Source organism: Anabrus simplex, chromosome 9 (assembly GCF_040414725.1).
Source record: "Anabrus simplex isolate iqAnaSimp1 chromosome 9, ASM4041472v1, whole genome shotgun sequence".
Taxonomy (NCBI): Eukaryota; Metazoa; Arthropoda; class Insecta; order Orthoptera; family Tettigoniidae; genus Anabrus; species Anabrus simplex.
In genome coordinates, this window is record NC_090273.1 from 51,365,315 (window position 1) to 52,487,675 (window position 1,122,361).

The following is a 1,122,361-nucleotide window of genomic DNA, read 5'->3' on the forward strand; positions in this document are numbered from 1 at the left end:
TCTACGAATCGCCTTCCTGCTTGGTGCTTCCTTACCGTATTTAGTCCTGCAATTCCGTTGGACATCTGTAGCATTCTTATTTTTGGAGAATGTCAACACAGAAAGCGCGCTCTTCGCCAGAAGTAGTCATTTTTATACAAAATGTCAACTGCAAGGAATGCGGGAACTATAAACATTACCTGTAACATTCAAACAAACTGCGGTAAATGTAGGAACTACGACCATTGGCTGTAACATTCAAACAAAATCGTTAAGAGTTCCTGTTTAATGTGAGATATACGCGAAAGCTATATCATTTGTAGGTTTTGTGTAATAATATTGTCAGGCGAATGCTGGGGCTGTACCTTAATAATTGCAACCACGGCCCCTTCCTTTCCAGTCGTAGGCCTTTCCTATACCATCGTCGCCGTAAGACCTATCTGTGTCGGTGCGACGTAAAACAAATTGTGCAAAATAAGTTAATAACTTAACAAATGTAACGAACTCCATATATATATGTTCCAGCCCTTTTGGCCCTTCTTCAGTCTTGAAAAGAATGGATACAGGGTCAAAAAGGGTTGGAACATAAAATGTGTGTGTGTGTGTGTGTAGTAAATCTGAAATATGTATAAATATCCTGTAGTGAACCATATTTCATTTTTTTTAATTATATGGATATTGAAAATCTTGGAGTCTACAGCTGTTATATCTGATGAACTGAACTCGATAAAATTAAGGTAGCAGACTAAGCTCTGCATTATGTGATGTTAAATCGGTTCGGTTTTACTGTGCCTCGTTTGATACCGTGCATTATTTTAGTGGATAGAAAAGTTTCACTAATTTTCATGACTCGATGGAAGTTTCGAAAATATGTGCTTCTTTGTGGGTATTTAGAGCTGGTAATCCACTTCAAACATGAACCACCACCACTTGTGTTATTTCATGATCATCAAATTAAAGTATTTCAATATGTACAGACCTACGCTTTTAAACATTGTCATTGTTATATGAATGTTAACACTCTAACGCACTGGGTACATTTACAGTGTGAATTTCCATTTAACTTCCTCATCTAGAGGGCAAAGTTGCTTATGCAGTTATAAAAGACACTGTTGATGGACTGCAGCTGGCAGCGAAATAGACTGTACGTGAAATATTAAATGATCGGTTTCTATAAATTTTTCATTGCATTTTGGTCTTGCAGCGCTCGATGTGGTGGTGTTGGCGACAGTCCAATGTTCAACAGTTGTAGTCATCACGTTCTTCCATCGCGAGCCAAAAGTCTTCAAGCTGCCGAAGTAGACTCTGGAGGACCATGCCGTTATTCGTACCTTCCAGCTTTGGCGGGTGAAGCTCAAAATTCAGTCACTTCATATCCGAACCATGGCTCGCCAACCTGGATCTTGGGCCTGCGACACATTGTTATTACTGATGCTTGTGAATTCGCGTTCTCTCTCTTTCTTAACAACTGTTGTATTATATTGCTGATGCTGAATGAACCTTCCTGATCTCCAAACCAAGTTTAGAATCCTTGGACGAGCCAGGAATTGAACCAAAAGTTTGTGACAGCGCTGCCAACCTACCTTAGCCAAAAATGCTATAATCATCACATACGTCTGCTTTTACCAGAACTGTTCTGCTACTTCCTATTAGTCAATTGAAAATGTGGCAAATAAAAATTTAAATGAAGTATAATTAATTCACTGACCTGTTATTCATATCTGCTTGCCTTTAAATTCGTATAGGACTAAAATAATCACAAGTATTACTAAAAAGTGCAATGTACATATAAGGTTTGCAGTCGTTTTTCAGTTTCCCACGCTCTTTCTTCCGTTCGTACAGTATATGGCGATAAAAATCACAATACTTATACCCACAGAACAGGACAACTTTGAAATATGAAAGGAAAAATATGAATAACAGACATTATGCAGGGAGCCATTTCTTTGCCACACATCCCCCATCACATAAAGAAGTAAAACCCTGAATAGTATATGAAGTTGAGTCATTCCCCTCGAATCATACAATTCGCTCTCTACACGACATTAAAAGGACAGATTTTCTTGCTTTGCTCCATAACTGATGATTCATATCTCATTACACAGAGTTGTAAGGACGTCGAGGAACAGCAAAGGTTTCCACGAGTTCATTCCCAGTGGCCTTCATTACTAATAAAGAAGTGCTAAATAATGCTAATGTTATGCAACTCGAGCATGTTGAAGTAGAGAGGTCTTCAGACTAATGGTGCTTACGGCACACAGTCCGCCCGTCCGAGTGAGTGATGGTCGCTGCGGTAACCAGACCGCGCACAGAACTTGCTGTGTTTGATGCAAGTGTAATGTTGACGACTTTTACTTATCAGCCAAACAGAGTTTCAGATACTCGTTTAAAAAAAGTGTGGATGGCGTCTGTTGTTAACGTGTTAGGTGTCATATATCCTTCTGTGTATACACTGAACGTCCAAAAAATGTGATGCATTTGCATGGAATCTTGTTGCGATGTTGTATGGATTCGTTCCGGTAAAGATTTCATGAAACCTTGACTCCTGAGAAATACTATGCCACACCGATAGGAAAACACTTCAGATTGTTTGGTGCAGAAAATAGTTCGAGTTAAGCTCGGGGAAACATATCAGCTTGCTGTCATATTCCTGGAACCATTTTATGATGATACATATGCTGATAGAAATAGCTATTCCCTCAGCACCAATTGCATGAACTTAGTCACCAACAAGTTGCAAATATCTATGAGGTTTCATACGTTTATCTCTAAGGATTATAGGACTTAATCTTTGCCAGCAAATCACTCTGCGCACTGGTACACTGCCGCCATCCTCCTGCATTTTTAACGCGACGCTGATGGTTCGTAGGCTACTGTTTCATCCATACTCGGAGCTAGCCGTTAGCATACATTAGTACAGTATTAGGTAAACCTCGTTTCTTCGGATCATACGACCTCCCTTTGATTACACTGATCAAGAAAAAATGACTTTCGATGGATATCTTTGTATCCAACACGCGTTATGAGACAACTGAAACATGTTGATTCACAATATGCAAACCATTTGTCACTATCATCCACTGTTTTTGAGATATGACATCAACCATTTACATATGTTTAACATTGTATCAAATAAACCAACTCGCAGATAGAAGATTCACTAGAGCTACATGGAGTATAATGAACATGGGTTTGGCTAAGATTCGTGCGAATGCACTATATAGCACATATTGTATTTGTTTGTTACATAGCCGCACACGTAGCAAAACAGATCTGGTGAATTTATGCAACCTCTGGACCACATAATGTCCACTGTTACTGAGAGTAAAGAAGCAAATGAAAATATTCCGCTTTGCATGAAAAATAACGAAAAACTATGAAAACAATTCTCGATAAACGCTGTTCCATAAAAAATAAAACTTTGTGTCAGCATCTTCAAAATCTTACGTAATAGAGCCAAACGGTTTTGAGATTTGAAATTAGCATGAAAAACTGCACTGGATACTGTAAACATCATGTCAGATATCTACCCGTGGTAAAGCAGTGTTATCAGTGCTCTTGTTATGGTCTTTGAAAACTGCAAGCGACTTTTTTCTGGCATAGTCCGTCCGTGCTAATGTTCGATGAATGGTGTGTCCTGACATGCGTTCAGGCTGCCGACATCATGTTCACTTGTCAGTAGTGAAGCTGTACCCTTTCTTTGATACCTGCACAGCCTTACGAATCTTGTTTGGCTCCTTTATTCTACCTTCAGTTTATGACCGGCGAGTGCCTTGCTGCTGATGTGGTGTTGTAGGATGTGCACCTCCCGTTCAAATCCTGTCATCGTATCGCTTTCCATTGAAATACTCCTTCCGGTACTGGTAGAACACAGACAGAGGAAACATGCTCGCCATTGTGAAGTGTCTACTTGCATCATCCGTCTGTCCCTATGAAGTGAACTTTTCATTCGATACATGTGTTCAAGACATTCTTTGTATTTATGGGAGTAGAAATGGGAGAGAGATCTCCAGAACTGTAGACGAGGCACTAGCCTGCTGAATGCCAGGAAAGAAAAAAAAAACCAAGACAGGTGTTGGTAGTGTTATTGACTTATTAGACACAACACTGAGATAATCATCCCTTCTTAACAAAGAGAGGAATAGGTTCTGTATTTCGAACAGTGAGAGTATTAGGTAAAGAAATATAATGGTCATGAATGGCGGATCTCTTTAGACCATAGGTGGGCAATGAGAGAACCTCCGCTCCTTGAGCTGATGGCATGAGTGTGGGAAGAGCCTGGAGTTGCTGTCTTCTAATGCTATAAAGACTAGATGGCGATATGAGGTGTCAAGGCGCAAGCAAAGCCACAGCAGTGCACCCGGATGGGTATGCTGTATTCACAGCAGTGCACCCGGATGGGTATGCTGTATTCCTAAAGATGACGATGATGATGATGATGATGGTTGTTGTTTTAAGGGGCCTAACATCGAAGGGCATCGGCCCTATTCCTAAAGAAGCTCTTATGTTGACCTGCAGTATTTCTATGAGTACAGGTAGTAGTCAGAGGAGTATTTAGTAATCAAATGCCAAAGTAATTAATTTTGTTTCGTACGAATAACCTAATGAAATGAATATTAATCGTATTTACTTAGCACAAAGCGTTTGTAACCTATATATACACCAGCACACGTACTGTGTGTGACCACAAGAATCCTGAGTTTTACAAAGAACGCTAGCAGACGTAATGTTACCACTTGGAAAAATCTCTTCGTATGCACAAATAAAAACACTGCTTGGACTTACGGAATGCAACACATTCATAGGGGATTATCACACAAATTGCCCTGGATTAACAATTGTGAAACATAAAGGTCGTGGTTCAGAATGCTTAACGAGTCTTTGATGATGCCTATTATGATGCTGTTGAGTATATTTCTGGGGATACCTAACCCTTTCAAGATATTCCAGGTGTATTTTGTAGTACCTCCTCTGATACCAAAAAGTAGTCCTTTAACTGACTGCTCCTGTACCTGGCTGAGCTGGAGCGCTGCTCATTGAGTCGAATTGTGCCTGCCTGTGCTTTAAACTCACAAACGTAATATATCGTGGTAAAAAGACAACAAGAATTAACTATGAGAAGTCCGACAGGAAAAATGGAGAAGAGCCTGGTTGAATTAAATGGGAGCAATGCATAGTATTGACCAGCAAGATGTTGAATCGAGGTTTTTTGTGAGAATCTGGACCTTCTCAGTTTAGCGTACACTAGACGAGAATAGAAATGCTGGTACATAAAGCTACCTCGAATGACCTCATTTAAGGCTTTGGATAGAGAATATCGCGAACATTATTCCATGAGTTTGCTACATCAAGGCGGCCTCGATACCTCAGTCATGTCAGGGGCACAGTTATGTACTCCCTCAGGTTAAAATTTCAACAGCTCAGCGTCTGTTAAAACCACTGACAGTTTGAACGGACGTTAAATAAATAGTAGTCTAAATGATGCTGCTGTTGAGGATTGTATATTTAAGCAGCCTAGAATCGCTGTAATAGGTCCGTTAACATTTAAAACATTTTCCAAACATCATTCCACCATTCCCAGTTTCATGTTTCGTGCTGGATGTAAAATCAAAACTACTGACTGAGTTCGCTACGCAGTTTTGCTCACGTAACTGTGAATTTGCATTCGGGAGGTGGTGGGTTCGAGCCCCACCATCAGCAGCCCTGAAGATGATTTTCTGTTCCAGTCCTAGCCTTCTTGCGTTGCCATGTGTTAGAGACGTCAGCACTAGCAAGAAATAATTAAAAAGAAACTTCAACTGCAGTACAGGAATCTGACTACCAGTTTTAGAATTATTGTGCTGTATTCTTAACGAGGAACTCCCCCGCCATTTTTCTTTCCAGGAATAAGACGCGCTCTGTTTATTTGGCGATATCAGGGGATAATTTTTTACTGCCACACGTTGTTATACAAAATATAATTCTACTACAAGAAACATTAAAAATAAAGTGATCACTTTCATTCTCTTTTTGAACATCATCACGTTACTATCCTTTGGAAAAGAACAAAATAGACTGGAATTATTTAGAAACCCTACATCAATATCTGGAGCCATGCTAGAGTGTCCGCACTAGTTTCAAATTCTCCACGCGCGCTGCGGTGGCGCCAAATAACGACATTTACGTCTCTTCTAGATGGGACTGGTCGCCCTTCCGTCGGGAGAAAGAGCTGCTCACTTATCTGGAGACTCGACCGAAATAACACACTATTACCTTCTGATAGCTGGACGAGTTTAAGACCGACTGCTGGGTCCATGAACAGTCGAGTGCTGTGGCAGAAAATAGCTGGAATAGAGAACAAGAGGGTTAATGATTAGACTATAGCTTGTCTGGTATTAGAAACAAGTGAAAGAGGATCGGTGAATACTTAAGTAAATGAACGGCCAGAAAAGACTCGCATCTCCTTAGTAATCCATTACGCACATTTTAATATAATTCCATATAATATAATCAATATAAAATTACGTAGAATGCGATGTTAAATTATATTTACACTAGTGTCACGGTACATTTCGCTGTACGTATAAATCGCCACGAATTTTAAGACACAAATGTTCAACGATAATTATACGGGGTCTCTGGGATAGCGGTATACAAAAATACATTCTTATAATTATTTTAGTACCCGTGTTATCCAATATTGTACGAAGTAAATCAAAACGTTGTGTGAAAGTTGGTGCACCATATCAATCGATACTCGAGCTCTTGCCACGTTTTTAATAGAATTTGAGGTATTATAAGTTCAACTGCTTCGATGATACGTTGATGATGACCAGTGATGATCAACAGATGTGGAATTTCTCGCCTTCGACAACGTCCTTAATAATCTCCGCATGCAAAAAAGTGTAAAGGGGTCAAATTCGGAGATCGAAGAGAAATCGAACCACGCACTGATTTGCATTCAAGGTTGTCGGCCAAGTGGCAGTTATTTACCTAGTATTTTATTGAATGATTTTAAAGAAGGTAAAATTTTATCGAAGATTTCCCTTGGTAAATTATTCTAGTCCCTATCCGAATATTCGCCCGAGTTTTTCCTCTTGAATTCGAACTTTATATTCATATTACGGTCCTTCCTACTTTGTTTTCACACTTATTCGTCTACTAAACGTTATTCCACGCAATCTCTCCACTGACATCTAGGAACATAACACTTTGTCGAGCAACTAGTCTCCTTAACTCTCAAGTCTTCCCAGCCCAAAGTTTGCAACGTTTTGGAAACCTTACTCTCTTGTCTGATATCACCCTGAACAAACCTTGCTGCTTTCCTTTAGATCTTTTCCAGTCCCCAAGTCAAGTAAACCCTGTGAGAGGACCCATACTCTGGATCCATACTCTGATTGGGGTCTTAACCAGTGACCATCAACGTTTTCTCGTGGAGTTTTGTCCCACTCGTATATGACTTTGTAAATGGGAAGGTCCAGATTCCATTCCTTTCTTGCACGTCGCTTAACAGGTATGACTTACTTGAGTTATGTTAGTCATTAGTCATGGCAACGTGGAGTTCACATCTTGACTTGAATAACAGGATTAAAATATAAATATTTATGCGCAAGCTGTTCTCGTGCCATTTCGGCCCATGCATGATCTACAATTCGACAGTGACATGAAATGTTGTCGATCAAATCTCGGGAAACGTTTCTATCGATTGGGGATTTTACAAATATAGAATAGTTCTTACATAAGATGTTATCAGTGCTCGATGGGGATCGTATCGGGGCTATTTGGGTGGGGTGGGGAAGGCGGCTTTAAATCAAATTCACTATCGTATTCCTCGAACCATCCTTCACAATTCTGGCTGTGTGGCTCATTTTCCTGTCGGAAGTGACCGTCGCCATCAGGGGGCACTGTTCACTTGAACGATCGGACTTGGTTCCCAGTAATGTCCAGATACTAGATAGCTGTTACGGATTGGTGTACCGAAATAATGGGCACCAGTGTGTCCCATGAAAACATCGTTCAGATCATCACACCACCTCCACCAGCCTCATTCCGCCCGACCGTGCAACCACGTGCCATAGCCTGCGATGGAAAGCGGCGTACACGCCCTCATCCGTCATCGTGACGAACCAGGAATGAATATTCATCGGACCAGGTGACCTTTTTCAGTTATCTACACTCTAGTGGCGATGATTTTGAGCCCACTTTATTTCGGTAGAGTACTGTCAGCATTGCGGTACGACTGGGTCGTCGACTTTGCAGTCCCATAAGCAGCAGTGTTCGATGAACCGTGTACTGGGAATCATTGGCCTCGACATCACCGTTCTATCTGTTGGTGATTTCTCGATCTGGGGCCCCGCGATTGATCCGAACAATGCGCGACAGCTTCCGTTGGCCTCTGGCGTCAATGAGCCGCTGTCGACTCACGGCTGGACCACGCGTCGTTCTTTGCCCATCGTTGCACCACGTGCTCACAACAATGGCATGACAGCAGCCTACAAGCCGCGTCGTTTCATAGTATATTGGTACCAAGGCGCCGTGCCTTCACGATTTGCCTTCCATCAAACGCGAAGAGATCGACCGCTTTTCACATTCTGGCCCGGACAAATTACTAACAGCAAGCCTGTACACCTTTCCTTATATTTATCTTGTTACCAGCATGTCGAGTATTACTCTGTCCGCACCAGGCGTGCTAAATTTTCTCGGATTGGGTTGGTCATAATGCAGTGGCTCATCGTTCTAGACCCTTCGCTTTTGATCATGTCTGTCAAAGCTTGATTTCACCTTAGTGGGTACATTAATTCTCAGAGCATTCGACACTGGGACACTGAAAAATCCCCATACGATACACGACGTACCTTTTCACGACTCGAAAGTGGGTGTTTAGTGTGCAATTAGTGGACGAAGAATAATTGGGTCCTCCGAACGATACCTGAACACTATTTTATATCATTTCATTAACATGTTGACTGAGGAAGAGAGATACTACACGTACTTCCAACAAGACGATGCTACGGCCCACACTAGAAGTATTCTTTGGCTGCAATTATAATAATGTGTTCAGTGACCGGATGCTTAGCAGGGACTTATGGCCAGTTCATGATGTGTGACTTTTATTTATGGGGAAATTTGAAACAGAAAGATGAGGTTAATGGGACGTGAATTCAATATTATTTTTATGAAAGAGAAAGTATATCGGAACAATCAGCGTACAGCTGAGGCCCTGGAAAACGAAAGCAGAGGTGTCTTATTTATAAAAAGTGGAGGATGAGTATTACGACGCGTGTCACAGAATTTCCTTTGAAGATGCCAGATTTGCATAAACGAAAATGAAAATTATTTTCAACATTTGTTTTGAAAGGTATGAAAAGGAAGATTATTGCTTGCTTTTCATTTATTTCCTGTTTTTAATGATAATGAGGCTGTTTCCTATTTCGCTCTTGTTGAAGTGAACAGCGGTTGTATTCAGCGGGAAGGACTGATAGGATTCTGGAAAACAGCCTGTTCTTTCCATCAACTCGCTATGTGCGACTCGCTTGAGTTTGTCGTTCACTGTTTGGTAGTCATTGTATGTGTAAACCAATTGTGTCAATATGGCTGGTATATGAAACTCGCGTTGTGATGAGAACACTTGTATGTATTTCAAGATATCCGTGCGTTAATCGAGAAAGAGCTTCCTAAGAATGTTAATAGGCCTACAGCTTATTTCGCAAAAATGTTCTCACTTCTTGATTAGAAATTGTCATTTCTCCTGGTTCAGGACTGTAGCAGATCATGAACTAGACAGAAAGCAAACAGACTTCCAGTCTATTATGTCATACTAGTGATGAAAATTTCCTCATTTCTCTTAATTTACACAAATCCTTAATTTGAACTTCTTGTTCGAAATTACGGCCGAATACCGTTCAAACAAGGCTTTCTTGTATCCAGTTCAAACTACTAATTAGTTAATTGGAAATTATTTTTTCCTTCATATTGAATTTCTTTTGTAATAATAATAATAATAATAATAATAATAATAATAATAATAATAATAATAATAATAATAATAATAATAAAATGAAGAACAGAAGAAGGAAGTAGGAGAAAGTGTAGGCCAAACGTGGTCCATAGACTGCCGAAACGAAAATTACAAATAATTAAGGGTTCGAGCAAATTAAATCCAACCGAATGTAGGTGTATTTTCATCAGTCTCATATATATGAACTATATAGTCTAGACCTACGAACTAAATAAAATACATTTTCTGTCAATTAGGCCACGGTCACTTCCTTCCCAATCCTCGCCGTATCCTATCCCATCGCCGCCGTAAGACTAGATGTTTCGGTGCTACGTAAAACAAAAGTTAAGAAAGTAAGTTCTGTTAATCAAGAATCTGCTCCAAATCTGGTATGTGTTGCAACTGTTATAAACAAACCAACCTCATGGTGCAACAGCCCCCAAGGGCCTTGGCCTACCAAGCGACCGCTGCTCAGCCCTGTGGCCTGTACGAGGTGCCCTGTGGTCAGCACGACGAATCCTCTCGACCATTATTTTTGGCTTTCTAGACTGGGGTCACCATCTCACCGTCAGATAGATTGAAATCACGTAGGCTGATTGGACCTTGAACCAGCCAGGTAAAAATCCCTGATCTGGCCAGGAATCGAACCCGGGGCCTCCGGGTAGGAATGCAGACACGCTACCCCTACACCACGGGGCCGGCAAACTATGCTATAATTAGAGGTAAATAAGTTTTCTTCTTCAGATAAGTGCTTCTAGAGTATCTATTTGTACGACACCGAGACTGTAATTGGCCAGTCCGCCAAATTAGCGGAAACACTTTAATATGATTAGAGTATAACCTACCAGAATAACGTCTTTAAATTGCCACTCGTGAGAAATCTTGAAGAATCTCACGAAGTACAGTTCGTAAAAGAACAGCGAGAAATCGAGGAACCCAACCAGATTCATTCATTTAAAACAGAGGTGCAGTTGTCCCAAGCGACTTTTGTATAAAGGTCAAGAGATCAATTTAGGTGCAAATGCTGCAAGCCGTTCTGATCAGATTGAGCCAATGACTTAAGATCAGTATTCGCAGACAGAATCGAAAACTTGCAAGCTAAAATCTTGGAACGTGGGCAAGGAAAATCTAGCGCGTGTGGTGTGGTAATCAGCATTTAAAATATTTGCGTGGTGTCGGCGAAGTAGAAACCCAAGGAGATAAATTTTATTTATTTATTTATTTATTTATTTATTTATTTATTTATTTATTTATTTATTTATTTATTTATTTATTTCTCGTATGGCTTTTAGAGCTGGAAGTGTTCGAGAATATGTTCGGCTTGCCTCGTACAGGCCTTTACATTTGACTCCCATGGGTGACCTGCGGATCTGGATGTGGGGAAACCCTGTGTCGGTATATAGCCTACTTCTGTCGAATAACACAAGGTGTCTGCTCGATGCTTAACGTCGCCATCCGACGGACGAATCACTATCAACAGCGTCATATGCTCTCACTTCATATGAACACCGCGGAGAGGTTCTTAATTGAATTCTGGCTTTAGGCACGCGATCTAGTGATTATAACTTGTATACCACCACCTCTCCTACTCTGTCGGCCAACATTCTGTTGGTGATGATTTTTTTCTACCAGTGGGACTCGACCCAGCTGACCACGGTGTTAGACCACATAGACTTGACGCCTTAACTGATGCCGGATATTGGAATATGGACCCGAAAATCAAACGTTTGGTCACCGATAGTTGAAGCCAATCAATCAATCAATCAATCAATCAATCAATCAATCAATCAATCAATCAATCAATCAATCAATCAATCAATCAATCAATCACTACTGATCTGCATTTAGGGCAGTCGCCTAGATGGCAGATTCCCTATCTGTTGTTTTCCTAGCCTTTTCTTACATGATTGCAAAGAAATTAGAAATTTATTGAACATCTCCCTTGGTAAGTTATTCCAATCCCGAACTCCCCTTCCTATAAACGAATATTTGCCCCAATTTGTCCTCTTGAATTCCAACTTTATATTCATATTGTGATCTTTCCTACTTTTAAAGACACCACTCAAACTTATTCGTTTACTGATGTCCTCCCACGCCATCTCTCCACTGACAGCTCCGAACATACCACTTAGTCGAGCAGCTCGTCTCCTTTCTCCCAATTCTTCCCAGCCCAAACTTTGCAACATTTTTGTAACGCTACTCTTTTGTCGGAAATCGCCCAGAACAAATCGAGCTGCTTTTCTTTGGATTTTTTTTTTCCAGTTCCTGAATCAAGTAATCCTGGTGAGGGTCCCATACACTGGAACCATACTCTAGTTGGGGTCTCACCAGAGACAAATATGCTCTCTCCTTTACATCCTTACTACAACCCCTAAATACCCTCATAACCATGTGCAGAGATCTGTACCCTTTATTTACAATCATATTTATGTGATTACCCCAATGAAAATATTTCCTTATATTAATATCTAGGTGTTTACATTAATCCCCAAAGGGAACTTTCACCCCAACAATGCAGTAATTAAAACTGAGAGGACTTTTCCTATTTGTGAAACTCACAACCTGACTGTTATCTCCATTTATCATTATAACATTGCCTACTGTCCATCTCACAACATTATCGAGGTCATTTTGCAGTTGCTCACAATCTTGTAACTTATTTATTGCTCTGTACAGAATAGCATCATCTGCAAAAAGCCTTATCTCTGATTCCACTTCTTTACACACATCATTGATAATACTGCCTTGAGGAATCCCCCTCTTAATTATTACAGGGACAGATACAGCTTCACCTACTCTAATTCTGAGTTCTATTTTCTAGAAACAGAGCCACCCATTCACTCTTTTGTCAAGTCCAATTGCACTCATAGGACTATTATTATTATTATTATTATTATTATTATTATTATTATTATTATTATTATTATTATTATTGTCGTTTGAACAACAGTTAATTGATAATATCGTTACATAAAAATCTGAAGGAATCTTGAAACTTCTGACTTAATTTATGTCTGTATAAAATGATAAAATCTCAGATGTCACATTTGGGTAAAGAATTAAATCTTCAAAAATTACTTACCCAAGTACCGTACTGTTACTGTCTGATTAATATTCTGATAGGAGCACGTTGCTACAGTATGTGCCGTCGTATGTGGCCTGGTTTATCGTACTGATGCTTAACTCGCAAAGTTCATGGCTGTATCTGTTGAGCTGGAATATCACAGCTACAAATTTCCTAAGATGCTATGTTAGCTACCGGAGTTGGACAGATTTATGCAGCTGGCGGAAATCAATGTAGGCCGCGGCGTAGGCGGTCCGAAGAAACAAGACAGATTGCTTATTGGCTCGTCCATCAGTGGCACCTGGCTGTCTATTCACGGCAGCTTTTCCTTCAGATAGAAATCAGCTCCGCAAGTCTTTCTCGCAAGATTATTTGATTATTAAATAAATAAATAACATCTGTTTTTAAATGAAGGTAGGCTTATGCCTGTCGTGAAAATATTGCATCCTGTCATTATTTCCGCTTCCACGTAAACCTGTTGTTTATTCGTGTTATGCGGAAGAGAGAGAGAGAGAGAGAGAGAGAGAGAGAGAGAGAGAGAGAGAGAGAGAGAGAGAGTGTGTGTGCGCGGGGCGTTGTTCGTTCATGGTTCAGTCCGGTGGTATTTGAAGATGCTCAGATACGTAAGCCTTGTGTCGGTAGACATACTGGCAGGTAAAAAACTCCTCTGGGACAAAATTCCGGCACCTTGGCGTCTCCGAAAACCATACAATGTAGTTAGTAGAACGTAAGATAAATAGCATTATTTTCGTATTATTATGTACGGATTTACAGATCAAAAACCTTCTTTTCCTAATTTATTTTCGGACACGGTTGCCTGTCGGGTTTTTGTCGTTGATTTTCTTTGACACGGGAAATATCCAGAAGATTATAATTTCTGTTAAGATGTGCCGTGAACGCATCGGTCTAAAAATTGTCTTTTTTCTTTATAGAATATATTGATTTCATGAATCTGGTGGAAAAATAATCTCATCTACTTCAAGAGATATGTTCGTAAATGTCTCTGTCTCTCTGATATATTTGTTACTCATTTTTCTTAACTTCCATTTTTATACCTGGTTTTCAGCTTAATTCAGAAATTTTTGAAATTATTTCTGCAAAGGATACTAATTTTATTTATATCAACACGTTACTAGTCTTGTTCTCTAACACAAGTTATGGGTAGTGCAAAAATTACAATAAAAGATACGAAGTATAATGATTAAGGAGGAACATTTTCTGAAAGAATATCTTGGTTATTCTTGAGGACGTTGTTAATACAGTGCGAGCTTCAGTCGAGTTGCCCGTTATTCACTGTGTCGTGTCTGGGCGAGTGGATGATGCAATTGCAGCCTGACCGATATAGCTCTCTCAGAGATGCCATGGTCTCGGCTAGTCTGCGATAAGCTTCCGTACAACGTGATTGCTTCTTGATCGGTTTAGTGCGTTTCGTGGTTTCGGAGTGAAGCGTTGGGAAGTAAGTAGCATATGAAGCGGTCAGAATGGGACAGAAAATGGGATGTACATTTAGAGCTCTATCCCTCACTACATGCGTATACAATTATGGTATTAATATAGCCCCCGGAGTGGAACAGTATAGTCGCCTATCATTTAGGGGGTTACTACATGCAGTCGGTAGGATGCGTTATACTTTCAGTGTGTAGCGTGATAAGAGTATTTTGTTTACAGTTACGAGTCCGTTCGTGAAATACTGTCTGAAGTAACTGGGAACACTTTTATTTTCATGTTTTAAAATGTGACTGGTCACGCAAAAAGGGGCCTGAAAGGACTGGCAACTTTTTTATGTCGGACTTCCAACCTAAAGGGTTTGGAAACTCTGTATTTTTTTGGTGACTTATAATCTTTGGACTTTCAATTCTATTTTGGTGTAAACGGAATATATTAATGATCTTTCTAACGATGTCTGTTTCGGCCGACTCTTACATAACGCACATGATGATTTAATTGTTTTTGTTTGCCCCTCCCCTTTGCTCGTTACTGACAGAGCTTGCATACGCTATCCGGAGCCGTCTTCAAACCATAAACGCGTTTTTCTCGGAATCAGTTATTTTCCCCTCACGTCCCTTTTTGCGAGACCGGTCACAAATATAAAATTATATTTTAATTTGTAAAATATTTCCTGAAATAGCATGGATTTTTATTTATTTAATCTCTTTTTAACTACTAAACTCAATGTGTTCGTAAAATATTAGTTGAAGTAGAATAGAACCATCCTACTTCATTTCGTTTAAACATCAAATTAAATATAAAAACTAATTTTTATATCAATTAAATGTGTTTTAGTAGATTTGTATGCCCAATAAACGTAAAAATGAAAATATAAAGATTTGTTCTAAATGAGCTTCTTACCGGTAATGTTTTCGTATTTGTATTACGTAGCACCGACTCAGGCAGGTCATATGGCGACAATGACCGTGGCCTTAAAGATACAGCCCCAGCATTTACCTAGTGTGAAAGTAGGGAACGACGGAAAACCATCGTAACGGTAGCCGGCAGTAGAGGTTTCAGCTCACCATTTCCTGAATGCAAACCATCAGTTACACGGCACAAACCGCGCAGTCTACTCGGTCTGTAACTTCTTAACTCTCCCATTCTAATTCGTTAGTGTCTTTCAGAAGTAAAAGGAGAGCACACCAATTAATTTTTAGCATTATTTTGGCTGTTACTCACTTTTTGTTACCAACTTGTGAGTTACAGCACGTTCCTTTATATTTTTGTATGTGAAAACTTTAACCGTCAGTATCACTGTTTCTTGTTTTTAGGGTTTGGGGATTATTGCAGAGCTCGTCAGTTATACCCTCTCATAACAAGGGCTCATATTTCTATGATCTGAAATCTCTGAAAATATACCTGCACTTATGCCCTAAAAATATCAAATTATGACGTGAAAATTTGGAAATATAACGTAAAAGATGTTAAACATTTTTATATACAATTTGCGTGGAAGACCAGTACCGAACCGGCCACATTCTTAACATTCCTTTGTCCTTTGTATTTTGACAACATACTGCTCGCGAAAATATTTGTAATGAAAGGATATCCGAAATAACCAAAAACAAAAAAATAACAAAAAGATCCCTTGGAATTACCGGCACAAAATATAGCCTACATTATATTGCAAGTTGCTTTACGTCGCGCCGACACAGATAGGTCTGATGGTGACGGTGAGATCGGAAAGGGCTAGGAATGGGAAGCAAGCGGCCGTGGCCTTAATTAAGCTACAGCCTCAACATTTACCTGGTGTGAAAATGAGAAACCACGGAAAAACACCGTGAGGACCGACTGTGGGATTCGAATCTACCAAATCCGGAATGCAAACTCACAGCTACGCGGCTTTAACCGATCGGCCAATCGCTAAAGGACTATGTTTGTTTATAATTTGATGGCTAAGTGTAAATTGCTAAATGTAGTCAGATAAGTGTTTTTGTGACCAATAAAAATCGTGTCATCGTATTCCACACAAGTTAGAAATGCGTTTAATTTAACATAAATGAGTAAAGAAGACACTAGGATAAAATTAGATAAGTTATCAAAGCCCTACTCACAATTTAGAAGAACACAGTATATTTTTGAGTTTTCTACAGTGTCACTTTTTTTTTTTACCACTCAAGGTAGGAAGTCCTACTTGACATTCTTGTTTAGTGCTACTTCATTGTTAGAGGTTGTAAAGTCAGTTCTCGTTACAAATCACAAGCAGAGTCTGGCCGTAAGCCATGTTCCAGGTAAATTGAGTCAGTGTTGTGACGGTGAGGGTGGTGCTCTTGGCGGAGGTCACGTCAGTTGGCAGCAAGGCACATGCCAGGAGTCAGTCCGTGACTAAACCAATAAAAGCAACCTCGACCACAGCTTTGCCGACAGTATTGGAGAAAAGGCCGACCACTGCGTTGCTTTAATCCGAGGGAGCCTGTGAAGAACAGTCAGCTTTCAGGCAAACTGGTATTGTACTCCTTTCAAGGGAGATGGACGAGATATCGGCGATTCAGTTCAGTAGTGTAATAAGACAAAGACGAGAATGGTCCTGTAGTAGATTTCAGCAAATGCAATGAAATGATTATTGGGCATAGAGTAGGCCCTATTTACACGGTTGTAACGCGCACTTCTTTCGAAAAGAAAATCATCTTGAAAATAAGTGTAGGCCTATGTATTATATTCGCTCGCTGAATAATACATTCCAATAACGCGCTGTATATACTGCGAGATACAACGGGAACCTGTCAAGGGAACGGCGGTTGCGAGTTTGTGTTTTCTCGTCTTTTACGCTCTTTTCATTCGTAATTCCATTTCAGTTTTTCAAACAATTGATATTTATTCAGGGGCGTAGCCAAGGGGCGGGGGCTTACTGGAGCTTAGAAACCCCTCTCCCCATAGAACTTAATAAGCAGAGACTGACGATAAACAAGTGAAAATCAACTCGATGTGTTGGCTCTTTTGAAAATTCACAGAGACATAATTGTAACCAACAGATGTCTTTCTATTTTCTAAGAAGCCTGGAAAGTTCGATTTTAGATTGTAATCTGAACATACCATTCGCCGTAAAACTGTTCATTTCCATTGATCATATTTTTCTTGTTTTGTATTTTAGTGTGAGGTTTCTTGTATCGTACACGGTACCGCAAACTGAATTTCAACATAATTTACTTGTATAGTGTCCTTGTAATGATACTCGTGCATGTGCCAACCACGCGCACAAACACCTTCATTATATTCTATCATTTTGTAAGCATACAATCCCCCTTCCCCCTTCGGCTGATCTTGGCTATGATACTGTATTAATACGAACGTTGCCTTTCATTAATGCTTGCACTTCAGGCCTATAAGACAGTCGTTTCTCTTTTTCTTCTATTCCTAGCTTTGACATATGCCTATACAACAAACGAGGCGCCTTTAAATAGGGGTCTACACCAAAAGAGCTTGCCAACAATCGATGAAAAGAGTGGATTAGAATTAGTCGTTAATGATCAGTGACAAATGGTGTTCATTATCGGGGCTGCTTGGTCAAGGCGATAAAGCATGCTCTATTCACCCGGAAGGACGTGAGTTCGATTCCCCGTCATGAAGTCGAAATATTTAAGAAGCGGGATTTCTACTTCTGGAACGCCACATGGCCCTGGGATTCACTTAGCCCACACAAAAAAATGAGTACAAGGTTAATTCCTGGGGTCTAAGGTTCGGGCACAGAGTTCACCACTCTATCCCCCTTAACCGTAGTGCCCATCCCATCGTCTGTGTCGGTGCGACGTAAAGCAACTAGCAAAAAACAGAAAAAAGTGGGAGGGAAGCGGCCGTGGCCTTAATTAAGGCACAGCCCCAGCATTTGCCTGGTGTGAAAGTGGGAAACCATTGGAAATTACGGAAAACCGTGTTCAGGACTGGCGACAGTGGGGTTCGAATCCACTATCTCCCGGACGCAAGCTCACAGCTGGGTGCGTAATATATTCAATAAAATTTGTATATTTTGATTCTTTTACATTTTGAATTTTTTTACTACGTACTGTATATTCATTATATTCATGAGTACCAGATTAATTCCGGGGGGGGGGGGGGTGGCGGGCAAAGGCGGCGGGGCGTGGAGCTAACCACTCTACCCCAAAAAGTGCCGAGGTTACGGATAGTGAAAGCCTTTACCTTCCACCCCTCCAAGGGCATTCATGGCCTATGGAGATGACTTTGCTTTTGTCACTTGCGTCTTGGAGTGTTCAGTTTTGCTGATTATGGGTTCTTGTATTGGCTGAAGAGTTTAATTCGCGAACTGCAAGCTCTGCTGTTTTGACGACACATCAAAATTACCAAACCTTGCGGTCATTTCAGCAATCGCTATTGTATTATTACTAAAACATTTGACTTTGTTCATCAATAACTTAAGTACATTTAGAGCCTCCCTTGTCAGCTCAACACTAGATAGCATTATTAGTCTACAATTAAAAGTGGTGTACATAGATCTAGTATTCTGGGGGTATTCACATCTCGAGCAATGACACACCTACTGTAATTTTGAGTTCTAGGGCTAAAGTAGGCATTGAAGTGATGGAGAAACATAAAGATGGCATCTCTGATTTGCTTAGAATGTGTCATTCATCCCTGAAAATAACTACTTGAGTTCTCCGTTATTTCTGTTGCCTCTCGAACTACTTTTGGGGTAAAGTGTTTCTCTATACAGTTAACAGATGTTAACATTACGAACAAGATCTATGAAAGAGAAGTAATTATCGCTATTCTTTCAGGAGAAGGTTGAAAATACTGCTTCATGAAAGGAGTGAACGAGAGAATTCCCACCTTCCCTTCCTTTATAGCGATACCGGTACGCTAGTGCTTGTTACTGCCACTTCATGTGTATGGCCTATGTGCTAGGTTTCATTCCGGCGTTACTCTAAGCTTGAAGTTACAAGCTATACATACCGTTTCTAGAATGAACAACGGAATTTTTAATCACTTCTCCGACGTGTACTCTAAACTGGAATTTTCAAAACAGTATTAATTTTAGGCAGAAACATAAATGGAAACTGGAACAGCCGTGTGCCAGTTATGCTAATCACATATTCCTGGTGTATTACCAATCATTGCTACAGAAATACGAGAGAGAAGGAAAGAGAGAGAGAGAACGAATTTGGCCTATTAGATCGCCTATTTGTTTTAGGAAAACTGAAAACAAATGTTATTTAAATATTGTCAGATTATCCACGAATTATTCTTACAACCGTCTGTCGATCTCTTTACACCTACTCATCCTTTGCGAATTTTTTAAGATTTGCACCACTGTTAAGACGAAGTCTTTGCAGCCTTCCTTGAAAAATATCCTTAAACTCAACGCCTGTACCTAACTTACTGTTCGCAAACAAATGTTCGTCATCACGAAAATAATAAATCTTTGTGTCGATGTTGGGGAGGGAGGAAGAGGGGTGGGTGATTGTAAATACTCAACGTTCTCCGCTCATAAAATAATAATAATAATAATAATAATAATAATAATAATAATAATAATAATAAACCGCAAAGCGCCATTGAGACCAAGGAACCCTTACTCAGGTACCCAGATTCCAGACCACCCGACAGAGATGAAATCAAGCGCCACATTGCCCGTCTGAAAAATAACAAAGCGCCGGGGGAAGACTTGGAAATATGCCCCAGAGGAATCACTTGATATCTTGCAAAAGCAAATAGAAGAAATGTGGAAGAAGGAGACCCTACCCGAAGATTGGAAAATAGCTTTGATCCATCCATTACACAAAAAAGGCAGCATGAAGAACATCAACAACTACAGAGGAATATCTTTGCTACCCGTGACTTACAAAATTCTATCACTTGCCATCCTGGAGCGTTTGGAAGCACAAGTCGAACATCAAATAGGTGAATACCAAGGAGGGTTCAGAAAAGGTCGCTCAACAGCTGAACAGATCCAAAATCTCAAAACGATCATCAGATATTGTACACTAAGGTCCAAGCAGTATGCGCCTGTCTTTGTGGACTTTAAGAAAGCGTACGACTCCATTGACCGGGAAGTCCTGCTAAACATCTTAAATGAATTTGGAGTTGATTTGAAACTGCTGGCATTAATTAGAGCCACTCTGACCGATACAACATCCAAGGTGAAGTTCCACGGATGTCTCTCGCATTCCTTTGACATCAAAACGGGAGTCCGACAAGGTGATGGGCTATCCCCGATACTCTTCAACTGTGTTCTTGAAAAGATCATCAGAACCTGACGGGTGAGATTACAGGAAAGCAACTACAGTCCATTGAGAATAGGAACCAAATCCAAGGGGATCGCAACAGACTGCTTAGCATTTGCCGATGATATTGCTGTTCTCTCAAACGGCATAGAAACCGCTAGAGCTCAAGTTGAAATTCTAAAGGAGATTGCAGAACAAACTGGTTTGCAGATATCGTTTGAGAAAACAGAAGTAATGACTAACATCAGAGAGGCTCCACCAAAACTCCATACAAAATACGGGGACATCACCCGAGTAGACAAATTCAAATACCTGGGTGAGATCATCATGAAAAATGGACTGGACAAAGAAGCACTTCAGGAGCGAGTACGCAAACTGGAAATAGCCTACCAAACATCCCGCACAATCTACAACAAAAAATGCCTTTCCCAAAACACCAAGATACGTCACTATGAAACAGTTCTGAAGCCAGTAGTTCTATATGCAGCCGAAACCCTGTCTCTAAATGCTAACAAAGGACTCCTTGAAGAACTGGAGAAAAGAGAACGCAAAATTGTGAGAGGAATCTTGGGGTCAAAGTACAGAAATGGAATCCATCAAAAGAGATCCAACAAGGAAGTCTACAGCAAAATAGAGAAAATTACCGACCCAATCAGAAAAAGACGGGCACGATATTACGGTCATCTGAAAAGAATGGACGGAAGAAAGTTTACTAAAGAAATCTTTCACTTTTTTATTCAAACCCCAAAACCACAATTCCCTGGTTTAGAAATACCAACGAAGACCTGCAAATGCTACATATCTCAGCTGAAGACGCCCTTAACAGAGATCTCTTCCGCTAGAAAATATTGACGAACGGACTAAACCGAGACGAGCAACCGAAGAGGAGACACGGTGCCCCTTAGACAGAGGAGCGTAAGCAGGCCCACTCACAAAGAATGAGGGAAATTTGGGCTGTAAAGAAGGCAAAGTTCAGTGTCAAATGCAACAAGACTTAACGTGGTCCTTGATGGCCCCAGCGAATTATATATATAATAGATTTTGGTTATAGTACTGTAATGTTTTTCTGATGTAATGAATAATATTGTCGCGTAGGAGTTCTTTTACGTGCTCGTAAATCTACTGACGTATTTGAGCACCTTCAGATAGCACCAAACTGTGTCGGGATCAGACTCGGCAACTTGAGTTCAGAAGGCCAGCGCTCTACCGTCTGACTACTCAGCCTGGCTCGTGTGTTCAGTACGATGGATCCCACTACTGAAACGTCATTTTTTTAGACTAGGATTAATGACTTTCAGAACAAACAGATCATTATATATGTTTCTGCGAAGCTGAAAAATCTCTTCGAGACTCAAACATAGTCTCATTCATGATAGAGCTGACGTAAGGTTGGGAAAGAGCTTGTATTTGGAAGGAAGCGGCCGTGGCCTTAATAAAGGTACAGCCCCAGCATTTACCTGTTGTGAAAATGAGGAACAATGGAAATCAATCTTCATGGCTTCCGCCGGTGGGGTTCAAATCCACATCTTCTGAATGAAAGTTCATGGCTTCGTGACCCGAACTGTGCCGCTAAGTCGCTCGGTGTACGTCTACATATATATAGCGGGGCATATTTAACTCTTTACGGCTAACTTCTTCATTATGGTTTCACTTAGAAGCTCAGATTAGATATTAAAACATTTTACATCTGGTTCATCGTATACGGCTGTATTTTCAATAAGATGTACGATATCTGATGGCGCCTTATAGGAGAGCCTACCTTCAGCATCAATCTCTAAGCGAGCAAGTCATTCCGTTCAAGGATGCCTCATTAATATCATCCGCTAATTAATGCCTTGATCCTTGTAAATACGACTCCGCGTTTCTCAGTACCTCGTGAGCTGCTGTAGGCCGACTTTTCAACGAGACTTAAAGGAGAGAGTTTGTCGTTGTTGACGTTCTTTTGTGTAAGGGATTGGGAACATGTAGGTCAACAACCCTGTTTATTGGGTGGGCATGAAATCCCGTCTTTTAACCTGATTTATTGTAGTGGCTGTACGTGTGTTTATATTAGTAATTAATTTATTGGGGCCAGGGTTAGGAATGAAGCAGTCTTGACCTATATTGTAGGTACTCCTGTAGTATTCTCTTGGAGTCCCGCTCCCTGGCGGAATGATCGGCATTCGGTTCAGAGGGCCCCGGGTTCGATTCCCGCTTTTGGTTAATTCCTCTAGCTCAGCGCTGGGTGTTCGTGTTCATCTCAACATAACAACGTTACACTGCTAATCACCGCAGAAACATGCAATTGAGAATATGTCCCTCTACGTAGGGTTGACGTAAGGAAGGACATCTTGCCGTAAAACTGGGCTTAATCCACATTAGTGCTGACCCCAAATAAGAGGGAAAAAGGCCTTTCCACATAAAACATTTTTTTGAAATGTTAGTATTTTTAAATGTAACTTTTGATCATGGTATCTGATATTGGCAGTTATATTGCGAAAACGAGTTATATTTTTTAATTTGTGCTGAAACTGACTGTATTTGTTTGCTGTTGTATTGAAATAATCTTGTTAAACGGACGTTAGAATGAAAACGGTGGTTTTTTCTACATTTTTCTTACATATGAATGTGGCGAATACGCGAGGAATATTTACGTATAAGATTGCATACATCGAGACATGTACCGGTATTCTACTTTGTAACAGTAACTTCTGGTGAGAAACTAATATATTCCGTACACTCTGTGGATGAGGGACTCAGATGAAGAATACACCCACGGTATCGCCTGCCTGTCGAAAGAGGCGTCTGAAAAGGGGCGACCAAGGGATGATGGAATTTGAACCATGAGATTACCTGTGACTAGTACCATCACTCGAGGAACACCATGGTTCTACTTTACCAACGATTAGGATTTTGCGTTGGAAGCAGTCCCTTGTTCCGTTTATACCATTGTTTTAAATTATTTTATGAGAAGGTGGGGCATTGGGAGTCAGGCCCACCGATTGAAGTTCATAATCATTGTTCATTGTATTTTTTAAAATTCTAGTCATTGGATGAGTTTTGGTACTTTAATTGTCATTACAGTTCGTCTCATCTCGTACCATTAGGTGCCGATTATCTAAAATTTGGTCCCTTTAAACAACAAGCATGATAATGGTCATCATTTGATATATTCCTGAAAATAATAATAATAATAATAATAATAATAATAATAATAATAATAATAATAATAATAATAATAATAATAGTTTAAGTTCCGCCTGTTGGCAGCTCTACCCCTGAGATATTCTTAGGAATGTACTGTGAGGTATGTTGAATTTCTTGGTCTAGCGACGACAACGTTTGCTCTTTTTATTGTGGAAGTGTTTGCTTACGTAATTTATTGCAAGAATGTTTGTGTCCTTGTTGTCTAATCTCTTTACAAATTTCAAGACACAATTTATAGCATGCATGCCAGAGCAGTACCTAAAATACAGTAGATAAATCTTTAGTTTCTTGTTTTTGATGAGTGAAATAATCGGCAGGAAATGTATTCAGCACGTGGTTAAAAAATTACAAGAAACACACCTTACCGCCCACTGGTTTATGCATTCCTACAGCAGCGAGTATTGATATTTAATATTAGTACTCCTCTTGAGATTTCCTTCTTGTTCCACGACATGCCAGTAGGCCTACTCTGGGAGATGATGGAATGTGTTATCAAGCCTTTCTCCTCGCAGTAACGTCTTAAATATGATGATGATGATGATGATGATGATATTTGTTTAAAGTGGCTTAACATCTAGGTCATCGGCCCCACTTAAATATGAGTCAGTTTTGAAGGATCCTTTGTAAATACATTATGCGTAGGATCTTCAGCTTTATTTGTCGAGTTGTTGCTGAAATTGAATAACATGAATAAAGGGAAACATCGAGCTGAGGAATAAAGACAAAACTCTGTGCCACATACTCTTCTGTTTTTTTTTTTTTTTTCGGTTGAAAGAAGTTTTAAGTTTAAATTCAGACAGCCGTATCGGTTTATAATACGCAATTGTTTCTTCGTAAAACATCCAGAGCCCCATTTGTGATTATTAGAATAATACATCCTGTAACACGAAGAGGCGGTAGTTGATGTACATTGTAAATTAGAAACATTGTCGCAAACAGTTTAATTCCTCTGTTGATATATAAGGCGGACAGAAGGAATCGCGAACTTGTGCTTTATTGATGGTAATAACAAAACTCGGGATGATGGGGTTAGGGACTATTCGTATGCAAACTTGGATCGTCCTAGGGCTTGTAATATTTGATAATTTTTAGTCTGGATAGAGAACCTTGTATATTTAAAATATAACCCTAGAGTTATTATTTTACTTTCAAACTGTACAGCGTATGAAAGCAAACGTTACCTCTGTACAGGCCATGAAATTTCCTGGAGGAATGCAAGGTAAAGGCTTCCACTATTCATAACATTGCCACGAAGTGAGATAGAGTGGATAACCCGCCAGGAATTAATTTCCAGTGTGACCTGAGAGAATGCCAGGATCATGTTAATATATTTTGTAAAGTTTCTTCTAATAATAATAATAAAAAAAAAAGCTTTATGTCAAGAGCTGTGAAAATTATCATCCAGCAAATGCCAGTGGGAACGACTATAAAGGAATCCATTGATTATCTAATATATATTACCGTACGCTTGTTCCGGTGTAATAGCGTGTCGGTTTGTGCTTATATTCGAGTTATAGGAAAGAAAGTTACTAGCTCAAGCTTCGGTGTTGCGGTGTCGTCTCGACGACTGTCATTTAGTAGCGTCCTCTCAGCATCCCTCCTTTGCATATGATCCTCCTTTGTCGTTGGTTGTCAAAGCGGTACTAATTGCCCCAGGCCTACGCCGTACCGTATTTTAGTTACCACAAAAGAAGACTGTTCCATTTCTTATCTCACTCCGTGCGGGTACGTCACGCTCGCTTTGTGTGCCGTGGCTGACTCCTTCCGCGCCATCTTGTCCTCCCTGTGTCCGTTTGTGTCCTATAATTCCTACAATGTTACGACAGTCACAGGCGGCGGAACAAATATGAGTGTGCTCCCAGGATAATCCTTGAGATAGAACAGTGTTTCTCAAAGTAAACTCCTTTGCTGATTCACACATATGACACAAGAAGCAAACTTCTAATATTTCAACAACCTGTGTTGTGCCGCAGGAGCTGTAATCTGGGGAAGTTAACAATGTACTTCTTTCACAGCAGCTGGAAGTCTGAATTAATATTGCTATTTGCGTTCGCAATTTAATGCATTTCTTATTTTGTTGTTCGCATTATTTCTGTAAACTGTCTCGGTAGATCAGTGGTAATCCGCGGGTTCGAACGTGACCGAAGGTGTAAAGAAATCTTAGCACAACATATCATTGTCGGCATGTTACAAATGTCTGTCACCTGACAAAATTAAATTAGCACAGCCATAGGAACCGTCCGGTAGAAATTCACTTCGCCGTGAGACAGCCGCATAATCGGAATGTGGAAAATAGGCAGGCCCGCTGCGTAGAAGGCACCACTACAGGTCTGCGGCACTACTTCAGAAGGGCTGCGGCTCTGTAGCGGAGACTAAATATGATAATAATAATAATGATAATACTTTTAACAGTTTTCGGAGTCGCCGAGGTGTGTGAATGTTGTCCCACAGGAGTTATTTTTTCCATGGCGGTAAATCTACTAACGTGAGGCTGATATGTTTGAGGACCTTCATATACCAGCGGTCTGAACCAGGGTCGAGTCTTCCGACTGTGGGACCGATTTGCGGCACTTTCAGTTGGCATTTAGGAGTGCCTCAGTGCGATAGACCTATGTTGAGAGATTTCCTTGACAAGTTAAGGAACTTTTTTTTCTGGACACTATTTCAACATTCTGCCATCGCTTGAAGTCAGTGGCTATGGAAGGGTCGTTAACACACATGTGTTTATTATTATTATTATTATTATTATTATTATTATTATTACAAATTCCTTATAGACTGGTATGCCTTTCAGCGTTCAAGTTTGCAAGCCTCTATGAATTAAATAAACACCTCCACAATCCTCTCTTTCCAACTAGCGCTGTCATCTTATTTAGTGCTTCTTCGCCTTCTTCTTGGCCGATTTATTGGAGTGTGCATTTGATGTTTACTTGACCCAGTTTTACGGCCGAATGCCCTTCCACACGTCACCCTATATGAAGGGATCTACTCACCATTACGTGTTTTATGGTTTCTGGTGGTATAGTATGTGTAAATGAGAACGTGTATTAAGATGAACACAATCACCTAGCCTCTAAAATTTCTGATCTGGCCGGGAATCGAATCCGGAGCCTTCTAAGCCGGACAAATTGTTCAGACTTTTCCAGTTATTTCTGGGATCGCTGGAGGCGCCCAGACTCATTTTGGTCTTGGCCGGGGGTTTGGGTCGGTTGTCCTTGATTTTTGAGAAGAAAATCTCAATCCAGGATCGACCGGGATTTGAAACTCATCCTTTCGACTGGGAAGCTAGCAGTTAAGCCACTGAGCTAATCACCGCCCCCTCCCCGCTCGGCCCCTTGCCTTGGTCTCCCTCTACTTATCTCACCAACCATGGCCGAGTCTGTTGTTCTCCTAAGTAAACTATCCTTCTCCATTCTCCATTCTCACCACCGAAGCCTGATTGTGCGTAGGCAGCTTCAGCCATCGACTTCATTCCTAACTTAGTCTTTGTCCCCTCATTCTGAGTACCCTCCTGTCGTTGTTTCCACCTGTTTGTCAGAAGTCATCCTCTCGACTTCCATGTCTGTTGCTTCTAACTTGTGAATAAGATATGCTAAGTCCACCCAATTGTCACTACCATATAAACCAGATCCACCGAGTAAGTGGCTGTACGGTTTGGGTCACGTAGCTATCTGCTTGCATTTGGGAGTTAGTGGGTTTGAATCCCACTGTCGGCAGCCTTCAAGGTGGTTTTCTGTTGTTTCCCATTTTTCACACAAGGCAACTGGGGCTGTACCTTAAGGCCACGGCCGCTTCCTTCCCACTCGTGACCCCATCGTCGCCATAAGACCTGTCTGTGTTGGGGTTACGTAAAAGCAGATTGAAAAAAAGAATGAAACCAGAGCGATGTAAAGGTACTCGTAGCTTCGTCCCAGAGATTACTTCTTTTTACATAATACCCTTGTTCGCGACTGCGAGATCACTGCATTAGCTTTGCTGTACCTTGATTCAGTTTAAACCGCCGTGTGGGTGGGATGGTAGAATAACACCCACGGTATCCCCTGCCTGTCGTAACAGGCGATGAAAGGGGCCACACGGGCTCGTAACCAGGGATAGTGAGTTGGCGACCACGGGGCCGTCACCTGAGTCCTAGAATTACTTGTCAGGCTCCTCACTTCATCTATCCTATCCCACCTCCCTCGGTTAACTCTTGTTCTTTTCCGACCCGTACGGTATTACGCATGGAACCTTCATTCTCACGCCCTTCGTGGCCTTGTCTTTCTTTGGCTGATACCTTCATTTTTCGAAGTGCCAGACTCCTTCAATATTTTTCTCTCTGATTAGTGTTAATAGAGGATGGTGTCCCAGTTGTACTTCCTTTTAAAACAATCACCACCACCACCATTCAGTTTAAACTACTATACTACTATCCTTATCAGTGTGTGTATTACCTGTTACTGCAGAATTGTTATTTCATATTTTCGTTCATAAAGATGCTGTCCAAGTCGTTTTATAGATGTGTAAATCAACATGAAAGCAATAAATCCGTTGTTTCGAATGTTCACTGTGAGAAGAATTGAACCAGAATAAAGTGGGCTGGTATGTGAATTAGGCTAAGTAATATTTCAACTTTATTGCCCTTTTGTTCAGTAGAAGAAATGAAGTTTGAAGATTAAAATGAAGTCGTAAGCTTGTAATAAGATAACTTCCTCATGATTTAAGTGCTCATTGCAGCAGATGGATTGGTTGCAGTACTATTAATCACAGAAATTGGCCCACTCCGCAGTGTTTTATGACCTCCTCCTAGAAACAGTACTGTCAATTCCTGGGTCTAACTAATGGTGCATGATGTTTACCAAGGGTCTTGCATACATCTAAAAATACTTCCACACATTTGTTCCGGATTCCTCTCTTTAAAGACTCTTCACCGATCTCTCTTAGTTAATTCTGATTCCTCTCCGAACCCGATAGTATTAGGTTTGCAAAGCATTGGACGTTTTCTCCCGTAGGGCTCTTGTGCCGTGCAAGAACTGCGCCGCAGTCATGGCCAGCGGTAGTGTCGCGGATGCGAAACTGAGTTAGCCGAACTTTAGTAGGGCGGAAAAAATTCCGTTCGGCACTTTATGCCGTACGATCTCTGCATATGAATGTCTCTGCTGACAAATTTGACGTTCACGCAAACATTAAAACTGTGAAATGAATCGACCAATCCAAATCTCCGGCATCTGGCAAAGTAAAGCGGAACGTTGCAGGGTTGCAAAGGAACTGATAAAAGGACCAAACAAGAAGCATACCAAAAAACTGTTGAAACTCGGCAGAGAAAATATAAGATGGGTAGTATGACTGTTGACAGGACACTGCCATCTGAAAAAACACCTACATAGAATTAGTAATAAGAGACAACATATGTAGGAAATGCAATGAAGCAGAGGAATCAGCTGAACACATACTTTTCGAATGTGAGGCACTGGGTAGAATCAGACTCTCCACTCTAGGACTATCAGGTGAAGAGAGAGGAAAAAACCAAGAAGACCAGATAAGAACAACCTGCAGCTTTGTGAAGGGAACAGGTATATCTAGGTGGGAATGAAGGAAAAACATGGTAGCAAATGATCTTAGAGGTTCACGCTAATTAGGAACTATTATTTAGAGGCCCCATGAAGAAAAGAAGACGAAGAAGAAGAAGAAGAAGAAGAAGAAGAAGAAGACGGAACGTGAAATTGACATGCAAGAAGTTTAAAGTAGCGTCAAGTAAAGTACATGTACATGGTAGCCTAGGCCATACCATTGTTGTTGTTGTTGTTGTTATTATTATTATTATTATTATTATTATTATTATCATCATCATCATCATCATCATCATCATCTCTATCTTCGTAGAATAGAGTACTCCCATCCCCTAGTTCCAGATCGCCTGAAACTGGAGAGAGGGCACTGTTTTATTGCAATGCATTAAGTTTGATGCATGCATTACATTTTTCTCTTATAATGATTTGACTATTACTACACTAAATATAATTAATTTTGTCCTAGACCTTAACAATGCTGTATTGTCTAAGACAACATGTATCTTCCCTTTCCTCAGCTTATAGAATACTTACTTTTGTATCAGAAGTCTTTTGGAGTAACCTACTGTGAATACATGCCTTACTTAACGGCTGAATTACGAATAGAAGACAATGACACGACAATGCAACAATTTATATATTAGATCTGATATTATATTTAACCTACTAGTAATTATTATATTCATTACGAGATTCCAAATCCCAGTTTTAACGTTTGTAATATCTTCAGATTTTTTGGTATATATACATACATTATCATACAACAATTCATCTAATTTTTTAATTCTTTCACCCCCTCCCCCCGTTAAGGGTTTTTTTTCCCGAAAACCAAAGCACACGTGTCTCCTCATTTTTAATGGAGATTCCAAATACAAATGTTCACGTCTGCAACATATTAAGTTTTTGAGATATACTGTAGATATGCTCATTTTAAAAATCCACCCCGTTTTTCAGTTCCCCTTGATTGGATTTTCCGTAAAAATACATTTATGTTTCTTTACATTTACAGGAAATTCCAAATACCAGTTTTCAAATCTGTAATATGCTACGTGTTTGAGAAGGCCTGCAGATTACGAAGTGACGCTTGGTTATCCCGACGTATCCTCTCGGATATTATTTTTGTTTATTCTAGGCGGGCCGCTATCTCGCCGTGAAATAACTCTTTAGTTGTTTTCGCATAGGCTGAATGAACCTCGAACCAGCCCTAAGATCCCGGTAAAAGTCCCTGATCTGGCTGAGAATCGAACCTGCGGTGTAGACCACATCTTAACAATAGATCTTCTTTTTAACCTCCAGGGTTGGTTTTTCCCTCCGACTCAGCGAGGGATTCCACCTCTACCCCTCCAAGGGCAGTGTCCTGGAGCGTGAGACTTTGGGTTGCGGGTTACAACTGGCGAGGAGGACCAGTACCTCGCCCAGGCTGCCTCACCTGCTATGCTGAACAGGGGCCTTGAGGGGGGATGGAAAGATTGGAAGGGATAAACAAGGAAGAGGGAAGGAAGCGGCTGTGGCCTTGAATTAGATACCATACCGGCATTTGCCCGGAGAAGTGGAAAACCACGGAAAACCACTTCCAGGATGGCTGAGGTGGGAATCGAACCCACCTCTACTCACTTGACCTCACGAGGTTGAGTGGACTCCGTTCCAGCTCTCGTACCACTTTTCAAATTTCGTGGCAGAGCCGGGAATCGAACCCGGGCCTCCGGGGGTGGCAGCCAATCACGCTAACAACTGCACCACAGAGGTGGGCATTAACAATAGATAATATAATTGTTGTTTCAATGTTCCCTACTCAAATGAAAATGACTAACATTGGAGTCATCAGGAAGGACAGCACTGTTCGATTTGATATGGAGTGACCCTTCTCTCTTTCCGAAGACCAGTTGCATCAAGCGGTTTCCTATTTCGCTGTGAACGGTGTCTGGCGAGAACTATTTTTGAGCACAGACTGCAGGCACGTCGAGTGTTTGTGCTGCAGACCACACCAACGCCAATTGATCCTACTCCCAAAATACTCGCCACAAAGAGCAATCTTGTGCAAGTCGGAACTTCCTGTCCACGTGAAGTGAGTTTCGTCTTACGTTTGCGTTACGTGTCGCGGGGTGTGAACTGCGCCAGACATCCTGTGCGTAGTACGTAAAACAGAACCTGGAACATCTTAACTGTACAGAACCTCGAAGTCTGAAATAGATTCTTTAAGAGTTTAATCAAGAAAGTGAATATACATTCCTCTTGTTTTTAATTATTTATCGCGCGCGATTTTGTAACTTGTGTGGCTGTGATGTCTGTTCTGGTATACTATAATAATACAGCCATCTTCGTTAGAGACTGTTACGCCTTTCAGCATTCAGTCTGCAAGCTTCTGTGAACTTACTAAACGCCACTACTATCCTCTATTTGTAACTAGTTCTGTGTTCTCGTCGTTTAGTTCTATATCTCTTATCTTCAAATCGTTAGTAACTAAGTCTAACTATCTTCGTCTTGGTCTCCCTCTACTTCTCTTACCCTCCATAAGAGTCCATTATTCTCCTAGGTAACCTATCCTCATCCTTTCACCTCACCCGGCCCCACTACCGAAGCCGTTTTATGCGTACAACTTCAACCATCGAGTTCATTCCTAACCTTATCCCGTATCTCCTCATTTTTTTCTATTTGCTTTACGTCGCACCGACACAGATATATCTTACGGCGACGATGGGATAGGAAAGGCCTAGGATTTGGAAGGAAGCGGCCGTGGCCTTAATTAAGGTGCCTGGTGTGAAAATGGGAAACCACGGAAAACCATCTTCAGGGCTGCCGACAGTGGGGCTCGATTACTGGATACTGGCCGCACATAAGTGACTGCAGCTATCGAGCTCGGTATCTGCTCATTCCTAGTACCCTTCTTCCATTGTTCCCACCTGCTTGTACCAGCAATCATTCTTGCTACTTTTATGTTTGTTACTTCCAACTTTATCATAAGATATCCCGAGTCCATCCAGCTATCACTCCCGTAAAGTACAGTTGGTCTGATAACAGACCGATGATGCAATAATAATAATAATAATAATAATAATAATAATAATAATAATAATAATAATTTTAAGTCTCGCTGACTGCTGTACTTTTACGGGTTTTCGGAGACACCGAGGTGTCAGAATTTTGCCCCACAGAAGTTCTTTGACGTGCCTCTAAATCTACCGACAGGAGATTGTACGTATTTGAGCTGAGCATCCTCAGATACCACTGGACTGAACCGGGATCGAACTCGCCAACTTGAGCTCAGAAGGCCAGCACTGGTATATATAGGCCTATTTGTATGAGAAAAGATGGGAAAGAAGCGACCATAGTCGGTTAGGAAATATTCCGGCATTTGCGTGGAGTTGAAGACTGCAATTAAGCAAAAAAAATGTCCCATTGGTGAGATTTTAATCCTCTCATCTTTTTAGTTCGTTTGACTTAAGATTGAGTGCAGCCCATCAAACTAGGCTTATACTCATTGTAGAGTTGCAAATCGAATTCAGGCTAGATGGACAGAAGGTTTCTATGATTATTCTTCAACCTTTCTCCTTACGCTTGAGAGTGGTTTGTAAATGCTTTAATGGGGTTCGAACCCACAGTATTTTGAATGCAATCTCGCAGCCAGATGACTCAGACTGTGTAGTCAGTGCACTCGGTTTGTAGTAATTACTTGCTTGAGTATATTTTCTTTCGCTGGTCGCGCGGTCTAGGGGTAACGAGCCTCCCTTGTACCCGGAGGCTCCGGGTTCGATTCCCGGCCAGATGATGGGTTTTTACCTGGATCTGAAAGCTATTTCGAGTTCCGTTCAGTTTACGTGAGAACATCTAAGGAGCTGTCTGACAAGATAGCGATCTCGGTCTAGGAAGCGAAGAATAACGGCAGAGAGAATTCGTCACGCTGACCACAGGTCATGTTGTAATCGGCAGGACTTCGGGTGGAGCAGCGGTCGCTTGGTAGGCCAAGTTCCACCAAGGCTGTAGAACCACTTGGTCAAAATATCTAAAAGGCTTATTCCTGTTAATTCTTTGACTGGGAGAGGCGTTTACCGGTGATCTATTGTAGCGTTCCCAAGAGGTGGTAAGCGTATCCCCGCTAGGCCGTTCGGGGTTACACGGAAAATAATCCGTATTGGCGGAAAAAAGATAGGCCTAATATGAATAATTTTATTGGCTTTTTCCCACTAAGTATTTTTCCAGTTTTTGGTCCCGTAGGAGTTCTTTTACGTGCCAGTAAATCTACCGACACGAGGCTGACGTACTTGAGCACCTACATATACCACCGGACTGAGCCAGGATCGAACCTGCCAAGTTGGGGTGAGAAGGCCTGCAACTCAACCGTCTGAGCCAGTCAGCCCGGCTACTATTTTATGAACTAAACCAAACCCCAAGATCTGGCCGGGAATCGAACCCGGAGCCTTTGAAGGGTTCTTGGCCTACCAAGCGACCGCTGCTCAGCCCTAAGGCCTGCAGATTACGAGGTGTCGTGTGGTCAGCACGACGAATCCTCTCGGCCGTTATTCTTGGCTTTCTAGACCGGGGCCGCTATCTCACCGTCAGATAGTTCCCCAATCATGTAGGCTGAGTAGACCTGGAACCAGCCCTCAGGTCCAGGTAAAGTCCCTGACCTGGCCGGGTATCGAACCCGGGACCTCCGGGTAAGAGGCAGGCACGCTACCCCTACATCACGGGGCTGGCACATTTTATTAACTATTTATAGAAATCTGTTTCAAGAGGGATGCAGAAGCACTGTCCTATTGCAGCGAAGATCTTAGATGAACTTTTACTTGAAAACGCTCCGGCCTAACATGTCTATAAATATGAAAATGGAAAGTCACTCATCAGCTCGTTTAAGTGATAAGTTCCGTGCTGTCAGTGGAGACGAGGAGTGGAATGACAATAGTTGACGAAAAAACTTGGATGACATTTTTAGAAATAGAAAAGATCATAATATGAAGAAGTTGGAATTCAAGAGGTGAAATTGGGGCCGATAACCCTTTTAAATGTAAAGGAATTGGCGATTGAAATAGTTTACCAAGGAAGATGTTCGATAAATTTCAAAGTTCCTTGAAATCATTTAAAAAATACTAGGCAAGCAATTGATAGGGCATCTGCCACCCGGGCGACAGCCCTAAATGTAGATGAGTGGCAAACGGTAAAATAATGAATATGATCTCATGGTTTTGTCTACTACGTCTTTTTTACTTCTTTGACGTAAACGATATACCGTTTTTAGTGTTATGGCAAATGTCATTGTTAGCAGAACAGACTTAATTTCTTCTTGTTGATTAGGCCTACTTCACTATTTCTTTCTACTCGAGTTTTTTGTCAGACTCGGTGTACTTACTACACGACATGAACGTAGCTGCCTCTTATTATGAGGAGGGAATTACCAAAAGTTTCTTCCCTCCTCCATACCGGTTGAACAGTTGGACAGTTGTATTATTAAACTGCGTTTCTTCTGATCTGTGAGCACTTGGAAAAGTTTTTAGTAATTCTTTCATGCACTTTATCTTCCGTATGGTTATTTAAACACTGACCTACATTTTGCTGCGTCATGAGGAGTTGTTAATGTTAATATGAAATTCCTTGTAGATCCAAACTTGTTCTCTTTAAATATATAACTCAACCTTTACTTCAAGAGATATTTCACAACACTCAAATTGATTAGAATGAAATACAAATACAAAGACATATCAAATAGTTTTATCGGATTAGGTATTCTGTATTTCTTTGGTGTAAATTATCTTCATACAGCAAATACATACGAAAATAACACTATAAACTGGGCCTAAATATTTTCCTGAAATGTCTTTCCTTCTGTTTTAAAATCTTACAGATACCATTGGAAAGGGCGTAAGACAAGGATGTGGATTATCACCATAAAGTAAGTTTCAGCTACCAACAAGCATGGCATACTACATGTTAATAGCAAACTGTACAGTACCATACGATTTGCAGATGATATAGCACTGAAAACTAAAAATGACAAAGGCATGGGAAAGGCACTAAATCATACGAACGAATTGCTAAAAGAGAGGTGCGGCATGAGAAGAATACCAAAATGAAGACCATGATAATGGACCTGTACAAGGGGTAATTACCAAATTGCCAGTGTGCTGATGGATAGAGAAAAAGTAGATTAAGTAAAGGAATTCAAATATCTAGGCAGTCGGATAACATCTGACGGAAAATGTACGAGAGAAGTAAACGCGTAGGGAGCGATTTCAAAAAAGAACGTCTCTACTAACATCTATGACCATCGGCACGGAGGTATGAAAACACTTCGTGAAAAGTTTTGTGTGGGATGTTGTTAAGCTATGGGTCAGAAACATGGACCCTGCGGAAAGCGGAAGTGCTGAAACTAAAGGCCTTCGGGATGTGGTTCTGGCGTCGAATAACATTATCCGCAAAAAAGCCTTATCTCTGATTCCATTTCTTTACACGTATCATTTATACAGTATATCTGCGATGCCGGAGCCCCAGCCGAGCACTTCTGCTGTTGCAGTGGTGGAAAATTGTTTGGAACTCATTGGCTTAAAGATTCGTACGTTTGTTTATAATTAAGAATAGTGTCGACAATAATATTTCAAACTCATACTGACTAGATACTTATTTCTACAGTATCTATCACGTGGTACTTTTTTTTGCGTCAGACATGTTCGAATGCTTTATATTAATGTTATAATGTGTCAGTGTGTTTCCTATTTTACTATTTCAACCCAGAGATCTTTATTTTTAACTAGGTCATCTATTTTACGTGTTAATCGTAAAGTATTTACATATTTCTCAAAATTCTAACTCTTTTTTTATCTTGCTTGTATTATCATTAGTAGTAATCTCATTTTTCTGTATTTAATTTAAGGCCACGGCCGGTTCCTTCCCAGTCCTAGCCCTGTCCCATCCTTGCGTCCTGAAAACCTTCAGTGTGTTAGCGCGAAGTTAAACAACTAGGAAAAAAACTTACCTAATCTAGTTTACATGTAAGTTTATATAGTCAGTTGCTCCGTTCTGTAGCCGTGCTGGAGGAGCCATACCATTTGCCGCGAGGAGAGAGGTGCACACACTACCTGGTTGCGTCAGTGTGACTGCGCTTAGATCGGAAGGAGTGTGGTCAGCCGTACGCAGTGAGTACAGCCCGGCGTGCTTGTCACCAGCTGTTCACCTTTCTGCGCGACTGAAAATTCCATTAACTTGCAGTAGTTGCTGTATAGTTTTTCTTTTCTACTTGCTGTAAAATTACGTACACATTTTAAACATTCTATTTTTTACGTTACGTGGTTAAGTGTGGAAGAGGGCCAGGAGCCTTAACGTCGCCACGAGCAATGGAGTTACTAATTTTTCAGCAAAAAATATAAATAAATAGGCCTAATCACGTTCAATATGCTGGTTTCCGTTAATTTTTGTAGAGAAATGTAATTTTTCATTACTCTAGAAAAGGATGCTCTAGGAAAGACGAGATTTTCGCGCATACGACTGTGGAGGCAGTTCCCAGAATTCAGTCTTCTCACGTCGAGTAAACTCCTGAAAACTCAGCCGAGGCCTATTCTCACAGAATATACATAACCCTGTATAATCTACAGTCAACTGGGTGTTTACTGGTCTTGCTACTGAATACTTCCTACCTATTATTATTTGTTTTCCGCCCCAGTTCTCTTTAAGTCGCGCGCGTGCTCTGCGATGCCTTCGTTGTACCTTGAACTGTACAAAGGCTGTTCAAACGCTTCTCACTGATAAGAACAAAGCAGGTATAAGTTCCTTGTCTTAAATTGACCGGCATATGTTTCTCAGAAGTCTATCACGCTCACCTACTTACGTAGTGGAACGGCGTTACGTCATTCTCCACAATTAGATTCAGAAGCTCCACCGAGGCTCGAATCTCAGCACTACCAGTTGCTGCGTGGTGTTCCTTTTGAAACAATTTGTAGAGCAGTGACTCGTGAACTACTTGCCCATAGGACCCCATTTTCGGGAAATAAATTATTTGTAACTCATGCCCCACACATCTCATTCTAGCATTGTAAAAGAGAGACTGAGCTCGATAGCTGCAGTCGCTTAAGTGCGGCCAGTATCCAGTATTGGGGAGATAGTAGGTTCGAACCCCACTATCGGCAGCCCTGAAAATGGTTTTCCGTGGTTTCCCACTTTCACACCAGGCAAATGCTGGGGCTGTACCTTAAGGCCACGGCCGCTTCCTGTTCACTCCTAGCCCTTCCCTGTCCCATCGTCGCCACAAGATCTATCTGTGTCGGTGCGACGTAAAGCAACTAGCATTGTAAAAGAGATGAAACTTTTTTCGCACGAAAATCGCCAAGTTGTTGGGGAATATAAACGCGTGTATATTGGTATCATAGGGTACTACTAGGTTAATTTATTATGGTTTTAATAATCAGTAATCTGGAAGTTCGTGTGGGCATTTGAATAATGTGATAACTCATACAGATCATGTTATCACGCTAATCATAGCTGCTCTGTTGTAAAAATGATCAGCATAATCGTAATTCAGCAGTTAGTTTCCTATTCTTAATAGGAACGGATAAATTTTTATGGAAATGTAATTTATTATTATTATTATTATTATTATTATTATTATTATTATTATTATTATTATTATTATTATTATTATTCCAACTCTCTAAGGGTTGTGACCCACAGTATGAAAAACAGTTTTATTTTGTCATCAAATCCTTAGGGGTTTATCTCAATTCTGGGTTCAATTAATTAGTTATTGTATACACCTGCCCATAATGGGCATCAAAAATATATAAATAACTTAGCTGCATACAGGGTAGGAGAATACGGGTGTCATATAACTGTAATCGAATGAGAACAATATTTTAAATTGTAAAATCAAAAGTGTTTATTATTGTACTGGGCGGTACACCTCTACACCGTTTATTTAAAAGTTGCGCCAGTTGAAACTCCTCTTCTGGAGGAAGGTTGAACTTTATCTATTCTATTAATTCTCTACTTTCTCAGAAGATGTCACCACGTGGGAAATTTTGAGTTTTTGAACTGTGTCACTTTTGATGTGTTTTTGTTTCACTTGAAGTAAGAAGTGTGAACTTTCTCTTCTAGAGGACACTACTGAAGATCAACAATAGCGCACCCTAGTGCGGAGTCAAAGAACTATTTGTTGGAGAAAATTTTATTTCAAAAGTTTGTTTCTTGTTAAATTTCTTTCTGTTATTGTTTAAGTTGGCTGTATACCCCCCTTTTTCCCCTTGTTTTAGATTTATCCAATCCCGAATTTCTTTTAGTAATTTCTGACCAATCTGGTGTATCTTCCCCCAACTTGTATCTGTTGCGGGGTCCTATCCAATAAAAACATTGTGGGCGGGTGTTTTCATTCCCCTAACGCCTAGAAACTTCCGCGAGAGTATATAAATTGCTGATTTTAGGGTCTCCGGGCCACTTCTGTTCCATCTTTCAGTGTATTAAGTACATAGCAGGAGGCGGGAAGCGCCTCTTTCCTCGGCGGCGGTCAACAATAAGGTAATGGCCGATTAATAAATTTTTTCTTTTCTTGCTCAGCAGTTTAACTTTCGGGGTGGGTTCTAAGCGTTCAACCATGTAACCTTTTCCTAAAATGTAAAAACAACTGGTATCTATTCTATTTTAAAACGACATATCGGGATAGAGAGTGCTTAACCCTCTCGAGCTCCCACTCACATCGTCTTGAGGTGAACTTATTCTCTCAACCAATTCTTCCGTAATGTAATGTAAATTGCTATTAAGTCACCTCTGTAGTATGGGATTAGCCCTTGTAATAACGGCCTAGTGCCAAAGTAGGTTTTAAAATCAAAGTGTATTAGGAGTGCAAGTTCGCCTCCTCTCAAATTGTTTTAGAGGTCATTCAATTAACCTGCTTTTCATTTAATAGACCTCAGTAGATTGGGTATTTTACCCCTGTGTTTATGTCCGTTGAGGACAACTTGAAGGTGGAGTTTGGTGTGGCCTAGGAGAGGCTTAAATTAAAGAGTGTGTGGCTCTTTTGGAAACGGAGTGTTGTATGCCTCGAGGAGGCTTTACTGTGTAATTTGGAGCAAGTGCTCCAGGGTTTGATTGGGGTCTTCTGCCCCTTTGTTAAAATTTGTATATCGGAAAGTTGGGCTAGTTGCTCAAAAATTGTGAACTCAGGGCTCGAAGCCCAAACTCTGTAATCCCTGTAATTGTACATTTCAAATTGTGTTTCGGCTACTAAGTACCTGTTCTTTGTTATTACTTAATATTGAAAAGGAAATATAACCTTGTTAACTTTTACATTAACTTTGATTCCGTAGTTTGAGACCCATTCACGCCCGCACCTTCTTACACCTCTACCTACCACCAAAACTCAGTAACAATTATAATCCTGTTGATGATGGAAAATGATGCAAATATACAAGGTGAATACATAATCGAATTTCACATAATTAGACTTTGGATTACATTGAGCATTGTTTAAACTTTGGAAATAAGACCGAATATAACCATTCAAAAAGAGTCTATTTCATGACTTCACGTGTACGGAATATTAAGTATTAATCACTGAAGCTACTCCCAATTTTACAGGGCAAACAAAATCATAAGACTCAAATATAAACAAATCTGAGTGACACCTAATCTAACATTAACCGATTTCCCACTGGAATATCCTTAAATAATATACATAAACAAACACATCTTCAGACGCCTTGGGTTCACATCGAACCTCCACCCGTATATACACAAACCCTCGCACCATTGGTTGACACCAGTGTCGACGTTGAATGACATCACAACACAATTAAACACAAAACGCTCGATACATACAGAAATATATATATACACAACACAGCGAAACACTAATCACAAGTCCCAACATATTTATAATTTATTTCTTATTTATCAATTCAAACAGCCTTCACAGGTGTCCACCCACAATCTGACTCCGAAAATTCACACCGTGAGTCCTGACTTCAAATCCATTCTAACATCGTCGCCTGACGCATTTTACAGCAGCTTATTTCCTTCACACACACACTCTTTCACACAGCTCGTTCGATAGTAACCCAGCAGACACAGAAATCTAAAGAACAAAACGCCGGATTCTATTATTATATTATAAAATTATTAATATGAATCTTTTAAAATGGGTCTAACCTCCATCTGATGGGCGTACGTGACTTACATGGTCACTAATTCCTTACTTTACACTTACTTCATGACGATAAAAACTTTCACATTAATTACAAACAAGTACAATAATTGTAACTCCACACAACTCGAAGTGTAATTAGGACCCTATTGTTATCGAAACCACACGTTATAGTCGTTCGCAATAAAGAAATGGGACCTAGCTATATATTTCATGGAGGTCGTCTCTTTGGCTGTCTGGGTTATTCACAGCAACATGTGTTCTTTCACACAGGATAATCTACACTATTACTTGGCATTCATGATAGGTCAGCCGGTTGAGTACCAGCCCCCTTACCCAACCAATCCCAAGAACTAATGATACTCGCCATTATATTCAAATCAACTATACAGAAAGGTAACCCCAAGGATACTAGCAGTATTCTCCAAATAAAATGGAAAAGGAAAAACTTCCCACAAACAAATTTCCCCATATCTACAAATTAAGTCACTCAGACTTGTTACTAAAATAAACTCTGTGCCACGCCTTTGCACATTTACAGTTTAACTAACTAGGAATTTAACTAACAGCATTATGAAATTAATTTTCCGTACCCCTGACGTCATGCATAATAGAATGGTATTACTCAGCCTTCTTGTCCCTCGATGACACCTTGGTTTGCTACGGGGCGTCCTCGGTTTTAGTGTTGACTCATGTCCACGACGATAGCTGTAGATTCCATCTCCAGGCTGTGACTGCTGCGGCAAAACTCCATAGTTCTCGGCACTGGAAATCTTCAGTATCTATGGCACAGATACACACACAGTTAATATCCGTTCCGTTCGTCTGCGTCACCGCGCACTAATCGATCCGTTCTTTGATTCAGTGTCCCGGAAGCAAATAGATTAATACAGGGTATTTTTAGTTGTATCAAATAGCGGATTGATAGCACGACTCCGAATTAACGCCTGTATCACTACTCATTATAGTGATGCTTCTCTCCCTTCTTTGTCTCTGGCGACGGAAGTAATAATAATAATAATAATAATAATAATAATAATAATAATAATAATAATAATAATAACTCTATGAGTTCAACTTATTGTACAAAAATCGTCAAAATAATTACAACGCACACTTAATTATATCCCCTATCCTAGTTCTACTCATACACCACACCTATCAAGTCGTTTTGACTATTCTCTGCATTAACAGTTCCCACAAAACGGGACCAATAGCCAGATACCGGCACACATCTGTCCCTCGAGAGATAAAGCACAGACTGCCCTGGTGTGACGCTTCCAAAGCCTTATAATTAGCTGATAAGTTCCCCCTCTCAAATTTCCTGTACACCCTATTCGCGGTGTATTTGAGGCGCAATAGTGCGATCATCAGGTGACCAGCGATCCTATAATATGGTTAAAACTCACCTGGACGAAATCTGATCGCAGAATCCCCTGTAATGGACACATAACTGTCTTCAAATTTCGGCTCGCTCACAGGATTCCCCGTCAAGTTGCCATCGAGACATTTAACACATGGCCTCTTTAACTTTCAAATGTTATGTAATCATCTATTCCTTCTTTTAATAGAATATTATCACCATAAAGGACGTCACACACTCTAAATAAATCCACAAATCACGAACAGCTCTTCTAAATCGTTATACAGTGCAGTACTATTAAAATAGTTAATTCCTTTAATGTAGAAAACGAGGTTGGTCATACTATTTTAAAGATGGTTCCCATATTACGATGCTAAAACGTGTACCTCTCTCACTCACCAAATACATGTGGTGGGGATAACTTTTCCCTACTTTCCATCCGGGGATTCCTTAACTCTTTCTTGGGGGGAAGAATACATTCTAGCCACGCCGGTGGCGTTCCAAGCTTCGAGTTCCCGCGAACTCGCTACCAGACAAAGAAATGAACGACCACTTGATCACTAGTCCTTGGTTCATGTTCCTATCGGGTACAATACATTAGTACAAATCCACAATAACACCTGTTATCCCTCAGTCCACACACAAAATAATTCAGATGTATTTATTCATTTATTTATTTACCAGTTTTGTTATCAGATACTACGTCAGTCATGTTTGTCTTATTTTAGAAAATTAATTTAACTACAGTGGCCAAAAATACAAATATAAATCAAAGATAATTCAGGATGGCTTATGAATGCCCCTCTTTTCTGCTTTTCCAGTGAAATAAAGTTGAAGAAGTGTCTTATCATTATTAAGTACAGTGTGGTTGGACGTCAAAGTCTGCTGCACATCTAACAATATTGTAATTTTACGATCTATCTTTCCCTTAATTGTGGTTGGATGTCAGAATGAACTAGACTCCTAACAAGTAACATTTTTGAGAGTCGTCCTTAGCTGAATTGTGGGTGCCTGTTAGTCAGCTAGAGGCATCATGAAATGCGATTGTATATGTGATAAGGACTCCAACATCTGCTTTTATGTTTGTTGCTGATAACTGAATGTCATTCAACGAGATTCTTAACATTTGTAATATTGTGCGAGATGTTGATCTCGAGTATTATCCTCCCTACCGGTACAATATCAAAACCATCCGTATATACTGTATGGTGGAGCTCGCTGGAATCCCAGCACAGGTTGATAAACAGTAATCTTCTTTCTCTGGAATAGCCGGCTCACAGAACGATGACCACCGCCGTGGAATGATTTTTCCTACTTTGCACCTCTTACTCGTATATAAGGTTCACCGTATCCGGATCCAGTAGTTTTCTCCTCTGTGTTAATGAAAAAAAAATTATAGCATTCACGTTTATATATAGGTGATAGTGATTTCATGCTACATAGCCTAATATTTTAGCTTTCATTGTAAACAATATAGAAATATTAAAACCCTAATATTGTGATATATGCATATACTGTACGTTTTAATAAAATAGATCTGTAGAGCGTGAAATATTGTTCCTGTTTCCAAAAGTTACTTTTCTGTACATAGTGTTATGTAATTTTGAAATGGAATAATCTGTATATTTGTACCGTGCATACGCAAGATCATTCTACGTCATCAGCTACTAATTGCTCCGAGCCACTCAGCTATTTTCTAGCAATTATTTGTAACACAGTTGTTGATTTTACGGTAAAATTATTATTACCATTGAATTTACTGTGCATTAGTTGATTATTCATCGAAATTTCATTGACGTCTGTCTAGTGCACCCAAAGCAGTTGGTAATTTTACTACAACCACCTTGCTCGCCGTTTGTAATATGATTATTATAAAAATCGAATACTCACCACAATTGGGTGAGAACTGTAATTTCACTGACACTTGCTGTATTTGATATAAATAAATAAATAAATAAATAAATAAATAAAATAACTGAGCTGTCCGTAATTTAGGCGTCAGAGTTCACCAAAATGGACCTGAATATTTTATCTTCTCTCCCAGGCCGTATACATGAAGCTGAGTACTGAAAAGGAATAAATGGCTGGGAACTGCACCAAAGTTAGCCGGCTTCTCTACTAATTTAAAAATTTACCTCTTTTTTGATAATTGTGATCACTGCATGAACACTTCATAGATGCACAATAAATATAAAATCTATACACACTCAATAAACATGAGCAAATCTTGTTCTTGTGAGACTCCCCTTGCATAGAAAAAAAATGGATTTGTAATAAAAGCCTTTGGGAAATGCAGCGAAAAATGAACTACAATTTGTACTGAGCCCGATGGCATGAAATTCTATGATGCCCTGCACTGTATTTTGTATAAACACAAGTTTCAGAATTTCACCATCGACACTTGATATCCTGAGTTGAATTAATTCGCTTTAATACTGAACTTTTTATGCTCACTGATTTTATAATTTATTTCAGCAAACACTCGCTGCTTACCTGTGCCTTGAAACCGGGCCATAGATAATTAAGCACTTTTACTCTTGACCACATAGTTCTTGTTATTTGTCGTAATGTATTTGGTTGTAATAGGCTACTAATTTTGAATCTGTCTCGCGAGCATGCCGTTGCTCGTCATTTAGAACATTGTTTATTTGCATTAGGAAGTGGCTTTAAGTTCGAATACTGCTGAAGAAGCTTCAGAATTGACTTGTCTATGTGTCATTTCTTGTGAAGCGGAGGTATCCAATTTCATTGTGTATGATTCTTTGAGAAATGTATGCGGTAGTTTGTTTGAAGGTTGGAAAAGAGCGTGCTCTTAGCGAGGATTGAATGTCCCTTAACACGAATTCTCTACACAAGTAGGAAAATAAACTGGATCCCATATTTATAAAAGGTTTGAGTACCGAGTGACTTGTGCAGCACAAAGTGATACAAACATTCAAACGATATGCTTTTGCGTGTTAAAACGAGAGAATAAACAGTTTCTCGCGACCTACTGGTTTCTTAACAGTACGTTCACAAGGCGACTGAAAGAAGGAAGCAAATACTTTTTCTTAAATCGTATGGTCAACGCTACCGTTTGCAGAATATTGAGTAGACGCCATTTAGAATGCCTGCGTGTCAGTTTAGACGTTTCGGTTCTCTACCAAATTGCAGAGAAACGGATCCATATCGGGCAATCTATGGCGGAGTTTTAATTAGTTTTGTCGGGTAAACACCAAATACGAAACCAGAGATATTTTACGATCGAGTGCCGAATGGAGTTTTTTCCGCCCTTCACAAATCTGTCTACCACTGCCGGGTTTCAACTTGCGGTCTTGCGATTCGGAGGCCGACGCTCTACCACTGATCCACAGGGTGAGCTTACAAAATACTATCATGATGATGAAAATTCACTCTGTCCTGAAGGAAGAAGATTTATTTTACAAGTTGATTTACGTCTCACAGATAGGTCTTACAGCGGCGATGGAACAGGAAAGGGCTAGGAGTGGGAAGGAGGTGACCGTGGCCTTAATTAAGGTGTGAAAATGGGAAACTACGGGAAACTATCTTTAGGGCTGCCGACAGCGTGGTTCGAACCCACTATCTCCCGAATACTGGATACTGGCCGCAATTAAGCGACTGCAGTTATTTGTTGCCTTAGGGCAACAGTATGCAGTAGAGGGTTAAATCGTTACAATATACGCGGATAACCATTCGCGGATGCGGATAATATTTTGTATATCCGTGAAGGGCTCTCTACCCATCGCCTCCTAGAACTCCATCTGTTCTTAATCATGTTAGCAAAAGAAGCAAGAAAATAATGTTCTTCTCTAAACCAAGTGTATGTAGGAAATACATTATTTTACAATGCAATGTACCCCATAACATCCATTTCCTTAAATGTTATGTTTTCCTGTTCACTGTATCCGAAGTGGAAGTTCACTATAGGTGAAATGTGTAGTAGACCTGTGTATTATAACGTATTTGAATCGAGGTTCACTATAGCCGAATGTTCATTATAACATAGTTGACTGTATTATTTAAATAAGAATAAGGTTATTCAACATTAGTACGAAATAAAATATTATAGGTTACACGAATGAAAGTATTCACGTACACTCTTCGTTTGGAAATTCCGTTCTCAACTCATTCGAGAAAGATCACTTTCGATCCTTGTAGCGTAAATAACTTACAATAACTTAACGATAATAACTTGAGTAACTTCGATGCTGGGTTAATTAGCATTACGATATTCAAAGAAGGAAGGGGAGCTAAGAGGGGGGGGGGGGTTGAAATGGTTTCTTGGTGATACTTAGAAATCAGTCGACTTTATTTATAAATGTTTCAAACAAAATTTAATTTAAATTTAATTTTGAGCAGTTTATAGCATGTTGTGTTGTGACTGAGTTCAGTAAAATCACAGAAGCTTGCAGACTGAACGCCGAAAGGCGTAACAGCCTATAGTGAAAATCTGTGCCTCTTTACCACATTGTATATTTCTCTTTATTTCTCATGGCATGTATATTACTGTTTTATCCTTTGATACTGTAAATATGATTGACGTGTCCCATATCACTGTATGATCAGTTGGATGAAAATACAATACAATACAATGATATATGTATTAATTTTATTAAAACAGAAGTAAATAACAATTAATTGTTAAACAAATACTGCGCAGGTGAGGCCGTGGTGGTTTGCTATTTAATAAATATGCTTGCCTGGTAGCCATAATCGGGAACTAAGGCTGTATGGGGCTGACACCGTAGTTAGTGGGTTCGGGTCCCGTAGGTGCAAAAAAAAAGGCTGCCATCATCTGAATGTTGTCGGCAGGGTGGTGGTATTCATTTTCTAAGCACTAGATTGCGTGCCAAAAAGCTGGATTCAATTCCAAATCTCTCCGCAGTATTCGTATGAAGTGAGGGATAAATGACGCTGTTGCTGATTCGTCCGTCGGAAGGTGATGTTAAGCCTTGGTGTTACTCAGTAGGAGCAGGCTATGTGTCCACACTTGGTTTCACTCTCTCAGTACATCATCATCATCATCATCATCATCATCATCATCCCACATCCAGAAGCGCAGATCGTCCATGGGCTTCGCATAGAAAAGGCCTGCACCAGGAAAGCAGAACATGTCCTCAGACACTTTCGGCACCAAAAGCTACACGATAAATAAACAGCTAATCAATCTTATTTAAAAAAATAAGGTGAGGTCTTGTAACTCTGGACTGTTCATTCCAAACATAATATTACGAAGTTCAGTGGCTTGGTGAGCTAAGAAATAAACCGTAGCAGGGCCATATCTCAGTATAGTCGATACATTCACAATTCTGGCCCCCTCTTTAAGACAATAACAACATAGGTCTTCGAACGCTTTTCAGATATTGAACAAATACAGTTTAGCAATTTAGTTTTGTACAAACTTGCAATTTTTCGTGACTGTTGATATCGATCCATAGCCACACGGCCCTGAGATTTCTGTGGTATCTGAACCATAGGGACATGTCAGTCTGCTACAACACCGTCCCATACAAAATGGTGCTGTTTTGATCTTGAATCTGAATTTAGTGGTTTTTTAACACATTCTACTATAGCATTCTGTTCAAAACTCGTCCTGAGTAATGTTTCTTCCTCCATAATAAAGTGATCAAGGCCAAAGTCGGAATGAGTTCGTAGAATGAAGCAGTGCGTACCAATCAGCTTCAGTAGTGGGGTCATGTGGGGCGAATGGAGGAGGTGACATCGGAATTCAATGGACTCGCCTATAGAGTGTTGAAAAAAGGAAAGCAGTACCTAGGTGACGGTAGATATTTGAATGATTCTCGAAATAGAAAGCATGGAAGCATAAGACCACAGAACAAACATAGAAAATTACGGAAGCGGGTGGTTCATCTACACAAGTTCGCAGAATGAATGGTGGAAAAAATAGCAACCTGGAATGAAAAAAATGTAAGTCCCTATGGTATGTACAATGTTATGTTAGCGTGTCCCAGATCTTCAGCTTTATAGTATTCAGAAAAGTTGAAACTTGTTGAAATATTTGCTCTAATTCATAATAGTGTGGACATCAGTTCCTCTCATCAAATGTTGTCCTCGAAGATAAACATTTCAAGACAAATAATCAATTCCTGTCGTAAATATTTTCCCCGAAATATATGCGCTAATGTCGTGCTAAATAGAATCATTCCATTCCCCCTACAAAGGCATTTGACTTCCATGAAGCATGCTTGGCACTCGAGTTCTAGTTTCGATGCCGCCCACATCTCTTGATCCCATTCTCTGACTCCAAGACAAGGTCTTCATAGACTTGTTCCATTTGCGGGATCAGTACATGTGCCGGTTGTGAGACAAGGGGCATTTAGATACCTGAGGTCCAGGGCATGCCATGAAAACTGCACCCAGAGGACAGAAATGTCGTCAGACGCAGTTCTTTCAATTGCTAAGACACCTTTGGAATGTAAGTACATTAATGCCATAGTCATTACACAGAAAGGTCACTCATCTAGCTAGAACGAGCCGTATCTGTTAATAATAATAATCGCATCGGAGGCATAAACTTACAGGCTATTGTAAATTAAATTAATAAATATTTGTTCTATTCCTAGGCATGTACTGTATAACTTTACACTTTATTTTACCTCATTTTACATCGTATAACTTCCATCTGTTTCGGCTTCTGAAAATATTTTTCAACGGAAAACATCTGGCTATCTCCAGCGCTGTCAAATGGTACATGAATGATTTCTGAACTTATAAAGTAGTCCATTTTCTGGTGATCTTTATTTAATACTAGCTGATGTTCCCGTGCTTCGCTACGGGATTCTAAGAAAGACTGTATTTGTGGTTTTTCTAACTACAGTCAGTTAACTTAGGCCATTACAAAAACGTCAGTAGGAATATAGGGATTAAGAGCAATGTTATCATATAAAGTACTTGCTCAAATGAAAAGCATAGCTGCAGTCGCTTAAGTGCGGCCAGTATCCAGTATTCGGGAGATGGTAGGTTCGAACCCCACTGTCGGCAGCCCTGAAAATGGTTTTCCGTGGTTTCCCATTTTCACACCAGGCAAATGCTGGGGCTGTACCTTAATTAAGGCCACGGTCGCTTCCTTCCAACTCCTAGCCCTTTCCCGTCCCATCCCATAAGACCTATCTGTGTCGGTGCGACGTAAAGCAACTAGCAAATTAAAAGCCGCATATTTTCTCACTTTTAGCGAATAGTACTACAATGCCGATCCAACAGTCCAAAGTTCCAGTGCTGGTATGACCAGGCCGCAGACAGCCGTGGACACTTCTGCCATTATTCCGTAATAATGTAATGCCGTATGGCGGGTTCGACTCGCCAGGTGCAGGTCTTTCTATTTGACTCCCGTAGGCGACCTGCGCGTCGTGATGAGGATGAAATGAGGATGAAGGCAACACAAACACCCATCCCCCGTGTCGTAGGAATTAACCATTTAAGGTTAAAATCTCCGACCCGGCCGGGAATCGAACCGGGGACCTTCTGAACCGAAGGCCAATACTCTGACCGTTCAGCCAACGAGTCCGTTAAATATGCACACTGCTCATTCCAATCAGTGTCTCAGAGTAGGGATTGAATAGCTGCAATGTTATGATGAACCAGTGTGTTACGTACCAGTAGTATCAGAAAATGTATGAACCAGATGAATGACATGCTTAAGAAGAAAATTATCTTAACTCCCCAGCTACTCCCGCCAATATTCAGACAGGCTGTTATACTCGGTACGACCGGGCGAGTTGGGCGTGTGGTTTGGGACGTGCAGCTGTGAGCTTGCATCCGTGAGATATTGGGTTCGAAAGCAACTGTCGACAACCCTGGAGGATGGTGTTCCGTGGACTCCCGTTTTCACACCAGGAAAATGCTGGGGATGTACCGTAATTAACGCCAGGGCCGCTTCCTTGCCACTCCTACCCCTTTCCCATCCCATCGTCGTCATAAGACTTATCTGTGTCGGTGCGACGTAAAGCCACTAGTAAAAAAAGTCTATGTTAATCTTTTGCCTTAGTTGAAATAATGTTTCACTTCCATAAATTATTTCAGGTTGGACTACAGTCTTATAATGTTTCAATTTTGTATTTATTGACAAACATTTCTTGTTGAATATATTTCTGGTTATTATTATTATTATTATTATTATTATTATTATTATTATTATTATTATTATTATTATTATTATTCCTGGATGGATGATTCTGGGAAAGTTAACACTAATTCCTTGTTATCTACGATTCATTGTCTTATTGTATGCTCATTGTATTTCTTAATGTTTGCATTTTATTTTTTCACGTAATCATTTGTATTCAGCTCTACATTATTTCTTGACAACCTCTTACCACCTTCACCTCATCCTCCACAAATACCTAACCCCTTTTATAAGAGTGGAGTCTCATCCACATTTTCTTATCTGATTGCAGAGAGGAAGCTGTTCGTGGGCATGTTGTCCAAGAAATGCACGGAGAATGATGTCCGCTCCATGTTCGGTCCTTTCGGCACCATCGAGGAGTGTACGGTGTTGAGGGACACCAGTGGTCAAAGTAAAGGTGAGTCACTGTACCAGCAGAGCGCACCATAACGAGACCTGTTGCTCCGTCAAGAACAAAATATAGCTCGACGCTCCACGCCAGTGAGCGAATGTCTTAAAACTCCTTCCATCGCCAAGGATAATCGACATCAGTGCGACGTTGGCGAACAAATTGAATATCCTGCCCTCCAGGCAACCTATTTGAGAATGCGTGCTGCCAAACAGATGAAATAAAATCCATTTTTATCACAGCTTCCTTTTACTATATATTTCTCGCAGTGTTTACCGACAGTTGATTCACTGGACGACTTCTTCTGTACATATTTTATTTTACTTTGCTGATATTTGTCAGGTACAAAATATTATTCGATAAAATAAAAATAACTGCGTCATGTTTCATGGAGAATACTTTAGCTCCATCGTCAGAATAATTGGTCCTTATTTACCATCCTGAATGGCTTAAGTGGGCAAAATGTCACTTCATGTATCCTGAATAATGTAGGAAATGATTTATAATGTAGTTCAATGTTTTATCATGGGGAATTTTCTTAAGGAAATGGTTCACGCCTTAAGGATCGTTATATTTCGTCATGACTACGTATCGTCTTGCAATGAACCTTTTAACATCGCTTTTCTATTGTTAACTCCAAGTCATGAGCTTGGACGGTAGGAGCACTCGGAATTGAAACTGCCTCTTGTTTAATTGATCTCGGCTTCGAATGACGATGAAGTCATCAGCTACCCTTAGTACAGAAATAAAAAATAAAATAAAAAGTTTTGCATCACGTATGCATTGAACAGTTCATGACATTTAACACTTTGTCGACTTTGGAAATGTTGGCAGTTTCTACCGCTCATCAACGAACATATGAACCAGGGTCTTTTCAAATCTCATTCAGTTCCCAGTAACACGTCCCCTTGCAGTGATGCATGCTTGTACTATTCTTCTTGGCATACCAGTGGTCTGGAAGATGCTGTCCCAGTATTTTGGAGCTTTGAGCTAGTCCTGAGTAACTAAGCAAGGTATACAGTCACCCCATGTAATGCCACCCTAAGAAATATTGATCCTCACCTTGATTCACGCGTTGTTCTCTCCGTCCTAGAAGCACTGCATATCATTTCCGTATTATATGAAAACATGTTACTGGAACGGGGCATATGCGGCACTCCATCGTGTCTCTCTGTAACATGCTATAGTTTCGGGATGTAAGACCTGGGCTTTGCTGTGATCACGAAGAGGAAGTTTGACACCACACAACTTGTTGTTTATAGTTTGGGTAGACGCACGATATTCCACTCCGTCAAAATAACATTCATCAAAGTATCACGATTCCTGCGAGCCGATAGTTGCAAGTAGTGGTCATCTACTGAAGTTGTAGCCATTGAACGATCTATGTGAGGAGAGACTCCTCTGGTCATGTAATGGTTCTATTTCTGAACAGCATCACTTTTCCAGGTATATACATATTATTATGGGACCACAGTAAAATTGTTTTGAATTGTTGGCTTCATCTTGTCCAAAATAATGTTCCTATTCTGAATGCCCATGGTATTCTCAGGAGACGTCGCAGACACGGAAGCTCAAATGCATCGATCCATCTCCTGTTAGATTTATTCAGGTTCCATGTTTCAAAGCCATGAGTAGCTGTAGGGAAAACAATGGCACTGACCAGTCTATTCGGACACAGTCCAACCCCAAATCGAAGGGATAGCCCTAGCTTAACTTCCATGTATTTTCACAAAACGACAGCGTTTCCTTTCTGACAGTATGCTTACAAATGATATGGCTGCTGGATTTGAATAGTGTAGCTGTGCTCGTTTACATTATTTACAGCCCCTGGCCTGCTCATCCCCCTCAGACAGTTGATACCAAATTTTAAGTTTGTGGTGTATGGAAGTGCCTTATTAACATGCAGTAGGCCTATATATTTTCACTGCTTTTAAATCTACCTTTATGCATCGCTATACTAAGACTTCCTTTTATTAGTATGGACAAATAGCTTAATATTAAGCTATTTGGTATGTATCATAACAATACAATGTGTTTTAACGTCCACAGTCTGACTTCAAGAAATGCCCGAGTGCTGCAATTTTGTCCTCAAAATATTTGTTTTAAATCGTATAGACCTCTCACACTTCAGCACTGTTAGATGTCCCATGCCCTGCGAAGTTTCATCTCGCTAGCTTACCCAGCCATTAAAAATCGCAATGAAGAAGCCATCTGAGTTAAGCTTCAATAAGAGTGGTGTCAAGAAAGCAAAGCGCTGTTCGCCAGGTAAAGAAAGCAGGCTTAGATTAGAACACGTACTTTTCCGGGTTTAATGTGGAGCGCGCTATGTAGGTTGTGCCAAGTAAAATAAACCATCAACATTGCTTTTGACGAGGTCCGTTCTGGCACTGTCGCCATGTGTCTTGGGGTTCTGCTAATAAGCTGAGTTGCTTGTTTTGTCACTGAACTCTCCTTTGTCATAACCAGACGATATTTTTAAATATATTTCCACGTTTTATTCCTTAAGAGATAATCGAATGCACTTAACAAGGGAAGAACCAATAGAAACACAGTGAAACTTGTACGTTATCATATTTCTTCTTTGTTGCGCGTTGAGAACTGGAGAACACAATTTACTATTTCAGACTTCGTCCAGATTGAACAGTCGCCGTCGTCGTTCCATTGTGTACAGGTTGTCATCGCACAGTGATGACCTCAAAAGTTAAACAAAATTACGAAGTTCGTTTTGTCGAAATTATATACTCACATCATGTAAAGTAACAACTATATTTAACGTGATAGTGATTACATCTGTACGGATAAGAAAGTGCTTACTGTTAAGTTCTAAAATGGATCTAAATCTTCCTCTGGCATGTCCTCCTCGGATGCCATTATTAGCTGCTCTGAGAGTGGTTACAATGTTTACTTGGAAAATGTTTTCCTTTTCTTTTGTCGCCTAGATCATATGCTAGAAATTGACGAGTCGGAGCCAAGTAAAAGCTTGTTTAAGGCATCTGTTAAAAGTTTCTTTTGTAATAATTGTTCTTGTTCATATGAACGAAAATGTTTTCTTCTTCTAGCAAACATACGTTCAGAAATCACCGGGCATTGATGTAAAAACAAATAACAAATGTATATGGGAGATTTTGTTTCTGTAACCATTAGCTGAAAGATTATATTTTAGGCCGTCAGAAGTTTCGTTGCTCGGAAAGGCCAGGCACAGTTTGAAACACTAGAATGCAAAAATATTAAGTTTTTGTTCAGTTGCTTTAATGTTTACTTAAATAAGAAAACATACTGTTTATATTAGCTATGCGATGATTAAATAATATTGTATAGTTCAGCATATACTTTGTTTTTCCTCCATAATAGTTATTCATTAACAACTGTGTACAGACAGGAGAATTCGAGCGATTGTTTAAACTGCGGTAGTCGCTCAGAAAACTTACTGCTGCTGCTACTCCTACTTCCTACTGTTGCTTTATGTTTTCATCCCTCCCCTGAAGGGCGAGGGGGAGGTGAGAGGGATGGCGGCCGGGGCCTCTACTAGGAATTGTCCGGCATTCGCCTTAGTGCAGGAGAATAGAAATCCGCGGAAAATCATTCTCAGGGCAGTCGATGATGGAGACCAGTCCCTCTCCGTCTCCCGATAAGAGGCACAGAGCCACGGTAGAGCCGTGGCCACCCCTCATCTGCTCGGTTGGCCGGTCGGAGTGCAGAGCTGTAGGACCACGGACCAGCCGTTGCCACTTGTAGGCCGAGACTCACTTTGCATTCGCCGACCAAAACTAACAAATACGTAGCGAACGATTGCTGGCTTCAGACTGGCAGTATGGTTTCGAGTGGTGGATTTAATTTACGGTACGACCGTCAAATAACCCAATGGTAATTTGCTGTTCTGATAAACTGTGATCCGTCTGATTTAAACGAATATTGCAATTTTGATTATTTTTTTTTGCCTGTCTGATACAGATATTCCACTGTGCAACTTTTCGAATACTGTATATTATTCTTTATCAAGGTGACTAATTGCATCCCTACTCGATCAGAGTTATACAGTCTTCCCCCCCCCCCCCTGCTAAAATCGACTAGGAATGAGGTCTCTGTGCCTCGCCTTATATCCACATGCTGAATAAATGTGGAACACCAAGAAAAAGTCTTGAAGACATATCTCCTGCCTTTCTTGTTCATCTTGTGCTGCAGGTCGGAAATATACTCATGATCATAAAAAAAAAACACCTTGAAAAACTAGAGATAGGAAGTTCATACTCACAGGACATGTCTATTATTACGTTCTGCAGACACGTTTAGCATTTGTCACCTAGGTTCAGCATGTGTCCTGTTGCCTGGTAGCCACGGGGTCCTCCATGGGCACTGATAACTTGTTCCATGCGTGATGGCATCTACGCTTATAAGGCGCGAATGGCGTTCTGGGGCATAGCCATCCATGCTGCATTCACCTGGTTCCACATTTCATCTTTGGTGGTTGGCATTGAGTCACAACGCCGCACGCGTCGTTTCACCATATCGCACACATTTTCCATTGGCGATAAGTCCGCTGATCGGTCGGGCCAGGGCAACAGTCTGACATCCTGTGACAACAAGAAGGCACGTGTTCTTGCAGCAACATGTGGTCGCGCATTGTCCTGCTGAAATATGGCGTCTGGGGTGTCGTGCAGAAAGGGTATGGCTACGGGTCGCAGGATGTCATTCACTTAGGTCAAACTGGTCACAGTGCCCTGGACACGCACCAACTGTGATTTGTGGTTGTACCCAATAGCACCCCACACCATAAGGCCTTGAGTTGGCGTTGTATGTCTTGTGCGAATGCAGTCAGTGTGATACCTCTCCCCCTGTCTGCAGCGAACCAAAATGCAGCCATCATTTTCAAGCAAACAGAACCTGAATTCGTCCGAAGACACTATCTGCTGCCATTCCTGTCCCCATTGACGTCGTTCCATACGCCATTGCAGTCTAGCATGTTTATTCACGTTAGTCAAAGGTAGGCGGAGAAGTGGACAATGCGCCGATATCCCAGACCGCAATAAACGACGACGGACTCTTTAACTCCTGATAGTGTACGATGTGTTGCAATGTTCCACTGTAGCGAGGACGAAGTAGATTTATCCTGCAATGCCGTTCAGATGAGGTGTCGATCTTTTCGGGGGGTGGTCTGGTTTGTGCGACTAGACCCATCTCGTCGTGTTCTACGGCCTTCTGTGAACTATTCTGTGCACACCTGTTGCACTGCCGACACACTTCGTCCCACAGGAGCAGCAATTTCCCGGATGAATGCATCACGTTCTCTCATTCCAATAACGCGCCTTCTTTCAAACTCATTCATTTGACGGTACGGTTCTTGCATACGTCCGCGAGGCATCCTACAGGTCTGCTGAAGTCCCACTGATCCATTACCTTCGGTTTATAGCGACAACGAGAGCCGCAGGCACATTTTACCAGTCGGTGGTGGTGCGCCGAGATATCGATGTGGACCTTGAACCTGACGGCCGACATGGTTCCAATGCTAATCATTTCTTCAGAACATATTAATGGCATCCGGAAGATAGTGGGTTCGAACCCCACTGTCGGCAACCCTGAAGATGGTTTTCCGTAGTTTCCCATTTTCACACTAGGCAAATGCTGGGGCTGTACCTTAATTAAGGCCACGGCCGCTTCCTTCCCACTCTTAGCCCTTTCCTATCCCATCGTCGCCATAAGACCTGTCTGTGTCGGTGCGATGTAAAAGCAGCTAGCAAACAAAAATTTAAAAAAAACATAGTAATGCTCATGTCCTGTGAATATGAACTTCCTATTTCTAGTTTTTCAAGGTGTTCTGGTTTTTATGAATATGAGTGTACGACAAATATATGCGCGGCCTGTGAATGCCGCATTAGCCACATCCATTGTGGGTGACAACGTACTCTGCTGAGAACTTGTTAGGCATACTCGTATGTTTTGTATCGTAAGACTGAGTAAGTCGTGTCCGTGAATAACAACAGGATAGGGCATTGACTTGACTGGATCTCTATAGTACCTCATGGGTTTCAAACGGAGTATGACATAGTTATTACTTCGTATCATGTATCAAGGGCAATAGGGTCCTTATGGAGGTTACTCATTATAGATCAACATCATCATCATCATCATCAGTTAACCGTCTCCATTTTCCCAGGTGCGGTTACTCGCATGTCAGTATGGATGTTGTATATAAAATGCACTTACTTGACACTAGGAGGTAGCAGTAAAAACAGGGTGTCCTGAAATGTGAAATAAGATATAAAGGAAAATCCACAGCATGTTTCCAGGCATTCACCCTGGTTAGGAATGATATGAACGAAGCCCCCATCTAGCGGCGGGGATAGGAATTGTGCCGGCTGCCGGAATCCTTTGGGGCAATGATTAATGAATGGCAAATGAAATGTTATTGGTGAGTGTTGCTGGAAATGAAATATGACGGGGAAAACCGGAGTGCCCGGAGGAAAACCAGTCCCGTCTCCGCTTTGTCCAGGACAAATCTCACACGGAGTAGTAACCGGGATTTGAACCTCGGAACACAGCGGTGAGAGGCCGGCCGCTGCCGCCTGAGCCACGCAGGCTGTGCTTGAAATAATATAATCACAATATTTGTTGGTGTACCGACATTTACAAGGAAAAGAAGAGCAAACCGACAACGTAGTTGGCCACCTCAATTGCGACTTCATACTCGCGACTTTGTACTGGGTGATTAGAGACCTCGTGATCAATAGTTTCGTATACTTCTCTTCTTTTACCCTAATTCTTCACTGCTGATTGTGTTAATGTTCAGACTTTCAAGTTACCTCGCTCTCTCTCCGACATTATTCAAAGTTAGTTCTTTCTAAAGATTATATGAATTGTTTTAGGCACGTATTTGGAAATGTCTCGGGGTAGGTCCGACATCGCTTGCCAAGAGTTGATATTCTTCCCAAATTTGGTGAACATTCGGAATATTTACCTTTAAAGTATTGGAAATAGCAAGAGACTGAGGACATTTCAGAGAGGGGTCTGAACCCCTCGGACCCCCCCCCTGCATAAATAACCCCATGGCACTACAGCCTTGAAGGGCCTTGGCCTACCAAGCAACCGCTGCTCAGCCCGAAGGTCTGCAGATTACTTGGTGTCGTGTGGTCGGCACGACGAATCCTCGCGGCCGTTATTTTTAGCTTTCTAGACCGGGGCCGCTATCTCACTGTCAAATAGCGCCTCAATTGTAATCACGTAGGCTGAGTGGACCTCGAACCAGCCCTCAGATCCAGGTAAAAATCCCTGACCTGGCCGGGAATCAAACCCGGGGCCTCCGGGTAAGAGGCACGTACGCTACCCCTACACCACGGGGCCGGCACCCTGTATAAATACATCCTTGAATTGTTCCTTACATGCAAGGCAACGGTTCTCTGGCCCTGACAAGAAAATAATATTGCCAGGGCTCTTTATCCCGCCAAATTTCTTTATCGAAATAGAACTCATAATTTCAATGTTATTGCATTTTCATAAGCGGCTGCCTAGCCGAAGTGGTAATGGCGTACTCATTTCATCCAGAAGGATGTTGATGCGATTTCCTACCAGAGAGTTGAACAATTTAAACAAGATTTCCTCTCCTGGTGGAGCAGCACATGGCCCTGAGGTTCACTCTACATGCACAATAAATGGGTTCCAGGCTAATTTCTGGAAGCAAACGTGTCCGGGTATCTGGCTAACTACTCTATGCCACTAAGTGCTCAGGTTACGGTAAGTGGAAGCCTTTACCTTCCAATTCTCCAAGGGCCTTCATGACCTATATGGAGATGGCTTTGGTCTGCTTTACTTTTCATTGTGATTTTTTTCGTACTATTTGGCAGGTTTTTTATACTCAAGATTCAAGTATTACAATATAAGTTCTACAATAAGCAAATAATTTCAACACCTGCATTTGACCAATATCATCATCATCATCATCATCATCATCATCATTATCTGTTTACTCTCCAGGTTCGGCTTTTCCCTCGGACTGAGCGAGGGATCCCACCTCTACCGCCTCAAGGGCAGTGTCCTGGAGCTTCAGACTCTTGGTCGGGGGATACAACTGGGGAGTATGACCAGTACCTCGCCCAGGCGGCCTCACCTGCTATAGTGAACAGGGGCCTAGTAGAGGGATGGGAAGATTGGAAGGGATAGGCAAGGATGAGGGAAGGAAGCGGCCGTGGCCTTAAGATAGGTACCATCCCGGCATTTGCCTGGAGGTGAAGTGGGAAACCACGGAAAACCACTTCGAGGATGGCTGAGGTGGGAATCGAACCCACCTCTACTCAGTTGACCTCCCGAGGCTGAGTGGACCCCGTTCCAGCCCTCGTACCACTTTTCAAATTTCGTGGCAGAGCCGGGAATCGAACCCGGACCTCCGGGGGTGGCAGCTAATCACGCTAACTACTACACCACAGAGGCGGCTATTTGACCAATATACCGTAATTTTTTTCACATTAAGCGTTATTTAAGTAACATTGAAATCATTTTTCTCTCTAAAGGAAATTAAATGTTTAAAATCAACTTTAATTGAGACGGATGAATCTGTTTTTCAGAACAAAATTTGTCAGAACTTGCTGCTATATCCGAAATTGGAACGTTTAAGTTCCTTTGCAATATTTAGCCTGCAGCTAATTGAGTTAATTGCTGTCAGAGCAGACGAGCGTGTATCCCATAACTAAGCTGTTGCTATAGGAATCACGATCTTCAGTTCTGTTTGCCTTGAACTTGGAAATTACTTGCCATTACGCACCCAGAACTTCGAGGAAGACAATTACTTAAATTATTTCTTAACGAAAGGTCCTTTGGGAGATCAATGCTTTTTTCTTGTTCATTTATATTCGGAGGTGATAGCCCAGGAGCATTTCTAAATAGATTTCAAATCCATCTAAATTAATCAACATCATTTATATATTTTATAATATCTTGTGTATGTCTAATGCAATTTATTTCGAATATTTTAAAAGTTTATCTGTAGGAAAACATGCTGCGCCCATCACAGCACTCCATTCCTTTAAAATACCGGGACCGACAGTTTGGGAACCACTGGTAAGAAAAGAGTATTTGAAATTGCTTGTTTCATTACTTGAAGTATCAATTAGTACAATACCATGGACATGATTACAATCACTCCATATCCCTAAGTACAAGGAACGTTTCAAGTCCTTAATTTTCAGCTTTCTTTCGTACCCTGAGGTCCTTATCTTACTCTGTGACATAAAATCTAACTTTTACGCTTCATTATGTAGACTCAGACAACATGTTAACAGGGCGAAGTACAGTATTGTGAAAGTTAGATACGTCACGGCTGGGCTAATGGTCCATTATGGACATTTATAACCTCGTTAACACGGACAGCATGTCTTTCCTGATACTCATCAGGAAAATACTGAAGGACATCGTACAGAATTGGTAAATAACTACTTTTCGGTATTCTGGAAGAGAAAAAGGAAGCATACATAAATACTGAACATGAAATCTTCCACGAGCGTTGTAATATCATGCGCAGCGATTTTACTGTGAGTCCACCGTTCCTCGGTCAGTTTTTCTTTAAAACCGAAGTCCACTGTTAGTGGTTGGAAGTGTGAGCGCATTATTTTCACGTTCAGTAAATTGCTATGTAAGGATTACACAGTAAACCACGTGAATTTATGATGTAAAATACAGTTCGAAGGGTGAGTCAATTTTAAACCGAGTATCCGAAGCAACGGACGCATCTCTTTGAATTGTGGTGTGATTGGGCATTCATATTGTCACTATAACCAACGCCACGTGTCCATGGTTCATATACCACAGAGTGTGTCTTCCTCCTTTGAATAGAACATTGAGTTTTCAGTTATGTTGAGTTCATGTCATTTGTAATGCCTAACAAAATCCCCGACGAGTATGACGGATCGGTTCAGATAACTTTAGTGGGTCGTTCATAGGTCCATTATAAAATTACAGTAATTTCACTCCAAATTGAAATGTTTAGTTAATTCACAGTACGAGAAAACTTGTTGCATCATTGTTCATTGTACGTACTCCGATCAATGTGACCATGATCTAAGCACGCGTGAAGTCGGATTACGTGTATGTCTGTCCTGGGACAAGTCATTTCGTTATTAGGGTCTAATATTAATAACAGCAACAATAATAATACATTTTAATAAAATCGCCCTGGGACATCGTGGTCTGTAAGGCAGTGTACTTTTGGTCCGATGAAATACGTTGAGTGTATTTGAGAGTAGACCTACATTAATTTGGTAAATAATTTTATCCCTTTCAGACCGAGTACGCACAATTGTGCGGGTTGGTATTTTAGTTATCCCTGACCGTATTTGATGTTTTTTCGGCGCTATACCGGACTGCAGTGATTGTGCAGGACACGTGGCGTGTATTTCAATTGATTTTAGTATGCACTTGACCGCCAGGGCGAAGGAAGAAGAGTTTAAAAAGCACAGTTGATCGCCGAGATGGCAGGAAGCAGTAGTGCCGAAAGTAAGTATTTATTTACTGCGTTTATATTAATCTAGAAGCTTTACTGAATACCGGAATATATTCAATGAAGTGTGTACATTGGTTAGTGAACCTAAATTTTGAAGCTACACCATCGTACGTGATACAACGAGGTTTTGAATTTTGATACGCACAATTGTGTGGGTCCTGTTTTTCGGATGTTAGTTTTTATTTTGTAAAATAAACTATTAATATGTGTATTGAGGAGCATTTTAGTCAGTTCTTGACGTACAAACAAAAATTCACACCTCCAGTTTTCTTTCAGGTCTGAAAGGGATATTTAGGATTGGAAACGAAGCGGCCATGAGTTCCGTGTTACGTGTCATCCCGCCATTGGCCTGTACTTGAAACAGGAAACTACGTAATTCTATTCCTAGATTACAGAGCGACTTTGCTGTGCGGTTAGGGGCGCGCAGCTGTGAGCTTGCATCCGGGAGATAGTGGGTTCGAACCCTCACTGTCGGCGGCCCTGAAGATGGTTTTCCGTGGTTTCCCATTTTCACGCCAGGCAAATGCTGGGGCTGTACCTCAATTAAGGCGACGGCTGATTGCTTCCCACTCCAAGGCCTTTCCTATCCCATCGTTGCCGTAAATGTGTCGATGCGACGCAAAAAGGAAAAAAACATTCCTAGATCGACAGAGAGGGATTTATTCGTGACAGCCGGAAATCGAACCTTTACCATCTGGGCAGAAACCTCATGCTAATCCTGTACTGTTAACTTTTTGAGTGCTTGGTATTTGCAGATGAGCAGACAATATTGTGGTTTTTTGCTTTACGTTGCACCGACATATAAAAGCAATTTTAGATTCAGAATTCTACATCATTATGTGCTTAAACTACAAGCAATGTCTTCCCTATCTCGATCGTTATTTTTGAAAGGACAGTTAGGGTAACTCTGTTGAAAGTTACCATGCAAATAATCCCGGCCACATTTTAAACGTTTCGTACATACATCTGATTGTATATCTTTCATTCAAAATTATTTTCAGCTCTAAGCTCTGGTATGTTATATTAGTATATTACGTACTGTATGCTCGATACACGTTTTCATTGCATGTTTCATTGTAGATATGCTAACAGTAGAGTCGCGACACATGTGCTCATGAATACCAACCACACGCACTAAAATGTTGGTATCATCGTTAACGACGAATGATAAAATAATCTTCACCTGCTCGAAGTGCGACTGTTGTCTAGGTAAATTAACTTCCGTTGTACTGAGGGGAGCAGTGTGCGGCTCCTTGGTTGAATGATCAGCGTCGTGGTGTTCGGTTCAGATGACCTTGGGTTCGATTCCCAACCGGGTCGGGGATTTTTATCTGTGAATCGTTAATTCATGTGGCTCGGGGACAGCGTATTGTGTTCACATCATCTACTCAAATACACAATAGTGATGGCGTCAGGAAGAGCATTCGACCGAAAAAGTGGGCTAAATCCAAAAAAATGGGTAACGGAGCCAGGAAGAGGTACTGAGGGAAGCAGTATTGACCTCTATTCTTGTAAAATTGACTTATTATTATTATTATTATTATTATTATTATTATTATTATTATTATTATTATTATTATTATTATTATTAAATCAAACCGTGCATTACACAACAACAATAATGGCATACAACAAAAGAATAGCACGAAGACAACAATAATAAAAGCAGGAAAACGAAAGATTGCTTAAGATTGTGACGTAATTACTATCAAACCCATAAGAATTCTCTCACAGTTTACAAAATATATCCTAAAATATTCTATTCAAGAAACGTAACAAAATAATTGTAACGCGGCTACACAGTCATTCACACATACTTAACTATTTCATTACGAACGGTGTAGCATAACCATTACAACGCAATCACGTAAAAAAGTCACTCGTTGGTTAAATAACACCATAACACTACGATTTGCAGCTAATGGAGTAGTACAGTAGCTTACAACTATGGTTGCTTAATATTATTAATTACTGCTCTATCACGTGGAAAGGTGTCGCTTTTTCAGTTAACCAAATAAATAAATTAAATACACCTTCGTCCTGTTTCCAGATACGGGGTTGGGGATGAGGTGAGGAAAGTAATGGCATGTGTTTTACGGCCGGATGCCCCTCCTGACGCCAACCTCAGGTGAGGATCTATTGAAGATGTAATGAATGATGGTGATTGGGCAAGGTGGTGGGCGGAATCGACTGTGATCAAAGGATAGGAACTGTCCCGGCAGTGAAAATGGGAAACCATAAAAAAACATTTTCAGCACAGCTGATGGTGGGGTTCGAATCCGCCCGTCTCCCGAATGTAGTGCTTGGTTTCATAGACCTAGCGGCATTAAACATCTACCTTTTGTTTTTGTTTTGTTTTGTTTTGTTTTGTTTTGAAAAGGCTCCAACACTGTTGCAGTTAATACATTCCAACTACGCTATCAATTCACCGATTAACAAACCAATTTTTACCGTAGTCTTCCTTTTACTTTAAGTGAATTTTCTAATGACGTGTTTAACATTCATCAGATACAGTCAGTGGCGATAGTTATGCAGCAGTTCAGTTTTAATATACTTACTTTCAAGGTCACAATCCTCGTGAATGTTAAGGTTAAGAATGATTGATTGCAGAGAGAGAAAGAAAGAGCGAGAGAGAGAGGTGGAGGGGAAGGGGAGAAAGTGAGTGGGAGAGTGTTACCTTCTTGAATAATGGTCGTCTTCTGTCAGGAAAGTGAAGGGAAAAAGAAATGAATGGTGCCTTTGCTCCAGTAGTTTAGCAAAATGTAAGTAAACGGTTGACTCTGGACGATATTCACTCACTCAAAGCAGTTCAAACAGCACAATGTCTTCTCACTCATCAGTAGTTTGACGTGTCATCATTTTTGGCCTAGTGTTTCCAAAAATATAACCGACTACACATTTTGTACTCTTTATTGACCCTTTCCCCCGGTGGATGGAGATGGTATAATACATCCATGGTATCCCCTGTCTGCCGTAAGAGGCGACTGGACGGAATTCCAAGGGACTGTCTACTTGATTATGGGTTGGCGATCGCAGGAGACGCTCATTCCAATTGTGCCAGCCTCTTCGCTTTGTACTTCCCTATCTGACCTCCTTTGGTTAACTCATGTTCTCTTTCAAACCCCACGGTGTTAGGTTTGCGAGGCCTAGCGGGTATTTCATTTTCACACCCTTCGGGCCCTTTCCGTTCATTAGCTAATACCCTCATTGTTCGCAGAGTTGGACATCTTTTAACTTTTCCTCTGATTGGTATTAAGAAATGTTAGTTGCCCAGTTGTAGTTCCTCTTAAAACAATCCTCACCACCACCTGCCAATGACGGGTTACTTTTTGTACAAGCGGAGATGAAGCGCAGAAGAAAAGACAAGTTAGTGTAACTTTAATGTTGATAAGGTTTAGAGATTTGATACTTCTATTACATCACATTTTATTTTCTTCTGGCTCAGTGATATTAGGGGTTCTTCGCCACTCCCCCCTCCGCTTTTATGGTTCCTTTTCCCCCTAATTCTTCGATTGATGGTTCTTTCACGTTTTTCGTTTCATTTCGGTAGTCATCTTTATCATCTTCCTGATGAATAGGGGTTAATGACCACTCTGGTTTAATTCTTACATAAACAATCACACCAACCACCCATTAGTTCGTCACTCTAACGACAACTGTACAGTATTTCCACGACTCACCGTTGATGGACTTACGAATCTATATATATAAAATAAGAGTTTTGTCTGTACATTGCTCAGAATTTGAAAATAATGGTATTTCTGTATCGGTCATGTCCATAGTAACAAGAAAATGCACTTTTTGCTTTTCCGTAATTTCTGTCTGTCTGTCTGTCTGTCTGTCTGTCTGTCTGTCTGTCTGTCTGTCTGTCTGTCTGTCTGTCTGTCTGTCTGTATATATGTATGTATGTACACGCATCACGAGAAAACGGTTGAAGAGAATTTAATGAAAATCGGTATGTGAAGTCGGGGGATGAGCCTCTACAATCTAAACTATAAATCATTTTACTCACGCTGAGTGAAATGGTAGTTTAGGGGAAGGCCTAAAATTGAATTCTCAACTATTTATGTTATTAGTGGTCTAATGAAAATCGGTATGTGAAGTCGGGGAATGAGCCTCTAAAATCTGGGCTATAAGTAATTTTACTCACGCTGAGTGAAACGGTAGTTTAGGGGAAGGCCTAAAATTGAATTCTCAACAATTATGTTATTAGTGGTCATATTTTAAAGAAAATGGGTATTCAAAGTTGGGGAATAAGCTGCTACAATCTAGGCTATCAATACTTGTATTCACGCTGAGAAAAATGGTAGTTTAGGGGAAGGCCTAAAATTTAATTCTCAAATATTGTTATTAGTAGTCCTATCCTGATGAAAATCGGTATGTAAAGTCAGGAAATAAGTCGCTATAGTCTAGGCTGTAAATTATTTTATTCACGCTGAGTGAAATGGTAGTTTAGGGGAAGGCCTAAAATGTAATTCTCAAATATTTCTTATTAGAGGTGTAATCGATGAATGCTACATAACTAAGGTTATATAATATTAAATTTCCTATTATTCATGTCTTATACATTGTTACCGTACTGGCTATGATCACAAAGATATTCATGAATTTGGATTTTTGTTACTAAGTCCATATCAGCACCGAGTAACGAGAAAATGGGTAAAAGGTATTTAATGAAAATCGGTGTGTAAAGTCGGAGAGTAAGAAACTACAGTTTATGGTACAAAATATTTTACAAATCACAGAGTTGAAAGAAAACTAAATGTGAAGGCCTACAATATAGAAAGCTCATAACATTGATCAACAATACCATTACATTGACCATTGTTTGTCGTGATGTGCTTTGTGTCTTCTGTTGCCCCTCATCTCTGGTAGATAGGATTACTGCTGCGTACAGAGTATTTTTATTTGATTTACGTCGCACCAACATAGATAGCTTTTATGGCGACGATGGGATAGGAAAGGGCTAGGAGTGTCTTAGGCCTTAATTAAGGTACAGGCCCAGCATTTGACTGGTGTGAAAGTGCGAAACCACAGAATACCATCTTCAGCACTGCCGACAATGGGGTTCGAATGCACTATCTCTCGGATGCAAGCTCACAGCTGCGCACCGCTAACCACACGGTCAACTCGCCCAGTCGTACAGAGTGTAACAGCCTGCCTGAATATTGATGGGAAGTAGCTGGGGAGTTAGATAACTTTCTTCTTTAGCATGCCATTCCCCTGGTTTATAAATTTTCTGATACTAATGGTACGTAACACACTGGATCATCATAGCAGGCTATTCAATCCCTACTCTGAGGCACTGTTTGGAACGAACAGTGTGCATATTTAACGGAATAATGGCAGATGAGTGTTCATGGCAATCTGAGGCTTGGTCATCCCAGCTCTGGAACTTTGGACTACTAGATTGGCACCGCAATCTAACCGCAGCACTGTTCGTTAAAAGTGATAAAACGTGCGGCTTTCCATTTGATCGAGTATTTTATATGATAGCATTGCTTTTAATCGCTACATTCATACTTACGTTTTTGTAATGACCTATGTTGATTTCAGTTAGGAAAACCACAAAGTCAGTCTTTCTGAGAATCCCGTAGCGAAGCACGGGTACATCAGCTAGTAAAAATCTAAATTCGTTACCCATTATTATAGTTGGTAAGGTGAAATTGTATCAGATATAAATGACCAGAAAAATATATTTTCTGTAATAATTGTTATGCAGATGTATACGATGAAAATAAAAAAAAAGTCCAAAAGTAATGGAGTGCAGTCGAACGAAGTCGGGTGATGCTTGAAATATTAGATTAGAAAATTAAGTCATAAAGGAAGTCGATGAATATTATTTGGGTAGTGAAATAACTAAGGATGACAGAAATAAGGAGGTCACAAAATGCAGACTAGCACAAGCAAGGAGGGTCTTTGTTAAGAAAAAAATATGCCCACTTCGAACATTGGTATAGGAATTAGAAATATGTTTTTGAAAACTTTCGTCTGGAGCGTGGCATTGTATGGAAGTGAAACATGGACGGTAAGTAGTTCAGGAAAAAAAAAAAAAGAGAATACAAGCTTTTGAAATGTGGTGTTACAGAAGAATGCTGAATGTGAGATGTATAGATGAAATCACGAATGAAGAGATACTGAATAGAATTGGTGAGAGGAGAGCGTTTTGGCAAAATATGACGAGAAGAAGAAATAGAATGATAGGACACATCTTAAGACACCCAGGACTTGTTCAGTTGGTTTTTGAGGGAAGTGTAGGCGGTAAGAACGCTAGGGATAGACCAAGGCATGAATAACAAGGGCGCGGATTCATATGCACTAAAAACTCCAAAAATATGCATGCGCATATGCACTAAAAATGTTGAAAATATGCACGAAAATACGCACTAAAATAAAACAAATTACACTTACCAAACGCATTATTTAATTTCAACCCAGTGTTAAATTGATTGTTCTACGTCGACAGACGTAACTGGACAATACGTGTACACTGACACTCATCGCTCGGAACATTCTTCTGGCAAAGACTGTCTGATTCCACGTATGCAGTTGTTTATGGATCGAATCTTCTTCAGTCCTGGGTTTGAGTCCAACACCGCACTGAGTTTCCTTTTAACTTTTTCTCCAGTTTCACAACCGGACAGCATTTAAAGAACTAATGGGTGTTTTGAATTAACTGAAGTGATTCGTGTAGAAGTGCACCGCGAGTTTCTAGGCCCTTAATCGCCTTCGAAAGTGACGAATAATGCACATGGACGAAACTGATATCTTTATATACAGTTTCAGATTCAAATGCGCACTTTGCTTTACGAACACACGCAGTATGACTACCATCAATACTTTTAACTTCACCTTTCACTTGATTAAAGTTCTCCTGGTCGAACGATATTGCGGATAATCAAGTTCCCCATCTTGTGAGAACAGGTTCCGGCGGAAGAGAAACCTGAGGCAGATGACTGTTGTACAACTGTAGACGAGCCGGTGCTTTTAGGAATAGATTTTTCCCCCACTTGAAATTACTTTATTGACAGATGGAAAGAGGGTACGTATCTTTTCTGAAATACGATGCCATCCATGGATCAAACATGTGACATTGATGCGATTTGGAAAAAATACTAGAAAAGACTGACCGAGCTCGATAGCTGCAGTCGCTTAAGTGCGGCCAGTATCCAGTATTCGGGAGATAGTGGGTTCGAACCCCACTGTCGGCAGCCCTGAATATGGTTTTCCGTGGTTTCCCATTTTCACACCAGGCAAATGCTGGGGCTGTTCCTTCCTTCCCAGTCCTAGCCCTTTCCTGTCCGATCGTCGCCATAAGACCTATCTGTGTCGATGCGACGTAAAGCCAATAGCAAAAAAAAAAAAAAAAAAACCCAACCTAGAAAAGACTGACCAGCTTTCATCATATACTGTGACTAAATGGCGCACTTTGTAACAGTCACTCTCCGATTCACTAGGCCACAGAAGTCGCAGGGAATCGTTAACAAATCTTGCAACTGTAGCGTGGTTGGATTTTTCTAGCACTTTGCACGGAAGTAAATGAGGTTTGCCGGGTGCTTCTGGATATAAATTACCCACTACGAAGTTCGCAATGTATCGACCACATGAATCGGTTGTTTCATCTACCGATTTCTAGTTACAGTTCTCTCCTATGAGATTATTTATTACTAAAAGGGTGTGTGGTAATAAGCTTACTTTCGACAATATACCATATACGTTCTGGAAAAAGGAGATTGGCGTTTGGTTTCCCCATTAAATTTGAGGTTAAGAAATTTTACTGTATAAATGAAACGAAGGATTAATTTGATAGAACAAAATATATTCTTGAAATTGTATATAAAAATAGTAAGTCTTGTTGCGATAAAACAGATGAGAATATGAAATTATGACATTGCAACTGAAAGAAACTAGGCATGAATTTGAATTCTTCTTGACCGGACATTTAAAAATTTATACGAAATATATCCCTCACTGGTTCACTTGACTGTACCTTCAACACTTTGAGTGTAATTACGACGTATTCCTTAGATCTGGTGTTTACTGTAGATGTGTCACGCCTAATTTGGTGATGTATCCATGTGACTGCTTCTTCTCCATATCATATAACTTCTTTGGAAGTCTGTATGGTATGACTCCATTGCAAGTGTATCCTTCTATGACTCCATCACTGTTCACCATCCACTTCTTCTCTCTTCACCTTCCGTTTAACTAATGAATCCCGTTGACTGACTTAGGCTACTCCATCTCGTACACTTCATGGCCAACTGTGCCCCTCCTTCCAGTAGAATAATGACTCACGCTACAAGATACAGCCACCTTTTATAGACGTTGGTACGTAATCTCCAGAAATAACTATTATCGGCTCCCACCTCGCGACAAGTGTTACATACAATGGTGAAATCCCCCGGGGTTCCCTGAGTATCCCCAAGACCGTGAGCGCATCGCTAAATGCTCACGATGACGTAGCAATGACTTGGCAGTAACGCCAGCAGTATTGCACAATGTAGCAATGTCATATCTACATCTGACATACAGCAACTCTTTACTGTACATATCTTTAGTGTTAATCTACACACACGTATATATGCATACAGTTAACTACAATCGCGCAAGCGACAAGCAGAATTGAATTGAATAAGAATGATAATACAATAATAGTAATCTCATAGATAAAATAATAATAATAATAATAATACGGACATAATAATAATAATAATCATAATAATAATAATAATAATAATAATAATAATAATAATAATAATAATACAGATATCATCCTGTAACGGGATTTGAACCGTTACAACAATCATCAGCGGAAAATGTACTAACTTCCTTGTCAGTTAAAAGTAGTGCTGCGTATTCTTACTCTGTTTTTTTGATCTGAGACGTGAAGTTGTTTTCGAATGCTGTTCAGTTTATCGCATTTTACACTCCTGTCGCACACTTGCCAATACACTACTTCACCGTCACTTGTATAGTCACTATTGCCTGATATCCAGAGTTTAAAAAGACGTAGAGCTCTTATCTTAAGGCATTTTTACATTTTAATTTGGTAAAAACACTGCAATAGACGAAGAGCAAGTTAACAGATGAACGCACTTGTTTAAGCAAACCTTGGGAGGCTACTGTAAGGAGGTAGGAATGTCAGAAAGGAGGACATAGCTGTTGTGAAAAGGATTATTATCCGTATACGTGCTTGTATTACGACACTGAAAGCATTTTCCTTGATCAGGGAAGGCTTCTCGTGTTGCCAACGAATGTATATCATACAGAGTTAATTAGATTTTCATTTCGTTCAGAAATCTTAGATAATCGATCACACATAAGAGCAAAATATATTTGTATATGCATTAACGTTCAAAATATGCATTTGCATATGCATTTTTAAATAATCCGTGCCCTAAATATAACAGGTTAGAGCAGATGTAGGATGTAATAGTTACGTAGGAGTGGAAAGGTTAGCACAGGATAGGGTGGCTGCGTCAAACCAGTCTGTGGGCTGATGACTCGAACAACAACAATGCAGATTTTATATATATAACTCATGTTTTCGGAAATATTTCGACGTTTATGAAAACTATAATAATCGCGAATATCGCAGCTATTTTCCTCACACGGTAGAATCGCATGAACCAGGAAATACATATTGCACAACTTGTATAACGTACAATGTTTCGATACAACTAATATTAACGGAGGAATTTGACACTTTCTGTTTTTTCCCTCTTTAATAATATACAGGGTATAAAAACAAGGTTGGTCAAACTTTCAGGACACATTGCTCGCACGAAGAAGAAAATGTGTTTTGTGTATATTGCTCCGGAAAAGCTTCCCTGGTTTCCACTCTCTCCGGACCTAAACCCATTAGATTTTTATTTGTGGGGGCATTTAAAAGCTCTGGTGTATCGAACTCCGGTACAGTATACAGAGTATCTTCATGCCTGTATTGTGGAAGTCTGCGAAACCATACGCAATACTCCAGGGATAAACACCTTTTCCCCTAATACTAATGTGTCTTCTCTAGTTCTACGAATCATAAACATAACTAATTGTATATTCCTCTCAAAGCATACTTGACGCAGACTGAAAATCTGGTCCCGACAGATTTTTTGTGGTAAGAAACCACGCTGGTTTTAATGAAACTTACTCTTTACCATCGATCGCTTCCTCCTTTCTAAAATGCTTGTGAACACCTTGCCTGATATACTGATCGATGAAATACCTCAATATTTGTTGCAATAATTTCTGTTCCCTTGCTTAAGCCTCTAGATGGGTAGAGCGTAATGTCACAGCCGTTGTGGTTTTACTCCGCGTGAACTCCATTGCTCGGGACTTCAATAGAAAGATTTCCTTTTAAGGGGCCCATAGACGTGCAATATTATTGCGCAAAATGGATTGTACAATATATTGTTAGCTGCCTATAGACGTACAATATTATTGCACAAAAATCGAGTTTGTGCAATATATAGAATCGTGTGGAGATAATATTGATAGTTGTGCAATATATTGTGCAAAGCGGTCATAGACGTACAATATGCGTTGCACTATATAGTCAGTCCATGCTGGTATTTTATTTGGTGATTATATTGAGTGACATTGATCTTTGCTGCGTTTTGATCACCGTGGGCGTAAGTGCCAAAAAGAAGCAGAAACGGAAAAGAAGCACAAGGGCCAAACAGTGGTTTCTAGACAGAGAAATATACACTCATGAAAATTTACTCAATGAACTGAGAAAACGGGAACCAAATGATTTTCGAAAGTTTCTGCGCATGAATGGTGAATTGTATGATGAACTCCTCGCTTTGCTCTTAACGTCTCTCAGAGCCGAAAGGCCATGGTACACTTCGATAAACTCCAAAATAAACTTTTTCTCCTCCTTTTGCCTGCCATCACGATACCTTCTCCAATGCTTGTTGATACCAACTGGCGGGAGGACGGGATATTGCACAATATTGCTTACACACAGCACAGTATTTTGCGATTTGCGCAATATATTTCAAACTTTCTTGATTTCGTACAATATATTGCACAACTCTTCAATATTAAATACACACTATCAATTTTATTGCACAAACCCCAATATTACGCAGTAATATTGTACGTCTATGGGCCCCTTTACTGTGACAATATTTTCAATATACACCTGTCTGTTCCGTGGTTCTCTAGGATCTAAAATAGGTTCTGCTGGGTTATCCAATACACTATTCATTTCTCTTTTTCTTCCTAGACCCTTAATTACAGTCCAGAACAGTTTTGGTGACGCTTGACAAAGTCTTTCCATTTTATTGCCGAAATCTTTCCATTCCATTTTATTGCCGAAATCTTTCCATGATTTATTCAGGGATGATTTGTTTAGCTCGCACCAATCTTCGGATTGAACAAAACAAATAATACTTTCTAGTTATCTTGACGAAGAAAAGAGTAAATACTGTCATATTCTTATGAGATTATTTCTTGTTATAAGCCTGTATGTATACAGAATAATGAAATATAGTGTTACTTAAATATTCGTTAATAAACGCCTGAAATAGGTAATTCAGGAACCCTGTCAAAACTGTTTCTTTCTCTAACGGCTTTGGCTCTTCAAAGAGTTGAAAGCCAAAGCAAACAACTCCCGGTATGTATTAACTTCGTCTGAGAAGAGAATGAGATTGATAGGCCTATCACTTTCTCCGTCATACACTTTATTAAAATTACATTCACTAAATTTAATCCTATCCACGGTATCCCCTGCCTGTCGTAAGAGGCGACTGAAGGGGGCCCCAGGGGCTCTTAATTGGGAGCGTGGATTGTCGACCACAGGGGCCTTAGCTGAGTCCTGGCATTACTTCCACTTACTCTTGCCATGTTCCTCACTTTCATCTATCCTATCTGACTTCCCTTGGCTAACTCTTGTTCTTTTCCGACCCAACGGTATTTCAGTATTCGAGGTCTAGGGAGTCCTTCGTTTTCGTGCCCTTTGTAGCCATTGCCTTTGTTTGGCCGATACCTTTCATTCTTCGAAGTGTCAGATCCCTTGTTTTTTCCTCTGATTAGTGTTAATAGAGGATGGTTGCCCAGTTGTTCTTCCTCTTAAAACAATAATCACCCCCACCACTTTGTCTAATGTCCGCCTCCGTAGCGTAACGGTTAGTGTTATTAGCTGCCGTCCTCGGGGGCCTGGGTTCGATTCCCGGTACTGCCAGAAATTTAAGAATGGCAGGAGGGCTGGTATGTGGTTGAAATGGTACATGCAGCTCACCTCCATTGGGGGTGTGCCTGAAAAGAGCTGCACCACCTCAGGATGAGGACACGAGTTTGCATTAACTATCTCATACTCTTCTAATATATTTTACGTGGCCATTCGAATTAATAATAATCCAAACATTTGAATGTCTTGAACGTGTCTTCATGCGTAGCCATTCTACAAAATAATGATGATTGATAATATTTAACGAAACTTTGCTTGATCATGAGACTGAGGGTAAAATGAATGAGGATAAAAGAGGGATATTGTCGATAAACTACAGATTTTTGTACACAGTCATCAGGAAGACCCCATCGAGTATACTTGAATTAAAAATACACTTGAATTAAAAGAAAAAGGTTTCGAGACAGGGGATGTGTCTTAAATCTATTTTGATGGTGGTGGTTGTTGTTGTTGTTGAAGCTAAACTTCAAATATAGTAGTGGTAATGCAGTTCAATATGCTTAAGGGTGTAAAGTATTAATTTTACTTTGGTTAAATCCCCCCGTGGGTGGGGGCAGTAGAATAACACCCACGGTATCCCCTGTCTGTCGTAAGAGGCGACTAAAATGGGCCTCAGGGGCTCTAAACGTTGGAGCGTGGGTTGGCGACCACGAGGCCCTCAGCTGAGTCATGGCATTGCTTCCACTTACTTGTGCCAGGCTCCTCAATTTCATCTATTCTATCCGACCTCCCTTGGTAAACTCTTGTTCTTTTCAGACCCCGACGGTATTACGTATGGAGGCCTAGGGAGTCTTTCATTTTCATTCCCTTCGTGGCCCTTATCTTCCTTTGGCCGATACCTTCATTTTTCGAAGTGTCGGACCCCTTCCATTTTTTCTCTCTGATTAGTGTTATATAGAGGATAGTTGCCTAGTTGTACTTCCTCTTAAAACAATCACCACCACCACCTTACTTTGGCTAAAATATGTGATGGGGTTGGGATGAGGGGTGGGGGTGGGGGAGTACTAAACCACCACCTCGCTGCACTTGGGGTAAATAGTTTAACATGTGAAAATGTGCGCGCCAGAGATATTCAGTTTATTTGTCTAGTTGTTCACTGTATTAACTGATTTTGTGGATCATTGGAGCATATTTAAAGAGCCTTTGTTAAACAATGCCATCAGTCGCCGTCAATGGCTAGCATACCCATTGCGAAACAAAGGAATCTAGTTTCGCGTTTGACAATATTTCTGCCAGTGCCATTTAGACCGAGTTATGCCAATACGAGGACAAACAAACAGTTTAGAGAGAGACCAGAATACCTTCGTCCTCGTGGGCTCATTAGCGAACACAGATGTAAAAATGCTTTGTAAAGTTCGAAACATTGGTAAGGGTCCCGTGTTTCTCGTTAAGCCGTGGGACTGTTCTCAATGAACAGTGATGGCAAGTTACCAAAGTTCATTCTCGATCTGGCATTACAAAGAAAGCTCAGAACAAGTGAAGTCCATTTCGTACTTTCAACTACATTGAACTGACTCCAAATTTAAGGGGTGGGTAAGAGGTTTACAAGGGGGAGCAGCGGAGCACAGACAACTTACTTAGAAGAAAAAGGAAAAGTGTGATTTGATAAATAGAGGAATTAATGTTCATACTACATTAAAACCTGTGTGCGAGAGGTTTTCTTTGTTGAGTTGGCATGTAAGTGGAATTATTTAATCAATGCATAATTCAGTTGTTTATTTAGTCCTGCTCCTTGGGTCCATGGTCAGCGTTATGACCTTCGATTCAGAGGGCCCTGGGTTCGAACTCCGGTCGTGTCAAGGATTATATACACTTCGGGTTAATTCATTGGGCTCGGGGACGGAGTATTTGTTTCAATGCACACTTCTTCTTTCACTCACAAGATACCATACTAACATAAACGGAAACATGCAACAGTGAAATATCTTTTCATACAATGTTGGCATCAGGAAGGGCACCCGGTCGTAAAACAGGGCCAAGTCATATGTACGAAACAGTTCGCACTTACGACCTCATCAGAGTGTGGGAAAAGTGGCGGAAGAAGAATAAGAATAAGTTCTACAAGTGTATTCAAACATCTCTTCAAGCAGACACTTTAGATCTGAAACAGCAGCGTGATGTTGATACTTTGTTCACGTATGATTGGCAGGTACAGATGAACCCCAGCTATACGTTTTCGAAGAGAGACGGCCGAAAGAATGTACAAGTGAGAAAACATAGTAATGAATTTTCTTATGGAACTGAAACTGTGTTATTACTCAAACTTCTGTATAAGAAAGCAATAAATGAAACAGACACGCACACTGCATTATTTAGAGTAAAGTATTGTACTTGATTTTTAAAATGGTCAATTTTTCGTTGTTTGATTTTTCCACACCATAACACAGTAGTCGGTCATATATACGTGTGCAGCGACAATGCGTTCCATAAATATACGGAGCGTCAACATCTACAGTAATGTCGCCTCGCTTTGCGCATTGTCGGCGTCAACGCTTTTATCCGTAGGTGGTCTTAAAAAGGTTATATCGAAATTCGAAATAGTCCGCTTAATGAATTCAATGGGATTAGATGTCAGTTTTTTCTCTGTGACTCTCACATCCTCGATACTGTATAACGTATAAATGAGTAGGGTAAATTAATATCTTTCAGTTATAGGGACCAGACAAATGCGAAGTATTTCCGAGAGAACTTTTAATTGGGCAAAGAATTCTACGAGTCACAGTAATGCATTTAGTAGGGTTTATGAAGATCTTGCTTTAAATGAAGCCATGAAGAGAAACTTGCCTTCAGCTTTTCATGGTCCGATCATTGAAGAATTTATGAAAAAGGAGGGGTGGCTGGATTTCATGTATAAATAATTTTTGAAGATACAGTGGAACCTCTATATCTCGAATCACCTCGGGAGCTACATTTTATTTCGCGTTATCGAAATTTCGAGATATTGGCCTAGAGAATACCGTTTTTGAACATGTATAGCACATAATTGAATCATGTGTGTCTGCGGGCTTATACTGAATACAGTATTTTTAACAGTATCTAAAAATATACAAACTCTATTTTACGGCATCACTTTAATTATAACCCTTATTATAGTAACTTTTTAGAAGACAGGATACAGTACATACAGAAGTGAAACAAGAAACATAGCTCGGTTAACACCTTCGGAAAAAATCCGTTAGGCTCTTGTGTGTGTTACCTCCTTTCCTTCCTTCACGTTGAAACTTCTCGTCAATACCACGCAGCCGAGATAGAGCTTGTCATTCACGACGTCGGGGGTTGCTATCGTACGTGACCGGTAATTAATTCACACCCGAAAAACAGCGAGGCTTCGCCGAGTTCAATCAATCCGATCATTAGAAGTTTTAGTTTTTCTGTTCCATCATATTAGCTCCCAGCATCACTGTACACCTTTGTTTACTTTTTAACTGTTCTTCACAAAGCACAAATGCCGTAGTGCACAGTTATGTATGTTCAGTCTTTAGCCCTAAGGCTGGTTGGATCCTCAACAGCTTTGCCATCAGCTGTCATAGATGGCCTAGGCATCACTGAAGAGGTGTACTAGGGAAATGAAGAGTGAGGTAGTTTCCCGTTGCTTTCCTCACCGAGCCAGAAGATGCTATGACATATCAGTCTGCCAAGACCACTGAAAATTGCACAGTTAATGTTGCACAAAATTCGAGTTACCGAGTATTTTTTTTTTTTTTTGCTTCATGGGAGGAAATGTTTGCTTCGAGAAATCGAGAAATTCGTGTAACCGAATTTCGAGTAATAGAGAAATATCATGCACCTGTGGTGTGCTGGAATGCTTTCTGCACACCTTATGACTGGTTTAAAAGAGATTGTGTTAAATTATGTAAACACGTGAAATTTAGTTACTTCGAGATACTAAAAATTCGAGTAATTGAGGTTCGAGATATCGAGGTTCGACTGTAATGCCTTGAAGTTTAAAGAATGAACTTATTTTATTGTATTAATAATTATAATATAGTTATGTGAACGAATCGTATCCACGAAATTTCATTATAACTTTTGTCCCAAATGGTCCCAACCAGCCCTTCAGGTGAAGGTAAAAATCCCTGACCTGGCCGGGAACCGAACACGGGGCATCTGGGTAAGAGGCAGGAATGCTACCCCTATACCATGGAATTATGATATTAAATTAATTACAATATTCAATGTACTTAACATCTCTTCAACATGTACTAAATGTACGTAACACAAACTAATAGGTTGAAAGTCGGTTTCGATTACAATATTCAAATTATATTAAATAAATTAAAATTTAATTTGCCTAGATATTGGTATAATTGAATTGTGCATGCCGTCAACTTGAACTTGTGCTTCGCCACAGCCTGCAGATTGAAATTCTGACACACTGATACTCTTAAAATCTATAGTGATTAAAGTGATTTACCTTATTATTATTATTATTATTATTATTATTATTATTATTATTATTATTATTATTATTATTATTATTATTAATGTGGAATGCATAATTCAGTATGGTATACTATTCATTGATTTAGAATGTACAATGTAATTAACCAGTAATATAATATAATATAATCATTTAATGTCATCTTTTTCTTTTCATTAAGAAATAAATATTTCTTTTTACATGTGAAATAAATAGAGGTGGTATAAGATTTTTACACATCCTTCATGAAAGAGATGGCTAAAAAAATTTGCCAATTTGATTCTGTGGTTACAGAATTGTTGATTCTGTCAGCAAATTCATGACTTTGTGTAAATTATTGTTTATTCTAAAGAATTAAATTTTGTAATTGAAAGATGAAAGTGTCATCTGATGTTGAACAATTTCATATCTCCTTGTTTTAAATAATAAACATACTTGTACTTTATAGACAAAATGTGTAACTTATTTACCATCTAGGTCAAATTCAACTGTCTATCTGAAGAAATGGTACTCACTACTGTAAGAAGGAATGCTGCTTAGATTCTTCAGTTTACTAATGACTACTTTGTTTTCTGCCTTCACCCGTCATAACTACATAAAGCAGTATTCTCCCACTATCCTCCAGTCTCTTGTAGTCTGAATAATTTGTGCTTTGTACATTACCTATGCATGATTTGTGAGCAGTAATTTTCTCTGCTCTGTTATGTGTGTATTGAAAACTTGTTCTTGTATATTGCAGCTAAATGTAGGCTTTCCTCTTTATAACCTCTGTAATATAATTGTTTCCACTTAAGTTATATGTTACTATTGTTATTTCTGTAGATATACAGTACATGGTTTGTGGGGAAGGTATTTGCATGGTGATATGTGGATTTATCCTGCACTTGTGTTTTCATCTGTCAGTATCTCACTGGAATTGTTCATTGTAATTGTTTTTGTGATAAATACCACAATGTGTACTGGTACTCGTGTTAACAGAACCTAGAATGTAAAACCTGATTATAGTTTTGGTCATCTTTGTCATTTGTTTTTATTATGTGCCTCCTAATGTATGCATGCTTTTGTTAACGAAATAAACCGGAATACCAAAGATGTCCAGTGAAGTTGGTACATTTTGCTCAGTTATATACAATTGTAACTTTTTCATATTATAAATTCAAAATGATTAACTTTTCACCAATGAAGTTCTTTAATTAGGTGTGCAATGAAAGATTTTCTAACAAATAATTCACCCATGTTATGAACAATGTCCATATCGTTCTTTATACAGTTCTTTTCATAGAGTAACTAAAAGAAGTTGAGATGACATTCAAGGGAAAAAAAGGCCAACTTCTAAAGAGAAGGAGATCTACTTTGTGGAAATGGGCCACTTTACAATGCAAGATTATTTGTTGAACTGATGACAACATAAGTAAACTGAAATACGGTGTATATATATAAAAATAAAATAAAACAATGATGAATTCTGCCAGGGTGACCAATCATATTCTATCCTACTGGCAGAAGAGAAAGATTAAGACCCTGTGGTTAACAGAAGTGGCTAAAGATCTTCAGGAACTAGGAACAGTTGAAAGTGACATCAGAGACCGTTCACTACTCAGAATAATTCTGAAATGAAGGAGGTTCCATGACAATCTGACCTGTAAGAAGACAGGTCCTCTGTGGGGAAAAAAAGAGAGGAAGGAGCAACACAAACAGAGAATGTGCATGTACTGAATATCGTGGTCCTTATTTGGTCTTATCGAAATAGAGAGAGAAAATAAAACAAATTACGTACAATGAGAAAAACATATCTGAATGTTAATTTCTTTGGGCTAGGCTTGAACATATTGAACCTGATTTGAATGGTGGCTGAAAGGCTCAAGTGTACATGAAATATCGTGCACCTGTGGTGTGCTGGAATACTTTCTGCACACCTTATGACTGGTTTAAAAGAGATTGTGTTAAACTTTGTAAACAAAAATAAATGAAAGGTTTGGTCAGGTTTTTTGGTGGAGAAATTCAGATGGTCACAAATATGTAGGAGTAAAGTAGTTGCCATTAATTACCACAAGCCTTCGGTTAGTGATGCCAGTACAGGGGTAGCTTATATATGCCTTGCGAGTAAATAGTCTCTGGGTTGGGAGGGGAGCCAATCTCCCGGGTCTGCACTTCATTGTCAGGACCCAAGTGAGATGTTTCTTTAGAGGGTAGGTTTTCAGATCACTTCTGTGCATTGTTTCTTGACAGTTGCAAATCTTGCTGTACGGCTCAAGAAGAATGTCAGACTGTATGAGAATTTTCCCAGGTAGTCATGTCCAACACTCAGATGAAGCTCGACAACAGACTCTCTTTGTGACCAGTCTGAAATATTGGAGACTTCTTCTTTCGATGGCTTCAGAGGTAATCTCTTTTCCAGTGCATGGTGATGGCTTTTAAATAACTTCTTGACCATGAAATAATGTTGGACATATTGACAGCAACATTTTATGATGATAAAATTGATATTCTGTTGGGGGAAATTTTCGTGGAGCTTCATCACCTTTCAATTTAATTAGACAATATTGATCTGTAGAGTCATTCTCCATTGAAGATGCGATACTTATAAGCACTTTAGGCATTTATAATTGCTGTAAAACTTACTTCAGGTACATTTGTAAGCCACAAAGATTCCTGACATCAACCTCACCAGAGGAGTTAATAAAATAAAATAAATTACATGATGTATGATATTAGGAAGGGAGAGGGTGAAATCCAGTGCAGTCACATAGTCTACTCCTGTCGAGTAGAATCAAGGTGTCTGCTCAAGGTTTAACTTCTACATCTGATGGACAAATCACTATCAACAGCATCATATGCCCTCACTCCATGTGAACACTCTGGAGAGGTTTGAATTGAATCCAGGCTTTTGGCACGCAATCTAGAGATTAGAAATTGTATACCACCACCTCTCCTACGCTGCTGGCCAACATTTTGATGGTGATTTTTTTTTTTTGACCAACAGGACTCGAACCAACTTACAATGGTGTCGATCATGACTTGATGCCTTAACGATCATGACCACCAGGCGGGCACAGAGTGCTAGAAATATTATTAAAAAATAGACCTTATGTTATCAAATTATTGTTATGCTGAAGGGCATAAAATACCACTGGGGTAGAATCTTTCTTGACTTACTGTGCAATGCTGCCACATTATCTGGTGAGCTGGAAGTGATCAGCAGGACGTAAGCATTACATCAAGACTGTGTGAAAAGTAATGTGAAGAGAACCAGGCATCTTCGGCAGCAGGACTGAAATTCTAAAATGTAAAAGCTTATCTTTCCTAACACACATTTATAAAGTCCAAAACAGTTATTACTATGCCTTCACAACTTCTGCACTTACAATTAGTCAAGACAACAGAGGCCACCTTCCCGTAAGAATTTCATGAAAGCGTTAAGGTTTCAAATCTCTCCTCATTCTGTATCATCTGTTTGAGTGAATGTAGTAGATACCATATAATGTTGTGTAAGAAGTATTCAGGCACTCTTTGTACATGTAAACTAGAGCTTAATGTCACGATGACTGCTGTTATAAAAGTAGGTAGTACATTTGATGTCGTTTCGTGCTACAAGATACCAACAGAATGAATGGAACAAATCAGCTTACTGACTCAGACATGGAGTGGTTGTCAGTTGCCACATCAGTAAGTGATTTGCTAGGACCATTTCTTCCCTTCTCAAGTTTACCAACTCAATTTTTAGGGGCGTGATTGTGAAACTAAAACAGGAATGCACAACCATAACAAATACAAGGCTGGGTATGTCACATGTGTTGACAGACAAGAGACCGTTGAGCATTGAAACAGGTTGTACAGGGGAATTACATGACATGGTGTGATGAAGTCGTCCACTATTAATTGTGCACCTAGCACCAGCACAGTGTGCAGGGAGATACGAAAACTAGGGTTAAAGGTTCTGAACCTGCTCATAAACTGTTCATTTCCCTTATGAAATCTATTGCCGCATTCAGTGGAACAAAGAGTGCTGCCGCTGATTTGAAGATTGTTGGAGAAGCACGATTTAAAGTGATCAATTGTGCTATACTGTGTGGTGGTCAGATGGAAGAGATAGTGTGTGACAAATTCCAGGAAAACTATACTTGTCCTCCTGTATAGTGACTGCAGTGAAATTTGGCAGAGTGTGAGGATACATACAATGAGTTTCATATTGAGTTCTGTACTGACATCTACTATACATATACAAAGAATGCTATAGTTGTACCTTTTGAATAAAACATTTAATCAGTGAAGAATCACATGATAAATATTAGCAGAACATGTTTTGTCCAAATGTAGGACATCTTCAGCTAGAAGATATGTGGGGACTAAAACATAATTGCAATTAACTTATGTGATTAAAAGAGGGAAATCATGTTCTCTCTGTTTAATATCAAGCACAAGCCCATTAGGTTATTAAGTGGAGTTTTCAGTCAACAGTATTCACTAATAGATTAAAATATCTACATAGTCATTAAAGTACACAACTTTAGGTACACTGATGTGATGGAATCACAATTAAAAGTCTTATGTGTTAGATAATATTATAGTCTTCATAAAATGAGAATTGTATGAACGTTTTATTTCATCAAGAAACAGTGCTATTACTATTTCAATGAGCTTTTTATGAAGACTGTCATATTATCTGACACACAAGACTTATAATTGTGATTCCATCACATCAGTGTACCTAATGTCTTATATTTTAATGACTACATACTAATTTTAATCAATTAGTGAATATTGTTGATTGAAAACTCCACTTAGTAATCAAGTAAGTTTAATTGAATTATGTTTTAGTCCCCACAAATCTTACAAGCTGAAAATGTCCTACATTTGGACAAAACATGTTCTACTAATTTTTATCCTGTGATTTTTCACTGATTAAATGTAGTAATGAAACGGTGGAACTATAGCACTCTTTGTATATGTAGAGTGTGAGGCACAGGTGTAAGGTGTCTTTCATTGAAGGGACTTTGTCTTCTTATAATACTAAAGAGCACATCAAAGTCAGAAGAATATAAAGATATTTTGATCATCTAATTTTCTATGGTTGAAGACCAGTTTGGAGGTGACCACTGATAATGCTCCCTGCCACAAAGCAAGGTCTGTTTGTGAGTGGTTTATGAGCAATAAGGTTCTGGAAATGTACTGGCCAGTCCAGAGCCTCAACCTGAATCCTTTTGATCACCTCTGAGATGAAATAGAATGGCAACTTTTCTCCAGATCCCTACGACAAACATCACTAACTGTGCTTGCTACATCACTCCAGGGAGAATGGTCTCTCCTATAGAGTTTGAGCTGTAATAAAGGTTACATTTTAATGTCCTCTACTGGGCAGTAGATCTGAGGAACACTTAGAGGATATTTTCGAGTTGGTGTGCCTATCAGAGCGTTTTTAAGATGACCTACAATAGAGCAGCCATGAGTGTGGCTAGGTTATCTGTCGATAAATGGAATTCTAACTATGAAGAGTAGTGTTGGAAACATCCACAGAGATATTGATACAAGAAAATAGTTTCCTTTTAAAAACTCACTGTAAGACTTCTTGGGAGATTAATGCAAGATTAACCTCGTATTGTAGTGGTACTAATCTTTCTGGGTTTCCCAGTCCTGCATAACTGAACTACTACAAGCTGTCGAGGAATGCTCTTCTACTAATTTCCTGATGCTGATATGATAATACACATGATGGCTCCTGTATTATCGTTGTAAGAAAGTGAGTATTTCAGCTGTTGTTGTATTTGTTAGCATATCAATGTCCCATCCCATCCCTTTGTTGTTTTTTTATTTGTGAGCGAGTTGGCACCTCTTTGTGGAGATGGGCACTTTGTGGTCTCCCCAGTACTAATACACGTGTCTCTCTCTGTTGTGTGTTGACAGGCTGTGCTTTTGTAACCTACACCTCGAAACAGTGTGCCATAAACGCTATCAAGAATATGCACCACTCACAAACCATGGAGGTAAGCCCCACCTGTGTCTCTTCTTCTTCTTCTCTTCTTTTTGTGTGTAGACTGTGTGCTAGAACTGGGACCATGGGTGGATAATGTGGTGGGAAAATATCACCTCAATTCCTGTAAAAAAAAAAAATTTGCACAACCCTTAGTATCCCATCTGTGTAATGTGCTGGAGATTAGGCCTCCTCTATATCCCATGTTTACCTACACTTAGCCTCCATTTTATTTGGTTTCCTCCAGTGGCATATACAGAGGGGTACCGAGGCTATCGGTGAAGCCCAAACCTCAAATGAGAATGATGGAAGTCTAAAGCACACATTATACCATTTACAAAACTTGAAAGCAATGAGAAAAAACGTCGCACGTATTTCTGAGATCAAGGCATTGAAGACTGATCTTGCAGCCCAGGCTCTGTGTCCCTTTCCCTTCACCACACCTTGTGCGGTTTGCTGCTGAATAATACCAATACAGTTGGTCCATTATTGGACATTATAAATTTTCCAGGTAACTCATTCCTGGTTGCCAGCGTTTCGCCCCAGTGTGCTAAGTTGGGCTCATCAGTTGGTAAATAGCACACGCAACAGACACATGGCTAGTGCATACCGTGGAGGCCACTGCTACTTGGAGCCACCAGCAGTGCCAGGCAGGCATCACTTTTTGGTAATGAAACAAAGTCTCTCAAGTGCATTGAGATAGATAACAGAGTGCTGGTATTTCACACCTGTTTACTTCTACATCCTTGAAGACATGCACTGCAGGGATGCTGGAATGGGAGTAATATAGTTTTCTTTTTATAGGTAGACCTGCTAAAATCAAATGCATTCTTTCAGGTTTAGTGTTTTCTTTTGTTGGTTGGAATCAAACCCATGCTAATGGGTCGGACACCACCACTGATCTCCCGAGGAAGCTAATAAACTAGTTTGATCGCTGTAAAATTCAACATTTTTATTTAATGATAATAATGATAATAATAATTGTGCATGACATCTGTATAGGCTTGGTCACCTAACAAGGATAAAATGAATGGCAAAGACGTCATAAACACCCAATCTCCAAGACAGGGGAATTAACAGCACTAGGGAGATGGTTCTGAAAATTGAACCGGGGCAAAGCCACAAAGCCAGACATTAATTTGCTAAACCTTAGGCTACCATTTCCACTGATCACATGTTGAGTATTGGTAGTACCAGAGACCAGGGAAGTAGCTTGTGAAGCAGCCTTGACAACACAGCAGGCTTCTCCATTGGCTGTTGGCTGCAGCTCAAATGCTCAAGGCTTGATGTTGACTAAACCAACCATCGAAAAGGGGTAACCTAATTCTAGTGGTAGCCCATGTTCTGATCCCAGAATACACCACTGGTTTCCTTCCTCTTTTTCCTTTTTTGTAGAAATAATTCTATTATTTTTTGTGGAAAGATTTAGTTTTCTTGTTTCCTATCACATTCTTTTGTGATTGGTGCATGTGATAAAATTTGAAAGGTAAGAATCGTGCTTAGAGCTGATGTTTATCGGACATAGCTAGATGCACCTTTTTGTACATATGAAGAAGGATATGTTTCACCTCTGCAGAATCAATAGCCTACAATGAGAGGTGTTTATCTTCCCTTATAAATTGAGAATAAAACTGGTCATTCAAAATTCAACATAGTTTGCAATAATTGTGGAGTTCCTTTTGAGTTTTATATTCTCTTACTTCTAGTACTACATTTCACCAACTTCAGTCTTCTAATATATGCACATGCCATGAGAATGGTTCTGCCTTTATTCAAATCAAGGTATAAATACGATTCCTTAATGAGAATGTCAGTAGAAAAAATCGGTTCAGTATTTAGAAATCTGGCCTTGTTTAGCTAACCTGGAAACACTTTTGAGTTGGGCCGATGACCTTCGATGTTAGGCCCCTTAAAACAACAAGCAAGCAACACTTGGGAGTAAGTTAAACCCCTACCTGATACCTATCAGTACAATGGAAAATACTTATTCACATATAAAACAAATGATATTTTTGTCAACAATAATTCTTTAATTTGGAAGGAAATTTTGAGAAAAGGTACATAAAAATTCTAATATTAAAGCAAAAAAAAAATGCATAGTTTCCTTTTTAGTAACTCCTATTTTACTAAATGTGTAATAATAATAATAATAATAATAATAATAATAATGATATGGCCTCGGTTACTGTTTGTAGGCATTTTATTTGATTTTATTCAGGTTGCCTTCATGTCAATTTTACATTCCTATGCCACCAAATGGATAACCTGTTGCATAGTTTTTAATTAATTTTGTTGTGTAAACATTCAATGTACTGTAAATGATGTTCGAGAAATCTGTGTATAATATGGAATGCCATAGGGACTTTTCTCTGCTTTTAAATCTGATCACCTCTGCTCGGTTTGGACCTGTGATCTGGAAGCTTCCACACTACCACTAATCTAGAGAGTGAGCTGTATGACTGTTGTGCTATGTCCAACTTCTGCTAGTCTGTAACTTATTAAAGGGGTTGTATCTGTGACCAACTGATCTGGGAGGGCTTTGCAGCAGCCATCAACATCAGTAACATCATTGGATATTTTATTAGAGATTAAGACTGAGATCTGTTTCAAAATAAAATTACGTATAGGAAAAATTAAATTTGAGAATAATATTTATATTCTGCCTGTTTGGTTTTCAGTCATGTTCTAGCACACACTCTTTCATGGTTCTTCTTTCTTACTCTACATTTTAACATCTCCTTTCTTCTCTTTAGCATTGTAAAGAAAAGTTCCTGTAAATACATCTAAAATTACTATATATGGTATTCGTTGGTCATATGTGAAGGATACAAAGGTTACTGACAACTGTAGATGTATTGTTGTAGATGTGTGTTATATGCTTCTGCCTACAAGTTTGCTTAAGCCTACCTCATTGAGGTGATTGTCAAGTGAAATATTTTCCTATGTTTGGTGTTTAGATGTTGGATAAATCTGTGAACATTTATGTGCTAGCAGTTCATGTACATTATTACCGGTAGTTTTAAACCAGCTTGATTAAACCCTGTGTTATGTTAATGTTGGTATTCTTTTTCTACCTATGGCTATAATATCTTTTTCACTTCTTCTTCCAGTTCTTTTTCTTTCAATTGTTACCTAAAACAAACTCTTGGAGGATAAGTTTGTATGACATTATCGGTCATAGTCATCAGCTTCCCTTCCAGCTTCAACCAGGTCAGGATGTTACAGGTACCTTTCCATCTTCCTCTATCCAGTCTCTATCTTATCCTCCTTAGCTCTGTTTTAATCCAGGGTCCTTCCTATTATACTATTCTTGATAGAGTCCAACCACCATAGTTGGAATCTATTTCTTATTCCCTTTCCCTCAATCATGAACTCTCATTTGCTTTAATATCCTTACTGGTACCTCTTCTACCCTCATAACATATCCAAACCTTTTTTTTTTCCCTTTCCATTCTGTCAGAAAGATTTTCCACCTTGATTTTCTTTCTGAAATCCTCATTTCCTACTCTGCCCTTCCTTGTCTTTCTCACTATACTTCTTAAAAGTTCCATCTCATTGGCCTGAATTTTGATCTCCTGTCTTTTTGTTAGTGTCAGTATCTCTACTACATATGGCAGTATGAAGCAGTAGTACATCTTACATACCACCTCTTTGCACTTCTCTGGTATTTCCTTCTTCCAGATGAAGATCCTGAGACTCCCCTAAAAAGCATTTCTCTGTATCCTTTTTATCAATTTCCATGCCTAGCTCTGCATCCTGCATCAGCTAACTTCCACAATTTCAAGGTTTATCTCCCAATTTGTATACAGTAGTAAATTTCCTTTCTCATTCTGCTCTAGTACCACAATGTTGGGTACCAAATAGGTTTGTGATTAGTAGCAAACGAGAGCGTGATGGCTTTTACACTACCTGTGATTAGTAGCACTATATGAGCGACACCATGGGATGAGGGAACCCATGGTTCTGGCTTGCCGATAATTAGTACACCACGGGATAGTACGAGTCCCTGTGGTTTGTACCCTTATGTGATGAACACCATACATTTGTGTTGCCTGTAAATCACAGAGATGAGATATCTATTATGTTTCACCTATTCAATACTAATTACGTGTTGATGTTACTAATAACTTTTATTCAACTTGGGATTGGTTTCGACACATAAAATGTCATCATCAGCCATGAAATGAATCACAGATATATAAGCAATGACATAATAATAAAAAATATTGTGGATACATACTAAAATATGATCATTAAAAATCTTTAACCGTCCATTCACACCATGTGTTAAGATAAATCACCATAACAGAAGAGCAACGGCATCATAATTAAATCTGGCACAGTGACACATTGAAGTATGCATATAGTCTCTCGCTATTCAAAGAATAAAAGAAGGTTCTTCAATATGTAGTCTTTGTGCATCTGTTTAATAGAAGGCTCTGACAGGCTTCCAAAGTAAAGAGTCATTTAAAACACTCGCACATGCTATGCGTTAATCAGAGCGTCGAGAACTTATTTGAATCACTTGGTATGTAATTTATACCTGATAAATTTTTTTAACACTGTTGAATATGAAATCAGTCAGTGATAAAAGACGTTAGTCTTGTGAGAAGGAGATATGAAATGTTATATGTGGTAGGTCTGGAGGGGAGAAGGCAGATTGGGGGAGGGAGATCTTGTTAGGGGAGTAGTATAGGGTACTATGTATCACGCTAAATATTGACCTCCTATTCGGAAGATTAAAATACTTCAATACTTTAATTAAAAAATCAAACAGAATGTTTGTTTTTTCTGAGATTTCGTTCAGATTCGAATTGGAGTTGAAGGACTGGTCTAAGTGAATGAAGCAATTTTCTGTGATGTCAAGAATAGGGCCTTTGTCCATATTCATCAGCACCTCTATATCTTGTTGTATGTTACTGAAGCTATGTTTTGAATCTTGAATGTGCTGGCCAACTGCCAGCCTATATTTTGTAGCATTGACATGTTCTTTGTATCTGATTTTGAAGTTCCTCCCTGTTTGACCAATGTACAAGGATTTATAGTTTTGACATTGGAATCTGTAGACTCCTGATTTTTGGTAAATGTTAGTCTTGTTAATTGAGCTGGTATTATAGATGATATCCATATTTCTGTTGTTAGTTCGATATGCGATTATGGTGTTGTGTTTCTTCAGAATATTTGTAACAACGTAAATATCTTTGTTAATGTGAAGGTTGAATAATAATCAGGTTTAGTTTTCTCTCTAGTTAGAGTTGAATTTAGGCGATATTTTCGTTTGTTGATAATGCGCTCTATAAATGTATTGCCGTAACCGTTATATTTGGCTATGAAGCGGATTGTATTCAATTCTTTATTTAGATTTACTGTATTAAGTGGCATACTGAATGCCCTGTCTACCATACTGTTGTAGGTAGCATACTTGTGTGCTGTGGGATGAAACGAATTTTTCTTGATAGTTGTGGCTGTCTGTGTTGGTTTTCTGTAAATTCCATATTCTATTGATGAAGGAAGTCTGTTTAACGTGAGATCCAGAAAATTTATGCTTCTGTTTGTCTCAGATTCCAGCGTGAACTTTATCTGCGGATCAATATTGTTTAGATTGCTAAGAGTGGTGGCTGCATCAGTAATTCCTTCGTCAAGGATAACGAGTGTGTCATCCACAAATCTGGCCCAAAATTTTAAACAGATGCACAAAGACTACATATCGAAGAACCTTCTTTTATTCTTTGAATAGTGAGAGACTATATGCATACTTCAATGTGTCACTGCGCCAGATTTAATTATTTTGCCGTTGCACTTCTGTTATGGCGATTTATCTTAATATATTGTGTGAATGGACGGTTAAAGATTTTTAATGATCATATTTCAATATGTATCCACAATAGTCTTGATTATTATGTCGTTGCTTATATATTTGTGATTCATTTTATGTCTGATGATGACATTTTATGTGTCGAAACCAGTCCCAAGTTGAATAAAAGTTATTAGTAACATCAACACTTAATTAGTATTGAATAGGTGGAACCTAATAGATACCTCATCTCTGTGATCTCAGTTCAATACAGAAACATCAATGAAGCTCATATTTTTGCCTGTAAATGGCGCTGGAATGTGCGAAACAGCATAGATCTGTAATACCTGTGCGAATTTCATTACCTGTGAGTAGTACCATAATGTGTGGAATACCGCAAGTCTACGCTACTCTTGATTAGTACCGTTACATGACAAATACCATTGTTCTACTTTCCTAGTGATAAGTACCATTGTGAGATGCCGCTGACTTGGATTTTGGACCCCTTTCGACTATGAGTATCATCGATCAGTATTGTGCTATAGAAGCAGTCCCTTGGTCAGTAATACTGTTGTCCTACGCCAGCTTCTGTGCATGTGAGGCACTGTGGGTCAGTTCCACTAATCGTTTTAAATTCATATCCATCCATCCATTCATTCTTCGTCCTCACGTTTTGAATTGTGGTCATTGGAAGTTTTTGGGCTTTTAATTTGTAATTTCACTTCGTCTCATTTCATATCATTAAGGGCTGATGACCTAGATGTTAGGCCCCTTTAAACAACAACAATCATCATCATCAGGATCATCTTTCTGCTCTAGTCAACAGCATTGTCTTGCTTTTCTCCATGCTTATTTTAATTTCATTATCACTCAGCACATCTAGCACATCTCTATTTGCTGCCTACACCACAATGTCATCTGCAAACTTCAGCCACTCGTCCCCATATTTCCCCCTGCCTCTTTTATAATTTCATTCAGTACCATTATGAACAACAGCGCACTTCCCTGTCTTTGTCTGGTTACATTCCAAAACTATTTTGTTCTATCCACTGCTGCAACAATTGATGTTATAAGTATTGAGACATTTTGAATATCACAGGTGAGGTGTCCACCTCTCTGTGTGCCCATGATTGCTGGATCGAATCATGATGCTGTTGATCACCCAATAAGGTGGCTTAAATGTGAGAAACTGAGATCGGTAAATCTATTACTATAAGTAATGGAAGGGAGCTGTCCTTTTTTTATCATTTTTCTATACATCCAGTAGGAATTTAAATTTCTCTTTAATTGTCCACCATTAAATATGGTTATTGTGCATTATGAATAAAAAGTTAGGAAAATATGAATAACAAAAATTATTATAGATCATGGCATGTGATGTTTTGTCCAAGTGTCAACCACGCAGTGTGGTGGGAATTAACTTCGACCTCTTGGTTCATGGTTCACATTTCACTATTACATTGGTGCCTCACGGGCTTGTGCTGGGTGCATTTGTATGTTGATGAAAAAGATGTGATTTACAGTGTTCTTTCCTTGATGGTACTCGGGTACTGCTTTGTTTGACCTGCATTTTCTGGAATGGAAGGAAGTTGCAGGGTCCATATCAAAAGAATGGGGGATGAATCATTTTATTTATGAATAAAATTTGTTGATGAGAAATAAGCAAGCCAGTGCATTGTTATGGTGCAGTAACCCATTCTTATGTTGTGAAATATTGTGAATATGTCTTTAAATATCCTAAATTTCTGGCTGCCTCAAACTAACAAACACCTGAAAGCTATACCACACTTGCGGCATAGCTCAATCTTGAATATGATGGCAAGTCGGAGCTGAAACTGAAAAACTCGGACAAGAGGTGGACATCCTCTCCGTGGCCATGAAATAGTACAACAGTGTTTCAGGTCACAAGGGAGTTTTATCAATAACACAAAGATAGCTCCATCCACACAAAGAGTTCTTAGGAATCAATACTGGCAGCAACAGTCAAGGCTGTCAGATTGGAATCGGCCAACAGAAGGAAGTATAGCACACACTTCCCAACTGTGGACTGTCTGGAAGACCCTTAACAAGATAGGAAATGGAATCAGTCAGTCAGTCACCACTGATCTGCATTTAGGGCAATCGCCCAAGTGGCAGATTCCCTCCAATTGCTTATCTAATCTTTTCTTGAATACTGAGTGACTGGCTGCGTAGTTTGAGTCACGTAGCTGCTAGCTTGGATTCTGGAGATAGTCGGTTCGAAACCCCCTGTCGGCAGCCCTGAGGATGATTTTACCGAGGGATCTGGCTGCATGGTTAGGGGCAGCAGCTGTGAGCTTGAATTCGGGAGATAGTGGGCTCAAGCATCACTGTCGGCAGCCCTGAAGGTGGTTTTACGTGGTTTCCAATTTTCATACCAGGCAAATGCTGGGGCTGTACCTTAATTAAGCGCACTGCTGCTTCCTTCCCACTCCTATTCCTTTCTTACCCCATCATCACCGTGAGACCCATCTGTGTTGATACGACGTAAAGCAACTAGTAAAAACTATGGTTTTCCGTGGTTTCCCATTCTCACACCATGGAAATATTGGGGCTGTACGTTAATTAAGGGCACTGCTGCTTCCTTCCCACTCCTATTCCTTTCTTACCCCATTATCACCGTGAGACCTATCTGTGTTGGTACGACGTAAAGCAACTAGTAAAAAAATGGTTTTCCGTGGTTTCCTATTCTCACACCATGGAAATGCTGGGGATGTACCTTACTTAAGGGAATACCTAGAACCAAGGCTAAGCTCAAAACATGGGGTTTTACACAGAACACAGATTGCAGCTGTGGTGCAATTAAAGATATTGAACCTCTGTTTCACTGTCCAGACTGCCCTGTGAAAACTCAACTTGAAGATTTCATTATAGTCAGTGATAGAGCTATTGTATCTACTTCATATTGGAGTGCTTTCAGCATTTATGAGGATACATGGATATGATCATAAATCATTCCATCGCCACTAGAGGTCACAGAGAATGTGGTGTTAGCTGTTTGCCAGGTAACATTTCTGTACACAATCATTTCAGTGTTAAAAAAATGGAGACACTGACTTTGTTCTACAGCTATTCACTTTCTTCTCACTTCAAGTTTTTGATTTATAGCAATATTGCAGTAACTCTGTTCGGTTTTTGGTGATGGCAGGCTGGCAAAGGGTTGTGACCAGAAAGGTAGCAGCCATGGCCTGACATTTGCCTGATGTGAAAACCGGAACCCATAGAAAACAATCTTCAGGACTGTTGACTGTAGGATTTTTTATTCCACCACCTTCTGAATACAATCTTACAGCAAATAGCTCCCGTATCATGTAGTGAACTTTAGAGATACAGAATATTTTTGTTTTCATGGTCTTTATTGTATGTTTCACAATACTACCCGTCACCATGACACAACGGCTCTGAAGGACCTTGGCCTACCAAGCAAATGCTGTTCAGCCTGAAGGCCTGCAGATTATGAGGTGTCGTGTGGCCAGCACAGTGAATCCTCTTGGCCTTTATTCTTGACTTGTGTCTGTTATCTCACCATCCGATAGCTCCTCTGTAATTATTCTTCAGTAGGCTGGATAGACTTCAAACCAGCCTTCTAATCCAAGTAAAAATCCCTGATCTCATTAGGAATAGAACCTGGGGCTTCCAGGTAAGAGACATGCTCATTAGTGCTAGACCGTGGGGCCAGCATATACTTTTCCATAGAATCAACCTAAATTTGATGCACATTAGCTGCTTTTTTTTTTTTTTACAGATATAAAGACAGTATCACAACTCCAGAAAAATGAGCATGAGCTATAAATGTCCATGAAACTTGGTACTTCATGCTACTACCACCATCTGAATAGCAATTGTAAAAATTCTGAATATCACCTCATGTACACTACATGATTTTTTGCTAATTATTTTTCCTTAAATAAATCATTTGATTTTGTAACTCTAATACTATTACCTTTTCACTGCTGTTGCAATCATGTTGCCGATGGAAATCATGATTTGGCAGTAATAAGTTCTTGATAAACTTCAGTGTTCACAGTGTAATCTGATTGTTCTATCTCCATGAAAATACAGTTCTAAGTTTCTGAAGTAGATAAGTTGTGAATCTCAAGAATTTTTTGTGTGTATATCATATTACTGATTATTATTGTTTATGTTCCAGGGTTGCTCGTCACCTCTTGTGGTGAAGTTCGCAGACACACAGAAGGAGAAGGACCAGAAGAGGCTTCAACAAATGCAGGCCAATTTGTGGAACCTCGCTGGTGTCAGTATGGCACCCCAATACCTCGGCGTGAGTATAATTGTAACTAATGGAGGCTTAGATTTTTAGAAAATTTATTTTTCATTGTGGATTGTTTTTCACCAGTGAAAAAAATTCAGGAATTCTTTATATCTCTTACCGTGTTTTGGTGGATCGCAGAGGTGAAAGAAGGTGCTGGGTGGAATGGGTTTAACTACAATATCAAAAATTAATTAAAAACTTTAACAAAGGTTATATTTCTCTTTAAATCACAAACTTAACAAACTTTTCACTTGGTGAAATAATAAAGTGACAGATACAAATAGCAATCTTGAAACAATAATTCGAAAACCCAAGATTAGGGAATTTTACAGATTTGGGGCGTCAAGCCCTTAGTTTACAAATTCTGAGATACTGGATCCAGTTTACAAAATTTTGCAACATCTCAATATTTAGACAAGAATCAGAATCTTCCAATTTAAGAGCACTATGCTCCAACAACTTTACAGCCTTCCAGAGGCGCACCTCAATATGCAGTTGAATTTCGAAAACACAGGAAAGAGCTTACATGCTCTCCAACTTTAACAAATCTCTTACAGCTTGCTTAGGGCAAACTACCGCTACCCCTTACAATCTCTGGCCTCGCTAGGCACAATTTACAATTTAAAAAAATTCACAGGGGTATCAATTACCCAACCTACAGGGCCTTCGTGGAAAGAAGAACAGGTTAAATTACTGGCCTGAACACAAAATGACTGGAGCGTGCACTCGCACTCCTAGAACTTTTAAAACCCTAATTGGGCTCCCGGCCGGATGATGCAGGGGCTAATCCCAAGCTACAGAGGTGACTAGAGTGGAGATTAATCTAACACTTTACAGAATAGAGGAAAAGTTACAAATCCTGGTCATCTCAAACCAAGTAGAAGGGGAGCTCAAGATGGTAACGCACTCTTTTTTTTTTTTTTTTTTTTGCTAGGGGCTTTACGTCGCACCGACACAGATAGGTCTTATGGCGACGATGGGATAGAAAAGGCCTAGGAGTTGGAAGGAAGCGGCCATGGCCTTAATTAAGGTACAGCCCCAGCATTTGCCTGGTGTGAAAATGGGAAACCACGGAAAACCATCTTCAGGGCTGCCGATAGTGGGTAACGCACTCTCTATCCCCGATTTACAGTTTTAAGAATTTATGAAATTTTACATTAGCCAAAAGAAGGTTTACATTTTCGAAAACGTCTGACTCGTCTGAATGGTCAGCATACTGGACTTCAGTTCAGAGGGTCCCGGGTTTTATTCCTGGTTGGGTTGTGGATTTTTAACCTTCATTGGTTAATTCCAGTGGCCCCAACATCCCTGCAGCTCACACACCACACATAACACTATCCTCCACCACAATATCACGCAGTTACCTACACGTGGCAGATGCCGCCCACCCACATCGGAGGGTCTGCCTTACAAAGGCTGCATTCGGCTAGAAATAGCCACACGAAATTAAAAAATTAAAATTTTCGAAAACAGGTTACATAGTTAGAAATTAAGACCTTTCCCTCGTGTAAGTCTGCGGATGTAGCTACAGAGAGATAAAACTGATGGCCATTACCTAGGCTGATGAACTGCCTGGCGAAGAACTGTCTTAACACACACTCTTAGAAATTCGGCGATCAAATGACAAGGTATCCAGAAAAGCCGCAGCTTATATACCCGAAGGGAAGGTTCGAGAGGATTCTGGACTAATCCGGACACACCCTCTCAATTTTTATTGGACGATTCGAAAGCGACAAGAAGCCTGTGATAGGCTGAAAAATAATTACAGAAATTTGCTATTGGCCAGATTCAAAACTGGCAGAATAAGAAAGAAGTGTTGCCAACCCACAAATAAATGAACGTTGATACAGTTATGAAAACCTAGAAACATAAAACTTCTTTAAATTACAAGTTCTTCCACCTTGCACCAGAGTGCATGACAAGAGTTTTTTGTAATGACATCTATGGAGGAAAGTTTAAACTTCTTGAAGTACACCAAAACAATACAAAATAAATCCAATCAGTTTAGGAAACTTAGAAATAACAAACTTCTCAATTATTCAGTAGTGACATCTTCTGATTACTGTCGCAACTTCCTGCAGAAGCACTTCCACATTTTGTTGGGTAGATAGAGTTCATTAAGGCGCTTCTTTTGAACGCGCGGAGTTGAGGTGTACCTTCTGGTACACAATCAATTGTATTCCTATGTAATATTCCTATGTAGAATGTCTGAATGCTAGGGAAAAAGGAGGACTTGTGTGATGTATTGAGGGCCAAATACGTACTGGGAAAAGGTCATGTATTAGTAGCTGAAACTATTGATTTTTAACATTTATCACAGATCTAAGGGTGAAAAGTGAAGTTTACTTCACAAAACTTTCATTGTCGTAAGTTTGCATTACGACAAGAACTCGGGTTAGGGTTACCACAGATATTTTTTCTGGTCCTTTTTTTTTTTTGTGTATTATATTAATGAATGTTTCTCTATTAACCACATGGAGAATTATTAAGAAATACAAGGTGAGATGGGTAGATCGAATCACAAATGAAGAGATACTGAATCAAATTGGTGGAAGGAGTACGATTTGGCAAAATTTGACCAGAAGAAGAGGCAGAATGATAGGACACATCTTATAGACACCCAGGTCTTGTTCAGTTAATTTTTGAGCGAAGTGTAGGCATTAAATACAGCAGGTTAGATCAAGGTATGAATATGACAAACAGATTAGAGTAGATGTAGGATGTAGTAGTTACGTAGGAATGAAAAGGTTAGCACAGGATAGGGTGGCGTGGAAGCTGCATCAGACCGGACAACAACAACAACATCAACAAGGAAATGCAAAACATGCAGAAATGTATGTCCAGATGATTTCCCTGTGCTATCTCGAAATGTGTTGAAGCAACTGCTTTCCACATATCCTCATGTTATTCACGTGTATTTATTCATAATTGTCATCCTTACCACGAGTTCTTCAAATGGAAATGGAATTGAGAATGCCTAAGAAGAAGTCCTCAATAATTCAGATTATTCATATTATGCAGATTTTTCTCATAATTCAAATTTTTTCAAATAAATTTAGGCAATGTAAATACTGGTGATGACACTTAATTCTCAATCTTCTAAAACAGATAGTGTAATCAGATTCCACAAATCATTCAGTAGGTTTGGACTCGAAATCATTGTGACAAACTCAAAGTAATGTCCTGTGAGATTGAACCTGCTGTGCATATGCCACTAGATATCAACCCTGATGTTGTAACTTTGAAGTCTGTGAAGAAATTCAGATGCCTCGGTAGCACTGCAACGTGCAGAAATCAGTTGAACGTGGAAGTTAGCTGCCATATCAGTGCAGCAGCAGCATCTTTTGGGAATCTTACCAGTGATCTGCAGCTACACACAAAACCAATTTTATAGGGCTGTTTTACTTCTGTATATTTCTGAAAGCAATACCTGGGTCGCTGCAAACAGCATAGTGTTAACCTTGAGCGCTTGGCTTGTGATGCTCCAAATGGCATCACATGATGCATAAGTAAACAGAAGCTTAGAGAAAGGAGTAGCTGCACAGATATGGCAAGTAACACCCCCATATACCTTCTGAAATATTCTTGTTCCATATTCCTTCAGAATATGAAAATGGTTTTGAATATGTTTACAAAGAGCATGTACAAAATGATTTGAAATAATCCTAAAAAGTTGGATTTTTTTAAACCAAGAGGTGAAGAAAAGGATTGGGGCTCAATTCGTTAATGGCTATTAAATCTCTGGGGTTTGATCTGTCATCCTGAATCATCCTGGTGCTTTTAGGCAGGGACTGGGAGAAACTGGATTATCTTTGTACAGAGCTGTTCTGAAACAGAAACTATTAAAGAATCAGGATCATGTGATTTATCGTTATTATTATTATTATTATTATTATTATTATTATTATTATTATTATTATTATTATTCATTTAGGCCTACAATCGACCATGTGGTTCTTAATTCTGGTGAGCTATTTTCTTCTTCTTAGCCCAGTATTCCTTCGTTCTAGCGCTATGGATGTCCATTTCACCCCTACTCCTGCACGCAGTGATTTAGCTGTTAGTGACTGGAGAGAGTCAGATGTCTTGATTAACTTTCCAAACTTATCTCAGCTGTAAATGTCAGTGATCAATGTTTTGGTATTGCAGGTCTTTCCGAACTAAATTTGTCCATTTGGCATTTGTTGCTTTCCCTCTAGATACAGTGTTGAAGATCCTTGAAGTGAGTCTCTGGCTGTCCATCCTGACTATGTGACCATAGAACATTTAGTCTTCTCTTCCTCATAGCTGTTGTAATGCTATTTTACTGTACAGTCCCTTGTTGTGCCTGGTTCTGTACCCATTTCCTTCTTTAATGGGACCCATAATCCTTCTGAGGATCTTTCGCTCTTTCAGTTCCAGTTTTCTGAATTTTGTCCTTTCCGGGTCATGTTTAGGCATTCTGAGGCGTACAGTACAGATGGTCTTACTACGATGTTGTAGTGTCTAATTTTAAGATTCAAGGAGAGGGATTTAGACTTGTATATGTTCTTACAAAGATGATAAGCTCTTTCTAATTTAGTGCATCTACTCTTCATTGCAAGGTCCTCATTAACATTTGGGGTTATCCATTCTCCAAGATATTTGAATGAGTTGGCCTTGTGTATTATTTTGTCTCCCAAAGAAATGAAGTTGGGTGCTTCTCTGATGTTGGTCAGAAATTCTATCTTGTTGACAGCGATCTTCAGCCCTACTTTCGCTGCTATGCGTTCGAGGGAGGATAGCTGGTACGTAGCTTCTTCCATACTTGAAGCTAAGAGTGCGAGGTCATCTGCGAAGGCTAAGCAAGTGACTGTTAACTTCGTCTTTTTTTAAGCCGATTTTTAATCCAGAGTTGTCAGCTAGTGTGTTCGTCCATTCCTGAATGACGTTCTCCAGCAGACAGTTAAACAGGATAGGGGACAAACTATCTCCTTGTCTAATACCTGTTTTGATCTCAAAGCTTTTTGATAATACCCCCTTGAATTTGACTTTGGACACGGTGTTCGTTAGAGTAGCCTTCACAAGATTCAAAGTCTTCTTATAGAGTCCTATTTCAGTCAACGTCTCAAAGAGGGACTGTCTGTCTACCGAGTCGTAGGCCTTCTGGAAGTCAATGAAAATTGCTATATAGGGTGAGGTGCTGAGGTTTTTGTAGGTAAAGATAGTTTTGAGGTTCAGAATCTGCCCTGTGCATGACCTTGACTGCCTAAATTCAGCTTGGTATTCTCCTATGCAGGAGTCTAATTATTGTTATAATATACACTGATGGTAAAAATATCCAAACACCAAGAAGGGGTTGTGCTAGATTAATGAAAGTTAGTATGCATATTTATACATCTGAAAGATGACATAGATTCAGATTTCCCGCAAATCACATTAACACAGCACTAGTAACGGCCCAGTAACATTGCACATCAGGTTTGCTTTAAATACGGGCTGTACTGTGCAAGAGTGTGAGTTACCTGTGAGATTGGACGGAGTGACTGAGTGGATTAAGAATGCCTTTACGATGACAAAGAGCAACAGCTCACTGTGGTTGAACAAGGCCGTATAATAAGGCTACGTGAAGCTGGATTTTCCTTCCGCGCTATTTGCAGAATGATTTGGCAGGAATGTCTCCACTGTGCATGCATGCTGGCATCAGTGGTCACAAGAAGGTACGCTCGCAAGAAGATCGGGCTCCAGACGTCCCCGTGGCACCACCGAGAGTAAGGACCGCTGTGTTTGATGTATGGCTGTGACGTAGCGGACTGCATCTGTAGCAGTAATTAGAGTGGCAGTTGGCACCACAGTGATACAATGAACTGTTCGAAATTGGTTATTTGAAGGACAGTTCCGAGCCAGACTTGACTTCAGTGGTGTTTAAGCGAGAGCTCATTGGAGGAATGAGTGGAGGTCTGTTGTGTTTTCCAATGAAAGCCAGTTCTGCCTTTGTGCCAGTGATGGCGTGTGTTGGTTAGGAAGAGGCCAGGTGAGTGCCTACATTCCACCTGTCTGCGGCGTTGACACACTGGACCTACATTGGGAGTTCTGGTCTGGGGAGCAATTTCTTATGACAGCAGGAGCACTTTTGTTGTTATCCCAAGAACTCTGACTGCAGATGTGTATGTCCGTCTAGTGATTTGACCTGTTGTGCTGCCATGTATAAACACCATTTCCCGGGGTGTTTTCCAACAGGATAATGCACGCCTCCCATGCCGCTGTTGTAACTCAACGTGCTCTACAGAGTGTTGATATGTTGCTTTGGCCTGCTTGATCCCCCGATCCGTCCTTAATCAAGCACGTATGGGACATCAACGGACGACAACTCCAGCGTCATCCACAGCTAGCATTATCCGTCCCTATATTGACCGACCAAGTACAACAGGCATGAAACTCCATCCCACAAGCTGACATCTGGCACCTGTATGACACAATGCATGCACTTTGAATGCCTGCATTTAACAGTCAGGCGATTACACCAGTTATTATTTGACCAACATGGCACATTTGTGGTGGCTTTTCTCATGCGGACATTAACCTGTAGTCTTGTACCTTTAATCAATTTAATATGTTACCTCGACAAGTATATTGCCAAAATTTCCATATTCTACATTCCTTATTTCATGGTGTTTGGATATTTCTTTCTGCCAGTGTTTACAGTAAAACGTTGATTAAACATGTCATCTTCAGTGACCAGTCATCTCATGTAATGCATATGTATCAAGAAATATTAAAAAGAAACTCTCTTCTGTATTTTGTAATCATATCAACAGTTAATCTACAATAGATGGCAGTAAGTACTCAAGTTACACTCATACCTTAACAACAGGAAGGCTACAAGGAAATTGAGGGTTTCTTTGAATGACATTCCTCTTGAACATTGGCTTATTCCAAAATACCTGGGAGTCATATTTGATTACTCATTTACCTTCAAAACACATTGCTGTAACACCAAGCAAAAGGTCAATGCCAGAAATAACATCCTACGGAAGTTGAAAGACACCCACTAGGGCACAGAGTCATAAGCCTGAGCTCTCGGCTATACTGTTGAAGAATATGCCTGCCCTGTATGGTATAAAAGTATAAATGTAGACTTAGCTGTGAGTGAGACATGCAAGATGATCACAGGTTGTGTGGAGAAGATTCTCTATCTTGCTCCATAGCACCTCCAAATTTCTGTCAAGAAGTTACTGCTGACCATGAATGTCTTAAGGGATGCATCAACAAAGCTTGCCCTCTGTATAGTTATTCACTGTCTCACTCTAGGCTAAAATTTAGAAAAAGGTTCCACCGTACTTCTGAGCCCTTGGAAGGGGTTCGGGTAACGACGACTTCTCCCGTGGAATTTAAATAATCCAGTCTGGATGGAATCACATGGACATCTTTTGGCTGGCTACAGCAAGGACTGGGTTGTATGGAGGTCACTTAGCTGTTTAAAAACTGGTGTTGGCAGATCCACGTTTGCTCTTAAAGGGAGGGTTACATATCTGAAAATACTAAGTTGCACGTGGATGGTCAGGAGCAGTATGTAGGTATATCAATTCATTAATGCTTCACTGATGTCATAAGAAAATGGTGCCTGAATTTCTATGGGACATATAAAGCACATGCACTTAACTAGACTGACCAACAAGTGATGTACTACTAGAAACTCAGTCTGAACCATGGATAGCCCACATATATTGACAAGAGTCAGAGAAGACTTAAAACAATCTGGCAATACTCAGGACACTATATACAACAGGAACATACACACAAACAATGTCGAGAAATGGATGATTGCTAGTGTAAACCATGAAATTTATTTCATGCAATGAGAGAGAGAGCACTTAAGAAGGGGAGAAGAAGAGGAAATTCTCTGCCGAACGAGGACAGCAGGTAAGCCAGAGCAGGAATTCTTATTGGCAGAAATGAAGGGAAGGGAAATCTGGTCCTAAGTAGGCATATTAGTTTATAATACAGTAATAGAAAATACAAAGTGCATCTGTGGTGTAGAACAGTCATTGTCAGATCCCCCTGTGGGTGGGGGATGCAGATGAAGAATACACCTATGGTATGCTTGCCTGTCCAGTGAGATGACAAAAAGGGGCAACCACGCGATGATGGGATTAGAACCATGAGACTACTTGTGATTACTACCATAACATGAGGAACACCATGGGTTGATGTTACTTGCGATTGGTACCACCATGTGAAGAATGCCATGGGTCTACGTTACCTAGGAGCAATACCATTATGTGAGAAACACATACTGTGATTAATACCACCATGTGGATCCCATCAAGGCAGGGAAGCGGGTGCTCAGCTGCACAGACTAGCGTCTAGCGTCTAGGTGCCGAGGGCTGCACTCAATTGGGTTGGTTCCACTGTGTTCAGAATGGGTCTGCGTTACCTATGAGTAGTACCATTATGTGAGGAACAGCATGCGTCTGTGTTGCCTGTGGATGGTACCATCACGTGTGACACACAGTGGGTCTACATTGCCTATGATTAGCACCATTAGGTGAGCATTGCTATGAGAATACATAGCCTGTGATTATTACCACTAGGTAAGCAAAACCATGAGTATACATAGCCTGTGATTAGTACACTATGTTACCAACACGATGGGTTTGTGTTACCTGTGAGTGGTGCCATTATGCGTGACATACCATGGGTCTACATTGCCTGTGATTAGAACCACTGCAGGAGGAATGCCATGGTTCTGGTTTACCAGTGATTAGTACTATTATGATGGGTTGGTGACCTGGATTTTGGACCCCCTGTGGAATACAAGCATCATCCCAGAAAATACGGCATTGTGAATTGGATGCCGTGATGGTTTTGAATTCATGGTCATTTTTTCATCATCGTTCTTTTTAGTTTTTAGTCAGTGGATACATTTTGAAGTTTCAATTATTGTTTCATTTCGTTGCACCACATACCATTAGGGGCCGATGACCTTAGCTGTTATTATTATACCAAATGAGCTGGCCATGTAGTTAGAGTTCTTGTAGTTGTGAGCTTGCATTCTAGAGATGGTGGGTTCATATCCCACCGTTGGCAGCCCCGAGGATGGTTTCCATGTTTTTTTTTCACATCAGGATGTAGCTTAATTAAGGTCAGTCCACTACCGTCTCAATCCTAACCCTTTCCCATACTTGCATTGCCGAAAACCTTTGATGTGATAGTACGACATTAAACCACTAGCAAAAAAATAAATGTGCCAATTAGGTTAGAAGGTTCCTGGTATGATAAATTCAAAAAAAAAACCAGTTAGCATTGTGTTATATGTGTTATACTGATTTCTTTTCAGCTTCTCCAGCAGATCCAGGCATCAACAGGTGCCACGGCCAATGGTCAGCCAGCTACTGCCAATCTGTCGGCCCTCAGTACCATGCAGCAACAGCTTTTGGTACAACAGCAGCTGCAGGCAGCACAAAACTCAGGTTTGTTTACATTTATTTATCATCACATTGTTTCATATTACTTGTATAATATTTAAATGCAGGCAATTTAATTGCAATTGCTATTGAGGAATAGACCCTATGAAAACTAGTCTTATTTTAGACCACAGACAGATTCTGTTTGGAATAGCTTTTCAGCATGTCAAGTAAATGAGATATTCTTCTGTAAGAACAGTCTGTAACATCTTGTACATCTAAAGCAGCATTTGATGAGTATAAATGGAAGAAGTTTTGACTCTCCTAATGTATTACATCATAAAGGGGAGATTACTGCCAATAATCATGTTATTTATGTTGAAAATTTGACTCTGAGTTTGTGGTAGAATGAATTTTTGTTTAAAAGGAGAGGTAGAGCAAGATCTTCTGTCATTATTATTAATTTTATTTGGGTTGCGACATGTCCATTTTTTTATACATCGAGTTGAGCCTCTATGGACTGCGTGGTAACAACCAACTTCATTTTAGTGTCTAGGTCTTGTTCTTGTTGCGGGTTTGACTTCCTGCCAGTATCTTCTGAGCCCAGTGACGAGTGCCTGTTTATGCTCTTCAGACAAAGGTCCTTTCCGTCTTCTGGGTGTTTGATCATTTCGATGATGAAACCCTGTTCCTGTTACGTATCCAGCTATTGAGTTTAGGACAAATTGACAAATACTACCACGCCTGTTCAGCCTGATTCTGCTAGACGGAAGTGAAAAAAAAAAAAGCTAGGAATCGGGGCTATAATTTTCATACATTGAAAGTTATAATTTGTCACACAGTGTTATATAAATATTCACTGCACTCCTGATAATTCCCAGTAATTAAGGCACAAACTTCTGTGGATTATTGAAAATTGTGAATTATTGCAGTTTTTTCCCCCCCACAGTTGAAGGTACTCTCATAGGTTTGAGGAAGATAATAATGCTATGTAATTAGCTGGAAATATTCTTCACATTTATATCATCCTCACTCCATTAGAATTACAATGTTTAAAATGTGAAATATAAGATTTCGTAACATTATACTGTAATACACTATTCTACTGTGGTCAGCTAGGTTTAACAAAATATCTGTTCTTTTCTTTTCTTTTAAGGTTTGTTCATTCTCGTTGATCTTTCATCACATATTTTTCATGAAAACACCTTCTATAAAAGAAAGGTCATCACATCATGGTTTTTCCATGAAAGACAGAAGTGTGTATGGCAGTACTAGCTTGGCTGTGTGTAACGTTCGTATGCTTCGTATGTTGCAGTACTGGTACCTCTATCATTCTCTTCTCCACTTACTGCCCAATCCTGTTAGATATCCTGCTCACGTTGTTGAATGTAGCCTTGATCTTCTTTATTGACCTCTAACCATTCAGTCGCCCGCCTGGTGGCCATAATCTTTAATGAGTCAAGTCTATATGGTCTCAGCTGGTTCAAGTGCCGTTGGGAAAAATAATTTTCACAATCAGAATGTTGGCCGGCAAGACAGAAGAGGTGGTGTTATACAATTTCTAATCACTAGAGTACGTGCCAAAAGTTTAGATTCAATTCCAAACCTCTCCGCAGTGTTCATATGGAGTGAAAACATATGATGTTGATGGTAATTTGTCCGTCTGGTGAGACGAACATGTCCTTGAACACTTCTGACACTAAAAGCCATACGCTAAACTAAATTAATTAGCCATTCAGTCATGTCGCCATCTTTTGCAGGTTGATGATCTTCAGTAAAGACATTTTTACATCGCCACAACAACAGATCAACATGGGGACATAAAATAAAAGGGAGGCTGGGACATCGCGCCCAGCCTCTCTCATCAAAATATTTTTTTCACGCCGTCGCAGGAATGAATCAACACGAGGATATAAAGAAAAGGGAGGCCAGGACATTGCACCCAGCTTCCCTTATCAAAAGATTTTTTTCACACTGCCTCAAGAACGGACGAACAACCAAGATCTTTTAATAAGGACCTTTTTTTGGATCAGAATCAGATGAGCTTTTGAAATCTCATAGTCATCAACAATACCTGCACTGCGGTCAGAAGGGGTCTCCATAGTCAGTTAGGAGTTTCCCAGTACCATGGCAAGTAGAAGGAAGAAGTGTGATCACTCCACTAGTTCATTGGTTCCTCCGCTAGGCCGCTCTCCCAGCAGTATTTGAGCTTGAGCTTACAAGTTAGCATACGAATAAAAGACAATTATTGCATGCAAAATATTATTCTTTTGCTTACCATTCCAGAAGTCAGTTGTCAGATAGTTTAGATAGCTTCGGGTAGACTTTGTTGTCTTAGAAGATGTAAGTTCCTTTCTCATCTGTCTTGTTACAAAATAAAATCAACATTTCATGTAATGTAACACAGATTTAGGGATAATATCTGCAACATCATCATCCCAGTCTCCTAATTCTTTTGAATTAATAGTGATACTGTGCAAACTGTTCAAACACTCGTAAAATATATCGCCCCATAGACTTGTCACAGGAGAGTTTTTGTTCCACTACACTTTCAACTTGCATGAACACATTATAAACTGCTCTTGAAGGATGATTGAGGAAAGTGCTGTCAGTGCTGTATTTATTGCTATAGTCCCTAATAAATGTGAGGGCTGCAGCAAGTATTTCTGTAGGCTTTCCCTGAAGCAGGCTGACACATTTATGACATTTTGTGACCTTGGATACATTGCGTACTATATATCCTCCCAGATAATAAATCAAACACCCCTTTTGCAAGACTGCGGCTATCACTGTTAGGCATAGATATCAAGGATAATTAAATAAAAAACCACCTATTCAATACTTTCCACGTTTAATGTGGTTATTATCTACATGATTTTATGTAGACTCATTTGGTCAGGTACATGTTTCACCCATTATTTTGGGCATCTTCAGCCTGTAAACAACCTTTAGGTCAAGGTTTGGGACCTTTTTAACTAATATAAACATACTAATATATACACTATATACAACATATACATTATATACAATATATACAAACATAAGTCAATACAGTAAAGTTTTTTTGGTCCTAATCTATTTAATATGGAAAATGTCCAAAACTAAAATGGATCTTCTTTTCGGTGAAGAGGATTGCAAATCGGGGTTTATGTGACCCCTATACCATATTAAGTACTTGACGTATCGTGTCTGGTGACAGGATGTGTCGTCAACAATAAGTGGAGATTTGAACTGATTGTAGGTTGGTCAAGATTGAAAATATAAATTTAAATTGAATGTGTTTTAACTTGGCAGTTCTGGTTAACTTAAAATGTTCAAAACTAAAAATAAAATGAAACGGATCTTCTTTTTTCTTCTTGAGAAGGGGTGATATTAAAACTGGAGCTTGTTTGACCCACGATTTTCATTTTCATGTTCTTGACGTAACTAATATTTAAATGTGTTGTCGTGTACAAGTGGAGATTCAAAAGCCGATTGTTGTAGGTAGACTGGTCAAAAACGTTGTGAATGAAACTGTTAGCGTCTTGACTTTGGGTCTCATGTAACGTCAAGGAATTGACAAGAGTACAATATTTAGCTGTTTCCAGTAAGAGGTCATCCATGTTCTCAGTGAAGTCTAGTGCTTGTCTTATTTTCTTTTAAGCATTTTCTACTACAGCCTTATTTGTCTCTTCTGTCTTCTTAGCCAGTGTTCTCATTTGATTGACGAATGATGTCAATGTCAGTTCAAATTTGGGCTCACATTTACTACCTGATGACAGGGCAAGTTTGGTTGGGATATAAATAGACTGCAACATGTGTAAATTCAGAAAATCTATTGTTGAAGGGTGGTTGCCACAACTTAATGAGTGTAGTATACCAAAGTGCTGTTATCTTGATTAAATTTGGCTGTGAGCACATATCGGAATCCATTATTCCATAAATACTCGGACACCTGTATGGTGCTCTCAATTGTTACTCTTAGGGATTCAAGAGTTCTTTCTGAAGCAAAAGTATTATTCTTCCCGCTGAGGTTATCTCTCCATTTTATTAAGGTTTGATGCCCTACTGAATCTTTATAAAGAGCCCCTGCTGGTGTAGATGTATTTAATACATTTATTAGGATGTTTAATTCCATTGTGAATGTTTCTGTCGATTCGCTGTCTTCAAATCCCTCAGAGTTTATCTGTCTAAAGAACTTTATGCCATTTGCAACAGAATTACTAAATAACTGAAAAGCAAGTCTCACGTTCATGCGCTGAAATGAAGTGGGGTCTACATGTGCTGATGTTAGCTTGTGGCAAACTTTCAAACCTGAAAATTTATGGCAGTTATCCATTTCAAAAACTTGTCAGAAGAATTTAAAGTCCACAACTTTATTATTGTAATAGACTTGCCTTTTCTATCAAAGGGTAGGAAGGGTCCACCTATTCAATACTATTAGCTTGTATATTGTCGTATAAAACTGGGACTAGTTTCGACTCCATATGTATTGGGTCATCTTCAACCACACTCCAATTGGAAGACATAAGCACACATATAACCAATAATGATATCAAAATCAAAATCTCTTTATTTGCAAATGAGGTGTCTACCTCGGTGGCAAATGGTACACTAAAATACATTATTGTCAAGCACTAAATTTTAAATTAACAAGAGAAGAAAAACATTTTTCTAGAATACAATAATATACAATTTATGCTAACAATTTTTTTTCTGTTAAACAAACAGATCATCCTTAATAGATTTATATTGTTTACAAAATTCTACTTATAATATCTCCTATACTTACAAACATAGTCAACTCATATACAGTATGTGAAATTACTTCAAATAATACTATGCAACTGGTATAAGATTAAAATTTACATTGCATTTATTTACTTTTTTTTTTTTTTTAAACCCATTTTGGAACCTAAGTAGCATAATGACCTGCTGCGTCTTAACCAGAGCCCCCTTATGTCACCACTTTTCAGAGTTCCTGAAGGGCCTTCACAGCTACCGTAGTGGTCCCAGGGCCCTCGAAGTCCCCATTGTACTTCACCCCTACAGGCAGTCCCCTACTTTGGCTGTCCAAACTCCATGGACCAGGGGATGGAATTAATTTTTTTTAACACACATTTTTTATTTACAATAGCCTGCACTGGTCGAATGCCCTCTAACATTTCATTTATTTTCCCTGTTGCTGTTTATTCTCTTCTTGAATACCTGTACAGATTTTGGAAAAGGATCAAACACTACCCCTGGTAAACTGTTCCACTCCTTCACGCCCTTCCCAATGAATGAAAATTTACCCCAGTCGCTTCTGCTAAAATTCCTTCTAATTTTATACTTGTGGTCAGTTCTGCCAGTATAATTATTTTCCAACTGAAGCCTCTCCCGGATTTCTCCCCATGCTGCTTCTCCTGTATAGGCTCTATATAATCCTATAAGTCTAGTTTTCTCCCTTCTCTTACTTAAAGTTTCCCACCCAAGTTCCTCTAACATTTCTGATACACTACTGTTTCTTCTGAAATCCCCTGTTACAAATCTTGCTGCTTTCCTCCGCACACTATCTATTTCTTTTATTAGGTATTCTTGGTGAGAATCCCAAACACTGTTTGCATATTTCAATAATGGATGAACCATACTTAAGTAACTTTTTTCTTTTAATTCTTTGTTGCATCCTTTAAGTAGCCTCATTATGACATGTAACGATCTGTATGCTTTCCCAACAATGTCATCCGCATGACCCTTCCAGTGCAAATTACTTTCAAATCTCACAACTAAGTATTTGCACTTGCCATCTTTTGGGATAACTACCTCATCCAAACTATATTCAAATTCAGTTTTAAAGCTTCTGTTTGTAAATGTTGTAACAGTTGATTTGCCTCCATTAACCTTCATTTTATTTTCTTCAACCCATTCTTGGATGCTCTCAAGGTCCTTTCGTAATTCTGAACAATCCTCAATGTTATTTATTTCCCTATAAACAATTATATCATCTGCATACAATCTTATTTTTGATGTTATATTGTTCCCTAAATCATTTGTGTATATTAAGAAAAGTAACAGACCGATTATACTACCCTGTGTGATTCCCTTCCAAACTTTCTCTTCCTGTGATATGTTATTTCCTACTTTGACTTTCTGAACCCTTGAGTTTAGGAATGTTCTTATCCAATGTATAACCCTTACGTCCAATCCTATTCCCTCCAATTTCTTTAATAATATTCCACGTTCCACTCTATCAAAGGCTTTGGAAAGATCTATGGCTATGCAATCTAACTGGCCTCCTGAATCCAACTGATCTGATATGTCCTGCTGAAATCCCACCAGTTGTGCCTCACAAGAAAATTTCTTTCTAAATCCATACTGGCTCCTCATGAATCAATTTTTATCATCACATATCCCTGTGATGTACTTTGCTATTAAACTCTCCAGTATTTTACAAACTATACTGGTCAGGCTGATTGGTCTGTAGTTCTCTGGTTTCCTTTTATCACCCTTTCCTTTATAAATTGGTATTATTATTGTTTCCTTCCATTCTTTTGGTATTACACTATTATTTATGACATAGTCAAAGAGAAATTTTAAATAAGGCACTATATACCACCCCATTGTCTTTAATACCTCGCCAGTAATTTGATCACTTCCTGCTGCTTTTCCTTGCTGAATCAGTTGGATTTCTCTGAAAATATCTTCATTTGTGAATGAGAAGCTTCTTGTTTCCCTCTGTGTCTCTCCCTCTCTATCTTCTGTTTTGGTTTCCAACTCCTGACAATCATCTACTGAATCTCTGAATTCCCTACTAAATAGGTTTGCTTTCTCAGTATCTGTTAAACAGTGTTCACCCCCTTCTCCCACCATTGTAGGAATTTGGATTCCTTTTCCTTTTTGATTCCTGATATATGAATACAGTTTTTTCCAGTTCCCTTTGTGGTCATTACCCTCTTGAAGTATGCCATTCATATAATTCTCTTTTGCTTCCCTTTTCATTCTATTCAGTTCCCTCATTAGCTGCTTTCTAGTTTCTCTACTCTCCCTACCCTCTTTGATTTTCCTGTTTACTGTTCTACATTTTCTTTTTAATTTTCTTATTTCCCTTGTATAATAAACAGGGTCTGAGGTCATTTTACCCTACTTAACAGGTACAAATCTCTTCTCTCCTTCCCAAATGATTCCTTTAAATTTAGCCCAAAATGTATCCACATTACTCCCTTCACTTATCCAACAACTGAATTGTGATTTAAGGTAAGTTCCAAATTCATCAACTTTAGTTTTTCTGTATAATTTCTTGTCTTGTGTGACCCTCTTATTAAGCATTTTTGGTACAAGTCCTACATCCATTATTACAGCCTTATGGTCACCTATTCCTTCAATTACCTCAGTTTTATCAACAATTTCCCATGGTTTAACCAAGAATACATCTAGCAAGTTGTTGAGATGAGTCGTTTCTTGTACTACTTGTGTAAATCCTCCCTCCCAAATTAACTTATTTGCCAGTTTCTGTTCATGGGCTTCACTTGCAGCTCCATTCCATTCAACTTCAGACAAGTTTAGATCTCTCCCAATTATTACCATATCATTATTATTGTTTTTATGAGTATAATCTATTATTTTCTCAAATATTTCCATGCCTCTTTCCTCTCTTCCAGGCCTGTATGTTCCTATAATTCCCACCTCCTTCATATTATCACAAATTAATTTTATCCCTAATATTTCATCCCTTTCATCGGTAAACCATTCATGTGAACAATAAGTTTCCTACACCAGAATAAACAACCCCCCACCCTTTTTATCTCCTCGGTCTCTACGATAGACTGTATACCCTTCTGGAAATACTTCTCTATTACCCACCCCTTCTCTCAACCATGATTCTACTCCTATCACCACATCAGTCTCATAAGATTCCATCAATGTACTGAATTTTATTTGTTTATTTACTACACTCTGACAGTTTACCAAGAGCAATCTCAGACCCCCTTCCTCCCTAAAACTTGACTGTTGTAATTGGGTAACATTTGACTCATGAGTTGAGAACGTCCTTGGAACCCAGATTTTTGTACATAGATCTTGATTTAAAGATCTGGGTTTTCTGGCAAGTTTCCCTGTATATGCCAATTTAGTGGTATGGGTTTTCTTAAGTGCATATTAGTTTGCAAATCTCTGTTGATAATTGTAGCAATTTGTCTACAGAGAGTTGCTTTTCCATTACCATTCAGATGTAACCCATGCCTAGTGAACATTTGCCTGCCAAGACCTAAAGTATCTACTACATAGACATTTCTAAAACTCTTACCTAATCTCTTGATTTTTATATTTACATCATGTACAGCTTTGTTCACACACGAGTCTTCTATAAGGTCATACCTGGGTGGCACATTAACAACAATTACTTTTGAGTCAGGTAGTTTTGAAATCTTACCTCTGAGGGTCGTAATTAGTTCCTCACCTTCATTTGCAGCAATGTCATTTGTACCACTCAGAATCACCACGTAGTTGTCCTTCTCTAACCCAGGATCACAACTTGAAAGGACATCTTCAGTTTTGGCACCTGGTTTTATTAGTCCTAAAACCTCAGTTTCTGGATTCTGCAGCTCATCCTTGATGCCTTCTGCCATACCCCGCCCTTGACTGTCTGCGTAGAGATGAATTTTTGGCGATCTTGACTTCCACTTCTTTTTCTTCTTCTGTAGGTTACCTCCACTGGATTTAAAATTATTCGGAAAACTTGATGTGTCTTCTTCTGGAACTTGTTGCAATGACTGAAATCTATTTTGGCACTGCAAAGAGTTTTTTCCCGGTTTTAAGTTGTACGTAGTTTCTCCCATATGTTTAACATTAGGCCTAAAATGGCTACGCGTCACTTCCGTCCACGGTGATCTTTCTTCTCCACTGTCTTCTTTATCTTCCAGTTTCTTTATTATGTCCTTTAAGCTTTCATTTTCAAGTTTCAGAGCACATAAGTCTTCTTGTAGCACTCCTAAAATCTTAAGCATAGATTCGTAAGTCTCTCTCTCTCTCTCTCTCTCTCTCTCTCTCTTGTTGTTCTACCTCACTATCAGTTTGTTTACACTCGGGACACAGCCACACACTTTCTTCAATATCAGACCTATTTACAATATTTGCACAACGAAAATGGTACCATTCATCACACTTACGACACAGAATCCCATTTTTAACTACTCTTCTGCATTTGCCACATTTTTCACTGCATCTTACACCATTATCCACCACGGATATCACAGACTCACACACGGTAGTCACCATCTTGAATATCATTCCAACACTGATGGCGAAATTTATAGTCTTAATTTAAACCATTGATGAAGCCTGAATAACATATCCACACTTTAAACTAAATAACATATAAAAATTGTTGTGGTTGATGGCAAACTATTTTGTCATTTCTACAGCAGCCATTGTTTTTGAGTTGATCTGGGAGTTGGTATCCTTTTCTGTGTAGACGAGCAACTTGATTGATATTCATGCTTGTTCAATAGTAATATGGGTCAAGACTTACGTAGCTTTAAGGGGAACATTCGTACTTTGAATAGGTTTTCCTTATCATCAGTGTAGTGATCTATTGTTTAATTTATTTAGAGGTGAATGTCTGAAAAGAAAATAATTTGAAGTAAATGATTGAGAATATAAGGGAAGCAAAGATCAAGATGAATATGTATAGCTATATGAGACTCACCCCTGTGTTGTTCTTAAGTTACGTGCTCTTGGTATGGATACCAATACCAGACTGATTGTTGAGAGGGAGCAGGAGTATAGCTTATGGTGGCAGGGATTGGAGGAGGGATGTGTAAGGAGGGGCGGGTGGGGGCGAGTAGGTAGATTTGAACTGATTGGTGGACTTAACGTGTCTTTTTTCCGTTTGTACTTGGTGTATATAGAAATGATAATATTGAATAGAATATTAGATGTTTCATTAATTTCATTAATATTATGGTTAGGTGCTCTTGGCTATTAGAACTACAGGGAACATCTACTGTTCTGCAGCTGTATGGAAATTTCAATGTTGGTTTATTTCTCCTGATACTTGTTTCAAACATGTCCTGACACTGTTGACACTTCACTCAGGGAACTTGACAAGTGAAGTATACTTTGAACTGTAATAAAATATAACCTGGTATTAAGTTAGTTATTGTAGTTGCAGCTAACCAAGAGGTTCAAATTCCAAGAAATGTGCTGAAGTTTGTACTTATTCTGATTAGCAGGCCTTCAGAATCTAGCAGCTTTGCAGAACTCGACCAGTCTCAACTTGACGGGTTCTACTGGCAGTGCAGCATCCGAAATCAACCCTGCAAACCTTCAGGGCCTGGCGACCCTGGCTAACTTGTCTGTGAATAACCCCAGTAAGTACTAGAGCCTGTTGGCATCAGTTTAAATGTTCAAGAGTCAGATATATTTAAGTCTGAATTAAATATATTTTAAAGCTACTTCTTCAGATTTTAATGTTTGACTCTTTTGAATAAGGTCCTACAATTATTAACAAAAGAAACTCTTGGTATAAGCTAAGTTGATTTGGACATGTTAAAAGAATGTAAGAGGAAAGGATGCCAAAACAGATGATGGAGACCCAGATAGCAGGAAGGAGGGCAAGAGGGAGAACCACGATAAGGTGGTTGAAAATGATCAAGAATAGTATTAGAAGAAATCTGGATCTGAACAAAGTTAAGTAGGAACAATAGTCATTGGGTAGATGAAGATGGAAAGGTGCCATAAATATCCCAACCCGGCGGAAGCTGGCCGAGGGAAATGGATGATGAAACTCCTGGGTTAGGCATTGTAAATAATGCTTATGCCTACTTCCTTAGCCGAGCTTGCTGATAGTTATTCTGAGAGCTTCGGAAATTGAGTGGATCACTAAATTTTACACTATTACTTGCAATTGAGTGGATTGTATGTGTTAGTGACTATAGAACTGAACTCAGTATACTGTAGGTTTTGCTAACTCCCTGCATAAAAATACTCAGATGGCATATTATTTAATGTCCAAGGGTGACTTCCCTGATACTAAATTATGCAGATATGTACCCAGTTATGTTGTTACAGTAGTCATAAGTTATGATAGTTACAGTAGTCGTAATCGTCGTCGTCATCATTATCATCATCATAGAACCCCTCCAGCATGCTGGGTAGGGTGGTGTTGAACGAGTCTTCGCCATCGTTGTCTATCCAGAAATGCCCTTCTCTCTCACCACTGACTCCAAATTTTCTCCTCGTCTCTCCACATCCTCTCTCAGTTGGTGTAGCTATTTCTTCCTAGGTCTTCCCACTGGCTTTCTTCCTTCAACCATTCTTTCTAGGCATGCATGTGATATTCTTGTGCCAGGCATTCGCTTTACATGTCCATACCATGTTAGTCTCAAAGTCTTTATTTCTTCTTCTGTCGAGTCCACTTCCAGTTCTATTTTTATGTAATTGTTCCTTGCATGGTTCTTGCATGTTTTTTGGAGGGTAGTTCTTTGAAACTTCATTTTACATGGTTGCTATTCATTAACTTCTCTCTCTTTCAGCGTACATGTTTGTAGACTGTATATGAGATTGGACACAAAGTTTGACTGATGCAGAGTCATCTTGGTACTCATGGGCACTTTGTTATCCCAAAGTAGATGTCACAGTATATGCTATGACCATTTCTTGTTTGCTCACTATCAGAATTCCAAACAAATTTACCCCACAAGATTACCATGCTCCAAAAATATGGAATGGGACAAAGTGTATGAAACTGAGATGTATGCAGCAGTCATGAGGTGCTAGCTGAGTCTGATGGAGACTCCACTTACTTGTACCTGACTCTGTCATTTATATTGCCTTACTGACTCCTATTGATCAATTTTTCTCCATTACTGACCCAGAAGGTTTAAGGTTTGTGGAAACTGGTAGTCTTCCTCATCTTTCTGCCCTTCATGGCTTGTCTCTCTCTTTACCAGATTCATGCTGTATGTGATGAATCAAAACTGTTCCTCTATTATTGATTTCATGTTATTAGGAGTTGATCTTGCATTGCCCTAAATAGCATTCATTGTAATTACTGACATGAAAACTATTTTCGTTAAGTGAACTAAAAGAAATGGCAGTAGTTGTAACATTTTACAGAAGCAATGAATGTTAGATTTAAGGATGAACTGCTCATAAACAGATTCACAGAAGATTTATGTACTTACTTCATCATGTACTGAAATCACTACATAGTTAAATTAGTATAATTAATTTTGCAATTATGTACACAATATTCCTATGTAAAAGGTTATCACCATTAGCCTTTCTAGATTTTCTAACATTTTCTATATGTATCCATTTCTGAGTAAACAACACTTCCCCAAGTGTTAGCTGAAATGGCTACATCACTGGCTTACACAGTATCTTGAACTTTACCAGGATGTTTTAGCTGAGGGCAGGTCACCAAATATTCTGGATTTTGCACAGCACCACAATGGCACTGAACATCTGCATCAACAGGCAGAAGGCCCCGTCTTTACATGTTGGTTTTGCATCATAGCATACCCACTCTTTTGTGGTCTGAAGTTCTACTCCATTGCCAGAACCTAGTTCTTCTTTGACTTGGATGTTATTGTGGCCTAATTTGTGACAGGCCCATGTAATGCCAGGGCTGAGGTTCTTAATGTCTGAGGGTTGGTAGCCCAATTCCTGTTTGTTACCTTCCTGATGGTATTATTTTAAGCAGCTGATATTGCCACAATTTTGGCTGCATGGCTAAATGATTAGCGTGCTGGTCTTTGGTCCAGGGGTCCCAGGTTCGATTACTGGCCAGGTCAGGGATTTTAACTTTTGTTGGTTAATTCCGATGGCTTGGGGACTGGGTTTGTGTGCTGCCTTCATCATTAAAATTCACAAATCATTCTCACAAATTGTGCAGGTTGTCTCTACAGTGTTAACTAAAAAGACCTGCACCAGGCCTTTTTGGAGGCCATCCATCATCATCATCATCGTCATCATCATAGTCCAGCTTGATGCCCAGAAATTTTGGTGTTTTGGCAGTGTTGGGGATGGTTGCCTTGCCCTACGACTTCTAGATCTTTCTTTCACTTGCTTGGCTTTGAGGTGAAGTGCACTGACCTGTGTCACTGGGATTTGGCCCGAGATGGTTGGGATTATAGTGGAGGGAGAGTTCATCCAGAGCTTGCTTTAGTGTATACTCAACTTCTGAAAAACATGAACCCTCAACAGCTACTATTGTGTTGTCAGCAAATGTGAACTACTTGGACATTTTGGCAGTGGCTGGTCATTGAAGTAGATAATGTAAGGAATTCTTAAGATTATGGCTGTAATTATGAATTTTTGTTGGTAGGTACAATGAGGAAGATAATCTATTTATTTAGTACATTTGACTTCCAATCAAAAAGATTGATTAATTCAAAATTAATCTGAATTATACTCACTGTTACAATATTCACAATTATCTTAATATCAATTGTAATAACATTAGCCTCTATTCTATCTAAAAAAAAAACCTATCAACGATCGAGAAAAAAAGCTCATCTTTGATCCCAAAAGCTTTGCACGTCTTCCCTTTTCCATACAATTCCTTCTGTTTGCCTTAAATATTGAAATCCTGTCTTGTCTTTCAGTTGATAGAGTTCATTTTAGTTGTGCTTTGTAAATTATTTAAAATCTTTATTGAGAAACTTACTGTTCTCATTGTACTGTTCTGTTTCAGCGGTGAACCCTCTGAGTATGCAAAACCTAGTTACTTTGGCAGCTATGACAGGAGGGAATGGGGCCAATCTCCAAGTATCACCTACTGGTTAGTATGCAGGATGCTTTGATTTCACTTACTTTCATGCCTCAGACACTTTGTAATTTCAGTAGAGCTACATTTAAAGACACCATGGTACTTGTATGTACATAAAACATTGACTCTTCTCGCCGTGTCAAATATACAGTTACACGTATCACCTGTTACAAACTGGGGGATTGTGATAGTTGAGTGACCTTTCTGGTGGCTTCTCGCCAAGGTAGCAAAGGTTTAATCCTGCATCGTACTTATGGGATTTTGAAATCGAAAGTCTCAGTCCTGGAGTTCAGATTCTACATAAACTGGAAATCTTGTAACTGAACTCAAGATTAACAATTATTGTAAAACTGCAGATTTTCTTACTCCTGGCTTTGATCTCTGATGTCCTTGGGAGACTTTCAAACTAAAATATTTTTACCCTTCCATCACTTTAGTAAGAGCATGTGCAAATTTTAATAATTGCAGGAAAAACTTAATTCGTCTTCAGTTTTGTTCAGTTATATGCAAAATAATATTCATCTACATTTCATCTTTCAAATTTACTCTTTGATCAACAACTACTTGCAACTAACATATTAAGAGGGTGAGAAAAAAAAAACCAACCACCAACAACAATGCAATATTAAGAGGATTGACCTGGAATGTTTATATTTACCCAACATTTTATAATATTTGGAATTCTGCTTTGTCTTTTGTTCACAAAAAAAATAATTAAAAACTTCATGATTGTTTCATACTGATTAGAGAAATATACAATATTAAATAGAAGGAAGGATCTACCTTTCTATACTCCAATGTTAAGTTGAACCAAACAGAAGTTACAACCTGTTCATTTGGGACCGGTTTCAACACATTTGAAGTGTCATCATCTGCCAGTTAGCAAAGCAGTGCAAAAATTAAGTCATAAAGATCTAAAAACAACTAACACAATGATGTTATGAATATCATGAAGGCCTGAACATCAACTGGAATTGCTTCGGCATGAAATAGTGTTAATTTTTTGTCTGTGATCATTGTGTTAGTTGTTTTTAGATCTTCATGACTTAATTTTTGCACTGCTTTGCTAACTGGCTGATGATGACACTTCAAATGTGTTGAAACCGGTCCCAAATGAACAGGCTGTAACTTCAATTTGGTTCAACTTAACATCGGAGTATTGAAAGGTGGATCCTTCCTTCTATTTAATATTGTATATTTTGTTCACAATACGAATTGTTAACCTCTTTATTTGTTCATTCATTCATTGATTATCTGTGAGAGATACTGGTCAAACAGGATGAAACTCGTAAGCTCAGTTTGGTTTATCTGATGCATAAATTTCTCTTTCCTTCACTTTTAAAAAAAGCCTGAAACACGTTAAAAATTTCTAGGCCTAGGCAAATTTTATTTTATATAAGCTTAATTAGAGAGTGACAATAAGAAGACAGTGAATATTAACAAAATGCTGATTTTATGCGACAAGTGGTATTTTTAGTGACCTGCAGTGAGAGCCCCGCTGAAAAGAAATTCTGTGAACCCCCATTTTCTTGTTTTTTAAGGTCACAGTTCTTTCAGAAATCATATTTGTTAATAATTTAATCCCTGTTGTTAGCCTTATATAGCATTTGAATGTCACCAACTGTAAACGTGCTCGAGTTAAGTATAAGGCTGACTTATTCATTTTCACCGACAGTAGCCCGCCTGGTGGCCATGATCATTCAGGCATCAAGTGTTCATGGTCTTTTTACAACTTGCTTTACATCGCACCAACACAAATAGGTCTTATGGCGACGATTGGGTAGGAAAGGCCAAGGAGTGGGAAGGGAGCGGCCGTTGCCTTAATTAAGGTACAGCCCCAGCATTTGCCCGGTGTGAAAATGGGGAAACCACGGAAAACCATCTTCAGGGCTACCGACAGTGAGGCTCGAACCCACTATCTCCCGGATGCAAGCTCACAGCTGCGCGCCCCTAACCGCACGGCCAAATCGCCCAGTAAATTTTATGGTCTGACACTGTGGTTAGCCGGTTTGAGTCCCATTAGTAGAAAGAAGTTCATAATCCGAATATTGGCCGGCAGGGTTGGAGAGGTGGTGGTTTGCAATTCCTAATCACTAGACTGCGTGCTAAAAGGCCTGGGTTCATTTCCAAACCTCTGCAGTATCCATATGGACTGTGTGCAGATACTGATGCAGACATTAAGTCATGAGCAGGGATCGGAAGTTCGTGCCCTAAAACCAGTATAAATATGTATGCCCTAAAAAATACCTAAATATGCAACAAAATATGCGTAATCAATTTGAGTTTTATTTCCATAAAATAAAATTGTCTATAACTTACATTATCGGTGAATTCTTAACAACTAGTACTCGGCACTGTTTAGATGACAGGGCTAAACAAAATATCCAATAAGCTGCTGCCGAAACTGGGCCACTGCTATTGTGAAAGACTAATTTCCCAAGGCCATGGAAAAATGACTAAATCCCAATACCAGCAGTGATAAATAAGTTTTGTGGTAGCTAAATGTCTTCACAAAGTAGCTAATTCCCTACATAAGCAGTATAGAATTTTTAATTTCTTGTAGCTAAACAATAACTCAATACCACATGGTTTAGTGTAGAAGAGCAAGATGGGCAACACTGATCCCCAAGCGTGTGTGGGGAAACACCGGGATTGTATCATAGACACATGACATCTAGCTTTGCCTATCAAGTATCGTTGGTGAGTTATGCTACCCTGCTGTTCCTTGCTGAAGCATATTTCCCACTCCTTCATACTGCGCAGCTAAATTCTAATTTCTTCTCTGAATGACCCCTCTCATCTAAGAGTCATCACATTCCTTTCACTTGCGGTAGAAAATGCCAGGAAAAGTATTCATAAGTACAGGGTCTTTCACTCAAAGTAGGTCCGGTCAACGCAGTGCAGTGGGTAGATGTGCGAGCTGGTCAGACGAGCACATGGCAACTTGCTGAGCTTCGGGCCGGGAGAGCACCCCTATGAATTGCATGAATATAACAAGCACACATAATAACACATAATCAAAGTAAAATAATTTCTCACCTTGTCACAGAAAATGTTGAAAATGTCCTCCACTTGCATCTACACATTTCTGGTTTCATCTAAGGAAATTTTCATTCATGCGCATTAGTTCATCTACCGAGATACCCTCAATTTCTCTCATGGTATTTTGTTTTTCATCTACTGTGTGAGGGTTTGTTGCATAAACCTTATTTTTCAATTTTTCCCATAAATAAAAATCTCAAATCGTAAGATCTGGGGATCTTGCGGGCCACAATGCTTTACTAATCACTCTGTTGTAAAAAAAATTTCCTCAATTAAACTTAATGACTCATTAGCCGTATGCACAGTTGCCGAGTCTTGCTAGAAATATCCAGACTGGCATTCATTGTCCATCAATTGTTAAAAAATGGTATGAGAATGTCATTCCTATATCTCTGCCCAGTGATTATGGTTTCAAAAACTATAGGCCCTATTATCCTGGCTGCAGTTTCTGCCACCAACACTCCCATTTTCACACTGTAGATGAACTCAAACAAAATATCACGAGGGGAATTGAAGCTATCTCGGTAGATGAACTAATGCGTGTGAATGAAAATTTCCTTACATAAAGCCAGAGGACTTCTTAGAGGAAGTGGAGAGACAGATAGAAGATAAGGAAGTACTATTGATGGGAGATCTAAATGCACAAGTTGGAATGGAAAGACAAGGAAAGGAAGATGTTGTAAGGCCCTTTGGATATGGAAATGTAAATGTATCTTAAGAAACAAAAAGAGAGATCAAGTAAACACCAGATTTGTGAAGGATGAAGGTGGCATAATTTTAACAAAGCCAGAAGAAATAAGAAATAGATGGAGAGAGTATTTTCAGAAGCTGCTGAAATTACTGGTGGATTTTTGCATGAAGAATCAAATGATTGTTGGAAACACCTGGTTTAGGAAGAAGAACAGTCAGAAGATTACAAGGTATGGCTGGGGAGACAGACGAACAAAGACCATGATTGATTATATAATCATAGAGAAAGAACACCGGAAGAACCTTGTAGATGTAACAGCCATGCCTGAAGAAGCCTTTGGTGGAGATCATAGAGTTGTGATAGGAAAATTGAAAGTTGGGAAGATTGAAAAACCCCAATTAAGAAGAGAGAAAAGAATTAAAGTATGGAAGTTGAAGGAGAAAAGCATACAAGAAGAATTTCAAAGGGAAATAATACCCTTGGTACCCAGGACAGAGGTGGGGAATGTTGAAGAGGAATGGAAAAGATTTAAGGAAGCACTGGTTGGATGTGCAGAAAAAGTGTGTGGTAGAACATCAGGAAATGTGAAAGACAAAGAAACACACTGGTGGAATGATAGGGTAAAGATTAAAGTGAAGGAAAAGAAAATGGCATGGAAAGCATGGAAAACATCTAAGACTGAAGAAAGTAGAAGAAAATATCTGGAGGCAAAGAATTTGGCCAAAAAAGTAGTGGAGGAAGAAAAGAGGAAAAGCTGGGCCTTATTCACACAGACATTGAGAGATGATACGCAGGGCAGCAAGAAATTACTGTATGGTATCTTAAGAAACAAAAAGAGAGATCAAGTAAACACCAGATTTGTGAAGGATGAAGGGGGCATAATTTTAACAAAGCCAGAAGAAATAAGAAATAGATGGAGAGAGTATTTTCAGAAGCTGCTGAACATAAGAACGGATGACAGTCATTCAATGGACGACCAGGAAAGGCAATTAGTTGACGAAGAAATGGATAAAGAAATTACAATGAATAAAATTGTAATGGCAGTAAGAAAGATGAAGAATGGAAAAACTGCTGGAATAGATGAAATTTCACCGGGCGAGTTGGCCGTGCGCGTAGAGGCGCGCGGCTGTGAGCTTGCATCCGGGAGATAGTAGGTTCGAATCCCACTATCGGCAGCCCTGAAAATGGTTTTCCGTGGTTTCCCATTTTCACACCAGGCAACTGCTGGGGCTGTACCTTAATTAAGGCCACGGCCGCTTCCTTCCAACTCCTAGACCTTTCCTATCCCATCGTCGCCATAAGACCTATCTGTGTCGGCGCGACGTAAAGCCCCTAGCAAAAAAAAAAAAGATGAAATTTCAGTGGAGATGATAAAGGCAGCTGGAGCTGTATGCCTGCAGTGGACATATCGGGTTCTCAGGAATGTCTGGGAGAATAAGGAGGTCCCTGAGGATTGGCAAAAAGGAATAATCATCCCAATTTTCAAGAAAGGTGATAAGAAAGTTTTGAAGAACTACAGGGGAATTACTCTAATATCCCATGTTGCTAAGATAATGGAAAGGATACTGGAAAGTAGAATAAGGTTGAGGGTTGAGAAGCAGATACAGGAAAATCAGTTTGGTTTCAGAAGTGGAAGGTCAACAATAGAACCCATTTTCATTATGAGACAACTAATGGAAAAGCATTGAGAGTACGGGAATGATATGGTGATGACATTCATTGATATTGAAAAGGCATATGACAGTGTCCCTAGGACGAAAGTTTGGGACAGTCTGGTGCAAAAAGGCATTGGACAGGGATTAATAAAAATGATCATGGCATTGTATAAGGAATGTTGTAGTTGCGTGCAAACACAAGTTGGCAGGACAAGTTGGTTCAAAGTAACTAGTGGGCTGAGACAGGGAAGTGTTCTATCACCAATCCTGTTTACAATACTAATGGATGACATCATGAGAACAGCAAAAGCAGCATATGGAGGAAGAGAAATGAACATGATGTTATTTGCAGATGATATTGTGATTTGGGGAGAAGACAACAGGAAGGTTCAAGAACAGTTGAATGTGGTGAATGGGAAGATTGAAGAATGTGGATTGAAAATAAGTGTAGAAAAGAGTAAAACTCTTGTTATGACTAGAGGGGAGAAAGAAGGGAAAGGTCAGATTAGACTTGCAGACAAGCCCCTGGAAGTAGTGGAAACGTTTAAATACCTGGGGATTGAATTAATGGAGAATGCTCGACTGGATGCTGAGATTAGTAAAAGGATTCAAGCTGGAAGTTGTTTCTATCATAGTGTAAGAAATATGTTATGGGACAAAGATGTGCCAATGGAAGCAAAGGATACTATGTACAAGATGTATTACGTACCCATAACAACTTACGGAGCAGAAACTTGGACAATGACAAAGAAGGATGAGAGTCGAATACAGGCAGCCGAAATGAAATTCTTGGGGAGTATGATACAGAAGAGTAGAAGAGACAAAATAAGGAATGAGAAAATCCGGGAAGAAATTGGAGTGGAAAAAATGAATGATAGAATAGAGAAGAGCCGACTAAGATGGTTTGGGCACATAAAGCGAATGAGCGACGAAAGAATGCCAAAAAAGGTGATGGAAATGCAAATCCAAGGAAGGAGAGGCCGTGGACGACCACGATTGAGATGGAAGGATACCATCCAACGAGCATTATAGAAAGAAACCTGGACTGGGATACAGTGTTGGAGGAGGAGTGGTGGAAAGACCGAAGAAAGTGGAGAGGAACCATATTTGCCCCTACCCGGCTACAGCTGGATAAAGGGAAATGATGATGATGATGATGATGATGAAAGCCAGAAATGTGTAGATGCGGATGGAAGGCATTTTCAACATATTCTGTGACAAGGTGAGAAATTATTTTACTGTAATTTTGCTTTATTATGTGTGCCTATTATTTACATGCGATTCATACGGGCACACTCCCGGCCCCAAGCTCAGCGAGTTGCCATGTGCTCATCTTACCAGCTCGACCATCTACCTGCTGCGCTGCACCGGCCAACCGGCTGGCCCTACTTTCACTGAAAGACCCTGTATAATAAAAATGATAATATCCTTTTAATATGCCTTATTAGGGCATAAAACCCAAAATATGCATCTATTAAAAAAATAATAAAGTGGTCATATTCTGTTCAGATATTAGTGATTTGCATAAACAGTTTACCAGCATAATCGTACAGTGGTGTGAAAAAATATGCAAATGCATGAACTTCCGATCGCTAGTCATGGGTAGACCCTGTGCGTGTTATTTGTCACGAGTAGGTAGTGTGCCGACACCAGGTTTCATCCTCTCTGTACCTCACCATCAACATCAGTTATTACAGCACATAACATGCAGACAGAAGCCTCTGTGGCTCAGGCGGCAGCGCGCCGTTCTCTTGCAGCTGGGTTCCGTGGTCCAAATCCCGGTCACTCCATGTGAGATTTGTGCTGGACAAAAGGGAGGTGGGACAGGTTTTTCCGTGGGTACTCCAGTTTTCCCTGTCATCTTTCATTCCAGTAACACTCTCCAATATCATTTCATTTCATTAATAATTCATTAATCATTGCTCCAGAGGAGTGCGACAGGCCTTGGCAGCTGGCTCAGTTCCCATCCTCCATTCCTGACCCGGTCAAATGACTGGAAACAGGCTGCGGATTTTCATTCATAACATGCAGACATCATGCTCGACACATAAGCACATACACGTATCTTATAATCTCTGCCTCTGAGGCAAGCAGTAATTAACTCCTCAAGCAAAAAGGATGTACACAAATAAAATGTAGTTTACAAACCACCCATCATCACGGCCAAGTGCATGGAAATTAGAACAAATACAAAATTAGTTAATCAAAATCTACTGTAGCTGTAAAAGAGAGCACATTCAATAGATACACAGTCTGTATTTTAAGAACAATATTATTATTTCATCCTACTAATGACTTAGTCCTGTTTAACAATCTCGGAAGACCTACACTTGTTGTATCTTCAATCGGATTCAGGGGATCTATTTCTTGTCCTGTTAATTATGGATGATAGGATAACAATGCTGTTTGTATGACCACTTGCACCCTTGAATTAATTCAACTTTAGAACTAGTTACAAGTATTGAAGAGGAACAAATGAGTGTCAAGAAGTAGTTATGTGTAAAGATTTTGACTTTGAAAATATCTTGTTAGATTTCTACTTTTTAGAACTTTTGAATTTTATTGCTGAAGTGTGTTGAGTATGTCTCTATCAAATAGTAGTTTATTGAATGAAGAAACAATAGGTAGGCAGTTTTTATTCCATTTTATAGCACTTTCATTGTGGAATTCATAAAAACACTTTCTACATTGCTTGGTGTGGGAATACAATTTGTACTTAAATTGTGGGACACTATGTCTTTCTAAAATGAATTTATAGATTATTTATTGGGTTTCAGATTTGTGTTCTAATGAGATTCATGTCCAGACTGACAAGACTCCATATGTTATAAAGATCAAATGGGTTTCTGTTAAAGCTGGAAGGTAGAACTGAAGGTGGTGATTCAAATATAAATAGAAGTGTCACCTGCTCCGAGTTTGTCTCGTGTACATTAGCTCATCATCTCTTCTATTGATGGACATATTGGGATTGTATTTTGAGGAGTTTTGACAGTGGAATTCCTCCAGCATAAATATTTTCTTGTAGGATTTTGTGCTAAGTATTGGATGCAGTCATATACATGAAAAGAGAGAGCTAACATTTTCATAGAACTGCACATCTGGCTTCTTGGCTGAATGGTCAGTGTAGCAGCCTAATTGTGATCTGTATTGACAGTTATCAATTATGAAATAAAATGTTACTTGATTATGTTGACATTTTTTTTTTGTAAGATGAGGGAAAGCATCTGTGTTGGTATGATCACCTACTTCGAGCAGATGAATCTACTATGACAAAGAGGTCTTTCACACTGTAAGTTACTGGTAAAAGGATCAGTAGGAAGGCTGAGGCTTCATACCATTTGCAGTAACCTCAGAATTGCAGTCCTACTCCCATGATTGTACCAAATGGGTACATAGAAGAAGAAGAAGAAGAAGGAGAAGAAGAAGAAGAAGGAGAAGGAGAAGAAGAAGAAGAAGAAGAAGAAGAAGAAGAAGAAGAAGAAGAATATTGACCATTACTTTGTAATTCTTATTTGTATAATGTCTATTCGCTTTGTAATTAATGTTGCTTAGTGGGTGCCACGTAAGTGGTGTAAATGGTCATTTATATATAACAACCTTTGGAAACCTCTGCTCTAGTCAAACAAATGTCGCTACTGCAGTACAGTACTTACAAAATCTATAAAATGGATGATCCTGTCTACGTACATTCCTGGCTCTAGCAAACCACATTTGATAACTGTTTCATAGGTAAAATCCTTAACCCTTTGAAAGTCAAGTTTTTGAAGCACTAGCATACTCCACAATTTACACATGTAAATAAATGTTATAAATTACTGTACAGGCACCTAGTACATCGTATTTCCTTGCTTTGTAATCACTGTACTTCATTGATGATGTCCTCGTTACGGAGCTGCTGCTGCTGCTGCTGCTGCTGCTGCAGATCTTCCAGAGTTAGTGGAACGAAGTTGTGCTTTGTTGTTGGCAGCTGCTTGTGTTTCAACATCAGTGCAGCCGTAAATTTACTGTTGCTGTTGTTGATGTCACTTCATCTGTTGAGCCCAGCTGTTCTTAGGCCTTCCTCTTCTTCATATCCCAGGTAGCTGAAGGTCAAGGACTCTTTCGGCTACATAGCTTTCATCCTTCGAGTTCACCTCCTCAAACCATGTCACCTGTTGCGCCGGTGAGGACATCTCCAGGCTCAAATTTGGCAGTTGTCTCTATGCAGACGGAATGGTGATTGTCACTGGGCACCACTCGTTGGCAATCCTCAATTTGCCATGATGCCCATTCCTAGTTCAAACAAGCTCTGCAATGTTCATGTCATAATGGTTGACTTTGTAACATGCCGTGATGACAAATCCTGCTCTGCTAGCTGCCTGGATACAGTAATGGTGGACATAGGCATATCCCCACCTGCCATGACATAGCTCTACAGGGTCCCTCATACAAATGGAGACTGTCGAAGCGGTGCTTTTACTTTCGGCTATGTAAGCTGCAATGTGGGAAGCACGCGTAGTTCTTGACCTTGCAAGCAGCCTGCACCTGTTCGACCTGGCAAGCATCAATTATTTCAGTTTTAATTGTGATATTCTTCAATACGGAACAATGAAATTTTTAACTTTAAATAACTGGCAAGTATTAGTCGCTAGTCTTAATATCAGCTGTTGACATGGTGAGACAGTTATCATTGCAACACTGTATTTTTGTATGTAAAAGTTCTGGTTTCATCTTAATGGTTGTGTGAACAGTCAAAACTTTTGCTATTGGTGTGCAGAAAATCCTAATGGTGTTTATGAATTCCCTCATTATGATAGGAAGATTGGTGTTCGGTGTGCTGTTAGTGCAAGACAAATAATTGGGCTTATTTTTTCGAGACTACAGTAAATGCAGAGAGGTACCAAGATGACATTTTGATTCTGTTCTTCCATCAGTTAATGGAAAAAGAAAAATTGTGTGGGTTATTTCAACAGGATTCAGCCCCTGCTCGTACAGCAGAAGAGTCCCTTCTTACAATCTCGGAAGTGTTTGCAGACAGAATGATCAGTGATCAGTGATGATCTATTTTCCCCTCGTCCTCCAGATCTGACAGTGTAAGTTGTTTTACTTGTGGGGTAAACTGAAAGAAAAAATGTATCGAACAAATCTTCACACATTGGAGGAACTGAAAGAAAACATTACGAATGAAATCGGAAACATTACAGTGGCAGAACTCATTCACGTCAGCCAGAATGTGGTTACCAGATACAATGCCTGTTTAACCCAGGAAGGACGACACTTCCAGTATCTTTTAGAAGCTAAGATTTCATATAACATTGTATACATGCTTAAAGCAGGACAGTGGAGTGCGACATAAGTTCGGCCGAGGCAGCTGCCGTAGCGCAGAATACAAACACTGTGCGTTCGGTCTTAGATTATATGAGAGACCCTGTAGATGGTGCACAGCGACGTTTGTGTATGTTCACATTTTCACTGCATCCAGCACCGGCATACAGTGTAGTGAGAATTGTTCAAGTGGCGACCATTGCGCCTAAACATCCAATTTTTCTCTCGTAGTTTATCTCGTCAAAGACTTGTCGAATGTGCTGTTGGTGCATGCTGGTGTTTGTTCAGCTCAGTGGCTCACACTGTTAGTAAGGTCTTATTCAGTGTGTCTTGGATCCATAAATGAGGGAGGGACATGTACACCCACTAATGGTACTTCTGGGCAAGCAGTTGGCATTAAATAAAATGAGACACATTGCCCTGTGACGATACTGTGTGGCAACTTCCATTGTATTCGCCTGATTCGTTCATGGTGCACACATTTTTTTTGTGAATGAGTGTTCATCTTGGCATGTTCCAATCCTCCTTCCTAGCTTACCATTTTATTGTTGATTTATATTCTTATACTTGTTTTGTTTCTGTTTCTTATAATCACTATGTATGTCTGTTGAAATACCGTAAATAAAGTGCTTCTTTGTTCTTATCCTACCAAGACATCCTACTTGTTCCCAAAGGCACCAAGCTGAGAATATCATAGTTTCTTTACTTTTCTCTACCTAAATTTTACATTGAATTATACACAAAGTGACATTTTAAATTGCTTATTGGATTAATGTTATATTAAGGCATATTTTCAGTATTTAAGAATTCATTGATTTATTTATACAACAGAGAATGACACTGATCATCTTTTCCACAAACCAAAAGCGGTTTTGGAACTTTCCAGTCAATTCAAATTCTTTTACCCACTGGAAGAATTTTCTGAATGTATTGGTTTGGAGGGCTAGCATTTAATAAGAAATGTCCTGTACTTGAACATGTTGTGGAATGATTTAGTTAAAAGCTTTGCTGTTTGTCATTCATCACATTTATTATGCTTTAGCCATTTCAGTTCTGAATTCTGCTTACTAGAGTAGTATTCGATGTACTGGTAACATAAATAACTGAAAAGCTATTGATGAGAACTAATTCTAGAAAAACCGTCAGTCACCATGAGGATCATGGATATTCCTGAGATAACACTCTGTGACTATGACTGCTACCACATTATTATGTTGTTTTGTTGACGGACATGCTTTCACAGAATCCATACAACAGTTAATCTATAACTGGTAGGCTATTGGCAGTATGTTGAAACCAATTTATGATAAAATAATTTTTTAAAATAGAAAATGCCTGAAAAAGAAAACCTTCAAAAACAGTTCTTCTTTTTTTTCACCACATCTATGGGGTCGCAGATGCGAACTGTGTTGCACATGGGGATTTGGCCATGTTTTACGGCTGGATGCCCTTCCTGACACCAACCCTATATGGATGGATGTAATCACTATTGCATGTTTCTGTGGTGGTTGGTAGTATAGTATGTTGTCTGAATATGAAGATGAAAGTGCTGGGACAAACACAAACACCCAGTCACCAAGCCAGAAGAATTAATCGGAGGCGATTAAAATCACCGATCGGCCGGGATTAGAATCCGGGGACCGTCTGAACTGAAGGCCTTAACACTGACCATTCAGCCAATGAGTCGGACATTCAACAACAGATTACACCCGACAAGAAAAAATAAAATTAGAACACAAATGAGACATGTCAGCCTATGACTATACTGTGTGTACTCGCGTGATCAGTTTTTGATAGCACATTTTTATTGTGAATGAGTGTTTATCTTGTTATGTTCCAATCCTCTTCCTAGCTTCCCATATTATTCCCATATTTATAATTTATTTTTCTCAGGTATAATCTGTTGTTGAATGTTTTCTTTTTTCAGTAGTTTCTAAAAAAAAAAAAAAAAAAGTCTTAAATTAGTTTTGATAGACTGAAGAGCCTAACAGTTATACATGGTGACTCAAAAGTCTGTTAACATTTGACAGGGCACTACTTAATGAAATATTAGAGGTAGAGAGGTAATGATTGACACATATGATTGGCAAGACATGGGGTTTTATTGACACCAAAATAAAGTACACAAAATGACGAAAACATGGCATTTTATATGATACACAAGCAATAATTAGCATAACAATCAAGGTTTAGCAAAGACAGTGTTAACACATGCTCAGCATGTCAGCCGTCATTCATCAACAGTACCTGTTGTCGAGGGACAATGTTGTGAACAGCACTATACAGCATATCTGTAGGTATGGAGAGAAATTACTGTAGGGTGTTGTCTTTTAGCATCCCTAATGAGGTCAGACGATCGCGGTAGACGTGCGAATTCAGGTAACCCCACAACCAATAATCACACGAATTGAGTTTGGGAACCAGGCAGGCCAAGCATGACGAATGTGACTGCTCAGGAAATGATCCTCAGGACGCGCATCTGACTCCCTCTCGCACGACAACTCCTTTTATACAGTAAACGGGTCTCATGCGGCATCACTGACGTGTTGGTGTCCAGCGCCATCTGTTGGCCTGTTTGTGCACTTGTTGTTGGTGTCAATAAAACCCCATGTTATGCCAAGCATCTGTGGCTGTTCGTACCCAATGTGTTGTTGTCTAGCACCATCTGTAGGTCATTTTGTGTACTTTATTTTGGTGTCAATAAAACCCCATGTCATGCCAGTCATGTGTGTCAATTATTACCTCTCTAACTCCAATATTCTGTGAAGTATTGCCTCGTCAAATGTTAATGGATTTTTGGGTCATCCTGTAGATTAACTGAGTTGAAACTGGAAAGAAATGGCTTCCACTGTAACATACAACAGTTACTCATATCTGCTAATCTAATCTACTTCTTATTTTGATTCGAATGGAGATCCAGGGTTTATCAGTTATTTGGATACTGCACATGCTATGTGCATTCAATCATTTTGTCATCTTCATTTTAGTTACTTTTTCCTCAGTATAGCAAGCATATTATCATTGTAATTACTAAATATATATGCTTCTGTAATCAGTTCTGTTTCACCTGGGCATTTATTGAAGAAACAGATAATAGATTGGATAAAGTAAATAACTATGAGAACAGTTAAAGATAATACAGTTTATCATCTGATTAAACAGAAAATTACTGTACCATACGTTCATCTGTTAGTTCCATTATATCATTGTTCCTAGCTCATACAATATTTACTTCCTTCTTTTTTTAATTTTACATAGTTAATAGCTGGAAACTGTTAAATGAAAAAATCTGACAATGAATTACCTACCATAATAATAATTATTATTATTTTACTTCATAAATATTATGACTGAATGATTGGTTATGTGACTTACTGTAACTGTTTTCCTCTTTATAGGATCCAGTGCTTCTGGTTTAAGTAGTCCAGGTTGGTTTTAAGACACTATTCCACTTCCAGAAATTTTGCACCAAGTTTTTAGTGCATTTGGCTTTTTCTTTATTCAGGAATTTCCTCTTTCTTCTTTCATTTCTTTGTTTTGTAACAATTATTTATTTACTTATTTTATTCATTTATTTATTTATTTATTTAATTTATTTATTTGCAACTGTTAACTCAACTCAAAATACTTTTTTTTTTTTTTTTTTTTTTTTTTTTTGCCTGCTAAGATGAATTTTTCTAACACTTTGTATTTATTTACCAGTTTCCAAAATTTCCATATGCGTTTCAAACAGAGATTGAGAGTGGAATAATATTTCAGACTGCTGTCTATATCTTATAAACATTCTTTTCAAAATAGATTGTCTTTAAACTTAAGGAAAATGATTATAAAAACGATTATAAAATAACTTTTCTTTTCAGTAGTTGTAATCAGTTGTGGTCCAGTTACAAAGAGTAGCAAATGGACTTTATAATTTTTCTCATCTTAAATTTACGACCGTTTTATTAAATGGAACATTGTTGGACTTTGTTATAAAAGTTTCATACACCCTGTTGAGAACTTTCATGGCTTGGTTATTTAAAAAATCCGTATTAAAGTTTTTCCTCTAAGGTTTTGCAAGGAATAACCATTTCATATCTTTCCAGAAAAAAGGACAAAATATTGAGAAAAACACTAAAGAATTATTGCTGGTTTTATTAGAATTTTGGATCTTCAAGCCTCTTAACTGATTTAGATGTTCGTAAAGTTTGTTTTTAGGGTTTGTGTCTGTGTGCGTCGGCTCAATGACTCAAGTGTGGCAAAGAGTTTAGGTTGAAGAGATCACTGTTATTTTCACTCTATAGATCAGTGATAGTCTCTGGATTCCAAGATTATAGATTTTAACTCAGAAAAGCTACTGTATTCAGTCTTTTTTGAAAGATGGAAAAAAGTCAATTCGAGACTGTCTCTCAAGATTTTGGCGCATAAAAGATCTCTAGTGACACATTTAGTGTTTTCCTGTCAGAATTAATTAAAAATTCATCCATAGGTTGCACAACAGAGTTTTGGTTTCTCTCCCATCGGATAGTGTAAAAGGGAACATCAAAATTGACATGCAGGCAGCCTAAATAGTATCAAATCAAAATGTCTGCAACATGGTAGATGAGAATGTATTGTTATTATTCGTTACATTCTGCTTTAGTCTTTTCTGTAGGTGATATTTACAGTGAATTTGGATACATTTTTACATAGTATTAATTTTGACCATCAGTCTATGGCAAACTTTGCTATAAACTTATTGAAATAAGAGTGCTGATATACTGTGTTTATTCAAGGGTACACTTTGCACTAAAACAATTTCTTCAGCATATTGTTTTCTCTGATCTTGGTTATAAAATCTATAAGTTACAGGTTATTATGTATTGGGAGTTAATATCTGCCTCAGAAAGCCAGTATATCATAAGTACAATCACAAGAGAAATACACGTGCAGTTCAGATTTAAATTATCAGGCTCCCCAGAAATATAACTCATGACACCCAGACAAAATATAATTCACTATAAAATATCCCAACATATTTATATTTTGTTCTTAACCCAAAAAGCAATTAATTTTACAAGTGGTAATCCAGTGTAAAATTATTTTAAATGCAATTATACATGTTTATCTTGCTATTTGTTCATTAATATGCTGCCTGACTGTGGCAGTTTTTGGTAGCTACTATTTAATGAAGTAGAATGCATATCTTTACTGAAGCAAATGCATTCCCAAAATTTTCTGATCTAAATTTATATTTCTAAATGTGTTGTTGGACAGTAAACAACATTCTTTTCATTTCTACTCCCATTCCTCAAAAAAATCATCATCACAATACTTAACATTTAAAAATGGAAAGGTACATTTGTTGTTAAAATATGATACTTCAGGTGTTTGAAATATGTTTTCATTCTCATCAATTATATTTAGTTTTCATCAGAGATAGCATTAAAAAGAAACAAAAGTTCTTAATTTCTGCTGGTAAATATTTAATTTATATTTTTTATTCTTTTTACTTACTCTTGGAAAGGTTATGAATTCAGATTACTTTTCTCCTAATTACCTCTTGAGGCTTTTCTTATTCTTTTAAGTTTCATGTGTGCGTGTGTGTCTTTCTGTCTGTTATATCCTATTTTTCATTTGCAGAATGAGAATCACTGATTGCACAGAAATGTTACGATTATTGTTCACATTTTGCTTCAGTACTACAACAGTTATCAATTTGCAGTCTACTTTGACTTTTAAATAGACATGGGATGTTGTAGCAAGTTCATCTCGACACCTTCAATACCGAGTTTCTTGATGTAGTGAACTAGGAAATGTCTTTCTCATGACAATATTGCTTACCAACTTGAAGTTTCTTGTAGGAGGGCTGTGAATGGGGATATATAATGTAATTTTGTGCGGCTAAAACAGCTGGATGCAGCCCTTGTAAGGCAGGGTGGGTGGTATTTGCTGTGTGTGGGGAAACACTGTGTTATTTTGTGGTGGAGGATGGTTATATGTTATGTGATGTGCGAGTTGCACTAACACCTAATCCGTGAGCCAAAGTAATGAACCATTTACGATTAACGTCGCATCACCCAGTCGGGAATCGAACTCTGAGCCCCAAGGCTCTTAGGTGGGACCACTTAGTACTCAGCATGGACCCAGACAGTGGTAATGTTGCTTCCCAGTTGAATATGATAGGAAATGTAGATTTTAGGAGGATATTTTCATTGTTAAGAAATTCATGTGGGCCAAAATTCTATCATCCCACATTTTGTAAATTCTATTGTAATGGAAGGGACATTAAAAAAAAAAAAAAATTATTATTATTATTATTATTATTATTATTATTATTATTATTATTATTATTATTATTATTAGGGAGACCTGTTTATAAAAAGTAAATAAAATATATTTAATAAAATGCTTAATATGTGTTAAATTCTGGGTGATGGATACTCAGGGTGGCAGATCCATCTTCAGAATAATTAATATCTTAAGATACTTACATTATGATTAATAAAGTTTTCTTGACTTTAATATAATTTAGGATAGAGGAAATGATGAGTAAATTGTTTATATCAGTCTCTCCAGACATAGGCAAATCATGATGGGGCAATGAAGTTTTTTGACGTTTATCATATGAAAAGAGTCTCAAGTTTCTGGCGGATTGCCCCTTAGAAAACTTGGTCCAACTTCAGTAAAGGCTATATAAACACTGCGATTTTTAAAAATTTTATCCTCTAAGGGTACTGAAAAAGAGAAGATGTATAAAACATTTAGTATATTTTCAATTCTTATGCTTCCAGTTTGAATTTAAATTATTTAGTATGGGACATATGTTCTGTAAAGCAGAAGAGTGACCCTCTGATTTATATTTCTCCTTGTTATAAAAATTAAATATTTTCTGTGCAATGAGTGTGCTTGATGTCTGCAGTTGTTATATGATTTTGTGACTATTAGTTTTACTTTTGACATATGAATGCAGACATTCTTAGTAGACTAACATCTGATTGATTTTGTAAGTTTGTAGAGTGTATTGCTTCCCTTTCCTGCATCTCCTGGCTTGGAGTTTGATTTTATTTTGTATTATCTGTTTCTCCTTCTGTAATCCATTCTTACAGTCTACTTCCTTAATATCAGATTTTGTAGATAGTTTATTATTTTATTTCTCTATCTTAGTCATTTTTATCATAAAATAATAGGAGAATGTTTGAACTATGCTAGAACTGGATATATTTGTAAGATTAAAGAAAAACAGTAGATAGTAAGTTACATTGTATTAGAAAAGTCTGTGGTAAGGAAAGTAGATGGATGTGCTGACAGTGCTAAGTTAGAATGGGAACTGAAGCTTCAGTAGAATGTCCTATTCACTGTGAGAAAAAAAAATGCATGTGCTACAAATTGGAAGTGCTGATAGTTATTACCACCTCAGCAAAGACTTTTCTAATGCACATCAGTTTTGCTATACACATCCTGTATCGAATGAGGAAACAAAATTAAATGTTGACTAAGTTGTTAGGAATGTAAAAACCTTGCAAACTTTGTTAGGTACTATACTCAACGAAGAAGTAGCAGTGCTCTGGCATAAATGCCTTCGTTTTTGACTGTATAAGTTTTAAACAATTAGTGGATATGATTTGGGAAGAAGAGAAAAAATCCCAAAAATTTTATGCATGTTGAGTCTTCATCCTGAAGGCTGGTTGGATCGTCAGCAGCTCTGCCATCACCTGTCCCAGGTGTCACTAAAGAGGTGCTCTAGGGAAATGAGGTGTGAAGTAGTTTCCCATTGCTTCCTTATTGAGCCAGAAGGTACTGTTACATATCAGTCTACCAAACCCACTGAAATACACACACCAACCGACCCTATGAGTGACATTTTCACACCATTCACAACGGGGACTGGTTGTATAAGGAATGGCATAACTAGCATAGTTCATATCGGAGTCACTTTGACATCATCAAAGCCATGGGTGAGATTGAGGTAAACACAGTAACAGATTTTAATGAAAGTAACAGATTTTTTTTCTTGCCCATGCCAAAAGACATAGTGCGCTGTAAGCACTATATCTCACAAGAAATGGAACTTGGTGTAAAATTTTATACTTGCATCAAAAGTTCCTGATTTTTGTTGTACAGCTGCTGCTAGTTTGAAAGTGATTATTCATTGTTTGTTACACTCATAAATTACACCATTTCCTATTATTTTTAATCTCACTTTAGCCTACCTATAGGATTCATAGAATTCTACACTACTATACGTGGCCAAAAGTCCCGAGACCCCTTGCTGTTCATTCCAAAATGCCAGCCTTGTAACTAGTAGTGTGTAGGGCCTCCTTTTGCTGCTCTTATAGCGTTAAAATGTTTGCGGAAGATGTTCTGCTAAGTTCTGGTACACTGAAGATGTAGTTGTTTCCATTCTTCCTGAAGTATGGTAAATAGTTGTTCTTGGACAGTTTGATCTGGTGCACAACTGATGCTCTAGTTCGTTCCAAAGATGTTCGATGGGGTTCAGGTCAGGTTTTTGAGCAGGCCAGTCTATCACTCACCTGATTTTCTTTGTACATCAATGCGGTAGTCTTTGCTTTTTGGGCCATAACATTATTATCCTAATACAGGAAAGGTCTGATTCCAAACTTTTACCACAGTGTGGGAAGCATGTTGTTGTCTAAAATGTTTTGCATTAGTTGTACCATGGACCAGAACTAATGGTCCAAGCCCAAACCACGAGAAATAGCCCTGGAGCACCACACCACCTCCACCAAATTTCGCTGTCGCCGTACGTCACTCAGGTAAACACAGTTCACCGTGCATTCGACAGGTCCACACACATCCATCTCAGTGTCACAGCATACACTGTGACTCATCACTCCATAAAACCTTCTTCTACTGTTCCACAAACCGATGACTGCACCATTGTGATTGCACCAGATTGTTCTGTCACTGATCTCTGTTCGTGAGCTGCAACAAAAGTCCTCTGTAGTAGTTCACAAGGACCTCTGATGACTGGTTTGTACAGTACACTTTGGAGTTCAGCAGTTGCTATCAGAGTGATGATTGGGTTCAGTGCTTCACTGATTTTTCCACTTCACAATAACATCACTGACAGTGGACCTGGACACATATAACTTCTGTGAAATCTCTCTGAAGGAATGCTCGAACTTATGGGCCCCTACTATCATGTCCTGTTTGAAATTGCTCAATTCTCTACGTTGACTCATTTGATAGGAAACATATCTACGATGATGACACATTGTGCTTACACTTACCATTGGATGCATAGTCCAATGACGCACAGAAGCCGTTCAGTAGGGTGTCGAGAGACTTTTGACTGCATAGTGTATTATGATGAGTTCAATATCGTAAAAATGTTGTATTCTTTGAAAATGTTCTACATGAAGCAACCGTACTATAAGAAGAGACTTTGTCTTTTCAAGACTCATATGAATGATTCCAAAAACTGAAATGGTGCTCTTAGCATAATAATTGCACTTTCAATGGCAAAGCTTTTTTTAGGTCAGAAATTGTAATGTAGATTTGTCAAAAACATTTCAGGGCAGTTTCTCTTGTTCACAAGACAAATGAAAGTGGTATTTTTCATTATTTAGAATTTACGTCTTTAGGCTAACTCTTGTAGATCTAAAATGATAGCGTCTGCTATGAATGCTGGATAAGAGTGTGGCTTGAAGGCTATGGAACAGAGAAATATTTCAAACCAGATGTACATGTCTCAAATGTACACTTTGTTCTGGAACTGTATTAGACTTTTGTAAGTATATTGCTATCTTGCTGTCCTACCCTGAAATACTGTATTATTCCTTATTTTAAGGTATAATATAAGAATGCAGCTGATCATGAAAGAACCCCTTCTGTGTTCATTGACAGGGACGAGAATTGTAAGGGATAGCCAACCAGTTACATCATGATCATAATAAGTGTGTGAGGACATGACGCTCAAGAATGAGTCAACAACTAGGATGATAATCTTAATGTTGAGTTTTGGAATTTGACGCAATTCGCTAGGAATGAGCCATATGCCACTTTCTGGGCAAGATATTTGCCAAATCCATGAGAATGTTAACAACAAAGACGAGGGTGCTGCTGCTGCTGCTGCTGATGATGATGATGATGATGATGGTGGCAATGATCATGTAAATACAGCATCGGCAGCCAGTGAAGATTATTCAGATGAAGAATCTGAGGGATATAGTACTGCAAGCCCTAATCATTGTCAGCTGTTACTCATTTTTGAGTATACAGTTTCTGCTGCTTACAGTCCACTTGCACTTATTCCTGTTTGAGCTTCCGATGACTGAAGAAGCTAATTATAGCATGAAACATGTGCCCATACAGATTGCAATCTATTGATGGGAGATGGGGGAAGACAAAGCTGTCCAACTGATTGGCTGAATGGTCAGCATTGAGGCCTTCGGTTCAGAGGGTCCCTGGTTCGATTCCCAGCCGAGTTGGGGATTTTAATTGCCTCTGATTAATTCTTCTGGCCCGGGGACTGGGTATTTGTCCTAACACTTTCCTCTTCAAATTCATTCAACACACTACAATACTAACCACAACAGAAACACGCAATAGTGATTACATCCCTCCACATAGGGTTGGTGTCAGAAAGGGCATCCGGCCGTAAAACAGGGCCAAATCCACATGTGCGACACAGTTCGCACCTGCAACCCCACAGATGTAGAAGAAACCGGTAGAAAAAGAAGAAGAGGAGGGGAGGACGAAGTGCATCTGATGTAGTATGTAAATCTATCATTTAGCCTCTGCATGCCTGTGATGCTCTTGCTCAAACAGTTGAACAACAGTAGAGGTGATTCGGCACCAAAGCGAGCGATCCTTGGCAAGTGTCTCCCAAGTTTGAGAGTTGATGTTTTTGACCTGCATGGTTTGTTTAAGCTGGTCTTTACAATGCTTCAAAGGGGCACCACAGAGTCTTGTGTGTGAGGAAAGTTCACCATAACAGAAGTTGACGAGGAAGCCTGGTGTTGCTCGTACAGCAGACATGCCCAGTCCATCAAAGCCGATGACCAGTGATACAGGCTTCTACACTGTTTATGCATGCAAGAAGGACAAGACTGGAGACATTGTTCTGCTTTTTGATATTTAAGATGGAACAAAGTTTCTGTTGTTGAAAATGCTTAAGTTTATTGATGTTTCAGTGGTACAGGGTCCATGTTTCCACATCCATAGAGAAATGTTGAGATGATGACTGCTTTATACATCGAGTTTGGTTTGAACTCTTCGGTTTTTATTCCTAAAGACCCAATTGGATAGCTGACCAAATGTCAAGTGGGCAGCAAAGTGTTGGTTTTCTACATCCTCTTCTGAGGTACATACACTGACTGAGCAAATGTCATGGGATAGCAGAGCACTGATGCGCAGATTTGTTGTCTGCGCACCACACGCTCCGTCTGCCAGCGGCAGTTGTATAGGAGACCTTGTGAGCAGTGGCTGTGCATGTGACAGGTGTAACATGGAACGTCGTCGTGAGCTGACACCGTTAGAACGGGGTATGGTGGTCGGTGCCCGACGGATGGGAAGTGCGATTTCGGAAGTGGTGCGGGAATTCGGTTTCACACGATCAACCGTGTCCAGAGTGTATCGTGAATGATTGAATGTGGGTGTCACCGTCCACAACAGACGAATGACCGGCCGTCCAGCCACCCTCGATGACTGTGACCGGCGACATCTGAGACGGATTGTCAATAGTGACAGATGGGCAATCATGCAACAAATCATGGCTCAATTAAACACAGGCCATGTTAGACATGTCTCCCAGTGGACAATCCGTAGGAACATGAGTTCTATGGGGTATGGGAGCCGGCGCCGCACACGGGTGCCGCTGTTAACCCAACGTCATCGGGCACGACGACGCGCATTTGTCGCCGTTACCAGGGATGGACACTGGAACAATGGTGTAACGTGATATGGTCAGACGAATCACGATTTTAACTGCACCCTGCCAATGGGAGGCACCGTGTATGGCGCAGACCACATGAAGCGATGGATCCCGCCTGCCTCGAAGGTGTGGTCCAAGGTGCTGGTGTCTCTGTTATGGTCTGGGGCACATTTTTCTGGTAAGGAATGGGCCCCCTCATTGTTCTGAAAGAGACTTTGAATGGTACGCGGTATGTTGAGCTGCTCGAAGACAGTCTCCACCCATTTTTGGCCTTCCAGCACCCAGACGGTTCTGCGGTGTTTGAAGATGATAACGCTCCGCCACATCGCTCTCACGTTGCCCGGGAATGGTTCCAGGAATGTGCAGTGGAGGTCCAACAAGTACCATGGCCACCCAGGAGCCCCGATATGAACCCTATCGAGCATATCTGGGATGTCCTGGAACACAGGCTCCGTGCCATGGATCCTGCACCCATGAACAGACCAGCATTGGCGGCTGCTCTGCAAATGATTTGGTGTCAGTTGCGTCCAGAGGGCTACCAGGGACTTGTCGACTTACTTCCATGGCGTCTCACTGCAGTTCGCAGGGCCAGAGGAGGCCTCACGCTATTAGGTGACTATCCCATGACATTTGCTAAGTCAGTGTAGTTTAGACAAGATGCTCTCAAGGTATGAAAAGTGTTCCATCTGTTAAAGAGTAATGTCTGAGATATTAATAATTTATTGTAGCTATTTCTAGCCGTGTGAAGTTATTGTGAGGCAGACCCTCCAGTGAGGGTAGGCAGCATCTGCAGTGTATTACGAAACTGAGTGTTCTTGTGGTGGAGGATAGTGTGGTGTGTGAGTTGCAGGGATGTTGGGGACAGCACAACACCCAGTCCTCGAGCCAAGGGAATTAACCATTTTTTAAGGTTAAAATCTACGACCCGACCAGGAATCATCTGAACTGAAGGAGACTATGCTGACCATTTAGCCAAGGAGCCGGAAACATCTGAGATAGACGCATTGAACTCTGCAAGGCTAGTCCCTGGGGCAGGTTGGGCAAGCATTTTTTCCTTTTTCTTTTTTTCCTGATGAGGCCTAATAATCTTTAGTGAACTGATGACTGACTGCTGAAGCTCATCACATGTAACAGCAGGTGATGCAGTGTCATCAGCATACTGCAGCTTGGTTATCGTAGTTTTGCGAGTTAAGCAATGTGAACAATGTCTCGTCAAGTTGAAGATATCTATCTAGGCCGGAGGTGTTGTTACAGGATGTATCACAAAGCATGGCTAGCCATGTGCAGAGCAAAGAGCATTGGGGCAAGTACATACCCTTGCTTCAATCCACGTGTGATAGGAAAATCATCAGAGATCGTTGTCTGATAGAGAACCTGATCAGATATTCCAGCATGAAGTGCTCAAACAAAGCGTTCAGGTCAACCAATGTTTCTCAACACTGCCCACATAACAGGCCTTGGGAGAGAATCAAAGACCTTTTCCAGATCATTAAACACTAATTGCTATTTTTTTCAGCATTCTTCTTGTATTTGCCATGCGCAGATCATCATGTCAGTTGTGCCTCTCAAGGCACAGAAACCACGTAGAGACTTACGAACAAGATTCTTGCAGACAACCTGGAGAGGGCTAAGTAGAATCTTAGGAAGAAATTTGCTAGCTATAGACAACAGGGATATACCATGATAGTTGCCATGTTGAACATCAAAATAAGATCTTCATTGGGAAATATGGGACACAGTGTCAGAAGAGCCAGTATTTATGTCGACCTTGATAAATAGGTGGCAAGAGATCTCAGAGTTTTGAGCCAGGTACAGGATAATTTCAATTGAATGCTTAACTCTCTTCTGACTGTTACCACAATGTCAAATGACAGCTCTTGTTTTGATTCTACTCTTCCTTGATTCTATTGTGCTGTATTAGAAATATTACTGGGGCCAATGACCTTCGATGTAGGCCCCTTTAAACAACAAGCGTCATCATCAGAAATTGTACTTCTCCCCTAATTACTCGAGAATTGTTTGTTAATGCTTTTCATTTTATCTACAAAAGTGGGTGGGGTACCTTTCATAGTGTTCCTAGACATACATACAGTACATCTTTTCCTTTGTAATAATGCTATTAATAGTTGGTTAAATGAAAGAAGGTTTCTCTTTTTACCAGCTACCTTATCCGTGGGACTTCATAGTTTTGAAACCATAATGAAATAGCTTATTATTAATATGGCCGTGGAAACTCCTTCATTAGCACATGAGACAACACTCACTAGCAACCCCCTCTTGGTTTGAGTTGGTAATTAGGACTTAGAGATCAGCTGATTTACATTTGTGAAGTTCTCCTGAAAGTGATTTAATATATCAGCTTGTTTATGATACAGTTATGAAATTGATATGGTTGGAAGTAGGAGTATTTGTACTATGTACAATTGTAATAATTTCAGACAGCAAGGTCATTCAAAATCTTCCTTCAGATTCCCAAGAAATACAGAAATGTAAGTATGATTAGTAGATCAAGTAGGCTACCAATTCTCAGATTTAAAGAAAAATGGAATGCCTGTGACACTTTGATTTAAATTTATTTGTTATTTGTTTATAGAAGCAGTTAATAAGTTATTTATAGCCATAGCTTGTTTTTGTTTTCCCTGCTACCATTTAACATCACACTAACTTAATACAGGTTTACGACAGTGCTTGGATAGGACTTCGAAGGTACCAGTCATGGACTTAATTAATTTGCCTGGGATGAGTATGGGAAAGCACAGACAAAGATTTTGAGGGCTGCTGATCGTGGGGATATAAAGCACCATTTTCCTGATGTTAGCTTATAGCTAAACGACCGATACTGCATAGTCAACTCGCTTGGTGTTAGCCGAAGAACTGTCTTGTCCAAAATCTTTGTCGAGTTCATTCAAGTAAAAACCATGTTATATGCTAGGCTCATTTTGTTGATTTTGGCTGCCTTGATAAAGAATATTGAAATGTATTTGAAGCGTCTGCAATGTGTTCATAAAGAACATAAATTGAGGCCCCAATCCAACCTGGATGAAGAACATGATAGTAGTCTAACAGACCATGAAAACTTCAGCTCTTAAGATTCATGCTTGCACCCATCCCTCAACAATAGGTAATAGATGAGGTGTTCTGGATTTATGCCAAGTCAAAGAGCCTGTCTTTTAAACAAGAATTTGTTTCTTTGAGTTTGAGAAGTATGTTTAGTATTGAGAGGGCAATATAATTATAATAGCCTTCAATGTCAAGTCATGTCATGAGAGATTGTGTTTCTTTCCAATTTTTATTCTGCTCGAACCATACGGTTATAAAGCTAAACCTGCGGCCACTGAATTAGGTGGGTGAGGAAAACTGTGCTGTTGTCAGATATGGAAATGGCAAAGTGACAGATGGTAGTGTCGCTTACCTCGGAGCACGGATTGGCAACGCTGACATATGTCGACACGTGTGACCCGATCGATCTCCGGTAGTGACATTTGTGTGGCCACTTTCTGGGCCATTTTCCAGGAAAACTAAAAGACCCATGGAAACATATTTCAGATAAAAAAAAGTTAAGTTAGAAGATTTTCTACATTTTTCCCGCAGACATTATTTTATTGACTGAAGAAACAAAAACATGGCCGTTTAGTGAAAATTTCAATGCATGATTTTACGGATTTAGATTTACTTGTTCAGGTTTTTATTCTTAATAATTATTTTAATTGGTTTATGTGGAAAATACTTACACTACTGAAATCAGCAGTCTTTCCTGAAGCTTGTAGTATAATTTCTTTTGCAAACATTGCTGGAGGTAACATTAGGAGCCTGGAGAGAACAAACTGTCTCGCTCTCTGAAATGATGTGTTCAGTTACAACCTTGGCAACTTACATGTAATTAATCTCATAATAGAACCGTATTGAGGATGATATATTAAAATTATAAAATCTTTTTATTTACAACCACCTACTCAATACAATACAAAACACTCATTGAATTATAAAATAATCATGAGGTGTCTTAAATAATGGGACATGTTTCGTTCAGCATAGCGAAAATTATCAGCCGTTAATGTACAAAGACTAGGTCAGGGCCCTGAGCTTAAATGATTAAAGTTGTTAAAAGAATAACAATGTCGTAATAAAAAGTAATATGATAACATTAGACTTAAATTGTAACCATATGTACAGATTAACAGCGAGAATTTGTGGTGGAATACATTGAACGATGGCAGTCTGTGAAGTTACAAAAAACCCATGATTGTTACCAGTTCTCATAGATTCTGTCACTGAATCGGGCTTCAGATCTGTTGGGGACAGCAAGACTGTTGTAGTGTCCCAAATGTTAAATGATCTCATGTACATGTATCTTCTGAAGGACAATAACACCAGGTCCTGATGGTGTTGGTGGTATAGTTGTATTAAGGTCCCAACACAACAGAATTATCAACTCCTCTTAACACTATTTATAGGAAAAGGTCCAAACTATTGAGGAATAAAGTTATCTACTGGACAAAGGAAAAGGCATAGAATGGGAAAATGAAAGACTTTGTAGTCACCTGAAATCTAATCCTGTTGGAGTTAGAGGAGAAGAGATGATCAAGGGAGATCAGATATGAAAGAAGAGAGGAATTTGGCACAAGTGATGCTAGGCTCATTTATGGTTGCATATTCTAGTCAAATTAATTGTGCAGAGCTGAGTGTTACCAAGGTTGTAACTGAACACATCATTTCGGAGTGTGAGGTAGTTTGTTCTCTCCAAGCTTCTGATGTTACCTCCAACAATGTTGCAAAACAAATTATTAAAAGAAAAAACAAAAAGATATTTGTTCGTGGCGTTGACCTCTGTAGATCTTTTGCCACTACTTTCACCATATGATAGGGACCTGCGTGTAAGTGTAATTGCAGAAGTGTAGAGTGTTCAACGTGAGGAAAGGAAGGTTAAGGATGACACAAACACCCAGTCCTCAGGCCAGGGATATTAATCATTTACAATTAAAAACCCCTGACTCAGCCAGGATTCAAACCCGGGGCCACTGGGTGATAGGCGGATGCATTGTCCCCTACACGCAAGGCTATAAGCTTCAGAAAAGACTACTGATTTCAGCGGTATAACTATTTTCCACATAAATCATTTAATATAATTATTAAGAATAAAAACCTGAACAAATAAATTTAAATCCGTAAAATTATAATTATATTGAATTACACGTCAAGTAATTTATTATCTATCTCAAGTGGCATAAGAAATGCATACCAGTTTTCATTCAAACTACAGACTGCAATGGCAAGCGTAGTGTATAGTTCATATCGAGAGATGGCTCTGATGGCACTGTTTCCCAGCAAGCATGTGCTTTTGTTACAGAGTTTGTGCTATTATTTTTATAATCTATTTCCATAATATCATACAGTTATATATCTGCTTCTAGAGCATTCCAATCTATATTATGCCTTTTAATTTTTTAGTATAAGCATACTTAATTAGATAAGTAATTTCTACTACAGAACATGTTTTGGTAATATAGTAGTTGCATCTTTTGAATATTATTAAATTCTAACACCCTGAGAAGAAATACATTGGATACATAAACAATACTCATACATTTTCATATAGATAATGGCAGTTTTATTCTACAATGCATGTCATAGAATGTGTGGGAAAATGATTTTTAATACAAATCACCTCCTTATTAAGAAGAGAATGTAGAGGTTTAATCTACAGAATATAAAGGGTATCATTGCGGATTATAGTTTAGAATGTGAAGGTAGAAGTCACACAATGTCCATACATTATATTATCAGTTTATATAAATATTGTCCAGATTTTGTATGGAAGAATTCTCATATGCAGTTTATGGTCATTTTTATTCAGTAAAGGATTATGATTTAAAAGTTGAAATGTCTTCTGAGAGGATCAGTAGGTAACCTGATAATAGCAAAAGACAACATCACATTCTTGTTTTGAGTTGATTACCATGAATCTGCATCTAGATAATATATCTACTTAGCTAGTACCAAACATCTGCATGATGGTTCCTATTCATACCATGAACAGTCATCTCAGCATGACCAATAATAAACAGAAGCAAGTATTTGGAGGATGGGGCCCACTTACAATGTCAGCATTTTTCTTTCTTCAAAGAATAAATGTAAGGAAACTGCTAGATATTGCTACGTAATTTCGGGAAACAAAATTTCATTAAACGATTAGAGAACATGTATGTAGTTGATCAATATCACATCCAAAATGTATAATATAACCTTTGTCTGTGGAGGAGGAAGAAATAGTGGATCTCCAGATTGTTACATAACTACTCTTCTGGAGGATAAGGAGGAGTGCAAAGAATGGTGAAATACAAATGGCGTATCTCGTAACTTCTCCCATAAAGAAGTAAGTATAAATAACCACCTAATTGATACTTTATTACTGCCTCAGGCAAAATTGAATAAAATTAAAACTTACAGGACATGTTTCGACCACTTAGTGGTCCTCTTCAGCTGTATAAATAAAGAACTGAAAAGAAAAAACAATATGACAATAAGCACAAATAAAAGTTCTTAGGAGACTCCTTTGATAAAAATGGAGGTCATCAGAATAGGACATCTTGCCTCTCGTTCTTGTTTGGAAATGATGTTTATTCTGCGCTGCCTAGAGGGTCTGTCTTTGAGCGCGACCTGGTGAAGTAACAATGTGATACAGTTTGACAGTTCATGGTAAGCTCTGGAGAGAAGGGAAGTAGAGTTTTATCGTCATCTAAAATAACATGTGAGGGAGGAGGGAGATTGGGCTGTGCTTCTGCGATGTCGTGTTTGATTATATCTCTTGTTCGTCTAGTCTGTTTCATGTCTACCCATTGTAAGTATTTGCTAATATTCTCGTATAAGATGTTTTTATGCTCGTTTTCGTTGAGATTCTCTTCATCGTTTTCCAATTTATCAAGAACGATGTGGATGTTTTCCAGGTTGTTCATCTCTCTCTCTTAGTCCAACCCTTCGTAAGGGTGTAGTGGCATCACGCGACAATCCTTTTGGTGATCTTCCTCCAGGAGTCTCTGCTTTGGGCATGGTGACTTGCTTGCTGTAAGCTCATCCTGGTTAAGTTCTTGATCTGGTCCATCCATCGTAACGGCGCACGTCCTCCAGGTCTTCGGCCTTCGACTTTTCCCTCTATGATGAGTATTTCCATTGCCTCCTGCCTTCTGGCAATATGACCAAAATATCCGAGTTGTTTTTGGTTGATAAGGGTCGACAGTCTTGTTCTGATGCCAAGCTGTTGCAGGATCAATTCATTAGTACGGTGTGCTGTCCATTGTATTCGCAGTAATCTCCTATAGCACCACATTTCTAGAGCATCAATCCTGCGGCGATCCGCCGTCTTCATCGTCCAAGTTTCTGCTGCATAGGTCGCGATAGGGAAGATCAGAGTTCGCATGAGGGTAAGCTTTGTCTTGGAAGTGATGGAGGTGTCTTTCCAGATGCAAGTAAGTTTTGCTGTTGAATTTCTCGCAATTGCAATGCGCTTGCGGATCTCTGGTTCACAGTCTCCAGTATTTGTGACAATAGATCCTAGATACTCGAAGCGACTGACAACCTCATAATCCGCAATTCTTGTGATGGCAGGTCTGTTGTTATTAAAACGGTCTACAATCATCACTTTGGTCTTTTTATTGTTGATTTCAAGACCATATTCTCTGCTTCGCTCGTCTAGCCTCCGCATGATGGTTTCTAATTCATGATCATCTGTTGCAATAATCACGGTGTCATCTGCATATCTGAGGTTGTTAATTTTCCTGCCACCAACTGTGATGCCGTCACTCCAGTCCTCGAGGATCTCCCTCATAATATACTCACTGTATACATTAAATAAGAGGGGGGAAAGAATGCAACCTTGTCGCACACCAGCACAAGTAGAAAAGACGTCTGAGAGGTCGCCATTAACTCTCACTGTCGCAGTGTTCGAAGAGTACAATTGTTGGATCAGGTACACTAAATGTCTTGGCGTCCCCATCTCAGTGAGTATAGCCCAGAGCTTTGACCATTTTACCTTGTCGAAGGCTTTCTTGTAGTCCACGAAGCACAGGAACATCTGATATTATATTCCCTTGTCTTCTCTATGAGCTGCCGGATGTTTAGGATCTGCTCACGAGTTCCTTTGCCTGGAACAAACCCGGTTTGTTCCTCTGAGATTTGTGGAAGTAAGAAGGTCTTCAGCCTCTCGTTCAGCACCGTGAGCATGATTTTACTTGCATGGGAGATGAGGGCTATCGTTCGATAATTTGCACAGTCAAGTGGAGAACCTTTCTTGAACAGTGGTACGAAGACGGAGTGGCACCACTGGTCCGGCCAGTTTCCAGATGTCCATATCTTCTGACATAGCTTGTGCAGGATGTCGACACCTAGGTCACCCATGTTCTTGAGGATTTCAGCAGTGATTCCATCTTGGCCTGGTGCTTTCCTGTTCCGGAGCTTTTTTATTGCATGTTCCACTTCTTCTCTAAGGATCATTGGTTCAAAGTCTGTTGGGTTCTGGTGACCTGGCATTGGTTGTGGGTCATCAGTGAACAGCTTGATGCAGTTCATAAGATTACCTTTATTTATCATACAGATAATTTGAAGGTCCTGTTTTATATTGGTGAATTTGTGGTTGGACTCTTTTATATGGGATCCCATGGCAGAGAATCTTTTGTATTTTTCAGCATTGACGTGTTCTTGATATCTAATAGAAAAGTTCCTTCCAGATTGTCCCACGTAAGTTTTTTTACATTGAGCACAAGTCAGCTTATAAGTGCCCGATTCCTGGAATTCGTCATCTTTAAGTTTATTAGCTTTATTAGCTTACCATGAACTGTCAAACTGTATCACATCGTTACTTCACCAGATCGCGCTCAAAGACAGACCCTCTAGACAGCGCAGAATAAACATCTTTTCCAAACAAGAACGAGAGGCAAGATGTCCTATTCTGATGACCTCCATTTTTATCAAAGGAGTCTCCAAAGAACTTTTATTTGTGCTTGTTGTCATATTGTTTTTTCTTTTCAGTTCTTTATTTATACAGCTGAAGAGGACCACTAAGTGGTCGAAACATGTCCTGTAAGTTTTAGTTTTATTCAATTTTGCCTGAGGCAATAATAAAGTATTGATTAGGTGGTTATTTATACTTACTTCTTGATTAAACATCGATACGGTCATGAAATGGACAACTTGTAATACTTCTCCCATACACAATGATTTGTAGAGCTTTTCTGCTTCTCTCTTCCACTGACAAACGTTGTACCAGAAATGTTGTACCAAAGAGATATGCATCTACTGTGTAAGTGCTATCAACCATGTTCTTACCTGGTAAATGTGTGCTCTTTTATGAGTTTTCCTTCTATAATAACATACCCGTACATTTCACATCTGAAAGCATTATACAGGTTGTTTCTGTAATGACAATGAAAACTTTTAGGGATGCTGAGGAAGGCCACATGTATTAATCTGAGATAGGGAACCCAGTTCAGAAATGCCTCAGTTGCCAGGAATAAGCCAGATTTTTTAAGACACCTATGAATGTGAGATAAAAATATCTCACGAATCCTTGTGTAATACTTCTATTTACGTGTACTACACACACGACATGAAGATGTTTTCCAACTGTTGTTCAAAATAGGGCCTCTTGGCTGTGATGCAGGCATTACAACATTGCAGTAAGTTGGAGTGTATCCGGTCGAAAACTTTGACATTTTTATAACTAGGGCTCGGATGTTTAGGAAAAGTCATATTTTTTCTTTGTCTCTATTTTCTTGCCTGATTGGAGTTTGGTGCAAATCAGGTGATTATCGTCACAATTAAGTGATTTTTATTTGTCATATAAATGCATATTTTGGCTGTTTTTTGTCATAAGGTCATATTTTGAGCTATTTTCGTAGAAATGTCATATTTCAGTTGTATTTCGGCGGTTTGACGACAGCTATAGCCATGGGCGCCCTTGGCTGTAGCTGTGCAAATTAATCTTCAACGTACTGAATGTGAACTAGTTTTCACAAAACTGCTTATCGGTATCACATCTGTAGTTAATACATGTGGAATAATCTGCCTCTTCTATAAAGATTGCACAGGAATTGTTTTCCAACAGTTTATCAGGAAGTCTGGCATATATTAAGTCGAACTTTGGAATTACAGTATATCGAGTGCAATTACTCGTTTAGAAGCTGCTAGTTTAGAAACTCATGCAAGTATTGAAATTGTGAGAAGTGTTGAACTTTTCGTACAACAATCACATGGAATAGTTGGCGACAGTGTAAAACTGAAACTTCAAAATGTGCTTAATCGAAATGATGGTTTTTGCCGTGTGTGCAAGATAAATGATGTTCTTTGAGGGGAAGGTACCAGTACACTTCAAGACGAGTGCATACTCGACAGCAGTGATAAAACATTATTTAAATATACACCAATAATGTCTTGTGACGTAGAAAGGAGCTTCTTTACTTACAAGAATGTGTTAAGTGATAAGTGAATGTCTTTCGCCCCTGATGCTTTGAAGATGAATCGTGTCATACAATTTAATTCCACCCACACAGAAGAATGAAAAAGCTATGCGAGTTTACACAATACACCCTGCCACCGTACCATAATGTATTGAAAGACATCTACTTAATTTGTTTCGTGGTGCTCAAATTAAACCTTACCGCATTTTAGCAACATTAATGAAATCTGGGCTTAAACGTTCCAAAATATTTTTAAAAAATAATTGATTTCTAGTTTTCTTGTATTTCAAACCACCAATGCAGGGTGAAAAATTGTTTTGACTTTTAAAATGTTGTGTAATCTGATAATCTTAGCGAACTTAGTACTTTATAGGTATGTAGTCACAAATCAAATCAAAGACAATAGACTGTGAATAACTGCTAAACATGTATGTTCAGAAAATGAATATGAAAGTAAGAATAAAGAATTTAGTTAACAAATATGTATCAGAGCCATTGCCGTTTCGATTTGTAACTTATTTTCAAATGGACAGATTTAGATTACTCATTTTTGGGTCATATTTTGTAATTTTTAGGTCATATTTCATCACTTGAGGTCATGTTTGCTTGCTTATTTGGGCTATTTTTAGGTCTTAAACATCTGAGCCCTAGTTATAACTATGTTACTGGCAGTAAGGATTCTTGCCAGGAGCCCTACAGGTGTCTTATAGGAAAAACTCTACGAATGATCCCACATGAGGAAACAAAGTGGGATCAGATCAGGTGAATGAGCTAGCCACACAATAGGATGTCCTCTTTTCATTCACTTACTTGGGAGCGTCTGATTAAGATGTTCGTGAGTAGCATGTGAAGTGTGATCTGGGGTCCTGTCTTTGTTGAACCCACATGCGTTAACGAACCTGTAACCTACAAAAGATGGTTTTTGGGCTATAAGGTGTGACTGAGCTGTCAGTGGACCAAGGTTCCCAGTCTCAAATTGATACATGAATCCTTCTCCAGCATCCCTGAACATTTGTATCACTGGGCGAGTTGGCCATGCAGTTAGGGGCGCGTGGCTGTGAGCTTGCATACAGGAGATAGTGGGTTTGAATCCGACTGTCAACAGCCCTGTGGTTTCTGTGATTTCTCATTTTCACCCCAAGCAAATGCTGCCGCTTCCTTCCAACTCCTAGGCATTTCCTATTCCATCATCACCATAAGACCTATCTGTTTCGGTGCGACGTAAAGCAACTAGCAAAAACGAAAAAAAAGAAAAATTGTATAACAGAAACTACCTGTATAATGTTTTCAGATGTAATATGTATGAGTATCCTATTATAGAAGGTAAACTCATAAAGAACAGGATCATAAAAGAGCACACGTTTACCAGGTAAGAACATGATAAATAGAACTTGCAGAGAACAAGCATCTCTCTTCGATACAACATTTTTGGTACAACCTTTGTCAGTGGAAGAGAAAAGCAGTGAAGCTCTGCAGATCATTGTGTATGGGAAAGGTTACGAGATATGACATTTGCATTTCATCATGATGATTATCACCAAACACCCCCTATATGAGATAATACGAGACCTATTAAAGAAATAATCGAACTTTGAAAATACTGCACAAAATTAGTTTTAACAGTTTCTAGTAAGTAGTGCTGTACTTTGGTATCCTTTCTAAGTAAATGGGCATTTGCTGCACATTTCTGAAACATTTATTGTTCAATAGCTGTTAGTTTGTGAGTCTTTAGAATATGTGCTACAGTATGGTTGTTGATCTATACAACGTATTAACCTTCACTTGTGCTTCAAAGTGGGGAAAATATTTATAGATACACACAGTGGTGTAGAAAACATGAGCTGTGACTGAAGAAAGTACAGAACAGGAGGTCAGTTGAATACGAGTCTTGTCGACGGTCCTTTTTGACATCAACAGTGTTGTGCACCATGAACTCCTACACGGGGGACGAGTGGTGAACGGGTATTATCTTGAAGTCTTCATGTTCGAGAGAAAACTTAAGGAGAAGATGACTAGACTGGTACATCTCAAAGAGCCTCCACTGTGACAATATGCCAGTTCATGCTTTGCTGTTGATTTGTGAATTTTTGACAAATACGAAGACTATTGTATTTCCTCATCTGCTTTAGCCCCTGTGGACTTTTTCTATTCCCCAAATTGAAATTTACCCAGAAAAGATGACAATATCAGTCATTTAGGGAGATAAAACTGAAATTGCAGGTGGAACTGTGTGCTATACCCCAAATTGCCATAATTTCCATAATGGAAACTGCATTGGGAGAAATATAATTGCAAAGGAGGGGAGTACGCCAATGGATTTAAAGCTGACTAGGCTGCAGGAAGCCCCCTGAGGAGTTACTTTCAAAGTTCGGTAATTTTTTTGAACAGGTCTCGCATATGAAACCACAGCAGAAGGTAGCTCAACAGAGTCCCTGAAAAAAAGGGTAGTATATTATTGCAGGAAATACATCCAATATTTGCACTTGTTAATGAAAATTGGTGTTAATTGATCTTGCACATATGGGGAATTCAATGTGAAATCGGACAGTAAAAAATAAGAGTATTTCTTAAATTCTGAAATAATATCTTCGGAGAAAAAAAGGTGGTTGGAGATACTCATTTTTGGACATGAACAGTGTTGTGTACCATCTCTGCAGTTTTCGTGATCATTATGTGGAATATGGTATATTTTTTCAAAAATCAACTTTTTACAGATATATTATGAACACACTACTAGATAGAAGCTTTATTTGTTTGCATTTCTTATGATGTAATGCTATATTCTATATGGTTTTTTAGTAACATATTTTGAAAACATACTTATTAAATTTGATTGATTTTCTCAGATTAAAAGAATTATTTTGGAAGTCACTATGGTATTCTCTTTCAAAGCAGGAGATGCACAACATTTTCAAAACTTTAGGAGTTCTTTCTGTAATTGTATTGAAGTCGATTTATTTCTTCAGTTTTGAAACTCTCATCTGAACTTGTGCAACCCAACATGAGCTGCAATCTCTGCACACTTCGAACTTGTGTTACTACCCAGTTATTGAGTAGCTATGTGCTTCTTTTGTGGGTGCAACCTCACCATAGTAATAGTTCATTCATTTTCATGGCTCCATCAACTTGGCAGTGCAAATTTATTCAACTGCAAATACTGAAAGCATTGGTTTATTCTGATATTTTTCCATTGTGGAATAAAAATGAAATATTTTTGATGCTTTAATATCGTGAACAACACACATGATTTACTTAAAAAGCTTATACTGTATTATATATGTGAAAAATAAAACCTCATTAAATTTTCTATCACTAAGGATACCTGAAATATTGAACTCTGAAATCGCAAATAATAAATATAAAGTCTTATTCTTCTTCTTCTTCTCCTCCTCCTTCTTCTTCTTCTTCTTCTTATTCATATTTCACTTTTATGACTGCACAGGATCACTTTAGTCTTCTATTACCCAAGTCTCTTCGAAGGGACTGCTTGGGTCTTGCGGTCCTCCCAGCATTTTTCATATGTTCCGATCTATGTGCCGCTCTGTTGTTTAAAAACAAAATTGTGTTTAAGTTTATTTCTTGTCCATGTGAAGCAGATGTTTTGTGTCCTGAATTTTTTATTTTATTTTATCTATGGTGTCTTCTGGTGTAAGGCCAATTTCCTTCAGATCCTCTCTTATTTCTCTGATCAATCTGCATCCTGTTCTGGTATTTTCTGAGTCGAGATTATACTGAACCAGTTGTTTCAGAAGTCTCTAATCTGGCATTCACATTATGTGTTCAAAGAATCGCAGTCTCCTCTTATGCATGGTATCAGTAATGGATTCACACTCTTTGTATACGACTTTGTTGGGCACTATTCACCACTGTTCGTCTTTTTGGTATATTTTGTTGATGCAGGTTCTTCCAATTCATCTTTTGATCTCCTGGTGTTTGACTCTCTTTGATTTTTTTGTTCAGGTGGAAGAGTGTTTATGCTATGTATATATATAACTGGGTTGTAGTGTTGTTTTGCATTTATGGAGAGGCATATAGTTTTTTTGGTGGATGCCCCAGGTTAATTTTTGTACTTAGGCTAGCTTGTTTGTTCTTATTTGGATGAAGGGTTTTTTTTTTTTTTTTTAGACTGTTTGTTATTACTTCTCTGAGGTATTTGAATTGGGAGACAATTTTGACTTTATAATCACTCCTGCTTATTTCTTCTAATGGTGCTGATTTTTGGGGTATAATATATGTCTTTTTGAATGGTATTTTGAGGTAAATTTTAGTTGTAATGTTTTGAGGTTTGGATACCTCTGTTTTAGCTTCATCTAAGTCAGTTGCTAAGTTGTCAGTGAAACCAAGGCAGATGATGTTGATTTTTCTGCCAATTTTTATTTTTGGGGGGCATTTCTTAAACCATTTCCTCATTATCATTTCTGTTATGGTTCAGAAAATATTATTTACATAATCTTGATATTAAATCTTTTTAAAAATCTATTTTCAAATTTTTGTCAAAAAAAAAAAGGTCCCAAGTTCATTTTCTGCAGCTTTTTGTCGAACTTGACGTGGAATGTCTCGTATGTGAACAACTTCACTGAATGATCTTCCAAGATCCATGTTCACTAAATTGGGGAAGAAAATCAAAATTAAGATAAATACAATCAAAGCATCACAAGCTATTGTTTACTGTATTTCTTAAAAATATTTGAAACACTATAAGTAAAGAATAATGCTATTACTTTGAAGTATAATTTATGCATGATTTGGAGCAGAACGAAGATTAATTTTGGTTGCTTTCTTTGCATCTTGTATATTTTTTTTTTTTTTTTACGTATCTAACAAAAGCATTTCAGAGATATTTTCTTTGAACTTTAACTAATTTTAAAATATTAGATGTAGTGCTTGTAGTCTGTATTAAATAAGATTATTTAATGTAGTTTTTAATTAAAAATAGTTTGTTACTGAGGCAGTGCACCTATTAGGTTGATGTTTATTATTTTATTCATTGGATTCTCAGGGTCAACAGAAGGTGAAAGCAATGAAGATAGTTGGGATGTATCACAATTGTGGCAGATTTAATATTATTGTTGCTATTTATTTTGAAATCTAATACTTCTAATGCATAATAGTCTAATCATCCTTTAAAAAAATGTCAAACTATTAATAAAGATCAGTACAATACGGCAATATTATTTTCATGTTAACTTGTTTTTAAATATCAAATATGTTTGATATGCAGGATATTCATATAATGGAAACTGTAATGTAATGTTGTAATGCCAGTGAAAGCACAGCAAAAATTCCAGGAACACTAAGAAAAGCAAGTGTGTTGTGGAGTAATTTGTATATTAAATAATAATAATAATAATAATAATAATAATAATAATAATAATAATAATAATAATAATAATAATAATAATAATGACAGCCTTATAAGGCATCCTTCAGACAAAAGTGAGCAGCAAATGTCATGGGTAGGGAAAACTCCCTTTTACTAGGTGTATTCATAAGTTTTTACCAGTTTTTGTGGTGAAGGAAACATGTAATTTTCAAGGGAAATTTATTTTTTGTTTGTTCAAAATATTGGCCATCGGCTTCTACACACTTTGCCCATCTTTCAGGTAAGTTATGAATACCATGCCAGAAAAGCTGCTTGTCTTTTGCGGCAAACAATTTATTGAGCCAGTTTTCCAACTTCCTCGAAATTGCTGAAATGCTGCTCGGCAAGCGCATGCCCCATTGATGTGAAGTGGTGATAGTCGGATGGCGCCAGGTTGGGCAGTATGGCGGGTGCGGAAGGATGTCCCATCCAAGCGATTTCAAGGTGTCTTTCACCGATTTTGCTATGTTAGACGGCACATTGTTGTGTAACAAAATCACTTTGCCATGTCTTCTGGCCCATTCCGGTCCTCTTTTGATCAATGTGTGATTTAATTTAATAATTTGTTGGCGATAGCATTGTGCAATTACGGTTTTGCCGGGCTTCAAGAGTTTATAATACACAATACCGATCTGGTCCCACCAGACACAAAGCATGGTCTTCTTGCCGAAGCGAATTGTCAAAACCATGTCTCACATGTTCTAATCAATGGAGTGTGTTCACCATATGTTTCTACCAGCAAACGATGACTTTCTACAGCCTTTTCCTTTTGATTAAATAAGAAAAGCAATGCGAGCTTCAAATGTTTTTTTTTTTTTTTCAGGCATAAATGTCACATGATCACTGAACGATAAAACACAGATGCTAGTGTTAGAAAGTTCTTTTAGTTACATACTGCTTGATTGATTCTTAGCTAAAAACTTGATGTTTCATTCGAATAACTGAGATTTAAACGTTTCTGAGGTGGGTTAGACCAATGGGGTGTTGGAGATTGATGTTTCATACTTTCTTGACCTAAAGGAGGTGAGGATTGATCATCATCATCATCGTCATCTCTTGACTGGCCTTTCATACCCTCTCTCCTTTTTTCTCTCCACCTTTTTTCACTGATGAAATCGGTTGTAAAGAGAATATATTTTGTACTCCTTGATACAGTTTAGCTGAGCTGTTTTATTACCAACAGTCAAACATCTGTCATTTGGAATAGATACAAATTTGTACTTCGGCAACTCAACTTACAAAAAGAAAAAAACTTGTTGTAAAAGTTGTATTAAAATTAAAATGTCATACTTGTAACAATAAATAAATATATATAACATTCATTAGACTAAAAAATCAGAAACCTACAACTGTAGTGGGAGGGAGGAGTAATTGGTGCATTATAGTTTGGCTTAGTGGCAAGTTGCATCAGCTTGGTACTTGGTTTAGATTTATTCGGAAGTGGAACAGAAAGTTAACAGAGGAAAACAAGGAGTTTGGACTTGCTCTTTGTAAAAGGAAGTACTTAAACAATCTTTCACTTATTAGTTCATAATTTACAGAAATTGGTCTAAAAGTCTTAGAAAATAACAATTAGTCCTTTCCTACCTAAACCAGTAAATAAACAAATTACTATTAAATTTTTGAAATTGTTTCAGTTTTTGTGAGCTATTAATCTGTATTCCAATTCTGTAAGAATCAATCATCCAGAAGTTTCACAATAGAGGATAAAACTACTCGCATTTGAGGACAAGTAGTCAATTCAGACTAAAATTTTCATTGCTTGTAAATGTTCTGCTGATTTTATTTTGTTCACATTTAGCTTTTTAAAAATTTAGTTGTTGCATTGTTTAGTAGGTCAACGAGTATCTTTGTGTTAGGAAAGTTAAATGCCTACTTTTTACATCAAGAATGCATCAAAATGTGTTTCCTTCTTTTCATGTTTCAGCCTTATCTGGACTAACCAATCCTACATCAGGTATGTTTGAAAGTTGTACATTATAACATTACCTACTAATTTAGTTACAACATTATTTCAAATCTGTGTCATTCTGTTTATTGCCAGTCAACTGTGTCTGTGTTAATTAAAATAAGTGAAGGTTGGTGGAAAATTAACTAAAAATAAACATCAAAGTTGGTCATCTGAAATTGGTGGGGATGAATATTGTGTCGAGGGGAAGTTTAACTAGATAACCATCTGCTAAACATCAGAGACAGGAAAGTAGATAGAGAAAGATCAAAAGGATGAACTTAATGACAGACTAGTGCGAACGGACAGAGCAATAGAAAGGAGATAAGGCAATAACTGTCTCCATTGCCCTTGTAGTAGACAAACTTGCCCTTTGTCAGTTCCAGTTCTTCGTAATCTATTTCTTCTGAGCACCTGTTGAACTCGTTTCTTCTTCCCAGTTCCATATTCATTCAGTCATTCTCAGTAAATAAAACTACCTGAAAGAGAAAACATATGGTAACAGTATTACCATATAGAGATGGCTTAAAATATTACAATGTTTGATAGACATGACAGAATCAAAGACTCAAGAATTTGATGGGTGTTTATCATATCCCAACTTCCTTGTAAATCCAGGGATGCTGGAGAGTTCAAATTATTGGTCATGGCATTCCAGTGATACCTTGCATCAGTCGTTTGGCATATCTCAACATTTTCACCATAATCAGAGAACAGAGACTTATAAAATCATCCTGAAACCCCCTCCTTTGACTTCTTTTAGGTATTCTCTTGCATTACACATAAATCCATTAAATTGAATGTCTCAAGATTTTATTTTGCGAACATCACTGAAAATAACATTTCGAAAACAAGTACATTTTAAGAATAAAATGTATTTTTACTCTAACCTAATGAAAATCTGCAGCCTGTTTCCAGTCATTTGACCAGGTTAGGAATGGAATGAATGAAGCCCTCATCTAGCGGTGAGGTAGGAATTGTGCCAACTGCTGAAGCCTGTCGCACTCCTCCGGGGCAACGATTAATGTCTGACAGTTGAAATGATAATGGAGGGTGTTGCTGGAATGAAAGATGACAGGACAAACTAAAGTACTAGAAGGAAAACCTGTCCTGCTTCTGCTTTGTCCAGCAAAAATCTCACATGAAGTGACTGGGATTTGAATCATAGAACTCAGTGCTGGAAGGCCAGTGTGCTGCCACCTGAGACAAGGAGGCTCCACTTTAACCGAAAAAAATTTGTAAAAAACATGGCCATAGAATTAATTGTAATATACTTCTATATTAAAAAGTAATGTTAAAATATGTTATGTTGTGTGGTGTGCCACATAAATTGTGTTCGTGTGTCACCTAGTGGCGTACATGTCATAGGTTTACCATCCCTGTTCTATAGGAAGAAGTAAGAAAAGCGGGAATGAAAATATCAGTTAACCTATGAATTCAAAGGCCTCCAGATATTTTTGGTAAACACTGCAGGATCCCTTTACTTTCCTCAAATGGTATATTGAGTAGAGACTCAAGGCAACTTCTTGCCACATAATCAGCTTGATCAAGGAGCAAAGGAAATTACCATAGAGGTGTGGACTGTGGGAAGTAATTACAATTTTGGAATAGACACAGTTCTTCAATAAGAAGCATGCCCTGTGAGATTTGATCATTTAGACAGTTGTACAGCCTCTTTACAAAGTAATTCTGTTAGCTTTTGCTTGGCAATTTCCTCCCTAGCTTCAATGTGAGTGGTAAGGATAAAACTTGAAATTTTACTGTGTTATCACTATATGTTAGGAACCAATGTATAATTTTAAACTGAAATATTAAAACATAAAATAGAACTTACAGTGCATGCAATTAATAGCATTGGATGTCATTGGCACATCATCCATACATACATTAATTCAAATAGAGAATTTACGTCAGGCTGTTTTAATCGTGCTAGGTGAAGAAGAGTTCCTAATGTATACTGGGATCATATTATCTAGCCTCGAAGCAGTGATCAGGAAGGAATATCTGTAGGTATTTGGTCAGTGCAGTGCTATTTTCAGCAATGATCCAGAATGACTGTTAATTTCAAAAATCATGGAAGAAATTAAAATTGGATGATGGGTTGGCATCTTCTCAGAAAGCAGCTAGCTGACAAGGATCATTTGCTGTATTTCTCTCCACTCGTTTACATGTGTTTCTGTTATTTTTTATTTATTTACCACTCGTTTACATGTGTTTCTGTTATTTTTTATTTATTTACAAGTTGCTTTACGTCAAACCGACACAGATAGATCTTATGGCGATGAAGAAACAGGGGAGGGCTAGGAGTGGGAAGGAAGTGGCCATGGCCTTAAGGTACAGCCCCAGCATTTGCCTGGTGTGAAAATAGTAAACCATGGTAAACCATCTTCAGGGCTGCTGACAGTGGGGTTCGAACCCACTATCTCCTGAATACTGGATACTGGCCACACTTAAGCGACTGCAGCTGTCGAGCTCGGTGTTTAACGCATAACCATCCAAACTGTTTGTAGTACGATGTTACACGAGTATCATCTCAGAGCTGAAAGGCATATAAAATGCAAGATTCTGTGTACATTGTAGTTCTTCTGCTTGTTCAATATTGGCTGGGGTAAATTTATCATGATTTCTAACACTATATAAATTTGAGTAAAAAAAAAAAACTCTATTAGGCAACCTACTGCTGAGCTTTAAGTAATATTGTTGGGTAAGCATCGAATATTCAATATGCAATCTCTCTCTAAAAAATTTGACTGCCAGTTATGAACCCATGATCTTGAGGCCTGGAACCTGACATGCAACCAGAGACCGACTAATGATGATGAATTATGATGAAAATGGCTTCACGTGGCCCCTACTTATATACGAAGCAAGTAGTCCTTTCATTAACAAAGGCATCCACTCCCAAAAACACAACAAGGCTGAATTTTCTCAAAAACAAAGACAATATGTATGACATTTCTTGTAGAAAATTTAACTTCAGGTTCATCCCCAAGTCTTTTGAGTAGAACAGCTAATTCTTCCTAGTCTGCTATGATGAGAGTATAACATTCATTGAATCTCAAGTTTGAAATTACCCAACCACCAACTGATACCCCTCTGTTCCATCCTTCAACTGCAGCCCTCATTACATATTCCACATATATATTAAATACGGTACAAGAGGGGATAAAATACTGCTGGAGCATAAGAGAAATAATATAAAATGTACTAACATAGACAGTGCTTCATTACTGGCATTGAACTGAATGTTGTAGGGATCTTTAGGTTGCATGCATTGAATGCGGTATCAATAGTCTTTTTTATCTAATGTGGTGGTGGTGGTGGTGGTCAGAATATCTGTTACCAGCTTTGTGAAGTATGAATGTCATATATGAATAGTTTTGAACAAAACTAAGAAAAAATATATTTAGTAGCCTTTAGTTCAGTGCAGTTTTAGATGTTTACTATCACACATTTATGAGCAAGGATTAGATTGGTTAATGATGCAAAATCAAATGTGAATCTTAAACTGACTAAATATGAATCCTAAACCTATGCAGACAATATTAAAAAGAGAATAGGTATAGGTTATCCACCTTTCAATACACTGCAAGTAAAATGACAACGAGAATTTTAGGTCATTTCACGATTTAAGGGGCTGGTTTCAACCCAACCAGGGGTTATCCTCACCCTTATAATTCTAAACATCGGCCAGTTATACAATGTATGTACAATCATATTGCATATTATGAGGGATTTTAATGATTGTGCATACATTGTATATGCCAGCCCCATGGTGTAGGGGTAGCATGCCTGCCTCTTACATGCAGGCCCCGGGTTCGACTCCCGGCCAGGTCAGGGATTTTTATCTGGATCTGAGGGTTGGTTCGAGGTCCACTCAGCCTACACGATTAGAATTGAGGAGCTATCTGATGGTGAGATAGCTGCCCCGGTCTAGAAAGCCAAGAATAACAACCAAGAGGATTCGTCATGCTGAATCACCTCGTAATCTGCAGGCCTTCGGGCTGAGCAGCGGTCGCTTGGTAGGCCAAGGTCCTGCAGGACTGTAGTGCCATGGGGTTAGGATACATATGTTGTATAACTTGCCGATGTTTAGAATTATAAGGCTGAGGATGACCCCTTGTTGGGTTGAAACCGGTCCCTTAAATTCTGAAATGGTCTAAAAATCTGCTTGTCATTTTACTTGTAGTGTATTGAAAGGTGGATAACCTCATACCTATTCTCCTGAATACATGCCAATACAGATAAAACATGAAGTTCTTGACTTATGATGCAATATTAAAAAGGTAAAAATATGGAATATAAATATAGTACGATGACAGTGGTAATGAAAATGACTGAATAAATAAACTGCTGCCCACAGCAGTTCTCAAATATGGCTAAGCACACTTAATACATTCAACAATATAACTGTAGCCTCCAAAAGTTTTCCACAGAATGGCGCACTCATTCTTCAGCTGGCGTGTTAACAAATGAAATTAAACTTTATACGAACGATGATGAACTAGGCTTCATGTGACCCCTACTTGCATGCGAAATGAGTAGACCATACCTTAGTGAATGCGATCACAGCCAAAAACGCAAGGTAGCTGAATTTTCTCAAAAACAGTTAGTTATGAAGGAAATGTATGACGTTTCTTGTAGAAAATTTAATTTCAGGGCCTCATGGTGCACTTCATTGTCCAATAGGGCCAACCATTTACCAGTTATTTTTAGTTGATGTAGGGCAAAAGTTGCCCAAATTTGGGACATACCCCTGTAAAATTCCCCTCTAGTTAAGGTACAGCCCCAGCATTTGCCTGATGTGAAAATGGGAAACCACGGAAAACCATCTTCAGGGCTGCCGACAGTGGGATTCAAACCCACTATCTCCCGGATACAAGCTCACAGCCGCGCGCCTCTAACCGCACAGCCAACTCGCCCGGTTTTTAGATTATTGTTATTATTATTAATTAATTAATTAATTAATTAATTTATTTATTTATATATATATCGTGTCAGAAGCATACATAAGTTTAAAATTAAAGATAAGGAAAAACATAAAACATAATATAAATACTCCAATGGCGAAGAGCCACATTGAACTATGTGAGCCCAAAACCTTGCAACATCAGGTGCATTTGGCTTCGCTTTAACCAGGTCTTCTGTTGTGCAGCTGAATGGGCATGAACTGTATTGCAGCAAATGGGCTGTGGTCTGCTCTTCTCCAGATACACACAAGGTACTGTCCACTTCGAAACCCCATTTCTTCTGGTTTACCCTGCACCGCGTAACACCAGAGCGCAATCTGTTCAGTGCTCTCCAATTCACCCAATCTGTGACATGGCCAGGAGGGAGTTCCTCTTTTGGGGTCATCCATTGACTGATCCTCGTATGTTGACTCCTGACGCGTGTGTGTCAAGTACAGAAATTTCACTCAATGGGCCGAGAAAACCTAAATTTTCAAATATAGCTTTTTAGGTTAGGGCCTACTAAATATGCATGTGAAAGAAAAGTACACAAACTGTGATGATGTTATTGTTCTTTAGTTAGGTTGATATTTATATAAATTTAATTTCATCTTGGTGCAACTTTAGAGAAGAAATATGTATATGTTTTGCAGAGTTTCTTTGTTTTTGCACTGTTTTGTATTAATCTAGAATGTACTACTATAAAATATGGTAGACCAGAATATCAGGTTAACATTTAATATATTTAACATGTACAGTAGGAATATGAGTTACTAGTATATACTGTACTACCTAGGTAGTATATTAAAATATTATTAACCGAGCTCGATAGCTGCAGTCGCTTAAGTGCGGCCAGTATCCGGTATTCGGGAGATAGTAGGTTCGAACCCCACTGTCGGCAGCCCTGAAGATAGTTTTCCGTGGTTTCCCATTTTCACACCAGGCAAATGCTGGGGCTGTACCTTAATTAAGGCCACGGCCGCTTCCTTCCCACTCCTAGCCCTCTCCTGCCCCATCGTCGCCATAAGACCTATCTGTGCCGGTGCGACGTAAAGCAAAAAAAAAAAAAAAAATAAAGATTTGGTCGTAATGCTGTTAGAGAATTAATGGGCAAATTATTAAACATTCTGTGTCATATATCAGTATGCTTCTTCACATAAGTCTTCCCCTGCAACAACTCCCAGTATTTCACCATATTTTTATGTTCAATTTTGTTGTACTACAGCAAACACACACTCTTAGTTTGCAGGGTTTTGCTGGGACATATGTCTCGCTACAACATACATCTACTTGATATATCTTGCACTCTATTCTGTTTAATGTTCTGATCTTGATTGGTGCTGTTATTCTGTCAGTATAAAATTATACTGCATACTAAAATTGCTCTTATCCTGAAATATTGAGGTGACTCAGATGGCCATCTAGGTTGATATGAACTTACAAATAATTTTAGTTTGCTTAAGAAAGTACACACTGCCCCAGATCTCTTTGGGATACACAGGATTCCTCGTTGTTATTTAGGTTTGTCAGGAAAACGTTGCATATGACCATGGTGATTGACTGGTTAGCAATGCTGACTAATTATATGGGAATCCTGGATTTTATTCCTAATTTTTAATTTTGAACAGAGTTGATCCAATTAAGAAGCAGCTGTCCTAGCTTAAAAAAACAAAGGTTACTGACTGAAGATATTATTGTATGAGTCTTATTACTCCATAATTCAGACTATGAGGTGGGGATCAGTTGCTCTGGCTATAATGCAATCCTGGATGTGATATGATAGAAATGAATGGAGGTCCATCTGAAAGAGCATAATAAGTATGAGTAATTAACTAACTGAACAAATTAGCTTTCATAGGTCTTGTTCTATCCCTGCCCCGTAAATCCACTTCATTGACTGCTAGAAGTTTACAATTTGCCTTACGGTGCACAGACACAGATAGGTCTTACGATGACGACGGGATAGGAAAGTGCTAAGAGCGGGAAAGAAGCGGCCGTGGCCTTAACTGAGGTACAGCCCCATCGTTTTCGTGGTGTGAAAATGCGAAAACATGGAAAACCATCTTCAGGGCTTCCGATAGCAGGGTTAGAACCCACTATCTCTCGAATGCATGCTGATAGTTATGTGACCCAAACCGCACAGCTACTTCCTCGGGACTGCTAGAAGTACAGATGTGTTGTGGGCTATTCTAAAAGAGGATCTCCAGAGTGAACTCTCAGCCTCTTGGATGTTGTGAAGGAATGTTGTTTCTTCATATTTTTTGTTTGAAGTATTAAGTTACCCAGCTTATTGGCCCATACACAGAACTTGATTAAAAAAAAATAATTTTCTTCTTTGTGCCATGCCCAGCCTCCCGGACATTGGCAGTTGCTACAGCTAATGCTTTTTGGTCTTCTACAATATGGTACGATTGTTCAGTGCTCTTTATACTAGTCCAGTCTTTAATATTGCTAAGGCAAGAGGTTCATCTTCTCCCCCTTCCCCTTTGCCCTTCAATTTTGCCTTCTAAAATAAGTTGCAGAGCCTTGTATTTCTTGCCATGAAGTATATGGCCCAAGTAGGCTACCTTTCTGCTTTTGATGGTAACCAGTAGTCCTCTCTTACTGTGTGCCTGTCGTAAAAACCTTTTCATTGCTTGCTTGTTGAACCTAGGAGACTTTTAACATTCTTCTATATAGCCACATTTCGAAGGCTTCCAACTTAACTGTGTGCTGTTGCAAGGTCCACATCTCAACACCATAGAGCAGCTTGGACCACACATAGCATTTTACTATGTATTGCCGAAGTTTTAAATTGAGAACATTATTACATAACAAATATTTCATTCTGATAAATGTGGTTGGAACTATTTCTAACGGGTCTTTATTTCCAAATCAGGATCTAGGATGTCAGTAATCCAGCAGCCAAGGTACTTGAACTTGCTTACTTGTTGGATTGAATGCTGTTGAATGCAAGTTTTAAAGGAGCAATTTTGTTCTTTAATTTCAAAGAAATCATTTTGTTTTGTGTCAACATTTATATACAATCTCTTTTCTTCACTGGTGTCATTCGGCTCATCTAGAAATAGCTGTTAGCTCTCACTAAGGATTACTGTATCATCTGCACATCGTAGTGTGCTTATTCTTTCTCCATTGACATGAACTTCCACTTCTGTATCTGCTAGTGTTTTCTTGGAAATAAGCATTGGAGTATTAGTTGAACCACACACGTCCTTGCCTGAAGCCTAGACGAATGTCAGGGTGATTTGTCACTCCTTCGTCTATCTTGATTACAGAGTATTGGGTAACTTAAGTAATAAACCAAATGGCCTCGGCTATGGAGTGCAAGAATTTTTATTGACATTACACTACCAGTAGGTGAAGTAGGTGTATACATATAAAAAATATCATTCTCTAAAATGGGCTTTTGTCATGAGAACAAGACAGTTTGGTTTAGATTGAGATTAAAAAGAAAAACATGCCCTGTAGATCATCATTAATCTGGGCTAATTGGGAGGATTAGTTGACCAGAATGATCCTGAAAGAACAGTAGAAAGTGCATTAATACACTGTTTACAGCAGCAAAGCACATTTTAATACTTTTCAATGGCATAGACGTAAACACGTGATAAAATATAAATCAGTACTTAAGTGATACTCGTGTTAAGATGGTGTGCCTGACAATCCTGGTTCTGAATCACTTGAAACTCTTGACGTAGAAAAATGAATGGATTAGTACTCACAGGAACTGAAATTGAAGCTGCCATGGAAAGACTGGCAGAACAGTCGGGAATATACGTTCCAGCGAGTACAGGTTGACATTTTGGATTTCAAATGGCATAACATAATACATTTTTTTAAAATTATGGTGAGAATGTCTGTGCCAATATTGAAGCCATTGAACTATTCAGAATAATATTAGATGAACTTATCAAGCAGCTTCTTCTAGGGTTTGTTCTGGAGGCTGTCCTATTTGCATCACATTGTATTTTTTCATTTTCCACATTACATTGTAGCATAAATGTTAACCAGTTACTCCTTTTCTTGTTAAAACAAAAGATTCCATACTCTGGACAAATATATATTAGCTACTGATGCATCCTTTCCAAGTTTTTACTATTGCAGCTAATTTTTTATGTAAAGAAAGAAAGACCAATGTGTTACAATTCAGTAAAATATAGTTCTGCACAAAACAAATAGGAAGATATGTTTTGATGAAACACCTAAATAGAAACTGATTGCAGTGCGTATTCACAATACCCATCTTGGAGCTGTGTGATGAATGCTATTGTCGATTAAAGAACACTTTTAAAAACCTTACATTTTTGCAAGATTTTTTCCTATCCAGATTAAATGAAGTCTGGCTTATCAGGGTCTGAATTAACAAGGTTTTATCATATTTATATTAATAAAACTGGGTCTTACAAGAAACATTCATGAAGTGCTTGGCAGGTGTTTATCTCAGCTTTTGTAAACGGCAGTAAATCAAGTTTTAGCTGCCCTTTCATTCCAACAAAATCTATTCATAATTCTGGATAAACACACACAGGTAACAACCATTCTACCTAGTGCAACCTCCCATATTCAACCTTTGGGTATACTGTGCATTCTTTTTTGTCAATGGAAGAAGTTCACCAAACATTTTTGTGGGCGAGTTTTACTTGACAGTACTGATTTTGACCTCCAGTGCTGTAACACTGTCATCAGTCTTCATTGCTTATCCATATTCAGTTCATTGTCTCCGCATTCAGTAATATGATTAAGTATACTTGGAAGAAACCTACATTTCTGGTTGAATGTGATGCCTTTGATGCTTCTGACAATGTTACTGAGGACCCTGAAAATTGAAGTTGCTCAACTCCTAATTGCACAAATTCATCCTATGGGTTTTTTGTCATTTACATTTGTACTTTCCAGATTTCTATACCAGACCCACAAACATGTTTAAGCATATGTAAGGACAGCTAAAGTAATTAGAATAATCAGTACTTATAGTTGAGTTTCCTGTTTCATTCTGATTATCCAGAGTTATAAACATGTATAATTAACATTATGGGCAGCTAGAATTTGTACAGTAAAACACTGATTCCAGCTAAACTTTCCATGTTAGTTGATTTTACACTATTATACAGGCACTTCGTGAGTATTTCTTGTTAGAAATGAGTGTGAATGATTTGGTTTTGAGTTTAAAAGCCAGGCTGTGTTTGTATCATCTTCATTTAACTTATATTGCACTCAAGTGATGTTTTTGTGTATATACACATCGTTTATTTAACTAGTCGGATGTATCAGTGGTACCCTGTATGATAAATGTAGTATGTTCTCTTTACTAACTTGTGCTGATGATATGTTTCTTCCCTTCTTACTATCTATAAATACTCCTCCACTTTACAGCTCTGCTTGGGAAAGCTAATAGTTCAGGTGAGAGCAGGTCCCAGCCCAGCTCAAGTGTTCTAGGTAAATTTCCTCTTTCTTTCTTTTTCATTTTCTTCCATAACAGACTTGGCCAACAAGTCCATTACAGTGTGAAATATACTCAGTCGGGCCCGATATATGTCACAGTAACCTAAGAAAAGATGTTATGTGAACCTAAAAGAAAAAAATGTCAACCTTGAGACTTGAATGACCAACATTTAAAGGATACAATACAATAGATTACAGAGGTCTTTAACATACACAGTGAAACGTGCCTAAACAGCCACCTTCATTTAGTGGGCTCTTCAATACGTGACCATTTTTCTCCGAAACCGATTAATTTTCCCTTAAAACCTGTGCTAATGACTCCTTCCTTTAAGCGGTCACATGACGCCGCTCCAAATACTTTCTTGACCCCTGAGACAGTCGCTTAGTAACAAAGTTGACAATTTTTATATATGACCATCTGAAAGTACTGCAAGTAGTTTCTCTTTTCTGATGTACTGTCCTTCTGTTTCATCTTCTCATCCCTTTAGCCTCCAAGTATAGAAAGTTCTAAACTGCCCACAACAATGAATGGGGTTGGGCATGATTGAAGAAGCTGACGTTATGACAACTAGTTCAAAATTTTTTTTGGTTGAAATAATGTTACATTTACTAACAGTGCAGGGAGAATATAGCCTCACATCTGAATAAACTTTTAGAATCTTTTGAAACATGTGCCACTAAGAAGAGATGTGGAAATACTACAAAACAAACCACACACTGAAATAAAGTGAATTAAAATGTCATTCTACAGTATAGATAGCTTACTCTGTGTACATAGTACAGTACTGTACTCTCAGTGTACTCTGTTGTTCTAATGTAATTTACATTAATTAAATGCAGATGTATCTTACTTTTAATACACTTTAGGTGTACTGGAGCTAATCGTGTGATGAAATAGACCTCTTCCTCGATTCCAAAATTTAACCTAGCGGCCATATGTAGTAACGGCTATTTTTTCAGAAGAACAGTTGCTGGCTGCTTTAGGCAGGTTTCACTGTATAGTAATTTCTCCTTTTATAGCATTGATACTGTTAAATAGCATAATGAAGGAAATGACAAACATTTCTCTTCACTATTTCTTATTTTTATAACTGGCTAATTTATGGTGTTGGTTAGATACTCTCATTTTATACTCATGTTTGTGAGAACAAAATCTATTGTAGTTGATTGATGTTTGAGATTGCTTAAACATGAAAGACCTCATGAATAGATTAATGAGAATGGCAAATAACCTCGTATAAAGGAGAGAATTTAAGGCTGCAGAATCATTAAAAAAGTAATTGAAAAGGACATTGGAGACAGTGGCTCTCTAATAAATAGATCAGTTTTTTTCCCCAAATCTATTCAAGGTTAGCCATGACTGAAATTTTAAAGTTAGGAAGCTATTGATCTTATTATTATGAAACTTTTGCCACTAATTGCTATCAGTTTTATAACCATACTCTAAAATTTTCAAGTAAATTATTTCTTATACTTTCTTAGTTAATGAATAATTCATGAAATTAATTGCTAAGTTACTAAAGAAAGTTCCTTGTGCAACAATTTTTAGCATATTTAATTAATACTTTGCTTATAGGTTCATCATACAGGTCACTTTATAATTTGCATTTGGCTTGTAGGTGTAATGATTATTATTGCCATATAGGCTTGAAAATGTTTGACATTTTCCTTTCTTCTTCCCCTTTCACACAAGATAATAACTTTTTATGCATGTCGAAACATGCTCTTATATGTAAAATGATACATAAATCTTTAGTAACTTCCATTCTCTGTATATTGATGGACATCTGTACCAAATTTCAACCACATAGCACTAAAACTGTGACTCAAGAAACTTTTTGAAGAAAGAGGAGTTTTAGTTTTGTGAAAGATAATTCATGCAATGTACTTCAGTTAAACTGCACAGACCTAGAGGCAGATCCTTTTATTGCTTTTTGCAGTCTTTTAGTTACGATAAACATTCATGCTAATCTAACATTGCACATTACATTTTATAGTACTAGTATGTTTCAAAAAATTACAGAAGAGTAAAAGTACAGTGAAAATCCGGATATTTTAAATTTTGATAAGTAGATCACATTCTTACTAAAGTTGGCCAGGTCTGTTTCATTAGTTTCAAAGTTAGCTTGGATTTATTATTTAGATTGCTGTGTTTCTTCCCTTCTTACTATCTGTGAGCACTCCTCCACTTTGCAGCTCTGCTTGGGAAGGCTAATAGTTCAGGTGAGAGCCGGTCCCAGTCCAGCTCGAGTGTTCTAGGTAATTTCCTTTCTCTCTATTTCTTCCTCCCCTTATGTTTTTTTTGTTTGATTTGTTTGAGTGATGCTTATGTAATTTAATAGCCTTCTCAAACCTTTCCACGTCGTGCATATTTGGAAGCAACATGACTTTCAGGCAGCAGTTGATCCAACACTTCACTTCGATTGTCTGGAAACTTGAAAAACAATTTAGATTCCAGCCTTCTTCCAGAAGACTATTTTATAATGAAAAGACAATGTCGTAACCTCAAGGTAATTTATATGACCACAGAAGGAGCATAATGCCCGAGTAGACTGACTACCTCAAATCGAGTTGGTCGCCTTGATAAAGAATCATTATTTGTAAGTTTCATGTTCCATCTTTCTTGATAAAGAATAACGATATGTACAGTGCTCAAAAAAGTTTTGCATTTTCTGATCTAGTGTACTTTTTATTTTGCTATGTGTATTTACATATATTATACCCTGAGTGTTTAAAAGTCGCAGGATGAGGTGTCCCATTAGAAAATGTGCCGTGTATGACCCCTGAGTGTTACGGCTAGCTGTGGCGTAGCTGAGCAGTCTGTCACAGACACCAGTGTTGTGAAGATGGCAATATGTCGCGAGTTAACAGACTTTGAACGTGGAAGGATCCGTGCACGGCACATGGCTCATAGCATTGTGGAGATTACATGCAAATTTGGGTTTCTGAGATCAATAGTGTTGGGGGTGGATCTTCAATCAATATTGCAGAGATAATGTTACCACTCACATAAACCACCGCACCACAGAGCTCAACGATGTGCATGGGCCACGAACATCGGCAATGGACCTTGAAACAGTGTTGGTGTGTGGTATGGTCCAATGAATCTCGGTTCCAGTTGTATCGAGTTGATGGGCACGCGAGAGTGTGGCGTATGCCGCATGAAGTTATGTATCCTGTGTGTCAACAAGGTCAAGACCAATTGTAGGAAGCAGTGCAAGATGTTTGGGTCCAAATCCCTCCAGAATGATTCCAACATCTTGTTGAGTTGATGCCTCACCATATCGCTGCCGTTCTGAGGGCTCACGGAGGAGCAATTTGTTATTAACATCACATTCAGTGTCTTCCCATTGCTTTTGGCCACTCAGTGTACATTAAGAATTGTATATACAAAGAAAAACAATGTGCATTTAGCTATACAAAAGTAACAGAAACTCAGCAAAAGCACAAAGTTGGTAATGTGGTATTTCATTGTGTGGCAGATCAGTTCTGTGTATAGCCACCTCGAGTCCTAATGCTTGCTTGAACACAAGACATACTCAGCACCAAAGATTATACCACTCTTCGATAGCAGTTTGTCAGTTGCTGAATGCTAGCAGGAGGATTAAGACGGTGGTTAGTTGCTCTTTTCAATTCATGCCATCCATGTTCACACAGTTCATATCTGCAGAATATGCCAGTCACACCATTCACTGTATGCCATGTGTTTCAAAGAACTGATTGACCACTCTGGCAACAAACACTAGCATTATGATTCACTACTGTAATGCTCTCGTCCACAGTGGCAGCAGATCCTGTCCGTTGGTTGGAGGATGCTGTTTCTGTAAACCAGACCAGTCCTCTTATCCTGGATAGGAATTAGAAGCATAAGTCGAACACACACGATCTCACTCTCCAAAACATGACAGAACCCTATTGATGCTGATGGTGCTTCAGGATGAAGGACTCATTCTATCTCAAACCGGATTGTCTCCAGGCTCAAATGTTCTTGTAGTATAGGTAAAAGTTTATGGTGACCTCATCAGAAAAAACTTACACTGATGCCACGGGCTGAGAGTTGTTGCCCACCTTATATGAGCTGCACTATAGTGTGGTTTAAGATTAGCTTTTAGCACAGACCTCCTTGATATTAGTCCTCCATCATGCAACATATTTCATACTGTCTGATCTGGCAAATTCACTCTGGTGGCCCTTCAAAAATTCTGGCAGAAAGAGTTGGCGTTAGCAGTGGGCTTATGATGTATTAAGAGCAACAAATACTGATCCTGCCCTGCGATTTGTTTTCCATTATCAATCAGCAACTGTTTGTGTCCTTCTGAACTTTTTCCATACCTTGCAGACAACATTCTGACTCACTCCAACATGAGCGGTGACAACCACATGTCTCCATCCTTCTTGCAGCAATATCACAATTTGAATGTGATCGGTAGCAGAAATTTTACTTCAGTCTTACACGTGCTGTCTATATACCACTGACTTCACAAGCGATGTTGTTAAGCTGACCGATACAGCAAATGCCTTCTATCAAACAAATATTGAACCTGATCTGGGTTTAGCGTTGCTGTGTATCAGATATTGGCTTATTGTAAATTTGTCTGATTCACCGTGACATATATTGTGTGAAATTGTAATATGCAAAACTTTTATTTTAGCACTGTATTAGAAATATTAACGACCTATACACAAGGTATAAACTGTCAGCTTGGTTCAATCTAGAAAAAGAACTTTATAGTAATAGCAATTTTCCTCCATTTTTGACTATGTTAAATAAATTAACAGTTTTGGTTTTCTTAGGATAGAATGTCTTTCTTCATGTACACGGCTATTTGTAAGTCACCTACTTCACTCATTTTGAAGTGGATCATAATATTAATAAAATACTCCATATAATAAAGAGGTAGATCTAGGTTATTCTTAGATGGAAATACGTATGTAATAATACAGATCCTCTTTGAGACTACTGAAGTTCCAAGATAACATGAAAAAGACTCAAATTCTTTACTCATTTGTTAGTATAATTTGAACACCAATGTGTAAACTGTAAATTCCTCGTGTGATCACATTTGATTCAAATGTACCTGTCGCTGGAATGATTTTGGAAGGGGATGTCGGTAGCAAGCATAACTTTTTTTCCGTACTGCATATTTTATTAGACTTCCTAATATAAATATTTAACTAGATTAGACAGCTTATATAACTAGTTGTGTGGTTCGCACGGTTCTTCGGCATGTATTTTAGTTGTATGATAGAAAACAGCCATTTGCATGTGAATTAGAAGTCTTAGACAAGTACAAATTAGAAAGATTTAAATAGTTATGTTATTTGTCATGCTGTTACAACAGTGAAAATTGTGGGCACAGGAAGTACTTGTGCTTTTCACGGACTTAGGGACTATTAGTGCTATTTTGACTTAATATTCATATGCTCATATAGAGAAGATCTTAAATGTAATAGCAATTCTGTTTTGGTAACTAAGTTTTTTTTTTTTTTTAAATGCCGTATATATCTGTACCTTATTTATTCAAACCTCTTCTTATCTTTCTATGGAAGGATAAGATACATTTAGGTATTGTACAGCCTATTAACATCTTTCGTGCACACAAGATAGACCATTTGTGTTGATGATATGTCCACTTACAAACACGCTGTGAGAGTTACTACTTCCCTCATTCGTTTTGCCTCGTGGCTGATGTGTCATGACTGTCATAATTAAGCCAGCTAACTGCTGAACCATACTGTGCCATTCTTCCCTATTCAAAGCCTTCATTGTGGTCACTCAGAGGGAAGTCTGTAAGGGGTCGCTCACCACACCAATCCATTATTCATCCTCGTGGTTTGGTTCCTTGGACTTTATCCTCAACAATCAACTTTTGAAGGCCACCTTCTCGGGGCATTATATGTCCAAAATAGCATGTGATCTGCTGAGGGACTTTACATGACAAACTTTCATCTGAAGTTAGTTCAGAATTGACATGTTTGTGCAATGAGCTATCCAAGGAATCCTCAGCATTTTCCTCCAGTACCACATTTCGAAGCTTTCTGTTTGTGCACAACTGCATTGTAAGATGGTTCTTGGCACTGTGCCATACAAAGACTGAGAAGACTAGAGGTTCAATGAGCTTCTTTTTTGTATTGATGCCGGTCATGGTATCTTTCCAAATCTTTCACAGACGGCTCATTGCTACCTTTGTTATTTTGATTCTTTATTTTATTTCATCTGTGAAACCACCAGCGATGGACAATGAGCCCAGATATATGTACTGGCTTACAACTTCATATCGTCCAATCTGCTGGATATGTGGACTGTTATTGTTCTTAAGATCAATAATCATAACCTTGGTTTTCTATCAATTTAGACGTAATTCAATTTCTAGGGATTTTCTTCCACTCTCTTGATCAGCTCTGTCAACTCCTCTTCAGATGATGCTGTGAAGGCGATGTCATCAAGAGTTACTATGCTGTAATCTCAAAATTGAATGATATATAGCACCAGAAATCATAATTAAAGTCAACAGTATTACCAGGGCTGAATTTAACTACTGCAGCACGTATAGGCCCAATAAATTTTCCATCCCTTTTCTGTTTCCCAAAATTTTGATAGATATCCATCTGAAAATGAGGTAATCAGCAGCTGTTTTCGATCTTGCTGTTTCATTACAGATATTTCTATGACGTCTTCATAATCCAATCCTATAGTTCACGTTGGTCATTGGCAAGCACAGCAAGATGAGCCTAGCATTGTTGAGTTTGAGAGATTGGTAAATCATTTTTAATCCTTATTAGGGCCAAAAAGAACCTTTCAGCTGAGCAGTTTGAAACAGGAGTACATAAATAAATCTTCAAAGCAACAACAGTTATCTTGGATATAAGTTATCTTGGATATAAGTTATAGAGGTGTTTAGTAATCAGAAGTTTGTTCTAAATTGATAGTAATGGACTATTATTTTCTTCAGGAGACTTATAAGGTGGATGCATTCCATTCCTAAAGTTTCTACAATATCTGATAGTAAATCTGTTGCAGTTCGTCAGCTGATTTGTGAATTTCATCAGGGCCAGTTTCTCTAAGTTTTGACAGAAATGAGAATCTTTCAGAAAATACATTCTTTCTGAATATCTGAAGAAATACATGTTTCTTGCTTTGATCCTCTCCTTTATGATGAAGTCCACTTCATTGTGTGTGGTGAACCATATTGCTAGATAACTGAATTCATCCACTGATCAGAAGATATTCTCTCTGCAGTATGACACCTGATTTAAATCGTAAGATAGCCCTTTCCGAATTAATTCATAACTTGTTTTTAAAGTTTTATGGGCATGGTTAATTTTTTGCTGTCCTGGTTCCAGACCTATTTGGGCCCTGCTTAAATATGGCTCCAAGAATAAGTGAGAAATGTATGAGCTTCATATTGCTTAGAATTGTCGAGCAGGTTTTGCTTATTGTAAATGACATTAAATTTTATTTCATCTTAGTAATAATTCTTTTCACAAGTTTATTATTTGAATGATGTCAGTACACACTAAACTTTATAAGAAACCTTAGCTCCTGTTTGAAGATAATATTAGACCTCCAAAAAATAGTATGGTTTTCCTGTTGCATGTTGTTACTTCCAATTTTGGTTTGTGTGATTTGATGATATTGTGTTGGGTGTTCACTTTAGAATGAATTATTTCTTTGTTTTGCTCATGAACGAGTGATTTTGACTTAGTATTTAGAAGTGTGTTTCATTGAACACAATTATTCTATTGTACTTAATGATAATTTATATTACACAAATTAAATGGAGGGTCATTATATTGTTTTGAATTCTGATGGTAATGTGTTTTTATATTATATTTGTCATCTTCCTGTTAAAATTGATCAAATTTGAGTATAGTGAAGTCTTTTGTTATGAAGATTGATGAATGTAAGTTAACAGTTAGTTTAATTTTTATGAAGTAAATTTTTATCTGTTTTTATTCAGTGCAGCCAACATTTTAATGTATACATTTTAGCCTATCTGGAATGGAGGAAACTAGACTCTTAGTTCATTCACTTTCTTGATATTATGACTATTCAGAGATCTCTAATTTGTAACAGTCTGGCCATATTTGTTGCTCACCATGAGAATATGAACTGGGATGGTAGAAGTGATGAGATTGATTAAGCGTACAAATCAGCGATTGTAAAGACTGAATATAATTTGTTCGACAAACATGAGATGAAGTATATGCTGATGTCAAGATCCGAATAAGACCAGCCCCCATTATCCACAGACAGGACTGGCTTTTGATTAGTGGATAAATTCAGATATTTGGGAGCAAGTTTCACCATGCGTACTGAAGTTGACTTCATTGTAAAAGAGAGGGTCAAGGTACAAGGCAGGTATTTCTTTAGCTTAGGAAATGTACTGAGATCTAAAGCTCTTTCTTGTCAAAGGTCAAGATTTTCTGGACCATAATTTGCTTGACTGTATTCTGTGAAACATATACTTAGATTGGCCAACCGAGGCAGGCACGATATCTTCAAAAGGAAAGTGGTGTGATGAATCCTTGGGGCCTATCAAAGGTAGAGGAGAGTGGAGGGGGATGATAAATGGCTTGAGAAGCAGACAGATCCGATGGGCTGGTCATGTAGCTAGGATGCCTTACCTAGAGCTATGATGGAGGAATACAGTACCATAAAAAATTCAACTCCTTGGTAAAGTAAGGCTGCAATGGCAGGATTGAACTGTAAAGACACCTGAATCTGCCCTTCATCATGGGAGATTAGAAGGGAGAAGCAATAGATTTGCAGAGGAAGGGGCACCTTGTTAAGGCAGCGTATGGTCTTCAGGATGGTTATCGATGATGATGGTGATTATAATGTGGAAACTTGGTAAAGAAATGAGGAATGACCTAAGGCGAAGAACTCATGGATGAACATAATTTTTTTTTTTTTTTTTGGTGCTATTTTATGTCTTATGGTGATGAACATCAAAAAGGATGAGTCTTCTTCAGAATATATCCATGCCATCGAAATGTCATGTGACTTTTGTTCCAATAGATTCACTGTTATGTTTGAAATCAGCCTTGTCAAACTGGTACTTAAAGTTAATTAATTATTTATTATCACATAATACACCATACATGTTTGGAGGACCTCAGTGTTCTCTTTCTCAGCAGTTTACTCAAACTACCAAATGTCTCTTCGGCCCATTTACTTTCAGTTATTATTAAACATCAATCACATTCTTAACAAGTCATCGCAAAACCTGTACAACATACGTATTTAATTCTAAACATTTCTTAATTGATATGTAATGTGTGTCATAAATAAACTCATTACTACACTCTTCTATTTGTAATATTAAAATGTCAGCCTTGTCTGTTACCTACAAATAATCAGTTTATTAAAATCAGCGTCTCTTAAAAAGTACCAAAAACTTCCAACCCAGAGTTTACTACTGCTAAATGTTGTTGCTACTTTTATATTATAAACATCTGTCCTTGAACACTCCCTAGAGTGGTAGCTTCTCACTCCACAATAAACTATAAGAAAGAAAGAAAGTGTAAACTCTGGGATGGAGGATTTCAGTAATTTTTAAGACACACTGATTTTAATAAATTGATTATTTGTAGGTAATAGACAAGGCTGACATTTTAATATGATTACAAATAGAAGAGTGTAGTTTTGAGTTTATTTATGGCACACATTATATATCAATTAAGAGATCTTTAGAATTAAATATGTTGTACAGGTTATGAGAGGACTTGTTAAGAATGTGATTGTGTTCAATAATAACTAAAAGTAAATAAGCCCAAGAGATATTTGGTAGTTTGGAGTAAACCACTGAGGAAGAAGACACTAAGGTCCTCGAAACATGTACGGTGTATTATGTGATGATAAATAATTAAGTAACTTAAGTATTGACAATGCTGATTACAAATAGAATAGTGAATTTATTGAGGTAGAGATTGTAGTCAATATGGACCAATACGAAATCAAACCACAATGGTTAATAAATGTAACCTTTGTGCAGTGCAATCTTTTCCTGTGGTAGGACCTTCAATGCAGCCTGTTGCCATCATCCTGGCTGCACTGAGACAGAAACTCTCGACAACATGTTGGAGTTCTGTAGAAAGGGAGAGTTACTGCATATTAGCAGGCATAAGTGGAACCAATCTGCAGTCGCTGAACTTCTTGATCAATGAGGATGGGAGGTACATGAAGAGGCCCACTGTATTTCTGAAGAAGACTCGAATCAAAGAGCCAACATAATAGCCATCAACCTATGGCAGTGGAATGGTATTGTCCTCAACACCACAATACACTTTGAGAGAGTCCTAATGAAGCTCACCAGGTTGATGAATAGAACAAGGAAACTTGTCAGTCTGCCATACATGAGTTCATGCTACGGCATCCCGCTTCACAGCTGAACAGTGGTTGCATTGTTCTTTGGTGCTAGGGGATCTTGACCGCATTTTACACCTGCACGTTCTCAAGTTTCTCCGCATACCCTTTTTTGAAATTGACAATATGGATGTCCAAATTTTTTATTTTTTTAAATGGGGACAGAATATGCTTCCTACTTATTAAAGTTTGTGAGCAATCTTTTCACTTACAGAGGTGATTTATTTTGTTTCAGTTTATCTGTTACATAATTCATTTCATTTGTATTGATTTCCAGTTCCTTGTGATCTATCCAGACTGGGACAGATCGTCTGTATATATAAAATTGGATGTTGGTATGTTTGAAGCTAATAGACTCAAAAACTACTGGACTGGTTTTGCTGAAATTTTCACAGTTTGTTCTTATTACATCTGAGAGGGATTATGAAGTGGTTTGAACAAAATCTGATTGGTAGTTCGGCACTAAGGGGTAAAAAATAAAATAAGGAAAGATAAACAAACCGCAAGACAAGTCCGATCAGCGGGTTGCCTACCCAACAGTATGTGAAGATAATGATGTGTTCCTTAAAACTTATTTCTGCTTTTATCTGGAAAAATTAGTGTAGGGGCAAGAAACCCCTAGCACCCCTAAAGGAAAGGGGTGAAACTTAAAAATCCAAAAATGACTATATTAGTGACAAATTCATAGTCTTTGGGGTAGCTGAGATGAACTGTGACACTCTGAATGCCGTTTAAGTCCAAGTTCGTTCCCAATCGGTATGGTAAACATATTATGACTTACTGTTTGGGAAAGAAAACTGTAGGGTAAGACACACATACGGGTGGGATCGTACAACTAAAGATGTTATAGACGTTAAAATTGGTATTTGGAATCTTCTTTAAAAATAAACACATTTTTTTATTTTTGGAATATTCTAGCACTGGATCCCGCAGAGAACATGGAGGTGAGAAGGGGTACAAATTAAATTATACTAAACGACCGAGATTACGGAACAATATGTGTAAAAACTTGATACACATATGATGTACTATCTGGAAAATAACCGCATGGTCAACCACTAGTAATTTAAGAAAATAAAACTCTCTGAAGATTTATGATGAAATGAATGGGTTTTTACCGTGTGATGAGTTATGCCGTGAAGAATGAAATGAAACCATCCAATGAAATTTTAATGTTATATGCAGAAGGGAAAATTATTTGATGACAGTGACAACTGAATACAACTCTTGTTGACTTAATGCTTAACTAGGTAATTTGCACATCAATACAGACGTTTTGTTTTCATCATCAGTTTGCACCACTGTGAATGGATCGTATGGGAAAATTGCGTGACAACGTGTGTTGCCCAATAATTTTACAGTGCCACTAATTGCGACTATGCGCCGGGAAATATGAGGACTAGGGTTCAAGTCTCATGCATCCATCTACAAACTGCATATTTCACTGGTGAACACCAAACACTGCTTTTGGTGGTGTAAAGAGTGCAATTTGGCGATGTGGGATAACTTTTTTGATGTACAGTGCACTAGAAATCACGTTTGCTGCACATTTAGTTTTTGTGACACATTTATTCGACAACAATGTATAATGCCATTAAGAAGTCGGTGTGGTAACAATCGGTCAACTCATTTTCAAACTAGATCTCTCTGTACGAAGTTAATGATAGATTAGGCTTATCGGTTGTGCGGTTTGATTTTTTCAAACTTTATTTGAACAGTTTTTTATTTAATTTTGTTTGTATACTTTTTGTAATTGTAATCTAAAAATTATTATAACTGAGACTTCCGTATCGGCTGCAGAGTATAATTACTGAAAAATGAAACCAATTAAAGTGATATAAATCCAGGATCCGCCAGCTGTGTGACAATATATTGCATTACTTCTACCTGTTCTAATTAAACATAGATTAGTTATTTATAGGATTTTTATTTTATTTGAGGGGGTCCGAATTTTTATTTTGGCAAGCATGATATATGCTACGCCCTTTACAAAAGCAGTGCCATTCCTAGCTTGTGAATGTTTTTCTGTACACTTTCTTTGGGTTAATATTTCATAGAGGGTGGAAGCATGGAGATGTAATTTCAGAAAAAGACGAGTGGTTGTTTGGTAGTGTGAGGTGAGCATGTGCATGTGCATACCGAGTGGTGGTTGATTTTGTTTGGAACTTACTGAGTACCTACTATAGGAGGGGTGCAATCTGGAGAGGAATTGCATTGGCATTTGTGACTTCTGCATTATTAATCTTAAATATTCTTTTGCTTCCAGGGTCTTTAGCTGGACAGAACTCGGGTGGAAGTTCGTTAAGTCCTGTAACGAGTATGGCTCTTGGTGGTCTTACTGGTTCCCCGCTCAATACGATGGCTTCCATCAATGGGCTGGGTACAACAGGCCTTACCCCTAATGGAACCAGCCTCGACGCCCTTACCTCAGCTTATCCTGGCATTCAACAGTATGCAGGTGAGTCCTATGGAAACATCCACTAGGTACCTCTTCCACAGGATAGGGTGTCATAGCAAAGCTATTCAAAATATAATTTCCCATAATTTCAAAATCAGTCACCTTCAACAACCTTATGATCAGGTTTTCCAGGTTTTTTGGAACAAAATCGGGAATTTTTAGAATAAAATTGACATTTCAAAACCTAGATAATACTCATGTACAGTATAATGTAAGATGTTAAAGGTATCAAATCGTCATTTTATGCTGTCTAGTTACTTTTTGAAAAGTCAAATAATGTACACAACATGATCACAAAATAAACAGTTTTAAAATGGACTAAAGCACTACATCCTACCTTACTGATTTTTCTACCTAGTTATTCATTCTCCTGAGCAATTGTTTCTTCTGTGTCACAAAAACTACAAAAATCTAGGTGTGAAAATAAATAGCGGCCTTCATCAGTTCAGCTTCTAATGTTGTCATTGACCAACCATCTATTTCTGCTCATGAGGTTAAAAAACCTTTTCTGGAGCAGAATTGGAATGAGGTACAGGAAACATGAAATAGTCACCCTTAAAATGGTTCTTACGGTTTACATAGTGATGCAAAAAGTTTGTCCCACTTATTAGACTTAAAAATTGTTTTATTTCACTCTCATTCAGACCACCGTGGAATTTAAGGAAGTGCCATATTGCGAGCTCTGTTTTCAGTGCGTCTGTAATGTTCCCTTTACAGTCCAATGTATTTTAACAGCTCACATTCTTGTAATGGACAGTTACAAACTTTCTTAGCATGGTGTAGTTGGAACATCACACACACGAAATGACTGTTGTGTTCCAATCAAGGAATTTTTCTCCCAGATAGTTTTTACAATAACACAATGCCTATGAGAGTACTGAATGATCTAGTTATGACTGCAAAAACTAGACATAGCAAACTATATACTTTTTTTATTATTACTATTTTTTTTTACAAATTGCTTTACGTCGCACTGACACAGGATGGTCTTTGACAAAGTGATAGGAAGGGCTAGGAATGGGAAGGAAACAGCTGTGACCTTAATTAAGGTACAGCCCCATCATTTGCCTGGTGTGAAAATGGGGAAACTATGGAAAACCATCTTCAGAGCTGCCAACAGTGAGGTTCGAACACACTGTCTCCTGAATGCAAGTTCACAGCTGCATGCCCCTAATTGCATGACCAACTCGCCGGTAAACAAACTAATTAATAATAGCCAACAGCAGTCAATAATTTTCAACTGTGAATGGCATAGGTACCAATACAGATTCTCCCAGAACCACCAAAATCATCAAACGCAAGATTTCAGGTTTATACCAGCTTGTGAAGTTTTATATGGGTCACTTGGCTTGCATCGAACACAATCATTTTTGTAGGAGAGGTATCCGAATTAATAAACCCTTACTCTCTATAGTGTGTTTTTAACACAGACCAAGCGCGTTCAACGAAGAGTTGCGTGCTGGACATATGCTACATTTAAAGGGAGAGAAGAACATGTTTGCAGAAGTGCAATCATTGAACTCATTAACACACAGCTATACAATTCAGCATGTAATTTCTGCCGATGGAGAACTGTTACCTAAACTGTTAGTTGTGTTAAAAGAAAACAGTGAATTTGGCCCTATTGTTAAAAAAGTTTGTTTACAGCAGATAATTTATTTGTTTTGCCTTCACTGTCTGGGAAGTTAAAAGTTACTTCAAAAGTGGTTACAAGACATTTATTTTCAAAATGTACCAGACGACAGTGGTTTACTCTTGGATTCATGGACAGCACAAAGTGAAGCAAATATATTTGCATCAAAACCTGCCAACAAAACTATTGTTGTTAAAACTATTCTCCAGGGAACTACTAGAATTATTCAGCCATTGGATGTGCTTGGTATCTGAATATGGAAACAATTTATTTTTTTAAATGACCTGATTGAATTATGCAATTTTGATATTAACATTAATTTGTGCAACAATATTTAAAAACCCAATCATTGACTCACAACCATCTATCTTCTCCGCGGTGCGTTCTATATTGGCGTTCAAAATTGAAAGTGGCCTGTGTGGTTTTCACTATGTCATTTTACAAATTTGTAGGAATATTGTGTACTAAATTTTAACCAGATTAAAATTCTACACCGAAATCCATTCTCTTGTAAGTGGTATGTTCAAAGCTCTTGCTGGAGTGATGTCCTAAAATGACATTAGTAGATGAATACTGTAAACTTGGATGGAGCTTTTAAAAGTAGGAAAGATCATATAATGAAGATAAAGTTGGAATTCAAGAGGACAAATTGGGGCAAATACGGTATTCATATAGAGGATGAGGAGTAAGGGGTTTGAATTATTTATTAAGGGAAATGTTTGATAAATTTCCAAGTTCTTTGAATATATTTGAGACAAGGCTAGGTAAACAATTGACAGGGAATTTGCCACCTAGGCAACAGCAGTTGATTGATTGATTGATTGATTGATTGATTGATTGATTGATTGATTGATTGATTGATTGATTGAACTTAAGTCCCCTTTGGGTCGGTTCACAGCTATTCAGAGACAGACAATAATGTTACATGTTGTTGGGCCACGTCTGATGTGCCCTGATATCTGTCGTTATAATGGACCAGTTCTTCATCCTGCTATTAGGGTGTAGTGGTAACTAGTTGGACTGGTATTCATGATGTTCTCCATTCAAACACAACCAGTTGCTTGTTATTGTTTTGAGAGAAGGAAAATATAAATGCTTCTATCTCTTTTATGACTGTTATAATAATTAACACCAGTTCATGAATTCAATATATCATGACTTCATCACTATCCATTATGACATTTGGCTTCATATAGAAAGGAAGATTTTATTCTTAAGAAAAATATTCAATTCCAAGATCAAGTGATGTCAGTCTTGTTAGCCCAATTTGTTAAATTTTTAATATCTAAGATGGGAGAAGCATGAAATATTTCTGAAATCCAGATTCTAATCATGGGAGTTGTGAAATATATGGCTTATGACTGACAAATTATTCTTTATCTTTTAAAAGAAAATATAATCAATCTGTCACCCTTTCCATTCTCTTTACTGAAAAGAAAGTTATTAAGTGTGTGAATTATTTCAGTATCTCCTCGGTAGTGAACAATTCTATAATTATTGATGGCTATGAAATTTTATTAAATATAAATACTTCCTTAACACTTTTGTAGCAGCTAATTATTATGTCTTTAGATGTTTTCATTCACATCATCTATTAAAATGTTTTTCTGAATTCCTTCAATTCTTTTGCTCTTTTCACAGCAATAAATGCTTGTATATTCAAATTAAATCAGAATCATTTTATTTGCAAATTAGGTGTCTACCTTGGTAGCAAATGATACACAAAAATAAATTATCAAAGATTAAACTTTAAATTAAAAATACATTTTCCTAAAATACAGTATTATACAATTTACACTAACAATTTTTATTAAACTCTCAGCTCATCCTTAATAAATTTATATTATGTGCAAAATTCTACTCATAATATCTTCTGTATTTACTCATATACAGTATGTGGAATCACTTCAAATAATACTATACAACTACTATAAGATTTAAATTTACATTGCTTTTTAAAACCCATTTTGGTACCCAACATGCATTTCTCGTCTTCAATCACATTCTGCTCCCCTACTCCAGATCATATTACATTAGGAACAGCAAATAGTATGATTTGGTTAGCATAATATTTGTTCAGTCTGAACTTCCTAAAGTTTGTTGGAATTTTGAGCAGATTTAAAACAGAAATAAATTAGGACTTTACTGTTTCTGAGAACCTCTTACTTAAGGAAAGTTTCATAGTATAAAAATAAGGAATTTTTCTTAACTTATTGCTTCATGTATTCATTTTTTTCTTTTTGTGTTCCATGATGTGTCCTTGAATAGAGCTGGTGTGTGGTGCAGGTTTTCCCTCCTTTGGTGCTGGAGGTCACACGGCGGTCAGTGGGCCAGCGTCCATCACGACGTCGACGGGTGCCTCCAGTGGTCCTGCTGGCAAGCAGATAGAGGGACCTGAAGGAGCCAACCTCTTTATCTACCATCTGCCCCAGGAGTTCAGCGACAACGACCTGGCGTCGACGTTCATGCCCTTTGGCAACGTCGTGTCTGCCAAAGTGTTCATCGACAAGCAGACCAACCTGTCCAAGTGTTTCGGTCAGAATACTTATTATTTATTCTTTAGCTGTAGAATTTCGTGATTTTAAATTGTATAAATGAATTATCAGTATTGACAATATTGAAATTTTTCTTGTATAAGACTCAACTTTATGTATGTATAAGGGTTTTTTTAAACTTGTGCCTTGAATTAAGTCCATATTTGGAATTTCCATCTGGTACACTTGGAGCAATGAGCTCATTCATTCTCTCTTTTAATTATTTTTACTAGTTGCCAGCAGTTGAGTGATTAGCGTATTAACTTCTTGTGCTGAAGATTGCAGGTTCGTCCTTGCGAAGGACAGAGGATTTTTTGAACATAGAAATAGTTATTTTGGAAAATTATTGAATTGGGAGCATGAACAAGAACAGGTTACCAAAGTCATTAATGATTTACAGAAGGAACAACCTCCAATTACTTGGAAAGAGACAGATGCCTTCAAGAAAATGAAAAGTGGAAAGTCAGCGGGAGCAGATGAACTAACAGCAGACATGATTAAGGCAGCTGGAACCCCTGGAATACATTTTCTACATCAAACATTGGGAGTTATATGGAAAGAGAACAAGTTGCCAGATGACAAGAAAAAATGATTATAATACCATTGTTTAAAAAAGGAAGTAGAAGGAAGTGCACCAATTATAGAGGCATCACCCTTTTGTCACATTGCCTTAAGATAATGGAGATGATTATAGAACAGAGACTGAGAGAAATAATGGAAGATCAATTTGAAGGGGAACAACATGGATTTAGAACAAATGGAGGAACCACAGACGTAATTTTTTCACTCAGGCATTAAATGGAAAAGTTTGGGAAAAAGGGAAGGACCTAATAATAGTGTTTTTGGATTTGGAAAAAATATATGACAGGGTGGAGAGAGGAAAAATATGGGTACGTTTAGAAAAACATAACATCCCAGAAGCACTAATTTAAAAATTTCTGGGAAGGAATAGATAAGGAAGATCTTAATGCATTTGTTTTTGCTGATGATGCTGCCATTTGGGGAGAAACTGAGAGAGATGTTCAGAGGAGAGTGGATCTTTGGAACACCAAGTTTAAAGAATATAAGTTAATTGTGAGAAAGAGCTCAGTGTTACTGGTAATGAAAGTTACCATGACAAATACACCTTGTAACCTCACCCTCGAGGGAGAGAAGATTGAAAATGTGAATACCTTTAAATATCTGGGGAGTACAATATCAAATGATGGAAGTGCCAAGGACGTAGTGTTGAGAAGTAAGTCAACTGCAAGCTTGTAAAATGAAGTTCCTTAGGTCAGTTATACAAAAATGAAATGTCGTATGGCTTTTAGTGCCGGGATGTCCCAGGACGGGTTCGGCTCGCCAGTTGCAGGTCTTTCTATTTGACACCCGTAGGTGACCTGCGCGTCATGATAAGGATGAAATGATGATGAAGACAACACATACACCCAGCCCCCATGCCACTGGAATTAACCAATTAAGGTTAAAATCCCCGACCCGGCCGGGAATCGAACCCGGGACCCTCTGAACCGAAGGCCAGTACGCTGACCGTTCAGCCAACGAGTCGGACGTCAGTTGTAGAGAAAACGAGGGACAGAATCAGGAATGATCAGATACAAAGAGACCTGCAGGTCACCCTGACTATGGAAAAAGGCAGAGTATTGCAAGGTTGAAGTGGCTAGGACACGTTAAGCGGATGCTTATTTTGAAAAGATCCTTCCAGGACGAAGACCTATTGGATGCCCTTGAAAAACGTGGTTAGACCAGATAAGAGAAGACCTAGATAAGAGAGGGGAAACATGGGATGCCCTAGAGAGAAAAGAAACATACAAAGACCATTATAAATGGATGCACATCATTCAGAAACATCCTACCTGGCTCACCAGAAGGAATTCATAATGATGATGATGATGATGATGGTGAATATGCATAGTATGCCATACCATTCACATTGGTATGTAGTATTGGTACTGTTAACTTATTAGGTGTTCAAGCCTTATGTATGTGTGTGTGTGTGTGTGTGTGTGTGTGTGGAGAGAGAGAGAGAGAGAGAGAGAGAGAGAGAGGAACAAGGAGAAGAACACACAAGGGGGCTGACAGGAAATGAATGTAAAAGAACTGGGGTTGATGAGCGAGCCAATATGTTCAAAGCTGGAAAGATGTGGAGCTTGTCCTTTGGTGTTTTCATGTTTTTCCTTGTCTCCTCTTTCTGCTGCACCCTCTTCTGTCTTTATGTGTTCAGTTTCTCTTTCTCTGACCTGTTTTGACATTTGATCATTCCTTTCCAATACTCTTTAGGTATTCATTTGACCAACTACTCGTGGCACTCTAATCTGTCTTAATAGAGCTCAGAATAAAGTGGTAACAGGCCCATGTTAAACGGTCACTGAGTGGAACTCTATCGAAGGCCAGGTTAATGTGGTTTGGACATGTCAAACAGCTGGAACGGCGTTTATCGAGAGAGATTTCTTTGAACTTTTTTACAATCTTAATCTGTTTGTTATCATTTAGTTGAATGACAGGGGTATCCACCTCAAAGATTGGCAAAATTTCTGTTTTTTCAAATGAAATTTGTAATCCCACTTTTGCTGCAATGTTTTCTAGTTGTTCAATTTGGACTTTAGCCTCTTCCACATTATTTGCCAGTAGTGCAAGATCATCTGCAAATGCTAAGCAGTTTAGTTTTATATTTCTACCAATCTTGATGTTTGGTTGGCATTTCTTTCTCCATTTTCACATGACCTTCTTCAGTACACAATTAAACAAAATAGGTGAGAGACCATCCCCCTGCTGAAGCCCAGTTTTGATTGTAAATGGCTCAGACAATTCTCCTCTAAATTTAACTTTTGCTTTAGTATTCTTGAGAGTGATTCCATTAAGGTGGATCAGTTTTCTGTGAACCTCAAATTCTTGAAGGGTATTCAGTAATGACTCCCAATGAATACTGTCATAAGCTTTTTTGAAGTCAACAAAAGTGATGACTAGGTTCTTACTTCGAGCTCTTTGATACTTCATAATCCACTTAAGACTGATGATTTGATCTGGACAACTTCTGCCTGGCAGAAATCCTCCTTGGTACTCTCCAAGTTCTTGGTCCAGTTGTTCCTGTATTCTTGAGTGAATAATTTTAGAAAAGATCTTATATGTGACGTCAAGAAGGGATATCCATCTTATAATTATTGGGATCTGACCTATCACCTTTCTTCTGTAGGGGGTGGATTATTTCTGAGTTCCATTCCTCAGGCATTTTTTCGAAGTTCCATGTGTCAATAATACATTTATGCAAGTTTTGGAGAGTTTGATCATTGGCATTCTTCCATAATTCTGCAACCAACTGATTTTCTCCTGCTGCTTTATAGTTCTTGAGCGAGTTACTGGCTTTGATCACTTCCTTGTATGTTGGTGGTATAACCTTTTCTAGTGGTGTTTTGTTTCTTGGTTTGGGGTCAAACTCCAGAGAATAATAATAATAATAATAATAATAATAATAATAATAATAATAATAATAATAATAATAATAATAATAATAATAATAATAATGATCTTCTTATTGTTATTCTACAAGGAATGCAGACTTGGAATTAGAGAGGTGGGACCTGTTGATGATGACAGTACGTGCAAGTTGCCCATGCAACATGCAATTTGTCTACTCTAAAGAGCCGTCTGATATTATAATCTGTAAATTCACCTTTTTTTCTTTTCCCTGTAAATATTGTAATTTGTTATTGTGGAAAAGTACACCTTTTAACCTTACCCTCGAGGGAGAGAAGATTGAAAGTGTGAGTTTCTTTAAATATCTGGGGAGTACATTATCAAATACATTTCACATGGAAATTGTGTATATTAATGATGATAATAATGAAGTCAAGAAAGATTTGGAAAGAAACAACAGAGGAAGAAATTTTTAGAAAGAAAGTGTTAAAAATGGAAGGATTCCAAGGTTGCGAGGGAAAGAAAACAGGCTCAAAATGGTCTGAACAGATGGAGTATTGGAGGAGGAAGAAGAAACAACAAGGGATGAAGCATTGAAATTGTCTCGAGGTCCCTAGAAGACCCTAACAAAGAAACAGAAGATCTCCAGGAAGATCTTTGGACCTATTTAAAAAAAAAAAAAAAAAAAAAGGAAGTTCAGGACACAATTTAGGCATTTATAGTCACCGGAAAACTCCAAGCTCTTACACAGGAATACTGGGCAAAAGCTAAACAACACAGAAGGAGATGAAAAGAATTGAAATGATGTGGTCTTTAGTTGACTGAAATGAGAGAGTAGTAGTAATAATTCTATGAGTTTAATAATATCCTGTCTGTGACTGTCATTTTAAAGAGATACTGCAGTGCCAGAATTTCACCCCATCGAGGGATTCTTAAACATGCCACTTAATCTCCTTAACAAGCTCCCTCGGTGGATCATTGGTCGAGTCTCGCCCCAGATCGTGGGTCCATACCTCGCAGATGTAGATGAATGTTTGGGGGACGAAAAGAAGTCCATTTGACACTCTATGTCGTATGATGTTTACCCATAAAAATTAGTTAAAACTCAGCCATAGATCACCTAAGAGAGAGACATTTTACTCAGCTGTCTGGTAGAGTTAAACAGAACGGCAAAATTGACGCACAGGCAGTCTAGATGTTGTCAACTCAAAATGCCTTGCACACTGTAGCTGAGGCCATATCATCATCATCTACTATTGTATTTAACATTGTAGTCTTACATATGGGCACTCTTAAATGCCGTCTGATTTTGCCAAGATTTGATCCAGTAACCTTGAGCACAGAAAGTAAGAACCTAACCAACTGCATTACTCAGGCAAATTATTTGGGTTGTAATGAAGGACAGAAAGGAAGAGTTTTGGAGAGAGAGGAAAGCAATTGGGTGAGTTGGCCGTGTGGTTAGGGGCGTGCAGCTGTGAGCTTGTATTCGGGAGACAGTGGGTTCAAACCCCACTGTTGGCAACCCTCAAGATGATTTTCTGTGGTTTCCCATTTTCACACCAAACAAATGTTGGGGCTGTACCTTAATTAAGGCCATGGCCACTTCCTTCCCACTCCTAGTCCTTTCCTATCCCATCATCGCCATAAGACCTATTTGTATTGGTGCGACGTAAAACATATTGTAAAAAAAGAGGAGAGCAAATTTTTACAATTATTCTCTCCTGTGCTGCTTTTTCTTAGACTATTAACTATTGAGCTTTTTTTTTTTTTAATACTTGATGCTTCCACTTAATTTCATCAAGAGGTCTGGTTTCATCCTGAATATCCCTCTCTTCTCTTACCTCTCACTTAAGATACTTTGTTTTACAGTAAATGTCCTGGAGTCTGCCCAGATGTAAGGTAGCTTCTGATTGGACGAAAGCAGTAATTGTACCTATCTATAAGCAAGGGAACAGGATGGATTGCAACAACTGTGAGGTGTTTCATTGATCAGTATACCAGGGAAGGTGTTCACTGGCATTTTGGAAGAGAGGGTGCGATCACTTATTGAGAGTAATTTGGATGAAGACCAGTGTGGTTTCAGGCCACAGAGGGGCTGGTCAGGATCAGATTGTCAGTATGCGCCAGGTAATTGAAAAATGCTACGAGAGGAATAGACATAGATCTAGAGAAGGTATTATGACAGAGTACCAAGGAAAAAAATGTTCACCGTACTTGGGGACTATGCAATTTAGGGAAGATGATTCAAAGAAATCAAAGGTATTTATGTTAACAATTGGGCTGCAGCGAGAATTGATGGTAGGATGAGTTCTTGGTTCAAGGTATTAAAGGGGTTTGACATGGCTGTAATCTTTCACCCTTGTTGTTCATAGTTTACACAGATCATCTACTGAAAGGTATAAAGTGGCAGGGAGAAATTCAGTTAGGTGGAAATGTATTAAGCAGTTTGGCCTATGCAGATGACTTGGTCTTAATGGCAGATTGTGCTGAAAGCCCACATACTAATATCTTGTACCAAACCAGTTGACCGTGGGGTTAGGTGAGCTTGCATTCGAGAGATAGTGGGTTTGAACCCTATTGTTGGCAACCCTGAAGATGATTTTCCGTGGTTTCCCATTTTTACACTAGGCATTTGGGGCTGTACTAAGGCCATGGCTGCTTCCTTTCCACTCCTAGCCCTTTCTTATCCCATCATGGCTATAAGACCTATCTCTGTCGGTGCGACATAAAGCAACTTGTAAAAAAAAAAAAAAAAAAAAAAAAAAAAAAAAATTCTTGGAAGACTAAAGTGATGGCAGTGGGTAAGAAGCCTAAGAGGGTTAATTGTCAGGTTGGGAATACAAAGCTGGAACAGGTGGATAATTTCAAGTATTTGGGTTGTGTGTGTTCTCCCAAGATGGTAGTGTAGTAAGTGAGATTGGATCAAGGTGCAGCAAAGTAATGCATAGAGCTCACAGTTGCAATCTACAGTATTCTGTAAGAAAGAAATCAGCTTCTGGGTGAAACTATCTTTACATTGCTCTGTTTTCAGATCAATTTTGCTGTATAGGAGTGAAAGCTGGGTGGACTCAGGATATCTTATTCATAAGTTAGGAGGTAGCAAGAATGATTGCTGGTACAAGCAGGTGGGAACAATGGCAGGATTATACATGGAATGAGGAGATGAAGGCTAAGTTAGGAATGAACTCGATTGATGAGGTCATACGCATGAATCGGCTTCAGTAGTGGGGTCATGTGAGGTGAATGGAGGAGGATAGGTTACCTAGAAGAATAATGGGTCATCAAGAGAAGCAGAGGGAGACCAAGACGACTATGGTTAGACTCGGTTTCTAATGATTTAAAGATAATAGGTGTAGAACTATACGAGGCCACAAATTTAGTTACAAATAGAGGATTGTGGCAAAGTTTAGTAAAATCACAGAGGCTTGCAAATTGAATGCTGAAAGACATAAGTCTATAATGTATGTATGTATGTATGTATGTATGTATGTATGTATGTATGTATGTATGTATGTATGTATGTATGTATTGAAACAGGAACGCCCGTACTTCAGTTTATCGGAGAGCATGAGGAACGACAAGGCGTGTACGGCCCATGCTAAGAGAGTGAGAGAGAGAAGGGTAGTGAAAAAAAAATTTCATGATTAAGTGGATCCTTCAGTTTATTCAATAGATATGCAAAGAATTGTCACCTTTTACAGCTGAATTGTGGAGTTGTCCCTGAAGGCGTGGAGAGGACGTCGTCCTGCGGCGGCTGCGTCGTCTTGCGGTCGGCGTCGGCGTTGTCTTCCGTCGTTGGTGTTTTCTCTGTCTTAGTGTTGATGACTCGAACCTGAGGCAGGAATGGGGAAATGTGGAGCTTCCACATTGGACGTCATGGAACACTGGTGTGACACCTCTCTAAGGCGAAGCACGCCGAAATAGTTCCCACAGTCAATGATGTTGAACGCACTTTAGCAGCAAGGATAAAGTTAGAGTCACAGTTCCACGAGGATAAGATGGAAGGAATTATCGTATTTGGAATAATAAACAAACGAAAACAATCGAGGACCTTCCGAGGTGCAGTGATTAAGCACTTCATAAAGAAAATTAAATTTACCGGGTACAGTCTCTGCACTGTACTCCATGAGCATAATATTCACACACTTGTTGAAATAAACGACAGTCCAAGTTCTGTTACGTCGTAATTTTCAGAAGATTATCACTGGCACCTTAGATCATACGTGATTCTGAACAGGTTATGATGGGAATTGGCATGGTTCCTCGGAAAGAAATCACGATACTGCATTCCACTGTCTTTAAGAGGGAATGTTGGCACAGTTTATTACGAACACAGTTCAACGGATAGACACAGTCTTTAAATGAAATGAAGGTCGGCACAGTTTTATTACGAACACAGTTCCAAAAAAAATTGGATAAACACAATCTTTAAATGAAATGCAGGCTGGCACAGTCTGTGCTAGAAACACTATCGCTGCTTTCACACAGTCTTTAAATGAAATCGAGGTTGGCACAGTTTATGCTAGAAACACAGTCTTCAAATAAAGTCAAGCCCACAGAGAAAGCTTTTAACACGAACGTTCTGAACTCAAATATACAGCCGGACCGAGTGACGAATTATGTCGCGACGTGCTTACTTGCACACACACACTGACCTCACGGCTTACTGCCGACTCCCCTCACTCTCTGCCTACAGCACACTGCAGCTGCACACTGCACACATTCTGCCTTACCCCAGGCTGGCGACTCGCTTATATTGCCGAAGGTCAGTGGGCGTGGCTACACATGTGGGCCCCAAGAAAATTTTATATCTTGGCCATCTTTACACCGATTGACACGAAATTTCGGCTAGCAGCGTTCATTATTCCTGCCTACAAGGTGACATTATTGAAATATTGATATTACATTTCGTTCATGCAGCAATGCTATGGAACACGAAAGAACCTTCTGCGTGACGTCGCTTGTCCTTGGCCGGTGTTCTAGAACATCGCGAGCTTGCTTGCAGTTCCCACTATGCCTGTGCGCTCGGCGCAAGTTTTAAATGCTTACGGCCGGGTGTTAGCGAGCTCCTCTTAATAAGAGAATGAAATGTGAATGCTCATAGGGCGTTCCCGTTTCAGTATGTATGTATGTACGCTTAGTAAGTAGTAATGTTTTATTTTACCTGGCAAGATTAAGGCCTAAATGTTTCCAGTTAATTTCCAAAGTTACCTTTCATCTCTGAAGATACTTTTGTTCATCAATAGAATGCTCCCTATATGCCTAGATCTTTGTCTGAAGCTGTACTGGATTACTACTTTTTAGTTTTACTTCTCATCAGACGACCTACTTAATTTTCCATCTTCACAGGCAGTGGTCACAAGACTTCCCCCTCTGCACATGTGCTATTTACATTAAATTTGTCTGTTTTCCAAGTGATTTTTTTCAATGAACATTCCCTCCTCTCTTTCTTACAGGTTTTGTGTCTTATGACAACCCAGTTAGTGCACAAGCAGCTATTCAAGCCATGAACGGTTTCCAGATTGGCACGAAAAGGTTGAAAGTGCAGCTGAAGCGTTCTAAGGAAGCGTCCAGGCCGTACTAATGCAGGCAGGTGAGTGTCAGGTATAGCACTAATTCACAGAACGAGCAGTTAGTTTATAGGGAGCTCACACTGTTATATATCGTAATGAGAGAGTGATGTAGAAGTGGATAGCGTCTCTTAAATGATATGATAAATATTTGTATCCGGCATAATGTTTTGAGATCTCATATGGGGTTATGTTAACAGCCTAGAGTCTCCTTCAGAAACAGCCATAAATACAGCAGTTCAACATTTGTTAGACTAATGTGGGTGTTTTGTCGTTTGTACGCAGTTCTTTTTATAAGAAACTTTAACAGTATTATATTTAGAATAATCTTCCTATTTCCGAAAGAAACACACAATTGTGGGAGTTTGGTACATCTCTGGGGAAAAAGCTAATACTTCAGATCGTAATTCTAGGACCTTGGTGAAAGTAAAATTGTTCCTTTTAAAGTATTTTATGAAGAAAGAAATCATATTTTTCTGTATCAACTTAGCTCATACACCTTGTAAGTTTTTAAGAAACATTATAATGTACCTGTAAAAGAAAATCTGTAAAAGAAAACATAACACACTTGTATAATTAGTGTGGATTTTTTTTTTTTTTCCAGGTATGTTATTGTGTTCCTAAGCATTTTGGCAGACTGAAAAACTTCAAAGTTGTGTGTTCCTCTAAGTAACATGTTTCATTAAATAAATGTATAAATATAAATTTGCAATTAGCACTGAAGGGATGTATTTTCATGGCTGATGCCTTAAATGAAAATGCTGAATTTCAGTAGTCATCTTACCAAGCTTGATAGTTGCAGTCGCTTAAGTGTGGCCAGTATCCAGTATTCTGGAAATAGTGGGTTCGAACCCCACTGTCGGCAGTCCTGAAGATGATTTTCCTTGTTTTCCTGTTTTCACACCAGGCAGATTCTGGGGTTGTACCTTAATTAAGGCCATGGCCACTTCCTTCCCACTCTTAGCCCCTTCCTGTCCCATCATCGCCATAAGACTTATCTGTGTTGGTGCAACGTAAAGCAACTTGAAAGTAAAAGTTATTCTTCTTCTTCAGTTCCCTTTTCCATTTCTCTCCCAGGTTAAGTTGCCTGTCCTTCTACCACTCTTTTCCTGCTTCCGGTATTTCTTTTGTCTCTCCTCCCCTCTTTCTCTATACTGACCATATCCATTCACCTTTTTTGAGGCCTTTGATGTGTTCTCTTTCCAGTTGGTTTCTCTGTACATACTTTCTTTGGAACTCTGTCTTCTCCCATTTCCATTATACCATTTCAGGTCATTTGTTTCTACCCTGTCCTGTAGTTTTGAAATTCCAATCTTCTTTCTAATCTCCATTTCTGATTCTATCTTTTCTTGTCTTTTCTATGATACATCCAAGGAATTTCATCGTGGGTGCCTTACTTTCATCTCGTTTTGGTGCTGTCCATGTACATCTGCTGTACATGTCATTATTAGTGCATAATAAGTCAAATACAGAAAGCGTTCACATTTCCGTGGAACTTCTTGATTCCACAGTAAATCCCTCGCACACTATTGAAAGCCATTTGCTTGTTGTACTCTCTTTCAAATCTCCTCACTTATCTTCCCATTATCTGTGATTATACTTTCCATGTATCTGAAACATCTATTTGTTTTCCATTTACAGTACTTATATCTTCCCCCTTTCTTCCTATCTCTTGTAATCACTACTGTTTTACTCGTATATGCCATATATTAACTTGTTCTTCAGTATCAGTTTCAGTATAAGTTTTAAAGTACTATTTAAAAGCCAAGGGTGGGTAGCTGAGGCAGTAGAGCGCTGGCCTTCCGAGTTCAAGTGGGTGGGTTTGATGCTGGTTCAGTTTGGTGGTATTTGAAGGTGCTCAAATTTGCCAGCCTTGTGTCTAGATTTACCGGCATGTAAAAGAATTCCTGCAGGATAAAATTCCAGCACCTCATCATCTCTGAAATCTATAAAAGTAGTTAGTGATGTAAAACAAATTATTACTGTTTGAAATAAAACTCAAGCACTGAGTTAAAGCTTCTTCTAATTTTCAATTCAACACCAGAACCTCGGAAGTATCACATTTTAGTATGTAAGGTTATAACAGTGTGACATAGTCTCTAGTTTCTTACCAAGGTAAATATGGCTCAGATCCCTCATGCTGCTTTAATTTAAAAAGGTTTTCTGTGGTTTTTAGTCAATGTCATTTAAGTTATTGCTGGGAATAGAAATCTAGCTCTGTATAAACTGTAACTGCTCGCTCATTTGTAATGGTTATGCTGATTTGTTTTACAAGTTTGAGCATGACTACCAGTATTGCAGTTGAAGTATTAGAGATAAAATAATTTCATGTAGTTTCTCTTCATCCATGTTGAGAAGAACTCAGGTAAATTATAGTCTTCACTACAAATAAGATAATTTTTCTATGAGACTGAATTCCCAATTGCTGAAAGTAAAAACGTTGAAACCATCTACTTGGGAATTAAAAAAAAAAAGTGCAACGTTCTAACAGTTTAAAGTTCTAGTCATTGTTAATTTTGTATTGCATGTAAGTAGAGATAATTGTTGCTGAAATAAAGTTCAGTAAAAACCTGTGTGAAAGTTAGTTTTAATTAATGTTTCTATATTTTCTTTTAATGGTTGAAGAACGTTAAGAGTGCAACCATGAAAGCACAGATGCCAGATCTCAGAGCTAAAGATATGAAATTCTTCTACGCTCACCATGAAATCATATGATGTGGTGCAAGAGATTGCTCTGATTCTAGTAATCTTTTCACAATGGAGTTCTGCGTATGAGCCAGCCCTGAATGTTCCAGCATTGCATGTGTCTCTGCAATCAGTTCACGTCCAAAGTAGTTTTTGTTTGTTCTGCTTATTGTATGTGACTTGGAATTGTAACTCCCCCATGTCTTTATATGTTACAGTCTTTTGCATGGCTTATCACCATCATTACTCCGTAATAGAATGTTGTACATTTCACGATTTTGTTGATACCTTTTTGCATTGTACATAAAGTTTTCCTATTTATTATTCTGTTCAAAGTCTTTCTGGATATGAGTGGAAATGATTTGAGTTTATTTAAGTGTGCTAGTTATTTGGCTAATATTTTGATGCTTGTTTGAGGTCCATTTTTGATTGAGTTTGTAATGTCTTATTGACCTCTAAGTGAGTTAAAGACATCATCTGTTAATGATCAAGGGAACGATCTTAAAAACATTGCGATAATAATTTTCATAGTTTTCTTTTTGCAAAGAATATTCATTCTGTAGTTTAGAAAGAAATATTAACTGCCATGGTGTTAAACTGTACACTTTATGAAGTTAATGTTTATTTCTGATGCTGTAGTATTTATTAATGTCAAGTGTCTTATAATCAATTGTAGTCGATTAATTTAAGCAGTTGTATGTTGTTTTGAGAGAGTAAAGACATTGTCTGTACATACTGATTCTCATGGAAATATATCTTCTGAACTATTCTGGTTGTAATTATTTAATTATTTTTTGAAGTAGGTTTTGCTTATTACTGTGTACTGAAAAACTGTAGTGGCATATTTTGAGCAAAGAATTTTAATGAAGGGTGTTTGACCAGAGTTTTATTTATATTAACTGAAAATTAAGGCTTAATTAGAAATATATTTGAACCACTGTGTAATGAAGAGAAATATTACGATAAACCTGCATTAAGATATTTTTATACAGTTCTGGAAAATTTCCTATCTTAATAATGCTTTTTATTATTAATAATTACAACGATGAAGCAATTTCAGAAACATCTCATAGCTACAATTCGTTGCCTCTTGGAAACCAATAAGCCATTCCCTGCTGACCGTAGCAGGTATGGCTAATGATGGTTGGATGGGAATTTCCGTGAATTTTTGGAAGCGTTTAGAAATTTAGAAATGGCTAGTCTTCCCATTTATTTTCTAAATTGATATAATGTATGTATGGCCTTTGTTCATTGTAAGTCGATAAGTTTGAAACAAAATTAGGAAGGATTAGCAGGGTTATAGAGATTTACAGTAGATGATGGAATAAGACAGATGGCAGTTGTGCAAAAAAAGAAAAAAGAAGAAGATATTTGCAGTCTACATTTACATTTTAAAATGCTATGACAAACAGAATAAATTCAGTAAGCTGCAAGTTCCCTTCAATATGTTACAAAGGAACAGGTAATTGCTTCAGAATCTGCAAGATTAGTATTTACTGAAGAAGAAATTGAGAGCAAATAGCAGATGTCTTTCCAAAATAGCAGCAGTTTATTTCAATGCTATTGTGTAATGCATTACATTTTTTATCATGTACTGGAGGTTGAACTAGGTAAAGTGGCCCTACCCCTCTGCTGATGAGCACAATTCATGTTAAATTAGACATTTCTTTTGCTTTGTACTTTTGAAACTGTTACTGATTGTGTTCTACTAAGCTTACTTTGATTGAATGAATTAAGTATACACTTCATATTTAGTTATTAGAACTGAAATTTTGAATTTATAAATAATAAACCAGTTTTTAAAATAATATATGGACATTCACAGGGAGAGAGAAAGAAAATTCTCCAGAGATAGTTGCCTTTAGTGAGTGGTTGGAAACAGAAGACCTGTGTTTGAAGGGGACACAGACTCACGAATGAAGTCACAATCAAACGAAGTGTGAGGCAAGCTGTATTTTGTCACTGCTTCTGTTCAATCTGTACTCAGAGACTTCCTTCAGGGAGGCTCTACATGTTATGGATAGTGGCATTAAAGTGAATGGAGTGATGATTAACGTCATCAGATATCCTAGGACACTGTCCTTATGACCAATCAGTATGGAGAACCTGCAGCAGATTTTGTCAAAAGTGGTGAAGACATGCGTAAACCTGGTTTAAACTTGAACTTAAAGATCAAATACACGATTGTGAGCAAGGGCTCTATTGTAGATCCCGGTCTGTGGGTAAATGGAGTTCTGATACAGAGGGTCGAGAAAATCAGTACCTAGGCAGTGTCATCATTGAGCATTGGGTCACTTTCCAAAAAATGAAAAATGAACTACCTCATTGAAAATGTCAGGGCAGCATATATAAGCCTCCATCAAGTGTGCTTAGGGTTAGCATAGCGTGGTGCAATGTGTTCTCCATCATTGTTTACGGAGTTGAGTCCTGACCTATAAGAAAAGCCACCACGAGAAGATTAGAATCATTTAAAATGTGTGTCTACTATCACATGCTTCATATCAGCTGGGTAGACAGATTATGCAATGAGGAGGCATTGACCAGGATGTGTAAAGAACTCTGTAGGGCTGTTAAGATCAAGAAATTCTCCTACTTTGGTCATATCATGAGGCACCCAGAAACTTCCACACCCTCCTCCAAATAATTATACGAGGGTGGCACAAGAAGAAGAAGAAGAAGAAGAAGAAGAAGAAGAACCCTATGGTTACTGTGGAGTTCATCTTAGTAATTAGTTTGAAGATAGAACAATAAACCATTAAATTTTGTTTACTTATAAATGAATATTTCAAGGTAGCTCATAGAGTGCAGAGGAAGTGCTTTATTTTATTTTTCAGTAAAATCATACAGGATGATGTACAACATTCAGAGAATCGCTTAACATATCTTAGAACTTTTTCTTGAAGTGTAGATGAATTTATTCTGTATGAATTCTTCAGATTATAAGAAAAGACAAAAAACTGGCAGGTGCTATTAAAGCAGAAGTTAGATTCATTGCCAAGTGTGATATTGCAAATGTGGAGAGTTTAAAAAATCAGAGTACCATAGTGAGTTATTACTTGACAGTAAGGCATTTGCTAGACAGAGTATGGTATTTTAGAAGGAAGATGGAATTAACTAATTTTGATGTGCATATATTTTGTGTTACTTGCAAATAATGTTGGGTATTCAGTTGCTCTTTTCACTGTTGACCTCTTACAGAACATATCACCTTGTACTTGACATTCGGTGAATCCTCTGCTGTGATGGATCTAAATGTATCCTCCATAACATTACACATTCCGTTCTTGGTGGAGAAAGTCTAAATATTTACACCTTGAGATTTTTGGTTTGTGTTTGTTAGTGGTTTAATAATGTCACACCAACTCAGGTTTTAGGCAATGATGGAATAGGAAAGGGCTAGGAATGGGAAGGAAATCATCATGACCTTAATTACCTGGTGTGAAAATGGGAAACCATGGACAGCCATTTTTAAAGCTGCTGACAATGGGGTTCGATTTCACCATTTCGTGGATGTAAGCCAATGATTACACAATCTGAACTGTGCAGCCAGGTAACGGATTTTTACCTGGATCTGAAGGTGCTTTGAGATCCACTCAGTCTATATGGGAACGGTTGAGAAGCTATCTGATGGTGATGTCGTGGCCCCAGTAGAGGAAGTCAAGAATGGTCTAGAGGATTCAGTGCACTGACCACACCTTACCTCATAATCTAAAAGCCTTTGAGCTGAACAGCAGTCTCTTGGTAGGCCAAGGCCCATCACAGTTGTACCATCATGAGGTTTGTTTTTTGTCCAGTACGAGGTTGATTTAGACAAGTGTACTAAATTATTTATTGTAATTCTCTTTTGTTGAGTATTCAATCCAAAGGCTGGTTTGATCCTCAACAGCTCTGGTATCAGTTATTATAGAATGCCTTGGTATCACTGAAAAGGCATTCCATGAAAATTAGTTTCCCATTGCTTTCCTCACAGAGCCAGAAGTTGCTCGTAGATATCAGTCTGCCAAGTCCACTGAAATGCTCGCACCAACCAACCCTATGAGAGACATTTTCAGATCATTCATAACGTGGACTGGGTGCATAAGGAATGGCGTTATTATTGTCGCTCATACCTCAGCCACTTTTGTATTTTCAAATCTAAGGATGAGACTGAGATTGATCAATGGGAGTAACAAATTTGTAATCACCCTTACCAGAAACTATAGTGCACTATTAACACTAGGTCTCGCAGCAAGACATAAATAGAAGATTAGTTGAAATTTATTCTATAACAGAAATTGTTACTTTGAAGAATATGGGAAAGAAATCAAACTAGATGAAGAAAGAATGGAGATGAAAAGCTCTGTACCAAGATGAGGATGTGAAAGACACACTTAGTAAATTATGGAATGACACAGAAAGAAGTTAGATCTTCATTGTTCTTGACAACAGAAGTTAGCAAAAGAGAAAATAAATTTATTTTCATTTGTCTCCTTTCTTTTCCTCTGTCTGATGAATAAGTAATGTCAAAATGTGTCAGTCTAATTTACTGTGTGTCTCTTTGACATCCTTGTTGAGGTATAGATTTCATCCAGACTTTCTTTCTTATCCAGCTTGTAGTATTTTAATGAGGTTATGAATATTTAGTGCCGGACATTTTAATTGATCTGATTTCAAGTAACGGAAATATTTTTCCATATAAAGTATATTCTAGTATTTTGAAGATAATGAAATGTGTAAAAACTGTGCAAGTGTGAAAATGGTTTAAACTTTGCAATACTGATTGGGTGTATTACTCATTTCTTACTCCGGATAATGTTGTATCTTTCGCAGAAGGCCACAGTGTTCAGATACAACTTAGGTCAGGTTTGTGGTGTACTTTCATTTTTCAGAGTTTATAGTCATGGGCATGTACCTCCAGAGATTTTGCAAAATTTCAGAGGTATCCATCCAAAATCAATTTGTCATGATATCTGTTGAATAGAAATTCAGCCTGATACCCTTCCATTTTTCCTGGGCTTTTTTTTTTTTTTTTGGTGTCATTCTATAATTTACTAAATGTATCTTCCTTATTCTACCATCTTGGTACAGAGCTTTTTCTCTCATCGTAGATGATGGGGTCATAATGAAATCGACAGTCTTCAGTTGGAATGTCTCCTTTGCTAACTGTAAACCAATCTGGAGCATGTATATTTGGATGATACTCCAATGACAGCTTTTAAGAAATACACTTTCACAGCTTCTAAAGTGTGAAGATTGTTTGCAATGAATTTCTTCCATGTTAACTTGATCTCATAAGTTAGGATAGGCACTATTTTGGTATTGAGAAACAATGTGGTTGTTTGAAGGGAAAGTCTGGACAATGAATTAATGTCAAATAATGCCTTAATAATAGCTGCTGGTTCACTCTGTTTTTGTGTGCAGTCTGAGGGATTTTTCTGTAGTCTCTGGTGCACACCCAGGCAATTGAATTAATTTGCATGGAGAGAGTTGTTTTATTAACCAGTCATAACTAGCACACTTGAGTTATTTTTATTTTGTGAATGATGTAAATTGTTGTGGGTCTTGGATACTACTGTAGTAGATGTGGATAATTGCTGTTATTTTGTGTTGCTTTACTAATACAGTAACTTTAACTTTGCACTTTGTCACTTAAAACTAACTTTTATGTTTCAGTGATTATGAAATTGTTTATTTCATTGTAATTCAATTCCGTATGTTGTTCCATATCTCTTAAAACATCCTCTGTCCTTTGCAAATCCTTTTAGTTAATCTTTTACAAACATGACACAGCAAGGAAAGAATATGAAATTATCATTTACTGCTTTTGTGATTCTTAGCCATTACAATTATAAGTGTTAACATTTTAAGGATAATATTGGCAGTAAGACATCCGGTAACAGCGATTGGTGGGAGGCCTCACTTTGTGGAGAAAACATTACATATTTAAGGAAAACTATGAATTATAGGAATTATTCTAACAAGCAATTTGTGCAAGCCCTCTTGTCTTATCAGCTAATTAGTTTATTTATTAACAAAATTACTAGCAGAAATATGCAAAAAATGTTCGTCTCGACGTGGCTAACTGGTTTGTATACCTCCACAACAAGTAGTGGACACTTTGCATGTGCTGTGAGAAAGGGTAACAGGAGTTGCCAAGGTCATGGACACTGAGGTATGATTTACCCACGTGCTGCGTTCATTCGTCAGTCTGGCGGTCTCTTTAGTGTCTGTTAGTTTCTTAGTGTGTAGTTAAATACTAAATTATTTTTAATTGTATAACGCTGTACTTCTATTTAATTCTAATACATCTGTAATATCGTTCCTTTGGTAAAAGTTTTATTGTATAGTATTGAATTTAAAAAAACAAAACAAAAAAATACCATTATTACTGTTGGTAGACTGCGGACCTTTACCTCTCTGTCAAAATTCGCTTACCATTTTGTACGTTTTTTTCTTTTTTCTTTCTTTTACAGTTTTGATGTATATTTCCCCACCTCCACCCCGCTATATCCCACAAACCTGGGTACCTTTTGTTGTCTGTGCACTTTTCTCAATTGAAGAATGGACAATGTAACCAGAGGGGGTGACAAAAAAGAGATAAAAGGATATTCTTAAATGTACGGTAATATGAAGTAGTGCGAAATTGACATTAGAAACTGGGAGGATATAGCATCTGATCGGTCAACGAGATGAAGTATTGTCCACGAGACTTGAACAGTGACAAAAACACAATTCTGATAAAAGTGTTTGCAGAAAATCAAAGATGATTGACTGGAAAAAACAAGGAGATTCAGCAGTTTTTATGTGCCAGCATTGAGGCAGATCTTTAGAATTGACACTTTATAGGCAACCTGCACGTCTATTAGGATGGGTCCATACCAGTGTTGAATTTTAATGATGAAAATGGCACGCGCGCGCACACACACACACACACACACACACACACACACACACACACACACACACACACACACACACACACACACACACACACACACACACACACACACACACACACACACACACACACACACACACACACACACACACACACACACACACACACACACACACACACACACACACACACACACACACACACACACACACACACACACACACACACACACACACACACACACACACACACACACACACACACACACACACACACACACACACACACACACACACACACACACACACACACACACACACACACACACACACACACACACACACACACACACATCGGAATTAACCAATGGGTTAAAATCTCTGACCTATCTGGCAATCGAACCCGGGACCCGCTGGACCAAAGGCCGGCATGCCAAGGGAGTTGGACTGACAGAGAGTGAATGCCTATGATGAGTATTTGCTTAAAAAATGTTGGACCAAGCTGATTTTTGAATTTGTATCTGATGGAAAATATCAGATTAATAGAATATTACTCGTGTAACTGTAAAAAGTAAACGAAATAATTGAAAAATAATATTAACAGCAGTATTTTCATCATTCAGCTTTGCTAGAATGAGCCCTTCCAATGTCTACTCAATATGAGATTTCTTCCAACCATTACTTTCTCACTGGAAAATTCATTTTCAGTTTCCATCTTTTTATTTTACAAAATATTTTAGATATTTCTTCTCCCTTTTTGTCTTTATTAAGGATCCCTCTAACTTGAAACAGATTTTATGGTTTGTAAAAAAGGAAAAGTTGTCCATCTTGGCCAAGTGAGATTTTTCCATTGCTACAAAAATATTGCCATCATTATGAAGTCTACTTTGGCCTAGAAGACCAGATTTAGTTCATCTGTACCTGTTGAACAAGACAGCAGATATAAACCGTATTGAAAGTAAATTCATTCATTCATTCATTCATTCATTCATTCATTCATTCATTCATGTCAGAAGTACAAAATATGAAACATGAAAATGTAAAAAAGGAAGCATCAAATGGACACAAGTACACAAATATTTGTTCATCAAGTGACTTTAAACAGTTTCTGCCCAAAACTTAGCCATTTCGAGAGCACTTGAATTAGCTTGATCCAAGTCACTCATTGTACATCTGAATGGGCATAAGAGATGTTGTGTTGTTTGAAATTGGTCACAATCGCATAGAACTGTCTTGGTCGGAAAATGTCACTTATGTACCGGTACATTGTCCCTCGTTCTTGCAACTTCAGCTTGCAGTCTGTTCAAGGTCTTCCAGATTGGCCAGTTATCTGTGTGACCAGGAGGTAGAGATTCCTTTGGTTCCATCCATTCAGACAAATTACTAGTTCTCTCATTTCACATGTTAATTCATGCTTTTGCAACGGGTCCTTGTTGTTAGGAAGCTCTTTCTAGATTTTAATCTCCTTTCAGCAGATTGATATCCATAGAGTTGGAGTAGAGTAGTGGAACAGAAGCTACAATTGGCAACACCACTGTAGAAGAATTTAAAATGTTGCCTCTGGAGAAAAAAAGAAGTAATCAAACTGATATGCAACTGGTTGAAGGTTAATATAATCTGCTTGAAATCTTTCCACAAACCAAGGCTTAGAAAAGTATTCAACACTATTTAAAAAATTAAAATAAAATGACTGGTAAAACAGCAACTTAATAATATAATAAGTTTTTATAAAAATTACCTGACTGTTAATTAACCATAATGGTCAATTATCTTAGGTCCATATTTACCTCTCATTGTGTCAGGGTTGAACCTATTTCTTTTTCTGCCACATACAAGTCCTGTTCTAAACAGTCTTGCAGATAATACTCTTGCTGGTAGTACACATAAATGTTAAACAGATAGTTTTTGCAGCTTTGGAAATTTTGTATTTTTCCCCCCAGTATTTGTAACCACTTGAAAGGTGGAGGGCGGGGGATAACTGATTTTGTTTCACATATGTAGTGATTTGATCTTCAGAATTCTTAACTGACAATTTATTTTTCATTTTCTTCTTCCATAATGCTGCCGTACAAGCACCGCATATCAGGCAATTTTGCTGTCTCCGAACAATGGATAATCTGAAATAAAATTTTTAAAAATGACTATACTATATTTAGCGAGTATTTGAGTACAATCTATAATTTCACCAAAGATTTGAATATACAGCATATTAAAATGGGGTTCCAACCTTACCTCTTCAGTTGTAGATTCAGGACCCTCCTGTTGCTATCAAGTAGCGGCAGTTTGTACCAGCAGTGTGAGCAATCAAAATGAGAAAAACTCATCCTTTTAAGCACGAGTCCAACAGTGTTGTGACGGGGAACATTTTCTTCTCTTCAGTGTCTTAATTGAAAAACTACAACCCATTTTCCAGTCAGTGACTGGGCAGGAATGGAATGAATGAATCCCTCATCTTGCGGCGAGGATAGGAATTGTGCTGGCTGCCGAGGACTGTCGCACTCCTCTGGGGCAATGATGAATGACTGACAGATGAAATGAAAAGATATTGGTGAGTGTCGTTGGAATGAAAGATGACAGGGAAAACTGGAGTACCCGGAGAAAAACCTGTCCTGCCTCCACTTTGTCCAGAACAAATTTCACATGGAGTGACTGGGATTTGAACCACGGAATCCAGCAGTGAGAGGCCGACACACTGCCACCTGAGCCACGGAGGCTCAGTGTCTTAAATTTTAATTAATGTATTTCCTACAACCAGCACAGTTTCTGATCCATTGTGTGATTGCTTCTGAAGATTAGATATGACTCTGTTGACACTGGGGATTGACTTGGACACTGTCACTGTAGAAGAAGTTACGGCAAGTATTGTTTGATCAAATGTGTTTAATTTATTGATCAATAAATTAGTATGTTCTGATTGTGATACTGTAAGATTTACTGGAAGGTTGAGGTCAGCAGATACAAACACAATGACTCTCTTCTGTTCTTGAAGTCTTTTTGGTATATGAAGTGTTGAATTCCACCATGCAGGTTCATCTTGAATCAAGTGGTGGTGTGGTAGAGAAAGACATTTCTATGCAGCTTTAAGAAACCTTGTGGATTTTGAATATAAGGAAAGTTTGAAACCCTCTACCAGTATTTATTTTCTACATAATGCAGTGAGATTCTCAATATTCTCTGAACTGAACAAGTTGTAGTGTATGGGATACACATGGCATATGGGGAAAAATTTTCCTAAGTCATGGCACTTATAATGTTACGGCTATTGTCATAAATCACAGCCACTATTTTATCCATTAAACCGTGAGTTTCTAAAGTCTTCTTCAAGAAATTTGCAATATTTTTGCCTGTTTATGTGTCACGTCTTCAAATGGTATCACTTTAATGCAATATGCTGACACTTGTAGTCCTGGTCAACGAAGTGAACAGTGATACTTAGGCAGTTGTCGATTGCTGCTGATACCCACAAATTCACAACTCTCCCACTGTCATACTTACTCCAGGAAGTTGAAAGGTTGAAATTACTTTTTATTTTTTCAGTCTATGTAGAGACGAGGAATACAGCAATACTTGGGGACTATTCAGAATATTTTAATTTAGTAAGTGGGATATAAATGTAGAAGACTCCAGCTTTCAGGATGGTGTATCATAAGTTAAAATTAATTGAGTAGATACAGGGAAGCCACTTTTTTGAAAAGCACAAAAATTGTGTAGGTTCTGGGAACAAGTACAAAATATGGGCTTGGTCCTGAGAGTGTTAAACATATGACTAGTTACGATGAATTAAATTTTTAAAAGCAATTAAAAAGGAAATTATCTAAATAACCATCATTTTTATAGATGAAGGTAAATTCCAAGTGATTCAGCACTGTAAAGACATTGCCAGAAATTCATTTGTGGTTAGTTTTGGTAACTTCATTGGTACTGGTCAAATATTTTCAACCATTTGAATAAGCTTTTGAAACTGCGTACCAAATTTTGTTGTTCACAATGTTACCCAAGCATCTCTTCCTTTGCCTGATCCTTTCCTATAACATCTACATGTTTCCCCATTTGTTAAACTGATGTAGTTTGTGTGTATGTGTTTTGTGTCATAACACTTGCTGTTATATTTTCTTTCTTTCTCTGTTGGGTGTCAGGGAAGGCGAACGCTCACTCTGTGATTTGCCCTGGACCGTCCGTAACCAAATAGTTGTGTTGTGTGCGTCTGAGGATCGACCGAAACGCTCCGCCCGGGCATTTGTGGAATTGTCTTGTTCATTTTTTTAAAAAACAAACCTAGAAGTCTTTACACAGCAGCTGTTTGATATGAATAGTAATACCATATCAGCACAAGTGGAGGTGATATCTTGATTCCTTTGTGAAACTGATGTACAGCCAGCAGGAATTGAGTGTTGTTTTCTGAGTCGGCTATTCCTAAAATGTCTCTAAGAATGCTGTGTGTTTTGTGTCTGTGGTGACAGAATGAACAAAAATAATTGTCTGTTTTACAAGGGATTAATATAAGAGATTAATTTTATAAGCAAGTAGTAGAATTCTGTATACTACTAAATCATAGTCCTGAAGAGAGCAAATTAAATTTACCATGCATTTCTTTTCTTTTTCTATTTTTAAATTCCTCCCTTCTGTATGAACTGGCTTTCTATAGAGCTATTTATATGATTACTTGTAGTCTGTTCCGAGCTGTTTGCTGTGTTGCTTGTTCAGGGGGTTCCTCTGTGTTTGAATGGAGGCTTGTGGAACTCTATGGTGAAATGATCAAAAACAAAAAAAGAACATTAAAATATTCTGACAATTTTTCTTAGGATAATGAAGTGATATGATGTTTGGAACTTTAAAAAACTGACTATGAGTATAAGAATGAGGACTATTGTGTAAATATTAGGAATGTTAGTCATTTCTAATGATGATAAAAGTTATAATATATTTGCTATAAAATGTTTACAAAGTTTTGCTGAACTTTGTACTTCAAGATATATATATATGAATGAAAACTAAGACAGCTGTTATGGAAGATTATTTATCTATCTTTACAACTTGATTGCCAAAGGTGATGTTATTGTAATAATGGTTTTGATTTGCTATGAGCAGTTTTGATTTAGCAAATGTCTCTTTATGTGTTTATAGTTCAATTGACTGTCTTCAAATTTGTATGTTTATTATACAGGGTGACACTTTTATTATAAAAAAAAAATAAAGTGGCTTAAATGAACTACTGCCACTTGCTGCGATACATTTGGGGAAAGATATTTTTGTGATTGTGTCTATATGTCTCTCTCGTTATGTATCTCAATGTGGTTTCCAACTTTTTGTTGTTATAAAAGGGGAACTATCAGGCTTCAGGAGAATTGAATAACTCTTCCTTAGTTATATGTTGTTTTTAATATTCTTTTGAATGCCTCCCAAACCTGTTGCTCCTGCATTGTGATTAGTCAACCAAAGTTTCTTTATACTGCGTATTTTTCATTCTGTGCTTTTGTATTATCTGTATTCTTCTCTTTAACATCCTTTTGTAGATGTATATGTATGGTATTTTCTTTTCACTTTCATTAATCTACCTTACAATCCAAACATTTGTGAAGCTGTTATATTACTCTTTATGTTAATCCAAAGCATAGTCATCATTTTAATACAAGCCTACAAGGTTTTTTTAAATTCCTCCCAATACTTATTTTGATGACACATTTAAAGATATCTCCTGGTTTTACAATTTATTATAACTAATTAATTTATGTTTATACTGTACACATTAATGCACACAATCTCTTTCATTTTGTGGTTACTTTCATATTTCTCTTTGCTGCTTTACCTTTAACTTACCTGGAACATTTTCTATGTATTCCTTGCAAGTGTTTCGAGTCTTTAACTTTACAAGCTCAGATAAGTTATTAATTTCTGACTATGATGCATTTAATGTCCCACTTTGAAATATTTGCATGCAATATGAAATTGTGTTGACTTCTTCCAAGTAATTCCTCAAAGTAATAAGTTTGGTGGAGCATTGCTTAAAACTTCTTAATAGTTGGGAACTGAATGATCTTCATTATCTGCTGCTAAAACACCCACTGTATAACAAGCATTGGAAATATTTCTAGAATTTTGGTGGCATTTATAATTAACCTTTATCCTGAAATATTAGCTATTTTATCCAGTTTTCAGTTTATTTAAGTGACACACTTGTCAGCTCAGTTACTTGTTTTTCTTTGATTATTATCAAACAAAACCAGTTTTTAGAAATAATGTTAGTTTTATTTACGGTATATCATTCCTTGCTTTTTCTATTTTCGTTCTGCCTCACAACCTCAATTCTCTTGAAGCTGAAGGCTAACCCTTCATTTGTTTTTTGTTCTGCTCAGCAGTATGTTGGTTTTAAATGCCATGTGTGTTACCATTTCTTTGTACAGAGAACACTACTTTTCCTAGTCCCATGTGAATGCACTGAGCCAGTGTTTTTGTTAAAAGAGATTCAAAGGAGCAGTGATAGGCAAAGAAGGATTTTTTTAATATTATTTGAATGTTCACCATTCTTGTCTGCATTGCAAACTTTGATGACAGTGAGATAGACTATTTAAAACAATAAAAATAAAAGCGAAAGACAGTGTTGACTTAGCCATATATACTTTAATTACAGTCAGATATCTAGTTACCGAAAAGAAATATGGTTCATTCTTCTTATTATTATAATAACCAAAGATGTGTCTTAAATGTTTCAGTTTCATACTACTGTATTATATATCTGTCTAACAGTTCAACAGAATTCTTTTCTGTGTGAAAGAATGTTATGTACTTAACCTATCAGAGATGGTGGCTAAACTGTTAGTTTTGTGGGGGCAGGGATAAAGAATGGGAAAACGTTGATTTGCTTTTTGTGTTTGTCTAATAAACGCTCATTCAATCCAAAGCCATGCAAAACTAATCAAGGGTAACACATTTTTAAGTATGTAGTTAGTATGTAGATGTGATAGCATAGTTGGTTATTATATTTTTATTTTCTATTGTTTAGTGGATGAACCAATATTATATATATATAAAATATATTTTTAATATATGAAATCACATTAGGTTGAAGTAAAACTAAAAATAATAGGTTTGCCTTGTATTGGTGTTAAGCAGGGTAAACACCTTTATTTTCAATTTTTAAAAAATTATTTTTGTGGGGTGTTGAACACATGTTTAGTTCTATTTGTTTGCAATGTTTAAGTAAGTGTAGGTGGATTTGTTGATGTAGAAGTTTTGTAGTGTGTGTTAATACTTCTCTGTTTTGTGTTAACTGTTTTTGAACTTTCTGTGGTTATATACACAAAAGGTGCAAAGAAACTGTTGAGAGGTGCCATCCCCATTGGTTACTTTGTTGTATTTTGTTTCATAATGTTAAATGTTATTTGTGAAAGTAATCTTGGTGATCGAGAAAATATTTGGAAAAGTCAATGTTTGTTTGTGTCGTGAATGACAATAATTTTGTTTCACGTTTCTACACACATGACTGTTATTAAAAGTAATGTCCATGAAATTGTGTATAAATACAAAAGCCATTGAGGTGGACCTCGTATGATATGTTCCTTAATATGTTTCTGAAATTGTTTCTTGTTTAGGGTGTTCAAATATTGAATATTTGATTAATTAATATAATTGAAAAGTTTGAACTGGATCTCCTTAAGAAATTTTATGCACTTGTCTAACATCAAACATTTCTCTTTCTCAGTAGCAACAATTAGCATGTCACTACTCAATACAAGTAAAATTTTGAAGCTGTTCATGCCTTTTGATTTCTAAGGCAGTTTGATTTGATAAAAACACATGGTTTTTAAATATTTTAGCTAAACAAATTCTTAGTACATATCAATAGCTAAATATTGTTTTTTAAGTATAGCAGTTGAAATAAAGACAAGTGTGAAATAATTAGTACTACTGATCAAGCAAGAAAATCAGGAGCTTAAGAAAATTAATATTTGCTTGGGATGAGGCCAGTAAATGATTTGCCAAATATGTTTGATTTGTAATTTGTAACCAGATGTCTTGTGAATAGCCAGTTATTACTTTATGTTTGTGTTTGATTTGTTTTTGACACTGATGGTCTGCTGTGACATTTTGTTGACTCTGTGTGGATATTTAATTTGTTACGTGAAGGAAGATTCTATTGCCCTAATATTGAAATCAGCTGTTCAAAATATGGCAATGAAAAAGGTTTTTTAAAACAAACTACTAAAAGATAACTTTAAAAAAAGAAAGAAAAATATTGCACATTGAGAAACCAAATTGCACAAATGTTAGAGGAAACAAATAAGTCTTGATAGGTTTAAATATAAAACAATGAGGAAAAAATTAAATATTGCTAACAAATCCATAGCAAGAGAAATTCTATATAAAAACTTCTTTCTTTGTTATTTTTTTACATTTTGTTACTTGTCACACACAGCTGATGTTAAATGGTCTACAAAATCTCAGGAACCAAAATGTAGTCGCCATGTTTGTTTCTCTCCATACGTGTGAACGATGACTGTATGTCAACTTGTTTTACTGTTTGATATAAATATGAAGAATGTGCTCACAATTTGCAACATGAGTATTTATGTAAAAACAAAAAAGTAGAAAAATAATTTAGTTTTTAAAAATATCCACATCAGGAAAACAAATAAAAAAAGATGAAGGAAATTTATACCATTATATAGCTGAACACTAGCATTCAATATTATTGGAATGAAATGAACTACTCAGTGTATGTAAAGGGCAGCATGAAACAAATTAAAATGAAACCTATTTTGAAAATACCTACTGAATATCAATTTTTTAAAAAAAATTACCACTCTTTTTATTACCCTTCCTGGTATTCCTTTCATATCCATCTCTAGATTATAGTGGTAGTTAACTGTGCTTCCAGTATTTAGGATCTCACCTGCAGAGAGACAGTGATATTGAGTAGGAAGTGTGTGCAAGAGTGAGTACAGCATGGCTTCGATGAAAGGAAGTTGCAGAAGTATGGTGCGATAAGCATATGCTGGTCCAATTTAAATCGAAAGTATATTGTACTGTGTTTGATCTGGAAAACTAGGAAGGGGAAGGAGATGATACCCGTTATTAGACAGCATTAGAAAAAGAAAGGAAGATTATGCAGAAGCGAAGAAAGGGCACAAGATTGAGAGATATGGAGGTCACAGCCATGACTGGACCTGCCAGATGGCAGAACAACCTATGATGATGATGATGATGATGATGATGATGATGATGATGATGATGATGATTATGATGATGATCTGGTGGTATTGTGTGGGGCTGAGATTTGGCCAGTCATTAAAAGTTTGTGTCCTCTTCACACAATGGAGATGTGCATGTCTTGCTGGTCCTTTGGAGTCTCTCTCCTTGATCACATAACCAATGACATTTCCTGGCAGAGGATGGGAGTTTTCAGAAAAAAATGCAGGGAGGGATTTGGATTCAAAGAGTGGACACCACAACTGCAGAAAATGCTAAGAAGCTCTTGATTAATGAAAATTAGCGTCAGGGTTATTTACAGACTTAAGAAAAGCTTTTGACAAGTTGATCGCAAGATCATGATCAGAAAATTGGAAGAAGCAGGAGTAAGAGGTGTAGTGATGAACTGGTTGATGGATTAATTCAGTGATTGATCACAGTTAGTTTCATATAAAACTGCAAAACATTTCTCTCTCCCTATATCCATTTGTGTTCCTTAGGGTTCACATTTTATTTCTAATATTTGCGAACAAAATAGGCTCCCTAAAACTACAAGGACAAGTTTCTCATTTTGCAGATAATAGAAGTATTTTTTGTGTTGACACTTCTGTTGAAGAACGTGAAGTAAAAATGCATTATGCCATTAACTTATTACAAACTTGGCTTGTAAACTGTAGACTAACCATCAGTCTTAGCAAGGTAAACTACATAATTTTTCACAAGCCCTCATGTGCTATCCATCTTGATCTTACAGTAACATTTTTTTTATCATCCTGTACCAAGAGTACAATTTACTAAATTTCTTGGTTTAAAAATAGGTGAAATGCTTGACTGGAATGAGCAAGTTAAAACCATCTGAAAAAAAAAAAAAAAAAAAAAAAAACCTCCAGCAATCAGTGCGCTTCAGACTAAGATACAAATTCAACCATAAGTTTTTAAAATCTTTATCATGCTCTCATTGAAAGTCACCTGATTTACATGATTTGTGTTTCGGGATGTTGTGATAAGGAACTCGTTGAGAAAGTTGTCATTTTACAAAAAAGGGCACTACAAATACTTTATAATTTACTGCCTTTAATGCCTACAGATTGTTTGTATAAGAAATGCAGATTTCTACCATTCCATATGTTACATGATAGCTCAGCTATGATGGTATATAGAATTAAGCACGATTTGATTCATACAAACACTATCTGTATCATAAATTCTGACATGCACTCAGATAACACCCGAGGAGCAGAGAGTCCATACAGAATTTGTAAAAACTAGTAAGTATGGTTGTAACTCCTTATGGCACTACTCTGTGAAGGTGTATAATGCTATCTCTAAACATATACAACAGGCAGCCACAATTTCAAAATTTAAACAAATAATAAATAATCAATGGATAGAAGAAAATGAGCAGTAAATTAACGTACCAAGCGATGTACAGTGGTCTTTTATATTTGTACAGGTTTCCTCTTCTCTCAGGCTGTACTGTACTTGGAAATGAGGTCTTGTGAATGTTTTGTAAACTCTGCCAATACTTTGTATTGCACCATTAAAGGCCTCAGTTCAGGTGCCCTTTCTTGAGTAAATAATAATAATAATAAATAATTCAGGAGAAGAACAGTGCTTCATGAAAATATACAGTACTCATTAATGTTTTGAATTTAACACTACTCGCCTTCTCTGCACTGGTTACTAAAAAGAATAAAGATTATAAGAGCAGGAGCTGAGTTTAATGCTTTTGGTTCATTTCTCAAACTATCTGATTAAAGTGTTCTCAACTGGGTATTCTTCAAAACATTTGTGCTCTCGTCATGTGAATAAAGAAAATGTGCTCATCAGCAAGAATGCACTTAACGTCCTTATTCTTCTAAACTTGTTTGTATGAAGTGGGATAATAGTGTTACTTTCCATCAATTACTCATTACAATACCCACATATTTGCAATTATAATAATGCAAGATAATAACATTTATTTATTTATTTATTTATTTATTTATTTATTTATTTATTTATTTATTTACTCCAGAGATCATCATCATAATCATCATCATTTTACAGTTCCAGTTTCCCAGGTATTGTTGGCGAGCCTTTTTCATCGTGTCTTATTGAGATATGTTCTGTTGTTAATGACGTCTTCAAGTGTTCTTCCCCGATCTGCAATGTCCATCTTTACGATGTCCATCCAGTGGATTCTTGGTATTCCTACCATCCGTTTTTCTGTCACTTGTCTCTCCAAGTTAACATATTCTGTCCTTGTTGGCTCCATCCTCATTACATGCCCAATCACCTCAATCTGGACATGCTGACCCGATCTAACAATGATGTAACAATCCCAGCTTCCGTCCTAACCACATCAATCCTTAACTTGTCCAGTTTTGTTTCTTGAATTGTGGCCCTAAGGATCTTCATCTCAGATGCCTGCAACCTTGATGAGTCTTCTTAGTGAGAGTGCAGGTTTCAATACCATAGGTTAAGTTTGGTATGAAGTACTGATTGAACATCACCAGCTTTGATTTTGTTGGTACTGTGGGATCCCAGAAGAGTGTTTGTACTTGCTTAGTAAAAGTGAGAGCTCTTCTGCATTCCATTTGCCACCTCTTTTGTGGTTAGTGTATCTTGAGATATTACACTGCCGAGGTATGTAAAGCTTTCCACACTTTCTAGTGGATGGTTTCCTAGCATGATGTTCGCTGGTTGTCCTTCTCTGTTTATTGCCATCACTACTGTTTTGTGTTCACTTATCTTGAGATTGAACTCTTGGAACTTAACCTTGCATTCATTGAGTCTCAACTGTACTTGTTACTAAGTTTCTCCAGCGAAAGCCATTGCATTTAATTCACTAGAGGTTTTCTTGATGTAAAGCACGTCTACTTACCCTATAGTATGGCTACTCTTGAGAAATTCAAATAGATAGATCTTCAAAAAGGAGAAATTCATAGCCTTTTGAAGAAGAAGAATATACCAAAACAACGTAAATACTGTGGAATGTTTCCCTCAAATGTTCGGTTATGTGCGGGACAACGTACTTGTGTGAGAAATCTTTCTCATTTATGAAATACTCCAAGAACAAAGCATGATTGCGATTAAATGATTCATATCTGCAGGACTGTTTGCATGTATACTGAATGCCATTTAAGCTCAAGGATTGCATTAACCTGGTGAGATTTTAAAATAAGTATTTATATATTTTCTGAGCTCTTCAATTTTATGGATCCCACAATCTTAAAAAAGTTGAGAAACTCTGATCTACTTTGCAATTTTGTGAAAATACGATTTTCTAACAGTGCTTGAGAAAAATTCAGAAAATTCAACATCAGGATAGAAGTAGGGAGTGTAACTATGTTTAGTTAAGAATTATATTTATGAGAGTTACAGATCCTCAAATACTTTCGAGGCAAGCTGTTGTATAATTTTTTGTACAATTGCAGGAAATGTGTGTTCATAATCACTTCAGCTTTCCAATCAAATCAATTTATTCACCTAATTGTGGTCAATGCTAGCATAAATTTAATGATGCAGTGAAACCCCTTACTTTGGACACCCCTTTTGATTGGACATACATTGAATACACCATTTAATTCCCTGTACATTTATATGTTAAACATTCTCTGTACATTGGACACCCCTCAACTTTGGACATTGGACAGTGATTAAATGATGGTTTGGACAGGTTCAAAACTATTTTGTTTTGCTGTTTTGTAATGGTTTAGTGGAAGAAATTTTAACATTGTCGTTGGAAATGCCGCCAGTCCAAGAGCATTTACAAACAATATTAAAGACAGAGAGTCTACCTGTAATTTGATAAGTGTAACAATGCAATCAATTTATATGGAGTGTGACGGTCCTCAACGCAGTTTGCTGGATCCATGGTGCTTGGATGGAGGTGTCTAAAGAAACCTGTTTTGAAATGTGTTGAGGAATTGAGATATCTCCCCAAAGTCCTTCGCAGTGAATTGTTTAGTGATTTCGATAATGTATTGGAAGTCTACAATGATATTCCTGGAATAATTGATGGATTGTTAACAAAAAAAGGTGAAGAAGAAGAAGAAACGGTTTCCATCCCCAAGGAGCCACCTACTCATCAAAAAGCTGTGTGGTGTATTAATGAGTTGGAATATCATGCATTTGCGTGTAACCAACCAGAAATGATTGAAACTGTATTTGGATTAGGGGAAGGTGGGGGAATTCCGCCACCATGGGCAATACCGTCACCAGTTAAATTTGGAAAACTGCACATCGAACATGTGCGCTAAGAGTGGTCTCTAGTGGATGATTACCGAAACACTGCAAGATATGTCAGTTTCCTGTAAGCAAACTTGTTTCTACTTGGAGATTAAAAGTCTAAAATCATCCTTTATCATCTTATTTTGACATCAAATAATCTGAGGTAAGGGTAGTTTAAATTAGCAATGGTCAAATTACGGTTACATTGTATGAAAGTATGATCAATATAAAATATTTTATAACAAACTTCTGTGTTTGATTTGTTGGTTTGGTAGAATTTCAATCCAAAGATAACCATGAGCTAACGGGGTAATGCCGCCACAGGTGGCAGTATTCCCCCATCCTCCCCTACATAGGTAAATTGAATCAGAATGAGCACGTACAAAAGTTGAAAATTAAAACATTTTTGTGACTGATTTTTTCACTAAGCAGTAAAGGGTGCGTACTGTATAGTACATTATGCAAAATAAAACATAAGTCAATACTGCAGTGCTTTTGTTTTATTTTAGTAAGCATGAAATTCAGTGTAGTGTACTGTATATAAATTAAAGGAACTCTGCTGATAGAAAAATACATATTTTCAAAAATGACTGAGCGAGTTGGACGTGTGGTTAGTATCGCGTAGCCATGCGCTTGCATTCGGGGGATGGTGGGTACGAATCCCACCGTCGGAAGCCGTTAAAATGGTTTTCCATATTTTCCCCATTTTCACCCCAGGAAATGCTGGGACTGTACCTTAATTAAAGCCATGGCTGCTACCTTCCTAATCCCAGACTTTTCCCATCTTGGGTCACCGGAAACCTTCGATGTATTAGAGTGACTAGTATTTTTTTCTAAGAAAGGAGTTCATAGTATGAAGACCAGATGGCAGCAGTGAGCACTGAATGCTGTTGCTGCTGTCTTACCACTACATACTACACAGATGCAGTAGGAGCGGTGACTCTAATGTGCCGTGAATCGGATCACTGTATCGATTCAGTAACGTGAACGGAATCAAATGAATCGATTCAGTAAAATTAATCGAACGTCCCATCACAGTGAAAATAACAGACCATAACTTTCTCGTGTGAGGACATTAATACCTACCCAGTGTACAAAAAGAAAAAGGTGATAAGGTCAGAATGTCAAAATCATCCTTTCCTACAATTTCCTCTCTCAGCCTTACAACAAATAAAATTTATAATACTAGCTATACTACTATGTCTTCTGGTATGGGCTAGAATAAAATTGTTACTTTCATTGACCTGTCTCAGTCTTATCCTTGTCTTTGACAATATGAAAGTGGCTGAGGTATGAGTGACGCTAGTAATGCCATTCGTTATGCAGCCAGTCCCTGCTATGAATGGTGTGAAAATTACATAAAATCAGCTTCATGGTCCGTATCCTGTAAAGCATTACTTTGTCAATTTATATATTTTTCATCAAAACAGTGTTATGTGGCTGAAGATGTTGATAATATACGAAACATGTACCACTTTTGACCATTAAAAATTGCCTTAAGCAATCATTGTATCGACTAGGTGGAAAATAAATAAATACTTAATCGTGAATCTGGTGTGAAAATGTCGCTCATAGGGTCGGTTGGTGCAGGCATTTCAGTGGGCTTGGCAGACTGAAGTGCAATAGCAACTTCTGGCTCAGTGAGGAAAGCAATGGGAAACTACCTCACTTCTCATTTCCCTAGTACGCCTCTTCAGTGACACCTACGCCATCTATGGCAGCTAATGGTGAACCTGTTGAGGATCCAACCAGCCTTCGGGCTGAATACCCAACATACATACAGCTATACTGTACCTTTCCAAGGCATCATTACATGAACCAGTTACCACTGTTCATAAATATGACGTTAGAATGGAGCACCATCGGTGAGCCTCGAACTCAGCTCGGTTGTCGAAGCTTCACCCTCCCCTACTAGAATAATTCGCTAGTCGAGTCGGTATCGCATTTTCGGGTCTGTGGACTGTCCGATGGGGCGGTAAGTTCTTTAGTAATAGTCTCTCTAGTAGGGGGAAAAGTTAATTATGAGAGGAATACCATTTCATTACTAATGAGAAGAGAGACAATATCTTGTATAACAAATTTTTACTTATACTAGTGAAACACATTATTTACATGGGTATGCCATACAAACACCTTACATACAGTAATTTGGGTGATCTTGACGTTGAAATGTTCGGTAGTCCCTTTTCTACACTTCATCATACGTTCATTTATTCAGCTTAAGAGGCGTTCCCTCTCGAACTATTACACTATCTCAGACTTAGAGAGGCGTTTTCTCTCTAATTATTTCATTTTACACTTACACTAATCACTTTACACACAAATCTATTCAACATAGACATACCCAGCTGTAATTCTGTTTGTTTGTCGAGAATTAATATATTCAAACTATATCAGGTTGTGATATAGGCCTACGAACACATATGAACTGAAATGTACCATGGTTGCTTGTGTGTACAATCCCAAGCCTTTGAAAGTCGTGTTACAACACTTCCCTATGTTAATCATTGCCGAATAGGCAATATAATAAACACGCTCATTTCATTAGGATTTTTATCAATACACATGACACGACAGTATTCACACAACGTTGCTACCTAAGGACAAGCACTTAGCGACTTCAGTACCAAAACATTATAAACATAGCATTATAACACTCCCTGCAAGAAAAGGGGCAAGAGCAAATACATTTCACATACACACAATGAGTCACAGGTGGCCTTAGTCACCTGCCGCTTGTGACAGTAAGCTTTACTGTCTCCTGCAATGAACTCAGGACCTTCTGAGACAGGGTATATCTGACCTGGAATTCCCTACACGCTGTGAATAATTAAAGAAATAAATTGGAGGGGTCCTTCATTTAATGCTCATCTGCAATCACCGCGACGTTGATAATACTTAAATCGATGCACGTAATCGTTGCACCGAGAGGCACGAAATAGCTACTTGTATCTGTTTACTTTCAGTGTAGAAAACACTTTTCTTCGTCCCTACAGCCAGGCTCGTAAATCTATTCAGCTGATGGCCTTCCAAGACCCATTTCTAAAGGGCGGCCACTGGGCCGCCTTCATACAATGACTTCGCGGTAAACGACATTGCTTTCTTTTTCTCGAGCCACAATGGCCTCACATTCAATATCGGCTATGTCCGGCCGTAATTAACATATTCACAACACGAGATCCACTTCGTGTACATTACTAAAGAGTTCCAAGGGAACTTCACATTTTTATCTCACAGTATATATCACGGCTATGGCCTACTCACTCGTTTCGTTTCTCCTCTCGATACCTCGAATGCCGTGCTATTTATTGATGAACTCCTGCCACACGGGTCCAAATTAACTTGCGCATTCGCGAACTAATTAATTAACGATGTAATATACCCACTGTCTCGATGCCTTGTTCCAGGTGCCTTAGTTAATAATTAGGAGGGATCTCTACCAGGTGAAGCGCACCAAAAAAAATGAATTACTGAAAAATCTTGATGACTCGTATATGCTATGGAAAGACGATAACTGGAGTCATTTTTACAGAATATTTAAGCCTTCTCTACTTGACAGCGCTTCACACTTAATCAAGCCAAGGTCCTTATAATTACGTCATGCATTATCGAACCCTTATACAAGGATGGAAGTAAAATATGGTCGTCCCAAAACCATGATGAAAGTATTCTATAAAAGACTCAAATAAAAATGAAATTATAATTATTATCCCTCTGAAATGGCGTGCTTGCAGTCTACGTTACATCTAAGTGAAAAATCTACATATTTACAATGGGACACGACCTTCAAAGATATAAATACTTGGAAATGTACTCAGCCTTCTGGATACCACGTTCACAGCTTTACAGGAGGGCACACCATGGGCTTAAGCTGCTTGCATCACGTCATCGGCGATGTGAAGACCTTTGGTGACCTCCCGGCAAATCACGAACATGACGGCTTGATCTGGTATGACGTTCTCGACGTTCTCTGCTACACCAGGCGAAGACAGCTAGGCGTCTGGTTCTCTCTAATATACAGGCAAAATTCTGGCATTCAGCTGGACGTCGGCGTTCACTCCGGCGTTCTCGTAGACATGTAAATGAGGGGAAATTATCTCAAGTGAATGCGTTAGTTTATTACACACCACGGTTTAAATATATGGTTGGATATACTCATTAGCACGAGCATTCCAACACAATGTCGGTACTGTCCCAGAAGCCCGACATTAATCCCTTCTCATTTATCTATTCTTCTTGTAGGCAGCTATTATAGGCCCAGAAATTTCACTAGTTTCCCTAGAAACGACAGTGGTTAGGCCACTAATGTATTAGCATTCTCGTATTCATGATACTAGTTCAGGCCTGTTCTAATGCACTTAGCCGTGAGTCGAGCTCTCAAGTGCACTACGGATTACTTTAACGTGGCACTGTCCTCAATTAGGTCTACAGTGAGCCGTTCACTGACTTTCTTGGTAATTCATATTTATATCAAGAACGTTCGCTCCACACACTTCGCTAAGTACGTCCCTATATATGTTAACTGAGCCGTATTAACTTAGACACATAGGAGGCTCGATGTACGACCTTTTCTACACACGGACATCGGTTATTGCGGTTTCGTACCGTTCCTATTTTATTAATTTGCGGCACACTGTACACGCTAACATCCCACTCAGAGGGTGATTATTTCCACATATATTCACAGACTTTAATGAATCACTGCATTACACTGCTCAAATTACAAGATTATCTCTTCACAAACGACTCACACACAAACCACAACGAAATACTACCGTACTGGCGTTACACTGAAAATGCACTGGATGGTGACTGTTCTTCAGCTCGTTCCTATATAGGCGAGCTGTCGGGATGTTGAGAGAGGGGGAAAAATGCAACCCTTTCTCACACGATGGTCCGTTAATACGCAACGTAGCGGGACGAACAGGATATCAAATTGTAGCTCTGGTATTTCCATTTCCACTGAATGAATGTTATTAAAATAACTTCGTAGATTCTCAAGCAATCTTAAAAGCGTCCTTTTGTCTCTGGCGGTGAATGATGACGAGCACAGGGGATTCCTTGTGTTCGCTGTCACGGTTAGGGTCCAACATCTGTTAGTCATTAAGACGCGCCCTTGTTTACAGCGTAGTTACCGCTCTGTCAGTTAAGTAGAGCACTTCTCGGTCTCATAATTATGCGTAAAATTCCCTGATTCAAATGAATGTTTGCGCTTAGTTATCCATTGGGTATTTTGCGATTTATAGAAATTAACAGAAATAAAACAGCTGAATGCGTTAAGTTGGCAGTGGAGAATGAGCGAGGAAAACAGGGTATAATGTTAGTTTTCACGTTGGATATACTCTCTGGGCTCAGCTAGTGACCTAGATTCTCTGTCACGTGATAACGCGTCTCTTTTCATCTCGCTCGTGGTTGGAGTGAGAAAACTTCGAGTACAAGCGCTCTTGCACTGCCTTGCTGCTAATTACCAGCAACTAGAGCTCGGTCGCGCGACTCTGGATGCTGCAAATCGAGTCCTGGAGCGGGTGGAAAAATTCTAACTTGGGCAGTTTTTATCGTAGAATGACGCGGAAAACGGCATATTTCATCTCCTGGATATCATGACATACCATAGGTGACGTTGTGAACGGTCACAATACTACCCGGCGTTGCCTGGATAGTTTTTGAATATTTACCTTCAAGATCCACGTAGATGTGTCGTCAATGTAAAATAGAGCCCAGGCAAAGTAAACTGTAAAAATGAAGAAGAAACAAATGACATAGTTTTGAAACTAAGCGCTAGACCTTAAATTAAAAAAATACAGTATAACATACCAATAGAAGTGCTGGCTGGACATGCCGTTAAGGTTGTTATGCTAGTACTGAACAGACCTTGGACCAGACTTAAGCTTAGTGGCACGTGAATGTACATCATCTCAATGTTACGAACAGTATGTTAGTAGCGGTTTCATTTAAAATCTGGCCTCATTCTTTTGTCTGTGCCATAAATATTTCAATATTTTCACGGATCAACATGTTTTAAATAAGTTTCAGTTCACTGATGTCGGGACTTAGTGTCCGAAAGCTAGTTTTGAAACGGATATTTGTGTGCAGATACGAATGTTCGATTTTAATAATAATAATAATAATAAATTTAAGAATGGCAGGAGGGCTGGTATGTGGTTAAAATGGTACATGCAACTCACCTCCATTGGGGATGTGCCTGAAAAGACCAGCACAACCTCGGAATATGAACAGTTCAAGGACAATTAAAAAATTACTGCAATGATAGCGCATAATACAATTTATTCTAGACTATTATTTCAGAATTTATACCAAGTTCCCTTTTCATAATATACTGTACCTGTGTATGGCAAAATATCGGACGTGTTCAAAATGTGTACCAACACGTGCCACACATAGTTCAAAACGTTTCTGATATTGATGATATTGCTGTAAGGACACAAGAAAAGGCGTAATTTGGGAATATTTGTAGGCGGGTCATCTGTCTTGAAAAATTATTGTTTCAACATGTCCCATATGTAGGCACCTGGGGCAGTGAGATCCTCATCTCCTAGGAAGGGTAGAGGAAAGGAGTTCAACAAGAAATTAGATGACCTCCAAAGTGTGGTTGCAGAAAGGTTATTCTCCGGGCTACCTTTTGAGCAGACTAAAGCGGAAGAGAGGTCATAGGTCAGGGGAAGACGCGGAACAAGCATGTAGAAGCAAAAAGGAATGGATTACCAGCACTCTGTTATCTGTATAATTAAGTCAGAAGTATGAGGTGAGGATGTGTCAATTCAGAAACTTCCGGAGAACTTCGAGTTTTTGAGCTATCTCTCCTTTGTTAGCAATGGCGATCTGACGGACCGAAGCCTAGCACACCTATCCACCCAGGTCCCCGCACGTTTCGGGAATTCACCAGCAAAACGTGCGAGGTATGGCTAGGGGAGAGGGACGCAGTGCGTGGACTGCGATATCTTTCTACGATGCCTTGCTCTCAGAAATACGAGCGACGTTTTATCTCACTGCGTTCAAGTTTTGTAAATGGAACGATGTGCCAGATGCTTAGATTATAAAGTGCTTTAAATTTCCATCGTTCTCATTTGGGGTTAGGGCTTCGCCGATAGCCTTGGTAGCCCTCAGTATACGCCATTGTTTGGCAACCATCGCGAGAGTGACGAGGCAATGAGGTATTCCGCTTTAGTTTGTTCAAAAGGTGGACCGGTGAATAGTGACTCTTCCGCGGTGTGGGCTCTAAATCCATCTTGCTGCACCAATTGTCTCTGGAGGAGTTTCCGGCGCGACAAAAGCGGCGCAAATCCCACACGAATGGGATAATAAAATGAGATCTCTGTAGACTACCTATTCCACTGCTTTAATGAATTCTGTGCATGTTCGTCTTCGACTACCCTTTGGGGACTGTCACTCCTGTTGGAGTAGTCGCTCATGATTCTCGTTTGTGGTGACGGTTCTTGAGCGTCCTGTTGTAGGCCTACCTTTCCGTGGACCTAAAAATGATCCAGTATGTAGGAACTTGTTAACGACAGCTAACATTGTTCTGTTATTAGGTGCCTCCTTATTAAATCGCCCCTTTTATTGTTCTTTAACGTGAAGGAAACTCGGCCCATTCTGACGCCCCAGTCTGTATGACTGGAAGTACTGTTCCACGATAAACACCTTCTCTGGTGAGAGACACATAATTGCTGAAATCAACACAACACTGAATTTACAATATGTCAAACTATTATTATAATAAATAAATACTTCGTTACTAGGGAAACGTGGACAGCCTATGAACAAGAATTTCAGTGATTCACCAACCTATGAGGTTCACCTGTCAATACAATTTTATTGATTATTCAATTAATACAGTATAGTAAACTACTTACTACTATCAGGCAGGTTTCGATAAATAGATCTATTCTTTTCGTCAGCGATAATAAAAAGAACATGTCAAAATCACTAAGGCGGTGCTTGAATTTACAATTACCGAGCTCGATAGCTGCAGTCGCTTAAGTGCGGCCAGTATCCAGTATTCGGGAGATAGTAGGTTCGAACCCCACTGTTTGCAGCCCTGAAAATGATTTTCCGTGGTTTCACATTTTCACACCAGGCAAATGCTGGGGCTGTACCTTAATTAAGGCCACGGCCACTTCCCCCACTCCTAGCCCTTCTGTCCCATCGTCGCTATAAGACCTATCTGTGTCGGTGCGACGTAAAGCAACTAGCAAAAAAAAAAAAAAAAAAAAAAAAAACAAACCACGAAGTCTGAATTTTTTTTTGCTAGGGGCTTTACGTCGCACCGACACATATAGATCTTATGGCGACGATGGGATAGGAAAGGCCTAGGAGTTGGAAGGAAGCGGCCGTGGCCTTAATTAAGGTACAACCTCAGCATTTGCCCGGTGTGAAAATGGGAAACCACGGAAAATCATCTTCAGGGCTGCCGATAGTGGGATTCGAACCTACTATCTCCCGGATGCAAGCCCACAGCCGCGCGCCTCTACGCGCACGGCCAACTCGCCCGGTCTGAAAAAAAAAAAAAAAAAAACTTCAAACAACATATTAAAATCTCAACAGTTCAGTCGTCAGGTTTCCCCTCTCTTATGTCCGGCTCCATGGCTAAATGGTTAACGTGCTGGCCTTTGGTTACAGGGGTCCCGGGTTCGATTCCCGGCAGGGTCGGGAATTTTAACCATCATTGGTTAATTTCGCTGGTATGTGTCGTCTTCATCATCATTTCATCCTCATCATGACGCGCAGGTCGCCTACGGGTGTCAAATCAAAAGACCTGTACTTGGCGAGCCGAAATTGTTCTTGGACACTCCCGGTACTAAAAGCCATACGCCATTTCATTTTCCCTCTCTTATCCTAGCTTTCTCCACTTACCTGTTCTAGCCACGCTGGAAAAAAACAAGGCATCATTTTACACAGTACCTATCCAGCCCGCTTGACGCTCAGTTGTCAGGTGGTGGTGGTGGTGGTGGTGCTGATTATTGTTTCTAAGAGGAAGTACAACTGGGCAACCATTCTCTGTATAACAATAATCAGAGAGAGAAAATGGAAGGGATCCGACATTTCGAAAAATGAAGGTAACGGCCAAAAAAAGACAAGGCCCACGAAGGGCGTGAAAATGAAAGACCCCCTAGGCCTCCATTCGTAATACCGTCGGGGTCGGAAAACTACAAGAGTTGACCAAGGGAGGTCGGATAGGATAGATGAAAGTGAGGAGCCTTGCACAAGTAAGGGAAAGCAATGTCAGAACTCAGCTAAGGCCCCGTGGTCGCCAACACATGCTCCAAAGTACAGAGCCCCTGGGGCCCCTTTTAGTTGCCTCTTACGACAGGCAGGGGATACTGTGGGTGTTATTCTACTGCCCCACCCACAAGGGGGCTCAGTTGTCACGCGTAATTACGTTTTTGACATTGTAAATTTTGTACTTTCCTTATTTACGTAGTGCCTCCCAGATTCCATTACCGACCGGGAAGAGGACCTCGTCCAGTATATGGCTGTTCCTAGCAAAGAAAAGCTAAAATTAAAAATAAATTGTTAATATTTTATTTAGCCTCCGTGGCTCAGATGGCAGCGCGTCGGCCTCTCACAGCTGGATACCGTGATTCAAATCCCGGTCACTTCCAGCAATACTTTCCATTCTCATTTCACACCATCTATCAGTCATTAATAGCCTATAGGTTCATTCATTGCATCCCTGACCGGTTAAAGACTGGAAAACAGGCTGTAGGTTTTTCAATATTTTATTTCATGTTTTAATATTGTATTTTATCAGCTCATTCCCCTTACAATATGATATGGGCCTCCACCATGACTATATGATAATAGGAATATTTGTAAGTAGATGTAGGACTGTTCTCTGACGTAAGAAATAATGAATGTGTACCAAGTAGCCAATCGATTATTAACTGGACACGCAATAGCATTGTGAGCGTTCACTTATATCACTGAGCCTGTAATTCTGTTCACAATACTCCGTGCTCGAGGAAAGCGAAAGTCCTGAGTTTTGAAAAGTTAAACAGAGGGAAAGTGTGTTGCTAAAGAGCAGCTGCGTTTGTTTTAATGAACAGTAATGATTCTCTGGCGTGCGTATTGAGTTTGTACACGGTACACCTTTCCACACTTTAGAAGAAAACGTAATCTTAACAATGGTATAGATAGTAATATTATAAAATGTTTCCACCAGTTAATTTTTTTAAATATATTACTCTTACGACGAGAAGTTGGCGAGATGAATTACTGATTTTTGAAATGGAAATGAAAGATAATGTTTGATTACGATAAATGTGAGTACAAAATCAAGAGAGGAATTTCTTATGACAGTCTTATCGCTGTAAATACCTATAGTTTTATGTCACCGAGGCGTAAGTTATAGAACAGAGCCTTTGCCGTTGTGTGTGCCATCTGCAGTGTCCTGGTGGTACTAGAAAGTGATTGTTGGCGGGAGCGAGCGGGGATAGGTTGATTACTTGGACAAGTGCGTGGGAATGTGGCGGTCAAATTTCAACATTCGAGGCAGTGGATGAGATCCAGGATAAGGAGCCGTAAGTGGCGATAGGTCGAACAAATACCATATTTTACACGCTGTCCGACTCCTTGGATGAGTGCTCAGTGTAGAGAATTCCGGGTTGGATTCCCGGCCGGATCGAGGATTTTAATCGCGGCTGATTAATTCTTTCGGCTCGAGGACGGGGTGTTTGAGTTTGTCCCAACATTCCCCTCTTCATATTCAGACAACAAACCACACTACCAACCACCATAGAAACAGGCAATAGTGATTACATCCGTCCACATAGGATTGTGTCAGAAAGGGCATCCGGCCGTAAAACAGGGCCAACTCCACATGTTCGATATAGTTTGCACCAGGGACACCAAAGACGTAGGAAAAGCCGTAGTAGCAGCAGCAGCAGTAGTAGTAGTAGTAGTAGTAGTAGTAGTAGTAGTAGTTTTCAAGTTGTTTTACGTCGCACTGACACAGATAGGTCTTATGGCGACGATGGGACAGGAAAGGGCTAGGAGTGGGAAGGAAGCGGCCGTGGCCTTAATTAAGGTACAACCCCAGCGTTTGCCTGGTGTGAAAATGGGAAACCGCGGAAAACCATCTTCAGAGCTGCCGACAGTGTGGTTCGAACCCACTATCTCCCGAATAATGGATAATGGCCGCACTTAAGCGACTACTGATACCGAGCTCGGTAGTAGTAGTAGTAGTAGTAGTAGTAGTAGTAGTAGTAGAATTTTATACGCTATGTGTTCCCAGGTTTGACAGACCAACAACGGAAGGGGTGAAACCTCTTGTATGCTCTTTCATAATCTTGATTGAAGTGAGGGCGTTAGAAGCAAAGAGGTACAAGTGAAAAAAAAAAAAAAAAAAAAAGAATTAGTATGCGGCACGTGTAAGGAAAGAACCAATCTGGTGTCAAAACAGTGCAATAGGTGCTCCATCCAGATTCACCTCACCGATCTGTCTGGCAGTAGAGAGAGCAAACTGCTCACAATAAGCCAGGTGGAGTAAACGTGAGGATTGGGCGGATGAAGTTTCAGAATAACTGCTGATGATTTCAATTCCACTGAAAACGTGAAGCAGTGCCTAAAACATAGTGTTGTGTAGATCAGCGAATTTCGATGGTTCCCTTTAAAGAAGGATCACCCATTCAAGTGCTCTCTCGATGAAGATCTGGAGTTTGAAACTTACGACATGAAGATCTGGTTCTTTTTTTGTTATTTGTTTTACGTCGCACCGACACAGATAGGTCTTTGGCGACGATGGGATAGGAAAAGAAGTCGAAGGAAGTGGCCGTGGCCTTTGCCGTGGCATTTGCCTGGTGTGAAAATGGGACACCATGGAAAATCATCTTCAGGGCTGCCGACAGTGGGGCTCGAACCCACTATCTCCGGATTACTGGATACTGGTCGCACTTAAGCGACTGCAGCTATCGAACTCGGTAACATGAAGATCAACCAGTGCATTGACATTAACCCCTTTGTATTGAACCCTTTGACTTACCATTCCATCGTTGGTCGGCCACAGCTGCTGCAGTAGAACAATATCGAACTCTTAAATCTTGGGGTCGTAGCGGGAATAATTCGGTCACGATCTTAACCAAACGATGGGGTTCAGAAGAGAGCCTAACTACTTGAAATGAAGAGCAAATATGTGCTTACTGACTTTTATTGACTCAATTAACTGCACAAAAAATCATTTATTTAAAATTCTTGATCAAGAAAATATTTAATTATTTAATGTTTCAAACGCAGCCACATTGCATGGCGTTAGTTGTATTGATTACAGTATTGAAGAATTTTCGGAGAAAAATAGAAATATCACAGATTAGTGGACGGCGAAACTGAAAAAGTGAAAAGAAAACCTGAAAATCGGGCACCTATTGGTCCAAACGATAACTGAGAATTAATCCACACGATCCGTGGAAAATCTGACCTTCAACAAGTAGAATGCCAGATTTACTCTTAACTAAGGTTATCCACCAGTCAAATACCCTATCGGATATGGGAACACCCGCCGAATGGACCCTTAATCGAACCAAATTGACTATCAGTTGCTTGTAACCCATGCCAACAGATTGAAACAATATGTTTCCGAACCGATATTTTATGTTACGTGTTTATGTGATAACTTGTTCAACAGCTAGGGACTTAAATGTAAGCAGTGTATTTCTTATAGCACTAGCGTTCTGTTTAATTTTACTTTCCGCATGAGCTACATGCTTGTAACCCATGCCAACAGATTGATTGATATTTCATGTTACATGTTTTTTTTTCCTATTTGCTTTACGTCGCACTGACAGAGATATGTGTTATGACGACGATGGGAAGGAAGCGGCCGTGGCCTTAATTAAGGTACAGCCCCAGTATTTGCCTGGTGTGAAAATGGGAAACCACGGAAAACCATCTTCAGGGCTGCCGACAGTGGGGCTCGAACCCACTATCTCCCGATTACTGGATACTGGCCGCACTTAAACGACTGCAGCTATCGAGCTCGGTGTGTTACATGTTTATGCGATAACTTGTTTCACTTTCCGTGTTTGCGATAATAGAACAGGGTTTAAATCTATGTTTTTTCTATTGTAACTAAATCAGATTATCGTTTACCGAGCGAGTTGGCTACGCAGTATAATTTTTTTCTGTAGTTTTTGATTTTCGCACAAGACAAATGATAGAAGGTAAATCATTTGAAGTTGTACTTTTGTTGTATTCATATTATAGAGTTAACTACGCAGTATGTGCACTGCCTTATGCATAAGATCGCGTTGTATGTTCGATAAAGCTATGCCTTAACCGAGCGGGAAGAGGAGGAGGACGTTATAACAGCCGCTATCTTGCATATGCTATACAGAATTATTATTCTTTTCTCTGTTCGAATGCATCTTCTTAGAACAAAGGTATCCCCTGACATGTTCTGAACACACATTGTATCGGGTACAGTGTTCGATTCTAGTCTTGATCACTTATGTAGTGATCTGAACATATCAAACAATGTTCTGAACGCATGTTGAAGTTAACGACATCGAGTACAGTGTTTAATTCTAGTCTTGTTATATTTCTTTTGTAATCTGCAAGTCTAAACATGCACAATGATGTTATCGCTGCACACTCTTGCCTTCGCGATGCAGGTTTAAACTTGTTCGATAGAGATATAAAGCTATGCCTTGACATAGGAGGTGGAGGAGGAGGATGAGGCCTTAACAGTCTATGTATAGCCGCCATTGTTTAAAGATGACAGCTGTCAAAAAAGCACGTAGAATTTTTTAAATTACCCGCCACCACATTTCAAAGGTATGAGGTTTAGTGTTGTAAAGACGGGAGCTGTCAAAAAAGCACATGGAATTTAAATTACCCACCACCACATGTATAAGGATGAGGTTTAGTGTCGTAAAGATAGCAGCACGATGCGTTGTTGTTTAAAGATGGTGGTCAACAGCTATCAAAACCGCGTATAATTTTTCCAAATTGCCGCCACCATATTTCAAAGGTAGTAGCTAAAGGTGGCAGCACGGTGCTCTGTTGATTAAAGATGGCGGATGACAGCTGTCACGAGGACATTGCCGCCATCACATTTCAAAGGAAGTAGCTAAAGATGGCAGCACGGTGCTCTGTTGATTAAAGATGGTCGCTGTCAAAAATAACGTAGCTTTGAAGAGCACGTGGAATTTCAAATTGTCCTCTACCACATGCATAACAGCAGCCGCCATCTTGTGCGAGCACCCCTAGGCCGTCTCATAAGTAGCTATGTATAGCCGCCATCTTGTCGCTGCCATCTTGTGCAAGCATCCATAGGGCGTCTCATAAGAGCCTATGTATAGCAGTCATCTGGTGCAAGCACCCTTAAGCAGTCTCATAAGAAGCTATGTATAGCCGCCATTTTGTGTCCGCCATCTTGCGCAAGCATCCCTAAGGCGTCTCATAAAAGCAGCAGCCATCTTGTGCAAGCACCCTTAAGCAGTCTCATAAGAAGCTATGTATAGCCGCCATCTTGTAGAATTAGATAGCTGTCAATGCCAAAGGGCCTAAGTAGGAACCGAACCGTTGATCTCATCATTAGACTACTTTGTTCTTATGCTGTCATGTTCCTGATACTGCGAACTTCAGTATTAGGCAGAACATTTTTTTCCGTTTAGCTCTACGACGCACCGTTTTCGAGATATTTAACATTTTGCATTTAAGCCCAAAATTTAATGAATCGAACCAGCACAGCATGTTATAATCTCTACCATAGCAAGACCTAATCAAGTTACGAAAACTTGCTTCAATACAAGCTAAAACTGACAAAATGCCAAAGGCCTTAAGTAGGAACCGAACTGTTGATCTCATCATTGGACTACTTTTTTCTTATGCTGTCATGTTCCTTATACTGCGAACCCAGGTACTAGGCAGAAAAATTTTGTCCGTTTTGCTCTACGACGCACCGTTTTCGAGATATTTAACATTTTGCATTTAAGCCCCAAATTTAATGAATCGAACCAGCACGGTACGTTAGCCTCTAAGCTAACTTTCTTGATAAGAGCAGCAGCCATCTTGCGCAAGCACCCTTAAGGTGTCCCATAAGGCGCCGTGTATAGCCGCCATCTTGTGTCCGCCATCTTGCGCAAGCATCCTTAGGGAGTCTCATAAGAGCAGCAGCCATAAGCATCCTTAAGCCGTCTCATAAGAGCGGGTGCCATCTTGCGCAAGCACCCTTAAGGTGTCTCATAAGGAGACATGTATAGCCGCCATCTTGCGCAAGCATCCCAAGGGAGTCTGATAAGAACCTATGTATAGCAGTCATCTTGCAGCCACCATCTTGCGTAAGCACCCTTAAGGCGTCTCATAAGGAGTCATGTATAGCCTCCATCTTGTGCAATTAGCGTCGAGAAGGGCATCCGGTCGTAAAACAGGTTAGGTCCGTCTATGAGGTTAGGCTTGCTGTCTTGCGTGTCAAAAGTTCTTGTGCAAGCACCCTTAACGCGTCTCATAAGGAGTCATGTATAGCCGCCATCTCATGCAATTAACGTCGGGAAGGGCATCCGGCCGTAAAACTGAGGGTAGGCCTCCATGAGATTAGGCTTGCTGTCTTGTGCGTCAAAAGTTAGGTTAAGCCCCTCTAAGATAGCGGATGTGAGGTTAGGCGGTGTCTCATAAGAAGCCATGTATAGCCGCCATCTTGTGCAATTCGCGCCGGGAAGGGCATCCAGCCGTAAATATGAGGTTAGGCCCTTCCATGAGGTTAGGTTTGCTGTCTTGTGAGTCAAAAGTTAGGTTAAGCCCCTCCAAGATAACGCATGTGAGGTTAGGGTCGCGCTCTTAGGCGTCAGGAAGGTCATCCGGCTGTAAAACTAAGGTTAGGCCCTTCCATGAGGTTAGGCTAGCTGTCTCACGCATAAAAGTTAGGTTAAGTCCCTCCGAGATGGCGGATGTGAGGTTAGGGTCGTGCTCTTAGCCATCGTGAGGAGGAGGCCTCTCCCGAGAGCGTGTGGGGGAGGTGGTGGAGGAGGGCTCTCCCGAGAGCGTGAGGAGGAGGTGGCGGCCGAACTCTCCACTTATACTACTGATGTATTCTACCACCCAGCCACAGAGTGTTCTGTTGACATGAAATGGCGTATAGCTTTTAGTGCCGGGAGTGTCCGAGGACAAGTTCGGCTCGCCAGATGCAGTTCTTTTGATTTGACTCCCATAGGCGACTTGCGCGTCTCCGTGCCAGCGAAATGAACCAATTATGGTTAAAATTCCCGAACCTGCCGGGAATCGAACCCGGGACCCCTGTGCCCAAAGGCCAGCACACTAACCATTTAGCCACGGAGTCGGACAGGGTGTTCTGTTAATGTACTCTGATAAGTTACAGTTTAAATCGGAGTCAAAGGTAATTTTTGGAACAAATTTCAAAATCTTTAAGAATCTCCATGTCCGGACCTAAATGTAAGCTTAATAACTCATAGCTGTCCAGTTCATTTTTCACCTTCTATATGCACATTTTATGAAGAAGCAGATTACAATATAATCTATTATTCCAGTACAAAATCATACTGTATGTGTCCTCGATAATCATTCTATAATACGGTTAATTCATTTCAATGTTTTATACTATATGTACGTATCCTAATTTATAAAATTACATTACAAATTAAAATATAGCCTATTCAGCAGTTACACTTATTAGTTTTCAATGGTTGCCACAAAGGACAGTATATAGATAAGCATATTTCTTACCATCATGAATTCATTAGTTGGTACATGATTCTACTTCACATTTGCTGAAATAAATAACACCGAATTGCACAAGTACTGTCTTTCTGAGTCAACCATTTGTTTATGCCTTTATTGCTTTCATATACATTCGTATCACAAGAAAGCTTCACTCAGCAGCACATCTTCTAGAGTGAGATTTCTCAGTTAAAATATTGCAGTGAGTGTATGCGTCATGGAAGTTGGTAACGGATAAAGTTTACCAAATGGACAGATACCGAATGAGTCAGGAATAACACAGTAATTCGAAATTGCACCCATCAATATAGTCTTGGATACTTTTAGAAAATAAATCCAGAGGGCAAAGTTCTTGATGTTCTTCGCACCCAGGAATACGCACTATTTCTTCTTGATGCATCGTGAGAACATGATATCCATCATCACATTTATATAATATAAAGGCCAAGTTTGTGCCAAATGTATCTATCTTGCTGACTCTCCATAACCGTGAATGAAGGGATTGGTAGAGACTGTGTTTTAGCATGTCGGTGTCTTTATAAAGTCCCAAACGTGATAGAATCTTTAAGAGCGTTCCCGAGTGAGTAAAATAAACTACTGTTCGTGGTGTATCTTGTTTGGACAAAACTGGTATAATATGTGTTGCCATGTCTGTAACAGCAGGACACGCTTGTTCGTAGGTGAGGTTATAACCATATCCGTCAACCCAGTAAGAATTTAAGTCCTCAGCAAACTCAAGAACCTTGAAATTTTCTTCTGAAAATGCTGCACACCAGGGAGATTTCTTCCAGCGATACCAAGCAGTTTCAAAAGCACACGTTAAGTACATGAGTCGTACATCTTCCAGAGATAATGTAAAGTTCAGGTTCAAACGCCCACTAACATTTATCAGCGTCCGTTGCATTTCAGAACCTGCTTCAAATTTCTTTTGCTCGCTCAAAGCTTCTGGATTATCACGAACTTGTTCCTTCCATCGCTTACATAGTTTGTAAAACCTCAAGACAGGATCTCTCTTCACAGCTGGGGGATACCATACTCGATAGCTCATTTTCCTTCCGAATAAGCCCACAGTGAAAGCTCTGGCACTAGCAGAGGTACGTTGAGTGGCTGTATAACGGAACAAGAAAGTTGAATTGGAATAGCTTTCAGGGAAAAGGTCTGGAAAACGCGCCTGGAAACGTTCTGCAAGTTCTATCATTTCTTCTTCTCCTGAAGCTGTAAGCATTTTCTCATCCATGTCCTCCAGTTCGTTTGTCCATGATCTTAATGCCTTCATATCTTCCTCACACAAACCAATTTCTCCTCCCTGAGGTGAATTTTCGAGAATTAAATCTCTCAGTTGCGGCAAACGCTCCCTCATCTTGTGGATTATTTTCGAGTTCGGATTTCTAGTTCCATGGCGAACCATCATCCATATCTTTTCAAACTGACACCCTTCTTTCATGTGCCAAGGATATGTTGGAAAATTATCCGTTCGTTTGTAAGGAGAAATTGTACCTAAGTGTTGGTCAAAGCCGACGAATCTTTTGTGACACTCCGGTTTTGTTGTTGAAATAATATAGATGTTGATAAATATTATACAAATATGAATAAGTAGGTGTATGTTTCTCGACATATTAAACACAAAACACACATATTACTGTTGTCATCTGATCCAAGGATCATATAAGGGAAATCGTCAGAAATAGTCAAAGAACTCTGCTATATCGTTGTACACAGAGTATTCTAAGTTCCTTGGTTGTCCACGAGATTACAAGGCCGGGAAGGACAAGAAATACGGGTGGCATTAGAGTTCTGCATCCTGCTTGTACCAGCCCACGTCCCCAAGGTCTGTATCGTTGCCTACGTTATAATACAAGGCCTGGAAATAGAGCCCGTAAAACGCTATGGATGTGGTTACACTGAAGTTCAATGCCGGGCCGCTAGGATCGCTATCTTGCCCCCTGTCGACCAGGCTCGCGCCTTTAAACGTGTTCATTAACTGAGTTGGTTGTGAATGTATTATGTATTTGTCTGATGTTAAGCATTCGCAGTTCCAGTCATGGTTTATTCACGAGAAATTAAAGGCAGTGGAATTTCGTTTCACAAGTTTCCAGTGAATGTTCCTAAGTTTTGATCCGAGTTACGTCATAAGAATCGGGCGATCCCAAAATTTGTCACTGGAATTTTTTTTGAACTATGCTACCGTGACCGGCAATCATTTGAGAGGCATCTTCAAACTCAGAAATCTTAAATTAGTAAACCAACGGGGAAAATAATTTGCCCAACAAATTTCACGAAAATGAATGTAGCAAGAGCTAAAAATATTGTATTTTCCCCTGAAACAATCTCTGGTTTGTAAAGTATGGAGGTGGTTTTGTCCCGAGAGCATAAAATACAGTTTAAAATAAGCCATTTGTTTTATGGAGCATTTTATTAAATTGTTCAATGCGCATAACGTCTGCAACACCTCACATGGGACATATTCAGGAACGAGAACAAACGAACATCTTTTAACCGGGCGAGTTGGTCGTACGGTTAGGGGAGCGCGGCTGTGAGCTTGCATCCGGGAGATAGTGGGTTCGAATCCCACTGTCGGCAGCCCTGAAGATGGTTTTCTGTGGTTTCCCATTTTGACACCAGGCAAATGCTGGGGCTGTACCTTAATTAAGGCCAAGGCCGCTTCCTTCCAACTCCTAAGCCTTTCCTATCCCATCGTCGCCATAATACCTATCTGTGTCGGTGCGATGTAAGTCACTAGCAAAAAAAAAAAAAACTTTTAGTACTGAAGATGAACTCCTCAGTTGGTTAATTAATGATTTCCTGTCATGTATTAAGAAACTTAAACTGCATTAAAATGCAAATGTATTATAGCGTAGGCAACGGTCTGTATACACAGGCTAAGGCCAGCTACCGTAACCCAGAGAAAGCATGGCGGACATCGGTGGGTGACATGAGAGGTGTTCTGTAGTTACGGGGAAGATTGAACCTTGTTTATTCTGAGTCACCTAAAGAAAACATCACAAGTCGAACGTCATGAAATGTAACTCATTAACTTAAAATATGAATAATTGTGCACCAGAAGCAACGTTATCACATAGTTCTATTGTAAATCTAATTGTAATTTCAGTGAGAAAATAATGAAGGGAGAATTTATCAAAGTCAGATTGAAAAACACACACACGTAGGAAACTCCGGACAGCAAATAAGATAAATAGATATCAACGAATAACATTATTAACCTTACATGAAATACCATGCAACATAATTGTTAACCACAAGTGTAAAACATGAAAACAAATACATTTCTCTCCAAAATCCACCTGAATGTTGAGTAAGTACAGTGATATTTGTATAATAACCTTGAACATACAAAGCTCTAGTCACCTTGAAACTCACCGGAATTGATGGCATACCACCCTCTTGAAATTTATAAAGAATAGCGGTAACCATTTCAACTAACGAGGTGTGGGGTTAGGTTTCGTTTACGTACCACTGAAAATTATTCAATTGCATCATTCTTGTATCCGTTTAAAATGATCTTCATATCTCAGTCGTAACTCTGGGTCACGAGTTTTCGTTTTTTTCCGGGACTGATTTAATTTTGTAATTAGGTACGTTGGTTGACTTGGGAACATTCTAGGATAGGCATAATTAGGTAACTTCGGAAGTTTGCGTTGCACCCGAACTGAAACAACACCTTTTACGGCTTTAATATCTTCCCTAACAATAAATTTGATATCAAAATGATTAATGCACACACCACTAGTATCAATTGGTTCGATATTTTCCCTATGAATGCACCTAACCAGTTTATCTTAATATTAGGTCTTTTGGAAATCGGAACAGTGAAGCTTTTGTTCTGCCGCTATAATTGAAGGTGTATGCAGCACAGATATTGTAAAATCTGCTCTCGCGAATAAACTGTTGTGTTTTCTTGTAATCCGACTTTCAAAGAAGTTCTCTAGTCCTACTGTCTACTTCCTCGTTAAAGGCTTAGAAGTCTTCGATCTATCCTAGTTCAGAAATGATTACTGTAACGCCTTTCGGCAAAACAATCCAGATTGTGTGCATTTGTATTCACCAGCAGATAACATACTTACAATGGTTGAATGATGATTTCATCGAGTACGTTAAAATAATTCGGTTGGAATCAAAACGTGAAAAACGGAAGTGTCTGACTAATGAGACGGCAGATGTTGTTTCGCTAACTGTGAAATCTATAGTGGAATGTATGTCTTATCTGTTACAAAATCGGTTATTTTATGTTCTTACAAGATGATTTTCTGCAGACGCAATAGAAGCTCTATTTAGTTCAGTGAGATGGGGTGGTGGATGTAATGACATGACGAACGCACGCACTGCTTTATGTGCTATAAAACGTATCCTGAAAACTGGTCATGAATAAAGGGTCAGCAAAATAGTGATAGAATTTTTTTGCGTCCACTGCTGGTAAGTAACAGTAAGAAAAGGACTGAAAAGGTGCTCCGTTACTCGTGTCGAGAAAATTCTGAAATTTGTGTGTACAATGCAGCATAGGATGATCCTAATATATCTACTGTAACTGGTAAGATTTTACATATTTTACGTTTCTATATCTTAAGCCAAGCTCAAATGTGAAATGGTAGTTTCTGCCATGTGCATTATCTTCTCAGTTAGTAACATGTTCATTTAATATTGGTGTTACGGACCAACTCTCATTTAACCAACATGTGCTCTGGGTGCGGTAAGTGCTGCCATCTGCAATGTCGCTGTAAACGCAATTCTCGTGGCACAGAACAGGCAGTATATAGAGATTGAGAAGGCGGTGGACCCTGCACGGTTAGATATCTATGCTGCACAACGAGCTAGAATAACATAGAGGGGCTGTATACCTGACATCAGCGCTCCCTGCTTGAAGCAAGTTGATAAGGGGCAGCCATGTTAACGGTTGTCAAAACAAAGCGAATTGGCGCGAGAGCATATGTTGAGGTGACAGGGAGATCGTGCTTGCCAATTTAATTCCCTAAGTTTTAAGAAGTGAAAAGATAGATTCTCGCTTTCAAGAATGCCAGCCGTAAGCTCAGCGTATGGTTGTACTAATCGGAGTAATAAAAACAAGGATATATCGTACTTTAAGTAAGTATTACTGAATTATAGCCGAGATTCCTTTTTGTAATTTCTGTTTGTAATTAAATCCATTTTATTGTTTACTTAGCGAAAGTACGGATAGCCACGGTAATTATTTGTCGAATTTTGTTTCAGATTTCGTTTAAAGAACAAGGAATTAACTGAACAATGCGTTGTGAGGGCGAAAAGAGATAAATGGTATCCCACTCAATTCAGTTGCTTATGCTCTGTACATTTCCAGCCCCATTTAATTTTCATTCACATTTACAAATAAAGGAAATGGAACGCCCACCACCAAGAAAACGTAACCACAAAAAATCACTTATTTCGTTCAAACGTACACCAAGTATGATAAATACAGCATTTTACTGCTATTTTTGAAATGTATACAGCCTTTATTGTAGATGTCTGTTGCCTTGGTTTTTAAAACTACGCCACACTTCATAATGGACAACTTTCAAGCTAGTAATCCCAGTATGATTTGGTAATGGGAGAAACATGATATCCCCCTATATTATAATAAATAATTACACTAAACGATTATTGTGGTAAAGTATTCATGGGCCGCCTCTGTGGTGCACTGGTTAGCGTGAGCAGCTGCCACCCCTGGAAGCCCGGGTTCGATTCCCAGCTCCGCCACGAAATTTGAAAAGGAGCACGATGGCTGTAACGGGATTCTATCAGCCTGGGGAGGTCAACTGAGTAGAAGTGGGTTCGACTCCCACCTCAGCCATCCTCGAAGTGATTTTCCGTGGTTTCCCACTTCTCCTCCAGGCAAATGCCGGGATGGTACCTAACTTAAGGCCACGGCCGCCTCCTTCTCCCCCCCACAAGGCCCCTGTTCAGCATAGCAGGTGCAGCCCTCCCTCACAGTTGTATCTTCCGACCCAATGTCTCACGCTCCAGAACACTGTCCTTGAGGTGGTAGAGGTGGGATCCGTCGCTGAGTCCGTGGGAAAAACCAACCCGGGAGGGTAAACAGATTAAGAAAGGAACACAGTACTCATGAGGATGCAATAATTTTAAAAAATATTAACAGAATGAGGTTGTAACATATTACAGGTCCCTATGATTTTAAGGTTTCCTGTCATAAATATTTATGTCCATCGTTTTTATTCTAATTTACGCTTAACCACAACAGCCAAGCAGGGTAACGCTCTTGTTCCGATTTCGAGGCCTATTCGTATGTCACTGTGAGATGATTTCGAACTACCCTACAATCAACTGATCGTGATGTTGGCCTCGCGCCGCAATATGATGAAGTGGCGGTATTCGCTTTCATGCTTCAAGCTTTCGGCAACGGACTTTAATTCTCCCCAGCGATTCTAAAATGCGCATTTTCTACACTTTTCGTCATTTAAAGGCCATGCCCCCTTGCTTGTGTGACAACAGGAAACATGGCGGACGTTCGTTCTATTAGGTTCACCCAGGCAGCGCTTCCGCCTCTCTATGTTATTCTAGCTCGTTGATGCTGCGAGCTAGAGCAACACATCAAGTCGGCCGTGGACCATGTTTTGAAGGCAAAAGCACTCCTATTTCTCTGCCTTGTATATAGCGTAAACAAAAGTTATAGCTGCTTATAGGGAAACGACGTATTTGCTTGTATTATTATGTAAAGTAATTTTTCGTTGACAGTCGTGAAAAACGCAATATTATTCTCAACAACGACATGAAAGATATGGATTGATAAACATACTCGTTACAGCGCCCCTGGTTGAAGCACAGCGAATTAACTTTTGCCTGTAACTGTCATAGCGGCTGCCACTTCTTGGTCTTGACAGTTAGCCCGTATCAGTTCAATGAATTTATGAGATTGTTATTGCAAAATTAAAGATTTATTTAAAAATAAACACGCCATTTTCAAACATGCTTAATGTTGCATTTATGTTATAATGAAATAAGCGCAGTGAATATGGTGAGCATTTGCTTGGTTAAAACAAGAATTGCGTATGTAGAAGGATGGATAATTCGGCGTCATGCCCTAACAATAAAGTCATTCACTACAGAAAGACATGTTATACGTACAGCAGTTCATTGAGGAATTCACACCACTGCCTTTTCATGACATACCTTCAGTGTCATTCTGGTATAATTTTTGAATTTTGCTTCTTGGTCTGGTTTGTTATGTTTTATACTTTTTGCTATTTACGGCTAAAGAACTGCTGTACAACAAGCAGCACATACATCCGTTGGTTGCGATCTACAAAATCTCTACGGCATCCTCTGCCTGTCGTAAGGGGCCACTAAATGGGGTAACCCCAGATTCTAAAGTTGAGACCACCGGACCCCTGGCTGAGTGTAGCATTCCTTCCACATACGGTATCCTACCAGCTTTACCACTTTAATATTTCTACCGGACCTCTCTTGGTTAAACCTCGTCTGACTTCATAGTACTGAATTCATAGCCTACATTTATTTATTTATTTATTTATTTATTTATTTATTTTACCTTGCACACCTGAAGGGGAGTTAGGGATTGGAATAACTTACCAAGGGAGATGTTCAATAAATTTCCAATTTCTTTGCAATCATTTAAGAGAAGGCTAGGAAAACAACAGATAGGGAATCTGCCACCTGGGCGACTGCCCTAAATGCAGATCAGTAGTGACTGAGTAGTGATTGAGTGAGTAATTCTCAAAGACCGTACTCCATCACGTAACAACTTCTCCAGCTCGTTTCTATGGGAGATTCAGAGGAAATAAGCATATGTTTTGCCTTCAAGTGTCATGGCTGCCAGTGGTTCAAGTAGATTCAAAGATGGCCATCAGATTAGCATACATACATACATACATACATACATAAATACATACATACATACATACATTATCATTATAGACTGTTATGCCTTTCCGCGTTCAGTCTGCAAGCCTCTGAGAATTCACTAAACGTCGCCACAATCCTCGATTTGCAACTAGTGTTGTGGCCTCATTTAGTTCTATACCTCTTATCTTTAAATCGTTAGAAACCGAGTCTAACCATCGTCGTCTTGGTCTCCCTCTACTTCTTTTAACCTCCATAGCAGAGTCCATTATTCTCCTAGGTAACCTATCCTCCTCCATTCGCCTCACATGACCCCACCACCGAAGCCGGTTTATGCATACAGCTTCATCCATCGAGTTAATTCCTAAATTAGCCTTTATCTCCTCATTCCGAGTGCCCTCCTGCCATTGTTCCCACCTGTTTGTACAAGTAATCATTCTTGCTACTTTCATGTCTGTTACTTCTAACTTATGAATAAGATATCCTGAGTCCACCCAGCTTTCGCTCCGGTAAAGCAAAGTTGGTCTGAAAACAGACCGATGTAAAGATAGTTTCGTCTGGGAGCTGACTTCCTTCTTACAGAATACTGTGGATCGCAACTGTGAGCTCACTGCATTAGCTTTACGACACCTAGATTCAATCTCACTTACTATATTACCATCCTGGGAGAACACACAACCTAAATACTTGAAATTATCGACCTGTTCTAGTTTTGTATCACCAATCCGACATTCAATTCAGATTAGCAGTCTATATTTTTAATGTCGTTGATTCTCAATCACCACCAATGAAGTAAGGAATAAACAGAAGACATTATGAACCAGCCAAGACCAACTACATTGTATATACAAACCGTAATGCAGAATCCAACATGGCAACCGACTTGAGCCATGGCCCACCATTGTCTTTCGCGTAGTTTGCTGTCTGCAGTGAGATAGCAGAAAACCTACCGTAAATTCTAGATAAAATAACATTCATAATTTCTGTGAAGAAGAAAAGTTATGTTTCCTGAGTGTAATAATGGTAGTATTGTATCGTCTAAAGATAACCCGCCAAAAATAAGAACACATATTCGATCCTAGCCCACACTCAACAACATTGAGATCATACAATTTTACCAGCATTTATCCGTAAATCACTGAGCGAGTGGCTACGAGATTTTGGTCACGTAGCTGTCAGCTTGCATTCGGGAGATAGCGGGTTTGAACGCCACTGTGCCGGGCTGAGTGGCTCAGGTGGTTGAGGCGGTGGCCTTCCGACAGGCTCAGGCCGGTGGTATTTGGAGGTGCTCAAAGACGTCGGCCTCGTGTCGGTAGATTTATTGGTACGTCAAAGAACTCCTGCGGGGCAACATTTCTGCACCTCGGCCTCTCCGAAAACCGTCAAAAAGTAGTTAGTGGGACATAAAAATATTATTATTATTATTATTATTATTATTATTATTATTATTATTATTATTATTATTATTATTATTATTATTATTATTATTATAACCCCACTGGTAGGCAGCCCTGAAGATGGCCCTCCGTGGTTTTCCATTTTCACATCTGGCAAACGCTGGGGCTGTACCATCAAGGCCACGATCGTTTCCGTCGCACTCCCAGCCCTTTCCTTTCCCATCGTCGCCGTAAGACTTTTCTGTGTCGGTGCAACGTAAAGCAAATGCTAATTTTAAAATAATCCGACCGCTTTCGAACCCACGAATTTAGGATTCGGAAGTCGACACTATTGTACCTTTGATCTAGACAGGGAGTTATTTTGAAATATACCGCTTGATCTTGTTCTTCTTCACCCTTGTTATCCCTTGTTTGAGGTTGGGTGTCATAAGCATTGTCTTCCATCTTATCCCGTCTGTCATGTCCTCTTTGTTCAGACCCTCAGCCAGCATGTTATTCTGTACAACTTCTCTCTATTACTGTATATCAAAACCCACTACCTTCTTGAACTGCAGTCGTTGTTCTTGCGGTACCCGTCACCCATTTCTCACATCTTTAGGGGGTTCTAGGTGCTCGCCACTTCCAGGGAAATTCGTAACTTTATTAATTAATCTCGAATTATTTGTCATGGCGTGGTTGATTTTAGAGCAAAGTTTTATGACCGCATGCCCTTCCTGACGCCAACATTCGATGGGTTCTAAAGGGCCGCTCCCATTCTGGAGAACAGCTGTCCTACTTACAACCACCTGATGAGTTTCAGAGGTATTTCCTCTTCTGAGGGACTGTTGGCTCTCTTAAGGTGTCGAGTTATTTTCCGCCGCTCAACACTCGGCGGTGAGTCGCTGCTTGTATGGTCTACTCCATTACTGTAGGAGATTCACATGTCCTGGCAGTTTTAAATATGGTTGTTTCGATTATAGTCCATAGACAGGTTTGATGCAGCTCTTCATGACCCCCTATCTTATGCCTTTTTATTTCTATATAACTACTAGGTCTACATTCTACATCTACTCTAATCTGTTTGTCACATTCATGCCTTGGCCTACCTCCATCCTTCTTACCGCTTACACTTCCCTCAACAACTAACTGAACAAGTCCTGGATGTCTTAAGATGTGTCCTGTCATTCTATCTCTTCATATGGTCAAATTTCTCAAAATGGTTCTCTTCTCATTAATTCGATTTACTCTCTCTTCATTTGTGAATCGATCTATCCATCTCACCTTCAGCATTCTTCTGTAACACCACATTTCAAAAGCTCCCCTTCCCCTTATTTCTGAACTATTTATTGCCCATGTCACATGCTCCAATTATCAATCTTCAAAAATATATTTTCCTACATCAGTGTTCGAAGTGAGTAAGGTTTTTTCTTAAGAAATGCCTTCCTTCTTTGTGCTAGTCTGTATGCTATGCCCTCTTTACTTATGCCATCTTCGATGGGTTAGTGCGATGTTAAACCACAACTTCTGCCATCGTTAGTTATTCTACTACCCTAGTAACAATATTCATCTACTTCCTTCAGGACTTCATTTCCTAATCTCATATTTTCTGCATCACCTAACTCGACTGCACTCCATTACTTTTGTTTTAGATTTATTTATTTACATCTTCTACTCATTTTCCAATAACTTAACTTACTGTATCCATGCAATTCAGCAATTTCTCCAGATCTGCAAACTCTACTCTACTCTACTCTAGTCTGGTATACTCTGCTCTACTCTAGTCTAGTCTAGTATACTCTGCTCTACTCTAGTCTAGTCTAGTATACTCTGCTATACTCTAGTCTAGTCTAGTCTACTCTACTCTAGTCTAGTCTAGTATACTCTGCTCTACTCTGCTCTAGTCTAGTCTAGTCTAGTCTACTCTACTCTAGTCTAGTCTAGTATACTCTGCTCTAGTCTAGTCCAGTCTACTCTACTCTACTCTACTCTACTCTACTCTACTCTAGTCTAGTCTAGTATACTCTGCTCTACTCTACTCTAGTCTAGTCTAGTATACTCTGCTCTACTCTAGTCTAGTCTAGTATACTCTGCTCTACTCTACTCTAGTCTAGTCTAGTCTAGTATACTGTGCTCTAGTCTAGTCTAGTCTAGTCTAGTATAGTCTACTCTGCTCTACTCTAGTCTAGTCTAGTATACTCTGCTCCACTCTACTCTAGTCTAATATACTCTGCTCTACTCTACTCTAGTCTAATCTAGTAAGTTATACTCTGCTCTACTCTAGTCTAGTCTAGTCTAGTCTAGTATACTCTGCTCTACTCTAGTCTAGTCTAGTCTAGTCTAGTCTACTCTCTGCATATCCCAGAGTTTTAATTTCATCTCCTTGGATTCTGCCACGTGCTATATAGACGTTATCTATCATTTAAAATGGGGCTAAATTTATTTTCGTGGAATCCCATTAATGTGTGATGTTTTCTTTTTGCTATTTGCTTTACGTCGCACCGACACAAATAGGTCTTATGGCGACCATGGAAAAGGAAAGGTCTTGGAATGGGAAGGAAGCGGCCATGGCCTTAATTAAGGTACAGCCCCAGCATTTGCCTGGTGTGAAAATGGGAAACCACGGAAAACCATCTTCAGGGCTGCCGACAGTGGGGTTCAAACCCACTATCTCCCGGATGCGAGCTCACAGCTGCGCGGCTCTGACCGCACGGTCAACTCGCCCGGTTTGTGATGTTTTATTTGGAAATGAAATTGTGATTCCTAACAAACGTGGTGCATTGTAAGCTCTCGTGGATTAAAATATTTAGGAAATGCAGAGAATTCTTTTTTTTTTTTTTTAATACCAGAAGATTCATTCCCTCGATCATTTGATTGAGCCCTTGCTACTGAGTTTAAAGTTTAGAGGCAATTTTGCGTTCGTAGGTTGCAGATATTAAATAACATCTTTTTAGCGACTAACACACGCAGACTTTCCCGTTCACAAAATTAGTTTTGTGTTGCATGGGTCGTTACCATTTTTCATATGAGATTTCTTCGACAAAGTATATTACAGGAACCTTATTTTCAAACTCTTCCACTTTAATCTTCCCTGAGCTAGAGACTTGTATGTAATCCTCAGGTTGTTAGGAATAATCTCCTTCTCTCCTATATGGACGTAACTTGGTGAATGAGAAAGTTCACTTTGTTGTAACCAAAGCTTTAGGCGGAAAACCCTACCTCTATGATAAAGAGTATTATTCATGCTCTCAGTAAATTATGATTGCAGCTCAGATTTGTAAGCGAAATTGTATTAATTCAGCCCGGCTGTCAAGATTTTCACACCCGCGCAACGACTATCGTTTTTTGTTGTTGCTATTTTTCTTTACGTCGCACCGACTTAGATAGGTCTTATGGCGACGATAGAATTGAAAAGTCCTAGGAATGGGAAGGAAGCGGCCGTGGCCTTAATTAAGGTACAGCCCCAGCACTTGCTTGGTGTGAAAAAGGGAAATCACGGAAAACCCTCTTCAGGGCTACCGACAGTGGAATTCGAACCCACTATCTCCCGGATGCAAGCTCACAGCTGCGCGCTCCTAACCCCACGACCAACTCGCCCGGTGACTATCGTTTTATGCGGCAGTTACCGGTATATACTTTGTTAAGACTACTTCACAGACATTTCTACCGATGTTTCATAGTGCATACAAATGCGGTTTGCGGGAAAATGCATGTTTTAAGTTTTAATGGTAAAATGTACATTTTACTTGTAACCGTCATCATCATCATCATCATTATCATCATCATCATCTTCAAAACTATGATCATATATTGTAGCCTCATCTATTGATTGCAGGAATCTTAATTTGGTGTCTTTTAGGCTGCCATTCTGTCGATTTCCAAGTTTTGAAGTTTTGTTTTATTCCGATTTACGTGTTCTGCCGGACCAGATCTTTGCTGGACGGTCAAAAGCTGAGATACAGTGGCAAAGAGTAAGTTCAAATCGAAGGTATGCACAATTCAATTATACAAATTTCTTCTCAAATTATAATATTATAATTAATATGATATTAATATTGTTATTATTTATAATTAATAATAAGTGATAGTGTCGGTTTCTGGACCACAAGATAGCGTATTCAAACCGGGTGGAGATAGTAGGATTTTTGAAGGGCGGAAAAACCTTCATTGGACACTCCATGTCGTCGTAGATGTCTACATGTAAAAAATCTCTGGTGACACAATAGGTGTTTAATCGACAACAATAATCAAAACTCAGCCATAGATGCCTAAGAGAGGTTCAGTTCATTCTGCCATCTAGTAGGCCTTTATGGCTCAGGCAGCAGCACGCCGGCCTCTCACCGCTGTGTTCCTTGGTTCCAATTCCGATCACTCCATGTGAGATTTGTGCTGGACAAAGTGGAGGAGGGACAGGTTTTCCTTCGGGTACACCCGTTTTCCCTGTCATCTTTTATTCCTGCGACACTCTCCAATATCATTTCATTTCATCTGTCATTCATTTATCATTGCCTCAGAGGAGCGCGACAAGCTTCGGCAGCCGGCACAATTCCTATCCTCGCCGCTAGATTCCTGACCTGATCGAATGACTGAGGATTTTCATTTTTCATATTTGTCACTGGCTGAGTGAACCACAGAGGGAGGAGCTATGCTCTCAATGAAAGTGATATAAATTACATGATTCATCGGAAATATCGTTAACTCTTCATCTTATCTCTATGATTAGGATTAGGAGAGGAAGATAACTAGTTGTACTTCCCTTTAAGGGATTTCATACCCAAAGGAATGCATATTTCAGAAAATATTCAATATATCTGTTACTATTAGAGTTAATTTCTTGAAAGTTTGCCCGTGTGTACAATACCGCTGGTATTAATATGAAAATATATATAACGCGACTGATTATTAGACTTTAAAAAAATCTTCCCATATTTTTCAAAAATCACAATGTCCATAAAAGTAAAGCAAAGCGGGATTTCTTCACTATTGAAGATATTTTCTTTCAGAGGATGAAGCAATCGTATAGATGTTCATACAAAATTAACAGAAAAATCGCCTCTGCCGAAGAAAGCATTGTTGACGGTCTTGCTTTCTTCCTTTTCTTTTTTATCACGGTGTAGTGCACCATGAATTCCTATATAAGAGTTAAACGATAAACTGCTGGTATAACTCTTGAAACGTGTGGGAAGAAGATAAGACTAAAGTCTCCACCAAGACAAAGCACGAGCTCACATATCGCTATTGATTTGAGATACATTTTTTTCCAACATTACTATAACTGTTCTTCGCCATCCACCCTATTTACTTAATATAGCCTCTGAAGACTATATTCTATTTTCAAAACTAAAATTAACCCTGAAGGGACAGCAGTTTCTGTCAACAGAAGAGATCAAACTAAAATCTTAGGTATAACTTCCCGCGATCACCCAAATTGTCTACTAGGTTTGTCTCCGTAAGTGGAAACGATGTTGGGAACGTTCAGTTAATAGAGGAGTACTTCGAAGGAGACAAAGCTAGTTAGGCTGAAGGTAAGCTACCTAAAAGTTTGGTATTTTTTCTAAACCTCTTGCAATGACTTACCTCTTAACTGTCCATGCAGTCTTGCCGGGAGAGGTCCTCACAGCTAGTCGGTCAATACAGCGGAGATATTTTCCTTTATTCCATTAAAGGTCAAACAAAACTACACCAGTTACGCTGTAATTTTATGCAAAATAGAAAGGAAAGAGCTTCATATAATCAGACTTAATGAACTTTCAGCGCTCGGGTACCATTAGCCTGTAATAAAATCTAACCCAATTAGCGTGCAAACGCCTGAATCTACCACTAATTTGTTTCCTAAGCATATGGTTGGTTCTTTTCTTATTGTGCTTCACTCCAGATATTAGAGTGAGAATTGATTGAACTGATGTGAGAGTCGTGTTGAGTATTACTGTGGTATTATCTTCTTTGACAATTAATATTCTTAGATTATAACCGATGATGCTTCATCACCAAGGGGGTGCTTTATTTTTATTTATTACTCCTTGCCTAACTTCTATGCTATTATTGAGAAATCAGTTGTTATGTGAAATAAAACCTCTTTGTTTTACAATGCAGTCTTAAGTCGTTTTACAATTTATTTAACATAACAAAAATAAATAAATAAATAAATAAATAAATAAATAAATAAATAAATAAATAAATAAATAAATAAATAAATAAATAAATAAATAAATATTAATCCAAGACCAAATCGAGTTAGAATGGAAGACTAGACCTGCATTAAACAAAGCCTGCAAATAAACAGTAGCTGGGGCCATTGTTATTATTATTATTATTATTATTATTATTATTATTATTATTATTATTATTCTAAATGAGAAGAGGTAATGACGGTATCTACTTCTTACCGTTCATTGACTCTAGGTAAATGCTCTGCGCACCTCGACTTGTTCGGATGCACGAAATCATTCCACTGTCTGTATTATTATTATTATTATTATTATTATTATTATTATTATTATTATTATTATTATTATTATTATTATATTCTAGCTCCATGGCTAAATGGTTAGCGTCCTGGCCTTTAGACAAAGGGGTTCCGGCTTCAATTCTTGTCCGGGATGGAGATTTTAACTCTCTTTAGTTAATTCCTCTGACTTCGGGGTTGTGTATTTGTGCTATCTTCATAATCAGAATTTCTCACGTAGGACCGCATCCTCAGACACGCAGGTCACCTACACGGTGTCGATTCGAAAAACTGCACTAGACCTCTCCGGAGGCCACATGCCATTACTTTCACCACATTTATGTTCTGACGTAATAGTAGGGAGGGAACTAACGAATCTACATTGCCGACTGGAATTGGAATTTGTGGGTCCTAAGGCTCTCTCGGTTTGTCATACTACCGCTATGGGGAAACCTGCTTCGCTGCAAGTACGTATTGCCAGAGTGCAAACCGTTCTTGTCATTGTGAGTTCCGGTTCTAAATTTATAGAAGAGAACGTGAGGAAACTACTTAAAGAAGGTGTAATAGAACCCAGTCAGTCACCTTGGCGATCCCAGACCTATGTCACGTGTGAAGAAAAACACAAGCGGCGATTGGTCATTGATTATTGCAGATCAATCAATCAATCAATCAATCAATCAATCAATCAATCAATCAATCAATCAATCAATCAATCAATCAATCAATCAATCAATCAATCAATCAATCAATCAATCAATCAATCAATCAATCAATCAATCAATCAATCAATCAATCAATCAATCAATCAATCAATCAATCAATCAATCAATCAATCAATCAATCAATCAATCAATCAATCAATCAATCAATCAATCAATCAATCAATCAATCAATCAATCAATCAATCAATCAATCAATCAATCAATCAATCAATCAATCAATCAATCAATCAATCAATCAATCAATCAATCAATCAATCAATCAATCAATCAATCAATCAATCAATCAATCAATCAATCAATCAATCAATCAATCAATCAATCAATCAATCAATCAATCATCTGCGTTTAGGGTGGTCGCCCAGGTGGCAGATTCCCTATCAATTGTTTACCAAATTTTTCTTTAAATATTTTCAACGAACTTGGAAATTAATCGAACATTTGATCATTTCTTCGATTCCCTTACTCATCGTCCTATAAATGATTATTTGCCCCAATCTGTCCTCTTGAATTCCAACTTTATCTTCATATTATGATCCTTCCCGCTTATAAAAGCTAAACGCGTATCCACGTCCTCGCATAAATGAAAAAGTACACAAGATGGCTAACTATAGAGTGTTCAGCAGAATTGATGTACGCAGTGCACATCGTCAGATTCCTGTTCTGAAGAAGGACAGGCTATTCACATTATTTGAGGCTAGAGGACATTTGTATCGCTTTAAAAGCACATCATTTCAGGAATGATATTACGGTGTTCCACCGTGTCCTGATACAATTGCTGTATCGACACTGACAATTTAAATGACACGGTTGCTTACTTAGATGACGTGACGATCTTCGGAGAAAATAAGCAGCAGCGTGACGAAAACTAGGAATTCATGGATGTAGCTACCAAATACACCTTAACAATAAACAAAGAATAGGACCGCCAGTACACTGAGTAACGGGGTACTTAATTTCGAACAACACTACCGCTCTGATCCTGAGTGCCTCAAACAATTAATATAACTACCTTTAACCATCCATGGTATCCCTGTCTGTCGTAACAGGCGAATAAAAGGGGCTCCAGGGTCTCTGAACTTGGGAACGTGGGTTGGCGACCACGGGGCCCTTAGCTCAGTCCTGGCATTGTTTCAACTTACTTGTGCCAGGCCCCTCGCTTTCATCTATCTTATCCGAACTCCCTTGGTCAACTCTTGTTCTTTTCCGACCCCGAAAGTATTAGGTTCCCGAGGCCTAGGGAGTCTTTCATTTTCATATCCTTCGTGGTCCTTGGCTTTCTTTGGCCGATGTCTTCATTTCTCAAAGTGTCGGATCCCTTCCATATTTTACCCCCTATGATTAGTGTTATATAGAGATGGTTGCCTAGTTGTACTTCCTTTTAAAACAATAATCGGGCCGATGACCTTCGATGTTAGGCCCCTTTAAACAACAAGCAGCAAAACAATAATCACCACCATCACTACCATTTCCCTTGGTTAACTCTTGTTATTTTCCAGCCCCGACGGTGTGAGGTTTGTGAATCGTAGAGCGTCTCCCATTTTGACACCCCTCATTGCCCTTGTCTTTCTTTGGCCGATACCTTCATTTTTCGAAGTGTCGGACCTCTTCCATTTTTGCCGGGCTCAGATGGTTGAGGCGCTGGCCTTATGACCCCAGCTTGGCAGGTTCGATTCTGGCTCAGTCCAGTGGTATTTAAAGGTGTTCAAATACGCCGGTCTCATGTTGGTAGATTTACTGGCACGTAAAGGAACTCATGCGGGACCTAATTCTGGCACCTCGGCGTTCTACATAAACCGTAAACGTAGTTAGTGGGATGTAAAAGCCAATAACATTATCATCTGTTTTTTGCTCTGATTCCTGAGTATCATCCACTTGTGGGTGGGGTCGGTAGAATAACACACAATATCCCCTGCCTGTTGTAAAGGACGACTGATGGAGGCCCCAAGGGATCTAAACTTGGGAGCGTGGGTTGGCGACCCCGGATCCCTTTGCCGAGTCCTAGCATTGCTTCCACTTACTTGTGCCAGGCTCCTCACTTCGATCTATTTTATCCGATCTTCCTTGGGAAACTCTTGTTCTTTTACGACCCCGACGGTATTAGAGCATTCGAGGCCTCGGGGATTTTCATTTTCACGCCCTTCGTGGCCCTTGTCCATCTTCCGCCGATACCTTCATTTTTCGAAGTGTCGGATCCCTTCCATTTTTCTCTCTGATTAGTGTTAATAGAGGATGCTTGCCTAGTTGTACTTCGTCTTGAAACAATAATCACCACCACCACCTTCCCGAATACCAATCCTTTCCAATCCCCCTTCTGTCTCTTTCTGTTATTAGAAATAACAGCGTGTCGGAGGCATTGTAGTTTGTGTTGACCGCCACGCGGCGGGTGTGGTCTTCGAGGTTGTCTCAAAGAAAAGTTCACGGTACTTGTTCTTATTCATGTTCTGCTCTTATTCTGGTGCTATTGCAATTGCTGGTTCTGGTGGTGGTGAGCTACCATCATTTCTTAACACTAATCAGAGGGAAAAAGTAAGTGGTCCGACACTTAGACCAAAGAAAGTATCGACCAAAGAAAGATAAGGACCACGAAGGGGGTGAAAATGAAAGTCTTTCTAGGCCTCGGAAACCTAATACCGTGGGGATCGGAAGAGAAAAATAGTTAACCAAGTGGGGTCACGTAGAACAGATGAAGTCGAAGTCTGGCACAAGTAAGTGGAAACAATGCCATGGCTGATCCGTAGTGGCTGACCCACGCTCCCAAGTTAATAGCCCATGGGACCCGTTTTAGTCACCTCTTACGACAGTCAAGGGATGCGTGGTAGTTATTCTACTGCCGCCACCCATAGGAGGGAATTACTAGCTCTTATTGTGTTCTTGTGTTATGACTGAGTCACTAGTAAGTGTTTTACGTAATTTATTTATTGTTAGTAGAAGATATAGCCTTGTCGTTCTGTATTTCATCGCATACCATACTGTGGGAGATTATGTACTTTATTATAAACTTTCTACACCAGGCTTACCTAGGAAGGAAAACCATAAATACATGATCAGGGATAAAAGTCCTCAATTATCCACAGGCTGGTTTGAGGGTATAGATAAGCAGCGTGTGTTTTCTTGAAGGGTAGGTATAATTTAACCAGGTAATGGAATCAGTGAATATAAAAAGGCACGGTGTTATGGTGTATGCATTCATTTCACAGTACCGTGTGTCGATGGTGAGATTCTGAAACTTACGTTTATACACAAAACCAGTGAAGGGCATCGTGTCAATGTGTATTCATTTCATGTCATCGGGCTCATTATAACTGGTAATTTATTTACTTATTCAATAAGTGTTTACAGAGTTATCCTCCTTTTTAGACTCTAAATTATAAGGAAAGAACGAATCAAAACCAGGATGAGTGCCTAATGAAACAAAATAAGACTCGGGACCGTCGACTTGGTCCTTAACACAAAATAAATAGAAACTCTAAAATCACGGCAATCGGCACTGTTGGCAAATGATAACATTTGGTACGACACCTGTCAACTAAGTTACGTAACCAACTAACTTAAAACAAAGCAATCTCGTTATATTTACAAGCTAGCGCCTGGTGTTGATTCACCTCTTCACTGCAAGAGCCAGCTAGTCTGGTATTACGATATACCACTACCCGCTGGCCAGCTAGTCTGGTATTACGATATACCACTACCCGCTGGCTCTGACAAAACATGACATTCTGCTTAGGGCGCTAACCTTCTTTCTGCTGAACCTAGACTATCCTCATTACCATATAATTCCGGATCGTTTGATCACTTACATAATCACTTCTTCCATCTAAGCAAAATTCTGATCTCGCTGTCCGGCTCCATGGCTAAATGGTTAGCGTGCTGGCCTTTGGCCACAGGAGTCCCGGGTTCGATTCCCGGCGGTGTCGGGAATTTTAACCATAATTGGTTAATTTCGCTGACACGGGGGCTGGGTATATGCGTCATCTTCATCATCATTTCATACTCATCACGATGCGCAGGTCCTCGGACACTCCCGGCACTAAAAGCCATACGCCATTTCATTTCATTTCATTTCTGATCTCACTTTCCTTTCAGACAGTCTTCTCACGGCACGGCACTTAGGAATTACCTTCATTGTTCCACTCTTTAATTATCCATGCAATAATTTTTTGATTATCACTGTGTCTGCACATCACTTGCTGTTTGTCACGTAAGATCTTCTCGGTTTCCATACACTCACCAACTAAATGTGAATCATCCGTCTTATTCCCGCATAAAATACATAATGAAATATTTTTTCTCCTGATCCAACTCTTTTTCTTGTATAACCCCAATAGCCACCAAACTCAACCCCCTTTCTGCCTCCTACCTCCATACCTTATTATATTAATATTGGAGAACTGGAGTACCTTATAAATAAACTAATACAAGCTCTCTTCCTGCATTCTTCTACGAATCTTTGCATTTGTATATCCATAATCATAGCTGCCATAGCTCTCTGGCTACTACTTCCAATATCCTTCCATGTCTCCAACCAAATATAACCCAAACCTACACTCTCAACATAGGTTTTAATTTTAACCAACCAACCCTCGAGCTGCTTGTAGGCTTCCTGTAATACTAGGCCACCCTCTCCTTGTTTCAGTCGCATCCAGTAGTTCAGAACCCTTCTAACGCAGTCTACTTCTATATATTCTCCACATAATAATAACGCCCCCACATTCGCTGTACACTGAGGCAGTCCCATATTTGTCTTACTAAATTTATGTATAATTTGATTTTTTCCCATCCCCCATACTTCTTCCCCATTAATGCTTTGCTTAACACTAACGTCTTTATTACTAATCTCAATATCTTATAGTTTATACCCGGGAATTTTTTCACTAAGGTTTTAACCATAGAAAGTGCTGTTACCTCTCTCTATTTTGCTCTCTTAATATGACCTTCTCATCCTCCCCTTCTATTTAATAGCACACCTAAATGTTCTATTTTGTCTACTTCTTCTATGCTCTCTCCCTGTAACATCCATTTCCTTTTCGTTTTCCTCCTCTTATTCTTACGTATAATTAGCACCTTTGATTTATTACTGTTAATTATTAATGCCCACTTCCTTGCGAACTCCGACAACTCCTTCAAACTCTTTTGTATTTCCCCCTCCTGTTAAAACCATTAAGATGACATCATCTGCGAAAATCAATCCCGGGATCTATAGATTATTCACTACCGGCACTGCCCATTTTCTCTTCCGTGCCCATCCAAAACATCATTAATGAACAGCAAGAATAACAACGGCGAAAGTTTGCATCCTTGTTTTTTTTGCTAGTTGTTTTACGTCGCACCGACACAGATAGGTCTTACGGCGACGATGGGACAGGAAAGGGCTAGGAGTGGGAAGGAAGCGGGCGTGGCCTTAATTAAGGTACAGCCCTAGCATTTGTTTGGTATGAAAATGGGAAACCATGGAAAACCATCTTCAGGGCTGCCGACAGTGGAGTTCGAACCTACCATCTCCCGAATACTGTACTGGCCGCACTTAAGCGACTGCAGCTATCGAGCTCGGTCATCCTTGTTTTAGCCCAGTCCTGCAATCTATAGACTCACTAGTTAAATTATCTTCTAGCTTGATACAACAATATACATTTTGGTATAACGCCTCTATCGCCTGTATCATTTTCCTTGAGACTCCTATAAATGGTAATTCAGCACACTTCGCTGTATTTTCCAGCTGGTTTTGTTACAGGATCATTTTGTTGTGTATAGGGAGAAACTCCCAAGATTTGCTTATGATTTTGAGTCAGTATATATACACTGACTGACAGAGCAAATGCAACACCAAGAAGGAGTGGTCAGAACTTTATGCCAATTGCAGGGTAGACTGACGTCACTGAGGTATGCTCATGATGTGAAATGCGCCGCTGTGCTGCGCACGTAGTGAACGATAAATGGGACACAGCGTTGGCGAATGGCCCACTTCGTACCGTGATTTCTCAGCCGTCAGTCATTGTAGAACGTGTTGTCGTGTGCCACAAGACACGTGTATAGCTAAGAATGCCAGGCCGCCGTCAACGGAGGCATTTCCAGCAGACAGACGACTTTACGAGGGGTATGGTGATCGGGCTGAGAAGGGCAGGTTGGTCGCTTCGTCAAATCGCAGCCGATACCCATAGGGATGTGTCCACGGTGCAGCGCCTGTGGCGAAGATGGTTGGCGCAGGGACATGTGGCACGTGCGAGGGGTCCAGGCGCAGCCCGAGTGACGTCAGCACAGCACGCGAGGATCGGCGCATCCGCCGCCAAGCGGTGGCAGCCCCGCACGCCACGTCAACCGCCATTCTTCAGCATGTGCAAGACACCCTGGCTGTTCCAATATCGACCAGAACAATTTCCCGTCGATTGAAGGAGGTTGAAGGAGGCCTGCACTCCCGGCGTCCGCTCACAAGACTACCATTGACTCCACAGCATAGACGTGCACGCCTGGCATGGTGCCGGGCTAGAGCGACTTGGATGAGGGAATGGCGGAACGTCGTGTTCTCCGATGAGTCACGCTTCTGTTCTGTCAGTGATAGTCACCGCAGACGAGTGTGGCGTCGGCGTGGAGAAAGGTCAAATCCGGCAGTAACTGTGGAGCGCCCTACCGCTAGACAACGCGGCATCATGTTTTGGGGCGCTATTGCGTATGATTCCACGTCACCTCTAGTGCGTATTCAAGGCACGTTAAATGCCCACCGCTACGTGCAGCATGTGCTGCGGCCGGTGGCACTACCGTACCTTCAGGGGCTGCCCAATGCTCTGTTTCAGCAGGATAATGCCCGCCCACACACTGCTCGCATCTCCCAACAGGCTCTACGAGGTGTACAGATGCTTCCGTGGCCAGCGTACTCTCCGGATCTCTCACCAATCGAACACGTGTGGGATCTCATTGGACGCCGTTTGCAAACTCTGCCCCAGCCTCGTACGGACGACCAACTGTGGCAAATGGTTGACAGAGAATGGAGAACCATCCCTCAGGACACCATCCGCACTCTTATTGACTCTGTACCTCGACGTGTTTCTGCGTGCATCGCCGCTCGCGGTGGTCCTACATCCTACTGAGTCGATGCCGTGCGCATTGTGTAACCTGCATATCGGTTTGAAATAAACATCAATTATTCGTCCGTGCCGTCTCTGTTTTTTCCCCAACTTTCATCCCTTTCGAACCACTCCTTCTTGGTGTTGCATTTGCTCTGTCAGTCAGTGTACTGTGTGTTGATGAAGTGCTCATGCACTGATAATGACCATCTCAAAATATAATTAGTTATTTTAAATTATTGTGGAAGTTATTGGAGAACCTTGATGCAGGTGCATCCGTTTGATCTCCATGTGGTTGGGGGCGGTAGAATAACACCCACGGTATTCCCTGCCTGTCGAAAGAGGGTACTGAAAGGGCCCCCGGGCTCTTAACTTGGGAGTGTGGGGTGGCGACCACGGGGCCCTCAGCCGAGCCCTGGCATTGCTTCCACTTACTTGTGCCAGGCTCCTCACCTTCATATATCCTATCCGACCTCCCTTGGTCAACTTTTGTTCTTTTTCGACCCCGACGGTATTACGTATGCAGGCTTTCATTTTCACGCCTTTCGTGGCCCTTGTCTTTCTTTGGCCGATACTTTTTTTTTCGAAGTGTCGGATCCCTTCCACTTTTTCACTCTGATTATTGTTACATAGAGGATGGTTGCCCAGTTGTACTTCCCCTTAAAACAATAATCACCAACAACCACCACCTCCACAGTTTGCTTTACGTCGCACCGACACAGTCAGGTCTTACGATGACGACGGGACAGGAAAGGGCTAGAAGTGGGAAGGAAGCGACCGTGGCCTTAAGTAAGGTACACTTCCAGCATGTACTTTATGTGTAAATAGAAAACCACGGGAAACGACCTTCGGGCCTGCCGTCTTTAGGAGGCGAGAGTTCGTAGATCTTCCATGACCTATCCTCAGACTGCACAAAACTACGGCCTCTCTCCGTGAAGGCCGGGAAGAGGACCACTGCACGGTAGTTGACCTCTTAATTTCTTTCAGCTTGTTGGGAGTTCGGATGACTAGCCACTCCGATTCACAGGACGCCAAAATGGTTCGACGTAACTGAGAACAAATATCCCTCGCTGGTACGTTCACAGCTCTCGGAGCTTGCTACCCCCCTAATTCGAAAAGTTTGTCCTAAAGGATTTTATAACTCTTCCCGTAGCCGTCTTTATAGGCACGGTTGTGGAAAATTCCTTTCAATATACATTCTAATTACGTAACATTTGATACGGAGATCCCCTTCCGGCTCTACCACTAGCCTTACGAAATTTACCTCCCACCCGCCCCCTCTTTCTCTTAGCCTCCTAAACGTTACGGACATCTCTTTAGAAATTCGCTTCTATTTGGCGTCAGCACGGAGCTTCTTTAACAAAATTGGGTTAGAGTGTGAATGGCCGCGTGCTAGTCAAAGCAGCAGCTAATTACTTGTTAAGTGAGTCTAAGATTCAATTACTTGTAGGTGTTAGGAGGAGCGGTACGATCAATAGCTCTGACACATAACAGAACTCTAAAAGTGTAAGTCTGCAGAAATGTAAATATTTACAGTGAGGAGGCTTATCCTTCTCTCTGCATCTCTAATGATGCGAAACACGAGAGGGAAAGGGGATTTAATTTGAGTAAATGAGGCGTATAGTCGCAAAACTCATTTAATTTACAAGCAAGATATAACAGAGATGGGAATTTTACTCACCTCTGCTTGCGGCGATGTCTCGTTTTTGGAATACTGTAGTCGGGATGTTCGAAGCATTAATTACAACTAAATTTGTATCATGAGTGACACCTCGTAAACAACCTATGCGTACCAAACCGTGTAGACACGTTGCTTGTTATTTAAGAAGGAATAGAAGGAGGATGAATTGAATCTTAAGTTGTGGTGGGGACTGTCCAGCTCATGGCTAAATGGTTAGCGTGCTGATCTTTGGTCACAGGGGTCCCGGGTTCGATTTCCGTCAGGGTCGGGAATTTTAACCATCATTGGTTAATTTCTCTGCCACGAAGACAAAGGCAACGAAGGGCATGAACATGAAAGCCCTCGCAACCTAATGGCGTCGGGGTCGGAAAAGAACAAGATTTGACCAAGGGTGGCCGGATAGGAGAGTGGAAACGATGCCAGAACTCAGCTAAGGGCTCGTGGTCGCCAACCCATGCTCCCAAGCTAAGAGCCCCTGAAGCCCGTTTTATCCCCGTGTGGCTGGTGTGGTAGAATAACTCCACGCTATTCCATGCCTGCCGTAATAGGCAACTAGTTTCAAATGATAGACAGCGGTCTTTCACAGTTGATTTATCTATGAAATCTAAATCTCATGCACCTATCTCACGAGCTTCTCGTCGGAACATTGCTGGTGTGATAGGTCTCAAGTCATGAAGATTTTCCGTCTCTGCAGCTAGGTGACGACTATTTCTTTCTTTCTTTCTTTCTTTCTTTCTTTCTTTTCTTACAAGTTGCTTTACGTTGCGCCGACACAGGTAGGTCTTATGGCGGCGATGGGATAGGAAAGGGCTAGGAATGAGAAGGAGGCGGCCGTGGCCCTAATTAAGGATTAGCCCCAGGATTTGTCTGGTGTGAAAATGGGAAACCACGGAAAACCATCTTCAGGGCTGCCGACAGTGGTGTTCGAACCCACTATCTCCCGGATGTAAGCTCACAGCTACGCACCGCTAACCGCACGGCCAACTCGCTCGGTGAATAAAATCTTCCATCAGTCCGATCAGCCTCTCTCACCTGCCACTCCGCCACGATGTTGCGGAAGGATTGAGCATCCGTGCAATTTTCTGGATGCCACAGTAAGCTCCATCCTCCTCCAGTTGAGCTTAACTATCATATTACTCGAACTTTTAAAATTTGTTTCATTATCACTATAAATTGCCGAAGGTCTTCCTCTGTACGATAGAAATTTCGCAAACCTTGAAGGAACGAGTCCGTAGATATCGAGGAAAGCAGTTTCAAATGCCCTTCTCGGTAGAAAGCACATGCGAATAAGCAATGTCACACCTTCTGGTTACCTTTCACAATCAGTGGGCCAGCTAAGTTAACATCATTAACTTCGAAAACCTCGGCGTCTCCCACACGATCATTAGGCATCGGTGGTGTAGAAACATTCAGTCGCTCTTTCTTGTACTTCCTGCAAACAACACATTTTCGTAAATAATAATAATAATAATAATAATAATAATAATAATAATAATAATAATAATAATAATAATAATAATAATAATAATAATAATAATAATAATATTTGTTTACGCCCCACTAACTGCACTTTCACTGTTCTCGGAGACGCCTAAGTGCCGGAATTTAGTCCCGAAGGAGTTCTTTTATGTGCCAGTGAATCTACTGACACGAGGCTGAAGTATTTGAGCATCTTCAGTTACCACCAAACTGAGCCAGGATCGAACCTGTCAAGTTAGGGTCAGAAGGCCAGTGCCTCAGTCGTCTGAGCCACTCAGCCTGGCTCATACAGAAGATCTCACGACTCATCTTATATACAAGATGCAGTACCTTTCTGTGAGAATATCCTCCCGTGGGTGGGGGTGGTAGAATTACACCCACGCTATTCCCTGCCTGTCGTAAGAGGCGACTAAGAGGGACCCAAGGGCTCTCGACTTGGGAGCGTTGGTTGGGGACCATGGAACCCGTAGCTGAGTCCTGGCATTGTTTCCACTTACTTGTGCCAGGCTCCACGTTATTATCTATCCTACTTTCCTTGGTCAACTCTTATTCTTTTGCGACCCCGATGGTGTTAGGGCATTCGAGGCTTAGGGAGTCTTTCATTTTCACGCCCTTTGTGGTCCTTGTCTTTCTTCGGCCGATACCATTATTTTTCGAAGTGTCGGATCCCTTCAGTTTTTCTCTCAGTGATTAGTGTTAATAGAGGATGGTTGCCTAATTGTACTTCCTCTTAAAACATCAATCACCACCACCACCTTTCAGAACCCGACGGTATTAGAGAATTTGAGCCCTAGGGTAGGGACTCATCTTATATACAAGATGCAGTACCTTTCTGTGAGAATATCCTCCCGTGGTCCTTTAGTGGTCCTTGTCTTTCTTTGGCCGATAGCTTCATTTTTCGAAGTGTCGGACCCTTTCTGTTTCCCCCGCTCTGATAAGTGTTATAGCAGGGTGGTTACTCAGTTGTACTTCCTCTTGAAACAATAATCACCACCACCTTCTTCCGTTTTCCTGCCGATTGGTGTTAACAGAGGAGGGTTGCCTAGCTGTACTTCTTCTTAAAAAACAATAATCAACACCACCACTATCTGGGGAAAAAGCAGTAGAAGAGGAATAGTAGTGAAACTGAAACACTATTGTGTGATCTGTAGCTGAGTTTTAAGTAATATAGTAGGGTAAGCAACAACACCAACAGCGTATTACATGGAGTGACAAATTGATTTCTTTCCACCCTTCAAAAATCCGAATACCTCTGCCCGTTTTGAAGTCGTGATCCTGGGAATCGAAGACCAACACTACCATTGATCTACAGAGGGGAATTATTGAAGATAAAACACTGGAGCATGGAAATAACATGACACAACAAGAGATATCTCATCTGTTTTTATTGAAATAAATGTCACATAAATTTTGTCACTTACCATATCGTAATTGTCAACAATCTTCGTTATATCATTTAAATAATAATATTATTTTGCATATTATTCACATTTCAAATTGATAAAAATAAGAAAATAGTTCACAATAGGCATATTTTATGTTCATTAACTTCCCAGTGTTTCCATGTACTCTACAGTATTCAAAAACAATCTTCATCCAAGAAAAAGCTCATATTTTATTTAACATTAAATTACATTGCTTTTCAGATCAGGAGTATCAGTTATTTTTTGCGTTATACTCTTTAATACCAGTCTTGATCTGAGTGTGTATCTCTAAATATAGCATTGTCAACGATCACGAAATTTCTAAAAAAATGAAATGCACTTTGTATAGCTATTTAACATTAGGTATATACAAACTACCACTAACACTTGACCTCCACTCATTTACTGCTTTCTTAGTCAATATTGATGCACTTCATTACATGGTATGAATGCCAGGATGCCGCAGGAAACAGTCAATATATTACTCTCCTAATTTATAGGACTCAGTGTGGAACTAACGTAACTACGAATCTTAAGCATTTTAAGAGAAACAGAATAACACTTTTGAAATACAAAATTGTTGATGTTCCATACTCGGTACGAGTGAAAGCATTTTTTTAAGAAACAAAGTATAACACATAAAGGAAATATTCTTGTTGTGTTTAGAATGTTCTTTGCAAAGATTCTGATTATTATTACTATTAAGATACATCATTATGTCACCAAACAAGTCGAAGAAAAAAATTAATTTATATTAAGTTTCGGTTGCCTTCAAAGGAATACAATTTTTTCTTAACTGTCTTCTTCATTACTATCATTTCACACATCTTCTTTGTCATCTATTTGATTCCGTTTTTAATTAGCATGTACAAATGATGGATGGTAATGGGTACATGGTTCATATTAAATTGTTGAAATTTTATTCATATCAACATCATGTTTTTTAGTTACGAGATATATTATGTACATGTGCTCGGAATTGAACTTTTGTCATAATGTAGATGAAGGAATGTACTATCAATTAGTGCAAAAATTAACATTATCAATTTTTGTAGTTACATTTGTTTCACACTAAGTTTTCGAGTTATTTCTCCATGTGTACAATCTGCACTAATAACACGTGTGGCACTTCCTTGATGATAATCTGTTTGCCTTACGTACCAAATGAGTACTCAGGATCACTTGCAGGATATTCAACTTTCGATGTGTAGACGTTTAAAGATTCCCGTGATATACTATGACAGGGAGTAGCGGACGGGCGAGAGTTTTGTTTGCTGTCAGACCCCTTGTGGGTGGGGGCGGTAGCATACATCCACGGCATCCCCTGCCTGTCTTCAGAGGCGACTGAAAGGGGCCCCAGGGGCTCTTAACTTGGGAGCGTGGGTTGGCGACCAGAGGCCTTTGCTGAGTCCTGACATTGCTTCCACTTACTTGCGCCAGGATTCTCACTTTTATTCATCTTATCCGACCACCCTTGGTCAACTCTTGTTCTTTTACGACCCCGACGTTATTACGTATGGAGGCGAAGGGAGCCTTTCATTTGCACGCCCTTCGTGGGCCTTGTCTTTCTTTGGCCCATACCTTCATTTTTCGAAGTGTCGGACTCATTGAATCTTTTTCTCTCTGATTAGTATTAATAGAGGATGGTTGTCCACTTGTACTTTCTCTTAAAACAATAATCACTACGAAGAGGAAGAAGAAGAATCGGCACTGTCTCCACTAGAACACTTTGTAGGCCGCCCCCTATTGGGCTTGACTGAACTCAAAACCGAAAATAAGCGATCTTTGCCGCGTGAGAAAGGCAGCAGGAAAAACCAAGATGGAGTGAGCTGTTTTTGTATGCGTGTATACACGGCCGACTGGATCCCCCGCTGCGCTCTAGCTAGAGCGACGCATCAAGTCGGCCGTGGTGTGTATAACGATTATTATGGTGCAAAATAAAGTGTAGCCACGGTGGATTCAGTGTGTTGTGTACTTCACTCCATAACTGGTGACGCCGACGTGATTCAGTGAAGAAGTGCGTAATAAACATCGCGAAGTGCGTAAGTGTAGCGTAAGCGTGAAGGACAATGGATTAAAACAACACAACGGGTACGCCGACGGCAAATGAATCTCATTCAGGGCATATGATGAAGCTAACAAGGTAAGCATCAAGATCCCTCCTTTGTAGAAAAAAACCCCCGGAAATATGGTTCTTTCAAGTGGGAGCTCAGTTTTCTATGTCAAGAATTAGCCAAGAGGACACAAAATTTAACTACCTCGTGTCTCAGCTCGAACCTAAATATGTTGAAAACATTTGGGACTATTAAAAGTTCGGAAATGAATAAATATTCCGCGGCTAAAGAACGCCTTCTAAATATCTTCAAGGAAGACGAAGATAAACGAATAAAACGGCCCGTAACAGGCCTAGAATTAGGCGATCTGAAACCTAGTCCGCTTTTAAGAAAAATGCAGTCGCGCATCACGGGATAAAGACTACTTTTACGCTCATGACTTCAAGTTTATCTGACCTGGTATCAAGAATGACGTCAGAAAAGGGACGCAAGCCTACATGGGATGTCAAAAATACAAAACAACAAGATGTACAAAATCGCCAGTCAGCCATTTTCACAAACCTGATGAGAGGTTCAGCACTGTTCACATAGACACCTTTCACCTTCTGATGACTATCTCTACTGCCTCACATGTATATATCGTTTTAAAAACTGGATGGAAGCAACACCAATGCAAAATATAACAGCAGAGACTGTAGCAAAATAATTTTATAATCGGTGGGTGACGCGGTTTGGAGTCCCAGCAAAACTAATTACTGACCAAAGCCGGCAATTAGAAAGTCAGGTCTTTCCGAATTGTGTGGTGTGAAGCTTAAACGTATGACACCCTTGTCATCTGCAGAGCAGTGGTGAAGTTGAACGTCTGCATCGAACAATAAAAACTCCTATCAAAGCTCACATCTCTATAAAGCGGACCGACACCCTTCCTAATGTATGGCTAGGTCTACGCGCATCACTCCGGGTGGACTCGAACAGTTCAGTTTCACAAATGGTGTATAGCACGCATATTAGGCTTACGGGTGAATTCTTCTATAACCCTAAATCTCAAATCGAACAGGAAACTTTTGTTTCCAAACTTCAGCAGCACATGCAGCAACTCAGACCTGTGGAAGTTAAGCACAGAACTTCCCGAACTGTGTTCGTCCATAAAGAATTGAATAAATGTACTCATCTCTTTCTGAGAATCGATAGAGTGAAAAAACCCTTTGCAACCCCTATATGAAGGTCCTTTCCAGGTAACTGCCAAAGCTGATAAATATTTCACGGTTATCATAAACAAATCTGTGAATGTCTCCATTGATCGCCTGAAACCAGCCTACTTCATAGCAGCAGATGATGAGTCTTCTACAGCTCGTCAGAAGAACGACCAGGTATCTTGCAAGGACTCTACCTCCTGATGGATCAACGATAGATTCCCAGGACAAGCCCAGCAAGGAGAAAGTGGTAACAAAATCACGTAGTGAAAGGACAGTCAGGTTTCCCACTCGCTATCTAGGTGATGTTGTACATATTTAATATTCTTCTAATAATGGTGCATTTTATTTATGTTTATATTGTCTTTGTATCGTAACTTGGTTACTGGAGGGGGAGTGGTGTAGGCCGCCCCCTAGTGGAAAATAAGCGATCTTTGCCGAGTGAAAAAGGTGGCAGAAAAAGCAGAGATGGAGTGAGATGTTTGTGTGTGTGTAACGAGAATTGTGATGCAAAATTAAAGTGTAGCTAACGTGGATTCAGTGTGTTGTGTACTTCACTACAACTTCAAAATTCTGTCACTGAACTCTACTTACTGGGCAGAACAGTGTTTCACCCAACAACTCTTTTTGAATTACTTGTCGAAGGTGAAAGGCTCTTTTAAGCTTAAGATATATTTGGCCGTTTTGGATTCCTGACCATTGACTCAGTGCTTTTTGATAAAGCTGATAACATCCCTTAGGGGTCCCTATACTACGAAAACCTTAAAATTAAGCAATTTCCTCAACTGTGCCGAAAGTTGAAGGACTAAAGGGCCCGGAAAGTTTTCAAATTGTACGTCTTGGATACCTCTATCAAACTAAAAAAAAATAATTCTAAAATCACTTCCGGACTAAATGCAGTTCCGGAAAAACAGCCTAAAATCGTTCGTTTATTTACTCGTTTTCTTTTTTATCAAACCCTAGCCAAATTAACTTAAGCACATGTTTATTTTTGTAATGTGTTCCTTGGTTCGATACCTTCAGGTATTTTTTGATGTTTTAAAAAATGTTCGCACCGAATGTAGTTATAAGGGCTTAAGTGAAACAATGCATTGAGTCACATTAGTTCCCGTAGTCGTAGAAAAAGGCAAACTGCTAATCTAATCGACCGGATAACGATGATTGAGAAAAGGATTGTTATTTTTAGGAATACATAAAGAATATATTCTCATAATTTATTATATTTTATCTACCTAAAATTCTTAACTCATGTCCCTAGGATATTTTGAACATAGAGTTGCTTGCTTGAAGGCCAGAACTGGGGATTTTATTACTGTGTTGATGGGGTGATAGTAGTTCTTGGGGAACACTGTAAGTGTCTAGATGTTGATATAAGGAATGATCTTCATTGGGGCAATCATATTAAACAGGTTGTTAAGAAAGATTACAGATCTCTTCACATGGTTATGAGAGTATTTTTGGGTTGTAGTAAGGATGTAAGCGAGCGGGTGTGTAAGTCTCAGGTTAGACCCCAATTAGAGTATGCTTCCACTGTAAGGGAGCCACACCAGGACTACTTCGTACGAGAACTGGAAAAGATCTAAAACATCTATTCCGGGTAATTTTCGATAAATTTTGCAAACTTTGGACAGGGAAGACTTTGGAGTAAGGAGACGAGATGCTCGATTATGTGGTAAGTTTCGAGCTGTCAGTGGAGAGATGGCGTGGAATGACATTAGTAGACGAATAATCTTGAACAGAGCTTTCAAAAGTACGATAATAATATGAACATATATTTGGAACTCAAAGAGGACAAATTGGGGCAAAAATTCATTTAAAGGACAAGAAGTAAGGGATTGGAACAAATTATCAAAGGGAATGTTTGATGAATTTCCGAGTTCTTTGAATACGTTTCAGAGCTATGTGGACAATTGATAGGGAATATACTACTTGGGCGGCAGTTCTAAATGCAGATCATTGATGTCTGATTCTCCGTTCTCGTCAACTGTGGTACCCTCATGTACTGCCCCTTTGAAGTAGGACTGCACTAGCAATGGGAAAAACTAGTCCTGAGTACTCATTTGCAATGTAGGACACAGTATTATTTGAGATATAATCTGCCGCTCCAGTGCTCATTGTCCTTTGACGTTCACGAAGATGTGCGGCAGGGAGATTCGTGAACGCCTTCTTCTGGTTCATTGTTCCACCGCTAAGCGTTCTTGTTCCATGGAACCCTTCATGAAGAACGCTATGTAGTGGAACAGCTGTGCCCACGCCTGCTGAAGTTCTGGAGTCCAGCGGTCTTCAAGGGACGGCTGGATCGCCTGGATGAACTGTGGTCCAATCAGCTGAAACAAGAGCAGAATTATTTGTATTAGTAGAGGCGTACTGCTAGTGTTGCTCCTAAGAGCTGAGGTTATACATAAGCACTTGTTATTATTACAGTATGGTCTCGGGGAAGGGGTGGCGTCTTCGACGGGAGAATAGGTACTGTATGCCATGTAGTGCGTGAATTGCAGCCAGAAAGGAACATTTAGACATAGAGACACAGAAAATAAGACCCATGGTCTCATAGCTTTTGGGGCCCCCGGTTGGTCGGGGCGGTAGAATAACGTCCACCGTATCCCCGTGGATTGGTGAACACGGGGCCATTAGCTGAGTCCTCGGATTGCTTCCACTTCCCGGCTCCTGACTTTCATTTTTCCTATCCGATCTCCCATGGTCAACTCTAGTTATTTTCTGACCCCAACGATATTAAGTTGCGAGGCCTAGGGAGTCTTTCATTATCACGCCCTTTGTAAATGATACAGGTTTCAGGCCATTCGGATGTTTTTGTTGTCACATCTTCGCTGACTACTGGGTTCTCAGAACTGGCGAATTACATCAGAAGTCTTGTTGTGAGTGGCAGCAGGTGATGGTTATTACTGGAACAGGTTGGGAACCCACATTCTTTCAGAAATAACTACCTATTGATGAAAGAAGCTCTGCACTACTGTGGCCTAAGTTTGAAATTACCCTCTGTAATACAAATAATACTGCGTTGTGTGCTGTAGCTTTATAGATACGTAAAATCACTCTTCAGCTACTGAATTGGGAAACAGTCACAGGCCTCCCCGCCCCGCGGAGTCTGCGGGGTCCTTATTTAGAGTCGTCCAGTTGAAAAACCCGTTATGTGCAGACAAACAAATTTTTCAGGAAGCGCAAAAATCTGTCATTTGTTATGCAACAAAGATAGGAGGTTGAAATCTTGTAATTAAACAGTACGCGTTCATCTTCGTCACACCGCAAAATCTCCACAAATTATAACTTACAGAACCCATGTTTTCTGCAAAAAGCATTTGGGCGTAACGAGTTTTGCAGCAGTTTTGTGTAGATGAAAGATATGTGCAGCAGTATATGGAATAGAGTGTGCAGATTTATGGTGAACGTGTTTTATTTGCTGCGTTTGAAAGTATTACACTATGAAAATAGCACGAATTGAAATAATTTTAAGGTTAGGATATACTGTTTTGATATCTAATCCCCGCTCTTTGATTATATGATTACATCAAGAAATCATCACTATGCAAACATTTTATAAGTTCTTTAACATTTTGTACAATTATATTAACAATCCGTTATTGCCCTCAACAATATCTCCCACATCAATGTCATAGCCTGGCATTTCACTGTTTAAAGTTTGCCGCTGGTCAAGCAGTGTCTTGTAGAACTTGTGGTCATCGTTCGTTATCCACTCTTTTCCGTAATGTTTGGTTTGCAATGTGTTCAGTTCGTTGAGCTTTTCTTTCTTAAGAGGAACCCCTTCTTCCACTGGTACTGGCACAACAGTAGAAAAGGGTTACCTGTGCTTCAGTATGCTTTTCGCTTCCACCACAATTGCTGTTATAGTTTACTTCACTTCTTCTCACACAGCTGCCTGCTTTTGTTTTTGTAAGTATGATCCTCTTACAGGATTCTGCGACATAATGAGCTTTGCTGCATATCACACGCTGCACATAACGACTTCTGCAGCAGTTCCTTTATTTGTCACCCTTAAACGTATGGATTAAATGGCCTTTGCTCACGTATTACATTGCTGGATTGTGTATTATGATGAGCTGCATACAATGGCGGTGATAACTCATTTTGAGAAAAAAAAATGGACATAACGGATTTTGCAACTGGACGACTCTTAATATCGCCGCCACCGTTCTGAAGCACATGTAAGCACAGGTCTCATAAGCGTTTTGCAGATGATTAATTTGGTGGTAGGAGTCAAGAGCCTTGAGGAGAGAAGTCTTGTTAGAGCAAATTAGGCTCTGTTGGCTGCTATTTATCTCTGTTTAATTTCATAGGATGTATCATTTGAATAGGTGACTGTCGATCCCAAATATTTAAACTGCTCAACTCTCTCAAAGGTTTAATTGCCCACAGTTACTGAGGCTGGCATGTTCTCCTTGCATGCTTCCCCAGCAGCCATATATTTAGTTTTCTGAGTTGGCATTAATATTGCCATTATTAATCATCCCATGGAATAAATTACAATGTTTTATGAGCCCCTAAATGCCATTTAAGAACATGAAAACAAAAAAATCGTTATCTTCAAAGAATTAGACCGAGCTCGATAGCTCCAGTCGCTTGACTGCGGCCAGTATGCAGTTATCAGGAGATAGTGGGTTCGAACCCCACTGTCGGCAGCCCTGAAGATGGTTTTCCGTGGTTTCCCATTTTCACACCAGGCAAATGCTGGGACTGCACCTTAGTTAAGGCCACGACTGCTTCCTACCCACTTCGAGCCCTTTCCTCTCCCATCGTCGCCATAAGACCTATCTTCGTCGGTGCGGCGTAAAGCAACGTGTAGAAGAAAAATGGATTAGAAGCTATTTCAGAGTATTTTATTTTCTTGGGATGATTCTAAATTTACAAAAGGTGGATCTACTACCTTACTTATTGAGTATCCCTCGTATTTTACATTTCGATTTCATCTCTAATTCAAAACAACGGAAGGCCATAAAGCATGAAGGCACGTAAACTGAAGTGTCGAAAACAATACAAATCCATATTCAATGAAAAAGAAATCTCTCCATTCTGCATTCCATTTCAGACAACCTTCTCGCAAGAACTATGCATATTTAAAGAGTTGTCTTGCTGCATGCAAAGGTGATCTGCTGTTATTTTCCTTGGTTTATGGAATAATTGATGGAGGCAATATTGAAGTCGCTCATCCTTTGATCGATTGCGTCGTTAGTAGAACTTCAATACCTCTGGGAAAAGCTTCTATTTCCTGTGCTTAAGTGGCTGTGAATAATTCATGGGCTCTAATGAAAAATTAATAATGAACGCAAGTCATTTCAGATCTCACTTTTCACCGCTGTGCTTTTGGGTGGAATCGCGGTGAGTGCGTGTAAATCTTCGTTTTATATGGAAGCTTTAATACTATTTTACACATACTCTTTACAGAAATTTTTAGGGCACGTAAATACGTACGTGATTAACAAATTTAAATGACCGAAGAAAGAAAGAAAGAAAGAAAGAAAGAAAGAAATAAAGAAAGACTTTTTTTTTTTGCTATTTGCTTTACGTCGCAACGACACAGATATGTCTTACGGCGACGATGGGATAGGAAAGGCCTAGGAATGGCAAGGATGCGGCCATGGCCTTAATTAAGGTACAGCCCCAGCATTTGTCTGGTGTGAAAATGGGAAACCACGGAAAACCACCTTCAGGGCTGCCGGCAGTGGGGTGAAAGTAATACTAGTGGCGTATGGCCTCCGGAGAGGCCTGGTGGAGGTCTTTTGCTAGTAGACGGCCTATAGGCGACCTGCGCGTCTGGGAGGGTGGGGCCCTACCTAAGATGATTTCTAATGATGAAGACGGCACACACGCCCTGTCCCCGCGCTAGGCGAATTAACCAGTTAAGGTCAAATCCTCGATTCGATCGGGAATCGAACCCGGGACCGTCTTGACCAAAGTCAGAACGCTAACCATTTAGCTACGGAGCTGGCCACACACAAAGTAATAACCATGCATAGAAAGATAAGCCAACCTAAAAGCATAAACAATGTAAAAGTAAGAGAAAGTAAACCAGTACATTTATCCTGTACAATGTGCAGAAATTATAACTCTAGAAGAAAGCGAAGTTATTTCCATTCGGGCTATGGAGGTCCTTGGAGGGGACCCCTGTTGGTGGGGTCGATAGAATAACACCCATAGTATCCCCTGCCTGTCGGAAGAATGGACTAAAAGGGGCATCAGATGCTCTTAATTGGGACAGTGGATTAGTGACCACTGGATCCTAACCTGAGACCTGGCATTGTTTCTAGTTAGTTATGCCAGACTCCTCCCTTTCATCTATACTGTCTGACCTTCCTTGGTCAACTCTTGTTCTTTTCCGACCCTGACGCTATTTGATTACGAGGGCTGGGGAGTCCTTCATTTTCACGCCCTTTGTGGTCCTTGTCTTTCTTTGGCCGATATCTTTTCGAAGTGTCGGATCCCTTCAATTTTTTCTCTCTCTTAGTGTTGTATAGAAAATGGTTGCCTAGTTGTACTTCCTCTTAATACAATCATCACCACCACTTTGGAGGGGTGTAAGGTAAAGGGTCCCACTATCCGTAACCTCAGAACTTGGTGAGGTAGTGTTGTTAGCTCTGTGCCTGGCCGCTTTGGCCACCAGGAATTAATCTGGTACTCATTTTTGGTGTACGCCGAGTGAATCTCAGAGCCAAGTGCACCTCGGGAAGTGGAAACATTGTTCCTTAAATTTTTCGATTTCCTGACGGGGAATCGAACCCAAGTCCTTCCGGAGGGTAAATAAATAAATAAATAAATAAATAAATAAATAAATAAATAAATAAATAATAATAATAATAATAATAATAATAATAATAATAATAATATTGGCAAGTACAGGCACTTATATAATTGGACGTACATACTCCCCATAGCGCACCGTCACTGTATTGTCTTATATAGATGGCTTGCTGTGGGGTCTCAATGGCGCACTAGCCGCTAGCGACTTGGAAAATTGTGGCAATCCAACTGATGAACCCACTGCTACACTGGGGTGAAACGCTGGTAATTTCACGATTGGAAAGACCCGGATGTGTTTAATATTATTACTTTATTAATAAGACATTTTATATTAAAATTAAAAAGGCTGCTGTTATTATTGGAGATAACTGACCGTTAAAATATTAGAAAGTCATCTCTGGATTGGAAATCCCTGTTTTAGGTACTAGGCCCAGTAAAACAGTAATTATTATTATCATCAGATCATTACTGACATTAAATGAACTTGTTTATTATTATTATTAATTTAAAAATCAACAAATAACAACATAACAGGCACAATTAGCGATTTTGAAACAAGTCAAAGAAAATACAATATTAGTGCATTTTGCAGGTCCTGGGCTTCAAGCCCCTCGCCTTACAATTCTTGAGCCCCCAGCTCAAATTTACAAAAGAGCACAAATTATTCAAGGGCAGAAATCCCCTAATTCAAAAGCACTTGCTCTCCAAAATACAATATCTAGCCTTCCAGAGCCACTCGTCACAATTACAAAATTTGAAAAAGAGCTAACAGGCTCTCAGTTCCTTACTGCCTACTCAAGGCACATTACATCAGTCTCTGGTCTCTCAAACCACCATTTACAAATTGAACTTACAGGTGTATTTAATACCCAACCTACCGGGCCTTCATGGAAAAGAACAGGTTAAATAACTGGCCCAAACACAAGGTGAATGGAAGCACACGGCGTTCCAATATAATGAGCACTTAAAAACCTAAAGGGCTCTAGGCCGATGAAACAGGGGCTATTCCCAAACTACTGAGGTGACTCGTATAGGAATTGCTTTAACACCTTACAGAAGAAAAGTTACAAAACGTAGTCACCTCAAACCAAGATGAAGGGGAGCTCGAGAGGGTACATCACTCTCTATCCCCAGTTTACAGTTAAAGATTTTATGAAGGTTTTTACATTAGCCGGAAGGAAGTTACATTTTAGAAAAGCTTGTGATATAACTAAAGAGTCGGACCTTTCCCTCGGGTTAAACTGCGGAGGTAACAAGAAAGAAAGAAGTTATGTGGCCAATACCTTGTAGATGTTCTGTTGACCGATGAAAGAGGCCGCCCGCCTCCTGCTTTGACACACACACTCAGTAGGATGACTATCAATTGGCCAAGAAACGAGAAAATTCGGAGTTTATAAACCCTCAGGGAAGGTTCGAAACCATTCAAGACTAAACTAGCCACACCCTCTCAATTTTATTGGATGAATTTCAAAGTTACACTTAGAATCGAACACGAAGCCTGTGATAGATTGAAAATTAAATACAGAAATTAGGGATCGGCTAGATTCAAAAGTGGCGGAAAGAAAAAGGAAATATTGCTAACCCAAAAATAAATGAACATCAATCAGTTACAAAAACCTAGAAATACAAAACTTCTTTAAATTATAACTTCTTACAACTCGCACCAGGGTGCATGATCATACTTTTTAGTGGTGTCCTCTGTGGAAAAATGTCCAAACTTCTTGATGAATGTCAAACAAAACAAGTAGAAATTCACTCAGGTTAGGAAACTGCACAATAACAAAATTACTCAATATTTTAGTGGTGACATCTTCTGATTAAAGTTCCAAGTTGGTGTAGTTTCAGTTTCACTGTTTTACCAATAGAGGAGTTCATTTAGGCGCTAGAGTTGAATGCGCGGCGTTGAGATGTACCTCCCGGTACAATTATTATTATTATTATTATTATTATTATTATTATTATTATTATTATTCTTATTATTGTTACCGTGTTTTAGCGGTAGGTAGAGGTGTAAGAAGGTGCGGGCGTGAATGGGTTTCAAACTACGGAATCAAAGTTAATGTAAAATTTAACGAGGTTATATTTTCTTTTCAATATTAAGTAATAACAAAGAACAGGTACTTAGTAACCGAAACACAATTTGAAATGTACAATTACAGGGGTTACAGAGTTTGGGCTTCGAGCCCTGAGTTCACACTTCTTGAGCAACTAGCCCAACTTTCCGATATACAAATTTTAACAAAGGGGCAGAAGACCCCAATCAAACCCTGGAGCACTTGCTCCAAATTACATAGTAAGGCCTCCTCGAGGCATACAACACTCCGTTTCCAAAAGAGCCACACGCTCTTTAATTTAAGCCTCTCCCAGGCCACACCAAACTCCACCTTCAAGTTGTCCTCAACGGACATAAACACAGGGGTAAAATACCCAATCTACTGAGGTCTATTAAATGAAAAGCAGGTTAATTAAATGACCTCTAAAACAATTTGAGAGGAGGCGATCTTGCACTCCTAATACACTTTGATTTTAAGACCTACTTTGGCTCTTAGGCCACTTATGCAAGGGCTAATCCCATACTACAGAGGTGACTTAGAAAAGAACAATTTGTTTTACGTTATCGAAGAATAGGTTGAGAAAAAATAAGTTCACCTCAAAACATTATGAGTGGGAGCTCGAGAGGGTTAGCACTCTCTATCCCAGTATGTAGCTTTACAAGAGAATAGAAGAAAAGAGTAGTTACATTTTAGGAAAAGGTTACATGGTAGAACGCTTCGCACCCGCCCCGAGAGTTAAACTGCTGGGCAAGAAAAGAAAGAATTTATTAATCGGCCATTACCTTATTGTTGACCGCTGCCGAAGAAAGAGGCGCTTCCCGCCTCCTGCGATGTACTTAACACACTGAAAGATGGAACAGAAGTGGCCCGGAGACCCAAAAATCAGCAGTTTATATCCTCTCGCGGAAGGTTCTAGGCGTCAGGGGAAAGAAAACACCCTCCCTCAAAGTTTTTATTGGATAGGACCCAGCAACATATTCAAGTTGGGGGAAGATACATCTGATTGGATAGAAATTAATTTAAGAAATTCGGGATTGGTCAGGTTCAACACAAGGGGAAAGAAGGGGTGAATATTGCCAACTTAAACAATGACTGAAAGAAATTTAACAAAGAACAAACTCTTGAAATTAAATTTTCTCCAACAAAATAGTTCTTTGACTCCGCACTAGGTTGCACTATTGTTGATCTTCAGTAGTGTCCTCTAGGAGAGAAAGTTTACACTTCTTACTTCAAGCGAAACAAAAACACATCAAAAATGACACAGTTCAAAAACTCAAAATTTTCCCCGTGGTGACATCTTCTGAGAAGATAGAGAATTAATAGTGTAGATAAAGTTCAGACTTCCTCCAGCAGGGGAGTTTCAACAGGCGCACATTTTAAATTAGCGGAGTGGAGGTGTACCGCCCGGTACAGACCTCCCCCCCCCAAAAGTTCCTCCCGGGGTGACACATGAAATTAGTTTGAAACAAGTTCCAAGTTATGATGTGAATATGAAGATAGATAGCAGAAGCATTTATGAGATTTTCTAAATTTAGTTTGTTTCAGTTTCAAAATTTGTTGTTGCGGATGAAGTAAAGTCTTTATATTTGTAGAGGTTGAATTTCTGAAGATAACTTTTAATACTTAAAAGCGAAGGAAAATTTTGCAATGTCCACCAAATATTGCTGTTGAATTCCCATGAAACGGTATTAAGGTTGAACAGGAATGTCTATGTAGTTGATGTAGGCTAAGTTGGATGGCCAGACCGGCCGTTGCAGCTTGCGTCCAAAGGGAGGCCGCTCGGACCCCTCAAGTACCCTGAGATACCGCTCGCCCGCACTATGAGGGGAGCAGAGGTGTTGAAGCACGCCGCGCCCGCGGTGAATATATACAGGCTGCGGGCAAGTAGCAGGTCGTGCGCCGCACATCAGCCTTGGCCGGGAGGAGAGCTCCGGCTCGCCGTGCACACGTCGTCCTCGCTGGGGCCGAGGGGGCCCGTCCTCAGCTCCAGTTGCTGCATGGCGCCGCGCGGCTGCGGGGGCACTGAAACATTAAAGCTTGGCGGCAGAATTGTGTTGGACCATCATCTTCTTTGAGGGTACAGGCTTGTGGAGAGGTTGAGGGGCCAGCGGCGTGCAAATATCCACGGCATAAGTGAAGCCACTGAGTGTAGTGGAGCAGGAGACGGGAGCGTGGTAATGGCCGTGACCAGGACAGGATGGCAGTTTAACAATCGGGGGAGGTTTACAAGAAATGCTTACATATAAAATAAAATAGAAGGAGCAGAATGCCTTAAGAGTTGAACTAAAAAAAAAAAATATAACCTTCATATTCCTTTCAAATTATATGAAGCCAGTTGACACAAAATTTACACCGGTTTCACCTGGGACAGGTGAACTCTAAATATCCTCTCGGTGGCTGGATTGCTTACTAACAATGTAACTGGCGTAAGGAAATCAAGAATAATGCATGGCCCATGAAATCTGGGAGCAAGCTTGCCCGCGGGAACAAAATTCTTGACCATCACCTGGTCACCTACCTTCAAAGGGGTGGGTCTCCGTCCACGATCATACTTTTCCCTAACCTTTTCATGAGACACTTTAAGATTGGCTTTAGCCTTCTTCCAAAGATCTTTAATATTATCCGGATCTATTGTCTCGGGTAGAATGTCATTCAGAGACCAGAGGTTAGAGAGCGGCGAGTTGGGAACAAACTTGAACATCAAAGAAGCTGGAGTAAACTTGTGAGATTCATGAACCGCCGAATTCAAAGCAAAAGCTATCCAATGCAGGGACGTGTCCCACCTGGAATGATCTTCATGATGATAGGCAATAAGTGCTGACCTGAGATTACGGTTAACCCGTTCAGCCAGAGATGGTTGAGGGTAATAAGCAGAAGTAGTTACATGAGAGATGGACAAGTCAAAACAGAATTTACGAAATAAATTAGATGTAAAAGCCTTAGCATTATCAGATACAATATATTGACACGGACCAAAGGAAGCAAAAATAGAATTTAAGCAAGTAATGGTGGACTGAGCGGTAGCCAGCTTAGTCGGAAATAACCAAGAAAATCTGGTAAAACCATCTACACATACAAAGATGAATTTGTTAGCATTACCCTTCGACTGGGGGAAGGGTCCTACATAATCAATATACAGGCGTTCCATGGGGCGCGACGCTTGATGAGAAGACAAAAGGCCTACCTTGGTGGACATGGTGGGTTTACTGAGCAAACAAGATTTACAAGCTTTTACAAGTTCACGGATTTCACCGTCCATACCTTTCCAGATGAATATTTCACGAATTTTTTCGCGAGTTTTAAAGATACCCAGATGCCCTCCTAGTGGGGTCTCATGATAATACTTGAAGATCATAGGTACCAGAACAGCTGGAACAACAACTTTCATCAACTTGTCATGCCTCGAAGGGCAACATAAAACACCATTCCTCAGAACATAAGGGACAACATGTTCCCCAGAAGAAAGGGTTTCCATTATCGGAGCCAGCGTCGGATCTTCACGTTGGTATTTCTCAATATCCCTAAAAAGCATGGGAGCATCTGTTAAGATGGCATTAACGCCAGATAGTATGGACTCGGAAGGTGATGAACTGTCGACCGGTTCCTGGGTCTCGACGTCGTTAGAAAACATACGGCTGAGTCCATCAGCAACAACATTTTCGGTACCTCTAATATGCCTGACATCAAATTGGAAGGCAGAAATACGGATGGCCCAACGGGCTATACGACCAGTACGACGCGGTCTACCTAAGACCCAGCTTAAGGCTTGATTATCTGTCTCCAGGTCGAATTTAACATGTTCCAGATAGAGACGGAACTTCTCTAAGGCGAATAAGACTGCCAAACCTTCAAGCTCATATATGGAGTACTTTGCTTCTTGAGCCGAAAGAGTCCTAGATGCATAGGCGATGGGGCGCCTCCCTAGTTCAGTCTCTTGAAGAAGGACTGCCGCTACCGCTGACGACGACGCGTCGGTTTGGACGATGAATTTCTTCGAGAAATCAGGCATAGCAAGTACAGGGGCATTACAAAGAGCTAATTTAAGGTCTTCAAAAGCGGCTTGTTGAGAGGGTCCCCACTCGAATTTGATGCCTTTCCTACGAAGAAGATTTAAGGGCGCCGCTCTATTACCGAAGTTAGGAATAAACTTCCTGAAGAAATTCACCATACCAATGAACCTGGCGATACCTTTAATGTCCTTGGGAGGTTTAAAATCACGGATGGCCTGTGTTCTAGAATGATCGACTGCTACACCATCGGGTGACACAATATGCCCTAGGAATGACATAGAGGGCTTAGCAAAGGCAACCTTGGACAACTTAACAGTTAACCCAGCCTTACGAAGGCGATCGAGAACTTCTCGCAGATGATCTAGATGCTCTTCAAAAGTCTCTGAAAATACGACGACATCATCTAAGTAGTGATATAAGTACTCGAATTTGATGTCGGAGAAGACCCTATCTAGTAGCCTAGTGAGCACAGCTGCCCCCGTGGGGAGCCCGAAAGGCACGCGGTTGTATTCATATAAATTCCAGTCCGTGGCAAACGCTGTAAGGTGTTTAGACTCTTCGGCAAGGGGAATTTGATTATAGGCCTGATTCAAGTCCAAGATAGTGAAGACCTTGGCCTTACGAAACCATGAAAAGCAAGAATGAAGGTCAGGAAGGGGCACAGATTGCAACACCACCTTCCGATTGAGAGCCCTGTAATCAATGACAGGCCTGAAGCCTCCTTGGGGTTTCGGGACTAGAAAAATAGGCGATGAATACGCCGACTTAGAGGGCCTAATAATACCATCCTTCAACATCTGATCGATAATTTCTTTCAGAGCCTTCATTTTAGGTGGAGATAGCCTGTAAGGTGGAAAACGGACAGGAATCGAATCCGTGACCTCAATTTTGTATTCAATAAGGCCAGTAACACCAAGAGTATCAGAGAACACCTCGGGAAACGACTGACACAGTTTGCGAATACTATCGGCCTGCTCCTCAGGTAGATGTCTAAGGTCTAACAACATCTCATCCTGGGTAGGCGAAATAGAAGAACATGACACAGAATTACACTTTAATAGTGGGATTTTACAACTAGAAGCAAATTTGAATGTGCACGACCTAGACTTGAGATCGAGCACAAGGCCAGCGTGAGAAATAAAGTCAGCTCCCAATATAATGGGGCAAGACAATTGCTTGGCCACAAACAATTTAACTTTCCATGTAAACTTAAAAACACGAATTTTGACCAGTAAGGAACCTAGAATTTCTAATGGAGATGAATTAGCCGAAACGTATTGAACAGGAGAAGAGACATAGTCAGGAAGTTTACAAACCGATTTCAATTTAGAATACCATTCAGCCGCAATAATCGAACAAACACTACCTGAATCTAAGAGAGCTGTTATAGGCTCGTTATTTAACTCAATCTTAAGAAAAGGAACAGGTGCGGGGGTATCCGCCGCAATCCTAAGACACTCTTTGGGGCATTCAAAAGATGTATTCAAAGACTTATCGTTCCCTGAATTCTCGACCTTTTTGCCAGGGGCTGAGCCTTGGGAAGCAGAATTAGTTGACTCAGCCGCAGCCACTAGTCACTTTTGATTGTTGTTGGAAGTTACACCAGAAGTTGAGCAGGAGGGGGTGCTATTCGAATTGGGACAATTCTTTGCGATATGTGAGAAAGCCCCACATTTAAAACAGCCTTGTGCTGAACCAGCTCCATTATTTGCCCTACTACTTTTGACCAATGGACATTTATTGCGAAGATGGTCAGGCGACCCGCAAGCATAACATTTACGGGGTGTGACTGGTCGGCGAGGTGGAGGCCGAGTGTTACTAAAGAAAGGCGGGGGTTCTTTCGCTACACGCAAAGAATCGGCGTATCTAACTCCTTCCGCTGAGACGGCCAACGCTTCAAGTTCCGAGAAAGTTTGCGGGCACGCCGCGAAACACAAATATGACCTATAGGGAGGTGAAATTCCCTCTACAATAGCCTGTACAATCTGATCTTCAGGAAAATGAAGGGCAAACACCCTAGTATAAAACTTAATGTCCTGTATGAAATCAGCCAAGTTCTCATCCAATCGCTGTACACGATAATAGTACTTCTGAATAAGGGAGGACCTTGCGCGGGCAGGAATAAAATTAGCAAGTAGATGTGCATGAAAATCTTCGATGGATGACTGTTCAGCTATGGCTCTTACTATTTTGTCGGAGAGAATACCAATAGCATACGGATAGATAATTTGCAAGATTTGACATGGAGAAAGAGAAAAAACAAGGGCATGATCCTGAAATTCCACTAGAAATCTTAAAAATGAAATTACGTCACTGGTGGTATTAACGGAAAACTTAGATATACCTCTGAGCAACATTGCCAATGGATGAGGCAAGCTACTAAACCCGGGTGACATAGTAGGTAAAGGTTTAAGTGGCAAAGAAGTCAATTCAGAACGGATGTTACTCAATGATGCACGACGTTCAGATTCGTTGTCCAATGGGGCAGGGATAGTTTGAGCAGCATCGGTTATTCTATTAACTTCTCCCTTGGGAGGCGCTTCCTCACTACCTGCATTCACTATGGTGGGTTGATCAGATTTGGGAGGAACTTCCCCAGTTAACAATTGAGTGACCTTACTAGATAATTCGGAAATATTTTCCAGGAGCGTACTAGCTTCCTTCCTCTGAACGTCATTCAATTTTAGAGACAACAGATCGTTAACCCTATTCGAAAAATGATATAGCCTGCCTTGCACACGCTTAATTTGATTAGGAGACGGATCATTTTCATCAAAAAAACTAACTACAGAAGCCAGCCCAGTAATATTCTCCGTGATCGTGGAAAGAGAGTCGTCAATTTCTTTCTCTCCCAAATTGGGGATGGAAATGGGCAAATCAAGGGACTCTCTAAGCTTGTTAGTGTCGACTGCAACCGTGCCTCCAGATTGCACATTTCTGATAGTTAATTCATAGATCAACTCCTCCTTGCGCAAATAGTTAAGAAGGAGAACATCGCGAGGGCCGGGCATGATGACCGAACAATTTGGAAAAAATCAAAAAATTCCAGCAACTGAGAAAATGGTTAGAGTTCGGAACAAACAATGTTTAGCCGTCAAAAGGGGCTAAATTGAGACCCATTCAACCACGCTCTGCTACCACTTGTTACCGTGTTTTAGCGGTAGGTAGAGGTGTAAGAAGGTGCGGGCGTGAATGGGTTTCAAACTACGGAATCAAAGTTAATGTAAAATTTAACGAGGTTATATTTTCTTTTCAATATTAAGTAATAACAAAGAACAGGTACTTAGTAACCGAAACACAATTTGAAATGTACAATTACAGGGGTTACAGAGTTTGGGCTTCGAGCCCTGAGTTCACACTTCTTGAGCAACTAGCCCAACTTTCCGATATACAAATTTTAACAAAGGGGCAGAAGACCCCAATCAAACCCTGGAGCACTTGCTCCAAATTACATAGTAAGGCCTCTTCGAGGCATACAACACTCCGTTTCCAAAAGAGCCACACGCTCTTTAATTTAAGCCTCTCCCAGGCCACACCAAACTCCACCTTCAAGTTGTCCTCAACGGACATAAACACAGGGGTAAAATACCCAATCTACTGAGGTCTATTAAATGAAAAGCAGGTTAATTAAATGACCTCTAAAACAATTTGAGAGGAGGCGATCTTGCACTCCTAATACACTTTGATTTTAAGACCTACTTTGGCTCTTAGGCCACTTATGCAAGGGCTAATCCCATACTACAGAGGTGACTTAGAAAAGAACAATTTGTTTTACGTTATCGAAGAATAGGTTGAGAAAAAATAAGTTCACCTCAAAACATTATGAGTGGGAGCTCGAGAGGGTTAGCACTCTCTATCCCAGTATGTAGCTTTACAAGAGAATAGAAGAAAAGAGTAGTTACATTTTAGGAAAAGGTTACATGGTAGAACGCTTCGCACCCGCCCCGAGAGTTAAACTGCTGGGCAAGAAAAGAAAGAATTTATTAATCGGCCATTACCTTATTGTTGACCGCTGCCGAAGAAAGAGGCGCTTCCCGCCTCCTGCGATGTACTTAACACACTGAAAGATGGAACAGAAGTGGCCCGGAGACCCAAAAATCAGCAGTTTATATCCTCTCGCGGAAGGTTCTAGGCGTCAGGGGAAAGAAAACACCCTCCCTCAAAGTTTTTATTGGATAGGACCCAGCAACATATTCAAGTTGGGGGAAGATACATCTGATTGGATAGAAATTAATTTAAGAAATTCGGGATTGGTCAGGTTCAACACAAGGGGAAAGAAGGGGTGAATATTGCCAACTTAATGACTGAAAGAAATTTAACAAAGAACAAACTCTTGAAATTAAATTTTCTCCAACAAAATAGTTCTTTGACTCCGCACTAGGTTGCACTATTGTTGATCTTCAGTAGTGTCCTCTAGGAGAGAAAGTTTACACTTCTTACTTCAAGCGAAACAAAAACACATCAAAAATGACACAGTTCAAAAACTCAAAATTTTCCCCGTGGTGACATCTTCTGAGAAGATAGAGAATTAATAGTGTAGATAAAGTTCAGACTTCCTCCAGCAGGGGAGTTTCAACAGGCGCACATTTTAAATTAGCGGAGTGGAGGTGTACCGCCCGGTACAATTATTATTATTTTTTTTTGATTCGTTGTGCCCAGCTGTGGAGCGCGTTTGAACTTATTTTGCACAATGTTTCTTCTTCTTTTCTTCCCAATATTTCTTCATTTTTTCACTGTGTTCCTTTCTGCGTGTTTCTGTCCAGCCTGTATTTTTTCTTGTTGGTTTCTCTGCAAATTTATGTTTGTTTACTAAGCTTCTAAATTTCATTCTATCTTGAATGGTTTCGTCCTCAATACCCATTTCTTGTAGATCTTCATGAATTTCTGCTAACCAATTGTTGCGGATTTTCAGGGTTAGAGCTAGATTTAGAATTTTCTTTGTCAGCCTGTTGTTATCCATTCTGTGTAGGTGTCCGTAGAATTTTAGTCGTCTCTTTCTGATGGTATCTGTGATTTTTTCTGTGAATTGAAAAATTTCGTGTGGTTTCTTTTTCATCCAAATTCCATTTTCGAACTTTGGTCCTAGGATTTTTCTGAGAATTTTCCTCTCTTGTTTCTCAATGCTTTTCATTTGTGACCTGCCGCCAATGATCAGTGTTTCAGATGCATAAAGTGCCTCTGGTTTGATGACTGTATTGTAGTGTCGTAATTTTGCATTTTTTGATATACATCTTTTGTTGTATCTGTTCCATGTGATTTTGTAAGCCCTTTGCAGTTTAGCAGTTCTTTCTTTGTTAGCTTCCTGATTTAACCCTGCTGGCTGAATAATTTCACCTAGATATTTGAATTTGTCTACTTGGGAAATTATTCCACAGTTGGTGATTAATGGTTGATTGTCGAATCTTGATTTAGTTCCTTCCATAAACTGCGTCTTTTCAAATGAAATTTGAAGTCCGGTTTTTGCGGCTATTTCATTCAACTTTTCTATGGATTGGATTGCTTCTTGTCTGTTGTTTGAAAGGATCGCAAGGTCATCTGCGAAAGCTAAGCAGTCAAGGTGAATTTTGTCTTTAAGAAGTCTGCCAATGTTTATACCTTTAGTTTCTTTTCTCCATTCACGAATCACTTTTTCCAAAACTAAATTGAATAGTAGTGGGGATAGTCCATCTCCCTGTCGGACGCCAGTTCTGATTTCGAACGGTTCAGAAACTTTTGATGTTGTGTTGGTCAGAGTTTGTTTAATCAATTCCCTCGTTTTCCTGTCGACTTGAAATTCCTCTAGTATGTTGAACAGGGTCTGCCGATCTATGGAATCATACGCTTTTTTGAAGTCAACAAAGGTGATTACTGTTTGTTTGGTTTTGCGAATCTGTAGTATGGTTTTTAGGTTTAGGATTTGTTCTGCGCAGGATCTCCCTTTTCGGAATCCAGCCTGATAATCTCCAATCAGGTGGTCTGTTTGTTTCTCTAATCTATTAAGTAGAGCTTTAGAGAAGATTTTATATACGAGTGAGAGGAGAGAAATTCCTCTGTAGTTGTTAATATCTGATTTGTCTCCTTTCTTGTGAAGTGGGTGAATCAATGCGCATTTCCAATCCTCCGGAATTTCTTCAGAAAACCAAATGTCCTGTAAGATTTTTTGAATACTCTGGGCCAGTTTGTCACCACCAATTTTCAACATTTCAGCGATTATTCCATCTTCTCCTGGTGCTTTGTTGTCTTTTAAATCTCTGATTATTTGTTTGACTTCTTGTAATGTGGGGGGTTCTGAATCTGGATTAGGTGTTGGTTTTTCATAGGTGAATTGTTCCTTTGGAGATTCACAGTTTAAAAGGTCCATGAAATGGTTTGCTAGGAGTTCACAATTTCCCTTATTACTTGTTTCCAAAGTCCCATCTGTACGTTTGAAACAGAGACTAGGTGCCTGGTAATTGGATAATTCTTCTCTGAATGTTCTGTAGAAGTTCCGTGTATTGTTTTTCTTGAAATCATCTTCTATTTCTATCAGTCTGTTTTGATCATATTTTCGTTTTTCAGATCTGATGATTTTTGAGGTTTGTTTCTGTGTTTTGAAGAATTCATCACGATTTTGATCAGTTTTATGGGAACTCCAGTTTAGCCAGGACCTAATTCTGACTTCTATGGCCTTGTCACAGGTGTCATTCCACCACCTGTGTTTGCGTTTCCTTGGGGGATTGCTGATGTTTTGTGAAGCTTTCAAGAGTGTGTCCTTGAGTTCTAGCCAGTTTGAAGGAGCATCGTTGGAGATATTCGCAAGGAAATTGTCTGAGTTCTGTCTCAGAAATTCAGGGTCGATTCTTGGGTTCCTGATTGTTTTGGTTTTCTTCCTGTTGGGTTGAAACTTTACTTTAACAAGAGATAGGTGGTGGTCGGAGTCAATAATTCCCTTTTTGACTTTAACGTTCATAATTTCTTTTTGGTTTTTCTTGGAAATAGCCACATGGTCTAGTTGAAATTCTCCTAAATGCATGTTCGGGGATCTCCATGTCATTTTCTTTTGTGGAAGTGCCAGGAAATGGGTTGACATCAATTTTAGATCAAAATTCTCGCAGAAGCCAATTAAACGTTCTCCATTTTTATTGGTTCTTTTGTGAGCAGGGTAAAGTCCTACAGTGGTCCTAAATTTCTTCTCTTTGCCAATTTGTGCATTGAAGTCCCCCAGCAGAATTTTGACATGATGTTTTGGAACTTTGGCTGTAGTTTCTTCTAGTAATTCCCAGAAGTCATCTACCTTCTGTGGGTCTTTTTGATTGTAATTGTTTGTAGGTGCATGTGCATTGATTAGTGTATAAGCTTTGTTTCCTGATTTGATTGTCATTAGCGAAATTCTTTCAGAAGGAGATGTAAAGTATAATACCGAATTTGTGATATTTTTTCTCACTGCAAAACCAGTGCCAAATTGTAATATTTTGTTAGGGAGGAGGGTAGCTGGTTTACCTTTATAAATTCTATAGTTTCCTGATTCAAAATGATTTTCGTCACTGTACCTAGTTTCTTGGAGTGCCAGAATTTGGATGTTGAGTTGGTCTAATGTGTCTGTTAAGTGCTTCAACTTTCCAATTTTGCGAAGCGTGTTGATGTTTAAAGTGCCAATAAAATGTTTTTCCTTTGGGCGAAGAGATTTGGGAAGCTCCGATACATTCCCGCATGATGTTCTCGGTCCCCCAGAATCCGATGACCGAGAAAACCTAGTATGAATACTAGGGCCTGGGGTAGTAGTATCATTAACTGACGTTGCCATCATGCTAGTAAGTTGAAGATAATGGGGAGATTGATCTTTGTCAATCTCATAGTTACAACTAAGGTATTGAGCCTCAGAGGTTGCCTCAAGATGTTTTCTGACTGTGCCTGTTTTTGGTCCGCGAGAGGTATTTTATTTCCCTCAAGCCCTCCGGACAAGTCCGGCGAGCCCCCCGATCCGCCACCTGGGACGCGCCCGATAGGGGAACAGGCAAACCCCCCACAATTATTATTATTATTATTATTATTATTATTATTATTATTATTATTATTATTATTATTATTTGGTCAATACTATCACTGTCATTGAATATGTCACATCAAAATTTGGATGAAACACTGTAAATAAATTGACCAAATTCGCACTGAAAGATATTAGATAACAATCGTGTAAGTCTGCCAATGAATACTACTACTACTACTACTACTACTACTACTACTACTACTACTACTGTTAATCATAATAGACCATGCCAAATTTCTCCTGTGGGTGGGGGCGGTAGAATATCAACTTCGGTATCCCCTGCCTAACGTAAGAGGCGACTAAAAGGGGCCCCTGTGGCTCTCAAGTTGGGAGCGTGGGTTGGCGACCGTGGGGGCCTGCGCTGTGTCCTGGCATTGCTTCCATTTACTTGTACCAGGCTCCTCACTTTCATGTATCCTATCCGACCTCCCCTAGTTAATTCTTGATCTTTCCTGACCCCGGTGGTATTACGTGTGGAAGCCTAGGGAGTCTTGCCATTTCACGCCCTTTCGTGGCCCTTGCCTTTCTTCGGCTGACACCTTCATTTTTCGTAGTGTTGGACCGCTTCCATTTGTTCCCTATGATAATGTTAATAGAGGATGGTTCTCCAGTTGTACTTCCTCTTAAAACAATAAACAACACCACCACCACTATGCAGAATGAGTCAAGTAGTTGCAAGCTTGCATTCGGGAGATGTTGAGTTCAAACCTCTCCGTCGGTGGGAGATGATTTTTTTTTCCCATTTTCATACCAGACAAATGCTGCGGTTGTAACTTCATTACGACCATCGTCAAGTATCACATTCAACATTTATCCTTTTTTCCATTCCCGCATTCCAGCTTCGTCGCGTACATGCTTGCGCTAGCGCGATAATAATGAAACCGCTAGGAAATAAAAAGAAAAGACAATAATGACAATAGCAAAAGATAACTAACTACTTTAAGACTCGGCAATATTAAAATAAGTGTTTTTATTGTCTGGTTCTGGCAGGTCTTAGAGAGAGTTTTAGCAAGCTTATCTGTCAAATCGTGACGTGGAATATACAGTCCGCTTGAGCTTTTCAAGAACATTTCCTGTATGAATGCCAGGAGAGGTATAGCATAGCGAGGGAAGAAAGAAAATAGAAGGGGAGAGATAAATGTGGCGAGCGCTATAAAATTTTGAGTATTAAAGGGAAAGTGAGGTAAAGCGTGGAAAGGAGACGCTATCTGACCACTACCCAAGCTGACGTCATTGTTCGCTGCACAATGGCCATCGTGTGTATCACGTCCCGTTATCAAGTCGTCCGGCTCACCTTGCGCCGCGCGGGGGTGGGTATTTTCAAAACACACAGCATCCCTTATCTGTGACTAGGAGGATACTGGCTGGAACTGAGACAGTGAGGAAATGACACTGAGACTGAGGGAGTATTAGATTTTAGAATTGTCAGCTGTAGGCAAGCAGCTGGATATGATCGTCTATATCTGAGTTCGAACCACTCTGCGGGGCGGTTGGGGGGGGGGGGGGAGGGGTAGCCACGACTCTACCGTGGCTCTAAGCCTCTGTAATCGGGAGACGGGACAGGGATGGACCTCACGGCTTGTCCCCACCGTCGGCTGTCCTGAGAATGGTTTTCCGTGGTTTTCCATTCTCCTGCACTAAGGCGAATGCAGGGACAGTTCCTAGTCTAGGCGACGGTCGCCAACCCCCCCCACCTTCTCCGTGCATCTCCTTCACCGTAACACATATCCCGGCCTGAGGGACGGCGTCACCGTCTAAGAGGCCCGCCTCCCCTTTCAGGGGAGGAATGAAAACATTTTAGAAGTAGTACTCTGCGGCCTTGTGGTAAGATGTTACATGAACATTTTTACGAATATTGAAGACGAAACGCACACAGGCATTCTTAACTTGCACGAGTTTCGTATTATATTTCTCTGAGATGTCTGCATGATTCTTATGATTCCGTTGCCTTCTGTTTTCGGCTGATCATAACTTTTCATTTCGATAACTATCTTTATAATCAACAGGAGCAAATGAACATGCATAATGATAATAATACTAATAATACAGTCGAGATCGGTTATAACGACTCCAAACTGTCGTTCTAACCAATAGTCGCACAAACCGGTTCTTTTTTCCTCCTTAAAAATGCAAATTTATGCTTCACACTTATATGGCTAGTTAAAATAATGAAGGTAAAACTACAGAAACATAACTGAAATGCGTACTGTATTTACAGTATGGTACAGTATTTGTGGAGTAACGCTGCGAGGAATTTGATTGGCTTTTGTTTGAAGAGTAGGTCCATTGGCAAGCACATTGTTTGTTCTTTGCTGTTTAAACCATCTAAATAAAGATTCTTCACTTTCTTCGTCCTCGGATGATCTGACTCGATTGATTTTTTAAAGAATTTTCTTCGAAAAGAGACTTTATTTCTCTTAGTCCTTAGAAATTATAGAAATCATTTAGTGTGAAACACACAAATCCTTCGCGATGCTGACATTTGTAAGCACATTTTCTAATCGCCACATTATAGTGTGACTTTTCTTCATTGTTAAACACTTTCATTTTCTTTTCAGTCAACTTCAGAGAGATGTCTGTCTTGACTATTTAACAGACAGAGTGATTTGAAATCTCCAATAATAAGCGTTACAGTGTTGTCAGCAATCCACAAATATGTAACACACAAATCAACATTGGACGTTATAGCCGATACATTTCTCACAAATGTGATCAAAGTACGTCGTTTTATATATGTCGTAATAAGCGATGTCGCTATAAACGTTTTCACCTATAGTAATAATATCATGATTGTGTGGCCTCGGCTACCGTGTGCATACATTTTATAATTTGACACCATCTGGCTGTTTGCTTGTCAATTTCGACGTTCCGTTTTATCCTAGGCCTACTCGATGACAGAGTAAACCAAATATCTCTTGGGTGTCTATGGCTGAGTTTTTAATACATTTTGTCGGGTAAACACCAAACGTGTCACCAGAGGTCTTTTAAATGCCGACATTGTGTGTCGAATGGACTTTTTTCTGCCCTTCAAAAATCAGACTACCTCTGCCGGGTTTGAACCTGCTCTCTTGGGATAAGGAGGTCGATACTGCTAGATAATGACAGCGTTAGTGAATTTCTCTTTGCTGATTTCTATGAATTTTCTTTTCTGAATATTTAGCTAGCTAGTTGCTTTACGTCGCACCGACACAGATAGGTCTTATGGCGACAATGGGACAGGGAAGTGCTAGGAGTGGGAGGGAAGCGGCCGTGGCCTTAATTAAGGTACAGCCCCAGAATTTGCCTGGTATGAAAATGGGAAACCACGGAAAACCATTTTCAGGGTTTCTGAATATTAATTCATCGCCTACTTACTTACCTACTTATAATAAAGTTATTTGCTTTACGACCCACTGACTTATTTTACAGAGACGCCGAGGTGGCGGAATTTAGTCCCACAGGAGTTCTTTTACGTGCCAGTAAATCTGCCGACACTAGGCTGACGTATTTGAGCACCTTCAAATATCACCGGACTGAGCCGGGATCGAACCTGCCAAGTTGGGGTTAAAAGGCCAGCACCTCAACCGTCTGAGGCAGTCAGCTCGGCTACTTACTTACTTAACTTCGGTGGTTCTGTTTAATAGGGCTCAGTACCATCTGCATAGTGGAACATAACTGACATTGAATTTTTGTTAGTTTATACTTCCAAAAATAATGATGATGCTTGTTGGTGAAAGGGGCCTAACATCTACGTCATTGACCCATACTTCCAATAATGATGTATTCATTATAACTGTAATCAGTGCCAGTTTACTATCACTATCAACTGATATTGGTGGTCTAAACGAAACATCATCCTCGATGATAGCATACATTAGTGCCGAGAACAGAAGCAGTCACTTACACGGTTCTGTGATTGACAGGTCTAATTTAGATATCGGATCGTCATCTGCATTATACTACCTACCTCTCTCAAATACCACGCTCATGAAGAGAATACGAACAGAACCTTCCTTTATTAATGACGCACGGTTCATCCATTATACATGCAATTGTACCAATACTTTTTATGCACACAACATTTCATCACTGAATGGATAGGGATAGATTTTTTAAAATTGTGTAATCCCCGTTGAACTCTACATATTTCAGTATGAATGGAACGAGGAACAGGACCAGTAAATTAATATTGGAGACTGAAAGAAGAACATATTTGCTGTTTGATTTATTTTAAGAGGTTGCCATTTCGCGTACAACAACCATGTTTATTAAAGCTTGTCACGTACATCTGATAATCAGTGTACTTCGTATCGTGGATCCACCGAGAAAGACCTCCACTGGCTATGTTCTTCACTTCTGTTTCCGGTTCCATGGCTAAATGGTTAGCGTTTTGTCCTTTGGTCCATGGGATCCCGAGCCGATTGGCGGCCGGGTCCTGGATTTTAATCTTAATTCGTTGATTCGTTCTGGCTCGAGGGCTGGGTATGTGTGGCGTCTTCATCATTAGAAATCATGTTTAGTAGGGCCCCATCCTCACAGACATCCAGATCGCCTATAGGCAATCTGGTAGAAAAGATCTGCACAAGGCCTCTCCGGAGGCCATATGCTATTATTATTATTATTATTATTATTATTATTATTATTATTATTATTATTATTATTATTATTATTATTATTCACTTCTGTCCACGATTTTGGTACTTTCCACCCCGTGTTGGTGGGGCCAGTAGAATAACACCCACGGTATCCTCTGCCTATCCTAAGAGACGACTAAAGGGGTTTCCGGGGGCTCTCAAATTGGATTTAATTGTGTCTGACTCCTCACTTTTATCTATCCTATTCAACCTCCCTTGGTCAAATCGTCTTCTTTTACAACCCCGAGGCTATCAGAGGACTTGAGGCCTAGGAAGTCTTTCATTTTCACGCCCTTCGTGGCCCTTGTCTTCTTTTGGTCGATACCACCATTTTTCGAAGTGTTGTATCCCTTCCATTTTTTCTCTCTGATTTGTGTTATATGGTTGTATGTTGTATGGTTGCGTAGTTGTACTTCCTCTTAAAACAATAATCACCACCACTCTCAACTTGGGAGCGTGGGTTGGTGACCATGGGGCCCTTAGCTGAGTCCCGGCATTGTTTCGACTTACTCGTGTCATGCTGCTCACAATCATCTATCCTATCCGACCTCCCTTGGTCAACTCTTGTTCTTTACCGACACCGACGGTATTAGAGCAGTCGAGGCCTAGGGAGTCTTTCATTTTCACGCCTTGCCTTCGTGGCTTTTGTTTCTCTTTGGCCGATATATTCATTTTTCGAAGTGTCGTACCCCTTCCATCTTTTTCCTTGTTTAATGTTATTAGTGGATGATTGCCCAGGTGTACTTCCTCATAAAACAATCACCACTACCACCACCGCCACCACCACCACAACCACCAATAGATAGAACTTCCTTATTTCACATTCTGGTGGAATTCGGAGTAGATACAAAGTCAGTCAACATAATCAGAGATACTCTCACGGGCACAAAGTCAAAAGTAAAGTTAATGGGAGAGGTCTCAGGGAAATTTCTAATTAATGCTGGTGTGAGACAGGGGGGTGTATTATCCCTGATTGTTTTTAACTGAGGTCTTGAAAAAGGTTATGAGAGTATGGAAAGAAAAGCTCAAACAAAGAGGAATCCACCATATGATAAGACTAGGGTTGAAATTTAAAGGGGGTTATGAACAAACTGTTTGGCACTCGCTGACGTTATGGCGAATCCTTTTTGAGAATATACAAACGGCATTTATCGAGTTAAAAGTTTTGAAAGAAAGTGCAGAAAAATTTGGACTTCCTATATCTTTTGAGACGTTCTAAGTTATGACTAGAATAGAATGGAATAAAATATTCCCATCCCCTAGTTCCGGATTGCCTGAAACTATGTGGATAGCACTCTTTTATTGCAATTCATTAAAGTTTCATACATCCATTACTACCGCTGGATTCCGTGGTTCACATTCCGGTCATTCCATGTGTGATTTGTGCTGGATAAAGCGGAGGCAGGAGAGTTTTTTCTCCGGGTACTCCGGTTTTCCGTGTCATCTTTCATTTCAGCAATACTCTCCAATGTCATTTCATTTCATCTGTCAGTCATTCCCAGAGGAATGCGACAGGCTTCGACAGGTGGCACAGTTCCTATCCTCGCCGCTAGATGAGGGCTTCATTCATTCATTAATTCTTCCATTCCTGACTCAGTCAAACAATTGGAAACAGGCTGTGGATATTCACTACACTAAATATAACTTATTTTTTCCTAGACGTTAACAATGCTATATTGTCTAGTACAACATGTATCTTCCCTTTCCTTAGCTTATTGAATACTTATTGTTGTGTCACAAGTCTTTTGGACTATCCTGCCATTGCAAACATGCCTTACTTAACGGCTGAATTATTATGAATAGAGGATAATGACAGGATAATACAACAATTTATATATAACGACATTTGATGATATATTTAATCTACTAGTCATTTATATTCATTATTCTAGGACACGCAGGCCTCTTATCCATCTTATCTGTATCCTTCAATATGCTCGTTTGTATTTGTCTTGATTTTTTAAATTTCCTTTTTCCACATACTTTGTAAAATACAAAGCAAAATTTGTATTTTAAATTTATGTCTAACATTGGAATAATAACAGGCAGGGTACAAAAACTTAAGTAAGTAGGAGAAGTAATTCAAATTAATAGTCTAAACAAAGAAGCAAATAAGTCAAGAGCAAGGAAATCGGAACAAGCTTAGCAAGTGAACAAGGAGATTGTAATAAGAAAAGTAAATCAGGCACTACAACACGGTAATTAAACCAGAATATCTCTATGCTACAGAGTGTATATTCACCATGAAAATCGGGAAAATAGAAGTGCTGGAGCTGGAGTAAAGAAACAATCTAAACAAATCTGAGGGCCATTAAAGACTGAAAAAGACGAGTTCAGACACAGGAAGAATGAAGACCTCTACAAAAATAAAGAAACTGAAAGAATGCCTGATTCGATCAAGAAGAGGAGAGTTATTTTGTCACATAATGAGGATGGATAACGCCAAACTCACAAAACAAATTTTTAATCATGTTTACAGGAGTAGGAATTGAAAACAGTGGGCCTAAAGTATAAAGAGAGAGATGGCAGAGATGACAATTGCACCATAGGGTACAATACAGGACAGAACAAATTTTAGGAGATGGATTCAAAATTTCAAGGGAAGGAACGGAATAGCACGTGGACTGAAGAGAGGAGGGAGAAGAAACACAGTGAATAATGAACTATTGGAGAGCAAGAAAGGAAGCAGGAAACAAACGAAAATGGATGCAGTGGGTTATAATTTTACGGGGTCCTAAGATGGCCAAAATCGAGAAGAGAAGAAATACATCTTTTTATTGAGCACTAATTAAAAATGATTTTCTATGAGGTTAAAATACGTAGTACATTCCCGTTTATTTCAATTTAAGGACATAATATTCAACTTGAGAAAAAAGCATGTAATAAAATACCCCAGGAAATCTTGTTGACTAGAGTTTACACTCTCAATTTATCGGAAAATAATCTTCTTAAAGTGTTATATACTAATTACATGGGAAGGACGTCAGTAAACGGTGCGCTGCTCTCTTTGAACATACCTTCTGAAAGGTTTACAACTTACTTTTTTCTTTTTGCTGAAATACTTCTTAAAATTAATTACAGATCGCCGCTTTAGGCAACAAATTGAACAAAGAAAAGTTCTGTAACTTCTCAAGACAAGAGATGCTTACACTGGAGTTCTGTCTCAAGGACTGCTGAACTGCTGGAATTAACTTTTTACTTTTGAAGTACCAGCTGAAAAATGAAACAGTCAGCCGTGGTATAGTTTTCTCTTTGGTTTTGATATTGAAATGTGTGTGTATTTTGTGTCCATAATTCCTCTTCTGGTCAGTATATATTTAATATTCTTCAGAGACATCTCGTTTTAAATTCCTCCTGTGGGTGGGAGTAGAATAACACCAACGGTATTCCTTGCCTGTTGTAAAAAGCGACTAAAAGGGGCCCGGGGGCTCAGCTAAGGGTGCTTGTGGTGGTGATTATTGTTTTAAGAGGAAGTAAATCTAGGCAACCATCCTCAGATAGTTGAGGCGTCGGCCTTCTCACCCCAACTTGGCAGGTTCGATCCTGGCTCAGTCCGGTGGTATTTGAAGGTGCTCAAATACGGTAGATTTACTGGCACGTAAAAAGAACTCCTGCGGGACAAAATTCCGGCACCTAGGCGTCTACGAAAACACCTATCAGAAGACAATGTCCTGTCAATCAATGACGAGGCAAAACTGAACTACTCGACATAAACAAATTAAATTTTATAGATACATTTATTTTACAGTGTAGGTGTCCGCTAAGGAGGGGTATCAAGAAATTTCACCTCTAAGGGGATGAAACGGGGGTAAAACTCTGAAAACCAAAATGTTCATTACTCCGAAACCGTTCACCGAACAAAATTGAAATTCCAGTCAATGTTTGCTTCTATATGTACTAGTTGTTAAATAACACAAGTTTAGAAACAAAATTTGGCCCTTAAGGGTTGAGTAGGGGTTATTATACGAAAACAAAAATATTTATATCTCTGAAACCCTTTATTGATATTTCATATGATGGTTCCTCCTATACGTCTTAAAGTTTGTATAAAATGTGGTTTTAAATATACACACCTAAGGGGTTTTGACTGTTAGAGAGAGAGAGAGAGAGAGAGAGAGAGAGAGAGAGAGAGAGAGAGAGGTGGGCGGGGGAGCTAACGACATAAGTATTCATTTCTCTCAAACCGTTTGACACATGAGCTTGAAATTTCACATGATGGTTTTCCTATATGTCTTAGATATTAAATAAAAATCAATCTTCCAATAATACACCTCTAAGGTGTTTTGACAGGGACGGTGTGGCCTAAAAACAAATATTAATGTCTCTGAAACAGACTCACATATGGGATTGACATTTCACAATAGGGTTGTTCCTATATGGACCAAATTTTAGATAAAAAGCGGCCTTAAAACAATACATCCCTAAGGGGTGTGACCTGGAGGGTATGGCCTGAAAACACAAATATTCATATCTCTGAAACTGTTTGACTTACGAGGTTGCAATTTCACATGGTGGTTACTCTTCAATGTCTTATGTGTTAAATAAGAAGTGGTTTTAAAACAATGCATCCCTAATTTTTTTGGCTGGAGGGTGATATTCGATGACAAACATATTTTTTCTCTGGGACTGTTTGATATACGAGGTTGAAATTTCACTTGACTGTTGCTTTGCTCTTGTATAATAATTTCTTCTGGCTATTTCTAGCCGAGTGCAGCCCTTGTAAGACAGACCCTCCGATGAGGGTGGGCGGCATCTGCCATGTGTAGGTAACTACGTGTTATTGTGGTGGAGGATAGTATTATGTGTGGTGTGTGAGTTGCAGGGATGTTGGGGACAGCACAAACGCTCAGCCACCGGGCCATTGGAATTAACCAATGAAGGTTAAAATCCCCGTCCCGGCAGGGAATCGAACCCGGGACCCTCTGAAGCGAAGGCCAGTACGCTGACCATTCAGCCAACGAGTCGGACTTTGCTCCTGTAAATCTTAGATTTTAAGTAAGAAGTGGTCTAGCAACAATGCACTCCTAAGGGGTTCTGGCTGGGGCATGAGGACTTATAACAAAATTATTCATCGCTCCGAACCGTTTGACGTATGAATTTGTTATTTTACAAGAACTTTGGATATCGTAGGTGTCAAATATGGTGTAATTCAAAATATTTCACGTATGTAAGGATTGGGATAATGTAAAAGTTGTTGAAGTTCTAAAACTTAAGTCTTCAAAATAAACAAGGTGCTCGACGGAATTTCCGACTTCTTTCCTTTATTAAAATATTTTTATAACTCAGGGGTTTAATTGAAGTAATCTTAAACTTAGTACACTGTTGGAGGAACATTTTTGAGACTGTAATGGTACCTATGTATTCTTGTGCACGTCGAATGTCTAATTTTCAAAGATCTAAACCTCTCAAATCAATAATCAAATTCCACAAGCTTAATACATGCAATAGGCCTAAATAATAAAGAAGGTTTTATCTCCATTTTTTAACAGAGATCGGTGCTTCCCTCTATACACACAAAATTCTGTCTTAGATTTTAATTAAGAAGTGGTCTTCTCACTGGGGGGTGAGGAATGATGAAAAAGTATTCATATGCGTTTGCATTATGAAGTTAAAATTTCAAGTGATATCCCACGTGTTAAATAACACGTTTGAAACAAATTTAACCCCTCAGAGGCTTAAATGAGAGTTAAGATCCGAAAACAAATATATTCATTCCTTCCGAAACCTTTTAATGTACGAAGACAAAACTCTAAATAGCGGTATATATTTTAAATCCAAGGTGTGAAATAGGAAATATTTATAAACATTCCACTCCCTAAGGTGTTAAATGGGGTTAGATTTAGAAACGAAATTTCGTTTCAAAACCGTTTGCCGTACAAAGTTGTAATTTTATGCGAAGGTTATTCTTTTATGTCATAGGTGTAAAATATCGTATACTTCAAAATATATCTCCCCTAAGGGATTTAGATGGTGTTGACTCCCAAAAGTACAATATCATTCTTTCGAAACCGATTCAGGCATGGACTTAAAATTTTACATGAAGGGTAGTCTTCTATGTCGTAGATGTTAAAAAATATTTTAGAAACATTCAGCTACTAAAACAGAACAGTAAAAAAAAACAACAACAAACAAACAAAGCACATTCCTCCATTACTGTCGATACCCACACTCAAAATTATAGAGGTTGGTCGCTTAACGTCCTAATGTTAAATAATATGGGCTTTAAAAACATTCCAGTTCTTCTGTACGGGGTTCAAATGAGTGTTAGATCAGAAAATAAATAATTACTCCCTCAAAACCGTTTGACGCACGAAAAATGTAAAACTTTGAAAAATAACGTTCACTTCAAAACCATAGCGAAGCAAAGGTATCTTGCTAATAAATAAATAAATAAATAAATAAATAAATAAATAAATAAATAAATAAATAAATAAATAAATAAATAAATAAATAAATAAATAAATAAATAAATAAATAAATAAATAAATAAATAAATAAATAAATAAATAGTGTTAAGAGTTTTCTTACGACATGTTAGCTGACTTACGTAGCTCTTTAGGTGTACCTAGTTAGATTTTTGTGAAAAATTTACAACGTTTGTTATACAGCGAGAAACTCGAGAGAGCAGAGTAATTGGCTGCCGTAAGGTAATGATCTGAGTGTCGAGTGACGGTAAACATTATTAGAACTTTGTGTAGGCGTTCTTCATATACAATTTGTTATATTCCCACATAATACAATAGTATCGGGTGACTTCATTTATAACAGTGCAGCTCTCTGACTTTCTTCTAAAAAAATATACTTTACTCATATTTCTCTGTGTGTGGGGTTATGACGAGGTTGCCTGCAGACAGGTTTACAAATCCGAAGTTATATCAAAACGCCACAGCGTTGCTACCCGCAAGGCTCGGGTGCAAGCGTACGATAATCGAATGTATTCATAGAAGAAGAGGCCATAAATAAGTTTAAAGGTGACACAAAGGGTATTAAGAATCAATAGCCAGCAAATTCAATCCATATGTTTTGCAGACGATATAGCAGTAGCCGCCGAATAAGGAAAAGACTGGCTAAAATATTTTTTGCTAGTGGCTTTACGTCGCACTGAATGTCTTATGCCGACGATGGGATAGGAAAGGCCTACGAGTTGGAAGGAAGCGGCCGTGGCCTTAATAAAGGTACAGCCCCAGCATTTTCCTGGTGAAAATGGAAAACCACGGAAAACCATCTTCAAGGCTGCCGACAGTGGGATTCGAACCCACTATCTCCCGGATGCAAGGTCACAGCCGCACGCCCCTAACCGCACGGTCAACTCGTCCGGTGGCTAAAATGTTGAAAGTGCTTTCATTGGCACTGACTGACTTACAGATGAAAATCAGTACGAATAAAACAAAGGTGTTAGTTGTCAGCAATCATCATGAGGGGACAAATATCAAGCTTGCAACCAAGTAGAACAGGACACAGAATTCCCCTATTTTGGGAGTATCATCACACGAGACAACAGGTGTAGCATGGATATCAAGAGCAGGATAGCGTTGGCAAAAAAGAAAAAAAGAAAAGTTCATCAACAAAATAAATTCACGCCAGGAAGGTATTTGCAGATTTATTTGTTTGGAGTATTCTGCTATACAGAATGTATCAGAAATTTACCGACAAAAAATAATCAGGGATGCTCTTCGTATTATTTTAAGAACGATGGTGTAATCGGATTGGCGGAGAAAAAGGTTTTCGAGAAAATAAGTTTACTATGTTACTTCCGGGCACACGATTCATATTGATGAACTTGCTTTGTCGGAGAGCCAGCCACTGCCTGTTGCTGTGCGCCAGAGAAGGGAAGGGAAGGGAGGGGAAGTGGGAAGTGTAAAGTTGGAGACAGAGATAATGCTCGGTGCGATTGCACAAGTCTCTCTTTCGTTTCACTAGTCGCTTCCCAACCCCAGTAGGCAGTGTATAGTTTGTTCTGCACAAATTGACTACTATGCGAACCCCCGTAAAAAGAGAAGATGAATTCGTACCAATAATACAGGCAGCTTTCTAGGTCGTTGGCGACACACAACACATCCTAAACAGAGTCCAAAGGTCACTACTACATCATTGTGAAATGTGCATCGAAGCAGCAGGGGACTTATTGAACATCTACTGTAATTTGGTGTATTGTTTTCTTCGTTCAGTATTTCATTCCATTTACAATGTTATGAGTGAAGGAATACACAACCGTGGAGTGGCAGCGTTGCATCTTCGAGCATGTTAAATAAAAAAAGAACTTTACTATGCGAATACCGTGGACAGCCAGGCGAACAAATGATTCTGTCATCCGGGAAATTGGAATACAAGAAAGTTTATGCCAAGTTGTGTACCAGAGAATCCTGCAATTCTTTGGTCACATTATGAGAAGAGAGGATGAAAACCTGGAAAAATTAGTTGTTCAAGGAAAAGTTTCTGGTACAAAGACACGAGGACGGGTCGCAAAAAGATGGGTTGATCAAGTAAGAGAGATCATGGACTTACCATGGAGAGTTACTGTCCGGAAAACGCAAGCACGTACAGAATGGTATCAGCTTGTAAAAGAAACAACAAAGTCCTTGGGTCACGATACCAAATACTTTAATACACCAATACCGGACAGCTCTATCTCAACAGCATTGAGTCGAATGCGAACAGCGATGGTGGTGACATCTAGCGTGTTGGTGTGAACTGCATACTCGTCTATGCTACAGTTGAGAGGAATGCACTACACTCATTGGAAATATTTTTGTTAAAATAATAAATTGAATAATCATAATAATTAAGAATGACATTTTAAAATATGAAATGCCTCTTTCATAAACCTCCAAACGAGCATTATGTTAGCCGTGCCTTTCGCTATGTCTTGAAAATTAAAAGCAGCATTTGTTTGAGAATCCAACCATCCTCTGGGGGAAATATTTAACAACTACCTACTCTCTCCAGTTTTTTCTAGCCTGGCGAAGGACGTTGTATGGACTTGGCCTAGTTTTGCGGCCGGATGCCTTTCCTACCACCAATCGTATGTGGAGGGATATATATTCACTAACTCGTGTTTCTGTGGTTGTTTCTCGTGTGATGTGTTGTATATATTTGAAGATGCGTATGAATACGAACACAAACCCGTAGCCCCCGATTTACAGGAATTAACAGACGCGAATAAAATCTCCGACTCAGTCGGGAATCGTACCAGGGTCCTCTGAACCGAAGGCCAGTACGCTGACCTTTCTGTGGTGGTGATTATTTTTTAAGAGGAAGTACAACTGACCAGCCCATCCTCTATTAACACTAATCAGAAGGGAAATGGAAGAGATCCAACACTCCGAAGAATGAAGGTATCATAAAAACGGGGAGCACGAAGCGCTAACCATTCAGCCAAAGCGCCAGAGCGGGCAGATAACTTAACAACATCCATGATTTATTACAATTTTGGGAAAGAGAAGCTGTAATTAAGGAACAGGAGTTTTGATCCATTATTTTCTTCTTCTTCGATACGGCCGATCTTCCCGAATGCTACAGGAAAACTCAGCTCACGCTGCTCTCTCGTTTTTGCTGTACTTTGAATTTTCTGTTTTATCTCTGAAGACAGAAATACATAATATGTATAATACATTGGGGTTACGGTGAGTGAACTAGGATGTTCTTGACAAGGAAGAAGTATTCAGAATTTCCTAAAGTCTCTTTCACAAATTTATGCATGAAGCATTACCATACACACGTATTAAATTAGTTGGACTGGTGCTCAAGCCTATGCCTGTAATACACTGAAATAATTGTCTTGCCCGCTTCTGTGGTGTAGTGGTTCATGTCATTAGCTAATACCCCCGGAGGCCAGGGTTCGATTCCAGGCTCTGCCACGAAAATGAAAAGTGGTACGAGGGCTGGAACGGGGTCCTCTCAGCCTCCGGAGGTCAACTGAATAGAGGTGGGTTCGATTCCCACCTCAGCCATCCTGGAAGTGGCCATCCTTCTCCAGGCAAATGCCGGGATGGTACCTAACTTAAAGCCACGGCCGCTTCCTTCCCTCTTCCTTGTCTATCCCTTCCCATCTCCCTATGCCCCCGCAAGGCCCCTGTTCAGCATAGCAGGTGAGGCCGCCTGGGCGAGGTACTGGTCATCCTCCCCAGTTATATCCCCCGACCCAGATTCTGAAGCTCCAGGACACTGCCCTTGAGTCGGTAGAGATGGGATCCATGGCTGAGTCCGAGGGAAAAACCGACCCTGGAGGGTAAACAGATAAAGAAGAAGAATAATTTTCTTACGCCGGGCTGAGTGGCTCAGACGGTTGATGCGATGGCCTTCTGATCCTATTTTGGCAGGTTCGATCCTGGCTCAGTCCGGTGGTATTTGAAGGTGCTCAAATACCTCAGCCTCGTGTAGGTAGATTTACTGGCATGTAAAAAGAATTCCTAGGGGACTATATTCCGGCACCTCGGCGTCTCCGAAAACCGTAAAAGTACTTAGTGGGACGTAAAGAAAATTTATTATTATTATTATTATTATTATTATTATTTACTTACAGTAAAAAATGACTGGATTCGAAACTCATGGCCTTCAATTTTCAATTTCAAGACTACCGCGATAACCATTACGCTACAGGCCCACAAGTTTTCGTTTGTGAAATTTATGGTACTGTTTAACAATGTGGACCCTCAAGTTTGAGTATGCTAGAGTTCCATATATGTTAATATTATTGTTTTTACGTCTCACTAACATTTCAGTAGAGTATTTGATTGATTTTCTTAATATAAGGATCATAGAATGTTACCTCAACACAGATGCGAGGTCATAACTTTTTTAATACTTGCTGTCCTTATCAGTTCCCACGCCCATTAGCTTGTGGGTAATTTGTTCAGCGCATAACACTTTTCTTGGAATATAACTGCAATGTAAGATTATTTAGTGACAAACACTGATACATTGTAAACAACACGGCAGTGCGCCAAGAATCATACAGATGACAATATGTTATTGAAGAGTTGGTCACACCAAGCCATGTAGGTAGCAGCACTATCGACTTTCTCACTGAAAACAGCAAGCTGTCCGGTATTATCATATTAAAGTATTTGACGATACTCAGTCATGAGTGGAACGACTGGAGAGAGAGAGATGACCAACAGACGAGAGGGAATCAAGGAAGGTCCAGTATTTCCTAAAAGAGTTAAAAGAGGATGACCTGCAATTATATTAGCAGCTGGTGCATTCCTTGACTGACCGGGCGAGTTGGCCGTGCGTGTAGAGGAGCGCGGCTGTGAGCTTGCATCCGGGAGATAGTAGGTTCGAATCCCACTATCGGCAGCCCTGAAAATGGTTTTCCGTGGTTTCCCATTTTCACACCAGGCAAATGCTGGGGCTGTACCTTAATTAAGGCTACGGCCGCTTCCTTCCAACACCTAGGCCTTTCCTATCCCACCGTCGCCATAAGACCTATCTGTGTCGGTGCGACGTAAAGCCCATAGCAAAAAAAAATCCTTGGCTGACCTGTTGTCTGTTAGGTCATCAGCCCAGAGGCGGGTTGGATCCTCAAATAGCACCACCAAAGGCTATGCAGTTATAGGAAAACCACAAAAACCAACGGCAGTACCTAAATGAGGCGTACTAGGCAAGACGAGGAGTGAGGTAGATTGCCATTGCTTTCCTCACTATCTTGTCTGACCAGTGTGTCTTAATTAGAGTGTGTTCTCGTACTGTGTGTGCAGTTACGGCTGTTTAATAAACGAACTGTTGATATTGCCTGTAAGAGACGAGGACAATCCTGTGCGAGTGGAACGAGGAAACTTGTGCATACGCGTGGGGCATTATCTCTGTCTCCATCATACACCCCACTTCCCCTCCCTCCCCTTCCCTTCTTTCCCTTGAAGCACGACAGCGGCTTGTGCTCTGGCATAACAAATACGGCGAATTCGTCAATTTGAATCGCGGCCCCGGAAGTAACAAGATAACCTCATTTTCTCGGAAAGAAAACTTTTCTCCGCCAATCCGATTGCACCATCGTTCTTAAAATAAATCGAAGAGCATACCTGATTATTTTTTGTCGGTATAGTTCTGATACACTCTGTAGGTTTGCGAATCTGAACTTGAAATAAGCAAGACCGAGCTCGATAGCTGCAGTCGCTTAAGTGCGGCCAGTATCCAGTATTCGGGAGATAGTAGGTTCGAACCCCACTGTCGGCAGCCCTGAAAATGGTTTTCTGTGGTTTCCCATTTTCACACCAGCCAAATGCTGGGGCTGTACCTTAATTAAGGCCACGGCCGCTTCCTTCCCACTCCTAGCCCTTTCCTGTCCCATCGTTGCCGTAAGACCTATCTGTGTCGGTGCGACGTAAAACAACTAGCAAAAAAAAAAAAGAAAAAAAAAAGAAATAAGCAAGACAGGAAACGGTTCGAATTTTTCGAAACGTGGATGTGGGGACGAGTGCTTAGAATTAGCTGGAAGAAAGGAGATACAATAAAAGCGCGCTGACCGAACTCAAAGGCAAACAATAGCTACTATCGACGATGAGAAAAAGGACGGCCACATTCATTCAGCACACTACGACAAAATAACTTCCTGACCAACCTTGTTGAGGAAAGAAGATGTGTGAAATTAAGGGCGGAAAATTAAAGAATCCGATGCTAAATCTTCGGTATATCACTTCCATGCGATGAAGCATGGAACTGATGACAGGGATTTGTAGTAACGTCGACTTTAAACGAATAAATTATAAATTATACCAGATTGTTTTCTTGAGCCGATTTAATCGAGAATGTACCAGTCATTTCACAAACATACGCAATCACACACACTCAATTACACTCGCCAATGAATGGCAACACTTCACTAATTACTGGCTATTTACAAAAGTCTTTTGTCCTCATAGCGGGTCTTCAGCTGGCAGTCTTTACCTGGAATGGGCGATCCTTCCGTAATTTTAACTGACAGGAATCACCTTTCACTTCGCTGTGCACATGCGACAGTAACTTCAAACAGCGGCTTCATATAGTCAGGCTCGAACGCACGTTCGTTCGCTATCAGCACGCACTATGATAGAACACTTGGCTCAACTCCAGACAAAATCCATAACTTAAACAATCATCTCATGTGACCACTCCACACACCAAACTCTCAGTTCACGACTCGTAATTGAGTACTCAAAACTGCCTAAGAATCGTACCTACTTTTATGTAGCTGAAGTTCTGGTATCTCCGGGGTACGGCCAGAATACCAGTGTTCTAGGTTCGCGTTCTAGAAAATTTACAGAGGCGCAAGATGGAAGGGACAACTGAAGGATGATTAAAGTAAATAATAATCTGAACTAACAATGTACTGTATGGTAATGAATTAAATATCCTAGTATCTGCGTCGTTAGATATTAATTGTTGGAGAGGGCGTCCGAATGTCGCATGCGCAATTGACCCTCTGTGAGTCGGACCGGTTGAATAGACTAACCCCCCACGGTATTCCCTGCCTGTCGTAAGAGTTAACTGAAAGGGGTCCCAGGGGCTCTTAACTTGGGAGCGTGGTTTGCCGACCATAAGGCCATTAGCTGAGTCTTGGCATTGCTTCCACTTACTTGTGCCAGGCTCCTCACTTTCATCTGCCCTCTCCGACCTTCCTTGGTCAACTCTTGTCCTTTTCCCAGCCCGACGGTACTAGATTTACGACGCCTAGGCAGTCTTTCATTTTCACAACCTTCGTGACCCCTGTCTTTCTTTGTCCGATACCTTCATATTTCAAAGTGTCGGATCCTTTCCACTTTTTCTCTCTGATTAGTCTTATATAGAGGATAGTTGCCAAGTTGTACTTCCTCTTAAAACAATAAAAATTAAAACAATAAAAAGAAATCACATTTATTGTTTGGTTTCAGTATTGAGTCCTTCCATAAAAATTCGTGTGTCGCCCCCAAAAATGTGTATAACAGACTTTCTTCAATAATATCTACTCTATAAATTATAGAAAAAATACAATAACTGACTTGAAAGAAGGAAGGTTGAAAGAGCCTTCAAGGACTGATGGGGCAACAGAGCAAAGTGACTAACTGCTCAACACAGTGAAGGCACTGCGCCGCCCCCGCACCCAACCATAACAGCTCTCTGTAAACAAATAGATATTGCTTTTCTAATAACATCCCTCACAGATAACATTCACATCAATCCTTTGAACACCTTACAGCTCAACTACCATTCCGCTTCAAAACGCCGAAGTGTGTCCCTTTTCCCTCCACTTGGAAGAACAGCATCTTATCAAAGTCGCTTCTTTATTCGTTCTGCTCGGCTGAGGAATGCACTTAAACCACAGAAAACAAATAACTTCCTGCCGTAAAATTTTGTAAAGAATCCTTTTGTACATAATGCAATTGTCTTCTTTGAGTGAATGTTCTGTATGCATGGAAGGGTGAATAAATGTTAATGTGATCCCAAGTGTGTAGGAGTGTGTGTGGGTATGGATGAGTCGGCCTTGCTGGAGTATATGGAGGGATCCGCATGATTGTAAGTAGAATTACAGTACTTGATAATGTACAAGAGATCCTGTGAATAACTTCTTATGTCAATAATACTACTATGTAAATACGGTAATCGTATATAAGCACATTCTTTAGCCTACAATTGTAATTACTTAACACTTTTTTTACGATTGACTTTACATTGCACTGACACAGATAGCTCTCGTGGCGACGATGGGATAGGAAAGGGCTAGGAGTGGGAAGGGAAAGGCTGTGGCTTTAATTAAGCTACAGCCCTGGTGTGAAAATGGGAAACCACAGAAGACCATTTTCAGGGCTGCCAACAGTGGGGTTCGAGCCCACTATCTCCCGAATGTAAGCTCATAGCTGCGTACCTCTAACTCCACGGCTAACTCGCTCGGTATTTAATACTGTAATATTACGTGGGGATAAATTGTATGAACAATTTTCGGAAAATAAATAAATAAATAAATAAATAAATAAATAAATAAATAAATAAATAAATAAATAAATAAATAAATAAATAAATAAATAAATAAATAAATAAATAAATAATAGTGACCAGTTTACGCATCCACCATTTTGTGTAGAAATCGGAGCTCGGAGCATACGATAAATTTCGTATATGTCTATACGAGGACATGATAGGACGTATCGTGTGCTATATCGATATCTGTAATAATATTTGTGAGAAAATTTTATCCAGTGCGTGAAAAAAATTGTGAAATATCTGAGCATTTTTTCAAAATTTTCGTAATATCTCAGTATTAATTTAAGGAGGCCAAAGCCTACCACAAATTATAACAAGTATTGCAGAAAAAATGATTCAAATATTAAAATATGCAAGATGTGTGCAGTTAAGAGTGTCTGTGTACAACGTGAGAAAGCCAAGATGGCCGAGCAATAGGCGCAAGAGAGCCCATAGTAAATGGCATTAATGTAAAAATAAAAGGTTGGTTGTAATCGGCCATAAACAAAATGCAAAGGAGGCGAAACTCTTGCACTCCTTCTAGAAAATCTTAAAACCCTAAGTGGGCTTATGGCCCAATGATACAGAGGCTAAGCCTATTCTACAGAGGGGTGACTAAATGAGAAACATTAAATACCAAAGGAGGGTTAAGAATTTTAAGGGTTTAGAAACTTAAGTCACCTCATACCAAGTTGAATGGGAATCAACAGAGGGTAATCACTCTTTGTTTCCGTACATTACATATTTACCAGTAGGAAATACAGTAGAACAGAGTCCTCAGACTGGCCGAAAATTCTACATTTAAACCACCAGATTTAGAAATTACACGAAATAAAAGAGGTTGAAACCTTCCCCTCAAGCTCTCTGCATGAACTATCACATGCTTATAAAACTTCTGCCATTACCTTGCTTTCTGGGCCTTCCGTACGCTGCCCACAGCCACCGCCTCCGTTAGAACGCGCTGCACTCAATAAACTGGAGCAATAAGAAGAAAATACGGCCCTAAAGCGTCCAGATTTTATAGTATTTTTTGAGGAGAAGATTCCAGAACTCTTTACTGATAGGCTGAATTTTTGTACACACCCATGATTTTAATTGCCTACAGAAAATATTTACAAAATTCTGATAGGTTGACTGATTTTGGATAAGAAACCAGCAGAAGTGTTCACAACTTTGATACATGAACAAAACAATCTTTAAAAACTACAGTTAGCCAATGGTAAAAATCAATTTTCCCTTAGAATTAATAATCGTTCATCCCGCCAGAAGGGGTACTTAGACCGATGGTAGAGACATCTAACAGTTGGAAACCAAACTATCTTATACTACATCAGTTCAAGGAAAATTACATAGATGGCCTTATAGAAGGAGCGCAGTTTAATTGGCTGGAGAAGGCATACCCCCGGTGAAATGATGATGATGATTGTTGTTGTTGTTGTTGTTTGAGTCATCAGTCCATATACTTTTTTGATACCACCCTATCCTGTGCTAACCTTTTCATTTCTACGTAACTATTGCATCCTACATCTGCTCTAATCTGCTTATCATATTCATACCTTGGTCTACCCCTACCGTTCTTACCACCTACACTTCCTTCAAAAACCAACTGAGCAAGTCCTGGGTGTCTTAAGATGTGTCCTATCATTCTATCTCTTCTTCTCGTCAAATTTAGCCAAATCGATCTCCTCTCACCAATTCGATTCAGTATCTCTTCATTCGTGATTCGATCTATCCATCTCACCTTCAGCATTCTTCTATAACACCACATTTCAAAAGCTTCTATTCTCTTTCTTTCTGAGCTACTTATCGTCCATGTTTCACTTCCATATAATGCCACGTTCCACACGAAAGTCTTCGAAAACATCCTTCTAATTCCTATATCAATGTTTGAAGTCAGAAAATTTCTTTTCTTAAGAAAGCTCTTCCTTGCTTGTGCTAATATGCTTCTTATGTCCTCCTTACTTCTGCCATCGTTAGTTATTTTACTATCCAGGTAACAATATTCATCTACTTCCTTTAGGACTTCATTTCCTAATCTAATATTCCCTGCATCACCTGCCCTCGTTCGACTGAACTCCATTACTTTTGTTTTGGACTTATTTATTTTCATCTTGTACTCCTTACCCAAGACTTCGTCCATACCATTCAGCAGCTTCTCGAGGTCCTCTGCAGTCTCAGATAAAATAACAATATCATCGGCAAATGCCAAGGTTTTGATTTCCTCTCCTTGGACTGTGATTCTCTTTCTAAATTACTCTTTGATTCTCTTTACTGCCTGTTCTATTTAAACATTGAAGAGGAGGGAGGACAAACTGCAGCCTTGCCTCACTCCTTTCTGGATTGCTGCTTCTTTTTCAAAGCCCGCGATTCTTATCACTCCAGACTGATTTTTATACAGATTGTAGATAATTCTTCTTTCTCGGTATCTGATCCCAATCACCTTCAGAGTCGTAAATAGCTTGGTCCAATCAACATTATCGAATGTCTTTTCTAGATATACGAATGCCATGTACGTGGGCTTGTCCTTATTGATTCGATCCTCTAAGATCAGACGTAAAGTCAGGATTGTTTCACGTGTTCCTACATTTCTTCTGAAGCCAAATTGATCTTCTCCCAACTCAGCTTCAACTTGTTTTTCCATTCTTCTGTAAATAATACGTGTTAAAATTTTGCAGGCATGAGATACTAAACTAATGGTGCGCTAGTTTTCACACCTGTCAGCACCGGCTTTCTTGGGAATAGGTATAACAACATTCTGCCGAAAATCGGATGGACTTCTCCTGTCTCATACATCTTACACACTAAATGGAATAACTTTGCCACGCCAGTTTCTCCTTAGGCAGTCAGTAATTCAGAGGGAATGTCATCAATTCCAGGTGCCTTGTTTCTATTTAGGTCACGTACAGCTCTGTCAAACTCTGACCTCAAAATTGGGTCTCCCATTTCATCAGCATCAACAGCCTCTTCATGTTCCAGAACCAAATTATCGACATCTTTACCTTGATACAACTGTTGGATATGCTCCTGCCATCTTTCTGCTTTGTCTTCTTTGTGGCTTTCCATTTGAGCTCTTAATATTCATACACCTAGATTTCCTTTTTCCAAAGGTTTCCATGATTTTCCTGTATGCAGCATCTACCTTTCCCAGGACCATACAACCTTCGACATCCTTGCACTTCTCCTTCAGCCATTCTTCCTTAGCTACCTTGCACTTTCTATCCACTTGATTCTTTAATCGCCTGTATTCTTGTCTGACCTCTTCATTTCTAGCATTCTTGTATTTTCGTCGTTAATCAATCAGGTCTAGTATCTCCTGAGTTATCCATTGATTCTTAGCTGATCTCTTCTTCCTTCCTAACATTTCTTCAGCAGCCCTACTGACTTCATTTTTCATGACTCCACTCTTCCTCTATTGTGCTTCCTTCAGTCTTTTCATTTATTCCTTGTGCAACATGTTCATTGAATAGAATAGAATAGAATAGAATACTCCCATCCTCCAATTCCGGATCGCCTAGAGCTGGGGAGAGAGCATTCGTTTATTGCAATTCCTTGAATTATGATACATGACTTACAATACCCTCTTACAATTGTTGGCTGTTACTATACTGAATATGAATTATTTTGTCCTAGACATTAACAATATTATATAGTCTAGGACAACATGTATCTTCCCTACCTTATCTTACTAACTGAACGAATTATTATTTATTACGTTATAACATTAAAAGAAAAGTTAGAATCAAAATGACAAATTTACATTGAATATATACTACATCTAACCTAAATCTGTCTGGTCACGACATCCCCCCTGGTGAGGAACTCCTACCACCCTTCCCAGGGATGTCACGACCAGACCCGTCTCATGAGGCTCCGAAATCGAAACCTCGTAGACCCCTTAAGTTGTCGATATTGTTTCCTCACCACTCCTTCGTGTGACAGCCCACATGTGTGCGGATGACCTAGCTCAACATGTAGGCTGCCTCGCCTGCATTCCACTGCCGAGACGGAATCCATACTCGGCTCATATTTCGCTGACTGATTGTCAACTTGTTTTCTCTGGTTTAATACTGTTCACACCTTACTCTAATCTACACGTGCAGAAGTACTGAGTCAACACTATGCTTGAGATAGGTGGGCCTATCTCCTCCTCTCCCAACTCTACTATACTACAGCAGCCAAAACCAACTAACAATCCCAGAGCAAACTAAAAACAGGCTAACAAACAACCTCATTGTAAGGAACACATTACTGCTAACATATTAATGAACTAAATCTACTAATTAGAAATATTACGTTATAACATTAAAAGAAAAGTTAGAATCAAAATGACAAATTTACATTGAATATATACTACATCTAACCTAAATCTGTCTGGTTACGACATCCCCCCTGGTGAGGAACTCCTACTACCCTTCCCAGGGATGTCACGACCAGACCCGTCTCATGAGGCTCCGAAATCGAAACCTCGTAGGCCCCTTAAGTTGTCAATATTGTTTCCTCTCCACTCCTTCATGTGACAGCCCACATGTGTGCGGATGACCTAGCTCAACATGTAGGCTGCCTCACCTGTATTCCACTGCCGAGACGGAATCCATACTCGGCTCATATTTCGCTGACTGGTTGACAACTTGTTTTCTCTGGTTTAATACACTGCAGCAGTCAAAACAAACTAACAATCCCAAAGCAAACTAAAAACAGGCTAACAAACACATTGCCATTATGTTTTGCTTATTACATTTTTCTATTTCCATACTACCTCTCATTCCTCTTATAATACTTATAGTTACAAATTACTTATCTATCCTCGTGCTCATCTACATTACATTTACTATCATTTACTAACACTGGTGTTACTTTGAGTTATTGCTAATCTCATTTTAATTTCTTAAATGAGCTCATTGAAAGGAACTCATTACTGTTAGCATGTTGCTGAATTAAATCTGTTACTTAGCAATATACAATATCTAATATAAATGAACACTGAACAACTACAAGAGAAACATAGTCCTAAACTTATAACTATAGCATTCCGAGGTCTCTTGTTGTACAGTCATCATCGTGCTCATGTATATTACATTTACTATCATTTACCTGTACTGTTATTACTTTCTGTTATTACAAATCTCATTTTGATTTCTTTCTTCCACATGCTTCTTAGAATACAGAAAAATTTAGCTAGTTTTCCTGGGGTGATCCATTCTCTATTTAACAGTTTGGTTATTGTATAAAATTCTTTCTCTCTTTCTATTTTTAATTTATATTCATCTCCAAGGTATTTAGTTCTCAGTGCCTCCGTTCCCTTACATGTTCTCAGTAAATGAGCTTCTCCCATAATGTCGTCACAAAATACACACTGATTTACGTTATGGTTCTCACTTATTCCCTTATTTTTGTATAAACCCAAAAGCCACCACAACACACCTCTTAGTTCCCTATTTGTGATTCTATTTTTTCTTATTGACATATATTGGATAATGCCACAGAATTCTACTAGTGTTTTTTTGGTTTTACATTCTGCTCTGATCGTCTGTTTGTCTATGTCCTTTACCCTAATCGTTAGTATTTTAATGAAGCTGTTTTCTTTACCGTTCATCTCCTTATCCCAATATAGCCCCATTCCTATTTTGTCTAGCATACCTTTTACTTTCGATAACCAATAATTCTCATCCAAGTGTCTCATCTGGTGCTGGTAGGCTAGATTTAATATTTCCCTCCCCTCTCCTCTTTTTAATCTTAACCAATATTTTACTATTTTCTTACTTATGTCTGCTTGGATGTTGATATCGCCACATATAGTTCTCACTCCACTATTTGCTGCACATTCTGGTAGGCCCATTATTATTTTACAAAATTTGTTACTTATGATATCTAGTTCTTTTTTATCAACTTCTATACCCCATATTTCAACCCCATACAGTGCTTTTGATACCACAAGTGCATTAAAAACATTTTTATGTACTTTGTATTGCAAGTTAGGCATCTTCTTTTCTAAGGCCTTTATACTTGATAGGGCGGCCACACCTTTTATTTTTGCATGGCGTATCTGTTCCTTCCACAACCCATTCTTTGTTAATATTATTCCTAAATATTCTAATTTATTTACAACTTCCAATTCAACACCATCCAACAGCCATCGCCTTTCATTTCTTTTTAATTTATTACCTCTTTTGCAAACCATTACTTTTGTTTTTTTGGTATTTATTTTCAAATTCCATGTATTACAGTATTCCACCAATTTTTTGAGGTTACTTCGCATACCTGCTGTTGTTAGTGAGAGCAGCAGGATGTCGTCTGCGAAGACTAGACCGGGGATCTCTTTATTGTGTAAGCAAGGGCTAGTATTATTCTCTTTTGCTAAGCATTCTATTACGTCATTAATAAAGAGCAAAAACAGTATTGGTGATAGTTTACATCCTTGCTTAAGTCCAATGTTCGAGTGTATCTTTCCTATCATTACATCTTCTTTGACTTTAACTGAACATATTACTTCGGCATATAGTTCTTCTATGGCTTTAATCATTTTCATTGACATTCCTATTCCGGCCAGCTTCACAACGACAGCCCGTCTGCTGACTGAATCAAAAGCTTTTTGTAGGTCTATTGCTGCAATGTATAGTCTACCACCTTTCTTTCTTATGTACTTATCCATTAACGTTTTGATTATAAATACATTGTCAGTAGTTCTCATTCTTTTCCTAAATCCTGATTGATATACCGAGAGAATAGAGTAATCGTCCGCCCATTTCATAATTCTTTTCGCTAAAATCCCAGTGTAGATCTTACTTAGTGAGTCCAACAATGTAATCCCCCTGTAGTTGTTCGTATTCGTCCTTTCTCCCTTTCTTTTGTAGATCGGGCAAATTACTCCTTCCTGCCAAGATCTTGGAATTTTTTTCCCCTCAAATATTTTATTGAATATTTTAGTTATTATTTCCATCATCTGACCGTTTTTACCTATCTCTTTCCAGAATTCATGCGTAATTCCATTAGCAGCACCTGATTTTCCGCCCTTCCCTTTTTTCATTACATCTAGTACCTCGTCTGTGGTTATTATATCGTCTAGTATAGGCAGCGTACACTCCATTTGTCTCAGTATACCAATTTCGTTTCTGTTCTCTACCCATGTGTCCTTACCCCCTAATAATCCCTTAAAATACGTTAACCATTCCTCATTAGATATTTTTACTTGATCATAGCTTTTATAACCCTTACATATTGTGCTAATTTTGTTCCATACTTTCTTTGTTTCATTTTCCTTACAGTACTTTAGTAATATTTTTGATTCTTTGTCCTGCCATTTACTTTTCTTATCGCTTATTAAATCTTTGTATTCTTTCCTCTGGTTACAAAAATCTACTCGTAAGGCCTGAGATCCCTCATTTCTATACCTTTTTAAAGCCTTAATCACTTGATTTTTCTTCTCCTTACACTCCTCCGTATACCATACATTTCTTTTATATTGTCTACTCTTACTCACAACCATTTTTTTACCAGCTACTTCTATTGATCTTTCAAGCATTCTTATTGCCTCATCTAAGTTATTATCCTCTATCATATACTCCATGCCTATTCTCAGAATTTCAAAGGTTTTACCCCTATAGTAATCTCTAAATTGTTCTCTCTTTTCCTCATTCCACCTATATCTTACTAATTTTCTCTGTTCATAGTTAAATAATTGTTTGTCTACTTTATTATCTTCCTCTCTCTGTAGCCGAATAGCAACTGGGAAATGATGAGACGCTGTCCAATTTTTTACCTGGATTTCTTTAATAAGAGTTAAAGCCTCTCTAGATGCCAGTACTAGGTCTATAACACTCCCTCCTGACTCAACTATATATGTTAGGTTGCCTGATTCATCTCCCGGCCATCCCCCATTTAAAATGTACAATTCCTCTATCGCGCATATTTCTAATAATTTCTCTCCATTTTTATTACACTCTTTGTCTTTACTGCTCCTTTTTTCTATTAATATTTCCCCGATTTCTTTGTCGTATAATGGATTATTTAGGCCCACCCTTGAGTTAAAATCCCCCATTATAATTATTCCTGCTTCTTCATTTAGTAATTTTATCTGATTTACTGCGTCGACGAGTTCTTCAAAGAAATTTTCCTTTTCAAACGGGGACCCCGATGGATGGTTGTAGCCAAAGCCAATAAACATATCTCTCCCCTTTTGATTTCTTTTTTTGTTTTGACCCAGATCATTTCCTCACATCCTGATTCCCATATTTCCACTTGTTTGCTAATTTCATCTTTTGCGATAACTGTTATCCCTCCTGGGTGACGCCCTTTCGTACTCCTTTTATGTTTTGTTTTACTCCAGACCTTAAATCCCGGTATTATCACATTTTTACTAGGCGGCAACCATGTCTCTACTATACCAATAATCTCACTCTCTCTCATTAAATCTATAAACTCATCATTTCCCAGTTTGCTTAATATACCCTCTATGTTAATTAATCCCACTACCCAGTCTAGTTATTTTTTCATAGGTATATTTGATGCTACCAGGGCCTTGCTTCTCGTTGTTCGTGGTTTTTCTATTTGTATAATAGAACCACTTGGGGAACTAATTATTTCCTCCTCTGACCCTCTAGATTCCTCAGACCTTGTCAATCCTTTCTTTGCCCATATGTCCTTTAAATTTAACGCTGGCTTACGTTTCTTTTCTTCTTGTCTCCCTGCGGTGTCTTGCTTTCTCTGGATCACATCTCCTTCTTGGGTAGATCTCCTGGGTTGGTGATGTCCGGTTTCTGTCGTCACAACATCCAGTTCGTTGTCCTTGCTTGGTAGGATTGCACACGTACCTGTTGACTCAGGAGTGCTGGCGTCGCTCACTGTACTGCTGTACTTCCGCTTCTCTGACGTATCAGGACAATGCCCTAGCTCACGTAGTTGACTAGCTGACCATGCCTTGCTCCACGAATCGTCTGATATAATAAGTCTGTTTCCACGTATAAAGGCTTTTAGTCCCGAATGCCTAGCTTTTCCTTGGTGAAAACGTAGTATTCGTACATTCTCCATTTCTTCCTTGTCGAGATCTTTCTTTATCCATATCTTCGTGCCTTTCAAGTTTTTGGTATTCTCCAAAATTTTACGGGCCTTCAAACCAGATACCATGCAGACTTTTACTGGTCTTTTTCCCATATTTCTTCCTAATCTGAAGGCGTTATCAATATCACTATCATTGCACTCTATTTTCAAATTCTCTCTGATTAGAGAGAGTACTCTATCTATCAAGTCATTGAAGTTCTCTCTCTCTGGTTCTGCCAATCCGTAGATTATTATGTTTTTCTTCCTCTCTTCTTTCGACCGTGTTTTTTCTTTTTCCTCGAGTTTCCTTAATTTTTCTTCTACCTCCAGTGCTTTCTTCTTCAAACCATGTATTTCATTTTTGTTTTGTAATACACTCTCTTTAATACCCTTCAGTTCTGTTTGTATAAATGATTTCAAGTCCTTGAAATCATTTTTCTGTTCTAGTAGCATTTCTTTGGTCTTTTCTGTATGGCATTCTTGCATGATCTCTTTAATCTTCTCGATATCGTCCCATGTCAGTCCTGGGCCAGGGTTCATCTCCACTCCGCCAATCACTAATAGTACCATCACTACAACTAATGACACTACTGTATGAGTGATGTTGATATCGTTTTTCACCGTTTGTAACGATTTCTTCCTACCTCGGGCCTGCCATCTGCCTATAGCACATCTGTATTGTTCAATTGACACTCCCATGCTCGCGCACTCCTGTACTTCCCGCACGTTCAGCACTACGTCCGTTCACCTCGCTAGCTGAATTGCAACTGAACATGTTCATTGAAACAATCCTTCACACTCTTTTCTTTGAACTTGTCTAGATCCCATCTTTTTGCATTCTTTCCTTTCTTCAATTTCTTCAACTTCAGATGGCATTTCATGACCAACAAGTTGTGGTCAGAGTCCATGTCTGCTCCTGGGAAAGTTTTGAAATCCAACACCTGGTTTCTGAATCTCTGCCTAATCATAATGAAGTCTATTTGATACCTTCCAGTGTCTCCAGGTCTCGTCCACGTATAAAGCCGTCGTTTGTGGTGTTTGAACCAAGTATTGGCAAGGACTAAATTCTGATCAGTGCATAATTCAACCAGCCGACTTCCTCTTTCGTTCCTTTGTCCCAATCCAAATTCTCCTACTGTATTACCTTCTCTTCCTTGGCCTACCACTGCATTCCAGTCTCCCATCACAATTAGATTCTCGTCACCTTTTACATATTGTATTAAATCTTCTATCTCTTCATATATTCTTTCGATTTCCTTATCATCCGCTGAACTAGTAGGCATATAGCCCTGAACTATTGTGGTGGGCATTGGTTTGGTGTCTATCTTGACGACAATAATTCTTTCATTATGCTGGTCGTAGTAGCTTACCCGCTGCCCTATTTTCTTATTCATTATTAAACCAACTCCTGCATTTCCCCTGTCTGATTTTGTGTTGATAATTCGGTAGTCGCCTGACCAAAAGTCCTGTTCTTCCTGCCAACGTACTTCATTTATACCAACTGCATCTAAATTTAGTCCATCCATCTCCCTTTTCAGATTCTCTAACCTACCACAACGATTCAAACTTCTAACATTCCACGCTCCGACTCGCAAAATGTCAGTATCCATCTTCCTGATGATCGCCCCCTCTCGTGTAGTCCCCACCCGGAGATCCAAATGGGGGACTAGTTTACCTCCGAAATATTTTACCCGGGAGGAAGCCATCATCAGTACATCATTCATACAGAATGAGCTGCATATCCTCGGGAGGTAGCTACGGCTGTAGTTTACCGTTGCTTTCAGCCGTGTAGCAGTATAAACATAGCTAAGCCATGTTGAGTATTATTACAAGGCCGTATCCGTCAATCATCTAGACTGCCGCCCTTGCAACTACCGAAAGGCTGCTACCCCCCTTTCGATGAACCATTCCTTAGTCCGGTCTCTCAACAGATACCCATCCGATATGGTTGCACCTGCGGTTCGGCTATCTGCTTCATTGGGACACGCAAGCCTCCCAACCGCGGCAAGATCACATGGTTCGCATGGGAGGATTATTATTATTATTATTATTATTATTATTATTAATATTAATATTAATATTATTATTTATTACTGCCCGCCTCTATGGTGATTACGTGATTACGTGATTAGCGTGATTACGTGCCAACCCCGGAGACCCGGGTTCGATTCTCGGCTCTGCCACTAAATTTGAAAAGTGGTACGAGGGCTGGAACCGGGTCAACTCAGCCTCGGGAAGTCAACTGACTAGAGGCGGGTTCGATTTGCACCTCAGCCATCCTCGAAGTGGTTTTCCGTGGTTTCCCACTTCTCCTCCAGGCCTGGAGGGTAAACAGATTAAGAAAGAAAGAATGATGATTATTCTTGCTGTTGTATGTCACATACGAAGAGAATCTAGAAATGAAGGCTGTATGATGCCAATCCATAATATTACAATGCACCGACGAATATTCAGTATTAAACATATTTCATGCCATTACAGTTGTTAATATGCACCGTGTGATTGGTATTGATAGCTAAAATGTACTTTAAAGAAACCGTTGAACGATATTCTTTATCTTCACAGCGATGCCAATAACCATTAAAGTGAAACGAGAAAAAACGGTATAAGCAATTAACGTCATTAATACGATGAATATTCTTTTAGTTCTGGTTGTGCTACGTAAACATCATTATCGTGTAGAAGAAGTTTTTCTCTCACAGATGTTATATTCACTACCTTGAGAGGGAGAAGAAGTTTCCTGAGAATTGAAGTGCTTGTAGAACTTCTTAGAAGTGCTAATTCTCAAAGTGTAATATGAGGAATAATTCAAAGGAACTTCTAAGGTACTTATCGTTGTGGTTTCTCCCGTTTTTGTTTACATTCAAGGAACATAATTTGCAAGAGCTTGAAGTAACTTAACACATCTTGTATTTATTTCTTTGATGCTAGACCGTTTATAATGAATATAGGAACATGTAAGATACACATTAAACCATATATGTCTGCGTCTTGCATACGTACTACCTCGCAGATTATCGGGTGGTCTATCTCAGGCCATTCCAACTCAGCGTTGGAGCGCTACCCCATGTCTGCCCACTGACCCGCGTTACTATCTACCATTCGGCTGTGGTGATGTATAGAGCCCGGAATTGTAGGCAGTAATAATATGTAGAATACAAACTTACTGAAGCGAGAAACAAATATACATTAGCCTGCACAACAGTTATGCTATGAGTTTTGCATACACATTAGGGGTACGGTCCATCATAACCCCTAGAATGTATGCTACTATCGCTACATTATGGAAAAGAAGCGAATAAGAACATACGCCAGCTTTACTGGCGCGTAAAACTACTAAATTCCGGCACCTCGGGGTCTCCGAATACTGTAAAAGAGTAGTTAGTGGGACGTAAAACCAATAACATTATTGAAGCGAATAACAAGTATACACTAACTTGCACAACGATAATGCTGTGAGTTTTGCATACATGTCAGGGGTAATGCCTATCAGAACCCCTAGAATGTATGCTACTATCGCTACATTACGGAATTGAGGCGAATAACAAGAATACACTGTAGACATGATAATATGGGGTTTTAGGCTTATGCCGTGTCAAGGAAACAAGGTGAAATTCTTTACGTTTGGCAGAGAACTTTGCTCTGCGTCTTCACAAGAAAATATCGACAGTCCACGAGGAAGTTTGAATTTAAGAATTCTTTACCGTTGGTGAACTGTTGTGATTTGCTCGTTCGTCACCAGGTGGCTCGCTGTATGCTGGCACATCGCGCCAAGCAGGAGCTGACAATATTAAGCTCCAATATGACATTAAGCCAATGACCGTAGCTGTGTTCAAACACCGGATCCCATGAGATCTCCGAAGTTAAGCAGCATTGGTCGTGGTAAAGATTTGGATGGAATGCCACGCGCTGTTGGTTGGGGGTAAGGGAATGGAGGAGCGGAAAGGAGCTGGCCACCCTACCGTACGTAAACTCCGGCTCAGGCACACCTCTGCGGTGTTTCGGACCTGCTTTCGGGCATAATACACCCCCTATGACATTAACACATAACACGTAGCTTGGAATGGACCAACTGCTGATGACGAACGTACGAATTTGGAAAACACAGAAACTAAATAATAATATAGAAAGGACAGGGATGAGAACTACCTACGAAAATCCTTAATGTCTGGCAACCACGTGTTAATTGATAGTCAGTGTCCCTGTTGAAATTGTTAGGATTTTTACTTATTTCCACAGCTTCCCGTATAATCCTACACCTGTAATATTTAGTGTGGGTAAGAGCTCGAACATCTTGGAACACATCATGACCCTACGACAGGGCGTGCTCAGCTATTGCTGACTTGTGTGGCTGGTTGAGACGGATATTTCTTTAGTGTTCCTTGTGCGAGTCCCAATGGACCAGCAAGTTTGGCTAATGTATACCTTGCCACAAGTACAGGGTATTTTGTAGTTCCAGGGTGTAATAGAAGGGCTGCCTGGCCGAGGCGGTAAAGGCGTACTCGGTTCGCCCGGAAGGACGTGGTTTCGAATCCCCGTCAGGAAGTCGTAAAATGTAAGAAATGAGATTTCCACTTCCGGAGGTGTACATGGCCCTGAGGTTCACTCAGCCTACACCAAAAATGAGTACCAGGTTAATTCCTGGGGGCAAAGGCGTCCGGGCGTAGAGCTAACCACTCTACCCCATCAAGTGCCGAGGTTACGGATAGTGGAAGCCATTACCTTCCACCACTCCCAGGGCCTACATGGCTTGTATGGAGATGACTTTGCTTTGCTTTGCTCTGCAGGGTGTAATAGTGAGGACAATTTGTACTTGCTTTTACTTAAACTATGAGCAATTTTAATGACGGTGCCAAACACCGTTTTTATATTATGCTTGTGAAGAACCTTGGTAATTCTGTCTGTGGTGTTGTGAATGTAAGGCAGGTAGGCAGTTCCCTTCACTTCTTTTTTCTGTGAGCTTTGATTAGTTGTCCCTTTGGGATGCAGGGCTCTATGAATCTGTACATCGTTGTAACCATTACCCTTGAACGTGACTTTGAGTGTGTCCATCTCCTCCTAGATATTTGATAGTTCACAAAATCGTGTGGCTCTCGTGGCGAGTGACGTGAGAATGCCCTGTTTGTTGTGCTGATTGGTGGCGAGAATCTCCATGGAGGTAGTGAGTTGTGTGAGTAGGATTACGATAGACGGTATGTCCTAAGGAGCCATTCGGTTTCTTTCTTACTAGAACATCCAAGAAAGGAAGGCATCCTTCTGACTCCATCTCCGTGGTGAATGTAATTGAAGGATATTGCTGATTTTGAAAATACATGAAGTTTCAAAGGACCTTCTGTCCGTACTAAAAAAAAATGTGTCATCAACATACTTCCAACAAATCATACGTTTGACGGGCGCCGAAGCAATAGCCTCTTTCTCAAAATGCTCCATAAAGAAATTAGTCACTATCGGACAGAGTGGACTTCCCATAACCACCCCATCCGTCTGCTCGCAAATTTGCCCACCGCACAAGAAATAGATTGAAATCATGCAGTGGTGAAATAGCTTAGTAATGTCCTCAGGGAACAGATGCTCAATGGGGGACATGGCTGAGTCAATCGGCACTTTTGTGAACAAGGATTCCACATCGAAACTCACCAGAAGTGCATGGGTTGAAGGGTTATGTTTGAGAACTTATTGACGAAATACAGAGAGTCCCTAACGTATGATTCAGTATGTCATATATGTGGCTGAAGCAATTTGCTTAGGTATTTAGCCAAAGAATACGTAGGAGAACCTATCGCACTAACAATTGGTCTGAGGGGAACATCTTCTTTATGGATTTTAGGTACTCCATATAATCTAGGTGGCACTGCATCCTCCGACTTACGATGTCCTTAAATAATTCAACAATATTTTCTGCTATTTGCTTTACGTCGTACCGACACAGATAGGTCTTATGGCGACGATGGGACAGGAAAGGCCTAGGAATGGAAAGGAAGCGGCCGTGGCCTTAATTAAGGTACAGCCCCAGCATTTGACTGGCGTGAAAATTAAAAATCACGGAAAACCATCTTCAGGGCTACCGACAGTGGGGTTCGAACCCACTATCTCCCGGATGCGAGCTCACAGCTGCGCGCCCCTAACCGCACGGCCAACTCGCCCGCTGACAATGGTTTAGAAATGTCAAAGGAATGTCGACTGAATTACAATAATATATATAATAATATATATGTTCTGTAAATTTTGAGCAGGTTCCAATCAAATCAAGTCTTGCGTTAGCGCTTTACATCACTGACTTCATTGCGATATTACAGCTAACCGTGCAAGCTGCAGCCCTGAATCTTACGACATTGTGTTATTCGCTCCTTGTGTTATTTTGGTGGATTAACTTACACCCTGTATTAAAACCTAAATGAATTTCAATCCGAAGGTAATCACTATACATAATGCCTATTGCTCACGGTAAAATGTTTCGTAAAATTTGTTGTACAATTAATTTTATAAAGAATTTGGTGAAAACAAGTTGTGTTGCTCACGGTAAAATTATTTTATAAAATCCGTGGAAGCATCATGATGGCCATCTCTAAACTCACTTCTGAACTAAGATGTATATGTGCTGCCATCTATCTATAAACTTTAAAACCAAGAATCAGCTGTTCAACTTACAGTGTGTTTGAGAGTATGACTCCAACAAACAAAGCAAGACTTGCTGCTTTAGCTGAAATTATGTGTTGTACAGTGGTAAAAAGGAAGAAAAGAAATTCCAGGAAATGTTGGCTTTGGGATTGGATCAAAGGAAGAGAAGAAGGTAGAGGATTGCTGTCCTTGGTCGAAAATTAGTTGAGGTTAGAAGACCAGCATTCATATAGGAATTCGGCGATTGTGTTTTCTGCCTCTCTTCTTGTATTTCTTTTGTGGTAAAGTGGCGTTTTAACTTAGTACAAATAAGGATATTTCTGGTATTCGTCCAGTAAAATACTAACAGCTTCCTTAGTCCACCCGCATCCTGCCATTTTAGAAAGAAGTGTTTGTTTACAAGCGAGATTCACAATCTTCTCACGACGTAGCGCCAGCATCATCGTGATGTCAGCTTCGCTGATTGGTTCGTTTCGTAAAATTAATTTTACGGAATAGAACATGTCCTATTTTATGTAAAGTGTTATCAAAGGTTTTATAAAACTTGAATTTGACCGTGAGCAACAGAAATTTTATAAAATTAAATTATTGTACAATAAATTTGACAATGGTTCATGTTTGTGGGTTACTGTAGTCACGTCCTAGTTCGTGAACCATGGGCAACGGCTGAGTGGCCTAGTAAGTGGTCCTGAGAGTCGGGATACCAGTTGCTATGGAATGGGAGTGGGCATCTCGGACATATTCTGAGTCGTGGCCCTCCTTGTGCTCAGGCGGCTAGGACTACACAATTCACCGGTGGTCCATAACCCGTTAGAGGAGAGATCCTCACTTGGACTATGTGCAAGTAGGGCAGCATCCTGCTTCATGAATTTACCGAGCTCAGAACACTTTAAGCAAGCCTCGGACCTATGGGAGTAATGGAGTCCCACTCCCATTTGACAGGCGAGGGACTCCTTGGAAACAACTTGGCGAACGAAATGGAATTCGATGGGGAGCTATCAATATTAACGGGGCTTATGGAAGAAAGAAGGTAGAACTTGCTGAGTCAGCAAAGAGGATGCATCTGGATGTGCTAGGAGTAAGTGATATTCGGGTAAGGGGAGATAAGGAGGAAGAGATAGGAGATTATAAAGTGTACTTGACGGGTGTTAGAAAGGGAAGGGCAGAGTCTGGGGTAGGGCTCTTTATCAGGAATACCATTGCACGCAACATAGTTTCTGTTAGGCACGTAAGTGAGCGAATGATGTGGGTAGATTTCTCAGTGGGAGGAATTAGGACAAGAATTGTGTCCGTGTATTCACCATGTGAGGGTGCAGATGAGGATGAAGTTGACAAGTTTTATGAAGCATTGAGTGACATCGTGGTCAGGGTCAACAGCAAGGATAGAATAGTGCTAATGGGCGATTTCAATGCGAGAGTTGGGAATAGAACTGAAGGATACGAAAGGGTGATTGGTAAATGTGGGGAAGATATGGAAGCTAATGGGAATGGGAAGCGCTTGCTGGACTTCTGTGCTAGTATGGGTTTAGCTGTTACGAATACATTCTTCAAGCATAAGGCTATTCACCGCTACACATGGGAGGCTAGGGGTACCAGATCCATAATAGACTATATCTTAACAGACCTTGAATTCAGGAAATCTTTTAGGAATGTACGAGTTTTTCGGGGATTTTTCGATGATACAGACCATTATCTGATCTGTAGTGAACTAAGTATCTCTAGGCCTAGGCTAGATAAAGTGAAATCTGTCTGCAAACGAATAAGGGTAGAAAATCTCCAGGACGAGGAAATTAGACAGAAGTACATGGATATGATTAGTGAGAAGTTTCGAACAGTAGACAGTAAGCAGGTTCAGGATATAGAAAGTGAATGGGTGGCATACAGGGATGCTGTAGTAGAAACAGCAAGGGAGTGCCTGGGAACAACTGTGTGTAAAGATGGGAAAAGGCGAACATCTTGGTGGAATGATGAAGTGAGAGCAGCCTGTAAACGTAAAAAGAAGGCTTATCAGAAATGGCTCCAAACAAGGGCCGAGGCAGACAGGGATTTGTACGTAGATGAAAGAAACAGAGCGAAACAAATAGTTGTTGAATCCAAAAAGAAGTCATGGGAAGATTTTGGTAATAACCTGGAAAGGCTAGGTCAAGCAGCAGGGAAACCTTTCTGGACAGTAATAAAGAATCTTAGGAAGGGAGGGAAAAAGGAAATGAACAGTGTTTTGAGTAATTCAGGTGAACTCATAACAGATCCCAGGGAATCACTGGAGAGGTGGAGGGAATATTTTGAACATATTCTCAATGTAAAAGGAAATCATCATGGTGGTGTTGCAAACAGTCAAGCTCATGGGGAGGAGGAAAATGATGTTGGTGAAATTATGCTTGAGGAAGTGGAAAGGATAGTAAATAAACTCCATTGTCATAAGGCAGCAGGAATAGATGAAATTAGACCTGAAATGGTGAAGTATAGTGGGAAGGCAGGGATGAAATGGCTTCATAGAGTAGTAAAATTAGCGTGGAGTATTGGTAAGGTACCTTCAGATTGGACAAAAGCAGTAATTGCACCTATCTATAAGCAAGGGAACAGGAAGGATTGCAACAACTATCCAGGTATCTCATTGATTAGTATACCAGGCAAAGTATTCACAGGCATCTTGGAAGGGAGGGTGCGATCAGTCGTTGAGAGAAAGTTGGATGAAAACCAGTGTGGTTTCAGACCACAGAGAGGCTGTCAGGATCAGATTTTCAGTATGCGCCAGGTAATTGAAAAATGCTACGAGAGGAATAGGCAGTTGTGTTTATGTTTCGTAGATCTAGAGAAAGCATATGACAGGGTACCGAGGGAAAAGATGTTCGCTATACTGGGGGACTATGGAATTAAAGGTAGATTATTAAAACCAATCAAAGGCATTTATGTTGACAATTGGGCTTCAGTGAGAATTGATGGTAGAATGAGTTCTTGGTTCAGGGTACTTACAGGAGTTAGACAAGGCTGTAATCTTTTACCTTTGCTGTTTGTAGTTTACATGGATCATATGCTGAAAGGTATAAAATGGCAGGGAGGGATTCAGTTAGGTGGAAATGTAGTAAACAGCCTGGCCTATGCTGACGACTTGGTCTTAATGGCAGACTGTGCCGAAAGCCTGCAGTCTAACATCTTGGAACTTGAAAATAGGTGCAATGAGTATGGTAAGAAAATTAGCCTCTCGAAGACTAAATTGATGTCAGTAGGTAAGAAATCCAACAGAATTGAATGTCAGATTGGTGATACAAAGCTAGAACAGGTCGATAATTTCAAGTATTTAGGTTGTGTGTTTTCCCAGGATGGTAATATAGTAAGTGAGATTGAATCAAGGTGTAGTAAAGCTAATGCAGTGAGCTCGCAGTTGCGATCAGCAGTATTCTGTAAAAAGGAAGTCAGCTCCCAGACGAAACTATCTTTACATCGGTCTGTTTTCAGACCAACTTTGCTTTATGGGAGCGAAAGCTGGGTGGACTCAGGATATCTTATTCATAAGTTAGAAGTAACAGACATGAAAGTAGCAAGAATGATTGCTGGTACAAACAGGTGGGAACAATGGCCGGAGGGAACTCGGAATGAGGAGATAAAGGCTAATTTAGGAATGAACACAATGGATGAAGCTGTACGCATAAACCGGCTTCGGTGGTGGGGTCATGTGAGGCGAATGGAGGAGGATAGGTTACCTAGGAGAATAATGGACTCTGTTATGGAGGGTAAGAGAAGTAGAGGGAGACCAAGACGACGATGGTTAGACTCTGTTTCTAACGATTTAAAGATAAGAGGTATAGAACTAAATGAGGCCACAACACTAGTTGCAAATCGAGGATTGTGGCGACGTTTAGTAAATTCTCAGAGGCTTGCAGACTGAACGCTGAAAGGCATAACAGTCTATAATGATAATGTATGTATGTATGTATGTATGTAATGTATGTATAAATTTGACAGAAAAATTTATCGTGAGCAACAGGCATAAGACTTCATAATGTCATAAGCACAATTTTTGTATAGGCAATTCCGGTTTTGATTTCTACACACGGATCCTGTTCTTGTGTTGAGTAGATGCAATATTAAGAGAAGGACAACAACAATTCAGAGTACCACATGACTGAACTCGATTGGAGGGATACAGCGATCAAGACCATTATATTTATTCGTTAAGAAGAGAAAGAAAGCAAGCTTGTAGCTTTACTTAACGCTAATATCATGATCACATACACGAGATTTACATTTTCAATTGTAACCCAAACCACAAGTATGTGGACTTTCATTTTGAAATTCCCGCATGCACCGGCCGGTGTTTGAAACGCTGCTACCTAGGCGAGAAGCCAGCGATAATAGCACTCGGCTATCACGCCGCAAAAAGAAAAGAAATATGCGTATAACCTTTCATATTACCAATAATGATAATATGCTTTAAAAATAACGTAATGAGAGCTCTGAGTATGGCGTTTTAGTGGAAAAACATTCCTTAAATATTTATGTACTGAACGTGAGTGATGTATGTTTATAGGTTGAGTGTAGCTATTTTCTTATGGAGATGTTGGAAAAGTAAAGCAAATTTCTTTGTACAGCAAATATAAATGTTGTTCTCAGTATTGCAGTTCCTGCCCTGAAGGTGAAATCACAGGGAATATTGTAAACATGTTGTGGTTTCTGTCTGTACAAGATGAAATTTCAAATCATACGGTAATAAGAAACAATGGTAGATCGCGGGATTTCTGTAACCCTTGCCATTCCGATTAATAACGAGTGGTGGAATGAGGTTCTTTACCGTTCAATATTGACAAAGTTGTGTATTGAGTAGAGTTTTACAAATATGCACTTTTCATCCATCACTCACCACTGATCTGCATTTAGGACAGTCACCCAGGTGGCAGATTTCCTATCTGTCATTTAACTGGCCTTTTATTAAATAATTACAATGAATTTGGAAATTTATTGAATATTTCCCTTGCTAAATTATTACAATCCCTAACTTCTCTTCCCATAAAGGAGTATTTGCCCCAGTGTGTCCTCTCGAGTTCCAATTTTATCTTCGTATTATGATCTGTCCTACATTTAAAAACACCACTCAAACTTATTCGTCTACTAATGTCATTTCACGCCATGTATCCACTGACAGCTCGGAACATACCACTTAGTCAAGCAGCTCGTCTCCGTTTTCCCTTGTATTTCCAGTTGAAATTTTGCAACATTTTCGTAACGTTACTCTTTTGTCGGAAATCACCCAGAACATTTTTTTTCCAGTTCTCGAATGAAGTAATCCTGGTGAGGGTTCCATACTCTAGTTTGACTCTCACCAGAGACTTACATGCTCTCTCCTGCACATCCTTATTACAACCCCTATATAACCCCGTAGCCATGTGCAGTGATCTGTACCCTGTATTTACAATCCCATTTATGTGATTACCCCAATGAAGGTATTTCCTCAAATTAACACCAATGTACTTACAGTGATCCCTATAAGGAATTTTCATCCCATCAACGCATTAATTAAAACTGAGAGGACTCTTAGTCTTGGTTAAACTCACAACCTGACATTTAACTCGTTTTATCATCATACCATTGCCTGCTGTTTATCTCACAGCAGTGACGAGGACTTTTTCGGTAGCTTACAATCTTTTAACTTATTTATTACTCTTTACAGTATAGCATAAACAGAAAAATGTCTTATCTGTTATTCTAGTTTTTTACTCGTATCATTTATATACACAGGAAAACATAAATGTCCTATAATACTGCCTTATAGAAATTCCCATGATTACAGGATCAGATAAAGCTCCAACTATTCAATTCTCTGAGTTCTGTTTTCTAGAAATACAGCCACCCATTCAGTCACGTTTTTGTCCTGTCCAACTGCACACATTTTGTCTAGTAGTCTCCCATGATACATCCTATCAAATGCCGTAGAGAGGTCAACCGCGGTAGAGTCCATTTGACCTCCTAAATCTAAGATATCTGCTTTATCTTACTGGAATTCTACTAGTTGAGATTCAGTGGAATAACCTTTCATAAAATCGAACTGCCTTCTATCGAACCAGTTATTAATTTCACAAACACGTCTAATATTGAAGCCAGGGACAATTCCACTCGGCTATCACGCCCTATAGAGAAGAAAATTATAATACTTAATTTTGGGGATATTCGTCGTGTAATGCTGTGACCAAGATCGTCTTCGGGGCATTAACAAAGATTTTATTGGCAACTGCCACTCCATGCTAACCAGAGTAAAGATAGAGAGACCCTGTTAGAAATGCAGTTCTTTTCGGGGCCCCCAGAGTCAAGGAGAATGATGTTGAAGAGTGAACTATGGAGGTTAGTCAAGATCTACTCAGTACATAGGTTAAAAGTATTTGGGTGTTTAGCAATTTCTATCACCTCACAAATGATTCTATTTATAAAATGTTTCCCTTTATAAATGGCAGAAATTGCATCAAGAATGATTTGATGGTCATTATGTATGGCATGTATTGCCACAGCAGACTTCTCTGACTGGCACGGATGTAACATCGCAGGCACTTACTTCTTTCATGAGGTGATAAATACTATACAGGAAAGATGCACAGTTTCGGACGTGAAAAAGAAATTTAATGGATTACGTAGCCAACATTTTGCTGAAAAACAGAAATTTAATCTTTATTTCATCTATACTAATATACTATTACTAATAATATAATAAAGAGAGGGTGCAAATTTTGTGAGTTCGTGTATATCTGGAGGGTAATCTCAGAAATTACTGGACCGATTTTAAAAATTATTTCACTAATGGAAAGATACATCGTCTCTGAGTGCTATAGGCTATATTTTATATTGTTAAATATAAGTTTCCACCGACTCCCAATGGCGCTTAAGGGGCGTGGCAGAAAAAAAATCAATTCACTGATCCATTAATCAGGACATCTCCTCAACTATTAAACCTAAAGACTTAAAATTTGGAAAATATTTTACTTTTTCCGATTACAGATTTTATAGGAACACGTTTTATGGAAATCGACCCCCAAGGGTTGTGGGGCAGGGTTAAAAATCGAAACTTAGGAAAAACGGCCGAGTGTGGTATGAAATGATAGAAAGAGCTCAATTTGTACATTACAAAATTAATTTAGAACTTGAGCAGAATCTGTGCGGGAGTTACCGAGACAGAGTTGTTGAGGGAAGAGCTCAATTTGTACATTGCACAGTTAATTTGAAACTTGAGCAGAATCGGTCGGGGGGTTAGCTTGACAGGAGGGCTGAGGGGTGGTAAAAAATCGAAACCTAAGAAATGCGGCCGAGTGGGGTTTCATATGAAAGAGATATATTGATTAATTTTTACATTACAAACGTAAGTTCGAACATTGGTAGAAGGTCATTGTATATATTTCATTAGAAAATAATCCATAATATTGTAAAGAGAGAGGGCGAATTTTGTGAGTTTGTTTATATGTGGAGGGCACTACTGATCCGGTTACAAAATTATTTCACTAATAGAAAGGTACATTATCTCAAATGTCAACAGCATATTCATTGGTAGGGATGTTCGTGAAGTAGCGAGAAACAGCTGACGCGGCCAGCAGCAAAGACATCGGAACACTGGGACGTAGATTTGCAACTCAATTATACGCAGTGCTGTAGTGTCGTTGCTTTCTGAGTAAACACGCAGATGGTTAGCACTTGAACTACTCCTGATTTACGAACCTCTTTGCCAAAAGAAAGGAAAGAACAGTACTGCATCAAAATAAATAGTCAGAGAGAATAATTTGAAGACTTGCTAAAGTTAGTCACCAAAACCTATTAAAAATATTTGGTAGTTAATACTTACCTATTTATGTTTAATAACTAAGTACCTACGTCGGAAATTTTCCTCGAAACGAAATCAAGCATGCCAAAAAGAAAATCTAATCTTTCTAGGAATACCTCGAAGGCTAGTCCTGAAAAAAGGAGACATCTGGACAGAAGTCAAGCAGGAGAGACACATTCGTTTGTTTCAAATGACAACAATATCTTCATTAAGAATATCTGACGAATCAACTTCACAACGTTCAGAGAGACTTGCCGATAAGAGTGAACGCATCAGAGCATCCCGAATTCGAGAACATAGGGAAAGCAGCAATGAACGTAACCGACAACTGATTACGCAAAGAACTCACATGCGTGAAGTAAGATCAATAACGCAAGAGCAAATGTTTACGTTGTACCTGCAGTTCGGTCTGCCTTTAAATACAATCCACATAATTATTACATGGAACACAAAGATATCGAAATTGGAAGCATGGGCAAAGTGTGTAAGCAATGCAAACCCAAGAAATGGAAGGACGAACATGAAGGACTTTGTTGCGCCGTTGGAAAGGTACATTTAATAGATATTCCCAATCCACCGCAACTAATCAAGGATTTTTCGTTGGGAAATCATCCACTTTAGACACATTTATTAAATAACACACGACGTTACAATACTATTTTTCAAAGGACTTTGTTTGGGGCGAATGAGGTTACGGAAGGCAGTTTCATGCCTACCTTTAAAGTTCATGGAAAAATTTACCACTTAATTAACAGTCTACTTCCTCCCGAAGGCAACAATGCGCAATACTTACACATATATTTCCTGGCTGAACAAAATCAATTTAACGTGCGAACACATATGGTACCTAATTTAAATGAAGTTCTAATAGCTTCTGCGAACTTTACGCGAACATAACAGTTATATTCTATCCTTTTAAGTACAATTTGAACAATAATAATGATTCAGAAGAATTACAACTAATAACCCACGCAGACCGTCGTCCTGGAGGTGATTTCTACGCATCCGGAATCGAAAAGTTGGTTGACCGTTCCGAGAAATGTTTATAATCTCTTGGGGACTTAGTGGATACGTGAACCAAATACAGTAGAGACAATACGCGACACTTCCGGATTTAGCCTTGTTAAAATGGGAGACAATTCGCAAGTGGCGCTCCTAGTTGCGTGACCTGCAAATTCGCGCTAAATTCAAATATCAATGGAAATGTATATACGGAAATGGATAAATAAATTACGTCTAGAAAGAGAGTATTGCTAAAACATTAACTTCAAAGTTGCTGAAGCAATTCTGGATACATGAATGAAGAATTATTTCATAGGTTATTATTTAAAGACTGAAATTAGACATGTAATCAAGATGTGAAATGGACTGCTGTGAAAGGGCTTGATCTTTCATTTATGCGTTACTTTTTTAGCTTTAACATACCTGCCTGAACTTTCACGGCTAGATTTTTCTTTTTTCTCTTTTAAAAGCATTGTACATCGCATTAGGACACTTGTCAATAAAAATATCGGCACATTCCTTACGCACATGATTCAATGAATTTACATTTAAGAGCTGGATAATTTTCCTTTTTACTTGAAGTCTATTAACAGAAAGAAAGTCTATTAATTTAGCTGCAAAAACATTTAAAATTTCCTTATAAGCAATACTTGCCATTACATTAGGGTAAAGCAAATTTTCATCATCATCATATTTCTTAAATCACCCATATTTTCTTCAGTGCTTGACAACGCATTACGGCATTCGAAATGGGGTAACTTGGAACATAACCAGCCACACACATATGCATATGCATTTTCCTGAATTAAATCAAAACTCAAAGATCACACCTACAACAACAATAAAATAAGCTTATTATATTTTAACCCAGTTAAAATATGGGTCGCGCAGGTCAGAAGTTTAGGAAGTAGGCCTTCTATAAAAATATCTTTGTAACGGAAGAGAGACCGCGAATCCTTCTGCACTTCATAGTTATTGCAGCCAAACGTAGAACATATCTTTCCACTCATATTGACAGGAGATATAAAGGAATGACACACGCTACTATTTACTTATGTCAACTTAATGCAAACGCATAAATAACCCCAAAAACTTCACACACAAATACACGTGGTCTTATGACAGAATCAGTAACTCTCAGGTCACTCCGCTAGACAGAGCTCTAATCGCTGTCCCTCGATATCTCGCAGAGTGTCGCGTATTGTCTCTACTGTATTTGCGTGAACTTACATTGTATGTTGTCATAGCCGTGTTCCCTATGTGTAGGTGGTATCATAAATGGCCATAACTTGGAAGTGTAACTTACTTTATGATTCGCACTCGTAGATAAATATAGATGAAACGTTGCAACAATGGGCTGGATTACGTAGTATTTTCTTGCTACCTCATCCGTGCAGGTTACGAACTACTCTTTTCAGCAGGGTTAAAATGTTGATGACATGTCTTTTAAGTGGTTCATAACAGATATTGCTACCTTGTACAGAAATCCTCATCATACTGTAGTTCCCACGTTGTAGAAATGCTAATTTAACTTATTTGCTTTTTTGTATTTATTTGCTATTTTGTATTTGTAGGTCATTTAGGTCATTTTCTAAAATTATACGTCATTATTTTGTCATTTGAAGGAATTTATTCCACTTTTTTATATATTTTGGAAAATTCAAGGATTTTCAAAATTTGATTGAATTAAATGTGGTTGATTAAAATTAGTAACAGTTTTGAAATTACCTGAAATTTCAAAATTTTTGGATGATGGCTAAATTTAAGATTTAATTTCATTTAGTAACAATTTTTGGTCTTACTTGAATAATTTTCTTACATATTTGAGGATGTTGAAGCTTTACACGTTAAAGTAAAGATGAATACGAAGAGTGGAGAAGCTTCGCAACGCTTTGTCAATGTGGGGACTAAAGAAACTTTGTTGAACACTTCCTTCTTGGGAATGTCCTCATTCCAGGAGACACACCTCCAATTGATGTCTTGCTCGTGAACAGTTGAGATTTTCTTCTGAAGACGCAGTGTAAAGCTCTCTGCGAAACGTTAAGAATTTCACCTTGTTTTCTTGACACGGGATCAGCCCTAAAGCTTTTTATCATGTCTGTAAAATAAATATAGGCTATACCAACTCGATTAGTAAATTGATTGTAAAAATTCATTATTAAAATATGTCATTTTTTAAGTTCCGGGATCATTTTACTGGAATTTTATAGATCATTATTTGAAAATAAACATGTTTAGGTCATCAAATCCATGTCCCGCTTATCAGTGATGGCGTTTTGAAGCCTCTATTGCAGAACATGAAGACATTTTTCAGTAATACAAAGCTTCCTAAGGGAAGCCCTTTTCGTGTGTTACGATGCCGATCGAGCAAATTATTTCCTTAACGAGACCTTGTAACAAGCCATCGATATCTAAATCTGATTACAAGAGAGCCTCTCTTTGAAGATACTAATTATTTCCTCCCCAAAGGAGATCTCCATTATGTAGCGACTCTACCTGGAACTACTCCTACTACTACGTAAGCACGTCATTGTAAAGCAGACTTGACAATCTGTGACGCTAAACAGTTGTTAACGATTTAATTCCCATGGATCGTCAGGAAAATGTATAGCATACATCAATTCGCTTTTTAACCCCAGCGCATGTTAGCCGAAACTTATCGAAAATCAGTCCCCTCCAAGAATGTTCTTAACACTTTTACGGTAGCATTTAAGCTTCGGACAATTCTCTGGCAACATGACAATAATAATAATAATAATAATAATAATAATAATAATAATAATAATAATAATAATAATAATAATATAATAAGCCAATAAGCCAATGAAGTTAGATGCCAAAAAATGGAAACTGCGTATAGACTCACCCAAAATATCTATAACAAAAAGTGTCTCTCCAAGCATGCAAAACTAAGACACTATAATACAGTTATAAAACCAGAATGCCTCTATGAATCAGAGACACTAATTTTGAACAGGAAAACTGATCTAGAAAATATTCAGAAAAAGGAACGCAAGATCATTAGAAAAATTTTAGGCCCAAAACTCGTAGATGAACAGTACCGCCTTAGAGGGAAACAGGAAATCAAACAATTTTCTAACATTCACAGCGACATCAGAAAACGCAGATTAAGATATAAAAAGGATGGACCCAGATAGACTTACCAAGCAAATAGTTGAATTTTATGAAAACCGAAGTAAAGCCAAAACGGACACAATAAAATGGATTGGCGAAATTAAAACAGATCTCAAACTGGCAGGAATTACACCTGAAGACATCCAAAGCCGGGTTATCTTCAGAACCAAAGTTCATAAGTGGCAAGTTGACCAAGAGGAAAAACCAAAGAAGAAGACCGGAACAACATGGTCTCAAGAGAGAAAAGAAGCACACAGCAAACGAATGAAGGAAGTGTGGGCACAAAGAAAGGCAAATGCCTGTCTCTAAGTACTTTGCGTAGTCCTAATGGGTTCATTCGCAAAATATAAATATAAATATAATAATAATAATAATAATAATAATAATAATAATAATAATAATAATAATAATAATAATAATAATAATAATAATAATAATATAGTCTCCTACTTCCGCCGTGCACCTATTTTGACTTGATACAATTTAGGTTACCTGAGTGTCCATTCTGACGTTCCGTTATACTCTACGGCAGGGCCTCTCAGGGTGCACGCACCTGGTGCATGCACTGTGCACGGTGAAAAAGACGACTTCGCTTGGTTGACCAGAGTGCAGACCCCCACTCCTCGATTTGGAGCAATAGCACTGTCTCTCTCTTTCCCCACGCCTGTCTAGCTCGCTCCCCCTGTCTCCCTCTTCCTCACTTGCTCCGTAGCGCTACTAATTCGAGCCGAGTTGAACCGAGCCGAGCCGAGTGGGACCGATGCACTGTGCACAGGAACTCTGCGCCGCATTTTGCACGCGTGAGAGGCGCTGCTCTACGGAGTGGTTTAAAGGGTAAACACCGAAAGTCTTTTAAGAGAAAGAGTGTTTTAAGAGAATGTACAACTAGGCAACCATCCTCTGTCTTCCTTTGGCCAATACCTTCATTTTTCGAAGTGTCGGATTCCTTCCATGTTTTCCCCCTCTGATTAGTGTTCAAAAGTAGATAATTGCCTAGTTGTACTTCCTCTTAAAACGGTAATTACCACCACCACCACCACCACCACCACCACCACCACCACCACCACCACCACCACTTCACATCCCCCACGAAGCCCCTGTTCAGCATAGCAGGTGAGGCCGCCTGGGCGAAGTACTGCTCCTCCTCCCCAGTTGTAGTCGCATCTCCCTTATCCAAAGTCTCACGTTCCAGGACACTGTGCTTGAGGCGGTAGAGGTGGGATCCCTCACTGAATCCGACGGAAAAATTAACCCTGGACGGTAAGCGGACTAAGAAAAAAAGAAAGAAAGAAAGAAAGAAAGAAAGAAAGAAAGAAAGAAGGAAAGAAAGACGGAAGGAATCATGGTATTTTAATTGATGCCTGATAAAATACCTAAAATTGGAGCTGCCTGAAATATATTTTGGAACTTATATTTTCACATTTGACAGCCTATTTTAGGCATGTAACATAATATTTTTAGCACCCATACATCCGAGGTCTAGGGATTACAACCGAGGACCTATTCGACAGTGAGATCCCGGTCCAAGAACGCAAGAATAACGGCCGAGAGTGCTCGTTGTGCTGACCATACGTTACCTTGTAATCTGCAGGCTTTTGGGCTGAGCAGCGGCCACTTGGTAGACCAAGGCCCGTCAGGGCTTCAGCACCATAGTGGAGGGGGATACTTTAAATTCTAAGTTTAATATTAATAAAACAGTGCATGGAAGAAATTTAATTTAACATAGAAGTCTTTGTAAGAGGAAGTTAGAACGCTTTACAAAGCATTTCTCATTAAGCTGTATGCGACTTGGCTCCTTTCTCATAAAGAGCACACCTTCCTGTTGCAAGTCTTGGAGTACAAGAACCAGGTCAGGAGAACAATACGAATGCACCAAGAAGATCTTTTATTCAGGCGGAATGGAAGTTCGACAGCTCTGTGTTAACTAACGAGAAAAGTTGTGGAATTAATTCAGCCTCCTTTGTTTCTAACACCTTCCTACGGCCTGAGTAGCTGACATCCCTGTCAAACCTTATGCATGCATAGCACGTGTTCGAATTGATGTGTGGTAAAGAATAATTAGGAGGGAGATTCCAAGGTAGGTACTTTTTGTCGTAAATGAATTAATTTGAATTTTGAACGGTGGTATTCTGGATACTGTCACCATGGTCTAGGGGTAGAGAGTTTGCATTTTATCCGGAGACCCCAGGTTTAGTTCTCAGCAAGGTCAGGGATGTTTATCTGGATCAAAATCCACTCGGCCTAACTTACGTGGTAACAATTCGGGAGCTATCGGTAGGGTACAGTGGGACGTCCAAATTGACGAGCCGGCAGGCGACATGGTGTCAAATTGAAATATCTGCACACAACAGCTAAGGCCATATTATTATTATTATTATTATTATTATTATTATTATTATTATTATTATTATTATTATTATTATTATTATTATTATTTGCTTTACGTCGCACCGACGCAGATAGGTCTTATAGTGATGATGGATAGGAAAGGGCTAGGAGTTGGGAGGAAGAGGCCTTGACCTTGTTTAAACTACAGCCTGGTGAAAATACGAAACCACGGAAAACCATCTTCAGGGCTTCCAACAGTGGGCTTCGAACCCGCTGCCCTCCGAATGCAAGCTGTGAAGCTGCGCGGCCCTAACCGCATGAACAACTCTCTCGGTGAACGATTATTATTATTATTATTATTATTATTATTATTATTATTATTATTATTATTATTATTATTATTATTATTATTATTATTATTATTATTATTATTATTATTATTATACACCTTCCCTGCCTGTTTAAACTACGCGCCCTCTCTACGGCCGTCTATGCCAACTGAGTTAAACTTGTAAACTCCCAAAGACTTTCTTCTTTTACTGTTAGATGGCTCTACCATCGATTTATTAGCGCACTCTCATGGACTAAAATTATTAGATTAGGGAATTTCATTTTTTTTATTGGTAATCCTTTTGCTGAAGATTGCTTTTTTTAAATGTACCGAAGTTTTCAACATTTCAGCTGGTTCCTCCTCTATTGTAATCTAACTATCAGATGCTTGTGAATATGTTCTATTGCCAGTCAAACTCCGAGGTGCATAGGGGAATTCAGCCTATAAGCAAATTGTAGTTCCAATCTAATCTGGAAGCTTCCCCTACGAAACAATAAAAAACAGGACACTTTAGGGCCGTCTTGTCTGAATTGCTTCATTGCTTGGGAGTGGGACTTGACGGAGGCCTAGGGAGGCAGGGACGCGGCTTGATTGAAGAAGTTCCAGCGATACAGAATTCACCTAAACATGTGATAGCGCCTGCGGGTAGTTTTAGGGGAAACTTTCAGCCTTTTTCTTTTAATGAACTGTTGTAATCTGGTGGTTTAAATGTAGAATTTATTTAGCTTGTTTAGAAACGATCTCCTTAACAGCCACTATTTTGTAAAGTCGCTTCTGATATTTTTACCTGGCAATACTGAAAGAATTCCTCCCTTACCTTCCAGCTTGTTTTCTTCATATTTGTCTTGGTCCTGTACGAATCTGAGACTCTCTCTCCCTCTCTCTCGTTGACTTGGTCTTTATTTCACCGTCAAAAGAGGGGTTGAATTCAAGTCCCTTTGACGAAAGAAATGCTCACAAAGGAAGAAATGTTGGATTTATATGTCACACTCGAGTGGCATTCAAGAAAGTAGGTTGAAGTTCGTGTCCTATTGTGGAAACAGTATGCGGAGAATGAGATTTAACTGGCTTCTGAAATGTCTTTTCGATCAACTCTCTATGTAGCAAAAACACGATCTGTTTTTCAGTTTTAATTAATACATTGTAACATAAGCCCTCTATATTCACATTTACAATCCGTTTCGGAATTATCTAACAGAGGGTAGGTCAATGCTATAATGCTATAATTGTGCAGCCTGCTTTGGACAAAGTACAGACTAATATAGCTAAACTCCTCTTCACAATAGACTAATGACATTTTCTCCAAATATATGTAGACTGCTCTGAACTATTATAAAAATTCCACAGTTCTAGCCCTTCATGCAAGCAACTCAAAGTTGAAAACATCCTAGGGTTATGAGCTGCGAATTTTAGGTAAATAAAATATAATAAACTATGAGAATATATTCTTTATTTATTGCTAAATATTACAATCCTTTTCTTAATTATCGTTATCCGATCGATTAGATTAGCAGTTTGCTTTTTTCTACCACTACGAGCGCTAATGTGGGTCAATGCATTGGTTCACTTAAGCACCACAACGAGCGCTAATGTGAGTCAATGCATTGTTTCAGTTAAGCACAACTATGAGCGCTAATGTGAGTAAATGCATTGTTTCACTTAAGCACCACTACGAACGCTAATGTGAGTCAATGCATTGTTTCTGTTAAGCACAACTATGAGCGCTAATGTGAGTCAATGCATTGTTTCACTTAAGCACCATTACGAACGCTAATGTGAGTCAATGCATTGTTTCAGTTAAGCACAACTATGAGCGCTAATATGAGTCAATGCATTGTTTCACTTAAGCACCACAACGAGCGCTAATGTGAGTCAATGCATTGTTTCACTTAAGCACCACTACGAGCTCTAATGTGAGTCAATGCATTGTTTCACTTAAGCACCACTATGAGCGCTAATGTGAGTCAATGCATTGTTTCACTTAAGCACCACTATGAGCGCTAATGTGAGTCAATGCATTGTTTTACTTAAGCACCACTATGAGAGCTATCGTGAGTCAATGCATTGTTTCACTTAAGCACCACTACGAGCGCTAATGTGAGTCAGTGCAGAGTTTCACTTAAGCATCCCTTCGAGAGCTAATGTGAGTCAATGCATTGTTTCACTTAAGCACCACTATGAGCGCTAATGTGAGTCAATGCATTGTTTCACTTAAGCACCACTATGAGCGCTATTGTGAGTCAATACATTGTTTCACTTAAGCACCACTACGAGCGCTAATGTGAGTCAGTACATTGTTCACTTAAGCACCACTACGAGCGCTAATGTGAGTCAATACATTGTTTCACTTAAGCACCACTATGAGCGCTAATGTGAGTCGATACATTGTTTCACTTAAACACCACTACGAGCGCTATTGTGAGTCAATGCATTGTTTCACTTCAGCACCACTACGAGCGCTAATGTAAGTCAATACATTGTTCACTTAAGCACCACTATGAGCGCTAATGTGAGTCAATGCATTGTTTCACTTAAGCACCACTACGAGCGCTAATGTGACTCAATGCATTGTTTCACTTAAGCACCACTATGAGCGCTAATGTGAGTCAATACATTGTTCACTTAAGCACCACTATAAGCACTAATGTGAGTCAATGCATTGTTTCACTTAAGCACCACTACGAGCGCTAATGTGAGTCAATGCATTGTTACACTTCAGCACCACTACGAGCACTAATGTGAGTCAATGCATTGTTTCACTTAAGCACCACTATAAGCACTAATGTGAGTCAATGCATTGTTTCACTTATGCTCCACTACGAGCGCTAATGTGAGTCAATACATTGTTCACTTAAGCACCACTATAAGCACTAATGTGAGTCAATGCATTGTTTCACTTAAGCACCACTACGAGCGCTAATGTGTGTCAATGCATTGTTTCACTTAAGCACCACTATGAGCGCTAATGTGAGTCAATACATTGTTCACTTAAGCACCACTATAAGCACTAATGTGAGTCAATGCATTGTTTCACTTAAGCACCACTATGAGCGCTAATGTGAGTCAATACATTGTTTCACTTAAGCACCACTATAAGCGCTAATGTGAGTCAGTGCAGAGTTTCACTTAAGGCCTTATAACTACATTCGGTGTGGACATTTTTCAGAAAATCTAAACACGCCCGAGGCTATTGAACCAAGAAACACATTACAGAAAGAATTATGCAATTAAGTTAATTTGAGTTGGATTTGGATAAAAGAGAAAACTACTAAAGAAACAAGCGATTTTAGGCTGGTTTTCCGGTACTGCATTTAGGCCGGAAGTGATTTTATTTTTTTAATTTGATAGAGCAATCCAAGACTCACAATTTGAAACCATTTCAGGCCCTTTAGTCCTTCAACTTTCGGCTCAATTGAGGAAATTGCTTAATTTTACGTTTTTCGTGGTATGGGGATCCCTACCTTTGCTGCTAAGAAATATTTTCAACATTAAAACGGATATTAAATTTGATGGCACGCTCAGCGACATGAGGACTTTTTAAAGTAAATATATTTAAATTTATTCGAATTTCCTTCCTTACTTTTATTTTTCTTATAATTTTCCCTAGAGCTGCTCGTGTGCCCCACTAAAAGTCTCTGGCGTACCCCTAGTGGCACTCGTACCTCACTTTCAGAACCACAGGTCTGGAGCAAGCAGATCAAACTCGTGGCCAGTGACTCATATCTGTGCAGCCCCACCTTGTTAGGGGGCAATAAGTTCAGAGTGTTCGGACATGAGATGATTTAAATAAAATTGAACGTAAAAATTATAATTCCAATATAACAAATTACTATCGGATTTAATTTTAGGATTATAACGAAAAGATTAAGTTACAACGAACATAAATGAAGTCATTTTTTATATTTTTATTATTTTTATCATGGCCTTCGTCCGTTAGACATTTGACCATCAACCATATGCAATGATTAAAATGTTACAGACCGGGCGAGTTGGCCGTGCGCGTAGAGGCGCGCGGCTGTGAGCTTGCATCCGGGAGATAGTAGGTTCGAATCCCACTATCGGCAGCCCTGAAGATAGTTTTCCGTGGTTTCCCATTTTCACACCAGGCAAATGCTGGGGCTGTACCTTAATTAAGGCCACGGCCGCTTCCTTCCAAACTCCTAGGCCTTTCCTATCCCATCGTCGCCATAAGACCTATCGGTGTCGGTGCGACGTAAAGCCGCTAGCAAAAAAAAATGTTACTGAAAAAAGAAAAACAATCGGAAAACAAGGTAAAATATATATAGAATGACAGAAAAGGTCTAGAACAGAGCAAACAAGAAAAAAACCCACACTTGTTTCTTTAAATATTTAGACCACTTTTCTTCAGGCGTCTCCGAAGACCTTAAAAAGTAGTTAGTGGGACGTTAAACAAATAACATTATTATTATTAGTTTTCTTCAAGTACAGTAGGACTGCGATAATACAGCATGCTTGGAGATTTGCCATTGGCGGATTATCAAGGTCATTTAAAAAATCTGGTTTAAAGAAGAGGATATAAATAATAACTACAGTTTTAACGTAAAAACGAATAATTACAGTATTACAGTATTTAAAAGTAGGCCTAAGTAATATGTATTGTAAAAACTAAATTAAAAATCAAATACTGTACTGCACAGTTCAGTCTAACCTAGTCAGCGTTCGGTGACGGACGTATTGTGTGGAGGTGCCAGGAGAGTCAGCGTGGAATGTGAACGGTGTGTGGTAAAGTAATTCTAGTGGGAAGAGGAAGATGATTGGAGTGGATCAGTATCGTGCAGCTATTGGGAGATGGCAGAGGAAAGGGGGAAAGGAGATACCTAGAAATAAAGGAGGTATAATGGAAGCAAGAATGATGGACGAGATGATATTAGAGGCAGCGGTGATATTGGTACTACTAACTATAGGAGGTGTAGAGGTAAACCCTGGCCCGACTTCTAGTGGCAACATGAACTGGGAAGACGTGGAGGTCATAAAAAAAGTGGTGAAAGAAGTGGTGGAAGAAGTATGCCCGTTTGAGCAGATTAAGAATATGATGAAGGAGCAAATGAAGGAATTTGAGCATATACGACGGTGGATACAGGGAAAAACAGACGAGATAATGAGCAAAGTGGAATCCAACGAGAGAGAGATTATAACACTCAAGACAAGAATAAGGGAGATGGAAGGAGAGGTGGTGAAGCTGCGATGGGAAATTGAAGACTGTAACCGAGAACGGAGGAAGAAACACCTATTTATATATGGAGTACCGGAAGATAAAGCAGAAGATAAAGTACTGACAACTTACAAAGTAGTGGAGATTATCCAGAAAATGATGAGAATTAACTTTAGTGAAGTTGACATTGATGATGTGGAAAGAATAGGCAAACAAAGGGGTGACAGACCGATAAAACTGAAGCTGTTTTCCACCTTGATGGCGGAAGCAGTGTTAAAAGGTGCAGACAACATACGTAGCACAAAAATTTGGATCAAAGAAGACATTGGCGGAGAAGGGGTAAAGAACATTATCACACTGAAGAAACATTTGGCCAGGGCTAAATTACAAGGGTTGAGAGCCTATATTAAGGGTCAAAAATTAGTTGTGACTAACGGTATATGGACCAGAGTGTGGACTGCGAAGAAATTACGAGAGATGGAAAATGACAGCAAAGATGAAATGGTAGTGGGGAAAAGTGTGGAAGTAAGACAGGCCAGAGACAGTAAAGTGGGCGAAGACGGACATGGAGGTAAAGAAAGAACCAAGGACAATAAAGCACCGGATCCAAGCTCGCAGCAAGAAAGAAAGAAAGGGATGGATGCGATAGCTGAAGCATTCGAAGTAGCGAACAGGGAGGTATTAGCAGAGATGAGGAGGGAAATAAGGGAGACCAAGGCAATATGGAAGGAGTCCAGAACGGAGGCCAGTGGGAAAGAAGAAAGAAAAAAACAGGGAGCGATTGTGGGAGCAGAAACGCAGGATGTAACAAGAGCACGCAAACGAAGCGAAAATACGACTGGGAGTCAGGAAGAAGAAGCAAGAGCTGCCCTAGTGAAAGGGAGAAGTTTGAGCCTAAGAGAGATATGGGGCAAAAAGAACAGAGAAGACGAAGGCATAGTGACAAGAAGTAAAAAAGGTAATCTGTAGTTGGAAGTAAATTGCTGCGTAGTGGAGAATAGTGGAGTGTGTGCATATTATACATAGCCATGACAAGAGCGGTTAAATGACAAGTGGGTCTGAAGAGGCATGATACCAGATGGTGAAGTGTGTAGTGAATGAGGAAGAGAGTGTGTGTAACTAGGACAGGTGCTAAGGAGAAAGTGAATATATGGAGATGGTTGGAATATGAGCTGGGGCTCTAGTAGCCTAGTGATATGTGAGTTAATATGGTTTCATCTTAGTTGACGAATTGCTTGGGCTTTAAAGGTAACTAATATAGTGAAATACTAGATGCTGAAGTGTGATTACCAGTAGAGAATCTTAAGGTGTAGTAAATGGCACTCAGGCATTACAGTGGAGGTAACACGTAGTCAGGTGTGCAACATAAGTAGAATATAAGAAAGGTCAGTGTTCAAGAGAGAATGCGCTGAATGAGATCCCGGCCGGAAGCGATATACTCTGTGGCCTAAGTGCTGATTCAGCCCGACACAGCATTGTACTCTGCCCAGTTATATGTTGCCAGTTTCAGTTTCCCATTACTAGTATTGCCATATTGTCAAATAGATGGAATTACCTTATGGCAGTAGTTATATTAGTTTTCGTTTTATCCCTTTTTATTAATAGCAATATTGAGATCGTTGATATCTGAAAAGACATCAGTGATGCATTGACATTTGATTATTATTATTTTCAATACTATCAGTTTTCGTTTTATCCCTGTTCTTAACAGCAATATTGAGATTTTTTGTGGTTTGGTTTATATATGAAAAGACAACAGTGACTTATTGACAATTGATTATTATCATTTCCAGTACCTTTTTTTTCTTTTTTTTTTGTTTGGTGTTAGTTATTTTTACTATACGAGCTTTATGATATGTGTACAGCAACTTAAGCAGACTAGGCTAGGCATTATTATTTTTCTTCCGTAAAGGATCAATAAGGCTTCATTGCTGTAGATCTGGTAGAAAAATAAAGATTACGAAAGATTACTGCACGGTTAAATCAGTTCAAGGCTCAACATTTTAGCAAAATTCAATATAAATAATTTTTATGGGCCAATTATCGAATAAAATAGCAGCGTGGCTTTCAGAAATGAAGAACAAGATAATTTGAAACAAGTAAACATTGACTAAATACCCGGAATTTAGTACACTTAAATTTGAATCACTCTCTATAGGTCTAGCATATGTATCTGATGACGTGGAGGGAGTGGAACATGTCTGATTGGTATCTACCACTAATGGGGTAACTTGAATTTTTTCTGAGCCCTCTGAAACATTGTAGGGTTGTTTAAATGTTTCTTGGATTAGCTCTTTTCTGACAAAAAGTATTTTGTATAATGTGGAGATTCATAACCTCAGCAACGTTGTATTTTTGGCTCCTCTCTGCGAATTTCAGGAAGGTGTTAAAGGCTTGGGAATAATCAGCCCATGAGATGTGACTTTACGGGGAAATTACGCGAAAAATTCCTTGATGCGTGCCGGACTCTCAAGTGCCAGACTATCACGGTCTTACTGTATATTGCAAATGAAATGTACATACGTTGCTAGTAACAGCTGGATATGTGTTGGAAAGGGAAACAGGAAGGTACACAAGGGTGTCAAGCAATTCTGTGGTATAGCTCTACCGTACTCGAAGATGATGTGGTTCACATCTACTGCATTTCTTGTTCTACACGGGTATTGTGCTGATTGGAGGACTCCAATTCTGTTGAGGTGAGCGGGGAATGAATCATGCTTGAATCTTATTCAGATGATGGTGGTTACTTGGACTCTGGCCATATGAATGATCAATCTGAGTTAATTCTTTGGAACAGGCAGTCAAGAAAATTGAAACTTAATGCATTTTACGACTTGTGGAGCGTACAAAACAAGTACCGGTACAAGTGAATCTACGTCCTATAAAATGTATGGCAAAAACACCCTGTGGCTGAAGAATTAAGTTGTATAAAGGTCTGAAAATATTTGAAGTTTTTTTTGTTCCTAGTCCTAGGTGACGGCCGGATGTCCTTCCTGATGTCAACCTCAGTTGAGGAGCTAATGAAGATGAAATTAATGATTGTGGATGAAATTGAGTAAAGAGCAGGAAGGAATCTGCTTTTGCTTATGAATGATCAATGATGATGGCGATGAGGAAGTAGTTCAAGTTCCACCTTCAGGGGCTTTCATCCCGGAAGGTGGCTTGGAGACCATGAGAACTCTTGTTGAGTCTGGTGTTAATTCCTCTTACTTGTACCAGGATACTCATTTTAATCTTTGCCATTTGACCTCCATTGGCTAACTCTTGTTACCTTCAATCCTCGACGGTACTATGTTTGACCGGGAGAATTGGCCGTGCGGTTAGGGTGCGCACAGCTGTGAGCTTGCATCCGGGAGATAGTGGGTTCGAATCCCACTGTCGGCAGCCCTGAAGATGGTTTTCCGTCGTTTCTCATTTTCACACCAGGCAAATGCTAGAGCTGTACCTTAATTAAGGCCACGGCCGCTTCCTTCCCATTCCTAGGCCTTTCCTATCCCATCGTCGCCATAAGACCTGCCTGTGCCGGTGCGACGTAGAGCAATTAGGAGTACTATGTTTGCGAAGCCGAGGGACTCTCATTTTCACTCGCTGTGTGCCCCTTCGCCTTCTTTTACCGATACCTTCATTCTGTGGAGTGTAGGACCTCTTCCATTTATTTCCTCTGATTAATATTAAGAGAGAGTGGCTGGCCAGTTATACTTCGCCTTGAAAATGTAATCACCACCACTACCAATACACCAGTTCATTTTTGTTAACTCTTCCATTTCCTCTGATTAATATTAAGAGAGAGTGGCTGGCCAGTTTTACTTCCCCTTTAAAAAATCACCACCACCACTACACCAGTTCATTTTTGCTAACTCTTCCATTTATTTCCTCTGATTAATATTAAGAGAGAGTGGCTGGCCAGTTGTACCTCCCCTTAAAAGGTAATAACCACCCCCACTACACCAGTTCTTTTTTGATGAAGTCGTATAAACATTAAAGAATACATTTTAAGAACAAATAATTAACAAATTATTTGCTGGTTCTTGTAGGTCATTCGACAGTATATGAACAAATGCCGTAGATTGAACACACACACACACACACACACACACACACACACACACACACACACACACACACACACACACACACACACACACACACACACACACACACACACACACACACACACACACACACACGCACAGAGAGAGAGAGAGAGAGAGAGAGTTTTAATTTATATTTAATTAATTTTGACCGAGGCTAGGGACCTTCTTTCTATGGTGTCACACAGAATCAGCTTAGAATAGTGACTGCAGTATATAATGATTTAAATATAACATGGAACGGAAACAAAGCTTAAAATTAAAATTTTTTTACGCTACCATTTCCATCAAAACTTCGTGCTTAATAAAATGGGAGAAAATTACACAACAGAAAGGGAAGAGTTTTTATTAGAACGTACATTACACTGTTAACATGACGATATTTTACACTGTAGTTATGGAAGGTGGGACATTAGAAGAAACCTTCCAAGATTTCAATATGGAGATATTAAATAACATACAGAAATATTAAATAAAGTAATATATAATATAATTGTAATATATTTGTAATATATAAGAAGGAGTGATAAACATGAAGATATAAAAATAACATCCGCAGCCTGTTTCCGGTCATTTGTCCGACTCGTTGGCTGAACGGTCAGCGTATTGGCCTTCGGTTCAGAGGGTCCCGGGTTCGATTCCAGGACGGGTCGGGGATTTTAACCTTAATTGGTTAATTCCATTGGCACGGGGGCTGGGTGTATGTTTTGTCTTCATCATCATTTCATCCTCATCACGACGCGCAGGTCACCTAAGGGTGTCAAATAGAAAGGTCTTCACCTGGCGACCCGAACCCGTCCTGGGATATCCCGGCACTAAAAGCCATACAACATTTCATTTTTTCCAGTCATTTGACCGGGTCAGATATGCAATGAATGGAGTCCACTTCTACCGGCGAATGTGTATCCTGAACTAGAAGATACAACATTACTACCGGCATCTCAACTGTACAGTCGGGAACACTAGCGCAATTCTTTCATGGCAAGAATATGTGGCCAACAAAGGGAGCAGAGTAAATTCACCGCGGTTTTACAGCTCTGCATTTGGGAGATGATTGTCTGGTCCCATTATATCAAATTATATCAAATTCATTACGATATGAGAAGACGTTTAGTTATATACGGAATGTATTCGTTATTTTTTATTTATTTTCATGTCGTTGTGGTCGTCCGTATTATCCGAGCTTTCAGTTATCTGAGGGGGTTTAATTATATTACATTACTGAGCCGTATCCTGCCGGCCCATAATAATAATTAGAGTATTATTTGACTAATATGTAAAATTTATTCATCCAAGTTACTGTCTAATATGTTAAAGGATCGTATCCCGAGATAGTTGATACCGGATGTTGAGCAAGACAGTAAGTCGCTGGATAATGCTTCATATTTCCGTTTGACCGTGAGAAAGGGTGGCGTAACCAAGCGTTGGCAAGGATCGACACGTGTATTAGATGCTGACCAAGCAAGATATTTCAGCCAATGGGAAATTAAGGATTTGACAAACATGGAGGCTACACCGCGCCAAATCTTAATTCCAGAATGACCAACGAGCTCAGTTGCTAAAGTCAGTGTCTGTTGTTCATCGGTTTTCCACAGTTTCAGAAGTCAGATATATTTGGAAATGTAATATAAAAGTTGGTGGAAGAGATTTACTAGTGTTTGAGCTGTGTTTTGTAAATATATCACAATAAATATTGTGTCATCATATACGACGAATTTTCTGATTGGTGGTTGGTTCAGACACCCGGGAACCCCAGTATTGAAATGGCGTCACCGAAGCCTCCTCAGTAACCCAAGCTCTGGAGAGCGTCACTCTGTGTTAATGCTTGGATAGTGCGGAAGCACAAACTCTGAATTGGTGATCGTGATTAACGTAGTGTTATTCCAGTAACAGTAACTGGTTCTAAATGATATTTTGAATTGTGCAGTTGGAAGATTTTACTGTTCTTGAGTAAATGGAAGAGTATATTTTGGCAGAGTTTACTTTCAATATATAAAGACGGTGTTTAGTGACCGCTGTGTAGCAAGTGTAGTGGAGACGTGGTATTGTTTCACTACTTCGCAACGGGCGCGTTTCGCGAGGAACTTCCGTACCGAACCGTGTGCTGCTTTTCAAACTGTATTCTCACCCTTTAAGTGAAGAGTGTATTATAAATGTATTAGTGTGTTTAGCTGATCTTGTAAAGAGAAAGGGTATTTCGGCTCGTAGCATTAAGCAACGAAGATATTGTCAACCAAAGTCTTCTGTGTTCCAGTGAATTATTTTCCAGCAAGGTGATGACTATGCATGCAGAAGAAGGAAGTGCATTCCCACATGTTAATGCTGTGATTAACATGGAGTAAATCCCACAATCAGCGGGGATGTAAGCTGCTATCCTGGTATCTCGAGAGTCGTCGGATGGAATTCAGTTAAGACGCATGTGTTATTTATGGCATGATATGTAAATTATGTTAAGGTACTAGGGCAGTGTAGATAGGATTTTTAATTTTATGTAAAGTAAGCCTGACGGCATGTGTTTGTTTAATTTTGTTACTATGATAGATTCGGATACGAGAATAATGCATGTTCATTTTATTTTCATTTTGCTTTATGATTAGATGATTGGGAAAATGAGGGATTGATAGGATTAGTTGTTGTTTATTTATGCATGTTAATTAGTGTAGGATATTCCGAGTTTTTCTTATACGTATGCTAGAAGGGCTAGATTGACAGGTTCATCTTTATACAACGTTAAATACGTATTATTTCATTTTATTTCGGTTATTCAGAGAGACAGGTATAGCTATTCTGCATGATGCATGATTTTACAGAAGCTGACTGAAGGAGCTGCAGAACGTCGTTGTTAGACTAAGATCTTTGAAGTTAAGTTGGATTCTGTTTTGCCTGATGGTCTGCATAGGACACGAACTGAGTCTCATAATGTGGAAGGCCAATGGGATTTATGAGAAATAAGAGATAAAGATTACATGCTGAATTATAATGTATTGGTGCAGGTTGATTGTATGCCTGACAAGATAAAGAATATTGTGCAGATGTGTGTGCCTGCCAAGTGTCTTCTGAGTGTATATTGTGATCAGAATGGACAGTATTAAGTCCAGACTATTGAGTCTGATGTTGTTAAATGGCACAAGCGTGCTAGGAAGGAATGAATATACGTGAGTTTCCGTGTAGTCGGCGAAAGACGTTATCTCATGGCAAGCTGATTTCTGGCCTTGTGATTATTAGTAGGCGTGAATGAGACGATATTTCCTTGTGACAGCCTCGGGAGACAGAATCCAAACTTTAGCATAGTGTTGAGTTCAACATTTCTTTTCAGCTCGTAATCTACCCGGAAGTACATGACGGATGACCGCGCTGTTGAGCACTCAAATGCAGCAGAAGGAGGCAATGTTGCCCATTGCTTTCTTCATGATATCAAGGGTTATTTATATGCTTTTCCCTTACAGGATGATGTTTTACATTGTTATTTGTGGTTGTATACCTTGTCTCGTTGTTTTAAAGGGAACAGCCCGAGTGCTGAAGTATTGGTGGTTTATCTAGTTCTGTCTAGATCTTTTGCAGTGAACCGGGTTTCACGTTAGAATCTGTGTAGCATTTAAGATTTTACTCGATATCCGAAGTATATATATGTGTTTAGTTTGATTATTTGAATTGTTGTAAATATAGTGTAGGATATGCCCATAGTATTTTGCATAACTTACATAGCGTCCTATTGCGTCTTAATTATTTTTCTTTTCGTCGTAACTTTTCTTTATAATGTAACTTTTATTTAACGGTAACATTTCGGCGACTCTCGGATTTAATTTAACTTTGGAAACCGTATCGTTGTGATGCGATAGTGTGTAACTCCATACGGAAATACCACATGTCAGTGTTTGCGTACACTTGTTGCCATACAATATAAACAATGGACTATAAGAAGAAGCTCAGTCTTGATGTATATAAGTGTTTTTTTGTTGAACTTGATTTTTGATTTCAAATTTTGTATTATCATTCAAGTAACGTTTTAATTTTCATTTATTTTCTGTATTTTGAGTTCATTTTGATATATTATTATTCCTTGATTTAATTGTTTTCTCGTAATATGATCGGGGATATTTATCAATAAATCCATCTTACCCCCTATGATTGTTTCTCATTCGTGTTATACCTCCATTTCCTGTCATTGACTGATATTTAGAGTAGAACTTCGACTTTTTATCCTGACCCAACCGACAACCAACCTACACTGTGCCCAACCCTGAGTTAGTCGGATGTTCATACAGGAATGGAGGCATCGTCCTAGAGGGTATTTACCCTTGGGTACGGTACATTACCTCGGATAATCGGGGTTCTGTGCAGTTTCATGTGGTATGCTGAATGTACTCTGTAGAGTTGTATAAAATGAGGACTAGCAAGAAAATAAAGCGTTCCAGACTCATGTCCATGGTATTCATGCCAAATGGCGTAAGCCACAAAAAAAAAACACAATTTTTCAGGAGAGACAAAAAAGAGTTTGCACCTCACTACAGGCATTAATCTTTCTTAATTGTTGTTTATTTGAATTCTATACTGTATCTAAGATTGTATTCTACTGGAATGTGGTGTGGGATCATTCAGTTTCTTGAACTGAAGTCTTTAACGTGAAATTTGAAGGTTACGCCATTTGGCTGAGACTGATACAACTTCAATTTTGTCTAAAGCAACGTGTATTTTTACAATTTTGCTTTACGTCGCACCGACGCAGATATATATTACGGCTACGATGGGATAGGAAAGGGCTAGACGTGAGAAGGAATTGGCCGTGGCCTTAATTAAGGTGAAAATGGGAAACCACGGAAAAACAACTTCAGGGCTGCCGACAGTGGGGTTCGAACCCATTCTCTCCCGGATGCAATGTATATTTTGGGTTGCACTAATTGGAATAAATGATAATAACAACAGTGTTTAGTTGTTTATTATGTGAAAGAATGATCATTAATAGTAAGAAAACTATCATAAAACACACATTTTCTATCCTGATTCATTTATATACAATACCCTCACAGAAGTAATACTCAAATTCACAACTAAACTGAATTAGCATCGTATACTAATAAGTATTTGTATATCGTATGGCAAAAATACTATTACTGAATTATGTAGTTTAGTTAATTTTAGTGACTATATTAGACACACTCATCAAAACAAGGACAAACACTGTGTTACGCCTGCGTGGGCTTGTGAGTTCGAGAGACTTAGCTGTCGCAAGTATAGTGGCTTACGTCAATTGACAGGTACAATCTACTGTTAACTGTGGGTTTACGCCATCAACTTTCTTCTTCTTTTTCCATTGAAGGAAGGTGTTGAGACCTACGCCAATTTACCAGAATGTGCGTTACAGTGTTAACTACTTGATTCACACATAACCTCCATTTCGAAATTCAGGAGGGTTACGCCAGTTGGCCTGTACACCATCGAATTTTCTTGTTCTACGTGTGAGGCCTACTTTATTGTGCACAGTTAGATAGAGCTGATATTCTTCCCAGAAGCAGAAAATTATATTGATATATATTGGGAAAACAAAAGAAGAAATTTGCGGGGAAGTAGACACTTTTGCTTTGTGGGGAGTTATCAGAGTGGAAACAACATTTTCAATGTTGGCTCCTCCTAGCTAGGGTAACAATGAAAAGGAACGACGAACTGTCTACGCCATTTACCTCCCAGGTTCTTTATAAAACCAGTTAGTTTGTGCAGTTAATGTATTGGTGCATGGAAAGAGAAAGACAGACATCGCCGACAAGACGTCTGCCTCTAGCTTCTCTCTCGATTGAACTTTTCAAGCTATTGTGACCTGGAAATGCAGAAAACCACAATGCTCTTTTGTTTGCCTCTGAAGGATGGTGAATAGTGAGGCGATGGGTCTCTCTTCGATAAACATTCGTACATTTGTGTTCATTACAAAGAAAACTAGTTACAATTCTTTCCAGAGGGAAGGAATGACTTCATTTTGATGTTTACGGGACGTTTTCGCAGTTCCTTTCACCGACGAAGGAAATAGGAACATTAGCTTAAGAACGCTGAGGACACGTAATAATGAATCCATTTACACAGTGTAAAGAAACCCTGACGACTACGAAGATGATAATAATAATATAACAAAAACGAAGCAAATCCCATTGCACAACAGCTCTAGCAGGCCTTGGCCTACGAAACGACCGCTGTTCAGCCTGGAAGCCTGCAGATTACACAGTGCCACGTCTTCAGCTATCCTGGCTTTCTCACAGTCAGATAGCTCCTCACTTGTAATCGCGTAGGCTAAGCGGGTAAAAATCGCTGACCAGGCCGGGAGTTGAACCCGGGGCCTCCGGGTGAGAGCTAGGCACGCTACCCGTAGAGTGTGGGGCGGCATATTACTGCTACTGCTACTAAACAAGTATCTTATTCATGGAGCACTGTTGTGTAGATTTCAAATAATCGAACTCCCGAAAAGAGGTTGAGCATTAATGAGCTGACGATGTGAACAATGTGAATGATGAACTCTGATAATATAAAAATTACTTAAGATGATGATGATAATAATAATAAAGATACCGAGATACCGAGCGAGCTGGTCGTGCGGTTAGGGTCACGAAATTTTGAGCTTGCATTCGGGAGATGTTGGGTTCGAATTACACCGTCGGCAGCCTTGCATTTGGTTTTCCATGGTTTCCCAAGACCACGGCCGCTTCCTTCCAATAGCCTTTTTCTATCCTTGCGTCACCGAGAGGCTTCGATAGTGTTAGGGAGAAGTTAAACCACTAGCAATAATAATAATAATAATAATAATAATAATAATAATAATAATAATAATAATAATAATAATTCCGCCTCTGTGGTGTAGCGGTTAGCGTGCGTTAGCTGTAACCCTCGGAGACCTGGGTTCAATTCCCGGCTCTGCCACGAACTTTGAAAAGTGGTACAAGGGCCGGAACGGGATCCACTCAGCCTCGGGAGGTCAACTGAGTAGAGGTGGGTTCAATTCAATTCCCACCTCAGCCATCCTCGGAGTGTTTTTCCGTGGTTTCCCACTTCTCCTCCAGGCAAATGCCGGTATGGTACCTAACTTCAGGCCACGACCGCTTCCTTCCCTCTTCCTTCCTATCTTCCCATCCCTCCACAAGGTCCCTGTTCAGCATAGCAGATGAGGCCACCTGGGTAAGGTACTGGTCCACATCTACAGTTATATCCCTGACCCAAATTCTCACGCTCCCGAACACTGCCATTGAGGCGGTAGAAGTGGGATCCTTCGCTGAGTCCGAGAGAAGAACAGACCCTGGAAATTAAACAGATTAAGAAATAATAATAATAATAATAATAATAATAATAATAATAATAATAATAATAATAATAATAATAATAATAATAATAGTCTATAACAAAGTAGAAAACATTAAAGACACGATCCGCAAAAGATGAGCATGATCTTACTGCCACCTCAAACGAATGGACAGAAACAGTTTGACCAACATATTCTTCACCTATATGATTCAAAAAACATAAAACCACTATGCTTTTATTTAGAAACATCAAAGAAGACCTTCAAGTGCTACGGGTCGAACCGGAAGACGCCTTTGACAGAGGTCTTTTTCGGAAAAAGATAGTTACGAACGGGTTAAGTCGAGATAAACACATGAAAAGACGACAAAATGTCCCTTGGACAGAGGAACGCAAGCAGGCCCACTCAGAAATAGTGAAGGAATTCTGGACTCAAAAGAAAGCAAAATTCACTGCCAAACGTAACAAGACTTAATGTAGTTCTCGATGGCCCCAGCGAGTGAATAATAATAATAATAACAATAGCAATAATAATAATAATAATAATAATAATAATAATAATAATAATAATAATAATAATAATAACCAAGTCATTAAGAACTGAACAACTTACTGGAAGTAGATAACAGCGTCAGTTCTTGAAAATTACCACTTTATTTAGAAGTATCATTTACCCGGCGAGTTGGCCGTGCGGTTAGAGGCGCGCAGCTGTGAGCTTGCATCCGGGAGACAGTGGGTTCGAACCGCACTGTCGGCAGCCCTGAAGATAGTTTTCCGTGATTTCTCTTTTTCACACCAGGCATATGCTGGGGCTGTACCTTAATTAAGGCCACGGCCGTTTCTTTCTCACTCTTAGACTTCTTCTACCCCATCGCCTCCATAAGACCTCTCTGTATCGGTGTGACGTAAATTAAATTGTAAAGAAGAATCATAGTTGACAAGACAGTACCATGTAATAGAACAGACATCGTGCTGCTTGATAAGACCAGTGAAACCTGCTACATCATAGATATTGCATGTCCTAGTTCCCACCAAGTACACTGAGGTGTCGCTGGAAACTGAAGTAATGTGGAGCCAAGAAGTTTATCACAGTACCAGATTTTGTGATCAAGTGGAAATTCAAACCAACCCAGGAATCCTGGATTTTCAGAATTTTACATTTTTATTAACTACAAAAATATTCCTCAACTAAGCTTTGACCCTGAGGTGATGATGAATTGCAATGACTGAAAAATTCTACAATTGCTTGAAAATACTCAAACAGATACTGTATTTCACGGAATTAAACCACCTAAAACATCTTGTCATAACGAAATAGGAAATAGTTCTATTGTAAGATCAGGGAAGTTTATTCTGCATTAAATCTTTTATAATAATTATGATTTGATATTTCTTGCGTTCCCGAAATCACTTTCCAGACCTGAATTAACACAATTACGATCTTTCAGAGTTTTGTGCCGTATTTCTAAAACACCAAAATGCGGTATTAGTACCTTCAGAGTTTTGACACATTTAAATATGTATGTGGCACTGCCAGTAAAAATTGATATTTTTCAGTAGAATAATTAATATTTAGGCCTAAATCACAAATTGTCTTTTCTACCACTTGGATTGTTGTGGTGGCATTCCTTACTTCTAGAAATAAACACGAACCAAGTTTCTGAACTGGTTTTCCTTCTGCAGTCCCAAATGAGATCGGAAATACACAGCTGATATTAGAACAGTTCTTCAAGCTTTCTTTCTTTCTTAATCTGCTTACCCTCCAGGGTTGGCTTTTGCCTTGGACTAAGCGAGAGATCCCACCTCTACCGCCACAAGGGCAGTGTCCTGGAGCTTCAGACTCTGGGTCGGGGATACAACTGTGGAGAATGACCAGTACCTCGCCCAGGAGCCTCAGCTGCTATGCTGAACAGGGGCCTTGGTGGGGGATGGGAAGTTTGGAAAGGATAGGCAAGGAAGAGGGAAGGAAGTGGCCGTGGCCTTAAGTTAGGTGCCATCCCGGCATTTGCCTGTAGGAGAAGTGGGAAACCACGGAAAACCACTTCCAGGATGGCTGAGGTGAGAATCGAACCCACCTCTACTCAGTTGACCTCCCGAGGCTGATTGACCCCGTTCCAGCCCTCGTACCACTTTTCAAATTTCGTGGCAGAGCCGGGAATCGAACCCGGACCTCCGGGGGTGGCAGCTAATCACACTAACCACTACTCCACAGATTCGGACACAGTTCTTCAATCACAAAATATTATGACCGATTTGTCTGCAAGGTCTTCAGTAATTTTGGTCCTATTTTCACCGGTACATTCTGGTACATTTTCCCGCCTTCCCTAGCTTGTAGTGGGAAAATATCCAGACCACTATGAATGCTTCCTCAGGCACGTCCTAACTGCAGGATGGTCCACTTTATCTTCGGGGATATTTGCCTAAAATATTAATAAACTAGCAAGATACCCGTGCTTCGCTACGGTATTGTACTGAAATTTATAATTGAATGTTGTTTTAGATATATAATCAGCCGAAATTCGCGATCTGAATCGTTTTCTGCGAGAATCCGCCAAAATTCGCCATCTGACTCGTTTTCTAATAGATTACGGCAAGTTTCCTCCCATTTTTCAATCTTTCTTTCCAGCAATCGATTTCGTACTTCCCGGGCTAGGTCCAGGTATTCCACCCGGTCAGTTGGGTCGCTATATCTTTTCATATAAGCATTTTTAATATGGATCAAATCCTTCAGGAGATCCGGCGTGGTGTCTTCTTGGGTGCCTTGGCGGTGATGAACCCGCGGCGGGACTGCATTCTTAGTCATTACCCGTCAATGGCCCGTTTTCACCGCGGTCCGCACATTTGACGACGGTCCAGAACATTATTATTATTATTATTATTATTATTATTATTATTATTATTATTATTATTATTATTATTATTATTATAGATGTTCTGGACCCCACAGCAAGATGCAAGACCGCTACTTGGCGGTAAATTACATCTGCTGCCATTGTCATTGTTGAGAATGTGATCAGCATCATTGTCGCGCGTAGGCCAGTGTGCGGGATTTCTGGCGATACGAATAACATACTTCCGTGCATTATTGATCTTATTATAGAGGTGATCAATTGGACGATCAATCTCATTCCTATCGTTTATTTCAAATGTGTTTAAATTTTGATTCATATGCCAGGAGAATCTACTGTAATATAAGAACGTTCTCCGAAGGAAAAGATGGCTGTTGAAAACGAACCCAGGAAAGATTAAAAAAGATCGTTTTGTGATCAGAATAAGTACATCGGAAGTCTACAGCCTGTTTCCAGTCATTCGACAGGGTCAGGAATGGAATGAATAAAGCCCCATCTAGCGGCGACAGTAGGAATTGTGCCGGCTGCCGAAGCACCCCTGGGGCAATGATCGATGAATAACAAATGAAATGAAATATTAGACAGTGTTGCTGGAATGAATGATGACAGGGAAAACCGAAGTATCCGGAGAAAAACCTGTCTCGCCTCCGTTTTATCCAGCACGAATGTCACATGGAGTGACCGGGATTTGAACCACGGAACCCACCTGTGAGAGGCCGGCGCGCTGCCGCCTGAGCAACGGAGGCTCTTTATAAGTAGATTATGAACAGCAAAATCAATTGGTCTCACCTCCTTTTACACCCCACCGCCGTTAAGTTTATTTAATCCCCCACCCAAAAAAAATTAAAGAAGGAGTTTTTCCTTATGTTTAAAGGAGATTCCAAACCCCAATGTTCACGTCTATTACCTTCAGTTTTGAGATATAAGTATCCCCATAAAAATAATTAACTTTTTTCACTTCCTTTCACACTTCTCCCTTCTCCCCCCACTTAAGTGAATTTTCCGGCCAAAAACACTTGTTTCTTTAATAGTAAAGGATCTTCTAAATAGCAATTATCACGACTCTAACTTCTTCAGTTTTTGATTTATGTGTCCTCATGAAAGGAATTCAACTCCGTTCCACTCCCGCCCCCAAGATGGTTTTCCCCACAAAACGCGTTTTCTTTGTTTTTAAAGGAGATCAAAATACCAATTTTCACGTCCGTAACAATTTTAATTTTTATTAGATGTATGTATTCTCATACAATTCAAATAATTTTTGAATTCTTTCACCCCCCCCTTTCATTGGATTTTCCGAGAATACGCGTTTCTTTATTTTTAAAGGAGATCCCATATATAAATTATCAGTTCTGTAATATATTCAGTTTCTGAGATATATGTATCCTCATTAAAGGCATTCAACCCACTATTCACCCTTTTACACCCCTCCTATTGGGTTTTACAGAAAAAATGCCACGAAAAAATACGTGTTCCTTTATTTTTAAAGGAGATTCTAAATACCAATTTTTACATCTGTAAACTTTTAAAGTTTTAGGATATAGACACACTCATTTTAAAAATAACCCCCCTTTTCACCCCCCCATTATTTGGATTTTTCAAAAAAGAAAAAATACGTGCTTCCTTATTTTTAAAGTGGATCCCCAATACCAATTTTCAAGTCTGTAATATATTCAGGTTCTGAAATATAAGTAGCCTCATTAAAGGCATTCAACCCCTTTTTCACCTTTTTCCACCCTTCCTATCGGGATTTTCCGAAAACAAAAAAATACGTGTTTCTTTATTTTTAAAGGAGATTCTAAATACCACATTTTACATGTATAAACATTAAAAGTTTTGAGATATAGATACACTCATTTTAAAAATTCACCCCCCTTTCAACCCCCATTAATTGGATTTTCCAAAAACAAAAAAATACGTGTTTCCTTATTTTTGAAGGAGATCCCAAACACCAATGTTCAGGTCTGTAATATCTTCAGTTTCTGAGATATAAGTATCCTCATTAAAGGCATTCAACCCATTTTTCACCCCTTTTCACCCCTCCTAATGGGATTTTCCGAAAACAAAAAAAATACGTGATTCTTTATTTTAATGAAGATTCTAAATACCAATTTTTACATCTGTAAACTTTAAAAGTTTTGAGATATAGATTAATTGGATTTTCCAAAAACAAAAAATACGTATTTCTTTATTTTTAAAAGAGATCAAAAGTACCAATTTTCAGGTCTGTAATAACTTCAGTTTTTGAGATATAAGTACCGGTATCCTGATTAAAGGCATTCAACCTTTTTTCACCGTTTTTCACCCATCCTATTGGGATTTTCCGAAAACAAAAAAATACGTGTTTCCTTATTTTTAAAGAAGATTCTAAATACCAATTTTTATATCTGTAAACTTTTAAAGTTTTGAGATATATTTACACTCATTTTAAAATTTCACCCCCCTTTTTCACCCCCTTAGTGACGGAATATCCAAAAATCCTCTCTTAGCGAGCACCTACATCTTAATATGAATGTATCCCCAAAGTTTCATTTCTTTATGTCCAGTAGTTTTGGCTCGGCGATGATGAATCAGTCAGTCAGTCAGTCAGTCAGTCAGTCAGTCAGTCAGTCAGTCAGTCAGTCAGTCAGTCAGTCAGTCAGTCAGTCAGGACAAGTTATTTTATATATATAGATTGTTTTATTTTTCCATCCTTCATTTCCTTTGAACTGATTTTTAAACTGGCCTTAATTACAAAACATAGTATACAAATTACAAATTGAAGCTTATCTCTAGACATATTTTTGTTGGGCCCATCATGATATCGTATTTTTACTATACTCAAAAGCCCTCTTTTTTAATACTGCACTGTTTAGGAGCAGAATACTATGCACTTGTTAGCTGAACATGATTTAATTGCCCTTCACTTTGAATGTATTCGTCACATGAATCACGCCTTTTCTGGTATTACAATGTTCACACATTGACATAGGCTATTAGAACGGCTTGCCTGCGTAGAAGATAAATAACCAGCAATGTCCTCCGAGATTATACTTTTAGGAAAATAACAATTGGGGAAAGAAGTGGTTTCTTCCTGGCAGGGGTTCAATGAACCATTGAAGCCGCACCTGGTTACGGATATTTCTTTGATGAAAACAAAAGAACTAATTGTTCACCACACATTTATTTTGATTTTGTCTGATAAGATAAATTTTCCATTAGCAAAATCAGTAAAGATAGGTACAAGACGGCCGCTGGGAGCAATCAGGCAGTCCAGAAGTGTTGAATCCGCTGTGCGATCTCATTTTCTACCCACAGAATGAAGCTGGTAGTAGCGCGGGACGGGAAATCATTAAAAGAAGCTCGTTGGAGGGATTACCCTCACAATTCGTTCAGATGGACACAGTGTTCTAGTTAATCCACTTGCTGTTGCTACATCCCTGGTGACTGACGTGTGCGAGACAAGGTGAAATTGAGAGATTCGAGTAGAATTTCCCAGTCAGGCCATCTTTGTCAGAATAACAAAGGGTATCTGCTGTCCCTTACGACATTACTTTCAAGTTCTTGAGTGTAGGGATATATTGACATGGGAAAGTAGAAGAAATGAACAGGAAAAATAATAAGTGACTGCTAATATTTATTAGACGTAGAATAATTCCCTGTAATTTCAGTATCAGTTTCGACTGGTGAATGTTAAAAGGCTCCCACAAATAGACGCGATATTCATTTCGAGAGGACATTGGTTCGGGACAAGTGGACTGTTCACACTAGTGCGACAGTCCGGAATCTTTGATAACCAGCTGGTTGTAACTCAGACATTTTTGTACTTGTTCTTCCGCGAAACAGTAAAATGGATATCATTTCTGACAGGTCTCAGAATTTCCATCAGAACTTTCATTATATTTTCTGAAGTACGGTATCTCTGACCGAGCAAGTTGGCGGTACGCAGCTGTAAGTTTTGCATTCGGGAGATGATGGGTTTGAACCTCACTCTCGGCAGCCCTGAGGAGGGTTTTCCGTGGTTTCACATTTTCACACCAGGCAAATGCAGGAGCTGTACTTTAATTAAGGCCACGGCCGCTTCCTTCACAATCCCAGCCCAAAAACATATCCATAATAATAATAATAATAATAATAATAATAATAATAATAATAATAATAATAATAATATATATATATATTTAACACTGTCCCTTTGGCTGAATGCTCTGTGTCGCAGCCTTTGTTTCAAGAAGTCCTGGATTCCACTCACGGCTGGTCGCTAATTTTAGTCGATGTTACTGACTCGGGGACTGGGTATTTGTTTTAATATACACCTCTTCAGCATCACACACAGTTTTAACACACAACGCACGACTACCAAATACCATAATTTGTTTTGTTAGTGGTTCAACGTCGTACTAACACATCAAAGGTTTTCGGCGACAAGTACAGGAAAGCGTTTTGATTGGGAAAGAAGCCGCCATGGCCTTAAATAAGGTACAGTTCCACCATTCACCTGGTGTGAAAATGGGCAACAACGAAAAACCTCTTCAGGGCTGCTAACAGTGGGGCTTGAACCCACTACCTCCCGAATGCAACGTGACCCTAACGCACAGCCAACTCGCTAGGTCCAACCACCATTGATGAGGCAATAATGAATACAACATCCCCGCGTAAGGTTGTCGACAGGAAGGGCAACCCGTCCTAAAACTTGGCTAAGTCCACATGTTTGACAGAATTCGCTCCGGCGACCCCTCCAAGGTGCAGAAAAATCAGCGGATGAAGTAGAAGACGGAGAAGAAGAAGGAAAATAAAAACGTTGGGGTTTGTATATTTACCGTCCCTTCAACTGCTAACAATCTTTGGAAATTTTGTCACGCAAATTAGTTTGCCAAGTAGGAGGTGTAGTTTAGCCCGCTCTCCTGCAACGTAATTGGGAGTAACATTTCTTTCAGGGGGGTTCTAAGTGGCTGGCCCCTGGTGATTATGCAAATCTCATAGCAGAACTGTTGTCCGGGCTAGTATATACGTGTTTCTTGCTTCACTAAGTCTGCATTCTTACTCAGAGTTTCTCAGGGTGCATGCACCGGTGCATTGCGCGATGCAAGGTGCAAAAGATGACCCCTAGATTTTAAGCGACAGCACTCTCTCTCTTTCCCTACGCCTGTCTCGCTCCCTCCGCGTGCCTTCCCCTTCCTCCCTTGCTCTGCAGCGCTCCACCATCCGAGAAGAGTTGAGCCGTGCTTAGCCGAGTCGCCCCGAGACAAAACGCAGGTCCGAGCCGAGCCGAGTCGGGCCGATGCACGGTGCAAAGAATCTCCGCGCCTCGGTTTGCACGAGAGAGATTTTGGGTGTTTGAGAGTCCCTCTTCTGACCTATTAACGCCTAAAAATCCGGGTTCTATTCACTACTACGCAATTAAATCTTCTGACATGATAGGAATATAATACAGCATGTATCTAAATATTTTTAAATTATGGTAGCGTGTGATTACTTGGATCAAAACAAGGAAACGACGTTTATTGACCACATCACAGGAGATGCTCCAAGTTTCCGCCAAGAGGGGCCTCAACATAAACTGGCGAAGCCACTCGAAGATAAATGTCCTGTCGAACAGCTGGATAGGCGTTATAGGTATTAGATATTTATTGATGAAAACATTACAGGCTTTCGGCCCAAATACATGTTCCCGTTACAAAGAAGAAAAATGTAAAAAGGAAAAAATGAACTAAATATACCATGTGGACGTTCACATGGGTGGAAAACCGGGCCACATGCAAGCGCCACCCTAATAACTACTTTGTTCCCGTTACAATGAAAAAAATACAGGAGTTATAGATATGCTGTTCTAGGTTGTTGATGCCGTTGACTAAAGTAGGGTACACCACACGTCTGATAAGTCTACACAGATAAAAGTCCAGTGGGTTAAGGTCAGGAGATTAGGCAGGCCAATGCACTTGAATACGCCAGATACACGGTTGTGGGCAGGTGTTGTATAAAAACAGCGGCGTACAAACAAACTCAGGTGTGCTTGAGCCCCATCATGCACGAACGACGGGGTACGGCGAACTGCTAGGGGACCATGTTCTAGTAATACATGCAGCGTGACCCTCAAGAAGGTCAGATACGCTGGTCTATTCAGTCGCCGGGGTAGTTTATATGGGCTGATCAGTGGATCATGGATAATATCATACCACATCACAAATTGCGTCAAAAGCGCCGTTGATGATTACAACTATACGATGGGAATTTTCAATTGCCGGCCTGTGTGTGTGTTATGATAAAATCTGTTCCAAATGTGGCTTCGTGCAAAGCCTGTACCTCAGCAGCCACGCGTTGTAGGAAATCCTGCATGTTGATAGGGATGTTTTTTTTGTTGTTTTGATCCTAGGAATCATGCTCCCCTCCCCCAAAGTTTGTTACGGTTGCTTAGGTGTACCCTGAATGGCAGCCGACTGTGCAGGGATTAAAACCCGCAGACAAGAGGCGATCACCTAATCAATTACGCTGCTCAGTCAGTAAGGAAGTAAAGTGTTCCGTTAGTTGTGACATTTCTTCTGAAGTTCTTTGAGAACTGTTCGAAGTTTTTCCTGCTGTATTTATTAAATGTTAGGTTCAAGAAAACACTGTTACTTACATCAACATACTGCTCTTTGGCGCCATAATGGTGATGCTTCTTTCCCAACTCTTGGAGAAGTGTTTGAAGTTTTTCTGGTTCGTGTAGACGCGCCACAGCTTTCTGAACAAAAGCCATCACCCTGGAATATGAGAAAGATATTTAGTGAGGCAACGTATCAAAGAGTAGAACGCTTTAAAAAGTATCAAAATATTTTTGAGCTTACCCAATCATTGTACCTGCGGTTTTATAACAAGAACGCATTTATTTAATAACTAGCTGATTTACCCGTGCTTCGCTATGGAATTCTACATTATACACAAAAATCTATATGAAGTCCACGTTCAGGCTCCATCGCCATGGAGGTTGAGAAGAACTGGAAAGGAAAATGCCTAAAATGACATGCAAGTGTTAAATCCTCAATATTCGGGGTAGCTAGGCTGATTAGTGACAATACCAGTGACAGGTGGATTCGTGTACATCATATCCATAGCGCAAAGCGTAAATATATAGAGTTATAAGTTACTTTCATTATTTATTTGAAAGAGTCAGCTACTTCCCAGACAATCTCGGTTTTTACAAGGGGACAGTTGAATGCGAAACCAAATGATCTCAAACTAAAACTCTAAATCTACAAACGATTTCGTAAAATATAACCCCTTGTGGGTGGGGGATGCAGACGAAGAATACACCCACGGTATCCCCTGACTGTCGTAAGAGGTGACTAAAAGGGGGACCAAGGGATGATTGTATTAGAACCATGAAAATACCTGTGATTAATACAATCACGCGGGGAACACCATTACTTGTGACTAGTACCACTATGTTACGTACAAAATAGGTTTGTGATTAGTAGCAACGGAGGGTGAATCAGTATGGGTTTACCTGTACCCATTCTGAGAAACACCACGGGTCTGGGCAATGCCTGTGATCAGTATCACTATATGAGCGACACCGTGGGTCTGCGTTGCCTGTGAGTAGTACCCACTATGTGAGGAACACCACGGGAATACCGGCGCCCGTGATTAGTACACCTAGGTGAGGAACACCATGGGTCTACGTTACCTGTGCGACGTACAATACTTGTGAGTAGTACCATAATGTGTGGAACACCGTGTGTCTACGCTACTTTTGATTAGTATCTCAACATGACAAAATATACCATGGTTCTACTTTACTAGCGATAAGTACCATTATGAGGGGCTGTTGACCTGAATTTTGGACCCCTTTAGACAACAAGCATCTTCGATTCAGGATTGTGCTTTCGAAGCAGCCCCTTGGTCAGTAATACTACTGTTTATGATAGTTTCTGGGAAGGTGGGACATTGCGGGTCGGATCCACTGATTGCCTTAAATTCATATCCATCCATTCATTCTTCATCATCACGTTTTTTATTCTGGTCCGTAGATGATTTTGAACTTTTAAATTGTCAGTACGTTTCGTCCCATTTCGTACCATTAGGGGCCGATGACCTAGATGTTAGGCTCCTTTAAACAACAAGCATCATCTTTGAATATTGGATTTTCACGACTGCATTGTAATCGAAACCGACTTTCAACTTATTAGGTCGTGTTGCGTACAATTAGTACGCGCTGAAGAGATGTTAAGTACGGAACAAAAATGGCCAACCGGACACCAGTGGGATCCGAACCCATTTTTGTTCTATACTTAACATCTCTTCAACACGTACTAAATGTATGCAACGCGACCTAATAGGTTGAAAGTCGGTTTCGATAAGCATCATCTTCATCATCATCGTAAAATATCAATCAACTTTACAACAAGGAAATTACAAATATTCACTTGAAACAGGTGATACAAATCCTAAAATGAAGCATTCATGTAAGTACCCGAGCAGAGCCGGGTATGATAGTAAATAAAAAAAATGAAAATGAAAATCCACAGCCTGTTCCCAGTCGTTCGCCAGGGTCAGGAATGGAATGAATGAAGACCCCATCTAGCGGCGAGGATAGGAATTATTGTGCCGGCTGCGGAAGTCTGTCGCACTCCTCTGGGGCAATGATAAATGAGCGGCAGATGTAATGAAATGATAGTGCAGAGTGTTACTGGAATGAAATATGACAGGGAAAACCGGAGTTCCCGGAGAAAAACCTGTCCCGCTTCCGCTTTGTCCAGCACAGATCTCACATGGATTGGCCGGGATTTGAACCACGGAACCCAGCGGTGGGAGGCCGGCGTGCTGCCGCCTGAGCCACTGGAGGCTCAATAAAAAAATAAAAAAACCTGTCTACTTGAGTGGCACGAAGGAAGAATAACTCAAAAACAAAACAAAACAATGTTTTGAAGTATTTTCTATGCTTAGCAGTCTTATCACTGTACAAGCAGAGAGCGTTTCCGTCGGTGGCGGATCGATAGTTAGTGATGTCCCTGACTTCTTTTTGTATCCATCGTTGATGTCAATGGTAACAAAATGATTTAGTTAACAACACAGTGAATTAATTTGCAAAGGATTAAATCACTTGGTTTCAAGCTACATAGACTTCTGCACACTCTGTTGTCTATTCTATGAATTATGGGGACCTACCCAGAAGCACTGCCTTCGTGATGTCCAGGCCGTACTGTAACGAGCGCGGGAAAGCAATCAGGTGATCGTTAGGGGGGATGTTTAGCACATGAGTTAGTAGAGTAAAACATAGATTTTCGCAGTTTTATTGAAATTTTTAACGATGGCCGCGTGTTCACTCAGATATATGTGAGAATGAGCCGTCATCGACTGGATTATTAAGGGGAAAGTCGTTAATTAGTGAAGAAAACTTAGTGTGAGCGTGTATTTATGTGAAGCTATAGGTTAAGAAGATCGTTCTTCAGTGTTTTAATTTTGTAGTTTATCTGTGTAAAGTTATATTTATAGTGTAAAAATTAATTGAGTTAGTGCATTCTGTGTTTTATTGTTAACCACGAATTGTATATACTTGAATTAAGATAATCAGTGAGGGAAATCACCATGCCTAAGAGTTGCTGTGTGCCTGGCTGCAAAGCCAATTATAAACAAGGAGAGTACACTCCGGTATTAGTGTTTCCTTCTGATGAAGAACGAGTTAAGTTATGGAAGAAGGCTATTCCCAGGGGGAATTTATTAGTTAATCACAACTCAGTTGTGTGTATTAAGCACTTTCCTGAAAATCACATCCTGAGAGAAATAAGAGTGTCCCGTCCAGATGGTGAGTTAATTTTCTTTATTATGTCATAAACATGGGTAACATTAGGTAGGCCCTACATTTTTATGTAATCAGACCTACGGCTTATCTGAATTCGGTGTATTTAAAAATGCAAGTCTTATTTATGAGTATCACCGAGCTCGATAGCTGCAGTCGCTTAGCTGCGGCCAGTATCCAGTATTCGGGAGACAGTGGGTTCGAACCCCACTGTCGGCAGCCCTGAAGATGGTTTTCCGTGGTTTCCCATTTTCACGCCAGGCAAATGCTGGGGCTCTATCTTAATTAAGGCCAAGGCCGCTTCCTTCCCATTCCTAGTCCTTTCCTGTCCCATCGTCACCGTAAGATCTATCTGTGTCGGTGCGACGAAAAAAAAAATTAAAATAAATAAATTGTGAGTATCAAAAAGCAGTATGATTTATGTAAATTTTATCTTCTGACAGATTCAGATCTTATTTATGAATTACCTCCAGAAGTAAGATATCTGAATTTCCTAAATCGAGGGGCTTAAAGTATCCATCAGACGTTTCAATAGAACTTGGAATTGAGGTGTACAAAGTATTTTGTGTGTTAGTGTCAGATACATATAAGATGGTACCGGTATTTCTAAATTCAGATGATCCTAAGTGTGTCACAAAATCCCTGGCTTTGGAGTCAATGCAGTTGGCAGATTCCCTAGTCATTTGTGACTGCGGGAAGAAATTGGAAGACCTGGCCGGACAGTGTAGGCCTATATATATTTGGGTGAATATATTTTTAATGAATTCACACCGACTTGTGTATTCAACAAAGTGCTTCAAAGAGAGCAGACCTACTCCATACTGGTGTAACTTCCTGTAAGAGATCCAGGAAAGCTGCAGTGTTCATGGAGTGGAAACAGTGAGGTAATCAGAAATAATTTATGTTTGTAATAAATAGTAATGGTAATTGGCTGCATGTTTTCTGTCAGTGTGTATGATGTGAATGTTCCAGTTGACCAGAAATTGGATAAAATCGCAAGAATATGTCTCAAAGTGTTAGGCTGTACTCACGCAAACGAACGTATATACGCGAGAAATAGAACGTTACGGAGAAGAATATGCATTGTATGTCAGAATTAACAAATATTTGAGGATAGTTTTTGGTTTTATAAGGTGTTAACAGTCCTTTAAGTAATTTAAACGAGTGTGTTATTCAAGCGGAGCGTATGCGTATCGCCTTCAAGTCCCCCCCAAAGCGTGACGTCATCAGAGGTACAGTACGGCCTGGACATTACGAAGGCAGTGCCAGAAGCGGCCAGATACCCAGTAGGTGCTCTGAATGCTTACTTTAACACATAAACGCGTAATTTTCTGGCAAATCATTTCAGTTACGAAGAAAATGCTAGGCCTTTCTTCTAGAAAACTGAATTTCCTGGATATTTTGTGTTTTGGGATGGTGTTCTATCTAGAATTAGTATCATCAATTACTCGACACAGTTGTAACCATGGCAACCAGTATTGGTCGATGTATACTAAGTCGGTAGCGCCATCTTCTCACTGTGCGCTTTCTTCCTATAACTAAGAGCTTGACAAAATCTCGTATAAAGTGAATCCTGTTCCACTGCTCAGTCCAGAATTAAAATGCTTGAACTGCCCGGAAAACGAACCCAGGGGTTTGGAATAAGAGACCGACTCGCTACTCCTATACCACACGGATGGCTAATAATAATAATAATAATAATAATAATAATAATAATAATAATAATAATAATATGTTTACGAGGTCTAGAATGGCTTTTAGTCTCTCACAATTCATGAGCCTTACAATTCTTTTGTGGATAAACTCATTTTTCTGTCGGTTTTTTGAAACTCTTTATCTCCCTGTAGGTGGAGTTAAAGGATTATTATCTGTACCCGCTGCATGTCGTAAGAGGCTACTAAGAGGGGAACAACTAAAGAATATGTACTAACTCTTTCGTCCTCTAAGGCCAATGACATATCCATGATTCTGTTTTTCCGTGTTGTGGAAAACATGTACGATTGTGGAAATTTTCTGTTTTGGTTCTTAACAGATACGACATAAAAAAGCAAAGTCTTCTCCGTACAGGCCATGCAGGCACTTGGAAGGGGGGGGGGGGGAGGAAGGTTAAGGCTTCCACTATCCGTAACTTCGGCACTTCTGGGGTAGAGTGGTCAGCTCTACGCCCGGCCGCCTTTGTCCCCAGGCATTAACCTGATCCTCATTTTTGGTGTAGGCGGAGTGAACCTCAGGGCCATATGCACCTCCGGAACGGGAAGTCTCATTTCTTGAATTTTACGACTTCCTGACGGGGATTCGAACCCACGTCCTTCCGGGCGAACCGAGCACGCCTTTACCGCCTCGGCCAGGCAGCCCCTAAACAGATACAACGTGAGTTCAGCAAATAGTTACATATTTTCCTTCTTTCTTTCTTAATCTGTTTATCCTCCAGGATTGGCTTTTCCCTCTGACTCAGCGAGTGTTCCCACCTCTACCGCCTCAAGGGCACTGTCCTGGAGTGCGAGACTTTGGGTCGGCAGACACAACTTGAAGGAGAACCAGTACCTCGCTCAGGCGGCCTCACCTGCTATGCTGAAGGGTCCTTGTGGGGGGATTGGAGGATCGGAAGGGATAGTTAAGGTAGAGGGAAGGAAGCGGCAATGGCCTTAAGATAGGTACCATCCCGGCATTTCCCAGGAGGAGAAGTGGGAAACCACGGAAAACCACTTCGAGGATGACTGAGGAGGGAATCGAACCCCCCTCTACTCAGTTAATCTCCCGAGGCTGAGTGGACCCCGTTTCAGCCCTCCTATCACTTTTCAAATTTCGTGGCAGAGCCAGGAATAGAACCCGGGACTCCGAGGGTGACAGCTAATCACGCTAACCACTACAACGCCGAGGCGGAGAGTTACACATTTATGAACAACATTTTGAAATCATTATGTTTTGAAAAATACGAACAAGCCTATGTTTGAACTGAATGTCTAAGACATATCAGTATCAAATTCCAGTTCACTTAACCTGTAGTTCTGGCATGATTAAACGAGATACAATCCCACTTTAAGCTATTAAGCGGCATTGTGAACGTAATGTCGGAAATGGCATAATGTCCTTGAAAAAGGTTCCAATATTTATAGAAGATGCGGAACACAGAAAACAAACAAAGGAGATTAAGTCCTAATAAACAAACATTGGTAGCAAACCCAATATCTTAGACTTACGGATCCCTACCACTGCTATAAATGATCATGATGCCATAGCAAAAGAAGGCTTTAAGAAAAAATCAAAATTATTTTGTGGACCACTAAACAAAGATTTGATGAAAAGACTTGCTAAGTGTTACATTTGGAGCACAGCGCTGTATGGCGCAGAGACTTGGACATTGAGAAAGAAAGATGAGAGAAGATTGGAGGCACCAGAGATGTGGGTATGGAGGAGAATAGAACGAGTGAAAGGGGAAGACCAGGTAAGGAATGAGGCGGTATTACGAAGAGTTGGAGAAGAGCGAAGTATGTTAAAAATCATTAGAAGGAGAAAAATGAACTGGATCGGACATTGTTTGAGGAGGGACTGTTTACTGAAAGAAGGAATAGAAGGAATGGTGAAAGGCAAACGAGGAAGAGGAAGGAAAAGGTATCAAATGTTGGACAATATCCAAGGAAATAAATATTCAGACATGAAAAACTTGGCGCAGGACAGGCAACAGTGGAAGAGGTTCATCCCATGACAAGACCTGCCATAAGGCAGAATACCTAGATGATGATGATGATGATGATGATGTATACAACAAAAGACGGAAATACGTTCCTACATAAACATTTGTCGTATTCCTACTAGCGTGTCGTGTTCCGGTCTTATTATGTATTATGTATCTCGAATTCCGAGCACTTTGTCACGATGCAAATGCGAAACCATTGTACGTAGACAATTGATGCAGTGCATTGAGTGTGGCATTTGTACTGTGTCAACCAAGAACGAAGCACTGCGTACTTCAGATCACATTGGTCTCGCAGTCAGATAGGTTAGGGTAGTTCTAAAATGGCGTATGTTTTGTTGTAACACTGCAGTATTGTGGGTGGAAGGCTGCATTGCAATGGATGGCGGTCAGATCGAGCAACTGTTGTGAAGAGTAGATCAGAGACATTGGTGTTGCGACCAACCTTTAAATGTTGAAAACATTTCCCAGCAGACAAGGGACGAATGCTGCAGGGATGAAGGGACCGAAAAGGTTTCAAATTACGAATCTTGGATAGCTCTATTAAACTAATAAAAACGACAAACTTCGAAAAATCACTTCTGGCCTAAATGCAATACCAGGGATATAGCCTAAACTCGCTTGTTTCTTCACTCGTTTTCTTTTTTGATTCAAATCCTAGAAAAATTAACTTATTTACATAATTCTTTCTGTGATGTGTTCCTCGGTTCAATACCCTCAGGCGTTTTTTAATTTTTGAAAAAATGTCCACACCGAATGTAGTCATTAGGGCTTAAATGAAACACTCATTGACTCACATTAGTCACTGTGTGCATGTTGTGTGAATGGGATTTCTTTTATCTATTATGCACATCACTCATTATTATTATTATTATTATTATTATTATTATTATTATTATTATTATTATTATTATCATCATCATCATCATCATCATCATCATCTGTTTTCCCTCCAGGTTCGGCTTTTCCCTCGGACTCAGCGAGGGATCCCACCTCTACCGCCTCAAGGGCAGTGTCCTGGAGCTTCAGACTCTTGGTCGGGGGATACAACTGGGGAGAATGACCAGTACCTCGCCCAGGCGGCCTCACCTGCTATGCTGAACAGGGGCCTTGTGGAGGGATGGGAAGATTGGAAGGGATAGGCAAGGAAGAGGGAAGGAGGCGGCCGTGGCCTTAAGTTAGGTACCATCCCGCCATTCGCCTGGAGGAGAAGTGGGAAACCACGGAAAACCACTTCCAGGATGGCTGAGGTGGGAATCGAACCCTCCTCTACTCAGTTGACCTCCCGAGGCTGAGTGGACTCCGTTCCAGCCCTCGTACCACTTTTCAAATTTCGTGGCAGAGCCGGGAATCGAACCCGGGCCTCCGGGGGTGGCAGCTAATCACGCTAACCACTACACGACAGAGGCGGACTATTATTATTATTATTATTATTATTATTATTATTATTATTATTATTATTATTATTATTATTATTATTATTATTATATTTCCTCTTTGCATTAGTACTATTAGTATTGTCACACTAATTACCGCACTGATTTGTAACCTTGTCTTAGTGCACCTGCCCGTAGTTATATTTCCTTGGAGAATGACTATATTTAAATTTATGTATAAATTTTTAAATACCGAGCTCGATAGCTGCAGTGCGGCCAGTATCCAGTATTCGGGAGAAAGTAGGTTCGAACCCCACTGTCGGCAGCCCTGAAAATGGTTTTCCGTGGTTTCCCATTTTCACACCAGGCAAATGCTGGGGCTGTACCTTAATTAACGCCACGGCCGCTTCCTTCCCACTCCTAGCCCTTTTCTGTCCCATCGTCGCCGTAAGACCTATCTGTGTCGGTGCGACGTAAAACAACTAGCAAAAAAAAAAAAAAAAAGAATTCTAAATTTTAATTTTTTAAAGATGTTAAGTGTAAGACAGGGCCATCAGTTCTAACTTCCTCACGAATGTAAGTCAGGAATAAATAAATAAATAAATAAATAAATAAATAAATAAATAAATAAATAAATAAATAAATAAATAAATAAATAAATAAATAAATACACATTAGCGGCCGTAGTGGGGCTTAAGTGAAATAATTCATTGACTCATATTACCGCTCGTAGTGGTAGAAGAAGGCAAGCTGCTAATCTAATCGACCGGTTTAACGATGATTAAGAAAAGGATTGTCATTTTCAGGAATAAATAAATAAATAAATAAAATATTATCATATTTATTATATTTTATTTACCTAAAATTCGTAGCTCATATCCCTAGGAGGTTTTTGACTTTGAGTTGCTTGTCAGAAGGGCTAGAACCGTGGATTTTTTCTTCGTTTGCTGCGTGCTGTCTCGTCTCTAAATATTGAAACCTTTTCAAGGACAACCTGTATATTTTCAGGTCAGATTGTAAAATAAAACATCATTCCCGTTGAGTATGTTAGTGTACAATTTCACGATAAAATTCCGCCCACCTATTTACTCGTAATGCCATTTCAAAGGCAGGCAGATGCCATTTAAATTTTACATCGAGATTTATTTTATTCTTCATATGAATATAAATGTTCGTGTTTTATTTTACCGCAATTTCTTTCATGTTCTTTCGAAGAAGCAAAACCGTTCACCGTCTGTAAAATGCAGCCATAATTGCGTTAGAGAGGATTTCCTCCTCGCACGACAATCTCTTTTTCAGAGAGTCAACATTGCTCTCAAATCTGATCCGAGCCAACGTTTACTTGGTGTCATATCAGGCTCCGGTCTATCTGCTTCATCAAATGATCCATTAGCTACTAATGGATCTATGTTCTCATTCAAACGGGCCTGTGTAAATACTCGTCTCGCTTCCACATGTGTTTGTTTTAGCTCTCGAAGTTAACTGTTTCCTCAACAAATCTCACGTATCAAGTCCAAAAATATCTTGTGGGACAATTAGTAACATACGAAACTGTTTGTAAAGTCCGACTCGTTGGCTGAATGGTCAGCGTACTTGCCTTCGGTTCAGAGGGTCCTAGGTTCGATTCCCGACCGGGTCAGGGATTTTAATCGCTTCTGGTTAATTCTTCTGGCTCAGGGACTGGGAGTATGTGTCCGTCCCAACTATCTCCTCATCATATTCAGACAACATACTACACTGCTAACCACCACAGAAACACGCAATAGTGATTACATCCCTCCATATAGGGTTGACGTCAGGAAGGGTATCTAGCCGTAAAACAGGGCCAAATCCATGTGTGTCGCAGTTCGCACCCGCGACCCTACAGGTGTGAGAAAAAGCGGCAACAAAGGAAGAAGAAGAAACTGTAATGTCATTTAACATTACTTGGAACTGATTTCATGTAAGTAAGCAAGTGAGTGAGTAAGTAAGTAAATAAGTAATAAAACCGAGCAAGTGGCCGCGGGGCTTGGCTCAGGAAGCTATCAGCTTGCATTTGAGGGATAGTGGGTTCGAGCCCCACTGTCGGCAGCCCTGAAGATGGTTTCCCGTGGTTTCCCTGATGTTGCAGGGAATCGAACCGACCGTATCGTGGATTTAAACCTTTATTGGTTAATTCCAACATCTCGGGGGCTGGGTGTGTGTGCCGTCTTAGTTATTAGAATTCGTCATAGGTAGGGCCCCATCCTCACAGACATGGCTTCAGCTCGGAAGGCCTGTACCAAGCCTCTTCGCAGACCACACACCATTATTAACGTAGTGACCAAAGATTACCTAGTCTGTGAAACTGTTGTTGGCACTATTATAATGTAAAGTAATATAATTCTCTACCATATCTAGGGTTACCTTTGTGAGGTACTAGTGGATCCAGGAAGGAGCTGCCTGGCCAAGGCGGTAAAGGCGTGCTCGGTTCGTCCGGAAGGACGTGGCTTCGAATCCCCGTCAGGAAGTAGTAAAATTTAAGAAATGAAATTTCCACATCCGGAGGTGCATATGGTCCTGAGGTTCACTCAGCCTACACCATAAATGAGTACTAGGTTAATTCCTGGGGTCAAAGGTGGCCGGGCGTAGAGCTAACCACTCTACCCCATCAGCTGCCGAGGTTATAGATAGTGGAAGCATTTACTTTTCACCCCTCCAAGGAACTTCATGGCCTGTATGCAGATGACTTGGCTTTTGCATTTTTGGTTCCAGAAGAGGAATCTTTAAAATGTACATGGCTAAAATTCCGTACACTCGAAATGACTATGTTAGTTTCATGAAAAGTTGCTAGCCGAAAGTTGCTACTGTCTTAACTTAGTGTCACAAATGCAATTCACGCATGCACATTTAATTACCAGGCAGTTACGAAACCTACTGTCGTCATATAAACTAGCCTTAACAATGAAGTAGGAAAAGAATTATAACATCATTTTTAAAAAAAACTGTGATATATTCCGATAGGGGAAAAATACTTCGCGAGATTCTGGAGTTTCTACAAAGACTAGAGATTCGTGAATAAAAAGTTAAAAACAGCAGAGACCATAACCTGATTTATCATCATCATCATCATCATCTGTTTACCCTCCAGGTTCGGTTTTTCCCTCGGACTTAGCGAGGGATCCCACCTCTACCGCCTCAAGGGCAGTGACCTGGAGCTTCAGACTTTGGGTCGGGGATACAACTGGGGAGAATGATCGGTACCTCGCCCAGGTGCCTCACCTGCTATACTGAACAGGGGCCTTGTGGGGGAATGGGAAGATTGGAAGGGATAGACGAGGAAGAGGGAAGGAAGCGGCCGTGGCCTTAAGTTAGGTACCATCCCGGCATTTGCCTGGAGGAGAAGTGGGAAACCACGCAAAACGACTTCCAGGATGGCTGAGATGGGAATCAAACCCACCTTTACTCATTTGACCTCCTGAGGCTGAGTGGACCCCGTTCCAGCCCTTGTACCACTTTCCAAATTTCGTGGCAGAGCCGGGAACGAACCCAGCCCCCGAGGGGGGGCAGCTAATCACAATAACCACAGTAATTCTTCTCAGGAATTATATTTTTTTTCTATTGGCTTTACGTCGCACCGACACAGATAAGTCTTATGGCGACGATGAGACAGGAAAGGGCTAGGACTGGCAAGGAAGCGGCCGTGGCCTTAATTAAGGTACAGCCCCATCATTTGCCTGGTGTGAAAATGGGAAACCACGGAAAACCATCTTCAGGGCTGGCGACAGTGGGGTTCGAACCTACTATCTCCCGAATACTGGATACTGGCCGCATTTAAGCGACTGCAGCTATCGAGCTCGATCTTCTCAGGAATTAATCAGGTCTATCAATTTGGAATTTTTTACGGGGGTGGCTGTCAATGAGATGTTTTCACACTTTTTCATTGATTTTCCATCGAAATGGGATGAAGGCCGTTATTAATTAGAACATTTTGAAAATTATCCAGTTTTGGACAAGATCTTGTAAACATCAATGCAGAAACGGATGTATTATCTACATTTCATTATTATAGGTCTAAAAGAGCATACGGATATTACGAGATACATTATTTTATTATATAAATAGCTTAATAATCAGCTATTTATTATTATTATTATTATTATTATTATTATTATTATTATTATTATTATTATTATTATTATTATTATTATTATTATTATTTAGTGTCAGAGCTTTGATACAATATGAACAGTACAAGTATACTTAAACCATACATTACAAATGACATTGCACAAGGTATGTGGCACTCGAAGGTACTGATATAATTGGTTCGATGACACTGTGTCTATCTAATAATCAGTGACAACAAATCTTCGGTCACTTCAACGAGACCTTGAAGTGTACATTGGACAGGACATATTTGACAATTGTACATGGGTGGGTTAATTTTTCCCCCCCCACAATTTCAAAGTTCTGTTTCATTTCCTAGATGTCCTCACTTTTTGAGGTCATCCCTTGATCTACCAGTACCTCTCCTCAAACAATGAAGTGATCTCCAGGAGGTGGAGATTCATAAGATACCATCCACTCTGAAAATGCTGTGTCTTACTTACCCACAGGTCTCGGCGCGCTGTTGCTGGTGGGTATACCGAGCTCGATAGCTGCAGTCGCTTAAGTACGGCCAGAATCCAGTAATCGGGAGATAGTGGGAGTCGAGCCCCACTGTCGGCAGCCCTGAAGATGGTTTTCCGTGGTTTCCCATTTTCACACCAGGCAAATGCCTGGGCTGTACCTTAATTAAGACAGCTTCCTTCCAATTCCTAGGCCTTTCCTATTCCATCGTCGCCGTAAGACATATCTGTGTCGGTGCGACGTAAAGCAAATAGCAAAAAAAAAAAAAAAAAAGTTGTTGCTGGTGATATTTTTTAAAGTGGCATAGACGTTGAGGAACCACTTTCTTGATTTTAATATTTTAGGAGGCGGTCGAAATCCAAATAGAGGGTGACGCCTTTGTTCTCTCATTCCTTACCGCCACTTCATTCCGAACATCACGGAGAGCGATTCCAGCCAGGAAGTAAAATTTCTCAGTGGCGATTGCTTTGAGAAATTCTGTACCTCCTCTGCAGGTTCAATTCAAAGCTACATCCACCTGCATTGTATGACCGTAATTGAACTACACAGGGCTTTCGTATTCTGCCACAGAGAAACTAAGAGCCAATGTAGTCCTGCGTACTGCTGTATGTGCACCCCACTTGGTCGAGCAAAGTTAATTTGTTTATAAAGCAAAATATGCATATATAATATAATTAGAAGTCTACACAAGCAATACATACTTAAGGCGACACTCCGGATATAAAAATCTATATTTTGGTCATTTTGGTGAAATTTCTTCTTCTTCTTCATCTCTTTACCCTCCAGGGTTGGTTTTCCCCTCGGGCTCCAGCGACGGATACCACCTCTACCGCCTCAAGGGCAGTGTCCTGGAGCTTCAGACTTTGGGTCGGGGATACAACTGGGGAGAATGACCAGTGCCTCATCCAGGCGGCTTCACCTGCTATGCTGAACAGGAGCCTTGTGGAGGGATGGGAAGATTGGATGGGACAGGTAAGGAAGAGGGAATGAAGCGGCCGTGGCCTTAAGTTAGGTACCATCCCGGCACTTGCCTGGAGGAGAAGTGGGAAACCACGGAAAACCACTTCCAGGATGGCTGAGGTGGGAATCGAACCCATATCTACTCAGTTGACCTCCTCTGGCTGAGTGGACCCCGTTCCAGCCCTCGTACCACTTTGCAAATTTCGTGGCAGAGCCGGGAATCGGCATTAACGTTCTTAGAAATCACTAAACAAAATTACAACGTCCAGGACCTCCATGTTGCTGAGATAAAGGTACATCAATATGTCCAAAATTCAAATTTGAAAAACAAATGTTTTTCAGAAATATTTTATAGAAATTAAGTGCGTAATGATTATAGCAAAGTATATATAGATCAGTGTGCAAAGTTTCATGGTTTTCAACTCAATGTCCAAGTTACAGAGAATTTTTAGAAAATCAATGAATTTTCGTGCACGTCTCCCCTTAAGTCGCCTTTTGCGCCAGACAGGGGATACCGTGACTCTGATGTACCGCCCCCACCCATACGTTGGTATGTTGCAAGGAACAGGTCTACTATGTCGCATGTCATGACATCATCCCTATAGCCCCGTGTGGGAACGAGGAAATGGTGGAAACATAAGTTTATTGGACAATAACGATACTTTTACATTTATTGGTGTCTTGCAGCCTTGATCATTTCATGTGGTTCTGCCTTCTTGTAGAACGACTTGCTACTATGTGCTTTTATTTTCACTTCCTTCAAACCGTTTGCAGGAAACGGTTTGAGTATAATATATTTTATTATCTCAATTGCTTCTTGTAATATATCATCGATCAGTAATTAGAACTCACTGCGTCAACTTTGTTACAGCTTTGTTCGATGTCATTCACTATACTGCATTCTGGAATAAAACATAACCCAGCTACCTGATATAGTCCTTAAGTTCCTATGCCTATTTTCTACCGGACATTCTTAGACCTCTCGCGTGTTGACATAGCTTAATTCGTGGAAATGATGTTTTTAAAAGTTATATATAATAGTAAATAAAAAAGATAGGAATAGAGAAAATAAATATAATTTATTTGAAGAAGGAGAAGAAAAATAAACCATCCCTGTTTATGGATGGTAAAACTATTTTAAGGCCTAGTTGATGGGATGCCGCAGAGAGGTGTGTTCAGTTCAGCCAGAAGGAGTGGGTTGCCCGTTAGGAAGTCCAACAGTTAGAAACGGCATTTAAACTTCTGGAGAAAAGTGGCCTACGTGTCCCTAAAGTTTACTCCTCTTACACCAAAAATGAGATCAGGTTAATTAGTTGAAGATGCTGGTCAATTAACTAACTACTTTCTTTCACATGGTGACGAAGTTAAGGATAGTGGAAGGTCTTGGGTATACAACTATCTACTCTCCTCTACATACTGCTGAAGTTACGGATAGTGGAAGGTCTTGGGTATAGAGCTAAGTACTATCCTCTACATACTGCTGAAGTTACGGGTAGTGGAAGGTCCTGGGTATACAACTATCTACTTTCCTCTACATACTGCTGAAGTTACGGATAGTGGAAGGCCTTGGGTATACAACTATTATTGTATGTCCTCCGCTCTCTTCGCTCAGCGCCAGCCAGCCGCACGCACGCAAGCGTGGATCATTCGAGACTCGACGCGCAGTCTTCAGTGCGCGTGTCTGTTATGTCGTGTGCAGTATATAAGGAGCTCCCTGTCTGTCACTCATGAGGATTCTCCCCAGTGTCCTGCTCCAGAATACACTGAACGTCGAACACGGAGGCTACTCCTCTTAAAAATGTGTCTCGACCAGGTGGACGGAATTCTGGTAGTATGAGGTTTCACCTCAGGTCACTACTCCACTTTCCCGTTCCTTCATCCATGTCGAGCCCCGATGTTGTATGCCACACATCCCCAAGCTCACTCAAGCTCCGACACACACATTAGATTCTCTAATTGTGAACATAGCTTTCATTTAGTACAAGCTTAGGAACTCAGACACTTCAAGTTAGAAGGAACTCTCTTAACTAATCTATGCTAGTGCAAATGATAGTTTTCAACTATCACGAACTATATCTTTCCAAAGAAATATCTTTTCAAGATAGCAGTGAGTGTAAATACATTCAGCGTGTACATAGTGTATAGAAACAGAAACTCTCTCACGATTAATCATCTACTTTGCTTCAAGACAATTTTATGTTTTATTCCTGTACATATTGTAGAATTCTGTGTGAAGCAAATAAATAAGTTGTGTTCTTGTAAACCTTATCTTGTTTACAACAACTATCTCCTCTCCTCTATATACTGCTGAAGTCACGAATAGTGGAAGGTCTTGGGTATACAACTATCTGCTTTCCTCTACATACTGCTGAAGTTACTAATAGTGGAAGATCTTGGGTATACAACTATCTACTTTCCTCTACATACCGCTGAAGTTACTAATAGTGGAAGGTCTTGGGTATTCAACTATCTACTCTCCTCTATATACTGCTGAAGTCACGGATAGTGAAAGGCCTTGGGTATACAACTATCTACTTTCATCTACATACTGCTGAAGTTACTAATAGTGGAAGGTCTTGGGTATACAACTATCTGCTTTCCTCTACATACTGCTGAAGTTACTAATAGTGGAAGATATTGGGTATACAACTATCTACTTTCCTCTACATACTGCTGAAGTTACTAATAGTGGAAGATCTTGGGTATACAACTATCTACTTTCATCTACATACTGCTGAAGTTACTAATAGTGGAAGGTCTTGGGTATACAACTATCTGCTTTCCTCTACATACTGCTGAAGTTACTAATAGTGGAAGATCTTGGGTATACAACTATTTACTTTCATCTACATACTGCTGAAGTTACTAATAGTGGAAGGTCTTGGGTATACAACTATCTGCTTTCCTCTACATACTGCTGAAGTTACTAATAGTGGAAGATCTTGGGTATACAACTATCTACTTTCCTCTACATACCGCTGAAGTTACTAATAGTGGAAGGTCTTGGGTATTCAACTATCTACTCTCCTCTATATACTGCTGAAGTCACGGATAGTGAAAGGCCTTGGGTATACAACTATCTACTTTCATCTACATACTGCTGAAGTTACTAATAGTGGAAGGTCTTGGGTATACAACTATCTGCTTTCCTCTACATACTGCTGAAGTTACTAATAGTGGAAGATCTTGGGTATACAACTATCTACTTTCATCTACATACTGCTGAAGTTACTAATAGTGGAAGGTCTTGGGTATACAACTATCTGCTTTCCTCTACATACTGCTGAAGTTACTAATAGTGGAAGATCTTGCGTATACAACTATCTACTCTCCTCTATATACTGCTGAAGTTACTAATAGTGGAAGGTCTTGGGTATACAACTATCTACTCTCCTCTACACAGTGCCGAGGTTACGGATAGTGGAAGAGGGCTTTATATCATTTTACTTTACCTGAGCCAACCTAGAGGCTACCCACAAAATGAATGGAATTGATCTCACGCCTTACCGGGCGAGTTCGGCGTGCGGTTAGGAGCGCGTAGCTGTGAGCTCCCATCCGGGAGATAGTGGGTTCGAACCCCTCTGTCGGCAGCCCTGAAGATGGTTTTCCGTGGTTTCTCATTTTCACACTAGGCTGTACGGTAATGAAGGCCACGACATCTTCCTTCCCATTCCTATGCCTTTCCCGTCTCATCGTCGCCATAAGGCCTATCTGTGTCAGTGCGACGTAAAACAAAATAGCAAAAAAAAAAAAAAAAGAAGAAAAGATCTCACGCCTAGAATGGAAAATACGAGGTGTTGATTTATAGTTTTACATAATGTTTGTCTGTTTCAAAGCTCGCTACAAAAGTTACATCAGTAAAGTTACAACATTTATTTAACTGCGAAGGATGGTGTTTTAAAAACAATTTAATGTACTGTTCATATAAAGCGCCCATGAAAAACAGAACAGTAGCGCACTACATATCTCGTTGACTGCATTGCGCCCCGCCCTCTCTGTGGGCTCATAAAGTACATTATTCTGTGATATACATTCCCTCTATCAGCTTTAACGTCCCAGCTAATGGTATTTGTCAAACCAAGTCTCGGTATTTCATATTGTCTGACACAGTTAAATGTTGTTTTAGGATAATGTGGTCATCGTCTGCGAACGCTCGGTGAATGTTCATGGTCTACGATTACGTTGTAGTAGCCTAAAACGAATGTGGTTTATATTGTTAACGTTATTTTGATTTAATTTTGAGACAAGTTTCGTTCTTTCTTAATCAGGTTACCTTCCAGGCTTGGTTTTTCCCTCGGACTCAGTTTCCTGGAGCGTGAGATTTTGGGTCGGGGAGGAGGAATCACGGGTTCTCACCTGCTATGCTGAACAGGGGACTTGTGGGGGGATGGAAAATCGGAAGGGATAGACAAGGAAGAGGGAAGGAAGCGGTCGTGCCCTTAAGTCAGGTACCATCCCGGCATTTGCGTGGAAGTGAAGTGGGAAGCCACGGTAAACCACTTCGAGGATGGTTGAGGTGGGAATCGAACCCCCTCTACTCATTTGACCTACCGAGGCTGAGTGGATCCCGTTCCAGCCCTCGTACCAGTTTTCAAATTTCGTGGCAGAGCCGGGAATGGAACCCGGGTATCCGGGGGGTGGCAGTTAATCACGCTAACCACTACACGACAGAGGTGGACTTATTAAGTTACGGGAAAAAAGTGAAAATAAACGCACACAGTTTGTTTGCCAAAAGTGCACGGTAATTCTGTTAATGGTTTAACGTCGTACTGACACATGTTCTTGGTTAAGGCGGAATGGTAAAAGTTTAAGCCTGAAAAGTCAGCGGCTGCAGCCTTAATGACGGCACAACCTCAGCGTTTGCCTGGTGTGAAAGTAGATACTAAGGAAACACAAATGATAATTTCACTCTGCAACTTTATTGATTTAGAACCATAAATAATAGAAAGTGGCATTACAGATGTTTATATCCTGGCATTATTGCAATGTTTTGGAAATATTTATGTAGTGAATTTGTAGGAAAAGTTGGACTTCAGATATCTTGTGAGAAGACGAAATTCATGATCAATATCAGAGATTCGCACTCTGTGCTATAAACAGCGTACTAGAAAATCAAAATGGTTAATAAATTTAAATAGCTTGGGGCCTGTTTTACAACGTTTCTTAAACCTTAACCCCGAGTTATATTCGACTATTCATTCTGTTTTATCAAGGAGGGTTGATTTTAACTCCGAGTTAAAGCCGGAGTTAAGTTAACCCCTACTTTCACCTGGGTTAAACTGTTAACTGAAGGTTAAGAGCAAAATGGCCGCCGTGAATCATACGTTTGATGCAGGGTTGCTTTACTTAGATTTGTTAAATGGTGTTCCTAACAGAAACATTCCTATACGACTTTCAGAATCTATCTGAGGAACAATTTCTGAAGAGGTATAGACTGTCAAAAACCGTCGTCAGTAAAGTCGTCGATGAAATTCGCGAGACGTTAGAATGCACAACTGACAGAAACAGGCCTCTCTCTCCTATACTAAAGGTATTGATTGCATTAAGGTTTTATACCACAGGGTCGTTTAATATAATGGTTGGAGGCAACAACAATGTTTATTTTCCTTCTATTGTCAAGTGATCAGTGATTCTAACTTCAAAATTCGTTATATAGTTGCAAGATGGCCAGTAACGTGGGCAATGCTATCAAATTTCCCTGTTATTTTTTCCCACGTGTCCTCCTTTTCTCTCAATTTTACACCGTCAGTTTTCTTGCATTCTAAAATTCTTTGGTACTTGTTGCCTAATTCAGTAAGTCTTGTTCTCTCTAAAGCAGAAACATTCGTGCACCATTTTCTCGTCCGAACTTTTCTATTTTTCGATCACTAATCAGTTCTATCACGATCATGAAAGAATAATATCTACCAGGGAATTGAGGCTGAAAATGAAATACCGCACATGAAATAAACAAAAGAACCACGCAAGGAATGTGTTCATAATCTCTGATTTTTAGTCACTGCTTCCTTGATCGTTGTAGCAGCTGTTTCCGGTGAAAGTTAATACGGTGTTAGTTAGCCCTCTGGCCAAATAGCTTGGTGAAACCCGTGACTTGTAAAAATGAGTTAAAATATTAACCTCAAGTTTACAAACCGAGGGTTAGAGGATATTTAACCCACGTTGATGAAACCGGGCTTGGGTGAAATAATTCAGATTAATGGACTCTATAAGGAGGCAAACATATCAATAGCAAGGAAACTGGAACTAGCTGATTAAAGATATCTACAATAAGAATAATCTCTCAAGGAAAACTAAAATCAATCATTACAACACAGTAATCAAACCAGAGTGTCTGTATGCCATAGAATGCATGTCTCTATGAAAACTGCTGAAATAGAAGATTTAGAGAAAAAGTAAAGGAAACTATTGAGGAAAACCGAGAAAGGAAAGTTTAGATATAGGAGGAATAGAGATCAACGAGGGCAAGTCAATAAGTATCCGTAATTTTGCTCTAATTGTCTTTATATTGGTTCTATGACGTTGTGTGCTCACCAGCCGCTAGATGGCACCGTTGTGTACGTCTGTAGTATGTTTTAGCGTTATGAAATCAGTACAGCTTGCGCTGTTGCGACGTAAAGATGGCTGCGCCACTCTCTGTTACACCAAGAAAGAACAGCGTTCCGTAATCCGCTTTTTGTGGTTAGAGGGTGAACCTGAATGGAAATTCATAGAATACTCGTCTGTTATTCAGAATCATATCACGCACTTGTTCAATATTGGCATCAGTTACGGCTGCAGATGGACGTCCGGATCTTTCCTCATCCTTCACGATCGTGCGAACTGAATTAATATTTATAAACTAAAAATGTTGTTAGGCCGTCTCTGTGGTGTAGTGATTAGCGTAATTAGCTTCCACCCCCGGAGGCCCGGGTTCGATTCCTGGCACTGCCACGAAATTTGAAAAGTGATACGAGGGCTGGAGCGGGATCCACTCAGCCTCGGGAGGTCAACTGAGTAGAGGTGGGTTCGATTCCCACCTCAGCATCCTCGAAGTGGTTTTACTTGGTTTCCCATTTCTCCTGCAGTGAATTGCCAGGATGGTATCTTAAGTTACGGCCGCTTCCTTCCCTCTTCCTTGCGTATCCATTTCAATCTTCTCATCCCTCTACAAGGCCCCAGTTCCGCATAGCAGGTGAGGTTGCCTGGGTGAGGTACTGTTCCTGCTACCCCGTTGTATCCCCCGACCCATAGTCTCACTGTCCAGGACACTTCGCTTGAGGCGGTAGAGGTGGCATCCCTCGCTGAGTCCGAGGGAAAGACCAACCGTGGTGTGTAAACAGATTAAGAAAAGAAAGAAAGAAAGAAAGAAAGAAAGAAAGAAAGAAAGAAAGAAAAAGAAAAAAAGAAAGGAAGAAAAAAGTTGTTCAACTGGTTTGGTGAATTGCATAGATTGTTCTTTAGTCGGAGAAAATAATGTTTTATGACTGTGTCTTGATGGGGAATCCATGAATATTAATGCGTATTTGGTGGTGGTTAGATACCTAACTCGAGTCAAAATGTATCCGTTTTCAGAAATGGAGTGTCTTGTGTTTTTCGAACCCAGGAGTTTCCGTGTGGAATCACGTGCATTTCCTGGTGATCTGTTGGTTAATTCTTAATCAGTAAAGTTTTAATGATAATTTTAAGGATGCTAATATTATTAACGGTGATTTACATGTTGACAGGAAAGTTAAAATCATAGCGAAGTACAGTAACTATAGAACTACAAAAACACCCTTCCTATGTAGCAGGTAATTCCTTTGCGAACAGAACTCATGAATGTTCCATTGTTGCTTCCTACACTTTCAGTTTTCAGAAGTTGCAACATGCTCCTCGAATTGATGTTTCTGTAATGGTCTAATGCACTGGCCTCCGGTTCAGAGAGCCCGTGTTCGATTCCCGGCCGGGATGGGGATTTTAATCGCGTCTAATTCATTCTTCTGGCTCGAGAACTGGGTGTTTTTGTTTGTCCCAACACTTTCCTCTTCATATTCACAGAACGTACTACACTACCAACCACTACAGAAACACGCAATAGTGATTACATCCCTCTATATTGGCGAAAGGAACCCTATCCGGCAATAAATCAAGGCTAAATTCTCACACGCGACACAGTTCGCACCCGCGACCCTACAGATATGCGAAAAGCTGAAGAATAAAAAGAAGATTGAGTTTTTGTAATAGACAATCCAAAAGGTACAGATGATATTATATAAATTATATAAATATAATTATAAATTCCCGTGCAGTTTGTTGTAAGTAGAATTTCAATTTTTTCTAGTTTATAAATTCAAAAGTATGTAAATTTTTGAGAACAAAATATATTTGTGTACGACCAACCCATGTCCCGTTTGGCTATGGGGTCGGGTATGAAGTGAGATGAGTCTTCGTCACGAGTTTTTACGGCCGGATGGCCTTCCTGACATCAACCTCATTAGAGGTGTTAATGGGTTGAAATGAATGACGTGATATATGATAGTAGGAAGGGAGAAGGTGAGACCCGGTGCCGGCACATAGCCTATTCCTGTCGAATAGCACCAGGCGGTCTGCTCACGGCTTTTCTTCACCTTCTGATGGGCTAATCACCATCAACAGCGTCATATGCTATTTAATATCATATAATATATATCCTTAGCTGTCCGACTCGTTGGCTGAATTGTCAGCGCACTGGCCGTCGGTTCAGAGGGTCCCGGGTTCGGTTCGTGGCCAGGTCGGGATTTTAATCGCTTCTGATTAATTCTTATAGCTCGGGAACTGGGTGTTTGTGCCCGTCCCAACACTCTACACTTCATATTCAGACAACATACCACACGGCCAACCACCACAGAAACACGCAGTAGTGATTACATACCTCCATATAGGGTTGGCGTCAGGAAGGGCATCCGGCCGTAGAACAGGGACAAATCCACATGTGCGATGCAGTTCGGACCCGCGAACCCACAGGTGTGGGAAAAAGTGGTAGGGAAAGAAGAAGAATTTATCCTTAACACTAGAGGCTTTTCTAATATCAGTACATAAAACCCAGGGCTATTTAAATGAGTACATGAGTCTGGGGCTGATTGACGAAATTGGAGACCCAAAAAGTAAGATTGTTATTCAAGGTACTTTTTTAGTACGACAACGAGCCTGAAACAATTTTGCTGTAACTTCTGAACAAAGAGGGTAACAGCAACACATTTCGTGTACTCCTTATTAGTATTATTGTAACACATGCATCATACTTTTGAAATGAATAGATTTCATGGTTTAAAAATTCGAAAATTCACTCATTGGTAGTGATAAATGTTGGCAGTAGCCGTAGCACATTTGAGCGGGTGTTATGCCTGGAGTTTGCTCTACTTAGGTTCTGGATAATCACGCTTATTCTGCTTCAGGCCAGTTGCTATATGATACTTGCTAATTAGATATCTCACAATAATTACAGCCTGAGGTAGTATTCTTTAAAATCGGTAGAGCATTGACATCTAATACAACAGATTAGCAATTATAATGTAATATTCATTACACGGATTCCATTACGTTTATTAACACGGCTAACAACTGAATGGTGGGAAGCGTTTGTTTACTTCATTAACGGTATAACTTATGTAATGAAATGTGTCCTAAATCATATCCTTCCTTTTGTCATGATATTTATTACATAACATAGCTTCATTTTTTCGTTTCACTTATTCATCTGATCTTCCAATCCTCGTTTCTCTGTTGTATTTACGAGAATTTTCCTCTCATATCAGCGTTTATATGAATGTATAAAGTATGGGGTTGTAGTAGCGGTAGGCTTGTCCAATTTATTTTGTTTATATTTGCGTGCTACGTAAATATTTGTGTATTTTCCATTTCAGATTATTTGTTGCAAATATTGTATGCATTTTATTTATTTCTTTCTTAATACGTTTACCATCCAGGATTGGTATTTCCCTCGGACTCAGTGAGGAATCCTACATCAACCATCTTGAGGGCAGTGTCCTGTAGCATGAGAATTTGGGCTGGGGAATAAAACTGGGCAGGAGGATCAGTACCTCGATCAGGAGGCTTTACCTGCTATGCTGAACAGGGGACTTGCGGAGGGCGGAGGGAGAATGATCCCAAGGGACAGACAAGGAAGAAGGAAGGAAGCGGCCGTGGCTTAAGTTAGGTACCATCCCGGCATTTGCCTGGATAAGAAGTGGAAAAGCACGGAAAACCGCTTCAAGGATGCCTGAGGTGGGAATCGAAAGCCCTCTAATTTGACCTCCTGAGGCTGAGTGCACCCTGTTCCAGCATTCGTACCACTTTTCAAGTTTCGATGGCAGAGCCAGGAATCGAACCCGTGCCTCCGGGGGTGGCAACTAATCACACTAACCACTACATCACAGAGGCGGAAAAATATTAGACATAAGGGATTTATTACGGATTTTTGGAATTTGGCGCTATGCTGTTTCAGATTCCGAATAAATAAATAAATAAATAAATAAATAAATAAATAAATAAATAAATAAATAAATAAATAAATAAATAAATAAATAAATAAATAAATAAATAAATAAATAAATAAATAAATAAATAAATAAATAAATAAATAAATAAATATTAAGACGAACCATTAACTACTACTACTACTACTACTACTACTACTACTACTACGTGTTTCGGAGACGCCAAGGTACCGTCATTTTGTCCCGCAGTTTTTTGTTGTTGTGCTGCTAAATCCACCGGTATCTGGACGACGTACTGGAGGACCTTCTAATATTACTGGACAAAACCAGGATCGAAACTGCGAGACTGGCTTCAGAAAATCAGCTCCTTGTCCGTCTGAGCCACTCATGACGTGTACAATACTGTACGTTACGCTGTATTTAGCGCTTTCTGCGCCCTCTTTGCTGTGCACATAGTTACGTGGTGTTGAGTGATATAGGATTTTTTTCTTACAGTTTGCTTTACCTCGCTCCCACAAGACATGCCTTATGGCGACGATGGGATAGGAAAGGCCTAGGAATTCGAAGGAAACGGTCGTGCTCTTAATTAAGGTACAGCCCCAGCATTCGCCTGGCGTGAAATTGGGAAACCACGGAAAACCATCTTCAGGGCTGCAGAGAGTTGTGTTCGAACCCACTATCTTCCGGATGCAATCTCACAGAAAATATCCCAGCTTAGAGTACAAACAAACAAGGGAAGGATAGGGAGAGAGAGAGAAATGACATTTGAAAGTAAGAGAAAATAATTTCAACGTTTCAAAGGTTAAGGTTATAATAGTGTATTTCAGTGAAATATGATTAATTTCACGGCTTAGAATCAGGACTAACGACAATATTTCCTGTGGAGGTAGGCTCTTAAAAACAATTGTGTGTGTGTGTTATGAAATATTGAACTTCATATTTTCTTCTCGTGTTTTCTGTTATTCTCGAGTTTCATCTCGCATGTGCTCAACCTTTGAGAACATTGTGTGTATAGAAATCAATACACAGGGCAGATATCAGAACGGGCTCTTTTGTAAGCGTGCCCTGTATTCAGTAATGGAATGTAAAGGTCCTTATCGTTGATTTCGCCCCAGCTTCCTCTGCGACGTTAACAATACTGAAACTAGAAGCATGTTCGCTATACACCGGATGAATACAGTTCCACAGGTGTGAACATTTTCATCAAGTAACTTCAGTCTGATCTGTGACCTTTCTCATTAGAGGCCCGGTAACAAGACAATGCCTCTGCCTCTGTCTAGTCCCTAACAGATAACTCTGTCATATAAAAATATTTGATGGTAGAAGGAGTCCTATTTAGAGACAGTAAAGCACAATTCAAATTCGTTTTAGGAGAAGGCAAACCCAGGAGGTCCCGGGTTCGCTTTCCGGTCAGGTCAGGGATTTTTACCTGAAGCTGAGGGTTAGTTACATCCATGTCAGCATCTACCACTTATGAAGGAAGGGGTCATTTTTGGGTCATTTATTTCCTTCAGTCCCATATGTTGAAAACTGTTCACAAAGATTTCGTCGACCGAGCTCGATAGCTGTGGTCGCTTAATTGAGGCCAGTATTTAGTATTCGGGTCGTAGTGGGTTCGAACCCCACTGTCGGCAGCCCTGAAGATGGTTTTCCTTGGTTTCCCATTTTCACACCAGGCAAGTGCTGCGGCTGTACCTTAATTAAGGCCACGGCCACTTCCTTCCCACTCCGAACCATTTCCTGTCCCATCGTCGCTATAAGACTTATCTGTGTCGGTGCGGCATAACGCAACTTAAAAAAGAAGATTTCATTATTTTTGTCTCTTTCCCCGTGTCTCCATAACCAGTTTTATAAGATGTGATTGAAAGTTGACTGGTTCTGAAATTTCAACTCTGTACTTGGAGGTTGCGTTCCGATAACACACACACACACACACACACACACACACACACACACACACACACACACACACACACACACACACACACACACACACACACACACACACACACACACACACACACACACACACACACACACTCTCTCTCTCTCTCTCTCTCTCTTTATTAATTTGTGCTACTGATGACTTCGATCACTCGGAACCACGTGAGTCACTTGAATTGGCAGAAACTTACATTATATGTTCTTAAAAATGCCAGATAATGATATTCCTTTCTTAGAAAAAAAATCTTTCAGTACTGAGGAAGACTGCCATAATTGACGGCTTCTAGATATGCATTTTTGATGTTTGAATTTTCATAACGTTGCGGCGATGTGAAGTTCACTAAGATAAGTGTTGTTACGGTTACCCCTAGCGTTTCTTCCGAATTGCAGTTCATGCGAGCTTGGGGCAACCCAGCGGGACCTAAAGGGTCAGAACCATGTCCCTGAACTGCCAACAAAAAGAGACACGTGAGTAATAACGCGATTGAAAGGTAGAACCACCAATTGAACTCGCCTCTCGCCGCTGAGTTCCGTGGTTCAAATCCCGGTCACTCCATGGGAAATTTGTGCTGGACAAAGCGGGGGCGGGACAGGTTTTTTCTCCGGGTACTCCGGTTTTCCCTGTCATCTTTCATTCCAGCAACACACTCCAACATAATTTAATTTTATCTGCCAGTCATTAATCATTACCCCAGAAGAGTGCGACAGGCTTCGGCTGCTTGGCACAATTGCTATCCTCGCCGCTAGATGGGGGCTTCGTTCATTCCATTCCTGGCTCTGTCGAATCACTGGAAACAGGTTCAGGACTTTTTCTCTTTCTTCATCTAAATGGATTAAGACGACGGAAGGAAGATACCTAGGAATGATCCATAAGCGATTTAGTAATAATAATGTTATTGGTTTCACGTACCACTAACTACTTTTACGATTTTCGGAGAATCTGAGGTGCCGGAATTTAGTCCCGCAGGAGTTTTTTAACGTGCCAGTAAATCTACCGACACGAGGCAGACGTATTTGAGCACGTTCAAATACCACTGAACTGAGCCAGGATCGAACCTGCCAAGTTGGGGTCAGAAGGCCAGTGCCTCAACCGTCTGAGCCACTTAGGCCCCTATAAGCGATTTACAAGGGCATGTGATAATACTGTATAATATCTTGACAGTATAGTTTATTAGCTTATTACCTGCAATAGGCTTTTACGTCACACCGACACAGTTAGGTCTTATGGGGACAATGGGAAAGGAAAGGCGTAGTAGTGGGATGGAAGCGACCGTGGCCTTAATTAAGGTACAGCCCCAGCATTTGTCTGATGTAAAAGTGTGAAACCACAGAAAACCATCTTCAGGGCTGCCGACAGTGGGGTTCGAACCCACTATTTACCGGATGCAAGCTCACAGCCGTGCACCTCTAACCGCATGGCCAACTCGCCTGGTAGTATATAAGTAAGATCTTATCTATATTTATACAAGGTAACTGACAACGCGAGAGCTGATAAAAAATAGGGCTATGCTTTAAATTTGAGAGCCGAATGCGGTACTTCCGTGGAGATTAAGCATTTTAAAGATTCTATAAAAATATCATGGATTATCCGTGCGGGTCCACGGCGTCCTTGGGTCACTTATGATTAGGCTTAGAAGTTGAAGACCTACAGAATAAATTGCCTAAAGAAGACCTGTAAAAGGACCTAAATATATCCAAAGAAGGACGTAAAATTTCGATCCAATTTCATTCGTAATTTCAGTTTTAATTACGCACTTAATGAAGGAATATAATATTTAAAAATGCAACATTCTGTTGGTGTGCAGCATACAGTGCAAAAAGTTTTGAGTTAAATAATTCTTCTCTCAGACATGATATATTCTTACATTAACATAATTTGAAAGAAGGAATTCCATGTTTGTTAAAAAAAAATACTTGAAGAATTTGGAATGAGATGTTTTCTCCACTTGGAATAAATTCAGCGAACCCGCAATGGACACCCTGAAGATAGAAATTGAAATTAGTATAACTGGAATCATATTTGGCTTAACCTCGCTAGGGTTACACAACTTGGATTTCGGAGGCCTTACATCAGCTGGCTTTGCGGTTTATCACAATAGTTATCTACAGATTCTTAGGTGTAAAGGGTCGTCGGTTTTCAAACAGCACACTGCAAAACATTAAGAAACTTCTCCCCACATCAACGGATGTTAAGGGTTTATACTTAAAGCAAGTGAGATCTTCCTCTTCAAAAAACATTTTTTGTAACGCTACTCTTTTATCGGAAATCACCCAGAACAAATAGAGCTGCTTTTCTTTGGACTTTTTCCAGTTCTTGAATCAAGTAATCCTGGCGAAGGTCTCATAAACTGGAACCATACTCTAGTTGGGGTCTTACCAGAGACTTATATGCCCTCTCCTTGACATCCTTACTACAGCCCCTAAACGCCCTCATCACCATGTGCAGAGATCTGTACCCTTTATTTACAATCCCATTTATGTGGTTACCCCAATGAAGATCATACCTTATATTAACACCTAGGTACTTACAGTGATCCCTATAAGGAACTTTCACCCCATCAACGCAGTAATCAAAACCGAGAGGACTTTTCCTATTAGTGAAACTCACAACCTGACTTTTAACCCCGTTTATCAACATACCATTACCTGCTGTCCATCTCACAACATTATCACATCATTGCAGAAAATTTGATATCCCTGGACTTTTTTAAAGCACTGGTTTCTTTTTTTCATGACCGGCTTCATGGCTAAATGGTTAGCGTGCTGGCCTTTGGTCCCAGGTTCGATTCCCGGCAGGGTCGGGAATTTTAACCATCATTGTTAATTTCGCTGGCACGAGGGCTGGGTGTATGTGTCGTCCTCATGATCATTTCATCCTCATCACGACGCGCAGGTCGCCTACGGGTGTCAAATCTAAAGACCTGTACCTGGCAAGCCGAACATGTACTTGGACACTCCCGGCACTAAAAGCCATACGTCATTTCATTTCATTTTTTCTTTTTCCAGATATGGCTCAAATATATTTAGTTACTAGAGAAAAGATGCTTAAGAATGGATGAAATAATGATGATCCGAATTGAGATTAGGCAATAAAAATGTATTCGAAACACAGTGAAGTTGCAAAAAGAAAGTCTTTTGGACCTTTAAAAAGCTCAAAAGGAGCAATAAACAAAATCCGCCGAAAAATCCATAATAGAACAAATAAAACCCACACGTTTCCGGCCTACAATGACCCAGAATGAACTTATATAATGTTGGACCTCGTCTTCGGACACTCGAGGAAAAAAGAGGATTCTTCCTCAACTTCTGAGCCCTACTACTACTAAATTGTTTTCATTCCTCCTCTGAAGGGGGAGGCGGGCCTCTTAGACGGTGACGCCGTCTCTCAGGCCGGGAGATTTGTTACGGTGAAGGAGATGCTCGGAGAAGGTGACGGGGTTGGCGGCCACGGCCTGTACTACGAACTGTCCTGGCATTCAACTTACTACAGGAGAATGGGAAACTACGGAAAACCATTCTCAGGACAGTCGACGGTTGGGGCTAGCCGTGAGGTCCAGTCCTGTCCCGTCTCCCGAATGCAGAGGCGTAGAGCCACGGTAGAGCCGTGGCCACCCCTTTTCTGCTCAGTTCTCTGGTCAGAGTGCAGAGCTGTTGGACCACGAACTAGCCGTGGCCACTTGTGGCCCATGATCCACTCTGCATCCACCGACCTGTCGTGTATGCGGAGTGCCACGTTATACGGCAGGCCTACCTGTGTTTTCATAGAAGTGCCGATTGAAGAGGTCATACAGTCCTGGCTGGAGCTAACAGTGGATCTTGTCGCAATAACATCCTGTGAAAAGTAGATTTTAAAGCTTCATTAAACATTATTAGGATGGTAGCGCTCGGAAGAAAAAAACCGTTACAGTTACGAGAAGCTACCTGTCTGCTCCTTTTAACAAATAACCATCTTAAGAGTTGGCAGGTTAATGGTATTTTGCCACGAGAAGGGATCGTCATCATGTCAGAAAAAAATCCTTTCTCACGTCTATCTCACATTTACTGTTTCTCTATCTTATTTTTAAACAGAAATTCATATGTACGGCATTCAATTACATAGATGTAAATGAGAATACACCCTGTGTGCCCCCTGCCTGTCCGGAGAGAAGTGTAACTTAGGGGTACAATATTTGGGAATATTCTGCAACAAAATGTATCATTCAATGCGATTAAAGATAATTTAAGATCAATTTTGCTCTTTATAATATCACCTTCTAAGACTATCTTATTTTTAAACAGAAATTCTTATGTACGGCATACCATTAGATGCAAATGATAAAGTAAGAGTTTGGTTGTAGTGTTTAATGGATGTATTAAAAAATGTCAAAGGGAAAATATGAAGCGAATCGTTGTTCATTGTATAGGGAAACAATGCAAAGAGGCACGCCAGCTAAGAGCCTGTTGGGATACACAATCGCTTAGAATTAAATATCAATGTTATAGTGGATATAAGGTAAAAACTGAAAGGGAGAAGGAATTCCTCGCAACTGTCAAAGTATTAAACAGAGTGGAATTGCACCGGGGATATACAACAAAGGCATTTTGTTTAATAAAAGTGTGTGGCAAAAATAAATAAAAATAGGCACTAGCATAAATAATGAAAGGTACGAATGTGTAAAGGAAATGAACCATAAATACAGTAGAGTGTAGGAGTGCGTAAATACGTCATGCAGAGATAGAGTGAGTTTCTCTCATCGATTGGCCGGCAAGCGCGCCCAGCTTATCTGCCTCCCGTTGACTCATCACTCCCCGTTACACAGCGCAGCAACAGCACGGGAATTCACGCACTTCGCAGTTCAGGTCCGTGCTTAGAACGTGTATTAAGTGTCGATCTGTCGCTCCAACTGTTCTCGAGTTGTGAAGTGTTACTTCGGGGTATAATTCTCATAATGCCTCCACAAGTGTACACGGTAGAGGAAAGGGTATTTATATATTCTACGACAATCATGTGAAAACAGAGTCTTGCAGGGAATTCGTTAGGCGATTTGTAACACAATTTCCAGGTATACGCCCTCCACATAGAGAGAGACTGTGGAAACTCGTAAACAAATTGAGAGGGACTGGTTATTTACTCGATAAGAAGCGGTGTTAAAAACTTGTACTTAACGAGGAAAAAGTGCATGAAATCACAGAAAGATTAGAACATTACAAAATCCCTAACACGACTTGGACAAGAAGCCGTGATTTTGAAGTGCTCAGCATGGCAAACTAAGTAAACCCTGTTATTAGTACGCACTTATGGCCGTCTCGATCCCCAGATTTAACTGTTTGTGACTTTCATTTATGAGGGAGCTTGAAAAATAAAGTGTATGCAAGAAACCCTTACACGTTGAATGGACTGAAAGAACACATTCAGAGAGAAAGAGCCTCAATTACGGAAGACGAACTTATGCGTTTGAATCGGAGTTTTGTAAGACGATGCCGGAAATGTGTGGATGCAGGAGGAGAACATTTTCAACATCTCCTGTCACAAGGTACGAGCTTGTTTTCTTAATTCTTAATTATCTTAATTTTAATTCTTATCTCATGTCATGCTCGGATAAAGCGAGAGAAGTGCTCTCCTTGTTTCTATATCGCGGAGCGGGGAGTGATGAGTCAACGGGAGGCAGATAAGCTGGGCGCGCCTGCCGGCCAACGGATGAGAGAAACACACTGTAAGTTACATTTCTACAGTATGGTACGGTAAGTTTCATTTTCCTTTACACACATGTATACGAAAAAGAAACACAATGAAAATTGTTCTGATGGACTGCATATCCATGTGTAGCTGGGAGGTGTGACCATTCTTAAGGAAAATAATGGACAGGAAGATCATTGTGGGATTCCGGGTATTGTTCGCTCCAAGGCCCCACACCGCTGGCTGCTCAGAAGCGTATGACGGGGGAAGTCATGTCCATGGGCGTACCGCCATCTTGCGGGCGCTCCTCAGCTTGACGAGATCGTATTCAATTCATGCATGAACTTTCGCACATATGAAAACACCCGCCCTAGTAAATTAATGACAGCCTATACCGACTACCGTGTACACACGCAATAAATATACATATCAAGACTGTGGTAATATTAAAAGGTACTTCTGTGTAAAAAAAAAACTGAACAATCTACACAAATCCTGTGGATAGCCCATAGGTGGCCCACATAAAAAAATTAAAAAAATCCTGTAGGAAACTTAATAAGACTGATAAATACACTACTACAAAAATAAATATATAAATGAACACATATTTGAATTTCAGTCCCCGAAAACAGAAAAAACAGTATACAGGCCTACGGGTACCTCATAAATGATAATGTCGCTCATTTTAATATAAGGGTCATGTTGTAACTGTTTTGTTTGAATATTCGGAACAGATACATGCAATTGAAACCTAGGCTCTACACTTTTGATTTATTGAAAATACGAAGTCATGTTTAAATGACAGCAGTCTACAACTTAAGTACGATTACATATCGTGAGATAAAAATTGCCTGTCTCTTAGCAGACTGGAGGGCACATTAAATATTTCCGATAGCAATAATCTTCAATATCAGCAAAAAGGAAACCTGTGAAATAAAATCTTTCTATGACAGGCACATAGCTTATGATTCCTCTTTTATAAGTCATTACAGCAAGTTTTACTCAATTCTCTGAACATTTTGTTAAAAAAGTTTACATGACTGCAGAAATTTTTCTAAAACGATCAGATACATTTCTTGTCATTTTATGAATAGGAAATGCCGGCCCCGCTGTGTAGGGGTAGCGTGTCTACCTCTTACCCTGTGGCCCGGGATTCAATCCCCGGTCAGGTCAGAGATTTTTACATGGACCTGAGAGCTGGTTCGAATTCCACTCAGTCTACGTGATTACAATTGCGGAACTATCTGACGGTGAGATAACGGCCGAGAGGATTCATCGTACTGACCACACGACACCTCGTGCAGGCCTTCAGGCTGAGCAGCGGTCGCTTCGTAGGCCATGGGGTTTGGTTTGGATATGAAATAACGTAATTGAATTAGTAGAAGTTAAATTGTCATTTGTATGTTATTTGCACTTAGGTAAATGCTGCCTGACATTCCTTACACTGGCACTAGTCTGCCTCTATTGTGTATATTTTAAAATTAAATAAATGTCTAGGGTTAGTATAAGTTTCTCTGAGTCGTTTAGGCTTAAGTAAGAAAGTTATAATTTAAGATGTGAAACCCTCCTCATCATATTATCTTTTTAAATACCCGCATTACTGTTTTTACAAACTCAATCTGAATTAACATTATCTGAGCACAAATAAATATTGAAAGTGCATTCTAATTTTTCTCGAAGATGGGCACCGTGATTTACACCAGAAAAAAATGAAGTTGAATGTAAAACAATTGCAAGAAGATTAATATCATAGTTAAACAGTTGTTTTGATTAGCGTTTTGTAATACAGACTAGGATTGACAAGTTTATAATGAGCTTTATTTAGAATTTATATTGTCATTCCATTCCTGACCCGGTCGAATGACTGGAAACAGGCTGTGGATTTTCATTTTTATTTTCATTGTCAAATTCTTGTGGAATAGCGTATTAACAATTGCATTCTTTTATTATAAAGCAAGTGTAAAAAAAAAAAAAAAAAGAACTTAAGACATACGGTACTAATAAATCATTTTTCAGATAATTTGAAGCAGTACTTTACCCTAATATTAAAAGCGTTATATCAAGCTTTATCATTCATGTCTTACGGATTCTAGGCCCAAGTTTATCAAATTTGTAATAACGGTAGGTCTACACAGTCTGTATGAAAATCACGTAGTCTTTTCCAGAACAGCTGTTTAGTTCTAAGCAATTATCCCCGATGAATTGGAAAAGGGCAAACAAGAAGAAGCCTAAAAATTCTAAATTTTGTGTCATTCTGCTCTCTGAATCATCCACCCTATAACCTGTTTAGTTCTCGATTATGGTAATTGAAAGTTATTTTATAACAGTTCAATTTCTACTCGCATGCGAAAAGAAATACCAGATACCTTCTGATAACAATCTGCACAAATTAAGGCTGCACACGAATTTACATTCGTGAATACCTTTCTATTCCACATGTAAGGCCTAACTTTATGCCTAATATTGCCGATCAATTTAACTACCGTAATGTATCAGCTCCCACATTTCTTGAAAATATTTGACAATATATTATCACTCCGTCACATATAATACTACAACAAATCCACTAACCATGATTAAAATCGAAAACATGCACGGGATTGTAAACATTATCACGTGCTACCCATGCATTCGAAGCTGAAGCGCCCGCAACATGGCGATGCGCGAAAGTGTTCAATATTCCACATAACATCAGCGCGCTCTGTGAGTCTAGATAAGTAATATTAAAGTCTTTGGTTCGCTCACTGTCGATATGTGGCTACGAGGCGTGACCAGTCTTAAGGACAGTAGTGGATATAAAGAGCATTGTGACGTACGAGGTTTTATTTCTTCAACGACATTATACTTCCACGATTTCTGCTCTTTCTTGTATTGAGAAAGTTATTTTGCAGAATGCGAACTGATACGTGTAATTCAACTGGTGAAATTAAAAGAATTGTCGACAAGAATGTCAGAAATAGAATATTGCAATTAACTGTCCATTGTTGACTCAATTAAATACGATAAGAGAATTTCAGACAGTCAACAAATCACATTTAGATACAACCGGGAAGCGGGCTACTTTTTTACTTGCACCAACATGTACTTGGAGTGAATGGTTGGAAGAGGATACCGTTGAAGATGTGCACCGGATGGGCAAAATAATACTGGCTCGGAAATTATTTACAACAGGACCGACGCGGGATTGACTCTTGTTAATGAGAATCATCGAAGATACTGGAAATTCTTCATCTGTAAAAATGAAAACCTGAGGATCCGAAAATCCTGACTCCACTTCACTCTTGAAACCACCAGCAGAACCCAACACGCGAAGCTACGTTTGGACGCACTACCGTATGCACAACAGTAAATTTCGACTCGACGATCTTTTAATCAGTGTTGCCAGGTCTCCCGAAATTTCAGGAGATCTCCCGATTTTTTGCAACACACCAGAAAACCCTAAAAAACAACAAACCTCCCGAATTTTTTTCTAATGCAAATTTAAGGAAAATAAAATAACAATAATTAATGGTGCCGAAAATCTCTTTCCTCGTCTCACTCCGTGACGTTTTATCAATAACATCACTCGTTAGGTACTTCCCCGCATTCATTTTAAGCTCGAATTACTTTAATCTCTCCCCTCTTACTGAACTCAAAAATCACGCTTGACTGCATCATTCGAAGGGAAATCCCCGACTCGCATATAGATCTGTATCCTGCTAGGACTTTAAAATTGGTACACAGTTTCTACGCCTGCTTAATAACTATATCTACGGGAAGAGTGCGGAGGAAGAGAATAATAATAAGAAGAATAGAGTGGCCGGAGAGTATAGGTGAGTGAAATTGTATATTTTTCTTATAATAACTTCACATCACTACTGCATTCTTTAATTTAGTTATAACATTTCGGTACTCAAGAAATTACCGAAATTTTCAATAAAATTTCGGATTTTTTACGTACAATCTATCGATTTTTTAAATATGTAGATCTGGCAACACTACTTTTAATTCCCACTTGCACAGAACAACGGCGTCGAGATTTCGTCGGACTTCGTTCTAGGCTTTCCTTCACTCGAGCAATGTTTCCTGATGTTCGAACTTTTTTCGGATAATTGCGGTTTTTATTCTTTACAGAGCCCATTTGAGGGCATTTTGCCACTAAGTTTTGCATTGCAGATTTTTCTGAAGGTTTCTCCAGTCTTCAACTCTTGCGCAAACAGTTCCGTGCAGGTTTTCCACGAATCTTGCTTCGTATAACACTCGTCAATGAACACGCGCTGTTTTATCGTGAGCTCCATTTTGCGATGCATTCAACTGATCAGTAAACACGCCTGTTCCTCTCACTCACGCAAACGTAATGACATAGCGATGTACTCGGGAGATGCACACGTGGAGATATGTGGTAGCAATCGATTGGTGCATCGAAATGACGGTTTCTAGCGTTTCCTGTGATAATCAGTTCTTTTCATTCAAAAGGGTCAATTACGCGTCAGTCTTATAATCAATATTTTCCGGCCCAGTTTTAATTTTCTCCACTCTGTACAAAAGGAGCTGTAGAGCCATAGAAGATGAAACGTAAGAATTTTGTTATTTATCCCTCATGTTAATAAAAATATATTAGCATCTGAGTCATTAACAGAAATTAATTTAAATTAAGGCAAGTTAAACACTTGAAAATCAGATCATCCCAATGTTATTACTTATTATGATATCCGACGACATGCATGCAGTAAACAGAGGATATAATATTCATAATGTTCGCTCTGTAATGCTCAGGACGACAAAACGCTATAATTACACTCACTCGCCGTGCACGAAGTGCTCGCTAGCTCTCCTGGCGGCCAAGAGGGGAACTGTAATTAGGAACTAACAAAAGAATGTCGCACAGATAACACAACTCGTTTCAAGGACTATTGTTCTCTTTGAAATATAAAACAGTTGAATGAGAAAGTGCAGACATAAGAAGGAGCTTGCAGCGAAATACGCTGTATACTGGTGTTATACTTGCTATTTCATCTCTGTTATCTATTGCTGCGTAAGGCATGCAATTATATTGTGATATGGGTTATCAGTAAAGTAGTTTGATTAAGGGTGGCCAGAAGGCGCTATCTTTGGTATAATTAGTGGAAGATTTTAAACAACTTTCCTTCAAAAAGTTAAAGAGCTGAGATTTCGACATTTTATGTATCTCCTGTTTCGTTCTTGGGCAGAGATATCATAAGAAAACCTTGTAAGTTTTATAAATGTGAAACCCTACCAGATAGCGGAGTAAACCTTTTTTGTTCAATGATAAATGGCTGAAATTTATTTAATTTTATCGGGTAAACACTAAATATTGTCCACTTCTTTGGTGTAGTGGTTAGTGTCATTAGCTACCACTCCTGGAAGCCTGACTTCGATTCCCGCCCTCTGCCACGACATTTGAAAAGTTGTTCTAGTGCTGGTAGTCAACTGGGCAGAGAGAGAGAGAGAGAGAGGTAGATTCCCACATCAGTCACCCCTGAAGTGGTTTTCCGTGGTTTCCCACTTTTCCTCAAGGCAAATGCCGGGATGATACCTAACTTAAGGTCACGGCCGTTTCCTTCGCTCTTCCTTGTCTATTCCTCTCAATCTTTCCATCCCGCCACAAGCCCTCTGTTCAGCAGAGCAGGTGAGGCAGCCTGGGTGAGGTACTGGTTCTCCACTGAATTCACAACCCAACATTTCACGCTCCAGGACACTACCCTTGAGGCGGGATTCGTCGCTGAGTCTGTGGGATAAACCAACCCTGGAGGGTAAACAGATTGAGAAAGAAAGAAAGAAAGAAAGAAAGAAAGAAAGAAAGAAAGAAAGAAAGAAAGAATCTGTGTATCACCAGAGATCTTTCACGTTTCTACATCGTACGACAAGACGTGCAGAATAGACTTCTCAGAAACCCCACAACGAGTAAGTCACTGCGCCGTTTGAGTCACGTAGCAATCAGCTTGCAATTTAGGAGATAGTGGTTTTTAACCGCATTGTCGGCAGCCCTGAAGATGGTTTTCCGTGGTTTACCATTTCTACACTAGGCAACTGGGTTGACAGTGAAATTCGTGGCTTCCTTCTTAACAACCCAAGGTGTCAGCTCAAGGCTTAAAGTCCCCATCCGCCTAAAAAATGATCTTCAACAGCGTAGTATCCTTTCACTCCTGAGGATATGTTTGGGCTGAATCCGGTCTTTTGTCACGCAAATCTACCGATTAGAAATTCTATACCACCACCTCTCTTACCCTGCCAGAATGAGATGATGAAATTTTTCTCCCCCAACAGGACTCGAACCGACTAACCACGGTGTAAGACCATACGACTTGATGCCATCAAGAATCATCCGCGTGTATTGACTGTTCTATGTAGTCGAGTTATTCAGGCGTACTGAATTATCCATCGGCGGTTGTTGACGGAGGAATCATCGCCAGTATTATCACGGTCATTAGTTAAACTGCCGCGAGAGTTAAATCCTCGTCCAGTGGGGATTGTACACACCATTTCACGCTCTCTTGCTTGTTGATGGGCTTCACTAAGCAAACGAGGGGGGCAGGAACACAAGCTCAGATATATTATTGTTAACACGATCCTGCAAAGTGGATTGCAGTCGAATGCTGCTTTCAGTCCTGCTCCAGATCAGAACCCTTTCAGGATTAGAATTCTTGTAGGAAGATGATCCTATATTATTATTATTATTATTATTATTATTATTATTATTATTATTATTATTATTATTATTATTATTAAATTCATTATTAATTATTAATTATTATTATTAATAACAACAACAATAATAATAATAATAATAATAATAATAATAATAATAATAATAATAATAATAATAATAATAATAATAATAATAATAAATAATTTCACCTTATTTCCTTGATACGGTATAAGCCAAAAAAGCCAATATCATATCAATAATAATTCTTTCTTTCTTCTTTTTTAATCTCTTTACCCTCCAAGGTTGGTTTTTCCCTCGGACTCAGCGAGGAATCCCACCTCTACCGCGTCAAGGACAGTGTCCTGGAGAGTGAACTTTGGGTCGGGGATACAACTGGGGATAAGGACCATTATCTCACCCAGGCGGCCTCATCTGCTTTGCTGAACAGGGGCCTTGTTTGGGGAGGGGGATGGGAAGATTGGAAGGGATAGACAAGGAAGAGGGAAGGAAGCGGCCGTGGCCTTATGTTAGGTACCATTCCGGCATTTTTCTGGAGGAGAAGTGGGAAACCACGGAAAACCACTTCGAGGATGGCTGAGGTGGCAATCGAACCCACCGCTACTCCGTTAACCTCCCAAGGCTGAGTAGACCTCCGTTCCAGCCCTCGTATCACTTTTCAAATTTCGTGGCAGAGCCGGGCATCGAACCCCGGTCTCTGGAGGTGGCAGCTAATCACTCTAACAACCACACCACAGAGGCGGACATAATAATAATAATAATAATAATAATAATAATAATAATAATAATAATAATAATAATAATAATAATAATAATAATCGCTGAAATGTTGAAAATTGGTGGTGACAAACTGGCCCAGAGTATTCAAAAAATCTTACAGGACATTTGGTTTTCTGAAGAAATTCCGGAGGATTGGAAATGTGCATTGATTCACCCACTTCACAAGAAAGGAGACAAATCAGATATTAATAACTACAGAGGAATTTCTCTCCTCTCACTCGTATATAAAATCTTCTCTAAAGTTCTACTTAATAGATTAGAGAAACAAACAGATCACCTGATCGGAGATTATCAGGCTGGATTCCGAAAAGGGAGATCCTGCGCAGAACAAATCCTAAACCTAAAAACCATACTACAGATTCGCAAAACCAAACAAACAGTAATCACCTTTGTTGACTTCAAAAAAGCGTATGATTCCATAGATCGGCAGACCCTGTTCAACATACTAGAGGAATTTCAAGTCGACAGGAAAACGAGGGAATTGATTAAATAAACTCTGACCAACACAACATCAAAAGTTAAGTTCTTGGGAGAAATTTCTGAACCGTTCGAAATCAGAACTGGCGTCCGACAGGGAGATGGACTATCTCCACTACTATTCAATTTAGTTTTGGAAAAAGTGAATCGTGAATGGCGAAAAGAAACTAAAGGTATAAACATTGGCAGAGTTCTTAAAGACAAAATTCACCTTGACTGCTTAGCTTTCGCAGATGACTTTGTGATCCTTTCGAACAACAGACAAGAAGCAATCCAATCCATAGAAAAATTGAATGAAATAGCCGCAAAAACCGGACTTCAAATTTCATTTGAAAAGACGCAGTTTATGGAAGGAACTAAATCAAGATTCGACAATCAACCATTAATCACCAATTGTGGAATAATTTCCCAAGTAGACAAATTCAAGTATCTAGGTGAAATTATTCAGCCAGCAGGGTTAAATCAGGAAGCTAACAAAGAAAGAACTGCTAAACTGCAAAGGGCTTACAAAATCACATGGAACAGATACAACAAAAGATGTATATCAAAAAATGCAAAATTACGACACTACAATACAGTCATCAAACCAGAGGCACTTTATGCTTCTGAAACACTGATCATTGGCGGCAGGTCACAAATGAAAAGCATTGAGAAACAAGAGAGGAAAATTCTCAGAAAAATCCTAGGACCAAAGTTCGAAAATGGAATTTGGATGAAAAAGAAACCACACGAAATTTTTCAATTCACAGAAAAAATCACAGATACCATCAGAAAGAGACGACTAAAATTCTACGGACACCTACATAGAATGGATAACAACAGGCTGACAAAGAAAATTCTAAATCTAGCTCAAACCCTGAAAATCCGCAACAATTGGTTAGCAGAAATTCAGTAAGATCTACAAGAAATGGGTATTGAAGACGAAACCATTCAAGATAGAATGAAATTTAGAAGTTTAGTAAACAAACATAAATTTTCAGAGAAACCAACAAGAAAAAATACAGGCTGGACAGAAACACGCAGAAAGGAACACAGTGAAAAAATGAAGAGATATTGGGAAGAAAAGAAGAAGAAACATTGTGCAAAATAAGTTCAAACGCGCTCCACAGCTGGGCACAACGAATCAAAATAATAATAATAATAATAATAATAATAATAATAATAATAATAATAATAATAATAATAATAATAATAAATGACTGGCAGATGAAATTATATTGGAGAGTTTTTCTGGAATGAAAGATGACGGGGAAAACCGGAGTACCCGCAGAAAAACCTACCCCGCTTCCGCTTTGTCCCGCACAAATCTGACATGGATTGACCGGGATTTGAAACATGAAACCCAGTGGTGGGAGGACGGTGCGCTGCCGCCTGAGCGACGGAGGATTCAGCTGCAGCTGTATCATGAGACGAAACCAGTGATAAACCTAAGTGTAAGAAAACACTCTGAGTGAAATTCGAGAAAATTGAAACTATACACATTCGAATGTACGAGTATATCTTTGCCCACTGAAAGATACAAAAACAACAACAACAACAACAACAATAATAATAATAACCAAACCCCATGGCACTACGCCTACCAAGTGACCGCTGCTCAGCCCGAGGGCCAGCAGATTGCGAGGTTTCGTGTGGTCAGCGCGACGAATCTTCCCGGCCGTTATTCTTGGCTTTCGAGACCGAGGCCGCTATCTCACCGTCAGATAACTCCTCAATTTTAATCACGTAGGCTGAGTGGACCTCGAACCAGCCCTCAGGTCCAGGTAAAAATCCCTGACCTGGCCGGGAATCGTACCCGGGGCTTCCGGGTAAGAGGCAGGCACGCTACCCCTACACCACGGGTCCGACATAATAATAATAATAATAATAATAATAATAATAATAATAATAATAATAATAATAATAATAATAGTTCCGCGGTTTCCGTGGAACGCAGAGGTGAAAGAAGGTGCTGGGGTGAATGGGTCTAACTACAATGTCAAGAATTGGATTTAAAACTTAAACTGAAGGTTATATTTTTAGAACTTCAAACATAACAATTTTTTCATGACAATATTACAGGTACAAGTAGCAATCATTAAACAAAATGGGGAAAGAATCCCAGATTCAGAATCTTAATACTTCTTGCTTTAAGCTTTACATTTCCTGAGCTACAAGCTCAAATTTACAAAAGAGCACACATTTATACAAGGCCAGATATACCCTAATTCAAAGGGCACTTGCTCCCAAAATTACAACATCTAACCTTCAAGAGGCATTTACTAATCTTACAAAAACTTTGAAAAATAGCTAACAGGCTCTCAGTTTTCCAAGCCTACTCCAGGCAAGATCAACTTACAAGTTCTGGCCTCTCAAAGCACAACTTACAATTGGAAAATGATTATACAGGGGTATTTAATATCCAACCTACAGGGCCTTCATGGAAAAAAGAATAACGGTTAAATAAATGGCCCGAACACAAAATGAATGGAGGCGAATACTTGCACTCCAAGATATGAACACTTAAAACCTAAAGGGCACTAGGCCGATGAAACAGGGGGTATTCCCAAACTACTGAGGTGACTTGTATAAGGGTAAATTAATGCATTGCGGAAAGGAAGTAAAACAGTTACAAAACGTAGTCACCTTAAACCATGATGAAGGGGAGCTCGAGAGGTTACATCACTCTCTGTCCCCGATTTACAGTCAAAGATTTTATGAAACTTTTTACATTAGTCGACAGAAGTTACATTCTTAGAAAAGAAGGTTACATAGTTAACGATTCGGACCTTTTCCTCGGGTTAAACTGCGGAGATAGCTACAACAAGAAAGATGGAATTACGTGGCCATACCTGGTAGCAGTTCTAGCTGCCGACGAAAAGGCCGCCCGCCTCCTGCTTAACACACACACTCAGATAGATGTCGATCAATTGGCCAAGAGACGTGAAAAGCCGCAGTTTATAAACCCTCAGCGAAGGTTCGAGATCATTCAGGAATAAACCAGCCACACCCTCTCACTTTAATTGGTCCAATTCAAAGTTACACTTCAGGATCGAACAAGAAGCCAGTGATTGGTAGAACATTAATTACAGAAATTAGGGATTGGCTAGATTCAAAACTGGCGGAAAGGAAAAGAAAATATTGCCAACCCAAAACTAAATGAACATCAATCAGTAAAAAAAACAACAACTTATGAATACAAAACTTCTTCAAATCATAAGTTCTTTCACTTCGCACCAGGGTGCATGGTCATAGTTTTTTGTAGTGTCATCTGTGGAAAAATGTCCAACCTTCTTGATGAATGGCAAACAAAACACTGATAAATTCAGTCAGTGAGGGCAACTGCACAATAATAAAATTACTCGATATTTTAGTGATGACATCTTCTGATTGAAATTCCAAGTAGGTGTAGTTGCAGTTTCACTGTTTTACCGATAGAGGAGTTCATTTATGCGAAGAATTTGAATGCGCGGCGTTGAGGTGTACCTCCCGGTACAACAATAATAATGTTATTTGCTTTACGTCCCACTAACTGCTTTTACGGTTTCCGGAGACGCCGAGGTGCCGAAATGAAGTCGCGCAGGAGTTTTTTACGTGCTAGAAAATCTACCGACACGAAGCTGGCGTATTTGAACACCTTCAAATACCACCGGACTGTGCCAGGATCGATCCGGCAAAGTTGGGGTCTGAAGGCCAGCGCCTCAACCGTCTGAGCCACTCAGCCCGTTCATTGAAAGATACAATAAACTAGACCAATGCGGTAGGTGTGGAAACTAGTAAATTACTCGGCCACAATGCCCAGCTAATGAGCACATATAACACGCGCTGAACTAGGTCAAATCTAGAACTCATAATCAACACTACAAGAGGCTGAATACAGTTTAATTGCTCTGTCAACTAGTTGTAACCACACGCTTCAGTCTGTGCGCGAAAACACGTCGAAAAGTTTGTTTACACTTAATTGCACAACCACGGCACGTGATAGTTCCTTTGTAAGCAGAAACGCAAACACTGATACGTTTAAGTGCTACCAGGTGATTATACTGGTCAAACGCTCACAGAACTGAATTTTGTTATAGAATAGAAGGGACAATTTCATTCCGCTAGTTTTTGATCACCAAAGGGTATTATTTTATTGCTTTCCATATTATTAAATGTTCACGTGGTGTGGGTTATATCCGCGTCACAGCATTCTGCAAGGTAATTTATAAGTTTCTTGCAGGGATGAGTGGCTCAGACGGATGAGGCGCTGGCCTGCTGACCCCAACTTTGCTGGCTCGATCCTGGCTCAGTCCGGTGGTATTTGAATGTCCTCAAATACGTCAGCCTCGTGTCGGTAGATTTACTGGCACGTAGAACAACTCCTGCGAGACTAAATTCTGGCACCTCGGCTTCTCCTAAAACCGTAAAAGTAGTTAGTGGAACGTATGCAATTATTATTATTATTATCATCATCATCATCATCATCTGTTTACCCTCCAGGTTCGGCTTTTCCCACGGACTCAGCGAGGGATCCCACCTCTACCGCCTCAAGGGCAGTGACCTGGAGCTTCAGACTCTTGGTCGGGGGATACAACTGGGGAGAATGACCAGTACCTCGCCCAGGCAGCCTCACCTGCTATGCTGAACAGGGGCCTTGTGGAGGGATGGGAAGGTGGGAAGGGATAGACAAGGAAGACGGAAGGAAGCGGCCGTGGCCTTAAGGTAGGTACCATCCCGGCATTCGCCTGGAGGAGAAGTGGGAAACCACGGAAAACCACTTCGAGGATGGCTGAGGTGGGAATCGAACCCACCTCTACTCAGTTGACCTCCCGAGGCTGAGTGGACCCCGTTCCAGCCCTCGTACCACTTTTCAAATGTTCGTGGCAGAGCCGGGAATCGAACCCGGACCTCCGGGGGTGGCAGCTAATCACGCTAACCACTACACCACAGAGGCGGACTTTATTATTATTATTATTATTATTATTATTATTATTATTATTATTATTATTATTATTATTATTATTATTATTATTTTAAGACATCAATTTATAATAATAATAATAATAATAATAATAATAATAATAATAATAATAATAATAATAATAATAATAATAATAATAATAATAATAATAATAATAATCGTATGGCCTCAGCTACCGTGTGCAGACATTTCAATTTGACGCCATCTGGCTGTCTGCTCGTCAATTTCGACGTTCCGTTTTACTCTAGGCGCACTAGATGGCAGACCGAGTAAACCGGAACTCTCTTGGGCGTCTATGTACGAGATTTAATGAATTTTGTCGGGTAAACACCAGATGTGTCACCAGAGATCTTTTACATGCCGACATCGTACGACATGGAGTGTCGAATGGAATTTTTTCCGCCTTTCAAAAATCCGACTACCTCTGCCGGGTTTGAACCCGCTATCTTGGGGTCCGGAGGACGACACTCTACCACTGATCCACAGAGGCAGCTAATAAATTGGTATATTAAAACAAGACATTTAAATAAAAAAATAAATTCCCAGAAAGAAACTATAATTTGATTTCATCGACAGCAACTATCAAAAAGATTCAAGCAGTTGGTAATGCTAGAGCAAGGGGCCGATGACCTTCGATGTTAGACCCCTTAAAACACCAAGCATTATTTGATATTTACGATGATTTTCCACACTTATTCTTCTTCCTGGCATTAAAACCAGTTTATTGGGGTCGGCACTTGATGGGGTAGAGTAGTTATCTCTACGCCTTTGACACCAGAAATTAACCTGGAACTAATTTTTGGTGTAGGCTGAGTGAACCTCTGGGCCATATGCACCTACACAAGTGGAAATCTCGTTTCTTAATTTTTCGACTTCCTGACGGGGAATCGAACTCTCGTCCTTCCGGGTGAATCAAGCATGCCTTTACCTCCTCGGCCAGGCAGCCCCTTGACGTATTTGAACACCTTGAAATACCACCGCCAGGATCTACCCTGTCAATCTGAGATACTCAGCCCGGTAACTTCTCTAATAGTGACTGTTAGAACTTGAAAATCACTTGACCGTTGGTACATAGCCCGCTGCGATGCCCTTTAAGAAACCGGATCTTACAGGAGCTAGCGAACTAGAGTTGTTCTGTTTCTTGTCACTAGGAGCTCTGAACGCCGTACTCTCTTGGAAGTACGCGCCAGTACATTACGATGAGGTACTGTGGATGTTCTTGTGTTCATCATCATCATCATCATCATCATCTGTTTACCTTCCAGGTTCGGCTTTTCCCTCGGACTCAGCGAGGGATCCCACCTCTACCGCCCCAAGGGCAGTGTCCTGGAGCTTCAGACTCTCGGTCGGGGGATACAACTGGGGAGAATGACCAGTACCTCGCCCAGGCGGCCTCACCTGCTATGCTGAACAGGGGCCTTGTGGGGGGATGGGAAGATTGGAAGGGATAGACAAGGAAGAGGGAAGGAAGCGGCCGTGGCCTGAAGTTAGGAACCATCCCGGCATTCGCCTGGAGGAGAAGTGGGAAACCACGGAAAACCACTTCAAGGATGGCTGAGGTGGGAATCGAACCCACCTCTACTCAGTTGACCTCCCGAGGCTGAGTGGACCCCGTTCCAGCCCTCGTACCACTTTTCAAATTTTCGTGGCAGAGCCGGGAATCGAACCCGGACCTCCGGGGGTGGCAGCTAATCACGCTAAACACTACACCACAGAGGCGGACGTTCTTGTGTTCGTGAAACAAAATTGTCGATACTTGAAAGTTTCTTTGTTTTTAAATGTTTCCCTGTGCTTTTGAAGGTTAGTTAAATCATTAGGATTATATTTTTCAATAGAAATATTCTAAATCTTTCGTATTGAATTTTCCAGACAGTTATCCGTACTCATAGTGGCCACTGTACATTGCAAATGCCACACTGAAGACATACAATCTCATTCTCTTCAGATGGTGTAGTGTTGCGTTGTATTTCGTAAAATTAAAAAGGCAAACGTTAATGGTACCGGTATAAGTTCCTGAACTGAAAAGGAAATGGATAATTTCACCAGATAAGTTTGAGCCAAACACGAAGTCTTAACTCATATGTAGTTTGTAGCGAACATTTCTCGGAATACGACTGGAAACCAAAACTTCTTAAAACTGGGTACAGTTCTAAGTATTTTCTCAAACCATCCAGCTCATAAAGTGACTACAACAGTAACACCAAGACGGGAATTAATTAAACATAATAAACAAATTATGCCTATGAGAAATGGAAAACAAAAGCGCAGTCCTGCCTAGGAACAGCACAATTATAGGTCTGCTTGTTGTACACTAAATGATGATGCAATCCTACAAGCGAAATGACTTGCCTAACTTCAGTTCAGTTGCTGTACATACTGAGGGAATTTTTATTTCGAGTTTACAGAAATTAGAAAGAGAAAACAGCGCCCTAAGTTGTGGTCCAATAACAAGCTCAGAGACGTTTTAAGAAAGCATACGGAATCAACTAAGAACTTGAAGTATTTCGAAGAGAATAAGTGTCACAAAACTTTCGAGTTCTTGCTTTCGGAATACTGTAAAGAAAATTTCAAATGCTTATTTTTATTGGACGCGATACTAAATTTGAGAATTTTTCTTTCCAAGCTACTTTATGACTCACCGACAGAGATGGGTCTTATGGCGACGATGGGATTGGAAAGGGATAGGAAGCGACCGTGGCTTTAATTAAGGTACATTCGCATTCATTTGTTTGGTGTGAGAAAGGGAAACCACGGAAAACCATCTTTTGGGCTGCCAACAATGGGGTTGGAACCCACTATCCCCCGAATGCAATTTCACAGTTGCGTGTCCCTAACGGCAAGGCCAACCCGCTTGGTAATTTGAGAAAATTAACCCCAAGATGTTAAAAAACTTCCATAAAATAATGCGTGCTATGGCGTTATTGCTCGCCGAAAGGTTATACATTCGCATCATTAAACTGCCAAGAATGATAAGATACTTCAGGCCACATTCAGACACTAAAGAATAAATGGTTCGCTTTTCATGATATAAGTAACATCATGTTAGGGCAGGAAATGAAGACCGTATATCTTTTTCCTCCATTAGCGACGAGAGGAATCATGGTTTGAAAACTAGTTTCTCGAATTTCTCAACAATATCAAGATTTACTATTTATCGTATGATGTGCACAGATAGATTATATAAATAAGTATACAATATATACACAATATATACAAGCAGAAGCCTATAGTTCCAAATAAAGTCCATTGATCCATTTTAAGGCCTCCTCAGTTGCGTTATGAATGTCCTCCAAAGGACCTTGAAATGCTCTCTGTGGACACTCGGCAATTACGTGGTGGATGGTCTGTGAGGTAGCTCCACAATCACACCCAGAAGACTTCTGCCAGCCCTATTTATAAAGAGTATAGCCGCATCTTCCTTGATTGACTCTTATCCTGTTTAGAGTCCTCCATTGACGTCTGGGTAGATGGAATCCGGGAGGTTGAACATGAGGTAGAGTCACAAGATGTTGATTGGGAACAGAAGACTGCTGCCATTGGTGTAACCAGGCGTTCGTGATGGAGAACCCAGATTCTTCCAGTGTAAGTGCAGTGCGTCAGGGTGGAGATTTAGACTTAAGTCGTGGAGGGGCAGGTTGAGTAATATCCTGGTGAACGGGGAGGTTGGAGTCCTGGCTGGTCTTCTTCCACAGTTTTAGAAGAGCTTCAGACCTTCTTAGGCAAGGCGGTGGAATATTACTGAGTGTAGGCAGCCAGGCCACGTTTGTAGAGCGAATACAACCAGTTATAATGCGCATTGCTTGATTTAGTTGAGCATCAATCTTCACAGTATGAGCACTGTTCAGCCAAGTTGAAGCGCAGTATTCGGCAACTGAATAGCAAAGAGCTAGAGCAGTAGATCTCAACACTTGGTTGTTTGCGCCCCAGGATGTGCCGGCTAATTTTTGAAGAATATTATTCCGACTTTTGATCTTGGCGGCTGTGTTGTTAATATGATGTTTATATGTTAGGGATCTGTCTAATGTGACACCTAAATCAAGATACGAAGTGAACCAGCATCAACAGTAAGCTACATAAGCTATCTCATCAAGAAGAGCTTTCGCTACATTTTAACAAGGTAATTTAATTCTGATTGCGTTGAAATGTTCTTCAGTCTATTTGGAAAATATCATGAACAAATGCTGTGCTGCAGAACTGCAACTTTTATTATGAGCAAAGTTATAAAAAAAAAGGTACTGTATTTTTTCTTTGCCTTCTTCCATAAACGTCGAAATCACAGAGAATACAGTAGAAATATGGACCCAACAAGTAACAGAAGTTAGTGCTTGACATTCCTGAAGCATCTTTACCGAATTCCACTCTACGTGTCATGATGACCTGCATGATATCCAGGGTATGTATTAAAATAAATATTATTTATAATTTCGTTACATTCCTTTTTGTTTAGCTCGAAAATCTAGTGGAAGTATTTCACTTGTTTCAGCTCCTATGCAGACTAGCGTACAGTCATCCTCCATGTCGTACGTAGGTGGTTTCTTGGTGAAGAAGATCGTGGTTGTGATATCCTGTGCTACTTGTAAAGGCAAACTCATCCCTACTCTGTTTAATATGCTAACGGCAGATGCCATGTCAATCATAAACGATAATTCGAAGGCTACTTTGATCATGTATGCAGATGATATGATGACTGGATCATCAAACAAAGAAGAAGTGTAAACAGCAATAGCTAAACTAGAGAAATGGACAGAGGTGAATCATCTTAATATAAATAAGGATAAAACTGTCCAAATGGTGTTCAGAATAGGAGGGAAACAAGCAGAAAAAGACAACATAATGTTAGATGGTGTAGCGCTTGAAATTGTTAAGAAGTAATTAGGAATCACCATGAAGTCTACAGGAAGTTCCTTCAGGATGCATATTCAGGAAAACGTCGCAGTGGCTATCAGAGCCACGTATTAATAAGACATGGCAATGAAACTCTTTCAAAGTGCAATAGCGCCAATAGTCTCCTATGGTATTGAAATAATATGGGAAAAGCTGTCATTTAGCGACTTAATGGAAATTGGAAAGGTGAAGGCGTATTTCATGAAGAGAGTAATGGGTGTGAGCAAGGCATCCGCCCCGAGGCTAGTTTATGTTATAATAATAATAATAATAATAATGTTATTTGTTTTACGTCCCACTAACTACTTTTACGGTTTTCGGAGACGCCGAGGTGCCGGAATTTAGTCCCGCAGGAGTTATTTTAAATGCCAGTAAATCTACCGACACGAGGCTGTCGTATTTGAGCACCTTCAAATACCACCGGACTGAGCCAGGATCGAACCTGCCAAGTTGGGGTTAGAAGGCTAGCGCCTTAACCGTCTGAGCCACTCAGCCCGGCATGTTATTATGAGGGAAACCTTCTTCATAGAGGACATACGATTAAAATACTCTCTGTCAGCTACTAGATCAAGCCGGAAGCTTCAACGACTGAGGGAGGTGAAGACAGAAGAAATAGAAGAGAAGTTCTACATCACAAGTGCTATATGTGACAGAAACTGGACTAAAGAAGGTCAAGAACAAATGCATGGTGTTACCACTGGGTCAGCAGGAATATCACATTCCATAAACCGAACAACGAGTGTGTTTGCTCTCCCTGTGATTAAAATGTGCAGTCTAAATCAGATAACGGTATGGCCGAAAAGAGTAAAATCAATTAGTGAATAATGTAGGGAATATTCGCAAGTTATGGACTGAGAATATAAAAATTGCAAATTTGTAAATTTTACTATGTTAAGTAATGCTCTTTCGAGCGAACCTTAATAAACTATACAGGGAAGCTGATCATTTTAGAAGTACGACAAGAAGTTAGGTTAGGTTAAGTAAGGTTGATAACGAAATTTCCATCCATTTGAACTCAACTGATCTTTATAGAGGAGGTAATGTTGCTTTCGTTTTTGGAGGAGTTCTTAGAGATTTACCTTGCTTCTTAGACATCCTAATCGAAGTCTATACGTAAGTATTGGACGAAACAAGACGTAATTAATAAAATTCTGCGTTCGTGATCTCACACCAGCCACGTTAATACATGCATTTCTCGAAAATGTCACTCACAGTTATACTTAACTGGTATTACCCAAACAGATTTACAATCTGTAACTCATTTGATGACTACTGATAAATAAAATCATGAATAAAAACATATAAATAAAATTACTCAAATACTTAATAAAATTAATAAGCATAATTAACCGAAATGTCCGTAGTATGGGCGCCAGAGTTCACCAGAATGGATCCCTCGAATTTAGATAAGAGCATGATAAACTGTATATCCCAGGGCGTGTACATAATGCTGCGTACTGGTACATCTGCTGCAGGCCTTACCTAACCTCCTGAAAACGACTAATTAGGTAGGAACTGCACCTAGGTTCATCAATAACACTGATTCTAAAATAGCTAACTATATTCTTAACGAATTCCGTGCATGAGCACCTCATCAACATACAACATTATACATATAATACACACATAAAATATTGCTGGAAGACTCCATATTTACAACAACAACAACAATAATAATGAAAATCGTGGGAAAACGAAAGCGAGAACTAAGGTACCATTTGTAGATAGTCCGATGAACAATGTACATGTATGAAGATAAATACCCTTCACTGTCTCTATATCAGTTCGACTTACCGATTCTCATAATCGGCAGTTATCACATCACACAGATACTGTACCTTGTACTACTGTGTTCACATATTTTAACACTTGTTGTAAAGATATATACACACGTCTGTCGATCCTCAACGTAAGTTATGGAAAGTCTGAGATAGCTTTCACCAACATATAATGCTAGGCCGCCACAAGTGCTACCATACTTAATGCGCAAGCACTCTCCACAATCAGCCACTTTCCACGAACATAACAAGACTACGCTCCACGAACGTTTGAAGTCCAGTGCATTGCAGCCGTGTCACTCCAGTACTGTGTATCAGCACCACTTCCTTCCCGTACAGTGCGTCAGTTGTAGTCGTAGTTATCTTCCTTCTCGTTCCTTTACAATCACCTCTACAATCACCCTTACAATGTTTCTTACAATGTCCCGGTTGCCGCCGGATGATCAACCTTTATAGACATCAACATCCCCCTCCTCTCAGATGATACGTCTGGATTGGTGCATGCCCGCCAATCATGAGTGATCTCTTGTCAAGACCAAGCCCTGAACTACTTCTTCCTCCCAAGACAATAACAAACTCTCGGGAGTTTTACATGAATCATCAAATTTCCCTGGTACAACAACAAGCTCATCTCATCAGGCTGGGATATATACATGACTAATGGAATTTCCTGACACAAGTACATCAACAAACACTGGGGTAGCCAGATGACTCATTCAAATTACCAGAGTTATTAAAGCAATGTTTTCCCACTCATGCAAAACAAATTACTCATACCTACATATGTGGATATCTTCCAGCTTATAAATATAAATGACAAAACATACAAATGAAATACCGATAATAATAATAATAATAATAATAAATCGAATACTGACAATTATATCTCTACCTTTTACATATAATTCGGGGGTGTGATATATGTACTATCACAAATCTATCTACTTCCTTTAGGTTTACAGTACTTTTGTGTGTAATACAGAAGCGTTGTCTCTAAGCTACAAGACATAAGAAAAAGAACTTGGGGAAATATTCACTAGCTGCTCCGATAGGAACTTCCTCGCGCGCACTGAAAATTACATGCATTCCGCTTTATTTAGGCCCTCTACACACGGAGCTACTCATTAGAAACGTGACTGGTTTGTAACCGGGGTCACAAACTGGTTAGTAACTGAATAGTAACTCGGCTCCACACACGAAGCTACTGTACGGTGACGCACACAGCGCTCGCCCGTCCTGTTGACACGTATTACCACTACAGTCTAAAATGGTCATAACTTCTGAACCATTCATGCAAATAATGTCCTTATAAGGTTGTTCTAATCCTTATAAAATACTGGAGGAGGTCAAGCAATTAATTTTGATGAGGAACTCGAGGATAATATCGAAATATTTATTTAATTTTAAGGAGTTATATTTTTACCGCGGGCTATAGCATAAAATCGCTTCTAGAGGGCAGCCGGTTGGAAATAGATATGTGCCATCGCGGACTTTTTTGTAGAGGTTTCTATGCTCTACATTTCGTCCGCTTACACTTGGGGTCTATCGTTGATGGTTCACGCAGCGTAAGCCAAGAAAGCAAGTGACTTACCGACCGACCGACCGACCGACCGACATTTTTGTCTCTTTCTACGTATTTACTGTATATCGGATCACGGATACATAATATTTTTATAGTGGTTCACTCTGTGAACAGTGTTCGTGTGGTCAGTATCTGAAGTAGAACCACTGTACTGATTAAAATGCAGTCAACATATTATGGAAACGTGTGTCGCGCTATAAATTGTTGGCACGTGAAAGAACTCCCGTGGGACAAAATTACGGCACCTCGAGTGTGAAAATGGTAAACCACGGAAAACCATCTTCAGGATTACCGACAGTGGGATTCGAATCCACTATATCCCGGATGCAAACTCACAGCTGCGCGACTCTAACCGCACGGCCTACTCGCCCGGTGGTGCCATTCGACAGCGAAATACAAATGTGAGAGAATGTGTGAGTGCTGAGGAAAGTGTGCTAATAACTCTCAGGTAAGAAAAGTGAACTTCATTTTTACAAACAAAAAATATTTAAAAGCTTAGAAAATAATTCTATGCTTTCTCCGTAATGTCCTTTCTTGCGTAATCCTTCAGCGTACAATTGTACGGTACGGGGTGTTTTTCATACTCCCACTAACGTTACGTTGAAAGCTTGTTCGCTCGCCATCGTAAAAAGGCACTTGATCACTGGGAACTGAGAGACTAAACTCGCTGGTGACTGGCTCCGCGAGTCACCTGGAACTGATTGTAATGGAGTTTGAATAACTACTCGTCATGGTACTATGTTGTCTCTATTACATTCATGCTTTCACATCATTTGTCTGCATCTCCGCGTGTTGAATATCGTAACTGTATGGGCTTTTCATTAAATTGCTGATGGTGAGCCATCTAGTGGTGGATTTAGTACTAACAATTCGAAGTGAGTAGTTGGTGCTGCTATCTGGCCGCCAAGAAGATAAGCTTGCTTGGCCGTGAATCGTGCTCTAACAATCAACGTGAGCAGTTGTTCTGTTTCTTGGCTTTTTAACTGGAAGACGCGTTGAGCTAATCTCTGCTGGTTGTGCCTTAAAGATACAAATTATCTTACAAGAAGGGAAGATGGTGTGGATATTTGATCCCGGCTGATGGATTCTCCATCTGGCATAAGTGCCGAAAATGTGGTTTGTTTTTTTGAAAATATTTTATTTCTTGTAAACACCGACCCCGTAAGTAGCTTCATTGGATGTCATGCCTGTTTTATACTGAGGAACTAATCCTGTTATTTTATGGTGTTAAGACGCTGAGTACTTAAGTCTACGATATGTGAGAATTTCTAAAGGTGATGTTCGGATCATTTGTGGGCTAAAGAAAAAAAAATTAGAGTCGAAAACAGGTCATTGTCGTTAACTTGTAATGTGAAAATATTTGGGGTTTCAATTTAATTTAAGAAGATAATTATATGATAATTTTTGCTTCTGCATTCAGTTATATTAGGTTTCGTGCACGAAAGCAATAATTCTGTTCAAGGAGCTCCGACAAGATGGTGTACGAATTAATTGTATAACCTTAAAAGCCTGGCTTTATTTCATTTCTTGTTTTAAAACATAATCAAATGTTTATTTTTTTAAAAATATTTTCAAGCAATTTCGGGCTGTAAAAAGAAAAATAGTGCTTTAAATGAAAGCTGATCTAATGACTTACTCGGTACATCGTGTTCTCATTTGATCATGGCGGTTGTCCTGTGTAACACAGCTGTGTAATAGAATGCAAACGCAATGGGGGCGTTGATGTGTTGAATCTGACATTTGAGAATCTGCTGATTATTGTAGTCTTGACAATGATCTGTATTGGAAATATTTGCGTGCATTGGATCATTTCTGCTGTATTTGACTTACTCCTTCGATTTTAGTTATCGTCTCTGGGGAATTTTCGATTATTTATCCTACTTCTGTATTTTATTGCATGTTCGTGAATTATTTCTTCGATTACTGATATAGTGTGTTTGGTTTGTCCTTACTGTTTTCACGCAACCTCCGAAAACCGAGATAGTCTATTAGATAGGTTTTCATTATCCATTCTGTAATGGTGGATTTAATTATTTAATTTTCAATTGAACCTCGTTCATTTATTATTCTAAAGAGGTCTTCTGTTTTCATTCAATAATCATTGATGTAAGGATTTTACTTTCTACTGGGTTATTCTTTTAATTGATCAGAATAGAATTCAGTATTTACCGTATTATTGAATCTTTAAAAAAAAATTAATTTTGAGGTCGGTAAATTATAAATGTTTTGGTATTATTAAAGTTTTCTTAAATGGATCAAGGAATTATTATTTCAGTCAATTAGTTAAGCTTATTTTAAGTTGATTCGCTTGGCCTCTTGTGTCCAGCGCTTCCTCAATCAGCGACGGCCTTTTGGTTGGGATAACTGTAAGTATCTCCTTTATTTTGCTTATTTATCCCTGGTCGTGCTAACACTCTTGACCTTAACTTATGTTTTGAGACTGATTACAAACTAGTTACTAACTGGTGGCTTTCCAGGAAATACACAGGAAGTGTCACTCAGGTACGCGGCCGGAAACTTCAGTTACCAATCAGTTACTAATGAGTAGCTCCGTGTGTAGATGGCCTTAGTGAACTGATCCTCAAGAATGTAATTCCAGATATTTTGAGAAGAATACTTTCAGCAACAACAGAAGTGTTCGAAAAACCGAAATACTTAAATAGCAAACTCTTAAGCAGCGAAATTCTGCGTGTGTGAGGTTACTGCTTCGAGTCGAGACATTCTGCAGGGGTCAGCTATCAGTGCCTAACGGAGAATCTGTAACTTCTACCTATAACAAGCGAGCAGGCATAATACCGTTGCCTGCGTTACAATACAAGGCCTTGAAATAGAGCCCGTAAGACGCTATCGAAGTGGTCACACTAAAGTTCAATGCCAGGTCGCTAGGATCGCTTTCTTGTCCTCTGTCTATCACGTTCGCGCTTTTAAACGTGTTTATTAAGTGAGTTGTTGTGAATGCATGTATTCTTCTGATGTTAAACACTCATAGTTTCAGTCATGGTTTATTGCTGTGTTCCTTATGGTCAGTCACGAGAATTTAAAGGTAGTGGAATTTCATTTCCCAAGTTTCAGGTGAATGTTCGATGTTCGAAAGATTATGCGGAGGAAGCATTAGGTACGCATGGCATACGCCATACAGCTGATGAAACAAGCCCTCTGTTCCTATGTTTTGGTCCCAGTCACGTCATACAAATCGTACGATCCCAACACTTGTCACGGGACGTTTTTGTAAACAATGCTACAGTGACCGACCATTATTTGTGAGGCCTTTTCAAACCTCAGAAATCTCCAGTTATGAAGCCGGCAAGGAAACTAACTAGAAAAGTGATTTGTCCGAGAAATTTTGAGAAAATGAACGTAGCAAGAGCAAAATTGTATTTTCCTCTCAAACAATCGCTGGTTTGAAAAGAATGGAGGTGGTTTGTCCCGAGAGCATTAAAGACAGAGACATTTGAAAAGAAACCATGTATTTTATGGAGCATTTTATGAAATGGTTGGATGCGCATGACGTCTGAAACACCTCACATGAGATATATTCCACGAATGAGAACAAACTGTCATATTTCAGCTTTGAAGTTGAAATAAGTTGGTTGATTAATGATTTCCTGTCACATATTAAGAAAATTCAAATGCAACCAGAGAAATCGAAAATATTCACGAGGGAAACGTATCAGGCATTGGTCTTGACTACCTAATCCACTGTGGACTCTTAAATTTTTGACACAACAAAATCCCAAATAGTATTATGTCTAAGAAATATTTTATTACGGAAAACCATAGCACAGGACTATGTATACAAAGTTTGACGTCGACTCTCCGTGCAAGGGATCGCTTTGATTTATTTGTATACACAGCTGCCAACAGGAAAACCTCAGTACTCCATTCCAAAGTTACGAAACTTACGACGAACCTATTGTTCATCTCTCCTTGCTTGTTACAAACTGTATTAAGTTTCAATGTAATACGCATCCATCATTTTGCAGCTCTCCACTGTTACGGCATTCTCACATAATATTTTCTAATAACATTTAATAATGAAAATATTAGACCACGTATTTGACCGTAATTAAAATCTATGTCTCTCAATTAAATTCGAAAGTGAAATTAATGAATCCTTGCACGGCTCCCTAACTTTGTAGAGAAACTACCTTTAAACTCGAGCTCGATGAGACACGTCCTATATAGAACTGGAAATATTACAGCTCTGTAGTAGAATTACTGCTCCGCGTCTGTGGTGTAGTGGTTAGTGTGATTATCTGCCATCCCGGGAGGCCCGGGTTCGATTCCCGTCTTTGCCACGAAATTTGAAAAATGGTACGAGGGCTGGAACGGGGTCTACTCAGCCTCGGGAGGTTAAGTGAGTAGAGGTGGGTTCGATTCCCACCTCAGCCATCCTCGAAGTGGTTTTCCGTGGTTTCCCACTTCTCCTCCAGGCAAATGCGGGGATGATCCCTAATTCAAGGCCACGGCCGCTTCCTTCCCTCTTCCTTGTCTATCCCTTCCAATCTTCCCATCCTCTCGCAAGGCCCCTGTTCAGCATAGCAGGTGAGGCCGCCTGGGCGAGGCACTGGTCATCCTCCCCAGTTGTAACCCCCGACCCAGAGTCTGAAGCTCCAGGACACTGCCCTTGAGGTGGTAGAGGTGGGATCCCTCGCCGAGTCCAAGGGAAAAGCCGAACCTGGAGGATAACCAGATTAAGAAGAAGAAGTAGAATTACTGAATAGGGGTAACTTTCAACAGCAGTCTCACCGATATTGGATGAAGGAAAATATAGTAGGAGAACTTCGACTAAGTCCACAGTACAGGTAATTTTTCAGCAACTAATGTACTACTTTACTGTGGCGTTACCCCAGCGCAAGGAGGAGGTCTAATCGTTTTATTTGTTTCTCTAAATATCTTGTAATCTGGTGGTAAGTGTTGAAAATTGTGTAATGGATCCTTTCCGTAGTAGCAAGAAGAATTCTTTTAATTTTTGACACAACAAAATCCCAAACGTTTATCATGTCTAAGAAATATTTTATTACAATAACGATAGCTCACGACGATGTATACAAAATTCGACGTCGACTGTCCGTACGAGGGATCGCTCTGATTTGTCTGTGTATAACTGCCAACAGGTCCGCCTCTGTGGTGTAGTGGTTAGCGTGATTAGCTGCCACCCCCGGAGGTCCGGGTTCGATTCCCGGCTCTGCCACGAAAATTTGAAAAGTGGTACGAGGGCTGGAACGGGGTCCACTCAGCCTCGGGAGGTCAACTGAGTAGAGGTGGGTTCGATTCCCACCTCAGCCATCCTCGAAGTGGTTTTCCGTGGTTTCCCACTTCTCCTCCAGGCGAATTCCGGGATGGTACCTAACTTAAGGCCACGGCCGCTTCCTTCCTTCTTCCTTGTCTATCCATTCCAATCTTCCCATCCCTCCACAAGGCCCCTGTTCAGCATAGCAGGTGAGGCCGCCTGGGCGAGGTACTGGTCATTCTCCCCAGTTGTATCCCCCGACCAAGAGTCTGAAGCTCCAGGACACTGCCCTTGAGGCGGTAGAGGTGGGATCCCTCGCTGAGTCCGAGGGAAAAGCCGAACCTGGAGGGTAAACAGATGATGATGATGATGATAACTTCCAACAGACTTTGTTCCTCATCTTCAGAAGAGAAACGTCTGTCCAAAACTAAGACTTCTCTAACAACGAAAAGCTTTTCATATTCACCTCTGTTCTACTCTTGTTTCTTTATCTTCCTTCCATAGCAATTGATTTTTTCTTTATCCACTTAAAAAAGACTTATCTATATAAATGACACGAGTAAAGAACTGTAATCTCAGACAAGAATTTTTGAGAGGATGTTATACTCTGTAGAGATGTCCGAATCGTTGGCTGAATGGTATGCGCGCTGGCTTTCGGTTGAGAGGGTCCCAGGTTCGATTCCCGGTCGGGTCCCGGATTTTTGTCGCTTTTGATTAATTCTTCTGGCCCGGAGACTGGGTGTATGTGGCCGTCCCAACACACTACTCATCATATTCAGACAACATACCACACTACCAACCACCACAGAAACACGCAATAGTGCTTACATACCTCTATATAGGGTTGGCGTCATGAAGGGCATCTGGGCGTGAAACTGGGTGAAATCGACATGTGCGACGCAGTTCGCACCCACGACCCCACAGGTGTGGGAAAAAGCGGTACGAAAAGAATAAGAAGAATAAGAAGTAGTAATACTATATAGAGTTGTAAATACGTTTCATTGAGCGACAAAGAAATGACCTCGACAAAGTTGTGAAATGGACAGCAGACAATGGTATGATGGTAAAAGGGATTAAATTACAGAATTAAAATCCTTGGACTGGGTGGAAAACGAACCCAGGGTTTTGGAATAAGAGACACGCTACTACTACACCACAGGGCTGAATAATAATAATAATAATAATAATAATAATAATAATAATAATAATAATAATAATAATAATAATAATAATAATAATAATAATAATAATAATAATGCATGAATGTACCTCCTGTACTCTTGCTTGTCGTAAATGGCTACTTTTTTTTTTTGCTAGGGGCTTTACGTCGCGCCGACACAGATAGGTCTTATGGCGACGATGGGATAGGAAAGGCCTAGGAGTTGGAAGGAAGCGGCCGTGGCCTTAATTAAGGTACAGCCCCAGCATTTGCCTGGTGTGAAAATGGGAAACTACGGAAAACCATTTTCAGGGCTGCCGATAGTGGGATTCGAACCTACTATCTCCCGGATGCAAGCTCACAGCCGCGCGCCTCTACGCGCACGGCCAACTCGCCCGGTCGTAAATGGCTACTAAGAGGGGTGGTACTCACTCTCTCGTTTTCTAAGTCCCAAGGCATATCCATGATTCTACACTTTTCCGTGTAGTGGAGAAACCGTACATGTGTGAATTAAAACAGTATCTCATTCAGAGAGGTGAGATATATCATTGTAGTGCAAGTAGCAGCATTAATGTAGTAATTATGTCTGTCAAACCCGTGTAAGTTTCATTCACAACACACTGACGTGCTCTTTTCAAATTTCCATTTACGTTTCACACAATGTATCTTTCCTCTGATATTAGCTACTTCTCGTTCATCTATCAACATTATTCCCCATTTAATTCCTTGCGTGCTGTACCTATAAATTGTATTTTAGAATACAACCGTTCATTCTTTATGTCTGGTGCAGCTAGGCATTGGGATTCTTTCCCACCGAGAGTTAGAACTGCATTACACTAGCCTCGTTTGAATGCTGAGATGAAAGCGGGACTAAATGATAAAATATTCAAGAAAATATTTTTGTTTCACTCAAATGTCAACATTTCTTAGTCAGTTACATCTTAGCCATATCGTTCTAGAAACAATGTTATGTGTTACTTTCCAATTTACGCTGTGAGCTTGCATTCGGAAGATAGTGGGTTCGAATCCCACTGTCGGTATCCTTGAATATGGTTTCCGAGGCTTCCCATTTTAACAGCAGGCAAATGTTGGGGATATACCTTGGTTAAGGCCACAACCGGATTCTTTCCATCCCACTCCTAGTCCTTTCCTATCCAAACGTCGCCGTAAGTCATATTTGTGTCGGTGCAACGTAAAATCAATTAATTGTTTTCCAAAATGTTGACAGAATTAGGGTTAGCAACATTGTTATACTCCCCATTTTCACAAAATGTGGAGTAAGCCCAATTTTACGATCGGATACCTTTCCTGACATCACCCCTATTTGGGAGGATGTATTTACTACCGGTATTGAATGTTTATGTGGTGCTTACACCTACTGTACAGCAAACGATACATGTCACGAAATTTGAAGCTAAAACTCTACAAAACAGTCATCCGCTCGGAAGCCCTGTATGGAATGGAATGTCTGTCACTAAGCAGAAGTGCTATGTTACATGTAAGTGAAAATGTGTATTACGAGGAACAAAAATACCTGATCACCGAGCTAGAATAATTAAGCAGCTGTGGTTTAAACGTCCACCCCGGTCGGTAATCGAGCCCGGGATCCTTTGAACCAAAGCTACTAAGCTGACCATTCATCAAAGGAGCCCGGTCATAATCCTTCTTATTCTTATTATCAACATCACCTCGTGAATCTGTAAGACTCAGACAGTTCATTCTGTGATCAGTAATGTGGTTAAGTATAAGAAAGAGTCGAGAACCCTCACTTCGCTACTGGTAAATAAATAATCTTCTTTGGTAAGCACTCAGATTGCAGTGTACCACAATTTTACGTGCTATGGATCCAGCTCCTATATCGAAATGTCACCAGCTATGTCCGATGTGCTGCAGGAATCTCTGTACCACTTAATACACATGTCAGCGTGCACCAGGGATCAGCTTTATCTCCGCTTTTGTTCATCCTGCGTCTGGCACCATCACTGCAGAGTTGCACACACCACATCCTTGAACTCTGGTTTATGCTGATAATATCATGCTGTCCTGCGAATATCGGCGGGAACTACAACAGCTGATTAAAAATAAAATCACTTGAATAAATACGGACTGCGACTTAACGTAAGGAAAATGCAATATTTGGAGTGTGGAGAACAACGAAATGGGATCCATTCACATCGATGGTGTTGATGTTATCACGGTCACGCTCTGCTCAGCAGTAGTACCTTAGTTGCGAAAGTGGCACTAGGTTTGAACTCTGAGGGCCGTCGACCACGGGGCCGGACGAGGAAGAGATGACTTGACGCACTACGGGAGGACATGCACTCCAGTTGACGCTAAAGGTCGGAAGCGGTGGAAAGCAACGTGCAGAAAAGCGGACCGTGCAATTACGCAGGATGAACACTAGGTAGAAGAATAAATAAATAAATAAATAAATAAATAAATAAATAAATAAATAAATAAATAAATAAATAAATACTCGTTAGAGAAGGCAGCCCTCTCTGCGAATATTAACAACCTGGAGCTTGCCTATCAACTATATTGAAACACCTACAACAAGCGATAGACGCCACAAAATTCGAAGCCGAAATATTACATAACAGTCATCCGCCCGGAAGCTCTGTGTGCCATGGAGTGTCTGTCATGAAGTAGAAAAGGCTTGACTGAAAAATTGGAAGTCAGGTAAAGAAGAATTCTCAGAATGATTCTAGGCCCATTACGGGAATAGGGAACGCCGGACACGTAACAATCCAGAGCTCTCCTCCCAGATTGAGAGACTCTATGTCTGTGCCAAGGAAAAGGAGAGTAGCTTTCCTATGGTCATGTGACAAGGTTGTCTCCCAACTGACTTGATCAGCCATTTGCTCACCTTCTGGTAAATCAAAGAAGTCCAAACCATACCGATGACCTGACTGAGAAAGATGTAAAATAGACGAGGTGTGAGATAAATTCCTCAATGAGAGAGGTACCCCGTAGTCGGTGAAAAGAAATCAGCTGCATGCCACTAGTTGTTATATTGTGGAAGATTTCGCGTATAATGAAAGAACTATGGTTGGGAACTGTATAAAATCCAACCATGAATGAATGATTGTGTGTGATGTGGTTTCTCATGTGTTCTTTCTCGTTGCACAATCAAATTGTGTTTCATCGTGTTTTTAATTTTTTTACAATTTACTTTACCTTGCACCGACACAGGTAGGTTTCATGGTGACGATGGGATAGGAAAGGCCTAAGAATGGGAAGGAAGCGGCCGTGGCCTTAATTGAGGTACAGTCCCAGCATTTGCATGATGTGAAAATGGGAAACCACGCAAAACCATCTTCCGGGCTGCCGACAGTGGGGTTCGAACCCACTATCGCCCGTATGCAAGCACACAGCATGACCAACTCGCCCGGTGGTCGTGTTCTTTTTCATGTGTAAATGAGGCTTGCGAAGTGACTGTTGTTTTTCAAATCGTATTTTGTCTATCGAAATGACCCGAGCAAACCGTGTTAAGTCCACAGACATACTGTAGTTTATACCGTACCATACAATATTTTCTTGCTAGTTGTTTTACGTCGCACTGGCACATATAGGTCTTACGGCGACGATGAGATAGGAAAGGCCTAGGAATGGGAAGGAAGTAGCCGTGGCCTCGATTAAGGTACTGCCCCAGCATTTACCTGGTGTGAAAATGGGAAACCACGGAAAACCATCTTCAGGGCTGCCGACAGTGGGGTTCGAACACACTATCTCCCGGATGCAAGCTCACAGCTGCGCGCTCCTACCCGCACGGCCAACTCACCCGGTGTTACATACAATAGACGTTCGATGTATTCTTATGTTTGATATTGTACAAATTAGGTGTCAACTTACGACTTAGCTCAGCTGAAGTATGATGACAGAGGAAGAACTCAGTATAGGGTAGCACTAAACATACCAAACAGTCATTTTACACAAGTTTTTACCTATAGTAAGTATTCAATATCTCTCCTAAAAGCATTCATTTCCTTTAGTTACAATAACTGGTAATAATTTAAATAATTCAATAAAGAACTGTAAAAAAAACTTAGCGTACTGCGACGATCAAATCATATTTTATCCAAAGTGTGTTTGTGATTTTAGCAAAAAAAGAACTGTGAAATGCTTTAATTTTTTCGTGGTTCCTGTGTGCATGAATGATGTAGAACAACTATACTTTTACTGATTCCTGATTACTTCCATGGTTTGACTATAATCATATTTTGTTCCTCTTGTAAAATTTCATTGAGTAGGCATACGCTTTGCAACGGCACCCTTCAAATAGCGATCACATTATTAAATACATTATCATCTTGTTAAGAACTTATAAGTTTCATAGACTGAAACAGAATCTTCGTCCTTATCTGTTGAATGGAGTAGGGTTCAAACTTACTGAAGTTCTATGAGAAGTTTGGACATTATGTCTCTTGGTAACTAAGTGCTCCTGCTACTTTTGTTTGTCAATGTAAATACCACGACTCTGTGGAAGCAGAGTAGATTTCCGCAGAACTAAGGTGAAAGCACAAAAAGAAAGGGAACAAAAGAGGTCGCTCTGGTTGAAAGGCAACAACATCTCCCAATAGGAATCTCCAAAAGTGACTTTCCTCTAACGATGTCAGAAATGAAAAAGAAAGCACTTTTCTCCTTAGACAATTTCATTTACTGAGCTTTCGAAATAGACGGGAACCTTCCTTGTGGCTCTGGAGACCAAAAACAATAATAAAATTTACAAATTGTCCTAAAAATAATAATAATAATAATAATAATAATAATAATAATAATAATAATAATAATAATAATAATCTAAGGGGCTGTCTGGCCTGGCGTGCTCGGTTTACACGGAAGGACGTGAGTTCGATTCCCCGTTGGGAAGTCCAAACATTTAAGAAACGAGATTTCCACTTTCGGAGGTGCATATTGCCCTGAGGTACATTTAGCCTACACCAAAAATGAGTACCAGGTTAATTCCTGGGGGCAAAGGCGGCCGGGCGTAGAGCTAACCACTCTACCCCACCAAGTGCCGAGGTTACGGATAGTGGAAGCCTCTACGTTCCATCCCTCCCAGGGTCTTCATGGCCTGTACGAAGATGACTCTTTTTCCGATGATGATCCATGAATAATCCACCAGTTGCCACAGACAACTGTCACCACTGTTCCAAAAACGCACAGAACATACAGCACGCCATCTCTGGGCTCCCATACTTGGCCAACACTGATTAAGAAACGAGATTTCCACTTTCGGAGGTGCATATCGCCCTGAGGTACACTTAGCCTACACCAAAAATGAGTACCGGGTTAATTCCTGTGGGCAAAGGCGGCCGGGCGTAGAGCTGACCACTCTACCCCTCGCTCTGCAACAATAGGCCAGATATTATTCTAATCGAGAAATTAAAACTATCCGAATCCTTAATAGAAATTTGTTGTCCAAACACTTCCATTCTGCAAAGAACAATAGCCACAAAGATATCAAAATACACAGAACTGGCAATAGAAATACAAGGGCTGTGGAAATTAGAAGCAGTCATCAAGGTACCAATAGTAATATAATGTACTGGTGTTATTCCGAAAAGCTTGCACAGCTCTCTGGCCGCATTAAACCCGCATCAACGTTGAACTGCTGAAAGCCACCCTCATGAGCACCTGCCACATTTTGAGAAAGTTTTTAGAAATGATTTTTCCCCTGAGTTACACCAAAGAGCATGAAGATCAGGCCGCACTTCCGGTGATACTGAAGGACAGATTCCCAAGAAGGGCGGGATAAAAAATGTCTTTAGGGATATCATTTGTGCACATTTATTTTATTTATGTATGTTGTAATTATTTCTGTTGTAAATATTTGTAGATATCTGCATAGTTTGATAATCAAGAATGTGACTCCTAACTTAGGTCGAGTCAGCCCATTATGTTAGCGGTACAACCCGATACTTCCTAAATGGATATAATAATAATAATAATTAGTGCCCGGATGTTTATAAGATGTCATCTTATTTTTCTTTATATTTTATCTATGGAAAATAAAAATTAAGCATCATTTTATCTACGGTGACTAAAATTACGTAATTTTCACGGGTCATATAAAGTCATATTTTGGAGCATTTAACGTTTTTTGTCATTTTCCGGTAATTTTTCATATTATGGTCATATTTACCCGTGAGTTTTCGTGTTTTTGTCGTATTTCTATCCTTTTATTCCATTTTCGCACATCTGCTTTCAGTCGTCTCAAAGACGGATTTTTCGTATCTCCTAATTGTTGTCTGTAATTTATTAGAATTATCTTTCTTAGAAATATATATTTATGTTAATTAGGAGGGTGAGTTGTATAGAGTTGCGTATAAAGCGGCAGAATAGTGAGCCTCAATTGAACTCTAATGATTTGACGTATTTCATATACGGGCCAATAACATCCTGCGATGTTGAGCGTCCTTTTCCCTTTACAAAGTCAATGTTGCGTGAAAATAGGAGATCGTTCCTACTTAAAAACTTTAAAATATATGTATTTTTCTATTGTAATTCTTTCTGATCGTCCCTCAAAATGTTATATTTATTTCATTCTGCGCAGAGTCGAAAGTTATGCCTGAACTGAGTAATTAAATAAATTCAGAACATAATAAGAAAATTAATATCATTACTTATTTATTATTATTATTATTATTATTATTATTATTATTATTATTATTATTATTATTATTGAATGCTCTAGATTTTAAAAGTATGTTTTCAATATAGTTTTAATTTAAATGGCGGCATGATTTTGAAGATTTCCAATATGTGAAAAAAAACCGTTAAAGTCATATTTTTTGTTATATTCTAATACATTTGAGGTAATAAAATTCCAGGCCCTAATAATAATAATAATAATAATAATAATAATAATAATAATAATAATAATAATAATAATAATAATAATAATAATAATAATAATAATAATAATAATAATCTTCAATGATGTGGCTAAACTAAGTATTGTTTTACCCTGCGTATTCCGTACCCTCCTGGAAAATGTTAGCATAGTATCTAGTCATCAGGGAAATATATTTTGTATGTTAATTGAGGCGATGGCGTCTACCTTCGCACTCCTATCACTTTCTTCATCCTTGTGTCGCCGAAGATGTAATAGTGCGACGTTTAACCACTAGCTAAATCTATATAATATATAAAATAAGAGAGTTAACTGTACATTGCTCAGAATTTATAAAGGAATGAATGGTATTTCTGTATCGTTCGTGGCAACAGTAACAAGGAAATGCACTTTTTAATTTTCCGTCATCTGATTGTCTGTCTGTCTTTCTGTGTCTATGCGAATCACGAGAAAATGGCTGAAGGGAATTTATTAAAAATTGGTAGGTAAAGTCGGGAAATGAGGCACTACAATATAGGCTATAAATAATTTTATTCACGCTCAGTCAAATGGGATGGCTTAAAATGTAATTCTCAAATGTTTATGTTATTTGTGGTCTTATCTATCTACACTATATAACTTATGTCATATAGAATTAAATTGTATGTCTTATACAGTTTTACCGTACCGACTATGATAATTTAATTCATTAATTTAGACTTTTGCTGCTTAGTCCATATCAACGCTGAGCATTGCTAACATGGAAGTAGTGTTTAATCCTGTTAACTGGCAATTTTATTTTTGCCTTGATTATCTTATGGTGTAAAACTTTGTTTCCATCGGTCCGTATCGACAAGGAAAATTGTCAAGGTGAATATAAAAATTGAGAAGAGATGAGACATAAAAGAAGTGATGAGCCTGGCACAAAAGTGAAGATAGGCAGAAATATCTGGCTCCACCCACAGGGGTTATTGGAAACTGAATGTACCTTTCCTGAGGATGGCGGTACAGATTTAACTCAGCCGTTATAGAGTATGAATGGACAAATACTGACCCGCATTACAAGGACATAGAATCGTAATTTAAACGGCTAAGGAGTTGTGTTGCGGGACAGTATTTGTAAATAGTTTCAAGTAGAAGTTTGAGCTAGTATTTATTTTGTATTCTACTGGAAACGATCACTTGAAGAATAAGACAAGAGGGGTTCATGAATTATGAAGGACTGCCTTTATAAGAGATGACTTACTGTAGTATCCCAGAGTTGGAATAAAACTAAATGTGAAGGCCTACAATATTGAAAACTCATAAAACTGATCAACAATAACTTTATGTTGACCATTGTTGTGATATGATTTCTCTCTTCTGCTGGTACTCATATCCGATAGATGGGATTATTGCTGCGTCCCGAGTAAAACAACCTGCCTGAATATTGGCGTAAAGTAGCTGGGGAGCTACACAGATATGCACATGCTATATGATTGTCTCGTCAACTAGGGGTACAACAAGTAGTAACAAATGAAATGATAGAAGTGTTCATTTAATTGCTATATATTTCAACACATGCCAGAGTATAATGTTGGAATTTTGTCCTGAAAGAGCTACAGTTTACATACACATTTAAATACACTGAAATGCCAATGACCTCCATTCTAATAGAATTTGATGCTCTGAAAAAGTAGTGGCGATGGTGGTTGCGATTATTGTTTATAGAGGAGTATAACTTTAATAGTATTTTAATACTAATCAGAGGAACATTCGAAAAATGACTGTAACGTCTAAAGAAAGTTACGAAGCGTGTGAAAATGAATGACTATGTTCGCTGTCCGGCTCCAATGACAAATGATTAGCGTGCTGGTCTTTGGTCACAGGGGTCCAGGGTTCGATTCCGGGCAGGGTCGGGAATATTAACCTTAATTGGTTAATTTCTCTGGCAGGGGGGCTGGGTGTATGTGCCGTCTTCATCATAATTTCATCCTTATCACGACGTGCAGGTCAGGTCGCCTACGGATGTCAAATGAAAACACCTGCATCTGGCGAGCCGAACTTGTTCTCAGACACTCCCGGCACTAAAAGCCATTTGCCATTTCATTTCATGTACTATGTTGGCTTAGTCCTAATATCGTCATAGTGAGAAGGGAGATGAGACACAAAAGAAGTGGTGAGTCTGGCACAAAAGTGAAAATAGGCAGAGATATCTATCTGGTTCCACCCACAGGGGTTATTGGGAACTGATGGACAAATACTGACCCGCATTACATTGACAGAGAGTCGAAATTTAATCGGCTAAGGAGCTGTGTTGCCGGCCCCGTGTTGTAGGGGTAGCGTGCCTCCCTCTTACCCGGAGGCCCCGGGTTCGATTCCCGGCCAGGTCAGGGATTTTTACCTGGACCTGAGGGCTGGTTCGAGGTCCACTCAGCCTACGTGATTAGAATTGAGGAGCTATCTGACGGTGAGATGGCGGCCCCGGTCTAGAAAGTCAAGAATAACGGCCGAGAGGATCAATCGTGCTGACCACACGACACCTCGTAATCTGCAGGCCTTCGGGCTGAGCAGCGGTCGCTTGGTAGGCCAAGGCCCTTCAAGGGCTGTAGTGCCATGGGGTTTGGTTTGGTTTTTGGTTTTTAAGGAGTTGTGTTGCGGGACAGTATTTGTATACAGCGCAGCTCGTGACAAGCTGATCAGTACCTATTCAGTCCGAGCTAGTGTTAGGACATCGCTGACCAAGAATCGGTTCAAAAATTAAGCAATGCTCCGTCTTAGGCATAATACAGAGCTTAACACTAGCCTGCTTTCAACGGTAGATTTACGTACCATTCAGGAATATAAGCGATGTTCCTGTGAGCGCAATGCTAATCCGACGGTATAAGAATATTCCGTATATTATTGCTACGAAATTATAAAAACTATTTTTACAATGTGGTATTTTGAATGGACGTTATCCACAAAAACATTGTAGGAAAATTTTGAGCGAGTACTTGTTTTGTATTCTAGTGGAAACATTAGTTAAGTGCATGTCATAAAATCCCTCCCAATAAACTAATATATTGAGTATATTCTTCCTGGAATTTTCCCAGTGAAATGGGGACGAGATTACATGGGAAATAAACTCAGTTTTAAGGTACGATTCCTTCTTTACTCCAAACCCATATGGATGGATGTATTCGCTCTTGCGTGTGTCTGCGGATGATGTGTTATATGTGGACGAAGTTGTGTTTAACCCTGTTCATCTCAATTTATTTACGATAATGTGATGAGGTACTCATTCTAGACAAGTTTACGTTTTGGGCACGACAATAAACATGTTTATTATATTTTCTACGCTAAAATATTAGTGATGTCATACGTGACGCCTGGTGGTCATGATTGTTAAGGCGCTGAAGTCTAAATGGTCTGACACCGTGGTTAGGTGGTTCGAGTCCCGTTGGTCGAAAAAATTTTCACCATCAGAATGTTCGCTGGAAAGGTAGAGGAGGTGGTGGTATACAATTTCTAATCACTAGACTGCGTGCCAAAAGCCTGAATAAAATTCCAAACCTCTCCGCAGTGCTCATATGGAGTGAGAGCATATGACGCCGTTGATTGTGTTTCGTCCGTCGGATGGTGACGTTAAACCCTGAGCAGAACCCTTGGTGCTATTCGACAGGAGTAGGCTATGTGTCGGCACCGCGTTTCACCCTCTCCTTTCCTACTGGCATATATCACGTCATTCATTTCATCTCATTAATTCCTCTAATGAGGTTGACGTCAGGAAGGGCATCCGGTGATAAAAACCCGCCACGACAGAATTATCTGATCTCATACCCGTCCCCGTAGACAAACGGGACTAGAATTTTACAAAAACAAACAAACAAACAAACAAAAAAGCAAAATAAAGAAACAAACAGAATATAAGATATGAAAACACATTTTACAAACGCTAGGCCAAAATAAATCGGAAAATAACTATAGACCCCCAAAATGGTAGGCAGAGATTGTGCTCCGTATACTTGATATCAGTTCCATAAAATGATACCTGTCCTTATTTACGCCAAGAATAACTAAAATTACAGGTATTTATACACAATCCTTTGTGTACATTTTTAAGAGAATGAGAAATGAAAATCAGTACAATTTACCGTACACCAATATATAATATAACTTATAAGGCTTTAAGAGTAGTTTCTCTTGTATATACTTAAATGCTTCATACCGATCACTTGCTGAGCTATTCCAGTAATAGTACCTACATACCAATACCACAAGGTATGTCACCATGATGTCACATGACTTCATAGTGAATTGCAAAATGGCTAATACATTCTTAAATGCCCCGTTATATTATGATGCCATATGTCATCATCGGACTCGAAAGGGATATTAAAACAAACACACGCGCAATGATAGCCAAAGCTCATTTATACCAGTAGTATTTACATTTGAAATCCTACGTTTTCTACTTGAATATCTTAGAAGTTTCGATGATTTTCGAAAACTTGACTTCAGTCTTCTTAATACGAAATGTGGCTACACTGTCATGTATTACAATAACTGTAATACCTCAACGGCAGTAATTCATCTCCTTTAGTGTACACCTACGTTTCACTTCCAGAGAGGAGCGTGAAGCGAAGCGGAAGGCGCAGAAAGACTAATGACTGCCGTTAGAAGCTGTAGAAAAAACGACCATCATGGAGAGTACAAATCATGAACAGTATTTGCCTAAGAAGGTAAGGGAGTAAAAGTGCTTTAAATAAACGAAAATTCCGCCTCACTAATGGCTGCTTTCTCCTCATATCAAGTCATTTGTCTAGACTACCTAAAGTAAGAGCTAATAATAACTCGTCAAGAGTAAAGGAGTACCTAGTGAAATAATTGGGAGTCCTATTATCAGGGGCAGGAGCCTCCACAAAGGAATAGCACTTCTAATAAAGGAGAGAGAAACCTCGCTTCTGTTTAACTGAGCTGTATTAATCGTACTTAGTACGCAGTATCTGAACAAAGAAACCTGTGTAGCCGAGGCGGTAAGGCATATTTTATTCACATGGAAGGATGAAAGCCCGGTTCTCCATTAGGAAGTCGAGAAATTTGGAAAAGAGAAAGGAGAAAAAAGACCTCACCGAAATAAGGATGTAACTAATTATTTTGAAAAGTGAAATATCAGTAGAAGTAGTATGTACCATCATGCCTATATGCTGTGGTGTCATCTTATGTCTTATATTTGAACTTCAGACTGGTTTACAACCAGAGGAACTAAGTCTTCCGTGATGTAAGGATGGGACATCAGTCACGATGGTGAACAGTGCTGGAATTGGTTCATCATCAGGTGTAATAGATCATTTAAATAAAGGCCATAGACAAAATCTTATCTAGTGTATATTTTAAAATATTTTCTTGACATTGTTTTGTTGTTTATATTCTTGCACTGATACTATTTGCTATCATTTTTGTTCGAAGTGCATGTACAGTATTTCTCCTCTGTTATATACAAACGTACGACATACTTGCAGATTATTTTCCATCTTATCACTTTCAGTTCATATATTATTGTTAAAACCTTAACTTATAACAATAAAATATTGTTTTTTATACATGAACTCATTTGCACACTTGCATATGTAATTGGATCAAGTAGTGTATACCATGAAATATTTCACCAAAAATAATTTTCCTCTTTTCTGAAAAATTCCTGATTTGTTGGTAACATCGTTATTCCGGAGAGGCCTTCAATTCAGAGACAAGCGGCTCAGCGGTTGACAAGGGTTGGATACAGTTCTCAAGGAGTCCACACGTATTACCACTGTGTGTTTAAGACCTACTCCGATGCAGAAGATCTACCCTCTCGCTGGTATTGTGCCTCCAGCTATTCGACGCGAGGTGGCACCTGAGAAAGAAAGACAAAAAGTTGAGTCAGATCCCTGACATCCAATGTATAACCACAAGGTGACCACATCTCGCCTAAGATCCAAACGAGAAGTTCGACGTATATCACTCAGGAAACAAGTACTGCCAGAGGGGTTTACTCCTAAAGAAGAACTGAGTAGTGTTGCCCTATATCGCCTGGAGTTCATTAAACCGGATGAGAACAGATTTGTCCAAGTGACGTAGTAATCTTGTTAAATGGTGTTATGCGGAAGATCCAACATGTGACTGTGGAGATATCCAGACTCCACAACACTTACTTACATGTCAAGAGGTGAATGACTCCTGTATCCAGGAAGATCTTATGCTTGCCACAGACCGAGAGAGTTCTGGAGAGGAAGAATTTAATGTGTCACCCGGACACGGAAAATAAAGTAAGTATGAGTGCTAGATTCCTTGGAGCAAAGGTGATCGGGAACAGAGTTAAATAATGTGTTATTTGTCCCACGGTTGGGAATAGAGGCCTCTATGACTTCTATATGGGCTGGAATTAATCCTATTCCTTGGTATACAATACAATAAAAGAACTTTCATGATTGTGTATTCGGATCCCATTCGTGTCCGGTTTGCATTTTTAATACTGAACTGCGATATGTATCGAACCTGACTTAATAAACGGAAAGTTTATATCAAGTACTATTCTGTCGTCAAAATTAAATATTAACTGAATTAGTCCACGCGCGAACTCTACATTTGTGCTGACCGGGCGAGTTGGCCGTGCGGATAGGGGCACGCGGCTGTGAGCTTGTATCCGGGAGATAGTGCGTTCGAACCTCGCTGTCGGCAGCCGTGAAGATGGTTTTCCGTAGTTTCTCATTTTCACACCAGACAAATGCTGGGGCTGTACCTTATTAAGGCCACGGCCTCTTCTTTCCCACTCCTATGCCTTTACTATCTCCTTGTCGCCGTGATACCTGTCAGTGTCGGTGCGACGTAAAGAAAATTGTATAAAAAGGAAAACATTAAATGTACATTTGTGCTAACAGTATTGCCAGATCTGTAGCAGGGGTCCTTTCCAGCAGAACAAATATTGCAACGTGTTGACCGGATAAATAAATGAGTACAGAAACTCGTAGCGTTATCTAATTAATATGGATATTAACGCACACAGACATTCCGAAATCACAACTTACACTCAAGTATAGGACATAAAACTACACAGTTCGCGCTCTCTCTCATATTCTCACTGTTCATTCACACTAATTCACACCGACTCCGGTCACTAACACTACAGTCTTACTCTGTCACACAATTACTCCGTTACCGCCGTTACGGCCCACGTTCACAGCCTGTACACATTAGTCTCGCAGTTTAGGATGGTATCGCTGACCACACACTCCGGTAGAACTCCGCTCACTTCGACGTTTTCTTCCACGCTGTACCAGAGCACGCGACGTCTTCTTCACACAGCTAGCACAAGAGACACATCTACGACGACAGGCATACAGACAACCAACGGACACTCCAGCAGGCGAGTACTCACACTCAACAGCTGACTGACGGAGCTCACCCATACTGAACCCGTGACTGTAGCACCATTCGTTCTCCTTCGTTCACTCGCTGAGCTCCAACTGAACTGAACTCTCAGGTCGCTTCTCACTGAGTCCACACGCTGCACTTTTTTTTTTTTTTTTTTTTTATCGGGGGGGCCCCCGAAGCCCGCTCCCCCCGCGTGACCATCGACTCAATCTACATGGCCTCCGACATGCTATTATTTCTAAGAAGAAGAAAGAGATAGCAGGGAGGTGTGGGAGGTGATACAAGGAGTATCTGCCGGTTTCCGAGTCAGACTCGCTACCACGGCAAGAGTTTGTGTTTGGTATATGGTGTTGAAGTATGGTATTGAAGGGTCAGGGAAAAACCACATAGGCAGAAAGAAGAAAGAGCCTACATGTAAAACCTGACATCTTGTGATAGCACCTGCAAGGATGTGGGCTGGATAAAGTCCAGAGGTTGTGTTAGTTAGGAATACGTGTCATGCAATCATAACCATACACACTGCACAGGTTGCCCTTGCCTTATATACACCTAGGCCAGCCCACGTGCTAATTCACGGTGTTGCAACATTTCTGCATTCCTTTCTCCCTCCCCTCGCTTCTGGCCCACTTCGTTCAGACTGCTGTGTTCTGCTGTACACAACTCAGAAGTGAGAGGCTTGGCAACTCCAGTCAACACGAGCTGGCCAGCAGGCTCATCTCCATGGCAACCGCAATGGACCAGCTCACGTTTCCAAGGCAACCATACCCCTACTCCCTTATTCCCACCCAGGCAGGTAGTAAACGGACCTCCCTCTAAGAAATGTTAGAATTCTTCTTTCATAATTACCACCTTAGAACTTCGTTGAAATCTCCAGACATGGAAGGCTATCGATCCACGTCCACGTTGTATCTGTACCCTGCGAGGCCTCCAACGACGCAGCGGCCAATGACGGCACTTGGAGTGGTGTCTTGACGGATACGCGCTGGCCCTGTCTTACGAGGCACCGGTTTGGTGACGTCGTACGGTTCATGCGGGCTAGCCCCACCCTACGTCGGAGGTTGAAAATGGCGGACGGAGAGGCCGCGCGCGCTCCATTATGTATTGAGCACGAAGTAATGAGCTGAAAATTTATTTCACGTTCAAAAATTCATGTTAATTAACACTCAAAAAACCATCAACACTGTGATTAACCTGGTCGGAAACACCAGCTCAGTTAAATAACAGAACATTGGCAGGCTGATAGGAAGCAATTAAAACATCCGACCTACAACGCTGGAAACAGGGAATTAGTATCACCACCCCTATTAGCGTTGGTATTTTTTCAACAATTGATTTACCAGCCGTTATAAAGGCAATGTATTTTGTTCGTCTGTTTAAGGACCACTTATTTTTCCAACAAACGATAAGGCATTTTATTGATGTAACCTTTTAAGAGACCATTATTTTCCAGTGTTAAATCTCCTGTATCTAAAACTGAAATGAAGTCTAATATTCCTTCTGAAATATCATGGCAACCATGGTTTTAAAACGCGCATTCCAAGGTACTCGACCAGCGTTGTAGGCTGGGTGTTTAAATTGCTTCTATCAGCCTGTCAATATTCTGCTAGTTCAGTTATTCGGCACATTCTATCTCGGAGTTGGAGAACAGTAATATTCATATATGAGATCTTGGTATTCTGCCTTAGCGTGACTACAGTGAGCAGGAGGATGCCAAGCTCCGGATTTCTTACTTCATATAAGTCCTGTGTTCATTAGGGAAGGACATCTAAGGGAGTAAATCAGTGCATAGCAAAACTGTCTCCGCAGTAAACTCAGAAGTGCGTCAGGTGCGCACTAGTTGGCAACAACGAGGCAGTGGTGCACTGACTTGTACCTCGAATAGGTACTATCCTTGAACTGAATAGCATTCCAGCTTAGTGTGGAAGTTATGTTTTCAGCACGTGATTGTGCTTTTGAAGTTAATACATTAGCGATTGGTATGAGAGTGTCCTTCTAGCGGAGTACGTCCAAGTTTTCGGAAAATATAAAACTTAAATTTCCTGAACGCTTTTCAGGACAATGTTATGCGGAGGTTGGAAATATGTAAGGTAAGTTAAGGGTTATTCTGCCCGAAGGCAGGTCCGAACCTCCGCAGAGGTGCTCCTGAGCCGGAGTTTACGTGCGGTAGGGTGACCAGTTCCTTTCCACTCCTCCATTCCCTTACCCCCCACCAACAGCGCGTGGCAACCCATCCAACTCCTGACCACGCCCAATGTTGCTTAACTTCGGAGATCTCACGGGATCCTTGGAAATATGAGAACTACTTAATTTGCTGCATACCGATTTCTGAATGTAAATTCTGACCCGTGATATGTACTTCATTGAATAGACAACCTTAAACCCTACATAAAAGTACCTTTACGGTAGACTTAAGACAGTTAAGGCAACGTTAGATGGTGTATAACATTTCGAAAGTTCCCAAATATTTCGAAACAATACCATTGGAATAATAATTAAAATAGGCTTCAACTGTGCCATTATAACTCTTTTCACACTTCAGAGTCACAGGTTATAACCGCATGGAGTCATTCGACTTACAAGAACGCACATGCCGACTTGTACGATACGATGCACAGTGGTAGGGTTCGCACATGTTCGTTCTATACATATTCAGACAATCTGGCAACGAGCCAGATAAGTTCACAATAAATGGCAACTTTACATTCACAAGGAATACCTTGCCTATTGAAAAAACATTCGTCCCCTCTTGTGATTATCATCCGCCACTTGAAATGTTACGAATAAAACACTGTCTCCTTTATCAATCTAATTTAATTCTGAAAAACTCAATTAGTACAAAATGGCCAAACTCCACTATTGGCTGTCTATGTACAAGTCTATCACCGGAGGGCTCCTAATAGGCAGTCTTTACCTGGTACAGGCTTCACATTTGACTTTCGCTCCGCACGCTCAATTGCCTCACTCAATATATGCATGCCGACAGGCTAGAACACAGTGCACCTGACCACCACAACACACTACGACTGTTCCTCAGCTCGACTCCAGAGAAAGTTCGTCACTGACATAGTCAATACATGCAATTCACATACCCGCTCCACATAGTGAACTACTTAACTCTGACAACTCAACAATGCTAACAACCACTACAATATTCCTCACAACTACTCCAACTCTACTCTCAACTACTGTTCCACATACAGTCCACGGTAGTACACAAAATACCCCAAGGCAGTACGCATATTACTCCACTCATTACTCCAAGGTAGCACACACGGTACTCGACTCAGTACTCTAAGGCAGTGCGCATAGTACTCCAAAGCAACACACACAGTACTCCGCTCAGTACTTCAAGGTAGCAAACACAGTACTCTGCTCAGTACTCCAAGGCGGTACGGACAGTACTCCAAGGTAGCACACACAGTACTCCAAGGCAGTACACTCAGTACACCAAGGTAGTACCTACAGACTAGACTTCGTTTTACATCCTGATGATGGAATACTAGAATCATTGAGACTCGGTCGTAATGGGAACATTCTCATTTCGTGTTCCAGAAGGTACACGGGGAAATCAGACGAAGAGAACAATTTGGAGGAGAAGCGGTCAGTATGCCCTAAGCCTGGGAGCTCTGCAATGTCTCACTAGTTCCTTTCAGGAAATACTGACAGTGGATAAATACAGAGGGCTGCATGCAACAGTATATAAAATTGAGGTGAACTGAATACCTAATGTGTCTTCAATTCACTGTAGTCAGACATGCATTGCATAACATTGACACAAAAGGCAAGCAAAACAGTATCTCACCTGTCCTCACTGGTATTATTTTTCCTAAATTGTTTAACGAACATACATATAATAATATCGACTATACATATGTACAAAACGATTATTTTCTCCTTGTCTGGTGAGATGCTAATTCTGACAAACTCGTAATCGGCCAGGACGGAAACCAGAGAATGGAGCTAAATGTCAGGCAGTTATTTTACGAACTATCTCACCCACGATAATGGCAATGTCAAGAGTAATCAAGCTAAGAAAAATTCACTTTGCATACATGTAATTCGAAGTAGAATCAAACTGTAATCAGCCGGTACGGGATAGAATACAATTACCAGTCTGCTTTGTTGATGGTTCCAATTAACTGCTTGCGCATGCATCTTCCTGTCTCTCCAGGTGAACATAACGTTTCGGCGATGGAGTTGAAATGCACATTACTGGGAATTGTAGCCCGGAGCATCGACCCGAAGGCTAGTTTGGAAACACTGCATTGCGCTTTAAAACACGTCTAGTCTAGGGTTTAGCTGGATAACACAGGCTGCACGTATTCAGTGAGGGATCATAGGATACGGTTCATGCTCCACTTTTCTTATACGGCACGAGCTTGGCAATACTAATACCATAATACTACAGTGAAACCTGTATTAGGCAACCCGTAATGGTTCCATGATTTTTTTTTTTGCTTTTAAAAGGGGCAGTTATTTAAAAATCCTTTCCAGCTATATTAAAACTGTAATACCAGGTGTCACTATTTCATGACGGGGTAGGGGATTAGTACTTTTATATCTTCTTCTTGGCACAGGCCAGAGCAAAGTGTAGCTTTCACTGAAGTTCCGGTCTCATTCATGGCTGTGACATTATGAAAGCTTCTGATGCTCATTAATGACTTTCTGTGCTGGCGCATCGTGGGGCAGGTCGTGTTGTAATAACTGAAGGAACATGGTGTGAATACCTTGCGCCACAGACGAAAGTGCACAGACTTGACTTTGCTGTAAAAATATTAAATTATAAAATTGATGACTCAAATATGTTGCAGTCAGTCTCTTTCTACACATCACTGAAACTAAGTCGTTCTATAAAAATCTTCTTTTAAAGGCCAAGACTGAAATTTATAAGAAATCCCCAATTAACAGAACAATGAGACTTTACAATAATATTCATCACTGTGTTGATATTTTTAATATGACAGAAGCTACATTCCCTTCGTCATGTAACACTGTACTTATCAATATGATTTAATAGATTATGAAGAAATTTATAAAAGAAAAGTTGTTATAAACGTTGTAAACCATATTATTACATCTATTAGAATCTAAATTAAATATTCTGTTCTAATAATTATATTAAATCTTAATTGCTACTGTAATGTAATATTAGTTATATTAATTTTTTGAAATGTGACGTGTGTCACTGGAGGTAATTTTAGGAATGTTCTAGGTATTTTTATTTTTGTTAAAGTCTAAGTAACAATTGTCGTGCGTTGTATTTGGGACTCATGGCCAGTCATGTTCACAATAAATAAATAAATAAATAAATAAATAAATAAATAAATAAATAAATAAATAAATAAATAAATAAATAAATAAATAAATAAATAAATAAATAAATCTTTCGGTTCCTGTGAGGAAAGCAAAAGAAAACTACCTCACTTCGCTTAGTCCGCTTCATTTTGGCTCTTGCATCGGGTTTGGTGGTTTCCCTACAACCGCATAACCTTTGGTAGTGCTATTTGAGTATGCAACCAACCTTCGGGCTGATGACCTAGCAGACAGTAGGCCTACAGTAATATGTATATGATGTAAACACACACATGGCCCGTCTGGTAGCCATGATAGTTAAGGCGTTAATTATATATGGTCTGACACTGTAGTTAGGCGGTTCGAGTCCCGTTGGTGGATAAAATGTTCACTATCAGAATGTTGGCCGTCAGGGTAGGAGATGTGGTGGTATACTATATAATCACTAGATTGCGTGCCAAAAGCCTGCATTCAATTCCAAACTTTTTCGTAGTGTTCATTTGTAGTGAGTGCATACGGCGCTGTTAATGGTGATTCGTCCGTCGGTTGGGGACGTTAAGCCTTGAGCGGACCCCTTTGTGCTATTCGACAGGAGTAAGTTACCTGCCAGCATCGGGTTTCATCATCTCCTTTCCTCCTGTCATATATCACGTCGTTCATTTCATCTCATTAACTCGTTTGATGAGGTCGACGTCAGGAAGAGCATCCGGTCATAATATCTCGGTACTAAGATTCATCTCACTTCACACCCGACTCCGGGACATACATACTTGTAAACACATACGGTATTTAACTATAATTTATTTATATTGGTTCATAATTAATTCAATTTTTATAGACAGTTCTGGTCTTAATGTATTACTGCCTTTTAGAAAAGTAATGAACTTAGCTATGCATCTTTCTGACTTCATAAAATACCAGTTTCGATTTCCATGTTCTACCAAATCGAACTCAAATGTCCATTGATTAATTCAGCATCTACACAATATTTCGACGAAACAGAATGTTAGAAATCTTCGATGTTAACTGATACTTCGTCTGGTGACATAATACTATTTACAAGCAATTCTGTGCCGATACAGCCATCGTTATCCATCGTTTACATTCTCCTCCTCTTCATCATCATTATCACTGACGAGAAGGCCACCAGATTCACCCAAAGGCAGAGCACTCAGGTCTTACCTTACACAACCCGAGAATGGTTCTGTAATGTTAACCGCAGAAATAATTTTGGGATGGAATTTCGAGTTACCATTTCGCTGACTACTGCACGCTATTTTATCCCGAACTAGAAGAACGTTAAAAGGCCGATTGAGACAAGTTAGAAACCCAGCCGTAAAACGCTGGGCGATGTGGCCGTTACTTATTATCCAAGATGAGCTTCTATACCAAATTCCCCTCTCATTGTTTGTGTTTCCTGAGATATCGCAATGATTGAGTGAGTGGTGTTCTGCACTTGTATACCAGTCGCAATACCGCTGAGGGTGTCAACAAGTTGATCACGTTGTACTCCGATATCTGCAGGTCATCTAATGCTGTGTTCCGTATCTGACGTTCAGTCCTCTTGTATTTATTCCCTGCTTACCTTGAAATTATTAACAATTGAGCCTAAGCAGGTGACCTAGACGTTAGGCTCCTTAAAACAACAAGTGAGCCATTACCTGCTAATATAACTTTTGGGTTTTTACCCTATCCAGAAAACAAGGTGGAATTCTTCACGTTTCGCACAGAACTTTGCTCCACGGTAATCAGAGAAGAGACGGTAGGTGTCACGAGACGGATACACAGAAGACTGGCGTGGTCGTGACGTCACTGGACTCTCCTTTCCATTGCACTACGAATTGTTTTGCACGGTTATGTCAGTCTATATACTCTTTGGTGTCAGTGTTTTCATTCTAAGCAGTGAAGTACTATGCATTGTTGTTCGTCTGCGATCTGCACATTGTTTCTTTAATTATTTTCGAAGTTTGCGAATGTTCTAAAAGTTGTGATTTGAAACCAAGAACTGAGCAGTGATAGGCCGGCAAGGTGCCGCCTGAGCCAAGGAGGCTTCATGATAGAAGACAATAAAAGGAATTGCGATGAAAGACTGATAAGGATGGAAGAATAAAAGATAGCTGAGGTGTAAAGAAAAGTGTTTTGCAGAACGAATATAAGAATGCGTGTGTGATCAACCGGTGGAGGGGAGGGGAGGGGAGGGGAGGGGAGGAAGGACGTACCACAACTTGGTTGAAGACACAGGAGTGAAAAAAGGTAAGAACTCACAGTGGTCCTGTGTTCGATTCCCGTCAAGGTCGAGAATTTGAACCATCAATGGTTAATTTCTCTGGCACGGGGTCTGGGTGTATCTGTTGTCTTCATAATTTCATCCTCATCACGACGCGCAGGTCGCTTACGGCCGTCAAATCAAAAGACCTGCACCTGGCGAGCCGAACATGTCCTCGGACACTCCTGGCAGTAAAAGCCATACGTCATTTCTTTTCATTTCATTTCAGTGATAAGTATACACATATTATGAACGTATGGCACATAGTCTTCCTTAACCTCCCCTCTGCACAACTGCGCGAGCTTATTGCATTAGCTTTATTTCATCTTGATTCGATTTTAATACCTACACTACCATCATCTCAGGAGAATACACATCCCAAATACTTGACATGATTTCCCTCTTGTAGTTCTATATCCCGTATATGCTTCTCTTTCGGATGACGTCACTTTAATCTTGGAAATTTTAATCTTTATATCATACTTCCAGCCCTATTCTTTTCAGCCTCCAAGATATTAGATTGCAGGCTTTCAACACTGTCAGCCATGAAGACGAAGTCACTGGCATATGTCAAACAGCTTACTGCACTTCCACCCAGTAAAATCCATCTCTTGCCAGTGTATACCACCCAGTAGGAGATCGATGCAATCTATGAATTATGAGGGTGATATTTTATATTACAATATTATGTCACTCATCACAGGGAATAACAAGGTAAGCCAAAAATTAAAGTTATTAGGGGAAGCATTTTTGTTTTTGTTAGTGAATAATTCGAAATCACCGATTCACCATATGTTGTCAAACCATTCTCTGTTATATGAAAGTTTTTTAAATAATGGTTTTGGTTGGATTTTGTTTAATATAAAATATCTGCTTTGGATCGTAAATGAAAGTGACTTGTCGTTTATTACTTACTTACTGACTTACTTACCTACTTACTTACTTATATCCTGTGTCCCCTTACGGAGCAAAGGGCTGCAACAAAAGTCCTACATTGGTTCCGTCTCCTGGCAATCCACTGTAAGTCTGCCCAGGATTTGCCGTCCTCGCTCATCTCTTTCTCCACACTTCTCCTCCAGGTCATCATTGGTCTTCCTTTTTTTCTTACTCCTTGCGGGTTACATCTAAGTGTTTCTTTCTCGATGGCGTCCTCCTTTCTCAGACAATGACCTATCCAACCCCATTTTCTCCTTTTCACCTGCTGTTTTATATTGGTTTCTCCTGTCTTCTTCAAGAGTTCTCCGTTTGTGATGATCTCTGGCCAATGTATCTGAAGAATTATTCTGAAGCAGCGGTTGATGTAAATCTGTAGACTCCTGGTGATATGGTGATCCATACAGGAGGAACGCTTTAACATTACCACGGAAAATTCGTAGTTTTGTCTTGGTTGAGATGTCACGGGCTTTCCATATCGCATATAGCTGAACAAATGCGAAATTTACCTTCTTGATGCGACTTTTAACATTAGCGCCGGCACCACCATCCTCTACCATTACACTACCTAGATATTGAAACTCTTCCACCGTTTCAATCTCTTCTCCATTTATCTGGAACTTCCTATCTGGATCGAGTTTGTTGTTTATTCCCATTTCCTTTGTCTTTCTGCAGTTGATCTTCATTCCTGCTGTAGATCCGTGTTCTTTTATGCGTTTCAACTTTTCTACCATATTTTGAAACTTTTGAGATGACACATAAATCGTCCGCAAAATCTAGGTCCTCCAGGTGCTACATTAGTTTGTCGTATATTGACCGGGCATTATTTCTTTATGTGGACCAAGTAAAAACCAAAGCAATGTAAGTCACATTTGTGTATTACTAGCTGGTAAGATTTAATAGTTCACTTTAACAGAGGCAGCTGCGTAAATTGACTACCAATAATTTTATTTATTTAAAAGATAATAATGTTCACGCTAGCAATAACCACAGGAAATGTATTGCACATAAGACAAATTTAATTATCTGGTTGAAGCTATTTTTATTAATAATACGAAGGGGTACACAAAAATAACCGGAATAACATTGTCGTGGGCAAACCTTGTGTAGTGCGCATTTCTGCCGCTAGGTAGTTCAGTGCCGCCTGTGTTGTCGACCTGGCTTGTTCTGTTGATGTGCAGTGATTGTTTCTGCTAGCGCTGTTTTGTTCATGTTTCGTTTTTTTATGATGGTAAATTTAAGTGAACAATGTGCAGCTGTAACATTTTGTTTTCTACTCGGTAAAAGACTCGATTTGTGGCAGACAGGAGACTGGTTCTTCCACCACGACAATGCACCTGCACATACAGTCATCTCTGTTAGACAGTTTTTGACTAAAAATGGCATGGTTCTGCTGCCTGTCATTGTCATATTGTTTTGCCTGCCCTTTTCAGTGGTTTTGTGAACATTTAATAAGAAGTGTGTTATGGTATGCCGCAGTTTGTTGAATTCGACCATTTTGACGTCGTTATGTCGACTGTTTGGTAAAAATCTATCCATATATTCCCCTTTTTATTCTGCAGTTCTTGATGTAAAGATTGTTATTCTGTCGTAGAAGGAAATGTTATTTTTAATAACAGTTCTTCTATACAGAACGGCTGTCTCGTGAGCTCATACGTTAGTCTCGGAGGAGAGTTTTTTGCCAGGCAGAGAACTTTTTTAAGATACATGACCTTCACTCTTTATAGTATAGCTACGTTGTCCTTCGAGAGGTGTTCTCAGTTAATGTCTAAGGCGTATGTCATGATGGGGTCTGTTTGTACGTAGACTTTTTTCTCTGGCTTGACATGGCTGCATGCAATGACATTACTAAGGGTGAAAATCACATGTATCAGAATATTAATGAAAGTGTTAGTCGCTTAGCGACCTGCTAAGTACAGAATGTTTTGCGGGTTAGGGGAAGCCTTCACCTGAAATTATTGCAGTGATCACTTAATGATTTGATTTTATGATTACTTAAAAATGGCTGAACTTAGAGACCTATTAATGTATTATGATTCACTGACAGGTAGTTTCGGAGAGAATAACACAAAAATGAAGCAGATCGGTCCAATAGAACGGATGGACGGATTTTCCAAGGCTGTTTTCTGTAACCTCTTTTATTATATAGATAACTTTACCTGTATTTAGCGGAACCTGTCTGAGGCGGAAACAGAATAAAATGTTGCGACTATAACGGAAACAAATATGTACATTTCTTTCTTAACACCCTTTCAGTACATGAGTATTCCAAATAGATCTAAGATGGCCGAGATACTGATTGCTACAACAAACTCTCGAACAGTGTAAATGTCAGTGCAGAAGTCCCATGGCCGTTGATGTAAAAGTTTAGAGAGAGGCGGCGTTAGAAAATATCGAAGCTTTCGTCACCCATCACCTCCAAGGAAAGGAATGGAAATTGATGACGATGAAGACGAGAACGAAGACGATGAAGAGGATGGTTTACGTAATGTGAAGTCCTACCGACAAGCCCTATCAGCCGCAAGGAACATCCAGTATGCTTCGCTAACGAAAAATGACTCGGAATTGTTCGAAATTATGTGCTGTGCCTGTTTCTTAATTGACAACCATGCTATCGGGGATAGTTGTGTTCAGCGCACAATTCTGGATTTTTGGAGGAAGTAAATTCCAGTCCTATACGGTATTAATATTGGTGTTATTTCTATAAAACATGCAATACGTCTTAAATATGTATATACTGGACTATTGTGCACTGTGAGGTGGTTCTAAGCAAGAAGAGCTGATGAACCGGTGTATGCAAGTGTGTGATTAGAGTTATTATTGTATCTATTACCGCAAAAAAATAATATAAATATATTGATGGATTACCACTATCAGACGACTGCAACCATTCCAAAACAAAGTTTTCCGTATAATCACTAACGCTCCTTGGTACGTTCGAAACAAACAGTTACATCGTGAACTTCAGTTAGACACTCTGGAACATGTGATTACAACACAAGCCAAGACGTTCTTCAAGAAACTACAAGATGTGCCTGGTGCTGTGTTCCTCGCCTTTGGAAAACGATCAACACTTCCACGCCGGATTAAAAATAGACTTCCTCAAGATCTTTTACTTTCGCCAAGAGAAGAATCTGAAGAGGATCAGTGAGTGTTCGTGTACAAAAATAAGTTTACAGATTTCCATTCGTGAGATATTGCTCAGTGCTTCTTTTAATCAACTGCCAACTCATTTCTCAATGAAGTATTCAGTAAAACAAATATTACAGAAAAAAATTAAAAGTTAACTAGAAACGAAAAAATGGAAAATCACTTTGTGTTTGTGAACAATTGCTTAAAAAAATGTGTGTGTCTGTCTTTTCCAGCACTTTTTATTACAAAATTTTGCTCACTTGTATACTTCAAATCACGTCATTAGTAAGTGATTATTTTTGACCTGTATTATTAGAACTAAGATTTTTGTATGTTGTTTCTTTGATTGTTTGTTTGTTTGTTTCTTCTCTCTTGTAAACAGTAATCTGATATAGCATGTACTTATGCTGAACGATTAAATACTGCATTAATAAAAACTGATGGATTATCTAATGTAGTTATGCACTTATGATTCTTTTGTTAAATTTTAACCACCTTTGTGAAAAGGTATCCAGTGGTGGCTCGTGAAGTTTCGTATTGAAGGGTCACTTTGTGGTTCGAAAACAGACACGGATAATATAATTCTGAAATACAAATATTTACACATGCAAGTATGAACAGTTAAATACAATATGCCAAAACGCACCCAGGTTTACCTTATTCATTTTTATCTCAGATTCCCCTTCTTTCTTTAGCTGTAGCAAATCTCTCGATCATAGCCTGGATAATTTTACCTCTCAGTTGCCTTACTTTTAAGGAATGTATTAGTCTATTTAATGTAGAAAAACTCCTTTTTCTTACCACAGTTGTAGTCATTAGTATGGTTATAGCACTATTTTAAAAAATAGCATATTCGGAAATACACGCCAATGAACTCTGTAGCTTTCTTTTTTCATAAAACTACCTGCTGCCCTTCTCGGTCACTGTTTGCTTGTGACCGAGGCTCTCTCATTACAAAAAGCATCATCCCGAAGAAACATAGCTTCAACGTTTGGAGACCATTTACCTTAAAAGTCTGCTCTACGGTCACATGAGGGTTGTGACCGGGAGCTGATACATACGATTTCACGCTTTATCCTGAAGCCAGATCTCGCAGTTTAGAAGTAATAGTCGCGTCTCTTATGAGCTTAATATCTGTATCGTCCTGTGTATGATTTATTGAGAAGTAAAAATTAAAATATTAATGTTTGATTGGAGGTCACGTGACCTTGTGACCTCATGCGCCAAGCGCCACTGCCGGTATCCTGTATACAGTGGAAAAATTTCCGCTCCCTTGGGATGTCGCTGAGATCAGATTTTACTGCATAAATCCTAAAACTATGTAGACAATATTAAACAGATATAATACAATAGGGATGATAGTGAAAAATAGCTGAAAAAATAAAGTACAGCTCACAGCATTTCTTATACAAGGGCAAGCAAGCTTGGCACTCTCAGTAGTGCAATTTCAGCCTCCAAAAGTTTCCAGCAGATTGGCGCCATCGTTCTTCAGCTGGCCTGTTAACAAACGAACAACGACTTTACGCGAATGATGACGAACACGGCTTCACGTGAACTTTTCATTAGTGAAGGCGTCGACAGCCAAAAACTAAAGAGAGTTGATTTTTTTTCGAAAATCGGTAGAGTTAAGAAGAAAATACATACGACCCCTTTTTTGTAGAAAATTTTATTTCAGGGCCGCGCGAGGCACTTCATTTATCGACAGGAACAACCGTTTGATGTAGAGCAAAATTTTCACAAATTTACGATATACCCCTATAAAATCCCCCACTAGTCTGAAACGGTAAAATATATTAAATCAAAAGTATCCCTTTAGTGACTAGGAATTTTAAGCTATAATATCCTTACCAAATTTCAGTTCAAACGGTCCGGTAGTTTTCGAATACGAACGAACGAACGAACGAACGAACGAACGAACGAACGAACGAACGAACGAACGAACGAACGAACGAACGAACGTGCCAATTGTCAATTAAGGTCTTGTGTTTTACTTTTTACGGACAAGTGTTGTTTCTTTTAAAATCACCATGAAACCCCTCATTTGACTTCAGTTAGGTATTAGATTGCATTACCTATAAATGCGTTCGACTGAATGTTTCATGAGCCGGGGTGAGTGGCCCAGACGGTTGAGGCGCTAGCGTTCTGACCCCAACTTGGCAGGTTCGGTGCTAATAATAAATGTTATTTTCTTCACGTCGTACTAACTACTTTTACGATTTTCTGAGATGCCAAGATGTCGAAATTTTGCCCCGCAGGAGTTCTTTTACATACCAGTAAATCTAGCCATACGAGGCTGACGTGTTTGAGCACCTTCAAATACCACCGGACTGAGCCAGGATCGAACCTGCCCATTAGGGGTCAGAAGGCCAGCGCCTCAACTGAGTCCTCAGCCCGGCAGGTTCGGTCCTAGTTCAGTCCGGTTGTATTTGAAGGTGCTCAAATACTTCAGCCTTGTGTCTGTAGACTTAGTGGAACGTATATCAATTATTATTATTATTATTATTATTATTATTATTATTATTATTATTATTATTATTATTATTGTTACCGTGTTTTGGTGGTAGGTAGAGGTGAAAGAAGGTGCGGGCGTGAACGGGTCTCAAACTACGGAATCAAAGTTAATGTAAAATTTAACAAGGTTATATTTTCTTTTCAAAAAACAAAGAATAACAAGCATGGCAGGTACAAGGTAGCAAGTCCAAAAGGTTAGTTACAATATTTACAGGATTTGGGCTTCGCGCCCTGACTTAACACTGCTAGGGCAATCAGCTCAGTTTTACCCAAAACACAAGTTTTAACAGAGGGGCAGAAAACCCCATTCATACCTAGGAGCACTAGCTCCTCTTTACACAGGAAAGCCTCCTCGAGGCCCACAAAAATCGAATTCCAAAAGAGCAATCTGCTCTCAAAGTTTAAGCCAATCACAGGCCACACCAAACTCCACCTTCAAGCTGTCCTCAACGGACGTAAACACAGGGGTAAAATACCCAACCTACTGAGGTCTATTAAATGAAAAAGAAGGTTAATTAAATGACCTCTAAAATAACAATTTGAGAGGAGGCAACTTGCACTCCTAATACACTTTGATTAAGACCTACTTGGCACTAGGCCACTAATGCAAGGGCTAATCCCATACTACCGAGGTGACTTTAGAAAAGAGCAATTTGTTTTACATTAACGAAGAATAGATTGAGAAAATAAGTTCACCTCAAGACAATGTGAGTGGGAGCTCGAGAGGGTTAGCACTCTCTATCCCAATATGCAGCTTAAAAGAGAATAGAAGAAAAGATCGTTACATTTTAGGAAAAGGTTACATGGAGGAACGCTTCGCACCCGCCCCGAGAGTTAAACTGCTGAGCTAGCAAAGAAAGAATTTATTAATCGGCCATTACCTTATTGATGACCGCTGCCGAGGAAAGAGGCGCTTCCCGCCTCCTGCTATGAACTTTATACACTGAAAGATGGAACAGAAGTGGCGCAGAGACCCAAAAATCAGCAGTTTATATCCCCTCGCGGAAGGTTCTAGGCGTTAGGGGAAAGAAAACACCCGCCCACAATTATTTTATTGGCTAGGGTACAGAAACATATCCAAGTTGGGGGAAGATACATCGGATTGGTCGGAAATTACTACAAGAAATTCGGGATTGGATAAATCAAAAACAAGGGGAAAAAGAGGGGTATACAGCCAACTTAAACAATAACAGAAAGAAATTTAACAAGAAACAAACATTTGAAATAAAAATTTCTCCAACAAAATAGTTCTTTGACTTCGCACTAGGGTGCACTATTGTTGATCTTCAGTAGTGTCCTCTAGAAGAGAAAGTTCACACTTCTTACTTCAAGCGAAACAAAAACACATCAAAAATGACACAGTTCAAAAACTCAAAATTTTCCACGTGGTGACATCTTTTGAGAAAGTAGAGAATTAATAGCGTAGATAAAGTTCAGACTGCCTCCAGCAGAGGAGTTTCAACAGGCGCACATTTTAAATTAGCAGCGTGGAGGTGTACCGCCCGGTACAGACCTCCCCCCCCCCAAAAGTTCCTCCAGGGGTGACACATGAAATCAGTTTGAAACAAGGTCCAAGTTATGCTGTGGGTATGAAGATTGATTGCCAAAAAATTTATAAGATTTTCTTAATTTGGTTTGATTCAGTTTCAAAATTTTGTTGTTGCAGGTGAAGTACAGTCTTTATGTTTGTAGAATTTGAGTTCTGAAGATTAACTTTTAATACTTAAAAGTGATGAAAAATTTTGCAATGTCCACCAAATATTGCTGTTGAATTCCCAAGTGTAGTCAATGCTTATAGTAACTGTTCATGTAGTTGATGTTGATGAAGTTGAATGGCCAGACCGGCCGTTGCAGCTTGCGTCCAAAGGGAGGCCGCTCGGACCCCTCAAGTACCCTGAGATACCGCTCGCCCGCACTATGAGGGGAGCAGTGGTGTTGAAACACGCCGCGCCCGCGGTGAAGGTATACAGACTGCGGGCAAGTAGCAGGTCGTGCGCCGCACATCAGCCTTGGCCGAGAGGAGAGCTCCGGCTCGCCGTGCACATGTCGTCCACGCTGGGGCCGAGGGGGCCCGTCCTCGAACCCAGACGCGGCACAGCGCCGCGCGGCTGCGGGGGCACTGAAACATTAAAGCTAGGCGGCAGAATATTGTTGGACCATCATCTTTTTTTTGAGGGCACAGTCTTGGTGAAGAGGTTGAGGGGTCAGCGGCGAGCAGATGTCCATGGCATTTAATATAATAAAGCCACAGTGTGTATTGGAGCAGGAGACGGGAGCGTGGCAATGACCGAGGCAAGGACAGGATGGCAGTTTAACAAATCGGGGGAGGTTTTACACAAATGCTTACATATAAGACAAAATATTATAGAAGGGGCAGAAAGCCTTAAAAGTGAAACTCAAAAAAAAAAATATAACCTTCATATTCCTTTCAAAATAATATGAAGCAAGTTAACACGGAAATTACACCGGTTTCACCTGTGACAGGTGAACCCTAAATATCCTCTCGGTGGCTGGATTGCTTACTAACAACGTAACTGGCGTAAGAAAATCGAGAATGATACAAGGCCCATGAAATCTGGGGGCAAGCTTGCCCGCGGGAACAAAATTCTTGACCATCACCTGGTCACCTACATTCAAAGTGGTGGGTCTCCGTCCACGATCATACCTTTCCCTAACCTTTTCATGAGATACCTTAAGATTGGCTTTAGCCTTCTTCCAAAGATCTTTAATGTTGTCCGGATCTGTTGTCTCGGGTAAAATGTCACTCAGAGACCAGAGGTTAGAGAGCGGCGAGTTTGGAACAAACTTGAACATCAAAGAAGCTGGAGTGAATTTATGTGATTCATGAACCGCCGAATTCAAAGCAAAAGCTAACCAATGCAGGGACGTGTCCCACCTGGAATGGTCATCATGATGATAGGCAATAAGTGCGGACCTGAGATTACGATTAACCCGTTCAGCCAGAGATGGTTGAGGGTAATAAGCAGAAGTAGTTACATGAGAGATGGATAAGTCAAAACAGAATTTACGAAATAAGTTAGATGTAAAAGCCTTAGCATTATCAGATACAATATATTGGCACGGACCAAAAGAAGCAAAAATAGAATTTAGGCAAGTAATGGTGGACTGAGCAGTAGCCAGCTTAGTCGGAAATAACCACGAAAATCTTGTAAAACCATCTACACACACAAAGATGAACTTGTTGGCATTGCCCTTTGACTGGGGGAAGGGTCCTACATAATCAATATACAGGCGTTCCATGGGGCGCGATGCTTGATGCGAAGACAAGAGGCCTACCTTGGTGGACATGGTTGGTTTACTGAGCAAACAAGATTTACAAGCTTTTACAATTTCACGGATTTCACCGTCCATACCTTTCCAGATGAACATTTCACGAATCTTTTCACGAGTTTTAAAGATACCCAGATGCCCTCCTAATGGGGTCTCATGATAATACTTGAAGATCATAGGCACAAGAACAGCTGGAACGACAACCTTCATCATCTTGTCATGCCTCGAAGGGCAACATAGAACACCATTCCTCAGAACATAAGGGACAACATGTTCCCCAGAAGAAAGGGTTTCCATTATCGGAGCCAGCGTCGGATCTTCACGTTGGTATTTCTCAATGTCCCTAAAAAGCATGGGAGCATCTGTTAAGATGGCATTAACACCAGATAGTATGGACTCGGGAGGTGATGAACTGTCGACCGGTTCTTGGGTCTCGACGTCGTTTGAAAACATACGACTGAGTCCATCAGCAACAACATTTTCGGTACCTCTGATATGCCTGACATCGAATTGGAAGGCAGAAATACGGATGGCCCAACGGGCTATACGACCAGTACGACGCGGCCTACCTAAGACCCAGCTTAAGGCTTGATTATCTGTCTCCAGGTCGAATTTGACATGTTCCAGGTAGAGACGGAACTTTTCTAAGGCAAATAAGACTGCCAAACCTTCGAGCTCATAGATGGAATACTTGGCTTCTTGAGCCGACAAGGTCCTAGATGCATAGGCGATGGGGCGCCTCCCTAGTTCAGTCTCTTGAAGAAGGACTGCAGCTACTGCTGACGACGACGCGTCGGTTTGGACGATGAATTTCTTCGAGAAATCAGGCATAGCAAGTACAGGGGCATTACAGAGAGCTAATTTAAGATCTTCAAAAGCGGCTTGTTGAGAAGGTCCCCACTCGAATTTGATGCCTTTCCTACGAAGAAGGTTTAAGGGCGCCGCCCTATTGGCAAAGTTAGGAATAAACTTCCTGAAGAAATTCACCATACCGATGAACCTGGCGATGCCTTTGATGTCCTTGGGAGGTTTAAAATCACGGATGGCCTGTGTTCTAGAATGATCGACTGCTACACCATCAGGTGACACAATATGCCCTAGGAAAGACATAGAGGGCTTAGCAAAGGCAACCTTGGACAACTTAACCGTTAACCCAGCCTTACGAAGGCGATCGAGAACTTCTCGCAGATGATCTAGATGTTCTTCAAAAGTCTCTGAAAATACGACGACATCGTCCAAGTAGTGATATAAGTACTCAAATTTGATGTCGGAGAAGACCCTATCTAGTAGCCTAGTGAGTACAGCTGCTCCCGTGGGGAGCCCGAAAGGCACGCGGTTGTATTAATATAAATTCCAGTCCGTGGCAAACGCTGTAAGGTGTTTAGACTCTTCGGCAAGGGGAATTTGATTATAGGCCTGATTCAAATCCAAGATAGTAAAGAACTTGGCCTTACGGAACCATGAAAAACAAGAATGAAGGTCGGGAAGGGGCACAGATTGTAACACCACCTTCCGATTGAGAGCCCTGTAATCAATGACAGGCCTGAAGCCTCCTTGGGGTTTCGGAACTAGAAAAATAGGCGAAGAATACGCCGACTTAGAGGGCCTAATAATACCATCCTTCAACATCTGATCGATAATTTCTTTCAGAGCCTTCATTTTAGGTGGAGATAGCCTATACGGTGGAAAACGGACAGGAATCGAATCCGTGACCTCAATTTTGTATTCAATAAGGTCAGTAACACCAAGAGTATCAGAGAACACCTCGGGAAACGACTGACACAATTTGCGAATACTATCAGCCTGCTCCTCAGGTAGATGTCTAAGGTCTAACAACATCTCATCCTGGGTAGGCGAAATAGAAGAACATGATGCAGAATTACACTTTAATAGAGGGATATTACAATTAGAGGCAAATTTGAAAGTGCAAGACCTACTCTGAAGATCGAGCACAAGACCAGTGTGAGAAATAAAGTCCGCTCCCAATATAATGGGGCAAGACAAGAGCTTGGCCACAAACAATTTAACTTTCCATGTGAATTTAAAAATACGAATTTTGACCAATAAGGAACCTAGAATTTCTAATGGGGATGAATTAGCCGAAACATATTGAACAGGAGATTAGACATAGTCAGGTAGTTTACAAACAGATTTCAATTTAGAATACCATTCAGCCGAAATAATCGAACAAACACTGCCTGAATCTAAGAGAGCTGTTATAGGCTCGTTATTTAGCTCAATCTTAAGAAAAGGAATAGGTGCGGGGGAATCCGCCGCAATCCTAAGACACTCTTTGGGACATTCAAAAGATGCATTTGAAAATTGCTCGTTCCCTGAATTTACAACCTGTTTACCCGGGGCTGAGTCTCGGGAAGATGGATTAGTCGACTCAGTCGAAGCCACTAGTCACTTTTTATTATTGGCATAGGTAGAATTTGCACCAGAAGTTGAGCAGGAGGGGGTGCTATTCGAGTTTGGGCAATTCTTGGCGATATGTGAGAAAGCCCCACATTTAAAACAGCCTTGTGCTGAACCAGCTCCATTATTTGCCCTACTAGTTTTGACCAATGGACATTTATTGCGCAGATGGTCAGGCGACCCACAAGCATAACATTTACGGGGTGTGACTGGTCGGCGAGGTGGAGGCCGAGTATTACTAAACGAAGGAGGGGGTTCTTTTGCCACACGCAAGGAATCGGCGTACCTAACTCCTTCCGCTGAGACGGCCAACGCTTCAAGTTCAGAGAAAGTTTGCGGGCACGCCGCGAAACACAAGTATGACCTATAAGATGGTGAAATGCCTTCTACAATAGCCTGTACAATCTGATCTTCAGGAAAATGAAGAGCAAACACCCTAGTATAAAACTTAATGTCCTGTATGAAATCAGCCAAGTTTTCATCCAAGCGTTGTACACGGTAATAGTACTTCTGAATAAGGGAGGACCTGGCCCTAGCCGGGATGAAGTTAGCTAGCAAATGGGCATGGAAATCCTCAATAGATGATTGCTCGGCAATGGCTCTTACGATTTTATCTGAGAGAATACCAATAGCATACGGATAGATAATTTGCAAAATTTGACATGGAGAAAGAGAAAACACAATTGCATGATCCTGAAATTCAACTAGAAATCTTAAAAAAGAAATTACATCACTGGTGGTATTAACGGAAAACTTAGAGATACCTCTGAGCAACATTGCCAATGGATGAGGCAAGCTGCTAAACCCGGGTGACATAGTAGGTAAAGGTTTCAATGGCAAGGAAGTTAATTCAGAACGGATGTTACTCAATGATGCACGACGTTCAGATTCGTTGTCCAATGGGGCAGGGATAGTTTGAGCAGCAACGGTTATCCTATTAACTTCTCCCTTGGGAGGCGCTTCCTCACTACCTGCATTCACTGTGGTGGGTAGATCGCTTTTGGGAGGAACCTCCCCTGTTAACAATTGAGTGACCTTGCTAGATAATTCAGACATATTTTCAAGCAGCGTACTAGCTTCCTTCTTCTGAACGTCATTCAACTTTAGAGACAACAGATCGTTAACCCTATTCGAAAAGTGATATAGCCTAGCTTGCACACGCTTAATTTGATTAGGAGAAGGATCATTTTCATCAAAAAAACTAACTACAGAAGCTAGCCCAGTAATATTCTCCGTGATCGTGGAAAGAGAGTCGTCAATTTCTTTCTCTCCCAAATTGGGGATGGAAATGGGCAAATCTAGGGATTCTCTAAGCTTGTTTGTGTCTACTGCAACCGTGCCTCCAGATTGTACATTTCTAATAGTCAATTCATAGATCAACTCCTCCTTGCGCAAATAGTTAAGATGGAGAACATCGCGAGGGCCGGGCATGGTGACAGAACAATTTTGAAAAACTCAAAAGATTCCAGCAACTGGGAAAATAGTTAGAGTTCGGAACAAAGCAATGTTTAGCCGTCAAAAGGGGCTAAATTGAGACCCATTCAACCACGCTCTGCTACCACTTGTTACCGTGTTTTGGTGGTAGGTAGAGGTGAAAGAAGGTGCGGGCGTGAACGGGTCTCAAACTACGGAATCAAAGTTAATGTAAAATTTAACAAGGTTATATTTTCTTTTCAAAAAACAAAGAATAACAAGCATGGCAGGTACAAGGTAGCAAGTCCAAAAGGTTAGTTACAATATTTACAGGATTTGGGCTTCGCACCCTGACTTAACACTGCTAGGGCAATCAGCTCAGTTTTACCCAAAACACAAGTTTTAACAGAGGGGCAGAAAACCCCATTCATACCTAGGAGCACTAGCTCCTCTTTACACAGGAAAGCCTCCCCGAGGCCCACAAAAATCGAATTCCAAAAGAGCAATCTGCTCTCAAAGTTTAAGCCAATCACAGGCCACACCAAACTCCACCTTCAAGCTGTCCTCAACGGACGTAAACACAGGGGTAAAATACCCAACCTACTGAGGTCTATTAAATGAAAAAGAAGGTTAATTAAATGACCTCTAAAATAACAATTTGAGAGGAGGCAACTTGCACTCCTAATACACTTTGATTAAGACCTACTTGGCACTAGGCCACTAATGCAAGGGCTAATCCCATACTACCGAGGTGACTTTAGAAAAGAGCAATTTGTTTTACATTAACGAAGAATAGATTGAGAAAATAAGTTCACCTCAAGACAATGTGAGTGGGAGCTCGAGAGGGTTAGCACTCTCTATCCCAATATGCAGCTTAAAAGAGAATAGAAGAAAAGATCGTTACATTTTAGGAAAAGGTTACATGGAGGAACGCTTCGCACCCGCCCCGAGAGTTAAACTGCTGAGCTAGCAAAGAAAGAATTTATTAATCGGCCATTACCTTATTGATGACCGCTGCCGAGGAAAGAGGCGCTTCCCGCCTCCTGCTATGAACTTTATACACTGAAAGATGGAACAGAAGTGGCGCAGAGACCCAAAAATCAGCAGTTTATATCCCCTCGCGGAAGGTTCTAGGCGTTAGGGGAAAGAAAACACCCGCCCACAATTATTTTATTGGCTAGGGTACAGAAACATATCCAAGTTGGGGGAAGATACATCGGATTGGTCGGAAATTACTACAAGAAATTCGGGATTGGATAAATCAAAAACAAGGGGAAAAAGAGGGGTATACAGCCAACTTAAACAATAACAGAAAGAAATTTAACAAGAAACAAACATTTGAAATAAAAATTTCTCCAACAAAGTAGTTCTTTGACTTCGCACTAGGGTGCACTATTGTTGATCTTCAGTAGTGTCCTCTAGAAGAGAAAGTTCACACTTCTTACTTCAAGCGAAACAAAAACACATCAAAAATGACACAGTTCAAAAACTCAAAATTTTCCACGTGGTGACATCTTTTGATAAAGTAGAGAATTAATAGCGTAGATAAAGTTCAGACTGCCTCCAGCAGAGGAGTTTCAACAGGCGCACATTTTAAATTAGCAGCGTGGAGGTGTACCGCCCGGTACAATTATTATTCATGATTTTATTTTGCAAACATCACTGACAATTTTATTTTAAAAACGGAAAATTTTAAGGATAAGATATATTTTTGCTTTAACCTAATAAAATTTGTATAAAAATTATGGTCATAGAATTAATTGAGACATTTTCTTTTTTTGCTAGTGGCTTTACGTCGCACCGGCGCAGAGAGGTCTTATGGTGATGATCAGGTAGGAAAGGCCTAGGAGTTGGAAAGAAGCGGCCGTGGTATTAATTAAGGTACAGCCTGGTGTGAAATTGGGAAACCACGGAAAACCATCTTCAGGGCTGTCGACAGCGGGATTCGAACCCACTATCTCCCGGTTGCAGACTCACAGCCCCGCGCCCCGATCCGCACGGCTAACTCGCCCGGTGAGACATTATTAAAAGGTAATGTTAAAATATGTTATGTTGCTGGATTTTTGACGTATTTGTTACATGTTAAAAACAATAAAATATGTTAGTATATTGTATAAAGTGCCGTAGAATTCGTGTTCGCGTGTCATCTAGTAATTCGGGTGCCATAGGTACATCATCTCTGGTATAGATGTGTTTTCAACGGCACACATGTATTAACTCACTATCGTTCAGCTACTGAAATTCAAAGACAGTTTCAAGACCCATGACAAAGAGAGATTTGGACGTCGAATCCTTAACTCACCTGAATTCTTTTTCAAGTCGTCTTCTACGTTACAGAACCTAAATCAATATCAAAAAGGGAGAAAAAGAGAAAGAAGGAAGGAAAATGGGAAACTTGAGGAAATTGCCTCGTTAGAAGTTGTAATGCAATTTGTTCCACGCGAGTGAGTATAAAAGTGTTCAGAAATATATGTATTTGCCCGTAAATATTACTCAATAAAGCATCTAACTTAGAGCCATTCAGTTAGGTGAGGTATTTTAATTTGTACGTTTATAAGGACTGTCTTCAATTCCTCCTTATGTTGTCGAACTTTTCAGCTCTCAGTTTAAAACAATTATTATATCTCGCAATATTATTTACTTATATTCCTCTGATTTCTTTTTCTCACATTTGAATTAAAAGACAAACGACAGAAATCTAATGAGATAGATTGTAAGAAAAGGGTAACCAATGATGAACGGCATTAAAAAGACGTGGGCCGGGCTGAGTGGCTCAGACGGTTGAGGAGCTGGCCTTCTGACCCCAACTTGGAAGGTTCGATCCTGGCACAGTCCGGTGGTATTTGAAGGTGCTCAAATACGCCAGACTCGTGTCGGTAGATTTACTGGCACATAAAAAGAACTCCTGTGGGACTAAATTCCGGCACCTCGGCGTCTCCGAAAACCGTCAAAGAAGTTAGTGGGACGTAAAACAAAAATTATTATTATTATTATTATTATTATTATTATTATTATTATTATTATTATTAAAAATACGTGGTAGGTTTTTATTTCAACTTTAATTTGAATTGCAATTGTGGAGGGGTTCAGTTAATTCACTGAGACTTGCAGACTGAACGCTGAAAGGCATAATGGTCAATAATGAAGCTAGGTGTATCTTCTGTGATTTTAATTTTAATTCAAGGTTTTACAAGTACTCCCCTACCATAGTATAATACTTAATTGTATTAAGAGTACTCATTTTACAATATTAATTAATTATAAAATATTATTATCATTATTATTATTGTAGTATTTATTGTAAATTGTTTATTTACAGTTTTTTGATTTTAAGGCAAACATTTCGTACACATGTCTGTTTATAAATTTCCCAAATGACACCGTGACTGTTTATGAGAAAAGAATAACCCAGAGAGTACATATATATTTACCGGTGTACATATGTCCACAAAATACTTCGATAGGCGCAAAAATATCTGCATAAGTCTGTGAGATTTAAAACCAATAATAAAAGTAAAAAGGGGGCAGTGAATGCAAAAAGAAAAGGATTAAAAACGATGTATCATCTAGAACAGTGACCGAAGGGATTATTGTGGAGGGGCATTGATGACAGCAGATAATTTATTTCTACACTAGTCGACATTAAGAGAAGTTCAGTACCCCATAGATATATATGGGTATATGCATTTACAATTAAAACAGGCACAGCCATTTAAAACAAAGAGGATGCATTATTTTAGCCTCGCCAATACTAAGCGAGTTGGCCGTGCGGTTAGTGTCGCATAGATGTGAGCCTGCGTTCGAGAGATAATGGGTTCGAATCCCACCATCGGCAGCTCTGAAGATGGTTTTCCGTGGTTTCCCATTTTCACACGAGGCAAATGCTGGGCTGTACCTTAACTGAGGCCACGGTTTCTAACTTCTCATTCCTAGCCGTTTCCATTCCTTACGTCGCCGAAAACCTTTAATGAGTTAGTGCAACGTTAAACCACTAACAATATAATATAAAATAAAAGAAAATAAAATAAAATTAGCGTCGACAAAATGTTGCCTACCATATACTTCTACTGATGACTTGATTCTCATTTTATTCGATTTTCTTAAGCTTCAACTCTGTCTAATATCTCTTATTCTTTGCTGGACAACTGGAGAGAGGAAGCCTGCTGGATCACTGCATTAAGATTACAGGATTAAGTTCTAACTTTCAGGTATTAAAAGTGTATAAACACAATTTAAACATATTGTTTTTAATTTCTTAATAATATTATTCACTTCATAAAATAAGAAATAAAAATATGATTTATTAGAACCTGATGATGTTCTTTCAAGAAAGAAATAGGTCATTCCGCTTTTAATTAATGGTAATTCTTTTTAGGTACAATCAATCAATTAATTATAACGGATAACGGCATAGCAGTGTTAATCGCTGTCTGTGGTCGGGTCATTCCATCTCTGGAACTTGGCATTGTCAGAACGTCAGCGTAGTAACTTACACTTCGTGAAAAGTGAGAAACTAGGCCGTTTTAAACTGATCGATCATTTCAACATTCCAGTCGGTTAATACTTTATTCTAGCAAGAAATCTGCGGTCATTGTAATGACTCATGTCGAGTTCAGTTTAATCTTTGTCTGTATCTGTTAAGGTATCACGGGAAAATGGATGGGTGGATTTTAATGAAACTTGGTATTTCGGTTTAGAATAAAGACGAATAGGATCTTAGCTGTAAGTTGTCTAAAAATATTTCACCAGGAAGGGTTGCTTCAGAAGGAGCCTAAAACATAAAACTCAATGTTTCTCTCTTATGGTTGATTTTACACGAAAGTAACCCATGGAGAATATTTGTTTTATATCTTTACAGTGACAACTAAGGGAAATATCATTGGCAGGGATGTTAAAGTTTAAGTCCAAGAGCTGGTAACTAGCTCTATAGACTTTAGAGAGAGTTGCCATGGAAATCGTTTTGGCAACGTTTTAAAGGATTTGTAAACAATCATTATTTCTCAAATATTAACACGATACTTGGCTTTCTTTTATATCGTAAGGAAGAGATCAAATGAGGCGTCCAGAAGCAAAATTCTGTGAGTGATCCAGAACATTTTTTTTCAGGAAACGCCAAAAGCTTATTACTCTCTTTGGTTGGCAGATAATCGAAATGCCGGTCTGAGTGGCTCACACGGTTGAATCAGTGGCTTTCTGACGCCAACTTGGCAGGTTCGGTCCTGGCTCTGCGGTGGTATTTGTAGGTGCTCAAATACCTCAGCTTTGTGACGGTAGATTTACTGGCACGTAAAAGAACTCCTGCTGGACTAAATTCCAGTACCTCGACGTCTTCTAAAACCGGTAAGTAGTTAATGGGACATAAAATCCAATAAAATTATTATTATTATTATTATTATTATTATTATTATTATTATTATTATTATTATTATTATTATTATTATTATTATTATTATTACATATATTCAAAATTTCCTTTCATTGTAGATTTGTGTTCATTTAGGGACAATTTTTCTGACAATCTTAAAAGTATTTGGGTTTTATTCTTTTAGTTATTTCCTAAACTGGTTTGGATTCACCGATTTTTGTCCCTGTTCTCATGGATCTGCAGCGATTTGGTTCTGTAGAGATATTATCATAACGTTACTTGAAAAAGATACCTTAATGATGGTTCAGAGGAGAAAAGAAATTACTTAATAACTACAAGTAACTATGATTAGAAAGTACATGATGTATGTGTATGTTTAGTCCTCAGCCCGAAGGCTGGTTGGATCCTCAACAGTTCCGCCATCAGCTGTCATAGATGGCCTAGGCATCACTGAAGAGGCGTACTAGGGAAATGAGGAGTGAGGTAGTTTCCCGTTGCTTTCCTCACCGAGCCACAAGTTGCTATTACACATCAGTCTGCCAAGCCCACTGAAATGCATGCACCAACTGACCCTATGAGCAAAATTTTCACACCATTCATAGCAGGGACTGGCTGCAGAAGGAATGGCATTACTAGCATTACTCATACCTCAGTCACTTTCATTTTGTCAAAGCTAAGGATAAAGCTGAGACAGGTCAATGAAAGTAACAAAATTGCTCTAGCCCATACCAGAAGACATAGTGCACTGTAAACACTAGGTCCTGCCAGCAAAGGCACTAAATATCAAATGAAAATCTGCAAGGAGTAAAAAGGCTACTTACTTTCGAAAGCCCTGTCCTGTCCCATCTAAATTACACAGGCAACTCATTGTCTTCTGGATGAAGTTTAAACCGTGAGTCCTTCTCTGCATTGTTCCCGGCTATTTGAGGATCGATCAGATTCTTATAGAAAGTAAGATCTTCAATTTCTTGCTAAGTCTCTCCGAAATGCTTTCTGAGCAGAACATCATTGTCACTTCGTTTAAAGCTCTTCAGTTTCGGATAACCTTTTGGCTTGATGGACGAGTAGGCTTTCCTACTATTGTTTATTTCTGTTTCATAGCTAGGTGCAGTAGGACCAACTTGACACAAGCTCAGAACATGGAGGAAAAAAGGTGGGAAAACAGATTTATTCGGACACAGAACACAATGTGTATTAAGCTACTGTAGTCACCTTAGTTATTGGCGTTTTGTAAGGGTACACCAAGTTCTGCCTCTTTACGATGAAAATGGATTGACTTGCGTTTGCTTTGCAATCAGAACTGGATACACACACTTCTTTCATCTGCAGGTTGTTTTCCAGGTGCGTTTTAGAACAGACGGAAACAATTTTGTTTGCGTTTAGAGGGCTAATCAACAGAAGGTAGCTTAGAGAACACAATGGTGGCAACAACTCATTTTCGAGAAAAAGTGGATAAAAGTGATAACATTTCAGCTTAGAACTCTGACGAGAAAGGTTCAGTATTGCATGAATCATATCAACCTGTGCTGCGGGTCAGTATTTCTCTCCTTAATATTGTCACGGTATTTCGAGGCGCAACGACGACATGCTGAGTGACTCGTCGACGTCGGGTACTACAGCTAGTTAGTTAATAAATGTTTTATTTTTCGGGCATTTCCTAAATTTAAGTTATAATAAATCAGTTTCGACAGACTAAATAACTTAACAGTTATAAAGAAAATATTGATATTCTTCTTCTTCTAGCATTTTTCCCTCAGCTGTGGGGTCACGGGTGCGAACTGTGTCGCACATGTAGATTTGGCCCTGTTTTATGGCCGGATGTTCTTCCTGACGTCAACCCTAGGTGGAAAGATGTAATCACTGTTTCGTATTTCTGTGGTGTGTTGTCTGAATATGATGAGTAGAGTGTTGGGACAAACACAAAGAATCAGTCTCCGAGCCGGAAGAATTAATTACTCGAGATTAAAAACCCCGACCCGGCCAGGAATCGAACCCGAGACGCTATGAACCGAAGACCTCAATCAGCCAATGAGGTGGACAAAGAAATTGTTGATATCAGTATTTCTCATACTTAATGTAGTGCGGATTACATGATATCTGATGATATAAAATGTTCTCCGTTTTCAAAACTGTGTCCTTTCCATTTCCTGGTGGTTTTATGACAACGATCTATTCTGTCTCTTGAAACACCATCGAACAGAGACTTCAAAGACCGTCAAAACATTGCATTTGCATGGAAACATACTGTGTTATATATAAGGCGTGATCTAAACGTTTCCGTTTGAGGGCGTTGCTGCAGTGGACATGCAACGTAGCGTGACTCTGATGCGAGTATATAAGCACGGACATGTAGGCAAAGGGGTTAATGAGGCAGTCGTGCCGTGTCGAGGTGCGTGTGTTAAATGTAGCCACGTGAACTATGGCGACGTTATTACCAAATGCGTCCAAACAGGACCAACGTGCTGTTACTTTTTTCTTGGCTGCCGATGGACAAACACCGGTGGACATCCATCGGGAAATGAAGACTGTGTAAGGGCGCAGCATGTCTGTCGAAAACCACTGTTGGAGAATGGTGCACCAAGTTCCACGCGAGTCGCGTTTCGACACAAGACGACGGCCGATCTGGGAGGCCAGCCTTATCCATTATGGACAACAACAAGAAGCGAGCGGTGGATGGGGCGATTAGAGCGGACCGGCGCATAACTATTCGTGTGTTAGCAATGGATCACACCTTCGCTCCTCTTAGGAGAGCCTTGAATTGGGGATGCTTCCTGTCGGTCGAGGATGTGCAACAGGCGGTTACGGACTTCTTCACGCAGCAGGTGTTCTGTCACACGGGGATCTTCAACCTGGTGCGTCGGTGGGATGAGTGTCTCAATGTTCACGGCAATTTTGTCTGATTGGCATCCCGATTCAGGACTGTACGGACGTCGAACGGAAATTTTTTGATCCTCCCTTATACGATAACATTCAGGCCCGTTAAGGTACATAATGAAGCATGCCAGCCTTACAGCCATGGATCGTCGTCACTTGCTGTCTCTATTGAAAATGAAACCAGTGTTATATCGAGTCTCGGTCTCCTTCTCCGTCCTGTAGTCATCACCGACAAGGATGGAAATCTGAAGCTTAAATTGTAATCTTCTTGAGTGAACATTTAGGATACTGCAACGTGCAGTGCAATTCTATAAGTAGAGTTACCTAAGCCGAAGGGATTTTTATGCTCCAGTTGCTGCTTTTAACGTAAATTTTCCTACAAAAGTAGTGTGCAGGCTAAGGCATGCTTCTACCTCATTAAGATGATGTTACCTGTAGAAGTTTTGTCAATCTTATTTCCAGCAGTATATCACAAAATAGCTTTAATAAGGTCATTAGAAATGTTGTAAAATGTTAAAACAATGAGGTCGTTCTCTCTTACTCCTCAAGAGAACACAGCCATTAGCTGCTGATGACGTTTTGATAGTGATGATTGTCCACCTATTACCAAGTTAATTTGTCTCCCTTAATGCTGGATTAAGAATGTTAAACTAGCAGTATTTCTTGTAATATTTTGTCGCCATGGAATTGATTGATGTATTTTTGTTGTAGTAGTTGTTGTTGTTGTTGCTGTTGGGTAAATATGCTTTAACTTTACTTCCTTATCACATTACTGTAAGTGATTATTGCCACTGCGATATTTTACAACTGCGATGTATTTGTTAATAATAATAATAATAATAATCATAATAATAATAAATAAATTGTCTAGCATTTGCAGACGATGTCGCTATATTGTCACAAAACCTACCAAGTGCAACAACACAAATCAGTCTCTAGGAAGAAATAGCCAACAAGACAGGTTTGAGAATCTCCGTAGAAAAAACAAAATTTATTACAAACATCAAGAATTCTCCAAAATTTTGGCAACAGATATTGGTCCAGTGGAAAGAGTAACGAAATTCAAATATCTGGGGGAAACAATTCAAGAAAATGGTTTAGACAAATCTGCAGTAGAAGAAAGGGTACACAAGATGGAAAGAACATATGGTATCACAAATAATTTTTTAACCAAAAGTGTCTATCTAAAAATCTTAAAATAAGGCACTACACTACAGTGGTGAAACCGGAATGCTTATATGCAAGTGAATGCCTGGTACTAAACTATAGATTAGATAAACTTGAGGTACTAGAAAGGAGAATCATGAGACAAATCTTAGGCCCTGTGAAAACAACAGAAGTATGGAAATTAAGATCTAATTATGAAATATACAGGAACGTAGAAAACATAACAGAAACCAGAAAAAGGAGATTGTAATTTTTCGGATATATTTACAGAATGGATGATTCCAGATTAACAAAAAGGATTTTCAAGTACCTTTGGGACAAAAAGGCAACAACTAGCTGGATTCAAGAAGTAAAGAAAGATTTAGAAAGAAATAACATAAGAGAAGAAGAAACTATAGACAGAGAAATTTTTAGAAAGAGGGTAGTAAATATGGAAGGATTCCAAGGAAGATTGAACAAGAAGCCTGGTGCGAAGTGGTCCGAGGACAGAAGGAAAGCGCATAGTGAAAGGATGAAAGAATATTGGAAGGAGCGGAAGAGAAAACAACAAAGTATGAAGAACTGAATTGAAATTGGCACGTGGTCCTTAGCAGGCCTTATCGGAAAGAAGAAGAAGAATAATAACTGATAACCTGTTTTGTTCTTGTTGAGAAACGTCTGATGTCTAGAGATGATTATGAAGCATTTTTTTTGCTAATTGCTTTACGTCGCATTGACACAGATAGGTCTTATGGTGACGATGGGATAGGACAGGGCTAGGGATGGGAAGGAAGTAGCCGTGGCCTTAATTAAGGTACAGGCCCAGCATTTGCCCGGTGCGAAAATGGGAAACCACGGAAAACCATCCTCAGGGCTGCCGAAAGTTGGGTTCGAACCCACTATCTTCCGGATGGAAGTTCAAAGCTGCGCGCTCCTAACCGTGCGGCCAACTCGCCCGGTAGGAGCAATTTTACTATCAAATCCCCTAGTGGGTAAATTCCTTATGTCAAGTTATACAACCTTCTTTGTTTTATTCTAGTATGTAAATTAAGAGTGTCAGACTGAACATCCCCCTGTGGGTGGGGGCGGTAGAATAACACCCACGGTATCTCCTGCCTGTCGTAAGAGGCGACTAAAAGGGGCCCCAGGGGCTCTGAACTTTGGAGCGTGGGTTGGCGACCACTGGGCCCTCAGCTGAGTACTGGCATTGCTTCCACTTACTTGTGACAGGCTCCTCACTTTCATCTATCCTATCCGACCTCTCTTGGTCAACTCTTGTTCTTTTCCGACCCCGACGCTATTAAGTTTGCGAGGGCTAGGGAGTCTTTCATTTTCACGCCCTTCGTGGCCCTTGTCTTCTTTTGGCCGATATCTTCATTTTTCGAAGTGTCGGATCCCTTCCATTTTTTCCCTCTGATTAGTGTTATATAGAGGATGGTTGCCTAGTTGTACTTCCTCTTAAAACAATAATCACCACCACCACCACCTCAGACTGAACAGCGATGTTCTTCTCACACAGTTTGATCTTTCCCTGGGTTGTGCACTTTTTGGAATGTCTGCTGAGTGCACGTTCTGTCTAGCTGAAAGGAGGAGATGCAAGGCCGATGACAATAAACTAATATGATAACTAATTAACCTGCCGGGCTGATAGGCTCAGTCGGTTGAGGTGCTGGCCTTCTGAACCCAACTTGGTAGGTTCGATTCTCACTCAGTCCGATAGTATTTGAAGGTGCTCAAATACGTCACCCTTGTGTTGGTAGATTTACTAGCACGTAAAAGTACACCTGCGGGACAAAATTCCGGCACCTGGGCGTCTCTGGAAAGCATAAAAGTAGTTACTGGGACGTAAAGCAAGTAACATTCTTATTATTGCTTATTAACAATTGGTCTTGGACGTTCACCGGAAAATGCAACCCGCTGCCCGTAACAGCATGGGGGAGGGACGGGGGAGGGGGGGGGGACGGTTGACGGCGAGTGAGAGGCCCGCTTCTCTCGAAGCACGGACGTCAACCGCGACAAGAACTCGATTGTGAAATCTCGAGGGCCTTTCACTCTGCCGCAGATCTCTTTACAATGGGATGCCCTTGAAAAGGTAGGCAGGTTGCATTTCCCGACGAACTCCTCACGTACTTATTCACACGTGAAGCATCCACTCCTCTTTGTAATAATTGATAAAGTTCATGTTGGTGTTTGTGTCGTCGGTCCATAGACTGGTTTAATGCTGCCCTCCATGTCATCCTATCCTGTGCTAATCTTTTCATTTCTACGTAACTACTGCATCCTACATCTACTATAATTAATTGAGCAAACGAAAAGTGGTGTCCCCAAGCGGACACCCATCCCAGTACTGACCACGACCAATGTTGCTTAACTGCGGTGACTACGAACCAACTACGGGGGGAGAGGTGATACTCCCGCGTGGCGCATCCCAGGTGGCAGATAGGGGGGTCCTAACCGGCTTACCGGCGGACGGACACAACCCGCTGTGGGTGGGGACGCAGAACAAGAATACATCTACGGTATCCCCTGCCTATCGTAAGAGGCGACTAAAAGTGGGCTACCAAGGAATAATCGAATTAGAACCATGAGACATTTGAAGAGAGCTGGAAATTAAAAAGATAAATAATCTGGGGCTGACAGGAGGGAGCATTTACATATATATCGAAGTAGCGTCAGATACTGTTACGGCTCCGTTGTGATATGTTTCTTACTTGTTGCTCGCCTTTGTAGGATTCGAGAATACCATTGTCTCATCAGGACACAGCGACAACCTAAATGTGCTTCAGAATCATAATTGGTAAGCAGATTTATTAACAGGGAGAGCACTGGCTGTAAAATTAAGCAAAGCTGTTACCTCTTCTTCGAGAAGGAGAACACAACCGGTTCTAGGGTGCTTCTGTTCTTGACGTTTTCAATAACGCTATAACGTACAAGTGGACAGCTGTCATCTTCAGCCTTGGACAAACTGGAAAGTCTCCTTGAAATTTACTCGAGGATTAAGTTTCTTCTAAGGTCTCAGTTCTATTAACTGTAGCAGAGATCCGCTGAGGAACTCTCAGGAGAATGTGCTGTGAGAGTATCCATAACCACTGCCTTCGTGATATACAGGCCGTACTGGAGCTCTGATGACGTCATGCTTTGGGTGGGGCTTGAAGGCGATAAACATCCGCTCCGCTTGAATAATACACTCGTCTAAATGACTTAAGAAAATGTTAACACATTATAGAACGAAAAACTATTCAATAATGTTTGTTAATTGTGACATACAATGCATATTTATCGCATAGATCCGTTCGTTACTGTGAGCACTGGTTAACACTTTGCGACATATTCTTGCGATTTCTACCCATTTTCTAGTCAACTGGAACATTCACATCATACACACTAATAGTAAACATACAACCAATTACCAGTGCAATATATTAGAAATGTAAATTATTTTTGTACCACCAATTCAGTACCTACAAGAGAGATTACGAGTAAGCTAACCTCCAACAATAAAAAAAACCATTTACTGTCACTGTCACTGTCACTGTCATACAATTACGTTATTGTTAAAGAATGTACGGCTAACGAGTTGGCCGTGCGGTTAGGGCCGCGCAGATGTGAGCTTGCATCCGGGAGACAGTGGGTTCGAACCCCACTGTCGACAGCCCTGAAGATGGTTTTCCGTAGTTTACCATTTTCACACCAACTTAATTAAGGCCACGGCCGCTTCCTTCTTACTCCTACACCTTTCCTAGCCCATCGTCGCCATACGATATATATGTGTCGGTGCGACGTAAAGCCAATTGTAAAAAAAATGTACATTTTTCAAACAGCAAATAACGCATGTACAATTATTTTCATATTCACTTTTCATGGAATAACCCTGTACCATTGCTTATGATATGAGATTTGATAGGAAAAATCTCAGCAGTTATATTCCACAACATATTTCGAAAATACATAGATTGGACTTGAATTTTCAAGTACACCGAATTCAAATAAGACGTAATTTTACCCATGTTTATGACGTAAGAGGAAATGTTAACTCACCATCTGGACGAGGCACTTTTATTTCCCTCAGGATTTGGTCTTCAGGAAAGTGGTTGTTACACACAACTGTGTTGAAATTCACTATTAATTTCTCCCTAGGAATAGCCTTCTTCCATAACCTAACTCTTTCTTCATCAGAAGGAAACACAAATACTGGACTGTTCTCTCCTCGTTTATAATTGGCTCTGCAGCCAGGCACACTAATTCTTGGGAATGATGATTTCTCTCACTGATAACCTTTAATTATACACACGTCATGGTTGACAATAAAACATTGAACGTACTAACTCAATTAATTTTACACTACAGATATAACAATACACAAATAAACTACAACATTTAAACACTGAAGAGTGATGTTATTAACGTATAGCCTCACATGAATACACGTTCACACTAAGTATTCTTCACTAATTAAGGACTATTCACTTAGTAATGCAGTAGATGACAACTCATTTAATATATTTCTGAGTAAACATACTTCCAACGATAAAAATTTCAATAAAACAGTGAGGAATTCACATATAACTCAACTAATTTAGTGCTAAAACTTCTCCCCTAACGATCAGGTGATCGCTTTCCCGCGCTCGCTACAGTACGGCCTGTACATCACGACGGCAGTGCAATAACGTAGCCACTACCTGACATCCGCTTTGTTTATAGTTTACGATTTCAAAAATTAATTTCAAAGCATAAATGCATTATTTTCATATACATTTTTAATGGAACTTAATTATTATTATCAAAGGGACCTTATTGTGGCGAAGTTAGGGCTTCATGGCTCTTTCTAACACTTAACCAATTAGTACTAATTTACAATATGATTTTGATGATGATGATGATGATACTTGTTGTTTGAAGGGGCCTAACATCTACGGTCATCGGCACCAATATAATTTTTACAATTTTACAATGTAAGAATTTGAACAATATTTACATTTTAATATATAGTAATAGTATAAAAACTGAAATGACCTAATTTAAACATATTAAATCTTTACAACCTAAAGTATAAAATAAACTTACTAAAGTATCACTAGACTAAAGTATCAGCAACTAAACTAACTAAAGTGAGTTAGGTTTAACTAAAGTATAAACTGCCACACGTTACAATAAACAACCATATTCACTCTCATTAATGAATCCCATTTACACTCAAGAAAGACTGGAAGTGCTTCTGTTTCTAATTCTGTTGCTGGTTCAGGTGAAATCTGTACTTGTTTTACTAAATGAATAAAGGAAAGGTGTTCCCCATTTTGAGTGGTAAAGAATAGTCTAACAAATAACCAGTGTAAAGCTTAAAACAATTAGTGGCGTGCTAAGGACGATTATAAAGTGGTCCGACTGCTTGGCTGAATGGTCTGCGTTGAGGCCTTTGATGCAGAGGATCCCTGTTCGATTCCCGGAAGGATCGGGGATTTTAATCATGTCTGATTAATTTTTCAGGCTTTCGGACTGGGTAATTGCATTTTTACCAACACTTCCCTCTTCATATTCACACAACGTTTCACACTACCGCAATACGGATTACGTCCCTATATAGGATTGGCGTCAGAAAGGGCATCCGGCTGCAAAACAGGGTCAAATCCACATGTGCGGCACAGTTAACACCCAAGACTCCATAGGTTTGGAGATAAACGGGAGAAGAAAAAAGAACGTCGATTATCAAGTGAGCAGCCCAATTTATTGTTAATCATTACAAGCAATGTGGTAAAAACTGCTCTCTCTCCAGGTGATGGTGATATCTGTAAGGGGAAGTTACCAGCCCCTCTTAATATTGATTTGAAAGAAATAAAGTGGCAATGTTCGTTCATATTTTAATAAGGATTAAATCAGGTTATCATACCTTTTACTACAATATCTATTAGCTTGACCATGATGGCCACCAATGTTCCGTATTGACTTAATTACTACAGTTAGTTATGTCTAGGTCCGCCTTGTCAATACAATTCAAAAATGTATTATATATATAAACCATCAAGTACATATATACACACAAGTACATGTTTCGAGAATTTAAAATTATCTTCTCCAGCTTATGGATAAAATCATATGCATTTGAAGACCTTATTTAACATTATTTTATTTCCCAATATATTGCGGATAAAATGAAAATACAACAACAGTAAAAGTTCAAACATGAAAATATTTTATGTTACGTCCAAATTATATAAAACATTTGTATGTGGTATGTTAATATTGAGCTGGTTGACTGTTGATCTAATGTATTTTGGTGTGTCATTATTTATGGTCTTTCATAATACCACTGACCTTCTTGGGTCTCAAGTTGTTATGCTTGGTGTTGAAATCGTGTGCTTATACTATACAATATCGAAACAGAAAATAATTCTATTATTTCTAGATCAAGATTGCCAGGTTAATTTGGTCTTTTCCATTTGTTTTTGATGCAAAGGCCTTGTAGGTGTCTGGGCACTATGTGCTCGATCGGCAAGAAATGAAAAGGTTAGAACAGGATAGGGTGGCACGGAAGCTGCATCAAACCAGTCTACGGACTGATAACCCAAGCAAGAACAGTGTAGTAACTTATTATTTTCGACTTATTTTTTATAAATTTGATATTAAAATCCAAACCACAGCAAAATTTCACGCACATTGATAGCGATCGTAACTAAAGTCACCTTAGAGAAAGGGTAGCGGTGATGTCTTAGAGAAATAACACCCGCCTATCTGAAAAAGCACGTCTAAATTATGTTGTTCGTCAGGAGTTAAAATTTATGAGACTTTGTGGGAGCCAGACATAGTCCGGGAATCGCTTTCGTTCCTAGATCCAAGCCCTTCGCCATCATCTTTCGAGCCCTACCTGCTTTATTCCACGTCTGTCTCTTCCTGAACGCTACATGCACGAGACCTGGGTAATTATTCCACCATCTCGCCTTCACTGCTTCTGTAAGTGAATTTCAGGTGAAGATAAATTTTCCTTTAAGGGAGAAGCGATGGTGTTTGAACGGACACAATCATCGCTTGCTTCTATAAAAGAAGCACGCAAGCTTGGAATGTTTTGTGATTCTCAATCTTGTAATCAACAACCATGGTACCTAAGACTTTTCCTGGAAGAAACACCTTTTATTTGTAAGCTTTTTTTTTAGTTCCGTTTGGGCCTGCTATGGACCACGTGGTTCTTATCTCTAGCAGCTTTCTTCTTTGACCAGTACTCCTTCATTCTTGCACTGTGAATGTCTTTTCGCTCCTGAGTCCTATGTTCACAAGCAAAACCCCACTCATCTTTCATATATCACTCCTTATTAAATTTTAAATTCTTTCCTCTTAATGAAACGCAGGTCAGCGAACCGTAATTGAACTACTAAATCTATTTGTACATAAATGCGATGAGCTCTAAGGGTCGTCGTCCCTGATCACATAAGCCTTTCAGAAGCTACTCCCTGTAAGGATGGTGGTATCAATCTTTTCATTAGTTGCATGGATGCGTCCAGACGGCTTAGTCTGTATTACCAAGGCGGAAGTAATCAGGAAACATGAGGAGAATATCATGTGAGAGATCTTTTGGTGAACCTTCACGAAGCAAACTTATTAGAAAGCGGATATAGAGGCATTATTATAATAGCATGTGTGTAATTAGTTTTACTCCCTTTCCCATAATACCTTTATTTTTTATGCGTTGAAGGGTTAGTGATTAAGTCCATAGCGTTTCTGTTTTGGGTGTTGTTTCTTCGGTCGCTGTGGGTTTTTTGTTGGTTGTCATTTTTGTTTTGAAGAACAAGTGTGGTGCTTCAGGTTACATATTGAACTTTTCATTCTTGCAAACAGTGAGTGTTACTGTGGATTTAAAGATATGAACTTCATTAATGTATCCGTATTGAACTGAGATCAACGATAATCTATCTATTAGGTTAAACCTTTTCATTACTAATTAGGTACGTGTTTATGTTACAAATATCTGTTATTCAAATTTGGGACCGGTTTCGACATATATAATGTCATCATCAGCCATAAAATGAGTCACAATATAAAAGTAAAGACATAATCTGTAACTGACTATTCACACCGTTACTCTTCTGTTTTGACACATGGTGTGAATAGTCAGTTACAGATTATGTCTTTGCTTTTATATTGTGACTCATTTTATGGCTCATGATGACATTATATATGTCCAAACCGGGCCCAAAGTTGAATAAATGATATTTGTAACATAAACACGTACATAATTAGTAATGAAAAGGTTGAACCTAATAGATATCTTATCGTTGTTACTGTGGATGTTATAAAATGGAGTGTCAATTGGAGAAAGTGGAATATTTCCAACATATTCTTCTCTTTGGGTTCCATAAACGGGGAGAAGGCAGCGGAGGCGGCTAGAAACATTTAAGCCGTATATGGAGACAATACCATCGGAGAGAGAGTGCGGTAAGGAAATGGTTTTCTCGTTTTTAAGGAGGGTCGTTTTAACATGAGTGACACTCCACGTTCTGAGTTTGATGAAGACCTCTTAAATACCGTATTTCACAATGATCTACGTCAGTGCACCCGACAACTGGCAAATGTGATGAACTGTGACCATTCAAACATCGTGTGACATTTGCATTCAATAGGAAAGGTTTACAAAATCGGTTGTATGTGTACCGCATGCTCTAGGCCAAATTCACAAAAATCAAAGGGTGGCCATACGAGCATCTTGCTTGCTCGTCATTGATTGGATCGTGAACAACATCGATCATTCCTATCCAGTATCGTTACTGACGACGAGAAATGGTGTCTATGCTAACCTAAGGAAAAGAAAGGAATGGCCGAGCGGCTGAGCCTTATAGAAAAGGAAACTCCCTGTACAAAGGCCAATGTGCATCCACAAAAGATAATGTTATGATGGTGGGACAAAGAAGATGTTCTGTACTGCAAATTGCTACCCCAGATGTAACCATCACTGCCGACATTTAGTACCACCAACTGAAACGTCTTGCTCCGAAAACCGTAGAAGTAGTTCGCGGGACGTTAAGCCAAAAACAATATGAAACGTCTCATAGATGAAATCCAAGAGAGACGACCAACAAGGTTGTGTGAACTGACACTCACCCGCACTCTGCTAACCTGCCAAAAAACACTATCCAGGTGTACGGTTGGGAAGTCATTCCAGATCCACCTTATTTATCTGATCTTGCGCCCTCTATCGAACAACCTTGAAGGAAATAGTTTACCGGATTAAAATGCGATCCAAATATGGCTTAATCACTTTTAAAAAACTGGAAACCGCAAGATTTCTACAGGCGTGAGAATCGAAAAATAACTCCAGCGTTGGCAGACACATTAAACACATAATATAAAATTAATAGAGAATGTAATCATCAACAGTATATCTCTTTCACTATCTACAACGTAAGCAAACGGGAAGGGATCGTTCACTCTATTTATGGAGGAGATCATAACATTTGCCATGACGAGACCGCATTCCGTTAAGCTTAGTCTAAATCGTAAGCGGTAGATCGTATCCCTCTGATTTCTATGCGATGCAGGTAAGCTATGACACTAGAGGAAAGAAAATTCCATCACTGAATCTAAGTGTGGAGGAGATTGGAGTTACCGTCCATCAATTTATTGCCAGTCTGAAAAGATGATTGTCCTTGAAGTACCCTGATGTGAAACCTGGACCCGTCTGGACGTTGATAATGAAGTTTGGGAGTTCTACCTCTCTGTACTGTGTAGCAAAACTGCTGGGAAACGTCCGCTTCTTATGCTACATGTCAAAGATTGTTGTGCCTTGGTAAAGTCTAATGAGTCTTACAAAATTGAAGCCCCCCTTAATGACTAAGCTCGAAAACTTATTTAATAATATTCCTTCTCTTTATTTATTATTATTTTTATTACTTGTTAATCTCTGTTGTTGTTGTTGTTGTTGGTTTGCTTTTAACTGAATATTGAATAGTAAAATAAAATAAAATAAAGTGTAACTTTGAAATACAGTCGAAACCGTTTAGAGCGACATCGCTTTTAACGACATATTGGATATAACGGGGAAATCTAACTCTCCCGTCCAACTCCTATATAAACACTGTATGTAAAAGCTCGGTTAGTACGACGTTGCTTATTACAACATATCGTATAAAACGGCGTATTTTGATCACATATTTGGAGAAATGTATCGGCTATAACGTCCAATGTTCATTTTTTTTTACATATTTGGGGATTGTTGACAACAATGTAACGCCTGTTATTGAAGATTTAAAATCACACTGTCTGTTGAATAGTCAAGGCAAACATCAGTGTGAAGAAGTCGCAAAGTAAAAGGAATGTGTTTAATATTGTAGAAAAGTCATACATAATATTGCGATTAGAAAATTGGGAAACAAACGGCAGTATCGCGAAAGATTTGTGTGTATCACACTGAATGATTTCTACAATTTCGAAGATCAGAGAGAAACTCCAGCCTCTTTTCTAAGAAAATTAATGACAATTCAAGCGTGCTACAATATCTGATCACAAAGATATTTAAAAGTCTTATCTCAGATGGTTTAAGCAGCAAAGAACAAATAATGTGCTGATCAATGGACCTGTTCTTGAAGTGAAAGCCAATGAAATTCCTCGGAGTCCCATTCCACAAATACAATACTTCTTTCAGTTACGTTATTTGAAATTTAAAATTAATTCTGTTAATTAACCACATGTAAGTGTGCAGCCTAAAACTGAGAGATATGGCATTTTTAGCAACAAAAATAACAAAACAGGTTTGTGCGACTATCGGCTATAACGACAGTTGATTGTCGTTATAACCCATTTCAACTGTGTATTCAAAATGTAATGATTTTGTGTGGTGTTTTGTTCAGTCACCTAGTGCCAGTTGCTTCTTACCTTCTACTGACCTTATATTCCTGAACAGTTAACATCAGCATGTAACGGGTCTTACTTTCCTTTAACTGCAGACCTACGTTTGAAGCATGCTGTATCATAACCACCGCTCTCTGCATGTATTCTATAGAAATATTTTTGTTTGTGCATGCCACTTTATCTGTGTCTGTCAGTGCTGAGTTGTGTAAGCATTGTGGAAACAGAGAGCTTGGTACATTCTACAAAGGAAGCAGGACTAATAATAGCAAAATCCAGCCGCGATGTTGAGAACGGAAAAAAGATCATGCTCGTTATAAAGGAGAAAAACACACACAAGAAACATAGTATTGTAAGTGGAATACGTCAGGAATTTTTCTAGCCAAACGGAGTTAATATTGTCCGTCTGTAACTACTACTACTACCACTACTACGAAGCAAACGTCAATCTTTCCGGTATTTTATATACATCTAGTTAATTGGAATTCCATGAAACGAACACACTCTATTGTCTGTTTCCCTTGTTACTCATATTCATCACTTTTTTTATAAGTTGGTTTATGGCGACGATGGGACAAGAAAGGGCTAGGTTGGGAGGGAAGCAGCCGTGGCATTCATTAAGCTACATATGTCTGGTTTGAAAATGGGAAACCAGGAAAGCCCATCTTCAGGGATGCCGCCAGTGGGGTTCGGACCCCCTATCTACCTAATACTTTTTATTTGCTATTTGTTTTACGTCCACTGACACAGATAGGTATTATGGCGACGATGGGATAGGAAAGGCCAAGGAATAGGAAGAAAGCGGCCGTGGCCTTAATTAAGGTACAGCCCCAGCATTTGCCTGGTGTAAAAATGGGAAACCACGGAAACTATCTTCAGGACTGCCGACAATGGGGTTCGAACCCACTATCTCCCGAATACTGGATACTGGCCGCACTTAAGCGACTGCAGCTATCGAGCTCGGTCTCCCGAATACTAGATACTGACCGCACTTAAACGGCTGCACCTATCGAGCTCGGTATTCATTGCTCTGTGGTGGTGATTATTGTTTTAAGAGGAAGTACAACTGGGAAGCCATCCTCTATTAACACTTAAGTAAAGGGAAAAGTTGGAAGGTGGCCGACACTTCGAAAAATGAAGGCATTGGCCAAATAAATCAAAGGCAATGAGGGGCGTGAAAATGAGACTTATTAGGCCTCGCGAACCTAATACCTCCGGGGTCGGAAAAGAATAAGAGTTGAACAAGAAAGTTCGCATAGAACAGATGAAGGTGAGGAGCCTGGGACAAGTAATTGAAAGTAATGCCAGGATTCAGCTAAGAGCCCCTTGGTCGCAAAACCACGCTCCAATGTTTGAGAGCTCCTGGTCTCCCTTTTAGTCCCCTGTTACGACAGGTAGTTTACGTGGCTCAGGCGGCAGCGCGCTGGCCACTCTCCGCTGGGTTCCGTGTTTCAAATCCCAGTCACTCCATATGAGATTTGTGCTGGACAAAGCGGAGGCGGGGTACTTCGGTTTTTCCCTGTCCTCCTTCGTTCTGCAGCACTCTCTAATATCATGATCATGACATTTTATCTCTCAGTCTTTAATCATTGCCCCAGAGGAGTGCGACATGTTTCGGCACCTGGCACAATTCCTGTCCTCGCCGCTATATGGAGCTTCATTCATTCCATTCTTGATTCAGTCGAATGACTGAAAACAGGGTGTCGATTTTAATTTACGACAGGCAGGGGATACCGTGGATCTTATTCTACTAGCCCCACCCACAGGTAGAATACATCCAGTCTGTCGTAAGACGTGATTAAAAGGCGGGATGGGTAACTGCAGAGGACACTTAAGGTTTGGGTTGGTGGCCACAGGCCCCCAGCTCAGTCTAAAATTGTTTCCACTTACTTGTGCAAGATCAATTTCAGCTTTCGTATCCATCCTCCCTCAGTCAATTTTTGTTGTCTTCCGACATCGATATTGTAATGTTTGCTAGTCGTAGGGGTTATTTCACTTTTTACCGATATCTTCATTCTTTGTAGTGCCGGACCTCTGATTAATGTAAGGAGGGGATGGAAATCCAGTTGAATTTTTCTTAAGACAATAACCACCACCACCACCACCACCACCACCACCACCACCACCACCACCACCACCACCAGCATTCCTATTTAGTAGAGTATAATCGAACCAACTCAATTAAGATTGCTTTCTCTTGCTGCTTATCCCGCCTTCTGGAACACTTCACCGAAGTTTCGGAGAGGCATAATTACTTTATGTTACGAAGTAAATTTTCCAACCGATGTGTCACTCCACCTGACGTTGGAAATTTTATGGTGAAAGGTCGCCCTTAACAGAGAGAACAGATGTCATTGACAGGTGCCTCTAACCAAGAGTACAGGCGCTGTCCCGTACATTAAAGTGTCATTTACTCTCTTACAGCTAACAACTTTTAGGTTCCTCAGCATTGAACAGCAAAGTGCAGAAGTGCATCCCTTTCTTGTAACAGTCTCTCGATTATACACTGATCTTAAAGAAAATCAAGTACAGCTAAGGAGTGTGAAGATTCAGAAATGATGTCGTAAGTGCTGCCATATTTTTACGTATTTATTTATTTATTTATTTATTTATTTATTTATTTATTTATTTATTTATTTACTCACGCTCCAGGGTTGGCTTTTTCCTCGGACTCAACGAGGGATCCCACTTCTACCTCTTCAAGGACAGTGTCCTGGAGTTTGAGAGATTTGTTCGGGAATACAACGGGGTTGAGGACCAGTACCTAGCCCAGGAGGCCTCACCTGCTATGCTGAACAGAGGGCTTGTGCGGGATGGGATGATTGGAAGGGATGGGCAAGGATGGGGGGAGGAAGCTGCCGTAGCCTTGAGATAGATACCATCCCGGCATTTGCCTAGAGAAAAAGTAGGAAAACAGTGAAATGCACTTCGAGGATAGCTGACGTGGTAATCGAACCCCCCTCAGCTCAGTAGATTTCCCGAGACTGAGAGGATCTCGTCTCAGCCCTCAAACTCTTCTTCTTCTTTTCTACCGATTTTCCCCACACCTGCGGGGTCGCGAGTGTGAACTGTGTAGCACATGTGGATTTGGCCTTGTTTTCCTGCTGGATGCCCTTTCTGACGCCAACCCTACATTGAGGGATGTAATCCGTTCTTTTTTTGCTAGTTGCTTTACGTCGCACCGATACAGATAGGTCTTATTGCGACGATGGGTTAGGAAAGGCCTAGGAGTGGGAAGGCAGCGGCCGTGGCCTTAATTAAGGTACAGCCCCAGCATTTGCCTGGTAGGAAAATTGGAAACATTTATTGGTCTCTAAGTTGAGTAATCATAAAATCAAATCATTAAATGATCTCTCCAATAATTGCAGGCGAAGGATTACCCTAACCCGCAATACATTCTGTACTTAGCAGGTTGCTAAGAGTCTAACATTTCCATTAATATTCCAATATATGTGGTTTTCATCCTTAGTAATGCCATTCGGGCGAGTTGGCCGTGCGCGTAGAGGCGCGCGGCTGTGAGCTTGCATCCGGGAGATAGTAGGTTGGAATCCCACTATCGGCAGCCCTGAAAATGGTTTTCCGTGGTTTTCCATTTTCACACCAGGCAAATGCTGGGGCTCTACCTTAATTAAGGCCACGGCCGCTTCCTTCCAACTCCTAAGCCTTTCCTATCCCATCGTCGCCATAAGACCTATCGGTGCCGGTGCGACGTAAAGCCCCTAGAAAAAAAAGTAATACCATTGTATGCGGCCATGTTCGATCACTAACTGTGAAGCCAGAGAATATCCACTTCCTATGATCACGGAAGGATACTGTTCCCTGCTAGATACTCTTTGATTCTCTAACCTTTCCCACATTCCAAATATATTCAACAGATGGCAGAGCGTTCCTAACAACGTAGATGCTGCTAAGAGAAAAAAGTCTACGTACAAACAGACCCCATCATGACATCTGTCTTAGACGTTATCTGGGAACACCTAGCCAAGGATAACTTGGCTACACTAGAAAGAGAGAAGGTCATGTATCAAAGTTCTCTGCCTCACAAGACAACCATTTTATATAGAAGAACTACGATAATGCCATTGCCTTCTAAGACACAATACCAAGCTTTATATCAGAAACTGCAGGATAAAAAAGTGAAAATATGGATAGACTTTTTTTTACCAAGTAGACGGCATTATGACGTCATAATAGACGAATTCTGACTACGAATTGCGGCATACCATAACGCGCTTCTCATTAAATGTTATAAAACCAATGGAAATGGCAGGCAGAACAATAAGACAGATATCTCAAGACGAGTTTTCAGACATTTTGATAACGAATGTTGCAGAGTCTAGTAACGATTTAAATACTTTTTACATACCCAATACGTATTATTGAACCTTATTTATACTACATATGAATTGATGAAAACAATTAACAGAATCCCAACTCCCCTCGCCTCCTCGATACGGATGACCACCAATCGTGGGAGAGAGAACATCTGTCCATCGCAATCATTTCAATCACATGCAACCAGTTTTGTTATTTTTAGAACATACCAAACATGTTCCCACCACATATGGATGTGTGAAAACGAGGAACAGACTCCCCCCACCAATGATTGACCACCAACAGTGGGCAGGAAACATCCGCCCCCCGCATTGCATTCACATGCAACTAGTTTTATTCGGTTAAGAATAACAAACTTTATACAATTAACAAACTGTCACAACACTTGATTAAACTGTAATTTACCCTTTACTATGACAATGGTACAAGGACATATGTGTGTCTTATAGGACGAAAACCACGGTATTCATTATGAGAGACTTACACTATTTTCGTTTATTCCCTTAAAATAATATTCACCACTTTCTAACTTGTTAACTAGCTTTCTCTAGCTTTTGAGAGAAGAACTCAGAATGTCTTAATAATTGTAGGTAATTGGTATTATTCCCTCTCTGTATGAGAGCGTACTGTACATCTCATCTAGTTGACACCCTTCTCAAGTTTGCCATCAATGGCACTAATGAAGTAGTTGTGAGTTGGTTGTGGTTGTGGTCTCAACTTTGTGTTAATGCAAGCCAGATACAAACTTGACTAAAGGAAGGAATCTTGGCACGGGGTGTGGTTTGCTCATTCTGACAATATTTAGAGATGGCTGGAGTATATTGCACAATGGTTAGTTGTTAACGGGAGTTAGGAATAAGCAACGAATGTTATGTTTTTGTTTCTTCCATTCTGTAACTCTCTAAGCATTCCTCTATGTTCTAATTCATTAATAAAATATTGTGGTACAGCTTCATGAAATAATTCCTGAAAGATATATGCCTAACAATGCTCATGTAATATAATTTTGTTAAAAGTGGGATAACATAACCTCATATAAAATGCACTGTTTACTGTAGGTCAATCATATTTGTCACTATGATTGGAAGTAATTATTTAGTCTATGTACTGCTATATTCAAAATTTTAAAGTATACTGTAATTGGAGACTTGTTCTCTGTTCTATTATCTTCATAGGAATAAAAATAAAAATAAAATAAATTAAAAATAAAATAAAAACAATAAAAACAAATTTAAAGTGTGGAGAAGAACTTCGAGGAAACGAAGTGAAAAAATGCCACTAAAAATAATTGAAGTTTTGGTAAGTTTCTGCATCCAGGTACCTTTAAAATTTCTATGTGCAGATTTTTCAGACCTATAGGGAGATTAATTTGTCAATTTAACATCGGTGGGATAGGAAATACTAGCTTCTCTTAAAATTTGATATTCGTTTCAGAACTACAATACGTATTACTGAATCACTTTGTCGACAGGCTATCACAAACTCGATTTTAGATCCAGTCTGTGATGTAAAATACCAGTTAATTATGTGTGACTTATAAAAGTGCAGTCTGATAATTTGATGAATTGTTAATTACTTTGGGTGAAGGGTTGAGCCAGAGAACTAATTATCTTATCCATTATGCGGTTTACACTCTGTCGAACTCAGCCCTGCTCTTCTGGACAAGAAACAATAACCTACTTCCCGTTTCTATAATAATTAATTTGTTCAAGCATATAAGAAGCTTTGAGAATCAGTTTACAACTGAAGAAACTCTTCCTCCCGTCATAATGACAACAATATTATTATTCATGATCCATCATTACATGAAACTTAAAGAAAGACATGTTTATCTGCTTCTACTTTGACAAAGATTAGAAACTTCACAATGCTTCCCATCTGAAAAATCTTTTTCTGGTTTATTTCTCCAAACATATATTTTCGGAATCGGTACAAATTTTGGAAAAGAGAACAATTACCTAATAGGTTGTGTTACGCATAGGTACCAGCACAATTGTGGTTACTGAGCAAATTTCCCTCATTGTTTTACACAAATTGAAATAATTCAAATGGTTCGTAACTAATTATTTGGGGAGAAAACACCAAATCAATAATGACGATATCTTATAATGCGGATGATTTTTAACATAAGTGGAGCAGTTCGCATGAAGAATTTTCAGTCATACATTGTGTTCTTTTTTTTTCCATCCGGCCATTTCTCGACAGCAATACACCTTATTCTTCTCCTCCTATATTCTTATTTTTATAATTATCATATTATTATCATCATTATAGTGACCGTAGGCCTTCGCTGGGAAGATGCAGTCTTTACAGTGCGCTATGTATTCTGGTATGGGCTAGAATAAATTTGTTACTTTCATTGACCTGTCTCAGTCTTATTCTTGGCTTTGACAATATGAAAGTGGCTGAGGTATGAATGACGCTAGTAATGCCATTCCTTATGCAGCCAGTCCCTGCTATGAATGGTGTGAAAATGTCGCTCATAGGGTCGGTTGGTGCACGCTATTCAGTGCGCTTGGCAGACTGATGTGCAATAGCAACTTCTCGCTCAGTGAGGAAAGCAACGGGAAACTACCTCACTCCTCATTTCCCTGGTAAGTCTCTCCAGTGACACCTAGGCCATCTATGACAGCTAAGGATGAACCTTTTGAGGATCCAACCAGCCTTCGGGCTGAACACCCAACATACATACATACATATCGTTACCGTTATTAAAAGTACATAGTAGTGTACCGTACCCAGGGGTAAATACCCTCTAGGACGATGCCTCCATTCCTGTATGAACATCCGACTAACTCAGGGTTGGGCAGAGTGTGGGTTGGTTGTCGATTGGGTCAGGATAAAAAGTCGAAGTTCTACACTAAAATAGCAATCAATGACAGGAAATGGAGGTATAACACGAATGAGAAACAATCATAGGGGGTAAAATGGATTTATTAACAAATATCCCCGATCAAATCACACGAAAATAATAAAATCAAGAAAAATAATAATTTGTAAAAAAATGAACTCAAAGTATAGAACTAATTTGAAATCAGAAACGTTAATGAAATGATTATACAAATCTGACATTTAAAAGAAAAACAAGTTCAACAAAGAACATTTATAAAAATCAAGACTGAATTTCTTCTTATAGTCCAATGTTTATGTTATATGGCAACAATTGTACGCAAACACTGCCATGTGGTATTTCCGTATGGAGTTTCACACTATCGCATCCCAACGATACGGTTTCAAAATTTACTCCCGAGAGTCGTCAAACTATTTTCGTAAAATAAAAGTTACATAATAAGAAAAATTACGACGGAAAGAAAAATAATTAAGACGCACCGGACGCTATGTAAGGTATGCAAAATACTAGGGGCAAATCCTACACTATATTTACAGCAATTCAAATAATCAAACTAAACATATATATACATCGGATATCAAGTAAAGTCTTAAATGCTACACTGCTTCTAATGTGAATCCCGGTTCACTACAAAAGATCTCGACAGAACTAGATAAACCAACGATACTTCAGCACTCGGGCTGTTCCCTTTAAAAACGAGACAAGGTAAACAATCATAAATAATAATGTAGAAACATCATCCTGTAAGGGAAAAACATATAAATAATCCTTGATATCATGAAGAAAGCAATGGGCAACATTGCCTCCTTCTGCTGCGTTTAAGCGCTCAACAGCGCGGTCATCCGTCATGTACTTCCGGGTAGATTACGAGCTGTAAAGAAATATAGAACTCCACTACGCTAGATTGGATTTTGTCTCCCGAGGCCGCCACAAGGAAATACTGTCTCTTTCACACATGCCGATAACACAGGCCAGGAATCAGCTTGCCATGAGATAACGCCCATCATCAGTTACACGGAAACTCCCGTATATTTATTCCTTCTTGGCATGCTTGGGCCATTTAACAACATCAGACTCAATAGTCTGGAATTAACACTGTCCATTCTGATCACAATATACACACAGAAGACACTAGGCAGGCACACACACATCTGCACAATACTCTTTATCTTGTCAGGCATACCATCAGCCTGCACCAATACATTATAATTCAGCATGCAATTATTATCTCATTATTCCTCATGAATCCCACTGGCCTTTCCACATAACGAGACGCAGTTCGAGTCCTTGGCAGACCATCAGGCAAACAGAATCCAACTTAACTTCAAAGATCTTAATTTAACAACGACGTTCTGCAGCTCCTTCTGGCAGCTTCTGTAAAACCATGCATCATGCAAAATAGCTATACCTGTCTCTCTGAATAACCAAAAATAAAATGAATTGATACGTGTTTGACGTAATATAAAAATGAACCTGTCGATCTAGCCCTTCTAGCCTATATACAAGGAAAACTCGGAATATCCTACGCTAAGTACTATATTTACAACAATAACTGATCCTATCAATCCCTCATTTTCCCAAACATCTACTCATAAAGCAAAATGAAAATAAAATAAACATACATTAATCTCGTATCCGAATCTATCATAGTAACAAAATTAAACAAATACATGCCGTCAGGCTTACTTTATATGAAAATTAAAATTCTATCTACACTGCCCTAGTACCTTAACACAACTTACATATCATGCTGGAAATAATACATGCGTCTTACTTTACATTCTACGTGACTCTCGGGAAACCAGGATAGCAGCTTACATCCCCACTGCTTTTGTGTTTACTCCATGTTAATCACAGCATTAACATGTGGGAATGCACTTCCTTCCTCTGCAGGTGTATCCATCATCTTGCTGGAAAACAATTCACTGGAACACAGAAGACTATTATTGAAAACCTCTTCACTGCTTAATGCTGCGAGCCGAGATACCCTTTCTTTTACCAGATCAGCTAACACACTGATTCACATATATATAACACACATCACTTAAAGGGTAAAAACACAGTTTTTAAAGCAGCCCACGGTTCGGTACGGAAGTTCCACGCGAATACGCGCCCGTCGCGAAATAGTGAAACAATAGCACGTTTCCACTACACTTGTTACTCAGCGGTTACTGAACACCGTCTTTATCACTTGAAAGTAAACTCTGCCAAAATTGTACTATTTCATTTGCTGAAGTACAGTAAATATCGCGACTGCACAATTTACAGTATCAATGATAACCAGTTACTATTACTGAAATCACAGAATTAGTGCATCCGCACTGTTCAAACTTCAACTACGGAATACGAAGTTAGTACAACCGTGCTGCTCAAATCTTTGCTCCGGACTTGGTGCATCCGCACTGTTCAAACTTTTACTACAGAATACAGAGTTAGTACAACCGTACTGCTCAAATCTTTGCTACGGACTTGGTGCATCCGCACTGTTCAAACTTTTACTACAGAACGACGCTCTCCAGAGCTAAGGGTTACTGAGGAGGCTTCGGTGACGCTAATAATGTTGGGGTTCCCGGGTGTCTGAACCAACCACCAATCAGAGAGTTCGTCAAGTATGATGACATAATACTTATTGTGATATATTTACAAAACACAGCTCAAACACAAGCAATTCTCTTCCACCAATTTCTATAATACATTTCCAAATATATCTGACTTCAGAAACTGTGGAAAACCGATCTCTTACAGAAACTGACTTTATCCACAAAACACGTTGGTCATCCTGGAATTAATATTTGGCGCGGTGTAGCCTCCAGGTTTGCCAAATCCCAAAGTTCCCATTGGCTGAAATATCTTGCTTGGTCAGCATCTAATACACGTGTCGATCCTTGCCAACGCTTGGGTACGCTATCCTTTCTCACGGTCATACGGAAATATGAAGCAATATCCAGCGAACCACTGTCTTGCTCAACATCCGGTATCAACTACCTTAGGGTACGATGCTTTCACATATTAGACTGTAACTTTTCTGAATAAATTTCACATGTTTGGTCAAATAATATTCCAATTATTATTATGGGCCGGTAGGATACGGCTCAGTAGAGCCGTAGTAGTACTCAGCTGTGGCTTCCATTTTAAGTAATCCTTATCCCAAACATTATTTTTGTAATATTTTTCACCCACAGTCGTAACAATGGTACTAAAAAACCTTTCCTAATGTAAAAAAAATCTAGTACACTATCTTAAATTGTCAATAAAAATACATATATGTGTAGATTATTATTATTATTATTATTATTATTATTATTATTATTATTATTATTATTTCTATTAATTTATTTATCGGCATTTCTTTAGTATTTTTATTTTGAGGATCCAACCAGCCTTCGGGCTGAATACCCAACATACATACATATCGTTACCGTTATTAAAAGTACATAGTAGAGGCGTAGTAGTACTCAGCTGTGGCTTCCATTTTAAGTAATCCTTATCCCAAACATTATTTTTGTAATATTTTTCACCCACAGTCGTAACAATGGTACTAAAAAACCTTTCCTAATGTAAAGAAATTCTAGTACACTATCTTAAATTGTCAATAAAAATACATATATTATTATTATTATTATTATTATTATTATTATTATTATTATTATTATTATTATTATTATTATTATTATTATTATTATTATTATTACCGTATCCATGGCTAAATGGTTAGCGTGCTGGCCTTTGGGCCAGAGGGTCCCGAGTACGATTCCCGGCCGGGTAGGAGGTTTTAACCTTCATTGGTTAATTCCAATGGCTTGGGGGCTGGGTGTGTGTGCCGTCTTCATAATTATAATTCATCACAGATAGGGCCCCGTCCTCATAGACGCGCAGGTCGCCTAGGCGGCGTCAGCTCTAAAGACTTTCACCCGGCCTCTTCGGAGACCACACGCCATTATTATTATTATTATTATTATTATTATTATTATTATTATTATTATTATTATTGCTATTTCTATTAAGTTATTTATCGGCATTTCTTTAGTAATGTCTTTAGGAAGCAAAATGTCCACTTATTTAGTATATTATATAGTACGAACATCTATTGGATATTTTATTTACAGTAAGATACGTAGGTCATCCAGAAATTAAGTTTCCCTATTTCTTGTAAAGTAAACGTATTTGGCCGGGAAATACGAACATGCGCGACAGATCTACGGCGTAGCAATCATATACCGCCCGGACAAGTCCCGCATGGTGTCAGTAGCGCAGCAGCAGTGCCTCGTATTATTTCTCTCGCCGCCTGCGAGGTTCGGTCTGTGATCAAGTTTCTACGGAAATTGCGATGGGTCATTCAAAGCAAGAGGAGTGGAATTCTCAGTGCAGGTGTTTTGCTGATCCATGGCCAAGCTCGCCCACATACGTCTCGGCGCTCAGCAACTGTTCTGCAGGAGTTCGGCTTGGAGGTGTTTGATCATCCGCCGTACAGTCCTGATCTTTCTCCCAGTGATTTTCATCTTTCCTTGCACCTCAAGAAATTCCTGTCCTCCTGTCAGTATTTTCACACAGATGAAGAGCTGAAGACGAATGTCACACGCTTGTTCCATTCCCAGGCGACAGACGTCTACGACACCGCAATACAAAAGTTGATCCTGTGGTATGACATGTGTCTAAATTCTGGTCAGAATTATGTCGAAAATTATCTGCTACGTTGCTGTATCGGGCGCCAATAAAACTTTTCATGTAACTATGTTGTATTTTTCTTTAAAAATAGGAAAACTTAATTTATGGATGGCCCTCGTAGCATAGCAATTTGTTTCAGTTTTTCATATTAGTTTTGTGTTCACTGGTTAAATGTAAGACAGCTATAAGCGTCCCTACTTTTGTCAGTTAAATTATCTATCTATCTATCTATCTATCTATCTATCTATCTATCTATCTATCTATCTATCTATCTATCTATCTATTTCTCAACATTACATACGTGTGTAGTACATATTAAAGCAACAGTTTTCCTTGGAGAAGCACACGTATGCATCACACTTTACAGGGCAATTTTTGGTTCTACTTTTACACTGACAAATTCCAGGTCTGCCACCTGATGGTGAACCATAGTAATATAAATAATTGAAACACACTCTGCGTGACTCGCACAGTCATTGCTATCCGGGTTGAGGTGGCAAAAGCGAACCATCAGCGGACCGGAACTCTTAAAAAATTAACCCGGCACGATCGATTGGGCCAGGTGGAAAAGGGGCACAAATGTCCGAACTAAAATACAATTTATTTATTTATTTATTTATTTATTTATTTTTTATTTTCGTAATCCGTTTACCATAAAAGGGTTGGTATTTCACCCGGATTCAGCGACCTTTATCACCTCAAGGGCAGTGTACTGGAGCGTGAAACGTTTGGTCTGGCACGAAACTGGGATGGAGAGCAGTACCTCACCCAGGCGGCCTCACCTGCTATGCTGAACAGAGGCCTTGTGGGGGATGGGAAGATTGGAAGAGACTGGAAATGAGGAGGGAAAGCAGCAGCCGTGGGCGTAAGTTAGGTACCATCCCATCATTTACCTGGAGAATAAATGCGAAACCACGGAACCACGGAAAACCACTTCTAGGATGGCTGAGGTGGTAATCGAACCCCCTCTACTCAGTTGACCTTGCGAAACGGAGTGGACCCCGTTCCAGCCCTCGCACCACTTTTCAAATTTATTGGCAGAGCCGGCAATCGAACGCGGACCTCGGTGAGTGGCAACTAATCACACCAACCACTCCACCAACAGTGGCGGACACTAAAATACAATGCTCACCATAAATATCTGGGTGTGATAATGGACCGATCTTTACAATATAATGAATTAAATACAAACAACAGCATCCTGAAAAAACTTCGCGACACACACTCATCTGGCGGCCACGATTGTTTTGGTCCCACACCATAGTCAGAATGTTGGTCAGCAGGGTAGGAAATGTGGTGTTTAAATTCTAATCACTGGACTGCGTGCCAAAAGCCTGAGTTTAATTCCAAAACTTCTCTGCAAAGCCTTGAGAAGACCCCTTGGTGTTAAACAGGATTAGGCTTTGTGCCAACACAGGATTGCACCATCTACCTACATCATTATCATCATAGCACACGCAGTTTGACGATGAGTGTCAAATAGAAAGTCCTACACCAGGCGAACTCAGACCCTGCCAGCATTAAAGACCGTAATTTGTTAAACTTAATGAATAATAAATCTCGGTACAGCTTGGGGAGAAAGTGCAAGGGTTTTACGAACATAAGCTCTTGACTTAGTTTATTCAATTGCGGTGCCTTAACAGAGGACAGTATAAAAAGATTAACAACCAGCTGTATGAAGCGATGAGTGTAGTTTAGTGTCCTATCAAATCCACACAACTAAAACCATGGCCAAGCGCCCACTTTGGAAGAAAAACAAACTGCAGAAACAGTGGCAAAGGTAGTGCATGAGTTCTCGTTTGTCCACACTGGGAAACTGTAGCCATCCAAAGTAAGAGCGATTTTAATAACTTTAAAAAACTCTCATGGAAGCTTTGGCGAGAAGCTGGTTAAAGCACACTTCAATGCAGACGAAGAATGTGCTACTTTAAATCACGACCACCCATGCATAATCTGTGAATAGGGCTGGAATGGTCCACGGGTGGTGTAAGTACTGGCTGAGCAAGTGAGGAAAAAGATGCAAGTCTGTTTCGTGACTGTGGTAAAATACCACAGACTTGAAGTGCCTTCTGAGGAGGTTTGAACTACCTCTCCAAGGTCTGCACTGTGACACTGAAGATGCTGTCAGCTGGATGCTGCGTAATGTTTTAATATGGATATGTTTATGGGATGGAAGTCTATCTCAAATTACCATAATCAATTTTCCGAAAACACTGTAACCATGGCAACCAGTGTTCGTTTATGTACACTCTGTCAGTAGCGCCATCTTCTCACTGCGTACTTTCTTCCTGTAACTAAGAGCTTGAGAACATCTCGTATCATGTCAATCGCGTTCTATCTATTTATTTATTTATTTATTTATTTATTTATTTATTTATTTATTTATTTATTTATTTATTTGGTGCCTGGTTCTCTCTTACACTTAACCGCATGTTGTACATTTTTCTGCAGATACATGTTTATATGTCAAAATTCAGCCTGCCTATGTTTGTGATCGCAAAATTCTAAACGTAGTCGGTCAATTGGCTTGAAATTTTGACACAACGTTGAATTCGACTACTAGGGTGTTTAGGGAGTGGTTTGAATGACATCGGATTGGCAGTTTTTAATATTTAATTTATGAAATTAATTTAATTACAAAGCCGCACCAAGATTGGATCGATCTTGACGGAGAGATTGTCGCTAGGCCGTAAGAACTGGTGCATGCAGGAGGATGGGAACATGCTGTCATGTTTTATGAGGTACTTTTCTTGCGAGGAGGTTCATGTAATTAGGCAACTCATTGTCTACTATTTGGAAATAGGAATCCAACATGCTGTGATCAAAATGTACTTTCATGTAACTAAGCGACTCATTTTCTGTTACTGTAAGTGAGAATACACGTGAATAAGTGTGTCCTGTGCTTGCGAAACTCTAAAAGTAGTCCATCGTCGTCTGTGTTTTCACCAGCCATAGTACGAGTTTTATGAGTTGAATCGGGAACAAGAAGAGCAGCGCAATTGTCTTAACAATTACATCAACAGCGAAGACGTATACAGTTGCAATACAGTTGTGCGACCCTAACAACAGGGCCAAGTCTTTTTTTTTTTTTTGCTAGTTGTTTTACGTCGCACCGACACAGATAGGTCTTACGGCGACGATGGGAGAGGAAAGAGCTAGGAGTGGGAAGGAAGCGGCCGTGGCCTTAATTAAGGTACAGCCCCAGCATTCGCCTGGTGTGAAAATGGGAAACCACGGAAAACCATTTTCAGGGCTGCCGACAGTGGGGTTCGAACCTACTATCTCCCGAATACTGGATACCGGCCGCACTTAAGCGACTGCAGGGGCCAAGTCTCTCGGTATTATTATTATTTTTAGTATTATTTCTTTAGGAGGATACGTTTTAAAGAAGATGTCGATAGCCAAACTTTTGTACTAATTATGAATAGTACGAGGGAAGTATGAGGAAAGGCATACACAGGAAAATATTATTTTTTTCGAACGGAATGATATGGAAAGTGTTCGTATTCCTTATACAGCCCTATACAAGGAAATGGACGAAAACAGTCGGTACGTAGTCCTTAAACCTTCAACAACAAGAATAATATTTTTTCACTCTTTTATGTCTTTGTCTATAGTGAGCGGAATGGCTGCATGTGTTGATTCGCTACGACAATGGGGCCAAGCCCTGCATTCGAGAAACACGTGGGTTCGATCCTCAACGTTGGCTGTCTTGAGAACGGTTTTTCTGTAGTTTCCTATTTTCACTTTGCCCCTCGCAAATGCCGGGACAGATCCTATTCATAGGTCACCACTGATTAATTCTACTTCCTTATCTAATTGCATTCATCATCATTAATTTCATCTGCATTAGCTCCTCAACTGAGGTTCGCGTCAGGAAAGGCATCCGGCCGTAAAAATGGTGTATCAAGTCAACTCACCTCATCCCCACCTCCTTATCAAGAAACAGTACTAAAGGCGAGATACTCACATAGTTTGTCTTCGTATACATTTGGGATTCATTCGAAAATAGTCCTAATTCTATTAATGTTATTTGTTTTTACTTTCCACTAACCACTTTTACGGTTTTCAGAGACGCTGAGGTGCCGGAATTTAGTCCCGCAGGAGATCTTTTACGTGCCAGTAAGCCTACCAGCATTTGATCACCTTCAAATTCCACCGGACTGAGCCAGGATCGAACCCACCAAGTTGGGGTCAGAAGGCCAGTGCCTCAACAGTTCGAGCCACTCAGCCCAGCGGAGATAGTTCTGAGACGTAATTTTGTGTGAAATGTTCTTAATTTCTTTCGTTTCTTATAAGGTGGTGATTGCACTGGAGCGAATGACTGAATGTAATGTATTCGGAACTGTCATGCGGGAAACTGCGGGAGTGTCTTATGTGATGTAGCACGGAAGGACGGTAGTTGCCCGCATGCCATCAAAGAGAACATTGGCAAACTTACTCCCTCCACTTTAGAATATAGTGTTTTCAAAGGGAAAAGTGCCCTAGAGGCACTCTGGAAAATTGAAGTGAGAATTATAGAGTGCAATGGGAAAGAAGCAGGATGAAAAATAGTTGTATGGTAGATAGTTTACAAGCTGAAAAGAAGGTCGCAGATCTTTTCATGGGAATACTTAAGGCGACAATCCAGAGATGAAAATCGATATTTTTGTCATTTTGGTGAAATTTTTTAATGATTGAATTTGAAAGAATTGAGTTTCGTTTTCCTTGTCACGAAGTTATTCCGCTGAATTCAAATAATTTATCACTGCAATAATTCTTTGTTTGCCAATTGTAATTTTAGATTTAAATCCCATTTTTCTCCCATAATATTCTGCCAAATGTATACGTATCACAGCTATATTAAGAAACCTGCGTATGGAATTTTTCATTGCGGAATTTTTCTAGTAGTAGGGATTTTTAAGTCCAAAATTTTAGAACGTAAAAAGTACACAAACTTTAGTACGATATATCTCCTTATATAAATCATGTATAGAAAAATCGATACTTAGTGCTTTTAAAAGAAGTATTATCTAACCTAAGTACTTATTTGCATTAACATGTTAATTAAATTTCATGAAAAAATGGTATTAAAAGTTTCAATAGCATATTTTGGAGAAACTATTAATTGTATATTAAAGAAATGTTTGTGATATCTCTACTTTTATGTAGGTGACATTCCCACAAAGTTTCGTGAAAATCTATGCTTTAGATAAAGGTATCCTTTTATCACCGGAGTGTCGCCTTAGGGGTTGCAGTGAGGACGTAAAGGAGAGGGTGTATAAGTCACTGGTAAGACTCGAATTAGAGTATTGTTCCAGTGTACGGGACACTCACCAGAAATAACTGATTCGAAAACTGCAAAGGAAAGCAGCATGGTTTATTGCGGGTGGTGTGCGACCAAAGAGTAGTGTTAAGAAAATGTTATAAACTTAAAGCTGGGAAGACTTGGGAGTAAGGAGACGAGCTGCACGTCTACGCGATATATTCCCAGCTGTCCGTAGAGATGGCGCGTTCGGATGTTTAGGCAGTAAGAGGTTAGAATGCAGACTTACAGAAGCGAGTAACAGGTGTAGTCTACCTTACACAACAGTTATGTTATGGGACTTGCATAAACATTTGGGGTACGGCCCGTCAGAAACCCTGAGTGGCTGAAAGTCCCGGGAGGGGGTGTCCCTTTAGAAAATATGCCGTGTATGACACCATAGCTTTGCGACTAGCTGTGGCGTAGCTGAGCAGTTTGTTGAACGTGGGATGATCACCAGGATCGTAGCATTGCGGAGATTACATGCGAATTCGTGTTTCCGAGGTCAACATGTGTCGAGGGTGGATCTTCAATATCGCAGAAGAATGTTACCACCCGCGTAAACCGTCGCATGGGAAGATGATAGGTGTATAACGAGCGGGCATGACGTTTCCTCCGCAGAAACATACTGGGCACTCGATGTGCTACTGTGAGTCAGATCACCGCCCAGTTGAATGTTGGGAGTCAGGAACCCATTTCTACCAGGACTGTAAGGAGGCAACTGCGCCGCATAGGCTTCACCAGCCGACGAACAACTCGTGACCCTTTATTGACACCTCGAAACAGAACTCAACGACGTGCATGGGCCTGCGAACATCGGCAATGGAGCATAGGACAGAGCCACGTGAGGTATGGTCCGATGAATCCCGCTTCCAGTTGTATCGAGCTGGTGAGCGCATGAGAGTGTGGCGTATACCCCATGAAGCTAGGGATCCTGTGTGTCAACAAGCTTGTGTCCAGGTGGAAGTTGGCTTAGTTTTAGTCTGGGCGGCGTTGTCATGGTCGCAATTAGGCACCATTTTCCAGCTGCAGGGAACGCTGACAGTTGCACATTATGTGAACATTTTGTCAGACCATCTGCATCCCTTTCTGGCCTAGATTACCCTGATAGGGATGACATGTTTCAACAGGACAATGCGCCATTTCACCGCTCTGTGGTGGAACGCAGGTGGTTGGAGGAGCACCCCAGTGAAGTTACGACCTTGGATTGGCCTTCCAGATCCCCCGATCTTAATCCAATCGAGCATTTATGGGATGCTGTTTATGCTGGTGTACGCTCCATGAATCCCGCACCAACTACACAGGACGAATTGTGGGTAGCAGTGCAAGATGCGTGGGTCCAGATCCCTCCAGAACGATTCCAACACCTTGTAGAGTCGATGCCTTGCCGTACTGCTGCCGTTTGGAGGGCTCGTGGAGGAGGACCTCGTTACTAACATCATAGTCTTCCCACGACTTCTGGCCATTCAGTGTATTATACTCTTGCTATATAACGGAGGAACGGGATAGGCGATACTTCTCAATAATTAACTTAGTTTGCATTCAATCCTATTACTGCCAAAAATACGGAGTCTAGTAATGACATTAGTAGACGAATAAACTTGAGGGGCGTTTTAAAGGTAGGAAATCATGGTATGAAGAAAAAATTGTAATTTAAGAGGATGAATTATTCTTTATAGGAAAATGAATTAAGAACTGGATGAGAGGTGTTCGATACATTTCCATCTACTTTGAAATCATTTAAGGTAAGACTAGATATACGCCCAATGTGCTGTAACCGTACAATAGGGTTACAGTCTCCATTCTGTATTTATTATTATTATTATTATTATTGTTACCGAGTTTTTGTGGTAGTTAAGCATGAAAGAAGGTGCTGGGTGGTGAATAGGTCTCAAGCTACTAAAGAGAAATTAAATTTTAAAATTTAACAAGGTTATATTTTCTTTTCAAAATTAGGTAACAACAAATAGAACAGGTACTTAGTAGCCGAAATACAACTTGAAATGTACAATTACAGGGATTAAAGAATTTGGGCTTCGAGCCCTGAAAATACAATTCTTGAGCAACTAGCTCAACTTTACGATATACCAATTTCAACAAAAGGGGCAGAAGACCCCACTCAAACCCTGGAGCCCTTGCTCCAAATTACACAGCAAAGCCTCCTCGAGGCATACAACTCTCAGTTTTAGAAAAGAGCCACTCGCTCTTAAAGTTAAGCCTCTCCCAGGCCACACCAAACTCAACTTTCAAGTCGTCCTCAAAGGACATATACACAGGGGTAAAATACCCAACCTACTGAGGTCTATTAGGTGAGAAAAGATTAATACATGACCTCTAAAATACAACTTGAGAGGAGGCGAACTTGCACTCCTAATACACTTTGCTTTTAAAACCTAATCTGGCTCTGGGCCACTAACGCAAGGGCTAATCCCATACTACAGAGGTGACTTAGAGAAGAACACTTTACATTACATAAACGAAGAAAAGTTTGAGAAAATAAGTTCACCTCAAAACAAATGTGAGTGGGAGCTCGAGAGGGTTAGCACTCTCTATCCCAATATGTAACTTTACAAGAAAAGAAGAAAAGAGTAGTTACATTTTAGGAAAAGGTTACATGATGGAAAACGCTTCGAACCCGCCGCGAGAGTTAAACTGCCGACCTAGCAAGAAAAGAAGATATTAATAGGCCATTACCTGGTAGTAGATCGCTGCCGAGGAAAGAGGCGCTTCCCGCCTCCTGCAATGTACTTAATACACTGAAAGATGGAACAGAAGTGGCCCGGAGACCCCAAAATCAGCAGTTTATATCCTCTCGCGGAAGATTATAGGCGTTAGGGGAAATAAAACACCCTCCCACAAAATCTTTATTGGTTCGGGAAAAGAAACCCCTACATAGAGGAAAAAGAAACACATTATTGGTGGAAAATTAATTAAAGAAATTCGGGATTGGCTAGATCCAAACTAAGGGGAAAAAGAGGGGTATACAGCCAACTTAAACAATAACAGAAAGAAATTTAACAAGAAACAAACTTTTGAAATAAAAATTTCTCCAACAAAATAGTTCTTTGATTTCGCACTAGGTTGCACTATTGTAATTCTTCAGTAGTGTCCTCTAGAAGAGAAAGTTCACACTTCTTACTTCAAGCGAAACAAAAACACATCAAAAGTGACACAGTTCAAAAACTCAAAATTTTCCACGTGGTGACATCTTCTGAGAAAGTAGAGAATTAATAGAATAGATAAAGTTCAACCTTCCTCCAGAAGAGGAGTTTCAACTGGCGCAACTTTTAAATAAACAGAGTAGAGGTGTACCGCCCGGTACAGACCTCCCCCCCCAAAAGTTCCTCCAAGGGGTAACACAGAAGAACATAAGCTTTGTTTCCAAAATAAGGTCCAAGTTTTGATGTTGATATTAAGATTAATTGCGGAAGCATTTATAAGATTTTAGTAATTTGGTTGGTTGCAATTTCAAAATTTTGTTGTTGCCGGTGCAGTAAAGTTTTTATGTTTGTAGAAGTTGAATTTCTGAAGATAAACCTTTAATGCTTAAAAGGTGAAGAAAAGTTTTTGCAATGTCCACCAAATATTGTTGTTAAATTCCCAAATGTAATTATTGCTTATGGTGACTGTCCATGTAGTTGATGTAGATTGAGTCGGATGGCCAGACCGGCCGTTGCAGCTTGCGTCCAACGGAGGCCGCTCGGACCCCTCAAGTACCCTGAGATACCGCTCGCCCGCACTATGAGGGGAGCAGAGGTGTTGAAGTACGCCGCGCCCGCGGTGAACAGATACAGGCTGCGGGCATGTAGCAGGTCGTGCGCCGCACATCAGCCTTGGCCGGGAGGTGAGCTCCGGCTCGCCGTGCACATGTCGTCCTCGCTGGAGAGGAGGGGGCCCATCCCCCTCCCCAGTCGCTGCGCGGCGCTGCGCGGCTGCGGGGGCGCTGAAACATTAAAGCTAGGCGGCAGAATTGTGTTGGACAATTATTTTCTTTGAGGGTACAGGCTTGTAGAGAGAGTGAGGGGCCAGCGGCGTGCAGATATTCATGGTATTCATTAAGCCACTGTGTAGAGTGGAGCAGGAGACGGGAGCGTGGTAATGGCCGTGGCAAGAACAGGATGGCAGTTTAACGGGTCGGGGCAGGTTTTACATAAGGCTTACATCTAAAACCAAAATATTACAGAAGGGGCAGAATGCCTTAAAAGTGAAACTCAAAAAAAATATAACCTTCATATCCTTTCAAAATAATATGGAGCAAGTTAACACAGAAATTATACCGGTTTCACCTGGGACAGGTGAACTCTAAATATCCTCTCGGTGGCTGGATTACTTAGCAATAAGGTAACCGGCGTAAGAAAATCGAGAATGATACAAGGCCCATGAAATCTGGGGGCAAGCTTGCCCGCGGGAACAAAATTTTTGACCATAACCTGGTCACCTACCTTCAAAGTGGTGGGTCTCCGTCCACGATCATACCTTTCCCTAACCTTTTCATGAGACACTTTAAGATTAGCTTTAGCCTTCTTCCAAAGATCTTTAATGTTGTCCGGATCTATTGTCTCGGGCAGAATGTCATTCAGAGACCAGAGGTTAGAGAGCGGCGTGTTGGGAACGAACTTAAACATCAAAGAAGCTGGAGTAAATTTGTGAGATTCATGAACCGCCGAATTCAAAGCAAAAGCTAACCAATGCAGGGACGTGTCCCACCTAGAATGATCTTCATGATGATAGGCAATAAGTGCGGACCTGAGATTGCGGTTAACCCGTTCAGCCAGAGATGGTTGAGGGTAATAAGCAGATGTAGTTACATGAGAGATGGACAAGTCAAAACAGAATTTACGAAACAGATTTGATGTAAAAGCTTTAGCATTATCAGATACAATGTATTGGCACGGACCAAAAGAAGCAAAAATAGAATTTAGGCAAGTAATGGTGGACTGAGCGGTAGCCAGCTTAGTCGGAAATAACCAGGAAAATCTTGTAAAACCATCTACACACACAAAGATGAACTTGTTGGCATTACCCTTTGACTGGGGGAAGGGTCCCACATAATCGATATACAGGCGTTCCATGGGGCGCGACGCTTGATGAGAAGACAAAAGGCCTACTTTAGTGGACATGGTGGGTTTACTGATCAAACAAGATTTACAAGCTTTTACAAGTTCTCGAATTTCACCGTCCATACCTTTCCATATGAACATTTCACGAATCTTTTCACGAGTTTTAAAGATTCCAAGATGCCCCCCCAATGGGGTCTCATGATAGTATTTGAAGATCATAGGTACAAGAACCGCTGGAACAACAACTTTCATCAACTTATCATGCCTCGAAGGGCAACATAGAACACCATTCCTCAGAACATAAGGGACAACATGTTCCCCAGAAGAAAGGGTTTCCATTATAGGAGCCAGCGTCGGATCTTCACGTTGGTATTTCTCAATATCCCTAAAAAGCATGGGAGCACCTGTTAAGATGGCATTAACACCAGATAGTATGGACTCGGAAGGTGATGAACTATCGACCGGTTCGTGGGTCTCGACGTCGTTATGAAACATACGGCTGAGTCCATCAGCAACAACATTTTCGGTACCTCTGATATGTCGTACATCAAATTGGAAGGCAGAAATACGGATGGCCCAACGGGCTATACGACCAGTACGACGCGGCCTACCTAAGACCCAGCTTAAGGCTTGATTATCTGTCTCCAGGTCGAATTTGACATGTTCCAGATAGAGACGGAACTTTTCTAAGGCGAATAAGACTGCCAACCCTTCGAGCTCATAGATGGAATACTTGGTTTCTTGAACCGATAGAGTCCTAGATGCATAGGCGATGGGACGCCTCCCTAGTTCAGTCTCTTGAAGAAGGACTGCAGCTACAGCTGACGACGACGCGTCCGTTTGGACGATGAATTTCTTCGAGAAATCAGGCATAGCAAGTACAGGGGCATTACAGAGAGCTAATTTAAGATCTTCGAAAGCGGCTTGTTGAGAAGGTCCCCACTCGAATTTGATGCCTTTCCTACGAAGAAGGTTTAAGGGCGCCGCTCTATTAGCGAAGTTAGGAATAAACTTCCTGAAGAAATTCACCATACCAATGAATCTAGCGATACCTTTGATGTCCTTAGGAGGTTTAAAATCACGGATGGCCTGTGTTCTAGAATGATCGACTGCTACACCATCAGGTGACACAATATGCCCTAGGAATGACATAGAGGGCTTAGCAAAGGCAACCTTGGACAACTTAACAGTTAACCCAGCCTTACGAAGGCGATTGAGAACTTCTCGCAAATGATCTAGATGTTCTTCAAAGGTTTCGGAAAATACGACGACATCATCCAAGTAGTGATATAAGTACTCAAATTTGATGTCGGAAAAGACCCTATCTAGTAGCCTAGTGAGCACAGCTGCCCCCGTGGGGAGCCCGAAAGGCACGCGGTTGTATTCATATAAATTCCAGTCCGTGGCAAACGCTGTAAGATGTTTAGACTCTTCGGCAAGGGGAATTTGATTATAGGCCTGATTCAAGTCCAAGATGGTGAAGAACTTGGCCTTACGAAACCATGAAAAGCAAGAATGAAGGTCGGGAAGGGGCACAGATTGCAACACCACCTTCCGATTGAGAGCCCTGTAATCAATGACCGGCCTGAAGCCTCCTTGGGGTTTCGGGACTAGAAAAATAGGCGAAGAATACGCTGACTTAGAGGGCCTAATAATACCATCCTTCAACATCTGATCGATGATTTCTTTCAGAGCCTTCATTTTAGGTGGAGATAGCCTATACGGTGGAAAACGGACAGGAATTGAATCCGTGACCTCAATTTTGTATTCAATAAGGTCAGTAACACCAAGAGTATCAGAGAACACCTCGGGAAACGACTGACACAGTTTCCGAATACTATCAGCCTGCTCCTCAGGTAGATGTCTAAGGTCTAACAACATCTCATCCTGGGTAGGCGAAATAGATGAACATGATACAGAATTACACTTTAACAAGGGAATTCTATAATTGGACGCAAATTTGAATATGCACGACCTACACTGGAGATCGAGCACAAGACCAGTGTGAGAAATGAAGTCCGCTCCCAATATGATGGGGCAAGACAAACGCTTGGCCACAAACAATTTGATCTTCCATGTAAACTTAAAAACCCGAATTTTGACATGTATGGAACCTAGAATTTCTAATGGAGATGAATTAGCCGAAACATATTGAACAGGAGAAGAGACATAGTCAGGGAGTTTACAAACAGATTTCAATTTAGAATACCAATCAGCCGAAATAATGGAACAAACACTGCCTGAATCTAAGAGAGCTGTTATAGGCTCGTTATTTAACTCAATCTTAAGAAAAGGAACAGGTGCGGGGGTATCCGCCGCAATCCTAAGACACTCTTTAGGGCATTCAAAAGATGAATTTGAAGGCTGGTCGTTCTCTGCATTTACAACCTGTTTACTAGGGGCTAAGTCTCGGGAAGATGGATTAGTCGGCTCAGCCGACGCCACTAGTCACTTTTTATTATTGGAATAGCTGGAATTTGCACCAGAAGTTGAGCAGGAGGGGGTGCTATTTGAGTTTGGGCAATTCTTGGCGATATGTGAGAAGGCCCCACACTTAAAACAGCCTTGTGATGACCCTACTCCATTCCTTGTCCCACTTGACTTGATCAGAGGACACTTATTCCGCAGATGGTCAGGCGACCCACAAGCATAACATTTACGGGGATTGACTGGTCGGCGAGGTGGAGGCCGAGTGTTACTAAAGGAAGGCGGGGGTTCTTTCGCCACACGCAAGGAATCGGCATACCTAACTCCTTCCGCAGAGACGGCTAATGCTTCCAGTTCAGAGAAGGTTTGCGGGCACGCCGCGAAACACAAATATGACCTGTAGGGTGGTGAAATCCCTTCAACAATAGCTTGCACGATCTGATCCTCAGGGAAGTGGAGAGCAAACACCCTAGTATAAAACTTAATATCTTGGATGAAGTCTGCCAGGTTTTCATCCAAGCGCTGTACCCGATAATAGTATTTCTGAATAAGGGAGGACCTGGCCCTAGCCGGGATGAAGTTAGCTAGCAAATGGGCGTGGAAATCCTCAATAGAAGATTGCTCGGCAATGGCTCTAACTATTTTGTCAGATAGAACACCAATAGCATAAGGATAGATAATTTGCAAAATTTGACATGGGGAAAGAGAAAACACAAGGGCATGATCCTGAAATTCCACTAGAAATCTTAAAAATGAAATTACGTCACTGGTGGTGTTGACGGAAAACTTAGAGATACCTCTAAGCAACATTGCCAATGGATGAGGCAAGCTGCTGAACCCAGGTGTCATAGTCGTTAAAGGTTTCAAGGGCAAGGAAGTTAATTCAGAGCGGATGTTACTCAATGACGCACGGCGTTCAGATTCGTTGTTCGATGGGGCAGAGATAGTTTGAGCAGCAACGGTTATCCTATTGACTTCTCCCTGAGGAGGCTCTTCCTCGTTACCTACATTCACCGTGGCGGGTTGATCAGTTTTGGGAGGAGCTTCGCCGGTTAGCAATTGAGTGACCTTATTAGACAATTCAGAAATAGTTTCAAGGAGCGTATTAGCTTGCTTCCTCTGAACGTCATTCACCTTTAGAGACAATAGATCATTAACTCTATTTGCAAAGTGATACAGCCTGCCTTGCACACGCTTAATTTGATTAGGAGATGGATCGTTTTCATCAAAAAAGCTGACTACCGATGCTAGCCCAGTAATATTCTCGACAATCGTGGAAAGAGAGTCGTCAATTTCTTTCTCTCCCAAATTGGGGATGGAAATGGGCAAATCAAGGGACTCTCTAAGCTTGTTAGTGTCTATTGCAACCGTGCCTCCAGATTGAACGTTTCTGATAGTTAACTCATATATCAACTCCTCTTTGCGCAAGTAGTTAAGGAGGAGAACATCGCGAGGGCCGGGCATGATGACAGAACAATTTTGAAAAACTCAAAAAATTCCAGCAACTGAGAAAATTGTTAGAGTTCGAATCAAAGCAATGTTTAGCCGTCAAAAGAGGCTAAATTGAGACCCATTCAACCACGCTCTGCTACCACTTGTTACCGAGTTTTTGTGGTAGTTAAGCATGAAAGAAGGTGCTGGGTGGTGAATAGGTCTCAAGCTACTAAAGAGAAATTAAATTTTAAAATTTAACAAGGTTATATTTTCTTTTCAAAATTAGGTAACAACAAATAGAACAGGTACTTAGTAGCCGAAATACAACTTGAAATGTACAATTACAGGGATTAAAGAATTTGGGCTTCGAGCCCTGAAAATACAATTCTTGAGCAACTAGCTCAACTTTACGATATACCAATTTCAACAAAAGGGGCAGAAGACCCCACTCAAACCCTGGAGCCCTTGCTCCAAATTACACAGCAAAGCCTCCTCGAGGCATACAACTCTCAGTTTTAGAAAAGAGCCACTCGCTCTTAAAGTTAAGCCTCTCCCAGGCCACACCAAACTCAACTTTCAAGTCGTCCTCAAAGGACATATACACAGGGGTAAAATACCCAACCTACTGAGGTCTATTAGGTGAGAAAAGATTAATACATGACCTCTAAAATACAACTTGAGAGGAGGCGAACTTGCACTCCTAATACACTTTGCTTTTAAAACCTAATCTGGCTCTGGGCCACTAACGCAAGGGCTAATCCCATACTACAGAGGTGACTTAGAGAAGAACACTTTACATTACATAAACGAAGAAAAGTTTGAGAAAATAAGTTCACCTCAAAACAAATGTGAGTGGGAGCTCGAGAGGGTTAGCACTCTCTATCCCAATATGTAACTTTACAAGAAAAGAAGAAAAGAGTAGTTACATTTTAGGAAAAGGTTACATGATGGAAAACGCTTCGAACCCGCCGCGAGAGTTAAACTGCCGACCTAGCAAGAAAAGAAGATATTAATAGGCCATTACCTGGTAGTAGATCGCTGCCGAGGAAAGAGGCGCTTCCCGCCTCCTGCAATGTACTTAATACACTGAAAGATGGAACAGAAGTGGCCCGGAGACCCCAAAATCAGCAGTTTATATCCTCTCGCGGAAGATTCTAGGCGTTAGGGGAAATAAAACACCCTCCCACAAAATCTTTATTGGTTCGGGAAAAGAAACCCCTACATAGAGGAAAAAGAAACACATTATTGGTGGAAAATTAATTAAAGAAATTCGGGATTGGCTAGATCCAAACTAAGGGGAAAAAGAGGGGTATACAGCCAACTTAAACAATAACAGAAAGAAATTTAACAAGAAACAAACTTTTGAAATAAAAATTTCTCCAACAAAATAGTTCTTTGATTTCGCACTAGGTTGCACTATTGTAATTCTTCAGTAGTGTCCTCTAGAAGAGAAAGTTCACACTTCTTACTTCAAGCGAAACAAAAACACATCAAAAGTGACACAGTTCAAAAACTCAAAATTTTCCACGTGGTGACATCTTCTGAGAAAGTAGAGAATTAATAGAATAGATAAAGTTCAACCTTCCTCCAGAAGAGGAGTTTCAACTGGCGCAACTTTTAAATAAACAGAGTAGAGGTGTACCGCCCGGTACAATTATTATTATTATTAACCCGATTCATTAGATTTTATATATTCTGTTTCTCATCATTTAGACTGTAATAATTAGGTATCGCGTATATTATTGTATTTAATCATAGGTTAAGTGAATATGTTTGTAATTATTCTGTATTGTAGTAAGTGAGATTTGTTGGTTTCATATTGTCATGCTGTGGCTTGTAACTTTGGCTAGATGAGCTGGCATAGTATTTTGCAATCGAGGCTATGTTTAACTGGGAATGTTGTGTACAAGGAGATTTCCCGGTGACGCATTCGGTATAGTCATTCTTGGACCGCTTGGGTACGCTTAGACGACACATGACTGATGACATCAGTGCGTGGACACGTGATTGCGACCAAGTGTCAGTATTCGCCAGCTACTGTATGTGGAAGTGGAAGGGATGAACAGTGAGTGGGGAGATGAGTCGTCATCGCGAGGTTATGTAAAGTCAAGGCGACGGTGGGGAGAGGTATTCTGTTCTTACTCAGTTCATAAGCAGTTGATATCGTGCAGATCATATGTAACAGTCAGATGTATCAAATGGAAGAAGTGGTCTTAGTGTGATGGTCAGAGCTAAGAGTTGTGTTTAAAGAGGTAATAATCGAGGAGGTCTACAAGTGGTGCTTGTATCCGAGCAGAGACGGGTACTATGCTGATAAAGAAACATCATCTTCTTGTGAGGATGGACTTCACAAGATGTTTCAATAATATTTTCCAATTATTTAAAATATATTGAGTGGACGTAATTACATTGGAGCTCCCTACACGCGTACATGGAATGTAGGCCAACTCCTTGTTATATAAGAAGACTACAACAGACGGCTCCCGACTTCAGCTCACAGGTTTTCCCAAGAATTTCAAGTTCAACAGCGGTGTATGCAGACAACAGGTAATTAAAGCATCAGACATGTTATGCATTCATAACATGAAGAAGAGTGTAATCAGCGGCGATATCACATCTCACTTCAAGTTCATGCCAATAGCTTTTTTTGTTTAGATTAAATTTTCCTTTTCTTTGTACCGCAAATCTCACGATATATTTCTTTTGTTAAATTAAAAGACGTAAATGATTGTTCATTGTGACGTAAATTATAGTCATAAACTCAGTTTTATTTTAATTATAATAAGTGATTCCAGTTCCATGTACAATCCTCAATTGTGGAAATGCAACCGTAATTTAATATTGTCCTGATCCATATCCCTGTATATTGCCAGATATGTGAGTTTATCACCTCACGCCTTGAGATAATTGATATAAGAGGTATGCTCTACCGAATTTTGTTGTTTTTCTTAAAAAAGCAACTGGCGCTCAAACAAATGTTATTTATATTGTGTGGAAGATATGAAATTATAAGAGTAGTGGTCGGAGTAGCTACAGTGCATATCAGGGATGATTGTTTGGTTGATTGACTGAATGTATAGACTACTTTATTACTGTGTGGGTTTGTTTGTTTGTTTGTTTGTTTGTTTGTTTGTTTGTTTGACTCCATAAAGTTATGTTTCCCTGCTCTGTTTTTGTTTGTACTTTGTACTATATGAGTTACAGACCGCACGTTTCGCCTATAAAATAAACATATATTCAATTCTGTTTACATTGTGTTCTAATGCGGTTTTGTGAATCTGACAGGCGATGTATGGATATTCTCTATCTTCTGGGAAATACTTTTGATATTTGACAGTAAATATATGTAGACACTGGAAACTTACATTTCGGTCTCTCAATGTTCATCTTCGGCAAATGTTATTCTATTGAGCATCTGATATCATCTGGGAAACATTCTAGTAGCTTGTGCAATCACCATTATGTCATATATATTTTCTCTGTATAAATATTCTTCTCAATGTCATTTACGATGAGAAATACGAGAGAGATTCAACAAATGTGGCAGCAAGACTTATCATTCCGTAAGTTTACCCTGTAAAAATAAATTTACGGTAATATGAATTTACAACGGTCCTGTTTTCGACCCCTCAACCAAGATCACCCTCAGCTAACAGAGCCCCTCCTCGGCCTATTAAAAACGCCCACTGTTCCAGTGATCACCCAATACAACGTATACCTCTGCAGATCACTCCCCCTAGATATCACTATCTAGGCTGATAAAATTAAAAGAAGTCTGTGACGGGCATCTCACTACACTTGTGGCTTCATTCCAAACATATACGGGAAAATCACACAATTAAAAATCAAATAATAGAACAAGTGTCCTCCTACAAATACTTGGGCACCATGCTTAACGACCAATGTGATTCCAAACGAGAAATAAAATCTAAAATTGAGCAGGCCAGGAAACAATTCATTATCATGAAGGAATTCTTTGTAAGATCAGATCTCAGTCTGCAGCTACGAATCTGCATGATCCGCTGCTACATATTCCCTATTCTCCTATATGGCTGTGAAATTTGGACCGCGAATCAAAGCACTGAAAAAAAGTATAGATGCCTTTGAAATGTATTTTTATCACCGTCTCTTGTGCATACCTTGGATATTAAAAATTTCAAATGTCATGGTCCTTCATCAGATCAAGATGCAAAGAGAACTGTTACACAGTAGTTAGGGCATGTTATGAGGGTGAGCGGATCAAAGCAGACACTCGTCTCCAACATAAAGAAGAACCTTATCGCCGATTTTACTTCGTCACTTGGACACTGACTTGTTGACATTTTTAACCAACATGAATGAACATTTTATTTTAACATCATAACTATCATGTGTGTTTTAAATGTCTTGCCATTTTGTCAAATCTTTTAGCTGAAGATGTTCCATAATCGGAACGAAACATGTCCTAGAGATTAAGCTGGTTTATATTATGTAATTAATAAGATTATTGTAAAGAAATTGATAAGTATTGGAAGGTGGAAACTTACTTATAACTTAACCTTAGTTACTCGAAGATGGCACAGACGTACATCAGAAGAAGCTTTTCATACTGCATTGTTACGTGGATCGCCAACCTCCGAATGGAGACGGCATCTTAAGAAGAAGATACATTATTTAATCCTGTGTTCGTTAGTAAACGTTCCAGATTTATGAATTTTCGGGCTGCCAATGAGACACTTATCACGCCAACTGTTATTTTAGTATTTATCCATGAAACTTCGAAATTCACACGAAGCCTAGCTCGTTAAATCCACCAGTAGGCCTACTTGTCACTTGTCTTGTGAATAAATGTGCGGTCACCCAATATATTTTTGGAATTCTCATGTTGCAAAATATCGTAGCGTAATTGAAAAAGGTACCCAGAATAAGGATGTAACCAAGAAACCAGTAATTTTTCAAGAGAGATGAAAATCATTTTTGAAGTTTATTTCATGGTATACACTCCTTGAACCAGTTGCATATGCAAGTGTAGAAATGAGTTCATCTGCTAAAAAGATAGTTTATTCTTATAAATTAAGGTTTTAAGATGATGAATGAATTGGAAGTGGTGAAATGGAATATAATCTGCAAGTATGTCGTACGTTTGCATATTCTATAACAGAAGAGAAATACTGTACATGCATTTGGAACTGAAATGATGCAAATAATATTAGTGTAATGCCTATTGCTCACGGTAAAATGTTTCGTAAAATTTGTTGTACAATTAATTTTATAAAAATTTGGTGAAAACAAGTTGTGCTGCTCACGGTAAAATTATTTTATAAAATCCGTGGAAGCATCAGGATGGTCATCTATGAACTCACTTCTGTACTAAGATGATAAGATCTTTTTAAACCAAGAATCAGCTATTCAACTTACAGTGTGTTTAAGAGTATGGCTCCAACAAATAAAGCAAAACTTGCTGCTTTAGCTGCAATTATACGTTGTACAGTGGTAAAAAGTAAGAAAAGAAATGCCAAGAAATGCTGGACTTGGGACTGGATCAAAATAAGAGAAGAAGGTAGAGGATTGCTGTCCTTGGACTAAAAATAGTTGAGGTTAGAATACCAGCATTCAAGTAGGAATTCGGCAATTGTGTTTTCTGCCTCTCTTCTCTCATTTCTGTTGTGGTAAAGTGGCGTTTTAACTTCATACAAACAACGGTATTTCTGGTATTCGTCAGTAAAACACTAACAGCTTTCTTAGTCCACCCGGATCCTGCCATTTTAGAAAGAAGCGTTTGTTTACAATCGAGATTCACAATCTTCTCACGACGTAGCGCCGGCATCATCGTGATGTCAGCTTCGCTGATTGGTTCGTTTCGTAAAATTAATTTTACGGAATAGAACATGTCCTATTTTATGAAAAGTTTTATCAAAGGTTTTATAAAACATGAATTTGACCGTGAGCAACAGAAATTTTATAAAATTAAATTATTGTACAATAAATTTGACAGAAAATTTTACGGTGAGCAACAGGCATAATAATAATAAACATAATAACAAAAAATTCAAGAAAATATTTTGAAATAAGATTTAGTCTATAGCCTTTATTTAAATGATCTCGTATTACACCTGATGATGAATCAACACAAGTACTGTCCTCAATCTTGACTGATATTTAATCCTTACACCACGGAATACAAAGTTCTGCTGGCTACAAAACCAGCTTGAAGTTCAAATGTAAGACACAAGATGACACCACAGTATTGAGGTGTGATGATACATCCTATTTCCACTGAAATCTCACTGTTCAAAAATTTGTTAGTTACATCCTTATTTCGGGGAAGTAGTAGTTAATTCACTGCCGATACCGGTTCCGCCATACTAAAATTTAGGACCAGTAAGATTCGTCGATTTCATCAGACACCCTGAAACGATACTTGACTTTCACGTCATCATAACCTATATTGGATTTGATCTGTTACATTCCTACCAAGTCCAACCTTACCCCTAAACCAAGTACCCATCAGTCCTAACCAGTAATTCTCCCAACAAATCGCCTAGCTCACTCCCACTCTTAACCCTCTTCTTCTTCCTCCCTTACTTTTCTAAAGTTCTACCTTCCGCTAAAATCACGATGGTTAAGCAACATTGGTTTTGGTCAGTACATGGATGGGTAACCATCCCCTTCCATTGCCCCACCTACCAATACTCGAAGATATCACGAAATCGTTATACACTTGCCCTCGCGGGAAACTTCGATATCCTGGGGCTTGACCCTAAGCAATCTTTTTCCACCCCCCGGGGTGCAGGTCACATTCTGACCAGTACGATATTTTACAACGGTACCACCACCAACCAAACCATCCTGTTCAGTAACTACCTGTCGAAAGCAGCACTAAAGACCTTCGGGTCGAAGGGCTAAAATGGCACAAAGGATCCGGGTTCCCGCCCGCATATCCCTTGTGACGCGTGGTCTGTCTGTAAATAGTCACTGATCTGGAAGAATTTGTAGAAGATTTAACATACCCTCCGGAGAGGCCTGTGGCAGGTCTTCTGAACGGACGCCTTTGATGGGATCCTACCTATAGTGTTTTCTAGTCGCGGAGCCGGATAAACCAAAGAATGAATGTTAAAATACTCCACTTAGACGCGAATCGAACCAGGAACCCTTTGGACCAAACACTAGCATGGGAACCATTTAACCACGGAGCCGTTCAGGATGAGTTCACCAATGAAAGCAACAATGTTGTTTTTTCTTTTTTCACATTTTGCTCTACATCCCACCGACGCAGATAGGCCATAAGGCGACGATGGGATAGGAAGGGGCAAGAAATGGGAAAAAAGCGACCAAGACCTATTTGCAGGATGTGAAAATGGGAAACCATGGAAAGTCATCTTCAGGGCAACCGACAGTGCGATTCGAACCCACTATCTCTCGAATGCAAGCTGATAGTTACGTGATCCAAAGCACACAGCCACTTGTTTGGTGATGTTTATTGTTTTTCCGATGGCCTTTTAGTTAGTCAAGACGTGACATATTTCCAAATCAATTTTGGCGAGCACAGAATTTAATAATAATAATAATAATGGAATCACTCACCACAGTTCCAATAGTAATATCATGTACTGGTGTTATTCCAAAATGCTTGCACAGCTCTCTGGCCGCATTAAACCTGCATCATCACACATACGTAGAACTACAGAAAGGCACCCTCTTGAGCACTTGCCACATTGTGAGAAAATTCCTAGGAACGACTTTTCCTCTGACTCACGCCAAACAGCATGAAGTTCCAGGCCGCAGTTCCAGTAATACTGAAGAACAGATTCCCAAAACGGGGACATAAGAATTTTTCTGAAGTTGTTTGTATTTGTTGTATACAGTAAATGTATATGTTGTAATTATTTCTGTTGTAAATATTTGTAGATATATGTACCTGTAATTTCATAATCAAGAGGGTGACTCCTTGCTTAGGCCGAGTCAGCCCATTATGTTACCGGCACAAGCCGAGACTTCCTAAATTGATACAAATAATAATAATAATAATAATAATAATAATAATAATAATAATAATAATAATAATAATAATAATAATAATAATAATAATAATAATAATAATCTCGGCATGCCTAAAACCAACGCCAGAGCAGAAACTGTACCCATGGGGTTCTAAGTAAAGGGTACAGATCTCTGCACATGGTTATGAGGGTATTTAGGGGTTGTAGTAAGGACGTAAAGGGGAGGGCATATAAGTCTCTGGTAAGACCCCAACTAGAGTATGGTTCCAGTGTATCGGACCCTCACCAGGATTGCTGATTCAAGAACTGGAAAAAATCCGAAGAAAAGCAGCTCGATTTGTTCTGGGGGATTTCCGACAAAAGAGTAGCGTTACAAAAATGTTGCAAAATTTGGGCTGGGAAGACTTGGGAGAGAGGAGACGAGCTGCTCAACTAAGTGGTATGTTCCGAGCTGTCAGCGGAGAGGTGGCATGAAATAACATTAGTAGACGAATAAGTTTGAGTGGTGCCTTTAAAAGTAGGAAAGGTCACAATATGAAGATAAAGTTAGAATTCAAGAGGACAAATTGGGGCAAATATTTGTTTATAGGTAGGGGAGTTAGGGATTGGAATAAATTACCAAGGAATTTCCAATTTCTTTGAAATCATGTAAGGAAAGGCTAGGAAAACAACAGATAGGGAATTTGTCACCTGGGCGACTGCCCTAAATGCAGATCAGTAGTGATTGATATCGACAGATCGTTGGAAATGCCCCACCCAACATCTGGAGGGCCACTGCTGCAGACGCCGAGAGAACAAAACTGGAGAATATCCATCGACATCCACTCCATGGTCATCAAGCTGCAAGGTCTCGCCTCAGATCCCGCAAGAGTTTCCTTGCTAGGACTCTGCCGCCGGAGGGAACACCAGAGACAACTCGTCTTAACAGATGGAGGAGCTCACTGCCCACAAACATGCCACCAAAAGAAGAGCTAGCTCCTGACGCGGACCTGCCTCACCCTGTATGTAGGTCCCTTAACCGCTTAAGAGTGGACGTCCCTCGATGCAAGGCTAACCTGAAGAAATTGGGGTCCTTCCAACAAACGCAGACACCTCGTGTGAATGTGGTGCTGAACAAGACCCAAGCAACCTACTTATCCGTCTCCTCCCGAACAACCCATGCACATCACAAGATGTTTTTAAAGAAAACAACAAGACCATCGCAGCTGCAGTTTTTGTAAATGCTTAACGGGCACGGAAATAAATAAATAAATAAATAAATAAATAAATAAATAAATAAATAAATAAATAAATAAATAAATAAATAAATAAATAAATAAATAAATAAATAAATAAATAAATAACATTTTATGACTGTATAATTAATTGCTATAGATTGTAAGAGATGGTGGTGTATTGAATTTTTACCCTGGAGTTCTTTAATGTTCCGGCAGAGGGTTCTTTATAACCACATAACCGTTTGCAGCGGTATTTGAGGATCCAAATAGCCTCCTTGTTTGAGACTTACCACCTGGTGGAGTTACATGTGTGAACATCTCACAGATGTGTACTTAGCCATGTTTTAATGCTGGGTGGCCTCCTGGTGCTAGTCGCATGTCGAGGGATGTTTCCTTGATGATTCATAGAGTGCATAATTTAACCACGGGTTATGAGTCAGAGACCACTAAATTTCTGAGGCAGTCAGGAATCGAACACGGAATCCCCTGAACGGAAGATCTCTACGCAGAGTATGAAAACAACGAGCCGGGGATTTAAAATCAAATAATAATTCTGGTCATTTATTTTACATATGGGAACAAAAGTAGGTTGCCTTAATCATTGAATAGAACAACATTTCAAATAGCAGTAACACAGCAGTAACACAGCAGTAACACAGCAGTGTTAGAAATCACGTATTTATTCACAACGCGGGTTAGGACAATGTCAAAATATGAGGGAACAAAAGCTCTTGCTTCACTTTTAAATAACGCAGTGAAATTCCAGAAACCAAAGGGAGAGTGACATGGAGTATTTCCAGGATGAAAAACCTACACATTTTCTGTAATTACAGAGCTGGTTGGAACTCCCTTTCCAATAACTCCCGCCTCCCTCCGCCACATTCCATCTGGGATATTTTTAATCACATCGTTATCTACGGTGGATTGAGAGGGATGCTGTGTGGCCTCCACGCCACGATCTATACGAGACCGGAGTATGCGAAAGATAAAGAGATGAGAGATAGAGATAAATGGAAATACTGTACGCATTTAAAAATCATAAACCAAAGCAGAATCTGTAAATACACAGTTCATAAATCCGTACAGACTCGTACTGTTCACTGATGGTTGATAATACTTATGTAAGTGCTTCAATAATGATGAAATTTTAAAAATACGAGTCATCCAGAACTTGCAGATATACACTATCTGATGAAATGTGTCTTGATAAGTACTCGAAACTGTCCTTCATGTGTTCCTGTGCAGTGGGCATTAGGCCATTATTGCAGTCCTTAGCCATTACTGCAGCTCGATGTCTGCAGGGCAGACTATCTATCAGGAGTCAGAATGGCATACCATCCCGCAACACTCTAATAAGCGTAGTTTGTAATACTATTTTATTTATTTGTTTATTTATTTACAAAGCACAAGGTGCAGGTACACTGAGTACGTATAACTTGCGCTGTCAACAGACGAATTAACAAAGGTAAACGTAAACGTTAAAAAAAGACATAACACATATAAGGGACAGTCAAATGAAAATCGAACACCCGCTACAACGTGACCATGGAATGTTTTTATTAACAAGTATTTGCCAAAAGCGTTAATACATTTATTCCACTGGGAGACGAGACAATTAATTGCAGTTGTGTAGAAAGAGGTAGGTCGCTGACGGATCCACAACCGCACCCACTCTTGCACTTCCTCCTTCGAATAAAACCGACGTCCACGAATGTCTTTCTCATGTCACCAAAAATACGAAAATTACAAGGTGAAAGTTCAGGGCTGTACGGAGGATACTGAAGTTCCATCCAAATCGCCGAAGCGTAGCCTTCGCCAGATTGGAAGTATGGGGGCGAACATTCTCATGCAACAGGACGACTCCGTCTTACACCATTCCAGGGCGTTTTGACTTTATGGCGCGTCGCAGTTTCTGCAAAGTGTCTTCATAGCGATGCGCCACCAGAAAACGAACCACACTTCTCTGCTCTTCTTTGATTGTCTCCATTTCTACAGCTTGACGAACACACTTGACCAGTCCGCGCACAAACAAAGACATAATCCAACAACTGAGTACACCTGTGAGTTGTCGGTTTGCGATTCTCGTACCATAGCGATGGCAGTATCGATACGTATAAACAGTGTTGCTACCTTCGCGTGGAGTGTGTGTTACAGTGAGTGTTCGGTTTACATCTGACTGACAAGTTCATTTACGTATAAATAACAAAAATAGAAATCGAAAACTTGAGGATGTCCATGTAAGTCAAGATGGTGGCGAAACTACTCCACGTTCACTTAATTTAAAGAGATAATTTACACTTCTCTGGAATATACTTTTATCTGGTGCTATATCAAATTCTCGTATGTAGGTCAGGGATGAGGTCAGATGAAATTCCATAGCATGTTTTACGGCCGAATGCCCTTTTTGATCACAATCTAAATTGAAGAGCTAATGAAGACGTTATGAATCATCATGAATGGCATTGGGTAAGAAGGAAACGGCTGTAGTCTATGAACAGGAACTATCCCGGCATTTGCCTTGGAGCAAAAAAAAAAAATTGTGGGGAAACCACAGAAAACCATTCCCGGGACAGCTGACTGTGGAGTTCGTCTCCCGAATGGAGAGCTTGGCTTCATAGCCGTAGCGCGTTGACACGCGTGGCTACTCAGCTCAGTTACTTTACAATGGAATAATAATAATAAAAAATCAACAGTTCTAGCCCATCAGGCAAGCAAATCAATGTTGAAAACATACTAGGGGTATGAGCTACAATTTTTAGGCAAATAAAATACAATAAAGTATGATAATATATTCTTTATTTATTCCTAAAAAGCCAGTATCCAGTATTCGGGAGATAGTAGGTCGAACCCCACTGTCGGCAGTCCTGAAAATGGTTTTCCGTGGTTTCCCATTTTCACACCAGGCAAGTGCTGGGACTGTACCTTAATTAAGGCCACGGCCGCTTACTTCCCACTCCTAGCCCCTTCCTGTCCCATCGTCGCCATAAGACCTATCTGTGTCGGTGCGACGTAAAGCAACTAGAAAAAAAAAAGAAATATTCCAAAAAAATTGCATTCTTGTTCTTAATCATCGTTATACGATCGATTAGGTTAGCACTTTGCCTTTTTCTACTACTACAAGCTCTAATGTGAGTCAATGCAGAGTTCCACTTAAGCCCTTCGGTGTGGACGTTTAGAAAAAGGTTGAGGGTATTGAACCAAGGAACACATTACAGAAATAATTATATAAATACGTTAATTTGGCTAGGATTTTGATAAAAAAGAAAACGAGCAAAGATAAAAGCGAATTTGGGCGGTTTTTCGGAATTGCATTTAGGCCGGAAGTGATTTTCGAAATTTGCTCTTTTTAAAAAGTTTGGTAGAGCTCTCCAAGACTTCCAATTTGAAACCTCTCCGGGCACTTCAACTTTTGGCACAAATGAGGAAATTGCTTAATTTTACGTTTTTCGTAGTGTGGGGACCACTACTTTGTGTGCTAAGAAACGTTTCAACCTGACTTGACCCTGTTTTTAGGGCTCAATGCCCTAACTGATACCAACTCAGTCTGAAGATATGTAATCTGTATCGCTCGTATCTTCTCTGGTTGGAAGTGTGGTGTGTAAATTAAGAGCCACCCAGCTAGATGAATTAAGTAAAGGTGGCTAAAACCACCAGCCGCGGCCAGAAATCGAACCTGGGATACTAGGAACCAAAAGGTTGCGACTACCTGTATACTACCACTACCACTCCTTCTTATATCGCTTTTCCCTCACTGGTGGGGTTGTGGGCGGGAGTAGTGTAGTAAACGTTGATCTGGCCCAGTTCTATCGACCGGATGCTCTTACTGGCTACAACCCTATGTAGAGGGACGTATTTACTATTGCATTTTCCGCGGTGGTTGGTAGAGTGATGTGCAAATATGAAGAGGAATATTTTTGAACAAAGGCAAACACACCAAATCGTAGGAAATGACCTCCTTCTTCTTCTTCTTCTTCTTCTGTGGTACTGTCTTGAGACAGGTATCAACTGAACCTCCTCCATGATTTCTTGTCCTGAGAATCTTGTTTCAGTTGTTCATAGTTTCTAGCTACTTGGCATCTGTTAACATTCCAAACCTTCCTCTTTCTCTTTCTCTTTCTCTTTCTCTTTCTCTTTCTCTTTCTCTTTCTCTTTCTCTTTCTCTTTCTCTTTCTCTTTCTCTTTCTCTTTCTCTTTCTCTTACTCTTCCCCTTCTTCCATCTTTAATCTTCACCGTTTCGCAAAGACCACTAACTTTACTCATCTAAAGCAGTCCTTTAACATCTATCTTCCCGGAGGAGTATGTAAGGGGCTGAGATCATACATTCGTGTGTCTAACAATCAGAAATGTGTATATCTATATATAAAATAAGAGGTTTGTCTGTACATTGCTCAGAATTTGAAAAGACTGGTATTTCTGTATCGGTCATGTCCACAGTAACAAGGAAATGCACTTTTAACTTTTCCGTAATTTCTGTCTGTCTGTCTATCTAGATGTATGTACACGCATCACTAGAAAACGGCTAAAGAGAGTTTAATGAAAATTGGTATGCAAAGTCAGGGAATAAGTCGCTACAATTTAGGCCATAAATAATTTTATTTACGCTGATAGAAATGGTAGTTTAGGGGAAGGCCTAAAATTTAATTTTCAAATATTTATATTATTAGTGGTCCTATCATAATGAAAATTGGTATTCAAAGCTGAGGAATGAGTTGTTACAATCTAGGCTGTAAATAATTTTATTCACGCTGAGTGAAATGGTAGTTTAGGGGAAGGCCAAAAATGTAATCTGTATATATATAAAATAATACTTAAATATTTACGTTATGAATGGTCCTATCTCAGTGAATATTGGCATGCTTAGTCGGAGAATGAGACATTATAATCTAGGCTATGAATCATTCTATTCACACTGAGTGAAATGGTAGTTTAGGAGAAGGCCTAAAATTTAATTCCCAAATATTTAAATTATTATTGGTCGTATCGATAAGCACTACATAACCAACGTTATATAGAATTAAATTTCGGACCATTTATGTCTTGTACATTTTTACTTACCGACTGTGATAACGCAGATATTCATGAAATTGTAATTTTGTTGCTAAGTCAATGTCAACGCCGAGCCACGAGAAAATGGGTTAACAGAATTTAATGAAAATTGTTATGTAGAGTCGGTGAATGATTAAAAACAGTCTAAGCTATAAACAAATTTCTTCACCCTGGATGGAATTGTAGTTTAGGGGAAGGTGCCTGAAATGTAATTTTTAAATACCTATGGTCTTGGTGCTATCAAAAAGTATTACATAACAAAAGTTATAGGGAATACAATTTCCGATCATTTATGTTTTAATCAGTTTTACCGTACCGACTATGGTAAGAGAGGCATTTCGGAGTCGGAAGAAAACTAAATGCGAAGACCTACAATATCAAAAGCGCAAAGCATTGATCAACAGTAACATTACATTGACCATTGTTTGACGTGAAGTTCTTTGTCTTTTATGCTGCCTCTCAACTCCGATAGATGGGATTACTGCTGCGTACCGAGTATAACAGCCTGACTGAATCTTAGCGGGAAGTAGCTGGGGAGTTAGAAAACTTTCTTCTTTAGCATGCCATTCCTCTGGGTCATACATTTTCTGATACAGCTGGTACGTAACACACAGGTTCATCATAATATTCCAGCTATGCAATCCCTAATCTGACGCGCTGTTTTGAATGAGCAGTGTGCATACTTAAGGCAGAGGTTCACTTAGTAGTAGTAGTATGGCCTGGTATGGAATAACAATTTAGGTCTATTCCAAATTATAGCACCACAATTCATTAAATAACTCAAAATTTGACCCTGAAAAGAGCCGTTTCTCAATTAAAGCTTCTTCCTCTTTACTTTTATTAAATTCTTCGTTCATTTTATTCCAAATTAGCAGTTGAGAGGTGGTTTCTCCTCTGGCTTGGAGGAAAAATTTGCCTCCAAGTCAGATAGATTTTCCGCTGCCAGTGTAGTGAATTATTTTCCGACTCATCGGGTACTAATAGGAAACGGATTAGTAGAAGATCATAGTTTATGCCGTGGGAGTCTCCACTATTCAACCCCCTCCCTGCCGAGAAAGGACGAAGGGTGTTCACGGATCACGGCTATCTGCGGCTTTGATCATTCCAGCTCTAGAACTTTGGACTGTTAGATCGGCAGCGTAGTCCTGTTCGTTAAAAGTGAGAAAATGTGCGGTTTTTCATTTGATCAAGTATTTTATATGATATCATTGCTTTTAATCGCTACTTTCCTCCCGACGTTTTTGTAATGACCTATGTTGACTTCATTTAGGAAAACCACAAGGTCAGTCTCTCTGAGAATCCAATCCCGTAGCGAAGCACGGGTACATCAGCTAGTTTCTTATAAAATTTACTCTCTCTTTCAGCTTTAGATTCCTTTGATCCTTGTAATCTAAAATAATAAATAGGCTTAATTTTTTGCATTCTTACTTATTATATAATGGATGTTTCAATTTTACTGGATTTGGTATCTATATTTTTTTAGTTTTATATTAAATTTAATACTTTAATATTGTAAGATTTAGTTACTGTGTTCATAAACCTGTATATTATTATATGAAAATGCTATGCTATATAAAGGGGATTTTCAGCCTCGGTGGCATGTAAATTATCATTCAATTCAATTCAATTCAATTCATTCTATTTTCCACTCCATTACCCTAGTTGAAGACAATTTCTACGCAATATGTGACTCAGGCAGGATACTTGCCTTTTATGGTTTTCATCAGGTGTCTATTCTATTCTACTCTTATTAGCACATCATAATTTTTCACTTTATCTGTCCAGTACATTTTTTCGTTCTTTTCCACAACCATATTTCGAAAATTTCAAAATATTTGTAACATTCTTTTTTAATGTCCATATTTAAACTTCAGGACTATACAGGTTGAAATCTCCGGTCCGGCCAGGAATCGAACCCGGGGACATCTGAACCAAAGACAAGTACACTGACCATTCAGCCAAGGAGCCGGACAGTATACTACCACTGCCACCACACTCCATTTTTTACTGTCTATCTGAGTGGAATTTTGTCGTCTTCACTGACCAAGTCTGCTGCATGTGTAATAACAATTAATTAGTTATTTCTGATGAAACTGACAATCCAGTGGAAAAGAACACTGATATTTATTGTAGTTACTGTCACATATGACAAGTCTTACGAGAAGAGCAGTCATGGATGTCTAACTACAAAATGAACCTAATTAATACAGGGAAGCCACCGGAAAATCGTGTGTATTCCGACCGGCAGGTGAAAGTACGCTCTGCTGAACAAATTGGTAGTCATTTTCATGGCAATGGTTTTATGAATATTCAATGTTCATACAACGTATACATTGCAACGCAATTTGTATTAAGTTCTTGGTTTCTAATTTCTGTTCTTTCATGTGGATTGAAAAGAGGTGTGTTATAGTAATGAATATATTAGGGACACTATTTATAAATCCAGCTTTATAGCTTTCTTTTCCTACCACTTTAACGTCGCTCTGACAATGGTAAGTATTCGGTACGCTGGGAGGAAAAAAGTCGACCTTTCTAGCCCTTCAGGCAAGCAACTCAGTGTTGAAAACATCCTAGGGATATGAGATACGAGATACAATCCCTTTCCCAATCATCGTTATCCGCTCGATTAGATGAGCAGTTTTCCTTTTTCTACCACTACGAGTCCTAATGTGAGTCAGTGCATTGATTCACTTAAGCACCACTACCAGCGCTAATGTCAGTCGACCGGGCGAGTTGGCCGTGCGCGTTGAGGCGCGCGGCTGTGAGCTTGCATCCGGGAGATAGTAGGTTCGAATCCCACTATCGGCAGCCCTGAAGATGGTTTTCCGTGGTTTCCCATTTTCACACCAGGCAAATGCTGGGGCTGTACCTTAATTAAGGCCACGGCCGCTTCCTTCCAACTCCTAGGCCTTTCCTATCCCATCGTCGCCATAAGACCTATCTGTGTCGGAGCGACGTAAAGCCCCTAGCAAAAAAAATGTCAGTCGATGCAGAATCTCACTTAAGCCCTTATAACTACATTCGGTGCGCACTTTTTTCAAAAAAAGATGCCTGAGGTATTGAATAAAGGAATACATTACAGAAAGGATTATGTAAATAAGTTAATTTGGCTACGATTTGAATAAAAATGATTACGAGTAAAGAAACACGCGATTTTAGGCTGTCATTCGGAACTGCATTTAGGCCGAAAGTGATTTTCGAGATATTTTTTGGTTTGATAGAGCTATTCAAGATTCACACTTTAGAGGAATTTTAGCCCTGATGAGGAGATTGCTTAATTTTACGTCTACCGAGCTCGATAGCTGCAGGCGCTTAAGTGCGGCCAGTATCCAGTAATCGGGAGATAGTGGGTTCGAGCCCCACTGTCGGCAGCCCTGAAGATGGTTTTCCGTGGTTTCCCATTTTCATACCAGGCAAATGCCGGAGCTGTACCTTAATTAAGGCCACGGCCGCTTCCTTCCACTTCCTAGCCCTTTCCTATCCCATCGTCGCCATAAAACCTATCTGTGTCGGTGCGACGTAAAGCAAATAGCAAAATAATTTTTTTTCCGTCTGATAAGGAATGTTTTCAACGTTAAATCAACTTTACGACTGGGAGGGAGCAAGCAGTAAGCCTATTTTTTCTTTGTTATCAAATGTTTCTTCTTCTTCTTCTCCTTCTTCTCCTTCTTCTGATGTCAGGCCGTTTCCCTAGACATGCGTCAACAGTATGTTCTGTTCCTGGTCTTCAATGGATCTGCATTTGTTGTTTTCCAAGTCTTTATTTACCAACAATAACTTGTTCGATACCTCATATAAACCAAGAAGAAGAAGAAGAAGAAGAAGAAGAAGAATTACATATATCTGTGAGATCTTCACTTCAAGTGACGTATCCTTGAACATAATGCAGGAAGGTGTCTACTCGAGCTCTTTGAATTTACTGAGCACTTGAGCTCCTCCGATCTTAATATAACCCTTACAAGTGTTCTTCAAGAGTCTCCACATCTTGTACAGGACTTGCCTGATAGACACCAGCGGGCTAGTGGAAGAGCGATGGGAAGTAAGACTATGAGGTTCCTCCGAGCATTGTCATGCATCTAGCCGTGGATATCAGTAAGGTTAAGAAAATACTGTATTTCATTCCAATTGGTGTAGGAGAAGGTTTCAGGGGTTTCTAACTGGCGGCCCGCGAGACCCCATTCCGCGGCCTGCGGGGCCCCATTTTGTGGCCCCCGAAATATTTTTGAAAAAATGAAAGAAGTTTACGAACATTATGTCACAGTTCGTTAAAAAAGATAGTTTTCACACCTATTACAGGCCCTGTTTTTATGTATTCACTTATTATTATTATTATTATTATTATTATTATTATTATTATTATTATTATTATTATTATATCAGAAATATAATTTACACAGTTCAATTATGCATACTAAACTACACAACAGACTACAACACAGATAACAATAAAAAAGAACTTCACACAAATCTCGACCAGAACCTAGGATCTTCAAGTGCATTCCCTGTTGCCTGACAAAGATCATCTTCACTGCAGAAATACGGACCCAATGAACACTGGAGCGTATGCTGCACAGTATGTTCTTCCCCACCGTCAAATTTGATGTTGCTGTCATCGATATAGCTCCATCTTATGAGGTTGACTTTGTGTCTGCCCACTCCTGTCCTCAGTCTGTTCAAGGACTTCCAGACAGACCAGTCTTCATGACATATAGGACCTTCTGCAACTGTCATCTGTCCTGGGATGAAAGGGACCTTGGCTTTCCTAAGCTGTACTCTTGCAGTGTCAGGTTACCCAATTAGTTCCTCAGACGTTCACAGGAAACTTTTCCTTGACTTGAGTGTCTGGGCTGAAGGTGTACGGCCATGCAGGGTATGCGTACTTGTTCCTTCACTCTAGTACTCTCCTTGTCTGCAGCTACTTTCCTTATAATATAAGGTGGAGCAATCCCTGCAAGACAACAGATTTCTAAACTGGAGTAGACTTAAAGTGGTGGCCAGTCATTAGACAGCATGTCTCGTTGAGGGCCACATCGATGATGAATACCAAACAGGAAATGCATATTCTCCGACGGAATTACAACGTGCCATTGCAGACAAGGGTTTGCGATTGACTATCCCACTGTGATCCAGCCAATTTACGAACTAGGTTATTCCTTATTGACACTTTGAGTTTGCAATTCTTGCAGTGCTTCAGGCCTACTTGCATATTCTTCCTTGCTCCACCTTATGAGATTAGCAACGACAGAGCTGGAGGTGGGCATTCGTTCATTGGTAGGTGCAGCTGATCGACCACAGTACTAAACCTAAATTCTCCTTTTTGATGGTTTGTTTTGACTACATTATTAGTTTCAGTTTGTCTTTAGGATATGTCTTTTTTGCCATTTGTCAGACATTAATCCAAATAAACTGACATTGTTGAGTGTTCTTAAAAATTTAATTTTCCTGGGTAGAATAGTATTTATTTTTAGTTTCACTCTTTTGTGCAATTGTAAACTAGTGTTTTTTAGCAATTATTCAATTATTAAACCTTCGTTCAATTGGATCACGCATGTTATTTCATACTGGTATCCCTGTTCTATCAGCAGAATTTTACGAAAATTGGTCTGTTTCCTATGTGGCCCTCGAGCCCTTAAATGTTGGAAACCCCTGTTCTAGTCCATAAAAACAAAACAAAACCCTGCGCGACATATAGCTCGTATACAGCCTTGGTCTACTAGGACGACTGGTGTCCTGTCAGATGGCCTGAATTTACTGGACTGTTTCGTGGTCTATGACACTTCTTAAACCGTATTGCTTGCATTTCTTGACAGGTGGGAATCAGTCAACGAAATCAATCAATCAATCAATCAATCAATCAATCAATCAATCAATCAATCAATCAATCAATCAATCAATCAATCAATCAATCAATCAATCAATCAATCAATCAATCAATCAATCAATCAATCAATCAATCAATCAATCAATCAATCAATCAATCAATCAATCAATCAATCAATCAATCAATCAATCAATCAATCAATCAATCAATCAATCAATCAATCAATCAATCAATCAATCAATCAATCAATCAATCAATCAATCAATCAATCAAATCAATCAAATCAATCAATCAATCAATCAATCAATCAATCAATCAATCAATCAATCAATCAATCAATCAATCAATCAATCAATCAATCAATCAATCAATCAATCAATCAATCAATCAACGGATACCTCTGCTGAGTAATTAAATAATAATAATAATGATATACATATTATATATGATTATTATTATTATTATTATTATTATTATTATTATTATTATTATTATTATTATTATTATTATTATTATTATGTCCGCCTCCAGTTAGTGTGATTAGCTGCCGTCCTCGGGGGCCCGGGTTCGATTCCCGGTACTACGAGAACTTTAAGAATGGCAGGAGGGCTGGTATGTGGTTGAAATGGTACATGCAGCTCACCTCCAATGGGAGCGTGCCTGAAAAGAGCTGCACCACCTCAGGATGAGGATACGAGTTTACTTTTTTAATTATGATTTTTATTATTATTATTATTATTATTATTATTATTATTATTATTATTATTATTATTATTATTATTATTATTATTATTATTATTAATCTGTTTCACAATTTACGTAGTAGTTACGATGTCTTATCCCTTACTTTATGCAAGTGATGTCCTCATGATGGTATATTTTCAACTGCTCTTCTCGAAGCATCATTAGTTACAGGATATAGATTTAGCTATATTTTCTTGTTCCTGCATCGCCAAAATTACTATACCCACCCCGGAACATCTCTACCTGCCCTCACGTGTCTTCTAGATAGCCGCTATATATATATATCCACCCCCACCCCCTTCCACCAAGAGAGGCTGGGGCTCGCCATGTAATCCCTCGTTTCCTTTTTTATGGAGCCCATAAAACTTCTACATAAAGTATCCAATCTGCGACACGCATGCCGGGACATTTCCCTGTGATGACCACTCTAGAAACTCAGTAGAGGCCAATTCTCGGAATGACCATTGCTTTTACTCTTTCCTAGCAGTTGCATAGTTCCCCAGAGGTGTTATAATTGGACCCGTTTTGATTGCTTTCAATTGCTCATTCCTTTCCCATTCATGTTCGTTGTGAGAAGAGAAACAGGTAGATTATAACATTTGCTTTCCATTTGCACTTTTATAAGGTTATCGCCAGGAGAATATAGATAATATGTATATTATACACATCGGTAGAGGATACAGGCGAGTTGGTTACGTGATTAGGTTCACGTAGTTGTTACCTTGTATTATGGAGATAGTGGGTTCGAACCCCATTGTTTTCCCAGTTTCCTCATTTTCACACCAGGCAAATGCTGGTGTTATACCTTAACTAAGGCCATTGCTGCTTTCTTTCTTATCCCATTGTCTCAATAAGATGTGTCGCTGTAATGTAAAAAATATAGTAAATAGGAGAAAATGAGTGGAAATATACTCATGATGCGCGACTATTAATTCAGAGTGTTTAAATGCCAGATCTTCGTGTCACAGGTTTCTAGACGAACAATTTCCATCCGTATTCGTATCTTAAAATCTGAAGTGACTGAAAGCATGTCATACAATTATTTTTATTATCATTGGACTCGAGGACACTCGAAGCGGAGGAGTCGCGCTTTCTGAAAACTACCCTAGGGATATCGATAAACGCAAAATCTCGACTAGCATATGAACTTGCCAAGGAGACCTTCTTTATCGAGAACCTTCGGATGAAGCGAGGGGTACCATTCACAGACGCCTGGGAGAAACTAACGCAGGACAGAGTGAAGAAAAGAGAGGAAATCTGGATCTACTTTTATACAACTGAGGCCATGATGAATAGGGCATGGGCAAACACTAACCAAGATCTGCGACACTTTGTTAACTCTATGGTGTTACATGGTTACCCCATAAGCTGTAAATACAGAGTACTTCCATGACGAATCCTGCATTTATAACTATGCGGTATGCAATGCAGCCGATGCCATGTACTCATTTGTACAAATCGGAGGTTTATTGTGATATTTTGTAAAAGTGAGTGATGATAGTAGACATGATAATTCTAATTTGTTCTGAACTCTATGCAAAATTTATGCACTGTATCTTTAAATAATAATGCCTAACTAAGAAGCGCGATTGAACTTATTTAGCTGATGTCGTTGACTTTTCTTCTCCCGAAATCTCTACATCTTCTCGCTGTGGCTTTTCTTGCGATCTTCTGACCAGGTTTTGTTGGTGGTACCGCTTGGATGGTGTGTAAAGTGGTGATTGTTGACTAATTTTCTGAACTTAGATCTAGTACAATGTCAGCTGTGATGTTTAATTCCTGAAGATTTTTTCAAGTGTATAACGGAAAAGAATGCTGAGTTTCGTAGGATATTTGATGAGGATGGATGACAAGAGGTTGACAAAGAAGATATGAAATGCGACATGCTTAACGGGAAATAACTAGATGAAGGAAGTTAGGGAGGATTAGAAGGCTATTGGCATAGTGGATAAATATCCACTAACGACTGTGCGGGATTGATCTGTATACTAAAAGCTCGTCGAAAGTCACAAATGGATCGGTACTAAGATCAATATCCAAATCACAGAAGCGGAGAGAAATAGGAAGAGGGAAAGAATTAAGATGTATTGGGAAGAACGAAGACGTGCTGAACGTGTCACTCGAGATCCCAAGGGTTCAAAATAATAATAATAAAAACATTATTATTATTATTATTATTATTATTATTATTATTATTATTATTATTATTATTATTATTATTATTATTATTATTATTATTATTATTATTATTATTATTATTATTATTATTATTATTAGAAAGGAGATATTGTTGAATGGTATAATCAAACTTGCAGATGGAGTAAAAATTGAAAATAAATAAATCCAAATGAAAAGTAGTGGAGTGCAATAGAACGGAGTCAGTTCGTCCAGGAAGTATTAGATTAGGAAATGAAGACTTATAGGAAGGAGATGAAAATTCAGACTACTACAATCAAGGAAGACCTTTGTTAAGAAAAATTTTCTCATACGAACATTGAGATAGAAATAACAGGATAGATCGGACTTGATTCATTATATTAGCTTAACTTAAATTAGATTTAATTACGTTACGCTGTGTAATATTAAGTGATAATTATTTGTAATTTCACTTCTTCACAAAGAATGCTGCTGTAATAGGGATGAAAATCTTTTAGAAAGCATTAAATTAATTACCGTACATTAAAATCAAATTAAATTAGATGTTCTTGATTAATTTCGTTTGGAGCGTGGTATTGTGCGGAAGTTAAACATGGACAATTATTAGCTCAGAAAGGAAAGGAATAGAAGGTTTTGAGCTGTAGTATTACAGAAGGATGCTGAAGATTAGATGGGTAGATCTTATCACGAATGAACAGAATCTGAACAGAATCGGCGATAGGAGAAACGATTTGGCGAAATTTTTCCAGAAGAAAGATAGAATGCTAGGATACATCTTAAGACACCCAGGGTTTGTTCAGTTAAATTTTGAGGAAGGTATAGGTGGTAAGAATGGTAGGGGTGGACCAAGGCATGAATATGACGAACAGATTACAGATGATATACGATATGCCGAGCGAGTTGGACGCGCGGTTAGGAGCGCGCAGCTGTGAACTTGCATTTGTGAGATGGTGGGTTAGAACCCCACTGCCAGCAGCCCTGAAGATGGTTTTCCGTTTTTTCCTATTTTCACAAATACTGAGGCTTTACCTTAATTAAAGCCACGGTCTTTCTATTCCACTTCTAGCCCCTTTTGCATCTCATCGTTGCCCTAGGATCTGTCTGTGTCGGTGCGGTGTAAAGCAAATTATTAAAAAAAATTACTCTTCGTCATAACTATCCCACCATGCTGTACCAACATATCGTGGGCTCATAGGAAAACATATTAAGTAAATTATTTTAAGTTATTGGACTAATTTACGTGATGGTTTTCCCATTCTGTTTCCTCCTGATATCCGCTCCGTCGTTCGAGCCCATTTGGTTACTGAATTTTCAATTCATTGCTAAGTACCAACGGAGAAATACCATTAGGGTAGAATGTATTAAGGGACTTAGTGTGTTTCACCAGATTTAATTGTGATTTCTCTAGGGACTTAATGTATATTTCTTGATAATTTTTATTGTTCTTTGTGTCTTATTCGTGTTATTGATGCCTCATGAGCATCAAAATTCTGAGTTGACTTGTTTGAGCGTGTTTAAACATCGTTGGTAATTTTTGTCCTTGTTGCTGAAAATGATTCGAATAGCTTTTCCCATTATTAGGCCAAATATATGAGAGGAAGTGTGTGTTTTGTAAGTGTTCCAGACCTTGTTGTGATATTATTTATCAAATATGCTGGAATTTTGGTGTTAGAGAAAAGGCTATGGCTAGGTAAGTTGGTGTAGGTTACACAACAATGAAAATGTGACGGACCAAATAGGACATAAAAAAAGTACTTCAAACTCGGTTGTCGCCTGAAATCAGGGGCTAACTGCATGCGGAAGACTGCATTGTTATGCATTCTAGAGCACCGTTCTACAGGACCAAGTCTATCAAGACATTTCTTGAAGAAAACGTAGCAAAAACGTTATCTTGAACAGCCGAGACTCCTAATACGTTGGAAATCTGAAAGGAGTCATGAAGGGAAGATTGAAGAGAAAGACAATTTGAAAACATCACAGGCGTATGGCAGGGTAATGAAATAAATCGGAATAGGTAGTAGACTCATTAAGTTCGTGGACTGGCCATCTAGTGTCGTAGTGGTGCATTACAGCGCAAAGTTTGCACCACAGAATTTTGCCGTGGCATTTCTTCACTTGGCCCAACAAGAGGAAATTGCGTGCTTAGAGTGTAAGCAGAGCTACAATCTCTGTTGTGAAGGGTAGTTGAATGTCAGCTGCGTCGTAGTTGAGTAACGGGCATTTTCAAGTTCTGCCAAAAATTAGTCCAATCCGCCAGGGAAACGTTTGAGATTATCAAGTAGAAATCCCCCGGATCACCACGATGGGAAGTAGAAGAAGAAGAGAAATGGCTGGTCAAATGACTATGTGATCCTTGAACTGTTAGCGCCAGTCCACGAACATATTGACTGTAGTACGTACATAGTGTACACTGTGTTGCCTACACTGTAGGTAACATTCCAAGAAGTTATTGACTGTAGAATATTGAGAATGACATGTTGTCTACACTGTAGGCCCCAGTCCAATAAGTTAATGTTCTGTAGTACATGAGTGTACGCCGTGTTGCCTACAATGTAGGTGCCAGTACAAGAACTTATTGACTGTAGTGGCATGCACAAGGACCATAATAAAGGGAGTATCAACATGGTTATGAAGAAACAAATGTAGTAAAAGGTACTGTATGTGAAGAAATTATAATGAATATGCTTTAAAACCTAATAACTATTATTCTAATAACATGCAACGTTTGTGTTTGCATTCATTGGTAGAAAATGTAAACATGTAAATCGCCTTCAGAAATAGCTAACGAGTCTCTTGTGAAGAAAACGAATGAAAACAGTCCATTTAGAGCGAGATTATATTGAAGCTTTGTAGAAAGAAAGTGCTCAGAATATCCATCTACTGTGCCGATAAACTTTTGTATTGCTCTCTCTCTCGTATGGTCGGCATTTGAATACTGCTACGAGGTGTGATTGTTCTCTCAGCAATAATTAAGATTTTCCGGAGTATAAAGCAGGGGTTGAGGAGCTTTTCGAAGGGAAACGAGTTTCCAACTGTCTTAGCTACTGTAAGTGATACATTTAGTTAAGAGAAAAGGATTACAATCCACTACGCCAAGTCACGGCATGCTTTAAACTACTTATGGCAAGTCAAACACATTTATACAGTGATATGTTTTGATGAAATTGTTGAACTATGTTAGCTATGAAAAATGCATTTTCTACATAAGACAAAATGGTCTTCTTTTCCTCAAAATCTTAATGCCACTTTCGTCTATGCCTCCATCGGACACACGATTTGACTGGCATTTTTTTTGCTAATCTTGTCGAATTGATATTTTCAATCTCTTGTTTATTTAAATAATTAAACAAACAAGCATGAACTTAGGTAGAATATTTGTTGATGAGGAGTGGTGAAATAAGTGGCAGTGAGGGCAAACAGGCGAAGTTCAGGATGGACATATTCAATATAGCGTTGTGTATGAGCTGTTCTCGGCTGTGCAGATGCTCCTGGGGATAGTAGGGGAAGAACGTTCATTAAGACTGTTATTAAACTAGGCTAAGGTATCAGAGACCACTGTTCTGTTTTCAAACAGAGGATTGTTGAGACGCTTAATTAAATTACTACAGACTCGATGTTTAATCAGTAGAATACAAACTTACTGAAGCAAGTAACAAGTATACTCTAGCTCGGGCAACAGTCCTCTTACTAGATTTGCATACACATTAGAGCGTCCCCCTCTCAGAACCCCTAAAAGTTACGTTGATCGCGTTCGAGTACGAATAATAATATTATTTGCTTTACATCCCAGTAACTATTTTTACGGTTTTCGGAGACGCCGAGGTGCCGGAGTGTAGTCTTGCATGAGTTCCTTTACGTGCCAGTAAATCTACCGACACGAGGTTGACGTACTTTGAGCACCTTCAAATACCACCGGATTGAGTCAGGATCGACTCTACCAAGTTGGAGTCAGAAGGCCAGCGCGTCGTCCGTCTGAGCCACTCAGCCCGGCGTTACATTTCGGAAGAGCAGGCTAGACTACACATCCTACTCGATAAATTACTTTTCATTCTAACCTATTACTGTCTAAGCATCCTGGATCTATCAGTTATAGAGGATTAGGTTTCATGAAGACTTCGCTACGCTTTTACGACCGACTACGACTGCTGTATTATTTACTTATACGTGTTCTTATTTGCCGGCTCCATGATATAGGGGTAGTGTGCCTGCCTCTTACCCGGAGGTCTCGGGTTCGATTACCGGCCAGGTCAGGGAATTTTACCTGCATTTGAGGCCTGGTTCGAGGACCACTCAGCCTACGTGATTACAATTGAGGAGCTATCTGACGGTGAGATGCCGGCCCCGGTCTAGAAAGCCAAGAATAACGGCCGAGAAGATACATCGTGCTGACCACACGACACCTCATAATCTGTACGCCTTCGGGCTGGGCAGCGGTCACTTCGTAAGCCGTGGGCCTTCGGGGCTCTTGCCCGAAGGAGGTTTTGTTCTTATTTTTATTCTTTTATTATTCTTGTTCTTGATATTTTCTTGTTCTTAATGTTACTGGCATCCTCTGCGAACCATGTGACCTTGCCGCGGTGGGGAGGCTTGCGTGTCCCAATGATGCAGATAGCCGAGCCGCAGGTGCAACCATATCGGATGGGTATCTGTTGAGAAACCAGACTAACGAATGGTTCATCGAAAGGGGGGTAGCAGCCTTTCGGTAGTTGCAAGGGCGGCGGTCTAGATGATTGACTGATACGGCCTTGTAATAATACTCAACATAGCTTAGCTGTGTTGATACTGCTACACGGCTGAAAGCAACGGGAAACTACAGCCGTAACTACCTCCCGAGGACATGCAGCTCTCTCTGTATGAATGATGTACTGATGATGCCTTCCTCCCGGGTAAAATATTCCGGAGGTAAACTAGTCCCCCATTCGGATCTCCGGGTGGGGACTACACGAGAGGGGGCGATCATCAGGAAGATGGATACTGACATTCTGCGAATCGGAGCGTGGAATGTTAGAAGTTTGAATCGTTGTGGTAGGTTAGAGAATCTGAAAAGGGAGATGGATAGACTAAAGTTAGATGTAGTTGGTATAAGTGAAGTACGTTGGCAGGAAGAACAGGATTTTTGGTCAGGCGACTACCGAATTATCAACACAAAATCAAACAGGGGAAATGCTGGAGTTGGTTTAATAATGAATAAGAAAATAGGGCAGCGGGTAAACTACTACGACCAGCATAGTGAAAGAATAATTGTCGTCAAGATAGACACCAAACCAATGCCCACCACAATAGTGCAGGTCTATATGCCTACTAGTTCAGCGGATGATGATGAAATTGAAAGAATATATGAGGAGATAGAAGATTTAATACAATATGTAAAAGGTGATGAGAATCTAATTGTGATGGGAGACTGGAATGCAGTGGTAGGCCAAGGAAGAGAAGGTAGTACAGTAGGAGAATTTGGATTGGGATAAAGGAACGAAAGAGGAAGTCGGCTGGTTGAATTCTGCACTGATCATAATTTAGTCTTTGCCAATACTTGGTTCAAACACCACAAATGACGGCTGTATACGTGGACGAGACCTGGAGACACTGGAAGGTATCAAATAGACTTCATTATGATTAGGCAGAGATTCAGAAACCAGGTGTTGGATTGCAAAACTTTCCCAGGAGCAGACGTGGACTCTGACCACAACTTGTTGGTCATGAAATGCCATCTGAAGTTGAAGAAATTGAAGAAAGGAAAGAATGCAAAAAGATGGGATCTAGACAAGTTGAAAGAAAAGAGTGTGAGGGATTGTTTCAAGGAACATGATGCACAAGGACTAAATGAAAAGGCTGAAGGAAGCACTATAGACGAAGAGTGGAGAGTCATGAAAAATGAAGTCAGTAGGGCTGCTGAAGAAATGTTAGGAAGGAAGAAAAGGTCAACTAAGAATCAGTGGATAACTCAGGAGATACTAGACCTGATTGATGAACGACGAAAATACAAGAATGCTAGAAATGATGAGGGCAGAAAAGAATACAGGCGATTAAAGAATCAAGTAGATAGAAAGTGCAAGGTAGCTAAGGAAGAATGGCTGAAGGAGAAGTGCAAGGATGCCGAAGGCTGTATGGTTCTGGGAAAGGTAGGTGCTGCATACAGGAAAATCAAGGAAACGTTTGGAGAAAGGAAATCTAGGTGCATGAATATTAAGAGCTCAGATGGAAAGCCAGTTCTAGGGAAAGAAGACAAAGCAGAAAGATGACAGGAGCATATCCAACAGTTGTATCAAGGTAAAGATGTAGATAATTTGGTTCTGGAACATGAAGAGGCTGTTGATGCTGATGAAATGGGAGACCCAATTTTGAGGTCAGAGTTTGACAGAGCTGTGAGTGACCTAAATAGGAACAAGGCACCTGGAAGTGATGATATTCCCTCTGAATTACTGTCTGCCTTAGGAGAAACCAGCATGGCAAGGTTATTTCATTTAGTGTGCAAGATGTATGAGACAGGAGAAGTCCCATCCGATTTTCGGCAGAATGTTGTTATACCTATTCCCAAGAAAGCCGGTGCTGACAGGTGTGAAAACTAGCGCACCATTAGTTTCGTATCTCATGCCTGCAAAATTTTAACACGTATTATTTACAGAAGAATGGAAAAACAAGTTGAAGCTGAGTTGGGGGAAGATCAATTTGGCTTCAGAAGAAATGTAGGAACACGTGAAGCAATCCTGACTTTACGTCTGATCTTAGAGGATCGAATCAAGAAGGACAAGCCCACGTACATGGCATTTGTAGATCTAGAAAAGGCATTCGATAATGTTGATTGGACCAAGCTATTTATTATTCTGAAGATGATAGGGATCAGATACCGAGAACGAAGAATTATCTACAATCTGTATAAAAATCAGTCTGCAGCGATAAGAATCGAGGGCTTTGAAAAAGAAGCAGCAATCCATAAAGGAGTGAGGCAAGGCTGCAGTTTGTCCCCTCTCCTTTTCAATGTTTATATAGAACAGGCAGTAAAGGAAATCAAAGAGAAATTTGGAAAGGGAATCACAGTCCAAGGAGAGGGAATCAAAACCTTGAGATTTGACGATGATATTGTTATTTTATCTGAGACTGCAGAAGATCTCGAGAAGTTGCTGAATGGTATGGATGAAGTCTTGGGTAAGGAGTACAAGATGAAAATAAATAAGTCCAAAACAAAATTAATGAAGTGCAGCCGAACGAAGGCAGGTGATGTAGGAAATATTAGATTAGGAAACGAAGTCTTAAAGGAAGTAGATGAATATTGTTACTTGGGTAGTAAAATAACTAACGGTGGCAGAAGTAAGGATTGCATAAAATGCAGACTAGCACAAGCAAGGAAGAGCTTTCTTAAGAAAAGAAATTTGCTCAATTCAAACATTGATATCGGAATTAGAAAGATGTTTTTGAAGACTTTCGTGTGGAGCTTGGCATTGTATGGAAGTGAAACATGGACGATAACTAGCTCAGAAAGAAAGAGAATAGAAGCTTTTGAAATGTGGTGTTACAGAAGAATGTTGAAGGTGAGATGGATAGATCGAATCACGAATGAAGAGATACTGAATCGAATTGGTGAGAGGAGATCGATTTGGCTAAATTTGACGAGAAGAAGAGATAGAATGATAGGACACATCTTAAGACACCCGGGACTTGTTCAGTTTGTTTTTGAAGGAAGTGTAGGTGGTAAGAACGGTAGGGGTAGACCAAGGTATGAAGATGACAGGCAGATTAGAGCAGATGTAGGATGCAATAGTTACGTAGAAATGAAAAGATTAGCACAGGATAGGGTGGCATGGAGTGCTGCATCAAACCAGTCTATGGACTGATGACTCAAACAACAACAATGTTACTGGTACCGAGCTCGATAGCTGCACTCGCTTAAGTGTGGCCAGTATCCAGTATTCGGGAGATAGTAGGTTCGAACCCCACTGTCGGCAGCCCTGAAAATAATTTTCCGTGGTTTCCCATTTTCACACCAGGCAAATGCTGGGGCTGTATCTTAATTAAGGCCACGGCCGCTTCCTTCCCTCTCCTAGCCCTTCCCTGTCCCATCGTCGCCGTAAGACCTATCTGTGTCGGTGCGACGTAAAACAACTAGCAAAAAAAATGTTACTGGTTTTACACCCCACTTACTGGGCTATTGAAGACGCCGAGGTGCTGTAAGTTTGTCTTGCAGTAGTTATTTTATTTTACGTTCCAGTAAATCTGCCAACACGAGGCTAGTGTTTTATACGACCATCAAATTCCTTCGTCCAGAGCGGGATCGAACTCGCTGACTTAGACTCAGGAAACACACGCTTCTATTATCTGAGCCGCTCAACCGAACTATTTTTATTCTCTTCATCTTCTGTCAGACAAATATGGAAAGAAGTAAAGAGTTTATAACCGGGTGCATTGTTACAACCTAAACCCATATCCAACGTAATTAGTTTAACTTGATCTCCCCTATTCCCCACTCAATTCTCTTTGTACTGTGAGGCATTAGGCAGCAGGTGGATTGCTTTGATCTCTGGAATTTCTCTCTACAAAGTGCCTCTATTGTCTGTAGAGTGATCCACAAGTGACTTACCACTTCGGAAGATTATGTAGCATGAAAAGGAGTCAGTGCGTGAGTTACTCATTATTATTATGTACAATGAGGCCTGCTGGGGATCACACATCGATTTCAATTCATCCTTCCATGTTGTTTCCTCTTATTGCGTTAAGCTTCATTCTTCTCTCCATATTTTTGTTTCTTACAAGTTGCTTTACGTCGCATCGACTCAGATAGTTCTTATAGTGACGATGGGTCAGGAAAGGGCTAGGAGTGAGAAGGAAGCGGCCGTGGCCTTAATTAAAGTACAGCTCCAGAATTTCCCTGGTGTGAAAATGGGAAACCACGGAAAACCATCTTCAGGGCTGCCGACAGTGAGGTTAGAAGACGCTACATACAGAATACTTAAGCTACTGTAGCTATCGAAGTTGGTGTTCTTTCCACAGACCACTTTGAACTGCCTTTAGTTTTCACTCTTCCTCGGAATACTTTCATTCTTAAAACTTTCTTTAAAAAAATCTCTTTCTTTAGTTTACTCTTTTCTTATATTCTTCCTTTGTAAATTTTTCTTGACCTCTTGTATCCAGGTCGTTGTAGACTTTTCTCCCACAGGTACTTGAATATCTGTTTTGTTAATCTATCATTCATTCTATAAATGTGTCAGAAAAGTAGCAATCTCCTTTTTAGTATTGTTTCTGTTATATTTTCTACGTTCTCGTATATTTCCTTATTACTTCTTGTAGCAGCGGTATATCTTCCCCGGCTATTTAAACTGTGCGCCTCCTCTACGGCCATATATGCCAACGAATTGTAACTTGTAAGCTCCCAAAAAATTTCATCTTCTACAGTTAGATGGCTCTATTATCGATTTGCTAACTCACTCACACAGACTAAAAAACAAACCTAGAGGTTGTAACTGTTCCACCTCGTCAAAACACTTGGGGAGATGAAAGTTATTATCTTGGGACACATGAATATTAAATAAACTATTTGTGGCTTGCCCGCAAATTGCCACGCAAATAGAAACAATTAACATTCCATGGTTCCCCATTTCTCTATGTAATGTTTGGGCGCCATGGTTACAGTTTTAAATAAAACTGTAAACCAAAATTTATATTTACTAGCATAGAGACTTATACTTAAATCACAGGGGTAGGATTTTAAATAATTAACCATTAAGTATCGCTTAAGAAAGAAAATTAACGCAATATAAAATACAAATGAATTTATTATACAAAAAAATAAGATGAATCGGAAAAGTATCCTTACAGCGTGGAGGAATTTATAATTTAATTTACTGAATTTACTATTGCTTGCTTTATCTAATTGAAGCTCACCAATTGCAGCTTCCGTTGAAGTCATCTGGTTTCCGTGGTTACTCGTTCTCTTCTTCTCGATGTAGACTTTGCTCCATGGACATCCTTCCTTCCTTCTCTGATATGGTACGGTCTATCTGGACTAACACTCCCTATTTGCCTAGTCTTTAAATTAGACATTGGCCCAATACTTGTAAAAACTAATCAGCGTTGATCGTGAGAGGAGAAAATTCAGAGATATTAATTTTTCCATATTAGTAGAAATCTCAATCCAACTGAGCTATACTATTTATAGGGTACAGACTTGTACCAAAATTCCTTAGACTTGAACCAAACATAGTTCTTCTTCCACAATATTTACTGAAAATAACACAAGCCATAAGCTCGTTTCGTCTCACGCAGATCCGATAACATTACCGCATCTAGGTACTGTATCGAAGCGATAACACATTGTACAAAAGTAACTATGTCGCGGAGCGACCACACACTGTTTCAAAAAATCAAATCACGTCGTTCAAAGTAGATGTTCACAGTAGAAGTAGTAGTGATGCAGTATCCGTAGTTAGGTTGTAAGGTTGTCAGGCTGTAAGGTCCTAAGGTCCCGTTCTCGTGTTGAGAATCAGTATATATCCGGGCTCACCCCCACTCTTGGTAACAGTTCAATCTCAAAACTCATATACAACGAAGTATCTGATTCGGTAGATCGAAGCATCAACTCCCTTTCTCTTCTTCCTCGACAAGTCCAGAAGGCGTGGCGATGATATAGCTGACCAGCTTGCAAGCCTCGCGCACGGGTCGCTGTTTACTAGCCTTGGTCATAAAATAAACCCATGACGCACGCAAAATCCCAAGCTTCAAGAATAACCCTCCGTATACACAAACATGAGATGAAATGAAAACAACTATGTCTCAACATATTGACCGTATTTACAACATAATGAATTCTTATCCTACATAATATAATAATTTAAATAATAAAACGATGTTATCATATATACAATATGATTCCAAAATGCCTTGATTACAAATGATTGACGTTGAATAAATATGTTATTACAAATAATTGCCGATGGCGGATAAACTTGATATCAAATGATATCGCGTAAAATGATATTGTATTAAATTAGCAGGGCTGGAGAAGCCTGGACGGTTACAAGGTTAAGAAATTTAATTTTTATTATTGGTAAAGGTAAACCTTTTTCTGAAGATTGATGTTTTAAATGTACTGAAGTTGTCAACACTTCAAGTGGTTCCTCCTCTATTGTAATCTACCAATCACATGCTTGTAAATATATTCTCCAGCCAGTCAAAACTGGGGGTGTGTACAGGAATTCGGCCTATCAGCAAATTGTAGTTCAATTTAATCTGGAAGCTTCCCTTCACGGAACTATATAACCAGGGCACTTTAAGGCCGTCTTATGCGAAGTGCTCCAGTACTTGGGAGTGCGACTTGACGGTGGCCTAGGAGGCAGGGTCAAGGTCTGCTTGATGAACATCCACCGACACAAGGTAATGGAAGAACTTGCTTAAACATGTGAGAGTGCCTGCGGGTAGTTTGATGGGAAGGTTTCAGCCGTTTTCTTTTAATGTATTTTTCTAAACTGGTGGTTTAAATGTTAGTTTTCCGGTGAAGTATGAGGACTCTGGTTCTGTCCCCTACTGGAAAACACGTAACGTAAGTGGACGAAGAGTGGTGACCCTCTTCCGTATCCCATTCAACCTTGCAATTTGGTGACTAAAGTTTTCAATCTCTAAATTTTTAAATCTTGTCTCGGCGTTAAATATTCCTCCTTTAGTCACCCCTTTGTAGTATAGGATTACCTTCTGTATTATAGGGCCTGAGTGTGCTTAACACCTACGTTTCTAGTAAGTTCTATAAGGATTCCTGATTTTTCGCCTCCTTGCCTTTTGTTAGTGGCCGGTTATGTGCAACCTGTTCTTTTTACTCTTAAGGCAATGTAGTATGGGTAATTATGCCCCTGTTTATCCTCTGTTATTAATAAGGTAAATTGTTCGTTGTTTTAGTTACCTTGGGGAACAGTGACTACCATTATTGCTGAGCAATGATTAAAAATTTGAAGTGGCGTCACCCCATGGGTAGCTTAATACAATTTTAAGTGCGTCATGATAAATGGATTGCCTTTTCGAGGCTAGACTCTTATATTTTGGAGACTCCTGCGTAGTGTACCTGCCTGGAGAAAATCTTACTCTTGTAAAATACTGTGCTCTTCTCGAGCAATAATGCTCTTCTCCGTGATTTAACGACTTCGTAATTATTCAAGGTTCTTTAAATACCTGATTTCAGGACTTCTAAGTCCCAAATATTTTTAGAGCTGACGCGCTCATTATTAACCTGTTCTATTGATTTTTATTCACTGAGGTTTTCTATCTCTCAATTCTAAGAAAGAAAAGAAATAAGGTTTCCAAATTTGTTATTTTAAATGCTGCTCTAAGTAATTACTTCTCCGGCCACTCAACCCAGGCGCTTCCTATTCCTCTGTGAATCACGGAAACTCCGGAATATTTATTTTCCATTGTTCTGTTGTTTTCATTGGTCCAAAGGATATTCTCTTTCTAGTACATTCAGTTTATCTAAACTGTAGTTCAAAACTAGACATTCCCTTGCGCAAAGCCATTCTGGTATCATCACTGTATTGTAGTGAATTTTATGACTTTTAGATAATCATTTCTTGTTGCGAAAATATTAGATATGCCATAGTTATATTCTTTCCATCTTGTATACATTTTCTTCTACAGCAAATTTTTCTAAACCATATTCATGAATTATTTCTCCCAGGTATTTGAATTTCTTCATTTTCTCTATTGGACCAATGTGTGTTGTAAAAACGTTTGGAGCGTTTCTTATGTTTGTTAAAAATTTGTTTTTTTCTACAGCGATTAGCAAACATGTTTGGTTTGTTATTCTTTCCAAGAGATTGATTTCTGTTTTTAATCTGTCAGGATTCCTGAAAGCATAGCAATATCGTCTGCAAATGCCAGGCAATTAATTTCAACACATTTTATTTTTCTCCCCGAAGTTATTGGAAAAAAATTCTTTTAATTTTTCATCCCAAAGTCTTACATTTTCCTGTAACATACAGTTGCACAGAATTGGCGATAACCCATAACCTACGTATCGAGTTGGCAATGCGGTTAGGGGCGCGCTTCTATGTGTTTGCATCCGGGAGATAGCGGGTTCGAACCCCACTGTCGGCGACCCTGAAGATGGTTTTCCGTGATTTCCCATTTTAACACCAGGCAAATGTTGGGGCTGTACCTTAATTAAGTACACGGCCGCTCCCTTCCCACTCCTAGCCCTTTCATATCCCATCGTCGCCATAGCGCCTAAGACCTATATGTGTCGGTGCGACGTAAAGCAACTAGCAAAAAATAGGCCATAACCTTGCCTTGCACCTGTATAAATTTTGATATGTTTTGATATTTCACCCATAAAAATTAACTGTTGAAACTGTGTCTGAAAATGTTTCCCGCATTATTATTATTATTATTATTATTATTATTATTATTATTATTATTATTATTATTATTATTATTATTATTATAAACATAATTCACTTTACCCCAGGTATTCTTGGTGTCGCTAGAGTTACCATGCTCATTTTGGTTTTAACCGGGAGTTTAAAGCCGAATGTCCTTCCTGACGTCACGTGTTTTTTGAGATAAAATTTAACCCCGGGATCTACAGGGATTCGAACCTCTGCCTTCGTGGTGGAAAACCAGCAGCTAAGCCACTGAGCTAATTACGCCTCTAATGTTAAGTTTTATTAGGGCTAGGATTCCTAGGACGTAGAATATCCTGTATAATGCATGCACTTATACCCTGGAAATGCCAAAATATGACGTAAGGACTTGGAAACATGATGACAAAAATTAAATAATGTCCAAACTTTGCTTAGAAATGTATTAGCAAACTGCACCATTCATGATAATAATAATTATTGAAGCATCAGCACGACAGGTTTTTTCCGGGTATTCCGGTTTTCCCTGTCATCTTTCATTCTAGCAACACTCCCTAGTATCATTTCATTCCATTTGTCAGTCATTAATCATTGCCCCAGAGGAGTGTGACAAGCTTCGGCAGCCGGCAGAATTCCTATCCTCGCCGCTAGATGGGGGCTTCATTCATTCCATTCCTGACACGCTCACTGACTGGAAAACTGGTTGTAAGTTTTCATTTTCATTGAAGCATCAACACGGCCTCTCGCTAGTGGTAGGCAATATTTTTAACGTATGATGGCAGTGAAGTCTCATGGAGACAGGCAGAATTTCATGTAGCCGTAACATATTTCTAAGGAAATAAATTCAAAATAACCAAACATAAACAAAATTTCTTGGCATTACCTGAAAAAAATTAAAATACATTTTTGAGAACGGCTGGAAATATTATGTGAAAAAAAGTGATTTTATACAATTTTGTTTGGTTAAATATGACTTAATGATAAAACACATAAAACATGGTTGGCATTGATCTTCTGCCTTGCCTTTTATGATCACTTGCATCAGGCCGTATTCGCTATTTAGAAAAAAGTGAGCTAAATAGTTCCTTTCTCTGTTTTAAGTGAGCATTAAGTCTTTACGGCATTTCCCAGCAAAACAGATCTCCTCCTTAATGACCTGCTATATGCATGTGATACTAAACATTCTAGATGGGTCTATATTTCAAAGAACTGTAGTCGGATCATTAACTATGCTTGTTGGATTCCACATTATTCTTCTTTTTCTTATTATTAAAACATCAGTACGTCCACTCCGTGTTTTTTAAACAGCTGTTCCTACTTTTGACTTCGGAGTGCCACTTAGGGACTTGGATTGTATTTCGCTCAGTAGAGAATTGTACCTGTTGCAGGTTGTGCACACGACAACCTAATTCTTCTGTTCTTAAGTTGCCACTACTGTTGGTTCAAATTAAACCAGCCGAGCTGAGTGGCTCAGACGGTTGAGGAGCTGGCCTTCTGACTCCATGTTGTCAGGTTCGATCCTGACTCAGTCCGGTGCTATTTGAAGGTGCTCAATTACGTCAGCCTTGTGTCGGTAGATTTGCAGGCACGTAAAAGAACTCCTGCGTGACTAAATTCCAGCACCTCGGCGTCTCCAGAAACAGAAAAATTACTTAGTGGGACATAAATACAGTAACATTATTATAAATTAAACCAACTAATCATCGCCCAGCTCGCCTTTATAATTACTGGTAATCTTGACCCATATGTATGTATTTGGAACTTGCTGAGTGCAGTGCCAAGTGAGGTTCCCCTCACTGCAGTCTACGGACGAGCTGGGGAAGTATTTAAGGTAGGTGGTTTTCTCCTTTAGGTGAACGTAAATTCGTGTGGCTACGGGAAGATGCCGGCGTTCCCCTCTATGATGTAACAGTTAGGGTGTGCCGCGTTTACCTCAACTACAATGTAGGCTTAGTAAATGATATTAAATTTGTAATGTGTGGGTTTCTAGGCTGTCTGCGGACGGAGTGTAACTACCCTAGTGGGTTTCATCTTGCATCTTTAGGATGTACGAGTGTGGACCCTCGTTTCCCTTGTTTACGTTGTTTCTTGGTGACTAAACTTTCCTAATATACATTTATCATATTTTCGGCTATTAATTCCTTCCAGACTAGTCAGCACGTACAGTAGTAGCTTATCTTCTGTGTACCTGCGCCTTCTGCCGCACTAGGTTTTATGGTGAGTCATATTACGGGATTGCTTTAGTGGTTCAGCATTCCAACAATTTTTTTTGGACTTTTTAATGTTGAGAGCATTTCTTAGTAGACAAAGTACTACATACTACGAAAAATGTAAAATTAAGCAGTTTCCTCAATTTTGCCGAAAGTTGAAGGGCTGAAGGGCTGAAGAGCACGGAAAGGTTTCTAATTGTGAAGCTCTATCAAACTAAAAAATAAAAAAATCACGTCCGACCTAAATGCAATTCTGGAAAAACAGCCTGAAATTTCTTGTTTCCTTACTTGTTTTTGTTTTGATTCAAATCCTAGCCAAATTATTTCGGTACATATTTCTTTAATGTGTTCCTTGGTTCAATACCCACGGGCCATTTATGAGGTTTTTAATAAATGTCCACACCGAATTTAGTTATAAGGGCTTATGTGAAACTCTGCATTGACTCACATCAGCGCTCGTAGTGGTAGAAAAAGGAAAACTACTAATGTAATCGACCGGATAACGATGACTAAGAAAAGGATTGTAATTTTAGGAATCGATAAATTAATAATTTATTTCCATACTTTATTATATTTTATTCACCTAAAATTTACCATTATTTTTTGGTCATGTTCGGACGCGTATTATGAACTTCTGCTTCTGCTTCTGCGTTTTTGGACCTTCTGCTCTCTATATTTGTTATTGTTTCCTCTTGTAGTAAGGGCAGCTAGTGTCAAGCAAAGTAGCATTAGTGTACTCTTCGGGGAACTTCTTGTGAATGTGAATTCATGGGCCGTGTGGCCATTGTTAATTAAATTTACAAGTTCTGTCTACTCTGCATTGTGTACCTGAACTGTTATGAAGGATCAGCTTTTGTGCTGGTACCAAATATTTTCTCTTCCAAAGACTGTATCTTAAATTAGCAAGTCGTGCAAAATTTATGTTAAAAATCAAGACATATTTAAGCCTAACAAATCTTGTAAAATTGGAGCTTCTTCCCCCTGTTAATTATTACGCTCTAAAGCTTACTTTGTAATATATTGTTATTGCTTGTTAATCTTGTACTTGCTGCTTCGGAAAGTTTAGAAACTAAACGACGGAAAATGAAAATCATTTGGTAACTATATTTAAAATTTAAATTTTTTGTGTGGTCCTTTGTCCAGTGGCCTGCATCCTGCCATTTCTTATCCTCTACTTCCACATTACTCACTAGGAATTATTATTATTATTATTATTATTATTATTATTATTATTATTATTATTATTCAATCTCAATAGAGATGGACGAAGATTTTCTTTCTCTAGAACAGTTCCTGTTCCGAAAGTTCCAAAATAACCGTGAAAGATTTAGGCAGTGGGGAATTGGAAAATATCAATGAACTTCATAAATGCTAATTCGAAAGTTGTTTCCACACTGTCAGTTTCATGCTTAAATTTTTATGTTTCTAGAAAACGGTAAAACATAGTTTTATCAAAAACATAGGGTATTAATGAAATCAGAATTAAAGAAACACCTTAATAAAATTAAATTAATTTTAAGGTTTGTTCTGTTATTAAATGTTTTATTTTTCAGGTATTTGATAAATTTTATTTAATCATGAATTAGTTTCGACAGACAGAAGAACCTAACAGTTCTAGATTAACTAAGGTTATTATCTAGTAAAAGAAGGCAGGTATTGGAAAATATGAAGAATGTAGACCTAGTTTAATTAATTTGCTATTTGCTTTACGTCACACCGTCACAGATATGTCTTATGGCGACGGTGGGACAGGAACGGCCTACAAAGCGGAAGGAAGCGGCCGTGGCCTTAATTAAGATACTGCCCCGTCATCTGCCTGGTGTGAAAATGGGAAAGCACGGAAAACCAACTTCATTGCTGCCGACAGTGGGGCGTCGAACCCACTATCTCCCGATTACTGGATACTGGCCGCACTTTAGCGACTGCAGCTAGCGAGATCGGTACAGACTTTGTTCAATAACATTTGGTACATTGGCATTGCCATATTTCTAGGTACTGCTATGTAAATAATCTATTTCTAGCACTTCTAGTGAACAAACTGCAGTGGATAGCACAATACAAACAGCTTTGACGATGCACGTGGTTTAACGCAGCGAGAATTCATACGAACAAAAAATCAATGTAAATCAATGTTATACATATTAACCGCGGATTCGCTGTCTGTCAAAATGCTGACTAAGATGCGCGCCTCTTACAGTTTCATATATCGTGGGTTCCCTTCCTCTACCCTCGATGCTCTACTGTTGTTCACTGCTGTTCATTGCAGCCATGACTAGCTTCAAAGTACATCGAAACCAGTGCACAGAACTACGGCGGCATTCACGTTCGCCCGGAGTCGGAACAATCAGCCAACCAGCGGAACATGCCCGGTTTCTCAAACGCCTAGACCAATCAAAACCGTTGGAGTCGCTCTTGGACCAATCCAGCTGAGTGCAGGTGATACGGAACAATGTTCTTTCGGGACAGGACATTCCGGCTTACTGTTCATTTAACGAGTCCGGAACAGTTCGAAAATCAATGTTGTGTTATTTTTTGACCATCTCTAATTCTCAAGATCTTTCTAAAATATCTTTTATGGAACATTTCAAGCATGCCTGTGTCGTATCCATTATAAGAGAGTCGCGATTATAACGATTTTATACATGAGAAGTTTTGTAGAGCTACTGATGTCATCTTGACTGAAAACTCTGATCCGTATCCACGCAAATGCTACCGCAACAGATTTAAGACGGCGTTGAACCTCCACGTCAATTGTAGCTTATGGATTCCTGGATATGGTAAGCAGTCTGTAGTTTGCAGGCGTTTCTTGTTGACTGTTATATTTGGTGCTTGGAAGTGGCCTCCTGGAGTTGGCCGTTATAATAATTGAGCTTTCTGAATGTTCAGTTCAAGTACCAGCTTTTGAAGTGCCTGTGCGAAAGCATTTAGGATGACTTGAAGTTCTTCTTCAGATCATGACAGTTTAGCATTGCGATTTGCATACTGAAACTCTGTTATACATGTTGCAGAGGTACTAGTCTTAGCACTGAGCATGTTAAGGTTGAAAAAATTGCTATTTATGCGATATTTCATCTGTATTCCTGGTGGAAGTTGGCATTTGATTAACTGTAGTTTCCTTTTTCAAGTTGCTGTACGTCTCACCGACACAGATAGGCTTTACGGCGACGGTGGGCTAGGATTGTAAAGGAAGCGGCCCTGGTCTTAATTAAGAAACAACCCCAATATTTTCCTGGTGTATAAATGGGAAACCACGGAATACCAGTGGGGTTCGAACTCACTATCTCCCGAAGGCAAGTTCACACCTGCGCGCCCCTAACCGCACGCCAAACTCGCTCGGAGAAGAGAATAGGCGCTATCACGCAGCCTTGTTACACGCCGGTCATAACTGTGCGTCCGTTTGTGATGGCTGCAGCTGTCATGGAGCAGGAACTTTGCTAGACACTCGGTTAACCGAGTTAAATGCTTTCACAAGATCTACGAGCTCTATTTTGTTAATGACATTTCCGTTGCCTTCTTGTGAATATAATATCTGAATGTACCTCTGCTTCGTCTGAATCCGAACTGGATTTCAGGTAGGATTCCTTCCGATAGTGGTAATTTTCGATTGGATAGTATCCAGGCTATGAACTTCCTAGCAATCCATAGAAGCGAGATTCTATGATTTACCCAGTCTGTTCTGCCACCCTTTTTGGAAGATTACTGCCACGAGTGGGTTTCCGAATTCGTATGTATGTATGTATGTATGTATATATGTATGTATGTATGTATGTATGTATGTATGTATGTATGTATGTATGTATGTATGTATGTATGTATGTATGTATGTATGTATGTATGTATGTATGTATGTATGTATGTATGTATGTATGTATAAATTAACACTACCAGCCTCTGTATTTTTCACTCCATCCATGTAATATCTATCTCCGTATTTGACGGACTGTTTGAATAGTGATAGTTATGTAACAGATGTACTGATATGTACATTGGGAGAGAGAATGGATTCATATAGAAAGAGATCCTTTTCAAAAAATCAGATCCACCCCAACACAGAATGATTGAAGTAGCCACGAGTTTACCAATAGTGGATTATGTGGGAATTTCAATGGTTGATTATTTCCGCCTGAAATAATCGTACAGGTATCACAAAACAAAAAGAGATGGATTTATATATTCATTAATTTCAGTGTAAGCTCGGGTGTTTTGTCTTTAAAACCGATTGTTTTCACTTAAATCCATACCTTGCAGGGACATACGTAGAATAGACTAAATTGAACGAATACTGAGTATTTTGGGGGATTGGTGTTGTTTCCCGCTGTTGGCGTTTCAAGTTAAAATACTACAATATTTCACTGAGAGAAATAATAATAATAATAATAATAATAATAATAATAATAATAATAATAATAATACCGGGCGAGTTGGCCGTGCGGTTAGGAGCGCGCAGCTGTGAGCTCGCATCCGGGAGATAGTGGGTTCGAACCCCACTGTCGGTAGGCCTGAAGATGGTTTTTCGTGATTTCTATTTTCACACCAGGCAAATGCTGGGGCTGTACCTTAATTAAGGGCACGGCCGCTTCCTTCCGATTCCTAGGCCTTTGCTGTGCCATCGTTGCCATATGACCTATCTGTGTTGTTTCGACGTAAAGCAAAGTAGCAAAAAAAAATAATAAACATCATAAATAAAGGTCCTGCAGTCAATTACTTAGTAAAATGGATCTCAGCAAGCGAGAACGAAACTTCGGACGTAGACAACAGGTGCACCAAGTTAGACAGCGTCTATCATTCCTGTAAAAGCACCTCCACCTACAAGTACGTCTCCAGGAAACTAAAAGTGAAGCACTACAACTCAGTAGTAAGACCCTTTGTAATCTATGCCTCTGAGTGCCTCTTAATGAATCGAAAGTGCCCACTCAGGAAACTAGAACTTAAAGAGAGGAAGATCTTGAGGAGGATACTGGGACCCTAAAGAGCGGATGGCACCTACAGTATGAGGTACAATAAAGACCTAGTCACATATATGAAGAAAAGGCGACTGACTTTCTAAGGGCACATGGCCCGCCTGAAACCTTGCAGGCTCACCAACAGAATCCTCACAGTGACAAGTAGCGCAAAGGCTTCCAAGACCAAGTGGATCCTCTCAGTAAAATCAAACTTAGAGGAACTACAGATCCCATTAGAGTACGCCGTTATCATTTTATCAGTCAATGAGATCGCTGCGCGGGCGGATTCAAATGGGTGGTGTTGCTAAATCTGCAGGTGACTTAAGATCGGCTTGAGGGCCTTGATGAGAAATCAGCGTTAGATACAAACACACCGTAGGTTTCAGCCGGTGTCTATGTAGCGTAGGCTACTTGTTATGGAGCGATCCTCTCAACTCAGAGGCCTCTATTCAAATACCTCCCCTGACGAAGTTTTTTCTTCGATTGGTGCTCTCATGCCGGTCTAAAGCCACGTGAAGATTTAGTAACACCTCATCGAAAAGCAACGGTGTGAGATTTCGAATTATTTAACAGTATGACCAACCCTCTAATCCACATATACTCTGTTTACGTTGTTTTTGACCACCCTTCATACAGACCTATATAAGTACGAGAAAGGTCCACAGCCCTAACTTCGCAATAAATAAAGTCTATATCCATCTGAAGTTTATCGGAAAGTTCACCTCAGTGGGTGGTCGATTAGTGGTTGATGCCCTGTTCAGATTCGATCCTTACTGAGTTTGTTGCCATCTAAGTAAGGTAAGGTTGTATTCTGCGCGAGGACAGGCCGTAGCTCCGCAGAGGTGTGCCTGAGCCGGAGTTTACGTACGGTAGGTTGGCCAGTTCCTTTCCGCTCCTCCATTTCCTTACCTCCCACCAACAGCGCGTGGCAACACATCCAAATCTTGACCACGCACAATGTTGCCTAACTTCCGAGATCTCACGGGATCCGGTGTTTCAACACGGCTACGGCCGTTGGCTGTTGGCATCTGAATTGAATTTGAATTTGAATTTATTGATCATGATTTACATGCCACTGAGACTGAAAAGCCCCTTTATGCAGCGTCTTCTTATAATACAATGCAGATTTATGAAAACAGTAACTACATTTTTATAATATTAAAGTATTAAACTAAACAAGAAACTTAAAAAAAAATGAAAATACAGATACCAAATCCAGTAAGGTTAAGACATACATTATATAATAAGTAAGAACGTAAATCATTAAGCCCTTCTGTTATTCTGGACTACATGGGTTTAAAGAATATAAAGCTAAAGCAGAGAAACAATTTTCTTCGAAATATACATATTCCTGATTGTTCGACACAAGAATGCCTGATCTCAGCCTCTTGCGTACTCCTCCAGAAAGATAGATGTTAAGAACTGCTTTAGTTGGGTACAGTTAGTGTTACTTGCGAAACGGTGAAGATTAAAGACGTTAAAGATACGTGATGCAGTGCAAACAAAGGATTTGTTAAATTTAGTGGTACGATGAAGGGGAATTTGAAGGTTGGTTTTTGTAAACCTATTATCTCTGTTATGTACCGACTCCATAGGTTTAAATGCATTATAAAGGTAGGATGGTGTCTTCAGTTTGAGAAGTTTCTGCGTAGCAACAGCTACTGAGATTTCCCGACGTTCATGGAGTTTCAACCATTGTAGCTGTATGTAATAGGGTGTTATGTGTTCATCACGCCTGGCATTTGTAACGTAACGAACACATGCGTTTTGTACCCTCTGTAGTTTTATGTTCAAAGTTTTAGATAAGTCGTTGTATACGACTGAACCATAGTCAATTATTGGAAATATAAGACTTTGAACAAGTAGTTTTCGCATGAAAGGTGGTGTACATGACACGTTACGTTTCAAAATATGCATGGATGACACAACTTTTCGGATTACATTTGACGTATGATCAGACCAGGATAAGGTTCTGTCGAAAATTAGACCTAGATTGTTAACGGTGTCACTATAATGAATATCTGTCTCTAGAATTTTTATTGCTGGGAGGGATTTGAGGTCAACAGTTTTCAGGAGTTTTGTGTAACCTATGCAAATAAGCTGGGTCTTAGCCACATTTAATTGGAGGTTATGATTTGCGCTCCATTCAATCAATCGGGAGATGTCATGGTTAAAATGCGTTATAGAAGAAGATGCGTTAGTGGGACAAAAGTGGAAGTAAGCTTGTAAGTCATCCGCATACATGTGAAAGCTACTGCTTTTAAAGACTTCAGATATGTCATTAATATAAATAGAAAAACATAAAGGACCGAGGACTGATCCTTGTGGTACGCCACAGTTTACTGATTCCCAGCTAGAGAATCGACCGTCAACGAACGTGACTCTTTGTGATCTATTTGACAGATATGATTCAAACCACGACAGAGCACTCTGGGAGAAGCCAATTGACTTCAGCGTAGCAAGAAACAACTCATGATTAACAGAGTCAAATGCCTTAGAGAAATCAAAGAGACATAAGATAGTAAGCTGCCTCTTATCGGTGGCCGCTGAAGGTGCTTAAATACGACAATCCGTGTCATTGGCTACCAGCACGTTAAACGAGTCCTGGGGGACGAAATACGGACACTCTTTATCTGACGAGATTTGAAACAAATTAATGACGAAAGATGCAGGACGATTTTCTAAACATTTTCTCGAATTTTGTAAATTATTTGGCTTCACAAAAATCATCATAGACATTCTTATTGAAACACAGGATTACAGCTCTCATTGCAAGAAGCATGTTTTTAAAATTAAAATTCTGTAACCTTCGATTGGAAACCAATTGGCATCTTACCGGTCCTACTTCGCGGTGCTGAAGGTTGGGTAGTGAAGGCTTTGTCAATGAATGGATTTGAGGCCTTAGAAATGTGGATGTATCGCAGTGTGTTGAGAATCACATGGGAGATCACAGTACCAAGGAAGAGGTGCTCCGATGTACTGGGAAATTATGCGAAGTCGTAAAACCAAACCCCACGGAACTTAACGCATTTGTAAGTGCTTTGGCCTGCCCAGCGACTGCTGCTCAGCTCGAAACCTGCAGCCGTGTGGTCAGCACGACGCATCCTCTCGGCCGTTATTCTGGGCTTCCGAGACAGGAGACGCCATCTCACCGTCAGATAGCTCCTCAATTCTAATCACGTAAGCTGATTGGACATCGAACCAGCCCTCAGGTCGAGAGAAAAATCCTTGACCTGGCCGGGAATCGAACCCGGGGCAGGCACGCTACCCGGCTATGCCAAGTCCTAGCCCTTACAAAACACACGAAAGCGGCCTATTTCGGTCACAAGACAAATACAGCCTGATGCAGCTGATCGTAGAAGGCAAGATAGAAGGGGAATGAAGGAGTGGCTGGAGAAGATTATTCACAACGTGGTAACTCAGACAGTGCTTCAACATCCACTATCTGATATAGGAAACTCAAAATAAGAAAAGTTACTCCACGGTTTCAACTCCCGAGTGTCAAAATTCTAGCACCTCGGCGTCTCCGGAAAACTGCCAAAGTAAATAAATGGTGTATGGCTTTTAGTGCCGGGAGTGTCCGAGGTCATGTTCTGCTTACCAGAAGCAGGTATTTTGATTTGACGCCCGTAGGCGATCCGCGCGTCGTGATGAGCATGAAATGATGATGACGACACATGCACCCAGCCCCCGTGCCAGCGAAATTAACCAATGATGGTTAAAATTCCCGACCCCGCCGGGAATCGGACCCGGTACCCCTGTGGTCAAAGGCTAGCACGCTAACCATTTAGTCATGGAGCCGGACGCTGCTAAAGTAGTTAGTAAGACGTAAAACCAATGACATTATTATTCCTATAGTATACATAACATTCATTGAATTAAACGAAATTTAACGTATTTTGATTAGTCGTGTCAAGAATCATCCTTTTTTTTCAATTTGCTTTACGTTGCACCGACACAGACAGGTCGTCTGGCGACGATAGATCAAGAAAGGCCTAGGCGTGGTACAGCCTGGTGTGGAAATGGGAAACGATGGAAAACCATCTTCAGGGCTGTTGACAGTGTGATTCGAACCCACTATCTCCCGGATTCAAGCTCACAGCTTCGCGCCCCTAACCGCACGACCAACTCGCCCCGTTTCAGAATCATCACGACTTAACTTGACGAACACACTCCTCTACACTTTAGAGGCTGAAGTTGTAATTGAATATCATTTTTACCACCCCTGAAACCCCTGTAACACGAAACCAACGTTGCTGGCATGCCACGCATAACTGCGAGGTATAATTTCAAGCAGTTGACGGCGATTTGGGGATATCACATATACAGTATATTGATACGGCTTCCCTCTGTAATACAGGAGGAATACTAATGTGTATTGTTTGTGATTCAGTTCACAGAAACATGCATGGCGAGTTCAAGAAGAAAAGTGATGCTATAGTCTCCTAAAACCGTTCCTCCACAAAGCTATTGCACACAAATATGGCCGTAATCCCCAAGTCACTGTAGCACCAAAACCTACACCAGGTGTTACTCATGTAGCTGTCGTGCTGTTTATTGCTCGTGTACATCCCAATATGATGTATTTCCTTCGTTGACTGATTGATTGCTTCATCCACTTGTCAATTAGTGCATTGCGATCTATCGTGAGCGCTCTTCTCTGCACCTGCTTGATTACTACTCCGCCGCTTCGATCCACGTCTAAAACTTAATCTAACACCTCGCCGGTTTGCAGTGCGTTCGTATTCTGTTTCAGTGCTCTGGGATTTAATTACATTTCTTTGATGTTCCTTCGTGTAAGGGGATTTGAGCATTGTTGTAATTATCTGGCATAGTTTGTGAAGTCTCTTATATCCTGTATATTTATGGTTTTTGTACTGATGTGCTCATTAGTAATTTACTGATGATGACAATGATGCTTGTTGTTATCTGGTATGATTTGTGAAGACTATTATAACCTGTATGCTTATGGTTTTTGTACTGATGTGCTCATTAGTAATTTACTGATGATGACAATGATGCTTGTTGTTAAAAGGGGCCTAACATCTAGATCATCGGTCCCTAATGGTGCAATATGAAACGAAATGTAATTATAATTACTATTTTAAAAGCCATCCACTGACTAGAATTTACAGTGATAATGAGGAATGAATGAAGTTAAAATAATTAATGGATGTATTTCGCAATGCCTTATTTCTTTATACGTAGGTAAAATTATATAAAAACAGATTGAATACGATAAGGCTGTAACGGTTCAAATCCCGTTACAAGGTGTTATCTGTATTATTATTATTATTATTATTATTATTATTATTATTATTATTATTATTATTATTATTTCAGCTGTGATATTATTATTATTATTCTCATTATGATTATTATTTTATATGTGAGATTACTATTATATTATAATTATTATTATTGTTCAATTCAATTCTGCAATGCTTGTCGCTTGCGTAATTGTAGTCAAATTGTTACGTATGTATGTGTGTGTAGATTGACACTAAAAACATGTACAGTAAGAGTTGCTGTATATCAGATGGGGATGTAGTGTGTGCAATAACTTGTGACATTGTAATATTGCGAAATACTGCTGGAGTAACTGCCGAGTCATCGCTCTGTCATAGTGCGTATTTAGCGGTGAGCTCACTTTGTTTGAGAAACCCGTCTGTAGTATGGGCTTAGCCTCTGAAACTTCGGGCCAGAAACCCACATAGGATTTTAAATGTTTTTCAAAAGGAGTGAACGTGTTTCGTCTCCAAGCCTTTCGTTCATGGCCGATCACCTTAAACCTTTTCTTTTATAGATTAAGGCTATTTAGAATGGACACTCACTGTTCCTGTTCAAGTGTCATTAGTTATAGACGAGTGTGTAACTGACTGTCGACCAGGAATGACAGTAAACACAGTTTTTGAAGTTTATCTAATCTACATTTTTGTAAGAAACTGGTGCCTCTAAGATGATAGATTGTTTTAACATTTGAAGCTCAAACTACTACACGATGTAAGTGAATGGAGCAAATGTTCACTTTGAAATAGTGTACCCTTAGAACTATATTGCTCATCCCTTGTAAATTTTCTCTCTTGTACCTGATTTTGGACTTTAAAGTCGTTATTGTTGTCGGAATTGACGAGCTCATATTGAACTGTTATTTGTTGTTGGTGGTTCAGATTTTCTAATAACCAAATTTTAAAATTAAAAAAATGAAAGAAGGAAAGAAACAAATTTTCAGAATTTAGTGCTTTAATTTATGCTCTGACTTTTTTCTGTCCACCCATTCTCCTCTGCAGCTTCTTACACTTGTCTGGTCCACAATTTCCACGGAATAATAATAATGATAATAATAATAACAAAATTAATAATAATAATAATGGCTTATCAACTGACCAAAGACGTTTACAACAAAATGTCCATATCCTTGAACGCAAAACTCAGACATTACTGCACTGTCATAAGACCAGAGGCTTTGTGTGCAGCGGAATGCCTTCCTATGAACATGAAAGGCCTGATAGAAAAATTAGAAATTAAAGAGAGAAAGATCTTAAGGAAAATTCATGGCCCAATTAAAGACAAAGATGAATATATACGTCGACATAAATATGAGCTGTATATTCTTGTCCATAAGATCTCTGATGTCATGCGGTGAAAGAGAATTGCATTTTATGGCCACTTGCTAAGATTGAAACCCACACGTTTATCGAACCAGATCTTTACCTATTTTAAACATAGGAAGACCGAGCCTACTTGTTCAAGGAGATGGAAAGGGACCTACAGGAGATGGGGATCACTTATAAAGATACACAAGAACGCAACCCACTCAGGAGGAAACTAAAACACCACAAGGGTTTTCAAGAAAGGCCAAAGTTGAAGACGGGAAAGACGTGGACGGAGGAAAGAAAGGAACAACACCAGCACCGAATGAAGGAGCACCGGGCAGAGATCAAAGCCCAGAGACGACAGCTGAAATAACGTGGTCTTTAGAAGTCCGATATGAACAAATAATAATAATAATAATAATAATAATAATAATAATAATAATAATAATAATAATAATAATAATAATAATAATATGTTACGGTTTCCGAAGACGCCGAGGCACCGGAATTTAGTTACGCAGGAGTTCTTTTTGCGGGCCATTAAATCTACCGACATGAGGCTGACGTATTTGAGCACCTTCAAATACCACCGGACTGAGCCAGAATCGAACCTGCCAAGTTGCGGTCAGAAGACCAGCGCTTCAACCATCTGAGCCACTGAGCCTGACATATACATGTAATATTTTAAATTAATCAAAATCAGAATATTCAGAATCTGATAAAACTGAAAATAAACTTGCTAATCATGCAAGTTTTCAATTGTTTATTATAAAACAATGTTTCTTCACAGCTAAGTACCTGAACTTATCAAGAAAATGTAAAACTTGTAGATGTTAGATAAGTTACTACTCTTTACAGATTATTACAAGCAAGGAAACGCAAACTTTTAGCCCGTAGGGATATCTCGAGGAAAAAAGTAATTTTGGAAGTGAAAATGACACACCTTAAATGTATGGATGCAAAAAACACAATTGCTCTGTTATTCCGAAATGAAATGTCGTATGGCTTTTAGTGCCCGGATATCCCAGGACGGGTTCGACTCGCCAGGTGCAGGTCTTTCTATTTGACTCCCGTAGGCGACCTGCGCGTCGTGATGAGGATGAGATGATGATGAAGACAACACGTACACCCCGCCCCCGTGGCATTGGAATTAACCAATTAAGGTTAAAATCCCCGACCCGGCCGGGAATCGAACCCGGATCCCTCTGAACCGAAGGCCAGTACGCTGACCGTTCAGCCAACGAGTCGGACTGTTGTTCCGAAGATAAATAGGGATTAATTAAAAACTTCTAAATGTAATTAAAGCATACAGAAATATTATTTCAAGAATTAACAAAAAATAGTTGTAGCCAAAATTTGCCAGTCCCTAACGCCAACACAGGCGTGGCCCTATATTAAACATCCTCAACTGCCACTAGGCTATTTCATCTGATATTATTATTATTATTATTATTATTATTATTATTATTAATTTACTTGGATATCTTGCAGTTAACCGAAATATGTTTGAATGGTATCATTAATATTATAGCAATGGTGTGAGAAATCACAGGAGCAGTTCGTAGTGGTTCAGACGTTATAAGCTTCGGCTGTCGGTTTCGGTTCCGGTTCATTCTACTGGTGTTCGGAGATGTTCAAATATGCCAAATTTATAACTGTAAGTGAACTACTGCGGATAAAAATTCCGGCACCTTGGTGTCTCCGTACAGCGTAAAAATAGCTAATGAGACGTAAAAATAATTAAATAATAACATTCTATGACGGACAAGGATTCTCTTTAAATAGACAAAGTTCGTTTTAATTTCCCTTCAGAAAATACTCATAATTCCACAAACAAACCACTCAATATCTAGGGTAATGTAATTACTTTTCCATCAATCTGGGTCTTATGTTGATGTCATTAGGGTACTGAGTAGGTCTTTATACCTTTTTTATACCTTTTTTCTCTTCTCTGAAGGCTGTTCATTAGAGCTTTGTAAATATTCCTCACGGCTCGTTTACCACGATAGAGCTCTTCCCATCCGAGTTTAGTGGCCTGTCAGCTCTTATCGTCAACCCATACTTTCTCTTCTTGGAGCATCGCTACTCCCGTATCTTATCAAGTGCAGTAAAACCTTTATTTACTGTGCTGGGGATGAGAAGAGTATGCAGATATTGCTTGACCTGGCAATTATTAGCCCTATAATGTAGCGGAAAAGAGCCTGCGTCTTACTCTAAGGTCTGGTATTCAGTTCCCGGCTAGCCAATATTTTATGTGGTGGACTAAGGGCTGAAACATAGCTCACTCACAAACAGCCTCGTGAGACCAAGTGAGGTGCAGCCTGATATGTGAGGCAGTGGGCCGGGTCATGAAGTCCAAACAATGTGACTGAGGATGTCACATATGAAACTCTGATCCTGCAGGTCATTACGCAAGGCACCCATCGTCTTCGCTGGTCACGGTATCTGGCCTTCGGTTCAGAGGGTCCCGGGTTTGATTCCCGGCCGGCTCGGGGATTTCAACCTTCATTGGTTAATTCCAATGGCTTGCGGGCTGGGTGTTTGTGCTTCCCCAACATCCCTGCAACTCACACACCACACATAACACTATCCTCCACCACAATAACACGCTGTTACCTACACATGGCAGATGCCGTCCACCCTCATCGGAGGATCTGCCTTACAAGGGCTGCACTCGGCTAGAAACAGCCACATGAAAAATACCCCACCAGGCTCAATGAAATGTGCCGAATCTCCCTGAACCGAAACAATTTACGTCAATTTCAAACTGTTTTGTTAAACTTTAATTTTTTGAAGAAAATGTCGATAGAATTGACTGAAATGTTTATATGAATTGTAGGATCTGACTTCTCAGAAGAATAGTCAGCGTTGAGGCCTTCGGTTTACAGTGTTCCGTGTTCGATTCCCGGCGGGGCCGGTGATTTTATTTGCGCCTGAAGATTTCTTCTGGTTTGGGGACTGATGTTTGTATTCTCCGAAACACTCTTCTCTTCATATTCCGACAACACACAACACTACCAACTACCATAGAAACACGCAATAGTAATTACATCTCTCTAAATAGGGTAGACGTCAGGAAGAGCATCCAGGCCCAAAACAGGTCCAAATCCACATGCGTGACACATTTAGCACTCGCAAACCTACCGGCTTTGGGAAAAACGATAGCAGAAATAGTTGAGGAATTTTATGATTAGGTTAAATCTCTTTCTGGACCTAATTATTTTGAAGATAGAAGTTCCAAAATTGTCAGAGATTTGTTCCACAGGATTTATTTTACGTGCCAGCAAATTTGCCATCAAAGCTGACCTGTAGGAGCACCCTCATATACATAAACAACTGGACTAAGCTGGAATTAAACACACCAACTTTGAATCAGAAAGTCAGCGCTCTGCCACCTGGACAAAACAGATCGCCGGGGTACATCGCCAGAAATGTCCACCGTTATTAAGTATATCCAGCAGGAAAAATGTCAATCATCAATCAATCACGAATCAAACATCATCAGTGATCTGCATTTAGAGCTGTCGTCCGGGTGGCAGGTTCCCTATCAATTGTTTACCTAGTTTCCTTTGTATGTTGGGTATTCAGCTCGAAGACTGGATTGATCCTCTGCAACTACGCTAACAGCTGTCATAAACAGCCTAGGCGTCACTGAAGAGGCGTAGTAGGGAAATGACGAGTGAGGTAGTTTCCCGTTGCTTTCCTCTAGTTTCCATTAAACATTTTCAAATAATTTCAAAATTTATCGAACATTTCCCTTGATAAATTGTTCCAATCCCTTACTCCTCGTCCTATAAATAAATATTTTCCCCAATTTGTCCCCTTGAAATCCAACTTTATCTTTCCTACTTTTAAAAGTTCTGCTCACGCTAATTCGTCTACTGATGTCATTCCACGCCATATCTCCACTGACAGCTCGAAACATACCACATAGTCAAGCAGCTCGTCTCTTTACTCTCAAGTCTTCTCAACTCCACAACAAATCGTGCTGCTTTCCTTTGGATCTTTTCAACTTACGTATCAAGGAGTCCTGGTTTGAGTCCCATACACTGGAGCTGGGGTCTTACTAGAGACTTGTACACCCTCTCCTTTACATCGTTACCACAACCGCTCAATACTGTCATGACCATGTGAAGAGATCTGTAACATTTCTTAACTACCTCGTCAATACGAACACTCCAATGAAGATCATTCCTTATATTAACACCTAGGTACTTGCAGCATTCCCTATGAGGTAGTATCACCTCATAAACACAGTAATTAAAACTTAGAGAATGTCCGCAGTTATCAAAATATACAGTAACAGAGAAATGTTCCGGAAGATATGTTAAGTGTACATTATATTAATTTATCGATGACCCTCGACATTCAGTTTGTTACGGGGTTTTCGTGGGTCACAGAGAGAGGTGAAAGAGAGTGCTGATTTGAATGGGTCTATCTACGATAGTCAAAGATAAATTTGAAACTTTAAAATAAAGTTTATGTTTCTTTGCAGATATTAAGTTTTAACAAACAACAAGATTTAAGGTACAGAGGTAGTTCTGTACAAAATAGATAAACAGTAAAGCCTAGAAAAGGTAGGTTACAAAATTCGAGCTTCCAGCTCCCTATTTACAAGGTCCCTACATCACTAATGTTGCGTTTAGACAGATAGTCAAGGAGAGGAATCTCCCAATTTCTTTTACAGGATATTTAAAACACAATTTTTAAGAACAATTTGCTTCAAATTTACAAGTTATGGACTTCTAAAAGCATCATTCAGTATTTACACAAATATATTTTACATTTGAAGAAAACAGCCTCAGTGCTCTATAATTCTACCAAGGAGAATGCGCTTCCAAACCCTTACAGTCTTTAACTTTTACACTTGTGATTAAAGCGTCTTGCTCAATAAAATTTACACTTCCTGACCTCTCTAGTCAAACCTAGATTTAACAGGACTGTAGCAGTTGTATTTTAAGAAATAATACGGGGGTTTTTCGAGTACCCATTCTACGAGGCCTTCGTGAAAAAGTACCGGTTAAAGTTACTGGCCCAAACATTAAAATGTATGGAGGCCGAACCTTGCGCTACTTGGGCTAGTGGTCCGACGATGCAGAGGCTAATCCCACACTACAGAGGTGACTAGATGGAGGAAATTTAAGTTACAAGGCTAGAGATAGAAAACGGTTACAAAAATATAGTCACCTCAAATACAAGTTGATAGGGAACTCGAGAGGGTGTCACACTCTCTATTCCCGAATTTCAGTTTAGTACACTTGATTTACTTGAACTTTTACATGAGAAGAAAGATAAGTTTACATTTTAGGAAATGGATTGTTACATAGTTAAAGACTGGAACCTTGTCCTCGAGTCAACTTGCGAAGATAACTACTGAGATAGAAAAAGTGGTGGCCATTACCTCAGCTGATGTTCTGCCTGCCGATGGATGAGGCCTCCGCCTCCTCTTTTAGCACACACACTCAATAGCACGACGATCAATAAGCCAAGTTAACTAGAAAAAGTGTTAGCTTTTATACCCGAAAGGAAGGTTCGAGAAGGCTCTGGACTAAAACCAGACACATCCTCTCATTTTCATTGGACAGTCAAAAAGTTACAAGAAGCCTATGATTGGCAGAAAAATAAATACACAAAATTTTTGATTGGTAATACTTCAAAGCTGGCGGGATGAGTAAGAAGTGTTGGAAACCTTGAAGTATCAAAAACAAAGAAAGTCAATTCAGTTCAGAAGACCTATAAACCTGACATCAGTTCTTTAATAGAGACATCTATGGAGAAAACTCCAAACTTCTAGAAATAGTTAATGCAAACTGTGATACACGAAAGAAAGAAAGAAAGAAAGAAAGAAAGAAAGAAAGAAAGAAAGAAAGAAAGAAAGAAAGAAATAAAGAAATAAATCCAGTCAGTTTAGGAAACCTTAAAATAACACATTACTCTATCACTTTAGCAGTGACATCTGTTGACTTCTTGCACTAGTTGTTTCAATTTATGTGTGATAGATAGTGTTCTTCAAGGCGCTCCATTTACATGCACGGGGTTGAGGTGTACCTCCCGGCACACAGGTAATTACCATTTAATGACTATGGATGTTTCTGATAGTGGGCATGAGCCTTACTGGACATTCTTGCAGTGGATATTTCTCTATAGACTAATTGAGTTTTAACATAAATATGTAGGCCATAAATACTTCAGTAAAAGAGACGTAACATCGATAATTGATTTACAAATAATTTAGATACGAAGAAATGTTGCTGAGGTATTGTATCTTATTTCCGTTAAGTATAAAGAAAACGAGTCCACCTCTTTGGTGTACTCGTTAGTGTGATTACCTGCCACCCCCGGAGGCCCGGGTTCGTTTTCCGGCTCTGCCACGAAATTTGAAAATCGGTAGGACGTTTCGAACGGGGTCCACTCAGCCTCGGGAGGTCAACTGAGTAAAGGGGGTTCGATTCCCACATCAGCCATCATCGAAGTGGTTTTACGTGGTCTACCACTTCTCCTCCAGACAAATAGCGGGATGGTACCTAACTTAACGCCACGGCTGCTTCTTTCCCTCTTCCTTGCCTATCTCTTCCCATCTTCCCATCCCCATATAGGCCCCTGTTCAGCATAGCAGGTGAGGCGGACTGGACAAGGTATTGTTCCTCCTCTCCAGTTGTATCCCCGACCAAATGTCTCACTGTCCTTGAGGTGGTAGAGGTGGGATCGCGCATTGAATCGGAGGGAAGAACGAACCCTGGACGGTAAATCGACTAAGAAAGTAAGAAAATAAAGAAAAATAATTGCTTCACGGTCCACCTCTGTGGCTTAGTGGTTAGTGTGATTGGCTACCATCCCCGGAGGATCGGGTTCGATTCCCGGCTCTGCCACGAAATTTGAAAAGTAGTACGAGGGTTCACTCAGTCTCTGGAGGTCAACTGATTAGTGGAGGGGTTCGATTCCCTCCTCAGGCATTCTCGAAGTGGTTTTCCGTGGTTTTTCACTTCTCCTCCAGGCAAATGCGGAATGGTACCTAAATTAATGCCACGGCCGCATCTTTATCTCTTCCTTATCTATCTCTTCCAGTGTTTCCATCCCCTCACAAGGCCCCTGTTCAGCATAGCAGGTGAGGCCACCTGGGCGAGGTACTGGTTCTCCTCTCCAGTTGTATCCCCGGCCACATATCCCACTGCCCTTGAGGCCCTCACTGAATGCGATGGAAGAACGAACCCTGGACGGTAAACGGACAATGAAAGAAAGAAAATAAAGAACAATAAATATTTCAGGGAAGAACTCCAATTAGAATGAGAGGATGAACAAAAGAAATGGAGTTAAAGGGACAGTTCAAAATTAAATAATAAATGTGTGATATTTGTGGAGCGAGCATTTAAACATGAAATATCTCTATTATATTAAGCGAGAATGTATTATAATGATCATTTTGTTTTACTTCAATATCAAACTGGAGTCTAGACATGATAATCCCGGGATTTACTCGTTGATAGCTCCTTCTCGTACAACTTTTAATTGCAATCATTACGACGACAGATCTTCTTCAAACAGAATTTCAATTTTCTAAAATGGTGAGATAAGGTTTATATCCTATTAGTAAATGAAAGAAATGAGATGGGCTGGTGTTTTATTGGCGAGACACTTCTTCAGTCACAAACTAAGTCGTTCCTCGTTTTAATTTACGAAGGAGTGACCAAACTTGCACAGTGTGAACAATTTTCGAATTTCTGTAAGACAGATATAAATCCTTCTAGGATGACGTGACAAATATTAATTATTAAGCCTTCTATAAAGAGTTTGAACATTCATATTGTATAGTAAAACCATTATATTTATCAATTTTATATGAACCAGCAATAAAGCCCGTTACATCCAAAAATACAACGGGCTGTACGAAATAAATTTTGGTGCGAATACCTCTAATTGAAAACTGTAAAGGCAAGTGGTTGTTGTTTTCTGAATTACGGAAAGATATATCGATACCCATTTCAACCTTTTCCTATTACATTTTCCCAATTTTAAAGTGATATAAGTTGTTTTTATAATTTTTTTGTTATATGGTTTATCTGCTCTTTAAATTGAAATTCATGCATTTAAGCACTGCTTAAACTTTAGTAATTCCATGGAATGTCCTTATACTAATGAATCAAATAATAACGTCTATAGAATTGCTATTCTCGCCGGAAGAGCTTCCAAATGTGCAGAAGCATCCTATGAAGGCACGCGGAGGTCACTCTTCGATTTGACTGCTGTCTGGGACGCGTCGCACCCACTTAAAGAGGATGACACAATTCTTCAAACGCATATCAATTCATATATTTCCAGAAACCTGCTACATAAAATAGAAATAATGTGCTAGTCTCTTACTTTTGAATTATAGCGAAGTCTGATGGCTTTGAAGGGTGGGTGTGAAGGATTCAATTGAGCAAATTTAGTGGCAGGGTAATGAATGCCATCGCACTGAGTGGTTCAAGGGGTAGAGCTCCGACTTTCCGAGTTCACGTTGGCGTGTTTGATTCCAGCTCAGTCCTGAGGGCCCACTGGATCAGGTTTATCAGTAAATTCACCGGCATGTAAAACAACTCCTGCGACAACAAATTAATAATATTGTCCGACTGATTGGCTGAATTGTCATCTCTGAGGCCTTCGTTTCAGAGGGTCCTGGCTTCGATTCCCGGCCAATTCGGGAATTTTAATCGCGTCTGTTTAATTCTTCTTGCTCGGAAACTTGGTACTTTTGTTTGTCCTAACACTTTCCTCTTCATATTCAGACAACACATCACATACTACAAAGCACCACAGAAACACGCAGAAGTGATTATATTCTTCCATATAGGGTTGGAGTCAGGAAGGCCATCCGGGCATAAAAAGGGCCAAATCCATATGTGCGACATGATTTACACCTGCGATCCCACCGAGTCGGAAAAAGCGGTAACAGATTAGTATCTATATATTCAAGGAGTTTGCTAAAAACAGCTTTGGCAAATTTGTCCGTCCTTTCTACTGGACCGATTGTCCGACTCGTTGGCTGAACGGTCAGCGTACTAGCCTTCGGTTCAGAGGGTCCCGGGTTCGATTTCCGGCCGGGTTGGGAATTTTAACCTTAATTGGTTAATTCCAATGGCACGGGGGACTGGGTGTATGTGTTGTCTTCATCCTTATCACGACGCGAAGGTTGCCTACGGGAGTTAAATTGAAAGACCTGCACCTGGCGAGCCGAACCCGTCCTGGGATATCCCGACACTAAAAGCCATACGACATTTCATTTTCACTGGACCGATTTGCTTCATTTCGTTTAATTCTCTTCGGAATTAGCTGCCGGTGGATCGTGAGGCATTAATAGATCTCTAAGTTTAGACAACTTTGAGTAATCATAATATCAAATCATTAAAATAATGATCACTCCAATAATTGCAGGCGAAGGCGTAGCCTAACCCGCAATACATTCTGTTTAGCGGTTGCTAAGAGACTAACACTTTCATTAATAGTGTGATGTATGTGATTAAAAAAGTAATCCTTAGTAATGTCATTGCATGCGGCCATGTTTGATTTCTACCTGTCAAGCCAGAAAGTATATATTTCCTCCGATCAGAGAAGAATACTATTCTCCACTAGATACTCTTTGATTCTCTAACCTTTCCTTGCTTTCAAATGTAACCAACAGATGGCAGAGCGTTCCTACATACTGCCGAGAGAAAAAAAGTCTACGTACAAACAGACCCCATCATGTCATACGCCTTAGACATTATCGGCGAACACCTATCGAAGGATAACGTACCTACACTAGAAAGAGTGAAGGCCATGCATCATTAGAAAGTTCTCTGCCTGGCATAGAAACGCTCCTTGGGGACCAAACAGACGGCATTATAATGTCAGATTCGATGAATTCTGGCTGCGAACTGTGGCATACCCTAACGCTCTTCTTATTAAATGTTCATAAAACCAATAAAAGAGCAGGCAAAACCCTATGACTACGACAGGAATATCAAGACGAGTTATCTGACCTATTTACAACGAATGTTGTGGAGCAGCACGAGTCCGCTAGGTATTATTATTATCATTATTATTATTATCATTATTATTATTATTATTATTATTATTATTATTATTATTATTATTATTATTATTATTCATTACATTTTCTCCAGCTTACTGAATCGGCACTTGTCGTGAATTTGTCCCTATTTTACAGCCGGATGCTCTTCTTGACAGAAATCCTATGTGGAGGGATGTATCCACTTTTGTGTGTTTGTGTAGTTGTTAGTAGTATGATGTGTTGCGTGTAGACGAATGGAAGTGTTTTAAGAAGAACACAAATACACAGTCCCCGAGCTAGAAGAACTGATCATACGTAGTTAAAATTTCCGAATCGCACTCGGAAATCCCCGCTTTTTGTTATTTGTTTTATGTCACACTAACACAGACAGGTTTTTTGGTGAGAATGGAGTAGGGAAGGGATAGGACTGCGATGGAAGCGACTGTGCCCTTTATTGAGATACAGCCCCAGCATTTGCCTGCTGTGAAAATAGGAAACTACACAAATGTATTTTCAGGGCTGCCGACATTGGATCTCAAACCAGGACTCTCTTAACTGGAAGCCAATACGCTGCCCATTCAACTAAGGAAATGAATTCTTCTTCTTCTTCTTCTTCTTCTTCTTCCCCCGTTGAGGCCTGCTAAGGACCACGTGCTAATTTCAATGCAGTTCTTCATACTTTGTGTTTTCTCTTCCGTTCCTTCCAATATTCTTTTATCCTTCACTATGCTGTTTCTTATCCTCGGACCACTTCGCACCAGGCTTCTTGTTCAATCTTCCGTGGAATCCTTCAATACGTACTACCCTCTTTCCAAAAATCTCTCTGTCCATAGTTTTTTGTTATATTATTTTTTCTAAATCTTCCTTTTATTCTTGAATCAAGCTAGTTGTGTCCTTTTTGTCTCAAAGGTACTTGAAAATCCTTTTTGTTCATATGGAATCATTCTTTCTGTAAATATGTCCAAAAAATTGCAATCTCCCTTTTCTTATGGTTTCTGTTATGTTTTCTATGTTTCTGTATATTTCATCATTTGATATTAATTTCCATACTTCTGTTGTTTTCACAGGGCATAAGATTTTTCTTATGATTCTCCTTTCTAGTACCTCAAGTTTATCTAATTTATAGTTTAGTACGAGGCATTCACTTGCATATAGGCATTCCGGTTTCACCAATGTAGAGTAGTGCCTTATTTTAAGATTTTTAGACAGACATTTTTTGTTATAAAATTCTTTGTGATACCATATGCTCCTTCCATCTTGTGTACCCTTTCTTCTACTGCAGATTTTTCTAAACCATTTTCTTGAATTATTTCTTCCAGATATGTGAATATCGTTACTCTTTCCACTAAACCAATATCTGTTGCCAAAAATTTTGGAGCATTCTTGATATTTGTAATAAATTGTTTTCCTATGGAGATTCTCAAACATGTGTTGTTGTTTCTTCCAAGAGATTGATTTGTGTTGTTGCACTGGTTAGGTTTTCTGACAATATAGCAAAATCGTCTGCAAATGCTAGGCAATTTATTTCAATGCCTTTATTTTTCTCTCTACAGTTACCGGCAAAATGTTATGGTCTTTAAGCTTTACATTCCAAATTCTTAATCGTAGGTTTATCTTCAAAGATTCGATAATATTTTGTTTCTGTCACATTCTCATCCAAAAACTCGTCTCTTGTACTGCTAAGATTTGAATTTCGTTTCAATCTGTAACTAGCTCTGATTTATTCTGTTTACCAACCTTCAACAAAGAATTTACATGCAAAATGACTGCAAGAAACTTCTGTTTAAAAAGTCTGGACGGACGAATCCTTCTTCTTCTTCTTCTTCTTCTTCTGTTACAGCAGACGTAATAGAGAGACGGAATTTTGACCTCTGAAAGGTCCACTTCAAGTGCCAGTAAGTCTACCTGCGCATTTATGCACTTTCAAATGCCAACCGGCTGTACCTGGATCAATCCCGGCCACTCCATTTGAGATTTGTGCTGGACAAAGCGAAGGTGAGACAGGTTTTCCTCCGGATACTACGGTTTTACCTGCCATCTTTCATTTCAGTAAAACTCTCCAGTATCATTTCATTTCACCTGTCAGTTATTAATTATTGCCCCATAGGATTGTGACAGGCTTTGGCTGACGGCACAATTCCTGTCATCGGCGCTAAATGGGGGCTTCATTCATTCTTTTCCTGACCCGGACGAATGACTGTAAACAGGCTGTGGATTTTCATTCATCTCAAGAGAAACTGAAATGAGTCGAACATTAATTCCTGTAGTTGCCTGACGTTTTCTAACGGAAGTTCTGGTATGTCTAAAAGTTATCCCGAATTTTCTTAAAGGAGACATAAAATCTTATTGTTATTGCAAATCCCTGCTTGTATTTCTCTCATAGAACTTTCAGAATATAAATTTGAAAAAAGGAAACGTTTGGAAGTCTTAAACTTCAATTATGATTTTTTTTGTAGACTATGAAAACCGTGGCTCTAAATTTAATTAAAACTTTTGGCGTTATTTGTACACTCGCGGTTTCTTGTGAAGAAGTGAACCAGAGTTCCACGCGACTTCAAGTTATTCCAGAGTCAGTCTGTGTTATGTATGTCCAATGTTTATCCTTTTGCTCTACTATAAAGTAGCGAGTTTTTACGACCGAATGCCCTTCCTGGCATCAACCCCATCAAAGTTATTAATGAGTTGAAACGAATGACGTGATGTATGATAGTAAGAAAACAGAGAGGTGAAACCCGCTGCCGGCACATATCCTACTCCTATTGAATAGCACCGAGGGGTCTGTTGAAGGCTTAACTTCTCCATCCAACGGACGAATCACCATCAACAGCGTCATATGAACTCACTCCATATGAACATTGTGAAAAATGTTCAAATTTAATCCAGGCTTTGGGAAAGAAATATAGTGATTAGAAATTGTATACCACCATCTCTCCTACCCTGCCGATGAACATTCTGATGGTGAAGTATTTTAGGACTCGAACCGGATAACCACGGTTATGCCTTAACGATGATGGCTATCAGGCAGGCTAGTCTGCTTGTCTGTCTGTTTTTGAATGGGCAAAACCCAGAAGACCAATATACGTAATTATTTTGAAATGTTGTCCGACTCTGAATAGTCAGCGTACTGGCCTTCGTCTCCGAGGGTCCCGAGTTCGATTCCCGGCAGGGTCGGGGTTTTAATCGCTTCTGATTAATTCTTCTGGCTCGGGGACTGGGTGTTTGGGTTCGTCCCAACACTCTCCTCTTCATATTCACACAGCACACACTACACTACCAACACCACAGAAACACGCAATAGTGATTACATCCCTCCGTATAGGGTAGCTCATATCCCTAGGATGTTTTCAACATTAAGTTGCTTGCCTGAAGGACCAGAACGGTTGATTTTTGGTACATAAGACGTTTAATATTAGTAATACTGTCATATTTGCCACCTGTCGCTAAATTCTATAACACACATTTTACCTTTTATCGGTCACACTTAGTTTAGAGCATATTTGCCTTCCATAATTTGTACTTCTTTAGATCATAAACTTCCGAACTCCAATAACTATATTATAAATAATAAGCATTCTCCACTACATCCCCGACAGTAATCACTAGAGCCCGGATTTTTATGCATTAATAGGTTAGATTGCAAAGTTTCTGAAGCGAGCAGCAAGTATAGTCTACCTTCATACCGATTATGCAATGGGGTATGCATAAACATTAGGGGTACGACCCATCAGAACTCCTATAATTTATGTTACTCTTGCTACATTATGGAAGAGCTGGTGGCCGACACTCCATATTAACCAAATTTAGTTTGCAATCTAACCTATTTCGACATGAAAATCCGGGCTTTGTTTATAAGTGTTGACTATGATAACTGAGGACCCATAAACGAAAACAAGAGCACCAACAAAATTTTCATCGTTGATCCTTCCTCCTCAACTGTGTGTTTGTGAACATTGGTTCCACACAAACATGCGCTGTCGATGGGAGTTTCATTGATTTTCGTTCACAAGAATCTCATACTGAACATTTTTATTGCCCAGCCTTAACCTCTGGGGAGTCGTTAGTGGCTTGTATACTGGCATCGGGGGAAATGATCTCAAGACACGCGAACAGTTTTTGCTGACTTACTGCGGCCCATCGCGGAGCAGATAAGGTATATGATACCTGAATATGGTTCTTATAAACAAAGTATGTAATTAGAAACAATTGCTGACGAGTAAAATGTTTCTGATCCATTACAAATATTATTTTAATAGCAAGAAGACTTTCATATTGTGTATTTGATTTTCCTCAAGTTATTTGTTACTAAATAGACTACAACCGAGAGGGTTGGCAGCGCGATTAAGATCGCCCAGCTGTGAGCTGTCATTCGGGAGGTATTGGGTTGAAACTCCACTGTCGACAGCCCAGAAGATGGTTTTTCACGGTTTCCCATTTTTACACCTGGAAAATCCTGAGGCTGTTCCTTAATTAAGGCCACGGCCGTTTCCTTTCCTCTAATATCCCTTTCCTATCGACTATCGTCGCCATAAGACCTATCTGTCTCGGTGAGACGTAAAGCAAATTGTAAAAATAATCTTCTTCTTCTTCTTTCTCTGTTTACCATCCAGGGTCGGTTTTTCCCTTCTACTCAGCGAGGGATCCCACCTCTACCACCTCAAGGGCAGTGTCCTGAAGCTTCAGACTCTGGGTCGGGGGATACAACTGGGGAGGATGACCAGTACCTCGCCCAGGTGGCCTCACCTGCTATGCTGAACAGGGGCCTTGCGGGGGGATGGGAAGATTGGAAGGGATAGACAAGGAAGAGGGAAGGAAACGGCCGTGGCCATAAGTTAGGTACCACCCCGGCAATTGCCTGGAGAAGAAGTGGGAAACCACGGAAAACCACTTCCAGGATGGTTGAGCTGAGAATCGAACCCACCTCTACTCACTTAACCTCCCGAGGCTGAGTGGACCCCGTTCCAGCCCTCTTACCACTTTTAAAATTTAGTGGCAGAGCCGGGAATCGAACCCTGGGGTGGCAGGTAAACACACTAACCACTACACCACAGAGGCGGACGTGTAAAAATAATATAAAATAAAAATATAGACTACTACTACGTGCGATTCGTGGCTAAGTGAAGGATTTAATAATTACAAGGAATAGTTATTATCCTTAATACTGAGGTCCACGTCTGCGGTAGAGTGGTTAGTGTGATTAGCCCGGGAGGCCCGAATTTGATTCCCGGCTCTGCCACGAAATTTGAAATGTAGTACGACGGCCGGAACGGGGTCCACTTAGTCTCGGGAGGCCAACTGAGTAGAAGGGGGCTCGATACCCTCCTCAACCATCCACCAAGTGGTTTTCCGTGGTTTCCCACTTCTCATCCAGGCAGATGCAGGGATGGTATCACACTTAAGGCCACGGCCGCTTCCTTCCCTCTTCCTTATCTATCCCTCCCAGCCTTCTCATCCACCCATAGGGCCCCTGTTCAGCACAGCAGGTGAGGCCGCCTGGGCGAGGTACTGGTCTTCCACCCAGTTGTATCCCCGACCCAAAGTCTCATAGTCCAGGAAACTGTCCTTGAGGCGGTAGAGGTGGGATCCATCGCTGAATCCAGGGAAAAAGGGTAAATGTACTAATAAATAAATAAATAAATAAATAAATAAATAAAGAAAGAAAGAAAGAAAGAAAGAAAGAAAGAAAGAAAGAAAGAAAGGTAATAGTGACGAAGACACAAGTTTCATTAGTGGTCAGCTATTTTTTAATACTTGAAGAGACCTGGAGAGTGCAATGTGGGGATTTCATTAATAATATTTGTTATAGGAAAACACAAATACCTGCAGAGTATTTATAATTGGAATAGAGCGATAGAATGTTTCTATTTAAAAGTATCCCCCGTTTCATAGCGGGATTACACTACAGCGTAACACACGAACGATCTCAGTATTTTTCTGTGCAGCCACGGTCAAGGAATGTTCACTTTTTACCGCTTTCTCTGGTTCTATTGCATTGTCGGCTTTTAAATGTTTTGCTGTTAAAATGTCTGTTTTATACGAGCACAATGACTTTGCAGAAAATAACACCAAAAATACATTCTTACCGCTGACATCTTTACCTATATTTCCATTGTAGACTAGCATGCCTTATCATACTGCAATTGATCACTTGAAAGTCTATATCATTTTGCCTCGTTAAAATATGCAAATATTGAAGAACACAACAATACATACTCTACTCGCCACTAATTTGTGTAAGTAATCAAAAGAAATAGCCTAAATACAATATGCCACATAGTAAAGTCACGATAGCAGTAATTTACACATTAAAAAGCGACATACGAATGTAGTGGATCATGACTAAAACCCGGATTTTCATGCGGTAATAGGTTAGATTGCAAACTAATTTGGTTAGTAGAACGTGTCGGCCACCCGCTCTTTCATAATGTAGAAAGAGTAACATAAATTATAGGGGTTCTGATGAGCCGTACCCCTAATGTTCATGCAAACCCCATAGCATAGTAGTTGTGAAGGTAGACTATACTTGCTTCTCGCTTCAGTAAGTTTGCATTCTAACCTATTAGTGCATCAAATTCCGGGCCCTAATCATGACAGTGTGCGTGCAGTATTGTCACTTCAAACAACTTGAATTTTTAACGAGCGTATATTAACGGAACATATGTCACGAATTGAACGACAGCAGCTTAATTCGCTGACAGTTCATTTTGCAGACGATAAAGACTATTTTATGATCCTGAAGATAACTGCAGATATATTTTCTATTAATCCGTTGCTGCAAAAGAGTCAGTTCTTAAAGCCTCAACAAAGAAGACACATATTCTTACTTAATACCTCTTAACTATTTGGACGTTGACTTTCACATTACTGACATATGGATGCTGAATCTAAACCATGCAAGTTTAAAGGTACTGTTATAATGGACATTGGTGAGATGGCGAGGCGCGACACTGTTTTATAATTTTATAAGACAAAGGCAGTCCCAGCACTAACGTGCGGTTCCGAGTTTATGGATTCTAGCATCAAGTGAAGTGCGGAGAAGGGAGACAGTAGATAAGAGATTGCTCCAGAATTTAGCAGGCTACATTCTTCTCAACCATCAGTGGAATTTTGATATTTACCAGGCGGCTTCCTATGCCACCAGGGGTTAACCAAGTAATAAGTTCTGATGATGGCTTGGTGTTCCTAGGGTTCATATTCCTCTCAAGATGTGGAAGTGTACTTTCCACAATGTGTTTTTATTTGTTGCTAGTGGTGGCGCTCTGGCACATTGAAAGATTTTGGCGACGAAAGGATGGGAAAGGTCTAGGATTGAAAAGGTAGCGGCCGTGGCTTTAAGGTACATCCCCAGCATTGGGAAACTACGGAGAACCGCAATCAGGGCTGATGTCAGTGAGATTCGAACCTACCACGTCCCGAATTTAAGCTCATGACTACACTACCCTAACGGCACGGCTAACTTGCTCGGTTTTCTAGAATGTCTCAACCTTCTTACGAGGTCTTGAACTCACATCCTTCAGGGCGAACCGAACATGCCTTTACGGTCTTATATATAAACACGCAATTCCATGTTTAGAAAACGGTTAGTAGTTTTAAATTCTAAATTAATTTATTCCACTTACACATACTCAGATGGGTTTTTAGCGACGATGGGATATGAAAGGGGAAGGAATGGGAAGAAGGCGCCCGTGGCTTTAATATAACTGGTATACTGTCGCAGCATTTGCCTGCTGTGGAAATGACATGCGACGGAAATCAATCTTGAGGTTGCCGACGGTGGGGTAAGAACACAGAACTTCTCGAATGCAAGTTTACAGTTACGCGGTCCATCTAAGCAGCCCCGGTTGGAAATGCTCCATGATCTCTTGATTTAAAGTAAGATTTCTCCCATCATGCAAAGATCTTATAAGAAAAACCGGCGGCTATCTTGAAGTCTGATGGACACGTCTCTTCGCTGATGTCTTCAGAAGATGATGTTCCTCGACAGGCAATCATCCAGATGTTATCTTGGCATATATCTTAAAGCGCTCACTTTATATGCGCGTCAAGGGCTGACGAATGTTCCGCCTGTATTCAAGAAAATATGATCAGACACTCTCCCGCTTTTGGAAGGCACGTTGTCGATTCTGGAGGACAAAACATGGAGCATTCGCTCTAAGTTTTCAGAATATAGATCCACTTGAATTGTAACGGATTGAACATACCAATGTAATAATAATAATAATAATAATAATAATAATAATAATAATAATAATAATAATAATAATAATAATAATAATAATAATAATAATGAGTAGGATATATAGCTGGGAGCTTACATTCGTGACATGGTGGGTTTGAATCTCCTCCCTCTGAATTTGCAGGCCTGAAGAGGGTTTTCCATGGTTTCCTTTTTTTCACACCGGGTAAGTACACGCTTTCTTCCCAATCCTAGCCACTGAATACTCTTCTGTCGCCATTGGAACAAGACAAAACAAAGATGAGTCGAGATAACACGAGACGAGACGAGACAAGACAGTACGAAATAAATCAAAATGAAATCAATATAAATGAAATGAAACCAAATAAAATGAAATGAAAGCAAATGTAACAAAATATGGACCCGTTATCGTCGCGAGCGATAGCTACGATGGTGCTTAGGGCAATCAGCAGTGTGATAGTAATTAAGATAAAGAAGATCGCTCTATTTATAATTCATCTCTGGTATGGTATGTTTTAAGGGACGAAATTCCACATAGGGGCGTAAAAGCCGAGTCGAACTGTCACGTGCTTCTCACCAACATGGCAGCGGTCTGAATTCCGAACAATGGATGCGGCCTTTCTGAAATGATAAAACACATCCTTAATATTTGGATTCCTTGTGAGACTGAATGCGGCTCTGTGTTTGTCCAACCCTTGTCGCGTTTCGCTACGGGGTCGGGTATGAGGTGAGATGAATCTGTCGTGACGGGTTTTTATGACTGGATGCCCTTCCTGACGTCAACCTCGTCAGATGAGTTAATGAGATGAAATGAATGACGTGATATATGATAGTAGGGAGAGGTTTAAACCTGGTGCCGGCACATAGCCTACTCCTGTCGAATAGTACCAAGCGGTCTGCTCAAGGCTTAACGTCTCCATCCGACGGACGAATCGCTATCAAGAGCCTCATATGCCCTCACTCCATATGAGCACTGCGGAGAGGTTTAGAATTTAATCCCGGCTTTTGGCACGCAATCTAGTGATTAGTAATTGTATACCACCACCTCCCCTACCCTGCCGGCCAACATTCTGATGGTGAAAATGGTTCGACCAACGGAACTCGAACAGGCTAACCTCGGTATCAGACCATTTAGATTTCAGCGCCTTAACGATCATGGTCATCAGACGGGCTTTGAATCATGATATTAAAAGACATATCGAATCTCAAATTTGTTTGCCTTTGAAATACAACTTTGCTTGAAATGCTCTATTGGAGGATATATGCTATACACGAAGTCATTTGGATGAAATAACATTCAGTAGAGTGTCGGTCGAACTGTTAAAAAACGTGTTTATGTTCGAACATCATGGACATGACAGGAATCGGACCTTTTCGGGCTTCCCGGATCTGAAGAATTTAAGAAACTATAAATGTGCATATTTGGTCTAACAGGACATGTTTGTGTATTCGTCTTAAACTTCATTGCGTATCGAACTTCTGCTTAGGAAATGACAATTTCAAAAGTAACTCGAAAGACTCTTGTTTAAAAGAAATACGTTCAAGATGTTTAATATTTTTCTTATGCAACTTTTTTCGAAATGCATAATGATTGAAATAGTCTTAATCATTTTCACCAGAAATAACATAAAAATATGGAAGTTTCGACGGAACACCCTGAAAGAAGCAGTGCCCTTACTTCTCATAAAAGTCAAAACTTCTCTAATTTCGTTTAGTACTATAAGTCTTTCGACGCAAATGCTCAATAGAGTGAAGAACGGAGTTTGCCAGCTTAGGTACTATTTAAGTAGAAACAGCCCGCCATCAGGATTTGATCTAGTAAGGAGAACATGGACTGCTCTTAACGAGATTCAAATCAATCATGGAATCTGTGCAGAACCCCTTAAAATGAGGCAAAATTGAATGTCCTCAGTGCGAGAGTGGTGCTCCCATGGATGCGAAATCTGGACATTAGGGAAACAGGTAGAAACGAAACTTGAGACTGCAGAAATGTGGTTTTGGAGAATAATTAAGAGAACAAGTTGGATGGATGAAAGACAATTAAACTTGTTTCAAAAAAACGTAAACGATGATCGATATTTTGATACGCACTGAGACATAACTCTCTTATCCAAACTTTCATCCAAGCTGTCATCTGGTAACTAAAGTGTAAACTGTTATAACATATTCAACTGTTCAGGGGTAATCGTAGTATCAGACATCACGCAGGGCTACCTACATTATAATATTATTATAAGTTTCATCCGTATAATTTTTCTTGTACCATAAATAAATTAGTACGCTAACTTTCCATATTGATATTATAGATAACATAACATTACTTCATTTTATTTAATCGATCCTCATGTACTGGTTATTGTCGAGGTTTGGCGGACAGATCAGCATGTTTTCTTCTCTTCTATCCTTGATTGGGGCATTGTCAAACTCACTCCTCTAGATTTCAGAAAAGACGCTATGTTGTCTTCTCATTTCTTCCGTTGTCTGACTATCCTTAAGTTTATAGTAAATAAGAATGCGTGTTTTGCTGCACCGGCTTTCAACAGTGTAGTGATTCGTGCGCGCATATGCGAGTGAATGAATGGGACTTCGCAACACAGCTGTAAGGAGACAAGCTTGAAACCAGGACCAGCCTGTGACCAGTAAAAGGCGAGTAACGTTGGACGTTGCTTTTAACTGTTGATTTTCACAGTTACTTTATTGTAGCAGTTATACAAAAATAGCCGCTTGTCACGCCTATACATTGGTCGTAAACACAATATTTTAGGAGGTACGGCTCGTTACCACTCTTATTAATGATTACGATGTTCCAATAATTTATGGAGGGTTGTATGCAACAAAGGACCGAAATACGTTCCTATCTAATCGTTGGTCGTGGTACATGAATGATGGGGCACTGACCAATTTTCATCATAGTGTTAGGAGACTCCTATAACACGGTCTTCCATGAGTGATGGATTGTTGGGCGAGGGCCAATACCTTGGCCTGTCCGTTCGCCTGAAATTAACCCTTTAAATTTTTGGCTTTGTGTACATGTAAAGGCCACGGTGTATGCGATCCCCATAAATATCATGGATGCGCTATGAAAACTCAACTTCAATGCCCGTGATGCAATCTGGCAACAGCAACGAATGCATGATTCCATGCGACGTAGGTTGAAATGTTGTATTGCAATGAATGGCGGTCAGGTGGAGCACTTGTTGTGAAGAGTAGATCAATGACATGGTGGTCATTGACAGTAGTGGTTTTGGACCATAACTCCAAGATACAGGGTTTGCGACCAATGTTTATAGGACCTTTCTCGTTTCTTCTTTTTTGCTGCCTCCTCTGAAAATATTGGAACATTTTTCAAGGACACCCCGTATATTCAGCCAAACAATCTTATGGGTGAAATGTTGGCGTTAATCCAAGCCTATATCAGCAAAAGTAACAGCTGCACTTGCCCACATAATTTTCACACGTATTGTACCAGGGAATGCCTATGGCCTGGAACATAGCTTTGGTTACATGAATATTTGCAACGGGACGGCTCGAACATATGTGTAGAGTGCACGAGGTAACGGTACGGCACAGAGCTACGAGCAGCGAGCGAGGTACGTCACCAGCTGCAAGTATGCGGAAGACCTAATTATCAGGTGAACTTCACCCGACACTCTAGAATATACCAGAAGTATTTTACTAACTTCTAAACCCTTTGAGATATTGAAAAATGACATATATAATCGTGTAGCTCATTATTTAAATGTCAAGATGCTATAATTTCATAAAAATCGGTCTTGGGATTTTCAAGTTATTCAGCTACAAAGAAACTGCATTTTTTCACGAGGAGGAACAGCTGTCCTCGACAATCCGTATAAAAGGACAGGGTCCAGCAATGCATATTCAGTTACAACTTGCAACTCACATGGACTGTCATGCTGGTCTCGGCGTACGGGTCTGCAAGAGCCTAACCCGGTAATCTTGTCGCGTAATATCTTCGATACAATCTTCGTAGTACTTGTAAACATTGTATAGTATTTTGGAACTTAGAAATTTCCAGTGCTTCGAGACGAACTTAAACATTTTACGGTGCTGTTTCAGAACTTGTAATATTTCTGCGATTCTCAAACTTAGCATTCTTTTGTGCTAGAAAGTGAACGACTTCACTTAATTTAGTATTGTGCTAGCACTCAAACGTGATTTACTTTGAAATGTTATAGTGAATAACTGAGTAAACATTAAGGCTATTTTACGACAATTTAGCTGAATACTAAATTTATTCTGTGTAAATAAACCATAATATCTCCTTAATTCGTGTGCGACGAATATTTAGGAAAGCTTAAACTAAACCAGATTTGTGTCGCGAGTGAACTACATTTTACACTTCGTAGGATGATAGTCATTTGAACTCGTATTCAATTAGAATCCAAACATTTGTTATATATTGAACAAAGTTTGAATTACTTGTGTGAACAGCATAAACTGTGTACGATAGACTGTGTTTCGAACTGTGCTTCCAATTAGTCAAACAATAATTAATTTCTGCTAGTGACTTAACTTTTAAAAATTGCACTTAGTAAAATCGTGCCAATTTGACACTCGTAACCCACACCTTCAGTTGAACTTTCTCGTGTTTTCAAAATTCATTAGTGACACCACAAACTCTGACAGAGTGCCTTTTTCACCGTATCAACCTGATGTTCAAGTCGACATGGGACTTAATGTGGTGCATCGTGGGACTTAACGTGGTACATCGCTGGAGATGATACGTGGTACTATGGTGGACATCACGACATCGGTCGCAGAGGAGTTCCAAATGCTGTTCGCTGAACCGCATTTTCCAGTTCCAGTTTCAAGACTAATCAGGTGATATAAGTGCCTTTACCAACAATCTTACAACAGAATCAACATTTGCTCAAAGACTGAACTTTAAGACAGTGATTTCTTCATTTTCGACGAACTGTCATTGCTGATTGGAAGTTACATAATTCACATAATATTTCCAAGTGTTGGACAGTACTCATAAAATAGAACATAACACTAGACTTTGCAGAAAGATTAACTTTACGTTCTTTTGCATTCTCAAGTGTTAACTTTATAAAGAGACTGTAGGAATTTTGAAATGATAACATTTTAGAGAGACTATGGGATTATTCATTCTCAAAGTTATATTTATTTTCAAATAATATTTTGCGTAATTTCTCAAGACGAACTCCATGAACTTGTTAAAAGGAATTATGTGTATGTTGGGTATTCAGCCCGAAGGCTGCTTTGATCCTCTGCAGCTCCGCCAACAGCTGTCATAAATAGCCTAGGCGTCACTGAAGAGGCGTACTAGGGAAATGAGGAGTGAGGTAGTTTCCCGTTGCTTTCCTCACCGAGCCAGCCGTTGCTATTACATATCAGACTGCCAAGCCCAGTGAAATGCATGCACCAACCGAACCTATGAGCAACATTTTCACACCATTCATAGCAGGGACTGGCTGCGTAAGGAATGGCATTACTAGCATCACTCATACCTCAGTCACTTTCATATTGTCAAAGCCAAGGATGAGACTGAGACAGGTCAATGAAAGTAACAAATTTGATATAGCCCATACCAGAAGACATAGTGCACTGTAAACACTACATCTTGCCAGCAAAGGCATTACGAATTATGAATTTTTGAATTTCATTTATTACAAATATTCATTAAATTTTTTTATATCGCTGGAGTCGGGCAACATTAAATTCAACAGAAGATACTTAAATCTGATCATCTATTTTCACATTCGAAATAATACAGGAATTATTCATTCTATTTACAAATTGAATAAACGAGAAATTTTAAAGTACAATCTATTAATTCGCACTACGAATACCATTCTCTGTACCTGCTACTAAGAAATGAACACCCCTTAGTTAATTCTCATGCCCCTTTTCCTTTGATATTTCCTGATGCAGTATGGACTCATTATTCATGGAATAATTTTGTTTCCTTCATAATTGTCTCTTTTTAATAAGAACTTCAAGCCTTGATTCCTTCACACTGAGAAATCTTAGGAAATTGAAGCTATTTCCGTGAGCGTCAACCTTTTGACCCAGATCAAATGGGCTGCTGTACGCTTGAGGTGATTATGATGTAAGAAGACTTGACTTACCTTAGTGCATGCGCTCGCAGCTGTTTGCTCTGTTTAAGCTCGTCCAGTGGTAAACCGCTGAAAGGCATGAACACTGCTTGAACGTCAGGGTGGGTCTCGAACAAGCTGAAAGGGAACGAAAGAGAGTTTCTTAGAATAATAGGTAATGACAGAGAACTTCGTGTCATTGTAGTACAACTGAGATCATCGAGATAAAAATTGGCGGTAGGCTGTCACTATATATAAACATATACAAATGTTAGCGATTCACCAATTAAATACACTATTTAATCAGATAAATGACATCACCTGGTAGAAATTATAGGTACATGTTCCACACATCCTCTTTTTTCTTTCTTTCTTTCTTTCTTTCTTTCTTTTTTCTTACTTTCTTTCTTTCTTCCTTTCTTTCTTTCTTTCTTGGTGACGATATGGATCTTTAGGACACAGCGTTTATCGTAAGCCTACACACACCAATAGGTATCTCCACGCAGATTTTTGCTATCATCCTGCCCAGAAACATGGTATCTTTACACCTCTTACTACCAGGGCCAGGAGGATTTGTGAAGTGTCAGCTGGACAAGAGGAAATTAACACCTTGAGAACCACCTTTGAGTGCAACGGTTAAACCGAAGCCTTGATCTCTACGGTTCTGAAATCGACATATAATCGGACATCCGTTAAGGAAAAAAATGAGAATGGAACTGCTTACCTACCTTACATACATAACAAGACGGATCGTATTGATAAAATATTACATAGGTACCATGCACGAACTGTTTTTGGAACAGCAATTAAGATTAGGCAACTCCTGCGAACTAAGGACATTTTACCTAAATTGCAGCAACCTGGTATCTACAGAGTTCCCTGTACTTGTAGCAGAGTTTATATTGGGAAGACTTCGAGAACGGTATGCACTCGCATCAGAGAACATACCACGTGTATCAGACTGAACCAACCTGATAAATCAGCTGTTGCTGATCATGCCCCTACACCTGGTCATGATGTAATGTTCCACGAAGTGGATGTTCTTGCCCGTATAAAGCAACAGGAGGCAGTTGAAATATATAAACACCTAGATAATTTCAACCGCGATACAGGCTACAACCTTAGTGAATCTTGGCTACCTATTATCAGAACCATTAGAGAATGATGCTTTACTGTTGCCATTCGTTGCCTCTAGCGTGGGACTAAAATGGCGTCCATTTTACATCTTAGGTCACCATTTTATGTTCCTTGTTGTTTTCTCCTGGCAACCTTTGGTGCGTGATGTATCATTTCTCTATTGTCTCCCGATGAAGAAAGGCATGGTTCCTTTTGAATCGCGTCGAGAGTGTTTATAAGTTCATTACACGGCACAAACCCAAAATGTACATTATCGTGAATAGTTACACCACGGGCCGTGAAAGTATAAATGATAATACTTAGAAGATTGTTAATATTTTGAAGTGATTGTGAAGTATGTAGTCAGTTTAAAATCCTGAACAACGGCTATGATATTTGCACTGTAAGAGGAACAACATATTTTAAAACTTTGAAATTATGTCGTATTATTTATCACAAAATATTTTACAACAAGATTGCCGTTGGTGATGGGCTTAAGACTGAAGTTTAGGATGTACACAGCACCAGGAAGGCCAGTCATACAAAAGTTATTATATTGTAAAAGTTGTGAGAAAATATGCGATGCATGTAGGCGTGACAGGCTGGATTAAGTTTAAATATCCAAAAACTCCAAACACAACTTGGTAAATTTTTACGGAGTTTGAAAACGATTTCACAGATATGGGAGTGAAAATTCATTTCAGTTTAATATGGTAATAATGAAAAGAAATGAATTTTTAAAATTCTGGAAGCTGTGTATTCCTTAATTAAAGCGTTAAAACAAAAGAATATTTTAGAGCCACCAGTGGGGAAGGACAGTATTATTGGGGGCTCCGAAAGACTGCGAACTACTTTCGGGTAATAATGTGGCAGTGTTTCATTGTGTGGCTACTAGTTTTCAGAAATGATTATTATTATATTTTACTCTTTCTATACATTTCTATTGAGAACTATTATGTTTGCTTATTATCATGAGAGGGCTGGGTTTATCTATAACTGACAACATAAGTTCACCCGGAAGGACGCGGGTTCGATTCGTCGTCAGGAAGTCGAAAAATTTAAGAAACGAGATTTCCACTTCCGGAGGTTCACATGGCCCTGAGGTTCACTCAGCCCTCACCAGAGGCGCAAGTTAATTCCTGGGGGCAAAGGCGACCGGGCGTAGAGCTAACCACTCTACCCCACCAAGTGCCGAGGTTATGGATAGTGGAAGCCTTTACCTTCCACCCCTTCAAGGCCCTTCATGGCCAGTACGGAGATGAATTTGCTTTGCTTTTGATAACAGAAAGTTATTTATCTCTAAGGGAGGGTGTGGGAAGGGAGCCTCCTTAGGAACACTATACATAATCAGAGAATCCGGACAAAAATTGCACTGTCCTTTCCTAGCAAAGCTTGTAAGTTCCTTTAATTTCCATAGAAGGGAGCAGCAGGCGAATCGACATAATCGCCGTCCACTACAGAAAGAAAAGAGTTGTGATCTTGGATCCAATAATCAGATTCAAAGTGAGCTCCAGGCAGCCCGAGGAAATAGACCAAGGAAAGAGAGCTATCTCTGAGCCGACGATAGAATATTTCTAGCGTTAAAGTTATTAGACTATTGATCGACGCCAGACGAAGTATAAACAACATTCTAGGTCAAAAATCTGTGAAATCTGGGGTTTCTAATTTTTTTTTTTTTTTTTTTGCTAGTTGCTTTACGTCGCACCGACACAGATAGGTCTTATAGCGACGATCGGATAGGGAAGGGCTAGGGGTGGGAGGGAAGCGGCCGTGGCCTTAATTAAGGTACAGCCCCAGCATTTGCCTGGTGTGAAAATGGGAAACCACGGAAAACCATTTTCAGGGCTGCCGACAGTGGGGTTCGAACCTACTATCTCCCGAATACTGGATACTGGCCGCACTTAAGCGACTGCAGCTATCGAGCTCGGTGGGGTTTCTAATAGCACTGTCCTAGATGTACCACTATTAGCCCTCAAAAGGTCAATTCAAATCATACGAATTCATCTGTACAATCCATTTTAACAGCCACTGTTCATTCTGTTCATTGCTACTATTTATCGCTGAAATGAAATGAAATGGCGTATGGCTTTTAGTGCCGGGAGTGTCCGAGGACAAGTTCGATTCGCCAGATGCAGGTCTTTTCATTTGACGCCCGTAGGCGACCGGCGCGTCGTGATGAGGATGAAACTATGATGAAGGCGACACACACACACCCAGTCCCCGTGCCAGCGAAATTAACCAATTATGGTTAAAATTCCCGACCCTGCACGCTAACCATTTAGCCATGGGGCCGGACCATTTATCGCTGTTCATTGCATGTAGGCCTACGTTGTCATGTTCAGGAATCCACTAATAGATACAAATACTGAATTTTCTCGTAACACTCAATAGTTGCATATACTTTCGTCTTTATTCAGATTACTTAGTATACCACTTAACCACATTCACGATGCTTGAATACTCTGTGCATACGAAAAAATCAGAACTTTTAACATGTCTTCTATAAACAAGTTAAATGCAGTGTACTACACGCATAACATTAATGGAAATGTGCGTTCAGTAAATGGTGAGTAATTTTAATGTAATTGGCTAAGTGTTATTGGGTTTTATCTGAATCAATTTGGAACAATAATCTGGGTGAAATGAGAGAGTTTTCAATTAAACACTGTTGTTGTTCCATTAATGAATCATTTAAATGTCACATGAAATTTAAATTATGTGTTAAACTCATAATTCTACTTTTTATCGCAAATTAAATTAAATGACTGACAGATTGTCAATACTTAAATGCGAGATATTTCAAATTTTTTGCACTTTAATTCTCTTAAATAACAAGGGTACTAACTCAGGCTGAACGAGTCATGGGGCAGGAAACGATGATACATTACCGCAGTAAGAATATATTAACGGTGTCTCTATATAGAAAGGGTTCCCTAAAACAGCTTAGGCAAATTCTTCTTCCACCGAGCTCGATAGCTGCATTCGCTTAAGTGCGGCCAGTATCCAGTAATCGGGAGATAGTGGGTTCGAGCCCCACGGTCGGCAGCCCTGAAGATGGTTTTCCGTGGTTTCCCATTTTCACACCAGGCAAATGCCGGGGCTATACCTTAATTAAGGCCACGGCCACTTCCTTCCAATTCCTAGGCCTTTCCTATCCCATTGTCGCCGTAAGAAATATCTGTGTCCGTGCGACGTAAAGCAAATAGCAAAATTCTTCTTCCGTCCTTTTTACTGGACCGATTTGCTTCATTTCTATTTTATTGTCTTTGGAATCACCTGCCAGTGAATAATGAGAATAATAATAAGTTCAGGCAAATTTGAGTAATCATAAAATCAAATCATTAAATGATCACTCCAATAATTGCAGGCGAAGGATTACCCTAGCCCGCAAATACATTCCGTACTTACAGTAGCACGTTGCTAGGTGACTAACACTTTCATTAATATTCTGATATATGTGATTTTCATCCTTAGTAATATAATTGCATGTAACCATGTTTGATTACTACCTGTGAACCCAGAGAGTATACACTTCCTCTGATGATGGAAGAATATTATTCTCTACTAGATACGTTTTGATTCTCTCACAAGCTTCTGAATACCGGGCGAGTTGGCCGTGCGGTTAGAGACGTGCGGCTGTGAGCTTGCATCCGGGAGACAGTGGGTTCGAATCCCACTGTCGGCAGCCCTGAAGATGGATTTCCGTAGTTTCCCATTTTCACTCCAGGCAAATGCTGGGGCTGTACCTTAATTAACGCCATGGCCGCTTCCTTTCAACTCCTAGTCCTTTCCTATCCCATAGTCGCCATAAGACCTATCTGTGACTGTGCGACGTAAAGCCAGTAGCAAAAAAAAAAAAAAAAAAAAAAAATGCTTCTGAATATACTCAACAAATGGCAGAACGTTCCTAATAACTTATATGCTGCTAAGACAAAACAGTCCACGTACCTACAGACGGAGAGGTATAAAGTCGACTAGCCTTCTGTATGACCATTAATGAAATAAAATTGCGTATGCCTTTTAGTGCCGGGAGTGTCCGAGAACAAGTTCGGCTCGCCAGATGCAGGTCTGTTGATGTGACTCCCGTAGGCGACCTGCGCGTCGTGATGAGTATGAAATGATGATGAAGACGACACATATATCCAGCCCCCGTGCCAGCCAAATTAACCAATTAAGGTTAAAATTCCAGACCCTACCGGGAATCGAACTCGAGACCCCTATGACCAAAGGCCAGAACGCTAACCATTTAGCCATGGAGCCGGACATGACCCTTAATAAAGCGCAGGGACAAACTCTTGAAAAAGTGGGTAATCTACTTACCCGTACCAATATTCAGTCATTGCCAATTTTTTGTTGCACTATCTCGAGCAAGATCGTTTGAAAATATTAAGATCCAGATAGGACCGAATGGTCGAAGGACAGAAAATATTGTATGGAAATAAGTATTATAAACTGCATTCTCATTCTTCTTCTGCCACCTTTCCCACATCTATGGGCTTACAGGTGCGAACTGTGTCGCACATGTGGATCTGTCACTGTTTTACGGCCGGTTGCCCTTCCTGACGCCAACCCTATCTGGAGAGATGTAATCACTATTGCGTGCTCCTGTGGTGGTTGGTAGAGTGGTGTGTTGTCTAAATATGAGGGGGAGAGTGTTGGGACAACACAGACACCCAGTCCCCGAGCCAGAAGAATTAATCAGACGTGATTAAAATACCCCTCCCGGCCGGGAATAGAAGCTGGGACCCTCTGAACTGAATGACCGTGTGTCTGTACACTGACTATTTTAGCGAAATTTCGTTACAGTTATCCTTTTCAAGTGTAATAATGACCATCTGCATATTTTTTAGCTTTGGTGTCTGTTGGTTTGGCTGAGTTCCTATACAGTAACTTGAAAACTACCAAACTTGATATTTAGAATCCACCTGTCCTTGGGTAAGTTTTACGGCCAATATTGTTTCTGAATACCTAAATTTACAAGGGGTTTATTCGAAACGGAGACCATGATTTTACACTCCCTCAAAATATGCACACCCAAAATTAATGGATATTTACCATCCTTAATGGAAATCAATTTTTAAATTTTTTTTGTCATGTGCATCATTTCGACAGGAGGATTAATAAGGGAGATATAATGAACGGTCGGTTTTTCAGGCTAAGTCCAGCGGACATAGCCCAAATGTGTTGTACGTGGAGCAGATTCCTTATCTATATATATAAAATATGAGTTTTGTCTGTGCATTGCTCAGAATTTGAAAAGAATGGTATTTCTGTGTCGGTCATGTCCACAGTAACAAGGAAATGCACTTCTTAATTTTCCGTCATCTGTCTGTCTGTCTGTCTACTGTATGTATGTATGTTCACGCATCACGAGAAAACGGCTGAAGAGAATTTAATGAAAAGCGGTATGTAAAGTCGGGGGATTAACCACTACAATCTAGGTTGTAAATAATTTAATTCAGGCTGAGTGAAATGGTAGTTTAGGGGAAGGCCTAAAAATTAACTCTCAAATATTTATATTATTAGTGGTCCTATCGATAAATACTACATAACTAAAGTTATATAGAATTACATTTCCGATAATTCATTTCTTATACATTTTTACCGTACCGCCTATGATAACATAGATATTCATGAATTTGTATTTTTGTTGCTAAGTCCATATCAACGCCGAGTCACGAGAAAATGGGTTAACAGAATTTAATGGAGAGCGGTATATAGAGTCGGGGATTAAGAAACTACAGTCTAAGCAATAAACAATTTTATTCACCATGGATGAAATTGTAGTTTAGGGGAAGGCACCTAAAATTTAATTTTGAATAACCTATGTTATTGGTCCTATCGAAAAGTGCTACATAGCAAAAATGATAGAGAATACAATTTCCGGTCATTTATGTTTTATTCAGTTTTACAGTACCGACTATGATAAGAGTGGTATTTCAGAGACGGAAGAAAACTAAATGTGAAGGCCTACAATATCGAAATCACATAACTTTGATCAACGATAACATTACATTGAACATTGTTTTTCGGTATGTTCTTTGTCTCTTATCCTGCCACTCAACTCCGATAGATGCGATTACTGCTGTGTACCGAGTACAACAGCCTGACTGAATATTGACCGGAAATAGATGGGGAGTTAGAAAACTTGCTTCTTTAACGTGACATTCCTCTGGTTCATACATTTCCTGATACTGCTGGTAAGTAACACACTGGTTCATCATAATATTCCAGCTATCCGATCCCTACTCTGACGCGCTGTTTTGAATGAGCAGTGTGCACTATTAAGGCAGAGGCTCACTTAGTAGTAGTAGTAGTGGCTGGTCTAGAATTACAATTTAAGCCTATTGCAAATTATAGCACCACAATTCACTAAATAACTTAAAATTCAACCCTGAAAAGAGCCGTTTCTTAAGAAAAGCTTCTTCCTCTTCACGTTTATTAAATTCTACATTCATTTTATTTCAAATTAGCAGTTGCTTGGAGGAAGATTTTGCCTCCAAGTCAGATAGTTTTTTCTGCCACCAATGTAGTGTGTTGAGATTTTCCAATTCACCGGGTACTCACAGGAAACAGATTAGTAAAAGGGCATAGTTTTTGCCCTGGGACTCTCCACTATTCGACCTCCCCCGCCCCCCCGTCGCCGAAACAAGACGAAGGGTGTTCACGAATCACGGCTTGTCTTCGGCTTGGTCATTCCAGATCTGGAACTTTGGACTGTTAGATAGGAAGCGTAGTACTGTGCGTTAAAAGTGAGAAAATGTGTGGTTTTTCATTTGATCGAGTATTTCATATGGAAGCATTGCTTTTAATCGTGCCATTCCTACATAAGTCATTGTAAGGACAGCTACTAAGACCTTCTTTCTGATGATGTAAAAAGGCAGGTGGAGATTGAGTGTCTGCCATTATAATGAATATTCCCCAACTTGATTGTGACTGATGGTAGGCAAGCGGGCCTACCGTTACAATGAAAATTCCCTAACCTATTCTCCATATGAGAAGAGACGTTTGGTCACTTCCCCGTCACGTTTCTATTGTAACGTTAAGAGCTATGCAATTTAAATACAATATTACTCACAACGTGTACACTACCTAACCCAGAATTCTGTATACAATGTAGAATTCCGTAGTGAAGCACGGTTACATCAGCTAGTAAACTACACTGACTGACAGAGCAAATGCAACACCAAGAAGGAGTGGTCAGAACTTTATGCCAATTGCAGGGTAGACTGACGTCACTGAGGTATGCTCATGATGTGAAATGCGCCGCTGTGCTGCGCACGTAGCGAACGATAAATGGGACACGGCGTTGGCGAATGGTCCACTTCGTACCGTGATTTCTCAGCCGACAGTCATTGTAGAACGTGTTGTCGTATGCCACAGGACACGTGTGTAGCTAAGAATGCCAGGCCGCCGTCAACGGAGGCATTTCCAGCAGACAGACGACTTTACGAGGGGTATGGTGATCGGGCGGAGAAGGGCAGGTTGGTCGCTTCGTCAAATCGCAGCCGATACCCATAGGGATGTGTCCACGGTGCAGCGCCTGTGGCAAAGATGGTTGGCGCAGGGACATGTGGCACGTGCGAGGGGTCCAGGCGCAGCCCGAGTGACGTCAGCACGCGAGGATCGGCGCATCCGCCGCCAAGCGGTGGCAGCCCCGCACGCCACGTCAACCGCCATTCTTCAGCATGTGCAAGACACCCTGGCTGTTCCAATATCGACCAGAACAATTTCCCGTCGATTGGTTGAAGGAGGCCTGCACTCCCGGTGTCCGCTCAGAAGACTACCATTGACTTCACAGCATAGACGTGCACGCCTGGCATGGTGCCGGGCTAGAGCGACTTGGATGAGGGAATGGCGGAACGTCGTGTTCTCCGATGAGTCACGCTTCTGTTCTGTCAGTGATAGTCACCGCAGACGAGTGTGGCGTCGGCGTGGAGAAAGGTCAAATCCGGCAGTAACTGTGGAGCGCCCTACCGCTAGACAACGCGGCATCATGGTTTGGGGCGCTATTGCGTATGATTCCACGTCACCTCTAGTGCGTATTCAAGGCACGTTAAATGCCCACCGCTACGTGCAGCATGTGCTGCGGCCGGTGGCACTCCCGTACCTTCAGGGGCTGCCCAATGCTCTGTTTCAGCAGGATAATGCCCGCCCACACACTGCTCGCATCTCCCAACAGGCTCTACGAGGTGTACAGATGCTTCCGTGGCCAGCGTACTCTCCGGATCTCTCACCAATCGAACACGTGTGGGATCTCATTGGACGCCGTTTGCAAACTCTGCCCTAGCCTCGTACGGACGACCAACTGTGGCAAATGGTTGACAGAGAATGGAGAACCATCCCTCAGGACACCATCCGCACTCTTATTGTCTCTGTACCTCGACGTGTTTCTGCGTGCATCGCCGCTCGCGGTGGTCCTACATCCTACTGAGTCGATGCCGTGCGCATTGTGTAACCTGCATATCGGTTTGAAATAAACATCAATTATTCGTCCGTGCCGTCTCTGTTTTTTCCCCAACTTTCATCCCTTTCGAACCACTCCTTCTTGGTGTTGCATTTGCTCTGTCAGTCAGTGTACATTACCTGTATTAAGTATTCATAAAATTATTGAAAAGAGCAGGCAAAACAATATGTCTGCGACAGGCATATCAAAACGACTTATTTGACCTATTTTTAATGCTGGGGAACAGCTCTGGTCCACTGGTAGTATAATTAAATTAGATTCTCTTCCAGGGAAGAGATATCGTGTTTTCTATCTTCCTGTACGGTTATGAAACTCCGACTATCAAATCTAGAGAACATCGGGTGAATGTGTCAATCAGGAATGAGTTGGGCATGCGAAGAGCCTTTTCTTTAATATGCTACCAAAAGATACTGCGATCTTTCAGCCACATGAAAAAAGGATAGGGGAACAACTTAGAGAAAGGAACAGTGCATGGTAAAAGGCCACTAGGAAGAGCACCAAGCAGATGTGCTGATCAGGTGGAGTAGTTCACCCGGATGGCTTTAAGGAAGATCATACGAGGGGTAGAAAATCGAGAAAAATGGAAGCAACAGATCAGGTCGTGGTGGTGATCATTGTTTTAAGAGGAAGTACAACTAGGCAACCATCCTCTATATAACAATAATCAGAGAGAACAAATGGAAGGGGTCCGACACTTCGACAAGTGAAGGTATCGGCGAAAGGAAGACAAGGGCCGTGAAGGGTATGAAAAATAAAGACTCCCTAGGCCTCCATACTTAATACCGTCGCTGTCGGAAAAGAACAAGAGTTGACCAAGGGAGGTCGGATAGGATTGATGAAAGTGAGGAGCCAGGCACAAGTAAGTGGAAGCAATACCAGGACTCAGCTGAGGGCCGCGTGGTTGCCAACCCACGCTCCAAAGTTCAGAGCCCTTGGGGCCCCTTTTAGTCGCCTCTTAGGACAGGCAGGGGATATCGTGGGTGTTATTCTACTGCCCCCACCCACTGGGGGAGCAACAGGTCAGGCTCAGAACAAATGAACGCAACAAGTATGAGGTCACCATGCTCAGTCATGAGCAAAATGATTAGAGAAAGATTATTATCACTATTATTATGATTATTAATTGAAATAATACAGATAATGTCTAGTCGACATCTGGAAGGAAGTCTCTGCATGTATATTTTTCGACAAAAGATCACCTGTCCGGCATTCCTCGCGATCCTATTATATCTTTCGCAGCTGATCGTAAACGTTTGTCAAATCCCGTCGGAAAACGCGGTAGAATTTTACTGAAAGGAGATTCTAAAGTGACTAAAAAAACTTGGCCTGATATTCTGATTGATTATATTTAAATTTTAAACTGGTTTTAGTTAACAGAAATCTGTCAGGGAATTCAGATCAATTTCTAGAACAGTGATAATTTTGTTCTGGTAGTACACACTTTCATCCTCGAACGTTACACTAAGGTATCTGATTGTTTCTTCAGGCTGTACATCTTCCAGAATAGTTAATCTTACAGTAATTGCAGTTCCTTGGCAAATATGACCTTTAATAATGTTTATCATTTTGCATTTCTAAAGGTTAATAGTAAGTTCGATAAAATCAGATAAATTGATCATAGTGATATTTAGGAGCAATTGAGCAGAGGTTTTGTATTTTTCTACCGAAATGATATTATCAGCAACAGGAGAATCAATTTTGCCATAGGTTTCATGACACTAACCGTGACCTGACAGTTGCAATTTGGTAGAGTTTTACTTTTCGGACGTCGGTTATTAACATAATTCCCAAGTAAAGGAATGCATTGAAAAACAAATAGGAAAGTCAACAATTGGAAGATACAGAGACCAACCATCATAGTTCGAAGAGAGGTCCTAAATCTGAATTCGAGTTTCTAACCCGCTAAACACTGTCCTGTGTGAATGTAGGGCTACCCAAATGTCTAGAGCGTTTTATACTCTACATAAGTACTACTAAATTATCCTCTCACAAAGAAATATATTTTATACTGAATGCCATATAAACCGCAGTATATTATTTATCGAGTGATAAATACAGAAATAAAATATCCAGGAACAGAATAGAAGCGATCAGCTATTTTAAATGCCAACACATCCGATATTGCTCACCATCAGGTATATCATAGTATCATATCTTCCAACATTACTCGAAGCAGAAGCTTCCATAGGCTATAAAAGTAAAGTGTAGTATTGTTCTTGGTATGGCTGGCCATAAACAGCGAACTGCAGCTACTCAACTTAGCGTTCGCGTGACAACATTGCGCAAGGGTCAAATCAACCTATACTCTGCTGAAAATAGCAGGTCAGGAATTCAGAATTGTTCTTTATCAGACCTAATACAATTACACCAATTTTACGGACAGAAACTAAATATGTTACTCTTAAAGTGTAGCTACCTGTTTCTTTTGCTCAAGAAAAGACATTACCATTAACTGAGCATTTAATGTTCACAACCGCAATGTACTCGAAGTGTACTTTCAATACAGGGTGTTTGAAAAAGAACTCCTTAGTTTTAATGTGTCCTAGAATCTGTACAAAGTAACATACACTATTCTAGTTTGTAGTGTGTGATTTATCAACTCCCCAAGTTTGGCTCACCTGCAGTTGGCAGGTCTGCTTAACCTTGAGACGGCACCAGTACTGTTTGTTTCCTCTGTTCTGCACTGCACTGCACGCACGTCTGGACTGAATTGAGGGAATAGACGAAACAAACAGTACTGGTGCCGTCTCAAGGTTAAGCAGACCTGCCAATTGCAGGGGAGAATAACTTGGAGAGTTGATAAATCACACACTACAAACTAGAATAGTGTATGTAACTTTGCACATATTTTAGGGCACGTTAAATCTAGGGAGTCCTTTTCCAAACACCCCGTATATTAGGTCGTGTTATATAGTTATAGTACATATACAAGACATGTTTAGTACAGAACAGAAATGGACAACTGGTCACCAGTCGGTTTTGGGGATTTTAATCGCGTATGATTAACACTTCCGGCTCGGGGACTAGCGGTTTATATTCGTCCCAACACTCTCCACTTCATTTCCAGACAACACAGTTTACTACCAACCACCACAGAAACACACAATAGAGATTGCATCCGTCCACATAGAGTTGGCATCAGGAAATGCATCCGCCCATAAAAGAGGAACAAGTCCACACGTGAGACATAGTTTTCACCGGCGACCCCACAGGTGTGCGAAAAGTGGTAGAAGAAGAAAACGAAGCATAAGAGTCACCACTGACAGCTGCCGTCCTCGGACACCCAGATTCGTTTCCTGTCCCTATCAAAAATTTAAGATTTGCAGAGGACTTGGTATGTACCCGTTCTTCGCAAGATTCCCTCATGAATTTATGCGAAGTTACATGCCTGTATTCAAACGTTTAATACGGCATGTTAAACTCATATTTTTATACGAAAGCACGTGGCAGTAACATAAAGTACGATAACAGTGAACAAAGTCAAGATAGAATGTGAATGATCACAGAGTTTATTGAAGGGTTTGAAGCTGCGCGAAATTCTCTTACTTCTCGGTTATATATTGTTGTTTATCTGAAACCTGGCGTGGCCCTGTCGCTGAAGACTCATGAAAACAATAGTTGACGATAACTTCTCTTATTATCTGTTCTATCGAAAGAAAATCGGCTCATTAATTAGTCCATTTAACCTACCTTGAAGTGACATGATGTATCCTGTAAAACCTTCCGTTAATGATATTTCCCTTGTTAATCCACCTATCCAAAAGGTGCATATGAGAAACATTTTAGAAATTGATTTCCATTAGGGATGGTAGATTCATGGGAGGGTAAACACATTGTTTCGACTTTGTACAAACCCCAAATCCAAACAGAGATTTAGAAATAATTTAGAAATAGTATTGGCCCTAAAGCCTACCTAAGGACAGGAGGATTCTAAATTGTAGAAATATATCCGGTAGTTTTGCAGTTAGAAGAACTCAGCAAACGGACAAACCGTCAGGCAAACAGACACCACATGAAAAAAAATATATATAGATGGCCATTATTGCACCTCAAACGGATAACTGCACGAAAAAATTGCCAAAAGATTCAATCTACAGACACACGGTCGTTACGATTTTATTTATACAGATAAGAAATCTGCCTACCTTTGCTGGCGAGACCTAGTGTTTACAGTGCAATAGGTCTTCTGGTATAGGCTAGAGCAATTTTGTTACTTTCATAGATCTGTCTCTGTCTCATCCTTGGCTTAGACAATATGAAAGTGAGGTATGAGCAATGCTAGTAATGCCAATCCTTATGCAGCTAGTACCTGCTCTGAATGGTGTGAAAATGTTGGTGCATGGATTTCAGTGGGCTTGGCAGACTGATATGTACTAGCAACTTCTGGCTCACTGAGGAAAGCAACGGGAAAGTACCTCACTCCTCATTTCCCTTGTATGCCTCTTCAGTGATGCCTGGGCCATCTATGACAGCTGATGGCGGAGCTGTTGAGGATCCAACTAGCCTTAGGTCTGATGACTGAACATACACACAAGAAATCTGCTTCACGTACAACACTTTCTGGTCTATGTCCGCTGGGCTTAGCCTGTAAAACCGTCCGTTTATGATCTCTCTCCATTCAGGTTCGTCTTGTGTTTGTATATTTTGTGGGAGAGTAAAATTACGAATTCGGTTTCCTATAAACTCCCAGTGAATTCCATGAATTTGAAATTCGATGGATCTTAAACACTTCCTGTGGACGAGTGGATGCTAAATATGAAATTTGCTTGAAGTATTTCCAGTAGTTTTGCAGTTATAAGAGCTCAGACAGACAAACAGACGAACCGACAGACACCAAAGCTAAAAGACGCATTGGATAACTTCTCTGATTTACTTTCCACGAAGTTCAACCACAGTTGGATCCATGGTCTTCCAGAATGTTGAAGAAAGTGTACATAGTGACAAGGGTTTACGGCAAACACATGTGAGGTGCGCATAGCAAACTGATGGAAAGAGCAGGCTGTATTCCTAAGGAATCCTACCGATCTCCCCCACTGGAGACGGCTGTTATTTTTAACCTTTTATTTTTTTTACATTCTGCATTACGTCACCGCGACACAGATAGGACTTATTGCGATGATGGAATAGGAGAGGGCTAAAAGTGGAAAGGAAGCTGCCGCAGCCTTATTTAAGGTAGAACCCCAGCATCTGCCTGGTGTGAAAATGGGATACGACGGAAAATCATCTTCAGGGCTGCCGACAGTGGGGTTGGAACACACTGTCTCCCGAATGCAAGCTAAAACCTACGTGACAGGCTGCTCGGTAGGCTGTTATTCTCTCGCACACCAATGAACAGAGACAGCCTCGTTATCATGTCATGTCACGTCACGTCACGTTACGTCGTATCGTATCGTATCGTATCGTATCGTATCGTATCGTATCGTATCGTATCGTATCGTATCCTATCATATCATATCATATCATATCATATCATATCATATCATATCATATCATATCATATCATATCATATCATATCATACTCGTTGGCTGAACAGTCAGCGTACTGGCCTTCGGTTCAGAGGGTCCCGGGTTCGATTCCCGGCCGGGTCGGGGATTTTAACCTTAATTGGTGAATTCCAATGGCACGGAGGCTGGGTGTATGTGTTGTCTTCATCATCATTTCATCCTCATCACGACACGCAGGTCGCCTACGGGTGTCAAATAGAAAGACCTGCACCTGGCGAGCCGAACCCTTCCCTGGGATATCCCGGCACTAAAAGCCATACGACATTTCATTTCATTTCATATCATATCATATCATATCATATCATATCATATCATATCATATCATATCATATCATATCATATCATATCATATCATATCATATCATATCATATCATATCATATCATATCATATCATATCATATCATATCATATCATATCATATCATATCATATCATATCATATCATATCACATCACATATATATACATATACTGATCTAGAGGCAAAGTTAATAAAGAATAAGACTTCGTATCCTACTTCCATGATGTATTTCTATATTAATCCTCAGAGACAAAAAAAATACAAATAGTTTCAGGTTTATTCACCAGTCATTTTTTCTGTTCTCCCACAAGTTTACATTTCGTGACTTACGGGGTTTCAAAAATAACCGATTCGTATGAGCTACGGGTCATTATTTCTGTCACAACGTTATCACATAGCGGTTTTTCCAGGCGCAGTGACGATATATCTTTGAGGACAAGTTTTGTAATCACCTGACAGTCTCCTCCTGTCCCATGACTGAGAGCAATAATGTACCCCTCACCCGAGCACTACAGTGCACTGAGATATCGATTTCATTTTGTGGTCGTGCACGGCGAACCTCAATTACTACCATAAATTTGAGGCTTTAATTTTATCATCTCCCCTCGCCTTTAAACCAACATTCGTTCCGTTATTACGGGGAGTTAAGCTGAGACGCGGCAAGCTGTTCAAACAGACAAGATGTATCCTATCAACAGAACTAGTTCATACACTAGGCCGCCGAGCAAACACTTGGTGCCGCTAATGATTGCAGTAGCTAACCGGCGTTTAAAGCCACCAGTCATGTGGAGATTGAAATATACCTCGCAAGAAGGGAAGTTGTTTATTTAGACTTCCACAGTGTTTCATATCCTTCATTCCACAATGGTTTATTCTAATAGACTTGGGAGGTAGGAAGGAAGTTTGTATAATAAGTCTAGTTATCTTTAAAATTAGTTTAGTGGCATAGCAAGTGGCTTTCCAAACAAACAGGCGGTGTTCGAATTCCACTGACTCTGCGGTGGAATTTTCTCCTGAGAAAATTGTACGGATATGAAAATTAACCTTTCCAAGACGAAAGTGATGTCAGTAGGTAAGAAGTCTTAGAGAAATGAATATCAGATAGGGAATACAAAGCTGGAACAGGTAGATCATTTTTCAAGTATTTAGAATGTGTATTCACCCAGGACAAAGACGAGGCGTGGCAGGTATTCTCTGGGTACCACGGTTTTCCCTATCATATTTCACTCTCCAATATCACTTCATTTCATCTGTCAGTCATTAATAATTGCTCCAGAGGAGTGCGACAGGCTTCGTCAACTGGCACAACTCTTCTCCTCGCGGCTAGATGGGGCTTCATTCATTCCATTCCTGACCCGGTCGAATGACTGCAAACAGGCTGAGGATTTTCATTTTTCATTTCATTTCATTTTCCTAGGATGGTAGTGTAGTAACTGAAATTGAAACAAGACGTAGCAAGGCTAATGCAGTGTGTTCGCAAGTGCGTTCAACAGCATTTTGTAAGAAGGAATTCAGCTCCTGGACGAAACTGTCTTTACACTGGTCCGTTTTCTGACAAACTTTGTTATGTGGGAGTAAAGTCTGGGTGAACTCGGGATGTCTCATTCATAAGTTAGAAGCAGTAGACATGAAAGTAGTCAGAATGATCGTTGTTACAAGTAGGTGGGAACAATGGCAGGAGATTACTCGGAGTGACGAGTTAAAGACTGATTTTGGAATGAATTCGATTGATGAAGCTGTGCGCATAAACCGGCTTCGGTCGTAAGATCATGTGAGGGAAATTGAGCAGGATAGGTTACCTGGGACAAAAATGGACTCAGTCATCGACCGTAAGAGAACAAGAGGAGGACGATGGTTAGATTCATTTTCTAATGATTTAAATATACAAGGTATAGAACTAAACTATGCCACACAACTAGTTAGAAACGGAGGATTGTGGAGGCGTTTCGTTAATTCATCGAGGCTTGCAGACTGAACGCGGAGGTATAACAGTCTATAATGAAGATTTATGTATGTATGTAAGCATGTATGTATGTATGTATGTATGTATGTATGTATGTATGTATGTATGTATGTATGTATGTGGCAAGTTGCTTTACGTCGCACCGACACAGGTAGGTCTTAGGGTGACGATGGGACAGGAAAGGGCTAGGAATGGGAAGGGATAGGCCTTAATTAAGGTACAGCCCCACAATTTGCCTGGTGTGAGTATGGGAATCCACGGAAAACCATCTTCAGGGCTGCCAACAGCGGAATTCGAACCCACTATCTTCCGAATATTGGATACTGGCCGCACTTAAGCGACTGCAGCTATCGAGCTCGGTGTGTGTATGTATGTATGTATGTATGTATGTATGTATGTATGTATGTATGTATGTATGTATGTATGTATGTATGTATGTATGTATGTATGTATGTATGTCAGTGTTACCAATACCTTCCACCGCCTGGATATGGTTCCCAGCCGCTTCCCGGTTATCCTTCTTAAAAGTCATGTTGGTTAAACTGTTTGTTTATTTTCTGTGATTTATGTGCTTGCAAATCTAGTTTCGTACATATTGACATGCCTAGTGTAGAGTACTTTTGGTGAATGTATTACGGTAGCAAACATTTTCTCTTCATTAAACCTATTAATTGTAACCTTACCCTTTGGAGAGGTTGCAGTATGATTTTAATAAAAGTTAAAAAATAATAATCAGTGCTTACCGGATGGCGGGGCTAAGAAGACCCGTACCTTGGAAGGTGACCGTTCCCTTCAGTGGTCAAACAGAAAAGACGCCCTCGCAGAGCAAGGCTCCAGCGACAACGCTTCTCCCCGGAAATTATGAAATATTACCACGGCCAATGAGCGTACGATGATTTCCTTCACCTACCAATCACATTTCCTTTTATTTTCTCCAATAGGAGCGCAGAAAAAATAGTGCTGACAAGGAACATTTAGGAAGCCTCTAGAAAAATTACGAAATTGGTGCAACTTTACGAAACCGGAAATCTCCCACGCCGATGTGGCGCGTGTGGTACAGGATGCACCAGAATTACCATGACAAATAATCTTAAAATCATATTAACTTCAAACCAATCAAACAATTCCAAAATTCACATACTGAGGAAAACCAAAACAAACAATTGAATAAATACTTTACATACATAATTCATCGCCGTCTTCCGAGTCCAAATAATCAAATCCCAATAATCACAACATATGTATGTATGTATCAAAAATGCACGGGTGGGGAGAGTTCAGGGACCGTTCTGCGCTTCATTTTCGTGGCAACGTCACGAAAGCCGAGGATCTAGAAAACGAAATTAGGAGAGATGTATGTAAACTTATTGAAGCGGTTGACAAGTATAGTCTACCTTACACAACGGTTATGTTATGAGCCTTGTATAAACTTTAGGGGTACGGCCCATCAGAACCCCTAGAATTTATGTTCCTCCTGCTACATTAACGAAGATCGGGCTAGACTGAAATTCTAACCTATTACTGACTGATAATAGTGATAAGAGAATGATAAGAGAAATAACAAAAGACCAATTACGACGCGTGGTACGGCGGGTGGTTTAATCAGAGAGGAAACGAAGCTACTACCTATCTCATAAACATCGTGCCGGGCTGAATGGCTCAGACGGTTGAGGCGCTGGCCTTCTGACCCAAACTTGGCAGGTTCGATCCTGGCTCAGGCTGGTGGTATTTGAAGGTGCTCAAATGCGTCGGACTTGTGTCGGTACATTTACTGGCACGTATAGAAACTCCCGCACCTCGACGTCTCCGAAAACCGTAAAAGTAGTTAGTAGCACGTAAAACAAATAACATTGTTATTACAAACATCGCATTCTACAAGTTACTCCTTCGGACAAACCATTCGTGATTTTTCAAAATCATATATTACGAACTGCGAACATTAATCCCCACATTCCGTGAGGTTACTTCTACCTATCTCCAAAATTCGCTGTACGTTTTTCAACCCAACTGTTGATTAACATTTGGGGGGATAAAAGCGCTAAGTATACGCTAGCAAATGCGGTAATTTAGTTCACGACTTATAACTAAGAAACTTAAGGATATAGAAAAGTGTCTAAGGTGTCTAATGATGGAGAATTTGAGGTCTTACTTTGGCAAAACGAAACGGTCCGAATACCAGAAGAATGAAACCATATCGGCCACTTTCACGTAAATCAGATACATGTAGAATGTATGTAGCCTGACGTTGTCTCGTCGAAAAGAATGTGGCGTTAGGAAGACCATCTAGTGATACACACCTATTCAAATCACAACAGCCGAACGGAGTGGCTTGGTCGATAGAGGGTTCTTCTCCTGAGTTCCAGTTGGCAGGTTCGAACTTGGGTTAGTTCAGTGATATGTCAGCCTCGTGTCGGTAGATCTACCGACGCGTAAAAGAACTCTTTCGTGGCAACATTCTGGCATCTCGGCGTCTCTTAAAACCATGAAAGTAGTTAGTGGGATGTAAAAAACCTTAGAACGTTTCATCATAAAACAAACATTTTTGACAGCCGAGTCGCATTCCGCTGGCTTTCAACCATGGAAATCGTGATTCTATACCCGGACAATGAATGTGAAAATGAAGAGACACAGCCTTTTTCCAGCCATTTGACCGGGTTAGGAATGAAATGAGTGAAGACCCATCTAGCGGCGAGGATAGAAATTGTGTCGGCTGCTGAAGCCGTTCGCACTCCTCTGGGGCAATGATTAATGACTGACAAACGAAATGATTTTGCGGAGTGTTGCTGGAATGAAAGATGACAGGGAAATCCGGAGTATCTGGAGAAAATCCTGCCCCGCCTCTGCTTTGTCCAGCACAAATCTCATATTGAGTGACCGGGATTTGAACCACGCAACCTAGCGGTGGGAGGCCGGGGCGCTGCTGCCTTAGCCACGGAGGACCCCGCCAATGACTGCCGGATTTTTGAATTGAGGACTTCGAATTTTGTATATAAATTAAGTTCCCGGGCTATGATCACGGTATGACAGTCACGTAAAACGTTAGCCTTGTTGTTTGAATGCAAAATATATAACAGGGTGTGTTCAGTGACCCCATAAATCTCTCCATGAACTAAGGAATGTCATAATACGAAATGCGTATAGAAAGTCAAGCCGTGTAACAGCCGCCCAACATCTCTATAAGTGAATTCTATACATAACTGTGTTGCAATAAAAGTTAGTACACGGAATGCCACTGGGGGAGTGGAGAATGAAACATAGTCTGGGAGAATTCAGATGGGGAGCGTATCACGCCGACATTTTTGAAGAGAAGGTAAGAAAAAGTACTAGATTGAAAAATATCTGGTGAATATTTAGGTGGGGATAGAATTCATTACAATGCTGGGATACATGGATATTCCCAAGGTTTCGGAAGGGCTGACCATTATGAAACATTTCAGTCAGTGAAGACTTACAAGGAATAATTTTATTGTGGCTACTGGAAAGACCAAAAGCGCCTATCTACGCTGCATGAAGCAATCCCACTTGACTGGACATTGTAAGCTAGGATAGACGTATTGTGCGTGATGTTATTGCGCAAAATTTAAATCATCTCACCTGTCTATATGACAATTGACTGCAATTCTTCTTCTTTTTCTACCAATTTTTCGCACACCTGTTTTATAGCCGAATGCCCTTCCTGACGCCAGTAATGACACTACACTCATGTCCATAAAAACAAAACACCGTGAATGACTAGAGATAGAAAGTTCATATTGACAGGGCATGTTCATTAGTAGAGTCTCCGTGGCTCAGGCGACAGCGCACCTGCCTCTCACCGCTGGGTTCCGTGGTTCAAATCCCGGTCACTCCATGTGAGATTTGTGCTGGACAAACCAGAGGCGGGACAGGCTTTTCTCGGGGTACTCCGGTTTTCCCTGTCACAATTCATTCCAGCAACACTCTCCAGTATCATTTCATTTCATTTGTCATTAATTAATCATTGTCCCAGAGGAGTGCGACAGGCTTCGGCAGCTGGCACAATTCCTATCCTCGCCGCTAGATGGGACTTCATTCATTCCATTCCTGACCCGGTCAAATGACTGAAAACAGGCTTGGATTTTCATTTTCATGTTCATTAGTATGTTCTGCTGATACGATAAGCATTTAGGTCACCTAGGTTCAGCATGTGTCCTGTTGGCTAGTAGACACTGGGTTCTCCATGGGTACTGATAACATGTACCATGCGTGATGGCATCGACGCCTATGAGGCGCGAATGGCATCCTGGGGCATAGTCATCCATGCTGCATTCACCTTGTTCCACAGCTCATCGTTGATGGTTTGGGTCACAGAGCAGCACCCTTCGTTTCACCATATCCCACACATTTTCGATTGGCGACAAGTCCGGTGATGGGGCGGGCCAGGGCAACAGTCTGACATCCTGTGACAAGCAGAAGCCACGTGTTCATGCAGCAACATGTGGTCGCCCATTGTCGTGCAGAAAGGGTATGGCTACGGGTCGCAGGACGTCATTTACGTAGGTCAAACTTGTCATAGTGCCCTGGACACGCATCAACTGTGATTTAAGGCCTTGCTGGAGTTGGCGCTGTATGTTGTGCGGGAATGCAGTCAAAATGCGGCCATCATTTTCAAACAAACAGAAGCTGGATCCGTCCAAAAACATCTGCTGCCATTCCTGTCCCCAGTGATGTCGTTCCATGCACCATTGCAGTCTAGCGTGTTTATGCACATTAGTCAAAGGTAGGCTAATAAGTGGACGATACGCCGGTAACCCAGACCGTAATAAACGGCAACGGTCTGTCACTCCTGATAGTGTACGATGTGTTCCACTGTTGCGCCAGAGCCGAGGAGGACGCAGATCTGTCCTGCAATGTAATTAGGATGAGGTGTCGATCTTCTTTGTGTGTGTGTGGGGGGGGGATTCCGGGTGGTGCTGTGACCAGACCCATCTGGTCGTGTTCTACGGCCTTCTGTGAACCATTCTGTATACACCCGTTTGCACTGCCAACTCACTTCGTCCCACACGAGCAGCAATTTCCCGGATGGATATATCACGTTCTCTCATGCCAATAATGCACCCTATTTCAAACTCACTCATTTGACGGTACGGGTCTCGCATACGTCTGCGAGGTATCCTGAACGTCTGGTCAAGTCACACTGATCCATTACCTTCGGTTTATAGCGACAACATGAGCCACAGGCACATTCTACCAGTGGGTGGTTGTGTGTAGAGATATCGATGTGGACCTTGAACCGGAGGGCCAAGATGGTTCAAATGCTAATTATTTCTTCAGAACATAATAGTGCACATGTCCTGTGAATATGAAATTTCTATCTCTAGTTTTTCATTGTGTTCTGGTTTTTATGATCATGAGTGTATTTGGAGGGGTATAATCACTATTACGTATTTCTGTGGTGGTTGGTAGTGCAGTGTGTTGTCTGAATATGAAGCGGAAGGTGTTGAGACAAACACAGACACCTGGTCCCCGAATCAGAAGTATTAATCATCATCATCATCATCATCATCATCTATTTACCCTCCAGGTTCGGTTTTTTCCTCGGACTTAGCGAGGGATCCCACCTCTACCGCCTCAAGGGCAGTGTCCTGGAGCTTCGGACACTTGGTCGGGGGATACAACTGGGGAGTATGACCAGTACCTCTCCCAGGCGGCCTCACCTGCTATGCTGAACAGGGGCCTTGTGGAGGGATGGGAAGATTGGAAGGGATAGGCAAGGAAGAGGGAAGGAAGCGGCCGTGGCCTTAAGTTAGGTACCATCCCGGCATTCGCCTGGAGGAGAAGTGGGAAACCACGGAAAACCACTTCCAGGATGGCTGAAGTGGGAATCGAACCCACCTCTACTCAGTTGACCTCCCGAGGCTGAGTGGACCCCGTTCCAGCCCTCGTACCACTTTTCAAATTTCGTGGCAGAGCCGGGAATCGAACCCGGACCTCCGGAGGTGGCAGCTAATCACGCTAACCACTACACCACAGAGGCGGACAGTATTAATCATACGAAATTAAAATCCACGACCCAGCCGGGGATCGAACACAGAACCCTCGGAACCGAAGACCTCAACTCTGACAACTTTAATGAGTCGGACGGAAATTGGTTGCTATAAAGCTATTTATTTATCCTCCATAAAAATCTCTATCAAACGCTAGATTTAGGGTATCAGTTTCCCGTCAAGTTCGATTCCAGACTCCGAAGTAGAAAATGTCAACCTTAAGTTCAACGTTGTTTGTTTCATTTTCTAAAATTTACTCTTAGATTCTCTGGAAAGTTCATTTGAATTTTGAATTTGAATTTGAATTTATTGATCATGATTTAGATGCCACTGAGACTGAAAAGCCCCTTTATGTAGCGTCTTCTTATAATACAATGCAGATTTATGAAAACAGTAACTACATTTTTATAATATTAAAGTATTAAACTAAACAAGAGGTCCGCCTCTGTGGTGTAGTGGTTAGCGAAATTAGCTGCCACCCCCAGAGGTCCGGGTTCGATTCCCGGCTCTGCCACGAAATTTGAAAAGTGGTACGAGGGCTGGAACGGGGTCCACTCAGCCTCGGGAGGTCAACTGAGTAGAGGTGGGTTCGATTCCCACCTCAGCCATCCTGGAAGTGGTTTTCCGTGGTTTCCCACTTCTCCTCCAGGCAAATGCCGGGATGGTACCTAACTGAAGGCCACGGCCGCTTCCTTCCCTCTTCCTTGCCTATCCCTTCCAATCTTCCCTTCCCTCCACTAGGCCCCTGTTCAGCATAGCAGGTGAGGCCGCCTGGGCGCAGTACTGGTCATTCTCCCCAGTTGTATCCCCGACCAAGAGTCTGAAGCTCCAGGGCACTGTCCTTGAGGCGGTAGAGGTGGGATCCCTCGCTGAGTCCGAGGGAAAAACCGACCCTGGAGGGTAAACAGATTACGAACGAACGAACTAAACAAGAAACTTAAAAAAAATGAAAATACAGATACCAAATCCAGTAAGGTTAAGACATACATTATATAATAAGTAAGAAAGTAAATCATTAAGCCCTTCTGTTATTTGGACTACATGGGTTTATGGCAAGCGGAGAAAAATAATCAGTGTCAGCATTAGTGAAAATTTCATATGCGTAATTCATAACATATATCGTCCGGCTCCATGGCTAAATGGTTAGCGTGCTGTCCTTTGGTCACATGAGTCCCGGGTTCGATTCATGGCGGGGTCGGGAATTTTAACCGTAAGCGCTTAATTTCGCTGATATGGGGGATGGGTGCATGTGCCGTCTTCATCATCATTTCATGCTCATCACGGCGCGTAGGTCGCCTACGGGCGTCAAATATTATTATTATTGGGTGATGTACAATATTAATGAAATTTGATCGTGAGAAAAATTGATCACATTGTTGTTACAAATATTGCTTCAAATACGGTTTAAATGAAGTTTACGTTGGCACATTAATTTTCAAACATGAATAATAATAATAATAATGATAATAATAAAAATACGAGGAGAGGACAGGGCTGTTTAGCTCGGCGGTAGAGCGCTTGACTTTCTGAGCTCAAGTTGCTGGGTTCGATCCAGGCTCGACTGGGCTCAGTCCGGTGGCTTTGGAAAGTGTTCAAATACGTCAGTTCCCTGTCGGTAGATTTACTGGCACGTTAAAGAACTCCTGTGGGACAAAAGTGGCTTTGGAAAGTGTTCAAATACGTCAGTTCCCTGTCGGTAGATTTACTGGCACGTTAAAGAACTCCTGTGGGACAAAATCACGGTATCTTGGCGTTACCAGAAACTGTCAAAGTAGTTAGTAGGTCGTAAAAAGTAACGTTTTTATTAATACGAAGGAGAAGAGGAGGAAGAGTAAGAAATGTAAGAATGATTGAAACTCTGGTTCTTGTTAATGCGGGGCAGCAAGGGACGCTATGAGAGTTTTGTAGCCGAGTGCTCCCCGGGGTCTCAGACGACATTCGGGCTGTCTGTCCCTCGGGTCTTTTAGCAAAGTGTCCTCTCTCATTACATGTGGGACTTCTAACTTTCATGGAATGTAGAGCTGAGAGGATGAAACTTTGAAAAAGTAATGGAGTCTCGAATTAGAGTTCCTCTTCATGATAGAAGGCCTGGTTCTCCTGTAACACCAATACGGACAACAAACATTGTTAGCGCTGGGAAATAATCACCCAAGATTATCACAGATATGATAGTCGAGTGGCATTGTCAGAAGCCTCTCAACAATGTTTGCGACGGTTGAGTTTCAGGATATTTCATCTAACTTTTTTGGTCCACTCCGAACGGTGTCCAACTTACAGGGTTTGATAAACGTACCAGGCCTGAAGTACTCTGGGATGCTAAGTTACACAATAAATATATAATGTTTCTTTTCTCACCCAATAATTCGTAGAAATCGTTAATGTCCGGGAAAAGAAAGCAGGCGTAAAAAAAGCATGCAATGTAGCCCTCCAAACCACACCGGAGTGGAAAGCGGAGTGATTAAATAGTAGGTTTAATCGGGCTTACATAACACGTAGTTCAGAAAAGACGAGAAGGAGGTGGAATCTTCAATTTCTTCTAGAACACTAAGTGACATCGAGGGTGATGTAGAGGCAGGCCGTGTAAGCAGGCTGTCAATCAGCTGTAGATTGACGGCGAAAGATGGTTGACCCGGGAGTGGCGAGACTGCAGCCGGGGAAGACGGGGTGAATGCAGACAAGGTAAGACGAATTCGTAACGCTTGCCTAGGAACATTTCGTACACTACTTTTTGACCAACTTCTTTCAATTGAGCTATGGTGTAATTTGTGATCATTAGCAAATAATCAGTTGACAGAATGAAGAGACGTCTGTCACTCCATTCTCATAGTAAAATAGAAAGCAAAGACAAAGACAAAGTCACCTCCGTACAGGCCATGAAGGCCCTTGGAGGAGTGGAAGGTAAAGGCTTCCACCATTGTTAACCGCGGCACGTGAAGAGGTAGAGTGGTTAGCTCTACGCCCGGCATCCTTTGCTCCCAGCAATTAACCTGGCACTCATTTTTGGTCTAGGCTGAGTGAACCTCAGGGCCTTGTGCACCTCCGGAAGTGGAAATCTCGTTTCTTAAATTTTACGGCTTCCTGACGGGGATTCGAACCCACGTCCTTCCGGGGGAACCGAGCACGCCTTTACCGCTTCGGCCAGGCAGTCCCTACAAGAGAAAGCAATTAAGATATTTCTGTGACTTGATGTCATGATCAAAGCCATGGGGAGTCCAGTTGTATGCGAAAGCACACGGATGTAACTTTTCATTGTGTCATAAATATGTCTTTTGTCCTGGGGTCATGTGAAATTAGCGGTACAAAATGTGTCACGCGATGTTACCTAACAATCGTGCAGGCCGTGTCTTATGGATGGCGATCATGTGAGTGTAGCGATAAAAAAATGTGTAACGCGATGTTACGTAACAACCGCGCAGGCTGTGTCTTGTCTTCTGAAATTAATGATCTTACCCAACAAGCGTTGATGGATGAGAGAGAGTGGTGGTGGTTGTGATGGTGGTGGTGATTATTGCTTGGGGAAGAAGTACAACTGGGCAAGCATCCTCTATTAAGAGTAATCAGAGGGAATATATTGAAGGAGTCCGACATTCGAAAAATGAAAGTATCGGTCAAAGAAAGACAAGGGCCGCGAAGGGCGTGAAAAATGAAAGACTCCCTAAGTCTCGCGAACCTAATACCACCGGGGTCGGAAAAGAACAAGAGTTGAACAACGGAGGTCGGACAGGATACGTTAAATTGGGAGCCTGGCACAAGTAAGTGGAAGCAATGCCAGGACTCAAACAAGGGTCCCGGGCTTCCAAGTTAAGAACACCAGGGGATACCGTGGATGATATTCTACTGCCCTCTCCACTGTGGGACATGATTGAGAGACGTTTAAGATATATTTATGATCAATACATTGTTCCCAAAGGGAAATTTTTATTTTGAATCTGACATGCACTGGCCAGGATCCGAAATTAGTGAGTTGTTACGGGCCAAAACATATGCTTTAAAATTATAAACATTTTAAACAGAATCTAACCATCTTATTCTCGGTCATCATCTACTTTTCTTACCCTCATGACCGAGGACATTATTCTCCTTTCGTCACATGTGCAGCAACCGACTTATAAAAAAATTTGCAAAATAACTGTTATTCATACGATATAGGTAGAAATTATGTGGTGCATAATTGTTGAGGTGGTTAGCTTCGTACTGGGATTTTGCTATGCCACTTCTTCCAATCCCCTGTACAGTATGCCGTTAACATTGGTTAGATTGGCTGCATTATCACTGGCAGGAGTCGATACTTTATTGGAAAAATAGAAAGCACCAATGTATGTTCAATCCTCAGCTCGAATGCTGGTTGGATCATCAACAGTTCCATCATTAGCTGTCATAGATGGCCTAGGTATAACGGAAAAGGCGTACTAGAGAAATGAGGAGTAAGGCAGTTTCCAATTGCTTTCCTCACTGAACCAGAAGTTGCTATTACATATCAGTCATAATGTCAGATTTGTACTTGTGTGAGATTCTTCAATTTACATAGTCTTAGATAGGATCGATTCCTGTTGAAATTCAGCTGAAAAGTAGCCTACAGTATTGGACGGTGAGGTGAAGATAATGCAACAGCAGAGCGGCGTCAAAAATAAAATTAGCATTTTCTTGCAATGATTTCATTCAACAAAGGTTGTGTTTCCACAACGGTTGCGTTATATCTGTTCCTACTCTATTGCAATTGGCAATCCCAATAGGGTATCAGGCGTGAAATTTTTGAGTGATTTGTCTTGAATAATAATAATAATAATAATAATAATAATAATAATAATAATAATAATAATAATAATAATAATAATAATAATAATAATACCGAGCTCGATAGCTGCAGTCGCTTAAGTGCGGCCAGTATCCAGTATTCGGGAGATAGTAGGTTCGAACCCCACTGTCGGCAGCCCTGAAAATGGTTTTCCGTGGTTTCCCATTTCACACCAGGCAAATGCTGGGGCTGTACCTTAATTAAGGCCACGGCCGCTTCCTTCCCACTCCTAGCCCTTGCCTGTCGCATCGTCGCCATAAGACCTATCTGTGTCGGTGCGACGTAAAACAACTAGCAAATAATAATAATAATAATAATAATAATAATAATAATAATAATAATAATAATAATAATAATAATAATAATAATAATAATAATAATAATAATAATAATAATACCGTGCCCAGCCAGCTTTCGTGGGGGTCTGGCACCGAATTGAGTAAGCGCTAGGCATAACTCCTCGGAAGACACTGGGGTGGGGGGCCTCAACCCCGACACGGCGCGTCCCATATGGCTGATAGGGGATGCTCCTGTAGATATGCAGGACAGGTGTGAATAAGGCCAAGCCAAATAAGCACCCGCGGATCAACTGAGGCAAAAAGGACTGCAGTCAACGGTCTCGACGGCGGAAGAGGATATTTCCCAACGGCTGAGAGAGCGGAAGAACTGGCTCTTCGGCTTACAACCGAAGTTCTAACCACGGACTCCTAAGTAATCGTAAACGATAATTTAGCCGGAAGACACCAAGAGGCACCTCTCGATCTTAACCATCGAGTTGTAACCTTGTGATCATACCAGTATGATCACCCCCTGCATGTATCTTCAACTTGCAACATTGGCATGATGGATAACACGTTATCACAGCAACTACCCCAGGCTCTGGACACACCTAGTCCGGTTTCTCCCGATCATCGGATTCTGGGGGATCGGGAGCATCATGCAGAGAAGAGTCGGAGCTTCTCAAAATCTCTTCGTCCCAAGAAAAAGACCTTCTTAGGTACAATTAATGTCAACACCCTACTGAAAACAGGCAAGCTTAAACAGCTAACGGACACCCTGGATAAGTTCGATATTCAAATCATAGCACTCCAGGAAACGCGCTACCAGGATGAAAACCATTTTGACTCTGAAGAGTACAGGATATTTAAGGGTAAACCTGCCATAAGAATCCATGGGAACTTAACACAACTTGGAACAGCTTTTGCGGTACGAAAAACTATAATCAGTTCTGTACTTGACTTTACATCCCCATCTGAAAGAATCTCAGTACTTACTGTGAAATCTGGCAATAAAGCTTACTCCTTGGTCAATGCCCACGCTCCCACAAACACTGACAATAAGAAAAACCCAGGGAAAGTGGAAGCCTTCTGGGAACTCTTAGAAGAAACCACTAGCAAGATTCCAAAGCACCACGTGAAAATCTTAGTAGGTGATTTTAATGCACAGGTTGGCAGAGAGAGGAAACACAAATGGATTGTTGGTCATCACTCGGCACATTGGAGAACGAACAAGAATGGAGAACGTCTTATAGACTTCTGTAAAACATTTGTCTTAAAACTAATGTCTACGCATTTTGCGAGACCCCCACATAAGAAGAAAACGTGGAAATCACCAAACCCGTTATTGGGCGAATTCCAGATCGATCACGTCGCAATCTCCAGAAAGAATATGTGTGAGATCCAAAATGTTAGAGTACGGAAGGGATTTGTCGACTCGGACCACTACCTAACACAAATCAAAGTGAGATTCCAACCCAACAGATGCAGACCTAAACACAAAAGATCTCTAAGAGTTGATCCAGAATATCTTCGACAGAACGCCACGACCTTTCTACAAGACATACGAGAGCAGGACCCCAAGGACTGGCCAGGCCTTCGTAAAACACTTCAGACATCAGCCATGAAATTAGGGCAGCCTCCAAGGAAACGCAAACATAGGTGGTGGAACACGACCTGTGATAAAGCCATTGATGAACGGATGAAAGCATGGAATCAGTGGAATGGACATCAAACAACTAAGAGATGGGAGACCTTCCTAAAAGTTCAGAAAATCTCCTCAAAAATAATCCGCAGGGAGAAACGAGCCTATGACAAAAATAGACTCATGGAAATCGAACAAGATTTCCTTAGAAACAACTCCAGGAATTTCTACAAGACCTTCCGTGAGAATTTATCTAGCTATCAACCACCATCTTTATGTTTCCGTCGAGCAAATGGAACATTAGAAACGAACACCAAAGAGAACTGCACTATTCTAGCTGACTACTTCCGAGACCTCCTCAATTGTGATCCTCCAAAGGAAAGACTGAACTTTGAAAAGCCCATGCCCAACCCCGATTCACAGCCACCGACAATACAGGAAACAGCAGAGATTATACGATCGCTTAAAAATAATAAAGCTCCTGGAGAGGACGGCATCACTGCGGAGATGTGTAAACTTGGAGATGATCTTGTAAGCAAAATTCATGCAATCCTAGTAGAAATATGGGAAACGGAAATGATTCCACAGGATTGGAAGTGTGCATTAATACACCCATTGCACAAGAAAGGTGACAAGGCAGATCCAAACAACTATAGAGGCATATCTCTACTGCCAATCGCATACAAAATCCTTTCCAAAGCTCTCTTGAACCGGTTAGAAAAACAAACAGATCATCTGATTGGCGAGTACCAAGCGGGTTTCAGGAAAGGTCGATCATGTGCAGAACAAATATGGAACTTGAAGACGATATTAAGGATTCGCCGAAGTGCCAGCACGATCGTCACCTTTGTGGATTTTAAGAAGGCGTATGACTCTGTGGACAGACAGACAGTATTTGATACCCTAGAAGAACTCAGAGTGGACAAGAAGACCAGAGCACTTATCCAGCAGACCCTCACAAGTACGACCTCTAAAGTGAAATTCCTTGGAGAAATCTCTGAGCCTTTTGAAATATGTACGGGCGTTCGTCAAGGTGACAGCATCTCCCCTATTCTGTTTAACTTAGTTCTAGACAAAGTTATTAGAGAGTGGGAAAAGGATATCAAGGGTGTGAACATCGGAAATTTGGGAAGCAAGGTCAATGTGAAATGTTTAGCATTTGCTGATGATCTCGCAATCATTACTAAGACCAAGGATGAAACAAGGTATGCCATACAGAGACTACACAATATAGCATCAAAGGCAGGCCTCCAGATATCCTACGAGAAAACCAAGTACATGGAAAATCTACGTCAAAATAGCAAAAGAACTCCGCTAGAGATGGAAAACGGCACAATTTCACAGGTGCCCTCCTTCAAATACCTTGGAGAAATTATACTACCATCAGGATTAGACAGTAGTGCCAATGTAGAAAGAAACACCAAACTACATAAGGCATACAGAATGACGTGGAATTACTACAACAAAAGAGTCATATCGCGTAATGCAAAATTACGACACTACAAGACAGTTGTATTGCCCGAAGCTTTATATGCCTCAGAAACCATATGCTTAGGTGGTCACTCTAAAATTACAGAAATTGAAAAGCAGGAGCGGAAAATTCTCAGGAAAATTTATGGTCCTACGAGAGAAAATGGAATGTGGATTAAGAGGAAAACAGCGGACCTCTACTCCTTCACCGACAGGTTTACTGATGCTGTACGGAAAAGGCGCCTTAATTTCTATGGCCATATCTACAGAATGAACAGCGACAGACTAACTAAAAGATTATTCAAAGTAATCAACTCAAAGAAGGTCAAAATAAAATGGCTAGAAGAAACTAAGGCGGACCTCCAAGAAATAAATATTACAGACGACATCATGGAAAATCGTGGAGCTTTTAGAACCAAAGTAGCTAATCATAAATTTAGGGAGAAACCAAAAAAGACAACTGGTAGGAAGTGGTCGACAGAACGCAAGATGCAACACAGTGCATTCATGAAGAGATTTTGGGAGGATAAGAAGGCACAAACCATCAAACCAACTAACAAGTTCAAACGCGCTCTATGAATGGGCATAACGAAGGAAGAAGAAGAATAATAATAATAATAATAATAATGTACCGGGCGGTACACCTCTACACCGTTTATTTAAAAGTTGCGCCAGTTGAAACTCCTCTTCTGGAGGAAGGTTGAACTTTATCTACTCTATTAATTCTCTACTTTCTCAGAAGATGTCACCACGTGGAAAATTTTGAGTTTTTGAACTGTGTCACTTTTGATGTGTTTTTGTTTCGCTTGAAGTAAGAAGTGTGAACTTTCTCTTCTAGAGGACACTACTGAAGATCAACAATAGCGCACCCTAGTGCGGAGTCAAAGAACTATTTGTTGGAGAAATTTTTATTTCAAAAGTTTGTTTCTTGTTAAATTTCTTTCTGTTATTGTTTAAGTTGGCTGTATACCCCTCTTTTTCCCCTTGTTTTAGATTTATCCAATCCCGAATTTCTTTTAGTAATTTCTGACCAATCTGGTGTATCTTCCCCCAACTTGTATCTGTTGCGGGGTCCTATCCAATAAAAACATTGTGGGCGGGTGTTTTCATTCCCCTAACGCCTAGAAACTTCCGCGAGAGTATATAAACTGCTGATTTTAGGGTCTCCGGGCCACTTCTGTTCCATCTTTCAGTGTATTAAGTACATAGCAGGAGGCGGGAAGCGCCTCTTTCCTCGGCGGCAGTCAACAATAAGGTAATGGCCGATTAATAAATTCTTTCTTTTCTTGTTCAGCAGTTTAACTTTCGGGGCGGGTTCTAAGAGTTCAAACATGTAACCTTTTCCTAAAATGTAAAAACAACTGGTATCTATTCTATTTTAAAACGACATATCGGGATAGAGAGTGCTTAACCCTCTCAAGCTCCCACTCACATCGTCTTGAGGTGAACTTATTCTCTCAACCAATTCTTCCGTAATGTAATGTAAATTGCTATTAAGTCACCTCTGTAGTATGGGATTAGCCCTTGTAATAACGGTCTAGTGCCAAAGTAGGTTTTAAAATCAAAGTGTATTAGGAGTGCAAGTTCGCCTCCTCTCAAATTGTTTTAGAGGTCATTCAATTAACCTGCTTTTCATTTAATAGACCTCAGTAGATTGGGTATTTTACCCCTGTGTTTATGTCCGTTGAGGACAACTTGAAGGTGGAGTTTGGTGTGGCCTAGGAGAGGCTTAAATTAAAGAGCGTGTGGCTCTTTTGGAAACGGAGTGTTGTATGCCTCGAGGAGGCTTTACTGTGTAATTTGGAGCAAGTGCTCCAGGGTTTGATTGGGGTCTTCTGCCCCTTTGTTAAAATTTGTATATCGGAAAGTTGGGCTAGTTGCTCAAAAATTGTGAACTCAGGGCTCGAAGCCCAAACTCTGTAATCCCTGTAATTGTACATTTCAAATTGTGTTTCGGCTACTAAGTACCTGTTCTTTGTTATTACTTAATATTGAAAAGGAAATATAACCTTGTTAACTTTTACATTAACTTTGATTCCGTAGTTTGAGACCAATTCACGCCCGCACCTTCTTACACCTCTACCTACCACCAAAACTCGGTAACAAGTGGTAGCAGAGCGTGGTTGAATGGGTCTCAATTTAGCCCCTTTTGACGGCTAAACATTGTTTGTTCCGAACTCTAACCATTTTCTCAGTTGCTGGAATTTTTTGATTTTTTCAAGTTGTTCTGTCATCATGCCCGGCCCTCGCGATGTTCTCCTTCTTAACTATTTGCGCAAGGAGGAGTTGATCTATGAATTGACTATTAGAAATGTACAATCTGGAGGCACGGTTGCAGTAGACACTAACAAGCTTAGAGAGTCCCTTGATTTGCCCATTTCCATCCCCAATTTGGGAGAGAAAGAAATTGACGACTCTCTTTCCACGATCACGGAGAATATTACTGGGCTAGCTTCTGTAGTTAGTTTTTTTGATGAAAATGATCCGTCTCCAAATCAAATTAAGCGTGTGCAAGGCAGGCTATATCATTTTTCGAATAGGGTTAACGATCTGTTGTCTCTAAAACTGAATGACGTTCAGAGGAAGGAAGCTAGTACGCTCCTGGAAAATATTTCCGAGTTATCTAGTAAGGTCACTCAATTGTTAACTGGGGAAGTTCCTCCCAAATCTGATCAACCCACTATAGTGAATCCAGGTAGTGAGGAAGCGCCTCCCAAGGGAGAAGTTAATAGGATAACCGTTGCTGCTCAAACTATCCCTGCCCCATTGGACAACGAATCTGAACGTCGTGCATCATTGAGTAACATCCGTTCTGACTTGACTTCCTTGCCATTGAAACCTTTACCTACTATGTCACCCGGATTTAGTAGCTTGCCTCATCCATTGGCAATGTTGCTCAGAGGTATATCCAAGTTTTCTGTTAATACCACCAGTGACGTAATTTCATTTTTAAGATTTCTAGTGGAATTTCAGGATCATGCCCTTGTTTTTTCTCTGTCTCCATGTCAAATCTTGCAAATTATCTATCCGTATGCTATTGGTATTCTCTCCGACAAAATAGTAAGAGCCATAGCTGAACAGTCATCTATTGAAGATTTTCATGCACACTTGCTTGCAAACTTTATTCCCGCCCGCGCGAGGTCATCTCTGATTCAAAAGTACTATTATCGAGTACAGAGGTTGGATGAAAACTTGGCTGATTTCATACAAGACATTAAGTTTTATACCAGGGTGTTTGCTCTTCACTTCCCTGAGGATCAAATTGTACAAGCTATTGTGGAAGGCATTTCACCATCTTATAGGTCATACTTGTGTTTTGCGGCGTGCCCGCAAACTTTCTCTGAACTTGAAGCGTTGGCCGTCTCAGCGGAAGGAGTTAGATACGCCGATTCTTTGCGTGTAGCGAAAGAACCCCCGCCTTCCTTTAGTAACACTCGGCCTCCACCTCGCCGACCAGTCACGCCCCATAAATGTTATGCTTGCGGGTCGCCTGACCATCTTCGCAATAAATGTCCATTAGTCAAAAGTAGTAGGGCAAATAATGGAGCTGGTTCAGCACAAGGCTGTTTTAAATGTGGGGCCTTCTCACATATCGCCAAGAATTGCCCAAACTCAAATAGCACCCCCTCCTGCTCAACTTCTGGTGCAAATTCCACCTATGCCAATAATAAAAAGTGACTAGTGGCTTCGGCTGAGTCGACTAATCAATCTTCCCGAGACTCAGCCCCTAGTAAACAGATTGTAAATGCAGAGAACGATCAGCCTTCAAGTTCATCTTTTGAATGCCCTAAAGAATGTCTTAGGATTGCGGCGGATACCCCCGCACCTGTTCCTTTTCTTAAGATTGAGGTAAATAACGAGCCTATAACAGCTCTCTTAGATTCAGGTAGTGTCTGTTCGATTATTGCGGCTGAATGGTATTCTAAATTGAAAACGGTTTGTAAACTTCCTGACTATGTCTCTTCTCCTGTTCAATACGTTTCGGCTAATTCATCTCCATTAGAAATTCTAGGTTCCTTACTGGTCAAAATTCGTGTTTTTAAGTTTACATGGAAAGTTAAATTGTTTGTGGCCAAGCAATTGTCTTGCCCCATTATATTGGGAGCTGACTTTATTTCTCACACTGGTCTTGTGCTCGATCTGCAGTCTAGGTCGTGCACATTCAAATTTGCTTCTAGTTGTAAAATTCCACTATTAAAGTGTAATTCTGTGTCATGTGCTTCTATTTCGCCTACCCAGGATGAGATGTTGTTAGACCTTAGACATCTACCTGAGGAGCAGGCTGATAGTATTCGCAAACTGTGTCAGTCGTTTCCCGAGGTGTTCTCTGATACTCTTGGTGTCACTGACCTTATTGAATACAAAATTGAGGTTACGGATTCGATTCCTGTCCGTTTTCCACCGTATAGGCTATCTCCACCTAAAATGAAGGCTCTGAAGGAAATCATCGATCAGATGTTGAAGGACGGTATTATTAGGCCCTCTAAGTCAGCGTATTCTTCGCCTATTTTTCTAGTACCGAAACCCCAAGGAGGTTTCAGGCCTGTCATTGATTACAGGGCTCTCAATCGGAAGGTGGTGTTACAATCTGTGCCCCTTCCCGACCTTCATTCTTGTTTTTCATGGTTTCGTAAGGCCAAGTTCTTCACCATCTTGGACTTAAATCAGGCCTATAATCAAATTCCCCTTGCCGAAGAGTCTAAACACCTTACAGCGTTTGCCACGGACTGGAATTTATACGAATACAACCGCGTGCCTTTCGGGCTCCCCACGGGGGCAGCTGTGCTCACTAGGCTACTAGATAGGGTCTTCTCCGACATCAAATTCGAGTACTTATATCACTACTTAGATGATGTCGTAGTATTTTCAGAGACTTTTGAAGAACACCTAGATCATCTGCGAGAAGTTCTCGATCGCCTTCGTAAGGCTGGGTTAACTGTTAAGTTGTCCAAGGTTGCCTTTGCTAAGCCCTCTATGTCATTCCTAGGGCATATTGTATCACCCGATGGTGTAGCAGTCGATCATTCTAGAACACAGGCCATCCGTGATTTTAAACCTCCCAAGGACATTAAAGGTATCGCCAGGTTCATTGGTATGGTGAATTTCTTCAGAAAGTTCATTCCTAACTTTGCTAATAGAGCGGCGCCCTTAAACCTTCTTCGTAGGAAAGGCATCAAATTCGAGTGGGGACCTTCTCAACAAGCCGCTTTTGAAGACCTTAAATTAGCTCTTTGTAATGCCCCTGTACTTGCTATGCCTGATTTCTCGAAGAAATTCATCGTCCAAACCGACGCGTCGTCGTCAGCAGTAGCTGCAGTCCTTCTTCAAGAGACTGAACTAGGGAGGCGACCCATCGCCTATGCGTCTAGGACATTGTCGGCTCAAGAAGCCAAGTATTCCATCTATGAGCTCGAAGGTTTGGCAGTCTTATTTGCCTTAGAAAAGTTCCGTCTCTATCTGGAACACGTTAAATTCGACCTGGAGACAGATAATCAAGCCTTAAGCTGGGTCTTAGGTAGGCCGCGTCGTACTGGTCGTATAGCCCGCTGGGCTATTCGTATTTCCGCCTTCCAGTTTGATGTTAGACATATCAGAGGTACCGAAAATGTTGTTGCTGATGGACTCAGCCGTATGTTTCATAACGACGTAGAGACCCACGAACCGGTCGACAGTTCATCACCTTCCGAGTCCATACTATCTGGTGTTAATGCCATCTTAACAGATGCTCCCATGCTTTTTAGAGATATTGAGAAATACCAACGTGAAGATCCGACGCTGGCTCCGATAATGGAAACCCTTTCTTCTGGGGAACATGCTGTCCCTTATGTTCTGAGGAATGGTGTTCTATGTTGCCCTTCGAGGCATGATAAGTTGATGAAAGTTGTTGTTCCAGCGGTTCTTGTACCTATGATCTTCAAATACTATCATGAGACCCCATTGGGGGGGCATCTTGGAATCTTTAAAACTCGTGAAAAGATTCGTGAAATGTTCATATGGAAAGGTATGGACGGTGAAATTCGGGAACTTGTAAAAGCTTGTAAATCTTGTTTGATCAGTAAACCCACCATGTCCACTAAAGTAGGCCTTTTGTCTTCTCATCAAGCGTCGCGCCCCATGGAACGCCTGTATATTGATTATGTAGGACCCTTCCCCCAGTCGAAGGGAAATGCCAACAAATTCATCTTTGTATGTGTAGATGGTTTTACCAGATTTTCTTGGTTATTTCCGACTAAGCTGGCTACCGCTCAGTCCACCATTACCTGTCTAAATTCTATTTTTGCTTCTTTTGGTCCGTGCCAATATATTGTATCTGATAATGCTAAGGCGTTCACATCAAATCTTTTTCGTAAATTCTGTTTTGACTTGTCCATCTCTCATGTAACCACTTCTGCTTATTACCCTCAACCATCTCTGGCTGAACGGGTTAATCGTAATCTCAGGTCCGCACTTATCGCCTATCATCATGAAGATCCTTCCAGGTGGGACACGTCCCTGCATTGGTTAGCTTTTGCTTTGAATTCGGCGATTCATGAATCTCATAAGTTCACTCCAGCTTCATTGATGTTCAAGTTTGTTCCCAACACGCCGCTCTCTAACCTCTGGTCTCTGAGTGACATTCTACCCGAGACAATAGATCCGGACAATATTAAAGATCTTTGGAAGAAGGCTAAAGCCAATCTTAAAGTGTCTCATGAAAAGGTTAGGGAAAGGTATGATCGTGGACGGAGACCAACCCCTTTGAAGGTAGGTGACCAGGTTATGGTCAAAAATTTTGTTCCCGCGGGCAAGCTTGCCCCCAGATTTCATGGGCCTTGTATCATTCTCGATTTTCTTACGCCGGTTACCTTATTGCTAAGTAATCCAGCCACCGAGAGGATATTTAGAGTTCACCTGTCCCAGGTGAAACCGGTGTAATTTCTGTGTTAACTTGCTTCATATCATTTTGAAAGGATATGAAGGTTATATTTTTTTTTTTGAGTTTCACTTTTAAGGCATTCTGCCCCTTCTGTAATATTTTGGTTTTAGATGTAAGCCTTGTGTAAAATCTGCCCCGACCCGTTAAACTGCCATCCTGTTCTTGCCACGGCCATTACCACGCTCCCGTCTCCTGCTCCACCTTACACTGTGGCTTCATAATAGTAAATGCCATGGATATCTACACGCCGCTGGCCCCTCAACCTCTCCACAAGCCTGTACCCTCAAAGAAGATGATAGTCCAACACAATTCTGCCGCCTAGCTTTAATGTTTCAGCGCCCCCGCAGCCGCGCAGCGCCGTGCAGCGACTGGGGAGGGGGATGGGCCCCCTCCTCTCCAGCGAGGACGACATGTGCACGGCGAGCCGGAACTCTCCTCCCGGCCAAGGCTGATGTGCGGCGCACGACCTGCTACTGGCCCGCAGCCTGTATATGTTCACCGCGGGCGCGGCGTGCTTCAACACCTCTGCTCCACTCATAGTGCGGGCGAGCGGTATCTCAGGGTACTTGAGGGGTCCGAGCGGCCTCCTTTTGGACGCAAGCTGCAACGGCCGGTCCGGCCATCCAACTTCATCAACATCAACTACATGGACAGTTACTATAAGAGATAACTACATTTGGGAATTCAACAGCAATATTTGGTGGACCGTGCAAAAAATTTTTCTTCACTTCTAAGTATTAAAAGTTTATCTTCAGAAATTCAAATTCTACAAACTTAAAGACTTTCATTCACCTGCAACAACAACATTTTGAAACTGAATTAAGAAATCTTGTAAATGCTTCTGCTATCTATCTTCGTATCAACATCATTACTTGGACTTTGTTTCAAACTGATTTCATGTGTCACCCCTGGAGGAACTTTTGGGGGGGGGGGGAGGTCTGTACCGGGCGGTACACCTCTACACCGTTTATTTAAAAGTTGCGCCAGTTGAAACTCCTCTTCTGGAGGAAGGTTGAACTTTATCTACTCTATTAATTCTCTACTTTCTCAGAAGATGTCACCACGTGGAAAATTTTGAGTTTTTGAACTGTGTCACTTTTGATGTGTTTTTGTTTCGCTTGAAGTAAGAAGTGTGAACTTTCTCTTCTAGAGGACACTACTGAAGATCAACAATAGCGCACCCTAGTGCGGAGTCAAAGAACTATTTGTTGGAGAAATTTTTATTTCAAAAGTTTGTTTCTTGTTAAATTTCTTTCTGTTATTGTTTAAGTTGGCTGTATACCCCTCTTTTTCCCCTTGTTTTAGATTTATCCAATCCCGAATTTCTTTTAGTAATTTCTGACCAATCTGGTGTATCTTCCCCCAACTTGTATCTGTTGCGGGGTCCTATCCAATAAAAACATTGTGGGCGGGTGTTTTCATTCCCCTAACGCCTAGAAACTTCCGCGAGAGTATATAAACTGCTGATTTTAGGGTCTCCGGGCCACTTCTGTTCCATCTTTCAGTGTATTAAGTACATATCAGGAGGCGGGAAGCGCCTCTTTCCTCGGCGGCAGTCAACAATAAGGTAATGGCCGATTAATAAATTCTTTCTTTTCTTGTTCAGCAGTTTAACTTTCGGGGCGGGTTCTAAGAGTTCAAACATGTAACCTTTTCCTAAAATGTAAAAACAACTGGTATCTATTCTATTTTAAAACGACATATCGGGATAGAGAGTGCTTAACCCTCTCAAGCTCCCACTCACATCGTCTTGAGGTGAACTTATTCTCTCAACCAATTCTTCCGTAATGTAATGTAAATTGCTATTAAGTCACCTCTGTAGTATGGGATTAGCCCTTGTAATAACGGTCTAGTGCCAAAGTAGGTTTTAAAATCAAAGTGTATTAGGAGTGCAAGTTCGCCTCCTCTCAAATTGTTTTAGAGGTCATTCAATTAACCTGCTTTTCATTTAATAGACCTCAGTAGATTGGGTATTTTACCCCTGTGTTTATGTCCGTTGAGGACAACTTGAAGGTGGAGTTTGGTGTGGCCTAGGAGAGGCTTAAATTAAAGAGCGTGTGGCTCTTTTGGAAACGGAGTGTTGTATGCCTCGAGGAGGCTTTACTGTGTAATTTGGAGCAAGTGCTCCAGGGTTTGATTGGGGTCTTCTGCCCCTTTGTTAAAATTTGTATATCGGAAAGTTGGGCTAGTTGCTCAAAAATTGTGAACTCAGGGCTCGAAGCCCAAACTCTGTAATCCCTGTAATTGTACATTTCAAATTGTGTTTCGGCTACTAAGTACCTGTTCTTTGTTATTACTTAATATTGAAAAGGAAATATAACCTTGTTAACTTTTACATTAACTTTGATTCCGTAGTTTGAGACCCATTCACGCCCGCACCTTCTTACACCTCTACCTACCACCAAAACTCGGTAACAAGTGGTAGCAGAGCGTGGTTGAATGGGTCTCAATTTAGCCCCTTTTGACGGCTAAACATTGTTTGTTCCGAACTCTAACCATTTTCTCAGTTGCTGGAATTTTTTGATTTTTTTCAAGTTGTTCTGTCATCATGCCCGGCCCTCGCGATGTTCTCCTTCTTAACTATTTGCGCAAGGAGGAGTTGATCTATGAATTGACTATTAGAAATGTACAATCTGGAGGCACGGTTGCAGTAGACACTAACAAGCTTAGAGAGTCCCTTGATTTGCCCATTTCCATCCCCAATTTGGGAGAGAAAGAAATTGACGACTCTCTTTCCACGATCACGGAGAATATTACTGGGCTAGCTTCTGTAGTTAGTTTTTTTGATGAAAATGATCCGTCTCCAAATCAAATTAAGCGTGTGCAAGGCAGGCTATATCATTTTTCGAATAGGGTTAACGATCTGTTGTCTCTAAAACTGAATGACGTTCAGAGGAAGGAAGCTAGTACGCTCCTGGAAAATATTTCCGAGTTATCTAGTAAGGTCACTCAATTGTTAACTGGGGAAGTTCCTCCCAAATCTGATCAACCCACTATAGTGAATCCAGGTAGTGAGGAAGCGCCTCCCAAGGGAGAAGTTAATAGGATAACCGTTGCTGCTCAAACTATCCCTGCCCCATTGGACAACGAATCTGAACGTCGTGCATCATTGAGTAACATCCGTTCTGACTTGACTTCCTTGCCATTGAAACCTTTACCTACTATGTCACCCGGATTTAGTAGCTTGCCTCATCCATTGGCAATGTTGCTCAGAGGTATATCCAAGTTTTCTGTTAATACCACCAGTGACGTAATTTCATTTTTAAGATTTCTAGTGGAATTTCAGGATCATGCCCTTGTTTTTTCTCTGTCTCCATGTCAAATCTTGCAAATTATCTATCCGTATGCTATTGGTATTCTCTCCGACAAAATAGTAAGAGCCATAGCTGAACAGTCATCTATTGAAGATTTTCATGCACACTTGCTTGCAAACTTTATTCCCGCCCGCGCGAGGTCATCTCTGATTCAAAAGTACTATTATCGAGTACAGAGGTTGGATGAAAACTTGGCTGATTTCATACAAGACATTAAGTTTTATACCAGGGTGTTTGCTCTTCACTTCCCTGAGGATCAAATTGTACAAGCTATTGTGGAAGGCATTTCACCATCTTATAGGTCATACTTGTGTTTTGCGGCGTGCCCGCAAACTTTCTCTGAACTTGAAGCGTTGGCCGTCTCAGCGGAAGGAGTTAGATACGCCGATTCTTTGCGTGTAGCGAAAGAACCCCCGCCTTCCTTTAGTAACACTCGGCCTCCACCTCGCCGACCAGTCACGCCCCATAAATGTTATGCTTGCGGGTCGCCTGACCATCTTCGCAATAAATGTCCATTAGTCAAAAGTAGTAGGGCAAATAATGGAGCTGGTTCAGCACAAGGCTGTTTTAAATGTGGGGCCTTCTCACATATCGCCAAGAATTGCCCAAACTCAAATAGCACCCCCTCCTGCTCAACTTCTGGTGCAAATTCCACCTATGCCAATAATAAAAAGTGACTAGTGGCTTCGGCTGAGTCGACTAATCAATCTTCCCGAGACTCAGCCCCTAGTAAACAGATTGTAAATGCAGAGAACGATCAGCCTTCAAGTTCATCTTTTGAATGCCCTAAAGAATGTCTTAGGATTGCGGCGGATACCCCCGCACCTGTTCCTTTTCTTAAGATTGAGGTAAATAACGAGCCTATAACAGCTCTCTTAGATTCAGGTAGTGTCTGTTCGATTATTGCGGCTGAATGGTATTCTAAATTGAAAACGGTTTGTAAACTTCCTGACTATGTCTCTTCTCCTGTTCAATACGTTTCGGCTAATTCATCTCCATTAGAAATTCTAGGTTCCTTACTGGTCAAAATTCGTGTTTTTAAGTTTACATGGAAAGTTAAATTGTTTGTGGCCAAGCAATTGTCTTGCCCCATTATATTGGGAGCTGACTTTATTTCTCACACTGGTCTTGTGCTCGATCTGCAGTCTAGGTCGTGCACATTCAAATTTGCTTCTAGTTGTAAAATTCCACTATTAAAGTGTAATTCTGTGTCATGTGCTTCTATTTCGCCTACCCAGGATGAGATGTTGTTAGACCTTAGACATCTACCTGAGGAGCAGGCTGATAGTATTCGCAAACTGTGTCAGTCGTTTCCCGAGGTGTTCTCTGATACTCTTGGTGTCACTGACCTTATTGAATACAAAATTGAGGTTACGGATTCGATTCCTGTCCGTTTTCCACCGTATAGGCTATCTCCACCTAAAATGAAGGCTCTGAAGGAAATCATCGATCAGATGTTGAAGGACGGTATTATTAGGCCCTCTAAGTCAGCGTATTCTTCGCCTATTTTTCTAGTACCGAAACCCCAAGGAGGTTTCAGGCCTGTCATTGATTACAGGGCTCTCAATCGGAAGGTGGTGTTACAATCTGTGCCCCTTCCCGACCTTCATTCTTGTTTTTCATGGTTTCGTAAGGCCAAGTTCTTCACCATCTTGGACTTAAATCAGGCCTATAATCAAATTCCCCTTGCCGAAGAGTCTAAACACCTTACAGCGTTTGCCACGGACTGGAATTTATACGAATACAACCGCGTGCCTTTCGGGCTCCCCACGGGGGCAGCTGTGCTCACTAGGCTACTAGATAGGGTCTTCTCCGACATCAAATTCGAGTACTTATATCACTACTTAGATGATGTCGTAGTATTTTCAGAGACTTTTGAAGAACACCTAGATCATCTGCGAGAAGTTCTCGATCGCCTTCGTAAGGCTGGGTTAACTGTTAAGTTGTCCAAGGTTGCCTTTGCTAAGCCCTCTATGTCATTCCTAGGGCATATTGTATCACCCGATGGTGTAGCAGTCGATCATTCTAGAACACAGGCCATCCGTGATTTTAAACCTCCCAAGGACATTAAAGGTATCGCCAGGTTCATTGGTATGGTGAATTTCTTCAGAAAGTTCATTCCTAACTTTGCTAATAGAGCGGCGCCCTTAAACCTTCTTCGTAGGAAAGGCATCAAATTCGAGTGGGGACCTTCTCAACAAGCCGCTTTTGAAGACCTTAAATTAGCTCTTTGTAATGCCCCTGTACTTGCTATGCCTGATTTCTCGAAGAAATTCATCGTCCAAACCGACGCGTCGTCGTCAGCAGTAGCTGCAGTCCTTCTTCAAGAGACTGAACTAGGGAGGCGACCCATCGCCTATGCGTCTAGGACATTGTCGGCTCAAGAAGCCAAGTATTCCATCTATGAGCTCGAAGGTTTGGCAGTCTTATTTGCCTTAGAAAAGTTCCGTCTCTATCTGGAACACGTTAAATTCGACCTGGAGACAGATAATCAAGCCTTAAGCTGGGTCTTAGGTAGGCCGCGTCGTACTGGTCGTATAGCCCGCTGGGCTATTCGTATTTCCGCCTTCCAGTTTGATGTTAGACATATCAGAGGTACCGAAAATGTTGTTGCTGATGGACTCAGCCGTATGTTTCATAACGACGTAGAGACCCACGAACCGGTCGACAGTTCATCACCTTCCGAGTCCATACTATCTGGTGTTAATGCCATCTTAACAGATGCTCCCATGCTTTTTAGAGATATTGAGAAATACCAACGTGAAGATCCGACGCTGGCTCCGATAATGGAAACCCTTTCTTCTGGGGAACATGCTGTCCCTTATGTTCTGAGGAATGGTGTTCTATGTTGCCCTTCGAGGCATGATAAGTTGATGAAAGTTGTTGTTCCAGCGGTTCTTGTACCTATGATCTTCAAATACTATCATGAGACCCCATTGGGGGGGCATCTTGGAATCTTTAAAACTCGTGAAAAGATTCGTGAAATGTTCATATGGAAAGGTATGGACGGTGAAATTCGGGAACTTGTAAAAGCTTGTAAATCTTGTTTGATCAGTAAACCCACCATGTCCACTAAAGTAGGCCTTTTGTCTTCTCATCAAGCGTCGCGCCCCATGGAACGCCTGTATATTGATTATGTAGGACCCTTCCCCCAGTCGAAGGGAAATGCCAACAAATTCATCTTTGTATGTGTAGATGGTTTTACCAGATTTTCTTGGTTATTTCCGACTAAGCTGGCTACCGCTCAGTCCACCATTACCTGTCTAAATTCTATTTTTGCTTCTTTTGGTCCGTGCCAATATATTGTATCTGATAATGCTAAGGCGTTCACATCAAATCTTTTTCGTAAATTCTGTTTTGACTTGTCCATCTCTCATGTAACCACTTCTGCTTATTACCCTCAACCATCTCTGGCTGAACGGGTTAATCGTAATCTCAGGTCCGCACTTATCGCCTATCATCATGAAGATCCTTCCAGGTGGGACACGTCCCTGCATTGGTTAGCTTTTGCTTTGAATTCGGCGATTCATGAATCTCATAAGTTCACTCCAGCTTCATTGATGTTCAAGTTTGTTCCCAACACGCCGCTCTCTAACCTCTGGTCTCTGAGTGACATTCTACCCGAGACAATAGATCCGGACAATATTAAAGATCTTTGGAAGAAGGCTAAAGCCAATCTTAAAGTGTCTCATGAAAAGGTTAGGGAAAGGTATGATCGTGGACGGAGACCAACCCCTTTGAAGGTAGGTGACCAGGTTATGGTCAAAAATTTTGTTCCCGCGGGCAAGCTTGCCCCCAGATTTCATGGGCCTTGTATCATTCTCGATTTTCTTACGCCGGTTACCTTATTGCTAAGTAATCCAGCCACCGAGAGGATATTTAGAGTTCACCTGTCCCAGGTGAAACCGGTGTAATTTCTGTGTTAACTTGCTTCATATCATTTTGAAAGGATATGAAGGTTATATTTTTTTTTTGAGTTTCACTTTTAAGGCATTCTGCCCCTTCTGTAATATTTTGGTTTTAGATGTAAGCCTTGTGTAAAATCTGCCCCGACCCGTTAAACTGCCATCCTGTTCTTGCCACGGCCATTACCACGCTCCCGTCTCCTGCTCCACCTTACACTGTGGCTTCATAATAGTAAATGCCATGGATATCTACACGCCGCTGGCCCCTCAACCTCTCCACAAGCCTGTACCCTCAAAGAAGATGATAGTCCAACACAATTCTGCCGCCTAGCTTTAATGTTTCAGCGCCCCCGCAGCCGCGCAGCGCCGTGCAGCGACTGGGGAGGGGGATGGGCCCCCTCCTCTCCAGCGAGGACGACATGTGCACGGCGAGCCGGAACTCTCCTCCCGGCCAAGGCTGATGTGCGGCGCACGACCTGCTACTGGCCCGCAGCCTGTATATGTTCACCGCGGGCGCGGCGTGCTTCAACACCTCTGCTCCCCTCATAGTGCGGGCGAGCGGTATCTCAGGGTACTTGAGGGGTCCGAGCGGCCTCCTTTTGGACGCAAGCTGCAACGGCCGGTCCGGCCATCCAACTTCATCAACATCAACTACATGGACAGTTACTATAAGAGATAACTACATTTGGGAATTCAACAGCAATATTTGGTGGACCGTGCAAAAAATTTTTCTTCACTTCTAAGTATTAAAAGTTTATCTTCAGAAATTCAAATTCTACAAACTTAAAGACTTTCATTCACCTGCAACAACAACATTTTGAAACTGAATTAAGAAATCTTGTAAATGCTTCTGCTATCTATCTTCGTATCAACATCATTACTTGGACTTTGTTTCAAACTGATTTCATGTGTCACCCCTGGAGGAACTTTTGGGGGGGGGGGAGGTCTGTACCGGGCGGTACACCTCTACACCGTTTATTTAAAAGTTGCGCCAGTTGAAACTCCTCTTCTGGAGGAAGGTTGAACTTTATTTACTCTATTAATTCTCTACTTTCTCAGAAGATGTCACCACGTGGAAAATTTTGAGTTTTTGAACTGTGTCACTTTTGATGTGTTTTTGTTTCGCTTGAAGTAAGAAGTGTGAACTTTCTCTTCTAGAGGACACTACTGAAAATCAACAATAGCGCACCCTAGTGCGGAGTCAAAGAACTATTTGTTGGAGAAATTTTTATTTCAAAAGTTTGTTTCTTGTTAAATTTCTTTCTGTTATTGTTTAAGTTGGCTGTATACCCCTCTTTTTCCCCTTGTTTTAGATTTATCCAATCCCGAATTTCTTTTAGTAATTTCTGACCAATCTGGTGTATCTTCCCCCAACTTGTATCTGTTGCGGGGTCCTATCCAATAAAAACATTGTGGGCGGGTGTTTTCATTCCCCTAACGCCTAGAAACTTCCGCGAGAGTATATAAACTGCTGATTTTAGGGTCTCCGGGCCACTTCTGTTCCATCTTTCAGTGTATTAAGTACATAGCAGGAGGCGGGAAGCGCCTCTTTCCTCGGCGGCGGTCAACAATAAGGTAATGGCCGATTAATAAATTCTTTCTTTTCTTGTTCAGCAGTTTAACTTTCGGGGCGGGTTCTAAGCGTTCAAACATGTAACCTTTTCCTAAAATGTAAAAACAACTGGTATCTATTCTATTTTAAAACGACATATCGGGATAGAGAGTGCTTAACCCTCTCAAGCTCCCACTCTCATCGTCTTGAGGTGAACTTATTCTCTCAACCAATTCTTCCGTAATGTAATGTAAATTGCTATTAAGTCACCTCTGTAGTATGGGATTAGCCCTTGTAATAACGGTCTAGTGCCAAAGTAGGTTTTAAAATCAAAGTGTATTAGGAGTGCAAGTTCGCCTCCTCTCAAATTGTTTTAGAGGTCATTCAATTAACCTGCTTTTCATTTAATAGACCTCAGTAGATTGGGTATTTTACCCCTGTGTTTATGTCCGTTGAGGACAACTTGAAGGTGGAGTTTGGTGTGGCCTAGGAGAGGCTTAAATTAAAGAGCGTGTGGCTCTTTTGGAAACGGAGTGTTGTATGCCTCGAGGAGGCTTTACTGTGTAATTTGGAGCAAGTGCTCCAGGGTTTGATTGGGGTCTTCTGCCCCTTTGTTAAAATTTGTATATCGGAAAGTTGGGCTAGTTGCTCAAAAATTGTGAACTCAGGGCTCGAAGCCCAAACTCTGTAATCCCTGTAATTGTACATTTCAAATTGTGTTTCGGCTACTAAGTACCTGTTCTTTGTTATTACTTAATATTGAAAAGGAAATATAACCTTGTTAACTTTTACATTAACTTTGATTCCGTAGTTTGAGACCCATTCACGCCCGCACCTTCTTACACCTCTACCTACCACCAAAACTCGGTAACAAATAATAATAATAATACTCAGTTGAAAGTCATGGGGAGATCAACCCTAGTCGACCTCAAAATTACAACTAAAAACAAAGAACGGAAAGTCCTCAGGAAAATCCTCAGGACTGTCGACATTGGGATTCGAACCCACCATCCCCCGGATGCGAGCTCACAGCTGCGCGCCCCTAACCGCACGGTTAACTCTCCCAGTCAGAAAAATCTTAGGTCAAATATACGAAAATGGAATTTGGATGAACAAAAAAAAATCACATGAAATCTATCAAGTTATAGAAAATATCACAGATACCATCAGGAAAGGGCGATTATAATTTTATGGTGACTCAAATAGAATGGATAGTCTAATAACAGGCTCACAAAGAAAATTTAAAACATAGTCTTATCAATGAAAACTCACAATAATTGGTTAAAAGAATTCAGTGAAGACACAAATGAAATTGGCATTGATGAAGAAACCCTTCAAGATAGAATAAAATTCAGAACTTTAATTCACAAGCACAAATTTTCTGTTGGACTAAACAACGTAAAAAAGAACACAGCGAGAGGATGATGGGAAGAGAAGAAGGAAAACTAATAAGTTCAAAAGCGCTTTTTAGTTGGGCATAACGAATTAATAATAATAATAGTAATAATAATAATAATAATAATAATTTCGAATGCGAGGTCTCTCCAACTAGGAAACTATCTCATATCCTTCAACCCAACCTAGGTCTTCGTTTCCGTTCCTTACTAGTTTGTAACTGAATATTCAGTTCTTACGTTCTCTGGATGATAACGCGATCCTATGACGTCACGAAGTAGCTTGCACAGCAATTAATCGATCTTCCCAAACCATCAGATTCCGTCGCTATTTCCAGTCGAGGAACTGCATGTGAACATTACCGAAGAAGACTCGCTTGAAATCTGTGCACGTAACCACATTAGAATATTCCAGCCCATTGAATAGGGAATTTAATTTGTCTGTGGAAGTAGGTTAACGTGACAGACTAGTGTTGAACTTTAACCTCCATCTCTTCCCCCAAATCTGTTTTTCCGGTTCATACAGCATCTCTGTGGTTGTAGAAGAAAATACGATTTTAGAACGTTTATGGAAGATTTTTTAATTTATTTTAAACATTTCTGTAATGCGATTATGGTATTCAGTCGCGAGTATTCGTATCAGATATTATGAACTGTATATTATTGCAATTGCCTAGCTTCCGTCTTTTCATCCGGGTGGCCGAAGCTCGATTTTTTCCTTGCTACTGCTTTAATGGCACTCGTAATAATAATAATAATAATAATAATAATAATAATAATAATAATAATAATAATAATAATAATAATAATAATAATAATAATAATAATAATAATAATAATAATAATAAGTCCGCCTCTGTGGTGTAGTGGTTAGCGTGATTAGCTGCCGCCCCTGGAGGTTCGGGTTCGATTCCCGGGTCTGCCACGTAGTACGAAGGCTGGAACGGGGTCAATTCAGCCTCGGGAAGTCAATTGAGTAGAGGTGGGTTCGATTCCCACCTCAGCCATCCTGGAAGTGGTTTTCCGTGGTTTCCCCACTTCTCCTCCCGGCAAATGCCGGGATGGTACCTAACGTAAGGCCACGGCCGCTTCCTTCTCTCTTCCTTGCCTGTACCATCCAATCTTCCCATCCCTCCACAAGGCCCCTGTTCATCATAGCAGGTGAGGTCGCCTGGGCGAGGTACTGGTCATTCTCCCCAGTTGTATCCCCGACCCAAAGTCTGAAGCTCCAGGACACTGCCCTTGAGGCGGTAGAGGTGGGATCCCTCGCTGAGTCAGAGGGAAAAGCCAACCCTGGAGGGTAAATAGATTAAGATAGAAGATAATAATAATAATAATAATAATAATAATAATAATAATAATAATAATAATAATAATAATAATAATAATGTTATTTGCTTTACGTCTCACTAACTACTTTTACGGTTTACGGAGACGCCGAGGTGCTGGAATTTAGTCCCGCAGGAGTTCTTTTACGTGCGAGTAAATCTACCGACACGAGGCTGACATATTTGAGCACCTTCAAATACCACCGGACTGAGCCAGGATCAAACCTGACAAGTTGGGGTCAGAAGGCCAGCGCCTCAACCGTCTGAGCCACTCAGTCCGGCGATAGGCTTTCAGGAACGGTAGAAAAGAATTGAGAACGCAGCGCAATGGCCGTAATTGAGATGGTCGACGTAAAAAGGGCACATAGATCTGTTGGTCCATTTTATACAGAATACATAGGTTTGTCCGCCATTTTCTGTAGTTAATAATGGCGAAAGATTCAGCGGGATATTTTGAAAAATTGATTTTATTACACCTGTTTAAAGCCGTGCAACTTTTTCCAGTTCGTGGTCACAGCTTCTCACAGTGTGATTGGAACTTAGGACTAACCAGACAGTACATTAATCAGAAAGAACTCATTTATCTTACTGTAATGGTATTGTGCCGTATGAACTTTTCTTCCATTTTAAAGTTACAATCGATGTGGACTGGGATAAGGTTTTATTTCCATTCTTTTTGGACACGCTAATACCCAGAAATAATGTCCCATTCACAATAATGCAGTATGTGATCATAAACACAATGAGAGGTGGTTCTGTTTGGTATTTTCACACCTTCACTGCAAATCTCAGACATTTTTGCACTTGGAAATGTCCTTACAGACAAGAAAACTTCACCATCGAAGAGACCACTCTCCCGGACTTCAACCAAAAGGAAGTGAAGGATATAATGAAGCCTGTACAAATTTTTGTCTGAAGACGGTATTGCGTTTATTGAGGGAATGACAAACCAGGAGTGAACAGTATATGAAGCAGGGACTTTTGGTATTATTCCTTGACAATAAAACAAAACTGAACAGAAAATTATATTCTCTGATAATAGTGATCTACTGTAGCCAATTAATTTTTCCACCAACTCAATCTTTGGTATTAATATTTGATAACATTTAATTTAAATAACTGTATTTAGGTCTTATTTATTCAATTTTTCCACTGAAAATTGCGTCTGCATATAAAGAGCTCATAATATTGAATAAAAAGTTCTTATTTATTAAATTCATGGGTCATTTAAATCATATTTTATATAAATTATTCACACATACAAATATATTCTACGTCGATCCATCTTAAGCGATGGGTCGGCAAAGGAGGCTTCTCCACCAGTTCCGGTCTCTGAACTTCTCTCCTTCTTCGATGCTCTCCAAGGCATGTCCACGCTGTTCAGTGTTAACCTTCACCATGTCCTTGTACCTGAGTCTTGGTCACCCTCTTGGTCTTTTGTCTTCTAGTTTTCACACATTTGTTTCGGTAATCTGTTATCTCCCACGCGGCGCATATGTCCATGCCATCTCAGTCGCTGCGCTGTTATTCTGTCCGCATTCTTACAACTTGAGCCTGCTTGCGGATTTCCTCATTACGGACTCTGTCCCTCCGTGTTTTACTGATCATGCTACGGACAAATCTCATTTCCGCTGCCTGGATTCTACTAACATCTTTATTTCTCATGGTCCATGTTTCGCAACCATAGGTCAGGATTGGTACGTAATAGGTTTCATATATGACTCTCTTAAATTTTGTTAGTATTTTCTTGTATGTCTTTAACTATTTTGTAGAAAATAATTGGGAATGCAGCGCCTGTGTACACAACCATTAACTCGGCTCAAGGGATATAGGATCACCTTCCTACACTTGAGTAATTCCTGTCTGGCGCGTTCACGTCGGGGAAGTGGGCACCCTATACTTCAGTAGGCCGGAGTGATAGGATGGCTGAGTTTAGTCGGGGATCCAGTCTCGTGGGATATAACACGGAACCCATGACTAGGGATACGGGTGAAGACCTCAACGGAAGTGAAGGCAGAAGTGGAAATCACTGGTACGGTGGATCTGGTGGAAGAGGCAATATCTGATCTCTGAGAACTGACTCAGGGCCTGCTGCCTTGCAGGTTGACAGGGGACTATTAAAGGCTAAGGGAGACAACCCTGACTGAAAAATCTTCGGAAGTGATAGGCCCAGCAAGTCAACTTCTGAATAATTCGGAATTGCTTTCGAAAATAAACGAGGGCTCGGATGGAAATATTAGCCTATCAATTATTCATATCTGAATTAAATATTATAAATAATAGCAACCACGAGAGTACGGAAACGAAATAAACACCGAAGAAAAACAAGGACACATACTTCGTTTCCTTTTTATAAAATGAGTTTTCACCTATGTGCCCTTTTTACGTCGACGGCCTCAAGTAAGGTACAGCCCCAGAATTTTCCAGGAGAAAAGAGCAGGAAATCAAAGAAAACCATCTTTATGGCTGCCGATGTTGAGGATTGAATCCACCATCACTTGGTGGTGCCAGTAGCAAGAAACCAACTCGTTTAGAACTGAGGTTTAAATCCGAGCATATACTCGATCGAATTTTCATGATGAATATCTCGTGACCCGGTGCAAAACATACAGTGAATACTGAACGAGCTGGCTACACAGTACGGGTCGTGTAATCTTGGACTGTTTTGATAGGAATTTGAACGCCCAGCCCTGAAGATGTTTTTCTGTGGTTACAAGAGGTGAATGCTAGGGATGGACAGTACGAAATTAATTCAGTGGGCACTTCCGTCCCTGTTCTAGCGTTTCATTATCTCAACGACACCGGGAGCCAGTGTTCAGGATAATAAAAAAGAATATGTTGTAAGTAGAGCCTGGACGTTTAGGCATGTTGGGCCGATGTATAAGTTCATGTGGTTCTTATATTTTATTTTATTTTACTGTCGTACACTGTAACTCACAATCACTTAATGTTATATTCACCTCCATTCTCTATGAGCTTCTGCCAATGTTCAGGTAGCAGTGAAATGCCTCACTTGTAGAACTGTTTTGGTTTTGACTGGAACGAATCTGTTAGCCATTGGTGAAGAGAAGCTTCGTCAGGAAACACTTGCCCCTGAATGTGGTTAGAAAGAGAGCGGAAAAGATGGAAATCTGTGGGGGCAATGTCAAGGAAATACGGAGGAAGAGGTTCCCAGCCACGTTCAGCAATCACACCTTTGATCAATTGCGCTGTATACGGACGAGCATTATCATAGAGCAATAAGGCTGGTTCTTGCCTTTGTCTTTTGTGTCAATAGCAATGGCAAGCCGTCTTAGCTGGTTACTATACACAGCAGAGATAATCGTTACGCTTTCCTGAAGAAGTTCATGGTGAAGAATGCCAGCTTTGTTCCACCAAACACACAGCATGATTTTATGTGGTTGGACACTATCCTTGGCACGGGGAGTTGCTTTCTTTGATGGGCTGGGCCACTCTTTCCTCTTCTTCATGTTGACATACAAGCACCATTTCTCGTCACCGGTGACAATTTTCGAAAGGAATGCTTCGTGCCTATCACAAGCTAACGGGTACCGGGCAAGCAATGACGAACAGATGTTTACTCGTTGATTTTTGTTACTGTCACTTTGCACATGTGGTACCCACGTACCCAATTTCTGTACCTTATCCATCGAATGCAAAAACTTGCTCCATTTTCCGCGTTATTTGACGAGGATTCTCATGAAGCAACTCATTCAAGTGATTTTCGTCAAAATCTGAACATCTTCTAGAACGTGGATTGTCAGACAAGTCAAACCGTCCAGCTCGAAAGCGGGAAAACCATTTTTGTGCTGTTCTTTCATCAATTGCTTCATTCCCGTACACTTCACAAATTGTTCTCGCAGCTCATGCTGCACTGGATTCTCGGTTTAACTCAAAGAGTAAACTTTTTCGAAAATGGTCGCTTTTCCTAACTTGACATTCCATTTCCGTTTGTCTGAAATATACACAAATGAAACGTTCACAATTAAGAACACTTTTGTTTCATAACACACAACCTCCAAAGTCAGTTTAAACAACGGAATAACGATAAGCAATCCCTTCACGCCGCATCGTTGACAACCCCATGGAAATTATGCATCGACCCAGTTTGCCAACTTACTGTCGCGAGAAACAAGTACAATATACTTCAGCGCGGTCAGCATATATGCCATGAGATTTGCATAACCAATAGGTGCCCAGTCTATGAAAGACCCTAGGAATTATGCTACTCTCGCTACATAACGAAAGAACGGGCTAGACGTCACTTGCTAATAGTGATTTTTTTCTTTTTTACATTCTGGCCTATTACTGCCCAAACATCTGGGCTTCAGTTGTAAGGGAATGCAAACTGATCATTTTTTGAGAGAAGCCCTTGTCCGGAAATGCATGGTTTGGGCGCTCTGGGGTGTCAACATTTGGCAACGCCTCAAATAAGAGAAGGGTGTACGTTCCACGTTTTGGCAAGAAACCTCCACCAACACAACAAGAGCATCACATCGTGCTTTCAATTACAAAAGGGGTTAGAATTGTCGACCTCCTATTTCATTACAGAGCCTACACGTACTGTAAAGTATTGACAATGTATGTGAATTTTTGCATCACCGATCCACCGATATAGGCTGTGTAATCAAACAGGAAGTCAGCAAGTCGAAATCCTTTTTTAATGTAATGCACGACATGATGATCACGTTGGGTTGATAAGGATTCCTTGGCAAAATGTGGAACGCACACGCTTCGAAGTGTTGCCAAATTTTGACGTCCCACAGCACCCAAATCATATATTTCTGGCCTTAGGTTTCCGTGTGAAAAATGGTCAGCGTGCCGCCTCGCACAACGTACTAAAGGTAGTCGATACGCTTTTCTTACACCCTGCAAATGTGACTAGGTGAAAGCTCGGAATAAACAATATCTGCTGCTACAAAATTATTCTCATATAAAAACAATTTTTTTGCTAGTACACAAAAGCCTCGTTTATCCGGTTTATGTGGGACCGGAACCGATCCGGATTATCGAAAATCCGGATAATTCGGAAAAACTAAAAACCAAATACAGTAGGCCTACATGTTGCATAATCTATTAACATAAGTTGTACAGTAAGTTAATGCCTTTTTTCAATTGTACAAAATAATATAAGAACACATTTCCTACATTTACGACTCTGTTTTATGCACTAAAAATGTGTGCATTTTTCTGTTTTACATTTGTATATACTTCGCGCGCAGCTCGATCACGTAGACGTTTAACTCACAACAGTTCTGCCGGTGTGGTTTCAGTCAAGGATTCTACATAGGCCATCGGTTTGTCCAGATGCATTGTTGCCTCTCCATGAGTCATTACTTTTTCTGATTGAGAGCTGGTTTCACTTTCGAATTCACCATCAGTGAAATAGTAGTGCGTTGCATTCAGAAGAGCGTGGATTCGAATCCCACCTCGGCCGTCCTGGGAATGGTTTTCCATGGTTTCCCATTCTCAATTCCATGCGAATGTCGGGACGGTACGTTTGATATACCGTGGCCGAATTACTTCCAATTCCTCTCTTTAACTATCTTTGACCGGGCGAGTTGGCCGTGTGCGTAGAGGCGTGCGGCTGTGAGCTTGCATCCGGGAGATAGTAGGTTCGAATCCCACTATCGGCAGCCCTGAAAATGGTTTTCCGTGGTTTCCCATTTTCACACCAGGCAAATGCTGGGGCTGTACCTTAATTAAGGCCACGGCCGCTTCCTTCCAACTCCTAGGCCTTTCCTGTTCCATCGTCGCCATAAGACCTATCTGTGTCGGCGCGACGTAAAGCCCATAGCAAAAAAAAAATTAAAAAAAACTATCCTTGGCGGAAAAGACATTCAAGGTGAGTCGACCCCGTAGAGGAAATACTGTACAAGTAAAAATACATTTTTTTTATTATTTTTGATCCGGATAAACCGGAGATCCGGATTAATGAGGGCCGGATAAACGAGATTCTTGTGTAGTTTAATGTCACACTAATACATAGAAGGTTTTTGACATCTCAACTATGGGAAAGGGCTAAAACTGCGAAGGCAGTGGGCAAGTCCTTAATTAGGTGAAGGTGGGAAAGCCTCGAACAACCATTTACATGGTGGCCATTTCCTAAATGCAAGTACAGCTACGTGGCCTGAAACATGTAGCAAATTCACTCATACCAAGAAATATACCCTTAGTGACTGTGTATTCTGGTGTCTACTTCAATATACAATGCGAACTTCTGGACCAATATGATGAACGGTGAAACAGATAGGTTGTAATATTGTGATATTAATGGGGTCAGATATCAGTGGCCGTTCTTTTCACTCCAACTCTACACTTCTATCTCCGGCTTCAGTAACTGTCCGTGGGTCTTGTTGTTTCCATTTGACCGCCGTGTCCCTCCGAGTGAATAGAGAAGGGGTCGGCCTTGCACCTAAGCTCGATCATGGCTTTGAAGGAGTGACGGGCATAATGGTGTTAGTCAAGCATACGGGCGCCGGCCCTGCCGAAATTCAGAGGTTGAAATGGCGGACGTAGAGGCCGCGCGCGCTGCTCCACTATGACGAACGGTAAAATGGAGAGCAATATTGCAATATTAATGGCGTGAGACTGGAATGGCCTTTCTTTTCACTCCAATTCTACTCTCCTACTTCCGGCTTCAGTAACAATAAATGGTCTGTGAACCCAGTGAATTACAATTGCTTGAAATTGCTTATAATTACAATCCAAGTTGCTGACACTTTCTGATTGTGAAGCAGCCTCTATAAATTCATCCACTGCTTCCAAGTTCAAACACGCTACGTTTCTGTAAGGATGTCATTTAGAATTTAAATGTGAGTGCTCTGTATGCATTACTTCACTGCTTTTTTTTTCTTGCGAAACACTATGAACACACTATTCTTCTGTTTACATGCTCAATCATGTAAATTTCACTGACTCTGTATATATCATTTTACTGTTTGATCATGGAGCACTCTGTAAACATTATTCTTCTGCTTTCAATCTCATAGATACACATTTGACAGAATTGTTGACATTTATCTGTCATTGAAACATTTTACTCGCAGCGCACACCGTATATGTCTGTTTGTTGCTTCTAACAAAATAAGGCAGGGAATTCCCACTGCGTGACTGATATTTATGTGCTTTCAACCTCATACAGGTATCCTCCACCATGTATTTGTCGTTAAAATATTCTACTCGAGAAGCACTCTGTGTATATACGAGTTTTCGCCCCAAGTTTCACAGTATCCGTAACAGCTATAATGTATCTTTGGAACAGCGCTATTTCTATTTCTTCCTCCTGCTCGAAGTTCACTAGGTAACTTGTACTGTATGGGTGACATTTTTCCGCCTCTACAGCTGTAGTAGAGTTAGCTCACGTACAGCCTGGATCTCCGATGGGATAAGAACCAACCATGAATGGGCAGGATAAATCCTTTTTCCCGAAGCCTGACCCAGTTGCTCATATATGTCAACACAAAGGTGATCCACCCCGCTTGCACTGATGTGGCCACACATTCAGCTTGGTCCCGAGAGGAAAGTAAGAATCGATTATTTGCTTTCGTGATGGCTTCGTGGAGAATATACTGTGCACTGTTGACGAGGTTGGCTGGAGTTACTGCATAGCGTTCAGGGACATAAATCTTATTTAAGCATAAGTATCTGGATTCCATTACGGGGAGAGTAATTCGTGGACATCCGCGCTCAATGACTTCACTGTTGATGTGCCCGCGGTACAACTCACATACAATTGATCTGAACTGGAAAGTTAGATCGTTTCGTCTTCCGTATTCTTGTGGTCGATACGAGAAAGGCCTTTTTGATAAGGATGATAGGGTATTTTCAGCTATATTCCGCCAATTGATTTTCGTGTGCCACCAGTGGAACACGAAACTCACCGAAAATCGGGGCCGGGCTGTGTAGCTCGGAGGGTAGAACTCTGGTTTTTTGAACCAATTTAGCGGGTTCGATCCCTGCTCAGTCAGGTGGTATTTGAAGGCGGTGATTACTGTGTTAAGAGGAATTACATCTTGACAAACTTGTTCCTTTAATAATAAAATAATCAAAGGAAAAAAAAGGAGGATGTAAAATCCTTAGAACAATGAAAATATCGGCAAAAAAGAGTCCAGCTCTATGGTTAAATGGCTGAATTTTGATTCCCGGCAGGGTCGAAAAATTTAAAATTAATTGATTAATTCGTCTGGCTCGAGGACTGGGTGTTTTTCATGTCTTCATCATTAGAAATCATCTTAAGTAGGGCCGCATTATAGCAACATGAAGTTCGCCTATAGGCAGTCTACTGGAAAACGACCTGCACCGGCCCTCTCCGGATGTCGTACGCCATTATTATTATTATTATTATTATTATTATTATTATTATTATTATTATGATCAATAATACTTTTACTTTCGGAAAAGGAAAGGAAAAGCTACAAAGGGCGTAAAAGTGACGGATTCCGTAAGCATCGAGGTCGGAAGAGAACAAAAGTTGATTAAGGAAGGTCGGATAGGAAAAGTAAAAAGTAAGGGGCCTGAAACAAATAATTGGAAGTAATATCAGACTCAGCTAGGAGAACCGTGGTCACCAATCCACGCTAACAATTTAAAAGCCTTTGGTTCCCCTTTTAGTCGTAGTCACCCTTACGACAGTCAGCGGATACCATGGATGTATTCTACTGCGCCTATCCATAAGGTGTGGTATTTGAACGTGCTTGTAGACTCTAGACCTTTTTTTTAATTACAATTTTGCTTTACGTCGTGCGGACACAGACAGGTCTTAAGGTGATGGTGGGTTAGGAAAGGGCTGGGGGTTGGAAGGAAGCGGCCGTGGCCTTAAGGAACATTCCCTGCATTTGCCTGGTGTGAAAATGGGAAACCACAGAAAACCATCTTCAAGGCTACCGATAGTGGGATTCAAACCCACTATATCCCTAAAGCTTCGCGCCCCTCCACACGGCCAATTCGTTCGGCATTCTAGATTATTATTATTATTATTATTATTATTATTATTATTATTATTATTATTATTATTATTATTATTGTCATCATCATCATCATCATCATCAAAGTTAAGCATGTACCGTCGTTGGCACACACGCCATCTATTCCGTTTTCTCGCTAAGGCTGCTTCAAAAGACAATCCAGTTCTCTTCAGGAGATTTAATTCATCTGGAAATAATTAACATAGGTGGTAAGACTGCAGAGATTGGTACACTCGTCAAGACCATTATTGATGCCTTCGGTAAGTAGCCTCTGGTCACTGTCCGTCCCTTAGTTCTTCTAGGGCGAGATCTGACCGATAGTCACGCCACACATTAGGCCTAACTTAAAACGTGCAATCTTTCGGTGGCGTTTGGAACGAACGCGCCAAGCGTTCGGTGAGGTGCGCGCCTGTGTACAGAAGACGCAAGAGAGCATTCGTGGAACGATTTGAATTCTGCACTCTTTTCTCTTGAGGGATACGCACGTTTGTGCACCTTCACGTGCGTGTTTATAGTGTGTTCAAAATGTGTGACAGTCGCCATTGGTCAAAATGTATTTCTAACTGCGTGCATCGAAAAATATTAAAGCTATCCGTTTTCCTGCAACGTGTTGACTTAAACAGTACACAAACAAGTGCTGGGTATGACAAATTATTTGGCTTTGTGAAACTGTGAATCCCTCCGATACTTAGGAATGTTGATAAGAACATCCAGAGTTTAAGAGGATCCTTAGAAAGGAATTGAAAGTCCACCATTCCAAGAGGATGGCTGATCAGCTGACGTATATACAATTTGAGGTAAAGAAGTTCCTTACAAGGAGCAAGACATTACTGCTGATACACTTCTTTCTCTGACGCTAGAAGTTCTTCTTCTTCTTCTTCTTCTTCTACCGCTTTGCCCACACTTGTGGGGTCGCTGGTGCGAACCGTGGCGCACATGAGGATTTGACCCTGTTTTACGACCGGATGCCCTTCCTGACGCTAACTCTATGTGGAGGGATATACTCACTATTGCATGTTTCTGTGGTGGTTGGTAGTGTGTTGTGTTGTCTAAATATGAAGAGAAGAGCCAGAAGTATTAATCAGACGCGGTTAACATCCCCGCTCAGGTCGGGAATCCAACCCGAGACCCTCTGACCGAAGGAGTCAAACGTTGGCCATTCAACGAAGCAGTCGGAATCTCTGACCTCTAGAACACACAGGCCTAATTAGCAGGTTTACACGAACTTGTAGAGCTATAAACACGGACACACTCTGTAGGAAATAACGTAGAGTTCCATGAACACACCAGTATGTTTTAATTATATTTAACCCTTTTGCTCTCAGGCTATTTTCACCAGTCAAGCCCAAAACACTCCGGCCATTTTTCATGATTATGCATGTTAAAATGAAAAACATTGCCGTATAAAGAAATCCCCAGTTACAAAATTGAAAAAAATCACAGTAGTACACTATTTAATATCGTTTTAGGAAAAAAATATCCCAAAATTGTTCATGGCATATTTTACTACAAAATAAATTTTGAAATTTGAAAATATATTACAAAAAATAAAAATCGGTTTTTAAATACTAAAAAAGTAGTATGTTCATTAGTGATATTGTTGTTCAGTCATTCTGAAAATAAGAGCATTTAATTCTGTATAACATGATATAATTTTGTTTTTTGTATTCTTATTTAGTCATGAGTTATAGCACCTGACGTAAAGAACTGTACACGTACCTTCCGGAGTCAGCATTTGTGTTTTGGAAAACATTCTCCTATCATCAGTACCTGTAAAATCCGAATCACTTCTTCTTTATCTACAGCTTTTCCCACACCTGTGGGGTCGCGGGTGCGAACTGTGTCACACATGTGGATTTGGCTCGTGTTTTATGGCCGGATGCCCTTGCTGACGCCAACCCTATACGGGGGGGAGGTAATCACTATCGCGTGTTACCGTGGTAGTTTGTAGTGTAGTGTGTTGTCTGAATATGAAGAAGAAAGTGTTGGGGCAAACACAAATACACAGGCCCCGGGTCAGAAGAATTAATCAATGGCGATTAAAATTCCCGACCTGGCCGCGAATCAAACCCGGGCCCTCTGAACCGAAGACCTCAACGCTGATCATTCAGCCAATGAGTCGGACTGAAATACGAATCAATATCGGCTATAACGTCACCGTCATCGTCTAAAGCATCTAAATAATCCAAATCATCGGAATTATTTAGCCTAGAACTTGGCCCAGCCATGTAAAAATAATAGGCCTACTCGTGGCACGAAAATCTAGTAACACGAAATGTTAAACTAAAATTCACTTGAGAACACCGATAAATGTAGAATATAAACAAACTATAATTAACAATAATCTATTATTAAAATGGAAACAATAACACGAAGGAAAACACGTATTTTGAAGCTTAAATGAGACTGTACTCGCAAGCAGCACACTTCAACTCGCCATGCGGTGAACATACGCGGTTTGATAACTTCATTTGTTCCAAACAGGTGAGCTTAGTGTCTCTATCTCTCGAGAAAAGTGTAAACTAAATCCGAAAGCTACTATTGATGTCTTTTCCTGACATCTGGGCGTCCATTAAGGTACTTATACAGCCATCCGAACACAAAGCCGATAGATCGGCACGCTGAGTGTTTTAAGCAATACCACCCGAGCCGATAGATCGGCTCGCTGAGCGTATAAGAGTTAAACTCGACACCAATCACGCGTGATAAGGCACGAATTTCATCTCACCCGAGTACACCAAACTTGCGTCATGAAGAGAGCGTGTCAGACACGCGTGATAGGAGCGTTGCACTGTTACGTGCCACACTTTTAGAGTGGACGTTCCGGTATGCCTCCACTCCAGTCGCGAGGCAAAGTGGGTAGCCTACGCTTATGGGGCCCCGTATGTCTCTTCCTAGAGCCGTTTGACAAGCATTGAAATCCCTGCTAAATCTGCTGAGAAGGTAGTGAGGTCCGCATCATTGCCACTGGTGGTACTTGCGACGTGTATGTAGCACTGGTGATACATATCATTCTTAATGTATCAAGAGGGGCTGGGACGTCGTAAAGAAGGGGCGAAAAGTAAATGCGAAAAGTCAGAGAACGCCTAGTAAATTCACGCCGTTGGATGCTTCTTTTTTGTTACTTGTTTACCACAGACCAATTCAGGTAGGTCTTATGGTGACGTTAGGATAGGACAGATCTAAACTGGGAACGAAGCGAACGTAGCTTTAAAGTACAGTTCCAGTATTGCCTGGTGTGAAGATGGGAAACCATGGAGAACCATCTTCAGGGCCGCCGAACCACATAGCCAACTCCCACAGAGGCTTTGGGTTCACATATTTAAGTATTAGGTGTTGAATTCATCGTTGATGGGTTAGCTTTTCTACAATTGCTTCAGAGATGAGTGGCAGCAGAAGAAAGGGCAGTTAAGCACAGTCAGTGGAATGTTATTATTGGTCGGTTTTTTGGAATTAGGTCATTGCAAGCCACTGGATTTATTTTTCGTTCGGGTCGGTGAGATTAGAGCACACACTTATTCACGACTCCCATTACCATATTTTTTTTTGCTATTTTGCTTTACGTCGCACCGACACTGATATGTCTTATGGCGACGATGGGATAGGAATGGCCTAGGAATTGGAAGGAAGCGGCCATGGCCTTAATTAAGGTACAGCCCCGGCATTTGCCTGGTGTGAAAATGGGAAACCACGGAAAACCATCTTCAGGGCTGCCGACAGTGGGGCCATTACCATATTAATTCCTTTTGCGTTATTATTTCCATTTCGATAACAATTACCTTCCTGATCAATATCGGCTGGTGATAAGACGGGTATTTTTTCCTTATAAGAATAATCACACCAGCATTTAACTCGATACCATGGGGACTGAACAACATTTGTGTGTCAGCAATAATCTTCGTTGAAAGACTTTGCACTGGGAAACTAAATTCGTGAATATATGTTACCATAGCACATGCGGTAAAATTATACGGAATATAATCTAAAAATCTTGTTTGTTTTTACGTGCCACTAACTACTTTCATCGTTCCCGGAGACGCCGAGGTGCCAGAATTAGTTAATCCCACAGGGGCTCTTTTGCATGCCAGTAACTCTACCGACAAAAGGCTGACATATTTGAGCATCTGCAGATACCACCGGACTGAGCCAGGTTCGAACCTGCCAAGTTGGGGCTGAAGAGAAGCGCCCCAACCGTCTAAGCCACTCAGCCCGCCTGGAACATAAACCATTGAACATTGTCTTTTGTATAATATTTAAAATGTACACGATTTATGTGGAACAAGTAAATTTGAGATATTTGGAAGTTTCTGAGGAAAACACAACATAACTTCGAATATGTCCATTATTATTATTGTTACGGAGATATCCGTGGAGCAGAAAGAGGTGAAATAAGGTGCTGAGGTGAATGGGTCTAACTACAATATCAAGAGTTGAATTAAAACTTTAAAAGGTTATATTTCTTTTAGAATATCCAACATAACAAATTTCTTCACTTGGTGAACACAACAACATGACAGGTACAATTAGCAATCTTGAAAACAGACTTAGAAAATCCCGAATTAGTGAATTTTAGAGCTTAGGGGCTTCAAGCCCTTAGTTTACAATTTCTTAGATACCGGATCCAGTTTACAAAATTTTACGAGCTCTCTATGGTTAGACAGGGATGGAAATATCCCGATTTAAGAGCACTTGCTCCGGAAGTTACAATATTTAGCCTTCCAGAGGCACCCTCACTACTACAAAACTTTGAAGAGAGCTTACATGCTCTCTATTTCTTACAGCCCACTCAAGGTAACATTACATCTGAACTTTACACTCTATAGCCTCACAAGGCACGATTTACAAATGGAAATAGTTTTACACAGGAGTATCTAGTACTCAACCTACTGGACCCTTGAGGAAAAAAAAGAACAGGTTAAATAAATGGCCCGAACACAAACTGAATGGAGGCGTATACTTGAGCTCCAAGATAATGAAATATTAAAACCCTAGCAGGGCTCTGGGCCCGATGAAACAGGGGTTAGTCCCAAGCTACTGAGGTGACTCGCATGGAAATAAATTTAATACATTACAGGAAGAAAACAGTTACGCAGTCGTAGTCACCTCAAACCAAGATGAAGGGGAGCTCGAGAGGGTAACTCACTTCCTATCTCCGATTTACAGTTAAAGACTTTATGAAGTTTTACATTAGCCGAAAGAAAATTTACATTTTAGAAAAGTTTTGTTACATAGTTAAAAATTCGGACCTTCCCATCGGATAAGTCTGCGGAGGTAACTACAGAAAAGAGAATGTAGGTGGCCATTACCTAGCTGATGTACTGCCTGCCGAAGAATGAGGCGTTCCGCCTCCTGCCTTAACACACACACTCAGAAAGTCGACGATCAGGAGACAAGGAAACTTGAAAAGCCGCAACTTATATACCCTCAGGGAAGGTTCGAGAGGATTCTGGGCTAATCCGGACACACCCTCTCATATTTATTGGCTGAACCCAAAAGTTACACTCAAAACCGAACAAGAAGCCTGTGATAGGCTGAAAATTAATTACAGAAAATTTTCATTGGCCAGATTCAAAACTGGCGGAATGAGACAGAAGTATTACAAACCTAGAATTACATAAAGAAAACAAATGAAAGTTGAGAAAACCTATAAACACAAAATTTCTTTCAATAACAACTTCTTTACCTTGCACCAGAGTGCATGACCATAGATTTTTGGTAGTGACATCTGTGGAAAAATGTCCAAACTTCTTGATGTAAGGCAAAAACAAAGCCAGGAGAAATCCAATCAGTTTAGGAAACTTCACAATAACACAATTACTTAGTATTTCAGTAGTGACATTTTCTGATTAAAGTCTCAACTTTATGTAGTAGCAATTTTATATGTTGGTCTTTGGAGGAGTTCATTAAGGCGCTTATTTTGAATGTGCGGAGTTGAGGTGTACCTCCCTTTACAATTATTATTATTATTATTATTATTATTATTATTATTATTATTATTAAGGTACGAGTACACAAAAGCACGTAAATTATATTTTGTGCAACATCATAATGTTCAATTTTCCGATAATTTTACAAGTTGCTTAACGTCGCACCGACACTCACAGGTCTTATGGCGACGATGGGATAGAAAAGGACGAGGAGTGGGAAGGAAGTGGCCGTGGCTTTAATTAAGGTACAGCCCCAGCATTTACCTGGTGTGAAAAGGGTAAGACAAAGAAAACCATCTTCAAGGTTGCCGACAGTGGGATTCGAACCCACTATCATCCAAATGCAAGCTCACAGCTGAGCGCCCCTAACCGCATGGCCAGCTGGCTTGGTAGAGGCAATTCTAAGCACATTACCTCTCTGCTGCTTCAGAACGTATTCTGCGTCCGTAATGCGTAAAGAACAATTCTAACGCCATGTCCTAACTGGAAGCTAGAAAGTGATTAACTTCAAGGATATTTTTTGAAAATAACATTACTTGGAAAATGTGTTATTTTAGTCAGTAAATACACTCAAAGCTGTACATTTGAACTTAATTTTAGATCCTGTCGATTCGGCGATTTCCTCCCTCTCATATTCAAATAATTCGCATGTTTCTTGTCCCACAAACATTATTTCGCGTGGACGAGAGAAATAAATTCCTCTGTATTAACTTCCATCGCACGCAATGTACTGTCAAACTCAAACTGGCTTGTTATGCTCGCAGTGCTGTGCGGTGCTAAATGGCACGATGTTGCAAAGCATCAGTCAATTAGGACAGCCACGTTTGAAATAATGTGTTTGTTTCCGTGAGCGGTACAGCACTGCTTAGCACCGCGTGCAAACGCTTTCAATTATGATATGGCCGAAGTAAATCACTGCACTGCAGCTTCAAGTAGTACGCATGCGTAAGTTGTATGACAACGTTCTACGCACACGAAGCGAACCTTTTCACACAGGAAATTATACTGTAGTAATATATGTCAGCAAACCACTAATTTGTTTATCATTAAATACTACCTGAGATACTAACATAACATTTTAAACTTTACTTTCCTATTTTTGAAATAGGACATTATTTTGACATCATATATACTCAGGACCCTACCAGTAAACAGTAGCAAAATATGTCCTTATTTTCAAAACTTCTTCTTGTTCTTCATCAGTTTACCATCCAGGGTCGGTTTTTCCCCACGGACTCAGTCAGGAATCCCACCTCTATCGCCTCAAGTGCAGTGTCCTGGATCTTCAGACTCTGGGTCGGGGGATACAACTGGGGAGGATGACTAGTAAGTCGCCCAGGCGGCCTCACCTGCTATGCTCAAGAGGGGATTTGTGGGGGATGGGAAGTTTGTAAGTGATAGACAAGAAAGAAGGAAGGAAGGGGCCGTGGTTTTAATTTAGGTTTCATCCCGGCATTTGCCTGGAGGAAAAGTGGGAAACCACGGAAAACTACTTCCAGGATGTCTGGGGAGGGAATCGAAGCCCCCTCTACTCAGTTGACCTCTCGGGGCTGAGTGGACCCCGTTCTATTCCTCGTACCACTTCTAAAATTTTGTGGCAGAGCGGGGAAACGAACCTGGGCGTCCGGGGGTGGCAGCTAATCACACTAACCACTACACCACAGAGGCGGACTATTTTCAAAACACCCTGTATAATTCAGTGGACTCTCCTCATATCTCGGAACGTAAATACTGAATTTAAGAATATCCGTGATTTTCGCAAACAAACAAACAAACAAACAAACAAACAAACAAACAAACAAACAAACAAACAAACAAACAAACAAACAAACAAACAAACAAACAAACAAACAAACAAACAAACAAACAAACAAACAAACAAACAAACAAACAAACAAAACCGAACAATCTTTCGACATTTGAGTACTTAATTCGAAATGGAAATGATGTATGAAGTAAACATTTGAAACCCGCGACCCTCTGGACCAAACGTCTGTATACAACTCATGTGAACCCTTATTACGAGACGCGTAGCCAGTTAAGGAATAAGTAAATCAGATATTTACACATTACTATACTCATTTTCCAACTCTAACCATTTAGCCATGGAGCTGGACAAGATAAGTCGTGTCCTCATCCCGAGGTGGCGCAGCTCTTTTCAGGAACACCCCCGAATGGAGCTGAGCTGCATGTACCATTTCAGTCCACACACCAGCCCTCCTGCCGTTATTAAATTTCTGGGAATCGAGCCCCGGCGATCGAGGATGGCAGCTAAAAACACAACCGTTACGCTACGGAGGCGGACTTAATCTCAATGATCATCATATTAATTTTTAAGAATAGTGAAATAGATAAAGGAACGTTTGTACATCGCTACAAACTTAGTGACACTTAAAGTTCTTCTTCTTATTTGAATCTGTCTTGAACGAGATATCAACTGTACGTCCTCCACGATTCTCTGTCCTGAGCATCTTGTTTCAGTTGTTCATAGTTTCTCTTTAGTTTGACAACTGTTAACATTCCAAACCTTCTTCTTCCTCTTCCTTTTCTTCCATCTATTTTTCCCCTCCACGTAGTATGTGACCCAGCCAGGCTATTTTTCTCTTCCTTATAGTTTTCATCGGGTGTCTCTTCTCTTGTACTTTTCTTAGCAATTTATCTGTCCACTTCTTCCATTCTTCTCCACAACCACATTTCAAAACTGTCCAAATACTTTGTTTCTTTCTTTCTTTCTTTCTTAATATCCGTGTTTTAGCTCCATATGACACCACACTCCATACAAAACACTTAAATTTCAGCATTAATTTTTCTTTAAAATACAGTGTGCTCCCAAATATATGGGAAGGAATTAGGGGATGGATACTACACCATACAACAGCACAATAATTCCTTATGAACATATGCCCTACGGTCGATTGTTTACGATTAAAGCCTGGTTTAGTTATTAGGTAGAATGGTGAGAGTGTTCGTATTTAGGATTAAGTTTGGGGTCGCTGTGAGCTTGCATCCGGGAGATAGTAGGTTCGAATCCCACTATCGGCAGCCCTGAAAATGGTTTTCCGTGGTTTCCCATTTTCACACCAGGCAAATGCTGGGGCTGTACCTTAATTAAGGCCACGGCCGCTTCCTTCCAACTCCTAGGCCTTTCTTTTCCCATCGTCGCTATAAGACCTTTTTGTGTCGGTGCGACGTAAAGCCCCTAGCAAAAAAAAGTTTGGGGTCAATTATGCCTTTACGCACATTGCAGTACTTCACCAGCGTGTGGAACAAGGTAGTCATCGAATAGGTGCAAAGTCTGGGGTGTTCGAACGTGTTCGGCAATCAATGAGACGACGTGCTAAATGGCACATGATTGACATTTCGAGGGCACTTCTTGTAATAGTGTGCAGTTTCTCTACTCGTTCACCGACATGGAGGCAGCTACTCGCCAGGTAAGGCTGTTACCAAAATACATCCCGTACAAAGTTCCCTAAGGCATAAGTTCATAGATCTTTCTGTATTGTTCTACAGTGTAATAATCAAGCCCCTGATTACTTCCACATGTTTTAAAACATCCTGTATATATATGAATTTTTTTACAATGAAGGAAGTTATGTAAGTAACTTCATACACGTGTATTACACTCTGTTTTAGTCGCCTAACAATACTGACCAATGTTTTGATTCATGTACAACAGTGCTCTATACAAATCTTGTAGACACCTGAGTTGATGGAAACAACACTATTTGTACAACAAGGGACGTAGTTCACTGCAGACGTTCACTCTTCGAAGTCAATCACTACTTATCTGATGATCATTCATTGTGTTGTCCCTATAAATGATGGCCGATGCTCTAACGTCAAGAGCATCTGGATGCTTAATATTGATCCTTATGTTTACCAAGCTCTACTTCTAATGTGTTGACCGCGGATAACGAAGTGCGCACTCGTGGTTATGAGTGATGGTGACAGGGTCAAGTAGGGTACAGCCTGATATAGTACGATGAAGTACACAGGTCTAAGTAAGGGCTGAGATTTTACTTGCTTTTACAATCATGACGACTCTTCTCAAAGTAGTACTATCAAAGAGATTCCCTAAGGAAAGGTCCGTGTTATCACAGACCTCAGACCGTAGAGTGCAGTGTTGCAAGATAAAAAGTAATATTTCGGAAGATAAAACTCGAAAATGTCGGAAGATATTTAGAAATATGTCAATTATTATTTTATTACCGAGACTTCAATGGACTTCTTCTGGCGATGCATTAAGAACTTTGTTTATGGTGAGATTATACGTGACTCATTGCATCTCAGAGAAAGGATCACTGTTGCCAACGCAACTGTCACTCGAGACATCCTCCAACGTAGGACGCAAGAAAATGACTATAGATTCTATGTTTGCCGTGCCACTAATAGAATTTTATATAGAAACTGATTAAGATAAATTTAAAAAACTCATATTTTCTCTTCATGTTAAGACCATAATCGCCTCAATATGTTTCTCCCACCTGAGGTCGCATCTCCTTAAATTATGGGTTCCCTTTTTCGATGACTGTGTGTGTGTGTGTGTGTACAGTATGTACCAGGTGGCACTCCCGCCCCTTTATAAATGCCCGTCATGTACTAATGATGAATGGGATGCCTACTCACTATTTTACAAAGGAGCGCTATATATTTCGGGTCTGAAACAAATAGCATTCAGTCTATTACACACGTTCTCTAAATGGTTTCATTTTCATTCAGACCAGATTCTCCACAGATTAAAATTATGTCTGCATATTCATCGTTGCCGAAAAAACCGACTATTGTCGATATGTTGACAGCAACTGTAGTGCAGCTGTACTAAACAGGCTTACTAACGCAAGAGGGAACATTGGACAGATACCGCTGATGAGCGTGCAGCGAGCGGCCGTCTGGTTGTTACCTCTTCCTATTCCTACGTAACCTGCCTGCAGGCAGTAATAAGTTACCCCTGTGAAAATCAGTTATTAGATATCCCATCCATCAGTAGTGGATGTGGTACACTTATAAGTAGAAAGTACGGCGCTGGTAGGCAACCTGGTATGAATATATATCCACTCAACCACAACCACACAAAAATTGGCCGTTAAAGATGATGAAATTCATTCAAAATCCTCTTGTTCAAAATAGGACGAACATATTGTGCAGCTCGAAGGATTCCAAGTATCATCTCTTCGGCCAGCGGTGATCCACAGTTTACGAATGTCTTCACGTTTCGAGAATGTATAAAATTAAATATTTCCCTGCCGGTGAATTTTTGTACGATTGAGTGTACATACATGAATATTTGGTAATTCTATGTCGAGAGATTGCCATTAGTTATTGAAAAATAACGAGAAGAATATTACAGGTCATGCTTGTCTCACATCATTTCTGGTAGTAATTGGTTTTGTCATTCCTTTCTGTAAGGGAGTATTGCCTTTATAGAGAACTCACATGAAGGATATCATCTATTATCTCCTGCTGTTTCGATCTGTATTAGTACAAATGGGAGATGCATCGAGACATACACGCGTAACACATAGCAGATCAATGACATAGCAGATCAATGACTTACCAAATTATGCATATTTCTGATCGTCTCTCCAAGCCCCATGGCAGAAACACTTCAGCCGTGGAGGGTGATCAACTTAACGCTCAGAATAGAGCCATCGTCGCACGATGTGCACGAGGATCGCAATTAGTCCTGGACCGCTCAGTAATTGTCCATGCATGTATCCAATGGTTGGCTGGTCGTGTTGTTAGGCACATCATATGCGGTGTACTAGCTTGGATTACACCCAGCCGTTTATGTCACATGAAACACTAAGCTCTTTTGATGGTGCTCCACTGTGGTGATGGTGAGCTTACTTAAAGGAGAACCACACGAGATAATCAACCCCTAAAACTTAACTCCTCGAAAGCTGAGATCATAGACAGCATAAAACAATCAAGAAATCGCAGACAATTCCAAAAGAAATTCTACTGGAACTGGTTGAGTGAATCACGTACCTGGGTGAAAGCCACACATGATCACTTAAATACTTCGACCACATAATTGAAAGTCAGACTTAAGACACTACATCATCCCCATTCTGTTCTGGTCTCTGAAAGAAAGTCATTTGAAGAAACTTGAAGCATTTGAAATTAATATGTTTTAACAGACTTAAGCTGGGCTAACGAAGCCGGGAATGAGGAGGTATTAAGTCATATAAAAATCCACAGTTCTAGCCCTTCAGGCAAGCAACTCAATGTTGAAAACATCCTAGGGATATAAGTTATGAATTTTAGGTATGAGAAAATATTCTTTATTTATTCCTAAAAGTACAATCTTTTTCTTAGTAATCGTTATCCGGTTGATTAGATTAGCAGTTTACTTTTTTCTACCACTACGAGCGCTGTTATGAGTAAATGCATTGTTTCAATTAAGCACCACTACGAGGGCTAATGTGAGTCAAGGCAGAGTTTCACTCAAGCCCTTATAACTAAATTCGGTGTGGTCTTTTTTTTTAGAAAAACGCCTAAGGGTATTGAACCAAGGAACACATTAGATAAAAATTATGTAAATAATGTAATTTGGCTAGGATTTGAATTTAAAAGGAAACGAGTAATGAATCAAGGTATTTTAGGGTGTTTTTTCAGAACTGCATTTAGACCGGAAGTGATTTTCCAAATTTCACAGTAAATCTAAAAAACATTATGATTTTTTAAATAGATTTTTATATGTTTTCGACAAGCAACGATTTACTTCAGTTGAATACTCAATCTCGTCATTACATTAAAATTTATACAATGAGGACGGTCGAACTATGGAAGCGCATATTGTAGAGAAATTAATATCTCCAATCACTCTAGTTTTCAAATTGATTCGGTGAAGTCAGCCATATTGGATTTTAATCACTTTCCAAGACTATATAGACCAGTTGGCACAAAGGAATAGTGATCAAGGAGCATTTATTCGGGTAGTGAGCGCCAAAGAACACTTCCTCTTTCTCATTATGCTAAAGTTGAAACCTTGTATTGACAGATAATTTCTCTTTTTTTAAAAATCGTACTAACACATTGTGTTTAATATTAAATATTATTAAATATATTACCCAAAATTGTAATTATAAATATAACTCTGTGGTCTGAAACCACACTGGTTTTCATCCAACTTCCTCTCAAGAATTTTAGTTTAATTTACAGGTAATTTTTGCTTTTGACTGAGTGTGTCAACGTGCTACAGCTATGGATCCAGTCTCCGTTCATAGGTCACGGCTTCGGTGTTGACGTCATGTGAGGAGAATGGAGGAGGATAGATTTCCTAGGAAAATAATGGACTCTGTTGTTGAGGGTAAGAGAAGTAGAGGGAGACCAAGACGACAATAGTTAGACTCAATTTTTAACGATTTAAAGATAAGAGGTACTTGAATAAATAAGGCCATTTCACTAGTTGCAAATAGAGGATTGTGGCGACGTTTAGTAAATTCACAGAGGCTTGCAGACTGAACGCGGAAAGGTATAACGGTCTGATCCTTTAAGAATAACCGAATTATGGGCATTGATAGTTCAGAAAGGTAATATTATTCGATAATTTTAATTACGTCTTTTGTGAGCGCCGTTACAGTCAGGAAAATACTGGGTGTGCAAAATAGAACTGGCCCAAAAAATATTTCTAACACTGACATGAAATTGACCCTTGTTTACTGTTCAGGAGAATTGCGCAGCTGTAAACCATGATTTCGATGCACCAATCGATTGCTGTAACATGTGTATGGGTGCGAATCTCCCGCATGCTCTATCGTCGCTTTTACGCATCCGAAAATCCCCATCTGTACGTCGAAAAGCCGTTGCATAATCTCAAGATTGATGTGTGGTGCGCAATGTCTCGTGTCTGCATCGTAACACGATTCTTTCACCAAACTAACCGGTAAGTACTATATTGTTATTTGCTTTACGTCGCACCGACACAGATAGGTCTTATGGCGACGATGGGACAGGGAAGGGCTAGGAGTGGGAAGGAAGCGGCCGTGGCCTTAATTAAGGTACAGCCCCAGCATTTGCCTGGTGTGAAAATGGGAAACCACGGAAAACCATCTTCAAGGCTGCCGAAAGTGGGGTTCGAACCCACGATCTCCCGAATACTGGATACTGGCCGCAATCAAGTGACTGCAGCTATCGAGCTCGGTACCGGTAAGTACAGACACTGTCTAATCCATATACGGATCAACTCACAGAAGATGACCGCCTGTATGGATATTTTCAGCAAGATTCAGCAACAGCACCCACCGCCTTGACAACCATGCCACGGGTGCATGAGGTGTTCGGATAGGAGAGGATAATCAGCAGAGACAGTGCAATCAACTGGCCACCTCGATCGCCTGATCTTTCTCCCTGTGTGGCAAATTGAAGGGTCGGGTGTACTCCTATAATCCTCAAACACTGAAAGAGTTACAGCAGAACAATGAAAATGAAAATTTTCATAATTAAAAGTGCAAGTTAATTTTTTGCAGTTATTGTCCAATTTAACGTGAATTGTCCCATACACTAAACTTAGATATACGTATGCCAGGTACATTTCTGGTGATATTAAATGCTTATAGTGCATTATGTCTTCTAGTATGGTCTAGAAAAATTGCTATATTCATTAAACTAATTCAGACACATCATTTTGAAGTGCTTAAAGGCTATTCTGACAGACAAGCTCTATTACCTAGCTGGAATAGCGCCACCCTGTGTATGTAGAGAAGCAGCTGCCAACAGGGAGAAAGGCTTAAAGTGGAACAGAGCAGCGCCCACCCACTGCATGGACATAGACCTCCTCGACAACGGCTGAGAACCCGGAAGAGCTTCCTGAAGACATCTGAGGTGCTTACCGCCTCACCAGAGGAGGCAATGCTGGAGCTTTGGAAGAAGCAAACCCCTCACCTCCGCGGATGGATACCAGCAGCTGAACAGTCACCACCTAGGAATAATGAAATCTGACTGGTGTGGAAGTCCCTGAACAGACTAAAATCAGAAGTAGGAATATCCAGAGATAACTTGAAGAAATGGAGGTTCAGCACAAGCGATGCAAGATGTGAATGTGGACAAGAACAAACCACGAGCCCTCTGTGCTCAATATCTTGCACAGAGGATGATCTCCTACAAGCGACTCCGAGTGCATTGGACATCGCAAAATACTGGGCGTGTGTAATATGATCTGACATGTTATGTTTTGTGCACTTCAAGCGGAGTTGTTCATTAATTGTAAATTTGCATCCTTTAGATTCCAGTAAAAATAATAATAGTAATAACGTCATTTATTATTCAGTGATAAATTGTGATAAATGGTATCATGCGGTCGGTTGCAATATGAATCTCAATGGATATGAGAACACAACATACAAATTTATTTTGACGTAACTACCATATATAGGCCTTATCAATTTCTTATTAGTATCAAGCAGGGCTTCGCAATAATGATGTGCTTGTTTTGTGCCCAGTCAATGGAACTGTGTGTGGAGTCACTCACTTTCTCTATCTATCTCCCCGATGACCGCATTAATTAGGCTAACTCAATCTTCATCAGGCGCGACAGGACAGCTCTTGTGTAATCAACCAGAGTTAATTAATTGTGATGTACATTACAAGGGCCTCCGAGGCGCCTTATTTCGTAAAGCACTACAGCGTGCTTCCAGTACAAAACTTGAAATTTCCTATACAGGATGTATCAGATTTATACCGACGTAAAAATGAGGGATGCTCTCCGTGTTATATTAAGAATGATGGTGCAATCGGATTGGCGGAGAAAATTTTTATTTCTTAAAGAAATATTTTTGTTACTTTCGGGCGCGATATTCAAATTTATGAACTCGCCGTATTAGCTATGTCAGAGCACAAGCCACTGCCCTGCTTCAGGGAAGAGAAGGGAAGGTAGCGGAGTTGGGGTGTATGTTGGAGACAGAGATAATGCTCCGCGCGTATACAGAAGTTTCCTCGTTCAACTCGCACAGGATTGTTCTCGTCTTTGAGAGACGTAACTGCACACACAGTACAAGAACACGCTGTAATTAAGACACACTTACCAATCAAGGATTGCACCAGATCATTTCTCCTCCCGTCTGTTGGTCGCAGTAACGTTCTTTATTATTAACAAGCCCGAAGATGCAATACTGCTGTATTCCTTCACTCACAACATTGTAAATAGAATGAAATACTGAACGAAGGAAACAGCACGCCCAATGGTTTAATTCCAGTGAATGTTCAGTATACCCCCCTCCTACTTCCATGTACAGTTCAGAACGGTGTAGTGACCTTTGGCCTCTGTTCAGGATTTGTCGTGTGTCGCGCATTACCTCTGTCTCCCACTTCCCCTCCCTCCTCTGATGTACAACAATAGGCAGCGGCTGCCTCTCAGGCATAATAAATACGGCAAGTTCCTTAAATTGAATCACACGACCGAAAATAACAAAGTAACCTTATTTTCTCGAAAATAAAAAAATTCTCCGTCAGTCCGACTGCACTATCGTTCTTAATGTAACATGAAGGGTATCCCTGATTTTCTTGTCGATATACTTATGAAACACCATGTACATACCAGTTATTTGTAAACAAACTAAAATCTTATACACAAAACCAGATGTTCATCTGCTGTTGTGAAATATCCTGGTCCCAATCATTTATGTAAAGGAAATGCTTCTGGAATAACAATTAAATCAGTTAACATTCCTGAGAATTACACCGAGTTGGAGACGTTGGCACAAATAATCCGCATCAAACCAACATAATCTACAAGTGACCGGAACAGTAGTATATATTTTAATATTTAAACAAGGAACTATGTGTACTGTTAAAACATTCAGTAACATCGCGAGCCATCGCTATGCATAGTTTAGAATGTGAAGAAGGCGTGTGGAGAGAGTATGCATAGGAGAGAAGGATATAGTAACCACTAGCTACCGGTTGGATAACATTAATGCATGAGACGTCATCTCCCTGCCTGTGTATTCTCATAGTTGTAACATAAAGGAGTCATCACTGTTAAAGGCCTTGAAGACACGTCAAAGAAAGGAAGGTAAGGGTTTCCAGTATTCACAACCTGGGCATTAAGGAGCATAAGGTGTTAGCCAAATTCCCGGCTACCACTACGTGTAGAATTAATATGGTAAAGTCCAGACAAGAAATCCTGCAAGGAAAGATACCTGGAAAGAGAGGTGTTGGCAGGAGACGAATCTCATGGCTAAAAAACCTCAGAGACTGGACTCTCAAGACATCGGCAGTAATACTCCAACCAGCTCACAACAGAGAAGATACAGCCACGATGGTTACCGGAACGGATAGGGACTAGAAGAATTGTTATCTTATATTATCAGTGTAAAATGGCCCTCCTCGGCTGCATCTAAATAAATAAATAAATAAATAAATAAATAAATAAATAAATAAATAAATAAATAAATAATAAAATAAAAAAATAAAAAAATAAATAAACAATAAAATATAAACGTTCCCAAAAAACGGTTCACAATACAGAATGCAATTCAAGGAATGGACACCCTGAAATCAATCAATCAATCAATCAATCAATCAATCAATCAATCAATCAATCAATCAATCAATCAATCAATCAATCAATCAATCAATCAATCAATCAATCAATCAATCAATCAATCAATCAATCAATCAATCAATCAATCAATCAATCAATCAATCAATCAATCAATCAATCAATCAATCAATCAATCAATCAATCAATCAATCAATCAATCAATCAATCAATCAATCAATCAATCAATCAATCAATCAATCAATCAATCAATCAATCAATCAATCAATCAATCAATCAATCAATGATCTGCATTGAAGCTCTCTCCCAGGTGGCAGATTCCGTATCAGTTCTTTACCTAGACTTTTCTTAAATGATTTCAAAAAAGTTGGAAATGAAGTAGATGTCCATTTCGTCGAAAACCTTCGTTGTGTTAAAGAGACGTTAAACTACCAGAAAAGGAAATTCAAGTAAAATCTGTTATCACATGTTTCCTTTTCGAGCCATTTTCTTTCTTTCTTAATCCCTTCACACTCCGGGGTTGGTTTTCCCTCGGACTCAGCAAGGGCTCCCATCTCTACCATCTCAACGGCAGTGTCCTGGAGTGTGAGACTTTGTGTCGGGGAATACAACTGTGGAAGAGGACCAGTACCACGCTCAGGTGGCCTCAAGTACTATGCTGAACAGTGGTCTTTTAGGGCGATGGGAAGATTTGAAGTGATAGACAAGGACTAGGAAGGAAGCGGTCGTAGCCTTACATTAGATACAATCGCGGCATTTGTTTGGAGAATGGCTGAGGTGGGAATCTAACCCTCTCTACTCAGTTGACCTCCCGAGGCTGGGCGGACTCCGTTCCAGACCTCGTACCACTTTTCTTCAAATTTCGTGGCACAGCCGGGAATTAAACCCCGGCCTCCGTGGTTGGCAGGTAATCACTCTAACCACTACACCACAGAGACGAACTCAGGCAGTTTTAAAATTTTATTTATTCACGAATTAGTTTCAAGAGACTGAAGAACGTAACAATTATAATTTAACTGTGTCGAAACTTTAAATAAATGGCTCCCACTAGAACACATTACTACTAATGTATGTCATGGTAAAAACTACATATTTCCTTGATTCATTCCGAAACCGATTTCTGTATTGCCTGGGATTGATTGATTATAGCCAGTGAAGTTCGATCTATACCAGCGAAACAGAATCTGCTTAGCCAGCACAATTTCTGCTGCTCGGATGTGGCTGCTTTCAAATTCCTGACATGCATAATCTGTCGGTCGCTTAAGTTCAGCCCATTTCACTAAGTTCCAAACGAAATGTTATAAAGGTTATTGTAGGCTTTTCTCCGTTGTGATGGATTATAATGGGGTTCAAGAGAGGAGACAATGGAGCTTGTAAACTGTTTCCAACAGTGCATGTGTGAAACTTGCTGGTTATAAAGGAGAACAGGTATAATAGCCTCTGTGGTAAACTTGACTGGGTATATAACACCTTTATGGGTCAAAAATTGTGTTTTACAATTTTCTTTTGACGGCGAGTGAGACTTTTAAATTTTCTCCCATTCTAACTAGGGTCACTTCAGAAAACCCGATTGTCATGAACTCAGTAGGTAGAGTTTCTCATTCCACCTCAAAATATGTAGTACACATTGAAAATTAAATTATACTACATGACAATTACAATATCAAAGAATTTATTTTATCTAGTGGGGATAGTGGTGTCTTAAGCGGGATGGATGGAGTGGAGCGCACCGCCATATCATTATCGATTCAAGGTATCTGGAAATATTCACTCAGTATAACTTTTCATTCTGTGAATCTACTAAGCCTGTTGTAATCTGAATCGACAGTTCTGATCATAACCTATACATTTAGCGTACAAAAGTTAGTTCTGGTGAATCTGCATTGAGCGGAGGTTGAAAATAAATATATATCACTATAATGTTGGCTTGTACTTGTTGAAAAGCCGAGTAGAAATAGCAGTCCGCATGCACAATCCTTGTGTGACTGGATTATGATTCATTTGATGTTCTCTAGAAACTTCGTATATGCCCTTTTACACTACTTTCCATATCACAGATCGACCGTCAATAAAATTATAATGAAATAATTATTAGTTTCATCGATTTCCTTCATTTGAGTTCTACTTTTCATTTCACAGACGTATCACCAATAAAATATTATAATGGGATAATAATTTATTTCGCTGATTTCCTTCCCGATATCAATGAAAATATTGGGACGTCTGTCGTTTTGAAATTCGGTTTCGGAAGGAGCAAGTTAGCCCAGATTCAGACGGGAGTGACGTTACTGAGTAGACCACGCCCTCTTGCCACTGCTACACTCCGTTTAAGGAATATGTGAAGTGGCAGTGAGAAAAAGACTCTTCTGCGCAAGCAGTGCTGTAGCTGGTTGGTAAAATAAGTTGCCAGCAGAAAGGGGGGAGGATATTCACGTTGACGCTGATTGGCTGGGAGAGAGAGAAGGAAACACGCGCAGTCAAGCTTCGCCCTTCCCTGAATAACGTCATGCGCGACTTTATTTCGCAGATTCCGGGAACAGAGTGTAGGGACCAGCTATGTACGCAAGGCCAGCCCCACTATCGTCACTACTGACATCACTAATCTCAGGTATCCCTGACAGAGCGAGAGAAACCCAGAATTTTCTGATTTGAGAGATTTTCAGGGTACTCTCGCGAAGTGTCTGGAAGGTCCGGCGGACCTGTATACGACAGGCCGGACGAGCTCCAGCGGTTCAGTTTGAGCTCAACTTTGCCGGCGATGGAGACAGCTCTATAGAGTACAGCTGAGAACAGTGTTGACAGAGTGCTCTTAGTTCTGCGTGTGAACTGACGGAACAGTGTATCTGAGCGACGAGGGACAACAATGCAGCCGATCGACGAGGGATATCAGTGCAGCTGAGCGACGAGGGACAACATTGCAAGTGAGCGACGAGTGACAGCAGTGTACTGAGTGACTAGGGACAACGGTGCAGCTGAGTGACTAGGGACAATTATGCACCTGAGGGACGAGGGACAACAGTGCAGCTGAGCTACGAGGGACAATAATTCAGCTGAGCCAGTCATTGTCAAAGGAGGGCAAAATGCCAATTTGCTCCCCGCTTTTGAGGAACAAGTGGATGATTTCCACTCTATTACCTCAGCCTCTTTTACAATTATGCGACGAATAAAGGACCTAGCTAATGACGTTCATAGTCACTTATGTAGCATCACAAAGATTTTTCTAGCATATTTACTGGCTATAGACGACAGCACGGATATTAATGACAATTTCCACTTTCTATTTTTATCACAGGCGTAAACGGTGACCTTATGGCAAGGGAGAAACTTTTAGGTAAAGAGCCAGTGACAGTGGAGCGTTTCGGCATTCCATGTGGAAAAACTAGTGTCCATAGTAACAGATGGGGTAGGCGCAATATGTGGGAAGAATATTGGAGTGGTAGGACGTCTCCAAAACAAATTAAAAAAATTCAAAACGATCTTCCGCCTGTACACTGCATTATACACCAAAAAAATCTATGTACAAAACAGATTCAACTTGGAACTGTCTTAGATGTAGTTACTAAAACGACTAACTTTATCAGATCAAGGGGACTGAACCACAGAGAGTTTCATTAGTTTCTTCGTGACATTGAAAGCGAGTATGGTGATATCCCGTATTATACGAACGTGCGAGGGTTAAGTAGAGGAAGAGTTTCACACCTCTCCTATGCTCTGAGGAAAGAAATAGCTATATTCATGGAAATGCACAATGCACCAATAGAAGAACTGAACTATGGAAAATGGATGCGAAATTAAAGATCTTAATTCCTCCCTACAAGGTAGATTATTCACCACTTTGCCCGTGTTAATGCTTTTAAGCGAAAAGTGCTGCTGTGGGAAGGTCAGTTCGTGAAACAAAGACACAGCACATTTTTCCACTTTGACTGCAGAGTTATGCCTGGTTCCAAACTATTGGGGTAAAAAATTAGAAGAACATAAAGAGGTTTCAATATCACTATAGGACGAATTTGAGAGTAGATTTCACAATATTCATGCATTGGAAAATAATGTGCAGATGTTCGCTTCGCCCTTCTCAGTGGATGTACAAGCTGTTAGACCAGAACTGCAACTAGCGCTGATTGACCTACAGTGTGATGCTCAAATGAAAGGTAAGTTTGGAAACACAAACAGGTTTGACTGAATTTTTGTTCGTTTTCCACAGGAGAGATTTCCTAGATTGCACACACGTAATGCACATATTTTAAGGATATTCGGATCAAGTCATTTATGTGAACAGATGTTGAAATTAAAGAAAATTTGTAAATATAGACAGAAGTAGGCTCACCGATGAAAATTTGAAATGTGCTTTGTGACTTGTCAGTACGCAAACGATAGTACCAAACATTGACACAACACTATCTAAACGAGCCCAAAAGAGCAGTACACCAGTGATAGAGTACAGTTCGTGGGTTTAATTTGTTGTCATAGATATACAAATACCATACAAATAGTGAAATGCATGCTAATGAGAGGGCAAAGAATGTGTACAAATCACATACATTGTATTTTCTTTCGGTAAATATGCGTGCCCCAATGCTTCAGATTTAAATTTTATTTTTATGAAAATTCTATTTGTTAGGGGAGTCGACCTATAGAGGCCTTTTGCTCCTACTTGCACCATATGACATGATCCTGCGTGTAATTGGAATTGCGGAAGTGTAGTGTGTTGAATGTGAGGAAAGGAACGTTAAGGACGACACAAACATTCAGTCCCCAGGCCAGGGATATTAATCATTTACAATTAAATACCCTTGACCCGACAGGGAATCGAACCCGGGGCCGCTGGGTAACAGGCGGACGTGTTGCTCCCTACAGTGCGGGGGGTCGGGCAATGCTTTAGTTAGTTAATCGTGAAAATGCATTTGTTCGGGACATATTACACACTGCTGTATTTTTCCTTTGTTAATGAATAATTCTCTTGCCCTGTTATACTCTATAGGCACCGTGCGTGTCGCTCTAGCGGCCGGGCGGAGAACAACAAGTGAGGCAGACTCCAGTAGCTGTTCTGAGTGAGCATGTAGTTACTCCGATGAAAATGGCAGAGAAAAGGAGATCAAGTAAACGCAATTGTTGTGTTGTCGGATGTTCCAATACTTACGCAAATACAGGAAGTGAAGTACAATTTTATTGTTTTCCAAAACGAGCGATAGAAGTGGACCGAAGGAGGCGATGGATACAAGCAGTTAACCGAACGAAGTAAGTAGGTCTACACATACGTACTGTACATGTTTGCAACAAGTTCAATTGATCCGATTTAATTTCATTTTGGTTTTAATTTTTAGCACTGATGGATCACTTTGGTAACCCACGACTTACTCAAGAATATGTAGTGCACATTTCAGCGGAAACAGAAGATCTGGACATCCACTAAGTCCAGCCTATGTTCCGACAATATTTCCGGATGAATACAAGAAGCGGAATGTGTCGCCGGGGCCCAGCTTACAGCGCTTTCATAGACAACTCAAGCGATTGAAAAAGGAAGAATTAGACGGAAAATTTTCGAGTACAGTATGCCCAAGTAACATAACCAAGGATGCATCCGTGGGAACAGAGGCATCTGATTTTCATTGTTCAGACTTCATATTTTCTTGTTCAATACATGAAAACGACGTAAATACACAAACATGTATTCCACTTAATTTCGGTCTGGGAGGTGACATTACGAAACATGATCAAATGTGTGGAACGGAAGACGATCATGCAGACATCAAGGGTTCAGGTTTCCAAGGCTGCAATTCCATAAGGAACAATACACAAATGCGTGATTTAACAGGTGTGAACTTCAACGTCTTTGCCTTGCTGCTTGCGTTATTACCAAACTGTAACGTTTCGAAATTATGTAAAGAAACCAGATTACTGATTTTCCTAGTGAAAATGAAAACCGGACTGTGCTATTCTGCTTTGAGAGTGCTGTTCGGTGTTCACAGGACAACAATTTCACGTATTTTTACGACCGTGCTTATGCAACTGACACTGCGTACGAAACATTTCATATTCTGGCCTAGTAAGGAAAGTGTTCAAGAAACAATGCCTTCAGCATTCAAGAGAAATTACGGTAATTGTCGAGTCATTATTGACTGCACGGAATTTAGGGTTGAACAGCCTCCCCAAGTAGATCAGAGAGTGTATTTCTATTCTCAATACAAGGGTTGCTACACTGCAAAAGTTTTAATTGCAATCACGCCTAGTGGTATGATCACCTTTAAATCTAAATGTTACGGTGGAAGAGCTAGCGACTCATTCATAACAACCGACAGTGGTTTATTAACTTTCCTTCAACCTGGCGATGAGGTCATGGGTGATAAAGGATTTCCTGGCATCAGAACTAACTTATCTGGCCGCGGTGTGGTAATCGTGACACCACCGTTCTTACATGACGGGAGATTAACAGTTGAGGAAGTTGAGAGTACTTACAATATTGCGAGTGTTAGAATTCACGTAGAAAGGTGTATTCAAAGAATTAAAATATACAATATATTACAGAAATTGCCAACAGAACTTTTTCCACACGTGGATGACATCGTGCATATGTGTTGCGTGTTAACGAATTTGCAACCTCCAATAATTAAAGAATAGTTTAAGAATTGTTCTACCATCAGTTTGTTTTATATATTCTCTGTTTACATTTTGATCTGTTCAAGGTTCAAAAAACAAGAATTGGCAAATAAATACTTAATTATTTTTATCATTATTATTATTAGGAATACCGCTAATTTTTGGCAAGTAATTATTGAAATAGAACTTTGTCATTTTGGTGAGACATTCCTGGACATACTTATTGTCCTGGTAAATAGGTATTGTCAACTGTTTGCTATATACATATAGATCACATTTTTCCAAGCCAGTTATGTACATCAGTATTTGTATTTGTGTGTAATACATATGACTTGTCTTTAACTGTATGTTATTTTGCTCGTCAAAGTAAAGATAACGTACTCGCACATTTCCTGACTCATCTACTATTGGTTTATCTTTACACGAAGATGGACACTTAACTTCTAACACTCTGTCAGCTACATTTCCTCTGAGAACTATGCCACCTGGAGATCCACACATCCAAGGTTGTTTCTTGTGGATTATTAACCCACATCGAATAACACGAACACCAAATGAACTTCCATAGCATTCTATTGCTTCACTTTCCATTTCACTTCCGTAAGAAAGATTGTTCAAAGCAGCTCCCCCAATTGGAGATTCAGTTACAAATGCGAGAGCTAAATTATCGAAGTTATGTCGCCTAGTTTTGATCCGATGTGCCTTCGTGCTAGCAGATATTCTTATATTTTTTTCTTGAAACCACCGAGGGCTTCCTGATTGAGATAGAGTATCCAGGGAGATTTTAATTATATGATCTGTATCAACCTGCACTTTGCTGGTAAAAAACATTTCGTCACTCACAGTGCGAAAGGTGTATTTGTCTGGCAAGCGCACGTCGTTAGAGACTTGTAAATGTAATAGCTGTGTCACAATTTCCTCACATTCTTCTCTCTCCACATCATTCACTACCCTGTCTATCAATGAGATGACTACGGCCCTGCACGACTGTTCGATTTCAGTACTTGCTTCTGCTCGAAGCATTGTACGAAGACTGCAAGGGATGTGTTTTAAAATATTCTCAGTTAATTCGAAGGGGGGAAGAGATGTCCTCAAAGTCTTTTTACCGAACAGTTCTTTTACGAGTTTGCCTTTTCTATATTTTTCTGTTGACATTGTTTTCGGGCTCGGTTTTCCCCATTGTTGCGGACGGTCTGTTTTGGAGACAACATTTTCATTTTTTATATAATACACTACCGCAGCCACGTGTTTGCAAGTTCCTCTGGCGCCGGCAGGACAGGAACATTCGCTGGTAGAGACATTACGATTCTGGTCAACCTGAACACAAAATAAAAATGCGTACAACTTAGCAAACATGCATTAAGTAATCCTTACTAAATAAACTTTATAAATTGTTACCTAACTACATCTTGCCTACCTCAAGTTTCACGATATAAGGTGGCAAACTGACAGACGTTTGTCGGATGACTTTTCCTGTGATGTATCCGAAACCATTCGAAATTAACTCTTCAACGCCGTTCACGTGGCCACTGACAACAAGATTTCTTTCTTTATTGCATGATGATTCACTTAGATCCCTGAATTGAATCGCTTTAAACCCGCAACTTGTTCGAATGTCACACATGTTGTACTGAGACTCTCGCACTACACCTCACTTCTTGTTTCAAACGGGCCACTATGTAGCGCTAGTAGTAACATTTCGATGTATCTGCACGGTGCCTATAATCTGTGTCTTGTTCGTCACACATGATCCCTGCCACAAATTATTATTATTATTATTATTATTATTATTATTATTATTATTATTATTATTATTATTATTATTATTATTATTGCTGAAATAATTACCGTAAACATGTTCTACTTTTTAGATTCCAATGTCTATAAATTTAATCAAACTATTTCTATATACTTATATAAATGGAAATTTATTTTCATAATGAATGATGTTCATTGCATCGCGAGTACAGTACAGTACCGCCACGGTATGCAACCCGCTTGTCCGCTGCTCTCTTGTCACATGAGAGACAGCCGTCCCGAGCGGAGCAAGTAACACCGGCTCCCCAGAGGAACTACATGATGACGTGTGAGCTGTTTTTCATCTGGTTCCAAAATGAACAGATTTATCGGCAACGAGTTGCCTAGTTACATGGAAGTACATCTCGAACACGGCATGTTCGATTGCTATTTCCAATTAACTGTCAAAAAGTTGCCTAGTTACATGAACCTCCTTGCAAGAAAGGTACTTCATAAAACATGGCGGTGTGTTGCCATCCTCCTATATACAGCATTTCTTACCGGACTATCAGTGGTGGTGGTGATTACTGTTTTAAGATGAAGTACAACTAGGGAAACATCCTTTATATATCACTAATCCGACAGAAAAAAGGGAAGGGATCCGACACTTCGAAAAATTAAGGTATAGGCCAAAGAAATGCAAGGGCCACGAAGGGCGTGAAAATGAAAGACTCCGTAGACCTCGCAAACCTAATAGCGTCGGGGTCGGAATAGAACAAGAGTTGACCTAGGAAGGGCGGATAGGATAGATGAAAGGAAGAGCCTGGGACAAGTAAGTGGAAGCTATGCCAGGACTCAGCTAGGGGCCTCGTGATCGCCAATCCACACACCAACGTTCAGAGCCCCTGGGGACACTTTTAGTCACCTCTTACGACAGTCAGGGGATACCGTGTGTCTTGTTCTACTGCCACCACCCACAGGGGGTTACCGGACTCTCATGGCAAGTCGCTGTCGTTTAGCGACAATCTATCCATCAAAGTCGATCCAAATCTTAGTGCGGCTTTGTAATTAAATAAATTACATAAAATAAATATATATCCGTTGAATTTTCAAGAAACGCAGGTTTCTTCCTGTACGATCGAGACGATTGGGAAGATTATGGTACAAACAGCACATTTTAACTCTCTCTGGTTTAATAGCTTGAGTTTTGTGAAACATAGGCCTACACGTTAGCGTTTTATATATACTGTTCAGTCATTTTCTCGTGATGCGTGTATGGTACATACATATAAACGAACTATGTGACACGTGCGCAGGAGGCTGTTTTCCGAACACTGCGTGGGGTAGGTGGAAGTAGGTGCTGAACTGTCCTGTCCTCGCTGCCCTTCCCTGCCTCTCAACTTGCGATAACACAAAGATTTGTGTGGATTACAAAAGTCTGCTCCGCGCCGGGCTGCTTTAGCTGCTTCGCCCGCGTCCCAATGTGCACCGGTCCTAAGTGTGTGGCCGCTATAGTTGTGCAGTGAATTTAATCGTGAACTGCCCTAGGATGCAAGTGGCAGTTGCAGAAGTGTGTTTAGTCTGATTGGTTTAGCTTGTAGATGCCAGAGCGAATAATTTGTGTGACATCAGTGAGAACAGACACACGCAGAGAGAGAGAGAGAGAGAGAGAGAGAGAGAGAGAGAGAGAGAGAGAGAGTGGAGAGAGACAGAGAGCGCTAAGTTGAGTGACTGTGTGCCTGTGTAATTGTATAGCAGTTAGCGTTAGTTAACAATAGTTACAGTAATCGCTACGGATGTGTTCATGTATTCACCCACGTGCACGTTATATTGAAAATCCACAGTCTATTTCCAGTCATTCGACCGGGTTAGGAATGGAATGAATGAAGCCCCATCTAGCGGCGAGGATAGGAGTTGTGCCGGCTGCCGAAGCCTGTCGCACTCCTCTGGGGAAATTATTAATGAATGAAATATGAAACGAAATGGTATTGGGAAGTGTTGCTGGAATGAAGGATCATAGGGAGAACCGCAATACCTGGAGAAAAACCTGTCCCTCCTCCGCTCTGTCCAGCACAAATCTCACATGTTTTTGAACCATGGAACCCAGCGGTGAGAAGCCGGCGCAAATTTTACAGAGAGAGACACATACACTTAACTGTTTTTTCTGCGGACATAATTGGATTGGTGCCCGACTCGTTGGCTGAATGGTCAGCGTACTGGCCTTCGGTTCAGAGGGTCCCGGGTTCGATTCCCGGCCGGGTCGGGAATTTTAACCTTCATGGGTTAACTCCAGTGGCCCGGGGGCTGGGTGTTTGTGCTGTCCCCAACATCCCTGCAACTCACACATCCCTCCACCACAATAACACGCAGTTACCTACCCATGGCAGATGCCGCCCACCCTCGTCGGAGGGTCTGCCTTACAAGAACTGCACTTGGCTAGAAATAGCCGCACGAAATTATTATTATTATTATTATTATTATTATTATTATTATTATTATTATTATTATTATTATTATTATTATTATTATTATTATTGGATTGGTAGGTTACGATTTGTTATCTTCTCTAAAAAAAAGAAACTGTGATCTCCTTATTATTCATCGCTACAAACTATTTACTAAGTAATCAACCACTGCCGCATTATATCTGTTCAAATAATACTCCATATATATTAAATCTTCATTTAATTACTGTGTGATACAGAAGGTATAAACTACTTGTTTATTTCAATTATTGGTCGAATGAACAGAAAATGTGATCTCTGTTTACTAATATTAATCATCATCTAATTGCAGGCTAAGCAAATATTTATGCCCTAACAATCTGACGTAGCTTATCAAACCAATCAGATTTCAGCATGTTAAACTATGCATATAATTGATTGCGCGGAAAGTGTGTTCCAATTCAATCGCCTTTTGCAGTACAGAGAGTGTATAGACTGTATACAAATTCCACTAGAGAGTAAAGGATTTAACTGACATCCAACATTCGTACACTTGTTGGCATATGCAGTTTTTCTAATGCTCGTAGGAAATGACAAGCCTATTAGCAAGGCTTATCAATTTTTATGAGCATATATTGTTTGTAACACAAAAAGTTTAAGAGACTAACAAAGGAGGTAAGTGTCCACTGTGAAGTAAGGAGCTTAGCTCCGCAACAGTTTTTTACTACTACTAGTACATAACGAACAATCAGCAAACAACAGCTGATCAGAAGATGATCGTATTGTTGTAATTGAGACTAAAACACTAGTTTATTTATATTTTGATATAGGCCTGCTGAAAAGAATTTCCTGGAAGGTTATTTGTCTTTGACATTCCTGATCAACGCTCGCTACCACTTGCAAGATTGGACTTGGCTGCTGCTGAGGTCAATGTGCAATGATCTGTAGAGCTATCAAGCTCTTTGGGCTGATCAATGTTCAGTTCAAAATAATATTAATAATGAACATGCTGACAGACTGGGAAATAGAACACGGGAAGACAAAGAAAGTGAGTGGATACAGTTCAATGGTCTTGATATTGAAGCGAAAAATATGATCACGAAAATGGAATTAGCTTACAAACTCACATAAAACGAATGTCTAACCCGCAACAGGAAAACAGAAGGTGAGGAGATGAGGAAGATAGAAAAGAACATTTTACGTAAGATATTAAGTCCTAGGAAGGCGGGTGATATTTGGAAGAAAGGAAGGGATGAAGAGCTGTACAAACAGATTAATGAACTGACTGATGAAATTAGAAAGAGACGACTGAAGTTTGCTGGGCACATTAATCGATTGAGTAATGAGAGATATGCTAAGAATGTATGAGAGTACACCACGAAATGCAAGAGCACCACAACCTGGAGGAAGGAAGTTATCAAATGTGTAACTGAACTAGGTCTAAATACCGAAAACATGTTGGACAGAAAGAAATTCCGGAAAATAGTTGACGGACACAGGGAATTTCATTAACCAGAGAGGCAACAACGAACTTTGACAGACCGACAGAAGGAGGCTAGAAGTAGAAATATGAAGAGGTTGTGCGGGCTGAAGAGGCAGAAAGCCGAGAAGCAGAAGCAGAAGCTAAGCATGGTTCATAGAAGGCCAAAACGAATGTAAAAGAAATAAAATAATAATAGACGACATGAACTGCAAAATCCGATACTATACTACAGTGATCAAACCCGAAGCTCTCTAGGAATCAGTAACTCTCAATCTCCAACACAAAACACTAAAAGGACAATTAGAAGTTAAAAAATGTAAAATGATGAGAATAATCCTAGAACCGACAGTCAAAGATGGAGTACATTTTCCAAAACGAAATACGGAAATACCCAAAATTGAGACACAATGCGCATGGAGCACTTAGAAAGAACGGAGTCAAACAAACTGATTCACAGATTTTACATTCTTAGAGAATAAAACCACTAGATCAAAATGATAGAAGCATTCAGAGAAAGACATGCAGGAATTAAGACCAGCAAGTTTACTGGACTGAGGTCAAATCAGAAAAATCACATTTGCACGGGGTTTTGAGAATGATGAGAGAAAGACTAACATACATGTATTATCCCTGCAACAAAAATACATCCATTTACTAAGTATGAAGGAATATTAGGCTAAAAGATAGACAACAAATGTTGATTCCGCGTGGTTTTAAGTGACCCATTGGTTTTCCGTCCTCTACTGACTATGGAATGAAGGTAATCATGTCATAGTATGAAATAAACGTATAAGAATCGACATAGTTCGAAATAACGTAAATTTACAGGTGACATCCGTTTTTAAAAGTTGTATTAATATCTGAATTATCCCGCCTGGCGGCGTTGAAGTCTATACGGTCTCACACGATGGTTAGCTGGTTCGAGTCCCATCGGTCGAAAAAATTTCCACCATCAGAATGTTCGCTGGCAGGTTAGGTGAGGTGGTGGTATACAAATTCTAATCACTAGAATGCGTGCCAAAAGCTTGGATTAAATTCGAAATATCTCCACAGTGTTCAAATGAAGTGAGGGCATATGACGCTGTTGATGGTGATTCGTCCGTCTGATGGGGTCGTAAAGTCTTGAGCAGACCCCGTGGTGCTATTCGACAGGAATAGGCTATGTGCCGGCACGGGGTTCCACCCTCTCCCTACTATCATATGACATGTCATCCACTTCATTTCATTTCATTAACTCCTCTTATGATATTGACGTCAGGAAGGACATCCGGTCACTTTATATCCGACCCCGTAGAGGAACGGGACAAGGGTTCGACATACATTAATATCTGCACTGTTTTCTAACCGTAGTCATAAAAGTTTCTTTTACATCAAACAATTCGGATAGGTCCATATGGTGTGAATTCTGTAGCATCACAGGGCAATCTGTGCAAATAGGCAAGCACTCTACCATGTGCCCCTGTACTGAAAGCGCCCCGCCGAACATGTGTTCATCCTGCAAGTTAGTCTGACCCGTCCCGCAAGCAGAACTACTGTTTGCGCGTATTAAATTATCTGGTAGTTGGGAACTCGCCCTTGAGGGGGTGAGGGTTAAGTGGGCAGCGCTGCGTTCTTCTTAAAGGGTCCTCGACGGTGACCTACATTCACTACAAGGGGATTGAAGTTTATGTCCGCTCTCTGTAAGCCAAACCGTAATAGGAGGTCCTCTTTTCTGTCAAATTTACTGTGACATTCTTTGTTAACTACCATCAAGGAGGAAGTGTTACTCAACGAAACAAACACTAGTTGATAGGCAATGCAGGGTGTTTATTACTTTCTTAATGATGGATGTGATGTAGCAAAACTATATCAGTCACTAGTCTAAAAAACGCACTATTTAATCATAAAAATATTTTTTTGCAGACAATGTAGGGGTCCCCACACAGTAATATTAAGCGATTTTCTCAACTGTGCCGATCGTTGAAGAGAGAAGGGTCCCAGAAGGTTTCAAATTGTGAGTCTTGGATAACTCTTTGAAATTAAAAAAAAATTCTGTAATCACATCCGGCCTAAAGTTAGTTCGGCAATAACAACCTAAAATCGTTTGTTTCCTTACTCGTTTTCTTTTTCTTCAAATCCTAGACAATTTAACTTATTTACATAATTATTACTTTAATGTGTTCCTTGGTTCAATACCCTCAGGCATTCCTCGGCATTTTGAAAAATATCCACATCCTATGTAGTTTTAAGAGCTAAAGTGAAACTCTGCATTGACTCACATTAGCGCTCGTAGTGGTAGAAAAAGTCAAACTGCTAATATAATCGACCGGATAACGATGATTAAGAAAAGGTTTTTAATTTTTAGGAAAAAAAGAAAGGATATATTCTCATACTTAATTATATTTATTTACCTAAAATTCGTAGCCCATATCGCTAGGATGTTTTCAGCATTGAATTGCTTGCCTGAAGGGTTAGGACTGTGGTTATTTGTCTGGTGCTCAGGAAATTTTAAGCACGTTTTTAGTGAAATTGATACGTGATTGGAGATGTGTAATCATATTTTTCGTAGCACGGCAGGGTTTTGAGTTATGAGACTGCAAATTTAATTCTAAATCTTACTATTCAGTTTATACGTGTACCGTACGATCAGAGATATGATGATGATGATGATGATTGTTGTTGGAAGGGGCCTAACAGCTAGGTCATCGTCCCTTAATGATACGAGGTTCAACGAAATGAAACGATAATTAAAACTTCAAAATAAATCCACTCACCAGAATATAAAAAGTAATGATGATAAAAAATCAACGAATACAAAACAATCAGTGGATTCGATTCACAATGCCTTATTTTCTGGGATGATGTTTATTGTCCAAGGAGGTCCAAGGAGGTCCAAAATCGTGGTCACTGGTCCTTCATAATGGTACTAATTGCCGGCAAAATAGAACCATGGTATTCCTCATGTGATGGTACTAATCACAGGTAATCTCATGATTAAATATCCATCATCACTTGATCGCCCCTTTTAGATGCCTCTTGCGACAGACAGAGGAAAGCATTGGTGTACCCTTCATGAATCAGAGATTTAAGTTGAGCTTAGTTTATATGAATGTCGATCAAATATAAACGGGATTTTTGTTCCTGAACATCAACAGTTGGTAAGAGTGGCCCCGTGCTTCTGCTATGCTTAAGCGGCACCGTTAGGAGTGGGGAGAGCGTGCTGTTAGATACTTCCTGCCGTTTCCTCAGTAATGCTCACGATGTCGGAGCAACGGGTGCACCCCTCCACTGCGCAACGCATAATTATAAAATTTCTTGCTTGTTAAGGAGTTACAGTGTTTTTCAATAAATGAATTAAAAAATAAAATCCCGTTTACATTTTATCCCCTTCGTATATTTTTTACATTTATTATATGATTTTTAATACATTTATAAGAAGATATACATTTAAAATGTGTAGTGAGCGCTAGAAACTCTGTTAAAAGTGCTTGAGACCTTTTCTTTTCCGCTTATGTTGTAGTTTATTTGTTCACTATGTTTGGCAGTGTGTCTCTGGTGTCGAACCAAGGAACACACATCGTATGTTGTGTGGCCAATAGTTCTGTGTTCAAACCTAGCTGTTTGCACGAACCTGCTGTGCTGGACGACTTGAATTGGCAAAGAAAAACTAAGGTGAGCCTTTCAATAGGAGTATAGGCCTCTCCAGATAATACCAACGAAGCGAACCGCCTGCTGCATGAAGAGAAGAGAGACTTCTAAGTATCCAGCAATTAGCGAGTGTGGTTTGTCATGGTTGATTACAATAAGTGTGTGTGTATTCGTGAGTGAATTTACTAGGTCATCATGAAGAGAATTAGAACGAAAAAAAAAAACCGGCCTTTTATTCATAACAATACATTAATGCAGCAACATATAACTTAATAAAACTCTTTCTTATTAGAACTCTACATTTTCATTTTCTTGAAGTTATCTTCTATTGCACAATTATGTTTTACACCACGGTACAAGAAAAGAAACGGAACATGATAACAGAGTGTTAGTCTCAACAGGAGAGTGCATTTTAACCAGATCATCTTGCCTGTGTGCTGGTTGATGAAGAAGGGAGCAGTACATATATCAGAGGTCTTGTTATTTTTCGTTTCAGAACACAAGAACCTTGTCCGGCAAGAAGCCATAAATCTGACGGGCGTGCGACACCAATTAGTGAAGGAACAGACAAAGAAACCACAAACCAAACCGTCAAAATCAATGTTGTCAATTCTGCCTTCTGCCTCAGTGGACAGAAATCCTGATGGAGAGGTTTTCAAGAAATAATTTAGTGTCCACCTAGAGCAGGGCTATCCAAACTTTTCACGTACAAGGCACAGTGACTCTTGGCTAAAGAAATGCGGGCGTCGTTTGATAGTAATAATAATAATAATAATAATAATAATAATAATAATAATAATAATAATAATAATAATAATAATAATAATGCCCAGAACCGTGGTGTTTCCCACATAGTGTTACTGATCTCAGGTAAAGTAAACCCCTTGTGTTCGAATAAAGTTGTACAAATCACGGGTACTGTAAACCAATAATAATAATAATAATAATAATAATAATAATACTCTCTCCAGTCGTTCCATTCATGACTGAGTATCGTGAATCAAGGACTCTGTTGTTTCTTTTATAAGGTGATACCATTCTGCACGTAACTGTGTTTTCCGGACAGTAACTCTCCCATGGTAAGCCCATGATCTCTCTTACTTGATCAACCCATCTTTTTGTGACCCGTCCTCGTGTCCTTGTACCAGAAACGTTTCCTTGGACAATTAATTTTTCCATGTTGTCATCCTCTCTTCTCATAATGTGACCAAAGAATTGCAGGATTCTCTGGTACACAACTTGGCATAAACTTTCTTGTATACCAATTTCCCGGATGACAGAATCATTTGTTCGCCTGGCTGTCCACGGTATTCGCAACATCCTTCTCCATCATCACATTTCGAAGGCGTTGATTCGGTTCCTGTCTTAAGCTTTTATGGTCCAAGTTTCGCATCCATACAGGAAGATCGGGAACACAAGGGAATGGACTAATCTTTTCTTCGTATTCATAGATATTGCTCTATCTTGCCAGATATTCTTTAATTTTGCCATAGCTGTACGTTTGATTTCTTTTTCGCAGCTACTTTTATCCTCGATTATTCAACCAAGATAAGGAAACTGACAGACTCTTTGGAGATTGTTAAGGCGCCGTGGCAGCTGAATCTCTGCACCTTTGTTGACAACCATTAGTTTTGTCTTGTTCCAATTAATTTCCATGCCACGTTTGTGACTTTCCTGTTGTACACGATCCATTACCTCGATAAGCTCCTGTACACTGCTGGCTACAAGTGTGGTGTCGTCTGCAAAACGGAGGTTATTAATTCTCTTCCCTACAATCGAAAATCCTCCTTCCCAACTGTCGAGGGCATGCCTCATGGTATATTCACCATAGATGTTAAACAATTTAGGTGATGAGATGCATCATTGTCTCACACCTTTGGAGACTTTAAAACTTAATGATAGATCGTCATCAACTCTGACTTTGGCCAAGTTGTTATCGTATAGGCCTTTTTATAAGTGAAATGAGATGAGATGGAATTCCCATTTCTTCTAGAACTTCGGCCACAAAACACAATCGAAGGCTTTTTGGTAATCAATGAAGCACAGAAACAAAGGAATGTTGAATTCATGTGCCTTTTCAACCAACTGACATATATTTAGAAATAATAATAATAATAATAATAATAATAATAATAATAATAATAATAATAATAATAATAAAAATAGTGCATAAAAAGGGGATAAACAAAAGCTTGATAACTATAGAGGCATCTCTCTTTTGCAAATTTCATTCAAGGTATTCTCAAAAATATTGCTGAATAGAGTAGAAACATCACTTGACAAGCAACTGGGTGAGTATCAAGCTGGATTTCGAAAAGGTAGATCTTGTTCAGAACAAATATTTAACTTAAAATCCATAATTCGCCATAGGATATTGAATTCAAAATACATTGTTGTGACTTTTGTAGATTTTAGAAAGGCCTTTGACTCGGTTGATAGAGAAACTATAGATAGAACAATTCGTGAATTTGGAGTGAAAACAAATTGGCAAACCTAATACGTGAAACCCTTACTGACACAATTTCACAGGTGAAATTTATGGGTGAAATTTCCGAACCTGTTAAGATAAATACAGGGGTACGGCAAGGAGACGGTCTGTTACCCCTTCTGTTCAACTGTGTTCTAGAGAAAATTGTAAGAATTTGGAACGTAAAGCTTAAAGAGCGTAACATTTTGCCGGTAAATTTGGGGAGAAAAAACAAAGGCATTGAAAGAAATTGACTAGTATTTGCAGACGATTTCGCTATATTGTCAGAAAACCTAACAAGTGCAACAACACAAATCAATCTCTTGGAGGAAATAACCAACAAGACAGGTTTGAGAATCTCAGTAGGAAAAACAAAATTTATTACAAACATCAAGTATGCTCCAAAACTTTTGGCAACAGAAATTGGTCTAGTGGAAAGTGTAACGAAATTCAAATATCTGGGAAAAACAATTCAAGAAAATGGTTTAGACAAATCTGCAGTAGAAGAAATGGTACACAAGATGGAAAGAGCATATGGTATCACAAATAATTTTATAACAAAAAGTGTCTATCTAAATATCTTAAAATAAGGCACTACACTACAGTGGTGAAACCGGAATGCTTATATGCAAGTGACTGCCTGGTACTGAATTATAGATTAGATAAACTTGAGGTACTAGAAAGGAGAATCATGAGAAAAATCTTAGGCCCTGTGAAAACAACAGAAGTATGGAAATTAAGATCTAATGACGAAATATACAGGAACATAGAAAACATAACAGAAACCATAAGAAAAAGGAGATTGAATTTTTTGGACATATTTACAGAATGGATGATTCCAGATTAACAACAAGGATTTTCAAGTACGTTTGGGACAAAAAGGCAACAACTAGAAGTAAAGAAAGCTTTAGAAAGAAATAACATAAGGGAAGAAGAAACTATGGACACATAAATTTTTAGAAAGGGGGTAGTAAGTATGGAAGGATTCCAAGGAAGATTGAACAAGAAGCCTGGTGCGAAGTGGTCCGAGGACAGAAGGAAACAGCATAGTGAAAGGATGAAAGAATATTGAAAGGAGAGGAAGAGAAAACAACACAGTATGAAGAACTGAATTGAAATTGGCATGTGGTCCTTATCAGGTCTCTTCGGAAAGAATAATAATAATAATAATAATAATAATAATAATAATAATAATAATAATAATAATAAAAAAAAATAGAGAAACATGTGAGATAATATTGAATTATATTTGAATGTTGAAATCATTATCATTTCTTAGGAGACAAAGTTTCCTCAATTTTGCCGAAATTTGAAGGGCTAAAGAGAATCGGAAAGTTTAAAATTTAGAGTCTTGAACATCAATATCGAAAACAAACAAATTTTGAAAATCACTTCCGGCCTAAATGCAGTTCGGGGAAAACAACTTAAAATCGCCTATTTCCGTACTCTTTTCCTTTTCCGATTCAAATCCTAGCGAAATAAACTTATTTATAAAAATGATTTCTGTAATGTTTTCTTTGGTTCAATACGCTGAGGCGGTTTCTTCAGTTTTTTAAAAATGCCCGCACCAAATGTAGTTAGAAGGGCTTTGAGTGAAACTCTGCATTGATTCATAATAGCGCTCGTAGTGGTAGAAAAAAGGCAACCTACAGTCTAATCGACCGGTTAACGATGATTAACAAAAGTATAGTAATTTTTAGGAAGAAATAAAGGTTATATTATCATACTTCATTATATTTGATTTACCTAAAATTCATAGCTGATTTGCTTGCCTGAAGGGCTAGAAATGTGGATTTTTTTGGCACTTTTAAAATGTCACGTTCCACTGAGCAATTTTAATAAATGAAATAATTCAAACAGGGAAGGTTGTAATATCTGCTACTAGTAACTCTTCCCTTCACAGTTATGCGCTATCTACAAAAGTACAGACCATTAAAAAAGTGGCTCATGAAATTTCAGCTCGCCAATTAAAACCTTCTAGATAGACTCCATGGTCATTAGACAACTTGTAAAATCGTTCCTTCCACTAATGAATCCTAAATTATAAAATTGTAAAAGTTTTGGTCTCAAGACTTTCCCCCGAAATGTATGCAAAAGAGAAAATTTACTACTCTCAGGCAGTCAGTTACATATCATTTTCTTTTTAGATATTTGTTCGTGGCGTCGACCTCTGTAGATCCTTTGCCACTATTTTCACCATACGATAGGAACCTGCGTGTTAGTGGAATTGCGGTAGTGTAGAGTGTTGAATGTGAGGAAAGGAACGTTAAGGACGACATAAAAACCCAGTCCCTAGGCCAGGGATATTAATCATTTACAATTAAAAACCCCTGACCCTGCCTGGAATCGAACCCGGGTTCGCCGGGTGACAGGCGGACGCATTGTCCCCTACACTGAGGTACCGTACATATCATTACTTATAACTCTATATTCAGGAACGTCTTGTGGCCATGATCAATAAGGTGTCAAGTCTGCATTGTCTGGCACGGGATTACATGGACTCCACCTTGTGATATAGTTTTCACCCTCAGAATATTGGCCAGTAGGATAGAAGATATGGTGGTATAAAAGTCAAAACATCTCTGCAGTGTTCATATAGACTTCGGTATGGATAGTGGTTCGTTCGTTGAATGGCGACATTAAGCCTTGAACAGACCACTTGGTATTATTGGATAGGAGAAGGTTGTGTGCTTATTTATTTAGCGTATGGCTTTACAGGTACAATACATACGAATATGATTTTGGAAAGCAACTTATATCTTTATATCCAGGTTGTTTATGTTGCTAATTGTCTCTGGAAACGCACAAGCAGAATCACTGATGTCACCACTGTACTTTCTTTTTGGACAATCGCTAATCATATGTTGGATATTCTGCTTAGGGGCACCACAATCGCAGTCAGGCTTAGGAATTCCTTTCCTTTTGTAGTGGAAATCTGCCCAGTTATCATGGCCCAATCGTATCCTGTTAAGAGTAGAGACCAGCGGATCCATTGTTGCTCACCTCCACAGGTTTAACCTTAAAGTACCCTACACGTGATCTCCGGGTGGTGCTAAACCAGCAAGAGCGAACAGGAGACGAGACATATTTCTCTCCTGGTAAAGATACAATATTAATGAACATGGCTGTGTACTGACACACCTAGATACGCAGGTTACCCGTGGGCCTTAACTAGAAAGACCTGCACCAGGCCTTTCCTGAGGTGACATGATGTCATATACTCTTCTACATTATTCAATATTATTGGTTTACAGAGGTCACATAATTATGAAAATCATGGCTCGACATTCGGGAAGTTATTAAAGATTATTATTGGTTGGATGTAGAAATTTTTGCAATTGTACACTTGAATGAAAATGTCTTTATCATTTAGATTAGAGTATTATTATAATTATGTACATCCTTATAAGCAGAAATCATAAACGTGAAATACTATTTACCTAGAAAGTTGGCCGTACGGTTAAGGGTGCGCAGCCGTGAACTTACACTCGGAAGATAGTGCGTCCGATCCCCACTGTTAGCAGCCCTGAAAATGGTTTTCTGTGGTTTCCCATTTTCATGCTGAAGCCGTACCCTAAATAAGGCCACGGCCGCTTCCTTCCAACTCCTATCCCTTTCCTATCCCATCATCACCATAAGACCTTTCTGTGTCGGTGCGACGTAAAGCCAACTGTATAAAATAAAAAAATAGCTGTAAAGTATTACAATAGCTTTTTGTAAATCAAACCATGTTCATAATATTAAGCACGCATTTTAGTGACAACATATTGATAATTTTTGCCTTTGCTATGGAAAATATTTGAATATTAAATCCAAATGAAGACAACGATTTAAATACTCATATTATCGTCCTCTTCACTGGGAAGATTTATTTCTTTGTGATCTTCATTTGGGTGTGAATTAGATTCCATATCATCTTTATAGAATGCCAAATCAGAAGGACCTGTTGCATGACTAGCTATGTTTTATTTAAAAATACAGAAGGAGAAGTATATTATTTGCAAAAGAAAACTTGTTTCAAATTTCCCTTTGGGAAGTACAAATGCCTTAATGGAATTGATAACGATTCATTTATTTTCTTCTAACGAATCATTTTTGACAGACATCTGGATGGAATTTGAAGTCGACAAGATCAGGATTCAGTGCATAGAAAGTGGAAGACTCAGGGCCTATGAAACAACTACGAATGAAATATTCATTTCACTAGAGTCCTCTTTGATAAAAGAGCTTTCTATATGTCTCTCAAGCCCATCAATACTTCAAATCACAGCCTACAAGACCACATCGATCATCTGTGCTCTAAAGCCCTTCGTTGATAGTATGTCTCTCAGCCATGACCATCCATCAAGATAACCTGGCATGGTTGCTAGGTCACATATTTTGTATCGCTCATTTCAGACGACTTCCTGCCATAACACATGTGGTATTTCTGAAAAGCACATAATACGAGATGGAGTTTGTTCTTCTCGCGCTCAAAAATGCTTGAACTACTGAATCAATTGAATTGAAATTTGGCATAAATATATCTCAAACATTCAGTTCAAAAATCAAGCATATTATAATTTTTCAATAATTGATAAAGTATTAATTAACTACGTTGTTATTTACCGAACCTGCGCACGTTTCAATTGCTGAACACCAAAATGAATTAGCAAATGCTTAGCCAGAACACAAAATATAGTGAGTATGTGTACTTAATATTCAGTTCTTTTCTGCCAAGAAGTCCTGTATATTTTCTTTTCAGCTGAAATGATTCTCCTGATGTTTAAGCGTTTAAAATTTTGTTTAGGAAGGAAGCGGCCCTGGGTTAAATACTCATATCATCGTCCTCTTCACTGGGATGATGTGATCTTCATTTGGGTCTGAATTACCCTCCATAGCATCTTTATAGAATGACAAATCATAAGGACCTGTTGCATGACTAGCTATGATTTATTTAAATATACAGATGGAAAAGTTTATTATTTGCAATAGAAAACTTGTATCAAATTTCCCATTGGGAAGTGAAAATGTCTTTCAATAAATGATAATGGAAACATTTGGTTGATGTGAAAGTAAGAAACCACAGAAAACCATCTTCAGGGCTGCTGACAGTCGGGTTCGAACCCATCGTCTCCCGAATGCAAGTACACAGCTACGTGCCCCTAACCGCACGACTAAATCGTTCGGTCGTTTACACGTTAACACCCGCGTTTCAGAGCCTAAAGAAAAGTAACTTTACACTGAGTGACCATTGTTCATTGAAGTATGCTCTATCATTCACCTCGGCTGGGTGAAAGTAGGCCTAATTCTGTAACTGTACAAAATTTAACACGTCATTGGCCGGTATTCTAGGTAGTAAAAATATGTAGTAGAACTATTAAGCTCGTGGACTGACCATATATCGTCGCTGTGGTGCACTACAGCGGAAAGTTAGTACCAGAGAAGGTTGCCGCGACAGTTCTTTGCTAGTCCCAGCAAGAGACAGTTGTGTACACACAGTATAAGCAGAACTACGGTTTCTGTTGTGAAGGGTAGTTTAATGTGAGCGGCGGAATTTGAGAATACTAATAATTTTGGCTTTACTTCTCCCTAACTACTTTTAAGGTTTTCGAAGACGCCGATGTGCTCGAATTTAGTCCCACAGGAGTTCTTTTTTAAGTGCCAGTAAATCTACCGTCACCAGGCTGACATATTTGAGCACCTTCAAATACCACCGGACTGAGTCAGAATCGAACCTGCTAAGCTGGGGTCAGAAGGTCAGCACCTCAGTCGTCTAAGTCACTCATCCCGGCTGGAATTTGAGTATGTCGAATTTGGGCAACAGGAAAATTTCAAGTTTTCAAACATTTAATCAAGCATTTGAGATTATAAACCCGGAATCGTCCGTATCACCACGACGGGAAAAGGCCACGGAAAGGCAGGTGAAATGATTATGTGACCTTTGAACTGTAGCACCAGTCCAAGGACCTACTGACTGTAGAACATGGGTGTACACTGTGTCGCCTACAAGGTAAGCGCCAGTCCACGAACTTATTGACGGTAGTACATACGTGTACGCTGTGTCGCCTACACTGTAGGCGCCAGTCCGCGAACTTAATGACTGTATTACACAGGTGTATACTGTGTTGCCTGCACTGTAGGCGCCAGTCCGCGAACTTATTTACTGTAGTACACAAGTGTACAGTGTGTTGCCTACACTGTAGGCGTCAGTCCAAGAACTTACTGACTGGAGTACATAGGAGTACACTGTGTCCCCTACACTGTAAGCGCCAGTCCACGAACTTATTGACGGTAGTACATAGGTGTACACTGTGTCGCCTACACTGTAAGCGCCAATCCACGAACGTATTGTCGGTAGTACATAGGTGTACACTCTGTCGCCTACACTGTAGGCACCATTCCACGAACTTCATTGACTGCAGTAGTACAAAATGTGAACTTGGTTCATTGTGACTGTGAACCCTTCATATAAGTCGTCTCTGGATCTCATCTTCAGGATCAGTTCTCATGTCTTGTAATCGAAACTCTCAAGTGTTGTCCATTTTAATTTGTAAAGTCCCTCAAAGAAAGAATGAGCGCAGTCTATTGCATAAGTTCCTTGTAGATACATTTGTTTCAGAAACAATTATCAAACCTAGAGATGTAATGTTTGTTGGAGCTACCCACAAGGCTATTATTTACGTGGGAGGTGAATAATATGAGTATTTTGAAAATAATTATAATTAAGCTGATGAAATATTAAATGCGAAGTACATACTCTACCACACACATAGTTCACATTTTGAGTGACTATACATCCTCCTGTATTTCCCCAGTGTACTGTTACTCACGATTACCTGTACATTTGCAGACGTCCAGCCACCTGTGTTCACAATACTACGTTCGGGCAGACGAAATAAAACACGGGCTGTATATCGATTTTAATCAAGTTCAGGTGATATCGGGGACGACAGGAAACTAATTACCTCCGCGGCAAATACAATCTCGGATTCTGGTTTCAAATATTTACTCAAGCTCTGTACAATTGTTGCAAATTTAAAGGGTTGCCATGACCTGGCATTATACGGATAGCGCTTTAAAAGGTGGAATGGATTTTATTTCACTAATAAATACCGTCCGTGATGAGGATAGTGGAGGGGCCTTTCGGTACATGCATGCATGCATTCATACACCTGTATGGATAGGAGCACTGGAACAGGGAAGCACCAGGAAAATTTACGTAAGAGTGCAAAGGCTTATTAACATTAAAGTCGCGAAAGGTTTCAGAACTGTATCCACCTTTCAGAACGACATCTACCTCTGCGGGTGGAAGCGATAGGATAACACGGCATTCCCTACATGTCGTAAGAGTCGACTAAAAGGCGCCCCATTGGATATGAGATTGGGAGTGTTGGTTAGCTGAGTCCTGGCATTGATTTCACTTACTTGTGCCAGGCTCCTCACTTTGGTCTATCTTATCCAACCTGCCTTGGTCAACTCTTGTTGACCACGACGGTAGTAGAACATACGAGGGTTAGGGAGTCTTTCAGTTTCACATTTATCCTGGCCCTTATCTGTCCTTGACAAATACACTGGTGGAAAATATATCCAAACATCATGAAATAAAGAACGTAGAACAGGGAAATTTTTGCAATAGATGTGTGGAAGTAACATATTGAATTGATTATAAGTACAAAAGTACAGGTTAATATCCGCTCCAGAAAAGCCATCACAAATGTGCCATGCTGGTCCATTAATAATCGGTGTAATCACCTGACTTAAGCGCGCATGCGCTGTGTCGCGCAGGTGCTGGATGTCTGCTTGTGGGGTGGAGTTCCATGCCTGTTGAATTTCGTCGGTCAATAGAGGGACGGTTAATGCTGGTTGTGGATGACGCTGGAGATGTTGTCCAAAGATGTCCCATACGTGATCGATTGGAGGCAGATCGGGGGGATCGAGCAGGCCTGAGACAACATGTCGACACTCTGTAGAGTACATTGGGTTACAACAGCGGCATGGGGCCGTGTATTGTCCTGTTGAAAAACACCCCCGGGAATGCAGTTCATGAATTGCAGCATAACAGGTCGAATCAACAGACGGACGTACAAATATGAAGTCAGGAGGGCTGGGATAATCAAGAGAGTGCTCCTTCTGTCACAGAAATTTGCTCCCCAGACCTGATCTCCCGGTGTAGGTCCAGTATGTTGACGCCGCAGACATGTGGAAAGCAGGCGCTCACCTGGCCTCCTCCTAACTAACACACGGCCATCATGGCCTCCAAGACAGAACCGGCTTCCATTGGAAAACACAAAGGATCTCCACTCAATCCTCCAATCAGCTCTTGTTTCACACCACTGTCGTCGCAGACGGCAATGGTTTGGGGTGAGTGGAATGCACGCCGCAGGGCGTCTGGCTCGAAGCGGTCCTCCAAGTAACCGACTTCGAACAGTTCGTTGCGTCACTGTTGTGCCAACTGCCGCTCGAATCGCTGCTGCAAACGCAGTCCGCTGCGCCACAGCCGTACGCCACAGCTATACGCCGAATACGGCTGTCCTCCCTCTCGGTGGTGCCACGGGGACGTTCAGAGCCCGGTCTTCTTGCCTGCGTACCTTCTCGTGACCACTGCTGCCAGCACGCATGCACAGTGGAGACATTGCTGCCAAGTCATTCTGCAAGAGCGGGAGGGAAAATCCACCTTCACGTAACCCTATTTTACGGGCTCGTTCAACCGCTGTGAGCTGTTACGGCAATACTCGCCCCTTCGTCGTCGTAAGGGCATTCTTGATCCACTCGCAGTCACTCCGTCCAATCTCTCGCACAGTACAGCCCGTATGATAACCAAACCTGATGTGAAACGTCATGGGACCGCTACTAGCGCCACGCTAATGCGGTTTTCAGGAAATTTGAATCATCTTCATCTCTTAGATGTATAAACACGCCTACCAACGTTCGTTAATCTAGCAAAACTCCTTCTTGGTATTGGGATACTTTATTCCACCAGTGTATTTTCATTTTTGAAGTGTTGGACCACTTCTCTCTGATTAGGGTTAATAGAGGATAGTTGCCCAGTTGTACTTCCTATTAAAACAGTAATCAACACCAATACCAAATCCGGACTGTATCTAACGAAGCACTGTGTAATCCTGACAGGTGTTACAGCTATTTTTATAAAAGCAGAAGATCGTGCAATATTATACAACGCTTTGGCATACTGTAAATTGGACGAAATAATGTAATAGACTTTACAGTGGAATTAAACAGAGATTGTATCGAACAGAAAATAATGCAATTACTGAGTTAGATCAATCTGAAAATTACTCCTTTCAAATATTCACAGATGGTAGCAACAGTGACATAGGAGATGGTTCAGGAGTAGCTATATTTTTGGAGAATATACTTACACGACAATTAAGATGTAAACTGGATGGAATATATTCGAATAAACAAGCAGAACAGTAGGCAATTCTGAAAGGAATTGATTCAATTGAAACATTGGTAGTAAATGAAAATATTTCGTGAAAAGCCACCATATTTACTGAGAGTAAAATATCAACAGACTCATTAAAATATAATAACTACAACTACCTTCTTCTCTAAATCAAAATAAAAGTGAAGTTGCTTGTAAGTTACAACTAGAAAATCGAGTTCACCCTGATTGAGCCCCACGCTCGGAACTATCGTAACGAGCTGGCAGATCATCTGGCGAAGGAAGCAGCGAACGACAGTGAAATCTGTGAGTGTTACAGCAATTTTCTTAAACTGGTTTTGATTGTGGAAATGGCAGAGCGAATAGGTTCAAGCGACGAAAGGTTCACTAACAGAACCATATTTTTCCGAGTGTAATAGACAGACATTTTTCCAACAAATTTATTTAACGGAACGTTTCACCGCAATGGTAACGAGTCATGCGGAATTAAGAGCATATTTTCATCTTTTCAAATTTTTAGAGAGTTGTGTGTGTCTGCAATATCAGTGATCAAACGGTGGACCATTTATTGTTTCTGTGTGATTTACCTGAGATTTTGTAATATCTGAAGCCAGCTCTTTTTAGTTTCGACTCTGTTAATTTATTACTGTTACTTTTTTCAGTCTGCCAAAACTAACTTTGAGTAAATTAATTTGTAAACATATTGTAACAGTAACTGAATAACAGTTATAAATTACCTGAGTCGAAACTAAAAAAGTGATGGCTTCAGATATTACAAAATATTCTGCCAGTCAAACCAATTACGAAGCCAAAATACTCAAAGCACTCAAAATTAAAATAATGAAAGTTGACAAATCTGTAGTTTATAAAAATAAAATCGTAATGACGGTGTGCCTGTACATTAGCAATTTTGGCCAAATTTTTCATTGAGTTATCCGTTTAAAACCACCCATGGCACTACAGCCCTTGAAGTGCCTTGGCCTAGCAAGTGACCGTTGCTCAGCCCGAAAGCCTGCAGATTACGAGGTGTCGTGTGGTCAGCACGCCGAATCCTTTCGGCCGTTATTCTTGGCTTTCTAGACCGGGGCCGCTATCTCACCGTCAGATAGCTCCTCAATTGTAATCACGTAGGCTGAGTGGACCTCGAACCAGCCCTCAGGTCCAGGTAAAAATCCCTGACCTGGCCGGGAATCGAACCCGGGTCCTCCGGGTAAGAGGCAGGCACGCTACCCCTACACCATGGGGCGGCCAGTTATCCGTTTAAGGTGTAATAATGAATATCTGCGTATATTTTGGCTTTGGTGTCTGTGTGCTTGTTTGTTTGTTTGTTTGTTTGTTTGTTTGTTTGTTTGATTGTTTGTCTTTTTTACAACATGAAAATTACTGGATATATTTCTACCAAACTTAAGATTTGGAATCCACCTGTTCTTGTGTAGGTTTATGGACCAATATTGTTTCTAAATCCCTGAACTGACTGGGGGTTTATAAGAAAAGGAACAAATACGTCATCTTAAAAGCAAAAAACCGACTAGATTGTCCGGTAAAATCTTAACATCTCAACCACAAAATTGGTGGATAAAAAACTAAGTTTCGCGTATATAAAAGGTAAGAAAGTAACAGAGAAATGTTAAAATGCTGGAGTAGAGACAAAGGAGGACATCATTAAGATAAGTTTCATATTTCAAGTTCCTAAACATTAAACAGAAATAAATATAAACAATTCATAGAGGACTCTTTCCTTATAAATAGGTCAGATAGCTCGTCTTGATATGCCTGTCACAGTCATATTGTTTCCCTTGGCCTTTTCAATAGTTTTATGAACATTTAATGCCAGTATATAATAAATGTGTCATTTGTGATGTAGTTTATAACACTCAATGTGCATCGACCATTCGGGCGTATCTGGATCTTAACATTTTTTTTGCTGATGGCTTTACATCGCACCGACACAGATAGGTCTTATGGCGACGATGGGTTGGGAAATGTCTGGGAGTTGGAAGGAAGCGGCCGTGGCCTTAATTAAGGTACAACCCCAGCATTTGCCTGTTGTGAAAATGGGAAACCACGGAAAACCATCTTCAGGGCTGCCGACAGTGGGATTCGAACCCACTATCTCCCGGATGCAAGCTCACATCCACGCGCCTCTAACCGCACGGCCAACTCGCCCGGTGATCTTAAAATTTTCTAACGATCTTTCTCGAGATAGTGCAACATACAGTTGCCCGTGTCTAATATATGTGATTTTAGTCCTTCTTTGTAACCTATTTGGGGATATGATTGCGTGCAGTCATTTTTGATTATTACCTCTTAAGCCAGAGAGTATACACTTACTCTAATCATGGAAGAATTTTACTATTACTCAAAGTAGACTGAACGTAGAGGCCTATCAGCGTCCGATAATTCACCAGGGAATAAAGCAAGAATGGAGCTAATCGGTCCAGTATAAGGGGCAGATACACACTCACATTTTCAAGAGTTTGTCCTTGCTCTTTATTAATGGTCATATAGAAGTCTAATTGACTTGATACCTCCCTGTTTGTGCGTACGTCGATTGTTTTCTCCTAGCAGCATGTACATTATTGGAAACTTTCACCTATCTGTTGAAGTTAATTACTGAGATTCTGGGGAAGGTCAGAGATTCAAAGAGTATCTATCGTTATTTTGTCTCGGTGTTTTCAAAATTCGTACGTTACTCATCCCAGGCTTGTGTCAATGTCATACATCTGGTAATGTCATATGTTACGTACACATGTTATGTGACCCCTCTTAGACTGATTCTGATGGTTCGGTCAGCTTCCGCTTCGAGCGCTAGCGCTGTGCCACGTTCGGGGAGCCATCTGGTGACGAATGATCGTACCATTTCCACTTCTATTATAACATCTAAATTTCATAAAGTCATTATTTAAGATGCCTCTCTCGTGGACAGTCCAGATTTCCTTCTGATGACGCAGAGCACAGTTCTCTGCGAAACGTAAAGAATTTCACCTTATTTTCTTGACACGACATAAGCCCAAAATCCTATGCAGTATCATGTCTATAGAATAGTATACTTCCATGGTTAGAGGAAGTGTGTACTCTCTGAGTTGACAGGTAGTAATCTAACATGGCTGCATACAGCACATTACTGAGAATGAAAATCACATATATCAGAATATTAATGAAAGTTTTAATTGTTTAGCAACCTGCTAAGTACAGAATGTATTGCGTACTAGGGATAGCCTTCACCTGCAATTACAGGAGTGATCATTTGATGATTCTTTTAGGATTTCTCAAAGTTTACTGAATTTAGCAATCTATCAATGCCTGATGATTCACCGGCAGGTAATTCAGGAGGGAATCAAATAAAGATGAGGCGAATCGGTCCAGTAGAACGGACGAACGTACTTGCCAAAGCTGTTTTTTTGCTAGGGGCTTTACGTCGCACCGACACAGATACGTCTTATGGCGACGATGGGATAGGAAAGGCTTAGGAGTTGGAAGGAAGCGGCCTTGCCCTTAATTAAGGTACAGCCCCAGCATTTGCCTGGTGTGAAAATGGAAACCACAGAAAACCATTTTCAGGGCTGCCTCTACGCGCACGGCTAACTTGCCCGGTCAAAGCTGTTTTTATTAACTTCTTTAACATACAGCTATCTAAATTTTTCTGTGTGATTTCATAGAATCTGATGATGTACTTTCTGGAACGAAACCTGTCATTCTATATTAAGTGGGGTTTCTTGCAGATTTAATACTGTTATCCTATGTTTTCTCTTTCGGGTTTTTAACAAATCTATTTACTCAAAGTTAGTTTTGGCAAACAGAAGAGACTAACAGTTATACATTAACTGAGAGAGAAAGAAGCGTTTAAATTAAAGGAACCTTAGGTACAAAGTCAACACCAGTGAACAAAAGCAGGTTAGTTAAAAACCGGTTTAAACATTTCTTACGTTTCGCAAACACAATGGTATTTGAAAAAATTTGATATAAAAATCTAGTTTTATTTAAATTATTTACTTATTTGTTTATGTACATCATAACGGCCATCGAATTATGAATGTATCTCACATGTAATTAAGAAATTAAGTTACATTTGTAATATGATTACTCAAAGCATGCATTATCCGCGAAACATTTAGTGATACTTCGCTTTGCGTGCTTGAGGAATAAGGAGGTAGCTACCACGGTTCCGGTAATACTGACAACTGAACAGAAATGAAATCTGAACTGAATCGAGAGTATGATCGATCGATATGAATTTTCTAAACCTTTATTATTTTAAGCCAACAACTGTGTCACACACACATTATATAACATTTTTCGATGCGAATCTTCTTCTTTGCATGTATTCTCAGAAATATCACTTTCACATTCGTCACTGCCATCTGCTGTACTACTATTAATTACAATCTTGTCCATTGCTATTTCCATGACACCGTTGTGCCTACAATTATTTCTCTACCAGTTCTTTCACCTTTCTGCAATAACCTTCCCTATCTGCGGCAGATAGTGAATGGAATGCCTTGACGGTCAGTCGTTGTAAGTTAGCTGTTGACATTTCTCCCGTAATATTTTCCTCACTCATGTTCAGTCCTAACCAAAATTTGGCTTTGCTGTGTAAACAACAACAATATGTAAAGTGTTGCAATTATACCAGCAGATGTTTCACGGCGCTACACAATCAGTTCATACATTTTTTGTATCAAACGTTGCCAATACAAATCTCGAAGATAACTGAGGTCTAGCGATTCAGCACTAGGGAGCCGAAGTATCACTAAAAGTTTCGCGGATTACAGTATGACTCATGTAATGGCTCATGCTGTGAATAAATGGTTAAAAATATACATACATACTTTTTGAACAGCCTGTAATGCCACGTGAAGATATCGCCGCACTTTTTTTTATCATATCAGCAGTATGTAGCTTTATAGGAACTCAGTTTTGGGAATTGCTACTAGTTTTGATTAGGTGGGATTTGATAGGTTGGTGGCACGTCAGAAGAGAAACCATCTATTGTTATTGGTCATATTTTGTGCTTGCCCGCTTCCTGTTTGAACGTCGGCTTTTCGTTTGGAATGCGTGAAAGTGGATTGTATTTTTTACTTGACCGGCCTAGAGGTTGGATGTCAGTAGCGTTTTCTCAGGGAGCGTAAGTTGTGCACATACACTCAAATCAAAAGGAAAGAAATAACTTATTTGATTTCATTTGTTTAAATGTAATATTATATTATAGTGTGTTGCTTTTTTTCATTAGCATTCGTCGTTCCACTCGTTGCTCTCAGCACCTTCCGTAACCGTCTGCCAGTCACCCAAGTTGTTGGTTCTGTTTCCAACGTCTTTGCAGGTTCACTTCCTGGAACGGCGCATGTGCGCGTAAGCTTTCACTCCCCCTGCCTCATGCTTGCTAACCTGACCAAGGCGTTGTTTCGTTTCCAACGCTTTGTGTTCGTTTTTGTTTTCGAGACCCGCGCCAGAGTATTATTGCTTGCGCAATCAAGTCGGGTGTTTAAATGTTTTAATATGAGTAGTGAAAGCATAATAAAACAATTATTAAACACCTGTTTTTCAACACTTTCTCACACTGAAAAGAAATATGTGATTGACAATGGCCAGCTCTCACAACTTAAACAAGTGTGCAAGGTGCGAGATGATGTTCCAAAGGATATTTTCGTAGAGAATTGTATGATTTTTCGGATTGGATTTGTGGGTGTAATGTGGTTAACACATTTTACTGCTGGACATGTTTGTTATTTTTCAAACAAATAAATAACTGTATGGAATATTCATGGATACGACGATCTGAACTATTGGAATACTACAACGATGAAATACAGTGATTTTGAAATTCATTTTTCTACTTTCTTTCAAATTTAATAAATTTATTTCATCTCTTACTACAATTGCTAATCTATTGGACTCTCAACTAAGATTTGAAATCCAGCTACATAGTGATAAAGAATAGGGAGATAGGAAACAGGCTCATTAAATGCCGTATGCTATTCAGGGAAACAGGAACTGCCGTTCTGAGGTCGCAGTGCAAATGAAAATTCTTTCAATAGGGGAAATTATATCGAATTACATACTGCAAATAGGCTACCGAATTTGATTCCACACAGAAAGAACATTTAGCAACTTCTGCAGTGTTCCGCAGAACCTCAGCAAGTATTCAAAACGCTTTAATAAATTAATTTGCTGTTATATTAAGAGTAATGAGATTTACGATTAAGTTCAGATAACGGATTTTTTGGCTATCATGACTAATGAGACAACAGATGCAAGCAACAAATCACAGCACTCCACTGTGTTGCAGTACCTTTCTATGTCACAAAAGAAACATCGTAGACATTTTCCTTGGATTTGTTGACGTAAGCGCTGATACATCTGCAGAAGTTGTATTCAGCCATATAAACGTAATCTTGGACAGATATAAATGTGGAGATGTCATTGACTGTCCAGATATACGATGGAGCGTCAGAGATGAGTGGTCATCTCAATGGTCTACAAAGGAAAGTGTTACAAAATATCCTAAAGCCCACTTTGCACATTACTATGCTCATGTTATTAATGTGGTACTTCAACAGTGTCCAGAATCCAACAAAGAACTTAAAGTTTTCTCCAGTGATCTTAAATCTGTACTAATTTTATTTTCCAATTCTCTTAAAATGTTGTACGAACTTTCGCCTTTTGAGTCCAGAAAGTAGCATCAGTAGCACATACCCAATGGAATTTCTCTTCGAGACTATTCCGTACAGTCAATAACAACAGAGAAGCATTGATAGTGTTTTATGAACATGTGTGTGAAAATGGAGTTTTCAACAACTTTATGAAATTACAGCTAGAGGATTTTCAGCTTATTTGAAGGATAAAATGGAGGAGGATGAAATTACCCAAATGAAACGAACAAGAATGAATGGCGAATCACGTGATCACTATTTTGGAAGTGTGTACTACGAAATCATAGATAACATCAGCAATCATTTAGAAATTAGATTTTCATCCTTTGAGAAGTTGCAGTACTTAAATTTGATAAATCTATCAAAATGAGTTGCTTCAAGGAAAGAGAAAATTATCCTTATGATTTACTGAAAAATACAGGAAACCTACGGAGTTTTTAGTTTGAGTAAGCTGCAGAATGAACTCTTCGTATGCTAAGCTTCTAGATCAGACAAGGCACCAGTTCAAATTTTTGATTATTTATTAGAAATCAATCTGACGTGTGTATTTTCAGAAGTTTGTAAACTGGTTATACTCCTTGCAACAATTCCTTGCACTACATCATCTGTAGAGAGGTATTTTCTGTCCTACTGACTTAGTACATAGACGAGCACTGGTTGCCATAGGAAAATGATGACGGTAGTTACTGATACACCCCGCTCTCTCGAAGAAATCCACAGTTCTAGCTCTTGAGGCAAGCAACTCATTGTTAGAAACATCCTGGGGTATGAGCTACGGATTTTAGGTAAATACAACGTAAAATGTAATGAAGTATGAGAATATATTCTTTCTTTATTCCTAAAAATGACAATCCTTTCTTAAACATCGTTATCCGGTCGATTAGATAGATTAGCAGTTTGCCCTTTTCTACCACTACGAGCGCTAATGTGAGTCAATGCATTGTTTCACTTAAGCCCCACTAGCAGCGCTAATGTGAGTCAATGCAGAGTTTCACTCTTGGACATTTTTCAAAAATAAAAAATCACCTGAAGATATTGAACCAATATTATAGAAATAATTATAGAAATAATTTGGCTATGATTTGAATCAAAAAGAAAACGAGTAAAGGGAGAATTGATTTTAGGCAGTTTTTCAAAATTTTTAAAAATTTGCTTTTTTAGTTTAATTGAGCTATTCATGACTCACAATTTTAAACCTTTCCGGGCCCTTTAGTCCTTCAACTTTCGACACAATCGAGAAAATTCCTTAATTTTTCGTAATTTGGTGACTCCTAATATTTTCAGTATTAAAACGAAAATCCATCTTAATGTATGAATATGTTCGAATTGAATAAAAAGATATAAACGCAATGTTTTCGGAAGATAAATGTCCACGAGCAAATATCAGACCATTTCGTAAAAGAAATGATGGAGGCAGTGAAAAATCTGACGTCGTATTACAGAGGTCGCCAGTGTTACAGCACACGATGTGAGTTCAATATCACTCGGCGAAGCTCTCCATTCTGCTGGTAGAGGAAGCCACCCACCATTTCTAAACCGCTGACTTGCACGATAACAGACGAGTGGTGGGAGGCGAAGAGGGTTAAGATGCTTTTCTCCACCCCTAGCCCTACCGCACAGTTTTCTTCCGATGAAAGTCCCCACTCAAGTGGCAATAACCGAACTTCCTAATGAGTGCTTTGCAGGATATCTTTCTTTATAAGGTCAGTGCTGTCCAAACTTGTTCTTACGGGGGCCCTAACTTCTCAGTGGGGATGGACTTTCTAATGTACCTCTAAATGTAATTAGATACTGCCACCTACACCATGATTACGAATCAGGGAGAGATTATCCACTTACTGTAATGGTAATTAATAGGCCTACACGTAGTATGTTTTTTATAATGCAAGGTAATAAAAAATCCAATTTAAAATGTTACGAAAAGATTTAATTTACTAAACATTACGTCAATATTTCTTGAGCGTATCTTTAATACTTGAATGACGTTAATACATTACTTACAGGATGACCCAAAAACCTGTTAAGGTTTGACGAGGCAATATTTCATTGAATATTCAAGGTAGAGAGGTAATAACTGATACACATGATTGACATGAGATTGGGTTTTATTGACACCAAAATAAAGCTTCACTAACAGTGTCTCTCTGATAACGGCAACGTGCCGCGATTTGCAGGCGCATCTCACGTCCTCTCTCTCACGACAGCTCATTTTATACCGTACACGGGTCTCATGTGGCATCACTGACGTGCTGCTGTCCAGCGACATCTGTTGGTCATTTTGTATACGTTATTTTGGTGTCAACAAAATTCAATGCCATGTGCGTCAATTTTTACCTCTCTACCTCCAAAATTCCGTGAAGTATTGCCTAGTTAAATGTTAACGAAATTTTGGGTCATCTTGTATAAGAGATGGCTGAAAAATAACGTAGCAGTTAGTTTGTCACAGTTACATGTCTGTCACTGTTACAAATGTAACGAGGACAAAAAATAACATGTTACCGAGTAACGACAACAGAATAATGTACTGGTGAAAACAGCAACTGGGAACTGTCACTAGTAGCAGCTTACAGACACAGAATGTGTACGCATGTCTTCCAAGTGAGAGCGCTTTCGTAGGAGATTGCTTTAAGTCAAATAGTGTATTTGTTTAAGTTGCTGCTGTCACCTGGTAACTAAAGTGTAAACTGTCATGACATATTCAACTGCGCAGGGGTAATCCTTGATTCAGACATCGCGCAGGGATATCTACATTATAATATTATTATGTTTCACCCGTATAATTTTTCTTGTACCATAAATAAATTAGTATGCTAACTTTCCATATTGATATTATAGATAACGTAACATTACTTCATTTTAGTTAATCGATCTTCTTGTATGAATTTGTGTCGAGGTTTGGCAGACAGATCATTACGTTTTCTTGTCTTCTATCTTTGATCGGAGCTTTGTCAAACTCACTCCTTTAGATTTCGGAAAAGACACTATGTTGTCTTCTCATTTCATCCGTTGTCTGCCTCTCGTTAACTTTATAGCAAATAGGAATGCGTGTTTTGCTGCACCGACTTTCAACAGTGTAGCGAGTGCGTGAATGAATGGGACTTTGCAACACAGCAGTAACGAGACAAGCTTGAAGCCGTGACCAGTACAAGGTGAGTAACGTTGTACGTTCTTTTTAACTGTTACTTTCAACAGCCACTTTATTGTAGCAGTGACACATGTAGCAGTTACACAAAAATAACGGTTTGTCATACCTCTATTAAAGATGGCAAACGAATATCGATATATCGGAAATATAGATATATTGAGATGGAAGTATCGATATATCGTCATCGATATTTTGAGGTCCGACATATTGTCAATATCGATATTTTGTACCCAATACATCGATATTTCTGTCTAATTTAATAATTTTGGCTACGATTTGATTCTTTTTCAGACCTTTTCAATATTTGCATGCTACAGTTCCCAAATTTGAATTTTCATTTCTCAATTCACTTCGGTATATACAGTGATAATGTCACGACTCATTCATCGTGCTTACCTTATATGCACTTTACACGTTAGCTAGGTAATACCTGAGCATTAAAGCGACCTCTGTCCCAACAGAGAGACTGTTTACAAAGGTCGGTAACACCATCACGGGAAAAAGAAACCGATTAAATGGCAAACTTTTATCCAAGCTGCTTTTTTTAAATGACCTAAAATGTATTGGAAATTTACCTAAGATCACCATCATGTTTTTTTTCACGAGCAATTGGAATTGCAGTGCTGAGGAAGAAGTTGGGAAGGAAATGTTTTATTATTTTATAGACCTCTGATAAGTATCATATGTACATCGTACACATATTATACTTCTGTAGTTTTCTCAAATGGTTTTTCGGTGTAAATTATTAGCTCGTTACTAGACACCTTGCATACACTGTTTTGCTATGTATCATAGCATCTTTTGGCTGTAAATGTTTTTATAATGTGTCACTGTAGTGAAAAAGTCATGTTACTTGGTCATTATTTTAAGCTTGTTTTCTGATCTGTGCCAAGACTTATTAAACCTAATGAATCCTTTAATTATTGTGTTAAAAGTAAAACTAGACTTACAATAAAGGATAATAGCACCAATATTTCAAATACGGACATATCGGCGATATATCAATATTTTGAAGATCGACATTTCAATGACATCGATATTTTAATACCAATGTATCGGAAAACCGATATATCGATATTTTGAAAAGTTTTGCCATCAGTAGCTTTGTCATCAGTCATATATAGTGAATTTCTTCTTTAGCTTTAATTTTTATAGGGCCAGCCTTTTTTCATACAAGTGGTTAGTATAAAATTTCAGCGCGAAACTTTGACGACGATGATGATGATGATGATGATGCTTGTTGTTTTAAGGGCATAACATCGAAGGTCATCGGCCCCGCGTGAAACTTTAATTACGCGGAGGGAAAAATACAATTACCTTTCTTTATAATAAACCACAGTAACTCCATTACCCGTCTTTGACAGGACATTCATATAGCATGTGAAAAGTTATCTAACACCCCAGCTACTTTCTGCCAATATTCAGGCAGGCTGTTCTACTCGGGTCGCAACAGTGGTCCCATCTAACGGAGATGAGTGGCAGCCAAATCACCCCAATCACATCACATCGATGGTCAATTCAACGTTATTCTTGATCAGTTTTTATGAGCTTTAGATATTGTAAGTCTTCACATTTAGTTTCCTTCCAACTCTGCGATATTAAGTCGAGCATCTAATGTAAAGGTTTCTTCTTACACGACTCCCTCATGTTTTATCCTTCAAGCAAGCATTCTTTTACGGTTTTTTAAAATCATTTTAGATTAATCTTCTTAACAACTTTCCTTGTCGATACCTCGCGGTTTTACACCTTAAGACAATCATGACAAAAACCATCGCCAATTAACGCAGTTAAACAATATTTTAATGTTAGCAATGTTCGGCGTTGATATGGACTTAGTAATAAAAATCGAAATTCATGAATAGGGCCTATCTCTGTTATCATAGCCAGTACAGTGGAAATGTATAAAACATAAATGATCGGAAATGTAGTTCTACGAGGGTCGAGTCATAAGTCATGGCAAATATTTTTTTCTCGCCAACAAGAGACAACACGGAAAATCTACAATATGCATTTGGAAATTTAGGGCATATACTTATGCATAGTGCCTGAAGACAAATATTCTGACTTCAAGAGATTCTCGTAGGAAAGTGACAGAACACAAGCCATTGGTAAACATTGTTTTATTATGGTATACACAGCAAATACACAATTCCGCAATTCCGCTAGAGTCAAGCGCCTCTCCTCATGTAAACATTGACCGATCACCATTTTCCGTACATTTTTTTCCATGGACACTGGGCGGCCTGGGCGAGGCAGGTCGGCAGTTGATACTCTACCCCGTTTGAACGTCTCCACCCACCTCGTCACTGTTCTATAGGATATGGCATGCACACCTAATGCTTCCCGCAGCTCTGCATGGCATTGGCGTGCATTTTCGCCGCGGAGAACTGCTATTTTAATACACGATCGTTGCTCCTGCTTATTGACTTCCATTTTGTAACGCTTTCACTCACCCACTGAAATTGGGGGCATGTTGTTTACATACACCATCTAGTGGCATCATACGCAAGTACATACCGTGCGTTTCCCAATGCATATCTGGAATTTTCCGTGTTGTCTCCTGTTCGCGAGAAAAAAAAATAGTTGCCATGGCTTATGACTCGACCTACGTACATAACTTTAGTTATGAAGTATTTACCGATAAGACCATTGATAACGTAAATATTTGAGAATTAAACAGTAGGCCTTCTCCTATAGGCTACTACCATTTCATTCAGCATGAACAAAATTTTTATATCCTAGATTATAGTGCCTCATTTCTCGAGTTTACATGAAGATGAAAACCTACAACCTGTTTTCCAGTCATTGGCCGGGTCAGGGATGTAATGAATGAAACATATATAGGCTGTTATTACAATGGGGTCGCCACTCCCAAGGTGATTTTATTAATGAGTGATAAATGCTATGAAATGATAATGGAGAGTTTTGCTGGAATGAAAGATGACAGGGAAAACCGGAGTACGCGGAGAAAAACCTGTACCGCCTCCGCTTTGTCCAGCACAAATCTCACATGGAGTCACTGGGATTTAAACCACGGTATCCAGTGGTGAGAGGCCGATGCGCTGCCGTCTGAGCCACGGAGGCTCTCTCGAGTTTACATATCAAATTTTATTAAATTTTCTTCAGTCATTTCCTTGTGATGCCTGTACCACAAAACTCTTATTGTATATAAGTTATACATATGTTTAACATATTATAATGTTTAGGAAGCATAAATCTCAGCGCTAAAGTGTCCAAACTGCGAGCGCGTCAACTGCTTTATTGTTCACGTACATTGGTACGTAAGAAGTCCTCCTGTGGGAGGGGGCGGTAGAATAACACCCATGGTATCTCCTGCCTGTCGTAAGAAGCAACTAATAGGGGCCCTAGAGGCTCTGAACTTGGGAGCGCGGGTTGGCGACCACGGGGCCTATATCTGAGTCCTGGCATTTCTTCCACTTACTTGTGCCAGGCCCTTCACTTTCATCTATCCTATCCGACCTCCTTTGGTCAACACTTGTTCTTTTCTTACCCCGACGGCGTTAGGTTTCGAGGTCTAGGAAGTCTTTCATTTTTCACGCCCTTCGTGTCCCTTGTCTTTCTTTAGCCGATATCTTCAATTTCCGAAATGTCGGCCCTATTCGATTTTTAAAAATAGAGGATGGTTGCCCAGTTGTATTTCTTCTTAAAATAATAATCTCCACCACCGCCACCACCATCCTTTAGTAAATGTTGTTACTTCCATTGATCTGTCTCAGTCGTACCCTTGACACTGATAACGTGAAAGTGACTGAGGCATGAGCGATGCTAGTAATGTCATTCACTGAGCTCGATAGCTGCAGTCGCTTAAGTGCGGCCAGTATCCAGTATTCGGGAGATAGTAGGTTCGAACCCCACTGTCGGCAGCCCTGAAAATGGTTTTCCGTGGTTTCCCCATTTTCACACCAGGCAAATGCTTGGGCTGTACCTTAATTAAGGCCACGGCCGCCTCCTTCCCACTCCTAGCCGTTTCCTGTCCCATCGTCGCCATAAGACCTATCTGTGTCGGTGCGACGTTAAGCAACTAACAAAAAAAAAAACAAAAAAAAAAAGTAATGTCATTCCTTATGCAGCCAGTCCCTGCTATGAATGGTGTGATAATATGGCCTAGGCCACCTATGACAGCTGATGGCAGAGCTGTTGAGGACCCAACCAGCCTTAGGGCTGAGGAGTGAACATACAGTACAACACACTTTACCTGTATATTGTTTACAGATTATTCTATAGTTCATGACATTGCACTAAATTAATTTGTATTTTTATTCGAAGTTCGTTTGGAGGAGCCTCCATGGCTCAGATGACAGCGCGCCAGCCACTCACCGCGGGGTTCCGTGGTTCAAATCCCGGTCACTACATGTGAGGACATTTTTTTCTCCGGGTACTCCGGTTTTCCCTGTCATCTTTCATTCCAGAAACACTCTCCAATATCATTTCATTTCATTAATCAATCATTAATCATTGTCCCAGAGAAGTGCAGCAGGCCTCGGCAGCCGGCACAATTCCCATCCTCGCCGCTAGAATGGGGCTTAATTCAGTCCATCCGGGAGATAGTAGGTTCGAATCCCACTATCGGCAGCCCTGAAGATGGTTTTCCGTGGTTTCCCATTTTCACACCAGGCAAATGCTGGGGCTGTACCTTAATTAAGGCCACGGCCGCTTCCTTCCAACTCCTAGGCCTTTCCTATCCCATCGTCGCCATAAGACCTATCTGTGTCGGTGCGACGTAAAGCCCCTAGCAAAAAAAAAAAAAAAAATCAGTCCATTCCTGACCCGGTCAAATGACTGGAAAAAGGCTGTGGATTTTCATTTTCATAGAAGTTCGTTTGGATTTCTTTCTTTTCTTTTTCATTTTAGAATTTTTGTACAGTATTTAAGTGCTTAAAAATTCATTATAATTCGGAAGTCTGTAGTAGTTGAAAGTGTGTTTTGTTAAATAAATAAATAAATAAATAAATAAATAAATAAATAAATAAATAAATAAATAAATAAATAACAACATGCAACAGACCAAAGACCTGATCGAGATAATGCATCTCTCATAAGCACAGGTAGGTAACTGTGGAGAATCTTATTAAAAGGGTTGTTATGTTTAAGACCCAAAATAATAAGCCATTTATAATATCACGATCTTAGAACTATAATACTGGGATGCCTGTATGTATATATACAGCCTGTTGTGCCAGCTAGATAGTCCCGTTCTCTTTTGTTTGAAAACACAGCCAACGATTTGAAAGCTCGGCAACACAGGTTGTAATTTTAAAATTACGGTGCGCTGGTGATAACTGCCCCAGCATTATTTATCCTGAAAATTTGAATGCGCACTTTGCTTGTAGATAATACTACAAATAGAGGTCGAGAATTGAAAGTTTCGAAGGTTATATTGAAGGGTGAGAAATACCAGAGCGGCGTGTAAGTAAACAGACTGGTGAGCTGTCAATACTGGTAGCCGGTAAGAACTGGCTGAAGGTAGAACCAGAATCGCTGTAGCTGGGTCAGACAACTTACTAACTATTAAAAGAGAGAATGCGAGATATTTTAATTATTTTAACAATATATTATCGTGGCCATTGAGCTATTGGATTCATTTATCCTACATTGCTGTCTATTACAGAGCGATAGTAAAAAATATCACGAATTGCACCCACATAACCATAGCATTTTTTATTACAAGTTGCCTTACGTCGCACCGACACAGATAGGTTTTATCGCGACGATGGAAGAGGAAAGGGCTAAGGATGGGAAGGAAGAGGCCGTGACCTTAACTAGGGTACAGCCCCGGCATTTTCCAGGTTTGAAAATAAAAAACCCACTGAAAACCATGTTCAGGGCTGCCGAATGTGGGGTTCGAACCCACTGTCTCCCGAATACTGGATATTGGTCGCACTTAAGCGAATGAAGCTAGCGAGCTCGGTGTATAGTTTATCGACGATACATGAATTCACATCAAATGTATACATTTACCAAACCAATAATGATTAATAAATTCCGCCTGCGTGGTGCAGTGGTTAATGTGATTAGCTGCCACTCCCGGAGGCCAGGCTCGATTTCCCACTCTGCCACTACATTTGAAAAGTGCTACGAGGGCTGGAACGGAGTCCATTCAGCCTCGGGAGGTCAAATGAGTAGATGGGGGTTCGATTCCCCCCTCAGCCATCCTCGAAGTGGTTTTCCATGGTTTACCACTTCTCCTCCAGGAAAATGCTTGGATGCTACCTCCCTTAAGGCCATGGCCTTCCATCTTCCTTGTGTATCCCTTCCAATCATCACATCCCCACACTGTTAAGCATAGCAGATGAGGCCGCCTGGGCGAGGTACTGACCCTCCTTCGCAGTTGTATCCCCCGACCCAAAGTCTCATGCTCCAGGACACTACCCTTGAGGCAGTAAAGGTGGGATACCTCTCTGAGCTCGATGGAAAAACTAACCCTGGAGGGTGAAAGAATTAAGAAAGAAAGAAAATAATAATAATAATAATAATAATAATAATAATAATAATAATAATAATAATAGTAATAATCTTCTTCTTATCTTAATCTGTTTACCCTCCAGGGTTGGCTTTTCCCTCGGACTCGGCGAGGGATCCCACCTCTACCGCCTCAAGGGCAGCTTCAGACTCTTGGTCGGGGGATACAACTGTGGAGAATGACCAGTACCTCGCCCACGCGGCCTCACCTGCTATGCTGACCAGGGGCCTTGTGGAGGGATGGGAAGATTGGAAGGGGTAGGCAAGGAAGAGAGAAGGAAACGGCCGTGGCCTTAAGTTAGGTACCATCCCGGCATTCGCCTGGAGGAGAAGTGGGAAACCACGGAAAACCATTTCCAGGATGGCTGAGGTTGACCCACCTCTACTCAGTTGACCTCCCGAGGCTGAGTGGACCCCCTTCCAGCCCTCGTACCACTTTTCAAATTTCGTGGCAGAGCCGGGAATCGAACCCGGACCTCCGGGGGTGGCAGCTAATCACGCTAACCACTACACCACAGAGGCGGACAATAATAATAATAATAATAATAATAATAATAATAATAATAATAATAATAATAATAATAATAATAATAATAATAATAATAATATAGTGGGAAATGGTTTTCCGTGGTTTCCCATTTTCACACCAGGCAAATGCTGGGGCTGTACCTTAATTAAGGCCACGGCCGCTTCCTTCCAACTCCTAGGCCTTTCCTATCCCATCGTCGCCATAAGACCTATCTGTGTCGGTGCGACGTAAAGCCCGTAGCAAAAAAAAAAAAAAAAATATATATATAGTGGGAATATTAGGTCGTGTTTTAATTACACAAGCTGACGCGTGAAAAATATTATGTGTATGACTGGTCACAAACCTTCTGCCAAACCTAAACTGAAAACGATCCGAATGCCTGTGAAAACCAGGAACGAAGAATAACACTACGTAGGTGATAGTTCGATCCGTGAATGAAAAGCTTATGAAGTGAGGGCTTGCCTGCCGTGTCACGTGTTAGTTATAGGAACGTGTCACGAGCTGGTTCTGTAAAGTATTCTTTAAATGATCAAATTCAATTTCGTCGGAACTGGGGCGAATTGGCACCTTCCAACTGGAACCGGTAAAAGTCCACAGGCAAGCAACTCAAAGGTGAAAACATCCTTGTCGTATGAGCTATGAATTTTTAGGTAAATAAAATATAATGAATTATCAGAATATATTCTTTATTTATTCCTAAAAATTGCAACTCTTTTCTTATTCAACGTTATTCGGTCGATTGGAATAGCAGTTTGCCTTTTTCTGCCACTACGAGCGCTAATGTTAGTCAATGCGTTGTTTCACTTAAGCACAACTATGAGCGCTAATGTGAGTCATGCAGAGTTTCACTTAAGCCCTTATTTAACTACATTAGTTATGAACATTAAGAAAATCAAAATTCGCCTGGCGGTATTGAATCAAGGAGCACGTTGCAGAAAGTATTACGCAAATAATTTAATTTGTCTTGAGTTTGGATAAAAAAAGAAAACCTGTAAAGAAACAAACGATTTTAGGAAGTTTTTCCTGGAACTGCATTTAGGCGGGAAGTGAAAATGAAAACCTACAACCTGTTTTCCAGTCATTGACCGGGTCAGGGATGTAATGAATGAGTCAGATATACGCTGTTAGTACGTTGGGGTCGCCACTCCCAAAGGGATTTATTAATGAGCGATAGATGCTATCAAATGAGAATGGAGAGTGTTGCTGGAATGAAAGATGACAAGGAAAACCGGAGTACCCGGAGAAAAACCTTTCCCACCTCCGCTTTGTCCAGCACAAATCTCACATGGAGTGACGGGGATTTGAACCACGGTATCCAGCGATGAGAAGCCGACGCGCTGCCGTCTGAGCCACGGAGGCTCTTAGGCGGGAAGTAATTTTGGAAAATTGTTTTATTAGTTCGATAGGCCTATAGCTATCCTAGCGTCACAATTTGAAACCTTTACGGGGCCTGTAGCCCTTCAGCTTTCTGCACAGTTGTGGAAACTACTTAAGTTTACGTTTTTCGTAGTTTGGTGAAACCTACTTTGTTTGAATAAAGCCAGGGTGATCAGATGTCATTTACAGCAAAGGGGACAAGTGGATTGAAAATGTAGGACATTCAAAAAATATATGACAAAAAATAAGCTAAAAGAACACTAATTGACCTATATTGACTTCATACGTTTGATTTTATAGTACGATGTATAATATTTTTGATGGAATCCAAAATACGGTTTTGACAAACATTTCAAACACAGTCCAAGGAAGACAATTGTATTTTATTAGCGTTTTGATTTTTCTACCTAGATCGTATTTTCAGCTAAGAACAATGAAACTGATCTGTAGCAATTGCACTCCATAGCAGCCAGACTCAGTCAGGCTATGGTGGAAACATTTACCAGTTGAAATAAGAAGGTGTAACTCCCACTCAGTTCCCAGAAAACAGTATTTGACTGATTTGGGAGTTCTTTACAACGCCCACACGGGTTGCATTCCCACAAGCGTAGCGTGACGAGTAAGCATTTTGCTTCAGAATCTCGTGATCCAAATATCGAATTTTGTCTCCATAGTGTTCTAATGTTGGAAATGTTTCTTATCAGACAAAGTAAAATTAAGCAATTTCCGCAATTGTGCTGAACTTTGAAGGGATAAAGGACCCGGGATGATTACAAATTGTGAGTCATGAATAGCTCTATCAAACTAAAAATTCTAACTTCGAAAATCACCTCGGGCCTAAATGCAGTTCCGGAAAAACCGCCTAATATCGCTTTTTTCTTTATTCTTTTTGATTCAAATCCTGGCCAAATTAACTTACTTACATAATTATTTCTGTAATATGTTCCTTGCTTCAATACTCTGAGGCGTTTTTTGATTTTTTGAAAAAGTAGTTACAAGGGCTTAAGTTTAATAATTTAATGTGGGTATTGTAAGGCAGACCCTCCAATGAGAGTGGGCGGCATCTGCCATGTGTAGGTAACTGCGTGCTGTTGTGGTGGAGGATAGTGTTATGTGTGGTGTGTGAGTTGCAAGGATGTTGGGGACAGCACAAACACCCAGCCCCGAGCCATTGGAATTAACCAATGGAGGTTAAAATCCCCGACCCGGCCGGGAATCGAACCCGGGACCCTCTGAGCCGAAGGCCAGTACGCTGACCATTCCGCCAACGAGTCGGACAGGGCTTAAGTGAAACAATGAATTGACTCACATTAGCGCTTGTAGTGCTAGAAAAAGGCAAACTGCTGATCTAATCGACCGGATAACGATGATTAAGAAAAGCATTGTAATATTTGGGAAGAAATAAAGAATATATTTGAATACTTTATTATACTTTATTTACCTATAATTCGTAGCTCATATCCCTAGGATGTTTTCAACATTGAGTTGCTTGTCTGAAGGGACTTTTCCCCGAAGTGCGGCAGCAAATAGCATCAATAGATATCCACACAGGTTTTTCGTGAGGAAAGGCATCCTGCAGTCAAACAGGGCCAAATCCATAGGACCTATGTGTGACCCCACTAGGGTGTGGGAAAAGCTGAAGAAGAAGAAGAAGAAGAAGAATGATAACATTTTAGCTGGCTCACTATGTATATATTCAGGAGCATGCATCCGTCGAGGAAGAAGTTATGTACGCCTCCAGGAACTGGATTGTTTTCCCAAGATGCATGTTATTGACAGAATTCGTAATTCAGTGGAGATCGAATGCACTAAGAAGTGCAAAGGAACGGTATGCTGGATTTCTCATCGCGTTAGTTGGTACGTAAAGATATGTTCGTTTTTGTGAATTCTAGCAAAGCCAAGAGAGAAGCAGGGAGAGAATCGGAGATTTATGATCTCAATAAATTTCTTAGCTATCGTACTGAGCTGTTCTCGCTCTATTACTCTTCCCATACCATTAGATTTTTCAATTTTCTTCTGAACTATGGATTTATGTTTCTTTAAACCTGAAATGTCTCGTGTAAATGAGAAACCGAACGCATTATTGCGATCCAAAACATACTTATTGCGTCCAACAGCATGAGTGTTAAGTGGTGGAAATGAAATACATTGTCAAAACTGTGATGTTTACGTACACGTAAGTCTGAAATATCTCAAGATATAAGGATATACTTCAATATTCTTACCTCTGTGTTCCTCTCTAATCAGTCGACTACCGAGTTCGGTAGCTGCAGTCGCTTAAGTGCGGCCAGTATCCAGTATTCGGGAGATAGTAGGTTCGAACCCCACTGTCGGTAGCCCTGAAAATGGTTTTCCGTGGTTTCCCATTTTCACACCAGGCAAATGCTGGGACTGTACCTTAATTAAGGCCACGGCCGCTTCCTTCCCACTCCTAGCCCTTTCCTGTCCCATCGTCGCCGTAAGACCTATCTGTGTCGGTGCGACGTAAAACAACTAGCAAAAAAAAATTATCAGTCGACTGCACGTTGCAATGATAGGTTCAAAAATAGTTGTAAATTCTCAACCAGTCCCTCCTTTTAAAAGGAGATCTGATTATCCCAATTAAGATTCTAAAATTGCAGGTAAACCTGAACTGCATTATGAATATCATTAGTGATATCCGGCTCCTTGGCCAAGTGATTAGAATGCTGGACTTTAATCAAAGGCGTCAATGGTTAAATTTGAATGGTTTTCTTCCCTCACGCTCCAGGACTGGCTTTGTGTGCCGTCTTCAAAATTACATTTGATGCTAGGTAGGGCTACATCCTAATAGACGCGTAGGTTTCTCATGGGCGTCAACTGAAAAAATCTACTTCAAAATACCTTAGAAGGCCACACGTTAATATTTTTCTGTTGATGGCCATTTTTCTTCGCGACCGACTTTCTCTTGGAACAGTGGAAAAATAGGTTAAAGAATAAAGAATGAGAATTTGGAATCGAAATATCTCGTTGGAGTTGTTCAAATTGTACATAAAACTGGGGATCCCGCTGTTGTAAATAAACTATCCACGATCACGTAGAACTAGAGGTCTTGGCGCCGTGATAAAACTGTCCCTCAAGTCTTCAACCGAGAGGTTGGTTGGATACTGAAAAAGCACAACCAAAGATTAAGCGGTTATAGGGAAATGGAAAAAAAGCACGATAGGTACAATGCATGGGCAGAGTGATATAATTTGCCATTGCCTTCCTCCATGGATCAGGAAGTGTTAATACAGTACGACCAGCCCTACAAGTAGCACGGTCCATATCATCCAGACGCACTATTAACCCTCCGAATGCCAGTATTCACCCGAATGTCGATATTATCACAACCGTAAATAAGACTGACTCTTCGGTGTGACACTTATTTTTGAAAAGTTAGCGTTTTACAATTAATTTTCTTGAATCTTAATCTTCGAATGGATTGGTTAGAATTCCTACCGTGGATTTCGTTTTAAAATGCTCCTTGAAGCTTTCAAAAATGAAGAAAAATAAAGTTTGCTGCGGATAGCGGCGAACTCAGCTTTAATGGCAAATGAAGTAGCACGCGAATTAGAGCTGTAAATTTATGTTAATGAATCCACAGCCACATTAAGCTTAACGAAATGTTCATGCAAATTTTCAAGAGTATTAGCGGTGTATCATGAGGAGTAAACATGTTAATACTTCCGTAATTTTTAAGTTTTCATATAAGCTGACTAAAAGAAAGGTTATTCGCACATTTTCAGTAATATGAAATAATGAGCAATTAGCCATTGTATTTCCGCAGATAAAAATGCTTGAAATATTACTACCAAGCGTTTTTCATTTATAATGATTTGTTATAAATTTTATAACATAAAGAACACACTCAATTTACGTAATTAATATTCCATTTGCAACTTTAAAATTGAAGGATCCTTTGCAAGTAATACGTAAGTCCATTGTGAGCTTTTATTGTTTCACGCCTAGTACAAGGTGTTTATGATGATCTTTCAGAATGATTTTTCAGCTTATTATTTCTCCATTAAACTGTAGCTTTCTAGTGGGATGAGGTTTATGTTTGTTGTTCGAAAAATACCCATATCCATTTCAGAAACAAAAAGATATATTACTTCAATCCAGCATTTATAACGAAAGTTCCGACGCTTCTTTGTTGTTTAAGGGGGCCTAACATCTAGTTCACCGGCCCGGCGAAATTTACAACGAAGTAATTTCATGTTTAACTGACTCGTGAGTATGGCAGAGACAATTTTACTCGTTTAAGTTCTATGTCCAATTCTCTTGGCCAAAACGAGAATAGTTTTCCTCTTGTTGACAATCTTGTTAACAAGCAAATATTCGCAGATATTATTGTATTACCTGATACCACGACACTCAGTAAGTTTGCAACTCTTGAGCGCTGCAAAAAGGAGAGGAATAAATTACGGAATCCTTATTATTATCAAAACATGATAAGGAAATTCAGAACAAAAATCTTTTTTAGGTTGCCTTTGTACAACACAGCATTTGCGCTGATGAAAGAATACTTCGGGTGTTGGACAGGAAAAGCTTATTTAGAGCGCATATAAGAACTGTGTCTCAAGCATAGTCACGAGATAGAATTTTCTCCTTCCTGCAGCACATAATCCCTAGGATGGAGAAACGAAGTATCTCTGTATAATATAGGGAGACGATGCAGAATGATTAAAAAACCTTACCCTTATTTGAGTGGGAGCTATGCCGCATTGAATTCAAATAAAGTTGGTGATATCTTGAATCCCTTGCAGCATGTCGCAGGGAGTGAAAAGCTAATCGCTTGAAATTATGCATGATTCCCTTTATATGAAATTCAAGCATCATAGCAAAGTCACATTTTAGAAACTGTTTACAAGCTTGACTGATCGAAGAATGTAGTTCACTAACTTCCTTAAGCGTGGCTGTTGAGATTCACTTTTTATTAGAACTATCAGCTTCGTTAGCTTATTATCAGTTTTCCCAGTTGGCTCAAGATAGTTTATAGCAGGGCCTCTCAGGGTGCATGCGCGTGGTGCATGCACTGTGCACGGTGCAAAAGACGACTTGGCTTGGTTGAACAGAGTGCAGACCCCCCACTCCTCGATTTGGAGCAATAGCGCTTACTCTCTCTTTCCTCACGCCCGTCTCGCTCACTCCGCCTGTCTCCCTCTGCCCCACTTGCGCCGTAGCGCTCCAAATCCGGGCTGACTTGAGCCGAGTATAGCCGAGTAGAGCCGAGCTTAGCCGAGTAGCCCAGAGACGAAGCGTTGATCCGAGTCATGCCGAGCGGCATCGATGCACAGTGCACGGAGCTCTTGCGCCTCCATCTGCACGCGTGACAGTTCGGGCGTTTGAGAGGCCCTGGTTTATAGCATCAGTCTAAATGTGCTAACATTATGAATGCAAATTTGTTTCCTAACTCACAAAATTTAGAAACAACTTCGTTTCTTGAAGTTTTAATAACGTACCACATAACATACTTGTTAATATCGGTGAATCAACTCAAGAATTTTCCATTAAGAGGGGTGTCAAACAAGAGGATCCCATCTCTCCTAAACTGTTCCCAGCTGTCCTGGTGGTGGCTACTTCAGAGCTGTGCTGGGAAGAAAATAGAATTAGAAGTAATAGTAGAAGACTCAACAACTTGAGATTTGCGGATAATATTGCTTTACTGGCAAATGAATTCGATGAGCTACAAACCTTAGTTACTGATCTCGTATTGAACGTCAGTGGGTTGGCTCATCAATAAAGCCTTCCAAAGCGAAAGTCATGTCCAGTAAATGGGTTCAGGCTGGAATGGTAAAAATTAAGGACACGCCATTAGAAGAGGTCACTGAATATGGTACATCTCCTTTCGCCAGATTTTAAATATGAAGGTAGATATAAGACCAGAAATCCATCGGCACATCAAGCTTGGGTGACAAGCGTTTGGAAGGAACTGAATAGTTTATAGATAAAAAAATACCGGTAAATTTGCAGAAATCACTTTTTGATCAATGCGTTGATACTAGGACACTAAACAAGTATACGAAAGGAAAGATAGAAAAAAGAGCAGTTGACATCCGATCGATCACTGTACTTAAGGAAATCTTGCAGAGAGTACGCTCTTTAAAATGGCAGTTGGATGGCCATGTTGCACGATATTATGGTGAAAGATGGACGAAGGTAGTGTTGAAATGGAGTCCAAAAGAACATCGGAGGCCTACAGGAAGACCACCAGACAGTTGGGGCAGAGATATCAGGAAGACTGCAAATACTTGGCAGAGTACCGCACAAAACGGTACCACATGGAGAAGACTGTTACAAGCCTACTTGTATCATTTAATGATTGATTTCGCTGATAGTGTTAGTGATAGAGATAGTGAAGGGTCAGTCCAGGGATGGGATTTAAAGGTGATTAATTCTGATGCCTCTAATTTTCAAATGATTTAGGCAATTCCACACAACGTTACTCCATTCTTCCGACAGAATAGAAAAGAAAACACTGCATTGGTGAAAAAGTTGACTTCATCCTGCACTTTCTAACTTATAATGACTATTTTTCTCAAAATGCGAATTTGAAGGTAGTCCAAACATAAGACGGGTTGTGGAGGAAGGGTTGCCTACTCGGAGCGATAAAGGCGAGTTTGGTTTACACACAATAGACGATAGTATGATCCCCCCGACCGGAAGTCGGAAAATTTGGAAACGAGATTTCCACTTTTGGTGCGGCATATGGCTCCTAGTTTCACTCAATCAACACCAAAACCGAGTGCCAAGTTAATTCTTGGAGACAAAGTTGGCCCGTTTATTGCTGAGGTTACTGACAGTCGACGCCATTACATTCTACTCCTTGAAAGACCTATACGAAGATGGTTTTGCTTCACTTTTCTTTGCTTTGCTAAACATAATGCAAAGGGAAATCCTTCAGTACCTGATTCGTATCACCGTGAAATATAAATAAATAGTGTAAACAAAATAACTTATTTCAACTAAAACCAATCAAAAAGATAATGGATTAGATCCATGAAGATTTCCATGGATGAAAAGTCCTGAAGATCATACGAATGCTCCACAATTGCAGATGTGGATCCAGATGTCTCTGACATCCCAACTCCACATTGCAATATCTGTATTTGTTCCTCTCCGTGTTCTCCGCCACAGTATCCAATGAGAGACATGCAGGCACTCAGCAGAGTAACGGGGGAGGAGTATCAATGTTGTGGTTGCAATAAACTCTGTTACACGACACGAATTTCGTCACCATGCGTTCGAGAGCTGTAGTTCGATAGCATTCGCAAAACAATTGTGTTTTATTTCAGTATCTGTTTCCAAATGAGTAATCCTATCTTGTCTCTGAGGATGGCAACCGATAAATGAACCAACCAATACATAATGTGGAATCAAATGGAACTCTCGATTTGGCAGGGCGAGGCCTTCAATGCTTGTGCATTCCACGGTTTTGTTTGATACAACGGGAAGCGATACATAACTATACTGCGTGTTGGAGTTTTATTATTGGTAGAAAACCAATCTATTTCCATTTTCATACGTCTACATTATATCTAGCCACTGTTATCTAGGGGAATTAAAAATAATTTTGTCAGTATTACGTACATTTTTTATGATTTTTATGAACACCTGTTCTGCAAACAATAGAAAGGGAAATCTCCCGTTTAACACTGATAAGGTTTGTGATAATTGGAAAGAATACATCGAAGAATTATACGAACGAAATGACGTAAGCAATACAACCAGCTATACTGAAGAATAGTATGAGACAAAGGACATCAGAAAGGGTACCTGAATCAAAACTTCCGAGTTTAATGCAGCACTGCATTTTTTCTAGAAAAGGAAGGCACCCGGTCCAGATAACATTCCGGCTGAACTTCTGAAACACTCATGTGGCGATATGGAATGCGTTATCATTTTCAGTTTGTGGTAGATTGCTATGCAAGTTACCTAGTAAGACTGCCTTGCTTTCTACGCAGTGTTCTAAAACCTCATGTATATAAACAAAAAACTCGGACAAAGATAGAACATTATTCTTGAAAACTATGAAAGTCATTAAAAAATAATTCGAAGAAGTCCAGCCACGTAAACTTGTCGGGAATATCTGTTTTCAAACTTACTTGCCCTGTAAATTGTAGTATATGGGGGACAGGAACAGAATCTACAAATTTGGGGCAATTTACGGTAGTGTGAAATTTCATCACCACCACCTGTTGCCTGTAAAACATTATTGAGAATACTACTGCCGTGTTCATCACGAGTGATATTTCCATCATCACTAGCTTCAAATCAATCAAATGCATTTATGTTGACAATTGGGCTTCAGTGAGAATTGATGGTAGAATGAGTTCTTAGTTCAGGGTACTTACAGGAGTTAGACAAGGCTGTAATCTTTCACCTTTGCTGTTTGTAGTTTACATGGATCATCACTAGCTTCACATGAACTCTCATTTTTACTAAATGTCACGATACCATTCTCTTTCAAAATCATAATTCAGCAAAGAACACGAAACACCGCGTGATGAGAAAGCCATAGTGTAAACAAACGGTGGTTAGCGCCATTCTTTTGTCTCTGGTTCGGCCACGCAATGAGGTTAAATACTTAGAGGAGCCCAAAGATACTACCTGCGTGATTCCAATGATGTAGACCAGATGGCGTTTTGCGTTCATTTTTTTGCCACAATCAAAGCAATTAAGGCAAAGCTGACACTTTGCGTCGGTAATAATAATAATAATAATAATAATAATAATAATAATAATAATAATAATAATAATAATAATAATAACAATAATTTTATTTATTTATTTATTTATAACTTATCTAAAATACATTTGCAAATATGCAGTAGGATATTATACATTATCTTTGCAATTATTTACACCTGCAAAGCACTTGATGTGCTTATCTGCCGGTGTAGTTGTTTCACATTTGTATACATTGTTGCAATACTTACTGTTTACAACATTAATAAGGTATGTATATTTACATTGGCATTGTAATTTTGTCCTGTGGTGTGAGTTTTTCTTAATCCCTGAAAGTATCACTCAAAGTAGATAAGTCTTTGGTACATTTTTCATTCATGAACAAATATTTAAACTGTAATTTTATTATCTATGATCCATAGTTTCACATGTTTTTTTAGTTGATATTTGGTTTTCAAGTGTGTCAATTCTGAGGGCAACTTGTTCAAAAATTTAGGAACTACAACTTGCAGTGTTCTGGATCCATATTTGTTGTAGTACCTCATGACCTGAAAATAACTTATATGCCTCAGTCTTGTTCCATGTGTATGTTCATTAACAATTCTATATTGTGGCTTCCAGTAATTTTCTTTAATTATGTTGTACATATAAAGTTGTTTAACTCTCAAGAACCTTTCTTTCTGGTGCATCCCTGTTAAGCTAAATATTCCTCTGTTTTCATACCAAAAGAAAGCTTTGACAATGCAATTTTGTAACATTTGTACCATGTTTATGTCTGTAACAGAAGCTGATCCCCATACACTTACACCATATGATATAAGTGACTCAACAAGTGAATGATAAACCAATTTTAAGCTATCATGAGGTATTATATACTTAACCATTTGCATTTTGAACAAGCTTAGCCTCAGTCTTTCACACAACTTATTAATATGTTGCTTCCATGAAAAATATCTATCTATTACTATACCTAAATATTTCATGTTATCAACTTCCTCTATTACATAGTCACATGATTCATGTTTGTGGGTTACTGTAGTCAGGTCCTAGTTCGTGAACCATGGGCAACGGCTGAGTGGCCTAGTAAGTGGTCCTGAGAGTCGGGATACCAGTTGCTATGGAATGGGAGTGGGCATCTCGGACATATCCTGAGTCGTGGCCCTCCTTGTGCTCAGGCGGCTAGGACTACACAATTCACCGGTGGTCCATAACCTGTTAGAGGAGAGATCCTCACTTGGACTATGTGCAAGTAGGGCAGCATCCTGCTTCATGAATTTACCGAGCTCAGAACACTTTAAGCAAGCCTAGGACCTATGGGAGTAATTTAGTCCCACTCACATTTGACAGGCGAGGTACTCCTTGGAAACAACTTGGCGAACGAAATGGAATTCGATGGAGAGCTATCAATATTAATGGGGCTTATGGAAGAAAGAAGGTAGAACTGGCTGAGTCAGCAAAGAGGATGCATCTGGATGTGCTAGGAGTAAGTGATATTCGGGTAAGGGGAGATAAGGAGGAAGAGATAGGAGATTATAAAGTGTACTTGACGGGTGTTAGAAAGGGAAGGGCAGAGTCTGGGGTAGGGCTCTTTATCAGGAATACCATTGCACGCAACATAGTTTCTGTTAGGCACGTAAGTGAGCGAATGATGTGGGTAGATTTGTCAGTGGGAGGAATTAGGACAAGAATTGTGTCCGTGTATTCACCATGTGGGTGCAGATGAGGATGAAGTTGACAAGTTTTATGAAGCATTGAGTGACATCGTGGTCAGGGTCAACAGCAAGGATAGAATAGTGCTAACGGGCGATTTCAATGCGAGAGTTGGGAATAGAACTGAAGGATACGAAAGGGTGATTGGTAAATGTGGGGAAGATATGGAAGCTAATGGGAATGGGAAGCGTTTGCTGGACTTCTGTGCTAGTATGGGTTTAGCTGTTACGAATACATTCTTCAAGCATAAGGCTGTTCACCGCTACACATGGGAGGCTAGGGGTACCAGATCCATAATAGACTATATCTTAACAGACTTTGAATTCAGGAAATCTTTTAGGAATGTACGAGTTTTTCGGGGATTTTTCGATGATACAGACCATTATCTGATCTGTAGTGAACTAAGTATCTCTAGGCCTAGGGTAGAGAAAGTGAAATCTGTCTGCAAACGAATAAGGGTAGAAAATCTCCAGGACGAGGAAATTAGACAGAAGTACATGGATATGACTAGTGAGAAGTTTCGAACAGTAGACAGTAAGCAGGTTCAGGATATAGAAAGTGAATGGGTGGCATACAGGGATGCTGTAGTAGAAACAGCAAGGGAATGCCTAGGAACAACTGTGTGTAAAGATGGGAAAAGGCGAACATCTTGGTGGAATGATGAAGTGAGAGCAGCCTGTAAACGTAAAAAGAAGGCTTATCAGAAATGGTTCCAAACAAGGCCCGAGGCAGACAGGGATTTGTACGTAGATGAAAGAAACAGAGCGAAACAAATAGTTGTTGAATCCAAAAAGAAGTCATGTGAAGATTTTGGTAATAACCTGGAAAGGCTTGGTCAAGCAGCAGGGAAACCTTTCTGGACAGTAATAAAGAATCTTAGGAAGGGAGGGAAAAAGGAAATGAACAGTGTTTTGAGTAATTCAGGTGAACTCATAACAGATCCCAGGGAATCACTGGAGAGGTGGAGGGAATATTTTGAACATCTTCTCAATGTAAAAGGAAATCATCATGGTGGTGTTGCAAACAGTCAAGCTCATGGGGAGGAGGAAAATGATGTTAGTGAAATTATGCTTGAGGAAGTGGAAAGGATAGTAAATAAACTCCATTGTCATAAGGCAGCAGGAATAGATGAAATTAGACCTGAATTGGTGAAGTATAGTGGGAAGGCAGGGATGAAATGGCTTCATAGAGTAGTAAAATTAGCATGGAGTGTTGGTAAGGTACCTTCAGATTGGACAAAAGCAGTAATTGCACCTATCTATAAGCAAGGGAACAGGAAGGATTGCAACAACTATCGAGGTATCTCATTGATTAGTATACCAGGCAAAGTACTCACAGGCATCTTGGAAGGGAGGGTGCGATCAGTCGTTGAGAGGAAGTTGGATGAAAACCAGTGTGGTTTCAGACCACAGAGAGGCTGTCAGGATCAGATTTTCAGTATGCGCCAGGTAATTGAAAAATGCTTCGAGAGGAATAGGCAGTTGTGTTTATGTTTCGTAGATCTAGAGAAAGCATATGACAGGGTACCGAGGGAAAAGATGTTCGCTATACTGGGGGACTATGGAATTAAACGTAGATTATTAAAATCAATCAAATGCATTTATGTTGACAATTGGGCTTCAGTGAGAATTGATGGTAGAATGACTTCTTAGTTCAGGGTACTTACAGGAGTTAGACAAGGCTGTAATCTTTCACCTTTGCTGTTTGTAGTTTACATGGATCATATGCTGAAAGGTATAAAATGGCAGGGAGGGATTCAGTTAGGTGGAAATGTAGTAAGCAGCCTGGCCTATGCTGACGACTTGGTCTTAATGGCAGATTGTGCCGAAAGCCTGCAGTCTAATATCTTGGAACTTGAAGATAGGTGCAATGAGTATGGTATGAAAATTAGCCTCTCGAAGACTAAATTGATGTCAGTAAGTAAGAAATCCAACAGAATTGAATGTCAGATTGGTGATACAAAGCTAGAACAGGTCGATAATTTCAAGTATTTAGGTTGTGTGTTTTCCCAGGATGGTAATATAGTAAGTGAGATTGAATCAAGGTGTAGTAAAGCTAATGCAGTGAGCTCGCAGTTGCGATCAGCAGTATTCTATAAGAAGGAAGTCAGCTCCCAGACAAAACTATCTTTACATCGGTCTGTTTTCAGACCAACTTTGCTTTATGGGAGCGAAAGCTGGGTGGACTCAGGATATCTTATTCATAAGTTAGAAGTAACAGACATGAAAGTAGCAAGAATGATTGCTGCTACAAACAGGTGGGAACAATGGCAGGAGGGAACTCGGAAAGAGGAGATAAAGGCTAAATTAGGAATGAACTCGATGGATGAAGCTGTACGCATAAACCGGCTTCGGTGGTGGGGTCATGTGAGGCGAATGGAGGAGGATAGGTTACCTAGGACAATAATGGACTCTGTTATGGAGGGTAAAAGAAGTAGAGGGAGACCAAGACGACGATGGTTAGACTCTGTTTCTAACGATTTAAAGATAATAGGTATAGAACTAAATGAGGCCACAACACTAGTTGCAAATCGAGGATTGTGGCGACGTTTAGTAAATTCTCAGAGGCTTGCAGACTGAACGCTGGAAGGCATAACAGTCTATAATGATAATGTATGTATCTATGTATGTATTAATAATAATAATAATAATAATAATAATAATAATAATAATAATAATAATAATAATAATAATAATAATAATAATAATAATAATAATAATAATAATAATAATGTTATTTGCTTTACATCCAAGTAACTACTTTTACGGTTTTCGGAGACGCCGAGGTGCCGGAATTTATGACCGCAGGGGTTCTGTTACGTGCCAGTAAACCTACCACCACGAGGCTGACGTATATGAGCACCTTCAAATACCACCGGACTAAGCCAGGATCGAACCTGCCAAGTTGGGGTCAGAAGGATAGCGCCTCAAGCGTCTGAGCCACTCAGCCCGGCTGGCGGCGCTAATAATAATAATATAATAATAATAATAATAATAATAATAATAATAATAATAATAATAATAATAATAATAATAATAATAATAATAATCGTATGGCCTCAGCTACCGTGTGCAGACATTTCAATTTGACGCTATCTGGCTGTCTGCTCGTCAATTTCGACGTTCCGTTTTACTCTAGGCCCCCACTAGATGGCAGACCGAGTAAACCGAAACTCTTTTGGGAGTCTATGGCTGAGATTGAATGAAATTTGTCCGGTAAACACCAAATGTGTCACCGGAGATCTTTTACATGCCGACATCGTACGACATGGAGTGTCGAATGGACTTTTTTCCGCCCTTCAAAAATCCGACTACCTCTGCCGGGTTTGAACCCGCTATCTTGGGATCCGGAGGCCGACACTCTACAGCTGATACACAGAGGCGCTAATTTGGAGCCCGAATACGTACTCGGGCAAATAGCGAAGGAGTTCATAACTCTAACACTACCGAAAATGGAAATGCCGCTGACTGATCAGATTGCAAACAATCCTTCCCCTGTCACATGTCTGAAATATACATTTCAACGCCATAAAGGATTGATTTAATGGAAATTTGAAATACTATAGCATTAATGACCAGTTTGGATTTTGGTTATGGTGGTACACCAGGGAAGCAATTTGGGTATTGCGTTTAATTCTAGAGAAATAACTAAATATTTTGGCCAACGATACAAAAAGGCATCATCTTTGCCTAACATAGATCTGCACGAACCTTCAACAGTGGTAAGATTGTAGAGGTAAAACTGCCTGCACTCTGGTCAGGCACTTTGGGTAGACAAAGGTTTTGCCGGCAGTCGAAACTCAAATTGACAACATTATCTCTGTTCCCCTGTAGTATTTAATAAAAGGCACAGACTTTCAAATTTCGATCCCCCTTCTGGGCTGTGCATATATCCTTTTTTTGGCAACATCACGTTATTTCTTAATCTGTTCTCCCAGTTCTGTGCATTGATGTCACGCATCAGTTCTAGGAGTTACGAATCCAAGATTTTAACGCCCACCGAATGCTTTTCTATATCCGGAAGGAACGCGATGATATGCATCTGCAGTTTCGTTGTACATCCTCCCATTTTGTTGATATTCAAACGTTGAAAGTAAGTATTTCCTTAAGATTCCATTTTTTAAAATTTGGTTTACGTCGCACTGACACAGATAGGTCTTATGGTGATAATGGGATAGGAAAGGGCTAGGAGTGGGGAATTAGCGTACGTGGCCTTAATTAAGTTATAGCCCCAGCATTTGCTTGGTGTGAAAATGGGTAACCAGGGAAAACTATCTTTGAACTGCGTCAGTTGGGTTCGAACCCACTATCTTCCGGATGCAAGCTAACAGCTGCGCAAGCCTCTCTTTCGAACGTAGAGCAGTAGACGAGTAATTTGTACAGCAACCCTCCAGTTGCTGTCAGCATATCGACCATGGTTGGTGTATTCAGCAACGATGAAGAAAATGAAAATCCTCAGCCTATTTCCAGTCATTCGACCGAGTCAGAAATGGACTGAATGAAGTCCTCATCTAGCGGCTAGGATAGGAATTGTACCGGCTGCCGAAGCCTGTTGCAGTTCTCTGGGGACAATGATTAATGACTAACAGATGAATTGATATTGGAGAATGTTGCTGGCATGAAAGATGACATGGAAAACCGGAGTACCCGGAGAAAAACCTGTCCAGCCTCCGCTTTGTCCGACATGAACCTCACATGGGATTTGAACCATGGAATCCAGCGGTGAGAGGCCGCCTCAGTGACGGAGGCTACAATAACAAAAACATAAACATAATTTTAATCTATGGAGAATCTGGTCGGAATGCAACCGAAGCACACAGACGGCATGTGCAGGAGTTTCCTATTAGCCGCCTGTCTTTATACACGTATTTTGACGAACAGAGTTGTAATTAAGAGCTTATGGATCATTCAAGGCACATACCACATACGAGCAACTTTTTTGCTAAAGTGGATAGATCATTGAGTTATTAAACTTTACTTCTTGCACCTTTGGTGTATTTTTAAATTTACCGTGTTACAGAACGTGTGTAGTAACATAATTGCTATACGTTTCACGTCCGAAATATAACACGTTATAGCGCTCCTTTGTATACCAGCGATTAGGCATCCTTTTCATCATTAGTGCATGCGGGGCACTTACATGTTGAAAGTAAGGGACTTCAAGGCCACCTGGTGATACCTGGAAAATAATATCAGTTTTCCAGTAATTTCATCATCTTTATGCTACTGTTTATATTCAGCAGGGTGAGTGCCTAACATTGAAAAGAAAATCCCATCTGTGTGGGTTGTGTCTGCCAGAGTCACATTTACAGGAAGCGGAAAACTCGGCTGTACAAAACTAATGAATGTAACAGGAATATCTCTCGCACCCTTCCTTTGACATGTTCTCCGGCCTCCTTGTCAACGAGGATGGGAACTGACAGTATCAGTATTAGAAATTCCGTTACACATTCTCACACAATGTCAAACGATAGTGGGTGGAACCTTTCACTACTGTGATGTGTCGGCATACTTGCTATCTCAAGCACTCACTTGTCTACAAGATTACTTGCACGCACCACCAAGGAATTTCAATACGACGACTTCGCGTTCAAACAAAGCAGTGACTGAAGCTTTACTATCACAGGTAATAAACTCATCTCCCAGTTTTAGTCTCTCTCTCTCTATCTCTCGTTTCAGGAATAGTTCGTAAAACCAAACATCCTCCGTATTCTCAATCATCATGATTATGAACTAGGAGGCAATGTTCAGTAAGCTCACCGCACAAAGAGTATTCACCCTAGTGCGTACGCATAGGCAGAGCGTTATGTCTGTACAAACGGCGGAGCGAATGACTTCCGTGTTCAACCGCACGCGTACTGCCGTGGCGAGCAGTGAGACACCAATTTTTCATGTGGACAGTATTCATAAACATGGGTAGCTGTAAGGATGTGACAGAGTGTTTGAATTTGTTGGAGTTATGCAGCGGACTGTTCACCGTGTCTAGAAGCAGTGGTTGCCACTATACACGGCCACGAAACACGACGTCAGAATTGTGAGGGATCGGAGACGCATTTCACGGCTTGTGATCAAAATTTCTTCCAAACCCGACAGGAATTTCTGCAATCAGTGAATGAAGATTCACCCCAGCCTCTTAACATTGCGACGGGACCTGCATGGAATGAACATTTTGGGTCTGCCAGCTCCCAAGAGGCTATTGTTCATGCGGGCACATAAAGATGTGCGTCTTCAATTGTCTAGATATGATCGAATGTAGACAGTAGCTGTCTGGAGGAACGTAAAGTGGTCTGACGAGTCACCTTCTTGCCTGTATTCCGATGACGTCGAGTGCACTGAAGGCCAAATGAAGCAGTTCATCCTGGATGTGTGCAAGGTCAGATTCAAGCCGGAGGTGGGTGTGTGATGTTTTGGGGGTGGTTTTCGTATCGTGAATTGGGTCCGCTCATTCAGGTGACTACTAACATTAACCAGCATATTTGTTTAAGCATTCTTGATGATAAAGTGTTGCCTTTCCGTCAATATCTGCATGATGAGTATGTCATCGATACCCCGATTTTTCAAGATGACAACAACAAAGTTCATCGGGAGGAACGTCCGACTCGTTGACTGAATGGTCAGCGTACTGGCCTTCGGTTCAGAGGGTCCCGGGTTCGATTCCCGGCCGGGTCGGGGATTTTAACCTTCATTGGTTAATTCCAATGGCCCGGGGGCTGGGTGTTTGTGCTGTCCCCAACATCCCTGCAACTCACACACCACACATAACACTATCCTCCACCACAATAACACGCAGTTACCTACACGTGGCAGATGCCGCCCACCCTCATCGGAGGGTCTGCCTTACAAGGGCTGCACTCGGCTAGAAATAGCCACACGAAATTAAATCGGGAGGAACGAAAATGTGACTGATTCTATAAACACACGCCCACCCTATTACATCTGCAAAATCACCTGACTTGCACCCCATTGAAAATCTGTGGGTCATTTTTGGAACAACGAGTAAAGCGCGGACATTATTATCCACGCAATTTGGAAGAATTACCCGAGCAAATCCTCAGCGAGTGGATTAACCTGGACGTGACGTACTTGCACGACCTTGTGGACTCACTTCCTAACCAAATCCAGGCGGTTAGCAAGCCCATACGCGAAATTGCAAGGTATTAAATGATGCTTGTAATGATTTCTCCAGGGGTGAGTACATTTTTTGTCCGGTGAGATTATTAATCATCGTGAAGAAGAAGAAGGAAGATCTAATCGTTAGTAGGGTAATTCAGTGTGTTACTGTTAGATTTGTGTTATACCTTATATTATTACTGTTGTGCAGAGTATGTTCTTCCTTATACGTCAAAATTATAATGACCTGAAATGGAAGAAAGAAAAATCATGATTAAAGCGACCGCTTCTCAATACGAAGATTACGAGGTGTCGTGTGGTCATCGCGAAGAATACTCTTGTACGTTATTCTCGGCTTTCTAGACCGCAAACGCTATCTTAAAGTCAGATAGTTACTCAATTATAATTACCTAGGATGAGTGGGCCTCGAACCATCCCTCATATTCAGGTAAAATACACTTACCTGGCCGGAAATAAAGCCTGAGGCCTCCTAGCAAGAGGCAGGCACGGTACATTTACCCCATGGAGCTGGCTTATTTAATTAAACTTGGTAACAAACTGAATGTATTTCTCTGTATCTCATTTGCAAGTAAGTGAATTTTGTAGAAAAATAATATTAGCTCTGTTACGTTACGGTTATCAGAAACGTTTTAGACAAGAGAGATAAAGGTATGAATGCTAATAAAGAGGTTGTAGAAATGAATGAGAATACCAGAGAAGAAATCATCCTTAGGCTTTAAAACAACAAAGAGATTTGGTAAATTTGATGTGTCGGTATTGCAGCAAAACTTGTTGATCTAGACGGGACTACTACGCCATCTAAGAACCCATAACTGACAGCCTCGATGTACTTTAATCTGCCCAGCAAGATAATTATGATGATGATGATGATGGTAGTTCGATTTTAAGTGCAGAAAAATAAAGATATTACCAAACTTCCTGTCGTAAATTGCGAGGGAAGGGATCATATGACAACGTTCGAGACTTGGTATTTTGGGACTCTACTCTTTCCAGAAACGGACCAGAAAAATGTAGATTACAAGGAGATACACTCAGTGTCAGTTCATGGTCTAGTCCTATCGAAGAACACCAAGAGACCTGCTTAGGGCTTAACGTCTCCATCCAACTGACGAATCATCGTCAACAGCGTCATATGCCCTCAATTTCTATGAACGCTGCCAGAGGTTTGGACATGAATACCGACTTCTAAAACAGGAAAATAGTGCACCACCATCTCTCCTACCCTGCTGCCCAACATTCTGATGACAACATAGTTCTTCACCAGCGGAACTGGAACCAGCTACCTACGATGTCGGACCATATAGACTTGTTGGCTTAACGATTATGGTCACCAGGCGTGCGCGGGGAAGCAAAAATACAACATTCGCCTTAGTATTTTGATACTGTCTGTTTAAAAGATCGACACTGCAAGAACATTACACTTTTACATAATATTATAACAAAACATCCGAAAAGAATATAAATAAAAGGATAAGGAAATCATAAATTTCTAGCATCTACTTAGTATAGCCAAAGGGAGGAAAAGGAGTTCCTAATCATTGAGGAAAATAATAATAATAATAATAATAATAATAATAATAATAATAATAATAATAATAATAATAATAATAATAATAAAAAGTAATTTTTTGGCCTCAGCTACCCTGTTCAGGTTTTCATTTAACACCATTTAGGCTCCCTCCACGTCAGTTTCGACGTTCCGTTTTACTCTGGCAGAGGGCAGAGATCTCTTGGGTGATCAAAGGCTGAGTTTTTATTAGTTGTGTCGTGTAAGCATCTAATGTGTCACCAGAGATCTTTTATATGCCAACATCGTACGACATGGAGTGTAAAATTGCCTCTTATTCTGTCCTTCGAAAATCCGACTACCTCTTCCGAACTCACGATCTTGCGATACGGAGGCCGATACTCTGCAATGACCATCTTCAGGAGTCGTCGACGAATATGGATATCGTATAGATAAAAATGGCCCATGAAGAACAGGAATGTAAATCAATTCGCTAAGGGTCACATATCCAATACTGCCGGAGTCAGAAGATAGCGAGAATTGACTTGAGACAGGCAAGAATACAGAGAGGAGTCCGGCACAAGTAAAAATGTGACAGACTCAGCTTCAGACATTATGGTCGCCCCACTTGAACCACGCCGTGCGGGTCTCGTCCCAAAGAGAAGCGTTTAATTTCACGTGAAGAAGTTGAGGAATTTAGAAAGGAAAGGTGTATAACTCTGCGGTTTCCTTGACCTACGGCAGAAATGAGGACTGCCAGCTTCAATGGTTCAGACAGTAGAGCACTGGCCTTCTGAGGCCAAGTTTGCGGGTTCGATCCCAGCTCAATTCGGTTGTATTTGACACACGTCAGCTTCGTATCAGTAGATTTATTTTCACACAGTCCAACATCAACAACGGAATTGAATTCGGTACTGGCAAATACTGAACATAATTAAATACTAGCAAAAAATCGCCATCAGAACTCATTGATGTGTGTATTCACCGCATTGAGGGCACTAAAAAGGACAGTCACATCTACATAAGCCATGAAGGCTCTTGGCTGGGTGGAAGGTAAAGGCTTCCACTACCCTTAACCTCAACAGTTGATGCGATAGAATGGTTAATTCTACGCCGGGCCGCCTTTGCCCCCATAAATTAAACTGGTACTCATTTTTGGTGTAGGATGAGAGAACTTCTCTAGGGCTATTTGCAAATTAAATTTATCAATTTCCTGACGGAGAATCGAACCCAGGACATTAATCACTGACGATGGGAAGCAGGCACGTTTAGAGGCTTCACAGGATTTTGTCGAAATGGCGCAGGCGACACCAAATGTCTTGAACTGTATTGTCACTGAGGATGAAACCCGGTGGGTACGACCCTGAAACGAAACGGCAAACCACATGTTTCTGCACGAACACGTGCCTTCTTGCTGTCACAGGATGTCGGCCCGCCCAGTTACGGGACTTATCGCCAATCGAAAATGTGTGGAATATGGTGAAATGACGGGTGCGGCGCTGTGACCCAATGCCAACCACCAAAGATGAAATGTGGAACCAGGTGAATGCAGCGTGAATGGCTATACCCCAGGACGCCATTTGCGCCTTGTACGCGTCGATGCCATCACGCATTGAACAAGTTATCAGTGCCCATGGAGGACCAAGTGCCTACTAGGCAACAGGACACACGCTGAACCTAGGTGACTGAAATGCTAATCGTTTCTGCAGAACATACTGATGAACATGTCCTGTGAATATGAACTTCCAATCTCTAGTCCTTCAAGGTGGTCCGTTTTTTATGAACATGAGTGTATTTGAGTTGCTTGGTACAGAACGATCCTGTATGTGTCTTAACACTCAATGAAGTCGAGGATTAACCTACTTCTGGAAGAGTGTGAATTCATTTTCCATCATCACAAGAGACAAGGAGAAGTAGGATAAAGTTCGTTACCTCTAACGTTGCCACGAAGACTTTATGTTTGTGGTAAGAATATTCAGCTGTCTCTTCTCACATACTGAGCTGGGATTGGCTCTGAGGGAACAAGCAAATGAACTGCCGTCAAGTTCGTCAGGAAAGTTTCTTTGATCTCTCCGTCTCTCTGAGGGATCGTTTCCGTAACTTTGTAATCGGACACAGAATTGGGATGAAAGGGAGCTGAGAAGACTAACAACAAGACCAAGCTCACAATGTAGTGGAGACAGAAATGACGAACCCTCGTCAGTCCAGTATACTGTACAGGACATACGTTACTCCAAGAAGATTAATATATTTCCATCCTTATATGAGGGAAAGTGTGGGGTGTGCAATATTTGATTGAAACACTATTTAAAAGTTTAAAATACAAGGAGATATTGCATAATCTCTCATTTCACCAAGGAGTTGTTGTTTTATAGACTAGGAGTTGTATGACCGATTTTGAAGACCAGTGAATTAAATGTAATGGACTTACGCCTTGCTACATCGGCAAACCAACAGACGTTGCTGTAGTACAGTACTGTGTAATACGATCAAATAGGAAATATGCAGCGAAGTCTGCATTGTTCAGGTCTTTTTCTATCAGTGATGAGTAGAGTACGCAAGATCAGACATTTATTTTTGCTAAAATAAGCACTTAAAATTTAAGAAATAGGACGTAAAATGATGAAAAATGAACTTAAAGTTTGGCACTAAAATAACAAAAATGTTTAATATAATGTACTTAATACACTTCTGGATTACATTTTAGCACTTAATCTTACGTAGCAGGTACGCTACCCGTCAACCCTCTCGACTAGTTGGCATGTGGAGTAAGATTTGTGTGGGTTTTCAAATGTGTTTTATCTATTAAATTGGAATACAATTGTTCCCCATATTATTAATACAATACATTTGAATTATATTTTAACCGAGCGAGTTGGTTGTACAGTTAGGGGCGCGCATCTGTGAGCTAGCATTCGGGAGATTGCGGGTCCCAACCCCACTGTTGGCAGGGCTGAGTATGGTTTTCAGTGGTTTCTCATTTTCACACGAGATAAATGCTGGGGTGTTCGTTAATTGAGGCCATGGCCGCTTCCTTTCAGCTTCTAGCCCTTTCGTATCCCATCGTCGCCATAAGACCTACGTGTGTCGGTGCGTCCTAAAGCAACTTATAAGCAACATTTTATTTCCAATGGTTATAGTATGTAAATCAATTTCAGAAAATATCCATAACGACTCAAAAAAGGCAAAGAAAGGTCAGCCAGATTTCAAATAAGCAACGATAGTTAGTTAGTTAGTTAGTTAGTTAGTTAGTTAGTTAGTTAGTTAGTTAGTTAGTTAGTTAGTTAGTTAGTTAGTTAGTTAGTTAGTTAGTTAGTTAGTTAGTTAGTTAGTTAGTTAGTAATGTTTTACTTTACCTGACAAGATTAAGGCCTTCAGGACAAAATAGATTCAAAAACGCAACATACAAACTGGTCGTACCTTTCCCAAATGTACAGAAGTATGCTTATCTGTATTTGACACTTCGACAGTCCACCTAGATAAGAAAAGGCGTTTTGACTAACTTCAAGGCTCTAGTGATGATCTCTTTCATTGTCTGTAATAATTATACAAGCTTGGCTGCACGTGAGATGACAAACAGAAGGAAACATAGAAAATACATTTGTTAATCACTTGGCTTTCTTAAAACTGCTATTATGCGCTATAAAACATTTTTGTTACAATGATTATAAACGAGTCACAATAAATTCAATTAATGTAAGACTAATCATCTTAAGATATCACCGTCAAGAGACATGGTATTATTATTATTATTATTATTATTATTATTATTATTATTATTAAATCTTTTGGTTCAGAGACGATTTTCAGAACAATAAAGTCAATCATCAGTGATTAAATATTATTTGATAATGATAACAGTGTTATTTGCTTTACGTCTCAATAACTACTTTTACGGTTTCTGGAGACGCCGAGGTGCGGGAATTTAGTCCCGCAGGGGTTCTTTTACGTGCCAGTAAATCTAGGGACATGGGGTTGACGTATTTGAGCACCTTCAAATTACGCTTGACTGAGCAAGGATCAAACCTGCCGAGCTGGGTTCAGAAGGCCAGCGCCTCAACCGTTTGAGCCACTCAGCCCAGCAAATATTATTTAAAACATGCTAATCCACATAGGCGTGTCGTCAAGATAAAATGCAGTCAAGATGAAATGAACTTTGAAAGAGCTGGCTGGACATCTTGTTAAAGCTGCTGGGTAGCTACTAAACTGATTCTGACCTAAAAAGTTGTGTTCTGATACGAGTGTGAAGGGTAGTTGAATGTTAGCAGAGGAACTTAAACATGTCGTAGTTTGAGCAACGCGTAAATTTGAAGTTTTCCCAAAAAATAGTGAAATCCGCCAGCGAAACGTTTGTGATGATCAAGTCAAAATTGTCCGGATCACCACGACGTGAAAAAGACGTGGAAAGTTCGTTCAAAAGACTATGTGATCCTTGAACTGTTAACGCCGGTTCTTGAACATACTGACGGCGGTACGTACACAGGTGTGCGCTGTGTAGCCTACAATGTAAGCGCCAGTCCAAGAGGTTATTGACTGTAGTGCATGAGTGCACGCCGTGTTGCCTACACTGTAAGCGCCAGTCCAAGAGTTTCTTGATGGTAGTGCGTGAGTGTACGCCGTGTTGCCTACACTGTAAGCGCAAGTCCAAGAGGTTCTTGACTGTAGTACATGAGTGCACGCCGTGTTGCCTACACTGTAAGCGCCATTCCAAGAGGTTCTTGATTGAAGTACATGAGTGCACGCCGTGTTGCCTACACTGTAGATGCCGGTCCACGAACTTATTCACTTTATTAGTATAGCGACACTTACCGTGTAAGGACAAAATGTAAATTACATACCAGAAAGAAAAACCCGTTTTAAAGCTCTTAAAATAATCAAGAAATCTATACTCCTAGGGGTACTTTTCCTTGTCTTGATCCCAGGAGCCATCCTCGAAATTACTTACATATATTTACATTCATCCTGTGTAGATAGATTAACGTAACATCCATTTTCGCCCTTCAATATTTTAAAAGGTTCTGTATAATATTTTATTCATTGTCTTTCAAGAATTCCTCTCCAGAGTTAGATTTCTGTCTTATTTTCTTCATAATGTTAAGTTTCCCGCCGGTAGACGACAACGGACAGAACTTAGAAAAGGAAGAATCTGACGGAGTGGGAGAGGAAATTAAGAACGAAACCAGGCCAGTGTATGCTGTAGAGGACTGAAAATGTTCATGAAGTGTTTCCGGGCAATGAGCTGAAGGAGAGGTGGAATATTAAAGGACGAACGTGACGCGTTCCCTCGAGTTTTATAAGCCAATAGAAACAAGAAACTCGAACAAGAATTCAAAGAAGTTTCTCCAACGTATAGCATAGCCTAAGATTATCTACAAATATGAAAAGCTTTATATCAAAAACAAAATGTAAAACATCAAACGGAATGAAAGACATTTTAGCTGTTCTGTATCCATAGAATACCATCTTAAGCTTTTGAAAGTGTTTGAATTCCAAGGAACATTTAATTTGCTGTAGAATCGGGAACACTGTGTATATTTTCTTCGCAAAGGAGATGATGATAAGATCAATAATCTAGACTTAATGAGCCTTGACGTTCAACTAAATACAAATATTAAAAGTAGGTGGTGGTGGTGATGATTATTGTTTTTAGAGGAAGTACAACAACACAACCATCCTCTATATAACACTATTCAGACAGAAAATTAGGAAGGGATCCAACACTTTGAAAATGAAGCTATCGGCCAAAGAAAGACCAGGGCCCCGAAGGGTGTGACAATGAAAGTCTCCCTAGGCCTCGAGTGCTCTAATACAGTTGGGGTCGGGAAAGAACAAGAGTTCACCAAGGGAGGTCGGATGGGATAGATGAAAGTGAGAAGATTGGCACAAGTAATTGGAAGCAATACCATAACACACCAAAGGTTCCCGTGCTCGTCAACCTACGCTCCAAAGTTCAGAGACCCTTTTAGTCGCCTCTTACAATAGGCAGGGAATTATTAAAAGGAATCGAAACCGACTTTCAGCCTATTAGGTCGTGTTACATACATTTGGTACGTGTTGAAGCATGTGAGTCAACGCAGCGTTTCACGTAAGCTCTTATAACTACATTCCGTGTGGACACTGTGGATATTGTGGATATTGAACCAAGGAACATATTACATAAATAATTATGTAAATAAGTTAATTTTGCTAGTATTTGAATAAAAAAGAAAACGGGTAAGGTAACAAGCGATCTTAGGCTACTTTTTTCGGGATCTGCATTAAGGCCAGAAGTGATTTTCGAATTTTTTTAATAGTTTGAAAGAGATATCCAAGACGCACAATTAGAAACTTTTCTGGGACATTTACCACTTCAATTTTCGTCACAACTGAGGAAGTTGCTTAATTTTACGTTTTTACTAGTCTACTTTGTTTGCTAAGAAATATTTTCAACAATATATATTAAGGTTATTTGAAGCAGCGAACAGTTCACTAAGCTACCAGAGTCGTAAAACATGGCCGTCTGGTCGTGGGTTAATGAGGGTAATACGAACTTTATGATGTACTGTGATAAATGTGTGATATTTATCAGTTGGAAAAAAATAACTTATATATTAGTTAGTATTTTAATGGCCGGAGATTACTCGAGCTGGGATATAGAGACGCCATTTTTGTGTAGGTGAGTACTGAAGCACGGTGCTGCAATCTGAAGCAGAAAAAAAATCAACAAAGTCAAGTTTCGTGTTCCTTGATTCATGATCTCTGTGACTGTCTGTGTTTACGTTCCTGTGAAGCGGAGTTCAACCAATCAGAGACGATTTGTAATGAAACAGTGCGAAAAGTAATTACGGTGCTGTAAACTGTCATTCTCCGTACTTTTTGAATACGGGAAGAAGGCAATTACAGTCGAACCTCGAGATCTCGAACCTCGATATCTCGAATTTTCGTTATCTCGAAGTAACTTAAATTCCCCGTCCTTTAGTCCTGTTGTCCTAAATAGGACTCGAAATTCGGTTACACGAAAGGAAGACTTTGTTAGTATATTTTTAAATACTGCAGAAAATAATGTATTCAGTACAAGCCCATAGATACATATGATTCAAATATGAGCTATACATGCTCAAAAACGGTATTCTCTATATCTCGAAATTTCGATATCTCGAAATAAAATTTAGCTCCCGAGGTTTCACTGTACTTCATAAGATGAAGTTATATTTACATAGGAGACGACTTTCCGTGACTGTTACGTAAGTATAGATCATGAGGACATAGGCTGGTTTCATGCAGCTTTTCCTGCCACCCTGTCCTGTGCTAACATTTTCATACATCTGCTTTGTTTGCCATATTCATATCTTCGTCCACTCTTGCGATTTTTACTGCCTCCACTTCCCCCAAAAGTCAACTGTACAAGACCTGGGTGTCTTAAGATGTGCGCTATAATTCTATCTCTTCTCCTGTTCAAAATTCACCAACGTTCTCCTCTATCTCGATCTACTCTACTCACATTCAGCATTCTTCTGTAACACCACATTTCAAAAGCTTCTATTCTCTTTCTTTCTCGGTTAGTTAACGTTCATGTTTCACTTCCATACATTGCAACGCTCCAGACGAAAGTCTTCAAAAAAGACAACTTAATGCCTATATCAGTGCATTGACGTAGCCGATGGATTTCCAGACAGACAGCACGAGGTTCGAATCCCTTCACCTTAAATATCACATAAATGCAGGAATGGTATTCAACTTTAAATCCCCGACCAAAACACAATGTGAACCTGTGTGTCTGCAGGGACACCACAGATATCTGGAGTTAACCTGTGGAAGGATTTTTTTCTTTTCAATATGGGCATTTGAGCCAAGGCAATACAAATGAATTACAATGGAGGCTATATTCACAATCTATTTACAAAATAAAATGGAGTAAATGGGTATAACGTCATATGATGCAATAGATAAGATAGGACAAATCTTCATAACCATCCATACCAGTTTAAGTATTTAGTTACATTACTGTTGAAAATAGATAAAGTTGGTAAATTTTTTATATTTTTGGAAGTGAGTTATACTTGCCAATGAGAATTTTGACGGTAACTATTAGAATGAATCTGACTAATAAATGTTATAAATAGCTTTGTTTCACAATTATGAATCTGTGTATTGGTAATTATCGATGTGTTTGAGCGGAATAATTTATTTTTAATTTTATAGATCATAATTACAGAAAAATTTTTGCGGAGATTTAGAAGTAATATTATATAAAAATGCTTATACAAATCTTCAGTCGTTGTCAGAATGCACAATTCGAAAATTACCTTTTAGTGTTCTCTTCCTACTGACCTCTACATTTTCCAAACAATTATTTATTACAGCATGACCAGATATTTAAACAGGATGTTGCGAATACCATGAAAATCTTCAAAGGAGCATTGTCGGGAGTCTAAAGGCATAAAAGTTAACAAAACAATATTGCGTCATTTCTATTTTTATGACCTCATGCATATGGAAACTGGAGAGAGCTTATAAATTATACTGTAGGAAGGGCAAAACGCATGTCTACAAATCTGCAAACTGGGGGGTTCGAACATGTATCGTCTTCATTTACACATCTCACTAGGTCTTCCTTAAACATGCGGCCACGCCCTGATCATCCTTCATAGAATACTGAATTCTTAAAAATCCACTTCTATGATACAACGTCTTTCAAGTGCCTATCATAGCTCCGCACATAATACCACCCGCCTTACCTCACCTACCCACAGACCTACTGTGTTCAACAACTTTTCATATCTCGTGAATGGAACCAGCCTCCTAAAACCATCATAGCTGCACGAAGCGGAAGAGCTGTTAAAGCGGCTATGTAGGAGTCTTTGTGCAAGTGTGTTGCAAAGTTATTCCTCTTTATGCTGACTTACTAATTAAATTCCTTTTTCTTATAAACCATCTTATTTTATATCATGATCATGCAGCCAGTCTTACTAGGAAATGTGTGTTTATATCCTCGTAGTTTCGAACATCTATATAAATAAAATTATGTTTTTCTAGTAACTTCATTTTTTGCTATTCTTCGTATTTATCGCGTATTGGGTGTACGCAAACCCAGTAGAATTTTTAACTTTTTATTGTTTTACAACTTTCTTTACTCTTCACTTCACCCTCACCGCTTCGAAATAATCATGACTGCAATTCTGAAAATCCTTCATTGGCACAGTTTTGACCAAAATAAAATTATTAAATAAATATTGAAAATTAATTCAGTTCTCCCTTTTTGGTAACACATAATACATTTTCAGTCCTTCAAGTTTATTTTTATTTACTATTTCACCAGGAAAAATTAAATTAAATTAAATTAAATTAAATTAAACATGGATTAAAGTCTATGTATTTACATTTTTCTTTTAAAATAACAACACAAATCGAAAACTGTTACTTCCTCTTCTCCCTCCCCAGTTACTCGAGAATTCGCAGAATATCTTCAGAATTGCTGTATCGTTGAGCCTCGAACAAAAGAGTAGGCAACTAGGTCGGTAACTCATCGTTAGTATTTTCTGGCAAAAGAACAAGGGAAGGTATATTTCAACTAAAAATTTAAGTCTGAAAAACTTTATGTCACACTAGTTTACCGAAGAATGAATATAATTCCGAAATACTAAAAAAAGTAAGTAAACCGGGCGATTTGGTCGTGCGGTCAGGGGCACGCGGGTGTGAGCTTGCATCCGGGAGGTAGTGGGTTCGAATCGCACTGTCGGCATCCCTGAAGATGGTTTTCCGTGGTTTCCCTTTTTTACACCAAGCAAACGCTGGGCTGTACTTTAATTAAGGCTACGGCAACTTCCTTCGCATTCTCAGGCCTTTTCTGTCCCATCATTACCATAAGGCCTATCTGTGTCGGTGCGACGTAAAGCAAGTAGCAAAAAAGTATTTATTTACATCTTCTGTTGAAAGATGGAATAATAATTGTCACTTCCGCAGTCAAGAGGGCGGCTTGGCCGTCATCGTCAGCTTTCGGACTGTACTGAGATGGTAGGGAGTGGTGGACGGGCTGGAATTGAACTCCAACTAGTGACGAGATGACTGATTAAGGAATGCGTGCCCCTCCCAGCCCTTTCTCAACTCTCAGGAGGGAAATGTGTGAGATAATACAAAAATGCCGCGAATCTGCCGTCCGCGCGAGCGGATGAAGGTTAATTAATTGCCTGGCGTGAAAATGGGAAACTACGAAAAATTATATTCAGGTTTGCCGATAGTGTGGTTCGAACCCATTATCTCCCGAAGACAAGCTCACGACGACGTGACCCTAATCAAACGGCCAACTCGCTCGGTAGTTAAATTTTTGTCTGTCTCTCTGTCTGCTGTGTAGAGAAAAAGGAAGGTGAAATACAGTAGTGTGGCTAACTAATGGGACAACATTTTCATATGCAACACCATGGAAGGGAAATTTCCTGAAGAAAACGGAAGAGGGTGTCCAGGAATTCATACATCTAGAAACTCATGATTTACATGAACTGCAGCTCCTATGAGAAGATGAAGATGCTGGCAATGGAAAGAGAAAGTTAGTTGTGGTACTTATTTGTTGAATGAAAGTAACACTATGTTTAAGGCGGAGAGGATACTGGCGTGATTCAATAGACGAGTCAGTAATTGATACGATACTCGAAGCCATACGAAAGCGTTATGGACAAAGCCATATGGACAGGTTCTTTATATGCAGAGGATAAAAACAGATTATTTGAACATAATCGAGGAAATGCTTAGTTCCTACGTTATCTCACTTTCAAGTATAATAAATATAATAATAATATTGTTCTTTACGTCCCACTAACTACTTTTTGACGGTTTTAGGAGACGTCAGGGTCCCGGAATTTTGTCCCGCAAGAGTTCTTTTACTTGCCAGTAAATCTGCTGACACGAGGCTGACATATTTTATCACCTTCAAATACCAGGGGACTGAGCCAGGATCGAACCTGCCAAGTTGGGTTCAGAAGGCCAGCGCCTCAAAAGTCTGAGCCACTCAGCCCGGCCTTTTTTGTTGGTTTTCTACGATCAGTGTCGTATTCTACACGGGACAACTGAGATGAAGAAAAAGCAAGGCAACATAGCATCCATAACTTCATTAATCATACTTGTTGAAAATACACATTAAATAGTTACTCCAAAACAATTATTACCAGTGTCCTGAAACCATGTTCTCCAAAAACTGGGAAGTATCCGAGCTCATCCTAGACAGTTCATGAATTTTTTGCTTCGCGTTGAACCAGTTTTCGATAAGCCACTGCTAAACTATGTTTGATTTTTCTGATATTATGCGGGTGCATCTGGTGAAAATGAAAATCCACAGCCTGTTTCTTGTTATTCGACCGGATCGGAAATGAAATGAATGAAGCCCTCACCCAGCGGCGAAGATAAGAATTGTGTCGGCTGCCGAAGCCCGTCTCACTCGGCTATATATGTCGGGCAAAAAAAATTCTCTTTTGACAGAACCTTTTGCCCTTGATGTCGACAGGTTGTTCCACTTTTTTATTAGATGTGCTTTGATTTGGGCTTTTTCATAGCTTGGGGGTGATTTGTTGTAATTAATTTCAATGTTGGATGAGGAAGCTGCTTTTGCGAGGATATCTGCCTTCCCATTTCCAGGAGAACCGGTGTGTCTTCGGATCCGGGAAAGACAGATGTGGGGGCACTGCTGTGGCCTAGATCTTATAGTAGCAGCTATTCGATTGACATTGTGCTTGTAGTTGATTGTGTTTAATTTCAGCCTGCGAGTCACTTAGTATATAAACACTACTGTTATTTTGTTTACATCACTCCACAGAAGACTTTGATGCTCCACTGAGTACCTGGATGACAATTCGTGTTGGGCTGAAAACACTTCGCTGGTGTTCTCGTAGACAACGGATGCGTATCCCACTTCGTCAGATTCAGTGTAAAACAGCATCCTATTTATACACTACTGTTCTCTGACATATTAAACATGTGAAGAGATTCAAACTCAGGTCATTCCTGAATAATTTAGTGATAATGTTCAACTGAACATCGTAGGTCCTGACCGACAAGTCAAAACTCTGAGAGCCAGAATTACTGTCATTCACTGTAACTATAAACTGCGAAGCCAGCTACGAACATACATACAAGTTTCCAGGCAAAAGCCACGTACGACAATAGCATGCAAGGTTAATATAGAACTTTGTATTCGGGAACACTGCCCAGTCTCGAAAGTTACCTGTTAATGTATGCGTGAAAGCAAAGCAAAATGCGGTTTATGGTAAAGCTGTCCACTTAGTAGTTTGCAATGTACGTGAAATATTTAAGTTCGCATGTCAATGGTGCAGTTCTCCCCCAGACACTTATGCAGCTCAATGTTAATGTTTCACCGTTGCACCAAAGGTTTATATGAAAATGAAAATCCGCAGCCTGTTTCCAGTCAGAAATGGAATGAATGAAGCCACCACCTGGCGGCGAGGATACGAATTGTGCCGGCTGCAGAAGCCTGTCGCACTCTTCTGGGGCAATGATTAATGACTGACAGATGTAATGAAATGATATTGGACAGTGTTTTTGGAATGAGAGATGACAGGGGAAACCGGAGTACCCGGAGAGAAACCTACCCAGCCTCCGCTTTGTGCATCACCAGTCTCACATGGAGTGACCGGGATTTGAACCACGGAACTCAGCGGTGAGATAACGGCGCTCTGCCGGCTGAGCCACGGAGGCTTGCACCAAAGGTTCAAATATCCAGGATTTATATTGAATATGGCGGTAATCAGATAGGCCTCATCTATGATTTTCGGATTCTGGCACCAACAATCCAGTGAGTTTCTAATTATGTGACTACAAATCTTCACGTTCAGAGAGTAAAACGCTGACGCTAATTGCAGATACTGTACAGAAAGATGACAGAATTATGTTCATCTGAGTCACCCTCTGTGGGTGGGGGTAGTATAAAATGTTCTCAATATCTCCTGCCTGTCGTAAAAGGGGACTAAAGTGGGCGTCCATGGGTTCTCAACTTGGAGACATAGAATGGAAACCATGTGGTCCATAAAGGAGTCTGCCAATGTTACCCACAAATGATCACGTTGTTAAAGATCCACGTGCCAAATTACCAGGATACAGCTGAAGGCGCTTTTAATGGACGCTTCAGGAACATTTTTTGGGCAGCTACAGGAAGATAAATGTAGTAAATGGATGACTGGGCCTTGGCCAATTTGCCATCATGTAAAAATAAGGCAGCTCTACAGACCACTTGGCATATTCTTGCGTGCCTTCACAGGAGGACTCGTGAAGCTCCATCTTACTGGAGTAGAGTCTCGATTCTCCGAGTTTCGACTAATCGAGGTTCCATGTTATCCGAGCCCGATCGCATTTCCATCAGCACCAAACAATTCAATTGTTTCACGACTTGAATCAGACCGCTCTCTTTTAACTGAGATCAGACTGAACGCGCAACGCAACGATTCCATTGTTTCGCGGTTAGGGCCATTTTGACCATATGAAAATTTGTGAAACGAAAATAGTGTCATGTAACAACATGTGTGACCCCGTGTTACCTAGCAACAGTACCTTGGGAGCTGAACAGGCCCTGGAACTGTGTAAAGAGAGCTGCATAGCCGGTGTATATGTATGTCATGGCCATCCGTCAACACTTCACATCACAGCCCACACAGTTGCTAGGTAATATCGCGTCAAACATTTTATTGAAAGACATATTTATGACAATTTTATTTTCCCAAAGGAATTTTATTAACATTTTCATCAACTGCTATACAATTTTTGTTTCGTGGCTTGATTTTTCAGTTCTGTAATCACTATGTCGGTTCTCGGTTAAATGAGCGGGAAAAAAAACGTGGCGGTAAAAGTATAAGAAAGGCTTAATGATGTTAAATGGTTAGATCATGGTGAAACAAATTTTTAAAACTACGCTAGTGATTTATTCGTTTGATAAGTTGGTGACTGGAGAACAAATACGACTGTTAAGAAATTAAAAATAATAATCATCCAGTGTAATACGTTCTTTGTCTTTTCTATTATACGTACGATATTTATAAACTCCTAGAGCTCATATTAACCTGATTTCTTTCTTCTATGTAGTCCAATGAATACAGAGTTTGTCTAATTACTAATGAAAACAGTATTTTGTAAACATCCGTATCATCCGAGTTTACGCTTATCCGAGATAGACTTGATCCACATCAATTCGGATAAACGAGATTCTAGTGTAGTTAAGAAGCCAGGAATATTGAGGCGTGTCATCTGGGTCTTGAAAATTAAAATCACTACTTACAGAGGTACCGGTGTGTTTTCCTGTCGACTAGAGTAATTAACACTATTATTTAGTCATTTACTTGTGTACTAGGGTTCGAATTTCCACTTCGCGTAGTTTGTACTTAAAAACTTGGCAGATCACACAACCATCCGGTGTGTCGATCTTCTGCTCTCGAACAGGGTCTGTCACAGAGTAGCGTCATCCCAAGATTAGTTCTCTTCAAAAATCAATCCATATGCCACACTTTACACTTTCTCAAGACCGTCTCACTCTTTACTGGATGATTCGCTCCAGACTGTCTCGTGACTCTCTCATGCTCACTCTTTAAAATACGCCAACAGAAAATTGTCTATGGCGGTTTCCACTTCCTTGCTATTCCGGCTACCTCTTCATTGTTGGCTGCTTGCAGCATCTTCCAATGAGCTCAGCAAATTTCTTTCGAGCCGAAACAATGTTTTGGTCCCGCCCAAATTGTTGTTGCTCGGCCTCATTGTTGCCTAGCGGCGGCTCATACTCTCAGCCTTCACTGTTACAATATCTGAAATATGTCGATAATTACTTTTACCAAAATTAATGTGAAAGGATCCCTGGTTTTCTCGGGCCAGTTCCGATTTTTCAAGTAGCTTTTACGGTATGGTAACCCAGCAAACTTTCTCCAGGTCACGAATTGTCCAGTTTGTCCATAATTATAAATTTTAAATTTGCCGTGATACGTAACGTGAATATGAGAAATGCGTCAAATTTTTCCTTTGGGAAAGTCAAATATCATAAATATGTCTTTCAATAAGTAAAACTCAAATTGATAGCGATTAATATATTTGCATCCAACGAATCGTTTCGGAATTTGGAATCTATAAGTGTAGGATTCAGGCCGTCGAAAGGAAGAAACTGCCTCAGGGCCTATGAAACTTTCACAAATGGAATAATGAATTATCTAGAGTATGATTAAAATACGCCTATTTGATAAAAAGAGCCTTCTGTATGTCTCTCAGTTAAGGCCATCCATGAATATTGCACATCACAGCCTGCACAATCACATCTGTACTCTAACAGCCCGCTTTGGTAGTATATCTCCCAATCATGGCCATCCATCAGCACTTCACATCACAGCCTGCACAGTTGCTAGGTAACATAGCGCCACACATTTTGTATTGCTAATTCCCTGACGTGAATTTTCAGAAATAAAACCCCAGTCGTGTGATATATTTATGTCAAAGTGAACTTACTGATCTCTCTTCGATCAAGATAGTTTAAACAAATTGTGAGAACATTAGCCTATTGCCGATAGTATATCGCTAGAAATGCACCTGCACTCTATACACATTTATTGCAGGGAACACCGTGTTAGCCACATTTGGAAATAGTCTTCGTGCGTTTCATGGTGTTGTGTTTGATAAAGTTTTGAAGATTTTGTGCCCAAAGGCAATAAGCTAAAGGGATAGATCCTTTTTCGGAAAATATATACGAAAACAAACACACTGATGATGAAGACGCAAGTACTTCAGATAAATGAAATGATGTACTGTAATCAGAAGAGTTTGTAATTGCATGTACCGTAATATTTGTAAAACAAAATAATTTTGACGTTATTCTTTTTATTTTAATCTGAATTACACTTTAACTGTGCATTCTAAGACTTAAAAAATCCCGTTTTTTAATTTCGAAAATGGGATCTCCACTGTTTTTTAAATATAAATTAAAGCACGTCACGTTACCGCCCGGTATCTGGAGAGGACGAATAAAGTGGACTAGCGTTGTTGGCCACATGGCATTACTGGACGTGACTACTCTCCCATTCTGATCCTTACGTTGCCAATGAAGCAGGGACAGATCTGACGGCTATAAGCCCAAGACTTAGCTTGCATTACAATGACACTTCTCATTGTGCGACTAACGCGGGATTGAGTCTGTTTGTTCCCTTCCTCAAATATTAAACTGGATGGAGCTTAATAGTGGGAATCCCCGGACCATTTGCATGCTACACGGTTTACTCCCTTGCTCCACAATGGACATTTAAAATGAAAGTTTCCAAAGAATTACCTCGAGTTTGTGTTTCAGTGGAAATCTCTTTACTGATTCTTCGGCATGAAAGTCATGTGGATTATTTATTTAAAGTGGAAAATAATACATCCTTCCTACCGTGGTTTATATTCGAAAGTGATATCATCAAGGGTTCCCGGGTTCGATTCCCGGATGAGTCAGGGATTTTAAAACTTAATTGGTTAATTTTCTGGCTGTTTGAGACGTCAACTCGAAAAAGACTTTCACCAGATCTCTACGAAGGCTATAAGTAGAACAGAATCCACATTTCTAGCCCTTCAGACAAACAACTCAATGTTAAAAATATCCTTGGGATATGAGCAACGAATTTTAGGTAAAGATAATAAAATATGAGAATATATTATTTATTTATTCCTAAAATGACAATCCTTTTCCTAATCATCGTTATCTGGTCAATTAGATAAGCAGTTTGCCTTTATTCTATCACTACGAGCGCTAATGTGAGTCGATGCTGTGTTACACTTAAGCCCTTACAACCACATTCGCTACGGACATTTAAAAAAAAATAAAAAACGTCCGAGGGTACTGAACCAAGAAACACAAAGAGTTATGTAAATAAATTAATTTGATTAGGAATTGAATTTAAAAAACACGAGGAGAGAACCAAGCGGTTTTAGTCTGCTTTCCTGGAACTGCATTTAGGCCGGAAGTGATTTTCGATTTTTCTTAGTTTGATAGAGCTCACAACTTAAAACCTTGGCGGACTCTTTAGCCCTTCAACTTTCGGTACAATTCTGGAAATTGTTTAATTTTACGTTTTTAGTAGCATGGGGACCCTTACTTTGTCTGTTAAGAAGTATTTTCAACATTTACAAAAGTAAACTTTTTCCTTTACGAAAAGCTAACGAATATGTTTTCCATTAAATGAAACTCAAATATTGACAACGAGCCCATCATGCATCATTTTACGGAGATTGTACAGAGGTTCTTTTGTTATGCAAATTTAAAGCTCGTGCATCTCTCAAGGTACTGTTGCTAAGTAAAACACCGACTGCTGCTAATTTCAGATGACCACTAGCCATAAAACATAGCCTACACAGGAGGCTGTGGATTTCCATATTGATTTTAAATGTGTACTGTAAGAGGAAGGTCATTGATCTGAATGTTAGTACCACCACGGCCGACTTGATGCCGCGTAGATCTAGTTGGCCGTGGCACTACACTACGTATCTTAAACTAGCTCCTCCTACTTCTTCTTTCGTTTCATTCTCCTTGGGGTATGTTGAATTTTTTTTACAATTTGCTTAACGTCGCACCGACACAGACAGGTCGTATGGCGACGATCGGATAGGAAAGGCCTAGGAGTGGGAATGAATCGACCGTGGCCTTAATTAGGGAACAGCCCCAGCATTTGCCTGGTGTAAAATGGGAAACCACGGAAAACCATCTTCAGGGCTGCCGACGGTGGGGCTCGAACCCACTATCTCCCGCATGCAAGCTCACAGCTGCACGCTCCTAACCGCACGGCCAACTCTCCAGGTGTACTTTGAATCAATCATTTCTCTGTGTGTTGTTATTTTCTTAGTGCCCAGTATTTTAATGTAGATATGTCTTGGAACCTAATATTTTCGTCTTTAATTATTAGTTTAGCTGTTCGATCGAATAGCATATTTCTTGGAATTTTAAATTTTACTAGGTCAATTTCAGTTTCATAAAACCAGTTGGGTTTTGTTTTTCGGTTACGGAAGAAGTCAAAGATTTCTTCGGTTATTCTTTTAGAGTTTATTCTGAGATGTTCACCGTGAAAATGTACCCTTCTTTCTCGCATAGTATCTGAGAGCTTTGCAATTTTCTTGTAGAATGTTTCATTCCTCATGTACCGTATATTATCTTATTATCCTGAGATTTTCATTCTATGATCTTTCTTCAAATTTTCGTTTCTTTTAGCTCGAATTTCTCTATCTGGCCTTTAAAATTCAAGTGTGGTGTTTCTGGTTCAATCACCGTTTTATGACGTTTAATTTTGGAGCTCCTAATTCAACACTATTTATACAGATCTACAGCCCTGCCCCTCTCAAGGTACTGTTGCTAGGTAAAACATTTTGTGACATCACTTCCGTGATACAGTTTGTCACGTCACGTCACACACATTTTCGGATGTCAAAAATTACGTAATAGAGTACCTCCGACTCCTTGGTTGAATTGCCACAGAACCCTGGGATCGATATCGCTGGGAAGCGGATATTGCCTGCGTATGCTTAATTCCTCCGATACGGAGATTAGGTAATTGTGTTCGCCTGAGTACACATCTCATCCATACTACAGACCACCACAGAAATGGTAAATAGGCATTACATCCCTGTATACATGGTTGCCGCCCGGCCGTGTGACACACGCAGTGCTGAACCTAGGGAATTGAGAAATGACCAGGAACTAACAAAGAAGATGCCACTTAATACTTTTCTTTTGCTAGAGTTTGAACGTTACAGAAACTCGGTAAGTTTTTTCTTTGCGACGATGGTATAGGAAAAGGCTGGAACTCAGAAGAAAGCGATGGTGTTCTTAGTACAGGCTCAGTATTTGCCTGATGTGACAACGGAAAATCATCTTTAGGACTGCTTCCGATAGTGGGGTTCGAACCCACATCTCCCGAATAACTGCTAACAGCTACACACCCCGAACTGTTCAGCTAACTCACTCGGTACCATATAGTATTTATCAAATGCTGACTCTGATTCTCTAAGCTTCAGGGGCTCTAACTGGGGAGAATGTGTTGGCGACCAGGCGGCCCTTAGTTGAGTCCTGGCACTGCTTTCACTTACTTGTGCTAGGCTCCTCACTTTCATACTAACTTTGTTTATTATTTTTATTTATTATATCTTATACCGTATTTGTTCCTGATTTGTCTGATAACCTTGCTGTTTACTTCCCACGCACATGCGATGGAACAAGTAACATCCTAATTGGAGCTCGGAAAGCTAGTGCACAGTGAGCCGTCTCGTGACGAACGAGAGTACCACTCTCAGGGTGCATGCACCGGTGCGTTGCGCGGTGCACAGTGCAAAAGATGACTTCGCCAGGTTGACCGAAGTGCAGATCCCCACTCCTCGATTTTGAGCAATATTGCTGTCTCTCTCTTTCCCTACGCCTATCTCCTTCGCTCGGCCTGTCTCCCCCTACCTCACTTGCTCCGTAGCGCTCCTCCATTCGATCAGAGTTGAGCCGAGCTTAGCCGAGTCGCCCCGAGACAAAAATCTGGTCCGAACCGAGCCGAGTCGGAACAATACACGGTGCAGAGGACCTCTGCGCCTCCGTCTGGACGCGTGAGAATTTGGGTTTGTGAAAGGCCCTACTAGACACTAACGGCAGAGCATTATTTAATTCAAACTTTCATTATTAGCCAAGTCTTGCTCTTAACAGACGAGGTTTTCTTCTGAAGATGTTTAACAAAGTTCTCTGCGACACGTTAAGTGTTTCATCTAGATTTCTGACACGGCAATTGCCGAAAGGCTTATTATCATATGTATCATCTATACTCATCCCAATATGATCAACTGGTCTCAAGTACGAATCATACTTACGCATGGTTTTTCAAACACACACAGCATAATTTAAGGGTTAGATTCATCACATACAGAAAAGGGAATATATATATATTGATATGATCCCGGATATGCACATTTTCCTGGCTTCCACGATCACCTGATCTAAATCCGTTGGACTTCTTTGCATGGGTTTAAGGAAAGTCTTTGGTGGACGGAACTGTTGTGGAGGATGAAGCAACATGTCACCTCAGATTTGTAAGGACCTTTCAAACAGTGCGTACAACACCGGACATATTCGAGTGTGTTCGTAACTCCATGCGACGTACAGCATAATTCTTTAGTATGCCAAAGGGTAGGCATTTTGAACACCCCCTTTGAAAGGTAATGACCGAAGTATATCAGTACATACAAGATATCTCACAATACTTCAATTTTTTTTAGCCCACTACACTGATATCTCGAAAACTACGTTTCCGGACTCATGTTTATATAGACTTTTTCCTTCTCTGTGTTTGAGAGATCTCTCTCTTAAATTGTGATGTGTATTTTTGGAAACACTGTATTTTAAGTTTTGTACGATTTTTCTCAAATTTTTAATAGCTATTTAAATTATTTAAGTGTTTTGGTAGGTTTTAAAGTCACTAATTGTTTCTATGTTGAAAACATTTTTAACAGATAAAGTAGGGTTCCACACACTCCGAAAAACGTAAATTAAGCAATTTCCTCAATTGTGCCAAACGTTGAAGGGCTAAAGGGGGCGGAAAAGTTCCAAATTATGAGTCTTGGATATCTCTATCAAACTAAAAGAAAAAATTTGAAACATCACCTTCGGCCTAATTGTTGTTCCGGAAAATGGCCTAAATCGCTTGTATCTTTACTCGTCTTCTTTTTGATTCAAATTTAATACTTGTAAGAGATAACCGCCGCGTCTGTGGTATAGGGGTTAGTGTGATTAACTGCCATCCCCGGAGGCCTGGGTTCGATTCAAGGCCCTGTCACGAAATTTGAAACGTGGTAAGACTACTGGAATGGGGTCCATTCAGCCTCGGGGGAGTTCACTTTGTATACACAATAATAACCATATTACTAACCACCACAGAAATGGTGGTGTGTACATACTTTCAGATCGAGTTGGCGTCAGGAAGTGGTCTTAAAACTAAGCCAATTTTATATCAAGTGTGGATTCCAAAAAATTGGGGAAAACAACAGGAAAAGGAAGGATAATGAAATGATAGGTTACACAGGGAAGATGCAACTTCTTGGTGTAAAGTACCAGAAAAGGACCATAAGCCAATTACACGGAGTTATCTCATTCCAACGACGTCAAATAATATTGCCGATCTCAGCTGACATAGAATTTGCTATTTGCAAAACTGAGAAATAATGCCTAAACTATTAACATCTTAAAATTCCTTCTGTAATACGTTCCTTGGTTGAACACCCCTCAGGCGAGTTATGTTTTTTGAACAAATGCCCACACCGAATGTAGTTATAAGGGCTTAAGTCAAACTCTGCATTGTCTCACATTTTCGCTCGTAGTGCTGCTTAAGTTAAACAATGCATTGACTCACATTAGCGTCATTAGTGGTAGAAAAAGACAAAATGCTAATCTAATCGACCGAATAATGATGATTAATAAAAGTATTGCCATGTTCAGGAATAAATAAAGAATATATTGTCATACTTTTTCACATTCTATTCACCTAAAATTCGCAGCTCATATGTTTTCAACGTTGGTTGCCTTAAAGGCTAGAACAGAGAATTTTTGAAACACCCTGTATTTGAATTTTTGTACGAACTATTTCTCAAGTTGTTTTCATAATTTTAAAATGTTGTAAATATTTTGGTAGTTTTATAGTCACTATTCGCTTTTTTAAAGTTTCTTAAATTGGTAGATCTAGTTTCAAAAAAGTTTTTAATATTTCGATCTCTTCACAAACACTTCTCCTTTAATCAGTATTCACTGTATTGTGTATTCTTTGCGTCGAGCAGCCTCTAAGTGGAGGAAGAATTTATAATACATAATAAATTTCTAGCTAGATAAAATTTCACCGGCACCGTCTGAGTTCTCTTTTAGAGTGTAATACGCTCGTTGGTGCGACGCAGTCTTTTTGCTCTGAGGTCCTAAATTATGAACCGCATGGACTACTCTCTACCTTGGTCGTAAGTGTGTGCCGTGTTAGTTTGTGGTGCAGGTTGTGAACTTAACTCCAGGGTCACACCTGCTCTAGAAGCAAAGAGCGTACAGGAAATTAAGTCGCTCTCTCTCTCTCTCTCTCTCTCTCTCTCTCTCAACCACAAAACTGTTGTTGCTAGAAGCACTTGTGCTCTTTCACCAGTTAGAGGATTACAGCCTCTGGAATTTACAAAGAGAAGGGCAGCAGCCAGTACTCTACCTATATAAAGAAGGTGGGATTGCTTACAGCTTAAATTAGTGGCCTGTGCTTCCATACTACCTAGCTGTGTATAAACCGGAGCTTCTAATAATAGACCTCTAAAATAATATATTTTCCTATTGGGAAGTCGAAATAATTTTATCTCTATAGGTAGGTATAAAGGCAGCCTCCGTGGCTCAGACGGCAGCGCGTCGGCCTCTCACCGCTGGATACCGTGGTTCAAATCCCGGTCGTTCCATGTGAGATTTGTGCTGGACAAAGCGGAGGCGGGACAGGTTTTTCTCCGGGTACTCCGGTTTTCCCTGTCATCTTTCATTCCAGCAATACTCTCCATTATCATTTCATAGCATTTATCAGTCATTAATAAATCACTTTGGGAGTGGCGACCCCATCGTACTAATAGCCTATATCTGCTTCATTCATTCCATCCCTGACCCGGTCAATGACTGGAAAACAGGTTGTAGGTTTTCATTTTCAGGTAGGTATAAAAAAATTTAAAAGCCAAAGCGGGCTGAGGAACTTGGACGGTAGAGAACTCGCCTTCTAAGCTCAATATATTGGGTTCGATTCCCTCTCAGCACGTTAGTACTTGAATGAGCTCAAATACGCCGGTATATTGTCTGTAGATTTACCCTCACATGAACGAACTCTTGTGGGACAAAATTCCAGCACCTGAGCCTTTCCCAAAACAGTAAATAGTAATTATTGAATGTGAAGATATTATTAATATTAAATTAATAAGGAGCTCCCGTGGCTCAGGAGGCAGTGCGGCGGCCTTTCACCGCTGGGTCCCGTGGTTCAAATCCCGGTCAATCCACGTGAGATTTTTGCTGGACAAAGCGGAGCTGGGACAGGCTTTTCTCTGGATACTTCGGTTTTCCCTGTCATCTTTCATTCCAGAAACACTCGCCAATATCGTTTCATTTCATCTGTCTGTCATTAAACATTGCTCTAGGGGAGTGAGACAGGCTTCGGCAGACGGGGAAATTCCCATCCTCGCCGCTAGATGAAGGCTTCATTCATTTCATTCCTGACCCGGTCGAATGATGGAAACAGGCTGTGGATTTTCATATTGCATTAAATTATTGAAGCACTTCCAATAAATCTAAAAACCTAAAACTTTGGTATCAGAGAAACCTGATATTATCATGATCGCAACATAATTCGAAAATTTTCTCAACTTCCCGAATGTTCCGATCTGGAGAATTTGAAACTGGGGCTGAAGTACAAAACAAGAGTAAGAATGCCAGAGTAAGCACATATTTCACCCTGTGAGAAACGTTTTTTCGAAGATGAGGTTCTGTTGTCTTTTGGGCTCGAACGTTTCCTTAAAGTACGAATTGAGTCTCAACAATAAATGCCGAGAAAGTGTTGAGGGAAATTTTCGAACTTGTAAAGAGTATATTTATGCGAACGGAATGGAAGTCGAAGTATGGTGATCATGTAACGTGCTCCTGCCATAACCCCTCGATCTACGTTTCTACAAGCTTCTGGAAATATCGTCGCATCTACGTCTCCATATACTCTGCAATATCTACGTTTCTACTGGACTATATGCTTTCTATTATCTATACCTCTATGTATTATTGGATTAACCTTGCTTTGTGCTCACCCGCCTTTGCGCTCCGGCATCTCTCGGCATACTGACTGTCATCCTCATCTCTGCTTAACACCAACTACGTCATCTGCCACGTCACTTAAACCTTCTCGAATAGACTGGTCTTCGCTTCCGGGCGTGTATATATTGGACTGCTTCGCCCGTCTTAGGGGCTGGCATCAACTTGTGTAAAGAGTGTGTGTGTGTGTGTGTGTGTGTGTGTGTGTGTGTGTGTGTGTGTGTGTGTGTGTGTGTGTGTGTGTGTGTGGAGGAGCCACTGACCCCACACGGCTCGCCGTGTGGTGCGCATTTCATTCTCGTCCAGCTGGAGATGTTAACCTCGTCGGACTTCGGTGAGCTAAAACACTTCACATACAAAATTGTTGGAAAACTTTAACTCTGCCAGTTTGGCGTGTTGAGTGATGACATATTTTGACCTTCAAGGCCTTGGTTCGTGCCTAACTTCTTACCACTTTCAATTTATTAAAAATCATTCTTTTTAACGTTCTGCAAATTGTTGATGTGGACTGAGGGTAAACATCGGCAAATAGAATTTTCTCAAGCTTTCATGATTCGGTCATTAATTGGCGGATGAGCTTTCTACAGTATCGCGCAGTCGGAGTTCCTTTTTTTCTCTTCCTTACATGTCCTTTTTGTTCTAATCCTCCTCTTTTCCCTCCCCTTTTCTCGGTTACTTGGTTTATTTGGTTTTTATAATAAAGCGCCCTGGAGGTGTTTGGTTTTCTAAGTGTGGCCAAATATTACGATCTTCGTAGAAAAAGGATAGTTGATCTTTCAAAAGTTTCCCCATGTCTATTTCCCTACGAAGAAAATCATCTGAGATGATTGTGTACGTCACTCCTTCTTTTTTGAAAATTATAAAATAATCCTGTGTTCTAGTTCCCTTATATTAGTGAGGCTTGTAGCGAATATCAATCATCTGAGATCGTGATCTATGAAATGTATTTAAAAATTGTCAACAATCCTGTGCGGTAGTTTCCCTCTTACTTTCTTCCGTTACGGGTAGCTTGGGTATTGATTTTGTGATTAACGTCCGGGATCTCTCTCGGACCTATTGTCCTTCTATTAATCTGTGTGTAGTGTGATAAAACATTCTATTCCAATTATAGTTATCAACCAAAAAAAGTTGTTCATTAAAAATATTTATAACTATTCCTCTACAAAGAGTTATCATCTGAGATGATCACCTATAAAACATTTGAAAACTGTAAAATTTAGTCCTGCATTGCAGTTTCTTTTTATCTCTTTATTATTTGTGAAACGGTTAATTTAATTCTTAAGAGAACTTCAATTATCTCTTTGGTGTTTTGTATATCCAGGGTTCGTTTAGGATCTATTTCTGCTCGTATGTTAGTCTGTGTGTATTCTGTATTCTGCTAAAGTTACTGTTCCAATACACTTGTTCATCTAAAGCTATCAAAAGGTGATATGTTTTTTTGTTGTTTGGTACCTACCACGAAATAACCTCTCCCACTATCCCCCCAGTACTGCTTCTGGTCACTCTGCTTTTTCTCTTTGGTTCATTCGATTGACTTCTTGGTACAGTGTTGCCAACACTTTGAAATCGTCTTTTTTTCAAATAACAGTGATTGGAAAAATTTATCATACAAAAATCACCAAATTTATCTTAACTTGGCAATAAAACGCCACAATGGGTGGGTGGGTATAAAAGCGGAAAAAAATTTATGAATTAACGGGTCACTTTCAAGCACCCTAGAAACACAAAATCTCTTTAGCAAGGAATCTGATACTAACATGATCCCTATAAAAATCGAAAATTCATCATAATCCCAGAACTTCCCGAGTAGAAACAAAAACGCATAACTACACCGGTGTTCGCATTTTTCTTGCCGATTTTATTGGTACTACTTATATTAATAGCAGATAATACAAATATGCAGGAGATCTGGAGAAATTTCTGAATGGTACTGAGAAATTCTTGGAGAAGGAATACAAGATGAAAAGAAATAAATATAGAAGAAATGCGGTGGAGAGCAGTTGAACGAAGTCAGGTGATGCAGGAAGTATTACTTTAGGAAATAAATTCTTACAGGAAGTAGATGAATATTTTATTTGGATCATACAATAACTAGTGATGGGAGAAATAAGACAGATATAAAACGCGGGCTAGTACGAGCAAGAAAGAACTTTCTTTAAGAAAATAAATTTTCCCACTTCGAGCATTGATATACGAATTAGAAACATATTTTTAAACACTTTAGTCAGACTCGTGGCATTGTATGAAAGTGAAACATGGATAATAACTAGCTCAGAAAGGAAGAAAATAGAAAGATTTGAATTTTGGTGTTACAGAATAATACTGAAGGTGAGATGTGATAGATGGAATCACACGAATGAAGAGATACTGAATCGAATTGTTGAGAGGAGAACAACTTGGCCAAATTTGTCCAAAAGAAGGGAGAGAATAATAGGACATATCTTAAGACACCCAGGAGTTGAGGGAACTGTAGGTGGTAACAAAGGTAGAAGTAGACCAAGGCATGAATATGAAGTACAGATTAGAGTAGACGCTGGATGTAGTGGTTACGTAGAAATGAAAAGGTTAGCACAGAACAGAGTGGCATGGAGAGCTGCATAAAAACGTTCTATGGACTGATGATCCAAGAAGCAACAACAACAACAGGCATCATGGACTATTGGAGCGCATCGTTAATTCCTTTGACTTGGGGAGTGGGTATTCGTCTCAATACCCAACTCTTTATATACATACAACAAATCACACTATTAACAACCGCAGAAACGCGTAGTAGTAAATACATTCTCTCCACATCGGGTTGGCGTCAAGAAGGGCATACGGCCGTAAAAATGGCCAAATTATCATCTCGGACACAGTTCGTACCCGCGCCTCACCAGAGTGTAGGAAAGGCTGTAAAGAAGGAAATACGAGCGAATGGTTGCACAGACTATACCTCCTCTTAACGTACCACCACCGGAGCCGGGAATCGAACGCGTGACCTTTGGTACCAGACTTCCAGTGCACGTTGCTTGCCAAAGAAGTGGCGCAAAAATAATTTTTTATCTTCAAATTAGAATCATTCACTTAAAAATTGTAAATACTCACTGCATTCCAGTTACCCATGACTGTGCTACATACATTATGAGAGAGATGTAATTTATGGCAGAAAAGGCAACACGATTTTTAATCATCAATCACAAATGATCTGCATTTTGAGCTGTCAGCCAGGTGGAAGATTACCCATTAATTGTTAACCTAGACTTTTCTCCAATATTTTCAAAGTACTTTAAAGTATATCGAACATTTACCTTGACAATTTATTCCAATCGTTTATACACCTCATCCTATAGAATAATATTTGCTTCACTTCTCCGTTCGAATTCCTACTTTTGAAAGGTCCGCGCAAGTTTATTCGTCTGCTAATGTCACTCAACGCCAACTCAGCATTAACAGTTTGGAACATACCACTTTGTCTAGCATCTCGTCTCCTTGCTCCTAAGTCTTCTCAGACCAAAATTTGCAACAATTTCGTAACACTACTCGTTCGTCGGAAATCACCCAGAAAAAGTCATACTGCTTTCCTTTGGATCGTTTTCCTTTTCGTATCAAGTAGTCCTGGTATGGGTCTCATACACTGGAACCGTATTCTAATGGAGATCTTACCAGAGACTTACAGGCCCTTTCCATTATATCCTTACTACAGCCCCTAAATGCCCTCACAAACATGTGAAGAGATCTGTAACCTTTCTTAACAACCCCGTTAATATGAAGATCATTCCTTGTATTAACACCTAGGTGCTTCCAGTGTTCCCCGTGAGGCACATCCACGCCTTCAACACAGTAATGCAAAGTGAGAGGAGATTTTTTCTTGATGAAACTTACAACATGATTTTTCAATCAGTTTACCATCAGACCATTGTCTGTTGTCCATCTTACAACATTGCTTAAGTCCTTTACTACTCTGTGCAGTGTAACATCATCCGCAAATAGCCTTATCCTTAATTCCAGATCTTTAATCGTATAATTTAGACAGCTACGATGTACAGTAAATAAATTCGTGGACCCACTTAGTGTCCCTGCGGTGCACTACACAGGATTGGTTCTGCACCATAAGATAGTGCCGTGACAGTTCTTCGCTAGTCCTAGCAGGAGGTATACTGTGGTCTCTGTTAGGAACGGACGTTCATTGTCAGAGGCGGAACTTAGGAATGCCTTAGCTTGAGCGATGGGCAAATTTCAAATTCTGCAAAAAATTAGGTAAATCCGCTGGCGAAACCATTGAGATAATGAAAGCGAAAGCAGCCATATCACACGATGGTAACGAGTAGCGAAAAGTCACATCAAAATAGGTGAAGCTTGGACTGTAGGCGCCAGTCGAAGAATTGTTCGATAATGGTATGTTGCCTGCACAACAGGCGCTAGTCCACGAACTTATTGTCTGCAATACGTAACTGTACACTGTGTTGCCTACATTATAGGCGCAAGTCCACGAACTTATTGACTGTAGTAGTATAAGAAAAGGTAACGTCCAATAATACTCCCTGAAGGACACACGCTTTTAATTAATACAGGATCCGATAACACTTTACCTACTCGGATTCTCTGAGTTTTATTTTCTAGGAATTTAGCCACCCATTCAACGACTCTTTTGTCTAGTCCAATAGTCGTGAGATAACAAACACTAGAGCAGAAAGTAGACTGAATACATTCCAAATGAGGGAGAGGGAGAGTTCACAGAAACATAGCCCGGTACAAAGCAGAGGTGCCGACATAAGCAGTGACCTACATAAAGCATGCTTGGATGTGGGGTTGGAAGTACAGCTTTAAAGAACTGAAGAGTAGCTTCCCCTTGTGAATGGAGCGTTGTATGGGGGTCACAGATCAATGAAGTGTGTATATATATCAGAGTAGATAGCTTTCAAGAGCCTGTCGAGAGGACAGCGTCCTCGGCATCTTCAGCGTCACTCTCATAACTTAGATTTTATGAGTGAATATCTTATTACATTTCTCCCGGCTCCATACATCTTCAAGTAATGACTTTCATGTCTTTCAAGGGATAGTCTATACGCCTCTTTGAATTAACCAAGCGTCTGCACAATTCTCTACCGATCACGTTTGATTACACTTTTGTTATCTTAAGTTAGATTAGTGATAGAATGCCGGCCTACAGATCCCAAGATCTTGGGTTCAGGCCAGGAAGAGTGCTGGAAAACGTCCATTTGACACTCCGTGTCGTACGAGGTCAGCAACATATTCGGTGTTTACCCAGAAAAATGAATTAAAAATCGACCATAAATGACAAAAGAGAGAGATACGAATTATTCTACCACCTGGAAGATATAAAAGGACCGTCTAGTCTAGATAGCCTAGATAGGTCAAATTAAAATTCTGCACATGTTAGCTGAGGCCATACGATAATAATAATAATAATAATAATAATAATAATAATAATAATAATATTATTATTATAATATAATATCACACGATGGTAATATTATTATTATTATTATTATTATTATTATTATTATTATTATTATTATTATTATTTCTTCGTTAGGGTATTCTAGGGAGCACGAGCCGGTCTCAATGTTTCATAATTTTTTATGCTTCTACATCCTCCAGCACTCCTTCATCTACTCAGTATGTCTCCTCTTTCTCTCCTCTAATAATTTTGAGCCTGTTTTCTTCCCCTTCCGATCTCGCAATCCATCCATTTTAACACTTCCTTTCTAAATCTCTCTCTGTTGCTTCTTCTCATATATTTTTTCTTTCCAAATATTTCTTGACTTCATGAATCCAAGTTGTTGTTGACTTCTTGTTCCGAAGATGTTTGAAGATCCGTTTGGCTAACGTGTTTTCACCCATTCTTTATCAATGTCCAAAACATATCAATCGCCTTTGCCATATTGTTTTTGTTATGTTTTCTATGCTCCAAGATGTTTCATTATTACGTATTGATTTTCAGAGTTCTGTAATTCATGGGGGCCTAGGATTTTCCATTATTATTATTATTATTATTATTATTATTATTATTATTATTATTATTATTATTTAACTCACCGCGGCGGTTCACCGATCAGGAGATGGATTGTTGTCGAGTTCTCCGGACCTCTGCTGCTTTGATGGCAACGTTTTTGTGATGCGACATGTGTTCAGAATGACAACCTTCTACATTTGTGAAAGTGTACAGGCGATGTCCAGATCCTACAGATGTTGTTTCAGATTACAAGTCCTTTCGCGGAGATGGCTAGAAGCCTCGCTGTTGAAAGGATCATTTCCTCACTGTTTTGAAACTTCTGCTGCGAGGTCAGTTTACTTTTCAATCTTTTAGACATAGGCCTGGTGGGCATTGTGATCTGAAGGGACCGTCTCATCCAGAAGATCAGTCTTTCTGTGATGTTCGTGAATAAGGAAAATATCCCGTCTGTTTGATCTTATGGTCCTGTCTGTCTGCAGAGATAAATTCCAGAACAGCTTGAACCTTTCGATTTAGAGCACATCTGATGGTCTGTACTCATAATATGGCATTTTCTCATCCGTAAGTCCCGACTTCATTCCCAGCTCTTGGTGCAAAATCTTCGCTCCATCATCCCAATGAGTATATTTCCATTACCTGCCATTACCCAAATATGTTCCAATGTCTAACCTGTTTCTATGCGCGTCCTGATTCTATCATTCACTTCCTTTTTGAAGATATACTTACAGTATTTAGCGTGCTGGCCTTTGGTCACAGGGGTCCCGCGTTCGATTCCCGGCAGGGTCGGGAATTTTAACCATCATTGGTTAATTTGCCTGGCACGGGGTCTGGGTGTATATATTGCCTTCATCATCATTTTTCATCCTCATCACGATGCGCAGGTCGCCTACGGGAGTCAAATCAAAAGACCTGCACCTGGCGAGCCGAACCCGTCCTGGGATCTCCCGGCACTAAAAACTATACGCCATTTCATTTCATTTCATTTTTTCTTACGGTATTTTCAAGTGTTTACGACTATCTTCGATTGCTTTCATTCTTCATTGAGGTAGCTGTGCATTAGCTAGAGAGTGGGTTTTCGTCTGTCAACAGATGCTTTACCGAGATGGTAGGGATGTGGTGCATAGGGCTCTTTCTTCTTCCAGGCATGCTGTAGTTGTTGAGTGTTGGCAAATTTTGGAGTAGATTGAGCACAGGAGATCAACACAGCAGACAGCTGCCAATACATTTTGATCACACTTTGAATGGAAATATATTAGTAAGTTTTTTGTCTGTCCGTAGCATTATTTTCCTGAGGTTGAGTATTCCTCTTCATCCATTTAGATGTGGAAAGTGCATTCGTTCCGTTGCAAAATTAGTATTAAGCAATCTGTTTGTTGTCAGACATGTCTTCAGTTGTCTCTCCACGTAAACTAAATTTGTTTCATACCATTTAATGTCACTAAATGAGTAGATGAGAACAGCCATGATTATGATTACTCGCTTTATTTCATTTCAATTACTTTGGTATGCGTTGAAGCAACCATTCCTCTGAGTTTTGTTCTTTTCTTAGTGCACAGTATTTATTTATTCTTTCTGATCTTCGTTTCCTCTCGTCTTGGCTTTTATTGTAGATTTGTCTTGGAACATTATATCTTCGTCTTTAGTTATTACTTTTGTAGCTCGATTGAATAGTGAAATTTCTGTCATTTTTAATTCTACTAGGTCTTTTCCGTTTCTTTAAACCAGTTGTGTTTAATTTTGCGGTTACTGAAGAAGTCAAATTTTTTGTCAATCTATTAAAATTCACTCTGAGAAGATGACTGAATATTTATCCTCCTTTTTTGCATGATATCTAAGAGTTTATCAGTTTTTTGTAGAGTGTTTAATTGCATTATTATCATGAAAATTTGGTCCTATGGTCTTCTTTATCATTTTCCTTTCGTTTAGCTTCAGTTTCTCCACCTGGCCCTTAAAATTCATGTTTAGTATTTCTACTGCCTTAAAGTGCTTCTTTTCTAATCACTGTTTTATAATGTTTAACTTTGGACCCCATGAAAGGAATTTCTTATTGTTTATATATTTTGTTAGTTGGAAGACCAGTTCAAGTTATTTATTCCTGGATTCCATTGCTTTACATTCCACAGCATTCGAGATATTTGAATTCTTTTACGATTTCAATCTTTTGTTCTTGGACTTTGTGGGTGTTTGTTCTTCGTCATGTTATTATTATTATTATTATTATTATTATTATTATTATTATTATTATTATTATTATTATTGTTTGAGTCAGCAGTGCATAGACTGGTTGGATGCAGCCGTACATGCCACCCTATCCTATGCTAACCTTTTCGTTTCTACGTAACTATTGCATCCTACATCTGCTCTAATCTGCTTGTCATATTCATACCTTGGTCTACCCCTACCGTTCTTACCACCTACATTTCCTTCGAAAACCAACTGAACAAGTCCTGGGTGTCTTAAGATGTGTCCTATCATTCTATCTCTTCTTCTCGTCAAATTTAGCCAAATCGATCTCCTCTCACCAATTCGATTCAGTATCTCTTCATTCGTGATTCGATCTATCCATCTCACCTTCAGCATTCTTCTGTAACACCACATTTCAAAAGATTCTATTCTCTTTCTTTCTGAGCTAGTTATCGTCCATGTTTCACTTCCATACAATGCCACGCTCCACACGAAAGTCTTCAAAAACATCTTTCTAATTCCGATATCAATGTTTGAAGTGAGCAAATTTCTTTTCTTAAGAAAGCTCTTCCTTGCTTGTGCTAGTCTGCATTTTATGTCCTTACTTCTGCCATCATTAGTTATTTTACTACCCGAGTAACAATGTTCATCTACTTCCTTTAAGACTTCATTTCCTATTATTATTTTTATTATTATTCTTGTACCGGGCGAGTTGGCCATGCGGTTAGGATTGCGCAGCTAATAGCTTGCATTTGGGAGACAGTGAGTTCGAACCCCACTGTCGGCATGAAGATGGTTTACCTGTACCTTAGGTAAGGCCACGGCCGATACCGTCCTTTGCTATCCCATCGTCGCTATAAGAAGTATCTGTGTGGTGCGGTGAAAACTCATTTTAAACATCGTCACCTTGGCTATTCTCTATTTCTTCTAGCGAGTTCATCATTCCTCCAACTAACTTGTTTCCGTCTGTTCGCCTCCAGCACTGAAATCAGTTCATAAATGCAGAATTATTCATCGAGTTCATCGCTAACTTGTCCGGCTCCATGGCTAAATGCTTAGCGTGCTGGCTTTCGGTCCAAGGGGCTCCGGGTTCCATTCCTAACCGCCAGTGTGAATTTAAACTTCGTTGGTTAATTTCGATGGTTTAAGGGCTGGCTGGGTGTACCGTCTTCGGCATTAGAATTCATCACAGCTACGGCCCCAACCACTAAGACGCGCAGGTCCCCTATGGGCGTAAAATCGAAACACCTGTACCAGGGTTTTCTGGAGGCCCACAGCCATTAAGTATTTCGAGTACCCTCTTGCTTTCTCTCCCTTATGTTAGTACTAGATTCATATGATAATAATAATAATAATAATAATAATAATAATAATAATAATAATAATAATAATTGTGATAACAGTAGTGACCAGTTCTGTGGTGTATGGCAAGTCCAAGAATTTGAATTCTGGACTGAGGGCTGGGAACGAGTTTCATTTCACCTTCCTAATATGAGAGGTATCGGCCCATCTCGTGAAAGGAGTGCCAATAGGCCGAGGATGCCATTGTACTGACCACGTGAGACACTACAATAAATCCCAATTAAGTCTTTTACGGAAAGAGACAGAAAAATTACAGCATGAAAACCGAACTTGTGGGTTGTTACGTCATATGCATGCTCGGCGTTTCGCTCAGAACGTACCTCTTGGGCTAACTAGTTAGATTTGCGCGCCCTTCCAAGCCTCTACATAGCAGTGGCAGGCTGTCTGTTCAATAAACGTTGTCATTCAGTACATTGAAGGGTTGTGGTGGGACACCTTGTGGGACACAACCTATCTCAAGCCAGATGTGTTGCGGTGATTTCAGGTGCAGAAATAGGTGAGGGTTGGGGAGTGGCCGAGGCCTGTACGAGGAAGTGTCTTGGCATTTGCCTTAGTGGGGAGAATGGAAAATTACGGAAAACCATTCTCAAAACAGCCAATGGTGGGGGCAGCCCATCACCTCCCGAATGCATAGCTTCAGAACAGAAGCTACCGTTAAGCCGAAACCAATCGGCCCTGTCCAGACGGTCTGAAATCAGTAATGTTGGTTATTTGAATTCCTACCCCTTGTGGTAGGTAGGTGGGGCGTCAAATAAACTGGTAGCTCTTTGGCCATAGAACTGGAATGTATTCGTTGAGTGTTACTTTTTTGTATCTCTTGTACATACATCAAAGTAAAAAGAACTGAAGAATTTCCGGCACAACCAGATTGTCCGCAGAATCATGCCTTGTAAGCAATTAAGAATTGCTAACATTCTAAAGGAGAAGTGATTCTTGATTGCTGCGATTTTTCGATCTGCATCCATAAAAACGTTAATTGGCATTTTATTTCTATGGCGAATAAGGCCTATTTTTTTGCTAACAGAGTATCATGCATCCTTTTAATTGGGCGCTGTGCTATTTCTGATTCCGAAACATAAACGAATAAATAACAAACTAATTAAACTATTTCAGTTGAGTAAGAGGCATTTATGATACAGGATTTAGACAAATGCTATAATCTTTCACCCTTTTAGTTAAAAGTTTACATAGATCACTTACTGATTGGTAGAAAATTACTGCAAAGGACTCATGTTGCCGATAGTTTGCCCTATGGTGGTGACTTGATCTTGATGGCAGATTGTGCTGAAAGGTTACTGTCGAATATTTTTTGGAGTAGGAAAATAAAGACAGTCTAGAAAGCCAAGAATAACGACACCGTTTAATGAGCATTATGATGAATGAAAGAACGATGTTGAAGTCTGGAAGGAAATCCCTTCTCTGACTTGTCCAGTTTTAACAATTTTAACAATTACTGTGAAGCCCTTAAGCAATTCGACAACGGTTTAGTAATATTGATGAAATGTCGCCTGAATGTACCTTTTAAGCTCCTATGTTGGAAATTCTGAAGGATAGGTGTTATAAAATTCCGGGCAGCTTTCTTGAATTTTACAAGAACTTGGAATACAAAGAGTTCGAGCTTAATGCACGCTTCAACATACAAATTAGTTAATGTATTTGGCTTTGACTCTCTATATACCTTTGTGAACACGTATTTTCAGTCATGAATCGGAATAAGTTAATAGGAAGTAGAGTTACACATTCATTCCGCTCAAACGATTCTCACTGCCATTAGTAAATTGGTGAAAAAGAAATGTCAGGCGTCGTCCTAAATACAGCTACAAGGACATTTTTATTTCGTTCAGTTAACTTTTGAAGGCTGATTATTGTAATTCTTGAATTACTTCTGTGTGTCATGAAAATGTGCGGTCCATAAATCACATAAAACTCTCTCTCTATTCTCACTCATCCCACTCACTCCATGTCCCTCTTTATTTGGGGACTAGCTCCTAACTTTATTTATTTATTTATTTATTTATTTATTTATTTATTTATTTATTTATTTATTTATTTATTTATTGTGAACATAACCGGTCAGGAATCCCAGTTACAAGATTCACGACAATTGTTACTTATACGAGTATTGTTAAGATGGTGGTTTCGAATCCCATCGTTGGCAGCCCTGAAGATGGCTTTCCGTAATTTCCCATTTTCACAGCAGGCAAATGCTGGGGTAATCCCATACCTTTCCAATTCTTGCCTCACCAAAAATCTTCGAGCTGTTAGTGCGACGTTAAACCACAATACTAGCGAATCAGAAAATAAAAAATGAGAACTAATTAGGATGTAATGCAATACTTAAAATAAATATTAAAAGAGTATATTTCACTTAGGATATAACAAGCTCAAAAAATAAAATTTAAACGGTTTACAGGAATTGTTTTAATTCCATCATATTTGTTAAATTATGTTGAGAAGCACAGTGAAAAAGTTAATGTAGTTTGCGAATAGCAAAAATATCAAAGTATGGATGAATATTATTGTAAAGTTTCATGGCACTATTAATTGGTGTGTCTTATGAATTTCAACTTGAGCCTTTGAATAAATAATATATTTCTAGCACGACTTCACACGACTTAATATCCGTGGTGTGTAGAAAGAGACTGACTGAAACACATTCATTCTGAGGCATGAACTGTATAATTAAATATTGTATACAAGCGCAAGCTATGTGCACCAGTTCCATGAATATAGATGAATAATGTATGAACTTTGGGTAATTGCTGGTAATTTTATAAATTATGAATTTTAGATACGTGTTTTGAGCACTGTCGATAAAAGTTATGTTTATGGTCATTGTACTCAAGTCTGCACCTTACAAATGAATTAAATATATTAAGAGTGTTTTGTGGACAAACTTTTAACGAATTTCGTATAACACACAATACCAACCATGACAGAAATATCCGATAGGGAATATATCCCTCCACATAGGTTTCGCGTCAGGAAGGGCATCCACCGTGAAACTGGGGAGAGAAGAGAAAGAAAACTTTTGTCTGAATAAACGAGGATTTTTTACGGGATTAATTAATTCACAGAGGCTTGCAGACAGAACGCTGGAAGGTTTAGTAACGAAAACGTACGTTTGTAATGTTCTTTGATTCTTAAAAAATCTGACAACTTCTGCATGATTTGAACCTGAGAATTTCGACATGTTCTGAAAGTGTCTTTTGATGAAAAGGAAACTTCGGTCATTACGTCTATTCAGTGGACAGATAACCATCAAAATGCCACACGTTTCCTCCATTTGAAATGTCCTGCAGAACAGTACGGTATTGCTACTGTGAGCTGTTAGAAGGAAATTTATTTCACGAACACAACCCATTATTACAGAGGTTACTCGTAACAAGGGCGTTGATGGGTGCAGCCTGGCCATAACTGTTGTCGTAAATGGTCTATTTCACCACACATGTCGCGATGTAGTGACGGTCAGCATCAAAAACAAGCGAATTTCTCACGGGGACCTACCGCGAGTGTTAACAGTTAGGAAACGGTGATGATGATGATGATGATGATGATGATGATGATGATGATGATGATAAGGAGGGGAGAATAAGAAGAAAAAGGTATGCATGTATTTTAGGTCCGCCTCTGTGGTGTAGTGGTTAGAGTTATTAGCTGCCACCCCCGGAGGCCCGGGTTCGATTCCCGGCGCTGCCACGAAATTTGAAAAGTGGTACGAGGGCTGGAACGGGGTCCACTCAGCCTCGGGAGTTCAACTGAGTAGAGGTGGGTTCGATTCCCACCTCAGCCATCCTGGAAGTGGTTTTCCGTAGTTTCCCACTTGTCCTTCAGGCGAATGCCGGGATGGTACCTAACTTAAGGCCACGGCCGCTTCCTTCCCTCTTCCTTGCCTATCCCTTCCAATCTTCCCATCCCTCCAGAAGGCCCCTGTTCAGCATAGCAGATGAGGCCGCCTGGACGAGGTACTGGTCATGCTCCCTAGTTGTATCCCCCGACCAAGAGTGTGAAGCTCCAGGACACTGCCCTTGAGGCGGTAGAGGTGGGATCCTTCGCTGAGTCCGAGGGAAAAACCGAACCTGGAGGGTAAACAGATGATGATGATGATGATGTATTTTAATCCCGTTTCGTGATACGGAATTGGCGATGAGGTTAAATAAAATTATATAGCAAAGCATGTTTTTACGACCGAATGCCTTTCCTGTCAACAACCTCAGTTGAGGAGCTAATGAAGATGAAATGAATGTTGGCGAATGAAATTGGAGAAGGAGTGCAGGGAATCGTCTCTGGCCTATGAATAGGAACTGTCCCAGCATTTGCTTGGAAGTGTAACTGGGTAACCACCGAGTACGTCGTGTTGGCTTCTTCTCGTCTTCCTCAAATACCTTTGTGTGAACCCCACCAATCTGGGCCCAATTTTTGGGAAGTCAGGCTCTGCCTGTCACAAGTCAAGACAAAGAGCGAGTAATATCGGAGTAACACCACTTTAAAAAAAAACCTTGGTCCAGCTGACCCGGCTGGGGCGCCTTACCAGGATTAAGGTGAAGATCTCAACGGCAAATACAGTAAAGTAATGCACTATGGAACAGTGAAGATGGCTGAAGAGGCATCCCAGTGCTTAGGATAATAAGAGTAAAAGTTTGCCATATATCAGTTTAAGGGGACGACGGTTCCACATGTTAGTGGCGACTGACGTGTAACATTCAGAGGTGCAATTGTGAGTTTAAGTGACTGACAAGTCAACCATAACTTAAAATTTTTATATAAATCGACATGGACAGTGCACCTTTGGATGTGTCTATAAACATATCCATCAGAAATTTACGCTCTATGAAAGTTACTCTAAATTTAGAAGAAGTATTCTATTTCAGAATAGTTTATATTTGCTGTATTATCATGTTCATTTCACTTTTTCATAATTAAATTATCCGACCACAACCAATCTTATTGACAAGAATGACAATGAAACCGTAAAATAAATGATCCAGCCATTTGAATAATGCAAGTTTGAGTGATCATCTGAATGTGAATTATTTTCCACGAACTCTAGGAAAAGCCTTATTTCACCTTCTAATCTACCTATCTCAATTATGGAAAGAAACACAGATTATTAGAGTTTCTACTCGTTCAAATGGATATGGATAGTGCTTTTTAGATTATTCAAGCAGAAATGAGACAAAAAGTATCATTCATTTATATCTCACGCTTTAAATACGTTCAAGTGGTGTTAAAAGATCAGTATTTTGTTGTCACCATTTACATAGTCGTTATGTTGTGCTAGAGGAACGGATATGGAGACTCTGTAAGTGGCATCTTGCTGTAGACGAGGTGCGAGGGGGGGGGGGAATCTAAGGAGCTTGCAACTTGAAGGCTGCTCGTTATTTTCCTTTTACTTGGACTCCATACAATATCTGTCACCCTTCACAAGAGCACATATAAAACGTAATACACTCCTACATCCAGAGAATTTCATTTTGCAGAGTGTAGGTAGTTTTCTCTTCTCGAAGCTCGGAGGAGGTATTTCTATGAGTACATACTATAGCTGTGTGATGGAGCTGATTATGTTTTCATTTTCTATACTGAATAAGATTGACATTTCAACGACGTTCAGTTGGGAAATACCTTTGCTAGTTGATTTAATTAATTGCGTAATACTGAGATACATGTTGCAGATTTGCTATTTTCTTTACGTCACACAGACACAGATATGTCTTATGGCGACGATGGGATATGAAAGGCCTAGCATTTGCCTGGTGTGAAAATGGGAAACCACAGAAAACCATCTTCAGGGCTGCCGACAGGGGGTTCGACACACTGTCTCCCGATTACTGGATACTGGCCGCACTTAAACAACTGCAGCTATCGAGCTCCGTGTTGCAGATTTGAACTACTTTTATGTAAGCATTCTGGTTATTTTTTTCATTTTGTTTTGGCCTACTAGGGACCACGACGCTAGTCTTAAATCTTAGCTATAGTTTTCCGCTTTTTCTCGGTCCAATACGCTTTCCTTTTCTACCTGTGTGCCTGCTTTCTTCCATCCGTCCACTTAGGTCTGGTGGTCCATGTACACTTTTTGCTTGTGAGGGACAGTGGGAAGACTCGGTGTGGGATGGCCTTTCGGTACTGAGATCGGTTCTCTGTGGTCTCTAATGGGACCTGTAGTTCCTCTAGGTATGATTTTACTGAGGTGATGCACTTGGGCTTGGAAGCCCTTCCCCTACTAGCCACTGTGAATATTCTCTTGGTGAGAATGGCGGGTCATGTGTCCGTAGAAGGTCAGTCGCATTAGCTAAGGCAACGGTCACTTCGTTCACACTCCTAGCTTTTTCCCATGAAATTGTCGCCGTAAGATCTATCAGCGACTGTGCGATGTAAAGCAAATTGTAAAAACTCACAGTCCAAAACGGGGAAATTTCGGAAAATGTGGAAATTTAATCCTCATGATAATGTAGTTAGGTGTTTTTCAATGAGCAATTTTTGTTGGAAAACAAGCTATTGTTTTATTAGGCGCTTTTTCAACAATAATCAATAAGTACATACGGAAATTCAGATACATCCGCATACAATCGACATATAATACACATAAGAGGTAATGGTGTGTTTTAATGGTGAAAAAGTAAGATATTTTACATTTTAAATATACGTGAATTAAACGAATGGAAGCGAAAGAAATACAAACTTTATCTCAAAAATCTTAAGGTAAATACAGTACATTATATCCTAGTTTTCTGGTAGAATTATAACAAGCTGAGTTTAAAAGAAAACAATTCACTTCAAATTTGGTTTTTGTTATTAGTATAATAATAAAAGAGAAACTGTAAGTTAGTTTGTTAAGAAGGAAGCCATATTTTCCAGTGTCGACTTAGTGAAATGTAACTTAAAATCTTCCCAGTCTGTCAAACACTCCAATTGACAGTTCTGAAACAGGGTTTGGAAATAATAGACTACGCTCCGGCAGACTATGTAAGTACAGAAGTACTTCACTACATTAAAAGGGTGACGGTTGAATTCTAATCTTTTTTTGTTAAAACTTGCTCACATTATCACCTCACTGTCTATCATTGATAGGTTTATGAAACGTAAAACAATGCTGGACATATATTCACATAATTTAAGTGATTTGATACATTCTGAGGATGTTCTTGTAGAAAGAAACCTATCATTTTAATTACTGCGTTGATGGGGTGAAAGTTCCTTTTGGGGATCACTGTAAGTACCTAGGTGTTAATATAAGAAAAGACCTTCATTGGGGTAATCACACAAATATGATTGTTAATAAAGGGTTCAGATCTCTGCACATGATTATGAGGGTATTTAGGGGTTGTAGTAAGGATGTAAAGGAGAGGGCGTATAAGTCGCTCGTATGACCCCAACTAGACTATGGTTCCAGTGTATGGGACCCTAACCAGGATTACTTGATTCAAGAACTGGAAAAAAATCCAAAGAAAAGCAGCTCGATTTTGTTTTGGGTGATTTTCGACAAAAGAGTAGCGTCACAAAAATGTTGCAAAGTTTGGGCTGGAAAGAACTGGGAGAAAGGAGACGAGCTGCTCGATTAAGTGGTAAGTTCCGAGCTGTCAGTGGAGAGATGGCGTGGGAGGACATCAGTAGACGAATAAGTCTGAGTGGTGTCTTTAAAAGTAGGAAATATCACAATATGAAGATAAAGTTGGAATTCAAGAGGACAAATTGGGGCAAATATTCGTTTATAGGAAGGGGAGTTAGGGATTGGAATAACTTACCAAGGGAAATATTCAATAATTTTCCAATTTCCTAGCGATCATTTAAGAAATGGCTAGGAAAACAACAGATAGGGAATCTGCCACCTGGGCGACTGCCCTAAATGCAGATCAGTATTGATTGATTGATTGATTCTTTGTTTGTTTAATAGTGTGTATTTTTAGAGATACGGTATAGTGTAATAATTTTTTATTGAATTTGTGTATTTAGCAAAAAATTAAAATCTTTGTGGGATTTCTAATTCTCACTCATAAAGAGTGCGTTCCTACGAACAGTCGATCGTTTGACGAAAATGTTCGCCACAGTTATGAGTTTCTATTTTTTTATTTTTTTTTATTGAGAGCATGCGAGTTTACATCGTCGCTCAATTTTCCTTGCGTCATGTTACTTCGCAGATAAGTTTTACATTTCCTCAAGGTGGAAAAAAAACCGTTCTGATGTACAGTACATATACAAATTGGTAGAGTTAAATTACCCTTTCTGAAATTTTGGATGAATCAGATGTAATTAATAGAATAGAATATCCATATCTAAATCACTTGTGATTGAGAATAAATTAAACAAAAGTTTCTTAGTGGGATCCTTAGCTCTGCCCTCCTCCCTTCTCGTTGGTTATATAGGGACAAAATACCATGGTATTGTTAGAGTTGAGAACTATGACCAAAAATTTCCCCTTTTCTTTTTTCTGTTATTATCTCCTGTTTTAATCTTTCTTCTCCCTGTTTGTGAGGGTGCTGGTCAATCCCACGAAAACTCTGGCGGGAGGGGGCGGTTGTGGGGTGTCTGGAGCACTGTAGCACCCTTGGAGTCATCACCGCTGTAGTGGCAGGTTGTCGAGGTCCTTTAAACCTAAACTTACTATAAACTAAGGTAGAATTCTTTATCAACGAGTGAATTTATTAAAGTACTATTTACACTTTGGGGCTGCCTGGCCGAGACGGTACAGGCATCCTCGGTTCACCCGCAAGGACGTGGGTTCGATTCACCGTCGGGAAGTCGAAAAATGTAAGAAGCGAGATTTCAACTTGCGGAGGTGCTCAAGACCTTGAGGTTCACTCAGCCGAGTACCAAGATAATTCCTGGGGCAAAGGCACCCGGGCGTAGAGCTAACCACTCTACTCTACCAAGTACCGACGTTATGAATAGTGGAAGCCTTTAACTTCCTCCTCTCCAGGGGCTTTCATGGCCTGTATAGAGATGACTATGCTTTGCTATTATTATTATTATTATTATTATTATTATTATTATTATTATTATTATTATTATTATTATTATTATTATTATTATATTCTTAATCCATTTACCGTTCAGGGCTGGTTTTTCACTCGGACTCAGCGAGAGATCCTACCTCTACCGCCTCAATTTTCTTTAAAAAAGTGATTTGCGTCGCATCGACACCGATAGGTTTTAGGGCGATGATGGGACACGACAGGGCTGGGAATAGTAAGGAATCGACCATGGACTTGATTAAGGTACATCCCCAGCATGTGCCTGGAGTGAAAATGGGAAACCGTCTTCAGGACAGCCGACAGTGGGGTTCGAACCCACAATCTTCCAAATGCAAACTGACAGCTACGTGACCCAAGCCGCACAACCACTCGCTCGACGTCAAGCCACATAAAACAAGTCTGCTTGCCTCCTTCCTCATCGCCGATACTATCTTGCAGTTTAATTCCCGCAAAGTGCTTAAAGAGTAATTATTTTCAATGCATTTATCACTATGTCCGGCCGCCTGGGGACTGACTTATCAGCCTCGTGTGACCGTTACCTGTTATCCATCACATAATTAAGCCATTTAGCAATGTAAGAAACTTTACCTAAAGGACAGTCATACATTTTCCTCACACCTGTCAACTATCACAGTACTGCCCACGTCATTACTATTTTTCAGGACAGTTTTCCGTGAGAACATCCCTGAAGTGGAATAATTCTCGATCATTGAAGGGCTCTTCCATTACTTCCTACTTCAACTACAGGTGAACACCAGGTGGCTTCCCTTCCAATCTGCTGTACGTATGCAGGTTGTCCTTGAAAAGTTTTCAAATATTCACAGAGGATGCACCACGCAACAAACGAAGAAAGAAAGGTCCTATAAACATTGGTCTTAAATCCAACATCTTCGGAGTTTTTGTCCGTTATCACTACCATCACTGACCACCATATTTCAATAATTCACGGAGGGTTGTGTTCAACAAAACATGGAAATAAGTTCTTACCTAATAATTGGTTCCAAACCTAATAGGGTGTCGTTGATGGGGCACAACCCCATTTTCATCTCAGGGATAGGCGACACCTAACATGGGTCTTCCATGAGCAAAGAATTGGCCTGCACGTTTGCCTGACGTTAACCCTTTAGATTTTTGGCTTTGGGGGCCTGTAAAGATCATGGTACACTACGACAACGCGTGTTCAAAGACTGTGATGCGAAGATAGGATAGGAAAGGCCTAGGAGTGGGAAGAAAGCCGCCATAGCTTTAATTAAAGTACAGCCCCAATATTTTCCTGATGTGAAAATGAGAAAACACGGTAAACAATATTCAAGCTGCCGACAGTGGGGTTATTTTCTTTTGTCGCTACTTTCAACCTTTGAATGAGAGGGAAATGAAAATGAAAATCCACAGCTTGTTACCAATCATTCGACTGCATCAGGAATGGAAGTATAATAATGATAATGATTTTGGCTTTACGTCCCAGTAACTACGGTACCTTTAACGGTTTTCGGAGACGCCCAGTTGCCGAAATATAGTCCCGCAGGAGTTCTTTTACGTGCCAGTAAATCTACCAACACGAGGCTGACGTATTTGAGCACCTTCAAATACCATCGGATTAAGCTAGGATTGAATCTGTCAAGTTGAGGTCAGAAGGCCAACGGCTCAATCGTCTGAGCCACTCACACCGGCAGGGAAGGAATGGATGAAGCGGTGAGGATAAGAATTGTGCCAGCGAAGCCTGCCTCACTCCTCTGGGGCAATGGCTAATGACTGACACATAAAATGAAATTATATTGGAAAATGTTGTTAGAATGAAAGATGAGAGGGAAACCAGCAGTACCCGGAGAAGAAACTGTCCCGCCTCCGCTTTGTCCAGCACAAATTTCACACCGAGTTACCAAGATTTGAACCACGAATCCCAGCGATGAAAGGCCGGTGCACTGCCCCCTGAGCCACTGAGGCTCTAAAGAAGACGGAGGACGTCCTTATTCTTTTGTAAGAAGGAGACGGTTATCTAGTTGTACTTCGCTTGAGAACATGAATCACCTCTCTACCTCGGAGTAGGAAGATAGGCAAATAAACTTTATGTTTAAAAAGTGTATGTTTCACTACGTTCTGTGGGAGACATCATCAAAACAAGTTATACTTAATGGAGATATTAAACTGAACCAATGATAGGACGTATACATTAAAGTATCAAAAAATCAGGACTGTCATGTATGAATGCGAGATGTAGCAGACCAGAGCACAATAGTTCGTGTGAGTCTACAGTAGCGCTTGTTTCTCGCGTGGCCTCCGGGTACTGCCGGAGTAAACTGACACTGTTGTCTGGTGCACTTTACTCTAGGTGCTCTGCAGTACAGTCATAAGAGAAGAGAGAACATATTCCTGAATACAATGGAATCGACTTGTATAGAGTTATCCACATATTAACTTATGCAGTTGTAAAATATTTCATGGCGTGAAAAGTGTCTGCGAGTTCATATACTTGGAAATAGTTTTCATGGAGCGCGAATAGTGTGAAACAGAGATTAAGGAGAGAATCCTAATCGGACATAGCTGTTACTATAGCCTCAGTCAAGTTCTCAGGAAGCGCAATCTGTCGACACAGCTCAAACTCAAGCTGTGCAAGGTGTTTTAATTGTGTTGTACATTTGTAGGTATCTGGACACACAATTACAACAGTCTCCTCAATTTTTAAATAAACGTTCTATGGAAGATTTTCGGAACTATAAACAGAGCGAGATCTGGAGAACAAGTCGAACATTTTTTTTGCTAGGGGCTTTACGTCGCACCGACACAGATAGGTCTTATGGCGACGATGGGATAGGAAAGGCCTAGGAGTTGGAAGGAAGCGGCCGTGGCCTTAATTAAGGTACAGCCCCAGCATTTGCCTGGTGTGAAAATGGGAAACCACGGACAACCATCTTCAGGGCTGGCGATAGTGGGATTCGAACCTACTATCTCCCGGATGCAAGCTCACAGCCGCGCGCCTCTACGCGCACGGCTAACTCGCCCGGTACAAGTCGAACTCACGTCCCTCAGAATCAACCGAGCACACCATTATAACCTCGGCTAGACATTCCCTAAATACTTTTATATATATCAAAAGAATACAATTGTAAGGTCATTAGATTTTCGGAACGATAAACAGAGCAACCTCTGGAGAGCAAATCGAAATAACGTCCCTCCGGATGAACCAAGCACGCCTTTACAACCTCGGCTAGAGAGTCCCCCGGATGAACCGAGCACGCCTTTAACTCTCGCCGACAGACTCCCTCCGGATGAACCGAGCGCGCCTTTACAACCTCGGCTAGAGAGTCCCCCGGATGAACCGAGCACGCCTTTAACTCTCGCCGACAGAGTCCCTCCGGATGAACCGAGCGCGCCTTTACAACCACGGCTAGAGAATCCCTCCGGATGAACCGAACACGCCTTTACAACCTCCGCTAAGCAGTCCCTAAAGACATTCATACATCAAAAGAATATAATTGTAAGGGCTTGGGATTTTCGGAACGATAAACAAAGCGACATCTGGAAAACAAATCGAACTGACCTCCCTCCGGATGAACCGAGCACACCTTTATAACCTCGGGTAGTGAGTTCCTCCGGAAGAACCGAGCACGTCTGTATAATCTCCGCTAGGTAGTCCCTAAATACGTTTATATAATTATATCAAAAGAATATAATTGTAAGGGCTCGAGATTTTTGGAATGATAAACAGAACGACATCGGGAAAACAAATCGAACTCACATCTCTCCGTATGAACCAAGCATATCTTCAGAACCTCAGGTAGACATTCTCTAAATGCTTTTATACATTTCAAAGTTACTTTGATATTTTCATCCATACTAACCTTACCTAACCCTATGACACTGCAGCCCTGAAGGGCCTTAGCCTACCAAGCGACCGCTGCTCAGCTCGAAGACCTGCAGATTACGAGGTGTCACGTGGTCAGCACAACGAATGCTCACGATCGTTGTTCTTGAATTCCTAGACCGGGGCCGCTATCTCACAGTCAGATAGTTCCTCATCTCTAATTATGTAGGCTGAGTGGACGTCGAATAGCCCTCAGATCCAGGTAAAAATCCCTGACCTAGCCGGAAATCGTACCCGGGGCGTCCGGGTAAGAGGCAGGCACGCTGCCCCTACACTACGGGGCTGGCTTTTTCACCCATACTACGCTGATTATTTGGATATCATATGATATTGTCATGTTATGTTGCGGGCTATCACACATGTAGTTAGAAATGTAATTTTCCAAATGCGAATCCAGTGTTTCTAAGTTTTAACTCCTAGTGTTATCAAAACTCTAAAACTATTTACTAATCACCATCCAAATCGGGATATGTTAAATTTACAATGATAAATCAGCTACAGAGTGCTGATCAGTACCGGAGCCAGGATTTCAGTTTGGGAGTGCCCATTACGGAAATGTCTTCGTCCAGAATTTTATTCTGGTGGGGTGTCCAAACATCCAGAGAGTTTATGTGGTATGGGGTACCTAATAAGAAATTGAGTGTTCTTAGCTCCTAGTAAGGGTGGTGGATTCGTGCGGATTCCGGAAGCTAATAATAATAATGTGCATTATAGATGAATTGTTTAACAAAAGTACATTCGTTAAAACTGCTGGGGTCTCTGGACTCGTTGTACGCTCCCCCCCCCCCCTTCCCACCTCTGGATATGCCCTTGTTTTCATCTATTATTTCTTTCCCAAATACTAGTTCTTAAACTGAAGTCGGAGCTTCGCAATTTTGTCCCGCAGGAGTTCTTTAAACGTGCCAGAAGCCAACGACACTGAGCTGTTGCCATTACAACACTTTTTTAAGGCCATCGACCCAAGCCGGGATTCGAACCTGCGAACTCGGACACAGAAGTACAGCGACTCAACCAACTGAGCCACATGGAAATGAGGCGTTTGTATATATTGTTATAAACAGATACACTTATTATTTTTTACAAATATTTTATGAGGAGCATGTATTAAGACGTAAATCTTCCTACTGTTCTAAATACACGAGACCGGACGGACGCACTAGCTGGAAGCTAAGGAGCCTTGCAGGGATGTAACTTACTTCTCTGTTTACTTGCAGGTCTCCTTATATTAGAATTTGACTTACGGCATCGTGCATTCGATTCCCGGCACTGAAAAAGTTAAGAAAGGCATGGGAAGGGGTGCAATGGGGATGGCCTTGAGTCTCCCGTAATCTAAATATCTATGACCTTGAAGGTAATCGCCTTCACGGGGAGTAGTATCAAAGTGGTTCCTATTAAATAAAAGACAAATTAAATGAAGATTCTACTTCCTCACAATCGAAGGACGATATGATTAATTTTAGCAACAGTTTCAATAATGCAGACGGTTTATGCTAAGAGTAAAGAAGCTATGCTTTCGATTGTTGGATATAATTACATTGCAAAAAACAAAACCATCAATATCTATTGAAGATCCGTCACCGCACGTGGTAGGACTGGATTTCTCTGCATATCCCCCTCTCAAGTAAAAGTTGTATGCCCGCTACTGGCCTGGACTTATACCTCACGCACTGAAATTATTTTCTGCGTATGCCACCGCATCCATTCACCATGTAAGGTATAAGGTAAGCCCGAAAAATTGCTGGATACTCAAAATACATCATCATAAATGATGTGGTTATGATTCATAAGTACTAAAGGAAAGTAAGCAAGCTTACGGTCAGTGAGATTTTTAATCTTATACTCATTAGCGACGAGATCTACGGTTTTTAGAAGAACAATAATCTACAGAACGTGACTTCCCATTTAAAACATTTTATATACATCGACTGCGATTCAAGCCGTCAACCATTGGAATTGGAACTGAGGCACACGTCCGCTAATTGCGAAATAGTTACCCGCACTTTTGATGATGCTATTCGAGGTTCCAATCAGTCCCCGGGCATTCGACAAAAGATATAGGACTACCTGTAGATGGTATAGAATTTACGCACGCATCAGCGATCATGTCTTGCTACAACATGCTGGTTCTGCTGTTAGATTAAAAATACGTTTTCGTAATTTACCGAGGATGTATATAGTTTTGGCTTCTTTAAGAATAAAAAGTCCATCTTTATAAATGTCACAAAATAAGGAACTAACGTGCAGCGCACAATCCTGTCACAGTCTTCCCAAAACTGCAACTTAAATACAGCACATTTTTCAACCGCGACCACGCTGTGCCAGGGTCCCGAAACATTGATGTTTCCAGGAACCGAGGTACAAAAGCTGACACTATGATGCTTCTGGCCGTGGCCCCTGTTATCTGAGTGGTCATGTTCCAGCCCCCTACAGAGTAATTTCTTGCTAATTGTCCTTCTCCTCATCTCTTGCCATTTGTCAACACGCGGTTGTATTCTCAATACTGAGGCCTCTACTAGGGAATATCCCCAAGCATCACAATGCCAAGTGCTTTCCTGTCATTCAAACTCTTTCAAGAAGTAGAGGTATGGCCCTACTGAGTCATGCTAGTAGATTCTTTGTGCCTACGTTAATTTAACATTTCGGTTACGCCAGTGGGGCTGATAATAAGGAGATCTCAAATTATTTGTAAAAAGAAATAACATCACTATATATAATCATCACTGATAGCCAGCCACGGTTCAGAAACTCTGAGAAAAAAAGGAGTATTCAAAATTTAGTAAGAAGTCTACACTGAACTTCGTTTACGAGTTTCTGCTTTCATCTCTGTCGATGATATGAAGCCACATATAGGAGCAAGGTTAGCACTGAGAAGGAGATCGGCGAAGCTGTATCGAACACTTTCTGCTCTCACGCTGGATGTTTTGAGTGGTGAAAAACAAACACACACAGGCTGCTAAGACGTACGAGTCTGTATTAGATGGCTTCTTATATTAGTAGAAAATAGGAAATACAAAGAAAGGTGTCATAATGGTGAAGGATACTTTATACCTGTTGTTGTTCGTCATATTGAATTGTACTAACCAATGTTACTGCACCATATGGCGGTGAATATCAAGTTATGTCACGCATCACGTTTCATTTCCATTCCTTACACCACCATGAACGTAACTGGAAAATAAGTAACTATAGAAGAGCAATTCCACAGAAACGTCACTCTAAAGGGTAACATTTAAATTCAATCTTTATTATTATGATTATTTTTGAAGAGATGTTATACCTTTAGCGTAATGTACCTCAATCAGTAAGTAAACGCATAGAAACCTATATATGCAAAAGCCTCCCACAGGGATGGTTAATAATAATAATAATAATAATAATAATAATAATAATAATAATAATAATAATAATAATAATAATAATAATAATAATAATAATAAGCTTACCATTCTTTTCTGTATTAGCTCATTTTTCTTCTGATTTGTCAGAACTCTTTAACTCCCCTGCGGGTGAAAAAGGGTGCATTATCTGTACCAAATGAATATCGTAAAAGGAGACTAAGAGGGGGAAACCAAAAAATATGTAATGGCTCCTTCGTCTTCTAATCCCAAAAACATATTCGTGTAGCGGAAACAATGTACGAGTGTGAAGTGTTTGAGATAAATACGTCTTATGACTGAAAATTACGGAAGTTAAAGTGTAACCATAGCAACCGTGCAGGCTGTGATGTAAGGTATGGATGGATGGTCGGACTATGTTACCTAGCAACCTTGCAGGCTGTGATGTAAGGTATGGATGGATGACCGGACAATGTTACCTGGCAACCCTGCAGGCTGTGATGTAAGGTATGGATGACCGGACTATGTTATCTAGCAACCTTGCAGGCTGTGATGTAAGGTATGGATGGGCGGCCGGACTATGTTTTCTAGCAACCTTGCAGGCTGTGATGTAAGGTATGGATGGGTGGCTGGACTATGTTATAAGCAACCTTGCAGGCTGTGATGTAAGGTATGGATGGATGACCGGACAATGTTACCTAGCAACCTTGCAGGCTGTGATGTAAGGTATGGATGGGTGGCCGGACTATGTTATAAGCAACCTTGCAGGCTGTGATGTAAGGTGTGGGTGGATGGCCGAACTATGTTACCTAGCAACGGTACAGGCTATGTCTCATGACTGGTTGCCATCTGAATTTAGCAGCCGTTGATGGATGACCATGACCGGGAGACATATTTATGATTATTTGATTTTCGCAAAGGGAAAAGTGTTTCCTTTTATATTGTATTGTCCTTCATTCCAGTCCTAAATTATCACCCCATCGAGGTCAGCCGACGATCAACTGTATGTGACCCCTCTCAACTTTATATCAGCTACGAGCTACTGCCTCACGGTGCACCTATGCGTGTATTTACACCACTTTCAACGTAAAAAAAACAACAACATTCATTATCGATCTGGTGACGTATGGTTTTCAATTTTGTAATGCATAGTACAATAGGTCAACCCCCTACAAACAAACTTTGAATGAAATCAGAGTGTTTCACCGCAAAGACTTCCCTTGCGAGTAATTGGTTTTCTTTTTTACTTGACTACCTGTGTAATGTTTCGTATTTTGAACTAAACTACCTTTCCATACATATTCTCGGCACAGTTTAATTTAACTAATTGATAAAGTACTCACTGCGGAGCGTCATGCTTGCATTGCAGTTCCCAGTCGTGCCACGGGACTTAAATTCTAACATGACAATACGAACACAAAGGCATACAAGTTTTAAAATATGTGTGAGAGTTATATCGAAGCCATGGCCGCAGGTCTATCGGGCATTGAATACCTCGCTTCTGTGTTCCATAGGCGTTAGGAATAAGTGAACACAGAGAGTTAAAGTTTAGAGATACATTAAAATTTGTCGTCAGCTGAAACCCATGGGATCGGAATTTTATTTCCGCTGTATTCACGATATCGTTTCATAAAGGTGGTTAAAAATAAAATAAAAGTCTTAAGTACATACCTCCGTTACAAAATCCAGCAGTAGATTTACAAGATTTTGTACGATAGTAGATGCAGTGATGACATTAATCACACACTTGTACACACTACTCCATCAGCACTAACACAATTCTGTCCCTGCTTAGAACTTGCTTAGAACATACACTTAGTATATACACGTGAAATGTTTTATAGAAATAATACCAATATTAATACTGTACAATCATGCCATTTACTTCTTCCAGTGATCCAGAATTGTACGCTAGACATAACTATTCCTAGTAGCACGGTTCTCAATTAAAATGCAAACATGGCAAAAATGTCGATCAATTTCACGTCATTTTTTCGCTAGCGAAATCGAACGGCTGATAGGGCATGTCGGTAGAACTTCACGTTATATAAACCATCTTCTTCGTCGTCTTCGGACTCGTCATCATCGCCATCAATTTCTGCTTTGTTTCTTGGAGGTGATGGGAGACGAACTCTTCGGTGTTTTCTAACGCCGCCTTTGCCTTAACTTCTAGATTAATGGCACGTAATCCTCTGCACTGACATTGCCATAATTACACTGTTGGAGAGTTTGTTCTACCACATCACTATTTTCGTTCATTATGGTTCCTTCGACAGGGTGTGAGACAAACTCGGCTTTGCTAAAAGCATTGACGTACCGTACTTGGCGACACCCCTTTCACTGCTTCTGCATTCCAAACTACAGCACCGAGCACAGAGACAGACATTTCCTCTTTCGGCCACCTTAAATCCTATCGGAACACACATTTACTGAAAAGGTTTAGGGAGTAAATTTACTTTTTTTTCCGTCAGCACGTAGTCGCAAAATTTCCTTCCGTTTCCGCGTCAGGCAGGTTCGACTAAATACAGGTAAACATATACGAATATTAGACCATAATATACGGGACCAGGAACATTTTCCGATATGGACAGTTTTCCGGCTCATACAGGTTCCGCTAAAGGCAAGTTTTATCGCATTTTATTTTTCTGACCGAACTCTCCATTCGTGAATGTTGTGAATTCACACTGTTTCCAATATCAATCGACTCAATGACACCTTATTGGTCTTTTCGTCTGTCTCCATAGACAGTAAGTCGATGTGTGACTTGCAATGTTCCTGGTCCCGTATATTATGGTCTAATATTCGTATATGTTTACCTGTATTTAGTCGAACCTGCCTGACGCGGAAACGGAAGGAAATTTTGCGACTACGTGCTGACGGAAAAAAAAGTAAATTTATTCCCTAAACCTTTTCAGTAAATGTGTGTTCCGATAGGATTTAAGGTGGCCGAGATAGCATTCGGCCAGGAAATGTCTGTCTCTGTGCTCGGTGCTGTAGTTTGGAATGCAGAAGCAGTGAAAGGGGTGTCGCCAAGTACGGTACGTCAATGCTTTTTGCAAAGCCGAGTTTGTCTCACACCCTGTCGAAGGAACCATAATGAACGAAAATAGTGATGTGGTAGAACAAACTCTCCAACAGTGTAATTATGGCAATGTCAGTGCAGAGGATTACGTGCCATTAATCTAGAAGTTAAGGCAAAGGCGGCGTTAGAAAACACCGAAGAGTTCGTCTCCCATCACCTCCAAGAAACAAAGCAGAAATTGATGGCGATGATGACGAGTCCGAAGACGACGAAGAAGATGGTTTATATAACGTGAAGTTCTACCGACATGCCCTATCAGCCGTTCGATTTTGCTAGCGAAAAAATGACGTGAAATTGATCGACATTTTTGCCATGTTTGCATTTTAATTGAGAACCGTGCTACTAGGAATAGTTATGTCTAGCGTACAAATCTGGAACACTGGAAGAAGTAAATGGCATGATTGTACGGTATTAATATTGGTGTTATTTCTATAAAACATTTCACGTGTTCCGATGTGTCTGGAAAGATGACCAAACTTGATTATTTAGGGGAAGTAAAAGTCGTAACAAAGTTTCCGCAGGTGAACCTGCGGAAGGATCATTACCGAAATTGTTTTATCAAAAAAAACATTTCGAGAAGGAGGAGTCAGACGGCCCCGCGTGGTCCTCTTCTCCGGCGAGGCTTCCTCGAGGAGCGAGACTCCTGCCGAGTCCGCTGTTGCGAGCTCAGGCGAGTCCTGTTCGTACGCTGTAAGCGGCGGCCCCGCTCGGTCCTCTCCTCCGGCGAGGCTTCCTCGAGGAGCGAGACTCCTGCCGAGCCCGCTGTTGCGAGCTCAGGCGAGTCCTGTTCGTACGCTGTAAGCGGCGGCCCCGCTCGGTCCTCTCCTCCGGCGAGGCTTCCTCGAGGAGCGAGACTCCTGCCGAGCCCGCTGTTGCGAGCTCAGGCGAGTCCTGTTCGTACGCTGTAAGCGGCGGCCCCGCTCGGTCCTCTCCTCCGGCGAGGCTTCCTCGAGGATCGAGACTCCTGCCGAGCCCGCTGTTGCGAGCTCAGGCGAGTCCTGTTCGTACGCTGTAAGCGGCGGCCCCGCTCGGTCCTCTCCTCCGGCGAGGCTTCCTCGAGGATCGAGACTCCTGCCGAGCCCGCTGTTGCGAGCTCAGGCGAGTCCTGTTCGTACGCTGTAAGCGGCGGCCCCGCGCGGTCCTCTCCTCCGGCGAGGCTTCCTCGAGGAGCGTGACTCCTGCCGAGCCCGCTGTTGCGAGCTCAGGCGAGTCCTGTACGTACTCTGTAAAAATATTTGTCTGGACATTATGAAAATGATCATATTATTTCACGACAAATACAGGTGGAGACATTTAAGGGACTGTTCCGCACGGTTTTCTTAACAACGGCACTAGCGCAACTCCAGATTAGGCGTGTAAGAATTCAGTATTTTCCAAACGTTTTCATTGCTCTAAAATATTGTGCGACACCCTACATCAAATGAAAATATTACCATACATTAATAGGCAACGTATGCACCCTTGATAAGATGAATAAAATCAACACTCATATTTCCAGTATTAATTTTCATTTTCTGTAATTTTAAAGTAATATATTTTACACACAATTCTAAGAGGAAAACAAACAAGCAAACATACAAACAAACAAACGTATAAACATCATAAAGTATCAAACAAATCATTTTGGAACAGTGCTGATGGTTGCATTATTATTACTATTAAAGTCTTACAGTCGTATCATCACAAACGTATTCACTTAATAACTAGTCCTCGGATACTAGTCCTATCTTCAATGAATTAAAAATTATTTATGACATGTTGATCCACATAGATGTGTCGACAATGTAAAACGGAGCCCAGGTAAAGTAAACAATAGCAGGGCCGGCTGGACATGCTGTTGAGGTTAAGTACTAGTTATGAAGTAAATATTTCGTGTGCTGATACGACTGTTATATTTTAATAATTATTATAAGAAGAAGAATAAAACAAACATATATTCACCCATAGTTACAGTCGTGTTTAGCGAGTTTTACAAATTTCTATTCTGAGTGGAGGAATATGGGATAGATTTGTTCTCATTTCTTCAGCCAGCAATTTTAATCCGATATGATTGATGTTTATTAATATATTATATATGTTGGTCATCGCAGAAAATCCTGCCTGGCTAGAATATGTGGTTGGAAACAGCAACAAAATTATAGTGGTCTGCTTAGCGAGATGCGGATAATCTTCTTGAAGTGAAATTCAGACTTTGTCCAGATCATCTCCTTGGTGTTTTAATTTTACTTTCATATCATTTTTAAGCCCTGCCAATTCTTCTTATGCTACCAAGGAGAGTCCAATAACTTCCAACGAAAAACGAATGGATTTTTTTATCCAGTCAAGGCATTTATAATCATACCTAGGAGGTAACTTTTGAGTTTATTTCTGAGTAATACCTAAGTAGTTGAAAACTCAATAATGTATTTCTTTCTACAAATCACAACGAGATTTACTGTATTTGGGAATATTTAATAGCTTCTCTCTTTCGCTTTCCTAGTAAAGATACTTCGAAGCTCCCCATAAACCTTCAGGCGACACCCAGTTTGGAAAGCAATGTTTTAAATAGTCACTTCAACACTATTTTATTTTAATGCGTAAGACGATTGGCATCGTACCAAAAATATTTATTAAGACACAAAACCAAGAATATTAAAATTTAAATTCATAAATGAAATTAAAACTGAAATTAAATGTACAAACGGAAGCGATTCTAATTTGAAGTTATTCAATCAATTAAAATCGAAAAAGGTCTTGAAATCAAAAATAAGAAAGTGAAGAAATGTAACATAACCAGTTTCCTATTTGTGATTTTACTGTAGTTAATATTTTTTTAATAATTTCTTAAATTAGAAACTGTCGGAGATATTCAGTTGCTCTGCTATTATCGGTTACGATCTGCAAATTCTTCCGAATCTATTAAATGAATTGTTTTGTCTTTCTTGCTCCAGCATCCCGATATCTCAACAGCAAAGTGGAGAAAGACGAAGTTTGATTTAATAACTCACTTCCTTCTTACAAAATATTGTTGACTGCAATAGCGAACTTACTGCAGATCATAAATTATTATTATTGTTATTATTAGCGCTCTACAAACTTCCATTTATTCAGTAAAAATCCACGGTTCTAGCCATTCAGCCAAGCAACTCAATGCTGAAAATATTCTAGGGATATGAGCTACGAATTTCAGCTAAATAAAATATAATGAAGTATGAGAATATATTATTCTTTATTATTCCTAAAGTTACAATACTTTTCTTAACCATCGTTATCCGATCGATTAGATCACGACCGACTTGATGCGTCGCTCTAGCTAGCTCCTTAAGGAGTGCAACGAGGGATCCAGTCCGCCGTAATTAGACACGGCCGACTTGATGCGTCGCTCTAGCAAGCTCCGTGATTAGATTAGCAGTTTGCCTTTTTCTACCGCTAAGAGCGCTGATGTGAGTCATTGCATTGTTTCACTTAAGCTCCACTACGAGCGCTAGTGTGAGTCAATGCAGAGTCTCACTTAAGCCCTTATAACTACATTCAGTGTGGACATTTTCCTAACAATGAAAAACACCTGAGGGTAATGAACTAAGGAACACATTAAAGATAGAATTATGTAAATAAGTTGATTTGGCGAGGATTTGAATTTTAAAAAAAGGGAAACAAATAAAGAGTCAACCGATTTTAGGCAGTTTTTTTTTTTTTTGCGGAACTGTACTTAGGCAGGAAGTAGTTATCGAATTTGTTTTCAGTTTCATAGAGCTACCTAAGACAATTTTAAACATTTCCGGGATCTTTATCCTTCAACTTTCGGCACAATTGAGGAAATTGCTTGATTGACGTTTTTCGTTGTATGGGGACCCTTACTTTATCTGCTAATAAATGTGTTCAGCATTAAGACACACCATTAAATAAAGAACAGAAACATGTGTATCATAGTCATATGTCATGAAGTGTTTTGACTGAGTCGACACAGAATAGCACGACTTCCTTCTTAATAAAAATAAGAAATATGAGCTCTATAATTTTTTGATGCCGGAAAAATGAATAATGCAGGATAAAAACCACAAGATTATTACACGAATTTATTAACTACACTTTCGTGCGATATGGGTCATAGTCGTTAATTTTTCTCATTTTTTTATTCATCTTAGACTGATTTTAATAGTAATTATTTACCGCTACTTTGTCTGCTAACTATTAAAATCACACGACAAAAATTTTCGTAGCCTCATCACGTAAACCTAGACATAATTTGTGTGCTGTACGTTCTTCATTCGCGAAATAAAATAAAATTTATAGTTTATTTACGTTGTAGGAAAAGAAAAAATAGCCTTTTTTAATCTTCCAGTCTGACTTGCCGGCCATCGATGGGAACAGCAGCAGGTGTCTAGTTGTGACTTTATCCTAACAAGACGCTGTTAGAAAGAGAGAGTTCTCAAGTTGTGTCCGTGACAGGTGACGACGTTCCTAGTACATTATTAATCGTTCACTTAGAGTCGTGGACTTAGGTGGACGCTCGTGTCCCAACTTCCCTTCCAACTGTCGGCTCACTGTCAGCTAAGAGAGTGTCTGTGTAACGTCTTGGGTACTGGAGCAGTTTGAGGGAAGTTACCGGAATTGTGAATGGCTCATTACTGAATAAAATTATCGCCTTCTGTGACAGAGAGGATAGGCTTTCCAGAGCGAGAGCTTGTATTTTCAATGTATTACTCCCAGTAATCTACTAAAGCTAATGATCTCCTTTACGGGTGTCTATATTGAATGCAATAAACAAACCAATTCCCACAGAGCCCTGTTGCGCTTTGAACTACCAAACGACTGCTGCTCACTCCGAAGGCCTGCAGATTACGGGGTAATGCTTGGTCAGTGAGGGGAAACCTCTTGATCGTCATTATCGGCTTTCTACACCGCGGCCGCTATCTCACAGTCAGATAGCTTCTCAATTGTAATCAAGTAGGATGAATGGACCTCGAATCAGCCCTCAGACCCAGATACAATTTTCTGGCGGAAATCGAACCCGAGACCTCCGAGTAAAAGAGAGGCACGCTAACCCTACACCACGGGGCCGGAACTTATTTTAAATGAATGCGGAAACGAAATTAACTTACATAAAAATATTCTTAAACTACAATTATAATTTCAACCAGGGCCATTCAAAACATAAAAGAGTTAACCAAATGGATCAGTCCTTATCCTTATAATCACCTTTCAGAATCTTGGATTTAGATGTTGCTACTTCTTAAAGATACTAAGTTTCCAAGTATCTCCATCCTCTTGAATCAGGTTTTTGTCTTTTTTCATAGCAGAAATGTTTAATTATGTAACGGTAAAAAACTGAAGACCTCTCCGGGATAAGGATATAGCCAACAAATTTTTGTAAAGGTGAGATCTCAGTGCAAATGGGGTTTATCATCGCGCCTCTATGCTGTGGTGTCATCTTATGTCTTACATTTGAACTTCAAGCTGGTTTACAACCGGCAGAACATTGTCCTCCGTGGTATGAAGATAGTACATCAAGTGCTTGTGTTGGTTCATTACCAGGTGTAATGGATCATTTGAATGAAGGCCATAAGACGATTACATCTACATTTGAATTATTTTATTGACATTTTTTTATTGTCGGGACCAATGACTTAGATGCTATTCCCCTTTAAACAAGAAGCATAATCATCTCATAATTTTGTTGTTATTATTACACTAATATTATTTCCTATGATTTCTGTTCAAGTGTATAGTATATCTCTTCTTTTATATGCAAACGTAAGACATACTTGAACATTATTTCCATGTATCAGTTCCAATTCACACATTATTTCGAAAACTTTAAGTTATAACAATAAAATATATTTTTAACTGATTAACTCAATTGTACACTTGAATACACAATTGGTTCTAATGTTGTATCCAATGAAATAAACCCCAAAAATATTATTCTTATTTCCTGAAAAATGACTCATTTGTTGGTTATATCCTTATTCGCGGAGGTCATAAATTGTATTCTAGTTTTATTATATATGGCCATAATATACCATGCGCAAAATAGGGTTCGTAAGTGCATTAGTAATAATAATAATAATAATAATAATAATAATAATAATAATAATAATAATAATAACAATAAATGTTCGTCGAGGCGCGTAATGTCAGCAGAATTCATTACCCAGCAGATACCGAATGCCCGGTTCCATGGTTAAGGAGTTAGCATCCTGGCCATTGGTACAAAAGTCCTGAGTTCCATTCTCGGCTGAGTTGCTGTTTTATCGTTCACAGTTCACAGTGCCCGGATTCCGCTAGAAAAGAAAATACTTTGCTTTTCTGAGCAGTCACTGATGATGATGATGATGCTTGTTGTTTAAAGGGGCCTAACATCGAAGGTCATCGGCCCTGAGCAGTCACTGGTATACAGCGTTCATCCTTCATATTCATAGTCATCTTTCCTCGCATTGCCTCCTTAAGAAGGCCAAACATGTGGTAATCACTAGGGGGTGAGGTCTGGTGAATATGGTGGATGTGGAAGGTCCTCAAAATGTTGGTTTGGTTGACCGCAACCACTGAGCGGGCAGTATGGAGTCGAACATCTGCTGCTGTAGTAAATTTGGAACACCATAATAAATCGCCACTTATCGGTGAAGTTCAACAGGTTTCACTACTCAAAATCGGGAAGGCAGACAGCTGCACTTCGATTTACTTGTCTGCGCAGTGCTGCTTCTAATATGATATTTGTTAAATCATTTCAAACAGTGCTGCCAGTGGAAGGAAACGTGTATTACGCTTTTAAGTTTATCATTAGACTCGCCCATTTAACACTATGATGGCTGAGGAGTTGAAGAGTAGATGTCGTGGATCTGCTCACTTGTTCCAGCTGGTTACGAAACTATCACTTAGCAGTTTCGTGATTACATTTCTGTCTACTCCTCTTGTTCTTGCTGGTATTCTGAGGCACGCAGGTTAAAGGAGACTAAAACAAAAAAGTCAAATCGCCTCAGAATCAAAGAGTGTATCGGGCAGTGTTCAACTATATATTTGCTTTTGCTGTGCGCCCGTCCGCAGACCGGCAAACCAAGGAAACACTATTACCTCTGACGTCGCTTTATAGGCGACAGCTTTATAGACTTTTTCAAAATAATTTCCACCACACTGAATACACTTCTCCATACGTCGAAACTAGTCCCACCGAGCTCGATAGCTGCAGTCACTAAAGTGCGACCAGTATCCAATATTCGGGAGATAGTGGGTTCTATTCCCACTGTCGGCAGCCCTGCAGATGGTTTCCCGTGGTTTCCCGTTTTCACACCAGGCAAATTCTGGGGCTGTACCTTAATTAAGGCCACAGCCGCTTCCTTCCCACTCCTAGCCCTTCACTGCTCCATCGTCGCCATAAGACCTATCTGTGTCGATGCGACGTAAAGCAACTAGCGAAAAAAAACACCTAGTCCCTGAACCAACTCTGCCACTTTTCTTCGGTTACATTTTCATTCTCTCGATTCCATGCTGCCATAAGCTCCTCGTCGAATAATAAACGCCGCCCTTTCAACTTCATCTTCACTTCCGGGAAGAGTGCGAAGTCACATGGGGCAAAATCAGGACTGTATGGAGGGTGATCAGGCAAGAAAATCCATTGTTACATTAGCACGATGTGCTGGAGCATTCTCGTGATGCATGAGCCAAGTGTTGAGCTGTGGCTTTGGACGGAGCTGCTTGAGAGCCTGGATGAATTGAGGCAGAGAAGTGTCACTCTACCACTTCGCAGTAACTGTCCTTTGTGTTTCTAGCACAACCCGAGTCAGGATGCCCCTTTTAGTGAAGAATACTGTAATCATTCTTTTCTTCACTGACCTTGACTTTCACACAGTCACAGGATTACCCTCTCCTTCAAACAGCTACACCTTGTTCTGGGATTCTGTTGGGACATCGTAATTATAAAGCCAAGTTTCGTCACCTGTAACGATGCTATTGACGTTATGCGAAGTCCCATTTTCAAACTGTTTTAGCATTTTTCGGCACCATTTCACTCGATGTGCCCTTTGTACCTCTGAAAGTGAATGGGGCATCCAAAGGGACCAAACCTATCTAACATGGAGATGGTCGTATAGAACTGAATGAATACCTTCCGATATGCCAGCCACCTCTCATGCTGCAACATTTTCCTATAAGCTTCAATGTTTTCCTCAGTCACTGATTCAGACGGTCGCCCAGAACGAGGATCGTCTTCAAGCCCAAAATCTCCCCTCTGGAACTCTTTTTACCAGCGGAAAATTGTTGTCGAATGTGGGCAGTTTTCCCCAGCACAGGAGTCATTTCCTCCAGGTGCTGATCAACAGTTAATCCACGAACAAATTTGTGGTGGATGATTGCGCGATATTCACCTTCAGACCACACTGACATCTTAACTTGCTTTCAGTCCCATTGCTTGGTAACAATTGGTGTGAATATCGCCCCTTGCTGTCTTCTAGACCGGTTTTTACCCCTCTTTTCATCCCTCACCATAACAGCGGTATCCAGCCAGCCGTTTTTGCGTACTGCAAAACTTCAGTGCCCTTTGTATTAAATAATGTACAACATCTTGATAACACTCATTACAGAATAATAAGGCAAACCCCTGCTATCTCCTAATTAGCACACAACAAATAAATAAATAAATAAATAAATAAATAAATAAATAAATAAATAAATAAATAAATAAATAAATAAATAAATAAATAAATACATATCCATGTTCTAATGAACACATAACATTCTGTATTTAAGGATTCATCGTGAAATCATCGTAAAAGATTGACCTCTTGTTCAGGCTTAGACATAACTTATTACGATTGACATTGTCCTCCTTTCCCGTATGTGCAGTGGTTTAATTGTTTCACTAATTGGAGTACAAAATTTTCACAAACTTTAATAAGACTCTATCTTATTGGTACCAATTGAAGATAAATTTATTTGCAGTAATCTTGAGTAGAAACTCGCTGTGCAGAACATCCGGACGTATTATAAATACATATCAATGATGAAGTTATAACTTATCTGGAATATAAAATAATTTTTGTAGCAGTATCTTTTTCAAGTTGCAAAAAATTGAAGGGATAAAGGGCCAGAAATGTTTCAAATTGTGAGTTTTGTATAGTTGCATCAAACTTTAAAAAGATATTTGAAAATCAGTTCCGAAAAACAGCCCAAAATTGCTTGTTTCCTTACTCGTTTCCTTTTTTATTCAAATCCTAGCCAAATTTATTTTAATAATTCTTTCTGTAATGTGTTCCTTGGTTCAATAACCTCAGGCGTTTTTTGATTTTTTTTGAAAAATTTTCACACCTTGCGCGCCGAACACGTTCTCGGACACTCACGGCAGTAAAAATGGCATACGCTATTTCATGTAGTTATAAGGGCTTAAGTGAAACCTTGTAGGCTAAGGTGAAACAATGCGTTGATTCACATTAGCACTCGTAGTGGCAGAGAAAGGCAAACTGTTATTGTAATCACGGCCCTGGATCCCTCTCTGCGCTCCTTAAGGAGCTAGCTAGAACGGCCGTGATTTAATCCATGGCCAACTTGATGCATCGCTCTAGCTAATGTCTAATCTAATCCATGGCCATGTCTAATCGTTGCCTGTGAGATAAGTAAAGGCCTCTACATGCGCGGTCGTTTCAAGTACTGGTACTTGGTGACAGAGTCACGGCCAACTGGATCCCTCGCTGCGCTAGCTAGAGCGACGCAGTTCAAATAGCGCCGCCAGATGTCAGGCTATACCTCCATTCCTCAGCAAGTTTTCAATATTGGCATTACGAGAATAACTTGCATATAAAAAATTACAAAGATAAAACAATACGTTTCGACCAGAAAAGTGACATTCTTTTGATGCTCAATAAAGAAAAAAATAAATGTATAATATAGTAATAACTGAAGAAGAACTAATACGAGTCAGATCGTATAATTGCTACCGGAAAGTAGGGCCAGGCTAACAAGGTGACCCTGAGAGGTGTCTGTGGACTTTCTCTTTCTCATTATGTCTGTATCTACGTTTCTTCTCTCACCAGGGGCGTATCCAGGACGGGTCGGGAGGGGAGGGGGGAAATTACAATAAATAATACATTAAATAAATATGCAGATACATAATTGCAGAACCAAGAGTTCTGTAATTCATTTTTATCCGTGTCCTTAAAATAACAATTAATGCACGCGCCTTCATTGTGTTCTACCATTATTTTGTAATTATAAACCCTCCCCCTCCCCCCCCTCAACATTGGCTACTGATTCTCACCTTCTTAAATTACATTCTTCTTACTGTAAAGCCAACCTCTCTGCCTCAGGTTGTATCCCCTGTAGGAGCGGGCGGTAGAACAACAGCCTCAATAGCCCTTGCCTGTTTTAAGAGGTCCAGGGGCTCTGAACTTGACAGTGTGGGTTGGCGACCACGAAGACCTTAGCTGAGTCCTGGCATTGCTTCCACTCACCCGCGCCAGGCTCCTCCCTTTCATCTATCCTATCCGACCTTTCTTGGTCAACTCTTGTTATTTTCCTACCTCAACGATATTAGAGTATTCGAGGCGTAGGGCGTCTTTCATTTTCACGCCCTTCGTGGCCCTTGTCTTTCTTTGATCGATACCTTAATTTTTTGAAGTGTCGAATCGGTTCCTTTTTCTGTCTGATTTATGTCGTATAGAGGATGGTTGCCTAGTTGTACTTCCTCTTAAAACTATCACTATCACCACTCTCTTCGCTCTATTTGTATGTCGTCTTAAGCATTTCTATTTGCCTGGGTGGTGCATTTTCATGGCTTCGTTTCTTCGGTAGCTTACGCGCTTTATTAAGCCTACTCTTGTCATGAAAATGCGATGGATACTCTGAAAGAAGCGTTGGAATTGAATTTGGAAGAAAGCGTCTGATTTTAGCAGAAATGCTAAAATGTTCACTACATACTACAGATTTCGAGGAAGGTTGCCACATGCTATTTTTCTCGTCACACCGGCATGATATAATTTTGACCCATTTTTCTCGTAATTCTTCATTTGCTGGGAACTCGTGGAAAGAAATTCCGCCACCTTTCTGAAGTTTACTTTTGCAGATTGGTGCACAGCAATAAACAATAGTTTATCACGCGCAATAAACATTCTGTCAATATAATGTTTACAATAAATACTCTCTCGGCGCTAAATACAGAACCTCCTATATTTATAACTATGAACCAAAAATTATCTTAAACTTATGTTTAAATAGAAACTATGTACTCACTACAATCTGAATACACATATCAGCACCTTATATAATTATTTTTAAGGCCTTCCTCACCTGAAAACTCACTAACTTAACTTTTTGCTTCCCAATTTCTATATACGTCGGTGTTGAACAGTGGAGTGCTAACACGAAGTCTAGCGGCGAGTCACGAACTAGAACGTAGTACACACGGCCGACTGGATACCTCGCTGCGCTCCTTATACCGGCCTTGACAATCGCTTGTGAAGCCCAGCATAAAGCTGTAATTGGAAAGTTTCACCATAATGCCGCTGGAGCGCTGGCCTACTACCCATTGACAGGATGCTGTATACCGCAAATTGCCGCATTTCCAGTTTTATTTTTTGGTTTTGCTGTCGTAAATGTTAGCAATGTGTTCGCAATGAGGTGCTTGTTGGCTTGATAATGAAATCTGATAGTTATGCGCTAGTGAGTTTATTTTTTATTGTGTAGTGTGGTGATTATATTTTTTTAAATTGTGTTTACAAATCTTGGAATTTGAGACATTCTTGTGCACCTTTTCGTACTTCGAGCAGAAATTTTATGGAAACAAGAACAAAGTGATTTCTCGCTGTAACTCCGTCCTGAACAAGGATTTTAATTTATGTGCTAATTCGTTTTTTAATGGTGTGTTGATTTGCTTTTCTTTAACTGTGTTAGGAAATATTCGAATATATATTGCTGTGTGCTTTTTTTGTATTCCGAACAGGAAAAAAAAAGCAAAGGGACACTATCATTTTACGAATTCTCTGTAGACCAGGACAAAACTACGTCTTAGTTTTCCGTTTCTATGTCGGGTATTTACCTTCGTTATTTCTTTCTCTTTTCATACTCTGTTTACCCCTCCAGCGTTGGCTTTTCTCTCGGACTCAGTGAGGGATCCCACCTCTACCACCTCAAGGGTAGTATCGTGGAGCGTGAGACTGCGGGTCGGGGGATACAACTGGGAAGGATGACCAGTACCTCGCCCAGGCGGCCGCAACTTCTATGCTGAACAGGGGCCTTGTGTCGGGGACGGGAAGATTGGAAGGCATATTCAAAGAAGAGGGAAAGCATCAGCCGTGGCCTTAAGTTAGCTACCATCCCGGCATTTGCTTGGAGGAGAAGTGGGAAACTATGGGAAACCACTTCGAGGATGTCTGAGGTGGGAATCGATACCACCCTCTACACAGTTGACCTCCCAAGGCTGAGTGGACCCCGTTCCAGCCTTCGTACCACTTTTGAAATTTCGTGGCAGGGCCAGGAATCGAACCCGGGCCTCCGTGAGTGGCCGCTAATCTTTTTTACCCATGAATGTTCTTTCATAGAATAATCCTTTAGGCGGTGTCGTATTTGCCATATGACAGCAACACAACACATTTTTGTTCAAGATAATCTGAACTTTAACATTTAAACATTGACAAGTAAGAATCACTACTGCTATGACGGTAAGGCCAGCGTATGAAGTGTTGTTACCTGAGCAATGGGGCCGATGACCTAGATGTTAGACCCCTTTAAACAACAAGCATCATCATCATCATCATCGAGCAGAGAACAGTTTACATTTTATTTACTCAAAATACTTTTCTCTCACTGAATTTTTATTTAAAATTCTTCTTCTTTCGCTATTTGTTTTACGTCGCACCGACACAGATAGGTCTTATGACGCCGGTGGAATAGGAAAGGGCTAGCAGTGGGAAGGAATCGGCCGTGGCCTTAATTGAGGTACAGCCTGATGTGAAAATGGGAAACCACGGAAAACCGTCTCCAGAGCTGCCGACAGTGGGGTTCGAACCCACTATCTCCCGGATGCAAGCTCACAGCTCCACGCCGCGCGGCCAACTTGTTCCACCCTACTGCATTTCAAGTAAAATTTATTTTCTGAATTTAGCATGGCCAGCTTGCCCGGTATTTAATATTCTAGTGAAAGGTATGAATGAAATATAATCTGAAACTATATATATTGAAATTAACATTTAAACATGTTTGAGTCAAAATATTTATGTTCTGCATACAACGAATATGGTAAAAGTAAGACTCTTATGTTTTGTCCAGCCTCCTTTCTGAGAGCAGCGCTTGAAGAATTTTAAAACTCTAATTGAACAATGACTCTTAATCTCGATATTAACATCAGAAGACAAAAGCATTGTGGTAAGTTCTGCTATGTATCTAAATGCCATGATAATAAATACGATTACTATTATTCCTCACAATTAAGGAACGTCAGTTGGACTACTCCATCCTCCGCAGTTTCATTTCACGACGTTGTTTTGGCACATATCAATGAAAGTAGCCTTAGGATTAATCATTTTAACAATATTAGTCAATGTAACATACTATTTTATTCCCTAAATTAAGATACATCGGCAATCAGAGTCAATATCAGAACGTCAGCTGGACTAAGTCATCTCCCCGCAGTTTCATTTCACGACATCATTTTGGCAAATATCAACGAAAGTAACCTTTATGATTAATCATTTTAACAGTATTAACCCATGTAATATTCTCCATAGCTCTAAATTACGATAAATCGGCAACCAAAGTCAATATATTTTCCATAAAGAAGTATGCATTTCTACCGCAAATAGGTCGGCCGCCAGCGCCACGTGTCGAACTGTGTAACTACTCCGATTACAGTACGTGGACCCGATTGTCAAGGCCGGTAAGGAGCTAGCTAGAGCGACGCATCAAGTTGGCCGTGTAGTACATTACGTATTTCGCGCTGTGTAAGCTGCCATGTAGAGATGTTATTACTAATCACGTAGGCAACGATCTAATCGACCGGATAACGTTGATTAAGAAAAGGATTGTAATTTTTAGGAATAAATAAAGAAAATATTCTCATATTTTATTATATTGTATTTACAAAAACTCGTAGATCTTATCCCCAGGATGTTTTCAACATTGAGTTTCTTGGATGAAGTGGAATTTTTGGCGGTGCCTGTCAAGAGATTGTCAATATTCGATTCAGAACCAAGAAATCCTGAGAATATCGCTAGAATATTACTATTCTTTATTATTACATAGTGGAGTGGTCGTACGTGTTAAGGCACTATAGCTACGGATTCAAACTCTTTATTCGGGAGACGCTTGGGTTCAAACCCCACCACTGGCTGTCCTGGGAATGGTATCCTGCAGTTTCCCATAACAGCTCCATGAAATGCCGGTACAGTTTCTATATGCCACAGCCGATTCCTTCCATCTCCTTATACAATTTAATTCACCGTCATTAATTTCATCTTCACTAGCTCCTCAACTGAGGTTGTTGTCAGGAAGGGCATCTGGCCCTAAAATATGCCAGATAACATCATATCATATTATTCCCAACCCTGTATCAGGAAACGGGACTAAGGGGTAGACATATATTATTATTATTATTATTATTATTATTATTATTATTATTATTATTATTATTATTATTATTATTATTATTATTATTATTATTATTATTATTATTTACAAGTTGCTTAACGTCTCACCAACACAGATAGGTCTTATGGCGACCATGGGATAGGAAAGTTATAGGAATGGGAAGGAAGCACCTGTAGCCGTAATTAAAGTACAGCCCTAGCATTTGCCTGGTGTGAAAGTCAGAAACCACGGAAAACAATATTCAGGGCTGCCGACAGCGGGGTTCGAACCCACTATCACCCGAATAATGGATAATGGCAGCACTTAAGCGACTGAAGTTACCGAGCTAGATATTATTATTTTCATTATTATTATTATTAAACACTTTTTTGTTCGGTGATTGATTAAAGAATTGGAAAAAATCCTAAGAAAAGTAGCTCGATTTGTTCTGAGTGATTTCCGACAAAAAAGTAGCGTTACAAAAATGTTGCAAACTTCGAGCTGCTCGACTAAGTGGTATGTTCCGAGTTGTCAGTGGAGAGATGGCGTGGAATTACATTAGAAAACTAATAAGTTTGAGTGGTGTCTTTAAAAGTAGGAAAGCTGACAATATGAAGACAAAATTAAAATTCAAGGGGACTAATTGGGGCAAACATTCATTCATAGGAAGGAGAGTTAGGGATTGGAATAACTTACCAAAGGAAGTGTTCAATACAGTATATTTCCTATTTCTCTGAGGTCATATAAGAAAAGGCTAGGATGTCTACCACCTGTGCGACTGCCCTAAGTGCAGATCATTGATAATTGGTTGATAGATTGATCCCAACGCTAATGCTTTCTTGCAGTAGTGAAATGAAATGAAATGGCGTATGGCTTTTAGTGCCGGGAGTGTCGGACATGTTCGGCTCGCCAGGTGCAGGTTTTTTGATTTGACTCCCGTAGGTGATATGCACGTCGTGATGAGGATGAAATGATGATGAAGACGACACATATACTCACTCCCCGTGCCAGCGAAATTAACCAATGATGGTTACAATTCTCGACCCTGGCGGGAATCGAACCCGGGATCCCTGTGACCAAAGACCAGCATGCTAACCACTTAGCCATGGAGCCGGTCTTGCAGTAGTAAAGCAGCGAAATTCAATTCAGAAGTAAACTGCTTAACAAGGAATCGTTACATGAAAACAAAATATTAAAAGAAATTTTATGACAGGAATTTTGCACAATAATAATAATAATAATAATAATAATAATAATAATAATAATAATAATAATAATAATAATAATAATAGTATAGCAGACATTTTAATTTGACACCATCTGGCTGTCTGTTTTACTCTGGGCCTACTAGATGGCAGAGCACTGTAAACAAAATTTATCTGGGCATTCTATGGCTGAATATTAATGAATTTTGTAGGATAAAAACGAAATGTAATAAATTATAATGTTATTGGCTTTACGTCTCACTAACTACTTTTGCGGTTTTCGGAGACGCTGAGGTCCCGGAATTCAGTCCCACAGGAGTTCTTTTACGTGCCAGTAAATCTGGTGACAAGAGGCTGTGGTATTTAAGCACCTTCAAATACCACCGTATTTAGCCAGGATTGAACCCGTCAAGTTGGGGTCAACCGAATGAGGCACGCAGTCCGGTAAACACTAAATGTGTCACCAGATACATTTTACATACCAACAGCTTACGAATGGAATGTTTCTATTCTTCAAAAATCAGACTATCTCTGCCGGGTTCGAACCCGTTATCCTGCGATCCGAAGGCCGACACTCTACCAATGATCCACAGATGTTACACTATAGAGGAAGAATGATAAAAAAAAGAAGTTCATTAAAACAAAAACTTGGCAATTAAAAATTGAATGAATCCTTTACTTGTAAGGATTCATTTTTGGCTCGCACCCTTAACACTATTAGGGCTGAAGATCTGAAGAGAGGATGTCGTGGATCTGGTCACTATTTTGGACCAGCTGTTGTACCCGCGGTGACGGAACTATCATTCAACATGTGCATGATTACATTTCTGTCGACTCCTTAATATTGTTGCTGGCATTCTGAGGCATGCCGATTAAAAGTCTCTCTCTATCAACAGACTGTTGTAACGTTATTGCTTCTTAGCTCTCTCTGGCTCTCTGCATTTTATCATTTTTAGGCGTTCGATCTCATCCTTCCGGTATAAAAATAAACTATCAGGTTAGTATTCTAGAAGTGCAGAAAGTTGTACAAATCATTTAAATCGTTGCCGGTACGATCTCTTTACCTACTCTCCATAGAGTTTAGCGATCGGTCCTTAGACATAAACATACACACGACAGCCTGTGACATTTCAATTATTTTTTAATGTTCAAATATATTTCTTAGCATACAAATTAGGGGTCCCCACACGAAGAAAAACGTAAAATTAAGCAGTTTGTTCAATTGTGCCGAAAGTTGAAGGGCTGAGGGACCCGTAAAAGTTTCAACTCGTGAGTCTTCAATACCTGTATCAAACGAAAAAGAAAATTTAGAAAATAACTTCCAGCCTAAATGCAGTTTCGGGAAAACAGCCTAAAATCTTTTCTTTCTAGTTGCTTTACGTCGCACCGACACAGATAGGTCTTATGGCGACGATGGGACAGGGAAGGGCTGGGAGTGGGAAGGAAGCGGCCGAATTAAGGTACAGCCCCAGCATTTGCCTGGTGTGAAAATGGGAAACCACGGAAAACCATCTTCAGGGCTGCCGACAGTGGGGTTCGAGCCTACTATCTCCCGAATACTGGACACTGGCCGCACTTAAGCGACTGCAGCTATCGTGCTCGTGTGTTTCTTTACTCGTTTTCATTTTTATTCAAATCCTAGCCAAATTAACTTATTTACATAATTCTTTCTGTAACGTGTTCCTTGGTTTAATACACTCAGGTTTCTTATTTTTTGAAGAATATCCCCACCGAATGTAGTTTTAAGGGCTTAAGTGAAAGTATGCATTGACTCACATAAGCACTTGTAGTGGTAGTAAAAGGCTAACTGCCAATCCAAACAACCGGATAGCGATGATTAAGAAAATGATTGTAATTTTTAGGAATAAATAAAGAATATATTATCATAATTTATTACATTTTATTTACCTAAAATTCGTAACTCATATCCCTAGGATGTTTTCAACGTTGAGTTGCTTCCTGAAGAGCTAGAAGTATGGATGATTCACTGTATAGTAAAACTTATATGACAAGAAGTTCATAAACCATATTATACATAAATTTTGTCATGAACAATGTTCTTGTGAAACGAGCCTTAAGAGAGATACACTGGGTTTTATGTTTTAAGCTACTCCTTAGATCCATCCCTCCCGCCGCATGTCGCTGATCAACATAATGGCTGATCTTACAACCTGTGCAAGAATTAGTCTGCAGTAATTAAGAATCGAAGGCTATGAAAAAGCTCATGAAAGGGTGAGGCAAGGCTGCAGTTTTCCCCCTCTCATTTTCAATGTTTACGTAGAGTAGGCTATAAAGGAAATCAAAGAGGAATTTGGAAAATGAATTACAATCAAAGGAGGGAAAAATCAAAACTCTAAGATTTACCCTTGATATTGTTATTCTATCGGAGTCTGCGGAGGATCTGGAAAAATTGATAAATGGTATGGACACAATCTTGAAGAAAGAGTACAAGACGAAAATAAATAAGTCCAAAACAAAAGTAATGGAGTGAAGTCGAACGAAGTCTGGTGATGCAGGAAATATTAGATTAGGAAATGAAGTCTTAAATATCTAATGATGACAGAAGAAAGGAAGATTTAAAATGCAGACTAGCACAGGCAAGGAAGGTCTTTCTTAAGAAAAGAAATTTGCTCACTTCGAACACTGATACAGAAATTAGAAAGATTTTTCAGAAGTCTTTGGTCTGGAGCGTGGCTTTTATGGAAGTGAAACACGGACGATAACTAGCTCAGAAAGAAAGTGACTAGAAGCTCTTGAAATGTGGTGTTGCAGAAGAATGCTGAAGGTAAGATGGGTAGATCGAATCACGAATGAAGATACACTGAATCGAATTGCTGAGAGGAGAAAATGTTGGCAAAATTTGACCAGAAGGAGAGATAGAATGATAGGACATGTTTTGATTCCAGTGAAATTGTCCTTCTCCGTAACTGTAGTGGTTTAATTATTTTACCAGTTGGAATACAAAAATCTTGCCAACATTAAAAAGACTCGAACTTATCGTTGCCAAATGCAGATAAATTCAAATGCAGTAATGTTGAATGGAAACTCGCTTATTAGTCTACCTCAGTTTATTATAAAGGTATATCAATGGCGGATGTATCGTGTATATAGTAATTCATCGTGGATACTTCCATCTTGGTATCATATGTTTGTAGAAATACGTTTGTCTTCCCAGGGGATGTACCGACAGAGCTGAGAAATTCTGATCGTAAATTGGATTATTAGAATTATTAACATATACATTTTTGGGGGTAGAAATCCCAGTGGTAATGCATTCTTAGAGCAGAACAACAAGGTGATTCAGTTTAAAAATAAAGTGAAAAACGAGGAACAATTACATGAAAAGAATAGTATTACAGAAAATTTCCTATGAGCTCATTAGGCTTTTCCAATCGTGAAATTACCAGCGTTTCGCCCCATTGTAGCAATGGGCTCATCGGTTGGATTGCTACACCTTCCCATGGCTCTGGCGGCTAGCACGCCGTTGAGATACCACTGCAATCATCTTATGTAGGACAATGCAGTGACAGTGCACTAGGGGAAGTATGTGCCTCCACTTGTATAAATGCCTGCCTTTGGCTTTTATATAAAAAATAAGGTTCCTAGAAGGAAGCCCTAATTTAATTTAATATTCTATTTTTCGTGAAATCATCGTAAAAAATGGACCTATGTATAGTAGATGCTTGGAAATGTGTTGATCCTTAATCTAATTCATGGCCTGTGACATAGCCACCACATCACTGTGGTTAAACAGCATACGCTGTGCTCATTGCCTTACTTACAGTGCTGGGGGGCCGCGGAACGAAATGCCCAGCGTGAGCACCTCTGCTGTACATGTAATAAATTTTAAGAGAATAGAAGCTTTTGAAATGTGGTGTTACAGAAGAATGCTGAAGGTGAGATGGCTAGATCGAATCACGAGTGAAGAGATACTGAATCGAGCTGAGATCGATTTGGTTAAATTTGACGAGAAGAACAGATAGAATGATAGAATATATCTTAAGACACCCAGGACTTGCTCAGTTGGTTGTTGAAGGAAGTGTAGGCGGTAAGAATGGTAGGGGTAGACCAAGGTATGAATAGGACAAGCAGATGTAGTAGTTACGTGGAAACGAAAAGGTTGGCATGTTAGAGTCAGACTCATACAATCACTAGTGTTTCCCTTCCTCGACTACTGTGACGTTATTGTTGTAGACGCAACAAAAGAGCAGATTTCTAAACTTGAGCGAGAGTGTAATTGTTGCCTTAGATTTATTTACAGTCTGAGTTATGATACATATGTCACCCCATACTATCACACTATTTCATGGTTGATACCTGATTAACAACGAACGTATCACATACAGATATACCGACTGCTCTCTGAAGGTAAACCCCTATACATTTCCTCCCAGCTTAAGTACTTATCCTCCTTTCACAGCAGTAATACCCGCTCTGTTTCCTCCCTTTCTATTCCTGTTAACTGAGCCCACAGCTACACTGGGGCGAAACGCTGGTAATTTTACGATTGAAAAAGCTTAAATACTTAAAGAGCTTAAATGTTTTTAATTCTTTTTTTGTGACGAGTTCCAGACTTTAGAATTCCCTGACTGTCAGTTTCAGATATATCACCTCAAAATTTGAGACTGCTTGCCGAGAACCTGCTGAATGCAGCTGACTAATTTGTATGATTAGATGAGTGAATTACTCTGCGTTAGAAAAGTGTAATGTATTACAGTGCTGATATTATTTAATACATACTAGCAGTTTCCCGCTGGCTCCGCCCGCAATGTACAAATTATGGTGTTGTTTGTTACTATCCTCACGGACGTATTTGCAAAGTTTCGAGTTAATGAAATAAAGAACATGCTCTGCTGTGGTAATAGAATGTAACATTATGTCAAAAAAACACTTGAAAATACATCACACAAAGAAATTGAATTAAACGTTCCTTGGAACAACACTACGCGTTGAATTGTTGAAAAGTTCTTGTAAGATCTTCGTCATGGAGACAAATGTACTCATAACTTTTCTCAGAATCTACCAATTTAAGTAGTTATTACCTCAAAAGAAAGCGCTTGATCCACTGAGTGTTTTAGACCAAAACGAACTGCGTATCTCAATTAGAACGAAAGATGTAATTGCTTCAATGAGAATAAAAATGTTGAAGAAATGGGACGTCAAATTGAATGTGCACCCATAACTTTCCTCATAATCAACCAATTTGAATAGTTAAGAGCTGAAATGAAATATCTTGATCCACTGAGTGTTATTAGGTCAAAACGAACTCCGTACATTAATTAGAGCCAAGGATATGATAGCTTCAAAGAGACAAAAAATTGAAAATCAAATAATTTGAGGAAGACGAAAGTTAAGTGATTTATAGTGCCTGATGACAAATCTGTGCATGAATACCTTTCAGTTAAAAAATTAAGGAAATCGACCGGATAGAATGGCCGTACTGACTGACTTTAGTTTTCATCAATTTTTTTACTATATAGATTATTATGTACCCTTAAGCTCTGCTCCCAATGATGTATCAGTACAGTCGTTAAGGGAAAGAGAGCGCCAAGAGCCGTAACTTCGCCACCTACAAGCAAATAAATAAATAAATAAATAAATAAATAAATAAATAAATAAATAAATAAATAAATAAATAAATAAATAAATAAATAAATAAATAAATAAATAAATAAATAAATAAATAAATAAATAAATAAATAAATAAAATAATAAATAAATAAATAAATAAATAAATAAATAAATAAATAAATAAATAAATAAATAAATTTGAAGTTTTGAAGTTATGACTGACATGTCAGTCGGTTTAACTCAGAGTTCCACTTCTGAGTATTTTACGTCAGCCGCCACTAACATGTAAAGCAGACGCTGTCCGGGTACCGCCACAAACATGTGGAACCGTCGTCCCTAAACTGATATATGGAAACCATTTACCTTTTACTCTTATTCTCCCGAGCACTGGGGTGTCTCTTCCGCCATCTGTACTGTTCCATAGTGCATCTAATCCACAGTATATGCCGTTGAGATCTTCACCGTGACCCTGGTATGAGACCCTTACGTGGGATTACCAAACGGGTCAGCTGGACGAAGGATTTTTAAAGAGGTTTTACTCCTCTATCACTCGCTCTTTGTCCTGACTTGTGACAGGCAGAGCCTGACTTCCCAAACATTGGGTCCAAGTTGGTTGAATTTGAGGAAAACGATAAGAAAACAACACGGCATACTTGGTCGGAGGAACAGAAGTTACAAGAATCTATGAAAATGAAGAACTATTGGGCAAGGAGAAAAGCTCAATAAATGTTGATTCCTGATTTCAACAATCGATCGAAAGCATTCGACTTATATCGAAGCTCCGTTACACCGACAGTTGTTCGTTTTGACTGACAGTGCAGCGAGCACACTGGATAATACGCTATTGTGCTGAAGACTATACGCATGCGCAAAGCAGATGACGTCATGGTTGATGCACTGATATTCCCATTAGCGAGGAGCACGGCAAGGTACGTGCCTTGTCGTCTAGAGCCACCCTCAACCCAGTGGCAGTATTACAGTTGACCACAAGGGTCCGCCACCTCCCCTGTTACGGTTGGCCACAGCCTCCCAGGAGCTATTATTGCATTACATTACCGGCAGATTTCGCTAGTACCCTAATTCTGAATAGGCATTTTCTAGCTCGTTGTGAACAGGTGTTTGTAATCGCGGGAAGAAGTTTGCTTTACCTTGTGACTGGAAAATCTTTTCAAGTGAAATTAATTTAAGTGTTCTGCTCTGCTTCTGTGTTTGTATGGTTTGTGACCATGGTATTCTTTGTGTAAGAGGAAATGAATTCGGTTCAGGTAATTTTAACCAGTGAAATATTAACCTATCAGGATAAGTTAGAATTTAAAAGGCTTGGACCGAACAGACCAGATTTGATTATCGAAAAGTTTACAAAAACTGACAAACGCGAGTATAGGCGTAAGTTTAAGAGAGAAGTGTACGAAACACGCAAGTGGCTCTGTGGATGTAGATCTAGGAACGCGCTTTTTTGTTTGCCCTGTTTATTGTTCAACAAAGAAAGAAGTGAATGGAATTCAGCTGGGTGCACAGACCTTGCTCATTTGAGTGCAAAAATAAATAAACATGAAAATTCTCATGCACACAAAAACGCGAGTATTGAATTCCCTACGGTAGTATTGTCTATAATTTCCAAGACGAGAATAATTAACATATGACACAGTAGAACTCTGCGGGCCCCGTGGTGTAGGGGTAGCGTGCCTGCCTCTTACCCGGAGGCCTCGGGTTCGATTCCCGGCCAGGTCAGGGATTTTAACCTGGATCTGAGGGCTGGTTAGAGGTCCACTACAATTGGGAACATGCATCATTTTCAAAAATATTTTTTTTGAAAAGTACACCAATGAAATAGTACGTAAACGTATTACATTGTGGTATGTTGCCTTGTTTTCTACCATTAAAAAAATATTTAATAGTGCCTTTCCGCAAGGCGAGTGAAACGGCCTCTGACGTAAGCGGCGCGCTGTGACGTCACGATCCAGTACCGCATGGAGCTCTACCAGCCGTTGTGCATCAGCCGTTGCTAAAAGCCGATTGTTTATTATTCATGATCGCGAATAACTTCAAAATTACAGAAGAAAGGTTCAAAACAGCACAATCAGACAATCTACCATGTGTAGATGTCATCATTCTTGAAAAATAGTGACTTTTGTGGCCGCAGAAATTCGCGGATAACAAGCAAGTTTGTAAGTGGTGTCTTTTATATACGTGCAATGTACTGTAACCCATAGTATTAGGATAACAACGAACCTGGATAGAAATCACATCACTTTCAACATTTCCTTCTAGACTGATTCCCCTATTAAAGAATAACATTACATTTTCGGGCTTTCAGCATTAGTAAAGTAAGAAATCGGATTTCAGCACCAACATAAACATATAGGTAGCATTATAGTACTAGTCCGCTTCTGTGGTGTAGTGGTTAATGTGTGCCACTCCCGGAGGCCCGCTTTCGACTCCCGGCTCTGCCATGAAAGTTGAAAACAAATAGTACGAGGGCTGGAACGGGGTCTACTCAGCCTCGGGAGGTCAACTGAGTAGAAGGGTTTCGAATCCCATCTCCGCCCCTAAGGCCACGGCCGTTTCCTTCCCTCTTCCTTGTCTATCCCTTCCGATCCTCCCATCCTCCAACAAGGCCCCTGTTGAGCATAACAGGTGAGGCCGCCTGGGCGAGGTAATGGCCCTCCTCACCAGTTTCATCACCATACTCAAAGTCTCACGTCCAGGACACTGCCCTTGAAGTGGTAGAGGTGAAATCCCTCGCTGAGTCCGAGAGAAAACCAACCCTGAAGGATAAAATGATTAAGAAAGAAAGAAATAAGGAAAGAAAGATCATAGTACTATAGGGCTATAATCTATCATTCCCAAAAAATATATATTTATGGTTGGGACAACTGGCCTACCCACTTCCGGGGCCCATGAAAGAGAATTAAATATCTTTGTGGAGGGAAAAAGTTAAACATGATAAAGATAAATATGACTTCATCTAGTTTTCACAAGTCGGGCTGAGTGGTTCAGACGGTTAAGGCGCTGGCCTTCTGACCCCAACTTGGCAGGTTCGATCCTGGTTCAGTCCGGCGGTAGTTGAAGGTGCTCAAATACGTCAGCCTCGTGTCGGTAGATTTACTGGCACGTAAAATAACTCCTGCAGGACTAAATTCCTGCACATCGGCGTCTCCGAAAATCGTAGAAGTAGTTAGCGGGGCGTGAAGCCAGTAACATTAATTACATTTGGCTTTTAACAAGCTAAGCATATCAGGAAAGAAAAGTATCCTGGTGACATTTTAGTCGCTCAATACAGGAATGTCTTTGGGTGCTGTGACATTTTTTTTTTTTTTTTTTGCTGTTTGCTTTACGTTACACCGTCACATACAGGTCTTATGGCGACGATGGGACAGGAAAGGCCTAGGAATGGAAACAAAGCGGCCGTGGCCTTAGGTACAGCCTCAGCATTTGCCTGGTGTGAAAATGGGAAACCACGGAAAACCATCTTCAGGGCTGCCGGCAGTGGGGTTCAAAACCCACTATCTCCCGGATGTAAGCTCACAGCTGCGCGCTCCTAACCGCACGGCCAACTCGCGCGGTATTTTTACCCTTCGGTTTATTGACTTGGCTTGTATAACCTAAAACTTAGGCTAAGTTGGATAATATTTTAAACACCTACATCACTATTTTCACCTGTGTGCAATTATGTTATTTATTTCATTAATATTATGATAATTATTATAATTGAGCATTGTTAACTTATAAGACCCCAACAGACAAGCATTGGTTTTGTGTAGAGTTATACATTTGTTAAATTCACGTTGTTTCCTTTTATGATGTACACGCCTATTCTTTGTTACATTATAGAGTATTTAGATATAGCCTAAATTTCTTTACCAATTAAGCTCTTCAATAAAGACATACATAACTGTCCCATGCCAAGATATATTGGTAGAATTAGAGCTGTCAAAATGGTTCATAACCCCTTTGATTTATTATCTTGACATGGATCACCCAAAACATTGGTTAGGTTTGGAGAATACTTTAATAATCAACATTATTTAATGCACTGTTTATTGCTTTCATATTCCAAGATGTAATTGAAGCATTTAAATAAAGCATCATACATTAAAATTTAAAGTTTTAGCACTAGAACAGCTGACATGGAAAAGTGATTTGAAAATTCAAACAAATTCATCTTACGTTAAAATCTTCAAAAAAATAAACTGTAGACTTTTCCGATATATCACCAGCATTTCTCCAGCTCGCCAAAATCCATTTTTCCCTAGTTTTAGCGTTTTTGGAACGTTTATAAACAATTTGTTTGGTATGGTATGCGATGTGCTTTTGCACATCGGAACTCTACACCATTTATAAGTTTTCTGCCTCACTGTCTGCGCAGGATTCATTTTAAGTCTAAAATATACCACTCAGATTATTATCCAATGTATAGACCTCGAATTTAACCATACTAGACACTAACGTAAAGTAGAAATACGCGAAGTGTATCCTGCTTCTCACAGCACACACTGTGTTATTTCGTCTGCTAATTCAGTCAACCTGTACGATGACGTCAGGCCAATGAGATCGCGTACTTGCGTGACGTGACATTTTCGTAGATTTTTATCATGTTTGGAGTTATTATTTGTACATTCTGATCACATTTTTGAATTCTGCATGCAATTTTGAATCAGATTAGCATTTTTTTAATTAAAACCCCGGATCATGCATTTTCCCTATTGAGGAGCTATCTGACGGTGAGATGGCGCTCAAAAAGCCAAGAATAACGGCCGAGAGGATTCGTCGTGCTAACCGCACGACACCTCGTAATCTGCAGACCACCGGGCTGAGCAGCACTCGCTTGGTAGGCCATGGGGTTTTGTTTGGTTCTACACTAACACCCTGGTGAAGTTCGTACTATTTAAAAACCAAGAATAGTGCTCGCATCCTTCAATATTCGCAGTGTAATAAAGTTATTGTGCATTTTACTTTAGTTCTACACTAACAAATTAGTCTCGTATAAAATTTATCCACGGTTACAGGGGTTCTACCAAATTATTTGTGAAGAAGGAACCGTACAAGGAACTGTTAGAGAAATGATTTTTGTACCTATGTTACTTTTTTGCTGATTTGAGACATGAACAAAAATGTTGTTGTGAACACCCTAAAAATGTTGTCACGAGCCGCCACTGTCAATAAATAAATAAATAAATAAATAAATAAATAAATAAATAAATAAATAAATAAAAACAGCCGTAGATAAATATTTCAAGCGGTTGATGCACAGAGTTGTAAGTGACGTGTCTGAGCTTACGTAAAGTATAATACTCTCCAGGTCCTTCTTCCCCGTTGAGAATAATGGATCGATGTGATAGAAAATACGAACTTTATGCTTTCTTGTTTGAAAGTCTTCTATCTCCAGCGAACACTGATTCTATTACTTGTATGATCAGACATGAAGATTGTATCGCACGTAATGAAATTGTCAAGGGAAGTGTGTCAATGTTGAGAAGTAGCGACGGGAAGAATCCCTGAAGACCGTTCCATAAACAGAAGAACTCGAGTGTAAAGCACAACACGACAAGTGGAAGTACAACTTCGGATACCCCGCAGTTTGAGCAAAACTTTCTCCTGCTTTTATGTTTCTGTGATTGAACGATAATTATTGATGACGACAGAAAGATCTCCAAATGCTATGAGTTTGAACAATTTCCCGGTCTTATTTCAACCGGATGTGTAAGGCAATATCATATGAAAAAAGTGATTCAGTAACTGGAAGTATTATGTGGCCCTGAAATGGACCTCCCATTTAGGTTAGTTAAACTTCAAAATATAACACAGCATTTCCAGACATAAACAGTTTCAAAGCAGACTCCTCAAGCGTTTTATACTTATTTATTTATTTATTTATTTATTTATTTATTTATTTATTTATTTATTTATTTATTTATTTATTTATTATATGTGCCTGTAACAGACTTGTACTACAATTACGTAGTTGACATTACAGTAATACAATTCGGAAAATAACACAAAAATAAAGAATAGACATGAAGAAATTGACTTACACAAATCAGGAAAAGATTTTACTTTAGATTTACATTTATCGACTATTACTTCTATATGTTATACAGTACGGGGTCCACTCTGTTTCGGGAGGTAAATTGACTAGATGGGGGTTCGATTCCCACCTCAGCCATCCTGGAAGTGGTTTTCCGTAGTTTTCCGTGGTTTTCCACTTCTCCTTCAGACGAATGCCGGGATGGTACGTAACTTAAGGCCTCGGCCGTTTACTTCCGTCTTCGTTGTCTATCCCTACCGATCTTCACATCCCCCCACAAGGCCAATGTTCAGCATAGCAGGTGAGGCCGCCTGGGCAAGGGGCTGGTCCGACTCTCCATTTGTATGTCCCAGACCCAAACTCTAACACTCCAGGACACTGCCTTCAGGTGGTAGAGGTGGGAAAGAAAGAAAGAAAGAAAGAAAGAAAGAAAGAAAGAATATACAGTAGGCCTATATATGTACAAATATGTATAAATTAATAAATTATATAATGTTCCAGTGGTTACATACTATTGAAATTCATTGTGATGGCTCTGAATGAGTTCGCATAGTCAGTTAAATTAAGTATACTGTAGCGAATATATGACCACGACACGATTTATCTTACCTATTAGAAAACCAACTACCGAGCTCGATAACTGCAGTCGCTTAAGTACGGCCAGTCCAGTATTCGGGAGATAGTGGGTTCAAACCCCACTGTCGGTAGCCCTGAAGATGGTTTTCTGTGGTTTCCCATTTTCACACCAGGCAAATGCTGGGGCTGTACCTTAATTACGGCCACGGCCGCTTCCTTCTCACTCCTAGCCCCTTCCTCTCCCATCGTCGCCATAAGAGCTGTCTGTGTCGGTGCGACATAAAGCAACTTGTAAAAAAAAAAAAGGAAAGAAAACCAACTTAATTTATTAGCAACAGTTAACGATTCAGATAAGCAGCTATTAATTCTGTTCCAATAACTCAATCATCGAAATCACTCGAACTATTAATTGGAGGAACAGTTTCTCGAAATACGCACACATGTGCATGGCTAGATGCTTTGTCCCTACCTCTAAAATTATAAATAGTCAAATTTACTTTCCAGTCAAGCAATACACCTGATTCTCCTGGATGATCTAATGTAAATGCTTGATAGCCGTTACTATCAGCATTTGAACATACAGCATGGTCGGGAACCATTTATATCGAGTATACAAGCGTTAGAGGGTTGGTCATACTGATAAATAATTCGATATCTCGTGTCGTTGTCATTGTATCAACTTCTGAAGTTAGCCAATCAGATCGCTTTCCGGGCGAAATGAAATAGGCTCTCCGAGGTGGTAACTTGGATCTACGAGCTGATAGGATCGCTACGGAGACGTCGGCTGAAACCCACGGTGTGTTTGTATTTGATCTCTCTTTGCCGTATATGTTTGAATATGAATTTTGAAACATTAATATAATGCACCTGTTTCTGTTGAATTAAGAACTATTACTTCTGCCTTTTGGCACAAACCAGAGTAAAATGTACAGTGAGTTTCTCTCATGGGTTGGCCGGCAAGCGCGCCCAGCTTATCTGCCTCCCTTTGACTCATCACTACCCGTTACACAGCGCAGCGACAGCAAGGGGATGCCGGCACTTCGCAGTTCAGGTCCGTGCTTAGAACGTGTATTAAGTGTTTATCTGTCACTCCAACTGTTCTCGAGTTGTGAAGTGTTACTTCGGGGTATAAAGCCTTCACATGTGTACACGGCAGAAGAAATGGTATTTATGTACGATAATAATGTGAAAACAGAGTCTTGCAGGAAGTCGTTGGGCGATTTGTAACACAATTTCCAGGTGTACGCCCTCCGCATAGAGATACCATGCGGAAAGTCGTAAACAAATTGAGAAGAACTGGTTCTTTACTCGATGAGAATCGAAGTGTTAAAAAACGTGTACTTGGCGAGGAAAAAGTAAATGAAATCACAGGAAGACTAGAACTTACGCCTACAAAATCCCTAAGACAACTTGGAAAAGAAGGCGGGCTACGAAAATATTAAAATTGAAATCGGGAGAAAAATAACCTCTATTGCAGAAGACGAACTTATGCATGTGAGTCGGAGATTCCTAAGACGATGCCAGAAATGTGTGGATGCAGGAGGAGAAGATTTCCAACATTTCCTGTCATAAGTTACAGGCTTCTTTTCTTAATTCTTAATTACTTAATTTTAATTGTTATCTCATGCCATGCATGGATAAAGTGAGCGAAGTGCTGTCCATGTTTCTGTGTCGCGGAGCGGGTAGTGATGAGTCAACGGGAGGCAGATAAGCTGGGCACGCCTGCCGGCCAACCGATGATAGAATCTCACTGTAACTCTCACCGAAGTCTCAGTCCATTTATTGTTCTGAGGGTATGAGAACTACCGAATTATGGGCGGTGCTAAGTAATAAAATAACGTTCGAAATACGAGTAATAGGACAAATCATGCTACAATAATACTTTCCGATCAAGTGTGGAAAGCAATGGAGAACTACCTCATCTCTTGTCACGCCTTTTACGCCCCATTGTGGCTCCCTAATCTGTTTTCGTTGTTTCTTCTTATAAACATCGGTGGTGTTATTTGAGGATCCAATCAGACTCCAGGTTGAATACTTAGGAGCCATCTAATATAATCTAGGGCTCGTGGTTGCGTAACTACAGTATTGGCCTGTGTAATAAAGAATTCTTCAGACGAACTGCACTGCTTACTTCACTGGCACAATAAATGCTAAATATAAATTATGTTATTACATGAAATGCTGGTAGTCACAGCTATATACCCTTCAACAAATCTTGCTAAGACATCCTCTCTTCTAGCTCGCTGCTTTAAACATCGAGCCCTCGTTCTCTTCTTGTTAATTTAAGGAAGATCGCCGACTTGGTTTTAATAATGAAGTCTTCTCCTTAATTAAATTCTTCATCACATAATGAAGGCCTTCATTACTTCATTTTAGCAAGTAAAGTCAAAGAAACTACGATAGGAGACAGAAAACAATTCTTCTCCAATTAATTTTACAAACTTAACATCAGCAATTAACCTTCACTGTCATGAAGCGATTGGCCTTGAGCCTAGCCCTTGACAAAGTAGTAAGTTCTAATTATTCTAAAAAGAAGAAATCAAGACTGTGTTCCTATTTACAGACCGTTTCAGCATTGTGATTCTTTTTTCATCTCTTAAGTTACAACAGTAACTTTAAAATCACTTTTATTTCAGTGAACGGTCCAACTGTAATAATAATAATAATAATAATAATAATAATAATAATAATAATAATAATAATATGGCCTTAGCTACCTCGTGCAAGCATTGTAATATGACGCCATCTGTCTGCTCGCCAATTTCGACGTTCTGTTTTACTCTAGGCGCACTAGATGGCAGACGGAGTAAACTGAAACTCTCATTGGGCGTCTTTGGCTGAGTTTTATTTGATTTTCTCGGGTAAACACCAAATGTGTCACCAGAGATCTATTACATGCCGACATCGTACGACATGCAGTGTCGAGTGGACTTTTTACGTCCTCCAGAAATCCGGCTACCGCTGCCAGGTTTGAACCCGCTATCTTGGGATCCAGAGTTCGACACTTTACCACTGAGCCACAGATCCAAGTGTACTAATTGTGATAATTTAATTTCGCTCTTAGCTAATATAGCAGTTATATGAGTTTGGAAACCTGCTGAGATAAGGGCATGAGGCGACAGCATTTTCTGCTCAGCTGCCGGAAGTCCGTGGCCGGGAGAGATAGGAGCTCGCCCCCTCGTTGGTGATTATCCGTGAATAAGGGGTGGAGTTGTCATATGCGCCCATGCAGGCACCTGCACAAAAGAATATTCTAAGTAGACTTATATTCCGCATGTCATAGGGTCTATTAATTGGAGGAAACTCTCTATAGACTTCTGGAAATAATAATTCAAATAGTAATTCCAGTTATTTATATACCTCAGGGTCACAGAAGAGAGTTATCCTAGAGGGAGAAGTGTTGAGATTTCCCCTAAAGGATAATTTAAGTTTGATCCATTGTCTACAATAATGTGTTCTGTTATGTATTTTGTCTATTTAATTTCAATATAAATGAAATCTTTTGTGTGATCAATATTGCCCTGAGTTTTCGCTTCACAGCAACAGTTAGTAAAACAAATTGTTGTTGTCTATGACCTAAAAATGTTAGAAATATATAAGCATTTATGACCTAAAGAACGTATTAAAATATGGCAATAAATATGACTTCCAAATTTTTTGGTAAGATTTCCAAAATCTTCAAAATCTTTCCGCTGTTTAAATTAATGTTATGTTGAAAATATACTTTTAAAATCTAGCAGATTCAATAAAAATAAATAATATTATTATATTTTGAATTTATTTGATTACTCAGTCCAGAGGTAATTCTCGATTCTGCACAGAATGAAATAAATGTCACTTATTGATGTGCGATCAGAAACAATTACAATAGCAAAATACATAAATTTTTAAATTTTCTAAAAGTGACGTTCTGTTTTCACTCAACATTGGCTTGTAACGGGGAAAAGATCTCTCAACATCGCAGGATGTTACTGGTGCATATTTGAAATACGTCAAATTATTAGAGTTCAATTGAGGCTCACCTTTCTATCGCTTTCTAGGCATATGTCTTTTTCTAATCAGCTTACCCTCTTAATTCACATACATATATATTTCAAAGAAAGATAATTGTAATAAATTACAGACAGCAATTTGTAGATGTGAAAAATCCGTCTTTGAGACGACTGCAAGCAAGTATGCGAAAATGGAACAAAAAGTATTAAAAAAAAGGAAAAATACGAAAATTCACGGGAAGATATGAAAAATTACCGCAAAATGACAAGAAAACCGTTAAAAAGCCAAAATGTGCCTTTATATTATGTTCCGTGAAAAGTGCATAATTTTAGTCACCCGTAGATAAAATCATGCTTGAGTTGCATTTTACATGGACAAAATATACAGAAAAATATGACGTCATAAACATGCCGGGCACTACTAAAAGCTATTAACATGGATACCGTAAGAAAGGGGAGAAATACTGATTTTGGTAAGGACACAAAAGTTCCAAGAGACGTATTGTATGAAGAAGTAGAAGCAAAGAAAAAGCAAAATCATCTCCGTACAGGCCATGAAGGCCCTTGGAGGGGCGGAAGCTTCCACTATCCGTAACGTTGTCCGACTCGTTGACTGAACGGTCAGCGTACTGGCCTTCGGTTCAGAGGGTCCCAGGTTCGATTTCCGGCCGGGTCGGGGATTTTAACCTTAATTGGTTAATTCCAATGACTCTGGGCCTGGGTGTGTGTGTGTGGTATATTCAACATTAGAAATCATCCTAGGTAGGGCCCCAATCTTCACAGACATGCAGGTCGCCTAACATGCCATCTACTAGAAAAAGACCTGCACCAGGCCTCTCCGGAGGCCATACGCCATTATTATTATTATCCGTAACGTTCGCACATGGGAAAGTAGAGAGAATTTGATAGTACATATATCACACCCTCGCACTGGATTCAGAAGTAAGATGTATTATTGTCATTCTTCTTCTTCTTCTTCTTCTTCTTTCATTTGTATATTTATTCTTAATATTTTAAGCTGAGGGTCTTCATATGTGATATCAGTGATTTGTTTTGTACAAGCGCATGGGAAAACAGTGCTAATTACAACTCGGAAAGTTTCCGTGAGTCATGTGGAACAGCCCAGAATTCGATGACGTGGCCTTTCTGTTATTGTCTTGGGACCAGGAAGAGGTTCGGGGCGTGGTCTTGGTATGGCAAGACGATCTTCCACTCGTGATTGGATGGCAATGAAGACCTATCTAGAAGTACCTTGGGAGAGTAGGGGGAAAGCTGAGTTCTATATTGTGAGAAAACGGCGGTGAAGGCCTTAAAACTTTGGTGGAGCGTGCTTGACTTGAAGCTTTTGTGGAACGTGGTTGACGTGAAAAATTTGTAGAATGTAAAGTGTGGTACTGGCTTACAAACTGTGGAGTGCTTAGACACTTGGTATTATATCACTTGTGGCGGCTTGGTGTCTTATATGTTGTTGAAAGCTATGGGGTACTGTATCTCAGACTTTCCATAATTTATGTTCTGGAACAACAAGAGTGTGTTACTCAAGTGAAAGTATCTTTAAACCAAGTGTTAGAATCAGTGAACACAGAATTATAAAGATACAGTATCACTGCGATATAATAACAAGTGTCAATAATGAGAATATGCAAGCTGTGTTGATACACAGGGACAGTGAAGGGTATTCATCTACATATACAGTATATGCTTTGTAATTAATGTTCATCGGGCTGACTACAAATGGTAACTTGGTCCTCGCTTTTAGTTTCCCACTGTTTATGTTGTTGTTGGATAATTGTGTAAATATGAGTATTCCAGGAGTATTTTTTGAGTGCACATTGTGTATACTGTATTTTGTTAGGTTGATAAGGTGCTCATGCACGGATATTATTCACAATACAGTTAGTTACTTTAGAATCGATGGAGTTACTAATGAACCTCGGTGCAGTTCCTACCATTTAGTCGTTTTCAGAAGATTAGGTTAGGCCTGAAGCAGATGTGCCAGTATGCAGCTTTATGCACACGTCCTGGCAGAGAGAATTACCATGCTCCATTAAAATTTGAGGGATAGATTCTGGTGAACTCTGGTGCCCATACTACGGTCATTTAGATTAATGTGTATGATTTTTTTACATGTAAACTGCAAGCAGTTAAACCTACGCCCGTCCACCTTACTGTTTTAAATTTTATTTCGTTAAAAGGCACCTGAGCCGTCACTCATATAGGTGCAATACATATCTTATATCTTATGTACAAGTAGAAGTACAAAGTATTAACAGATATCAGAGAATTTTAACTTCATCGATGTTAACAAGAGAATAAACACAAAGTGTAACACAGATGCTCAGAGCATCTTACATAAATATTTTACAAGTTGTGCTTAAATACAGAAAATAAAGCAGCCTGTCAAATAAGTTCTGGAAGTGAGTCCTCCAGGAATTAACCTGGTATGAAGTAGTAGAAGCAATATCTAAATTATTGAGAGAAAACAAAAATGTGTGAAATTCGACCCACTTCGTGGTTGTACAATTTCATTCCGTCATGGATTAAAATGCTGCTCTAGCAACGCGAAGCGAACGGTTACAATGCTTAAGATAAAAAATAACATTTATCTGAATTCATATTAAGGAGATTTCTGAACAATCACGATGGAGACGGATCGATCAGAGATTAGAATGCTGATCACTTGAGCTGTGCACACGATACCGCTATATGGGCGAAATATATCCCTGAAATTCTAGATATATTACAGATATATGACAGGTTTCTGGAGTACTATGTTACGAATGCCTCTGTTGTGTAGTGGTTAGTGTGATTAGGTGCCACCCTCGGAGGCCCGAGTTCGATTCTCAGTTCTGCCATGAAATTTGAAAAATGGTACGAGGGTTGTAACGGGGTCCACTCAGTTTCGGTAGGTCAACTGAGTAGAGGGGGTTCGATTCCCGCCTCAGCCAACCTCGAAGTGGTTTTCCGTGTTTTCCCACTTCTCCTTCAGGCAAATGGCGGCATTGTACCTAACTTAAGGCCACGGCCGCTTCCTTCCCTCTTCCTTGTCAATCCCTTCCGATCTTCCCATCTCCCAGAAGGCTCTGGTTCAGCATAAGAGGTGAGACCACCTGGGCGCGGCAGTGGTCCTCGTGCCCAGTTGAATCCCCCGACCAGAAGTCTCACGCTCCCGGACACTGCCCTTGAGACGGTAGAGGTGGGATCCCTCGCTGAGTCCGAGGGAGAATCCAACGCTGGAAGTTAAACGAATTAACCCTTATTTACTCGGGTCGGGTCACAGAGACCCGAGTAAATTTTGTTTTATCAAATTTCTTTGATATATAAAGTAATATAAATTATTGCTAGCACTATGTAATTTTATCTCCTGTTGAATTATTTGTCATAGTGCACTGCGGGTCATTACTGACACTAATTTCTTGCCCCTCTGCTATGCTTATGAGATTTGACCTGACACGAGTGTGTGTGTTCTTCAAGAAGATGTGCGTAAAAATGACTAGAAAATTAGTGAGAGGCTAAACAAATTTCTTAATTTATGTGTAAATGTTAATTTATGGTTTAACTGGTTAATACGCTCATTTTTTATCCAAGAGTTCGTGTGTTCGATTCTCGGTTATTTCTTCCAGCTTGGGACTGGGCATTTGTGCCCCCTTCAGCATTAGATTTCATCACATGTATTGCCCCACTCGCACAAGTGGCAGGCCGTCCTTAGACGTCAACTTGAATGATCTGCTCAGGCCCTCCGAAGACCATACGACATGATAATATATAACGTTCTGTAATAGTCAGTAGAGAGGTGTGTAGTGTGTGTATTAATACTGACACAAACACCCAGTCCCCGATCGAGAGGAATCAACCATACGAAGTTAAGAAGTTAACATCCTCGGCCCGTCCAAGAATCGAACCCAGATCCGTTTGAACTGAAGGCCATTACGGCGATCATTCAGGCAAGGACTAGGACTTCATATTATGCATAAGAATGAATAATTTCCCTCATATTACACCTATAATTTTCCATTTGTAGCGGTGGGTTATAAAGACCCGACGCGAGTGTTTATGTACCTCTCCGTCACTCGAGTACTTAAGGATTAAGAAAGAAAAAAGGAAGAAAGAAAGAAGGAAAGAAAGGAAGGTAGGAAGGGAGGAAGGAAGGAAGGAAGGAAGGAAGGAAGGAAGGAAGGAAGGAAGGAAGGAAGGAAGGAAGGAAGTAGTTCCTTACTTTCATGGAGGAAAACGCGCGTTGATGCTACAGTGGGCTATACAATGTATTTTTCAAAGTTCTTATGAGTCCATCATGGGTTATTCTGCCATCTTTCCTCCACTCCACAGTGCTGCATTAGAGTGTAATTTATTGTAGTGTATTATCTTACCACTGATTATTATTAGAGAGCGAATTATGTACTCAAAATGAGGCTTCTCAGTGCTATGTACATAATTGTTAAATTATCACTCACTCACTCACTCACTCACTCACTCACTCACTCACTCACTCACTCACTCACTCACTCACTCACTCACTCACTCACTCAATTAATCAATCAGTCAATGTATCTCGTTATCCAGATGAAACAATGCCCCGGGACTGCCTTCAGCGAATGGACAGATGACGGATCCTACAGCGGTGTCAACGTATATGACGCTCGCACCCGATGCTTCAGATCAGAACAGCGTATGTTGCTAATACAGTCTGACAGGCGTTTCTCCCCCTCCCATCTGCGGGTACAGATCCTGTCATAATTTATTTTCGCCTGAAAAGAAACGTTATTCATCCCAAAAGTCAATACTTTACCAGCCATCACATCACTCACATCTTTTATTGCAACACTTCAGCCTAGCAGCCATGTGCCGGAATGTCAGAGGCAGCTCGAAGAACACCTGCATGTGATAACTCATGGAACATTCACATTTTGTACTTTCATTTCTTTGAATGGAGTGATCTTTCCTACATCCAAGGGAACGCATAGAATCGGGGATGTAATTTTGGGCTTAGATAACAAGAGAGAGAGAGTACAGATTCTTTGGTTGTTCCTCTCTTAGCAACCTCTTACTATATGTAGGGAATATAGATAAGGCACGACCATATGTAGACTATATAGACATCAGCTCGAAAGACCTACACCAGACGTCCACGAAGTCCACGCTCTATTTTCGTTCCTAAGCACTGGAACTACTTAAGTTGTGTGTAAAATTTTGTATGATGATGCTGGATTTAGAATGTCAAACTAGTAGTATTTCTCAGTAATGAAAGTAGATTTTGCTCACTGTCGGGGGCAGAACTTCACATGCTTTGATGAAGGCCATTGCAATTTGGCTGAAAGCTAGGCTTCATTAAATAAATAATTTAGTGGCTTTAATCCAGTATTCATTTACTTCTTTACATTAGTAGTATTTCTTGTCGTATTTCCTTTCCATATAATTTCTTGTTATACAAGTGGGATGTACAAGGACTTAGAGAAGGCAGAAGTATTTATTCAGCAGTATGTAAATGTAGTTGGGTATAAATATAATGTCCAGATAGAGGAGGCGACTAATACCGGCGAATTACTGAAGTTTACTAATAATAATAAAGACATTTAGAAAAAGCAACAGAAGTTGAAAGTTAGAAAAGCAACTGGGATTGATAAGATTTCTGGGGGTATGTTACAGACTGTGGGTTGGGATATAGTGCCTTATCTGCAATACAGGGTGATTATAATTAAACGTTCGCCACTTGAGCCAGTGTAGACGGAAAACTATGTACCGTATGGGTACCCTACTTGAGAGGAATGATGTTCATACTGTGTGCTGCAGGATTTGCGTTGTTAGTATTATTATTGTCATGACTTGCCGTTAGGCGCCCGTGACGGAGGGTTGAAATACAAGCTCCAGTGTGTTAACAGCTGCAGACAGTTAACATGGGTCTGGACAAGGTGAGTAGGGCTTTACTCGTAAAGCTGTTTTATCAAAACAACAGCAAGAGTGCTCCTGCTCTTCGCGAATATCAACGCATTAAAGGAATACGGAGAGGTCCTCTTTTCCCGCACGGGGATTGAATAACATTATTCGAAATTTGGAATTAACTGGAAATGCGGGAATTGCTCCTGGGAGAGGCCGATGGCCAATTGCGTCACAAATTGTTGAAGAAGTTACTGTCGCCATGGCTGCGAATGCTGGATGCATTGTTATACTCTACTTGTTATAGTGGCGTTGTTGGGTGTGAACTTTATTATCACTTGTAATATTAAAGCTAGTAGTAAGCTAAGTAGTGGTGGTGGTGATTATTGTTTTAAGAGGAAGTACAACTAGGCAACCATCCTCTAAGTAACACTAGTCAGAGAGAAAAAGTGGAAGGGATCCGACACTTCGAAAAATGAAGACATCGGCTAAAGAAAGACAAGGGCCACGAAGGGCATGAAAAAGAAAGGCTCCGTAGGTCTCGAGTGCCCTAATACCGTCGGGGTCGGAAAAGAACAGGAGTTGACCAAGGGAGGTCGTATAGGATGGATGAAAGTGAGAAGCCTGGCACAAGTATGTGGGAGCAATATCAGGACTCAGCTAAGGGCCCCGTGGTCATCAACCCATGTTCCCAAGTCGAGAGCCCGAGGTACCCCTTTTTTAGTTGCCACTTACGACAGGCAGGATATACCATGGATGTTGTTCTACCGCCCCCACCCACAGGGGGAGTAGTAAGCTAAACCTATAGTTTTGTAAGTCGTAATGTTAAGTACTGGATATAGTTAAGAATGTTAAACTAGTAATATTTTCTTTCCATGGAATTGCTTGTTGTGTAATTATGTTTTAACTTTACCTAATTATCATACTACTGTAAGTGAGCATTGCCAACAGGATATTTCCTAACTGTGATACTTTTGTTAATAATAGAAAAACATAGGTATATTCAGTTCATGGCCTGTACAGAGCAGGCTATGCCACAGCGTTTTTCTTCCTAGCTCTATGGTGACTATATTTAACCCTGGAGCCGTGACGTACATCTATGTTTCAGGGACACTAACCGTGCACCGGGACAATGAGCACTCCACAAAGGAAACACCTGTTTTATACATTATTTTAAAATGGATTATTTTCAATACGTGAATATATATACAGTATTTGCAAGTTGGAAGTGCCCTTTAAACGCTGGTAATGAATTAAATGAAAATGTTTCTAATTTTAAAAATTATACCCTTTGATTTTTGGTAATACTATGAGCTTCATTTCGCAAATTCGGGCACAACTCCAGCATACGCTAATGACATACTATTATTTTTCATTGCAACTAATAGAGATTTTACAATCTTTGGACAGTGCGTACATATTCCAGACCTGATACTGACTGATGTTGGCTGACTGGATATCGGAAATACCATGTTTTATACAATAGAAAGACGGATTTCTCTGCGTGTTGATGGGATTTCCAGTCCTCGTCGTACCCAGGATCTCATTAATTCTTCTGCTAACGTGAAAACAAATTCATCTGAAGAACGAAGGAAAGACATGTGTTCTATGACATCATATTTTTCAGCAATGTTTAATTCCATCGCCGTCTCGCTGTGGTTCTCAACCTTTGTGGGCCTACGTCCACTTTTATTTCGTAATTTATTTCTCGCACCGCTAATGAATTATTGATTTACACTAGTTCTACTTTCCTGTTAGGGTTAATATCTCAAAACTATTTTATAATGATTTTATTACTATTAATTAAGAGTGCATAATATATAATATTATACGTTTCAAAGTAGTAATTATAATGCAATTGCTTTACAAAGAAAATCAGGAATAACACAGATAATAATACAACAAAAGAATAAAACAAATTACAGTAAAATATATTACGGAGTATTCTACCCTCACTGCAATTAACATTTCAAACTACATCATTTGATTTGATTTTATAAGAACATAATTAATAATTAATGCAATATTTTGACTGTTTTTCTTTCCCAATTTTTTAAAAATGTTTTGTTCCAACTGTGATAATGCACACCTCAGATCACTTTCAACATCTAACAAAGATATGTTGATGAAAACTGCACCAACAACCTTGCAGATTCCATAGCAACGCGTGGATATATTAAAAAATAGTTTAACCCAAATTCTCCTACAATCAACTCAGCTTTTGCTACGGAATCACGTTTTAGGTCGATTGCCTACTCACGAAAGGAATCAGGAATCAAATCCAGTTCTAATTTGAACGTATTTCGTGCCAACTGAAACTGCCAGCTATCTGAAGAAATGTTTCAAAAGTAGCGTCAAACTTCGGTTTTCAAGGATTACAAATGTACCGAATTCAAGCTATTCAATTCACTTTTCAAATTTAATTGAAGATTTTGTGTGTCATCAAGAAGCTCGTTCAGTGTAATATATTTAGTAAAAACTTTTCTAAACGTGTACGATTTTGTGGTGATGAAGATAACGTTTTTGTAGTAGATCTTTTCTTTATCACAACTTTTTACTGTTTAGCAAATTCGTGTGGTTTTTTCATTGCTCACCACGCCTATCCTGAAATTCTCCAACTTCTCCCCAGGGGAGCGAGCCTCGCAGATTGAGAACCCTTTGTCTAGAGCAGGGCCTCTCAAACGCCCAAAATCTCACGCGTGCAGAGCGAGGCGCAAGAGCTCCGTGCACTGTGCATCGGTGCCGCTCGGTGCCGCTCGATATGGCTCGGATCAACGCTTCATCTCTGAGCTACTCGGCTATGCTCGGCTCTACTCGGCTATACTCGGCTCAACTCAGCCCGGATTTGGAGCGCTACGGCGCAAGTGGGTAAGAGGGAGACAGGCGGAGCGAGCGAGAGAGGCGTAAGGAAAGAGAGAGTAAGCGCTATTGCTCCAAATCGAGGAGTGGGGGTCTGCACTCTGGTCAACCAAACCAAGTCGTCTTTTGCACCGTGCACAGTGCATGCACCACGCGCATGCACCCTGAGAGGCCCTGGTCTAGAGCATCGACGAAATGATGAAGGATATCAGGCACAGACCCAATATGGTTGTGGTAAAATCTATTCATCACTTTCAGAGCAATCGATTTCAAACACTCCTAACATGACGTACAAAGATACATGTTAAAAAATATGAAAATCCAAACTGGGTACAAATAAATAAAGTTTCATTAACTGTGCACCGGGGAACTGTATGCCCCAAACATTCCCTGGGACACTCAGTACCTCAGTGTACGGTTCCAGGGCTAGACAAGTGAAGCTCCTGAATAATACGAGGTAACTGTGTTACCCATGTTGCTTTATATCTTCCTGAAAATATTATAAAAGAAAACAAAATAATCTGACTTCAATTTTCAACTGTACTTATCTATCACGCTCAACTACTTGCTACATTTCGATTAATCGCTCTGCGTGGAGGTGTACGGAGTAAGATCTTCTTCTCAATTCCATCATGTTCCCTTTCACATTGCATAACTGTAACACTGAAGATTTGCTCGTAAGGAATGAATTGACATTTCCTTCATTAATAGTTTTCTCGTGACATCATAAATAGACGTTCTTTCTTGATATCTTCTAAAACACACCTACTTATCCAAGCCAATTACGTAGAAGTTTAAGAGGAAACTTTGTAAGTTAGCGGGTGCCGCTAGGAAAAGTTTGCAAGACGTCATTTCTCGAGTATCATTCAGCATATCTGATTTGACTCTAACAGGTAAAGTTCGCCGGGTGAGTATGCCTCCGTTCTATAACACGTGACACGTGTGCAACATAATTTCAAGGCGAAATGAGGAGTGCAGAGGAGAGGTTGTTTTGTAACTCTAAAGACTTCACCTCGTCAGGATCAAATCATTAGGAGTAGGAGAAGAAATGTTCAAAGATAATATTTCCTTTGTTATCATACGCAAATGGTTTTGATAAAAATTTACATAATCTTTGAGTTTTAAATTAGCAGTATTTCTTGCCGTAGGGGGTTAAAGAAATAGAATTGTAGATTTAATATTACTTTTTCCTAGTGTTCCAAAGATTTTTATATGACTGTTATTGTTAAGTTAATGAGCAAAGAGACTAAAAGTTTCCGTAAGATCTGATCGACTCAAAAGGAGCCTTCGCTGGAGGGTTTTATCTCATTTTTTCTACACAGGCATAAATATTTGCTCTAGATGGCAGTAATGCAAGTTTTACCAGCCCATACTGACAAGTTCATTTTCACTTCATCAGCAAAGTACAGCCAAAATCGGTTATAATAACCCCGAAGCAACCACAAATCAACGGTCATTATCGCACAAACGATATTCTATATATAGCTAAAATGTGTAAAACAAAACTTCAAAAACCGTAACGGTAACTGAAATAAGTACTGTATTTTACAGACAGTGGAGTGGAACTGCGTGGAATTTCATAGGATTTCGCTTGAAAAGTAGGTTTATTGATCGCCGCATTATTTGTTCTTTGCTGCTTCAACCATCTACTAAGTAGAGATTTTTCAATATCTTTGTGCTCAGATAATAATAATAATGATAATAATAATAATGATAATAATAATAATAATAATAATAATAATAATAATAATAATAATAATAATAATAATAATAATAATAATAATAATAATAATAATAATAATAACAATAAATTCCCTGAGTAATACGCCATCACGAGTGAAGTTCAGAAGAACACTTTCAGAAGGTTTGAAATAAAGGAAAGAACTGGAAGAACTAAGGATACCAAGTGGTATTTACATGGAACACAAACGTAACGGGCTTTAGTTGACTGTTTAGCGTTCGCAGATGACTTGGTACTTCTGGCGAACTCTGTAAAAATAGCAGTGAAACAACTCAATGCACTTAAACACCAGGCTGCCAAGGTGGGATTACAGGTATCTCTAGAAAATACAAAATACTTCACCAATATTACTGATACTCTCAGAAAACTACAGTTGGAACAGCGCCAGATTGAGAAAGTCAACAGATTTAAGTACCTAGGAGAATGACTGGAACCAAATATGTCAGAAGGGATAGCTCTAACAACCCGGATTGACAAACTAGAGTAAGCATATCGACTGACCAATAACATCTATAACAAGAAATGTCTCTCTTGTAACGTCAAATTGAGGCACTACCAGACAGTTATCTACCCAGAAGCCTTATACGCCACAGAATGCTTGATAGTGAACTGGAAAGGATTGCTGTACGAACTGGAGGTCCAGGAGGGGAAGATCTTCAGAAAGATACTAGGCTCGAACAAAGTAGATGGTGGGTACAAAAGGCGACCAAACCAAGAGCTGTACAGTTATACTGAAAAGTCACAGACGTAGCCAGCAATAGGCGCCTGCCCTTCTATGGACATGTCACGGGGATTAACCCAACTAGGATGACCTACCGGCTTCTCAGCTGCTGAAATAATAGGAAGATAGGGACACCATGGCTAACAGAAGTGAAGAAAGACATGCAGGAACTGGGAGTAACTGAAAACGACATCAGGAACCGAGCACCTCTCAGAAGTATTGGGCAAATATCAAGTCCCTCTCCAAGCAAAAATGTTGAACATCGTGGTCCTTAGTTGGCCAATTCGAAGAAATAATAATAATAATAATAATAATAATAATAATAATAATAATAATAATAATAATAATAATAATAATAATAATAATAATAATAATAATAATAATAATAATAATAATAATAATAAAAACTCTATGGCCTCTGCTACCGTGTGCAGACATTTCGATTTGACGCCATCTGGCTGTCTGTTCGTCCATTTCGACGTTCTGTTTTACTTTAGGCCCACTAGATGGCAGGGTAAACAGTAACTCTCTTGGGCATCTATGGCTGAGATTTAATGAATTTTGTCAGGTAAACACCAAATGTGTCACCAGAGATCTTTTGCATGCCGACATCGTACGATATAGAGTGTCGAATGGACTTTTTTCTGCCCTTCAAAAATCCGACTACCTCTCCCGGGTTTTAACCCGCTATCTTGTGATCCGGAGGCCGACACACTATCACTGAGCCACAGAGGCAGCTTGTGCTCAGATAATATGGTCCGCTTTATTTTTAAATAATTTTCTTCGAAAAGAGTCTGTATGTTGTCTCTGTCTTTCCAGATTGTAGAAATGATCCAGTGGGATACAGCCAATTGTTTCCTCATTTTGTAATCGCCATATATGTGTGATATTTCTTCAATATTGAACACTTTCCTTTTCTTTTACGACATCTCCACAGCGATACTTGCTTTGAGTGTTTAACAAAGAGTGTGATTTAAAATCTACTATAAGAAGCGTTACATTGTTGTCAACAATCCCCGAATACGGAGCAAACAAAAATCAACACTGGATATTATAGCCGGTACTTTTATCGGAAAATGTGATCAAAATACGTCCTTTTATAGCATATTTCGTAATAAGCGAGTTTTTAAATACGTTGTTTATATCGGATTTAGACGGGACCGTTAAATTTCGTCGCTATATCCAATATGTCGTTAAAAGCGTTGTCGCAATAACAGGTTTCGACTGCTTGCTCTTAGTTCCAGATAAAGCCGTACAGATAACAAGCATTCCACCTAGTGCAGCTTCCCTTCTTTTACCCTTGGCTGTACATCTGTACTTTTTCGTCAATGGAAGAAGTTCAGCAAGCACTGTCGAGTTGTATTCGACGACATTAGTACAGTCTTCCAGGGCCTAACGCTATCATCAAGTTTCACGTTCTTATCCATAATCACTTCCGTGCCCTCATATTCGATAACATGATTGAGAATGCCTGGAAGAAAGCTGCATTTCCAGTTGAATGTGATGTCTTTTATACTCCCGACAACGTTATCTGGGGCACTGAAGATTCAAGTTTCTCCACTCCCAACTGCACAAATTAATCATTTTCCAATAAGCCTATTGTAGTTTACATCTTTTTATTAATAAATTCCTACATCAACACCCATAAATGTGTTTAAATACATGGAGGATACAGAGGAAAAAACAATAGATGTCTATATTTCTACTTAACTGTAGTTAAATTTACTAGAACATGTATTCTTCTATTTTACGGTAGTAAATGGTACTTACCATATTTTTATTTATTTTATTTTATTGTTTCAAAGACCCCATAAGCTAATGCCCATATTGGGACAGTAAATTAAAGAGCTGGCACAGTTACAATATTAATGACAAATTCAATTATTGATAATACAGAGCTGATAAAAATTTATAATAATTTAAATCTTAAAAAACATTTTCAAGGATGAAATTGGTGGTTAAAAGTGTATATAAATCGAGTTATAAATGAAACCTGATAATAAGTTCATCTAAACTGACTAAATGCAAGAGCATTTCTTTAAACCAGCGAATGGACCACTATGCTTCAAGTTCATTTCTTTCTTTTAGTGCGGAGTTTTCTCTGTGTCCAGTCCAATACTCCTTCATGCGTTCGCTGGTCTCCTTCCGTTGTTCATCCTTCCAGGCACTTACGGTCTTCTTAGTACTTCCTGCGGCTTGAACCCCTTCCACATTCTTCACTGTGTTCCTAAACGTATTCCTTTCTAACAGCTGGACTTCCGAGATGCTTTACCTTTCCATATCCTTCTTCGTTTCCTTAATCCAAGTAGAAGTGGTCTTTTTCTCCAGAAGTAATCAAATATCTGTTTGGTAAGTCTGTTTGCGTTCATTCCGTACAGATGTTCGAAAAACGCCAGTCTCCTTTTCTTCGTGGTCTCTGAGATTCCTTCCACTTTTTAGGAAACTTCTTTGTTGCTCCAAAGTTTCCATCCTCTTTCAGTTTGAACAGCTCCCATAATTTTTCTGAGGATTTTTCTTTCCAGGACCTCTAGCTTCTCCAGCTTGTAGTTCATGGACAGGCTTTCACTGGCATACAGGCATTCTGTTATGACCACAGTGTTGTAATGTTTTAATTTGGAATTCCAGGATAATCACTTCTTATTGTAGATGTTTTTTGTCAAGCCGTATGTTCTCTCTACTTATGAAATCCGATCTTCTACTGTATCTTCTCCTAGTCCATTCCCCTCTATGGTCTCACTAAGGTACTTGAACTTCTTGACCCTTTCTATCCGACCTATCTTTGTTTCCAGGACTTTTTGTTCACCTTTGATGTTCGTCATGAATTTGGTTTTTTCTGCTGAGATCCTCAGTCCTGTTTGGCTGGTAATTCTTTCCAAGAGGTTAATCTGGTTGGTTCAGACCTCTGGACTTTCTGATATTCCATTATTCCATGTTTATTAATACTTATTTTGAATTTATTGAAATTCTGACAAGCATTCGTCGAGTCTGGAATGGAATTAAATGCCATTATAGCCCTATACGCCGCCTCTGTGGTGTAGTGGTTAGCGTGATTAGCTGCCACCCCCGGAGGTCCGGGTTCGATTCCCGGCTCTGCCACGAAATTTGAAAAGTGGTACGAGGGCTGGAACGGGGTCCACTCAGCCTCGGGAGGTCAACTGAGTAGAGGTGGGTTCGATTCCCACCTCAACCATCCTGGAAGTGGTTTTCCGTGGTTTCCCACTTCTCCTCCAGGCAAATGCCGGGATGGTACCAAACTTAAGGCCACGGCCGCTTCCTTCCCTCTTCCTTGCCTATCCCTTCCAATCTTCCCATCCCCCTACAAGGCCCCTGTTCAGCATAGCAGGTGAGGCCGCCTGGGCGAGGTACTGGTCATACTCCCCAGTTGTATCCCCTGACCAAGAGTCTGAAGCTCCAGGACACTGCCCTTGAGGCGGTAGAGGTGGGATCCCTCGCTGAGTCCGAGGGAAAAGCCGAACCTGGACGGTAAACAGATGATGATGATGATGATAGCCCTATACAGTACACCATTAGTTCCATAATTCACATTATCCATTCTAAGGACTTGTAAGTTTCCAGATTGTCGTGTTGCATGATCACAAATAGATCAATTACCGATAAATATGAGATTTATTTTCCCCCAAGAAAACTATGTTTAATTTTGAAGGCAAGTTTACCGAAGAGTATGTAATAGTTAACCTAACCGAAGGAATGCCTGTTGATGGGTATATTATTTGTCTGGACATTATTTTGAAGAATTTGAAGTTATGCTATTTGAACTTGGGTGCATCAAATTAATACAGCATTAGTGTACTGTAGATGGCTATGAATTAAAGCATAGTAAACACACTTTTTACAGTTAGAATCAGGAATTATTCCACGTAGTCTGCTCAGTACACCTATAGTAGATAGTATTTTACCCTTAATAAATTGCAGATTATGGTCCCAGTCTAGTATTATTTAACGTTTTATCCATTATAACACCGCCAACGGCCGTAGCCGTGTTGAAACACCGGATCTCTTCAGATCTCCGAAGTTAAGCAACATTGGGCGTGGTCAGGAATTGGATGGGTTGCCACGCGCTGTTGGTGGGGGTAAGGGAATGGAAGAGCGGAAAGGAACTGGCCACCCTACCGCATGTAAACTCCGGCTCAGGAACACCTCTGCGGAGGTTCGGACCTGCCTTCGGGCAGAATAACCCTTACCTTACCATTATAACACCGGATCAAAAATATGAAAAACAACAGTAGTGGCGATTAAGGGGGAGGCGACGGAGGGCAGCTTCCGGCCCCCCCCCTCTTCTTGGGGAGAATACATTACATTTTCATTCCATTTTAGGCGGCTGAAGTTAGAAATTATTTTTAAAAAATTGTGCAAGCCATGTTGTCTTTTCAGCTGATTATTCCCTTTATTTTATTTTATTTTGTTATTAACAAAATTATTAGCGTAAATACGCACAAAATGTCGTTCATCGCGGCTGATTGATTTGTATAGCGCCACTGCAAGTAGTGGAGACTTGGCAAATGCTTTAAGGAAGGGTAACAGGGGTATATTTTTTACCAAGGTCGTGGACACTATGGTATGGCTCACCCGCTTGTCGCACGCATTCATCAGTCAGACAGTCTCTTTAGTGTCTGTTAGTTTCTTAGTGTGTAGTCGAATATTAAATGATTTTTAATTTTTTAATCACAACGTACTTCTATTTAATTGTAATACATGTGTAATATTGTTCCGTTTGTGAAAGTTTTTTTTTGTATAGTATTGAATCAAAATCTAAAAAAGCATTATTACCGCACTTAGGTTGGTAAACTATCAACTTTTACCTCTCTGTCAAAATTCCCTTAAAGAGCGTTAAAAACTTACCATTTTGTAGTTTTTTTTCCAGTATTGATGTGTATGCCCCCCGTCCGCTATGTCCCTCAAACGCGGGTACTTTTGATGCCTGCACATTTTTTTGCTCCCCCTACACACACTTCTAATTCCCAATCGCCGCTACTTAAAAAAAACAGTGAATGTCAACACAATCATTAATAATGCTGACAATGCATTTAAACTTTGGAAATGATCGTTGGAACTGCATCTTCATTCACCTTGCATTTGTCCTCAATCAAAAAAGATTAAAAGTCATTGCCACAGATGTTTTCCCTCACCATAAGGTCCTTATATTTGATAGCACTAATGAGTAAGAGTTCATCATATAGAGGATCTGGTAGTCTGAATTCATGTGGATGAATACACAGAGCTTTTGGCGTTTCTTTATTTGGAGTATCTGATGCAGTCACGCGTACGACTAAAGTCAGCCGTCAAGAATAAGGTAAGAACAAGAGAACGGGTCCATACGACTAAATACGGGGCTGGGAGAGAGCGTAATTTGAAATACATAGATTTTTGAGGTAACTAAGGGGCGAGAGTGAAAATGTTAAAGATATTAACACAGGATTTATGGGAAAATTAGTCCGTTCCGGAGAAAAATGGTCGTTTACTGAGGTGACCGTCGAAAGAAGGTGACCATTTAGGAAGGGTTCGCTGTAATTACATTTGAATTAGGTTGGTATTAGGTTTACGTAAGTTTTCAGGTGGGTTTTACTCACCTGATGAATGTGATGACGCCAACCTTGGCGATGTTGTCCTCCAGTTCTTTCCACGTTTCCCGGAGTAGTTCCTTTTGTCGGTCACTGAGTTCGGGAGGGCTGGTAGGTTCGGGTACTGCCGGAGGGGAGGGTGGGCTAGGAGCGGACACCGACTTCCTAGCAGCTTGATGGTGTGACGCTGTTCCTCCCATGATATCCCTGGAACAGAAAACAACACTAAGTTTGGTGTTGAGTTATGAGTTGAGGTAACAAGCACCATAGTGGCGAGGCTTGGTGGAGGAGGTTGAAAATAGCGGCTCAACATAAGAACCCAAGTGTAAGCTTTTCCTTCACGCAGTCGGATAATTTTTTTCCGAAGTGATGTATAGTTTTCATGGGCTTACAATTTTCCTGGAAGTCCAATTACGTTTTAACATGAAACCCCTCAGTAATTGTTGAGGGAAATTTTCGAGATATTAAGGATCCTACTAAATGGAACTCAATGTGATCTGTAGAAAAGTATAACGATTAAAATAGGCATGAATTAATTAGGCACTTCGAAACATCCTACAAGCATAAAGCTTGGTACCAGAGAAGTTGACATTCTCAGTATCCCTAGAAAAACCGAAAATTTTCAGAATTCCCCGCGAGGGTCAGTCTGGGTGGGAGTTTGAGGGTCAGACTAAGGACGAAAGTGTAATCATTTCTTTCGTCCAGCCGAATATATTTTTCCAAAGCACAAACGTTTCCTCAAAGTTCAAATTAAGTTTTAACATCTAACCGCGAGAAAACGTTCAGGAAAATTTTCTAGATATTAAGGATAGGTACTATTAAATGGGGCTCGACATGAAGCAAACTGCATAACAGTATAAAAATGAAAATAATCATTAAATTACGGACTGGTTTCTGAAAAATAGCTATAACTTATTTAGAAGAGGGGCATAATAATAATAATAATAATAATAATAATAATAATAATAATAATAATAATAATAATAATAACAATGGATAACGCCCCATATGATTTGTACACTTTAAACAAACTTCCAGACAGAAAATTATTTGTTGCTTGACTCAAAAACACGTGGAATTTTTACGCACAGAAAGGAAAGATGAGGTACTATATTTCAACTACACTTGCCGTTCACAAGTCAGATTAACTTGCTCATGAATGCGGACATGAAGTCATACGTTTGCCGTATAACCTAACAGAGATAATATGATCTCAAGTAAATCACTTGGCTGCAAATAAAGACATAACTTCTAAATTAATAGACGTAGAAAAGCTCATTCACGAAGAACTCGAAAATAAAAATATTATACAGGAAGACTTAGAATCCGATGTGCAACACGCTGAAAAACTACAAGAAAGAGACACCGACGACATTTCAGAACCAATTACTTTCAAACTGCAGGGCTCTGAATATAGTGACGACAAATAGACAAGAATGACAGCTGCAACGAATCTCTAGCTGTTCCACTGGAATAAAATAACAGGCAGCTCCCTAATTCACATTAAAATGTTTATTATGTTATCCTGTAGCGCCTGCAGGTAATGTTAGCGCGACTGCGGTCAGCGCCAGACCGAGTGAGAAACAAAATTATGAGTGACAGTAGGGGGAGGGATACCCACTGACAACATGCCGCTAGTGTTGTATGTTTCACGACGGCTACGCAAACAGTTTGCATTTGAGACGGACTGTAAATATTGCACCAACGTATTTCATAATAAATTTCACTACCATGGACTCTCAATTTACTAGCATGTAGTGATGGCCACAGAGCCCTTGCTGAGTGTACCAATTACTTCCACTTACGCTGTCCCTTTCTGATCTCCACTGTATAAGGTTTGCTAAGCCGAGTCAGTCTATCATTTTGAAGCTCTTCCTGAAACTGTCCTACACCGATAACATCGTTCTTGGAAAGGTCAGAAATCTTCCACTTCCCCCTCTTATCATTGTTACCGTGTTTTAGCGGTAGGTAGAGGTGTAAGAAGGTGCGGGCGTGAAAGGGTTCTCAAACTACGGAATCAAAGTTAATGTAAAATTTAACGAGGTTATATTTTCTTTTCAATATTAAGTAATAACAAGGCACAGGTACTTAGTAGCCAAAACACAATTTGAAATGTACAATTACAGGGGTTACAGAGTTTGGGCTTCGAGCCCTGAGTTCACAATTCTTGAGCAACTAGCCCAACTTTCCGATATACAAATTTTAACAAAGGGGCAGAAGACCCCAATCAAACCCTGGAGCACTTGCTCCAAATTACACAGTTAAGCCTCCTCGAGGCACACAACACTCCGTTTCCAAAAGAGCCACACGCTCTTTAATTTAAGCCTCTCCCAGGCCACACCAAACTCCACCTTCAAGTTGTCCACAACGGACACAAACCCAGGGGTAAAATACCCAATCTACTGAGGTCTATTAAATGAAAAGCATGTTAATTAAATGACCTCTAAAACAATTTGAGAGGAGGCGAACTTGCACTCCTAATACACTTTGATTTTAAAACCTACTTTAGCACTAGGCCGTTATTACAAGGGCTAATCCCATACTACAGAGGTGACTTAATAGCAATTTACATTACATTACGGAAGAATAGGTTGAGAAACAATAAGTTCACCTCAAAACATTATGAGTGGGAGCTCGAGAGGGTTAGCACTCTCTATCCCAGTATGTAGCTTTTCAAGAGAATAGAAGAAAAGACCAGTTACATTTTAGGAAAAGGTTACATGGTGGAACGCTTCGCACCCGCCCCGAGAGTTAAACTGCTGAGCAAGAAAAGAAAGAGTTTATTAATCGGCCATTACCTTATTGTTGACCGCTGCCGAAGAAAGAGGCGCCTCCCGCCTCCTGCTAGGTACTTAACACACTGAAAGATGGAACAGAAGTGGCTCAGAGACCCAAAAATCAGCAGTTTAAATACTCTCGCGGAAGTTTCTAGGCGTTAGGGGAAAGAAAACACCCGCCCACAATGTTTTTATTGGATAGGACCCCGCAACAGATACAAGTTGGGGGAAAATACACCAGATTGGTCAGAAATTACTAAAAGAAATTCGGGATTGGGTAAATCTAAAACAAGGGGAAAAAGAGGGGTAAACAGCCAACTTAAACCATAACAGAAAGAAATTTAACAAGAAACAAACTTTTGAAATAAAAATTTCTCCAACAAAATAGTTCTTTGACTCCGCACTAGGGTGCACTATTGTTAATCTTCAGTAGTGTCCTCTAGAAGAGAAAGTTCACACTTCTTACTTCAAGCGAAACAAAAACACATCAAAAGTGACACAGTTCAAAAACTCAAAATTTTCCACGTGGTGACATCTTCTGAGAAAGTAGAGAATTAATAGAGTAGATAAAGTTCAACCTTCCTCCAGAAGAGGAGTTTCAACTGGCGCAACTTTTAAATAAACGGTGTAGAGGTGTACCGCCCGGTACAGACCTCCCCCCCCCCAAAAGTTCCTCCAAGGAGTAACACAGAAGAACATAAACTTTTGTTTGAAATAAGTCCCAAGTTTTGATGTTGAGATTAAGATAACTTGCAGAAGTATTTGAGAAATTTCTTAAGTCGGTTCCAAAATTTTGTTGTTGCAGGTGAAGTAAAGTCTTTATGTTTATAGAAGTTGAATTTCTGAAGATAAGCTTTTAATACTTAAAAGTGAAGGAAAAATTTGCAATGTCCACCAAATATTGCTGTTGAATTCCCAAGTGTAGTTATCTCTTATAGTAACTGTCCATGTAGTTGATGTTGATGAAGTTGGATGGCCGGACCGGCCGTTGCAGCTTGCGTCCAAAAGGAGGCCGCTCGGACCCCTTAAGTACCCTGAGATACCGCTCGCCCGCACTATGAGGGGAGCAGAGGTGTTGAAGCACGCCGCGCCCGCGGTGAACATATACAGGCTGCGGGCAAGTAGCAGGTCGTGCGCCGCACATCAGCCTTGGCCGGGAGGAGAGCTCCGGCTCGCCGTGCACATGCCGTCCTCGCTGGAGAGGAGGGGGCCCATCCCCCTCCCCAGTTACTGCACGGCGCCGCGCGGCTGCGGGGGCACTGAAACATTAAAGCTAGGCGGCAGAATTGTGTTGGACCATCATGTTTCTTTTAAGGGCACAGGCATGTAAGGAGATTGAGGGGCCAGCGGCGTGCAGATATCCATGGCATTTCATCTAAGCCAGCCACTGAGTGTAGTGGAGCAGGAGACGGGAGCGTGGTAATGGCCGTGGAAAGGACAGAATGACAGTTTAACGGGTCGGGACAGGTTTTACAAAAATGCTTACATCTGAAACAAAATATTATAGGTAGTGCAGAATTCCTTAAAAATGAAACTCAAAAAAAATATAACCTTCATATCATTTCAAAATAATATAAAGCAAGTTAACACAGAAATTACACCGGCTTCACCTGGGACAGGTGAACTCTAAATATCCTCTCTGTGGCTGGATTACTTAACAATAAGGTAACCGGCGTAAGAAAATCGAGAATGATACAAGGCCCCTGAAATCTGGGGGCAAGCTTGCCCGCGGGAACAAAATTTTTGACCATTACTTGGTCACCTACCTTTAAAGGGGTGGGTCTCCGTCCACGATCATACCTTTCCCTAACCTTTTCATGAGATACCTTAAGATTGGCTTTAGCCTTATTCCAAAGATCTTTAATATTATCCGGATCTATTGTCTCGGGCAGAATGTCACTCAGAGACCAGAGGTTAGAGAGCGGCGTGTTGGGAACAAACTTAAACATCAAGGAAGCTGGAGTAAACTTGTGTGATTCATGAACCGCCGAATTCAAAGCAAAAGCTAACCAATGCAGGGACGTGTCCCACCTAGAATGATCTTCATGATGATAGGCAATAAGTGCGGACCTGAGATTACGGTTAACCCGTTCAGCCAGAGATGGTTGAGGGTAATAAGCAGAAGTGGTTACATGAGAGATGGACAAGTCAAAACAGAATTTACGAAAAAGATTAGATGTAAAAGCCTTAGCATTATCAGATACAATATATTGGCACGGACCAAAAGAAGCAAAAATAGAATTTAGACAGGTAATGGTGGACTGAGCGGTAGCCAGCCTAGTCGGAAATAACCAAGAAAATCTGGTAAAACCATCTACACATACAAAGATGAATTTGTTGGCATTTCCCTTCGACTGGGGGAAGGGTCCTACATAATCAATATACAGGCGTTCCATGGGGCGCGACGCTTGATGAGAAGACAAAAGGCCTACTTTAGTGGACATGGTGGGTTTACTGATCAAACAAGATTTACAAGCTTTTACAAGTTCCCGAATTTCACCGTCCATACCTTTCCATATGAACATTTCACGAATCTTTTCACGAGTTTTAAAGATACCCAGATGCCCTCCTAATGGGGTCTCATGATAATACTTGAAGATCATTGGTACAAGAACTGCTGGAACAACAACTTTCATCATCTTATCATGCCTCGAAGGGCAACATAAAACACCATTCCTCAGAACATAAGGGACAACATGTTCCCCAGAAGAAAGGGTTTCCATTATCGGAGCCAGCGTCGGATCTTCACGTTGGTATTTCTCGATATCCCTAAAAAGCATGGGAGCATCTGTTAGGATGGCATTAACCTCAGATAGCATGGACTCGGAAGGTGATGAACTGTCGACCGGTTCGTGGGTCTCGACGTCGTTATGAAACATACGGCTGAGTCCATCAGCAACAACATTTTCGGTACCTCTGATATGTCTAACATCAAACTGGAAGGCGGAAATACGAATAGCCCAGCGGGCTATACGACCAGTACGACGCGGCCTACCTAAGACCCAGCTTAAGGCTTGATTATCTGTCTCCAGGTCGAATTTGACATGTTCCAGATAGAGACGGAACTTTTCTAAGGCAAATAAGACTGCCAAACCTTCGAGCTCATAGATGGAATACTTGGCTTCTTGAGCCGACAATGTCCTAGACGCATAGGCGATGGGTCGCCTCCCTAGTTCAGTCTCTTGAAGAAGGACTGCCGCTACTGCTGACGACGATGCGTCGGTTTGGACAATGAATTTCTTCGAGAAATCAGGCATAGCAAGGACAGGGGCATTACAGAGAGCTAATTTCAGATCTTCAAAAGCGGCTTGTTGAGAAGGTCCCCACTCGAATTTGATGCCTTTCCTACGAAGAAGGTTTAAGGGCGCCGCTCTATTAGCAAAGTTAGGAATGAACTTTCTGAAGAAATTCACCATACCAATGAACCTGGCGATACCTTTAATGTCCTTGGGAGGTTTAAAATCACGGATGGCCTGTGTTCTAGAATGATCGACTGCTACACCATCGGGTGACACAATATGCCCTAGGAATGACATAGAGGGCTTAGCAAAGGCAACCTTGGACAACTTAACAGTTAACCCAGCCTTACGAAGGCGATCAAGAACTTCTCGCAGATGATCTAGATGTTCTTCAAAGGTCTCTGAAAATACTACGACATCATCTAAGTAGTGATATAAGTACTCGAATTTGATGTCGGAGAAGACCCTATCTAGCAGCCTAGTGAGCACAGCTGCTCCCGTGGGGAGCCCGAAAGGCACGCGGTTGTATTCATATAAATTCCAGTCCGTGGCGAACGCTGTAAGGTGTTTAGACTCTTCGGCAAGGGGAATTTGATTATAGGCCTGATTTAAGTCCAAGATGGTGAAGAACTTGGCCTTACGAAACCATGAAAAACAAGAATGAAGGTCGGGAAGGGGCACAGATTGTAACACCACCTTCCGATTGAGAGCCCTGTAATCAATGACAGGCCTGAAGCCTCCTTGGGGTTTCGGTACTAGAAAAATAGGCGAAGAATACGCTGACTTAGAGGGCCTAATAATACCGTCCTTCAACATCTGATCGATGATTTCCTTCAGAGCCTTCATTTTAGGTGGAGATAGCCTATACGGTGGAAAACGGACAGGAATCGAATCCGTAACCTCAATTTTGTATTCAATAAGGTCAGTAACACCAAGAGTATCAGAGAACACCTCGGGAAACGACTGACACAGTTTGCGAATACTATCAGCCTGCTCCTCAGGTAGATGTCTAAGGTCTAACAACATCTCATCCTGGGTAGGCGAAATAGAAGAACATGACACAGAATTACACTTTAATAGTGGTATTTTACAACTAGAAGCAAATTTGAATGTGCACGATCTGAACTTGAGATCGAGCACAAGACCAGTGTGAGAGATAAAGTCAGCTCCCAATATAATGGGGCAAGACAATTGCTTGGCCACAAACAATTTAATTTTCCATGTAAACTTAAAAACACGAATTTTGACCAGTAAGGAACCTAGAATTTCTAATGGAGATGAATTAGCCGAAACGTATTGAACAGGAGAAGGGACATAGTCAGGAAGTTTACAAACCGATTTCAATTTAGAATACCATTCAGCCGCAATAATCGAACAAACACTACCTGAATCTAAGAGAGCTGTTATAGGCTCGTTATTTAACTCAATCTTAAGAAAAGGAACAGGTGCGGGGGTATCCGCCGCAATCCTAAGACATTCTTTAGGGCATTCAAAAGATGAATTTGAAGGCTGATCGTTCTCTGCATTTACAATCTGTTTACTAGGGGCTGAGTCTCGGGAAGATGGATTAGTCGACTCAACCGAAGCCACTAGTCACTTTTTATTATTGGCATAGGTGGAATTTGCACCAGAAGTTGAGCAGGAGGGGGTGCTATTTGAGTTCGGACAATTCTTGGCGATATGTGAGAAGGCCCCACATTTAAAACAGCCTTGTGCTGAACCAGCTCCATTATTTGCCCTACTACTTTTGACCAATGGACATTTATTGCGAAGATGGTCAGGCGACCCGCAAGCATAACATTTACGGGGTGTGACTGGTCGGCGAGGTGGAGGCCGAGTGTTACTAAAGGAAGGCGGGGGTTCTTTCGCTACACGCAAAGAATCAGCGTATCTAACTCCTTCCGCTGAGACGGCCAACGCTTCAAGTTCAGAAAAAGTTTGCGGGCACGCCGCGAAACACAAGTATGACCTATAAGATGGTGAAATGCCTTCCACAATAGCTTGTACAATTTGGTCCTCAGGGAAGTGAAGAGCAAACACCCTGGTATAAAACTTAATGTCTTGTATGAAATCAGCCAAGTTTTCATCCAACCTCTGTACTCGATAATAGTATTTCTGAATCAGAGATGACCTTGCGCGGGCCGGAATAAAATTAGCAAGTAGATGTGCATGAAAATCTTCGATGGATGACTGTTCCGCTATGGCTCTTACTATTTTGTCGGAGAGAATACCAATAGCATACGGATAGATAATTTGCAAGATTTGACATGGAGACAGAGAAAAAACAAGGGCATGATCCTGAAATTCCACTAGAAATCTTAAAAATGAAATTACGTCACTGGTGGTATTAACAGAAAACTTGGATATACCTCTGAGCAACATTGCCAATGGATGAGGCAAGCTACTAAATCCGGGTGACATAGTAGGTAAAGGTTTCAATGGCAAGGAAGTCAATTCAGAACGGATGTTACTCAATGATGCACGACGTTCAGATTCGTTGTCCAATGGGGCAGGGATAGTTTGAGCAGCAACGGTTATCCTATTAACTTCTCCCTTGGGAGGCGCTTCCTCACTACCTGCATTCACTATGGTGGGTTGATCAGATTTGGGAGGAACTTCCCCAGTTAACAATTGAGTGACCTTACTAGATAATTCAGAAATATTTTCCAGGAGCGTACTAGCTTCCTTCCTCTGAACGTCATTCAGTTTTAGAGACAACAGATCGTTAACCCTATTCGAAAAATGATATAGCCTGCCTTGCACACGCTTAATTTGATTAGGAGACGGATCATTTTCATCAAAAAAACTAACTACAGAAGCTAGCCCAGTAATATTCTCCGTGATCGTGGAAAGAGAGTCGTCAATTTCTTTCTCTCCCAAATTGGGGATGGAAATGGGCAAATCAAGAGACTCTCTAAGCTTGTTAGTGTCTATTGCAACCGTGCCTCCAGATTGCACATTTCTGATAGTTAATTCATAGATCAACTCCTCCTTGCGCAAATAGTTAAGAAGGAGAACATCGCGAGGGCCGGGCATGGTGACGGAACAATTTTGAAAAACTCAAAAAATTCCAGCAACTGGGAAAATAGTTAGAGTTCGGAACAAACAATGTTTAGCCGTCAAAAGGGGCTAAATTGAGACCCATTCAACCACGCTCTGCTACCACTTGTTACCGTGTTTTAGCGGTAGGTAGAGGTGTAAGAAGGTGCGGGCGTGAAAGGGTTCTCAAACTACGGAATCAAAGTTAATGTAAAATTTAACGAGGTTATATTTTCTTTTCAATATTAAGTAATAACAAGGCACAGGTACTTAGTAGCCAAAACACAATTTGAAATGTACAATTACAGGGGTTACAGAGTTTGGGCTTCGAGCCCTGAGTTCACAATTCTTGAGCAACTAGCCCAACTTTCCGATATACAAATTTTAACAAAGGGGCAGAAGACCCCAATCAAACCCTGGAGCACTTGCTCCAAATTACACAGTTAAGCCTCCTCGAGGCACACAACACTCCGTTTCCAAAAGAGCCACACGCTCTTTAATTTAAGCCTCTCCCAGGCCACACCAAACTCCACCTTCAAGTTGTCCACAACGGACACAAACCCAGGGGTAAAATACCCAATCTACTGAGGTCTATTAAATGAAAAGCATGTTAATTAAATGACCTCTAAAACAATTTGAGAGGAGGCGAACTTGCACTCCTAATACACTTTGATTTTAAAACCTACTTTAGCACTAGGCCGTTATTACAAGGGCTAATCCCATACTACAGAGGTGACTTAATAGCAATTTACATTACATTACGGAAGAATAGGTTGAGAAACAATAAGTTCACCTCAAAACATTATGAGTGGGAGCTCGAGAGGGTTAGCACTCTCTATCCCAGTATGTAGCTTTTCAAGAGAATAGAAGAAAAGACCAGTTACATTTTAGGAAAAGGTTACATGGTGGAACGCTTCGCACCCGCCCCGAGAGTTAAACTGCTGAGCAAGAAAAGAAAGAGTTTATTAATCGGCCATTACCTTATTGTTGACCGCTGCCGAAGAAAGAGGCGCCTCCCGCCTCCTGCTAGGTACTTAACACACTGAAAGATGGAACAGAAGTGGCTCAGAGACCCAAAAATCAGCAGTTTAAATACTCTCGCGGAAGTTTCTAGGCGTTAGGGGAAAGAAAACACCCGCCCACAATGTTTTTATTGGATAGGACCCCGCAACAGATACAAGTTGGGGGAAAATACACCAGATTGGTCAGAAATTACTAAAAGAAATTCGGGATTGGGTAAATCTAAAACAAGGGGAAAAAGAGGGGTAAACAGCCAACTTAAACCATAACAGAAAGAAACTTAACAAGAAACAAACTTTTGAAATAAAAATTTCTCCAACAAAATAGTTCTTTGACTCCGCACTAGGGTGCACTATTGTTAATCTTCAGTAGTGTCCTCTAGAAGAGAAAGTTCACACTTCTTACTTCAAGCGAAACAAAAACACATCAAAAGTGACACAGTTCAAAAACTCAAAATTTTCCACGTGGTGACATCTTCTGAGAAAGTAGAGAATTAATAGAGTAGATAAAGTTCAACCTTCCTCCAGAAGAGGAGTTTCAACTGGCGCAACTTTTAAATAAACGGTGTAGAGGTGTACCGCCCGGTACAATCATGATTACGAAGGGATGGTTACCTTGTTTTATTTTCTCTTAAATCGATAATTATTTCGACTACCACAACCACCACAAATAATGTTCTATCTACTGTATATCTTATCCTCAGCTACAACTAACTCTTGGACGAAAATAGGAAATAAATTTGGTTCGTCGAACACGTCGCTTCCAGCCTGAGATGGTGTACTTCAGCGTATGGGGCAGTAACCTGAATTGATTGCGAAAGTTATGGCCTTGTCTGGAGTCGAGGCAAGCGTGCAGTCGTGTTGCGTGGTGGTCAACAGTCTTGTGCTCCAACGTAGCTATAGGGAATTGCTGAGTGAAGTGACTGGTGCGTGAGTAGAGAAGTGAAAGGAAAGAGTTGTCAATCATGAGTATGGAAGGGTCGCCCGTTCCTGCTAAATACCGGCCGGCGTGAGAGCTGCTATGAGAACAAAAGGCTTTTGTGAGTAGCCCCATTGATTACCGTGCTGTGTTTGATTATATATTATGTCCCTTCTGTCTATTAAATATAAAATGAAATCTGGGAGTGGATAAAGTCTACCGTGTTGTCTTCATCGAATAAGAACGAGGAACCTATTGCCTTTCTTTCAGATTTCTCGTTAACAACCGCGTAACGAGACGAGCGTATAAGGAAAAATGACAACAGTGCGTTCTTCGGAACTAGGTAGGTGACGTGGATATCGATTGTTTGATATTTCGGTTGTAAAAGAGGATATTGAGAAGCCTACGGTCGCTAACTCTGCAGCCCCAACCCTTTCTTATCAGAATGTCGCCAAAATCCTGTATATGTTAGTGTGACGGTGAACCACTGGCAAAAGTGAAAAAATTGAAGATTCATTCTGTGGCCGGACGGCTGTTTCTCTACTGCCTGTTTAAAAGGAATTCCCCGTATTCTTACAAAAAAAAAATTGTTATAGGTAGTCATAGTTTGAATGCCTGACAATTCATGCAAAGTTTTTGAAATGAGAAGTAGCGTTCCAACTTGAACAACCGACGTGGATCCTGATTTGGAGTTTGAAACTGAAAAATCATATGATGTCGGTAAGCACATCCAGCCTGAAATAATTTCATACATGTTTTTGTTTTTCTACTATAGCAAATCCTCATTCAGGGTTGCCGATAGTCAGGTTCGATCCCATCATCTCCTGACTAAAAGCAATGAACTATGTGATCGAAACGGCACAGTGAACTCGCTGGTAACATTCATGTTTATTTCAACACTAAACAATCCGTAAACCAATCCCCTTGGCACAACATCCCCGAATGGCCTTGGCCTCGCAAGCGACCCCCGCTCTGTCCGAAGGCCTGCAAATTACGGGGTGTCATGTGGTCAGCACGACAAATCCTCTCGGCCATGATTCTTGGCTTTCTAGATCGGCGCCGCTAGCTCAGCGTCAGATAACTCCTCAATTGAAATCACTTAGCCTGTGTGGACCCCGAACAAACTCCCAGATCCAGGTGAACATCCGCGACCTGTCTGGGAGACAAACACGAGGTCTCCGGGTTAGAGGCAGGCACGCTACCCCTACACCGTGGGACCGGCTAGAGAATTCAGCCGACGGCAAATAGCATTCCCAAGCGGTCGCCCATCCAAGTACTGACCACGCCCAATGTTGCTTGACTGCGGTTATTGTACGAAAACCGGTATATTCAACGTGATATGGCCGTCGGCACACAGATCCCTTGTTGGTACAAGAATTTCTAGAATTGACTGATTCCCTGTGATAACCACGTCCATTTCACAAGCTGTGAGTGGTATATGGAAACCTGTTACTGCGAATTCACCTCTCATTTAATATCAAACGGGCAACTGTTCACTTATTGATACTTGGAAAGAGTAGAAAGTGTGCATTGCACCTCATAACGTTGGGCTTTTAATTTTACACTTTAAAAGGCCCTTTCATGTTTGCCGTCCCCATATTTTAAATTGAGTATTAACATCGATAACTCAGATTCCATTACTGTAATTGCGCCACTGCCATTAGCAGTGGCGTTTAAAAATGTGAACGTTATTTCCAGCGAGAGCAAAGCTGCATATTCCTTCACATGCAGACACTAACTGAGCTTTTGGGTAGAAATTATTTGGAGAAATTTACTAGCTTGTTAAAAAAAGCTATGTTAAATGACGTTTTCGTTACATTACCTGCCTCAGACATTTTTTTCATATCGCTCACACAGGCAATGTTTACTGATATCCTAATGTGAAATGTATACACTATCGTTTCATATCCTCACTTAGTAGAAGTTTAAATCTGTATTATGCGAATTCTTTTTCTTCTTCTTCTTGTTATATTCCTAGTTGGCATTTGATCTAGATGGACTCCTGATTCCGTATGCTACTGTGAGTGTCAGTGGATGTCGAATGGTGTTCACAAGCTGTTTTCATGCCATGCTCTCCATGGCCGTAATTCTTACTTTGCCAAGGTTGAAACCGCGGTTCCACAAGTTATCTATAAATTGTCTGGTCCAGGGTTTTTTCGCTGCCTGGCCACTGAGAGAGTCTATTTCTCCATAGGATCCTGCAGGTTGGTCGGGTAACATCCATTCGGCATATATGACCAAACCAGGGAAGTCAACGTGTCTGTACTAGCTCTTCTATCACGGGTTACTGTTCATTTCTACATCAAATGACTTGATTTATTATGTGATCCCGAGATGGGATTCGCATAACTTGGCGCGAACACTGTATTTGGAAGACCTCAAATTTGGTCTGATCCCGTTTAAGTATGCACTGTGTTTTCGAAGTGTAGAGTAGAATAGGTCGGATCATGGTGTGAAAAAGACTTAACCTGGTCGTTTCAATATCCATTATTAAGTGATATTTGCGAGTTAATTAACTTGAAGGAAATTTCGTTTTCTAATAAGTAAACTAGGTACTGATCAACAATGACTACTAGGCAAACCCGCGAAAACCCTCTTACTGTTGTAAAAGTTGTCCAGGATGTGCTATACGTGCAAATCGGATTATATAGTCGATCATTTTCTCATAAATAAATCGTTAACAGCCATAGGTTCATTTCCAACCTACTGCACCCTTTTATTGAAGACATAGCTAAGGGAAAGCCTACACATATTCTCGATAGAATTCAGAGATGGGATACGCAGAAAGTGGATCGAAGGCTGTTTTGTATGGCGTATTTGATTACAGAGCTGTTACAGATAATATATTACCACCCCGCCTCCCTCCTACCGCATCTCGACCTCACCCTCTGCTAAATTCTGAAAATAGGTTTTACACATCAAACCAGTATCAACAAAACATTGGTCAGAAATTTCATTCATACCCCAAAAACGACCTGCGTCTAGTTAATGAGAACGTCAAGCGGAAATGTCAAGAATAGATACTACACCAAGGAGAGCACTGTTAAAGGTTGAGAACAGGACAACAATTAGATTGTTTCTTCTTTCTTTCCTTGCTTTTATCTTTCTCATCGCTCCAATAGCAAACGGCAAGATGCGGCAAGTAGCAGGGTACAGTGCCTTCCACGGTAGTTGGTTAGCACCACAAAACTCGCTCATCATGCAATAATAATAATAATAATAATAATAATAATAATAATAATAATAATAATAATAATAATAATAATAATAATAATAATAATAGTAATAATAATAATAATAATAATAATAATAATAATAATAATAATAATAATAATAATAATAATAATAATAATAATATTTTTGTCTTTCAAATCCAAACGGGAATTCAGCAAGGAGATGCACTATCACCACTATTTTTAACTATGTTCTCGAGAGGGTCATCCGGGAATGGAGACATGTTATCCAATCTAGAGGAATTCCTAATGAAGTCCAACTAAGCCGAACTCGTAATGGTATCAACGTTGACTGTCTTGCTTTTGCAGATGAGCTTGTTCTCCTTACTGTACTTCCTCTCCTGAACTAGCTACGCAACAAATCAATTACCTGCATGAATGCGCAGATACGATTGGCCTCAAAATCTCCTACCAAAATCCATTTAATTTCTAACGTCATACATGCTCCATCACATCTACTGACTACCCACGGTAAAATCTTCAAAGTGGAAAGATTCATATTCCTTGGTGAATGGGTTGAATCGAACAGTTCTAATGAGTTCACCGTATTAACCCGGGTCAACAAGTTTGGAACAGTCTTCCGATTCACTCAAAACATATATAATAAAAAGTCCACGTCTCAAAATACAAAAATTCGACATTATTAAACTGTAATTAGACCTGAAGCATTATATGAGCAGAATGTTCAACACTTCGAGCACATAACCTGCTTGTGAAAAAATGGCAATTAAGGAAACGAGGATTATTCGAAAAATTCTTGTTTCAGACCTCAAAGATGGTGTTTACTGTCTTTGGAGAAACAAATATGCACCCCACACCGAAAAGATATCAAGGGTATCCGGGAAAGAAGGATAACATGTTACGCTTATCTCTTCAGATTTCCAGATGAAAGAATCTGTAAACGTTTGTTATCCTGCTTCAGAAATCTCAAAAAACGATTTCTCCTTGGTTGGTAGAGATCGATAAGGATATTTTAAAGCATGGAATCTAAGAAACAGGCATTCAGCACGGAGCACCACTCACTCACACACCAACTTAGACAAGTTCACCAAGAAGAAGTCTCAACTGGACTGAAGGATGTCCATTCTGATGCATGGAAGAAAGCACATCCCGAAAGGATGAAAACCAGGTGGACCCGCAAGAAGTCAAACAGTTGAGATCTCATGGTCATTAGTAGCCCTATAGATAAATAATAATATTTTATGAAATAAAATGAATCATGGCGGATTTTTCTTCCAAATATATTCTCAGTTAAGACAAAGTCACTGGCCCCCCTTTTGTACGCTTTAGTCAGTTTCAATATTTTGATGAAGTCTGACATAATAGATGACTTCTTTCTCTTATCTGACTACCATTTATGTTACTGCGCATAACGTGAATTGCAATGGGGAAGTCTGGCAAAGCTCATTCACAAGTTTCAGTTCTATTAATGGCTTCATTACTGTGAGGTACTGACAGGATGATGAACACCATGTGCTCTGTGTGTACTGATGGAGTGCTTAATAATCAGGGAATGAAAACACTTTGTGGTAATTGCTCTCATCTACTGGTTTATTGACAAATGAAGGTTGTGATAATGATATTGATGGACGGCGCGTTCAGGTGACCTAACAATCGAGAGAACGTGCCTAATAAAGGGAATACTCGTTGAGGAAAGAAATGCTGGACAACGGTGTCCTCTGCTGCCTTATTTCTCCTCCAAATCATTATTTACTCACAGTCCTTTTTATTTCGTGTTCCTTATGTCTAGAGCCCAGTAACAGGTTAGAAATCAATAATTTGTTGAGTAAGAGGAATCTTCTAGCCCGTTCTTCCGTAATGTAAAGAGAGTAACATAATTTTCAGGGGGTTCTAAGATGCCGAGCCCCTAATGTCTATGCAAACCTCATAACAGGGTTATAATATATTTGTTATACTCATTGGCATATTTTGCACTCTAACCTATTAATGCCTCAATACCCGGGTTACACTTATGTCTATAAGTTATGGAGAAAGTGAGGAGACTAGATAAAGCTGACATTATTCGACAACTTTAGATAAATTAAAGCATGTATTTTATTTCAATTTCATTCCAGAGTGGACTCGAGTGATGTGAACTACCCATGTGCGCTGACCCACGGGTCTTCTTATTCTCCTCAACCCTAATGTTGGTGGGTGTCATGTATGTCTTCCTAGCATTTCCTTCCTTTGGCCAACAGCTTCAGGTTGCAGTAGGTCTGTTTGCATTTAATGCTGTCGATAAATTACACTCTAGGTCTTCCTTTCCTCCTTCTACTTTCCAGTTTCCCTTCTAACAGGGTGGTACACCAGTCAAAATTTCGAAGCAAATAGCAAGCGAAGCTATTTCTTCTGCTGTTCAAGGTTTCAACCATTTGCTCTTTTGACAGCTTTCTTCTTTGTGACTTTATCAGTCCAATGCCAACACCACATCCCAAAGATCTTGAGTTTCAGCACTTCCGCATTTCGCAACATCCATATTTCCAACTCATAGCTTATGACACCTCATACAAAACTTTACATGAAGTGTTTCGTACCTTTATGCTGATGATCTTAGATGTTAGTAGACACTTCATTTTTCTGAGTAAGCTTTTGTCGCCTGTGCAATCCGGGTATTTACTTCTCTCTCACGTATTCCGTCAGATGTGATCAGACTTCCTATATATCTGAATTTCTTCACTTGATCTAGGTTTTCTTGTGCTTTGGTAACGCTAGTTTATTTCCAACCTTCTGACAAAAACTGAGATTAAGAGAATTAAAATTAACCGAGCAAGAGGCCGTGCGGTTTGGGTCGCGTAGCTGTCAGCTTGCATTCGGGAGATAATGGGTTCTAACCACGCTATCGGCAGCCCTGCAGATGGTTTTCCGTGGTTACCACTTTTCAAGCCAAGCAAACGCTGGGGCTGTACCTTAACTAAGGCCACGGCCGCTTCCTTCCCATGCCCAGTCCTTTCCCTACCTGCTACTACATAGTCCATCACTAGTATGAACAAGAGCGGTGACAGCACTGAACTTTTGAGTACGCCGATCGTGACGGGAAAGGAGCTCGTCGCCATAAGGCCTATCTGCGTCCGAGCGACGTAAAGCAAATCGTAAGAAGCAAACTGAAAAATGAATTGAAGTAAAATGTGAAAGAAAAATATGAGGTGCTCAGTCATATTAAGTAAGTTATGACAAGAAAGAAGACAATTGACTGCTCAGTCAAGTGCAGAGGGGCAGAGATGTGAAAGATGTAACTGCAATATAAAATGACTTACAAATCTATGTGTCAAACTGCTGGGACACATTGTACTGTACCAAAAAATGTAACTTCTACTTTTATTTCCTGAACAAGTAAAGAAGTATAGTACTGTAGTGCATTTATCAAGCAAATGCGGTGTAATGTCACATTCTATTCCCAGTATAAACGCATGAGTATATTGGTTTACTCGTGACCCAACATATCAATATTCATTCATATAAAATAACACTTCTAGCAAAATTAAAATGTTATTATGAATGTATTTCTTCACTCTGTATTTGGTTACTCCTGGAGGCAAAAGAGAAAAGGATGTAATACTACTATTGGTTTTAATGTCCCACTAAATATATTTTTACGATTTTTGGAAATGCGTAGGTGCCGGAATGTTGTCCCGCACGAGGTCTTTTACGTGTCAAGAAATCTACCCCTACGAGGATGATGTGTTTCAGTAGCACTTTCAACTACCACCGGACTGAGCCGGGGTCGAACCCGCTAACTTGAGCTCAGGAGGCCAGCGCTCTAGCATCTGAATTCATCCCGGTAAAGGGAAAACGAAACTAGTACAAAATGGTCTGAGGAGAGAAAGAAGAAACGTAGTGAAGGAATGAAAGAACATTAGAAAGAAACGAAATGGAAACATCAATGTTTGAGCAGCTCATACAGGAAGGAGAATAATAGCAATACTGTAATAATAATAATAATAATAATAATAATAATAATAATAATAATAATAATAATAATAATAATAATAATAATAATAATAATAATAATAATCCGTCTCTGGTTGTTTAGTAGTTAGTGTGATTAGCTGCCACCCTCTGAGGCCCGGGTTCGGTTCCAGGTTCTGTCATGAAAAGTTGATTTTTTTCAAGTTGGTTTACGTCGCACCGACACAGATAGGTCTTATGACGACGATGGCACAGGAAAGGGCTAGGAATGGGAAGGAAGTGGCCGTGGCCTTAATTAAGTTACAGCCCCATCATTTTCCTGGTGTGAAAATGGGAAAACCAACTTCCGGGCTGCCGACAGTGGGGTTCGAACCCACTATCTCCCGAATACTGGATACTGGCCGCACTTAAGCGACTGCAGCTATCGAGCTCGGTATGAAAAGTTGAAAAAATGGTACAAGGGATGAAACGGGGTCCACTGGAGGTTAACTGATTAGAGGAGGGCTCGATTCCCACCTCAGCCGTCCTCAAAGTGTTTTTCTGTTTTTTCCCATTTCTCCTCCAGGCAAATGTCGGGATGGTACCTAACTTAAGGCCACGGCCACTTCCTTCCCTTTTCCTTGTCTACCCCTTAAAATCTTCCCTACCGGGCGAGTTGGCCGTGCGCGTAGTGGCGCGTGGCTGTGAGCTTGCATCCGGGAGATAGTAGGTTCGAATCCCACTATCGGCAGCCCTGAAGATGGTTTTCCGTGGTTTCCCATTTTCACACCAGGCAAATGCTGGGGCTGTACCTTAATTAAGGCCACGGCCGCTTCCTTCCAATTCCTAGGCCTTTCCTATCCCATCGTCGCCATAAGACCTATCTGTGTCGGTGCGACGTAAAGCCCCTACCAAAAAAAAATCTTCCCTTCCCCCAATAAAGCCTCTGTTCAGCATGGCAGATGAGGCCGCCAGTACGAGGTACTCGTCCTCCTCTCCAATTGTATTTCCGACACATATTCTTACGCTCCAGGACACTGCTCTTCCGGCGGTAGAGGTAGGATCCGTTGCTGAGTCCGAGGGTAAAACCAACCTGGGGAGTAAACAGATTAAGAAAAAAGAAAGAAATAATAATAATAATAATAATAATAATAATAATAATAATAATAATAATAATAATAATAATAATTTTCCACTTGTCTTTAATTACTGTTATGTTTAAAGGACGCCAGTTTTTGAGGAGTTTGTCTTATACGATTTCTATAATGCTGTGTAAGCTAACGGCACGGTGTGTTTCGGATCCAAATACCTTCAAAGGCTATCTAAATCAATCAGCATAGATCTCACTATCGTGAGAACAGATAGTCAACAATTAACTTTGCCACTAAGTGCGACGTTCTAAACAAGAATATACACCCGCGAAAAATAATAACATCACTGGCAGTCGGAGAAGGGGAATTCCCTAGAGCAGGGATGGCGAACCTTTTCTAACTAGTGTGCCATTTTAGGTCTGGATTATTATTCTCAACTGTCTAACTGTGCCACTTGTTATTTTCGTTTGTAATGGATACCACCCCCGCCCCCGCCCCCACTCACCACCGCCACCACCGACTTCCATTCCTAATTCCAAATTATGTTTCATAATATGTTATTACATATATATTGTAAAATACCAAATACATTTGATTGCATGTTTCATGGTCGTATTTTGCGAATACCGCAAAAATACTTAGTAGTTTTGTAATTTATGTTAGGTTCATAACTTGTCTTCAGAACGTTCATTGTAGAAAATAGCTGCTTGCAGGTGTATGACGACCCAGACAAAGTAAGTAGCGCAGTAGCAAGTTTATTCATGGCCGAAAAGTTTTGTGGGACGCTGTTCAACTGTGCAAGTATTAAGTTCCCCGGCTTCTGGAAAGAGTATTCACCATCAACAGCACACTCGATTTTCACTAATGTTTCATCAAGTTGTTACGAAATTTTTCACCCATACATGCTTGCTTAAAATTCAGTTAACTCCATTTCTAAACTGTCAATATCTAACTACGCCAAAAAAGACTCATTTGTGCAATATGAGGTTTTGAAGTAAAGTGCGATAGTTTCTCCAATCTAGAAATTGGGATAATATCTTTGCAATTATTTGTCTTACAAAATTCACAACAATAAACAGTTACTCACTAAGAATAATTACGCGATGCTGACAACCACACACAAGCCAAACTTCACTAATTCACTGATATGGGCGAGCGAATTGCTCGTCGGCCGCATCTGACTTTTATTTCACTTGACTTCCGCACCTATCAGTGATGTAGTATTGCCATAATGCACGTTCGAGTTGGAACTAGAATTTAGATTTTCGATACTTATTTCTTAAACCTGAAACACTATGTACGATGCACGAGATATGTATAATCTGTAGAACAAAACGTACATAAAAAAATTAATATGTGCACGAGGTGTGCCACCGAAATAATGTTCGCGTGTCACCTAATGACACGCGTGGCATAGGTTCGCCATCCCTGCCCTAGAGTATGAAGTTGGTCGCAACTCCTTCTTGTAATAGAAACCGGAACTTTTTAAGCAGAAATAGGTCAGAATTAAACTTACTGAAGCGGTTAACATGTACACGCTAGCGTGCTCAACGGCTATGCTATGAGTATTGCATAAGTATTAGGGGTACGGGCTATCAACATCTCTAGAATTATTTATGTTACTCTCACTACATTACGGAAGAGCGAGCTAGACGACACTTCCTAAAAACCAAATTAGTTTGCATTCTAACGTATTTATGTGTAAATTTTGGGATCTAGAAATAATGAGAATTGAATTGAATTGAATTGAATTGAATTGAATTGAACTGAATTGAATTGAACTGAATTGAATTGAATTGAATTGAATTGAATTGAATTGAACTGAATTGAATTGAATTGAATTGAACTGAATTGAATTGAGTTGAATTTATTGATTATTTACATGCCATTGAGGCTGAAAATCCCCATTATGTAGCGTCTTCGTGTAATACAGGTTTATGAACACACTAACTACAGTTTTATAATATTAAAATATTAAATTAAACATTAAACCTACACATTTTAAATGCAGATACCAAATCCAGTAAAATTAAAACATACATTATATAATAAGTAAGAAAGTAAATCAGTACGCCTATTTATTAGTTTAGGCTACAAGAATCTAAAGAATATCAAGCTAAAACAGAAAAACAATGTCCTTAGAAATACACATACTGTATTAGAGAGAGAGAGAGAGACTGAGGGGGGATCATGAATGCATGCCTTCTCATTTACATCGAAATTGATCAGCAGAAGCTAGACGTGAAATAACAAGGTATTTGTCTCGCGTCTAACTTTTGAGATTGATTGACGTCAGGCAGGGTTAAGATGATGCATTCGCGATTCAAGAGCAGAGATCTGGAAAACTTATTATAGTGGCTACATCATCAGTGCCGTTTCTCCCAGAACTAGATCGAAGTGCTTGATTCTTCACACGTACACAAAATATTTTTTTTCTAATAAATTATGTTGCTATATCTTGATGGTTGCAGTCATTTTGTGTATATTTGGTACAGGAAAACAATACAAATTCTTCTACGTTCAGGCATCATGAAGCCCCCGGAAGAGCGGAATGTAAAGGCTTCCACTATTCATAGCCTCGACTTTAAATAAGAGAATGATTAGCCGTATGCCCTGTCACATTTTCCCCCAAGGAATTAACCTGGTACTTGTTTTTTGTGTAGGCTGAGTGAACCTCAGGGTCATCTGCATCCCCAGAAGTCGAAATCTCGTTTCTTAAATGTTATGAATTTCTGGGTGAAACGAGTCAGTAGCGTAAGTAAGGAGGTATATACCCCCATGAGGCACTTGTACCCCTTATTGTAAATAGATGCTAAAACATAATCAAAATAAAACATCAATTTTAAAAATATCCTTTTAAGTTGTGTATTATTATTATTATTATTATTATTATTATTATTATTATTATTATTATTATTATTATTATTATTTCCTCCATCCCCCCCAAGGAAAAGTCGTACCTACGGCTCTGAAACGAGCAGACATTTACCGTCTCTGCCAGGCTGATCCTGAATTGAAATGGTACTCAATTTCAATTTTGATGTACCTAGGTTGACTGAATTTCAAGGACACGTGTTTCTGCAGAAGAGCAAATCTGCTTTCTAAATGTTGTGACCTACTGACTGACTTGGAAAAACACCCACAGCATTCCAGGTGGACCCAATACAACTTCATTTGTTTCGCTTTTTCGAACAGCCGGAGTAAAATGTGGCTCCCACTGAAGTCTCACCCTAATTTATTTGTATCCGTGACAACATGTAACATGCTAAGGTATGGACGATTCTGAGTAATGGTATTCAGATCACGTCTAAAGTAACTGGATACGATGAGGGCCATTACTCACAGGACCAGTCGTGTAGCAATAAAATTTTCTGGCTCACTGAGAAAATCAATGTCAAACTATGAATAGACTATACAATGAATTTTCCGAGCACGTAAACCATTATCGAATTGGGTTTCTAGTTCCAAACATTTCACTGCAAACTGCGCCCAGCATTAATCAAACCGGGCATAGAAATTCTTATCTCACCGATTTCTGACCGACATTCAGTGTATTTCAATGTTAGCAGGAAGTGCGCTACTAATGCATGTCCCTTCTATCCCGTCGTTTATTTTGCGTGGCATGTCTCTTATTCATGGTTTACAATATTCACTTCCCATTCTAGTACAACAGATCACTTCGCAAAGCCTGCCTAATGCAGTAATATTGTCAGTGTATGCTCGTTTAAAACATATTTGGGAAACAAGAACAGCGAGATTCCGCATTGCAGAGTCGCGCAATGAAAAATATTTGTACGATAGAGTAGCACAACGCAAACTTTAAAAAATAAATGGAAGAACAATTGAGAAAAATAAACTAATGACAAAATTAGCGGAAGAAAAATAAAAACTGACAAAATAACTTTAGGGACACAACAATTACCAACAAAAATAATGACAAATGATAAGAACGAGGAAAATTATTGAAAGTAAAGCGAAGAGAAGAACTTATAACTAGGCACAGTAAGATCACAATTTGTTTTACGTCGCAGCGACACAGATAGGTCTTATGTCGACAATGGGATAGGAAACGGCTAGGAGTGGGAAGGAAGCGGCCGTGTCCTTAATTAAGGTACAGGTCCAGCATTTTCCTGTAATGAAAGTTGGAAACCACGGAAAACAATCTTCAGGGGTGCAGACAGTGGGGTTCGAACCTACTATCTCCCGAATACTGGATACTGGCCGCACTTAAGCGACTGCAGCTTTCGAGCTCCGTCTGGCACAGTAAGGTAAATACAGGTATAACACATAAGTAACGGCATATTTCAATATATCTTTGCTGGCGAGATGTAGAGGCTTCCTGGGCGAGGCAGTAAAGGCGTGCTCGGTTCGCCCGGAAGGACGTGGGTTCGAATCCCCGTCAGAAAGTCGTAAAATTTAAGAAACGAGATTTCCACTTCCGGAGGTGCACATGGTCCTGTGGTTCACTCAGCCTACACTAAAAATGAGTACCAGGTTAAATTCCTGGGGGCAAAGGCGGCCGGGCGTAGAGCTAACCACTCTACCCTATCAAGTGCCGAGGTTACGGATAGTGGAAGCCTTTACTTTCCACCCCTCCAAGGGCCTTCATGGCCTGCACGGAGAAGACTTTGCTTTTTTTTTGTGGCGAGATGTAGTGTTTTCAGTGCGCTAAGTCTTTTATTTTATTAGATATGATTTAGTGATTTTCATTGAATGAGAAGTGTTAAGTTTGAATATGGAATTCGAGCTCTCTTAGTTATAGCAGCCAATACCACTATAGTACTAATTAATATTATAATAAAAGGGAACAGCTTTTATAGGATATGTTCTCCCTTGAGGTCAAATATCTTTTTGAGGAGCAACTGTAATTACAAATCTTCTGTCAGCTATTCCTTATTTAGGTATTGATTTGGTGCAATGTTTACTCCTACAAAGTTGTAAATTGAATTTTTAATCAATAAATTTGTTATTTTGAACTGCCGTGTCTCAGTCTCATCCTTGGCTTTGACAAATTTAAAGTGACCGAGGTATGAGCGATGCTAGCAAAACCATTCCTTACGCAGCCAGTCCGCGCTATGAATTGTGTCAAAATATCGATCATAAGGTCGGCTGGTGCATGCATTTCAGTGGGCTTGGTGGAACGATGTGTAATAGCAATTTCTGGCTCGGTGAGGAAAGCCACGGCAAATTACTTCACTCCTCATTTCCCTAATATGCCTCTTGAGTGACACCTAGGCTAATCTATGAGAGCTGTTGGCGGAGCTGTAGAGGATCAAACTATACAATATACAGTAGTACAGTAAAAAACAACATTGAGAAAAGAAACAAGGAATATGAAAGAAATGAGCTAGGTTAAGTAAGAATCGACTAAAGGAGGCATACGAAGAAGAAAAATCCAAGTTCCTGTCAGAAGATAAAGAGCTAAGGAGGGCTGGAATGCGTCCACCTCTGTGGTGCAGTGGTTAGTGTGATTAGCTGCCACCCCAGGAGGCCCGGGTTCGATTCCCGGCCCTGCCACGAAATTTGAAAAGTAGTATGAGGGCTGGAACGGGGTCCACTCAGCCTCGAAAGGGTCAACTGAGTAGAGGTGGGTTCGATTCCTAGCTCAGCCATCCTGGAAGTGGTTTTCTGTGGTTTCCCACTTCTCCTCCAGGCAAATGCCGGGATGGTACCTAACTTACGGACACGGCCGCTTCCTTTCTTCTTCCTTGTCTATCCCTTCCAATCCTCCCATCCCCCCGCAAGGCCTCTGTTCAGCAAGGCAGGTGAAGCCGCCTGGGCGAGTTACTGGTCATCTTCCCCAGTTGTGTTCCCGACCTAGTGTCTGAAGCTCCCGGACACTGCCCTTGAGGCGGTGGAAGTGGTATCCCTCGCTGAGTCCGATGGAAAAACCGACCCTGCAGGGTAAACAGATAAAGAAGAAGAAGGAATGTGGATAAATAAAAAGTTCTTTGAATAAGACAGGGGTGAGAATACGAAATATGAAGGGGTGTATTTGATTTTGGTTATGTGAATGGAGATATGTAGGGAAAAGGAACACCATTAAAACACCAAACAATAAAGGATTTGGGGAAGGTTCCTCTTTTCGATGCGAAGATCTTCGTTCTTTGTGTACGAAATATACGGGAGGAATATTTCACTTTCTGGCCACGTGGTGTAGGGGTAGCGTGCCTGCCTCTCGCCCGGAGGCCCCGGGTTCGATTCCCGGCCAGGTCAGAAATATTTTTCTCGACCTGACTGCTGGTTCGAGGTCCACTCAGCCTACGTGATTAGAATTGAGGAGCTATCTGACGGTGAGATGGCGACTCCGGTCTCGAAAGCCCAGAATAACGACCGAGAGGATGCGTCGTGCTGACCACATGACCCCTCGTAATCTACAGGCCTTCGGGCTGAGCAGCGGTCGCTGGGCAGGCCAAAAACCTTTCAAGGGCGTAAGTGCCGTGGTGTTTGGGGGTTTGGAATATTTCACTTTCATGGCACATAAGTAGCAAGAAGGGAAACATGGCTCCTAAGGACTAACAATATTAGACAAGTTGCTTTTTAAGAATTATAAGGGGCTGTGGACCAATCCGAATAAAGCAACCACACGTTTTTAAATAATGGCTCCATAATCGAAATCCAAATTGAAACAAGTTTTATCAATTGTATTCGTGCACATATCTCCATGATAGACAGTCACGCCTTCGAAAGTTCAGCCTACAAGTCACCTGTGAATAAATTAAGCACCTCCATAATTTCATGTTTGCAACAAGCTCTGTGTCCTCGCTGAGTTCCACACCTATTACTTATAAGTCATTAGAAACTGAGTCCTACCATCATCGTCTTGGTCCCGTCTGCTTCCCTCACGCTTCATCTCTGAGTTTATTACACCCCTAGATAACCTGTACTGCTCTCTCTGGAGGGCTAACAATTCATCTCACATTCTCGGTGTTGTGTGTTGGAGAGAGAATTTGCTTCACATCCCACCGACACAGAGAGGTCTTGGGGCGACTATGGGATAAGAAAGGGCTAGGAAGGGGAAGGAAGCAACCGTGGCCTTAATTAAGGTACAACCCTAACATTTGCCTGGTGTGAAAATGGGAAATCACGGAAGATCATCTTCAGTGGGGTTCGAACCCACTATCTCCCGGATGCAAGCTCAGAGCTACGCGCCCCTAGTCGCACGGCCTACTCACCCGGTTTGTCTGTTGGAATGGTGGTCTACTCCTACAAGCCAGCTGCTGCTTCTTCTGAGGTTTTGCATCATTCAGAATCTTCAAGGGTCTAAATCTCTCTGCTTATTGCGTTAGAGTTGTAACACGTGTAGTATACAGTGTCTATTTCCTGAATGTTTAATATTGAAATATTATAAATCATTTTTCTTTCTTCTCCCGTCTAAATATTTTCTTATCAGTGATATTGTGACCACTTGAACATGTAATTTTCGTGACCGCATACAAGAGATTATATTATAAAACTGCAGAATTTGTGTAAAGGAACTGCTGATACAGTATATTTCATAAACCACGCTACTATAAGTATTACCATTACGTTCCTCTCTCGTCGTTGGTGACATGTTTCGTCAGTATCACCAAGCGTATGGCTGTGACGAGAACGTCTTGTGTTCATTAAATCAAAATATTTTGCAAGGCAACATACATACATAAATACATTATCATTATAGACTGTTATGCCTTTTAGCGTTCAGTCTGCAAGCCTCTGAGAATTTACTAAACGTCGCCACAATCCTCGATTTGCAACTAGTGTTGTGGCCTCATTTAGTTCTATAACTCTTATCTTTAAATCGTTAGAAACCGAGTCTAGCCATCGTCGTCTTGGTCTTACCCTCCATAGCAGAGTCCATTATTCTCCTAGATAACCTATCCTCCTCCATTCGCCTCACATGACCCCACCACCGAAGCCGGTTTATGCGTACAGCTTCATCAATCGAGTTCAATCGTAAATTATCCTTTACCTCCTCATCCCGAGTACCCTCCTGCCATTGTTCCCACCGGTTTTTACCAGCAATCATTCTTCCTGCTTTCATGTCTGTTACTTCTAACTTATGAATAAGATATCCTGAGTCCACCCAGCTTTCGCTCCCGTAAAGCAAAGTTGGTCTGAAAACAGACCGATGTAAAGATAGTTTCGTCTGGGAGCTGACTTCCTTCTTACAGAATACTGCTGATCACAACTGCGAGCTCACTGCATTAGATTTACTACACCTTGATTCAATCTCCCTTACTATATTACCATCCTGGGAGAACACACAACCTAAATACTTGAAATTATCGACCTGTTCTAGCTTTGTATCACCAATCTGACATTCAATTCTGTTGAATTTCTTATCTAATGACATCAATTTAGTTTTCGATAGCCTAATTTTCATTCCATACTCATTGCACCTATTTTCAAGTTCCAAGATATTAGATTGCAGGCTTTCGGCACAGTCTGCCATTAAGACCAAGTCGTCAGCATAGGCCAAACTGCTTACTACATTTCCACCTAACTGAATCCCTCCCTGCCATTTTATACCTTTCAGCAGATGATCCATGTAAACTACGAACAGCAAAGGTGAAAGATTACAGCCTTGTCTAACCCCTGTAAGTACCCCGAACCAAGAACTCATTCTAGCATCAATTCTCACTGAAGCCCAATTGTCAACATAAATGCCTTTGATTGATTTTAATAATCTACCTTTAATTCCATAGTCCCCCAGTATAGTGAAACATCTTTTCCCTCGGTACCCTGTCATATTGTAAGGTAAAATGCAACATTTTTTTCCTGCCGTTATTAATAAGTATGAGATACTATTTCTGCTATACAGTGAAGTGGTACGATAAAACTTTATAAAGACTTGCTCAATAATTTCAAATTGATTTTCTTTCGTTGAGATTGTTTTGGTAGTTTCAAGAATAGTGTTAGGTGGTAGTATGAAACTCGATGTTCTATACTATTATCGCCCGTTTTTGTTCCAGGTTTTATAACGCCAAAAACCAAATTGGGACTCGGGAGTAAGAAGCTTATGAAGACGTGGAGGAAAGATATGACATATATTATTATAAAAGTACGGGATAATACACAAATACTAAATGAAGCACCTCGGTGTGAGATCACATCTGTTCTCTGGTAGGTCAAACCTCATTGAACGTATTGGACAAGAACTGCTTTCGAAGGACGATGCTCAATATCTCTTCTGTGGGGAAAATTTCAAAAAATCAAAATCTAGAGAACTCTGAATCCAGTGCAAGATGTGGAATCAATGGGTTCATATTCTGTGCAATGGGTGTGAAACTTATGTGTTTATTTGTGACTTCCGCTCACGAATTTCAAGGAACATTGACATTTTTTCAAATTCTAAAGTCTATTTCAAATATAATGTTTCAAAATTATTTATTTTCTCTAATTTTGTATAACATAAAGAATTCAAAAAAATTTAATTTTTAAAACTGTCTAATTTTCTAAACCTAAATCGTAAAGTTCATCCTTATTTTTCATTCAAAGCAAGTGAATTATATTAAAATAATCAAATTAACAAAATATTAATAATGCAACAAATATTTTAATCTTTATTTCATGATATCACCCTATTACCGTCCGACTCGTTCGCTGAATGGTCAGCGTACTGGCTTTCGGTTCAGAGAATCCCGGGTTCGATTCCCAGCCGGGTCGGGGAATTTAACCTTCATTGGTTAATTCCAATGGCCCGGGGGCTGGGTGTTTGTGCTGTCCCCAACATCCCTGCAACTCACACACCACACATAACACTATCCTCCACCACAATAACACGCAGTTACCTACACATGGCATATGCCGCCCACCCTCATCGGAGGGTCTGCCTAACAAGGGCTGCACTCGGCTAGAAATATCCACACGAAATTATTATTACCCTATTACCAAAGTCCACATTGTGTAACACAATTTAAAATAACTGTGTTTCTTGAACAGATTTTAACATTTATGTGCAAAAACTAATCGCAATAGCATTTATGTAAAATAAGTATGCAAACATTACTGCCAATACTCTAGAACATTCTCTCGGGTCGCGCTTGGCCAATTTTTCTCTTTTCTTAAAATCATTTGGTATTACTAGACGATGTAAAACATGACGGGAAATAATGTGACCACATTTTTACAGACATAGTAGTATTTTCCATTCAGCCGAACTATAAGGGAATTCTTTAACCCTTATAGTAGAATAAATAATACTATAATTCATTTAATGTCCAACTAACTAATTTTTAATTAATTTAATTTAATTGATTTGGTTGTGTGTACGGGAGATATTTTAGAGATAGTAAAGGAAATAGAGATATTAGAATCTGCCGAATCACATCATTCCCCGGTATCTGTTACCCTAGAAGTGTATGAGAAAGAACAGGAGGAACGTAACACTGTAACAGAAAAAGATAATATTAGGATAATTAATAAATACAAGTGGTGCAAGAATACCCCAAAAAGAGTAGAGTCATATTTAAAGGGAGAAGAATTCCAGATAATTAAGAGTGGAATAGAGGTTGCGTTACTGAGTAGTAAGGTGGACTTAGCGGTAGAACTGGTAGAGAAACCCTTTAAAACTATAGCTCATGTGAAAAGGAAACAGAATAATAATAATAATAAAGATAAAAGGAAAGGATGGTACAATGATGTATGTAAAACAAAGAAAATGGAGGTGATTAGAGCCCTAAAGGCATATAGAAAAGAGGGGGAGCCTAATGTTCGGGCACACTATTGTAAACTAAGAAAAGAATATAAAGTGTTGTTAGTAGAGCAAAAGAGGATATGGCAACAGGAGGAGGCAAAATTAATAAACATAGACTGTAAGAATAATCAAAGTGATAAGGTATGGAATAGAATTAATAAAATAAGTAGAGGTGAGAGAGGATATGCCAATGTTAAAATTGAGAATGGAGTCTGGATTGATTATTTTAATAAATTGCTAGGAGGACAGGATACTTGGATAAATAATAGAACATGTATGGATATCTCGAGGGGCTTAGAGATTTGTATCCCCTGCTTAGATGAAGAAATAACAGAATGTGAGGTTTTAGAAATGATTAGAAAGGTCAAATGTAGGAAAGCGGGGGGCTTCAGTGGTATAACTAATGAATTTTGGAAAGAAGCAGTAAAAAGTCAACAAATGCTGGAAATATTAGTAAAATTGTTCAATAGGATATTTGATTCTTTGGAGTTTCCTAAGGCATGGCAGACAGGTATAATATGTCCAATTTACAAGAAGCGTGGGAAGAGAAGTAATCCAAACAACTACAGAGGTATAACACTATTGGACTCCCTAAGTAAATTATATACAGGAATTCTGGCAAATAGACTGATGAAATGGGCGGAAGAATTCTCCATGCTCTCGAAATATCAAAGTGGTTTTAGAAAACGCAGAAGAACAATAGATAACATCATGATTGTAAAAACAATAATAGATAAGTATATAAAACCGAAAGCAGGAAAATTATATATATCGGCTATAGATTTTGAAAAGGCCTTTGACACAGTCAGCAGGAGTGCATTGTTCGCAAAATTACGCCTATTAGGGGTATCTAGTAAGATGGTACAAGCATTGAAGGCAGTTTACCGAAGGGTGCAATGCAGTATAAGGGTAGGTCATGGGGTAGCATGTGGTCAAATAGATTCTTTATTGGGTTTGAAACAAGGATGTAAGCTATCTCCGATTTTATTTCTGTTATTTATAAACGATATATTAAACGGACATGGAGGTGATAACTGGATGAGTCCAGTTTTAGTAAATCAAGAAATACCAGGCCTAATTTTCGCGGACGATGTCCTGCTGATGACGTTAACGGCCGGAGGCATGCAAAAGAGCATTAATGCTGTGACAGAGTTTGCTAAAACGTGGTCATTAAAAATTAACATTTCCAAGACGAAAGTTCTGATCTGTAAGAAAGGCTGTAAACGAGCGAAGAATGAACAATGGACGATTGATGGTTGTCAAGTGGAGGTCACAAATAGATTAGAGTACCTGGGAATATATATAGCAAACAACGGGAAGTGGATCCATCAAATAAAACAAGCCAAATGGAAAGGTCTTGCAGCATTATCAGTAATTAGAATTCTTGAAAATAAATTCCCAAATATAGACTATAAGATTCAGAGAAATGTCCTGCAAGCCGTAGTTAAAAATCGAATGCTTTATGGAGCTGAGCTATGGGGTGTAGAGAAAGAGTGTGAGATGCTGAATCAGGTTATAAGTAAGTTCTGTAAAATTGTAATGGGGTTACCAAATTGTACAGCAAATTGTGGAGTAAGATTAATATGTGAAGAAAATATCCAAGTAGATGTTCTTAAGAGAGTTCTGAAATATCTGTTGAGATTGAAAGGAAGAGAGGGTGGCGAGCTTCTGCAGATCGCATATCAACATCAGAGAGATAATATCCAGGGAGAGTATTGGTTAACGAAAATCAGACGTATATTAGATAGGTTGGGATATGGAAGTTATTGGGAGAGGTTGGAAAGATCAACGAATAAACTAATCATTAGACGACTCAGAGATATTCAAAGACAGTGGTTGGTATCCGAGTGTAGAAGCAAGGCGACCCTCTCAGAGTTTATTAGGATAAGGCAGGATATGAACATAAATATTGTGAGTGTAAATAGAAGAGAAATCAGGGGTTTGATATGGTGGTTAATGGGAATTTACAAGAATAGGGGATGGATTAAAGTGAAAGATGCAACAAGGTGCCTTCTCTGTGGTGAAAACAGAGAAGAATTTCACATGCTGAAATCATGTAAAGAAACCATAGCGGTGAGAAGGAAATTTTTGAATAACAAGGAACAATATATGATAAATGAGGATGAGAATGGCTATAGGATTATTAAGATGATAAGCAAAGAATGGTATAAACCTGGTAATCTCAGTAAACTGTTAATTGTAATTAGAAATTCATGTAGAAGAGTGTTGAAAGAGCCTACAATGAGGGTAGGTCATATTACGGATGGATGATTGTGTTGCGAACCGATTAGTTAAGAAATTGCCAATAGGGCTATGTAGTAAAAGGAATATTAGTATATGTAGCACTGTAAAGTCGATATGTTAATAAGCCATAACGTAATTAACTGTCAAACTGTTTGTAATGAGACAGGGCCCAATGGATATAATGTTTCATCCTCAGCTGCTGGCGATCCGTGGCTGAAGGTTGATAACATTCACTCATTCATTCACTACTCATTCCACATATTATTCATTCAATCATTTATTTAATTCATAACAAGGGCTCTCTCCCCAGTTACTGGTTATCCGTACTGGGAGGGATGAGTATTTTTTCCTAACATGCATGCATGAATATCCATATACCCATTCATAAATCCATCCATACGAGTTTTCTCAATACAGTTAGGGAATTGGTAATTAATTAATCAATTAATTCATTTATTCATACAATCATGTAGATAATCGTAGGCGTAGCCCTTGCATGTGGAATGGCGATCCGCCTGTGCAAAGGGCACTATTTTAGATAGGGAATCATAGCCAATTAATTAATTAATTAATTAATTCATACACTTATGTAAGGCTATAACCGAAGTAGGACGGGATAGGACGGGCCTATCCCAATCGAATATGTAGAGTGATCTAAATGCAACAGAGAAAGAAGAATAGGGAGGGGGCACATGAGGTGCGGGATTTCCGCTTACGTGTGCCTCGCAGAAATTAGGGAATGGTGAGAAATTAGTGTTTGACAGCTATTAGATCAGGTGGGGTCTTCTGTTTGGGCCTCAAGGGAAAGGGCCGGACGTGTTATCCTTGGGAAGGTGGCTCCTTTTTCTCACCAGGGGTGGATAACACGACCGGGCAGTAGTCATGCATAATCCCATCCATGCATTTATCCTGCCAACCGAATGCTCTCTCCTCAGTTGGTGGCTATCCGTGACTGGGAGGGAAGTGTTCATTCATTTATTCATGCATGCATGACAATATTATTCGGTCATGGAATCATAAAAAAAACCTCATTCATGCATTTATGTACACCTATGTATAGTGTCTGTGAAAATGGAGGAGAACTCTGTACAGACTTATGATAAATAAATAAATAAATAATTTTTATGGTTTTTGGAGACACCGATGTGCCGGAATTTTCTCTCTCAGGAATTCTTTAACGTGCCAGTAAATCTATCGACACGAGGCTCGATGCATTTGAACACATTCAAATACCACCGGACTGAGCCAGAAGAAAACCTGAAAATTTGGGCTCAGAATGCCAGCGCTCTATTGTCCAAGCTACTCAGCCCGGCAGAGTAGAATGAATTCTTGGTTGAAAGTAATAACACGGGTTGGGTTGCAGACCTCTGTTGTTAATAGTATTCATGAATCAATTCGTGAAAAATAAAATAGCAGTCTAGCCTCTGCTAGCCAGTCATCTCAGTACCTCAATGGTTTAGACAATAACTTACATCTCTGCGGCTTTATTACTAATGGCTTAATGACAGACTGTGCTGAGAGCCTGCAATGTAGTACCTCGGAGACTGGAACGACGTGCAGCGAGTGAGATAAGAAAACTAGCGTTTGCGAGACTAAATTCACGTCGGTAGAGAAGAAACCTAAGAAGACTGAATGTCCGGTAGGGAATACGAATCTAGAACAAGTAGACCATTTCAAGTATTTATTGCTTCTGTAAGTTGTAAGCAAAGGACGTGAATAATCGCGAGAATGGATGCTGGTATGAACAGGTGGGAACAATGACAGGAGGGTATTCGAAATGAGAAGGTAAAGACTAAGTTCGAACAACACTCGATGAATGAATCTGTACGTATTAACCAACTTCGGTGGAATATAGCTTAGCTAAGAGAATAATTGACTTGGCCATAGAGGGTAAGAAACGTAGAGGGAGACCAAGATGACCGTGGCTAGACTCAGGAACTAAACTATGACACATGGGATTGTGGAGGTGCTTGTTCAATTCACAACGTTTTATATACTCTGAATGATATAGCAATATACAGGTTGTGCGGAAATATATGGGAAAGAATGAAGGAATGGATAGTACGACGAAAAACAAGGCATAAAGTCCTAAGGTCGATCGTTTACGAGTTACAGCTATTTCAGTTATTACAAGGAATGGCGGGGAGTTCGTATTTTAGATTAAATTTGGAGCCAGTCATCTCAGTACGACGTCAGCGTGTGAAAGAAGGTTATCATCCATCTGTGGAGTATTGTCCGACAATCAATTATGTGGCGTGTTCAGGTGAACATTCAGAAGCATGGTGCACACTTTGATGTCTTCTTTTATTAGAATGCAGTATCCCTGAGGTACACCAAAATGGTGACAACTACTTAACATGAGATGTGCCAGTTAAGGCTATTATCAATAATTCCCGTACACAGTTGAAAAGTCTGTAACTTGGTCTTGATTTCGTTTTATAATTGTTCCTCTCGACTCAACATAACCATTTCTATGTCACATTCTTTGGTAAATGCAGGTATATGGCTCAAACAAAACGACAGTAGACCACACTACATTAGAATTTCTGTCCTTTGACAGAGGGAATATTTTCTCAAGAACTATTTTTAAAAATCTGATAAAATAATTCGAGAATTTATCTCTGAGTATCTGTAAGCTTCGCTAGCACTCAAATATTTAGACAATAACATACATCTCTGTGGCTTTATTACTAGAGTCCGTACTTTTAGGCAGTACTGGGTTAGAATGTAAATTTACTGAAGTGGGTAACAAGTATAGGCTATGCTGCATAACCGTTATGCTATGAGCTCTGCATAAACATTAGGAGTAGGGCCATCTGAACCGCTAGATTTATGTTACTCTTGCTTCATGGCGCAAGGGCGGGCTAGACGATAGTCGCTAGTAACCAAATTAGCTAGCATTTTAACGCAACACAGCCTAGAAATCAAATGCCTATCTATTACGTACTAAATCGCACAGTCATAAATGTAAATGCTATGTATTTCAAATTGCTACCGAAATAACTACGAGGGCAAGTCAATAAGTATCTGCAATTTTGCTCTCATTGTCTTTAGGTTGGCTCTATGGCGTTGTGTGCTCACCAGCCGCTAAATAGCACCGTTGTCTATGTCGGTGGTAGGTTTTAGCATTATCAGATCAGTTCAGCTTGCGCTGTTGCGACGTAAAGATTGCCCTGCCACTCTCTGTTTGCACCAAGGAAGAACAGCGTACCGTAATCCTTTTCTTGTGGTCTGAGGGTGTACCAGGAGCGGAAATTCATAGAACAGTCACTCGCCTGTTATTCAGGATCATATCACGCACTTGTTCAATATTCGCATCAGTTACGGCTGCAGATGGGCGCCCGGATCTTTCCTCATCTCGTGCGACCCCTTTTGAACTGTTCATTCCACTGGTAAACACTTCGCTGTGGCAAAACATTGCCCCCGTATAGTGCTGAAAGTCTATGAATTTCCGCTCCTGGTACACCCTCAAACCACAGGAAACTGAGTACGGAACGCTGTTCTACCTTGGTGGAAAAAGAGAGTGGTGCGGCCATCTTTACGTCGCATCAGGGCAAGCTGTACTGATCTGATAACGCTAAAACCTACCACAGACGTAGACAATGGCGTTATCTAGCGGCTGGTGAGCACACAACGCTATAGAGCCAACCTAAAGACAATTAGAAAAAAATTGCAGATACTTTTTGACTTGCCTACGTATTTGTTTGTTTCTTCAGATAGTAAAATTACCGTGATTATTGTTTGAAAGTTCATGAAATTAGGAACTTGTCTGGGTCCTGACAAAGAAGGATAAAATGAATGCAATTTTTGAATGCCTTCATTTATGAATTTTCCTAACATTTCTGTAACTTTCGTGCTTTTGAAATTGTTTCTCTCGACAGAATATATAAATTTCTATGTCACGTTCTTTGGTAATTGCAGGTATATGGCTCCAGTAAACCGACAGTAGATAACAATACATTTGAATTGCCGTCCAGTGACAGCGGAAAAATTTTGAAATATGGACGAGTAACAGTATATGTGTATTCAAATGTGCATTAAGGAATGAAAAGTATTCATTAGTAACTCTTCATGTATACAGCACGTAACAAAAAACTCGGCGGTTAATTAATGACCAATGAAATGCTGTGCTCTCACAACAGAAGTAGAGCACCAAGAGAACACTTCATTCTGGTGCTATTCAAATGTACAATTTGACGTGCTATCATCTTTAATGGGTAACTTGTAAAGAATTTCCTAGCCTACATAAAGTTATGTATTTTACGTAGAGAAAGTCATATATTGTTTGGGTAGCGTTCCAGGTTTGATCCCGGTTAGCTCACGTTTTCAGTTTGGTTTCATTCAGTTTCACGTGACAAGCTCCCTGATATAAGAGACTGCGAACCTGATAGAGAAACATCGATACTTTTAAGTATATGCGGGGGTTGAATATACTTCGAGTTATCGAATATTCCAGGTGTAGAAAAATCCACAGCCACCTTCAGGCAAGCAACTCAATGTTGAAATCATCCACCGAGCTCGTTAGCTGCAGTCGCTTCAGTGCGGCCAGTATCCAGTAGTCGGGAGATAGTGGATTCAAACCCCACTGTCGGCAGCCCATAAGATGGTTTTCCGTGGTTTCCCATTTTCACTCCAGGCAAACGCTGGGGCTGTACCTTAATTAAGGCCACGGCTGCTTCCTTCCCACTCCTAGCTGCTTCTTAACCCATCGTCGCTATAAGTCTTATCTGTGTCGGTGCGACGTAAAGCAACTTGCAAAAAAAAAAAAAAAAAAAAAAAAATTCACAGGAATTTGAGCTACAAATTTTGGGTAAATAAAATATAACAAAGTGTGAGAATAATTCTTTTTATTTATTCCTGAAAATCACAATCCTTTTCTTAATCATCGTTATCCGCTCGATTAGATTAGCACTTTACCTTGTTCTACCACTACGAGTGCTAATGTGAGTCAATGTATAGTTTCACTTAAGCCCTTATAAATACATTCAATGGGGACATTTTTCAAAAAGTCAAAAATCAGGAGAGGGTATTGAACGAAGGAACACATTACAGAAAAATTATGTAAATAATTTAGTTTGGCTAGGATTTGAATCAAAGTAAAACGAGTAAAGAAACAAGAGATTTTATGATGTTTATCTGGAACGTTATTTAGGCCGGAGGTGATTTTCGAAATTTAATTTTTTAGTTTGATAGGGCTAGCCAGGTCTCACAATATGAAACATTTCCGGGTCGTTTAACGTTCAGCACAATTGATGAAATTTGCTTAAATTTACGTTTTTTCCTAGTGCAGTTACTTATTCTGCTAAGAAATTTTTTTCAACATTAAAACGTACATACTACTACGACTCCACAAATAATGCCAGTTGTATTGTTATTTACTTCCTAATTTGTAACACTGTGCTTGTTTTAAACATCTAAATGGTTAATATTATTCGATATCATATTAAAACTTTAATTTTGCTACAAGAAGCAACACTCACATTTTAGAATACTTACAAATTCATAATTTTGTAAAGAAAATTGTTTTGCGCACTCTAGAACAACAGCACCTTATGCCGTCCTTGCCAACTGAGACTGTCACCTCGTACTGTAATCCGCTTGCTGGGGGTCGGAAAGTGGCTTAAAGGAAGGTTTGATTTTTTTAAGCTACTGTGGTACGTGAATACTTAAGGTGTGCGAAGTTCATACGGCTAGTCATACAATACAGTGTGTGACTAATTTTGTGTAATGAGACGATTTAAGTTTGGGTTTCTCCTACTCGAACTAATTTTATTTGAAGATAATCAAGTACACATAAGAGTATATAGGCCTACTTCGAGTTTCAGAAATAAATTCTTACCTGGGCTTAAAAAATCCCTCGAGATATCGAAGAATTCGAGCAATAGAACTTCGAGTTTCAGAAAGAAATTCTTACCTGGGCTTAAAATATCCCTCGATATATCGAAGAATTCGAGCAGTAGAATTTCGAGTTTCAGAAAGGAATTCTTACCTGGGCTTCAAATATCCCTCGAGATATCGAAGAATTCGAGCAATAGAACTTCGAGTTTCAGAAAGGAATTCTTACCTGGGCTTCAAATATCCCTCGAGATATCGAACAATTCGAGCAATAGAACTTCCAGTTTCAGAAAGAAATTCTTACCTGGGCTTCAAATATCCCTCGAGATATCGATGAATTCGGGCAATAGAACTTCGAGTTTCAGAAAGAAATTCTTACCTGGGCTTCAAATATCCCTCGAGATATCGAAGAATTCGAGCAATAGAACTTCCAGTTTCAGAAAGAAATTCTTCAGAAAGAAATTCTTACCTGGGCTTCAAATATCCCTCGAGATATCGAAGAATTCGAGCAATAGAACTTCGAGTTTCAGAAAGAAATTCTTACCTGGGCTTCAAATATCCCTCGAGATATCGAAGAATTCGAGCAATAGAACTTCGAGTTCAGAAAGAAATTCTTACCTGGGCTTAAGATATCCCTCGAGATATAGAAGAATTCGATCAGTAGAACTTCGAGTTTCAGAAAGAAATTATTACTTGGGCTTAAGATATCCCTCGAGATATCGAAGAATTCGAGCAATAGAACTTCGAGTTTCAGAAAGGAATTCTTACTTGGGCTTCAAATATCCCTCGAGATATCGAACAATTCGAGCAATAGAACTTCCAGTTTCAGAAAGAAATTCTTACCTGGGCTTCAAATATCCCTCGAGATATCGAAGAATTCGGGCAATAGAACTTCGAGTTTCAGAAAGAAATTCTTACCTGGGCTTCAAATATCCCTCGAGATATCGAAGAATTCGAGCAATAGAACTTCCAGTTTCAGAAAGAAATTCTTACCTGGGCTTCAAATATCCCTCGAGATATCGAAGAATTCGGGCAATAGAACTTCGAGTTTCAGAAAGAAATTCTTACCTGGGCTTTAAAAAATCCCTCGAGATATCGAAGAATTCGAGCAATAGAACTTCGAGTTTCAGAAAGAAATTCTTACCTGGGCTTAAGATATCCCTCGAGATATCGCAGAATTCGAGCAATAGAACTTCGAGTTAACTAAAATATGTAATACATTAATTACATAGGATTCCGTCGGCAAACGAAAAATTCCTTCGATATATAGAAAATTCGAGTTGCAGACTTTCGAGTTATCGAAGTTAAACTGTATTTATGTTCAACAATACAGTATTATGCCATATGCCGGTCTTTGAACACAGAGTACGACCCGTAAACTCATAAGGCAGCGTTACGAGTAATGGTGGAGTTTGATAAGGGATTTATGTTTCTGTAGTATCGGAATTAACACTCGCTGTAGGTAATAAATAATAATATTGGAGGGTTTCACGTATATAGCAACTGTGTATTTTGATACCGTTTGACTGGACAGTAGTACACTTTCCAAGTAAGACTCCAGAAAGGCTTTTGGTAAACTTCATTCCCGACATGAAAATGAAGATGAAAACCTACAATCTGTTTTCCAGTCATTGTCCGGGTCAGGGATGTAATGAATGAAGAAGATATAGGCTATTAGTACGATGGGGTCGCCACTCCCAAAGTGATTTATTAATGACTGACAGATGCTATGAAACGAGAATGGAGAGTGTTGCAGGAATGAAAGATGACAGGGAAAACCGGAGTACCCGGAGAAAGACCTGTCTCGCCTCCGCTTTGTCCAGCACAAATCTAACATGGAGTGACCGGCATTTGAACCACGGTATCCAGCGGTGAAAGGCCGACGCGCTGCCGTCTGAGCCACGGAGGTTCTCATTCCCAACAATAGCAAAATAATGCGGTAAAATGATGTTTGCTCCTAACAATACATAATCAGCTAGTTAGACTAATTTTCTTGGACGGAAATAACGCCTTACTGTCTCACCTGGCATCAAGTCTTGATGATTTCTAATCACTATATTCGTGTAGGAGCTGTCTGGCCGAGGCGGTAGAGGCGTGCTCGGTTCGCCCGGAAGGACGTGGGTTCGATTTCCCGACAGGAAATCAAAAAATTTAAGAACCGAGATTTCTATTTTCGAAAGTGCACATGCCCTGAGGTTCACTCAGCCTACACCATAAATGAGTACCAGGTTAATTCCTGGGGGCAAAGGCGGTCGGGTGTAAAGCTAACCACTCTACCCCATCAACTGCCATGGTTACGGATAGTGGAAGCTTTTACATTCCACCCCTCCAAGGGCCTTCATAGCCTGTGCGGAGGATTGCGTGTCAAAAGCCTGGGTTTAATTCCAAAACTCTCTACAGTGTTCACATGGAGTAAAAATGAAATGTCGTATGGCTTTTAGTGCCGGGATATCCCAGGACGGGTTCGACTCGCCAGGTGCAGGTCTTTCTATTTGACACCCGTAGGCGACCTGCACGTCGTGACGAGGATGAAATGATGATGAAGACAACACATAGACTCAGCCCCCCGTGCCATTGGAATGAACCAATTAAGGTTAAAATCCCCGACCCGGCCGGGAATCGAACCCGAGACCCACTGAACCGAAGACCAGTACGCTGACCGTTCAGCCAACGAGTCGGACTTCACATAGAGTGACTCTGTAGATCGTGATTCGCCCGTCGAATAAGAACGTAAAGCCTTGAGCAGATTCTCAGGTGTTTTTCGACAGGAGTAGGCTACCGGCCGATATAGGATTTTGCCATCTCCATAGCTCATTTTCAGTATTACATACACCCAGTCGCGCAGGTCGCCCATGGATGTCAACTAGAAATAACTGCAGTCGCTCTCTCACGAGGCCACACCACAGCACAAATCACATCACCTAAGGGGCGGGGTGAATCGTAGAAAAATTTCTGAAGCAACCTGGATGCATTTCAACAAAAATACAATATATGTCTGATTTTTAATATTTCCTGAACACTAGGTTGGCGATGGATTTAAATATTATGATTCCAGTACACTAATGACCATGAGTTATTAAAAACGCCGTTTGTCAGATATCAGAAAAATGTACAGACTTCTCAAAAGTGTAAAAATCTGTTCACGTGAAAGGAAAGAGAAAGATAAAAATAAAATATCACTTTTTATCGTCTGATATTACAGGCCTCTAATTATTTACTAATGTACCCGTTTCTTGACAGTCACTTACTGTGCGTCGGGGTGACTGACTCAAACGGGTAAGGCGCTGGCATTCTGAGTACAAGTTGGCTGGTTGGATCCTGGTCAGTCTGGTGGTATTTGAAGGTGCTCAAATATGTCGGCTTCGCGTCCATACATTTACGAGTGTAACGAAATTCCGTCAACTCAGCGTCTCCAAAAACCGCAAAAAGTAGTATGTGGGACGTAAAACCATATTATTATTATTATTATTATTATTATTATTATTATTATTATTATTATTATTATTATGGCAAGTTGTTTTACGTCGCACCGACACAGATAGGTCTTATGGCGACGATGGGAGAGGAAAGGGCTAGGAATGGGAAGGAAGCGGCCGTGGCCTTAATTAGGGTACAGCCCCAGAATTTTCCTGGTGCGAAAATGGGAAACCACGGAAAAACAGGGGACGAACAAGGATGTCATACATCAGGAACTCCGTCGGAGAACTGGCATGTGGTTCATATAGCAACATGATAAGGCTAGGAGAAGGTCGTCACATGTGGGTACTGCGACAAGGCAATGCCTTTAGCGGATGATGATAATGATGATAAAAGTCCAAGCCTTCTGAATATTGATTCGAAGAGGATATAGTAAACCTAAATGTTCAAGTCTGGTCGTAATAGTGTCTATTTACGACATTAGAAAGCCGAGGTGGCCGAGCGCCACGAGTGACAACCGAGTAGGGTTCAACTCCCGTCTAGCATATGGAAATGGATAAGCCAAAAATCATCCAGAAGACGTAATCGAGTCGAGTAGATTTATTTCAGTATATTTACAAGAGTAAAGCCAAGTGAGAAAGAAAATCACCTATTTAAACATGAACTGTACGCATTTACTTATTTCTAGTACACATCTAGCACCCAAGTGAGGCATTTCACCCCCAGATGGAACGTTGAGTTGAATGTATGATTTAATAATACAGAATAATCCTTTCCCCTAATTCCGGACGGCCAGAAGGTAAAGATAGGATATTCGTGTATAGTAATCCAAATTGTTTTATAACAGGGCGAGTTGGCTGTGCGGTTAGAGTCGCACAGCTGTGAGATTGCATCTAGTAAATAGTGAGTTCTAGCCCCACTGTCGGCAGCACTGAAGATGGTTTTCCGTGTTTTCCAATTTTCACACCAGGCAAGTGCTGGGGATCTATTTTAATTAAAGCCATGGCCAATTCCTTCCCACTCCTAGCCCTTTCCTATCCGATGGTCACAAATAAGACCTATCTGTGTTGGTGCGTTGTAAATTAAGTTGTAAAGAATATTTTATACATGCAAATTAGCAATCAATTAGTTTATCAATAACTACATTAAAAATTATACATAGAGAGATAATCCACCTGATGGCCGCCCCTATTAGTGAATCGAAATGATCGACCTCCTAATCAGTTCATAAGAACAATATTTATTTTATCTGTTTCCTAAGCGGGGTTTGAGTTATCACTCAAAATTAATATTGTCAACCATCAGGCGGACTTTCTCTTTAAAATTTTATTGCAAAATCAAAATCCAATACAAGGTGTTTCAGGTCAGAGAGTACAAATGGTGTTTAACAATCGCCAAATACTTTTTAGCACAGAGTCCGCAATGGTCTCGATGGAGGTTTCCGGGACTTTTTTAAGTCTTAGAAAGTTCAGCGTCTGTTTTGGAATTGTCCCTCTAGCGCCAATCATAAGGCCAATGACTTTTTAATCTCATGCTTCTTTCCGAGATCTTCAGTGCGTACAGTAGTTCACATATGGCCTTCTCCTCGCACTCTAAAACGGGATGGGCATTCGTTTTCCTCGAATCTTTTAGCGGGATCAATCGCCATTCCCGTATCTTTTGCCCGATCAGTTTAAGAAATATCTGCTCGTCTCGAGGATCCATTTGTGGAAAGATATCCTGCTTCCTCATAGACCTCTAAATATTGTGTTTACGGACACTTCAAGCAATCGACTTTACGATGGAAGTCTAATACATGAGCTGCAGTTGTGAACTCGTCGCATCCTTAGCACCAACAGGATGTACAGGTTGTTTGAAAAAAAACTCCCTAGTTTTAATGTGTCCTAGAATCTGTACAAAGTGACATACATTATTATACTTTGTGGTGTGTGATTCATCAACTCTCCAAGTTTAGCTCCCCTGCAGTTGGCAAGTCTGCTTGACCTTGAGACGGCGCTGTGAATTTTTCATTATCATCTTCACCGTTTTCAATCAATTTATTATTTAGAGCTGTCTTGACTGTCTGTTGTACTGTAGCATCTTTCAGTTTTCAGTTTTCTCAGGTCGTATTTCCGTGCTATTTTCGGGACAACATATTTCGCTCTGATCTTAAATTTTTTTTAACCACTGAGACATGTCTGCTCCTGGGTATGTTCTAGCAGATGTACAACCATTTCTGTATCTCTTGTTCACCATCACGAAATCAATCTGATTCCTCACAATGTGTCCTGGTTTGTCCATGGGCAATTTCCATGTGTATAACTTGCGTGGGGGTAATTTAAATCATGTATTCATCACCACTATCTGGTTTGTTTCTGCAAATAGTTCCAAGTCATATAATCGACCGTTCCTATCTCCTAGACCAAAGGGACCGCCGGCGTCTGATGTTCTTCCTGCCCCAAGTTAATAGATACTTAATTTTACTGAAGTGGTAATGTAACCACGGTAAAATACAGTCACAGCTATTAATTTATTACTGTCTTATTATTTGAAATTTACAAATTAAATATTCTTAATAATTAAAATATCAGTTATTGTGGCTAAATTTATCCAAGGATTCAAATAATGAATTAGGGGCATCTTCTTCACCAGAAGATCCAAAATCATCGCTCATTTTGATTAGCTGTTTGATTGTAATTACTAGAAACCGGATGTTCAGGCAATAATACGTTAGAATGCAAATTAATTTGTCGAATACCAGGTGTCGTCTAGCCCGTGCTTCCGTAATGTAACAAGAGTAACATATCTTTCAGAGTGTTCTAAGAAGCCGAGCCCCTAATATTTATGCAAACTTCATAACGAGATTGTTAACTGTGTTACAATACACTTCTTACACTCATGAGTAAGCCTGCATTCTACTCCATTAATGCCTCAACATCCGGGCACTTGGTTCAGTATTATGGCGGCGAATGGAATAACAATTGTATTCTCTTGTCAAATCTTGGTCTGCAACTGAAGGAATGACTTGATTTATATTACAATGAATAGAACATCGTTTACAGCAACTTTTACGCCAGCTATAATTCAGTATGGTTGCAAGCCCCTCATATACCACTTCAGACTTTTACATCCCAATATTCAGTAAGATGCTGTGAGAAAAGGATGGGATGCATTTTGTTCCTCTCGTATTGCAGCCATATTTCAGTGGAATGGTGATGGTGTGCAAGGCAATGTTGTTACCATCTCTCGTAACAGGCTCCTGTGGTACGTTACGAGGCGCCAGATCGAAGACGCACTGAAGCGGATACTCAATAAATTGAGCAAAAAACTAAAAAAAATGAGATGTGATACAAATCACGCTCAGGAAGTATTAAGTCAAGGTCGTGTTTCATGTTATATGACCTGATGGCTCTGCTCTTTCTAACGAGGAAGAAACCATTTCAAAGAATAATAGGTTTAAGTCCAAGCTTCTTTGTTAATAGAGCCATCAAGAATTCAATAATGGAATAGGTCTTGTCTTAAAATGTAATAAACACTCTGACATGGGTGATAGAGGACGGAGAGAGGAAAATTAATGTTTTACTTTACAGTTTATAGAACCAACGCGGGCATTGAAAGATGTACCATATCGGCGATGATAGCCGAGTTGTGGAAGAGGTTTGCCCTCAAGGAAAGCTACGTAGCCACGATTGCCGAGGCTGCTGTGCGTGGGTCTGTCCTTCATTTAAAGAACTATTTTCCGGACATAAAGACTGTACAATACTCTGTCTTATGGCAAACCAGTTGAGGGTCAGTTTCCTAAACAAAGTATTACACATATAACATTTTAATCTATACAAATCGAATTTTAATTTTGGCTTTGTACACCAATAATTTGCCTCCTATTTCGTGTTTATCTCCGATTAGGTATATAAAGTCGAATGTAGGTTTGGCTTAATTTTTGTTTGTTACAAAATCACTGGTAAACAGTTTCACAGAATTAATGGAAACTCAGAAATTAAGTTCCGAGATGGCCGCTTTTTGAATTAAGCCATATGTCATCTTACTAGCAAGATACCCGTGCTTTGCTACAATTTTATACACAAGTTTATCTTTCAAAAAAATTTACTTTTATTTATGCAGATACCACTCTTGGGGAGGACTCTAGAATATACTCTCAGTATGTTCGTTGAACGGTTTTGTAGAACCGATAATTTCTCTTTAAGAATCTGACCCTCACTTTGTTCCCGTGGAACTGTAATGTTTTAAAAGCCCGAGGACATAGAAACGCCCATTATGGGAAATTTCTAATTCGTAGGTATGTCAAATGGTTTAGGAGGAGTGAATATTTTTGTTTCGGGAGTTAATCTTAGTAATCTGGATCATTTAATTGTTAACATATTTTTTTTCAATTATTGTCTACTGTATTAATTTTTACTAACTGACACTACTGTAGGGCAGCCATTGAACCTCGAAAAGGCTATTAACTCGTGTGTAAAATATATATTTCCTTTGAACATTGGGACACACATTTCCCTTAATTATGGGAAGCTTTCCTATATAAGAGCTGAAAAACTAAAGAACCTGCAAATTGCGACTCAAATATTTCAACTGCGAATGAATCTGCACCTCAGTACCTATTCCCAAATTTTAACCTTCTTTACCCCTTCCCTGGACGTATCACTAGGTCAATCAATCAATCAATCAATCAATCAATCAATCAATCAATCAATCAATCAATCAATCAATCAATCAATCAATCAATCAATCAATCAATCAATCAATCAATCAATCAATCAATCAATCAATCAATCAATCAATCAATCAATCAATCAATCAATCAATCAATCAATCAATCAATCAATCAATCAATCAATCAATCAATCAATCAATCAATCAATCAATCAATCAATCAATCAATCAATCAATCAATCAAACAAACAAACAAACAATCAATCAATCAATAACCACTTATCTGCGTTTAGGGCAGTCGCCCAGATGGCAGATTCCCTATCTGTTGTTTTCCTAGCCTTTTCTTAAATAATTGCAAATAATTTGTATATGATGATATTTAGTATGTTAAAGTAGAAGTATTTCTTGTAATATTTCCTTTCCATGGAATTGCTTGTTGTACATTTGTTGTTTTTGCTGTTGCTGTTGTTGTTGTTGTTGTTGTTGTTGTGAAATAATGTTTTAGCTTTACTTTATTATCACACTCTATAAGTGATCATTGTCACTGCGATATTTCCCAACTGCGTTGTATTTGTTAATAATAATTATTTGGAAATTTATTGTACATCTCCCTTGGTAATTTTTTCAAATCCCTAACTCCTCTTTCTAGAAAAGGAATATGTGCCCCCCTCCCCGAATTTGTCCTCTTGAATTCCAACTTCATATTGTGATCACTAATTTTAAAATTTCCACCCAGCTTATCCGTATACGAACGCCATTCCAAGGGATCTCTCCAACGAAAACTCAGAACGTTCCGTTTAGTTGAGCTGTTCGTCTTCCTACTTACAAGTCTTTCCAGCCCAAAATTTTGGATATCTTGTTAATGATACTACTCTTTTGTCGGAAATCATATAGAATATTACGCACTGCTTTCCTTTGACGCTTTTCCAGTTCTTGAATTAAGTAATCCTGGCGAGGTTCCCATACACTGGAATAGTGCTCTAATTCTATTTCTTCCCTTATATCTTATAATCACTCGTCAGAATACAACTGCTTATTTCCGGTGTCTGACGCAAGGATGTAGAGTTCTCTCCCTCTCAGTATACCAAATAGAATTTCAATAGCCTAATTTGAGCGATTGTGTCGGTATTTCCTCGCAAACAGCTTGTATGATTTTTATACTGAGCGGAAGTACGTTTGATGCAGAGTTAACATTAGGTTAAAATATATCTGGTGGGACATAAGTTGGTTCGCACTGTAATCCATTCAGCTGCCTAGGGAAGCCACAGTTTGTTCTGTAACACAGGTGTCCTTGCCAATGCCCAGGAGTTAATCGGGCAACTTGTACGATCACGCTGTTAAGTGGCTATGTATACCCTCCAGGCGTTCTAAATAGTGATACGAACGAACTTCTGTCCTCTCCAGATAGAAAGAGAATATTATTCAGCATCATTAGTATAATCCATGGTATAATACTACTACTGTAGCTACGGTAGTGATATTATTATCCTATTCCATTAATCCAGGTGGTTTATAATTTCAGGTGTACTTTCTTACATAGAAAATATCAAATTATATCATTATGCACATTGTGGTTTTATGTGTAAGAAAAGTTCCACTTAAAAAGCCATAAAATATATAAAGTAAATAATTACAGTTAAAATCAATCTAAGATGAATCCAGGAAATGAGGAAAATTAACTGTTATAACCCAGATCACGCAAAAGTGTAGGTAATAAGTCCGTGTAAAAACATGTGCTTTATATTCTGTAATTTCCATTTTTTTATGTTGAAAGCATTGCTTAGCAGACAAACGGGGGTTCCCATACTACGAAAAACATAAAATTAAGCAATTTCCTCAATTGTGCCGAACGTTTAAGGGCTAAAGGGCCAGGAAAGGTTTTAAATTGTAAGTTTTGGATATCTCCATCAAACTGAAAAAGCAAAATTCCAAAAAACACTTCCGGCCTAAATGCAGTTTTGGCAAAACACCCTAAAACCGCTTGTTCCTTTAGCCGTTTTATTTTTCATTCAAATCCTAGCCAAATTAACTTATTTACATAATTCTTTCTGCAATGTGTTCCTTGGTTCAATGCACTATGGCTTTTTGATTTTTGAAAAACGTCCACTCCGAATGTAGTTATAAGGGCTTAAATGAAACTCTGCAGTGATTCACATTGGCGCTCATAGTGGTGCTTAAGTGAAACAATGCATTGACTCTCAATAGCGCTCGTAGGGGTAGAGAAAGGCAAGCTGCTAATCTAATCGACCGGATAACGATGATTAAGAAAAGGATTGTAATATTTAGGGATAAATAAAGAATATATTCTCATACTTTATTATATTTTATTTACCTAAAATTCGCAGCAAATATCCCTAGGATGTTATCAGTATTGAGTTGCTCGCCTGAAGAGCTAGAACTGTGGATTTTTCCAGCAGGAAAAACATAGAACCATAATTATTTCTTATTATTAAAAGGAAGCTGTAATTTTTTTGTGTCGACTCAGTTAAAAAAGCACTTCAGCCTGTCGAAATATGGAATATAACAATAAGATACATTTACATGTACTTTGTTTAATATTGTATTTTCTACAGTTATTCTATAGTGTTGTAGGTGTTAGTGTTCAATAGACTAACGAGCTTTAAAGTTATATTACAACATATTTGTTTGTAAAAGTTGTGTCCTGCCGTCTGAAGCGGATAGGAGAAGAGAATGTAAGAGAAGAAGAGTGAGTTTGCAGGTCCGAATGATCAGTATATTTACAAATTACATTTTTCTTTCTTTCTTGGCCGTGTATGTGACTCTTTTAAACTCAACACTCCCAATTACTTCCGATTGACACGGCATGTCTACTGTATCCCAACTTTCTAGTGGGATTCCCTCCATGAGAGACGTGTTCATTATGGTTGTGTGGTGGTTAGAGACGAAATGGCTCAAAGGGTAATGGGCTAGCCTTGTGGTCTGAAATTAGCTAGTTCAGTCCTAGCTCAGCATGGTGGTATTTGAAGATGCTCATTACACCAGCATCGGGTACGTTCATCTACCTCCTGCTGACAAACATTCCGGCATCTCATCGTCCAAGAAAAAGTGCTTTTATTATTATTATTATTATTATTATTATTATTATTATTATTATTATTATTATTTCTTTTCTATTTTGGCCATCTAAGAAAGTAACCCTGTGCATTCATATTGACTTTGAATATTTCTTCTTCCTTTCACTTTCCCGCTTCCTTCTCTCTTGTGTCCAGATGTTATTACCTTTCCACTTCTCTTTCTACTGAAAAACCTTTCGAATTTTGTATCACTCTTCTGAAAGTTGTTCTGTCTTGTATTATATATTCTGCTATTCCAATCTCTGTCATATCTTTCTTTTACTTCTTGGATCCACTGGTTGCTTTTCTTGCTCTTGTAAACATGGTTAAGCACTCCTTTTGTCAATCTTGTGTTATCTATCCCCATCATGTGTCCAAACAATTTAAATCTCCTTTCTCTGATCCTGTTTGACATCTTTTCATTTCCCTCGTCCTTGTATATAATATTTTGTTTATTTCTCCTATGTCTAAACTCTCCTTCCTTCGCTTTAAATTTTCCTTAATATTTTATTTTTCTCTACCTCTCCCATTTCACGGGTTTTCATAGAGAACATGCATTCTATGGCATGCAAACTCACTGGTTTGATTACTGTGTTGTAGTAATTGATTTTAGTTTTCTTTAAGAGATTAGTCTTATTGTAAGTATAATCAGTTAGTATGCTAGCTCCAGTCTCCCAACTTGGCAGGTTCGATCCTGGCTCAGTCCGGTGGTATTTGAAGGTGCTCAAATACGACAGCCCCGTGTCGGTATATTTACTGGCACGTAAAAGAACTCTGCGGGACTAAATTCCGGCACCTCGGCGTCTCCGAAGACCTTAAAAAGTAGTTAGTGGGACGTAAAGCAAATAACATTATTATTATTATTAGCTCCAGCTTTCTTGAAATTGATCTGTTTACTTCCTTATCGATTCGATTAATATGAATTATTTAGCCTAGGCATTGAAATTTTTTAACCATGCTTGTTTTTCCGTACGCTGAATTTAGCGCTGCGGGTGAATATTGATCATGAATTTAGTCTTCTCAAAAGATATCTGAAATCCAACTTTATCTCCTATTACTTTCATAAGTGTGATTTGTTCTAAGGCTGTCTCTATATTTGTCTATAATAATAATGTTATATTATTATTATTATTATTATTATTATTATTATTATTATTATTATTTTGCTAGTGGTTGGTAGTGTGTTATGTTTTGTGTGAATGAAGAGATGTCTTAAAATAAACACAAAATCTCAGTGTAATTTACCAGGCGCCATTAAAATCATCTGACCTGCGAAGAAGATAACCCAGGACACTCTGAAACTAAGGCCACTATGCTGAAGATTCGGCCAAGTCACCAGACACAGAAGTTACTAACTGAACTAATTATTTCATGTTAAACAAATACGTGTGTTTATTGCGCCTAGTAATGTTTGTTATGTTTCTATACACTGCTGCGTTCTCATCATCATTTCTATTAATATGCAACATTTAAATTTAATTTAGAATATTACTGTATATTTGAATTATTCGATGTGTAAAATTGTTTCCAACTGACACCGTTCAGTTAATTTGAATAATATTTTTGTGTGAGGGAAATTTATTTGGTTTCTAGCGCATTAATTGTCAGTAAAATGGAAACTGCCATTATTTTAGAATTTGAGGTGAAGTGAGTGAAATCAAAATTTAACGGAAGTAAAACATATACAGATATATATTTTAGTGTGCATTTGGCTTATTTCATAGTGCCTGGCTGGATAGTTAACTCAGTAGAACGTGGCCTTCTAAGCTCAAGTTGCCGGGTTCAATCCCAGCTCAGTCAGCCGGTATTTGAACGCGCTCAAGAATACGTCAGCCTCGTGTGGGTAGATTTTCTGGCACGTAAAAGAAATCCTACGGTTCAAAATTCTGGTACCTCAACGTCTCCGAAAACCGTAAACCGTAAAAGTAGCCAGTGGGATGTAAAAGACAAAAATATTATTTCAAATCAACTGAACATACAATACTTTAAACCACACGAGCTATTTTGTCTGTTGAGGAGCGACGGACCCGCCAAGCATCATGACAAGTTGTCATGCAGTGCAGTATAACCTCAAACTTACAGGAGGTGTTGTGCGGGACTGTCGTCCCTTCGGTTTTAACTACAAATTACAACCATAGCGCATAGAAAAGGAAGTGTGCGTACGCTCTTCTCCCTTCACCCATAAGTCTACTGAAGAGAGAGGAGGTCCTTCCACCAGCGGTAGCACAATCACCTGAACTGTCAGCACATAAGACTTGCCATTAGTGTGCGTTACATTTGTGCCCAGTTACGGAAATTTGTATTGCTCTCCGCTGCCGCTGTTAAGAGGTATAGGCAGTTTATGTATGTGTTAGCAAGCAGTGCGAGTTGTGTTATATCTTAAAAACAGTGGGTGAAGAATTTGATATGACTGATCGTCTTCAGATAGGCATTTCCTTAGACCCCGATTCCTGAAATGGGAGACGGTTGCCCGAGGACTCATAACTGTTTCGTGTGTGATATTCGTTTTTGTGATAACTTCTTAATAAAAGTAGACTCAATTATACCAAAATATTGTTGGATATTATAACGATAAGCATTCCCAATATAGTTCTTAAACTGCCTAAATATCTCTGTACGGCAGTTATGAAATGTAACTCTCCCGTGAAGTGGCAAATCACGTGAATAGACAGATGTCTCTAGTAAAAACTCTAATAAGAACATAAATATCAGTGATCACCCCGTATGTTTAACAGCTAAAGATAGACCTGATACCGCAAAAGCTAGAAACGTAAATGCTCCATTAAAGAGGAGGTTGAATAATCATAAACGCAGTTTCTTTAGAACACAAAATAAAATAAATTTCGCTAAGCTAAAACACATTTGCTTGAACACACATTTATATAAAATCAAAGAGCAGTTCCACATAATAAAAACTATTCACCTCTCTCAGCAAAAAGCAATATATATATATTGGAAGCAATGTCAAATAAATTTTAAGTGAAAGTTAAAAATGCAATGAGATATAGTGGTGAAATTTTCTTAGATTGTACTTTTTTAAATCAAGTCTCCAAACGGTTACCGACATTGCATAAATCACGATTTGCTGCCTTTGCCTTATGAAGCTCATTTGAGGAAATGTATAAAGAGCGTTAAATGTTCGTGTTCACGCTACTACTGCCATCGTGCAATTTGTTGGTGGAAATAATGAGCATAAAGGCCTAGGGTTGATGATTTATAATGGCATAAAGCTCACAGAAGAAATTAGCATTAACTCGAATGCGTTACAAGTGAACGATTTTGTTGATTTAGGACCAATTAGTTCACAGGAAAGCAAGGATCAGTTGGAAAATAATGCTCTAGATTTTATGTTTGTTCCTTTCTGTACAACTTGATTCAATCCATTGCAATATATGCTAGCCAGAATGCCACCCCTGGTGATATAAATTCAAAAATTCTCATTGAGGTCGTCGTACAATTATTAGAGCAAGCGCGCGTAGGAATCATTGGTTTCACGTCAGGTAGTAGCCAGACGAATAAAAATTTATGGTACTGCTTATGAATATCCAAGCAAAATAAATAATCTATAGTGTTCAATTTCCAATCCACTTGCTTGTAGCAGAAAATTGCGGACACTTTCAGACGCGATTTAAGTGTATAAGAAATGATCTCAGCGACAAAGTACAGGTTAAATACAATGATGATGTTATTGATGATACATTTTTATAGGAAATATGATACACTTTCCGAATTTTCTGGATTTAAAATTTGCTGTAAACATACCTTTGTGTGTTTGGATCTAATTCGTTTCAACAAATGAATGTTAGGCTGGCATTTCAAATATTCAGATACATGTCGTAATGGTATAAAATTACATCGGGGTAATAGTTCAGAGAATTTAGAATATAATGAATCAACGGACATTTCATAAATAATTAAAACTGATGAATGACGCATTAAAGTAATAAATTCCTACTCAGGCACTGTATAAAGGCTCACAGGCACATGCCACTTTAGTAAATTGGCAGAATATCCTCAGAGATACTGAGAATTCATAAAAATAATGTTATTTATTTTACGTCCCACTAACTAATGTTACGGTTTTCGGAGACGCCGAGGTGCTGGAATCTTGCCCCGCGTGGGTACTTTAACGTGCCAGTAAATATACCGAAACTGGGCTAAGGTATTTGGGCACCTTCAAATACAACGGGACTGAGTCAGGATAGAACCTGCCGAGTTGCGTTCAGAAGGCCAGCGCCTCAACCTACTGAGCCACCCACCCAGACTACTGAAAATAACGAGCACATTCGGCTCCCAAATAGCACTTGATTCATTGAGAGTCCAATTAAAGTGTATTGTAGAAGTTTCTACATATTTGTAGGGAAAGCAATTACAGCTACGTTTCGACAGGAATATTTAATCAAGATCCCTCCACCATTTTGGTATTATGCGTTCATTATGCAGTGAGAATCAGTCGTGCATTATTGACGTTCTACATTTACATACGTTGCAGTCCATTTATGTACCACTTAGTCGAACAGCTCGTCTCCTTTCACTCAAGTCTTCCCAGCCCAAATTTAGCAAAATTTTCGTAACGCTACTCTTTTGTCGGAAATCACTCTGAACAAATCGAGCTGCTTTTCTATGGATTTTTTCCAGTTCTCGAATCAAGTAATCCTGGTGAAGGTCCCATACAATGAAGCCATACTCTAGTTTGTGCCTTACCAGTGATGCACAGTATATTCCCTCTCCTTTATACTAAGAATTACGGTTTTACACAGAGTGGCACATATCTTATGTATTCCTTGTGCAACCAGGCCCTGTTATAAATGTTGCTCATGGGGTCTGCTGATGCATGCATTTCAGTGTGCTTGGGAGACTGATATGTAATAGGAAATCTGGCTCAGTGATGAAAGCAACGGGAAACTACGTCACTCCTCCTCTACCCAATACGCCTCTCCAGTGATTCGTACACCATCTATGGAATCTAATGGTGGAGCTGTTGAGGATCCAACCAGCCTTCGGTCTGAGTACTGAGCATACATACAAGGGTGGATATACGCGCGTTGACCATTCTCTAACTGGATTGCCAGCTGGACCGCAGTCGGCTCTCGGTCATGCAACGGGAAAGTAGGTATTCTCCACATGAATTCAGAAGTGCTAGTAAATCTTCCTGTATGGTGAAGACTGAAAGTTTCAAGTATATTCTTTGCCTTGGGTCTCGACTGCACGCTGATGGGGGTACCAGCTTCAATTTGGGATCAACAGCCAACGCTCCAGTGAATGACTGAAGCAGCGCTGGCAAGATATGGTAAGTTCAAACGTGAAGGTGCATGAGACGAAGTGACACTCAGGACCATACGAGATGACGTGCCGAAAATTAAAAAGCTGGATCCTACACCAGCGGAGCATTGCTAAAATGATGATGATGATGATGATGGATCAAAACTGCCGTGTGCAGGCACTTTGATTTAACTTCATTTAGACTGCCTGCAGTTCAATTTTGAAATTCTGTTTTCCTCTACTGGATGGTGTATGATGGTTGAGTTTTAATCAAATTTGTCGGGTAAGCATTAAATGTGACACCCTGACTTCGTGTGAAATGAAGTGCGGAATTGATATGCTTTCAGCCCTTAAAAAATCCGACTACTGGGGAGGCAGTTACACAGCCCCAACATTAGCCTGGTGTGAAATTGAGAAACCACGGAAATCCATTCTCAAGGCTACCGACAGTGGGATTCGAACCCAACTATCTCCCGAATGCAAGCTGCGTGACCTATACCGTGCAGCCACTAGCTCGATAATCTTGTTTTAACGCACACCAGAAGAGATACTGCACTGTAAACATTATATACGAATAGAGATGGATCTATGTTTTAAGCTTTCAGCTTAACCCGAGAGGTGTACGAGAGGGTGTCTAGAATGAGGATTACTATGAACATGTGAGAAAGAATACAAGGCGTAATAACGATATAAAGGCTGACTTACAAATGTACACATTGGATGAAGATGACAATAGAGGATTAGACACGAGTTTAATTCATACACAAAGGATTGCAGGATAATCGCTGCAAGACGCAAGTACCCATAATGAAAAACAATTAAGTATCAATGTCAACAATGCAATTTCTGATTCATGTTCAGCATTATAATACATGCAGACGTGAAAAAGTTTCCATTCTTTAGTTCAAGATGAAGTTACCACGGTCCTACAGAAGAATATCATAAGGAGTATACAGACCGTGCGAAAAAATGCCATTCATTTATTACAGGCTGATATGAAGCGAGAAGGGCAGTTGAATTTAGAGAAGGAATAAACACTGTAATTCAAAATTTACAAACTGGGGCAAAGTAACATAATTCAGTTTTGAAAACATATTTTATTTCACGCTATGACGTAATTGCCGTCTTCCCGTACTCAAAAGTGTATGGAAAAAGAAACACTTTATCGCAATGTAATTACTTTCCTCATCGTTAGATTAGAAATCGTCTCTGATTAGTTGAACTCACAGTAATGTAAACACTGATAGTCAGGGACATTATGAAACAGAGCACATCTATCGTAACCTCGTCCTCGTCAAGTTTCTCCATCTCATTGCAGAAGCGTGGTACTCTACCCATCCACATCCAAAATGGCGACTCCATATTTCTAGCTCAAGAAATCTGTCGCCATCACCATATTGACTAATTTATAGATTAATCCATTTCTGACAGATAAATATTGCATATATTACAGTATATTACTACCACAGTCAATAAATTCACGGACCAGGTCCTACAATGTAGGCAACACAATGCACTGTTACGTACCACAATCACTAAGTTCGTGGACTAGCGCCTACAGTGCAGGCAACACAGTGTACAGTTACGTACTGCATTCACTAAGTTCGTGGACTAGTGTGTACAATGTAGGCAACGCAGTGTATAGTTACGTACTGAAGTCAATAAGTTCGTAGACTAGCGCCTACAGTGTAGACTACACAGTGTCCGGTTACGTGCTGCAGTCAATAAGTTCGTGGACTAGCGCCTACAGTGTAGGTAACACAGTGCACAGTTAAGCACTGCTGTCAATAAGTTCGTGGACTAGCGCCTACAGTGCAGGCAACAAAGTGTACAGTTAAGTACTGCATTCAATAAGTTCATGGACTAGCGCCTACAGTGTGTAGGCAACAAAGTGTACGGTTACGTGCTGCAGTCAATAAGTTCGTGGACTTGCGCCTGCAGTGTAGGCAACAAAGTGTACAATTATGTGCTGCATTCAATAAGTTCGTGGACTAGCGCCTACAGTGTAGGCAACAAAGTATCCAGTTACGTGCTGCAGTCAATAAGCTAGTGGACTAGCGCATACAGTTCAAACTCCAAATAGGTCTTTTGACGTCGTGATGATACGGCCCATTTGCCTTCATCATCTCAAAGGTTTCGGTAGCGGATTTGCCTAATATTTTGGCAGAACTTGTAATTTGCCCATTGCCCAAACTAGGGCAATCTCAAGTTCCGCCGCTCACACTGAACTACCCTTCATAACAGAGACCACAGTTCCGCTTACTTAGTATGTACGCAACTACCTCCGGCTGGGACCAGCGAAGAGCTGTCACGGCTCTATCCTGTGGTCCAACCAATCCGCTGTAGTGCACCGCAGAGACACAGTCCACGAATGTAATGACTGTACTACGTAACGTATTACCTTCATTAATCTAGTGCCGGATGACCATGTTTACAACTCTGGTAGCTTAGTGGACTGTTCACTGCTTCAAATAACATTCATTTTGAGGTTTTACTGCCACAGAACTTCACGTGCACATCTGGTATATCTTTCTTAGCAAAATACTGACAACAAAATAAAAAACGTCATTGCATGAATCAAACATGGATGATTTTCGTGTTGTGGTGCCAAAATTGTTCACAATTAAATATCTCATTTAAAATAAGTAAATTCATATAGTATGAAATAAAATATTGTACACAAGAGCCACTAAATTGATAACATCTCACCCGTAACGTGATAGATCACTTCCCATGGCTGCTGCGTATATTATTACTAGGTAGTGGTCATTCTGCTTGGACTCAGTTTCACTTTAATTTGAAGCCACGATAAGAGTGAAGTAAATAACGGGTATTGCGGAAATTAACCTCGAGGTATTTTTTTACAAATGTTGATGTTTTATGATCCCTTGATACCATCGATGTGGGTTTCGCAATATAGCTGTTATTTGAGACGTCATGCCCCTTTTCTTTCTGAGTCAACTCAGGGGGTATTTTGTACGGAAGATCGCATCTAAAACGACGTTACTGAGCGCTCCTTGCCCCAGATTTTATTATTATTATTATTATTTTCGTATGGACCCTGCTGGATCATGCAGTGGTTTTCTGATTTGCTTTTCTGTTCTTCCATATGGCTTCCATGTTTGCTCCGTTGGCTCTCTTCCTTTCTTCAGTCCACTTGGTTCCTGGTTTCCTTGGAATTTCATTCTATGGCTGTACTACCCACCTGCTTAATTTTTACGGTACAGATTTCTGTCTAATATTTCTGATATATCTATCTGGAATTTCTCCAGATCCTTTTTGACTTCCTGGATCCATGTTAGACTCTTAAATTTTGTGCTGTATGTCATGATCTTATGTATGTCTTGTTATTGGGAGTCTTTTAACTTGTCCATAAAATTTCAATCTTCGTTTTCTAATATCTGGTGCCAGATTGGACAATTTCTCTGCTCTTTTACGGGGTTTCAGCCTGTATCCGTCTTCATATATTTCTGGACCATGAAATTCCCTCATGGTACTTTGTTCTTCGTTCAGAATGTTTTCTAGTTCCCCTTTTAAAACTTCATGTTTGATCATAGTATTGTAGTGCCTAATCTTTGGGTGTGCGGACACACATTTCTTTTTGTAAATGTCGCATGTTCTCCAGTAGGGAGATTCTGCACGCAAATTTCTGTGCTTCCTTTTCTAACCCTGTTGGTTCTACAATTTCATCAAGGTTTTTATTATTATTATTATTATTATTATTATTATTATTATTATTATTATTATTATTATTATTACTATTATTATTATTATTATTATTATTATTATTATTATTATTATTATTATTATTATTATTATTATTATGGACTCAGCGAGGGACCCCATCTCTACCCCCTCAAGGGCAGTGTCCTGGAGCGTGAGACATTTGGTTGGGGCTAGAACTGGAGAAGGGGAGGACCACTACCTCGCCCAGATGGCCTCACCTCTTATGATGATCAGGGGCCTTGTCGGGGATGGGGAGATTTTAAGGCATAGACAAGGAAGAGGGAAGGAATCGGCCGTTGCCTCAAATCAGGGACCATCCCAGAATTTGCTGAAGAAGAAGTGGGGGAACGACGGAAATTCACTTCGAGGAGGACTGAGGTTGGGATCGAACCCTCCTCCACTCAGTTGACCTCCTGAGGCTGAGTGGATCCGTTTCAGTCCTTGTACCATTTTTAAACTTCGATACAAAGCCGGGAATCGAATCTGGGCCTCAGGGTGTGGCAGATGATCACGCTAACCACTACACCGCAGGGGCGCACCATTGCTCCAGTTTACTCTGGTAAAAACGACCAGTTTGATGGTTGGTGCCTAGTCTCATCTCAATTGTCCTTATCCCCTTAATAATGGCCTCTGATTATTATTTGTCTTTCCAGTTCTTGGGATCGGGATGGGGAAGTGGAAACATCTCCTCTCCAGTACAAGACAAATACAGCACACTCTAGTAGAGTTCAAGGCAACAGAAGTTCGTGACGAGGAAAGCTGGAGGGAGTAGTGACAGAGAGAGAGAAAGCAGCGTGGAAAGTAGCCATATGAGTTAAACTCAAACAGTATTAACAAGAAAAGTTGTGTTGCAAAGTTTCAGATATTCTATGTGAAAAGTTGACGACCAACGAAACGTCCTCCTCCTGACCGGCACGCAAGCCATTGCCTTCTCTCACAACTTCACTTATTAATCCAAGTTTATGTGAATTCAAACATATGCATGAATACATACGTTCATATCCCCTGTGGGTGGGAGACGCAGATGAGGAATACACCGAGGGTATCCCCTGTCTATAGTAAGAGGTAGATAGAAGGGGCGACCAACGGATGATGAAATTAGAACCATGGGCTACTTGTGATTAGTAACATTACGGGAGGAGCACCAATGGTCGACTTTACTTGCGATTAATATCACCATGTGAGGAATACCATAGATCTACGTTACCTAGGAGTAGTACCCTTATGTGAGGAACACTGCGGGTCTGGGCTTTGCCTGTGGTTAGTACCATCGTGTGTATCCCACCGAGAAAGGAGAACGGACACTCGGCTGCGCGGGCTAACGACCATGCGAGTACGCTGCGCTGGAATCTGTCAGTTCGCCTGTGTTCAGAATGAATCTGCGTTACCTATGAGTACTACCATTCTAAATGAAGAATACCATGGGTCTACATTGCCTCTGATTGGTACCACTATGTGAGGAACACCGTGGGTATGTGTTGCCTGAGAGTAGTACCATTATGTGAGGAACACCATGGGTCTGTGTTGCCTCAGAGTAGTACCATTATGTGAGAAACACCATGGATCTGTGTTGCCTCAGAGTAGTACCATTATGTGAGAAACACCATGGGTCTGTGTTGCCTGAGAGTAGTACCATTATGTGAGAAACACCATGGATCTGTGTTGCCTGAGAGTAGTACCATTATGTGAGAAACACCATGGGCCTGTGTTGCCTGAGAGTAGTACCATTATGTGAGGAACACCGTGGGTCGGTGTTGCCTGTGGGTGGTACCATACAGTAGTGTGTGTTAGGCCGTGGGTTTGCATTGCCTATGTTTAGTTCCACTAGGTGAGCGGCACCAAGAGTATACGTGGCCTGTGGTTAGTTCCCTTATGTGAGGAACACCACGGATCTGTGTTGCCTGCGCGTTGTGACATACCATGGATCTGCATTAACTGTGATTAGTACCACCATGCGAGGGACACCATGAGTCTACGTTACCTGTGATTAGTACCACTATGGGAGGAACACCATGGTTCTGATTTAGCAGTGAATAGTACTATTATGAGGGGCCGGTGACCCGAATTTGGAACCTCTTTTTATAGCAACCATAATCTCAGAAAAGAAGGCATTGTGATTTGGATCCACTGATTGTTTAGGATTCATTGTCATCTTTCCATCATCATTCGTTTTATACTTTACTCGGTGGATACATTTTGAAGGTTTTATTATCGTTCCATTTCGTTGCACCTTGTACCATTAGGGGTCGATGACTTAGATTTTAGGCTCGTTAAAACAACAGTCATCATCATCATCATCATCATCATCACCATCATCATATACGTACATTTACCTATGCGCAGTCCACATTCTAGCGTATTGGTTAGTGCTATTAGCTACCGCCCTGGGGGATTTAAGTATGACAGAAGTGTTGGGGCATAATTAGAAAGGTACATGTAGATCACCACCAATGGGGATGTACCATAAATAAGCCACCTCAGATTTAAAGCAGAAGGTATCTATGTGGTTAGAAAAGTATGATTTTATGATTTGCTTTACATCGCATCGACACAGATACGTCTTACGGCAACGACGGGATAGGAAAGGGCTAGGAGTAAGAAAAAAGCGGTCATCGCCTTAATTAAGGTACATCCCCAGCATTTTCCTGAACATGAAAATGGGAAACCACAGAATTCGCCTCTTGAAAGATCAAGTTCTTTCACATATCAGGTTCTGCCTTAGTAGCACAGAACTATAGGTTCAATTGTTTCTGAAAATAGAAGAGACCTCTGAGGAACTTATAAAATACCTTGTGCTCATTATTTATTCTGAGCGACTGTACAAAGTAACGTTAGCTCGTGTCTTTGTATTCCTCGAGGAGGTGCAGCTCTTTTATATTCCACCACCCCCTTCCCCGTTTGTAACCACGTGCCAATCCTTCTGCTTTAAATCTGAGGCGGCTCTTTTATGGCGCGCCCCAAATAGTGGTGAGCTTCATGTTCCTTTCTAGCACCCAGCGAGTTGGTCGTGCGTTTAGTGCCGCGGAGCAGTGAACTTGCATTCGGGAGATAGTGGATAGTCGCATTTACAAAATTTAGATGCATTGACAATTAAACGAGATCTGATTGTTTAATCGAAGAATAAATTTTTTTTCGTTCTTCTTCCATCCGTTTACCCTCCAGGGTTGGTTTTTCCCTCAGACTCAGCGAGGGATCCTAGTTCCACCGCCTCAAGGGCAGTTTCCTGGAACGTGAGTATTTGGGGTCTGGGGATACAACTGAGAAGCAGGACCAGTGCCACGATCAGGTTGCCTCACCCGCTGTGCTGAACAGGGGCCTTGTGGGGACGGGAAGATCGGAAGTGGTAGGCAACGAAGAGGGAACGAAGCGTCTGTGGCCTTAATAGGTACCATCCCAGCATTTGCCTGGAAGGGAAGTGGTAAATCACGGAGAGCCACTTCGAAGATGGCTGAGGTAGGAATCGAACCGCACTCTACTCAGTTGATCTCCCGAGGCTGAGTGGACTCCGTTTCAGCCCTCGTACTACTTTTCGAATTTCGTGGCAGAGCTGCGAATCGAAGCCGGGCCTCAGTGTGTGGCAGCTAAACACTACACCACAGAAACGGACATCCAAGAACTATAAGTTGAATTAAAGCCTAGCCATTTGTCGCAAATTTTATTACCGCGTTTCTCCAACACTTTTTCTACGAGGTAGTGCTCTGGATATCGCATTTTAAGATACAATATTATAGAATAAAATAGAACACTCCCATCCCCTAGTTGCTGATCATTTGAGTCTGGGGAGAGTGAATTCGCCCATTGCACTTCGTTTATTCGATACATTCATTAAATTATTATTCTTACAATTCTTTGATTATCGCTACACTGAATATTGCAATTAAGCTACTAATATTTATATTCAATCCACAGTTTAACGTCCCTTTTTCTTTTCTTTCCTTTTCTATTCTTTTCTTTTGTCCTAGATGTTGCACAATGCCACATATTCTAGGACAAACATGTATCTTACATGTATCATTTAGTCAGTGTTTATTTTTCCTTTCGCCACATATTCTTTAAAAAGTGTTGCTATTATTCCTGGTGTAATCAACTCCTTATTTAATAGGAGATGGGAGTATTCTATATCGCGTACTTCTTAGTTCTAGATAAAATCCTCCTCCGATCGGGCCGTTATAAATAGGTCACCAGCTCTGTGAGCTTTACTTCCCTAATACGAAAATTCTCCGTACTCCGGTATGGTATAATAATAATTTCGTGTGGCTATTTCTAGCCGAGTGCAGCCCTTGTAAGGCAGATCCTCCGATGGGGGTGGGCGGCATCTGCCATGTGTAGGGAACTGCATGTTATTGTGGTGGAGGATAGTGTTATGTGTGGTGTGTGAGTTGCAGGGATGTTGGGGACAACACAAACACCCAGCCCCCGGGCCATTGGAATTACCAATGAAGGTTAAAATCCCCGACGCGGCCGGCAATCGAAACTGGGACCCTCTGAACCGAAGGCCAGTATGCTGACCATTCAGCCAACGAGTCTGCCCAGGTATGGTATGTAACGCTTAGAAAAGATATGTTTACTGATCCGATCATAATCACCTGTGCGAAATCGAAGACCACTTAAAATAAACTCAACTGGGCCTAGAGGAAAACTAAATCAATGTTTACAAAGTAGAAAAACCTCAAACGTCGTCTCCATAAAAATATTAGCGCCTGCATGTTGGGTAAACAAAAACATTTCTACTGAAAGCGTGTTTATAGTATTCTAAAAGTCCTGATACTTTTCTTCCAATTGAAATTCGTCAGTCTAAGCACTTTTTATTTTAAAAATGGGGATTGGCCGTTGTCACCTTAAAATGCATCTTAAAATCTTTAATTTTATATTTGCTGGTCACTGATGGATAATTTATGAAATAAAATGATTGCATGGTCCGGTTCTAACGAAGAACAGCATACTCCAGCGGAAGTATTGTTATTCAATAGTTAAAGAATGCAAAAAATGTATGGGACTCACGAGACACACTGTACAGTGTTAGGGTCCTTTTAGGAACAAGCCTGTTTATGAATAATGTGCCTAGAAATAGCAGCCGTGCCTAGATGGCGTGGTGGGTAGAACTAACGCAGAAGAATATGGGTTGTAATTAATATTTCTACAGCGTGTTAGAAAACTGTAGGTACAAATCTCAGTGTTGAGTATGGGACCCTGAAACAAAGCAAAAAGTCCCAATGAACCTAGGTCCGGAAACCAATGGTTTTCGAGATATAATGTCATCATTGTGGTCACTCCATTACCCCGTATATTTGAAACAGTTTTCAAACGATGTCCATCTTCCGTGTTCTAGGTACCAGCCTCCACATCGGTCATCAGCAGTCATTATCCTCCTAGCGTTTATCCCGCACAATGGCAGGGCCCATTAGTGGGCACATCTGTTTCCATTTACACCGACCCAAGGTATCATTTGTCGTGACGTTCACATGTATCATTTCTTCCTTGATGCGATCCATCCACTGTTTTTCCGGTCGACCACTCGTTCGCTGGCCTTCAGAATTCAGACGCATGTATGTCCTCGCTACACAGCTCTCTTTGCTGCGAACGCCGTGTCCAATCCACTGAAGTCTACCATCCAGTAGTTTGAAGCGACTCCCAGTCGTCATCAGACAGCATCACTTTCTGCGTGGTCGAATCGCGACATTGATCGTCAAGAGTATCTTGCAATATTTTTCGCAGTATTTGAAATAGTTAAGCAGCTGTCATTGCACCTCGTGTTTTCCAACCAGAAGACGGCAGACATCCATTTCATGTATGGATGTGCCAACGGCAATGCACGGAAGGCACTACGATTGTACCACGAAGCTTATCCTGACAGTTGTGGATTCACAAGAACCCATCAACGGAAATTTTCCGTCAATGTGCGGGCAGGTTTTGTAGGTGAATGCTTACTCGGACCTTACCTGGTATTTTTAATGTCCGTGCATACCTCCATTTCTTGCAACACCAGTGATGAAATGAAGTGGCGTATGGATTTTAGTGCTGTAGTGCTGGGATGTGTCCGAGAACATCGGCTCGCCAGCTGCAGGTCTTTTAATTTGATACCCGTAAGTGACCTGCGCGTCGTGATGAGGATGTAATGATGTGAAGACGACACATACACCCAGTTCAAGTGCCAGGGGAATTAGCCAATTATAGTTAAAATTCACGACCCTGCCGGGAATCGAACCTGGGACCCCTGTGGCCAAAGGCTAGCATGCTAACCATTTAGCCATGGAGCCGGACAACACCAGTGATGATTTGGAGGGCAGCGCCTGTGGCATATGCATGATGGAGCACCGACTCACTGGAATGTGAACGTTTGACAGTTCTTATTCAGAAACTCTCACAACAGGTGTATCGGGCGTGGTTTCCCAACACCGTGGCCTCCAAGGTCCACCGATTTGAATCCCCTGGATTTCCTCTTTGGGGACATTTGAAATGTTTAGAGCACTCTCTTCCTGTTGCAAACGTTGACAAACTCCGAGAACGCATTGCCAATGGGTTTGAAGTAATTAAAGAAATGCCTGGAATATTTTAAAATTAAAGACCGTAAAAAGAGTTTCGTCTCACTGACACAGGTCTTATGGCGACAACGTGATAAGAAAAGACTAGGAGTGGGAAGGAAGATGCCGAACCTTGATTAAGGTACATCCACAGCATTTGTCGGTATGAAAATGCGAAACCATGGAAAAATATCTTCAGGCTGCCGACAGTGGCATTCGAATCCACTATCTCTCGAATGCAAGCTAAGAGCTACGCGCGCCCACTCGCTCATTGTGTAAGACTGCCGATGGGAAAACGTGTTGATGGCTTTCTTTTTATGGACGATAGTCATTTTGAGCATTTATTATAACGCTCTCGTTTAGAGTTTAATGTAGTGTTACCCCAGAACACCTGCACTCACAATGACAACGCCATATCTCGGAAACGTTTGGCATGCGGGCCTATGTTTATTTGGAATTTTTGCTTTGTTTCAGCGTCCCACTTTCACTCCTGAAATTTGTGTCTATGGTTTTCAAACACTTTGTATAATGTTCCTTTTTCAAAGTGTTGAGAAACCTATCCTATTTGACAGAAATTTCAAAGAAAATAGACATGTTGAATAAGATATTTTTAAATTTTTTTTATATTTATTCCAACGACGAGATATCTCCATCAGTTCTCTTTGGCTAGTGCGGGCATTGTCGTCGTATCGTCAGTCCACTTTTTTTTCGCAAGGACGAGCATTTATTACATATCGTCACTTTATCCTATAAGAGTTGACTTGTGAAGCTTATCCATGTATCTACTCTGTGAGCTGTTTGTTTTTGTTCTCTGACATCTAGAAATAGCTAGCCGCTGATCAAGCTAGAGCTGCAAACTGACAGCTCTGTGCTCTCACAGAGATGCTTCATATTGCACTCTACGCCCCATGAGGGTCGTTAGACAGGTTTGCCGTAGAGTATGACAGACAATATATCAATGTTACAAGCAATGGAGTCTCAGGAGGAGTGGAAAATTAAAGACTCCCAACTATTCGTAATCTTGGCAGTGATTTATTGATTGTTTCTTTAAGGACTGCAGACATTGAAGCTCCAATCCGTTATCAAATAACAGACTAGGAGATAAGATTACACAGAAGCACAATACAATAAAGAGACATAAAGTGATTATAGCGCGTTTGGAGGGATGAGATTATTATACAATTTGTTTTACGTCGCACCGACACGGATTGGTCTTATGGCGATGATGGGATAGGATAGGCCTAGGAGTTGGAAGGAAGCGACCGTGGCTTTAACTAAGGTTCAGCGTCAGCATGTGCCTGGTGTGAAAATGGGAAAAGGGAAGAGGGAAATTCCCATCCCTTTCTTCAAACAGGAGCCGATGACCTAGCTGTTATGCCCCTTTAAACAACAAACATCATTATCATCTTCAAGCGGTTGTCACGTGACGGTTGAGGGGTAGGGAAGAGAATGACACAGTTCTAAAATTTGCTAAACGTTAAGTATCGAATGCTGATATGTGGCATGGTCAGCATAGTTGTGCAAGAAGGGATTTGGAATGCTCTGGACTGAAGTCAGGCAGGGCAGGCAATGCTACACTTCCTGTAGCTGCAAACATATCTTGAAGTTCATTCATCCTAAATCTGCACCACTAAACTGCATTAAACTTCAGGCCAGAAGAGCCTCCCTATTCACAAAACGCACTGCAGGACTTGCACATAACATTTAACCTGATAGTCACTTCTGTAGTAGACCGAATGAGTCTAAGTCCTATGTTACTCTGCAAAAGTGAAAGTCTCGATTTCTAATTCTCTCTTTTTTCTGAAGAGGGTTCGAACCCATGACCTGCTAGGTAAATTCCCTTTTACCATCTCGAATAGGCAGCTCCCGTGCGGAGGATGAAGTATTTTCCAATTAAATTACATTTCAAATTACGAATTAATTACTTCTTCTTAATCTGTTTACCCTCCAGGGTTAGTTTTTCCCTCGGACTCAGTGAGGGATCCCACCTCTACCACCCCAAGGGCAGTGTCCTGGAACGTGATACTTTGGGTAGGGGATACAACTGGGGAGCAGGACCAGTAGCTCGCCCAGGTGGCCTCACCTGCTATGCAGAACAGGGACCTTGTAGGAGATGGGAAGATTGGAAGGGATAGACAAGGAAGAGGAAAGGAAGTGGCTGTGGCCGTAAGTCAGGTATATCCCGCATTTGCCTGGAGGAAAGTGGGAACCACGGAAAACCACTTCAAGGATATCTGAGGTGGGAATCGAGCCCATATCTACTCAGCTGACCCCGTTCCAGCCCTCGTACCACGTTTCAAATTTCGTGGCAGAGCCGGGAATCGAACCCGGTCCTCTGGGGGTGGCAGCTAATCACGCTAACCAGTACATCACAGCTCACAGCTCTACAAATGCACGTACCTAACCGAACGGCAACTCACCCGGTGGCAAAAAGAGAGACCTTCCCAACCTTTCCTTCAAAATGGAGCCGATGACCTAGCTGTCATTTCTCAACTTTACGAAGTTCGCCCTACGGCGCCATTATAGATACTCTAACAAACTAAAGTCTACCCCATGTGGTGCGCCCTGTAGAATACATCCACGGTATCCCCTGCCTGACCTAACAGGTGTCTACAAGTGGAACCAGGGGCTCTGAATTTGAAAGTGTGGGTTGGCGACCACCGTTCCCCAGCTGGGTATGGATTACTTTCACTTACTTGTGCCAGGCTCCTCACTATTATCTGTTCTACCTGATCTCCCTGGTCAACTTTTGTTCTTTACCGACCCCGATGGTATTAGGTATGCGAGGGGTATGGAGTATTTCGTTTTCTCGCCCTTCGTAGTCCTTGTCTTTAATTTGCCGGTACCTTTAATAATTTTCGAAATGATGGGTGTCCTCTATTTCTTCCCCTCTGATTAGTGTTGAAGACAGGGTGGTTGCCCAGTTATAATTACTCTTAAAACAACACCACCACCACTAACAAACCCAACGGACTTCCAACACCATGCCCGTACGGCATAGGGGCGCACTGATATCCTCGTTGTGGACGGCGCCCGTATCTCACAAGTGTGTGATTTTCGCGCGTGTTTATACGCAGCTGCAACGTATTCCACACGGTCCCCGTCCCTTGCGTGGAGGTAGTAGTCTAAGTAGTGTCCACTAGAATGCAGCAGTTATTCGGAAATTCATACTGAAACGATAAAAATGGGAGCTTCTCCTTGCCTTGACTTCTATCGAAGCACTCGATACGCCAAATCTGTTGCGCTGTCAGCTGTGTTACTGTACAAACATGTCCTCACGCCGGCTCAATGATAGTGATATCTTAGATATGTTATCGGGAGAAGCGGGTTCAGAAATAGATGGCATTGATTAATACTCTGCTTGCGAACCAGATAAAATATCAAGTGATAGTTCGGGCAAGAATTTTATTTGTTACCTCACTTTCGAATGCAAAATTTTAGCTGCATTACTTTACTCTGAATACATACGATAAAAATACTTCACCTCTCCAGAAATTTACGATTATTTTTTCGTTTAGAACAAGAGACGCAGGCTTTTATTCACTTCTACCTCGAAAAGAAAGTAGATGGTGGTGTAAGGAGTGCGAGGTTGGACTGTGCGGAGCCCAATGTTTTTAGGACTACTATACCAAAACAAACTAATCCTAAGAGCCCAATGTTTTCAGGACTACTATACCAAAACAAACTATTCCTAATTAGGTAAATTTTATATTTCAAATGTAATTGTGTTTATTTGTGGCTTAATTAGCCACAGTATATTATTTATTTTTATTGTCTGAGCAGGATTATTGGTATAACTTGAATGTAAAAGAATTTTTCCGTACATTTCTTTTTTATATTTTTTACAAGACTACTATAATTAAATTACTTCACATATGTACTTCCTCATTAACATCTTCATTTTGGATGGTTTACACCTTCATATGATATAAAAATCAAGTATAATAATTTCATGTGGCTATTTCTAGCCGAATGCAGCCCTTGTAAGGCATATCCTCCGATGAGGGTGGGCGGCATCTGCTATGTGTAGGTAACTGCGTGTTATTGTGGTGGTGGTGTGTGAGTTGCAGGGATGTTGGGGACAGCATAAAAACCCAGCCGCGAGCCATTAGAATTAACCAATGAAGGTTAAAATTTTCAACCCGCCCGGGAATCGAAAACGGGACCCTCTGAACGAAGGCCAGTACGCTGACCACTCAGCCAACGATTTGGACTTAAAAATCAAGTATGTACTATGTTTTGCTGTTGTGTAATAAGGTATTAAATTTCAGGAAGAAGACCCACTTCACTGCTAGTGTCCTTGACAAAATATGGTAGTGTTAAAAGTGTTTTAAAGATAAATATTCCCATTTGAGAGAAGATGTTGCCAACGAAAAACCAACAGTGGTTTAACGTCGCAATAAACACATCGAAGTTGTTCGGTGACGGAAGGATGGGAAAGGTCTTGATTCGGAAGGAAGCGGCTATGCCTTAGTTAAGGTAGAGCCGCAACATTTGCCTGGAGTGAAAATGAGGAATCCTCCGATTCCTCGGTGGGATTCGAACCCACTATCTCTCAATTCAAGCTCACAGCATGGAGACTCTAACCGCTCGGCCAACTCGCTTGGAAGTAAGATTTTCTACTTAACATGTTTAATTAGGAAACCTACGATATGTTTTCAGCCAAAATATATATTTTGATCACCAGACTGTTGTCTTGATCTTCTCCTTGAAAATATTATTGCCAAAATTACTGCCTCCGTTTGTAGATGTCTTTAATATTAAAGTCTCTTCCATTCGCTGTAGCAAACCCCTTTAATATGAATGAAAAGTCCGACAGCCAGCCTTCTAATCATAAGCAATAAGTCACATTTACCTGTACCTGTTCATGTCTATAATGAAAGGACCCGAAGCTGTTACGACAAATTTACATTAATAGCAACCTTTCTCTAATCTGAAGCCCGCAGCGATTTTTCAAGTCTCCCTTGTAATCATGCCACAACGAAATATTTTGGAAATAGTGTAGGCAATGAGTATAACCTCAAAATCCATGCTAATGCGTGGGATGTACCGCTTGCGGTTAAAGGGAAAAAGATAGGAATCTTTACTGGGCATTCATACTGTATGTAAAGATGATAATTAGAGTCCAGATTTCTAAGCAGAATATGCGAAGTTTCTGAAGCGAATGGCAAGTATATTCTACCTACCTAACGGTTGCGCTATGAGTTTTGCATAGACATAAGGGGTATGGCCCATCAGAACCACTAGAATTTACGTTACTCTCGCTGAATAATGGAAGGACGGGCGAGATGACAGTTCCTCATAACCAAATTAGTTTTCATTCTCACCTGTTACTGCCTAAACATAGGTGGGAGGGGGGGTGACGATTATGCAGAAAATCAAAGGTCCTTGGAGGAGTCGCAGGAAAAGACTTGAACTCTCCGTAATCTCTGCTCTTGTGGGGCACAATGGTAAGCTCTAAGCCTGGCCGCTTTTGCCTCCAGTAATTTATTTGGGACTCATTTTCACGTAGAATATTTCTCATAGTTTCAGCACCATGGTTGAACCAGTGAGTATTAGAAAAATGTTTTGCCTGGCAACTTGGCAGATTCGATCCGGGGTCTTTCGGGTGGTATTTGAAGGTGCTCAAATACGTCAGCCTCGTGTTGATAGATTTAATGGCACGTAAAAGAACTCCTGCGTGACAAAATTTCGGCACCTCGGCGTCTCCAAAAACCGTAAAAGTAGTTAGTGGGACGTTAAGCAAATTGCATTATTATTATTTTAAAAAGTTTTTAAATCGAAATAATTTTTATACAACATGTGTTACGACAGTATTCATTATCTCACTGTAAAGAAAAAGGGCCAATGTATCTAGCAAGAAGGATCTGCATTGACAATGCGACGTCACCAGGTGATACAATAGCCCTACCATCTGCCATGCCGCGCGGCTAACAGTTAATGTAAGTTTGGACTTCAGAGTGGTAGCATATTTTTGGTTCGTCTCAGTGAGGTCTACAATATGGCGAAAAAATCGAATAGTAAATATGTGATAAAATCGTCGTGCGAAGCATTGCGAAAAACGATTTTTTCGCAAAATATCACGACGTATGGATAATAAATGCCTTACAGATTATTTTGGACGCATTCCAGAGGATAGAGTAGCTTGTCAAAATTCCAAAAAGGTTCTAAATCACCAAAATGTTGAGCGTCCTATCGGGTAGTGTTTCAAAGGCAGGCTCCCCTAGTGCTGGACTGCGTAGTCGGCTTTACTGGAATTCTTATATTGCCTACCGAGGAAACAAATGTAAAGTGAGATTTGAGAGAGATTCATACAGACACAAAATGATAACAAATACTTGTTGAAGTCTCATACTCAGTTATTCGAATACAACCTGCTAAACCAACCGATTTCAATTTTTGATAATGAAAAAGACTTTGGAGGGCATTTTGACAGTAAAGTGTTATTTTTCTCACACATAAACAATGTTAGCTCATGTGTTATGTCTCTCGTTGATTTACTCTATAGGTTTCCTGATATCAGAGATGTAACTACCCTCAAGGCATTCTAGATTTCTTGTGTCGTGTCGATCGTCCATTAAGCCGTTCAAGTCTGGTCCAATTGTTCTTCTTCAAATCTCATCCATCTTGACCGCATACAAACTTTCTTCTATGCTGTCGCCAGAGCCAGGGTTCCTGTCTGTCGCAACATTCTCGGAAGAAAGTACCCGACCTAAAGCTGCTAAACAAAGCAGCTAAAGGCTTATTTAGGTCACCTTATTTGCAATCCACTTCCCTTCCCGTAGTACCGGAATGAAGACCCTCTTCCATATTCCTTACTTCCGGCTTTTTCCTACCCAAAGGTCCATCTCTATATAAATTCCAGCCGTGTTTAATATCTTATGTAACAACAGGAACTTTATCTTTCCTTCTGTCCTGATACTTTTCACATAAGTTAATTTTCCATCTGGTATTTTTCTGTCTCCTTTCTTGTACTTAACCCTTAAATGCGCAATTTAGTATTTCTTTCAAATATGATGGTTTTCATTCCAAAAATAATACAATATTACCAGAAAAATATTTTTTAAAACACTTGTCAAAAATACACATTTTAAATGTATTTGGATCAGTCAAAATGTTAAGAGTGTTGCATGTTTAACGTACTGTTATACGCAGGGTCACTAATTCTCTGAGGTAAACAACATTATATTTATTTTACGTTGGCTGTTTAAAATGTACACTTCACTCCAGCTGATTAGCAAGAATTATCATAAGATAATTTTTTTACCGGGTGAGTTGGCCATGCGGTTAGCGGTGTGCGGCTGTGAGCTTGCATACGGGAGATAGTGGGTTCGAATCCCACTATCGGCAGCCCTGAAGAAGGTTTTCCGTTGTTTCCCATTTTCACACCAGGCAATTGCTGGGGCTGTACCTTAATTAAGGCCACGGCCACTTCCTTCCCACTCCTAGGCCTTTCCTATCCCACCGTCGCCATAAGATCTATCTGTGTCAGTGCGACGTAAAGCCACTAGCAAAAAAAATCATTTATAATACACTAGCGACCCCTAGCGAATTGGTCTGTGAAGTAGGAGTAAATACACACTTGTACTGTAAAATCGCAAAGCAGATATAACAAGCAAGTAAATTATCCTTTGCACATGTGCAATGCTGTGCACTTAACGGTTAAGTGAATTTTCCTTCTTTATCACTTCCAATCTTCCCATCCCCCACAATACCCCTGTTCAGCAAAGCAGGTGAGGCCACCTGAAAGATGTAAGGTCCTCCTCCCAGTTGTATCCCTAACGAAATGCCTCACTCTCCAGGACACTGCCCTTGAGGCTGTAGAGGTGGGATCTCTCGCTGAGTCCGAGGGAAAAACAACCCTGGACGTTAAAATGATTAAATAATAAGACGAAAATGAAGAAATATTTTCGCATTACATAGGAAACGTTTTGAGATAAATCAGAACATTGTAATTTCGACACACTTCCAAGCGCTGGTTGTTTCCGATACACTAGCCAGTAACTCTAAATATACCATTTGTACAATAAAACCCGTCCACCTCCATAGTGTATCCATTAGCTCTATCAACTGGTGTCCTCGGGGACCCGGGCTCGATTTCCCGTCTGTCAGAAATTTAAAAAATTGAAGAAAGTCTGGTATGTGTTTACAGTTGTACATGCAGATCACCTCCGTTGAGGGTGTGCTTGAAAAGAACTGTACGACCTCGGAATGAGGACACGAGTTTACTTACTCTAAAACCCAATGGTCTGTGGTGGGTCTTGAATTTTAAGCCAATTACTTATCCAATAGAGGTAATCACTTAAAGTGTTTTTGTATAACGCTTGTGTTCACTTTTATAACAAACATGTTTGACTACTCATCTTCGTCTCTGTAAATGTATTGCTAGCGAATTGGAAATATCTGTAAAACGTAATTAATCAGACTGGTTTTGAAGCTATCGAGCCGAATTTATTCAGCCATCACTCACACTCATGCATGCCACTCATAAGTTGAAAACAACACCAGGACGGTGTTCCATCACGTTGGAGAGGACAATTGATTGTATGTCTGTCCCATTAAATTCACGGCTAAATAAAAACAGAAATGACTTGTCAGAGAGCACCTGAATATCTCCATCACGTCACAGCAGTACAGTATGGTTGGTATTTTCTGCGCTCATACATTTTTATCCTGCTTAGTTAATAACTGCAGAACGAAGTCTGCACATGCCAAGAGGCGGCCATAGGCTTAAGGAACCCACGACTTCATTCTAGAATCACAAACATCTTCTTTTCTTTCGTTCGTTCTTTCTTTCTTTCTTTCTTTCTTTCTTTCTTTCTTTCTTTCTTTCTTTCTTAATCCATTTAGCCTCCAAGAATGGTTTTTCCCTTTGACTCAGCGAGTGTCTTGGAGCGTGAGAATTTGGACCGAGAGGATACAACAGGGGAGGAGGACCAGTACCTCACCCATGCAGCTTCATCTGCTATGCTGAACAGGAGCCTTGTGGGGGACGGGGACACTGAAAGGGATGGGGAAGGATCGGGTAAGGGAGTGGTCGTGGCCTTCAGTTAGGTACCATTCTGGCATTTGCCTGGAGGAGAAGTGGGAAACCACGGTAAACCACTTCAAGGATGGTTGGGGTGATAATAGAACCTCCCTCTACTCAGTTGACCTCCTGAGACAGAGTGAACCTCGTTCCAGCCCTCGTACCCCCTTCCAAATTCCGTGGCAGAGCCGGGAATCGAACCCAGACCTCCGGGCGTGGCAGCTATTCACATTAAGCACTACACCACAGAGGCGCTCACAAACAACTTCACTTTACCATAACTCTAGATGCAAAATTCGCCAAATGAGTTGAGTGTACCACTCAAAGATCTTAGTATTATCATGGACGAACATCTTTCATGGAAACAGCACATTATCACTGAGCGAGTAGCTGCGCGGCTTGAGTCACGTAGCTGTCAGCTTGCATTCGGCACTTTCGGCAGCCCTGAAGATGGTTTTCCATGGTTTTCCATTTTGACAGCAGGTAAATGCTGGGGCTGTACCTTAATTAAGGCCACGGCTGCTTCTATCCAACACCTATTCCTTTTCTGCCCCGACGTCGCCATAAGACGCATCTGTGTCGGTGTGACGTAAAACAAATTATTTAAAAAAATACATTATCGGCATTTCTTGAAAAGTATTTGCGACGTTGAACTCATTTAGAAGATTTTTCAGGATATTTTCTCGGGTATTAAAGGAACTCCTTGTTTTCAGTTTGGTATTACCTCATTTCGATTATTGGACACCGTGTACAACGACCTGACTGCTATACTGAATGAAAAACTACAACACGCGCAAAACGCCTCTATTCCTTGTATATGTGACCGACGTTGCTCTACCCATGTTACACATACCTGCAGTGAACTTGGGGGCTAAAAATATAGTAACAGGGGCTTCGGAGGAGGAGATTATTACTCCGAAACTCCAATGTGTCGGCATTCTCCCTGCTTTAAATGTGTAACGGGATGGCCTACTCATACTACTGTAAAGGCAGGAACATAATCTTCATACCTTATTCCTTCTCATCGCATATTCTCTTCGAGCTCACCTCCGTACTTGTACTGTCAGTTTCACCGCCTCGCATACTATAGTCATGTTTTATTAATGTATATCCTCCTCCGCATCATCGTCATCATTAACATCATCATTTTCTTTTTAGTATAATTATTGATATTATAATACAGTATAGTTTAGTGTTTGTAAGACGATTTTATTTTATTTTAGTTGTACAAGTTTAATTATTAAATTTTCTGGTCAGATCGAAGAGAGTCCAATGATATTAGTCTTGACGGATAAAACAAATCTATTCTATTCTATAGTAGAATGACCGAGCTCGATAGCTGCAGTCGCTTAAGTGCGACCAGTATCCAGTAATCGGGAGATAGTAGGTTCGAACCCCACTGTCGGCAGCCCTGAAGATGGTTTTCCGTGGTTTCCCATTTTCACATCAGACAAATGTTGGGGCTGTACCTTAATTAAGGCCACGGCTACTTCCTTCCAACTCCTAGGCCTTTCCTATTCCATTGTCACCAAATAGAGCTGATGATTGATACATCTTCCATGGGGCATGAATGTTCTGTTTCTCGTAGAATCTCCGGATTATCTATGGTCAGGTGTAATCTACCAGAAGAATGATCTCTCTTCTTGTATTTCGACTTGTTTAATTTCCCCTTTCTTAAGTTTGATGTCAGATTGGTGGTACAAAGCTAGAATAGGTAGATAATTTCAAGTATTTAAGATGTGTGTTCTCCCAGGATGGTAATACAGTAAGTGAGATTGAATCAAGGTGCAGTAAAGCTAATGCAGTATTTGTAAGAAGGAAGTCAGCTCCCGGTCGAAACATCGGTCTGTTTTCAGATGAACTTTGCTTTACGGGAGTGAACGATGAGTGGGCTCAGAATACCTTATTCATAAGTTAGAAGTAACAGACATGAAAGTAGCGAGAATCATTGCTGGTACAAACAGGTGGGGACAATGGCAGGAGGGTACTTGGAATTAAGAGATAAAGGCTAATTTAGGAATGAACTCGATGGATGAAGCTGTACATATGAAGCGGCCTCGGTGGTGGGGTCATGTGAGGTGAATGAAGGAGGATAGTTTACCTAGGAGAATAATGGATTCTGTTATGGAGGGTAAGAGAAGTAGAGAAAGACCATGGCGACGATGCTTAGACTCAGTTTCTAACGATTTAAATAAGGAGATATAGAACTAAAAGAGGCCACAGCGCTAGTTGCAAATACAGGATTGTGGCGACATTTAGTAAATTCAGAGAGGCTTGCAGATAGAACGCTGAAAGGCATAATGGCCTATAATGATGTAAGCTTGATGTACAAGCAGATTTTATAAAGTAGTATGGGGTTCCTCTTTAATGTTGTACTGAGACTTGGCCGGTCCATCTACCAATAATCTCGTGATATCCAAGATTTTGTGATTATATGGCAATGCCAATAATGTTATAGTGAATGGTAACTATCTTCGGTTTAGAATAAATATGACATTCTTGTGGCTTATCATCTCACTAACACATTGAAGTTTCGACGACGAAAGAAAGAGCCAGGGTAACGATTGAGAAGGAAGCGGCCATTCACTTAATTGAAGGCACAACCCCAGAATTTGCCTGATGTGAAAATGAGAAACACCGAGTAAGTAGCCGCGCGGTAACTGTGAGCTTGCATTCTGGAGATAGTGGGTTCGAACCCCTATGTCGGCAGCCCTATAGATGGTTTCTCATTTTCGCATCAGGAAAATTATGAGGATGTCACTGTCGCTTCCTTTCCACTATAAGTCCTTTCCCATTCCATCGCCGCCATAAGACCTTCCTCTGTCGGTGCGACGTAAAGCAACATGTAAGAAAAGTGAGAAACCACGGAAAAACCATAGGGTGGGGGTGGTAGTCCTGGCATTGCTTCCACTTACTTGTGCCAGCCTCCGCAATTTCATCTATAATATCCGACCTCCCTTGGTCAACTCTTGTTCTTTTCCGTCCCCGACAGTATTAGGGCATTCGATGGCCCTTCGTAGCCCAAGTCTTTGTTTGGCCGACTTCTTCACTTTTCGAAATGTCCAGTCCTTTCCATGTTTTCTCTCTGATTAGTGTTATATAGAGGATAGTTGCCTAGTAGTACTTCCTCTTAAAACAATAATAACCTTCACCACAACGGAAAACCATTTTCAGGGCTGCCGAAAGTGGAGCTGGAACCCATCATATTCCGAACAGCTACACGACACGCAGGACGTAGCCAACTTGTTCAGAAGATGCTACTTCTTTTTTTGTTTTTTGCTTGTTGTTTTACGTCGCACCGACACAGATAGGTCTTACGGTGACGATGGGACAGGAAAAGGCTAGGAGTGGGAAGGAAGCGGCCGTGGCCTTAATTAAGGTACAGCCCCAGCATTTGCCTGGTGTGAAAATGGGAAACCACGCAAAAAACCATTTTCAGGGCTGCCGACAGTGGGGTTCGAACCTACTATCTCCCGAATACTGGATACTGGCCGCACTTAAGAGACTGCAGCTATCGAGCTCGGTAGATGCTACTTTAAGACTGCGACTGTTATGATGGGTAGTAAGAAGAAGGTAGATGGTATAGCAGCTTTTAAGTTATGATGATAATGATGGTTATGATGATATTACGTTCACACGTAGAAGTTTACAATAACGATATTCCTCGTTTTCCTTCTTCTCCTCCTTCTTCTCCTTCTTCTCGACTCGCATTTCACAGTATCGGCAAATTGTCTGCTCACACTGAGAGTTGCTTCTATTTTGTTTTCTGGGTTATATTACATTTTCCTTTTTTTCATATTAGCTTATAAATTCTTGTTTACTTCGATAACCTACCCTCATCCATTCTGTCAATGTGTTCCATCCACCTCATTCTATATTCATTTATACTCTTCTCGGTATTGTAAATATTCTATTCTGTTCTTTTATCTTCATTTCACATTCTCTTCAATCTAGAGCAACCCTTAAAAGAAAACATTCCAGTGCTCTCATATCCTTCTGGGTAGTAAGTCATATTTCCCTTATTTGCATAGGAATTGGCTTCTGCATTACAATGCAAATTCTCATTCAGGTATCTCTCCCCCGCCTTACCTCGTCAAGGTTTTACGGATCGTGTCACATAACTATCCGACGATATGTTGACACTTTCTTTCTATATTGCGACCTATTTCGTAGTTAATGCAAGTACCAAGAGCGTAAAACTGTGAGAACTGTCCTATTGACCATCACTGTACTGAGGCTCTGCTCAGGGCATGAATGCGAAGATAGGGCATGATAGGGAGGGCGCCATAACTGAAAGAAAGAACGGAATCATTAAATGTAACATCTTACATTACAAAATACTTTAATGTTTTCGGATAAATTCTTCGATGAATTATGTGGAAAGTCACATTTACGATAACTCATTATAAAGATATAATTACATTGCTTAAAACAAAACATCGACCAATAATTTTAAAACATTAAAATGTTCCCTTTTATTACGTTATACTGGATTATATCACCTATAGAAAGAATGATAAAATACCCCCTTATATTGTGATTCTCTCACATTTAAGACATTCTTTTATGGGGTAATATTCTTCGGTTAACTTTTAATAAAGTTTGGAAAAAGTCGAAAACTTTATACTCCCTCGCCCTAAGTGTAAATACGGACCTGAAGAAAAATGTAAACTTTCAATTGTTTTTAATGTTTCTAAGCTTGTCTGCGGTTATGAGTGTAAAAAATCGCTTTCCATATCGGATAAGTCAGCAATTTTGCAAAAACATTAATCTTACTGATTCTGGTTAAGAATCCAATCGTCTACGTTAAGAAGATATTTAAAAATCGTGAATGAATCACCGCAATCACGACGCTAGAGGGTGTAACACTGTATCTGCTATATGATGCGCTGTATTTCGGTAAAATTATACGTCTCCTCTTCCAGATTAACGGAACCGGAAAATGAATTACGCTCAAAAACCTCAAACTGAAAATTTTACACAAAATTTCAGTTTTCAAATTGGATATAAAAAAATCTCAACTCCTGTAAACAACCAGACAGTAATTTTACTTCACCAGATCAAAAAACCTCTCTAAAGAACCAGAGAAACAAGGAAATGCCATTTGGTCTTTGTTTCAATGACGGTGAAATCCTGACATTCATCTCTCCGCGGTAGAGAGGGGGCAACGACTGCATATAAAAATAATATTTTATATGCAGGCGGCTAACGAATGAAGGGACCGATTATCTCCCGGTATAAGGAGATCCCCTATACCAAGTGCCAACAGTCTCTTTGGGAGTGGATGAGCGGGTATGGGTAAGGGCACTCTATTGTCCTGGGGACAAGAAATTGTTCCTAAAGGCGGAGGAACCAGTTTGGTCAACGGCATTAGGATGTAGAAGGCAACGGGAAACCACTGCATTAAAGATCCTGAGAGATATTCCAATAAATCCACATGGCATGGCTGCAACGTCAAGATCGGAGCTGGCCGTGTGGACCGTCTACCTCCGTTTGGAGACGACGGCTTAAGAAGAAGAAGAAGATCAAAAAAGTTTAGATATTATGCACGCAAAGTTTCTAGGGTCTGCTTTGAGTATTTTCTCACAAAAAGGTACATCAACGAGGGAATGCTTAACAATGTTTTTAAAAATATTACATTAATAATGGTCTTTCTGAGAAAAATTAAAAAATGGAAGCTTCAAATTCTACCTAAATAATGATGAATGTATTCTGAATATATAAAAAGTACATTCAAGGAAATATCTTTTATAGTTTCTGAGATATGTAACTAAACATCGAAAGTTTCATTTTTCTATGGTTTCACAGTTCCCGGCTCCTTTAATACGCCATCCCGCTTGACACGCGGTGTCGTCTGATCCCTAGACAGCGTCTAATCGATGCTTTACTTTCTTATATTAAGGCCAGCGTAATTATACATTGTGATGACCAGCAGGGTTATGAAAATCTGATCAAAGTGGGTAACATGAATGCTATTGTAGGAAAAGGAAAGGAAGAAGAAGTAGTTGGAGCATAAGAATTGGTAATGGGAAATGTAAGAGGAGATACTCTTGTGGAGTTCTGCGAAAGAAACAACCTATGTAACACAAACACCATTTTAACCATCATCGAAAAAGACGATATACTTGGAAAATGCCAGGAGGCATTAACCAGTTCAAAATTTATTTCATTTGGCGAAAATGAGATTTAAAACCCAAGTCAAGAACAGTAGAAGCTACCCAGGTTGTGATAATGGGAGCGACCACAACTTAGTAATGATAAAATGTGACTTGAAGTTAAAAAACTAAAAAAGCGAAACAAAATTAAGTGGAACTTAAAAGAAAATTAAGGGGGAAAACACAGGAACTGTACCAGCAAACAGAAGACGAGATAAGGCATATACAAGGCAGTGGAAGAATCGAATAAAGTAGGCCTTTGATCAAAACTGACCTCTTAGATTTAGTACAGTAAGTACTACGAAAAGTAAAGGAAGAAAACAGGAAAGAATGGATTACTGCTTACTTATTATAAGTGATGGGAAAGAGAAGAAAAATCAAGATCAACAGATATGCTAAAAATCAAGGTAAAAATACTTTGAAGACTTCTATACATAGTTCATATGGTATGGCTGAATGTAGGGCTGGATTTATTAAATGTAACATATTACATTGTAAAGTATTTAAATACTTTTTTGGATCAATTCTTCCATGAAATAAAAGAATGAAACATAGATACTGCTTACAGACTGGTGAAGATTTTCTTTGGAGATGAGGAAAACAGATGTGGAATAGTTATGAATAAAAATTGTAAAGATTGTTAGAAGATGGAAGCAATACATAGGGGGACCGTAAAGTGACTACGCTAGTGAAGCAGAAGTAAACGCAGATATTCTAGGTGAGTTTATTCTAAAGAGTAATTCGAGCCGGTAGTGAGAAAACTGAACATCAAAGCTCCAGGTATATACAATATTCCAGCGGAGCTTATAAATGCGGGTGGAAAGGGAGTCTGTATAACCTAATATGTACACTATAAGAAACAGAAAGGATCCCCGCAGATGTTCTCCATCGAATCAAACAAAGAGATAAAGCTATACTCACAGTTCGGATTCTGGCAAGAACCGAGGAACCAGAGAAGCAATGTTGGCTCTAAAATGTATTATAGAGAAAATAATGGTGGGAAATCTGAAAACATGCATTTGATTTGAAGATATAGAAAAAGCAAAGCCATTTCCATACAGGCCATGAAGGCCCATGGATGTGGGTTGGGGGGGGGGGAGGTAAAAGCTGCCACTATCCGTAACCCCGGCACTTGGTGGGGTAGAGTGGTTAGCCCTACGGCCGGCCACCTTTGCCCCCAGGAATTAACCTGGTACTCATTTTTGGTGTAAGCTGAGTGAACCTCAGGGCCATATGCGCCTCCGCAAGTGGAAATCTCGTTTCTTAAATTTTACGACTTCCTGACGGCGATTTGAACCCACGTTCTTCCTGGCGAATCGAGCACGCCTTTAACGCCTCGGCCAGGCAGCCCCTATAGGAAAAGCGTTCGACAATATTCAATGGGAGAAAATGTTTGAGGTACAGAAATGTATATTTCGGAAAGATCGAAGAATAATATATAATCTGTACAGGAACGAGACAGCTGTTATTGTTAGGGGTGGGAAGCAAGAAGTGGTAGAAATCCGGAAAGATGTGCGGCAGGGATGTGCACTGTCACCCATCGTCTTCAATATACACATATAAGAAGCCCTTAAATAAGTGTGAGGGTAACGATACATGGTGAAGTAATGGATATGATCAGTTTTGCGGATGATATTACCGTGCGCTATCTGAAAACGAAGGAAACCTTCAAGCCATGCTGTTAAAAATGGATGAGGTTATGGGAAAATGATACAATACGAAAATAAACAAAACTGTAACAACATTAATGGTTTGTGGTAAATATGGGTTAGCTAGGATACGGATCCAGGTAGGCAACGAAGTCATCTGTTTCCCTGGGAAACAAGATCACAAGTTATGGGTGGAGTAAATTAGAAGTACGGAGAAGAATCACCCAAGCAGAAAGTGATTTCAACAAAAAAAAAATTATAACATCTCACAATATCAGTACTGAGATGAGTAAAAGGCTTCTAAAAGCATATGTTTGGAGTGTCGCTTTATACGGCTGTGAAACTTGGACTATGGGAAATGACGGCGAAAGGATGCTGAAATCATTGCACATGTGGTGTTACAGATGAATGATGAAAATTAAATCACCTTATAAAATAACAAACGAGGACGTTCTTCAAAGAGTGGGAGAAAACAGGGACGTGTGGAATTGCATTGTGAAAAGAAGGATGCAGCTTATTGGACACCTAATAAGACATGAATGAATCCTAAAACAATAATTGAAGGACATGCAGAAGGGGGAAAGAACCGAGAGAAGACCTTCTTTGAGGTAATTGAACCAGATTCTGAGAGATTCCGGGTGCAGGAATTATAAAGAACTGGAGAGGGAAGGGGAGACGTGAGAAAAATGGATAGCTGCTGCCAACCATTGTAGGGATTGAACACCACGACGTAGAAAATTATATATTTGTATTAAAAATAATAAAAGGGGTATTTTTCTTGTAAGGATGCGCCCCTATCTATAAGCGTCGACTTTTATTTTACTTTTTCAATTGTTGCTACCCTTTGACACTTATAAGTTAAGGCACTAAATGTAAACAAATATAAACTATTTAAAATTTTGAATATTTTAACAAATTCAGTAAACTATTCTAGGTTTTAGTGGAGATTTCCCTCAAAATTTCGTCATATTCAATCCACCGGTACCTGTACGATAATTTTTCCAATTTGTGAACACCTGAAGTGTTCTTGCTTACTTGTTTCGCCTGAAAATTCTGAGTAATGTTTAATTTCTTCAACCGCCGAGTTCCAGTTACTACGGTATCCTACTATTCCCTTCCTGTCATTACTTCTCATTTTCAGCAACTTTATCGCGGATTCATCCATTCTGAATAATTCGTAAAGAGCACGATCATTCGCTTATTTGCTTCACTATAATACTTTGCGGTACAGAGCCTTTAATAAGGTAACTTAGGGAGATCCCGACATGAGGGAGAACTCGACACTTTTAAGCTTAGCGCCACTGGTTACCACAGTACTCTACAGGTCGAATTAGTAACTACATGTATTGGAGCCGTAGGGTGTTGTGCTCATTGTGATCCTAGTAGCAGACGATTATCACTATAAATACAAGACATCTGAATAGTTGAAGGTGAGTATGTAAGTGATATGTGATGGAAAAGTAACGTACTATAAGATAATGAGTAGGTTGTATAACGAAATACGTAGATATGCGATATTTTTAAGACAATGTTTGAGGTTAGGCGCACAAAGCACGTTTTGGAGAAGCGGCCATGTCATTTCCAAATCGCCAATCATTCAGCGTGGTAAGTGCTGCCACCTCTTGCCTGCCAATGTAACTCGGGGAGATGTCGACATGACAAGCGTGGGAGATCCCGACACTCCCGGGAAAAGGGATCACTTAAGATAATTTTGGAGACCTTCTAAAGATGGCTTGGGACAAATCGGCAACAGCAGGAAATTTTACCGGCGGATTTATGAAATGTGGCATTTATCCGTACAATCCCGATATCCTCCAAGAAGACATTTTTGAATACGACCTTGTGCAAGACGAAAATGGTTCAAATCACGTACATGTTGGAGAAGATATTGCTGTAGAAGCTAAGGCCAGTAGTCCTACATTATCACAGGAACATGAAGCCTCACCTGCATTTACACCTCCGAGTTGCTCAGTGCAGGAGTTATCTCCTGTTCCGATATTAAGACTCCTATCTGGGAAAGGAAGTGTAAGAAGAGTGCAAGAATCCGCCATGGTGACTTCTCAGGATTAGTTTCTCAAGCAGTCTTAATTGCTCGGAGAATTACTGCGCAGTATGTGATGGCTATTTCTATGACGACAACCGAAATGAGGCATGGGTCCAGTGTAGTGGGGAATGCAGGAAATGGTTCCACGAGATGTGTGTGGAAAATGGAAACGACGAACAGTTTATATGTGCCCACTGTGTACAATAGTTGTGTAACTCTTCCGAGGTCCTACCTAGTGTCAGGTTCTCCCTAAGTGCGGGAGAAGTGGACATTTTTGCATCGTTTATTTATTTTCTAATTTACAATGATCTGAAGTGTTATTTTTTGCCATAAATAATAGAAAACATACCCTAACTGTGTACAAATTCACCAGGTAAAAATTGAACTATTTTGCAAATAAAGCCTGATCAAAATTACAGGTTTTTGCTTAGCGTGTCGAGATATCCCTAAATGACCTTATATAAAAAACACCACTATTTGAAGCTTTGAACTAATGTGACTGACCGGATACATAATGAAATTATTTACTTGCTAGAAGGGTGCATTTACGTAACTGAAGGATAGAATATTGAATTTTTTAAACAAAAATTGATTTCATTGGCTCCTCTCTTTCTTAATTCTTAATCTGTTTACCCTCCAGGGTTGGTTTTTCCCTCGGAATCAGCGAGGGATCCCACCTCTACCATCTCAAGGGCAGTGTCCTGGAGCTTCAAACTCTGGGTCGGGGGATACAACTGGGAGGGTGACCAGTACCTCGCCCAGGCGGCCTCACCTGCTATGCTGAACAGGGGGCTGGGTGGGGGATGGGAGGATTGGAAGGGATAGACAAGGAAGAGGGAAGGAAGCGGCCGTGGCCGTAAGTTAGGTACCATCCCGGCATTTGCCTGGAGGAGAAGTGGGAAACCACGGAAAACCACTTCCAGAATGTCTGAGGTGGGAATCGAACCCACCTTTACTCAGTTGACCTCCCGAGGCTGAGTGGACCCCTCGTACAACTTTTTTCAAATTTCGCGGCAGAGCCAGGAATCGAACCCGGGCCTCCGGGGGTGGCAGCTAATCACACTAACCACTACACTACAGAGGTGGACTCATTGGCTCCTCAATCTGGTTTATTTCTATTCATTGAATCTAATTGGTTGTAGATATATTTCCACTGTTGGAAGTAGACCAAACATACTGAAGAAAGTGAAAGGTGCAGAATTTAGATTGCTACTAACTGGAAATGATCCAGAAGAATTCAATGGGTTTAAATCACTCGTTCGGCACCTGAGTCCCAGAGCACCCACGTAATCGGTTTCCATGTCCTTCTCTACAAATACATATCTATTATTTATGTCTGTGGTATGAGGCGTGAAATATCGGAACTAGACTCTGGTCCTTTAGGAAGTAATAAGGCAGAGTGAAAATTACAAAGCATGTTTTTTTGAAGTAAGTACCGTTTTTAATATGGCCGCTGGAGAACTTCGGTCGTTGTCCAAAGCATGTACACTCAGTACGTACAAGTATACGCTAGCCACAAACACCATTATGGAAGCATTCTCCCGTATTTACGTTCATTTGTACGTATTGAAAATGCCTCTGACAATTAACGGTCCCGCCATGTGCGAAGTACGCTCTGTGATTCGTTTTCTAAGTGCAAAACACGTAAAAGCTGTTCAAATTCATCAGCAGATTAGTTAAGTGTGTGGAGGACCCACTATGAGCGAAGGAAAGGTAAGAAAATGGATCAGAGCATTTAAAGAACGCCGTACTAATGTCACGAAGAGAACCATACTGGGCGACCGTCCATCATTACTGAAGGCTCGGTGACTACCACTTGTTCCTGGACTTGAAAAAGCATTTAGGAGATCGGCGCCACGATGATGATGATGACCCAAAAACGACCGTGCTGCAGTGGCAGGCACATCAGGCGGCAGATTTCGATGAAGATGAAGTTCAGAAGCTGGTTTCACGATATGACAAATGCCTTAAAATGCTTGGAACTTATGTTAAGAAATAGTTTGAGGTACAGGCTTAGGCTTCATCAACACCATCATCATCAATGTCTCACTCCAGTCGTCAGGGTGTGGTTTACATGCCTCCTCCACTCCTTTATGTCCTTCGCCTTTTCCTGCTCCATTACTTCCACCACATCCAATCCAGTTTCTCCAGTCCTTCCAAATTGGATCCATCCACCTTCTTCTCGGTCTTCCAACTGGTCTCTTTCCGTTAACTCTTTCCAATTACCTTCTTGCTACCTGTTCTTTGCCCATTATTTTTACGTGTCCGAATCATCTCAGTCCCCGTACTAACGCTTCTATATTCAGCTCTTCCCTGATTTTAATATTTTGAATTCTATCTCTTCTTGTCCTTTTAACCGATGTTCTTAAAATTTCATTCTACTGCTTGGATCTTACTATCTTGTCTCTTATTAGTTACCAGCGTTTCTAGTCCGTATGTTACAACTGGTATTAAATACTGTTAGTATAATGTTAATTTTGTTCTCTTGGGTACTTTATTATCCCATTAAAGGTCTCTGACTCGATGATAAAATGTTGTACCTTTATTTAGTCCCTTATTAATTTCAGGGTTGATTTCATTACTTCCATTAATAATGCTACCCAGGTATGTAAAATGTTCTACATTCTCTAACCGTTCTCCATCTATGTTCACTTGGCTTCTCTTTTCCTCTTTTCCACAGTGCATGACTACAGTTTTCTATTACTGATTACCATGAAATGAAATGAAATGTCGGATGGCTTTTAGTGCCGGGATATCCCAGGACGGGTTTGGCTCGCCAGTTGCAGGTCTTTTTATTTGACTCCCGCAGGCGACCTGCGCGTCGTGATGAGGATGAAATGATGATGAAGACAACACATACACCCAGCCCCCGTGCTATTGGAATTAACCAATTAAGGTTAAAATCCCCGATCCGGCCGGGAATCGAACCCGGTACCCTCTGAACCGAAGGCCAGGATGCTGGCCCTTCAGCCAACGAGTCGGACACTAATTAAAATTCCAAACTCCTTCAGATCTTCATTCCAAATGTCCAGCCTCCTTTGTACTCCCTTTTCTCCCTTTCCCCAAATAATCGCATCATCTGCAAAGACATGTATAAAAACGTGGTTTAAAAATTGCATTACCTTGTTCTATATAAAAACGGCACTTACTTAAAAAAACACGCCTCATAATTTGGTTGTTAAGAAGTGTCGTCTAATCCGTTCTTCGGTAATGTAGCGAGAGTAACAAACATTCTAGGGGTTCTGACGGGTCGTATCCCCAATGTTTATGCAAAACTCATAGCATAACCGTTGTGCAGGCTAGAGTATACTTCTTACACGCTTCAATAATTTTTCATCCCAACCTAATACAGACTAAAAATGCGGGTTCTAATCTAAACATATCCATCTACCTGAATGCACCCAAAATACCTCTCTTAAGAATTTTTTTTGTATTTCAGGTCCTCGGCAGGTTTTACATGATCCTCTCCATGTTTAATTTTGTAGTGCCACTATAATTACTTTGTGGAGTATTGGCCTTCAGGTCACAGGGCCCTGGGTTTGATTCCCGGGTGGGCCGGGGATTTTAACTGAGTACAGATAACTCCTCTGGATCTGGGACGGAGGGTTTTTATTCGTCTTAAAACACTTCTCTTCATTTAAATGCAACATATCACACTATCAACCACCTCGTAAACATTGACTACTTACCTCCATTGAGGGTTAGCATCAGGAATGGCATCCGACCGTAAAACTTGGTCAACTCCACATCACATGCTGTCCATAGTTAATTGCGAAATATGCCAAGATTCTTCTTCTCTTGTATTGGCCACGTTAATTCGAATTCATCTTCACCTGTTTCTGGGCTTTAATCCCCGTCCAGTGCTTTTTCATCCTTTCACTGTGCAATCTCCACCTTTCTTCTCTCCACGGTACTTGGGTATGGGATCTAACTTTTACTTAAAACCTCTTGGTCGCCTTTACCCTTGACTTGTAAGCATCGCTGTTGCTGATTTCCGTTCCTTGTATTCCCATTTCTTCCATGTCCTTTTTGACCTCCTGATACCAGTGCACAATAGTTTTCCTAATCCCAAAAATTCTTCCCAGGTTCATTCTGTAGATGTGCCTGATGAACATGGTTCTCCTCTTCCGGATGGTATCTGAGATATTTTCCATTATGAGATATAATATTCTTGGTTTCCTTACTTTCTGTACCATCCGTCCTCTGTTCTTTGGGGTTCAAGGATCTTATTCAGAATCTTTCTCCCCTTCAGTTCCAATTTCTCGAAAAATCCTGTTTTTAGCAGGTTCAAACATTCAACTGCATATAAAGCCTGACGACGGATCACTGTCTGGTAGTGTCTGACTTTTGAATTTATTGAAATCTTCTTCTAGTTAGTTTATATGTTGATAACAGTGCCTCTCCTTCTCACAGGTTATTGTCTATCACTCCACCAGATATTTGAAATTTTCCACTTCCTGAATCTTTTCTCTCTCAAACGGCATCCATTTGGATGCTGATTCGATGTTGGTCAAGTAGCCTATCGTGTCTTCTGAAAGGAGATCCGTAGGCGTGCCTTACTTGCTTCTTCCATGTGTTGGTCAATTTGGTTCCGTGTCTTCTCTGTTGACTCTAACAGAGCTACATTGTAATCCGCAAAAGCTAAAGAGTCAACTCCGATTCCTTTGTTCTTGCATCCCATTCGTACATCGCCTATTCCTCACTTTTTGCGGCGATACTCTCTAATCACTTCAAGAACACAACTGCTGAATAGAAGGGGCCTGACCTTCGTTTGAATCCCAAACAATTCCTATAGGATCCCTGTGAACTTGATCTTGGCTGTTGTGTCAGTCACCGTACGTTTAATTAGTTCTCTCGTCTTCCTCTATAGATCCATTCCTTCTATGATATGGATTATTGTTTCCCTTTCTATGGAATCGCAGGCCTTTTCAAATTCACAAATGTGAGCACGAATTTCTTGTTTCTCTGTTTCTGGTATGCAATGAACAATTTTAAGTTCAGGCTAAGATTATTATTATTATTATTATTGTTATTATTATTATTATTATTATTATTATTATTATTATTATTATTATTATTATTATTATTATTATTATTATTATTATTATTACAGCTGAACTTTTGCAATAACGAAATCGGTTTCAATGACAACTCGTTCATAACGTTATATTTTCTGCGGCACTAACATATTCCTCATAAATGTGTTTTTTAGCCTTGCTTAATACAACAAACGTTAATGGGTCTATCTCGCATATGACGTCATTTTCAACCTTAGTTTGGAATAATATTTTCTAAGAACCAAAGTATTTTAGGAGATATTTTGTTGAAATCTGGCAACCTGGCAAATTCTTTCCTGCCCACTTTTGTCATATACCTGGCAAATGCAGGCAGATTCCCCACCCCACATTCTTCTTCTTCTTCTTCTTCTTCTTCTTCTTCTTTTCCTACCGCCATTCCCACACTGCGGCGCACATGTGGATTTGCCCTGTTTTATGGCCGGATGCCCTTCTTGCCGCCAACCCTATATGGAGGGATGTAATCACTATTGCGTGTTTCTGTGGTGGTTGGTAGTGTAGTGTGTTGTATCAATATGAAGAGGAGAGTGTTGGGACGGACACAAACACCCAGTCCCCGAGCCTGTCTCGACTGGAAGTTTCCTCTAAGAGCACGCATTTTAACGCAGTATGACTACTATTTAAAGTTGGAAGAAAAGGTTAAAGTGATTCACCAAATTAAGAATGGAATTAAAAAGCTGACGTGTGTCGTGAGTTTGGCCTTGTTATTTCCACAGCCCTAACGACTTGGAAGAGCAAGAATAAAATTGTTGCTGCATTTGAACAAAAAGGTTCGAAAATGAAACGGCTACGGAAACCTGAACGCAAAATGTGGATGAAGCCTAAGTAAATTTATGTTACCGTATTTTTCATTATCCACCTCACTAGACTGAAAATACGAATATTGGTTTCTACGACACTCAAAAATAATGACACAATTTTTCAGGTCCCTTGGATGTCGTTACAACCGAGTTCTACTATATTATTGTTATAATAATAATAATAATAATAATAATAATAATAATAATAATAATAATAATAATAATAATAATAATAATATTTGATTTACGTTGCACGGGCACAGGCAGATCATATAGCAACAATCGGAGCGGACAAAGATAGGAGTGGACAGGAAGCAACCGTGGCCTTAATTAAGGTACAACCCCAGCATTTGCATGGTCTGAATTTGGAAATGTACCTTAAACCATCTTCAAGGCTGCCAACAGTCGGGTTCGAAACCACCATCTCCCAAATGCAAACTCACAGCTACGTGAATCCAACCGCTAAGTCATCTGCACGGTATTATTATTATTATTATTATTATTATTATTATTATTATTATTATTATTATTATTATTTCCGATGAGGCCTGCTAGGGACCACCTGCCAATTTCAATTCAGTTCTTCATATTTTGTTGTTTTCTCTTCCATTCCTTCCAATATTCTTTCATCCTTTCACTATGCTGTTTCTTTCTGTCCTCGGACCACTTCGCACTAGGTTTCTTGTTCAATCTTCCTTGGAATCCTTCCATACTTACTGCTTTCTTTCTAAAATTATCCCTGACCACAGTTTCTTCTTCTCATGGATTATTTCTTTCTAAATCTTTCTTTATATTTTGAATCCAGCTAGTTGCTCACTTTTTGTCCCAAAGGTACTTGAAAATCCTTTTTGATTATTATTATTATTATTATTATTATTATTATTATTATTATTATTATTATTATTATTATTATTATTACAGCAAATGACATTTATTTAAAGAGATATTTTGACCTTCATATTTAAAATAATGATCATATAATTAAAACACTGTATAAACGCACAGCTTTATTTAGTACAGCAATGAATGTTTAATTAACTATCCATTGATCAGTTACAATTATTGCCAGAATTTTTCATTAAGCTCTGTTGTGCATTTCATGCATATGTGCTCCTTTTTTTGTACTGCTCGCTTTTTTAATATTGGTAATCCAGCAAATGAGTAGGTGAGCTAAATAACTCCATGGGAATTCCGAACATTGATTTTAAAGTCAGTATAATGAAAGTGAACAGACTGATAATAATAATAATAATAATAATAATAATAATAATAATAATAATAATAATAATAATAATAATCCGTTTCTGTGGTGTAGTGGTTAGTATGATTAGCTGCCACCCTCTGAGGCCAGGGTTCGATTCTCGGTTCTTTCACGAATTTCGAAAAGTAGTACGAGGAATGAAAAGGGGCCCATTTAGCCTCGGGCGGTCTACTGAGTAGAGGGGGATTCGATCCTCAGCCAACCTCGAAGTGATTTTCCCTCTTCCCACCCTCCCAAAAGGTATCTGTTCAGCATAGCAGGTGAGGCCGCCAGGGCGGCAAGATACTGGTCCTTCTCCCCAGTTGTATCCCCGACCCAAAGTCTCACGCTGCAGGAATCTGTCCTTGAGGCGATAGAGGTGGGATCCCTCGCCGAGTCGGAGGGAAAAGCCAACCCTGGATGGATAATAATAATAATAATAATAATAATAATAATAATAATAATAATAACCCCTCTGCTTTTCCCATACCCTGGTGAACTCAAAGGTACAAACTGGGTCTTAAATGTGGTCATGGCCCTGTTTTATAACCCTTGCTTTCACTAAACTTAGGGAACCTATGACACGGTTGTCACTAGGTGACACGCGAACATGACTTCTGTGACACGTCAGACAACATATTGACATATTTTAAATCGGTCTGAGTGGCTCTGACAGTTGAAGCGCTGGCCTTCTTACCCCAACTTAGCAGGTTCGATCCTGGCTTAGTCCAGTGGTATTTAAAGGTGCTCAAATACGTCATCCTTTTATCGGTAGATTTACTGGCACGTAAAAGAACTCCCGCGGGACTAAATTCCTGCATCTGGGCGTCTCCAAAACCCGTCAAAATGTAGTTAGCGGGACGTAAAGCCAATAACTTTATTATTTAACATATTTTAATGTTTAAAATGTTAAAAATAGGTCAAAAATCTAGCAACATAGCAACTTTTTAACATTACTCTTTACTAAAGAAGTACAGCCCGCCTGGTGGCCATGATCGTTAAGGCGCTGAAGTCTAAACGGTCTGACACCGAGGTTAGCCGGTTCGAGTACCGTTGGTCGAAAAAAATTTCACCATCAGAATGTTGGCCGGCAGGTTAGGGGAGGTGGTGGTATACAATTTATAATCACGAGATTGCGTGACAAAAGCCTGGATTAATTTCCAAACCTTTCCGCAGTGCTCATATGGAGTGAGAGCATATTACGCTGTTGATGGTGATTCATCCGTCCGATGGAGACGTTAAGCCTTCAGCAGACCCCTTGGTGCTAATCGACAGGAGTAGGAGTAGACCTCTGATGAGATCGACGTCAGGAAGGGTACAGATTCACCTCGCCTCATACCCCACCCCGTAGGGAAACGGGACAAGGGTCGGACAAACAACAATTTCGTTTTACGGGGGTGAGGAGTAAAGAGGTTGCTAGCCCGGTTCCGGTAATACTGCCAACTGAATGGAAATTAAATCTGAATTGAATCGATAGTATGATCGATCGATGTGTATTTTCTAAACTTGTATTACCTTAAGCCAACAACTGTGTCACACATTATATAACATTTCTCGATGCGAGTCTTGTTCCTAGTACGAATTCTCAGAAATGCCACTTCCACAATCACTTTCACAATCGCCACTGCTATCTGCAGTACTAGTACGTCAAGTGTACGCCAGATGTCTTAATCGATTCATAGTTTGTGCACCGAGCTCGATAGCTGCAGTCGCTTAAGTGCGGCCAGTATCCAGTATTTGGGAGACAGTGGATTCGAAACCCACTGTCGGCAGCTCTGAAGATGGTTTTCCGTGGTTTCCCATTTTCACACCAGGCAAATGCTTGGGCTGTACCTTAACTAAGGCCACGGGCGCTTCCTTCCCAGTCCTAGCCCTTTCCTGTCCCATCGTCGCCATAAGACCTATCTGTGTCAGAGCGACGTAAAGCCAATAGAAAAAGAAAAAAAAAGGATAGTTTGTGCGTGTCAAAGGTTGCCAATGCGAATCTCGAAGGTAACCGAGATCTACCGATTCAGCACTAGGGAGCCGAAGTATCACCAAAAGTTTCGCGTACTGTATGTCTCAATTAATTCTGTGGCCATATGTTTTACAGATTTTGTTAGGTCAACGCAGGGCCTCTCAGGGTACATGCGCCTAGTGCATGGACTGAGCACGGTGCAAAAAACGACTTCGCTTGGTTGCCCAGAGTGCAGACCCCCACTCCTCGATTTGGAGCAATAGCGCTCTCTCTCTCTTTCCCCACGCCTGTCTCGCTTGCTCCCGCTGTCTCCCTCTTCCTCACTTACTCCGCAGTGCTCCAAATCTGAGTCGAGTTGAGCCGAGCTTGCCCGAGTAGCGCAGAGACGAAGTGTTGGTCCGAGCTGAGCCGAGTGGAACCGATGCACACTGCACGGAGCTCTTGCGGCTCGATTTTCACGGGTGAGATTTTGGGCTTGTGAGAGGCCCTGGGTTAAAGCAAAAGTATATCTCATTCTTTAAAATGTAATTTACAGCGATGTTTGCAAAATAAAACCATGATTCATTCATTCGAACGGATTTACATGCAATGCATTCTAATACCTAAATGAATTCAAATGAGGGATTTCACGATGATTTTAAAAGAAAGTGTTCGATAGCACACTAGAGAGTAAAAAGTAATAAACAAGACCTTACTGACACGCTACTTGGAAAAAGTTTGCCATCCCTGACTTAGGCTATATGCAGGTATGTATTCGCTATTGTGTACCTTTGTGGTGGTTCATAGTGTGGTGTGTCATGTGTAGATGAATAAATAATCATGTTTATTATCTGAGTTTTCGTCCTACCGACCGAGGCAGGTCTTGTGGCGTAAATGGGATAGGACATTGCTACGACTGCGAAGGAAACATCACGTCCTTAATTACTGTATTGGTTAACGACAGGAATCTATCTTGAGTACTGCCTTCAGTGGGGTCCGGAACAAGTAAATAATAATAATACAATTTGAACACGACATATGGGCAAATCAACCGAGTACCACACTTCAAGTACTTGGGAGAAATACTTGAACCAACGGGAGGCGAGAAGGCTGCCCAGAAAATTCGCCTACAAAAATTTCGAAAAGCCTACCTACGGTAGGGTTCACAACATATACAATAAAAAGTGCTTGTCCCGCCATGCAAAGATCAAATACTATTAATACAGTAATCAAGCCCGAAGTCTTATATGCCAGCGAGACCCTTGCACTAAACGGGAAAGGTGACCTAGAAAACATTTTAAATGAAGAACGAAGAATCCTGAGGGAAATTCTCGGCCCCCGAAAAACAGAAGATGGATATAGACTGAGGTCACGCAAAGTGACAGAAGAGCTTTCCAACATTGCAGCAGACATCCGCAAAAGACGTCTGAAATTTTATGGGCACGTTCGCAGACTGCCGGCAAGTAGACTGACACACAAGATTCTCACTTACATAGAACATCTAAAAAATATTTCATGGGTACTGGAAAAGAAGAAGGATCTGGAAAAGGCCAAGATGAACTCAAATTACACCGCAGACAGAAATCTCTATAGGAAAAAAATTAATGGATCGAAATTGCAACCAGGGAACGAAGTGAAAAAGAAGACTGGAGCAAAGTGGACAGAAGAACGAAAAAGGATCCACGGAGAAAGGATGTGAGCGGTTTGGCAACAAAGAAAACAGAATCGTTAGAGCTTTGCGTGATCCATTGGGTCCATACGCACATAATAATAATAATAATAATAATAATAATAATAATAATAATAATAATAATAATAATAATTGTACCGGGCGGTACACCTCTACACCATTTATTTAAAAGTTGCGCCAGTTGAAACTCCTCTTCTGGAGGAAGGTTGAACTTTATCTATTCTATTAATTCTCTACTTTCTCAGAAGATGTCACCACGTGGAAAATTTTGAGTTTTTGAACTGTGTCACTTTTGATGTGTTTTTGTTTCGCTTGAAGTAAGAAGTGTGAACTTTCTCTTCTAGAGGACACTACTGAAGATCAACAATAGTGCGACCTAGTGCGGAGTCAAAGAACTATTTTGTTGGAGAAATTTTTATTTCAAGAGTTTGTTCTTTGTTAAATTTCCTTCTATCATTGTTTAAGTTGGCTGTATACCCCTCTTTTTCCCCTAGTTTGGATCTAGCCAATCCCGAATTTCTTTAATTAATTTTCCACCAATAATGTGTTTCTTTTTCCTCTATGTAGGGGTTTCTTTTCCCGAACCAATAAAAAGTTTGAGGGAGGGTGTTTTCTTTCCCCTAACGACTAGAATCTTCCGCGAGGGTATTTAAACTGCTGATTTTAGGGTCTCCAGGCCACTTTTGTTCCATCTCTCAGTGTGTAAAGTACATAGCAGGAGGCGGGAAGCGCCTCTTTCTTCACCAGCTGTTCAACTTCAGGTAATGGCCTCTTAATAACATCTTTTCTAGCTAGAGTTGGCAGTTTAACTCTCGCGGCGGGTTCTAGGTCTTCCACCATGTAACTTTCCTTTCAAATGTAAAAGCAACTGGTATCTATTCTATCTTTCAAACTACATATCGGGATAGAGAGTGCTTAACCCTCTCGAGCTCCCACTCACACTGTTTTGAGGTGAACTTATTTTTCGCAACCTATTCTTCAGTAATGTAATGTAAGTTTGTGTTTTCTTAAGTCACCTCAGTAGTATGGGATTAGCCCTTGCATCAGCGGCCTAAGAGCCAACGTAGGTCTTAGAAACAAGTGTATTAAGGAGTGCAAGTTCGCCTCCTCTCAAATTGTGATTTTAGAGGTCATGTAATCAACCTTCTTTTCATGTAATAGACCTCTGTAGGTTGGGTATTTTACCCCTGTGAATACGTCCTTAGAGGACAGCTTGAAGGTAGAGTTTGGTGTGGCCTTTGAGAGGCTTAAATTTTAAGAGCGGATCGCTCTTTTGAAAATGAAGTGTCATATGCCTCGTGGAGGCTTTTTAGTGTAATTTGGAGCAAGGGCTCCGAGGTATGAATGGGGTTTTCTGCCCCTCTGTTGAAACTAGTGTCTTTGAGGTAAAACTGGGCTGATTGCCCAAGCATTGTGTTTTCGGGGCTCGAAGCCCAAATCCTGTAAATATTGTGACTCCCCGTTGATTTGCTACATTGTACCTGCCATGCTTGTTATATCTTTGTTTTGAAAAGAAAATATAACCTTATTAAATTTTGAAATTAATTTCTCTTTAGTAGCTTGAGATCCATTCACCACCCAGCACCTTCTTTCACGCCTACCTACCACAAAAACACGGTAACAAGTGGTAGCAGAGCGTGGTTGAATGGGTCTCAATTTAGCCCCTTTTGACGGCTAAACATTGTTTTGATTCGAACTCTAACAATTGTCTCAGTTGCTGGAATTTTTTTTGAGTTTTTCAAAATTGTTCTGTCATCATGCCCGGCCCTCGCGATGTTCTCCTCCTTAACTATTTGCGCAAAGAGGAGTTGATATACGAGTTAACTATCAGAAATGTGCAATCTGGAGGCACGGTTGCAATCGACACCAACAAGCTTAGAGAGTCCCTTGATTTGCCCATTTCCATCCCCAATTTGGGAGAGAAAGAAATTGATGAGTCTCTTTCCACGATCGTCGAGAATATTACTGGGCTAGCATCTGTAGTCAGCTTTTTTGATGAAAACGATCCGTCTCCTAATCAAATTAAGCGTGTGCAAGGCAGGCTATATCACTTTTCAAATAGAGTTAATGATCTGTTGTCTCTGAAGGTGAATGACGTTCAGAGGAAGCAAGCTAATACGCTCCTTGAAACTATCTCCGAATTGTCTAGTAAAGTCACTCAATTGTTAACTGGGGAAGTTCCTCCCAAATCTGATCAGCCCACCGTTGTGAATGTAAGTAGTGAGGAAGAACCTGCTAAGGGAGAAGGCAATAGGATAACCGTTGCTGCTCAAACTATCTCTGCCCCATTGGACAACGAGTCTGAACGCCGCACATCGTTGAACAATGTACGTTCTGAATTAACTTCCTTGCCATTGAAACCTTTACCTACTATGTCGCCCGGGTTTAGCAGCTTGCCTCATCCATTGGCAATGTTGCTCAGAGGTATATCCAAGTTTTCCGTTAATACCACCAGTGACGTAATTTCATTTTTAAGATTTCTAGTGGAATTTCAGGATCACGCCCTTGTGTTTTCTCTTTCCCCATGTCAAATTTTGCAAATTATCTATCCGTATGCTATTGGTATTCTCTCTGATAAAATAGTTAGAGCCATCGCTGAGCAATCTTCTATTGAGGATTTCCATGCCCATTTGCTAGCTAACTTCATCCCGGCTAGGGCCAGGTCCTCCCTTATTCAGAAATACTATTATCGGGTACAGCGCTTGGATGAAAACCTGGCAGACTTCATCCAAGATATTAAGTTTTATACTAGGGTGTTTGCTCTTCACTTCCCTGAGGATCAAATTGTACAAGCTATTGTGGAAGGTATTTCACCATCCTATAGGTCATATTTGTGTTTCGCGGCGTGCCCGCAAACGTTCTCGGAACTTGAAGCATTGGCAGTCTCAGCGGAAGGAGTTAGATACGCCGATTCTTTGCGTGTCGCGAAAGAACCCCCGCCTTCCTTTAGTAACACTCGGCCTCCACCTCGCCGACCAGTCAATCCCCGTAAATGTTATGCTTGCGGGTCGCCTGACCATCTGCGGAATAAGTGTCCTCTGATCAAGTCAAGTGGGACAAGGAATGGAGCAGGGTCATCACAAGGCTGTTTTAAGTGTGGGGCTTTCTCACATATCGCCAAGAATTGCCCAAACTCAAATAGCACCCCCTCCTGCTCAACTTCTGGTGCAAATTCCAGCTATGCCAATAATAAAAAGTGACTAGTGGCGTCGGCTGAGCCGACTAATCCATCTTCCCGAGACTCAGCCCCTAGTAAACAGATTGTAAATGCAGAGAACGATCAGCCTTCAAGTTCATCTTTTGAATGCCCTAAAGAATGTCTTAGGATTGCGGCGGATACCCCCGCACCTGTTCCTTTTCTTAAGATTGAGGTAAATAACGAGCCTATAACAGCTCTCTTAGATTCAGGCAGTGTTTGTTCCATTATTTCGGCTGATTGGTATTCTAAATTGAAATCTGTTTGTAAACTCCCTGACTATGACTCATCTCCTGTTAAATATGTTTCGGCTAATTCATCTCCATTAGAAATTCTAGGTTCCTTACATGTCAAAATTCGGGTTTTTAAATTTACATGGAAGATCAAATTGTTTGTGGCCAAGCGTTTGTCTTGCCCCATCATATTGGGAGCGGACTTCATTTCTCACACTGGTCTTGTGCTCGATCTCCAGAGTAGGTCGTGCACATTCAAATTTGCGTCCAATTGTAGAATTCCCTTGTTAAAGTGTAATTCTGTATCATGTTCATCTATTTCGCCTACCCAGGATGAGATGTTGTTAGACCTTAGACATCTACCTGAGGAGCAGGCTGATAGTATTCGGAAACTGTGTCAGTCGTTTCCCGAGGTGTTCTCTGATACTCTTGGTGTTACTGACCTTATTGAATACAAAATTGAGGTCACGGATTCAATTCCTGTCCGTTTTCCACCGTATAGGCTATCTCCACCTAAAATGAAGGCTCTGAAAGAAATCATCGATCAGATGTTGAAGGATGGTATTATTAGGCCCTCTAAGTCAGCGTATTCTTCGCCTATTTTTCTAGTCCCGAAACCCCAAGGAGGCTTCAGGCCTGTCATTGATTACAGGGCTCTCAATCGGAAGGTGATGTTGCAATCTGTGCCCCTTCCCGACCTTCATTCTTGCTTTTCATGGTTTCGTAAGGCCAAGTTCTTCACCATCTTGGACTTGAATCAGGCCTATAATCAAATTCCCCTTGCCGAAGAATCTAAACATCTTACAGCGTTTGCCACGGACTGGAATTTATATGAATACAACCGCGTGCCTTTCGGGCTCCCCACGGGGGCAGCTGTGCTCACTAGGCTACTAGATAGGGTCTTTTCTGACATCAAATTTGAGTACTTATATCACTACTTAGATGATGTCGTTGTATTTTCAGAGACCTTTGAAGAACATCTAGATCATCTGCGAGAAGTTCTCAATCGCCTTCGTAAGGCTGGGTTAACTGTTAAGTTGTCCAAGGTTGCCTTTGCTAAGCCCTCTATGTCATTCCTAGGGCATATTGTGTCACCTGATGGTGTAGCTGTCGATCATTCTAGAACACAGGCCATCCGTGATTTTAAACCTCCTAAGGACATCAAAGGTATCGCTAGATTCATTGGTATGGTGAATTTCTTCAGGAAGTTTATTCCTAACTTCGCTAATAGAGCGGCGCCCTTAAACCTTCTTCGTAGGAAAGGCATCAAATTCGAGTGGGGACCTTCTCAACAAGCCGCTTTCGAAGATCTTAAATTAGCTCTCTGTAATGCTCCTGTACTTGCTATGCCTGATTTCTCGAAGAAATTCATCGTCCAAATGGACGCGTCGTCGTCAGCTGTAGCTGCAGTCCTTCTTCAAGAGACTGAACTAGGGAGGCGTCCCATCGCCTATGCATCTAGGACTCTATCGGCTCAAGAAGCCAAGTACTCCATATATGAGCTTGAAGGTTTGGCAGTCTTATTCGCCTTAGAAAAGTTCCGTCTCTATCTGGAACACGTCAAATTCGATCTGGAGACAGATAATCAAGCCTTAAGCTGGGTCTTAGGTAGGCCGCGTCGTACAGGTCGTATAGCCCGTTGGGCCATCCGTATTTCTGCCTTCCAATTCGATGTACGGCATATCAGAGGTACTGAAAATGTTGTTGCCGATGGACTCAGCCGTATGTTTCATAACGACGTAGAGACCCACGAACCGGTCGACAGTTCATCACCTTCTGAGTCCATACTATCTGGTGTTAATGCCATCTTAACAGATGCTCCCATGCTTTTTAGGGATATTGAGAAATACCAACGTGAAGATCCGACGCTGGCTCCGATAATGGAAACCCTTTCTTCTGGGGAACATGCTGTCCCTTATGTTCTAAGGAATGGTGTTCTATGTTGCCCATCGAGGCATGATAAGATGATGAAGGTTGTCGTGCCAGCGGTTCTTGTGCCTATGATCTTCAAGTATTATCATGAGACCCCATTAGGAGGGCATCTTGGAATCTTTAAAACCCGTGAAAAAATTCGTGAAATGTTCATTTGGAAAGGTATGGACGGTGAAATCCGTGAACTTGTAAAAGCTTGTAAATCTTGTTTGCTTAGTAAACCCACCATGTCCACCAAGGTAGGCCTTTTGTCTTCGCATCAAGCGTCGCGCCCCATGGAACGCCTGTATATCGATTATGTAGGACCCTTCCCCCAGTCAAAGGGTAATGCTAACAAGTTCATCTTTGTGTGCGTAGATGGCTTTACTAGATTTTCTTGGTTATTTCCGACTAAGCTGGCTACCGCTCAGTCCACCATTACTTGCCTAAATTCTATTTTTGCTTCTTTTGGTCCGTGCCAATATATTGTATCTGATAATGCTAAGGCGTTCACATCAAATTTATTTCGTAAATTCTGCTTTGACTTGTCCATCTCTCATGTAACTACTTCTGCTTATTACCCTCAACCATCTCTGGCTGAACGGGTTAACCGTAATCTCAGGTCCGCACTCATTGCCTATCATCATGAAGATCCTTCCAGGTGGGACACGTCCCTGCATTGGATTGCTTTTGCTTTGAATTCGGCGGTTCATGAATCTCACAAGTTTACTCCAACTTCTTTGATGTTCAAGTTTGTTCCCAACTCGCCGCTCTCTAACCTCTGGTCTTTGAATGACATTCTCCCCGAAACAATAGATCCGGATAACATTAAAGATCTTTGGAAGAAGGCTAAAGCCAATCTTAAAGTGTCTCATGAAAAGGTTAGGGAAAGGTATGATCGTGGACGGAGACCCACCCCTTTAAAGGTAGGTGACCAAGTAATGGTCAAAAATTTTGTTCCCGCGGGCAAGCTTGCCCCCAGATTTCAGGGGCCTTGTATCATTCTCGATTTTCTAACGCCGGTTACCTTATTGTTAAGTAATCCAGCCACCGAGAGGATATTTAGAGTTCACCTGTCCCAGGTGAAACCGGTGTAATTTTGTGTTAACTTGCTTCATATTATTTTGAAAGGATATGAAGGTTATATTTTTTTTGAGTTTCACTTTTAAGGCATTCTGCCCCTTCTGTAATATTTTGGTTTTAGATGTAAGCCTTTTGTAAAACCCACCCCGATCCGTTAAACTGCCATCCTGTTCTTGCCACGGCCATTACCACGCTCCCGTCTCCTGCTCCACCTTACACTGTGGCTTCATAATAGTAAATGCCATGGATATCTACACGCCGCTGGCCCCTCAACCTCTCCACAAGCCTGTACCCTCAAAGAAAATGATTGTCCAACACAATTCTGCCGCCTAGCTTTAATGTTTCAGCGCCCCCGCAGCCGCGCAGCGCCGTGCAGCGACTGGGGAGGGGGATGGGCCCCCTCCTCTCCAGCGAGGACGACATGTGCACGGCGAGCCGGAGCTCACCTCCCGGCCAAGGCTGATGTGCGGCGCACGACCTGCTACATGCCCGCAGCCTGTATCTGTTCACCGCGGGCGCGGCGTACTTCAACACCTCTGCTCCCCTCATAGTGCGGGCGAGCGGTATCTCAGGGTACTTGAGGGGTCCGAGCGGCCTCCTGTTGGACGCAAGCTGCAACGGCCGGTCCGGCCATCCAACTTCATCAACATCAACTACATGGATAGTTACTATAAGAGATAACTACATTTGGGAATTCAACAGCAATATCTGATGGACATTGCAAATTTTTCCTTCACTTTTAAGTATTAAAAGCTTATCTTCAGAAATTCAAATTCTACAAACATAAAGACTTTCATTCACCTGCAACAACAACATTTTGAAACTGAATTAAGAAATCTTGTAAATGCTTCTGCTATCTATCTTCGTATCAACATCATTACTTGGACTTTGTTTCAAACTGATTTCATGTGTAACCCCTGGAGGAACTTTTGGGGGGGGAGGTCTGTACCGGGCGGTACACCTCTACACCATTTATTTAAAAGTTGCGCCAGTTGAAACTCCTCTTCTGGAGGAAGGTTGAACTTTATCTATTCTATTAATTCTCTACTTTCTCAGAAGATGTCACCACGTGGAAAATTTTGAGTTTTTGAACTGTGTCACTTTTGATGTGTTTTTGTTTCGCTTGAAGTAAGAAGTGTGAACTTTCTCTTCTAGAGGACACTACTGAAGATCAACAATAGTGCGACCTAGTGCGGAGTCAAAGAACTATTTTGTTGGAGAAATTTTTATTTCAAGAGTTTGTTCTTTGTTAAATTTCCTTCTATCATTGTTTAAGTTGGCTGTATACCCCTCTTTTTCCCCTAGTTTGGATCTAGCCAATCCCGAATTTCTTTAATTAATTTTCCACCAATAATGTGTTTCTTTTTCCTCTATGTAGGGGTTTCTTTTCCCGAACCAATAAAAAGTTTGAGGGAGGGTGTTTTCTTTCCCCTAACGACTAGAATCTTCCGCGAGGGTATTTAAACTGCTGATTTTAGGGTCTCCAGGCCACTTTTGTTCCATCTCTCAGTGTGTAAAGTACATAGCAGGAGGCGGGAAGCGCCTCTTTCTTCACCAGCTGTTCAACTTCAGGTAATGGCCTCTTAATAACATCTTTTCTACCTAGAGTTGGCAGTTTAACTCTCGCGGCGGGTTCTAGGTCTTCCACCATGTAACTTTCCTTTCAAATGTAAAAGCAACTGGTATCTATTCTATCTTTCAAACTACATATCGGGATAGAGAGTGCTTAACCCTCTCGAGCTCCCACTCACACTGTTTTGAGGTGAACTTATTTTTCGCAACCTATTCTTCAGTAATGTAATGTAAGTTTGTGTTTTCTTAAGTCACCTCAGTAGTATGGGATTAGCCCTTGCATCAGCGGCCTAAGAGCCAACGTAGGTCTTAGAAACAAGTGTATTAAGGAGTGCAAGTTCGCCTCCTCTCAAATTGTGATTTTAGAGGTCATGTAATCAACCTTCTTTTCATGTAATAGACCTCTGTAGGTTGGGTATTTTACCCCTGTGAATACGTCCTTAGAGGACAGCTTGAAGGTAGAGTTTGGTGTGGCCTTTGAGAGGCTTAAATTTTAAGAGCTGATCGCTCTTTTGAAAATGAAGTGTCATATGCCTCGTGGAGGCTTTTTAGTGTAATTTGGAGCAAGGGCTCCGAGGTATGAATGGGGTTTTCTGCCCCTCTGTTGAAACTAGTGTCTTTGAGGTAAAACTGGGCTGATTGCCCAAGCATTGTGTTTTCGGGGCTCGAAGCCCAAATCCTGTAAATATTGTGACTCCCCGTTGATTTGCTACATTGTACCTGCCATGCTTGTTATATCTTTGTTTTGAAAAGAAAATATAACCTTATTAAATTTTGAAATTAATTTCTCTTTAGTAGCTTGAGATCCATTCACCACCCAGCACCTTCTTTCACGCCTACCTACCACAAAAACACGGTAACAATAATAATAATAATAGTAATCTCCCGTTTTCAAAAATTCTACTACCTGCTAGAAATTCCTACTCCGAGTGGATATGAGAAAGAAGCTATAAATAGAAGGGTTGGAAAGATAGAAATGTCGTTCAGGCTATATCATGGAACGTATGAATCCAAGTTGATAACCATCTGTGAAAGTTAAAATATTTATTGTACGGTGATCAGAGCACAGTGTCTATATGCGGCAGAAACCATGACAAGAGTAACGGTCCCAGTCATTCAAAAAAAGGGAAATAAGATTCCTTAGGAAAATCTTAGGTGAAAAGAAGTCACTTTATTCACAACCCACCGGGCGAGTTGGCCGTGAGGTAAGGGTCGCGCAGCCGTGACCATGCATCTGGGAGATAGTGGGTTCAAACCCCAATGTCGGCAGCCCTGAAAATGGTTTTACGTGGTTGCTCAATTTTCACACCAAGCAAATTCTGGGGCTGTACTTTAACTAAGGCCGGGCCGATTATTTCCTACTCCTAGGCCTTTCCTATATCATCGTCGCCATAAGACCTATCTGTGTCAGTGCGACGTAAAGTAAATTGTGTATTCATAACCCATGTTCCATTTGAGACCGAATCGAGAACTTTATGAAAGAGTTGAGAAGAGAACTACTACTGTGAGGAAAAGAAGACTATCTACGGACACATTAAGAAGATGCTAGGGGCTTTACGTCGCACCGACACAGATAGGTCTTATGGCGACGATATTAAGAAGATGAATACAAAGGGACTGGCACACAGGATATTGAGTCTACAAGGAAAGTGGATGGCACAACTTTTATGGCTTAATGAGGTTCACAAGGACTTGGAAGAATTTGGGATCCAGGAGGGAGATATACAGGAAAGAACAACCTTTAGGAAGACAATTTCGGGAATGGGGTATGCACCGGAGAAAGAAGTCAAGTCACATAACATCTCTGTTGAAGAGCGACAAAGGAGAAGTCAAAGACTTAAAACAACATCTGGAATGAGTGCAAAGAAAAGGGAATACGTTTGAGAGATAGAAGATCTGGTGGATAGTGTAAACCTGGTCCATAGATAACCTTAATTAATAAAATAATTAAATAAATAAATAATCCCCCTATGTGGTGCAGTGGTTAGTGTGATTAGCTGCCACCCCCAGAGATCCGGGTTCGATTCCAGGCTCTGCCACGAACTTTGAAAACTAGTGTGATGGCTGGAATGTGATCTTGGGAAGCCATCTGAGTAGAGAAGGTTCGATTACCCCCTCAGCCATCCTCGAAGTGATTTTCCGTGGTTTCCGTTTCTTCTCCAGGCAAATGACGGGACGGTATGGCCACGTCCGCTTCCCTCCCTCTCCCTTGCCTATCCCTTCAAATCTTACCATTCCCCGCAAGTTCCCTGTTAAGCATAGCAGGTAAAGACGCTCGGGCGTGGTACTAGCCCTCCTCTCCAGTTTCATCTTCTACCCAACGTCTCACGCTCCAGGACACTGCCCTTGAGGTGGTAGAGGTGGGATCCCTGGCTGAGTAAGAGGAAGAAACCTGCCCTGGTGAGTAAACTGATTAAACAATATGAAGCAGGAGAAGCTAACACGTGGTCAGTTGGAGGAAACCTCTCGGCAGTTATTCTTGACTTTCTACGCCGGCGCCGCTATTTCACCATCAGATAACTTCTCATATTGCTCTCAAGTAGGCTGCGTCGACCTCAAACCAGCCTTCAGATCGAAGTAAAAATCCCTGATTTGGCTGGGAATCGAAGCCAAGGCCTGGGGTAAAAGGGAAGCTAGTTTCTTTTATACCGCGGTATAGGCCTCAGTACTCAACATAAAAATATTTCCACCCCATTACAATTACACATTTTAGTTACGAAAATAGGTCTACAAGTGACTTTCATATACATAAGGCACTATAACCCCATATAACTTTATACTCTCTATTTTAAAGAACCAGAGATTGTCCAGATGGACCAATTTGAAGCCGAGCCAAGAGGATGTACAGACATAACAGGAGACTTAACTCTTTGTTCGTTGTTTGGAACTCATCACATCTATCTCCTTTAAAACTTCACCTTGGAGAGAAACACGAAGAAAGCTCCAAGACCATCACAGCAGATGCTACTAGAAAGCTGACAAATGTTTATTTCAACACAGTAAACAACTAACCATGACCAGGATACAGAATCAAGCAAGTTACTGTACAGCATAATAACGTTTATGAAGTTCACGGTCATACTGATTTAAAAATATATCATAATAATCCCTCTGTCGTTAAACAACGTATAGTTATAACTGGAGACTGTGAACCTGAGATCCGCAAACACATTGCGAATGCGAGAAATTCAACAGCAAAACTTACTCGCATCTGGAAGGACACCTCCATCACTTCCAAGAACAAAGCTCACCCTCATTCGAACTCTGATCTTCCCTATCGCGACCTATGCAGCAGAAACTTGGACGATGAAGACGGCGGATCGCCGCAGGATTGATGCTCTAGAAATGTGGTGCTATAGGAGATTACTGCGAATGCCATGGACAGCACACCGTACTAATGAATCGATCCTGCAACAGCACGGCATCAGAACAAGACTGTCGACCCTTATCAACCAAAAACAACTCGGATATTTTGGTCATATTGCCAAAAGACAGGAGACAACGGAAATACTTATCATAGAGGGAAAAGTCGAAGGCCGAAGACCTAGAGGACGTGCGCCGTTACAATGGATGGACCAGATCAAGAACTTGACCAGGATGAGCTTACAGCAAGCAAGTCACCATGCCCAAAGCAGAGACTCCTGGAGGAAGATCACCAAAAGGATTGTCGCGTGATGCCACTACACCCTTACGAAGGGTTGGGCTAAAAGAGAGAGTTATAACTGACAAAGTGGGTCACGTATTAAAATAGCTCTCGTATACGAGCAAATATATTCATCTTTTAATGTATGAGTGTAATTTTTTTTTGTTGGTGGCTTTACGTCGCACCGACATAGATAGGTCTTACGGCGACGATGGGATAGGAAAGGCCTAGGAGTTGGAAGGAAGCGGCCGTGGCCATAATTAAGGTACAGCCCAGCATTTGCGTGGTATTAAAATGGGAAACTACGGAAAACCATGTTCAGAGCTGCCGACAGTGGGATTCTAACCCACTATCTCCCGGATGCAAGCTCACAGCCGCGTGCCCCTGACCGCACGGCCAACTCGCCCGGTGGTGTAAAAATAAGGCATGGTGAAACTTTAAGGACGCATTCCTCAGACGTAGAAGAAGAAAATATCTTAATGGACATGGGTTCGAAAACGCTGTATTTCCATGTTAGAACTCATTTTCTACAACTGTACATAATACATTCATCATGGGAGAGACACAGGAACTGAAATACCAGCATACCAACCACATGAAACATAGGTCATTTAGTGAACCGATGGAGAGCTTTCAGACTTATGACAAGTTTACGCCAGCCTTCCAAAAGGGAAGCAATATAAAAATTATTCTATAGCAGTAGAGCAGAAAATGCCGGCCCAGTGGTGTAGGGGTAGCGTGCCTGCCTCTCGCCTGGAGGCCCCGGGTTCGATTCCCGGCCAGGTCAGGGATTTTTCTCTCATCCTGAGGGCTGTTTCGAGGCCCACTCAGCCTACGTGATAAGAATTGAGGAGCTATATGACGGTGAAATGGCGGCCCCGGTCTCAAAAGCCCAGAATAACGGCCGAGAGGTTGCGTCGTGCTGACCACACGATCCCTCGTAATCTGCAGGCCTTCAGGCTGAGCAGCGGTCACTGGGCAGGCCAAGGCCCTTTCAAAGGCGTTAAGTGCCGTGGGGTTTGGTTTTGGGTTTGGGTAGTAGAGCAGGAAAGAAAGAAAGGAAACGAACAACATATTAAAATGCATAGTCGAAGGTCAAGGGATAGCTCCCGCCAAGGCGCGTGTTATAACGTCAATAAAATTCGTATCGGCATATCAAATACCAAGACGGACTGCGTTCTGAATATGGCAGGCGTTTCAATATGTAGGCTTCATGGATGAATCATGTCTCGATACGAGTAGACAATTTATAAGTAAGGGAGAACTAATTTCGAAGATGAATGAAAAACAGATTGTATCCTCCAGTGCGTGACACCCCGACAAGGACTTCTTGATACGAGAACTGGAAAAAAATTCAAAGGAAAGCAGCACGATTTTTTCTAGGTAATTTCCGACAAAGGAGGAGTGTTACTTGCAAACTTTGGACTGGGAAGACTTGTGAGTAAGGAGACGAGATGCTGGACTTCGTGGTATGTTTCGAGCTGTCAATGGAGAATTGGTGTAATGACATAAGTAGAAGAATGAGTGTGAGTGGAGCTTTTAAAAGTACGAAAGAGATAAATTATGAATTCAAGAGGACAAAGTGGGATAAATATTCATTTATAGTAGATAGTGGGTTCGAACCCCGCTGTCGGTAGCGCTGAAGGTGGTTTTCCGTGGCTTCCCATTTTCACACCAGGCAAATGCTAGGGCTGTACCTTAATTAAAGCCATGGCAGCTTCCTTCCAACTCCTAGCCCTTTCCTGCCCCATCTCGCCAAAAGACATATCTGTGTCGGTGCGACGTAAAGAAAAAAGTTGTAAAGAAAAAATAATTTACAGGACGAGGAGTAAGGGATTTGAAAAAATAATCAAGGGAAATGTTCGGAAAAGTTCCAGGTTGTTTGGAAATGTTTAGGAGAAAGGGAATCTGCCACCTGAGAGACAGTCGTAAATGCAGATTGATTGATTGATTGATTGATTGATTGATTGATTGATTGATTGATTGATTTGCTTCCTTCCTGACTTATTTATTTATTTATTTATTTATTTATTTATTTATTTATTTATTTATTTATTTAATTTATTTATTTATGTCATGCATGTTGCATTTAAATGAGAATTATTTACGGAAGAGTGGAAAGACAAGTTCAATCTGAATTGGGAGATGAAAAGCGACGCTCTTTTGCTATTTGTTTGATGTCGTTGCGACACAGGCAGGTCTCTGGTGATGATGGGAGCGGACAGAGCTAGAGCTGAGAAGGACACTGAGGTTCAAACCCAAGCAATTCGGATGAGGAACTCTTCATGCCGACCATATGACACTTCTAACATTTGCAGGCCATTTGGTTGTGCGGCTGTCGTCCTTGCAGGCGTAGATCCTCAATGGACTGTATGTACCACATATTTGTTTGTTTGTTTGTTTGTTTGTAATACTAAAAACCACTGTCAGTTCATTGTTTGACCTTTTTTAGGATAAAAATCTGGCGTAATGATGTCTCTTATGAGCAGAAGCAGTCCAACAGAGAGTACACGCATAACATTACTATCTCTAAGCTTCAATACCATATACTCGCAACATATAGTATCTATAAATTCTATTCAACGAAGGGGTGATGTTTTCGCAATATCAATCAACTCAATTTACTAGTTTAGTGTTGAAGCTTCGAGCCAAACATGTTTATTTATCCATCATTAGCATCGATCCACAGCTCTCTAAATTCTGAAACAAAGGCTGTGATGTCCCATCGTGCTGAAAAGAGGGACCAAGCCAAAACAAGCGATTGTGTGTCCTATTCAATTGACTTCTAAATAAAAATTGAAATGATTCGTTTACAGAGTGCCTGAGCTATGAAAGTGTATGGGTGTAGAGATTCCATCACACCGTAAAGTGGATATAGAGCTACAGCATTACTGAAATTCTCATCAATAATGTAATATCGACTAACACAGGGAAGGATTTAATACTTGTTTTACCCCAGTATTAATATCTAAATCGCCCGTCCACTCGTGGAATTTGTCATTAAAATTACCGTGCATTTTGTAGTGCCAGTTAATGTAGGATGGCACTGAGCAGCATAGTCGATGTCCAGGAGATAATGAGATTAGCCTAATATTAGTATTTTGTCTCAACAGCAATAAATAGTCTTTCGGTGTTTTCGTATTACATAGATACACGACAGCTATGACTATACTAAACTGTGATGATACGAGTTACGGATATAAGAAGGCAGCAACAGGGGAGAAATTTAGCATCAGGGACTTTAGGGAGAGAGATAAGAAGACGACTTATGGCGTTATTACTTCAGCCTAAGGAGGCAAACAAATGACAGAAAACATACTACGGTGTGAAATCATGGGCTACACTCCGCCGAAATGTTCAAATATTAACAGCCCCTTTAGAGCTATTCGAAGAGGATTGTAACCTCGAACGGTATTCCCCAAGTATCCCGCAGAATGGCAGCATGACGTCTCCCGCCTCCTACGCAAGGAACAACCACAAGTTTACAGGAATGCTGACGAAAATAACATTACCGTATGGTATTTCCCTGCTGGCAAGCAGCCAGAAGCGTTGCCATGGTAACCGGTAGGTTCGTCGGTCTATTGGTCACTCGATGCAGAGGATGAAACCTGCAGAAAGTAGTAACTTTCTCCGTTATTTAAAGAGTAAGCTAAATAATGCTCATAACAAAAGTTGTTTAACATTAAGGAAAGTTTCACAAGTAGTCAGGAGATTTTGCAGAAAATCAATAATGTAAGAGAAAGTAGACGAAAACTGTTGTGGTTTCCCTATAAACCCCCATTCTATTCAGAGAATTTTAAATTATATGCATACCCAAACCTTTCTCTGGGTGAATAAATGCTCTATATATGAAGTTCGGTCGAGATCTATTCAGCCATTTTGCTGTAATGGTGGAACAGACGGACAAACAGACACGAAAGCTAAAAACCAATGATACGGTCTTGAGTTGACGTAAATCGGACAAATATCTGAAAAATTTGCAAGACAAACGAAATTACAGACAGCGGACCCTCTACAACTCTATTTATATAAATAAATGATCGGAAATTGTATTCTCTAAACTTTTGTTATGTAGTACCGTATTTCTTCTTCTTGTCCATTTCACGCACTTTGGGGTACGATAGACCAATCAATGGTTAGTGAGTCGTGTTTTCCTGTCCTCCCAGTACTTTTTCATCCTTTCAGATCTAGCCTTCCTCTCTTCTTCATAAATTCTGTATAGTCTTCCGGGCTTCGGCCTGTCCTGATATCTCCTTACTTTATCTTTGGTTATTTTCTTCGCGGATCTATCTGCAAGCATCTCTTCTGTAATTTGGAACTCTCGTAGGTCCTGCTCAGTTTCCATAACCCAGTTCGGCTTGGTTTCCTTGCTTGTGGAAATAGTCGAAGATTTTTTTAGTTATACTTTTCGGGCCCATTCTTAGCATGTGGCCATAGAAGTCAATTCTCCTTTTCCTTGTTGTGTCGATAACCCTTTCCGTTTCCTTATACAGTGTTTCATTGCTGATGTGTGAAAGTTCGTTATTATGGAATTTGTGGCTTAGAATTTTTCGCAGTATTTTCTATGTAGTACTTCGATAGTCTTTCCTTGTTGGAGCTAGCTGTAGAACCCGTCATTGGTGAGACAATGATATAACATGTGAGGTACAGTCTCACCGACGCAAATAGGTCTTACGGAGACGATGGGATATAAACGGGCTAGGAGTGGGAAGGAAGCGACCGTGGCCTTAATGAACGTACAACCCCAGCATTTGCCTGGTGTGAAATGGCAAACCATGGAAAATAATTTCCAGGGCTGCCGACAGTGGAGTTCTAACCCACTATCTCACGAATGCAAGCTCACAGTTGCGCGACCCTAACCGCACGGCCAGCTCACTCGGTACACATACGTACAGACAGACAGACAGACAGACAGACAGACAGACAGATGAAGTAAATCAGAAAGTACATTTCCTTGTTTTTTAATGCTATTTGTTCGGGGCGTCGATCTATGAAGATCTTTGGTCCCTACTTGCACCACATGTGAGGAACCTGCGTGTATCATGTAAATGGCGGAAGTGTAAAGTGTTGAGTGTGAGGAAAGGAACGTTAAGGACGACACAAACACCCAGTCCCCAGGCCAGGGATATTAATCATTTACAATTAAAAACCCCTGACCCGGCAGAGAATCGAACCCGGCGCCGCCGGGTGACGAGCGCACACGTAGTCCCCTACACCGCGAGGCCGAACACATTTCCTTGGTACTGTGGACACGACCGATACATGAATACCCTTCTTTTTAAATTCTGAGCAATGTACAGACAAAACTCTTGTTTTATGGGTATACTAGCAAATGTACCCGTGTTTCGCTACGGTATTCTACATTGCATATTGATGTCGAAGAAAATTACTCTTCACGCAGTGAATAAGACTTTTTAAATTGCATGTCTCTTAGCGTTACCTGAGATACAACATGAGGAAGGACCCCATACGTTGTTTCCATTGTAAAGCGCGAGTTGTGAATTGTGATGATAACGGCAGGCTCACCTGCCTACTGTCATTCACAATCAAGTTGGGAAGTTTTCATTATCATACAAGGCTCCCTTGTCTTCTGTGTGGTCACAATCGATTTTGGGAGTTTTCATTAAAATGGCAGGCCCCCTTTCCTACCTCCAGATACAATCGTGTAGCGGAGTTTTGAAGAAAACTGCATGTTCCCTTGCCTTCTTCCTGTCAAATCGGAAAGGGAATTAATCATTAGAATGGTGGACCCTCCTTACTAATGCCAGTTACACAGGAGTTGGAGAAGGAACCCAATTCTACTGCCAGTCAAAGTCGATGTGGGGAGTATTGATTACAATAGCAGACGCCCTCCTGCTGACAGTCACTATCGATTTATAAGGTATTGATTACAATGGCAGACACACCCCTTCTAAATCCTACAAATCGACTTTAATGAATATACTGTATATGTATAGATCGACATAGGAAAGTATATGCATGTTAACATATTGCAGACCTTAGTCTTTACAGATTAACTGCTGCTAAACAGTACGTTATATCGACAAAGGGATTGCACCATAAGACGGCTCTTTTAGCGGCATAATGGTTGATCTTATGGCGTTTCCTCTTATCTCTTCTATTTATGGGTTATATTGAGTTAGAAACATTGAATAGGGAGAAATTTGGGTAAGGTTTTCCCACTCTGCATTACTTTTCGGATAGTTGTGTGACAGCCAGAAGCATAGGATTTGGCTAACATATGGCTACTGGGAGGGCTAATGATCGTGCCGAATTTGATGATTCCCACTTTCCTATAAGTGTGTCGAACTATGAATTATACGTGTAAAAACGGCAAAATTTACAAACAGTCGAGAAACACAGCCAAATCTAACGCATAATCTTTCGAGTATTAAAAGAGAATATCCCATACTACTTATCTTCATAGCTCAATTTCCTATCCTCTTTCCACCAGCATAACACACGCTCCGGCAGTACACTTGCTATCCCTCTCAGCAGGTCAACAGCATTTGGCCGTTCCTATTTTGCAAATGGAGCTAGAATATGGAATTATCTCCCCCACAACATTAGAGCCATAAAATCCTTAAATTGCTTCAAGTTGTCTTGCCGTGAGTATCTCCTCGATGTGTGCCGCCAGGCTGAATGAATCTGGTAGACTGAATGTGTGTATGAATGTACGTTTACTGTGCTTATGGTATTTTGTGTCATTCAACTTTTAATTTGTAACGATAGTTTTAAGACATGACTAAGAATATTTATAGAGTTTATGTTATTTTGTTTCATAGTTTGTAATGGTAGTTTTAAGATTATGAATATTGCTCTCATATGTACAACGTTAATGAAGTGTGGTTAAGTGTAAGAGACGACCATGAGTCCTAACTTCGCCACTACAAATAAAGGCAAATATAATAATATAAAATAATAAGGAATAGAGATACAAAATTTCATAGGACCAAAGTTGAAGATCACTCCAAATTGAATGGAAACTGTGCCATCCGTTTTGTAGTACGACTTACCGTTTAGCCACGAAATACATCGAAACGAAGGTCTGCACCGTCATTAATATTGCCTCCATATTTCGATGTTTTCCGGGGGTAAACAGTGAATAATTTAAACATCTTGGAATTATTCCGTCGATTACAGGCTGAAACTTATAATTTTGCCAAATTTCAATTTTTCTAGCTCGTCTGGCAGATTGTGCGCTGCCATCTTGATTTTGGGGAGAGGGGTAAAAATTAGGAAACGAAAGCTAAAATATATGTAGGTGCTTATTATTACATCTGAAACGCATAACTGTACGATAATTTCACCAATATAGTCAATGTACAGACACACGGTCGTTACGATTTTGTTGATATAGATAAGCATCATAATAAAAATACTTCAAACCATACTTCGCTTCTTTACAAGCCCCCTTAAGTGGATTTTCAGAAAACAAGAAATATGTGTTTCTTTCTTTTTAATGAAGATTCCAAATACCAATTTTCACGTCTGTAACATGTTAAGTTTTTGAGATATAAAGTAGATATGCTCATTTTAAAAATTCACCTCCATTTCACTTCCCCTTATGTGGGTTTTCTGAAAACAAGTTATGCGTGTTTATTTACTTTTTCAGGAGATTCCAAATACCAATTTTCACGTCTGTAGAATGTTACACTTTTGAGATATACTCCTGATATACTCATTTTTCTGGGCTGAGTGGTTCAGACGGTTAAGTCGCTGGCCTTCTGACCCCAACTTGGACGTTTCCATCCTGCTTCAGTTCGGTGGTATTTGAAGGTGCTCAAATATGTCAGCCTCGTGTCGGTAGATTTACTGACACGTAAAAGAACTCCTGCGAGACTAAATCCCGCCACCTCGGCGTCTCCGAAAATCGTAAAAGTAGTTAGTGGGATGTAAATTCAATAACATTATTATTATGATATAGGTACTCAATTTAAAAATTCACCCATAGTTCATTCCTGTTCACCCCCCGTTAAGCGTATTTTACGAAAACAAAAAAAGTTTATTTATTTTTAGAGAAGATTCCAAATGCCAATTTTCATGTCTGTAACATTTTCAGTTTTTGAGATATAAGTATCTTCATAAAAGGTATTCTGCCTCATTTTCGGTATTTTTCATCCCCCTTAATTTACCGGAAAAATACGTGTTTCTTTATTTTTAAACTAGATTCTAAAAACCAATTTTTACACCTGTAAACTGTTTAGTTTTGGAGATTTAGATGTACTAATTTAAACAGTTCACACATCTTTTCACCCTCATAGTGACAAAATATCCAACAAAAAAAATTCCCTTAGTGAACACTTACACTGGAATATAAATGTACCTTCAAAATTTCATTCCTTACGTCGCATAGTTTTGGCTGGCCATTGATTACAGGAAACACAATGTTAAGTATGTATGCCGCTTGAACGCATAACTATTCATTGTTTCGTGCAGCGGAAGTGAATATTTCTTATTTCTAATCTTCATTCGCGATATTCTCCAGTGACAAGTACATTAATACATGAATCATCTATGGAGAAACAAGACAGTTCCTTACAGCGTCAACCCCTGTATCAGAAGCGATTTCATGACAAAAGTCAACCGACAGTTAGTACGTTCCAGAACTTTAAACAACAAATACGTGCAACTGGGGCATATAAGAGGACACCACCCGTTAGTGACGTAGGCCACGGCTGGCCCGTGGTCCCACAACTCTTCACTCCGACCGACTAACCGAGCAGACGAGGGCTGGCTACGGCTCTACGGTGGCCCTACGCCTCTGTATTCGGGAGACGGAAAGGGACTGGTCCCCACCATCGGCTGTCTTGAGAATGGATTTCCGTTCTCCTGCACTAAGGTGAATGCCCGCACAGTTCCTAGTATAGGCCATGGCCGCCAATCCTCACGCCTTCTCCGAGCATTTCCTTCACCGTAACAAGTCTCCTGGTCTCAGAGACGGCGTGAACGTGTAAGAGGCCCGCCTCCCCCTTCAGGGGAGGAATGAAAATAATTTAGTAGTAGTAGTAGTAGTAGTAGTAGTAGTAGTAGTAATGTTCCCATAACGTCTTGTCATAATGAAGAGGTTGCTTCAGACTATTGCAGAATGACCCTGATATTGGTACACTGGCACACTTGCACAGCATCATCTAGTCGTCCATTATTATTATTATTATTATTATTATTATTATTATTATTATTATTATTATTATTATTATTATTATTATTATTATGTCTACCTCTATGGTGTAGTGGTTAGCGTGATTAGCTGCCGCCCCCGGAGGCCCAGGTTCGATTCCCGGCTCTGTCACGAATCTGAAAAAGTTGTACAAGGGCTGGAACGGGGTCCACTCAGCCTCGGGGTGTCAACTGAGTAGAGGTGGGTACGATTCTCACCTCAGCCATCCTGGAAGCGGTTTTCCGTGGTTTCTCACTTCTCCTCCAGGCAAATGTCGGGATGGTACCTAACTTAAGGCCACGGCCGCTTCCTTCCCTCTTCCTTGTCTATCCCTTACAATCTTCCCACCCCACCACAAGGCCACTCTTCAGCATAGCAGGTGAGGCCACCTGGGCGAGAAACTGGTCCTCCTCCCCAGTTGTATCCCACGACCCGAAGTCTCACGCTCCAGGACACTGCCCTTGAGGTGGTAGAGGTGGGATCCCTCGCTGAGTCCGAGGGACAAACCGAGCCTGGATGGTAAACTGATTAAGAAAGAGATATTATTATTAATATTATATTATTATTATTATTATTATTATTATTATTATTATTATTTCTTAAAGTCTCACTAACATACTGAAGATTGTTGGCGACACAAGGATGGGAAAGAGGTAGAAGTTGGAGCTAGCGGCCGTGGCCTTAATTTTGTACAGCCTGACGTGAAAATGGAAAACCACAGAAAACCATCTTCATGGCTACCCACAGTGGGATTCGAACTTATCGTCTTCTGAATTCAAGTTCATAGCTACTCGACCCGAATCGCGAGTCCGATTCTACTATGATAACCTATGGACCACGTAGGTGTCCTTAATTGACTTTTCTTCACGAACAAGACTTTTAAAAATCCTTCAATTCGATTTTTAAATGTTTAAATTTCATTAACATCGTCACTGAAAGCTTATTAAAAAAACACTCAAGTCTACTACATACAGTAGACAAATTTGTTAATTAGGAAACACTAAATCATAGCATTTCGATAACCGTATGGACTGTTATTGCACATGAATTGAGAACACGGACACACATCACAAGACAAGAACCGATTGAAACGCTGTTCGCTGTAGTCCATACTCATTACAATGACTGTATCATGATCAAACCAAAACAGCGATAACTTCCTGACAGAAATCATGAGGTGACAGTGAAGTAAAGTTTGATTTTGAAAACGCTAAACAAAAAGAATGTTAAGGTCAAATGTTTTGCATTTTTCCCAGTCTGCTGAACATAGCATTAAAGTGGAAGACTTCTCCAGGAAATGTAGGACTTCCGGGCGCCCTGATTATAATATTCAAATGTTAATCATACCCCAAATCATTTACTTCTAAATGAGCCTCATCCAATAGGCCAGAAAAATGACGGGCTGAATACCCAACATACATCCCTGTTTAAGGACCGAATGTTCTTTTTCGACCGCCTCTGTGGTGTAGTGGTTAGCGTGATTAGCTGCCTCCCCCGGAGGTCCGGGTTCGATTCCAGGCTCTGCCAGGAAAATTTGAAAAGTGGTACGAGGGCTGGAACGGGGTCCACTCAGCCTCGGGAGGTCAACTGAGTAGAGGTGGGTTCGATTCCCACCTCAGCCATCCTCGAAGTGGTTTTCCGTGGCTTCCCACTTCTCCTCCAGGCGAATGCCGGGATGGTACCTAACTTAAGGCCACGGCCGCTTCCTTCCCTCTTCCTTGTCTATCCCTTCCAATCTTCCCATCCCTCCACAAGGCCCCTGTTCAGCATAGCAGGTGAGGCCGCCTGGGCGAGGTACTGGTCATTCTCCCCAGTTGTATCCCCCGGCCAAGAGTCTGAAGCTCCAGGACACTGCCCTTGAGGCGGTAGAGGTGGGATCCCTCGCTGAGTCCGAGGGAAAAGCCGAACCTGGAGGGTAAACAGATGATGATGATGATGATGATGTTCTTTTTCTGTTTTTTTTGCTAGTGGCTTTACGTCGCACCAACACAGATAGGTCTTATGGTGACGATGGGAAAGGAAAGGCATAGGAATTGGAAGGAAGCGGCCGTGGCCTTAATTAAGCATTTGCCTGGTGTGAAAATGGGAAACCACGGTAAACCATCTTCAGGGCTGCCGACAGTTGGATTCGAACCCTCTATCTTCCGGATGAAAGCTTACAGCCGCGTGCTCCTAACCGCAAGACCACCTTGCCCGGTAATGTCATTTTTGACATAAACCCTATCTGAGGGACATATTCATTATTGGTCGGCAGTCTGTTGTGTTATATGCAATGGAAAGGTTTGTATAACGACAAAAAAAGTCCTCCTCCGTAGCGTAACGGTTAGCGGCAATAGCTGCCGTCCTCGGAGGCCAGGTTCGATTCCCGGTACTGCCAGAAATTTAGGAATGACAGAAGGGTTCTGTTGGGGGTGTGCCTGAAAAGAGCTGCACCACCTCGGGATGAGGCCACGAGTTTACTTTGCGATAAACACAAACACCCAAACTCCAAGGGCTCTTATTTGGGGGGGGGGGTCATGGGTTTGTTTGTTTGTTTGTTTGTTTGTTTGTTTGTTTGTTTGTTTGTTTGTTTGTTTGTTTGCATGTTTGTTTGTTTTACAATTTGTTTTAAGTCGCGCCGACACAGATAGGGCTTATGGTGACGATGACAAGAGAAAGGGCTAGAAGTTGGAAGGAAGTGACCGTCGCCTCAGTTAAGATTTAACACCAGCATTCGACTGGTGTGAAAATGGGAAACCACGGAAAACTATTTTCATGCTATCAACAATGGGATTCCAACCCACTATCTCCCGAATGCAAGTTGACAGCTACGTGACTCAAACCACAGAACCATTCGCTCGGTGCATGTGTTGGTAACCAAGGTGGCCCAAGTTGGCCCAAGCCGAGTCCGACATTGCTACACTTACTTGTACTAGGAGCTTCACTTTCATATTTCCTGTCTGCGACCGCCCCCACCAGGAAACTCTTGATTTAATAATAATATTATTAGTTTTACGTCCCACTAACTGCATTTTTATGGCTTCCGTAGATACACCAACTTTCGTTTCCTTACGACCCCGACAATATTAGTTTTGCGAACCTCAGGGAATCCTTCCCTTTTTCATGCCCTTCATGGCACTTCCCTTTCTTTATCCGACCCCTCCATTAATCGAAGGACCGACCTCTTCCCTTCTTGCTACAGATAAGAAAAGATGGTTGCCCAGTTATAATTTGTCTTGAAAATATAATCAACACCACCACAAATACACAGTCCTCAAGCTGAAATTAACCAAAGGTGGCTAAATTCCCTAACCTGGTCAAGAATTGACCCCAGGACCTCTGAACCTTCATAGACCACTGAGCAGAACTGAAGAAAATTTGTCTTTCTTTCTTAATCCGTTTGCCCTTCAGGGTTGGTTTTCCCTCGGACTCGGGGAGGGATTCCACCTCTACCGCCTCAAGGGCAGTGTTCTGAAGCGTGATACTTAGGGTCGGGGGATACAACTGGGGAGAAGAATCAGTACCTCATCCAGGAGGCCTCACCTGTTATGCTGAACTGGGGGCCTTGTGGGGGATGTGATGATTGGGATGGATAGACAAGGAAGAGGGAAGGAATTGGCCAAGTTAGGTACCATCCCGGCGTTTGCCTGGAGGAGAAGTGGGAAACCACGGAAAAACCACTTCCAGGATGGCTGAGGTAGGATTCGAAGCCCCCTCTACTCAGTTGACCTTCCGAGGCTGAGTGGACCCCGTTCCAGTCCTCGTACCACTTTTCAAATTTCGTGCTAGAGCCGGGAAACGAACCGGGCCTCCTGGGGTGGCAGCTAATCATACTAACCACAGAGGCGGACCAGGAGAATTTTTACGAAATAAAATGTTCATTCTAGCAATCTAGGTTCAGTCCGATAGAAACCCAACAGGTGACGGAAGTTTCATATACATAGAACTCTGAATGAATATCCACCCAAACAAATTTCTTCAAATTTCCATAAAATTCCATAAGTGTCACATTAGATCTGGCAATTCCCTCAACCACTCTTCAATGTATAATAGATCCTTCACTGTGGCTGGGTTACGACTTTGGAATTAACTCCCAGCTGCTGCCAGAAACTCTATCAAAATATAAGACTGCATGCCGAGATTACCTGCTGAATACTGCTGATTCTGTCGAATGATTTGTGACATTTGATAGGTTGTGTGACTGTGGTATGTAACATAGCATTTTTACTGTGCAACTGAAGACCACAGTTGCTTCATATAATTGATATTACGTCTAATTATTTTTATTGTTATAGTGTAAATTTATATAATATTTAGCTTTTAGCTCTTGTACACAGATACATGTTCTTTTCCGTTTTTCAGTTTGTATGTAACTTGTTTTTCCATTATGATTTTGTCTTTCTGTTTACTTTTACGTTCCAGATTGATTTTGTTTTATTTGTTGAGCTTTGCTTTGCTTTCTTTCTTTCTTTCCTTCTTTCCTTCTTCATGATAGGCTATGTTCTCTAAATCTGTTAGTTATCTTTGATTTTAGAACAGAATAACATATTTATTTTATATGTGTGTTATCCTGAAATCTAGTCGGCCCCACGGTGTAGGTAGGAGCGTGCCTGCGTCTACCCGGAGGCCCCGGGTTCGATCCCCACCAGGTCAGGCATATTTACCTGGATCTGAGGGCTGGTTCGAGGTTCACTCAGCCTACGTGATTAGAATTGAGGATATAACTGACAGTGAGATGGCGGGTCCGGTCTAGAGAGCCAAGAATAACGGCCGAGAGGATTCGTCATGCTGACCACATGACAACCTTATTATCTGCAGGCCTTCGGACTGAACAGCGGTCGCTTGGTAGGCCATGGCCCTTCGAGGCTCCTGCACCAAGGAGTTTTGGTCGGTTTTGTGGTTAAGTGTAAGAGAGGGTCACGAGGTCTTATCTTCGCCACTGCTAAAGTCAAAGTAAATAAATGAATAAATATGTCAGCATCGTTTCGGTAAATTTACTAGCACGTAAAATCATTTCTGTGGGACAAAATTCAGGCACCTCGGCGTCTTGGAAACATAAAAGTAGTTAATGGGATGTAAAACCAAAAATGTTTCTTCTTCTTCTTCTTATTATTAGACCTATTATTATTATTAAGGCATGAATTTGGGATTTTTTGGTATCGTGTGGTAACTCCAGAGTGGTGGGCACAAATTCTACTGTATTCAATAGGGAAAATAAATAAAAGTTTGAAAGGGTAATAGCTGACGTACCGTATCTCGTCCGGCTGGACTCTCGTCGCACACACACAGAGCACTCGGTAAGAAGTACAATACGCGTCGCGATTGGCGCTGGGACGCTGCCTGCGCCGCACTAAGTACTCTGGCCGTCACGGAGAGCCGTCAGACGGTGGATCGCCTCTTCAAGCGCCTGCGTCGTGATATCATGCTCAGGAGTGCAGAGAAGTTGTCTTTATCTAAAAATGTAATCTTGTCTTTCGAATTTTACCACGTTCACGACGGAGTGTGCATATGACACGCTATTCAGTGTCGAGTTAGTTCATGTAACTTTAGAGATTTTCATATTGTCGAACACCAAATATAACTCTTAAAACATGCTGCATTAACCAAGCCAAAATAGCGTTCAACAAAAAAGGAAAGCTCTTTACATCCAAAAACATTAGTATGAGCCTCAGGAAACGTCTCGTGAAGATGTATGTGTGGAACGTACTGTTGTATAGTAGTGAAATGTGGACTCTTAGCTTCACTGATAAGAAAAGTTTGGTAGCCTTTGTAATATGGAGCCTCAGGAAAATACTGAAAATTCCATGAGTGAACCAAATCCCTAACGGAGAAACGCTGAAAAGGATTGGAGAGAAGCCATGTTTATGGAATATGTTTACTCACCGAAAAGACAATTGGATTGGACATATCTTGAGGCATGGGGGTCTTCTCCACACAACACTGGAGATCAGTATGGAGGGAAAGAACTGTAAAGGTAGACTACGGCTAGGGTATATAAAACAAATCATTCATGGCAAGGGTTGTGACTATTACTTGTACTTGAAGAGACTATCCACAGACCGAGTTCATGGAAAGCCGCTACAAACCAATCTACGGATTGAACACCAAAGAAGAAGAACATGCCTATAAAAAACACAATTAAACAAACAATGACATGTTTCGCACTTGAAAGAAAATCATCAGGTTCTATGAAATCACAATTTCTTTTTTTTTTTCCTTTGATGACAATTGTTTAGAAATTGTTTGTTCAAATTTTGTTTATACCCTTCAGAACTTGAAAGATAAATTCTATCTTAAAGTAGTGTTCCAGTATAACGTCCTCTCTCCCTGCTAGTCCAGCAAACAGTGGCTTCCCTCTTAACAAATCATTTAACCAGTTAAGCACATTACGAAGCCAAAATATTCGAATCAGGGCAGTTCTCGAAGCAACTAATTCTGGTGAGGGTCCCGTATACTGTAATCATACTCTTTTTCAGTCAATCGATCATAAATACAAATTTCACTAAGAATACACCTAAAAGATGCGTCGTGGGTAATTTTCTTTTATTGTCATAACGCGACATGAGACAAGTTTGAAGGATTCATTGCTGTGCCTCCCGTGAGTTAGTGAGTGATCGAGTTAGCAGTTGGATGTAGTTATGTCTGTTGATAGTGCCAAGAAGATTTTTAATGAGATGTTTGTTGATAATGAACGTTATGATAAGATTTTACAAAAGTTAAAGAAGCTTAGAAAATGAGGAAGAATTAACTTCCCATTAAATTCTCAACAATACCAATTCGGGAGATAGTGGGTTCGAACCCCCACTGTCGGCAGCTTTGAAGAAGGTTTTCTATGCTTTCCAATTTTCACACCAGACAAATGCTGGGGCTGTACCTTAATTAAGGCCACGGTCGCTTCCTTCCCACTCATAGCCCTTTCCTATCCCATCGTCGGGATAAGACCTATCTGTGTCGGTGCTGCGTGAAACAAATTACTAAAAAACCGTTCTTCATTACGCTTAAAAATGTATTGTTATTGCTGGGCTGAAAAGCTCAGACGGTAGAGCGCTAGCCTTCTAACTCCAAGTTGGCAGGTTTGATTCAGGCTCAGACCGTTGGTATTCGAAGGTGCTCAAATACGCCAGTCTCGTGACCGTAAATTTATGGGCATATAAAAGAACCCTTGTGGAACAAAATACCGGAAACTCAACGTCTCCAAAAAACCGTAAAATGAGACCCTACGTCTGAATCGAGCACGCCTTTACCACCTCGGCCAGGCAGCCTCTTTATAATGTAATGACGAAATATTTTAAAAGGTGCCATACACATGGTATTTAGTGAATCATACTATATATTGATAAAGGATGTCATCGATCGCATTTTCAGTGATGCCGAGTTACTGTAGGACGGCTACCACGTGCTTGAAATTTGTTCCTCTAGCTCCGAAGAGAAGTCCCTGTACCACCCATGATTTTGTGTTCAGGTTATATCTCTCACAGAAGTGAGGCAAGCATATTTATTTATTTATTTATTTATTTATTTATTTATTTATTTATTTATTTATTTATTTATTTATAGAAGGTCATTTCATTTCTACCCTATTGGTAGGTGGGCCGTCAGCTATACAAAGTAGCTCTTAGGCCGTAGATAATGTATATACATATAAGAAAAACGAAATGTTTTGGAGCAAAAGTTCATATAGTCTATAGAACGACGCCAATACACTGACAACAAAAGCATTGCACTAGTCAAGTTCACAACATAGCGAGTAGGAAATGACAGAAAGTGCCCAACACTGAATATAAAGAGCATGGAATGAAATTTGGTAGAATAACGTTCAAGAACACCAATTGGCAAGCATGGTTAGTATATGTGGGCCGGCACAAGGTTACACTTGACACTACAAAAATGAAATGAAGAACGTCACCCGTCAATCGGAATCACCAATCTACTACTTTTTATGACAGATACAGTTACGCATTTTATTCATGTTAATTCGTACTTAATTCAGTATAGTACTTATAATATTTTATTTGCTTGCACAAACATGAGCATTTCAAAAATATTATAAGGTTTAAGCGAGACACGAAATAAATACGAACTATTTTCAGTTGATTGTTGTTGGCAATATGGGTAGTATAGTGGTGCCATCTATAACTAGCTTGATTACCGTATTGAAGTGTTGCCGTTTGGTCTGTCGCCGCTAGCACATGGTCAGGTGTGATTCGCGCGTTTATGAAAGTTTTGTTTTCTTTGTGAGATAATTGTGAAATTATTATTTTAACGAATGCAGTTACGGAAACGACAACATAGCCATGAAGCGTGAAGTGATGATCCTTTGCGCCGCGGAGTGGCCGTTAATAGTCAGGCATTAGAATTAGTGCCGAGAACTCGTGAGTTTTACAAGAGGGAGAGAAAATTCGTACGCTTGTATAGCCGTCTCTCTGTTCCTCCAGTTCAAGTTGTGGAACGCATATATCAAACATTAGGGCTTTCAAAGCGTACTGTTATTCAGACAGGTGTTCGCCTCCAAGAAAAGAAGGAAAAAGGGACCGGGGAACATAGCAGTTTCACAGCACTCCGGGAAAGAAACGAATTAAGCTATCTCCTGTAACAGGAATTAATTCTTTCCAGGCTGATGCAATACGAAATCACGTGCACGATTTTTACAGCTCAAAGTCCCTTCTGCCATTGTTTTGGACAATACATCTACCACTCCGTAATAATGGATAAGACCCTTACTTGGAGCACCCGTAAAGAAGTGTTAGTGGAACGGTTGCAGTAAAGAAATATCCCAGCGCATAAGTGTATGACTAAATTGGTCGAGCATCCGGAAGATAGTAGGTTCGAATCCCACTATCGGCTGCCCTGAAAATGGTTTTCCGTGGTTTCCCATTTTCACACCAGGCAAATGCTGGGGCTGTACCTTAATTAAGGCCACGGCCGCTTCCTTCCAACTCCTAGTCCTTTCCTATCTCATCGTCGCCATAAGACCTATCTGTGTCGGTGCGACGTAAAGTCCCTAGCAAAAAATAAATTGGTCGACGAGGTAGCGAAGGAACAAGGGCACGAGGTTATTAGGTTCCCGCCGTACCACTGTCACTTCAACCCCATTGAGTTGGCACGGTATGGGGTGAAGTAAAACATTACGTACGCACTAATAACAAGTCCTTCACAATTACTGAAGTGGAAGGACTGTTCCGGCAGACTATTGCTCGAATGGATGCGGCTTTGTGGAGGAAGAAAATTAGCCATGCCGCAACATTCATTAACTCGGCAATGGCAATACATTGCATCTTCAATGACAGTCAGGAGTTGATCTGCCTAGACGACGATGACAATGACAACGAAGGCGACGGTAGTGATGTCAGTGATCTGGAGGGTATCGAGCCTCTACCTTTGTGAATCAGGTATGAAACAAAGGTTTCTGAATTTTCCTAAATTGTATAGATTTTACTTGAAACCTTTTGTGTTAGCACCGGTGTATATTATTCTAATATTTATTGGTGTATTTAAGGTTAGATTCTTGTCGGCCGATTTCTTCCGTATTTTCTAAAATCGCGATAATACTTTGTAAGAACTTCGGGGTATATTTATCTCGTATCATTTTGTGTGATGAAATATTTTATTGTAAAATTAATCGGTGTGTTGAAAATTCGATTTTTGTCGGCCGATTTCATTTGTATTGTGTATCATCGCGATGATATTAAAAACATTTCTCCCATGTTTTTAAACACTCACGTGTCGTACAATCAGCTGTTGTTGCGGCGGCAACATTGCTTCGTACATCATTGCAGTGTGACCAACTTTGTGCGCAGCTGTCATGTGTAACCTTACGCCGGCCCACCTATAGATAGCCTGCCTTCTTCTCCTCGCCAACGCGAACTGCTTGCCGGTTGTCCGTTTCCATCCGTACCGTTGGATCTAAAATAAGTCTTCATTTCTCCTTCCTGTGAATACAGATTATATCAGCTCTATGATCACTGCCATCCTCTGAAGTACAGTGCACCTCTTCTTAAACCTGTCAGTGCAATGTTCGTAGTGATGTGTCAACTGAAGAGCGTACCATCTGATAACGAGAGCTTCTCAACAATTCACCTTTAGAACACTTCCCCATAACATGACCCAACGATTCCAGTTCTCCACATCCTGACTGTCTACACAATATTGTGTTTTGGTTTCTTCCAGGTACCGCTCTGACTGCTGAAATGTTACATGACATCTTGATAGAATTAGCCCATTGGGAGCACAATAAGCCTTTCCTAATGTTCACCCGTGAATTAGTTCTGAGTTGTTCCCCATAAACGTCAACTCCTTTGCCTTTATGAGGGAGTTTACACCATGCTTCATAAGATCGTTTCCTCATCTCATTCCTTATCCAAAGCTCCAGCTTACATATCGTATCCTCATTGAATGAAATGTCCGGATATCGCAATATGTTTTCCTTTACTGGATGAAGATATCTGCAGATAGTCAAAGGGTCATCATTAATTCGAAGCAGCCTTCGGTGATGTTGAAATGCTGCATATGCGCTTCCCACTCGACCTTGATTAAACTCAGCCCTCGAACTTTCCTGGGTGCGTATAGCATCTCATAGGGGCATTCGTGTGGTAACCCAGTTATATACTTCACAGTTTATCGCAAAAGTTGGTCAATATCCATCAGAAAATTAGATGGAATTTTCCTTAAGGGAGTACTCTGAAATGGATAGATCATATTTTGGTTAATTATATATAGTCTGGCTTCATAAAACAGGAAATTCAGATACTTTTCTAGGCTAGTAATAATTTTAGTCTGGCCGAACACAATTAAATCTTCGAAAGTTATGCCAAGGTATTTAATTGTTTTCCCAGTCTGTATACTTTCAAAATAGTTGATCCTACAGTAATTACCATAACTTGGCAAATATGCCCGTTTTTAATGTTTAACATTTCACATTTCGAAGGATCATTTTATTTTATGAAATACTTCCTCTCATGCAGAGGCTGCCTTGCGACAAAGTATACTTTTACATTAATTTTTCGAAAATAAATAAATACATTTCAGAAATGTACATGGTAACCTAATTGTAACAATGATTTCTTAGAATTATTAATGAACCTCTTAAGGCAATTATGACAATTTTCCCTAACGTTGTCACTGGCAGAGACATCTGTTTCCAAAAATAGGCGGAAAAATTGGAATTGTTCCCCTCGTTTCAAATTTCAGACCCACAATGTCAAAAGTCCGATGCCAGATAAGCTATTCACAGATATATTCAGGAGTGACTGAACATATGTTTCGTACTTTGCTACCATAACAAAGCCATCAGCAAAAGCCAAAACTGAAACGTTGTTAATTTCAGACGACAGTTGATATCCAGATACATCACTAACTTCATCATCTATCAATTCTTTGATGGTATCATCAATAGATACATTAGGTAACTCACTGGAGATGGGAAGTCCCTGAGCAACACCTTTCCGAAGCTCTGTTCTTGTTGTATTGTTTATTCCACATTCTACTTCGATATTATTCCTCAAAATAAGGCCAATCACCAAGTCTCTCAAGTTCTTAGGCATGTTTATACGATTATCTTCTGAGATGTTCGTGATCTACGTTATCATAAGCCTTTGAAACATAAAGGAATATAACGCAGCAGTTTTGTCCGTGTTTTTGCATTCCGGAGGCAGCCATTAATAATCGTAATAATCGAGATGTTCACATGGGTACCAGGTAGTGTGATAAAACTTTCTGATATGCTGAAAATTCTAAGAATACTTTCAATCATCTATAAATGTTGTTTCAATAATATGGAAATAGCTCTGCAGTTAGCTATATCTTCATCGCATCCTCCCATATGAATAAATATTGTCCTGACTGGTTTGAATATTTCTGGGAATTTCTAGAATTTAGGCATAGAATTTTCCAAGAGGCACAGTACTCTTGTTGCTTTCAACTCCTTCAGACCTCTAATATTAACACCATCTGAACTGGCTGCAGTATCAGATCTTACACTAGCAAGAGCTCAATTCATTTCGGAGTCTGTCATCTCAATATCCTCTTCGGTACATATTGGATCCACCGAGCGAGTTGGCCGTGTGGTTAGCGGCGCGCAGCTGTGAGTTTACATTCGGGAGATAGTGGGTTCGAACCCCACTATCGGAAGCCCTGAAGATGGTCTTCCATGGTTTCCCATTTTCACACCAGGCAAATACTGGGGCTGTATCTTAATTAAGGCCACGGTCGCTTCCTTCCCACTCCTAGCTCTTTGCTGTCCCATCGTCGCCATAAGACCTGTCTGTGTCGGTGCGACGTAAAGCCAATTGTAAAAAAAATATTAGATCTAAAGACTGGAAGTGTTTTAATGATTTTTCGTTTCCAAATAAATGTTGATTATGCTCAAAAACTGAAGAAACAGAAATTTTGTATTTCTTACCAGTTTGTTGTTTCATAACATTACGAACAACTTTAGGCCTTTCATTAAAATAATGATACTGTGCTAGTTCTTGTTGGTATTTTTTATTCCTTTCTCCCTATTTCGCTTTTTCAGCCTCACAGGACTTTGGACTTTGAATGCGCTATAGTATGACCTGCCCGCTGCTTCTTTCTCTTATTGTATAAACGAACAGCAAGATATATTAGATCTGGAAGTGAAGTGATGGATTTAGTCAAGAATTCAGTTGATTCAAAAGACACATCATCACTGTCACTTACGATTACCATCAGTTTTCTCTCAAATTTCCTCATAACAGCGAATTTCTCTTCCGATACACTACTCTAGTCTACACAATGCAAGCTTTGATTAGATCTTTTATATTTTGATACCTATTCCTACAATAAACATCTGGATGAGCTTTGGTGACGTGAATTGCAATAGATTTAAAAAGTTTTTCCACAAATATCGCATTTTTTTCAATGTTGCCTTACGTCGCACCGACGATGTCTTATGGCGATATTGGGCTAGAAGTGGGAAGGAAGCGACTTTAATTAAGGTACAGCCCCAGAGCATTTGCCTGGTGTAAAACTGGGAAACCAGGGAAAGCCATCTTCAGGGCTGACGATAGTGGGGTTCAATCCCACTATCACAAGTACTGAATCGACTACTTCCATCTCTGGAACTCACGTCAGAGGATTGGGCTAAGGTAGGTGCAGTTTCGTCTGACATCAAAGAAGGGAACTTCAAACAAACAATAGCAACAACAGCACAGTCTATCAGTTACTTCAAATATTTAAAATAAACAATGGAATGTGTTTTCGAAATTCTGAAGATAATTATCACGACATTTTACGAAGGAAATCCATTTTTCGAATTTCTTTGCAGCACAGTTCATTTCTCGTATACTTGTAGAGCCCACTGAGACAAATCAGACGAGACCTTGCACGACGTGCTACTAAGCCAGAGTCCAGAATTACATTTACTCTTTCGCACAGGCTGTGGGTGCCATGAACCAGCCCTTAGATCAAGCTAAAAATCCTTGGATTACCCGGGAATAGAACTCAGTAACTCTGGGTAAGAGACAAGTTCGTTATCCCTAGACCTCGAGGCAGGCAACTCAGACTAAGGTGTGAATCTACATAGCCCAATAATTGCATCACAAAGTGAAAAATGGGTGAGATGTTAAAGACTCAGTTCTGTATACAGAATGTTTGGGAGATAAGTGCCAATAACCTTACCTTCTACCAAATACTCGGACATATTTCCAAATGGGTATTCACGGCAGTGACGGCAACAAATTTTATTCAAGTGAGCAAATGAAACTACCTATCTCGCAAACTTTGCACTCCAGTTCAAGTTCCTCCCTCGGTCAACCCATTCGCTAATTTTTGAAATAACATTTTACGAACTGCGGGTGGTATAAGCTGAGGGGCAAACGAAGTTACTGTACGACCTACTCACAAACTTCGCACTCCAAATATTCTTCAAGACGCATATCACTGTTATATTCACCAAGAATGCCACAGAACTCGCGAAAACTTCACCTATAATCCAAGAGGAATGCTACAAAAATTCACAATGTACCACCATTATAGGCAAACCCACTCAGCTGTTTCCAGTTCTTTTAATTTGATAAAGAAACGTTCTAAAGAATAATATGAATATGTAAATACAAAATTATTTGCCTCAGCAGCGCTGGGGTAGCTGGGGTTCAGTGCACGCCACTGGATCTCGCGGTTCTAAGTGGCCCTAACGATGAATAATAATAATAATAATAATAATAATAATAATAATAATAATAATAATAATAATAATAATAATAATAATAAATGAACTACAGAAGATAGCCGAGAAAACAGGTTTAAAAACCTCCTTCACGAAAACAGAGATGATGAGCACGGACAGGAATTATGTGAAGAAAACAATGAAGACGAAATATGGCGAAGTGAAGGTCACAAAGCAGTTTAAATACCTGGGAGAGATTATCAGCAGCAACGGGATGCATAAAGAGGCCATGGAAAATAGAAGACTTAAGTTGGAAAGGCTAAACACTGCCACCAAAGCCATTTACAACAAAAAGAATCTTTCCATCAATGCGAAACTAAGACATTATGATGCTGTGGTAAAACCAGTGATTCTGTATGGGGTGGAAACAGCAACACTAACGAACCTGGAAAAACTATTAAAGATTGAAAGGAGAATATTAAGGAGGATTTACGGCCCAAGGGTGGTAGAGGGAAACTACAGATTACGATCAAATAAGGAGATATACAAAAGAACAGAAGACCTGGAAATAGCAATAAGGAAAAGACGGCTGCGATTCTATGGACACATGGTCAGAATGATCCAGCAAGGTTAAATAAACAAATTTTTAATAAAATATACTACTTGAAGAGCCAGGGGGGATATGCCAAGCAGATGAAGGAAGAACTCAAGAGGTTAGGAATTGCAGATGAAGAATGTCGTGATAGAGACCAATTCAGGAAAAGACTTTCCAAAATAAAAGTTCTGGTTGAAGAAAAGAAAGAGCGCAGAGGGGGAAGATGGACTGAAGAGAGAAGAGCGCAACATTCTGAAAGAATGAAGGCACTGTGGAGAAAGAGGAAGGAAGAAGGGATGATTAGAAGGAAGTGAAGTGGTATTGGCGTGGTCCTAAGTTTGGCCGGTTCCCAAGAAAGAAAGAAAGAAAGAAAGAATAATAATAATAATAATAATAATAATAATAATAATAATAATAATAATAATAATAATAATAACTGAGAAGGACCTACGAGAGTTCCAAATTGCAGAAGAGATGCTTGTACATACATCCGCGATGAAAATAACCAAAGATAAAATAAAGAGGTTTCAGGACAGGGTGAAGCCCAAACGACTATATAGAATTTCTGAAGGAGAGAAGAAGGCAAGATCTGAAAGGATGAAAAAATACTGGGAGGACAGGAAAACACGACTCACTAACCATTGCTTGATCAATCGTACCCCAAAGTGGGTGAAACGGGCAAGAATAATTATAATAATTGTACCGCGAGGGTACACCCACCCCGTTCATTTAAATTAAGCTCCTTGTGAAATGACATCTTACACTGAAAACTTGAAACAACTAGAGAAAGAAGTTTGGACGTTGGTCAATAGATGTCACTACTAAAGTGATAAAGTAATTTTGTATTCCTAGGTTTACTACTCTGAGTGATTATCTTTTGTTTTTGGTATGTTAAAGTTGTCAACACTTGTATCTCTTCCCACCAACTTGTAATGCTGGCCAATCGAAAATTTGTGGTATTTAATTTTCAACCAATCATCGTTTTCTTCTCCATATTTAATTATCCAATAAAAAATTGGGGGTGTGTCGGGTCTTAGTTCAGATCTCCCTCGAACCTTCCTCTTGGGTATAAAAGCTGGCAATTTTTCGAGCTACCTTGTCTTCTTGATCGTCCAGTTTACTGAGTGTGTGCTAATAGTGGAGGCGGGGGCGTTTCGCCCTTCATCGAGCAGTCCAGCGCAGTAAGGTAATGGCAGCCATTTAATAAGTAGGTGATAGCCTCTGAAAGCTACCTCGAGGGAAAGGTGTCCTATCTTTAATAATGTAACTTTAAATTTCCAATCTTCTAAAATGTAATTTTCTACTGTAAATTTCAAACGGGCCTAAAAGCACTTAGCTTAAACTCTGGAATAGAGAATGTGACACCCTCTCGAGTTCCCCCATCAACTTGAATTTGAGGTAACTATGTTTTTTAACCGTTTCTGTCTTTAGATTTGTAACTTAAAATTTCCCCATCTAGTCACTTTGACATGATAATAATACAGGTGTACATGCCAACAACGAATCATACAGATGAAAAAGTGGATCAGGTATATGATCAGTTAGAGGAGTTGATGGATACAATTAAGGACAACGAGAACCTCATTCTTCTTGGAGACTGGAACGCCTCTGTTGGTGAAGGAAAAGATGGGAAGGCTGTAGGTCAGTATGGTCTCGGAATAAGAAATGACAGAGGACAACAACTAATAGACTTTTGTAAAGCAAAAGGACTAATAATTACAAACACCTTGTTCAAACAGCACAAGAGAAGAAGGTACACCTGGACTGCACCTGGAGATAAAGCGAGATACCAAATAGATTATATTATGGTAAAGGAAAGATACCGTAACCAAGTCAAACAATGCAAAAGCTATCCAGGGGCTGATGTAGCGAGTGACCACAACCTAGTATTGTTAAAATCTGATTTAAGACTAAGAAAGAAGAGAAAAGACGCGAAAAAATATTACAGATATAATGTGAGGAAACTAAAACAAGACAGAATCAAGGAAAACTACCAAACACTGGTAAAACAGAACGTCGCAGAAATACCCAATGGCACAATAAATGAGAAATGGACGGGCCTTAAACACTCTATCATAGAAGCTGCACATCAGACAATAGGGAAAACGACGAAACAAGCACGAGAACCATGGGTTACAGATTATGTGCTTGAACTCATAGAGGAAAGGAGGAAATTTAAAAACTCAAAGTGTGAAGAAGGAATCGCAAACTATAAAAGACTCCGAAACCTAGTCAACAGAGAAGCAAAGAAGGCTAAGGAAGAATATATAATGAGACAATGCAAAGAAATAGAAGAAAGAATGGAGAAAGGAAACATGGAAACTGCTTATGAACTGATTAAGAAACAATTCAGGACAGTCAATGGCCGTAGTAACAGCATATTAGCTGAAAATGGGAAACTGTTGTCTGAGAGCAAAGAAGTGGGAGAAAGATGGAAGCGATACATAGAAACATTATATGAAGATCCTACTGACATAAATGAACTTGAAAATGAAGACAACATAACAAGTGACCAAATGGGACCCTCTTTAACAAAAGCAGAATACCTCAAGGCTGTGAAAGAATTGAAACCTAATAAAGCGCCAGGATGCGATGAAATAACTGGAGAAATGATACAGAGACTAGATGATGAAACACACGGCTATATTTTTAAACTGATCACGGAAATATATGAAACCGGAGAAATTCCAGAAGATTTTAAAAAGTCTCTCATTATCCCTATACCAAAGAAACCTGGAACTCTAAAATGTGAAGAACATCGCACCTTGAGTCTGTTGTCGCACATGTCAAAAATATTGACAAGAATAATATATAACCGAATAAGCAATAAAATTGAACCACACTTGGCTGAAGATCAGTTTGGATTTAGGCGGAATAGAGGCACACGAGAAGCTATTCTAACACTACGACAGGTTATAGACAAAATGCTAGACGTAAGGAAACCTTTGTTTATTGCATTCGTGGATTTAGAAAAAGCTTTTGATAATGTGAACTGGAATATGTTAATGAAGATTATGACTAGTGTTGGTTTAGATTTTAGAGATAGACGAATAGTATACGAACTCTATAACAACCAAAGAGGCATCATAAACATAAATGGTGAAGTACGGGAAGCTTATATAAAGAAAGGAGTACGACAGGGATGTAATTTGTCACCAGTGCTGTTCAACCTGTATATTGAGAAAGGAATTGAAGAATGCAAAGAGGAAATGGAAGGGATAAAGATAAATGGAGTAGAAATCAAAATGATACGATTTGCTGATGACATAGCTGTCATAGAGGAGAACGAAGAGAAACTACAAAGTGCATTAATAAGAATGAATACGATATTGAGAGATAAGTATAACATGAAAATTAATACAAAAAAGACCGAAATTATGGTATGCAACCGCCAGCATATTGCAGTCGACATCAGAATTAGTGATATACCACTAAGGCAAGTAAATGCTTTTACCTACTTAGGAAGTAAAATCACTCCAGATGGAAAAAGTTCAGTTGACATAAAGAGCAGAATTTCCCAAGCAAAAATTGCTTTTTACAAGAAAAGGATACTACTTACATCAAGGAATTTAAATGTGGAGACCAAGAAGAGTTTTATTAAGTGCTATGTCTGGAGTGTGGCCTTGTATGGTTCAGAAACGTGGACTATTAGTGCACGTGATAAGAAACGTTTGGAAGCATTTGAGATGTGGTGCTGGAGGAGGATGGAAAAGATCTCATGGACAGAAAAACTCACCAATGAAGAAGTTCTTCGACGAATAAGTGAAAAAAGAACCTTTTTAGCAACAATAAGAAAAAGAAGAGACCAGTTAATTGGCCATCTCTATAGGCACAATGGATTTATAGTTAATGTCATAGAAGGAAAGATTCAAGGTAAAAGAGGAAGAGGAAGACCCAGACTGCAATATGCAAGACAGATCAGAGATGACGTAGGAACAGGCTCATATGTGGAAATGAAGAGATTAGCGGATTACAGAGAAGAGTGGAGAAGACGAATTGCTGCCAACCAATCTTAGGATTGAGAATTAAGAAGAAGAGTCACTTCTGCAGCATATGACTAACCTCTGTAACGTCAGGCCATAAGCCCAATTAGGGTTTTAGCTTCTATTTGAAATTTCAGTGTCCGCCTCCGCATCATTTTGAAGTTTGGGCTAGTAATTCCAACCTGTGCTTTGTTTTCCTTAAAGGCTCGGTAGAATGGGTATTCGATACCCCTGCATCATTCAATTTCTTTCTTTTAGGTTAAGTAGTCAGATTTTTGTGTGTCTGAAACAGTAAATACTGTTTGAATCGTAATATGTAGGTGGTGCCTTCGATAGGCCTGGACCCTTTAAAACTAGGTGTCCTAATGTAAGGTTTTAATGGAGCAAAGACGCGCTTTGTCTTTTGATGGTTAAATGATGCCTTTTGGAAGGCGGTAAAGTTATGATGGAGCAAAAATGCTCTTGAAAGAATTGTACCTTGTAAATCCTTTGTAAAAGAAATTGGGCGGACGGAGAAATAATGCTCAAGTAACATTTGTAAAAGCTGGGAGTTTTAAGCTCAGATTATTGATTTGTGGATTTTTCTGATTTCTCCAAACGTGTAACTAAACTAACAAACTAATTCTGTACCTGAAATCTTGTACTGTCGCTGAGCGACCGGTTTTGTTAATATTTTGCATTTGAAAAAAGAAACCAGTCCAAAAGAAATATAACTTTCATTTTTAAAGCTTCTAATTAATCGTTTGATGGTAGTAGATAGACCTATTCATGCCCGCACCTTCTTTCACCTCGGTGATCCACAAAAACACGGTACAAATAGTAACGATAATAATCATAATAATACTAGTATTTAATGATGAAAACCTGCAACCTGTATTCCAGTCAATGACCAGGTCAGGGATGGGATGAATGAAGCCCCCAACTTGCGGCGAGGATAGGAATTGTGCCGGCTGCCGAGGCCTGTCACACTCCTCTGGGGCGATGATTAATGACTGAGAGATGAAATGAAATGATAGTGGAGAGTGTTGCTGGAATAAAAGATGACAGAGAAAACCGGAGTACTCGGAGAAAAACCTGTCCCAACTCCACTTTCTCCAGCACAAATCTCACATGGAGTGACCGGGATTTGAACCACGGTATCCAGTGGTGAGAGGCCGGTGAGCTGCCGCCTGAGCTATGGAATAAATTGTTAAATCTTCCAGAATTTAACCATCCCTCTTTTTCCTTCTAAAACCAAAGTAGTGTAGAGCAATTGTCTTACTTTGCACATTGCCCCCCCCCCCCCCGCGCCCCCTAACCCAGCCACCAAGAAAATGGTCAGCTTATCGTATGAAGCTCGTATAAATACACTACCGGTATCTAGTTTCCGTGCAAATTGGTCAGCTTAAAATAGAAATTATCTTCAGGCTGATATACAGATGTCACTGGAGAGAGTACCGGTTCATTGGTAAACAGAATCATATTTAAACCAGGTGTCAAAGCAATCTGTAATTCAAATCTGGAGTTCGGCGGTATTGTGTCAGCCTGCTTATCATACGAAAGCTGCTTCAAACCTGGCAGTGGAATTTTCGAAGGGCAAGAAAGTCCAATCAACACTCCACTCTTTATTTTGGTCTTAAGAGCTCAACTGAACTGAACTCATACGATGTAGAAATCTTAAACTTCTGTGACGGTGACACATTAGGCGTTTACCCGACAAAATTAATTCAAACTCAGCGTAAAATGCACGATTCCCTATTTCTCCTATTGCACTCCAATGTATATATCCTTAAATTTCAAAAATAAAACCAATATTTTCTTTGTTGAACTCTTCACCCTAGGTTTCAAAAATTCTCCATTTAAGGAGAAAATCCCCCAAATGGCAATGCAGTGGCGAGTGATCAAATACAGTAGAGACAATACACGACACTTACGGATTTCGCCTTGCTAACATGGGAGACAATTCGACGGTGGCGCTCCTAGTGACTTGACCTGAACAAATCGCGCTAAATTCAAATATCAATGGAAATGTATATACGGAAATGGATAAATAAATTACGTCTAGAAAGAAAGTGGTATTGAGATATTAACTTTGAAGTTGCTATAGCAATTCTGGATAAATTAATGAAGAATCATTTAAAAGGTTATTATTTAAAGACTGAAATTAGACATATAAACAAGGTGTGAAATGGACTGCTGTGAAATGGCTTGATCTTTCCTTTATGCATTACTTTTTTTAGCTTTATCATATCTGCCTGAAATCTTACGGTTGGATTTGTCTTCTTCCTCATTTAAAAACATTGTATCATCACATTAAGACATTTGTCAAGAAAAATATCGGCACATTCCTTACACATATGATGCAATGAATTAACATTTAATAGCTGGACAATTTTCCTCTTAACATGAAGCCTACTAACAGAAAGAAAATCTATAAAATCCCGGCTTTAATCTGAGAAGAGGGATAAAAGAAAGAAAAGTTTGAAAATGTTGTCGATAGTGATGCTTTGAGGAATATTAACGTGCAATTAGAGTAAAAATATAACATACCCTTGGCTGTATAGTCGAGGATTTTTAAAGTCGCGGGCCTGGAAATGATCTGAACAGATCTTATAATTTTTATATAAGCGTAACGTCCCTTCTTTCTTGTACACTTTATCCAAATCGCTTCTGTGACATTTCAAAACCCACAGATCACACCTACAACAACACATCGGTATTGAAGGTTAACTGCTGCACTATACAATAAAATATGCATATTATATTTTAAGCCCGTTAAAACATGGGTCGAGCAGGTCAGAAGATTATGAAGTACTATAAAAATCTCTGTCACTGGAAGAATATATATGCAAACACAATATTACTTACATGTTCTTGTCACGAGGGAACCTGAAGAACGACCGCGCATTTTTCTCTACTTCGTAATTACTGTAGCCAAACACAGCACATACCTTTCCCCTCATGTTGAGAGGAGATATCAAGGAATGATACACGCTACTACTTAATTATGTCAATTCACTGAGAACGCATAAATAACACCGAAAACTTCACACAAAAATGCACGTGCTCTTATGACAGAATCAGTACCGTTCAGGTCTATCCGCTAGAGTGAGCTCCAATAGCTGTCCCTCGATATCTCGCTCAGTGTCGTGTATTGTCTCTACTGTATTTGGAGTGATATTGTAACTATCGATTCTCGAAATTGAATCTGTTGCAAACACAAATATCAATCGCAGAATAACCATCGAAGGTATGTAATATCGATTTAAAGACGCAGTAAAAATTAAAAAATTATGATTTTGCAATGTATGAAATCAACTGTTTATTTTCGTACAGTGTTTTGTGGATGGTTTTGGTTTGTTCGGACGAGATTTCTAGTACAGCCCGCTCGGAGTTCAGTATAATTGAAGATTCTTGCTTGAATCATAGGTGAGTAGATCTATCGGACTCTCTGATATACAAGTGAAAAGCGCGTTCCTCAATTATTATCGCCTTTAAGTCGACTTTCCTATCATTTGACGTAGTGGTGCGTTGTACTTTCAGCTAAGCATACCTTTAAGGAAATTATTTGTGTCATTTATCCGAGAACTTGAGTTTTACAATATGTATATCCGGACTGCTAATACACTTTCGAACAGAAAAAAAAAAGTATCTATGGTAGTTAATTTCTGCTTATGATAGTATATACTAAGTGGAAAATAGATTGAGGAACTTATTATTCCATACATTACTTTAGAACCAGACTCTTGACTATTTAGAAGTAGAGGTTAGAGATTAACGATCTTGAAAAATAATTTGAAGTACTGTAGCCTACTGTGTCAACATTCCGACCGCAACCGGTGCATCATGTTTTATTTTATTCCGTTTTTGGTTAGTTTAAATCTTGTAAAAGGAGATTTACGACTGAAGACATAAGAGTTTCATGTCGAAATGGGCGATTTGAAATTTAAAGTGCATACCGCAAAATTTATTACGGCTGGTCTACTTTGCTTTGAAGTTACCGAATTCTCGTGCGTTTTTGAATATGACTTTTGTGAATGGTTAGTCACTAGAAGTTAATTTTGAGGAAATGCGAGTTTTATATTTGGACACTTCTGTAAGATCGCGTTACGAATTGACGATACATTAATTCTTTGTTTAGGCAAGCCGAGTTCTAGCTAAAGCAAATAACCGCACTGTTGAATGGCACAGTATCTCTTTAAATAACCCAAACAATTTCCATAATAGCGTGCTTGACATTGAATTAATATAACACAAATATGTTATCCCCTTACAGCAAAAATGTATGCGACTTAACTCACTTGATTTAACAACCTGTGACAAAACAGGGCTAATAAGGGTCTGCCAGTCAATGCAATTGACATATAGGCTTACACAATTAGTGTGTGGTTTTGGATGCTTTTGGATAGATTTGAATGCATCAGTCAATATGTTTAGAACAATACATTGACTGATGGACCCTTATAAGCCCTGTTTTCTCACAGGTTATTAACTCATTATTAGTCAATACGGATCTAACAGGAACCAAAATTGGTCAAGTTCATTAATAACTCACATTACACAAGTAACATAAATATGTTTAGGTTAACATCACGTTTAAAATATACACAACGCAGTTTATTACATATGTGACTATGCTTGAAATATAGCTTACATATAGTCTGTGATACGATGTAAACCAAATTGTAAAAAAAATATACATATATACCACAACTTACTGCATATACCAAAACGTATTACATATGATGAATGTTAACTTTACATAATTCAGTTATCTTATATATTAAAAGAGTTTACTGTAAACAGCTTAGGCAAATCCGTCCGTTTGTTCTACTGGACCGATCTGCTTCATTTCAATCAATCAATCACTACTGATTTGCATATAGGGCAGTTGCCCAGGTGGCAGATTCCCTATCTGTTGTTTTTCTAGCCTTCTCTTAAATGATTGCAAAGAAATTAGAAATTTATTGAACATCTCCCTTGGTAAGTTATTCCAATCCCTAACTCCCCTTCCTATAAATGAATATTTGCCCCAATTTGTCCTCTTGAATTCCAACTTTATCTTCATATTGTGATCTTTCCTACTTTTAAAGACACCTCTCAAACTTATTCATCTACTGATGTCATTCCACTCCATCTCTCCACTGACAGCTCGGAACGTACCACTTATGATATATGATATAGATGCTGACATCAGCAAAGTCTTTCCGGTCTCCACCATAAGCACGCAGAGGGCATTCGTCCATTATATGATGCATGGTCTGGACTAAAGCACCACAATCACATGCTGGAGAGTTCCCGAAGCCCCACTGGTGAAGGGAGAATGCAGATCTTCTACAATTAGTGCGAAACCTGTTTAGTGATGCCCACGTTATTCTTGGCAAACTAAAACCAGCTGGGGCGTGGTTTGGATTAAAGAGGCTTGGCCACTCCGGAGCTGTACGAATCCATTGCTCTTTCCATTCCTCTTTTAAATTGAAACCAGCATCCATTAGATTCTTAGCTGTTTTCATTGGTGGCTTACGGGATTTCAGCCTTTGTCTCCAGAGATCTGCAACATCTCTGTGGATAGGTAGAGTTGGATTGGACATGATCTTATCATATTCTTGAACAAGGGCTCTTGAACGTCGCAGGCTTGGTGGAGCAGTGTGGGACAGGACTGGCAGCCAGTGCGTTGCAGTAGGCTTCAGAGTACCAGAGATGATATGCATGGTGGCGTTAAGTTGTACATCGACTTTCTTCACGTGGCAACTGTTAAGCCATACTGAAGAGCAGTATTCAGCTGCAGAATACACAAGGCCAAGCCCAGTGCGCCGTAATGTGTCCGCTGAAGTACCCCATGAAGTTCCACACAGTTTAAACAGAATATTATTACGTGATTTCAACTTAGATCCGAGGTTTTCAAGATGCTTTCTATAAGATAGGGTTTGGTCAAGCGTTACCCCGAGGTACTTTGGATTAGGATTGTGCTTTAGCACTGAGCCATTGAAGCATATTTGGAGTTTTGTATTAGCCAACTTGTTGTGGAGATGGAAGCAAGCAGATTCTGTCTTATTCATGCTGGGTTGTAGTCTCCAGTTTCGGAAGTAACAGCTAAGTGTATTCAGGTCAGACGTCAGGATGGCCTCGGCATGGCTGAGATCTGCATGTTGAATGGCAATGGCTAGGTTGTCTGCATAAGAAAATTTTAATGATTGTGTCTCAGGGATCTCCGATATGTAGAGATTGAATAGAAGAGGTGCCAATACTGATCCCTGGGGAAGACCATTTTTTAGTTTCCTAAGACGACTAATGTCATCATATATGACGACGCGGAAGAGCCTTTCGGTTAGCATATTGTTGATCAGTGTGGTTACAGTTTTGCAAGGGATAACTCGTTGCAGCTTCAACATCAACCCTTGCCTCCACACAGTATCATGTGCAGCCTTTAGATCTACAAAGACTACAGATGTTTTAGTACCCCTTTGAAAACCAGCTTCACTGTGAGTTGTTAGTGCTAGCACCTGGTCAACACAGCTTCGGTTCTGCCTGAATCCAGCTTGCTCTACTGGGATCACTTCATTAATGGCCGAACTAATTCTGTTGTACACAAGTCTCTCAAGGAGTTTATAGCAAACACTCAGCAATGCTATTGGACGGTAGCTATCAACTTTGTCTTCCGGTTTACCGGGTTTCAGTATTGCAATGATCTTGCTTACCCGGAATTCATATGGCAGATGTCCAGACGATAATATATTAGAGTAGAATTTAGCCAACCAGAGCCTTGTGTTTGGACCACTATGTATCAGAAACTCAGGAAATATCCCATCAAAGCCAGCAGCTTTACCTGGTTTGAGGCTTTTAATAGCAGTATCTACTTCCAGATGTGAAAATGGTTCCGAGTATATAGAGTTCTCCTGCAAGTTGCTTTTCTGTTGTTTGAGCAACTTCTTTACCTGGACGGTATGTTTCTTATTAATTATGCAAACATGTCTGATATAATCAGAAAGAATGCTTTCCCAAAGCTTACATGCAATGCATGTCAAACTGATTAGCCTGTAATTTTCAGCTTTATGTATGTCACCCTTTTCTTTATACACAGGGGCTACTATAGCAACTCTCCATTAATTTGGTACAGCTCCTTCATGTAATCAATAATCAAACAAGTACAGTACTTCAGATATGGTACTATATCCCAACCCATTGTCTTTAGTATATCCCCCAAAACCTTATCAATTCCAGCTGCTTTTCTCACTTTCAACTTTTGTATTTTACTGTAAATGTCATTGTCATAGGTAAATTTTAATACTTCTTTAGTATTACTCACCTTCTATATCTGGACATTATCCTTGTAACCAACGATCTTTACATACTGCTGACTGAATACTTCTGCCTTTTGAAGATCCTTGCATACACACTCCTCTTGTTCATTAATGATTCCTGGAATATCTTTCTTGGAACCTGTTTCTGCCTTGAAAGTACCTCTACAGACTCTTCCATTTTTCACTAGAATTTATATGACCGTCAATTATGCTATCCTTAGCTGACTTCTTTGCTACATTCAATTTCCTAGCAAGTTCCTTCAATTTCTCCTTATTTCCACAGCCATTTCTAACTCTTATTTCATTCCAACCTCCACCTCCTTCTTAGTCTCTTTACTTCTATGTTATAATATTTTGGATATTTACCATTCCTTACCACCTTTGTAGGTACAAACCTATTTCCACATTCCTCAACAATTGCTTTAAACCCATTCCAGAGTCTGTTTACTTTTATTTACCGTTTTCCACCGATCATAGTTACTTTTTAAAAACTCCCTCATGCCTGTTTTATCAGCCATATGGTACTGCCTAATAATCCTACTTTTAATATCTTCCTTTCTTTCACATTTATTTTTAACTACCACAAAAACAGCTTCATGTTCACTAATACCATCTATTATTTCTGTTTCTCTATAGAGCTCATCTGGTTTTACCAGCACCACATCCAGAATATTCTTCCCTCTATTTGGTTCCATCACTTTCTGAATCAAATGCCCTTCCCATATTAACTTATTTGCCATTTGTTGGTCATGCTTCCTGCCGTTCGCATTACCTTCCCAATTGACATTTGGTAAATTGAGATCACCTGCTACAATCTCTTTCTTTTCCTTATCGTTTTCCACATAGCTGATTATCTTATCAAATAATTCTAAATCAGCGTCTGCGCTAACCTTTCCCGGTCTGTACACTCCAAAGACATCAAGTTGCCTATTATCTTTAGAGTTGAGCCTTACACCTAGAATTTCATGTTTGTCATCTTTAACTTTTTCGTAGCTTACAAATTCTTCTTTCACCAGAATTAATACTCCCCCTCCTACCATTCCTATCCTATCTCTACACACTCCAGTTCTGTGAGAAAATTTCGGCATCGATTATATCATTTCTCAGCCATGATTCAACTCCTATTACAATATCTGGTAAGTATATATCTATTAAATTAATTCTATTCCTTTCTTTACAATACTTCTACAATTGAGCACTAACATTTTTATGTCATCCCTATTTGATTTCCAGTTCCCTGTTCCCTTATCACTGATCCCTAGGCCACCCTGTTTCCTTGAATGTACCTCCCTATAACCCTTCTAAACAAATTTTCTAACTTATATGTACCACTGCGGTTTAAGTGAAGGCCATCTTAGCGCAGATCCCTATCTCCTACCCACCCAGTAGGATTTAGAAATCTCACTCCCAGTTTCCCACATACCCACTCCATAGTCTCATTTAAATCCCCAATCACCTTCCAGTCAGTATCTCTTCTACACAGTGTTTCACTGATAACAATCTCTGCTTCATTAAACTTCACCTGTGCTGCATTTACCAGGTCCCACACATCCCCAACTATGTTGGCACTTATACCTGTTTGTCTTACGTTGTTAGTACCAATGTGAAACACTACCACCTTCTCCTTTCCCTCCTCCTTCTCTTTTACCTTCCTCAACATCTGCTTTAACCTAATTCCTGGATAGCACTCTACCCTGGTACCCTTTCCTCCACACACTTTCCTGACATGTCTAACAATGGAATCCCCCATGACCAGAGCCTCAACTCTACCCACCTCATTTGATCCCCTCCCCTCCTAGTCAGCCCTATCTTCTCTCACTGTTGGAGAAGCTACTTGAAAGACCTGGTGCCGTAATGGGGCAAACTCTACGTAGATGAAAATGTAAACTTGTCGTACTAATGTTTGTAATTATTGGCCCTTTGAATGAATGTAAGGGATTAGCCCTTTAATACGTTGGTATCTTACTATTTTACATTTAATCGTATGGAAGGAAAAGATTACCAAGAGCTCCCTTCATTCTGATGTGCAGGTAGACAATCAAGGGAAGAAGAAACTAGGCTACTTTGTTCTACAACAAAACTGAAGTTGGAGTGGATTTCCTGGATTAAATAGCATGCAAATGTTCCACTTGAGCTGGAACCAGGAGATGGCCTATTCATGTGATGTACAATATTTTTGATCTCTCAGCAACAAACTCTTGGATAATCTACAATGCAGTTACTGGGAAGCAAATCAGCTGGAGGAGATTCATTCTGGATGTAAGAAATGAAATGTTGAAGGAAACAGAAAATTGTTTGTGCCCTCAACAACCCTATCAATCACAAGTGGAGACGTTGCTGAAGATGAAACACTGTCAAATGTCCAAATGCTCCAGCAAGTCCTCAAAAGTATGTGACACATGTCGATGACAAAATAAAAATATTGTTTTTTTTTTAAATTGTTTATATTGTTGCACTGACACAAATAGGTCTTATGGTGATGATGGGATAGGAAAGGGCTAAGAGTAGGAAGGAAGCAGCCATGGCCTTAAGGTTTAGCCCCAGCATTTACCTGGTGTGAAAATGGAAAACCACAGAAAACCATCTTCAGGGTTGCTGACAGTGAGGTTCAAACCCACTACCTTCCAAATGCAAGCTCACAGCTGTATGCCCCTAACTGCACAGCCAACTTGCTTGATCAAAAAGAAAAACAGCCACATGTCTGTGACATCACACAATGTATCCATTATGTTCATTTTGTGCCAATAACAACACTAAATACAGCAGCGGTATCAGAGACTGCATGTCTGTGTTGACACTCCCATCATGCTTATAATAATCAGAGACCTTTATTTTCTTTAATTTTTTCAGTGAGGCATATTTTAGGCCTACTACACTGTTTGCTACCTACTAACATGGAGGGACTCATTAATAAAGCATTTTTATCTTGGTCAAATCTAGGAATTGTACTTTCTCAAAACTTCAGCGACAGTAAATTTCTGTTTATCACTTTTTATCTCAGCATTTTCATTGCCTGTATAAACTTGAAGATTTAAATGTAAAAACCCATTCTCCTTGACTGACTGACTGACTGTTTTTACGTGCCTGTTAACTTTGATTGAAGTTCAAATTTTGAATTATTATGCTTGTGCATGGTTAAACTGACATTTAAATAAAAAATAATAATATGATGAAATGAGTGATTTGTCATATTCTTGACCAATCCTGCTTACAAGCATTTGGAAAAGTCAAGGATCTAAATGCACACACTGAAAATGACATGTTGGAAGTCCGCACTTCTCTGTTTCCGTGGAACAGAAATGTCCCAAGTGGATGAGTCTGAAACAAGATAGCGACTGTTGATGAGAAAGGGAAATTTTATGACAACCTTTGCCAATCTGCATGATGAATTATGAGGCCCATAAAACACATTCTGAAACCAAACCTTCATTCAAGGACAATAATGATGACTGTTTGGTGGAGAATGTGGTGCAACTACCGATACCAAGAATTACTGTACACAGCTCGATAAGACACATCAGATTTTATGCTGTAAGTGCCCTAGATTTGTTAACAGAGATGAAGTAATGTTTCACTACATATTTCAGCAACAAGAAGTCCAAAAACTATACAACACTTATACAGTGAAACTCTTCCTCATCTACCATATATGTATCAGATCCCTTGCCAACTGACTTGTATTTTTATTTTTATTATTTTTTTTTTTTTTGGGCAGGGAATCAATTAAATAATGTATAAGCCATTGAAAACATCTGTGAGGAATTTCTTATGTCTAGACAGTCTGATGTATATGAAATGGGCATGAATGCACTTGGATTTCATTTGGAGAAGCATATTTCATCTAACGGTGCCAACAGGTGAGAATATTAAGGTCTGGTGAGTGCCTGAATGTGACAGTGGGGTGTTTTGGAAGATAATCTCAAGTGTGAGATAAGGTAAGTTGACTGCTTGTATGAAAATTTGATTGATTATGTGGGGACCAGCATAATATGTGGCCCACCAGACCTTAAAAACATTCTTACTCACTGTGGACCACATCAACCACCACCTTATGAATCCGCACAACCATCACATTAACAACACCATCAGCAGTCTTGCACCATGACTGCACTTCATTTAATGATGCAATACAATAATAAAGTTACAGAATGTTGTCATATCACAGTGGCACACAGTCTGGAAAGGTTAACTTGTGTGAACTCAAATGCTTTTCTTCCAGTATTTAACACAAATAAACAGTAATAATGAAAAGGTTATAGTTTGTGATTTTTAATGTTGTATGACCACCTCTAGCATTGTTCATGCCTCGGACATACTGTGGCATGCTTGCAATCAGTACATTGATGTCACCTTGAGGAAGAAGGTCCCATTCCATCTGATCAGCTCAGGTCTGAGAGTGTCTGTGGAGTTTATGGACGGTCAAAATCAGCCATTGTCAACCTGTCCCTTGCATGCTCAATACATTTCATGTCTTGTCAATTCATATGGTTGATATGCATCTCTCTCATGAAATTCCTCGTTGATGAGCTTCGATGAGGTCAAGCCTAAAAAAGTATTCAAATTTGTTGAGCTGCATGATTTGTTCATCAATTTCTCTTTTTAATTGATACAAAACTGACATTTTCCGCAACGAACTTTTGTTACAAGATACCGAACGAAGTGTGAGAAAATGAATTATTTCTTCCAAATCTTGAACAGAGAAATCTAATGTAGCTCAAAAGTCTTTCAGAATCATGCAGTTCATGTAACAATATTTTCCTAGACCCTGTCCCTCTAAAATAGTGGCAAGATTTTTAAGTGGTTAAGTATGTCACTCAAGAAATCAACCTGCTGGACTGATTCTTGATCGTCGAGAACTGACGTTTCTCGTCACACAGATTGAGAAAACTTCAGTCAAAAAATCAGGAAAGCATGGTTCCTTTGCTAAGCCAGTAAACATTATTGTGAAGCAAAAGATCTGTGTGCCTGGTGCCAAATTTCTCAAGGTAAGTTCTAGAAAGTGTGTGTGGCAGTGATGATCTCTCTCGTAAAATCACACAAGTGAATGGACTCATAACATCAGACACCACAATGCGGTTTGGTGAAGTAGCAAAACACAACATTAATATTTTGATCTCGTATATGACATACACTGACTGACAGAGCAAATGCAACACCAAGAAGGAGTGGTTCGAAAGGGATGAAAGTTGGGGAAAAAACAGAGACGGCACGGACGAATAATTGATGTTTATTTCAAACCGATATGCAGGTTACACAATGCGCACGGCATCGACTCAGTAGGATGTAGGACCACCGCGAGCGGCGATGCACGCAGAAACACGTCGAGGTACAGAGTCAATATGAGTGCGGATGGTGTCCTGAGGTATGGTTCTCCATTCTCTGTTAACCATTTGCCACAGTTGGTCGTCCGTACGAGGCTGGGGCAGAGTTTGCAAACGGCGTCCAATGAGATCCCACACGTGTTCGATTGGTGAGAGATCCGGAGAGTACGCTGGCCACGGAAGCATCTGTACACCTCGTAGAGCCTGTTGGGAGATGCGAGCAGTGTGTGGGCGGGCATTATCCTGCTTAAACAGAGCATTGGGCAGCCCCTGAAGGTACGCGAGTGCCACCGGCCGCAGCACATGCTGCACATAGCGGTGGGCATTTAACGTGCCTTGAATACGCACTAGAGGTGACGTGGAATCATACGCAATAGCGCCCCAAACCATGATGTCGCGTTGTCTATCGGTAGGGCGCTCCACAGTTACTGCCGGATTTGACCTTTCTCCACGCCGACGCCACACTCGTCTGCGGTGACTATCACTGACAGAACAGAAGCGTGACTCATCGGAGAACACGACGTTCCGCCATTCCCTCATCCAAGTCGCTCTAGCCCGGCACCATGCCAGGCGTGCACGTCTATGCTGTGGAGTCAATGGTAGTCTTCTGAGCAGACGCCGGGAGTGCAGGCCTCCTTCAACCAATCGACGGGAAATTGTTCTGGTCGATATTGGAACAGCCAGGGTGTCTTGCACATGCTGAAGAATGGCGGTTGACGTGGCGTGCGGGGCTGCCACCGCTTGGCGGCGGATGCGCCGATCCTCGCGTGCTGACGTCACTCGAGCTGCGCCTGGACCCCTCGCACGTGCCACATGTCCCTGCGCCAACCATCTTCGCCACAGGCGCTGCACCGTGGACACATCCCTATGGGTATCGGCTGCGATTTGACGAAGCGACCAACCTGCCCTTCTCAGCCCGATCACCATACCCCTCGTAAAGTCGTCTGTCTACTGGAAATGCCTCCGTTGACGGCGGCCTGGCATTCTTAGCTATACACGTGTCCTGTGGCACACGACAACACGTTCTACAATGACTGTCGGCTGAGAAATCACGGTACGAAGTGGGCCATTCGCCAACGCCGTGTCCCATTTATCGTTCGCTACGTGCGCAGCACAGCGGCGCATTTCACATCATGAGCATACCTCAGTGACGTCAGTCTACCCTGCAATTGGCATAAAGTTCTGACCACTCCTTCTTGGTGTTGCATTTGCTCTGTCAGTCAGTGTGCCTGGCCACCCTCATCTCCCACCATGTCACGATCACAATATGTAGTCACCGATAGGAGATTTCCCTATTTCATATCATGCTCCGAAATGGTGCGTAGCATTTGTATATGTGTACAATAGCCTTGAAGACAAGCAGTTTTTCCAAAAATCGAAAACCATTAAATACACGAATACATAGATACCACAAGCAATGTTTCCAAAAATCGAAAACCATTAAATACACGAATAGATACCACAGTTGAGCACAGTCAGTCCTATCTGAAGATTCATCCATAGCCACAGAGTGCATGGAAGCATCACTTATTTCCTGCTTGAGATTTGTATGACCGGGCGAGTTGCCCGTGCGGTTAGGAGCGCGCGGCTGTGAGCTTGCATCGAGGAGATAGTGGGTTCGAATCCCACTGTCGGCAGCCCTGAAGATGGTTTTCCGTGGTTTCCCATTTTCACACCAGGCAAATGCTGGGGCTGTACCTTAATTAAGGCCACGGCCACTTGCTTCCAATTCCTAGGCCTCTCCTATCCCATCGTCGCCATAAGACATATCTGTGTCAGTGCGACGTAAAGCAAATAGCAGAGACGTAGTTATCTTGTGAAATGGGGTTATGCGGAAGAAATTCCCTCTGTTAATTAAAGCAAATGTCTAATTGGATATTAAACATGTCAGTTTTGGGCCTTTACGTTCAGGCAAAACGAAGAATATTCAGTTCCTCCTTCAGGTTCGAAGATGCGATTTTCAGAGTCCACTTCACGTCCCTTTTAGTCCTTCGTGACGAAAAAAGTTTACTGAAATAATTGACAGCTTACACTGGCGTATGAACAGCGCGTGTGCGGAGCAAGCGACAGCTAACTACTGAAGCAGGGAAGAGGTCGGAGAATGAAGAAAACACTGCCGTCTGTGGAGCAAGTAGGAAACCTGTTCACTCTCAGTCCGGGAAAAAGGCATCGGGGCCCGGATACGGACCAGAGTCGCCTGCAATAGAGTATTCGCTGTTTGGTAGGACTATCTCGGATCGGGTAAGGGTAATACCTAGAAATCCCGGCAGTCTGTCCATAATGGTCACGAATGAAGAATGTAATTTAAATTCAGAAGGCCGTAGATACTCCGACTTGAAGGTACGATTTTTAGCGTAACGTGGTATGCCACATTTGTTCGAATTGGCGCTTGCGTTGTTCGAAGGTCCCTTCAGATTGCTAGAAACATGTTTCGATCATCCTGCACCGTCGATGCCATTTCTACGAGGATCTGGACCTACGTTTTAACTTTGATGCATGTCGAATTTTTGTCCGGCTACGGTTTTAAGGGACCCATTTCCGTAGAAACCAATAATCTGAGCCCTCTCAAATTGTCCCTCCTTGCCGTTGCGTCGTGTTTGATAGTCGATCACTTCACATCACTAACAGTAAGTACCATGCTGCACATACTGGAGCTAGATCATTCGCAACAAAGCACACAGAGAGCTTTTAATTGCAGGTCAACCGGGAAATTTGCCAACCTGGAAGGGGAAAATGCGGGAGATTGTGTGAGAAACGAAAAACGTGTCAGAATATCCAGCACAGACGTTTTTATCACAGAAGTACTACAAGAAACGAACACATCGTGCGGTAACAAGTAATTTCAGGTTTAATAATAATTTTATGTGTTTTTTGTCCCACTGACTACTTTAACGATTTTTCGGAGACGCTGAGGTACCGGAATGTAGTCCCGCTGGATTTCTTTTACGTGCCAATAATTCTACCGACATGAGCACCTTCAAATATCACCGGACTGAGCCAGGATCTAACCTGCCAAGTTGGGGTCAGAAGATCAGTGCCTTCACTGTCTGAGCCATTCCGCCCGGCATTTCAAGTTTAAGAGTGTGTCCTATTTGATAAATTAAACAAAACTAACCATGTTTAAAGTTTTTGGAAACGTTTATGATCATTTCCAATATTCCTCTACATACTTATATATCAGGGCTGCCCACAACGAGGCTCGCGAGCCGCATGCGGCTCTTGAGTCAGTCTCGTGCGGCTCTTGACACCAAGCTTAGAGTAAAATTAATTCATATAATTAATGGAAACCAACATCATCTCGCGGCCGGCGGCAGTTAGTAGCAGCGATGTGCGGCTTAACGTTATTTAATGATTTGAGATCACTTAAACCTTCATTTTCATTCCTGAAAAATCCTTTTGCTGATGATGTTGTGGGCGATGGCTGTCCTGTTTCATCACCAATAACAAAGGATACAGCAGCTGTAGAGGTGGAGCTACTAGAACTGCAAGAGGATGAAGGAGTAAAAGGACTCAAACGAAGTGGCGTTTCTACCATAGACTTTTGGAAGAATGCTCCAGAAGAAAAATACCCACTAACAAAAGAGTGTGCTAAGAGACTTATCTCAATCTTTGGGACTACATGTGTGTATGAATCACTGTACTCAACGCTTAAATTCATTAAATCTAAATATCGATCTTAACTAACTGATGAACATTTAAGTTAACTTGTGCGAACTGGGCTTACCAATTATCAGCCAGATTTCAACAAAACTCGTAACGGCAAAAATGAACACTCAAAAAAGCACTTCTCAAAAGTAAAATTTCATTCCTTGATGTGTACCTGAACAATATTCTGTGTAGTGTAGAAAATAAAGGTTCCTTCATTTGTTATAAAACGAAAAACGTCTCTTCATTTTATAAACCATTTTCTAAACATGCTCCCAGTTTCGTCTCCTAAATTTGCGGCTCCCAAAATTAAGGTTAGTGGCCACCCCTGTATATATATATACCACCGTATTGATAGGTTACAAGATAAGACTAAAGTAACCCAGCGAGTTTGCCGTAGGTTAAGGTCGCATAACTGCGAGCGAATTAAAAGAAATCCTAGTAGATGTTTCACAAGGAACGAAATATCGCATGATCGTATCCTACTGAGTTCAGTGGCATCTGAGGGTGTTTATATGCGACAACTCTATATCCTTAGCTTCCAGCTATCAGTTTGCATTCGGAAGATAGTGGGTTCGAACCCAACTATCGACAGTCCTGAAGATAGTTTTCCGTGGTTTCCCATTTTCACACCAGGTAAATGTTGGAGCTGTACCTTAGTTATGGCCGCGGTCGCTTCCTTTCCACTCTTAGCCCTTTCCTATCCCATCCTCGCCATGAAACCTGTGTGTGTTGGTGCGACGTAAAGCAAATTGTAAAAAAAAAGTGACGTTTTTATTTCTTGTTAGAGTAGCTAGTCTTTTCTTCTAAATACCGTATTGCGTCAAAGAAAGGGAGTTCCACAGGGATCTACATCAATTACATCGATTTTCACATTTGCAATTAATGGCATAGTTACTGTCACGTGATCTGCAGTCGTAACATCGCTATAGGTGTACGAACTTTCTCTACATTCCGTCTGTCAAATAATGGCGATTGCTAAAAGACAATTGCAGTAAATTGTTAACCCGAAGCGAGTTGAGGGTTCCTACCACAACATTGGTATGTGGGAGAAAGTCTTAGTCGAGATCCTTTCGAAATAGTTTCCCCCTTGAACAACCTGACCGAAAGGTAATCTTAACCGGGTTGCTGCATCCCACGTCGTTGATGCGGAATAACTCTTAATTTCTTAATTTTAAAGAGTCAGTAGATACTACGTTCTTTTTCACACACGTCAAGTTTCTTGAGTTTACTGGGTTTTGTCGTTATTACTATCTTCTTCGCCTTCAGCGCTCCAATGAGGCGATATTTGTATCGGTGGGAAACTAATTATATACCGTAAGTGTTTCTTCTTGCGTACCGAATCTTGGTCAAGGATATGTACGATTGAAGCGTATAGCTTCCAGTTTCTGTCACTTTCGTCCATCTTTCTTCAACTGTGGTTATAAATCTGGCATTGGTATTCTTACTATGACGTCAGCCTCCTCTCGGAAGTGCTACTATTTGCTTCTCGCTGGTCATGTTCATACTGAATTTTCGATTTTTGGTGGCATGCTACGTACATTCCTAATGATTGGTTGGTGTTGCGTCGTGTCTGTTTCGTACGGTACGACCTACGTCCGACGCGTCCATTGAGACCTCCTGAGACTACGAGGCAGTCTTCAAGAGGTATTTTAGAGATTTTCTCGTCGAACATTGTCCAGAAAGCATCTTTGGTCGAACTGATTGCTGGGTGGAGGTGCCAAAGAAGTGGATTTTATTCCCATCTGCTGTGCAGATTATCTTCATTAGACGCTCATTATTCCGCTGGACTTTGGAGACAGAACTACCGAACTTTAAAAACACAACAATGCTGGCGCCCTTCGCAATTTCGTGCGTACTACTGTACACTGGCTGAAATGGAAGAAGCAGCACTTCGAAGGATGTAAGCGGGAAACTCCACAATAGAAGAGGCCATAAGACTTGTCCGTGCAAGTGAACGATTGCGGCTACAGCGTCATAGTAATTCAGAATTCTGCCACAAGAAGCACTATAGTAAAGCTGTAAAGTTCAACGTTCGCGTTTGGCGAAATGGAAATAGTGTGTCCATTATCATATGGAGATCTGGCGTACGCAGTAGTTTGCCATGCCACGACAACAGACTGGCAGCGAATGCAGTTAAATGCCTTTTAGGGGTTGCATAGTAGACCTCCGAGGAGGTTGGTAATATAGAGAAATTATCGAAATACTGGGGCGAGATAGTGCAACGGTTCACGGGTGTTTTCTGCAATATCAAAACGAAGGCGTACACCATCGTCGACCAGGTTCGGGATAGCCTCTTCAATGCACTGTACGCGAAGATTAACGCATTAATCTAACTGCAGTGGTGGAGTATAAGGCACATCAACACGCATTCGAGTTTTGAGTGCAGCTGGAGTCTCTCGTCGAACTATCGGAAATCGTCTACTGGAGGCATGTCTTCTTTCACGCGTTCCTCTGGATATATTACCACCCACCCCTGTTCTCTGCAGAGCACGCCTGCAGTGCTGTCGCAAACGAAGTGTTTAGAAAGCGTTTTGATGAGATGTGGTATTCACTGATTAAAGCCGCTTCTGCTTGGGCATGAGTAATGGACGTATGCTTGTCCGACGTAGAACTGAAGAGGGTATGGGGAACCGTATCTTGCAATTGTTGCTCATGTGCAGCAACTCACCAACCTGTCCTGCTCTCCTTCATGCATGACCACAGGGACCTTCTGTCCCAATCAGTCAATAAATCAATCAATCAATCAATAAATTAGTCGTCATTGATCTGCATTTAGGGCTGTCTCCCAGGTTGCAAGTTCCCTCTCAGTTGTTTATCTAGTCAAATGATTTCAGAGAACTTACAAATTGATCGAACATTTCCGTTGATAAATCATTCGAATCCCTAATTCATCTTCCTATAAATCAATATTGGTCCCAGTCTGTCCTCTTGAATTCCAGTTTTATCTTCATCGATGAGATGGCGGTGCAATGGGAACAGGCGTGGGATACTGTACCTCAGCACTAATATTTTCTGAGTCTGTGCGACACTACACATGCAAGAATCCGCGTGTGCATTGCAGCCCACTGTGGTTATACTCAATATTAATTTGTATGTTGGGGAGTACTCTTTGAACTCGGTACGGCTTATCCATTGCTATATGACACGCATCTTCAAATCAGTGCCATTACTCCGTCGCCACATTCCGCAAATTCCACCTCCCTAACATCATTCTTTCTTGGTGTTGGTTTTTCCTTTTCTCTCGGTGTATATCACTTTATAACAGCATACGATGCCCTATGATTTCTTCCCACTTAAGCGAGTTTCCAGCACTACACCGACGCCGACCCGCCTCTTCTCAAGTGCTTTCGCCTGTTCGTTATAGCCTTCTGGCATAGTGCCGACGTTGAGCGACGTGAAACGAAATGTAGAGGCATGTTTCTGTAATATTCGCCTCCCATGTTACGACAACCCTTGCGTATTTATCACGCTGGCATGTGACGCATAGTGGCGACGTCCTAGCATTTGATTCAGATAATGTCGTCAGTAGTCTATAGAGATGAGACGATTTGCTTTTACGACCGGCTTGACACTACCAGTACTATCAACAGGGATTTTGGCCACTCCTAGCGTGGAGTACATACCTTTCCACCGGGGTCCCGTGTATATTACCTCTTCCACTTCACTCACCACACCAACGTTCACTGTTTAAATAGATAAACACATAATAATAGTAATAATAATAATAATAATAACAGGAGTCAACAATCCATCAATTAGACTACATAATAGATTAATAACAGTAGTAGTAGTAGCAACAGCGCACACAACAGTCCATCAGATACACTACACTTTTGAATAGTAACTATTTAATAGAACACTCAACAGTTCATCACGCCGCCATTAGACCTATCTGTGTCGGTGCGACCTAAATCCGATTGTAAAAAAATAATAAAGCATGCTATACGATATCTTATTCACTGAAAATTACGATGTGCCCAGTTGAAATGTTTTGTACTCTGTACTTGTCCGTGACAGTAGTGATGGCATCTTTTCTTTTGTAATAATAAAGTTATTCATTTAGCCTCCTACTAACTATGTTATGGTTTTCGGAGACGCCGATGTGCTAGAATTTTGCCCCGCGGGAAACATGTTAGTAAATCTACTGACACAAGGCTGATGTAATAAAGCACCTTCAAATATCACTGGACTGAACCAGGTTCGAACCTGCCAACTCGAGCTCAGAAGGCCAGCGCTCTTCTGTCTGAGTTATTCAGCCCAGCTTTTCTTTTTTATGTGGTACCTCATTATTATAGAACAGCAGAATTTAGTGAAATTATGAATGGTTTCCGAATGTAAGGTTTGTTTTGTTTCTAGGTATAAATGCAAGTACGTTTATAACTGACAGAGAAGAAAACGCCCTGTTTTCACTGTTAATTATTTAGCCCAGAGGCTGGTTGGATCCTCTAAAAGCACCACTAGAGGTAATGCAATTACAGGAAAAGTGTAAAAATTGATGGTAGAGTCTTACAAAGGCAGGATAGTTTGTCACCGCTTTTCTCACTGGGCCAGAAAGACTAGCACCTGCTGTAACATTCAGCCACACTACCAGATGTATGCATAAGTTTTTGGCGGGTTTTGTGATAAAGAGGACACGTAATTTTCAAGGGAAATACATTTTTTGTTTATTCAAAATATTGGCCAACGGCTTCTGCATACTTCACCTATCTTTCAGGTAAGTTACGAATACCATGCCAGAAAAACTGCTTGTCTTGTGCGGCAAACCATGCGTCGAGCCATTTTCCAGCTTCCTGGAAATTGCTGAAGTGCTGCTCTGCGAGCGCGTGCCCCATTGATGCGAAAAGGTGATAGTCAGATGGCGCCAGGTCGGGGCAGTACGACGGATGCGGAAGGGTGTCCCATCCAAGCGATTTCAAGGTGTCTTTCACTGGTTTTGCTGTGTGAGACGGCGCATTGTCATGTAGTAAAATCACTTTGCCACGTCTTCTGGACCCATTCCGGTCGTCTTTCGATCAATGCATGAATTAAATTAATCATTCGTTGGCGATAGTGTTGTGCATTAACGGTTTCACCAGGCAGTTACTCATCTTCGCACTTTTGTGGTTTACCAGAGCGCGCTGTCTTTCACATCGAAATCACCACGTTTCAATTGTCGAAACCATGTCTCACATCTTCTAATTGGTGGAGCGAGTTCACCGTATGTTTCTACCAGCAAATGATGACTTTCCACAGCTTTTCCCTTCTAATTAAATAAGAAAAGCAATGCGTGCCGCAAATGTTTTTCAGGCACAAACGTCGACATGATCACTGAATGATACAACACAGACGCTAGTGTTTGGCGGACTCAATTTGTGTGTGTTGGTAGGTTAATGTCAGATGAACAAACTGACGTATGTGTCAAATTCATACGCTGCGTACTGTTCACTGGCGCCATCTCTTAGTAAAACCGGAAAAGACTTATGCATACAACTGGTAGTTATGCTCTGAATGTTTTTACTCAGTGGAGTACTGTTACCATTTGATAGCACAAACATATGCAAAGCCACAGGCTTGGAGGGGAAAAGAGGTGAATGAAGGTAGTGGAGGGTGTAACTACTGCTGTGCTACTGGGAGCAAAATAAAGTCCTGTCATACTAATGTATTTGCCCACTAACTTGCTGACGGTAGAAGGAGAAGCATTGACAAGGGCATTCAATTATCAGGAGCCGATGTGAACACTTTCATAGCAACCAGCAATGTGAACATTCCTCCCTTCTCACTTACATGGACTTGTCTGCATACAAAACTTATTTAGTGTGCAATGAAGGTGTTGTGCCATCAGAGAGTAATTGCACTCTTCTACCCATACCTCAGCACCTTTCATACTGGTACAGTCATAAATAAGACTGAGGCTTAGTGGAAGCTACATTTTGCTCTGGATTGTGTAAAGAGACAGATGCAGAGATACTGCATCCAACAAGTTGCTCTTTTCATGGAGTTTAATTATCCTTTTACCTCATTAATTATTTTTTTTAGATGACATATTATAAATTGAGTGTAATATTTCTTAAGGAAGCTTGTTGTTCAGTTTCTCCTTGAGACTGATTGCTTGATAAGCTGTCCATTGTATCTTATGTCCTTGGTGCATCAATCACTCCATAGTAAGGTGAATTCAACTTTGTAAAATTAACAATTTTCCATTTACAGGGTGGGCATATAATCTCAACAATGTCTTCCAGACAGGATATTTTCTGCCATTCACCACAGGCTGAGACACACTGGGATTCTACTCTCTTGATAAAATGGTCATAAACAGCATCAAAGGAGATGTTGCATACATGATAAAGAGGTAGTTCTTGATGATGATGATGATGATGCTTGTTGTTTAAAGGGCCCTAACATCTAGGTCATCAGCCCAAGAGGTGGTTCTGGAAGTAATTTGCATCAGGCTTTCAGATATGAATACATACATAGTGTATGAGTTGATCAATTCTGCTTGTTCATCTCACACTTCAAAAAAACCTGTAGTACCATCGAAAGATTCTATCGTTTTCATGGAGCAAATTTTATTTTGTTTTCTTTGTACCATACATAACATCTCTTCATAATGTTATTTGTCAGTCTCTTCATCCTCTACTCCTAGTTTAACATTATTGCATGGTTTCCTGCCTCTCCAGTCTAACTTAGAGTTCCTATGGAAATGCAGTTTGAATGGAGCCACGGTACACAGAGTGAACAAGAGATAATTTGTAGAATTTTAGAGAAAAGAAAGGTATAACTAGCAGCACTGTTCCTTTAATCTTCTGTTAAATTGTAAGTATTTTAGTATCAATTCATTATGCTTTTCTTATCAGACTTTTATTTATTCCAGGTACTTGGCAGTGTGAAAATGTATGTCTGACCTATTGCTGTACATACTGAAACTACAGACATGGAAGACAGGGTGGCAGATGATTTACCTCAAGTAGAAGAGGTGATCATAAAAGAAGAAGCTAGAGATTGGGAACTTGAAGAACAACAGTTGGAAGATTGTTTATCCATTTCATTAGAATCTCAACAAAGATCTGAGGTAGGAATTCGGAAGGCATGAAGATTGTAATTCTGTTTTGTCTAATTAAGTGAAGTCATTCTACTACATTTGCCTTTCATCCCATGTTGTACTAGTTATTTCAAAACTGACTTACTACTGCAGAAGGAAATCAGGGTTCAGTAGCATCTGTTTACTCTTCAGTGAAGATCATTGTCCAATTCCTCATATTTGAAAAATAGGAAAGTTTTGTAGCATTTGATCTTGTAACCACTTTCTTAATTTCTGTGTAATTTGTGAGATGGTTTTCTGATATCCTAGTTCATGAACAATGGGCCCTGTTGCTCTAATAAGTTATTATGGGAGTCAGGATGAAATAAGAGTTTATTATATTTGTATTTAATTTTTTAAGTCAGTGGAAAATTAATACATTTGGAAAGCAAGGAGTAGTCAGTAAAGGATTTAAATTTTTATTTTGTGATAAATTTGAATAATAATAATAATAATAATAATAATAATAATAATAATAATAATAATAATAATAATAATAATAATAAAAGGAAAACATGATCAGAGCAATGTAGAAATTAGATCCTAAATTGTAACACCTCCAGAGTCTTAATAAATTTACAAGGAAACCTAGAAACTATCACTGTGATGCATCTGCAACACCACCCACTGAAAATTCACAGTTATCAACCATTTCATCAGATCAATCCTCATACATCCATTTCAAACTGTTCATGTTAAACATTTCCAAAACAACTCTTATTAAGGCAGATAAACAAATTCTCCAAATGGCAAGGGCATTCCTAACAGTATGCTTTATACTAGCCACAATTGTGAAGGCTTATCAATTCTCTAAGCTTCCTGGGAAGCGTTTTTACAATGTCTTAATATAAATTATATGTTTAAAAGCCTTGACCCGTGCCATGACAGCACTGTGAGGGACTGTGAGTATATTCAACATCGCTGCCTCGCAGAACTGCATATCAATCCATTTGAAACAGACAAAACAATCGTACAGCTGAGGAAATACCTGAGAGATCAAGAATATATCATGTGTTTGCTTTACTGCACAAGGGCAGAGGAATGGAAATGTTCAGCAAGGTTACATCTATGAAGTCCTGGGTGGTAAGGAATGAAGTTCCAAATGGAGGGATATGTTAAAAATGACAGCACTGGTTGCACCAGTCATACTCAAGGAAAATGAACCTTGCTGTATAGCACTGTAGGAATGTTTGCATGACATATTTACGCACTCATATAGTATAATGTATTTGAAGTTCAATTTTGTATGCCTGTTAACATATGACAATGAACACAGTGAAAATTGTCCTAAAGGACTGCATATCTCTATGTGGTTGGGAGGCGTGACCAGCCTTAAAGAAAATAATTGTTAGCAAGAGTATTGTCAGATACAAGATATTGTACGCGTAGCAACGTAATGTGCCTCCTAAAGACTTCTCTGGCTCATATATATTAATTAGAAAAAAATTATTCTGTTATTGATTCTAATAAATACATTATAGTGATTTTATTCATAAAGACCCTGTCTTGTTATAGAAGTTAAATAGTAGTTAATAATGCTGTTTCAATATTTCAGGATTTGAAAAATTCTGATGAATTTAAAAAGGAAATCCAAATTTCAACACCATTACAAGGGTAAGTTATTGGTTGTAATTGGTAGTGAAAAAAATGTGATTACTAGTCAGTCAGTCAGTCAGTCATGCTTCAAGTGGATTAGCTTATATATGGTTTTGCTTTTTGCTTCCTATGTCTGGATCCTTTTCTGTGAACACTCTTAGTTTGAGAATTCTTTTTTCAGTGTTTTGTGATAGGCCTGGCATGTGTAACTTACATTGGTTGAAGAGAGTAGTAGTAGTAGTAGTAGTAGTAGTAGTCGATCCATGCTGCTCCGCGGCATTTGTTATAAATAGGTCAGAAAACTCGTCTTGATATGCCTGTCATAGTAATATTGTTTTTCCTGCCCTTTTCAATAGTTTTATGAACATTTAATACCAGTACATAACTGATTCATTCATAATGTAGTTTATAACACTTCTTTCCATACAATATTCACTGGGGTATCTGGATCTCAAACGATCTTGCCTGAGATAGTGCAACATACAATTGGTCATGGCTGAATACTGGTTTGGGTAAGTAGACACCCTCTTTTCTAAGAGGTTATCTCTGTGCTTTATTATTGGTAATGGTCATACAGAAGGCTAATCAACTTGATAGGCCTACATTTCCATCTGTGTGTAGGTCGATGTTTTCTATTAGCAGCATGTAAGTTATTAGGAAAGTTCTGCAATCTTTGAGTATATTAAGAAGCTGGGGAAGGTCAGAGAAACAAAGAGAATTTAGCAAAGAATAATATTCTTCCATAATGATGGGAAGTGTATACTCTCTGGCTTGACAGGTAGTAATCAAACATGGCTGCATGCATTCACTTTACTGAGGATGAAAGTCACAAATATATTAAAATATTAATTAAAGTGTTAATTGCTTAGCAACCCACTAAGTACAGAATGTATTGCAGGTTAGGGTAAGCCTTTGCCTGCAATTACTGGAGTGATCATTTAATGATTTGATTTTATGATTACTCAAAGGTGGCTGAAATTAGAGACCTATCAATGTCTCATGATTCACCAGCAGGCAGCTCCAGAGGGAATAAAACAAAAATTAAGCAAATTGGTCCAGTAGAACGGACAGAAGGATTTGCCAAAGCTGCTTTTAGTATACTCTTTTAATATATAGATTATGGATATTTACGTTGATTGTTTACTTAAGTACATTTAATAATTGTCAAGCATATAAACACATGTTACACTTTTCCATAATAAAATTAAAGATGCCTTTGTACAGTATATCAAATGTTAATGAAAGAGGAACTGAAGTACTTTGCTTAAGGGAGATATGAGGTGTTGTACAAAGAAGGATTTTATTTTGCTATTTGCTTTATGTCACACTGACACAGATAGGTCATATGGCAACGATGGGATGGGATAAGAAAGGGCTAGGACTGGGAAGGAAGAGGCCAAGGCCTTAATTAAGGTACAGTCCCAGCATTTGCCTGGTGTGAAAGTGGGGAAACCACAGAAAACCATCTTCAGGGCTGCCAACAGTGGGGTTCGAATGCACTATCTCCCAGATGCAAGCTTACAGCTGCGCGGCCTTAACCGCATGGCCAACTCGCCCGTTGAAGGAATTATTACTGATAAGACGTATAAAACTACAAATAATAACAATGTTTGCAGATAAAAAATGTTTGGGAAACTTCAAACATTCAGTAACTTAGACCAGAATGATTGGTACACATTTCAAAGTCCAGACTGGAATATGTTATTGTAGGCTGATAACCCCATTATTTTCCCCCTTAGTACAACTCACAACATTTTCCACATACTGGATCTTGAAGTTGTTTCCTGAGTTTTGAACTGTCCTGTAAGTGGCTTTTTTTTTTTCTTTTCTAGAGAAGTTGGAACTATGGATTGGATGACTGGTGCAGATGGATTACCTGACAAGAAACCATTTCGAGCATGTCCTTACTGCAGTCAGAAGGTCACCTGTATTTCCCAGCTACAATCACATATAGCAGAATGCCACCCTGGACGAAAGCGGTACCCCTGCTCTCACTGTCCAAAAAATTTTCATTTTCCTACAAGTCTGAAAAACCATCTGAGAAAGCTCAGGAGTAGAAATCACCTAAGTTGTACATTTTGTAAAAAAAAGTACATTACAACTAAGAGCTTGAGGAAACACTTGCAGGCTCATCACCCTGGTCAAGAGTTATACCCATATTTGGTGTGCAAGAGACTTTATCAAAGACAATCAGATCTTGATGACCATAGTAAAACACACAGCAGGACCCCCTTGAGCACATGTACGGTATGCAGAAAGAACTTCCATAACAAGAGAATGTTCTTACATCACATAAATTATCATTTCGCTTGTAAGTAATTTAAAAGTTTCTCTTATGAATAAGGGTTTGGGGATTGTTATACTCTTAATCTCTATGACTTTTATCCTTTTGAGATAATCATAAGGGTAAGGATAACGTGAATGTCAATACAAGAAATGGCTTTTAGTACAACAAGAACTCGATTTTCCAAACTAATTGGTACTACATGTCATCTGGATTAGCAAAAATCGAGATAGTCAAATTCAAAATTTTTAAAAGACAGATGCACATAGAGTAATAAAAGAAACATACAGTACGACATATAAAACAATTATAAAGTCTCAAAGCTTACTTTACGTATTGACATAGTAAACTTATCTGGATAGTTGCGAATCTGGATAACTAAGGTATAGTTCATTGAGTTTCTATATATAAGCAAATATTTTTTAGTATTCCAGTATGTAGAAGATTTTCTTGTATACTGTGCATTCTGGTTAACACTTTCTTTGTAGTCCTGAATACCTGGTAATTTATCATTATTAGATCAATCTGGTTCACAGAAATCAAATGGCTGGTGTATAGATGTACTAATTTTAACAGTTATTATCTATTAATTAATATTATTCTATATCCTCTGCAGGCAGAACAGATACTGCTGGCAGCTCTTCTAAACCTAATCAGGAGTTGGACAATGGACACATTGAAATCGACGTGAGTATCACAATGTTTTAATGTGATCCTTGATGTTTTAACAGTGTATTTCTAATGATTTTACTCTATAGTATTTTTATATACAATATTATCTGTTCGTTGGTGAAATATTTACTGATTGTGGACTGTTAGCATCGTATTAAAATCTACAGTAAAATTTGTTAAAACAATTCCACCTTACTACACTAATACTTTGTAATGTGCTCCTTTTCTTGCATTCCTTAAATATTTCATCCATACCTGTATTTAAGAACTTCCAGTTAAAACATAATTTTGAATGAAATATGCTTATATCATGGCTCATGTAAGATGAATGTCTATTGGTGGAACTTTGTTGAGGAGTTTGTAGTTTCAAGAATCTGCTCATGCTGAAGCCTCAATTATCATATTGCAGAATGCTAGAGGCTCACAGTTTAATCTGCAGCAGGCTCGCCTTATTAAAAATTTGACACTCCTCAAAGCAAGAAAATAATGACAAATTATTGAAATAAAGTATTGTAAACTTCTGGCTCACAGCCAAGACGGGACCAGACTTGCCTGTACTGATATAATTTATGCCCTTCCTGATCAAATGCAGTTAGGTATCAAAATGTATTACTGTAGATGTGTGAACATTATATGTTACTAGCAAATGTACCCGTGCTTCGCTACGGTATTCTGCATTGTACACGGATATCGACGTAAAGACTGTGCGTGCAGCAAATGAGATTGTTTTAAAATTGCATGTCTCTTAGCCTTATCCGAGAAATAGCATGGGGAGGTCCACATACGTTGTTTCCAATGTAAAGTGAGCGTTGCGGAGTTGTGATGATAACGACAGGCTCACTTGCCTACTGCCATTCACAATCGAGTTGGGAAGTTTACATTATCATTGCAGGCCCCAATGCCTACTGCGCGGTCACAATCGATTTCGGGAGTTTTAGTTACAATGGCAGACCCATTTCCTACTTTCAGACAGGTTACAGTTGAGGAGTTTTTATTATAATACCAGGCAACTTCCCTACCACCAGTCAAAATTGAGTTGTCATTATAATGACAGTCCCTTTTTACTGCTGCTAGCCAGCTTACTGCCAGTCACACAGAGTTAGTGAGTTTCCATGAAAATAGCAGGCCACTATGCCTAATGCTAGTCAAATTTTAGATTGGAACATTTGTTTATAATGGCGGGCACCCTGGCCTAGAGCCACACACAATAGAGTAGGGGACTTTCGAACAAAACTGCATGATCCCTTGCCTTCTGCAAGACAAATCGAAAAGTGAATTATTCGTTAAAATGGTAGGCCCTCCTTACTAATGCCAGTTACACAGGAGTTGGAGAAGGACCCCATTCCTACTGCCAGCAGTCAAAGTCGGTGTAGGGAGTACTGATTACAATAGCAGACACACCCTTTCTCGATCGCTACAAATCGACATCAATGAATATATACAGATGGACATACGAAAGTATATAAATGTTTACAATATTGCAGACCTTCATTTACAGATTAACTGCTGCTAAACGGTACGTCATATCGACAAAGGATTGTACCGTCAGGCGCAGTATTTAGCGATCTAAATGGCTGGTCCTATGATATTTGTTCGCATCTAATCTATTCATGGGTCACATTGAATCAGAAACGTTGAATAGGTTGAAATTTGTGTAAGAATATCTTACATTGCATTACTTTTCGGATAATTATGTGACATAGCATTTGGCTCACATATGGGTACTGGGTGGGCCAATGTTCGTGTAGAGTTTGATCATACTATCTTTCCTGTAAGTGATTGAAATGATGCACATGAGAAGAAAAGGTTTAGAAATTAATTTCCATTAAGGCAGGTAGATTTCCATTAAGTTTGGTTGTGTGTGTTTTGAGGGAGTGCAAAATCACGGTTTCGGTTTCGTATAAACCCCCAATTAGTTCAGGGATTTAGAAACAATATTTGCCCTAAAACCTCCCCAAAGGACAGGTGGATTCTAAATATGAAGTTTGGTGGAAATATATCCAGTAGTTTTCAAGTTAGAGAAAGACAAACAGACCAACAAACAAACAAACAAACAAACAAACAAACAAACAAACAAACAAACTAACTAACTAACTAACAGACACCAAGGAAACCTACCCTCGGACAGATGGATGCTATATATAAAGTTTCGTTCAAATATCTTGTTAGTTTTCAAGTTGTAAGAAGTACGCTTTACACGCACCCGCTCTTGCGTTAAGTCCGCTGGGATTTGTACCGAAAAACGGTCCGTTAATGATATCTCCCTTACTAAATCCTGTTATCGAAATGATGTACATGAGAAAAAAAAGGTTTAGAAATTAATTTTCATTAAGGCAGGTTGATTTCCATTAAGTTCGGTTGTGTATACATTGAGGGAGTGCAAAATCACGGTTTCGGTTTCGTAAAAATCCCCACTCAGTTCAGGGATTTAGAAACGATATTTGCGCTAAAACCTACCCAAGGACAGGTGGATTCTAAATACGAAGTTTGGTGGAAATATATCCAGTAGTTTTCAAGTTATAGAAGGACAAACAGACAAACAGACACCAAAGCTAAAAATGATGCAGATGGTCATTATTACACCTGAAACAGATAACTGTATGGAAATTTCGCCAAAATAATCAATGTACAGACACACGGTCGTTACGATTTTATTTATATAGATGACGGATAAGCATGAGCACGTTGAAAACTGCAGACTTCCACTTCGAGATTCATATCTCCTAAACGGTTTATGATATTAAGAAACGGTTTGCGCCATCAGACGCCTCATTTATCGCTCTACATGTTTGTTTCTACACCATATCCTCGTATCTACCACATTAAGGGGGTAAATTGAGTTCAAATTTTGAATAGGGTGAAATTTGGGTACATTTTTAACATTTTACATTACGTTTTGATCTACTTATGTATAAGCTAGAATTATGAAATTTGGTACACATATGTCCCTTAATCGTGAAAATGTGCGCACCCAACGTGATGATCCTATCATTCTTACAAGTGTGTCAAACAACGAAATATACTTGTATAATCACCAAATTTACGAACAATCCAGAAATACGGCCAAATTTAACGTATAAGGGAGAGAGATACGACAAAATATCACAGGACCAAAGTTGTAGATCACTCTGAATTGAAGTGACGTTGTGCCGACCGTTTTGTGATACGAATTACCGCTTAGCCAAAAAATAACTCAAAAGGAATGTCTGCACAGTCATTAAAATTGCCTCCATATTTCGATATCTTTGGGGGTAAAAAGTGAAAAATTTGAACATCTTGGAATTTTCCCGTCGGTTAGGGACCAAAAGCTATAATTTCACCAAATTTCAATTGTCTACCTCGTCTGGCAGGTTGTGCCGCCATCTTGATTTGGGGGGATAGGGGATAAAAATGAGGAAATTCCCGAAAATTTTTAAGCCCACGAAACCTATAGGTTATCGTTTTGGATATACTATACGACTGTGTTCTTATGCTGAGCCCAAAATTTGAGCCCCCCAGCGTGCCCCCTTCAGGGAATTTTGAGAATTTCCGATTTTTCTAGGGATCCGGGGGTCATCAGTTTCCCTCGTACCAAGTTTCAAATTTCTGAGATTTCTGGAAGTGCCTCATTAATTCACGTCTTTTTTCATTTTTAAATATTTATATATACATCGCTCCAGCCCGACTTGCTTTTATATATATAGATGGCATATGTATTCATAACTTTGTACAAAATTACAAAACATCCTTTATGAATTCCATTCCTTTTCCTACCACCCTCTCTTCCTTTTACTTCTATCTTCCACCTGCTTCCAACATTAGTGTCCTCATCTCCTCTGTATTTTGGTTTGTGTTTTTATTTGAAATAATACTGTTCTCGAATGAAAAATCCTTCTGACCTCCAACATTTAGTCTTGCTTCTGTTATTATATAATGACATTATGTTAGCAAATCCGTTAACTTCCATCTGTTCCATCTGGTGACTAATTTGGTTCTAGAAACATGTACTCATGTTAAGCTTTATTTACCTTTATTTAAAAATGGAATCTATTTTACATGAAGTATGTCAATATTTTAAATTTAATTGCTAGAACCTTGTAATTTCATATAAGACTATTTTTCATCATGGTTTAGATGGGTATATTGATGCATCTTTTTAAAAATTGGTCGTCCAATACCCTATGGGCTTCCTTCCCTTATTATCATCATTATAATAATCAGTTCTAGTACTTTATTTCATCTTTTGGTGATTTTACAGAATAGATAAAACTGCAACTGCCCATATTCTGAAGTCATCTGATAGTGTTGGAGGTGAGACTAGTTCTAGTACTGGGCAGTTACCATGAAATTCCTCCATTTTAATTGTTCATTTAATGGCCTGGTTTTGGGAAGATAGTGAGGTGATTTCTCCTTGCCTCACCACCAGCAATATTCCATCTAATGGTGATCCTTTGTGTTTGCCATTTTGTTGTAAGATCCTCTGCCAGCCATCTTTAATTCCAACCATTCATACAAGTATGCTCATCCACCTGGTATCACTTACAGGGTATGTTGCTGACCTGTCCCTCGTAATGGAATTCCAGTGGCATTTACTCCATTACCCTCCTACAAAGGCTCCTCCAACTGAAACTGTCGACTTTTGTTGCAATTAGGTTTTTATTGGCTGCTTGGCAATCAGCAGTCAGTTGCTGGGTGTATGGTCTGCATTCCATACTGAGTTAAACATGGCTAGATATTTTAATATCCTATCATATAGAAGAGAAAGTGCTATCACTTCTCTGCGTGCCCATACACTTACCATTGTCTTGCCAAAACTAAACTTTGGCATGGCAGTTGCTAGCCGATTTTTTTTTTTCTTGCTAGTTGTTTTACGTCGCACTGACACAGATAGGTCTTACGGCAACGATGGGACAGGAAAGGGCTAGGAGTGGGAAGGAAGCGGCCGTGACCTTAATTAAGGTACAGCCCCAGCATTTCCCTGGTGTGAAAATGGGTAACCACGGAAAACCATTTTCAGGGCTGCCGACAATGGGGTTTGAACCTACTACCTCCCGAAAACTGGATACTGGCCACACTTAAGCGACTGCAGCTATCGAGCTCAGTATTATTATTATTATTATTATTATTATTATTATTATTATTATTATTATTATTATTATTATTATTATTATTGTTATTAAAAAATACATCACAATTCGGAAATATCCCAGTGGCAATGATCACTTACAGTGGTGGGATAATAAAGTAAAGTGAAAAGATAATTATCCAAGAACAACAACAACAAGAGTACAGCAAGCAATTCCATGGAAAGAAAATAGTACAAAAAAATACTTCTAGTTTAACATTCTAAATCCAGCATCATCATATACAAATGCTGTATCTTGTATAAGTTTCTTTTTAACATTAGTGAATCTGTGAATGTTCATGTTACATTCCATTGATTGAAAATAATGCTTCATACCTCCACACAGAATAAAACAAATGGAATCTGAAGGTAATTGTTCTATTGTTTATGCACTTTGAACAGCTGAACCTATTACAATTGGCATCTCACCATTAAGAACCCCAGATTTTTCAACAATAATTGTGATGAATAAATTTTTATGCTCTTCCCAAGGGCTAGATTTGGCCAGATACTGCTTATGTTTACAAAACTAGGTATGGCATTTTGGTGGCATAATGATTGAGTATTCCATGTAGTATACTCTTTCATTTTTAGTCAGCACGGCATTTGAATGAGTTTCTATATTCTGTTAGTACATTCTTATTGCTGTGATGGAAAGATTCCTTGTTGTTCTGTAATGGGCTGTATGTCGGGTTACAAGGTCAATAATGCGGTAAGACATTTCTTTATACCACCCAAAAAAGAGCAAAATGTTTGGAAGTGGACAGACACTATTCACCAGAAGGGTGGAAATCTCACTGCAAAGTTCTGTGTGTGGTGTTCATTTTCATGACAAGTACATTATTAAAGCTGATAAATTTCTGAAAAACAGCAGACATGGAACTTTTGCAACTGAGATGGCTGTCATGGGCCATAAGGATAAGGTGCAGGATAAAATTTAATGACTAGCTTGTGAGGGTGAGTAGCTTGTCCATGCTTGTTGCCGAGGTAATAGTATTTTCACTGTATTTTCTCTTTAGAGTTTAATTTAACATCTTGGAATCATCTTCCTAGCAGTCAGTAATTCTGAGAATACATCATCAGTTCCTACTGCCATGTTCCTACTTATTTCCATCAGTGATCTGTCATGATCTAATGTCATAATTTATTTACCAAGCCATCCATTAACAGCTTCTTTCACTTCTATTACATTTTTGTCTATTTCTTCTCCTTGAAACAGTTGCTCAGTGTGTTTCTATCAACAGTTCTATTAGATATATATATACAGCATATGTATTTCTGCCATCTTCCCTCTAATACAAACATTAATATTCTTTTTCAGTTTTGAAGAGTTATCTATAATTATTTATTTAATTTATTAATTGTATTGACTATCATATACTCTAAAAGTAGTTAAAAAATAGTTGCTGCTGTACTTTTAAGTGAATATAATTTACTTTAATGTTATTAGTGTTAATCTTGACAAATTCTTTATTTATTTGCAGGATAATACACAGGGTATTAAAATTAAAGAAGAAAGCCTGCATTTAACTCATTTGGATAAGTAAGTCTTAAAATTATTTTCATTTTAGTTTACTTTCCACTATACTTTCCATGTCAGTGGAATGACATAGCTTTGGTGTGATATATTTATTTATCCTTCCTCATTAAGGTTGCCAGGTTTTTAAAAGGAAAATACTGGGTCATCTTTGACCTCTTCCCCCCCCCCCCGATGACCCTCCCAGCCTCTTGTAGTGCAACTAAACCTACTACCTGACAACAAAATCCCTGATAGACACTTTTAAAACAGGAAATTATGAATAGTTGTTCTCATGTTTGGTTTTGCAGGAATTGATATTGGCACATATATAGTTTTCCACTTTGCTATAGACTTTTAGTCTGTTTGCTTTACTCGAGGTGAATCACCTCTTCCCTATGTCTTCACAAATGCTATAGTCGACAGGTAGACTGACTAAAAATTACAGGAATTCCAGTCCATTCTCATTTTTGGTAGTTTAATATCATTGCATTAATGCATTTTCGTTCGAACCTGTTTCATCTGCATGTTCACTCACAAGAACATAAGAAAACTCCTCAAGTAAATGAGATCAAGGCCATGTATGATAACCAGGGCTAGGATTTATGTCATAAAAATGCACACCAAACCACACAAAAATTGACCATTACAGAAGATGACTTGTTTCAAAATCCCCTTGTTTGAAATAGGATTAACATATTGTGCAGTTTATGAATATCCTCATGTATCAAGAAGTTACAAAATTAAAATATTACTTTGCAGGTCAGTTTTTGTGCAGTTGAATGTATATACATTTGAGCAAACATTTTTCATAATATGGACGTAACTATGGACTAAATTTTTTACGAAAGTGGCACAAAATAATGTGGGGAATGTCTGTATTGTATCAAATTTTCATACATAAAAAAAGAGCACAGGTAGAGATTTGTTGAGTAAACATGAAAGGCACAGAATAAGAATTTAAATGACAGCCACCAAACAAATTATTAACTTTTTTGTATGTAGGTTCATAACAGGTTGATTGACAAGGCCAAGGCTAGCTAGAAAGAAGCAGAACTTGTTTTCCACATTTATCCAACTTTAAAATGCTGATTTTGGTAAAATATATTTTAAATTAATTTCTGACAGAAATAACTTTATGGTTTCAAGGTATGGAACATATTTAAAATAAAATATTAAATGGTATAAATGTATGTGAGTTGTCCTTAAATATGTGAAAATATGTACTTACCCAGGCATATGGACATATATGGGAAATAAAATGTGTCCAATCTCTCCAAATATCCTAATTCGTAAACATATGTCAAAATTTTAACTGTAGCCAATGAAAAAACAAAATAAAATCTAGCCCTTCTATCATCATCATCATTGTTTACTATAGCTACACCTTGCTGCTGACACCAACTTTTTCAATCCATTGCCAGCATCTTTATCTCCTCATATTAGCAGTAGTTCATTTGCATCATGAGGTTCTTCATGCATGAATGATATCTTGAGTGCCCTCTTCTGTTTCTTCCAAGAGCTTTCCTTTCATGGTGTTGCAAATGAAAATCTTGTGTCTCATTAACTGACCAACCATTTTTACCTTCCTTTTCTTTATTTCTATAATGAGACTTCTCATTACATTTACTTCTCTCACAACCACATTGTTACTTTTCTTTCAGTCCAACTTGTTTGGTTTAATTATTTCATAAACCACATCACAGCTGCTTCTGGCAAGTCCATTCCTGGTCTTCCCAAGGTCTATGTTTTGCTTCCCTGGTTTAGTGAACTCCACACATGAGATTAAACAAACTTCTTTTTATTGATTAACAGATTCTTTTTATTTTGAAATGCATTCTTAGTCATAGCTATCATTTTTTAAACTTCCATCATGCTTCAGTTATTATTAATGATAATATTTCCAAGGAGACAGAACTGTAAAATTTTGCATTTCTTTTTTTTTTTTTTTTTGCTGCTTCCTATCTATGATTTTCTTTGCTTACCATCATTGACTTATTCCTTTCACTGTAATTTTTTGCTTTAACCCTCTTAGTACCAGAGTCGCTTTGATCATCACAAAACGAATAAAACTTGCCAGTGTCATTCTGAGAGGCGCTTCATTTCTTTGTTCTTTGAAAGGCTTCTGGATCAAAACTGGCCCCTAATCTTGACACGGCCATTAAAGAGAGTTCAAGCTACCATATTCTGACATCATTCTTCTGTTTTCTGTCTATCGATAATCTCGAGCAATATTTAATATTCCTTGACTTGTTTACGAGCAACTTGTAAGAGCATGGTGCCCAAGTGTAAGAAGAGTCATGCAGGAGAGGAGGAAATTAAAGAATTAATGAGTCCAAGAACTGTTATAGAACCTGTGCACAATTGCCCTGGTCAACATTTCTTTCTTCCCAATCACTATTAGCATCAACATCATCACTCTCACTTGCTTGGTTATGTACAGTCAATGTCCACACAGGTAATTCTTTGTCTGAGGCAAAATTGGCACTTCATTCGCCACCAAGTTCTGAATTACAGTCCATGAAGTTTGAGAGGTCACCACTTGACTTGCCAGTCATTAGCTATAAGGCTGTTTATTTTCACTGTCATCATTAATTGTGTTTACTTTTGTGATTGCCATTGTTAGTGTATTTTTTCAATATTCTAATTTTATAATTGTGGATTTTTGACACAACAAACAAAATGTATTTCTTGGTTCTTGTACTATGCATGTGTACCCTCCAGTATTTGTTTTTACTACCTTTGTAGGAGTGTAGTAGTAGGAATAATCAAATTTTCCAACTTTTATTTTCCTCAGCAAATTATTTTAATTAATGAATAACATGAGGAATAAATTTCATAATGATCTGAAAATTATTCTGAATTTAGATGACTATGTTTTGCACACCTTGATTATGTTTTGCTTTCATATATTTAAAAATAGATGAGGTACATTATTTTTTCTCAAAGCCTACATTTTCCATTAAAATGGTCTGGCAGTTTTAGACCGCACCTTTACATTTTTGCCTGGCACTATATTCAAATCAAATCAAAGTACTTCATTTGCAAGTGAGGTCTCTACCTCAGTGGCAAATGATACACAAAAATACATTATTCTCAACAACTACATTTTAAGTTAAAACAAAAAGACATTTTTCCTAAAATACAGTATTATACAATTTAAATTAACATTTTTTTTTCTGTTAAACACAGCTCATCCTTATTAAATTTATATTATTTACAAAATTATACTCATAAGATCTTCTGTACTTACACAGATAATCAACTCATAGGCTATACAGTATGTGGAATCCCTTCAAATATACTATAAGTTACAATATTGCTATAAGATTTAATTGTACATTCCTTTTTTTTTAACCCATTTTGGTACCTAACATGCATAACTAAAAGGGTTAATTTGCCTAAAATGTTTTCCATAATTTGTAGCATCATGTTTATGTCCTTTTCTGTTTCTGCTACCAGAGCATCTGCAAATCATACACTGTGTATTTGTTTTCCATGTACCTTTATTTACAACCTCAGGCTGCCCTAAATATGTTTCTTCCACACTTAGTTCACAAAACTCCTTAATAACATCTTATTTCAAGTTTTGAGACACCTACATTGAACCCCATCTTAACAGTTACAGTTTTACACACTACGGCAGATCTCAATGGAAAACAAAATGTCGGACACTTTTCTAAATTGTTGTACACATACGTTTGATGAGAAAAAATGTCTTCTAGCCCCAAATAAAAATGTGATATATAAAATGTCTAGTTGTACTTTGCACAGGTAATAAATTATTGAACAATTCACAGCCATAGGGTTATCTAAGGAAGCTAATTAGACATCATTCTGTTGACATGAAAATACTCATCACATACCCAAATGATCTATATGGATTTTCAGTATTTTTTTAGTCATTCCAGGTGGGACTAATATTTCCCTAGGCATTTGGTACTTGGTGAGAAATGTAATATACACAAATATCCTCATTATACTGATCTGGTAAAAATGCACGAAACATAACCAGTGATGGGAAAAGTACAAACTAAAAGTAATTGGGCTGAATTACATTTCCCTGATGAATATTTTACTCAGTTACAAATTACTTTTTCACAAATAATCAGTAAATTTACAATTACTTCACAGAACACAACTCTTTACAAAATCACTGACTTTTGTTACATGGGAATGGAACAATACCAAAGTTCGCAAGAAAAAATACATTGCTCATTTATGTTTGACACTATGTGAGACTAAACAAATTTTAAAAATGCGATTGCCATCAAGCCAAATTTGCATGTTGCATTCATATTTTCTTTATATTTAGAATAATTAATTCAAAATATTCAAATAAGGTCATGGAAATTCCTTAACCCCTTCGACATCACCTCTTCATTCTGCCTCCATTTTTTACCACATAGTACACTGTTAGCTAAATCTTAATCAGTAATCTCAACAAGCTGCGAGTAAGTGAACGAGTGTGTGTGCCTTTCCTTGGCAGTACATCCTTAGCATGATGACTTGTAAGTTCTAGGGCTCCGAAATTGCCTAGATCTCTTAGCAATGTATATCAATCACTAGAATGTACCAATAACTAAAATGTAATTGTTACAATTTTAGTTCAAGAGTAAATTATGATTAATATTATATTTTGTGAAAAGTAATCATTGCAAGTAAAAATTATGAAAAAAGTAATTCAATTACTTTCCAGCTCTGAACATAACATAAACTGACAGTATATTTTGCACAGATTTTATCATGTGTAGTTTTTTATATAGTTAATATTAACCTTTTGCAGTCCAATTTTCTGTCACATGTTCCAACAGTCTGGTCCAAATTAATTTGGCACATTTTTACCTTGTCAGATTAATCTCAGAACTTTTATTAGTAATTATAATTATATTATTATGATTATTATTACCGTATATTCTATTGGATAGGAATTAGTTTCCACAATAATTTTTGTCATCAGTGGAGGAGTATAAAACAACATAAAAAACTGAAAAGGTGTGATGCAGCTAAGCAGAACCTGTGGTCCTCTAGTTTTCTGACCTGATGAATAAGTTAGTCTAGGAGGCTCACTATGTTACATTCTGGTAAACACTATTGTCGTTTGCATTTCCATTTGTATGAGTGGAAGTATGTTCAGCATCACTGTTACTCAAATTATCAACACTGACCTGAGAAGCATTATCATTGCCGTGTGCTATATCTCCTCCTCCACCCCAGCACATTACCTTTGTGTGTCTTCTTGCTTTTGTAATAGTCACTGGAACTTCCTCTTCTGAATCTTCAAAAACAGCACATGATGGTCTGGGATCATTCTGTGGTTTATTGCCCACGTGTTCAATCGCTGAAACTTGCAATGCTGGAGTTAACTATACCTTCATCTTCACTTGACAGTTCTCTAAACTCTTTGTCTAATTCAAATAAATAATCATTGTCACTGATGACTTAATAAACGTGCATACGTTTTCCTTCTTCATTCATATTTGCAGATTTTATATCGCAAATTCTATGAGACAATTTGCATTCTCAGATAAACATGCCTAGTAAAACACATGTGCAGCACTACTCAATGTAAACATAGCTGACAGGCTGCCGGTAACCATGGTGATATACGGCTACATAGATCTCATATTTTATCCATGGAGATAACAGAATGGCTTCTTTTGTGCACAAGAATTTGCTCTAGAAATTCCAGGGATATCGATCGACCTCAATTAGGTCAATGAACTTCAGTAAGTAACTTCTCAAATAGCAGGAGACATAATGTCGAGGTGACCTCGACATTGGTGACCTCGACATTGGACCAGTTACAATAAACCATGATGTCGAGGTTGTTGGACTGGAAAAGGCTAAAGGGGAAGTTTTGACATGGTTTGTTTGTATCTCTTGGTTCTCAGAGTATACTAATCAGTTAATATCATTATAGCCTTGTGAACAACTTGGCTTCCTGAGTTTTGAGAAATTCTCTTTACACATTGGAGATGGCCATATTTGAATGTGCTACCTTCCAGAAATCACAGTATTTTTAATTGCTTTTGCCATTTCTTCAATGCTAGGGAAAGCAAAGATTGTAATAACTTTTGGAATATTTAGAAAGATCTCACTTTCCTCTACACAGAAATAAGTTTTGATTCTCATAACAGTACAGAAATTTTTAAATATAAATTCACATGTGTAATAAGTTCTGGAAACAAAACAATCTGACGCAGCTATGGGAAGAAGAGCTCTGACTTATGGTCATAACTAGTACATTTTGTGCTTAGAGAAGCATCCAACAGTATTCTGGTGAAGTCACAGCACGTTGAAACGGCAGCTACTATTTCATATCCAGTGAAAATTCTCCCTACCAGGAGAGTTGGCTATGCAGTTAGGAGCGCACAGCTGTGAACTCGCATCCAGGAGGTAGTGGGTTCGAATCCCACTGTCGGCAGCCCTGAAGATGGTTTTCCGTGATTTGCCATTTTCACACCAGACAAATGCTGGGGCTGTACCTTAATTAAAGCCATGGACGCTTCTTTCCCATTCCTAGGCCTTTCCTGTCCCATTGTCACCATAGGACCTTTCTGTGTCAGTGCGACATAAAACAAATAGCGAAAACATGCCCAATCTCCATCAGCAGCAATTAAATAGCTCGTACTATTTTCTATGAGTGGTGTCTCCAATTTGTTAATTAATTTTTTCCTTGATTTCATAACAAATGAATAGACAGAGAGACAGACAGCCAAAAATTAAATTAAACCTACTTTCAACTTTTGTAATGTAACCGAAAATTATTTTGACTATTATTATTTTAATTATATAGCTGGTGTTAGTTATAATTTGGTCCTCAGTAGAATGCCACTGTCCACTACATAACTCTTCTTAATAATAATAATAATAGAAATAATAATGGTAATAATGATAATCAGTTGACTACTCTGCAGTGAAACTCATATTCCAAATATTACGACTGTAGTATGCATACAGATGTTGAAAACTACGCTCCAGTTTGTAAATTTTGCATTCTTTAACCTTTCACCAATTATATGAAGTTTATCAATTCTAATGAGAATTGAAATAGAATATAAATTTATGTTTTCAATTTCAATTCATTTCTTTTTGTTTTCAGAAGTGAAACAATTCTGCCTTCTGTCATAGCCGATGGATCTCAGCTATCTCGGAAGAAATTGCAACGTAAATGTCCCTATTGCGATGAAGAATATAACTGCCCAGATCGAATGGAGACTCATATAGCATGTTATCACCCTGGAAAGAAAAGGCTTCCTTGCTTTCATTGCACCAAGGTCTTCCGACGTCAAATAGATCTCCAGGAACATTCTAGGATTCACAAAGGAGAGCATCGTCTGAAATGCCCTGTATGTAACAGATCCTTTAGTGCTGCTGGGGCATTGAGAAGACATGTCCAGTATTTCCATCCTTCACAGCAATTATTTTCTTGTTCCTCATGTCACCGAGTCTTTTCTCAAAAACGCTACCTTGAGGAACATGAAAAACTTCACCAGAAAGACGCAAAAAGTACCTGCCCAGTTTGTAATCAGGAATTTACTAAACGAGATGCACTTACTCGCCACATGGCTACACATGCCGTTAAAACTCCTCACTGTTGTCCTTATTGCAGAAAGGGCTTTATGTTCAAGCATTATTTAATGCAGCATATACGCATACACTCATATGATAGCCGTTTTACCTGTCAAATATGTAAGGGTACATTTGCAAACATGGCAACTCTGAAGAGACACAAGCAGACTCATACAGGAATTAAATCTCATAAATGTTGTATATGTAACAAGAGCTTCAGACAACGATGTCATCTAGTGGCACATATATTAATTGTACACTGCAAGGACATTGCTCATTCGTGTAGTCGATGTGGAGATAAATTCCAGGTGCCCAATTACTTGAAAAGACATGCGTCATGTTATATAAAAGGTCCACTGAAATGTTATGAATGCAGTAAACTTTTCTCGCATCCAAGAGCCCTTGCACTTCACATTCAAACTCACTCCAAAGGTAATGCTTATAATATGCTAATTCTCTTAGCTTTCTCCATAGCTCATATTTAAAATCTGAACTTTTTATTGTTGCATTACTTTTCTTCACTTTCTGTGACTTTTGAATCCGTCCACACCTAAATGATCCCTTTAGAGTTTTACAACTTCTTGTTCTGTGATATGTAGGAAGTTGCTGAGTCAGGCAGTGGATCATTGACGTCCATTTCATCCTCTCCTTCCACCACTCTATTTTTTTTTTTTTTTTTTTTTTCACTGCAACTTGTCTTCTTGCAACATTCTCCTTAATCTGGTTCTCCCATCCTTTCTTTACCTTTGTCTTGGCCTCTTTCCCTCTCAAGTCTGCTCCAGACTTACTCATGGAATTCTGCCTGCTTTCATTCTTTTGACATGCTCAAACCACCTTCTTCCAATCTTCTGGAATTTTCTTCTCCTTTAGTACTGCCATAAAGATCCATTGTAACTATATTACTCCGAATGGTCTGAGGTATGTATCATTTTCTTGTTACTTCATCTGTTCATAATGCCTTCTTTTTTCTCATTATTTTAGTGCCATCTCACATCAACGTATGTGATCTCTTCAGATTTTCTTTCCTCTTAATTTTTATTCTCTTCTATTGCCATTTTCATACTAATCATTTGCATTTGGAAGTCTAAAGAAATATATTTTCCATGTGGTCCTAATGTCATGTCAATTAAAAAGGATATATCTATTTTTGTCATTTACCACTGTACGTTCTCCATTTATTTTCCTTCTGTTTTTAACTATGCTATATATTAGCTTCTTCTAAACTCTTGGTGAAGCTTCTCCAACTTTAACACTTTTCTTCATTTACAGTACAATCCTTTGGCTCCATTTCTCTATTATCTCTACTTTCCTCCTCCTTGATCGTCATCTAGTTCTTCTGTGGCATCTTCTTTCCTTTCACCCTTTCCCTTTCTTCCTGCTTCTCCAGGTACTGCAATTATATTCCTTTGTTATATGTGGTTTTGTTTTTCTACCGTGTCATAATCATTTCCTTTATTCACCTTCACAACATTCTTCTGAGGCAAATTAAATGTAGTATGCATGATTTAGACTGAATTATTTTCTGTTAATATTATTACTATAAAATTCAACCAAAAATCTGTCTGCATAATATATATTGACTGGCAAAAAAAAAAAAAAAAAAAAAAAATGCAGGTCTAGTGAGAGAGGCCTGAATTACAAAATAATATTTGAAAGCTTGTGAAAAATTATCATGAATATCTCTGTTATTATTCCTCTTATTATGAAAATATGCATAACATAAAAGAACATAAATAATATTTTGGACAGCTTTTACCTTCATCAGTTTTTCGATACAGCTAATATTAACAGAAACATTCCGTGTTTTGGTTCCCTTAATATCGCTACTCCAGTGAACACTATTGAAGTAATATTTTGCCTTGTGCACACCCCCAGCTAATATTTGATTTTAAATATCAACTTTTGAGAAATGCTGTTGAGCTGTTTTTCTTGGGTGTCAATACAAACAGTTAGACAAATGAAAATTAGAATGAACCTACTTTTGACTTGTATAGACATAGTCCAAGATAAATACAATGTATGAGGAAAAATCTGAAGTGTATAGACAAAAGTACATGTCATACTGCTGTCAATGTTTTGGCCAGATGGTCAGCCATAGATTTTAATCATGTTTGGTTAATTCCTCCAGCACAAGGGTTGAGTGTTTATCTTAATATGGTACTCATGTTTGCATACAACATATCACACTACAAATTGCCACAAAAAATATGCAATATTCAATACCTACCACCACATAGGGTCAACATCAGTAAGGGCGTTTGGCCATAAAACTGAGCTTAATCCACATTAGTGCTGATCCCATATAAGACCAGGAATAAGAAGAAGAAATAGAAGATATTGGATAGCTTGTGCATGTCTAAAGCAACAAACTACATTGCAAATCAGGTATTTCATCTGAAATGTACATATTTGTGTGATGTTCTTTTTATCAGTAGGGATAATTGGTGTTTTCATTCATAAGTAATCCATTATAACAGTCTGATTAGAAGCCATACTTTTCAGTGTTGACTTATTAAGAGAGTGACTGTGAAATACCATCCTGTTTGCTGAAATTAAAATAAACAATACTAAATATAGAGTGACCTATTTTGTCCAATGTGCAGGAAAAGTAAAGAAATTCATGTTAAATGGTTGTAAATTTTAAATATACTAATGTGTACTTTACTGTAGGTTAATAGCAGTGGTTGCTCATGACAAAATTTTCAGGGGGTTCAAAATAACATTTTTGTTCATGTCTCAAATGTACCAAAGTACAACTCAAATCAGTACACACAAAGAAACATACCTAAATTAATTCACTAAACGCTCCTTGTTACAGCTCTTTCCCTACTCAAAATGGTAGAACCTCTATAACTGAGGCTGCATTTTATCCAAGACTAATCTGTGAGTCTACAACAAAACTAAAATTACTACTAACACTACATTTTCACTCTGCACATTAAATCAGCAGGCCGCCTAGACGGTGACACCTTCTTTCAGGCTAGGAGAAATGTTTAGGTGATTTGAGGTGTGGTGAGGGTGGGAGGGGACTGGCCATGGCCTATAGAAGGAACTGTTTGGCATTCTCCTTGGTGAGGAGAATGGAAAACCATTCTCAGGATAGCTGCCAGTGGGACCAGCCCATCGTCTCCTGAATACAGTACCGAAAGGCCACGTTAAAGCTGTGGCCACTTTTAGCCGAATCTACTCTGCTCAGTAAAACTATTGTTCACAGCAGTTTTGCTACAGTATTGTATAAAAAGAATGTGTAGCACATTTATTGGTACTCGAATTAATCTCACTTGCAACAGTTCCCCACCTGCGATGTAAAGCAAACTTTTTCCTGTGATTACAAACACCTGATCAAAATTACTAGCAAAATCTGCCAGCAATGTAATGCAATAGTAATTTCCAGGAGACTGTGGCCAACAGTAATGGGAAGTGGTGGACCCTAGTGGTCAGCTGTAATACTACCCTTGTCTTTATCTCCATCTGTAGGCAGAAAGGAACATAACTTACCATGCTCCTTGCTTACGGGCATATCTGTACATAAACCATGACACATTCTGCATGAGCATGCATACAATCTTCAGGCTCATAGCACAAGATCCAATGTGCTCCCTGCACTGTCGTTCAAAATTAATAGCCAACAGTGTAACAAAACTTCATCATAAGTCAAATGCCTTCAATCGATTGATGAAATCAGGTTGAAGATTGAAACAAAGGAAGCAGTTTTAAATATCCATGAGAGTGTGAATATGCATTAGAACTGAGTATTCACGTACTAACATGCTCCCACCATATTCACGTACTAACATGCTCCCACCACCACTGGTTAATAGGACTATTTATGTGGGGACCTATCCCACTTCAAAGTCACGGATGCACAATGATCATACAACGTGCCAAATGAAATCCAGTTCACATGCACATTATTAGCTGCTAAATGGAAATTCTTGTCTGCAGGAGAATGATGGGAAGTTTACCTTTGGGTGTGAATAAAGCATCTGATTCTGAGTGGGAAAGTGATATTAGAAGTTAAGAGTTACATTTCATAAAGTGGTCATCAGAGTTCATAAAATGGACAAAGCTTACTTTTAACTTCCACTATGAGCAGCGAATGAAGATTGAGTGACAGCGCTAGCCATAAAAGAAAACTTGATTTAGATTACACTTGCCATACATTGAAATGCTGAAACGAGGACACCTCTCTCAACAATGAACGAGCCATTATCAAAGGTGTTAACACTAGAACTGCGGTTGGGTCATTTCTGACCCAGCTATTAGTTCTTTATTCCCTATACTCTGAAAAAAAAACCAACCTATTTGTAGTAAGTGTACACAGCCAATGAATATACCAGTACCTGCGCTGGATATTTTTTTGAAATTTAATACTCATAATGTATTTTGATATAGAATATTAACCATGCAAATAAGGAATATGTGAACAATAGGGTTGTTCCACTTCGCTGACCACAATGAGTCCAGTTCTAAGCCCCTGTTCTATGGCACCGCGAATGTGCAGTATAGCAAGAAAGGCAAGAAAAACCATTCATCTGACATCAGTACACATGATGTACATTACGCTGCATATAGTTTATTTGTAGGAATGACACCACACGACGCACACGTTGAGATTACATAATATTCCTTGGCTGTACACATGCTACAAATATTTATTTTCCTTTTGACAGAAGATAGGAAAGAAAGAAATAACAGCTGAGTCACAAATGATCCAGCCGCGGTTCGAGTGTTAAACCTAACAGTAACCACTCTATATAATTAACACATTGGAGACACCGCCCGTAGAAATTACGGGCATGTTATTTCATGACTGCTGACAGAGCTCATAGATCTACAGGCATATGATTTCACTGTAGCTAAAAATAGCCACCATTTCAGTGAGCTATGACTTCACCAAAATACTGTTGGATGGTTCTATAAGCATAAAATATACTAGTTATGAGTGTAAGTCGAGAGCTCTTCTCTTAAGGCATTGATAATACAGCCTTGTTCCTACATAACCTGGGGCTGTGTCATCATTCACTCTCAACTGCAAAATGAACGGGACAGTACATGCATCCGGACAGAAAGACTGTGTGTTTGAGAGGCAGGCTTGCTTGCGTTATTCTTGTGAATATTTAACATGTCTAATTCTAATATTAAAAATTTAGACGAATCCATACTGGATGTTCTTATGGAAAACTCAGGTTCTGAAACTGGGGACGAGGATAACAATTACATACCAAGTGGACATGAAGATTCTGACCCTTCAGGCAAGTAAATTTAAGTAATGAGGTAATTTCAAATTGGTGTGGAGTGGTTTCTGTGGAAACCTAGTCTGCATTCCACTGTTTACAGAAGGCATTTTAAGGACTGGGAAATGAAGCTAAACTCTACAAGAAAATTGAACTCATGTAGAACCGACCACATTTACAACCAGCGAAGAGAAGGACCCCCCCACCTGTAATTATCAGTGAACCATTATATAAAACCACGACACAGAGTGTTCTAATTTGAAAGCAAATTTCTTGATTGATTAGATTCAAGCTTTTTGTAAAGAGAAGTGTAAATTCAGAGAGAATACTATAAAGGTCTGCATATTACTTTGCAACAGGTCATCCACAGGCTACAGGTTCCTAAGATCTCTTAATATTTTGCACCTACCACACCAAAAACTTCTTTGGTACAAGTTTGTCTGATTGCAGAAAATAAATCTTAACAGCACGATAATGAAACGGTTGCTTCTCTCATCATAGATGAGATGGCAATAAAATCAAGGCTGGTCTATGACAGGAATTTTAATAAGCTAGGAATGACTGATGTACTGTGTAGAGAGAGATCCAGTCGGTATCAAAGACAAGCTTTCTAAAAAATTGCTCTGCGTTCTGTTCAAAGGTCTTTCCACACATTACAGGATTCCTGTGTCACATTGTTTTACATGCAGCAAACCTTTGAACAGAAAAGTGTTTTAGCTTAGTTAAGCTGGACAATATGTGAGATTCAAATGGTGACTCTGAACTGGAGCGAATTACGAAAACTATTTTTTAGTATTAGCTTTAATGTGTGTATAAACGGACTATACATTTTCCCAAACACTTTAAAAAACCTTTGCAAATATGTATAAATTCATGTTGACTGTGGGTCCGTACTATGATGACTCAAAACCTCAAAGGACTGATGAAAACAAGTTTCCAAAAAGAGATGTTAACATCAAATTGATGGATCATTTGTGCTACAACAGAAATGGCTTGTAAGCAACATTCAGAACACCTGGTTTCTCCGTAAGTATCATAATTAGCTATGCATTAGCGAATTTTCTCAAGCACTTGTCACAAGATCCATGCTAAACATAAGACATTCAAAACTTGTGTCTAAGAAAGGTGATCCTAGCGGGAGAAATGAAAACTAAATTCGGTGACCCCAGTTCTCATGGCTCATTTCCCAGCCTTGTATAATAACATAAGCTATGCCATAAACTCTCACAATTACATTTACAATTTTGTATGCTATGCATATTTTTCACATTCTTTTTTTTCAGTAAGTATGAGTAGACTTAGTGGCATGTGAAATAATTGAAATTAAATTTCACTATTACGGTTGATATCACTGAATCAATAATCTTCGTTTCTTCTTATTATTCCACTGGGCTTTAGGTAAAGGAGAAGTCTTTCAACAAAAGCATTGTGTGCCAGCATAGCAAAGAAAAGCTGTTGAATCTTCATTATTTCTGAACACTGTTCCTCACTCACATGGCTACACTTGATTTCTGTAGGAAACAAACAGTGGACAAACCAGTGAACTTTCAAAACTATTTACTGACAGTCATTTTACTTCTCAAACTGAGGAGATGTTCACAAAAATGGGGACGTGTGGCAATTCTAATTAAAATTAAAATGATGAACTTCTTTGATAAGATAAGCCATTCAGGATGATTATTTATATCATTACTTTTGAAGAACACTATATTGAATCACCATGCTGTACAAATATGATTGTTTTAAGTGGTTTACCACACCAAAGGAACTGGTTTTTGATTCAGATGGTTGCAATTAGTACCATGACCCATTCTTCTTTCACTGCTCAAGAAGAAAATTAAAACTCTAACTTGATAACATTTTGAACTCTGGTGACGACCACTGAATGTAAAGTAACTCCTGACTTCTATAGGTCACCTTCCTGGCATCACGACAAATGTGAATTTTTCATCATTCTCCTGTAGACCAGTTTTTCAATTAGCAGCTGATATTACGCATGTAAACTATGCTGTGTGTTGCTTTTAATGATATTAGTTATCGTCGCCATAAGACCTATCTGTGTCGGTGCGACGTAAAACCACTAGCAAAAAAAATATTAGCAACATTAAATTTCCCTACTATGAAGTGCAATAGGTTCCTTGTCAGCCTGTTTCTTCAGTTCTTGTAACATGCCGTCTCGCCTTGCTCCAGCTAGCACATTATAAATTGTGTTCAACCAACCGGAACGTGTTTCACATTCTCACTATGTAACAGTGATAAAAAAATATTGCTTAATTATATTTTTTCCAGAAGCAAGGGGTAGGCCTCCCAAGAAACCTAAACCTGACAGTCAGAAGAGAAGTGAAGATATTCCTGCCTTGGTGAGTGCTTATTTAAATTATTTCTGTTTTGTTGATATTTTGCAGACATTTGTTGATTATGTCCAGTCAGTCAGTCACCACTGATTTGCATTTAGAGCAGTTACAGATTACACATTACTGGTTACAGATTCTCTTTCAGTTGATTACCTAGTCCCTAGTTGGAAATTTATCGAATATCGCTCTTGATAAATTATTTCATCAATGCAACCTATTAATGTATGTATAGAAATATTTGCAGAAGACCAAAAAAGAACCTCCTCAATTGTATTACATACAATTTGACATTCCCTGGAAAACAATGGAAACACTGGTGATCTTTTCACAACCTATTCTTTATCTGTCTAACAATAATCCACTACAATTCTTGCATATTATTAATGGGTTTTAGTCATGCTTGCATTGCAATTTTTTTTTTTAATTATTGCTTTGATTTATGTGGAGTGTTGACATCATCAAGAAGCTGATGAATAGGAACTGGGGTGCCCATTCCCAGATGTTAAGAACTTTAGCCCCAGCATTATGTGTGCCATTTAACAGTACAGTACTTGCATACTACAGTTTTAGTGTTAATGGAAGAGAGAAAGGCTTGTAAAAATTGCATGATAACAAACCAAGAGTGTGTAAATTTTAAATGCTTATAGCTAACTTTATGGCATCCTTAGGAAGAATTGTTGTAAGTACAAATTTGTTCTTACTGCAGTACAGTAATGTCCATAAGATTTTTTGACAAAAGATGAACTACTGCCTGAGCCATTCAGCTTACCAAAGTTAACACTTTGAAGACGAACTATGTACACTGTTCATCTTTTGTAATGTTCCATGGAGGATGAGTATTGTACACCATATGGCATGAGTTCTAGTGTTACAAACATTAGCAGAGTACTGGAACACATTCTGCAGTGTTTCTAGTTCATTAAAAAAAATACCACATAGCAGCACATCATTGGAATCTAATTCTATTATGATACTAAGTTGGTACTACTGAGGCAGCTTCATAGCCACATGGTCTCACATGGTCCACAACTAGAACCAGTTTCCACAATTAATGTAATTTTTTTCAGTTCTCAATGATTAGTATGTATGTTATGTTTCATAAATGTATCATGGTGTGTTTGTGACTATAACTTTTCGTGCTTTTAATATGCATCGTGAAAATTGAAAAACAATTGATAGTAGATAAAAGGGATTTTTAATTTATTTATAAAAGTTATTGGTTGTGCTCCAATTTTGAAAAACAAGGTATGCATGCATAGCTCAATTGTTGCTGAATCCAAAAAAAGGTTTGTGACTGTAAGTGAAGTTATCAGTTATTTTTGTATAAAAATGTGAAAACACACTAAAATGCTCAGTTCACAGTGTAAGATCTAACTTCACCTGCTCAGTCTTCAATATGTTAATACTTAGATGATTTACAGCAAAAGTCTTCCCGATTTGTTTAATGAAATCCTCTGGTCTTTTCTTTTATTAACATAATGTTTATACTTGTGTATGACCCAATAGAATTTGTTTATCCTTATACTCAACCAAACCATTACATTTACAAGAAAGAAGTATACAGGGTGTCCTTGAAATAGGTTCCAATATTTAGAGAGGAGGCAGCATATAACGAACATAGGAAAAAAGGTTCTATAAACATTGGTCACAAACCCAGTATCTTTGGGGTTATGGTCCGCTACCACTACTATCATTGATTACTATGGTCCGATAATTTACAGAGGGTAGTATGCAACAAAAGACGGAAATACATTCCTACATAAATATTGGTCGTAATCCTACTAGTGTGTTTTGCTCTGGTCTTATAATGTAGGAGGGGCATATCTTGGACTCCAAGCAATTTGTCATGAAACAAATGTGAAACTTTTGTACGTAGACAATTGATGCAGTGTGTGCACACACACAGTATTCCACTGCATACTACAGACTATATTGCTCTTGCAGTCAGGTAGGCTAGTTTTGTCAGGTTTACACTAGTGCTCAAATGGTGCATGCTTTTTTTTTTTTTTTTTGTGACCCTGCAGTATTTCAGGGTGGAAGGCTACATACATTGCGATGGATGGTGGTCACATCGAGCACATGTTGTAAAGAGTAGACCAAAGACATGGTGATCATCGATGGTTGTGGTAGCGGACCATAACTCTGAAGATATTGCGTTCGTGACTAGTGTTTATAGAACCTTTTTTCCTTCATTTGTTGCCTTTCTCAACGATGCCCTATATATACTTGATCAATAATTACATATATAGCAATACATGGAGATCATGCCTATTTTGACAAACATAACTCAAGACAAAATACCATTCATTCTACTAGTTCTCGTATACATCATGTCATCTAGTAGTTAGTTGCACAACCATTTACTTATGCACTTACTGCACATCAGGTTGGCATTGAATCCATTGGACCTTCTGTTTTTGAAAGTTTCAAATATTCCTCATTGTTTAAGTATGTACAAGAGGACCCGTGCTGCTCCACAGCATTCGTTATCAATTGACGAGATAATCACCTGCCCTTTTCAATGGTTTTATGGTCTATTTAATTAGAAACGCATTATGGTATGCCACAGTTCGTTGTCAAAATTCATCCATTCTGTCATTATTCCGTCTGTTTGGTAAAAATCTATCCATATATTCACTTATTTATCTTGCGGTTCTTGAAGTAAAGCTTGGTAATGTGTGGTATAAGGCAATGGTATTTTTAATCGCAGTTCTTCTATATAGAACGGTTGTCTTGTGAGTTCATAGGTTAGTCTGAAAGAAGCGTTTTTTGCCAGGCAGAGAACTTTCTTAAGATTCACTCTTTCTAGTGTAGCTAGGTTATCCTTCGATAGGTGTTCCGAGATGACTTAAGGCATATGTCATGATGGGATCTGTTTGTACGTAGACATCTTTTTTCCCTTTGCAGCATGTAAGGTATTAGGAACGCTCTGCCATCTGTTGAATATATTTGGTAGCTGGGAAATATTAGAGAATCAAAGAGTATCTTTCAGGGAATAGTATTCTTCCATGATAAGAGGAAGTATACATTTTTTTTTTTTTGCTAGGGGCTTTACGTCGCACCGACACAGATAGGTCTTATGGCGACGATGGGATAGGAAAGGCCTAGGAGTTGGAAGGAAGCGGCTGTGGCCTTAATTAAGGTACAGCCCCAGCATTTGCCTGGTGTGAAAATGGGAAACCACGGAAAAACATTTTCAGGGCTGCCGATAGTGGGATTCGAACCTACTATCTCCCGCATGCAAGCTCACAGCCGCGCGCCTCTATGCGCACGGCCAACTCGCCCGGTAGGAAGTATACACTCTCTGCCTGGCAGGTAGTAATCAAACATGGCTGCATGCAATGACATTACAAAGGATGAAAATCACATATATCAGAATATTAATGAAAGTGTTAGTTGCTTAACAACCTGTTAAGTACAGAATGTATTGCGGACTAGGGTAAGCCTTCGCCTGCAATTCCTGGAGTGATCATTTAATGATTTGATTTTATGATTACTCAAAGTTGGCTGAAATTTGAGACCTATCAATGCCTCATGATTCACTGGCAGGTAATTCCAGAGAGAATAAAACAAATGAAGCAAATTGGTCCATTAGAACAGATGGACGGATTTGCCTAAGCTGTTTTTAGTAAACTCCTTTAATATATAGATAATATTTAACGCACCTTTTTTACTTCATCCCATCACTATTCAACTGGGTTTATGTCAGGGCTTAAAACTATGCCATTCAAGAACCATGACTTTTTTCTTTGTGAGATATTTTTTGACAACCTTGGAGGTATGCTTAGGATCACTGATATGCTGATACAGCCACCCATGGAACATGTTTTGTTGAGCATACAGTACGATATGTTGTTTAATGATCCTGCCATATATAATTTGATCCATGTAGTTTTCAATTCATATCAGTGGACTTATTCCAATTCTAGAATAGCAGCTCCAAGACATTGTGTGACAACCATCTTTTACTATGGATTTTTGGTACCAGTACTTTATATTATTGCTTATCTTAACCAGACACCTGACAAAGGAATTTCCATTAGAGCTGAACATGTTGAATTTACTTTCATCAGTCCAAAGTACTTTCCTCTGCTCGTTGTTCATCCAGATACCATATTTCTTAGCAAAGGACAGTTTGAGATTTCTGTTTGTTGGTAAAATGAAGGGCTTCTTGCTTGGTCTTTGGCCCTGTAAACCGTGGGCTTTGATGTACCATTTGATAATAGGCAGGACAAGTTTGATCTTATAATTTTCTTTCAAATAATTTCTATTATCTACTGCAGTTGTACAAGGATTGCAACACATTTTTTTTGAATGAGTTTACCAATCTTTGGGGTAACAATTCTTGGGTGACCAAATCGAGTCCTATTTACCAGGTGTATGCATAAGTCTTTTTAGGTTTCACTAAGAGATGGTGCTAGTGAACAGTATGCAGCATATGAATCTTACACGTACGTCAGTTTGTTTGTCTGACATTAATCTACCAACACACACAAGTTGAGTCCGCCAAACATTAGTGTAGTGTTGTATCGTTCACTGATCATGTCGACATTTCCGCCTGAAAAAGAATATTTGCAGCACGCATTGCTGTAAGAAGAAGGCTGTGTGAAGTCATCGTTTACTGGTAGAAACATATGGTGAACATGCTCCATCGATTAGAACATGTGAGACATAGTTTTGACATTTTAAATGTGGTGATTTCAGTGTAAAGACAGTGGTGGGACCAGAGTGGTATTGTGTAATATGAAAGTAAGTCCGGCAAAACCATTAATGCACAATGCTGTCACCAACAAATCATTAATTTAAATCATGTATTGATAAAAAGATGACCAGAATGGGCCAGAAGGCATGGCAAAGTGATTATGTTACACGACAATGCACCATCTCACACAGCAAAACCAGTGAAAGACACCTTGAAATCACTTGGATGGGACATCCTTCTGCATCCGCCATATTCTCGAACCTGGCACCATCTATCACCTTTTTGCATGAATGGGGCACGCGCTCGCAGAGCCACACTTTAGCAATTTTGAGGAAGTTGGAAAATGGCTCAACGAATGGTTTGCTGCAAAAGACAAGCAGTTTTTCTGGCATGATATTCATAACTTACTTACTTGAAAGATGGGTGAAGTGTGTAGAAGCCTATGGCCAATATTTTGAATAAACAAAAAATTAATTTCCCTTGAAAATTAAATGTTCTCTTTACCACAAAACCGGCAAAAATTTATGCATACACCCCGTAATAGTGTACCTCACTTGTTGTAGACTCTATTCCAAACGTGTACAATTTCCCTAGATAGACCAAAGTCTCTTGCAACATGTGTTTGATTATTGCCTCCCTTCAACAAAGAATTCAATTTTGCCTAAGGTCTAATAAATATTTTTTGATTTTCTCTACTGTAATACATTTGGTTGAAAGAACTGGAAATCATACTACATCTAACAGAAAATTATCAGTACAGTCTCCTAATGTCAAAAAGCTTATTGTTTCTACATCAACACTTCTTCCACCTTACTGATTTGTACACAACATAAACAATGCTGAACTGTCTGCACAGACACAGATAGGTAGAATACTGATACACTTGACTGTTTGCCCTGCATCATGAGTATGAATTATGCTATCTGTGGTCAAATATGAAAATGTCAAAATACTGATGGACAGTTCTGTAGTTGCATCTATAATATTTCAATTCTAAGGTGTAAATCATTGTGTGTTTATTCTCCAGTTAATTTCCTAGTCTTGATGTTCTTTATTCATATTCTTGGATCCTTCATCTTACCCATATCATCTCAAATTTATAATTACTACTGAATCTGGTTTTTAGTGAAAACCGTCAACAAATTTATTTCTCAGGTCCATGATAACACGCAATCAGTATCTGAGATGGTATCCAATTCAGAAAATGTCACAGATGAAGGAACATCAGAATCACAGTGTTTTGTAGATGGAGTAGATGGGAATACAAAACCTGAAGAAAGAGAAAGGAAACCAGATGAATTACATGCATTTGAGCTAGTGACTTCTGAACCTAAGTCAGAACTTGGACCTAAGGTGAGAATGTTGAAGTTGTTTATAATTTCAAGTTTATCATGTAATAAACAATACATTAATTTTATTACTATGCCTTTTTTCTGTGGGATCTTGCATACATTTCTTCCTAGAAAGACGTATTTTTAAAATTAAAAGAATATTTATGGTCTCTCCTCACAATATTGTATATAACTACACAAAAAATATAATGCCAGCTACTGCAACAATTGACAGTGGCGCAGTGTTTTGTGGATAGAGTAGAAGATGGGCATACAAAACCTGAAGAAAGAGAGTGGGAATGAGAAAGATATACTCTCAGTTCTTCTTCTTCTTCTTCTTCTTCTTCTTCTTCTTCTTTCTCTCTGTTTCTGTTTCCAATTCTCTCCTTGGTAGGATTATGAATAGAGGACCTCCATCATTGTCACACTTTTCCTGCTGCCAATATTTCTTCTATCTTTCCTCCTCTCTCTAGTCTCCTCCACTGTTTCCGTCTGCCTCTTTTGAGGCCTTCACTGCAGTCTCTTTTCTGTTGGTGTCTCTACAAATACTTTCTTTGAAACTTGGTCTTCTCCCATTCATATCATGTGTCCATATCATTTCAGCTTGCTTTTATCTTGTCCTTAGTTTTTAAACTGCAAACCTCTTTCTAATCCCTTCATTTCTGATTTTAGTTTTTCTTGTCTTTCCTGTGATTCCTGTAAGGAATTTCATCTTGGCTGCCTGAATTCTACTCTCATTCATCTTATTTTGTTGTTGTCTGCATACCTGGTGCATATATCAATATCGGTTCATAGTAGGTCAAATACAGAACTTGTTTGCACTTTCCTGGAACTTCTCAATTCTACAGCATACCCCTCATACTCTGGTAGAAGCCATTTGCTGGTTGTACTCACTTTCCATTCTCTCCATCATCGGGGATCCCTTTTCCTTCCTTCCTGATGTCTATAAATGCCATCAACAAATATTTTGCAATCTCCCATATTTTCTGTATCATTTCTCTTAGTGTGAGTTCCAGGTCAAATGTTGATCTGATTCTCTCAGAGCCATATTATTGTTCTTCCATTTTCTTTCCTAATTTCATCCTTAATCTTCCTTCCATTATCTATATGTTAAAATTGTGTATAACTTATTTGAGATATTAAGTTATTGGTTTAATAGATTAATTATTGTTTGTACCTGTTTTCTTTGATATGAGGATAATCATATCCTTCTTGAAATTGCATGACTGTTTGTTACCTGTACCTAATGACAAGAAATAATTCCAGGTGACTTGTTTCAGTTTTATTTGATTACCTGCCTGGTGGCCATGATTGGTAAGGCGTTGAAATCTAAATGGTCTGACACTGTGGTTAGCTGGTTCGAGTCCCATTGATCAAAAAAATTCCCCATCAGAATGTTGGCTGGCAGGGTAGGAGAGGTAATGGTGTACAATTTCTAATCAATAGATTGCGTGCCAAAAGCCTGGATTAAATTCCAAGCATCTCCGCAGTGCTCATATATACTGAGGGCATGTGACGCTGTTCATGGTGATTTGTCCATCGGATGGGGACATTAAACCTTAAGCAGACCCCTTGGTGCTATCTGACAGGAGTAGGCTATGTGCTGGCTCCAGGTTTCATCCTCTCACTTCCTACTATTATATATCACATCATTAATTTCATCTAATTGACTCCTCTGATGAGGTTGACGTCAGGAAGGACATATCGTCATAAAAAGCCACCATGACAAATTTATCTCACCTTATACCCGACCCCATAGAGAAATGGAACAAGGGTTGGACAAACAGTTTTCTGTCAAATTCTTGTACTAACATTGTATATGTAATCTTCATCAACAGTGAGATGGACTGTCCACTAGAAGCAACATATTATGTACACAAGTTGCCCTAAAATGCAGCAGTATAGCTCATACTGTGTTAAAAATGGAGATAAAACATCTGCAGAACTAGATAACATACATTAGCTTACTTCACATTTTTCCCTATATTGTAGTGTCTCAACTACACTGTGAGAGCAGTAGCACATTTATAATTCCTTGACTAATATGACATGGTGTGAGAATGTTATCTGATCTTCAAGGGAAGTGAAGTGAGAATCTGACATTTATGGAGCTATTATCATTGATTAACAGAACAATCCATGTGCTTACAGACATAATTCTATGTATTTTTTCATTCTGTGCATTTGAACTACATTGGTATATGGTGCTTTTTCCCTGGCAGTATGTAACTGTCACTCTTTCCTTTTCTTATTCTCAACAAAGTGTGGTGACATGTCAGGAATAGTTGGAGAGTTTTAGCCATGTTACAGAAATCGATTCCTACAGGGAACCTGAAATATTTATCCCGAATGAGTAAATTTATAATACCAGTATAATTGGTTCATTATTGGACATTATAAATTTCCCATCTAACTCGTTCCTGTAGTGATATTATGAGTTTTTGCCATCCTCATTGATTTTTACCCAGCTGCAAAGCCTTGGATAAGAACTTTCCAACAAGTGTCCTTATCTAAGCAATCCATCTCATAAGTGCTCACCTTTGAAGTATCCCTCTCACTACCTTCCCTTCTAGCACCATCTTCTCCATGGCTTCCTTCCTTCTTGAATTATGTCCAGAGTACGGTATCTGAAGAATGCTTGGTTGATATCCTCAAGAAGGGTCCGGATACTCCGTACTGGACACACACAGAACTCGACAGTAGACACACATATCCAACACTTCTATCTTCTTCTGTTTTAACAGTCATTGTCTCAACAATTGTAAATATAAGTAAGAAATATCAGCACATTTATCAGCTTCAGTTTTGTATTCCAGTATTTTGTATTCCAGTCCCTCCATATCTTACTGAGGTAAGCAGTCACCACATGGGCAGGGCCAGGTGTCTTTTTGTCTCATCTGAGCAGCCTCTGCTGTTTGAATTTAGAGTTCCGAGGTAGATCTCCAAAATGTCTCAAACTCAGCTACTCCGCTCATGCATGGCAGGTTGTTGTTTACACTATAATGACTTTTGTCTTGCTCTTGTTCATCTCAGGGTTATACTCTGCTCATTTTTGGAAGTCGATCCATAATTACATGTTTCTATAATGGGACTGTCATCAGTGTATGCAGTATCAATTCCTTTGTCCTTATGTTTTAAAAAACTTGTGATTTATTGACAGCAGAATGCATTATTATAAAAATTCCAGCAGGTGGTACATTGTTCACTAATTGAATTTTCATTTCTAATTATCCATAAGTTGGCACCCTGTTTTTCTGTTCCATAGGCTCCATAGGTCAGTATGCAACTGGGAACAGAGAATTGTGTTTAATTCTGATGATTTCCAGTATCAAATAAATATCAGTTCTATATCTGCTCTGCAACAGGCAGATGTTGGCAGGTGTTTGTGTGACTTTTGAACTAATCTAAATTAAAGCAATGCAATAATTGTTAAAAAAATATAGTTACTTTATGTCAATGAGCTTCTTATCATTGGTGAACCTGAAATTAGAAAATTAGCACGCATATTCTGTTTAAATGAAAGACAAGCCGTTCTTGTTTTCTGTGAATATCTTCAAAGTTCTGGATATAACCATTTCTCTAAAGCACACTCTGGACATAATTGCAGTGTCTTCCAGCTCATATAGTACTCTCCCTTAGAGTTCAGGAACAACTCCTGCACCAAAACTCATCAAGAACTTCCTCTCATTCAGTTCAACCGTAAAAGAACTGTGAACTCATGGCTGCTCTGAGGTTATTATTCTGCAGCTGATACCAAAAGCAAAACTTAATCAAGAGACGATGGGGGTTTATCAGAGTATATGTTAAAAATCTTGAAAATACTATAATAAGATCTTTCTGGTGGATACTGGCCCTTTATTTCCCTCAGGAATATAGCACTGATGATGCATATAGTAATACAGTAAATATCAAAAGTAACAAACTTGTATTTCTGCTGATATATTAATATGAATGAAGAATAATATAAAATATAAACATTCTGAATTCAAAATTTGACTCTCTTATAAGCTAACTATTCACAATTCTAGACATTTCATACTGCTCCCTGTGGGGACTACCTCTCACACAAAACTGTAGCAGTTGAAATAGTCATAAAGTTTGCTTCCAAGCTAAGTTATGGAATTAAAAGATTACTGCAATGCAATTTTGCGTAAAACTGTGCAGGACTTACATTGTAGCACTCATCATTATTGGCCATTTTTGTGTTTTCATGTGTGCATTAAAAGAAAGTTTTATCATATGTATATCTTTCAATCTCTTGCTCCCTCTTTTGTTGTATTGAATCAGTCTTAAACTTGTTCATAATAGCATTAATGATTTATGGTTTGGAGAAAAAATGGAATAAATAAATACTTTTAAATTGCAGATAATTGACAGTGACCCTGAATTCAAAGAAGAGGACTTTGGACAAACTCTTTCAATTGAGTAAGTGTGGAATGAAATTTTTATAAACTCTCTTACTAATTTGCCACATCAGTAGATCAGGAAATTGTTTTGTATTTTCCTTCATATATTCTCGTGGCTGCAATAGTTAAAGCAAATGTTATAGCATGATATAAAATAGCATGCTAAACTGCCATCAGACCTGCTTGTTGTATGGACTTGTAATCCAAGAAAGAATTCATATCACCCACCGTCAATAAGATGAAAGTGTCCTTTAAATTCATCCATTCTGATCCTTCAAAAATTGTTCAAGATGGTTTAAAGTTTCTAAATACAGCATCTATCAATATTTAATGCTCAGAGTTATAGGGATGATAGAAGAGACAGAAACAGATATTTTTGATTACATAACCATGTTCAAAAACCAACAATTGAAGTACATTTTCAAGTGGTTGAGAATGAAACTATTGCAAGTCAGTTTAATTGCAACCTCAAAAATCTGTTCAAATGTGTGCCTTCCTGCCATTGCCCATCATACACATTCAAAGATCTCAGTCACAAATTCTTCTTTTGGATTCAGTTGGAGTATTGTTCACTCTCTTGCTCTGTTCTAAATGAACGTATATGTACTGTGTGTTGTCACAGCTCAAGCATTGCTTTCTAACATCATGACAAGTTTAACAGAATACGTAATATATTCGTGGTTTTGACAAAAGAGAGTCATAATTATACCCTTACAATACAGCTTCTGATGTTGGCAGTCAGATAACTGCATGGGACAGTTGTCTCGCTCTGCTCTCCCGTCTGCATTTGGCTTGCAACGTCAAAAGAGGACGGAGATTTTAAAAATATTTTATTTTTAATGCATACTCAGTAAAATGATTCTGATTATGTTTTTAGCACTTTTCATTCAGTCAAAGCTTCCCATCCTCCTTTTAGATCCATGGCATTGGCGGAGTTAAAACTTGTTTTGTTTCTGATTGTAAATTTTATCGTTAGTTCCCTTTATTTCAATTTTATTCATTACACATTATAATTTTACATAAACATTAACATTGAATTACAATTTTTTTACATACATTAATTTGCATGTGATAAGTCAACAGTTGCTTTTAGATGTTCTTCTGCGTGTGAGAAGTTTCGAAGCAGGGAAAGGTGCATAATGTTACATTTCATTCCTTACAACACATTTATGTATGCTTCCTCTTTTACTGCACTTTGAATACAATAAAAGTTCTGTACGTACTCCACTCAACAGGAAGATGAGTCCTGCTGTTAATCTCGAGGGAAGATCAGATTTCTTTACTCCACCAGATTGTATTTTTTTTAATATTGTATTTTTCAAGTATTTCCTGAATGATTCCCATTTGGAACTTGGCATAACTTATTTTCTTTGCAAATCTGTTGTAGAGGCAATACAAGTTGGAAAGTGTGATATCCTTTAGACGAATAAACACCTTGCGGTACTACTTAGAAGATTTTCTTATGCTTTCCAACTTCTTCATTATCATATCACTTCTGTTTGCAGATCCCATCGATTTGTTGCAATCTACGACTGAGAAAGGTTTCAATTGTTTCTTGGTGGTATTATGATGTACGTTTGACGTTTCCACCATTTCTGCACAGTGAAATGTTGAGAGCATCCAAACTTCTTTCTTCTTGCACCATTTTAGTGTCGACAGTAGTCCTAATGAGCTCGCCTTTCTTCAGCTTTTCTGCCATTGTAGGCATACCTTTTCTATTATTTCTCACTGTACCACAAGCATTGGCTGCCCTGTCATACAGCTAATATAACAAGGCGGGGCTTGAGTACCAGTTGTCCCGATAGAGAGTGTGTATATTCCATAAATATGGCTCCATCAATGTAGCAGCAATGTCCCCAGAGATGCCCATGTCACATTTCTTTATGTCCAAAGCTGAGCTGCAATAAATAATGAAATCTAATATCGAATTGGTCGCAACAACACAAATAACAAATATCTTGATTCTGAAGCAGCTTCTTTTAGCGGGAATATATTGCTTAAATGTTAGTCTGCATCATGCTCAGTATTCTGGAGAATTTTTATACTCATTTGGAGCAATACTTCAATCTGAACTATAACATTAATGAAATTTCTGAAAAACCCAATGTCCTCTTGATGTAATCATTCCCATATATGAGAAATATCAAATTAAAGAAGAGCGCAACATTAAGCCCACCTGCTTATACCTACCTACCCACCTGCCCCTCCTTACTTGTGCTTTCCCCATTCCCTTGCCCTTACGAATTAGCCTGTGCTCTCTCCCGACAGTTTGGTGTCAGTTTCCATGCCGTTCGCACATCAGATCCCAAGCACTTGGGGATAAGTCTCATGCAACCGCATGTTCTTTCTTTTTGTCTTTTCCCTCCCATCTTTTCAAATTCACACTTTTAAATTTTATTTCTATCTTTCTTCAGACATTTACTTCACACTGAATTCATATAGACGATTCATGTCATCAGACCAAAGGGCCCACTTATTCAACTTGTGTGAATGTCCCCTTCAGCCCTACAGTAATTCATAAATGTACATTTTATTCACTAAGGCACAATTTATTGGAACAAAAACATTCCTTACATGCATGTTGTCCAACTGACATCAAGATAAATCAAGACCCATGAATATATTAATCTTTAGCATCATAGATAATAGTTTTATTGTGTTCATTTCACCTTGTTTTTAATTTATTGTCTTACATTCATCTACATTGCTTTTATGTAATGAGACTAGTATTTCCAACAAGGGATACGGTGTTCCTAACCCCATTAGACTTTGGATGTATGAGTGGTTTAATATATCAGCCTAACTAAGACTCATATGTACTTAAATATGTCTTTATGTCAACAAACTCCAGACATGCCATATTGGTGACTGTATCTGCAGGATATTCTTTTTCACTTTTGGTTTTTATGGCTGAGGATGAGCCAAGTTAATAAGGGTTTGAAACTAGTCCCAGTTTTAATAAAATATAGTAACATTTCATCAATGGTATTGAAAAGGTGACCTTCCTCACCATTGATAGTGATCAGTTTTCAATACAGATCCATAATAAAACTTATTACCTATCTTTTAGTCTGCCCTTGAATAAAAGAAAACTTTCATTGATGCACAAGTTTTCGAAAGGATAGAAATATTCCTTATATTTCTCTCTAAAATGTTTGATTACAGGGTGTACTTTATACAGTCATTGTTATGAGACGCTTCATTGTTGGAAAATGGAGATATCTTAAAATATTCCAAAACTGGTCTTGAGGTAGCAGTCTAGAAAAAAATTGGTGTTGGAAGTATTGGGTTCTCAGTCCAATATTCTGACGTGCTCAGTTTTTTACCCTGCTCATAATACACATCGTGGAAATTAAGATGTAAATGTCACTCACACATCCTTCATTCCTTCTAGACCCTCCCCAGAATTCCACCTGCAGCCACCTTCTGAGAAAAGTATCTTTTAGTCTCCCCGCACAGAAGAGTTCTTGTACTTGTGTTAAAAAGCAACTGAAAGAAACTTAATGTGCTAGCATTGTCCACTAAACTTTTAGACCGGAATTACATGCATCAAACTTGTGTTTCTTCTGTTTCATATTCTCCTTTTTCTAATTCAGTTTTCTGCTCAATGATTCAGGTGCCTGATTTTCATCCTCACTATATTCATCTTCAGTTGAATCATCAAAGTAGGTCAATATTTAGAAAACGAAGCAGTAGCTGGAGTAGAAAACAAGCCTGAAGTAGGTGTGATTGAAGTCATTTCATCACCAGAATGAAGTGATAAATCACTATCATTGTCATCTTTGAAGTCAGTACCGAACATCAGGGCAGTATGTCTTTCCTCCATCATCAGGCCTTTCACAGTTTCAAAGCAATTGAAAGCTAAGTCAAAATGCATAAGGAAGTCAGCACTACGCGCAAAGTGAGTAGCATACCGGGCATATTGTTTTTGCCTTTGAACTGGTTACTCCTGTCTTCTGCTGACCATAGCCATAACTGTAGACTTCCAAGACAGCCACAAGAGACCTCCAAAGGCGAACTTCCCTAGCAGTGTATTACACCCTTCCCGCGTCCAGGTAGGTCAACATAAAAGAATTCTCTAACCAGCTTCCCAGGGGTTCTTGCAGTTGCGATGCAGTTTAATTTTTATCGTGGGATCTGAAGAAGACTTTGATGTATCAAAGTTACTCATTTTCAACCTACCACTTTGTTCATTACCTTTTTTATTATTTTTTATCTCTCCGATGGACGTCTCCATGCGACTCATCAGTGGTGGCATTCAGTCATTGAGAAGCTTAGCTACTATACCTTATTCTACTATGACACTTATAAATAAATCATCAAGTGAAATTTTCTTAAACTAATATTATTTATTAACAAATAAATATGTATAGAAATGAGTAAACAATTAAACCAGAAGAGAAAAATAATGATGATATTTCCAAATGCTTATCCTACAAGTACATATTGCTGATAAGCTGATTCTACATTAATACAACAATGAAAAGCCTTCTTACTGTCATCTTCAGCGTATGGATATTCAGATTAAACCCTTTACTTATCTCATAAGTAATATCTCAGCATAGCCTACCCTTTTAAACACATCTCTTACTTAAAAATAGAAATATGATATTTACATGAATTATTTTTCGTTTCCGTTTGGTGAAGAAAATTTCAAGCTTTAATGTTCAACATACGCTCAGTGGTTTAGATATACCAGCAATTCTTAACTGGGCCTAATAGCTTAACACTCGTATGTGAAGTGGATTGCCATATTGGAATATATATACGATTTTCCACGATTTTACGCTAAGCTTTTAACATTCAAAGACCGAACATTACTGCCTACTGGCCATGGGTACGTATTGCAGGGCGCAAGTATACTTGCACGACCTTAGGTCGGTAATGTCTTTGAGGTTGAGCCAGAGGTACTCCTGAAGCCTGTGGTAATAAGATGGGGTGGGCCCACGTAAAATAAACGGTGGTTGGTTCGCGTGGATGTTGACGGGCTGTTTTGTCTTATGTTAAAAAAAACAAGTCATCACTGGGATATGTGTTTAATTGACTGTACAGTTGAAGGTGTGCCATAAAACTACCTCTGTCTATAATATTTATCCATTTACACAGGTGAAAAGTTATTTGTTGCCCAATGGCAACAGTATGCAGTAGAGGGTTAAGCTGGGTTTCAACCAACATTCATTCTTAACTATCAATCTGAATCAGAATCCCATCATGGAATTTTATTATTTATGCTTCGGAAAATGGGATAAGTTTCTTGTAACATGCAGCTCAAATCTCACTACTATAAATCTGCTAGGCCTATATTTAATTTCAATATTATATCTACATTTCATATTTTTAATTTATGCATAATGTTAACAGAATCAAATATGTCACATCTAACTCATTTACTGCTTTTGTGCCATTATGTTGCATTAAAACTTTCAATAAACCAAGATATATTACATTACAAAATCACGTATTCTCTCTTTTATGCCACTAGTCTAAGTTATTTCGTAGCTCTCAACCCTGATTTGGTACATCACGAGGATTGCAACTCCGTATCATAACCTATCCATATCATAACCTAGTATAACAACATTTGTTTACAGTATTCAGGTTACCAAGTGACTACACTCTAATATATTAATTAATATTTCAACTTGAGTACATTGGAATTGTGAAAGGATCCCTATTCTCTAAGCCATTTCTTCTTAATTACGACGACGTATACCTCTTGATGTACTTCATATTCCATATTTCACTTCATTCAATTCTTCTACCTTATAAATATTGCACTTCATATCATATTTCTTCTTAATATCAATTCCACATTGCAAGAATATTTCCCTCCCCGTATCATTTGCTTCTGTTTTCCTTCATAACAATATAGGATCCATCACTTCTTAATAGCTTATAACCTTTACCCTGTCTGATAATGTTACTCTTACATAAACAGCCTTATTTAATACAACCTCTATGATACTCCTTACTGACATCAATATTAACCTAGGTTATGATTTTGGATCTACACATGTTCTCGTAATGCTCTCCTACCATATCAAATCTTTCATTTATACTACGGTCACTTCTTACTTCATTATACATCGATTATCCCATATGTTAATCATGAGAACTAGGCATGTCAAAGAAGTTGATTTCGTCAATCACAACAAGCACATTGATTATTTCACACTTTAAAAAAAAAACACATTTAACTCTACCAAACTACATAAATATCTTAAAATATCAAGAAACTTATCTCATTTCCTCAGTGGTGTTGGGATGGACTAGTCTGCATCGTAACTGCCAGTGAATCTTGTGCCTGGCAGCTGCTCGGCTGTTGTCATCTGTGCCCTCGGCTCATCCTAGGTTAGGTCAGGCAGCTCCGAGTAATCCATTTCCCCCATGCAGTTAAAACTTCTCCATGACTCTTGGCTTGTTCATGAAAATACAATAGACAAGTTGAATCAGACAATACATCTTATTTAAATCTTCTCTATAGCAATCTTTCAATTGATGATAAATGTTAGCCCTGTATAATCGAATCTGGCCTCTAATTCCTTTTATATGATTATCTTCTCAACTAGTTCTGTAATTGACTAATGACGGTGTAGATTTATCTCCTTTCTATGGACTACTTTATAGTTTATCTTTAATTTTACTCTTTTGCTTTTATGTGCGGCGATTGTGTAGGCGTAACATGCTCTACTCTTCTCTCAGTTGTATTTTTTGTCGGAAAGCATGTTCCTACTTCTTCTCTGCGACTGGATATCGCTAACTTGGCAATCTCCACTTCTCAGTACGTTTCCAGAAACGTATTCTCTCTTCTTTCTGCAGTATTATAGTATACTTTTATTATCTTGGCTGAATTATGAGTGAACACTTGGATTGCCAAAAAGGTAGTAGTTCAGGTTTTTTTACTCTTGTCCCATCTTAACAATCACCAATGATTCTATGTATTGTGCTATCCTGCTAATCTGGATTTCAATGACCTTGCATGTTTATTTACTCTGTTTGATGCCACCGCCAGCCATTGTATTTAATTTGATCTGACCAGTATTTCTACTTTAGGGATACCATCATGGTAAAGTATCATAGCAAAATGGGAAACAGCCAAAAGACATGCAACTTCTATAGTAATTGACTGGCTATGAGGCATGGCTCTACCATGACTGCTACAGGAGTCAACTGGAGTGGAGAGTTTAATACACTGAATACTTTCCTGCAACCAGGGAGTTAGTTTGAATAACCCGATATTTGCAGGCTATCTGACTTCCCAGCAGTTGTTTAGACAAGTCAGGTTCCTTTGTGGGCTATACGTAACATAGAGTTATTTTTTAAATGCTTTCTTTTTAATTGAAAAGGATTATAGCTTTTTGAAGGCTAAAATCATAGAGCACCTCCTGATTTATCTCTCATCTGTGTAAGCATCACTGATCAATGTTATTTTCCTTTTAATGCAGAAGAAATCTGCAATTTCATGTAATTGCACTCAATTGCTCAATAAACTGGTTGCATTTTCTTTTATAGGAATGATCAACTTGCACCTTCCGATTCACTAAAGGCGTCCATCAGTTTGAACCAGCGTAAATGTCCTTACTGTGAAGAAGTGTTTGATAACCCATCAGATATAGAGTCGCATATAGTATGTTGTCACCCAGGGCAGAAACGACATCCCTGCTTTTTGTGTGTAGCGGTCTTTCGACGTCAAGTTGATCTTTATGAACATTATAGGACACATAGCGGCAACAGCCGTCTGAAATGTCCGTTGTGCAATAAGTCCTTCTGCAGTGGAACAACATTGAAAGCACATGTAGTAGCTTTGCATCCTGCTCAAAAGACTTTCTCTTGTTCAATATGTCGCCGAGTTTTCGCCAATCAGACTGATGCTGATGAACACAGAAAAATTCACACGAAAGAAAGTGTATTTAAATGCCCAGTGTGTAAGAGAGTTGTCAGCACAAAAGAGAATTTGATGAGACATTTTGCTTCACATTCTGTGACAAGACCATTTTGTTGCTCTGTGTGTAATAAGGGATTTGCATACAAAATTTCATTAGATATTCACGCAAGGTGTCATTCTGGAAATGGACCTTATACCTGCTCTATATGTTCCAAGAGCTTTACACAGAAAGGGACCTTAAATCTTCATCAGTTGACTCATACGGGCGAGAAGCCTCATAAATGTTCCAAGTGTGGCAAAAGTTTCAGGCAGCGCGCTCATCTTATAGGTCATATGTTGGTTCACAGTGGTGAGAGACCTTATACTTGCAATCAATGTGGGAAAGCTTTCCAGGTTCGCACTGCTTTAAGGAAACATGCTGTAACTCATTCAAAACGATTGTTAGATTGTTATAATTGCAACAGTAGCATAGCATATCCAGACTCTTCGATAGAACACATTAAAAATCAGGTTCGGACAGCTTTACAGAAAAATGCTGTAACTCGTTCAGAAGGACTATTGGATTGCTATAATTTCAAAGGTAAGAGATGACTTCCTAATCGTTGTTTTTTAATAGTATATTCTCTTTAACAAGGGCTAAACTGTTTTCAATTGCTCTCCTGATAAATGATGTAATTAACTCAATATCCATTGTGTACTTAGCATAATTTGTTTATTGCAATTGTACTTTCCTTCTAGATGGAAATGGTGATAATTCTGTCATGAAATCCAAACCAAATGAGGATCGTGAATATATGGTGAGCTCATTTCATACTCTTCTTATGCTTTTAGTCATGTTAATGTGATTTGTCTTAACCCAAGGCTACTGATTACCCAGTAACCGAATTTAAATCTTGTGCCCCTCTAAATTAAACTGCCTGCTATTTTTGCAAAACATACTGCAGCCATTTATTTGAAATGTTGACTGGGGAAGAAAACTAGTATGCCTACTTCCAGCAGTATATCACCACTGCCCATACAGCTCATCAGTTAATGCACACATGAGAACAGGTGTTGTATAAGCGAATAATTAGTCATGAAGTTTGGTCCCTCATTTCCCTGATATAATTGTTAGTGATTTATATTTGTGCAGAACATTAAAACAGAAAGTGTACAAGAACAGTCCATATACTCTTAAGCCCTGGAGAATGAAATCAGGTGACCGATACATGAAAGTTTAGATGAGATACAATGAGCAATAAGGAATATTTTATACCGAGTTAACATTTATATTGAGAATAATGGGCATCATTTTGGCAGGTCTTTTTTTTACAATTTGCCTTATATCGCACAGGCACAGATGGGCCAGGTCCACCTTGACAACCCCTTTCTACCTTTCCTTTCATTCCTATCTTCTCTTCTCCCCATCTTTGGTATTGTCTTAAGGAGACAATGGGACAGGAAAGACCTAGGAATGGGAAGGAGGCAGCCACAGTCTTATTTAAGGTGCAGCCCCAGCATTTGTCTGGCGTGAAAATGAGAAGCCAAGGAAAACCCTCTTCAGGGCTGCTGACAGTGGGATTTGAACATACTGTCTCCCAAATATTGGATTCTGGTCACACTTAACCAACTGCAGCTATCGAGCTCAGTTTGAGTGGTGCTTTGATGAAAGGTAAAATCTACATTAGTTTTCAGTCTCATTCATTATTAACTCAAGCTAGTATTTAGGCCTACCATAACGAAAATTAATGCCCGCCTGCACTGCTACACCTTACTGTTAAATTTAGCAGTGGATTGCAGGCAGTCTGTTCCTCTGATGTCCCCTGCATAATGTGGTAACTTTTCACAGCCTCTTCTTGCATATTCACTATTTCAAGGCATAGTGAACAGAAGGGTGTGCAGCTTAGGGAATATTGCTGTTAGCTCTAAGATTTAAAATAAACAAAGTATAGTGGTTGAGGCAGTAACAAGCATGAGAATAGGACTGCTATATTCCTCAACTATTGACAGAACCTTAAATATAGGAGGTAATACAGGCGTAGCCAACCTACAAGCAAAAATATAAGAGCCTGCCTTGTCATCCAAAGTGAATGAGATTAAGCATTCATTGATTAATTCTTGATCATTAAACCAAAGTGAATGAGATTAAGCATTCATTGATTAATTCTTGATCATTAAGAAGGCTTTCAGGTCTTGAATTTCTTTAGTGTAAATCCAAGAAATGGCCTGATTAGAAGAAGAAAACAGATCCTGATGGGAAGTGGTTGTGCGAAGATTTATATAGGTATAAAATGTAGTGGTGAAGTGAATTTCCAGCCCTGGTAATCTTTACGTTGTTTGGTGCTGCACAATTAATCAAGTGCTAGAGACAAACTTATTTGATATAGGAATGTGTGTCCACAAAGTTATGTGTTGTACTAGAGGATGTTCACAAAGCTATTTCAAGTGCTGTTGACTACCTCACGTGCCTTAATTTCTTCCTCTGGAGGCATTTCAAGCAGCTTATTTAGGAGACACCCATTAAACCAGACCTTGTCACAATAGTTGCTGTAGCCAATGGAACCCCTTCATGATACTGTAGGAATTTTTGTATGTGTATGACAATTCCTGCTTCAATGCTCTAATGCATGCATTGATGCTGGTGGTTGAACCTTCCAGCAAATTCTGCAATAAATAAATTATACAGCTTCTATCTTTATCTCCTCCTGAACTAACGGTTTGAAAAGCATCCTATAGAACCATTGCCTGACTTCAGTGGACGTACATTCCTATCTGAAATAAGTTGCCTTGATGTTCTCTAGCTCCTGTATCAATTTATACAGATAGTTGTCCAATACTCTGTACAAGCCAAGATGGTTGACAACATCTGGAATGGATAGAAACAAGAAGCATCACATCTGAAAAGAAAGAATGCTCGCAGACAGTATGGCCTAAATAATAATAATAATAATAATAATAATAATAATAATAATAATAATAATAATAATAATAACAGCAAGTAGTAAAATGAACATAAAAAAGAAGTTAGTATGTAGGACTATACTCTAACATCAAAATCACAATATAACAATACAACCATAAGAAAATTTGACTGGAGGTGGGTTAAAGGCCCGATGACAAAAATATCCATTTCTCTGAAATTGCTTGTCATACTAGGTTGATTTTTCACATGATGTTTTCTCCAAAAGTCTTAGGTTTTAAATAAGAAGTGGTCTTCAAACAATTCACCCCTGAGGAGTTTTGACTGAGAGGTGATGTCCAATTACAAACATATTTATTTCTCACAAACCATTTGACAAACAAAGTTGAAATTTTGTATGATTGTTGCTGCTATATATCTTAAGTTAGATTTCAAATAACAAGTGGTCTTGAAACAATATATTCCTAGTTGGTTTTGACTGAGGTTTGGGGCCTGATGACAAAAATATTAATTTCTCCAAAACCATTTGACTATAAGGTTGAAACTTCACACGATGATTGCTCCTGTACATTGTACCTAAGAAGTGGTCTTAAAAACAACACACCCTTCATGGGTTTTAACTTAAGGTGAGTTCTGATGACATAAATATTACCCTTTTGACACGGAATGTTAAAATTTAACATGATGGTTGCTCCTATATATTTTAGATTTTACACAATAACAGGTCTTATAACAATAAACTCCTAAGGAATTTTGGCTGGTGTGTGAAGATTTATGACAAAATTATTCATCCCTCCAAACCATTTGATGTATGAATTTACATTTTTTGCAAAACTTCTGATGTTGTAGGTGTCAAATATGATAAATTCAAAATATTTCATGTGTATAAGGATTGGGACCATGTAGAAGTTGTTCAAGTTCTAAAACTAAAAGTCTTCACAACAGCCAAGGTATTTGACCAAATTTCTGATTTCTCTTCTTTATTGCCAAAATATTATTTGTAAAACTCAGGGTTTAACTGAAATAATTTTGAACATAGTACATGACTGGAGGAACATTTTTTTTGAGACTGTATACCATTAATGGTACTTATGTATTCTTGTGCACGCTGAAAATAATTTTTAAAGATTTGAACCTCTCAAATTACTAATAAAATTCCACAAGATTAATACATATACTAGGCCTAAATAATAATGGAGGTTTCATCTTGATTTTTTTCAGAGATCTGTGCTGCCCTCTATAAACATAAAATTCCATCTTAGATTTTAAATAACAAGTGATCTTAAAACAATACACTCCTAAGGGGTTCTGACTGGGGAGTGAGGTATGATGAGAAAAATGTGCATTTAAATGAAACCATTTGAATTACTAAGTTCAAATTTCAAAATATATCCTAGGTGTTAAATAACAGAAGGTTTGAAACAAATCTAACCCCTCAGAGATTTAAATGGGGGTTAAGATTAGAAAACAAATATATTCATTCCTTCCTCTGAAATGGTTTTAACGTACAAAGACAAAATTCCAAATAGAGGGTTACACTTTAAATCAGAGGTGTGAAATAGGAAATATTTTTAAATGTTCTGCTCCTGAAGTGTTAAATGGGGCTAGCTCCAGAAACCAAATTATTCATCTGTCCAAAACCGTTTGATGTCTAAATTTGTAATTTTATGAGGAGATTCTTCTTTTATGTCCTAGGTGTAAAATATTGTATACTTCAAAATATTTCTCTCCTAAGTGGTTTAGATCATGGTTGACTCTTAGAAACACAATATCCAATATTCTGAAACCATTTCAGGCACAAACTTAAAATTTTACATTAAGGGCGGTCTTCTACATCCACATCACCATCTTTATGGCCATCAAATGCAACCCGTTAGACTTAGGTCAAGGAAGAGTTTTTAAGAACAACCATACCACTTGTTGATACGCCAGAAAAATGAAGGCATGAACTGTGACAACAGCAAGTATGTAATTCATCCCTTAGTTTAAAGGAAGAACCTTCAGCAAGTTATCGTCCTCCGTATCCCGTCTAGAAGATCCTCAGTCGACTGCAGACAGGTGTTTCAAAGTGCAGGTCTAACGTAGTTAGGTGGAGATATGTACCAAAGATACATGACCTGTCATTGTGGACTACTAAAGGATGAAGAATGCCTGGTTTGCCAGTATTTACCATCACCATGCACATAGGAAGATGTTTTCCAGGCCAATGATAAAGCTGTCCTTGTAGCCAAATATTGGTAAAGCATTATTTAGCAGTATATCTGGACACGGAAAATAAATTAATAAATAAATATATCCTAGATGTTAATAAATATCTAAAAACATTCATCCCCTAAAAAGAAGCATTCATTCCTCCATTATTGTTCAATGTACAAAATCAAAATTTCACAGGTTGATTGCTTTTGTGTCATAGATGTTAAATAATGTAGGGTTTTAAATATTTCAGTTCTTCTGTACAGGTTTCAAATGAGTGTTAGATGAAAAAATAATAATTCCCCCCATAATCATGTGACGTACAAACTGAGCGTGTATTTTACAGGCTCAGCCAACAGTGGACTCTCCAAAATGTAAAACTCTGAACAAAAACTTTCAGTTTAAAGCTGTAGCGAAGCATGTGTACCTTGCTAGTATAATATAAAACAGCGTATTTTTGTTACATTTTTGGAGAAATGTATCAATGCTAACGTCCAATGCTGATTTTTATTATGGGTATGGAGATCGTTCACAACAGTGTAAATCTTATTCTCAAACTCTTATTTAAGTAGATTTCCAGTGAGGCTGTCTGTTAAATAATCAAGGCAAATATCACTGTGAAGATGTTGCAAATGAAAGGGAAAGTGTTTAATATGGAGGAAAAGTCTCACATAGTAAGGTGATTACAGACGGGAAACAGACGTCAGCATCGCAAAGAAATTTGGTGTATCACACTCAATGATTTCTATAATTTGGAATGACAGAGAGAACATCTCATTTATTAGCCAGGACTGTGTGCAACATTATTGATCAATTTACATTGTTGCTACTTCTTTCCTCACTAACTATTTTATATTTTGCTGACTTATTATCACTGTAATTGCAGTGTAAACATTAAAAGAGATATTTCAATCAATCAATCAATCAATACTGATCTGCATTTAGGGCAGTCACCCAGTGGCAGATTCCCTATCCTTTGTTTTCCTAGTCTTTAAAAGTAGATGCCACTCAAACCTATTTGTCTACTAATCTCATTCCATGCCATCTCTCTGCTGACAGCTTGGAACATACCACTTAGTCAAGAAGCTCATCTTCTTTCCCCCAAGTCTTCCCAGTTCAAACTTTGAAACATTTCTGTAAAACTACTCTTTTGTCGGAAATCACCCAGAACAAGTCGAGCTGTTTTTCTTTGGATTTTTTCCAGTTCTTGAATCAAATAATCCTGGTGAGGGTCCCATACACTGGAACCATACTCTAGTTGGGGTCTTGCCAGAGACTTATATGCCCTCTCCTTTACATCATTACTACAGCCTCTAAATACTCTCATGACCATGTGCAGAGATCTTTATTTACAATCCCATTTATGTGATTACCCCAATGAAGATCTTTCCTTATATTAACACGTAGGTATATACACTGATCTGCATAAGGAACTTGCACCCCATCAACTCAGTAATTAAAACTGAGTGGACTTTTCCTATTAATGAAACTCACAACCTGACTTTTAACCCCATTCATCATCATACCATTGCCTGCTGTCCATCTCGCAACATTATCAAAGTCATTTTGCAGTTACTCACAATCTTGTAAGTTATTTATTACTCTATGCAGAATAACATCATCTGCAATGATCCTCATCTCTGATTCCAATTCTTTACTCATATCATTTATATTAATAAGAAAATATAAAGGTCCAATAATACTGCCTTGAGGAATTCCCCTCTTAATTATTACAGGGTCAGTTAAAGCTTCACCTACTCTGATTCTCTGAGATCTGTTTTCTAGAAATATAGCATCCCATTCAATCTACTCTTTTGTGTAGTCCAGTTGCACTCATTTTTGCCAGTAATCTCAGTCCTACTCTACAAATACTGCATTGCAAATACAATACTTATATGTTTTTTGAAGTTGTAAATTTAATCTGTTAACTAACCACATAAGTGCGCAGCCTAAAACTTACAGGTATAAGAGATATTATATTTTTAGGAATAAGAAAGAAGGACCGGTTTGTGCGACTATCACGTATAATGTCCTTTGATTGGGGGTCCGTTTGCAGTCGTTATAACCAGTTTCAACTGTAGTATATTCCTTATCCTCTGGACAGTTTCTGCAAACCTTTTACACGTTTTCAGCCTAACAAGGTAAACCAGCCGTTGTATATTGAGATAATGGAACAAACTTTATGGGGGTCTCCAATGCTTTCAACAGTTTAAACTGGGCAAAAATAGCCTAATATAAGCATTGTGGAATGCATTAATTGTATGAGGGGGGATCAAATATAAACAGAATTTTATTTCTTATTTATATTTATTGAAAACAAGGCAATTACGTTGTATTTTTCCACGTAGTTTCCTGCTTTGGAAATGTATTTGTCCCTGCATATCGGCAGCTGAGTGATGAGCAGTGTGAGACTATGTCTCGAGATTTCTCGGGATTTCTCGAGACTAGCGCAGGCACTATTTCTCGCGAGAAATTTCGAGAGATCTCGAGAGCGTTGTCCCCGCATTGTGCGGTGAGCAGCGTGTCGTAGGCCTAGAGGTTGTCGGAGCTGAATGTTGTTTGTGCCGAGTATGCAAATAGCCAACCACGGGCCTTCTCCATTTCGTAAATACGTGTCAACAAGCGACTAGGGCGTTCATTTCTACCAAGGTCTATTTTGACGCGGTATAACATAATTATAAAGGATACGCATTCTGGCATTTTATGCACTGGTAGGTACACGAATGAGTGGTTTACGTACAGAACCTTACGGCTACTGTAGGTACACGTACGTAACTGGATACTAGAGGCGTGCATTATTCAAACTCGAGACGAGGCAAGCTGCGCCTCGCTGCATATGCAACCACCATTACGCATGAGTGGAATGTGTAATTTAAAATGCTCCGGTTTGCTCAAATTCTTTCGACAGATAAGTGCACATTTTTATCAGACCCAGTAGCGGCGACAAAGGGGGTCGAGGGGGGGGGCAGTTACTCCCCCCCCCCCCGCACTTTGTGGAGAAAAAATTATTCCATTTTAGCCGTCTGAAACTAGGAATATAGGAGTAATTTTTTTATAAAAGCACTTTGAACAAGCCCTGTTTTCTTATCAGCTAATTATTTACTTTATTTAATTATTATTAGCGGAAATACGCACAAAATGTCGCTCGTCACGGCTAACTGATTTGCATAGCGCCACAGCAAGTACAGTAGTGAGGACTTTGCATATGCTCTGAGAAAGGGTACCAAGGGTATAAATTTTTTGCCAACGTCATGGATACTGAAGTACGATTCAACGACTTGCCGCGCACATTCGTCCGTCTAGCAGTCTCTTTACTGTCTATTAGTTTCTCAGTGTATAGGCCTAGTCAAATACAAAATGATTTTAATTGTATAATCACGCCGTACTTTTATTTAATTGTAATAGATGTATATATTGTTCTTTGGTGAAATTTTTATTGTATAGTCTATTATTGAATCAGAATCTCAAATTATTGCCACACTTAAGTTGGTAAAACATTTACCTCTGTGGAAATTAGCTCAGAGAGCATAAATAATTCCCACTTTGGAGGAATTTTTTTTTTTTTTCAGTTTATATGCATACACCACGCCGTCTTCCTCCCCTCCTCCCCGCCCGCTATATCCCACTAACCCATGTACTTTTTGTTGTCTGTACATTTTGCCCCCCCCCCCCCCCACTTTTAATTCCCAATCGACGCTACTGATCAGACCCCACATTCAATAACATATGACCACTGCTTGTGCTTATCGATATTTTGGTGACGAAGGAAATGAAATGTCGTATGGTTTTTAGTGCCGGGATATCCCAGGACGGGTTCGGCTCGCCAGGTGCAGGTCTTTCTAATTGACTCCTGTAGGCGACCTGCGCGTCGTGATGAGGATGAAATGATGATGAAGACAACACATACACCCAGCCCCCGTGCCATTGGAATGAACCAATTAAGTATAAAACCCCCGCCCCGGCCGGGAATCAAACCCGGGACCCTCTGAACCGAAGGCCAGTACGCTGACCGTTCAGCCAACGAGTCGGACGACGAAGGAAATAATTCCTTACAATGCTATAGAGTATTCCCGTCACAATTAGGTACTTCGATATGTGACGGTGCAATGTGAAATTGAACTAGTTTTACGCAACAACTTGTAGACGATGTCCGAAACGCAACGCATGTCGTGGATGTCGGTTATTTTGAAGAGATGTCACATAGCACAGCCCGCTGTGTTTCTGGTCCATGAGAAGTAAAATACGTCGGCAGTAATACCTTTGGGATGATCCGGCACTTACAAACGCATAATATCAATGAAGAGGAATCGTCACAGAACACCTCCGGTCCGGTCTGAATCACAAGAAGCTACCCTGCCGACAACTATTGTGAGGCATCCAGGTAGGTTTACATCCTAATAACAGTTATTAACAAATTATACGGGTTATTCAACTAAGAATTCCACCTGAAATAACTCGTGAACAGTTTAAGATAGGCCCTACTATAATTCTGTCTTCACTTTCGTTAATGCTATTAAGGAACTCATAGTTCAACATGTAGTGTTTTCCTAAGCTTTTGACAAAATTTATCGTCACACACGTTTCCATATGAGAACTATTGATGATAACTATCATGCTTACACTCGTAGTTACTGGGACGTCGCGTCGCACAGCTCGCAGCACATGAGAATCGGTCTCGAGAGCGTTGCCCATCACCCCTATTGAAAGAATTGGAGCAAAGTCGGACATTTTAGATTACACGTTCCACGCATGTGTAACGGGGGTTGCATATGTAGCAAAGCACATCTTTCCCCGTGTCAAGTTCGAATAATGCACGCCTCTAGTATCCAAATAGATGTACATCCTACAGTTATTCACAAATTATGCAGGGTTATTCAGCTAAGATGTCCACCTCAAATGAGCCGTGAACAGTATAAGATACTGATATCCGGTTTTCACTTTCATTAGTGGTATTAAGGGGTTCATAGTTGAACATGCAGTACTTTCCCTGACTTTTGACAAAAAGTATTGGCTCACACGTTTTCATATGAGAACGTTATTTCACGCAATAACTGTCAATGATATACTATCAAGTTTACAGTCGTAGTTACTGGTACGTCGCACGGCTTGCACTACAGGAGGATCGGTCTCGAGATTCTCGCGAGAGTCTCGAGATCTGCGACGTCAGTCTCGAGAGTCTCGAGCGAGAGCGTTGCCCATCACTAGGGCAGCTTTCTGATGCCCTCATCGTAAAAAGAACAGCTCGTGTCACCAGCGAGTTGCGCACGAAGTCTTCCACACTCTCGTCATCTTCAAATCGTTGCCCTTCTAGAGCTTATTTAAGCGGTCCGAACAAATGGAAATCGCAGGGCGATAAGTCTGGGCTGTAAGGAGGATGATCAAGTGTAGTCCAATGCATTTCCTGTAGCTTGGAGACAGTTACAGCTGCAGTATGTGGCCACACATTGTCGAATCAGTTGGTCTTGTATTTTGCGGCTATATGCAACCCTTGCCTTGTTCAACAGTTCGCAGTAATAAGCAGCATTGATTGTGCGTTGCTTATGCAAAAAAATGAATCACAAAATGCCTCGCCAATCGAAATAAATAGTTGCAATATTGCCAGCTGACAGTGGAATTTTGGCTTTCATTAGTCCCGCACAAGCATCCTTGGCAATGTTTGATCACCAAACTATGCAATCAATCTCTGGCAAATTTCTGTTGCTGTAACACCTTTACAAGCAAGAAATTTTATAATTATGCGTTGCACAGTGGACGGGTGCACCTGTTGCTCCGACATCGTTGACATTACTGACGAAACGGAGGGAAATATCTAACAGCATGCTCTCCCCACACCTAACGGTCCCGCCTAAGCATAGCAGAAGCACGGCCAGTCCTACCAAATGTTGATGTTCAGAAACAAAAATCCCATTTATATTTGATCGACCTTAGCAGTTCCTATCCGCCAGCTGGTACATGGTGGGATGGCTGGTGGGGAAATAGACTCATTAGTCTTCTGAAACGACTCTTACATGCCGACATACACCATATAATACATATGTATATCTATCTCTTGGTTCTGTCTCTTTATTCAGTGTTGGGGATGATGTGAGATGAATTTATATGGTATGTTTTTACAGCTGGATGCCCTTCCTAATGCCGGTCTCTTTTGAGGACCTAATGAAGGTGAAATGAATGATTAATGACATTGGATAAAGAAGTGGAAGGAATTGGCTGTGGCGTATGAATAATAACTACCCCGGCATTTGTCTGGAAGTGTAAGAATGAAAAACTACAGAAAACCATTCTCAGGACAGCTGACGATGGGATCTGAATCCACTTGTCTCCCGAATGCAGAGCTTAGCTTCATAACCATAGCAGTTAACATATGTGGTCACCGAGCTTGATAGCTGCAGTCGCTTAAGTGCAGCCAGTATCCAGTATTCGGGAGATAATGGGTTCGAACCCCACTGTCGGCAGCCCTGAAGATGGTTTTCCGTGGTTTCCCATTTTCACACCAGGCAAATGCTGGGGCTGTATCTTAATTAAGGCCACGGACGCTGCCTTCCCACTCTTAGCCCTTTCCTATACCATCGTCGCCATAAGACCTAGCTGTGTCGATGCGACGTAAAGCAGCTTGAAAAAAAACCTGTGTGGTCATTCTGCTTGGTATATGTATTGAAAGATGGAATTCTCTCAATTTTAATTGAGTATTGTCAGTATGGATACTCAACAATGAGGTTTGTAAATCATATGATACTGTGTCGAATGAACCTTTTCTGCCCTTCAAAAATCGGACTACTTCTGCCATATACATACATATAAACTGAAACTGGTTTGGGTGTTCGGATTGTGTGAGACAAATGGAGGAGAATAGCTTACAAAGAATAATGACTCGGCTCTGGAGGATAAGAGAAGTAGTCTATTACCTTTTGCCGAATGTTTGGGTCCATTGGCGATTCTTTTTTTTTTTATGCTATTTGTTCAGGGCATCAACGTAGAAAGATCTTTTGCCACTACTTGCACCGTATGTTATGAATCTGCGTGTATTTGGAAATTGTGGAAGTGTAAAGTGTTGAATGTGAAGAAAGGAATGTTAAGGACGACACAAACACTCAGTCCCCATGCCAGGGATATTAATCATTTACAATTAAAACCTCCTGACCCGGCCGGGAATCGAACCCGGGGCTGCGGGGTGACAGGTGGACGCATTGCCCCCTACACCGCAGGGCCGGACATGGAGCATCTTACTGCATGGAGTACAGATGCCATGTCAGGAAATCAATGGCCTCAAAGGGGTTCCTTCAAATTCGGAAACAGGTCAAAGTCACAAGGACTCATGTCTGATGAATACGGAGAGTGTTCCAAGACCTCCCAATGCCACCAATTCCACTTGACAGGTGTCATATCTGTACAACATTTTCACATGTTAATGATTTTCATTGGAAGCCCATAACTGTACATCACTCTCCAGACTGCTTGACTTACACTGTTAGAAGTTTTTTTTTTTTCAAAATCAACAAATGCAAAATACAGTACTGTAGCTCTTGTCTCGCACATGCTCAAAATATTTTTATTAATTAATTATTATTAATTTTTAAAATACACTTTTACTCCCTTTTAATAGTGTGTGTGTGCATGCGTGCATGCGTGTGTGTGGAATGAAAAGAATGTCACTTGTCTCTTATATGAACAAAGAATTATTTGTTCCATTGTCTAATAAGGATATTTACTTTTTTTAATATTTCTAGACATGCACTGAATTTCAGTCAATATCTACTACTGAATATGAGAATGAAAATCAGGTAGAAAATGAAATATCTGGAGAAATGGATGAAATGCAACCAAACCTAGATCTCTGGACACCAAATGATTTACAGTCAGAAGGCTTCTTGTACACTAAGGTGAAAGAAGAACCACATGATGAGGTAAGATATTTTGTGGGGGCTATAAAGTGTTTCACCCACCCTGCAGTCTAGGAGATGAATGCCTGCCTCTTATCCAGAGGCCCCAGGTTCGATTATTGGACAGGTCATGGAATTTTGCCAGAATCTGAGGGCTGGTTCAAGGTCCTCCTCAACCTGTTTGAGAACAACTAAGGGGGCTATCTGACAGTGAGATAGCAGGCCTGATCTAGGAACCTAAGGTTCCTCGCCAAAAGGATTTGTTGCTCTGACCCTGTGTCTTCTAATAATCTGCAGGCCTTCAGTCTGAGCAGTGGTCTCTTGGTATGCCAAGGCCTGTCAGAGCTGAAGCATCATGGGGTTTGGTTTGGTTTTTGTAAGCTGTCTCATCTGTAAATAAGTACTGTGGTAAGTTAACAGGGTCCTTGAAAATAAAATCACTTCTCAGAGAGATAGCATGTTTTTCTTTTGACTAAATTTATCGAACTACTATTTATAGTTATTTACAGGTTCACTCAAGTTTGAGTTTCCCACTTCATAAAGTTTGTGTTTACAAATATGAAGGAGCATGCAGCTCTCTGGTACATTGAATTCCTGCTCTCTAGTACAGTCTCTCACAGTGCACAGTTATTTCTAGAGCAGTTCACTTTGCAAGCCAGCACCATCGTACTTGTAGACATAGTGACTCACAACCGTCTCATTAGTCACTCGCAGTTGACCCAAGACAGACTCTCTTCTCGCTGGCTTTGTTTTTTATATAGGCCAGAGACAGATTCTTGCTGTTTCCACTTCCAGATTATTCTGGGTGTCTCCTTTATTGTTAGCCAAGCTTCTTCTAGAAAGCTTCCTTACAGTGAGCCTCAAGAATTTGCCAGGGGTATCATTTCACTCGCCACTGGGCCTACACACATTGCCACTACACTGGCATTGACACCTTTCGCCAGCATGGTAGCCTTCAGCTGCTGCCCCTACACTCTCAGCCTTCATTGTCACAATGTATGTTTGAAAATGACATAGCTCTTCTACTGTAAGAAATATGTTTTGCAGTTTCTGTAATAACCAACTTATTTTAGATTGATGCTTTCAAGGCCCATAATTTATTGTAGATAGGATAATAAGCTTTTAGGCTTTCGCCATGTCAGAAGACAAGGTGAAATTCTTTATGTTTCACAGAGAACTTCGGCCTGGATCTTCAGAAGAAAATCTTGTCTGATCACGAGCATGACTTATAATTAGAGAAGTCTTGCTCGTGATCAGACAAGATTGTCTTCTGAAGGCGCGGACAAAAGTTCTCTGCGAAACGTAAAAAATTTCACTTTGTTTTCTTGACACGGATAAAGCCCAGAAGATTATTATCATGTTTACAATAACCAACTTAATTGCTCACAAACAAGAAATGTTCATATCAGTACAGAAGCTTAATTTAATTTTGCCTTTTGACAGTGGTAATAATCACAGGCAACTAAGACCCACAGTGTATATCACACATTATGGTACCACCCAGAGGCAACACAGACCCATGGTGTTCCTTACATATTTGTACTACTCATAGGTAACACAGACCGATTCTGAACACAGTGGAACCAACCAATTCGAGCGCAGCGCTTGGCACCTATTCCCGCTAGACACTAGCCTTTGTAGCCAAGCACCCGCTCCCCTGTCTCAGTGGGATGCGCACGATGGTATTAATCACATACAGCATTCAGACTTTTGGTGTTCCTCACGTAATGGTACTGCTCGTAGGTAACATAGACCCATGGCGTTCCCCACATGGTGGTACTAGTCACAAGTAGTCTTAAGGTTCTATTCCATCATCTCTTGGTTGCCCCTTTTTAGTCACATCCTTACAACAGGCAGGGGATAGCGTGGGTGTATTCTTCATCTGCATCCCCCACCCACAGGGGGTGTCACAGATCTGATCTGTGTTGAACTTGTAGACATGACCCTGTTTTATGGCAGGATTCCTTTCCCGAGGCCAACCCTATGTAAAGGGAAGTATACACTAATGTACATTTCTGTTGTAGTTGGTTAGAGCAATGTGTTGTATGTGTTAATAATTATAATAAACAAATAACATCAGCTACCATATGCAGGCATTTTAATATGATGCAATCTACTCTGCCTGTTCATCAATTTTGATGTTCTATTTTACTCTACCAAGTGACAGATTAACACAGAGCCCTCATGCAACCTATGCTGTGTTTTTAAGTAATATTTTTGGGTGAATGCCATATGCATCACCAAAGATCTTTTATATTCCAACATCATACAACATGGAGTGTTGAATAGATTTTTTTTTCCACCCTTCAAAAATCTGACTACCTCTACCAGGTTTGAACGTGCAATCTTGGGGTCTGTCGGTCAGCACCCTACCACCGATCCATAGAGAGAGCTGTTGGGTGTGTCTGAAGAGACAAACTTGCACACCCAATCCTTGATCCAGAGAAATTAATGGGATGCAGATAAAATCCTTGGCTTGGATGGGCATAGAACACAGGACCCTCTGAACTAGAGGCTGTGATTCTGACCATTCAGCCAAGGAGCCAGACATCTGAAATCTCTTATATACAACCTGTGACCGACCTTACTGTCCTTCGAAATAGCCCCTCCCATAACTATGCACTGCTGAGATCGGCGATACATGTCCTGGAAACTTTGCAAGAAGGATTCCTTTGGGATGGTGTTCAAAAGCCTCATCATGTTTTGTTGGATGTCAGGAATATCGTGAAATCTCTTTCCTTTCAAAGCGAGTTTGATGCATGACTTTTCAGCTCTGACCTTTTTCCAATGAGGAAATCCCGAAGAATGCCTTCCATGCTTTGCCGTTTCATTTCAGGATCGTACCTGAGACACCAGGTTTCATCCTCAGTGACAATACAGCTCAAGAAATTTGGTGTCACAAGCGCCTTTTCTACAAAATCCTGCGAAGCCTTTAAACGTGCCTGCTTCTGATCGTCAGTCAAGTGATGTGGCACAAGACAAGAATATATTTTCCTCTACCCTAACTTCTGGGTAATGATTTGTCGCACAGATTCACGGTTAATCTGCAGTTCATCCACTGTCATGCGCACAGTTAATCGCCAATCATTTGTGATTAATGTCCTCACCTTCTCAATGTTTTCGTCACTGACAGCGGTCGCTGGTCTTCTGCTACGGGAGGTTGTCAGAAACATTTTCCCGAACTCCTCGAAAACGGGCGAACCACTCGTACACACACTTTAAGGACAGTGCTTGATCTTCATAAACATGTACCAGCATTGCATGCATTTCTTTCGGTGTCTTGCCAAGCTTAAAACAAAATTGTACATTGATCTTTTGGTGGTTCCTGTTCCTGTTCACAGTTCACAACCAACGCACTAAACATACACTGTGTCACACGGCACACACACAACGCTCAACTGAACAATGTTGGGAGCAGGTTGTCAAAACCCGCTGCTACGCAGGTGCAGCGTTGTGTGTCGCCAGTGTTGCTGTATCATCCATCTGACTTTATTCACTGAACTTTATTGTCACAGGTTGTATATAAATTAGTAACTTAAAATAAATAATTTGAATGCTCTCTTTATGCAGTAGTCTGTTTTAAATGGCCATGTAAATTACTGTAGGTTTTATTCGTATGTATGATGTGTACCTAGATCACATCTAACACCTTTTTGATGTTGAAAACATATCTTAGCAGGCAAAGTAGGGGTCCCCATACTACGAAAAACATAAAATTAAACAATTTCCTCAATTGTTCCGAAAGTTGAAGGACCAAAGGGCACAGAAAGTTTCAAAATTGTGAGTCCTAGATAGCTCTATCAAACTAAAATTACAAATTTCAAAAATGTCTTGCAGCCTAAATGCATTTCTGAAAAAACAGCCTATAATCACTTGTTTCTTTACTCGTTTTCTTTTTTTATTAAAATCCTAGCCAAATTAACCTATGTACATAATTCATTCTGTAATATGTTCCTTGGTTTAATACCCTCAGGCGTTTTTCGATTGTTTGAAAAATGTCTACACCAAATGTAGTTATAAGGGCTTAAATGAAACTCTGCATTTACTCACATTAGCGCTAGTAGTGGTGCTTAAGTGAAACTCTGCATTGACTCACATTAGCGCTCATACTAGTAGAAAGAGGCAAACTGCTATTCTATTCGACCAGATAACAATGATTAAGAAAAGGATTATAATTCTTTAGGAATAAATAAAGAATATATTCTCATATTTCATTATATTTTATTTATTATATTTTATTTACCAAAAGCCTCCGTGGCTCAGACGGCAGCGCATCGGCCTCTCACCACTGGGTACCGTGGTTCAAATCCCGGTCTCTCCATGTGAGATTTGTGCTGGACAAAGCGGAGGCGGGACAGGTTTTTCTCCGGGTACTCTGGTTTTCCCTGTCATCGTTCATTCCAGCAACACTCTCCATTCTCATTTCATAGCATCTATCAGTCATTAATAAATCACTTTGGGAGTGGCAACCCCATCGTACTAATAGCCTATATCTGCTTCATTCATTCCATCCCTGACCCGGTCAATGACTGGAAAACAGGTTGTAGGTTTTCATTTTCATTTACCAAAAATTCTTAGCTCATATCCCTAGGATGTTTTCAGCATTGAGTTAGTTGCCTGAAGGGCCATAACTGTGGGTTTTTTCTTTCTATCTGAACACACGGGGTTACCTTTGCTTTTCTGCAGGAGCAAGATGAAATAAAACCAATGTTCAATCCAGTGCTTGAAAAAGGAACAGAAGGAGAAAGCAGAGCATCTGAAGATGTACCCATAGAGGCTGTATGCAGAAACTTAAAAATGGAGGATTCACTTGTGAGTACATGCATTTTTCCTGAATTGGAAGCAATGGATTAAGGTGTGTTTTTTTTTTTTGCTAGTTGCTTTACGTCGCACCGACACAGATGGGTCTTATGGTGATGATGGAATAGGAAAGGCCTAGGAGTTGGAAGGAAGCGGCCGTGGCCTCAATTAAGGTACAGCCCCAGCATTTGCCTGGTGTGAAAATGGGAAACCACGGAAAACCATTTTCAGGGCTGCCTACAGTGGGATTCGAACCCACTATCTCCCGGATACAAGCTCACAGCTGCGCACCTATAACCGCATGGCCAACTCACCCGGTGGTGTGGTTTCAATAAGAATGAATTATGAGCACAAATTACCATACTGTAACTGTTTGGGGATATGATGTTGCACAATACTATCACTGATTTTTCACCAAGGTAGTTGCAGTTGAATTGCCAGCCTGTCCATGCAGAATTTTTGAAATGAAATGTTATCTTCCTGTAGTTCAGATTCCTTGTAAAATGGGAAGTCCCGTGACTTCTTTTCCTTTTTTTACTTATTCTTCTTCCTCCTAGCGATTGGCCCAGTTATACAGCTGGATGCCTTTCCTGATGCCAATCCCATGTTGAAGGAAACATTCATTATTACGTATTTCTGTGGTGGTTGTAGTGTGATGTGTTGTTTGTAAATGAAGGTTAGTATTATGGCATACACAATCACTAAGCATCTGAGCTAAAGGTATTGACCAGATGACTTCAAATCACCAGCCCATGTAAGAATGGAACCCCAAAGTCCTGTGAACGTACCCCCCCCCCCCCCCAGCATGTGTGATGCAACGATGTGCCCACTGGTCTGCTATGGTGTAATAGTGTGCGATGCCATTTGAAGCGCATGCTATGTGGATTTCATAATAGTTATTAGCTTTACCATAAGATGGCAGGAAGAGGCAACTTTCGGCTATACTTCGAGCTATCTATTATTCCAAAGAGGTGACACATATATTCGCAGTCAGTTATATTTTTTTTTACTTTGCACACAAGTTTCAAGTTTGTTTGTAAACATGGCAGGTTCTGGCAGAGTTGTTGGTGACACAGAAGTAGCTAATTTTCTCATTAATAATGGTGGGGAAAGTAATTCAGAGTGTGAGAGTAATACAGAGGATGAGTTTGCTATAACTTCCAGTGAAGATAGTGATGCTGATAACATAATTAATGATAATGCACTGAGAAATGCAAATGAATGGGGTGACTACTACTCAAAGTCACACCGTGCGAGTTGGCCGTGTGGTTTGGAGCGTGCAGCTGTGAGCACACATCCGGAAGATAGCAGGTTCGAATCCCACTGTCGGCAGCCCTGAAGATGGTTTTCCGTGGTTTCCCTTTTCACACCAGGCAAATGCTGGGGCTGTACCTTAATTAAGGCCACAGCTGCTTCCTTCCCATTCCTAGGCCTTTCCTGTCCCATCGTCACCATAAGACCTATCTGTGTCGGTGCGACGTAAAGAAAATAGCAAAAAAAACTCAAAGTCACATTACTGATGAGCAGGTTAGCATATGTTTATAATTTATGTAATATGTTATTGTTATTGCGTGTCTTTTGATATATTTTTGCCCGCCAGTCTGGAAATTCAAATGATACCATACTCATCATTGGAAATAAGCTAGAAATAAAGCACGTGGGGGGTACAGCCTGGAGTTTAACAATGTCGCGTTCAGCCAAGCAACCAGACTGGAGGTCTCATGTCTATGCATACAATATCAACAGTCAACAGTCACATAAAACTACAAGCTTGCTTGTTTGTAACTGCCATTTAACTTTCTTTCCTTTTCTCCCATTTTTGTTCATGAGCATCTGTTCTTCCTTGTGGTAGGGTCCAATATGTTACACTGTTTCCATTTGATTGGGCCTGTGAGGATTTGCGCTCTTCATAGTGCTGTGTATTGTATCGGACCATCGTTGTTTAGGTTGTCTCTTGGATTATTTTCCACTGATTAATGCATAAACCATTGCAGTTATATTGTTTTTTGCACACAGTCATGTCCAGATCTTCTTAATCAACTTTTTGCACATTTTCTCCAGTAATTTCTGTTTTTAATTTTAGTCACAACAGGTTCAAAGCTTTCTATTACACTGAACTTGAATATTGTGGGTTGTGCATACAAGAAGGATGAGACATGAGTGCCCTATTGCATCAGTATATCAACAGATAATTTGAGGCACTGTCATTCAAGAATATCAAGACAATGACATTGTCATTTAACCCTCTTGCACTTAGCTATGTATAGGTATCTGTTCAAAGAAAATAAATTTTCTTCAATTTGATTAACGTCGCACCGACACAGATAGGTCTTATGGTAACGATAGGATAGGAAAAGCCTAGGAGTGGGAAGGAAGTGACCATGGCCTTAATTAAAATACAGTTCCAGCATTTACCTGGTGTTAAAATGGGAAAACGTGGAAAATCATCTTCAGGGCTACCGACAATGGGGTTCAAACCCACTATCTCCCAAATGCATGCTCATAGCTGCATGACCCAAACCGCACAACCACTTGCTTGGTAGACCTATTTGTGTAATTTTGTGGTGGTGATGATGATGATGATGATGATGATGCTTGTTGTTCAAAGGGACCTAACATCTAGTCATCGGCCCCTAATGGCACGAAATGTAAGGATAATTAAAAATCCATAATCCACCACTGACCAGAATTCAAAACATGAGGATGAAGAATGAATGGATGGATATGATGTAATTTTGTAACCAAAATTCCTAATGTAAACATTTAAACACATATTCGGATGCAAAATGTCCCACTAATACATAAAACTTTGAATATTTTAGAAAGAAAAAAGTATACCTAGAACTCCTTCAGGTTTATCTGTCATATGCTGCAGTAATTTTCCACAATGCACAGAATAAAAGTAAACAATGTCTGAAAACACATCGTAATCATAACTTAACCTTATCATACATCAATATAAAGCTGAAAGACGGTTCTACATCATTTTGATAAAAATAAAAGAGTCATTGTCATTATTTTGAATTATTCATAAAAAGGATTTTATAAATATTATTTAATACTTCAAGGTACTCTCCTGCTCTAAAAGAAAAATATATTTTCACGTACAATTTATCTCAAAAAAGTAAACAATGTCTGAAAACATATTGTAATCATAACTTAACCTTATCATACATCAATATAAAGCTGAAAGACAGTTCTACATAATTTTGATAAAAATAGAAAAGTCATTGTCATTATTTTGAATTAATCATAAAAACGATTTTTTAAATATTTTTTAATACTTACTTACCTGCTCTAAAAGAAAAAGATATTTCCACATACAATTTGTCTCAAAAACATGATACTTACAAAAATCAAAGTGTCTTTTTCATTACTCAACAACCAGTTGTCTATTATTTCTGTTTCAGAAAACAATTTGCATTGGCTGCCATTTTGCTCAGTACAACCTCATTATGTCAACATTCCACTTTCACAGCTAAATAATAGCCTATGATCTTCATTTGTTTCTCAAAGGCTTTCAAAATGAAAGATAAACCTATCCAGAATCAGCACGACTTGACATTAATGCCATCTGGTGATTTACAATAAACCTAAATTTGAATTCGGAGATCATCTCTCAACGTGGCGTGCACCAACCAAGAGTAAGTTCTACTTCCGTAGTAAACTACTCTTGAAGTCAGCATTCGGCGACTTCCATACGAGAGTAAATTACTTCCGAAGTATTTTAGTCCTTTCAGGTACTCCTGGACTAAATTACTACAAGAGTAAAATGAAGAGCACCATCTTGTAGTATATTACTAAAGAAGTAAGTAACGCACGAATATAGGTTAGAATTTACTCTTACGTCATGCATGGAGTAAGCTAAGTTTAGACTTGATGAGAGGAAAGATGTTTCAAACGTGTTTATGGATTACTTAGATTATATTGATGATCTTGACGCAGAAAACGACGCGAAATGTAATAGTGCGTAGGCCTACAGTGCGTGAAAGGCGAGAGCAGTATAATGTGCACACAGAGAGTTTCAGGAACGTTTTTGGTTTTAGGAAGGAATCCTTTACTTTCCTTCTAAATCTGCTTGGAGATCACTTACAGCTGAATTCCTGTCTTAATTTTGTTGTACCCTATCTCTCAAATTACAGTTGCTGTGTGCCCTATGAGTGTTTCATACCAGAACATTTCAGTACAGTTGCCAGTGATCTAATTAACGTTTACCACACAACTGCTGGCCGTATCTTTCATTGCGTTATTAAAGCACTGGTTGAGGCTAAGAGGGAGGTACGCCTGCAAATGATGGTGATTGTTCGGAAAATAAAAGGATATTCTTCACGTTGACAGGTTTCCACACATCGTGGATGCAATTGACTATGACTGCATGCATATTCCCATTTTTTGCCCCCTCAGTGACAACAGTGAACTTTTCAGAAATTGGAAGAGGTATTTATCGGTTTTTTTTTTCAATTTGCTTAACGTCACACCAGCACAGATAGATTTTAGGGCAACGACAGGGTAGGAATGGCCTAGGGGTTGGGAATCGGCCGTGGCCTTAAGGTACAACCCAGCATTTGCCTGATGTGAAAATGGGAAAATTTCGCTGTGGATGTAGGTGATCTGTATGAAGAAACCACCATCAGTTTTAATTTTTCCTGCGTGTCCATGACATTCTGCTTTGCTTCCGCCTTCGCTTTTAAGTCCTTCCACAGAAACTTAACTTGCTCTTCACTGTGTTTTCCGTCACTTGAAGCATTGAATTCTTCTGTCACGGCTTTCCATGAATTTCTTTTCTTATCGAGCATCTTTATGTTGTGTTTCTTACACCCTATACATCCTTTGCATAGATCGTCATTATCTCTGTTAACAAGGATTTATCTTTTTCGCTTATGTTTTCCCCCCGTTTCTTATCGCACATAACCTTATCCATTTAGACTTCTTTAAAGAAGATGCACAAAGACAACACTACTCTGCGAGTAATAACTAGTAGTAACTAAAAGAGTAAATTGTACTTGAACTCTCCAATGTTACTTCCGGAGTAAATAACTCCCGTAGCAATTTACTTCTGTAGTATAGACTTCTTTAGTAAACACTACTTCCGTAGTAATTTACTCCAAGATGGTGCACGCCACCCTCAGAGAGCCAATCACACTCAATGAAACAGCGCACTGTCTCCCTTGGAGATGGTTCGCAGTTCTAGGCTTGATATAAGTGACATGGAAAAGACCCTACTAATCTACCAAATCTTAAAATATAAAAATCAGTTTTGTGGCACAAATTTATTTATTTATTCATTGATTCACTAATTCATTCATTCATTTCAGGCTATGAAGCTTGCTACTACTAATCCTTCCATTTAGACTGCCTCATGATTGTTCCACCAGCTATTACTTCTGTTTTCTCTTAAATGTCTTAAAGCTACTGTATGTAGCCAAGCTTTGCATTAGGAAGGCGAGTAGGTTTGAATGCCACCATTGGCTATCCTGCAAATGGTTTTTCTGTAGTTTACCATTTTCACTTCCACGCAAATGCAAGCAGAGTTCCTGTTCACAGGCCACAGCTGATTCCTTGCAGCATCATTCAGCATCATTAATTTCGAACATCATCATTAGCCCCCCAACTGAGGTTGGCATGAAGGGTATCCGGCTGTAAAAACATGCCACATAATTTCATCTCACCTCATCCTTGACCCTGTATCAGGAAATGGGAGTAAAGAATAAAGGAGTATTTTAAAATTAATTTTGTGAAATTTGTTTCATATGTATTTTTGAAGTATCTGAGTAAATTCCCCTTAAATATAAATAAAACCTACAACTGATGATCTTTGTTACTTTCAGTTCACTCCCGTTCACATTACCACACTAAAATTTCCTTCCTGTTACTTTGCTTTGGTGTAAGTACAATGAAGGTTATTTTATAGGCATCCAATGTACCGCAGCCATGGTCCGACAGTGTACCTGATAGGAAAAATGGAGTTTCAGATGGAATATCTGGAGATTCACAGCACATAGAAGAAGTGATCGTGGAACCAAATCTAATGAACTGGTCGCCAGAAGAATCATGTGATGATGACTACTCTAATTCAGAATTTAAAACTGAGGTATGTACATTATTTTGAACGAGCTAAACTGGGCTTGTTTTAATTTATAATAATTAACCTCTTTATTATAACACTTTTTCTGCTAAAAAATATACTTCAGCTGCTATTAAAGAATGCTTTAGTGAAGATATTTTTTAGCGAACACATTTTCCTGTTTCTTAGTTTTTGTTTTGACAATTTGCTTTACTTCGCACCGACACAGATAGGCAATGGTGGGATAGGAATGACCTAGGGATGGGAAGGAATCAGCTGTAGCAGACTTAATTAAGGTTCTTGGGGTGAAAATGGTAAACCACGGAAACAATCTTCAGGGCTGCCGACAGTGGGGTTCGAATCCGCTATCTCCCAGATGCAAGCTCATGTTTGCTCGCCCCTAACTGCACAGCCAACTCGCGCAGTTTTCCTGTTAGTCAACAAGAGTTTAAAATCCTTCCCATTCCTAGGCCTTTCTTGTCTTATTGTCGCCATAAGACCTATCTGTGTCGGTGTGACGTAAAGCAAATAGCAAAAAAAAAAAAATGTTAGACTTGCTTGAACTCAATCCTAAATCCATTCAGTTGCTATTCTTATTGTTACTGTATTTATACAGTACAGGAGAAACAAAACCAGGGTTTTCCAATAAGACACAAAAGTATTATTATTATTATTATTATTATTATTATTATTATTATGATTATTATTATTATTATTATTATTATTATTATTATTATTATTATTATTATTATTATTATTATTATTATTATTATTATTATTATTGCATTGGAGTTAGCACTCAAGTTAAAAGTTCTGGTAACTGAATTTAAAGCAAACCTGGGGTGGCAAAATGTAATGATGTGGCATTCAGCACTGAGAGAGATTATCCAGATAGCCACCCCTATTAGATTATTTAACTGATTGGCCTCCTAATCAGTTCACACAGAACAATTTATGATAATCAATTTGTTATTTTTTTCTATGTATTATTGCTAGCAAACAGTTTATGCAGGGTACAGTTATCTATTGGGTTTCCCGTCCTTTACTTTATTAAAATTTTAAGCATTTTCACAGTCATGTTGTGGAATACAGGTGGATTAATTGATAAGGAGTCTTCTATAACCTAGATAATGGTTTTCTTATATATTTTGCAGCAATATTTCTTTCCATTTTAAATACATGCACTTATATTTTACATCTTATAATCGAGATTTTCATTGTTGCTAAAAAGAGCTGAAGACATTTTGTGGATTTTTTTAACTTCGTTCTAACATTGTTCTATTCCACAGCAAACTTGCCAAGCCTATTGCAGCATAACCAAACCCTGTTACTTGTCTTTATTTTCAGGGTGGTTCTGAGACCATTCCAACTACTATTCTGGGATCAGAAAGTGCATCTCGGTTATTTCTTGCACTAACAAGCAGTTCTGCTCCTAAATCATTGTCTGTTGCTAACAGTTTGGATAAGGAACCACCAGCCTGTGCATCATCAGAGTATTTGAAGGTAAGAATAATTTTTGTTTCAGTTGTACAAGGCAGTTAATACTTACTACACAAGTAAAGCTTGAATTTTAACCATAGAACTGAAACTGTCGAATATGTTCGTATTTCATTATGTAATTTCCTCAATTCTTCAAGAGATGTCGTGGCAGTGTACTTTTCTTTCATACTTGATGAGCACAGCAGTCATGAATTCAGTTTCATTCATATTTACAACCTCTTTGGGCGCAATTTCATGGAAATAAATAAATGCAGTTTTCTGACCATCTGTTTGAGCGCCATTGCTGTAATGTTTGTAAACAAACTTTCATGGGCTCTGCTGTGCTATTCTGTTTCATTTTATTCTGTAGATTTACTTCTGTATATATCTTGTTATTTGGTTGATTATATAAATTGATAGTAGAGTGTGTGTCTAAATATGGCATCTTCATTAGGAAAAATTAATGATGAATTATGGCAAAATTTGTTAAAAGATGAAACTGTCAGATCTGACTTTGTGGATAATGAGAACGAACTAACAGATTCCCAGTCATATTCGGAATGTGCATTAGCTATTTTTCGCATGAAATATCGGAGAGTGAAAGTAATGACGAGCCTGTCATACCGCAAAATATCGTAACAACATGGTCTAAGGCATGGCATGGCAAGGCATGCCAATACATTTTCCCTAATATTTTCAAGAATATACCTCTTAGAGTGATGAGACATTTCCTAGTGCATTACAAGTACATTATTGACAATCCGTATATCTCAGTTTGTTTGTGACATATTTTTGTTTTGTGTGCATTTGTATGAAGTTTATGTTTTTTTGGAATTTAGGAATTACACTTTTTGAAAATACTGTACATTTTTCTTGACAAAATATTCATGCAATTTCATGTCAACAGGACAATCTTCAATGTATTAACTTTTTGTGGATATATACAACTTCATATATTTATTTCATATCTTGCGTATATTTTGTATTTTATTCAGACAAGTAAAAGCTGCCAAATAAGGCTGCCATCACAAGATTTAACATTGCCAGTTCAGGGGTAAAGTTATTATTTGTTGTTGCAGTAGAAACCTGTGTATCTCATTCTTTAAATTTATTTGATGTACAAATTACTAGTAATTCTTCACATTCACCATCAGTATCAGTTGTCAAGGCCTAGTGGAAACTAGGTGCTTCCAATATCTGAGATCTTGGTATTGATCAGGAAATGAATGCAGGGATGAGTGTAGCATGCCTTAGATGGAAAGGAGATGAAGGACTACTGTGTGACGAGCATCCTTTTCACACCATGGAGTTGCGTATGCCACTCTGGTCTCATGGAATTTATCTCCTTGATCACATATTCAGTGACACAATCCAACAGAGAATGTGGTGGTATGGCCATATCCTGAAAACGGCAAACGGTATCATCACGTAACGGTGTCTATGATTTCATCATCAAGGGCAGTCCCCATTACAGAAGGCCAAAACATTGGTGGGACATGGAGATCATTCAGCTCAAACGAAATGCAGTGTGTAAAATGGCACTCATCGATTCAGAGTGCAGACCCTGTATGTATCGGAAAATGCTAAGGCAAAAAAGGTCATTGATGGTTCTTCAATATAATAATGATAGTATTTCACTCTGTCATCTATTTGAGATTAAATTAGCGATTCAGTTTAATCACTGGCACATACTATTGATTCCTGTCGATGCAATAGAGTTTGGGACATAATATATACATCCGAACCATGTGAAACTTGATCAGACTTGAGCAAGTATACTATTTGAAAGAGGAAGAATTGCTCTTTCTCGCAGTTTCATTATAATATTGACTGATTCATATTCTATTCAGTATTGAGTGTGAATCCCTGTTGTGCCTGTCTCCATCCAAGGCCAGCAGATGACAAATTTTCATTTTCTGCGACTAGTGATATAGCTCCAATACTATACAACTATGAGGGCAGATCAGAAAATAAGTTGCACTTCCCAGTTATGGCCATTTATTACACCACCTATACAACAGCAACACGACTATATCCGACATACACTGTACTGTCACTTTTCCACACAGTTTCCAGCAGACTCCAAACATTTCTGCGAACGCACAATCAACTTGTCGATGCCGGATGCATAGAAATTTCCTCCAGCGTTTTGCAACCACTCGGAGACAGCGGCCATCACCTCCTCATCAGTCTGGAAATGTCGACTACTGAGCTCCATTTTGAGCTTACCGAACAGATGAAAGTCACATGGCGCTAGGTCAGGACTGTAGGGTGGATGTTGCCAGACCTCCCACTTGGAACGCTGCAGCAGTTCTCTCGTTTGGTGGGCGTTGTGAGGTGTTGCATTATTGTGCAACAAAATCACACCGGCACTTCTCTTTAATCGCTTTATGCAACCAGTGCAACGTTTGACAATACGATGCCGCATTGATCGTCATTCCTTTCGGCATGAATTCCACGTGCAGCAAACCCTCCATGTCAAAGAACACTGTCGCCATAACCTTACCGGCTGAAGGTTGAAGCTTGGCCTTCTTTCGTTGTGGTGATGAGGGGTGCACCCATTCCGTTGATGCTCACTTCCTGTCGGGGGTGAAGTGGTGGACCCAAGTTTTGTCGCCTGTGACGATTCGCCGCAGAAACCCGTTGCCGTCTGCGGCGTAGCATTGCAAAAATGCCAGGGAGGATTGGAAACATTGTCCCTTGTGCTCATCGGTGAGAAGACGTGGGACCCATCTTTCACACAGCTTACGATATCCAAGGTTCTCGTGAACAATGGCAAAAACACACTCCCATACGACATGTTCAGCTGCTTCGTATATTATCAACATCTTCAGCCACATAACACTGTTTAGATGAAAAATATATAAAATTGACAAAGTAATGCTTTAGAGGAAGTGTCAATCTTATGTTAATTTTAAGGACACTTCCTCTAAAGCATTACTTTGTCAATTTTATATATTTTTCATCTAAACAGTGTTATGTGGCTGAAGATGTTGATAATATACGAAACATGTACCACTTTTGACTATTAAAAATTGCCTTAAGCAATCATTGTATCGACTAGGTGGAAAATAAATAAATACTTAATTGTGAATCTATTGAAGTGCGATACGGACCATGAAGCTGATTTTATGTAATGTTCAGCTGCGTCGTGATTTCTCTCAGTTTAATGCGCCGGTTCTGTCTAATGATCGCATTCACACTGTTGACATTTGCACAGGTCCTGGACGTTGCGGGCCTGCCTTCGCGATGGTTGTCCGTGATATCCATGCGTCCGGCTTTGAATTGCTGACACCACTTTACGATACCTTGCCAGGAAATGGTCCACTCCCCATACACAGCACTAATTTCATGATGAATGTCAGTGCAGTTCTTCCTTTTGGCCCATAGGAATCGGATCGTTGCACGCACCTCATATTTGGAGTTAACGTCCAGTTGACGCGCCATTGCATTTGGCTGCTATTCATACAATACTAGACGAGACACCACAGCAACCTGCCTAACAGACGTGTGGGCAGTGTCTGTCCCTTTCTCTGCTGTGCCCACGTTTGCGACACACAGCGTGCTGCTGCGGTGCGTTAGTGCAACTAACCTTTTGATCCATCTATGTACATAGTACTATAAATGTGATAAGTGTATCATAGTTTGGCACATCCCTGATTGCTTTAGAATTTTCCACATCATGAAAGACTACTGAAATGCCGAAAAAGCAGAGGTAATATTCATGATTCTTTCATTTTATAAGTTAAAATTCCCTGAGAACCTACAAACGATTATTTTAACTGATAGATTTAAGTTATGATAATATTACAAATAACTGTGACTTGCTTGAATTAAATGCTAATTCTTAGCATGCAGAGGGCTGGAAAATTGGTATTCCAATGGGTTAATGCATCTCATTGCCCAAAATTTACTAATTATATATTCCCAGCGACATAAAATAATTGGTATATCCCATAAGTTAGTGGCTACAGTCATCTTCAAGATGTTACTTACGTAGGGCAAGACAGTAATTCCAATTCAGTTCCCAAAACTGGAAGCTTGCCTGGTAGCTGTTTTCAACCAGGTTTTTCTGAAAATCCAGTGATTCTTCTTCAATTTTTTCCATTATCTTTCATGTAAGACAAAATTTTTAATGAAATTTCATGGATACGATTCATTGACATACCTGAATTTCTGAAGCTGGTGGTTAAGGTTGATAGAATCTTGGTGTTGAAGGTTTTGTATATTCCATGCTACCTTTACTTTTTGTTCTTCTTTTGTTTTATGATTCATTTTCTTATTTTCTGACCTCATGTTTATGTTGTTCAAAGAGCTATGTGGTGGCTAAAATGGAATTCCCACACGAACTGTGTGTTTGCATCCAGACGAAATATTTAATGACCTGTATGCAGATGGTAAGTATTTGGAATGACCACGTGACGTTGAAGAAGGTGAGTTTGATATTGCAAGCTCTTTTGAGGAAAGTGAGAGTTGTGATGCTGAAGATATACGCCCTTCAAGATAATATGAAATTATCGAGGTCACGAATTACAATGAAAATTATGTGAGTGGAAGTGATATTTCTATTTCACCTAATGAATAGTCGGTAGGGTAAATAATAGTGCACCGACATCAGAAGATTTCTCAGGAATTACGGGAATAACGGTAGGACTTGATGAATCTGAAAATATTGAACAAATAGTAGGTCTTATTTTTATGATTTTTTTAACTTGTGATGGAGCAAACAAACTTGTGTCACCAGCAAGATGTTTCACTGAATAAAATATCCCCTAAGAGCTTGAAGTGGGCTGAAATAACTAGCAATGAGATGAGGAAATGTTTTGCTTTGTTTGAATTGATGGGACAGGTAATGAAATTATGTTGGAAGACTGCTGGTCAACTGATCATCTCATAGAAACACCCATACACTCCAAGTCAATGACCCAAAATGATTTGAACAGTTACTTACATAACCTTCATTTTGGTAACAATATACAGGCTACAAATGATACAAATAGGCTCCATAAAGTTCACCCCTTTTAGATTTTTTCTGCCAAAATTTCAGTCCTTATAAAACCCATGCAACAGGATATCTCAAATTTAGAGCATATAACCTGGAAAAGTTGACTAGATATTGTATTTTGGTAAGAATGGTCTGTAAGGGTAACACTGATTATATCTGCATCATGGAGATATACGGAGGTGAGGGAAAAGAAATCAGAACAAACAATACTGTCAGTCTTGAGGCCTTTCCTTGGTATGTGGCATCTCATATATCAAGACAATTATTACAGTAGTGTGTTCTCTGCTCAAACACAAGACTCAAATTAGTGGTACTATTAGGGAGAATGGTGAGTTGCCAGGTGATGTGAAATCTTGTTCTAAGGAACTATACAGTCACCACTTAGGAAGGCACTTGGCCACACAGAGAGAGAAAGGATGGCAGTGTTTGTCTTACTCATTTCCTGACTGCGATGTTGCCGGCCCTCCATCCCTCACCACAGATGACAGGAGATGTGTTTCTATTTGTTTGCTATCGGATGAAGGTCACGTGATTTACCGAGGTGCACCCCAGGCCAAGGGTCTTCCGAAATGGTGACTGCTATAGTGTGAAGAGGGGAGGTTGCACCTGTAGTTTGGAAGGACAAAATGACCGTGAGAATTATATAAGTTGTATACATAAGAGATGATGTGCACAACACAAAGTAAATGGTTTATTTGTGAACACTTTACACTGTATACTATAACTAGCTGATGTACCCGTGCTTCGCAGTGGAATTCTACATTGTATTCAGAATTCTAGGTTAGGTAGTATATACGTTGTAAGTAAGATTGTAGGTATTTTCTTATGTGAAGACTGGGTTAGGGGATTTTCATTGTAATGGTAGGCCCTCGTGTTTTCATAATAATGGCAGACACTCACTGACCACCTGTTTTTTTTTACATCCTCGGAAAGACTGTCTTAGTGGTTTTCCCAACTGAAATCAATATTGGTCATTATAATGACGGCAGTAGAAGTGTCGCAATTAAAAGCAATGTTATCATATGAAATACTTGATCAAATGAAAAACCACACATTTTCTCACTTTTAATTGAACAGTACTATGCTATGTCCAAAGTTCCAGAGCTGGAATGACCAGGCCGCAGGCAGTCGTGGCCGTGAACACTCTTTAATTTTGGAGGGGTAGGGGTGGTGAATAGTATAGAGTCCCAGGGAAAAATCTATGCCCTTTTACTCATCTGTTTAATAGGAGTACCCAGTGAGTCAGAAAATCTCAATTCACTACACTGATGGGGGAAAGAACTATCTGACTTGGAGGCAAATTTTTCCTCCATGGCAGAGAGAAAAACCCGTCTTGGCTGCTAATTTTGAATAAAAGGAATGTAGAATTTAATAAAAGTGAAGAGGAAGAAGCTTTTCTTAAGCAATGGCTCTTTTCAGGTTTGAATTTTGAGTTATTTAGTGAATTGTGGTGATATAATTTCTAATTCTAGATCAGGTCATAAGTGAGCCTCTGCCATTATACTGTTAAATGTACACATTGATCATTCCAATCAGTGCGTCAAAGTAGGGATCGAACAGCTGGAATGAACCAGTGTGTTACATACCAGCAGTATCAGAAAATGCATGACCAGAGGAATGGCATGCTAAAGAAGAAAGTTATCTAACTCCCCAGCTATTTCCTGCCTATATTCAGGTAGGCTGTTATACTCAGTATGCAGCAGTAATCCCATCATCTGTCGGAGATGAGTGGCAGCATAAGAGACAAAGAATATCACAACAAACCATGGTCAGTGTAATGTTATTGTTGATCAATTCTATGAGCCTTCACATTTACTATTCTTTCAACCCTGAAATACCATTCTTACCATAGTCATTACCGTAAAACTGAATAAAACAAATGATCAGAAATTGGATTCTCTATAACTTTTGTTATGCAGTACTTTTCGATAGGACCAATAACACAGCTATGCAAAAAATACATTTTAGGTGCCTTCCCCTAAACTACCATATCATCCAGGGTGAACAAAAATGTGTATAGCTTAGACTGTAGTTTCCTATTCCTCGACTCTATATACCGGTTTTCATTAAATTCCCTTTACCTATTTTCTCATGGTTCGCCAACAAAAATACAAATTCATGAATACCTCTTTTATCACAGCTGATACGGTAAAAATATATGACATAAATGATCGGAAATTTAATTCTATATAACTTTAGCAACGTAGTATTTATTGATATGACCACTAATAACATAAACATTTGAGAATTAAATTTTAGGTCTTTCATTAAGCTACCATTTCACTCAGCATGCATAAAATTATTTATAGCCTAGATTGTAGTGGCTCATTCCCCGACTTTACATACCGATTTTAATTAAATTCTCTTCAGCAGTTTTCTCGTGATGCGTGTATGTACGTACATACATACAGAGAGACAGGCAGAAATTATGAAAAAGTAAAAAGTTACTGTTACTGCGGACATGACCGATACAGAAGTACCGTTATTTGAAAATTCTGAGCAATGTACAGACAAAACTCTTATTTTATATATGTAGATTATTCTTGCTGTCTTTGCCCAGTCTTGAATAACAAAAAAACTATTTCTAGAAAATGATTCAAGCTATTTAAACTTGTCAATTTACTGCTAACATTATGTTAAGTCATATGGGAGAGAAAGTTAATTTGCAATCATAGAATAATTTTGAACACTTGCATGGTACTAAGACATTTTTTATTTTCAGAATATGTCAAACAGTTCTGAAATCAAGGAAGTAAGCCTGGACTCAATAGATAAGTAAGTATTTTAGTATTTATACTATGCTGTTATATACACTATATTGCCATTAATGATTGGACACACCAGGCAAGATGGCCATGTGGTTAGAGGCATGTAGCTGTGAGCTTGCCTGTGGGAGATAGTGGGTTGCGGCTGCTCTGTTGGCAACCCTGAAGATGGTTTTTTGCACCAGGCAAATTTTGGGGCTGTACATTAATTAAGGCCATGGCTGATTCCTTCCCAGTCCTAGACCATTTCTATCCCATTGTCGCCATAAGACGTATCTGTGTAGGTGGGACGTCAAGCAAGTTGTAAAACAAAAAAATGATTGGACACCCATAGGTAGTGGCTCAACAGTTCCTATGATGTCAGTATGATGTAGGTTTACCCTTTGTTACTATCTTGGCCTCTACTCTTCTAGAAATACTCTCCACTAAATTTCGGTACATGTTCCATGGTATTTTCTTCTGTTCCTCCTGCAGTGTGGCAAATAGCTCTGTAGCCATTTTGAGACAGTCTGGTTGGCTGTAAACCAGCAATGTTAGTCATCCCACAGATGCATAATTGGGTTGATCAGGGTTTTAGACTGGCTATTTGATTTCATTTACTCCCATTACAACAGACCACTTCATTTAGGCCTTCACTTTATGAACAGGTACAAAGTCATGTTGAAAATGAAGAGAACCAGTACAAATTGTTGCCATAAGATGGGTAGTATGGAATTGTCCAACATTTCCTGCTAGGTTTCAGTATTCATGATTCAAGGAACTAAAACAAGTGAACCAAGACCAAACCATGCAAACAAGTCCACACCATAATGCCTTCTCCACCAAATATCACTTTGGAAACTATGCCCTTCAATAAATAATGCTCACCAGGCATTTGCCTAGTCTGTACACATCCATTGGACTGCCACAACCTGTAATGAGATTCATCACTCCATACTATGCTTTTCCATTGTTTTAGAGTACACAAGCGATGTGTTTCAAAGGTAATCGGCAGTAAACATTAGGTTGAACAATCTTTTGTTTATATGTCCCAGCTCACTAATGGAATTCTAGGGCAAAGACATCCCAACAAATGGCACAAAAACTAGCATCACCTCCAGATGTCAACCAAAAGTCAATGACTACAGTTTCTAACAAAGCTTGCTGGTTTGTCATCATCACACATCAAAGTCATCGAAGGTCCTTATTGGTTAGTTGTTTCGACTCTTCTGGTTGTGGTGGGGTTTTCGTAACTCCCTGTTATTTCAATTTCACTACTACATCACTAGCTGTTGAACGTGGTATCTGAAACTTGTCAGAAATCTCACAAGTGGAATGACTGATAAACTTACTGCACTGAATAAACAGGAGATAAAGAATTACCTTGTCAATCCTAATGAAAAAGATTTGATATATTTCATTTACTTGTACATGTTTCAAGAACATATCATTCTCTTCTTCAGCAAAAGTACTTCACAATTCAGTGACTTAATTAAAATAAATTAGTATTTACAAGGTGGATTCTTTATCTCCTGTTTATTCTGTGCAGTAAGTTTATCAATATAAATAGTCAATACAGACCAATATAGACCATTAATATTGACAAATTTATAGATTCAGGAATGACTGAATCAATGGACATTGATAATCATGCCTCACAGAGCTCTCTTCGTTCTTCAATTTGGACCACTGTAGTTACTAAAGATTTCTACCAGGCTAACACCTATAAATAGGCTCACAACATGCATGAATGTCATTTGGGATCAGTCTACTTTTCCTCCAGGTATTGTCCGATCATTAAACACACTGTAGTGCATGTTCTGAATGAGCATATATTTTCTTTACTTCAGCATTTTTACCAGCATCATTTACTATTACTGAATATATTAAGTTTATACAAATATTTGTGCAGTAAATTGTTATTTAAATGTGGTGCTGTAACTGATGGACTGTTGGTTTTTTTCTACTTGTTTAACGTTGCACTAATACATGAAAGGTTTTTTGCTATGGAAGGATGGGAAAGATAGCAGCCGTGGCTTTACCTAAAGTACTGCCCCAGCTGTTGCCTACTGTAAAATGGGAAACCATGGAAAACTATCTTCAGGGCTACTGATGATGGGATTCCCACCCACTGTCTCTTAAACGGAAGCTCACAGCTGCGTGCCTTTAACCACAAGGCGAACTCTCTTGCTCATTTACTTCAGTCCATGAGATTCAATTTGGATTTAGTAATTCTTAAAAATACTTCCTCCACTTTGTTTCGAATTCCTCTTTCTGTCTACCTTCTTCTCTTCTTTATTTACAAGTTTGATTTGACATACTTCATTATGTCTTTCCCTTACTTTTAACCATTCCTACTTTTTTACTATCTTCTTCCATCATTTTGGCCCACTCTTCCATCCATCTTCCCTCTTCTCTGCCACCACCTCTTTTTGCTTCTTTCTGTTTTGGCTGATACTCTTCTCTAGCTTCCACCATCCTATTTAGGGAGTCATGCCATATAGGCATTATTTTTCTTCTGCCCTACATTTTTCTTTTCATCATGGGTCTACCTTCAATCTTTTGTTCATACTAGTCTTTCTTCATACTACTTCTGCTGCATGTCTCAGTTTCTTTCTGAATATTCTCTATTCTCCCAATTTTGGTTCACCCATTGGCATGTATTTCTTTGCTATTTTGAGATACTCCTCTCTACATTTCTCCTCTTTCATCTTCCATCTTCCATACTCTTGAATTTATGTCCCCTTCTTGTCCTTAATCCATCTCAGATTTATTATAGGCACTCAGTTGTCAGTTTCCTAGGATTCTGGTGGTATAACTTAAATATCCATAATGGCCATCTTGGTTTTGCTGTCAAATAAACAAACATCATCCACTTATTTATCTATTGGGGTCCTAGCCTAATCATTTTGTTTCACCTGTAATAACTGAATATAAAGTGTCCATATGATCTTAAAATTCTGAAAGCTTTGTGAGAGGATGTTTGTGATATATATTCTGAAGCATTTCAGAGACTTCACAGTTCCCCATGAATGAAGAAACAATTTAATTCTTTTCCTGGTCACTTATATCTGTCATATCCTTTCCCTCATGTTTTCATTGTTGCTGCACTAAATGAACTGTTGTCTCATATCACTTTTGAACAAAGCACTTAAATTACTGTTGAAATAATGTACAGTTTCTTCATTATTTGCTTAGTTCTGATCCATTGTCTGAAACACTTTCACTCTGAATGTGGTCATATTCAATATCCCAAGTTTTAGTAAACTGAAAGCATGCAATCTAAGGTAATATTACTGTTAACACTAAGACTTAAAACGTAAACTAATATTAACAGTACAGGCATTAACAATCTCACTAGTAGGACAGCCATATTTCATAGCCATTTGCAGAGCCTGTAACATCAGAGGTATTGCAGGGATTTTCATACTCCAAGCACAAATATAAGAGTGAGTTTGTCAGGTAAACTTGTCATATGAATTGAAGGTCATGAAAGATGCATTGGATCTGTTTCAACATCCGAGGCAAATGCGTTAAAGGATTATTTTTAACATTAATTAAATTTGTTTACAGGGATGAAGACTACATAGCTACCAGTATGTCTGTTGGTTGCGAGTTATCCAGTGACAAACTTCAGCGAAAATGCCCATACTGCAATGATGAATTTGATTGTTCATCTCGTATGGAATCCCACATTGTATATCGTCATCCTGGAATGAAGCAACATGTATGTTTTCAGTGTTTGAGAGTCTTCCGACGTCAGATTGATCTTATAGAACATTTTAGAGTCCACAAAAGAGAAAGCTGCCATCAGTGTCCTGTATGCAATAGGTTCTTTTCCGCTACTGGTACAATGAAAAGGCATATGAAGCATTTTCATCCAGAACAAGAGTTATTCACATGTTCCTTTTGTCGTAGAGTCTTCTGCAGTCAGTCTGATCTTGATGAACATAAAGAATGTCACCAAAAGGAAATTGTATTCAATTGTCCAGTCTGTAATGACCAGTTTGATAAGCAAGAATCAATGATACAGCATTTTGAAATTCATTCTACAACCCAAAAAATTTTCTGCTGTGTTAGGTGTAATCTGGAATTTCCGGACAATGATAGCTTGCTTGGACACATGTATACACACTCTACAGAAGGTCTTCATATATGTGAAATATGTCAAAAAGGCTTCACTAAACCAGCTAGTTTGAAATTGCACAAGTTAATTCATACTGGCGAAAGGCCGCACCAATGTCCCCTATGTGGAAAGGGGTTTAGACAACGTGCTCATCTTGCTGGACATATGTTAATCCATAGTGGTGAGAGACCACACAGTTGTAGTCAGTGTGGGAAGACATTTCAGGTTCGCTCTAAACTTAAGAAACATCTCGTAACACATGCAAGTCAGTCACGAGACAATTATAAATCTAGCAAGGGCTCCCTGCATTCAAGCACTCCTTTAAACTACAATGCACATTCAAAAGGTAAATAACAATATATTAATAATTATCATGTTTTTTTTTCCAGTTCAGCTTTAAATATTCTGGTGTTGTATTTCTAAGTTCCTAGGCTTGTTTGTTTTTTGGTAGGTATGTGACTAGTGCAACTGTTATTTTACTAGGCAGAGTAGGTCAGTTCATATAGTGCTGGCCTTCTGAGCTTAAGTTATTATGTTCAATTCCAGCTCACTTTGGCAGTATCTGAGTTTAAAATAACCACCTGCCATGCACAGTAGATTGATTAATAAATAAAATATAACAGATATATTATCCTCAATTATGTCAACAAGAACACATTCAAAATAGGTAAAATTTTCAAAATGCAAGGTCTTAAAATAGCATTCAGAATGAACAACATAATAATGGACATGTCAGCGAATGCAAAAAAGACCTCTTCTCCAAATCAGGACTTTATGAATTAAAATGCCAAGACCCAAACTCCAACACCACATAAACAAAACTCTTAAAAAATGCAATTTCCACACCAAATACAAAGAACACCAAAATGCTATTAAATAAAATGTACACTTACAATTTGAAGAACACACACATGACTGTTTGCACAGCCTTACAAATATCAACACAGGCCTAAAAATTTTACACTTTGAAAATAAAAGCAAGTCATTACACATTAAGGAAACAATAAAAGTTCACCTCGCAAAAAAAAAAATGCCAACCAAACTAACCTCAGTGACTACACACACACACACATCTGAAAAATTCCCTCCCGATTCTTCACGATAATAAAATAATTTGCATAGTAAATAGAAGCAAATCTTTAAGAGAAACATTCAAACATGTCACAAAAATAAAGCAACCAAACCTAACTTAATGAATGCATACATCTGTATTCTTAGCGCTACTAAATTATAGTAAAACAACAACCCACACTCATTTTCATTAGCTCTTAATGAATGGCACTGAAGGTTATGTCTGGAATGTGGGTCAGATTAATCTTAGCAGCACTAAATGCCTTCAATTTAGGCTGCAACATATCATTCAAGACCATTATGTAGGTTATTTAGGGATCACTAAAAATAAAGTCGTACAAGATACTCTTTAATCCGTAACCACATATATATTCCTTCCAAGGACAAGTGATTCCAGACTGCTGGCCATCTACACTTCTGAACAGTTCACTTGAGTCTTAAAGTTACTTGCACATTTATGCTTTGGTGTCCTTTCTGGTGTAGATAATCAACTCCAAAAACCAATATTTTTTTGATTTTATGTATGAGTACAGTCCATCGCACTATTAACCATAGTTATTTGAAACCTATTCGACCTTTTCACTTGATTCTAATCTATGGTTAATAAATCGAATGGAAACTTTAATCTATTCCACTCCATAATGCTGTCAGCCATGTTATTTGTAGTTTGCAGGCTGTTGTGTAGTGAACTCCAGAATCATCCGCAACACTTGTCTAGACTCCATGAACACTCAGAAAATGAGGAAATTTCTTGAATCTTAAACTAATATTAACAGTACAGGCATTAACAATCTCACTATTAGGACAGCCATAGTGCTTTCTCCTCTTGTTTCATCTGCTTCCATCAAGTAGAATAGAATAATGTAATAGATAATAATCAACACTGTCACTCTCAAAGCACAACAGGCCTCTGGTTTGTCTGGAGCTAATACTCTTTCCCTCCTTGTAACCTTTTGTGCTGCATAAATTCACGACAGTTAAGTACAAAATGAGTATTCCATTTAACTACCTCAAAATGAGTTGTTCTTATTTATGGATTTAAGAATAGCCTATACTTTTTTTTGCATGTTGCTTTATGTCGCACCGACACAATTAAGTCTTGTGGCGATGATGGGACAGGAGAAGGCTAGAAGTGGGAAGGAAGCAGCTGTGGCCTTAATTAAGGTACAGCCCCAGCATTTGCCTGGTGTGAAAATGGGAAACCACTGCAAACCATCTTCAGGGCTGCCGACATTGGGGCTCGAACCCACTATCTCCCAAATACTGGATACTAGCCACACTTAAGCAACTGCAGCTATTGAGCTCAGTACCTGTACTTTTCTTTATTCAAATGAAATAAGAGAGAACTGGAAAAATTTTAAGCAACTTCTTACGCTTTATGTCAGTACTCAAGAATCTAGGTATTTACTCACTTCAACAAGTAGAAACTTATTTGTCAAGTAATCACTTTTGTTTTTATTTGATGAATGGTAAGTACTTAAATTACAGCAAGTAAAAGCAAATGATAATTTATGCAATATATCCACTGTAAGAAATATGTATCAAAATTGAAACAAATATAATACTGTGATATTGAAATTATAAGTTGCACAGTTGATTGAAACTAGTATTTTCACTTGAACTTTCCCCATTTACACAGTGATCATGTTAAAAATTAAAAGAAAGCAATCTTGTAGCCATGTCCCAATACAGCACTTTTTAAATCCTGCTTCACCCTGTGCTTCATACTTATCTGTGCCATATGAGCTGATAGCTAACTCCTTCCACCACTATCTATACTGACACTATCTGCAACTTACTTGAACATCTTAAATTCACCGTAGGGAAGCTTGGTTCTCTTCTATATATCCCCTCAAGCTGTTTGGAGACAACCTTAAACCAAACTGAGATTGCTGTGTTAAACTGACGTAATTATTTGATACATATTTTTTTCAGGTACAAAAGCTGATGGATCTGGTAAAAAACCTAACTCCAATGCTCAACCAAATGAAGAAACTATGAACAGAGTGAGTAATTTCTATTAAGTCTTAATTTTAAGTACAGTCCAGAGCATGGAATTGTGGTGATGCTTCTAGTTACCAATAGCATTTTTTCATGTTACATACAAACAAATAAAAATGATACAATCAACTCAACACCCAGGGAGCTCAGATTGGTAAATCAAGATTGTCTAGCCATTCTGTAACCCATTCAGAGGCATTCACTAAGTTTTCCAGAGATCTAGAGAAGGCCTTACAGATCTTATGTAAATTTTTCACACATGTTAAAAGAGCCAAGAGTAACACAATGGCTGAAATACTTGTTTCGGAAATTAATTCATGCGACTTACAGAAAGCATTGAAGTTTACATGTTTGAATTAGTGTGCTCAGCTTTGCAGACTGCTACTCCATACCCTACCCACAACTCGTACTGTCCAACAGCTGATTTGAGGCCATTCTGACATCTGCTTATAGTTATTATATGAGGTAAGTGTTTGTTTTATCATGGTAATCAACATAAGCAAAGTTATTTTTGTGTTGGAAGGAAAATATGGAACATGTGATATTATGTCATTATCCTCGCTTTGTTAGGTGTGGTTTCTGTAGAACGTGCTTTCAACATTTCTACCACAAGCATCATTTTTGCAGAAGCTATAGGGAGTAACTTGCTTTCGTGTGTTACGTCCCTTGTTATACTGATTGACCTTTATTTTCAATGTAACAATTTTATTCTATTGCCTTTATTGACCCATAATCCATACAGGAATTAAATTATTTCTCTTAATGCCATTACATCATCTTCGTGATATGCTACGCAATTACTAATGGAATAGAAACGAAAACCAGTGGCGTGGTCCCTCGACAAGTGAACCCAGGATGTGGAGCAGTTCTGCTAATCCAAGCATGCCAATTAAAACATGCAAACTTTAACACTTCCTGTAGGTTGCATAAGTTACTTTCCAAAAGAAATGTTTTGGCCATTGTGTTATTCTTGGCTCATTTAAATATTTACATAAGATCCATGATTCTAGTATGCATGCACCCTTCCCTGGCTAGATGTACCGTATTTACTCGTGTATTAGACCCTCCTTCGCTTTTCGAGATGAAGAAAACAAAAAAATTAACTTAATTCATCAGAGAAGAACAACGATTCCGCTTTGAAGCAGCTACAAGCCTTATGCAGCTCTGATGACATCACACAAATTTTTGAATTGTTTCGTCCGTACAATCCATGCAATGAAAACACGTCAAAGTCATTTGGTACATCTGTGTTTCATAGTTAAGAAATGTCCGCCTTGGTTGCGTAGGCCTACTGCAGCTCTGATGACGTTGCACAAATAGGTGAATAGTTTCGTGTCCGACCTGCGCATTGCAAGCACTCATCAGTCAGGTATATATGTCTGTGGTTTGTAGTCAAGAATGTCCACCAGCATAATGGTTAGAACAATTAGCTGCCGTTCTTGGGAGCCTGAGTTCAATTCCTGGTAATGTATGGCCAGAGATTTACGAATGGCAGGAAGGTTGATTTGCAGTAAAAATGATACATACAACTCCCTTCAAATGGAGACCTGTCTAAAAAAGAGCTGCACCACTTCAGGATGAGGAAACAAGTTTACAGTTGTTGCTAGGCCTATTAATATAGGCAGGCAAGATCATTTACAAAATGAATGTTTAATATCTCATAACTCAGGCCAATATAGGGTTTTTTTGGAGAGAAGTAGGTTTAAAAGATGATAAAAACAATCCAGTCACAATTGTTTTAGTTGCCAACGTACCTAACAAATAAAAATAATATTGATTTTTTATGTCCCCACTTACTTTCAATGATTTTTGGAGATACCAAACAAAACATACTAGGGTAAGCGTTAATAAAAAATGGGAGATAACAAACGTACAAAATTAAACATTATAATAATAAAACTCATTACCGCCACACCTGTATATATTTGTCAATGTGGCAAACTTTTACTGTTATTTATTTTTATTTTTTCCATCATGGAACTTTTGGCACTATCCAGGTGATACCATACCTAACCTAAACAATACGGTCTCTCTTATCTCATATACAGCTGTTTAGGTAAATCCTGATATGATAAATGTAGAGAAGAAGCATGAAATATACTTAAAAATAAAGGTCAACAGCCGCAGTTATCAAAAGAATGCTTCCAGTCACTATGTATTAAATTCGGAAATACAACTCATAACATACACTAGTTATCAGCTGGTGGTTTGGCACGCTTTCAACAACAAGGCTTTATTCATAAAGAGTGGCTTCTGCTACACATACACCAGCTGGGAATATCAGAGACCATCTCCAGAAACCATTTGGTATTAGCTTCACACAGTTTGGACTGTATAGTCGGGAACGAAACTTTTTAAAAGGCTCAAAAAGCCGGGACCTCAACTGCTCTCAGTCTCGATTGCAGTGCATGACTGCATGGCTGATGAGATGGCAGTCCTCAGCCCAAAGGCTGGTTAGATCCTCAAAAGCTGTACCATTAGCTGTCATAGATGGCCTGGGCATCACTGAAGAGGCGTTGTAGGGAAATAAGGAGTGAGGTAGTTTCATGTTGCTTTCTTCACTGAGCCAGAAGTTGCTATTACATATCAGTCTGCCAAGCCCACTGAAATGCAAGCACCAACCAACCCTGTGAGCAACATTTTCACCCATCATAGAAGGTACTGGCTGCATTACTAGCAGTATTCTCCCCAGAAATGTTTGTCAGCCGGGAGGCAGGAATGAGTAGCTGGGCAGGGAATAAGACTTAAAAATGAATATGATAATTTTAACTTATTTCCCTCAGGGCATGAACAGTAATATTAGACAGATAAACATTAACTGCATAATTGAACTATTTTTGTGTTATTATCATGAACAAGACATAACAGAGTATTCTTAACTTCTAGTGTTCTATTACTCAGTCATAATTGTGTAACACAGGTGCTTACCACTCGATTTCTGTGGAGTGCCAACGGGTTTGTAAAGTCCTGCATAATCGAGTGCTCGTGTGTGATTTCACGCTAACCCAGACAGCAATTGTGCATGACACTACATGATAGTCAAGCTAAATATTTAAAATTCTATGTAATTGATGCAATTTTGCTGACAATAATTAAGATTTATCATTTAAATAAACAGTTCTACAGTATTAACATTTTAATTTGAAACATCCAATGACTCAAATATGTATTAATATTAAGTAACTAGCACATACCTAGGTTATGTTAGCCGGGCGGTCTGTAAAAAGGGCAGGGCAGTGCTCTCATTAAGAAGGTCCTAGGGAGAACACTGACTAGCATCGAGATCATGCCTCAGTCACTTTTATATTGTCAAGGCCAAGGATAAGACTGAGACAGATCAATTAAAATCATTTATTTATTTGGACAATGAATGATTCCATATTCCAATGTTTGGTCATGTTTTCCACCCCTTGGAACATCTGTAGTGAAGACAGGGCTTCATCTCACTGTGCATGGAAATCAATGATGCAGTTGGCCAGACGGTGCAATAGATAGAACCAAGTGGCTATCGACGAGCCAAACAGCAGATCCAGCGCCAATCCGGGAAAAATGCTAACAAAATGATAATTAATTTGTTCAGGTACTGTAATGGTAAGGCTTCAGGTACAAACTTCTGAGTAATAATTCCAAACAGAAATCTAATAAAAGAAACTAAAAACCACAAAAAATATAATATATGTATATACTGTGATAACCCCTCAATGGGGGTATATGCATATATGAATATATTTATTCATAAATCCAGCCAAGGGAAATCCAAAGTATCGGTGACACCGAGTGCTTACAAACAGTAGGGAATAAATTTACGCGATGAAAAAAATGCCAAATTGAGGCCGTGGTAAAAAGGGTTCTTCAAATAAACATTCCAGAATAAACACAGATAGCGCAGTGGAAACGATGCTAGATAATATTCAAAAAAAAAACTAAAAGAAAATGGCAGGAGAAATAAGGGACAGGTGAAAATAGAAGAGAAACCAAGACAAAATTTGGAAATATACATATATTAGAAAGATCAAATCAAACTCTTACAATATTAGAAGAATAGAAGTCAGTACGAATACGGAATTTTCCCAACCAGAATTAATACAAATAGTTACATCAAGAGTAAAATATTCAAGAAAATGAAAGCAAATAAGAAAAGGGGCCAGGAGAGGAAAGGGATGGACAAAAAGGGGATGAATACAGTTTAAAGAAAAATGTTGAACAACGAGAATAAGAAAGAATGTTCGCAGTTACCAGATTGAAGTATACCAACATGAAGTCTACAAAGCAAAGTCTAATGTCATGTGAAAGTTGCCACCTCTTCAATTAACACCCGAAATAGGCACAAATAAGCGTTGTCCTACTGGCGTAAGTCACTGTATACTATAATGAAACAGTCTCCAAGTGTACCAAAACATACATGGTGAAGCATTAATCACAAGTGTGTATAGGAGTCGCAGAGTTGCGGATATACCACACGCACATTTTGAAAGCAAACAGTCACAGGATAGTCAATAGAGGCTTTGAAATTGAAAATGCAAGTAAAATCTCGGCCTGGAAATGCACTGCTCCCAGTCAAAATTTGCAAATAAAGTAGCTCCAAATGCAACACAGCATTATTTACAATAAGGACATTTTTAGTTTGTCATACCTCATTTTGAACCAAGTAGTTCTGCCCAAAAATGGAGAGTCCAGGGCACATGTGGCTAAAGATGGAGATGATGTTAAAGGTTCCTCCCTCCACACAGGCCAAAGTCCATCTCAACACATTCAGAGGAAGGCCGGGTATTTATAGTGTGGAATAATGAGACATATGTCTGGAATATTCCAGAAGTTAGTGGAGCATGCGTGACAAAGCGGACGATGTCACATGACGTCAGGCAGCGAAAGGGAGGTTAGTTTATCGTCGGTCGGAAAGGTGGATAAAGCAGAGTTCGTGCAAGGTATGATGTGTGGAAATCCACATAAGTATATAAATTCCAGTTGAAGAGAAAATGTGGTGTGTATCCAGATGAAGGTAAGTCCATATTAATTGTAGAAAAAGGTTATGTGCGTGGCGAGGTTGATAACAGTAGTTGCCGGTGAGGTGAAGAGTCCGTTACATCATCCGCCGGGCACCAGAAAAAAAATCCAAAGGATTTTTTTTTTGTGTAGTAGTAGAAGCAGCTGGAGTTAAATGAAGACGGCTGGTGGAAGACGAGAAGCGGAAGATACAGTTGAATGGCGACGGCGAGGCGGCCCCAGGAACAGCAATGGAGGGCCCTTCCATGAGCTGGAGCGGGGGTCGATAGCAGCCGCAACGGTATATCAAAGAGAAAAAAATACTGCAAAACAAAACAAGAGGCGGCAGAAAAATGTCCAAACACAAACATGCCTAAATAGAGAAATAGAAAATAGAAAAAGGTAGAGGAGGAAAGGAAACAAGAAAAGGGCTAACGCGTTAGCAAAGGGAAAGGGTAAGGAGAAAAGGGTAGTGATGAATTAACATAGAAATATAAATATAAATATCACAAATGACAAGAGAATTTAAAGAATTTAAGAACAATTACAAAAGAGAAAAATAAAATGGTTGGGAAGTTGTATGTACACTCCCATTACAACCTGTGCCAATTGGCTGGGAGGGAGACTGGAGAAACCTGTGTGGAGGGAGAAAAAAAAGGAAATTCCATAAAGGGAAAGAAAAGAATGGGGGGATGAGGCAGACAAACAAAGAAAAAGAAAGGAACAAAAAAAAAAAAAATAACACTGGGAGCAATAGACATTACCAGACCAGATGGAGAATAAAGAAAAAAAAAAAGCAGAAAGAAGAGGAGGTAATAACAAGAAAAGAAAAACACAGGGCAAAAGAAATCAAGATATGAAAGTTTTTAAGAATGAAAGCGCTTGAGCTGATTTAGATGAAGTTTTTTAGTATCAAACAAATCAGTAGTAGATTGCAAATATACAGTGACAGGAGTAGGGAAAGACAAAATACGGTATGGTCCAAGCCATCGAGGAGCAAGTTTGGCAGAAGTGGCATTAATTGCTGAGCTGTGTGGATGATTAGCAACGAGGACTAAATCACCAATTTTAAAAGTGGATGGCTTATGACGAGCATTATAAGCTTTTTTGTGGACCTGTTGAGCTTTTAACAATTGATCAAAGGCGTCTTTCCAGAGTGATGAAGAGGATGGCTGATCAGAAGATTCAAGGAGGTTGTGCAGATCCCAGGTTAGAGAAAGAGGAGTTTGAAGATCACGACCAAGAAAAAGCTTAGCCGGAGTCTGAGCAGTAGAACTATTGATACTAGAATTAAAGGCTAACGCCAAAGAAGAAAGATGAGAATCCCAGTCTTTCTGGAAAGAACTATGAAATATAGATATAGCAACTTTGAGATTACGGTGATACCTTTCCACGGTGTTGGACTGAGGGTGGTAGGGAGAAGTCAAGATACGCTTGATACCCAGCTGAAAGCACATATTAAAAAAAACACTTGAAGTAAAAATAGAAGCATTATCAGAAACGATATTAGCAGGCAAACCGGTAATAGGAAAGATTTGTTCAGTGAGTAAATTAATGATGATCTTAGTAGAAAATTTCCGTAAGGGTCGAAGGACTAGAAATTTTGAGAAGGCATCCAACAAGGTAAAAATGTACAAGTTGCCACGAGAAGAACGAACTATGGGTCCAACTAGATCAATGAAAAAGGTTTGAGCAGGATGAGTGGGTGGCAGGGCAGAATGAAGACCAGCAGACTTTATGTTTAAAGGTTTAGATGTTTGACACAATTCACAAGTTTGAACAAAATTGCGAATAGATTTGCGCATTTGAGGCCAAAAGAAAAGAGAGGCTATACGGTTGTACGTTTTAGTGATGCCTAGATGCCCGCCCACAGGGGAGGAATGATAATATTGTAAAATCATGGGTTGAAGAGCCTGAGGAAGCACCACTTTAGGAGAAGCTTTCTTAGTGGGTTTGTAAACCAAGAGATCTTTAAAAATAGTGAAGGGACCCTGATAAGAGGGATCAGAGATGGATTGTTTGAGTTGGATGCAGAACTGATCGGTGAGCTGATGCGACTGACAGGATTGAAAGGAAAGAGGAAAGTCTGTTAACGAAAGAACCGCATGAATGGAGGAAGATGAAGGCATCATAGAAAGATTCGGGGGTAAATCGTCAGTAGTACTTGACTGAGAAGTGGAAGTGTCAAATAAGCGACTAAGAGCGTCAGCTACAGAATTCTCAGTGCTAGAAATAAATTTAAGGGAAAACTTAAATCTGGACAATCGCATGAGCCAACGGCCAGTTCTACCAATTTCAGGTGCATTATGTAACAACCATGAGAGAGCCTGATTATCTGTCTTGACAAGAAATTCTTTATGTTCCAAATACTCTGCAAAGTGTTCAATGGAATTTAATAAAGCCAAGGCTTCACGCTCGAAGATAGAATATTTTCTCTCAGTAGGGGAAAGAAGTCGACTGAAATAGGCGATAGGTAGAGGAACATCATTAACAACCTGAGTTAGAACACCAGCAACAGCAAGATTGGAAGCATCAGTATGTATTTCAAAAGGTAGGGAGAAATCAGGAAATTGAAGAATGGGAGCATGCATCAAAAGAGACTTAAGCTGAAGAAAGGCGTCCTGTTGAGATTGAGTCCAAATGAAAGGGACGTTTTTACGTTTCAGATAATTGAGAGGCTCAGCAATGTGAGAAAAGTTAGGAATGAACCGGTGGTAGAAAGAAACCATGCCTAAAAAGGTGCGTGTTTGTTTGAGATTTTTGGGAGGTGGAATATTAGAGATAGCAGAAGTACGTTCGGGATCGACAGCTACTCCCTGAGATGACACAATGTGACCTAAGAACTTTATAGAAGTTTGAGCTAGAGAAATTTTAGAGGGGTTAACTGTCAGACCAATAGAACGTAGTCTGGAAAGAACTTGGTGTAGATGCGACATGTGGGACTCAAAATCTGGGCTAAAGATTAAAAGGTCATCAATATAAGGATAGAGAAATTTGTACTTAATCTGAGAATAAGGAATCCACTAATCTCTGCATGATTTGTGACCCCAAGTTCAATCCAAAAGAAACTTTTGTGAACTGAAAGAGGCCATTTGGGGTGATGAAAGCAGTAAGGCGACTGCTCCGAGAGTCCAAGGGGATTTGGTAGTAAGCAGAATTGAGATCTAAAAGAGAAAAATATTTAGCTTTAGAAAAAAAGTGGAAAGCGTTTTGCATTTTAGGAATAGGATAGGAGTCATAGAGGATTTTGGAGTTTAATTTACGGTAATCAACTACCAGGCGCGAAGAACCATCAGGCTTGTCGACAAGAAAGGCCGGAGAGGCATAATTGGAAGAAGATGGGACAATGGTACCATCCAGAAGCATTTTGTCAATAATATCATCCATTTTGGCCATCCGAGGAGGGCTAAGATGGTAAGGAGACGAACGAACAGGTGTTTCATCAAGTAAATCAATGTGAGCCTGATAATTAACAACGGAGCCTAAAGTATCTGTGATAACATCGGCAAATTCAGATTTCAAGGCCTCAATTGCATCTAGTTGGGGAGCAGTGGCATAAATATGCTGATGACTGAATACATGGTTCATAGGGAAATCGAGGGGGTCTACCAAAGGGATTTGAACATGCGGATTGAAAAAGAAAGAGATAGAGGCCATAGCAGTATTATAAATAAGGCCAGTATGAGCAAAAAAATCATATCCCAGAATAACAGGAAGTGAACAATTATTAACCACTTGAAATTCAAACGGCCAAGAAAATTGGGAAATTTTAACATTAAGTTTTAGGTGACCCATGATTTCAAGAGTGTGCTGAGATATGGAAAGACATCTGATGGTAGAAGGGCGCAATTGAAGATGCGGATGCGTTTGTAAAAGTTGCTGAAAAAAGGAGAAACTGATGAGGGAAATTGCAGAACCTGAGTCTAAGAAGGCTAAGGAGGGAATGTTATGTAACTGTACAAGAGTATACGACTGTGATTTAGTAGCAGGCGAGAAAGTTGAGGAAACATAAGGCAGATTTTGCCCAAGAGGTCGTGAGCTGCCTACTGACGACGGGAATTGAAGTTTCCCAAGGTAGAATTGGTACAATTTCGTGCGAGGTGCCCCATAGCCTGACACCGATAACAGCGAAGGCGAGAAATATCACTCTGAGAAGGTGAACGAGTGGTAGAAGGCATGCGAGTTGTTGATGTGTTAAACTGGGGAGGTGGGGTGGACGAATAATAAGAAAAATTGCTACGGGTATTTAGAATATCTAGTTGAGCAATGTGGTAAAGCTGAGGAATAGTAGTGGGTGGCGTAAAGGGATTGATGATTTGGCGGAAAGCTGGAGAGGCATAAAATCGAATAAGAGAAATAATTTCCTGGGGATGTTGAGCAATAGCTAACACATCAGAATAGCCGATAATGGAGTCAAGATAATCGTAAGCTGATTCCTCTGGACGTTGATGACGTCTGATATATTTGTTACTCAGCTGTTGTCTAATTTCATAAGGCAGAAAATAAGTATGTAAAACCGAGCGAAAATGAGCCCAATCATGAGAAGACTTCATATACTGGAGCCAAAAATTACTAAGATGACCAGAGGTTTTTGGATAAAGCAACGAAAGCAATTGGGAAAATGGAGCCAAGTCCGTCTGTAGAAATTTGCGAACTAAAAAAAGCCACTGTGTCAAAGTATCGGGATCAGTTGACTGAATGAGGGGTACCTGATCGAGACATTTAGTCAAAATATGGAAATTAAGTGGTTGATGTGAAGAAGGGATGTGATGATATGGAGATTCATAAAAATATTGCTGAGAAGGGGATGGTGGTGGAGTGCGCAAATCGGGAGAATAATGCTGTGCTGGTTGAGTTTTATGGGGAGAAGGCGGAGGTGCTTGATTAAGTGGAAGTTTGGATTCGGCAGTAAAAAGAGAAAGATCAGGATAGAGAGGGGTGTTAGGTTGAGGCGGGTTTGGTAAAGGTTCAGAGGATGAACTAGAAGAAACAGTAGTAGTAAGAGTACTAGACGTGGAAGTAAGATCAGAATTACAAGGGAGAAAAGGATTATAAGACATATTAGTAAAAGGATTTGGATCCGAAAAATTGAAATGGGGATCAAACGAAATGTCTGAAGTGTCTGAAGTATAAGGAGAAAAATTATCAGAAAAATAAGCCATGTTGAAAGAGATGACAAAAAGAAAAGCAAAGTCTAGCGAGGAAAAACACTAAACCACAGAAGAAAGAAACAAAAGAACTAAGGCAGTAACAGGGTGAAGATTTAGAGTGGTAGTAAACTGCGACTTTATACTCTGCTACCATGTGTAATAACCCCTCAATGGGGGTATATGCATATATGAATATATTTATTCATAAATCCAGCCAAGGGAAATCCAAAGTATCGGTGACACCGAGTGCTTACAAACAGTAGGGAATAAATTTACGCGATGAAAAAAATGCCAAATTGAGAATTGAGGCCGTGGTAAAAAGGGTTCTTCAAATAAACATTCCAGAATAAACACAGATAGCGCAGTGGAAACGATGCTAGATAATATTCAAAAAAAAACTAAAAGAAAATGGCAGGAGAAATAAGGGACAGGTGAAAATAGAAGAGAAACCAAGACAAAATTTGGAAATATACATATATTAGAAAGATCAAATCAAACTCTTACAATATTAGAAGAATAGAAGTCAGTACGAATACGGAATTTTCCCAACCAGAATTAATACAAATAGTTACATCAAGAGTAAAATATTCAAGAAAATGAAAGCAAATAAGAAAAGGGGCCAGGAGAGGAAAGGGATGGACGAAAAGGGGATGAATACAGTTTAAAGAAAAATGTTGAACAACGAGAATAAGAAAGAATGTTCGCAGTTACCAGATTGAAGTATACCAACATGAAGTCTACAAAGCAAAGTCTAATGTCATGTGAAAGTTGCCACCTCTTCAATTAACACCCGAAATAGGCACAAATAAGCGTTGTCCTACTGGCGTAAGTCACTGTATACTATAATGAAACAGTCTCCAAGTGTACCAAAACATACATGGTGAAGCATTAACCACAAGTGTGTATAGGAGTCGCAGAGTTGCGGATATACCACACGCACATTTTGAAAGCAAACAGTCACAGGATAGTCAATAGAGGCTTTGAAATTGAAAATGCAAGTAAAATCTCGGCCTGGAAATGCACTGCTCCCAGTCAAAATTTGCAAATAAAGTAGCTCCAAATGCAACACAGCATTATTTACAATAAGGACATTTTTAGTTTGTCATACCTCATTTTGAACCAAGTAGTTCTGCCCAAAAATGGAGAGTCCAGGGCACATGTGGCTAAAGATGGAGATGATGTTAAAGGTTCCTCCCTCCACACAGGCCAAAGTCCATCTCAACACATTCAGAGGAAGGCCGGGTATTTATAGTGTGGAATAATGAGACATATGTCTGGAATATTCCAGAAGTTAGTGGAGCATGCGTGACAAAGCGGACGATGTCACATGACGTCAGGCAGCGAAAGGGAGGTTAGTTTATCGTCGGTCGGAAAGGTGGATAAAGCAGAGTTCGTGCAAGGTATGATGTGTGGAAATCCACATAAGTATATAAATTCCAGTTGAAGAGAAAATGTGGTGTGTATCCAGATGAAGGTAAGTCCATATTAATTGTAGAAAAAGGTTATGTGCGTGGCGAGGTTGATAACAGTAGTTGCCGGTGAGGTGAAGAGTCCGTTACAATACAAGGTGATAATAATGACTTCTGGCCTCCAGAGAGGTCTAGTGCAGGTTGTTTATTTGGCGCATACTCCTATATAGCCTACTCCTATCGAATAACTTCAAACGGTCTGCTCAAAGCTTTAACGTCCCCATCTGATGGATGAATCACCATCAGCAGCGTCATTTGCTCTCATATAGAAGGCGACAGATTTTGAGAGACATAGTTAAATTATTTAGTTTAATAATAATACTGTACAGGATGGACCATGAAAAAGTAGCCTACCTCCCATAACTGTTTGACAGTATGAACGAGCAAATGGATTGTTTTAATAACTTACCCAGAAGTTACAACGGATCCTTCACATTTGTGCACTTTTGGCCATGATGCAGCATATTGGCTGATACTGTTTGCAGTTTTTTAAACAGTCATGATGATTGGGATAATGTTCATGATGCTTTTGTTTATTTCATCTAGGATATGTGGATTGTTCACATCACTTTCTGCTTTAAATTTCCATACAGATAAAAATCACATGTGAACAAGTCCAGAGAATGTGATGGCTATAACCCCTTGCTAACAGGTCACTCCTTCTTAAACAGTTCATGAAACCATGCCAGTGAGTCACGTGAATGGTGGCATCTTGCCCCATCTTGTTGGAAATAGCAGTACATTTTTCCTCTAGTGTCATAATATAACAAAGTTCTTGTTTATACCTCCCACTAACTACGTCCGACTCCTGCAGGAGTTCTTTTACATGCTAGTAAATCTACAAACACACGGCTGATGTATTTGAGCACCTTCAAATACCACTGGACTGACTCGGGAGCAAACCTGCCAAATTGGGGTTAGAAAGCCAGCGCTATGCCTCAACCGTCTGAGCCATTCAGTCCAACTCTTGTAGTGTCCTTTGGTCATAAAATTGTTCAAAGATGCCTATGTAAACCACAGTATTCACTGTAGACTGAAAGACAATTGGGCCCACTATTCGTGTCATAGCACCATACTGTACATCAAATGCCAATTTCCTGATCGTGAAGTAGTTGTTCATCTGACAAGCGGGGATTTTCAGTGGACCAGTACCTCATATTCTGGGAATTTATGAGACCTGATAAATGAAACCAAGCTTCGTCTGTCATGAAATATGAGTTCAAATGTCTATCAGGAATTACAGTCACCAACCTTCTACAGTAAGTTATATGACAAGTTTTATCGGGCTGTTTCAGTTACTGTACACCTGTTTTTCAAAATGGTTTGAAGTTCAGAGATTTCGGAACATGCTGACACATCATTCATGACACACCACCTTGCTGGGACAATCTTAGAGTTGAATTGCAGAGGCTACATACAATCTGCTGAATGTCGCGGACAACTTCAAGCTTCTGCACTGAAGAAGGCATTGACTTCATGCTTGTGATACAGCTGGTTTGATGCCATATCCAAACCAGACTGTAAATACAATGTTTAGTTGATGGTTTTGTTATTGGGTACTCAAAGGCCTCTTATGTTTCCTTAATTGATCTGCTTCACATGTAGCCATCCACAAACTCTATTCAATGTTCCAGAGAAAATAACATCTTTCTGATGCCTAGAGATTGACTGAATTAGAAGAAAAAACAAAGCTGGAACACTACACACAGGATGACACCCATTCTCAGACAGTCGGCAGACAGAAAGCAAGGGTCTACAGCCTCCTCCACAGATTGTGGCACTGATATTGGAGGTGAAATACTTTTTCATGCCCCACCCTGTAAATAATCCTATTTGGGATCACTTATCTACTATAATCATCGGACGAGAAGTCACATGGACGCGGAGTAAGTGGTGTGAGGGTTAAGCATGGTCACCACGCATGTACCTATCTCAAGTCTCAAGGCCTGACAGTAAACATCTGTTTTGTCCGTGGAGACTCTCGCGAACTGAGGTGCTGTCCTGAAGTTTCAAAGTGGTTAGTGCCATTGTGCCTTAGTTACACATTTAATGTATGGCTGCATAATGAACAGTTTGATGATGAGTATGCATTGATTCAGAGAGTGTGCACAGTCTGTCAAGACTGATGTTTATAGCTAAGAGTAGTAGCTGTTACTCGTGCCGTACCTATAAGCTGCCGCGACTTCTCGTCACAGCAGTAGCAGCAATAAAAGGTGGATGATTGCTCAGTATTGTTCAGTGCTATGAGATACTTCCAGAATGAATGGAGCGAAGAAGCTTAGTGACTTCAAACATAGAATGGTTATTCAATGTCATATTGATAAGTAATAGGTCAGGGTCAATTCTGTACTTAGGCTGCCTAAATCAGCTGTCAAGAATGTGGATGTGAAGTGGAAATAAGCAAACACAACCACAACAAAACCATGGCCATCTGTGTTGACCGACAAGGATCGTCGAGTATTGAAGAAGTTAGTCTAAGAATTGCGCGATATCGTCTGATATCATCACCTGACTTTGCACCAGGAGATAGGAGGACTAGGTTACAAAGCTCAGGCACGCACCTATAAACCACACATTTTACTGGTGAATGCTAAGCACTGCATTCAGTGGTGTAAAGAGTGCTCTCATTGGACTGTGGATGACTGGAGGTAAATCATGCTATTCCATGTGGCAATCAGACAGGGGGTTTTGGTGTGGCTAATACCAGGCAAACAATACATATTGGAGATGGGGTGACAGTGCAGGGGTGTATTTCATGAAAGGGACTTTGGTCCTGTTATACTACTATGGAGCACATTCAAGGCAGGAGGATGTAAGGACATTAAGGACATTTTGACCAGCTGCATGTTGTCTGTGGTAGAAAACCAGTTTGGAGATGACCACTCTGTGTTTCCATATGACAATGCTCCCTGTCATAAAGTGGCATTTAATTGTGGAAAAAGCAGCTCCAGATTTGGACTGCCCAGCCCAGAACCCTGACCTCAGTCCTATCAAATAATCTCAGGGATGATTTAGAACACTAACTTCGCTCCAGGCACAAACAACCTATAGCACTAATTATGCTTGCTATAACATTGCAGGAAGAATGGTCTAGAGATGTTCCAACATCTGGTAGATAATCTCCCTCGCAGAGTTTGAGCTGTAATAAGAACCAGGGGTCTGTTCCATATTAATATCCAAGGAACACATAAGAAGACAGTTTTCAGTAGGTGTTTGGGTACTTTTAATCAGGTAATATATGGTTACAATGATCTGAAGATTCTAATAATGAGAAAGTCCAAAGGACTCAATCCTTTGTATTACAAATTGTGTAAACTCTGCGAGTCTTAAGCAAGATCATTATTTTCTGTTACATTTTAGCCATTAGACGTAATTCCTTCGGCAAGATCTACTGCTTATATTTGTTATCACTCAATAATAAACACTTACAACTGAGCGGAATGGCCTCTGTCTATGAAGCCAATCTCTGTATACAGGAGACAAGTTGGTTGAAACTCCTCTGTCGGCTTTCCTGAGAATGGTTTTCTGTGACTTCCCATTTTCACTTCCAGGCGAATGCAGAGACAGTTCCTATTCATAAGCCATAGGCAATTCATTCCACCTTCTTACCAAATTTCACTAACCACCATTCATTTAATCTATATTACTTCTCATCTAAAGTTGGTTACAGGAAAGAAATCCAGCCATAAAAACATGTCACATAATTCTATCTCACCCATCCCTGACTGTATCAGGAAGCAGGGCAAAGAGATAGATGTACACATTCAGTAAACACTTCGGTGATGAATGGGTCATTTCAGAAAAGCTACATGCCCTTGCTTTACAGAATAGACTTAAATCTTTAGTTATATTTCAAGAATCCTTGTTTGAGGATCAGATAATTTCTGGATATTCTGAATTTTTGGAAGATTTGTAACAATTATTATTTTACAGGCACATGATGAACTGAACACAATGTCAGCCATGGTACGTATTGGTGAAAAGCAAGAAGATGCAGAAATTTCAGAAGATTTATTTCATTATCAGTCACAACAAACTGATTGGAAACCAGATGAATTGCTTCCTGATGAGTGTGTCTCTACCAATTTTGAACCAGAACACATAGAGGTGAGATATTTTTGAGGAAACATGCATTTTGAAACATATAGGCTACCTGCATTTTTGGAATTACCAGTTTTGGACAACCCTTGGTTAACCAATCTGGACCACTTTTTTAAAAAGTAATTTTATACCAAGATGCACAGGAATTTTTAATGTGTTCTTAGTGTTTATCTTGGATTTTTTAAAAATTTTAGGTATATTTTTATTCAAATTGGGCATCCCAATAGTTATATGTTTTTGAAAGTGGACAGTTAGGACCTTCTGTAACCACCAGAAATGTATATGTTGAGTTCTTTGTTGCTCTTTCATTATTATTTTGATGTTTGTCTAACTGTTGGCTTTTCATGTTGGACAGCCTTGAATTTACTTGACGTAGTGTAGTTATATTCTGTGTTAGAAAGTTTAGGACCTTCCGTAGTCACTGTAACAGTTTAAGACAAATCACGATCCTCTCTGGTTTTCCCTTGTTATTTCCAATGTTTATGTGTCCATATCAGTTATTAAAATAATTCAGCATGGAGTTTTTACAAAAAATACTATCTCAGCAATGAAAAATTTAAGACATTTCATCAGTATATGCCACATCGTTTGATGATGACTGAGACCAGCCTCTACGGATAATTCCTGGACAATCCATTGATGGTCTACAAATCGAAACCATTCACGATGTCAATCTGATCTTGAGGAATGGATGGCCGATCTGTGCAGTGCAAATCCAGTCTCAATCCAACCTGCACAAAACGCCTTGATCCATCATGCAGTCGACCTATACGGTAATGCATTTTTGCCACAGGCTTCATGTAATCCTCAATAACATTCTGATGCTTTTTTACCACAGGCAACCTAGATTTTAATCCACAAATGCTAATCAACTTTTGAAAATGTGCTCTAGAGCGGTAAAATATACACTGTTCACTTCAACGCCACACAGCAACACCATTCCCAACTGGATGCCCATCAAATGCGCACTATCCATCAACAACAGCGCCACCTGACAGATCTCATATCCTATTTGCGCATGCCCGATCTGCGAGTGTCTGGACTATGTTGCCACTGTTTTAGTTACAGCCCTTCTACATGTGCCGAACTAATCAGCACAGCAGTTGTGAGCCCCTGTATTTTCACATTTTTTTTTGCCTTGTTTATGCTATTTTAGCAATATACATACATAATAAATTAAGAAAGAAGGAGATACCCTGTTTCACTAAAAATGGCTTTTATTTTTGCTAATGGTTAACCACTGCACTTACACATCGAAGGTTTTCGGCATCACAAGTATGAGAACGGGCACCGATGGCATTTGCCTAGTGTGGAAATGGGGAATCACAGAAAATCACCTTCAGGGCTGCCGGCGGTGGGATTCAAACCCACTATCTCTCATGCAAACTCACAGCTATGCAACCCTAACCGCACGGTAAACTCGCTCAGTAAAATGGCATTTCAGTGTGGCAGCTAACATGTTAATTGATGTAAATGTATACACCTATTGATATTGTACAGATGCTTTCAATAAGGAGGTAAGTTATGTAGGAAAGAATGTGCTGTCACTAGCCTTGGCAATGAACAAACACTCTCCTATTGGTAACATGAGATGAGATTTCTCTGACTCGCCTTCCACAATACTGTATTGTAATATATGCTGGTGAGCATTTACTCAAGTTTTACTGGAAATAAATTGAAATTTATTAAATATTCCTCTAGATAATCAGTTGCCAAACATAGATTAGTAATTGATCATCATAATTAGATCCTCCCATCAAGCTGAGTTCAAATTTTGTAGAATAATATGCCCTCCTTTATTTTAATTTTGTTAAATTTCCTCTCCCACTATTATATCCCTGAGCCTCTTCTTTGTTTGCAAGCTCTTCTTTAAACTGGTCGAATCATCTTTAACTAGGTCATCTTTCCCACATATTGTTATCCAAGTTCTAAAGAAACATTAATTTACAGTCATCCTCGTGCTCCTCCTCACTTTTGTTTCATATTTTCTGTCCTGTTTTTGAGTTTTGAAGGGATACCTCAACAATATGAATTTTAGTTAACCCTCTTGGAGCCAAGAGCCGATCTGGTCGGCCACTCCCCATCAGCTGGAAGAGGCCAGAGCTCCGCCTCCACTCTACTACTGTAAAGTGCCAGGCCGTTTTCAGTGGAAATACATGTATTTTAAAATTCGTGTATATCTACCGCTGTATAGCAAATACCGGCATGAAATTTTCTACATACCGACTACGTAGAATAAGAAACTAGTTTGGAGTGATATAAAGAGTCAAAGATGTTTCATTGTTGATTTATAGTTGGCGAAAAGTTTATTTTTAGGAAGAGAAAAATATTTTCGCACTTTCCCTCTCAATATCTACTTTGAAAAAATAATTTACGATACAAAATAATATATGTAATTATGTATAATGTATTTCTAAATGCAATTCTATAGAATAACTAATTTGAATGAGAAAAATAAAAACATAAAAAATAAAAATTCAAACATATATCACTAATAAAAACAAGACTATTTTACTCACCGATAAAATTCGCGTGTATGTATCGATATTTGGCAAATACTGACAGTAAATTTTCTACGTGCGGACAACACAGTATTAAAATAATTCTGAATTATTAAATAAGTAAAAAATAGTAGTTGATATTATAGTTTTTGTTTTCAGAAAAAATAGCTTCTCGTTTTCGGTTGTAGTATATATTAGAAAAGTAATTTTACAATACAACAGAATTTACGAAATTAAGAAATGTATGGCACTAAAGCCGTGATTTGCTTTGACCTACTAAGCGACCGCTGCTCAGTTCGGTACCTGCAGTTTACGAGGTGAATCATGGTCAGTGAGACGGATCCTCTCAGTAATTATTCTTGGTTTTCCAGAACGGTGTCGCCCTCTCACCCTCAGATATCTCCTCAATTGCAATCACTTAGGGTCACTTAGATTGAGTGAACCTCGAACCAACCCTCAGGACCAGGCGAAAATTCTTGACCTGGACGGGAATCGAACCCATGACCTCCGGGTGAGAGACACACACGCTACACTTGGCCCGCGGAGACCGTCATTTAGGTAATGATAGAGGACTATATGTAACTATAAGGTTTAGCAGAGAGTAAGTGAAAAGTAAATTGAAGTGTGATATGGGCGGAGAATCAGGCGGTAGGTCATGTTTAGGTCCAAGAACTTCCTTGAAGGAGACAGGAGGTTGAGGAATGTTGTCGGGTTCATTGGGACAAATTTCCACAAAATGTTCTCCAGAGACATCATCATATCCGTTATCACTAGTTTCATCTACCACCATATTCAGAGTAGCTTTAGTGCTGTTAGACACAATCAAACGTCTCTTCTTTAGCTGCAGTGATTCCGCGGACGTGTCCGGTATAATTTCATCGCTACTCTCTGAACTAAATTTCCTATCGCTATCCGACAAATCATCAGCGTTAACTTCGCACTGTTCTAAATACTGCATTAATTTATTGTCATCAATACCTGCCGAAAAATTATCACGTGAACAACATGCCATTTTCCTGTCACAAATCCACTCACTGCAAGGAGTAATCTCTTACTGACCGGTTAGCGGTATTTGTAAACACAGGAAATGACTCTTGTGAAAGGTATAACACCCTCTTAGAACTGCCAAAGCAAGGCCAGGCACACAATAACGCGTAGCCCTTTTACTACAGGTTGTAACAAAAGTATGCATGTCTCTATAGGTTGCCTCAAAATTACGTATATCACAGAATTTTAAGCCGGCCGATGTAATCGGCTCTGGCAACTTCCGACTGGATTGTTAACGGCTGACCAGATCGGCTCTGGCAATTTAAAGGGCGGATGCTCGCACTACCGCCTGGCACCAAGAGAGTTAATAAATAACTTGAAAACCTTTAAACCTTTTAACTTGTCAGGTCTCTTCTTAAACAACAAACAGCACAACATATACTACCTACATATATGGGGTAGAAGTTTATCTTGACTTTGTGAAAGCCAATCAGCAACTAGAAGAACAGTTGATCTCAACACAGTATTTCTTTACATCAAGTAAGATTCATTGTAACTTTGGATAATCTGAAATGGTTTAAATTGTCTTTGCACTGATACATTGTCAACTTTGCTTTACTTAAGCTGGATGCACACCAGAAGAGACTAAACAGTTTGGGCAAAGTCAATTTTGACAGATACCAATTTGATGATTTTTTTTTTAATTTGATGATCAAGACAATTCAAAACTCCAAGCTGCAGAAATGAAGTTCCTACGCACCATGATACAGAAGATTAGGAAGGACAAGTTCAGGAATGAAAAGTCTGAGAGGAGGTGGGAAAGGGAGACTCCCTACTACAGAGGATTCAGAAAGCAAGACTGAAGTGGTTTGGCCATGTAAGAAGGATGAGTGCAAGCAGGACTGCAAGAAGAGAATATGAAAGAGAAGTAAAAAGAAATGATGGTGATGATGATGATGATGATGCTTATTTTTTAAAGGGGCTTAACATCTAGGTCATCAGCCCTTAATGGTACATAATGAGATGAAATATAATGACAGTTTAAAATTAAAAAGTCATCCACTGACCAGAATTCAAAATGTGATGATGAACAATTAATGGGTGAACATGAATTTAAAACAATCAGTGGATCCAACCTGCAATGCCCCACATTCCCAGAAACTATCGTAAAACAATACTATTACTGACTTATTGACCAGGTTGTTCAGAAACTAGAACATATGTTAACGGAGGACCATGATTTCACACGGGTAATAAGGAACATTTTGGCCTACAACAAAGTGGACCTCAAAAGAAATAATCCAGACAAATGGAGTTCTGCAAGGGGACCCATTAGTTAACGTCACGACAGCAAACATCACAATGATTCTAGAGGAAATAACTTCAGTTTCTCTCTATGTTCACGCAGACGACATGATCCTGGGTTCCCCAAACTGGCAAGAGCTACAGAAAGTACTAAAACACATTCACAATTTGGCAGTTGATAACAATATCAGCATAAACCAGAGAAAGACAGTGTACATGGCTTTCCAAAAAGGGGGGAAAACTAACAGTGGAAAACAGAATGACACTCGGCAAAGAAGAACTCACGTCGGTTAATACTTACAAATACCTCGGCGTCACCGTGCAAACAACTTGCCACTCTTTCAGACAACACATAAAGGAATGAGCAACAGCTGCCATCAGAGGAATATACGATCTGAAGAACATAACCAAACTCTCATTAAAAACTGCATTGACGCTCTTCCACACCAAAATAACTCCCACTATCTCATACGGCCTAGAGCTAATATGGGAAAAGCTAGCCACAACAGACCTCACCACGATAGAAAAAGTAAAAGCATGATTCCTTAAGAGAGCACTGAGTGTGGCAAGATCGTCACGTCCAGACTAATCTATGAATTAGCAAGGGAACCTTTCTATATCGAAGACCTCCGATTCAAACTACACCTGCCATCTATCTTGCAAATGGAGAAGGTACTTGAGCAGAAGCGTCTGAAGCAACAGGACATACCACTGGATTTTTACGCAATGGAAGCATTGACCGATAGACGATGGACACAGGAAATTTACATGTCGATTCCCATAGGGAATCTGAAATATTTGTTCCGAATGAGTAAATTTATAATACCAATATAAATGGTCCGTTATTGGACATTATAAATTTTCCAGCTAACTCATTCCTGGTTGCCAGCATTTCGCCCTCGTGTGCTGGGCTGGGCTCTTCAGTTGGTACCTAGCACAACTACCAAGACGCTGACTAGTGCATACCGGGGAGGCCACTGCGTAGGCTAATTGTAGCCACCAGCAGTGCCAATGCACTATGAGACACTTTGTCTCATTATCAAAAATTGATGCCTGCTTGGCCATCAGATGATTAGATGTCGATTCCCATAGGGAATCTGAAATATTTGTAAATTTATAAATTTACTCATTCGGAACAAATTCGGAGGAAAATCAGGAACTAAGAAACGTAGTCACAAGACTCGCCGTACACGGCTTCCAATCACAAAATTTGCAAAAACATAAAATATCATGAACCGAACAAAGAATGTATATGTTCTCTGTGTGAGAAACCATGCGACAAATACCACATAACACTGTGTAGTAAGAGGGAAAAGAGCATAGTTGACTATAGCAAAGACTAAACCGCCTCAAGCATCTGTAAATTGTAGTATGTTGTGTGACAATATTTCGTGCTTACTTTGTAACCTTGAAACGTATTGTTGTATTCCATTATATGGCCATCTGGCTGCAATAAATTCTTATTATTACTATTACTGACCAAGAGACTGCTTCTAAAACACAATCCTGAATCAGGAATTTCCAAAGCCTCTTGTTTTTTACCAAAGTAACTGTAACCTTACAGGTAATATTAATTTTGATGCTTTAATATTGCTATTAACTGCATATGTTTCATGTATTTTAATTCAGTAATGTGTACTTTATTAGAATACATAGTTAATACATCAAAATTAATACTCTGGCATTTTCTAACCCATATTTTTGTAGTAGCGATCCGTGGGTCCTCACGTCAGTAACTACACACAAAATGTTAACATCCGTAGTGAAGGGTTAATAATGTGTTTTTTACAGATATGTTATAGTGGAAGACCTAAGAAACAAAACCGACAAAATCAAGAAACTCACAGACAAACAAACCAGACTGCAAATTAAAATCAACAAACAGACAATAGGAAAGGTGATTTCCGATGAAGAAAGAAGGATAAGATCAGAGAGAATAAAGAAGTACTGGGCTGACAGGAAGCTAAAAAATTATTTGTATAAAGTTGGCTAGAGTGGTCGAATGAAGACCATAAAATGTAAATAAATAAATAAATAAATAAATAAATAAATAAATAATATTTATATTGAACTTCTATGTTCAACAGACCAAAAAGCTTTTAAGTTACATTTAACTGAGTTGACACTCGAAATTATGGGCCGATTGCAGAAACAATGACTAGTTTTAAGCCTTAGACAACGTCTAAATCAAGCACGATCTTCCATTGCATAAACAATGTTCAGTCGATGTTTAACTAGACATCACTTAAAGTTTCGTATTGGTTTGGAAATAGAGATAGAAGTATCTTTCATGTAACTCTTTGTTTGTCACAACCAATGAAATTCATCGGTATGCGCGGCAAACACCAGTCAGCTGTTTGTCTTCCTGCACACTACTCAAATATGGCTAAGCGTGAGCATGACTTGTCCACAGATAAGAGTATCGCTTTCGGTGCAAATTAAATCTCATAATATTACCGACACTAAAGCGTCACACCACCGTACGAGGAAGTGTAGCTTTGGTTATAGCGTTGTGCAGTGAGTGTAATCTACTCATAAATACGGTATCTTCGACGAAGGGAAGATGAAGCAATAGTGTAACCAACTGTGTTGTACGGGCCATATAGATGTAGGTTGCATTCTGGAGATCGTAGGTTCGAAACACGTCATCGGCAGCCCTGAAGATTGTTTTCCATAGTTCCCTATTTCTACACCAGGCAAATACTAGGGCTGTTATTATGGCCACGGCTCTTCTTTCCCAGTCCTCTTTAAACAATCACCACCATCACTATCACTTGCCTTTTCCTATCTGATATTTGCCGAAAACTTATACGATTATATATATAAAAAACCCATACAACCTACATTGTAGTTATCACTATTGTGTGTGCATGCGTGCGTGTTTTTTTTTTTTTTTTACTTGGCAGTAAAAATATAAGTGAATCCTTCCCGGTTGATGTATGTGACAGCCCTCTGATGGGACATGTAATTCTGATATGTATATAGTTGAAGTGACCTATAATTCCATGGAAATAACCCCATGTATATAATAAAATATATCGGTTGCCAAGAATTGTATTCAAGTTGATTTACCAGACTACCCCTTTGTCAGTCTCAAGAAACAAGTCTCGAAAAGCGAAACCTTATTTTAAGATCTATCTCTCCGTACATGTCATACGAATTGCTGCGATTTAGCAGCGGGCGACCCACAGAGAGGCTGTCGGACTTACCTTTCTTCCTGGAATCATCTCAACGTGATAATACAAATGACATGTTTCATGATGCATAACCTCTGATTGTGATTCACTCCTCTCATTTGAGGTTAAACAGTGCTCTCAGCAGTGTTTAAACATGACCGGTTGAACATCAGTTTTAGACAGTGTCTAAGTGATAAATAACGTCTCTGCAATGCGGCAGCCATACTTAGGCATTGTTGAACCATAGACGTCGTCTAAATACCGCTTCTCCAATCGGCCCTATGGCTTCCTTCTTAACAGGTTTTAGTTAATAGTTTAGAAACCTGATTTATAATACTGTATCTGCACGAGAATTTTTCTTTTGTGACTTGTAGTTAGAATTGCAGTGGATATTATTTTTCAGGTAAAAGTTGAACCAAGATCATTGTCAGATATAGATGAAGAAATGGAAGAGGAAAGTATAACAGAAGATTTGATTGATACAAAAGAGGTAAGCATGAAGGATAACTGCTGAAAATTGAAATTATCATTCATCTACTTGCAGTTACATCAATGATTTGAAAGATTATTGTTATTATTGAATGTACCTGAATCCTTGTTGCTACCCCTTGCTTAGTTGAGGTAATCACAGTGAATGATAATAGAGCTGAGAGGTGCTTTCAAGCAAATAGAATTGTGATAATGATTCAGCAATTATCATTTTTGTAATTAAGTTATGGCTTGAATCCTTTTATGAGGAAGAGGCATTATAAAATCATGTTTTAAAAGAAATGTCTTGTTTTTTCTCTTAAGATATTGTCCATCTCCATTTCCTGTTATTTCAGTTTTAATTTCTGTAATCTAGAATCATATGATTGTTGATTCCCTAGCCCAAAGGCTAGTTGGATAATCAGCTAAAATAAGAAACTTAGGCATCACTGATGATGGCATAGTAGGGAAATGAGTACCGAAGTAGTTTTCCATTGCTTTCCTTACAAAACCTACTGGTGCTATTATACAGGGCATTTTATAATGACACTAACAATGCATAATATGCTGTATGGGATGGTAAACTGATAATTTTTCAAACACAACACTTGTCTAAAAAACCATGAGTTGTGCACTGAGGGGTGTCAGAAATTGCCAATGCCTTGGATATGAGGAAGGGTGTGTGTTATTTTGTCAAGTAACCTCCACCAACCCAACAAAAGCATCATGTTGAGCACTAAATTACAAAAGGGATTTGAATTGTCGACCTTCTGCTTCATTACAGAGAAAAAATACCACATCTTGGACAATATATGTCAGTCTTTGTACCGCTGTCCCATAATATAATAAAAAGCAGAAAATTTTCTGATGTATTTCACTGCTAGGTGTACGAGGAGATATATCATCCATAAATTCCGTAAATAAATGATTAATTCAATATCACAATAAATATCTAAGCCTAGCGACAACAAATTGTATTTGCTCTACAATGTCTGTAATGATGAAATAGAACTGCATCTAATATTTCATAGAAATGTGTATTAAATGTAACTGACAACAATTTTTATCAGCAAGGGAGAGATATGATTATTAGCTGTTTGATAGTAAACTTGTGTCCTCGTCCTAAGGTGGTTCAGCTCTTTTCAGGCTCACACCCAATAGAAGTGAGCTCCATGTACCATTTTAACCACATGCTGGTCATCCTGTCGGTCTTAAATTTCTGTCAGTATCGGGAATCAAATCTGGGTCTCCAAGGACAGTAACTAATAATGATAACTGTTATGGTATGGAGGTGGACAGCATTTGATCCTCCAGTATTACAAAATTCAGTGTAAGTGAGATGTACCTCGGAATGCTATGAAAATAGTGTCACTTGAATAGTAGGCTAAACACTTTGATCAGACCAGTTGGCCTTGCTCTAGTGTGATGAGTGATAACTCATGCATACTCGTGGCATATGGAAAGTTGAACATCTTGCACATGTCACTGCGAGTTCTGCTGTCCCATGTGATGAGTCTGCCTACATGTAGATTACATGCTGTACTACAAATTTGCCTCCATCTCCTATATTTCTTTGTTATCTCCATTTTGTCTGTATATTCATTGCTAAATGGATATTTTCTACATTGTATTGCACAGAATTGCAACATGAAATCAGAGTGGTTCCAAACTTATCTGTACAATATATATATCTTTGAATCTGTTCCTGTCTTGTTTTACAGTTTTCATCTGACATATAAGCTTTTAATATACACTTTTAATATCTACTGCCGAAAGTCTGCAGTTCAATATCTTGGAACTTCTAATAGGTGCAATGAGTGTGGTATGAAAATTAACCTTTTGAAGACTAAATTGATGTCAGTAAGTAAAAAATTCAACAGAATTGAATGTCATATTGGTGATACAAAGCTGGAACAGGTAGATATTTGTGTGTTCTACCAGGATGGCAATATAGTAAGTGAGATTGAATCAAGATGTAGTAAAGGTAATGGAGTGAGCTCGCAGTTGCGATCAACAGTGTTCTGTAAGAAGGAAGTCAGCTCATGGACAAAACTAACTTTGCTTTACAGGAGCAAAAGTTGAGTTAGAAGTAACAGACGTGAAAGTAGCAAGAATGATTGCTGGTACAAGCAACTAGAAACAATATCATGAGGCTACTCGGAATGAGGAGATAAAGGCTAAGTTAGGAATAACTCAATGGATGAAGCTGTACACATAAACCCGGCTTCGATGGTGAGGTAATGTGAGGCGAATGGAGGATAGGTTACCTAGGAGAATAATGGACTCTGTTATGGAGGGTAAGAGAAATAGAGGGAGACCAAGATGACGATGGTTAGACTCAGTTTCTAATGATTTAAAGATAAGAGGTATAGAACTAAATGAGGCCACAGCACTAGTTGTAAAGAGAGGATTGTGGCGACGTTGATGTTTAGTAAATTCACAGAGGCTTGCAGACTGAACGCTGTTTGGCATAACCATGTATAATAAGAGAGAGAGAGAGTGTGTGCTTTTTTTGTTCTGTTTTTTACAAATCCTTCTCAACAAATATTGTATTCCTTGTTATTACTTTGATATTTGTTGTATGAATGTTTTTAAAATATACCTTACGTTTTATTCTGCAGGTATGAACCAGACTAAGTTGCTGATACAACTAACCAGTTCAACAACAAGAATCTGCAGTATAAATATTCCAATTGTAAAAACATTCTTGAGCATTTATCTCATATAGAGGCCATTGTAATTCGTTGTCATCACAGTAGGAAGTAACATCCTTACTTCCAGTGTAACAAAATCTTAAGTTTTTTATAACTGAAGTCATCTCTTTTCCATTTCGACTCTGTTATTTTTTTCAACTAAGGTTTAGGTAGAAGGCAGAATCCCACTTTCCAATACTTATTTGCTTTTTATGGCTAGTCTATGTAATCACAAACATATTCCAGCTTAATGTCTAGTTAAATGACTAAAAAAGTACGTGTTTCTTTCCTCTGATGTAGAACATCTACAGCTAAAAACATGTACAAAGATACAAAAATTGGCACATATGAAATAAAAACCACTTATGATGATGCTGATGAGACAAAATATTCCTTCACATAGTTAAAATACTCAACAAGTCAATGTTCAAATTTGTAATAAAATCTGTGTGTAAGGGATCTTAGAAAGTGGAAGGTGGGATTCTTCCTTCAACCTAAACCTTAGTTGAGTTGATGCCAATACTGGATAAAAATGAGATTTATAAGTTGCAGTTTAACTGTTAGGTTCTTCAGTCTGCTGAAACTAATTTTGATCAAATAAATTCATAAACTGCCTGGAAAAGAAACCAATAATAATATTATTGGCTTTATGCACTGATTACTTTTTCGGTTTTTGGAGGCACGGAGATACCGGAAGTTTGTCCCGCATGAGTTATTTTAGTTGCCCGTAAATCTACCAACACGAGGCTGACATATTTGAGCACCTTCAAATACCACCAGACTGAGCCAGGATCAAACCTGCCAAGTTAGGTTCAGAAGGCTAGCACCCCAACCGCCTGAGCTACTCAGTCTGGCAAAGTGAAAACATATGGTTAGTTACGGAATTATACCTGCAAAAGAAAAAACTTAATTAAAATAGAATGACAGGTTTCGTTCTTGAAAGAACATCATCAGATTCTATCAAATCACTCTCAAAATATTTAGAAATGTATAAACATTTATGGTTATTTTGTTTAAATCCTTAAACTCTTGAAATCTGGAACTTATCTTTATGAAATCCTCACTTCTCTCCACTCTAGCATAGAATGCAAGTTGTTACAATACCAGTACTTTGTCGTTGGTGTGAGTTCAGCTCATATGGCTAGTTAGTCTGTTGACCTTCCACCATTCCATGCCCCCTAGTTTGGCTAGTTCACTGACATACTTGTAGGTGATTTACTTTTAGTGCTTCCTTTATTGCTGCTGTTGTTGTTATTATTATTATTATTATTATTATTATTATTATTATTATTATTATTGGCTTTACGTCCCACTAACTACTTTTACGGTTTGTTTTATTATTATTATATCATTCCTTGGACACCTTATCAGAACACCTGAAACCAGAATTAGCAGAAGAATGATTGAAAAATTATGCATTAGCAAGACCTATATTAAATGTATAACATAAATTAAGTAGGATATTAAAAACTACAAATAACAATAGACAATCTCAAAAACAAAACAGAAAAAACAGAAAAAACATCAGGCTACAGACAAGATCAATAAAAGGTCTAATGGGAGGGTATTTTCAACAGAACAAAGGAAGGCAGCATCTCTCAGAATGAGAAAATATTGGGCTGATGGGAAATCAAGAAATCCTTTGTATAATTGACAAGTGCGTCCAATGTAGGCCATAAAATGTAAAATAAATAAATATTATTATTATTATTATTATTATTATTATTATTATTATTATTATTATTATTATTATTATTATTATTATTATTATTATTATTATTTAAAAAGTCCAAATCTTTTTTTTTTGGTAGTTGCTTTACGTCGCACCGACACAGATAGGTCTTATGGCGATGATGGGACAGGAGAGGGCTAGGAGTGGGAAGGAAGTGGCCATGGCCTTAATTAAGGTACAGCCCCAGCATTTGCCTGGTGTGAAAATGGGAAACCATGGAAAACCATTTTCAGGGCTGCTGACAGTGGGGTTCAAACCTACTATCTCCCGAATACTGGATACTGGCTGCACTTAAGCGACTGCAGCTATCAAGCTCGGTGGAGAGTCCAAATCACTGGCTGAATGATCAGCATTGAGGCCTTCAGTTCAGAGGGGCCCGGGTTCGATTCCCGGCCGGGTGATTAGTTCTTCTGGCTCTGGGACTGGGTGTTTGTGTTTATCCCAACACTTTTATCTTTGTATTAAGACAACACACTACACTACGAACCACCACAGAAACATGCAATAGTGATTACATCCCTCCATATAGGGTTGCATCAGGAAGGGCATCCGGCCGTAAAACAGGGCCAAATACACATGTGCAACACACTTTGCACCCATGACCCCACAGATGTAGGAAAAGCACTGGAAGAAGAAGAAGAATTATTAAAAGAAGTAGGTGAATATTGTTGCTTGGGTAGTAAAATAACTAACGATGGCAGAAGTAAGGAGGACATATAGTGCAGACTAGCACAAGTAAGGAAGGCCTTTCTTAACTCATTGCGGGCCGTGGACAGCGTAAGACGTTTAATGTTCTGCGCGAAGCAATGCTGTTTATCTTCCTCATCTATGCATTCTTACACCTTAGTCAGCATTATTGGTTGTAGCAGGAAGTTGGTTGACCTTTTTGAGATAACCTTCGCGTTGAGTGGGCTGATGTTTATCTTAGCTGTTTTAGCAGGAATATCTCAGCACTTCCTCGCGCGTCAAGACGGTACTTGAGATTCCAATGCAGTGCGTGTCGTTCTTACCGAGTGTAGTATAATGGCTTATAAAACAAAGTTTCTTACGGAAGATTAATTATTAGATATTGTTCACAATGATTATTCTGGTAATGAACTTATTCCTGAAATAGCCTCAGATAGTGAAAGTGAGTGTGTCGAGGAAATTCCGATTCCCGAATCCGATAGGCCTATAGAGAAAAGGTAAGTGCCTGATACATATCATCCTAGTTATTGTCCAGCCGTTCCACCATTTACAGAGAATTCAGGTATAACCGTTCAAATAGAAAATAAGCAAGATATTTTGAGTTACGTGAGTATTTTCATGAATGACGAATTTTATCAGTATGTGTGTGAGCAGACCAATCTATACGAGAGTCAAGTGATAAGTGCGGTGCCCCAGCCTTTCACAAAGAATTCGATCATGCAATCGTGGAAACCAATTATCCAAAATCCTGATATAAAAATGTACTGGATCGAAGACCCTGTTTTTCATACTCCGATATTTTCCAATACAATGTTCCAAATACGCTTCCTTCATATTCTTTCATTTCTTCACTTCGGTGACAGTAATCATTATGCCGAAAATACAGATAGGCTGTATAAAATTAGACGTATTTTGAAACCTGTGACACCAGATATCACACCCTAAATATTTACTAGAGGTAAGCACAAAGTATCATTTTTCTATCATTTATAGTTTAGGAGTAATTGTAAATTGTATTAAGTGATGCACGTCAAGAGGGCCGGGCATTCAAGTGTCAAGCTCAGAAGCAGGTACTAAACGTGTTAAGAAAAGAAATTTGCTCACTTCGAACACTGATATAGGAATTAAAAAGATGATTTTGAAGACTTTCGTATGGAGCATGGCATTGTGTGGAAGTGAAACACGGATGATAATTCACTCAGAAAGAAAGAGAATGGAAGCTTTGGAAATGCGGTATCACATAAGAATGCTGGAAGCAAGATGGGTAGATCAAATTACGAATGAAGAGGTACTGAATCGAATAGTTGAGAGGATATCAATTTGACGAGAAGAATAAATAAAATAATAGGACACATCTTAAGACACCCAGGACTTTTTCAGTTGGTTTTTGAGAGACATGTAGGCGGTAAGAACAGTCAGGGTAGACCAAAGTATGAATATGACAAACTAATTAGAGCAGCTGTAGGATGCAGCATTTACTTAGAAATGAAAAGGTTAGCACAGAACAGCATGGCATGGAGCGCTGCATCAAACTACTCTATGGACTGATGACTCAAACAACAATATTATTATTCTCATACTAAAATTGTTTTGTAAACTTTGCAGGGGTTCTGAATGAGCATCTAATTGCCTGCCTGTTATACCGTAATGTACGGTTATGCGATTTCACTTATGTCAGCTCTTTTAGAACTGGACTTACATGGTTTTTTTTTTTTTTAATCTGGTGTGGAAATGTAGTTTTGCTCAGCCTGTATAAGTGGTGTTGCAGTATGTTACTTGACATTTGAGTTCATTAAGCTACCATTTTCATTATTGTTATTGTTGTTGTTCCTTCATCTACTTCGTGGGAGGTGGACAATGGCATGAAGTAGGTGATTGTCTGTACTGGCGATGTACAGCAGGGACTGAGTATGCCCCATGACTGCTACGGTAGCTGTGAAGGACCTACAGGAACCCTGAAAAGCGATGGCTAATGGGGCTCTGGTAGAAGAATTCAATGGCAGCAACGGTGGAGAAAGAGTCCTTTGGGAAAGTGAAGCTGGTGGAGGAGACAGCCCTTCTTCTCAGGGATAAACATAGAAGAAACCATTGCCTCGGTGATAAAGAGGGATCTTTAAAGGCTAAGGGAGATAACCCGTAGAAAAAATGTCTGCCTCTCCACTGGACCAGGGTGCTGTAGGCTAATAACTCGCACACCTGAATCAAATTCATTACAGAAACCAGAAGAAATTTTTGCTGGCCAGATTTTATGGAGATGACTTTTGCAGTGAATTACAATACATGAATTGGATTCTGGAATGTGAAAACTACGTATGAAACTGGCAGACTGAGCAAAGTAATGGCAGAAATTAAAAGATATAAACTGGAGATACTTGGGTTGAGTGAAATAAGATGGACAACTATGGAGAGGTTAGGACAGAACAGGGTGGTGTGTTCATTTACTCCGGAAGAGAAGTAAATGAACAGCATCCAAGTGGAATGGGTGTCTTACTCACAAAGAAGGAAAAAAAGTAGCATAATGAAATGTACCACTGTATCACACAGGATAATTACTGTACGAATAAGAGCCAAAATTAAACCTGTGACCATAGTGCAGTGCTATGCACCAACACAGTTAGTAGAAGAGGAAGTGAAGGAGGAGGAGGAGTTTTATGGTAGGCTGACATCGGCACTAGCAGGTATAAAGAAGAAGGACATTGTGGTATTGACGGGAGATCTAAATACAAAAATTGGTAGTGAAAGTTAGGGAAAAGAAATCATCATGCTTAGACATGGAATTGGAAAAGAAAATAATAATGGCTAGAGATTTATAGACCTGTGCAGTAGTTTTGGATTGGTTATATGTGGAACACTGTTTTCACATAAAGTTACAGAGTTTTATAAATTGTTGCTTGAGCTACATTATGAAAATATGATGGCCAAAACTGTCACAAACAAAGACCTTTGGGAGACCACAAGTCAAAGTCCCATACAGCAACAGATAATGAGAAGAAAATGGAGATGGACTGGGCACACTTTGAGAAAACTACAAGAAAGTATCACAAGGCAGGCATTGAGCTGGAATCCACAAGATAGTCACAGGCAAGACAGACCAAAGATTACCTGGAAGAGAACCATAGACCACCTTAACATGTCAAATTGATCTTAACCATCATACTGAAAGACACTAAGAAAAAATTTGGCTTAAACGTCCTTTATAATATAGGTAATTGTTTAGATCCTGAAGTAATGGAAACTGAGCTCGATAGCTGTAGTCGCTTAAGTACGGCCAGTATCCAGTAATTGGGAGATAGTGGGTTCGAGCCCCACTGTCAGCAGCCATGAAGACGGTTTTCTGTGGTTTCCCATTTTCACACCAGGCAAATGCCGGGGCTGTACCTTAATTAAGGCCACGGCCGCTTCCTTCCAATTCCGAGGCTCTTCCTATCCCATCGTCGCCATAAGACATATCTGTGTCAGTGCGTTGTAAAGCAAATAGCAAAAAAAAAAAAAAGAAGTAATGGAAAACAATGTGACATAATTTCAACCTTGTCAGGAGTTATTCTTATGCTCCAAGGTCTTAATGTATCAGGAACCTCATGATGATCCTAAGAAATACAGGGGTCATTTCATAAGTATTATATCTTCCAATAAAGCTACAGCAATGCAAATCCACTACATTTGTTTGTAGGCTACTGGAATGTGCTTTCTCGGGACTAGCAACAAATTGGGTCAAGTACATTAAAGCAGGTTTTATCAATTGCCACAATTCAATTTATTGTATTCTTTCCTTCACACTGAAATTTCTCCATATGAATATGACATGTCTCATATCAAGTCCACTTCTGCACCTTCGTTGTCTGATTTAGCAACCAGTTTGCACAAATTTTGTGCATCTGCAAGTTCTGTCATAAAATTTGGAACACTGACGACACAGAAATACCTATAGAGTTAGTAAATATTACACTAGAGGTAGCAGCAGTCCCACCGTCTTCAAGAGAACCACTATAGTGAGCAGGGCATGTTGAAATCTCAGCTGTTCAGCAAAATGCTTGCTCTGCTGTATTCATCAATGTAAACAGAGGAGTTTTAAAACTGTGTGGATATTAATATGGTTTAAAATTCTTGCAAGTAAATATTCTTAGATACTACAGTATACTTGAGATGACAGGTCTGGCCTTCTGCATCTTGGGACAGAAAATAACACAATGTGTTATCACTATTTTCTTCCCTTGCAGGTAAAGAAGTGGTGACAGAAATTACCTTAATCTACAATTTCTACTGTGTTAGAAAATATATCTACGAAGGTTGATTAAATATAAACGGGATTTTTGTTCCTGAACCTGAACAGTTGGTAGGACTGGCCACGCGCTTCTGCTATGCTTAAGCGGGACTGTTAGGAATGAGGAGAGCATGCTGTTAGATATTTCCCACCGTTTTGTCAGTAAGGCTCACGATGTCGGAGCAACAGGTGCACCCCTCCACTGCACAACGCATAATTATAAAATTTCTTGCTCGTGGAGGAGTTACAGCGGCGGAAATTTGCCAGAGGTTGACTGCACAGTTCAGTGATCAAACATTGTCAAGAACGTCTGTGTTTGGCTGGCATAAAAAGTTCAAGGAAGGACGAGAATGTGTGGAAAATCAGCAACACGATCACCAACTGTCAGCTTGCAAGGTTCTTGCAACCATTTTTTTCAATCGGCAAGGCATTTTGCTGATTGATTTTTTGCATGAATAATGCGCAATTTATGCTGCTTAGTACTGCAAGCTGTTGAACAAGGCGAAGGTTGCATATCGCTGTAAAAGACAAGACCAACCAATTCGACAATGCGCGGCCTCATACTGCAGCTCTGTCTCCAAGCTACAGGAAATGCACTGGACTACACTTGATCCTCCTCCTTACAGGCTGGACATATCGCCTGCGATTTCCATTTGTTTGGACCGCTTAAAGAAGGAGGGCAACGATTTGAAGATGATGAGAGTGTGAAAGACTTCGTGTGCAACTGGCTGGTGATACGATCCTGTTCTTTTTACGATGAGGACAAATGCATTTCCAAAGCAGGAAACTATGTGGAAGAATAAATTGTAACTGCCTTGTGTTTTTCAATAAATGAATTTAAATTAAAAAAATAAAACCCCATTTATATTTGATCCCCCCTCATATTGAGACAATTAAATACCACTCAAACTCATTAGTTTGCCGTCCCTAGATTATATAACAGTGTTAATATCTAGGACAAAAATTAAAATCTTAGAAACTACAATTAAGAGATCGGATGTAATTAGGAGTAAAGGTAATTATAATATTTAAGGTAGTAATAAATAAATTAACTGTAACAAAATCATGCATGTATTAAATAATTTGGATTGCAATAAATGATTACTCTCTCCCCAGTTCCTGGCGATCCGGAACTAGCGGATGGGAGTATTCTGTTCTATTAATTAGATTGTCAAGAGCAAAATAATACTGTATTACTAAAATGGACATACCTTCAGCAAATACCGAGGCAAATTAAAAACTGAAGGTACTGTGTCATGCTTCAATAGTCTTCTGCATGCTTTCCATGATGTAAAATCATCATCTTTAAAATGTTTGGAACATATGCACTGATGCTTTGTTGGTAACCAGTTTTCTCTTCTCATGCTCAGTTCCACCATTTAAGCATTACCTTCCTATACAGAGGGAACCTGTGGATAGCAGTACCAAAAATTTAATTCACTCAGACGGGAAAATTTAAAAAAATCAACACAAAATGAGCGCGAGTAGGCCAATCCACATGACAGTGAGTGTCATGCAAGATATTATTTTATACACATGAAAATGAATTTCAATTAAACATACCTGTGAAATGATATGCCATTGCCCTTTATGAACCTCTCAGTGCAACCATAAGCTGCACAAGAGACTGGCATTGTCCTTCACCAAAGTATATATTTTATTTTATACATCCAGCTTTTGCCAATCAGCGTGCTCACTCAATTTCGCACATGACTGCAGCACCAGTGCTACTTCTAACTCTTTGGAAATATCCATATGTGTGGACAGTTCCTACACAGCTTAGCATCTGTCTTCCATGAAGAAGTATTTAATAATGGCAACCAACACCTCACATGGGATGCCCATTGTGTGGCAGTCGTCAGTCGCTGTGTGTTCTGCAATTGAAGACCTCAACCCAATGCACAACAGTTCAATAAGGTAAAGTTTTATCACTTAATGTTTCTCTTAGATCCGCATGACTAACATGCATTTCTGTCAAGGAAAACTTCAATTTTTACTTATGACCACTGCTTACATACATCCTGGAGCATGACCGGTAGTACATGAACTTTATTAATAATAATAATGTTATTGGCTTTACATCTCACTAACTAATTTTAAGGCTTTTGGAGATGCCAAGGTGCCAGAATTTAGTCCCGCAGGAGTTGTTTTATGTCCCAGTAAATCTACCAATATGAGGCTAACGTATTTAAGCACCTTCAAATACCACCCAACTGAGCCAGGATCGAACCTGCCAAGTTGGGGTCAGAAGGCCAGCGCCTCAACCATTTGAGCCACTCAGCTGAACTATACAAACTTTATAATGCCTTATTAACTAGCAATTAATGCAGACAGACACCATCCGTCAGTGGCATTCAGTAGAGTCTGACACAGGTTTTCAACCATATATAGTCGAGATTCTGTGCTGTCACATGTATGGAAGATATAACAAGGTTGCCATGACATGAAATGACCTCTGTACACTCCTAAAGAGAGTAATGGCTCTATTTCTGTAGAACAAGGTAAAGAATATGATGCAGTGTATGACTTCACAGTTGTAATCAGTGAAAGAAAAGATCTCATTAAGTTGGAATATTTTGTCCTTTGTACCCATATTAATTAGGCCAAGTAATTGTTCAGTATATGAAAAGAGTTTTGCTAGACATGGTAGTTTTAGAAGACATTGAAGGACACATGCAAATGAAAAACCTTTTTCATCATGTACTGAATGTGTGAAAAGTTTCAGACAAAGGCCTCATCTTTTAGCTCATAGTGGAGATGTTTGTGGTCAGTGAGAAAAATAAAAGTAATTGAAGAAATATGCTTGTATTTGCTTACTGGTGAAAACCGATTGTGACAATAGCAATAGCAGTAGATTCTTGCCTTCAAACACTCTTGAACTGCTCTGTGAAACTCTTAAGGTACAATAGATAACAGCAATGTATTAGTAAGTAAAAGAATTGTGAAAAAGTGAACAAATTTGTGGTTCCAATTTTAGTGCTTAGAAGGAGATCCTGTCCTTAATCTTCTGTTGTCATTACACATATTGTGTGACCAACAAATAAAGAAACCCAGTGAGAAGTAAACTACTGCATTTCATCCTTTATCCTGAAAAAATTAATGTAGTTTAAATTGATTCATGCGTTTCTTCCCTTTCTGTCATTGAAATAACAGCTACGGTAGGTATCCTTGCAACACACACATTCATTATTGTCACTTCACGATGTTCAAGTTTGGAAGTTGTTATTATCTGTCCATTATTATTATTTTTTGAAGTTATGACTGACATGTCAGTCAGCTAAATTCTGAGTTCACCAGGCGAGTTGGCCATGCGGTTAGACGTGCGCGCCTGTGAGCTTGCATCTGGGAGATAGTGGGTTCGAATCCCACTGTCGGCAGCCCTGAAGATGGTTTTCCGTGGTTTCCCATTTTCACACCAGGCTGTACCTTAATTAAGACCACGGCCACTTCCTTCCAGCTCCTAGGCCTTTCCTGTCCCATCGTTGCTATAAAACCTATCTGTGTCGGGGCGACGTAAAGCCACTAGAAAAGAAAAATTCTGAGTGTTACAAGTCAGCCCCACTAATGCATCTCGCTACTTAATGTTTTACAAGATTTTGGACTTGACCAAACAATAAGAAATATTATAAAAGATACACTGGCTGAAACAAAAGCCAAAGTAAAGTTTATGGGTAGATGTAGTAATGATTTCAAAATAAGTACTGGTGTACGTCAAGGTGATGGGCTCTCCACTTAACTGTTTAACTGTGCTCTTGAAAAAGTTGTTAGAGAGTGGAGAAAAGCAGAGGCACCACGTCACTGACTAGGACCAAAAATAAAGAGTATTGACATAGACTGTCTAGCATTTGCTGATGATATGGCACAAATTGACAGAGATATCTCTGATGCACTGGAAGAGCAAGCAGCAAAAATAGAACTTAAAATCTCATATGAAACAACTAAATTTATGATAAATATCAAAACTGCTCCTCCTGAACTTACCATTGATATGAATAGAATTTGCAAGAGTATGGAATTTAAGTAACTAGGTGAATGCATCACTGAAAATGGCAATGTAAATAAATCAGTAGCTTCGAGAATTCAGAAAATGGAAATTGCTTTTCAACACACAAAGAATGTTCATAACAAAAAATGCTTGTCCTAGAACTGTAAAATTCATCATTAGTTAACAGTGATCAAACCTGAAGCTCTTTATGCTTTAGAAACGCCCAATCTACATCATAAAAATTTAAAGGAACAATTAGAGGTTAAAGAAATGAAAATCATGAGAAAAATCTTAGGGGCAAGAATTAAAAATGAAATACATTATCCAAACATAACTCGGAAACATATTTCAAAATATCTAAACTTACTGATATAATGAGACTGCAACGAATTCAATTTTTAAGTCATTTGGAAAGAATGAATAACACCAGACTTACTTATCGCATACACAAATTTTTGCAAATCAAACAAACAAGATCAAAATGGTACATGCAAGTGGAGAAAGACCTCACTGAATTAGGATCACCAAATCTGAAGGACAGGAATATAATCAGGAAAATCGTAAACACGAGGGGATTTGAGGAAGACGAGAAAAAACCAACACGACGTACTTGGTCGGAGGCACAGAATTCACAACAATCAATGAAAATGAAGATCTTTTGGGCAATAGGAAAGCTCAACAAATGTTGATTCCACGTGGTCCTCAGTAACCCATTCGTGCAGAAGAAGAAGAATCATTATTTATGTACTCGGTAATGACCCACCGGAGACCATGGGTTCATAATATCAAAACTCAGACAGAGCAACCCTGAACAAACCCCTGAACTTTTCTTGGTAGAATTCACATCCACCCTATACATACAGGGTGACCTATAAGTCTGTTAACATTTGACGAGGCAATACTTCATGGAATATTGGAGGTAGAAAGGCAATAATTGACATGACATAGGGTTTTACTGACACCAACAAGTGCATAAACAGGCCAACAGATGGCACTGGACAGCAACATGTCAGTGATGCTGCATGAGACCTGTGTACGGTATAAAAGGAGCTGTCATGAGGGAGGACGTCAGATAGTGCAGGTCAAACTCTGACCAGCGAGATTCCGTTCCACAGTACCACCATACTCAACATCAATGCAGTTTAATTTATCTCAAATCGAAAGTTGTACTCAAGGCCCCTAAGGCCGAAGGGCAAAAATGCTCACCGGATCTGTGCCACCTACATATCCTACGAGATGCGTGGTCTACTACGTCAGATGCGCCTGCACTCACGCATGTTGATGTTACCAGAAAAGGCACTGTTAGTGAAGATTTACTGTACTTTATTTTGGCGCCAGTAAAATCCCAAGTCTTTTTTTTTTTTTTTTTGCTAGTTGTTTTACGTCGCACCGACACAGATAGGTCTTATGGCGACGATGGAGCAAGGAAGGGCTAGGAGTGGGAAGGAAGCGGCCGTGGCCTTAATTAAGGTACAGCCCCAGCATTTGCCTGGTGTGAAAATGGGAAACCACGGAAAACCATTTTCAGGGCTGCCGATAGTGGGGTTCGAACCTACTATCTCCCGAATACTGGATACTGGCCGCACTTAAGCGACTGCAGCTATCGAGCTCGGTAAATTCATTGTTTAGTAAAATGTTTTGGCATTAATCTCTAACAACAGTTAATATAAGATGTGGGGGGGGGGGGGGGGGAAGCCTAGGTACATTGCGAAGTGTTGGCGATGTGCTGAGGACTCCGCCGTTCAGCACTTACATCCGCCTGCGCTTTTCCTTCCCCTGTTAAGCCAACGCCGTTACATCAGGACGAATCGTATAAAATCATGGCCTTATATCTGTTTATTTTTGTTGTTGATTAACATCCCTGAAGTTTGAACGAAAACGCCGTCCTCATGGCTATGGCTTCCCCTTGTGAGTACGGTATCAACGTTGCCTACATGTGGCCTGTTCAGCCAACTCGGAGCACCACATTCAGCTGTTGAGGAAATCAGGCTTGGAATACATATTTACTCCAAGAAGAATTATGGGGGGATGCTGCATATGGCTAATTTAATACGGCTGTTCTGGCAGAAAATTTGATAAATGAATGGAATATCAATCATTATCTGTGCTCTTGTCCGCCTCTGTGGTGTAGTGGTTAGCGTGATTAGCTGCCACCCCCGGAGGTCCGGGTTCGATTCCCGGCTCTGCCACGAAATTTGAAAAGTGGTACGAGGGCTGGAACGGGGTCCACTCAGCCTCGGGAGGTCAAATGAGTAGAGGTGGGTTCGATTCCCACCTCAGCCATCCTGGAAGTGGTTTTCCGTGGTTTCCCACTTCTCCTCCAGGCGAATGCCGGGATGGTACCTAACTTAAGGCCACGGCCGCTTCCTTCCCTCTTCCTTGCCTGTCCCATCCAATCTTCCCATCCCTCCACAAGGCCCCTGTTCGGCATAGCAGGTGAGGCCGCCTGGGCGAGGTACTGGTCATTCTCCCCAGCTGTATCCCCCGACCAAGAGTCTGAAGCTCTAGGACACTGCCCTTGAGGCGGTAGAGGTGGGATCCCTCGCTGAGTCTGAGGGAAAAGCCGAACCTAGAGGTTAAACAGATGATGATGATCTGTGCTCTTAGTAATCCCTTGAAGAGGAAGGCATTCTACAATATGAATACAATAGAACGTAAGCCTGTTTTCGTCAGCCAAAATTATTACGGTACCTGAAAAGTAATTGCAGATTGTCCCACCGTAGCGTAACGGTTAATGTTATTAGCTGTCGTCCTCGGAGGCTCGTGTTCGATTCCTGGTACTGCCAGAAATTTAAGAATGGCAGAAGGGCTGGTACGTGGTTGAAATTGTACATGCAACTTACCTCCATGTGGGGTGTGCCTGAAAAGAGCTGCACCACTTCGGGATGAGGACACGAGTTTACTTTTTGTCCGGCTCCATGGCTAAAGGGTTAGCGTGCTGGCCTTTGGTCCAGAGGGTCCCGGGTTCGATTCGATTTTAACCTTAAATGGTTAAATCCCTTGGTCCGGGGACTGAGTGTTAGTACTGTCCCCAACATCCCTGCAGTGACGGCTCGAGCATGAAGGGCTTTTGGGCGTCACCCCACCACCTTTTCAAAAACATTTTTCGTTATTTCACTCTGTAATTGATCACATAAAAAAAGATGGGCAGTTGTAGCGAAGTCGAACTTATAGTGGTGTGCTGTTCAGTTATACAATGTTATCTTTTTATTTCGGCTGTAAACATTTTGCTTTTCTATTTTCAAGAAAATGGCAACAGCTATCAGACCGTGGACGCTGTCCAGCACGCTCGATGTTTTCTCTTTAGCCGTGAGGCGTTCGCACTGTGGCAGCAGAACCCTGAGCAGGTCCCACACTTTGCAAGTGTGCGGGGTGCGGGAGGAGCTTGGAAGAACGACGTTGGCTTTTCAGGGGAAGGAAGAGTGCAGGCAGGTGTATGGTCTGTTCGGCAGAGCCCTCATTTGGTTCCTAGGGTGCGGCGTGCGGGAGGAGCTTGGAAAAACGACGTTGGCTTAACATGGGAAGGAAAAGCGCAGGCGGATGTAAGTGCTGAACGGCGGAGTCCTCAGCACATCGCCAACACTTTGCAATGTACCTAGGTTCCCCCCCCCCCCCCCACATCTTATATTAACTGTTGTTAGAGATTAATGCCAAAACATTTTACTAAACAATGAATTTACCGAGCTCGATAGCTGCAGTCGCTTAAGTAGTATTCGGGAGATAGTAGGTTCGAACCCCACTGTCTGCAGCCTTGAAGATGGTTTTCCGTGGTTTCCCATTTTCACACCAGGCAAATGCTGGGGCTGTACCTTAATTAAGGCCACGGCCGCTTCCTTCCCACTCCTAGCCCTTCCCTGTCCCATCGTCGCTATAAGACCTATCTGTGTCAGTGCGACGTAAAGCAAATAGCAAAAAAAAAAATGAAGTTCATTATAGTGACTCAACAATTCAGTTCTATAAAGAAGCTAAAATAAAGATTCAAAATGTAACCATAACATGACGGCACTATTTGTAGTAATAATAATAATCGTATGGCCTCAGCTACCGTGTGCAGACATTTCAATTTGACGCCATCTGGCTGTCTGCTCGTCAATTTCGACGTTCCGTTTTACTCTAGGCTCCCACTAGATGGCAGACCGAGTAAACCGAAACTCTCTTGGGCGTCTATGGCTGAGATTTAATGAATTGTGTCGGGTAAACATCAAATGTGTCACCAGAGATCTTTTACATGCCGACATCGTATGACATGGAGTGTCGAATGGACTTTTTTCCGCCCTTCAAAAATCCGACTACCTCTGCCGGGTTTGAACCCGCTATCTTGGGATCCGGAGGCCGACACTCTAGCGCTGATCCCCAGAGTCAGCTACTATTTGTAGTGTGATCACATCATTAAATACGTTATCATGACTGTGAAATTTGAGCAAGGAGAGAGAAATTCGGGAGTGCACTGCTTACTTGTTTTCATGAATGTTATTATTATCACTTGTGATTGTGATCAGTGAAACAGTACAGTTCCATAACAGTCGGGATTGCATTAGCTGTTAGGCTATAAATGTGTGTGCATAAATGTCATTGTAGTGTGTATAGTACGCGAACCTTTTCTTGATACCTGAGCTCCCTAGTGCTGAATCGGAACTTGTTATCAAGAAAAGGTTCGCGTACTATCGTTAATTCATTAATTAATATTGTAATGCAAGCAGACTTCTGTTCAGCTAGTGCCAGCGGATTATTATTATTATTATTATTATTATTATTATTATTATTATTATTATTATTATTATTATTATTATTATTATTATTATTATTATTATTATTATTATTATTATTGTACCGGGCGGTACAACTCTACGACGCAAGTTCAAATCTTGCGCCAATTGGAACTTCTCTACTGGAGAAACCCGGAACTTTAACAAATGAACTAACTCTACGGTTTATCAGAAGATGTCACTGAGTGTTTTTGATTTACTTTTGTTTTTCAGTGATCAAGAAGTGTAGACATTCTCTAACAGATGTCTCTACCAAAAACTATGATAATACACTCTGGTGCAATGGAATGAACTATCTTGAAGAAATTTTGTATTCATAAGTTTTGTCTTTACTAAATTTTGTTCTGTGGTTTGTGGGTTGGTAAATTTAATCTCTCTTTCCGCCTGTTTTGAATTTAACCAATCGGTAATTTCTGTAATTAATTTTCCTCCAATCATAGCTTTCTTCTTCAAATTTCCATGTGTAATTCATAGTCTTCCAATAAAAATTGAGGGGGTGTGTCTACTCCTTCTTGAAAGGTCTCGAATTTTCCACGAGGGTATAAAAACTGCTGATTTTCTTGTCTAGGGGCCACTAGTATAACATCTAACTCAGTGTGTGAATATGTAGCAGGGGGCGGGAAGCGCCTCGTTCTTCAGACAGCAGATCTTCAACAAGGTAATGGCCTTTTAACATCTTTATTTCTTGCTAGCTCAGCAGTCTAACTCTCGGGGAGGGTTCGAAACCTTTAATATGTAACCTATTAAACATGTAAACCCTTTTCCTGGTAAACTTAACTTTTCTTGAACTTTAATGCGGGGATAGAGAGTGCTTCTCCCTCTCGAGCTCCCCTTCGTTTTGAAATTGAGGTGACTACGTTTTCATAACCGTTTCTTCTCTTCCTTAATGTATTAAAGTCTTCTCATACGAGTCACCTCCCTAGCTTGGGATTAGCCCCTGTGTATCGGCCTAGAGCCGCTTAGGTTTTAGAAGGTAGATTTAGGAGTGCAATTCTCGCCTCCATCCGTTTTGTTTTGGGCCACTTAAATTAACCTGATGTTTTGTTTTATTCATGCTAAGGCCCTGTAGGATGGGTATTAAATACCCCTGTTTCTTTGTGTGCCTTGAGGGCAAATAGAAGTGAAGTTTGTTATGGCCTTTGATCGGCTTGTCAAATTGAGAGCAGTTCCGCTCTTTTGGTATTATTAAGCGGGAGCAAGAGCTCCAGGTAATTAAGGGTTTTCTGCCCTTTGATATTTTGTGATTGTGAGCTGAGAGCTCAAGAATTGATGAATTTGGGCCGGTAGCCCAGAATTGTAAAGACCACTTAACTGGTGCTTTTCTTGTGAAGTGGCATTGTACCTGATTTTCTTTGTTATTTCCCCTAGTGGACACTGGTTAAATTTTCTCTAATTGTGTAGGGCCTACTTGGTTTAACTTGTTGTTATTTCTTGTACGCTCAAAAGTCTATGTCACCATTGTCAAGTTTTGAAAATATAACCTTGTTAAAATTTTAATTCATCTTTCGGACTTGTAGTTGACCCATTCCAGCCCGCACCTTCTTTCACCTCTGACTTCCACGGATAACTCCGTAACAATTATTATTATTATTACTGCAGATTTGAAGTGAATATGTCAGTGTATCTTGTGTGTATGTATGTATGTTTAGTCTTCATCCCGAAGGCTGGTTGGATCCTCAACACTTCCGCCATCAGCTGTCATAGGTAGCCTAGGCATCATTGAAGAGGCGTACTAGGGAAATGATGAGTAAGGTAGTTTCCCGCTGCTTTCTTCACCGAGCCAGAAGTTGTTATTACATATCGGTCGGCCAAGCCCACTGAGATGCATGCACCAACCGACCCTATGAGCAACATTTTCACACCATTCATAGCAGGGACTGGATGCACAACGAATGGCATTCAGTGTATCTTACGAATGAAATGTACACAGTATCGACAAACAAAATTAGTACCGTGTAGTAGATTATGTGAAATTTGGCACTTGCATCAAAAGAACAATCTCACCTCACTGAGAAAGAATCAAGGCTGCAGAATTCCACCTTGACCGAATAATATGTCTACCGTGAAATTACCTGCTAGGAAGAATCTAAAATCAAATGTGGATGTTGCGACAAGAACTTTTCTTTATCTTATTCTGTGGCCGTGGTTAACCATTTTAAGACATGACGCCATCTCCGCTGGTCAAACTTCCTTCCTGGTCACAGAGAGCAAATTATCTTTAGTGCGATAAATTTTCCGCTACGACTGCATTTAAAAGCTGGATAATAAATATTATGAACAGTGGCGTATGCTGGGATCAAGACGTGGGCTACCACTAGACTTAGGTTATCCCTTTTCGATAGTTGGTTTAGTGAATGCCAAGCCTTGAGCGTTCAGAGCTGCAGCAAATAGCCACCGACTGCCTGCTGTGTTGTCAGAGCTGTTTGACAAGCTATTGCCCTGGTCTCTGCTGCTGTCAATAATGAACACCTGATCAGTGGAGATGGTAGCCTAAGGTTTAGCAAATTATAGTCCGGCTTTGTGGCGAAATGGATTGAATGCTTGCCTTTGATCCGATGGGCACGGTTCAATTCTCAGAATGATACCCCTTTTAGTCGCCTCCTCTTACGACAGACAGGGGATACCGTTGACGATATTCTATCATCCCCACCCAAAGCGGATGTAAGATTAAGTACTAAAATGTGATACAGATGTGTGTTACGTAGCTTATGTTAGAGCATCTTTATTATTTTAGTGCCTATTTCCTAAATTTGAAGCGCTTATTTGCCTGCCTCTTTTAGCAAAAATAAATGCCTGGACTCCCGGGCTCTAGTTATGAGTTAATGGATATAATTCACAAAGCAATGTATCGGTGAATTCGGAAGGTAGAAAGGGTTTTCTTTCGCAGGAGAATATTGAAAATTATAAAGAAGTGAGGGAAATAAGCGCAAATATGTTTGTATTAAAAAGTGAACTGCAATGTATAAGTCTAGATTTACTTAAGATCCAATGAGCATTCTCACAGATTCGCATTAGAGGAAAATCATCAGAGGCTTGGAGTTCACACTGTATGTCCACCAGACTCTTCAATGAATACTTACCACTATTAACACTATAAAACTAGAACATTGCCTTAAGAAGGGTTATAATTATAATCTTCATATCCTCGAACACATGAACATTTGATGGAGGACTTGCTTTTGTGTACCTGATATCTCCACAGCAAAAATCTCATGGATCTGGGCAGAATACAATTCAATTATGCGAAATTAAATCACATTTTATTGATGCTGTTTAATGTAGCTATTTTTCAATAACATATATATTTATCACTAATAGCAAGAAGCTGATGCAGATGTGAGAAACATCTGATATGATTGTCGCATGGATGGACTTTTGATCATCTACATAGAATTCCAATCCAAATATGTATCATTTAAATCACAAGACTCTTCTGGAACCAGTAAGTGAGTAGAGGATCACAGTCATGTGAAAACGCAGATATATTATTAAACACCTGTAACAGAACAAATATTTTCTATATAACTTTGAGAGACATGTCGTATATTAGGCCAAATGTAATTATTATTCTTTCATACTCTTTCTAGAAGTGAATATTGTAATTATTATATTCCCTCTGTCACAAACGTCCTTCTTATAAGATTAACATAGTTGAAGTAAAAGAAAAGTATGAACGAATACAAAAGCAAACTGTGACATCTTAAAGCAGTACTTTGAGGCGTTACATAACTGTGAACCTTGTGCCGAAAAACTGCGATTCAGCATATCCCCCCCAAACCATGACTCACTTCCACCAACACATGACGAGATACAGAATATTGTATTAAATCTAAAAAACAACAAAGCACCAGGGGAAGATAGTGTAACTGCCGAGATGCTCAGGATCGGAGGTGAAGTCATTATTGACCGATTACAAGCCATCATTGCGGATATATGGGAGAGCGAAATCATACCTGCAGAGTGGACAGCTAGTTTGATTCATCCTCTACACAAAAAGGGTGACAAGACAGATCCGAACAATTACCGAGGTATCTCACTCCTATCAATTGCTTACAAAGTATTCTCTCGTGCTCTCCGTACCAGATTAGAACAACAGATAGAATGGAAGATTGGAGAATACCAGGCGGGCTTCAGACCTCACCGAGCGTGTGCAGAACAGATCTGGAACCTCAATATGATTCTCCAACATCGCCAATCAATTCGAACAGTGGTCACTTTTGTTGACTTTAAAAAAGCTTACGACTCGATTGACCGTGTCACCCTATTAGATGTACTTCATGAATATGGTGTTGATGGATTATCTCCACTGCTGTTCAATCTTGTATTAGACAAGATCGTTAGAACATGGGAGAAAGAAGTACACGGGATAAATATGGGAACGAGAGATAAGCGAATCAATATTAAGTGTCTTGCCTTTGCTGACGACCTAGCAATAATCACCCAAACTCCCGAGGAAGCCAGTACCGCTCTTGAGAATCTGCATGAGATTGCTATTAAGACTGGCCTCCAAATATCATATGAGAAAACACAATACATGGACTCCAAGAACACCAGTGTGGAATCACTTGGGACCAAATATGGCAACATCACACGAGTTAAACATTTCAGGTACTTAGGTGAAATTATCGGAAGCACTGGTAACGACAGGATAGCCAACAAAACCCGTGCCGAAAAATTACGTAAAGCCTACACAGTCACCTGGAATATCTAAAATAAGAAATCCCTTTCCATCCAAGCCAAGCTGTGTCACTACCATACAGTAGTTCTTCCTGAAGCACTCTACGCGATTGAAACATCAACACTGACCATCAATATCAATGGCATCGAGAAAATGGAACGGCAAATACTTAGGAAAATATTTGGACCAAAGTTCCAAGATGGAATATGGATGAGAAAAAGCTCGGAAGAACTCTACTCGCTGACCGAAAGATTCACTTCAATCGCCCGGAAAAGACGTATGCAATTCTACGGACATCTAGCACGAATGGACGACTCGCGACTGACCAAGAAAATCTTCCTCATTATCAGCGGAACCCGACAAAATAAAGTACGGTGGCTTGCTGACACCCAAAAAGATCTCGCAGAAGTCGGCGTTAACCCACTGACAACTACACGGGCTACATTTAGACACAAAATTAACTTGCACAGCTTTGAAGCCAGACAATGTACAAGAAACTTGAAACTCCAGGAGGCATGGACTCAAGAAAGACGACAGAATCACAGTACGAGGATGAAGAAGTTTTGGGAGGCTAAGAGAAACAAGAAGAAGAATGCTAACTAATGGTTCTACGTGCTCCTTAGAGGGCCTAATGCATATATAATAATAATAATAATAATAATAATAATAATAATAATAATAATAATAATAATAACAATAATAATAATAATAATAATAATAATATAACAATCATAATACTGTTACTCCGCCTCTGTGGTGTAGTAGTTAGTGTGATTATCTGCCACCCCCGGAGGCCCGAGTTCGATTCCAGGCCCTGCCACGAAATGTGAAAAGTGGTACGAGAGCTGGAACTGGGTCCACTCAGCCTCGGGACGTCAACTGAGTAGAGGTGGGTTCGATTCCCACCTCAGCCATCCTGGAAGTGGTTTTCCGTGGTTTCCCACTTCTCCTCCAGGCAAATGCCGGATGGTACCTAACTTAAAGCCACGGCCGCTTCCTTCCCTCTTCCTTTTCTATCCCATCCAATCTTCCCATCCCCCGCAAGGCCGTGTGCAGCATTGCAGGTGAGGCCGCCTGGGTGAGGTACTGGTCATCCTCCCCAGTTATATCCCCCGACCCAGAGTCTGAAGCTCCAGGACACTGCCCTTGAGGCGGTAGAGGTGGGATCCCCCGCTGAGCCCGAGGGAAAAACCGACCCTGGAGGGTAAACATATAAAGAAGAATACTGTTACTGATATTACGTTCACCAAACTACTTTTTCGGTTTTCGGAGAAAATAAAGTGCGAGAATTTTGTCCCGCCGCAGTTTCTTTAGGTACAGATGTATCTATAAACACAAGGCTGCACCGTGAAATACCATCAAACCCAATAACATTATTATTATTATTATTATTATTATTATTATTAAGTCCGACTCGTTGGCTGGGTGGTTAGCGAACTGGCCTTCGGTCCAGAGGGACCCTGGTTCGATTCCAGACCGGGTCGGGGAATTTAACCTTAATTGGTTAATTCCAATGGCTCGGGGGCTTGGTATTTGTGCTGTCCCCAACATCCCTGCAACTCACACACCACACATGACACTATCCTCCACCACAATAACACGCAGTTACCTATACATGGCAGATGTCGCCCACCCTCATCGGAGGGTCTGCCTTACAAGGGCTGCACTCGATTAGAAATAGCCACGCGAATATTATTATTATTATTATTATTATTATTATTATTATTATCTACTCTGTAACTCAGTCAGCGTGGTGACAAAACAAAGTTACACTATTTCACAGGAAGAGAATGGAAATATGAGCTTCGTAGCTTTTCTTACCTTGACTGCAGTCGAAGATTTTCTATAGTGCTCTCCTTACGCACCAACTTCCTCTTCTTTTGCACCCTCTCGAACAATAATTACAGTTGGATACCTTGCAGCCTGGATTTGCGAATGGTATGCAGTCTGGCTTCGCCGTAGGTAAGCCACGCAATCCACTGAAATTCCTTCTATTATTCAACGAGTAGGGCTTATGATTTCTAGGAGAGAAGGCTGGTCCGTTCCTTCCATTATTCAACGAGTAGGGATTATAAATTATAGAAGACAAGGTTGGTCCGCTAATGAGCACCACGACGAAGAGGAAAATGAATATCGTGCAACGCATGGTGCGTACAGATAGGAGCCAACTGACGGAACTGTCGGACAGTTGCACAGCTCTCTGCTTAAATGCTGTATGTCTACTGGAGTGGGGGGAATGATACGTTAGTCACTGATCATGTTCTATTTTTTTTCTTGATATGTTGATTGGGCTTTATTTTATTTTGCCCATTAAGTTACCCTGGATAAATGGATAAACTGAGGGATATGATGTATACCTAATGACTGTAAGTCAGTTGTTCAGGAGTCCGACTCGTTGGCTGAATGGTCAGCGTACTGGCCTTCAGTTCAGAGGGTCCCGGGTTCGATTCCCGGCCGGGTCGGGGATTTTAACCTTAATTGGTTAATTCCAGTGGCCCGGGGGCTGGGTGTTTGTGCTGTCCCCAACATCCCTGCAACTCACACCACACATAACATTATCCGTCACCACAATAACACGCAGTTCCCTACCCATGGCAGATGCCGCCCACCCTCATCGGAGGGTCTGCCTTACAAGGGCTGCAACCTATTAGAAATAGCCACACGAAATTATTATTAGTTGTTCAGGAGGGTAGTATCACACGATGCGATCACTACAAATGTTAGCACTTCTTTCTCTTCCTCTTCTTCTTCTTCCTCTAGACCATTCACACAGATTAGAGTAGAACACCTTCCCGTAAAGTTGTAATATAAGAACATGTTCTATAACTGTGCTATGAAATGGAAGTGTCGACCAAGTGAGTTGACCACGCGGAATAGACCGTGTAGCTATAAGCTTCCTAATGGGAGATAGTTCGATGGGCTTAAATATGTCTAAATACATCGAGGGGTTAGTGGCTGTGCTGGGATAAAGACGTGGGCCACCACTAGACTTAGGTTACCCCTTTTTCGATAGTTGGTTCAGTTAACCTTAGGGGTTTGGAATTAGAGCCAATAGCCAACGGAGTAGCCTGCTGTGTTGTCAAGGCGGTTTCAAAATCTACTGCCCTGGCCTCAGCTACTGTCAATGCTCAACACCTGATCGGTGGAGATGGTAGCCTAAGGTTTAGCAAATTAAAGTCCGGCTTTGTGGCTAAATGGGTAGAATACTTGCCTATGGTCCGATGGCCCCGGTTCAATTTTCAGAATCAACCCCCTCGTACTCTTAATTTCCCTGGCTTGGGGACTAGGTGTTTATGACGTCTTCGCCAATCATTTCATCCTCATTAGGTCACCAACAAGCCTATACAGATACTATTCACAATTATTATTATTATTATTATTATTATTATCATTATTATTATTATTATTATTAAATTAAAATTTTGAATTTTACAGCATCACCAGCGGTCGTATCTATCGTTCACTGTATTTATTAGCTTTTTCGAGAGGACAGTGGTGGTGCCCGACCCATGATCACGGGTTTTATTCCAACCAACGAAAGAGAACACTAAATTGAAAGACTGCATTTCATTTTAGCACATCTACCTATAACAGAAGCTCTGCAGTGTCTTCCTACAAAGATGTAGAAGTAAATGGGAGTGAAATACCAGCACTCTGTGAGGACGTATATACGATGGGTAACGCATGGTTGTTCGTTGGCAGTGACGATCTTACGTTGCTAAGCCTAGCACACCTATCCTCCCGGTTCCCGACCTATCGGACATTCAGCAGCAGGTTTGGGCTTTACCGATAGCCTTGGAAGACCTTAGTATACGCCACTGCGAGAAGTACAATTGGTGTGAGATCTCAGGTTTGTCAATGACGTGGTGCGGTAATATACTGCAATATATGGAAGCAATATAAAAGCAGAATGTTGATAACACGTACGAAGTATCTATAAATAATTCAGAAACCAGTAAAAGGGATGGACATCTTTGAACTCGGCTTCTAGGACCCTAGGTTCTCTGTTTCAAAATGTTCATTAGAGCGCCCCCTATATCCTTTTTTAATATTTGCAAGTTTTTACTTATACACTCTGAGTTGTTACTGCTACCAAATACACCATAGAGAATACGTGCCACTTTGCGAGATATCGCAGGACATTGAATGCCAGCGCACCTACCGGGACGACCTTGAAACTGAGTGCAGTAGTGCACTATACACTATGAATTGTGCAGAAAGTGTCAGGTTCCAAGTCGTCTTTAATTAAAAAGTGGTTACATAGGTTTCCCCATTTCACATCGGATGGTAAAATGATATTCTGTGACGTTTGCAAAAAGAGGTGAGTGAAACTTGTTTTATATTTTCCCCTGACGAGTTAACAATTTAACAAAACAAACATGGTATTTTAATTGATGCCTATTGAAATACGTAAAATTGAAGCTAGCTATAGAATTTTAGAATCTATTTGAGAGCCTACTTTAAGCAGCTAAAATAACATTTAAGCGCCTAAAAGGCCAAGGTCTAGTAATCACTATTGCAAGTTTCTGTGGTGGTTGGAAGTGTAGTGTGCTGTCTAAATATGGCGAGAAACGTGTTGGAAGACAAATACCCAGTCCCCGAGCCAGAATAATTAATTAGACGCTATTAAAATCCACGATACGGCCGTGAATCGAATCGAATCCGGGACCTTCTGAACCGAAAACCTGAACGCTGATCATTCAGCCAAGGATTCGGACAAAACGAAATCATCATTGAGTTTCATTATTTCTATCATTATTAACATTCAACTTTCGGAGTAAAACAAAGCAAAAATCATTATTTTATTTCTTTATTTCTATCAATTTTAACATGCAACGTTTGTAGTTTAAATCTCGCCGTCTGTTGATTAAGGTCGGACCGCCAGGTGCGCCACTGTCAACATGTCTCTCAGTTTAGTATGAGAGAATACGGAAGTGTCCAGTACTGTCTATAGTGTATTTGCTACTACTAACAAAGTTTTAATTTCGTACCATGATGAGATACGGCGTGCCTTATGGTGTGTTAGGTCAATGAGATTCGAAGCATCATATGAGATATGGAGTATTAGTTGAGAAGAATAGAGAACCATTCTATGGACAACCGACGGTGGAGACCAGAACCTCCGCCTCTCGAATCCAGAACTGTAGGGCTAGTAAAACTAGCCAAAGCCCACTCTAGGTGTAGATTCTCAGCGTTATGGCTAAGTCCACAGTCGCTTCTTTTCCGGTCATAGCCCCTTTATTATCACATCATCACCTTAAGAGCTTTATACTGTGTGACTGTGTTGTTGTTGTTGTTGCTAGTGGTGGTGGTGGTGGTGGTGGTGGTGGTGGTACGGCAAACAAAGAAATCACCTGAAGGAAGAGATTAAACACAGGCACAAAACCAAAGTTCTAGCCATTCAGGCAAGCACCTCAATGTTAAAAACATCCTAGGGATATGAGCTACGAATTTTAGGTAAATGAAATGTAATAAAGTATCAGAATATATTATTTATTTATTCCCAAAAATTACAGTCCTTTTCTTACTCATCGTTATCCGGTAGATTATATTAGCAGTTTGCCTTTATCTACCACTACGAATGCTAATGTCAGCCAATGCATTGTTTCACTTAAGCACCATTACGAGCGCTAATGTGAGTCAATGCATTGTTTCACTTAAGCACCACTACAAGCGTTAATGTGAATCAATGCAGAGTTTCACTTACGCCCTTATAACTACATTCGGTCATTCCGTGAGGACAATTTCAAAAAAAAAAAAAAAAAAAAAAAAAACTCCTGAGGGTATTGAAGCAAGGAATACATTACAGAAATAAGTATGTAAATAAGTTAATTTGGCTAGGATTTGAATAAAAAAGAAAACGAATAGAGAAACAAGAGATTTTAGGCTGTTTTTTCCGAAACTGCATTTAGGCCAGAAGTGATTTTCAATAATAATTTTTAGTTTCATATAGCTATCCAAGACTCACAATTTGAGACCTTTCTGTGCCCTTTAGCCCTTCAACTTTCGGCACAATTGAGAAAAGTGCTTAATTTTACGTTTTTCGTAGTCTGGGGACCCCTAATTTGTCTGCATAGAAATGTTTTCAACAAAAACAGATCCGACCGGTTCTTTCATATTTGGTTATAGTATACAATACTGCTTCACAGGAACGTTTGGTGGCTTGCCTATACGGGCGGGGGTCCGGCTCCGGTATTCAGATTCGGTCATGTAGTACTTTAATGTGTATGTTGCACAACGCACAATTATTCAGTTTTTAACATATGAATATATTAAACCAACGGAAATACTGCATAGACTGGGCGCATAAATCGATACTGTTGCACTTTCGAAGCCTCCATTATAACACACGTTCTTTCGTGAAGCTCGACCGGTAGCCTATGTTCAAACCGCACTCACTCATCCCAAAAGCCTTATTACGCCGTAGAACATTTTGGGAGTTCAAGACCTCCTTCACGACAAATAAATGTTCATTAATTAGCACCCATCCACGTACTGACCACGCCCAATGTTGCTTCACTGCGGTGATCGGGCGTTTATTAAGTGGAGGTTCCAAAGAAAATGCTAAATCCTCATCCACAGCGTCCTGCTTCTTTATTGTAACGGTAGGGCTCACACTGCTTTTGCTACTACTGCTACTAAAAGCAACTTCGAAGAAATAGCGTAAATTGGATAGCTCTGGATCAACTCCCTGATATTCAATATTTGTCACTAGGCCTACGTGTCTACCATTTATTTGCAACCCTCAAGAAAGTCCTAGATGGAAAGAAAATTTTCCTGATCGTGTGGAATAGCTACGAACCTACCGAACATTTTCCTTTCTTTATGAGGAAGGAATCTGGAAAATGCTGTGCGGTCGAAATAATGTACAGACGTTAATGGAGGCTATGGAGAGTACTACTTTTGTGTCGATTTTGATGTTCATTAATCTAATAAATCCGGCATTGTGACTTACGGGTAGTGGGCCCAGAAGCCCCGTGTTCGATTTCCGGTCGGGTCAGCGATTTTCACCTGGACTTGAGGGCTAGATCGAGGTTCAGCCAATGTGATAACAACTGAGGAGTTATCCGACGGCCCAAGACTCTGGTAACACATTTAATGTTTACCCAACAACATGTATTAAAATTCAGCCATAGACGCCCAAGAGAAATTCGGTTCTGGAGTAAAACGGAACGTCGAAATGGACGAGCAAGTAGCCAGATCGCATCAAATTAAAATGCGTGAGACCTTACGATTATTATTATTATTATTATTATTATTATTATTATTATTATTATTATTATTATTATTATTATTATTATTATTATTATTACTCTTGATTCGTTATTCCCAATATCTCTTCATCCTTTCGCTGTGTTCCTTTTATACGTTGTTCAGTATTTAGTCGGGTGGGCTTTACAGAACATTTGTGTTTGTGAATGAAGTCTATCTTGAATGGTTTCTTCATTAAAACCAATTTCATTTAGGTCTTCACTGATTTCTTTTAGTCAATTATTGTGATTTTTCATTGATAAGGGTAAGTTTAAAATTTTCTTTGTGAGCCTGTTATTATACATTCTATATTAGTGACCATAAAATTGTAATCGCCATTTCCTGATTGCATCTGTGATTTTTTTTCTGTAAGTTGATAGATTTTATGTGATTTCTTCTTCATACAAATTCCATTTTCGCATTTTGGTCCTAAGATTTTCCTGAGAATTTCTCTTTCTTGTTCTTCGACCCTCTTTATTAGAAATCTGCTACCAATTATAATAGTTTCAGATGCTTCTGTTTTAACTACTGTGTTATAATGTCGTAATTTTGCCTCTTTTGACGTACTTCTTTTATTGTATGTGTTCCAAGTAATTTCGTACGCTCTTTGAAGTTTTGCAATTCTTTGTTTGTTAGCTTGCTGATTTAACCCTGTTGGTTCAATAATTTCACCAAGATACTTAAATTTGTCTACTTGAGTGATATTTCCTTCTTTATCTGTTTACCTTCCAGGGTCGGTTTCTCCCTCGGACTCAGCAAGGGATCCCACCTCTGCCGCCTCAAGGGCAGTTTACTGGAGCTTCAGACTCTGGGTCTGGGGATACAACTGGGGAGGATGACCAGTACCTCGCCCAGGGAGCCTCACCTGCTATGCTGAACAGGGGCCTTGCGGGGGGGGGGTTGGGAAGATTGGAAGGGATAGACAAGGAAGAGGGAAGGAAGCGGCCTACCTTAAGGTAGGTACCATCCCGGCATTTGCCTGGAGGAGAAGTGGGAAACTACGGAAAACCACTTCCAGGACGTCTGAGGTGGGAATCGAACCCACCTCTACTCAGTTGATCTCCCGAGGCTGAGTGAACCCCGTTCCAGCCTTCGTACCACTTTTCAAATTTCGTGGCAGAGCAGGGAATCGAACCCGGGCCCCCGGGGGTGGCAGCTAATCACACTAACCACTACACCACAGAGACGGACGTGGTATTTTCAAATTTGGTGATTAATGGCTAACTGCTGAACCTGATCTAGTCCCTTCCACATACTTTGTCTTTTCATAAGAAATACGGAGTACTGTTTTGGCTGCTATTTCATGGAGTTTTTCTACAGACTGGATTGCTCCCTGCTGTCTGTTGTTAGGTAGGATAGCAATGTCGTCAGCAAATGCTTGGCAATAAAGGTGAATTTTGTTTTGGATTATTATATTCAATCCAAAGGTATGTACTGGATGTTAAATATTTAGCTTGAAGGCTGGTTTGATACCAAACAGCTCCTCCATCAGCTGGCAGAGATGGCCCGGGCGTAACTGAGGAGTGAAGTACAGTAGTTTACAATTCCTTTCCTCTCCAAGCCAGAAGTTGCTATTACTTATCAGTCTGCCAAGCTCAGTGAAATGAACGCACAAACCGACCTTCTACCAACATTTTCACACCACTTATAACAGGGACTGCCGGAATAAATAATGGAATTACTAGCATTGTTCATACTTCAGTCACTTTTATATAATCAAATCTAAGGATGAGACTGAGACTGACAGGTCATTGAATAAATTTGTTCTAGCCCATACCAGAAGACTGTAAGCCCCGGGTTTCGACAGCAAAGACATTTCCAAAAGGGGAGATAATTATTAAGTTACCGTCCCTACATTAAAGTCGTGGTTCTTATTATAGACGGTTTACCGTCGGTAAAGATGGGATAATAAAGGGCTAGAACTGAGAAGGAACCGGTCGTGGTTTAACTGAGGTTTAGCCACAACATCTGGCTGGGTGAAAATGGGAAACAACAGAAAACCACCTTATCGGCTACCAACCGTCTACCGAATGCAAGGTTACAGCTACAAGGCCCGTATAATGCAGTCAAATCATTCATTCTTATAAGATTACCAATGGTGAAGTCTAACAAAAAGCATTTCATCTGACAAAATATACAGACATTCTCTTCTACCGCTTTTCCCACACCTGTGGGGTCGCGTGTGGGAACTGTGTAGAACAGGTAGATTTGGACCTTCTTTTTACGGCCGGGGCCCTTCCTGATGCCAACCTTATACAGAGGAATATAATTACTATTGCGTAGTTTTGTGATGTTGGTAGTGCAATGTGTTGTCTGAATATGAAGAGGAAAGTGTTGGGACAAACACAAACACAAACACCCAGTCTCCGAGCCAGAAGAATTAATCACACGCAATTAAAATCCCCGAACCGGCCGAGAATCGAGCCCGCGATCCTCTGAACCGAAGGCCTCAACGCCGACCATTCAGACAATGATTCGGATTGACAAAATATGCAGTAAGATAATACTAATCATACACTGCTCCAAAAATAAATTTGGTTATGCCGTATATGCATATCGGTGAGAAAAAATGAAAAATGGCGTATGGCTTTTAGTGCCGGGACTTCCCGAGGACATGATCGGCTCGCCAGGTGCAGGTATTTTGATTTGACGACCATAGGCGACCTGCGCGTCATGATGAGGATGAAATGATGATGAAGACGACACATACACCCAGCCCCCGTCCCAGTGAAATTAACCAATGATGGTTAAAATTCCCGACCCTGCCGGGAATCGAACCCGCTACCCCTGTGACCAAAGGTCAGCACGCTAACCATTTAGCCATAGAGCCGGACCTTATGTGAGAGGATGGGACTATACCGATGCGGTAAAAAGTTATTGCTGGAAAGGAATGTAATCATAAGGTTGTAGTTTAAACAAGATTTGGAATGACGGAGTCACGGATATTCATAATATTTATTAACCAACTATTAGTGGCAGTCGTAGCGGAAAATTTATCGCACTGAAGATAATTTGCTCTCTGTGACCAGGAAGGAAGTCTGACCAGCGGAGATGGCGTCATGTCTTAGAATAATTATCCACGGCCACAGAATAAGATAAAGAAAGTTCCTTGTCTTAACATTCACATTTGATTGTAGATTATTCGTTGTACGCAATTTCACGGTAGAGATGCTATTCAGTCAAAGTGGAATTCTGCATGCTTGATTCTTTCTCAACAAAATTGCCCTTTTGATGGAAGTACCAAGTTTCACATAACTATGCCGTACTAATTTTCTCCATTGTCCCTGTGAAAACTTCATTCATAAGATACACTGATATTATTTACTTCAAATTTGCAATTACTTTTCACGAAGTAATTTTGGCTAACGAAAACAGGCTTACGTTCCAGTGTATTCATATTCTTGAATGGCATTAAAGTGCTCGTAAAAGCAACATGCCTTCCTGTGCAAGGGAATACTAATACCACAAATATTGACTGAGACCACATTCAATTACCGGTATCTTAAAATCTATCCGCCAGAAAAGCAGTGTTAAATTAGGCATATACAGCAAACCCCCGTAATTCTTCTGGGAGTAAATAAGTAATCCAAGCCTGGTTCCCTCAACAGCTGAATGGAGTGCTCCGGGTTGGCTGAACAATCCACATGTAGACAACGTTGATACTCACAAGGGCAAACCATAGTCATAAGGTAAACGATGTCGTTCAAACTTTGGAGGGGTTAATCAACATCAAAAGTAAACAGATTCCTGTCCATGACCATGATTTTATATAATTAGTCCTTATGTAACCAGAAATTGGTCCTTCAAATTTAAAAGTCGGTATACATGTTGATAATTCGCGTGCAGATATTAGTGCCATCACTAATTTAGTGATGGACATCCCAAGTTCTACGTAGACGTATCAAGCATGAGGCGCCTTTTATTTTTACTTTCTCATCCCCCCCCCCCGGCCCCCGTTTTCCTCTACCTCTTTCTTGTTTGTCCATCTGGAGTAGAAAATACAAATCGTATCATGAACTCCTTCACTTTCATCCTTTCTGGCAACTGACTGCTTGAAAAAAAAAAACGACACTTTCTTATGTTATTCTATAACATTGCTACAATTATAGTAAGAGATGGAGAGAGAGAGAGACTGAAGGTGATTAAGTTTTACAAGAGAAGATCATTAAAAATGCAGCAAAGAAGCATTCGTGCTATTATTATTATTATTATTATTATTATTATTATTATTATTATTATTATTATTATTATTATTATTATTATTGTTTTACGTCCCACTAATTAGTTTTGACGGTTTTTGGAGACGCCGAGGTACTGGAATTTAGTCCCGCTGGAGTTCCTTTACGTGCCAGTAAATCTACCGAAACGAGGCTGACGTATTTGAACACCTTCAAATACCAACGGACTGAGCAAGGATCGAACTTGCCAAATTAGGGTCAGAAGGCCAGCGCCTCAACCGTCTGAGACACTCAGCCCGACATTATTGTTATTATCATTATTTCTTATGACACACACAAAATAATATTGTTGTAATAAAAAAACATTTATACAATAACAAACAAAGTAATGATGAACTATAATTGGGCACCTATACCTTTTAGATACTTTTGATGATTGATGATGCTTTTACATGGGTACTTTTCTGCTTCTGGAGTAACTCGATACATTTCCGATAGTCCTCCGTCAAAAGGTCTATATGAATACTCGGGGTTGTGCTGAGTATTCTGGTATATTGCTCAACAATCCAGGGTGGTGACACAGCCAATCTCTGTTTGTGCATTAGGTACGCACATCTTCCCGGAGTTCGGAAGCGATTTAGTATTGCTTATGCACCAGTCCTCTGTGGACAGAGACTTTGAGCAGTAGGGTCCTGAATTAGATGCACATTCACTGGTAAGGAAGCATTCCAAATTTCCTCCTAGCTTGTTTCCATCTTGATAGTTCCTTAAGTCGGCGGAAGGTCTACGCCTACGGTTAGTGATGGTCTGCTGGAACGTAGGTAATCCGTGGACTCGAATCTCTTGCAGTTCTTCAAATAACTGTAAGTGAAAACTATCAATACTAACTCCCTTATATTAATAACGTTGTAGATATTTTGTGGATCAGTAACTGAACACGCAAAAGACAAACAACATTATTGTATAGTACTTTTGGCTTGATCGCACTCATATTTTAAATGAGCGTTAATTCGCGAGATAGCTGTTTCTAAAGTTTTATTCTAGAAAAGATTTTCCAGAGTCTTTGTTTTCCGGCCTATTGCTTTTGTATCTCTACGACTTCAAATCATTTCAGTGCCTTATGTGAGAAATCCATCTACGAATTACGTGATGAGCCCTATAAATGTGGACTTTGTGCTTGCACGTAACAGGTTCTTACGCGAATAGGATACGCTATCCTCGGAATCTGTCAGTGGATGAAGATGACATTTTCGGTTGATTTTTGAAATTCCCTTTCGTATGACACGTTACAGATACGTCAATAAAACCCTAAAATTTCGAATGAACAGACTGCAAAAGTGTGCAGAGAAAACGAAAAAAAAAAATTGAAGCCGTTTTTCTCCGTTTCACTAAATTGTAACGTAACCGCTTAATCCACTGTGCCTGGAATATTGTGCGACATTAGCATTCCTATACCTAGCGTGTTGGCTACACAGTTATTTTACGTAGCTGTGAGTTTGCATTCGGAAGATTGTGTACTCGAACCCAAATGTCGGCAGCCCTGAATATGGTTTTCCGTGATTTCTCACTTCAAACCAGGCGAGTGTGTCGGTACTACGTAAAACAAACGAGAAAATAATGAGAATTCATGTAATAAGAAAGCTTCAATTCTATAAAACAGCATTACCTGCCATACAGTGATGTCCTGTAAAGACGCAGGAAGTTACATGCAGCCAAGAACCAAGATGAAAATGCCGAGATAAGTCAGTGGAGTCACTCTATTAGACAAAGTGAGAAACAACCATTCATGGCAATTTCAAAGTCCGTTGCTGAATATCTTCCCAAGGGTAGAGGAAAGATGGTACGGCCATGTGATGAGAAACAGAGAAGATCGTATTATTCGGTCATTAATGGAAATAAGAATTCAATCGAGAGGTCCAATAAAGGCTCGTCAAACTTGTATGTCCGTCGTAAATAAAGACCTGTTGGAAGCCCAACTAAGTCCAACAATAACATGGAGCTTCAGGAATTAGACTTGGAGAGCCGACGCCAAATGAAATTGGACAAAGGCCAGAATAAAAATATTCTGTGTAAAATAGTAAAGTTTCTGTATTAACCTTGGAAATTCTGCATACTTGCGATGAAATAAGACACGAAAAATCACGAAGTGAATTATCAATTTCATGAGCACTTAAACTTTAGTATTGAATTGTACAAAGATTCAGTCTATCGATGAATTTTATGGAATTTAATCATCTAAAATATCTACAGCACAATCGTTACCCTGTCCTTGGTCGGAGTGAAGTTCACTCAATCAATAATCCGTGTTCTTATTCCTTTACTGTCGTAAGAGACGACTAAAAGAGTGTTCAGGGGGGTTTAGAACTTGGGACAGTTTGTAGGCGACTACGTTTCCTCTAGCCGAGCTTGGCATTAGATCCACTTACTTGTGTCACTCTCCTCACATTATCCTTCCTGTCCAGCCTCCTTTAGCAAATTCTTGTTCTCTTCCGACCCCAAAGGTATTTGTTTAAAGGAGAGCTAGAAAGTAATTTCCATGCCCTTCTCTCTCTTTTACCGATAACTTCATTCTGCGGATCTTTCCAATTATCTACGCGATTAGTCTTAATAGAGGACTAGCAGTTTCCCGCTGGCTCCGCCCGCAATGTACAAAGTATGGTGTTATTCGTTACTATCCTCACGGATGTATTTGCAAAGTTTCGAGTTAATGAAATAAAGCACATGATCTGCTGTGGTAATAGAATGTAATATTATGTCAACAAAACACTTGAAAATACATCACACAAAGAAATTGAATTAAATGTTCCATGGAGACAAATGTACTCATAACTTTTCTCAGAATCTAATAATTTAAGTGGTTATTACCTCAAAAGAAAGAGCTTGATCCACTGAGTGTTTTTAGACCAATTAGAACGAAAGATATGATTGCTTCAATGAGAAAAAATGTTGAAGAAATGAGATGACAAATTGAATGTGCACTCATAACTTTCAACAAATTTGAATAGTTAAGAGCTGAAATGAAGGATCTTGATCCACTGAGTGTTCTTAGGCCAAAACAAACTCCGTACCGTACCTCAATTAGAACCAAAGATATGATTGCTTCAAAGAGACAAAAAATTGAAAAATCAAATCATTTGAGGAAGGTGGAAGTTAAGTGATTTATAGTACCTGATGACAAACCTGTGCATGAATACTTTTCAGTTAAAAAAAGAATGAAGGAAATCGCCCGGATAGAATGGCCGGACTGACTGACTTTAGTTTTCATAAAAAAATTAATATATAGATGGTTGCCCGGTT

The 1,122,361-nt window shown here is 39.8% G+C and overlaps 6 protein-coding genes and 1 pseudogene across 11 annotated transcripts in view; 4 read left to right on the top strand and 3 right to left on the bottom strand.

The window, feature by feature from the left end:
- LOC136881281 (CUGBP Elav-like family member 2) overlaps positions 1 to 211,664 on the top strand; it is a 1,536,179-nt gene extending 1,324,515 nt beyond the window's left edge. For 2 of the 6 annotated variants that reach the window (XM_067154073.2, XM_067154072.2), the window contains 14 exons: positions 50,312 to 50,437; positions 83,423 to 83,502; positions 93,452 to 93,580; positions 102,870 to 103,002; positions 113,121 to 113,261; positions 116,591 to 116,677; positions 130,756 to 130,785; positions 156,952 to 156,981; positions 167,295 to 167,357; positions 169,560 to 169,622; positions 179,999 to 180,190; positions 184,092 to 184,358; positions 193,225 to 193,361; positions 207,036 to 211,664. In XM_067154073.2, coding sequence (XP_067010174.1) covers positions 50,312 to 50,437; positions 83,423 to 83,502; positions 93,452 to 93,580; positions 102,870 to 103,002; positions 113,121 to 113,261; positions 116,591 to 116,677; positions 130,756 to 130,785; positions 156,952 to 156,981; positions 167,295 to 167,357; positions 169,560 to 169,622; positions 179,999 to 180,190; positions 184,092 to 184,358; positions 193,225 to 193,352 — 1,469 coding nt within the window. In that variant the 3' untranslated portion in view covers positions 193,353 to 193,361; positions 207,036 to 211,664. The remainder of the gene's footprint in view (positions 1 to 50,311; positions 50,438 to 83,422; positions 83,503 to 93,451; positions 93,581 to 102,869; positions 103,003 to 113,120; positions 113,262 to 116,590; positions 116,678 to 130,755; positions 130,786 to 156,951; positions 156,982 to 167,294; positions 167,358 to 169,559; positions 169,623 to 179,998; positions 180,191 to 184,091; positions 184,359 to 193,224; positions 193,362 to 207,035) is intronic. The other 4 variants (XM_067154068.2, XM_067154069.2, XM_067154070.2 and 1 more) reach the window with 4 other exon arrangements.
- Positions 211,665 to 233,254: 21,590 nt separating this feature from the next.
- LOC136880854 (multiple inositol polyphosphate phosphatase 1-like) lies at positions 233,255 to 234,430 on the bottom strand. Its single transcript, XM_067153395.2, has one exon. The coding sequence runs from the start codon at positions 234,428 to 234,430 to the stop codon at positions 233,255 to 233,257; it is 1,176 nt and encodes a 391-aa protein (XP_067009496.2).
- A 32,004-nt stretch (positions 234,431 to 266,434) lies between these two features.
- Positions 266,435 to 818,957, bottom strand: LOC136880855 (neuroglobin-like). The gene is made up of 4 exons (XM_067153396.2): positions 818,767 to 818,957; positions 576,278 to 576,382; positions 360,852 to 360,972; positions 266,435 to 266,587 (listed from the first exon to the last, which is right to left on the bottom strand). Exons 1-4 carry the CDS (start codon positions 818,955 to 818,957, stop codon positions 266,435 to 266,437), a joined length of 570 nt encoding a protein of 189 aa, XP_067009497.1.
- Positions 818,958 to 830,982: 12,025 nt separating this feature from the next.
- On the bottom strand, positions 830,983 to 831,101 carry LOC136881364 (5S ribosomal RNA; annotated as a pseudogene).
- Positions 831,102 to 955,797: 124,696 nt separating this feature from the next.
- On the top strand, positions 955,798 to 987,302 carry LOC137502153 (oocyte zinc finger protein XlCOF19-like). The gene is made up of 5 exons (XM_068229143.1): positions 955,798 to 955,871; positions 975,563 to 975,760; positions 977,325 to 977,383; positions 979,198 to 979,574; positions 987,253 to 987,302. The coding sequence occupies exons 2-5, from the start codon at positions 975,623 to 975,625 to the stop codon at positions 987,300 to 987,302; spliced, it is 624 nt and encodes a 207-aa protein (XP_068085244.1). The 5' UTR covers positions 955,798 to 955,871; positions 975,563 to 975,622.
- A 20,692-nt stretch (positions 987,303 to 1,007,994) lies between these two features.
- LOC137502154 (zinc finger protein ZFP2-like) lies at positions 1,007,995 to 1,035,150 on the top strand. Its single transcript, XM_068229144.1, has 6 exons — positions 1,007,995 to 1,008,162; positions 1,012,507 to 1,012,565; positions 1,020,059 to 1,021,011; positions 1,021,170 to 1,021,228; positions 1,033,251 to 1,033,427; positions 1,034,956 to 1,035,150. The coding sequence occupies exons 1-6, from the start codon at positions 1,007,995 to 1,007,997 to the stop codon at positions 1,035,148 to 1,035,150; spliced, it is 1,611 nt and encodes a 536-aa protein (XP_068085245.1).
- A 2,943-nt stretch (positions 1,035,151 to 1,038,093) lies between these two features.
- On the top strand, positions 1,038,094 to 1,087,547 carry LOC137502176 (zinc finger protein 492-like). Its single transcript, XM_068229206.1, has 9 exons — positions 1,038,094 to 1,038,215; positions 1,044,115 to 1,044,294; positions 1,045,615 to 1,045,770; positions 1,053,474 to 1,053,526; positions 1,057,069 to 1,057,967; positions 1,060,628 to 1,060,698; positions 1,076,229 to 1,076,402; positions 1,084,769 to 1,084,855; positions 1,087,455 to 1,087,547. Exons 1-9 carry the CDS (start codon positions 1,038,111 to 1,038,113, stop codon positions 1,087,458 to 1,087,460), a joined length of 1,731 nt encoding a protein of 576 aa, XP_068085307.1. The 5' UTR covers positions 1,038,094 to 1,038,110; the 3' UTR covers positions 1,087,461 to 1,087,547.
- The last annotated feature ends 34,814 nt before the right edge of the window (positions 1,087,548 to 1,122,361 follow it).

Coding starts and splice junctions, on each gene's coding strand:
- LOC137502154 (XM_068229144.1), top strand. CDS start 1,007,995: ATGGTATCCAATTCAGAAAATGTCACAGATGAAGGAACATCAGAATCA. Junction 1,012,566..1,020,058: donor GGACAAACTCTTTCAATTGA/GTAAGTGTGGAA, acceptor TTTCTTTTATAG/GAATGATCAACTTGCACCTT. Junction 1,033,428..1,034,955: donor AAGAAGAACCACATGATGAG/GTAAGATATTTT, acceptor TACTACTCATAG/GTAACACAGACCGATTCTGA.
- LOC136880855 (XM_067153396.2), bottom strand. CDS start 818,957: ATGGGAGGAACAGCGTCACACCATCAAGCTGCTAGGAAGTCGGTGTCC. Junction 576,383..818,766: donor GGCGTCATCACATTCATCAG/GTGAGTAAAACC, acceptor GTTCCCTTTCAG/CTTGTTCGAGACCCACCCTG. Junction 266,588..360,851: donor CCAAAGAGCAGTATGTTGAT/GTAAGTAACAGT, acceptor CTCTTGTTTCAG/CTGATTGGACCACAGTTCAT.
- LOC137502153 (XM_068229143.1), top strand. CDS start 975,623: ATGGAAGACAGGGTGGCAGATGATTTACCTCAAGTAGAAGAGGTGATC. Junction 975,761..977,324: donor AATCTCAACAAAGATCTGAG/GTAGGAATTCGG, acceptor TCAATATTTCAG/GATTTGAAAAATTCTGATGA. Junction 979,575..987,252: donor ATCAGATCTTGATGACCATA/GTAAAACACACA, acceptor TTGGTTTTGCAG/GAATTGATATTGGCACATAT.
- LOC136880854 (XM_067153395.2), bottom strand. CDS start 234,430: ATGAAAGAAGGGTGTCAGTTTGAAAAGATATGGATGATGGTTCGCCAT.
- LOC137502176 (XM_068229206.1), top strand. CDS start 1,038,111: ATGTTCAATCCAGTGCTTGAAAAAGGAACAGAAGGAGAAAGCAGAGCA. Junction 1,053,527..1,057,068: donor AGCCTGGACTCAATAGATAA/GTAAGTATTTTA, acceptor ATTTGTTTACAG/GGATGAAGACTACATAGCTA. Junction 1,076,403..1,084,768: donor TTGAACCAGAACACATAGAG/GTGAGATATTTT, acceptor ATTATTTTTCAG/GTAAAAGTTGAACCAAGATC.